The sequence below is a fragment of the Schistocerca nitens genome, chromosome 4 (assembly GCF_023898315.1).
Source record: "Schistocerca nitens isolate TAMUIC-IGC-003100 chromosome 4, iqSchNite1.1, whole genome shotgun sequence".
NCBI lineage: Eukaryota > Metazoa > Arthropoda > Insecta > Orthoptera > Acrididae > Schistocerca > Schistocerca nitens.
Genome location: NC_064617.1, coordinates 583317911 through 584471343, shown reverse-complemented (window position 1 = coordinate 584471343; position 1153433 = coordinate 583317911). Strand labels below are relative to the sequence as shown.

Sequence of the window (1153433 nt, the reverse complement as noted above, 5' to 3'; positions counted from 1 at the left end):
GAGCTCCTGAACCACAGCAGCTTCAAAGGTGTCTTCCTGACTTGGCGTCATTCGACTATTCAGCATCACAACCACAGCTGGGAGTCAAGCTGCAGGCAGGCTCCCCAAGGGTACTGCTTTTCACCTACACTTACAAGGTGGCAGCAAGTGAATCTAATCATAGGAATGTGGGTCTATCACTACCCTGTGACTCTGATATGATAATAGAAATGGAAACGCAAAATGTGGTGGTGCTAAAGCTGAGCAGTCATGGTCCAAGTGGGACGGTATTTGTGGTATGACAGAATATATGGAGACCATGATTGATGTTCACATCCTTCGCAAGAGGTGTCTCCAGTAGAAATGTATGGCGAGCAATGTCAGAACTAAATTCATAGGATACAAACATATATGTACAACATTCAGGCATTGCAGCAGGGAGATTATATCACTGGCAACATTTTTTAGGAGCGCCATACTATGAATCCGTTGCTTATTTCCCAAAAGCCACGTAAATATGGGCCAGGTGCAGAAATACATCCCTCCCTATATCCTGCCTTAACCGAAGTGTGTAAGTGTGGAACCTGTTGGGCCCATAGAGGATATGTTCACCAATGGTATTCCAATGTATGCACACGAGTTTATTGCGAATCAGTGCACTACAGGCTGAATTTAAGGCTTACAGAAGAAAACTTCTTACAAAATACCCTGCTACAGCATAATGATTTTAAATATATATATCTAAATAATTAAGAAAATTGTTGTTATTTCCCCCTCATGTCATATCTTATGAATTGCTAGTAGCAAGACATAAACTTATAATCTATTACACCACTTCCCTTAAACATATGCAATGTATAGTTCTAGGCTGCTACTATTGAGGTGCTCATATGAGCGCTGCCGGTACTCCTATTCGTCTTTGGTGGAGACTGCAATATGATGTACAGCACAACATGGAGGTGAATGGTACAGAGTACAATGAGCGTATTGTAAATACTATTTTGTTGCTGATATTTAGATGCACATATTAGAAATCATTACTGCTGTAAGATACATCAACAGCATGTTACAAAAGTAAAAAAAAAACAGGATATATTATGAATAACAAGGATAGAAGGCTCCCAGTGCTTTTGAGCAATATGTTTTCCGTTCTAGCTCAGTGTTTTGGTATTTTTTATAGCAAACAATGTTTCTGCCCTCTGATATACGCAAAGGATCTAATGGAGTCACTTTAGTAACTTGTTGGCATTGTGTTGGCATCACAGTGACATCGTGATGACGTTACACTCGCGTCAGAGGATGGTTTCCAGCGCCTTGCATGAAATATGTTTGTATTTAGTAATTATATACAGCCAGTCGCCCAACATGAGACCTGTAGGAGACTGGAGAATAGTTCAGTACACACAAAAGTATCGCTGAATCTAATTTTACAGCAAGTGTTCTTAACATACACCATGTTCGAACACAATGAAGTACCTTGAAGAAAGCTAATTGTAGTAATAATTTGTTTTGGAGAGCCGCTGCTAAACATTATGTTCTTTTATCTTGTGTGACGACAAAAAACTCACATTACACATCGAATGAAAGACTAGGCGGTAGACTAGATTGCATCATGATACTTTGTGTGGACAGTAAATTGCTCAGTAAGCATGCAAATCTATTTTAAAAACATTGCAAGTCCATTTAACAGTTTATACGCTGCATATATTGCCTTTCGTGCTTTAACATAGACGTTAAGCAGCACAGAATGAATCGGCTATCTAAAAAAGACTGTTACAGAGACGGATTTTGAAGCATCATCCATCTAAATGCGACTGCAGTGTGCTAAGCTGTGATCAAATGCATTGTCACAGACGTGAATTCCATGTCTAAGCCTCGGGTCTAATTTCGTCAGTATCAACATTCTGTCTTCCTTTCGAATAGCAATCCTTTGTCACTATGCGTTACATAAAAGCGGCAGGAGAAAGATATTTTGCGCCACAGTACCATCATTAATCCTCCTAGATTCTGTCCTTATTGTTATCACTAGCAAAGAAAACTGCTGGGAAGACAATGCTTCTGCCAGCCATGTTAACTGCAAATAACCATATGCTGGTGTACTGACCGAAAACTTTCGGAATCTAGGCCATTTACTGCATTAGCGGACAAAGCAGCAGAAGAAGCATTTTTTTCGCCACGATACTGTCAAGCAATGCTATTTCGCAGGTTTGAACGAAAAAAAGTATAAACGTTATCATCTACCTGTCTGTAGCTGTGGAGAGGTTTTAACAGAGCTCTTACGCAGGAAATGTTCTGCACGATGTGTTAAGCGAGGAAGCAGAGGAGTAGCTGTGCAGGGTACTGCATACCTTATTTTATCGATACGTTTCACAAAGGTAGAAAAAATGCGACTGCGCCATATTTTTGTAGTGCAAAAGCAGCTAACCTGCAAATGCATAATTTCAAGCACTTAAATCACACCACCACTGTTTTTCTTCAGTTGGCTTGCGGATATCCCATGCACTATTTATAGCTGTGCGCTCGCGTGTGGTTTAAAGAAGTTGACTTGGGCACTGCTCCTGTACGTGGAATCGCACAGCGCAAGCAGTTTATCGCGGCGAAGCAGCCGACACTTAAGTTATCTATCAGGGGTCACCCTAGGCAGACATCGGGTGCGCCGGCGAAAGCGATTTATCACCTTGAGGCAGCCGCGAATGGAGTTGACCACCGATGCTTGCATCGAACACACGTAGCATACACTTGTGCTCCGACCACTCGGAACAGAACGTGGAGAAGAGAGCTCATTTCCCGCTTGAGGTGTGTACAGAACACGTCAGCAGGCTCCCGAGAACCGCCACAGATTTCAGCGTCTAAAGTTATTTCCCCAGTCCCTCAAGAGCAGCATAGATTTAATATGTTATATACCTGTTTCTAGCCTGAAAGTGAGCAGGCGAGAGAAAATTTAATGTGAATACGTAAATACAAAGCTCTATTTCTAAAAATATATTTATTGATATTTCGGCTTACTCATACTTGTACATTTCTGAGGCACATATAACTGCTGTTCGTGCTGTCATCATACATTTGCTTGAGTCCTAGAGATCACATACCTCTGCACCCTTGAAGATATCATACAGCCACAATACTTTTTGAGGGCCTTTGACTTAAACTGTGCTTTCTTCATGGTCATAGTTTCGAAACATGCTACCATATTTGTATACGACGCTCTTGTCTTGTCTGACGATTTTCTGTAAAGACAGCGAGTAAGCCATGTAATTGTCCGACAGTTCTTAGCATACTGTACTGTACTAGATGGTTTTGGTGAGGCAACGACTTAGGAATATTTCATTAGTACCTTTCAACGCAGCGATATTTGCACTCTGAGACACCACTGTGAGATAATGATGCATGTGGTGGAATACCTTTACATTTCCGCCACACGTTATATGATTCCTATAAGAGGTGAGTAATTTACGATACTGTCGTGTGGCAGCAACATATATGCTGCAGTGCTTTTAGGGAAATTTTGCGATCATACATATTCAGTAAACATGTTTATAGTTTCTGTTTTAATAGCTTCATTTTACTTGGAGTAATCAGTAATCACAATTAACTCTAATTCCGTGAACTTCCTAGGACTGAGCATTTATCCAAATTCATCCCCCTCACAGTAAGAAGAACGAAATCTTGCATATATATTCTACAGTAGACCAACACTGTTATGCACCCGGAGAAGCTGTAAATTATCATATGAGAAACACTGTGATTTTCGATGAACTTTGGCATTGGTTGGTTTGCTGTTCCAAATCCTTTATCTGATTTCTCTTTCTATCTGTTTGCAGTGCTAGACAAATGATAGAGGCATTTCTAGTTGAAGAGATTTCTTTGTTGCTCTTGATTGTTTAGAAGCCTCCAGAAGAACTGGAACCACGGTCATACACCAATGGTCTAACAGACTGCTGCTGGCAGTGACATGGAGTGGTTACGTTCCAGTCCTGCACTAGCAAGGAATGTGTCTCTTGTTGTGTATACTTCAGCTGCTGCTAAGTGCCGTCACCATTATACACACGTCAAAAAGTTTTGCATCACCTTGGTTCTGAGAGTTCCGGAAACTGTACAGAAAATTGGAATAAAGATCAACATAAACATCATTTCCGCCCTTTTTATTGCTCATGAAGACCACTCACTGCATGCTATACCATCACACAGCGAGACATTCAGAGGTGGTGGTCCTGATTGCTGTACACACCGGTACCTCTGTTACCCAGTAGCACGTCGTTTAGCATTAATGCATGCCTTTATTCGTGGTGGCATACCATCCACAAGTTCATCAAGGCATTGTTGATCCAGATTGTCCCACTCCTCATCGGCGATTCTGCGTGGATCCCTCAGAGTGGTTGGTGGATCACGTCGTCCATAAACAGCCCTTTTCAATCTATCCCATGAATCTTCGATAGGGTTCATGCCTGGAGAACATCCTGGCCACTCTAGTTGAGTGTTGTCATCATCCTGGAGGAAATCATTCACAAGATGTGCACGATGGGGGCGCGAATTGTCGTCCGTTAAAACGAATACCTCGCCTCTACGCTGCCGACATGGTTGCACTATCGCTCGTAGGATGGCATTCACATATCGTACAGCCGTTACTGCGCGTTCCATGATCACCAGCGGCGTACGTCGGCCCCGCATAATGCCACCCCCAAACAGCAGGGAACCACCACCTTGCTGCACTCGCTGGACAGTGTGTCTATGGCGTTCAGCTTGACCGGGTTGCCTCCAAACACGTCTCTGACGATTGTCTGTTTGAAGGGGTATGCGACACTCATCGGTGAAAAGAACGTGATGCCATTCCTGAGCAGTCCATTCGGCATGTTGTTTTCCCATCTGTACTGCACTGCATGGTGTCATGGTAGCAAGGATGGACCTCGCCATGGACGTGGGGAGTAAAGTTGCGCATCATGCAGCCTATTGTGCCCAGTTTGAGTCGTAACACTACGTCCTACAGCTGCACGAAAAGTATTATTCAACATGGGGGCGTTGCTGCCACGGTTCCTCCGAGCCATAATCCGTAGGCAGCTGTCATCCACTGCAGTAGCAGCCCTTTGGCGGCCTGAGCGAGGCATGTCACCGACAGTTTCTGTCTCTCTCTATCTCCTCCATGTCCAAACAACATCGCTTGGGTTCACTCCGAGACGCCTGGACCTATCCCTTGGTGACAGCTCTTCCTGGCACAAATGAACAATACGGACACGATCGAACTGCGGTGTTGACTAGGCATGATTGAACTACAGACAATACGAGCCGTGTACCTCCTTCCTGGCGGAATGACTGGAACTGATCGGCTGTCAGAACCCTTCCGTCTAATAGTCGCCGCTAATGCATGGCTTTTTACGTTTTGGATGGGTTTAGTGACATATCTGAACAGTCAACCGGACTGTGTCTGTGGCCCAGTACCCATAGTCAACGTTTATCTTCAGGAACCTGGGCGATGCAAATTTTTTTGATGTGTCTATAATAGAAATAGCCACAAAAAATGGATACAAAGAGAAGTTAGTAACAAAGCTGAACAAGAAATTCAAGAAACGGGAAAGAACAAACACCCAACTATCAGCAACACAAAGAGAAAATCGCAAACATACAAATACACAAAATACAAGAATAGAAACAACACCAGTGTGAAAGAAACAGAAAATAATGGATGTTACACAATGATGTACAACCACAAATACACACAGAGAATATCCAATATGACACACCAAACCAACAATTAAATTCAGAAATACTTCCAAAAACAATAGGAGAAACTTAATCAGTATCAGAAATCAGGAATATACCAGCTGAAATGCAATACATGTGATGGAAGATACATAGGTCAAACTAGGAAGACATTTGACACCAGATACAAGGAACATGTAAGAGTATGGAAGTATAGGACAGACCATTAAACTTTTGCAGAACACTTACACCAACACCAACGCAAAATTACTACCACAGACACAGACATGGAAATCATAGGGATAAACAACAAAAGAAAACGCCTCCTGAACTTACAAGAGAAGTACCACATCAAAAAAAAAACCATAACAGAATAGAAACAACTAATAAATGATTAAATGAACTTGGCTATCCACACATTCTTTAAACTCATTGACCACTCTATATAACATTAAAAGTACATAACCACGGCTCCATTTACCTCTACCATTTCCTCCCAGATCCTATCCTATAAGCACTGTCCAGGCCATCCCTGTCTATCCTCCCTCACCTTCCGCCCCCCCCCACCCCCTTGCAAAATAACCACTCCTCTCACCTCTCTACCTTCATATACCAGGGCTATCCACAAAGTACATTACGTTTCGTTTGTGTCCATTAGGGGCGGGGCTAGCGCGGCCATCTTGGTGTCATGGCATTCCGCCGCTCAGTCGGCATCCTGCCGTGCTAGTGAGAGGTTCGTGCTGTACTCCGTTGAGTTACTGTGACAGTTTGAAATGTCAGCGTTAATTGAAAATGCCGCGACGTGTGAAGTGTGTGCTGTAATAAGGTTTCTGACTGCAAAAAACTGTATAGCGATAGAAATCTATCGGCAGCTTTGTGAAGTGTATGGGGACAACATAATCAATGAAGGTGGAGTGCGTCAGTGGGTCACAAAATTTAAAAATGGCGGAACTAACGTTCACGACGAAGACCCAGCATAGTGACTGCCGAACTTGTCGAAAAAGTCGATGCCGCGGTCCGTGAAAACCGTAATTTCACAATAACGGAACTCTCTATGAGGTTTCCACAAATTTCACGAAGTTTGTTGCACGAAATCATTACCGAAAAGCTTGGTTACCACAAGTATTGTGCAAGATGGATACCAAAAATCTTGACAGAGATTCACAAAAATCAGTGAATGGCTGCAGCGTTAACGTTTTTGGACACTTACGAGAAAGATGGCGACTCATTACTCGATCGCATCGTTACTGGTGACGAAACATGGGTTAAGCATGTGAACTGCGAGACAAAATTGCAGTCAATGCAGTGGGGGCACACAAATTCCCCCCAGAAACCCAAGAAATGCATGTAGACAATGTCGGCAGGGAAGGTGCTGGCGACTGTCATTTGGGACAGAAAAGGTGAGATTTTTGTGGATTTCCTGGAAAGAGGCACTACAATAAACTCTCAAAGGTATTGCCAAACTCTGCACAACCTCAGAAGAGCAATACAAAACAAGCGCAGGGGAAAGTTGGGCTCAAAGATCTTGCTGATTCACGACAACGCCCGGGCCCACACGGCAAATGCCACTCGTGAAGTTCTCGAATCTTTTAAGTGGGAGTTGTTTCCTCATCCGCCGTACAGTCCCGACCTGGCACCGAGCGACTTCCACTTATTCCCACCAATGAAGAAGTGGGTGGCTATGCAGCGTTTTGATGACGACGCACAGCTTCAAGAAGAGGTAACCACGTTGTTGAAGGCGCAGGCGGCCGAATTTTACGACGAAGGAATTTCCAAGTTCGTCCATCGCTACGATAAGTGCCTTAATTTAAATGGCAACCACGTAAAAAGTAGTATTGAAGTGTGGCTTTCATCTGTATATAATAAAAAAATTTCGAATACTTTATTTATTTTTAATTCCAAAACGTAACATACTTCGTGGATATCCTACGTAAGACAATTTCTACAGCTCTCTTTCTCTCTCTGCCTCCGTCTCTCTCTCCCTCTCTCTTGCTCTCTCTCGCTCTCTCTCTCTCTCTCTCTCTCTCTCTCACTCACTCACTATCTCTCTCATACATACACACATACACACACACACACACACACACTCACACACAAAATCGTTTCATAGGTTAGCAACACTCACAATATGAACGAAAACGAGGGAACAGGAATAAACAATGTGGCAGTGATGAATAAAAAACAGTTAAGAAAGTTAATTGTAAGTAGTGCAGCAGAGGGAATCACGCAGAATGCCAAAAACTGCCAAGTGCAGATGTGAAACGAAGCATGTCGACTCCCACCACTGCAAGCAAGAGGGAAAGACGCTGATTTCGTAAATGAACACCGTTAGTAGCTTGCAGACCAACTTCATAAAAAAATGCTGTTTTTAACCTAAAACAATTTGAAAATTGTGCGAATGTGTGTATCCAGTTTACAGAATGAGCACAGAAGATCCTTTGTAAATAAAAGCGAAATGGGTTTGGTGTAATTCTTTTTAATTAGATTGCAGTCTGCTCAAGACAGATAATCTATAATAACAAATGACAATTATTTGTAACAGTTTAGGAAGGGAACAGAATAACGATCTATTTTTAAAGTCAGTAAAATCTGAACTTAGTAACAAGGGTAACAATGAGATCAAAGCTGAGCCACGAGTGGTTCATAATCGTGTCATATACATTTAGCATCTTGTTTTTACCGTACGGCTGTCTCGTCATTTTAATTTCAATTAATGGTGTCACTGAATTGCTGTCTTGCCCACCTTTGAACGGCAGCAGCAGCGCGTTTCGATACGTGCACTGTCGTACTATCTCTGGGCGACCGATAGTATTTCCGGGTCGTTGTGTGTCTGGCAGTCAGCGAGAGAACGGACCTGGCAGTTGTTGAGTTGGACCTGGAGGTCTCCGGGGCGCAGCAGCAGTGCAGTCGCGGACGGAGCCCCAGTCAGGTCTGCACAGCCAGTGCCAGCGGGGACGAGCGTTGGTTGGTTGTTAGGGCGGCCGTCTCATCGACGACGTATAGTTGGGTCGGCTCCTTCCTGTGCAGAGATGTCGGTTTTGTTCCCTCTGTATGGTTGGGTCGGAGCCAGTGTCTCTGGGACGTCGTCCGTCCGAAGGAAGTGAGTTGGAGATCGGACCTGGAGTCATTGGGTTGGAACGTGGCAGAAGTGCAGTCGGGACGTACCAGCAGTCGGGGAGGGAGCGCTACAGAGGCGCGGACAGCCAGTATTCGCCGACCGCTACCGACACAGGATGAACTTGTAATGTCTCTTGCAGTGGTCTCTCCGCGATATTTTCAGAAATTTTATAAATTATATAACTCAGTACATATCTCGAAATATCTCTTCTTATCTTACCGATTATCAATGCAAAGTAGTTTCAAGCCCAATTATTCCTTGGAGCGTCCATTTACTCCATGGAATAGCTTCTCTGCTATCTATGTTTTCTCTTATGAAAAGAATGGGGTACTTCTTGCCGGTTAGTCGTGAAAGGAGGATGTATATGTATGTATTGTTGAGCTAGTCGCCATCTTGATGAGATTCTGTATGAGAAGGAATTTAATACATGAACTAAACTAAAGTAATTGTGTTCGCGTATTATTTAACTGTTATTGACAGTGTCTGCTTACTACGCTGTGTTGCACGGGATCAGTGGGGAACGTCTGACTTACACTGGACGAACCTGCCGTTTTGTATGCTCAAGATAACCAGTTACTTCAAATAAACAGGCTAACACGGTCTTACCAGCAGATCTCCGGTCTTCCCTATTGTGATCACCGAAAGTTAATAATTATTACAAATGTTTCCAGGAGATCGACTGACAATTTTCGTCGCACCAAGACTTCGAAATTGCTTCACTGCCTTATGGAATTTAAGTTAAGCTCAATTTAATCAGGATAGAACAATATTGAACTGTGTGAATGTGATAAGCCTGCTTTTCAATGAAAATTCCCTTAATATACGCATGTTTTTACTATCCTGATCAGTGAAGCTAAATCAGGCCGGTGTGAGAGAGGTTTTTTTAAACTTTTTAGAAATATTAAATTTGGCTTCACTGTGACAGGTGAAAGGTGGCTACACTGAGCCACAGCGCCAGAGATCGCGCTATAGAGTATTGTTCCGCCGCCTCCACTGGCAGTGATTATTGAGAACTCGTAGTGGGCAGTGCTTTGGGAGAACTCGTGGTAGTCAGTGCTGAGATGTCGTAGTGAGGAGTGTTTGTTGAGATGAGCTAGTAGGCAGTGCTTGCTGAGATGTGATACTGAAAAGTTCTTGTTGAGATGTGATAGTAGCGAGTCGGTGTGGAGAGATTGTAATGTCTAGAGTGCTTTTCATCAATATAAATTAAGGTAACAAACTACTTTTCTTTTCTTTCTCATTATTTCAATGTCCTGAATAATGCGTCATTACAGGTTCAGTCAACAAAGCATCTGGCTTGTGTTCTTGTATTAGAGTGTAATTCTGGTTTTCTTGAGTAATTATGGTATTTCTATTTTCTTTAATTAATTCAGTATAAATGACATTTAAAATTTCTTGTGTTGTTGAAGAAGAACCGTGCCAGATGCGTACGTTGAGTCATACTTCCACACACAGAACAGTTACACTTGTGCTTTGGTTTCGTAGGTTTTATAGTTGCTGGGGACTTAATTAATTAATTGTGTTAATGAAAATTTCCATTTTATTCTTTGTTATTGTTCTATGCAGTCAGATAGCGTAATAATACTAGTCAGGGCCAACCGTTACGAGACCTCGTAACCGAACAGACAGCTACTGAAGCAAAAAATTAAAATTATTTGCATTCTAATTTAATTAAGCCCCCATGCACAGGACACTTTTTGAGCATTACTTAAACATTGTGTGAATTTTATGTTGCATGTGCACGAGAGAAAAGAAGACGAGGCCTGTTCCAGAAGTCACAATTTCGCCACAACCTACGAGAACGTCGTTCAGGCCAGACAATATCCAATTAAATTTTTGTAGATAGAAATTTAGAATAACTATTTAAATGTCTATCGGATTGAATCAGATTCATTAAGTGAATGTTGAGTTGAACTTTAGACAGGAAGTGTTTATCATAAGTGAGTATTGTGCAAAATTTAGGTCAGTGACATTATTAACTCAGATGCGAGTGAATTTATATATTTGTTGTTCGGTGTATTAATGGTTCTTACTAGGGCGGCTTATAAAATTGCAATGCGACAGCAGAGCGAATCACAACAGCCCTCAGCTGTTTCTGAGGTTAGAGAAACATTAGACGCTAGCTTAACTGAAGTAGTGCCTAGCGGCAGCATTAGTCAGGCCCCACAACAAAGCTTAAGTGTTTCGATGTCATCTGAGCTGGACGAAATAAACCCATTGACTGTAATCATGCTGCAGTTAACACTGTTAGCCAAAAATGTAACAGACTTAACTAAAGCGCAAATAGAGACTAAGAGGGAAATAAATGAACAATTAGCAGCCAATCAAGTGAAAGTCCAGGAGCAATTAGAAGCTAATCAAGCGGAATTAAATAATAAATTAGTGGAGAGTTTTCAGAAACTTGATGATAAATTAAATAAAACTGCGGAAGAATTGAAAATTCAGAATGAAAAGACAGAATTAAAATTAGCTGCTCAAATTGAGCAAGTCACTCAGCAGTGTAATGAAAATGCGAAGAAGTTACGCCTAGAGCTAACTGAGTATGTTGCTACTAAGCTTGAGACTATTAAAGAGCAGGTCGAGTCAATCCCACAGATAGTTCAAGCACAAGAACAGAGGCAATGTTCTATGGCGGTAATTCCGGTATTAGTTGAAGTTCAAGATGAATTAAAGCAACAAGTAAATGAGATGTCAGCAGGTATGCATGATTTGAGACAATCACAAGACAAGATCCCGAAGGACATCCAAAATTTGGATAAATCCATAAATAACATAAAGGAGAGACAAGACGAGGTTGATCATAAGGTAAACATTCTCGCGGGAAAATTCTCGCAGTTTTATTTACTCGACCAAGTACAGACAGGGACATTAATGCACACGTTCGTTTTTGCAATCAACATCAATCACAACACTATGAGGGTAGTCATAATGACTGTAATTGTAAAAGCAATAATGAGGAGAAAATGTTGAAACAACGTCAATTCCAGATCTACAACCCAGACAAGAAAAATGTTCATCCCGTAGTGTTTATAAGAAGTTTTAGGGGAGTATTGCCAAAAAATTGGAGTGAGTGGCAAAAGGTTAGTTTCGTGACCGGTTATATTCAGGGGTCAGGAGCTATGTTGGCATCTGATATGATATCAACTTGGGACACATATGAAGATTTTGAACGAGCATTTTTATCCAAATACTGGTCTGAAGGAGTACAAGAACGTTTAAGGCAGGAGGTATTATACCCAGAACCTTTTTCCTTTTCACGTGGGTCTTTAAAGAAATACTTTGAGAAATATATAAACAACTCGCGGTATTGGGATAAGCCTATGCCTCTACAAGACGTGATTGGCATATTCAAATATCGACTTCCGGCCAGCATCAGAAATAGAATGCTGTATATTAATGAGCATGACCTTGGAATCTTTCATGACTACGCTTGACACTATAGATATGATCGAGGAAGATGAACATCGGCCAAGACAACAGGTTATGCACAGGAGAGCGCTTGAGGCGCCAAATGCAAACCGGAACGGAAACGGATTTAATAATTATTATACTAGGAATAGTCAGAGATTCAACGGAAACAATTTCAACGGAAATGGAAATTTCAATAACAGTGCTGCGAGGGGCAGATTCAGAGACAATCGAACGGGTCGCAGATACATCCCAATGTTTGGAAATGCAAGAGATTACCAGAACCAGCAGTCTTCAAATAATAATAATGCGTACAGAAATTCTGACCCTAGATTTGAAGCAAATAACACAACCAGTCATCAACAACAACCAGTCATAACAGAAGTATTAGATGATTCAAGAGGAAATAATAATCGACATTTAAACTGAAGAGGGCCGCTTTATGCTCCGTAAAGTCGGCCGGGGAATACAAAAGGGGCAAATCTGTTTTAAACGAAATTAATTCCGTGGCAATGTTGAGATATAATGAAGGCGAATTAATGACAGATGAATTGACGAGAGACTTAGAGGCCTGTGTAGTCGAAGATAAAAGGGTTCCTGTGTCTGAGATCATCACAGAAGTGGGAGGAATTTTAACCAATGTTGTATTGGACACAGATTCATCTACAGACGTAGTATCCGGAACTTTGTTTCGCAGAATTAGTAAAATTAAGAAAATCCCTGTCCTACCAGTACAAAATTGCCGAGTTATAGGTGCAATGGGAGCAAAATCCCGGAACGTCAAGATACAAACGCTTATAGAGATAAAATTGGGAAATGTAGCTAAACAATGCACATTCCTTGTAGTGGAAAAGTTGTTAGTAGATTGTATTCTTGGCATTGGAACTTTGCAAGCCTGCAATTGCAAGTTGGAGTTGGTAGAAGGAAAGGTGCAATTTAAAATCGAAGATCAATTTGTTACACTGATCTTACTGAGAAAGGAGGCAGTGTATGAGCGATATTTCCGTGGTGCTGCTGTGCAGTTGATTTGTGCTGAAAATAATAATATGTGCCGGATACCGATCAAGTCAATTCAAGAAGAGGATTTCAGACAAACAGTCGAAAAGAAGATTGCTGAGTCAGATTGCCTAACGGATAGTCAGAGGGAACAATTATTCAATATATTAACAGAATATGAGTCAGTTTTCGATGAAAAGCCCGGAATTATTAGAGGATATGTTTGTACATTACAGATTAAGCCCCATAAGACATTTTGCTCCACACACTATCCCATTCCCTGGCGATTAAAACAACCAGTTCAGGACGAGATACAAAAAATGTTAAACTGGAATCTTATTGAACCGTCGAACAGCCCATATTGTTCTCCGTTGCTTGTTGTACCAAAGCCAGGAGGAAAAGTTCGATTGGTATTAGATGCAAGGGAAATTAACAAAATTATAGTACCTGTGCGCACACATCCGGAGAACATCGATGAGTTAATACAGAAATTTCAAGATGTATCCTATTTAACAAGTATTGATTTGAGAAGTTCGTTCTGGCAAGTCCAGTTAGACAAGGACTCAAGAAAATATACTGCTTTTATATATGGAGGGAGAAGCTATCAGTTCAAGGTCGTTCCGTTTGGTCTCAATATCAGCTCTGGAGTTTTTATTTCTGCGTTGGACTATGCCCTAGGACCAGAACTACGTAGTCGAATAACAATTTTTGTGGGCGATCTATTAATTGCCTGTAAAACTTGGGAGGAACATGTACAACTTATTAGGAGGATTTTTGCTGTGTTCCAACAAACTGGTATAATGGCAAATCTAAAAAATCCCAATTTTCTCTACAGAGAATTAAATTCTTAGGACATATGATTAATGCAAAAGGCATTCTTTCAACAGAAGCGAAGATTAGTGCGATAAAAAATTTTCCAACTCCAAGAAACAGGAGACAACTGAAAGGCTTTATAGGCTTGGCTTCATTTTTTCGTCGATTTATTAAAACTCAAGCAATGAACTCTAAAGCACTAAACCGGCTCCTGAGGAAAGATGTACCATGGCATTGGTCTAATGATCGTGAAAAGGCTTTTTGTGAAATTAAGGATCAACTGATAAATGCTCCGTTATTATACCACCCTGATATGAATGTCGGATTCTGTTTAGCCACTGATTCATCAGATGTGGGATTAGGATGTTGTTTATTTCAAATTATATACATCGATGGTGTAAAAACCTTTCGTCCAATTGCATTTGCTAGCAGAGTTTTATCCACCTGTGAAAGAGCATATACCACTACGGAATTGGAAGCTTTAGCAGTTATTTGGTCATTGAAAAGGTTTAATTATTATGTATATGGCTCAAAGATAGCCGTTTATTGTGACCACCAATCATTAGCCTTTTTACAAACTTGTAAGTTCCTGCATCCTCGCTTGTCAAGGTGGACGCTGGCGCTGCAAGAATATCAGTTTCAAATTATTCATGTAGCCGGAAAAGAAAATATTATAGCTGACGCGTTGTCAAGATCTCCAGAAGGAATAACACCTGAACTGGATGTAAATAATAAGGCAGAATTTCCAGTGCTTCTTCTTTAAGAAAATAATTACAAGTTATATTATATTCATTTATGTAAGACAATGGCTCAGCTTCAGAAGAAGGATCGACGATGGAATGCTATAACACGACAATTCAATCAACAAAATCCTATGGTCAATTTGGAATACTACCGGCTTGTGAATAATATTTTATTTTTTAAATCTGGGAAGGCTGAGAATCCAAAGTGGTGTGTCTGCATACCAGAAGAATATGAAGAACGATTAATTTGGTTTACACATTTGACCTGGGGTCATGTTGGTGTTGTAAAGTGTGCTAATAAGATTAGATATTATTGTTACTTCCCAAATATAAGGCGAAAAGTGCACAAAGTCATACAGAAATGTATTCTCTGTCAAAAGGCAAAGCCGGACAACAAGGGAAATAAACTTGAGCTTCACTCAATAATACCTGAAGCACCAAGATCACTTATTTCATGTGATATTTGTGGACCACTTCCTAGAGCCAGAGGTGGTGTTAAGTACATTATTGGATTCTGTGATGTGTTTACAAAATATGTTAAACTATATCCTATAAAATCAGCAACTGCAAGAGCTGCCGCAGTAAAGTTTGTAAATGACTACATCCCTCATGCAGGGATTCCAAAATCTATAATCTCCGACAATGCGAAGATATTTACTGGATATTTATGGAGAAAATTAGTATCACAACTAGGAATAAAACAGATATTTACATCTTGCTATCATCCACAAGGGAATTTAATTGAACGGGTTTTTCGAGAACTAAACAGATTCATGATAACGTACTGTCATGATAAACAAACTACCTGGATAAACTATTTGACTGAGTTTGAGCAGATTTATAATAATTAACTCATAGTTCTACAAACTTTACCCCGAATGAACTGATGTTCAGAGATAAGGAAAGAAACTTTTGGGTAGATAACTTTCCTAAACTCGAGGACACCAAAATGTCATTGGAAGAAAAAATTCGCAATGCTCTCATTAATATTACGGAGAAAGCAAGACAGCGAAAGGAAATCCATGACAGAAACATCAAACGGATTCAGACTTTCAATATCGGACAAAAACATCAAGTCATCAAGGTTGAAGAAGACCATCAGAAAATGGAATCTAATTTATACAGGTCCATATGTAATAGTTGATATACCGAATCCTGGTGCGTATTTATTAGCATATCCGGATTCTGGAAGAATAAAAGGATTATTTCCCCATGTAGACCTAAAGAGGTACTTTTAAGGAAAGTGTTTCAAATTAAATGAAAAATCTGCATGAAGTATTTGGGTGTTAAAAATGAAGTGCGAAGGACAGTATGCCTCAGCTACTGTGATAGGTTAAATGACAGCATGCCAAGCACCTGTGATAGTTTAATGAACAGTAAGCGATTGCTTCTGTGATAGTATAGGAATATTTAGAAAAGTGGAACTGTAGCTATTGCTGCTGTGAAGACTTACGGATTATTTGTCTACACGATGATCACCAAAGAAGCTTGTGCGTGTGAAATAATATACATTCAGGGAGTGTTAATCTCCAGTGAGAATAAGTTTACTGAAACTATATGATGGAATACGGCGCTTGCGTGTGAAGTTAGTGTTTGTAAACTGACAGTTCACAGGAGAAAGACTCGCTGTTTTTTTTTTTTTTTTTTTTTTTTTTGGCGCGAGCTAAATTGTATTCAAGAGAATTTAACTAACGAGCTTAGTGTGTGTCTATAAAATTAGAGTTAATAAGAAAGTTCTTCATTGAATTTGTAATAATGTGTCATGTTCCAGTTGGATTTGTTTATTGTTATATTGCATTCATATACGTTCATGAGAAAATGCGGCGAGTATAAAAGAGAAAAATTTGATTGTCAATAAATACTTATTAAGATTAATTTCAGCTGGAGTGGTCATGCAGCAACACTTAATTAAACGTTCTCTTTCAGCAAAATTTCATTTTAATCATGTATGAATAAGATATATTTTTTTTTGGAAATTGTCTCAAATAATAAAGTTTTTAATATTCTGACATGCTATCCACATTCGTACTTGAAACCAAATTAGGAAAGATTCAGATCTACTTCCACCTGGAAAAGCCAACGAGAAATTAAATAAATAAAAAATAAATAAATAATTAAAACCAGGATTAGAACCTTTCGGCTTACTCAAGAAGATGGATGAAATTACCCATGTTTTCAAAATTGTTTTCCGATCTGGAGTTGTGATATTGTGCAACTACAGTATCGATTAAAACATCTAGATGTGGAAAGTATAAGACGAATGGATTTTCCCATTCCTCAGATGGAAGACTGGATGGATCAGGTCCATATTTGAGTTCAAAATTAATCTGGAGAAATTCGACTAACCCTTCTCTTCCAGGAATCTTTAATAGTTGACCATTCCTTAGACGAATTTCGATTGTTTCATGCCACAATCCTGAGTACCTGTTCCTGAGGTTCCTTCTGGTCTCTCAAATCCGTTACGTCTCCTGTCCGGTACGCCAATGCAACGCCTGTCCTCCGTGCCGTGTCCCATGTTCCTGTTCGATCAGTTTCACCGCAGTTCAGCAGGACATCGATGAGGAAAATTTTTCAGAAGATTGTAAAAAATTTGCATGTGTAATGATTTTTTTTTTGGCTATGAGGCAGATTTTATCTTTCCTATGAATTCTAGAATATCTCTCAAATTTCTAAATTATTCTGTCCTTCCTATCATCTGTGAGACCTAGTTGGGGTCTAAGCCTCCAGGTTTTCCGGAGTTTCCCTGTGAAGGCCAGTTCCTGAATAGGTAGACCTGATTAACAACTATAAAAGTCCATCTTCCCTGGTTGTGTACGTGGGATGCGGGTATGCCACAGTACACGTGAAAGCAACAACTAGGTATCTAGGTAACGATGATACCAAATCTCTTTCAATTATTGTAATCAAAAATTCTTACTAACTTCTTAAAATTTATAGGAACGTATGTTCCACAAATTCTAACGAGTTAGCTAAGCCAATAGTTAGCTCGCAAAGTGGATACATATCAACTTTGCTCGCTGCGAGGGGCGATGTAATGTCTCTTGCAGTGGTCTCTCCGCGATATTTTCAGAAATTTTATCAATTATATAACTCAATACATATCTCGAAATATCTCTTCTTATCTTACCGATTATCAATGCAAAGCAGTTTCAAGCCCAATTATTCCTTGGAGCGTCCATTTACTCCATGGAATAGCTTCTCTGCTATCTATGTTTTCTCTTATGAAAAGAATAGGGTACTTCTTGCCGATTAGTCGTGAAAGGAGGATGTATATGTATGTATTGTTGAGCTAGTCGCCATCTTGATGAGATTCTGTATGAGAAGGAATTTAATACATGAACTAAACTGAAGTAAGTGTGTTCGCGTATTATTTAACTGTTTATTATTGACAGTGTCTGCTTACTACGCTGTGTTGCACGGGGTCAGTGGGGAACGTCTGATTTACACTGGACGAACCCGCCGTTTTGTATGCTCAAGATATCCAGTTACTCCAAATAAATACGCTAACACTGTCTTACCAGCAGATCTCCGGTCTTCCCCATGTTGTTGTTGTTGTGGTCTTCAGTCCTGAGACTGGTTTGTAGCAGCTCTCCATGCTACTCTATCCTGTGCAAGGTTCTTCATCTCCCAGTACCTACTGCAACCTACATCCTTCTGAATCTGCTTAGTGTATTGATCTCTTGGTCTCCCTCTACGATTTTTACCCTCCACGCTGCCCTCCAATGCTAAATTTGTGATCCCTTGATGCCTCAAAACATGTCCTACCAACCGATACCTTCCTCTAGTCAAGTTGTGCCACAAACTTCTCTTCTCCCAAATCCTATTCAATACCTCCTCATTAGTTACGTGATCTACCCACCTTATCTTCAGCATTCTTCTGTAGCACCACATTTCGAAAGCTTCTATTCTCTTCTTGTCTAAACTGGTTATCGTCCATGTTTCACTTCCATACATGGCTACACTCCATACAAATACTTTCAGAAACGACTTCCTGACACTTAAATCTATACTCGATGTTAACAAATTTCTCTTCTTCAGAAACGATTTCCTTGCCATTGCCATTCTACATTTTATATCCTCTCTACTTCGACCATCATCAGTTATTTTACTCCCTAAATAGCCAAACTCCTTTACTACTTTAAGTGTCTCATTTCCTAATCTAATCCACTCAGCATCACCCGATTTAATTTGACTACATTCCATTGTCCTCGTTTTGCTTTTGTTGATGTTCATCTTATATCCTCCTTTCAAGACACTGTCCATTCCGTTCAACTGCTCATCCAAGTCCTTTGCTGTCTCTGACAGAATTACAATGTCATCGGCGAACCTCAAAGGTTTTACTTCTTCTCCATGAATTTTAATACCTACTCCGAATTTTTCTTTTGTTTCCTTTACTGCTTGCTCAATATACAGATTGAATAACATCAGGGGGAAAGTCTACAGCCCTGTCTCACTCCTTTCCCAACCACTGCTTCCCTTTCATGCCCCTCGACTCTTATAACTGCCATCTGGTTTCTGTACAAATTGTAAATAGCCTTTCGCTCCCTGTATTTTACCCCAGCCACCTTCAGAATTTGAAAGAGAGTATTTCAGTTAACGTTGTCAAAAGCTTTCTCTAAGTCTACAAATGCTAGAAACGTAGGTTTCTTCCCCATGTGATCACCGAAAGTTAATAATTATTACAAATGTTTTCAGGAGATCGACTGACAATTTTCGTCGCACCGAGACTTCGAAATTGCTTCACTGCCTTATGGAATTTAAGTTAAGCTCAATTTAATCAGGATAGAACAGTATTGGACTGTGTGAATGTGATAAGCCTGCTTTGTCAATGAAAATTCCCTTAATATACGCATGTTTTTACTATCCTGATCAGTGAAGCTAAATCAGCCGGTGTGAAAGAGGTTTTTTAAATTTTAAAAATATTAAAAACTGGCCGACGATGGAGATGGCAGTAGGATCGACCGTTGGTCGGTCGTTCAGTTGGTCACCGCTTTGGGCGAAGTGTGTTTGGTCATTTGACCGTTTCTGGGACTTGTCAGTGGGTCATCTTCCTGGACGTACCTAGGTTCCGTCTTGTGCAGAGACGTCGTGGCCAATGGGCAAGAGTTTCCTATGCACGATTTGGTCTGAGCTAGTGTGCTCAGATCGTCGTCTCTCCCAGTTCCGGGCGGACATTGGGTTGAGTCGCCTTGGAGCTGCAGTGAGCTCCGCATAGTCAAGTCCCGCCCGACCGTTGCTGACACACATGGTTTGAGTGGCAACGATCTCGGTTGGCTGTTGGTCGGTCGTCTGGTCAGACGACGTGTGTTTCGTCACCGACGATCTTTCGATTTTGTGTGTGTGTCCACCTGTCATTTGTTCTAGTTGTTCATGAGTGATTCGTTTTACGAGTGTTGAAGTTTCTTGTGGCAATGTTTCATGGAACACTGTGTACCCTGTGTCAGTTCGACTGAGCAATTCTTTAAATGCAGCAATAGCCAGTTGGTCGGCTGCGACAGAGCAGCAAGTGAGTGTTTTCTTACCATGTTGACGCCGTCCGCCACGGCATGTAGTTCCACAGCCGTTGTGATGTTCATGTTGTAAGGTGTCAGGCAAATCCAATACCTTCCACGAAAACCCTGACATGATAAGCAAATCCAGTAGTATGTCACATAGCTCCGAGTAAATCGTGACATTAAATTAACCAAAGTAATACGAGTAACGAGTGAGCAAATGGAATACCACAGACTAACACAAGAATGCGTAAATGCATGTCATACCTTCCCACCTTGAGACAGTCGCAGTTCCGAGGGGAGAAAAGAGAACAGAAGCCCAGAGCAGAACCGTGTTAAGTTAGAAGGCCCTACGATAAGGGACGGACACCCACATCTCCAGCTAACCGTTAGGACCACCCCCCAGCCCATGTTAAAAGCTAGAGCCCTCCAGAAGAACAGTATAGATCTTACGATAACACTAAAAGGACCACACCAGCTGCAAGTTTTAGCGTGAGACTTTTTCGCGTCTCTGTTACGTTCCAAACTTTAAAAACATTGCCCCACCACGAAAAGTGTAACGTTTCTCATTGGATAGACAGAATTTTTGTAGGTGGAGCTTACGGTTAACATTGAGACCCTGATTGGTCAGATGAAAAAACAGCCAGATAGTTTTTTTTAAACCAACTTCGGTAAATTGTAGTAAGGTGAAGTTAGGAGAGAGTTGCTTCCGAGACGGCGAGCAGGACGGATCTGCGCCGGCCGCCGGCCCCTGACGAACACCGACAAGGTAATGAACGCACATGATGCCGAATAACAGCGCATAAAGCTTCACTCGGAACTGCAGAAGTCTCATCTGTTACACCCCCGTTTTGTAATACTAGTGTCGATCGTCAATTAAATCTCATGGTGTTCACATTTGCCACTTGAAGTAAAAATCTGAAACGCGATGATTTTCCTGTTATATAGTTACTGAGAAGCCACATCAGCCACTGTAATTTACGACAAGTTAGATAAGTAATTAAAGATAATTGAGGGTCACTGTAGACCATTTTGATAGTTTTCTCTTTTGTGAAACTTAATTTAAACCTAGATTATAGATGTGATATGGCATAGGTCATCCTTCGATCCATTGTAGAACTTGGAAACCCATTCAGGGAATATTCGTTCACATTTTTGTTGAACGCAGTTGGTTTTTACCAACCCTTATTAAAACATTTCCTTTTATCAATAGTGCAATTTATAAACAATGTTTTGTGAGTAGAATAAAATCTCCAATGGTAAACTTAACTGCTTTTTCGACGTTATTTTACCAGCTAACTAAAAATAGGAAAGCCTTGAACCCCTTCCACTAAATTTAGTTACTATTAACATTCTTTTACAGGGAGTGCAGTGGAGCTGACGCTGAAATCATTAAGTATTTGGTTAAATCATCGCTAGTCTCACTGAACTTTTCTGAATTCTACATGTCATGTGTGGTCTGGTGTCTCCTTACCAGCAACAAGTCCCAGGTTCAAACTAGTCAATTCCCTAAAAAACACGCTCAGAGCGTCGTTGCGCGAAAGTGGTAGGGAGACACGATATAGAACAAACAAATACCACGCAGAATGTTAGAATGTATGTCAGTAGTTACTGAGCCTTGGCTTAGTAACAAACCAATATTTGAAGACGAGTGTCACTGGTCTTTTCGCCTAGCTGAAATTTTGGTTGTGGTATTTTTGGTATGGTGACTGAAATCAGGTAGTTGGTTGGTACGTCGGCTGTGTGTCATTTGAGTTGTCTTCCGATTTAGAGATTGTTGGTCAGGCTGCCTGTCCCGTCTATACGGGCGTTAGTGTTAAACTTCCAGGCTGACCCTTGGAAACGTCTGCGCGCCATTCCCCTGATTGAGTATTATTTATTTGGTTGATGTGTGGCCTTCAGCTGAGTTTTAATATCTTTTCAGTTACATTTCTTGGCTTGCCCTTAAGGCATACGATTGTGATCTTTTCGTATGGGGCCTTCAGCCGAATTTGTTTCAATTGTTTTAAGAAAAGGTCTTCTGCCGTTGGATTGAAACACTTCTTATTGCTCAATATGCCGCCGCCAGCCATGTTCCATTAAAATTAAAGTACTAAGGCCTTCAGCCTCTTTTAGATTGAAGATTTAGAAAACATTTTTGGATGACACTTCCAGAAGAACCTTCTATGTCAATTTCTTACTTAGGCCTTGCGTCTTGGATTTTGAGTGTGGCCTTCAGCCGATCTAAAATTAATCAAAGGAGATCAATTGCAACTTTGAATGTTTTGCATTGTTGTGTAATATTGTGTGTGGACAAATAAAGTTTGTTAGGTGCAACTGACAGCAATCTCATTTTGGCCCTTTTCCACAACCTAACCCACTTTGTCCTGCTAGCTCAGGCATTTCAAGAGTATTACTGTATTTTAAATGATATTTTTCCATAGGAAACAAGAAACAACTGATATATGGAGAGTTTGTTGGCCAGATGAACATGTAGTTATTTTAATTGATTGTATCCATTTAAGTTACAGTCGCTGTGGAAGTAAAAAGTGCAGAGATAAATTAATGCAATCAGTGTAATTTAATAGCATTTTAAAGAGCATACAAAAGCAAATAAATACCTGTGACTTGTTTCGAAGAGCAAAGGTATCTAATCAAAAGAATAGATGCCCCATGGAATCTATATCACCCAATGATATCTCAGAATTCGTAACTTTGGATTTCTTTGGCCTTTTACCAAAAACAACAGGAAGCTTATGTTACATTTTAGTACCAATGGATGTGTTTTTCAAATTTATTATATCTAGCTGTATCCCGTGAGAAAAGCCATTGGCAAAGTAATATGTGATAAAATTATAAGGGTTACTTCAAAAATACATGAAAACCTATGACCATTTCATCAGATAATGTTTCCCAGTTTATTTCCAAGAAATGGAAAAGTAATATACAGGAATAAGTCATAGTATTAAAATATGTAGCAGTATACCATGCAGCGAGTAATATCACAGAACAGTGCATGAGGGAGATTAGTAGACTTTGCATGACAAACATAGTGATTGGAAAAAGATATGTCAGATATTTGGAATATCTTAAAGTACTTAGGACACTAAATTACAGGATTCACACCTACTAAAATTGTGGAAGAAGGAAGACCCAAATATTATAGAAGAGAATGTTAAAGTTGGAGAGATGTTACATCGTTAGACAAAAGAAAATTAGTTAGGGTATGCATACAAAATTAGATGATAAATCGTGAGAAAGACATTATGAAAGATGAAAAGAAAGTAAAATTCAGACTAGAGACCATCTTTTACTCACATTATGTAATAATTCTAAAGAAATCACAGCTGGAATTTCTAAATGTTTCCCTGTGTATAAAGATCCCTTTGAGATGGCTATATACTCCTTTGCAATGCATATTACCTAATCTGTCCAAAATCCATAAAAAATATGTGGTACAAAATGTAGTTCATCTAAAGCTCTATAAGAACAGAATAGTTCTGTGACTGGATCAAGTGAATTTAAATTAGACAAATATAAAGTATTAAGTAAGTAATTAAATGCCGAGGACAGTCATGTGGGAAATGAAATGTTACAACTCAAGGGCTGAGTCATATTTGGTGATTAGTGAACTGAAATTTGATATTGCATTAACATTAGGAAGACATACAGACAGTCTGTGCTGTAATGCACAAAATTTAACTGTGTAAAGTTTGATTTAGTTTCATAAGCTGTTGTGGCATCACTGATAAAGACCAACAGCTGATTATTCGAGAAACAGAGATATGATCTATGGTAATTGGGAAGAGACTTTATTACAGTTGCTTAAAACATAATTAAAAAAGCAAACATAACAACTTTTGTTTACAGGTTCTTAAAAGAAGTTTAAATTATGATGAAATATTGTTGATAATGGAACCCATAATTTATTGAGGAAATGTTGATTGTACATAACGCATGTGGCATATATGTATATGGGTGGACGAAATCATTCGTAGAAAAAAATTAAAATTAGAGCCAATGAGAAAATCTTAATATTAATCAAAATCTTTTCTAATGTTTTGTGTAAAAGAAAATGATATTTTTGGCTTAACTAATATATGTACATTAATATTGAGTAACTTTATAGAAAAGAAACTTAAAAAAGTAATATGAAAAGTAAAATCCAATAATTCCTATATGATAATTTCTGTTGTATTAAAATATGTTGAAGATGTAAAATATGTGATGCTGTATGTAATTAATGTTCTGCGATTTATAATATGCAACATATGGACACAGCTCTATGGAATTTTATCTGGTGTTTGTGTTTGAAAATCCATGATGAGATGGAAGACCATGTGTAACAATATATGTATATAACACTAACCCAGCAGGATTGGTTGGAATATTTTTATTACCAGAGTTACTAAATTTCGATCAGGTAAAATTTTTCGTCCGTATACACCATAACTTTGAAAATTAATAACTGGCACCACTGAAACAGTGGCCTGCTGCCACTGAAAGAGGAACTGTGTACGTGCATGATATTCACATGTTGAAAATCGATCACTGGCAAAATTAGCGTCGAATACAAAAAGTGTAGCTAAACTGTGTGTTACGGATGAAGAGGCTTCCTCTGACTTGTTGTGGCGCAAAAACCCAGTTCTATTGTGAATCATGGGGCTCTGCAAGTTGCAAGAGGCATATTGCTGGCTGTATTTACAACTAAAGATACTGTAGCATTCAGAGTCGTAAATAGTGAGCTTCCATTTCAGATTTCGATAGCATTAGTTAAAGAGGCTTAGAAATAGCTGGTCATCATGTGAAATGCAACAGTTTTATTTAGTCTGTGCTGCAACATCTAACAGTCTTACTTTGTCTGTGCTACAACGTAAAGTGGATTGTATAAAAGTCGTGACATAAGTGGAAACGAAATTTGAGTAATAATATACTGGTTATTTATAAAGCAAATGTTTATCTCGTGTGTTTACTTATGTTAAAAATCAACATACTTATAGTGCCAATGTTTTAAACCGAAGATTTTGACAGTGATGAAAGGTGCTATTTATTGAAAAACAGAATAGTTCGCCGAATTACAATGAGCTTTGGTATGTAAATTATAGATCAGCCAAATTTTGTATGGGTGTTGTCTTTCAGTTACTGTCGAGAGTAAGACACCACAAGGAACAGTGAAAGTTCCACTTGTTTTATTAAGCAAACTGTGGTGGCTTGTGCACCTTGCAAATCGAAACCAGCGACATTTGACGAAATCTGAGCAGATGTTAGTTGCATTTAGGTACAGGTAGTAACTGAGACCCATTAAGGAATTTCTGATTACATGTTGGTAAGTGACCTAAACCTTCTGGTAATATATATGAAATATTTTTATAATATTAACGTTAAATATTTTGCCACTACAGGAGATGAGTCTCTTCAGTGCTTATCGGGTCACTCATTTAAAGTTTATTACCTTAATTTTGTTTTAAAGTTACATGCAATTTAAAGTAATTACATATATGTGAATATGGACGTACTAATATTTAGCACTCCTGTGAATTTAAGTACCCCATGCTGAACATCCTGTACGACTGTTACCTCAAAGGTGGTTATCATCATTAAAATTACAAGGTCTCTTCTAAGATTATTTGCTGTTAACATCTGTTTACTCACATTTAAAGTAATTCGTGTGGTAAACCGAAAATTCTCTCATACAAAAGAAGATGATCAGGATCTGCTGCATGCGACTGTCTCTCGAAATTTATGGTTAACAAAACAATCAATACACCATAAATAGGATTATATATGACGGTAGTATCTGTTCCCGAAAGAACAGTTACTGTGGATGACCATGCAGCTTTGCTAGAAATGAAATGATAATTAAATGGACACCCTATCTGCAAACAGGCGTTGATGTACTTCATTGGGGACATGTTGAAAATATGTGCCCCGACCGGAACTCGAACTCGGGATCTCCTGCTTACATGGCAGACGCTCTATCCATCTGAGCCACAGCAGGCACAGAGGATAGTGCGTCTGCAGGGACATATCCCTTGCACGCTCCCCGTGAGATCCACATTCCCAACATCTCCACACCACTACATTCGTAGTGCGCCTAATAGATGTTTGCCCATCATACTCATTACTAGGGGCAGATTAATCTACCAAGTCCCGTACGAGTTCGGGCATAGCGTGTGCATTCGCACAAGAAGGTCAATGGCCGGGAAGCCATATTTTAACTATATATGACGGTAGTATCTGTTCCCGAAAGAACACTTACCGTGGATGACCATGCAGCTTTGCTAGAAATGAAATGATAATTAAATGGACGCCCTAGCTGCAAACAGATTAATCTGCCCCGAGTAATGAGTATGATGGGCAAACATCTATTAGGCGCAGTACGAATGTAGTGGTGTGGAGATGTTGGGAATGTGGATCTCACGGGGAGCATGCAAGGGATAAGTCCCTGCAGACGCACTATCCTCTGTGCCCGCTGTGGCTCAGATGGATAGAGCGTCTGCCATGTAAGCAGGAGATCCCGAGTTCGAGTCCCGGTCGGGGTACACATTTTCAACATGTCCCCAATGAAGTACATCAACGCCTGTTTGCAGCTAGGGTGTCCATTTGATTATCATTTCACCATAAATAGAGCATAATAAATTGAATCGAATACAGACATTGTACGTTCTAAAGGTAAAGTGATGCAAGACGTTTGAAATTCTGTGAAAAGTAGGCTTAAGCTATAAGTAAAGAGCAGTAGTATATACACTGAAGCGCTAAAGAAAGTGGCATAGGCATGCGTATTCAAATACAGAGACATGTAAACAGTGAGAACATGGCGCTGCCATCGGCAATGCCTATATATGACAACAAATGTGTGGCTCAGTTGCTACATCTGTTACCACTGCTACAATGGTAGGTTATCAAGATTTAAGTGAGTCTGACCGTGGTGTTATACTCGGCACACGAGCCATGGGACACAGCATCTCCGAGGCAAGGTCCATAAAAAAAATAAGGTTGAGCAGTAAGCGTTCTGTCCTGCCATTGGCAGAGGCTGTGACGTCACGAAGGAACCGCCGCTGCCTCTGGAACAGCGCTACTAGATGCAGCGCGCGCATTTAAGCAATGTATTTGTGAAATGTTTCAGTTTCTACAGAAATAGTAAAAGTTAAATTGTTATTCTGCTATTTCTAGAAAGTTACTGCTATATTCTGTAACTTGTCCAGCTTTTAAACATACACTGCTGAGTGCTGACTTTAATAAAATAAAGCGTCTATAGATCAAACTATACAAAAATAAGTGCAAAGTACAGTCTGTTTTGCAGTTCTCTACGAAGTAAACATTCGAAATGAGCATTCAATTTTCTAACTATGGCTCTGGGAAAAAGTGTTAACTTGTAGACAAGCTCTATGTAACGCTCATTTATATTCTGTTTATATCATGTCTACAAAACACTGTCATTTTCACTCAAGAAATTATGCAATTGCCTTATTTGTAGGAAGCATTTGAAATACCTACCGGAACTGCCTCAAACACGCACGCACACACACACACACACACACACACACACACACACACACACACACACACACACACATTCTTAATTTTCTCACACCTCAAACCTTTGGCTTATATTTTTATCAAGGTGGATGTATAATGTTTGCCCTAGTTGTTAAATTTCACTTATATAAAAGGGCATTGAATCAAAAAAAGTGCTGCAAAATACGATTCACAGGAAATAGTGGTAAATTAACTTACCGAGTCCGCCGTTCAGCAAAGTTGGTTTGTAGTGTGGGAAACAATAAGCCAATCCTTGACACTGTCAGTGTAGAGTCTTGCTAGTTGTGAAACAAACACAGTCAGAGGACCTTCACTTCTATCACTAAGTTTATATATTATTTAACTTTCACAAATATTGTTTATTTACATTCTAAAGCGATGACAAATACCACTTCCTTGCTTTCCGTTGCTGAGCGGCAACTGCTTTCTTCGACTTGTCCTTTGCAGACAGCCAACGCAGTCGGATAAATGTTCTCGTCCTAGCGTAAATTTTAATGATTTCTTGGTGAATAGTGGGGAATCGCTCGGTAAGTATAGAGCACAGATACTTGATGACACCAGTTTCCTTGGACAAACTGTCGTATCCATGGAAATGGGCAAAAATTAATTCAAATCTGCTAATTGTTTCGAGCCACGTTTCTGGAGGCACAAGCAAACCCCCACGAGAAACCATGCCCAGCCATCCTCTCGATGTCTCCTCAGGCTGTGTCAGTAACTCTCCAGTGGGTGTGGCCAGTGATCTGTCATACTGTCTGCATCGATAAGCTACATATGCAGCAAGATATTTAAATTCTTCAGTGCTACAATCAGAAGCCAGAGACATTGGAGGCACATCGGATTCTCCTACTCCTAAATCTTCTATCTCCTTCTCTCCTTCAACCATTGCCTACGCCTCAGACAGTTGCAGTCACGAATCTTCCTTCTCATCTGGCTCAACAGACGATGCATTTGAAAGTGGAATATCATGATCGTTTGCTCCCAACAACAACAGTCTTATCCGGCTCTTTACCTCGACTGGCGATGGACGATCATAAAAACGTCCAAGGCCTCTTATAAGAGAAAAAAAGTTCTCCAAGCAGTCTTGATTTAATCTTGCTGTAAGAATATATTCAATATTGTAAACAGCTAAGTCAGTGAACAGACCCAAAAGTGACAGAACAGTTTTCAAAAATCCTTTCTGGAAGGGTAGGAGATGCTTTGAATTGCCAACACGCATCTTCTCACAACACTTAGAAAATTTACGTAGGCACTGTTCTTGGGCTTGAAAATTGACACCAGATCCACAGGCTAGTGATTTATTACTTTCTTTTGTTCTTGAATTAAGTACATCGAAAGTCTCATCCACCATCTGTATGAAATCACTGGCGTGTCCTCCTTCAGGCATCAAATATCGAATCGCCTGTGCAGTTGTATTTGATAGCAGCTGAGCTGCTGAGCGTACTCGCTGTCGCTCTCTGCCCTTCACTGTAATGTGTTGCTGAGATAACTTAGGACATATTTTCATCTCGCCACTGTCCAAAACTAACAGTTTCTCGAACACAGTTTTTGTCACAGCCTTGTTTTCCAACATTATTCCTTGATCCAGCAAGTGATTCCTTAAGAGTTTGAGCTAATGGGGAACGTCAGCAAACACCCACACACGTCTCAGAGAATCACACGGGTGTGGAAAACAAGTGTTTTCATGAGTAACGCCAAGCTCCTTGCAGGCAGAACTATTCTGCACCCCTTTGTCTGCTACTGCTGCCACAACATTGTAGCAAATGCTGGCCAGGGAAACAATTACTTCGTTCAAGAGTGCTGCTGTCATCTGAACGTCAAAATTGAAATAGATAGGCTGCTTCCACGTTGCAAACAAGCCTCGGACCATGACAACAAGGACATTACTGTGACGTCCAAGAATCCTGTCATCTTGCTGATCGTAACAAATTCTACTGTCAATGTTCATTTCATCAAATGACAAAACACAAATACGTTCCCTGTCAGTCAGTGTTTCAGCCTGCATTTTCATCATCACTAAAACATCCTTCAAAATTCCTGGTTGGCAACTGAAACTGCGACTAATCCAAGAACGCAATGTTGACACTGCAGGTAGAGGATATCCGACTTTTTCTCTTAGGAGATTGTAACTCTTCTGCGAAAGAGCACGTAAAGTAATAGACTTACAAATGTCCTCTTTGCCCCATCGAACCCGTTTTGAACCATGCAACAAACTGCTAATTTGATTGGGTGAAAGTATTTTGCCCAGTATTCGATTAGTTTCACTAGACACAAGTTCCTTTTTATTAAATTCTTCTTCGTGCAGACGTCGTTTCATTGAGGACAGCTGACCTCTAAGATCTTTATTACATGCTCGCAATTTCATGCACATGTTCCTTAGATGAGCATTTCTCCTCTGTAGTGACGCTACAGAATTCTGTAAAGTGACTCTATGTGGATCACTACAAAGAACTTTGTGGTGTCACAGCCAGACACTACACGTGCTAGGTGGTAGCTTAAATCGGCCGCGGTCCTGTAGTACATGTCGGACCCGCGTGTCGCCACTGTGTGATCGCAAACCTAGCGCCACCACAAGGCAGGTCTCGAGAGACTGACTCGAACTCAGCCCAGTTGTACAGACGACAGAGCTAGCGACTAGACGTACGAAGCCTTTCTCTCTCATTAGCCGAGAGACAGAATAGCCTTCAGCTAAGTTAATGGCTACGAACTAGCAAGGCGCCATTAGCTTTACAGTGATTGTAATTAGAGTCTCACTTGTGTTCACCATAGAGATGTACAAGAAGACATTAAAGATAAGTATATGAGAAGCTCCGTTCTTTTCTTCATAGCATTAATTACGTATCCTGTTCCAGTACTTCACGCCCGTCTGCGTTAGTCTCGCGTGCCTTTAAGCCACCTCTATCTACAAGGTGTTGGCCCAGCTGCCGACACATCACATGGCGACGAGTCTACAAAGGATCTTGTGTTTTACTTTGCCCTAATTTCTTTGTGTCATGGCTTCGCCACAATCTCCAGATGTACTGTCCGAATTTTATCGCTTGCAGAATCAGCAGACGCAGGCGTTATTGGATGCTCTTGGACAGCTCGTCCAGGGTCAACGTGCGCTGCACACCGATGCGGCCGCCGCCGCTTCATCGCTACCGCCGCCACAACATGCTGTTGCACCTCAATTCAGACCCTTTGATGCAACCCAGGAGTCATGGCAGGAGTGGTCCCGTCAGTTCAGCTTTCACCTCGCCGCCTACAGAATTCAAGGTAATGAGCGGCAGCCGTTTTTGCTTTCTTGTGTCGGTGTGTCCACCTACCGAGTGATAGAGAAGTTGTTTCCCTGGCGCGACGTAGAAACTCTGTCCTACGAAGAAATTTTGTCTGCTTTAGATGCCTATTTCAAGGAAACAGTAAATGTCGTTGCAAAAAGGTATACGTTCTTTCGTACAAAACGTACGGCCGGTCAGACTAATTGGGAGTGGGTTGCGACATTGCAAGGACTTACTAGGGAGTGTGCGTTTGAATGCGAATGTGGACTTCCTTATTCAGATACTATGGTGCGTGATGCAATAGCACAGAACGTTTCTGATGTTCGCATACGGGAACAGATTTTGAAACTAGTTAATCCCTCCCTTCAACAAGTGATAGACATATTGGACAGGCAAGACACACTTGACTTTGCTCAGGACTCGTTTGAAACTTCGCCGGCAGTGTGTCACATTAACCGGCCCGCCGGGCCCGCTGCACGGGACGCTCAGCGGCCCTCGCGCCCGTCAGCGCAGCGGCAGCCTAGCTCGCAAACACTTGTGCCGCGTAAGCAAGCTAATGCAGTGAAATCATGCCCGCGGTGTGCAACTAGACATTCGCGTGAAAATTGCCCGTCACGCCAAGCTATTTGCTTTTACTGTCATAAGAAAGGACATGTCCAAAGTGTTTGCCAGAAAAAGATCAGATCAGACACTCACACCAATGCCAGGCCCTTTGCTTCGCGCCGGAATCGAACCAAGGAAACTCAGGCTCGTGAACATTCGCCCATGGATATTCATGTAGTTCATTCCACCCCGTCCGGTTACAGAGTTCATTCCACAAACAGTGTGCGTCGACGTCGACGGAAGTCCCGTCACGTCGCACATGATTCTGTCCCAGTGTCTGTTCCAGTTGCACAACACAGTCGCTTTTGTCTTCAGCAGGACAATAAACTTTTTGTAGACTTAGACTTTGCAGGCAAAGTGATACCATTCCAGCTCGATACCGGAGCTGCAGTTTCATTGCTCAATCACGACACGTACAACCAACTGGGCAAACCTCCGTTGCGTGCCGCAAATGTTCAGCTCAATAGTTACTCAGGCCAGAAAATACCAGTGTTAGGACAGTGCAGCCTTCTTGCAACATACAAGGGACAAACAAAACTTGTGTCATTTTACGTTCTTCGTTCTTCTACTGCAGTGAACTTGTTTGGTTTCGATTTATTTCAGTCGTTTAATTTGTCTATAGTAAATCAGGTCCTCTCAGTGATTCAGACTGTGCCTTCCGCCAGTGTTTCTAGTCTATGTGAAGACTGTGCAGACATTTTTGCACCGGGCCTTGGTTGCGCTAAGAACTATGCAGCACATTTGGAACTGAAAGAGAACGCGCAACCGAAATTTTTCAGAGCGCGCAATGTTCCCCACGCATTGCGTGATGAGGTCGCAAGAACATTAAACGATTTAGAATCTCAAGGTGTAATTGAACGTGTGCAGGCTTCTCTCTGGGCCTCACCCTTAGTAATTTTGCCAAAACCTTCCGGAAAATTGAGAATTTGTGTGGACTTCAAGGCAACTGTGAATCCACAACTTGTGACTGCAACTTTTCCTTTGCCCCGCCCGGAAGATCTTTTTGACAAACTGTGCCCGGGAACATATTTTTCGAAATTGGACCTAGCAGGTGCGTACTTGCAACTACCTGTGGACGAAGAATCCCAGCGCGTCTTGGTGGTAAACACGTTCTTGGCTTGTATCGCTTCAAAAGACTGCCATTCGGGTGTGCATCCACACCTGCATTGTTTCAGCAATATTTACAAACTGTTTGTGCGTCGGTCCCTACTGCTGCGAACTATCTGGACGATATTGTGATCTCCGGAAAGACAGAAGCCGAACATTTGCAAAATCTCCGAACATTATTTCAGGTCTTGCGACAAAATGGTCTTCGCTTGAGGAAGGACAAATGTGTGTTTTTTGCTCGGGATTTACCCTACCTGTGCCATGTCATAAATGCCCAGGGCATACATCCGAGCCCAGAGCACCTCCATGCCATACAGGATTTGCCGTCACCGCAGGACTTGAAACAGCTGCAAAGTGTGTTGGGTAAAATAAATTATTATCATAAATTTCTGCGCAATGCTTCTTCCATTTCAGCTCCGTTTCATCGCTTACGCCGTAAAGGTGTTCCGTTCGTCTGGACGACGGAATGCGAACGCGCCTTTCGCCAGTTGAAATCGGCGTTACTTTCAAATACTTGCCTTACGCCGTTCGATCCCCAGAAACCCCTTTTGTTGATGATAGATGCATCGGATTTCGGGATCGGTGCTGTGCTTGCGCACAAAGATGGATCGCATGATCGCCCTATTGCCTTTGCGTCAAAATTGCTCTCATCTGCGCAAAGAAATTATTCCCAGATAGAGAAAGAGGCTTTAGCTCTCGTGTTTGGTGTTACTAAGTTTCACGATTTCTTGTATGGTCGTCACTTTACCATCATCACGGACCACAAACCTTTGACATCGCTTTTTCATCCGAACAAGCCGGTACCTCCGTGTATGGCGCAGAAATTCATTCGCTGGTCTCTTTTCCTCTCGCAGTACTGCTACGATATCTTGTATCGGTCCACTGTTAAGCACGGAAACGCTGAGGCGTTGTCCCGTTTGCCTGTTGCTGAGGATAAAGCATTCGATTCTTCCGAACTTGCTTGCATGTTCATTGATGCGGAAACCGATGACGTGGTCGAATCGTTTCCGATTGATTTTCGTCGTGTAGCTACAGCCACAGCTGCTGACCCTGTCCTTGCTACTGTTTTGCGTTTTGTTGCTACGCAATGGCCCTTGTCCAAGTCACGGATCGAGGATCTGCTGGTTCGCCGATTTTTTGCTCACAAGGAGAGACTTTTTGTACGACGTGGTGTTTTGTTGTTGCGTTCTGATAATGATCAGTCCCGAGTCGTGGTCCCACGTTCGTTACAGTCCTCTGTCTTACGGCTTCTTCACCATGGACATTGGGGTATAGTGCGTACGAAACAACTTGCTCGTCAGCACTGTACTTGGTTCGGAATCGATGCTGCGATTACGAATATGTGCTCCTCTTGCGTGGCGTGTGCCGAACAACAATCCGCACCGCCGCGGAAATTCTTTGCATGGCCGAAAGCCGCTTCCCCTTGGCAACGCTTGCACATCGATTTTGCTGGTCCATTCTGGAATGCTCGTTGGTTGGTTGTGGTCGATGCTTTCAGTAATTTTCCTTTTGTTGTCCGGATGTCTTCCACGACGTCTTCTGCCACAATCCAAGCCTTGTCTGCTATCTTTTGCATTGAAGGTCTTCCGCAGACTATTGTTTCCGACAATGGCCCACAATTCATGTCTGCAGAATTTCAGTCCTTCTGCAAGGCCAATGGTATTCAACATCTGCCGTCCGCGCCGTTTTCGCCTGAGTCAAACGGTGCCGCAGAACGATTGGTCCGGACTTTCAAGTCACAGATGTTGAAATTGAAAGAGTCGCATTCTTGGGAGGACGCATTGTTGCTCTTTTTGTCCTCGTATCGCTCTCAGCCCCGCGATGGTCGCTCGCCGGCTGAGTTGCTCCATGGTCGTTCTCATCGAACCTTGATGTCTTTGCTGCATCCGCCGCATCAGGTTCCTGTGCAGCGGCAGACTCCTGCTTTTGCTCCTGGCGACGTTGTCTTCTATCGCACCTATCGCGGTTCACGGCGTTGGCTCGCAGGGCGCATTCTTCGCTGCCTCGGCCGCGCGATGTATTTGGTTTTGGGGGCATCTGATGAGGTGCGTCGGCATCTCAATCAGCTGCGCCTCTGTCGTCGCCCGGGTTCTGCCGCTCCCCGTCTGCTTTCAGCGACGGAGCCGTCAGGTCAGCACCCTGGGGACCCATCTACTGGCCCGCCTCATCCCCAGGTGTTACCGACGCTGCCTTCCAATTTGCCTCATGGCGTCGCGCCGCCGCCGCAGCCGCAGCAGCCGCCGCAGCCGCCGCAGCCGCCTCCGGCGCCGCCCGCAGTGGACCCTTCGCTGCAGCCGCCACGCGCCTCCCTGGGTCACGCGCCGCCGATCGCTTCCCGTGACCAGCTGTCCTCCGCCATGGAACTCTTGCCCGCTCCGGTCCAGATGTCGTCATCGCGCGTCGGGTTCTCCGACCACATGGAGGTCGACCCTTCGGCCCCTCCTGTCTCTGTACGGGCGCATACACCGCATGTTGACGTGCACCCTGGACTAGGTTTTCAGGCGTTTCCTAGCTCCCCTCGGACCGAATGGCCGGGTGCGGGTGGCACAGCCTCGCTGTTGTTAGGCTCCCCACCTCATCGCATACGTCAACATGGGGTCCTCCCCACGGCGGGCGGAAGCCTTATCTCACGACCGTTCGCCGATTTGCGGGGGAGGAATGTGGTGTCACAGCCAGACACCACACGTGCTAGGTGGTAGCTTAAATCGGCCGCGGTCCTGTAGTACATGTCGGACCCGCGTGTCACCACTGTGTGATCGCAAACCTAGCGCCACCACAAGGCAGGTCTCGAGAGACTGACTCGAACTCAGCCCAGTTGTACGGACGACAGAGCTAGCGACTAGACGTACGAAGCCTTTCTCTCTCATTAGCCGAGAGACAGAATAACCTTCAGCTAAGTTAATGGCTACGAACTAGCAAGGCGCCATTAGCCTTACAGTGATTGTAATTAGAGTCTCACTTGTGTTCACCATAGAGATGTACAAGAAGACATTAAAGATAAGTATATGAGAAGCTCCGTTCTTTTCTTCATAGCATTAATTACGTATCCTGTTCCAGTACTTCACGCCAGTCTGCGTTAGTCTCGCGTGCCTTTAAGCCACCTCTATCTACAAGGTGTTGGCCCAGCTGCCGACACATCAAACTTCATCTGTAAATGTATACTTGTCAACATTCCTCTTCAATGGTGAGAGCTTCTTTAAAGTCTCTAGGCTTCTTCTACGAATTTCACGTTTGTTAAAACGTTCTTTCCTTTCTTCTATTGCAATCGGTGTGTTATCACTGGCGCTACTATCACAAGGCAAATTGCAAGACGGATACGCATCACTCTTAAGGATTAGTTTCCGCGGTAAATTTAACAGTTCTGAAAGTAAGTCCCGGATATAATCCGTTTCCTTGAAATGACGAGAGCATATTCTAGCGTTCCCTACGTTCACAGGATCTTTCCTAACGCATTTTGAAAGCCAAACCTTTTGCAGACTTTCATCACGTGGGAAACAATGTAACATTATTTCAGTCCCTTTTGTATTGCAATTGTGAGAGTTACAGTCAACAACATCACAACCTGGCATTGCTTCCACACACTCAAATACTTCGGACAAACACTCACTGCACAAAGATAACCAAACGGAAACGACAACACGCACGAAACACAACACGGACGAACCACGACAACACAAAGCTCGTAAGTACACTTCGCGCGCGCCAAGAGCTGTTCCTCAGTGACGTCATGCGCAGAACGCCAGAAATGGGTTTGCTTCTGCGCAGCCGTTACTGCTCCCTCGTGCTCCGAGGTAATGATGAAGTGGGGATTTTTCCGAACAACCATTTCACGAGCGTACCGTGAATATCAGGAATCCGGCAAAACATCAAATTTCCGACTTCGCTGCGGCCGGATGAAGATCCTGCAAGAACTGGACTAACGACCACCGAAGAGAATCGTTAAACGTGACAGAAACCTTCTACAAATTGCTCCAGATATCAATGCTGGACCATGAACAAGTGTAGCGTGGGAACCATTCAACAAAACATCATTTATACGGGCATTCATAGCCAAAGACCCACTCGCGTACCCTTGATGACTGCACGACACAAACCTTTACGCATCACCTCGGCCCGTCAACACTGATATTGGACTGTTGATGGCTGGAAACATGTCGTCTGTCGTACGAGTCTCGTTTCAGATTGTATCGAGCGGATGGACGTGTACGGGTATGGAGACAATATCATGATTCCATGAGCCCTACATGTCAGCAGGGGACTGTTCAAGCAGGTGAAGGCTCTGCAATGGTGTGGGGTGTGTTCAGTTGGAGTGACATGGGAACCCTGTTACGTCTAGATACAGCTCTGACGGGTGACACGTTACAACATCCTGATCATCTGCATCCATCCATGTCCACTGTGCATATCAACGGGCTTGGGCAATTCCAGCAGGACAGTGTGACACCCCACACATCGAGAATTGCTACTGTGTGGCTCCAGGAACACTCTTCTGAATTTAAACACTTCCATTCGCCACAAAAATCCCCAGACACGAACATTATTGAGTATATCTGGGATGCTGTTCAGAAGAGACTTCCACCCCGTCATATTATTACGGATTTATCGGCAGCCCTGCAGGATTCATTGTGTCAGATCCCTCCAGCACTACTTCAGACCTTAGTGGAGTTCATACCACGTCGTGTTGCGGCACTTCCGCGTCCTCACGCGGGGCCCTACACGAAATTAGGCATGTTTACCAATTTCTTTGGCTCTTCAGTTTTGTAAGAGGGCAAAATATGGGTGATAGACCATGATCTAAGCGTTTGGATTGAAAAGGTTCTAAGACAGGGATATATACAGTCCTGGAAATTGAAATAAGAACACCGTGAATTCATTGTCCCAGGAAGGGGAAACTTTATTGACACATTCCTGGGGTCAGATACATCACATGATCACGCTGACAGAACCACAGGCACATAGACACAGGCAACAGAGCATGCACAATGTCGGCACTAGTACAGTGTATATCCACCTTTCGCAGCAATGCAGGCTGCTATTCTCCCATGGAGACGATCGTAGAGATGCTGGATGTAGTCCTGTGGAACGGCTTGCCATGCCATTTCCACCTGGCGCCTCAGTTGGACCAGCGTTCGTGCTGGACGTGCAGACCGCGTGAGACGACGCTTCATCCAGTCCCAAACATGCTCAATGGGGGACAGATCCGGAGATCTTGCTGGCCAGGGTAGTTGACTTACACCTTCTAGAGCACGTTGGGTGGCACGGGATACATGCGGACGTGCACTGTCCTGTTGGAACAGCAAGTTCCCTTGCCGGTCTAGGAATGGTAGAACGATGGGTTCGATGACGGTTTGGATGTACCGTGCACTATTCAGTGTCCCCTCGACGATCACCAGTGGTGTACGGCCAGTGTAGGAGATCGCTCCCCACACCATGATGCCGGGTGTTGGCCCTGTGTGCCTCGGTCGTATGCAGTCCTGATTGTGGCGCTCACCTGCACGGCGCCAAACACGCATACGACCATCATTGGCACCAAGGCAGAAGCGACTCTCATCGCTGAAGACGACACGTCTCCATTCGTCCCTCCATTCACGCCTGTCGCGACACCACTGGAGGCGAGCTGCACGATGTTGGGGCGTGAGCGGAAGATGGCCTAACGGTGTGCGGGACCGTAGCCCAGCTTCATGGAGACGGTTGCGAATGGTCCTCGCCGATACCCCAGGAGAAACAGTGTCCCTAATTTGCTGGGAAGTGGCGGTGCGGTCCCGTACGGCACTGCGTAGGATCCTACGGTCTTGGCGTGCATCCGTGCGTCGCTGCGGTCCGGTCCCAGGTCGACGGGCACGTGCACCTTCCGCCGACCACTGGCGACAACATCGATGTACTGTGGAGACCTCACGCCCCACGTGTTGAGCAATTCGGCGGTACGTCCACCCGGCCTTCCGCATGCCCACTATACGCCCTCGCTCAAAGTCCGTCAACTGCACATACGGTTCACGTCCACGCTGTCGCGGCATGCTACCAGTGTTAAAGTCTGCGATGGAGCTCCGTATGCCACGGCAAACTGGCTGACACTGACGGCGGCGGTGCACAAATGCTGCGTAGCTAGCGCCATTCGACGGCCAACACCGCGGTTCCTGGTGTGTCCGCTGTGCCGTGCGTGTGATCATTGCTTGTACAGCCCTCTCGCAGTGTCCGGAGCAAGTATGGTGGGTCTGACACACCGGTGTCAATGTGTTCTTTTTTCCATTTCCAGGAGTGTATTTACGCCCCTTGTGTTCAGTCTCTACGGCGAAGAACTAATGACGGAAATACAAGAAAGATTCAGGTGCGGGGTTAAAATTCGGGGTGAAATATATCAATGATAAGATTCGCTGATATTGCTATCGTCAGTAGATGTGAAGAATAATATCAGGATCTGTCGAATGGAATGAGCATTGTAACGGCTTCGGAGTACGTTTTGAGAGTAAATCGAAGAAAGACGAAGGTAGAAATCAGAACAGTGATAAACTTAATACCAAAACGGGATCATGGAGTGGACAAAGTCAAGTAATTCAAGGAATTCTGCTACCTAAGAAACAAAATAACCCATGACAGATGCAGCAAGGAGGATATAAATAGCAGACTAGCGCTGACAGAGTCATTTAGTATCAAACATAGGTCTTAATCGTGGGAAGAAATTTCTGAGAATGTACGTTTTCAGCATTATATCCTTGGTAGTGAAACATGGACTCTGGGAAAATTAGAACAAAAGAGAATTGAAGCATGTGAGATGTGGTGCTACAGAAGATCTTTGAAAATTAGGTAATCTGATAAGGTGAGTAATGAGGAGGAGGAGGAAGGAATATATCGAAAACATGGATATAAAGAAGGGGCAGGATGGCATGATAACTTTTAAGATATCAGGGAATAACTTCCATCGTACCCGAAGAAGCTGTAGATTGTTAAAGCTGTAGGGGAAGGAAGAGATTGGATTACATCTATCAAATAGTTGAGGCGATAGGTTGCAAGTTGCAAGTGTTTCTCTGAGATGAAAAGGCTGTCACAGGACAGAAATTAATGTTGGGCCTTGGGCCGCGTCAAACCAGTCAGAAGACTGAGGCTGATGACTCAAAAAAGAAAAAAAACTTTTGGGCTCATTTATCATAGTTAGCTTTAAATTCTGGATGTAGAATGGCCATATGGAAGAAAAGTGGTATTTAACCTATTGGTCGAGAATGCCTAAAGTGAATATGATGTAAGCTAGCTGTACTGATATGATATGTGTGCTGCCTTGCCCCAGCCAACGTACGATGGTCACAGGCTCTCCACCTGAGTTCGGTGGAGAGCCTGTGACCATCGTACGTTGGCTGGGGCGAGGCAGCACACACAGGGTTGAGATAAGTAATATTATTGACTTGGTACTAATGTACCGTGTACTAGTAAAAATTTTATGGGGCCTTGCCGCTCTAGGTGTTGATTTTAGCCTTTGACTGTGCCTATTTAGGCAAGCTGTTTTATATTTGCTTTGAAGGAGTGGTTACCACGCTGAAACCTAGGTAAACACCAGGTAGTTTGTGCAATCGAGGCGGATTTTTTAAAAATTATTTCAATACTTACGATTGCTGACGCGCTGCAATGCTGAAAGTTCCTAGATGGGCCCTGGGCACTCCTTCCCCTTGCAAGCACAAGAAGAGCGAGGGCCACCTCAGGTTGTCGAAGGTGCCACTGGTATCTACCATGATGCCCACCACATACATGTGCAGCGCTCAGCTGCAGACCTCGGCCGCCAGACGCTGATCGCCCCGGCAGAAAGCCAAACTTCCTGTCGCTCATCCCGCGCAGTATCCTGTGTGCCGTCAGTTTGTCAGCCAATAGCCTTTTCAGTATTTTCCTCAAGATATACAGGAGACATATTGGCCTCTAGGACTTGGCTTCCGTAGGGTCCTTGTCTTTCACATTCTTTACAATCACGATATTTGCCCTTTTCCAAATTTTTGGAAATTGACACTCGTTGAAGAAGCCTGTGAGAGGTGCAATTAGCTCAGGGGCGAGGAATTGCAGAACCTCGCTACTATGCCATATGGCCCTGGAGCCTTCCCCCTTGATATGTGCCGCCACTTCTTCCTCCAAGAAGGGTTACATCACGGTGTTGTTGGTGTACTCTTCAAGATATTCCCTTTGGATCTGACGTTGGATTTCGATGTCCTAATTTTCCTCATCATCTGGAAGCAGCCTCCGAAGGAGAACCTCGGAGTCTCCTGCCAGGACTCAGTCATTCGGCCGCCATCCCTGATGGCCGAAAGAACCGTAGAAGATCTTATTTTTTCCCTGACCAGCTTATATGGGTCTCTCCATGGGTTAGTGGCTAGTTGGTGCAGCACATATCTTTCCCAAATATTTACCCTAACCACCTTTAGTTCTTTCTGGAAGACGTCTTTGGCTTCTGGGCATCACTGTAGCCATAACTGTTTTTCCTGCCAGACGACACTGCGCTGGTAGTACCTCCTCGCCCGCATTACAGACTGACGCATACGGTCAAGGTCGGCAGTCCATGGAGATGGGGAGGCCGCAATGGCTCTCCTCATGGCTGGTACAGCAGCTTTCACCGCTCTAACTATTGATCCCACCAGTTCTTCAGCATACCTATCCATGTCTACGTCACATTCAGGCAATGGAAGAACATCACACTCCCGAGCTACGCATTCCCAATCTGTCTAATTGAAGCTATATGGAATCTCCCACCCCATGTTCCAGCGGCAGTCCTCGTCACTTGGGGTGGAAACAATCAGATTGTGGTCATTTGTTGTGACCTGACCTAAGGCTCTCCCGTTCTTAATGTTGCTGATGGCACTGGTGTTGATATGGTGACATCTATGTTCGTTCCAAAGCCGCCTCCACCTCTATAGGTAGGGGGATTCCCTGGTCTATTTGCCACACCTAGTTGGGAGGCTATGATTACCTCTTCAGCCCTCTCCCCATTTGCATCTCTAGTGCCGCTGTATCGTAGGGGGGATTTGGCATTTATATCGGAGGTTATGATAATCTTTTGCCCTCGCAACGCCGTGGTGACTCGAGTGAAATGGTCCGAAAAATCTTCGAAATTACCTCCGTATTGGAATTACATGTTGACTATGTATACGAGCCCCGCAGGTGACTGTAGTTCCATGACGTTGCAATGGCTATTTAATAGTTGTGTTAGCTACAATTAGAGCTGCTTTTGGCTCTTCTCCAGTGTAAATTACCTGCCAAGTGGCAGCCATAAAGGAAATTTGGCCAGCTTGGGAGTATGGCTCCTGCTAGCAGATTACATCCAGTGTCCACTCCTCCAGTACCTTTGACAGTTCCTGTATGACCAAATGACTATTATGTGTGTTTATCTCCAATGTTTATTTCACGTGTCATTATGGGAAGTAATTTTGTACATTACAATCAGGCCAGGCCTTTTTCCAATCCTGCGCAATGCGCCCATTTGCTAAGACAGACTGTGAGCTGGTGCGCTGCTGGCGCGTCTCCATCGATTGTCATCCTGATCGTTGTGAGTCGATTTTAGATGCCTGCTTGTCTTCTTCGCATCTTTGGCGGATGGTTATTTAACTGCGGCGCGCGCGCACTGTTGGGGCTTGAGTTCGGAGATCAGCTATCTGAGCAACAGTGACGTGTGGCGCTGTGGATCTATGCAGCATGGCGAGTGGCCTAGTCGGTACGACGAAGGAGCGTGGGCAGCTGCTGCTGCGTGTTTAGCCGTTGGAATTCATATCTGCTGCCGACGGTGATTGGGATTTCCTTGAGATCAGAAGAACTGTTACATGTTACTCAAAGTGAATGAACTGGCGACGTCGAATTGTTCTTTGGTGGGTTCTGTTCATGTTAATTGAAGACCCGAGTGCGGTGAAAACTATCTTGATTGTTTCAGTTACTTATTGTATTTGGTCTGGCCGCCTGACAAGTTGGCGGCATTTAAGGGAGGGCCAGCTACGCATAACAAACAGACATGAAGCCGTGCTTAATGTGTAGTTGGAGGTCATACCAAGTAGTGCGTAAGTCTGTGCTTGGCGTTCGAGAGCGGGCCGAAATAATTTTCCCTATTTCCTTTTTATTTGTAAGTATTTTATTTGTTTGTTCTAGAGAACTCGCTAATCAAATTTCAAGAGCCGTTACTGGGCAAGTGGTCACGTGAGTTAGTTCTGTTTGGGTTCATTTTCTGCCGTGTATAATTAAAGGTTTATTTATAACCTGTTGGGTAGATATGTTTTGTGTATCTTATGCGCCAGAATGTTGTCGGCCACTGATGTGTTTATGTTTCAGATGAATGGCAGTGGTCGACGTGAGCAAACTCCGATCGGGGTATCACGGAGGAAGAGGGAAATTTAAGTACCTGGATCGGTGTCTGTGGTTACGTTGCTAGTTTCCTGCAATTCCATATATCCGGTGGAGAATTGTGGTTTTCCCGAAGCTTAATTGAAGCTCAAAGTTGAGTATAGTAATACTTCACCTTCTGGTCCGTGAATCTCCTGCATCCTTAGAAACTTTCAGTCTGCTCGCGTCCATCACTAATTTTCAACGCAAAACTGGAACGTCCCCATTTTAAGACTATTCATTATGCTATTATTATATTCTGGGGATGAAATGTATCTGTAATATCAAAGAGAAACCTAGTTGAGTGTATTAATCTCATAATACTTTCAATTTGTTAGAACTGCTTAAGATCACTTCATGGAAGTTGCCTTAGTTGTTGGAAATAGTTTCAGAATTTGATATGAGTTGTGTGAAAGCCAGTTTCTATGTAAGTCATGAAGTTTGTTTAAAAGGTTTGTGTGATTCAGTTATGTCAGTTAAATTGGATGAATGGTGGTTTTATGAACATAGTTTTGATTAGTGAAAATTGGTTGAGTAAATTTTGAAATGCCTGTGTCTATCGGAGTGAAATACATTAATGCTTTAATCTGAGTCCTGCTGGTGGTTCTGTAGGGCAGGTGCCTTTTATTATAATCGTTGTTACTGTTAATTTCATTAAGGACATGTGTTTGTAATAAAGAAGTGTATGGCAACTACAAACTGGTTACGTGTTTAATTTCGATGTCTCGAAATCAATAACACATCAGACTGTGTGTATATTTCCTCCAGGTCAAATTTTCCATCTCTTCTTTCAAAAACTTTTTTGATGGGGTTACGCAGGGCTCCGAAGTCAGTGGGAAGATTCATCGACTTCAGCTGTATCCTGTCCACAACCTCCATTGTCGACAAGGTGGCCTTGCTGCCATATTTATGTCCTACGTGAATGACGTATCTGAGTGTAGTTGTCAATAAAGCCAGCTGCTCAAAGCGCTACAACTGCATAGCATGTTCTAAGCTAGGGTACACCGTTCTTGGGTGTGCACCCGTAGCTCTTTGCGCTGCCTGTAGGTGCACCGTGCTGGTAACTGTACTGACCTGTATTATTGTGACTGTCATTCTTGCACGGGTATAGTGCTATTAATCATACAGGCACGCGAGTGGTTATCTGATACTTCGCCGCCTTGTATTATAACTGGCTGGCCCACTGTCACTGGTCGCCCTACATGTTTTTCCGCTTGCTCTGTTTGACTGTGCCCCCGATGAGGAGACACCGAGTGGAGCCTCAGCCACTGGCTCAGTCTGAATGCGTACATGAACAATCGTTGTTCTTCGTTCTCTCATCTCTGATAAAGACTTTAGAAAGTCCTTGAATTTGTATGCCCTCTCCGCATCCCTCCTCCTCTTACTCGGAGACTTCCTTCTCTTGACTATCCCGGTCTCAATGACAGCTTGAGCCGTAGTCTGTTCGGGATAACAGAAGTTGTTCAAACATTTTATATGTTGGGCAATCTCTACGAGTGACACCGCAGGTCTTTTGCCACTACGCATGCATGGAATACAGACGCTTCGGTTTCTACGATCTTTCCTTGTGTGGTCCTCAGCTCCGCACTTGGAGAATGCCGGTCTATTGCTGCAGTATTTGTATCATGATCTATGTCCCAGCAGGTGTGGCAACGAGCTACCACGAGGTAATCTTTAACATTTATTTCATGGAAATCTCTGTAAACCTTGCCATAGTTGTCAAATTGTTCCACAGGTCCCCGAGACCACCGCGACGTGATGGACTACATCTGAGTCCCTATGTCCTATCCTGAACCTTAACTTGAAGTCTTTCGTAAAGATGTTAATGTCCATGTCGTGTAAATTCTGATGATGACAGTTTTCATATAAGTCCTCTTCCTTTAAGGACGTGCAGACATCATACAGGATAACCAATGGGTTACGTTTCTCGGGAGGTTCGCATTTCACGGACTTGCACAATTTTTGACTGTCTAATAATTTGTACTTATCTTCCTCTGTGGCAACACCAACTATAACGCCGTTTTTGGTTGCTTTAACTCTATTTATTTTAATTTTTTCTCTAGCTGGCTTTACTGTTGCGTCGAAAATCTCCTGTACTTTCTTTACGTCTGGCCTGGGCATGGGTCTTAGAAAGACCGCAGTGTCCGGCCGTTTTGAGAGCTTGGCTACTGTGTCCCTTGTTGACTGGGCCTTTGGTGCTGCTTGTGCAACCACGACAGCCCATGTTTTGACAGGTTGCTTTCTTAACCTATCATTTTCCTTCTCCAATTCCTCAATGCGACATTCTAGCTTGGTGTTGGCAATTGCCCATGCCGCCTGGTCATTTGTGATGTCCTGGACTGCGGCCTGTCTAATTTTCCCATTTGTGATGCTTTGATCAAGGATCTGAGTGATTCTTGTATGCCTGTTCATAATGTTATCCTCCATGGCCTGACCCAGGCCATCTTGTGGCGAGGGATCGGCCAGCATCGAAGCTGTTATGGGCGCACCGGAACGGAGTGTCTCTTCTGTAGCCATCATGTATTTGACAAGCGAAAAAAGATTGAGAGTCACGTTTCTTACCCGAACCAGCTCCTCTGGCATGGGCGGGGGAGGGGGGGAATAACTGCAGCTCGCCCACCGGTTTCGTCCCTAGGCCAAGGGCCCCTCAGAGCTGCCGGATTCAACACGCCGTTTCCAGCGCACTGGTCCCCTTCAGTACCTGGTCACAGCCGATTTCACTCGTCCCGCTTCGGCAAGTGCACCCCTCACTCCGGAGAAGCAGATGCACCTCTCGCCCTTCGCCCCCTACTAGTCCGAGCTTCCACCTTATGGCCAAGGATCTACTCCCATTCAGATGGTGGGCCGTTCACCCAGTCTTTCAGGCATCTGGACCCATCTAACCTAACCCGGGCTGTGTTACCACCTCCCGGGCCTTGCGGAACACGCCTCAGAAGACCAGATGCGCGGCGAGGCACACTTGCAGACTTGGGACAAGATCCCACGACGGAAAACCAGGCCACTGGCAGCAGATACACAGATTGAGGCGTGTCCCTGCATTCTGGTGAGCAGCGGTGGTAGGCAGGCGTAGCACGTCGCAGGCGTGTCCAGGAACACGCCACACCTTCCCTACAGCCGCCGTTAGACCCACTGACCCAGGAGGGACAAATGTTGTGGCCCCTTTTGCGCAGCTCCCCCTGCGCCACCCATCCTTTGCTTTCGCTTTGGATTGAGAGACTTTTAACATCGTCCGGGACGAGAGGAACTGCAGCAGCCTGGCCGCAGGAGTCCGGGATCGTCGTTAGACTTACCCTCATCCCCTCGCCCGACCGCCGCGCTCAAATCAAGAGAGACGCATGGTGTGTCTCTCGTAACGCAGCTCCCCCGGCGCCACGCACCCTTTGCTTTCGCCTAGGGTTGGGGGAGTTTAACGTCCTACCATGAACGGAGATTTACGTCCTTCCTTGACACAATGACAACCCTCACCGTTCAACGCAGCCCGGAGATGTTATGGATGTTGGCCATTGTCTTGTGGAGTTTGAAATCAACGAGACGGTGTGACACTTTAACCCGAGTTACGTTCCCCGGTGGGTCTCCACACGTACTGAGGGATCATAATCGACCATGTCTCATCCACCGCTTTTCATAATCCACTGTGGGCCAGTGCGGACCAGTGGGGATTGCACCCAGTTAGGGGCTAGTCTTTTAACGTCATGCGTGGACGGCCCTTCCCGTGTCAACTTCACCGCATCCAAGGGGGCTACTGAGCGCCAGGGCCACGTCAAGGCCTCAGGATAGGACAATGGGGTCCCCGCCCCACTCAGGTTGAAAATCTTTCAACTGGACTAAATCTTGTCAAAATTGTCTCTACTCCACTATGTCCTTCATGCGATGGTGCGTGAAATTCACGCTTTTCCGAGTGAAGCGTACTGTATCTCATTTTCTAGCACAAACTGGATGAAATAAGAAATCGTCAGCGACTAACTAAAATCTTCGAATAGGTGATATGTAGTGTATGATGTTGCGTTTCTTTTCAAGGAATGACTTTAAGGTCACGAGAACTGTCATGATACTTGTAAATATTAATTGATTATCACTTGGGTGGAAATTTGTGGAACAGTTTTTGAGAGATATATTTTTTCCTTTATGGGTGTGATTTTAGATTGATACTTTTTTATTCTTATGTAATTTGTGAAATATGTGAACAGATCTTAACTTTGTAGTGTGTCTTATGTAATTTTGGTCTCCTTATGAAGAGGATGTCCATTTTTCATGAGTGTAGGCTGTTTTAATTTATTACTCCGTCATCAGTGTTTACCATTCTGACTTACTTACATCAATGTACAGGTATTTTTCTGTGTACGCTTCAAATACATTGTTAAGTACTTTGAACTGACCCTTCCGTACGTTATTTGATTACCTTATGTTTATAGATTTCTGTTTCCATTTGACGGTATTTTATCATATTTTTATAGATCTTCTTCATATCCATCTTTCTTGTATGTTATCTGTTCCTGTAGAGCAATTGAGGCTCAATAATACTTACTCACTTTCACAAAAATTATACATATTATTTATTATTTACTGTTAATCGAAACTTTTAGAGTTAAGTGTTTCAATAGTTGTCGGTTTGACTTATATTGTCTTGTACAGCAGTGATGTGTGAGTGTTCGTAAGAATGGTAAATTGTTCAATTAACGAGGGAACGTAAACTGCTATGAATTGTGCAGGTAAAGAGTGAATGTTGTTAGATTATTAAGCCATCATAAGAATGAAAGTGATAAAGGGCGAGAGTAGGCCTGGAAAGCAAATATTGTAAAACTCTGAGTATAAATGAGAAATGTATTCAAAGAGTAGTTATTGTATCATAAACACATGGTTTTTCTCTTATTATATTTTGTGCCCGGAAATTAAGCTTTCGACATATATGTCAGAACTCGAAATGAATTGAGCTGATGGATTTATGAATGAGAGAGCAGTGTTTTAATTAAAATGAAAATGTTTCATACTGTACTTTCTGTAGTTTATCAGGTCCATAATAAGCCAGAGAATAAAGTGAGCTGCAGTGTAGTGATTCACAGTCCAGTTAAGCCCACCTAGGAGTTTAAGCTTTCCTTTCAGAGGTGGGGGCAAGGATATGGGGAGAAGAGCCCAACCAGGAAAGAACCAGTGCTATAAGTCAAGCACTGTTTCGTTCAGTTGTCTTGGGGTTCACGTTCCACTAAGTTTTGTCACAACACACTCTGCACGATATGGGATCCGGCCTCTACCCGAAAAGGGCAAATAACGTCCCCTGGCGATCAACTGTGCTTATGCAGGAGCTGTTCCATCAGGTCGAAATACAATTCCAAAGAACTGTTTTTCGTCGATGATTCGCCTTCCTATAACGCAGTGGAGAGGGAAGTGAGCTGCAGAGGAAGTGATCTGCAGATACAGATCTCTGTATCCCGTAAAACTGATACAGCTGCACTTTGTTGCGTAATTCTTTTCGGTTTTCGTAAAAACGATGGACAAACGTTCTGGAACCGCTCCATTTCGGGTGAACATCCTGTTGTTCAGAACGTCGGAAGAGAGCACCTCATTGGTTAATCTTTAAAGAAAACGCAGAGTAAAGGTAGCCGGGACACCATTTTTTGGGAATTCGGAGTAGCTTGTGAGCTTATTGGCTGAAGTGAAAAACTTAGCTGAAGAGTGGGAATATAAGACACAATGTTTCAAGAACTGGATACATGGGAGTTGAAAGTTGTAAAATTTATGGCACACGGAGACTTAGTTAATTCGTTAACACAAATATCACTGGTCTCCAACCTGCAGAGCCCGATGCAAAGGAACTGCACGAGATTTGTAGAGAGGAGGGACATGATCGTTTGAGTGTGAAACAATACATATAGGGATTCTGAGTCGAAGACTTCGTCTGGAGATCTTGAGAACCACTTGGTCCTCTGAGCATGAGAAGAACGCTTCACCTGCAGATGTGGTGTTGAGACAAGCAGATCGCAACACCCACAGCTTCCTACTCTGCAGTATGCAGAGCATGGCAAGAAATCATTGCTTAGCCGAGTGGGGTACGAGACTGTCTGTAGGAGCGTTGATAGAGTCAAATGGGTTTCGCAAAGTGACTGAAGGCTCATTAGTCACTTGTTCAGTGATGTTTGCATGTTGCACTTATCCGTACTCCTGGCGCTAACAGGTAACCACCGAGCGTCCACCACGAATCTATCTTTCTGTAACTGATTGGTAAGGCGCTGGTCTTTCCAATTTACCTAACCTCACAGACTTTTGCCACTTCATCTATGTGTTAATAATGGTCAGTTTTCGTGTTCCTTGTGTTTTTCAATCTCAATCAGACCTTGCGATCAATTCTTGTTCATATTGGGGTTAGCAGAGAACTTTATAATAAACTGAGGTTAACTGGGACAATTATTACATTACGTAACCTGACGATCCCATTACCAGCATATAATGTTTGAACAGCGAATTGCCTGAATCACAATAGAAGCATTGCACGTAAATTGATGATATATATATACCATTTTACTTATCTCTCAGAGAAAGTCAGTCAACGTATGTCAAAACTAAAGGAAATGAAAACATGTGGCTCCAGAGGCCTTTTCAAATCTCAAACATTTATGAGGTATACATGTAGACTAAAACGAAGAATGAAAATTTGAACTAAGGTCTGAATTGTAACCCAATTCCTGTGCTCACTAGGCAGAAATGCTAACCTCTATGCCACCCTGGCACAGTGGCTTTCCACAACTTCACGGACTCCCCCATGGCACACATCCCTCCTCAATCGAAATCCCCATTCACATCTGACCCCATTTTTGTATTCTGCTAATCTTGAACAGCAATGGAGAAGCACTCCCAACGGTATTGGAATAGCTTCTCGTCATCGAACGAAACAGGGAATCCTATCTGAAACCCAGGCGTGGTTTCTTTAATTAAATGATACTGTATGATTGCAGAGACCTTTCCAAGTCTCAAATATCAACAATGTTTGGTCACTTCACGTGCAGAACTTGGCATCAGCAAAACACCTTCCCTGGAAGCGAAAACTAAATATACTTAGAATTACTTTACTGCAAAAAAATTTTATTGTTTCTTTCGTGCTGTGTCCTAATTCTGCTTCAGACATGTTGACCTTGAAGAGTTTGTAGTTAGTCTGCAAGCAAGCCACTCCTATTTTTAGCTACGAATATCTGCCTCAAGAGATTCGCTTCCTACTACCTTTATTTTGGGACCATACTTTTGTTGGGCGTTACATGATTTCCGAAAGTATTAACTGCTATGTATGGACACTGTCGTGTAGCAACGCTACACAGTAGCTACGCGATCAGATCTTTTTCAGTGAAGGAAACTAGTGTCTAAACAAGTGTTATATGCCGTCGTCGGAAATCGTGTTGGGAAATCTGGGGTATTTCAGGAGGGGCAGGTCGTCGTTAATTGGAAGAAGCGACTTTTATGTCAGCGATACGCTTGACAGGAGAACTTACTGAAACTCCTCCAGTCGCTCACAACACATTGATATGGTTGCGGTGTCCAGATCCGTCAGCGTGGGACCTGAACATCCCACCCTCTACTTGCTGTCGCACATATCCTTGACATTAGAATACTGAGAAGTTCGTCATCAAAGAAACATCGAGCAGCTTGTCTGAAGAGTATGTGGGGAGACTGAATGCCACAAGAGTGTGTCGTAAAACACTGATTCATAAAGAAAATTAAAAGTTCTTTTATAAATAGGTAAAGGAGACCTAAAAAATAAAAAAAATCGTTAGCTGTTTACTAAATACGTTATGTACCTCAGAATCAATGGTAGATGAACAGACAAATTACTAATTCTCTAATGAAAGCTATAAAAATTGATTAAGTTGCAGGAAATGTATGACCTTGTTTTCCATCAAAACGAATAGCAATTTCCAGTAGTACTGGAAAAGTTTAAGAAGGAAGGAAGGCCTTCCAGAATATAAAATCCCTTGCAAGATTGCAACTGAAAATTAGTTCCAACGATTGTCGAACCTGACGAACCTCATCTTTTTAAACAGAAAGTATGTAATTCAGTCATCTTCTTTTACATAAAGTAGACAGTTGCCAGATGTTCATTCCTCGGATATGGAAGATTACTCTTAAGTGTCTTCTCTGAAGATACTTATGTGCGTCATGATCCACTAGGAAATTATTATAAAATTTGGTTTTCATACCGGCGCTATCATAAAAATCTGAAAGTTTCAAAATGAAATACAGTAGTGGACGTGCGTTACTTTAAACAAAGAAACTGCTTCTTATAACTGAACAATCTACCTGTGTTTGTTGGCTGTGAAGGACATACCTTAGACATATACTGAACTCAAAATATCCGGTAATGGGTGTGATGCTGACATACAACACAAATAATATTACTTATCATTGTCAATTATGCAAAAATAATGAATTTCAAAATGTGATGGCTGTAGTAAGATAACCACATTTTACTATACACTAGTAGATGGGAAATGTATGTTCTACCCCAATTACCAAAATCAGCTATTTAAACCCTATTTTATGCTATTTTTAGACCATTTTACATCGAAATCAGCTATTGTTCATATTTTTACAATGATACAACCACAAAATTAGGGAAATGCATAAAGTGTCTCTTTTAGATAATACTATATAAATTATAGATGGTGTTGAATAATAAAAATATATACAATTATAGATGGTGTTGGTTATTCTAAATATATACATATATACAATTACAAATAAATATGTTTACATAATATATACATAATATATACAATATTTACAATAAACTATAATGTCCAAGTGGTAATGTATTTATTCCATCATTCAGAATGTGTCTTTTATCATCATTTGCACTTAGTGCTATTTTATTTAATTTTACTGTATATATTTCATGTTTATAGCTTCTAATTAAATTCATTGATCTATATAATTCACTATTATTGAATAAGCAGTCTTTATAGTCATCCATTGATATCTTATTCATTACTACTGATTTCTTAACACCTTTAGATTTTTTATTTTCTTTTTCACCAACACAATATGCATACATTTTAGCTCTCAAACCAACAAATTCAGTCATTATTTTACCATTACATTCATCTTTCATTTTACCTAATACCTTTTTGTTCATTTGTGGTATATTGTACACATTATTTGTTGCATAATCACTTGTATCAAAATGTTCAATCATATTTTTCATATCTTTATAAAAGTCATCTGTTTTTATATTGTATATATAACTATCGGTATCTTGATAACATAACTCAATATTTGTACCATATTTAGGTTTCATTACATCATAATGAAAACTATACATTAATTCTTTTGATAAATCTAATATACTCATTCCAACATAAATTGGTTTATTAAATTTAATTTCAGTTTTATTCATATGAATAGCTACCAGATTTTCATTAAATATTGTTCTATGTTTGAAATTTGGTTTAGCTATTAATTTATCACATTTTTTACCATCTGATACTAATTTTATATTAACTCTGTTTCTTATATTTTCCATTGTTTTTCCAAACACACTATTATTCATCAGTTTAAAAAAATCTTTTTCAAAATCATTTTTAGCTTTTGTTCTCATTTCTGTATTTAAGTCAATGTACTTTTTCAACCAATCACTTTGTCTGAATTTTAGTGCACGATGTAATTTTGTTAATTTCAATCCTAATTTTATACATTGTTTTAGGTTTCTATAATGTACAACATATTTATATTTATCGTTTAATGTTGTTAATAATTTATGTCCATTTTCTGGTGCTAATGGTAAATCTTTATGTTTGTCATGTAATTCAATTGGATATTGTAAACCAACTTCTAATATATATCCATATTCAGATTTATCTGGAATGTTCATTACATCAATATTTAAATTATTTTCCCATTCAAATCCACCATATGGTAAATATTGTGACATTGCATATCCATATAAATTATTAGCATCTAAATACATTAAATAATTTGATTCTTTATTTTTATTGTAATCTTTCATGTATTTATTATTTGCTTTAACATATCTTTTACAACATTGTGCTATACCACCTCTAATGCCTTTTTCAACCATTAATATCATATCATAATCATGTAATAATTCAAGTGGTTGTTTAGTCATTTTTAACATTGCATCCCAAGATAAACCAGGTGCTGTATAATACCATGCTGGATCTAAATCATATCATTTCATACATGTGTCTCTAAAGTTCTCAAATACATCAGCTAACAATAACACATCTGTTTTCAAATATAAATCATGGTATTCACCCATATTTTTTATATTAAATTTATTCCATACTAATTGAGCATGCTCATAATCATCATCACTTATATTACATTCATTGATCTTACTATAGAATTCATTTTTAGGTGGTAATTGTGTTTCATTAAATCTATTCCAATTATCCATATAATCATATGGGTACACACCTTTTCTAATAACTAGATCTACTTTATCTTTTTGAAAGAATAATTCAATATTTTTCATTTTATCTTTTGATAAATTAGATGATAGTTTATCTAATGATGATGCCATGAATCTAAATGTATCAATAAATCTCATTTTTAAGTTATTTGTTTGCTTACCAAAACTTATATATTTTTCTTCATTATTTGGAATCAATTCTATTTCCTTATCATCATAACCAAGTTCTTTAATAAACAAATGTGAATCATAACCAGTTAGATTGTGTAAGAATATAGGCACAAATGTTGGTTGTTGAAGTTTAAGATTACATTCATTACATAATGGTGCTATATAATTACCAGTTAAATGATCATGATGATGTACTTTTTTATTATTTGGTGTATATGGTGATTCACATAATGTACATCTTTTAGATTGGTTATGTATTTTTATTTGTTCATGTGTTAACTGTTTCATTGGTTCTATTTGTGAATATATGTGTCCTATTTCTTCAACTTCATTTTTAATCATCTCAATAAATTTAGTTTTAGCATTTGGTCCTCTATAAACAACAGGATCTTTATAATGATTATGAATGTATTTCACATAGTAACAAAATCCAGATGGTTCATGTTTTTGATATTTCATTGTGTACGATTCATTTGGATTTGGTTCACATGTGTCCATTTTCAATAATAAGCTTTCAAAATCAGCATATATGACAAATGGAACAGGCATTGTATGTTTATAATTCTTAAATGTTATGTATTCACCTTCATTTGGTACTCTAATTTTAACTGATTCATTTTTAGAACAATCTTCTTTATGTACATTTAGTTTACTTTCTGAATTAAAGTGTTGTAGACACATTTTACATAGATGAATATTTTCAGTATGTTTTGTACACTGAGATCTAATTAATCGAGATAGATTTTTAATCCAACAATAATGTGAATTATTATTATTTTTCATGTATAATAAATCAATATGTGTTGATTTTTCATCTTTAGTTATCTTTAATGGATATATTTCATATTTTTCATCATATGCATACACATTAATCGATATATTAAGTTTACATTCATATTTAGGTATATTATCAATTTTAACTGGATATTCTATTTGACCAATTTTAGTTTCTAATTGTTTGACACATTCTATATAGTTACTAGTTCTGTCTGGGTTTTTACATTTTGTAGGGTCAACTGGATTTAATGCTGATGCTATAGACCACAAGAAACATTTTTCATCATTATTCTTAACATTTATACATGCTTTTTTATCTTTTATTGTTTTTGGTAGTTCAATATATGATGAACCATTAAGTGGTGTATATTTGTTAATTCCTAATTGTAAACCAATTACACTATTTAACATCCAGCCTGATCCTCTATCTTGAAAATTTTGCATGTATGTTAATATTTGTTGTTTACCTTTTGTATAAAATTTATTTAGAACTTTTTCATTTGTAATTGTATAGTTGTATGTTGAGAATCTAAATTCTTTTATTTCATTAGTAGTATTCAATTTGAATTCACAGTACAATATTAGATTAACTTTTAATCCATTGTATATTTTAAGATTATCTTTTATTAACTGACATACAATAGGTTTTGCTGATGTCATAATGAGTTGTGGATCTTTAATTTTTAAGTTGTTTTCAATATTGTATGTTTGTAATCTATTTTGGAATGCTTTTTCAATTGAATGATAAATATGAATTTTTCGTTCATTAGGATGTTCAAATATATCTGTAGCAAATGGAAATAGTGTTTGAGTATTTTGAATCAACTGTAACAAATCACTTTTACATAATTTAGAATATCCACTAAGATTTAAATGTTTAGCTAATGTTTTAAGTTCATTAACATTCATTTTTGATGGATCTTTATCTTCTATATTAGCAATAGATTCATTTTTAGGTGTTCTTTTTCTTTTATTAGATTCCTTAGCAATATCAATTGTATGTGGAAATAATAAATCCATTAATTCACTTTTACACATTTTAGAGTAACCTTTAATCTTTATGCTTTTAGCTATTGCTCTAAGTTCATTCATCTTCATCGATTGTAACTCCATTTATTAGGATTAAAAACTATTATTATCGTTGTCTGTATTTGTTGTCTATGTATAGACAACTAGACACAGTTAGATGTATCTAATTATTATTCACAGATAGATACAGATATATCTATTTATTAGGATTAAAAACTATTATTTTTGTTGTCTGTATTTGTTGTCTATTGATGTATATATTTATTATTAAGAATATTTGGTAACTGTATTTTTTACAAATAGATACAGATATATCTATTTATTAGGGATAAAAAGTAAACTAATTGTTGTCTGTATGTGTTGTCTCTTTTGTGTTTTTTTATATTACATAACTGATATTTATTAGCCTTATTTTGATAACTAGCTATATCTATTTACTTATATAATTATTATTCAGAATATTATACTCTATACAACATATGGTTATATAATTTTAATAAAGAATTAGTAGATATTTATAGATTTTTTTCTTTTATAAGATCATTATGAATTTGTGATTTTTCATGCCGTTTAAGGTTATGTTTAACTAAACTTCTACCACATTCACATGTTATATTTTCAAATAACTTATTTTTGTTTGCTTCATAATATCTATTAGTATAATAACATGCACACTGATTACATACATTACGATGACCATCTTTTCTAAATTTATCAATATGAAATTCATTAATATTTTTTTCATTTTGACATCGACTACACTTTTTGATAGTATCCATTTATTACACACAAAAACTAAAATTTATTGTTGTCTAAATTCTAATACATGCACTTTTTTATCTGATCTGTCAATCATTCCTTTATATACAATATTACAACCAATTATAGCTGTACAATCATCCCAACCAATCATTTTTGCATATCTATCTGGTAGTATTATATTAAATTCATTATTAAGTTCAATAAATGTTTTAAAACCTAATTTAGTATTTTTGATTTCTACATTTGTAATATGATACACTTTATCCACTTCAATGTCACATAATTTCACCAATGGTGTATTTTTATTAACACTATTAAGTCTAGTTAATAGTTCCATTTATATAGAAGAAAAATGTTTTAATTGTTGGATTGTATTGTTTAGTACAATTATTAGTTCTGATATTAACGAAGATGATTTAATACAATCTATACCAAATAGTGATAAATCAAATATACCATACTTTACTACTTTTTTGGTGAATTCATTATATTCATAAAAGGCATCATCCCTAAAAAAGTACAACATACCATTAATGTACCTAAATACTGAATTTATACCAGTTGGTAATCCAGAATATTCTCTACTTATAATACCACGTACTTTATATTTAAAATTACATTCATCTATTTCAGCATAGAAAAAGTCATTAAAGAGAATAAATGTTCTACCAGAATAAGTGTTCACTATGCCATTTAATTTGAAATTATTGCGTAAACCTGTACTAGATAGTGGTTTTGGATATCCTGATATCAATTGTAATGTATGTAAATGTATCATATATACCATATTATTGGAAAATATAACAAGTTCACCACTAGGTCTCTGATATATACCATCTATACGGTTTACATCATTTGGTAAAAATGTTAACCAATCAGTTATTAATTGTGATTGTGGTATTCTATTTTGAATTATCCACACCCATTTCTGATAAAAAACATATAAAATCCCATTCATAAATAATATGTGATCAATATGTTTAGTTTGACATAATGATATAGGTTCTGATTGTATAGGTGGTGAAATTGGTTTAATTGGTACTTGTGTTGGTTGTGTTGATTGTTTACCATATAAACTTTGAATAGCATCAATATCATCTGGAGATAATTCTAAATGAGATCCATTATAGTATGCATACATTATTGAACCATAATCATCTGAATGTCGTAGACCTAATGAATGACCAATCTCATGTATTAATACTTCAAATAGATTTGTTTGTCCTTTTGGTGTATTAGTATTCATCTCTAAATACCATATTTCATCATCATCCATATGTATTTCTACAGGATTATTATTCATATCTGGAAAAAATGCATGACCTAAAACATTACCTTTACCATCTAAATCCTTTGAACAATGTATACTTTTATCAATTTCAAAATTATGTTTACGTCTTTTATTTGTAATTAAGATATCAGGATTATTGCTATCATGTTTAAACTGAATATCTATTTTATCTTGCCATATTTTAAATGCTGCATCAGTTAATTGTAATACTTTTTTAGTAGCACCTTTATAATGCCATTTGATATGTTGCTTATTCCATTTATACAAACTAGTTCTATAGCTACCAAATTCATCTTTTACACCACATCTAGGCATGTTCATAAAATTTAAAGTATCATCACTTAATTCACCACTTATTTCAAGATTATATGTTAACTGAAATAACATTAATGCTTCTCTAAATGTATCATCACTAACATGAGTATTATCATTAACATTTGTAATATCTAAATATCCATAATCACTTAAATACTTAATTGCTTTACTCTTATCATTGGCATATGTAATTTTAAACAACAATAAGAATATTATTGTTTTCATTTATATAGACTTAAAAAATTCAATCTTAATATTCTCATTCTTATCACTAAAATATAAATCAATAATATGGTTATCTATAGTTGAAGAAAATTCCCAATCAGATGATGTAATTGATTCTTTAAAATTTAGAAATACCTTTTCATCATAATTATAAATAATAATTCTATAAGTCGTATACAACATTTTTTCATATTTAATATAACCAATTCTAAGATTATTATGTAAATAAAAATTTATGTTGAATTCTTCAAGCTTAGATATGACTTCTATCAGTCTCATTTATTATATAAAAAATTATTTTAGTTATTTAAGTCAAATATTAAATTGTAAAAAATGGACAACAATCCATAATAAATTTTTTATATATAAATGGAGTCAATTGTAGATATCATAAACAACAAACTATCTTATAATAATAAACAAGTGTGTGTTTTTGTTGACAAAGAAAGTAATCCATGGTTTAAAGGTAAAGATGTGACTGAAATATTAGAATATAAGAAGTCTGATAAAGCATTCAAACATATTGATGATGATGATAAAACTATATTAGAAAATTTAGGACCCTCCAATTTGGAGGGCCTTACATACAATGAAAAACAAACCATATTTATCAATGAATCAGGATTATATTCACTTATTTTATCATCTAAGAAGGATGAAGCTAAAAAGTTTAAAAAATGGGTAACTAGTGATGTGTTACCATCAATTAGAAGACATGGTGAATATAAATTGCAGAAACAAAATGAACAATTACAACAACAACTTAAACAAAAAGATGAAGAATGTTTACAACTAAGAAATATAATATCTGATGTAGTAGAAATGAAAAAAGATCAAATCATATATATTGCTACATCTAAAATATATGCTAGAAAAAATTACTTCAAAGTAGGAGGTGTAATAACTAAATTGCATCTACAAGGTAGATTTTCTACATATAATAGTGGTAGGCCAGATGATGATAAATTATTTTATATTTTTATTCACGAATGTTACGATTACAAACTAATTGAATGTATAGTTGAGAAATATTTAGGTGTACATCGAATTGATAAAAATAAAGAAATGTATCAAATACATTTTAATGATTTATCTCAGTATATTAAACTATTTTGTCAGGATACAGATAAATATGTTGATATGATAAATTCATATAGAAGTACTATATACAGCAATATTTTAACTAAACCACCAATCTATTTTGATCCAATTGCTATTGAACAAGAAATTATACTACAGTTACAGATTGGAAATAAAATGCATCAAATAAAACCTATAGTGTTAGATGACTTAAATCGAGATCAACTAGTTCTGATAATTTCTGAATTGTATGAAGAATATCCTAACAAAGCAAATGTAATAAGGAAATCATTTCAAAAATTAATTGAATCAAAAGGATATAAAATTAAATCAAAGAAGAAGATATGGAATGCATCAATTGATATTCTAAAAGGAATAAATTCGGATATAGTTTTCAAGTATTAGTAAAACAAATATCAACTAAATAAAAATGTATGTTAGATATATCAATCAGCCTCATTTACTAAATTCAAAAATAAACAGTTTGTTTCTTAAAATATTCATAAACAACACATATTTCCTCACCATTCAGATCATATACATAATTCAAAGATTCGTCATTTAACTGATTAATGAATATAGATACATCATCATCAGGATAACAGACAGATAGAAAAAACAGAAGTTTGCACTTCTACATTTATATATATAAAAATTATTCACGTAATTACGTTGTCCTTACTAACCCAACTATTATGTGAATTATCAAATCCTAACCATTTAACATATACTTTATCACCTTTTGTTCTTAACACCTTTTCAATAAGATATACATCTGGATATTTTGTTTTCTGTATCTCATGTTCATAGAAATTACCTTTAATATCTTTTAATTTATATGTAATTGGATCTGAATAAATAACATCTTCAATTTCAAATAATTCTGTTGACCAATTAGCTGTATATCCTTTTTCAAATATTCCTTTTAATTTACTTATTCTAACTTGATCACCAATAGAATATTTAGCTTTATATGGTTATATTACAGTAGCATTTGGTTTATAATTTTTATCATTAACATCTATTGGTTTCATATTTATTGTACTATGTTTAGTATTATTATAGTCATTTACTAGTTTTTGTAATAAATCAACCCATTTATAGTTACCTTGAATATCAAATTGTTTCCACATTTTCTCTTTTAGTGTTCTATTAAATCGTTCTACAACTGATGCTTTAATTTCAGTAAATGTAGAATAGTGATTAACATTATATATTTTCATTAGTTTATTAAAATATTTATTATAAAATTCTTTTCCATTATCTGTTTGTAAATGTTTTGGTGATCTAATTTTAAATATATTATCAAATGCATTTGCTACATTTTCACCTGATTTATCCTTAATTGGAATAGCCCATGCATATTTAGAATATACATCAATAATAGTTAACATATATTTATATCCTTTATTAATTTTTGATATACCTTTTAAATTACCTGAATCCATTTCAACTAAATCAGCCTGCCATAAATCATCTATTCAAAATGATTCTACTTTTCTTCTATTATAATTTTTTCTCATTGGTTTATGTAGTTCATTTATTATATTTTCTCTACTTACAATTAAATTTTTTTTAAAAACTTACTCTTTTTTGTTTTACATACTGAACATATGCCTTCAATTCTATTACGTCCATTTTTAGTTATTGATCTATGTAGATCATGTGTATCTGTAAATGTTTTACACTTCAAACAATATATGTGATCATTCATTTATATAGCTTAAAATTGTTATTAATCATCAGGGAATGTAAATAAATCACCAAATACATAAACCTTTGCTCTATATGGCTTAAATTGAATTGGTCCATCATAATGTATACATAAACTTTCATTACTTTTTATCAACTGTGGGAAATCAGTGAAAGGTGTAGTTGATTTAGGAAATATTAACATTTTAAAGTTTTTAGGATTAACCATTACATCTTCAACAGTATATGCATTTATTATAACTTTCTTGACCATAAGCCAATATGGAATTACACATTTCTGACATTCATTAGAATCGTTAAAAGTAATGTCAAAAACCAATTTATCATGTATCTTATTTTCAAGATTATTTATTTTATTTATGTATGGCGATAAATCTGACTTTGAGAAATAATCTGAAAAAGCCTTTTCAATCTCCTTTTTTGTGAAGAAATTCTTAAAAGTGTTGTAGTTATCTTGATGAATCTGATTAATTTTTTCATTAAATTTTGTATTGGTAACATAGTTATTAAATTGTGTTAAAATAGACATGTATTCAGGTTTGGTAACATATTCTTTTTCTAAGTATCCTTTTGTAACAGCATCATAGTCATTAACTGGGTCATTTATATTTACTAACCGTTTACCTTTAAAACTAATATATTTTTTGGTAACCTCAAAAATCTCAATCAGTTCTTTTTCAAATACATTAATTACATTTTGAATTTTTGAATCCAATATTGAGTTTAGTTTATTAATTTGTTTGTTTTTTATATTTTCTGATTTTATTTTATTTCCAAAAATGTCCATTTATTAGATTCAAAATATCACTGAATTTATAACCATCTGATAATAGCTTTAACACAAATATACATAAATGCCCACATATTACTTCATCATAATTTTGTATTCTCATTGCATTATAGTATAATTCATTTTCACCTAAATATTTAACTAGTTGATATGGTATATTGCCACCAAATGAATCAAACACAAATTTACCATCATTATTCTTATAATAACATATCCAATGTGTACCAACATGATCAGATGTGTCTAAATTTACTATTCCACATTCATTATTTTTAGGTTTATTAGATAACTCATCTATCATAAAAACACCACTAAAATGTTTAATTTTTAATTTTTTAGCTATATTTTCTAAATCAAAATTACTTAATGCTTTTGGATACATTTTCATTATTTTTTGCATCGTTTTTTTAACCCTGTACCTTTTTTCTCCATTTCCATATTATGCCTCTTTATTCAACTAATTCAGCATCATTTTTCTTTTTATTCATAACTGAACTAGCAACAGCTGCAGCACCACCGGCTATTGTACCAATTGATGCTAAATATGGTAATGCAGCTAATAATAATGGTAAAAATCCACCTTCATTTTGTGTTAATCCACTACCTTCTTTCTTTTTTGTTAGATATTCAATAATCTTTTTCACAACTGGAATACCTAGTGTAATAAGTAAATTACCACCAATTTTTTTATCTCTTTTTCTTTTTTGAGCATTAGTTAAAAACTGATCAATACTATTTAGTTGACCATTATTAGCTTTAATTTTAAGTGATTTTGGTTTAATTTTTCCACTAGGTAGTAAAGTATAGTCAATACTAAATGTATTCATTTATATAGACTAAAAATCCCATCAATCTCATCAAGATAAAGTCCCATTCCTAATTTCCGTTTTCCATACATTATTCCTCTAACAGCAGTAGAAGCTAATTTTTCAGCTAATGATGCATCTGAACTATACATTCTCTCTTTTGCTACATTTTGTAATATTTTATCAGCTATATGTCTTTTTTCTATATCTTTATTATCCCTATATGCAATATCATGTTGTTTACATGCTTCATCTAATGGATTTATACCTTTATCACCTCTAAATAACCTTTCATCTAATTTTGTACCTGGTCCACAATAATTATAACCAGGTAGATGCATTTCAAATGGTAATTTATTAATTAATGTATTTATCAAGCCTTTACCATATTTTTCATTCTTCCAAAATGTATGTGGTATATTATTCAAGAACCTAATTAAATATGGAATACCTTTTGGATCATTAATTATAAAGTCATTAAATTTATTTGTTAACATTTTAGTTATTCCTACCTTTTCATTGTAATAATTATTATTACCAGCCATTTCCTCACCATGAATTACCATTAATCTATCAATTAGTTGTCTAACATCATTCATCCATATATATTCAACTGGTTTTTCACTATATTTTTTAACAAATCCTGTACCTGATTTGGTTGGGGACACATCTGAATAATCTGATGAATCTATAGTTTGTTTTCTTTTTTGGGGGAAATAAATATCAACAATTTCTTTTATCAAATTATTGTATTTAACACCTTTACTTGATTTTATTTTATTTGGATTTTTATCAGAATATAATGCATCTGAATTGTATAATATATCTGCATAATTTGATAAATCAACAGGATAAAATTCATCATTCAAATCATCCATAGAAATAGGTTTTTTAGTTAAAAGGTTCATTAATCCATCTGTACCATCATATTCATGTCCACCAATGATTAGTTTATCCCCTTTGAATTCTACAGGTAATTTACCGATGTACTTAAACATTCCAACAGGTCTTAATCCAAAAACTGGATCCTCACTGTTATTGATATATTTTAACATTCTTTCACTTATATTTATAATTTTACTTTTGCTATCATCATTTTTATTAAGCATTTTTTTATTTTTTATTTCTTCATCATATTGAGTTAAAGTATCTCGTATTTCAGATTCACTTAATGTAAAATCATTTATTGGTGCTATGTCATGATGGTGATGATATGGAATTATTTGTTTTTCTACCTCTCTATTTTCTTCAATAGCTTTCAGAACATTATCACCTATTCCTTCAAGCCCTTGTTTTACTTGTTCTATAGCATCAATAACAGGTTGATCCTCTTTTTTATATTTTTCATATTCTGTTCTTGGTTGTTTTTTCCATGTTTTAAATTGTTCTTTTAATTTTTCTACTTTTTTCTATTACGTTTAGCTTGTTTAACTATAGCTGGATCATATTTTGTAAACATTTATTTAGAATGAAAATGTGTTTATGTTGATGTTTGTGTTGACGTTTAACGTTAACGTTAACGTTTATGTTTAACGTTTATGTTAACGTTTATGTTGACATTTAACGTTTATGTTTATGTTAACATTTATGTTTATGTTTATGTTTACGTTTATGTTCTTATGAAATGTTGTATTTTATTTCTATATTTTCCATCATTACATTTTCTTGTAATATCTATTGTTATAAAACCAAATTCATCATTCCAACATTTACTACATATTTCTTTAAATTCGTTAAATTTTAAATCACCACCAACAAATTCATTATAAACATGATGTAGATTTGTATCATCCTGTCTAAATATATTTAAGAAATTCAGATTATCTCTGACTAACTGTTTAGGTATTTTTGAATATGTTTGAGCTAAATAAAAACAATCAATTCCTTTATGTCTACCTCTAGTAAAATATTCTCTTACTATATCTTGATTTTCTAGTATAAAATCATCAAATATTACAATTGAATTATCATCACAATCATCTAATGGTACAATGTCATCATTGCTACTAATAAATGATGCTAATGAATCACCTGTTATATCTTCAATTTTATTACATTTTTTAATTAGTTATTGATATTTTGATTGATCTAAGCTTTTAGAATAAATATATACATGGTTTATTTTATCCCAATTTAACCAGCCTGGTGCTAATAAATAGTTATCAATCATTAATGTTGTTTTACCACATCCACTTGGTCCTATAATTGCACATCTAATTGAATTAGGTAACAGTTTACCATGCTTATTTTTTACCTTTTTCTCTGGTATTCTAATTTTTGGTTCCCAATCAATTTTGTTCATTTAATTAATAATAAATGAGTAGATTACTTCAATTGAGTGGTAATTCATCAGTACTTAAAAAAAGATTAAATGTACCTATTAGAGATAACTTTAATAGTGTAGCATTAGTTGGATTTTATACAACATTTTTAACACCTAATATAACATCTAAAAATAGTAAATTATATTGTGATGGTGAAACAATTATATTTCCTATTGGTCAATATAATTTAAAAAATATAGAAAAATTTATTCATACAAAAAACCCTAATATAAATATTAAAGCAGATGAAATTTTAAATAGAGTTGTTATTGAGAGTGATAAAAAAATATATATGGATATACAAAAAGATGATAATATAGCACCTCTGTTAGGTTTTACTAATCAAACAATTAATCCAAAACAAAGAACTGTTGCTAATGATGTACCTAAAATTATACCATTTGAATTAATTAATATTAATTTTAATTTAGCTGATGGTATGTATATAAAGCATAATGATCATTTTCATAGAGAAACTAATATTATTGCTTCTTTTAAACCAAATGTTGAATTTGGTGCACCAATAATATATGAACCATCTCATCCATTATTTGTTCCTATTCATGATAAAATATATGATTTAGAAGTAACTATAACTGATGACAATGATAATTTAATTGATTTCAATGGGGCACAAATAACAGTTATATTGGAGATTAAATGATACATTTTTCTTCTTAATAAATGAAGAAGATTGAAAGCTATCAATTTCAATCATTTCCAGTGAATGAAAAAACAAAAAATAATCTAAATATTCCCAATAAGGATACAGAAATTAATATACATGTTGGTGATGGATGGTTGCATCCTAATATGGCTCAATTGTACATGAATTTTAGTATTATTAAAACTGATGGAACTAATTATCCAACATATGATGGAAAATCCAATAAGAAGCTAATTGATAACTATGTAGCAAAACTATTTGACTTTATAACCATAAGAAAGGGTAATCATGTTTTATCTAGAATTGAACATCCATTTATTTCATCATCAGTTTTGTTACATTTAACATCATGTGTTACTGATAAAATAAGTATGGAAGGACATATAGTTAACAATGGAAAATTAAGAAAGAAGAAAAATGAAGTATTATATCCATTGGAAATGTTAGGTGGATTTTTTAATGATTACCAAGAAATGATGTTTGAAGGTGATCTTACTGTATGTTTCACATGGTCATCAAGTGCAAATGATTGTATTTTGAGATGGGCTGATTATAATAATGCTGGAGTTGAAATTAAAGATACACTTCCAAGTGAAGGTAAAATCATAGTTGAGAATATGGAAATTCGTGTACCCGTTGTTAAATTTGAACCTAATTATGAACTTGAACTACGAGAAAATATACTGAAAAATCCAAAAATACCAATATCATTTTATGAATTACAAACTGTAGAAGTAGCTGGATTAAATGGTAAGGAAAAATTCGAATTAGACATCACAAATTATTATAACTCAATGGAATTTGATATGCCTTACTTTATATTTGTTGTATTTCAAACTAATCGTAAAAATAATCAATTGCTTGATTCATCATTATATGATCATGTTATGTTACAAAACCTATATCTGAAAAATGGGAGAAATGAATTATTTCCTCAAGAAATGTGGAATTTAGATCCACCATACGATTATTTGAAAGCTTATGATTCATTTCGTGATTTTAAAAGGTTAAAACAAAATGGAGATGGAAATGTTGATGTTAATCCATATAATTATATAACAAATTATCCTATTTATGTAATTAATATGGCACATAGAAAAAATACAGTTGTTACACAAAAAACAACTATGAAGTTATGTGCTACTTTTAAGGATAAAATACCTGATAATACACTAGCCTACATAGTCATGTATGGAAAGAAAAATCTCACTTATGATGCACAACACAGAATACTGACAGAGAACTTTTAATCCCATATATCAATATCTTCATCTTCATCTTCTTGTTTCTTATACTCATTTTCTTCATGTTTCTTTTTCTCATTTAAAAATTGTTCCCATATACTAATATTACGTTTTGTGTTTTGTATTTTTATTTGATGTTCAATATTTAATAGTTCAGCTATTTTTGCAATTATATATTTGTATGGTACTGCCTTACCTTTGTAAAAGTGATTAAACATCTCAAATAATTCTATAATACGATCCTTTTCATTACCAGTAAACATGTCCACTATTGCACCATTTTCTATAGTTACACGTAAGTTCATTAAATGTTTATTAAAATATTTAAATCTATATTTTTTATTATTATGAACACTTACTTTATCAGGATTACAGATATAACATCTTGTACCAACAATATTCCATTGTGAACAATTTTGACAATATTCAGGTGCATAATATTCAGATGGATAATGTATATCATCAGGTATATCAATTTGAACTGCTTTTTCGAATTGTTGAACTAGTCTACTATCATCATTTTGTATTTCATTTTGAATGTTACTAGTGTTCTTTGAATAATATCTATTTTTTCTATCTTGATTTATACATTTCTTACATATAGATCTTGGTTTACCTAATTTCATTCCATATTCTGATATATCTTTTATCATCTCACATTTAGTACATTTTTGTACTGTTTCATTTTGAATGTTACTGGTTTTCTTTGGCTGATATCTGTTTTTTCTATCTTGATTTATACATTTCTTACATATTGACCTTGGTTTACCTAATTTAAGTCCATATGCAGATATATCTTTTACCATATCACATTTGGTACACTTCTTTGATATGTTGTCCATTTATTATATAAAAAAATGTAAGTATTTGTTGTCCACTATTTGTTGTCTATGTTTTATATATGAAAATATATTGTATATTATTGTTTCATCATCATTCATTGTATATATTATGTAAACATAATTATTTGTAATTATATATATGTATATATTTACATTATTCAACACCATCTATAATTTATATAGTATTATCTAAAAGAGACACTTTATGCATTTCCCTAATTTTGTGGTTGTATCATTGTAAAAATATGAACAATAGCTGATTTCGATGTAAAATGGTCTAAAAATAGCATAAAATAGGGTTTAAATAGCTGATTTTGGTAATTGGGGTAGAACATACATTTCCCATCTACTTACACTTTTTGGTGAAAATATAACAGGAAATGAATCGCTAATAAAAATTAACATTGTACCGTTTGAGTAGCTGTTAGTTTATAAAAGCTACTTTTAGAATTAACGAAAATGTTGTACCGTCTTTTTGGTGACATTGAAGCTACAGCCGAACAAATAATCATATAAAGAATTACTTCGGAGTTAGAAGATAACTTTACATTGATAACTAATACTGTACATCCACTGTTTGCCCAAGAAAATGCATGTAGAAGACAGTTTTTCAAACTCACCTGTTTTATCGTCTGTAGATACTTAATAGTCTTTAACCGTAATGACGTTTTTAATTTTTTTCCGGAATGAATTTTCACTTTTCAGAGGGGTTTGAGCTGATTTTTAACGCCCTGACAGATTAAGTAGTCCGGTACAAAGTTTTAATACGCCAGGAGCATTCTTGTTCATAACTATTTGCGTTCTTTGCTCACGTTTTTTCGCTAGTTTCTTAAATGCTCTTTCAACAATGTTCGTTGATAGAAAACTTCTAAGTAATTCATCGGAATCTTCTTAAGAGAATTAAAGAAAAGAGTTTCCGAAACTGAATTACTTAATCTTTTTGCCTCCGTCATAATATAGATTTATTTGTATTTGCCGAAGTTTTCGATACCTTAAGACTGTTTAGGATGGCATCTCGGTTTCCTCAACTTTTTCTTTCAATCACTCCACGTTTCACTTCCATACAACGCTTTCTTCAGATGTATAAGTAGGTACAAGGTCTTGTTCCTCTCTCCCACATCAACAGCTACTATGAGAAGTTTAGTCTTCCGAAGAACTGTTTTTCCTCTCTTAAATTATGACGTCGTTCGCATATTTAAATGCAAGCTACACGGTAATCCCTCTAGCGCTATTCATCACATTCATTTTTGCTTCGTTTGCCCTGAAACCATATTCCATGGTATGTGTTTTGTCCTTTCCTTTCAACTAGTCCTCGTAGGTTTAGTCAGACGAGGATCTCTTCTTTATCGATATTGGACATATCGTGATATTACAGTTAAAAAACCAAAACGTAAGTCATATATACTAAGGTCTTGTTTGATAAGGATGGTACACATAGTAGGCCCTGACTCTATAATAGCAATCATTTCGTCATTTGCGCGAAGAAACTGAGGGAAACCAGAAACAAAAACATTCATCTGATTGGTAGGATAAAGGTTAGTATCTCCTCTCTGCCGAATATGTCGCAAGTCAGCTTAAAACAGCGAAACCTCATTCGGTTTATCCCTACTGTGTTGTAATGTTTTATATATACGAGCGTGTTGTTACAAAGAAATTATTTCATAATTCAAAAATGTAATGCTACTCTCTCCATTCGCCTCTCACCATAATTCGCTGTGCCCATTATTTCATAATGTAAAAAGCTGGTGCTACACTGTTCATCTGTTTCTCAGTATCAGTTACTGCACCCACTAGACAATATTTACACACCACACGCCGACATTAGAACAATGAAGAATGTGTTTGGTTTTCATTTTGTGTACCTCTAATTTCCTCTTGCTTGCCTCAAAAACTGAGTTAATATCTCTGTATATTAAGTGTAACGTTGAGCTTAAAAAGTGTTTGAAATGATAGAATTATTCATTGCTGGATTATGGTATTAAGTTTCCTAAAAGAGAAATATAACGCATTATAATGCGAAATGGTGTTGTGAAATGACAGAGATATTTTATTATTCTAAACGAGGGTTACATTTTTTAACACTCCCAAGGTTGTGTTATTTTTGCTTAACACTTTCTTTAATTAACTAATTTATCTTTCAACTGAGTTTGTTTTGTAGACAAAGTTGTTAAGAATTTTATTTCCATTTTTTCCTGGTAAATGAAAGTTCGCTCAGTGGTCGTGGACAGAGCTGTCTGTACAGTAATTGTCAAGTTTGGTTTTGATGTACATAACTGACAGTTAATTTTTCATATAGTAGGTCTATACTGGAAATCCACAATGTTTTGAAAAGTTGTTTACAAGGAGACCGATTACTAAATTTGGTTGTAATTTTTATGACACGTTTCAGTTGTTTTACTACTGTGCCCACATTTCCTAACTTTTTTCCGCAGAAAATAATTCCGTGTGTATGAACTGGGTGAACATAACAATAGTACTGGGTTGTTGCAATTAAACTTTGCCTGTTTAACACGTTGTAACAGCAAAACTAATTACCGTGCGAGAGTCAAACTTGGTAGCATCAATGTCCAAAGTATAGGATGCATGATTTCCATGCGACACAGTGCTACCGTCCAGTTCCAACTATGGTCACCAGGTGCTGTGATCAGGCATTGTGATTCGTAGTCTCATCCACCTGACTAGTCGCCGTGCACTTGTTGACGTATCAACATGAACTTGGATAAAAGGAGCAGGGTACTTTTGGTGAAGCTCTCTTATCAAAACAATAATAATGCTGCAGCTGCACATCCAGAATATCACCTGCTGAAAGGGTGACGGAAGGGTACTCTTTGTCCACCTGTTGTGCAGAACATGATGAAGACGTTCTAATCAACTGGAGAACGGGGCGTCGCTCTGGGAAGAGGGCGACGAACCGGTTGCACCACCGATGGTTGATGAAATCGCTGTTGCTATGGCAGACAACACTGAGAGCAGTTCCCGTTCGTCAGGCAGTGCGCGTGCTAGGTCACTACAGTTGAACATCCCGTGGTCCACTGTACATAAGGTGCTTCGAACCATGTATGGTATCCGTACAAGATTCATATCGTACAGCAGCTTGTATGACATGGACGCACAACGACGTGTTGACTTTGCTCTCCACTTTCTCACAAGGACTGAAGTTGACGAGGGCCAGCCCTGGACAATTCTATGGACAACCGAGCCTCATTTCTCTCTGACGGGTGACGTGTACACACGGAATTTCCAAGTGTGTGGATCTTCAGTTCCAGTCACTGTGGATAAAAATGGTTCAAATGGCTCTGAGCACTATGGGACTTAACATCTATGGTCATCAGTCCCCTAGAACTTAGAACTACTTAAACCTAACTAACCTAAGGACATCACACAACACCCAGTCATCACGAGGCAGAGAAAATCCCTGCCCCGCCGGGAATCGAACCCGGGAACCCGGACGCGGGACGCGAGAACGCTACCGCACGACCACGAGCTGCGGACGCTGTGCATAAAGTTCCTCTTTATGGTGAACGTGACACCGACACGCTTGAGCTCGCTGGCTTTGTCCCTGTAAATCGCACCATGGGCAGTTTCAGTAATCACTCTATATCAGTCGTTGGTGTTTTTTCTACACAAATTTCTTACAACGGTCATTCCATCACCGCTCAGTTTTTGGTGGTCCGATCTTCCGGCGCTGCTAACCCCCTGGTTGTGGACATCTTTGGTCTGGGTTTAGCAGTGCATTACGCGGCATAGGCAGTGTCAATTCCCTCATCGGATACCCTCCTCGCCCCGTTGCTCAGCAAATACGAAACGTTGTTCTCTTCCTTCCACCTGGGGTGAAGGGTTTCGTCGCGAATGTTCAGCTTCTTCCCATTGCTGCTCCCCGTTTTTTTTTTTTTTTTTTTTAAAGGCCCCCCCCCCAGTCCACTTTACTCTCCGAGACAGGCTCGAGGTGGAACTTCACCGCTTACAAGACGAAGGCATCCATTCTGCCGACGCACACTGTCGCTGGATGACGCCTATCGTGATAGTCGATAAGCTGAACGGTACTTTACACATTTGTGACGGTTTTAATGTCATGGTCAATTTTCTCTCCGTGTTATCAATACCCCTGCATGGCCTTTTAAAGTACAACCACCTCCTGTTTGGCTTTTCCACCTCCCCCGCCATTTTCCAGTGTTATTTGGGACGCCTCACAAGCCAGGAGCCCAGTGGGGCCAATTATTGGATGACATCGTCGGTGGCTCGTCCACAGTGTACCTCTCGCACAAGCTGGATTGGCTGTTGCAGGTTTATTCCGAGGCTAACCTGCGTTGCTGGAAGGTAAAGTATGACTTTTTGCGCGAGAGGTCCGGCATCTAGGGTTCACGATTGATGCCCGCAGCCTCCACGTCTCAAATTAGCCCTTTCCCGTCCTCCTTGTCTGGCCGTTAACAATCTTTCCCAGCCCCTCATCATCGCTGCCGATGACTCGGGCGGTCTTCTCGCAAGTGGTCGACGGCGTTGTGGAGGCCGGTGGCCTTTGCATCCAAAAAATTGACCGACATTGAAACCAAATATGGTCAAATTGAAAAGAAAGCTTTTGAGCTGGTTTTGTTACTGACGAAAACCTACAATTTGGTGTATGGTCGTCATTTCACTCTGCTGAATGACCACAAACCTTTGCTTTCTTTGTTTCATCAGGGAGCTGCAGTTCCCACCCAGACAGCACGTCACCTCCAGCATTGGGCGCTCTTCCTGGTGACGTTCGACTCTGATATTGTGTATTGCACCTCTGAACGGCACGCAAACACCGATTTTCTGTCCAGGCTGCCTGCCGGGGCGGACCGTGAGTTTGACGCCACCCCCTTGGTTTCTTTCATGTGGAACCGGACGTGGACGCAGATCTGGACCCGCTTCCATTGGCTGCCCATGTCGCCCAGCGGGCCACCACTCAGGACCAGACGCTTCAAGCTCTCCGCAGCCAAATCGCTGGGAGTTGACCGACCAACCGTCGTATCGTCCATGATGGAGAGATCCAACACTTCTGGGATAATCGGCACAGTCTCCTTTTTCACAGTGGCGTCATCCTTTTGCATAATGATTACGACATTCCCTAGGCGGTCATACCGCATACGTTAGGCCACCGTATCCTCGATTTCTTCCACGCTGGCCATTGGGCATCGTCCTCACCACACATCTGGCCTGCCAACAACTTTATTGATGCGGTTTGGGTAAAGACATTCCCTCCCTCGTGTCAGCCTGCACCATGTGCTAAACACGTCAGGCAGCACTGCTGAAAATGTATTTTTCGTGGCCGGATGCAGCTGCTCCATGTGAATGTCTCCATTTGGAATTTGTACAGCCATTTCATTTTCCCAGTGGCTGATACTGATCGACTCCATGTCGGAATACCCTTATGTCTCCCTCATGATGAACACCACTTTTGCATCCAAAAATCTATCAAAATTCTCCAGTGCATTTTTGCTGTCGAGGGACATGGTTATGGATAACGGTCTACATTATAGCTTGACCGAATTTAAGCAGTTCTGTACTGCCAATGGAATTTCCCTCGTCCAGATCCCCCCCTTTTCACCCTGCGTCAAACGGCCAGGCAGAACGTTTGATGCTGACGTGCAAGAACCAGCTCGATGAGCTGCTGAGCCATCACCTGCTGGAAGAGGCCATAATTCTTTTCCTGCCTACGTACCGCGCCGCCCACGATAGAGGTAAATGTCCAGTGGAGATCCTTCACGGTCGACCATTCGGCTCTCTCTTATTTGCCATGGTTGCCGCCCATACGGTAGCTCACTCCTTTCGCATTGGGCAGGAGGTCTGGGCCCGGATCTTCTCTCATCCATGGGCGCCCTGGGTGACCGAGCGATGGCGTCTCTCCGGTGGGCCGACAGTACGGCACTAGCTGGCACTTCAACCAGCTCTAACCCCCGTATGGTTGACCACGACGCCCCAGGAGAGTTGTCAGTACCTATCAAGAACCGCCCTGAGGCGGAAGCTCCTCTTCCACCTCCGCATCAGCCGCTGTTCCGCCGCGAGCTGCCCACGTCCGTCGCCCCCTCCCGCCCCTACTGGCCACGAACCCATGGACATCGACCAGGACGCCCTTACTCCTATTGACGTTTGTGGTGCTGTGCATTTTTTCCCCAGGGGTTGCCGACCTCATTGCAGGAGTGCGGGGAAAAACATGGCCAGCGGATATAAACAATAACAGTCTGTCCATATAAACACTGAACTACGTCGCCAGGCAACATGTAACAGTGTTCCAACAATCGGAATTCATATGACTCATGTAGCACTCCGCCGACCTGGCTTTCAAAGTACGTCCGGACAGTCAGAACGGCAGTGTTTACTTACCACTAGGAACAGCTCCGGCTAGTACTTACGCCGGCCCTTGTATTGCATACACTCGCCGTAGTATTGTAGTAGCACGTTGTATTTTGTAAAGGCTAGAATAGATTTTGGTAAATATTTTCTTCCAGTGTTATTTTCTCCGTATCTGGTTTCCCATCAAAAGAGTTGTTGGGTTTTCTTGTTCTTCTTGCGTTTTAAACTTAGTGTATGCCAAGAAGGCGTTTTCCTTCAATTATAATAAAGTGTGTTCAAGTTGACTATTAATTCTTTCCTGCTTACCGCAGGACAGTACACCCATGCACCAGGCAGTATAGTGATAGACTCTGGCACAAAGCGTAACTGAAACAACATGGACTGATGTACCCGAATCTGTCATGTAAGCTGGGTCCGAGCCATTGTTTTTGCCATCGGTGGGGTGCATGCGTTGAAAGTTCAGATCTCCTGTAAGTTTAATCATGTTTTCTCCCTACTTTACGTCGTACGCACAATAAGTCAGATTCGGTTTTTAAACATACATGGCTAATATGAAGTAGAGAAGAATGGAAAATAAAATTCAGGAATTGTTAGCTGACGATCACATTGGCTTTAGGAAAGGTAAAGACCCGGAAGAAGCATCTGTGACACTACTATTTTTAATGGAAGAAAGAATGTCGAAAACTCAATACAGTTTCACCGGACTTCTCCACCTGCAGCCTTTGTCCGTGTAAGGAAGTAGTAAAGTTTAAAAATCTCAGAAAATATTATTTTATGTTGTAAAATTAAGATAGGACAATAAGAATTGGCGAGAACGAGAGATGTTTCTAGTTAAAAATTAGATAAAACCAGGGATGCAGTCATAGAGAAATGGCTATGAGGCGGGTCGCAATTCATGGTGCAAGTACGAGGGTAGGAACTTAAATAGTGGCAACAATTTATTCACAACCGATACAAAAGTGTTACATGTTTTCACCTGTTGCTGTCCTTCAAAGTAGTCCCCAGTGTTGTGTAGAAGCCGTTGCCAGAGACGTGGAAGGCGTAATATACCGTTAGCAAAGCCTGTTCTGTTGATGGTGCGAATGGGGTGCACTGCTGCCTGTCGAATCTCTGGAACAGTTCTGAAACGAATGTCACGAAGTGGTTCCTTGACCTTCGGAACTTTACTGGAGAACATATATTTTTCCTGATAATGTGCGCATCGCGTATAAACCAACGGATACTAATAATGGGAAGAAATTCGTTTAAGTCGATCTCTTGATAAAAATAATTCGGTGCTTACATGAGTCTTTTTTTATCTTTCCAGATCTACACGACCCCCAAAATCCTCCAAGGATTCAATAAATGCGCACCATCTGATGACAAATCGCTAGGCGATTGAAAATCGGTCATGGTAAATAAAAATTGAAGAATCAAAAAAGGCAATTGGTGGCAGTAATTTGCCGGCCGGAGTGGCCGTGCGGTTCTACGCGCTACAGTCTGGAACCGAGCACCCGCTACGGTCGCAGGTTCGAATCCTGCCTCGGGCATGGATGTGTGTGATGTCTTTAGGTTAGTTAGGTTTAATTAGTTCTAAGTTCTAGGCGACTGATGACCTCAGAAGTTAAGTCGCATAGTGCTCAGAGCCATTTGAACCGTTTTTTGGCAGTAATTTCAGGAAACCTGTATTTCCAACCGCTTGTGCATACTTCACTTTTTTTTGTTCCAAATAGACATACAAAGTTTCTTTTATAATGTTTGAAAGTGAAATTTGTTTGAGGATAAAAACATTTTACGGTTACTTCTGTTAATTTATGAAACGCTCTTGCTTATGTAAGAGAACAGAAGTATTTAGCTGAGTTGAGGAGACGTAATCGCATTAGAACAGGAGCCCAAATTTGTTTTATTCTATTTTCTCATTTCTACTATGCCATAGATTAGTATTTACGTATTAGTATGTACACTAAGTCAGGAATAGGTAAGTGCAAATACTGTTTCATTGATGAGCCGAATATTTTGTGACTCTTGGGCACAAACATACAGCACAATCAAAACGCTTTACGTCGGTAAAACCTACGTGGACGAAAGTTTCACTGTGAAACTGAAAGCCTTCCAGCTAGTGTCTGATTACGTTTTTTTCGGTTGTTCTTGTCAAAAGGCATCTACAGAGACAGATGAATGAGTCTGAACAGTGTGAGACTTTTGAAGCGGATGTGATTTTTAAACATATAACTTTAAATATTGAGAAACGTAAAGTGATTTCTTATAACCTATCGCTTCTAACCGTGTCATGCGGTACCAGCGTGTATTCAGCATATTTTCATCTTTAACTGTGGAATGGTATCCGTTCGTATCCCTCCCGAGGAGGTCTAACGGTATATGGACATCATACTGGCGTTCTACGATCTCAACGTGGGCTCTTGCTGTACAGCAATAGCACTACTAACTTAGAAGGAGATTTTGTTTATCATTAGTTAAACTTGCAATAGATTTTCTTAGACATTTCCGGATAAGTTAAATTTCATTATAATAATAAACTAGAATTTAATATTATAAAAGCATTCAATCATTATTCTCTAAATGCTGTTTGAGAACAGTAAAGATTACACGACAAGGAGCCCCTGTGAGGCCGAATACTCGATCTGTCGGTAAGTACTGTGTCGTCAGGGCTTTGAAATGTTTTGACAGAGAAGTGATTTCAGGTGCGTTACCTCTGCTGCTAGGAGACATGTTGGAATAACTGATAGTTCTAGCCTGCTTGAAGATACAGACTAATTGTACTATGATTAGAATTCAAACTGATCAATATCAACTCACTTATTTAGTTCTCCTCAGATGATACGTTGGATTTGAAGGTATGATTTTTAGTAAAATTTAAACCCATAATTTTCTCAGTAAATATTTAGGTTTAGTTTGCCAGTTATTTGATATTTTCTGGCCACGCCGAAGGATAAAATGAACACGTTACTCCAGGTAACAATGAAACAAAGGAGTATTCGATCCAGTGAACGTCAGAAAGTGTAAGGAACAACGCAGAAACCAATCTAGTTATTTCAATTTGTTAGCAATTCTGCTACCAAAAATCGAATCACGGATGAAGTGTGATTCATTTTATCAACAAAAGTGATTGTTTCAGGTCATAACGAACACTGCGACGTGTACAGTCAGATGTTTTCGCAGTCGGCTCCTCCCCTAAAATACTACTCACCTCCCTACTCTACCCTCACTCGTGAACTGCATATCTACGAGATTAACGCGAGACTCCTGTTAGAATATTTCTCAATATTTATTCGCATTGTGGAGTAATGGACAGATGGCGGAGGAGATGAAATGAAAATGTAATTTCATCTGAGTTAAAGCGGAACTGAGACACTGAACTGTCCAGTGATTAAATTTACACAGCATTCTTTATTACGGCCTACGGTGAGTAAATTAAAATGTGCCCTGTAGTTTTACGATGTTATTCGAACAAAAACGTCTCGAATACGTTTTCTAACATCAAAGTTTTTGAACTGAAAGCAGTACTAGTGGGATACAAAGGTGCACCAGAAATCTGTTAAACGATAATGGTAGTCAGTAGAAAAGCAAACCAGTCAATATATTTGGTGTTTTCTGAAGTGAAAGTAATGTGAACGAGTATTTTGAGACTATACAAATTGGTTCAATTTAATAAAAAGTCTAGCGCCATGACCTCCTCGGCGAAAATCACAAAGAAAGTACGAACATTTTCGTTGAAGTATTGGTTAGCTATCATGAATGTCAAGTGCGAAGTCTTTTTCGGGCAACAGTTGAAGTGGAAACAGTCACGGCTTAGTGCAGAACTGGATTTTTCTTTTTTAAGTACCCTCATTGTTGGAAAGTGGTATTACATGGGGTAGGAAAGAAACACTTAGAGAAATTAAGCACCAAATGAAACTCACGGAAGAGTAGGAGAGAGAGCTAGGCGAGGCGTATGCTAAGCCTTGGAGTAATATTTAATCTAACTGAGGTTACGATAATGGCAGATGTTTTTTAAGCAAATAATTGAAAAGTAATCCACATATGGAGCATAATATGAGCTGAAAGTGATCTAGGAATATTTACAAATTTATTATAAACGGTTATTGGTAACGAGCTTTTCATGGAACAAGGTACCCAAGTGAACTGAAACTGAATAAGTTTGGCATTAAAAAGTGTTGCTTGCAACAAATTATCTGCTTTTTTGATCTATGATGATAATTCACTTGCTTTGTCACATGGCGATACAATACCAGCTTACACATAATTCGTAACAATGGCTTCATCGACAGTAAACCCTCAAATTTTTAGTCTCTGTGGGAACGCTTTTGGCATTTACTTTCTCGGTAAGCATGAGACTGTAACGGAGATGGTCATTAATATCCCATGGCAGACACTACAAGAGAGGCGTTGTGTTTCACGGGGAGGGTTACCATTCACATTTAAAGGGCGCATCGTGATATATTACCTCCTGCTACGGTAGTCTCGTGAAGTGACTACGACGGGCAAATTAAAGATACTAAGCCTCCTAGGAAACCTTGCCGAAAATCATTAATCCCACGCACTATTCGATAATGGGCAAGAGAGGGGACAACTGGTAGAGATACCAAAATCACCGTCCGCCACGAGATGCGCTCTATCTTGTGGAGCGTACGGATAGACATCCAGTGATGTGGGGAAGTCTGAACCATATTCGCGCTGATCGCTGATGATACTACTGTGTGATGAACAAAGGAGAAGAGAGAATGTATCAGTTCAATAAAACGAATCGTGTTCTGGAAATGAACTAGTTGAAAGTTCCGATAGGATAGGTAATGTAAGAGAACTCCGCGAGTCAAGTTCGGGAACTAACGAAAGCCTCCATTAAATTTCGGGTGCGCAACCGCAGAAATAATATTTCTTTTGTGATCTCTGAGGTTATCTCTGCGCGATTGACTAATAATATGCTCTGGAGTGTTCTGCAGAGTTTCCATTTTCTGCACAATTCTTCAGGTGCTGCGAGTACATACAGGGTGTCTGATAAACAGGTTCCAGTATTTACAGAGAATTTAGTACGCATCAAGGGAGGAAAAAATGTTCCTATAAATTGGCAATAAACATAATATTTTTTGAGTTATGGCTTGCGTTCTTACGAGGAGCCTATCATGTACAACGATCTTTGTGCCACGAGACAAATGAGGAAACAGCAAACGTACTAGATGTTTACGCATCACAATGTGTTAACGGTGGTATCAAGCACAAAGCCAACACGAGTACAAGCAGAATTTCAAGAGCACTACAGTACGTAGTGTATCCGTCAGGTACATTATTTGCGTCTGGTGTACCGGTAGTGTTCATATGGTACATCGTTTGTTATGAATAGCGGTATATTATTGTAATTTGTTTCCGTATCCATTACAGGACGTGCAGCTATCAATGGAGGCCTAGTATTCAACACAGGAGATGATCTTCCGCTATGACAGACAGAAGTAACCTACGGGCAAGCAGTATGTGTGTTGTCAAACTTCCACGATGCTGTATACCATCTGATCTGTAAAGCTGTTTAGTACCCTGTTACCTCAACTTTCAGAAACAAAACACCGGATTGCGGCTAACCTCAAACATCTCGCCCACCTGATGTGGAGCAACGGGTATTGGAACATGTGGAGGAATGCCCTGGAACGAATGGGCAAAGAATAGCTGTAGCGGCAAGTTTTTTCTGGTCGAAGCTCTGCTGCCACAAGATCGGCCCGCCAGATTGCAGTTCTGCCAGTGATTCCTCCAAACGTGTATTCATGATCTGCAGATCGCGGCGAACCTGCTGTTTACCAATGAGACAGGCTGCACGAGATACGGTATTGTAAATACCATAATATGCACGCACGGACAAATTTCGCGTCGCATACACTTGAAGAGGGACGTCACCAGCATACATTTAGTATGATAACTTGGGCAGGGGTCCACGGGGACAGACTGCAAGGTGCCTCTGTTGCTCACATCATACTGAATGATGTTAGGTTTCGTCATTTCCTTCGGCACCAATTGCCTGTGTTGCTGTAGAATGTGCCATTACATAAACGACTGAAAATGTGGTGTATGCGAAATGGGGAATCACCTCACCTGCAACGTCGGGTGCGGCGACAACTATTGCGAATCTTTCAGGAGCAATGTATTGGTCGGGAGGGCTAGTATCCTGATCTACCCGTTCTCCTGACCTTAACTCTGTTGAATTCTGGCTTTAGGGATATGTAAAGACCTTAGTGTATTTTGTCCCCATAAATGATGTGGATACACTACGAGAACGTTTGTTCAGTCCCTGAGGCGCAATCCGGCAACAACCAGTGGCGATTCAATGAATGCCTGGTTCCGTGAGACGTAGGATGGAAGGCTGCATTGCAAATAACGGTGGTCGCATCGAGCTCATGTTGTCAAGGTATTGCGGAAACATTGTGATCATTCACAGTAATGGTAATAGACCATAACTCAGAAGACATGAGGTTTACGACGGTTGTTTGTATAAACTTCTTTTCTCCACTTGTTACATACTGCATCTTCTGTACAATAACACTGGAAATTTTCTTTTGTTATTATAACGTTCCCAATATCACCCATGAGAAATATTTAAGCATCATACACGAAATTACAAAGACATATAAATAAAAAATCGTGTGTAACTATTAAAATGAATGTATGATTATTGAAATGATAGGTGAATTTGTTGTTTGATTTATAAGTGAAATGCTCCGTGTTATTAAGTTAAAGTAAAGTTTCATGCCCAAAGACCAAAGACTCTTGCTCTCCTGCTTCCAGGCCAAGCGTCTAGAAGGAAAGAGGACTCCGAGTAGCTTATTTTTTTTTTTTTTTGTTTACTTCTCGACCCGCTCTTGTACCGTAAGCAGTTTTTTGATACAGGGCTTCAATAAAAGATATTGTAATATCTAAGTCTATTGTATTTATTTCGTAATATTTGATATGTCTGAGTCCCATTTTGATAAAGATATTTTTTATGTAATTTTGCAATTTTTAGAGGCCTTAAAGAAAAGATTCATGTTGAAGTGTTCGGTGGTATAACGGTCGGACACATTACGAGTTCTTTCGTTCTTTATTTCATCATCGCTAAGCAGAAGCATCTTTCAGTTTTTACGTATATACACACATCAAAAAAAGTGTTGCATCATCCAGGTTCTCAGAACTCCTGAAGATAGACGTTGACTGTGGATAATGTTCCACAGACACAGTCCCTTTGACCGTTCAGAGATGTCACTAAACCCGCCCAAAAATGTAAACAACCATGCATGAGCAGCGTCTATTAGACGGAGTGGGTATGACAGGCTATCAAAAAAAAAGTTCAAATGTGTGTGAAATCTTGTGGGACTTAACTGCTAAGGTCATCAGTCCCTAAGGTTACACACTACTTAACCTAAACCATCCTTAGGACAAAAACGCACACACCCATGCCCGAGGGAGGACTCGAACCTCCGCCGGGACGAGCAGCACAGTCCATGACTGCAGCGACAGGCTATCAGTTCCAGTCATTCCACCAGGAAGCAGGCACACGTCTCGTGTTGTCTATAGTTCAACCGCGCCTAGGCGGTCACTATCGCGTTTCTGTCGCGTCCGCTTGTTACTTTGTGTCGGGAAGGGCTCTCAACAAAGAAAGTGTCCAGGCGTCTTGGAGTGAACCAAAGCAATGTTGTTCTGACATGGAGGAGATACAGAGAGACAGGAACTGTCGGTGACATGCCTCGCTCAGGCAGCTTACTGGTTACTACTGCAGTGGATGACCGCTACCTACGGGTTACGGCTCGGAGGAACCCTGACAGGTACGCCACCGTGTTGAATAATGCTTTTCGAGCAGCCACAGACTGTCCCGTGTGGCGGCCTCTTGCTACCACTACGTCGTCGGGCGTTGATTTTAAACTGGCGGTTGGCGGTCAAATCTTCTTATCTACTTGTTGAGATTTTGATGTGAGTTCAGTAATAAGGCCCTACTGTTTTTCTCCTATTACCACTATTGGTGTATGGATGTATAATTACGCTCTTAGCCGTATTGTGTTCAGTTTCATGACTGAGAGGTTAAAGGTCATTTACGATTTAATTATTTTTTGAACATAAAGGTCCTTTTTCTTGCCAGGTAATACTATCAGTTATTAGTGCCACGCACAGAATTGTTTCAGTTATCCGTGAGGTGTCTGTATCTGATTTTCGCTGAGCAATTACCTGGGTGCAGTCGGTAGGATTCTGAGGTCGTGGATTGCCTCTTAATCAACAGTACTCGCGCGGGCGCGGAAAAAAATTACTTGTCTTGGTTTTTTTTAGTTGCGTATTTTTTTGAAATGTGTGTATGTGTCATTTTCGGAACTGAATGTAAATTTCAAAGTCATTGGTTGAGTAAGTTGTCGTTTCTTTGGTGAGTTGTGGTGTGGAACACTCTGTGGTACCAAGGAAATTGTAAATCAGTAAACTATCTGTCAGAAAATATGATAAGGGAATTGTTAAATTGTTTGTCACACAAATTCTTCTTGTTGTAACTATCATGTTGAAGCATAGATACTGTGTTAAATTTTTGCATTGTTCTTGTGCCACGTAAGTTTGTACTAATAATTTTATTGTGTTCTAATAATTACATAGTATCTCATTATAGCAACTGAAACTTAGTGTGCAGAAATTAATTCTCTAGGAAGTACAACAAATTTACTTTCCTCTTTGATGTACATTGTTAAAAGTATTGGCTTCCATAACTGTGACAGTTAAGTGCAAAGCTTATCTGTCTTCTTTGAATATAGATATTTTCATAACCATATTCAATATATTGTGTTTCCCATGATTTAACAGTGTAATGTGTGTCAGTGTGACAGTGTATTAAATTCTCACGAGAAAGCAAAGCAAATAACGCAGCACATGTTGCGGAAGTACATACTTATGAAATTCTCTTGAGACCCTTTGTTTTTGTACTTAACGTCTTTTTTTAAATTAATTGTTAAAGCTTACAAGTAAATTTCTCTTCATTGGTTTCACTGATGCTTTAAGCACAAAATGTTAAATAAATACTTTGGTCAGGTACGATGTTCAACCTTTACTTGGGCCTGGTTCTCCCCCTACTAGACAACCTCACGCAGTAGCTGTCTACCACACTTCAAGTTCTCCAATAGCGTTGCATGCCATTCGAGTACTGCTTTGTTATCATCTACCACTTCCCTCATCGACCCAATGATTCCACTGAGCAACCAGATATTGTTGTTATTAACTATCTGGAATACTGTTTTAATATTTTTCCACCACCGTTCAACGATTGTTGTGCCTTTGCAAAGTTGGTCGTACTATCTCCACTGCTTGCTGCAACTGTCACTGTAATCGCTCGTAGGACAAGTGCAATTCTTGACATGTTCCCATTCCTTAGGACATCACTTTGCTTTCTGCATCCGGACGCAGTTTATAAAGTATCCTCTGCAACGTCCGCACCACGTCCATATTACCTGCGCCCTGACGGCTAGAGTCGATTCTTTGGCTCGTTTACTTGTGTGGCTTACTGGCATCTCGATAGGTGCTGTGATTTTGTTACAGTGTCTCAGGACTGATCGTTGCAGTGGCAACGTGAAAAAACAATCACTGCGCATCCACCTTGTGCCGAGTCCTGGAGTAAGGCGCTGCCTCGCGGCGAACAGCTTTTTGGAAAGCAAGTCCTGTGCACCGAGAGAGTCGGTGTATGACTTGGAGGAATCGTTGCAGTTATTGGTGCTGGTAGTCGTCTCAGATTGTACTGGACTGCCGTGACTGCGGATCTGGCCGTCAGTTCGTTGACTGAAATTTTAAGTGTTTGGGCTGGACAGAACTTCTTGTGCAACAGTCGGTATAATTTACCTGTCTCCTCACTCGGTTCCTGTCTTGCGTGGCTCTCTGAGATTTGCTGCAGTTTAATTTGACGGAACAGTTACCATACGGTTTATTCAAAGTGCATTTGTGTATATTTAGTGTACCTTGTGTGATTTTGGGAGTTATGAGGTTTAATGGGCCAAGTTTGGCGTCAAATTCGAAAATTCATTAGTACTTAGGATAGTTCTAAATTTTGTTGCATCTTATTTATTATTTTATAGATATATGTGTTATTTTTTATGTGTGAGTTTAGAGGCTATTGTTAATATGAGTTTGACTTGTTTTAGATCCTATTTTGTAAGCTTAAGACTTTGATGTATTTCTTGGTGTATAAAAGCTTACGCTAAATACCATCGGTTCCAGAGGTAAGGCTTACGCATTCTTTAAGACACTGAATGCATTACCGGCGCTTTGCTGGATGGTTATTGGTAAGCCTTACATTTAAATTATGGTTATTGGACTTTAATTCTTTCACTTCGTTTTGTCTGGTTACATTTAGCTTCGGTCTCTCAGACACACTGGCGAGTGGTGTACTAAATTTTTCTTGTTTTCAACTCCTTGTTATGTATGCATTTCTAGATGCATAGCTGAGTGAATAATTTTCTGGCTTCTTAGCATTATCTTCTTAAGGCACCAAATGAGCTAGTTATCTTGGCTAAATTTATTTGTTCTTAGGCTATATTATTGTAGTCGACAGTTTTGCTAATTGTGTTCCTGAAGTTGAGGCCGTTGTGTGACTGGGACGTGCTTGCCGCGAGTGATAATCCTGTTCCCCAGTGTGACACCGCGCTGTTTGCGGTATCTGCTGGTGACTGAGGCGGCGTCGCACCGTGGCGCATAACTTTGTTTATGTCAGCTGTCTACAGATATTAAGTTGAATTTTATCAGCCTTTCTCTTTCCCACCAAAAGGTTAGTGTTTTACTGCATGCTTGTGTATGTAGACGTATGTATTTTTAGGCTTCTGTGAACCTCTAATTGAGTAAGTCATACTTGTTTCACTCTGATTGCTAGTGATCCTCATTGTATAAATTTATATGGCAGCGCTTTGCATACAAAATTTTCCCTTAATCTGATGGTTACTATTAGAATGTTGATGTTTAGTAATTAATGTTTTAACATAATGTCACCTTGTGTCATGTAAATATTGTTTCACTTTTTAAGAAAATTTGTCTACTATTCCACTTATCCAGATTTAAATCGTTTGTTAAGGCTAGATTGTGTATTGATGGCTTGGGGAAGATATTTTACACAAACCCTTTATTTAACTGTCATTAAATGTTGACAGTAAAGTTACGTCCTTCGTCTCAGAAATGTGTTGCCAATGATCAAGAGTTGCCTCCGGTGGGGGAAGCGCGTGGGAGTCTGTCTATTTGCAGTCTTTCATGGCCTGTTAAAGTGATTCTTGTCAAGAACTTGTCGGTTACAGTCTTGCTTGGATACGATTTTATTCAACGGACAGGCTTAGTTCTTGATTTTGCTAGTAACACGTTTCCTTTTAGAGTTAATTCATATGAAAAAACAGCCATCTGTTCGTATCGTGTTATTAATAACGTCAACTAATACAAAGTTGGGCAATCTGAATGTGAGCTTTGTGAACTTAGCTCATAACGAGGCTAGCCTGCCAGTGGCTGGTTTGGAACATTTTCCTCAAGCTGCCGCGAACCGGTTGTGAGCGAGTGATCGGATTCACTATCAGATACGTTTCTTCATGATATCCCAGTAGGTCGTGGGCCTTTTCGTCTCTTCCCTCCCAAGATGAGCATTTTAAAACAAAAAATCAATGATGTGCTCCGAGATAGGGTTGTCCGACCCTGCACTTCACCTTATACATCACCGATATTTCTACTCCCTAAAGGTTAAAATAAGGATTATAGAGCAGTTATTTATTACAGAGAGCTCATAAGAAGGTTATCTTGTAATCCCGATCTAGATAACTTTTTTACGTGGTTTGCTGGTGTCTGATATCTCAAAGTGCTTGACCTTAATCAGGCTCCCTATCAGCCGAGGAGTCCAAGCACGTCAAGGATTTCTGCACAGACTGGAATTTATGTAAATTTAACTGAGTGCCGTTTGGTTTGGCCACTGGCGCTAATGTGTTCTCACATCCTAGGGACCATGTTTCGGGGGATCTCAAGATTGGTTGCCTCTATAATTATCATGACGATGTGGTCGTATATAGTTGATCCTTTGAGGAACATGTATGTCAGCTTGAACAATATTAAGGCTTTGTTCTGCTGAATTAACTGTGAAACCATCCAAGGTATCTCTTGCTAGGCAGCCGATTTCCTTTTTGGAGCACCTGGTTTCCAGTGACGGCATTAGAACTGATCAAGAACACACTTCTGATCTCAGAATATTTCTTCCCCCTAACGATAAAAGCGAGTGGCCAGGTTCATTGGCATGACTTATTTTAGGAAATTTGTTCATAATCTCGCTGAACTTGGGGCTACCATAAATAATCTTCGAAAAACGAGACAGAAATTTATTTGGGGTAAGGCAGCAATCTGCATTTGAAGCCATTAAAACCACCGTCATTAACGGTCCGGTATTAGGTATTTCCGATTTTGAAGAAAATATTCATCGTCCGAACGGACTCCTCCAATGCTGGCATTGCCACTGTCCTTTTGCACGAGGATTCGGGGTAAAGGCGTGCTGTAGCGTATGCCTCCAAAAGATTAATGGGTCACGAGCCGAGATACTCGGTTATAAATGTGAAGCGTTGACGGTCCTATTTTCGGTAGAAAAATTTAAATTTTATCGTGAGCGTGGATAATTTGACCTGAAGAGCGACAACCAGCGGATGAGTTTCCGGCGCCGCCACGGAAAACTGGCGTATTGGCCGGTTGGGCTGTTCACATATCCGCCTTTCGTTTCTGGGTATGAAATATTAAAGGCTCTGTCAACCAGATGGACCATACACTGGGTCCAGTGTTTGATAAGGGAACTCGTGATGGTGAAAGCTGATCATTTATTACCTACACTCTAGTGTTCTCACCGAGATACCTCAGCTCTTTGGCAACCGAAAGGTCAATCAGATCAAGACTCTGATTTGGGCCTTATTAGGAAACGGCTTTTCATCGGGGAAGAGGTTCCTGGTTATTTCTTGACGTAAGGAATCCTTTGTCATGAGGTTGGTAAATCAGGTCAACTAGGAATTTGATGGCCTAGGGAGACTGTCCCCTCAGTGTCCCAGTATTTCCACGATATTTCGTTGGTAGGTAATAAGGGCCTGTGTAACACCTTGGGTAAGGTGTGCGTCACCTCACGTGGCTCACGCTGTATAAAGATGTCCTCCACCTACTCATGGACTTTGAATTATGTAAAGTCGCTAAACTTAGTAATAATTCATGTATGGGTATTCTGCATTCCGAGCGTGTGGAATATACAATGAATAATTCATTTATTGATTATGTGGGTTCCCTTTCCTGTAATCGTTGTTTACTGGCTGTTGTGTATGCCTTCTTCAGGTTTCTTTGATTGATTCCTAGTAGGAGGGTTACACCCTCTCTCACCAATCATCCCATAACTAACATGTTTTCTCTCTTTGGGCCCCATGAGACTCTGGGTAGTGACTACACCCTCGTCTTAACTCCAGAGAATTTAAACGTTTTTGATTTAGCCAGGCTATTAAGGGGAGCAGGATATCAAACGGGCCGACTTGGAGCAGAGAGGCACCACAGGACGTTTTAATTTCCACTGTGTATAATTTTACAAATAAATTCACAAACCTTTGTCAGCAAGACCCGAAAGGATTCAGGATTCACACTCATAGCAGTGGAAGTTCAAAAACATAACAAAATAATTTTTTCTTACATCTGAAATTTCATCATTTTTTCACTTACTATTGGCTGCATTTGTTGCTATAGGTACACCTTTCTTCATAAGTAAGAGAGATTCTTCAATGTATTTAGCGCAGCATGCAAACCGTACTTAGGGTGTATGAAACTGTAGAATTTATTTAATTTATGAAAAAAATGAATGAGCAGTCACATTTTGAACTTAATGTTAAGAAAAAACTAAAATTTTCTAATTAATTATCTAAATTTTTACGACAGTTTTTAATAGATTTTAATAGATTTGGAAAATTCTACAGTTTCATACACCTGTAAGTATTGTTTGTATACTGTGCGAAATTCATCGAAAAATCTCTCGTCCCTATAGCAAGAAATGCAGCAATAGTACGTGAAAAAATGATGAAATTTTACATGTAAAAATTATTTTGTTATGTTATGTTATGTTTGTTATGTTTTGTTATTCCTGGCCATGCTGACAAAGTTTTATCAATTTATTTGTAAAAGTATGCACAGTGGTAATTAAAATGTCCTTTGGCACCTCTGTTGCTCCAAGTCAGCCCGTTTGTTGTCCTACCCCCCCCCCCCCCCCCCCCTTAAGCACATTACTACGACCCCATGCAACTCCAAGTCTCCCTTTGCTGAAAGAGTGAATTGGAATGAGAAAGACTGCTCTGAGTATCTATCATGTTAAAGCTCAGACTAAGTGTGATTAAACTAGCGCATGTATTAAACTATCATTTAATTCTGCTTATTATGAGGTCTCCAAAGAGGTTCCAGGCGTTCTCATGCTTACTTTTCCACTTAATTCTCTTCTTTCAAACTTATGCTATATGAAAGATCTATTGCCTGAGCCTATTACTCCAGAAGTCAGTAAGCAAAATTGGAGTAGAGCTAGGAGGAACATCCAGTTAGCACAACGTCGTCAACAGAAGCGATATAACCAAAGAGGGCAACCCTTTCGGGCGAGCGTAGGGGATAAAGTGTTTTTACGCAAATTTAGTGTTGGTGGGGAGCAATCTAGGGTAATGAATAAAAAATTTGCACCTCGATTTATAGGGCCTTGTTTCAAATGGCTCTTAGCACTATGCGACTTAACTTCTGAGGTCATCAGTCGCCTAGAACTTAGAACTAATTAAACCTAACTAACATAAGGAAATCACACACATCCATGCCCGAGGCAGGATTCGAACCTGCGACCGTAGCGGTCGCTTGGTTCCAGACTGTAGCGCCTAGAACCGCACGACCACTCCGGCCGGTTATAGGGCCGTGTTCCATCGTCAGGATGTTGGGGCAGGTCAACGTATTGGTCTGTGATATGGTTACAAGCCAAACATTTAATTTTCATCTTTGTCAGGTGAAATAAGCTAGTTACCTTCTTTCTTTCTCTGTTACAGCAGGAAGATGGGGCTTGTTTTCCGCTTGAGTGGGGGAGATTGAGCCATGATGGCTCGAATCGAATCTTTTGCTCGTTTCTGGCGCTACAGTCTGGAACCGCGCGACCACTACGGTCGCAGGTTAGAATCCTGCCTCGGGCATGGATGTGTGTGTTGTCCTTAGGTTAGTTAGATTTAAGTAGTTCTGAGTTCTAGGGGACTTATGACCTCAGCAGTTGAGTCCCATAGTGCTCAGGGCCATTTGAACCATTTTTTTTTTTGCTCGTTTATTTGTCTGATTTACTGGCATCTCATTAGGTTGTATGATTGTAGTGTAGTGTTTCTGGACTTATCGTTGCGTACGGAAACGTGAAGGAAAAGTCCTGCACGCCAGCCAGGAGTTAGTTAGAGCCGAGTCCTGGAGTACGATGCAACTTGGCAGCGCCCATCTCTTTGGAAAACAGACTCTGAGCGCCGAGAGAACCAGTGTGTGACTTGGAGGAATCGCCGCCGTTGTCGGTATTGGTAGTCGTCTTAGATTCTATTCGGTTACTGTAAGTGCGGATTTGGCTGTCCGTTTGTTGAGTGAAATATTAAGTGTTCGGACTTCTTGTGCATCGGTGAGTATTATTTACCTATCCGCTCACTCGGTTCCTGCTTTGCCTGGGTCTCTGAGATATGTTGCACTTTAATTTTACGGAGCAGTTACCACACAGTTTGTTCGGAGTGCACTGGTGAATACTTAGTTTACTTGATGTGATTTTTGGGAATTATGAGGCGTAAAACTAGAAGATTTATTAGTACTTAGGGACAGTTTATAATTTTAAGCACTGGCAGAGAACAAGTTACTCTCTCACCTATTTTCCGCATATTTAAAATTGTTAAACATTTTATTAAAACCTGACGCAACTTGAGCGAGGCTCTAGAAAGTTAACGGCCTGAGCAGACATTGATGCAGCCAAGTAAGGTGTTAAAAAGATGAGGTGTTATTATGGTTCTTAGCTAGAAGAAACGGTATGTTGGGAGTTCAAATGGCTCTGAACACCATGGGAGTTAGCATCTGAGGTCATCAGTCCCCTAGAACAGAACTACTTAAACCTAACTAACCTAAGAACATGACACACAGCCGGCCTGTGTGGCCGTGCAGTTCTAGGCGCTTCAGTCTGGAACCGCGTGACCGCTACGGTCGCAGGTTCGAATCCTGCCTCGGGCATGGATGTGTGTGATATCCTTAGGTTGGTTAGGTTTAAGTAGTTCTAAGTCTAGGGGACTAATGACCTCAGATATTAAGTCCCATAGTGATTAGAGCCATTTGAAACAACATCACACACATCTATGCCCAAGGCAGGATTGGAGCCTGCGACCATAGCAGTAGCACGGATCCGGACTGAAGCGCCTAGAACCGCTCGGCCACAGCAGCCGACTGTTTGGATTTTAAAGCAATTGGCGGCGAGCCTATCCCTCGTCAACCGAAGCCTGGGCTTGGGGCGACAGTCTGCAGGAACGTGTCTACTCAGTGGAGTCGTAAACTGAGCATTGTGTGCAGAGCCACACGTAATAAATCTATACTGCAAATAGACCTATGAACCACTTCCATTGGCTGCCTTGATTGTATAAGAAACCTTGGTGTCTGAGAAATGTTTAGAGGTAGAATCTTTATTATACATCAAAGCTAGGACTAACAAGCTCCTAGTCACAGGCGATTTAGATAAAGATCTTTAAGGTTGTATCTATATGCTTGTTGCAATGGGAGGTGACATTACTTCGGAGAAAATCATCTTCCCTTCCATGAAAACTTAAGAAAACCAGTAATTTGCGGTTTCCTTTTTTTTCCAGAGACGTGGAATCGTAACTCTTGCCCTGGTTCGACATGAATTTGTGCTGTTGTATGGGAAGGGGAGATTTACCGCCTCTAGAGCCCTGTGATTGGCTCAAGATGGCGTGAAGGCGGTGTTGTTCGTGCACTTTGCGTGAAAGCGGATTTTGTTTTCGGAAGAGGTGCGAAGCACTCAGGTGCTGGACTTTGGTTAGGTCAGAGCAGTTCTGGTCGAAGCTCTGGCATGTGTGGTTGGTGCTTCGGATCTGTCCTGAGACTAACTTCACTTGTGAAGAGTTTGAACTGGCGAGCCTGTGGTGAAGGTCTTACTGCACTGACAGTGTGACTTTAAATGTCTCAGAGTGCTCATTTGCCTAGGGCACACTTATTCGTTTTTGGTTTAGGAGTTTTGAAGTTTGGTATCCTTGTGCGCTCTGTCGTATAAATGAGCCAAATTGGTCCTTAGTACGACCAGAAAATGGGTGTGTCACACACTGAAATCTACGATGATTTCACGTCTCTTATAGAGAGTAAATTGCTATCCATCTGCCTGATCGCTAGACCGTGAGATATTTGCATTTCTTTTGTGGCCGCGATCGATTCACAGGTGCTGCTTCGTGTCTCACCTCCACCGCTCACATCTCGCAAGTTGCCAGTTAGAGCGCCTCATGAAGCAAACAGAGTAACGTACTGTCACTCTGGCATTTTCAGGGAATACAGATCTCAATCGCTACTTGTTCTCAGCTGCACTTGTGTAGTGAAACTACAGTAGATTTGATCTACCAAAGTCTGCTCAGCGTCAGCGTCAGATCAATTCAGATTGCGTTATCCACATTTTTAGGGCCAGAGTACTTAACACACTTCTGCCATCAAGGATCTTTCTCAATTGTAGTCTTAAACCACCTTAGTTGTTATCGGTACTAAATCAATAATTTGTTTAGCATAATTATGTCTGGTTTGATAAAATAAATGTTGTTATAATATGTTACTTTATTCTCAATCATTTATATATTCCCCACAGGGTTATCTTTCAGTGTGGGGACCTTGCCAGAATTTCGCATTGATAGCACCTTCTGTGACCGTCAGATCTCATTGACTAGCATAGTCTTTCAATCTGACGTCTCTTGAGCAGAATTTTGAATTGATGGCACCTTCCGTGACCCCAAGATCGTAGATGCTGTTGCATAATTAAGTTTCTGTTCCCCGAGTTTAATATGGTGCACTTGGTAGGACAGATTCGCGATCCTGGCACCTAGACATAGTACTAATATATAAGTACAGTATGTGGTATTTTCATGTTTTGGTTGTTGCTTCTGTGTCACTTGATTGTTTGTTTCTGACAGCGATCGGCGTTGTTCTGATTTGTTAGGATAGACTGAGATTTTCGTTTGTGAGCGTAGATAAGCGTGCTGTTATTTGAATTCGTTGTCACGAACTAGGAATCAGTAGCTCACGGGGGCGTTATTTAGAGTAGAATCTGTGTGGCACCGGAATGTGTAGTTTTTAAATTCGTTTGGGCCAAAATTAGAGTCATGCTTACAAGAAGCAAGGCATGTGTGCTATAGAGTAGCGAAAGTAATGGTGTTTTGTTAACCATGTGTCCTCGTCAGATTATTAGCGGTGACCAGGCAAGTATTACACAGGATTCTCAAGTAAAGCAGTTGCAGACAGGCAGAAATTTCGATCGTAGAACCTGAAGAGTATGACGACATGTCTCAGTCAGGTGACGAAAGTGAACGGGAGACCACAGCAGAAAGATATTAGGCGCTGCTGGTACGAGAAGCACCATCAGTGAGACTGGCAGACCAGAATCGCGAACAGTCGCAGAATGATAGAATCTCGTTCATCAAGTCCTGGAGGTGTTAGCGGTGGATCTCAGTTTGAGGCTGAAGCAATTCATGCAAGAGACAGAAAGGAAGAGACAAGAGGCAGAGGAAAATAGAGAGGAGGAAGAGGAGGAAAGACACAAATTTGTCATAAGAACGGTCACAGGCGGTTTAGGCAGAATAAAGAAAGAGATTATCAGAAATCCAGGAAGAGCTAGAAAGCATCAAATAAACGACAGCAGATACGCTTGAGGTCGCGGACCAGGCGAAGCGCGATGACAAAACAGCTCGATTGGTAGCGTAGGTAGCACGAAAGGACGCATCAGTGGCCCAAGAACAAGTTAAAGTGGAAAAAATGAGTGAGGCGGCGAAGCGATTCCAACAAATAGAAATAAAACTGACAGGAATCTCTTAAGTTAAAGGTCTGCAGATCCGAGTCCTCGAGCAGAAAAACGAGTTGGCAAAGAACGATCGGCAGGCATATGAGCGCGTCGCACAATTGCAAACTCAATCTCGTCCGGTACAGGGGCATCTAGAGCATCACAGTAGTGAAGTAAATGTTTTGCGCGTCTCTGAACCGCTATATGAGGACACTCCGCCTGCACGTAGGCGAATGCAGCTGGAATATGCTTCTGCCGCGGCGGATCGTGTAATAGAAAATGCTCCGTCGAGCCCGAAAACAGTTGTACACGTCTACGGACGTAAGAAACGTTATTACATAATGTGATAACACGAGGGGATATCATAACAGTGCACGAGGATCGTTGGGACACGGACACATGGACTCATGCGCTGCAGACGAGAAGGAAAATTGGTACGGCGGGTACGTCGAACCTTTCGACCAAAAACTTTTCTTGGAGATCCATAATTTCCAAGTCTACAAGGAGGCAAACAACCCATTATATCCAGAGACTTGGATGACACAGTACAATCAGGGCTATCAGAATCTTGGCCACTGAAGTACAAGCTCCGGTTTATCTGTGGTTCCTTAGAATTGTCAATTGCAGAACATATGCGTGGAGTTGCGGAGTGTTGTCGCTGCTACCAAGAATTTAAGGACGCATCCATTAACACATATTGGTCGCAAGACAAACAGGAGAGGAAAAAAACAGGAGATCATGTTAGAAAAGGACTTAAAAGCGTCAGGATTTCGCAGACCTGAAAATTCTGCGAATCTCTGGGCAAGAAGAACCGATTCTTGGATCAACGTACAGTCCCAAGGAAATTATAAGGCACCGCTACATTAAGTTACCTTTACGTTACCAGCAACTGCTCATCGGTAGATGCAGCGATTCAATCGAAACTTTCAACGGGGCGCTGTGCGAACTCGAGTACGTGAATAAAATTCACAACTCGTGTATAAGAAGTAGAAATAATGACCGTAACTGGCCAGATTTGCCAGAGAGAAATGACGATGGACGAAATGGGAGAAAACATCGATCGAATCGAAACCAAAATTCAAACTTCAATGTGAATAACTAACCATCATGGGAAAATAGAAGAACACGAGGAAATTATAATCATAACAACAACTACTACTACCGACGAAACGGAAACTGGAGAGAGCAACGGAACTCGAACCAGGACCAACATGATTCTAGGGGCCAACATCAAAGCAATAGCAGGACAGACAACAGTCAAGGTCAATGGAAAGACCAAGATAGCGAATATGTGGAATTGAGGCCAACTAACCCATCGCAGGGATCACGCAGAGAAAATACGAACAGGAATTGATACACAGCCGCTGAGGTCGCAGCTCAAAACAATGTCGAGGAAACTGTCGGAACGAGCGATATTAACATGTTGGAGCACTAATATACAAGAGAACTGCAACGGATGGAGGAGGTGCAGTATGTAAATAGTCTCCACGGATGAACTGTTTAACATAATATAATACTGATATTGTGTTGCTTAGCAAAATTTTCCATTTGTTCAATTTCGGTGTTATTTTGATTTTTTGTCATTTCCGTTAGTTTTCAGCTTAAGTCCTTGTTGAACGTCTTCAAATGAATTACGTATTTGTGACATCTTCACCCAAATATTCACTGGCTGGTGGAAGACTGAATTAAAATTCCGTTGCCAGTTATATGTCATCACCAATTCTCACTTTTTGTGGTACACCTAACCAGGCACGTTGCAATACTGAGTACACAGAACAACTGAGTACAGCTATTATTTCTTTGGACCCAATTATTGTTGTCCGATTTCCGCAATTAAGCATTGTGTTCTGTCATAGCATTCTCGTAGAAGAGCTTTCACAATCATCAGCATGGTCCATGAAATTGTTCTGTTTACTTTCAGTGTTTTCTTATACACTGCCCAAGGGACGGATGTACAACACTTTAGGTTTTTCGTGGTGTCAAGACCGTAAATCGTGCCGTAGAGCATGTGCGTCTCGCCTTTCGGATGTGTTTTGTATGGTGTTAGCGGTCCACGCTTGGGGCGCGAGTCGACGCTAGGACTCAGTGTGTTATGAGTGCGTGAGTCTCGATTTTTGGATGTGTTTCGTGTGGCGTTTGCGGTCCACGCTTTGGCTGGGTGTCGATATTAAGAGTGTGCTATGAGCACGTAAGTCACGATCTTCAGATGTGTTTCGTATGGAGTTAGCAGTCCACGCTTTGGGCACGTGTCGACGCTAAGACTCTGGGTGTTAGGAGCCATCGCCTGTCACACGATGTAGCCTGTCTTGTCGTGGAATTTTGCCAGCGCCATGTGAGCTCCGTCGGCGAAATATTATCCTTAGGGTAGTAGCATGGACAAGTGCAATTCACGTTAGATTGGCTAACCACAAACCCGGAAATAAAAAGTAGAAAAGAAGTGATGAACCATGGATGAGACTTATATGAAGAGAAAATATATGCATATATGTAATGCTGATGCTTTTGTTTCATTTCAGCAGCAGCTATCCTGACAGAGGAGACTGGAGGCATCGTTGTGCCATGAAAAATTATGTGTACAAAATAATAAAATGCCACTTCAAATATTTTTAGGCAAATCACCAACACCTGAGTGAGTACACACACTTGCTGACCACTTCAGCGTCAGCAGACAACACCGCCAGACATCGAAAAATAAAAGATGAGTATACAAGGTGTAAAATGCACGAAATTTCGCTTCGGTAGTATTAGCAGAGGCGTAGGGTAGTGCAATAAGTTAGTATTTAGTATTGGGAGAAGTGTGCACGTTTAGTGGAGCCATAGACGTATCGCCAGGGTAAAATGAGGGTGCATGACAAGAGTGGAACTAACCACAAACTAACAAAGACACGTGCAAAATGGCTCTGAGCACTATGGGACTTAACATCTGTGGTCATCAGTCCCCTAGAACTTAGAACTACTTAAACCTAACTAACCTAAGAACATAACACACATCCATGCCCGAGGCAGGATTCGAACCTGCGACCGTAGCGGTCGTGCGGCTCCGGACTGAGCGCCTAGAACCGCTAGACCACCGCGGCTGGCTAAGACACGTGCACACACAAACAAAGACACCTCACCCACCATAATATACCTCCATACAGAGTTAACAGGGCCCTGCAGCCATTAAGTTTATTTTTGGGTTTGCGTCCTTAGTAATAACTAAATAAATAAATATATTAAGTAAAACAAAAAATATATTCAGTATTATTTAGTTTTTCTCTAAATTTATTATATAGATGTAATGACATTTGTGAGACAATATGGCACCTGATCACACTTGAGGATCGTGAAGAGTCCGGAACCAACATGACAGACTGGACGTCATGGTCCACACAAGCCAGCGAGGTGTGAAGGAAGTGGGCAGCGGGGGACCGGACCGCCCACTGCGACCCGCCACTGCCAGCTGACAGTCCTGCGTCACGCAGTGCAGTTGTCTACCAGTACAGGCTATATGTCTCAAGCCAGCATAGACACGAGGACACCACCACGTGCCGACATCAACCCCCTAGCGGCCAACATCTCGCCAGGCTGCTAATCGAGGGACAAGCGAGTCACGAGGCATCACAGCCCATGTGCGCACTGAGCCTAACCGACTCAGTGGGGAGCTGAGTGTGATGTGTCCCATCGACAAGAGGCGAACTAATCCAATGTCCTACGCTGACAGGCGTGCAATCCAATGTAGAGGTGAACAGGAAGAGCAGGTCTGCTTTACATCCGACTAAAGCTGAATGGATTTTTATGCCTGGGGGTGAGCTACACGTCAAATGCAGCGCTGTCATCCCAGTCGCTGAAGGCTAACTGGTGCCTGCACTAGGATGACGCCAAGGGTCGAGATGCAGGCCAGAAGCTGTCAAAGATGCTGGTTGCTGTCCAGTCGCCAGATGCTGCCTTGAGACGAGAGGGAACGTCAGAGATACCTCCCGCCACTTCTGCCACATCATGCACTGAGTGAGAGGCTATTCCACTCTGACGCAAATTGCTGTTGTTGATTCCAACCAGTCACAGTTTGTGGCTGACTGCCATTTCCTCAATTCATGTTGGCTGTTGAGAGTTGAAAGCAATTTGCGGCCAGCCCATCCCTCAGGAAATCTTGCCAATCATGCCTACAGCCATACAGGATGGACAGGGCTGCCGTCATCGAGACAGGATTTCAGCAGAACAATGCCGAGCTGTGTTCTGTGGCGCCAGCCGAAGCCTGCGCTGGGGGAGACCGTCTGAAGGAACGTGTCTACACAGTGGAGTCATAAACTGGGCACCGCGTGGAGAGTCATGCGTAGTTAAAATTCACAAGTTTTCATGTTTGGCAACATTGCAAATAGACCTGTGAACCACTTCCATTGGCTGCCTTGATTTAATACGAAACTCAGGCATCTGAAAACATTTAGAGATAGAATCTTTATTACACCTCATAGCGGGGACGAACAAGCTCCAAAACACAGGTGATTCAGATAAAGATCTTTAAGATTGTATCTGTTTGCTTGTTGCCGTGGGAAACGACACGACTTCGGAGAAAATCATCTTCCCACTCCGCGAGAATTTAAGAAAACCAGTAATTGGCGCTTTCCTTTTCTTCCATAGGCGCAGGTTTCGTAACTCTTGCCCTGGTTCGACATGAGTTTGTGCTGTTGTATGGGAAGGGAAGATTTAGCGCATCTAGAGCCCTGTGATTGGCTCAAGATGGCGTGAAGGCGATGTCGTTCCCTCACTTTATGGGAAAAGGGAGTTTTTTTGGAAGAGATGCGAAGCACTCAGGTTCTGGACTTTGGTTTGGTAAGAGCACTTCTGGTCGAAGCTCTGGCATGTGTCTTTGGTGCTTCGGACCTGTCCTGAGACTGACTTCACTTGTGAGTAGTTTGGACTGGGGAGCCTGTGGTGAAGTTCTTACTGTATCGACAGTGTGACTTCAAACTTCTCGGAGTACTCATTTGCCGAGTTCACACTTATTCGTTTTGGCTTTACCAGTCTTGAAGTTTGGTGTCCTTGTGCGCTCTGTCTTATAAGTGAGCCAAATTGGTCCTTGGTACGACCAACGAACGTGTGTATCACATACTGAAAACTACCGTGATTTCAGGGCTCTGGTAGAGAATAAATTTCGGTCCATCTGCCTGATCGCTAGACCGCGAGATTTCTGCATTTATTTCGATGCCGCGATCGATTCAAAGGTGCCGCTTCACGTTTCACCTCCACCGCTCACATCTCGCAGGCTGGCAGTTACAGCGCCTCATGAAGTAAACAGGGTATTGTACTGGCTCTTAACACTATGGGACTTAACGTCTGAGGTCATCAGTCCCCTAGAACTTAGAACTACTCAAACCTAACTAACCTAAGGACATCACACACATCCATGCCCGAGGCAGGATTCGAACCTGCGACCGTAGCGGTCGCGCGGTTCCAGACTATAGCGCCTAGAACCGCTCGTCCACCCCGACCGGCTCAGCTTGTTGTGAGCTTAAAATTGAGTCAGCTATACCCATATATAATACGCTATCATCAGAGTTCAGCAGTAAGCAGAACATCCTTTTGCCTGGAGACCATTCCTCCACTTGCCAAATGCTGGTCCTACTCTTCTCTTTCCCCATCCTCTGATGTGCAGCAACATAGGAACAGGAATCATTAATTGCTCTGTCTCCTCATTTCGAAAGAGCCGAAGCCCCCTCATGTGAACATACAATAAAAGAAACTGTGACGCAAAACAACAATAATTGATGTAACAAGGGTACTCCGCCCTTAGTTTCTACGCAATAACATATACTGCACAGCAAATGAATCCTTCAAATCCTACCTCTAACATAACTATACCTTAATTAAAGTTGCAATGTCCCAGAACAATTCCACTCACTACTTATGCAAAACAAAATTTTCTGATGCACTACACCCTACCTTCCCTTAATCCGTATGGTATTTTTCAAATAGATGGCGCAACATCCTTTTTGCCCTCGTTATTCCTATTTTTCTTTGCTGTTTTCGTAACAATCGCTGCTGATACTTTAATCAATGAATCTGAAGCCCCTTGAAACGCTCACAGTCATGTGAAATGTGCTGTAGTTGTTCGTGTTTGCAGTAGTACCTAATCCTTAGTTTCCGAACTAGTAACACTTGATACAATGGTTTCACGAAGTACCAGAATATGTTAACACTTACATGGACAGCAAACTTCAACACCGCTTGTTCACCATAGTCTGTGCCACTGTAGTTGCTTGTTGGTTCAGATTTGCGATCATTGCATTATATCACGAGAAATGACCAATAATATTAGAACGTAATGGTTTCTCGCTGGTGTCTGGATAAAACATCCTAAAATATCCATTCCTATCGTTTCAGAAATTTGGTTTATTGTAACTACAGTCTTCGATCAAAATGTTTATTTGTAATCAGGTTATTTATTTTGGTTGCTTGTGACCATCCTGAAACCTGAGTAAAACCGTGTTACATTACTTGTAATGGTGCAGTTAAAATTATTAGCCATTTAGGCTTCGTCAAACAATATAAGGGCCAGCCACAGTGCTTACAGAGAGTGTGGGTAGAAAGAACCCCAAACAGTCTGGTTGGGTGCCCCAAAGATGTAATCAGTTTGTTTTAAGTGTTGTCCAGTCACTTCGGCGAAGTAAATGAGGAAGTACGTAAGATAGAACACACAATATCTCAGTAAGACATCTGCCGTATTGGGTCTCCCTACCTCGCATAAAGCAGCTGAAAATCGCAATAGACGAAATGCTGAGGCAGGGAGTCATTTGGCCATTTAGGTCAAAATATTCTTTTCTCTTTTTTGTTGTTCCCAAGATCCAAGGTAACATATGTCCTCTGGTGGGCTACCAAATATTAAGTAAAAAGATAATTCCTCAGTCGATATCGGTACCCAGTTCGCACACCTGTTTCGGATGGTTTCAAAAGAAATGACGTTTACTAATCTCGACGTGAATCAGGCTTATTAACATTTTCCTCTACCTGAAGAACCGAAACCTCTAACGGCTTTTACCACCAACTGGAAACCCATGAACACAACAGGATTCCATTAAGGTTGTCGACAAGGGCTGTGGTGAAGTCCAATATTTTAAAGAAGGTTTTTTTCTGATCTTAAGTTCCATTGTGTTTATTACTACGTGGACAACCTGGTAATCTTCTGCTGAAGTTCCAGTGAACATGTGAAACTTGTTCGAGAAATACTAGAGCGTCTTCACAAGGCTGGGATCACTGTCAAACCATCAAAGGTGAAGTTTGTGCAATCCGAAATATCAGTTTTGGGGCACTTCGTTTCAGCTAATGGTGTCAGGCTCGATCAGAGTTACACAAAAGCTGTTCGATCAGTCCCACCTGAAAAGAATATGATAACAGTAGCATAGTTTGTAGGCATGGTCAATTTTTTCGAAAAATTTATTTGTAATTTTTCCCAGCTCGTGATACTTCGCAAGAAGCAACATTCCAAAGTTTGAAAACTGCTTTGGGCCGGGCGCCAGTGCTGGCAGTGCCTGACTTCAATAAGGAGTTCATAATTAAAACAGATGTATCAGTGTCACGGCATGCGAGGATGCTTTTGAGGAGGATAATGGTGTAAGACGTCCTATTGTTTTCATATCATGAACCACCTCGCCCTTCGTAGTGAACCACCTCGCCCCTGTATATGAAGTAGAGACCCTGGCTGTTTTATATGCCACTGAAAAATTCTAAATCTATTTGTAACATTGTGCTCTTGTGTTCGACAACCAAGCCCTTACTTGCGTTTTGGCTGGATCAAGGCATACTATACATTGGAAGTGTGTAGGTGTGAAGTTAGTCTCTCTGCCTTTCAGTTAAGGTTTTATAGTATTTATTGTATTCTATTGTATGTGAACCGAAGGCCTAGAATCGGTGGAAAGGCTCCGTCCCCACCACAGCCGCAGTGGTCCAAAACTCCTCGATGACTACCGCAGTGCACTTCACCCCTCCGCCGCCCCATACCGAACCACTCTTTCAGGGTTATTGTGCGGTTCGACCCCCGGTGCCCCCCCCCCCCCCCCAGGGAACGTCTCACACCAAACGAGTGCAACCCCTTAACCCCTATGTTTGTGTGGTAGAGTAATGGTGGTGTACGCGTACGTGGAGAACTTGTTTGCGCAGCAATCGCCGACGTAGTGTAGCTGAGGCAGAATAAGGGGAACCAGCATGCATTCGCCGAGGCAGAAGGAAAACCGCCTAAAAACCATCCACAGACTGGCCGGCTCACTGGACCTCGACATAAGTCTGCCGGAAGAATTCGTGCCGGGGGCCGGAGGCCAGGTGCTCCTTCCAACTCCGGAAAGCCGTGCGTTTGACTGCACGCCTAACCGCAGTTTAATGTTAAGCAAATTTCGGGACAGTGACAGCCTTGTGATTTATCGATTAAGTGAATTGGTGTATGAAGCTAAGGAGCTGTAAGTACAGGATCATATGGCTTGTCCTATTCTGAGTTGTTGTACGCTTCTGGGTGAAGCAGGATGCTGATCTGGAGTTAGGTCACCTGAAGGAGTGAATCAAGAGGGGAATTCGTTAAACCATATTTTCTAAAAGGTTACATCCTGTGTTGTACCACACAATGTAGCTGCAGGGATGAAATAGTTTTACCGAAAGGAACACGATATATAGAAGGGAATGGACAAGGAAACTAAGAGATTAGTTCTCAGCTGTAAGATGTATGCCGTAAGCAAACCAGTGATTAAAATTTGGCGTAAATTTTAGTCATCAGAGGTAGTAAATCTGCCAACGGAGGGAACTATGTCGGTTACCACATTTATGAGAGTAGAACCGGCACACACTTGTGGGCTTGGATGTATTTACATGTTTTTGTTGGTTAACTGCAAGGCGAGGTACTACCTCAGGTATTACCATCAGAACTGTACAATAAAAATTTGGCATGTTTTGTCCCTGTAGGGTGCTGGTTACGAATAATGGAACAAACTTCCCTTCAACAATCTTCTCTATCTTCTCTTTCAATGGAGGTATTAGCCATAGCATGACTATGGCATATTATCTTAATCAGTCTTTCGACGAGTATATCAACCGTAACCTGCCTGTCGCGCTCACTGTCTTCCATAGTGTGAACCAGAACTGTTGTGATACCTCCCTGCCCCTCTCGGGATCTGCATGTAGTACTGCCATGCACGGGGCCATAGAGAGACATCAGCAGCTTCGTTGTTTGCCTTTAGAACAAAATTCTCCATTCTGCAATGTACGAACACTGAATGAGTTGCTTCCCAAGAAAGTTGACGCTGTGAAAATTCGGGATAACTGGAAGCACGTTCAGAGCAATTACGAACTCGCTCATGAGAAATCAGAACGCCGCTACCTTGCTGGGAAGAAGCCGACCTCCTTGAAGCCAGGTGACAGTGTTTGGGTTCAAAATTATACAGCAGTAAAGCAGAAGCAGGATAAGATAATAGGGAGACTCTGACCTATATTTGTGGGCCTGGTTCAGATCCTGCATTTTCTGACACTGGTCACATTGCTCGTCAGGAATCCACATTTGAGAAACTAAGCCTTTCAGGTGTGGAGTACACACCAGTGACCATAGATTGCCCAAATCTGTTGAGTGAGTGCTTATTTATGAAGTATTTCGTGTAAAGATTAGCGTGCTACTGTGCTAAGTGCTTTGTATCTTGACACTATCCATGTAATCAGCACGCGAGTGAGTAAGGAAGATTGCATCTAGAGGCAGTTTGTGATAGTGTTAATAGGATGATTCTGTGCTGTAACCCAAAGACTGATATATTTCGTGCACGTTTCAGCGTTCATTCCCTTTATCAAGGGGCTTTTTTTCTCTAAGGGGAGCAACATTGTGACGGTTCATTTCCGTCACCAGTACTCGCGGATTTATATTCCCGCCCAACGAGTGCAGCGCCGCACAAGTGCTGGGAGGACGCTTCCCGGACTGGATGACCACCGCTGCACCCCCAGCGGCAGAAGAATATTTCTGGTAGGTGGATCAACCTGGCAGTATCATTCAGACGAGGACACACTTGACTATCTTTCGGGTTCCGATGGCGAGTAGGCAGGTGTATTCTGTGAACAGGGCAGTACTTATTGAGAAGCTACTATATTGTGCATCAGAATAAAGTTGAAGTTGGTTTTGAATGGTCTGGATGAAGTTTCAATGTAACATACTGACTTACAGGTATTGTGTTGAATCAGAATATGAATGTATTACTCTCCACGTTTTGCGGTGTATGAGTAAGTTGAGTTAGAACATTTTATAATCCAGCTAGTGAAGCTGGTGTCAGTATCTGATACTTAGTATTTAGTTTCGAATATCATCGCTTGTTATGGCACATTGGTTCCTGATTTCATTTCTTGTTCGGCTGTTTTCAACTAATATTCTCCAGGTTGAGTTCTACTTAGAGGTTAAATATTTTTAGTAAGTTTGATGGGGGTAATAATGTTTTACTATTTTTAGAAAGTTCTTTAAATGGGTATTGCGTGGTTGGTGAACTTTTAAAATAATTCTTTGATGCAGTTGTAATGTCTGTTTGGGTGCTTTCTTAGTTATTAATAAACTATAAGATTAATCTGGTAGTCACTTCTCCTGGTAGGGAACTTGCATTTAAGACTGTTTTAAGGAAAAAGTAAATGTTAAATTATGATCGAACTGCTACGCTCATCTCTGAATCAGGTACCCCCATTCCTATGATCGTTACACATTTAGTTGGCTGCCACTGGCGTACCACCGCCCCACAAAAGCAGTGTGTAGGTACTTGCATTAAATTCAAATGTTTTCCACGTACTGAGGATGGTATGCTGAATTGTCCTTTTCCAACAAAGTAGAGAGAGAGCCTCCTCTTTGGGTGGTGTCGCTACGCATTCTTTCCTTTGAGTTCTGCAATGTGAGCTCCACAACAGCACCGCAATCACGTTTACATATTTTTGTTGCGTTATCGGAGGGAGCTGCAGAAACACATTTCGTCAGGCGTATCGGCCGGTGTGGGCGCCGCCCTGGCGGGGAGAGATAACATTAGCCGCCGCCGCAACCAGCGCCCCCCTAGTCCCCACACAAAGGGCACGCCGAGCTGCGCGCCCACGCGCGGCACGCTGCCCTGTCTCAGCCACTCCTTACATCTGTGTGTACATGAAAGACTTTGAGGGTCAGTTGCACGAGCTAGTAGTGAGCTAAAATTTATGAATGAAAGATGTTTAAGATTTAAGACCAAGAGTTACGATGTAAGGAAGAACAAAAGTGGTTGAAATGCAGTTGGACGATTGCTGTTTCCTCCACATGTAAACTTTCTGACGAACAGGATGAGTAGCAATATGCGGTTGTTTGCTGATGGTAATAAGTGTAACGGAAGATGGGCGCCGTTGAGGACTTTTGGAGGATGCGAGATAATTTAAGCATAGTTTCTAATTGGTGTGATGAATAGGAGCTACCTGTAAATGTGTGAAAATGTAAGTTAAAGCAGATGGTCTGGAATGTTTGAATACAGAATTGGTAGTGTGGCGCGGGCCGCAGTGGTCTCGCGGTTCTAGGCGCGCAGTCCGGAACCGTGCGACTGCTACGGTCGCAGGTTCGAATCCTGCCTCGGGCATGGATGTGTGTGATGTCCTTAGGTTAGTTAGGTTTAAGTAGATCTAAGTTCTAGGAGACTGATAACCACAGCAGTTGAGTCCCATAGTGCTCAGATCTATTTGAACCATTTGGTAGTGTGGCACTTGACACAGTCACGACAGTTAAATATACAACCGTCACTTTGCAAAGATATACTAAATGTAACGAGCATGCAAGGATTGGAGTGGGGGTGGTGAATGGTAGACTTTGGTTTATTGAGAGAATTCTACGAAAGTGTCGGTCATCTGTAAAGGATACCACCACTAGGACACTAACACGACCAATATCTCAGTACTGTCTGATTTTTTTGCGGAAAGACATCGAAGCAATTCGGAGGCGGACTGTTGCATTTGTTACCGGCAGTTTGGAAGAGCGCTCAGATATTACGGACATGCTTCAGGAAGTCAAATGGTGATCATCGGAGGGAAGGCGACATTGTTTTAGAGGAACGCCATTGAGATAATTTAAGGGACAGACATTTGAAGCTGACTGCAGAACGTTTCTACTGTCGCCATCATAGAGACCACGAAAATAAGGGAAATTACGGCTCGTACACGGGCTATTTGCTAGTGGAAGATGAAAGCAAATGATCTGTAGTGGCACAGGGTAGCTTTCGCCACGCATCATACGGCGCATTTGAAGTATGTATGTAGATAGAGATGTTAAGAAGAGGAAGAAAGTATGAAACCTTACAATAAATTTCGACACAGCCACATTTTGTGACACTAAGTGAGATACTGTTAATTAACCTATTAAAGCAACGAAATCATTCTGCAGACCCAACTTTAGGTGACTATTAGGACAGTAATTCGTCTGTTCATCTGTAAAGCACTGAAGGAGCTCAAGTAATTAGATCTGTACCTGAGTAACATAGCAATTCTTTGAAGTTTCACCAGATAAATGTTTCCTCCGTTAATAATAGCACTTTGTTTGTTCTGATTTGTGTGTGAGCTTCGAATCCCGACATCATACTCACTCAACTAACACTCTGCTGTGGCAGAGGAGTTAAAATGATTTCACGCTATATTTATATACTAAGCCATAAAGCTGGACAATAACCTTAAACGAGAACTGAACTTACATTAAAAATTACACAATAATGCACGAAATTTGTAGTAACTAACATAATGTATGACACTGCAAATCGACATGTTCGTCAGTACTCCACAAGCCAGCGTTCGGTGTGTATGGCGGATGGTAAAAAGGCAGGTTAGGACCTAACATCCCGCCTACGAAGAGGTCATTACAGCCAGAGCAGAGGCAGGCTTAGAGATGGATAGGTAGGGAATCAACCGTGACCTACACAGAGGGAGCAACACTGGATTTACCTCAAGCGATTTAGAGAAAGGACGGAAAAGCTCAGTCTGGCTGCCTGGACGGAGACTGAAGGCGTTGTCCTCCCGAATGTGAGTTCTGAGTCTTACCTCTGAGCCACTTGGGGCACATTTTTCATTGTATCAGTTTCTTACTCTTCCTATTTCATTTGCAAATGGTAAACGTCAAGAAAGATTGTCATTATCCCTACTCATACCCGAAACGTATCTAATATTAGCTCCAGGTTATTACGTGAAATATATTAGGGAGCGAGCTGTATATTCCTTGATTAAATCTGCGCAGTGGGCTCCTCGTGATGCAGCCAGTAGCGTCTACAAGTGATGGTCGTTCAGCACCTCTGTGATGCTCTCTCGCTTCATATGCTTGCCAAATACAGCATCCAAAGACCAGCACACCAAGTCTTCTGGTATTTTCTCCCTTGTTCACTTGACGATATTTCTCAATTCCATGTTGAAAGATTTTTCCATGCCGGTTTCATCTCTGTACGAACGTTACATTGAGAAACCGCTTTGCGATTTGTTTCCTTGAAGCGATTTCAAGAGACAGAAGTTAGTAAACGACTTTTCTTCAGTAACTGATCTGATATTAAAATATTTTTGGGTCTTTTAGCTATCCACGAAGTAAGAATTTGCTTTCTGGTTTCTTTGCTCGCTGCTCCCACTATTATTACAGTTGTTTCGATTACGTTAGTAATTTATTTTCAGTGCCACTATCGGGGGAAGAAGTATCGTTCTACTCATTTGATAAAGGTATATAATAATTTATAGCTCACTGGCCAAAGCAGTGATTTCAAAATTAACTTGAAACGGAAATATATATATATATATATATATATATATATATATATATATATATATATATATATATATATATATATATATATATATATATAGAATCGACTTACAAGTTTGTGCTGAATAAATTCAATTGTCATGTTTACAGCTTCTAAAATGAATGAACATATTCACTACATAGAAAATATATATGATGCCACGTTATCTTTTCCGTAATACCATTTTTAAAATAGTTTGAGTAAGTAACTACAATAACTCCAATTAGAGTCACCCACGACGTTCACATTAAATTAATTGAAGTGGGTTGTAGTTAGTTCGTCAAACTATTTTAAAAAATGGTGTCACAGAACAGATAACGTGGCATCACTAGTTCGTTCTCCTTTTAGCTGTATCAGTTTTCATATAATCAAGCTTTGTACCTGGATAGTGTTATCTCAGTGTTTTCGTAAAGTCGCAATTTCCCACTGATAATGTTACTTATTTTGAGCATTCTCTTAAACGAAACATATTAACGAATGGAATGTATATGTCTTAGAAAAATATCACTATCTTATTTAGTGTAATTTTCAGCAGAAGGCTGACGTTTACTATCATCCATTTCTCATCACTGATTTGTTTACATGCTGCATTTTCGAAAAGGTTAAAGGAGAGCATTTACCAGTCTTAAGGTCGTAGCTGTACCACTGACAGATAATAAAAGGGATTGATTATATATTTACAGAATCGAGGTAACACGACCATGTCGAAATTTCTTGAAATAAAAATAACATTGGGAAGAGAGCTCATTCTTACGTAAGCTGAATGTAAGCCGATAGCCAAACCAAGACTTTAGGCTGCTATCGGTGTTTCAGGTCGAAAAGTATTGTAAAAATAGCGTCGTGGGTGACTCTGATTGGAGTTAGTTGTAGTTAGTACGTAACATTTTCATCATGATGCAGCACACCATCCTCTCCAGACTGAAATACTAGCAATTGGTATTTAACCGATGAAACTACTTCCAAATATGACTCACACGGCTGATTCGACTAAAACAACACAGTATAACACAGTTTCACAACTGCATATTTGTTACAGTGTGATCGACAATATACCAATTAAGTCTGTTATCTTACAAAAATGTCTTAGGATTCATTTCCCGTTCAGTGTTTTGCCTCAGATCGTACAGTTTAGTCACTTGGCATATTCATCAAGCATAATAAACGCCCTGTAGCATCTATAGCTCAAGTACGAAATCACTATGAATAAGCATACCATGACCAATGGACCGATCACACTGTCTGCATTCCTTGTTCTCAAAAGTTGCAGGCTCTTAATGTGCAAGATTTTGGTTTTTAAGGACGAAGGATAAAAGTAATACAAATAAATATCACCATGAAGAAAGGTAGCATCGTAAATGAGCACCAAATTATCTCTAGAGGACCAAGGTACGCTGAGAAAGATTCTGTCGTTGATGATTTTGGGAGAAAAGATAACAGATTTCTCGGTTCCATTTACGCCTTAAAGAAGTCATTACACGCGCTAATTGTAATGCGTGGTAACTTACATAGGAACTACTGAGAACGTGCTTTCGGAGCACAACATTATGTGGTAGTGAACCATGGACAGTGGGAAAGTCAGACCAAAAGCGAATCGAAACGTTTGAGATGTGGTGCTACAGAAGAACGTTAAAAATCAGGTTGACTGATAACATAGGGAATGAGGAGATTCCCTCTACAAGAAGAAGGGACACGATAATACGTGGACGCAGGAGTAGAATTCGTAGCAGACCTCATTAAGCCAGTGAGAAGAGTCATAATTAAAAAAAAGCACTAAATCAGTTATTTACCATTCAGAACACAGACTCAGTTATTTCATTGTTGGACATTCATGGTCAAATGCTAATTAACTATTGCTTTGCTTGGAGATATAATTCAGCAGTCATAAATGGTTTTTCACAATGAAATTTCATGAATCCGAGATTAACTGACGAGCGACAGATATGTTTAAGATACGTTGTAAAACAGTTAGCAGCATTGGAAGTAAGGGTCGAAACCCACATACATTTAGCGGCACAGCTTGAGACTGGGATGCTTTCTGCCCTTTTCATAAATTTCTTCATGTTGATACGTTAATTTTATAAATTAACTACTCTGCTTATGATATTAATCTGATTCGCAGGAATCGAGAGTTGTTATATGATTCATTCGGCGTTTCCCTCTCTTCCTTCTAATTTCTATTAGATTCAAGTGCGTTGACTGCATATTTTTTTAGCACCACCGACTGCAGCCTAGGTTTGTTATTCTGCGTGAAACATAGGAAAAAGTGGAAGGAGAAAGTTGGTCGCAGTTTACTTGGAGTATGTGCTGAAGAAAAGATTCCTAGTCCAGAATGGGTTTGCCGGCCTAGAATCAACACTGTGGCCGAGCGCTGCCTTAGCAGGTGTCAAGATGACAGTATCAGGAGGATGTCCCAGTTGCAGTGCTTGTGGATGTAGGGGTCCCTCAAGAAACGTAGGGACGGAAATTGCTTGCGCTTTGGCCACACCATCCAATGTTTTCAGAGGACTCCCCCCCACCCCCCGCCGCAGAAAACACAAATGCAGTAATTAGCTAAAAGGGTGCCTTCCTGAAGCGATGGCAGAAAATATTTTTACCCATATAGTATCTTTCTATACTGCATGAGGGTCTGTCGCCATTTTGGGCTTTGCTTTGTTTTCTGTTTTGTGGGGCAGATCGCCGTCTGGCACCGACCCTGAGAATAACGTTTGTTTCGCTGTATGTGGGAACTCAGCGCACTGGTTCATTTAGAAAATATCCGTGGCCGGGGATGTAACTTGTTATTTAACTAGCCAGTGCGCAGAAGCTTTGAAGCTCGCCCTCCAATTGGCGGAGGAGTGAGCACGGAAAAACAAGAAGGGACTCTGGAACTGAGAAGCGAATGAGTCTCAGGGGATTACGAGGTAGTCTCTCTTGGAGTGAAGTTGTTTCGGGTCTTGGCTTTCATTAAGCACTTTTGGCGCTCGCCCCAGTCTTAGAAAGTTTCGTGCTGATGAGTTGCGGAAGCAGAAGTGCATCAGAACTGGGAGACATCTTGCCGCCTCACAACTGATGTTTGGGGCTCATCCACGGCGGCTACGTTCGTCTTGCACCTGCAGTATCAGATTTGTGTAACCACTCATGCAACTAGCTGCGAATGATAAATTACGTGGTTGTCTTTTCAATGTCTTTTACATGTCATTACCCATTTGCTCACTCATTACCAATAGGGTTTTCTCACCTTTGTATTCCACTATTTAACTGTATCAACGTTTATATGTGGTATGATTTCATTTTCCATTCAGACTTTGTGACATCAAGTTACTGTATCTTGCCGATCTGAGTTCGGACAGAAAAAGTAAATCTAATTTCACTGAACCCTGAATTTAGATATTATCAGTTCTATCCCATTCCATGTTTGAAATTTCAAATGTAAGGCCCATTCTAACATAATTTAAGTAATTATTTTCATTAAAGTGAGTGGGGTTTTCATCTCATAGTAAAGGGTTTTTCAGAAAAAGAAAAGTTTACAGACTGACTTAGCACATTGGACGTAGACCAAGGATCAGTAACGGGGCTGAAAACGCCAAGAGAGGACGCTACGGTCATGAGATCGAAACTTCACGTTGAGTGTCCTCTTAACCGATGAAGCTGCGTTCTCACTCGACGGTTTGATGAATGTTCACAACCTTTCATACGTGGGCGAATGTCAGCCCACGTGCTACACGTACGCACGCCTAACAGCGCGAATTTACCCTTAACCTGTGAGCTGACATCGTCTGAGACTGTTTTATTGGGCTGTACATTCTCCCGAACCGACTTGATAGTCGCTCTTATTTCGTAGTAATGCGAGTGGTTCTGTTAGACATGCTGAATTATGTTCCCATGCCTGTTCGTCGCTGCATTCGATTTCAGCACGACGAGGCCCTAGACATTTCCCCAGATAGGTGATGGCACATATGCAGGCAACCTTCCCCAGCCGCTGCATTGCTTGCGATGGGCCTGTACCATGGCCACCAAGATCACGTGATCTGTTCCCAATCTAATTTTTCCTGTTGGGTAAGTGAAGGGCCATGCGTAGAAATTCATGTTACATTGCGGAAGACCTACCGGGCCGGATTGTGGATGCAGCAGGATGTCAGGCTAGTCTTAGTGCATCTGGAAAAATCTTTTAGCGTCTTCAATAGTGGGAGTCCATTTGCAGTAAGAGACTAAATAACTCCAACACCGTTTAGTAGCGGCGAATGGCCTTTGCGACCCCCGGTTCTTATGTGGTCACTGATCCTTGTTGTATGCCAGTTGTGCCACGTCAGTTTGTAACAGTTTCTTTTTAATCATTCTGTATATTTAATAAGGAACTGTGGCTATGGAAGCTAAGTGTCTCATGTAGGCACAGGTAGAGCGTACATTTTTTATCGAGCTATGGTTCGGAGGTAGGTTCCTATCTTGCAGCACTAGCTGATGAAAAGCATCCGGATACCTATAAGCGGACATTAGTGTGAGATGTGTTGGTATTTTGGCACACATTCAATGAAGTGTGCTAATGTCTAAGAAGGAACGGTAACCAGATTTTTCACGAGAGCTGAAACAAAACGAGGCAGTAATGATTGACGCTGGGATGTGGAGCAAAGCTGGCGTTCTGACTCATCACAGTGGTGTTGCATTGGATTCAGGTCGGGACTCTGTGCATGTCAGTCCATTTCAGAAATGTTATGTAGGCAGTACACAACGCTGCAAAATACTTTTATATCCTTCCACGTTTACCGTTTTCTTAAGCACAACAAGGAAACCACAACATAACCATGACCCCCTTCCCAACCAGCCAACACCGCCCCATAGCGTAGCAGCACCACCACCGTACCTCGTTAGTAGCACTACGTGTGATTGATGGCAGTTAACGTTCTCCAGGTATTCGCTAAACCCCAACCCTTCAGTCTCATTGCCACTGGGTATTGCATGAGTCATCACTCCAAAAAATTATTTTCCAGTCATCCTCTCTCCAGTGGAATCGCTCTTTACATCACGTCAATCATTACATAGCGTTGACTCCAGAAATCTGTGGCCTTTTGAGGAACAGCACTCAGTACGTAGAGTCATTGTGCTAGCTGGACAGCTGGTAGCACTATAGACCTTACGAGTGATTCTTTCCACTGATTTCATGCTATTGTTACAACGATCCGTCGACTGCAAAACAAACCCTGTCAGGCAGTACATGTTGCCTGCCTATTCTTGATTTATTCGTGGTTTGTTCTCCGAGTTTCCTATTACTCTACAGCAGACTAGAGTAGCTTTAAAGGGGTTATAATGATCCTGATGTATTTGCTACTCAAGTAATATGCAGTGGTTAGTCCACGTTCGAAGTCACTCAGCTCGTCTGACCGTCCCATTCTGGTGTCACCTTGTTTCTATGGACAGCCTGTCGCTAAATCTAGTGGTCAATTTCGTAATACATAAGGCTACCCCGATACATTCGACTAAACAGTGTAAACGTACATGTTACCCGTTTATATTGAAGTCATTTGCATACGTGATTCAGCCATAGCAGAGCTAATGATATTGCATGAACACGTACATTATGGTTAAAAGTAGTGAATGCTGCAAAACATTTCTCAGCAAACACAGAATCGGACAGAGAAAAGAGTCTTTGGAGGCTTCCTTGTAACTTCATTAGAGACAGGGGCGATAATTCCGTTAAAGTAAACGATGGAACGCTCAAGTTGTGTAATAAGAGCAGAGCACATTACAGATGAAATGAGAAATCCCCAGCGTATTGATTCGAGTATGTAGTGACCTCACAATACGTATTCTATTACGGTATTTAGCAATTTGGAATTATCCAGCTATACTTGCCAACGATGTAGAGCATAAAAATGTAACAAAACGGGAACCTCTAAAATACCTAAACACAGAACTAGTCCGAAAAAGCAAGCCAGTTTTCAGCAGTCTTTTCATTTTTAGAAAAAGTTTTTTCATTTGATACATAATAACAATATGCGCATACGTTTAAGATATTAAAAACACTGGACCTGCTGACATACGCTACGAAATGAATTGTTTACTCTTTCATACGTTATCTGTGAAGGAAAGATATAGAAATATGCAACAAATTGTGGAGCATTCAATTAAATTGAAATTTCCCTGAATGAAAAGTGATCTCTTGTAACAGTACATCTGAGGAACTTGTCTACGTGCAGTAGAAAAGACGTCAATTCCAGAAGAAGCGAACACAGCAGTAAGCAATCACTCCGATTTGAATGTTACCAAGATTAAACTCTCGTCTGAGGTAGTATCAAAAGAAAAAATGACGTTGGTGGCAACGATGAAATCCCCCACCCCACGAAAATGTAATATCTTTGAAAGGCTTAACCGTCGTGCTCGTATTTTCCCGGTTACCCGTAGGTCTAACAGATTCATCCCATCCCAACGCTGGCCGGCTTTTTGTAATACAAAAGATAATATGCATCAGACTTCTGACGAAAGCATCTCAAATTATTTGTTTAATCTTGCTGTATTCATGAAAGACAAAATGCCACATCAAATCAATAGCTCGCTGACAGAGTTAGTTTTAAAAGTGTGCAACAATAATCAGACTTTTTTGTTTCTATATCGCATGTAATAACTATCACTGGTTCTTTGTTGAGTCAATATCAAGACTGTACATTCATATAAGTTATTTTCCATAAGATACCCATCTGCCTTAATAATCGTCAATGTCTTTATGTCTTGTTTTGTATATCAGTCAGAATGGAGCTACGTGCATCATAAGAAGCACACACTGGCATGTCAGTTAAATAATTTACGATGAAGATATGAAGCACGACAGTTTTCGTTGATCTCGTTTCGCTGTCATACTAGGTTAGTACCTTCATAATGTAGCGTTTCTTAGGAACGGCGTTGCTATTTTTTAGGAACGGTTTTACTACATCGGTAGCTTCTTGTGGGCACTCAGCGATTGCAGTTTTTAAATAATCAGTTTGTGACAAACCAAAACAAATTTTCCATTATCATAAGTATGGCTTCTATGCTGTGGCGTTCTTCCCCACGCAAGAAATATGCTCTACTAACCTACTTATCCGGTGGACCGTATTTCTGTTACAGCTAAATCCAAAGTATTCAATAATAACGATCTAGACATCTAAAAATAATTTGAAAATCTCTTCTACTGTATTTTCGGTTTTTTTGCCGTAAAAGCAAAGGGGATACTTTGGCGTGTAATCACAGGGAAGTAAGTAATAATGTTCAGAAGCTCGTGTGCTACAGCTTTTGTGATGATACTAGTCATCAGTCTTCTCAGTGGTTTGATGGGTCCCATCTCAGAGTAGTAAGTGCAATCTTCGTCCACAATTATTTGGTGGGTGTACTTCAATCTCTTTCTCTGCACATTTTATCCTCTACAGCTCCCTCTAATACCATGGAAGTTATTCCCTGATGTTTTCACAGATGTCCCTTCATCCTGACTCTTCTTGTTGTCAGTGTTTACCATACACAATACTTCTGCGCTCGCTCATTCTGCGAAGAGCTCTTCACCCTTACCTCATCAGTCCATCTAATTTTCAACATAGGTCTGTAGCAACACATTTCAAGTGCTTTGAATCTCTTCTGTTCCGGTTTTTCGACATGACCATGTTTCACTACCATAAGTTGATTTCCTTGACAATCTCAGATATGGCTTCTTCAAATTGAGCTCTATGTTTGATACTAGTAGATTTCTCTTTCCCGGGGACAAATCCTAAGATCGCGTCTTTATTTTGTGAAGTCCTGTTTCCATTATCAACGGCACCGTCAGAACTGCCTCTCTGGTGTTTTTACCTTCCCTTAAGTCAAACTGATGGTTATCTAACAGATCTTCAGTTTTCTTTTCCATTCTTCCGTATATTACTCTTGTCAGACGATGGATGCATGAGATGTTAAGATTATTTCGCGATAATTCACGCTCGTGTCGGTTCTTGTTATCTTCAGAGTTGCGTGGATGATGTTTCTCACAAAGTTTTGTAATGTCTCTTAACACCCAATCTGAACAGTCGTTGCCACTTACCCCAATGATTTTAGACATTTCGGTGGGATATTATCTGTCCCTTCTGTCTTATTTGATTTTAAATCGCACAAAGCACTTTTAAATTCTGATTGTAATACTGTATCACATATCCCTTCCCTGTCATCTCCTGTTTCTTTTTCTATCACGTCACCAAACAAGTCCTTCCCCTTTCAGAGGCTTTCGGTGTAATCTTTCCACCCATCCGCTCTCTTGTCTGCATTTAACTGTTGAGATTACTTTGACCTCTCTGTATGCTGAGTGATTCGTTCCGATAATCACTTCTTTTTCGATTTCTTCGCATGTTTCACGCAGCCATGTCACCTTACCTCCCCTCGCTTCTTATTTGTTTTATTCGTAAATGTGTATTTCCGGATTCGTGTATTTCCCTGAACATTTTTGAATCCTTCTTTCATCAAACAATAGAAGTATTCCTTTTGTTGCTCAAGATTTATTCATATCTACGTTCTGGTACCTATGTTTTTTTTCCAGTATCTGTGATTGCCATTTTTAGAGATGTCCATTCCCCTTCAATTGAACTACCCACTGAGGTGTTCCTTATCGCAGTATCTATTGCCTCAGAGAACTACAAGTGTATGTTTTCATTCTTGGCACTTGCGTATCCCACTTATTTGTGCACTGAGTTTTCCTGGTTATTCTCTTAAACTAGAACCTACTCTTCGTTGTCACTAAATTGTATTCCGAATCTATATCTGCTCCTGGTACGTCTTACAATCCAGAGTCTGATTTTGGAATCTTTGACTTTTCCAAGTACACCTCCTACTATTTTATTCTTGAACGGAGTATTCGCTATTACTATCTGAAATTAATTGCAGAACTCAATTACTCATTCTTGTCTCTTATTCCTTCTACCAAGCGCGCATTTCCCAGTAAGCTTTCCTTCTACTCCTTCCTCTACAACCGCATTCCAATCCCCTAAGACTACTAGATTTTCATCTCCATTTAACGTACTGAATACCCCATTGAGTACCCTCATATACTTTTGCTACCTCTTTATCTTACGCTTGTGAGGTCGGCGTGTATACCTGAACTATTGTTGTCAGTGCTCGTTTTCTGTCAATTCTGATGAGAACAACCTTTTCGCCGAACTGTTCACAGTAACTCACTCCCTGCCCTACTTCCCTATTCATAAAGACTCTTGTGCCATTTACACTGTTTTCTGTGATACTTCCCTATACTTCTCTGACTAGAAATCCTTGTCTTCCTTCCATTTCACTTCACTGAACCCCCACCTTAATTTTGAGTGCGTCTTAGCAGTTCCCCTTTCAGATTTTCTACCTTCCCTAATACGTTCAAATTTCAGAAATTACTCGCACCGGTTCGTAGAACGTTATCCCTTCGCTGGTTATTCAGTCTTTTCTTCGTGTTCGTCTCCTACTTGGCAGACTCCTCCTTGGCAAACCCCTCCCATCGATTCGAATGGGGGACTTGTCCAGAATCTTTTGCCAATGGAGAGATCGTCATGGCACTTTTTCATTTGTAAACCGGAATGGGAAACATAAAATTGTTACCACCATTCGTATAACGTTTGAAATTATTGCAGCAAAGCGATATCAGCCACTGAATGATCATATTCAGTGCTAGAAAGGTATAAGACATAAAGTCAGACATGAAGACCGTGTTATAAGACACGGGCGCAAGTCACATTGAGTAGATTACAAATATGGTGTATAGTACATACGAAATATTAAACTTTTGAATACACACGTAAGAAAATATTACAAATTCAATACCGCAAAGAAGCACGGTACATGACGTGGGCGTCACAGTGCGCTCTTTATTCAAAGAACATATTACATGGGATATATTTTTATTAAAAAACTTGAACGAAGATTTTATACAAAGAACAGTAGAAACCAATTTAAAATTTTAACATAGTCTTTGTAACACGAGAAATCAGAAATGTAGATAATATATAAACACAGCCATAAGAAAAATAGCAGCCTCTAACGTATAATTCACAAAACCATCAACAGCCACTAACAAAGATCAAAAGACTGTAGTTCAATTAATAACTGAAGAAATCCAACAATTAATAACTTTACACCACCATTTAAATTAATATTTATATTTGCTTCACCTATAAATGAAGAAATCTAGACCATCGAGTGCAGTGAGTGACTTCAGTACTCTTTATAGAATGAACGTCATTTATGTCCATAATTCTACATAGTAAAACCTTCAGGGGGACGAATAATCACCTAGTTTGATGCTGTGAAACATGTAGAACAACAGGCAGAGAAAATTAGAGGAGAAGCTTAATACATCGATTGTAACATGTATACTCATGTGGTGGGTAATAGTGTGGCATCATATACGAGATCACTTAAAGATATTAATCCTCCTATAAATGGAAGTATTTTTTCTTTTTTGTCAGTGGAGTCAGACAGCTTTCGAAATATTCCCAAAAAATTGGTGTTCCTTAAAGCTATGTGCCTATCAAGCAAGGTATCTAATTGGACTTATCAGCAGTATATCTTCTATCTAATACCATATGCTCATGAAATCTCATTTTTATCGTCCTCCGTCTGTTCCACATAAACAGTATTCCTCTCAGAACATTGTAACCTATATACACCAAATTTGTTAAGAAAAATAAAGTTAAGTATCTTATTGGCTAGTAAATGGCCTGGTCTATTTTCAGTGGAAAATGAGACACCAAATTTTTTCTAGAAATCGAAACTATCATGGCATAGTATGACAGTGTAAGAGATTTGTACACTACCCTTCACTATCCCTAGATTCACTCTTCCCTGTTTACAAGTCTTAGCTACTTTATTGTAAATATTCATTTCGTAACCATTAGAATAATTATTAGATTTAGATATAAACTGTACGGTTTGAATCTAAATTTTGTGGTCAGATTGTGATGGTGGAAGTTTAAATATTCTTTTAATGATAAAACTGAAAAAGACTTTCTTATATTTATTAGAATGGTTGGAGCTATATTCCAAAATAAAACTTGTGCAAGTATTAAAAATTCCAAAAGCGTGTTTACCATTTTAATTTTTTATGACTACAGCAAAGAAGTTAGTGGGTGTCATGTACCCACTTCAACTGCAAAAACGATTTTTTGATGCAGCCCATTAAATTTGAGTACTATTTTATCGGCGTCGGTTCTACCTCGTTTAATTAGCAAGAATGTGTCATTTACGCATCTGTAGTAACAAATAATCATACTATCTAAATCAGGAGTTTCATGTACAAAACTCTCTTAAAGGTAATTAGTAAAAATCTCTGCCAAAAACCAGATATGACACTGTCCATACTTGGTCTATCGTTTTGAATATATATTTTATCATTAAAAAAGGTTAACTGTGTTTTAATAAGAGAAATCACAAATCTCTGAGTTCAGTCATTTCAGTTTCAGACACCGTGAAGAAACCAAATATACTAATTATGTGGTTTCAGTTTTAGACAAGGTGCACAGTCTTCTTAGATACTTGGTAACAACATCTGAAGTTTGATATACAGCTACATTAGAATGTAAGTTCGTAATGTCAAGTGAAACGAAAGTCATATCACGAGTTACAGGGACATCTTTAATTAAAATTGTTGACTCGACACTGTTATCTATTGAAAATCGCTGATTCAATTTGTAATATTTATTGATAAACCGCAGGTACTTTTTATCTACTTCACGCAATGTGCCTTCCCTACCATCAACAGTTGGCCTCCCAAGTTTGAATTCCTTATGGACCTTAACGTGCGCCCTCAATTTAGTGGAGCGAAGATTCGTTATTTTGAGACATCACACGTCATTGGAGAGACAATTTCATTATATGGCTTAAACTTATCACATCAGTATTAGGGTCTCATTAGTTACGTGGATACACATTATGTGTCTTTAGTGCAGTGGTTTCCACTGCCTTCTCCACCCTCATGCCGTGATTGTTGTTGATTCTTCCGCCTTTTAGGGGCAGTTTCCCACCTCAAGGGCAACAGAGTGCTGTGAACCGCATTATACTCCTCCACCCTGTTTGATAATGCCGTTGGCAGAACGAGGGTGATTTCTTAAGCCAGGAGTCTTCGGCGACCATTGCTCTTCTACATTTAAAAATTGTCGTAATACTACCTTGAACTGATGGTAAAACTCTTTATTTACAAAACAGGTTTCAGTCACCTGTCAGTCATCAGGTTCGTAAAGCATTTCACATTAGAATAAGTATAAAATCATTATTGTGAGGTGATAAAACAGTGTATTATGCACTTTCATCACGTCACAATACAAATATCATCATCAAATTATCAAAACTGTTCTAGGCGAATGATGTGAACAAATTCATACATAGAGCCGCTCTATGTGGTAGGAATCTTTTCAAAGGGTTCACGCTTATTTTGAGATTTGACATGAGTGAATACGTTCAATAGCACAATTCTTTTATAGACTGATGATGTAACTATACCAGTTAATAGTTCACAGTTTTATCACCTGCCGATAATGATTTTATATTCTTCGTAACATGAGGTGGAGATCTCTTGTTTGATACTGATGATGGGCAGTCAGCAGAAATTGGCTGTAGAAATAGAGAATTTTTTACAGCAGCTCAACGCGGGAGTATGACATATTTCAGAGAAATAAGTAATCTTTTTTGAGGTATCGTAGCGTAAGTAATTTTGTATGCTTTCCAATTTTTTAATACTTTTTTTAGGTCTAGAGAAGTGTTACAGTCAATAGTTGCAAAATGAATAATGTTTGAAAGTACTTACTTCAGATGTACTAGCTTCAGAAATTTATTTCTAGCGTTTCGTTACATTCAAATTTTTTTGCATACCAGTCGACCGACACTTACTTCAAAATGAATATATGAGTCCCAATACCAAAGACAAATGTGAATATTACATAACCATCGATACGGTTATTATTGTTTCCACATTGCTAACACAAGCTATTTACAGATGCGTGGAACAAATGATAGATGCCAACCTGCAGGAATATCAACATTTACTCTGTGTATCATTAGTTAGTCTACGCAGTTAATTTTGGATTTAATTTTTAACACTTTTCTGTAACACCACATTTCAAAAGCTTCTGTTGTCGACTTGTTTGCAATTTTCGCCTACATTTCCCTTTCTTATAGAGCTACACTCCAGGTAAATACCTTGAGAAAAGAACTATAATTCTAGCAGCTGATAAGAAATTTCTTTATTTCGGAAGCACTATTCCTGCCATTGTCATACAGCACCCAGTAGCTCTCAGAGACTTAGCATTCGTTTTATGGCTACACGCTTGGTGACCTCAGGGTTTCCTGAGCTGTGTACTGGTAAACCGGTAGAGTACTACACCTGCCTGAGAAGCGTTCTTCTGTATCTGTCACCATGCATCAGCACTTGGAAGCACGCGACTGGCAGTCGATTCACCCAGTATCATGCAACACTCACTCACTGAATGATGGGCAGCAGCTGTGTACCCTTGCCACATAGTTAAGAAAACATAGACTCCACCTGTACAGCTTCTACACAACATAGCTGCACTACTGGGCCCTACAAGAGTTCAAATGAATTTAGAGTTCGAATTCGCTTTTAGCCATCGATTTCATATGTTTCCTGTGGAGAAGTTGTGTACTGTCTACCTGAAATACACCAAGTGTCACCACAGTATAACGAAAACTAAAGCGGTATCCGAATATTAAATGTTATTAAAAGTCATTATTTCGGTTGTGGAACTGCATATTTCCATGAAATAATAGCAGGTGAATCAATGCTCGCTTTCAGTCTGCTGCTAAAATCGCTCTGACATTCAGACATATTTTGAACAGAAGAAGTTAAAGAGTTTACCGCTGAGATGTGTGACAATAGACTGTAATTCTCAACTTTGCATATTATTAGCAAAAAAGCAACCATCCAGTTACACCAAAGGTTTTCATGAAAAAATTGAGGAAACGAACTTGTAGGACTGGTTAACATTTGATAATATGAACAGAAAGAGAAACGAAACATAAAGTGTAATGGTGAAAATACATGGGTATTATTGAAATAGATGTCTGCCAGAGTAATTATTCGAGTAAGCAGATCATTCAAACAAATTTATTCGCCAATAACTTATCTTTAAATTAAATAACGAATAATATATGATGCCCTTTTACTTTCTTTGTTTACTAATTGTAAAGAACTAATAATTGTTCCCTCGCCTCAGTGCAGTTTCTATTTGATAAATAACTTTTTAATGGTTTACTCTGAAATGTGCTTTTGTGGCTCACTGGCATAAGTTCCAGACTAGAAAACTAAGGGCTTAAGGTTCGATGATCCATTGGTCCTACGATTTTCTCTTTTCTTATCGCTTCTTTCACCTGCACAATGAAAATAAGGCCAAATTAAGCTGCAACGTATTTCTGAGTACATGTTCAAATGTAAATTCCCCTCTAATTGGCTGTGTAAGTCTGTTAAGAGGTGGGAGGAAGTCAAGCAGACATCACCAAGCCTAGTGAAGCACTGCAGTGCTGCAACCATTCTTCAAGTTAGGCATAGCTTTACTTGGGTTTAGCACAACAAATGAAATATAAAAATGCTTATAGATTCGTGGCTTCAGCAGTTTGGGCTAAACACAGTAGTCAGTCACAATGTTAAGCAGCGAATTTAGTCAATCATATGATAGTCAACTGTTTCTGCACTTGCCAATACGTCTCCCTCTCCCAGTCGAAACATGGCACAAGAACTCTCCGTAAGTAGCCAATGATGAGAATGCAGCCAACATAACCTCTCAGTCCTCAGCACCATTCTTAAATTGCTAACACTATCGGATATACATATCTGGTAGATGTAATTACGTAATTCGTGATTGTAGCGCTACAAAATAAGTAAATAAAGCAACATCTCAGTGGTTCCTAACACTTACCATTACCAGACGTTTGATCTGAGATATCGAAAAAACGTTCATGAAATGTCGCTGGACATCCAAATTCATACAAAGTGTTTTATCATAAACTCTAACCACATTTTGCCATTGGAATATGGAATAGTTTTTCAATCCAACATCCATCTATTCATTTGCATAGAGTTTTAAGATTCAAAAATTTTGAACGAGAGACTAGGTTCTAGTATATAAAAGGAGTTCATAATATTGCAGCAAACTTACAACTTGTGTATCATGGGAATGTCAAGATACGATTGGAAGACGTTTTCTGGCTTTCTATATCAACAGTAACTGCTGCAGCAAAGTCTTACTCAAGATTTAAAAAGAAGTAGTTCATCTCTGTTACTGTCTGTTACCAAACGAGGATTACAACAAATTCAGACACATAATAGCAAATGAAATGTCAAACAAATTACGACATGAATGTTGAATCATATTATGGAGTAACAAGACGATTTTAAATGAAATATGACTTGATAAGTGAAGTGGAATCACAACGAATTATTCGCCAAAAACTGCAGCAGAATTGATGATTTCTCAATTTTTTTAAAGAAGCGTGTAAGCTGAAGGTCATATCAAAGCTGTGATTAAAGAGGAAGTCAGGAGGGCTTTGCATATGTATGATGTATTTTCTTTAGTGTCACAATATTACATCACCGTAAATCATCTAAAGTTTCTGACGAGACGATTAAAAAAAAAAGGAAAATAAAAGAAAAGAAAAAAAGAGCAGTTCTGAAAAACTATCCTTTTTTTTTAAGGTGAGTTCCTATGGGACCAAACTGCTGAGGTTATCGGTCCCTAGACTTACACACTAGTTAATCTAACTTAAACTAACTTAACGCTAAGGACAACACACACACCCATGCCCGAGGGAGGACTGAAATCTCCGACGGGGAGAGCCGCGTGTACCAGGGCAAGGCGCCTTAGTCCACGCGGTTACCCTTTGCGGTCGAAAACTAATGTAAAAGAAATGAAAAGTACATTCCTTTAATAAACGACGAAGAATTGGATCTGTAAGAGCAGTTACATTCCAGATTTATCTATTATTCTTAACACTTTTTATTCACAGATAACGAATGAGTGTTTTGTTCGTGTAAATGAATAATGATTTGAATAATTTTTGCTAGTCACAAATAATGAATAGTAATTCATATCCGTATTCGTTATTCGCTATTCGTATAAATATAGCCGAAGTCTGGTGCTAAGCAAAGCGTATTGCACATGTGCATACTGCAAATTCGTAACTTACGTGCAAGTGAGTGCAGCGCGTGAAATACACGTGACTGTGGACAAGCCCTCACGCGACTGTGTCAGTCGCGTGGGCGTTGTACATGGGCTCAAGTGGCTGTCATCAACATCGGTAATCTTCGGCAACTTCAGCCAATGTTCTTGAAGCCTACTCTCACTCTCACTCGCTTTCTATAGGCGTATGCGGGCCACGCCGATAGGCCACGCGGGTGCAGGCTCTAGTAAGCGCCGCCAGTCCTCTATCACCGTAAGTTCTGCAGACACTTCAGCGATCACACTAAGGCGCTGCTACGTAATGTTGTAAGCCATAGTGACTGGAGAACTTGACTTGACCGCCAAGAATGCAAAGTTTAAATAAAGATCTCCTCGGTCTGAAGGCGTGTTGCACACAGATGAGATGCATGGCTGTTGAGGCGTAACAGTTGTTAGCGGGCAACCTTTGGGGAAACTGCCACACCTCAGTTACATGAGATATCCCTAGTAACGTGACGCTCCTTCTGAATGGACCGTTATTTCCCTAGATACTAGTCGGACAAAGATGCCACCGCTCAAATTTTCTTCTCCTCCTCCCAGCGGAATTTGTGGGTCGCTGGTAGGTACCAACACCTATTCGATCAAGATGGTTGGTGTGACGAGGTCTCCAGGTTCTGGATTTGTTCAGCGCAGTTCAGTCTTTACTAACAGAACGTATTGTGCACAGCGCAATGTGTTTTTTAATGTTAAACGAAACAAGGGGAAATTTGAGAAAGTTTTTCTTCTTTGCGTTCACAGGGTTTAGAGGACGTATCAGACACATTAATATCTTTGAAGCGGTTGGGCAGTTGGACAGTGTTGGTCGAAACCTCTAGTATCCAACAAGCAATAAACCTGCAGAAAGCGAAAAGATTCGTCACGTTGATCTACAACAAAGGTGTTGTGACTTGCAGGGATCTGGTGAACATTCCCAAAGAGGAACTGAAGATGAGTGGTGTTAAGAAGTTATCGTCGACGTGCAAAATACCATGAAAAGGATGGATCGTGATGTGCTGAAATTTGACTCTTTCATCCTTACTTTCAATAGCACTAAACTCCTACTGCACTTACTTTCAATAGCACTAAACTCCTACTGCACGTAAACGCGGGCATTCTTTATTTAAACATGCGGTCGTATGTCCCCAAACTAGTGCAGTACTTCAAATGCAGGAGATTTTGGCACGCCACCTGATAACGTAAGGGAGAAGCTACCTGTTGAAATGTGGTAAGGAGTCGTTTGTTCATTTCCTATAAATTATGTGAATTGCTTTGAATATTAGCCTGTTTGGAATAGGGGCTGCAGCTACTCTGAAGAACCAAAGGTAGAAGACGGTTGTGGTAGGGAGTATGTAGGGAATGGTAAGGTGCTTCGCAGGAAATTATATGGTAAGGTTTACAAAGATTTTATCAGCCTAGGTTTCAAAATTAGTTATGAAAACTAATAAGAAGATAGCTTTTAATATTTGCATAGAATGATGAAAGGCTCTATTCAAAACCACAAATCTGAACATTCAAGTTTTCCTCTTTACAAAACAAAACATCGACCCCTACTCTTAGGTTTTAAGAATGTAAGTTAAAAAAAGAAAACAGTTTTGTATGGCCACCTACAAAGTGGGACTTACAACCGCAGCATGGAAAACTAATGAACTATCAATGCAGCGTGGAATTCTCTTAAAAATTAAATATGTTTCTATAATGCCAATATTAATTAACTGTAATTGCAGATACATAAAATTTCTAGATTTCACAGCTTTTGATAAATGTCTGAACTGGTAATAATACAAGAATGTGCTGTTCAACACGTACCAAATTTAAATTTCCACATCTGGCGTAAAACTCAATAACATATTCCGAGAGTGCAGGTGGTTTCCTTTTATTGAGAATGTGGAACTGAATGAAACTGGAGATATTAATCATTTGTTTTATATATCATCTCGACAATTCACAGTTAAGATAAAAATGCATAACTGTCAATAAAATTTTGTAAAGGCATGCTATGGCCATTATCTTGATAAACAGTTACTTAAGGTAACCTTTGCGAACGCAAACCTATTAATTTGACGTAGAGGCGGTGGGGAAAAATGAAATTAAATCGCATACGTAAAGCGTGATCGTCATGAAATGAGTAAAGGAAAGAACTGGTGAATGTAACATGTACGGTAAAGGAAGATAGCATCTCGCACAGGTTGTGGAATTTGGAAGCAAACATGTCATGAATTGCAAGATAAATAGTTACAGTCAGGATCTAACATGTAACAATAGTAAACTTTTGTAAACCCTCGCCGCCAGTTTTGTAAAGGCCTCATCGCTACTTCCGTGGAGGCTGAGTTGCCACTGTTGTTACGGTAGGTCGAGTTTCTGAGTTCGTGAAACGGCTTCTGGTACAGTACGCTGCAAGACAGTTTGCCCCTGCCACCATTAAACAGCTATGCCCAAGGCTCAGTTAACATGATAGGAGAACGAAAGTTCTACAAATATCCAACAAATTAGTAACAAAGATACACAAATGAGTTGAAAGTTTTACTTATCTTTGTGACTAGCTGAACAATGAAGTCCGCAACACTGCTTGCAAAACAACACAAAAAGACCCTCAGTATCTAAGTGCAAATAATCATAGGTAAACATCTCAGTACATAGTATTTACAACAACTATCTGTTCTCTTCTGAGAGTTCACTGAACGATGTTCCCTGTCTAAGTCAGCCCTGGACGATGATCTATAACCAAATGGGTGATACCTACTCTTCTATCTTCCGAGTAGGCTTCTGTCCGTTGTCGTCGGGTCATTGGCGGATTGTACTCGGCCGGCGAAGTCGATATCTTCATTCTCAGCGCCGCCCGTGGCGCTAGTGGAACTCGCGAATGTGGAGAGTAGCTATGGCACTGGCACCAGCTCGCATCTTTGCACCTGTGGTGCTTTTGCCCTGACTGTGTCTTATTCGGACGGAAAAGCATAAACTAATATGACTCTCTGTATATCTCATGAAGAAATGGCCGGGTCTCACCCTATTTTAGCTGCTGAGGCAGAGATATTGCGACCTCACTCTGAGGTAACGCTGACGTCCTTTCTTCTAAGTTAGCATCATGAGCTGAATGTCTGTGATAAAGATTTAAGTAGGTTTGTGGAGAACCTCTAGGAGACGATCAATACGTGGGAAGAGTATGATGAACTTTTTTACTGTGTGACGGCATCCATCAATGAAGCTGCGCCTTAGCGCGTTTCTCGTTACGTCTTAGACCTGACTGGCTGAACTCTATTTCTTGAGATCCTTAACCGCTAGAAATGCGTCCCTGAGAGTGCTGGTCCCCTTCCCTGGATCGTGTTTGATTTGGTTAACCAATGAATTTATTCCCAACAGTTTCTTCGGAAAAAAGTCGTTCCTCGCTGTTTCTGTCTCTTTTCCCAGCAAGTGAAGGAACTTCGTTTCGGCATTGCTATGCTCTCAGTCACTCTGGGAAAAGTTCCAGAACGACCAACGTCTGTCTTTCTTATGTTTTTACACAAAATTTTATGTACTAGTCCAGCACGGTCCCTAAAGACTTGGAGCTTTCTTTTCAACTTCCCAATAGCGACCTCCGGTGTCTGTCCCAAAACTCGTGTCTCCATTTGGCAAACAACAGCACCTCCTGCTAAAGTTCCTTCTCACTCAATCTCATGAAACGTTCTCGTAACTGGTCGCTACTGGAAGTTCTCCCTGTAGCAGAACTCCGACGGCAGTGTCCTTGGTCACTGTGTGACCGCGTCCGCTCGTGGTACGTTCTCAGAAGTAAGATGGTGTTGTGGCTGGCCGTCCCAGTGGTCAGTTCATTGGCCGTGTCGTTCATTTCGTTTCCTAAATATATTCTTAGTTTCCAATAGCATACAAGTCCGGTTTTACAGTACTGTAAGATATGATCACTTGTACATTTAAGATAAAATTAACTGCGGAAGTCGAAGGTCGATCTCTAATTCGAATCTCGGGGATTTCAATGTTGCGGGTCCGTTCCACAAAAGTGTCCCGTAACAGCATTACTTCCTTCAACTTAAATTTTTTGCCGAGGCAGTTGAGCTCAAAGCACAAGTGTGTGGAAAAAGTTTGAATGCTATGTGGCATTAGGTTTGTGTGTTTATGAAAGACACAGTTTGACATACGGAAGTTGCCAAGGGGGGTGAATATTAAGTCTTTATTCTTTCCTAGCAAACTAACAACAACTCATTCATTAGTGTTGCTGGTGCATTACACCTTTGCAATTCTTAATTTCATCAGCTCACAGTCATCCACACTCATTTAAATATCAATTATCATTTGTTCAGTTATTTCCTTTCGTACCAAAATATTTATAGGTAGCACTATCACTTTATTTTATTCTTTCACACCAAAGGTTAGCATCATACACTCACTCATTCAATTCCCGGAATAATACAATACTTCTCTACAGTAATTCCCAAATAATTTGTGAATTACCTTGCTCATTCACTCACAACGTGTGATCTTTTTAACTGTGAAACAGTAGTACAACTTAAAATTAGTAATCTTAAGATATGACTTTACCAAACGTACGCAAAACAATGTCATATCTTAAGTCATAATCATAGAACACATAAAAATGCTATCATTCAGATCATCATTAGAAAATACAAACAAAATCTAACTTTTATACAAGAAATAGATTACAGTACTTTAACATAGGCCACAGAAACACATATATTCCAAGACAGGATAATTGATACTAAAATATAATTATAAAATACTTATCAATGCAGCTAATCGTCAAACTCATTAATTTTTCATAGTAAGGTATTCCTACCATTCCATGAAGTCCACAGACTTAACTACTCTCACAGTTCGTTCAATGTCCAGTGGCGTTCAATCAGAAATAACGTCTTTTCTTATAAGCATAACACATTTAAAACATTATTATTAAGAATTTTCCACGAAATTACATCGAGTAAAGCATAAACAAAATGTTACGTTGTTTCGAGGCACACTGATTCATCACACTATTCCATTACTAGAGGCTTGCGCTAGATAGCTGATCATTGTTCATTCACAGTCTGACCATCGTAACATTGCGGATGGGATTTTTTTTTGTTTGTACAACGTAGCATACTATCGACGTGGTATCGTTCCTAGTGCATCAGTCTTAAAGTATATCTTGGACACACTCACTATTCATAGTTCATATTCTCAGATACACAAGTGACCTTAACTGTTCTACAAGTCCATGTACCGATTCATGTCATGACTCCGTGTATAATATTTGCATTGGCAAGTGGTCGGCACGTCTTTTAACTGATGAATGTTTAGTTTCCTTAGATGTTCGATGATGGTGAAGAATGAATGATCAGTGTTGAAATGACACGTGATTGATATGCAGAACACGCAGCTATAAGTTAAGTCCCGTAGTTCATGGCAGTGAATCCAGTGTAAAACAATCTCCCAACAAGATATTTGGTCCCATGTGGCAAGTAGTCCTTGGAACGTAATCAGCAGGCTAGGCTGTTAAAGCGAATACTAAGTCAGCGAATGACTTGGCCAGCGCGCAACGCACGCTCGTCTCAGCTGCTCTCTCTGACATTCTGTGGCTTTGACGGCCTTTTGGGCGGCCCTTGATGTAATGGTGGCCTGATTTGGCCCAGGCCAAGCTGGCGAATTTCCGTGTTGTTTCCTTGGGCTGCACTCTACAACAATGGCCCAGCACGGCGGACATGTGCCAACTGATCCTATCTAACCCACTTTCGGGTGGTGCAACGTCTACTTCCATGTCCTTAAAAACTCATGCAATGAACTGAATCATCTCTAATCTGCGATTTCTCTCGTTCCTTTATTTCTGGCTCTGATGTGGTTGGTGAGATCTCGAATAGTTACAGCATTAATTAGTTACATGGCTTACGTAGGACAGTACAAATTGTTACTCTCATTCAACAGCATACCACTCGCATATTAATTCCACTTTTTCAAATTCATTACAGGACTTAATATTATCTCATTGAATTTTTTTCTTATAAATTACTGTTTGACAAAAATTGAAACTAAACATATTAATAAAATGTATTCAAATAAAACATGATTCTGGCTTTTAAATTACTCGGTAACAAAATAAATGTATTACATTTATGTTTGTCGTTTCAAAATTATCCTCTGAATAAACAAAAGTGCCTCTGTATCATCAATTCAAAATTATTGTCGGTAATCTTGCTAAATCACTTTAAGTTCGTACTTAAAGGTCTCACGTTCATTTCTCTGTTTTACATTCCTAAATTTACTTTCAGTTGACGTCATGTTTCATCAGTTTGTTTGTAGTAGCTTTCACAACGTTGTAACTGATAAATCCACCAATACTGGGTAGTCCTCTTACTCTGTTACTTACGCCAGTTGCAATTACTCGTATAATATTTGTAGTCTACTGTTGCCATTGCCACCTATAAAACCTATCCTTATCCCTCCTACTCATTTTTATTTGCTCTTTTCCATTTATTTACATAGGAAAGTCAAAGTCCTCCTTAATCTTAGTTCATTGCGAATGCATCAACAGTGGAAACTTAGTTCTATAACAAGAAGTAAACAAATAATTTCTTCAGAACATACACAAAAGTAATCCTGTATCATTACCTTATTACCCGTAAACCTCCTTTCATTTTACCTTTTCTGCTTAAGTTACCTCCCTATTATTCCTCTTTTCCTCTCAGTGTGTTCCATCGTTTCTTTCGTCTGTCTATAAATGTAGCCATCCAAGGTTTCGCCTTTTGTTAGTCTTTCTGGTGCCCGCCGTATCACATGGGAAATTATTTATAAAGCGCACATCATCTTAATAGTGTCTGGAGATAAGTAAAATCGTCACGTTTTCTTTTCAGTTGCACATAAATAACTAAATAAAAACAAGGTATTGCTCTAAACCGAGTCGTCATTTGCGCTCGTTAATCCTCATAAACGTAATTTCTAACTTCCCATAATTCAGCAGCGTCCCTTGCGTCCTCAAAATCTCATTAATATTTTCTTTTAAAACTATTAATCCTCAATACGCATTTCTCTGCTTGCACACTTATTGCCAACAATCGTGTAAGTTTCCTACTCTGTGTGTCGCCATTCCCATCTCCTTGAATTCTTGTTTTAGGCTCCATTCATCCGATGCAATTTCTCTTGGAGCGGCTTCAGTTGCAAATTATCTTTCGTTGTCGACTGAACACAAACTCGATGTTACATTTCCTCAATCCTGAATTTTTACGTTGGTAAGTGATGATTCTCTACTGATTTCTTGGTTTTAATGGTTTCTAATTCTATAACATTGTCGTGTACAATTCTTCTCACTCGGTATGGCTCGGAATATATATAGAAAAAATTCTTATTGAATTACCAATTATTGCTCCCCAGTTCATTTCTACATTTCCTCTTACCTGAGTTATGTGATCACACTCTTGATTTCGCACCTCTGTCGTTCCCAACTCATATCCCAAACTTATTTCTTGCTCCTTTATCCAGACATGGCTCCCCAAGTGTCTCTGCATGATTAGTCATTGAACTCTGCCGCGCTTATCCATTTTCCTCGCCTAGTGACGTGCCCTCAACTGCACCAGGCGACATTTAGTCTCGCCGTGGGTAGTGACCACAATATGATGACTTATTGGAGTATAAAAACACACAACTCCCATCTCTCATTGAACCAATATTCGGATTATGACAAAACAATAACTAAAACACCTGTTTCATAGCAGGATAGTTTCAGGTTTCAATGACTGAAACCCATCTTTCCATCTCAGAATCATCTCTAAATTGCTTATGGTAGGAGAGTATTACATACTGTTCGACTGTCCATTATACACATTACAGAATATCAGTGTGTACGTCAGGTTTAATTCTTTCATGAAAATGACTAAGTGTGCAGACCTAATAAACAACGTTATCTCTTCCTTGAGACACTCCGTTTCCTATTGTAGAGTAAGGCACTTGCGCAGAAAACATGTAGGAAAAATTTGACAGAAAAAGACTGCAACCTCTCCAAAAAGAACAGATATTTTAGGAGACACACCTGATACAAAAGGGATCAATTAATGCTCTGTAAAGTGCTCAGTACGTAGATTTTATTTCCTGGTGGAAAGCGCAGAGCTACGCAGTGGTGCTGCTGCTACGAGAAGCAGTACGCTTCCTCGCGTCTACATACAGAGACTCCTTGAGGAATAAAATTCACCCGAGATAGTACTTCAACGATAATTCGTATTTAATCATCTCCTTCTACATCAGCAGTCCCTCTCGTCATTTCCCTAAGCGTATAACACAGACACATTCTCACTGACACATAACTTTACTGTTTCAAGTACGCCGCCACATTCCAGCTAAGATTACATCTGCAGTTAGAGGATCCCCTTCAGTATTCCCAACATACCGCTGTTCACGTAATGTATCTCAACAAGAAGGGTAAACTTAGATGTGGTGTTTACTCCGTTAGTTTGAAACTACTTCATGCCATTTTGTTTGCAGCTCTAAACTGAGTACTCAGTGCCTGTGGAGCCACTGGATTGTTCTTCACATTAATTGGAATGCATTTTCTGAACTGCTTCGTAAACACATATTTGTGACTCTCAGTAAGACAAGCACGAGGAATAACCCGTCTGATTCCTGACGGCTAAATAATCGAAGCCTTCAAGTTTTAAGTAAACCTCATGTTTCCTATTCGGACTCAATATTTTTCCACATTTTAATGAGGTATACGCACGTACGCTGTATTAGATCCTTTCGTAATCAATAACGGCTAGTTAAATAACGGCCACAACCATCCATACACAAAGTCTGCAGCTACAAAAATGATTTGACATCGAGCGCCGGGGTCGTTAAGGAAGTCAGTCCCAGATTATGTTACTCCAGTTTACCCGACCGGCACTGCCCAGTGGTTGAACACTGAACTTTCAATCAGCCTGCACATTCCTCACAAGACGTCCAGATTTAGGTGTTCTGTTGGTTTGTAGATCATCAGTTATGAAGATAGGTTTCTGTAAGAACTCATAATTTCTTCTTTTTTCCACCAAGATTGTCGGAGGATTGAACCAATATCGTGAGTCGACTTGTCTGGATGAGTAAGACATTTGAGAATTTTACTTACGCCTTGTGGGTAATCTGCGGCACTGTCTGGTATCAAAAGACAAAGACTGAACTTTATTTTAGTATAATCATTAATTTTATGGGGTGGTTTTTGATTGAATGTTTGTCATTTGATACCAAACGATGGTACATACAACCCAAAAAGTGAACATGCAAAACGTACATGCGTTATTAATTGATATAAACCTACCTGACGATGGATATTCAACGCTTGGTAATGCAAAGTGGAAGTAATTAAAAAATTATTTATGATTGGTTACAGTAAATTGTAGTGTTAGTTGATTGAAATGTTTCTTTTCAGTTTCCTCTAAATTATTCAATTTGAGTGCTCGATCGACTCCATTGAAACGGCGTAACGGATTCCTTTCACCGTCTTTGTGCTGTCCTAGCTTATTGTCTACCCGTAATTATGTCTTTGGCGACAATTTAAACCCTCACTTCCTTCTTCAAATGAATTTCGCTTTGACAAATATAGACTCATAGTTGAAAACCTACTGAGAAGATTAACCATTGTGCTTCGTTTAAATCAACGTTAATATTTATTTTAGCTCACAGTCTACTCTAAAGTGCAAGTAAATACCTTTCAATGGCAGAAAACATTGGGCGTGGTTAAATATATCCTTATTTACAGACTTACCATTCCTAATACAACCATGTATACTGAAAACTACAATCATGTAAAACCCAACTCGCGCTTTTCTCGCGTTAGGCCACTCACCGAATACGAAAATAAGATCGTATAGGGAATTCGGGTAGTCGCATGGTAGGATAAAACAGCACGAACAACATACTTAAAATCCACACCGGTCCAGGGTGGGGTGAGGGGGTGGGGGTGAGAAGGGCCTTTGAAGGTCACAGTTTTCTCTTATTCTTCAATAAATCAAAAACTGTTGCTTCTAGCGAAAATATTTCGCCGTAGATGATTAAACAATGTCAAATTTCCTACAGAAAAAGTCCTACTCATTTTTTCTCTGGGATTAACAGTTATCGTCTTCCAGGGTGCATATACCACAGACTCTAAAAATAGAGTGTTTTAATGATAAAAATTAATAGTTACTGTTAAATGAAGTGAGTTAAGAACCAATACTAAATGTATGTTCCACGCATCAGTGCAGTAGAACCGTATTAAGGGGTAAATTGTGTTCTGGGGGTGTAAAAGATTGGAGGGTAGAAGTGCGAGGGAAGGTCGGTCGCCGGATTACGGACATGCACTTCCTACTTTCATAGGTCCGCAAAATGAAGAGCAAGGAGCTCTTTTGCCACTCTAACTACTTCACTATGTCACAGGAAGTAGCTACAGCGATTTCCCAACGTTACATCAAACCTCAACAGCACGCCTAGAAAAAATTCCGTGACGTGGGGTGTCAATGGAAAGTGACGACAGATTTAGTGATTGCATGGTAGGGTGGACGCATTATATTATCTTCCATGGAGAACGACCAACAGACGTGGAAGTAAGTTTTTTCTGAGTTTCTTTTTTCAATTTATTGGCATATGGGACCAGTCAGTACAGTTATCTCAATATTGGAATGTAAATTGTGATGACACGAACGCCCCCAAGCCGAGAAAAACTGCGACCTGGCCAGACATCGAACCCGGGCACCTTTGGGTCCGTTTCATTGACAGTGCAGCTACCGAGGCGGTCGAAATAACTTCTGATGTGCCCTGTGGAGGCTATTTCGTGAGCGTTGTTGTCTATATCTTGTGAATGTCCAGGCAGACAACATTAATAGTTGTCATAGTACTTCAATAAGGCATACCTAATTTTCAGCAAGAAGTCTTTGCAGTAGAAACAACACACATATCCTGGCAAAGATTGATGCGACTTCAAAGTGGTATAGAAAGTAGTAACCTACCTTAAATATTCTAAAAAGTAAAATTTGGCACTTCATAAAACCATGAAATGTAGTACACGCTTGATACATGTCAATAGGCATCAGTCACTTACGTGAATGTGTGTAACAATCTGTGGGAATATGAAGCGGATGGATCACATGAGCTTGAGAGTAGGTTATGCAGATCGTAGACTTTGGCGCATTGGTAGGATACTGGGATAATACATTTAGTCTGCAAAGGGATCAGATCACAAAATATTTATCGCACTTCACAATACCGTTTACCAAGTGGGACTGACCCAAGGATTTAAACGTATACAAAGAAAGGCAACACAATGAACGAGGTTTGCTTGACTCATTGATGTCGACATGTTACTACAGCTAATCCGAATCCGCAAAAGCTTGAAGGTAGATATCAACTATTTCGTGAAAGATTACATATAGGCCTAAAGTTTCAACATTGTTGGGCTCAGGATCTAGGGATACGCCACAGGCCCGTACATAATGACCTAGAAGGGACCGCGAGGACGAGACTAAAGTAATTATAGAGGAAAGAAGGGCAGTCGAAGTTTCTTCCCATGCTTCATACTAGTGTGGAACATGTCGTACAATGGAAAGTACTTTCTCTCACTCGTCTAACAGTAATAGTCAGACTATGTTTTGTGAACATAAGTGTTGATGTAAGTAAGAGAACCACTGCTGATACATTGTAGTGTCCCCACTATATTTGTATCCGTCTAAAATGTAGCTCAACATTACCTCCCACTCTATAAAAGTCTATGTATTACTAAAACTAGGTATTACCTAAACTAAAAACTAGTATCCTACTTAAACTCGTATGCTAACATTTGACTAGACAGAACCTAATTTGAACTGAACTGTAATTTATCTGAATACAACTTGTCTAATTATTAAATGTGTAACTGAAGTTAAACAATTATCTAGCCCTAATCAAAATCTCCTCTTACCTCTCGTCCTGCCAACGTTGTTGCAGATTTCTTGAAAGCATAACAGCAAACAGCAAGCAGGCAATGGCTAAGCTAAATTTGTGTTTCTAAACACATATTCAAACTGCTGCATGTGGTAAAGCGTAATGATAAACAGTGGGGCGGGAGGGGGGGACTAAAAATTCGTATGAAATGATATTCCACGACGATGGCTTTCGAATGAAGGATAACGTTAACAGAGAATTTCTAAAAAAATCGAACAGCTTCATCAGTTAGTATGTTAATGTATAACTCAGTGAAGTGGGGTAGTCTTTCCCTCTGCTCTGAGCAAGTTATACCTGCCAATGATCGTTCCTACTTGTGCAGTGCTGCCGTATTGCCTGATACTCTTTTTTCTTCAAAACACAACATTATTAAAAATTTCCATTATCTTCACTTTCTAGTACACCCGTCTTATTCGTACTTGCTGTCCTCTACAGTATTCTTCATCTAACACATACAATCAAAAGTCAACTCAGCACTACTGAATACTTCCACCATCTACCACGCTTCAACTAAGAATGTATTGGACTGCACAGAAGCCAAGACTGTGCCACGACAAGATCAAAGACTGTTTAACACTAACGTCACTTGCTCTCTCTATCAAACGCACACATCGATGACATACAAAAACCAAATGATATGGCCACCTTACATTTCCTCCACCTTCCCCAATATAAATTTGTACGAGGGTCATATCAAATAGGAAAGGAATGAGGACAAAATTCAAATAATTATGGATAAGGAACATACAAAACATGTTACAAATACGAAGACAAAAATAGTCTTAGAAGAATATGAGTTAAGGAACTGCAAGTAAAAGGTTTATACAAAATTAAAGAGTATGTGGGCGATTAATCAACAGAATTCACCTGTAGTAGGTTATTAAGTTTTTGTGATGTATATGAGAACGTTCTGCACGGGAGTATTTTGGAGGTTTGTGTCTTATATTTTGTATTGATTTGGTATTGGTGATCTACACTGTTTCTGTATCCCACAGGAAATGGGTTAAAGTGTCTATATTACACTTGCGCAATATCTCTGAAGCACAGTCACATATGGCAGTAGTTATTTGGGTAGGTAGAAGCGTGTCTTTGTCACAAATGACGAAACTTTCCTTAACTCGTTGCAATACTGTCACTGTTGTTGGAAGTTATGTGGAAGTAGATTCAGTGAGACTAAGCAGAGTTCTCAACTCACAACTCCACATAAGCGCAAACAGTAAAATGTCGTAGTATCTGCTTGGAGGAGACGTGGAAAGATTCACTGACTTCTCCAGAGCCATCTTGTAGTATCCTAGGACCTCTTATGAAAGTCATTTGTAGCTTGTATAGTTGTATTTAGCAGAGACTGTTTCTGTGTTTAATCAGCAGTCATATTTTTTCTGCCCTTGCAAGTCTCAATCATTTGTGGTGAATGATCAATCAGTTACAATTTTTACATTCACAATATAAAATTACATATTATATTAAAACAAGAGTAATGGGATTTTAGATAGTTGTTATATGTGATGCACATGTAGTGTGTAGTGGTAACAACAGATTTCTATGTCTATAAAAAACGAAGATAACAATAGCATCATTGTTATACAATGATGAGTACAGAAACATCAGGTAAGTAAATCATACGAAATTGTGTATGGTAATAGGTATGATAATAAACAACCAAATATCTGTACAGAATGACCCTACAGAAGATTCTAAATCTATTCAAACGAATATGTTTGTGTGGAAACCTCAGTGAAATAAACAAAAGTATAAAGAGTAAGATAGAAATAGGTACATAATGTTGGTGATCACATAAAGGAAATAAATACATAAGAATGGTGGTCTCTCTCTCCCCCTGTCTCTCATGCACACACAGATTAGGAGAACACAGATATATAATGAGGAAAACATGGATTAGGTAGTAACGAAGGTTCACATCAAGGAATTCTTTATGGAGTTAGTCAAACGTCAGTCTATAATTATGCATAATATGGTGAGTAATCAGCATGCTATCTAGTTATATTTCATCTTTTAGTTCGTGCACTTTTTAATTATTTTGCCTATAATTTAATCACACTTTCAACAAGTACCACTGTTTATCGTACTTTTTGCATCTTTCTGTCACATTTTCATATATTCTCATAACTTCATATTATTTTGCTCTATTGCCCTACCTAAGCTTCTCTCATCTTTGCCCTATTTATCTTTCACATATTTGCCCTACCTAACCATTTCTCATATTGTCCCTTCTTAATCATTAATAATATTCATTCTTGTAACTATTTGTTTCCTCTTTTGTTTCCTTTTTCTCTTTGTCCCACCCTTACACATCTGTCATGATTTTTTACACATCTTAAGTTATGTATGAGAACTCCATACAGTGCTGTACTGAACACAACTACTATAACTAATGGCGCCACATACTGTAGTAACTATTTATACTGACAACATGCATTATGAGGAATCTCAATAAATGACATCAGAGTGAAAGGCAAATACAACCTGAAAATCCGTTATGTTAAGGCAATGCATGTTATTATATTATATGATATCTAAATACAAGACAGTCTGTAATTACACATGTTGGTAGCAAAGTATGTATATAAAAGAATCTTATTTGATTCCATGGGAACAGGAGTAACGCTGAAATGTAAAAACAATAAAATTATAATACTAACACTTCTTGCACATTGCCTGCCCTCCAGGGGGATGAATTTCATCTTCACTTACCAAAAATTTAAAATGTCCCAAACCCATAAACTGTTATCACATTGTTTCATATGTATGTAATGTTTATCTGTTACACAAAGAAAAGGTAGATTAGTTCTACAGAAGTCAGTAGAAATTAAATTTTCGTGTGGATGCAGCTATATACAAATCATAAAAAATAACATCATTCATGAAGATATACAAGAAAATAGACACTATAAAAAATAAGTGTGACACAAAGTTCAATGAGTTACCATATGCGAAAAGAGTTTGTCACAGTATGGAGTAGCAGTCATTGCTGAGCCACATTTTCGCAAAACAATTTTCGTTCAGAAATGGGGACAAAAATAAACACTTCTCTAATTATTATAAGGTCTAGATGTTACATGTTGTGTTTCTCTGATGAAAAAAATTATACTGTATGTTTCGGAAAAGGCTGAATAATTTACATCAGATAATTTTAAACTCCACATCAAAAAAATAACTGTTGTCTCAAGTAACATTACCTTCATTCACTATTGTCATCCAGTCACATATTTTCAAATACTTACCTTTCAAAATTACAAACACGAAATGCATCCACATGGCAAAAGAACTGACTATAACAAGAAACTGGGTCCCTATGCCCTGACCATTACTCACTCTTTCTCTTCATTAATCACTATAATCATTATCTCATTTGAATACAGTATGCATTACAAGTCTCCTAAATGTCATCTCAAGTACCACAACAACATAAATCTGCGCTGTCTTCATCTCAATATACACTTCAAATAACAATTTCTTGCTCCGTTTTCGTCCACTTCTTTCCATGTGAACAAATTTCATAGCTATAATTGTAAATATTACTGTTCAGTAAACACAGCATCATTGCCTCAAAAAAGATGCTGAAAAAGTCTTACATCAAAACAGCTACCACTGTTCTTTCCAGACAACATAAGTACCATCCTGACAGTCTATATAACTCAGCAAAAGTGGTAGAAAGTGTATTATCATCACTGTGAAGAGCCAAAAATATTTCTCAAGTGAACAACACATTGCTGATAATCTGTGTAACCTCTCAGAACTGGTTTAAGAAATACTGTCAATGTTCATGTCATTAAAATTATTTATTCTTATTAGGTTTCTAGATGAGATTTCGAAGTTCATAGAAGTTTCTTTAGCGTACGCGTTCTAGCAGAAAATCGCTCGAGTTGTTGCACAATAAATGAAGTTTATTGTTTGGCGATATTCGCCCGATTCTTATCAAACGTTACCTGCTGTGCGACGGGAGTCGCTCTGGTATGCAGTGCAATAGGATTGTCTATCACTAACTGTTGCTGTGCTCTCTAACCAAGCAATATTTTAGAAACAGGTGACAAGTAGTTTTATCACCTGGGTATCACTTTAGTAGATAGAATTATTCTATATATAGTTTGATAAGCGAAATATGATGATGTCCTATGCTCTTCTGTGTCAAATCGCTTTAATTTCCACAATATTTTTGCGTGGAATACTACGAATCCTAAAAGGTCCATTATATCCAAGAAAGAATTTGTGACTAAGATGCTTACTATTACCAGATAAAGGTTGAGATTTAACCTGAATTTTCTGTCCAGCCCACAGCGTTTTGTTGTTTACTTGTCCTTGCTCAGATTTCTTTCTTCTCTCTGCAGCCTTTTTGTTGGTTGTTGTTGATTATGAGTACAACTAACAGGGAGAACAATGTAGAATCGTGCGGTAAGTCATTGAGAATCTCTTGGAATGTGTTAATGTGTTTGTCCAAAGTTTGGTGATGTCGATGACAATATATTCTGTGGAGCCTGTTAATTTCTCACATAATGCGTTCTTAAGGACTCCACTGAGGCCAAGGGAGTGAAATGAAAACAGTTCTAATTTTGAGACTTCGTAAACTACGTAGCCAAATATTCGAGTGAAATTGTGGGTTGTTGTCTGAAATTACTTGACGAATGTGACCAACTTCTCGTAGAAGGCTTTGGATACTGTTTTGACAGTAGCTTTTCGCAGAGGAGTGAAGGAATGGAATTTTAAAGTAAATTCATTAGCAGCAAAAGGTATGAGAATCAATTGAGTGGTCTAACAAAATTTCCTAACAGGTCTACTGCAGTCACGTTTGTGCTCTATCTGTTTCTGTTGAAATAACAGTGTTAATCTGTTCATAATCTAAAATGGGTCTAATCGAGCAATCTTTGTTGTTCAGAATATGTAATGGGCTGTTGTATAAACTGACTGTTCCTACAGGGACTTAATTTCTGTCTTCACTTTTTTCTGTGTATCAAGCTGGAATGATGTATGGTTTAACGCAAAAGTATTGTGCCCTTTGACCTGGAATTTATACTGATAACCCTGCACGATGTGTAAAAGTAACGGAATGTGTGCCTAGAATGCCAAGAAGATCCTTACTGTTAGGTTCTGTACATTGGTCTTTTCTGTCCACCTCTCCCTGAATGAGACTGTGTATATCAATTTTCTGGTCCATTTCATCGTAGAAGGGGTAAGCACAAGTTGTGTCATTACGAAAGTTCTCGGACGGAGTTTGCGATACATTATCTATCTAAAAACATAAACAATTTATATCTTCTTCTTGTTTCGAGATCCAGTCTTGAAATGTTAATGAAATTGACTTACCTTCCACTTTCATTCCTACTTCGGCGTCACTGAAGTACAAAATAGCTTTATAATTGCTTAGAAAACCTGCTCCTAACATATTTCAGTGGACAAGAGTGGAACAATTAAGAAAATCACCGAAAATTTCTAGCATTTACACATTTGATGCTTCACGTCAACACTTTTTCAGAAATCGCTCTTTGTATTTTAATCTTATGTGTAGGTAAAGAGGGACAATCTGTTGTTGTCATACGTTTGTGGTGTGAATTGCCACTCAGAACAGAAATAATACCAGAGTCAAGGACAGTGGAAAGATTTGTGTTGCCTACTGAAATGTTTGTTGTTGAACGTACTACAGAGTTTTCTTTGTCGTCAGTCTCTTCCGGTAAAATATCCCTAATGTCTTCAAAAAAGGACAAACTTTGAAATTTCGGCAGTGGTGTGTTTTGAGTGATCCACAAAATTGGTTGCTGCCGGCGTCGCGAGTCATTGTCTTGCATTTCTTCCTCATCGTGTATTTAGTGATCTAACTTCTATCTGTCACGCTGGGCTCCCCTTTCCAGAATTTTGCCACTGTGACCTACGATACAGTTTACTGTGACTGTCTTGGATTTGACTGTGTGAGCTGCTATTTGCATAACTGTTGTACCATGTATTTTTCGGTTTCGATCTACCTGAAGATATCCATGAGAATTTGTATGATTACCTTTTGAGTTTGCGTATTGCCTTTGATTATATTGATCATTACGGTAATTCTGATTACGCCTATTTCTATTACAGAAATTTCTGAGACGTCTGTTATTGTATTCTTAGTCAGAGCTCCTGACATTACTTCTATCAAACTAATCATTATTCTACTTCGAGAAATTTATGTCATATGGAAGATGTCGGTTATCCCGCCTGTAACTGTTTCTGATGCTGTGTTTGTTATGGGAGTTTCAATTGTTTTTTGTTTCACGAGGTACAAAAGCGTCATGCGCGTCATGCTTCCTGTTGTGATTGTTACTGTGTCATTTTGTTAAACCCTTGTAACTGTCCAATCCCAACTCCTGGAGTAATGTTTGAAACGCTTCTAAGTCATCTTTACATCAGCCTGCCACCATTATGTGTCTAAAACGAGTAGATAATTTTGTTAAACGAATGCGTATTAGCTCTGACTGACTGTATGGGTTTCATAAGTACTGAATTCTGCGTACTATGTCTTCAAAGTATTCTGCTGGGCTCGAGAAGTCAGACTGTTCAAAGATTCTCGTAATATTATAATGCTATGTTTTACTCGATGTTGGTGGTCTGTGACCAATTAGCGGACAGAAATACTCTGCAGAAATCATTTACAATTTGGCAGTCTTTCACTATTGAGCGGCCTCTTGTCGAAAATTCATTTTCCAAATAATCACAGAGAAATACTAATTTGTGTTCAAAGGACCAATTTGGAGGCAAAGAATATAGCAACTGATAAATTCAAGGTTGGGGGTGAATTTCACTGCTGCATTTCCTGAAAACTTTGAATTTACATACTGTCGAAAAGTGTTTGTAATCGTAACGAAATTGCTCTCTGTTGCCCCACATAGACCATTCATCGCCTTATCTGGATGTATACTACTGTTCTCACGTCAAATCATCTAAACGCCATAAATTTTTATAATTACCAAAGTTTTCTGAATAGGAATATTCACTGTCAAATTCGTCCTTTTCGTCGTCGCGGTTAAGCATTCTTTCAATATGCTCGACCTATCCTTTCATAGTGTTCGTGTAACGGTTATTTTCCCGATTTATTTGGTCTTGGTTGTCTTTAAAATTTATTAATGGCTATTGTCTGCTGTATCTGAAAATTGTACTGGCATTGAAATATTTGAATCTTTATCTGCACTCGTTGACAAGTTTGCCATTTTCGTTGTGGGTCATATACTGTTTCTTTAATTGTTCTTTTTGTCCTTCAGAATTTAATGTCAAAGTTTCTACCTGTCCGCTAATTTACGTTACCGTTGTGTTAAGATGTTTCTTCTGTTCTTCCATCTCTGTAACTATCGCACTCAGAACAACAGTGTTGATTTTAGGTAACAATTCGTCCTTGTCATTACGTTGACTTGTTTTCAAGTTTTCGTATTCTGTTTCAAGATCACGTAATGTAGTTGCAAAACTGCTGACTACTGGTTGCAGGTAGTTTATAATTTCTACCCTAATATCAACTGACAAATTTAGTATTTTCAGTATCATTTCTTCCTGTGATTTTCTGCTCTCTTCCTGTGATTTCCTATTCTCATCTTGTGGTTATCTGTTGTCTTCCTGTCTTTCGTCGGTTTTCTTGCTCATTTCATCTTGTGTTTGGTCGATTTTCTTACTCATTTCATCTTGTGTTTCTTTAAGCATCTGGTAAATTCATTCTAGGAAATTTGTCGGATTCGCGCGGTGTTTTTCTGAAGTTGATGTGTCTTGTGTTTTTTCAAAAGACACTGACCAAAACCTAATTATGATGTGTCAGTTACCATTTGTAAAGTTTCGCACGACTGTGGCGATTTTAGTACACATTATCTAGACTGTGGCGACTTGTCGCCTATCGACTCAACTTCTGAATTCACGTGTTCCCTACCCATCGTTTGTTCTATTTCTGTTTCAGATTAGTAACTATGGGTCCGCGAATTTGCTGCAGTCTCATGGAAACTATTGGTATTTGCTATTCGGTCAAGGTGGTTTACCTCACCCAGTACCAATTCGTTATTTTGCAACAACGTACCTTGTCTTGTGCTATCCAACTTTCATACCGTTTTCTATTGTGCCAGATAGGGAGAAACACTATCTCTTGAAGAAAAAAATTGCTACAATGACCAAACAAACAAAACTGTACCATAGTGAATGCAAATACTCAGCAATGAAATAAACCCACAGAGAAGCAACAAAGTAATCGACAATTGCCACGCGTCACAAAATTTCACAAACTAAACACAGAATTTTAAATTAATTGCCTGAAAGGGAAGTACAACATCAATAAAATTAGCACAGCTATAGGTTTGCTTTCGAGGAATCCAACACTATCTGACTACGTAATGCCAAAAGAACCGACAGCGAAGCTGGCAGAAAGGTCAACATATGCAATCTCCCCACTATATTAATACCTGTCTGAAATTTAGCCGAACTTAATGTCCCACTCCAGATAAGTCTACGTAATATGAAAACTATGTCTGCACAAACTGTTGTCCAATTTAAACTCGTATGCTAATCTTTGACTAAACAGAGCCTAATTAGAACTGAACAGTAACTGATCTGAATGCAACTTTTCTTATATGAAGTGCGTAACTGAAATGAGAGAATTATCTGGCCCTTGTCAATCTTTCTACTTACCTCGCTTCTTCAAAACATTGTTCTAGATTTCTCAAAATTACAACAAACAGCAAGCAGGCAGCCGCTAAGCTAAATTTCTCTTTCTAAACACATATTCAAGCTGTTGAAGTGGTAATGCGTAATGATAAACAGTGGAGTGGGAAGAGTAACAATTCCTACGAAATGGTGTTCCAATACAACGATTTTAGAAAGAGGTATGTATTTAGAAAGTCAGAGTAGTACTTTGTGTGATCTTCCCACATAACATAGGTCTGAACAATACTATGTATAACACAATGAACAATGATTTAAAGAGGTTACAATGTTAACAGAGAATTTGTATAAAAATCAAGCAGCTTAAGCGATTAGAAGTTAATGCATGACTCAGGGAAGTGGGGTGGTCTTTCTCTCTTGTCTGAGCAAGTTAACTAGCTAACAATAATCATTCCTAGCTGTGAAATGCTGGAGTCATACCTCAAACACTTTCCTCTTCAAAACATAACATTGTGCAGAATTTATATTCTCTTCACTTTCTAATATTATTCATCCTTCCTGTCCTTTATAATAATCTGCATCTAACAGGTATAATCACGAGTCAGCACAGCGCTACTGAATAAGTCCATCAACTACCACACCTCAACTAAGAATGAGTCAGATTACGCAGAGGTAAAGACTGTGCGAGGACAAGACTAAAGATCGTTTAACAGTAACGTAACTGGCTCTCTCTCTGATGTGCATATCGATGACATACAAAAACCAAATGACACGTACACCCTACAACATGGAAAAAGTGGAAGAGTACTACTGTTATAATGTGGATTTGAGTTGCATTGTGTGCGGTTTTCGGATCGCTTTTGTGGTAGAAAGTTTCATTTTGACAGCAGAGATTCACGTTCTGGTCCTGGTCTGGTATTCATTGCTTCGCAATGGATCCATTGGGCCCTTGATCTGGTGTAAGTGATCCTTAAATTCTGTGTCTAAAACTACACTCGCTATCAAAACATGTGGAAGAGGAAATGACATAAGTACGGGATCATAGCGATGTCATACTGATATCAAATGAACATCTAAATTTTTTGTTCTCATAAATGTTATTTAATGCAACATTATCCTCAAGGTCTCCAAGAAAGGCATGTTTCTGCATTACTGTCCTGGTTTGGCACAAAAATTTTCATCGTGTCACTTCAAGTTGTAGAGCGTGTACGCAGAACTCTTGCTGGAAACTAAAAAGGACTTTTGACGTTTCTTCGTGCCTTATCAACAATAACGATTGGTGCCGGTTTCGAAATTAGTCAGATATAGATTTTTTCAGCATATCATTCAATGTTGAAAGATGCCATCTCTAGTTACTGGTGAAAAAAGTATGATAGTAAACATCAGTTTCTTTGGAAGTTTGTGATAAGGTCTTATGGGACCAAACTGCTAAGGTTTCGGTCCCTAAGCTTACGCACTACTTAATCTAACTTAAACTGACTTACGCTAAGGACAACACACACACACACACACACACACACACACACACACACACATGCCCCAAAGGAGAACTCGAACCTCAGGCGGGGACAGCGGTGCGGACCGTACAAGGTGCCATGGACCGTACGGCTACCTCGCACGGCTATCCCGCACGGCTAAACATCTGTTCGTGTGTAGTCAACAGCGATGATATGTGCAGGATTCGACTCCCAGTCAGCAAATAACTTTTCGTCACGTTATTTCCAATTCAGACCTGAACAAATGCCTCTACTGGTGAAATGAACTCATATGATACGTCTGTTCATGGCTAGAAAATAAAAGACGATTTGTTCTGGTTTCGAATTCTGGGAATGCATAATATTTTCTTCTCGTCATTTCAGTTTCAAGCGTCTTACTGCTAGTGAAACATCTCGACATCTAATATTTGAACGTGCATAGTTAACAATCCGATTAGGTGCTGGTCTCGAATAGCTGCCCAACATAAAACTTTACGCCATGTCACTTCAAATTTAACGTGTGCACGCTTTGTCACTTGTGATTAAAATTTTATTTAAGATCTCTCGTGATTGGGTTTCCAGATCGCAGTACAGTCAAAATATTTTCACCATTTATTTTGAAGCTGACTCTTGCTTCTTTAAATGCCGTTTATTGTAATAAATTTGAGTTTGAAAGCATTAAAGACTGAGTCGTCTCTAATAACGTATTTTCTGATATTTTTATCATCATAGTATTAATTAGCATTTGGATTGGTAGCCATACAGAGCAGTTTTCTCAAGTTGTCTCTTGTAGTCACCCTTTTGTGTAGTCGAACGATTATACCGAAAAGAGACACAGAACTTGAAAAATAGTTACGTTATGTGGGTTGCGTACAAATCCGACCCAACGCAATTCAGGTTGTTCGGACATTTTCGTGCATTGTAGGACGAACGTTGTGCTCCGCAACCCTGTACCACGAAATAGCAACTCTTGCTGGTCACAGACAGATATTGCACGCACTGAACGAACTGCAGATAGTGCTAGATATGTTCGTGGAAAAAAGGAGCGTCAAGTGCATTGTTCTTCTCCTGCCCTCGTTTGAAGGAAAGCGCATAATTTGAAACGCAAAACATCTAATAACTCGCAAAAACCAAATTCGAAAAAAGTAATGAGTTGGAGTCTTCCACCTTACAAGACAATTTTTTTAAAAAAATTGTGGTACTCTGCCGAATACGCAATAACGTCATTACATAATAGTAACGAAGCCGTGCCACAGACAAGCACTGCATTGTCAATGTGCCTTACAAAAGAATTTCTGTTGATACAGGGTGTAGCGGGTGTAAGTGCAGATATTTTTATTGGTGACTGATGGTAGTGTACTGAACAACATTACATCAGTATTTACTTCATTTGCAGCACAAAAAACAGTAGCTATTAGAATTTTCAAGTTTTTAGGTTCAACACGCATGTGGCAAGAACAAGCTATTAAAGATCGTTTTTTCCTGGGCAGCAGGTCAAGTGGATATAGGTGGACTCGTGGACGAAAAACAGTCGATCTATACTGACAGGCACACTCCATTTCGCGGCCCAGGTACAGCCATGCAAAAAACATCAGGTCGTATAGTTTGTGACACGTTTGTGGGAAGTCTCTTCGATGCAGGGAAAGAACAGCCAACACAGAGATGTGTGTACATACTAAAGTACCACATAAAAATATCTGTACTTATTGCTCTTACACCCAATATTTACGGGGATTGAACAGCATACGCTGTGGCGTAATTGAAGTAGAGTACTCGTGTCAATGGGACAACAAGCTTGCTCTAACACGCACAAAATGACGTCACACACATTCTAGTAATGTCGGGTTGAAGTAGATTTGGTAAAATTATAGTGCCTGCAACAACACACCGCATTGTCAAGTATTTTACGTCATTAGTTATGTTAAAGTGAAGAATCATTGTGCAGAATACACATGGCGTCATTAATTTATACACGCACTATCATATCAAAATAACTAAAGTCATAAATTATGGTAATATTTAACGCCATTTTTTTAAGTAGCATAGTTCTGGTGCTTCCGCCCCCCCCCCCCTGTAACATACAAATTTCGAATGATGAAAGTCACGTAACTGGATTAACAATCAATTTAATTTGTCATTATTCTATTAATCATATGGCAATTACACATCACTTCAGAAATACAAATACAGTATAATAAACTATGTATGTAACTTGCAAATTTACAGACATATTATGTGTATAATATATCAAATGTGCTATAGTATTTAAGTATTTTCAACATTTCGCGGCCCTGTCAGCAACTGTACAAATATTAATTTTAATTTTAAAAACCAACAGCCTCAGTTGTAAAGTTTACCTAGATTTACCTAGGTTTCAGTCGGGATAAACCAACCTTGTTCAGAATAAAACTAACTATCGTTTGTCCATAGTGTACATCGTCAAGCTAAAACTACAATTCCATAAATTATCGTCAGACTGGAAAAACTTATCTGAAGCTGCCTCGGCCCCACTTCGCGACCGCGATGCGGCAGCCACGATTTCTGTACTGGAACTCTTCAGTGCAATAGTGTCCAAAAAGTCAGAGGACTTCCAGGCTACGAATTTTGAGAGCATTACTAGACGTGATAAGATAAAGAAATAGACAGGGGAACATATTGGGATGAATACTTAACTACGACAGTAAAAAAAATTAAATTGACTTCAGATTTGTTCGGAAAGTCGTAATATGTCGAGGATGTCGTGAGTCGTCACTCAATAAGATAATGAGCTTGTATAACTACGAGTGTTGCTCATCAAGTAATGCACCGCATTTTTTTCTTCAAGAATTCTTTGTTGAATATAATGAGAATTACACACTCGAAAGAATGGTATTTTATCTACACACCCTATTTTTACGTAATCTCCATCCCGTTCTATGGCCTTATCACAGCGCGAGAGAAAAGGCATGTATGCCCTGTCGGTACCAATCCTTGTCCTGGGGACGGAGCCAGTGCTTCACTTTGTCAGTCACCCCCTCATAGTCCTCAAAATGTCTTCCAACAATGGCATCCCTTAATGGCCCAAACAGATGGAAGTCGGAGGGGCTAGGTCAGCTGTGGATGGTCTCCCGACCGCTGCAAATCGTCGAGCTCCGTCGAATCGCCTTCTGATGACCACCCTCCTTGCCCAGTAACTAACTGTACTTCTGCCGACAGCAGATGTTTCACAGACTTTGCACAAGCGTTTATGATTATTCCCCACAGTTTCTTTCTCCGCGATGAGAAATTCAATGACGGCACGTTGTTTGTAACGTACATCACCTACAGACTTTCCTGCAACTACGCTGTCTGTCGGAAGTGACGGAAACTTAGCGCACTCACTCAGGAGGCTTCAAATAACACACACGTAACGTTTCTCATTCGTAGCATTGTTTTCTGCTCAGAAAGAAAAGTGCGGTGCATTAATTTCTGGGCTACCCTCGTATCTTATCTTATGGTCACTGATAAGACAAATGGGGTAATTCCAGGAATTGGTAAGACATCTGTGATATCTGGTTACAGCTCAAGCAAAAGGCGAAGTTAATGGAAGGTAACCTTCCAACACCCTCCCAATGGGGACGCTCCCTGATCAGTCCACATCTCCTATGGACCAACAAGATGTAAGTTCCCCCACCCCCTACTCATAGAATTATAACTAGAAAGACGTGTAGTCGTAGAAGGCATAGAGGTAAGGAGGTAAATACTGCGTAATTACTCCGTCAGGACAGGGTGAAGTGGCACATTTGTTAGAACACTGAACTCGCATTCAGAAGGACGACGGTTCAGCCATCCCCATTTAGATTTCAAGTGATATCCTAAGTCGCTTCAGGCAAATACCAGGATGGTAACTTTTAAAGGGCACGGTAGATTTCCTTCCCCAGCCTTCCACAATTGGAGCTTGTGCTTCGTCTCTAATGACCTAGTTGTCAACGGGACGTTAAACATTAATATCTCCCTCCTCCTCTCTCTGAAGACGCCCTTTGGGATGCTGTACACCACCCAAAGTCTCGAAATAATGCAGTTTCTCCTACTTATGGTGTGATCGCAAATCTTTTATACAATGTTGAATTTAAAAAATACATAAGAGGACAGAAAGTACACGATACAAACAGCGACAGACAGAGAGACCGAATCCAAGGATGGAGAGACGAGTCACACTCATGAACTGTCAACTGTCTGCAATAATTACGACAAGGACGTGAATTTCTGAAAACTTTTGACTCAATCGGAAAACGTCAGTGAGGTTACCGAGCGCGAGCTATGAATGGGAAAAGGAATATGAAAAAAATTACATGTTTTAATACAATACCGCCACTTTCGCATCGTCGATGTGTTAACGTGCTTTGTTCGATATTTTCATAAGATACTTATATTGAGCCTGTCACTCTTTACAATGACGGCCAGTAAATGGCTGCCAAGAATTCTATTCTATTATCCTCTGTGTGCATGTACTTCGGAATAATAGAGCATATTCGAACTCAGAACGATTCTAAAGGTTCAACAGGAAAAGAATTTTCTCTAAACAAATCAGCAGTATTCATGAAATATAAATTCACATGGAACCAAATTCGATTCGTTTCTCACGTGATACCATACTAATATTGGCTGCAGATAGTGGCGATACTGGTACCAAACGCTACTGGCAGTGGATGATTAGGAAAAAGAACAGACACACAACCAATACTCCAACGATTTTTTATAATTTTAAAAATTTCTTGTCTTGGTGTATAACAACACTTAGGAAAATTACTATTTTTCGTTTACCATGATACATTAACAGTACCTTTTAATGTTGTCAGTTAATTAAAAGTAAAGATTTAAAAGAACAAGAAACCCAGATAAACTCTGATGTAATCCGTTAAGCAAGAACACCATTATAAAGAGTATCACGATTTCCTTTTTGACAAAAAAGGCGTCAGTCATATGCAATTTATAATCAAGATGTATATGCTGAAATGTCGTCCATTAAAGTGAATATCTTAATTCAAAGCAACACTCCACAGAGAATTTAAAAAATTATAATATCTGAAACACAATACATATATAGCAATTAACCCCACCTGCACCCAATCGGTGCGGATGTCGACATACATTTAGTGCCAAGTATCGCTTCTATATAAGAAAACGCGTGAAACATGTCAGATTGATATGTGAAAGAAGTGAAAAACTGAATATTCCTGGCATCGCCACAGCCACCCTCCAGTCTTATGCCACTAACGCACCGAAGCCACTGAAACGTTCAAGGGTTCATTCTTCGTAAAGAGCTTCGCACTGTACGCATAACAGATTAGCACAGACGGACGCCAACGTTGGAAAAAGTGTCCTATGTTATGTCGCATTCGTTAAATGATTTAATATGACAGGCAACACATTCATTAACCGGTGGCTACAAATCAGCCAGCGAAAAACAGGGCTTTGCAGTGTTACATACAACGATATCAGTGAACGCATTATAGATATCAATTAGAAGTACAGCCGTTTAAATACAATTTCGTTTCATTAGTGACATGGTCTCGGCAGAACAAAGATTACACAATTCCTAACAGTACTACATAGAGGAATACGAATCCATGGGAAATTAATAAGCTTTTATTGACCCGATGATTGTTATCGCATAATAAAATGGACAATAATGGACAACGAAAAAAATTTTTGTGACATAATTTTGTGAGAATATCTCCTGTGATCTTTGTATCCACTTCTTGCCTAATGCTTGCACATGTAGTATTAGTTTGTTCATCAGCTCAGAAACAGTTCTTTAGGTGTGGTGTGTTTCCAGTGGTTGGTATTAGGGTAACCCCTCCATTAATAAAGCAGAAATAAAATGGAATAATAATGAAGTTAATCTCCGTACGGATGTATGTGAAAAACAATTTAGAGAAGTAATAGTATTGTACTGTGTTGTATTGTTTGTGGTTTGGAGTAGTAAGACGATACCACACAGTAACTTAACATCTATATCAACATTTCGCAAGCCACCTTACGCTGTATTGCAGTCTCGGACGGTTAACGGGAAGAACGATTGTTATTAATCCTCCGTCTTCATTCCAATCTTTCCAGTTTTATGCCCATGGCGTTTTACCGCTATATATTAGAAGGAAGCAATATTTTGGTACTCATCTAGGAATGTACGTTGTCTGAATTTTTAACAGTAAACCACGCTGTGATTCAGAAGCCCTCACTTGCAGCTTATAGAGCGGAGTTACGCAGAGGTTAGCACAATGTACTGGCAAATTTTAGCCGATACTGGAGGGGTTGTCTTGCCTCAGAATTTAGAAAGTCCTCTGTCTGCGACTGACATACAGTAGCATGAAGTTCTCCATATGGAATACAGAGTGTGCAACGGCACTGGATTTTATTGTGTGTTAACTGATGTCCGCAAGATAGACGTTATAGTCAGTCTCTCGCTTCAGGATAAAGATTGAGCTGTGTGGCGCAGTCGATACCTCGAGCCCGATAAGTTGTGCACTGTCTTTTCTCATGAGAGGATCACTGTCTGGCGAACTCTTGGACAGGAGCGCAGGTTCCCGTGGGTGACGGAAGTCGAGGCTGAGTGGTCGACGTAAGCAGACGTGCAACGGTCAATGTACTTATTTCCTCGGCAGGCGTGGCCAGTATTTCCTGCGCAGGCGTTTTTCCAATGGTGCGCTTAGAGCCAGCCTAGCGGGACATATTGGTGAGTCTGTTGCCGCGGCGTGTTTGGTGGAACTAGTGTTGTTCCGGACTGCATCATACCCACATCTTCAATGAGGTCCCTGCCGCCATTACACCCACCACCTTACCCCCAAGGTGAGTCACATTTGTGAGAATTAAAAAAAAAAAAAAAAAAAGTCGCTGTCGGGGCAGCTTGTTGTGTCGGAGTAGCTTGGTGCCTGCTTCCCCTTCTTGTTTGAAGTTAGTATTCATACGGCCGTACGGTAATCGATTGGCTTTTTGCTAAACGAACAGCCGGCCGGTGTCGCCGAGCGGTTCTAGGCACTTAAGGTCTAGAACCGCGCGACCGCTACGGTCGCGGGTTCGAATCTGCTTCGGGCATGGATGTGTGTGATGTCCTTAGGTTAGTTATGTTTGTAGGTCTGAGTTCTAGGTGACTGATGACCTCAGATGTTAACTCCCATAGCGCTCAGAGCCATTTTGCTAAGCGAACATCCAACACATGCTTCGCTAGGTCCCATACAGCAATTGATTTGCCTATTAGAGTTTCTTATCCTTAACAAAACTGTGGGCTCCCTGTTTTAAGTTAACATCTAACAGCAGTGACTTGCGTTTTGATTTGGAGTCCTAGCGGACTAGGCTCTGTTGTAACTGGGATCTTATTGTTGGATGTAAGGTCCGCCAGTTATGCAAAACACCGTTTTCCTCAGTACCCAAACATGTTTCGGCACCCCTGTGCCATTAATAGTGGGTTTTCATTTCTATTTATTATTAAATGATTGTAAAAATATGTGCATTTTTGTTCAAACAACAGATCGTTTCTTTTTGTAAATACCTTTACATTTGATGTACATGAATTTTCTGGATCACTTGTGTGTTGATTACTACAGGTAGCTTGTCATCTGCAACCAAACGATGTTGATGAGAAAAATTTTTTGCTGGGAGTTAACCTATCTCCTAGCATGTAATTCAGTTTTTCACGATGTTTTCGTGCCTATATTCGTTTTTACTTCCGTTTTCGTATGGCAAGTACTTCCATTCTCCGCATAATGCTGAGGTGTTGTGATGTACACGTAACTATAACAGGTATTTTTCCCAAACACTTTTCACTTCACCAGAACACAGTGTGATTGTTTTTTGTTATGTGCCCTAGCCCAGTCAGTGTTCATTTGTTCACCAGACAGTTCGGCGCCAAATTTGAATTTTGTTGGCATTTTATCTTTGTGTGTGTGTGTGTGTGTGTAGACTTTGTACGTTTGTGCTGTTTCTATTTGTAAAGTTCCTTTAATGTGTTAAATAGTGTGCCCTTTCAGAGTGTAGTGTATTCGTTTAAAACCTGTTTTCCTTCTGCTATTGCCTACTGCATATGGACGTTTTCCTCAGTGGTCAGTTTGCTGTATAGGCTAAGGCTGGAGTTTAGTATTCACACTTGCCAGTCAGTTTACATAGGAAAGACATGCTGAAACTTCAAAACAAGATATTCAGAACATCTCAGAACTTTAAAAGGCAACAGCTCCCATAGCACATTTGCTGACCACCTTGTAGCCAACAATCACCACCCAACCACAATAGAAACAGACCTAAGAATACTAAAACCCAGCCACAGCCTATACAGCAAACTGACCATTGAGGAAAGCGTCCATATACAGAAGGAAATCGCAGAAGGAAAACAGGTCTTAAACGAATACACTACACTCTGCAAGGGCTCACTATTTATCACATTAAAGAAACTTTAAAAATAGAAACAGCACAAACGGATAAAGTCTACACACACACACACACACACTCACTCACGCACGCACGCACACACACACACACACACACACACACACACACACACGAGAAATAGATAAACTAAAAACTGGAAATACGCACCATTTACACACAAAAGGAAAACCATATAAAAGTCAGCGCACACAGCTAAGAAGCGCACAGAAAACACACGTGCACACACACACACACACACACACACACACACACACACACACAAAGATAAAATGCAAACAAAATTCAAATTTGGCGCCGAACTCTCTGGTGAACAAATGAACACTGACTGGGCTGGGACACACAAAAAACTGTGTTCTGGTGAAGTGAAAATTGTTTTACTACGCTTTTTGTGAAAAATACTTATTATAGTTACGTGTGCATCACAACAACTGAGTATTATGCGGAAGATGGAAGTACTTCCCACACGAAAACGTAAGTAAGAACGAGTATAGGCACGAAAACATCGTGAAAAACTGAATTACATTCTAGAAGATAGGTTACCTCCCAGCAAAAAAAAAAAAAAAAAAAAAAAAAAAAAAAAAAAAAAAAAAAAAAAAAAAAGAGAAAAAAAATCTCATCAACATCGTTTGGTGACAGATGAGAATCTACCTGTAGTAATTAACACTCAAGTGATCCAGAAAATTCATGCTCACCAAATGTAAAGGTGAAACTTCCTGGCAGATTAAAATTGTGTGCCGGTCCGTGACTCGAACTCGGGACCTTTGCCTTTCGCGGGCAAGTGCTCTACTAACTGAGGTACCCAAGCACGACTCACGCCCCTTCCTCACAGCTTCACTTCTGCTAGTATCTCGTCTCCTACCTTCCAAACTTTACAGAAGCTCTCCTGCGAACCTTGCAGAGCTTCAGGAGTGCTAGTTCTGCAAGGTTCGCAGGAGATCTTCTGTAAAGTTTGGAAGGTAGGAAACGAGATACTGGCAGAATTGAAGCTGTGAGGACGGGGCGTGAGTCGTGCTTGGGTAGCTCAGTTGGTAGAGCACTTGCCCGCGAAAGCCAAAGGTCCTGAGTTCGGCACACAGTTTTAATCTGCCAGGAAGTTTCATATCAGCGCACACTCCGCTGCAGAGTGAAAATCTCATTCTGCAAATGTAAAGGTATTTACAAAAAGAAACGATCTGTTGTTTGAACTGAAAATGTAGATAATTTTATAATCATTTAACAAAAATGTTCACATTGCATAATAAATAGAAACGAAAACCCAATGATGATGGCACAGTGGTGCCGAAACATGTTTGTGTACTGAGAAAATCGGTGATTTGCGTAACTGACGGACCCCACATCCAACAATTTTGACTGCAAACACGGCCAATACAAGGAGCTGCAAATCTAAACATGGCCTCTTATCTTACGACTGTGTTGGATTAAGAAGAAAGATTCACTGTAACTTGTGGCAACGCCCCTATTTGTACTTAGTAACATAACCTGTGTTTTTAAGGAGTCACAGTCATCTTGCAGAACCGCCAGTAGTAGATTATGTTTAACGCCCGGAACGTTTTAACGTCAGCAATGTTTCTAGTTGAACTGTTTCAAAAGCTGTTTTCTAAAGATTATTGAAGTGCCTAAAATTTTCCTAAGCTATATGGTTATTACAAAGCCGTTCATGTCGACGCTTAAGTAGCTTTGTTTCTTCTGGAGGCTATTTTATGAAGGCTAATTTTACACTGGTTAATGTGGTTTTAATACTTTCTACGTTTATTTCAATAATTTTGGCTTTTTGCTGTGCCTTAGAAGCCTTAGGTGTGGTATCATTGGCGTGGGCCAAAGGTTTATCCTTGTGTTCTTGAAGTTTGTGGGGATTATTGTGGCCTACTTTTACGTTTCTAAATGTAGTTTTAATGCTTTCTGTGTCTAATTCCTTAATAGTTTTTTAATTTCGCCACGCCCACATTTGTATTTGCGTGGCGACATTTTTAGCTATACATTACACCTTAAATATTACTATAGCGTTTAGAAGTGTGCTTCATATTTGTCGAGATGTAAATAATGGTTGAATTATTCGAACACTAATACTATTCTGAGGCGATCCATAGGTTTATTGTTTTGTTCTTGAATAGTCACAAAGAGCTTCGCTCTGCGTGTTGTAATTACATTGCTACTTTGCTTGTCTAGTTGGGGATGGGGTCTGATACTCGGGGTCTACATCTGGGATATTGTGCCGTTTGCAGGCTTTCTCCTCGAGCCAATGTCACCCGACTAATTGTAGTTTTTTTGTGTTTGATGTATATAAATAACCAAAGAAACATGTTAAAGAAAGGCATACCTCCTTTTATAGCAGAGATCGGTTGATACTTGTCATTCTGTTAAGAATATGTTTTTATTTCAAAACATATGCATCACATGAATGTGTGGCTACCGTGAACAACTGCTACTGGAGACAAACGTGTGGGAAAAAACAGGAAAAAAAAGCTTTCGAGACTCCAAGAGGACCAGTGCGCTATGACGTTGCGCCAACGGAGCCGGTTGGGCCCCAGACGCACTTTACTTTCCAGAAGTTAATTAAAGACGTCCGCGTGCTCCTTTCATCTTTAACGCCTCTGCATCACCCACAGGACTCAGGAGAGCGAAAACGAAAGGCGAAAAAAACTTAACGATAATTCTGAGCGGCGCAGCAGCACGCCATGCGACCGCACGCTGGCACTATACCCCCCGCCCCCCCCCCCCCCCCCCCCCCCGCCCTTCCCAACCCTCACTCACCCCACACCACCCCAAACGCTGGGCTGAAGGCTGGCTTGCAGCAACATGGAGAGCGTGGATGGGACGTGGGAACGATCTCTTGCCTTTGGCGGGAATGCTGCATAAATTTTGTACGAGTGTGGAACTCACTTAGACTGCACACCAAAGTCGTTTTCAAAACCAGTACATGTTTGCACGGAAATTCTCTTAAAATTAGTTCTCGAGGCCTCTAAAAGCCTTGCGGTATGCAAAGGGTATACCCGATCCGGAATTATACGGTAATCTGCAGCTAATGAAGGTTCTTGTAATTTCATATAAATTTAACGAGATACGTTTTCGAAGAATATGTACCAATTTCTTTAGTTGAAGACTCATCCATAGCCTATGGAAAGGTTACGGATATGATTCTGATCCGCTCAGGAATCTCTTCCATAAAACACAGAATCTTTCAATAAGTCTAAGGGATGCTATAACGTAATAACCTGTGTTCATAAGAACTACGTAACAGTGTTTTGTAGGCGACCAATGTCCTAGTGTTACAGCGGTTTTTAACAGCGTAAATTTCCTTATTTTTAAGATGCTGCAAATTGTGACGCCAATCACTTTTTTTTCTAATGGGAAAAACATAGAACTTTCTTGTTGAGAAGCAGTCCGTAATGGTCCTCCTGCATTGTTACACCTTTTGGTGACACTGACATGCTCATCAAAGGTTGTCAATGTACCTCACTTCTGACGGATTACCAACATAAAGCAGGTTACAGTGTTTACTTATGATTACAAGTCTTTGATATGGTTAAGAAAGACGTATACTGGGGTAAATGACACCGTCAAAGCGTAGAGGAAGGGCCGGGAAATTTATTGAACATCGCTTGTTACTTAAGAATCATAACAAATTTATTGAAAATCGAAAGAAAAATTTGATGAAGGAATAAAGGTCAGGGAGGAGAAATAAAAGCTCTGTGGCTTCTCGATGACGTAATTCTGTCAGAAGAAGCAAAGGACATCGTAAAGCAGTTTAAGGGAATGAACAGTCTAGAAAGGACATAACATGAACGTGTACAAAAAACAAAACAAGGGTATTGCAGTTAAATCAGGTGATGATGAGGGAATTAGGCAGGGAAATGAGAATTCAAAAGCAGTGTAAGAGTTTTGCCATTTGGACAGCAAAAAATCTGGCGATGGAGAATACAGTTGAGAAGTTACAGAAGGCAGAGTGGCAATAGCAAGGAAAGCTTTTATGAAAATGTGGCATCTGTTAACATCTATTATAAATTGAAGTGTTACGGTAGGAAATTATTCCTGAAGTCAATTATCTGAGGCATAGCTAGTACTGAAGTCATAGATGAACGGAAAGAAGAGAATAGGTGGTTTTGAACGGTGCAGTTACAGAAGAATGCTAGATATCTGGTGGATAGGTGGCGTAACTAATAGGGATGTACTGAGCAGAGTTCATGAGAAAAAACATGCGATTTAACGTGAAGAAATAAATCGGTTTAATTGACACATCAAGGAACCACTAACTTAGTAATGGAGGGAAATGTGGCAGGAAAAAATGGTAGAATGAGACAAAGGATCCACTCGACGTGAGCTGCTGTAGTTACTCGGAGTTGAAAATATCTAAAAATGGTTCAAATGGCTCTGAGCACTATGGGACTCAACTGCTGAGGTCATTAGTCCCCTAGAACTTAGAACTAGTTAAACCTAACTAACCTAAGGACATCACAAACATCCATGCCCGAGGCAGGATTCGAACCTGCGACCGTAGCGGTCTTGCGGTTCCAGACTGCAGCGCCTTTAACCGCACGGCCACTTCGGCCGGCTTGAAAATATCTGCACTGGGTAAAGGATCATGGTTAACTGCATAACAGCAGCCTGTTGCAGACATATGAAATGAAAAATTTAAACCTAAACCGTAGAATTACACTTCTTAACAGTAGCTGTAGCCTCTTCGAAATATACTACAAGTGATGTTGCTTACCAGGTTTACATTTATTAACTACTAGCTGAGACTGCCGATTTAGCACAAGAGTTTATTTGTTCTAAGCTTCTATTAGTCCACCTCTTCCTCTGTCCTCTCTTCGGCCATCACCTCTTTCACCCATTCTCTGTGAAACTCCTCGTGAACCCTCTCCCTGACCTTGTTCTACTTCTCCCGATCTCGATCGAATTCCTCATTCTGATCTTTTCATTTATTCCATCTCTTTTCGTCCTACTCTTCTTCCCCCTCTCTCTATCTATCCCCTCTAACCCTGTCAATCACCACCATACCTGCTTGCATCTGCCCACCTCCATAAGCCCTCTCATTGTCCACCTCTTCCACCACCACTCTCTGTCCATCTCCTGGTGCCCCTCTTTTTATTTCTGCTGATCTTTGTCCATCCCCTCCTTCACCTCTCTCTGTCCATCCCCTTCTGCACCCCTGTGTCAGTCCATCCCTCCTACCTCTTTGCCTGTCAACCCCGCCCTGCCCCTCATATACCCACTCCCTCCTGGCTCTCTGTGTGTCCACCCTCTCCAAATCCTCTGTCCATCCACCGCTCTGTCCCCTGCCTGTCCACCCGCCAGCCCCTCTCTATCTCTGCCCCCATGTGTCTGTGTCTGTCTGTGGGCCGGCCGGTGTGCCGAGCGGTTCTAGGCGCTTCAGTCTGGAACCGCGCAACCGCTACGGTCGCAGGTTCGAATCCTGCCTCGGGCATGGATATGTGTGATGTCCTTAGGTTAGTTAGGTTTAAGTAGCTGTAAGTTCTAGGGGACTGATGACCTCCGATGTTGAGTCCCATAGTGCTCAGAGCCATTTGAACCATTTGATTTCCAGTGGTCACGCTAAAGGGAGAGACGTTGTAACGCAGCAGAGTATGACTGCGCACGGAACTCCTTTGGTTCCTTGATAATTCTTAGTTTTTGTATTTGACTACTTCGTGTTGTTTTCTCGAATTATTTTGTGAGTTTTTGTGTGATTGCTAATTTGTGTTTTGTGGATGCGGCCAAACAATAAAAGCCAAGTAACATTCTCAAGAAGTTATGCATTATTTCAGCAATATATATTAGTAACTTCAGTGGTGACTCCGATATTACGAACAGGAAAATTAGCTCACAAGAAAAAGTGACCACAAGAATGGAAGGGACTCGATCACGTACAGAAATTGCGCGGTAGGAAAATGAAAGCAACGGAATTCAAGCAACTTCAAATGAAAAGTCATCCGTGCAGTTTCGTAACAGCGGCGAATGAGAAACAGGTTTAATCTCGCGGGTGGCTCTACGTTTACCGACGTTTTGACCACAGAAGCCGAAAATTTGGTTTTCACGGGCAGAAGCAAATTCCCTGTATATTGGAGTAACAAACATGAAAACAAAATTCGCCTACGTGGTAAGCCAGTTGGACCAAAACTACAAATTTATGGCCACCATCTGAAAAGTGTTACCAACACCTGAAGTCAGCGTTAATACAACGGGTTCCAAGTTGATTGAGGAACAAATTCTATATGTATTGCATCATGAAGAGATACGGGAGAAGACGCCTTCGCAATATCTCCGACGGCTGAGAAGTGGACACGGGAATACCAGACTCAATGCTGCGAGTGCTGTGGGAAAGTCGCCTACCGGTATCAGTGAAAACCATAGTACATTTACGCATGGAATCGAATTTAGATAAGCTGGCAGAGATGGCTGACCGTGTACAGGAAACAATTTCGCTTCCACTTCCTCCAATCACAGAGTTTCCACGACATTATACAATAGCGTCAACAGAGGTGGACACAGGAACACAACGGAAGCACCATACAGATGTACAGGACAAGTTGCAACAGTTTTAAAACGCAGTACAGCAGCTGTCATGCCAAGTAGAGACGTTAACAGTGCAGCATGAGCAAACAGAAGTTGACCATAAGGAGAAAAAAATTCAGAGACGACGGAAAACGTTTTCTCAGTCACAAGCTAGGAGCAACAGCCCGAGCCCACATCGTCGTCAATTTTGTTGTTATCACGAGCGTTTTGGTGAACGTGCAACACGACGCTCACCACCGTGCAATTACCTAAACTTCTCGAGCGGCCGGCAATAAGCGCGACCGGCTCCGGGATCTATTTACAGCGCCAACAAAGCAATTCATTCTCGCACAGACTCTTTGTGGCAGACAAACTTTCGCGGTGCAAATTCCTGATGCTTCCTTATACCCGCACAAGATGTTACGTGTTCGTGTGGAGCCCATGCCCTTACAGTTTTCTGCAGCAAACAATTCGGTGATTAAGACATATGGTGAAATAGCTCTGCCGTTAGATTTCTGACTGGGGAAGAGATATCAGTGGCAGTTTATTATAGCTGATGTAGCAGAACCAATAATAGGAGCAGACTTCCTCGCGAATTTCAGCTTGCTGCCTGGTGTCAGGAATGGCTATCTAATCGACAATGCTTCCGGTTGCTGTACAAGAGGAATCCAGGCACCTTATCCCATGAAACAGGTGCGAGAAGCATTCGTCACAAATGAGCAACTGTTTCAATACTTTTCCGAGACTGTTACACCACAGTACGAGAAGAAAGACGTGAAACATAATAGGCATTATTTCGTCAAAACCACACCAGGTCCTCCAGTGTCTGCACGGCCACGGAAATTACCAGCTGACCGCCTAGTAATAGCAAAACAAGAATTTGAGAAATTGTTGAAGGAAAACATATTCCATCCGTCTAACAGCCCTCGGGCTTCGCCGTTGCATTAGTGTCCAAGAAAAAACACGGGGACCTTGTGGCGATTTCCGGGCACTAAACGCAAGGACAATGAGAGATAAGTACCCGGTTCCGGATTTACAGGAGTTTAACAATTTGCTAGCGGGATCACTTGTGTTCAGTGTAGTGAATTGTGCGAGAGCTTATATGCAAATTATAGTGGCGGCAGAAGACGTCCCAAAGACAGCTATAACTACCCGGTTTGGCCTTTCCGAACACATGTATATGCCTTTAGGACTTAAAAAGGCAGCCCAGACGTGGCAAAGGTTTATCGACGAGGTTTTGCGTGGCCTGCATTTTTGTTTCGCTTATATTGATGACATTCTAGTATTTTCTAAAACTACAGCCGAGCATAAGGATCATGTGACACACGTTTTTAAACGTCTCAGTGATTATGGTGTGAGCATTAATTGCGAGAAGTTTGTCCTAGGACAACACCAAGTGACTTTTTTAGGGTATTTAGTTTCCGCAGCAGGAATTACTACAACGCCGGGGAAGGTGCAAGCGTTACAGCAAGTATCACCCCCCGGCCACATACCAAGAATTACGAAGATTTCTAGGAATGGTAAATTTCAATAGGCTGCACTTACCAGGGACGGCGGAGAAACAGGAGCCGTTGACAGCAGCACTCGCAGGTACCAACGCTCAAGGTAAGCGCAGAATTCAGTAGTCTATGGAAATGCAACTCTCGTTCGAGACAGTGAAACAAAGTGTAGTAGACGAAACGCTTCTAGCACACCCTGGTTCGACCGCACCTTTGGCAGTTGTTGTCGATGCAAGTCAGTCACCATAGGCGCAGTCCTGCAACAATATGTTACTTTTGTGTGGCAGCCTTTGGCATTTTTTTCCAAAAAATTAAATATGCAGAAAAGAAACTGGAGTGCATATTGTCGTGAGTGGCTAGCGATTTGTGAGGGAATCACATATTTCAGAACATCAGTAGAGGCCAAAGACTTCATCGTTTTCACGGACTATCAACCATTAACGTTGGTTTTCAAACAGCTAGGCAAACACAGTTCTCCAAGACAACACAGGCAGGTTGAATTTACACATACGACATATGGTATATAGCAGGGGCAGACAATTTTGCTGCAGATTATTTTTCCCGAATAAATGGCATATCCCAAACCATTGATTTTCACGAGTTGACAGAGGCATATGAGGATGCAGAGTAGCAACAACATCTCCTCTCGAACGAGAACACGTGTCTCCATCTAGTCCAAATCAGATTATCGAACTTGAGTCTCAAAGTTTGGTACGACGTCTCTAGAGGTAGAAAGCGCCCATTTGTGCCAACAGACTACCGCAGATGAGTATTTCATAGTGTTCTCAATCTGGCCCACTATGGCATCAGGTGACAGAACGTTTCGTATGGCCCGAGGTAAGCAAAAAATGCAGGAGATGGGCGTAGGAATGTCTGGCCTGCCAAAGAAGCAAAGTAGGTCGTCACACCCATCCTCCGTTAGGGATTTTTCCTGATAGTTGCGAAAGATTCGCTCATGTACATATTGACTTGGTGGGATCAGATGGTTTCCGCTGCCTTTTTAAGGCAACTGATCGATATACCCGTTGGGCATAAGCCGTTCCGATAGCGGACATTTCAGCAGAAACGACAGCAAACACCTTCATTGGCGTGTGGATAGCGCGTTTTGGATGTCCCGTACATGTAACCACGGATAGAGGGAGACAGTTTGAGTAAACTTTATTTCAACAGTTAGCCAAGTTGTGAGGAATTAACCACCACAAAACTACCACTTATCATCCCAGGAGTAACGGTATGGTTGAAAGATGGCATCGGCCTTTAAAAACTACTCGTATGTGTCATGAGGATAAATGGACACAGGCTCTGCCTTGGTATTACTTGGTTTGCGCACTGCTTACAAGCCTGACTTTGGCACGTCTACCGCAGAAATGGTGTATGGCCAGAATATCCACGTCCCAGCGGACTTCATTGAAGACAGGAGTCCTACAACAGGAGAATTTGATACACCACCTACGTTCATAGAGCAGTTACAACAAGTGTCGCGTCTGGGCACAATTCTAGGCACAAGGCATGTACATCAACCAACTTTCATGCACAAAGACTTGAGCAGTTGTACGCACATTATGTTGAGATCAGACATCGTCAAACCACCATTGCAACAACGGTATTCGGGGCCTTACGAAGTTTTGCGCCGAAACACGCATACGATGGAAATCTCCTACAATGGGAAGCCAACAGTGGTGTCAATGGAAAGAGCCAAGCCAGCTTACATGCCCGCTGACTGTAACGAAGAACCTCACCCAGCAAACGAGCCAGCACCGAGGATATCGGAGGAAACAGTTTATCTTGTGCCTCCACCGTCCAGTCAGCAGACATAGCCCGAGCAAGCACCGCATAGACACACGAGCAAGTCGACTGGTACGCTTCAAGTAGCCATACGTCCCGGGTGCTCCGCACTTTCAGCAGGGACGCTGTGTGGCGAACGACAGCGATTTCGAGTGGTCGCGCTAAAAGCCGAGACGTTCGAACACAGCGGAGTATGACTGCTTACGGATATCTTTTGGTTCCTTGATTATTCTTAGTTTTTGTATTTGACCACTTAGTGTTGTTTTCTGGAATTATTTTGTGTTTTTTTGTGTGATTGCTCATTTGATTGTGGTTTGTGGATGCAGTCAAACAATAAAAGCCAAGTAACACTCTCAAGAAGTTCTGCATTACTTCAGCAATATATGTTAATAACTTCATGTGTGCCGTCTCCTGCCCCTCTGTCTACCCACCCCCTGCTTCCCCTCTTTCTGTCTGTGTCCCCTTTCCCCTTTTATTGGCCATCTTCCTCTCTTTCCTTTCCTGTCCATTACCTCCTCCCCATTCTGTCTGCCATCTCTTTCCTCCCGCATTTCACATAGACGAGGGTCATTCAGTAATTAAAGAGACAAATTGGGCTGGAAAAGAAAGCGTTTATTTTTACAATATAATAATTTTTCTACTGAACATTTATGCACTTGTTCCCACTGGCTACAAGCTTATTTTATTCTGCCTGCAAAGAACTCTTTATCCTGATGTTTAAACCAATTTCCCACAATTTCACGTCCTCGTTGTTATGGAACCTCTTTCTACGCAATGCACCAAACAAATGGAAATCGCTCGGTTTTAAATCAGGACTGTAAGAGGAATGAGGCACTACTTCCCAGCCTATTTTGTCGATGGTTTCACGGGTTAGTTGAGCAATATGAGGACCTGTGTTGTCGTTACACTTCTCCTCTCAGCTCCACGACGTCTCTCTCTCACGGCTGGCTTCGCCTTGTTTAAAAGTAAATCCGAATACTATTGGCTGTTCATTGTACGCTGCTCTTCGAGATAATCACAAAAAACATCGTCAACATGACTTTCCCTGCTGATGCTTGGGTTTTGAATTTTTCTTGACAGGTGAGTTTGTGTGCTTCCAATCTACGCTTTTTCTTTTTGATTCTGGTTCATACTAAAATCAAGTTTCACGAAAAGTTAAAATTTTGTTGAGGAAGTGCTCACCTTCTCTTTCATAACGTTCCTTTAGCTCTCTGCACATTCTCAACCTTGTATCCTTGTGTAGCCGTGTCAACTCCTTTGGGACTCACCTTGCACATGTTTTTAGGTACTTCAGCTTGTTACAGACAATGTTATGAACTGTACCAGTACTAACTTGAAACTTATCAACTATCATTTCCACAGTCACACGGCTGTCGGTACGAATAACGTCATCAATTCGACTTTCAAGTGAGGGAGTTGAAAATACAAATGCTCGGCCAGAATGGTATTCGTCAGTCGCTGAGTCGCGACCATTTTTGTACTGCTCTACCCACTTGTAAAAATTTCACGATTCATACAATCTTCACCATAACCTTTAAACATTATACAGTTAATATTCACTCGTTTCTCACCTTCAGCAAGTGAAAAACGAATAACGGAACATTGTTCAACTAATGTGGACGTTTCAAGTGGACCTGGCATCTTGAAATGTATTTGTGAGGTTATAAACAAAACAATGTTGATACATCAGCTGATCAGGGCTCCTCCCAATGATGCCAACTTAAAGCCACAAAAATACCAAACTGGCCTACTACCAGTTTTTCCCCGGACCAATATGTCTAATTATTGAATGACCCTCGTATTTAACGTGTTTTGCTCGTTTATCTGCATGTTTCACCTGCATTTCTAGCAGATTTCGCGCTGCAGTGTGATTTTCACGCAGTTTAATGTTGTGCCGTTCTGTACAATGATATAATTTTACGTGTGCGTACAGTAGTGGTACATGCACCTTTTCTCTGCGAAACATGTTCTGAGTACAGTTGGTAGTAGTAAGGTTGTAATGAAAACAAACGTCACGCCTGATGCGACAGTATCTAAAGCATGTCAGTGTTTGGTAGGTCATATCTTCTTAACTGTGTGCTGAAAAATTATGTATTTCTAAGTACAGTCAGCGGCATGTGTGGATACCGCCTGATAAATGTTTTGCGAATAGGATTCGAAGCAAAGTAGTGATAAAACAGAATGTTTTGCATGATGTGGCAGCTTATCAGGAATATCAGAATTTGTCTTCATGTCTCCATGAAGTTTACATCGTACAACGATAAATATTTTTGTAGGTACACTCAGCGGCAAATATGGAAACTGTGTGTGAAAAGTGTTGCAGTTATAATTAATAGCAATGAAGAGACAGCTTTAACATCTTGCATTATGCGATAGTACTTCATGTATTCAGTGTTTACGACGTCGTTCCTCCAGACCTAAGTGTCATACAACTTTTTTGGAACATTCAGTGGTATATGAGAAAATTCCCTGAAAAGTCCACGAATACTGCTGGTAGTACAGACATAATAAATTAAAGCGTCATGCTTCATGTGGCAGTTTCACTACATCAATTGTGAAAACGAAGTAAGCGACAAACGTTCATCAACTTGTCTCTGTCGTCAGCGAGTAAAAGTTTTGGAGAGAACTGAAATTTTATGTAAAGTTTGTTGCGACTCTAAGTGCTCACGTTCTCAAATAATGGCTAACTAAAATATGGATAATCTTGCGTCGTATGCTGTACTGCTATTTCACTCCAAACCCCTCCATTTTCATAGGTGGGTGGTACTTCCCCCCCCCCCCCTCCCCCCCCCCCCCCCCTGGTTCCTTCGGTAGTTAGTTTTAGACAGTAAATGGCAAGCGAACAACGTTTCGTTGAAATAAATCACACCAGTGGTTTAGGAGACATAAATACACACATACATACAGACATATGTACGTTAATACATACATACTATCGTATCCAAAAAGTGTCCGACCGACCTGGGTCGCGTTACGCCTAACTTGCATGTAGCCCACTTAAAGTAATTGCCTTGCTGCCTTGACGATCCTCTCTTTGCGGTACAGTCGTTCGACTATAAAAAACATATACCACAAGAGACTGCTTGAGAATATGTATTTTTTCGGGTAATCAGTCCAAATGTATGTCAGCATCACAATGTTTCAAATACCGTACTAGGAAACGCACCGTTGGAAATGAAACAGAGCTTAACGCTTGATAACTCAGTATTATTACAGTAATTTACATTTCTAAATCTCCACCATACTCATTAGAATCTGAGTTAACTCCGTGGCATAAGTCGTTCAAGTAGTCATTAGGCAAAATCAAATATTTTTATGTACTAAAATCGATCAAATGACTCTGAGCACTATGGGACTTAACATCTGAAGTCATCAGTCCCCTAGAACACACAACTACTTAAACCTAACTAACCTAAGGACATCACACACATCCGTGCCCGAGGTAGGATTCGAACCTGCGACCGTACCGGTCGCGCGGTGAAAGACTGAAGCGCCTACAACCGCTCGGCCACACCGGCCGGCTTCTATGAGCAAGACATTTAGAGACTATCTAGAGTGGTAAAGCTCTCTGATACTATTAAGTATTTAGCCTCTTTGATAGGTTTTCCCATACCTGTAAACCGTCGTTTCTGATAGAAGTGGTTTGTCGTACACTGGATATTAAACTAACTAATTAAAAGCAAGGCTATTAACAGTGGCAAGCCCTTTACGGGAACGTCAAAATTAACATCGCACCACCACTAATTTCTCTGTGCTCATGACTGAGCAGTTATTTGTCTACAAGTGTGAATTTTAAAACAGGACGAACCTCTTCTTTTTGGATCTCGACTGAAACGAAGCACTTACAGCCACTGTAACGGTGCAAAGCTTTCGTGTCCGACCCAGACTGGATCACAGCAGTGTTCGTCACTGGTGACGATGTATAAAGAGTTGTGAAACATCGAAGTCTTCATCAGTATCAGTTTAAAACCTCAACTTGAAAATTTTTGTACTTTGCCTGGAGCCCTGTCTAGAACCACATCTCCGTGTTAATGAATCACAAAAAACATTTAATATGATTCCGTAACGAAGTATGAACGAGTTTAAAACGAGGTGACAGGATGTAAATTTTTGTCATGGGGCCTCAAACCCAGCACATAACCAGACTGTTAACTAAGTAAAATCAGACGTTGGATACTGATTTATTTTATTTTATTTTATTTTATTTTATTTTATTTTTTTTGCTAGTTGCTAAATCTCCTGCGACCTAAAGGGAACAATGGTTCATTAAATAAAATTTTCTAGTGTAACGAAGCTCACTGGCGACACAGTTTCTGTTTGCCGCGACATCCGCCTCTGCTTTGGAGCAAATTAAGCCGGCCCTGACCCAGTTTATAACGAAGGGGTATGATGTTTATAAAGCGGATTTTTTTATTACGGTACAACCTGACGGCATTCACTTGTCATTACTAGACGAGAATGAGATCTCTTCGCTGTTTGTTTTAAATATATGACAGAAATATGAATCAAACTCACACCTGCCAACTAATAAAGTAGTGTCACTGAAACCCTCATATGCAATTTTCGTGATGGTGCTCTAACGTATGGTGCTTGCGAATTACGCGGTGAAAAAGCTCAGTTCTCTGTTAACTGTTTCAGTATCAGCAATCATCAAATAATTATCATTGTCTCATTTCAGCGGAATAGGAAATAGCTTTACGCCATCATAGCATCGATTCTAATCCATTTAGAAACTTCCATTATCTCAAAAAAGTTTCTTAAATCGAAAAATACTATTCCAAAATACGAAACTTCGGACTGGTTTGACGCGGCCAGTCACGAATTCCTCTCCTGTGCCAACCTCTTCATCCCAGAGTAGCACTTGAACCCTACGTTCACAATTATTTGCAGGATGTATTCCAACGTCTGTCTTCCTCTACAGTTTTTTCCCTCTAAGGCTCCCGCTAGTATGGTTCAAATGGCTCTGAGCATTATGGGACTTAACATCTGAGGGCATCATTCCCCCAGAACTTAGAACTACTTAACCCTAACTAACCTAAGGACATCACACACATCCATGCCGGAGGTAGGATTAAAACCTGCGACCGTAGCGGTCGCGCGATTCCAGACTGAAGCGCCTAGAACCGCTCTGCCACACCGGCCGGCACTCCAGCTAGTACCGTGGAATTCATTCCCCGATGTCTTAACAGGTGTCCTATCATCCCATCCCTTCTGCTTGCCAGTGTTTTCCACATATTCCTTTCCTCTCCAATTCAACGCAGAACCTCCTCATTCATTCCCTTACCAGACCACCTAATTTTCAAAACTCGTAGTAACACATCTCAATTGTTTCGATCTCTCCTGTTCAATTTTTCCCACACTCCATGTTTCACTACCATACAATGCTGTGCTCCAAACGTAGTTCTCAGAAATTTCTTCCTAAAATTAAGGCCTACTGGTGGACTTCTCTTGGACAGGAATCCCCTTTTTGAGAGTGCTCGTCTGCTTTTGATGTCCTCCTTGCTCTGTGCGTCGTTAGTTATTTGGCTGCCTAGGTAGCAGAATTCCTTAACCTCGTCTACTAAGTGACCATTAATCCTGATGTTTTCTCGCTGTTCTCGTTTCTGCTAGTTCTCATTACTTTCCTTCGGTTTACTCTCAGTCCTTAATCTGTACTAATTGGATTGTTCATTCCATTTAGCAGGTGAGGTAATTCTTCTTCATTTTCACTGAGGATAGCAACGTCATTAGCGAATTTTATTATTGATATCCTTTCACCTTGATTTTTAATTCCACTCTTGAACCTTTCTTTTATTCCCATCATTGCTCCTTCTATGTACACATTGACTAGTAAGGGCGAAGGAGTACATCCCTGTTTTATACCCCTTTTTATCGGAGTACTTAGTTCTTGGTCGTCCATTCTTATTATTCCCTCGAGGGTCTTGTACGTATTGTATGTTACCCGTCTCCCCGTATAGCTTACCCCTATTTTCTCAGAATTTCGAACGTCTTGCGCAAGTTGTCGATCACTTTTTCCAAGTTGACAAATCCCATTGACGGGTCTTTATTTTTCATTACTCTTGCTTCCATTATCAACCACAACGTCGGAAATACATCTCTGGTGCCTTTTACCTTTCCTAAAGCCAAACTGATCGACATCTAACACATCCCCGATTTGCTTTTCTGTTCTTCTGTATATTATTCTTGTCAGAAACCTGGATGCATTGGCTGTTAAGCTGATTGTGCCGTAATTATCCCACTTGTTAGCTCTTGCTCTCTTCGGAATTGTGCGGATGATATTTTTTCCGAAAGTCAGATGGTAACTGAGGAGATTCATACACTCTACACATCAACGTCAATAATCGTTTTGTTTCCACTTCCACCAATGATTTCTGCTGGAATATTGTCTATTCTTTCGGCCTTATTTGATATTAAGCCCTGCAAAACTCTCTTAAATTCTGATTCTAATACTGGAACCCCGTATGTCTTCTAAATCGACTCCGTGGGTTTCTTCTATCAATTCAGAAAGACCTTCCCTATGATAGAGGCCTTTAATGTACTCTTTCCACCTATTCGCTCTCTCCAGTGCATTTAACAGTTTAATTCCTGTTGCGCTCTTAATGTTACCACCCTTGCTTTTAATTTCACCAAAGGTTTTTTTTTGACCTTCCTATATGCTGAGTCAGTCTTCCTGACAATCATTTCTTCTGCGGCCATTTCGTCTTTGCTTCCCTGCAATTCCTGTTTGTTTCATTCCTAAGCGACTTATATTTCTGTGTTTATGAATTTCCCTGAAAATTTTTGTACTTTCTTCTTTCATTGATCAGCTGAGGTATTTCTTCTGTTACCCATGGTTTCTTCACAGTTACTCCCTTTGTACCTATTTTTATATTTACATCTTCTGTCATTACCCTTTTTAGAGATGTTCATTCCGCTTCAACTGTACTGTCTACTGAGCTATTCCTGATTGCTCTATCTATAGCCTTAAAGAACTTCGTGAACTTCAGGCGTACCTCGTCATTCCGTATTACTTCTGTATCCCACTTCTTTGCGTATTGATTCTTCCTGGCTAGTCTCGCTTCGTCACTACTAAACTGTGATCTGAGTTTATATCTGATCATGAGTACACTGTACAATCCAGTATTTGATTTCCGATTCTCTGCCTGTCCGTGACCTAATTTAACTGAAATCTTTCTGTATCACGCGGCCTTTTCCAAGTATACATCCTCTTCTTATGATTCGTGAACAGAGTATTCGCTACTGTCATCTGAAATTTATCACAGAACTCAATTATTATTTCACCTCTATCATTCCTCGTCCCAAGCTCATATTCACCTGTAACCTTTCCTTCTACTCCTTCCCCTACAACTACATTCCAGTCCCTATGAATATTAGATTTTCATCTGCTTGCATTATTCTTTCAGTATCCTCATATACTTTCTATCTCTTCATTGTCAACTTGTTACATCGGCATGTATAATTGAACTGTTGTTGTCCGTGTTGTAGTGCTGTCGATTCTGACAAGAGCCGACAGCACTCTCTCTCCTACCTTCCTATTCATAATTAATCCTGAACAGAAATTCTTGTCTTCTATCCATTTCACTTGACTGACACCTACTATATCCAGTTTGGGCATTAGCATTTCGCTTTCCCGATTTTTAGTTTCCTTAGCAGGTTCAAGCTTCTGACATTCCACGCCCCGGCTTGTAGGACATTATCCTTTTGTTGGTTATTCAGTCTTTTTCTCATGGTCACTTCCCCCTTGGCACTCCACACCTAGAGATCCAAATGGGGGACTATTCCAGAAACTTTTGCCAATGGAGAGATCATCATGACACTTTTCCAGTTGCAGGCAACATGTCCTATGGATGCTCGTTATGTGTCTTTAATGTTCGTTTCGATATCCTTCCGCATCCTCATGCTGCTGACTGTTGCTGGTTCTTCCGCTTTCAGGCGCAGTTTCCCTCCCCAGGGACAAGATAGTGTCCTGAATCTCAATTCGCTCCTCCTGCCTCTTTCACAATACCGTTGGCAGAATGAGGGTGACTTCTTATGCCAGAAGTCTTCGGCCACCAATGCTTATTATAATCAAAATCCAAGCGTTGGCGGGTTTCGAACCAGGGGCGTAGAATGTTTTGCTGACAAGGCAAATACACGATCCCTGGACCACTGGTGCACACGCTTAAGAAGGTCAGTATTTGTGTGCATCCATCAGAATTCTAAGTCAGGCCACATGCACGATCTGGCAATACCGTAGGATGTGGAAGTGTAAGAAAGTCTCTCAGTCTTCCTGAGCTGTTACGAAAATGACTCTCTGGTGGTTGAGTGGTAAGCTTTGTACTCGTGAACACGTAGTTGCATGTTAGAGTCTTATTCCATTCCCTAGTTTCTTAAATTGCATTTCATTTATCTACTAATATTGTAAGCATGACAGAACGTCAAACATAAGTCGATTCATTTTCTACTGCACTTATAATAGTAGAAGGTTCCAAAAATATTTCTGCTTAACAGCTTGAGGCTGTGTCAAGGGTCAGGACCGTCCATGTTCGAGGGTTTCCGCGACCCACAGTAGCTACAGGCCTCCAGACACATGTCCCCCAATGTCACACGACTCTCACCAGATGAACGTGTATTTATCAGCGGTCATTTTCTTATTTAAAGTTCTCGTATTTATCTCCCAGTTACGATTTCGATTTTGCATACCTGTAACTTACTAAAGTTGCTAACGTGTCACACAAGATAGTTGGAAGTGAAGAAAGTTGTAACATTTGCGGTATATTGTTCGCTTTGACTTCATTAAAGGCGTGAAGACAGCAGAGGCAGATCTTATCCTTTGTGCTATGTGTGGTGTGAGCGATTTTGGGCAAAACACGCCAGAAAAAGGTTTTTGGCTTCAAGAAGGAACGTTGTGGCATGAATGGTGCACATTCAAGGAGCCTCTGTGACAGACCCATGTGATGAAGTGCGACTATTTAAACGTTGTGAGATATTTTCATTTTGTATACAAGATTCAGAAGTAAGGAACAGTAGTACTGCATGCTCCAATTTAAAACAACGATAATCAAAGGGGTGACTACTAATGCCTGTTTGATTGATCGTCTTCAATTGGCTCACTGAGAAATTCAAATTAGTATTCCTACTGGTGACTAGTTATGATGACTTTAATTTAACTTCTTAAGAATAATGAAGGGCTGAGCCGTAACAAAAGACATATACTCGAGAAAAGGGTAGTGTGAACAGATTTTGCCTCTCGTGGCTCAAAAAGGGTGTTGTGCTTTACGAAAACCTCTGCACTACATCACGTGTTGATAATACGCAATAACGCTCTCCGCCTATTTCACGAACAAAGCTGTCCAGGAGTTTGAAAAGTCGTCCTTCCGATACTTTTTCTTCTGATCATATACCCAAAAACATTTACCTCTCACGGTCGTTATCGTAAATCAGTAAAGAATATTCCTCTCTGGACGAAAATTCACGTGAAACCTGGTTTGACGATATCTTTAACTGGGATCCAGTAGGTTTCTACAGTTGTGGAATCGGTACACTACCTGAGCGTTATCAGACCATTTTTGATAATGAGAGAGAATATACTGTTCATGATTATTTTTCTCTATGTTTACTGTTATCTTCAAGCAAAGCCGGCCGATGTGGCCGTGCGGTTCTAGGCGCTTCAGTCTGGAACCGCGTGACCGCTACGGTCGCAAGTTCGAATCCTGCCTCGGGCATGGATGTGAGTGATGTCGTTAGGTTAGTTAGGTTTAAGTAGTTCTAAATTCTAGGGGACTGATGACCACAGATGTTAAGTCCCATAGTGCTCAGAGCCATTTTGAACCATTTCAAGCAAAGAATGGGCAACGCTATGAAAATGTGCACTGTCCTAATTCAAATGGAATGAAAATTATCGTGATATCCTTATGATGAAAGTCGGATTTAATAAAACATAACGTGTCTGTAACAAGACGGTAGCTATATCAGCACGAATTAGTAAGATATTATCCATTCTAGACTTACGAACGGTCTCTATTTAAAAATCTTAAACATGGCTGTATCGATCTGAAGAGGTTGAAACAATCAGCCAGGTCCCGAGTTCGAGTCTCGGTCGGGCACACAGTTTTAATCTGCCAGGAAGTTTCATATCAGCGCACACTCCGCTGCAGAGTGAAAATCTCATTCTGGAATCAGCCAACCAGTTGCAAACCAAAGATTTATTTAGCCCTTAACCTAGCTTTCGATATTTCTATAAATATATTCTTCAGAAGGAATGGCTTTGTTACGTGACATGGTGGTGAATTACATTAGCTGAAGCTGAGCGACTCTTTTTATATATAAAACTGAAATAAAAACCGGAAACATCACAAGCCATGGCTTAAAACAGCAGCCAGATTACATTCAGCGTACGTCAGAATACATGCACATATGGATACGACCACTGGTAAAGGCTCTTGTCGACGTGGAATTGTAACAGGTGTCAAAGGATAAAATATTTGCGTAACCTAAGTATACACCATGCCAATGACAAAAGCCTTTACATGATAATATCTGACTTTATTTTTCTCCCTCTATTTCTACGTCCTACCTCCCCCCCCCCCCCTGCCCCACTGTTTTTCCACTCAAATCGTTATATTTAGTACTTTTTACATTACTACTGGCAATTACTTTACCGTTAAACGAGATTCATTGGCTTCTGTACTTTATTTCGTCTCTTCCTTACAGACTTCGGTTGTTTCATGCTGCATAAAGTATCTTCACTTCAGGTTATTAACGATCTGGTGTATACATAAAAGCAATAATTATGATTGAAAATGCTGCCTCCAAAGGGAATCACATGCGGGGGCGCATGATACCTAACACTTGTAAGCGCATATCTGTAATACTTCCAAATTTACCAATGATTCTAGAGACTATATTCTTAGACAATTACCTCTTAAAACACCTTAGTGACAGCCTTGTTTACCTGCTTTGGACTACTTTAACAGATATGACTTAATAATGGTCCATCAAGTAAATGGATATCACGTAATTCTGTGTCTCCGTGAATCTAATATTTTGTAAAAACTTTCAACTTCTTTATAATGTGTCTTATAATTTGCATGTTTCAGCTTTTACCATTGTATTTGCTGATGGAATAAAAGCTGAAATCTGGATAGCACAGAAGAAAAATAAGTTAACAAAAATAAATACTTTCTCTTCGATGCTTCCATTAGCATTGTCATGCGCCATGTGACAAAAAAATTAGTTCATTTCTTGTTCCATGGTATGTAGGATGGTGGTCATGGTGTTTTATACGTTCTGCATTTTGGAATCGTTTCTTTCGTACTTCCAGCACCTGATACATTCTTTGTACCGTGTTTTAAAATTCCTGCATGTCATGCCTATGTATACTGCACAACTTTCACATTAAAATTTATATATTCCTGATCCCCAGAATTTATCCCTATTGGTTTTTGGTTTGCTTAGGTGTCACTGATTGGGGGGGGGGGGGGGTTGCTCAGTCTTATATGCTATGTGGAAGCCCTGTCTCTGTAGTATGTTGACAACTCTGTGTGTTAATTTATGTGTGTGAGTCATAGTGTATCATCTGGTTCCTTACTGTGTGATGTTGTCATTGTGTCTGTTCGTTGAATGAGTTCGTGAGTTTGAAGCTTGTAAGTCGTGTTGTATTCTGGAATTGTTGTGTTTATTTTGTATTTGCGTTTTTGATCATTTGCTTGAGCCTGTGTACTACACGTGTGTCGCACCCATTGTTCCTAGCTATTTGTATGATTGTGCTCATTTTTTTTTCATAGTTTCTCTTGTTGAGCGGGATCCTGTATAATCTATGTAACATATGTCTTAGTGCTGCATGCTTCACACACACACACACACACACACACACACACACACACATACACAACCGCGCGGTCTAAGGCGTCTTCTCACGGTCCGCATGGTTCCCCCCGTCGGAGGATCGAGTCCTCCCTCGGGCATGGGTGTGTGTGTTGTCCTTAGCATTAGTTAGTTTAAGTTAGATAAAGTAGTGTGTAAGCTTAGGGACCGATAATCTCAGCAACTTGGTCCCATAGAACCTTACGACAAATTTCCAATGCACACACAAATAGGTCACAGATACTTCAAAAATTACTTTCCAAATTTGACAGTAACATTCGATCTTTGGCAATAAGATCCGACAGTCGGCAACACGAACCAAAATACTGCATCAAAGCAAAGTGTTTAGTTCCCAGTGCTGTGGAATGTAATTATGAGAAGAGAGACGGCACTAAAAATGGAACAGAAACAGAAAATGCAGAAAATCGATCATACAACCTGTAAGTAGAATTTAAAATATTACTACATCTTAGCAAAAACCAGCCTCCAGAACTGTTTATAACCTGTAGGTATATTGCCCCGAAACGTAAACTAAATATTAGAAATATGTACATATTCCAGGCCACTGAAGATGCCTTGCAGAGAAAAAGGCGAAATGCGTATGGCACGAAAATTGTGTTTCATTCAGTTGTAGTCAGACGGGCCAATAATGAAACATTATGAATATACCGTAATACTACACGCTGCTGAGGAAGTTAGGACAACAAAAGTTGAAGGTGTTAATTTTCTCCTTTTCTGCCCAAACTTGGGGCTGCTGTCAACACCTTTGGGAGGGCAGCATTGCAGATCGATATCTCTATTCATGTGAAACCAGTGTGTTAGACAGTTCGATTTGTGGACAGGAGAACAGTCATGTTGGTAGATTATTCCACTTCTCGAAACTCTCTGACTAACAGAAGGAAGCATTACGTTCTCCAGTTTTTCGCAGTAGTAATGACTACCTAACGGACAGTGCAGACCACAGAACGCCGCTACCGTTAACTGACTTTTCTCCATAAACTGTGACAGTAGTTCGGCCATACCTTTGCCTCTGACGGACGTATTTGCTGTCGAATACATGAACTGAAGTATTTGGTGCAGTATAATACACCTTCTCGACTTTAAACAAATTTGTTCCCAATGTCGTGTCCTGAGAGGGAGTAAGTCCGACACTCGCTGCGCGAGACAGAGGAACTTACCTCAGTCCACACCAGCACCAAACGGTTTCCTTCAATTCACCATTGCTAAGTTTCATCATCCAGCCTTATATTGCTACTTCAACATTTCCTTAACCGCTGATTTTCGCCTGTACGCTCCTTTCTCGTTGAGACGACGATGACAACGACGACGAATGGTGGACCTGCTCACATTTATCTGGAGTATGTTCCTGATTTCTGTGTACCCCTGAAGGGTCTTCATTACTGCAGTGGCTTATACTATTGTATTGAACCTCCGCGGTTGTCCGTGAACTTCCAGGTCCATGACGACGGTTGACGTGGCTTTCGTCCGCCATCCTCTTCGCCTAGTGATGTATCGTAGATTTTCTGTATGCTAGGATACGCTGATACATTTTCCATCTTCAGTAAGTGCGACATTGCGACTTTCATAGAATTACTTCAGCTGTGACATTTCTCAGGTAAGGGGCTACTGACAAGGCAGGAGCAAACGAAATGAGATCCAAGGTGTAGAGCACTTCCTTCGTCTCAGTAGTCAAATTCATTCCCGGTTGCAGGATTTGAAAAAGATTTTATAAAGTAGTTATTTTCGAATATTGTTTAAAGTATAGAATAAATATATTCGCTCTCTCCAAACGTCACACGTAGTAGTACCCATGACATCGTTTTCAGAGATTAAATGTAAAATTTACACTTACATTGTGATGCTTGATATGCTGTTCCGGCTATCGTATATTAGTAAACTGTGTTACCTGACATCATATTACACCACAGAAGGCTGTAACAGCGCTTCATACATGTGCGAGAAGAGCGCAGTAAGGAAAAACGGTGAGGTTTTAATCTCTTTTTATCAGGTTCGAATTCTGCCTCTTCTAAGAGTTTGAATTCGTTGTAAAGAAAGAATATTGTTAGTTTAGGAGGATACGTCAGTTATAACGTTCGAGTTACTCGTAATATTTTGAACATATGTGCACATGCCTTGGAGGTCTCACTCTAAGAATTTGAGGAGAAATCGTCTCCCCAGGTTTCCCTATTATAAACACATCTCAGTTTTAGAATGAACTGAGCTTTTGGTTGTTAATCGGTTTGTATTTTCAGTAGTACCATATAATTATATGTTAAACTCGTTTTCATCTAATGATTTCCACAACTACAAGACCACAACGTGTAATAACTCTTAGGCAAACAATAATAAATTCGACATGGTACCACGGAACTATAGATTTTAATTTTAATGTTGACTGTGCCTTACTCTGGCATGTTATAGTACTTTTATGCTTCTGAAGAAGGCTAGATTAATGTAGCCGAAACCTGGTAAAGACCAGAAAATTTGCGCAGTTGAGGTTGATTCTTCAAAATATCAACAATTAAGTGATTTCTGACAAGAACGACATGGCTCAAGCAGTGCATACTGTTTTTAAAACTGTTCCCTACTAGGATGACAACCTTTTCATCGCCGGTAAATCTGTGAACGTTGCTGCTAAAACGTACCCTAGACGTTAATCTCCGTTTCAACAAATGATTTCCACAGCTACAGAAACACAACGTGTGGTACCTCTTCGACAAACTATAATATAGTAATATTAGACTGTAAGATCGTCCTAGCCTGTACTGTGCAGATTGTTTTTAAACCTCCTCGTGCCTGGGTAAGAAGATTTTCTTATTCAGTAAATTTGTGAACGTTGCTGGTGAAGATGTTTTAAGCTTGAACTAAATTTCTTCACCCACGATTACCTTAAAAGAAATATTAACAGCACTAAATAGCAGTTTATGAAGAGATTTCTGGTTAGAAGGGAGAAAGATACTTGAATAGAAAACTAATCTCCCCGAAGGAAAGGGTAAAAGAAATGATACCTCTCTTGTTCCGACGTCATGGACCTTGTATTTCAAATGACATAGAGCCAGTTTAGGTCAGGACCATTCAGAACTGGAAGTCTCGGAGCTATCAAAATCTGGAGTTGATTTGTATTGTTTGCACACGAAATTACTCTTGCAGTATAGTTACAGAGCACAATAAGTCAGCTGCGTATTTCTCGCTGAGGAAGAGCAGTGGTGAACAGTATTAGCTACATTTGTTTACTGAAACTGGTATTAGAGTTTCTGGTTGATGACTAGGCGTAAGGCCTATGCGTCGGATGCGGCATTTGAAACGTTGATATATTTCTCTACGTTATGGAATAGGATACTACAATTAGAGTAATTTCACGAAAATGTGAAGTTGGACTACGCAGATTGAGTTTATTGCAACGGAAAACAGTTGATCTACGGTAATATTTTCTTCCTTGCACTATTTGAAATGGGCATGTTGGCGGTGTCATTTGGAGAGAATGATCATGACATTTAACAGAAGAAAATAACATCCTCTGGCTTTGAAAGTGTTTACCGCCTGTTTTAGCATTTAAAAGCGTCATTGATAGGAGCAAGTAAATTAAGTAACGCAACGCAATTTCTGTTATAAAGTAACGTCTTCATCAGTTAATTTTGTTTTAATGTAATCTACGAAGAGTTGGAGACGTCCGATATTAATTTGGAAAGTATTCTCTAGACATGGGAGTAAATAACTACTTGCTACGGTCCCCTTGCCACAGAACGCCACAACCATTTGCTGCTAACCGAAGATTGACCTGTTTTTGGGATCTGCTTTTAGAAATATCCAAAAGCATTAAATGCTTCCATCAAGCGAGTGTGCGCCAGCTGCGGAACGTGACAGTTAATATCTGTAATGGCAGTGTTAAGCGAAGTACCTTGGAAAATTTATCCTCTGAGACGGTATTTCCCGATCTAAAAAATTTCTTGAATTAACGAAAATTTCAGAGAGACTTCGAATCGACGTTATGATAGCTAAAGGCGTCTTTATATCCCACTGACATTAAACAAAAGTAATTTCCGTTTGCGAAGGCTGCTGATAATTAAACAGTTAATCGAGAACTGAACTTTTTCACCGTGTCTATTTCTAAGCTAAGCGCATCGTACTATACAACAATGGATGTAGCCAATGTGGACTTTAATGGTCCGTTTCACTGATCGTAGTTTCTTTGTTGCTAAGTGTGGTTTCGAGTCCCACTTCCGTCATGTATTTTATATAAACACTATCTTCTTCTCCTCTAATAATGCCAAGTGAAGAATATCAGGTTGCCTCGTAGTTCAGAATCCGCATTATAAACATCATATCATTTCGTTACCAATTGAGGAAAAGCCGGATTTGGTTCGATCATAGCAGGGGAGGAAGTCTCGACAAACAGAAACGGTGTCGCCAGTAAGAGTCCTTGTACCAGAAACATCATTTTATTTAATGTACCAATGGTCACTTCAAGTCATAGGGCTCGTAGTTTATTGGAATTTGAGACGTTGAAAAATTTGGTGCTGAACCTCGATTCGAATTCGGATCTCGTCTTTCGTAGTTCGATCATATCGTAGTTTACCCCAAGATTGCAAACTCCTTTAGGTCTCTCCGAAAGACAAATATGTGGGTTCAAATCTGGCACAGCACAAAAGTTTTCATGGTCTCATTTCAAGCCCTAGCATGCGCATACCGAATTACTAGTGATAAATAATTTTCATTTTAATGCCTCTTCATGTGCTGTCAACAGTAACTATGGCTGCCGTTATTTCTATTCAAACCCGGTCACATCTCAATGCTGGTGAGCAAACAATTCGTGGATAGAAAATAGCGGTGTAGGAGCCGGCTGTGATTATCAATCAGGGAAGAAAACATGTAGCCTCATTTCAGATTGGAATATCTCGCTGCTGATGAAAAAAGTTCAATATCTAACGTCTGATTGTACTTAGATAAAAATGTGACTATGTGCTGAGTTTGAGTATCCGTCACACAATTTTCCGTCCTGATACTTCGTTTTAAATACGTGCAAACTTTATTACTTGAAATTATATTAAAAGTTATCCATGGTTCTAACAGCGAGATAAAGGTCTCGACAGTGCACAAAAATTTTCAGGTTCATATTTGCTAACTGATACTGGTGAAAACTTCGATATTTCATGACTCTTTACGCCTAGTCACCAATAACGAACGTTGCTGTGATCGAGTCTCGGTCAGGTAAGAAAGGTTTGCTTAGATACAACAGCTGTAGGTGCTTGATTTCAATCAATATGTAGAACAAGAAAGTTCGCGGCATCGTTTACAGTTCAGGAATATGCACAAACAAGTGTACTCATGACTAAGCATGGAAATTACTGGTGACACAATATTAATTTTGAGGTTTCCACTGCCACTGTTAATCAAGTTGCTTTTAACTAGTAGGTTCAACATCAAGTTTATGAAAATCACTCGTATGAGGTGTTGGGAAAACTCTTAAAGAGCAAAAATAATTCAATTTAGTATGGAACTGCATTAGGCCCGATATTGTCTCAAAATCTCTTGTTCATAAAAGTAATTAATTTTACGGAAAGATTGCCGGAATGACTTACGTGACGGAGTTAACTCAAATTCTTAGGTGTGTCGTAGGGATTTTGAAATGTCATTTCACGTAATAAAATTGAGTCTACAAGCGTTAAGGATTGTCTCATATCTAATAACGTGTTTCCTATTCAAAGCATCGTGGAGTTTACTTACATCTGGACCAACAGTGTACTGTAGTGATCTCTTGCGGTATCGATTCTGTTCAGTCAAAGAGATCAGAGGACCTGCCAGAGAGATGCGTTAAATGAGCTGCATAGAAATCAGCCGAAACGCAATTCAGATCGTTCGGATTCTTTTGGATGTGACAGTACATTGACTTTTATAAATTTTATCGATACGTAGTGATCCAGCAGGATGTAAAGATAATACTTCATAGCACAGAGCGAATCCTAATACTTGTAATGATACGCTATGAAGTCAGATTCTTTTATAAGAGGCGATCAAACGGAGAACGTTGCTGATGCATATATTCAACACAGCGCGACAGTACGGACATGTAGTCAAGGCATTAGTGTTGCTTACGTGCCTTCCAATCTGTGTGTGTTGAATGTGCAAACGGGAATTATGGCGACGTTATTACCAAAAGAGTCCAAACAGGACGGACATGCTGTTATTCTTTTCTTGGCTGTTGGAGGACGAACACTGGTAGACATCCACTGGAAAATGATGAATGTGTGTGGGGCAGCATGTCTGTCAAAAATCGCTGTTATGGAATGGTGTGTAAAGTAATGTGCCGGTTCAGGTTCGGCACAAGACGCCAGTGGATCTGGTAGCCATTAGTTTTGATCTCCCCCAAGCAATTGTCATGCCTTCAATCCCGTGAAAAGGCAGTGAAGAGTTGACGATTTCTTTCGGTCGGGGGTGGGGGGTGGTGTGGTGGGGGTTGGGGGGGGGGGTGCAGCAGGAACTTACTGACTTCTTCACGCGGCAGGGCACGGTGTCTTACCAAATAGGTATCTCGAACATGGTGCATCGGTTGGATGGTTGCCTCGATACTAACGGCGATTTGCGTGTTTGGTATATCGATTCTCGACTGTTCGGCCTTTGAACAGAAACTTTTGATCTTCCCACACATTTCTACAGTACTTGGCAGGAAGCGTATGTAACCTCAAACTAAACAAGAGCTGCTTTGTGTAGAAACTGGCTGTCCGGCCAGGCTGGGCATGTCGACACAGTCGGGGTTCAAATCGGTATCCGCAGTGTTGTATTTCCACTCTGAGGCCACCAGAGTCTATTTGCCACCTCGTCAGCAGCTTCTGGTGGCGTCCGGCCACTGCCTGGATGGGCTGGTTTCAAGTTAACATCCTCTTGGCTCTGAGCCATCGAGGTGTGTTAGTTCTGCAGTTGTTACCAAGTCATCCCTCCCGGACCTGACCCTATGGCATCGCTGCCCGTCGCTGGAGTTGCACACCGGGCCGTACCGGCCGCAGGTGCGAGAGCAAATGCGTGCCTTCTGACTTGCACGGGACCCACCGATACACAGCTAGTATGGTAGCTGCCTTACTGCATTATCGAAGGTGGTGACATCGGCGCCACCTCATCCACCATCGAGGTCTGAGTCGCTGACCTCTTATACTGCCCGCCTTCTACAGATACTCTGTCTTACGCCTGTCCAACCTAGAAGTCAATAAACTCCTCGTCACCTCTGGCACTTCTCTACCAACACTACGCATCCACTGAAGAGCTATTCGCCTATACGTTTACAGTTGTGTAATAAGTTATATTGGGAGGTTAGAATAATGAGGATGGCAGTAGTAATAGAGCAGTGGCATTGTAAGTAAATGTGCAAGTAACTTTTTTTTTCCCGGATGGATCTGTATGATAATTACCTATCTACTCTTGTTTTTCTTTTTTGGGGTACATATCATGCTTCTGGTAGTAAAAGATAAGCAAAATGTCGATAAGTGACCAGATGTCAACTAAGCAAACAAATCACCACTTTTATTCTCAGTGAGCTAAGATGCAGACTGATTGTAGGGATTTAAGTAGGAATGTACACAAACTAACGGAGGAAGGAAGGGGACAGTCGATTCCTAACATATCCGCAACTGGGCTGGATGCAAGCACCGCCTCAAAAAAAAAAAAAAGAAATGGCTCTGAGCACTATGAGACTTAACTTCTAAGTTCATCAGTCCCCTAGAACTTACAACTAGTTAAACCTAACTAACCTAAGGACAACACACACATCCATGCCCGAGGCAGGATTCGAACCTGCGACCGTAGCGGTCGCGCGGTTCCAGACAGTAGCGCCTTTAACCGCTTGGCCACCCCGGCCGGCAGCACCGCCTCATTATTGGCTCTATATTCAGAAAAGTCTGGCTTTATACGGCTGCAATATTATGGGGTTCGAATGACGAGGAGTAGTTAAGTATGGCTCGACTGAAACTGGCCCGTATTGATAGATGATACGTGATGTGTCACGAAAAGTTGCTAAATAGTCAACCATCCCAGGGTTTACAGTAAGGACTAATGGAACATTAAAGAGGAAAGAAGGCATCTAGATGCCATCGAGAACGACTTAATGGGTAACTCAGAGACACTGACACTTCGTGGAGAGTTTCGTGGACTACATAAGGAAGATAAAAAAAAGGTTGAAATGTGTATGAAATCTTATGGGAATTAACTGCTGTCATCAGTCCCTAAGCTTACACACTACTTAACCTAAATTATCCTAAGGACAAACACACACACCCATGCCCGAGGGAGGACTCGAACCTCCGCCCGGACCAGCCGCACAGTCCATAACTGCAGCGCCTTAGACCGCCCGGCTAATCCCGCGCTGCTAAGGAAGATAAACATTAAAACATAAAGACTGATAGATAACAAGAACATAACTCAGTCTATTCAGGAGGAGACAGCGCCGAGAACATTAGATGCGATCTGCGAGATTAGCCTACTGAGATGTCGCGTCAAGTTCATACGGAAACTCTTCAAAAGTAAATGAGTTTGTTACAGCCAAAGCCACATTTGCAAGATAATTCGGGAAACAAGGCCTAGGAAGAGTAAACTGGATTTAAATACTGAGACCGTGTGTTGCAGATGTTGCCAAATGGGCCATATTCAACTTTCCAAAGCTGTTTCACAGAGGAAGACCGCACTGCAGTTCCTTCTCTAAATCCTCGCACAAAAGAAAAAATGGCTGACATCGAAATATGTGTCCAACGAATAGAAAAGCAACTGGAACCACTCAACAGAGGAAAGTCCACTGGACCTGACGGGATACCAATTCGATTCTACACAGAATACGCGAAAGAACTTGCCCCCTTTCTAACAGCAGTGTACCGCAAGTCTCTAGAGGAACGGAGGGTTCCAAATGATTGAAAAAGAGCACAGGTAGTCCCAGTCTTCAAGAAGGGTCGTCGAGCAGATGCGCAAAACTATAGACCTATATCTCTGACGTCGATCTGTTGTAGAATTTTAGAACATGTTTTTTGATCGAGTATCATGTCGTTTTTGGAAACCCAGAATCTACTATGTAGGAATCAACATGGATTCCGGAAAAGCGATCGTGTGAGACCCAACTCGCTTTATTTGTTCATGAGACCCAGAAAATATTAGATACAGGCTCCCAGGTAGATGCTATTTTTCTTGACTTCCGGAAGGCGTTCGATACAGTTCCGCAATGTCGCCTGATAAACAAAGCAAGAGCCTACGGAATATCAGACCAGCTGTGTGGCTGGATTGAAGAGTTTTTAGCAAACAGAACACAGCATGTTGTTATCAATGAGAAACGTCTACAGACGTTAGAGTAACCTCTGGCGTGCCACAGAGGAGTGTTATGGGACCATTGCTTTTCACAATATATATAAATGACCTAGTAGATAGTGTCGGAACTTCCATGTGGCTTTTCGAGGATGATGCTGTAGTATACAGAGAAGTTGCAGCATTAGAAAATTGTAGCGAAATCCAGGAAGATCTGCAGCGGATAGGCACTTGGTGCAGGGAGTGGCAACTGTCCCTTAACATAGACAAATGTAATGTATTGCGAATACATAGAAAGAAGGATCCTTTATTATATGATTATATAATAGCGGAACAAACACTGGTAGCAGTTACTTCTGTAAAATATCTGGGAGTATGCGTGGGGAACGATTTGAAGTGGAATGATCATATAAAATTAATTGTTGGTAAGGCGGGTAGTAAGGCGGGTACCAGGTTGAGATTCATTGGGAGAGTGCTTAGAAAATGTAGTCCATCAACAAAGGAGGTGGCTTACAAAACACTCGTTCGACCTATACTTGAGTATTGCTCATCAGTGTGGGATCCGTACCATATCGGGTTGACGGAGGAGATAGAGAAGATCCAAAGAAGAGCGGCGCGTTTCGTCACAGGGTTATTTGGTAACCGTGTTAGCGTTACGGAGATGTTTAATAAACTCAAGTGGCAGACTCTGCAAGAGAGGCGCTCTGCATCGCGGTGTAGCTTGCTCGCCAGGTTTCGAGAGGGTGCGTTTCTGGATGAGGTATCGAATATATTGCTTCCCCCTACTTATACCTCCAGAGAAGATCACGAATGTAAAATTAGAGAGATTAGAGCGCGCACGGAGGCTTTCAGACAGTCGTTCTTCCCGCGAACCATACGCGACTGGAACAGGAAAGGGAGGTAATGACAGTGGCACGTAAAGTGCCGTCCGCCACACAACGTTGGGTGGCTTGCGGAGTATAAATGTAGATGTAGATGTAGCATTGCAATAAGTCGCAATATAAGAGGTGCAAACAGAATGGACACTCCGAAATGCTAGCCCTTGGATGCTCGAACAAGTGGGTGAGTTTCGCAGGCTTGATCTCATACCCAAACGACAGAGGGGATGTTGAAGCCACTACGCAGTATTGTCAGTGCATATTATCGCGAGACTTCTCTATGTGGAAGCAGTGGCAGACTAATGTTTAACAATCTTTCTAGGAGAAAGAATGAGCAAATTTTTGCTGGCTAAGGGATCGACGGTATCCGTATATAATCAGGATGTACTTAATGTAAGAATCAGATACCGCCTCAGAGGAGGTTGAGTGATGTGGACTGGGGTATTATTCACTTTTTCGCCACAGTGTTTGGAATCTGAGTGGGGTTGAAGGCTTGCACACTTTCATAGCATTCCTCCCAAGCGTAGGCTTAAGTTAGGATGCCACACTTGGACTACATTTTCTGACTGAACATCACGCAAAGCATAATGGAGCTGGATTGTGAGATATTCCATCTCGGTCCTAATGCTGAAAGAACTGAATGAATGCCAGGCACACGCCAGGCCACCTAGACTGCGTAAAGGAACCTTAGACTCCACTTGTGGGTTGTGATACCAAGAGATGCAAGAAAGATCATGGACATGGGATCAGACACTCCAGTTAATACTTTGTATACTTGAATGCCCTGATGGAAACTGAAGAACTGAATGAGGCACAGTGTTTCATTCGCCCTAGTTTGTTGTTTGTACAGCCGTTGATGGAAGCCGGGCAGTGTTTAATAGCTTGGGAACTTTCTGTTCACTAGAGTACCAAGTTTGGGTGAGTAACATTGAGATAGGGCATTCAGGAAAGAATACTGGGAGCCGGGGGGTCTGTCGACTTTGTCACATTGCGGAAAATGGACGTGATAGGGAGAAGAGGGAGAGATCATTAGATGAATATGCAGATTTGTTTATCACTACCGGACCATTGCCGGGTATCCAACGAGTGGGGCGTAGGATTCCAGTTGGGAGTGAATTGCTACTATATAGGAAACCATATCGGGTTCTTCATCGTCTACATTCGGTGATGGAGGAAGTTAATGGCTCAGCTCCAGGACAGAACCATAGAAGAGAATTCCAGTCCTTCAGCAGCACCGATAGCAGCTGTAAGGAAAATAAATCGAGTAGTTAATTATCTTACAAGAGCCCAATATGAATTATTTAATGGCTAAATGACTGTTTGGGGAATACAGCGAATCAGCTGTAATAGGCCAATATTTATTCTGTCTGGTGGCAACGGAATTATTTTGAAACTGAATCGGCTAATAAGTAACTAATATAGGGATAGGTTATAATTACAACGTCATTCGTCACTAAACTAAATGATGATTTTCAAAAAAAGTAATACGTCGGTTGGATCTTAAATAGTGGCTACTATTTATTTACAACCGATACCAAAGGTTACTTGTATGCACATGTTACTATCCCGCGCATTGTTGTGCAAAATGATGGGTGGGTTGCACAGTAAGTGTCACCGCTTCTTTCGCAAAGCTGGTCGTTTTTGGAGCATCACCTGCGACACTTTCTGCGCAACCCACCCATCATTTTGCATGACAATGCGCGGGCGCATACAGCGCAAGCTGTGGCTGCTCTCTTCGGTCTATGGGACTCGACAGTACTGTACCATCCATCATACTTCGCGAACTTAAGACCTTGTGACTTTGATTTGATCCAAAGATAAAGGAACCACTTCGTGGTATTCGTTTCAACTCTGTTCCAGAGACTCGACAGGCAGTAGATCGCTCCATTCGCACTTTCAACAGAACAGGCTCTGCTAACGGTATACTACGCAATCCACATCGCTGGCAACGGGTTCTACACAACGCTGGTGACTACTTTGAAGGACAGTAACAGGTAGAAACATGTAACTCTTTTGTATCGGTTGTGAATAAATAGTTGCCATTATTTAACTTCCAGCCCTCGTATATAAGTACCATAGAAAAGGGCGCTGCGATATTCAAATACGTGTACCAAATGGATAAAAAGCAACTACAAAGATCGCACGCATACTTGTTGTATATAGAACATGGCGGGAATGGGCCGACTCATCGATATTTAGTATTCAGTACGTTCTGTACTGCCGCATGCTTCAGAAAAATTGTGATATCAGTACATGTGGCGCGTATACTATCCATCTTTCATTGAGCTGCTGAAGTCAACCACGTTAAAATTTCTGCGTGCGTCTAACGGCGTAGCGTGTCTCGGTTCTCAACACAGATAATTTCCAGAGCGTCAGAGGGGATCTGACGTGACGAGAAGAGGTAGCAGCATCAATCTACCTAAAAGTCTCAATGCATTTAACGCTTCAACTTCCCGGTCGATTTATTGGGACAAAGAATGGCAACGGATCTCCCGTAGGAACGGGAGAGATTGCAAGGCTTAACTCTTCCAGTTAGACGACTAATTGACGTGTCACATCTGCCTCCGAGCACCTGCTGTGTACATTAGCTAATGTGCATTGGCTCAACTCACTCTTCCCCATTCCATAGAGAAAACTTGTGTGCCGCTGGGAGGAATACATTTCCGAATCTTTAATTAGATGTTAAATGTTTCAACCACTTCATTTTCCTCAATTCATGTACGTCATCCTTTCGAATTTTTACAATTATTTTTCAGGGACCTATACGTAAGTCTCAGAAACAGAGTAATACTTGATCTAGAAGTATACATCCCGCAGTGTAGCTTGCAACAGATACAATCAAACCGTGTGAATACATGGCGAATACTGGTGTATGGGTGAATGTATGAGTGCTTTCGCACGGGCACTTAAACTGCCACAGACAGCAAAAAATTTGATTTATTTGGTAGTTTGAATGGTTAATCGCGGGAATCCTCAGATATTCATGGTGCTGGTATTAACTGGTTAGAGACTTAAGGCAACGCTTGGCACCACCGGAAACACAAGGTGTACAAATAAGAACTTCATTTAACAGTAGCACTTGCAACGCAGGTTCTAAATATTTGTTGGGTGTATTCCGACCTGTCCCGTCTCATCCTAACGCCCCCCCCCCCCCTCACTCTCCTAGCTTTAACCCTTTATAGCTCCCTCCAGAATCATAGAAGCTATTTCCCGATCTATTATACCATGTGTCCTATGATCCGGTCCCATCTTTGTGTCAGTGTTTTCCGCGTGTTCCTTTCTTCTCCTATTCTGCAAAGAGCTTCCTCGTATCTTATCTTCTCATTCCACAAAATTTTTAACGTCCTTCTGTAGCACCAAATCTAAAACGCTTCGATTCTCCCCTTTTCCTGTTTTCTCAAGGCCCATGATTCGCTGCCATACAACGGTGTGCCGCAAACGTACATTTATAGACATTTCTTCATCAAATTAGGGTCAATGTTTGTTAGTAGTAGACTTCTTTTGCCCAAGAAAGTCTTCTTTACCTGTGCTACTCCACTTTTTATTTTCTCCTTGCTTCGGCCATTATGGGTTCTTTGACTCTGAAGGCAGAAGAATTCTTTGACATTGTCTACTTTGTGATCACCAATTTTGATGCTAAGTATCTCGCCATTCTCTTTTCTGCCATTTATAATTACTTTCGTATTTCTCCGGTTACCTCTCAATCCATATTCTGTACTCACGATACCATTCCTTCTTCAATTTCTCTGAAAATAGCAACATCACCAGCGAATCGTCGAAATCCTTTCACCCTGAATTTTAATACCAGCCTTGAACCTTTCTTTTATGTACGTTATTACTCCTTCGATGCATATATTGAACCGTCGGGGCGAAAGACTACGTCCTCGTCTTGAACCATTTTTAATTCAAGCAATTTGCCTTTGATCTTCCATTCGTCTTGTTCCCTCTTGGCTCTTGTACATGTTGCGTAGTACCTATCTTTCCCTACGGCTTATTCATAGTTTTGTCATTGTTTCGAATATGTTGGACCATTTTACACTGCCGAATTATATTTCTTGGTCGAGATACCCTAAGAATGAATCTTTGTTTCTCTTAAGTCGTTCTTCTGTTATCAATCGCAGCGTCAGAAGAACCTCTGGGGTTCTTTACCATCCTGAACGCTAAATTGATCGTCATCTAATAGCTCCTCAACTTTCTTTTCAGGTCTCACGTATATCACTCGTGTCAGCAAATCGGATGCATGTGTGTTAAGCTGTCTGACATTCTTCGCCTTTATCTGTCTTCATGATCTTCAGAATTGTGTGGACGATATATTTCCGAAAGTTTCGCTGGATGTGAATTGTCTACCAGTCTCCTACTTCCTCCCATGATTTTAGAAACCCCGAAAGAATGTTATCAATGCTTCGCTGCTTATTAGTTCACAGGCCTTCCAAAGCACTGTTAAACTCTGAATCTAATACTGAATACCAAAAGTATTTCCTTTTGTATCATGTCATCACACAACTCACGTTCGTAGACGCCTTCAATGTACTCTTTCCACCAATCTGTTCCCACTTCTGCGTTTCACACTGGAATTACCGTTGTACTCATAATGTTAAAGCTCTTGCATTTAATTAAACCGGATGTTTTTACTTCTACATGCCGACTTAATGCTTCAGAAGATTGTTTTACCGATTTCTTCACATTTTTTCCTGTAGTTATTTCACCTTGGTTTCCTTGCAGTTCCTAAGTAGGGACCTCATTAATCAATTTCCACATCTCATCTCACGCTAAGATCATTGCTCAACAGCAGTGGCGCATTGTCAGAAGAGATTACATGTTCCAGCTCTGCTGTGGATACAGCTCTGTTGATAACTGATGCATCTCAGTCGGCGAGTGAAATGGCGCGACAACTGGAAACGATCTCCAATGTTGACAGCACGATTCTAGTGGACCAAATGTCTCAACTCAACACAGATTCACTGTATAGTTTTGAAAGTGTATGGACCAGAGGCAGTGTCGCGTCCAGCTGCAGTGAAACGATGTCAGGAATTTAAGACCACTAGAGGTGGGTGACGCTGAAAGATCTTGCGCCAAGCGATTTCCATCTTTCGGCGAGCTGAATGACTTCCAACGATGAATACGTTCACGGAGTGGTTCTCGATTGGCTCCGTGACCTAGAAGCGGATTTGTGTCACCGAGGAACTGAACGACTACTGCAACGTCCCGACCATTGTTTACAGATGGTGTGTTGAAAAACATTGACACTCAGCTGTGTTACTTCGCAGTGCAATCCAGCATTCAATAACACTTACTTGTCCTGCAATAATAATAAATAACTGATCTTAGGAAGTCCTCTTTTACTTATTTCGTTTATAAGTGACATAAACTGTTGTATTCTTCACTTTCCTTGAATATATTTGGACTCCTTACGTTTATCAACTGAAGTAATTCCTCTGTTACCCAAGGTTTCTTTGCCGATACAATACTTGTAGCAATGTTTGTCTGTCCAACGTTCGTGAAAGTCGTTTTTAAAGGTGCCCATTCCTCTTGTACTAAAATGCTTACTATGGTGTTCTTTGTCTCGGTAGCAACAAGCTTAGAGTACATTTATCTTTACTTCAGTATCATACTTTTTTCGCACTGATACTTCCGATCCATTCTCCGTCTACTCTTTATCACTACTCAATCATGATCCGAGTCTATATCTGCTTTCGGAATATTCGTCTGACCATGAAGTATTTCAGGAGGTACCTCACCCAGCATCTAGGACTTTCCCTAGTATACTTTCTCCAGTTGTGACTTTTTAGCAATGTGTTCGCTGTAACCAAGTGAAATTTTTGTGGAACAGTGTTAGTGTTTCTAGCACTTCTAGTAGTAAGCGCATATCCTCCCGTAACTCTGCCTTTTATTCCTTCCCTTAATACCACGTTCGAAACACAATGATTGTCAGCTTATAATCTTATCATTCATATTGAATTAGCCGTTCAGTATCCTCCATCCACTTCTTCTATCTCATCATCTTGTGCCTACGACGTCGGCATGTACGAATGAACTATTGTTACTGGCATGTGTTTTCTGTAGAGTCTGATTAGAATGATGCTCCATGGAAGTGTTTATAGCAACTCACTCTCTGGCTTCCTTTCTTACATTCATAGTGAATATTGTACTATCGGGAAATATGGACGTGAGTGACACGGGTATGATAGGTGAATTCCGGTGACAATCATTAAAAGAAAGACGTTTTTCATTGCGGCAGGACCTTTTCATAAAATTTCAGTCAACGCCATCCTCACAGTGTGAAAATATTTTTGTGAAGCCCACGTACATAATGAGAAATGATATTCATAATAAAATAAGAGAAACCAGAACCCGCATGGGAAGGTTTAATTTGGAGAGCGAAATATTAGATAAATAGCTTGAAGGTTGTTCGACGAACCCTTTGCCCGGCACGTAATTGTGAACTGCTGAGTAATCATATAGGTGTAAATGCAGATGAACATTATTGCCGTCATACCATTTCACCGACATCAGTTTGACCATAAACCGTACCTTTTTTTCCATTTCACTTCACTGACTTCTAATTCATCTGGACTGTGCTCTTTCATTTCTCGTTTTAGACTTTATAGCCTCCCTACAGCGTTCAAACTTTCGACAGTCGAAGTTGTGTCTAAAAGAATTTTACTGATTCGTTGGATATTTAATCTTTTTCTCATAATTACCACCTCATGGCAGCCACTTCCCAGAGAGGTAAATGCACATTAATCGAGGAATCTGTTGTAAAAGGAGAGATTACCATGATTTTCTATAGTTACACCCTAAGCAACATATGGAGTCTCAATGTGCGTCTTTCATGCCGTGGTTTTCATTGCATTATCATTGCATTATGCATCCTCATACCTTTGATCATTCCTGAATCTTCCGCTCTTACGGATAGTTTCAGATTTCAAGGGGAAGAAATTGTCTTGAAACTCCGTTTGCTCCTCCAAACTCTTTGACAACACCGTTAACATAACGAGGGCGGCTACTTACACCGGTAATCTTCAGCCTGCTGCCTATGTAGACTAAATTTAGTGTAGCTTATACCTCCGAAATGTACACCAGTATAGAAAATGCGGTAATTTTTCGCGTTTAACTCCAGTTCTAGCAGGTTTTTCGTTGTTGTGCTTGTAAACGTGTACGGAAAGTATCGGTACAGTTCCAAGCATATCAGATGTTTAACCTGTTGTCTGCTGTAAAAGGTTACATGCGTTTTTTGTAGTGTCAGTGACCATTTATATTTTGTATAAAAATGAATGACAACTTTTTCCTTACTGTTTGCTATAAACTTTGAATCACACTCACAGCCGGCCGGAGTGGCCGTGCGGTTCTGGGCCCTACAGTCTGGAGCCGAGCGACCGCTACGGTCGCTGGTTCGAATCCTGCCTCGGGCATGGATGTGCGTGATGTCCTTAGGTTAGTTAGGTTTAATTAGTTCTAAGTTCTAGGCGACTGATGACCTCAGAATTTACGTCGCATAGTGCTCAGAGCCATTTGACCCATTTTTTGAATCACACTCACATGCAGCGGACTCGCTCGTGAGTTTCTGGATGAAGGCAAAAATGATGTAGAAGTCCAGAACCGTGTCATAACAGACGACGACACATTGGTTGACGTACGTAATATCGAAACTAAGGCTTAATCGTCCCAGTGTAGACAGTCTGTAACACCACAGCAAGTAAAGCTAGGCAAGTGTAGTAATATGAATGTTATACTCAATGTGTTCTGCAGTTTTAACAGTATAGTGCACCATGAGTGGCTGCCACGACGTCGATAGATAATTGGGAACATTACTTACAGGTTCAACGCCATTTTCGTGAAACAATCCGAAAAAATACTCAGTTTCGAAGCGAAACAACTAATGGCTTTTGCACACACCTCGTTGTCTCTTTGTGCATATGTAGCCAAAAATGGTACTGTAATGATGCCTGTCGGTAAACAAGCATAGATGAAATTTAAATGCTGAGATAGCAGGAAACTATCTAAAACATAGAGCTCCGAAAATGTTGCAGAGATTACAAGAAAACACTTGCAATGTGTCCGATATTAAGTGGGTGCTACACTGACGGCATAGCAATGATGTAGTTCAATAAACAACATTCTTTTCAAAAATATACAAAAGCTTCCGTTATGTTTCCAGCATGTACCAAACACAAAAATACATGACCCGCAAATTCTGAGGTTGTGAGAGAGACGTCTGTCTGAAAGGAATTTTTGCAGCATATAAGATACATTACGATACCGCAATGATTTGGGCTACAGAACTGTACGTGGTCAGCTTACCTTTAAAAGTTTTAACTTGGAGTCTGACTTGCATATCGTACTGTGATATTTTTTTTAAGTCTGTTAGAAACTTTGGTGAATGAGCTACCATGAAAACATGTTCTTTGCAATTTTTAGGAGCAACATGTCATTCGACCGTTCTGGTTAGGGACGCGGCAGTATCCGTCCCACATTGCATCTATTGTATATTTTACGCCTTATTTAGTTTTCTATTTGCTATCTGAAATACAGAACGTAGAAGAACCCAAGAAAATATCAAACCTTTCTCTCTAAAATCGTACTGTAGCAGTTGTTTATATTGTTGTCAGGCTGCAAGTCAAGATCAGTTGTAGTGTCCAATGGAGGGTTCCTAACTTAACATTTGCAATGCCGCAGACCCCCCTCCCCAATCCCCACCCCTACCCTCCCCCACCCATTCACCCACCAGCGCAACGGACTTCATGGGTCCCATGTTAGTTTCTGACATTACCATTGTTGTTGGAAAGCTAAAGCGGGAATAGTCGAAAAACGCTGCATTTAGTAAATCTGCACGGCTTCAGTGATCTTTAAATGTTCATTGTAGTCTGAGACGTTTCTAGCTTTTAGTAGACGGAAACATAAGCGGTGACATCTGTCCATTTCCTAGCAGATGAGCCCCAACTGCCGACACCATGAGGTTCATATATTTAGGAGTGTTCTGGCGAAGAATCAACGCAATGTTCAAATTTGGACGTGACGCCTTATATCCGATGTTGTTTTCTAATTATGTTTCCCGATACCCACTCGTAAATGCTTGTATCAGTTTTCCATCGTCTCATTTCCCACTTGTAACTGTAGCGTGATATCCTGTAAGAAGCGATATGTAACAATGAACAACCATTGGCCACTGTACCACGTGCTGAAAATGCGCTCTTTTATAAAACAGGACTTGCTTTGACTTTTCGCTATTTCATGTCGCTTGATTGACTAAATTTTCTTTTAGAATTTTTTGCTGCACGTACAAAAATCTCGATAGTTAAATCCATGACCCTGCAACGAGACTCAGAGTGAAATCACATTTATCACGGAAGAATAAATGAAAAAGATGAAACAGCATTTCCACCAGGAGTTTAAATTGCGCTATAAACTGTTTAGGAAAGTGAAAGAAATCAGTAAAACGAATCTACTTAAAAGTACCTGTAAAATGTACCTTTTTACCAACACGTTCTAGAATGAACTATCATTTACAATGTACTCGATCAGTAAAAAAAGTTACGTGTGAAAGAGTTTAGAATTTTCTTCGCATTTTAAAACTAACGACAATGCTTTTCTTTACATAATAACAGCTAAATCTCTATATGACATTATGCTGTAACTTCTCCGTAGAAGTGTTTAAACAAGCCAGCAGTGTACAAAAGGGACATATGAATGCATAGGGGAGGCCAGAGGGGGCACTTTTTCCCGCCCCTTTGCCCTGAAAACCGTATTACAGAATTTTTCATAATATATTGAGTAGATAACCATCAGTTCTCTGGCATAGTATAAGTTTTGTAAGCCACCTATGAAGTATAATTCTTATGTTATGATACTACATCTCTAAACCTCTAAACTGACCAACTCATTGACGTCAAAAATGGACGTCTTAGAGGCTTGCCCCCCCCCCCCCCCACACCCGCTCCACCACTGGAAACGTTTCCGCTTATGCCCGTGATGAGGAATAAACCGAACGAGGCTACGCTGTTGTTAACAGAATCGTCTCGTATTTGGAACGGTGAATAGTCACACCCCATCAGCATATCCTGATTTTAGGTATCCATGTTCGAAAGAGACCCTTGAATGTCTATGTGCCTGCACGCTAATGGTCCTAACAACGTTTAGTGCAGCTGTCTGTAGACGTTACCACTTTTTATACCACGTTCTTCAAATCTGAATCAGTCCATTACTTCTGGGTCTCACTTTCTTTTAAAACTGTAGACTGGGCTCAGACTATATTGCTAGCTTGGCGCCAAATGTAACGCACTCTTGCAAGCTAGCGTTACCCTCTGAGATGAAGTTTGGTATTTTGACCGTGTGTTTTCCTTATGAATAGAGGGTGTCTGTCAGTAATTCCGTATAACTGGAAGTACTAGAAAACTTAACAGGCTCTAATTTGTAGGTAATGAAAGTAGAAAAGAAAATAACAAACGGTCGCCAGCCTAATTAGGCATAACTTGGAACATTATGTTCAAGAAAATTTAACATGAGTAGTAGCTAAAGTAACTTTCGTTAACACTCCCTTTGAATAGCGCATTCGATAGACACGAATACAGGACGATCTAAGTTGTATGTAGCGATAGTTACTATTAATACACCGGGTAGTAATCACAGAAAGCAAGATTTGCCTCAGTGCTCATAGTAATAGTTGTAATCACAATAATTACGTAACACAGTATTAAGATGAAACTGCATTGGGCACTGAACTAAATTTGGGCATGGAAAGAGTTCTGACTTAACTGGCCTATAAATATTACAAATAAAGTTAAATAGTACCAATTATACACTTTTTATATTCTCATTAATATGCAAATATCTGATTTCTTTAGTAAAGATAATATTCCAAATATCTTTTTGGAATGAGAAGAATATGATGGGGGACCCATAAACTGATGCTGTCTCTAGGCAAACTCTACGATAATTTTAGCAGATTCTACCATAATTAATTATTAGTCCTAATTGGAATAGTTTAAATTTCCATCTTTTAAAGCAAATTACTCAACACTGCACTCGAATAATTTCAACAAAATCATTCATGATAACAATCAAGGCTAAACTACTTTTCAAATAAGTTTAATTTTGTGTGCCATTTCGTCACATGTGAAGCAGGTATCTTAGACCGTAACTTTTATACACTTTTGCACTGAATTATTGCACGTCCAACACACAGAAACAAATCACCGTTTTGTTAGACACAGGGTACTCTGTTTTCTGCACACTTAGGAATGGATCCTGCATCGGTTCATGATCTGGATAATGTTCGTGTTCAAAACACGAGTTTATAGCACTTCATTTATTATTGCAAACACTCACACAAGTATACTGGTCCGTGCTGGTTCCTGAAGTTTGCAGAGCAGTGGTGCAATAGTGGTGCCAAGCAATGTGGTCCCACGCTCTTGAAGTTGAATGCTCTTTGCAAATTCTTCTAGACGACGTATTTTTCTCGTTTTAGAGCCATTCCATAATACCAAGAGCACCATCCGACAGCCGAATCCACATCCGAGGCTAGTTTTCATTATATATTAGCTTCCAAATGCCTCACTTGGCACTCTCGATGTTAACTGTATAATGGCTAGCCACTGACTGCGTATCGTACTCATCCTGTAGCCGCCCAGATCGACCGCCAAAACCACCTTTTACCGTACGCCAAGCCATTTCCGTAGCGAAGGGGGTTCCCTACATCTTTTATACTACACAATACAAATTCCCTAAGCATGAACCAGCATTCAAAGTACAATTTCTCTTTTATGAGCAGACATATATTATAAAATTCCATTATTATTCAATTTCCTTTAGTTTTTTTTTTACAATACTTATATTTAAAACTCCAACTTTCCCTCTGACAATTCAATAACCTTCGATAGTAAAGAACAACCACTTCATAGTTACATACGCATAGTTGCATGGCATAACATACTTACCATCGATATTGGTCTTACAGGCGGACCTAGAACTAAAAGTTTATCGTTTCATAGACACATCGGATATTAGGCGTCGTAATGCTAAATGAAACCTACGGCCATTCGCATTGAAGCAAACATTTCACTCGAATATTTGTAAGCAGTGAAGTAAAGGTAGATAGAAACGGTCAACATACATAAGAACTTTTTCGATTACCTAATGGTTTGCGAATTTTGTGACAGGTTTCATCACGTGGCATCAGTCAAAGACGAGAGATGTTACCATTCCGAATAGGAGCAAAAGTGGCATTATCATATTAATTAATACTTAAGTAGTGGTAAATGACAAATATTTCTAGTTTGTAAGAAATATCCTTATTTACACAATCTTGACGTTAATGTTGTTTTATCAATTATTGAGTTCTGTTTAGACTGCATGATAAAGCATTTTTCTGCAAAGATGATATCTTCTTTGCCACCTTTTGTTCGGTGTCGTATTAACTTCCATCCAACCCTTTTGTATCCACGAAATCACTGCGCCAAACGCCCTTTATATCAGTTTCCCATGTTCTAAATCTGGACTGCCGTAATGTTTTCCCCGTGTACTGATTCTTCCAGTGCCAGATCAGCTACTCCTGGATGCCATGGCAAAAATCCTGCTAGTTTGAACATTTTTTAGGCACGTGTTCTAGTGAACTCCCTTCCGCTATGTTCTGCTGCTTCTTAACTGAAACAGTTCTCTTTGTGGCGATCAGACTTGGGCTAAGGATTGTTAATTCAGAGAACACGCTTCGGATGAAAATCTACCATGTTACCCAAAACGAAAAGACTTCTCTCTTCTTCACAGACATTAAATTTCATCAGTTTTATATTTGAAAGTCTGGTTCAAAAGGGTAACAGTACATATAATATACTTCGTTTATTGACTATCTAAGTAACTCATTTCCTGATAATAGCTAGATCTAACCATGCTCATATTAGGAATTAGTTTTAGTTGCACTATCATCTTGAAGACTGGCATTGTTGAATCTTTTTTCCAGATTAATCTATCACGATATAACAGTTCATGGCAGCATTAATAGCTTTTCAAATAAAAATATAGTTCATCAACGTACGCCACTACGAATGACGTTACTGATTCGCCCACTGGTTTCGTGTGTAATTATCCATACCGTCCACTAATGAAGTAACTAATTACAAATTATTGCTCTAAAATTCGACCGAAAACTTCCACACCCATCTTTTATCATCTCCAAATTCTTCATATATTATTCTTGTGATCGATTGTAAACGGCGCGAAACCTGAACACTGTCTGCCCTAAGCCTCGCATGAAAGCACGTCAACGGTAGTGCTTGCAAGTAGCTGAACGGAAGATAATGCTAGCTGCCGAGAAAACCGTGCTCATTTGCAACTTCAAGAATTCTGCGGTTGTGCGTAAGTAGTACGACTGACTACGTCATAGTGCTGTCGACGGTAGTGTCCCTTAGATCTTATGCAGATTACCGTCCAGAAATATTCATTTTAGTACTACCTCATTTTATTATACATTTTTAGCTTTCTCTGACAGCCCAAATAAAATTCTTCAATTTTTTTCCTGTAGGTTTCCGAAGGAAAACCGTTCGATTGCTGCAGCTGCACATTTCCAAAAGCATCTTCCGTAGTTTCCTGTCGACATGTCATACCAGTAGAGGTCTTTCACTGAAGAAAGTTTTCTTCCCCTGTACAAATCTGTTTCTGACATCTTTCTGGTTTTTGTCTTCTGTCTACGTGTGTAATTTCGCTTCAAGAGAGAACTCTCATTTCTTCCACTGTTGTGTCCACATCTACTTCTACATCAATGTATATATGCCGCAAGCCATCATGCGGTACATGGCCTTCCTCTTATACTCGAAAATGACGTTGTGTGTTCTTCTGCACGAGTTCTGATATCTTGTCATCATGGGCCTTACGAGTGATATAAGTTGTGGCAGCCTTTCGTAAAAGACGTTTCTCTGATATTTCTCGGCAGCGTTTCGCGACAAAAACGCTTTCTTTGTATTCCCATGCATTTATAAAACAAGCACGTCTTTATCGAACCTACCAGTAACGAATTTAGCAGCACAGTTCTGAATTACTTCGATGTATTCCTCTACTCCGACCTGGTGGGGATCTCAAACTCTAGAGCATTACTCTACAATGGATCGCCCAAGTGTTCTGTACTCTGGCTCCTTTGTAGATGAGCTACAAATTTCTAGAATTCTCTCAGTAAACCTAAGTCCACTATTTTGCTCCCCTGAAATCAACCTTACGAGCTCGTTCCATTTCATGTCGCTTAGTGACACTACGCATAGATGTTAAATTGGGGTGACATTGTTAAGAAGCACACCCCTAATGCTGAATTTGTATTCTAATACGACTGTTTCTCCTACTCATCTCCATTAGCTTACTTTTCTCTATACTTAGAATAAGTTGCCATTGAGCACAACAAGCAACAGTTCTAAGTTATCTTATACTCCTACAGTCATTCAACGAAGACACTTTTGCGTACCCTACAGTGTCATCACCAAATACTCTCAGAATGCTGCTGACACTATACATCCTTTCGTTTATATACATAGAGAGCAAGAACAGTCACCGGCCGCTGTGGCCGAGCAGTTATAGGCGCTTCAGTCCGGAACCTCGCTGCTGCTACGGTCGCAGGTTCGAAGCCTGCCTCAGGCATGGATGTGTGTAGTGTCCTTAGGTTAGTTAGGTGTAAGTAGTTCTAAGTCTTGGGGACTGATGATCTCAGATGTTAAATCCCATAGTGCTTAGAGTCATTTCAACCATTTGGGCAAGAATAGTCTTGTCACATTTTGCAGGGGACCGCTGATGATATCTTTGTCTCGGATGAACAATTACCGTCGATAATACTGTACTGGGTTGTATTATTTAAAAAGTCCTCAAGCCGCTCATCTATTTGGGATCCTGTTCCTTACTTCAGACTTTCGTCAACAGCCTGCAGACATCTAAGTTTATGAATACTCCATTTGCCTGTTATTCTTTTTCCATGGTTCCAAAATATCATGCGAGGAAAGGGAAGATGAGTTGCGCAGGAGCAAAGACTTCTAACTCTGTGTTAGTTTGTGGGTAGAAATATTTCTCTCTCGAGGAAATTCTGCAGCAAATCAACGATGAGTACATTAGTCTATAAATATGAGTGCCCATTTTTCTTTTACAGAAGAGTCATTTACACTTTCCTCATTTTGCCTGTGAATTTCTGTTGGTCTGGGATTCAGGATAAATGCAAGAGAAGTGTGGAGCCAATGTCGCGGAGCAGTCTCTGTAAAACCGATTTGGGATTCCATATGATGAACGACGTATTTATTTGTAACCCTTTCACTTTCTTCTCAATGCCAGGAATGCCTATTTCTGCGTCGTCTGTATGCAAGTTCCTTTGTCAGTCGCAAAGTCGTATGGCTCTACGATCCTCCAGCGTCAATGATTTACTCATCGCGAAATTTAATACCTCACCTCCACTGTGCAAACTGCTACTATTACACCAAACAACACGATCGGTGCATGTGCTATATCACGACGATAGAGCCTACCTCCACTCCAAGTAGTTAACGGTATAGTTATTTGATGTTTTAGTTTTTTGAGGGAGCGGATAATGAGTGGTTAGACTAAGAGCAGTGGCTGTCCAAGGATCGCAAACTATACGTTTTATTAGCGAACTCATTACTCATTCCAAACACCTTTAAGTACACTCAGTTTTAGCAATATTCCGCTTGCCACTATGTGAAATTATTATTTCCACATTGATACCTTAAAAGCAATGTGAACTCGGCGTGAATAATTATACCGACAGCAAATTCGCGAGTACGTCCAACCATCGTCGGCATACACAACGTCAAAACTCCACTGCCTGTCGAGCACTCATCGACCGCCACACAACGTCACCAGTACTGAACACATTGTCAGCGGGCAGCGGTTATTCAGGAATACTGGTCTCGACTAAACCTGTGCTACTTGCATTAGCGTAATATGCTATCTGCAATGAATCAGCTAGATACGTTAATCATCAAACGTCGCAAGGAAATTCAAGAACAGTGGTGTGTGAGGATATAGGATTCTCACAACTAGAGTAATCTACGAACGACTATATAGAAGCCTCCGATTCGCTTAGTGGTTTTCTTGGCACCAGAATTTTCTAGTTCTCTGAGTACGATATTTCGCTAACGTACTATGGTGCAAGTTTTTGTAGGCATCGTACAGCAGTATATTATATGTAGACACACAAATTTCTACGTAATATTCCCTGTCAACATATCAGTGTTCTCAATAATTTTATCTTGGAACTCTCCCATTTGGTCCGTTTTTCCATAGAAAAACAACAATATCAGAAATTCAGTGCCCTCTGATGCAAAATGTCTTGATGTTAGTTTATTCCTTTATTTTCCAAAACTAGTTTCGGCGACAAATATCACCATCATTAATGGTTTTTTTTAATCTAAACCATATAGAAAATAGCATGGTTATACAGAGTGGCGCAATACTACATATTATACTATTCGTTTTTTAAAATATAGTTTTCTATAGATACTTTCATGCTACCTTATTTGTTGTATGTTACAGCATGTTTTTGAGAGTTATTGTCGCTGTTTGCGACATATTTTCTGTGAGATTTTTATTTTGTTGCCGTTTTTACTCAGCGAACATCATGTCACCTGCAACTGTGTGAGCGGATGTTAGTAAACAAAATACTAAAAGGTGAACATCCTATGTCAGCAATATACACTTGGGGTTGCGGTAGTGTTGTGGAATCCAGTTATTTGGTGTGTACCGAACTGTTACTTAGCTATTAGTGTACTCACGTTCGTTGGACGGTATGTAGCTGATTCTATACACATAAAAGCAAAACTTCTGCACTTTGTTTATGATCACGAATATTACGCCATCTCGCCGTTCGCGTGTGTCGCGAGAGGTGTATCGCATGTGGCGAAAAAAAGGCTATGATAACGGTAGCGCGAATTAAGACGACTTCTGTTCCTTATTTATGTCTCTGTGTGTGATGGGGAAGTGGTTCTTTAGCGTGTGTGTTCTTCTGTTCTGTGTTCTTGGTCAGTTCTCTCAGAGCGGTAGAGAGTGGGTTGTTGCAAAGTCTTATGTTTTTGTTTATTACATTTTTCCCTTCGACTATAACCTTTTATATGTAGTAATTTTCTTCTATTGATAGTTTTCGGTATAGACTGTTGCTGTTTCTCAGAATGTGTAGATCGTTTTTGATATTAGTAGGGCTATGGTTTTTGTTCCTTAGATGTTCTGCAAAAGTTGAATGAGTGCTGTCACTCTTTAGTGCCCTCATGTGCTCTGTGTACCTCGTTCGGAAGTTTCTGCTTGTTTGTCCAATGTATTGGGCCTGACAAGAGTTCCAAGTGAGTTGATATATTCCAGCGTTGCTGAATTTGTCTGAGAATATTTTGACTGGTCTTAGTCTTTTCTGAACTGTATTGTTTGTTCTGAATGTTATTGGGATCCCTTGCTTTTTCAAGATGTTTCCTATTCTACGTGATTTTTTGTTGTTGTATATTAGTGTGTACCATCTCTCTCTTTACCCTGAAGTGGTGTGGCCTGCTGTGTTGTCTGTGTGTGCTCCATGTTTCAGTTTTATCTTGTTGTTCACTTCTGGCTACGCCAAGTGAAGAAGGTGTAATGGCACTGTGGTCTGAAAGTCACGTTAAACATGATATTCCTTCTCTACCAAGTAGACGTTAGGTTGACCCACAATTAAGTGAGGAGTGGTGACATGTAGAATCTCTATCTCCAGTAACCTTTCTTATACTAGTTACTTGTTTCTAGTGACGAAACAAACTCTATGTATGGTCACAGGACACCTATTCCAACTTTTATTTGAGGTTCCGAACGCCGATAAAATTGGTTCTGACCTGGAAATGCAACTCTGTCCGCCCTTAACGCGGAATTTGATCCCTTCCTAACAATACAGCTCGACTACAATACAGCTCGACTACAATATTTGAATCTATTATCATTGCAACAGACCACCAAATTCTCTTCTCTGTGACTCATTTTTCTATCACAACACCGATGCGGCACACTCGATGAGAATTCTTACATACAGGCTCCCTGTAGTGGTTTGTAGCATGTTCAGTACATTCATTCACTTGGTTGACCGAATCGCCATGAACTAGCTGCCTCGGGTATCCAGTGCATATATTCGACTCTGCATTGTAATCACTGAAATAAAATCACGTAACTGCCACCTACACAAAACTGCCAACAGTGTAGAATGCAGAAATTTTAAATAGGAAGTGTTCCTTTCTGAACTACTTAGCTGCGCTATCCGTTTGTTGAAACCGTCGTGCAGTGCAAAAGAAAAGCTGTAACTGTCTGTCTCTCAGTAGTCTAGATCCAGCCATATGCATTATCTCACAGCACAGTGGAATGCAGAAGTTCTGGAGGAACTGTTGTCGACTTCTGCAGCAGCTCTACCTTCGTGACAGCTAGTAGCGTAACGGTAAGCATTGCGCACTGTAGTTTAGATGTCACGACTTCTACTACATTTGCTGCTACATTTTTTAAAACACAATTCCGCTGTCTGCTGAAGTTATCAATTTAATCGAACTTTGAACATAATTCCCTTCACTTCTCAACTTAAAATAGTCCATTTGGAAAAGGGGCTAACTTCTGCGACATTTAGTTCTTTTCTGGTTTAATAGATGGCTGGGCAGCAGATGCATCTCGAAGCTTTTGTATTATGATGGGGAGAGCGCATCGTGCCAAAATAGAAAAGTATTTTCTACATTAGCGTGGTTGTGGCATTTTATTCTTATTCAAACCTTGTTTGACAGCTTTAACTTAGAACAAGTTGTCTAAATGCATGTAATCAATAAACTGCATGTGCATTGTCAGACTGTTTTAGATAATATCAGAGAATTCGCATATATCGTTGATTATTAATTTCTCTTTCATGTTTAGTATTGTTTTAACAACACTAATAGAAACCTTACGAATATTGTGCACTGTATTGTAAGAAATGAAATAAAACTACACAGATAACCTTACGAAGAAAGTCTGTTTTAACAAAACTGAGTATCTGTACACAGGCGTGCCTCTATCGGCACGAATTTGTAAAACACTGCTCACTTGGATTTCGATTGGGTCTGTGTTTAATTGGTATGCTGTGTCATACTCAAGAGGTATGAAAATGTGGCATTTCATAAATAAAGTTGTGTATTCCTAGAAACCTAAAATTTGCTTGTCAGCAGCGGAAAGAGGCGTTACCTGTTGTGCAGCATTGTAAGTTTTCCACCATTGCACTATGAGCTGAAAGTATTTTCCTGCGATTTGCTTATCAGTTCATTTCGTTCATACTTATCACCCTGGCATGTGAGTCTTAAGTGAAGAACAATATTGAATTTCGTATCGTTGACGGTCAGTTCGAATTTCGTCAGAGACGCTGGTATTCTGAAGCAGCTTGGCAGTCAGAAAGCCGAGATCTATGACCATTAACACAACTTACTCAGTCGAGCTGCCAAGAGAATTTGATTTGTGAAAGTTTTCTTCTGATTTCGTTACAGAATATTTTCTGGAAATTCTCAGCTGCATAAAATAAAACAAAAAAAAAAAAAAATTCACACGCGCTAGCCCCTACCACGGTTAAAACTGACGACTCCTTGAACCGTTGCAGAACGAGACATAGGCGGTACCAAGGGGCTACGTAGACACTGCTGCTAGCATGCCACTCTCATCCTGTTATTGGGCGCTCAGCTTCATGACGCATCGTGAAAGATATTAAAATTGTCTCTTATGTGAACAACAGCGTTTCTTTAGCCAAAAAACTGAATTTTATGTCTCAATGTCTTAGTTTACATGAGGATTATATAGTACGAATCATTCAAATGGAAAGGGAATATCAAGTGAATTTAGCGAGTTAATTCAGTACCATACGCAGAAGCGATTGCACTGTCACGGTGTTGCCAAATCTTTGTGACGATGCTGCCAATTCTCAGCTGTACTAGTAACAGCTCTGTAGCGTTATAGGAGGAGAATCCCGTGCTCTTGTCACAGGAGGATACGGAGAGGAGGCGCGGGGTTTGGTTAATATCCAGCGTTTTCGCCTACCAGTTGTGTCAAACATTCAGCCGTATAATCTTCCATCACAATTACAGCTTCCCACAAAATATATAAGAATAAAACACTTACCTTGTTCCTTTGTGACAAAAGATTATTTCAGTTCAACAAAAAGTCTTTGGCAATCAACTTTGCCCACCTGCCACGAAAAGTAAGAGAACAAACAGTTTGCACCTCGAAATCGATTGCATCAATGTGCAGTCTTCTGATCATACACGTAGAATTTCATGAATTGCACGAGAATGTAGAAAAATGTTGGTGCGAATGGAAGATGTAAGAAACACAGTTAACTAATTATTCTGTACCACACAATAATCAATTCATTTGAAAATTCGGAAGAGAAGAAACTAAAAATTATGCCCATTAAGGCAGAAACTAAAGTGCAGATGCGGGTACTGTGCAGATCTGCGCTTTTTCATCTTCAGATCTATACGAATAATGTATACTAACCAGCGTATTCATTGCTTTCGTAATGTTTCCCTCTTGTTTAGTCTTCTAGTGATGAACTGCATCCACACCCATGAGTCTGGTTGTTTCTTTGTATCCTTCCATCCACTATCTTTGTGTGTTATTATTCGGTGTTCAAAAAGCAAAATACCATGCGTGCTCCCACGAGGTGTTAAAACGAGGTCGCCAGAAGGCTAACGAATTATAATGAAAATACAGTGAGACGCCAATTTGTCTGTCGTCATGGTGTTAAGTCGACAGAAAGAGTTGGGTTTTATTGCCTGCATCACCGGCATCCCGTTGTCGTCTTCTCTTACTGAGATTTTCATATTACTCTGAACACAAGACGCCGAGATAAATGGATATATTCTCCGTGACAAAACATCCCACATTCCATTCATCCTGATCCATTTGTTACGTGCATCGTCGGCAATGAGTGATATGAAAGCGGTTGTGAGGTGACGAATAACAATAACTATGGCAGTAATAACAAATCAATACTGCATTACAGACGTTTAACAAGATAACCAAGGAAGGCTGAGTGTTTATTTGGTGCACTGAGTAGGTGTTCTTACCACATTGTTACTGAATTCTGTTCTGGTTGTTTGCAGAGAGAAAAGAAAGAACCTGTAGACATACATATCGCTAGTAGAACGAGATATTACCTATCAACTATACTTGCTTTACATCACGAGACGAACATGGCGTCACTGAGTTGATATTTGAAATAAATTTCTGTTTTCTCTCTCTGTCTCTCACTCTTTTTATTTTTTGAGGAAAGCATCGAGAGTTGCAAATAATAAGCAAGTAGGCATATAACCTGCTTACAGTTATTTTCGTCGGGATACATAATGCAAAAATACAACTTTTAAGTTTATTATTGCGCAATTTCAGTTACTGACAGTCTATGCGTGAGCTTTCTCGCATCCAATGGTGTGAAACCTATCATAGAAGCAAGCAAAACACACATATTTCATGCAACATGCGCAACACAAACGAAATCTCGTTGCACTGACGTGTTGTCCGATATATTGCACGGAAAACGTATCTGATTCATATTGCTAAATACAGCTCTATCAGATATCAATTTGGATACGTACCAAGTTTATAAAAGTATATCTTCAAATGCGCGGAAAGGCACATAGAGGTTCAAAAATGGCTCTGAACGCTATGGGACTTAACAGCTGAGGTCATCAGTCCCCTAGAACTTAGAACTACTTAAACGTAACTAACCTAAGAACATCACACACATCCATGCCCGAGGCAGGATTCGAACCTGCGACCGTAGCGGTCTCGCGGTTCCAGACTGACGCGCCTAGAACCGCACGGCCACACCGGCCGGCCGCACATAGAGGTATTCGACTGAAACATAGCCCTGACCAAGATTGTAACTGGGGTCGACAGCATCGTCGTCTACCACCTTGACAACTCGAACAGTGACAGTGCTCGGCGGGTTACTTACGTTTACTGGTATCAAAGCTACAGCATGAAAACACAAAAATCTTAATAACTCGAATCATTAATTTTGGAACCCATAGGAAGTGAAGCAGTCATCAGTCGGAAGAGTGGTTTGAACACCACAGTGCTTTGATAGGGGTCTTGTTGGGGGTGGTATGCCGTTGCTTTCCTCCGACCTTTGAGTTGAATTACTTAGCCAGTTAATAGGGGAACCTACAGTTTAACGTCGGTTTCGGACCACAGTGCAACTCGGCATTTTTCACATCAACAAACACTGCCCGAGGGGAAATAAGTATAAAACGGCAAATAAAAGTAGCGGGACTGATGAGCGATGGAACCTGAGACTTTTTTTTTATTTACTGTGTTTAATATATTCATAATTTGGTTTTACTTTATACCACAACAAAAATAAATCTATCTAGCACCGCATCGTGCTCTGAGTAAAGAAAACAATATCTCGGCACGTTCCTACACCGAGGTAATGTATATGGGAAAAACGAAAAAAAGTGCTGCGTACATGATGCAGAAGAGTGTGTCGCTACTCTCCGTACGCTTCATCATCCAGGTACGTCTTCACGTATGGCGTATGTTATTCCACCGAGAATCGAACTTAGTCTTGCCAGCCCGCTCAATGGGTGTCTTCTCCTACCTGTTGATGATCCAGTTGCGTGGAGGGTCGCGTAGGGGACTCCCTAAGTAATTAGAAAAATACTGTCTGCATTTTGGGTTCCGTACGATTTTGCAATGACGTTCTTTTAGGTAGTTCCAAAAGTCGAATACATCATTAGGTCCATAGTGAAATAAGTAGTGTACCGCATGCGCACGGATCCACGTGACAGCGGTGGTCTTGGTGCGCGGGAAATACTGCTGATCCGGAAATAGTAGAAAACGAGGTGTAATGTGTTCCGGAGTCACTCGTAGAAAATACGACAAAATCTGTCGCACCAAGCGCCATACGTCTCCTCCCGCGCCACATGTGAGACGGTGTTCGTCCGTGTCTGGCATCCCGCAGTCTACACATAGAGGCGATTCCGCTATGTTTGTCTTGTGGAGGCGTGATAGGGTGATCTGTTTACCATTGACTGTGATGTACCATGTGGATCGGACGTCTGTGTCCAGTGTAACCGAGTGAATCGTCTTCCACACCACCTTCCAATTAACCTGAGGGCTTTTGGTCTCCACGATGTTTGGTGGGCGCCTCTGCTGTAGGACATGATATATATCCCGCGCCGACGCCTGTTTCGTCGGTGGTACTGCGATACGAACATAGCTGTGTTCAATGTAGAAGTTCCCAAAGTAGTAGAAGGGTGGGGGTATGTCTTGCGTCGTCAGCGGGGGCATAAGGGAGGGCGTAGCTAAGGACTACAACAGCAAACCTGTCAAACTTTCCGGGTGGTGGCGCCACAGCTTGATGTGTGAGCTGACATACAGGGCCACAGCTCTGTCGCGGACATGGACTAGACCAAGACCTCCCCTTCCTGGGGGAAGGGTTAGCGACTCATAACTGACTTTGAAGAGCATGCCTGTACTGACGTAGGCTCCGAATGCCGCTAATAGACGTCGAGCCATCAGCAACGGTATTGGAAGAACACGCGCTATGTGTGGAAGGCGCGATGCGAGGTAAACATCGACAAAGTGTGTCCTTTGGAGAATGTCGAGGGTCCGCAGACGAAGGTTACGGATCTGGAACGAATTTGTTGTAATAAGCGGCGGTAATTAAGAGCCGCAGTGCACCGTATGTCGTCGTGAAACTCTATTACGAGACATTTGATAGTGCCACGAAGCTGTAGGGGTTCGACACACGCTGGGGTCAACCGGTCTCCTATGGCCATGGCGACCGATTGGGTGACGTTGAGACAGCTGCCGAAAGCCACACCGTACGAGGTAATCCATTCTAGTGCTCTGATGACATCGTCGCGATTGCGGAACACAAGAACCAGGTCGTCTGCATATGCCGTATAGCGAAATGTGACGTCACGTAAGGTAAGACCGGTGAGGCGTTGACGGAGGCCACAGAGGAGCGGTTCTAGTGCCAGAGCATATAGTAACGTCAACAAGGAGCAGTCTTGACGCACGGTGCGGAAAATCGGGAGGGACTGCGAGAGACGCCCGTTAACGAGCACTTTTGAAGTCGCCCCTCGGAGGAGGCGCATCACGTCGTTTGTGAATTGCTGTGGGTACTGCATGTGCTGGAGAACGGACGTTAGGTACACGTGATCCACTCGATCAAATGCTTGGCTAAAATCTAGTGATGCCAGCGCTCCCGGGATACGGCGTGCCCTGGCTTGGGCTATTAAGTCGCGGTATCGACACAGTGCTGTGTGGATGTTGTTGATACCCCCTAGGGAAGTCTGATCTGGTGAGATAACGTAAGGTAGGGTCGGTCGTAGACGGTGTGCTAATAGTCTGGTGAATATCTTCATGTCGCAGTTGACGAGTGTTAGCGGGATGTAATCTTGTATTCGAGTCCCACCTTTAGGTTTGTGAACCGGTATAATTATTCCTTCTACGAAGGACGCAGGGAGCGGCACCGCGGGGGACATAAGCTCCCGACAGATTTCTGTCAACTTGGGAGCCAGTAAACACTGGAAAGTTCTATAAAACTCCACAGGGAGCCCGTCGGGGCTAGGAGACTTATTCGCCGCTCCTTTACCTATCGGGTCGATAACTTCGTCTTCCTTAATGTCGTTCAATAATTCATTTTGTAAATCCTGTGGGACAATGCCGTAGCAGACTAAAGTCGTGCGTAATGGTCGAAGAAGGCTGCAGCAATATCGCGTTGTGTGGTGTGATGACGGCTGTTCTCAGTGGTTATGGCACGTATCAGCGCCCGCCTTCGCAGTGTACGTTCTCGGATGACGTGGTGCATGGTGGGTCGTCCCGTTGCGAGTCTGTGTTCGCGCTCGGACGATCGTCGGCGCATATCGGCTACGATCTCTGCCCTCGCACGCTGAACTGTCAACTGTCGTTTGGGTTTGGGTGGCAAGGAGTTGCATTCGCGAAGGACGGTGAAACAAAAATCGAGGGTCTGCCGCCTCCAAGCAGCAGTCTCACGACCTTACGTAATAAAGGTTCTCCGTAGGGCCGGCTTGTCGCAGTTTAGCCACCAACTAGTCGACGTAGGATACGTCGGGAGTCGGCGGACGCACAAACTCCACGTGTCTTCGATGGCGCGTCGACAATCCGGAGAAGCGAGATGAGGAAGGTTTAATTTCCAGGGATCACGGCTGCGCCACACCCGTTGGCGACGAAGGATGACGGCACATATATAGGCCTCGTGATCAGAACAGGCTATGGCCACACCTCCACGTCACTCACCGTTGCCGCGAGAGAACGGGAGACGTAAATCCTATCGATGCGACTAGACGAGAGACTCGTGAAATGGGTGTATCCCCGTCTATTTCCTCGGACATGTTCCCATGTAACTATCAGCTGGAGATCGCCGATGAGTGTCCCAAGTTCGGGGCACGATGAATGGCATGGCAGCTGATCGTTAGGTGCTTGGGTGCAATTGAAGTCGCCCCCTAATATCAAGTCATCGTGCCTGCCCTGAAAAAGCGGTGCTATTCCTTCTGCGAAGAAGAACGATCGGTCACGACGGCGATTCGTTCCGGAAGGGGCGCACACGTTGATAAACCGGACGCCTTGCACCGTTACGGCCATTCCTCTAGCGTCGGAGAGATATCGGACGTCGTCCGCCTCGAGGCCCTCTCTGAGGAGAACTGCGACTCCACTGTTAGTTGGCGTGGCGTGGGACACATGAGTCGTATAACCATACATACCCGGGAAATCGGCGACGAAGACTTCTTGGAGGAAGACAGTGTCAGCGTCCGCTGCATTGACCATGTCTTGGAGCAGCGACAACTTCGTACGTATCCGAATGGTATTAATGTTGATGGTCGTTAAGCGATAGGACTGTAGATCGTCTCCTGCGGTGGGGGCCGCCGTCAGTATCGCCGTAAAAGGTGGGGCCTGTGATCTGCTGGCCGCGTCCGCGCCGTCATCTGTTGCTACTCGGGAGGGGCCGAGGTGTGGGAGGATAGACCCCTCTCCTCATCCACCACAGCGGGCGTAGAATCGTCTTCAATGTCATCTGCCCAAGGTCCGTAAGTTGACGGTGGCTGCGCTAGAACACGTGTGGGCTGAGGGACTAAGGGTGAATTCGCAGTTGTTTCTGGTTGTGTACCAACGGCGGGCACTGTGCTGGCCATCTGTTTGCCCGAGAGAGCGGAATCGGGTTTGTCAAAATCAAACAAAGTGACAGGTGAGGGCAATCCTGTGTCATCCATTTTCCTCGTCGTTTCGTCGGCCGTCCGGTCGTCAACTGGAGAAGACGTGCGCTGGAGGCAATCGTCTGAGGGTGTGCGACGTCGCTTTCTATGTTTTCTCTGTGAACTTTGTTTGCGGACGTGGGTTTCTGTGTCCGAAAGCGTGTGTAGTTCCCGTATCGCATCCCCCTTAGGTAGAAAGGCAGGGGTCGGTACAATCCTAGCGTCGAGTTCCATTCTCTCGTCCGAATTTTCATGTGGAGTCGATGGGCGGCGTTCTTCAATCTCTGCAGACACCGTAATGTTGTTGGTCAATCCAGGACTGGCGACAGGTGCGCATTCTAACGCTTCCTGTCTTCCAAGGGGTTTGTGGTCTGTCATGACGGTCTATCGTGTGACCTCAGCGTAATTGAGGGGGAGGGCCGTGAGCGTAGGAGGTGGTGTCGTGTCATGTAATGGAATTTGTGTAATCCGACGTTGAATACACGCCGAGTGCAGATGACCCTCCTGGCCGCCACCAGAACAAGTAAGAGGTTGTCCGTCGTACATTAGTATTGCTCGACAGCCACCTATGACTAAGTAGGATGGCACATGTTCCTTTAATTCAATTTTCACCTGTCGGACGCCGTTGACGACCTGGTACGTCTCGAAGGTGTTCCATATTTCGGCCACGTGCCTAATTACCGTCCCAAAAGGTGGAAAACTGAGGTAACGACGTCCGGTGGCACTTCGAAAGGGAGTTCGAAGCCTCTTAGTGTGCGTAACCTAGTCCAGCATGGTCAACAGTAACCTCTCCGATGTGACCACCGGAGTGTTTGAACTTGAGAGTGTTCGCGCATCTGTTCACAACTGCGCGACACAACTCGTCATCGACCATCTTGACGTAAACGACGCTACTTGTGATGGGTAGGTGGATACCGATGATGTGCTGTGTCGGTATTTGAACTTCGTCACGGATGAATCGTTCTACTTCAAAGGCTCGTGGTCAGGCGTAGTCGGGCTGGAAGGTGATCTTGATGGTAGCTTTTCTGTACGAATGGGCCATGGCGACTCATGTTAACGGACGGGAGTATTAGCTGCGGCGAGGAAGTAAACAAACTACGCGCGCTCGCGACTCTGCGGACGCGACGTAAACAAGACGTCCTCGCCGCTCACTGGCCGAAAGCAGATTGACGACCTTCGTGTCCGTATTCTTGCTCTTTATCACCTTGCTACCACGCACACAACACTGGGGTTGCTGCTTGGCATTGAAATTGGGATCTCTCGTTTGTGCCTGCAGTGGCACTTGCATGTCCCTTAGGACACCTTACCTTTGGGATTATCCTCGTATACGTGTGTGTAAACGTCTTCCAATGATCACTCAAGGAAGACCAGAATACACAGCCTAGCTTCAATATTATAAATACGCCTCAATTTGTTGATGAACGCAACCTTAGGTGGATATTAATTTTGAATATTTATCAGTACTGTACCCATTGGTTCAAAAAATGGTTTAAATGGCTCTGAGCACTATGGGACTTAACATCTATGGTCATCAGTCCCCTAGAACTTAGAACTACTTAAACCTAACTAACCTAAGAACATCACACACATCCATGCCCGAGGCAGCATTCGAACCTGCGACCGTAGCAGTCGTGCGGTTCCGGAGTGAGCGCCTAGAACCGCATGACCACCACCGCCGGCACCCATTGGCGTTAAACTCGTTTTCAACCAATGTTTCCCACAGCTACAGGAACACTACTTGTGATACCTCTTGGACAAAATACTTACACAGTGCTATCAGACGGAAAGATCAACTTGACACAAACTGGGGGCAGTTTGTTTTACAACCTTCGTACCTGGATAAAGAGCTTTTCCTATTTGAGATATCTGTGAACGTTGTTGCATAAGATGAATTAAGAAGAAACTAAATTCCTTCAGCTACGTCAATGTTTAAAGAAATCGTCTTAATGGCACTAAATCGTAATTTGTGAATCGTTTACCGGCCGTACTCTGCCGCATTTCGCTGGTTGGAAGGCAAAAAGCTTGCTGTCAAATTTCACAGAATCAAAAGGGGGACGAAATGTCTCCCACTGGAGGGTCATGTTGTTTAATTTAAATGATTACAAAATCAGGTAAAACGACCAGTGAGGTTGTCAGTATAAGCACATTACTGTTGTCAATATGATGTTGCACCGCACAGGGCCTGTAATGATAAAGGGCCCGTTTAGGTCTGGCATATTGTATACAGAACTGGAAGAGAGAGCACCACCAAATTCTACAATCCGTATGCATTGCATACACACAGAAATTACTGTTACAGTGTACGTATGGAGCTCAGTGAGTGAATTGCATATTCTCCGGTGGGAAAGAGCACTGACAAATAGTGTTCGCTACATTAGGTTACTTAAACTGGTGTCACTCTGAGCTAGAATTTATGCTCAGCGACTAAGGGTAAGGACAATGAGTCGGATTCCGGATTGGCAACTGTGAAATACTTTCCTACATTATAGAAGCGAATATTAAATTTGAACTAATATTGCGAAAATTTTGGACTCAGCATACAGTAAAGTCAAAACAACCTTTGGTGACATTAAAAGCAACAGTGGCAACATTAAGAGTGTAACGGGAATTCCACTGAGGAGAGAGCAGATGGGTGGAAAGAATACATTGAAAGCCTCTATGAGGGTGAAGATTTGTCTGATGTGATAGAAGAAGAAACAGGAGTCCATTTAGAAGAGATAGGGGATCCAGTATTAGAATCGGAATTTAAAAGAACTTTGGAGGACTTACGGTCAAATAAGGCAGAAGGGATGGATAACATTCCATCAGAATTTCTAAAATCATTAGGGGAAGTGGCAACAAAACGACTATTCACGTTGGTGTGTAGAATATATGAGTCTGGCGACATACCATCTGACTTTCGGAAAAGCATCATCCACACAATTCCGAAGACGGCAAGAGCTGACAAGTGCGAGAATTATCGCACAATCAGCTTAACAGCTCATGCATCGAAGCTGCTTACAAGAATAATATACAGAAGAATGGAAAAGAAAAATTGAGAATGCGCTAGGTGACGATCAGTTTGGCTTTAGGAAAAGTAAAGGGACGAGAGAGGCAATTCTGACGTTACGGCTAATAATGGAAGCAAGGCTAAAGAAAAATCAAGACACCATCATAGGATTTGTCGACCTGGAAAAAGCGTTCGACAATATAAATTGGTGCAAGCTGTTCGAGATCCTGAAAAATGTTGGGGTAAGCTATAGGGAGAGACGGGTCATATACAATATGTACAACAACCAAGAGGGAATAATAAGAGTGGACGATCAAGAACGAAGTGCTCGTATTAAGAAGGGTGTAAGACAAGGCTGTAGCCTTTCGCCCCTACTCTTCAATCTGTACATCGAGGAAGCAATGATGGAAATAAAAGAAAGGTTCAGGAGTGGAATTAAAATACAAGGTGAAAGGATATCAATGATACGATTCGCTGATGACATTGCTATCCTGAGTGAAAGTGAAGAAGAATTAAATGATCTGCTGAACGGAATGAACAGTCTAATGAGTACACAGTATGGTTTGAGAGTAAATCAGAGAAAGACGAAGGTAATGAGAAGTAGTAGAAATGAGAACAGCGAGAAACATAACATCTGGATTGATGGTCACGAAGTCAATGAAATTAAGGAATTCTGCTACCTAGGCAGTAAAATAACCAATGACGGACGGAGCAAGGAGGACATCAAAAACAGACTCGCTATGGCAAAAAAGGCATTTCTGGCCAAGAGAAGTCCACTAATATCAAATACCGGCCTTCATTTGAGGAAAAAATTTCTGAGGATGTACGTCAGGAGTACAGCATTGTATGGTAGTGAAACATGGACTGTGGGAAAACCGGAACAGAAGAGAATCGAAGCATTTGAGATGTGGTGCTATAGACGAATGTTGATAATTAGGTGGACTAATAAGGTAAGGAATGAGGAGGTTCTACGCAGAATCGGAGAGGAAAGGAAAATGTGGAAAACACTGACAAGAAGAAGGGACAGGATGCTAGGACATCTGCTAAGACATGAGGGAATGACTTCCATGGTACTAGAGGGAGCTGTAGAGGGCAAAAACTGTAGAGGAAGACAGAGATTGGAATACGTCAAGCAAATACTTGAGGACGTAGGTTGCAAGTGCTACTCTGAGATGAAGAGGTTAGCACAGCACAGGAAAGGAATTCGTGGCGGGCCGCATCAAACCAGTCAGTAGACTGATGACAAAAAAAAAAAAAAAAAAAAAAAAAAAATGCTTAGAATGAAAATCTTTCTGTTTATTGCAAAGGAAAACAATTGATTTTCTAAAACATTCTCTGTCGTACGCAACTTGAAACGGGTCACGTGGACCAAATCATATGGAAGAACTGACAGTGACGTATATGGGAAGGCAGTACGATCCCTTGGCTTTTGGTTTGGCAATATTCGACAGCATTTCTAGGCGCAAGTAAATGAAGAAAGGCAGCGCGTTTTTGTTATCAAGTAACGTCTTCATCAATTACTTTAGTTTTAATGTGATCTACGAGTAATTGCTGATGTTTGATATTAATAAGAAAAGGATTCCGTAGACAGGGAAAGAACCTGTTCTTGGGAAACTACTTCTGTAATGACCAAAAGGCCTTAAATGATCTTCAAGCACATGGGTTAAAGCAGCGGTTTGAAGAAAATGATAGTAATAATGATGGTAATAGTCGAATTATCCGGTAACTTCACACTTCACAGTGGACTTTATCGAACTAAGAAATTTGCGGAATTAGTGAAAATTTCCAAATGGCTTCACATCGAGGCTGTGATGCCTAGAAGAGTCTTTACATCCTGCTGACATGAGAAAAGCTGAATCTCCACGTCAGAATCTTGCTTCTACTTAACCATTTAATAGACTCGCATGTTTTCCACCGTGACTAATTTTGTAAGCTAAGCACATGATCCGTTACAGCACACTCCTGTTGCTGGGAAATGTCGCCACAGTGGTCTGGTGGAACGAACTATCACAAGTGCAATGCCTGGGTTCAGGCATTTACTTTTAAGAGGCACAAACAGATTTACTTTACCTCTGGTAACCTCAAGAGAAAGAATCTGCATAAACATCACGGCATTAAACGGACCGGCACACAGTTTCAATTTGCCAGGAAGTTTCATATCAGCACGCACTCCGCTGTAGAGTGAAAATGTCATTCTATCACGTTCCTTTTTTCCCAACTGGGCAGAGCCGATTTACGTTGGGAAATGACATAGGTCGAGGTCACGGTAAACAGAAATACTGTCGCCAGTAAATTTACTTACACTAGAAAATTTTGTTTTATTTGATGAACCAATAGCTATTTAAAGGATCAGGGCTCTTATTTTGCTTGTACTTGATTGAACTACAGACGCTGAAAAATTTGGTGCTGGACTGTGATTCGAATTCGTATTTCCTCTTTCTAGGATCTGAATCTCTCGGAACGGTATAGTTCAATCATTTCGTTCCTTTTCCCAAGACTGCAGTCTTCTCTAGGTCTCCTCCAAAGGTAAGTATGTGTATCCGAATCCTGATCGGATACAAAAATATTCATAATTTCATTTCATGCCCTATCACGTACACACCGGCCTGCTAGTGAAAATTAACGTGCATTTTTAATGTCTGTTCATGTGTTGCGAACAATTTCTGGTCAAACACAAACACATCTACCTGTTGGTGAGTAAGCAATTGATACTTAAGCTATATTCGTGGACGATAAAGAAGAACGATGGGAGTGCGGTTCGATTGTCTCTCAGACACAAAAATTTGTATCCTTATTTTAGATTCAAACACCTAGCAGCCGGTAAGAAAAACCGATACGTAACATTTGATTTTACTTATTTAACAATCCTATTACATGTTGGGTTCGTATGTCCATCACAGAACTTCACATCATCCGCTTCATCTTTAAATTGATACACAATTTGTAACTTCTGAATTGAGGTATATCAGACATCTTTCGTGGTTAGTTAACAGGGATGAAAGAGTCTTGATGGGAGACATGGTTTGTTACAAAAAGTGTCGTCTTTTGTTTTCAAGTTTAGATTTGGGTACTGATATTGGCGAAAATTTCGGTAATTCATGACTTTTCATGGCTAGTCAATAATACGATATGATTAGATTAGATTAGATTAATACTTGTTCCACAGATCATGAATACGACATTTCGTAATGATGTGGAACGTGTCATTTTAATGAAAGATTTCTTTACATAGCAGTATTAAATTTCTTTACAACAATTTTGTACCCTCTCTCTCATTCTTTATTATTTCTCTCTCTCTCTCTCGCTATCTTCTCTCTCTCTCTCTCTCTCTCTCTCTCTCTCTCTCTCTCTCTCTCTCTCACACACACACACACACACACACACACACATACTCTCTTTTTATTTTTGTTTGTTTGTTGTACTCGGCTATCGGAGAGGCACGAAAACGTCCGTGAATGAGTTTCTTAGTTTTGAGTACAGTTACGAAAGAAGTATAAAAACAGCTATGAGAGTTACTGATTTATGATGTTTAGTTAGCAGTCAGTTCTGAGTATTATTAGTAACTACGCTCCAGTTCCTAAACCTAGTTACAGAAATGTGAATCAGACGCATTACGTATTCCAGGCTGTAGCAGCCGCGTCTCTGGAACGCCAGCTATGGTCACTTCCCAGCCCACTGTAGGATCACATCGGTTCGTCTTCTTCCTGCTCGTACTGTAATTGAGATTTGGCAACAAGGCAAGGTATGTTTCGCAACGAGTTACTTCCTGGTGTGCACGGCATTTAGCCTCAAAGTTCACTCGACTTTTCCTGTCATTTCCATTGAATAATCTGAGTTACTATCGCTTGAGGTGTAACAGAAGATTTTAAATTTACGGTTTTCAGGCCAGGAAAGCCGTTGCACGTGAAAATGGCATCTAATCTCGTCCTTTAAATAGCGGTTTACGAGTTCTAGCCACAATTGGTCCCGTAAAAGGAAATATAGACGCATTCTTCTTCCCTAGCTCTGTGGAAACGTGCTAACCTTTGAGAAATCGTTTGTTAAGGTTTGCGGTTATAGTATTGCTGACTGCAACGTTTTTATGCCTTCTGTGAAAGAGATGCAAGCAGTCAGATCAAACATCGATGAGCAAATCGCAAGAAAATACTTTCAGCTCCTAGTGCAGTGGTGGAAAACTTACAATGCTGCAGAACAGGTAACGCCTCTTTCCGCTGCTGACAAGAAAATTTTGGGTTTCTAGGAACACATAATTTTATTTATGAAATGCTTCATTTGTATACCCGTTGAATATGACACAACATACCAATTAAACATAGACCCAATCGAAATTTAAGGGAGTGGTATTTTACTAATTCGTACCGATAGAGGCACGCCTGTGTACAGATACTCAGTTTTGTTAAAACAGACTTTCTTCGTAAGGTTATCTGGGTAGTTTTATTTCATTTTTTATAATACAGTGCATAATGTTCGTAAGGTTCCTTTTAGTGTTGTTAAAACAATACTAAACATGAAAGAGAAATTAATAATCAACGATATATGCGAATTCTCTGATGTTATCTATAACAGTTTGACAATGCACATGCAGTTTATTGATTACATATATGCAGAAAACCTGTTCTGAGGTAAAGCCGTCAAACAAGATTTGAAGAAGAATAAAATGCCTCTACCAGACGACAGCTAAGGTAGAAAATACTTTTCAATTTTGGCACGATGCGCTCTTCCCATCATAATACAAAAGCTTCGAGATACATCTGCTGCCTGGACGTCTATTAACCTGAAAAGAACAAAATGCCGTAGAAGTTAGCCCCTTTTCATAATGGACTATTTTGAGTTGAGAAGTGAAGGGAATTATGTTCAAAGTTCGATTAAATTGATAACTTCAGCAGATGGAAAAATTGCGTTATAAAAAAGGAAGCAGCAAATGTAGTAGAACACGCGACGTTTGAACTACAGTGCGCAATGCTTACCATTATGCTACTAGGTGTCACGTAAGTACAGCTGCTGCAGAAGTCTACAACACTTCCTCCAAACTTCCGCATTCTACAGTGCTGTGAGATAATGCATATGGCTGGATCTAGACTTCTGAGACACAGACAGTTACAGCTGTTCTTTTGCACTGCACGACGGTTTCAACAAGCTGATAGCGCAATAGACTAGCTTAAATAGCAAGGGACACTTGCTATTTAAATTTCTGTATCCTACACTGTTGACAGTTCTGTGTAGGTGGCAGTTACGTGATTTTATTTCGGCGATTACAAAATAGTGTCGAATGTATGCACTGGGTAGCCGAGGCAGTTAGTTCATGGCGATTCGGTCAATCAAGTGAATGAATGTACTGAACATGCTACAAACCACTACAGGGAGCCTGTATGTAAGAATTCTCATCGAGTGTGCTGCATCGGTGTTATGATAGAAAAATGAGTCACAGAGAAGAGAATTTGGTGGCCTGTTGGACTGATAATAGGTTCAAATATTGTCCGTCTAGGTTCGATTCGAAACTTCTGCCGATGTTTTTGATAGGGAGAGACGGATTCTACTCCCTTCTGGCTATGCAAAGTTAAGAGGATATAATGGCTTTGTGGTCTGAAATTCACATTAAACATGTTATTCCTTCTCTACCAAGTAGACGTTAGGTTGAACCACAATTAAGTTACGAGTGGCGACATGTAGAAACTCTGTCACCAGTATCCAGTATACTAGTTATTTATTTCCAGTGACGAAACAAACGCTATGTATGGTCACAGGACACTTATTCCATCTTTTATTCGAGCTTTTGAATGCCGATAAAATTGGTTCTGACCTGGGAAGGCAACTCAGTCCGCCCTTAATGCGGAATTTGATGCCTTCGTGGCAATACAGCTCGACTACAATTTGTTGTTTGCTCAAAGCTGCAGATTCCTCAACATCTCCACATATTGGGCGTGAATGGGTTCGAATCCTGGCCAGGAACTAAGGTTTTCATTATGAAGTATGAAGCTCTAGCATGAGAACACCTATCTGCTAGTGGATAATAATTTTGATTTTTAACGCATTTTCATTCGTGGTCAACACTAACGATATCTGACGTTTTTGATTCCCAGTGAGACATATAACTATTGCAAGATCACTGTAAGTTCAAGGATGTACTCTGAGCTGCTGGTGGAGAAAAATTCGGTAGCTGACGTCTGTTTGTGTGTAGTCAACAACGATATGTGTGGGGTTCGATTCCCAGTCAGCACTGAAATCTTCGTCATATTATTCATAGTTCAAACATGCTCACATGTCACTGCTGGTGTAACCAACCCACATTTGACGTTCGTTTTCTCTAGAATATAACAGCGATAGGTTTCGTGTTGGAGTCTTTTGAAGGAAAAAATTAATGTTTCGTCTCGTCATATAAGTTAAAACATCTAGCTACTGCCGAGTAAATCCAATATATCACAGTTGATTGTGCTTCGATAAGAATCCGATTAGGTTCTGGGTTCGAATCCCTGTCCAACACAAAGCTTTACCTCACGGAATTTCAAGTAAGTTACTTGCGAAGAAACAATATTTAATATCTCTCGTAGTACGTTAACAGGGACAATACATGCTGTGTAGGTATCCGAGCCCGTTAAAAATGTTTACGTTATGTAATTTAAAGTTGATATTTGCTAACTGACACTATCTAAAATCGAGCTATATCACTCTCTGTATGTCTAGTCAGGAATGACTTAGTTTCCGTCAGTCACAAAATCTTAGTCTGCACGACCTGGGTTTGAATCCATATGCAGAACGAGACGGTTCATAGTGTCATTTGAAATTCATACATATTCTCAACTAGCTGTCGTGAATAAAGTTTTAAATGTCATTATGTGTTAAATAACTAGTACGGTATATTACATTGAAGAGGAAATCATGAATACGACGAACTTACTACGTGCATTACCTATCTGACGTAATAATGAGAGTGGTAACATTCCAGGTATGTCATTTATTGCAACAAATGTGAGCATACAAGCCTTAAGGACAGTCTTATCTGTGATAATGTGTTCCCTGATATTTCTAGTATCGTGGTATTACTTTACATCTTGAGTTATTGCGATACAAGGCAGTGTTTTCTAGTGGTGACTTGTTGAAACCATTTTCAATAGTCAAACGATTGTACCAACGAGCGATTAGAGGTCCTGCTAGACAGCTGTTTTATGTGGGTTGCATGCGAATCAGGCGAAATGCAATTCATGTCGTTCTGATACTTTTGAGCATGACTGTACATCATCGTCCCCTGTTGAATTGTTTGAGACCAGATTATTCACACTGCTGTTAATTTATCATCGTGTTACTGGGCCATCAATCTTACCATCTGCATCCTCTTCTATTAAATTCTGGAAGAGTTTCATTCACAAAATAATTCCACTGAACTCACGCGATTTCTCCTAATTACCAGGTCATTACAAAAGGTAGCACATGGTTATGAATAACGTATGCGACCACCGCAGATGGCAATGCACGGTCTGCAAATTGCTCCCATGCTGCTAACAATGTTGAGAAGGAGTTAATGTGTCAGGGCCTTCCATCCCTCCACCAGTGTGGCTGTCAGCTGCTGGATGGTCGTTTGTGTATATGTACGTGCTGCAGTAGCTCTTCCGAACGCATCCCACAAGTGCGCGATGAGATGGAGTCTGAAGAAGTGCAGGACAGTCCATTTACCGAATATCATTCTCGTTCCAAGAGCTCCTCTTCATGCGCTATTAGATGCTGTCGTGCATTGTCATCCATAGAAATGAAGTCCATGCCGTTTGTACACAAGAAAGGACGGACATGTGGCAGTAGTAAAGTGTCACAATAACGTTGAGGATGAGTGTACTGTCATCAAAATCTGGAAGTCAGTATGCCCATACAGCATTATTTCTCCCCACAATATAACACCCAGACCATCAAAACAATGATTTTCAACAATATCCCAGGATGCATTACGTATCCCCACCTCTAGTCATATGAGGGTACGTAATGTACTCGGCTCTGACGTAATTTTTGTGGATGAGTGTCAGTTAGACCGTCAGCGAGAGCGCATCGCTAGCTCCTGCTGCTACTAAGGCGAGTACACCGTTTGCTTCTTACATATTTTACAAACAGCAGCGACTTATTTTCAGTTATCTGTGTAATTACTAGTTTATTTTTGTAATTTCTTGCGTGTTCGAGTGCTTACTAGGTAGAACCTTTTATTTCAATAACAGTGTTTTTGTACTTATTTGCTGCGCTTAGCTTTTAAATAGTTTTTCTGGGAAAACCTAGCGTAGTTTTCGCGTCTCGTATTTCAGTGAGTGTTTCTTGATTATCAGAGTAGCTCATCAGAAGATTATCTTGGGAATTTGTCACCGTATAGAGTAGGGTAAACATAGTCATGTGTAGGGACTGTGGTTGTTGTGAGCGGACGCAAGGAGAATTGGCCACTCTTCGGGGGCAGGTGGAGGCTTTGTCTGTTAGGCTCATCGAGCTCGAGGCGCAGGCGTCGGCTCGTAGTGGCGTTGGGGCAACTGTGGTGAGACCTATGCCTACTTCGGTGGCCTTGGAATCACATGGAACCCCTGATGTCGCTGCGTCTTCCGGCAGTGAGCATCTTACCGGTCAGCCATCACTTCAGGGTGAATGGCGGACAGTGGTGGGCTCGCGCGTGCCTGGCCGAAAGGCGAAGGTGGGATCTGGCCGCGTGGCGGCTGCCTTACCCCTTTCCAACAGGTACGGGGTGCTTCCTAGTGGTGATGACATCGTTTCCGAGCCACCACAGGATGCCTCGCCTGTTGGGCCAGTGGCCGATTCTCCGGCAAGGTCCCGACAGTCACAGAGGGCGGGCCTATTAGTTATAGGGAGCTCCAACGTTAGGCGGGTTATGGAGCCCCTCAGGAAAATAGCGGGTAGGTCGGGGAAGAATGCCAGTGTGCACTCGGTGTGCTTGCCGGGGGGTCTCGTCCGTAATGTGGAGGAGGCCCTTCCGGCAGCTATTGAACGCACTGGGTGTGACCGGCTGCAGATAGTAGCACATGTCGGAACGAATGACGCCTGCCGCTTGGGTTCTGAGGCCATCCTTGGTTCCTTCCGGCGGCTGGCTGATTTGGTGAAGACAACCAGCATCGCACGCGGAGTGCAAGCTGAGCTTAATATCTGCAGCATAGTGCCCAGAGTCGATCGCGGTCCTCTGGTTTGGAGCCGTGTGGAGGGTCTAAACCAGAGGCTCAGACGACTCTGCGACTATAGTGGTTGCAAATTCATCGACCTCCGTTATTGGGTGGAGAACTGTAGGGCCCCCCTAGACAGGTCAGGCGTGCACTACACACCGGAAGCAGCTACTAGGGTAGCAGAGTACGTGTGGCGTGCACACGGGGGTTTTTTAGGTTAGAGGGACCCCCCCCTTGGGCGAAACGATAAAATACCTGACGGCTTACCAGAGAGAACATTATCATCGTTGATAAAGAACGTCCGTCCTCAGAGACCAAAAACAGGAAAAGTTAACGTAATATTGGTAAACTGCAGGAGTATCCAGGGCAAGGTTCCTGAATTAGTATCTCTTATTGAAGGAAATAGTGCGCATATAGTATTAGGAACGGAAAGTTGGTTAAAACCGGAAGTGAACAGTAACGAAATCCTAGACACAGAATGGAATATATACCGCAAGGATAGGATAAACGCCAATGGTGGAGGAGTATTTATAGCAGTAAAGAATTCAATAATATCCAGTGAAGTTATTAGCGAATGCGAATGTGAAATAATCTGGGTTAAGTTAAGTATCAAAGGTGGGTCAGATATGATAGTCGGATGCTTCTATAGGCCACCTGCATCAGCAACCGTAGTAGTTGAGCGCCTCAGAGAGAACCTGCAGAACGTCGTGAAGAAGTTTCGTGATCATACTATTGTAATAGGGGGAGACTTCAATCTACCAGGTATAGAATGGGATAGTCACACAATCAGAACTGGAGCCAGGGACAGAGACTCTTGTGACATTATCCTGACTGCCTTGTCCGAGAATTACTTCGAGCAGATAGTTAGAGAACCAACTCGTGAAGCTAACGTTTTAGACCTCATAGCAACAAATAGACCGGAACTTTTCGACTCCGTGAATGTAGAAGAGGGTATCAGTGATCATAAGTCAGTGGTTGCATCAATGACTACAAGTGTAATAAGAAATGCCAAGAAAGGAAGGAAAATCTATTTGCTTAACAAGAGTGATAGGGCACAAATCGCAGAATATCTGAGTGACCACCATCAAACGTTCATTTCTGAGGAAGAGGATGTGGAACAAAAATGGAAAAAATTCAGAAACATCGTCCAGTACGCCTTAGATAAGTTCGTACCGACTAAGGTCCAAAGCGAGGGGAAAGATCCACCGTGGTATAACAATCATGTACGAAAGGTACTACGGAAACAAAGAAAGCTTCACCATAGGTTTAAGAGTAGTCGAATCATAGCTGATAAGGAAAAGCTGAACGAAGCGAAAAAGAGCGTAAAGAGAGCAATGAGAGAAGCATTCAACGAATTCGAACATAAAACATTGGCAAACAATCTAAACAAGAACCCTAAAAAGTTTTGGTCATATGTAAAATCGGTAAGCGGATCTAAATCCCCTATTCAGTCACTCGTTGACCACGATGGCACCGAAACAGAGGACGACCGAAGAAAGGCAGAAATACTGAATTCAGTGTTCCGAAACTGTTTCACTGCGGAAAATCGTAACACGGTCCCTGACTTCAGCCGTCGCACGGACGCCAAAATGGAAAATATTGAAATAAACGATATCGGAATTGAAAAACAACTGCTATCACTTAGTAGCGGAAAAGCATCCGGACCAGACGAGATACCCTTAAGATTCTACAGTGATTATGCTAAAGAACTTGCCCCCTTTCTATCAGCAATTTATCGTAGATCTCTGGAAGAACGTAAAGTACCTAGCGACTGGAAGAAAGCACAGGTCGTTCCCATTTTCAAGAAGGGTCATAAATCAGATGCGAATAATTATAGGCCTATTTCAATTACGTCAATCTGTTGTAGAATAATGGAACATGTTTTGTGTTCTCGTATTATGACGTTCTTAGATAATACAAATCTCCTTCATCATAACCAACATGGATTCCGCAAACAGAGATCATGTGAAACCCAGCTCGCCCTATTTGCCCAAGAAATTCACAGTGCCGTAGACACTGGCGAGCAGATTGATGCCGTATTCCTGGACTTCAGGAAGGCATTTGATACGGTTCCGCACTTACGTTTAGTGAAAAAAATACGTGCTTACGGAATATCGGACCAGGTTTGTGATTGGATTCAGGATTTCCTAGAAGAAAGAACACAACATGTCATTCTTAACGGTTCAAAATCTGCAGATGTAGAGGTAATTTCGGGAGTACCGCAAGGAAGCGTGATAGGACCTTTATTGTTTACAATATACATAAATGACTTAGTTGACAACATCGGTAGCTCCGTGAGGCTATTTGCAGATGACACGGTTGTCTACAAGAAAGTAGCAACATCAGAAGACTCGTACGTACTCCAGGAAGACCTGCAGAGGATTAATGAATGGTGCGACAGCTGGCAGCTTTCCCTAAATGTAGATAAATGTAATATAATGCGCATACATAGGGGCAGAAATCCATTCCAGTACGATTATGCCATAGGTGGTAAATCATTGGAAGCGGTAACGACCGTAAAATACTTAGGAGTTACTATCCGGAGCGATCTGAAGTGGAATGATCACATAAAACAAATAGTGGGAAAAGCAGGCGCCAGGTTGAGATTCATAGGAAGAATTCTAAGAAAATGTGACTCATCGACGAAAGAAGTAGCTTACAAAACGCTTGTTCGTCCGATTCTTGAGTATTGCTCATCAGTATGGGACCCTTACCAGGTTGGATTAATAGAAGAGATAGACATGATCCAGCGAAAAGCAGCGCGATTCGTCATGGGGACATTTAGTCAGCGCGAGAGCGTTACGGAGATGCTGAACAAGCTCCAGTGGCAGACACTTCAAGAAAGGCGTTACGCAATACGGAGAGGTTTATTATCGAAATTACGAGAGAGCACATTCCGGGAAGAGATGGGCAACATATTACTACCGCCCACATATATCTCGCGTAATGATCACAACGAAAAGATCCGAGAAATTAGAGCAAATACGGAGACTTACAAGCAGTCGTTCTTCCCACGCACAATTCGTGAATGGAACAGGGAAGGGGGATCAGATAGTGGTACAATAAGTACCCTCCGCCACACACCGTAAGGTGGCTCGCGGAGTATAGATGTAGATGTAGATGTAGATGAGAATGCGCGACCACTTCGAAATTCGCAATTGGAGGAGCTCATAAAAAGAGTGAATCTTCAGCGGATGGACTCACCTGCCCGTTCTCCCGACTTAACGTCACACTGACCATGTGTGCGATGGGTTGGGGAGAAGTGATGCAGCAGACTCATACGCACAAGCAACCATCTAGCTGTTGTGAGCAGCAATGTTGGAGGAATTGAACCCACTACCACAAGAACTGCTTACCAACCTTGTGGCCAGAGTGGGAGCACGTTGGGAACATAAAGTGCCGTCCGTGGTGATCCCACACCCTTTAAGAACTATGCAAACAATATTTTATATAATTTCGAGTGTAATTATTGTCTTTGAATAAAAGTGTCGTTTCTGTTTGTCTACTGTGTATTTCTTTGAGCTACTTTCTGCACTACACTTTAGCAGTTCCTTTTATGGGTGCTCCAAGTTTAATTGACACTTGGCAATGTATTATGAGCATCTTTGTGTAGAGATATGCAGTAGAACTACCATACAGAATCGATCACAGGAGGCTCAAATTCGTTGTTACGATGCTGCGAAACGGCAGTTTCGATACGAAAGAGGCTTCACAAAATTATCGTTTTTGACCCCTTCTTGAAAACTTAATCCCAGCTCAACAACCACGTTCTTTTCCCTTCTGTCAAATTTCTGACTTGCATAATGCAGCCAACCACAAATTCCTCTCCTGTGACAACTTCATCTTAGAGTAGCGCTACCACTCTATACCCTCAATTATTTGTTGCATGTATCCCAGTCTCTATCTTCCTGTGCAATTTTCAGCCTCTACAACTTCCTCTAGTATTATGGAAGCTACTCCCTGATGTCATAAAATATGTCCTCGCATCCCGTGTCCTTTTCTTGTCAGTGTTTCCCATACGTTGCTGTCTCGGCCGATTCTCTGTGTCTGGGATCCACGATCACTATCCCGTGCAAAGACCGCTCCTTTATGCCTCAGTTTTTCCAGTTTTTAGATTTGGCCTTCCCGTTTATGCCTTCTACTGTGTGTATTTTTAACTTCCTTCCTTTATAGTTTGTCCTCTCTGACTGGATCCGTCCATTTTTAGCGGACGCCTCTATCTTAAGCACGTAACTTTTGAATCGCGTGAATCATACCTCACCATTTCGTCCCATAACCCCTCTCAAGCAATCAATCAATCAATCGCCGACCATTCTGCGAAGAAAAATCACATTCCTTACGTTATCAGACCACATAATCTCGACATTCTTCTATAGCAAGAAACCTCAAACGCTTCGATTTTCTTCTGTTTCGCCTTTCACGCTGCCCATTATTAACTGATACAGTGCTGTGTTTCAAACGTATACATTCTCAGAAATGTCTTCCTCAAAATAGGGCCTATGTTTGATATTAGTAAACTCTTTTTCGCTAGGAATGCTCTCCGTGTCTCTAATCACTAGTTTTGACGTTAAGTTCCTTGCTATTCCGGTTTCTACTACTTTTGATTCGTTTCGTATTTCTTCAGTTTAATGTCAGTCCGTATTCTGTATTCGTTAGACAATTCATTCCTTTCAACAGAGCCTTTAATTGTTCATTTAGGCAGACGATGGCAACATTATCAGCTAATATTATGACTGGTATCCTTTTACCCAGATATTTAAATCAATTGTTGCAGCTTATTTTTATTCTCAACAATGCTTTTCCACTTACAGATCAAAAAGTCAAACATTGGGGCCGGAAGGTTGCGTACCAGTTTCTCACACTATTTAAGCCGAGCACTTCGATGTTCGTCTTTTGATCTTGTTTTCCCTCTTGGGTCTTGTGGTTATAACAAATTACCCGTCTTCCCCTCTAGCTTATCCCATTTTGCTCAGAATTTCTAACTGGTTGATGACTTTTACATTGTCGAACGCTTTTTGCAGGTCGAGAAACCCTATGAAGGTACTTTGAAATTTCTTCAATCTTGCTTCCATTATCCAAGGCAACATCAGGAATGTCTGTCTGTTATCCTTACCTTACCTAAAGCCAAATCTAAAAGATTCATAATTTTTCCATTCTTCGGTACATTATTCTTCTCAGCAATAAGGATGCATGAGCCGTTAAGATGATTGTGCGATAGTGGTCGCCCTCCTGTTAGCTTCGAAATTGTGTGAATGAAAATTTCCCGGAAGTCTGATGGTATGTCGCCAGTCCCATGTATCTCACAGACAAACCTGAATAGTAATTTGGTTGTTACTTCCCCTAGTGATTTTAAAAATTTCAATAGAATGTTATCCGTCCCTCTTGCCTTATATGATCTCAAAACTAAGAAAGTTCTTTCAAATTATGACTCTCATTCTCCTCCATATCGACTCCAATTAGTTTTTCTATTACGTCATCAGATGACTTGCCGTCATAGAGGCCTTCACAGTACATTTATTTCCACCTATCCACTATCATTTTTGCATTCAAGAATCAAATTCTCATTGCACTCACAATGTTGCCAGCTTTACTTTCAATTGCACCAAAATTTGTTTTGACGTTTCCATATGTTGAGCCAGTTCTTCCGACGATCTTTTCTGTTTCGATTTCTTCACGTTTTTCCTGCAGAAATTCATCTTGGCTTTCCTGCACTTCATATTAATTTATTTCCTAATTGTTTTTCTTTATTCCTGTTCTTTCCGTTAACTTTTTGTGCGTCCTCCTTTTGTCAACCAGTTGATGGGTTTCATTTGTTAGCCATGTTTTTTCGTAGGTAAATTTTTGTGTTATATTGCCTGTCCATCATATTTGATTGCTTCTTTTATAGTTGTCCACTGCTCTTCGCCTGATCTACCTACAGTGGTAGCCCTTATCGCAATATCCTTCATGTAGAAAACTTGAAAGTCGTCTCGTCATTCTTCAGTACTTCAGTACCTCACATATCCTTCTGGACCACTCTCTTTCGCTTCAGTCTGCTCTCCATCATTACTAAAGTGTTATATGAGTCTATTTCTGCTTTTGCGTAGACCTATGCCTTACAAATCATATCTGATTTCGAAATCTCTGTCTGATCAAGATATGACCCACCTGGAATGTTATCATTTATCTAGATGTTTCCGAAATATATTTTCTCCTCTTGTGATTCGTGAACATAATACTCGCTATTACTAGCTGTCGTATACTGCAGAACCCAATTAGTTTTTCTTCTCTCCCATTTTTAATACGAAGCCTATCTTCTGTATAACTCTCTTCCGCTGCTTCCCTACAAGCACATCCCAACTCTCTATGGTATACCTGTACTACTGTTGTTGGCGTCTGTTTGGTATCAGTTCAGATGAGAAACATCCTATTACTGAACTCACTCTCTGACGTATGTGCCTACTAACGATGCACCGTTCTCTACTGCTGCAGCAGCTGCTGCTGATATGACGCTATGTTCATCTGACCCATAACCCTTCCCTTCTGTCCATTTCACTTCACTGACCCCTGCTATATCTGGACTGAGTGTCGGCATTTCCCTTTTCAGATTTCCTACCATGTTCCTGCTTCTGGTATACCACGGTTCAAGTCCTACAATGTTTCGCTTTCGCCGGTAATTCACAATGTTTTTTTACATTATGGATTCCTACTTGGCATTCCCTCCCCAGAGTTCTGACTGGGTGACTAATTCAGAGTCCTTTGCCGATGGAAATATCATCATGACACTTCTTCAGTTACTGGCAACATATCGTGTTCATACATCTTACGTCACTTAAATGAAATGGTTTCCATTGCCTGCTGCATCATGATGCTGATTCTTGAGAGTTTTAAGGACACGTTCCCGTCCCAGGGGCCAGAGTATGTCATAAATCTTTGTCCACTCCACCACCCTCATTGACAATGCCATTGGCAGAACGAGGGGGCCTTCTGGCAGAACGAGGTTGGATTCTTATGTTGGAAGTTTCTGCTGCCGTTGCTGACAACTTTTTTTTTCAAATTTAAGCACTGGCTACTTTGAAACTCGAACACAGAACGTTTTAATTAATAGTTAAAGACGCTACCACCAGACCATGGGTTCGTGATAACGTGCCATTTGTTTAACTTCCTGTACGTATAAAGAAACTGATAATTGTGCTCACCTCATATGCGTTACATGAATTAGAAGTATTTGCTTTAATAATTTTTGGAATGTGTGCCTTAAGAACAGCGTGGTCAACCCTACAGTTAACTCTGTTCATATAAGATCGAGTCCTATTAAAATACAGATACTTCGATTCACCCATCAGAACGAACGCTGTGTATTCTTGTAAATGGGTTCGTAGGCTCGTGACATTAGGATTTTATTTAGCCATTACTTGGATGTTACAGGTTTAATTCAGACAAACGTAATCACTGAGGAGTATTAGTATTTTGTTGAGAAACTTAATCTTCGGCTAAACAGCCCAGTTCAGCTGAAGACGTTATAGGTAAAGATGTACATATGCAGCGGCTTTTCTGATAAAAACTGTTAGCCACGGCGCTGACAGTTAAGTGTTAAAGTACTTTTATGGACCAAAACATCGAAATCACATGCATAATAGGATGCTGGTCTACCATTATAAAGCAAATAGGCAGTGATTCGGCGTGGCATTGCTTCACAGGTCCTAGGTACGTTTCGTGAGGTATGTGGCACGAGGTATAGTGATGCAGCTTCTGTAAACTATGGGCCGGAAGTTTGTGACCGCAGAGCTGGCCATCGTAAGTATCTCAGATGTATTCCATCAGATTAAGATAAGGCGAATTTTCTGGCCAAGACTTCAGACTGAGTTCACTGCCGTACCCTTCAAAGCACTATAGCACGATGATTTTAGCTAAGTGACATGGACAGTAGTACAAATGGAAGATATTATCTGCGTTGGAGAAGGAGTCAAGATTGAAGGGCTGCAGGTGGTCTGCAATAATGTAGACACAGTGGACACCTGTTGGGTCTTCGATTACTCCCACAGGTCCCGTGGCTGCGCAGAAGAGTGTCACTTGCAGCATAATACTGCTCCTGTCGGCCACCGTCATCGGCATGTTGCATGTTTCATCAGCATTTTGCTTGGATAATGGCGTCTCTGGACACGAACACCGACCTGACGTAACGAGGAACGTGATTCACCCGACCATACGACTAGTTTCCATTAATCCACTGTCCAAGTTCAATGATTACATGTCCAGTAACATCGTATAGTTGTAGTCGTGTCAACCTATGAACAGTTAGGGTTTCGCGGTGCTGTGGAACTACGTATTATAATATCTTCGAGTGACTTCCTTTCAGCTTCATATATTCACTATCTATGAAAGACATTTTGAATATTTTTTGACAAACCAATTGAACTGATAGTCCCTTCTTATTCGAGCCTTGCTGCTAAACGATTGTGTCATTTCAGTAACTTGTACTTTATGTTACATAATAACAAAATTCAAATGATTTCCTATTTATTTTGGTAGCACAGTACGAAACTCTGCGTTACTGTGCTAATGACGTTAAATCCTGTACAATATATCAGAAAATAAACTCTTACAACACGTATTGTCACACAGAAAAGCACTCTAAACTATGAACTCCACCTCTACAACGAGATGTGGGGTCATGTTTCTTCTAGCAGTCTGACATTTTTTTCCCTAATATTTCAGATTATATGCCTCAAAATTTACCATCCCAACTACGGTTATCACGAGAATTCTGAATGATTGCTGCCTTACTTTCTGTCAGTACATCAAATTTCGCTAGACGGGAATGGAGAACATCAAATTAAGCGAATTTTAATATCCAAATCTCATCCAAAAAGAAACTAGATGGGCTGAATTTTTGTTGAGTTTAAGAGATTCATTTCCCTTATTCAACAAACACGTCGGTAGAATATCATGGAATATTCGAGTAAATAGTAGATAGTGTGCCACTCTATTCACACAACATACACCAGCTGAGCTTAAAAGGAGTAAAGAAAAGAAATGAATGGATACTTCCTCTTCAATCGCTTCCAATCGAGAAATGCTATTTGGAATATAAAACAGGGTCAGCTTTAGTCACTATTACAGAACATGCACGCTTGAGAAAGGTTTGCTATGGTAAGAAGTTAGGCTACATGCAAAAGTAACAGGTAGGAAAGTGTACTTTTGAGAACTTACGCAAAATATTCGCTTCTTGAATATAAGATTCGTAAATCTCTAATTGCGTTATACTGATCCTTACAAAATAATCATAATTCATCATCAAGTAGGCTACTTGTTAGCCTACGCTAGAACAAACAAAATAAAGAAGCTATAATCATATTGTGATCTTAATAAATATTTACGCAAATGATTATTTTTATTTACACTTCACTACTGTTTGTAAATTAATGACAGTTAAATGTACAGGGAGATTATAATTAAAGTTAAACCGTCAAATCGCTGTAGAAATAACACCACTGGTCAGAATGACGTCAAATTGCAACGGAATGTTATCGGAGAAGAAGTTGAAATGGAGAAACAGCATGTTCCACAACTGATCGAAGTGTGAATGTGTTCAGAATGTGTTGGGACATGCGTACCTTCAATGCTGCTCAGTTTGCAGTCGGAACGCTGAACACAACGTCTTTCAGATAGCCCCACAGCGAGAAGGCACACGGATTAAGGTCAGGTGATCGGAACGGCCAGGCTGTAGGGAAATGGCGGCTGATAATTTTAGCTTCAGCAGCTTCTTAACTGGATTTGCAATGCGCGGAGGTGCGCCATCTTGCATAAAAATGTTCCCATCCACACATCCACGCTGTTGGAGTGCTGGAATCACGTGGTTGCGCAAAAGACACTCATAGCGTTTACCAGTGACAGTACAGGTAACAGGACCGGAAGCACTTGTCTCTTCGAAAAAGTATGGTCCTATGACCAATGGTGCCATAAACCCGCATCACAAAATGACTTTTTCGGAATGAAGGGGTGCTGGTTGATTTGCGTGTCTATTTTCAGTTGCCCATGAACCATGGACCTTGCCGTTGGTGGGGAGGCTTGCGTGCCTCAGCGATACAGATGGCCGTACCGTAGGTGCAACCACAACGGAGGGGTATCTGTTGAGAGGCCAGACAAACATGTGGTTCCTGAAGAGGGGAAGCAGCTTTTTCAGTAGTTGCAGGGGCAACAGTCTGGATGATTGACTGATCTGGCCTTGTAACATTAACCAAAACGGCCTTGCTGTGCTGGTACTGCGAACGGCTGAAAGCAAGGGGAAAAACTACAGCCGTAATTTTTCCCAAGGACATGCAGCTTTACTGTATGATTAAATGATGATGGCGTCCTCTTGGGTAAAATATTCCGGAGGTAAAATAGTCCCCCATTCGGATCTCCGGGCGGGGACTACTCAAGTGGACGTCGTTATCAGGAGAAAGAAAACTGGCATTCTACGGATCTGAGTGTGGAATGTCAGATCCCTTAATCGGGCAGGTAGGTTAGAAAATTTAAAAAGGGAAATGGATAGGTTAAAGTTAGATATAGTGGGAATTAGTGAAGTTCGGTGGCAGGAGGAACAAGACTTTTGGTCAGGTGATTACAGGGTTATAAATACAAAATCAAATAGGGGTAATGCAGGAGTAGGTTTAATAGTGAATAAAAAAATAGGAATGCGGGTTAGCTACTACAAACAGCATAGTGAACGCTTTATTGTGGCCAAGATAGACACAAAGCCCATGCCTACTACAGTAGTACAAGTTTATATGCCAACTACCTCTGCAGATGATGAAGAAATTGATGAAAAGTATGACGAGATAAAGGAAATTATTCAGGTAGTGAAGGGAGACGAAAATTTAATAGTCATGGGTGACTGGAATTCGTCAGTAGGAAAAGGGAGAGAAGGAAACATTGTAGGTGAAATGGACTGGGGGGAAGAAATGAAAGAGGAAGCCGCCTTGTAGAATTTTGCACAGAGCATAACTTAATCATAGCTAACACTTGCTTCAAGAATCATAAAAGAAGGTTGTATAAATGGAAGAATCCGGGAGATACCAAAAGGTATCAGATAGATTATATAATGGTAAGACAGAGATTTAGGAACCAAGTTTTAAATTGTAAGACATTTCCAGGGGCAGATGTGGATTCTGACCACAATCTATTGGTCATGAACTGCAGATTGAAACTGAAGAAACTGCAAAAAGGTGGGAATTTAAGGAGATGGTACCTGGATAAACTGAAAGAACCAGAGGTTGTAGAGAGTTTCAGGGAGAGCATAAGGGAACAATTGACAGGAATGGGGGAAAGAAATACAGTAGAAGAAGAATGGGTAGCTCTGAGGGAAGAAGTAGTGAAGGCAGCAGAGGATCAAGTAGGTAAAAAGACGAGGGCTAATAGAAAACCTTGGGTAACAGAAGAAATATTGAATTTAATTGATGATAGGAGAAAATATAAAAATGCAGTAAATGAAGCAGGCAAAAAGGAATACAAGCGGCTCAAAAATGAGATCGACAGGAAGTGCAAAATGGCTAAGCAGGGATGGCTAGAGGACAAATGTAAGGATGTAGAGGCTTGTCTCACTAGGGGTAAGATAGATACTGCCTACAGGAAACTTAAAGAGACCTTTGGAGAGAAGAGAACCACTTGTATGAATATCAAGAGCTCAGATGGCAACCCAGTTCTAAGCAAAGAAGGGAAGGCAGAAAGGTGGAAGGAGTATATAGAGGGTTTATACAAGGGCGATGTACTTGAGGACAATATTATGGAAATGTAAGAGGATGTAGATGAAGATGAAATGGGAGATAAGATACTGCGTGAAGAGTTTGACAGAGCACTGAAAGACCTGAGTCGAACAAGGCCCCAGGAGTAGACAACATTCCATTAGAACTACTGATGGCCTTGGGAGAGCCAGTCATGACAAAACTCTACCATCTGGTGAGCAAGATGTATGAGACAGGCGAAATACCCACAGACTTCAAGAAGAATATAATAATTCCAATCCCAAAGAAAGCAGGTGTTGACAGATGTGAAAATTCCCGAACTATCAGTTTAATAAGCCACAGCTGCAAAATACTAACACGAATTCTTTACAGACGAATGGAAAAACTAGTAGAAGACGATCTCGGGGAAGATCAGTTTGCATTCCGTAGAAATACTGTAACACGTGAGGCAATACCGACCTTAAGACTTATCTTAGAAGTAAGATTAAGGAAAGGCAAACCTACGTTTCTAGCATTTGTGGATTTAGAGAAAGCTTTTGACAATGTTAACTGTAATACTCTCTTTCAAATTCTAAAGGTGGCAGGGGTAAAATACAGGGAGCGAAAGGCTATTTACAATTTGTACAGAAACCAGATGGCTGTTATAAGAGTCGAGGGGCATGGAAGCAGTGGTTGGGAAAGGAGTGAGATAGGGTTGTAGCCTCTCCTCGATGTTATTCAATCTGTATATTGAGCAAGCAGTAAAGGAAACAAAAGAAAAATTCGGAGTAGGTATTAAAATTCATGGAGAAGAAGTAAAAACTTTGAAGTTCGCCGATGACATTGTAATTCTGTCAGAGAAAGCAAAGGACTTGGAAGAGCAGTTGAACGGAATGGACAGTGTCTTGAAAGGAGGATATAAGATGAACATCAACAAAAGCAAAACGAGGATAATGGAATGTAGTCTAATTAAATCGGGTGATGCGGAGGGAGTTAGATTAGGAAATGAGACACTTAAAGTAGTAAAGGAGTTTTGCTATTTAGGGAGTAAAATAACTGATGATGGTCGAAGTAGAGAGGGTATAAAATGTAGACTGGCAATGGCAAGGAAATCGTTTCTGAAGAAGAGAAATTTGTTAACATCGAGTATAGATTTAAGTGCCAGGAAGTCGTTTCTGAAAGTACTTGTATGGAGTGTAGCCATGTATGGAAGTGAAACATGGACGATAACCAGTTTGGACAAGAAGAGAATAGAAGCTTTCGAAATGTGGTGCTACAGAAGAATGCTGAAGATAAGGTGGGTAGATCACGTAACTAATGAGGAGGTATTGAATAGGATTGGGGAGAAGAGAAGTTTGTGGCACAACTTGACTAGAAGAAGGGATCGGTTGGTAGGACATGTTTTGAGGCATCAAGGGATCACAAATTTAGCATTGTAGGGCAGCGTGGAGGGTAAAAATCGTAGAGGGAGACCAAGAGATGAATACACTAAGCAGATTCAGAAGGATGTAGGTTGCAGTAGGTACTGGGAGATGAAGAAGCTTGCACAGAATAGAGTAGCATGGAGAGCTGCATCAAACCAGTCTCGGGTCTGAAGACCACAACAACAACAACATATTCGACAATTCTGTGTATTGACATATCGTGTCAGATGGAAGTGGGCTTTGTCTGTCCACAAAATCTTCCACGGCCAATCATTGTCCACTTTCATGCGAGCAAGATATTCTGAAGCAAAGGTCTCTCTTGCTGGCAGGTTAACAGGAAGCAACTGTTGCATATGGGTAATTTTGAATGGATAGCAAAGAAGAATGTTTCGTAGGATTTTACGCACCGTGTTCACGGGTAAGTCCAATGTTCGGGCAATGCTCCGTTCACTACATGTTTGCACACCATCACTCGTCTCCTCCTGCACTGCTGTGGCCACTGCACCCACTGAGGTCGAATAAATTCGTTTCCTCCCTCTACCAGGTTGCACACCAAAAGAACCCGTCTTTTCGAATTTCCGAATCATTTTTTCCAGACCCACGGCAGTCATCGTACCAACGCATTTTTTTCAAACCCTTCAGTGTCCGGAGCTTGTGCAGAGCGACGTGTGCACAGTCATTATTCTTGTAATACAGCTTTACAAGCAGAGTGTGATCCTGCATTGAGACAGTCATGGCCAACGGCTCAGACGCGAATGGAGAAAAAGCCGTGTACCCGGCGTGTATATACCAACTTCAATGGGTAGTGTTTCCATTTACGTATTCTGACGCATACAGTCCTATCTCTTAATCAATTTTCACACAACTTTTTTTCTTCTGCCATACGTTTTCCTTCTTCTCCGATAATATTCCGTTACAATTTGACATCATTTTGATCAGTGGTGTTATTCCTACAGTGTTTTGAAAGTTTATCTTTAATTATAATTGGCCTGTATAAGAGTAGTTGTGAAACTGGGAGAAAACCTTGGAACCATATTTGAACACAGGATCCACATGGAATGGGAGAAGTTTCTATCAGTAGTACTATTTGTACTTTAACGTTTGTTGCATATGAGTAACTTAGAACTCTACTGCACTAATTAAGCAGCCTTTGCCACAATATTTCCACACATCTGATGAAACGAGTAATGAGCATTACCATTGCTGTGTCTCACAGTAACTGACTGGAATTTATATATGTAAATAGTAGCTAGAAGAGACACAAGGCAAGAAGACATTCTTACTGTCAGTGTGTATGTTGTATGCACTGTAAGCTAAGGCATGAATACTGTGTTGTGTGGTATTCCACATGGTGAATATACTGAGTCATGCCTTGAACAAGGAATTTCCAATTTTCCACTGCCTTTGGTGGTTTGGTAGAATTACTTTGGTGTTATCTGACTTGAAATTACTATACTTGGATCCATACAAACCTAAATCCTTCGCTGCGTAGATAATTTTAATCGGACTATTACACCAACAAAAGCTTTGTAAAGTATTTTCCACTTACCTGAATCGAATTCGTAAAACTGTTTTCTCGTTTGTCGTGCTGAGTGGAGCATTAGATTCTTCTCTGAATGTGGAGAGAATATTTTATATGCAATAGCGCTCACTAAATATCTGTAGTGGACTTGTAACGGCGACTGTGTTTCGGTGTGGAGTAACCAATAATCCCGTCTGCTTCTAGCAAAACTTGATTGTTGATGTGAAGTACTGCGTGCGCTCTATTATGAACTTAAACTGTATAGTAAATATAGAGGAAAATTTGACCAATATAGAGATTTTATGGGTGCATGTTGTCGTCACTAACTTCACAAGATTGCTGTTGACCTCATCTGCTGTGTGAAAGCGATAAATGATAATTTACGTTGTAGTGCAATGGACGCTAAACTATGCTCTAAAGAAGCAATCTAAACGCGAATCTATTTGATGTATTTAAGTTATTCCCTGTCATTCTTACTTATGTATAAGGTTACTTGTCTTTTGATGAAATTTTTCCTTTCAGTGGAACTTATGAACTCGTGTATTTTGTGTTTCTGATTACACATATGTTACATAAACCCGATTACGATGGACTACTTGCTTGCACCTTTGAGATATAACCAAACTACACTGTGGCATCTTACCTGCTGTTCTGGTCATTAAACTCTCTGTGTGGAACCTGTCTATCACGACGGGTCCTTGTGCAGACGACAAACGTCGCCTACATCCTATCCTCGGATCCATATTATCTTCGTCAGCTGAATCATCTGACAACCGCTACAATCGGAATAAGTTTATTTTACAATTATTCTCACTGCTGTAGAACGATGAGAGATTACCAGGCCAATCGAACTGGTTATAGCGTTGGCAGTTGTCCAGGATGGGGAAGATGTTGCGGCGCCGGAGATTTATGTATTACAATATCGTTGTATGACTATTTTCTCTTAGATATAAACAAATGTTCTTGTTGTTGTGAAAGTGAGCAGGGACTCTTACTTGTTTAATTTGGATCTTCACCGAATGCATGTGTCGTCTGCTGCAATGCCGCATGTGCAACACTGTGCTATCAAATGATGTGCTTCGAAGATTTTGTGCCTAAACCGGGATTGCATTCTGTCGCTATACCTGCCACCTATAGCTGCCTGCCTGCTTTAAAAAGCGGGCAAGCCTCAGACCTCTATATTCTGCGATGAGTTATGGACTATCAACACCTTGCCACCTAAACGTGGTTTCACCATCTTCCAACTACTTTAGACAAATATTTGCTACAGGGGACATCCGAGAAGCATCGCCGCTTCAGAGATGCTCGTTCCCAGATGTCTTTGGATAACAGTCTGCCGTTTGTCAGATACGCTTTCGACCGTTGACTTCCGTGTATGAGGAGTGTATCTTCGCTAGAATGATGCTTCATTCATCTCTGCTTCGCTTATATAACCTACACATTCCTTATCCGCTAAGGTGCCCACAAATCCACAGTTCTACCACTCGGCATTCAGCAGTCATAATCATCTGGCTCGTGAGTGTATTTGTGGGTACTGGTTTACCAGGATGACCCTTTAATTGGAAAGCAATAAACTAAAACTTGTTTAGTGGAAAGCATGTGTGACAAAACCTCTCCCTAATAACGTGAAAGCCACTACTTTAAAATTACATTTAGTGTCTGAGCTATAAACACTTTTGCTACCCTATTTTTAAACACGAAAATAACTGTGCAAAATTCTTTCAGTGTGCATATGAATCTAAACTGCATGTTACTATCTATAAATGAGACTGATTTTTTTCATAAAACAGTCACACAGAATGGCCAACTGTTAAATAACAAAAATATTCGTCAGAGGAACGCATTTACTGAATTAAAATTGAGATTTGCTAATGAATACTGTTCCTAATTTTCTCTCGAAAAGCTCGTTTGAGCTCTGCAATTGTTTTTTATCTTGGCAAAGGATAAGTCGGCTCTACTTCACGCAGCGGAATCTGAACTAGTAAACTCCGTGTATCTAGAAAAACTCACAGCGCGGCAAACTGCTTCATTTTATTTATCAGGCTGTATCAGCAAATTAAACTTCTGTCCACTTTCCAAAAATGTGATTCACCGTCCACGCATTTCTGTAAGGCGTAACAATGCAGTTCTTGCCAAATCTGTCAAATGATAGTAGGAAGAAGCACATCAAGTACTTAAAAATGAATAATACGGTATTACACAATTATACTGAATACCTTTAATAGAATAGAAATATTCCGTACTATCATGAACAATAACCTTTTCTCACTTTTATACAGAGAACATAACTTACGTAATCTCACGGTTTGCTCTTTTAAATGAAATACATTTAACTAATGGTGGTAAGAAGAAACGAGTTAGAATATTGAACACATGACTGACAATTCAACTTGGATACCAACACAAAGATATTATTATTAAACGCAATGACATATTTATAGTAAAACAACTACTCGGCTAGCGCTTGCAGAAAAATAAACTTAATGCAGATTATCTGTTTTTCCATATTAGTCATCCATCTACAAAATAATCTCACATCGTCCTCCATCCATAGTCACATAACAGGAAACTTCTAAATTCTCTGTATGGCACGTCCACCACTTAAGCTCGTCACCTTACCATGACACAACACTCTCTTTCCCTCTCTGGCCGATAACTGCTTCAGACTCGTTGGCTCGCCTGAGCTCTACTCAATACTACTACAATGTCTGGTAACCAAAGAATACGTGTCACTCACGTATCTTGACATGTGGGGATGGTCATCGTGGTAAAAGCTTCAAACACACTGTCAGATATACCGAATAAACTGTCATTTTTCATGATATGTACACCTTCAATTACAATTTTTCCTGATATGTACAGCTCTAAAATTTGTTTATACAGACTTTTATAGATGTTATCTGGCCTTAATTGCTCAGTTTCCTCTTACTATTTGTGATATTTGTAAAAAATTGTGTTGGATGTGTGTTAGGTGGATGTTTTTATTTCCTTCGCCATTATTTATGTTAAGTAGAGCGCAAACATACAAAATATGAGAAAAAGTGCTACGAAATTAATAGTGTACGTTGGTCCTGGTTGCTCGACATAAACTCTACTAGCAGATTCACTGGTTAACCGTGTAGACACCTACTGCTTATAATAACGAACTGAGGAGTTACGTCGTCTGGGGCTCCAGTAAATAGAGTATCTTGTATTGTCGGCTAAATAATCCACACTTCATATGTCCATGTAAGCTGTCAGGATGCCTACTCCCCTAATTCTTTTTTGAGATGTATTATTGAACCTACCTATATGTTGGCAAAATTTGAATGAAACGCATCCACGCTATGTTCCACACACGGTTACGTTTCATTGTTTTGAAAATAGTATGACACTGCCCTCAGTTCACAGATGCGTTATTAAAGATGCAGTTCTAAGAAATCTGAACCTAGTACACAAAAACGCAACATCTATTCATAGAAATATCATAGATTAGAGGTAGTGTATACGTTGGAGAGCCCTTCTGTAACTTTGATCGACGAATTATTGCGGCGTATCATATGACTGGTGTATGTCCAGTCTTCCTGCTGTCTACCTCCGTAGCAGCGGTGCGCGAGATGGGATACACGTGTGATGAGTACATTTCCTCGTTTGATAATCCATACGCTATCTCGTCGCTGAATTGGAAGACACACTGGACTTCTCAAGTCATATAGGACACCAGAAGCACTTACCCTTAGCAACAGTGTCTTTATGAGAGATACTGGTGTAGACTGTCACAATAAATTACAGGTGATACACATTTCGCAACATACTAACTTCTCTACTGCTTGTTCCTTCGGTAGGATGAAATTCGCGTGCAAGGACAGATGACTAGAACGGTGGTTCAGCCACAGCACCTGCAGCGTCCTCAGCTAAATATTGTGCAACGCAATAGCTCCCTTATTCTCTCTTAATGGTTTGCTGAATACTCATCCTGGTTCTTGTACCTTCCCCATTCTCTTCCGTCACAGGGCACCTGACGTTAACCTTGACCCAGCACCAACTATTGTCCATGCCATTGGCAGGGTGGGCAGTTTTTGAGGTCGGGGATTAGGCTGACCTCCCCAACGTTTCTTGTGTTTTGTGAAATTTGTGCCAAGTTGCGTTTGCGCCGTTTTCGGGCGATAAGGTGTGCTGTGCGCTGCTGTCCATTTGTCCCCAATATAGATGTACTTGAGTGTGGTTTACTGAGTAAGTATCAAGTAAATGAGAGAGCTGGTATTTATCAACAAGCATTTCACATTTTTTAATCGGTAATAAATATTGTTGTGATGAGACTGTATTTTGTCTTGATGGGTGGAAAATAATTTTGAAGTAAGAGGACAGCTCATACTAGACTTCAAAACGTCACCACTTGTTGTTTACTCCGTGTGTCTTCTAACAGCTACAGGTGCCCTCATTTCGGTAATTCCCCTGAAGTCATCCCGTTTACTAGAGTATAGACAAAAAACGTACTAGGGACTTTCGTGCAAAGGCAGTCAAGCAAATACTGTCTCCTATACCGACCCGTGGCGATCTCTACGTGGCTCATGCGTAGCCTTTCACGTCGCCCGAGTACTCGATCAAAGTGTTGCGGAGCGTACCTAGGGAATATCCAGTTAGTATGCGAGTGCAGATGCAATGCGCTCCACCATCAAAGGACAGGCCAAGCGGTCCGATATTCTAATCTGCTTGCTAGGGACCTCGGCAATCTCAGAGCCGTTCTACACCTCTGCCAGTAAACGTTGTCACCTGACTTGAAAGCGGTACTCCAATTTCACATCGCCCTATACTCGAAGTGAATGACCCACTAGTAGTAAGAATGTGGGTTGCGTAATAAACCATTAATTAGCAGCATAATATTGAACTTAAATACCTACTGATGTTTATTTCATGACGATGGCTAGTTTTCTTATAATCGGTCAAGCTGGAAGAAAAACTATTGACTACCGAAACTTTCTAGTAATGCTATCACACGATACTTCACATCTTCATACGGCTCTCATCTAACGACTTACCCAGTACGTACACATTTAGCTGTAACCCATCTGCTATACACCGGTAAACTTTAAGAGGGAACAAATGAAGTCATAGACGTATTTTAACAATTATATTTTGTCATGAGTTGTCAAGTAATAATTGTGTGTCATGTGAGCGATTTATGTGTTAGCTGCAATGAATTTGTTTGAGTTCATCAATTTTCTTTCATAAAGAAGAAAGTACCTAATGGCACACCACACAAATGTGTAAAGGCTTTAATTATAAATCTCTTTCCTTATATGTAACAATTGCCTGATTACTTTTCTAAGAAATGTAACATCTTATATTGATTGTGTGAAGTCAGAGGAGTAAATTTATAAACAAAGTATGGGTTTTAATTTTTCTTGGCAAATACAAAACGGTAGATTTAAGGCTGTCGATAACGAAACTATTTGCATTTTTTCAAGGTAACTTATTCTTTTTTATATCTAAATGATACAGTACTCATTAACCACGTAATATGAGAAAGTGAGCTATATAGACTTTGATCATTTCTTGTCTCCGTAAAAAGCAATTGTTCAGAAACTTCATATAATTAAAAGTGTGGTACGCGTCTTACAGCACAACCTATAAAATGGAATTCACGTGCACTATAGTTTATCTGAGTCATGAAGCCCTACTCTGTGTGACAAAAGCAGCTAAAGTGCACCGCGGTGCCGGACGCTGTGGACGAGTGGTTCTAGGCGTTGCAGTCCGGCACCTCGCTGCTGATACGGCCGCAGGTTCGAATCCTGCCTCGGGCATGGATCTGTGTGATGTCCTTACGTTATTTAGGTTTAAGTAGTTCTAAGCCTAGGGGACTGATGACCTCAGATGTTAAGTCCCAGTGTACTCACAACGGAACCTCCACATCGCAACCCCCTCGGATTTAGCTATAAGTTGGCACAGTGAACTGGCCTTGAACAACTGAACACAGATCAGTCGAGAAAACTGGAAGAAGTTGTGTGGAATTATGAAAAAAATAAGCACAATATACCAACTCAGTAGTCCATGCGCAAGATAGACAACATCAAGGACAGTGTGAGCTCAGGAGCGCTGCGGTCCCTTGGTTAGCGTGAGTAGCTACGGAACGAGAGGTACTTGGTTGACGTTTCCCTCCAGTGAAAAGTTTACTTCCTTTATTTTCGCAAAGTTTACTGGATTCATATTGCCCACGGAAAACATCTCACGTATTTAATGCACTCTCGTCCAAAGTAGCGAACAGTCTACTGCCAGCCAGGGAGCCTCGTTAGCAGCAATACTCTCTCTTCCGTGCGCTGTAGTCGACTGACGTCGTGTGTTTGGATGTTTGTTTAGGTGTAGCGTCCTCATACTATGGCGGAGTTGTTTAGGTGTAGCGTCCGCATACTATGGCGCAGTTACCTCGCATCGGACTGACGGACGGACAGATAATAATTGTCTGAAAACAAAAAGTTAAACTTTTCACTCGAGGGAAGACTTGAATCAAGGACCTATCGTTCCGCAGCTGCTCACGCTAACCACGTGACCACGGCACTCCTGAGCTCACATTATCCTTGATGTTGCCTATCTTACGCATGGACTACTCAGTTTGTATATTTTTCTTATTTTTTTCATAGTTCCAAACAACTTCTTCCTATTTTCTCGATTGATCTGTGTTCAGTTTTTCAAGGCCTATCCACTGTGCCGACTTATAACTAAATCTGAGTGGGGTGCGATGGGGAGGTTCCCTTGTCAGAGCCATTTGCACCGAGGTGCAGCTCATGGGAATGTTCGTCATAATGTATTTGCAGATAGTTACGAGAACCCTAAATAATCTTTCATTTTTCGCTCTGGAGTAGATTTTCGAATTCCTAGCATCATTCTGCATTGTCCTGCTATCACACTTAGCAAACTGTTATCTCATAATTATATGTGACAACAGATTGGAAACACGTCTGGTCATCTACTGTATTTTCACTTATTTCTTTTTTGTCAGTTACTACGCATTCCCAGGAAGACATTTTTAGGTGAGAGAACTCTATTGTAGAAAAGATAAATCAGGAATGGGACTAATTTGCTTTTCAGTACAGTTCTATCCGCCGTACTGTCTGGCTCATGTTGAAGCAGTCGACATCACGACTGTCTTCACGGGCTGGCACAAATCATTTATATTTATTTATTTGTGTAACATGATCATGCTTTAGATGGGTGAATGCTACTCTACTTACGATGATTGTGTACTTTTCTTTCGGTTGGTAGGGTGAGTGGATTTCTTTCTCTGTATGTTAACGAAACACGACTATGTGCATTAATACAACTTTTGCTGGTTAGAAAGTAATTGCACACGTAAAGTGGCTTTACTCCGAAAAACGTAGGTTACATTGGTGATTAAACCCTAAACGCCTTGCAAAAGTATTTAGAAAAGCCTTGAAATCCTCAGAAAACTTAGTTTGATGTCATGTTTTCCTCTACTGCACATGAGATATCCTCTGTTAATATTTGCAGGAGCTACAAGATCAATTATGTTAAACTAGCTATTCTTCCTCAAGCGTATAAAACGAGTTACTCACTAAGAAAGGGAAACGAAGCGTCTCAGCCTCTTCCGTTTTTACTAGACATAATATCTTTTACTAGCTTCCGTTTGTTTGAATCAGGTTTATTCAGCTTCATCATAGTTATGGTGCCAAAATTTCTGGGAGGGAGTGATTTAGGTGTGTGGAAGAAGTGTAGAGGAAAGGGAGTGGATACGAAAGTATGTAAAAGTGTTACTCGCCTATAATTAATAGGAGCCTCCATGAAATATGGATCTTGCAGTTGGTGGGGCGGCTTGCGTGCCTCAGCTATACTGGTAACAGTACTGTAGGTGCAACCACAACGGAGGGGTCTCTTTTGAGAGGTCAGACAAAAATACACTCTTGGAAATGGAAAAAAGAACACATTGACACCGGTGTGTCAGACCCACCATACTTGCTCCGGACACTGCGAGAGGGCTGTACAAGCAATGATCACACGCACGGCACAGCGGACACACCAGGAACCGCGGTGTTGGCCGTCGAATGGTGCTAGCTGCGCAGCATTTGTGCACCGCCGCCGTCAGTGTCAGCCAGTTTGCCGTGGCATACGGAGCTCCATCGCAGTCTTTAACACTGGTAGCATGCCGCGACAGCGTGGACGTGAACCGTATGTGCAGTTGACGGACTTTGAGCGAGGGCGTATAGTGGGCATGCGGGAGGCCGGGTGGACGTACCGCCGAATTGCTCAACACGTGGGGCGTGAGGTCTCCACAGTACATCGATGTTGTCGCCAGTGGTCGGCGGAAGGTGCACGTGCCCGTCGACCTGGGACCGGACCGCAACGACGCACGGACGCACGCCAAGACCGTAGGATCCTACGCAGTGCCGTAGGGGACCGCACCGCCACTTCCCAGCAAGTTAGGGACACTGTTGCTCCTGGGGTATCGGCGAGGACCATTCGCAACCCTCTCCATGAAGCTGGGCTACGGTCCCGCACACCGTTAGGCCGTCTTCCGCTCACGCCCCAACATCGTGCAGCCCGCCTCCAGTGGTGTCGCGACAGGCGTGAATGGAGGGACGAATGGAGACGTGTCGTCTTCAGCGATGAGAGTCGCTTCTGCCTTGGTGCCAATGATGGTCGTATGCGTGTTTGGCGCCGTGCAGGTGAGCGCCACAATCAGGACTGCATACGACCGAGGCACACAGGGCCAACACCCGGCATCATGGTGTGGGGAGCGATCTCCTACACTCGCCGTACACCACTGGTGATCGTCGAGGGGACACTGAATAGTGCACGGTACATCCAAACCGTCATCGAACCCATCGTTCTACCATTCCTAGACCGGCAAGGGAACTTGCTGTTCCAACAGGACAATGCACGTCCGCATGTATCCCGTGCCACCCAACGTGCTCTAGAAGGTGTAAGTCAACTACCCTGGCCAGCAAGATCTCCGGATCTGTCCCCCATTGAGCATGTTTGGGACTGGATGAAGCGTCGTCTCACGCGGTCTGCACGTCCAGCACGAACGCTGGTCCAACTGAGGCGCCAGGTGGAAATGGCATGGCAAGCCGTTCCACAGGACTACATCCAGCATCTCTACGATCGTCTCCATGGGAGAATAGCAGCCTGCATTGCTGCGAAAGGTGGATATACACTGTACTAGTGCCGACATTGTGCATGCTCTGTTGCCTGTGTCTATGTGCCTGTGGTTCTGTCAGTGTGATCATGTGATGTATCTGACCCCAGGAATGTGTCAATAAAGTTTCCCCTTCCTGGGACAATGAATTCACGGTGTTCTTATTTCAATTTCCAGGAGTGTTGGTTCCTGAAGAGGGGCAGCAGCCTTTCCAGCAGTTGCAGGGGCCACAGTCTCGATGATTCATTGAACTGGCATTGTAATATAAACCAAAATGACCTTGCTGTGGTTGTACTGATAATGACTGAAACCTAGCGCAAACTACACCCGTAATTTTTCCCGAGTGAGTACAGCTCAGTTGTGTTGTTAAATGATGGTGACTTCCTCTTGGGTAAGATATTCAGGAGGTAAAATAATCCCCCATTCGGATCTCTGGGCGTGGACCACTCAGGAGGTCGTCTTTATCAGGAGAAACAGAACTGGCGTTCTACAGATCGGAGTGCGGAATGTGAGATACATTAATCGGGCTGGAAGATTAGAAATCTTAAAACGGGAAATGTATAGCTTAAAGTTAGATATAGTGAGAATTAATGAACTTCGATAGCAAAAGGAGCAGGGCTTCTGGTAAGGTAAATAAAGGGTTATAAATACAAAATCAAGTCGGGGTAATGCAGTTGTAGATTTAATAATGAATAAAAAATATGAACACATATAAGCTGATACAAACAGTTTAGTGAACGCATTATTGTAGCCAAGCTAGAGACGAAGCCCACTTCCACCACAGTAGCACAAGTTTATAAGCAAACTAGCTCCACAGATGAGGAAGAGATTGAAAAAATGTACGGTGAGATAATAGAAATTATTCGGTTAGTTAAGGGAGATGAAAATGGAATTCAGTAGTAAGAAAAGGAGGAGAAGGAAATGCCGTAGGTGAATATAACTGGGGGTAAGGAATGAAAGAGGAAGCTGCCTGGTAGAATGTTTCACACAGCATAAATTTATCAAAGCTAATACTTAGTTTAAGAATCATGAAAGAATTTTGTACACCTGGAAGAGACCTGGAGCCCGAGGAAGATTTCAGGTTGATTATAAAATGGTAAGATGGAGATTTAGAAAACAGGTTTTAAATTGTAAGACATTTACAATGGCAAATGTGGACTCTGGACACATCTTGTTGGTTGTGAACTGTTGATTAAAACTGAAGAAATTGCAAAAACTTTGAAATATGGAGATGGGACCTGGATAATCTGAAAGACCCAGGGGTTGTAGAGAGTTTTAGGCGGAGAATTACAGAACAACTGACAGGAACAGGGGAAAGGAATAATGGAGAAAAATAATGGGTAGCTCTGAGAGATGAAATAGTGAAGGCAGCAGAGGACCAAGTAGGTAAAAATATCAGGGCTAGTAGAAAACCTTGGGTAATACAAGAGATATTGAATTTAATTGATGAAAGGAAAAAAATATAAAACTGCAGCTAACGAAGCAGGCGAAAAGCAGAAAACGGGATCGACAGGAGGTGCAAAAAGGTGAGCAGGAATGGCTAGAGGACAAGTGCAGTGCTGTAGAAACGTATATCACTAGGGGTAAGACAGATAACGCCTACAGGAAAATGAAGGAGACTTTTGGAGAAACGAGGATCCCCTGTACGAATATCAAGTGCTCAGATGGAAAACAAGTCCTAAGAAAAGGTGGGATATCAGAAAGGTGGAAGGAGTATACAGAGGGACTATGCTGGGGAGACGTACTTGCGGGAAATATTATGGAAATGAAAGAGGACGTAGAGGAAGATGATAAGGGAGATATGACACTGCGTAAAGAGTTTAATAACGCACTGAAAGACTTAAGTTGAAACAAGGCCCTGGGTGTAGACACAATTCCGTTAGAGCTACTGATAGCCTTTGGAGAGCCAGCCATGACAAAACTCTTCCATCCAGTGTGGGAGATGTATGAGATGGGCGAAATACCTTCAGACTTCAAGAAGAATATGATAATCCCAATTCCAAAGAAAGCAGGAGCTGACAGGTGTGAAAATCACGGAACTATCAGTTCAATAAGTAATGGCTGCAAAATACTCACAGGAATCCTCTACGGAAGAATGGGAAAACTGGTAGAAACCGGTCTTGGGAAAGATCAGTTTCAATTTCGGAGAGATGTAGGAACACACGAGGCAATATTGAATGTAAAACTTCTCATATAAGTTAAGGAAAGGCAAACCTATATTACTCCCATTTTTGGACTTACAGAAAGCTTTTGACAATGTTGACTGAATTACTCTCTTTCAATTCTGAAGGTGGCAGGGGTGAAGTGTAGCCAACCAAAAGCTATTTACAATTTGTACAGAAACCAGATGGCAGTTATAGTACTCGAGGACATGAAAGGGAAGCAGTGGTTGAGAAGGGAGTGAGACAGTGTTGTAGCCCTTCCCTGACGTTATTCAATCTATATATAGAGGAAGCAGTAGAGGAAACAAAAGAAAAATTTACAGCAGGAATTAAAGTCTAGGGGGAAGAAATAAAAACCTTGAGGTTAGCCGGTGACATTCTAATTCTGTCAGAGACATCAAAGGATAAACGAGGATAATGGAATGTAGTCGAAATAAATGTGATGCTGAGGGGATTAGATTAGGAAATGAGAGACTTAAAGTAGTAAATGAGTTCTACTATTTGGGAAGCAAAATAACTGATGATGGTCGAAGTAGGGAGGATATTAAATGTAGAATGGCAAAAGCAAGAAAAGTGTTACTGAAGAAGAGATACTTGCTAGTATCGACGATAGATTTAAGGGTCAGGAAGTCCTTTGTGAAAGTGTTTGTATGAAGTTTTGCCATTTATGGTAGTGAAACACGGACGATAAACGGTTTAGACAAGAAGAGAATAGAAGCTTTCGAAATGTGGTGATGCAGAAGAATGTTTAGGAATAGGTGGGTAGATCACGTAACTAATGAGGAGGTACTGAATAGATTTGGGGAGTAGAGGAATTGTGGTACAACTTGACTAGAATAAGGGATCGTTTGTAGTACACGTTCTGAGGCATCAAGAATTACCAATTGATATTGGAGGGAAGCTTGGAGGGTAAAAATTATGGAATAGGAGAAATCTTCTTCTTGAAAGGACTACTGTTCTAACCTACAAATTGGTTCAAACACGCGATGTGATATCTACGGCTGATAATCACCTCTGTTCGTGTAACAAGCGAGCGTGTTCGGAACAGACGGAATGTGGATATGTGTACAATTCTCTCGCAACGTTAATCGCTGTCAGAAAGATACATGTTAGTTCTAAGATATTCAATGTTTTCAATGGCTATCGAGATGGTGCAGCTAATCTCCGAAACGAATTATGCATATGTGACTATGGCTGTTTGCAGTTCATTACTAGCGTTAACGGTTCAGCAAACTGTTTACTATCAGTCAACATACCTCAGGTTATGGCAATTTCTTAACTTTACCAGGTAATGTAATTTGAATTATGCATATGTGACTGTGGATGTTTGCAGTTCATAACTAGTGTTAACGGTTCAGCAAACTGTTTACTATCAGTCAACACACCTCAGGTTATGGCAATTTCTTAACTTTATCAGGTAATGTAAGTTGAAATTCAAGATAACAACATAAACTGTCCCATAGAAGATATCGAAGTTATCGTGTGAAGGTAGGTGGCAAGCTCGGTAACGCACCTGGTTTCATCACCTAGAGTTCACATTACCTTTATACTTGACAGTGGCGACCGGTGGCTCCACCGACATATCGTTTGTCGCGAGAAGACCTTCCCATCATCCTCGCTCGCTCTACTGGAACTTGGCTTCTCCCTACTGGACTAGACTTTGGACTGCAGTATGAAGAGCTAATTGCTGAGCTTATAAAGACTTCGCCAATATTTATGGACTGTCTGATAGTATTAGTCAACAACTTTTTGTAATCATTAATTTTCCTTGTTTTTGTTGTATTCTAATTTAATAAGATATTGACTATGGACTTAAACAGCAACTGCAATGTGATGATTTTAGAAAGGATGACAAATTGCCCAACCAGTTGCGTAACATAGGTTTATGAAAACCCTTTACCTGGGTTTCTGGTTAGAAAATTATTTTCAAAGGAGTTTGTGACGCTTGTTACATTTTGTGTGGAAAACTAATGTTATAATGGAGCAATTTGGCTCTTGACAAGTAAAGTAATAACAGGTCATGGTCATGATATAAGTGAGTGTAAACTTCACGAGTAAAATCCGTCATTTATTTGGGGTGAATTATGGCTTTATTCTAGCGTACCATTCCAACACAATATGCGTCCAATTCCTCTCCTGAAGAAGTTAATTTTATTATTGTGGAATAAGCCTTATCCAATAAATCTGTGTTACACAAGTGGTTCACTGATTTTTCATACTTTGCAAAATAAAATTTTTTAAAGCTGGTACAAAGGAAAATAAAATATTTTTGACAGGTGCTGATAATTCATTATTGGTTCGAGTAAGCTTTGAGCTTGTCCTGTGATTAAAAGCACCAACAAGGCTTTCGTTTCTCTTGCAACAATCTGCTCATGCTTATGTTGACCACAACATACGTTTGAATGGATGTGTAACTATATTATTCTCTCTTTTACTGCGTCTACTTTACGTATTGTGGATGTGACATTCCAGTAGTATCTAAATATTTCCATTGTCTGCAAATATCTAACTTACAAATGCTTCGAAGTTGTGGAACGTTATTAAAGAGTTAAGAAAGAAAGTTAAACTACTGTTGTGCAATTTTGCGATAGAGACTGTTGGTTGCCAAAGGTGTACCACTTTTGATATGGCGCAGAAGCGTTTGTCTATTGCAACACTGCCACAAATTGAACATGATAGATCTCTGAGGTACAGGAATCAAAACAACATAGGATTACTAATCAAAATTTAAAAATTGATTCTAAAACGCTGGTAATTTCCTATGTAATTTCACTTCCATTGATTAGAATTTGCTAATATAATTTAATTTGTGCTGAATTGAGACCTATCTGGGGGCTGCCTGTTCAGCACAGACTTAAAAATCATAACAAGGCATCAGTGCTAGCTATTCTTTTGTTTCAGTCGCAGTATATAGGAATGTCACTTGTATGTTATAAAAAATCACCTAAACACATTATCCTCTCAAATTCGTCTGTTATTAATATTCTTTTTGGAAAAATCTAACTTCAAAAATCACATACATTTGCATTAAAAATTTATTTAAGAAAATGGGTGTCATAAATACAGAGCAGCTGGGGTAGAACAGATATTCAAGTAATGTATCGTGTTACAATTGCCTGTCGCCACCTGTCCACTGGGGTGGGCCTCATCGAATTTTGAGCTTTTATATCAGGTTTATAACTAGGTAGCAGTGCACAGTAACTATATGCAGTGTGTATGAAGCTATTTCTTGAAGAACTCATTATTTACAGTATGTAAAGATTAAAAATGAATTTAAGGTAAGGAAATTTAATAAAGCATGCGTCAAACACCCACAATTTGTAGATGAATCGCTATCACAGCTGCAGTTATAAACATAATTTTTTTTATGTTACAGTTACTGATATTTTAATTCTCACTACTGCTAACGTGATCTATCAACACAGTGAAATCTTTTGAGTTTGACCTGGGTTCAGAGTCTCATGTGGTGTCTGTGTTGTGGAATTATTCAAGCAGATTCTTACTTGGCCTGAGAAGGCTGATTGGTCGCTTTCCACTTTCTACTGCAGTAAAATGTGTGCTAAATAACATAAAATCTCCAAGTCAGCCATACTTGCTGCTTACACTGTAGGAGCCGTCTTACATTCAATAGGTGTAACTGGACAGTGACTTCTGAAAGCTGTTGAAAAGTGATGTGTGAAATTCTTAAGCTACGCAAATAAAACATATGACTTTCATCAGATGTTTATTGTGTATGTCATTTTATGTTTCACATGTGTTATGAGCTAATGATAGTGTTAAATTAATAATATCTCTAAAATCTGCAGGTCAGTGATTTTTAGGAAAATTTAACTTCACGAAGGCAGGAATTATTATCTTTTAAACTGACGCTGTTAGCTTTGTTGTCTGCCCTGAGCGCATGGGCAGCATAAAATCCTATATTTGTGCATATGAGCCTAAACAATCAATCCACATCAAAAGCTACAGTGTGAGTGCAGTGACACAATGGAATACGTGATAAAGGAAGTTTATTTATGTCTAAACAAATAATCTGTACCTAACATGATAGTTTAATTTATTATTCATTTTACACTGGTACAGATATTGCATCAAAAATTGAAGTTATATTAGTAATAGAATTCATAGACAAAGAGATCTTAGTGAAATATGTTTAGAATTTACATGTTATCGAAATGAGTAGAAAAGAAGAACATTATTTTGATAGAGATGACATCAAGAATATCTGCGCATTTTTAATAAAACATAGTGATATCTCCCAAAATACAAATGGTAAACGCTACATCTGTAGAAAAGGTTTGTAGACAATGGATGAGGACAATATACACATATGTTGATAGGACTGTGTTGAAAGGAAAAACAAATATTTTGCCTCTATTACAAAAGTCATATTTACTATTTCTTATGAAGGGTTGCTATATAAATTCAGAACAGTCAGCAGTTTTTTCTCTCTGACTTATTAAAGGGCTGTACTTGGAACCCAGATGATACAATGCAGATAGATGTATTATGTTTACTTGGCTATTATTTCTGTCATTTAATGAGTGGCAAAAATTGTGTTAACACTGCTACTGTAAGATCCACTTTCGACCCCCTTAAAAACATATTGGATAGGGTCATAAAAATTTTGCCAACCATGTAAAATTCAAATCGTGACCGGTTCGGTGCTCAAACGTAGCACACTATCTTACTGATGTTTGTGTCAGTAAGGGAAAACGCAGGTGGGTACATTCCTATGGAAAAGGGGGACGATTTCATCAGAAAATATACAGTCTGTTAAGTAAAGTAGTCTGTGTTTAGAAACCACAGTCAATCATTTACGTTAAACATAAAATAAATTCTTTAAATATGGTAATAGTTACATTATTTGACAAAGGAGAAGTCTCGTAGTGATTTCACTGTAATTTGTGCTCTAAATATTTACGAAATGAAAATATATTCGTTCCTTATGTCTGTAAAAAATAGTTATCTTTTCGGGACTTAAAAGTGTACACACAAAAATAGAATCGATGGTAAGACAGATGACAGATACTCAGCCAGAAGTGAAAGCAGAGACTATTCTCTTTACGTCAGCGAAATGTATGTTAGCGGAGAAATATGAACAGAATAAAAATATTGATTTCTGTTTTGGTGAAGCATTTGCTAACTACAAGTTATAGTCTATGAAATATTAATGTATGTCAGACGATAACTAATTAAGTGTCGGCGCTGGCAACTGAAATAGTAAACATTCGTTTTCTGAATGGGAAGAGTAGAAAATTAGGATATCATGACAGTTACTGAGATAAACTTTACATTTATTTAAGTGTCTTGAATGTGTTAACACACACTCGTTCAGTTTTTTATTGCATGAAATTAAAATAAAATCTTCGCAATGTCCAAACATTTGCACTGAACACTGCGGTAACGTTGATGTGGAAGAAACGAACTGACTGATAATGACCTACATTAGGTATTCTATTAAATTTCTTAGTTAAATATTTACTTTATACAGGTACAGTTATTCGAAAGTTGGTCAAGTTTCGTCGCACAGATTCATTGGTACAGTGTTTCGACGTATGGTATTTCTCTTTTGATGTGACAGGCAGTAGGCACCTCAGAGACATGTGACCTCTGAAGCATACCATGCCGAACTAGGAAAGTGGTCGTTAGCTTTGAATACCGGTCTGAAAAACTGAGCTGTCAAGGCATAATTCATGACAGAACGGAAACATCCCATACGACAGTATGGTTCTCGTACATTTCAATCTCAACAAATGTTTCCCGGGAAAAATATGGGCTATTGCTCGACTTCCGATTTATCGTATTGTTTGGGTCTCAGTAAGTTTCATGACCACTTACGCTCTGCTGAGGAATGAAAAATTTACTCTGAAATGACTGCATCTAAGCCAAGCTCCTACTTGTTCCTATAGGAAGAGTAGTGATTTCTTATCATTTATCGGAGTTACATGGAGCAACAACATTTCAAGTTTCTCTTTGTCACATTCTTAAAAGTCATGGAGATGTCACTATTTTATCAACTCTATGGACGCTACACAAGGGGTATATCAAGTTCCACATTGCAAAACAAAATTCTGCGGCTGTTATTGAGATTTATAGTTCATTCTCATGAATGAGATTCAACTCAAACAAAGTTCTTGTGTAACACAGTAATAACTGTAAAACGATCCATGTTCTCGTTCTTTTCACACGATGAAAGAGTAAGATCTTGGTGTCCCTCTGGACTGCCTCACGGTAATCTCTCGTGGTTGTCGGAGGCCTGCAGCCGTCACACTTACCAGGTCAAGTAATTCAGTAGGGCAGGCTGCTCACCCGACCACGTAATCGGCCCAGTAGAGCACGTTGCTCACCAGACTAGGTAATAGGCCAGTGCAGCAGGCGGCTCACCGGATGAGATGGTAAGCCCAGTAGAGCAGGATGCTCACCACACTAGGTAGTAGGCCCAGTACAGCAGGTTGAAGCAGGCGAAGGCCAGTGGGAAGCAGAGACGCGACATTTCGTCGATGCGACGGGCCCGCAGCTTGTGTCGCGGGAAGGCGGCGATCGCCGGCGGGCAGCCACCCTTCTGCGGACACAGCAGGTTTCTCTTAGTTTACATGTTGGGATGTCGGCCGCAACAGAGTGACCACTGCACGAAAACCACCTTGGAAACCTCCAGAAACATCCATGTGGCCATAAGAGAACACTTCTTCGCCAAATACATACACTATATGATCAAAAGTATTACTAGACAGTAATATCTACTGATGGCTTGAATACTGCTGGCGAGATAACCATTAAAAATTTCTTACTGGCTAATGGCACATTCGTGGTGTACTCGAAAGGTAGTATCCACATCCACTAAGTTTCCAGTTTTCAAAAGTATCAACTTCCTACACTTTCACAACGTTCGCAACTTGCAGTGACACCATGTGGAGATAGTTTAAAAGTGAAGAGAGATTATTTTTCTCATAACGTTACCCGGCTGGAGCCCGGATAATGTTTAATGCAATTGATCAATGCTAGTGTACTCTGTTGCCAGTAGAGACGCAGTGACAGGAAAATGTGTCGGTCAGGAGATGTCACTGATTTCTAAACGTGGATGTCACTTGAATGTTTAATCCGCCAGGGACATTTCTGCCCTTCTAAAGCTGCCCAAATTAGTACAGCCGAGCATTGTGGACGGTGATTATGAAATATCGTATGGAATCAGGGGAATGAGCTTTTCGATCATTGTACCTCATTCTTTTTCATTCTGTACGGAAATCATGGTGCTGGTTGGGCTTTTGTAAAACTCACTAGTATTTCCTTCCGCTGATTTCATAGGATTTTTCATAATCACCGTCCACAACGCTCGGCTATCCTAATTTGGGCAGATTTAGAAGGGTAGAAATGTCCCTGGTGGATTAAACACTCAAGTGACATCCACGTCTAGAAATCATTGACATCTCCTGACCGACACATTTGCTGTCACTGCGTCCCTACTGGCAACAGAGTACTTCTCGCCTCCTTTTATGCTTGTGAGCTCTCCTCTCTTGCTTTATAGCGGCCAATTCATATCATATATTTTAAGGAAACACTAGCATTGATCAAATGGTTCAAATGGCTCTGAGCACTATGGGACTTAACATCTACGGTTATCAGTCCCCTAGAACTTAGAACTACCTAAACCTAACTAACCTAAGGACATCACACAACACCCAGTCATCACGAGGCAGAGAAAATCCCTGACCCCGCCGGGAATCGAACCCGGGAACCCGGGCGCGGGAAGCGAGAACGCTACCGCACGACCACGAGCTGCGGACAGCTTTGGTCAATTGCATTAAACATTATCCGGGCTCCAGCCGGGTAACGTTATGAGAGAAATAATCTCTCTTCACTTTTAAACTACCTCCACTGACATGGTGTCACTACAAGATCCGGACGTTGTGAAAGTGTAGGAAGTTGATACTTTTGAAAACTATGGAAACTTAGTGGATGTGGATACTACCTTTAGAGTACACGACGTATATTTCATTAGCCAGTAAGAAATGTTTAATGGTTATCTACTGGGATGTACGCAGCAGTTGATAGCAATCTCTCAAAGCACGTAAATGAGGGAAACCTATTTCTGACCGACCTAGATATTTAAAGATGTTTCTACAGAGTTACATTCTCTGATTTAGACTGAAATCGAATATACATTTGTGGACTGTTATTAATAAATCAGCGAGCCTGTATACGAAAGATTTATCAGAAATACTTGTACTTGTAGTCTTTCGGTTCTAGCGCTGTCATATCCCACAGAACCAGTCTCCAACTTCCACCAACTTCCAACGAGTATAAATTTGGTTTATTATTTTCCGTGACTCTCTAGTGTCCTATTCACACCAGCCCCTGCTGTGGGAAATGGTGTCTTACCCGGAGAGTACATCAACTGATAAAACATGTGTGTTCAAATTTCGGTTGAATCTGCTACTTGTATATTAGATATACTGGAACACCTACACCCACACACAAACAACTGCCCTCGTCAGGCGATGCACATAGATGCACAGAGAGACACAAGCAATGTGTATTTTAGCAGTTTTCTATTACAACTGTTTGAATTAAAAGAAGTAACAGAATAAAAATAAACAAACTGAAAGATATAGAAGTTGTGATAGAATGATTTCTCGTTGGCAATGGCTCATTTACATTTCTGATAAAATATAAAAATATCCTCCGAATCACTGTCGGAAGCAGATCATCTAACGTTTCTTGGTTGCACAGGCAAACAGCTCTTTGTGTCTATCACTTCCGATGCTTATAATTTTTCATAGCCTTGAGGGTGTGGTGCTAACGGCCTCGTTGCAATGCTAACACATGTTCCCGTCAGATCGCCGAATTTAAGTGCTATCGGGCTAGGCTAGCACTTGGTTGGGTGGCCATCCGGCTGCTGAGAAAGGAAATTTCATATCAACGATGCTTAACATGCATTACGTAGTCGTAATTTGATGAAAGTACATAACATGTTCAAAATGACACAAATTACGCGTCGGTTTGTAACAGTTAAGGTTCATCCACTCCAAACGTGAATCTTGTGCAGGAATATATGTGGACATTTTCCATTCCAGAAAAGTTTTTGAACCTTCATTTCTGTTCTTGGGCAGATTTTGTATTCTTTATGAAATAAACCTCACCTGCATAACTAGCTATTTGTTACAATACTGTCAACAGCATATAAGATAGATGTATGTTTTATGTACATGTGACACACAGCTGCATGAACGATAGTGAAAGCATTATGATGTTACCCACTGCTCTCCTTTACGTATATACAAATTATCGGTAAAACTATGATAAATTATGTGTAAATTAATCACCGTAATAGCGTTAACTGCTTTAAATTTAACTACAAATTATTCGGAGGTCAGGTAGACATTAGTATTTCGTAACTTTTGAGCATTGGTAGTGTTAATGAATAGCAACGTATTTTCTCATAAGTGTGTAAGATCTTAACAGACTTGATTACAATATTTATATCACTTCAAAATATTCCTCTGAGCAACGGAAATTTTCACAAAAATAAAAACTTCTGTTCGCAACGGTAGCATAAATCTTATATTCAGTGGCAATAATGCTGACCATTTGGTAGTATAGTTTTAAAGCCTATCCGACGTTGAAGTGTCATTTAATCGGCGTTTAAAATGATGCTTAAGACGAGGCAGATGGAAGCTATATGAAGTGACGAGTAAAATTAGTGACGTTACCATAAATATCAGTTTCTTAGTGAAAAAAGAAAAACTAACTGCAATGAAGCAAGCATAGGTAAGGCTGGTATCATCAATTGGTATGAAAATAGCTACTAATTTTCTCTCAAAAGAGAGCCCTATACTGTTAAGTGGCAGTAGACGACAAGAAGGGACTCACTCGCACACACGTGAATCAGTTGTGCAACCGTGTCGGAAAGGGAGGAGAAACAGAAATCAGGTTCCAGCAGAACACAGACCTATATTACAGGACCGGGTAAAGACGTTTAAAATTGAGTTTCTCATCAATGAGCTCTTACAGATGGAGAATATGCTGAGATGGGATATGGATGGGAAAAGAATTCGGCTTTGCCCTTTACAAACAACTCGCTTGGGCAATCTAAATTTGGACGACGTGACGCAGATGTGAAACTTGCAGTCTCCGGAAAAGAGCTCAATGTGATCATTACTGTGCCACCTGCCTCCGTGTAGAGACATAAGTTAAAAAGGCTACGTTTGATAGCTTTAAAACTTCGACTTGTAGTTTACGTGTAGAATATATGTCACTGCTCCCAAATGCATTGCGGATGACATACAAGAAGCCTGGAAGTCAGGGCAGGAACGTCTGAAAATTTCGAAGTTTACAGAAACAGATGTGCCCGTTACTGTGAACATCCCTATATGACAGACTACTTAATAACGCTCTGATAACATTAGGATTCATGGCTTCTTTATCCTAGTTGGTGTGGCCGTACAGTGTGTTGGAGTCGTCTATACAAGGCGATGACTCTGGTCTGTTGCACAAAATGGACCTCTTATAGTCGGTGTATACAGGGTGTTAAGAGGTATCAGTGCAGATATTGTGATCATTGGTACCTTAATATGTATTCGCTTCAGGGTGTTAGCTGTTTTTTTCTCTCAGTTTCATAATCTTCCCGCTAAAACCTGATGTCTTCTACGCGGCCCTAACGACACTACTAAGTAGCGTACGCCTGTCAATAAAGACCCCCCGTCATGCATCCATGAATCCTAGTTCCAACACCGGATCTGCTGCGCAATTGAAAATACGCTTTAATGGCTTGCTCTTGCGTCATGTACTTAGCGGCACTAACTATCTTAAAATGTATTATCCTAATGGCCATAATTATTAGTCTCCAAGTGAAGTAAATACTAATGTAGTATTCAGAATGAGATTTTCACTCTGCAGCGGAGTATGCGCTGATATGAAAATTCCTGGCACATTAAAACTGTTTGCCCGACCGAGACTCGAACTCGGGACCTTTGCCTTTCGCGGGCAAGTGCTCTACCAACTGAGCTACCGAAGCACGACTCACGCCCGGTCTCACAGCTTTACTTCTGCCAGTATCTCGTCTCCTACCTTCCAGACTTTACAGAAGCTCTCCTGCGAACCTTGCAGAACTAGCACTCCTGAAAGAAAGGATATTGCGGAGACATGGCTTAGCCACAGCCTGGGGGATGTTTCCAGAATGAGATTTTCACTCTGCAGCGGAGTAAGCGCTGATATGAAACTTCCTGGCAGATTAAAACTGTGTGCCCGACCGAGACTCGAACTCGGGACCTTTGCCTTTCGCGGGCAAGTGCTCTACCAACTGAGCTACCGAAGCACAACTCACGCCGGGTCTCACAGCTTTACTTCTGCCAGTATCTCGTCTCCTACCTTCCAAACTTTACAGTAGTATTGTTATGTACACTCTCCTCCGACACCAATAAAAATATCTACATTTACGCGCTTAACACCCTGTATACAGTGATGAACCGCTGTTTAACTCTTGGATATCTGCAGCGCTTCGTAAAATACGGGTTCCAAATGTCAAATTCCCACCCAGAATGTTTTAATTCCTTGGGTTTGTGGAAATACAATGTTCCCAAATATCAGGATCTCTCTCCAACACCCACTTCCTGTGCAGAAAGTATTTTCTTTGTTCTGTAGTCGTAACCAATTTCATGATTTGTAGAAATTCCACATTGTGGGTGATATCAACATCCACATGTACTCTGTCGAATGTTGGATTGTTCGCTTAACTCAGTGCTAATAAATTGTACGAATATATTGCTTAGTAGGCAACGTTACAGTGATATGTTCCGGTAACAACGTAGGAAATAGCTTTAGGCACCTCAAAGGATTACAGAGAAGAAAAAGAGTCCAATGCATACCTTCACAATACAACCATCTTTTAAGGCTCTGCTGCTGAGAAAGTCTTCACTAAGGTAAGCTGTCACTTACGAGCTGCAAACAGTGCTGAAGGTGTAATGGGAAACTTATCCGTATCTGCAGTAGCACTATGTTTTCATGACTTTTTTCCCTCAGTGTATATTTCCACGGTATTGGACATTAAAACTGTTGTTATCGGTACTGAATACTAAAACATGATTGGAAAATGTACAAAAATAATTGAATTAAGTGGCCTAAATGTACACATACTTTAGATATTTCCAATGGAACACAAATGTTTCAGTATATCTTAACAATTCAGAAACTAACAGTACCTAGGGATGTATAAGTTCTCGAAGGTTTACAATCAACCAGGTGTAAAAGTAGATTCGATAATTGTAACTGGAGTGCTGCAGTATTACTGAGCCACTGCTGATGTCTTGGTCATATGTGTTACGCAAAATAACTTGCTCCCTTCTTGTAGTAGTTCATCGTAGGCCGATGGAGAAACGAAGATTTACAAACGCCTGGAAACACACGTAGATTATCCCTGTTTTCAAGAAAGTTACTCTCACAGATGCACATGATTATAGTCTTACTGTAGAATTATGGAAGAAGTTTCATGCTCGTTCGATATTACGTACAAATTACCATAGTTTGCGCTATCGGCAATGTTGTGAAACTCAATTTTAAGTCAGAGGTTTGCGGTTGCTTGCTTCCAAAAATGGAAAGGTCGTTTAGGGAAGGCAAATGTCATGCCGAGATTAATTGGGAGAACCGTAATGAAATGGAATTTATGGTCAAATGAAGTACGTTCCAAACCTTTGTTCGATAGACCGCTCCTCCTCAGCCTGAGATCCTTACCAGGTACAGTTCATAAAAGAAAAAGAAAAATTCCGCATAGTTTAAACTCGCGCTTACCATCTCAACTTCTGTAGTTTCGACGGTTTCCCTCGTAATTCACACTCTATCACAGAAGTTATTCCTTTTGTTAAGATACCTTTTTACAGATAGTTTGAAGACAGCTAACAGTCTGTGTGTTTGTATCGTCCATGCTTATTTTAGTTGCTCCCAGTATGATAAAGAGGCTGCACATACATTCCACTTCATTACAATTTGAGGATAGTGACATGTTACCGGTATTCGTGGCTGTTACGAAATTCAGTTAAGTTTTTGTGAATGGTGACTAATAAACATACAGTTTCATCTGACATACTTGTGGTAAGTCCCAGATAACAACAGACTGCATTCCAATAATAGCCAATAAAGCTGTTGTTCGGGATATAGATTAATGTAAAGTGCAATAATGCAGTAACGGTTTTGTCCGCTTTCCACTAACTGTAACTATTACACAAGTTTCCTGGTTGAATTAATTCCGCCTGTACATTTCTACATAAATTTTCAGGGATATGGACAGAACTTGAATACAAACCAGTGATAAATTAATAAAAAACTAGATGTGCAGCCTTAAATGTTTCCAGATCTGTGCAAATTAATATGTGGGGTACAGAACGCACAACAGAGATTGTTCCCTATTTAATACTCGCACTTAGAATGGGATTATTATACCATCTGTTTTACTTGTAATGGCAAACGATAAAATGATCTTAATCATGAGAGGCTTTTGAGTTAGTACCTGATTATTCCAGATACAGCTATGGGTTTCTTTTTTTATTATCTCTGATGAAGAAAGAAACACAAACATATTTGGCCTAGTCCACATCGTGTTTGACACAGACGGAGCACAAGCTTCATCAGAAAAAAAATATTGAGAAGGAAAGAAAATATTCTCATAATTTTCCGGGAACTAAATATTAATCACTGAATAGGCCTTAGAATCCCACTCATCCCCAGTACTACTTAATTGCCTTAATGAGTATTTTACGCCGTGCTCGAAAAGAAGTAACTTTTAGTTTAGTTGGAAAAGATAGGAGAAATGACTTCTCATTACTGTTAGTTATCTTAGTGTTTACGACTATGTTCACATTGCAGATGCAAGCACAAGTGTGCATTGCAGGTACATGGGACACTTGATGCAGCAGCTACCGTGCTCCAGCAGCTATCAGAGTATCTGCTGTAAGATTAGGCACTCACGATGCAATTAAGAACGGTCACCAGCAGCACTTGATCGTACATTTTTTCTCATAACTTGGTATGATGCACGAATTCACGTGTCATTTTCGCTCAAAAATTGGATAATGGGAAGAGAGGTATTCTTGGTTATCGGAAAAAGTGATAAATAAATGGGGCTGCTGTGTGAGACATTAAACATCATAACTTCAGGTATTTAGATAATACCTATTTGGCTATTAAAATCATGTACGAATGCAATCATCAGCAATCTCATAGAAACGTGTTCACTCTGTGTGCAAAAGCAATTCACAAATGTCAAAGAATCTTGCAGGTAAGATTTTTTCTCATGCATTTGAAAGGCGTGTCACAACTGTGCTGTATCTTTAAAGAGAAAAACGTTTCTTCAGCATCTGACAGTGGAAACAAAGCAGTCTTTTTTATTTACTCGTTACCTACATAGTCCAATAAATTCAAAAAACTCATTCGAGGAACAAGCTAATCACGGGAGTATTTCTAGATCACAGACTCTCTTACTCCTATTGTTCCTGCATGTTAAAGCTACGTGGTACTCAGCAACTCGAGAATGATTTTTGTGGCGTTTTATGTTACAAGTATTGAAGTCAATGAAGTATTTATTTTCTCCCCTCGACCAAAGCACTTAGATGGTGGGAAATTCGTGACTGATAGGAATTTTAGCTTTCTCTTTTGTCACATCTACTTTTATTTTATGTAGAGTTCAAATATGGGCAACGGTATTGCCTTTTAGTAACTGATAAAACAATTGCATGTACTGTACACCAGAGTTAATAGTACCAGTTCCTAATTACACTGTTTAACGATAGCTGTACCAAATGTAATCCATGAGAACTCTACGTAATGTTTGCTTCAGTAGTCACATGTTGTGGGGAAACAAAATTTCCAGACACTTGAAAACAACTCTGTAACATAACGTTTGTGTTAGACACTGTCACAGAAAATTTATTGTGCCCTAACGAAAATTTTAAACTAATTTGTTCAGTAGCGTGAATTTATCGTGACAAATAAATTCTGAAACGGTGCATACAATAAATTGTACATACTGTGGTAGCTGTTGGTTAGGAGTGCTAATGTTGTTTAATGGCTGTGCTCGTGTACCGTGCAAGAACATGCTGATGGCTGTGTTTCAAGTGAAGAGTGATATCAGCTTTAAACCTCACGCAGTACACTCGCGCTCGGCCGGCAGTGTCGTCGCTGAAGACGTAGGAGACCTCATCGCGGTCGTCCCCAGCTCGCAGCGGCGACGCCTCGTGGAAATGTCCCAGTCTGCCGCCGACCGTTGCCAGCTCCAAGTAATCGTCTTCCTGTATTAGAATTGGTCGCTTGATGAAAACTCGGACGTGGAGGGAAATGTATGCAGCCTTCTAGATTGTCTCCAGACTCAAAAAACTTTGTGCAGTTTAGAAGAAACTTACAGAGAAGGCCGACAACATGGGGTTGCCAGGTCGTAGAGGAAGGGAGCAGTTTGTCATGTAAATAATGAGCTATTTCATCTTACAAATTCTATCTTGGACAAATGTTAGAGGTTTCAAACGAACTTGCTCATGTTCAGATGATTCGACGAGCGTGAAGAGACTTCTTGACAGCGAAATGTGGATTGTCGGTGCTCCGAAAACGTCAATTTTACTTACTGATGACCCCATCCAAACGATAGAGGCCGACAAAACTAGGCGCGTGCTCATGCTCATACTAATTCCACCAGGCTCCGTGGTCAACATTGCAGTTTGAACGTCCTAACACAGAAGTTATGACGATTTTATTTTATGTAGTTCAATAACTGCCAGCCAGTATAATTGTCATAGTTCTGTAATCCCTTAGAGGATACAAATCTATTGACTGCAAACATTCTTAAGCTCATCCATTTTTTTATTACATCGATCACGTCGTCTCTCTTCCAGTGTCCTATTCGTATCGTCAGTACATGTCTACTACACTTAGCACCATCGACTAAATAATATTTTTTGTATCATGATCAAACCTTGGCGATTTTGAGTATCTTCCAATAGAAACCCTTTAGCCAATGCTGTTTTTAACACAGGGTACAGCTCCGTAGGAGCACCTTTTTAGTATGTGTGGAAGTAATTTCGATACCATCTAGTTCAATCGACTATATCTAAGCTCGGATCGTCATGTGTAAACTACAGTTCCTCAACACCACTCAGTTTTGTCAGTAAGCCTCAATGTGTCATTTGAAATTTGGAAAATGTGCACTTTACCTCTATAGGGGTAAGAAGAGTTCTCAGAAATTCAAGTTTCCCGTCGCGTTGCTATACACCAGAGCCATTTCATCCGAACATTTACCCGCTGTGTGCGACAAAAAATATTGAAAATGTGACTTGTAGTGGCCAGCCGCACTCAGAAACACTATCTGACAGTTGGAGTCCAGAAATTGTGACCCGCACGTCTTGCGAGAAAAATACAACCAATCTGCACGCTACCTCATGGGGACACTTGTAAAATATGTGTCAACATCCACAGTACGAAATTACGCCTGTACAAACGATGTGACAGGAGTAGTCCAATATGTACAGTACAGTGGGCGGGACGAGGAGGCGGGCAAGGGAACTCTCGAATGGAATTTTAAGGATCTATTCATCGACGAATTCAACATTAGTTTCACGCCTGATAACTTGGTAAAAGGGATAAGATGCAGCCATATAGCAATGCATTGCTCAAACATGGACGCACATTGGTTCAGAAAGCAGATAGGTTACTTACGTTGTGGGCCAGTATAATGTGGGAATTTCAGATGTCTCCCATCACTGACCAGGACAGCCTGAGAGCCAAGCAGCGGTATCAAGGCACACATTATTCCACGTATCAATCCAATCGAAACCACAACGATATTTGTCGTCAAGTACCCGGGTGAGCAGGATGGAGGCCAGTCGACTCTTTCAGAGTGACGTCGCAGAAATGCTCCACGCACACGAAATTAGCTCAGATCTGTCGTCGAAGAGTTGCAAAGGCTTCAACAATAGCATTCCCACGACGCTGCGGGCAGCACGCCAAAGAAGAGTCAGTTTACAATGCCTGGAGTGTGTCAGTGCAGGCAACTAATCAACTCCACCCAACAACAGGCTTGGAAAGCAAAGGCTAGCTGCTCTTGTCGGTGGAGAGCACGACAGGGATGATGGCTGGGGTTGAGCAAATCGCCATTGAGTATTACCTAATGTTAGATTTTGATTTCGCAGTAGTTTGTTGGTTTAATTTAACAATACAGTTATTTTGTTACTTTCATTAGGCATATTATTTCATTATGTACTCCCTTTGGAACTATGCATTAGACGCCTGCAGATACGCTGGTGGTGCAAAAATGAATTAGGCCTACTGTCCATCAACAAATTCGTTCTTATAATGTAAGTTGTACGACACAACCACATGAACATCCTACAATGTCGTAACCAGATTATTTGTAGAGGCCCATCTTGATCACATAATGTGTACAATTCACAATTAACGGTCTCTGAAATTTGTTATCTTCACATCTGTTACAAATAGAAAAACAGTGGTATAACCAACTAAGTTCAGTTATCTGAAGCGAAATCTACAACGTGCCTAGTCATACATAAGAAAAATATATATTATTAACATGATTAACGACCCTGCGTAGCTGCCATACTCACCATAAGAGTATTCTGATGAAGTTATCGACATCAAAATCTATACACGGTGTTCCATTTATCGTGACCGGGCCAAATATCTCATGAAATAAGCATCAAACGAAAAAACTACAAAGGACGAAACATTTCTAGCTTCAAGGGGGAAACCAGAAGGCGCTATGGTTGGCCCGCTAGATGGCGCTGCCATCGGTCAAACGGATATCAACTGCGTTTTTTTTTTTTAAATAGGCATCCCCATTTTATTACATATTCGTGTAGTACGTAAAGAAATACGAATGTTTTAGTTGGACCACTTTTTTCACTTTGTGACAGACGGTGCTGTAATAGTCACAAACATATGGCTCACAATTTTAGACAAACAGTTGGTAACAGGTAGGTTTTTAAAATTAAAATACAGAACGTAGGTAAGTTTGAATATTTTATTTCGGTTGTTCCAATGTGATACATGTACCTTTGTGAACTTATCATTTCTGAGAACTCATGATGTTACAGCGTGATTACCTGTAAATACCGCATCAATACAATAAATGCTCAAAATGATGTCCGTCCACCTCAATGCATATGGCAATACGTGTAACGACATTCCTCTCAACAGCGAGTAGTTCGCCTTGCGTAGTGTTCGCACATGCATTGACAATGCGATTACGCATGTTGTCAGGCGTTCTTGGTGGATCACGATAGCAAATGTCCTTCAACTTTCCCCACAGAAAGGATTCCGGGGACGTCAGATCCGGTGAACGTGCGGGCCATGGTATGGTGCTTCGACGACCAATCCACCTGTCATGAAATATCCTTTTCTATAGCGCTTCAACCGCACGGGAGCTATGTGCCGTACATCCATCATATCGGAAGTACATCGCCATTCTGTCACGCAGTAAAACATATGTAGTAACATCGGTAGAACATTGCGTAGGAAATCAGCATACATTGCACCATTTGGATTGCCATCGATAAATGGAGGCCAATTATCCTTCCTCCCATAACGACATTAACCCGCCTAGGTCGCTGATGTTCCACTTGTCGCAGACATCGTGGATTTTCCTTTTCCTAATAGTGCATGATATGCCGGTTTACGTTACCGCTGTTGGTGAATGACGCTTCGTCGCTAAATAGAACGCGTGCAAAAAATCTTTCATCGTTCCGTAATTTCTCTTGCGCCCAGAACTGTACACGACGTTCAGTGTCGCCGCCATGCAATTCCTGGTGCATAGAAATATGGTACGGGTGCAATCGATGTTGATGTAGCATTCTCAACACCGACGTTTTTGAGATTCCCGATTCTCGCGCAATTTGTCTGCTACTGATATGTGGATTAGCCGCGACAGCAGCTAAAACACCTACTTGGGCATCATCATTTGTTGGAGGTCGTGGTCGACGTTTCACGTGGGGCTGAACACTTCCTGTTTCCTTAAATAACGTAACTATCCGGCGAACGGTCCGGACACTTGGATGATGTCGGCCAGGATACAGAGCATCAAACATAGCCATACAGCAACACGATATCGACCTTTTCCGCAATTGGTAAACGGTCCATTTTAACACGGGTAATGTATCACGAAGCAAATACCGTCCGCACTGGCGGAATGTTACGTGATACCACGTACTTATCCGTTTGTGACTATTACAGCGTCATCTATCACAAAGCGAAAAAAGTGGTCCAACTAAAACATTCATATTTCTTTACGTACTACACTAATATGTAATAAAAATGTGGGTTCGTACTTTTAAAAAAACGCAGTTGATATCCTGTTTGACCTATGGCAGCGCCATCTAACGGGCCAACCATAGCCCCATCTGGTTTCCCCCTTCAAGCTAGACGAGTTTCGTTCTTTGTAGGTTTTCCGTTTGATGCTTATTTCGTGTGATATTTGGCCCGCTCACTATCAATGGACCACCCTGTATATCTAGGTACACAGTAAATGTTACTGGTGTCTTGATTATGTGCAGTATTAAAAATAACTGAGACCAATAGAGGATATCGATGCTAAGCCACATGTGTAATCAGTGCCGTAAATTCGGTAGTAAAAACAAACTATGCGTTGTCGATTAAAATTACTTCTGTTGGCAAAATAAGTATCTGACAAGAAAGCATCAACTCTCATAAAATTTGTGGAAATAAAGTCCGTACTTAAAATCCACATGAAAGGTGTAAAAAGTAATAAAAGAACGCTTCTATACTGGCAAAGTAGATAGGACACTGTTCCGTAAAACTCAGAGGAAAAAGTTTAAAGAAACAAAACATCCCTAAATCGAAAACTTTCAGCACGACACAACTATTAAGCATAACCGTAAATGTAAGATAATTACCAAACCAGTGAAAATCGATTCAAATATCGATAGTCAATTACACATTCGTAGTGGAATCTCGGTGGCGCCGCCTCGTGGCTTCTGTTTTTGTGTCCCTGCAGCGGCGCTTTCGGATTAAGGTCCAGTCTCGTCGCCGCAGGTGGCCGGCGCACACGACGGCTGAGTTACTGAGGCGCTCTAGGTTGATCAAACTAGACTGTGAATACTCGTACATAATTCAAGTTAAACTTATTCTGTCCATTCAGCAGTAATCCCGTTGGCCATTTTCTTTGTTCGTGAATTTAAATTTATTTCAGTAGGTCTTTATTTCCAAGCTTTTTATGACAGTTGATGTTTTATTGTCAAATGCTTATTTAGCCACATGAATTAATTTCAATTAATGACTATGCATCCTGCATTTTAATTACTGAATTTATGATACTGGTTACCTGTGTACTCTTTCATCAGTGTCCTCTGCTGGCCTCATTTATTTGTATAAATATTGGATGTATTCAGGCTATCAACACCACATACTATGTACCTATTTACACAGATTTTGATGTTCATACCTACTTTAGAATATCTTTATGGTATGCGTGGCAGGTATCGATGGCTCTTAATCATGTAAATAATTTTTATTTTTCTTACCTAACACTTGGCTTGCTGTAGATTTCGCTTCGGTTAATTGAACTTACTTGGTTACACCACTGTTTCTCTATTTGTAACAGATCTGAAGATGGCAGTGCCCGGAACCTTTAATTTTGAATTGAATAACTTATGTGATCAAAAAGGACCTGCACGAATAAAGTGCAGTAACATGATCGCTGACTCATCTACAGGCTTTATGCCTTCAATTTTTAATCGGGTTGAATCGCTGGATATAAACAGAAGCTGCTCGAAGGCAGTTACGAAATTATGAAATGCTCTTATGACTGTGCCGTACAAAAAATAATAATAAAACAGCAGTTATCTTGCAGACTCTAATATCCGTCAATGTGCAGACTTGTCATCTATTGCTGCTTTTGATACCAGGTTAACTATTTCCGGATGATTTACAGTACACCGACAGCCTCCATCTTTTATTATTCAATACTTTCTAGAGACTTCGTTTCAAGCTCATTTCTTCTAGAACCTCACTACTGCGTACTTCGTCTGTCCACACAAATTTTGACATCCATCATCTTATAAATGCTTCCAGATCCTTGCTTTTCGAGTTTCCTACTGTTCATGTTTATCTTTAGTGGAACTGTGGTGTTGGAATTAGCCATTATGATTTTGTTACTAAATATCAAGTGTTTTCTAGTTCAGTGATGAACCACGGATCTGGGCGTCAGTAGGTTGGCTTGCGTGCCTCAGCGATACAGATAGCCGTACCATAGATGCAACCACAGCTGAGGGGTATATTTTAAGACGACAGAGGAACTTGCTGTTCCTGAAGAGGGTAGGCGCTTTTTCAGAATTTGCAGGGGCAACAGACTGTGTGATTGACTGATCTAGCCCTGCAACATCAACCAAAACGGCCTTGCTGTACTGGTACTGCGAAAGACTGAAAGCAAAGGGAAACCACAGACATAATTTTTTCCGAGGGCGTACAGCTCTGCTGTTTATCTAAATGATGATGTCTTCCCCTTGGGTTAAATATTCCGGAGTTGAAATAGTTCCCCATTCGGATCTCCTCTCGGGGACTAATCAGGCGGATATCATCATCAGGACGAAAGACTGAAAGCAAAGGGAAACTACAGCCATAATTTTTTCCGAGGGCGTACAGCTCAGCTGTTTATCTAAATGACGATGTCTTCCGCTCGGGGACTAATCAGGCGGATATCGTCATCAGGAAAACCAAAAATTGCATCCTTCGGATCGTAGAGTGGAATGATATGTCACTTAATCGGGCAAGTAGGCTAGAAAATATGAAAAGGAAAATGGATACTTTGAAGTTAGATACAATGGGAATTAGTGAGGTTCTGTAGCAGGAGGAACAGCACTTCTGCTCAGGTGAATACAGAGATTTAACATAGGGGTAATGCAGGAGTGGGTTTAATAATGAAAATGAAAATAGGAATGCGGGTAAGCTACTATGAACAGCTTAGTGAACTCATTATCGTAGCCAAGGCAGACACGACGCCCACACCTACCACAGTACTGAAACTTTGTATGAAAAGTAGCTCCGCCGGTGATGAAGAGACTGAAGAAATGTAAGATGAGATAAAAGAGATTATTCAGATAATTAAAGGAGACGAAAATTTAATTGTGGTGTGGGAATGTAATTCGATAGTTGGAAAAGGAAGAGAAGTAAAAGAAGTAGCTGAATATTCACTCAGTGAAAGAAATGAAAGAGGAAGCTTCCTTTTAGAATTTTGCACAGACTATAATAAAATAATCGCTGGCACTCGGTTTAAGAATCATGAATGTAGGTTGTATGTGCGGAAGGGACCTGCAGACACCACAGAGTTTCAAGTTGGCAAGGCACAGGTTTAGGGACCAGATTTTAAATTGCAAGACATTTTCAGGGGCAAGCGGTGGATTCTGACCAAATTTTATTGATTATTAAAAGCAGATTAAAAATTAAGAATTGGGAAAAATGTAGGAGGTTAAGGAGATGGGGCCGGAATAAGTTGAAAGAACGAGAGGTTGCTGAGAGTTTCAGAGAGAACATAAGGCTACGGTTGACTAGAACAGTGGAAAGGAACACAGCAGAAGACGAATGGATAGCTTTGGGAGATGAATTATTTAAGGCAGCAGAGGATAAAATAGGTGAAAAAAATAAAGGATTAGTAGAAAACTTTAGATAACATAGCCCACATTGGATTTAACTGACTAAAAGAGAGTATATAAAAAATGGTGTAAAAGAAGCAGGCGAAAGAGTATACAAACATTTAAAATCTCATATTGACAGGAAGTGTAAAATGGCTAATGTCCGAACTACTGATAACCTTGGGAGAGCCAGCATTGAAAAAAACTCTTCCATCTGCCGTGCTTGAAGTACGAAACAAGCGAAATATCCTCACACTACAAGAATAACTTAATAATTACAATTCCAAAGAAAGCAGTTGCTGACAGGTGTGAAAACTACCGAACCCTCAGTTTGATAAGTCATGGTTGCAAATTACGAATAGGAATTCTTTACAGAGTAATGAAAAAAAAAAAAAACTGGTAGAATCTGACGTCAGGGAACATCAGTTTGGATTACGGAGAAATATGGGAACAAGCGAGGCAATACTCACCCTAAGACTTATCGTGGATGATAGGTTACGGAACGGAAAACCTCCGTTTATAATATTTGTAGACTTAGAGAAAGCGTTTGGCAGTAGTGAGTGGAATACACTCTTTGGAATTCTAAAGGCAGTAGAGGTAGAATACAGGGAGCGAAGGGCTGTTTACCATTTGTACAGGAAACAGACACTAGTTACAAGAGTCAAGGGTATGAAAAGGAAGCAGTGGTTGAGAAAGGAGTGAGACAAAGTTGTAGCCCACCGGCAATGTTCCGCCGTTGTGGTACGACCTAGCCCAAACTAATTGCTAAATCTGCCATAGGTCAAGAAAGACAAATACATGACCGTCATACACTGAAGTGACAAAAGTGATGGAATAGCAATATGCACATGTACAGATGGCGGTAGTATCGTCTACACAATGTATAAAATAGCTGTGCGTTGACGTAATATCATTTGTACACTGGTCATTCATATGAAAAAATTTCCGACTTGAGTATGGCCGCATGACGGAAAACAACAGACTTTAGATGCGAAATGGTAGTTGGAGCTAGACATATGGAACATTCCAGCTCGGAAATCATTTGGGAATTTAATATTCTGAGACTCATATTGTCAGAAGTGTGCCGAGAATACGAAACTTTAGACAGTGACGGAGAAGAGTTGCGTTTGTGTGGAGCTATCAGTGCTAAAAGATAAGTAACACTACCTGAAATAAACTCAGAAATCGATGTGGAACGTATGACGGACGTATCCTTCCGGACAGTGTGGCGATATCTGGCATTAATGGGCTGTGGCAGCAGACGACGGATGTGAGTGCTTTTGCTTACAGAACCACGTCGTCTGCTGCTCCTGTTCAAAAATTTGTGTGAAATCTTATGGGACTTAACTGCTAAGGTTATCAGTCCCTAAGCTTACACACTACTTAACCTAAATTATCCTAAGGACAAACACACACACCCATGCCCGAGGGAGGACTCGAACCTCCGCCGGGACCAGCCGCACAGTTCATAACTGCAGCGCCATAGACCGCTCGGCTATTACCGCGAGACTGCAGGTCCTGTCCTGGGCTCGTAACCACGTCAGTTGGACCCTAGACAACTGGAAAACCATGGTTTGGTCAGATGAGTCCCTATTTCAGTTGTAAAGGGCTGATGATAGCGTACGTAGACGCAGACCCCACGAAGCCACGAGTGCAGTGTACGTATGGCGCTGACCCCAGGAAGCCACGGCCCAAACTGTCAACAGGACACTGTACAACCTGATGGTGGCTCCACCTACATCTACATGGATACTCTGCAAGTCATATTTAAGTGGCTGGCAGAAGGTTCACCTACGCCGGCCGGGGTGGCCAAGCGGTTCTAGGCACTAGAGTCAGGTTCGAATCCTGCCTCGGGCTTGGATGTGTGTGAGGTCCTTAGGTTAATTAGGTTTATGTAGTTCTAAGTTCTAGGGGACTGATGACCTTAGAAGTTAAATCCCATAGTGGTTCAAAAATGGTTCAAATGGCTCTGAGCACTATGGGACTTAACTTCAAAGGTCATCAGTCCCCTAGAACTACTTAAACCTAACCAACCTAAGTACATCACACACAACCATTCCCGAGACAGGATTCGAACCTGCGACCGTAGCGGTCGCGCGGCTCCAGACTGAAACGCCTAGAACCGCTCGGCCACTCCGGCCGGCTAAATCCATAGTGCTCAGAGCAATTTGAACCATTTTTGAACCACCTTCACAATTCTCTATTATTCCAATCTCGAACAGAGTGCAGAAACAAGGAACACCTATGTCTTTCCGTACGAGCTCTGATTTCCCTTATTTTATCGTGGTGATCATTTCTCCCTATGTACGTGGGTGTCAATAAAATATTTTCGCATCCGGAGGAGAAAGTTGGTGATTGCAATTTCGTGAGAAGATTCCGTCTCAACGAAAAACGCATTTCTTTTAATGACGACCAGCCCAAATCCTCTATCATTTCATTGATACTCTCTCCCATATTTGGCGATAATACAATACGTGCTGCCCTTCTATGAACTATTTGAATGTACTTCGTCAGTTCTATCTCGTAAGGATCCCACACCGCGCAGCAGTATTCTAAAACAGGACGGAAAAGCGTATTGTAGGCAGTCACCTTAGTAGATCTGTTACATTTTCTAAGTGTCCTGCCAATAAAACGTAGTCTTTGCTTAACTTTCCCCAAACATTTTCTATGTGTACCCGCCAATTTGTCTGCTGTGTTTACATGGAATGGATTGGGCCCACTGGTCTAACTGACTCGATCACTGACTGGATGTGAGTGATTATGTTCGGCCATTGGCAGTGAAACAAGGATGGAACTTTTATGGCTGACAATGCGTGATGTCACCGTGCCACAACTGTTCGAGGCTTGTTTGGAGAACGTCATAGACAATTCGATAGACTAATTTCGCCGTGCACATCTCCCAACATGAAATCCACCGAACATTCATGAGATTTAATCGAGTGGTCAATTTGTGCACAAACACCTGCATTGGCAACATTTTTGCTATTATGTACGGTTACAGGGGCAGCACGCCTCAATATTTGTGTGGGGAGCTTTTAAAAACCTGCAGACTGCATGACACGTCGAACTACTGGACTACGCCGAGTATAAGGATGTCCGACACGATATTAAGCCGTATCCCACGACTTCTATCAACTCACTATTTATTTGTGGCGGTAATCTGCCACGCGCCTTGATCTATTGAGGAGAATATTTGTTCTCTTCATTGCTCTCCGGTTTCAAAATGCATATAAGTATCTGTAGGACACCGTTGAAAACAATTTGCAATTTTTATATTCTATGATATGCATTCTTTAATACTGAAATTCTGGTGTCAATAAGGTTATCGATATCTGCTAAGAATATACTCACTTGCAACCCAGCTACTTGTTCACTATAAAATTGATTATTCGTGGCGTAGTGTTAACTGAAAAGTGTTACTCATCATCATCATCATCAAAAGAGAACAAGGCGGCAGGAGAGAGGGGCCACTGACCGCGGCCTGCGTGGGCGTCCTCACGACAGCGGCGTCGGTGCCAGCGCCGGCGGCTGCCTCGGGGGGCGGGGCAGCCGTCGTCGCAGCCCCAGCGGCGGCCGCCTTGCCATTGGTCGTCACGGCGTCCGCAGACATCCCGACGGCCGCCAGCAGCGGGTCTGACGACTTGCGCCACATGTAGTTCACGATCGTGAACTCCAGCAGCGCGCAGAACACGAACGCTGAAAACATTCACAGGCACCCTGTAGCGTGTTTGCCATTATGACTTCTAGCTGCGGATTTATGTTTTATTCTCGAGATTTGTATCAGAGAGATCGTATTACATTCATTAAGGCGTGATTTTGTTGGATATGTAACAAAACGAAACACCTGAAGTTCGTAGACGCGATCCCATCAGTGGCCGTCATCTATCAACTGGCTTTCGTATAATACTGTAAAAGCGATGTTGTGTGTGCAAACATAGCTACCAGTTGAATGAAGAAACGTCCATTATTCTGGTCCCAGCCAACATAAACATTGCAGTACTTATACTGTGTTTGCTTACGAGAGATGTGTTGCTCAGGATGGTTCGGACAAGAAGATGGCTCTAAGCACTCTGGGACTTAACATATGAGGTAATCAGTCCCCTAGACTTACAGCTGCTTAAACCTGACTAACCTAAGGACTGCACACACATCCATGCCCGAGGCAGGATTCGAACCGGCGACCGTAACAGCAGCGCGGTTCCTGACTGAAGCGCTCAGACAAGAAGAACTTATAGTAGACGCTCCGTATAGACGATCTAATGGAGCAGTGCATCAAACTGGTGGACGTCGCAGCGAATATTGCTAAGAGCCAAACTGATGTCTCTAAATCGGGAACAAGTTTATAGCGGAAGGAACAGTCAAGAATCATCAAAGAAGTGACCGCGGAAGAAAAGCAACTTTAGTGCAAGGCCGATATCTGCCTAAAACTTCAAGCAGAGATACTCAGCATACTGCCAAACGTTTACGGTAGCATTTCTAAACAGCTGCAGGAATGCAGGTGTCATCACATGAGCAAGGGTTAGTGTCAGGAGACCTCTCAAGGCTCCTGCTCCAAATCGGATTCAGAGAGGGATTCGAGTCGCAGGCGCTCGAAATCACTTTTTGTGGAATAGATCAATCTTTTCTGCTGACGCCCGTATCAGACTTCACCCTGCCAATAGTAATATTCGCACGAGAAGGCAACAAAGACAACGTTTACGCCCTACTCTGCATCGCTGACTGCCTCCCTTATCTAGACGGTTCATTCATGTTTTGGGGTGGAATCATGAACGAACGCAGGACCCCCACTGTGCTCCCACGTGGGAGGACGACTGGTGTGCACTATAGGGACAACATCCTTTCTCCAGATGGTGAACGTGTGTATCCGCATTCACGCTGCCGGGCGACAACCCACGCTTACACCATCATAGTATTGTTCAAAATGGTTCAAATGGCTCTGAGCACTATGGGACTTAACATCTTAGGTCATCAGTCCCCTTGAACTTGGAACTACTTAAACCTAACTAACCTAAGGACATCACACACATCCATGCCCGAGGCAGGATTCGAACCTGCGACCGTAGCAGTCCCGCAGTTCCGGACTGCAGCGCCTAGAACCGCACGGCCACCACGGGCGGCCATAGTCTTGTGAACGCCTTCATAGTCGTACATAGAATCATTGAGATTTAATGCATTCATTATTCTCTAAATTTCATCTGCACTGAGGACGCATGGGCATTGTTAATACGAACGGTTTGCAGTTGTCCCGTCCCACCAGTGACCCCACAGGGAGCCATAGAGACAGCTGTGACGAAATGGGAGCATATCCCACATTCTCATCTGATCAGTTTGCTAGGGAGTATGCCTAATCGCATCCCAAAATCTTTCCAGTTCCGAGAAGGGACAGTTGGTTTATAAACAATGTATTTTTTCAAGATGACAGTGAAAAGAAAATGCTGTGTCTCCAGTGGATTCTTTCGCAAGGGTTTCTTTCCTGTCTGTGTTTATCAAGTGACAATATGTTTATCTTCTTAGTTCTGTTTCAAATGGTTCAAACGGCTCTGAGCACTATGGGACTTATCATCTATGGTCATCAGTCCCCTAGAACTTAGAACTACTTAAACCTAACTAACCTAAGGACATCACACAACACCCAGCCATCACGAGGCAGAGAAAATCCCTGACCCCGCCGGGAATCGAACCCGGGAACCCGGGCGTGGGAAGCGAGAACGCTACCGCACGACCACGAGATGCGGGCTAGTTCTGTTTCATTGAGACTGTACCTGACATAAGAAAAATGTTTTTTCCTGTTATGTTCCGTATTGACAATAAAACAACAGGCAATTTTCACTTTCCCTACGATAGATCCCACTTCTGGAAAATTTATACTTGACCTTTATACTTAACAGAATTTCTCTTTCCTCTTACGAATACTAGACCAGTACTGTACGTTGGATAATATTTGAGTAGCTTCGAATTTAGGCTATGGCTTCAGGCGTGCCTAGATATGACATTCACGTATGGTAATACGTACAATAACATTTTCAGGTAATTTTCCCATTTTGTATGATGACCACTATTTATGATTATAAATAATGTATATTTCGCGAAATACGCAAAAAATTACAGCTAATGTTAGTCAGTGTTTAGGATACGGACACTACCTCCACATCGCTGCTCCACTATTTCCGAAATTGGTGTCCGTAACCTGCGGCTAAGAGACAAGAAGGCTGTCGCCTTATTCCTCTACCAGAGGCTGTAAAGGAGCTGACCTGACGTGGTGAAAGTTTCACTCTGGCACTGAAATGAGCTACGCTGCCGCGTGACAGATGTTCCGGGACTGTAACATCGTCGACAGAACATAGCACTGGAGGCAGACCGTCACAGTGGTGACCAGGATTACGCTGTTTCGGGGCCTGGTGCCGCAATGTTTCTGTTGTTTAAGTGGTCAAAACTGATGTCCTCTCATCAAAGAGCCAGGTCGAGCGGCCACAAATACCGCTATGCAGTATCTGTCATAGCCCGCAGCCAGCAGTGAGAAGTACTCCCCGTCAGTCATCGACCTGTTCTGGGTCATGCAGCCTAAACTACTACTTAAAGTAGCGACCGCGACGCAACAGCCCAGAAATGGCGTACGCATCTGGGATGCTGACTTCAGAGAGACAACTTCGGCAGTCTGTGTACGATTTCTGATACATAAACATGATCCTATTCCCTACCTCCTCCTGACTGCACAAAGACCGACCATCCGGTTTTGCATACTTGACGGCATGTTAATGATCCTGCAACGTCATCGTGATCTGCTACAAGGTCAATAAATGCTTGTACGAACCTTGTCCGGTGAACATATATAAAAAATATACTAAGCTGCTTGCGTAGAATAAGATCATAAAGTTTTTGAGTGTACCATATTTGAAATGCAACAACAAAAAATTTTGTGTGCTAGCGGATGAGATTTTATAGCAAGAAATTTATTTAAATTTGTGTGTAATTCTCTATTTTTTCTCCATATCTGAAGTTTGACACAGAAAAGTGTGCAAGAATGTTGCTCTTCAATTGACCGAAAATGTGATGGCTACGAATTTCTTCACACTTCCATTACAATTTGTAGTGAATATGGCTTGTGCTCTATCGATTCGTAGATAAGATACTTTTGTGGGCAAGTACATTGAATGGATACATATTGTTTTCTTTCTTTAGTAATTCAGACTTAATAAATCGATTTTCTCCTAGTCTACTCGATTACCGTCGCACTAGTTTTTGATAATCATTCTTTTCGTAAGGTTGACACTAAGAAAAATTTACTTTTCTTCAAAATGCACTCTGGCCGTATAAATTACGAGAAACGAAACCAGTTTCGGTTTGCTTGGTGCAAAGCTACCGAATTTCAGCCGCTGCCAAGATACCTATTTGCTCCCGGTTTCTGGTTGGTGGTCACATGACCCTTTCTCAGGAAAAAATCGAAGTACTACATCAGTCGTAGTCTTAACTGTTCACAAACAGCGAATGACCACATTTTTGTGACGTTTTGCACAGTGTTCAACAATTTCCTCATCCCTGTGCCACAATTCTTTTATAGCAATGCTTTTCGTCAATTTTATCGCCGTCTTTCTTCTGATGTGACTATTGCTTCAGCTATTTCCTGTCCTTTAGATTATGATTGTCCAGGGGCATATTACAACACCGTTTGCGTCTCTGGTTCAATATTGACACGGTATTGAAATTTGTCTATTTCTCATATTGGTATATGTGAGTGTCCATAGCATACGCACCATGAAGTTTTTGGACAAAGGGAAACACTTGGTCACCGAAAACGTTACAATAAACATTCTCGTTCGCGTTCATGGTAACTTAGTAAGTGACATCAAGTTATGGTCTCCAAAAAAGTCACAAAATAACACAGAGGCACCTAAGGCCCTCAGCAAACTGCAGGTTGGAATATTGACTTTAAAATGTGTCAATCACTTTGCTCAAATACCTTGACAGACATTCTTAATAAGATAAAACGGTAATTACAGTAATATCGAAAAGATCTTGAACACTAGAGACGTATAGTGAGGCGTACAAGTGCACTAACAGTTATCTTCACAAATTTAGTTTTAAATTAATTACTCAGATTAGAACATTAATACTTTCAAACGAAAGAAGTCATAATGAAATATCAGTAGTTGAAACAATGCTGAAATACTGCTCGCCAAGCAAATAACACACAATGAAAAATAAATAAGACAATTTCTTTGAGTATTCAAGTAATATAAAATAATGACTTTGAAATAGAATACTATGCTGATGACCTTTTATATAGGAAGTTGGTTGTTATTAAATTTAGATCTGTTTATGATTTTTTCGACGAAAGAAAATTTCATGTCACTAAATTCTGCTGCATGTTTATGATACTGGATCACGCCAATTGTAAACTATGAATATGGAACCTTCCCCAGAAATAATAACATAAGTCACTAATGCAGTCTACCACACTACACCTACGCTGAAACAAAACACTACATTCTGGAAAAACCAGTGTGTTCCAAAGAGCCGCTCATATTTATGATTTAAATTAGTGACAACTATAAGCATCCTCTTATAGTTTTATGGCGCTGGCGTCGTCGGACATCGTAATCTTGTGAAGAGTTTGGATGGCGTTGGAAATGGCGCGGGATTGCTCCACCTCCGAAGTTCTGAGAAAACTCATTGATATAGTGCAATGGGATAAACTGGTGTTACAGTTTTCTTCTCTGCCCTCTGAAACTCACGAGTGTCACGATTGCGAGAAGTCGCACGCTGTTAGGACAGCTCACTCACGTGACCTTCTCTTACGAGTCTTCCTTGCTGCCCAAACCCGCTGTTAAGGACAATTTCAGTGGCTGAACTCCTCCCATCGTCTAGAGCGCTCACCCACACGTGTTCGGTTTTCAGAGTTAAAAGTAACTGTTCGGAAGACGTACCAGTCCTAATCTTTAAAACTCTCTTTGCCTTATATATCTCAATGATTACAACAATTACATATTAACATTATAAACATGGAAATTTTGATTTAAGAGCACTTCATAAAAACTGCACAAGGAGTGATAACTCTCATCAAGTGATTTTATATTTGAGAAACAGAAAAATATAATCTTGCCTCACACTGTGGTGGTGTATATCTCTCTCTCTGGGTCGTAGGACAAAATTACGAATCGTCGGACCGCTCAAAACACATAGATTCTCTATTGTTAGGCCCAATGTCAGCTGGATAGTTGTGATAAACTCCTAGGGGACCAAACTGCGGAGGTCATCGGTCCCTAGGTTTACACACTGCTAACTGAAACTAATTTACGCTAAGGACAAAACACACATCCACGCCAGAAGGAGGACTCGAACCTCCGACGGGGTGAGCCGCACGAACCGTGGCAAGGCGCTCTTGGCCGCCCAGCTATCCCGCGCGGCAGGTCCAATGTAGACGTACAGTTTATTTGGCGATGTGATGAATAACTTTCGCGAGGTATTAAATATGTATTTCACAGAGTCCCCATTGCATTGTTAGCTGATAAATTTATTGGGATAGGTCGGTATTCGTTGACAGTGGCAACTCTTTTCGGGTTGAAATCGAATTTTAATGGCAAGGCATGATGCCTTCCTCTGATCCCTGTCAGTTAGGACAGTCTTACTACTACTGTTTCTAAGCCATGTGAGCACGCTGCGAGTGGTACATCATTCCTCCACAGTAGACAGCCCGCATTCATACACTAACAATTCTGGCAACTTTATTGAAAATATGATCACGAATACGTCCGGATACAAGAACTGCTTTCTGCTATTCTGTCTCCTCGTTGAAACAACTCATCCTGTCACTGTGATACACTAAAACAGCTGTCACAAACTTACAAACTCGCTGCCGTGACATATGTCAGCTTTAAAGTCTTAAGTCTTGGTACCAATTGTACACCGTTTACAGCTCTCTGAAGCGACCGGTATATATTTCTAAGAGGTTACCTAAAGTTGTGAACTTAAGTATTGCCAAGAAAATAGTACAAAGTATAATTCAACGAAAAAGCTGTCCGCCTCCGGTAGTTGAGTGGTCAGTGCGACAGAATGTCAATCCTAATTGCCCGAGTTCAATTCCCGGCTGGGCCGGAGATTTTCTCCGCCAAGGGACTGGGTGTTGTCCTAATCATCATCATTTCATCCCCATCGACGCGCAAGCCGACAAAGTGGCGTCAAGTCGAAAGACTTGCACCCGGTGAACGGTCTACCCGTCGGGAGGCCCTAGTCACTTCTCGAGTTCTTGTTAATGGAAGAATGACAGCACCCATGCCGATCTGCCGATCAGTACGACAGGGATGTCCATTATCTACATTGTTATTTGCACTGCCCTTAGCGCCTTTGCTGTGTGGTCTCTGAGACAGGCTTACTGGAGAGATGGACTCGGTTTGGCACATAGTGTGACAGATGCTGGCTTATCTCTCGCGAGTTACGCCGGAGCATCTATCTGCATGCACGTTATTGTTTCAGGATGAGACATTTTACCCCAAAAGTCGAACCAACTTCGTCACCTGGGCACGTGGACATGCGGTCCATTACCTCTATCGTGACGGGCAGAAGAATTTACTTGACTTCTGGCTCTATTTGCAGGAAAGACATTATGCTATTGCCGGGCATACCAAATATCGACGATGCTTCGCCTTTCACAGCCCACAGTGTAGTTGGAATGTTCCAGGCAGTGGTAGATGAGGTGAGAACGAAGTGCATACGATCATACATTGAACTGTTTTTACCATTCGGCACAGCCGCTGGGAAGCCTAACTACGAAGTGGTAGTTTAATTTTCATGTTATTTATGTTTACTGTCTGCAATGATGTTTTCATTCTGTTTTAGTTTTCCAGTCTTGACTATCTATGACTGTTCGCACATTGATATCAATATTAACAAAAAATAAAAAATAAATAAATAAAAAAATAAATAACATCTTCCGCACCCTGCTAGAAATACCCTTGCCACCCTTAATTTCATTGTGTTTTTGTGGATTGGCGCACACACGTTAGTCCCATGTAGCATAGTTTCTTCACATTTTAGATGGGGTGTGGTTACGTATAGTTAGGAAGGCAACGTCTGAAAGCCGGCCGGAGTGGCCGAGCGGTTCTAGGTCCTACAGTCTGGAAACGCGCGACCGCTACGGTGGCAGATTCGAATCCTGCCTCGAGCATGGATGTGTGTGATGTCCTTAGGTTAGTTAGGTTTAAGTAGTTCTAAGTTCTAGGGGACTGATGACATCAGATTTTAAGTCCCATAGTACTCAGAGCCATTTGAACCATTTTGAACCAACGTCTGAAGAGGTAAGAGTTCATTTTTGTTTGGCAGGGACACAAATGATGGTGCCCCGTAGGGATGGCTATGATTTTGTTTTATTTGTTTTTTTAGCTACCCTCCTGCTTCGGTTTCAGAAATTTAAGAAAAAGTGGTTAAAAATAAAAAACAAATATTAAAAAATAAAGAAAAAAGACGGATAAGAAAACAGAAAAACAAAAAAAGTTACACGACATTTATTTTTAACGAAAAAGCTACCAAAACTAAACATTAGCATCAAAAAATTACCGCAGGCTGAGCAAATACTCACATCTTAAATAACACGCTTTATCTTGGAATGTTTGATGATTGTTTTTGTTTTGCTTTTAAACGTATGATAACTTTAACAACTCCGTTGAAATTTATTAACCATTATCGTACGTTAGCTAATCAATAGGGCAACCCGAAAGTATTTCAAGGCAGTCTTCTTCGATGATCTTTTATCTCCACAGACACTGATTTGCCAGAACATTTTGAGCACCCACCTAATGCGGCTATGTCCATTTTTGGCACGGATAACAGCGATCGCGCATCGTGACATGGAAGCACTGAGGCTTTGGTAGGTTGCTAAAGGGAAGACATCACATGTACACACACAAGTTACCTAGTTCCGTTAATTCCAGGGACCGAGGCTATGGGTTCTAACGACACTTTCAATAGCATTCCGATCGCGTTCGAACGGATTCAGAGTTGTCGAGTAGTAGGTGGGGGAGGGGGGCGGGGGCGCACCACATCATTTGCAACCCGCCACTGTGTTCCTAGAACCACTCCATCACACTATTGGCTGCGTGACATGGTGCTTTCTTCTTCTTTTTGCGTCATCAGTCTTATCACTGGTTTGATGCGGCCTACCACTAATTCCTCTTCTGCTCCAGACTCTTCAACTCATAGTAGCTCTTACAAATTACGTCCTCAATTATTTGCTGAAATTATTACAATCTCTGACATACTCTACTGTTTTTGCCTCTACAGCTCCCTCTTGTCCAATGAATATCATTCCCTGATGTCTTGACAGGTGTCCTATCATTCTGTCCCTTCCTTGTCATATTCCATTCCTCTCCGATCCTACGCAGGACATCCTCTTTCCTGAGTCAATAAAATTCTTCTGGGATTGAGGCCGCATTGACATATGTAAAATTCCGACGTTTCGGCGACAGTTGCAAGGCGCCTTCCTCAGGGTGTATTGCAAACTCCTGAAGAGCACTAGTTTGGATGCTTATATACTATGGAGGAGTAGTGTCATTGGATGTGAGGGTGAGGAGGAAGGGTATTAGGAGTTCATTTTATTGGTCTGAAGCTCTTCTTCTCCGTGTGGCCAGATAACAAAGGTGTCATCTACATATCGTAGATGCCAGATGCGTAGATGCGTAGATTCTGAGCGCAACTGTCCGGACTGGACTGCTCTTTCTTCAAACGCTTGCATAAGAAGATCTGCTGCGGGCGACAAAAGAGGGAAACCCGTACCTACACCATCAGTCTGCTCATAAAAATCCCCTTTCCATCTGAAATAGGTGGTCGCCAAACAGTGGCGCACTAGTTCGCAGATATCAGGTGCCATGCGCTCCTCTAAGATGTTCATGGAGTCCGTCACGGGCACATTCGCGAACAAAGACTTCACGTCAAAACTGACAATCAGAACCGAATCCGATACACGATTTTCTTTCAGAAGTGCTATAAAATGGGTGGAGTCCTTGATGTATGAATCTGTATGGCTCACTAAACATTCAATCTTCGGAGCGAATTCCCTTTATGAGCAGACGGATGGTGTAGCTATGGGTGAAACCCTTTCGCCGGCCGCAGCAGACATTTTTATGCAAGAGTTTGAAGAAACAGCTCTCAAGTTCGCACCGTTACGCCCAGAATGCTGGCTACGATACGTTGATGACACCTTTGTTATCTGGCCACACGGAGAAGAAGAGCTTCAGAGCTTTCACGAACATCTCAACGAGCAGCACAGCAAAATTCACTTCACCATGGAGATAAAAAAGAACGGGGTATTGTATTTCCTCGACTTGGAAGTTTACCGTAAGCCAGAGGGGAAGCTTGTACACAGAGTTTATAGAAAGCCCACCAACACGGAGAGGTATCTGCATGCGTCCTCCCACCACCATCCCACGCAAAATAATTCGGCCGTGCAAACTTTAACTAAGAGAGCCTACAGGATCAGTGATGAACACAATCTGCAAGCTGAGCTACAGAACCTCAGGTCCATTTTTGGAGCTAATGGCTACGACATGAGGTTGATACATCACTAAACCATAGCGTCGAAAGAGGAGGGCCACAGGGAAATGCAGAACGAAGTTCAGAACACCGTCGTGCTACCATATGTACAAGGGGTTACTGAAGGTCTGGGGAAAATTATCCGTCGGGCAGGCATTAAGCCGATTTTTCGTAGCAACAACAAAATAAAAGACATTCTGGGCTCGACGAAAGATGCAATTGACCAGGTTCATGCCACCGTAGTTTATGAAATCGGGTGCGAATGTGTACAGGTGTATGTAGGTGAGACTGGGCGTCCAATAATCACAAGGTTAACTGAACACGAGAGGTATATCCGCCTCAAACAATACAACAAACAGCGGTGGCAGAACACCAGAAACAGTGCAGGATGAAGATCAATTCCGAGAGGCCCGCGTACTGGCGAAACAGCCGTTTAGTTTGAGGAGGAAGATTAGAGAGGCTATAGAAATACTCAAGCGACCCGCCAATATGAATAGAGAAGACGGGTACCGACTTCCAGCATATGGCTGCCAGCTGTGACAGCTTTCCGGAAGGACAGCTCTCGCAGAGCAACAGGCTCGCTGTAGGTCACAGCGGTGACGCGGCCAGCATCTACATCTACATTTATACTCCGCAAGCCACACAACGGTGCGTGGCGGAGGGCACTTTACGTGCCACTGTCGTTACCTCCCTTTTCTGTTCCAGTCGCGTATGGTTCGCGGAAAGAACGACTGTCTAAAAGCCTCCGTGCGCGCTCCAATCTCTCTAATTTTACATTCGTGACCTCCTCGGGAGGTATAAGTAGGGGGAAGCAATATATTCGATACCTCATCCAGAAACGCACCCTCTCGAAACCTGGCGAGCAAGCTACACCGCGATGTAGAGCGCCTCTCTTGCAGAGTCTGCCACTTGAGTTTGCTAAACATCTCCGTAACGCTATCACGGTTACCAAATAACACTGTGACGAAACGCGCCGCTCTTCATTGGATCTTCTCTATCTCCTCCGTCAACCCGATCTGGTACGGACCCCACACTGATGAGCAATACTCAAGTATAGGTCGAACGAGTGTTTTGTAAGCAACCTCCTTTGTTGATGGACTACAATTTCTAAGGACTCTCCCAATGAATCACGCATACTCCCAGATATTTTACAGAAAAAGTGCCACCAGTGTTTGTTCCGCTATCATATAATCATACAATAAAGGATCCTTCTTTCTATGTATTCGCAATACATTACATTTCTCTATGTTAAGGGTCAGTTGCCACTCCCTGCACCAAGTGCCTATCCGCTGCAGATCTTCCTGCATTTCGCTACAATTTTCTAATTCTGCAACTTCTCTGTATACTACAGCATCATCCGCGAAAAGTCACATGGAACTTCCGACACTTTCTAGTAGGTCATTTATATATATTGTGAAAAGCAATGGTCCCATAACACTCCCCTGTGGCACGCCAGAGGTTTCTTTAACGTCTGTAGACGTCTATCCATTGAGAACAACATGCTTTGTTCTGTTTGCTAAAAACTCTTCAATCCAGCCTCACAGCTGGTCTGATATTCCGTAGGCTCTTACTTTGTTTATCAGGCGACAGTGCGGAACTGTATCGAACGCCTTCTGGAAGTCAAGGAAAATAGCATCTACCTGGGAGCCTGTATCTAATATTTTCTGGGTCTCATGAACCAATAAAACGAGTTGGGTCTCACATGATCGCTGTTTCCGGAATCCATGTTGATTCCTACAGAGCAGATTCTGGGTTTCCAAGAACGACATGATACTTGACCAAAAACATGTTCTAAAATTCTACAACAGATCGACGTCAGAGATATAGGTCTATAGTTTTGCGCATCTGCTGGACGACCCTTCTTGGAGACTGGGACTACCTGTGCTCTTTTCCAATCATTTGGAAACTTCCGTTCCTCTAGAGACTTGCGATACACGGCTGTTAGAAGGGGGGCAAGTTCTTTCGCGTACTCTGTGTAGAATCGAATTGGTATCCAGTCAGGTCCAGTGGACATTCCTCTGTTGAGTGATTCCAGTTGCTTTTCTATTCCTTGGACACTTATTTCGATGTCAGCCATATTTTCGTTTGTGCGAGGATTTAGAGAAGGAACTGCAGTGCGGTCTCCCTCTGTGAAACAGCTTAGGAAAAAGGTGTTTAGTATTTCAGCTTTACGCGTGTCATCCTCTGTTTTAATGCTATCATCATCCCGGAGTGTCTGTATATGCTGTTTCGAGCCACTTACTGATTTAACGTAAGATCAGAACTTCCTAGGATTTTCTGTCAAGTCGGTACATAGAATTTTACTTTCGAATTCACTGAACGCTTCACGCATAGCCCTCCTTACGCTAACTTTGACATCGTTTAGCTTCTGTTTGTCTGAGAGGTTTTGGCTGCGTTTAAACTTGGAGTGAAGCTCTCTTTGCTCTCGCAGTAGTTTCCTAACTTTGTTGTTGAACCACGGTGGGTTTTTCCCGTCCCTCACAGTTTTACTCGGCTCGTACCTGTGTAAAACGCATTTTACGATTGCCTTGAACTTTTTCCATAAACACTCAACATTGCCAGTGTCGGAACCGTCGATACTAGGCATTTAGTAAACAACGCTACGCTGTAGTCGCCGCTCCGTTTCCTGTTCGCCGATTTTCCACCAATGGCAAGCAGTAAAGGAAACTCCAATGGATAACGCCCATTTCTGCCAATGACAATACGCAATGCAAGGACCAATAAAATGAACGCCTAATACCCTTCCTCCTCTAGAGTATATAAGTATCCAAACTAGTGCTCATTCAGAAGTTAGCAATACACCCTGAGGAAGGCGCCTTCCTACAGTCGCCAAAAGGTCGGAATTTTACAGATGAAACTGCGGCCTCAAACCCAGAAGAATTTTATTGACTGTGACAACGGCCGCGGAAGCCTACGTTTACATTCTCTTTCCTTACCTTATCAGTCCACCTCATTTTCAACATTTGTCTGTAGCACCACATATCAGACCCTTCGATTCCTTTCTGTTGCGGTTTTCCCCGCAGTTCTTGTTTCACTAACACACAATGCTGTGATCCAAACATAGGTTCTCAGAAATTTCTTCCTCATATTCAGTCCTTAGTTTGATATTAGGAGATTTCTCTTGGCAGGAATGCCCTTTTTCCCAGTCCTAGTCTGCTTTTGAAATCTGCCTTGCTCAGTCTGTCATTGGTTATTTTGCTGCTTAGGTAGCAGAACTCCTTAACTTCATCTACTTTGTGACCATGAATTCTGAGTTTCTCACTGTTCTCATTTCTGCTACTTCTCATTACTTTCGTCTTTCTTCGATTTACTTTCAACCGATATTCTTCATTCATTAGACTTTTCATTCCATTCAGTAGTTATTCAGTAGTTATTCTTCCACTCAGTATAGCAATGTCATCAGCGAATCGTATCGCCAATATCCTCTCACCTTGAATTTTAATTCCACTCCTGAACCTTCCTTTTATTTCCATTATTATTTGTTCGATGTACAGATTGAGCAGTATGGGCGAAAGACCACATCCCAGTCTTACATTCTTTTTTATCCGAACACTTTTTTCTTGGTCGTCCACACTTATTTCTGTACCTTGGCTCTTGTCCATGTCACATATTATCAGTCTCTGCCTATAGCTTACCCCTATTTTTCTCAGAATTTAGAATATCTTCAACCATTTTACATAGTCAGTCGCCTTCATCCAGGTCGACAGATTCAATGAACGTGTCTTGACTTTCCTTCAGTCTTGCTTCCATTACTAATCACTACGTCAAAATTTACTGTTTGGTGCCTTTACCTTCCCTAAAGCCAAACTGATTAACATCTAACATATCCTCATTTTTCTTCCATTCCTTTGATTATTCTTGTAAGAAATTTTGATGTAGGCGCTGTTTAGCTGATTGTGTGATAACTCTCACATTTTCAGCTTTTGTAGTCTTCGGAATTTCGTCTATCATATTCATCCGAAAGTCAGACGGTATGTCGCCAAACTCATACATTTTACACACCAACACGAATAGTCGTTATGTTGCAACTTCCCCCAACGATTTTAGAAATTCTGTTGGAATGTTATCCATCCCTTCCGCCTTATTTGATCTTAAGGCCTCCAAAGTTCTCTTAGATTCTGATTCGAATACTACAGCCTTATCTCTTCTAAATCGACTCTTGTTTCTTCTTTTGTCACATCAGCACAAGTGTTCCCTCTCATAGAGGCTTTCACCTGTTTGATCTCTCCTCTGCATTCAACAGTGGTATTCCCGTTCCTCTCTTTAATGTTATCCCCCTTGCTTTTAATTATCCGAAGATTGTATAGAATATCCTATATTCTGAGTCAGTCCTTACGACAATAATTTCTTTTTAATTTTTTTCACATCTTTCATGTAGCCATTTCACCTTAGCTTCCCTACACTTCTTGTTCATTTTATTCCTAAGTGACATGTTTTCTGTATTCCTGAGTTTCCCTGATCATTTTTGGACTTCCTTTTTTCATCGATCAGCCGAAGTATTTCTTCTGATACCCATGATATCTTCGTAACTGCTTTCTTTGTAGCTACGTTTTCCTTTCCAAATGTGATTACCCTCTTTAGAGATGTCCATTCCTCTTAAATTGATCTGCCTACTGAGTTTAATGCCATATATGTAGCCTTAGAGAACTTCAAATGTATCTCATCAACCCTTAGAACTTTTGTGTCTCAGTTATTTTCATATCGATTCTTCCTGACTAATCTCTTAAACTTCAGCCTACTCCTCATCACCACTGCATCGTGATCTGAGGCTGCATCTGCTCTTGGGTACGCCTTACAATCCAGTATCTAATTTCTGAACCTCTGCCTGACTATGATGTAATCTACTGAAATCTTCATGTATCACCCGGCCTTTTCCAAATACATCTCCTCCTCCTGTTCTTGAACAGAGCTTTTGCTATTACTAGCTGAAGTTTATTGCGGAATTCAAGTAGTCATTCTCCTCTCTCATTCCTTGTCCGAAGTTCATATTCCCCTGTAAACTTTTTCCTACGCCTTTCCATACCACTGCATTCCAGTTCCAATGACTAATAGTTTTTCATCTCTCTTTATCTACTGTATTACCCTTTCAATATCTTCATGTACGTTCTCTATTTCTTCATCTTCAGCTTGCCTTCTCGACATTTATTTTTCAACTGTCGTAGTCGATGTCCGTTTGCTGTCGATTCTGATAAGAACAACCCTTTCACAGAACTGTTCACAGTAACATACTATCTGTCCTATCTTCCTATTTATAACGAATCCTTCTCCCGTTATACTGTTTTCTATTGATGTTGGTATTACCCTTGTGGTGTGCGTACTGTAAGACCTTCGGTACACACACCATCAGATTATTTGACTTGTCGCCCTAACGAAGTAGGCGAGTGTCAGCAATATGTCTTGTGGTCTTCTCGTGGCGTGTTTATCTTCTGCCGTTAGGTCAGACAACAGAAATGCCACTTGCACGCTTAGAGTAGCAGATTGACAGTGACCAACTTTAAGCAGAACTTGTTTAATTTTGACACAAATTTATTAAAATAATAACAAGCATAAAAATTACTTAACTTGGTTCTGGATGATATTTACAATTGACAATCTGAAGTTCCTTTGGTATTGGTACGTTAATCTTATTCTCACATATATCTCTGATACTTGACAAAAGTATCTATACATTAATCTTCATGGCTATGTACAGGAATATGGTAATCTTATTAGGCGCAGACTGAAACTTGACTATATACTGGTACAGACAAATGTAGAACTCGTACAGAGTGGTACAGACTAATGCAGACTGACTAATCGGAGGTCTGTACATTCGTTATAATACCTCGCGCGTTCATGTATCACTGCGCGAGTGTGATCCGCGAGGAGAAAAGGTTCTACGAAGCAGCAATCTCATTGGCTGCGTTACATATTAATACGCGGATCGGCGGAAGCAGAATTAGGTCCATCTCTATGGCAGCGCCATCTCGTATTGCGGAGACGGACGAGCGCTGCGCCTGCGCTGTTGTGCTTAGAGGGGCGCGCTCTAGTGGGTAAGTTGTGTACCCGCTGACTACGCGGAACGATGTACACAACAACCCTATACTCATTTGACCAGAAACCATTCTCTTTTTTTCCATTTCGCTTCACTGATCCCTACTATGCCTAGACTGGCGGCTTTCGAACCCGAGACCGAAGACGTTTTTTATTACTAATCAATGACACTATCCCTCTAGACCACGAATGCGAGTCTTTTTTAAAATTGCTTTGCCGCCGGAAATATGATCGTTATGAAGAGGTGAAGATAGTGTACAACTCCTTGGCCTTCACGGTGCCTTACATAAACTCCACTAGAGCATTATTGAGCCTCCGCCAGCTTGTCTCCGTCCTGTAGTACGGGACTCAAGGAGCTGTTCCCGTAGATGACGACGGATTCACGCCCTCTCATCGGCATAATGAAAAAGGTATAGGGCTTGATCAGACCATGAAACGGTCTACGACTGCGCCAACGTCCAGTGCCCATGGTCATGTGCCCATCCCACTCGTATTGGTGCTGACATTGGCGAATGATGGGTCGTCGGCTGCGGAGGGCCATCGTGAGGAGTGTTCGGTGCAGTATGTGTTCAGACACACTTGTAATCTACTCAGAATTTAAGTCTGATGTTAGTTCTGCCATAGTTCGCTGCCTGTTCTATTGTACCAGTCGGCCCAGCTTACGATGTCCGACATCTGTAATGTGGGGTAGCCCCCAAACCCTCGAAGTCTGTACCCGGGTCCATCTTGGATTCGCAACGTGTTGGAGACACTCACCACACCACTCCTCGGACACTCGACAAGTAGAGCAGTTTCCGAAATGCTCTTGCCGAGCCTCCGATACGTCACAGTCTGCTCTCGGTCAATGTCAAATCCAGCGTCTTCCACATTTTACGCACGGACAGCACGCTCACTGATACTGCATACAACGTGCATATATCTGACTAACAGCATTTACGACGAATGGAGAAAGCCAGACTACCAAAATTGATACTGGAGTGGGAACCGGAGGGGAGAAGAAGAAGAGGACGACATATTACCACCTGGCTCCAAAATGTACAGCACACAATGAGGAGAATGGGCGTAGAGGAAGAGGACACACAAGATCGAAACACCTGGATGAATATTTTGAAAATATAGTTTAAGAACGTTTATTCTTTCTATTTTACTTTCCAAGTAAATTATTATGTTGGAGATATGCCTCTGTAATGAGGAAAAGCTCGAAATTAAAATAAAAGCCTGACTAACAGTCATTCCTTGCCAGGAGTCGCAGCTCTCGTCGGGACATGTATACCTCGATAGTAGGTCAGTGGTATTAATGTTCTGACTGATCAGTGTACGCTGAAAGGAAATAAATCGCAAAAACAAAAAATAATTAATGTATAGAAACGAAATGTTGGTAATACATTTGTCTAGTTCACATATTTAAGTGATTAATATTGCAAGACCAGAGGTTAATCTATGCGCGAGATAAGCCATCGCAGATATGAAATGCTGGTACTTTAATAACTGGTGTAACCGCAGAATGTTGATTGCAAGCATGCAAACTGTTATGCATTGTATTGTACAGGGGCCAGATGTCAGTTTGTGGGATGGAGTTCGGTGCCTGTTGCATTTGGTCGGTCATTACGGGGACGATTAATGCTTTTTGTGGATGACTTTGGAGTTGTCCCACATGCGATCGACTGGAGAGAGTTCTGTTGATCGATAGGCCAAGGCAACATGACAACATTCTGTAAAGTATGTTGGGTTACAACATCTGTATGTGGGTTATCGATATCCCGTTGGAAAACACCCCCTGGAATAGTGTTAGTCAATGGCAGCACGACAGCATACTAACGTACAGATATGCAGTCAGGGTGCTTGGGATAAACACGAGAATACTCCTGCTGCTATACGAAATCGCCCCCGAGACAATAACTCTAGGTGTAGGTCCATTGTGTCTACGAAGTAGACAGTGTGGTTGTACAGGTGCTGGCTTCCTTCAAACCAACACGTTGCCATCAATGGCAGCGAGGCATAACCAACTGTCATCAGTAAACACAACGGACCTCCAACCTACACTCCAATGAGATCTCGCTTGCCAACACCACAGACGGAAATGGCGATGGTGAGAGATCAGTGGAATGTACGTTACAGGGCGACGGGCTCTGAGCTCTTTTTCAAGTAACCGATTTGTAACAGGTCGTTGTGTCACTGCTGCTCAAACTGCTGCTGCAGATACAGTACGCGACAGGGCCATACGCCAATTAAGATGGTTTTCTCTCTCGGGAGTGCCACGTGGCCTTCTGAAGCCCGGTCATTATGCGACCGTACATTCTCTTGAGCACCGCTGCCAGCAGTCACTTACAGCGGCTACACTCTTGCGAAGTTCTTCTGCAGCATCGCAGGAGGATTTTCCGGATTCTCGTAGCCCTGTCTCGTTCAAACCCAAGTATTACCAAGAGGTTTCGTGAAAGCAAGTAGGAGTCAGTGATAGCGTCTTTGTCGACTTAGAACCATTCTTGACTAAGATAAATTCACATAGTAGAATCTCAAAGGTAAATTCCCCCACAACCGCAATCGAATCCTGATGACGAATTACCTCATCATAATCCATATATGCTTTCTCTGCCTCTTCATCTCTGAGCACTATGGGACTCAACTGCTGTGGTCATCAGTCCCCTAGAACTTAGAACTACATAAACCTAACTAACCTAAGGACATCACACACACCCATGCCCGAGGCAGGATTCGAACCTGCGTCCGTAGCAGCAGCGCGGCACCGGACTGGAGCGCCTAGAACCTCACGGCCACCGCGGTCGGCACCACTTACCAACAGACCGCCAGTGTGTCTAAACGTGTAAATGTTGGCATACCACTAGCCAGTGACTGCATAATAGTAATACAAAATCGAGAATGTTCCACGTAGTACTGAAGTGCTGTTTACTGAGATGAAGTGGAACCACCTAAATAAATGATGAAATACATAGAGTGACAGATGACAGAGACCAGCTTCGTCCTCTGCCAGACATGTACACCCTTTCTTCTAGTACTAAATTGTTGATCCCTTTATGTCTCACAATGTATCCAACCAACCGGTCCCTTTCCTTTAGTCAGGTTCTACCACAAACTTCTCTTCATTAATTATGTAATCTACTCATCTAATGTTAAGCATTCTTCTGTAGCACCACATCTCAAAAGCTTCTATTCTCTTCTTGTCTAAACCATTTATCGGCCATGATTCACTTCCGTAAATGGCTACACTTCATACAAATAATTTCAGAAAGGACTTCTGACACTTGAATTTACTCGATGTTAACAAATTTCTTTTCTACAGGAATGCTTTCTTGACACTGCCAGTCTGCATTTTATATACTCCCTACTTCTACCAACATCAATTATTTTCCATCCCAAATAGCAGAACTCATTTACTACTTTAAGTATCTCATTTCCTAATCTAATTTCCTCAGCATCACCTGATTTAATTCGACCATATACCATTATCCTCGTTTTTCTTTTGTTCATGTTCATCTTATATCCTCCTCCCAGACACTGTCCATTCAGTTGAACTGCTCTTCCAAATCCTTTGATGTCTCTGATACAATTACAATGTCATCAACAAACCTCAAAGATTTTATTTATTCTCCATGGATTTCACTTATTACTCCAAATCTATCTTTTGTTTCCTTTTCTGTTTGCTCAGTATACAGATTGGATAATGCCAGAGATAGGCTACAACCCTGTCTCACTCCCTTCTCAATCATTGCTTACATTTCGTGCCGCTCGACTACTATAGATACCATCTCGTTTCTGTACAAATTGTAAATAGCCTTTCGCTCCCTAAATTTTGGCACGTATTTTATTTTATTTGCATTAGAATTTTAAAGAGAGCAGTTGAGTCAACATTGTCAAAAAGTTTCTCTACGTCAGCAAATGCTGTAAACATAGTTTTGCCTTTCCGTAAAGTGTCAACTACGACAAACGTATGACCAGTGTTGCCTCACGTGTTCCTGCGTTTCTCAATAATCCAGACTGATCTTCCCAAAGGTCGGTTTGTACCAGTTTTTCCATTCTTCTGTAAATGATTCGTGTTAGTATTCTCTAGCCGTGACTGATTAAACCGATAATTAGGTCATTTTCACATCTGTCAGCACCTGCTTTCTTTGGAATTCGCATTATTATATTCTTCTTGAAGTATGAGAGTATTTCGCCTATATCATACATCTCGCTCATCAGATGGAAGAATTTTGTCATGGCTGTCTGTCGCAAGGTTATCTGTAGCTCTAACGGAATGTCGTCTACTCCGGGGCCTTGTTTCGACCTAAGTCTTCAGTGTTTTGTCAGATTCTTCACACAGTGTCATATCTCTGTTATCATCTTTCACTACGTCCTCACCCTTGTATAGCCTCTCTGTATACTGTTTCCGCCTTTTTACTTTTCATTCTTGGCTTAGGACTGGTTTTCCATCTGCCTTTTTGCAGTTTCGACAGTTCATACACAATAAATTGTGTAAGAGTCCACATATGCACCTGAAAATGTCTTTCCATTTAACATCTGGTTCCAAAAGCGCTGTTTAACTATTATGTAATCATTCTGAAACCTTCTGGTCTCTTCCAGGTATACAACCTTCTTTTACGGTTCTTAAACACTGTGTGCCAAATTCTACCAGATTGTGTCCTCCACCATTCCTGAGACCTAGTACCAAGGAGGAAAGGGGGGGGGGGGCAGACGTTGGTACAAGAATCGACCTGGGAAAGTCCCTCAAAACTTCGCAAGCGATGAGAGATTGAGCCAAGAGTTGTATTCACTTCACGACATGATAACTCAGACTAGTGGCAGTCTAACGAATGGCTAATGATAATCTTGGCGAGGCTACCTCTTGTCCAATAAAGCAAACGCAAAGATGTAAAAATACGCCGGCCGTGGTGGCCGAGCGGTTCTAGGCGCTACAGTCTGGAACCGCGTGACCGCTACGGCCGCAGGTTCGATTCCTGCCTCGGGCATGGATGTGTGTGATGTCACGTCTCCACCCTCAGAGTGCTATGCTTACAGCGCCCGGAACAAGAAAGGAATCAGTACCACCAAGGTAGAAGAATCGTCAACCAGCCTACAATCAAGAAAGCTGTCAAACTTAACACGGCTTACCAGACAGCAGTGGTGTGAGGACGTACACTGCCGTTACATACACTAACCCCCAGGACAGGTAACTGGGGTGTTAGCGGCCACAAGGTAGGAAAATACCGCTGATTGAACTTCACAACTGTAACAAGCTGAAGGTGGTAAATAGTAATTAGAAGCCCAGGACCGGTAATCGTATCCGCCTTCCCAGAGCACCCCACTCGCTGTTCTTCGCCTCGACGACACTTCGAGCAGTAACACGGTCCCAAGTCACTGGAGAATCGCGAGATTTCACAATGGTGGAGGTTTTTCTACTCTAACTGAAATGTACTCAACTTAAAACTTGCAGGATCCGGTTTCGACGAGGTCGTGCACTCTCATGACCTCAGCCATTCGATTCGGCAGTCCATGCGCGCCACCAGTGCTCCCGGCGTGTTTACGCTCTGCGCGGACCTGGCTCCTTCGGAATCCCCAACCGAACTACTCACTCACACGTCACGGAAGAACAACGACGTCACTGCAAAGATAGGGCCACAGTTACTACATATCGATGACGCCGCTGCTGCCACTAGCGGACAGGCAACGCTTGCGGAACCAAGTGGCGCCAGTCAACACAAGAAGACAGCAACTGCAACCATGTCAACTAAACGATACGGCCTGGGCTCCAACAGAGGACGCAAACCTACAACAGCACCAACGTTAGCTGCAGTACGGCTCAGTTCCTTTCCCCCAATCCGTATTCTTTCGAGTACTTTTCCTTCTCTTCCTTTTGCTGCTATCGAATTCCAGTCCCACAGGACTATTAAATTTTCGACTCTCTTAACCATCTCAATAATTTCTTTTATCGCATCATGCATTTTTTCAGTCTCCTCCTCATCTGCAGGGAGAGTTGGCACATAAACTTCAACTACTGTGGTGGGTGGTACCTTCGTGTCTATGTTGGTTGCACTAATTCATTCACTATGCAGTTCATAACAGCTCATCCGCGTTCGTATTTTCTTCCAATTATTATTAAAGCTACACCTGCATTACCCGTGTTGGATTATGTATTTATAACCCTGTATTCACCTGACCAGAAGTCGTGTAACTGCGACCAAACTTTACTAATTCCCACGGAATCTATCTTTAATCTATCCAATTACATTTTTAGAATTTATAACCTACCTGCCCGATTGAGGATCTGACATGCCGCACTCTGATCTGTAAAACCCCATTTTTTTTACCGCTGATAACGACGTCCTTCTGAGTAGTCCCCACCCACGTATCTGAATGGGGGACTATTTTACCTTCGGAATATTTTACCGAAGAAGACGCCATGACCATTTAAACATGCATTAGAGCTGCATGCCCTCAGGAACAATCACGGCAGTAGTTTCTCATTGCTTTCAGCCGTTTCCAGTACCAGCACAGCAAGGCGGTTTAGCTTGATGTTACAAGGCCAGATCAGCCTATCATCCAGACTTTTACCCCTACAACTACTGAAAAGGCTGATACTCCTCTTCAGGTTTAACGTGTTTGTCTGGACTCTCAACAGATATCCCTCCATTTGGGTTGCCCGTACGGTACAGGCATCTGTATCGCTAATGCAAGCAAGCCTTCCCACCAAAACCACGTTGCATGATTCAAGGGGAGTTAGGGGTTGTTAACTTTAAAGACTTATTTTTCACAGTTAATTAAGTCAAAAGTATGCATTAAAACTGTATAAAAATTGAAACTTCTCGGCAGATTAAAACTGTGTGCCGGGCCGAGACACGAACTAGGGAACTTCACCTTTCTCGTTTAAGCACTCTGTCATCAGCGCTACACAATCGAAACTTACGACCCGTCCTCACAGCTTTAATTCCAGTAGTACCCCGTCTCCTACCTTCAAAACTTCACATAAGCTCTCCTGCAGAACTTGCAGAACTGCAGACTTGCTGGAGAGCTTATATAATGTTTGGAAGGTAGGAGACGGGGTACTACTGGAATTAAAGCTGTGAGGACGGGTCGTGAGTCGAGCTTGGGTAGCTCAGATCTTTGAGCGTTTGGCCACAAAAGGTAAAGGTCCCGAGTTCGAGATTTAATGTGCCAGGAAACTTCATATCAGCACACACTCCACTACAGAGTGATTGTTTCGTCCTGTAGATACACTGTATGAAAAAATATGTGAGTATCAAGCTTTTCTCACTCACAATCAGTTTATGTAAAGCAACAAATTGCTGTATTATAAGCAGTAAACTCCAAAATTTATTTATCTACCGAAGTATTGCTCGCTACAAATGACAATAATGCAACTAAACGTTTTGGATCTCACAAATACTAGCTAATATTGAGTTTATTTCACCAAAAATGCCTTTGTCCTGGCTGAAAATTTTTTCTAACAAACAGCACACGTGAGAAGGGAGGTGAACATTTATCGCAAGAAGCGAAGTGTTTTCGTGTAAGGACTATTACTGTTATCTCTTCCTGAAGGAAAATTTTACCCAGACAGTCATTGTTCAGAATCTTTACAGGCACATGCTGTTCTGCTGTTTTAGGGACAAATAATGTGCCAGGTTTTTGAATATTTGATGGCGGTTTGATGTTAGTTATATCTTTAGCATAAATATTGTGTCTTTGTTCTGACGTATATTACCTACAAAATATTTACCCTTCACAAGAATCAATGCAAATACGTGGAAAACCAAAGCGCATTGTCAACCCATGGATCATGGATTTCTCCCCAAACTTTCACGTTTCCACTGCAGTCGACACCAGTATAAAGGCATCCAGCATCACTGTGTTTGTCATGGCGCTGCTTAATATCTAACGAGCAGCCTTCAAAGGATTCTAGCTCCGCATTTTTTGTGTCCTATTTAGGCTGAACAAGCACAAAGTAGGTGAAAACGTCTTTCACATAATGCGTTAGACTCAGCAAGACTGTTGGTTCTAAGGTGACGGCAGATGTATTTGCATTCTCTATAGACTAAATGTCCACCTTCTGGAAGCGTGGACCTTGCGGTAGGTGTGGTGGGTTGAGTGTCTGATCGATACGGATAGGCGTACAGGTTCTATGACAGAGAGAGTGAGAGAGAGAGAGGGGGGGGGGGGGGGAGTGATATGAGAGGCCAGGAAAACGTGTGTTTCCTGAAGAGGGACAGCAGCCTTTTCAGTAGCTGCAGGGGCTGTTGACTGACTGGAGGCCTACTAACATCAACCAAAATTTAGAACATTTCAAAAGTGAATCGATAGGTTGAAGTTAGATGTAATGGGAATTAGTGAGGTTTCGTAGCAGGAGGAACAGCACTTCTGGGTCAGGTGAATACAGAGATATAAATACGAGGTCACATAGGGGTAATGCAGGAGAGAGTTTAATAAAGAATAAGAAAACAGGATTGCGGGTAAATTACTATGAAAAGCTTAGCGTAGAGAAGATAGAAATGAAGCCAATACCTGCCTCAATATTAAAAGTTTATAGGCCAACTCGCTCCGCAGATGATGAAGAGTCTGAAGAAATGTTTGATAACACAAAAGAAATTTTTCAGCTAGGTAAAGAAAACGAAAGTTCAATTTTGAGGGGGGATTGGAATTTCACAGTAGGAAAAGGAAGAGGAGAAAATAAATGAAAGAGGTACCAGACTGGAAGAACTATGCACAGAGGATAATTTAATCACAGCTAATACTTGGTTTACGAATACGTGGAAGATACCATAAGGTTTCAGATTGAGTGTATCATAATAAGACAGAGCTCACAGAATTAGATTTTAAATTCTAAGACAGTTCCAGGGACAGATGTGGACTCTGCCTTCACATTATTCCTTACGAAATGTAGATTAAAAATAAAGAAATTTTAAAAAGGTAGGGACTTAATGAAACGGGACCTAGGTGGAATGAAACAACCACAGGTTGTTGAGAATTTCAGGGGAGCCTTGGGAAACAATTGACTAGAACAGGGTTTAAAATACAGTAGAGGACGAATGGGTAGCGTTGAGAGATGAAATAGTGAAGGAAGCAGAGGATCAAATGGGTAAGAAGTCAATGCCTAATAGAAATCCTTGGCTAACGAGGAGATATTAAATGTAATTGATGAAAGGAGAAAATATAAAAACGCAGCAAATGAAGCAGACGAAAGGATAACAAACATCTAAAAACTGAGATTGGCAGTAAGTGCGAAATGGTTAAGTAAGAAGGGCTGGAGGACAAACGTAAAGATGTAGAAGCATATTTCACTACGGGAAAGATAGATACCATCTACAGGAAAACTGCAGAGGCGTTTGGAGAAACGGGTGGCAGATGTATGAATATCAAGAGCCCAGAAGATGGAAAACAAGTCTTAAGCAAAGGAGGGAAATCTGAAATATGGACTGAGTATCTAAAGGATCTATAGAAGGAAAATGAAATTAAAGGCAGTATTTTAGAAATATAAGAAGACGGAAAGGAAGATGAGACGGGAGATATGATACTGCGGGAAGAATTTGACAGAGCACTGAAAGACTTAAGCCGAAACAAGGCACCAGGAGTAGGCGACTTTTCGCCAGTTCTATCGACAACCTTGGCTGAGCCAGCAATCTGATGTACAAGATGTATGAGACAATCGGAAAACCCTGAGAGAGCAAGAAGAATGTCGTAATTCTATTAACAAGAAAATCAAGTGACTACAGGTGTGAATGTTACCGAACTATCAGTTTAATGAGTCATGGCTGCAAAATATTGCCCGAATTGTTTATAGGAAAATGGGAGAAATGATAGAAGCCAATCTCGAGGAAAGTCTTTTGGGTTTCCAGAGAAATGTAGGAACACCCGAGGCAATACTGACCCAGTGACCTACCTCAGAAGATAGGTTAACAAAAGGCAAAACTACCTTTATTACATTTGCGGACTTAGAAATAGCTTATTACTATGTTGAATGGAAGGCTTTCTTTGGAATTCTGAAGGTAGCAGTGGTAAAGTCCACGTAGCGAAAGGCAATTTATAACTTTTAATGTAACCAGATGACAGTTGTAAGGTTCAAAGTGTCTGAACGGGAAGCAATAGGGAATGAGGGAATGTTGTAGCCTATCGCCAAATTTAATCAGTCTTGTAGGTTGAGCAAGTAGTAAATGAAGTAAAAGGGAAATTGGAACTATTAATTAAAGTCTAGAGAGAAAAAAATAAGAGCTTCGATGTTTGTTGATGACATTATTATTCTGTCACGTTCCAACAATGGACTTGGAAGAGCATTTGAATGGAATGGACAGTGTCTCGAAAGGAGAATTTAAGATGAACACCAAGAAAGGGAAAACAAAGATAACGTAATGTAGTCGACTTAAATCAGGTGATGCTGAGGTAATTCGATTATGAAATGAGACATAGTAGTAGACGAGTTCTGTTGCTTGGGCAGCAGAATAACTGATGACGGCCGAAGTAAAGAGGGTAATAAATCTAAACTGACAATGGTAAAAAAAGTGTTTCTGAGGAAAAGTGATTTCTTCACATAGAATATTGGTTTAAGTGTTAGGTAGTCTTTCCAGAAAGTTTTTGTGAGGATTGTAACCATTTATAAAGTGAAACATGGATGATAAACAGTTTGGACAAGAAGAAGCTTTTGTAATGTGGTGGTACAGAAGAATGCTGAATATTAGGTTGGTAGATCACGTAAATGAAGAGAAAGGTAACACCTGATAGGAAGAAGGGATCGATCTGGTAGGACACTGAATGCATCAAGGGATCACCAATTTCGTATCGGAGGGAAGTGTGGGGGATGAAAATCGCACAGGGAGTCTAAGAAGTAAAGGCAGTATGCAGTTTCAGAAGGGCTGCAGTCCTGGAGATTATAGGCTTGCACAGGACATACTAACAGGGAGGGCTGTATCAAACCAGTCTTCAGACAGAAGACCGCAACAACAACAAAATACGCTACCGCTATTGTACTGAAGACACACATTCTGCCTCTCATTCTAAGAAGTGGATGTTATGGTGCTGCATACCCTCTCTAATAGACATGATGATTTCATTATGATGTTACAAACTTTCGGGAATTATGGAGGGGGGAATATGTATCTTTCGAGGTAAGCAACTCTGGTCCGGAAACAACCAAGTCCAAATTCATAAGGGAAAGCCGTTCTGATAGGCCTTAGCCAGACAGTGGAATTCATGTACTAGTACTATTTTTGTTAATATTTTAGGGTAGGTAACTCCCAGAGGCTGTATTATAGACCAAAACAAGGAAATAAATCTGATAAAGAAGGACCCTTAAATGCATACCTTAAGAGATATGAACCTATGTTCATCCACAATACTGTTGAAACATACACCTGAAGTGCCAAAGGAACTGGTATTGGCATGCGTATTCAAATACAAATAAATAGGCTGAATTTGGCAGAGCTGTCTGCAGCGCCTATATAAGACAACAAGTGTCTGGCGCAGTTGTTAGATCGGTTACGGCTGCTACAACAATGACAGGTTATCAAGATTTAAGTGAGTCTGAATGTGGTGCTATACTCGGCGCATGACTGATGGGACACTGCATCTACGAGTTAGTCATGAAGTTGTGATTTTCCCGTAAGACCATTTCGCGAGTGTAATCTGAATATCAGGAATCGGGTGAAACATCCTATCTCCAACATCGCTGCGGCCGGAAAAAGATCTTGCTACAACTGGTCCAACGACGGCTGAAGAGAATCTTTCAAAATGACAGAAGTGCAGCCATTCAGAAAACTGCAGATTTCAATGTTTGGCCATCAACAAGTGTCGGCGTGCGAACCATTCAACGAAACATCGTCGATATGGGCTTTGGAGCCGAAGGCCCACTCGTGTATCCTTGATGACTGCACGACACAAACCTTTACGCCTCGCCTAGGCTCGTCAATATCGACATGCACTATTGATGACTGAAAACATGTTGCCTGGTGGGACGAGTCTCGTTTCAAATGGTATCGAGCAGATGGACGTGTACGGGTTGGGAGACAACCCCATGAGTCCATGGACTCTCCATGTCAAGGGACTGTTAAAGCTGGTGGGGGTTATGTAATGGTGTGAGAAGTGTGCAGTTGGAGTCATATGGGACCCCTGATCCGTCCAGGTGACATATATGTAATCATCCTGTGATTACCTGCATCCATTCATATCCGTTGTGCATTCCGACGGACGTGGGAAATTCCAGCAGGACAATACGACACCCCACTCGTCCAGAATTGCCACAGAGTGGCTCCAGGAACACTCTTCTGAGTTAAAACTGTTCCGCTGGCCACCAAACTCCCAAGACATGAACATTATTGAGCATGTCTTGGATTCCTTGCAACGTACCATTCAGAATAGATCTCCTCTTCCTCGTAGTCTTACGGGTTTATGGACAGCCCTACAGTGTCAGTTCCCTCCAGCACTACTTCAAACGTTATTCGAGTCAATGCCACGTCATGTTGAGGCACTTCTGCGTGCTTGTGGGTGCCTACACCTTATTAGGCAGGTGTACCAGTTTCTTTAGCTCATCAGTGTATCTCTTCTACTATAACCTCTTTGGTTCGCATAATTTTGGTCGAAGTAGTGTGGACCAAGTTGAGGAAAAAAGTCCAGAAAATTTGGGCTCTAAAATGCATACATATTGAGCAGAAGGGATGTGTTTCACAACAGTAAAGACGATTAATTGCTCTTAGCTATTAGCGTATGCGTTTTGGTGCCCATATTTACTGGAGACTTTTTCTTTGGTTCATGCGACCTTCTCTAAAAATAGGCAAACCAAACAGCTTACATCGGAAGTGACGTGTTTGACAGAACCGAAAATTAACAAATAGTATTAGCTCTTGCGGTATGCGTGTCCAATGGCTCCAATGGCTCTGAGCACTATGGGACTCAACTTCTGAGGTCATTAGTCCCCTAGAACTTAGAACTACTCAAACCTAACTAACCTAAGGACATCACACACATCCATGCCCGAGGCAGGATTCGAACCTGCGACCGTAGCAGTCACGCGGTTCCGGACTGAGCGCCTAGAACCGCTAGACCACCGCGGCCGGCTATGCGTGTCAGAGTCCTTGTTTATTACATATTTTATCCTTGCACTAGTCCATACTCGCAGCTCTGAAATTTTTCTACACTATAACCTTAACAATACAGGTACATGTAGTCCACTGTCGTAGGTAGCAGAAAAATTGTCGCTTATAATTTTTGACTTGGTCGTTCCTGCACCAGTATTACTTATTTCAAAATGATACATTTACCCTTTCCTATCCTCTCTTCAAGTTTCTTACATAATCACGCAATTACCCTGTATAGAGTACGGTAAATGTTGAATGCTTCTCTATGTCTTTCAATAGTATCATTCGCACATACATCTGAAAGCTGTGATACATACTTTCTAGTACACATAAGCTGCATGCATTCTAATATGTATTTCAATATTGTGTGATCTGAGGTTTCCCCGGCGTATGGAAATCTTGAAAAGTTCTCGGGTATTCCACCGCGTGGGGTCGCCCAACAGGCGCCATATTTCGGCAACCCGACCTCTTGCCGTATTCGGGCATTCCTGGAGTCTGATTGATCTCTGATATATGCGGACTTTATATAATCCTTACCCCCTCCCGTAGCCTCTATCTTGGCGCTTCCTTGCGGTCCGCGGCCGGTGGTGTGGAAAGCGCGGTGCTGGGTGGAGGGGGAAGCACGACGTCCCGCGATAGATCATGGACCGCAGTTCTACCGCGGCCACAGCCTCCTGTGGAATTCTGCCGTCATGGTGACAAGGCGCCTTCTGCTTCAGCTGCCCTTGCTGAACTGGATGACAGGCCTTGTTTAACTGGAAACCGCTGCCTTTATGTTTTAGCTCGTCATGCAGCCGGATCTCCACTGCCTCTTCGAGGATACAGGTGCTCGATTGCTGCAACACCTTTGTCATGTCCATGTGAGATTCAGTGCTCCGCCACGGCGGACTAGGTAGGCTGTGCGTTGTCTGTATGGCATTTATGTTCAATGCATCTATCCTGTACCGTCCGGATGGTCTGGTGTACATACATTTTCCAGCATTGGCAAGGGATTCGGTAAACTCCCGATTTGCGTTGACCTAAGTCGTCCTTAACTGCTCCTGATAACGTCTTTGTTTTTGATTGAGGGCGAAAGACGCATTTGACATTGTATTTTCGGAGTATTCTGCCGACCTCTACCGATGTGTTCCCGACATATTGTATAATTGCCTTCGCAACCGGTTGTCTTCGAAGCAATATTAATTTAATCCTTGAACACCTCTCCTGTCTTTTGGAAAAGTTGAGTGTACATCACTCAAGTGTTTTCGTAAGTTCTTAAGACGTCCTTGAATGTTCTGAAGCCAATGCACACTTAAAAACTCTTCACTGCATACCGAAATATTACAGCTGTTAACCTTAACTTGTTACAAAAAATTAACCATTCGCTGCGATACTGCGCTTTTCCCTTTCTTTGGTTACCTAAAAAAGTAAAATATATTAATTAAAACTATAACATTTTGTTTATAATAAGTACATGATATAAAATTAATTTCAGAGTTTGATTAATTATAGTGATCTCCTTTGTACATGTTTCATCTTAATTTTGCTCAGAAGGTAATTATTTTGGCAACTGAAATCACCCTTATCCCAAAAATAATGGAACATCTGCTCTACACATTCATGAATTTTGCTCGAACACTTGTTCTTTGATTTACGTCCTGTCCGCAGCTCGTGGTCGTGCGGTAGCGTTCTCGCTTCCCACGCCCGGGTTCCCGGGTTCGATTCCCGGCGGGGTCAGGGATTTTCCCTGCCTCGTGATGACTGGGTGTAGTGTGCTGTCCTTAGGTTAGTTAGGTTTAAGTAGTTCTAAGTTCTAGGGGACTGATGACCATAGATGTTAAGTCCCATACTGCTCAGAACCATTTGAACCATTTTTGATTTACGTCCAGGACGACGAATTTTAGCATCAACAAGTTGATCTGTTTTATCAGATATGTACTCTCTCCCAGTTTTATACGATGTTTACATTTTTCCTTTTCCAATTGCACATATTTCTTGTATTTCTTATGCCATGCCCTTATCAAGCAGGCGATACTCCGAGAGACCTTTTACATTCGTCAGCATCCTAAGCCAAACAAAGTATTCAGAATGAGAAAGACGAAAGCCACTTTAACACATATAACATACATTAATATATTATCCAAATAGCCTTATAATATTAAAATTGTTACCAATAATGCAGTAATGAATAGGAGAAGTGCAATTTGTTCATGATTTGCACTTACGTATTTTAATTAGTATTCGTATAATAGTAATAATTACGCAATAATATTTGACTCTGATACAGTCCTAATCCTCAATGTTTTAAATTCTTAAAAAAAGGAAGTATTTTCTACTTACCATGTCATTTTTCAGATGAATATTCATCAGAGGGACAATAACTGCTTCCACTGGACGAACTAGCCATTTCTGTCTCGGAATGTTCTTTATCGGTTATGCATGGAAATAACCTCTTCTTTGCAAGTTCCATTTTACTGTGGCTTTGGATTGTGTCACAACCGAAAAAGACTACTTCCTCATTGTATGAGAACAAAAAGTGTGAAGTGTTCTATCAACTAGTGAGTGAAAGTTGAAATATCTTCGCAGTAGCTTCCTCTATTGAATAGAAGTTGAACTTATACAAGAAACACACACACACACACACACAAACACACACACACACACAGACACACACATGGATATATGGCAGGGGCTCACGAAAGTAAATACTACGGGACTTTTTAAACCGTTTGTAAATATTGGTTTCAATAGAAATTAATGTTCTTTCTTTTTTAATGGATACTCCATATTATTCCATAAGCAATCAATAACATTAGAAATTACAACAATGAAGGCATTGATTGCATCGCAATACGTCACTTACATCTCTAAGTAGGATGCTAAGTTGACGCAAGAAATGAACGAAACGCGCCGGTATTGCACTTCCCGTGTCGCAGTCATTAAAGATGTTCAGTGACATGTCCAGTAGGTGGCATGGACAATTGTGTAACTGATGTACAAATTCTTACAAATAGCATGTATCCCTCTGTCTGACCCTCTGACAGCCATTAATTTCGTTCACTCTGGCCATTTTAGTACTGTCGAAATGTTCAATAAAGCACGTACGATTACACCGTTCCTTCCTTCTGTTGTGGGTGAATTAACATCCGTATGTTTCCCAGACCACGTACTAACAGTGTACGTAACAATATGTAAGTACAGCGTTTGTCACATCGCAGTACGCCAATCACATCGCGGTTGCGAGCAACTTGCGGATCACGCTAGCGTCGAGGGAAGTGCAATAGCTGCACGTTTCGCTTATTTCATCCATCAACTTCGCGTTCTGGTATCTCGGGATGTAATTGACCTATTTCTATGTAACCAAAGCTATTATTATTGTAATTTCTCATGTTATTGACTGAGTATGGAGTTATATCGGGCGTCAATTGAAACCAAATTTTGCACACGGTTTAGTATGGCTCATAGCATTAACTTTCGAGAACCTCTGTCGCACATTCATAGCCGTGAAAGGCGCTTGTCAATATCTATTGTGGTTCCAGAGATATTGGCAGTGAAAAGATTAGATGGGACACCATGTACATTCTTCACTTGCTATTGTCAGTAAAAATATAATTTTTTTTTGTATGCGACTCCCTATCATCAATGCACAATTTAAAAAAAAATGTTTTTATTTGCTTCATTCAACATCCGGATATTTGGTACAAAGGACGTCAGTATAGAGAGAGACAGTCATTTATTATTGAATGTGTTAATTTATCTATAAGAGGTGTCATCTTGCATTTATATTGTAACTTGGTGTGCAGTGTATGCATTAAGGCATGTATAAACTGGTAATTCCCCATCTCCAATAAATGTACTATTAAGTCTCACGGGAAAAAATTAGTTGGGTCTAAAACGTTTGCAATCTGTAAAAGGATTATTTATTATTGTATATTTCTTGATACAATTTTCATACATTATTATTATACAGTCCTGTAAATTTTAAATATTGGAGAGTAAATTCACGTAGCCGGCCGGAGTGGCCGAGCGGTTCTAGCCGCTCCAGTTTGGAACCGAGCGACCGCTACGGTCTTAGGTTCGAATCCTGCCTCTGGCATGGATGTGTGTAATGTCCTTAGGTTAGTTAGGTTTAAGTATGTCTAAGTTCTAGGGGACTGAAGACCTCAGAAGTTATGTCACATACTGCCCAGAGCCATTTGAACCATTTTTTTGCTCCTTTTATGCCTGAAACTTACCACGCAATGAATTCAAAGCAATAGGACGAACATTCCAACTATAAATTTAGGTCATTGGAATATCTATATAAATACTAGTAGCAGACGTCAGTACTGAAGAAACACATGCACTTATACACTGATGTAACTCCCCATGTACGCTATGTTTACTTAAGTGGCTCACATCATCAAATAGCGCCTAGATATACAGTTTTCACCACTCATATTTCCTATTTCAGGCCATAATGCAATGTATAGACAACGGAACATCACAACACTTGAATTATGTGAATAAATGCACTGCATTGAATCTTTGGATATTACCTTTTGTATTGGAGCTCTATACTTGTCGATGACGGAAACATTGTTGCCACAAATGTAGAAGTCTGGATAAAAATGAGATGGGTCAAACTCTGTTATCAGACTCTCAGTGTATATATCTTCATGCAATATACACGGTCCCACTTCATCTCAAAAAACTACACTTTAGCGCCATGTGGAACATTTTAGATTTCTATTGTTACTTAGCAGTCGCTATCTGGTGCTCTGCCTGTATTTATACATTCTGATGACTTGTGGTGAGTTGATAAATAGTGGTGATCATTACCTCTCTGAAACCACTTAGCTGTGGCTCGATGTGTGGTGCAGACTAGAGACAGGCAAACTCCTTCATCTTTGGGAATTAGTTCACCACTGGTCGTTCCTTTTTAGGAGCAATCCATTTGTTTTTGTTAGCCTTCCTTTTTTGTATATTTGGATTTGCTTCATGGATTGTAGATACATTTACAGAAGGTATCAAATGCACATGATTATTACATGTACATGGTAAATTTACTGATTGCATCCATAACTGAATGCGATCTTAGTGTGTTATCACATTAGTCAGATGACGTGAAGAGCCAGTGAACGCAAGACACGTAGACAGGAGCCAGAACAGGTTGAACGAAAGTACGGATTACGGAGCTTGTTCATAACATAGAGTGGACCACCATTGCCGTCATTCACTTACAAGTCAAGCTCATAATCATAGCAAGTACGATGTCTTAGTTTTCCATTCATTTACAGAAAATAATATACACTTGTGTCTGCTTTACCAGCTAAAATGAATAAAAGTAAACTTTCATATGTTAAGTCAACATTAGTAGCTATCTTTGACAATATGCGGATGTGTGAATTAACTACAGGTAAAATTGCCATACTATCTATGTGGAAAGTTAAACATTTCATATATTGTGGCTACAGTTGTTTACATTAAATTTTACTTTTTCTTAGCTGCAACACAAGTATTTTTTCTCAATGGAAACGTGAGGTACACATTTTTGAATTTTCTATATTTCCATCATACTCAAATTCTGCCAGCTATTGGGTATCACTATTGAAACATCAGCAAGTCAGTGTAGCAGCGTGCAGCAGCTCGTGACCACCAGAATACGTGAATGTAGTGGGCTCGTTATATTCCACTGTATAGCTGAATATTATTATTGATATATTGCATAGTAATTATTGAATGATGATTTTGATATCTATTACCATAGAGAATATTTCTTAATTACTTATTTCAGTCCATAAAATGAAGCCAAGTGTAGAAAGTATGTTTTGACAACAGACAGATATTTTTGTATAAATTCTGTATCGAAAATCTATAAAAAATTACGTAAGAGCATTATCACATGAAGAAACGTTTTTTTTTTTCTTCCAGAAAAAACTCAGGTCTCAAGAGCGAAGATTTATATGGAAAAATCACGAACTCCGACAGGGGAGCCGAGAAATTATGTACCAAAATTAGAAGCTTATTACTAGCAATGGGGGAAACTACATAAATGTGTTCGGTGATTGTCGAAACCTTCCAAATGAAGAAGAATATTTTTTTTCAAAAAAACTTTTCGACATAATACACATCACTGTTTTGAGGATCTTTACTGTCGAAAAGATAATCAGTTTTTCACCAGTCATCAGTTCAAATGGTTGTCAAGGGTTGTTCACACATCGGATCAACCATCAATTATTGGAGTATAGGGCGTATAGTGATCCTGCGGGAGGACGGGTGGACGTACCGCAGAATTTCGCACCATATGGGGTGTAAGGTCTCCACAGTGCAGCGATGTTGTCGCCAGTGGTCGGCAGAAGGTGCACATGGTCGTTGACCTGGGTCTGGACAGCACAGATGCACACCAAAACCGTCGCATCCTACTAAGTGCCGTACCGAACCGCAGCGTCAGTTCACAAGAACTTAGAGAGACCGTTGCTCCTGGGGTTCAGCGAGAACCACTCGCAAACGTCTCCATGAAGCAGGGCTACGGTCCCGCGTGCCGTTACGGCGTCTTCCGCTCAAGCGCCAACATCGTTGAGCACACCTCCAGTCGTATCGCAGTAGACGTTTATGGAAGGACGAATGGAGAAGTGTCGCTTCTGTCTTGGTGCCAATGATGGTCGTACGCATGTGCGGCGTCTTGCAGGTGAGCGCTAAATTTGGAAATTTGTGGAAAGTTCTAATGGGACCAAACTGCTGAGGTCATCGGTCTCTAGGCTTACACACTGCTTAATGTAACTTAAAGTAACTTACGCTAAGGACAATACACATCCATGCCCGAGGGAGGACTCGAACTTCGAACGGGGGGAACCACGCGAACTGTGGCAAGGCACCTCAGACCGCACGGCTACCCTGCGCGGCTGAGCGCCAAAATTAGGAGTGAATGCGACAGAGGCGCAAAGGGCCAACAGTCGGCGTCATGGTGTGGGGAGCAATATCTTACGCCAGCAGTACTCCTCTGGTGATCGTCGAGGGAACATTGAACAGTGAACGGTACATTTAAACCATCATCCAACCCATCATTCTACTGTTCATAGACCGGCAATGTGATGTGGTTTTCCAACAGAACAGTGTTCGTCCACATGTCTCCTGTGCCACCCAACGGGCTCTTGAAGGTGTACGTCAACTACCATGGACAGCACGATATCTGGATCTGTCCCCAATTGAGCATATTTGTGACCGAATGAAACGTCATCTCGCGCTGTTTGCACGTCGGGCACGAACTCTGTCACAGCTGAGGCACCAGGTGGAATTTGCATGGCAGGCAATTCTACAAGACTACATCCTCCAAGGGAGATATGCAGCCTACATTGCTGCAAACGGAGGGTATACACGGTACTGGCGCTGACATTGTGCACGCTCTGTTGTCGTACTCACGTGGGCAACACTCGATCTGTGTGATCGTGCGTTGTATACATCCTCAAGAAAGTGCCAATAAAATTTCCCCCATGCTGTGGCGACAAATTCATGGTGTTCGTTTTCCATTTTCCATTAGTCCGATGAATCTGAAAGTAACAAATTATTTCGTTAAGCTCCTACTTGCGAATAATATTTTTTTATATAATACGTAAATACGATTTAATGCCATCATACTATTTTGTATGGAAGAAACAGCTTCTCCATCTTTTCACTGAGCAGATATCATGATGCGCAACTCACTTTTCTTTGTGCGAAGCAATCAAAGTGGTGGTCACCACAAGGAGAAAGACAGAAAAATACTGAAAAATACTAGACTTCACATCAGGTTGTACTTTTGGAATAAAATGCTATAATCGCAACTTTCATATAAACTGTCTTACACTTTAATTTTTAAAAAGTAATAAATAACCTTAAAAACTAGTAAAATGAAGCTGATAAAACTTCATCTATCAATAAAAAAGGAATGAGTGCCCATTTGCTGGGGCAATGAAAAAGACATCTTGGCTAGTGATAAATACGTATTATATAATTGGTCAAAACAATGAACTTACAAGCAGGCTTTCCCCTTTGCTGTCTAAAAAATATGTATATATTACATACTTATGCATAAGTCGTCTAACCATAAAAAAAGTTGAACTGGAACGAATGACTACAGAAAAAAGATCGAAACCGGCCGAGTGAGACCGAAGCAGGAATGAGGAAAGGAGGATCTAGTTTGACGAACTTGACCGAGGTGGGAATGAGCGCAGCCGAAGTGAACTCTCCATGACCATTCCCGGGAACGAGTGCGACCGCGACCATAGCGAAATGTGAACGACCATTCCCAGGAATAACACGAGTCACAATCGAAGTGACGGTGTACTACCGTTCCGTAGAAGTCGCTCCCCAGTCATTTCGTTGACTTTACTGAACGGTTCCTTAGAGCCCATTCGTTTGCGAACGACCCATCTCTGGTGCAGACGTTGGTGAGAGTGGAAATTCAGCCTGGAAAAAATTTTGCGTGCTGACTTGATATCTGGCAAAATCTATTAGGAGCAAAATGGTGTATGATCTTTTCTACTGGCTTGTAAGTTGGGTCACAATCTTCTACCAGTAGTCAACCCATCGTATCTGCACCGTCACGTTGCCTTCGTTAGCTGGTAGGACGACTGTATCTTCGCCTACGTGGAGGTCGTGTATCGCCCTGCGTTCTGCCATGGAGATGTATGTTTTCAGCATTTTTGGATTGTCAAGAACCCCGCAGGTCTCCCTATTCGCCTCTTCGTCGGTCTCGGAGGGAAGCCACTGAATGACACGCTCGACGCTGCTGGTGATCACCCGTTTAGGTGAAAAAATTAATCCTTTTCACAGCACGGACTTTGTCGTCTCGTCCAGCTCTTTTCCAGTCGAAATGATAATGGTCCTCGAATCCTTGGTGTCGATACTTTGCATGCTTGTCGTCAGAAGTCGGTGAAACCTAATGCGTTGTTTCAAGGTAGCTTTGAACTTGCAGATTTAATTGGAAGCGGAGTGTTACCACATACCCCACGTGCAGGGCAAGAGGCTGACTGGCGGTCGCAGATGGCAGGCGAGGAGAGTTCTTCCGATTTTATCTAGTTAAAACCTTGTGATGCTTATGTGCTCCAGCACCAGTGTCGAAACAGCACGCTGTAAAATACGTGTTGTGTGAGAAAACAGAGGCATCACGTCTTCGTTCCGAGAACTCTGTCAGAAAACTAGTCGCCTACGCAAACTGACCTTCTTCAATCGAAGTTCCTGTAGCATTCCATATAGGTAACCTATGTGGGAATGCAGGCTTTCTCGGCATATTTCAGTGACGAAGTCTTTTTGGGTTGTCAGCCGAGTCAAGGCGTCGTTAAGCAGAATTTCTAAGAGTTTCCTAATTGTCATCTTCAGGCGAAGTGCCAGTTTCATATCCGGTTCGTGTCTTTATAGACGTTGGTCTGTAGGATCCTCTGCCTACTCTGCAACGGTTAGGCCAATCACGTGCGTCCGCATGGGGTGTCGTGAATGGTGCTAGAGCGAATCGCGCACGGTGCTATGTCGTTGCTCTGGAAGGGGGGTCGGGAGGGGGGGGGGGGCAGTTCCGGCGGTTTGGAGGGTCCTGGCTCTTCAGGGTCCTGGCGTCGCGCTGGTGGCAGAGGTAGCGTGTAGAATAGACAGAGGGTAGAGTAGACGGACAGCACCAGGACGTGACCCCAGGACCCTCCAGCACGCCCCCACCCACACGACCGGCCGCGACTGCCCGTCCAACCTCCGCGACTCCCCTTCCAGAACTGTGCGATTGGTCCAGCAGCTGCATACGAGACAGAGAAGCTTACAGTCCAGAGACTGGACACTCCTGCCACTCCTGAAGATGGCGAGTGGGAAACATGTCGAAACGTTGGCGGAGAATGTCGCCTTGACTCAGCTGATAACCCGGGAAGACTTCACCATGGAAAATTTACCGAGAAAGCCTGCATTCCTAGGTATTATGACAATCGTGGTAATAACAATTTGATGGCGAATTTCCCATGCATTAGTTATCAAAGGTAGTGCAACAGAACAATGGTAGGCAGTCATTTACTTTAGAGCACGTCAATACCAAATGGCGATCTGTGTGTCTTGTGTGTCTTGTGTGTCTTGGGCATCGACAACTCGCACTTCATATGGAAGTTGATCGGCATCATGTCAATGTGGCATTGTGCAGATTTGTTACATAATAGACTTTTTGCAATTTTAGTAGATGAGCCTCTGTTTTTAAAGCCATAGCATCCAATCTACTATCTGTTCCTCTCCCCCTGGATTGTCTTCTTTGCACATTTGCAACCCCCCTCGCCACGTTTAATAATTTTACTATTCCATGTCGTTTGGATTTTATGTTTTTAACTCCAACATCACTGAAAGATCTGAGTCGAAAAAAGTCCCCGGAGTAGACAACATTCCATTAGAACTACTGATGGCCTTGGGAGAGCCAGTCCTGACAAAACTCTACCATCTGGTGTGCAAGATGTATGAGACTTCAAGAAGAATATAATAATTCCAATACCAAAGAAAGCAGGTGTTGACAGATGTGAAAATTACCGAACTATCAGTTTAATAAGTCATTGCTGCAAAATACTAACGCGAATTCTTTACAGACGAATGGAAAAACTGGTAGAAGCGGACCTCGGGGAAGATCAGTTTGGATTCCGTAGAAATGTTGGAACACGTGAGGCAATACTACCCTTACGACTTATCTTAGAAGAAAGATTAAGAAAAGGCAAACCTACGTTTCTAGCATTTGTAGACTTAGAGAAAGCTTTTGACAATGTTAACTGGAATACTCTCTTTCAAATTCTGAAGGTGGCAGGGGTAAAATAAAGGGAGCGAAAGGCTATTTACAATTTGTACAGAAACCAGATGGCAGTTATAAGAGTCGAGGGGCATGAAAGGGAAGCAGTGGTTGGGAAAGGAGTGAGACAGGGTTGTAGCCTGTCCCCGATGTTATTCAATCTGTATATTGAGCAAGCAGTAAAGGAAACAAAAGAAAAACTTGGAGTAGGGATTCTGACCACAATCTATTGGTTATGAACTGCAGATTTAAACTGAAGAAACTCCAAAAAGGTGGGAATTTAAGGAGATGGGACCTGGATAAACTGAAAGAACCAGAGGTTGTAGAGAGTTTCAGGGGGAGCATAAGGGAACAATTGACAGGAATGGGGGAAAGAAATACAGTAGAAGAAGAATGGGTAGCTCTGAGGGATGCAGTAGTGAAGGCAGCAGAGGATCAAGTAGGTAAGAAGACGAGGGCTAATAGAAATCCTTGGGTAACAGAAGAAATATTGAATTTAATTGATGAAAGGAGAAAATATAAAAATGCAGTAAATGAAGCAGGCAAAAGGGAATACAAACGTCTCAAAAATGAGATCGACAGAAAGTGCAAAATGGCTAAGCAGGGATGGCTAGAGGACAAATGTAAGGATGTAGAGGCTTGTCTCACTAGGGGTAAGATAGATACTGCCTACAGGAAAATTAAAGAGACCTTTGGAGAGAAGAAAACCACTTGTATGAATATCAAGAGCTCAGATGGCAACCCAGTTCTAAGCAAAGAAGGGAAAGCAGAAAGGTGGAAGGAGTATATAGAGGGTTTATACAAGGGCGATGTACTTGAGGACAATATTATGGAAATGGAAGAGGATGTAGATGAAGATGAAATGGGAGATAAGATACTGCGTGGATCAGGAGAAAGAAAACTGGCATTCTACGGATCGGAGCGTGGAATGTCAGATCCCTTAATCGGGCAGGTAGGTTAGAAAATTTAAAAAGGGAAATGGATAGGTTAAAGTTAGATATAGTGGGAATTAGTGAAGTTCGGTGGCAGGAGGAACAAGACTTTTGGTCAGGTGATTACAGGGTTATAAATACAAAATCAAATATGGGTAATGCAGGAGTAGGTTTAATAATGAATAAAAAAATAGGAGTGCGGGTTAGCTACTACAAACAGCATAGTGAACGTATTATTGTGGCAAAGATAGACACGAAGCCCATGCCTACTACAGTAGTACAAGTTTATATGCCAACTAGCTTTGCAGATGATGAAGAAATTGATGAAATGTATGACGAGATAAAAGAAATTATTCAGGTAGTGAAGGGAGACGAAAATTTAATAGTCATGGGTGACTGGAATTCGTCAGTAGGAAAAGGGAGAGAAGGAAACATAGTAGGTGAATATGGATTGGGGGGAAGAAATGGGAGAGGAGGCCGCCTTGTAGAATTTTGCGCAGAGCATAACTTAATCATAGGTAACACTTGGTTCAAGAAGCATAAAAGAAGGTTGTATACCTGGAAGAATCCTGGAGATACTAATAGGTATCAGATAGATTATATAATGGTAAGACAGAGATTTAGGAACCAGGTTTTAAATTGTAAGACATTCCAGGGGCAGATGTGGATTCTGACCACAATCTATTGGTTATGAACTGCAGATTTAAACTGAAGAAACTCCAAAAAGGTGGGAATTTAAGGAGATGGGACCTGGATAAACTGAAAGAACCAGAGGTTGTAGAGAGTTTCAGGGAGAGCATAAGGGAACAATTGACAGGAATGGGGGAAAGAAATACAGTAGAAGAAGAATGGGTAGCTCTGAGGGATGCAGTAGTGAAGGCAGCAGAGGATCAAGTAGGTAAGAAGACGAGGGCTAATAGAAATCCTTGGGTAACAGAAGAAATATTGTATTTAATTGATGAAAGGAGAAAATATAAAAATGCAGTAAATGAAGCAGGCAAAAGGGAATACAAACGTCTCAAAAATGAGATCGACAGAAAGTGCAAAATGGCTAAGCAGGGATGGCTAGAGGACAAATGTAAGGATGTAGAGGCTTGTCTCACTAGGGGTAAGATAGATACTGCCTACAGGAAAATTAAAGAGACCTTTGGAGAGAAGAAAACCACTTGTATGAATATCGGGAGCTCAGATGGCAACCCAGTTCTAAGCAAAGAAGGGAAGGCAGGAAGGTGGAAGGAGTATATAGAGGGTTTATACAAGGGCGATGTACTTGAGGACAATATTATGGAAATGGAAGAGGATGTAGATGAAGATGAAATGGGAGATAAGATACTGCGTGAAGAGTTTGACAGAGCACTGAGAGACCTGAGTCGAAACAAGGCCCCGGGAGTAGACAACATTCCATTAGAACTACTGATGGCCTTGGAAGAGCCAGTCATGACAAAACTCTACCATCTGGTGAGCAAGATGTATGAGACAGGCGAAATACCCACAGACTTCAAGAAGAATATAATAATTCCAATACCAAAGAAAGCAGGTGTTGACAGATGTGAAAATTACCGAACTATCAGTTTAATAAGTCACAGCTGCAAAATACTAACGCGAATTCTTTACAGACGAATGGAAAAACTGGTAGAAGCGGACCTCGGGGAAGATCAGTTTGGATTCCGTAGAAATGTTGGAACACGTGAGGCAATACTACCCTTACGACTTATCTTAGAAGAAAGATTAAGAAAAGGCAAACCTACGTTTCTAGCATTTGTAGACTTAGAGAAAGCTTTTGACAACGTTAACTGGAATACTCTCTTTCAAATTCTGAAGGTGGCAGGGGTAAAATACAGGGAGCGAAAGGCTATTTACAATTTGTACAGAAACCAGATGGCAGTTATAAGAGTCGAGGGGCATGAAAGGGAAGCAGTGGTTGGGAAAGGAGTGAGACAGGGTTGTAGCCTCTCCCCGATGTTATTCAATCTGTATATTGAGCAAGCAGTAAAGGAAACAAAAGAAAAATTCGGAGTAGGTATTAAAATTCATGGAGAAGAAGTAAAAACTTTGAGGTTCGCCGATGACATTGTAATTCTGTCAGAGACAGCAAAGGACTTGGAAGAGCAGTTGAACGGAATGGACAGTGTCTTGAAAGGAGGATATAAGACGAACATCAACATAAGCAAAACGAGGATAATGGAATGTAGTCTAATTAAATCGGGTGATGCTGAGGGGATTAAATTAGGAAATGAGACACTTAAAGTAGTAAAGGAGTTTTGCTGTTTAGGGAGTAAAATAACTGATGATAGTCGAAGTAGAGAGGATATAAAATGTAGGCTGGCAATGGCAAGGAAATCGTTTCTGAAGAAGAGAAATTTGTTAACAAGTGTCAGGAAGTCGTTTCTGAAAGTATTTGTATGGAGTGTAATGTATGGAAGTGAAACATGGACGATAACCAGTTTGGACAAGAAGAGAATAGAAGCATTCGAAATGTGGTGCTACAGAAGAATGCTGAAGATAAGGTGGGTAGATCACGTAACTAATGAGGAGGTATTGAGTAGGACTGGGGAGAAGTTTGTGGCACAACTTGACTAGAAGAAGGGATCGGTTGGTAGGACATGTTTTGAGGCATCAAGGGATCACAAATTTAGCATTGGAGGGCAGCGTGGAGGGTAAAAATCGTAGAGGGAGACCAAGAGATCAATACACTAAGCAGATTCAGAAGGATGTAGGTTGCAGTAGGTACTGGGAGATGAAGAAGCTTGCACAGGATAGAGTAGCATGGAGAGCTGCATCAAACCAGTCTCAGGACTGAAGACCACAACAACAACAACAGGTATTAAAATTCATGGAGAAGAAGTAAAAACATTGAGGTTCGCCGATGACATTGTAATTCTGTCAGAGACAGCAAAGGACTTGGAAGAGCAGTTGAACGGAATGGACAGTGTCTTGAAAGGAGGATATAAGATGAACATCAACAAAAGCAAAACGAGGATAATGGAATGTAGTCAAATTAAATCCGGTGATGCGGAGGGAATTAGATTAGGAAATGAGACACTTAAAGCAGTAAAGGAGTTTTGCTATTTAGGGAGTAAAATAACTGATGATGGCCGAAGTAGAGAGGATATAAAATGTAGACTAGCAATGGCAAGGAAATCGTTTCTGAAGAAGAGAAATTTGTTAACGTCGAGTATAGATTTAAGTGTCAGGAAGTCGTTTCTGAAAGTATTTGTATGGAGTGTAGCCATGTATGGAAGTGAAACATGGACGATAACTAGTTTGGACAAGAAGAGAATAGAAGCTTTCGAAATGTGGTGCTACAGAAGAATGCAGAAGATAAGGTGGGTAGATCACGTAACTAATGAGGAGGTATTGAATAGGACTGGGGAGAAGTTTGTGGCACAACTTGACTAGAAGAAGGGATCGGTTGGTAGGACATGTTTTGAGGCATCAAGGGATCACAAATTTAGCATTGGAGGGCAGCGTGGAGGGTAAAAGTCGTAGAGGGACACCAAGAGATGAATACACTAAGCAGATTCAGAAGGATGTAGGTTGCAGTAGGTACTGATAGATGAAGAAGCTTGCACAGGATAGAGTAGCATGGAGAGCTGCATCAAACCAGTCTCAGGACTGAAGACCACAACAACAACAACTCCAACATATACCAATTTAAAATATTGGCTGCAACTGTGAAAGCCGGCTGCTGTGGACGAGCGGTTGTAGGCGCTTCAGTCTGGAACCACGCTGCTGCTACGGTCGCCGGTTTGAATCCTGCCTCGGGAAGTGATGTGCGTGATGTCCTTAGGTTATTTAGGTTTAAGTAGTTCTAAACCTAGGGGACTGCTGACCTCAGATGTTAAGTCCCATAGAGCTTAGAGCCATTTGGCAACTGTGAAACACAGTTTCTGATATGTGGTACTGAGTAAATAATACGGGTTGCGGGTGCAACTTCTTAGGTAAATTCTACATGTATTTACAATTCTTTTCTTTGCTACTTATTCTAAGCAATATTAGACTGTAAATATTCACATTTACTTTGTTTTAGATCTCAAGATGATCCTGAGTGATCGAAATATGTAATCTAGTTACAAATGTGCAACTGAGATGGAACAATAAATGAGAATTATTTTAAAGTGAGTTACATTGGTTAGGAATATTAACACTGCTCTTTTTGATTGCAGGTACAGCCCATAATCACACCATCATGCTAATTATAACTGCTATAGCACAGTAGTGCCACTAGTGTGGCAAGGGGGGAACGGGTGCTGAATGTGCTGACACAGCGCTTTCTTATCTGTGACGTCATATTACAGCTGAGACAATTGCACACGTTGCATTTCACCTTCCATTTCAGATCATCCCCCGAGTGCGTAAGATATTTCCCAATAGGATATGTGTGAAATGTGTTGAAATGTGTTGAAAATCTGTGGAAACTTTGTTTTAATAAGTGTTACAAATACCACAAGGTTTTTTCAGATGCACGTTTCCTTTAAGGAATTGTTTTTACTTCTCAGAAAAGAAAGAAGTGAGTATTCAAAGTATTCTGAATATTATCGTTCGTCGAAAACTTAAAAGTTATACAAAGTAACGTACAAGTTACCCAAGGCAGCCAATACCTTTAGCCTCTACACAGTAACGTAACTGACCAGAATATAGGAGAAATACCGCTATATCTCATCAGCCTGCCCGGCGCGAGGCTGAGCTGTGCAGTGCATGGCATGTGCAACTACGACCTTGACTCTGGCGTTCCGCAGTGGTACTGGTGTTGGCTGGTGCAAGCATGAGGAGGCGTGCAGAAGAGCGCCACGGGGGCGCGGCAGCGCTGCCTCGGCCACTCACCGGTGCAGGTGCCCATCCAGACGTCGATGGCCTTCACGTAGCTGACCTGCGGCAGCCCGCTCTGGATGCCTACAACATGCCGAGAGCACTGCTCTAGCGGAGCTGGACCACACACCCGACCGCCGGCTGCAAAACATCAGTGTACCCCAGCACTACTCAACAGGAGAGTGAACCACACTCAAAGCCCCTCAACAAATATGCAGAGGGTCAAATTTCTGTAATCACAGGATCGAATAGAAAGAATGGTGCATTCTCCGTCACAATGGATCATATCAGCAAACAGCAGGAGTGTCCCCCTCAAAAAATGTAAACTTTACCGACTTGTGTACGAATACATGGTATCCTGGCGATATAAATCACTAACATTTTCTCGAACTTCCAGCTGCGTCACATTCTGAAGGGTTCTCCTGTGACATTGGTAAGAGATGACTGCCTTACGCTTGCAGATTGTTCTCTTATAATGCAGTGCTACTGTCACATGTGATCGCAGAGCAGTGATGTCGCAGGTGCCTTGTCCATTGCCAAATATTGTAATATTTTCAATGCGTCTACATGGTAACACCGCTTTATAAAGACAGAAGCAGCAAGCAAATGGAAGTCATCATTTGATAAAGACTAAGGAGCACTCATCTGAAAACTGGTAAATATTTAAAATCTTGTCTGGGCTGGAAGATCGGGAAAATTTATTTCCCGTGTGGTAGCATTCATTTTTAAATAACTAACAACCTGAGGAGCACGATATCAGTATTTAATCAGAATCATGTCATCATTTACTACTGAAGATATACGGATAGCCAAAGAAACTGAAACACCTGCCTAATATCGTATAGGGCCCCAGTGAGCACGCGGAAGTGCCGAAACACTACGTAGCATGGACTCGACTGAAGTCTGAATTGTTGCTGGAGGGAACCGACACCATGAATCTAGCAGGGCTGTCCATTTATCCGTAAGAGTTTGAGGTGGGGGGAGTGGATATCTCTTCTGAACAGCACGCTGCAAGGTACCCCAGATATGCTCAATAATGTCTGGGAAGTCTCGTGGCCAGCAGAAGCGTTTAACTCAGAAGAGTGATCCTGGAGTCACTCTGTAGCAATTCTGGATGTATGGGGTGTCGCATTGTCCTGCTGGAATTGCCCAACTTCGTCGGAATGCACAATGGACATGAATGGATGTAGGTGATCAGACAGGATGCATGCGGACGTGTCAGCTGTCAGAGGCGTTTCTATAGATATCACGGGTCCCATATCACTCTAGCTGCACATGCCCCACACCATTACAGAGCCTCCTCCAGCTTTATCCGTCCAATATTGACAAGCAGGGTCCATGGGTTGATGAGGTTGTCTCCATGCCCGTACACGTACATCCGCTAAATACAATTTGAAACGACACTCGTCCGATCAGGCAATATGTTACCAGTCATCAACAGTCCAATGTCGGTGTTGACGAGCCGAGGCGAGGCGTAAAGCTCTGTGTCGCGCAGTCACCACGGGTGCACGAGTGCGCCTTCGGCTCCGAAATTCCATATCGATGATGGTTCGTTGAATGGTTCGCACGCTGACACTTGTTGATGGCCAAGCACTGAAATCTGCAGTAATTGGCGAGAAGGGTTGCACTTCCGTCGCTTTGGACGATCCCTTCAGTCGTCGTTGGTCCCGTTCTTGCAGGATCATTTTCCGGCCACAGCGATGTCGGAGATTTGATGTTTTACGGGATTCAAGATATTCACCGTACAGTCGTGAAATGGTCGTATGGGAAATTCCCCACTATATCACTACCTCGGAGATGCTGTGTTCCGGCCATCATGCTCCGACTATAACACCACGTTCAAACATACTTAAATCTTGATAACCTGCCAGTGTAACAGCAGTACCCGATCTAACAACTGCGCCAGACACTTGCTGTGTTATATAGGCGTTGCCGACCGCAGCGTAGTATTCTGCCTGTTTCCATATTTCTGTATTTGAGTACACATGCCTATAGCAGTTTCTTTGGGCCCTCAGGGTAAATAGGTAGAAACGTACTCCACTCTCAGTGTTGTAGGTTTCAATAAACCTTCAGGGCTGTGACGTAATCCAACACTGAGCAAGCAGTGATAAAATTGCACGAAGAGAGTTACCTATTAATTCTCTATAATACACATACTCCTGACCGGTGTATTTTCTCATGCGTCCACATATGGTGCTAGCAGCCAGACAAGGTCATCATAATCCATTATGCCGGCCTCTGTGGCCGAGAGGTTCTAGGCGCTTCAGTCCGGAGCCGCGCTGCTGCTGCGGTCGCAGGTTCGAATCCTTCCTCGGGCTTGGATGTGTGTGATGTCCTTAGCTTAGTTAGGTTTAAGTAGTTCTAAGTCTAGGGGCCTCATGACCTCAGGTGTTAAGTCCCATAGTGCTCAGAGCCATTTCAACCATAATCTATCATCAATAAACATTACTATCATAATCATCGTCATCGTTTCAGCGATTCCTTCTCAATCCCTACATTGTCCATTGTTTCTAAGTACTCTTCCCATTTCCTGCTATAAACGTCTACCTTTCCCCGTATTGAAAATATTTGTAACCGATTTTATATTATGGTGTCTCAATTTATCTAGGCGTGTGTGCTTCAATTGTGTTCTAAGGCATTTCATTTTTGTGGCTTGTTTATGGCTACCGTCTTTCTGCTTTAATATCCACGTTTCACTGCCATATAAAATAGCTGGCACTGCTATCATCTTCCACAGCTTCTGCTGTGTTTCCATCGGTGATGTTTTCAGTGTTGTTCTAATAGTTCCGCACATTGTTGGCATCTTCCACATTCTTTATATCTCTATCGCAAGCGTACGAGGTATTAGAGACTAAATAACTAAAACGTTCAGCCTCTTTTAAGATTCTGTCATCCAAGCCATTGGTTGTTTGCTCTGGGATGAAATGGTTACTGATTTTGAGGCAGATACTTTGAAGGTAAATCCTTCACTAACCTTAGGTATTAAATAAATAGCTCTTTGATAATTACGTTCTGTGTTTCGCATAACGGCTACGTCTTCAGCGTGTGCTAGCATATTTAGAGTGGTCCTTTGTAACATAATACCAGGTGGTAATTACTCTTTCCATCTTGTAAGACATTGTCCAAAAAATGTTAAAAAGCTTGCGTAATTATCCACACCCTTGTCTTACTTTCTCATTAATATCTATATATGTGCCACTGTAATCAGATAAATTGAGACTAAGTAGGTGTCCTTATATAAGCTTTTAGTACACGCTATTATGTGTTGAGGGAAGCACCGCTTAGCCACCGTATTCCTAAGTTCATGCCTGTCTACCTCATAGGACGCCTTCTCTACGTCTACATTTTGATTTGTTTTCTGTATTAACTGTTTGATGGTAAAAACATTGTCAATGGAAACTCTCCCGTTTCGAAAATCATTCTCTTCTTCCTGCAAGAGTGGCTCTGCTGTTGACTTTAACCGGGTGTTTAATACACCGGGGTGCAGTTTGTACGTTGAATGCTAACAGCTCTGTGATATATAGTTTTACTTCTTTCGTCTTTCTTTAGTATAGAAGAAACAGCTGCCGTTAATCATGTAGTCGGTACCCTAATTGTAAGCCAGCAGGTGTTTGATACGTGAAGGAAGCGTAGTTTGTGTGAACGTCCCCTATTTGTCAAGAGTTCTCTGTTTATGAACTCTGACCTTGCTGATTTCGTATTCTTCTGTTTTGTTACTATAGCCCCCAACTCTTAAAATATAGGTAACTGAATATTTTTGTAATTCTGCGATTCCATCTTCAGTATTGGTAGAAATGTCAGCCTCAGGGTGTTTGCTGGCATTTTATCACGATGTAATTTAATATGGTCATCGATCCATCTCATCTCCTACGTTTTCTTAAGAAACGAAATAATTCTAAACTTATCGTTGATGTTTGTAACTGCGATAACTGTGATATTCACAGTACTGCAGTCCGACACAAAAATTTATAACTTGTGTTTGTACATGTGCCGTAATTCATTTCTATGGAAAAATTCACTGTTTACCGAAGAAGGGAATGGATTGTAATACATGTAATACATGGAAGTAAAGTTGAGGAGAATTTTGGGGGTGGAAAAATGTTAGAATATTTACGTCGAAGAACGTATCATGCAGTGTGCGGATAGAAAAGCCTGCTGACAGGGGCTACTGACAGCCATAACCAAACGGAAATTATGTTTGTTATTACTTCAGATTAGAGTTTACAATAGGACCCTTGCAGATGGATGTACTTATACCACATGATAGGTGACAACAGGGTGAGTGGCAAATATTAAAAGATTTTGGAAAGGAACAACAATATTTCAGGATGAACGAACAAGAATAGAGAGAAGCAGAGGTAAGACGCTAGTTACAAGACAGCCTGCGGCAGACAGCGAAAGAATATCTGCTTAGGAGCATGAACTAACGAACTAGAGAGACAGGCCTAGACGACGACGTCTACCTGGAGAAGATCTTAAGTACCAGAGAGCGTAATTCAGAACAGTTTCTCTGCAGGCAGACACGGAAGGTGGTACTGAGCGAGGTGGCGCAGTGGTTAGCACACTGGACTCGCATTCGGAAGGACGACGGTTCAATCCCGTCTCCGGCCATCCTGATTTAGGTTTTCCGTGATTCCCCTAAATCGCTACAGGCAAATGCCGGGATGGTTCCTTTGAAAGGGCACGGCCGATTTCCTTCCCCATCCTTCCCTCACCCGAGCTTGTGCTCCGTCTCTAATGACCTCGTTGTCGACGGGACGTTAAACACTAATGTCCTCCTCCTCCTCCTCCTCCTCCTCCACGGAAGGCAGTAGCGTGCTTTCACTCTGAAGACTTCTCAATCGTTGTTAAAAGAGTGTTTTGCTACGGGTTTACGTGCAAGTTCCGTACTCCCCTAGGACATTGGTACATGAGTTCTGAATTCATATAATATCACATGTATCTGGGTATAACAGCTTGATATAGAATGCATAATCATATAAAGATACAAAGAGAGTAAAATTATTAACTTAAAAGATTCCGCGTTGCGACTGAAAACGCTTAGCGATCGGTAAAAAATGCTTAAGGAGTCGAAACATAATTAAATTAGTGAGGTGCAAGATACTGCAAGCGCTCTATTAAAATGCACAGTAGAGTTAGCACCATGTGAGGAGAAAGTGAGCCTCTTGTAGTTACCCGAGGACTGCGAGGAGACAGCGAGCAGCGTCGTGACGCCAAGCGTGGTGCGGCCCGGAACGGAGTCGACGTCCATCCAGAAGGAGACCCACGAGATGACGACGATGAGCATGGTGGGCAGGTAGCTCTGCACCAGGTGGTAGCCCACCGACCGCGACAGGTGGAACTCCGCCACCAGGCAGCTGTAGTTGCCTGCGCAGGGCGGACACCCAACTCGCGACATAACAACATTACCGCCACAAGTGTTTCTGTGTTTCGCCAGTCTACAGGTATTATAGCAAATAATAAAGTCACTACCGAATCCACGGGTTCCCAAATAAAATACTCTCCCTCTCCGTCTCTCTCTCTGTCTCTCTGTCTCTCTCTCTCTCTCTCATCACACACACACACACACACACACACACACACACACACACACACTACCACACACTAAATATCGGTATGAGAACAACAATACTCAGAAGCTTTACACGTAGGAAGCTACCCCAAAAAGCTTACTGCAGTCCACTTGCTAATCATTCCAGAAATAGTTACACCATTTTCCTCAGATGGGTCGGATTTGAACCAGTGAGATAACAATTATTGTTTTATATCTTTCAACATTTTTCTTCAGTCTACGAGTAGTTCCTTTCCTTATAAGCATCATTACGTTATTCGTTTACAGCAGGTGCTATGCATGCGAAAATGTAGAAGAAGAAGTTCATAAAACAGCAACAGGTCTTTTTGCCAATCACAGTACTGCTCCAATGGAACAGTTCGAAAAGAGTGAAGCGTTTCAGTATTTTTCAATACGATGAGTGATGATGCGCATCACTAAACTTGAAGTATAGCACAATGATTAGTTGTGACTTGTTGATAAAACAAACTAGTAATTCCAGTTTGGATATTAAAATGGGTTTCTTTATCCTTCATAGGATGATGAGTCATACTAATTTTTTAAACACCAATGTTACTTATAAATAAGTTCTTCTTTTCAGGATATTTTTGGTAACGTATGTATTTTCAAAATCTCCACATTTATTTTAATACTCTTCCTCATAACAGAGGCTCGGAACCTGTTACTGGGATTAGGTGGGATACAATTCAAATTTTACTACATTCTGCTCCACCGAAGTAAAACCATAGAATTAGTAATTGCAGCTATTACAGAAGAGGAAACGAATTATGATAATGTAAAAAGACAAAATTAATCTACATCCATCCCGCTCATCCTGCAACAACATCACAAAATGAAAAACATTAACTGAACTCAACTACGAAGGCCTAAGGACAAACGCAAAGCCGAGATATTTTCAAAAACGCAGGTACACTGCCATGTGACTCATGCGCAGAACGCCAGTTTCACGCAGAATTTGTGGACTACCGAAAATATATAACCAAAATCAACTTTTAAGGCAAATAACAAATGGGATTAACTTAAATCCAGGCAAGTTGAAGCCTTGTTTTTGAGGCACCAGTCGACAGCGTGACGGCCGTGCTGCCGGTTCAGATAGTGGATGACACGTGGATTACAAGCCCCATAAAGTGCCACAGCTAGACATGTTTATCTAAAGCTTGAAAACTCTGCGCAAGAGGATTCACTTCAGGCTCAAAGTACAGAAGAATTCTACTCATAGACGCAGAATCATGTGGGACATAGAATGACGCACTAGAACACAAAGTGTTCCGAAGGCGAACGCACAAAGGCAGGTATTGGTGAAGCGGATTTCAGTATCATCCCGTGCCGAAGAACTCAGTTATGTACTGGCTGACTCCTTGTACGCTGTATATAAGCGACGCTCACAGTATAAAACACAGGCTAAAAGGCTAAAGACAGCTTTCTTAGCCGTTGACTATAGCGTCTAATTGGTACAATCGAAATTCATTCACCAAAGAGTGTGCAGTAAATAGTTCAGAATTTTAGTCAAGAACGTTTACTATCCAATGAATCCACAGCGTGGAAGATATCTCTTAGAAACATTAGGTAATAAAACACAAATTGCTGCTATAGTAGTTTAGAGTTTTTTGTGAACGATCCATTTCGGCTAGATTGCCATCTTCACACATGTTCATGTACGATTCTCGTAACTTTCATAACTCGACGTTTTATCGTCAGATCTGACAGCATCTTTGCCCAACTGTCACAACTGTAATGGAACCATGATTACATGGGGTGAGGATCACCTCAGATGGTCAAGTGATTTTACTTTTTACACCAAGTGATGAAGCTTTAAAGTCTTCCGAAACCGGTGGTGAACAATAAAGGACTTTAGGTTAAACAACTGTTTGTGGTTTCTTCATTTTACAAATTGGACGTATACACTTGCGACTGTCCCATAATCAGAACTCTTGGTGTATCAGGCGTGGTGAGCTCTTGTGTTTTGGTGTTTTTATATATTCGTCCACCCGCTGTAGATTCGTTAAATCATCACATGGATGTAACGTATCAGTCAGAGTAACGCGTGTGAAGTTAAAGATCACATCAAAGCTAAGTAAAATATCAGAGACATTCGAACGAAATGTTGCTGTTATCATATGGTTATTAAAGATGTAGTTGAGATAGAATTAGAAATTGACCTTATCAATAAAGATGGAGGTTTTTGCCCAAATTCTGTTTGGAAGCCTGCCTTCTCCCTGTTGAAACAACAGAAGGACAGAGTTCACCCTGCTTGCTCACCCACTGGTAATTAATGTTCACTGTAAATAACTTCTGATGCTGGTCATCTTTAATTGTGTCGTGGCGCTAGCAGTTTCGGCTTGTATGTTCTCTCTCTGCATACGCCCTGCGTCCTGATGTTTTAAATAGCTTTGCTCGGCGCTCTCTATTAGCATTCCTGCCTTGAAAATGACGGAGTGCGCTCCTGTAGTAATATCGCCGTTGTCGAGGACGTCATCCGGCTGCATTCCCGTAATTTATTTGACCATTTTACACGTCGGGAGAAAATGAAGTTTCATGTGGTTCAGTCGTATCTGTTGTAATACTATTGCCGTCTACGGGATAATGGTAACAAATAGACAGATGGGTTGAGAATGGGCTTCGTTTCTATTCCATCCGTCTCCTCGACTCTCTCTCACTTGCAGACACATCCTCCCTCTACCTTCCTCTCTCTCACTCTCTCTCTATTTTTTCTCCATATCTCTCTCTGTTAGTCGGGCTGAAGCTGTCAGCTGCTGATATCTTCCAGTAACTATTCGAACAACATGTTACTTAAATGACACTCCTTTTTTAATTTGGCTTTCTCATTACGCATTTGCGCAAAAGATCAGGAGCAGCTGTGTTGCTTTAATCATTATCTCAACAATGGTTCCTGACCGTGGGAAAATTCATGGTTCCATATATTTATCTCCTGAAAAATCTCTAAGATGAATACAAATGGCAACCTACTACTTGCTTAGCTATGTCCTGAAAGTTGAGCTTCTTAGATATGCACATGATGAAAAATTTTGGGTTTATAGTGTTCTTTCTCTAGCTATTGCTAACCTCAAAGATTATTGCACATAAAACTGCAGCGCTGAATTTGTTCTACTCAGGGCCCTGTGTGATTAGGAGATATTGCTTCCACACTAACCGCAATTCTTTCTGTCAACTTTCAATAAGAACTTTACAAAGAGTGCTTGAGGGATCGCGCAGTCATGAGGCTGTAGGGAACTGTCCACTACAGACGATGATGCTCAGCACCCCCGACACCCACCAAGGTGAACAGATTAGCGAAATTAACAATTTTTAATATCAACTGCACTATCGTCAGGCAGCCTGTTGTACAAAGAGGTGTAGCGAAATGAAAGTGAAACAATATCTATAAAATTTACTTAAAAGCGCCTCATTGTTAGGTGCCAGGAATCGTGTCGGTAAAGTATATCACCCTAAATCCCTACAGCCAATATTTTGCAGTGTCTGCTAGACTCACGACCTGGTTGAGATCCCTAATAATGCTATCGCTCCTTACCAAATTACAGATATTACGGATGTCAGAGCGGGTTAGTGAACGTAGGTAAAATGACGAATATTATAAGCCCATGTATATCGGAGAACGGATAGGACATCACAAAGTATTAGTAGAAGTCGAACGTTTCAAGAGCAGTGGACAGCTAAAAACAGTTTAGAAGTCCCGCAGCTCAATCGGTCCACTTGATGCAGCAACATAGAATAAGAGAAATCGTATAGAAAGGATACTAAGGGCACAACAGAAATGATGAGTCCCGTTACAATTTCCATCGATCAAAATATAAAACACTATATCTGTTTGAAAGGAGGTAACTACTAAAAATCCTGGTTAAAATATACAAGTATACTGCCATTCTGCATCGACGGCTGTCTGCAGGAAAAAATTGCCAAAAGCAAGTTTCGATTTGAACTCATTTCTTGTCACCGGCTTGTCTGTTAACAATAATAATAATAACAATAAAGAAGAAGAAAAATAATTTCTTACAAAACTTCTTTGATGTTTTATATTTATTCACTTAATTGTCATGCCCAGACCCCACTTCTAATCTGGCCTATTGTGGCTACTTTAGATTAATTTATCATTAAGTTCTCATGTGATGCACCATTTATCCAAATATGTAAAGGTAGTAGTACCCTTGGCTTGTACACTTCAGCACCACAACACACTCTTGTTGTACCTTGTTTCATTACATTTGTACATTTTATTAATTTTATTGTGTAGTTCCGTCATGTACATCCTTTACATGTTTTTTGTAGATAGGTGAACTAGATTTTTACATTTAATTTAATGTACGTGTTGTTTATTTATACTTCCCAGGATTTTATAACCTCCATTTACGTGGAAAATTTTAGGCTTATTTTCAGTCTATCATCCATCAGGTATAACAGTTTTAATTTGTGACCCGAAATTCTCTGTTCTTTGTGCACTCATATTTAGGGTTTTATACATGCCAAGATATTTTATTGTCTGTAAGTTTTCTTTTCACCTCATTGTCTTCCTTCTTTATTTTACCGCCCCTCCCTCAAGCCCCTCCTTTAGTCTCATAGTTATTAGTCAATATATGTTGGTACTTGAATCACCTTTCATGAATTTAGTATTATTTATTGTCCATTGTATAAATTTTGTCACACACAGTGCTAGAATGTAGGCACAATAACACATGATTGTAGAATCGATCAAAATTGTCAAGTATCTGTCTTAATATATCCTTTTCTCTAAATAGATTCATGTTATATAAATACCAGAATATTCCTGTAATCTTCTGAAAAGTTTTAAAATTACCTACTTAATAGTTAGGTCTACTAAGTACTTTTGACAGAGATTTAGTATACTACATAGCCGTATATATTTATGCGCTTACGGATTTTATGATACTGTATATTCTTTTTGCCTCTTCTGTGTGATACTTCCGTTCACGGTAGCTCCTACACAGTATATGATGAAATGTTATTATGTTTTCTGTTCACAGTCACTTTGTTAGCTTATCATATTGACAGCATATAGCATGTGACCTACGTTACTTTTATGTACTGCTTTTCTAGATGTATTTATCATGTTTTGGTTTTGAAATTCTTAAAAAGGCCCCTTGTCATGAAATACACGCTACATACTAACCTTACACCTGCTCATGTAAGAAATTTTTAATGAGTTCTAACTTTTAATTTGTCTGTTCGTACCTTTAACTAGTTCTTTCTACGTAGATGACAATATCCTCCTGTGACGGTAGTAGCAAATTGTTCAGGTTTGTATTCTTTTCATTGATGGATTATTTTACATTTAACTGTTATTCACTGGTTTCTAAAGTTATGATCTGTTTCCTGAGATCAACAATTGCTATTACAAATCACAACCCTATTATTTCGTTACATGTATGAATTTCTGTTACGATTCATTAGGGGAGATTAATGGGGTTACAGGGCTATCATGCGACAACACGCTACCATAAATTAACATGCTGAGCCGACCCTTTGAAGGTACGGACTAAAGGTCAAGAAAAAAGAAGTATGAAAGGAAGCAGTCATCAAATGAGCTGACTGCAAACCACTGCATTTCAGTACAAACTTTATACATAGCAGTATGACGCTTTATAACAATGAAATGATTATATTTCCTGAGTGCACTGGGATGATACGGAGGAATGGAAAGACTAGTGGAAGATCGGAGGAGATCAGTTTGTGTTCTGGAGAAATCGAACACAAAGGAAGGAATAGTTACACAACCACTTTGAATAAACTCTGAAGAAAGCCAAACCTAAATTAAAAGAAACTGTATACTTAGAGTTCGACTGAGGTAAATTTTTTATAAAATTCAGTGATAGGAGGCATGAAATAAATCGAAGGAAAGGTTCTCTATAACTGATACGGGAAACAGAATGCAGTTATGAGAGTAAAAAGACGTGAAAAGATGGAAGACTTTTCAATTTGTAAATCGAGCAAGCAGTAAAATAAAGCAAAGATGTATTTGGAAAAGGTATTATACTTCAGTGAAATAAATGAAAGTTTTCTGATGACAGTAATTCTGCAAGAGAGGGCGTAGGACTCAAAGATCAATAGAAATAGGTAGGTTCAGGGAAGGATGGTATAAGATGAACATCAGCAAAAGTAAAAGAAGGGCAATGGACCGAACTACAATTACATCAGACGATGCCGAGTGAATAAGATTAGAAAACGAGGGACTAAAAGTAGTAAATGAGCTTTCTCTTCTTGCAGAAAAATAATGGACAACAGTCGAGATAGAAAAGATACTGAAAGCAGACTTTTCTGAAGAAGTAAATATTTCAACATCTAATATAAAAGTGTAGGCGTGTTTTCTGTAAGTATTTCTCTAGAGGGTAGCCATGTACCAAGTGATACTACAGCTATACCCAACATAGACGGAAAGATAACGTAAGTTTTTCAAAGATGATTGTGCACTTGAGTGCTGACCATTAGTTGGGTAGATTTTATAAATAATGAAGATGTACTGAGTCAAACTGAGGAGAACGGAAATTTATGGAACCACCTAAGAAAAAGAAAGAATCGGCTAACTGAACATACATCTGAGGCAACAAGGGGAAGTCAATTTAATTATGGAGAACAGTGTGAAAGTTAGTAGTTGTAGAATGAAAGCAACACATGTCTACAGCAACAAAGAGGAAGTGGATGTTTGATGCAAGAGTTGTACAGAGGTGAAGAGGCTTGCACAGGATATACTAGAGGCGAGAGCTGCATCAGTCTTCGGACCAAACCAACAATACCAGTCAATAAAGAGAAATTATAGGTAAACATTTCTTTTACAGAGTCTAACACCGTTGTGCATTGCGATGAAATTTATGGACATGTAGTCTGCCTGTATGGTTTGATTCGTGAGGCAAAGTCTATCTTTTCCTGTTCTGTGAAATGAATTTTATCCACAGTGAATGCTGTTGAATTCCGTGACTGTTCTTTTATATGTTGTAGAAAACTTTCCGCTACCAGTCACAATAAAAGGTTATTTATTTTTCACACGACTGGTTTCGGGCTTGCGCCCATCCTCAGGTGTTTATAGATTCATGTACATGTTTATATTGCTGAAGATCACTGTATATAAAAAAATTTGCTGGTGATTAAACAGATATGAGTGGGAGAACTGTAAGGGTCAAGGCATCATTTGTCGAAAATATATCTTTGCTGTTCTGTTATCAATTCACTGCATATTTATCTCGGTGAACGTGCAATTACCCGCAGAGGTTTCTTTTATAATGCGAGCTGGTTATGGTGAAGTTTCTACAGTCAATGCTAATTCATTATTTCTAGGTATGTTATATGAGTACCTCATCAAAGACTGAAAGAAAATTTGAGATAACTTAATGAACAGAATGTGTCAACATGAATGATTGCTGAAAGAGTAAATCAGTTCATAAATGAAAAGTGCGAAAGGGGGTTGTCTTTTTTATTTTCCAAACGTTGTAAAAGTTTCAGCGACATCTTAATGTCGGTTATGGAATATAAGTAACATTCTAAGGTATATTAGAGTACAAACTAACTTTTTTTTCATTCCCCGACTCACCTATTTGAAAGGATTCCTGACAATCAGACGCTGCAATCTTGACAATCTCGAACTGTGGCATACGTAATCCTTTCCCCATGATTACTGGATTTAAGGTCTTCCATTCAAGGCTCAGCTCCTCTATGGTTTTGGAAACTATAAAGTGAAAATTTTTTTGTAGCGCCGGTAACAGTGGCAGATGATTTGTTTTTATATATATTAAACTTAACAAAACGATCATGGAGTGAACAAATGTAAGTAACTGAGTGCATCTCATATAAATACGATCCCAGAGTTGTTAAAAGTAACTGAATAAACTCAAACTATGTGTTTGTTAATGGAACGATCCAGGAGCGTACTGCTGGTTCATAGCGTTTGGCAATAAGACTAGGTGAGAGATAGGTGCGCTGACACACTGACGTCCTGAGGACATACGGCCGACTTACAACGCCTGCGCCTGTTGGCCGCTCCGTACGTGGTCCGCACGCGGGGGTACCTGTTAGCAGCGAAAGCACTGACCGTGTCAGAGATTGTGGCCGGCGACACTCGGCATAGTAACCTGGCTGCGACTGCGTGGAAGCAGGCCCTACGTCCTACCTCGCCATCAGCGCTGAGTGTCTTTCTGATAAGTACACCTAGTGCTTATTCTCAAGACATGCCGAGAATATAGCCGCAGTCCCACTCAACCCTTTCGTAGTTGATTGGATACGTACGTCCACCAAATAACGCGCACTTTTGAGCATTGAGACAACTATATCTCATCTGTCTAGTGACAGCGTCTAGCGAGATCCTTTCGGAACTTCGAGAAAAATAGTACGTTCCACTGGCTGAATATATAGTAGACTGTTATGAACTTGAGTGGTTTGTGTTTATAGGATGCATAGTGTGTCGGTTTCACGAGTAACATATGAAATTACTATCTTCCGCATTCCAACAATATCTGAAGTAACTGTTTTTCTTAAACATATCTGACATTCTTTTGAAACATCCCTACACACCTAAGTGATTATGGTGCTTTGTACATAATTTGTTTGTAATGGTATTTATATACCCCATAAAACTTAGCAGAATGTTAAAAACATTGGTATGTTATGTGTGAAAGTCATATTAAAATACTACATTGTAAACTTGTATGCGATATTTCAGTTTTTCATGCCAGGAGAATAAATCAATTTTGGTACTGATTTCTTACACTTTTCTCCATAATATCCGTTGTAATGAACTCATCCTAAAAAAATTATCTCTGACAATCCTAGGCGCACATACATGGATGTAGTTAGGTTCCTGGGACATGTGTCCCATTTTGCCAAATCTATCAGCTTACAATTTTTTTGGTAGTGAAAGTTTAATATCTATCACGAAGGAAGGCAGTTTTTACCATTTTATTTTTGAAATGCATGCAAATAAATTTAACCATGAAAAGGTTTATAAGACTGTGGAAGGTGCTTCTTTCGATGGACTCACTAACGACACTTTTCCAGTATTTCTACATTTGTGCTTGAATTAGACTCCGATAATTATTGTGCCTGCATGATACTATGAACCGGCAGTATACCCATCGAGTGACCGGTCAATGATTATGCCGGGAGAAACTGAAGGATCGTATGTTTTAGTTAGGTGCTGTACGTTGATAACAACATATGCTTACAATTAGATTATATTCATGTCGAATAATGATAAGTTTTTGTTTAATTTTTAGCAGTGTTGCTTGTAACAACCAGAGTCTCTTGTACGTCCATACTACTAAGAATATTTTTAAAATTATGGAAGAACCTTAATGCCCTTACATCAATATTTCCTCTCATGAATAGTACTTACAGCTAGCAACCTCCATCGTGCACACTTGGCTGTCTAGTGGAAACTTTGAGAGATCCATCATACAGGAAAACGTTAACTTCAGTCTGAAACAATATGATAAGCTAATACTAACTGTTCAATGAAGTCATACATTTAAATTATGAAATGTAACATTTAATTGCATACAGTTATTCCTGTTGAAAGAATTTAGTCATAAAAATGCTATTAAATAAGAGAGTAAAATTTCTTTTCTGCAAAAGTACACTCAATAAAATAAAAATATGGGGGTTGTATGCACACATGCGAGAATATTTTACTTTATATTTCGTGTACATCACGAGGAAAGGTACACTATTTACAATGATGTATGCAAAAGGAACCAGAGATACAGGCAGAAAATCATACAATCCCAAAACACTATGAGTATCCACTAATCCCTCAATACAAATATGTTAAAGCATATCAAGGAGTCACAGATGTGAAACACCATTTTGACTGATGTCGAATGAAAAAAGTTACGAGCCCTCGAATTAGTACGAACTGCACTGTTTACAGAGGGTCAAGAGTCTTGGGGGACCCTTGAGCGACAATAGGTGCGGTACTTCGAAAGCGTATTGAACCGTTTTTGTGTGGACTGCGATCGACAGGTAAACAATGGCAGATGAATGCTCATATACCTTTAGTTTGGTTGGCATTAATTTTCTGCCGGTGTAATAGTCCAGCAAGCGACCAATACTGCAGCATAATTCAGTAAAGCATGTTCCTTGTTTTATACGAACAGTAAAGAGAGTTCATGAAATTATAATTGAGACATTTGACTTAATCAATGCTTCTGCCAGATATTACAAATGTAATGATTCAGTTCTCATGGCCTTAATGTGACAGTTCTTGGCTGCAATCCATATTAAGTGCATATAGTTCCTGATGGGACTCCGTTAACTTGAAAGTAAGCTAGTTTTCAAATACTCTGTGTTTCATAGAATGATGAAAATTATATTTCAGTGTGTATCTACACCTACACCTGCAAACCAAGTGCATGGCAGAGGGGGCGTCCAATTTCACCGGTTATTAGGGCTTTCTCCCGTTTCCTTCACGTGTGGATGGTGGGAAGACTGATTGCTTAAATGCCTCTGTGCAGACTCCAGACTTCGAGACCCCTATGGGAACGATAGGTAGAGAGCTGTAATATGTTTCTAGAGTCATCATTAAAACTGAATCGGTAACGCCGGAAATGCATATCCTCCTATTTCCATCTATTGTACTATAAATTTGTTTTCCTTAATTTTGTTACCTCAGGATATAACATTTCTGTGTCTTTGTATATTGTAATTGTTTTACTATTTGTATATATATATATGCATTTATGTCGATGTATAATTGGTTTGTTTTGTGAATATTATTTGTATTTTTACGCTGGGTCTTGCCTAGGGAAAACTGCTATCGAACGATTACATCGATAGGTCGTGTGAAGAATCAAAGTGTGTAGGATCTTTGGTAGTGTTAACTCTGTCGCGTGGAGCGCGGGCTGAGCAGAGAGAGAGAGTCTGGCTGGAGTAGCGAGTGGAGCAGGTGTGTTGTGTGAAGCTCCCGTGAGTTGCCGCGCTTTCGGGGTTTGGCAGCATGTAATTGCGCTCGACTTGCGATGATAGTTTCTGACATGGTGTCGCGGACGGGAAGCATTAGCTGGCGCACATCAAGAGCCCGTTTCGTCTGGTGACCGTGTCGAGAAGAAGGCGCGCCAACATCCAGCTTCTGCAACAGCGACGGCCGACAATGAGTGACTGTCGCCACCTCCTCGATCGACGGCTTCAAACCGTCAATCAACCAACAAGGAAGACTGGAAGCACGTAAAGTTTTAGAACTGTATGGGAGACCTCAGCTTTTCAAACTGTTCACATCACAAAATTACAGCAACTTAGTATGAACCTTTTTTGCTCATTGTTCCAATTGCATTACCAAGCAGGGTCCCTTCCTTTTCCGAAATGAACCCGAGTGTCGTTGAAATTCAGACGCCAGCATTAAAGTACAATCATTCCATTTCACTGCTTTAATTTCAAAGTTCACTTTAAGTATTCATAGCTGGCTACAATATTTAGATTACACGAGCACAAATTAAGAGTGCTAGTTTTGTTACCATATTTTAGCTTAGCTGTGACTGCAGCTCAGCTTGGTACGTACTAAATTTTACTATTGTTAATTGTTCAGAATCATTTAATTCAAGTTCAAAGTTAAATCTCTTATTTCTAAATAGCATAGATTCAAGTAGCTTTTGAAATGATTGTTGAGGTAGTCCAAGACTAACCGTATTTCACTGAAATTCGATGTGCTTCAGAAAGAAAGCTCACTATTAACTTCAGTCACTAAATTAACTTTCGATTTTCCGGTTTTATTAATTCTTTTGCTAAATTAAGTGTAGCGAAATTTATTACTTCTGACAAACTTTCAGTTTTCACACTACACGTGTCAACCTTCAGTTGCCACGCTTCTAGTGCTGATTATATGTGTAATAACCTTTCTTTTTCAGTTATTATAGTAATTGTCCATAGGACTGGCGACCGTAATTTTCCCCAAATCTCAAATATCTAATTACCGCTAGTTAATTGTTCACGTAACGGCCGCACATTTACTTTCTTTATTAACTTTACCCCTTTTCAAAATTAATTTCCACCAGTTTCATTTGCATTTTTCCTTTCATGTAGATGTAACCCTTTCCTCCCTCTTTACCGACAGATTATCTTCGGTGACGATTGCTTTTCCCAAATTTCCATTAGGTACACGCGGTTTAATTTTTCACTGTCATTAAGGTCGATAAGTGAGGGGGAGGTTACACGTGGCGACCTGGTGACAGGACAATCTTCAGATTTGAGGTTGTTCTGGACACGAATTTTGCGTTGTGCAAATCTCGTAACAAAGTACTGGTTACGTACAGGCTGTTACGTCAGCGAGAATAAGTAGTGGGAGTAATCCTAATTATATTTGACATTTGGCATTTACATTGAAAATTATTAAAATGAGTGAAGGCAACAATTGCCAAAATTTGGTAGACTTGGATACGGTTTAATCGGTCGAACAGTGGGAAACGCGCACCGCGGTACCCACTGTTCAGGGGCAGGTGGCTAGCTTGAAAGACGCGACCGCCGAAACGCAACAAAGAGCAGAAATGGAATTCCAAACTTTAGAAAATGTTTCGGAATCGGAAGTGAAAACCAAATCTGAATCCCTTGATGACGAATACGGGGGGACAATTAAAGAGGAAGCCGCTACGGAAGTAAAACCGGTAGTTTCCGGGAATTTAACTGATTTATTGAATGTTTTGATTAACGAAATCAAGAGTCAATCGGCCAAGCAAGAAGCTCAGGCTGCCAAGCAAGAAGCTCAGGCTGCCAAGCAAGAAGCTCAGGCTGCCAAGCAAGAAGCTCAGTCTGAAAAAATTGAACGGATGCTAGACAAACAGAACAAAGCTATTAACGTTGTTAACAACAATGTTGGAGTTGTTGACACAAAAGTTGATAAAATCAAAGAAGATATTGTTGTAATTAATACCGAAATCGGTAATCTTAAACAGGAAATGATAGGCGTTCAGGCGGAAATTGCGAGCATAAATACTCGTTTTTATTCCGAAATTAGCAGAATCGAGAAAAGTGTAGGAGAATCAGTTGCTCCGATCATCGAGAATAAGGTGACGGAACAAATTCAATTAGTGAAAAAAGAGGATCAAAAGAAGGTGGAAACTTTAAAGGCTTTAGTATCCGAAGTAGATACAAAAGTGACGAAGCAGGCTAATACCTGCGAAGAGAAAAAAAGGGAAGTAGAAACGCTTGCGACAACCACTTGTCAAGTAATTACGAAAGTGTCGGAATTAGAAAAGAAACTTGACGAAAAACAGAGCTATGTGCCAATCTATGCACATAGTTCGGAATTGTTGACGAAAGAGGAGCGGTTCGACCCCTTGAAAAAAGGCGGTATACACGCGACGGATTTCATTAAGAATTGTGAAAGAGTTTTACCCAGATCATGGACTAATTAGAGAAAAATTAATGCGATTATTGATGTGTTGGCTGGTGATGCCAAGCGTTGGGGCTTAAACCTCAACATTACGAACCTGACTTTTGACGAATTTAAAAATTTGTTTCTGGCTGAATACTGGTCAGAGCAAAAACAGCAAAGTGTCTGGCGCGAACTTGTCGTATCGAGGCCTTTCGATGCGAATTCGCGCGGTTCGATGAAGGAGTTTTGTGAGGGCTTGATCCGCAAGTTGGAATATTTGCGTGATCGCCGCACGGAATCCGAAATAGTCTGGGAACTCTACAAAAAGCTTCCACATGATACAAAACGCTACATAGGAAGCAATTACAGGACAATAAATGATTTCCTGGAAAGAGTGGAGGACGAGGACAATTGGCGCAATAATCGCGACAGTGATAGAGGCCGTGGTAACAACAACGGGTACCACAGCAACCATAACAACGATAACCATGGGAATAATGCATACCGCAACCATGGCAGCAATAACAATAATGGTTCGGACCGTAATAACAATCGGTACAATGCAAATAATAACAGGAATGACGGAAACCAGTATCATACTAACGTGATACGGGCTTCACAGAATAGTAATAACGCCAGAGGGTGTGATCAGCCGCCTCAGCAGCATCCGGGGAGCGTATCTGCTGGGACGAGGCAGGGAAACCATTAGCCGCGCCGGTGAGGGGCCGACCGGGCGTGGAGAAATTTTGGCGGCCCAATAACAGGAGAAAACCCAGGTGACGTCGTTATGAAAATTCCGTGTGGAATAATCAACGGCGGGAGAGTGTGCCAGTGTTAGGAGAAAGGAGTGCGCCCACAAGTAGTAGATCAGCTGTATACACGGCAGTAGGAAGTACATTCACTGTCAGTGAGAACAATTTAAGTAGTGTTCCGGAAATCGATTATAAAGTGGCAGCTGTAATACCCACAGCGGAACTGGGGATTGAGTTTAAGAACGATTCGCAATTGTTGAGAGAAGATCAGATGTCGGATAAAACGTCCGTCATTGAGCGAGGGGATGCAGAGAGGGATGAGGTCTGGTTAAGGCAGTTCGGTCGCTTATACGACGAACTAAGAGATTATAGGGGCCTGTACGGGAGAAGTGTTTATGGGGAGCGCGGGCAGGATTTGCCGCGTCTCGTCCCACAGGAAGATAGTAGTTGAGAAGTGATAGAAAGTTCTGGCCCTAACCGGCAGACTTTACTAGAAATAGTTGATGTTAATGGGGAGCACGAGCGAGATTCGTCGTGTTTCGTCCCGCAGGAGTTGGATGTTGAAGTAGTAACGGAAAGTTCTGGCCCTAACCGGCAGACTTTACCGAAAGTTGTAGTGGCAGAAGTAGCCGACCCATCCGACGCAAACCCCCAGTTTAAACATTGCGAGAGTATTAAGGAGAAAGATTATGAGAATTTTAGTGATAGCCGGACACGATTGGTAGGAAAGCACATAGATTACAGCGTGTATGAGGTTCGAGCTGACATTATACGGTCAAACGATAACAGTGTGGGTTGCGCAGATCTAGAGGAAGTAATTGCAGATACTACTGGGCACATTTCTCCAGGTAGATTGGCAGATGAGATCAATCTGACTAAAGAGGAATCAACGAAGGTGACAATTAGTGAATTGATAGCAAAGCAACACTCACTAGTTGACGAGTTACAGGAAAAGGTTTCGGTATTGGAGGCGAAGCTACAGACTAAGCCTCAGGACAGACGTGTTGAAATTAAAACTGTATGTGAACAGAGGCTGAAAAAGCCGCCAGATAAACCGTATTTAGAATCAAAGCCGGATGGTTTTTTTCTGGAATGACCTGGATATAGACGAGGATTTACTGAGGGAAAATAAAGAAACAGTCGAGGACAAGTGTAGACAGATAGTAGTGTCTGTTAATATGCACGACCTACAACTAAACGTGTTGATTGACATCGGTGCAGAATTGAGTGCTGTATCTGGGAAAATATTTGAGTTACTGACAGACAGACCTGGCATCGTAGTTATGCCAGTAACAGGAGTGAAAATTATCGGTGCTACTGGGAAGGCCAGTAAACCGGTCACAAAACAGATTTTTGTCCACTTCGAGATATGTGGGGCACGATTTGAACAAGAGTTTGTCGTCGTGCCAGACTTAACTACGGAAGTAATTATCGGGTTAGATTGGCTATTAAAGTACCGTGCAGTGATTAACTGCGAAAGCAATACTTTGATATGTATGTCACTAGATAAAGCAATAGTAGTTAGTTTTGACGAGGCAGGAGACGGTGTGCATAGGCAATAACAGCCTATACACATTGTTAAGTGGCCGCATGACATTGACGTAGGTATGAGTTTGAACTGCCGTAACGTGAGGAATTTCAGCATTGACAAAAGTGTAGAAAGTGAATTGGAAGAAATAATCAAATTCCCTCCACGGATTGACATTAGTATTGGTGTGAAAAAAGATCGTTTGCGAGAAGTAATGAAGCTAAAAGTCGATGCTGGCATACGTCGTCATGACGCTAAAGCGCGTTTTGCTAAGTTTGCAATCGGAGACTTAGTACTTGTAAAAGCTCATGAGAAATCGAGCGAGATAGACCATGAAATCTCTAAATTTAAGTTTGTTTATAATGGACCATATAAAGTCATTGGTATACCTCACACAAATGTTTATTGCTTAGAGTATCCAAGCTCTGGAAAACTATTAGGTATACGGAACATTGTAGACTTGAAATTGTACGGACCTAGGATCGATTAATACCACACAATGGGTAATTTGTACAGTATGTAAAATAGAGTGTAAGATTTAACGATTTGCTAGATTGCCATGCCTTTGACTGACCAAGGTCATTAAAGAAGTTGTAATTAATAAGTAATTAATTTTGATTAATCAATTTAATTTTAATCAATTTAATCATGATCTAATCAACTGAAAAATCCAAACTGCTAGTTTAAGTTTTCAGCTGAGTCACAGTAGATTAAGGAATATAAATATGATTTTGTAAATAGCTGTAAGATTTCATAAATATGTGAGATACTAGTCATTGCCGATGTACTTAGACGCTGTTTTAAGTTTCAGGCTAGTACATGCGTGTGATGATGGACAGTGTTGAGTTATCCACTGTGATAGTGTTTATGGACTCCTTGAGATTACTCGGGAGTGAGTTTTTCCGAGAGAATTCAGTGAAACGGACGTTCTGGAAACGCCGTTACAAGGGCGAGTGAGATCAAGCGTGCCGCACAGGCGGGCGCAACAATAATGGCAAGGCGGAGCCGCTGTCGGCTCTTGTGTCGCTGTCGGCTCTTGTGCCGCTGTCGGCGTTCTTTGTACTTGCGGGTACGAAAGGCGGAGTTGTTTTTCTTCCCAGACAGCTGATGTGTACGAATTCGGCTGTCAATATTTATGTTTTTGTCGATCTGCTGTGTATTATTTTCTGGTTTAGCGTTAAGTGGACACTCATGGAGAGAGTTTTAATTATGAAAAGGTTATATAAAATGTGTATTCTATGTAATTAATTATTAATTTGCGTATTTTGATATACCTGTTTTCTATGAACATGTAATCTGATTAAATTTGTAAATAGTACTCCATTTCTTGATACTGCTAGGAATTTTGATTTTTAGAATAGCTAAACCATTTTCTATGTTTTCTATGAATTTTAATATGTTGTCAACCTGTTTTATTTTGTGCAAGATGACAGAGTGGAATAAGACTAGGAGTGTCTCCACTCAATTATTATCGTCTAAAAATTGGTTTACGGTTAAATAGACGAATCCTAAATTTTGTTGATGTTTCTTTTTTGGGATATTTTCTGAGTCTGTTTAGGTTACACGAACATCCTCAGACAATGTGGGGCGCGTGTAACGCCGGAAATACATATCCTCCTATTTCCATCTATTGTACTATAAATTTGTTTTCCTTAATTTTGTTACCTCAAGATATAACATTTCTCTGTCTTTGTATATTGTAATTGTTTTACTATTTGTGTATATATATATATATATATATATATATATATATATATATGTCGATGTATAATTGGTTTGTTTTGTGAATATTATTTGCATTTTTACGCTGGGTCTTGCCTGGGGAAAACTGCTATCGAACGATTACATCGATAGGTCGTGTGAAGAATCAAAGTGTGTAGGATCTTTGGTAGTGTTAACTCTGTCGCGTGGAGCGCGGGCTGAGCAGAGGGAGAGTGTCTGGCTGGAGTAGCGAGTGGAGCAGGTGTGTTGTGTGAAGCTCCCGTGAGTTGCCGCGCTTTCGGGGTTTGGCAGCATGTAATTGCGCTCGACTTGCGATGATAGTTTCTGACATGGTGTCGCGGACGGGAAGCATTAGCTGGCGCACATCAAGAGCCCGTTTCGTCTGGTGACCGTGTCGAGAAGAAGGCGCGCCAACATCCAGCTTCTGCAACTGCGACGGCCGACAATGAGTGACTGTCGCCCCCTCTTCGATCGACGGCTTCAAACCGTCAATCAACCAACAAGGAAGACTGGAAGCACGTAAAGTTTTAGAACTGTATGGCAGACCTCAGCTTTTCAAACTGTTCACATCACAAAATTACAGCAACTTAGTATGAACCTTTTTTTCTCATTGTCCCAATTGCATTACCAAGCAGGATCCCTTCCTTTTCCGAAATGAACCCGAGTGTCGTTGAAATTCAGACGCCAGCATTAAAGTACAATCATTCCATTTCACTGCTTTAATTTCAAAGTTCACTTTAAGTATTCATAGCTGGCTACAATATTTAGATTACACAAGCACAAATTAAGAGTGCTAGTTTTGTTACCATATTTTAGCTTAGCTGTGACTGCAGCTCAGCTTGGTACGTACTAAATTTTACTATTGTTAATTGTTCAGAATCATTTAATTCAAGTTCAAAGTTAAATCTCTTATTTCTAAATTGCGTAGATTCAAGTAGCTTTTGAAATGATTGTTGAGGTAGTCCAAGACTAACCGTATTTTACTGAATTTCGATGTGCTTCAGAAAGAAAGCTCACTATTAACTTCAGTCACTAAATTAACTTTCGATTTTCCGGTTTTATTAATTCTTTTGCTAAATTAAGTGTAGTGAAATTTATTACTTCTGACAAACTTTCAGTTTTCACACTACACGTGTCAACCTTCAGTTGCCACGCTTCTAGTGCTGATTATATGTGTAATAACCTTTCTTTTTCAGTTATTATAGTAATTGTCCATAGGACTGGCGACCGTAATTTTCCCCAAATCTCAAATATCTAATTACCGCTAGCTAATTGTTAACGTAACGGCCGCACATTTACTTTCTTTATTAACTTTACCCCTTTTCAAAATTAATTTCCACCAGTTTCATTTGCATTTTTCCTTTCATGTAGATGTAATCCTTTCCTCCCTCTTTACCGACAGATTAACTTCGGTGACGATTGCTTTTCCCAAATTTCCATTAGGTACACGCGGTTTAATTTTTCACTGCCATTAAGGTCGATAATTGAGGGGGAGGTTACAAATCTAGGAACTTCCTAAGTAGGTTTTGAGTGGATAGTTCGCCTCTGTCTTTAACAAAATGCCAGCCCTGTCTTTTTAGCATTTTCGGGACACCTTCTCGCGGTTCGAATAAGACCGCCCTAGCCTTCTCTTCATATTTCATTGTCCCCTGTTAGTGCAATTTGATATGCATCCCACACTTGGGAAACTTTCTAGGAAGGATCGTGCGAGTAGTTTGTAAACGGACTGCATTTCCCTAGTAATCTAAGAATGAATCGCAAAATGCCACCTGCTTGACCTACTACTGAGACTGTATAAACATTCCATTTCATAACACACACAGGCCGATGTGGCCAAGCGCCTTTAGGCGCTTCATTCCTGAACCGTGCTGCTGCTAAGGTCACAGGTTCAAATCCCCCCTCGGGCCATGGATATGTGTGATGTCCTTAGGTTAGTTAGGTTTAGGTAGTTCTAAGTCTAGGGGACTGATGACCAAGATGTTAAGTCCCATAGTGGTTAGAGCCGTTTGAAACATTTTTAAACTATTTCTTAACACAACAGCCAGGTGTACGCATCAGTTAACCAATTCCAAATGGGACTCAGTTACATGGGTACTACCGCTAGGATACTACTTCTTTTTCTCATTTCGAGAAGTGCACTACTTTTCATTTCTGAACATTTGAAGCAAGTTGCCAATCTTTTTACAACCTTGAGACCTTATCAAAATCTGACTGAATATTTACACAGTTTTTTTCAGAAATAACTTCATTATCAACAACTGCATCGACTACAAGAAGTCGGAGGTTATTGTTAACATTGTGCACAAGGTTAATAGTATAAAGCACCAGCACCAAAGGATATAACACTTCCCGGGGACACACTCAACTTTACTTCTGCATCTATCAACGAGTCTCCATCCAACATAACTTGCTACGTCCTCCCTAACAAAAAATTCGGCGATCAAATCAAAAATTACGCTTGATAGCCTGTAAGATGGCAGTTTACAAATTAAGCGTAGACATGGTGCTGAGTAAAATACTTTTGAAAACTCGTGTAATAATGCAGTCACATATCTATCCTGGTCCATGACTTTCAGGCTGTAATGTGTGAAAAGTGAGAATTGTGTTTCACGTAGTACATGTATTCGGAAACCAAATTAGTACTCATGGACGAGGTCATTCTGTTCGAGATAATTTCATTTGAGCTCACAGTGAGTTCTAAGATTCTACAACAAATGAATGTCAAGGATGCTGGAAGGCAGTTTTGTCGATGACTTCTGTAACCTTTCTTGTAGACGAGTGGGACCTGTGCTTTCTTTCAAATACTAGGAGTGGTTATTTTTTTGAGAGATCTATGGTAGATTATACTTAAAAGAGGGTCTAACTCATCCGCATATTCATTGTGCCATTTGACAGAGCCGGAGCTTTGTTTAATTTTGACGATATCAGCTGTTTCTCGACGTCACTGCACTGACGCTGAAATCTATTTCGCTCATCTTTTGAGTGGTACGAGAATTAATGGGGGCAATACTTCTGGATTATCTTATCAAAGGCACATTTCAAATTGAAATCAAGCATTTGTGATTTTTCTTTGCTATCTTCAATTTCAGTTCCTGCCCCTTCTGTGAGTGACTGGACGCCAATTCTGTGGCCACTAACAGTCTTTACATGTAGGCAGAATTTCTTTGGGTCTTCACTTAAAGCGTCACGATCTGCTCTCTTGACAGCCAAACGCATTACATTCATCATATCTCTACTTGCAGCCCTCTAATTTATACTACACAAATCACGCAGTTGTGTCTGTTTCTTTATGAGTTTCTTCAATTGGTTTATTTCAGCACAAAAATGTGTAGCCATTTCATTTACATGTATGTTTTGCTCCAAACAGTGCTTAGCGTTCCCTGTATAGCATACTGTGTTATATTAAAATTAGAAAGGTAAAAATTGTCATTCCATTTTAAATGCCTGTTTTTCAATGTAACAGAAAGATAAAAGCAACAAATGTAAAATTTAAATAACCAGAAAATAGTGCAGGAGGTACCTGGTTAATTAATCTGTGTTATATAGTGAGTAAGCACAAGGCGTGTGAAATTCCAGAACATTTTCATTCATTGAAATGTATGACAATGTATTTATCCGTTAAAGAAACAATAAAATTGAAAATCTGGCACCAATTACAGCCAGATATGTAGATATAGTTGGGAACTGATTAAGATTTCTTAGCCTTTTTTATTTTTAAATTTCAATCCCGCACATTTTGTTTATCTGAATCTGTAATAATGACTGGTTACAGACAGTTGTCAAACACTACGGTGATTGTAAGTCCGTAATTAACAAAGCTATTCCCTCTGTCAGTAAAAACATGTTACATCGAGAGACGTTATAGCTACAAAACATGTTAAGTGCTACTATATACCATCGTCTGTGCTCATTTTAAGGAGAAATGGACAGGAAAACCTTATAATACTTAGCGCAATAGAGGAATCATGGCCAATTATTTCGTATTTATGTAAAGCTGTAACTCTGATTTTTCTAGTTACTTTCGAAAGTGTCTTACACCTTTCAAAAAAAATATTCTAATGTTAATATCGATTAAGCAGTACCTTTACTAACAGCTGAGTGACTCTTTGCGAACATTTCATACAGTTACGGGGCTGATATATTTTTTCAGGCTAAATATCTAATTCTTTAATTTATATTTGACGTTAGATTTAGTAACAGCATTGCAATTAGAGGACTTATAGTTTGCATATTGTCAGCGCAATCATGTAAGAACATGACTGCAATACATGACACTATCTTTTGTGCAGAAAATTAATTTTGCTAGCCATAGGCTGTGTGATAAGCTGACTGCCTACATGGCTCATTTGTGGAGCGGGCCTGGGTTTCATAGAGAGTCGGAAGCGGATTATTCGAAATCAGCTTCCGGACCAGAGACCCACATACTGACGTCAGCGAAACGTGTAAGATAGGATTTGCATTGAGACCCTGACATTCCTGCCTGAGCGGCCGATATCTTGGGTAGAGCACGAACTGCTGTGGACGAGTCTATCATATGATGAACATTATTAGGTGACCATAGCTATTCTGTCCGAGACACGTCACGCGTATCAAAAGCGTACTGTTCGTTGTTGTATTCTATGTTGCTGATCTGGAATTTGAATTTCTAAAAGGCCCCTAACAAAGCTTTTCAAACTGTATTTTGCCATTGGTTTCTAGCCATTATAGGTTATTGTAGCACCCAAAACAAGTTAATTGTTCCATTGGTGTAACCAGTCACATTTGAATTACATTTCAGTACTCATGCAGAGCATCGGAGAGTATTTATTCCATCTGAACGTCTTGTATTCCATATTTACTGAATATCTTTTTATTCATTAAGATTGTATTTTTGCTTCTGTTTTTGCTTTAACAATGTCTCGTTTGACCATCACAAATCGAAAATTTTATTACACCTTTACTGTAGAAGTATTGAGCGCTATTTCACACACCAAAATTCATTCAAATATCATACGGTTTCATTGTATAATCATTATCGGTATGGTTACATAATCAAATTTTTGATGACATCGCAATTAGTTTTGATGTGTATGTTTACTATTTTCGAATTACATTCAAGTGCCTGATTGATCTCTCTGCTCTCTGTACCATTTGCAGTGACATCACGTAGCAGTTATCTGGAAATTACCATAATGTAATATGAGTGCAGTTACTGACATTACCAACATTATTTTAACTGACGATGTTTAACAAATTCATAGTTAGTTACAGTAGCAAGGAAAACATGAGTATGAAGTTTAGTTTCGCAAGGAGGTGCAGCTTTCATGATACAATGTGTTTTCTTGGCTCAGAAAGTCAGCTGGAAATGAGACACCTCTGTCAGTCATGAGCCTTCACAGCAAGGAGTATCTTGTGGAAAACAGTAGTCTTCTTGAGGTGTGTGCCTTGTGCGTTGCTGTCATTTTCAGGAGGGGTTTCGATAGAACACCAATAGCTGATTAGTGGTTTCTTTTATGTGAAGCTGGTGGATGCTTGTCATTGTACTAACACATTGGCTTTCACGACATCGTTGCTAAGGATCTCTCTTTAGTTTATGCCAAAGAAATTAAATGACTTATGCCACTGTCACCCACTTATTATACGTCAGGTCAGTTACGATCACTTACATCCCATTTTGTCAGCATACTGTCATCCCACCATTCAAAATATTTGAGTATTTAAGTAGTGCATTGGCACTTATAATAGGATTTGAGGCATTTCACAGGTGCCGGTCGTTTTCGCCATAATAGACACAAGACAGTCGCCATAATCAGACGAATATGTGCTAACAAACGAAAACTATTGTTACTCGGAACTTTTATCTACATGGAAACATGAATTACTATGAAGATATTTGTAACTGCGTCACTCAGGACCTCTAGTGACATTCATCCTTCACTCTCCATCTACGATTACACTTTTGTGAGTGTGTGTGTGTGTGGGGGGGGGGGGGGGGGGCGACTGATTGTTCTCCACAAAAAGTTCGAATTGTTGGTCAAGGGGATCCAAACTGCTGTACTTATTATTGATAATTTCTTTGAGTAGCCAGAAGTATTCTCCCAGGTTGCATTCCACTCTTTCCTCTACTTTCACTGCGCAGCACAACGATACTTATCGTTGCTGAAACGAGACAAATGCCGAGTAGCTTACTTTTCTCCATATGCATTCGTATAGTCAGGTCCGTAAAAAGAACTGATGTCTCCCACATGGTGTTAGCGTTTTACTGTTTCGTGTAAATATTTTCTAGGCGGCCTGTGTTTGGGCTTTTCCGGGCAGTGATACGGAATGTATTATCGTATTTAGAATGGAATTTCTTGATCTGTCCTCTTTCCCTGATGACAGTGTATGCGTTGTGATCAATATAAACTTACCGGTATTGTAATTATGTCATAGCTCTTGTGACTCTGTAAAGCATTTGCTTCTAATGTTACTTGGCCTTCTGTATTTTGATGCCACAATTCATTTCCTGTCGAGGAATGTGTTTAATGATTCCTCGTATATGTCTGCTAGACTTTTGGTCGTAAATTATTTCACTTGGCATGAGTCCTGGTGCTGCACTAGGTAGCTTATTTACAACAGTGAAGAAGTCATTGCAAAGTCTCTCCACTTTTTTGTTGGTTTTATCAGTAGGCACGATTCATCTGATTGATCTCCTTTATTATCTTTTAAGCTGGATTAGATTTACCTCTGTACTCGGGTATCATAACTTCTTTTACACTGGAGTTGCAAAGAAACTGGTATAGGCATGCGTACTCAAATACAGAGATATGTAAGCTGGCAGAATACGGCGCTGCAGTTGGCAACGCCCACGTAAGACGACTGTCTGGTACAGTCGCTACACCGTTTGCTGCTGCTACAAAGACAGGTTTTCAAGATTTAAGTGAGTCTGAACGTGGTGTTACAGTCGGCACACGAGCGATGGGACACAGCATCTCCGAGAGAGCGATGAAGTGGGGATTTTCCCGTACTACCATTTGACGAGTGTCCCGTGAATATCAGGAATCCGGTAAAACATCAGATCTCTTACATCGCTACGGCCGGAAAAAGATCCTGCAAGAACGGGACCAACGACGGCTGAAGAGAATCGTTCAAAATGACAGAAGTGAGACCCTTCAGAAAACTGCTGCAGATTTCAATGCTTGACCATCAACAAGTGTCAGCGTGCGAACTATTCAACGAAACATCGTCGATATGGTCTTTTGGAGCCGAAGGCCCACTCGTGTACACTAGATGACCGCACGCCACAAAGTTGTACGCCTCGCTTGGGTCCGTCAACACCGACATTCGGCTGTTGATGGCTGGAAACATGTTGCCTAGTCGGACGAGTCTCGTTTCAAATTGTATCGAGCTGATGGACGCGTACGGGTATGGAGACAACCTCATGAATCCATGGACCCTGCATATCAGCCGTGGACTTTTCAAGCTGGAGGAAGCTTTGTAATGGATTGGGGTGTGTGCAGTTGGAGTGATATGGAACCCCCTATACGTATACAAACGACTGTGACAGTTGACACGTACGTAGGCATCCTGTCTGATAACTTCCATCCATTCACGTCCATTGTGCACTCCGACGGACTTGGACAATTACAGCAGGACAACGCGACACCCCACACGTCCAGAATTGCTACAGAGTGACTCTAGGAACTATCTTACGAGTTCCACTAGCCACCAGACTCCCCAGATATGAATATTATTGTGCATATCAAGGATGCCTTGCAACGTGTTTTTCAGAAGTTGTATCTACCCCCTCCTACTCTTACGGATGTATGGACAGCCCTGCAGAATTCATGGTGTCATTCGCTCCAGCAGTACTTCAGAAATTAGTCAAGTCCATGTCATGTAGTGTTGCGGCACTTGTGTGTGCTGGTGGGGCCCCTGCACGATATTAGGCAGGTGATTCAGATTCTTTGGCTCTTCAGTGTATACGATGGCGTCATAACATGTCGTTCGATGTTCTGTATACGATTTGCGGCTCACTGTCGCTTAAGATATGTTTGGGATGGCAGATTGCACTTTGATAATCAATTTTCAATGCAGCTGCTTTGCTGTTGTTCCTCCTAAGTCGACAGAATGTACTGTATATAGACATAATTTGTTATTAGTTTTCCCTGTATTTCGATGGCTACAATATCCTTTGCATTTTCTACATGATCGGATACACTGGAACGTACCTATTTACTGTTGAAGATTTGAATTGTTTGCATATTTCGCAGTAACATAACAGTTTGCACGTTTACTTTGTATTAAAAGATAAACAGAAAAGGAACTACACATATGCCGGCTCTGAAGTGTTCGTTGTTCTGTTGTGTTGCCTGAATAGGTCTCTATCTTTATGTTGTGTGATATGAATGTTGCAATACTGGGTCATTAGAAGCAAATGCTATCTATGCTACGATATATCATTGTGGAGCAATTAATGCTTCGGCTGCTTTCCGTCAGTTGTACATCCAAAACATATTTTCATACTTTTTAATTCCTGACCTTCATTCTCATCACGTCTAAAGTTCTTATTAGGTGTTAAACGTCGCCTTCGTACTGTGCAGGTCTTCTTGTTGCTATAAAAATGTCTTTCTCTTGAGGGTTCACTGCTGTAATATCGTGAAATTCTGTAGATAAGAGAGACAACGCATGTGAAAGAGCATTTCGCTATTTTTTCTCCATGGATTTTAATTACTACTCCGAATTTTTCCTTTGTTTCCTTTACTGCTTGCTCATTATACAGATTGAATAACATTGGGGATAGGCTACAACCCTGTCTCACTCCCTTCCCAACCACTGGTTCCCTTTCATGCCCCTCGACTCTTATAACTGCCATCTGGCTTCAGTACAAACTGTAAATTTTACCCTTGACACCTTCAGAATATGTAAGAGAGTATTCCACACAACATTGTCAAAAGCTATCTCTAAGTCTACAAATGCTAGAAACGAAGTTTTTCCTTTCCTTAATCTTCCTTCTAAGATACGTCGTAGGGTCAGTATTGCCTCAAGTTTTCCAACATTTCTACGGAATCCAAACTGATATTCCCCGACGTCGGCTTCTACCAGTTTTTCCTTTCGTCTGTAAAGAATTTGTGTTAGTATTCTTGAAGTCTGAGGGTATTTTGCCTGTCTCATACATCTTGCTCACCAGATGGTAGAGTTTTATCAGGGCTGGCTCTCCCAAGGCTATCAGTAGTTCTAATGGAATATTATCTACTCCCGGGGCCTTGTTTCGACTTAGGTCTTTCAGTGCTCTGTCAAACTCTTCACGCAGTACCATATCTCCCATATCATCTTCATCTACATCCTCTTCCATTTCCATAATATTGTCCTCCTTCCACCTTTCTGCTTCCCTTCTTTGCTTAGAACTGTGTTTCCATCTGAGCACTTGATATTTATGCAAGTGGTTACCTTTTCTGCAAATGTCTCTTTAACTTTCCTGTAGGCAGTATCTATCTTACCCCTAGTCATATAAGCTTCTACATCCTTACATTTGTTCTCTAGCCAACCCTGCTTAGCCGTTTTGCACTTCCCGCCGATCTCATTTTTGAGACGTTAGAATTCCTTTTTGCCTGCTTTATTTATTGCATTTTTGTATTTTCCCCTTTCATCAATTAAATTCAATATCTCTTCTGTTACCCAAAGATTTCTACCAGCCCTCGTCTTTTTACCGGCTTCATCCTCCGCTGCATTCATTATTTCATCTCTCAAAGCTACCCATTCTTCTTCTACTGTATTTCTTTCCCCCATTCGTGTCAATCGTTCCCTAATGCTCTTCCTAAAACTCTCTACAACCTCTGGTTCGGTTAATTTATCCAGGTCCCATCTCCTTAAATTCCCAACTTTTTTCAGTTCCTTCAGTTTTAATCTACAATGCATAACCAATAGATTGTGGTTAGAGTCAACATCTGCCCCTCGAGAAGTCTTACAATTTTAAACCTGGTTCCAAAATCTCTGTTTTACCATTATATAATCTATCTGATACCTTTCAGTATCTCCAGGCTTCTTCCATGTATACAACCTTGTTTCGTGATTCTTGAACCTATTGTTAGCTATGATTAAATTATGCTCTGTGCAAATATCTACCAGGCGGCTGCCCCTTTCATTCCTTACACCCATTCCATATTCACCTGCTAAGTTTCCTTCTCTTCCTTTCCATACTATCGAATTCCAGTCACCCATGACTATTAAATTTTCGTCTCCCTTCACTATCTGAATAATTTCTTTTATCTCATCATACATTTCATTAATCTCTTCGTCATTTGCGGAGCTAGTTGGCAAATATACTAGTACTACTGTTGTAGGTGTGGACTTCGTATCTATCTTGGCCACAATAATGCATTCACTATGCTATTCCTATCTTTTTATTCATTATTAAACCTACTCCTGCATTACCCCTATTTGATTTTGTATTTATAACCCTGTACTCACCTGACCAGAAATTTAGTTCCTCCTGCCAACGAACTTCACTAATTCCCACTTTATCTAACTTCAACCTATCCATTTCCCTTTTAAATTTTTTAACTTACCTGCCCGATTAAGGGATCTGACATTCCACGCTCCGACCCGTAGAATGACAGTTTTCTTTCTCCTGATAACGACATTCTCTTGAGTAGTCCCCGCCCGGAGAACCGAATGGGGGACCATTTTACCACGGTAATATTTTACCCATGAGGGCGCCATCATCATTTAACCATACTGTAAAGCTTCATGTCCTCGGGAAAAATGACGGATGTAGTTTCCCTTTGTTTTCAACCGTTTGCAGTACCAGCACAGCAAGGCCGTTTCGGTTAGTGTTACAAGGCCAGATCAGTCAATCCTCCAGACTGTTGCCCCTGCAACTACTGAAAAGGCTGCTGCCCCTCTTCAGGAACCACACGTTTGTCTAGTCTCTCAACAGATACCCCTGCATTGTGGTTGCACCTATGGTACGGCTATCTGTATCGCTGAGGCACGCAAGCCTCCCCACCAACGGCAATATCCATGGTTCATAGGGCAGGGATAAATAATTATGAGGACTAAATGTTGTTGTTGACCATGAATCCAAGGGCGGATGCACTGATTATAATGGATAGATGCAGCAACGCCTTTTGTCGAAGAGCAGATAATGTATTTTGTCAAACATGGAGGTACCCTTTTGTGTATGCACTCGAAGGCAAAAAAAAAAAAAAAAAAAAAAAAAAAAAAAAAAAAAAAAAAAAAAAAACCTATCCGAAAGTGACGCACATTGGTAGAACCATGTATATGTACAGACAAGCTGATGGTTAGGATTTCAGAATAATTGGATGCTTAGTTCAAGAAAAAGAGGTTCCAGTCGGGCAAGTTGTGAGTTAACGAAAATTTTGCTCTCATTTAAGTATTTGGCTGAAAGAGAAAGTCTTCCAGGAATTGTGAAACGAATCCTGTCGTCCATTACCGTGTGCCACAAAGAGCGCACATTCCCCACGAGATGGGGAGATTCACAGGCGTCTATTGCGCTGAATGAGGCCAGGCTGATGAGGCCTAAGCGTTATCTTTGCATGCGAGCTCTGATTTCCTTTATTTTATTGCCATGACTGTTTTTCCCTATGTAACTCAGCGTCAACAAAATATTTTCCCATTCAGAGGACAAAGTTGTTGATTGAAAATTCATTAGGAGACCCAGTTTAACGATAAAAGGCTTTGTTTTAATGATTTCCACTCCAAATCCTGTATTGTGTCCGTGACACTTTTCTCCTCTTTCTCGATAATAGACAACGTGCTGCTCTTTTTTGCAGTTTATCAGAGTACTCCGTTATGCCTACCTAGTAACGATACCACACCGCTCAGCTGTACTGCAAAAGAGGAGAAACAGGTTTAGTGCAGGCATTCTCTTTAGTAAATCTGTTCCATACTCTAAGTGTTCTGCCAATAAACGCAGTCTTTGGTTCACCTGCCCCACAACATTTCCTATGTGCTCTTTCCAATTTATGTTGTCCGTCATTGAAATTCCTAGGTATTTACTTGAATTTACGGCCTTAAGATTTGATTGACTTATGACGTGACCTAAGCTTAACGGATTCCTTTTAGCACTCACGGAGATGACATAACACTTTTCATTTTTAAGGTCATTTGTTAATTTTCGCACCATGCAGATGTGTCATCGTAATCGTTTACTTGTTGGTTTTGATCTTCTGTCTACTTTACTAGACGATAAACGACAGAATCATCTGCAAGCAACCTAAGACACCAGCTGAGTTTGTCTCCGAAATCATTTATATAGATAATAAATAGAAGAGAGCGTATAACACTGCATTGGGGAAAGCCAGAAATCACTTCTGCTTTATTCGATGACTACACTTCAAACTTCATGTGTGTAAAGTGCTAGATGTTTCCTAAATCCGTACTGACTATACATCAGTAGACAGTTTACCTCGAGGTAATTCATAATGTTCGAACACAATAAATGTCCCAGAATCCTGATGCATATCGACGTTAATGATAGGGACCTGTAATTTAGTCAAATACCCCTATTGCTCTTCTTGAATATTGTGTGATCTGAGCAACTTTCCAGTCTTGGGTACGGGTCTATTGTCGAGCGAGCGGTTGATCCACCTCAGGCTCTTATTCAATTAATTTTTCGGCAAGTCATTGATTGACAATGTCGTTATTTGTCTTCTTGAGAAGTAGCGTTTCACATTCTGATCAGTTGGCGAGTTAGATAGTCCAAATATCGATTTGCCTTAAGGTCCCTGCCCTTAATGCCCCAAGCGTTCTCAACTGGGGAGAGATCCGCCGGTCCAACTGCCTAAGGTAGGATTAGGCAAAAAACGAAGCCAAGCAGTATGAACTCTCACCGTATGGAGACGGGCGTTAGGTCACTGAACTGTAGCGCAAGGTGGTTTGCTATGAAGGGCTACAAATCGGGCCGTAGAATCTATCAGCTTACCGCGGTGCTGTAAGGGTGTTTCGGATGACAACCAAAGGGTTCCTGCTAAGAAAAGAAATGTCACGCAGACCATCACAAGTGGTTGTCGGACAGTACGGTGGGCAACACTTAGGTTGGTGTACCACCGCTGTCGGTGCGTCTCGAGACATGTCTTCATTCGCCACCGGTGCTCAGTTCGAAGTTCGACTCATTACTGAAGACAATTTCATTCCAGTGAATGAGATTACAGGCCGAAGACGTGTTTGGAGATGCTCTGGACAAGATAGATATACCCTGACTGTCGCCAACCGTCCAGCAGTGATCGTCTGGGGTACCACTGGTTTTCATGACAGGAAACCTTTAATTTGGTTGTCATTTGCGGCACCCTTACAGCAAAGCGGTACGTCGACGATGTTCTCCGCTTCTTTTTGTTTCCCTTCATAGCAGTCGATTCTGGGCTTACATTTCAGGAAGATAATGCCCGCCCACACATGGAGAGTTTCTACTGCTTGTCTTCGTGTGTCTCAAATCCTGTCCTGGCCAACCGAGAACGTTTGGAGCATAATGGGCAGGACCCTCCAACCCCCTCGGGAATTCGGCGATCTAACTTTCGAATTGGAGCGAATTTGGCACGATACCCCTGTGGAAGGCATCAAACAACGCTATCAATCAGTGCTAAGCTAAATAATTGCTTAAATAACGGCCAGAGGCGGCCAACGACTTCTAGACTTGCTCATTTTCTGAATCTCTTTCTCTCCAATAAATCATCCCATTTTTCAGTAATTGCAATGAGTTTTTGTCTGTACATGTACATCGCGCCTACAGAATTCCATCCCATTCGCATAATACGTTCGTCGTACATCGTTTTTTCTACAACGTTTATTTGTCTGATCTGGTCGAAGAATTTAACAAAAAAGAGCTTATCAACTAATGATATTAATTTGAAAGCAGTTGTATAAAAATATCCTGTATTTTACGGTTTATATCTTTGACAAACGAAAGATTGTCGGCGTAGAAATTAGTGTTTCGCATCTGAATCAGGATCAACGGCTAGTATTATATTCTTTCCCTTGTCAACCAGTTTTCCAGCTGGTATGGAAAGAAACATTACTTATTTGATAATCCCAAGCAACCAGTAGTTTCACATGGGGCTGGTGCCTATCTTTGTAGTGAAATGAAAAAAAATCTGTTGTGAAGCTTAAAGTTCATACCCGACCGACCGATCGCTATCAAAAGAGCAATGGTGCTAATAACGTTGACTGTAAGCATCACTAGTTGTAACCATCGGTAATGTCATATGAATCCAGTGATTATTAGAATGCTATACTATAACACAGTCCGATGCCAAAAGCTGGACAGTACGAATTCTCTTCCTCTAACCTTCTATGTATAACAACGAAAAATAGATGTACCCTGGGTTCTGTACAAATTACCTTTCAGGTAGAACTGCACCACCCAAGAGATCGATAACGCCGTAAGTACGAGACCATATCTGTAAACCTTGAGATTTTCTATGTGACCTTAATGTGCCGTAACAACGCTCTATTTTTCCACGTCGATACATTTAATACGAAGATATAAAGGTATAATCTCCCCTAACGATCAGTGGTCACTTCCTAAGTCACCCATGCAAGCCTCAGGAGCGGTAAGAGGAAGCTCTACCTGAGAAAACGCATCCTTAACGGCAAAGAGATAGGATGACGGAAAAGAAGGCCGTAATGCTTCCTAGGTAATGGCTCCAGCTCCGATCCCTGGCGTCCTGACACAAAGCCGCAGCGTCGTAAAATGCGGACGTGCTTCTCCTGTGGTGTGAAGTTAGATCGTTACATTTTCTGTCTGTTGTGTCGCAACCAGGTACAAGTTTGCCACTTAAAATCGCAGTACCCTTTGCACATAAACTTACAGTCAGATTGCTGTTTCAGGTTGGTTGTCTGAGATGTTCTGATATATCACTAGTTACTCTCATAATCTATATGGCACGCTTCAGATTGAAGTTTTCTCTAGACACATTCACAAGATTTACCTGCTCTATCGACATCAATGACCATTATCATCAACATTCGATGTCCAACGCAGCATAATGGCTTCCTCCGAATTTTTTTTATGAAATCAGGCCCTCTTGCTTATTCTCTAATATCGAGCACCCATATTTAAGACGCGTACTCCAGTCTGTCGTTTCACTCGCTTTCCACCTTCTCTATCTTTCCTAATAAGTCTCAGTGCATATCTCTGCAATGATCGCTAGAAAATCGTTAGTTTTATAATTATTTCAACATTAAACGTTCACGGAAAATTTGAATTAAGTATAAATTAGTATCATACACTGATTTTAAAACCTTTGTTTACGAACACATCGAAAGCGCTGTCTGTGAAAAGAAACGCTCCGAGCCGTTTTCACTCAACTGGCTATTTCTTTTCCTTTACGTTTGGTCATTACCTTCATTTGACCTAAATATGAAGACCTACCAGCTGGTTCTATAACACCACTATCATTTTTTAATGATAAATTCATTCTATTTTCAAATCTACTTCAAACTTGCCTGGTGTTCATTCTTATCTGCTCTAGAGGCATGTAGTATGAGGCGAAACAATCGTATCATTGTAAGAGGTACAGAAGCGAGCGAGTGTGCCGGGGCTTACCACAGTTCACTACTGCGAGCATCACGTCATGATAACGCTCTTGTGCTTAACATAAACTGCAATTTAAGAGTGAAATTAAAAGCTAAAATAACTTTTCTAAACTTCGTCAGTGTTTGCTTAAGTATATTAAAGATGACATTGTAAGATCTCAGGACGATCAAATGAATATTTTAGGCAAAACACGCGATCTTAAAAAATAGGTGGTACTGAATAATAAAAGTAGAAAGCTAAACGTTGGTGAGAATATCGAAATGCATGTCACAATTAAAAGTTACAAGCCTCAGCTGCCTTAGATTTTGGTTACAATCGGCGTTTTCATGAAATATTGAAACGGCTAAACATTAGACTCATAACGCTGAAAATTCGTATGTAGCCTCAGTATCGTGCAAAAACGTCAAATATGTGACACCAATTAGCTACCTCTACCAGTTTTCCAGTTGTTTACTAAAAACCACATCTGGAATGAAAGTGACCTTACTCATGGTAGATTAAGTATCATCTGCATTGGTAATAGAAGGTACTAATTACAACACTCAGTGACGTTCAAGACATAATGCAGCTGTCCCAGATTTGGAAGACTGTATCGTAAATAACAATGGTTACAAGAAACCATATAGATGTAGTTCAGAGGTCATGTCCTCCTTTCGGTTACATTCATAAAATAGAAAAGGGCAAAGCTTAAATGCAGTCAAGCTAAAACTTTTTCAGTAAGTAAAGCAAACGTAACTCTATTTATAGAAAAATTAAGAAAAATGCAAATTGTTAACCGACAGAGTTATTAGTCAATTCATGTCCCACAAAGGAGTCATTTGGATACTGCTATATATGTCTGCAATTGATACTGAATGTTCCGTTCGATGGTCTGCAGCGCCCATATTTAAAAATAGCCAGGGAGGCAGTTGTATGACACACTTTGCACCGAGATTTCAAACTGGCCGCGTCAGTCAAACACCGACTTTGCTTTGTACCTCGGATGATGCCTGAGCTGAATGTGTTTACGGTAAAAGTAGGAATAAATCCGTGAGGACTGTACACCTTCATGGATAACTTATTTCACGGATGCAACTGTTTGTTTGTAGCTCGTAATGCTGACAAAACGGCGTGGCAAATAGCGACATTATTTTCCGTTTTGAAGGTGAGCTGTTAACTTTTGGTGATTAAAAGTCAGTACAATCGACTATTATACTTGCTACTTCTTATATATGTGTCCTCTGAACTGTTAATAGTGCTGTTTCTGCTAGGGATTTTACTTACAATTTATGAGACATATTTTGTGCATGTGAACTTTTACAGAATGTCAGTCAATCAGTTAAAACTGAAAACTTTTATTTATAGTTATATTTCCTGATCAGTGACCATAAAGAGTAACGTGAACTAGCAGACCGCAATTTATGGTCAGTATGTTCTCCCCCACTTTGAGCCTGAATGCATAAATAGTTTTCAGGCTCTTGTAAATGGAAAAAGTAGGTGGAAAACATGAACAGAGAATGGAAGATTCTTTCCACGGTGGCTTAACGAAGTAATAACCATACGATTGTTACTTGCCGGCCCACATATTTAGTGTCAACAGTTAACGTATTTCTAAGGCCAAGTCAAGTGCTTAGCAAGGCTATGAGTACTGAAAAGCTACACTTTGAAATGCAGTGGACTGAAAACTTTTGTTCTTTGCATTTAGGGCTCACACAATCACCAGAGTGCACACACAGAGCGTAGGTAAAACAGAAACATTATTTCCCATCAATATTAATTACGGTGCCATGTTCCTCCTTTACTGGTGAAATGTGGGCTTCTTTAAAGTTACCTTGTTTTCATTTCCTTCTCTTACCAAATATCTCACTTTTTATCAATGAAATTTAAGAACATCTTTGTTTCATTCCGTATATTGTAGCATTTCTTTTGTTGTTGGGTTCGAACTCTCACCATATATTTCGTAATAATTTCCCTGAACTGTTATCCTCAACTTGTATACAGGTATTAATTGAAGTAAATTTTCTTTAATATTTGCTAGACAAAAACCTTTAAATGTCTGCAAGTGATCAATACGTGCAAATAAGCGAAATTTTTGTGAGTTTATCTGTTGATAATGGCCACAGATGCAAAAACGGGTGATGGCGTTAAGCCTACAGATCTCTGCCAAATATAACTGAAATAAAGAAAACATCATAGTCGGGCAAAGATCATGAAATCAGATACTGGGTTGTAAGGCTATCCAGGAGCAAATATAGACTCAGCTAACAATTCAGTGGTGATGAAGAGTACCCTAAAGTTTAAGAGACTAGCCAGGTAGAATAAATGCTCAAAGAAGTGAGATACGGAAGTACTAAGGAATGATGAGAGATACTTGAAGTTCTCTGAAAAAAAAGAAATGGTTCAAATGGCTCTGAGCACTATGGGACTTAACTGCTGTGGTCATCAGTCCCCCAGAACTTAGAACTACTTAAACCTAACTAATCTAAGGACATCACACACATCCATGCCCGAGGCAGGATTGGAACCTGCGATCGTAGCGGTCGCGCGGTTCCAGACTGTAGCGCCTAGAACCACTCGGCCACTCTGGCCTGCCAAGTTCTCTGAAGCTATAGATACTGCGATAAGGAATGGATCAGAAGGCAGTTCTGTTGATGAGGTATGGACCTCCTTAGGAAGGGCCTTCACAGAAGTTGGGAAGAGAACCATTGGTACAAATAAGGCAACTGCGAAGAAACCATGGGTAAAAGAAGAAATAATTCAGTTGATCGACGAAAGAAAGAAAAAGGAATGGAATGAATAGAAAGTGCAGGGACGCTAAGGCGAAATGGCTGCAAGAAAAGTGTGAAGAAATCGAAAAAGAAATTATAGTCGGAAGGACTGACGTAGCATACAGAAAAGTAAAAACAATTTTCGGTGAAATAGTAAACAACGGTGGTACCATCAAGAGTGCCATGGGAATTCCACTGATAAATGCAGAGGAGAGAGCAGATAGGTGGAATGAGCGCATTGATAGCCTCTGTGAGGGGGAAGAAGAAACAGGAATCGATACAGAAGAGATAGGGGATCCAGCATTGGAATTGGAATTTGAAAGACATTTGAAAGAATTACGATCGAATAAGTCGGAAGGGATAGACAATAAGCAATTGGATTTTAGAAAATCGTTGGGGGGATTGAATATCAGAGATTCTGAAAAATATCATTCACACAATTTCGCAGGTTGCAAGAGCCGACCAGTGTGAGTATTATCACACGATCGGCTTATCAGCCTATGCGTCCAAGTTCCCGACAGGAATAATACATAGAAGAATGGAAAAGAAAACCAAGGTTGATAATGGATGCAAGTCTTAAGGAAAATCAAGAAACCTTCATAGGATTTGTGAACCTGAAATAAGCGTTCAACAATGTCAAATTGTAATATGTTCTGAATTCTGTGCAAAATAGGGGTAGGTTGTAGAGAGAGAAAAGTACACTCCTGGAAATGGAAAAAAGAACACATTGACACCGGTGTGTCAGACCCACCATACTTGCTCCGGACACTGCGAGAGGGCTGTACAAGCAATGATCACACGCACGGCACAGCGGACACACCAGGAACCGCGGTGTTGGCCGTCGAATGGCGCTAGCTGCGCAGCATTTGTGCACCGCCGCCGTCAGTGTCAGCCAGTTTGCCGTGGCATACGGAGCTCCATCGCAGTCTTTAACACTGGTAGCATGCCGCGACAGCGTGGACGTGAACCGTATGTGCAGTTGACGGACTTTGAGCGAGGGCGTATAGTGGGCATGCGGGAGGCCGGGTGGACGTACCGCCGAATTGCTCAACACGTGGGGCGTGAGGTCTCCACAGTACATCGATGTTGTCGCCAGTGGTCGGCGGAAGGTGCACGTGCCCGTCGACCTGGGACCGGACCGCAGCGACGCACGGATGCACGCCAAGACCGTAGGATCCTACGCAGTGCCGTAGGGGACCGCACCGCCACTTCCCAGCAAATTGTGGACACTGTTGCTCCTGGGGTATCGGCGAGGACCATTCGCAACCGTCTCCATGAAGCTGGGCTACGGTCCCGCACACCGTTAGGCCGTCTTCCGCTCACGCCCCAACATCGTGCAGCCCGCCTCCAGTGGTGTCGCGACAGGCGTGAATGGAGGGACGAATGGAGACGTGTCGTCTTCAGCGATGAGAGTCGCTTCTGCCTTGGTGCCAATGATGGTCGTATGCGTGTTTGGCGCCGTGCAGGTGAGCGCCACAATCAGGACTGCATACGACCGAGGCACACAGGGCCAACTCCCGGCATCATGGTGTGGGGAGCGATCTCCTACACTGGCCGTACACCACTGGTGATCGTCGAGGGGACACTGAATAGTGCACGGTACATCCAAACCGTCATCGAACCCATCGTTCTACCATTCCTAGACCGGCAAGGGAACTTGCTGTTCCAACAGGACAATGCACGTCCGCATGTATCCTGTGCCACCCAACGTGCTCCAGAAGGTGTAAGTCAACTACCCTGGCCAGCAAGATCTCCGGATCTGTCCCCCATTGAGCATGTTTGGGACTGGATGAAGCGTCGTCTCACGCAGTCTGCACGTCCAGCACGAACGCTGGTCCAACTGAGGCGCCAGGTGGAAATGGCATGGCAAGCCGTTCCACAGGACTACATCCAGCATCTCTACGATCGTCTCCATGGGAGAATAGCAGCCGGCATTGCTGCAAAAGGTGGATATACACTGTACTAGTGCCGACATTGTGCATGCTCTGTTGCCTGTGTCTATGTGCCTGTGGTTCTGTCAGTGTGATCATGTGATGTATCTGACCCCAGGAATGTGTCAATAAAGTTTCCCCTTCCTGGGACAATGAATTCACGGTGTTCTTATTTCAATTTCCAGGAGTGTAATATACAATACGTACAAGAGGCGAGTTAGTTGAAACAATTAAGAATGGAAGACCATGATGGAAGTGCTTGGGTTACATCTATACATCGAAGAAGCAATGACGGAAATAAAAGAAAGGTTCAAGAGTGGAATTAAAAAATCTGGATCAACGGATATAAATGATAAAATTCGCTGATGACAGTGGTATCCTCAGAAAAAGCGATGGAGAATTACAGCATTTGCTGAATGCAATGAACAGTCTAGTGAATACAGAGTATGCACTGATAGTATATCGCAGAAAGACGAAATTAATGAGAAGTAGGAGAAATGAGAACAGTGATAAACTTAACATCAGGGTTAGTGATTACGAAGTAGATTAAGTTAAGAAAGTATGATACCTATGCAGCGTAATAACCAATGACGGATAGAGAAAAGAGGACACAAAAAGCAGACTAGCACTGGGAAATAAGACATTCCTTGTCAAGAGAAGTCTACTCGTATGAAACATAACCCTTCATTTGAGAATGAAAGTTCTGAGAATGTGCATTTAGCACACAGAATGTTATGGTAGCGAAACATGAAATGTGGGACAACCGGATAAAGGAGAATCGAGTCTTTTGCGATGTGCTGCAACAGAAGAACGTTGAAAATTAGGTAGAGTGGTAAGGAAAGGAGTGAGGAGGTACTCTGCGGAATTGGCGAGGAAAGGGATAGAAGGAGACTGGTGTTTAACTTTCCGTCGACAACAAGGTCATTATAGACGGAGAATGAGCTCGAGTAAGGAAGGATTTGCTTTAAGGAATTTGGGGAAAGTTCATCAGAATGGCCGGACGCCGGTTTGAGACGCCGTCCTCCCGAAAGCGAATCCAGCGTCCTAGCCACTGCGCTACCCCGGTCGGTAGGAAGGTAATATACTGGCAAGAGGAAGGGACAGGATAGTAAGACATCTGCTAAGACCTCACAGAATAACTACGTGGTACTAAAGTGAGCTATAGAGGGCAAAATATGTAGAGGAAAACAGAGATTGGAATACATGCAGCAAATAATTGTGGATGTTGGTTGCAAGTGCTACTCTGAGATGAAAGATGAAGAGATTGGCACAGGAATATGTTTCAGGCCGTATCAAACCAGTCAGATGACTGATGACTCAAAAAAGGAAAAACTGAATGCATTAATTTGAAGAGCTCGTCCTTCAGCAAGACAGTGCAGAATCACAATCGAACGCTGGTGCGACATGTGCAGCAATCCATTGTCTCGGGTTCACTGTCATAGATCCTCCTACAAACCAACGTTACTTGGCCCCATACTATTTTCATTTGCTCAAAACCTGAAAGATCTTCTCGAATGACTGTCGAAGAACCTCAGTGTTATCTCTGATTTTTCTGATTTTCTTGTCCCTATGGTTTTGCAGGATTTGTGTGAGAGGAGTAAATATTTTGTCCAACTCTTCGTGGAACGCACTGTCTCGGAACATCAACAAAAATCTCTTTGTCATGCACAACGTCTCTCTAGTTCACTGGCCACTGGAGATTGTTGTTCATTTCTGCATCACTCACGCACGGATGTGACGACCTCGTGGAGAGTGCCGCTCATTGCAGGATCGTCTCTGTTTCTTCTACTAACACAAAATGCAAGAATAGGCCTAACAAGTGTTTTATAAGGCACTTTCTTCGGCGGTGAATTACATCTGCTTGACATTCATCTAGTTAATCTCAATCTGTACTCTGCTTCGTCTGCGTGTTCTTTTATGTTGTCATATCATGTTACAAACCTTGGAATGATAGTCCTAGGTCTCTTACTGTAGTTACTGTTTCCAGGGATACTTCACCATTACCGTAGTCGAGCGGAGGTGGATGTCTTCGTCTGTTTATGCGTAATAAGTGAAATTTATGTATGTTCAAAGTCAAAATGGCACTTGAGATACAAACATCAATGCTATATCATGTTTGGACGTGGATTTTGCTTACCACATCACTGTGTAAGCCAGCAGTATCACATGACAGTACATTGAAGGTATCTCCCGTGTGTAATGTTAACTGAAATCCTGGTTTTTTAATCCGATTTCAGGTCTTACAATGAAAGGACTGATAAAGATATATGTCGTATGTTTTGCAACGTTTTGACAGCAACATATTATTCAGGCGTGCCTGATATTGGCTAACTCTTTTTCACCTTGCAATTCGAAACGTCTGTAAAGCCTAAACCGCGAAAAGCATCAGTCGTTAATTACTCAGTCTCCATGCCTTCTTCTGGTGCCCACGGTTAGCTGAACCGTGCACATCAGAAGAGCTCGAAGAAGACAGTGGACAAATCGTCGACCTTGTAGAAGAAACGGAAGTAGAACATGACGCCGTCTAACAGCCTACAAGATTTTACTTTCAATAAAGGAAAGCTGTTCAGTGTAATAACAATACAAACGTCGCCTAGTACACAATTGCTTGTAGCAACTTTATATTACAATTTAGAGAAAACCTGATTGATGTAAAATGTCTTTAAATGTCTACAGTATTAATGAGTACAAGTTACATGCGATAACAGTTTTAAAATCATAGTCTTGAAATTATTTGTTTCCAACAATACACTGCGTTAAACATAAACCATTGTATTTGAGTCCCTATATTCAACAAAACATTATCTTTTAAAGGGAAACAGTCAGAAAACTTTTATGTTCTGAAATTAGCGCCACGCTGAGGTTTTCTACGTCGTTTGAAGCGCAGGATACTCTTGGAAAGCTACAGTACATCTTAAAAATCGTATAACAAAATTATGTGCAAAATCAATTTGTTAATACGACAGTCCTCTTGGGATTGTTAGCCAGTGAGAGTAATTCTCAAGTTGTTCTAGCACATTCATATAAAAAGGTTTTGTAGCTCTGTGTAGTATCTCCATGCGTTCTCCTCTTTCACGGAATGCATGTTTACTGCTTTTTATGTGCACATCAAACGCCGTCCTACTATTGTGCCCACGTTTCTTTACACTAGCTATTTTAGTTTCAGCCAGTTTGGCATATGTAATATTTATTACTCTCTACACATTTGCTTTTATACACCCTAGAATTAGTATCAGACTCCTTTTTTGCTATGTCAGGTTTGTGCCTAAAGCTGCCTACATTTTGATCGTTATTCTGACATGTTACGTGTTCATTATCTAGAAAAAAATTAACGGTTCTTTCACCTTCCTTTGTATCTGAAAGTGACATGCTTATTCTTAAATTTTACCTTCTCAAGTTCATCGTTTGCTTCAGTAATTTTGTTATAGTATCCGCGTGACGTTTCTGTGTCCTACATAGATTCACTGAAACTGCTTGTTTTCCAGCTATATATACGAAGATGGTATCTGTTCTTTCCGACGTCTCCGAAAGAACAGATGCCATCTTCATATACATAGTTAAGACCCACAGGCCATTTGACCATCTTCTGTGGGTATGCACACACATTGCCCGAACTCTTACGGGGATCGGTAAAGCCGGGGCACTGGGCAGGGGCACTACGAATATAGTGCGGGACAATAAGTTCGGAATGTGGGTCTCACGGGAGGCGTGCCAGAGATAAGTCCCAGCAGTCGCACTATCCTCTGTGTCCCCGGTGACTCAGATGTCCGCCCCCAGTAGCTGAGTGGTCAGCGCGACAGAATGTCAATCCTAAGGGCCAGGGATCGATTCCCGACTGGGTCGAAGATTTTCTCCGCTGAGGGACTGGGTGTTGTGTCAGCCGCCGCGGTAGCTCAGCATGTTTGATCAGAGGGGTAGCTGCCCTCTGTAATAAAAAAAAAAGAACTGAGTTAATGGATCAACGACGAACTGAAACGGGTGTCTTGCGATATCCGGCCCGAGCACATGCAACGAACGGAACCGAAAAATATGAGATTATTTTAAAAAAATGGATAGAGCGTCGGCCATGTAAGCAGGAGATCCCGGATTCTAGTCCCAGTCGGGGCACACATTTTCAACTGTCCCCGTTGACGTATATCAACGTCTGTATGCAGCAAAGGGTATTCATTTCATTCTATTGATTTAAAACCAGGATTGTTTTCTAGCCCCTAATACACGATAAAATTTGTCTCCCTTTGGCTCTTTTGTACATTGCATAAAAATATGCTCTCTTATATTCGATTTTGTGGCGCCATCTCTCACCTATAACACTGTCTAAGCAACAGTGTGCCTTTGGCACGGCAACAGAGCTGACGCGCCCGTGTTTACAGCGTGCAGAGCGCGAGCTCACCTTGTTTACATTCTAAGCTTAAGGTGCCGGCTTACCGTATACGAGCCATGGCGAACCGTTACCGTAAATCTGCACTCCAATTTACTTTCTGCAACGCTTAAACGCTTATGCCCGACCCAAAGCACTCGAGTTGGGGCGTTTTCTGCGAGAGGAGGTGAAGATACCGGCGACCGATATTATCGGCATACATCTGCTCGATAGCGAGCAGCACGGTCTATGTTAAAATCATTAACGACGCGGCGTGCGAACGCATCCTACGTGAGACCAAACAGGGACTCCACTTCTGTCATGCTGATGGCATTGTGGGGGCGGTAGCCGTCGACCACGCCGGCTTAGGTATGAGCACGGTACGCATTTTCGAATTGCCATTCGAACTTTCTGCTGAGGAAGTCGTCGTCGCACTCTGACCATACAGCACAGTCCATGGCCACACTGCGGAGAAGTGGAGACAGTTTCGGACGTATCCTGTCCTAAAGGGGGTCCGACAGGTCCCCATTGATCTCCGAAGCCACGTCCCGTCCTACTTACAGATCGGCGGATGCCGTGCAGTAATTATATACGACGGCCAGCTTCGGACCTGTTTCGGGTGTGGCAAAGAAGGCCACCTAAGATCCGAATGCCTACAACGGCATATTACTAAACTTCCAACTGTCGAAGGACCACCCACGTCGCAACCTACGGTGCTAGCGGTGACCTTCGCCACTACTGTAGCTTCTCCTAAACCCGTCGGCACACGGACCGTGGTGTCGAACGTTAACGTTGAGCGTGCCAAGTTCAACGTGCTGCTGAACGCTCAGGAACGATGCGACTTGTGCATACGGTGCGTGGGTCCCAACGTGGTACACGCGATCGCAGCGCACTCCAGCGGCAGTTGAGGGATGTTTCTAGTTCGTAAATCACACTGTTTACTCAACGGGCGCGCGTGAAAGTCCCACGTTAGCTGTATTAAAACGCACATTTCCTCCATCACCCACGAAAAGGAAAGTACCATGTCCAATCAATAAGGACACAGGCTTGAAAAAGTTCCGTTACAAGCAGTTCGGTACAAATTTGGAATACTTCTCCGCATAAGATAAACATTATTCCATCATTCCCACATTTTAGTAAAACCCCATGGTCAGTCTTACCTGATCATTGTTACTACCCAGTAGCAGAATCTTAGCAACATGTGAATTACGAAGCGTAAAAAAAAATGGCTCTGAGCACTATGGGACTCAACTGCTGTGGTCATAAGTCCCCTAGAACTTAGAACTACTTAAACCTAACTAACCTAAGGACAGCACACAACACCCAGCCATCACGAGGCAGAGAAAATCCCTGACCCCGCCGGGAATCGAACCCGGGAACCCGGGCGTGGGAAGCGAGAACGCTACCGCACGACCACGAGATGCGGGCGAAGCGTAAAAGAAAAAGGAGCAAAATATCTTTATACAAGTAGTTGTCCAATCGAACAGTCACCTCTCATAAAAAGGGTGAACTTATATTTACATAACTTGAAATATTATAGTATACACTTATATTAAACTAATAATAAAGTACTAGAACCTAATAAAAAAGCTAATGTTACGAAAAAAATTACAAGCGGCAAGCCGCGTACCAGCGCCCGAATAAACAACTCAACAGTGAGCTGTGACACTAGTCATTACGCTACACCAACAACGTACGCCTTTCGTCTAATCAAAGTATGTTACCCGTTGCTGAAAACCTTCAAAAAATGGTTCAAATGGCTCTGAGCACTATGGGACTTAACATCTATGGTCATCAGTCCCCTAGAACTTAGAACTACTTAAACCTAACTAACCTAAGAACAGCACACAACACCCAGCCATCACGAGGCAGTGAAAATCCCTGACCCCGCCGGGAATCGAACCCGGGAACCCGGGCGTGGGAAGCGAGAACGCTACCGCACGACCACGAGATGCGGGCGCTGAAAACCTTAATCGTAGATAAGCTACTAATTGAAATTTAACTATAACAGATTGTACCAAGAACATTGCGTTTTGGGTGGATCTTCAGTGTGTCGCTGCCTTCAAATAGCCTACTCTCATAATACGCAAGTTACAATAATTCTTTTGCCACGAATATGATGTTTCTCATTATTCTATTGGAACGGATCACACAGTTACTACGGCTTTTCCAGTGATTCTCAATTCGCTGGTGCTCAGAAACGGCATATATACATATAGGCTTGAAATGAATGCCAATATGGCGCCACACAACTCTGTACTGAAGGGAGACGGCGTGCGTGTGACGTAGGTGGCGTTGTGCCATCGCTCAGACTATATGACATGCCAGATATTGCTCTGCACGTTCGGAAATACTCCCGAACGTGCTATTCCACGCTATGACGTCAGAAAGTCGCCAAGCTCAACTCTCAACGTTCGGATGCACGGTCCGTGTGCCGACGGTTTAACGCTTCGCAACGCCGCCCGGGCGCCACAAATGACGCCACCAACGAACCTGTCGAGACACCGACGAAGAGCGCCTCAGACGGCCCTCCACCTCGGTCGGCCATTGACGCCGCTCCGACGATGCCGACGCAATCGGACGCTGACCCTACCCTCGGCAACACGATGGAAATCGACTCGCTCATCGTCCCTACGGCGGCCTTCCTGCCAGAGCGACGCAACTCCCCTTCGTTGTCCGACACGTAGAGTCGCACAAGGAAACAACGTTCCCCTAAGCGTCGCAAGAGAAGACGCCGCATCGTTTCCGGCTAGGAGGAAACGTTGAAAGTCGACGATGACGCAACCGTCGACCAGCACGACGCCCCAGAACCCGCTACTACTGACGAAGACATGAGCGCGGAGGCATCCACAGGTGTGCCTGTGCCCGTCTCCCCGACGCCCCATGCGGACGTTGAACTAAATCATTGACGTATCACAGGCGACACTACACCACGCACTATTACATCATCTTCTGCATACAAAATGGGCGATACACCGGTGCCTGCTTCCACGGCGTGGCACGAGGAGGAGGTCGAAGAGCAGGACCCGTTACGGGACCTTGCTCCGCCGGGGCCGAACCACTAATCATTCTGTCGCCAGCATCCCCTGCGCGCGAGCGGGATAACGTTCCACTGCGACGCCCACGCCCTAGCGCTGATGGCAGAGTGGACCAGCCTCCAGCAGTCCGCCACCAGGACTACCGGATAACAATAATCAGCACCAACAAAATCCGTTCCAGAGTGAAAATCCGCCTTATGCAGGAGATGTTCTGGGCTTCTGATATTGATTTCGCCCTTCTGTAGGAAGTTCAGTTACCTAGTCTCCCGGATATCAATGGCTAGCGCGAGTGATCCTATTGGCCGCGGAGTGGCCATCTACGTCCGCCACGGGATTTCTGTGACCGACGTCGCCATCCTTCCATCAACTCGGGGAATAGTAGTCACTGCCATGGGGACACGCATCATTAATGTCTATGCTCCCTCAGCCACAGACCGACGACATGAAAGGGCCCAGTTTTATTCCGAGGACATTGCCCCCTGTTTTTAGGGAGATATGACCACTGTCTACTAGAAGGTGATATTAACTGCGTTCTGCACCCCAAAGATCAGATTCTACGCTATACTACATGCCAGGAACTACGTATAGTGGTACGGGACCTCCTGATTCACGATACCTGGGAATTTCAACACGGCGGCCGTTCTGGCCATACCTTTCTTATCAGTTATTCCGCAAGCCGACTAGACAAGATATATGCCTCACAAACTCTTAGATATTCGATACGGGGCGAGGAACGCTGGCCACTGGCCTTTTCCGACCATCGCGCGTACATCTCTAGGTCCTCCTACCGCCGCAATCTGTATGGCGCAGCCGTGCGCCGTAGAAACAAAATATTTCTGATCTGCATGACCTGGCACGTCGCCAACAAGTCACTGAGAAGTGGACAGCCTGCGAACCACGCCTTCACCGCTACCGCTCGAGACTGACACGGTGGATGGACTACGCCAAACCAGCGATCCGCAGTACACTGATGAGATACGGGAAGGACATGGCCGACTGGCATCACAACACTTTTGACTTCTATTATGCGATTCTCTGAGTTCTGGTCACTCAGCCGCCAACCCCAGACAACCAGTTGGAACGGCAAAGAACGAAGGCGAGGATAATTGCGCTGGCACGCCGGAAATTGCAAGGGGTGGTGATACGGGCGCGGCGCCACGATCATGCGGGTTTATAAATTCCATCTATGCATCATATAGTGTCCGACGAACGACGGCGTCGTCGGCAGATCATCAACACTCTGACTACGTCTCATGGCACGCAGGTGACCAATCAGAATGACATCGTCCACGAATTCATCGAACACTACCGTCGTACTTATAGTGAAGAAGATGCTCATACTGAAGAAGACGAATCCATTTTGCATTACGTCACGTGCACCCTCCCCCACACGGAGGCGGATGCTTTGACAATGGCGGTCACGTGAGACGAAGTCGACAATGCAGTCCACAAGGGTACAGTCAACAGATCCCCCGGCATTGACGGCTTACCGATTGAGTTTTACCGTACCTTCCGGGACCTCATGGCACCGCAGTGGACGGCTATGTATCAAGAACTGATGACACTTGACCAAGCAATACCACACGCCTTTGCTGAGGGCATCATCATCCCGGTCCACAAACCAGCCCGTGGTTCGATGGTCACGAGTTACAGACCACTCACCCTAGTCAATGCCGATTACAAGATTTTCGCTCGCTTACTGGCAATGGGGCTCCGAACAATACTCCCTCATATCCTCTCCCCAGAGCAAATGACACATGGGGGACAGGTTAACACACAGACTGGTACAGGGGAATGCCGCGACTTAATTGCTATGGCGGCGGGCTGCAGACTCCGTGCAGCGGTCGTCGCTATAGACCTCGACAACGACTTCGATAAAGTGCTCCATCAGTTCCTGTTTCGGTGGCGGCCCGAATAGGCATGCCTCCTCCATTCCTCGACGTCCTCCGGCGTCTTTACAACAGTGTCAGTTCACGTGTCCAAGTCAATGGATGTTTAGCAGGGCCGGTGCCCATCTGCCGTTCCATACGGCAATGGTGCCCCCTATCTACCCTCCTGTATGCCATTGCCCTTGAGGCCCTCATAGGGGGCTTGACAACTAAGCTCTCTGGCCTCATCCCACGTCAACACACTTTTCGCTGTCGGGCATATGCTGATGACCTCCTCCTCCTCATTCGCTCTGGCTCTGAGAATCGAGCAGTCCTCGAATTGAATACCCGTTATGGGGCTGACGCTGGCATGGCACGTGAATGTCGCCAAATCTTCCGCAATGCACATTTCACGAGGCCTCCAGGAGGGTGAAGTGACACCCCTGCCGTTTGTGTGGACTTTCCAGTACCTGGGCATTCCTTTTACCCCCACGGTCTCACGCACAGCAGCAACAAATTTCCTTCGCCTGTTACACGTTATCCGCAACGACGCCCGCTAGAACCTCTGGCGCCACCAGGACACACTTCAATGCGTTGAGTTAGTTATTCTTAATGTGGCATCAAAATTGCTTCACATCGGGCAAGTTCTCCCTCTGCCGACTGCAATTGGGCGTAACCTTCAGGCAGCTTTTGGCTATTATCTCACTGCTGGTTCATTATTAAAGTCCGTTATGAGACACTTACCCTGTCCCCACGGTATGGTGGCCTCGGACTCGTCAATGTCCGTATGCGAGCTGCAGTCTTGTATATGAGTACCATGAGAAGACAGTGCACTGGGCGGGGCACATCTCTAACACGCAGCTTGCTTGATGTCCTTCTGCCTGCTTCCACCTCACCTCCGGTGTCTGTCGGCCATATCATGCCTCATTTGTCTCTTATTTCCACCTTTTTCGTCTACTGCAGTTACATACATACCAGTCTCCGAGACACGCGCCCACCCAGGACTAAGGATTTTTACAGCCTGCTACTGCGCCGTGTTCCCCGGAATGTGATGGAGACCAAACATCCCTCCAACCAGTGGCCCATAGTGTAGACTACCGTCCACCAGCCCTTCCTCCCTACGAACGTCCGGGTACTGTGATATCACATAGTCAACAGGAAATTTGCTACGACACAGCGACTGCACAACATTGGATGGTCAGATTCCTCTCTTTGTCTCCTTTGCCAGCAACTGGACACTGATGACCACCGTCTCACATGCGCCTCTTCGCAAGATGTCTGGCGCTTCCTGCAGCAAATCATTGCCTGCTATCTCTGAGTGCCACAAAACACAATCGAAACTCGAATGTTTCTGTACCCGGAGGACAAACATTTTCCCGCCGCCAAATATCATGCTATTACGTGGGTCAAAGGCTGGGCGGTCGCTTATCTCTTTCATGAGGATCCCGCCTCGACTTCTGGACCTATTTACGAACAGCCCATGCTACTCTCGAAAACACGCCACGTTACCGAACATTATTTGCTAACTAACTTCGAGGTGTCTTTGATTCCTGTGTCCCCCACTTCCCTGCTTCCCTGTGCCCCACACGCTCGGTGGTGGTGAGTGGGGACACTGTGGTCAGGCATCGGGTTTAGACCCATGCCCACTTTGGCCCCCGAGCCTCCACCGGTCCCCTGTCCCCCGCCCCCCCCCCCAAAAAAGAAATTAAAAAGGCGTGGTCAGCGCGACAGAATGTCAAGCCTAAGGGCCCGGGTTCAATTCCTGGCTGGGAATTCTATTTAAAAAATGGATAGAGCGTTTGCCATGTAAGCAGGAGACCCCGGGATCGAGTCCTAGTCGGGGCACACATTTTTAAATCTCCCCGTTGACGTGTATCAACGCCTGTATGCAGCTAAGGGTATTCATTTCATTGTATTGATTTAATTGTAATTTCATTGTTTTCTAGCCCCAAATTCGCAATAAAATGTGTCTCCCTTGAGGGCTCGTTTGTAAATATCATAAAAATTTGCTCTCTTATATTCGATTGTGTGGCGCCATCTCTCACCTATAGTATTGTCTAAGCAAGTGCTTTATTCTGAAGGCGCTGAAGATGTGCCTTCTTTCCTTCCTTTTGACGGCGAAAGTTAGAATGTTTATTGGCCAATTCTTTTCGTATACTAACCTTATCGTATTTGCGACTGCTGTCTGTCTCAAATTTCCGTTGGTTCTGCGATTACAATTTTCGGTCCTCTAAACGACAAAACGGAGTCTTCGACGTAAAACTTTTAATAAATCATCTACTCTTTAATATCTGGTAAACAGCTAAAAAAGTTTTTCCGTAGATTAAATGATAAGTATGTTCCATTTTCAACGAATTTCTTCACTTAGGATGTTTTGCTGACTTAATTTCGAGGAATAGTTCTAAAAAAGTACAAACTATGAGTCAAATGAAAACAAATACGCAGTACCAAGCACTTACGAAGAGCCCATTAGTTTTGTTAAACATTTGAAATGTGTCTTCGAGTGTCAAGAAACAAATGCTTTAGTATGTCTGGCTGCTGAGCCATCCTTGCACCTCTGAAATTCTCAAATGAAGGTGATTAATTTGGCAGAATCGGTTGGCCTATCCTATGCATTTACGGCAGCGATAAAGTTAATTACGTTGATAAAGAACTGTTGAATCCTTACGTAAGGTAGTTGTAATATGTTGTCAAAGAATTGAATTCCTTGCGTAATTACAGCATGACTAAAAGACTGTTTAGATATGTGCTGTAGTAACGTCTAATGGACGCATTTTAAGTACCTGTGTGTAGAAAACACTCAAACCTTATGTCTGAATCTCATCAGCTAGTCATATTCGTGTAATGAAATGTAGGACATTTGCTCTTGAATAAGTTAAATTTCATTGGAGAGAGGTATACTTCCCAAACTTCCAGAACCCCATTTTGACATTTTCAACTATTTTTCGTGTGCCACGTTGTCTGTAAATTGCAGTATGCCTATTCTAAGCACAAACACTATGATAATTATGTAAGTGAGATAATATGAATCTCAAAGAAATCAAAAAGGGAGGAAACCATGAAATTACAATATTACATCTGGTCCATATTAAATGAGAAAAACTCATGCTGTTGGATAAGCTTCGAATAACAGATGTATAAAACAATATTCCTGTTTTCTTAACTGTAAAATCGAGAACTTCGTTCATAATCAGCGGTTTGACAGAATATAGGATTCACATTTAAGTAGAGACTCTGCCTATGCTTGTTCACAAACTAAGAATCTGATTGAAAATTTCCTTTTTCCCAAGGTAATCTTGTATTGCTCAGCATGAGTTAAGATTTTCCTGCACTATGAATGGTAATCTTGTATTGCACAGCATGCGTTATGATTCGGTCAAATCACTGATGATGAGAGCTTGTGTATGCTCTCCTTCTTGAATTTCACGTATTTTATTTTTTATTTACGTGTTCAGTGACCGAACTTTTGTAGGAGAGGACTTACAACCGATTATGTCCGACACAAAACTACAACGCCTGCTTATGGTTCGTAACGTATCTGCAGTCAATGATTACTAAATTACACAGATTAGGATCTGTTAAAAATGACAACACGATGTATATAGATTTAGTTTATTTGTTGTAAACAACGAGTGCTATTATTTGGGTTTGCAACGACTACATTTCTGTAATCCGGACCGATAATTTTGTATTCGGGAGGAGTCATCGTCTAATTGATCGTGATTGTTTCACCGGAAAAATTTTCAAATTTTAGTATTCTCCTATAGATACATAATTCATATAAATTCTAATCACTTAATTCACTTCTGCTCAAAATAGAAAGAACACGGTAGCATTGCCTCCTCTTACTTTTTTTGCAACGTTCATTAATTAATTACCGCCTGACCTTTTCATGTAATCTACATCATAACAACGTTTGAGGTTTTTATGCAACCGATACCGATCTTTACGATCCGACCAACCCTTATAGTCCCAGAGATCCATATACTCGGATGCCTACTCCTTCACGTTCGGAGATAATGTCTGTGCGACTCTACAATATCTCTGCCGCCGAACAAAAGCTCATAACGTATTTTATTTTTTATTTACTTGTTCAGTGACCGGATATTTGTCCCCTTTTTATCCTAAGATAGCTGGCTTTGAATGACTGTAGAAGGATACGTGATGATTTACGAAAATTCCTAGTTGATTTGATGAATGTCAGTTTTCTCTGAATGTAGAAAAATGTAAGTTGTGCAGATTAATAGGAAAAACAATTCCGTAATGTTTGATTACAGCGTTAGCTATGTCCTGCTTGATACAGTCACGTCGATTAAATATCTAAGCGTAACGTTGTAGAAGCCATATGAAATGGTATGACCATGGAAAGATCGTAGTAGGGACAGCGAATGATCGATTTCGGTTTGTTGTTGTTGTTGTGGTCTTCAGTCCAGAGACTGCTTTGATGCAGCTCCCCATGCTACTCTATCCTGTGCAAGCTTCTTTATCTTCCAGTACCTACTGCAACCTACATCCTTCTGAATCTGTTTAGTGGATTCATTTCTTGGTCTCCCTCTATGATTTTTACCCTCCACGCTGACCTCCAATACTAAATTGATGCCTCAGAATATGCCCTACCAACCGATCTCTTCTTCTAGTCAAGTTGTGCCACAAGTTTCTCTTCTCTCCAATTCTATTCAATACCTCCTCATTAGTTATGTGATCTACCCATCTAATCTTCAGCATTCTTCTGTAGCACCACATTTCGAAAGCTTCTATTCTCATCTTTTCTAAACTATTTATCGTCGACGTTTCACTTCCATACATGACTACACTCCACACAAATACTTTCTGAAACGACATCTTGACACTTACATCTATACTCGATGTTAACAACTTTCTCTTCTTCAGAAGCGCTTTCCATGCCATTGGCAGTCTACATTTTATATCTTCTCTACTTCGATTTATTAGGGGGGAATTTTGGGAGGGTGCGGTTGATCTGTAGGGAGACTGCATATGGCCCACTAGTGTGATCCATTCTTCGGTGCTGCTCGTTAGTTAGGGACTCGCAACATCCGTCCCAAACCAAATAAATGTAAGACGTCAAAGCAATTCACAGGTGTACTGCTAGTTTTCTTACCGGTAAATTGGATCAGCACGCGAGTATTGCCCTGGTTAGAAGACAACTTCCTTTTCACGAAAAGAGAAAAAATTAGAGGACTGGCATTTGAAGTAGACTGCAGAAGGTTCTACTGTCGCCAACGTCCATTTCGCGTAAGTATGATGAAGATAACAGAGAGATAACTCTTTGTGAGTGGGACAGGAACGGAAATGACTACTAGTGCTAGAAGATACCCTCTGCCAAACACCGCACGGTTGTTTGCAGAGTACGTATCGAGATGCAGATAGTTCCAAAATAATTTCACCGGCGATTTCGCTCTGACCAAAGAGTACTTGTCTAGGCTATTAAGTATTATTACAAGTATTAGTTAATGCACTGATTAACCGATGCTTTATCGTCACTGTAAACTTCAATGAAGTCGCCGAAGCTACTGAAAAACAGTGTCCTATAATTTCTGGACTGGATATATTATGAATACTCTCTGTTTTGCCTACCTTATTTAACACATACTTTCCAAATATAAGCTGAACCGGCTTTCATCAACATCCACATCCCCCACACCGTCGGTCACTCTTCATCCACTTCCGAATCATGTTGCCTCGTTATGTGAGTGTATTATGCGAATTTTAATTATTGGCTGAGAATTTAATATTTCTACCACGTCTTCAGCTTTGAGACCCAGGGACGGGTGCTTTGATCGTACAGTTTATGAAACTTTATGAAACGTTTCAGCTAATCACAGGAAGTAATACTCTGTGGTTGTTTTCACGTAATGAGTACGCTTTAATAATTATTGTGGATCACGCAGAGATATTATGACTAAGGAGAAGGTCAGAGTGCGGACCGTAGCGCACTTTTCTGGCGGGGCACGTGTTTTTACGGTGACGTCAGAGAAGCCATAATCCGCGCTGTGTTACCCCGTGTCGCGGCCTGCGCTGCGGATCAGATACGGCGCTGGGCGCTCTTATCGTACGCCGGCTACCACGGAGCGCTATTCACAGCCGAAAATAAACCGGGATCGTGAGCGACTTGTTGGATCTCTTGCAGCGTTTCCTACGGTATTGCATTTTCAGAATCACAGGAGGCAGTAGTTCAACCGTGATACGTGCGACCGCGAAGAAGAGAATACTATAACCGAAACGTTTGTGCTGTACTCTTGTTAGAATGGGCGATGGATTTCTTGTATCCACAGGAACATATTTCTTCAGGAAGGGAAGGTTTTGGTTAGAGGACACTATCTGCAAGAGATAACAGCTCTCGAATACAGCCACAATCACAAGAACTACAACTAAAAGTATGATACGTCAAATATCACTCTTGGCCTTCCGTAGGCGCTTATGCTGTAGGTTATAATGGACCCAAGACTAGTTTCCCAGTGCCGGCAGGAAGAAGGTGTTCTTCAGCATGTAGACGAGGGTATCTAGTGGTCGTGACCGACTCTATTGTCTTTAGTACAGGCCGCTTTCACGCGACGGCTAGTGGTTTCTAGAATCTCGAAAATAAACGTGTAGCGCTAATTTCAACATCGTTCACTCTTTCGGTATTTTAAACTGTTTTCTTTAAAGTTACGTATGTTAAGAAAAGTTGTAAAGTGTTTAAAGTATTGGTAAAGTGCCGAAGATAACATTGTAATTTATTGAACAATAACAATAAGCCTAAGACACTATTACGTTATGTTAATATTCGTGCCTATATTGTTTGTAATATAATGTATATTAGACAACGATTAATTATTCGATATCCCATTCTATATCCTATCTCTGCCTGGTTTCCCATCTTAATGTCTGAGCTGTTTATCTTAATAATACCAGGATAAAATAAGTCCTGACTTTCATTCAAGCATGCAGAGTCACATGAGTTGTTCATTTTTAAACTGAAGATGTTTTTGTAAATAGTGTTGGCCTCAGTAATTGTAACAGCTGACGCTTGAGTGCAAGTGTGGACGAATGGTCTGCTTTCTCGACCGATCGCAGTTTCAGTAGCTGAAAAAAAGGACCTGCTCAATTCATCAGCAATATACGAAGTCAGTCGTTTTATAAGGGCGACACAGTACAAGTTGAATACAATTCAAAGGAATAGCAGAGACCGATTCACATAAAACTCTTATAATCCTAATTTACTAATGACAAAGAGTTGTTTTCACTTCCATTATTCAGGAAGGCAAAGATCATTTTTGAATAACAATATCAGTATTTTCCAAGTTAGGGACTATAGCTTTTTCTCTCGTCGTATTGCCAAAGGAATTTCCAAATATTTTTGCATTTCATTTAGATAGGCTACGTGGGGTAAGCTACATATACTCTCCAGGAGGATTGAGGCTGGTGGGGCAAATATCATTAACACATCAGATTAGTCAGAGATTAACGAGCCATTAAGGCTATCACTGAAATCCCTATACGGAGTAATAGCTTTTGACCATAATTTGATTATTGGTTTTTATGTGTGTTGTGAGGGCACACAAGAGTGAGACCACATAGACAGTAATGATGCCTCAGTATCGAGGTTTGTGCATAATTCTTGATAGCTGTAATTGCAATTAATTTCAAGTCATTGGGATGTCGCTTTCCGTCGAAAGGGAGCCAGACCTTTATGGTATTAAAACAATCCTTTGCACATGAATACATCAGATAGGTGTTACAGAAGCGATTCTGGCAGCTAGAAGAGGCCTGCGCGTGAAAACTAACACGTCTGAGCAGAATGCCTAAAACTCTGCAGATGAGAACAGTTAAATTGGCTATTAAAAGTCATCAGCGCTGTCAGCTGTTTTCTTCGATATCCAATGATTTAAATAGCCACAGCAACAAGAGTTCTGTCTCCCTGTCCTTAAGACGTGTTTCCGATGGCAAAGTCACTTACCAGACGATGTGACTTTACCTATCAGGTACCATATGGACAGTTTGAGCACTGTAGGCACCGAGAAGTCGACATTCGATAGCCGGCTAGTCTTAGACATAGCGAATGATCTAGTTATTCGCTAGTAGTAGCAGTCAGATCATTCATTATCTGGACGGAAACTTTTCATTAGCCTTACATACAAAACATCGAGGATTTCCTTCCGCCGTTTAGGTAATCTGTCACGTTCTACTGCCACAAAGTAACTCTCTAGGTCGTCCTCAGTTATGTTATTTCTCCCATTTGCTTGCGTCCTCTAATTAGCAAGGCCCCGTTTTTAATGACAAGTCAATTTTTTTCCTGAGCTTTAGTGTGAATTTTACAACAATTTAATGTCTCTTTATTGTGCATATAAAGTAATATTTGTACCCTATTTTAGTAATGGGTCATATATCGGTCACCTTTGCCATAACAGGTCATATTTTAACCAATGTTTTTCAAAAATTAATACGTTTGCCGTATCTGTAAGGAGGTAAGAATGAAAAGCTGAAAATTTTGTTTACATGACAATTTTTCATGTGGTAGTGTCACAAATTAAGACAAAATTAACTACGCAGTTTTATTTATGAGGACTGCAGCCGACAATCAGCGTTAACACACTACGCCGACGTAAGCGTTCTCGCGGGGGTCCACCAAAAGTTTCTCGAAGCCAACGAAGGCGGTTTCTGATATAATAATCATCGCACGCGTGATCACACTAGGATTGCGAGATGTCTCAGTTTTCCTGGACAATCCCGGTTTCAAATTAACCATAGTACCACGAAGCATGGGAAAAAATTGCCTGTAGATTTTTCTTTTATTAAATAATCGTAACAAGCATCCTTCTATAGGCATTTTCCTATCTGTCTGTCACCTTACAAAGTCCTGTACTGTAAATTTATATGGGCTACATTTCAGAAATTGCAAATAAATGTTACAAGTTCCACGCTTAAGGGCGTATTTTGCTCTGTGATCATAAATCAAGTTGTGTCTAAATTCAAGTTTCAGTAACTGATTAGGATAACTGTTGTTTCTTCAAATAAATTTATAGCAGTTTCCTTACTAATTCTTTGTACTATCTTCAGTTGTTTACTCAAATTCACAGACTCCTCGGGGTGCGCAGTCCCATTTGTGTAAGAGTCATTCAGAATCAACCATTTTGTGTGAGGGGGTAAATGTCGTCCGTAAGTAACAATATGCTCTCCAACTGAAGAGTGCATCTTGGAAGTTATCAGTATTATACTATGGCCAACACTTACGCAACTGTTTTTTTTTCTGTGCGATTGCAGGCTTTCTCGGCGAATTTCAGCTATGAAATTTTGACGGGTTATCCTGAAGATGATGGATACGCAATACATTGAAACGTTGCGACTAGAAGACGACGCCACTCGGCTGACAACCCGTGAAGATTTCATAGTCTTCTATCTGTTTTTGAAATTTTTCGTCAATGACAAAAATACATTATTAAGTTATTAGAGCAGAGAGTGAATAATAATTTTGGACAGCCTGTACATTCGAGATCAGACTTCATGTTTAATTGTACAAGTTTTGATAACTGTTGCTTCTTGCACGTTTTCCCAGAGAAAAAAATAGTAGATTACTTCATACATGTTTCATACTTTGCGTTTTCTTAGTTATAACGTCATTAAGCAGTTTTAAACTCACCATACATTGATAACACAATCACTCGAAATAAACACATATGACTAGACTTATGGTCTATTGTAACAAGAGCAAATTTTACCGTTGGTTGGTGCTCCATGTAACCTAAAATAAGTTGCTGCTCTCCTACTACAGAAAATATGCTTTCGGGACGGCGCGTTGTCCAGGATTTTTGATTTCAGATCAATAGTCTCATAGTATCTATTTTTGTCCAAATTCATGGGTGGATCTATATTTAAAAGTCAACTGATAAGCTAAATAATGAAAGTTACATCATCACATCTGACTTAGTCGCTTAAGGAGTATTATTGCGCAGTAACGCTTTGTGGTTTCCATTATTTTCCGTTATCTCAGCCCACTTCAAGCTATGCAGCAACCTGATACTCCCTTTCTGTGTTTGAGTCGCATCGCGGTTAATTTGTTACTACAGTTTTTGGTTGTTTCAAGTGAACTTAAAATACCAATGAAGAAGGGTTTGTTCTAAGAAAAATATTCAGAACAATTATTCTTCATAAAGCCAGTCAGAAGTGACAATGGAGTTGACTCTGTAACTTGCGTTAATTTTTCGTTACACTTAGTGGAAAAGCAGATATTAAGGATCATTTAGCTAACGAAAAGCATAACTAAAAGTGTACTCTGCATACACTTATAAAATGGTCAGTTATTTTATTTATAATTCATTTGAACATTGAAATTACTAACAACAGAGTAATTAGCAATGTGCTACCATACTGCTGAACATCATACGTCTTTGAAACCGGTGGACTGTACTAGTAGGCTAAGCTCCAGACTTCTTGCGATTCCGAAGTAGCAAAAAATGTGACATCGGACACAACAAAATTAATAGCAATTGAAAAAATCTTTCAGCACATGACGCTGTCAAGAAAATATGCTATGATCTTTAAAAGGTCAATAGTCTTTGTATAACCATAAACAAACTGCCTATTGGTTCCTCTCTCGGGTTCTTCGGCCGACGGTCATCTAAAGATTTTACTGACGTTTCGCCAGCACGAGTGGCTGGCATTGTCAAAGCTTCACCCCCCATTGCCGGTGGTGAACTAGAGCCGAGCTCGTGGCCGCACACTATAGGTACCTGAAGCGTCAACGTCCGAGGGCTTCTCCGCGGTCATTTCCGGTGCGGTTCTCCTCTTGCTACTTGCGACGGTCGTTCGCTGCAGTACGGGAAGCCAGGATCCGTTTACCTTAAGGCTTTCCTCTTTCTTGTTGAAACTGTTAGCGTGTTTTTGTACTTCTACATCTTCTCTGAACAAGCGCGTGTGATAGTGCTTCTCTACAGCTAGAGCTTCCGTGTCGGCGAATTTTATTCCGTGGTCGGTCTCACTCAGTGCGTGCTCTGCCACGGCCGATTTCTCCACCTGCCCCAACCTGCAATGTCGCTTACGCTCCGCATGTACATGGTATACGGTATATCCCTGACATTGCAAGTGGGTCCCTTTTCTCCTTCGCCGATCTAAGACACTCTTTGATCTTCTTTGTCGGTTTGAAAATGCACAAGCGGAAACGTTTATGTCGGAATGACTGGACGATCAATTAACACCAGGATCAAAGAGCGTAAGCGACATTGCAGGTTGGGGCAGGTGGAGAAACCAGCCGTTGCAGAGCACGCATTCAGTGAGACCGACCACGTAATAAAATTCGCCGGAAATGGAAGTTCTGTCTGTAGAGAAGCACTATCACACGCGCTTGTCAGAGAGGCTGTAGAAATACAAAAACAAGCGAACAGTTTCAACAAGAAAGAGAAAAGCCTTAAGGGAAACGGATCCTGGCTTCTCGTACTGCAGCGAACGACCGTCACTGGTAGAAAGAGGAGAACCGCATCGGAAATGACCGCTGAGAAGCCCTCGGACGTTGGCGCTTCAGGTACCTATAGTTTGCGGCCACGAGCTCGGCTCCAGTTCACCACCGGCAATGGAGCGTGAAGCTCTTACAATGCCAGCCACTCGTGCTGGCGAAACGTCAGTAAAATCATTAGATGAACGTCGGCCAAAGAACCCGAGACAGGTGCCGATAGGCAGTTTGTCAACTAGTTTCCACGAAAGCCTTAATAATTTTGTATAACCATAGAAGCTAGTAATCACAAAGCCGAGAAAACATTTCCATTAATTGGTCTGCATTGTAAACTGCAAATGACGTTTGAGTTAAATTACTTATACTAAATTCTCTTACAAATGAAACTTTCGGTGCAATAAATATGTTTTGCGTGACTGCCTTAGACGAAAAAAATGCTGATGAAATTTAGTGCCTAACATTTTGTGTTGACAGAGCTAACACTATTTTGGAGGAGTATGACGAGCTGGTACAACTAGTGTGTTCGCGAAGTTGAAAAGTGGAGAAAAAGAAAATGTTGTAGAACTTGGATGCCGCGCACACATATTACACAACGTTGCAAAGGCAGCCACTGACGTGATGGATGCTGATATGTCAGCATTTGTAATTAAACTTTTCAATTACTTCTTCAAATACAGGCTATGATCGGAGCATCTAAAAGTTTTCTGAGTTTCTTGAAATCGAGTATCACGCACTTTTATCAGACACATAAACAGGACCGGCCGCTGTGACCCAGCGGTTCTAGGCGCTTCAGTCCGGTACCGCTGCTACGGTCGCAGGTTCGAATCTTGCCTCGGGCATGGATGTGTGTGATGTCCTTAGGTTGGTTAGGTTTAAGTAGTTCTAAAACTAGGGGACAAATTAAACCTTGATCTACCCACTCCTGATGTCAGCCTTTTCAAAGATTTCCGGGTTATCCATTCCTCGTCATGTCCTGGAGGCAGAGTTTCAGAAACTGTATTCCAATCAGAGGGAAGGGAAGTCTTATCCCTCCAAAGTAGCACCCTGGGATTTTCAGCCTTGGTAGTAAGTAACTTTCATGTTCTAAGGAAACTCTTCCTTGACTTTAATAGCTGTGAATGCGGTTTATTCTCATACAGGAGATTCTTTCGTTCCTTATTCGCCGCAATTTCTCTACGTATTTGAGGTGGTGATGTTCATGCAAGGTGGTAAATCTATTCGACAGGACAAGCTGCTATAGTTCTGCAGGTGTCGTAGAGAGCTACATCTACCTGTTTGTCATGTGATGAATTATATCAAGCAGGACAAGTGTACTCTGCTTCAGAATAGGTTGATGCAAGAGTGGAGGTTCTGATTATTTCAGGTTGATAGCTACCCTGTGATCCGGAAAATGTCTTAACAGATTGTTCCTTGCGGAAACATTCAACTTACAAATCACGCTGTGCCTCTTGAAAGTAAGAAATCAGCGTCACTTCTAAGTATTCTGGAGTGTAGCAGTATTATAACTTAACTCCATGCTATCATCGACTTACGAGAAGCTCCCCTGTTTCTCAAATGAAAAGCGAAGACTTGAGTCTTGGGGGGTTTGGGTTAAGCTGATTTGTGCTATAGTATCTTGAGAGATCTTCAAGTGCATTGGTAAAGGTATTCAGTACTGAATCAAAATCTGAGCTGTGAGTGGCAGGAGCAAGGTCATTAGCATACAAAGAACTCGTGGTATGGGGGGCTACAAGTTTGTATTCATGTCGAATATAATTGTAGCCACCATGCTTCCTTGAGCAAGATCGTTTTTCTGTAATCCCCATCGACTACGCTGCCCTTGAAAGCCAACGAAGAGCCTGCAGTTTTGCAGAATTGATGTGATGAACCTAATTAGGCTAAAATCCTGGGTCATATTGTATGTCTTGAATAGCAGTAGCTAGTAGTTGACAGTGCCATAGGCTGCTGATAAGTCGACAAATACAACCCCTTGACCTTACAAGCTTGAAACCCATCTTCTATGAACTGCGTAAGATTCTGCAGTTGTCAGTTGCAGCTTTTACTAGGTCGAAATCCAGCTTGTTGAGGTATTAACAGTGCGTCAACTACATGTAGGAGGCGGTTTAAGATAATTCTTTCCAGCAGTTGGTACAGATGATAGAGTAATGAAACTGGCCTAAAACTTTTTGGATTGTTTATCAGGTTTCGGCAAAGCAATCACTCGGTTCTTCCGCAATATCTTAGATGTTTGACATCTGCTCACACAATTATTAAAGAGTTAAAGAATTTATATCTTTGTTGTTATGTCGAAGCGCTTAATTTTTTCTGTCCATATATCGTCTAGGTCAGCTGATTTTGCAACCTTACTTTGATTAATAGCCTTATTTAATTCTTTCATTTTGAATGATGTTGAAATTTTTCCTTTTTGGATTTGTTCCTTGCCTTTCTGTTCAGCAGTAACTGATGTGCTATGTGATTGGCTGTAATTTCATCATATACAGAGGTCGTAGAGGGATCATTACTTAGATGTTTCAGAAGTCTCCAAGCTTTATGACTGAATCCTTTTAGATCCAAGTATTCTATTATGTTAATCTATTGATTACTTTTTACTTTTCTGACAGAAGTAATGAGCTTGCTCCTTGCTTATAAGTCATTCTTCCTCTCACAAGAAATATGTACCTACATTTATGACAACTCTGTTCCAGAATGTGCTCACTGGCCCATATTTTTGCACCATCAGGAGAATAGAGACAAAAACTTAAACTCTAAAAGGCAGACAGCATTATTACAGAAGTAGCTGCGATTTTGGACAATGTTGTCAGAGCGGTCGGATGGCGTAAACAGAAGCAATTTTTACCACTAAAGTGGGATGTACCTTGCAGGAAATAGAGGTGGCATCAGATAGGCATTTTCAGAAATCTCATTCTGTTATTAAACAGTTTTACGAAACATGTCCAGATTATTATAAAAATATGATCAACGAACCTGAAGGAACTTTTCATTTTGAAATAGATGTTTGCAAGGAAGTGACAAGGACAGTAACTTCTGCAGGATAAAGGGTTATCAGTAGACTAGAGTACACTGTTTGACCAGTTTTACTTCCTCAAGAAGTTCACTGTATCAGAAGTCAGCAAGAATAGAGGTAACTGGTCTAGTAATCATGTCAGGAGAAATGGATAAATATGTTCGAACAGTGTGGATGCTTAAAGTATCATGCAGAATTACTTTGTGCGAATTCATCTTTAGTGTTCCAGGGCACAATGCTAACGTGAAAAGAGTATTCTCTCTTATGAATGTCCAGTGGACTGAGGAACGAAAAAAATTAAAAGTACCAACATTTGAGACAATACTAACACCGCTTTTTAATTATGAATTGAGCTTATCTGACTTTTATTTTTACGTCATTGACCGGCAGAATCTTTTCTCTAAAGCTCAGAAATTCGATAAATACAATGTGTAGAAAAAGGCACAAAATTTGAAGCGTAATTTTCTTAGTTACATATAACGAATCTCTGCATTTAATCATACTTAACTATTTATCCCTCATAATACAAAGATGTTAAAGTAGCTGGGTAATTTCTTATGTTGTCAGTAGTATTGCTATTATAATATTCTTCCTGTGGTTTTGTTATTGAATTATACGTAATATTAAGTGTGATTTATCTATTTTAAAATATCAGTTGAAAGTAGCTTTGGGTCCTTGTCGCGGAAAAAATTTGGGCTGAATGCAGTTAGCCTATACGATTTTGAATACACTGAGTCAAATAAGAACGTTCAGACGATCTCGCGTCGGGCAGTTCATCGGCTCTGCAGCTGCGTTACCAGCTGTAAAGCGAATCCCCTGCTGCTAACATTACACACAACGAACTTATATGTAATCGACTGATCGCAAGCTGCAACGCTGACCATCTGCAGTGCGCGGGCCCAGTGACATTAACGAGCCAGAATGGAAGCGCAAAAAATCTGACAATAAAGGAATAGTGCCAGTTTTAAATTCCGTTCTACTGCAATAACAGGAAACTGTCTGCACCGTTCTTAGACAGCCACAGTAGAATTTGTACGGTTTTGTCCGTCTGATTAGTTAGGTGTCTATTGGTTGTTGGAAAAGGACTGGAAAAGTACACTTTGGCCGACCAGTTCACAAAATAAATTTAAAGTATGTGCATCGTGAATTTGAGTACTTCCGATTGGAATTGGTCGGCAAAACAAAGAATGTGCAGATGTACCTTAGCACTGAATCTTTTAAACAGAAACATCCTGTATAGTTTTATGGCAGTAATGAAGTGACCCCGCAACTTTCTTTCCCTCCTCTGTCATTTTTTTTTAATATGGCCACAGACGCAACTGCGGCTACTTCTTCCCTTTCGAACATAATGTGATTCAGTGAATGTAGGACGGCTGTTGCTCGGGATGCCTTTTCCGAGGACCTGCTCGTGAGAGCCACTTCTCCCCAAGCGTGAGTAGATCGCTGCAGCGGTTCGCAGTCTCCCGACTGAAAGGGAAATTTGCTCGCGTCTTTCACTTTCTTGTAGCTTAAGATAAATTTCCCGCTTTCTACTTCCGATATTACGTCAATTTTTAGTCAGTTTAACGTAAATGTCCCAGTTTTTCAGACAGAAATTACGGCAACCATAGGGAACAATATTAAGTTTGAAGACAAACTCAGTGTGGTTCAACTTGCCAAAAGTAAAGTGCTCCAACAGCATGAAGTTGTGAGGCTTTGTTAGTGATTTTCCGCACTAACGGGGAAATATTATTTTCTAAATTACTTGACGTTAGTGCAGAAAAGCTCTTTAGTGTGAAACAACACCGTGATACCACCATGCAAAGCTGCTGTGTGAAGAGAACTGCTGAAAATGACAGCAGACAAACGCGGTTATTTACGCAGCAGGTCAATGTTCAGTTGTGAAATCATTCTTCAAGGGTTCGTGTGACATGATGGTGTCTCGCAACATCCTATTGGAGAAGCTGAAGAATCCACGCTTGAGACAGTTCTTGGAGAGGTAAACAACACATCCACTTCCAACTGAATCTACATTGAAAAAGAACTATTCAACCGTGTGCTACGAGGAGGTGATCGACCAAACATGAATTAGAGTTTCTAACGGAGAGGTCTGGAGATGAAACCACCGTCATTGCGAATTTTGTTGGTGTTCTAAATGTTGACGGGACTTGCAAAACTTTCCTCCTAATGTATGAACCTCTTCAGAACGTGAACAACTTGACAACTGCTATTTTGTTTGACAAGTCTATGAAGTCATTGTGGCTGACTGGTGTGAGCAGAGAAAACGTTTTGCTGCTTTTGGTCCTTCATACAACGCTAGAGCAACCAAGGGGCTTCAGATTCCCTACCTCAGTATGGCATACATGACTTGCATTGCACATGCGTTACACAGAAATCCAGATTATGTGCGATGAAATTACCATGATGCGGACAAATTAGTTTCCTGTGTCAAGAAGATCTATGTCAAAGTTCGGCTACGGGTGCTCAAATTCCAGGAACAAGCACCTTCACCATCCCTCCCCTCTCAGCCTGTTGTTACACCACGAGGTTTTTGGTTTAATGCTACTGACTTTTACTTCACAGTCTGCACCAAACTAAACACAACTTTTTGAGAGTTTCAAAGTGATGAATTAAGTGCTATCAAACATGTGAAATAGATCTTTACAGATACCTTGCCAGGGCACATGGCATGCATCAACGCCAACTTTTCAGCGCCATCAAAAGCCATCACATGACTAAAAGCGTCTTGTACTCAAAAGGATATTGTGCAACATGTGTGGAGTAGGTAGGATCGACTTTGTGGTCAGGTGTCTGCCAAAGTAAAAAACAAAGAGCCAAGTGTTCTCCAGCGGAATCTTGGATATTCTACAATGAGTTAAATTACTGATTGTCTTTCTGGGAATGCCATAAAAATGAAGACAAGTAACCACAACTTGCTTGCATTAACCTCGCCGCCTTCAAATAAACTCCTGTGGCGTATTCTAATTCAGACAGAAGCTTTTGAAGTTACAAACTATTCTCAGCGACAACCGTGGCTCTTTGGAAGTGGAAAACAAGAAAGCGTATTGATCCAGTGCAGTTCTGTATAAATTGAAGGTTAACAGAACATGTTGACTAATTTGGATCACTTTAAAGAAGTGGTGAGCAGTAGCAAAAACATGATTCTCTTGTGTGGAAAGGTATTATTGTTTTCACTGTACTTGGTGTTTTTTTTCCGACACATGCAAAACAAGTTCTAGTTAGTGTCAAACATGGCAGAAAGTGTATAGGCTACTATATTTACAATTGATTCAGAGATAATTTTTGTATTACATGTAGAAGAATGTAAATGTAGAAGAATGTTTTACAGAAACTTTTATAAATTTACATTTTATTTCCTAAGTTTTGGATCATTAATGCTTGCATAGATCGCTGTTTTAGGTCATTAAAATCCAGGCCCTACTGATTACATATGCATGTGACTATTCTTTATTGACGGTGTCTTTTCTCTCGTGCTAGCTACTCTTTCGAACTACTTCAGTGCCTTTTCAACTTCTTCAGTCGTGTGACTTTCATTATTAAGATATTTGTTGTTTTTTATCAAAATTTGATTTAGGGTGTAGTCGATTCTTATTGAAGTATTGTTGTAATAACCCTTTCATTCCTTAACCCATTATCACACCGGATCTACTCTTATGAGATTGTGGAGAACGTTCAAAATAGTATTGTAAACACAGATTTCAGATTCTCGTCCGTTTCAAATGTCCACCAAAACTGGCATGTGATGGGTGACTTGTTGGGAATGTATTGTTTCCATTGTTGCCGCTAATAATAAAAAACAATAACTGAATCGGTCATATTAGAAACAGTGTAACTCCATAAAGCAATTTTTTTCGGGAAACAAAAAATGAACTATTTTTAAAGGAAGTTGAACAAATATCAAATGTCGGCTCGTTCTTTTTAAAAAGTACAGTTAGGTGAGTTATTTAACGTACAATATAATCTCCAGTTCCAAGTAGGCCCAGGCAAAAGAGATCAAAGAGATTGGAGTTACGTTATTTCTTAAAATTAACTTATATTATTGTGAAAATTTGTCACCGAAACTTGCTACTGTAATCGGCTAATAATAATTTTACTTTCAGAAGCTATGAAACATATCAAAACTGATTTATACAGCGAACTTACACAAATGTATGGCATTAGAAATGTATTTATTTTAACATTAACATTAATTTGAGCCATGTTATATTTTTTTTAAAATTATGAAACAAATATGTAAAATGTAAATGTCGTGTGAATAGGGCCTCCCGTCGGGTAGACCGTTCGCCGGGTGCAAGTCTTCCGATTTTACGCCATTTCGGAGACTTGCGCGTCAATGGGGATGAAATGATGATGATTAGGGCAACACAACACCCAGTCCCTGAGCGGAGAAAATCTCCGACCCAGCCGGTAATCGAACCCGGGCCCTTAGGATTGACATTCTTTCGCGCTGACCACTCAGCTTACCAGGGTCGGACGCGAAACAAAAATAACTTTATAATGTTATGGCTTGGCAATGTAAATGCAAAACAGTTACTTCAGATTGTTCATGATTGTCCAGAATTTCAAGATAAAATTGCTGATATTTTTCAGGAATACACTGCAAGATCTTCTTCAGGTCAGCATACTTAGCTTCAGTGATTGACAGCTATCTCTTGTATGCCCTACTCTGCGGTAAATAGACATTTCGCTTCCCAGTAATCCTAAGGATGAATGTATGTCCCCTGCTGTGTTGATGGACGGTGGTGCAACTACTGCCGCTGGATGACGAGACTTTAAATGCCTCAGTGCTGACATCTGGAATGCAGTACGCTTGTCTCTTAAATGATATTCGCGTTCCAGTGAATTTACTATTTTCTTATGTAGAGGAGGTCACCAATCCTTGAAGTAAGTTACAACTTCCACACCTACCATAGTAACCACAAATTTCCCAGTATGTCTATTATCTCACATACTTCTTTTCGCAAAAGCCTCTTAACAACACCAAAATGGGATCATTGGGGAGAAACGAATGTTCTCCCAGGTGAACGAAATGTTGTATTTTAATAAAACATCTGTTTCTACAAGAGCCACTGGAAACCTTACTAAAATGTGATTTCTGTTATGACAAGCACAGTTTTCACTAAAGAGGAGCAGTTCCTTCACATGCTTTGGAATGGAATTATCTATGTAATGCAGATGACAGGAAGTTACTACATTTGGTCCTTTGTTACTCTGGGTTTTATCATTGTGGTGAAAATGGCCTTTTCCTGATTTTACATTGCGAATTTCAAACACGTTTGGGATCAACAGTCGAAGACCAAACAATTCCTACACCTGAATATTACGCAGTGAAATATTCTGCATGTAGTCAAACGTTATAACAGCTGGATCATCCCTTTCCTTGCACAGATTTGTTGAAGCTTGAACTGTGTTGTAAAACTTTTCAGCCCTTCTTTTGTGGATCATTAATTTTGCTTCATCACCTTCTTTGCCTCTCGTTAAGGAATGGAGGCTTCAGTTTCTATTCCAGAACTTCGTATTTACAGCAGATATCAACCTGAGGTCTCCTACAGCTGAGGTGAAAATTGTCTTTGATGTAATTAGCATAGTACTGATATGTAATGTCTACGTCAGGATGTTTCCCTTTAAACATGTAAAACATGATTTTCATATTTAACTTTGCATTAAGGTAATTTTTTACCTTGGAGGAATAGTTAGGCCGTTTTCTTGCAAAAGACTCAATACATTGATGAATGAGAATCTCAATTTCGGAAGGCTTTGGATTTCGTGTGGTTTTTTTATTTCCTCTTACGTCAGCTGGAGACTTACCGGCTATCAACGTTTCTCTTAGACGACGAAGCCTACTGTCACCCTTAAGACCATGGAAAGCTATAAAAGCACTCTGGCAGACCTCTTTCGTTTCATCATTGAGTATGATGAATTACTTAAGATTGTGACTACGCTTAATGGACGACACATTTTCAGACTGAAAAGGTTTTTGTACTTTGCTACAGGTGATGAGACCTTGCAAGCATATATATTTCTTTGCTCTTGAAATTATTACATTCATCTAACAAAGATGTCTGATGAAGTATGGCAACATTAGCAAAACATGTTTCCTTACAATTGCATTTCTCACCTATTTTTCTTTCAGGAATTGTTTTTCCTGCATAGTCTATATATTCGTTTCCTTGAACACATTGTCTTTTAATAACCTCACTCTTGTATTCAGCTTCATTCTTCAAACTCCTCTTTCGTTTCACGGAGTTTTCCACTGTCACAGATCTTTAAAATAAACCTGCTATCAGCCGTCACCTTGGAGTCGCGTAAGATAACCAAGACCAAGAATTTTCAGTTATGTCTAAAAGACAATCACCTCTTCAGCAACGACAAACCCCAGATCCCACAGCACTGCCAACAGAATCAACAATGCTCCCGCATTAAGATTAGTAGCACCAGAACTCCAGCAGCTACGTTGGGTCTATAACTAACACAAACACAGGTAGACGGAAAGTACGTCGTTTCTGTACAGAACGCTACGGCTATCCTTAAAGAAGGACTGGACATAAATATCTCATTTTGCATGAAATGTAGAGGTACATTGTTTCTAAAATGGCTGATTCACTTAGATATTAATGTTGAACTGTGGCGCAGGTTGTTAGGCCAGAATAGATACAACAAATGAGGTGGTTAACCTTGGCTGCATCTGTGGCGTTGAGTAATCACCACTTGCCACTTGTTTGGTTCACATGTAATCACTGAGGTGAGGGCTGGTGAGCGCCGACAGTTCCATGTAACTGTAAACACGGTACACACTTCATTGGAGATATTATGGCGGCGAGGTGGAACGTTGTACGTCACAATGTGGCTACCTCAAGGTGCCCCACATGACGCAGTCGTTAGCAATAACGTCTGAGGCATTAGCTGCGAGTCTATTGTACAAGACTTTGGTGACTACGGGAAGCTCCCTATAGCTCGACCTGTATATGTATCTATCTGCTTGGGAGATAACTCTTGTTGCCATCACAAATTAACTACACCTGAAACGAAATGTGTGTACCACCAGACAGCTGATAATATTCAGTTTGGAAAATAGTCTTCCAAGATCGACAGTGTGGAATAAATTATCGAACTGTTACAGAAGATATATTGTCTCACATCATGTTTTCATTCTACTGAAACTTGTTGACGGATCATTTAAAGAACTCAAATTATAGCTGTGAAAAGAGCTTCCCGATACATCGCAGGATCTCTTTCACCGTGAAAGCTGTTTAGAAACCGAACGATTCTTGTAGAAACGTCTACATCTGTGCAAGCAACCCATTGCCAAAAGGAGAAAATATTTTTCGAATAATACTTACAAAGCGTCACAACGGCCCAACATCAGAAAGACGTTGCCTGTTGCCGGCCGCGGTGGTCTAGCGGTTCTAGGCGCTCAGTCCGGAACCGCGCGACCGCCACGGTCGCAGGTTCGAATCCTGCGTCGGGCATGGATGTGTGTGATGTCCTTAGGTTAGTTAGGTTTAAGTGGTTCTAAGTTCTAGGGGACTGATGACCACAGATGTTAAGTCCCATAGTGCTCACAGCCATTTGAACCATTTTGAACGTTGCCTGTTGCAGAGATTTAGTAAGGTTGTATACAGAAAAGATAAGAGTTGAAAGGGAAGAAGAAGGTGTTATAAACATTAGAGGCACACTGCAGTCATTACATGTGGACCAGCAGAAAACAGCCGCATATATAGTCACCTTCAGCATTTCCTGTTCACAAAACACGTACGTTAACGGTGATGTCTTCCTCGTGATGTGACCCTGTGGGTCGAATACGGTAAAGTGTTTTAAATGTCAAAATTATGGCATAAAATGCAAGGGACAGAGAACTTGTAATAAAGATAGGAGAATGGCACATCGGACTGGAACACCTCATTTGTTAACACCATTTAATTCAACTCCGTCTACCAGGTCTTAAGCAAACACACATGAATAAGCTATATAGTGCCACGTCTTCCGCATAGGCGAAAAATAGAAATAAGCCTACGTATCCGGAACAAGTTATCAGTTTAATATAGCAAACTCGCAGGCCCAGAAATGCTAGACTGAAACAATAGGACCTAACATGAGTCTGACACTTCAGAGGATCCTTTGTTAGGAGATACTATGGAGTTCAGAGTAAATAACACAAGAAGATCCTCATACAAACTGCCTAACGTTGGTGGCAGAAAGCAAAAGACAGAGGGAAGTCTCACCTCTAAAGTGCCTCACTTAATGTAGTGTAACGTTCATGGATGTAATCTTCGTGCGGAGGAATAATAACACATGCTGCAAGAGAGAGAGATGCACGCTAATTCCACGAAGGCCGTTCTGACTGGACTGGCAAGCCTACTCAAAGAGATTTTAGCGTCTACAGAAAGGATCACCTTATTGATGTCAGAGGCAAATTCACCACAGTCACAGAGGAAAGAACAACCTCCAGCAGTAGCTACATGTTACGTATACGATTAGTATAATCGTTTTCTTATGTGACTATCAAGTCGTGTTTATCATATATTTTCTGATCTTTTCCCGGTTTGGTTAGGTAGCTGCCTGGTAATTAAATGTTGTTTTAAGCAACAGACAACGGTGAAGGAAGGGGGACCGTGGCTGTGGCCTGTGGCCTGTGTTGACACAGGAGAAATGGCGAGTTAATCAATGTTCGGAATCAGTTAACGATGCATTAATTTCCAGTGACAAGCTTCATACTGTAGCCGTAAGCCGCATTGGCTTTTGGGCACCAGCAGCGAAATCTGTGACAAATATCGTGCTGCTGAAATCTCTGGTAACTTATATCTCATTGTATGTTTCAATGGAAAACATCTCCCTGGTTTTTCCCCACACGGGAGGGAGTTCACATATCGCTGGGCAAGACGTAGATGTGGAAACTGTCAGCCTAGCTGTTCCCTTACGCTTCAGCGACAGGCACGAATTTGTCCACAATGCTGATAGTACATCTTTGTCACCACGGGATGCCTCGTTTGTAGAGGTATTTTCGGATTTCCCTGCGGGAAAAAGCACAAGGTGAAGAATAACTGGGAGCTCCAATATTAGGCGGTTAATGGAGACTCGTATATGGCCAGCGTGCACTCAGTACGTTAGGTGCCATGTCTCCACCGAGATGTGGATGCAGCTCTGCCAGAGTGTTTCGAAATAACTGAGTGCAGTAGCCTGCAAACTGTAGTGAACGTCTGTGCAAATAGCCTGACTTCTGTAGCCTCGAGATCTAGTGCCCATCCGCCTGGCCCTTCCCCCATAGGCATCTGGGCACTTACAGGTACAGGAGGAACTGGTCGGAAAACAACAGAAGCGAGACAGCAGGCCTGAGCCTGGCCCTTCCCCCATAGGCATCTGGGCACTTACAGGTACAGGAGGAACTGGTCGGAAAACAACAGAAGCGAGACAGCAGGCCTGAGCGTACTCGAGCGTACTGACAGGCCGAGTGCACGCGGGTAGGGGTTATCAATAACCCACACATGTGCAAAAGAGTGCAGTAGGATGGCCTGGTAGGCACCACGTACTAGCTGCCACGGCCTGTGAGGTACCAGTGTGATGCCATGGGAAGACGTAGTCCTGTAGGGTAGCGTTGGAACAGTCCGATTCAGATGTTTAGTTGAAACAGAGAAGACAGGTTGTCTCACACGGATAGTGTGAACATGGCTAACTATTATCAACATCGCACCGAGAGTCGATCGTAGATCTCTGGTTTAGAGCTGAGTGTAATGTCTAAACTACGTACATAAACTGTTCTGTGTTGACCTCGGGTGACGATTTTTCAAGCCCTGATAATGAAGTTCATAAATTTGTATGTCAGGAGTGCTCTACACGTAGGAATCTGGAATTTTTCATCATACGCAAACTCTTCTTCATTTTTTTTCTGAGGAAAAATGGCTAATAGTAAGTTATCGGCTTTAAACAGAGAATGATCTGCAACGCCATTCTCGGAAAAGAACTTTAGTGAGTTTCTGTAAAGAGAATTAGAAAGAAACCTTCTTTTTTGTAGCTCAACGTTGATAGCAATCGACCGCAAGAAAAGGTTATTCGAGTTTTCAGAAAGGGTATTAGGACTGTCGCTCAGGATGTTTATAATCAAAATTCCAGTTCCGAAACGCTGTAGAAAGAGAACCACTGTTCATATTGACATCAAACGTGAACAGCATATTATTCACTTACGTTTTGTGCCAGCCTCACGACAGTTAGAAACCGTTGTCATTTCGGTTTTCCTGCTGTGTATGCCTCATGACAATTAAAAACCCATCTCAGTTACCTTTTTATGCTGTTTTTCGCCTAGAAACCGATTTTTCCCATCCGATGTGGCACTACCTTACCGTGGTGAAGGGGTTTACGTAACTAACAGTGAAACAACTGTTGGCTGCCCAACTTGTGCTGTCATCCACATTGTACAATATATGTGGAGTAATGTGTTATTCAAACCAAAGCCGTCGTATTGCTTTTCATGTGTCATTTGCACCCGACCTTACTTACGTTAAGATGCTCACTATTGGCGATTTTTTCTTTTTTTTCTTGGTTTTATGACGTTTGCCCCTGGGGTTAATAATATGAGGCTCAAATTTGATATTCTGAGCAGTGGTTCCCTTTCTAAAGCGTTTTCCTTTTTGAAACTGAAACTTTAATTATAGACACCCTGTACGTAATTATAGGCCTTTATCCTTGATGTCAGACAGCTGCAGACTTATGGAATATATTTTATTGTCAAGTATTATGACTTATTTGTAGACAGAAATCTTCTTCTATAAAAATCAATACAGATTCCAGAATTACCTTGCGAAATTCGGCTTGTTCTTCCATGAGATAAAGATGGTCTCAAACCAAGTTAATATCTTGTTCCTCTTTTTCGGGAGGCATTCGATGCATTCCGCACTGCCGTTTAATGAACAAACTAATAGATTGCAAGTTATCGTACTAGATATCGTACTGGATTTAATACTTTCTTACATAATACAAAACCTTGTTTCTAGATGGGACAAAGCTAACTTACGTAAATTGTACTTTCGGGAGTACCGGAAAGTATTATTGTAGAACCGTCATTGTTTTGCAACGCCTATTAATGATAAAGTGAATAACATCCAAAGCTACGTGAGGCTATTCATGGGCGGTGGTGCTATATACATGGAGGTTTCTATGCAAGAAGACTGTAGTGAAATGCAGGAAAACCTAAAGAGGTTTGACACTTGACGCAGGAATTGGCAGTGGGATATTAGGGTGTCTAAATATAACCACTTGCTTCTAAATAGTCGAAATCTTCCATTTCTGTTCGATTTTGCTATTGTTAATAATCAACGGCAGCAGCAACAACCGTGAGTAACCGTCTGCAACGACCGAAAGTGAAACCATCACAAAGCTAATTTTAGGGAAAGTGGGTTTCAGGCTGAGATTTGTTGGCTGAATCTAAAAGAAATTTACTTCATACATACAAGACGTGCTTTACTAAACAATAATCTGTCAGTATTAGAAATCAAGTAGGATTAATAGAAGAGAGAGGTAGAGAAAGTGCAACGAGAAGTGGAACAGCGATGCTGGAAATGACAGTAACACTCTCAACTACGCACCGTAACATAGATGTAGACGCAAAAGTGGCATCGTCTTCTTCATAAACGAAATACACCACAACTCATCTTTCTCCTTCAACAACTTACGAGTTGTAGGTACTATGGTGCACCTCGCGAAGAAAGTGGTGCAGCGGGCAGTGGTTAATGATCGTCAACCCAGTCATACATTTCAAACATGGATACGACTACCAGAAAGACCTCCATTCATAGGGAGAAAGTTCAGATACGCAATCAGAAAGGGAAACTGGACATCGTACACCACCTGGTTGTGGCTGAATGTGGGAATACCTTTCAGGATGACTTTCTTAGCGCATTCGCCATCGCTGCCAGTATATCCACTCCACGGTCTCCAGGAAAGCTAAGGAGACAAATTGTGTCTTGTTTGAAGAATAAGCGCCGTTCTGCAGTTAGTAATGAGCATACGCCTTTGTGTAGGCTGAGGTATAGATCGCCTGGTTATAACTTTCAACCGAACGTAAGACACTGGACACGCATATAGTCGAATGGCGGGGTGGAAATTGGAAATTTGTGTTAAGTTCCTAAGCTCACATACTACTTAATCTAACTTAAACTAACTTACGCTAAGAATAACACACGCACCAATGTCTGAGGGAGGACTCGAACGTCCGACGGGTGCAGCCGTGCGAACCGTGGCAAGACGACACTGGACAACGCCACAACCCCTCACGGCAACGTCGGGATGACTCCTTTCCTATGCCTCCAATGTGGAAGCCTGTGTTTCGATTTTAACAGCCTCTTCGTAGCTCGGACGTTAACATCTGATTTTCTTTCCTTTCCTACGAACCTCGCAACATCTCCGTCGGTGAGTGTAAAGTGCCGTTGTGCATGGAAAGACAGTAAAAAAAAAAAAAAAATTGTGGTATCAGTCTCTGAATTCCACCTACCTTTCCACAAAACAATCCATGTAATTTAAAATAAACTACTGACCATTAAAATTGCCACACCAAGAAGAAATGCAGATGATAAACGGGTATCCATTGGACAAATATATTATACTAGAACTGACGTGTGTTTACATTTTCACGCATTTTGGGTGCATAGATCCTGTGAAATAAGTACCCACAACAACCACCTCTGGCCGTAATAACGGACTTGATACGCCTGGGGATTGAGTCAAACAGAGCTTGGATGGCGTTTACAGGTACAGCTGCCCATGCAGCTTCAACACGATACCACAGTTCATCAAGAGTAGTGACTGATGTATTGGGACAAGCCAGTTGCTCGGCCACCATTGATCAGACGTTTGGTGAGAGATCTGGAGAATGTGCTGGCCAGGGCAGCAGTCGAACATTTTCTGTAGCCAGAAAGGATCCTACAGGACCTGCAACATGCGGTCGTTCATTATTCTGCTGAAATATAGGGTTTCGCAGGGGCCGAATGAAGGGTAGAGCCACGGGTCGTAACACATCTGAAATCCAACGTCCACTGTTCAAAGTGCCGTCAATGCGAACAAGAGATGACCGAGACATGTAACCAATGGCACCCCATACCATCACGCCGGGTGATACGCCAGTATGGCGATGACGAATACACTCTTCCAATGTGCGTCCTCCGCGATGTCGCCAAACACGGATGCGACCATCATGATGCTGTAAACAAAACCTGGGTTCAACCGAAAAAATGACGTTTTGCTATTCGTGCACCCGGGTTCGTCGTTGAGTACACCACCACAGGCGCTCCTGTCTGTGATGCAGCGCCAAGGGTAACCGCAGCCATGGTCTCCGAGCTGAGAGTCCATGCTGCTGCAAACGTCGTCGAACTGTTCGTGCAGATGGTTGTTGTCTTGCAAACGTCCCCATCTGTTGACTCAGGGATCGAGACGTGGGAGCACGATCCGTTACAGCCATGCGGATAAGATGCCTGTCATCTCGACTGCTAGTGATACGAGGTCGTTGGGATCCAACACGGCGTTCCGTATTACCATCCTGAACCCACCAATTTCATATTCTGCTAACAGTCATTGGATTTCGACCAACGCGAGCAGCAATGTCACGATACGATAAACCGCAATCCGAATGGGCTACAATCCGACCTTTAACAAAGTCGGAAACGTGATGGTACGCATTTTTCCTCCTTACACAACAACGTTTCACCAGGCAACGCCGGTCAACTGCTGTTTGTGTATGAGAAATCGGTTGGAAACTTTCCTCATGTCAGAATGTTGTAGAAGTCGCCACCGGCGCCAACCTTGTGTGATTGCTCTGGAAAGGTAAACATTTGCATATCACAGCATCTTCTTCCTGACGGTAAATTTCGCGTCCGTAGCACATCTTTGTGGTGTAGCAATTTTAATGACCAGTAGTGTAATTGGAGAATTTGAGCGTGAGCTGGAACCTGGCGTACGAACGCTGCGATGAAGAATGGAAGTCTTCTCATTAGTACGACAGAAACTGCACATATCACGGTGGAGGACATCGATGTAAAACCAGTACCGCAGTACGAAGGACGGCTTCGCAGACTGGCAAGTGATTAAAGAGGAGGCTGTTTGCGATTTGATTTCCATTTGTCACGAATAATAAATAGTCCCTCTACTACGTGGGGACTGAGATGGGCATGTTCTGCAACACCTAACAAGGCAATTAGTGAAGACGAATCCAGTTACATCATACTGCGTCATCTCCTCAGAAATGTTAAGGAAACCTTCCTCGTATTAATATAACGTAGCAAAGAGAATGATTTTGCTAATCGCGGAAGGATGTTATCTTCTTTTTTAATGCCTCGGAAAGACTACGAACACGCAACCAGAAGTTTTATTGTTGTTCTCACTGGCCTCATCACAAAGATCTTGCGGTGGGTGGTCAAATGTCATCGATCGCGATATTAGTATCATAGATTATCGCTAGACGCTTTTAGAAGCAGCTATACAGGATGCAGTCCTGTACCAGCAACACTTTACAAAGGCCGAAGAAACAACAATAATAAACAACATGACTACGCAGGAGGTGATGGAAACCACAGCATTAAATACACAAAGTTTATCTACAGCACTGCCGGTCATCCAAAATTAATTTCTGAACTGGTATAAGTAACAGTACATGGAAATTTCACAATGCTGCAAACATTTCATCGTATGTGTCACTTTCATTTTTTTCAGTCACATCTCATTCGCACTTATACGCAGGGTAGAGTTTATTCAACAGCTTTTTCAATCTGATTACATTTTCGTGTTTAACATGTTATCTGTGCCCTGCATCATGTTCATTATATATGCAACGCAGTTGCATAGGAATGGGTGCAGAATGGAATGAGGATATTTGAAACACGAACTATTGATCTGTGTGTTTGTGTGTGTGTGTGTGTGTTTATGGAGAGAGAGAGAGGGTGGCGGAATATGAGAACTGCGGCAAGTGTAAATGATTGGAAAAACTATGCAGTGATACTATCTCAAAATTGAACGAACTGATGGTAAACTGAAACACGTTCAAGCTCGAGACAAGACATCTTTTCAAGTCCTTGTTTGCTGTCTGTAACGCCACTTCATGTTAGTTTTACGAGAGTACATTTCCGGATTTACGTGAACTTATATAAAATTAGGCAACACACAGTAAGTGAGTTGTATGTTTATTTCTCTTCAGCAGCAGATACAGGACGATTCAGGATATATGTCACATAATTTGTGAAAAGATTGCATATGTGAAAATAAATCGTACAAGTCCTTTGAACATATGTCCTATTTTCGATTGTTATATACCTAGAGCAAGTTGACGATTACACACATCCATGGATGAATGTGAAGACTAGGCTGAATATTACATATCAAAATGCCGTATGTGCTCTGTGGTGGAGGGAATACTGGTGGGACAGGACAGATGGCTGATTCATCCTGCAAGAGGTATCGGGGCTCTCCAACAAATGTCAGCACTGTGACAGCGCACCGAGGCAACAGCTGCATGCATACCCAGTGTGCAATCGTGGTTTGGATCAGTGAGCACTCGTGAGTCCGTGCGCAGATCGTGCTTCAGTGTTATTTAATGGAGCAAGTCCATTATATACATGAAGAACAATATGCCACATACGTTCATCCGTGCAGAATACGCAAACTTGTGGTTTGGGTATGGGCACTGTAATGGCGTGCCTGTGTGGCTGTGACAGAATATCAGAGATGTTTCCCTGATCGACGAACCCCGTGTGACAGGGAGTTTCGCAGGGTTTCCAAACATTATGTGAATCTAGAGCACTACCCAGTGTACACGTAACATCAGAACGTGAAGCCGTCCAGTGAGCTAAAGAAAGGGGAGACATTATTGCAATGGTACAACGGAGTCGCACCACCAGTACACGGACAGTAGCCGTCAGCTCAATATTCCACAAAAGCGAGTGTGTTGTACGTTACATTGTGAGGGCTTGTACCCATGGCTCTGAGCACTATGGGACTTAACGTCTGAGGTCATCAGTCCCCTAGAACTTAGAGCTACATAAACCTAACTAACCTAAGGACATCACACACATCCACGCCCGAGGCAGGATTCGAACCTGCGACCGTAGCGGTCGCGCGGTTCCAGACTGTAGCGCCTAGAACCGCTCGGCCACCCCGGCCGCATGTACCCATTCCATATACTCGTAGAGCCCCTACAACATCTACAGCCAGACCACTCAGTAAGGAGACAATTTTGGGAATCGTTGGCTGTACACAGAGACGTTGTGCAATACACTTTATAAACAGATGACGCTATAAGTACACGCAATGGTATCGTGGGCACCAGCAACTCTTATAATTGGGCGATGGAGGACCCATATGCGACTAGGTAACAAGGTTGTATGTTAGGTTCCCAGAGAACGTCTGGCGTGGTATGACTGATGATACGGTGACAGAGGCTGTGTTCCTGTCAAATAGCATGACAGCAGTGGCATATGCACATTTCAGGATAGAAGTCTTGCATGCACTTTTGGAAGACGTGACAATAGAGCAACGATGACAAATGTGCCTGCAACATGGTGGATCACTGATTCACCGTACCAAGCAAGTTTCCCGGTATCTGAATAATACATTTCTTCATCGGTGGATTGGCTGTGACGGAATCATTAAATGGCCCTTCACATCAACCTTCTGACCACATTATACTATTATTTATGGGGCTGGTTGAAGGAGAATGTGTGCACTACGAATGTGGATACACGTGAAGAACTTGTCGTTAGCATCACCAACGCTGTTGCCCACTTTACAGCCCGCCGAGATGATGTTCAGTGAGCACGCCTTACAACGCGTTGACAAGTGCATTGAGATGGATCAGTCATTTGTCCCACCATTATTCTGTCCACCGCAGCACCTACACAGCATTTTGGTAAGTAACATTCATGCCTGGTTTCATAAACATGACTGGAAGTGTGTAGTCTTCAATCTGCTCAAGTTCCGTAACGATCGAAAATCGGACCCATGTGTGCAGGACGTTTTGAATTTACTTTCACACGTAGAATCACATCTCAAATTATCTGACGTTCCCCAGAATCTCCCTCTATATGACAATTTTCTGCTGGTCTATAAGTGGTCATAGCAAGGTTTAATTACTTTTGCTGATGAAATATCTACTACATGAGCGTACTGTGTTCATAATATCAGCCATCGGATAATTTTGCGACTTTGCAGCTAAAAACATTTAAGTTCGATGGCTGTTTCTCGTATTTTCTGTAAAAAATAAAAAGTGACTTAAGTCTTCTTCGTTTGTATCCAGACCGCCATTCTGCAAGGTCCTGTACATTTTACTGTCGGTAATTTAATTTTAATAATAAGCATAAATGAATATATCCATGTCCTAATTCACTGAAAAAGTTGTCAGGTCCTTTTCCTATTATTATCTTAAGTTTGTCTTCATATGTTCCAGCTAATTAAGTCCTTAGAAAAAGATAGTTTGGTAACGTGTAATCGTGCGGTATCAGCGCGCTATCGAATGTACAGTTGCGTCTTTGGTAAGTCGAACCTGCAGACTAATTATCGTTTTACGAATGTATTTGTAATGCAAATCATATAATACATTGTGTTGTTCTGGTCTTCAGCCTGAAGACTGGTTTGATGCAGCTCTCCAGGCTACTCTGTCCTGTGCAAGCTTCTTTATCTCCAACTGCAAACTACATCCTTCTCAATATGATCACTGTATTCATCTGTTAGTCTTCCCCTACGATTGTTATCCCGCACACTTCCCTTCAGTACTAAACTGGTGATCCATTAGCGTCTAAAAATGTGTCTTACCAACAAATCCCTCCTTATGGTCAAGTTGTGACAGAAATTTCTTGTCTCCCCAATTCTACTCAGTACCTCCTCATTAGTTACGTGATCGACCCATGTAATCTTCAACGTTCTTCTGTAGCACCATGGTTGAAAGCTTCTATTTTCATTTCGTCTAAACTGTTTATCGTCCAAGTTTCCCTTCCACATGTGGCTACACTCCAGACAAATACTTTCAGAAACGACTTCTTAACGCTTAAATCTATATTCGATGTTAATAAAAGTCTCTTCTTCAGAAATAATTTTCTTGCCATTGCTAGTCTACATTTTATATCCTCTCTAATTAGGTCATGATCAATTATTTTGCTGCCCAAATACCAAAACTCATCTACTACTTTAAACGTATCGTTTCATAATGTAATTCCCTCAGCATCAACTGGTTTAATCGATCTACATTCCGTTATCCTTGTTTTGCTTTTGTAGATGTTCATCTTACATCCTCTTTTCAAGACATTGTTCATTACGTTCAACCGCTCTTCCAAGTCCTTTGATGTCTCTGATTGAATTAAAAGATCATCGGCAAACCTTAAACTTTGTATTTCTTCTCCCTGAACTTCATACCAGGCTCCTAATTTTTCTTTGGTTTCCCTTACTGCTTGTTCAGTGTACAGATTGAATAACATTGGGTACAGGCTACAACCCTGTCTCACTTCTTTCTCAACCACTGATTCCCTTTCATGCCCCTCAACTTTTGTAACTGCCGTCTGATTTCTGTACAAGATGTAAATAGCCCTCCGATCCCTGTATTTTACCCCTGCTACTTTCACAGTTTCAGAGTATTCCAGAAAGCGCTGTCAAGAGCTTTCTATAAGTCTACAAATTCTAATATAAGTCGTAGATTTAGTATTGTCGCACATGTTTCTACATTTCTCCGGAATCAAAACTGATGTTTTCCGAGGTCGGATTCTACCAGTTTTTTCATTGTTACATAAAGATTTCGTATTAGTATTTTGGAGCAATGACTTATTTAACTGATAGTTCCGTCATTTTCACACCTGCCACCAACTGCTTTCTTTGAAATTGGAATTACTGCATTACAAGGTATTTCACCTACCTCATACATCTTGCATACCAGAGCTCTGTCAAAATCTTTTCGCAGTATCATATCTCCCATCTCATCTTCATCTACGTCCACTTCCCTTTCTGTATCACTACCTTCAAGTTCATTTCCCTTGCACAGACACTTTATACAGTCCTTCCACGTTTCACCTTTCCCCTTTTACTTAAGATCGGTTTTCCATCTGAGGTCTCGATATTCATACTGCTGCTTCTCATTACCCCCAAAACCCCTGTAATTTTCCTATCGGTGGTATCTATCTTACTCCTAGTAAAATATGCTTCTATATCTTTGGATTTTTCCTCTTGTCGTTCCTGCTTAGCCATTTTGCACTCTCTTTGAATACGATTTTTTAAACGTTTGTGTGCCCTTCTTTTGCTGTAGTTTATATACTCCCTTTTCATCAATTAAATTCAATATGTCTTGTTCTTTTTTTTTTACATATTTGTTCCTCTTGTTCCTTTACTATTTAATCTCTTAACGCTACCCATTCGTCTCCTACAGTTTCCCTATCGCCTATTCCAGTCAACCGTTGCCTAATGCTCTCTCTGAAACTTTCAGCAACATCTGGTTCTTTCAACTTATTCAGGTCCCATCTGCTCATTTCCTACTCTTCTCCAGTTTCTTCAGTTTAAATATACAGTTCATTACCAGTAAATTGTGGTCAGAGTCAACATCTGCCTATAGAAATGACTTAAAATTCAAAATCTCGTTCCTAAATCTCTGTCTTACTATGATATAATCATTCTAAAACATTCCGGTGTCTCCAGGTCTCTTCCAAAAATGCAGCCTTCTTTTATGTGTTAGCGATGAATAAATTACGCTCTGTGCAAAATTCTGCCTGATGGTTTCTTCTGAAGTTCCTTTACCCCAGTCCATAGTCACCTACTGTTCTTCCTTCTCTTCGTTTTCCTGCTATTGAATTCCAGTCCTACATCAGAATTAAATTTTCCTCTCAACTATCTAAATAATTTCTTTTATCTCATCATACATTTCTTCAATCTTTTCATCATCTGCGGAGCTACTTGGAACGTATACTTCGACTGTTGTGATAAATGTGGGCTTCGTGCTTATCTTGGCTACGATAATGCGTTCACTATACTGTTCGTAGTAGCTTACCCACATTCCTATTTTCTTATTCATTATTAAACCTAGTCCTCTATTACCGACACTTGACTTTGTATTTATAAACCTGTATTCACCTGGCCAGAAGTCCTGCCCCCCCCCCCCCCCCCCCCTGCCACCGAAGTTCACTAATTCCCACTATGTGTAACTTCACTCTATCCATCTCCCTTTTTAAATTTTCTAACCTATCTGTCCGATCAAGTGATCTAACATTACACGCTCCGATCTCTGAAAAACCAGTTTTGTTTCTCCTGATGCCGACATGGTGCTAAGTAGTCCCTTACCTGAGTTCCGAATAGGGGACTATTTTAGCTACGGAATGTATTAATCAAGAAGATGACATCATCATTTAACCGTAAAGTAGAATTGCATGCCCTCGGGAGGATTTATGGCTGTAGTTCCCCTTGCTTTCAGCCGTTTGCAGTACTACCACAGCAAGGCCATTTTGGTTAATGTTACAAGGGCATATCAGTCAGTCATCCACGCTGTTGTCCCTGAAACTACTGGCAAGGCTGTGGCCCCTTTTCAGGAACCAGGCTTTTGTCTGGCTTCTCAACAGATACACCTCCGTTGTGGTTGCACCTACGGTACGGCTATCCGTATCGCTGAGGCACGCAAGCCACCCTACTGACGGTAATGTCCATGGTTCGTGGGAGGTTCAATAGATCATGATTTAATAAAATGTCGGTCCTTTCCGCTCTCTAACGACGACTTATGCGCCTTACTTTCATCAGAATATCAAATTTCCGGTGAAAGTTTTTATACGTCGCAGAAGGTTTTCAGCTTTAACATTAAGACAATAAATCTTTTATTCCAAGATATTATTACACTCCTTCCGTCATCAGTGTGATGTGTTCCACCTGTATAACAATTAATACTCAAAAAATTCACTTTATTGTGTTTACTTTGTTTGGGGGATACATTACAATAAGTACTTGACAGATCTCATAAGTATACATTTTATTTAGCACACACCTGTTTAACCACTTTTCAGAGAACATAGGTCGCGAAAGGAGGACTACAATAAGGACTGAGATCGCTACTTAAGTGGTAATTGTGTCACAAAAAGTCTGAATGCTGTATGTCCGTCACTGCAGTACTTTGACAGTTCGAAAATTCAGGCACTGGACATTAGCGTTGTATGACTTCCAAAATTCAGTCACATCTTTAAGGACTGTCGTTCTATTTTGAGAGATGTCTGATTTACATGTCCTGAATCCAAACCTTTCTTGCCTCTATTAAGTTTGATATCATGCAATCAGTAGATTTTTCCTACTACACCGAGTAGCGAATAACGTCCAGTCTATTGGTTAACTGGTCAAAATAAGCCATTTCGTAACAGCTGTTGCTGCACCTACATTCATGAAAGAACAGCAAATTACGTCACTGAGGCCCTGACAAAGGAAGTGTTCCGCTCCGTAGCTCCAGTCGAGTAGCGCCAGAAGCAATTTGGTGGTGGGAAAGCAGTTTTCGTGACGGCTGATGGCGTCCACATAATGCCGAAAGAGAGTCGTACAAGAACAGAGGAAATATCGACGCCCTCGAGAATGCTCTTGTCAGCGAAACCGAGACGAAAGGAAATGAATGAAGCGGTCGCCCTGGAGCGCCGCCTGAGAACAATGGGCGCCAGAAATACTCGCAGCGCCGTGCAATAAGCACACGCCGGGCTGCGGCGTGCCGGGCCGAGCCCGGCCGAGGCACGGCACGCGTGCAGAGCGGCCTGCGGCGTGGCGCCCACTGGGACCGCGGTGGGGCGGAGTGGAGTAGCTGCGGGCTCTACCAGTATCAAGTGACCGGCGAGCGGGAACCGCCACAAAGGCTGCAGGAGCATCCGGCGACGTGGCTGCAGGCAAAATAACCTTTGACTTCACGAGTGGTGCACCCTACTCAATACGAAACCTCTGACCCTTCTGAGTGCGTGCTATTAGTGCAGCTCTATTTCCTTATTTTTAATATATCGGTAGGCAGCAAATGTGAGCTACTTGTGCTAGGCGCATGGCAATATGGTCTGATATGAAAGAAACATTCAAAAACAATAATGCAGTACAAAGTTAAGTAACTGGAGGTTATCTAATAAGCGACGCACGTTTACGAAACAGCTTCAGATCGCTAACATGGAATGAAAACATCTTGACCTGTTGTAACGCTGATTACGCTGCTGGTTATATCGACTGATTTTTTTTTCTAACATCAGTCTGCTGCCTGGCTCGATGCAGCCCACTAGGAATTCCTCTCCTTCGTTAATCTTTCCATCTCAGAGTAGTACTAGCACCCTACTTCGTCAATTACTGATTGCGGTATTCAAATCTCAGTCTCCCTTAACATTTTATGTTCTCCACAGTTCATTCTAGCACCATGGATGCCGGCCGGTGTGGCCGAGCGGTTCTACGCGCTTCAGTCTGGAACCGCGAGACCGCTACGGTCGCAGGTTCGAATCCTGCCTCGGGCATGGATGTGAGTGATGTACTTAGGTTCGTTAAGTACTTCTAAGTTCTAGGGGACTGATGACCTCAGATGTTAAGTCCCACAGTGCTCAGAGCCATTTGAACCATTTCGAACCACCATGGAGGATATTCACTGATGCCTTGGCACATGCTCTGTCATCCCATCCCTTCTTCGTGTCGGTCTTCTACATATCTACCTTTTTACGATGGTTCTATGGAAACTCTCCGCATTCCTTATCTTCTACAGTAAGCAACGGATCGGTGAATTGCGATAAATGTGGCCAGTCTGCGCATAAAGATGTAAACACATGTGCAGCTCTTGTGTCTTCCGTGAACTGCAAAGGCAACTACGCTGTTTGGAGCCGTAATTTTCAACTATTTCTGGATGAATGAAGATTATGACAATCAAAGACAGGAGGAGAGTACCATGTTTGAAATTAAAACTTCACTGAAGAGCTAAAAATTATGACACATACATAGTAGCATGTTTGTCCGTCTTTGGAACGAAGTATATCACTGATTCGGCGTATCAGGGATCCGACAGGTTATGGTAGGTTTGTGGAGGCATGTGGCTCTAGATGTCTACGCACAGATCATGTAATTTGCGTAAATAACGGGCCGCTGATATGCTTACCCAATGAAGGCGCCCAATAGTGACCCTGATATGTTCCATAGGATTTACGTCGGGCGACTTTGGTCCCGAGATATCGACATGAGTTCACTATTATGCTCCTCAAACCGCTGTAGCACGGTTCTGAGTCGAAGACACGGAGGATTATACTGCTGAAAGATAATATCGCCGTTAGGGATGACCATGAAAGCGCAGGAGACTGTCTCCCATAGCATAATACTACACCACCAGCCTGCGTCCGTTGCGCGCTGCTCGTTTTGAGCTGCCGTTCACCTCGATAACGGCGTTTGTGGAGACAACCACCTACCTGGTGTAGCAAAACTGTGATTCTCCAGAAGTGCAAACACGTTCCCATTGATCGTCAGTCGATTCCGATGGTTAGTTATCCACAGCAATCGTAATTGACGATGTCGATGGGTCAACATGTGGACACGTAGAGGCATTCTGCTGCAGAGCTCCATGTTCAACAACGCACGGTGAACGGTGCGTTCCGAAACACTTGTGCGTGCACCAGCATTGTGCTCTTTCGGCGGTGGCCGTGCGGTTCTAGGCGCGGCAGTCCGGAACCGTGGGACTGCTACGGTCGCAGGTTCGAATCCTGCTTCGGGCATGGATGTGTGTGATGTCCTTAGGTTAGTTAGGTATAAGTAGTTCTAAGTTCTAGGGGACTGATGATCTAAGATGTTAAGTCCCATAGTACTCAGAGCCATTTTTTTGCTCTTTCGGCAGAGATGCTACACACCACCATGTATCCCACTTTACAGAGGAGACAAGCCTCCGAGCTCCACGTTCCGGGAACAGTCGTGTACTTCCAACCATTTAGCGCCTAGTGGTAGTTTCACTGCCTTCTGCCTCATTCTGTAGATGCTCACGACAGAAGGACATGAACATTCAACAAACTTCGCCGTTTTCGAGCCACTCATTTAAGGCTCTGTGTAATAATAATTTGCCCTTTGCCAAAGTCGCTTATCTCAATGGATTTGTCCATCTGCAGCCAATTTCTTCTCTAGGACGATTCCCGTCCGTGTCTGCTGCGCGTACATACTTTTGCTACCGCGTCACGTCCCCTCAACGCCAACAGACGGCATCCACCATCTTGGTAGTCGTAATATTTTGACTGATCAGTGTATGTAGATTAGCGCAGGAAACTCTTGCTTATGAAGATTCATTGGTTGCAGTGGATATGTCTGAAATAGTATTCCTTAATGTGGTTTCTGCCTACTGAAGCTCTCACAAATTCTTGAACATACATATACCCTTGCAATAGTCGGGTTGCCGTAATGCCATATAGTTCCCAAAGAAGCCAGAAAACGCTGCTGACAAAAGATTTCCAGAAGGTCCTAATCCGTCCAAAAAGGCAGGATACCAGAATTTGAGCAATTTATCAACAAAGCTCAAATCTTGACTCTGCTCATTTAAAAAGAATTGCCTTGTGAAGAGTTTCAGACTGAAGTACCCAAAAGCCATCAGGTCATGCTACAGTCATCTTTTCAGGCGAATTTGATGCACAGCAAACTGCAGGCGCTACGACATCGAAATTTACTGAGAGAATCAATGGGTCTCTCAACTAAGTCCTCTTCTCTCGCAGCATTCCCATCTCGACAGGGGAAAAGAGCAAACAAACTAATAACCTTAAACATTTACATCGTTCCAACTTTCCAGTGGAATGTAAATGGGTTCAAAACACATGTGAAGCAACTCAGATTCCTAGGTTTGGGAAGACATTTGTGGCTGTTTTTGCATGAAATACGTTTTCGTCGGCAGCTCGTGGTCGTGCGGCAGCGTTCTCGCTTCCCGCGCCCGGGTTCCCGGGTTCGATTCCCGGCGGGGTCGGGGATTTTCTCTGCCTCGTGATGACTGGGTGTTGTGTGATGTCCTTAGGTTAGTTAGGTTTAAGTAGTTCTAAGTTCTAGGGGACTGATGACCATAGATGTTAAGTCCCATTGTGCTCAGAGCCATTTGAACCATTTGAATACATTTTCAGCTCTCTGACACCTCTCTGCTAAGAGAGCTAATTTGAACAGAAAAAGCAAAGTGGGTAGAGAGCTATAGGTGGATTAGCTATGTAGATGACGCATCACACTTTTCGCCCCGAGACGGTTGACTAGGAGACTGTCACCATGCGTCCCACACAACAGCCTCGGTCTTTTCTTTATTGTGGAAGTTTTAACGTGCACCACGTCCTATGAGGCTCTTCTAACGCCAAACGCAGTGGCAGAGTTGTAGAGTACCTTCTTAGCAACAGAAATTTATTTATGAATATGCATTGTGACAGCGTCGTTCTGTGTCAGCAATCATTCACTCAACTACTCTCGCACGCACTACTCTGTGGGAAGCAGCCAATGAGCTACAAACCATGGTGCCCAATTACTATTGTAAGAAAGGGAGGTAGTATCCAGAAGAAAGAAGGAAACGTTGCTCAGACTATGATGGATATTTTTGCTCTTTTTAGGGGTCTGGGTTGAGACCCTTGCTGCTCTCGGTAGTGCACTGGATCAGGCCGATCAGCGTCCTGGGCGCTGATGATACATCATTAGCGGAACTAGATTTTATTCCATTCAAGTTTACGGGCACATGTTCTTGTATTTGTCAGCACCCAACGCTGGAACGTTCTGACGCTGTCTCAGTGAACTGTGTATGATGTTGCCCTACAGCGTCTGGCTCATGTAATCACACCGTCGCATGGGCGGCATTCTTCATTGGCTGCCGCCAGAGCCCGCACAACAACCGTCGCTGACTAGGACGGAGACTGCGTATTATCAGAGCACTCTTGTAGACATGGAAGAGGCGTGCTCAGGTAATATTCGAGCAGTTCTGCGTGCTATGGATATGAACAACAGCATAACCCCATCCACCAAGGAAGGCCCAGGATGTCGATGACTGCTTACGGGTACGAGTCAGAAACAACAGAGGTTACTACGACAGATGAAAAGTGTGTTATACACCATCATTACAGCTCAGAACGTCGGGGACAGAAGTCTCCAAGTCTTCTTATCGGTAGTTGTGAGGTTGGCAGCACACAGTGACTGACTACAACAGACCAAACAGGTAGCGGTCTTACAGGCAGAACTCATCTTGGCGAATGGTATGATCACATAACAGAATGGGTCTCACAGCTAGTGCACTGCAACGTAGAGGATTCGAGGTTATTACTGTTTATCTGATGCAATGACGCTGTCATGCCAGTGATGGCTAAAGGTGGCCCACATTGCCAGGCTCTTCAGCGGTCTTCACCTGCACTCTGTTTCGCAAGAAGGGTTTTCAGGGCTTTAGTTTGTTGCTTTTCCGCCATATCTGTAGACTTAAAGGCGTTCATGTGAAGCTTTTACTGTCTCAAGCGAAATTAAGTTCTGCTGTTGGAATGACGTAATATCTTCGTGCCACAGAGCTCACTCACGTGAGGTGAGACAACATCTTCCTGGTGTCTTTGGATTTATGCTTGTTTCTAATGGTTTCAACGTTCGATACCACACTTGTTAGGGGTTGAAGATATCGATCGCGGTCGGTAATAGATACCGCTGTGCCCGCGAGTCGCGACTGGCGCCGCTAGCGCCCCTCCGCGGCTTGTGACAAGTATCTGGCGAGCTCTAGTCCACTCTTGCTCGGAACGTCAACTACGAATGTAGCATAGCCTTCAGCTGATAGGAAGCAACCTCTAACAAGGCGCTTAGTCAAGTAGGGCATAAGTAATGCCTCTCTAGATATCTGTTTGTAATTATATGTATGCAGCATATGAAGAAGCCTGTAACACAAGTTAAGTACAATATATATTTTTTTTTACCAACGACTACTAATTATTTCAGTCGTTGTAGATACAGACTATGCAGCCAGCTCCTTACTGATTTCACTGCCAGACCAGCAATGAATGTTTCTATTTAGCATTGGCCACCTGTCATCATGACAACTGACGACGAGAATTATAACAAATGGCGACGAGGGTGGGATCCAGTTTATTTTTTAGAAAAGTTGAGCAGAGACGGCAGAGCTGATTCATCGATGCATCGGAGAAGACGTTTATTTCATTTGTGTTTGCAGTATTTCTAGACTATTTACCCGGCTGCGCCACCCGTCCTCTCTGATTTGTATGAATGACGTGTGCATGAAAATTTTTCCTACTCCCGATTGTGATTGTTTGATTTATTTGTGATGGGAAATCCGGAGGACCACAATGTACTGGCAGAACTGTTACGACTGCAGAATCAGCAGTCCACCGCACTACTGCACGCCTTGGGACAGCTTGGCCAGGGACAACAACAAGCTGTGCGACACGTACCGGCTGCACAGGAGCCGACCGTACAGCGGGCCACAGCACCGCCGTTTCGCGCCTTCGACGCCAGCGTAGAGAGCTGGCAGGAGTGGCAGGCGCAGTTTACACACCATCTGGCTGCATACAACGTTCAAGGTAACACGAGCCTGCATGCGCTTTTATCTTGTGTTGGCGTGGCCTCGTACCGCATTCTACTCAAACGCTTCCTGACAAGTTCGCCAGAAGAGCACACTTACGAAGAACTTGTTAAAGCATTGAGCGATTATTGCAAGGAGAATATAATCATTGTGGCAAAAGGTTCCGAATTTTTCCGCACAAAACGTGCAGAATTCCGTGAGTGGGTAGAAATTTTGCAAGGCCTCACTCGTGACTGTGAATTTTCATGGTCTTGTGGAATATCACATCATGGTACGGGACGCTATTGCGCAAAACGTGTCAGACACACGCATTAGATAGCAAATTCTTAAATTATCCAATCCCACCTTAAAACTAGTGTTGGACATTTTGGACAGACAGGACACTCTGGACTTTGCTGCAAATTCTTTCGAATCGCCTCCCGCTGTCTGTCAGGTTAGCAAGCCAACTGTCTGCTCATCATATATACATGCCGCTGTGCAGGCTCTGCGCCAGACGGTCCAATTCACTTCCAGGAAACGGACACCTGTTAAGCGCCAGCCGCAGCCGCCTGCGTTGCGATCATGTCCACAGTGTAATTCGAAGCACTAGCGCCAGAATTGCCTATCGCGCAAGGCCGTGTGTCATTTTTGCAATAAAGCGGGACATATCCAGGCAGTGTGCTTAAAAAGACAGACCTCTGAAAACAGTAACACGTTTCCGGACAAAGCAGCTTCCGCCAGAACGGTTCCCGCAATAAGACATTCTATCACAACGAGCCACATGCAGTGCAAATAAAAGTTGTAAATTCGCCTCCAGTACATGTGATTTTCCCCGATTGTGACAATTTTGCTTGTGATGCCAGTGCACGTCGACGAAAGAAGTCCCACCACGCCCGATCTGCCCGTCAACATTTGTCAGTGTACATTACTTCTCAGAATGACATTTTTCGCCGACGGCCGAACAAACGTTTTGTCTACTTGCACATTCAGAATCATACGATTCCTTTTCAGTTGGACACTGGAGCGTCTGTTTCACTAATGAATCGTAAAACTTAAGAATTGCTGGGTTCACCTCGATTGCGTAACGCAAATGTTAGATTAGCTACCTACAGTGGTCAAAGTATCCCGGTATAAGGAATTTGTAGTTTGCCAGCGACATACCGCGGACAAACTCAGGTGGTTTCTTTTCATGTACTGTCTTGATTTATTTGACGTATTCTCCTTAATGGTTCAAATGGCTCTGAGCACTATGGGACTCAACTGCTGAGGATATTAGTCCCCTAGAACTTAGAACTAGTTAAACCTAACTAACCTAAGGACATCACAAACATCCATGCCCGAGGCAGGATTCGAACCTGCGACCGTACCGGTCTTGCGGTTCCGGACTGCAGCGCCTTTAACCGCACGGCCACCTCGGCCGGCGTATTCTCCTTAACTGTGCGCGATGACGTACTAGCTGTCACTAAAACTGTTCCCACAAACAGTGTTTCTGAACTATGTCAAGAGTTTGCTGACAGTTTTTCGCCATGTTTAGGTTGCGCGAACAATTTTCAGGCGCATATTGAATTGAAGGAAAATGCACAGCTTAAATCTTTCCGCGCCCGCACAGTGCCTCACGCGCTTCGAGACGAAGTTGCTAAAACATTGCATGAACTTGAGGATCAAGGAGTGATTGAACCGGTGACAGCATCACTATGGGCATCACCGCTGGTTATCTTAACTAAATCATCAGGCAAATTGCGACTGTACGTGGATTTTAAAGCCACTGTCTATCCTCAACTTGTTGCTACAACATTTCCTTTGCCACATCCAGAAGACCTGTTTGACAAATTGTGTCCAGGCAAATATTTTTCTGGGTTAGATTTGCAAGATGCCTATCTTCAGATTCCTGTGGATGAAGAACCCCAGAAGATTCTCGTCGTGAATATAGATTTAGGTTTCTACAAATTTAAAAGGCTTCCATTCGGATGTGCCTCTGCACCGGCACTATTTCATCAGTACTTACAGATTATTTGTGCGTGTAATTACCTAGATGACATCGTATTTCTGGTTCTACGTAGCCGGAACATTTGCAAAATTTGAGACAGTTGTTTGAAGTGCTTCGCGAAAATTGACTTAGACTCAATAAGGACAAGTGTACCTTTTTCAGAACAGTTATCCTACTTGGGACATGTAATAAACTCTCAAGGCATCCATCCAAATCCGGATCATTTAAGAGCAATATCAGAGCTACCAGCACCCAAGACGGTTAAAGAATTGCAATCAGTTCTAGGCAAGCTCAGTTATTATCACAAGTTTTTGCCTAACGCATCATCTCTTGTAGAACCATTACATCGACTCTGTCGAAAGAACGTTCCGTTCATTTCATCGCCTGAATGCGAACGTCACTTTCAGCATGTTAAATCTTAATTGTTATCTAGCACATGTTTGTTTTACGCCCTTAGATCCTGCAGAACCTCTAGTCGTCATGGTTGACGCTTCTGATTTCGGTATCGGAGCTGTTCTTGCTCACAATTGTTGTTGGCGCGATCACCCGATCGCTTCTGCATCGATCCTAATCGCCTCTGAGCAGCGTAACTACTCGCAGATCGAGGAGGAAGCTCTCGCTTTGATTATTGGAGTTACAAAATTCCATGACTTCTTATGTGGTCGCAAGTTTACAGTTATCACCGACCATAAGCCTTTGACGTCTTTGTTTCACCCGTCAAAGCCCGTGCCTCCGTGTACGTCTCAAAAATTTATTCGTTGGTCACTATTTTTGTCGTAGTAACGACATCTTGTATCGGCCTGCTGCCCAGCACGGTAACGCCGACGCCTTATCCCGATTGCCAATAGATAAAGAGACGCTGTTCGACTCTTCCGAACAGGCTTTTATGTTCATAGATGTACAAAATGATGATGTTGTAGAAAGTTTTCCTGTTGACTTTCGTTGTACAGCCACAGCAACAGTTAACGACCCAGTATCAAGTGTAGTTTTGCGTTATGTCACTACGAAATGGCTTTTGTCTAGAAATCGGATAGAAGATCCTTTGGTTCGTCGTTTTCTTGTGCACCGACAACGACTTTTGTACAGCGTGGTGTCCTCTTGCTACGCACGGAGAACGATAAACCTCGTGTTATTGTTCCACGTTCGTTTGCAGTCAGTTGTGCTTCGACTTTTTCACCAAGGTCACTGGGGTATAGTACGGATAAAACAGTTAGCTCGCCGTCACTGTACCTGGTTTGGAATTGATGGCCGGCCGCGGTGGTCTAGCGGTTCTAGTCGCGCAGTCCGGAACCGCGCGACTGCTACGGTCGCAGGTTCGAATGCTGCCTCGGGCATGGATGTGTGTGATGTACTTAGGTTAGGTTTAAGTAGTTCTACGTTCTAGGGGACTGATGACCACAGATGTTAAGTCCCGTAGTGCTCAGAACCATTTGAAACATTTTTTGGAATTGATGCTGACATAACCAAGATTTGTTCTTTTTGCTCTGTGTTTGCCGAAAACCAATCCGCACCACCGCAGAAATTTTCCTCTTGGCCTAAGACAACATTCCCATGGAATCGCTTGCATTTAGATTTCGCTGGTCCTTTTTGGGACGCACAATGGTTAATTCTACTTGATTCTTTTAGCGGTTTTCCATTTGCTGTTCGAATGTCATCAACGACATCGTCCGCTACCATGAAAGCCTTGGCTTCTAGCTTTTGGATAGAAGGATTGCCACAAGTCATTGTCACTGACACTGAACCTCAATTTGTGTCTCCAAAGTTCGAAACCTTTTGTGAATATAATGGTATTCAGCATTTAACTTCAGCACCGTTCGCTACTCAATCGAAAGGAGCAGCTGAGAGATTCGTTCGGACTTTTAAGTCGCAAATGTCTAAATTGCGCGACTCTCATTCTCGCGAGGACGCTCTTTCGTTGTTTTTATCTTCGTACCTACCTCAGCTCCGCGACGGTGTTTGGCCGGCTCAATTGTTGCATGGTCGTCCTCAGAGAACTCTGATGAATTTGTTGCACCCTCCGCACCGCGTTTCCTTGCCACGGCAGACTCACAAATTCTTGCCAGATGATAGTTCAGCGGCAATCGCCGGTAGTTGAAAGGGCACATTCTTCACCACCTTGGGCGCGCTATGTTTATCATATCAGGTCCATCTGGTGAGATGCGCACGCATCAGAGTCAGATGCGCCTCTTTAGTCGTGGGGTTTCTTCCGCTTGCCCTATGTTTCCAGTGTCGGCGCCAACGGAGCTGTCCCCGCGGGGACCTCTTCCTTGCTCTCCTCGCCCCTGGGTGCCAGCGCCCGTAGATTCGCCTTTGCCACACGACGACGCGCCAGCGCGGACGCCATTCTCGCGCCGGAGTTGCTTGCAGTACCAGCATCGCTGCGGCGGTTGGATGCCCATATGGACCAGGTGCCTCCAACTGTGATAGCGCACAGTGACGTTCCGGTTACAACGCCGTCCACCGCCGTAGAACAGTAAGCATTTACTGGTTTCCAGTCATTGTTGCCGGTCGGGTGCCCCGACCCGATGGAGGTCGACCCTTGGGCTCCTCCCATTGTGGTTAAAGCACAGACACCTCGTGTTGAAGTGCACCCTGTTGCCGGTTTTCAGGCGTTTCCTGTCTCCCCTCGGTCCGAATGGCAGGCTGCTGGTGGGCATGCCTCGCCTGAAGTCAGGCTTCCCACCTTCTCAACTGCGTCAACATGGGGTCCTCCACCAGGCGGTCGTAAGTCATATTCAACAGCCGTTCGAAGATTTGTGTTCGATACCATACTTGTTAGGGGTGGCAGATATCGACCGCGGTCCGTAATAGATATCGCTGGACCCGCGAGTCGCAACTAGCGCCGCTAGCGCCCCTCCGCGGCTTGTGACAGGTATCTAGCGAGCTCTGGTCCACTCTTGCTCGGGACGTCAACTAGGATTGTTCAAAAATGGTTCAAATGGCTCTGAGCACTATGGGACTTAACATCTATGGTCATCAGTCCCCTAGAACTTAGAACTACTTAAACCTAACTAACCTAAGGACAGCACACAACACCCAGCCATCACGAGGCAGAGAAAATCCCTGACCCCGCCGGGAATCGAACCCGGGAACCCGGGCGTGGGAAGCGAGAACTCTACCGCACGACCACGAGATGCGGGCACTAGGATTGTAGCACAGCCTTCAGCTGATACGAAGCAACCCCTAACAAGGCGCTTAGTCAAGTATGGCATAAGTAATGCCTCTCTAGGTACCTGTTTGTAATTATATGTATGCAGCATATGAAGAAGCCTGTAACACAAGTTAAGTACAAGATATATTATTTTTTACCAACGACAACTAATTATTTCAGTCGTTGCAGATACAGACTATTCAGCCATCTCCTTACCGACTTCACTGCCAAACCTGCAATGAATGTTTCTAATTAGCATTGGCCATTTGTCATCATAACAACTGAGGACGAGAATCATAACATTAGTCGTCTTCATTGCGACTCGGTGCATAGGCAAGGCTATCCATGACTTGGTGCAGACTGGAAAGAACTTTGGCAAAATTTTACAGTTGCCCACAAGATAGCTCTGCTTTGTAGCAAATCAGAAAACCCTACTTTCTTTCAATGTCGAGAGACCATTAAGCAGCTGTTGGTGACCTCCGTGCTACCACACATCGTTTAAAAGTGCCGTTTCTAATTATGGGAGTTTGCTTCTGCTCTCTCTCTGTGGGACGTGATACGAAACGAAGTCGCGACAGCATTAGCTACAACTTGTTGTGACGTATCAGTGAAAATTTACATCAATCCTCCTCGGTCTTTTTAATTTCATTTTGGAAACTAAACACCGATTTGCAGAAAGAAGTTTTGTAATCTCTTTCCACAAACCTGGGAACGATCGTAACGGTAGTATTACCCTCACGAGCTTCGTGGGGCGGATTATCGCCCACTGTCTTGTGGATCTCACGAAACCGGCAGCCCTCAACTGCCTTCAGCGATAACCTGTCTCAGCTGGAGGAAGTTATGCAACAGGCATTCCTTCGCATACGCCACTCAATTGTTATCTTTTACGACCGTCAGAAGGCGTACGATACTACTTGGAGAAGAAATAGTCCCGAACAAATCCAGGTTTTCGGTTTTCGAGTAGTCTTCCATTTTTGGTATTTTGAATACAGAGTCGGTAACGACTTATCATTTCATCTAAGAAAAGGTATCCGTCATGATGGCGTTATCAGAGCAACATCTTTTAGATAGCTAATAATGGTACATCACATTTTACAAAACGTATTTTATATCCAAACGAGAGAGCAGCAATAAATTTCAGTGGGGACATGTTCTCTACTTTACCCGCAGACGAACCAAGTGTGTTACACATTGTGAAGTTGTGTGAATTGTCCAGTCTTAAACCGAAACTATTAGGTTGGACATTCTGTGCGGTTCAGAGTAGGAGGCGTATCCTTCTTCTACAATATAGGTAGAGGCGGACTCCTGCAGCGGAGTGCCAGGGCGGAAGTGACCATGGGAAAAGCATAAATAACCAATGACAGAATAACATTCTACGAGTCGGGGCGAGGAATGCCAGAAAATTGAGCTTGGTGGGGAAACAAAAAATCTCATAAATGGAAATGCAAAGGATCCAGCTACATATACTAGGACTCGGTGAAGCGAAATGGAAATAGAAAAAAAGATTTTTGGTCAGAGTAGTATCAACAGCAGCAGAAAATGGTACAACGGGTTAGGAATCATTGTGAACTGGAAGGCAGGGCAGCGAGTGCGTTACTGTGACCAGTCCAGTCCAGATTCGACAGCAAACCAACATCGGCAACGATAGTTCAGGTATAAATGCCGAAATCGCAAGCTGGAGATGAAGAGACAGAGAAAGTATATGAAGATACTGAAAGGGTAATAGGGAGATAAAAATATAATTGTCATGGGGACTGGAATGAAGTTGTAGGGGAAGGAGCAGAAGGAAAAGTTACAGGACAAGGCATGAGAGAAGAGAAAAACTAATTGAGTTCTGTAATAAATGTCAGCTAGTAATAGCGAATACTCTGTTATACTTGGAAAAGGCAGGGTGATACAGAAAGATTTCAGTTCGATTACGTCATGGTCAGACAGAGATTCCAAAATCTGATACTGGACTCTAAGGCATACCCAGGAGCAGATACAGACTCAGATCCCAATATAGTAGTGATGAAGAGTACGCTGAATTTCAAGAGATTAGTCAGGAAGCACATATATGCAAAGAAGTTGGATGCGGAAGTACTAAGGAATGATGAGTTACGCTTGAAGCTCTCTAAAACTATGGTCACAGCAAGGAGGAGTAGCACAGTAGGTAGTACAGTGGAAGAGGAATGGACATCTGTAAAAAGGGCAATCACAGTATTCCAAAGAAGGTAGCTGGAGATAAACCATGGGCAACAGAAGAAATACCTCGGTTAATCGATGAAAGATGGAAGTAAAAATGTTTAGAAGGAAATTCATGAATACAGAAATACAAGTCGCTCAGCAATGAAATAGATAGGATGTGCAGTGGATCTAAGACGAAATGGCTGCATGAAAAATGTAAAGAAACAGAAAAAGCAACGATTGTCGGAAGGACAGACGCAGCACTCAGGGAATTCAAAACAGCCTTCGCTGATATAAAAATCAAGGGTGGTAATGTTAAGAATTCAACGGGAATTCCACTGCTCAATGCAGAGGAGAGAGCGGACAGGTGGAGAAAGTACATTGAAGGCCCCTACGATATAGGAACATTTTTCCGGTGTGGTAGAAAAAGAAACAGGATTCGATTTAAAAGGGCTAGTGGATCCAGTAATAGAATCAGAATTTAAAAGAACTTTTGAGACCTTGAGATCAAATACGGCTGGAGAGGCAGATAACATTCCATCAGAACTTCTAAAATCACTGGGGGAAGTGGTACCAAAAAGACTATTCACGTTGGTGTGCAGAATGTATGAATCCGGTGGCGTACCATCTGACTTTCGGAAAAATATCATCCACATATTTGCGAAGACTGCTAGAGTTGACAAGTGCGAGAATTGTCGCATATTCAGCTTAACAGCACATACATGCAATTTGCTTACAAGAATAGTATAGGGAAGAATGGAAAAGAAAACTGAGAATGTGTTAGATGACGATCGGTATGGCTTAAGGAAACGTATAAGTACCAGAGAGGCAGTTCTGACTAAGCGATTGATAATCGAAGCAAGACTAAAGAAAATATTTGTCGACCTGGAAAAAGCGTTCGACAATATAAAATGGCGCAAGATGTTCGAAATTCTCAGAAACATAGCGGTAAGCTGTAGGGAGAGACGTGTAATATACAACTTGTACAAGAGCCAGGAGGGATAATAAGAGCGGTCGACCAAGAAAAAAGTGTTCGGATTAAAAGATGTGTAATACAGGGTTTTAGGCTTTCCCCTTACTGTTCAGTCTGTTCATCGAAGAAGCAATGATGGATAAAAAAGAAGGATTGAAGAGTGGAATTAAAATCCAAGGTGAAAGGTATCAATGATACGATTCTCTGATGACATTGCCATCCTGAGTGAAAGTCAAGAAGAATTATATAATATACTGAATGGAGTGAACTGTCTAACGAGTACAGAATTGGGACTGAGAGTAAATCCAAGAAAGACGAGGAGTAGCAGAAATGAGAGCAGCGAGTAACTTATCATCAGTATTGATTGTCACGAAGTTGGTGAAGTTACGGAATTCCGCTACCTGAGCAGCAAAATAACGAATAGCGGACGGACCAAGGAGGACATCAAAAGCAGAATAGCACTTACAAAAAGGGCATTCCTGGCAAAGTATTAAACATAGCCTTGAATTTGGAGTAGAAATTTCTGAAGATGAACGTTTGGAGCCCAGCATTGTAAGGTAGTGAAACATGGACTGTGGGGAAACCGGTACAGAAGAGGAGCGAAGCATTTGAGACGTGGTGCTACAGACGAATATTGAAACTTAGGTGGACTGATAAGGTAAGGAATGAGAAGGTTCTACGCAGAATCGGAGAGGGAAGGAATATATGGAAAACACTCACAAGGAGAAGGGAGAGGATGCTAGTGCGTCTGTTAAGACATGAGCGCATGACTTCCATCCTACTAAAGGGAGCTGCAAAGGAAGACAGTGATTGCAATATATAATACATGCCACAAATAGCTGAGGACGTAGGCTGCAAGCGCTACTCTGAGATGACGAGTTTGGCACAAGAGACGGATTCATGGCGGGCCGCATGATACCAGTCAGAAGACTGACGACTCTAGAAAACAAAACAAAAAAATTACATGATAGATGTTTGAGACTTGAAAATGTTTCTGGAACCATATACGAGGGCTAGTCGGAAAGTAAGGAACGATAGGTTGCGAAATGGAAACTACAGTGAAAATGAAAACTGTTTTATTTGCAACAATTAGCTACAACTTCCAGCTACTTATCTCCATAGTCACTTATCCGACTTAGACGTTTGTCGTAGTGTTGTACCAACTTTCCAATACCCTCGTTATAGAAGGCAGCCGGCTGTGCTTTCCACCAATTCTCTACACTGGCCTACAGCTCGCTGTCTGTGCCAAAATGTTGTCTTCATAGGAAACAGTTCATGTGAGCAGAGATGAAACTCAGAGGGAGACAATTACTGGCTCTATTGTGGTTAGTCAAACATTTCCAATTGAAAACGATGCAGGAGCATCTTCATTGCCCCTGCATTATGCGGCTCAGAGTTGTCTTGAAGAAAACGCACGACAGTTATGTAAAGTTGGCTGCATAGCTTCAGGCGAGATTTTTCATCAGGCCTTCGTACTTGGCGGGAGACACTACTGTTCTAGGAATCTTTATGTGCTCCGTGTGTGATCAGAACTAAAGAGGACTACTAATGCAATCGACGGGCATCTAGAGGCACTGCCCAACACACTTTTGCAAAACTCAATCGGATTTTCACTGTGGTTTCCATTTCGTGACCGATCGTTCCTTACTTTCCAAATAACCCTCGTAGTGTCATTTGCTGAGGACGTAGGTTTTTAAGCTAACGTTCAGCTAGCCACATGTAACAGTCGCGTTCTTGTAAAATCTTTTTATGAAGCTGTGTCTTCTCCTTTTTCCATCTTTCCAGGACAACACAGAGCGAGGTGGCGCAGCAGATAGACACTAGAGTCGCATAAGGGAGAACGGCGGCGCAAATCCGTGTCCGGTCATCCACATTTAGCTTTCCCGTGATCTCTGCAAATCGTTAAAGCCAAGTGCTCATATGGTTCTCTTGAAAGGGCAAGGGGCATTTCCTTCCCCATCCTTCTTCGTCTGTGATGACCTCATGACACATAACCATCTCTTATAGCACGTTCGTTTACGTGTTTATGTGTGTTTAATAACGGAAGTTTTATGAAACACTTTAACCTTTTAATCTACAATTTGTAACAATTGCACTCATTTTAAACACATTAGTGATCTCAGATCCGAAGTCGTGTCTCCAAAAAACTTTGTTGTCAGAATCCTCAAAATTTCATTCAAAACTGAAATACGTAACTCACTGATCGTCAAATTACAATCTACATTTTGGACCTCTAACGTTTCGGAGAGAGATTAAGAACACCTAACATAAAAATGATAAACAAAACAGCCGAATAGGTAAAACATAATTCATTAGCTGTGAAATTGCCGAACTAGGTCATTAATTTCACATTATTTTGAAGAAATCTTCACAACACAATCGTGATGCGCTTCGGCCGTTTTTCTCAATTACTCATGAATAAAATGGGGAGAAATTTGAAAAGATTCATAAAAATGAGATTGTTTAATAAATGAAGTCGTGGTATAGTACAATGAAAACAAAGAGGAAAGAAAGAAATCAGTTTTAATCAGTTAATGAGTCAGCAAACAGATTATTCTGTTTCTCCATAAACTTTTTAGGGCATTTGATGGTTGTTATCGTCATGCGATGTTAATATGCTAGAAAGTTTAAAAACTGTCATAGAGCACACACGGTACCAATGATTTTAGACTGAATTATTTTGGTTTTTTGTACGTTAATATTCAGAGCTGATTAGCAAAGTGGCAGCGTGGTTACCCTTATTATTTAAGCTATTGATTACCAGTCATTGGATGAGGAATGACATTCTCAAACCACAATAGAAGTATATCATTTCTTTTCTCTTACTTTTGAACAGATTCAGTCAATTCACATGCTAATAATGTAACAAGCTGGGTAAGTGAGGATTCTGAAAAACGAACAGCTACGTTTCCTTCTAAGGAACGTACTAAAACGAGATACTGTTCCTAGGCTGAAAATCAGTAGCAGGCATGGAGATAAGGCTCCGAATCCTGCACCATATTCCACCAAAGCGGAGGGTAATATCAGAATTACTTTATTAAATATTTTGAACGTAACACACAACATTCTTAATTACTTATCGGGTGGTTCGTAGTGTTCAAGAGTTCAAGCCATTTAAATGAGAAGAGTTGGTGTCAATTATCACTGATAGTCCATAATGGCATGCTGACGAAGCTTTATATTTGCCTGTCGATCGTCTTGGAACTGAAAGTGGTTTTGATAAGAGTTCTGTGAAAAAGAGTTCCCCAGCGACATTACATTCGTTGCACTCAAACGGGATAAAAGTTGAGCAGACAACCGTGCTGAACCTAATCGAGATCTACCCATATGAATCACCGAAAAAGAAACAAGAAAAAGAAACATACACTGACAATGAAGGAAAAAGAAACCTTTCCTGTGGAAAGTAATGGTGGATTAGTCGAGCTGTTTCACAACAGCATTTCACACAGGACAAATTAAATGAAACATTACTCACAATAAAAGATTTGCTGCCATTAGAAACATACGTAGAACTTTTTGGTGTAATAAATATGACGTTTAAGCGTATTACTACGTTTCCGTTGTATGCTGCATACAAATGTAGGCCTATTCCCATATTTTTTACCGTGCTGAATGGTACTACGGAACGTTCAACATTCAGATACAGCGCCCAGTCTGAGTATGGTTTTATATTTTTCCGACACTCGTTTCGGCAAATGCTGGTCTGTTTCCCAATCTCTATTTCATAAAGTATGATACGCAGACCGTTAAAACTCGATAACGCACAGCCAAATTTAATATAAACTAATATCATGAAATTATGAAATCAGTGGACCCAGGACAGACTCTACGAAATAGAGAGGTTCCATTGAGAATATTTGTGTTTTCATTGCTGTTGACTTTTGGTCACAGTTACCGATCAGTTCGAAGTATTTCACGTGCGTCATTACCATTATGGATGAGAATAATTCTGGGATATTATCCTGAATACCCCAGGAGTTATATGCTCGTGGTATTAATTAAAATTTTTCTGTTTCTAACTTGCAGTGTTGTTTATTCTGCTCCATAAAATCTCCAGGTGACTTTCTGGAGTACTCCACCTCACTAATGTAGACAGGATCTCTCTCCTTTTTTTTTTTTTAAAAAAAAGAGTAAGAAACGCTCTCTTCTGCACGCCATACGTACTCCGCTATCTGAGAGGCTGCTTCTGGAATGTAGTACATTTGAGATATAACAAGGAGGCTCTAAAGTTTCAAATCAAAATCTATATTCAAAAAATCATCCGCGATCATCACCGAATGGACGAAAGTTCTGTTTTATGCTTGTACGGCAGTTTCTAACTAAAGCGTCTCACTTGACGCTTCGATGCCGGTGGCTATGCTACAAATCGTGAACTGTGCTTTCAGACCTCGAACGACGTTAACGGTCTTTATAAATTCAGCCAGTAGCCGAAAGCAGCCAAGGTTGCCCTCCGAACTCAGGCGAAACGCTTCGGTGGTGGGATATGATGTATGACTTGAAACTTGCAGCCCCTCTTATAACTCATGCTCGCCCCCAAAGCAACATTTGTTCTGAGATCTTGTGCTTGCCATTCTGAGAACATCCAAAAGTTTACAGCCAAGATCACATCTGACTCAGTAATTGCGAACCTGCATTTTACATCGATCTGCCCTGTGATTTATTACATAGGGTGTTCTTATCAAATGACCTCCAGCAAATTCCTCGACAGGTTTCAAAAGTTTTGACTGTGGTGTAAGTGTATCACCTGCGTTTTCTGTAACATATTTACAATGAATTTCCGTGATCCATCTTTCAGCTACATGTCGTGTGAGCTCAAATGTCTACAGAGAAAACAGTCAGTGATTCCTGCTGCGACTGAATGGGAGGTATCCATCTGAAATATCGGGAAAATGATCTGTATAGAATTTACTTACCATTACCGGTATTCCGCAAAGTGCTATGAAAATGTGTATATGCAACTGTTAACACGAAACAATGTTGTTGTGATTATGGAATGAATGAGTTTTCTTATACGTTTGCTTATTTACAAATTTAATCATGTGCAAACAGCCTAGTGTATAGCTCTGTCGGAACGTCTTCGTGCAACATGACTGTTGAATAACTGGCACAGTTTACGAGAAGATGAGGATGAAGTCAGTATGTGAATAAGGGGCGATATGGTAGAGCTCTACAATTAACCAAGATGCAATGAGAATCAAAATAATGTATATATATATATATATATATATATATATATGTGTTAGTACCAGCTGAATCAAATAAACAGATGCCGAAAGGCGCTAGGATACGGAACTGGCCCTTGGGATTCAGACACAGTACTGAAGTAAGAGAAACCAGTCGCAGTACAGTTATGACCATTCTAGTGGCTGACCACTTGCGAGGAGTGTGATGTGAAAACAACGCCTCCGTGCCAGGTTGAAGATGGTTACGCTGGCTGTGGTATAATTTTTGTATTTGGAAAATACAAGGAAAATTATTAAAATTGTTTCTTAAATGGGAGTAGAAGTAATCCAAGACCGTGGAAACAACAGCTCAATTACAAAACCTATCATTCTAGCTATTTGTTTTGTTATCGGTCCTTCGTGATGTTTTATTGACTGAAATAAGGATAAATGGTAGTTTTAACTGGTGAGGGCCAAAATACTTACAATCCATTCGAAAATTGAGCTATAAACGTGGGTGATATACCTCTAGGTTGCATCTACATAAGATAAAAAAGGTTGTCCCTATCTTCGAAAAATACTAAAGTTTGAATTGGGACCTCCAGGTAGCATCTACATAAGATAAAAAAGGTTGTTCCTATCTTCTAAAAATACGAACGTTTGAATTTGGTTGTATGATGAAACTAAACCGGAAAGCATTCCTTCCACTGCGAAAACTGTTCTTATTTTTCGTACTGTTCTGTTTAGTTTCAGTAGGCTATCCTTTCTCAAGTCCACTGGAAAACGGTAAACTGTAGTATGCTTCTTACCTATGCACCAGCATTAATTAGGACCTAGCACCGCTTACTTTCTGTGTTACCAAGCAGATAATACTGATTCAAATTTATGGTGAACACCATTAGAATTAAAGAAATTGGACACGTTTGATCAAACTTATAGACTGACTGAAGCACGTGATTTTCAGGAAGACCATTTATGTTGTCATCTTTTGAGTTCCATTCCAACTGAGGAGCGCTAAAATCCTCTGACGAAGATCATTGTAACGGGAGATAATGGTATCAACGTAATGTATACCCATATTGCTGCTGCGAAACATCGACTACAGTAACGCTGGATACCGTCAGAATTCACTATCGAACAGTCCCACAACAGCAACAATATTGCACACCACGTTGCGTTTCACAGACAATATTGATCTGTTCCTATCCATAGAATACTAGCGAAGCGCTGTAAATCGCTGAAAAACGGATGTAGTAGACACTGATACTTTAAAAACTAATAAATTATTTAGAGACATTCCATCGATGGTTTCTCCTACTTACCTTAGCATGTAAAGGATTTCGCCGTCTGGATGAATGCGTACCAGTACGTTGGGTACCGTCACGAACTGGAATTCTGCATGTTTGGCATTTGGGAAGTACACCTCTGGCTTCCAGATCGCCTTCACCAGGTTGGGGTCATTAAGATCGAGGGGCTCCGTGATGTTGGAGTGCCGCAGTCGCGAGTCTTGCCACTTCTGCCGCAGGTACAGGTCTACCTCGTAGTCCTACGGGAATACCACAAAAGAAAATTAGAACAAAGGCAGCAGACAGCGACCACTAATTTGGAAATGATAACAACATATGAACTAATGGACATTCATACTAAGGTACAATTTATGGTAGTCAACAAATACGGTTGATGATTATTATCTGTGAAACAAATGAATTACTATGGTTCAAATGGCTCTGAGCACTATGGGACTCAACTGCTGAGGTCATTAGTCCCCTAGAACTTAGAACTAGTTAAACCTAACTAACCTAAGGACATCACAAACATCCATGCCCGAGGCAGGATTCGAACCTGCGACCGTAGCGGTCTTGCGGTTCCAGACTGCAGCGCCTTTAACCGCACGGCCACTTCGGCCGGCTGAATTACTATGATACAGTGATTTGGTGGCTGGTTATCAGATTGATTTCACTCGAAATGTTGGTCCTCTTAAAGAGATAAGCATTTTACTGTTCGTAATGTATGTTAATGAAGAACTCATGCCCCTAATCCAAAATGCCTTATCTATATGAAAAAAATGAAGTACTCAACAGACATGGTCGGATGTCAATGTAAATTCTTACACGCACACACAGTAACTGGCTGTATGTAAATGATTAAACTATCAGACCTTTGTAATAGAATCAATGGTGACCAGAGTGCATTAGCGTTGTTCGTTCTTAGCACTGTTACAGACCAGGCTGGATATAAACTATGTGATCAAAAGTATCCGGACACCTGGCTGGAAACGTCTTAAAAGTTTGTGGCGCCCTCCATCGGTAATACTGGAATTCAGTAGGGTTTTGGTTCACCCTTAGCCTTGATGACAACTTCCACTCTCGCAGGCAAACGTTCAATCAGGTGCTGGAAGGTTTCTTGGGGAATGGCAGCCCATCCTTCACGGAATACTGCACTGAAGAGAGGTATCGATGTAGGTCGGTGAGGCCTGGCACGAAGTCGGCGTTACGAAACATCCCAAAGGTGATCTATAGCATTCAGGTCATGACTCTGCAGCTCAGTCCATTACAGGGATGTTATTATCGTGTAACCACTCCGCCACAGACCGTGCATTATGAACAGGTGCTCGATCGTGTTGAGAGATGGAATTGTCATTCCGGATTTGCTCTTCAACAGTGGGAAGCAAGAAGGTGCTTAAAACATCATTGTATGCCTTTGCTGTGATAGTTGATGCAAAACAACAAGGGGTGCAAGACCCCTCCATGAAAAACACTACCACACCATAACACCTCCGCCTCCGAATTTTACTGTTGGCACTACACACGCTGGCAGATGACGTTCACTGGACATTCGCCATACCCACACCCAGCCAGCGGATCGCCACACTGTGTACCGTGATTCATCACTCCACATGTTTTCCCACTGTGCAGTCGACCACTGTTTACGCTCCTTACACCAAGCGAGGCGTCGTTCTTCATTTACCGCCGTAATGTGTGGCTTATGAGCAGCCGCTGGACCATGAAATCCAAGTTTTCTCACCTCTCATCTAACTGTCATAGTACTTGCAGTGGATCCTGATGCAGTTTGGAATTCCTGTGTAATGGTCTGGATAGATGTCTGCCTATTACACATTACGAAATTCTTCAACGGTCGGCGGTCTCTGTCAGTCAACAGACGAGCTCGACCTGTACGCTTTTGTGCTGCATGTGTCCCTTCACGTTTTCACTTCACTATCACATCGGAAACAGTGGACCTAGGGATGTTTAGGAACGTGGAAATCTCGCGTACAGACGTATGACACAACTGATACCCAGTCACCCTACCACGTTGTAAGTCAGTTCTGCCGAGGGCACCATTCAGCTCTCTCAGGGCGTCTAATGACTACTGAGGTAGCTGATATGGAGTACGTGGCAGTAGGTGGAAACACAATGCACCTAATATGAAAAACGTATGTTTTTCTGGGTGTCCGGATACTTTTAAACACATAGTGTATAACGGTTCGGACAACGTCGGATGCTGGGTGATCACTTTGAGGGTCATGAAGATGCTGTGTAGTTTTGTGCGACAGGGTTATCATCACTTGACTGAGATTCGAAAGGACCTCATTGTGGCTCTCCATTTTGTCGACTGCCGGAATCGTACACTATCCAGACTTGTGGCGCTTTCGGATGTGATGGTGGCCCGATGGAGGACTGCATTGGAATCTGGGAGTAGCAGTACTCATCGTCAAGGTTCCTGTCGACCAAGTGTGACCATCACAAGAGAGGAATGCTGTATTTCATACAGCACATCTTAATCCCTTCACAAAAGCGTCCTTCATCCGAAAACAAGTAATGGACTCTCTCTACCATTCTGTCAAACTCACTTTATTGGTCGTAGATATAGACGACGTGAAGCACCAGTTCGAACAGTTGTGAGTGAACTTGCCTCAGGAGAGGATAATATGGCTTTATTACTCCCTTCAGTGCATGCATTCTGAGCAGAGGGGATGCAACGTCTGATAAGTAGTCTCATACTGCCAAGTTCTTTGTATATTTGAATCGATTTTGTAATCAATGAAATAGCACTACATACTCTCTAAAGGCGTGCAGTTTGCTTCCTCCCCCTCCTCTCCCACCTTCCACTCCCGTGTACTACACTTCTTTTGTCAGTCAGCGTATATTCAGCTGCATTCAGTAACAGGTGTTACGCTATATGTATGGGCACTGTGCGTGTGTATTAGTAAGACAGTACAGATCCTTCTAAATTTTTAGTTTTTGTGAGTTTCTGTTGAACCACCAAAAGTAGCGCTACAAGTGAACGCTGCAGATTTTGATGCACAGTTTTGTTTCTATTTGTCCTTATACATGCAGCTATCTTGGTATATTCGTTGAAAAGCCAGTCGCCTAATTAAATAAACCGATCTGTTTCATTAAAAAACAGTAGTGGTCGAATAAAGAATAGAACCGATGCATATTTAATGCTCACCTCTAAAATTGTTTTGTTTTTATTATTTGGTGTACCACTGCTCCTTCTGTTTCAAGTAAAAAATGTAAGATGTCCTTCTAATAAAGTTTCTACTTATATGTAAAGATGATTCTTAGAATAACGCTTTTACTGATGTACAATGTTAGATGATTTTCATATGGCTGCGATGTATACACTTAATTTTTCGTATACAAAAGTGATATGTAAACAAGTTCTCTGAAATGAAACATGACATCTGATATTGTTCTTTTCTTCACAATACTCTTCTTCGCAATGCAAGATATCAAGAAGACGGAATTGTATATTTCTCTTCTACTCGTGATGGATAATGTTTAGCCAATAAACTTGTACGTGTTGCATATTGTTGCTGTGACTTTATATATTGGGCATGCACTGACCATAGGTGAAATTAGGTGTTACACTTCAATGATTTTACAGGTATGCAAGGAACAAAAATTGGTTCAAATGGCTCTGAGCACTATGGGACTTAACATCTGAGGTCATCAGTCCCCTAGAACTCAGAACTACTTAAACCTAACTCACATAAGCACATCACACACATCCATGCCCGAGGCAAGATTCGAACCTGCAACCGTAGCAGTCGCGTGGTTCCGGACTGAATCACCTAGAACCGCTCGGCTACCGCGGCCGGCTGCAAGGAACAGTGTGTGTGTGTGTGTGTGTGTGTGTGTGTGTGTGTGTGTGTGTGTGTGTGTATGACAGAGAGAGAGAGAGAAAGTAACGTAGTTGTAGTGACATCAATGAATGATTTGATTTGTCGGTTCAAAGAATTTATTGTCAGTGGGCATCTCAAGTAAGAACACAAAAGCGTTGACGTTTTGTTGAACGTGAAGGTAGAATGAAAGATTCGTTTCACTATAGCTACTGTTGTAGAATACTTTGCATCTATGGCTATATGTGACAGTTGTACTTCTGCCGTGGGATCCTAAGGTTCAGTGCTTATTGTTGCTTCCTCTGCCGACGTGCAGTACGAAGGTTACAGGTTGGTGCCATACACTTATCGTCACCAGATTAAAAAACTTGTTAAAGTATTAAATTAAACGTGCACCAATCAACGTTTAGCTTGTCTCATTGTCATAAACTGACTGTCATGAAAGTGGCCTAAATTTGTTATTAACAGCATGAGCATACACTGTCCAGTCACATTAATGTGACCACCTATCAAAAGTCTGAATAACCTCGTTTTGGAGGGCAGACTGCTGCGAGACGTGCATTATGCCTTCCAGAATAACGGAATCACCCAGCAAATGCCGCGAATGTCAGGAGCAGGTACTGTTCTCAGCTGCATTACTACAATTAGTTTGCTTAACTTTAACATCCCTCTCTAAAGTACGTTAGTTCTAACGTAGTAATATACCAAGTAATATGCCAACATCTTACATAAATCACCTATTGAAAGGGCACTACGAAGTCCGCGGAGAGCACAGTATGAGAAGAATAAAACGGGGGGGGGGGGGGGGGGCAGAAAGTCCTACATATTATGATTACTTAACTTGCCAAATAACCTATATAACTACTAGTATCCTCTGTATCTGATATACAAAGAAGTCCTCTCTAAAAACTGATATGGATACCTAAGATTTTTCGTACCTTTCATTTTAAAACTACGTAGTCCTCATAATTTCACACCAATACATCTGCCATGTTGGTAAGACGGTAAAATAATGTATGTCGTTTACCCTTGGTAACGGTGCTACACGGGTTATTTGGTCTCCCATTCATAGTTGGATGTCACGAAGAGTGCTGTCGGTAGGGCGTTATTAAGCTTTTACCTGCACAGTTTTAATTGGTAATCAATAAAACACCATATATAAAATGTTACGCTCGTATCATCTACCCTCGTAGAAATAAGGTGGTTCCAAGGATTTTTTTTTTCATTCTGCATCAGCTACGTCTGATGAATTGTATCGAGGAATATGTCGTATATTATCATGGGTGCTCTTGTTTTCTTCGTAACCAGTAATCAACGATAGTCGCAGCACATGAATAACGACGTTTACCAACTCTGATACCACGTAAATATTTCTCTTAAACTTTTAATCAACAACATAAAGATGTGTCGACGCGTATCTGTGATATTTTGAGTTTATAAAGCTTCTATCAATCGCTCATATCCCTTCCAATTACAAGTAAAGGTCACGTCATGTACTACCAGACCACGAAATGTATCAGCATACACTTTAGCAGAAAGTTCTGCCTACATCGCCAGCAGCTCGGAGGATGCTTGTTATGCACACGTTTGTCTTTATTGTGAGTTCCTAGCTATAAGCGGATTCCAACGGTTTAGCTTTTCTCGTAATGGCTCTTCGGTACTTTGCCAAATATTCAGTTGGGGCTTCATGTGAATCATGCCGCCTATGCAAAGAAGCGCAGCTCAAAACTTTGGTACATGTCAGACCACAATTTAAAAAAATCTTTCCATGTGTGTTTTCTGTCAACATGATATGTATTACAGTGACCTTAAGAGGACCTCCAGGTATTATTACAACGTTCGTGATATTTCCTGTCACGGTTTCTGATCAGGTACGGCGGTCCGGCCCCGGTAGCTGAGTGGTCAGCGTGACGGAACGTCAATCCTAAGGTCCCGGGTTCGATTCCCGGCTGGGTCGGAGATTTTCTCCGCTAAGGGACTGGGTGTTGTGTTGTCCTAATCATCATCATTTCATCCCCATCGACGCGCAGGTCGCCGAAGTGGCGTCAAATCGAAAGACCTGCACCAGGCGAACGGTCTACCCGACGGGAGGCCCTAGCCACACGACATTTCATTTCATCAGGTACGGCTTCTAGTTGTGCAGCCAATGTTGACCGATCATATACTAATCATACCATGGTTACTTAAATCATTGTTGTACCGCCAAGACAGCAGTCTGACACATAAATTATTAGACACACAATGGAACTGTAACATGTATGTGTCATCAGCTTCAATCATTCACAATCCGGCCATTATTTAGCTACAGAATGATGTTCCGATCGTCGGGATTGTTAGGTGGGCGGTGCAAACGTGAACTGTTTAGTAGTAGGTTCTCGATATAAGAATTCTATCACAATGAAGTGTAGCATATTTACTAATCGATTATTTGTTTGGACCTATTTCTAACAAACTGTCTACTCTTTGGGCATGTCCTAACGGATTACATTTGTGCTGATCCTTGTTTCTCCTACTTCATCCGAATAAACTCATTTTAGTTGGGCATTTACAACAAGCACAGGTATGTCCTCATCGAAGATTATTGCTGGATTACCTATACTACTATAGAACATCCATACGGATACGAGCCCTAGGGATTCTACAGACTTGTCTCTGATTCGTGGTACGTGATGCATATTAAAGAAATGATATATATAGGGAGGAAACATGTATCCGTGATTCTGCAAAAAGCTCATAAGAAAATATAAAAGGTAGCGATAAGTCTGAGACACAGAATGCCTGGTGAAAATGTAGATTCAAATGACAGAACCTATCCCATCTTTATCAAAGGATGTGCAGTACTGATTGATAAGACTTGATAATCTCATTTGCCGTTCACTATATGGCTAATCCGTAAAGTAGGAGAGAATATTTTTATAATAGCGTTTTGTATTCTGTAGAGATCTTGTCGTAACGAAAGGTCAATATCAGAAGAACGAAGTCAGAAGACACATAATGCCGATTTTCGTGGTATTGATGGCTCACGAAATATGTCTCTCACGTAAAGGCGTCGAAGAAAACTCCCGGACGTTGGAAATGCCCCCGCAACCCATCATTGTACTGATTTTTATTGCCAGTTTGAGAGGTACTATTCATATTTTGTTTTCCAGGGCATGAAGAAAAATGTATGATCAATAAGCATAACCATTTTTCCACACCTAGAAATGCCTAGTTGATTTTTCATGAACATTATATGGATTCCTACAGAGTCATTGACTATTTAATGAATTGATTAACTGTCTTTCCAAAAACAGGAACAGGCACAGTTGGGCTGTAGTTTGTATCGTTTCACAAAGTCTAGGGACCTATGTTCACCATACCGCCATACCGCATGTGTCAGCATCGGAATACTATGACGACGGCATGCGCAGCACACTGACATTAGTCCTAAGTTGACCTCTTTCACTGTGGGAGAAGTATAACTGATTGTTACGATAACTCATATACTTACAGGTAATTAACTACTTCTGCTGCCGGAAGATACGTCATCTTAAGCCCGAGCTGAAAAGCAAAGAAGTGACATTGTTTGTCAACAATTTCCCATTATACCAGCTGCTCTTCTGTCTGAGTTTCACATATGCAAACTCTCACTATAAGTGATAAAGTTTGGACAGCTCAACATCATGCTCAGTATGGCATGACTGCACGAGACGGACGGCGACCGGTATTGTACTCTACATGCAGTCTTAAGGGTAAATCGTCACCGAGTGGATAGCATCTTCGCCTTCAAATAAAACGTTGTTAGTGGCAGAAGCTCTGACGGACCGGATTAACTACTAGTGGAAAACATTGACATCGAGTGATCACATTCCTCAGCACATGTATCTGACGTGTTAATCATCCAAAATGGTTGCAACTCTAAAACATTATCACATTGTCCTATGCTACTTGTGTATACGCAGCGCTCCTGCCTCATATGACTAAAAACTCGAAATATTGACTGTAATAGAAAAGAGAAAATCTTGATAGCTAACTAAAGAAAAGGTCCGACCATTATCGGTGATGAGAAAGTACTTTCGTATCAAGAATATTTTACGATGTTTTGTGCTAATTTGATATCTCTTACCTTGTCATCGAAAGCTCGTTGGGCGATCGATACCACTTCATAGGACTGGCCGGTATTGATCTCATGTAATCTCGAATATTAAGTACATAATGCCCTTGCATGCATTTTAGTCACACAACACACACTTCGTACACTGAAAATTTGACTGACAATTGAAACCTTGCAAGTTACTACTATAACTGATTCAGCTTCGTACTACATATCCATCATCTAGTATCCCAATGCAGACGTCACAACGTCACTGTGACCCAGGTCGATCACGGCTTCCACAGGTAAATGCCACACTGGTTGCATAAGGTTCAAAAGATATTGCACACATTGAACATATTTCTGGTGACAACCTTAGACGTAAGTCAGACCAATTTAAGAGGACTCTGCGTTACGGTTTCTCACTTAAGATGGTGGTGGACATCCATGAATACAGAAACCCAACATTATGTAACTATTACTTGTTACATACTGGAGTGAAAGTAAGTACTTTTCTGAAATTTTCCATTTGCTTCATCAGTTATTCTGAAAGTCGCACTTCTATAATTGGTAGTGAGTTCTCGATACTGTCATAAGGCAAATTGTTTCGTTAGCGTAAAGAAATTTCCAAACATTCGATAATAATCTTCAAAAGGATCCTTTAAATGATTGAATACTCTTGAAGGCCACCTTAGCTGTCTACAGGTTCCTGTGTTGACTCATAAGGGAAACTGTGCGGCTAACGAGGCCTTAAAGAATTTTCACTCATTTTCAAAAAAGAAGAATCAAGTCTTTTTAAGATTATTTTGGAGAATTTTTGGCATTTCTTTGCAGTAACAATGTATAATCTAAACTGTGATTGCCCTAACTGTAAAATAGTTGGAAATATTTGGGTCTGATCAACAAGGTCCCCTAGTCAAGCGGCCAGAAAACCGCGTTTTAGGAAAGGCCCATGTCTGAATCCTTTTAGGTGCAGGTGAATATCAACTTCACAGGACCACTGTCGTTATTACGAAGAGAAAATCTCACTTGTTTAATAGATTATGACCAGATGTCAACGACTATTGCACGAGTGGTGGATTTGTCTCCGGTGTCTTCGTTTACTGTTGAGCAGCTCTACACATGAAACTTCTAGATGACCAAGATCTTTCCTGTGGAGTTTTACGATACATGTAAATGGTGTGATGTCGAGCACCTCACAACTTTCTAGTTCTATTCTGTATCTAATGCGGAAGCAGAGCTGTTGACTGGTAGAATTAATGCGAAAATGCGGATGATAATGACGACGATGGCCTCGAGTAACATGCCGAGATGCGGTTGCAGATGGGGCTGTACGATGATATGGCAAGTACTGGTTCCAGGGCCTTGAGTAGATTGCAAAATGCTGCAACCAATCTAAGGAACCAGAGACATAATAGTATTGATATAGCAGAAACGTAGAGCCTCTGGGGCCAGGATGACCTAGTTTCCTCACGGCCGAGTCATGGTTTGTTGTGGCTTATATGACAAGATCTGATGACACAAAAGAAGGATGGACCAAGTCCATATAAATAATTGTCCCCTTTTTTTAAAGGTATCGCAGTGTGCCAGCCACCAGTTCTGAGGAGGGAGCTACATGGATGCGATCTACGACAGTAAGATTTTCCTTACTGTGTTTGACGAGTCATCTCTAGGTAACTGTTACAAGAACCACGAGTGGAAGTCACCACCTCCGGACTCAGCTGGCTGCTACCTGCTGCTTGCGCCAAGTCCGATGCCGTGGACTTTGCCCCTTCCAAAACTCTTTAGATGACGTGTAACTCAGTGTATGGATACCAACGTTCCAGCCCGGGGCCTAACAGCCACTCAACCTCTCAGCCACCATCGATTGCATGAGCAAATGTCTTGCCGCGTGCCTCTCCTCGTGTGAGCAGACACTGATTCTACTGTACGGGACACGGCGTGATACGGAGCACCTCATTCGCTGCAACCAAGCAACTTTTAGATCATGCGAACTGCTTGTCGTCGGCTGCTGCGGTCAGCACCCTTGCGTGGTCGTTGTCATCACCACTCTATCAGCCGTGCGTCTCTGTTGACGCTTGCACTTCTATCAGGGCCGCCTACGTCTTATGTCCTCGGTACATTCGCTTCTCCGAGAATAATCCAGAGCTGCAGTAGTTTATTGAGTAATAAATGAATGTACTCAAAATTTTTCATATTGACACGTCGGACGACTATCAGGCTTTCGCGCATTGCACCAGTGCTGCCCCAACCAGGATGGTGAAATAATGGCTTTCTGACGCTAGCATCTTAGTTACACCACTCGCTGTAGCGGCTATACACCCCCGACCACTACACCAGTAGTTGAGCCCCTTTGTAGTCAACAACAAAGTCTTTTAACATATCTTACGCTGTCGATCCACAAAACCATGAAATCTTATCCAAAACTATCGCTTTCTTTACATGACGTGTTACTCACTGTATGGATATCAACGTCAGGATGAAATGCTACATGACGCAATGTCACCTGGCCAAAGTGACACCATATCCACACGGCTCCACTTCGCAGTTATTCTTCTGCCACAAGTCTGAAATCAGTAGAGAATACTCTTCCAATCTGAGGTTTAGTTCTTAAATAAGGTTTAGTAATTCCTAACTTTTCTGTTTCTGGCGGTGCGTCTATGAGTACATAAAGCCTCGATCAACTCTAGAAGCATTTTATGAAACTATTTCATAAAATTACTGAATTTTTCAACTCCATGGGGCTTCCCAATAGACGCGACAGCCTTGTGATACCGGGTGTGCAGATCAAATACAGCATGAGCTCACTTGTCTGCTAGGGGTATCAACTATTGCCATACTTTTGCAATGCCCACCCATGTGAATGCGGATCTTTAAAAGTGCTACTTTCTTTTTACATGAAAAAAAACCTACGTCAATATCGGCCTCTACCAGGGCAGAAAATATGCTGCTAACATGGCTCTTCATTTGAAGGGCTTACTGACTGGGATGTTAAAGACTAGCATTATCTTTCAGTTTACGAAATATTCGGCAGGAGTTTAAATTAGTCACTACAAGTATTACTAGTACCTCACTAACTGGCGCGGATTTAGTTTCCCTTCTCAATGGGTTCACAGTCATCATGAACAAAAATAGGTCTAGAATACTCTGCTCCAATAAAGGTGTATGTATATATCACTTAATTCAAAACATCAATGTGTGAAGTATGTTTACATGTTATTCGGTGGCTTATATTTTAAAACTGTACAGTGATAATACTGAATAGCTTACAATCTGTGATTCTTCTCTCCCTGAGTATACGTTATCTTTGGTTTGTGGTACGACGGGCCCCTAATAAAAACACACTTCTATTTAATCGTCGTATGACGCTTCTCGTAGCGAGAGGATGCTCTCATACATGCGTTTAATGGTTAAGGCTTTACCAAATTCAGAGCTTTTTATTTCTGAAATACTTACTGTGTGAAAATCTATGCCAGACCATTCTCACAACTTGTTTTATATTTAGAATCCTTTTTTACTAGAGGAGATGCAAATTAATTTTGCGTACATTTGGTAAACTTAAGACACAATGCCTTGAGGAAATTAGGGAAGTTACTAGAGATAACACAATTACAAATCAACAAATAGTCCTACTTCTCGGTGGACTCACCTAAGTTCAAATTAATCAAGGCACTAAAATATTCGTGTAGCATCTGTGTCTATGACACAAAACGTACGAACAATATGAGCCTCCAAAATCAGGTGCAACAACGACCACAATAAACATCGCAAAGGGATAAAATCGTAACAGTTTCGGTGTGGTGAGCTGGCCTCTTTTGTAATAAAATATTTTGAACGGTCTGGGTGTAGAAAATAAAAAAAAATATTCTGTATATTCTTGTAAATTTCCTTGGTAATTCGCACTGGTTCTAATATGAAATGTTTGTGGTTCTGAGCACTACGGAACTTAACATCTGTGGTCATCAGTCCCCTAGAACTTAGAACTACTTAAACCTAACTAAACTAAGGACTTCACACACATCCATGCCCGAGGCAGGATTCGAACCTGCGACCGTAGCAGTCGCGCAGTTCCGGACTGAGCGCCTAGAACCGCGAGACCACCGCGGCCGGCTATGAAATGTTTGCCTGGGCGTTGCGTAAGCAGAGTAAACACACACATACCTCCATCGTTAATCCCCAGTCCTCTTCACTTGCTCTTTATCTCAGTGGTACAGTTAGGGTAGGGCGTCCAATTCATCTGCTGATCTACTGCGCGTACTTTAAAGGTTCATCAGATACCATTGCCATGGATTTCCCAAACGTGAGAATTCCAGATATCAATTGTTTGTTCCAAATTCGCAAATATATTTACTTAATCAGCTACGAAAGCGTTTGTTTCATGAAACTTCTTTCACAAAGATTTAGGGACGCTAAGATAGGCAAATACTGCTGCGTGATCACCAGCTGTTAGCTCTTTCATCCAATATTCTTGCACAGAATCGACGCTAGCAAACAGAACGCCTGGCCACATTGTGCAAATAATGGATGAAATAATAGTCTTCGAGGAGAGAAATACGCGAGTGACATATTCATTTTCACGATAGTGGCATCTTACAAGAATTTGTTATAGAACTTAAACTTTAAATGATTAGTGTAAAACTCTAGTATCCCGAACACGAAATGTTTAGGCTTTCTTTACTTTAAATATAGGGACTGTACATGAATGTTGTGTACAAGGAATAAAGGCATCAGTGTACTAGTGAGTGCTCAAACAGTACGAAGTACAGTAATAACATTGCAATGTCTCGACTGTGACTGAAATGCCTTATCACTAACCAAACTAACGGCGGGCATGCAAATATAACTTGGGACATAAAGACAACACAAACGGATCAGTACCTGACCGCAACTGTCCAGCTTTCGGTATAATCCCATCTAAATTACTTTCCGTTAAAACCAGTAATAAGTACGTATTTGTACACGTACAGACCTTCAGTCTGCAGTAAATTTAAAGAGGACGAAGGAGCATTCAGGAACCCGAGATACCTACAGGGCAAAGTAGTTAATAGATTAAAATTTCTAAGGCATGTACTTTCTTTAGAAAACACGTTTTCAACAACCAAAAAACCCTCCGGTAATATAAATTTACAGACACGCTGGCATTGTCATAGAAAGTAAATTTTTAATAATTAATCCTATCAACTTCTCTTTCGAGAAGACATGGAAGAAGTATGCGACGCACTCTAATGCACCGAAAATTTTGTTTTCAAACCCCGTTTCGTATCTGTCCTGCCACTTCTACAACATTTGAGAAGTGTCAGTTTCTTAAGCTGCGCTCTTTCCCATGTAAATAAGTGTGGGTGTTTCATAATTCCTGTTGGAACTTACTAAAAACCGTGTTCTCAAATGTACCATCTGTATGTAAAACAAAGTTGAGTATTATGTTGTAACCTAACAGCAGTAGTTACCACATGAACACTATAAAATCATTAAGTTTTTGGATAAGAATTTATGTAATGAAGTCTCAAAATTAACGTACTGGCATTGTTGTGAACCTCTGGAACCACCTAACTGAATTAATACGTATTAAGTAGTTTTTGGAACAGGATAACAAAGAATAGTGGTACTATTCAAAATGACTGTAAGAAATATTACTAGGGGATGTACTTTTTGAAACTCAATTTTCGAATATCTATTCACGCACGGCGGGGATACACAATGTGTTTTCCTTTCCAGCTTGTTTCAGTGACACTGCATCGTCGCCGACACAGTAGGACTGAATTCCGCATAGGACCTTGTGTCCGTCTCTGAAGATGTGAATCAGGAGAGATGCCGAAAAGTGGGTCGAATCAGTATATAAGGGCGTGACGCCATTGAGCACATTTATGCATAAGTCGACTCTAAAAATTATGTTTGGCTGAATGAATTTTCCGATCATAATAACAAAGAGGCAACAATAAGACTGGAAGACGAAGAACGAATTGCTCGGATTACACAGCACATAATATAGAGATGTATTCTTTTGCCCCTACACTTGAGTCCATACATCGAAGAAGCAATGACGGAAATAAAGTAAATATCCTTGTTTAGGATTAAAATTCAGGCTCAAAGGAAATCAATGATAAGTTTCGCTAATGACATTGCTATCCTCAGGGAAAGTCACGAAGAACTATATAACAATTATTGACAGGACTGAACAATCTAATGAATACAGAATATGCGCTGACAGTAAAACGAAGAAAGGGGAAAGCAGAGATAAGATCATAAATGAGAATAGCCAGCAAATTAACATCAGAATAGGGGATCACCAAACAGACTAAGTTACGCAATTCTCTTACGTAGGCAGCAAAATAACCCACCATCAACGGTGCTACGACAGCATAAAAAGGAGACTACCACAGGCAAAAACTGTATTCCTGGACGAGAGAAATCTACTGGTATGAAACATAGGTCTTAATTTGAGGAATGAATTTTTGAAAATGTAAATTTCTAGCACAGCATTGTATGCCAATAAAACATGCACCATGCGAAAACTTCGTGACCATTAGTCCTTATGTTAAGTATCTCGCTGTTCTCACTTCTGCTACTTCTCTTTATTTTCATCTTTCTTCGATTTACTCTCAATCCATATTCTGTACTCAATAGATTCCATTTAGCAGATCATATATTTTCTTCTTCACTTTCACTCAGGATAGCAATGTCATCAGCAAATCATGTCACTGATGGCTTTCACCTAACACTTTAAGTCCACTCCTGATACTGTCTTTTATTTATATCATTGCTTTTTCGACGTACAGCTTGAACAATAGACGCGAAAGACTACATACCCGTCTTTCCCCTTTTTAAACCGAACACTTCGTTACTGGTCGTCCACTCTTCTCATGCCCCCTTGGCTCTTGTTTTTACCCGTCTATCCCTATAGTTCTGCCCCTTTTTTCTCAAAATTTCCAAAATTCTGCATCATTTCACATTGACGATCGCTTATTCCAGGTCGACAAATACTACGAACATGTGTTTATTTTCTTTAGCCTTGCTTCCATTATCAATCGCAACGTCAGAATTGCCTATCTGGTACTTTTACGTTTTCTTAAGCCACATCGATCGTCATCTAACACATGCTCAGTTTACTTTTCCATTTTTCTGTATATTATTCTTATAAGCAACTTGGATGTAGGTGCTGTTAAGCTTATTGTGCGATAATTCTCGCACTTGACAGCGCTAACAGTCTTCGCAATTACGTGGATCATATTTTTTCGAAAGTCAGATGGTATGTCACCGGATTCATACATTCTGCACACCAACGTTAATAGTCATTTTGGTGCGAATTCATCCACTGATTTTAGAAATTCTGATGGAATGTGTCCTGCCTTACTTGATCTTAAGTCCTACAAAGCTATCTTCAATTCTGATTCTGATACAGGATCCCCTATCTCTTCTGAATCTATTCCTTTTCTTCTTCTATCTCATCAGACAAATCTTCTTCCTCATAGAGGCTTTCAATGTATTGTTTCCACCCGTCCGCTGTCTCCTCTGCATTTAGCATTGGAAATCCCATTGCACTCTTAATGTTACCATCCTTGCTTTTTATGTCACAGAAGGTTTTTTACTTTCCTATAAACAAGTTATCTGAAAGAATAACTAAAGTTGGCAGAGAACTGAAATATTCGTGTGTCTTGTAGATTATGACCGAACGCCATATTAAGCATACCCTTTGGAATGTTAGTCGATCGTCTCAAAAGAAATAAATTTTAGTTTGTGTTTTTTACAGTCAATGTTATTCACAACTGTGATTATTAATGTGCTTGTACAGTGTAAGGTAAGTGCCTCCATTCGGCTGGTTGAAACGGGGCTGCACAGTTTTGTAAATGTCTTGTGAAGTGGCTACAATTTTACTTCACGCTGCGCCAAGTCGGCCGATCGTCAGAACAAGAGGCAGTTTTTGAGTGTAATGAATAGCGAGCAGGAACTTTTAGCATTGTGTAAGATCAAAGTTTGGTTGGAAGTGGAAGTTAAGCATGTTGTTAAAAGCAAACGAAGGGAATTTCACTAGGTCACACAAGTCATTATGTCGTAGTAAAGGAAACACTGTTATAGAAATGTTGGGTTCGATCACCTGCGGTTTGTTGCACCAAGAAGTGGCAAATTGAAGACAACCGACATCATAGTATTTCGTTATGAGATCATTTTCAAATCTACCTCTTCGTGGTGCACACACAAACAGAGTAGGAGACACTGTCGTCAATCACTGCTGCAATTATGACATCACATATTACTTTGATTCAGCCACAACGTTTGCATGAAACTGGGATATTCGCAACTAGGAGCGTTGAGTGTGGTATTCCACGGACGCATCGGACTCTCGACATGAAGTGAAGGTCGTTCATCAAGCAGAAGAGATCCCAACGACTAGAACTCGATACGTTGACCGAGCCATGGTTCCCTGTAGAGTCCATTGTCTCGCTGTGTGTGTGTATCTTGACATGGAAGATTTGAAAGAAATGCACCTTTCAGACTTTGTTCATGTCTAAACGGCAGTTTTCCTGACATGGGTTCATAACAAAATTTCATCTATGAATTGTGAAACATCCTGTACATTCATAGCTACCAATAGTGCCCCACTATTCCTTTGGATCAGCTGTCAATGGCAAGTCGTGCCATGGACTCCACGATTCACAGGAACTGTCGGAGAAAAATCGTTATACGTAAAGTACAAATCAGTCTTAACCAATACAAATAAAATAGCTGCGTCACATTTCACGCTATTTCGTCTCGCACTTGCTACAACTGAAATGAGATCTGCAGATCACATTCTCTATGATCCTCAAATGCGGGAAGTCGTTCTGAAATCATTGTTATAATGATCATGATCATTATAGTGGTTCATAATCTTTCTGAGAATTCAAGTCTCTTGTCATAGTGCTGTAGCCAACAAACGGTTACACAGTCCTGCAATGGAGAGTGGACTGATCAGAAACATCCTGGCACATTAAAACCGTTTACCGGACTGGGACTCGAACCTGGGACTATTGCGGTTCGCAGACTAGTACTCACCGGCTGAGCTATCAAAGCACGGCTCACTATCGGCCCTCACAACTTTTGCTTCCGCCAGTACTTGCCCGCAAAAGGCTAAAGAACTAGTTTTGGGTCGCGCTCCAGCGATCAATTTTAATATGCCGGTGACTTTCAAATCAACGCAAAGCGAAAATTCGTTGTGTAAACAGTCCTTGAAGACGTGGCTGTGCCACATCTCCTTAATACTCCACGATACCCTTTTTCCTAGGAGCAGTTCTGTAAAGTTTGGAAAGTAAGATATGAGGTGCTGGTGAATGTAAGGTTGTAAGGGCGCCTCCTGAATCTTGCTTGTATTCCTCAGTCGGTGAGTCGCCGTTAGGCAAACAGTTTTATTCTGCCAGGAAGTTGCAAACGGATACATATTGTCGGTCACTAAATTGATGAGGTTTTTGACAGTGACAAACGGAGGCTGTCCTATCAGGTTTCGCTTATTACCAAGTGTAAACGTTTCCCGCGTGATAATCCGTCCACCACCTCTTTGAATGGTGTCCTGGTTCGGCAAACTGAGTTCAACACCTCATGTGTTTTCCCGAATCTGCTTTAACGGAAGTTATTCTGGTCTTCATTTCTTCTGTGGCACGAGGTAAAGGGGACACAAACATTCTTTCCTTCACATATCACGGCAAGAGAAAATCGAGTGCAGTCATGTCTAGCGACCTTGGTGGCCATGAGTGCAGGACAGTGTCTCGGGGTCCCATGCGTCCTATTCAAAGTTGAGGCGGAGTGACATTTAAGAAACTGACGAGCGTTGTGTACCAGTGTGGTTGAGCCCCGTCGTGTTGGAAAATTAAGTCATCGGACTCTTCCAGAAATTGTGGAAAAAGCCAGTTCTGCAGCATCTGAAGATAGTTCAGCGCTGGGTAGGGAACACGAGACTCCGAGGCACTGCCCTGCATCGTTGGCCTCCAAGATCTCCAGACATCTGCAATCGACTTGTGGAAATGCGTGGAGCAACTCATCAGTCCGAACGACCGTTTCTAATGCTTCCACCGACCGATTGCTGCGGTCCAGTGCTGATGCTAAATCAGTACCTTCTGCTGAGCGCAAGGCACACGCCACGAGACACACACAACTGTTTTATTTCTCTTGGCAGTAATAACCCTCCCTACCCGACCCTCAATATCTCTCCGAGACAATAGCCATCGCTAACTCCATTTTTTGCTCTTGTAACGTATTATTTAAGAAATTCTTAAATTACGCAATGAATAATCCACTTAAATATTTTCCAGAAAACATCGAGAGGTGTTGGCCAGTCCCAAGCATATCCGCTGCGTATTCTCAACAGTGCTAATGTTAGGTGGTGAGTCGTACCGAATACACCCCGCCACCCCCCCACCCCACCCCAACACCACCCACCACAAACACACAAACACACGCACCGAGAGAGAAAGAGAAATAGGTAGCACAGAGTTTATTAGAGGACCCAGAATGAGCAGTGAGTTCCTAATTTCCAATCTGGTTTCCTTGCTTTAGCTGAACCTCACAATACGAATACTTTGTCATTTACTTCATAAACTGATAAACGGCATTGGTTTCCACTTGAGTTAATACTTATTATTAATCACTTGGTTACCTGTACCACAGCATTTTATAATATCTATCACGTCATCTGTGGCGCCCTGCAGCAGGCATGATAGTCTTCAGATGTTCGAAGGAGTAATTTGCACAGAATACAGGGTGTTTCGAGGCTGTTATTCTGTTCTTCACTTCTTCTAAGTCATTTGGTAAAGGGGAGTAGAATACACTTTCCTTCACATACCCCACAAGAAGAAATCACAGAGATTCATGTCTGGCCATCTTGAGGCCAACGACGCAGGACAGTGCCACGGAGTCGCGTGCTCCCTACCCAGCGCTGAACTATCTTCAGATGCTGCCGAATTGGCTTTTTTCACAATTTCAGGTGGACTCATGTGAATTAATTTTCCAACAGGACGGGGCACAACCACATTGGAAGAACAAAGCTCGTCAGTTTGGCTGGGTTCAAATGGCTCTCAGCACAATGGGACTTAACATCTGAGGTCGTCAGTCCCCTAGAACTTAAAACTACTTAAACCAAACTAACCTAAGGATATCACTCACATCCATGCCCGAGGCAGGAATCGAACCTGCGACCGTAGCAGTGACACGGTTCCGGACTGAAGCGGCTAGAACCGCTCAGCCACTTAGGCCGGCTGGTCGTCAGTTTCTTATGTGACACTCCGCCTCAACTTCGGATAGACCCCGAGACACTGTCCTGCACTCATGGCCAACAAGGTCGCTAGACGTGACTGCACTCGATTTTTTCTTGTCTGGATATGTGAAGGAAAGTATGTTCGTGTCCCCTTTACCTTCTGACACAGAAGAAATGAAGACCATAATAACGGCCTCCACAACTTCTATAAAAGCAGATAGGTTGTGTAAAGTTTATGACGAATTTGGCTATAATTTAGATGTTGTTCGTATTGGTGCTGGTTGACACACAGGGCATTTGTATCACCACAGCTAAAATATTAAGATTTTATCAGTGTTTCGCAACTAATCATATTTTTGTAGTATATTTCTTTATCAATATATATGGTGTTTTGAAATCAGGTCCTTTTCTAAACACCCTGTACATTACGCAAGGAAGCATCACTTCTTCGAAGCCCCCTAACTGTCTCCCAATGGGACGGATAAGTTTAAAATTTGGCTCGCAGGTGCTTACAACCTTCCTCAGTTATAGTGCTAGAATGTGGCGCATTGCAACGTCATCCTCGGGCTTAACGAAACTTGAGACATCAAGGTGTCGACACAAGCGACAAAAACATCACAGCGTAATGTCACATGGGTACCAAAATCTACCACAAATCTGCCTAGCGCCGTGTAGAAGTTATAACCTCCCAACAGATAAATTCTTTCCGTAACTTAGGAATAAAATGTGAGTAACTTTCCAATGAAAATGTGACTCGTATCTAACCTTTCAATAACTAACTGACTGTGAATCTTAATTGGTAAATCTGGACGTCAGCAGTGCTGCGTCATGGCCCTGAAAGATATTTCTGAATAAATTGAAAGTTCTTACCTCAATTATGTCGCCGGATAACGCGTATATATCTGCTCATATAAGAAATTTTTCCGGTACAGCCCAGTGCAATGCTGGCCGCTCGATTTGTCATGTATAAAAAGAAACAACTGATTTTCCTTTACGATAATCGGGATGACCAGGGATAGGAGAAAGTAGTTAAATCTCTAAATTCAGACGACTGATTGTCGAAAGTTAATTTTATAAGAAAGATTATTACTAAAAGATTTTTAAAATCATTTACATGGGACTTGATGTAAATAGTACAATATCATTTGTTACAAACTACACAGGCTTGCAGCTATAAATAGTAATTTTTGGTTTTACCCTATACTACATCGCTCAGGAACCGCCATCGCTCTCCACGACCGGCCCCAACCACCTGACCGTGAGCTACTACTACTACTACTGCTGCCGGCACTGCTCTCTGGTCTGCAAGTCTACTGTAGCATACGTATCGCAGGCAGCGCGTGAGCAGTCCATCGAAATTACATCTGCTCGAGTGCGCTAGCAATAAATTCCTTAGTTATGGACCTCTTACAACCTGTCGCTGGATGAAAAGGTCGTCACAACCTTCCTTACCCACATTTCATCCCTTTTCTTGATGTGTCAGCAGTGGTGGTCAGAACTGAGATACCCAGCTTTTAATAACGAGGTTTTCTTGTGGAAGGCCGAGAAAAGCATTACAGACACACGCCGCTCAGAATCGACACGAAAGCCCTCAGGAAATGTCATAAAGAATGAGAATGAAACCATCGCATCACTTGGGAAATTAATTTCCCAACATTTCATGGTCAAAAACGACATTTCGCATTGCGATTAACAACAGGTCGTCGTTCTTGACAATTTTGGATACTACTGACACCCTTCGGATGGTCACACTATCTAAGAACTGTCTAAGCGTTGCTTGCACTCAGGTTATAGGGCAATCGCGATGTACCACTTGGCTAAATAGGGTGTCTAGGGAACTGCTTGCCCTCGGGAGCTAGAGTAGTCGCGAGTTAACACTCAGTAAATTAGTGATGTGTTCTCTGACTGGTACATTTGTGAAGAGCTCATCGAGGCTTGTGGGGGTATCCATGGTGTTGCTGGACTGGAAGGTCATTGAGGAACCCTTTGCCCTTTTATTCAAGTGCATGTTATTGTCGCACCCCCACGTGAAGGCGCGGAAAAGCGTTAACACCCTTTGCTGCTTCACATTACGTTCAAATTTCGTCGAACGGTTTTGAAATGTCCCTTGTGGCTCTCCCCTGTACACCAGAGCAAAAATTGCTGTCACAATACACTCCACAGGGGTCAGATCACGTTCAGTGTGGTTGTTCATTGTAGTGTGAAATGTCGTTTCAGTCCGCCAAAGGTGCGTGAATCAACGCCACAAGGGAGGGTATAGTTTCATTGTCGCCCTTTTTGCTACCTCCTGAGGGTTCTTGGTGTCGATTATGAAAGATGGTGTACCTCAAATGTTTTACTCGGTGACGCATAAGAAAACCGCGTAATTTCAACACCGGGTATCGCTGTGCTGATCTTCATTGAAAGGCCTGAAAAGAAACGTTGAAATTTTTGGCATTGGGTAGAATTGTGGTGAAATTTGGAGCCATTGTGACATTATTAACCCATACTACACCTCACATGAACTTCTGAGCTTCCACATGTGTTGACACCTTGCTGTTTCAAACGTCGCTGAAGCCGAGTGCTACGTCGGAGGGCGCCACGCATTGGCATCATTACAGAGTAAGGTTGTTGAAACGTTTGAGCGGAATTTGAAACTTATCCGTTTCAATGGGAAACAATTACAGAGCTTCAAAGAAGTGAAACACAGCATGGAAGAAGAACAGCTGTAGTCTTATTGTGAAGAATACAGTTTAAAACAATGCTACAAGTATCGATGAAATTACAGTCATAATGAATAGTTTTAAAAATGAACAAGAGAAATTCCATGGAACTCTTTTAGGTCTATGGAAAAACGTGCTCACATTTAGATGGCAGGTAGAAAGATTTCCACAAAGAATTTCAGAATCTAATAAATGACATCTAATTTCAATCTTTCACCACCATATGAATAGTGAACCCGAACTTCACCAACAAAATGACATAGGGTTTTTAGTTTAGCATAACAAACAATTGTTCGGCGATGGCTCTTTAGAAATCAATTGCATTTAGTTTCGGTATTTACTCACACTTCAATTTGTATTGCAGAACAAAGTGAATGTCGACACCTTGCGCTTTGCGTCTTGTTTGGAAACAAACTCGTTCGAATCACTCGCGGTATTTGTTGTTGACAACAGTAATGTCCACAGTACTCTTCTCTTTCCGCGTTCATTCAACACTGCTCCATTCTCTCTCATATCCTTTCAACAACTTTAATTCTAGTGTAACAGTGATACACAGCATGATTGATACGTTTCCTGCTGAAGAGTTGTCCGATATGTACCTCGTTTATGGGTTCATTGAATGTAATGGAAGGGTGGCACAGCAGCGTTATGGTGAGCAATTCTCGCAGCGGCTGCAACATACCAGTCTGCACGCTTCGTCTCAGTGCTGTTGGATTATTTCGTGTGTCGTATTATACATATTGTTATTGCACATTGGTGCCATTTGTGTTGTTGAGAAAATATTTTTTCAGATACAGAGATAATTGGAGAAGAAACCAAACAATACACAATTACATTATTCGTCTGCAATGATCCACAAGAAACCGTAGTTCTCATATATAAAAATATGGAGAGAATCAACTTCCAAAACGTTGACGGAGAAGTTCGGTTTAACACTGCATTGAAGTTCATACGCCATAGCGGTCACGTATAGTGGCACCCAATACCTATATGTCAGGTTCACAGTATGTCTCTGGTACTTGGGAATTGCTCGTAGCCATGCCCTTCGTTGCTAAATAACCCGCAGTTGACGCAGCAGAGTTTTCTGTCTCCTTGAGAAACTCTGTGATGTGACTCGCTTACGAGCCTCACTCATTCAGATTAAAGCTGCATCAACTGACTTATAAAGCCCCAACAAAACAGTTAACAACAATAAAAAGCCGTCTCATTGCATCATATGCAAGGCATCTCGCGTTAAGACTATAGCACAAAATCATTTCCAACCCGATGGCTGGCTGGTATTGAAGCTGATACGATTTTTTTTTAAATTGAAAAAGAGTCTTGATTGCTCAATTATGATTATTTAACAAAGCGTTTCACCGGCTTGAGGTGCCATCAGATTATTTAGTATTCTACAAATAAGCATTTGTTAAAACATGCGAGATGGAGCGTGGGTCTTAAATACATCAGCGTGGTCCTCTTTCTGAGATTCTAAGTTTGCTGGTGTTGGTGTGTTTAAAGTACACGCTCTCTCACACGTTTCGACTATTTGCAAAATACAACATAATCTGATGATGCCCCAAAAAGGTGAAACGCGCTATTAAATAATCATTATTTTGATACGAAGACAGTTTTCTTTTTGAAACATATTAGCTATTACATTAACGAACAATCGCGGTCACTTTAGTGTTGCATCTTTCCAATTTAAACTCACTTTTCATCGTGTAACGTCTCCTGGCAAAACACATATTATACACTCCTGGAAATTGAAATAAGAGCACCGTGAATTCATTGTCCCAGGAAGGGGAAACTTTATTGACACATTCCTGGGGTCAGATACATCACATGATCACACTGACAGAACCACAGGCACATAGACACAGGCAACAGAGCATGCACAATGTCGGCACTAGTACAGTGTATATCCACCTTTCGCACCAATGCAGGCTGCTATTCTCCCATGGAGACGATCGTAGAGATGCTGGATGTAGTCCTGTGGAACGGCTTGCCATGCCATTTCCACCTGGCGCCTCAGTTGGACCAGCGTTCGTGCTGGACGTGCAGACCGCGTGAGACGACGCTTCATCCAGTCCCAAACATGCTCAATGGGGGACAGATCCGGAGATCTTGCTGGCCAGGGTAGTTGACTTACACCTTCTAGAGCACGTTGGGTGGCACGGGATACATGCGGACGTGCATTGTCCTGTTGGAACAGCAAGTTCCCTTGCCGGTCTAGGAAAGGTAGAACGATGGGTTTGATGACGGTTTGGATGTACCGCGCACTATTCAGTGTCCCCTCGACGATCACCAGTGGTGTACGGCCAGTGTAGGAGATCGCTCCCCACACCATGATGCCGGGTGTTGGCCCTGTGTGCCTCGGTCGTATGCAGTCCTGATTGTGGCGCTCACCTGCACGGCGCCAAACACGCATACGACCATCATTGGCACCAAGGCAGAAGCGACTCTCATCGCTGAAGACGACACGTCTCCATTCGTCCCTCCATTCACGCCTGTCGCGACAACACTGGAGGCGGGCTGCACGATGTTGGGGCGTGAGCGGAAGACGGCCTAACGGTGTGCGGGACCGTAGCCCAGCTTCATGGAGACGGTTGCGAATGGTCCTCGCCGATACCCCAGGAGCAACAGTGTCCCTAATTTGCTGGGAAGTGGCGGTGCGGTCCCCTACGGCACTGCGTAGGATCCTACGGTCTTGGCGTGCATCCGTGCGTCGCTGCGGTCCGGTCCCAAGTCGACGGGAACGTGCACCTTCCGCCGACCACTGGCGACAACATCGATGTACTGTGGAGACCTCACGCCCCACGTGTTGAGCAATTCGGCGGTACGTCCACCCGGCCTCCCGCATGCCCACTATACGCCCTCGCTCAAAGTCCGTCAACTGCACATACGGTTCACGTCCACGCTGTCGCGGCATGCTACCAGTGTTAAAGACTGCGATGGAGCTCCGTATGCCACGGCAAACTGGCTGACACTGACGGCGGCGGTGCACAAATGCTGCGCAGCTAGCGCCATTCGACGGCCAACACCGCGGTTCCTGGTGTGCCCGCTGTGCCGTGCGTGTGATCATTGCTTGTACAGCCCTCTCGCAGTGTCCGGAGCAAGTATGGTGGGTCTGACACACCGGTGTCAATGTGTTCTTTTTTCCATTTCCAGGAGTGTATGTGGTAGAAAAGGAGAAAAGAATTATTGAACTGGATGATTGTAATTGCGTGGTCAATGGTTGTATGAACTTCATGTAATAAAGAGAAACCATTATGTGTCATGTTTTATACTTCTATAGAATCATGTAGCGATTTTTTTAAAGATAATATCTGTGTCGGCGAGTACTGAAACCGTCACAGACGATACTTATCAAATATCAAACAAAGATGAGAATATGTCACAACGAGTATAAATAGTAGTGACCGAGCATTAATTTCTCTGTCGTCTTCTTGGAGTTACGTGAGTAGGAAGAGCCTGTGACGCTATATTCTATACTTGTGTAGCATTCTTTTGTCAAGATTGAGAGAAGGACGCCATTAGGTACTGATTTGTAAAGGTGTGTAATAATTTAATCTGTCTGAATGTTTTGAATAGAGTTACTTAATGAAACTTGTATTATGATTTGTCATAAGCTTGCCTAGTATTTTATCCCATCATTTTAAGACATTTTCAGCTATTTAAATATTATTCGTGGTGCAGGGCGGCGCTACGAACGAATGAGCCGCTGCCGCGGCGCATTCAAACTGCATTAAATGAAACCAATCATACCGCAAAGAAGCGGACATGTAACAGTGAACTAAAATTATTTCTTTCAGCTTTCGGAACTGCAGGGCAGAGCAGCAGATTTTATGATGTGTTTTACAGGTGGACGCGGGCTGCGGATGATATATTATTAACAGTGCAAATAGTTAGTTTACCTTCATATCATAAAAGAAATCTTGCTGTGCGTAGTTCTGATATGGCAAACATTATAGTAAAAACATCTTTTTCTCTGATAATAGTCTCATGTTCTCGTGTTAGTCGTGGTACTTACTGGTGTTTTACTGTTAACAAAAATCCACTGCAAAATTTAGATGCTGAACAAACATAGCGTACTGTAACCTCAGTATTGATAACGAAATAATTTTCAGTAACCTTTTCAATAACTATGAAGTAAGGAAGATATGATGAACTTTATAGCGAGTTACGGTAACGAAACAATGTTCTTTTTTATAGAAAGCCAGATCCAGAATAATAAGAACATAATATATTTTGTTTTGTTGAAAATTAATGATCAAAGAAAGTCACAGCACAGCATCCTTAAAAAGTGTTTCGGGGTTGTTTTCGTAGCAACGTATTTTATCTCATATATTAGTTGTTACGCGAGCAATAACATAGTAGAAAGGATGCGAAAATCGCCACTGCTAAAGTGCAAGAATCCTCAGAAGAGTGACCAGGAAAGAGTGAGGAAGGTTTCTTCTCACGACGGCCGCATACGGCTTCCTGCCGTTGGTGAACTGGGGCGATGCGGCGTTCGTCTCTTTCCGCGTCGCTAGGCGGAGGGCCGACAAAGAAAGGCACCCCAACAAAGACGCTTGGCTGAGAACCTCTTAGCTCGATAGGGTCGCCCGGAATGGGCCGCCACCTCATGTTGCGGAGCAAGTGTGGGACCACTGGGCTGACGTCTCGCCGAAATGATGAGTGCGCCACGGCCTTGACGTCCTTATTCCCTTTGCCAGAAGGTCACATGCCGTCGGATGTTTACAAATACACACGAAAGAAAATAAGGCTTTCATTGTGCTCAGATGTGACCGAGGAAAGTAAAATTTTATTATTTCTGCAGCTGATGTATGATTCAGTGTTTAATTTACTTCCTTCAGCGAACTCGGGTACAACTGTGTAATATACAGACACTGGTACAAGGAAATAAATGTACTCTGTTTTATGAATTCTTCCAGTTACTTGTTGGCTTGAACACCATTTCGTTAATTTTTATTAGCGTCCGAATCTGCTGCTAGACTTTTTCTGGCACACATTTACTCCAAGTTCTACGTTACGTTTTCCCTTTAAAATGTTTTTCTGCAGTTGTACTGTTTTCCAAGTGCTCCAAAAGACTGGCGTACAATACTTCTGCTTCAGAATTGACTTCTACATCTTTAAAAGTAACACAAATGCTTCTTCCATCCAGAAAACTCTGGACATAACCGTTTGTCAGGATTAACTACACATATATCTCTGTTTCAGGTGCAGCGCCGCCACATGCCGCTTACTTCTTCGATTTTCGTTTTACCCCTGGCGTGATGTGTAAGTCCCATATTCTTGCCACTGCTGCAGTAGGTCGCACTATACGAATTACGGTTATGAGAATGGTCTAAACTTAACTGACAACTTCATTTTAGAATACGTTCCTTATTATTATTTCTTATTCAATATATATCGCAGGTCATCGACTCATATGGGTATACGTCCTGAAGTTCTCACATTATTTACATCTTTTGACGCCCTTGAACCGATTCAGGAGAAACATTGGCACGATTGAGCTTAACTGCTCAGTTCTTAACAGGTGCAGATGAAACAGCAGATTGCTTATAAAACCACATTAACTTTGTAGTGACTTCATCTGTAATGAATCGCCGACACGAAGAATTACATGACATCACGGAATTTTATATGGTCCTGTTCAGACTTAATGAAACTACTACTTATTATGTTATTATCGTAAGTGAAATAAGATGATGAAACAAAAATGTATTGATGTCAACAATGTTTCCAGCAAACCGAAGATGCAGTTTCCTTGACCCAGCATTTTCTGAAATTACGTGTCAGCAGTTTGGAAATAATGGAACTGAGTATTTGGGGTTTCAAGTTTCTTATGCCATTATGTTCGTCCTGTTCTGTTTATTTATTAACTGATATGTTTTCTGAAATTTTTATTTCACAAGGTGACCAACTGATACCGTGTGCTAATTGTATTTATCTATTCAATTTCTCTTGTGTCAAGCTCTTTGTTTTTCTTATATCTTCAATCCTTTCACAGTTTTTCTTGTCAACGAAGGAAGATAATTTCATATAGGAGTAGATGAATCACTACATTTTATAATAATCACCGATTTAGACAGGAAATATTAATAATTGCCAGTTTTATCGTGATAATTTTACCGTTTTGCACCATCCAATACAACTTATGGTTTTCGCTGGGTATTACACTGATAAAGTAGGCGATGTCAATGTGCAACCTTAAACATGGAATGGAGTGTAGCCACGCGACTTTATTTAAGACCGTCGCGGCCAGCAACCGACACTGCGTTATCGTGGGCGATAAGAGAACATTTACCCACAGGTTGCTACCCTCTGGTCCACTCTAACGTGTCCGCCTTGAAGGTCATAGGCTACGTCGTGGGTAACCTGATATCTGAATTTGGTCTGCGAGAAACCGTATAAACACATCAAAATGACTTACGGAAAAGCGCTGCAATATTAATGGACTCATCCGAAATTTTCCACCAGGACGATACAAAATAAGATAACTACAAAAATAAATAAATAAATAAAAACCAGAACGGTGAGTACAAACTGAAGATTTGTTCGCCTTCGATTTATTTTAGAATATATGTAAAGTAAAACAAGAAACCTGTATTGGGATATTAGTATTGGAAAAATAATTTCATAATTCGTTTGAACTGCTGTGTGAAGCAGAAGCTGATATTTTAATCGAATATTACAGCAATTTTCTGGGCCACCTGAAACTGTCGCTTCTGCAGAACGTACTCTTGGTAGTAATATATCAGCGGACACTGCGTGCGCCTTATCCTCAGACAAATTGCACGAAACATTTCATTAGTTTTCAGAAACTATCGCATTAAATACTTATGAGGGAAATTAAAGAAAATTTACTAACGATGTCACTGTTGAATAATGACCAGACGAATGTCACTGGAATGTATCTAAGAATATATATCCACAATAATAATCTGTCCTAAACAGGAAGTCTCATCCGTATTGGCTGCAATGCCCAAATCCCAAGTAATACACGCGATATAAAATATATGGTCTTCATGCCTAGAGGCAATCTATGCAGTCTGCTTGCAAGAGCTTCAAAGTGTTTCCAACAAAGTGTGTTTAGCATATATATCCCATTTTAGGAACGTTAATGATAAAGTGCGGTGATTGGCTGTGATTAAGTAATTATTGTTTCTGGAAACAGATCGTCATTTATTTTCTTTTAAGCTTTCTCTAACCTGGTGCCTAACGTGTATGATCTTCCTTGGTAATGAGCGGTGTATACTGTATAATTCAGGACGTATACAGAGCTACACTGATCAGCCAGAACATTATATATATATATATATATATATATATATAGTGCACTGAAGATTCAACAAGTTATCTTGTTAAATTAGATTGAGTTTTACGTAAATTGTTTCTCTGGCTTGTTCAATCACGCAGTCTACCCGTTTAAGAGGCATTGCATAATAAAGTCACAAATACTTCGATTTCGGATAATCGAGGGTAAAATATTTATCTGGGTCCAGTGATATGTAAACACAACATATCACACATTATCCAAAAAGTGGCGATTTATGGTTGCGAAATAAGGTAAGGGCAGTTGAGAGGAACTTCAAAGTCGCTGAAACGTAAACGTCATCTCCTTAAAAAGCAAAACAGGTAAAGGAAGAGGTTGAGCGAGAAAGAGCAATAAAGGAGAGATAAAGAGAAAATCAGAGAGTGGCCGTTCTTGAAAAATTCTCACACAAATGGCTCTCTGATGGTGTAAAGATTGAGAAAATGAGTGTAGTGAGCTCGAAAATTATACCTTTGCATAATAGGGGCATGAAATGCACTCCTTTTTCTGGGACTGCTTTAATAACATAACTTTCAGCTTCTTACCGCATTTCACTGTAAGTGCTTTGCTCTACCCTAGAGACTAACTCACGCTGCATGGAGGAACTGTACTATGCTTTTAGCTCTAATGACTCTTTAGAGGTGACTCTTCAGGGACTTGAAGCAGAAAGCCCCGAAAGTCCAAGAAATGTAAAACTTTTATTTGTTGTTCTTAATTTACCTTCACTAGTTCTATTTTTCTGACTTGCTCTTCTACAGCTAACTGAGCATCACTTAGAGTATGACTGTAAGAACAATAAATGGTTAACGACTAAGACTCCTATAGAGGTACAATACATCCCAGAATAAAAAACTTTCCTGTTAAAAAAAAAAAACTTTTAAAGTATGTCACTACCTGGGGAAAATTGTAATGTTACTGCAAAGAGAGTATGTGTTATTAACTATTCTGAAAGTAAACAAGCAGATTTTACAGACAGTCAGTTCGTTATCTCACTTTCTGCATCAGAGCAGAAAGAATTTAGTAACGTGCTTTGGATAAGATTTACAAAGCTTATAATCATGACAATCATTTTCTTGCTTGGGTCGTGAAAAACTAGGCTATCTTTCGCTCATTTAATCACCTACTTAATACATAAAATTATTAAAAAATACATAACTACGTATGCTTCTACAGCCGGTGTCAAACTGACTAAAATTCTTCTGGATGATGTAATGCACCACTATATAAAATATAAAGCAGTTTAAAGTACAGAACTACATTTATAGTTTACATATTTAAAGTATATCTCTAAGTATCTTAAATTATTTAAAGCATTTTGAAGTACTGTATAAAACACGAAATATTTCAAAACATAAAAGCAATGAATATAAAAACATTTTATATTTTAAATAATTACGCGTTAGAGCACCTAGAATCCATGCCCCTAAGGAAGGCCGCTGTAAACGGCCGTAACGCCTGTTTTATAGTTTGTGTATAATAAAGTACGATATTTTATATTTTATACAATCAAGCAGTACATCCACAAGAAAATTTTTTATCATTTTTAAAAGTTATTTTTTTCTGATTTTTCCGTTACCGTTGGTTAATTCCCCGATGGAATCTTAATTAATTGGATAAAAATTTCTAAATTTTCTGATTGAGATGACTATATTTGGCCTCCATAAAAAGTCTGCCACAATACTGGGATAAGTATGAGGTGAAATTAATAAATATCAACAAGAAGGTAAACGATACAGTTATCAGAATTCAGAAAACCTAGTTTCTGGAAAACTGTTGAACTATTCAGAAAAATTTTCTTACACAAATCCTGATTTATCTCATTCTGTCAAAAAATGTTTCGTTTGCATGAGTAACCTTCTGGCATATGAGCTGCACATTTAACTGCAATGGCAAAAATGGAACTGAAGAGGAGTATTTAAATGAAAGTAGCACGGGTACTTGTGTAGGTGTTACCCTATGAAGCTCTTTTTTCTTAATTTTACTTCGTGCTGGTTGTTGGCCTAACTGTATTGACCTGATGATTATGTAGCCGCCATAGACGATTTATAGCTCTAGAATCCACTCTGGAATAATTGGATAAATCTGTCCAGCGACATATAAAAGTGTGAGATCAGCGACACATCCAAGGCTACAAACTACAACATTCATTTATTATTGTATCTGTATATGCCTATTTCTGTTACGATCTGAAACACCTTCCACAAGACAATGTGAAATCAAATAAATCGTCAAAAGTTGCATTCTGATACATGCATCATTAAAAAATTTCACAAAAATCTTAGGAATCGGAAGGTACACAGGTTGTTCCAAAAATATAGGGCTGCATTTCAGGGTACGTTTTTCACGGTAAGTTTCAGTACAAGTAAGAGATAAGAAAAGCCGTATGAACAAGGGTCCGGAAGCGGACATTTATTAAGATGTCGGACATGGACGTCGGTTACCACGTACGTTACTAACTCTACTTATCAACTTGCTCTGCCGGTCCTGCAGTACTGTGTGACTACACTGTGGTGTGACAGTGGTCGCTATGCTCTGTGGCCGGACTGGAATTGCTGTACTTCATGGCGGGACCTGCAGTTTGCTCTGACGGAGAACACGGTGTAATCCTGTTAGCATGTAGACCGCTGCTGCCGTATGGTGTACGTTTCTCGAGGTACAAGTTATGTCCTCCTGTAATGTTCTAAGTTACTGTGAACTCTGATTGTTTCATCCAAGGGTGAATTAAAATTCTGAGTACGCATCCTTGCATTTCATGTGTGGGTTGGTGAAGGGCACGGCTGTACCGTGAACGATAACCAGACCACCGGTGAGCTGACAGAAAAACATTCCAAAGGTCCACCGCCGCTTATGTGAGCATGGTAGTTTCAACCTTCACCTTTTACAAGTGGGCAGCCACGACGTATCGCACCTGTATCTGAGGACGCTATTGCTGGAGCTGTAGAACAAAATCCTCACGGCAGCACTCGGCTTTGGTCGTCAGCAGGATGTTTGTGAACACCGTTTTCCGACGCCTCCGTGAATAACAGCTGCAATCTATACCGTCTACAGTGGATTCGCGCACTGGCCCCTGGGGATTTTCCTGCAAGACTGACGTTCCGTCGGTGTTTTATTCAACAATTTGGTATCAGGCTTGCTCTTCCAGCAATAGCGTTATGGACGGACGAGATATAATCCACGCGTGTCGACATCCAAAATTTCCATAATCAGCATAAGTGGGCGTACGTCAATCCCCATCCAACTGTTTTGCCCATCAAAATGTTTCTCCGTTAACGTCTGTTCCGGGATTATAGAGGATCTCTTGACAGGTCTCCATGTACTTACCTACTGCCTGAATGGTCTGAGGAACAGACAGTTCTTTCGCGTATGTTTGTCTTCTATGTTGGGAGATTTTTAACTATAACTCCTGCAACAGATGTGTTTCATGCACGGTTGTGCACTTGCCCATTTCAGTGTTCGCGTCCGCCAGCACCTGACTCGCCATTATACTAATCGCAGTGTAGGTAAAGGTGGACCAATTGCTTAGTTCCCACGCTCACTGACATAAGCTCGTTGGACCTCTGGGGCTACTTGAAGGCTTTGGTGTTTGCCACACCAGTGCAGGATGAGGCATCATTTCTTGCAAGAATTCAAGCCGGTAGTCAAATAATACGTACAACCCTGGGAATTTTTGAACGTGTTCGCACCTCACTGCGACGACAAGCAGACGATGCCCATTTCGAACACATCTTACGAGGCAGTGAACCGAGTGCATCATTGTGAAAATAAACAGAAGTTTCTCAGGTGCTACGTAACAGACTTCCGTGTCTCATTTCTCAATGAATATCCATTCCTGGAACAATCTTAATATGACCTTTTCTTATCTCCTAGATGTATTGAATCTAATCCTGTAATACTGCCGTGTTTCATCATTTCATATGCAAATATGTCTATGTAGGAACAAAGGAAATTCATCAATAGATTTCATGAAAGCGTGGGTTCTGTAATGTGTAAAACATGATTACAGTCTGCACTGCCGAGAGCTGATAGAAAACATTGTCATAACCCGTTTGAAATATGATGTAATTTTCCTCAAATTATAGTTATTTGCTGAAATTATACAGTAGAGCCATTTAGCCTTTCTCAGACAACTTTTCTCTCTGTCCTTTCCGTTCCAGTTAGAATATGTATCGCCGTTAACCACAGCGTTGCCATTGGTATATTAGCTTTGAAGAAGGGTCATTGCATGTCCGCATTCAAATTAGACTGTTTCTTTAGAAGTTAAAAGAGAAAGCAGAGAAATGTGAAAGAGAAGTACCGTTAACATCCTCGTAAACTACTCATTTTCTGGTAGGAATAATCCTCGATGTCTCCATCAAACTCTCAACGTACAAAACGTGTAACCAGTCTCACATTATGTCTAGCCTTGCTAAGAAAGACAGAACGCTCCGTGGGAACCCACTGTTCTATTGCTGGATATTAATGTTTACTATACATAATGGGCATCCTTTCGTAAGCAGGTAAGTTTAAGAGAATGCTAAAATATTATTACAACCAAGTAGGCAATACTGAAATTTATTGCCCATATTATTACGTTCTAAGCATCCCGCTAACGCAACGTACTCACATTCACTTTTTCCCATGCCATAAGTTACCCCAATAAAATTCAATAATTGAAGCGTTAATAGAGGATGAGCGGAAGAACGTTAGAGTGTTCATTAGTGTTTCAAACGAGACAGTGGGTGACCATTAGGCATCCGTGTTGTGGGCATTATCAACCCCTCTGATATTCTGTTGTCGCTTCGTTACTGTAAGTTAAATTGGGTGATTTAAAAAAAAATATGAGAAATATTCCTATAATTATACAAGGTGTACATAAAGTCCGGGAACACTTTAAATTATTTATTGCACATATATTGTATTGTACAGATATAGATATATCATTTTAAATGAAAACCCTGAAAGTTTTTTTTTTTTCATGTATACCGCCACAACGTAGTTTGGTAATTTGCCGATAGTCTTCGCTACTCCCAAATATGTCGAGTTCAGGTGCGGAGCGAGCTTTCTGCGTGTTGGAGTTCGACAAAAACAAATGTGCTGCAGCCTTTCAACGGATGTTTAGAACCAAGTACGGTATGAAGCCACCAATAAGGAAGGCCGATTACCACTGGCACAACAAATTCCGAGAGAGAATACGGGAAGCGACTGCCGCAGTCAACGATGACATGCAGGGACGGGTATGGAAAGAATTCGATTACCGCATTGACGCCTGCTGGGTCAATCATGGTTCGCATGTCAAATGTTTGTAAAAAAAAAAAAAATTCTGGCTCTCTCTTGAAAATGAAATATATATGACGTCTGCACAATGTTTAGTTCTTATGCAATAAATAATTGAAACTGTTCCCGAACTTTATGTACACCCTTTATTTTAAATTTTACTTTGTAGAAGACGCTCTTTAGGAATAGTCTTTCATTGACTGTTTTGTCAGGATTTCATGTAGTGACGCCAGGTTTCATAAACTATTTCGTCAGGTGTATTTTAAACTTCGAGGTGTCAGTAATCCCATATAACATTAATATTTGGTTTCCAAACTCCGAACTGTGTTGTTGTTGTGGTCTTCAGTCCTGAGACTGGTTTGATGCAGATCTCCATGCTACTCTATCCAGTGCAAGCTTCTTCATCTCCCAGTACCTACTGCAACCTACATCCTTCTGAATCTGCTTAGCGTATTCATCTCTTGGTCTCCCTCTACGATTTTTACCCTCCACGATGCCCTCCAGTACCAAATTGGTGATCCCTTGATGTCTCAGAACATGTTCTACCAACCGATCCCTTCTTCTAGTCAAGTTGTGCCACAAACTCCTCTTCTCCCCAATTCTATTCACTACCTCCTTATTAGTTATGTGATCTACCCATCTAATCTTCAGCATTCTTCTGTAGCACCACATTTCGAAAGCTTCTATTCTCTTCTTGTCTAAACTATTTATCGTCCATGTTTCACTTCCATACATGGCTACACTCCATACATATACTTTCAGAAACGACTTCCTGACACTTAAATCAATACTCGATGTTAACAAATTTCTCTTCTTAAGAAACGCTTTCCTTGCCATTGCCAGTCTACATTTTATATCCTCTCTACTTGGACCATCATCAGTTATTTTGCTCCCCTAATAGTAAAACTCATTTCCTAATATAATTCCCTCAGCATCACCCGATTTAATTCGACTACATTCCATTATCCTCGTTTTGCTATTGTTGATTTTCATCTTATACCTTCCTTTCAAGACACTGTCCATTCCGTTCAACTGCTCTTCCAAGTCCTTTGCTGTCTCTGACAGAATTACAATGTCATCGGCCAACCTCTAAGTTTTTATTTGTTCTCCATAGATTTTAATACCTACTCCGAACTTTTCTTTTGTTTCCTTTACTGCTTGCTCAATATACAGATTGAATAACATCGGGGAGAGGCCTCCGAACTATGGAGGATCATTTCCGTAAGGTATAATGTGTTAAAATGGTGGAATTGTTCTCGGGCGAGATGTCGGAAGTCGTGAGATTCCCATAAAATTTAATCGCCACAAATTCCCGACGTCTTCTGGTGCAATGAACTCACTGCTGAGCTGAAGTCTCATTTATGTCACCCTAAGTAGAAATCGCGTAGGTGTGTAGGCGCGACGTTCGGTGGTCAACAGCAAAGATTTCCTGATCAGGAGCTGCAAGGACACCTACGACAAGTATCCGACGATTAAACAAGAACTTGGTCGCACGCGCAAAGTCTGTCGTACGCAGTGCTCTCTGCCATTCTGCCCCCGCAACGCGCTCCGTCGGAAACCGCACGCCGACACATGCGTCCGCTTTGGCGTGTGACCAACTTCGCTGTCGTCATCCGAATGTCTGTGTCACCGCCTCAGCGTCGTCCCTACTACGAGTATGGCCAGTACTTATAAGTAGTGGCCGCAGTGATTTTCGCATGGCTGACCCTGTAACGCTTTCTGTTCTAAGTTGGTAACTTGTGTCCCTATTCAGCAGATTTGCCGAGGAGCACATTTCCATTGCTTAATTAATAATGTTGTCCGACTACAAAGACCTCGACGAGGGAATTTTAGTATTCTTGTAGTCTATATTGTGCCACATACTGAGACAATTCTTGACCATCACAGGGCTCTCTAGAAGGTACACAAGTGAGTATCGTCGAGTTTCGTTGCATCTGTTTGTCCTACATATAACGTTCCATAGCTACATGGAATCGCTTCAGGTCTTCTCAAACCAAGATTGTCTGTCACTGAGCCTACAACAGTTGAGAGTTTCGTTGTCCGACAGAAGATGCATATGGCTTCACGTTTTCTCAGTAATCTCACTACATTCGATATTACATTTCCGACGTATGTCAAGATGACCATTTCTTCAAATTCTACTGCCTTCCTACTCCTCACTTTTCTTAAAGTGAGCCGGGTGTAAGGCAAGGCGAATCTCCCTTTCGGAGTATTCATTCTGCAAGAATACGAAACGGATTCTGCGTAGCTCACTGGTTGCGTTATCTGAATCCGATATGCCTCGTGCTCTGCGGATCAGCTGGCGGCCAGTAAGTATAAGTCCATATAGGCAGGTTTATGGTAGCCAGTGTAAACCAGATGCTATCTTGTTTTCACCGCACAACGCGTCCAGGATCGGACGACACTTCTATCGTAAATTTATGTTCGAATGAAGTTAATTTCTGTGTTGTAGAAATTCATCCATCGACGCAGTGACGTGGGACCAGATTACGAAGGAATGATAATTAAATCAAGACCATAAGCTGTCGAAAGGCGTTGTACACATCAACGGATACAGTTGAAATTCTGTGCCCCGACTGGGACTCGAACCCGGGATCTCCTGCATACATGGCAGACGCTCTATCCATCTGAGCCACCGAGGGCACAGAGGATATTGAGATTGCAGGGATTTATCCCTTGCATGCTACCCGTAAGACCCACATTCCCACCTTAATGTCCACACACTACATTCGTAATGCCCCTGCCAATTACACACATTACTCGCGGCAGACAATCTTACCTAGTCCCGTAGGAGTTCAGCCAAAGCGTGACCATCCAGCAGAGAAGAAGGTCAATGGCCGATTAGACTTAACTATATGCAGATGGTACATGTATGAAAGAACAGATACCATCTTCATATATTCATATAGATTACGAAGGAGTCATTTTACATATCGACAAAAGCGAGTAGGTTTTAATTCCTCCGCCTAGGGTGCTATCTCTTCGACATCTTCCATAAATACATTAGGCAGAATGGGTGACAATTACCCATTTCCACAACGCCAGCCTGTTCAAAGTGTTGATCACTGAATAACGACAAGAAGTTTCCCTTGCAGCTTCTCAGCTATGAACAACTGTGATTCCGGCAATGGGACACAAGTGAAAAGTTACACCAAGTAAAAATCGCGTGGTGCAAGTCGCAAGTTACTGTAGAGGTGCGGATGTGATGCTCACTCTTTCCCACCAGAGAAGCTCAACCGGGCTGCATAAGCCGCTTTACCTTTGCCGCTTTCAACAGAATTAATACCCGACGTGGCCGAGTATTGGTAACAGAGAGGATTCAGTACACTCAGCAGGAAATGGACTTCGTTTCCAGAAATCTATAGGTTCTTCATGTGAAAGTTTCGTCTCGACTATCAGTAGTTTGAAAAATATCGTGCTACCACCTTCTGCTGGTGGAAAATTACTTTATTTATGCCACGAGTTTTAGTCACCTGACCATCATCGGCTAATAAAAGCATTCACAGCAATATTTTTAGGTAGAATATAATAAATTATATTAATCCATTTAATTTATGAACCCAATGATGGCCAGATCAATGAAACTGTTTGTTTATGCAGCAGTAAAGTATTTTACCAACAGCTCAAGGCAGTAGTATGACATTTTTCAAATCTATAAGCTCTGGGACACAACCTACTGAAATTATGAGGAGTTGCTTGGACGTGGACTAATAGCGTTACTTGGGCGTTCTCGGAGTGGAAGCGACCACACTACATAGTAGGCAAAATTGCAAAATTTCATCATTTCAGAGACCTTATACATCAAAACGTAAAGTTTAGGAGCAAACTTCGCAGATGGACCGTGTACAACCTAACTGACAGACCTCTGCCTGGTGCTACGGCTTCAGTCATGTAGATAGGGCTGAACTCATATGCATACCTGAGAACACCGCCAGTTCTATACATGGAAAGATTTGTTGAACAGGGAATCCTAAAACTGTCGAGGTACGCTACCAAGAAAATCAGGTGGGACACTTACTGTTCCCTGACACGGATGCGAACGCCAAGGAACTATCAGTTGCAGAGAGGTCAGCGCTTCGATATCCACGGGGTATCCTAATACTGTGATTTCACCAGCGAATAAAGACAACGCTACTGTCATCCTCAGACAGATGTGCTTAAGCAAGGCAGACCAGCTATCGGGCAACTCTACACGTCACTTTCTAAATAAGGGTCCTACTACAAAATGTAGCCAAGAACTTCAGAGCTGCTCAAGAACAGCGTGATGTCCGATGTTGCGGCCAAGGGACTCCGTCAGACACCCTTTCTTCCCGGGTTATACAAACTACGTGCAATTCATACGGATAGCGTGCCACTTGAATCAGTTGTTAGTAACGTCGGGACTCCGACATGCAGCTTGGCAAAATATCTGCCCGCCTTTGGCAGGAAAATGTAAGCACCACATCTTCAACTGAGAAGATTTCGTTCATTAGCTCACGCACGAACTTACTGGATGCGTGGTAAGTGACGAACTGGGACTGCAAACTGCCAAGAAGTATCGACGACCTCAAAGAAACCTAAATTATTTTATTAGTCACGATGAATGTTTCACTCTTCACAAAAACAATAACCTTACTCTAGATTACTGACGTCAGTCTTAAAACAAGTGTATAAGAACTAAAATCACATGTTCTACAGGAAGTGAAAAAATGTATAAAACATTCTTTAAGCCATGAACCATATTTCTAATAAGCAGCTATCGTGTGGGATACCACCATTTGTGGACGTTTAACTGTCCGCACATGGCAACTAGAAACATTGGAAAACTCTAATGAAACATGAAAATAGATAAAGCAGAATATTTGACCTTAAATACAAGAAAACAGTTATGAACAAAATAGTTGATATCATATAAAAAGGAATTACTAATGTTGCAGACACCCAATTTTTAAAAACTAACAGTAATCAGGAAAAGTACCAACACAGTAACACAGTACAGGCACTTAGAGTAATTCATACCGACACAATCAGAATAGAGCATTACCTGTTGTACATGTGTACGATACATATACATACCTATACGTACATAAAATTCGAATCGTCAAAATTAATTTGAATATTTTTAGCTTCTTGGTTCCAATTATGATTCTAACATTCTGCGAGGTGTCTGTTTGTGCTATATCATGTCTCCCTACCACTTTCGCGCAACGACGCTCTGAGCGTGTTTTTTAGGGAATTGACTAGTTAGAACCTGGGACCTGTTGCTGGTAAGGAGACGCCAGACCACACATGGCATATAGAATTCAGAAGAGTTCAGTGAGACTAGCGATGATATAACCAAATACTTAATGATTTCAGCGTCAGCTCCACTGCACTCCCTATAAAAGAATCTTAATACTAACTAAATTTAGTAGAAGGGATTCAAGGCTTTACTATTTTTAGTTAGCTGGTAAAATAACGTCGAAAAAGCAGTTAAGTTTACCATTTGAAATTTTATACTACTCACAAAACATCGTTTATAAATTGCACTATTGATAAAAGGAAATGTTTTAATACAGGATGGTAAAAACCAACTGCGTTCAACAAAAATGTGAACGAATATTCCCTGAATGGGTTTCCAAGTTCTACAATGGATCGAAGGATGACCTATTCCATATCACATCTATAAACTAGGTTTAAATTAAGTTTCACAAAAGAGAAAACTATCAAAATGGTCTACAGTGACCCTCAATTATCTTTAATTACTTATCTAATTTGTCGTAAATTACAGTGGCTGATGTAGCTTCTCAATAACTATATAACAGAACAATCATTGCCTTTCAGATTTTCACTTCAAGTGGCAAATGTGAACACCATGAGCTTTATTTGAAGACGGATACTAGTATTACGCAGAAAGGGGGTGTAACAGATGAGACTTCTGCAGTTCTGAGTGAAGCTTTATGCGCTGTTATGCGGCATCGCGTGCGTTCATTACCTTGTCGGTGTTCGTCAGGGGGCTGCAGGCAGAACAGCTCCGCTCACCTCGCCGTCTCGGAAGCAACTCTGTCCTAACTTCTCCTTACTACAATTTACCGAAGTTGGTTTAAAAAAAAACTATCTGGCTGTGTTTTCATCTGACCAATCAGGGTCTCAATGTTAACCTTAAGCTCCACCTACAAAAATTCTGTCTATCCAATGAGAAAAGTTATACATTTCGTGGTGGGGCAATGTTTTCAAAGTTTGCAACGTAACAGAGACGCGAAAAAGTCTCACGCAAAAACTTGCAGCTGGGGTGGTCCTAGCGGTTAGCTGGCGACGTGGGTGTCCGTCCCTTATCGTAGGGCCTTCCAGCTTAACACGGTTCTGCTCTCGGCTTCTGTTCTCGTTTCTCCTCTCGGAACTGCGTCTGTCTCACGGTGGGAAGGTATTACATGCATTTAGGCATTCTTGTGTTAGTCTGTGGTATTCCATTTGCTCACTCGTTACTCATATTACTTTGGTTAGTTTAATGTCACGATTTATTCGGAGCTATGTGACATACTACTGGATTTGCTTATCATGTCAGGGTTTTCATGGAAGGTGTTGGATTTGCCTGACATCTTACATGATTACATAACCTATAAATCTTGACAGGCTAAAAATTATAAAAACTCACCTTGCCAGAATAATCAAGAATCGAGATACGATATAAATCTTGAAAAAAGTGGCAGCAAACATTGTGAGACCCGCAAATTATAATAAGTTGTGTACCTAATTCTAGCAAAGCCTGCCTTAATTTAACGCATAATATTTATGGTGCTATAACCATTATAACGGAAAACACAACCAGAGCCAGACAGCACCATAATGACACCGCAACAGGAAATGTTAGCTAATGCCAGTCTTACATTGACCAGAAAAAATACACACAGTGGTCACACTGTGTGGTAGGCAAGAAAGCTGTAAGCGTTTTGTTTTACAATAGTTCTGAGCAGACTAAATTTTCCTTATTGCTCCACTTGCGTTGCAGTAACTGAAGTACAAACTAGCTCGACCCTTCAAGCTGTAGCACGTTGAGGTTGAGATCCCCTCAGAAGCATTATTCCAAGCGTACCTCCTCCAAACGCTGGAAGGTGGAAACACTGAGCCGTGTGCCTCAAGCTGATAGAAGGCAGAAAAGAAATCTGGCTTAACATACAACACAAAGAAATACATGTCCATGTCTTCATCGAAGCACTTCAGTCACAGCTGCTAACAGTTGCGGGGTCGGTTAGACTAGCGAGAAATAAACCCTGAGCCGGGACTGACGTAACCGAGACGTGAAAAAGTCTCACTCTAAAACTTGCAGCTGGGGTGGTCCTAGCGGTTAGCTGGCGACGTGGGTGTCCGTCCCTTATCGTAGATCCTTCCAACTTAACTGGATTTGCTTATCATGTCAGGGTTTTCATGGCAGGTGTTGGATTTGCCTGACACCTTACGTATCACCACCCTTCGAACTTAATTTTTGTACTTTAAGTTAGGCAATGATTGAATCATTCTCTAAGCCCGTCAAAAATTATTCCGTTATCTAAATTTTGTTGCCTACTTTTCAGCCACGTTATTCTGTTCTATGCTGATTTGTATTACTAATTTATATTTTTATATTCTTCCATATTATTATCAAAAATATGTTTATATTGACAAGGGAAGAATATTTTTATTCTATTATAATTATTATTTTTTAATTATTTTCTTTCTTTATTTAATTGTGAATTTTTTAAAGAAGTTTGTTATCGAAAGTGAGGAGTCTTTCACATCGATTTTCTTAGAAATATTGTTTTTATAAATGTGGTAATTAAGTAAAATCTATTCCTAACACATTTTCTAAATATCATGTACAAGAAAAATTATTTGTTTCTAGACACTCATTTCAACATTGTTACACTAACAAATAAGAAATATTTCCAAGAATTGCTTTGACAAAGAAATATACATACACAAGTATTGAGATATTATCCTAACAAATGGTACAAATGTAAAAAAAAGGAAAACATCCAACAAGATAATTTTTTTTATTCTTTGTTTTTATAAGGAGAAAATAAGTAAAATATAGTTATTCTTTTATTTTTATGAGGAGAAAATCAGTGGCATATCGTTTTAGTGTTTATTATGCATTACTTTTGTTCTTTATATACTGTCCATTTCAGAGCTAATGACTTATTTTTATCGATAGTCTATTTTTTACCTAAGTCCATAGTCAATGACTGTTATTTTGTAGTTTATTAGCTGTCTGGTGTGCTTAACTTATTTAGTTTTTCTCACATTTCTTTTGCACAATTCCTACATCACATAATTTATTTCACACATTCACACAATCCTATGAATGTTTAAGCATGAGGTTGGCAAATGTTTTTAGCACAAAGGTGATGGACTTGAGCGAGATGGATGTCGGCAAGTATTTGATGTAGAGCTTCATTCGTCGTTCCTTGATGGCTTTGGAAGTGTGTGTTGCTGTTGTGGAGGTCCCATGATGGAATGAAGCTGTGAGTGCAGAATCTCGTGGATTACTGGCTTTGTATGCATGAAAGTCATCGTTATGTGTCGCTGAAAGCAGTCGTTTTTCGTTGTAATACTTCGCAGATGACTAGTTTACAATAGGATAGTGATTTGGGAAGATATGTCGTTTATTCTTCACCTATCTTCTTTCTTGGTCTCAATCTTGCGAATTTTCAACTTTTGTTCTTCCTGCTTTTTCTCTGCTTCTTACTTGCTTCTTGGTTCTTCTCTGGGCAGGATATGGAAATATTTATTGATAACTAGTAGCTTTGAAGTTCTCCTCTTAGTAACAGTTTGATAAATTGTTTGGGCATGTCATTTTTACTTTGTGGAAGTTTTCTTCAGTTTCGTGCATCAGGGTGCTGTTTTATAGCAGTAGTGTGACTTTTACACATATTTTTTGCCAGTGGTGGCTTGCCCAAGCCGTCTTCTCATCAGGCCATTTTTTTGCTCGCTCCGCTGAGTTGGGGCGTTCCGGGGTTTATGAGCGGTGAAAGTCCAGTGTTTGCTTGTCAGTCCCTGCACCGGTCCCTTCTGGCGTTCAGTGTCCTGTCGTGTCTTTGCAGGGTTCCGCCACTGTGTGGTTCTGTGTCCTATCCCAGCAGGGTTCCACTTGGCGGGCAGATTTACAGCCCACTTCCGATACAAGGGCCTTCTGTTGGTCTCGCTGTCCTTTCCTTTCTCTCAACACTTCTGCCTGTAGGAATCGTGTCTTGCTAATTACGTCCTTTTCTTTCTTGATACTTCTATTGTTGCAACTAGTGGATCGTTGCATCTTGTCCTTGCTGGAGTTTTTACAATGGTTCTTACAAAACGTTTTAATCATCTAACATATGTCTAGTACCTACATTGTTTTACGCCTTCTTAAAAGCTTTACAAATTTCGGGGCCCTTTCCATGTTACAATTCTAAGATATTTTGAGTTGTATCGTCTACAATAATCCTCAAATTCGTTTTTTATTTTTGTGTAGTGTGGTGGTGTATATCATTGTAGTATTTCATGCTGTTAGACTATCTACGCTTTATCCCTTCACCTTAATCTATGGTACTATTGGTGTTATTTTTGTTTTTGTTTTTATTGAAACTACTTTCTTTTTCCCACCTTCCTCTCTCTTCATTCTTCTTTCTCCTGACGATCTTATCTGCAACATAATCTTGAAATATTGTGTTGATTATTTACCAGTAATAAAATTAATCTTCAAACTTTTTGATATGGCTCACATGGTGAAGTCCTAAGGTTTTGCCTGTTTTTGGGTTCATTAGTTCCCCAACATTATCATGAGCAATTCGGCTAATTATGACAGGTCCTTTGTATCCAGCGTAAAAGTTATGTATTTTATGTTTCTGTTTGCTGGAGAGATGGTGTGTTTTTACAAATACTTTCTGGCCTACTGAGAATGTTGTTTTAATTGCTGTTCTAACTCCTCTTTCTTTTCTTTTAATGGTTGCCTTTCTGATGTTGGAGAGTGCTGTTGCTCTGACTTGTTTGTTCTGTCTACGTGGTACAATAGGAAATCTAACATTTTCTCTGGTTATGTTTGGGGGTTCAATGTTTTTAAGTACAGTAACTGGAGGTAGTAGTGTAGTGCTATGTGGCATTTCATTTATTACTTCTTGAAAACCTTTAAGGTATATATCCCAAGTGTTGTGTCTTTTACCTGCATATGATCAGCATAAAGTGCCTATGTCCTTCATAGATCGTTCTGCTGGATTTACGCTAGGTTTGTACTCAGATATGTAGATGGGTTTTATTTTGTGTTGTTTTAAGGTGTTCTGTCATTGCACTGATTTGTATTGTGGGCCATTATCCGAAATTATTCGTTCCACTCGACCTACTTGTCTGAGAAAATCTTGTCTAAATGCTTTACTTATAGTAAGACCTGTTGCCCATTTTAATGGTGACAAGGTAACATATTTAGAAGTAAGTTCCAAAACGACACTTATGAAAATGTATCCATTTTTTGTGTGTGGGAGGGGCCCCATCAAACCTGTTGCAGCTATTTGTTTTAATCTTTTAGGGATTATTGGAAACATAGGTGGTTTGGTTTGGAAAGTGACGTGTTTAGCCCTCATACATTTTTGCATGTGACTAATACTGTTCTAATTCGTCTTTCCATATTAGGAAAATGGCTTGATTGTTTTATTTTTAAAAAGCATTTCTTTGGTCCAAAGTGGCCATTACTTAAATGTGTATACCATACATACTTATTAATTAGTTCATCTGGGATATAAATTAACCATTCATTCGTTGCAACAATTCGTCTAAAAAATAAAACATTGTTTTTTACGAGGTACTGCTGTCGAATGTCTGGAAAATCCTTACTTCTCCACATGTGTTTGATTCCTAGTATTTCGGGATCCTTGTCTTGTTCTTTGCCTATGTTTTTCAATGCTGTCGTTATGTAGTTTTCGAAAGGTACTTGTTTCATATAGTACATTGCAAACTGGTCTTCTCCTGCTTCCAAACCCATGTTATAGGATGCACCCTGTGGACATCGTGATAAAGCATCTGCTAATACATTCGCTGGTCCTGGTATGTGTGTAATAGTGAAGTCAAATTCTTGTAGTATTAACATCCATCTGGCTAACCTCCCATGAGTTAGTTTGGCGGATAACAGAAATTCTAATGCTTTGTGGTCAGTGTAAGCTTTTGCTTTTCATCCGAATAGGAACGATCGTGAACGTTGGAAGCCCCATATGGCCAGTGCTTCCAGCTCCGTGACTGAATAGTTTTTGTCGCTTCTTGTGAGTACCCGACCAGCAAATGCAACTGTTCTATATGATCTCAGCCCTGCCTGTTCGTATTCTTGGAATAAAACCACTCCTAAACCTGTTTTCGCGCTATCAGTGGCCATACAAAAATTTTGTGTTCGATCAGGATGTGCTAAAATCGGTGCTGTTGTTAGTGCGTTCTTCACTTTTAAAAATTCTTCAATGGCTTGTTGATCCCATACCCATGGCGTGTTTTTTCCAGTCAATGCACATAGGCGTGGTGTTGCGAGAGAGTCAATCGAAATAAATTTTTTATGGAATCCGGTGAGACCTATAAATCCTCTGAGAGCTTTCTTATTATATGGAGTACAGAATTCTTTGATTGCCGTTAGTGTTTCTGGGTCGGGCATTACCCCTTTCTCGGAAATTATGTGTCCTAGAAATTTGACCTTTCGCCTTCCAAATACGGATTTTGTTATATTTACTGTGACCCCATGTTCTTTCATGATCTGTAAAAACTGATTTAATGTGTCGTTGTGATGTTCCCAAGAGGGTTCTGCTATAATCACATCATCAACATAACAAGTAATTTTTTTTGTAAAATTTCGGGACTGATTATAGTATTAAATCGCCTAATAAACGCTGCTGATGATATGTTTAAACCAAATGGAAATCGTTTAAACTGGTAACATCTACCGAATACGATAAATGCTGTAAATTTTCTACATTCTAAGGCCAATTATATTTGCCAGAAACTACTCCGTAAATCAATTGATGAAAATATCTTAGCACCGTGGAAGTTTTGTATCAATTCCTCAAGTTTTTCTGGGCGATCTGTCTCAGTGATTATGATTGTGTTGATCTGTCTGGAATCAAGCACTAACCCGATGCTCCCATCTCGTTTTTGTACAACATGGAGCGGGCTGTTATATGTGGAGGTAGCTGGTTCAATAATATCGTCATCTAACATTTTAGATATCTCCTGGAATACTTTATTCCTGTGGCTTAATGTGATCGTATAGGGTGGCACTCTAAATGGTTTGTGTTGTTTTACTTCAAACTTGTACTGAAAGTGTTTAATACTGACAGTCTTAGGTAAAAATACCTCTACTTTATTTCGTAAAATACCCCCTCTAATTCTCTTTTACTGTGTTTCGAAATACCTTGAACTTCTTGCAATTTTTCGTCGATTTCTTTATTGACTTCTAACATGAGTTGAGGCGATTCCCCCTTTTGTGCATACCATTCTAATTCTTCATCCTCTTTCTCTCGCGTCATTCTTAATTGTTTGTTTATAACTGGCATTTCTTCTAATTTTAGCTTTTACGGTTAGTTTAGGTATAATCACGAAGTTGGCTTCGATCTTTTGACCTTCACACGAAAGAGTTAACCTTGTTTGTCTCGTAACTTCCGCAGCATTGTTTCTAATAGGACCTCTTACTTTAATCTTACGTGTTTCCAGAACTGGCAATTCCTCATTGGCATTACACTGCATGAATAAATTTTCTGAGATCGCAGTCAGTTCACTTCCGCTATCAATTACAATAATGACTGAGCTATGCTTTACCATGGCCTTCACAATTGGTTGAATTTGAAAGGGTTGGTTCTGTTCTTCTTCTTCTTGCATCAACGAATCCTCCACTGAATCATACATGAGGCTTTTTAGGAATTTCCCTTGTGAATTCAAACTTTCTGTAGGATAAGCTTCGACTGCTACTTCTCTCTCTTTTATTTCCTCCTCTCTATTTCTTCCTTCATTTACGCTTTCTTGAACATCCTCTACTTTTTCCTCATCCTCGTCTATCTTCTCCTTCTTCGTCGCTGCTTCTACATAATCGCATCTAAATGCTCTAATTATCGCTTCATAACTTCCTTGATCCTATACGTTGGGTTGTGTGCCCACTCGTAACTTATTTTCAACTTCTGTCGACTGCGCATTATCGTCATTGAATTCGCTTTCCCTGGTTTCCATCTCAAATAGCTCTGCAACACTCATTACTTCGTCCTTTCCTCCTACATTCGTTGTGCATGCCTCTGGTAATTCATCTTCCTCGTCAGTATTCTCCCAATTAATTTCGTCCCAACACGATATTGTTATTTTCTTGTCTTCGTTTTCATCTGGTCCCTGCGGATTTGTTTCTTCCTTCATCTCTTCTCGAGATAAGATTTTTACTTCTCTGTTCAAGGTGCTGCAATTGTCCTGGGTCGGTGCGTCATTCTCTTTGGCAAGGGTGCTTAGCTGTCAATTCGAACGTTTATCGGGGTTCTGTGGTCTTACCTCCACCTCTTCTATATGTATTCTCTTTACTTGTTCAGCTTGTTGATAGTGGTTTCTTTGTTGATAATTTGTCGGTCTATTGGTTCTCCAGTACCCGTTCCGGTTGTCGTTATTCCCTCTGTAATAGTTGTTGCCGTTCCTGGGTGAATTACAGTTATTGCCATATTCTCTTCTAAATCCATAACCGGTTCTTTGTTGAAATCTATTGTCGTTTCTTGGTGCGAAGTTATCACATGGTTCGTAATTATTGTTTCTTCGTGCTGTGTCTTGTGGATTCCACTGCTTTTTGCTTTCGTTTTCACGTGCGCTTCGTCTTTTTCTTGCGTCATCTTCCGAAAATATGAACTCTAGTTCCCTTAGAATACCTTTAAATGCCTCGACGTCATTGCCTCCGCGACCTACTAATGATTGCTGGTATTTCAATGGTAGCTTCATCGCGCATAATTTAATCAACTCTCCGTCACTGTATGGTACATCTAAGCATTGATTTTTCTTTGCCATTAATTCGAAGAATTTCACGGGACTCTTCTCTCCTTAATTTTCAAAATATGGGTTCTGTAATAATTCGTACTTCACTCTGTTCTGTGCTTCGCTGGACCAATATCCTGAGAGAAACTTCTCTCTGAAATCTTCGTACGATCGGCATGTCGCTGCAACATTCTGCATAGTTTCTGCGACTGTTACTGACATGTGTGCACATATAAACTCTAATTTGTGTGCTAGCGTCCAGTGTTCTGGTAATCCTACACGGAATTGATCAATAAAAGTTCGTGGATGTAATGAGTTTCCTTCGCGAAAGTGTTGAAGTTTTCTGACTGTGAGGAAATGATCGTTGTCGTACTTCGTCATAGTTCCATATGAAATTCGCGTTTCTTCGCCACTTTTGTTTCTGATCATTTCTCCCGTCGTTCTTTCCGGTTGTGGTAGATCCATTGGATATTGTCCACTGTAACTTTCGCCTACCCTTGCGTAGTATCGTTGGAGTGGTACGCAATAATTTTCTTCCATCAGTTGTGAACGTGTAGCTGAATGCATTGCACTGTACTCTTCGCAACCTGACTTTCCATTGTCAGGTATTGGTTCGGTATCTTGTCTGGATAACCTTGCTGCTTCATTGCACGATTCAAACTGTCTTGAATCATACATTTGTGGTTCCGCATGTGTTTGTGATGACGTTTGTTCATCAAGAATTTCGAAACGTGTTTGTTGCTGTGCAGGCTGTCTGATTTCACGTATGTTACTTTCCGCCTGTGATTGGAATCGCAAATGCGTAGTATCTTCGTTAATTGCTTGTTTTTCCGGTGCTGTTACAGATACGGATATGGTTGTAGACTCTGTGCTTGTTCGATCCTGTTCACTACGCTCTTCAATGGTTTGCAACAACTCTGTTCGCAATTTCTGAAATTGTCGCTTCGTTTGCGCTTCTATTTTGACTATGCGGTTATCATATCTTTTCAGCACTGCTTTGGTGATACGTTTGTGTAACACACTGTTTTCAACAATTTCATGCGCTGTACATGCTGCTTGTCTAGTAATTTCGTTTATCTGTTTCTCTAGTTTCTTGACTACTCCCTGGGTGTTGTTACGTAATGTTTTGATCTCGTCCTGAATGTCATTACGCAATGTTTGTACGTCCGCTTGTACCTTGTCAATGTCTGTTCTCAATTGATTATGACCTGTTATTAAGTTTCCTATCACTTCTCGAGATTCTTTTGCCTCGTCTTCAATATGATTTAGGTGTAACTTAATTTTTTTTGTTTTGTTTTGTTCTTTAACCTCACGCATTTGTCTCGTGATTTCTGCAATTTTGATCGTCGTTTCTGGATTCTGAATTTTAATTTGGTTCGCAGTTTCCTTATTTTGTCTTGTCATGGTTTCCGTCATTAATTGTAATAATTCTGCCAGATTGGTGGGTCCTATTGCGTTTTCTTCCGACGTCACACGCTCTGTGTTTTCGCCCAATTGTTGGTTTGCAACCGATTGCATTGAACTGTGCGGTGACACATTTCTGCTCGAATTCCTTGTACTCTGTGGTGAGGGAGCTCTGATTACTTGTACTATGGGTTCTACGTATTCAAGACGCAAGTTAGAATCCTCATCGACTGTCTCTCTACTTTCCTGCTCCTCTGTCGTGTACTGACTTACGTTTTGTATGCCTTGACGTACATTATCCTCGTTATGGTGCGTTATATGTCCTATTTCTCGCGATACTGCATAGTCTGTTGTACTGTCCTCTATTCTCTGTCCATTTTCATGCTGGGTCTCTACCTCAATTCGGTCAAGGTCTCGACTTGCCATTGCTAATCTTTCCGAATCCGTTATTTTCTGTTTTAAAAGCAATTCACGAGCCCTACTTCGAGTCAACATGCGCTCATACGATCTCACGCGTTTCATAAACTTTTTGCACACACGACTTCACAATCAATTCACTTACTTGTTGGGTCAGAACCAACTATTCAACGATGTATCCGCCACCTGTGCGCTTGCATTGGAGACAAAACTTAATTCTAACAATATTAAAATTCATAACTTAATTATGCTATTGTCTCTGCCAGAATGTCTCACTTATATTGAATACTTTCTTACTATCAATCGCTGCAGCTACTGATTTCGGCTATTTATAAAGTTAAATTTTTTTTTTATTACGAAAATTTTTCAACATTTTTTTTCTGACCTAGTTAGGCATGTGGTCGACCTTCAATCATGGTATTTTACCATCCTCGCAGGGTCGCCATTCTCTAACATTCTGCGTGGTGTCTGTTTGTTCTATATCGTGTCTCCCTACCACTTTCGCGCAACGATGCTCTGAGCGTGTTTTTTAGGGCATTTACAAGTTTGAACCTGGGACCTGTTGCTGGTAAGGAGACGCCAGACCACACATGACATGTAGAATTCAGAAGAGTTCAGTGAGACTAGCGATGATATAACCAAATACTTAATGATTTCAGCGTCAGCTCCACTGCACTCCCTATAAAAGAATCTTAATACTAACTAAATTTAGTGGAAGGGGTTCAAGGCTTTCCTATTTTTAGTTAGCTGGTAAAATAACGTCGAAAAAGCAGTTAAGTTTACCATTTGAAATTTTATTCTACTCACAAAACATCGTTTATAAATTGCACTATTGATAAAAGGAAATGTTTTAATACAGGATGGTAAGAACCAACTGCGTTCAACAAAAATGTGAACGAATATTCCCTGAATGGGTTTCCAAGTTCTACAATGGATCGAAGGATGACGTATGCCATATCACATCTATAATGTAGGTTTAAATTAAGTTTCACAAAAGAGAAAACTATCAAAAGGGTCTACAGTGACCCTCAATTATCTTTAATTACTTATCTAACTTGTCGTAAATTACAATGGCTGATGTGGCTTCTCAATAACTATATAACAGAAAAATCATTGCCTTTCAGATTTTCACTTCAAGTGGCAAATGTGAACACCATGAGCTTTAATTGACGATCGGCACTAGTATTACGCAGAAAGGGGGTGTAACAGATGAGACTTCTGCAGTTCTGAGTGAAGCTTTATGAGCTGTTATGCGCAACGCGTGCGTTCATTACCTTGTCGGTGTTCGTCACGGGGCGGCAGGCAGAACAGCTCCGCTCACCTCGCCGTCTCGGAAGCAACTCTGTCCTAACTGCTCCTTACTACAATTTACCGAAGTTGGTTTAAAAAAAAAAACTATCTGGCTGTGTTTTCATCTGACCAATCAGGGTCTCAATGTTAACCTTAAGCTCCGCCTACAAAAATTCTGTCTATCCAATGAGAAACGTTATACATTTCGTGGTGGGGCAATGTTTTCAAAGTTTGCAACGTAACAGAGACGCGAAAAAGTCTCATGCTAAAACTTGCAGCTGGGGTGGTCCTAGCGGTTAGCTGGCGACATGGGTGTCCGTCCCTTATCGTAGGGCCTTCCAGCTTAACACGGTTCTGCTCTCGGCTTCTGTTCCCGTTTCTCCCCTCAGAACTGCGTCTGTCTCACGGTGGGAAGGTATTACATGCATTTAGGCATTCTTGTGTTAGTCTGTGGTATTCCATTTGCTCACTCGTTACTCATATTACTTTGGTTAGTTTAATGTCACGATTTATTCGGAGCTATGTGACATACTACTGGATTTGCTTATCATGTCAGGGTTTTCATGGAAAGTGTTGGATTTGCCTGACATCTTACATGATTACATAACCTATAAATCTTGACAGGCTAAAAATTATAAAAGCTCTCCTTGCCAGAATAATCAAGAATCGAGATACGGTATAAATCTTGAAAAAAGTGGCAGCAAACATTGTGAGACCCGCAAATTATAATAAGTTGTGTACCTAATTCTAGCAAAGCCTGCCTTAATTTAACGCATAATATTTATGGTGCTATAACCATTATAACGGAAAACACAACCAGAGCCAGACAGCACCGTAACGACACCGCAACAGGAAATGTTACCTAATGCCAGTCTTACATTGACCAGACAAAATACACACAGAGGTCACACTGTGTGGTAGGCAAGAAAGCTGTAAGCGTTTTGTTTTACAACAGTTCTGAGCAGACTAAATTTTCCTTATTGCTCCACTTGCGTTGCAGTAACTGAAGTACAAACTAGTTCGACCCTTCAAGCTGTAGCACGTTGAGGCTGAGATCCCCTCAGAAGCAGTATTCCAAGTGTACTTCCACCAAACGCTGGAAGGTGGATACACTGAGCCGTGTGCCTCAAGCTGATAGAAGGCAGAAAAAAAATCTGGCTTAACATAGAACACAAAGAAATACATGTCCATGTCTTCATCGAAGCACTTCAGTCACAGCTGCTAACAGTTGCGTGGCCAGTTTGACTAGTGAGAAATAAACCCTGAGCCGGGACTACGCACGCAACACTCCTAAATTGAGCGGCCGTTACACGCTGCGCGATATGAAAGCGTGACGCGATAGCCCTCGTAGCTCTGGTTCCTAGGTTATAATGTGCAAAGAATAGAAAGGACTATTATAGACAGTAGCTTCACGTGCCGAGAAATCGCTCAGTACTACTCGCCCCCCCCCCCCCCCCCCCAAATTACACTAACATCGGATGGGGCGAACTTCATAGTGATGTCCCGCTGCCTTACGAGTACAATGTATTTTTCCAATGGTTTTATTGACGGATACATATCTAACCAAGAGTCTAAGTTGGGTGAAAATTTTAACAATGCTGCAGGGTCCAACAAAATTTTTCTATAGTTTACCACAGTTTATCTTATCCCGCTAGTGTGGGGTCCTAAAATTGTTAATATTGATGACGTCTGCAAAGTGCAACACGGCAGTACGCCTTCCACAACTATACCTTCCAGCCTCCATCCAGTGTGCGCGGTCATTCTTGTTATTTGCTCACCTACAGTTTTTCTCGATGATCTGGGTATCGATCTGTTCTAGAAGGAGATCATTTATAGACCATAAGTTAGACACAAGTGAATTAGGAGGTAAGCAAATATAAGTGTAGCTGAAGTCTCATAAACAGCAGAATGAAATGCGAAATTCATCCAATCTATGGACTGAACCCACTCAGCTTGAGACTGAGCATGGAAAATAATCAGTGCGGATATAAGACTGCTGTTCATCAGTTCGGAGACGGAAGATTGCATATAACAGGGAATGGTGGTACTTAGAGATAGTGCATTCCCAAAGCAGAAATTTCTAAACTTTCTAGACAGAACAGCGGATGGTTATTTACTGAGACCCTAGCAGCCAATAAACAGAAAGAAAAACGTTTGCCAGATGTTGAATGGTTACTCCTGTTGTCATCCCATTACTGGGTATAAACCACGCAACAAGGGAGAATCCATACTGATATGAAATATATGTTACAGTTTTTTTATGAGAGGATGGGCACCTTAATAATTCACAAAAAACTTCTTCATGCGGTTCTCTTCATGTGTGACTGGGGTAGCTCACAACTCATATTAGAATTAGGCTTGTTGACCGTACAAGTCTCGAAAATATTGACCAACGTTGATGCAACTGTATTTAACGTAGGCCAACTGAATTGGTTATAAATTGTCATGACAGTATTATAGATCCCCAAATGTCCTCCAAGCAACGATTCATGGAAATGCTGGAAACTGCGGGGAAAAGTACCTTGGGAAGACAAATTTTCAATTATCCATCATCATGGATGTGATAACAAAAGATCTTTCATTAAACCTGATTTTCTTCATCTGTGTGTTACCTCTATTTAATACCATGCATTTATAGATCCTGATCCTCATTCCCTTTAAATTAGCGAGTAGCTAAGTAATTTCGGCTAATATGGCCGAGAAAAGCGCCACATCTGGTATCCTGAAATGTCCATGGATCAGTGTGATCGACCTCACGTATATGGCCCAAAACATCCACAGTACGATAATCTGATCCCATTATGTGCTTCACTGAAAAACGAAAGGAGGAAATGCACACAGCCTAATTCCCAATCCTACCAGTTTCACGCGGTCTCGCAAGCACCCCGCTTCAGGCGTGGTTGTCGGTTAGCGAATATCATTCCTTATTTTCAAGATCAAACTTAAATTTCTCCTAGGCGAAGAGGACCACTAACGCTGCTAATTCTTAGACGGAATATTTTTTTCAGTTGCAGACAAAGCTCTAGAAGCAAACGCGAGTGGATATTTTGACGCTGACTTGTTTCTAGGGGAGTACATCTGCAGCTCCAGAATTGGAAGCATTGGCTAGCACTAGAAATAGAGAATCCGTATGTCTAATAGCCAAACCTGGAGCCCTAATTAGTACGTATCTACGTGCATCAAAGGCAGCCTGCTGACTATCGGCTAACTGAGAAATGTCCTCTTCACGGCACAGCTGATGCACTGACGTGATTATCCGGGAAATAATTAAGAAAGAGTTTTCTAAGATATTATTGTCACGGTAGCTTTCAATCCGAAGACTCATTCGATGCATATCTCAAAGCAACTCTATTCTGTGCGCTCCCAACCCCCCCCCCCCAACCCCCCGCCACTCCACCATACTAAATTGACGATTTCGTGACGTCCCAGGATATGTGCTACCAAATCGATCCCTTCTTTTAGTCTATTAATCCCACAACTTTCCTTTTTCCCCATTTTTATTCAGTACTTCCTCATTAGCTACGCGACCTCCCATCCAATCTCCATCATTTGCTTTAGCACCACGTTTCAAAAGCTTCTATTCTGTCCTTGTCTAAACTGTTTATGGCCCAAATTTCACTTCCATACAAGATTACACTCCAGACAAACGTGTTTAGTAAATGCTTCCGAACACCAAAAATTTTATTCGATGTTAACAAATCTCTCTTCCTTTCATACGTTTTTCTTGTCAACGCCGACGTATATTTTATATTATCTGTGTTTCAGCCATCACTAGTTGTTTTACTGCCTAAACAGCCAAAGTCATCTCCTGCCTTTAGTGTTTCATTTCCTTACCTATTTCCCTCAGCATCTCCTCACTGAAGTCGACTACATTCCATTACCTTTACTTTGGTTTTGTTAGTCTTATATCCTTCATTCAAGGTACTGTGCATTCTGTTCCGCCGCACTGCCAAGTCCTTTGTTGCCTCTAATAGATTTAAATGTTGTAGGCACACCTCAAAGTTTTCTTTTTTATCCTTGAAGTTAAATTTATTCTCCAAATTTTTCTTTGACTTTCTGTATTGCTTGCTCAAGGTACAGATTGAATTGCACTAGGCATTGCTTCCATTACCCTCTTAGTGTTTCATTTCCTAATCTAATTCCCTCAAGATCTCCTCACTGAATTCGACTACATTCCATTACCCTTACATTGCTTTCGTTAATCTTATATCCTTCATTCAAGGTACTGTGCATTCTGTTCAGCTGCACTTCCAAGCCCTTTATTGCCTCTCATAGATTTAAATGTTGTAGGCACACCTCAAAGTTGTCTTTTTTATCTTTGAAATTAAATTTCTTCTCCAAATATAAATAATCTATGTATCTTGTCAGGCTGAAATTTAAAATAGAGCTCCTTGCCAGAATAATCAAGACTCAAGGTAAGCTACACATTAAAGGCACAAACTAGCAAAACACTAGTGGACAAATCTCTTGCTAGACAAAAATAGGTGAGTATGGCAAACCTTGGATGCTTACACTACCGATTGCTTGGCCGACGAAGAGCAATAGATTTCCCATCAAGTCCCGACACTGATGACTAACCAGTTTCAGTACAGAGAATTTACACATATTTCGGTGCTTACGGCACCACACAAAACACAATATGAAAACACTGGTCCTCTAGTCCAATAAGGTAAAGGTGTGTTCCTGGTTAACGTCCTTCCACATGGAAGAGGCTGCTTACAAACAGCTCTTAGCTCTTAGTTTATTCCGTCCTTTCAGTGGCAACCCTCCTCCATCATTCCACTCCCAAGCCAGTGATCTTGTAGCTTTGGTTCCTTTGACATCTCTCACGTCGAATGGGGCAATCACGAAAAGAATGTGTTGGTTTTTGCAGCAAAATAAATTTCTATTCTGTCGAATTGTACATCCCTCTTCTTCATGCACAAAATCAGTTTCAGAAGTAGAGTCTTGAACTTGATCACTATGACTGTTTGTCATTAGATGTGTGAAGTGCCCACGTCAGTTGCGAAGATATCTACGGAAACCAGTTTGATATAGTGGTTCCTTTAGTAAGCGCAAGCGACTGAATGGCTTATCTCGTTCCGAGTAGGGGCCAGAAGGTGGTGCCAATGAGGCAACGAAACTGGTTGTACAATAATGTTATTCCATGCATTTACAGCTGTTGGATATCTGTTTTCTGCAGTTCGTCGACCATCTGCAGTACCATAACATGGAATTACAAATATTGGACAAGTGTCTTACTCTGAGGCTATACCCAGAAAAAATGCTGATTCGTAAAGGTATTGCTTCCAACCGTGTTGAACAAATTCTCCTGAACAAACCTTTCATGTAGATCTTGTAATGTTCCACTATTATGCAAAATGTTTGCAACAGCTCTACTAACAAAACCTTGATTTAATAGGTACCTTACTTGAAGAATTACTGAATGAGATATTTGGAGCTGACAGGCATGATGTTCTAACCGAATAGAGAATTTCTTGGTCCATTTCAATAGATAAACTACGACGATTGGTAAAATGGGGTTATGTAATTTGTTAAATTATTTAGGTACCTCTATACCACTACTACTCAACAACCTTTCAGCCAACCCTTGATTTATGACTACACCTCGGTAAGGTTTACAGTCCCCAAAAAATGATACGCCGAGCCATTTCAAAACATCAAGTCTGACCACATGCTGCATTAACTTATTCTGTAGTTCGTCAATTACTCGAATATATATCAGCACTGTATTGACATAAATTAGCTACTGAGCTCGATCACACAAATGCTTAATCTGAAATTGCTGCTGGTAAATTTGAGCATTTGACTGGTAAGTGTGCTCTAAGAATTCGGCGAATAAGACAGGACAGAAAACACACGGTGGTACCTACTACACTCACAATGGCTTTGGTGAAGGGTAGTGGTCAGCCCAGTGTGCCACAGAGTTGCACAAAGAACTTGGCGACACTACCTTCTGCCACTTGACTACAAAACTTCAGCTCATACTGAATTTCTTCTTTTTTATCACATGGGATCCCCGCTACCCGTCTCTGCTTCACAGCTTGTGACAACGTGACCTGCCACATAAACTCAGAACTAAATCCTCGCTTTAGACAAACAAACTATTTGTTTTGGAAAAACACTTAAAAATCATGATTTTTGAAAGACTTACGTTTTTCAGCACCCATGCAACCAGACTTTGCTACAAGTGGAAATGTAGTGAACAAAGAGTTGGGTGTGAAAACTAGCAGTAAAATCTCCTAGTTTAACCCATAACACTTTTTAACATTATAATTTAAAACACCACTACAGCCAAAAAGCACTGCTGCAACACTGGAAAAGGACATGTTAGGTCAGGTCAAGTTTCACTATTACCTTCCACGAAACACATAAATGGCTCAACTGGTTGCACCATCAGATATTCTTGCGAGATATAAGTGACATTACAGGAACAATGGGAAGCTGAAAGAGTAACTTGTTCATCTGTGTGCCCACCTCGACATCGTTTTTATTGAATGGCCAACGTTTCAAATAGTTTGGTGGTGTCACAGTTGATAGTCCTTTGTCACCAACTGTGACTAATATTTTTTTTTAAGATTTAAGGGAAAAAGTTCACCAGTCGATGGTGTTAAAGCCTATTCGCTTTTCGTGACACAATGCACTCTCGATTAACCGTAATATTTGATGTAAGTCATTCGGAAAATCGAAAATCCGGATACTAAAAGTATGAAGAAATGCGATTATTTTATTATTAAATCTAGAGAGATAATCTCTGTCATGCAAGTATACTTAGCTTTCAGGTACATAGTCACATGCGTATTTTTCTAGGGTTAATATGCAGGGTGATTCAAAAAGAATACCACAACTTTAGGAATTTAAAACTCTACAACGACAAAAGGCAGAGCTAAGCACTATCTGTCGGCGAATTAAGGGAGCTATAAAGTTTCATTTAGTTGTACATTTGTTTGCTTGAGGCGCTGTTGACTAGGCGTCAGCGTCAGTTGATGCTAAGATGGCGACCGCTCAACAGAAAGCTTTTTGTGTTATTGAGTACGGCAGAAGTTAATCGACGACAGTTGTTCAGCGTGCATTTCGAACGAAGTATGGTGTTAAACCACCTGGTAGGTGGTGTATTAAACGTTGGTATAAACAGTTTACAGAGAATGGGTGTTTGTGCAAAGGGAAAAGTTCTGGACGGCCGAGAACGAGTGATGAAAATGTAGCACGCATCCAGCAAGCATTTGTTCGCAGCCCAGGAAAATCGACTCGCAGAGCTAGCAGAGAGCTGCAAATTCCACAATCAACTGTATGGAGAGTCCTACGAAACAGGTTAGTTATGAAACCTTATCGTCTGAAATTGGTTCAAGCACTGTCTGCAGCTGATATGATTAAAAGAATCGATTTCTGTGATTTTATCCTTGCTCAAATGGAAACAGATGAATCTTTCGTTTCAAAGATTGTGTTTAGTGATGAAGCAACTTTCCACACTAACGGGAAAGTCAACCGTCACAATGTCTGTATATGGGGCACTGAGAATCCGCGGGAAACAACTCAGTATGAACGTGACTCGCCTAAGGTGAACGTTTTCTGTGCCATTTCAGCCAATAAAGTTTTTGGTCCCTTTTTCTTCGAAGGTGCTACTGTAACTGGACTACAATATCTGGAGATGTTAGAGAATTGGCTGTTCCTTCAGCTCGAACAAGAAGCACAACAATTCATATTTCAGCAGGATGGAGCGCCACCACATTGGCACTTATCTGTCCGTAACTACCTGAACGTCAACTACCCGAGGCGATGGATCGGCCGCCAGGCAGCCCGTGACAGAGCACTTCATCACTGGCCTCCAAGAAGCCCTGATCTTACCCCCTGCGATTTTTTCTTATGGGGGTATGTTAAGGATATGGTGTTTCGGCCACCTCTCCCAGCCACCATTGATGATTTGAAACGAGAAATAACAGCAGCTATCCAAACTGTTACTCCTGATATGCTACAGAGAGTGTGGAACGAGTTGGAGTATCGGGTTGATATTGCTCGAGTGTCTGGAGAGGCCATATTGAACATCTCTGAATTTGTTTTTGAGTAAAAAAAAACCTTTTTAAATACTCTTTGTAATTATGTATAACAGAAGGTTATATTATGTTTCTTTCATTAAATACACATTTTTAAAGTTGTGGTATTCTTTTTGAATCACCCTGAATTATGTTAGTTGCTTATTCCAAACAACGAACACAAATTGTGGCAATTAAAATCAACCAAAGTCATTGTTTATTAAGGGATTAGTGACACAGTATCGTGGGTATGTAATTTTATTTCAAATTACTAAAATAGTGCACCCTTAATTATGAAAACCTAAAAAAGGCACATTGGACAGTTATTGTAGTTTAATTTTGTTTTAAATTGTTGCTAATTTTCATTTGATGTTAACAATTTTTTTCTCTTCGTTGCTGCTACATAACGAATTTGGTTCAAGTTGTAGTAAACGTTTGGCATGATACTCGGTTTTTCGAAAAATTTGAGACCTGTTTCCAGAGTTTGAGATGCTTCCGCATTAGACGGTTTTGCATCATTTTCTGCACCTAAGTTTCCTTCTGCTTCATACTGTTACATTTCCTGGTGTTCGTTTAACTGCAATATGTTCTCAACAATTTCGCCATTCGACATGATCTGAAAACATTGATCACTAAAGTCGCAAGTGAGCCACTCTTTCATATACCAGCGTCATATTCCTGACATATTTCTGTGTTGTCACTAGCTCATTTACATCTTCCAAAAGAGAATGATTTGTATCGGTTATTGAATTTTCGTGCTCCCTTTTAATATTCTGTTATAAGCTTTGTTGAAAGCCTTTCTTTTAATGAAAGCTCACGCATATCCTACCATGTAATAAACACTCTTTTAAATTTAATTTCATTAAAATTACAAAACTACTTCTTTGTTACTTTCATCAACACACAACAATCAACGTAAAATTTATCTGGTATAAAGTCATTTTAATGTAAAAAATTAAGTTTTTGATCTTCTTGTTGTGGTAAGTATGTCACAATAGGAGGCAACAATTGTAATGTAAACATTGGCCCGTCCGGTTAGCCTTTCGGTCTAACGCACAGCTTTCCGGATTTTGGAGGAGCACCTGGTACGCGGCACGAATCCACCCTGCGGACTTGTGTCGAGGTCCGATGAGCCGGCCTGTCTGTGGATGGTTTTTAGGCCGTTTTCCATCTGCCTCCGCGAATGCAAGCTGATTCCCCTTATTCCGCCTCAGCTACACTATGTCGGCGATTGCTGCCCGCCGTTTCTAGGACCCCGGTTAACATACAATACAATACAATACAATGGAAACATTCCACTTTCTCTCTCTAATAGCTCCACCGAAGAATGAGTTGCCGCATAATCCAGTAAAAGTATGGCGTTACCAATTTCGTTTTGTATTTTTTTTATTTTACTTCGGCGATAGAAGTGCTGTCATGCCAGTCAATGAATATTTCACCGTTCATCCATGTGTTTTTTGATTTTTATAAGTTAAGGGGGGCCTGGTATTTTTGAAGCATGCCGGCCGCGGTGGTCTAGCGGTTCTGGCGCTGCAGTCCGGAACCGCGGGACTGCTACGGTCGCAGGTTCGAATCCTGCCTCGGGCATGGGTGTGTGTGATGTCCTTAGGTTAGTTAGGTTTAAGTAGTTCTAAGTTCTAGGGGACTTATGGCCTAAGATGTTGAGTCCCATAGTGCTCAGAGCCATTTGAACCATTTTTTTTTTTTGAAGCATCTGAAGTTTTAGGATTTTCGGAGGAGAAGCAAAGGCATCTCATGAGCCACGGTAGGATTTCCGCAAACCAATATTGCTACTCGCTCTCTGCTACATTTATATCCTGGAGGTGAAATCCTCTCACCAAGAACCTAAAGATTTTGACGGTAGTGATTTCCAGTTTAATGTGGTTTCATCAGCGTTGTAAATGAACTCATACCCATTTTGGTCCGATTCTTTCTTAAAACCAGCTTTCAATTTGCTGCATTTACATCACATGATATTTTTTAACCTTTCATCACTAGTTCGCCAAGCCCATAACGAGATTTAATCTGAACAGCTACCCGTTACTTGTCACAAAGGAATTATCGTCATCTAGAATCTTTAATATTTAACTTAACGCCTATTCACAGAGTAAAGGGCAAGATATTGGTTGCGAAGTTGGTGGTATTTGTAAAATACCAGCAACTCAGAGTTTCTTCCAGAAGTTCATTTTTCGGTTTCTACATCACTTTTCGATGTTAACTTCCGTCTTTGCGATCAAGTTTACAGGCGTACTTCCTAATTGTATTTCCATTCTTATTAATATCGCTTATCGCTGAAGTACCTACACCATACTGATCGGCTGTCTTGGAACCAGTTTCTGCTTTTCTTTAATGAACCAGTAACGTTTATTTCATGTTTAAGCCGTAGCACAGCTCTCTTTCGCTTTGGCATTTTGAAGCACAGACGCGACACGGCGTAGCGATTGGCTGCACAGTCCGATAGTGCCAGCGTGACATGTCTGTGCACGCACAGACTATACTACAAAGATATTTGCTCACAGTTAACAATACAGGAAATCACAAATCCGTATAAATGAGAATCTGAAAATCGAGACTCCATTTATTATGGTTCACATCATTGTAATTTGGCCCCACTGCATTCGATTGCTGGATGTATATCTGCAACATCTAAATTATCTCCATTCGAACATCAAGTTTACGGTAGAGACGAAGACAATCAGTGAACTGTTCCTGGCCGTGTTGGTGTAGGGTACCTTGTGTCATACTGTTTACCATAGTCTACAAATACGGACGGATATTAACTGGCAACCCACCGTCTCCATTCATCACAACGAAGTGTCGTGCTTAGGACTTTGCTACACAGAACACAAACAATATTGGACTGATACAACTTATCCGATGAGCTACTCCAGATCTGTACCATATTCTAGCACACTGGATATTCCGAACGGAAGATTCGCCGTGCCTTACACTGTAACGTTTCGTGCACTTAGGCTAGCTAATTGACCGCACAGTGTTGTCACGAGGCTAGATGAATTTCCTGTACGGCTGGACGCTAGCAGTATCAGGTCTCTGGGCGTGCCATAGAGGTTCCGACTTCCGGCTAGATGACCGACATGCGTTCTCGCTTCCCACGCCCGGGTTCCCGGGTTTGATTCCCGGCAGGGTCAGGGATTTTCTCTGCCTCGTGATGACTGGGTGTTGTGTGATGTCCTTACGTTAGTTAGGTTTAAGTAGTTCTAAGTTCTAGGGGACTGATGACCATAGATGTTTAGTCCCATAGTGCTCAGAGCCATTTTGACCGACACGAACGAGTCCAGGTACAAAGACTAGCGGCGAAGCCGGAAATTGGGAAAATCTCGAAACTGGACAGCTATTACTCGCATGGCCCTTGTGTAGGACATGCTCCAAGAAATGATTGAATGTCAGTAAATCTTCAAGACGGCTATATTAAAGCAACGATAACTCACAGCAAAGTATCAATGCAAAACTGAATACATGGGCAGTCTTAGATAAATGAGGTGCATACAAAGACACAACAATATTCGAATATTTTTAAAACTACAGAAGTTAATATTTCACAATGAATAAAAAATTGCACAGTGAACCTCTGAATTAACAACTTTCCATCAACGCACACTATTTTGACGAACGTTATCTCCAATGATGGAATTGCACGATAGCTATCATCACTCAAAGATACGTATTTGTATCTATTTATTTCTTGGTTTATTACGTTTTTACATTTTTTTATTACGGAAATGTTGGTCGCAACACCGAATGCATCACATTTACACAGCAAAAGAGCACAGAATTAGCTCATATTTTGTCATACTTGTGGTTTTATTTAATAATAGTTTATTATTTTTCAAATAACTTTATTCAAATGTTGAGTCCAAGTGCTATCAGAAAACTGTAATAATGTTAAAGTGGTCAATTGTACGTGTTAGTGGACACAGCAGTTCAAAAGAGAACCAAAAGAAGATCCGGTCAATGGGGCATTAATAATTTTTCTAATAATATTTAACAGCAATTTGTGGTCATTTGAAATGAGCCCACTTGCGAAAGAATACTGACATATTTATAACGTGCAAACATTTATTTGTAATTATTTAAAATTATATTTATTGTGGATGTTCTGAGTGTGAGTTAATAAGCCGGCCGCTGTGGTCTAGCAGTTCTAGGCGATTCAGTCCGAAACCACGCGGCTGCTACGGTAGTAGGTTTGAACCGTGCCTCGAGCATGGATGTGTGTAATGTCCTTAGGTTATTTAGGTTCAAGCAGTTCTAAGTCCAGGGGACTGATGATCTCAGACTTTAAGTCCCATAGTGCTTAGAGCCATTTGAACCATTTTTTGTTACTGAATATTTATAATACCTTTTTATTTAAATATTGTTGTGATGTGTTAGTTTAGTATGCAAAAGTGGTTATGATGAGTCAATCATGTCTTTAGACCTTCAGAACAATGAATTTTAGGTGGGGACGGCCTTCACCCAATGGAGAAGCAGACAGTTGCGCAATACTATGTGAGTCAAGTGGAGATTTACTTTTGCGAGTGACGTGATGAGGGGAGCTATTCGTACAGTTTTACACGATTTATGGAAGAAGGTAGCACCCTACCTCTGGCTGTAGTTGTGGTGTTTGGTCCAGTGACTGATTTGATACAGCTCACTATGCTACTCTACCCTGTGTAAGTTTCTTCATCTCCAAGAACATACTGCAACCTACGTCCTTCTGAATTTGCTTAGTGTATTTATCTCTTGGTCTCCGTCTACTACTTTTACCCTCCACGCTACCCTCCAATACCAAATTGGTGATCCCTTGATGCCTCAGAACAGGTCCTATAAGCCGACTTCTTCTTCTAGTCAAGTTCTGACACAAATTTCTCTTCTCTCCAACTCTATTTAGTACCTCCTCATTAGTTACGTGATCTACCCATCTAATCTTCAGCAATCTTCTGTAGCACCACATTTCGAAAGCTTCTATTTTCTTCTTGTCTAAACTCTCTATCGTCTATATTCCACTTCCATACAGGGCTACACTCCTCACAAATACTTTCAGAAAAGGCTTCCTGACCCTTATATCTACACTCTATGTTATCAAATTTCTCTTCTTCAGAAACGCTTTCCTTGCCATTGACAGTCTACATTTTATATCGTCTCTGCTCTGAAAATCATCAGTTATTTTGCTCCACAAATAGCAAAACTCACCTACTACTCTCAGTGTCTCATTTCCTAATCTAATTCCCACAGCATCACCTGATTTTACTACATTCCATTATCCTCGTTCTGCTTTTGTTGAATTTCATCTTATATCCTCCCTTCAAGACACTGTCCATTACGTTCAACTGCTCTTCTAGATTCTTTGCTGTCTCTGACAAAATTACAATGTCATCCGCAAACCTCAAAGTTTTTATTTGTTCTCCATGAATATTAATTCCTACTCCAAAATTTCTTTTGCTTCCTTTACTGCTAGCTCAATAAACAAATTGAATAACATCGGGGATAGGCTACAACCCTCTCTCACTCCATTCCCAACCACTACTTCTCTTTCATGCCCCTCGACTCGTATAGCTGGTTACTGTACAATTTGTAAATATCCTTTCGCTCCATGTATTTCATCCCTGCCACCTTCAGAATTTAAAAGAGAGTATTGTACTCAACCTTGTCAATAGCTTTCTCTAAGTCTCCAAATGCTGCAAAGGTAGGTTTGCCTTTCCTTATTCTAAGATAAGTCGTAGTCAGTATTGACAAAGGTGTTCCAAGATTTTTATTTAATCCAAACTGATCTTCCTCGAGGTCTGCTCCTACCATTTTTTTCAACGTCTGTAAAGAATTCGTGTTAGTATTTTACAGCAGTGACTCATTAAACTTTTAGTTCGGTATTTTCACACCTGCGAATACCTGCTTTCCTTGGGGATTGGAATTATTATTTTCTTCTGGAAGTCCGAAGGTATTTCGCCTGTCTCCAACATTTTTCTTACCAGATGGAAGAGTTTTGTCATGGTTTGCTCTTCCAATGCTATCAGTAGCTCTACCGGAATGCTTTCTACTCCCAGGGCCTTGTGACGACATCGGTCTTTCAATGCTCTGCCAAACCCTTCATGCAGTATCACACCTCAATTTCATCTTCATCTACGTCCTCTTCCATTTCCATAATATTGCATTCAAGTACATCACCCATCTATTAACACTCTATATTCTCATTGCACCTTTCTCCTTTCCCTTCTTTCCATAGAACTGGTTTTATATGTGAGCTCTTGATATTCATACAGGAAATTCTCTTTTCTCCAAATATCTCTTTAATTTTCCTGTAGGCAGTATCTATCTTACACCTAGTGATATATGCCTCTACATACTTACATTTGTCCTCTAGCCATCCTTGCTTGTCGATATTCTTATCGATCTCATTTTGGAGGCGCACATACTCTTTTCTGCCTGTTTCATTTTCAGCATTTTTATGTTTTCTCCTTTCTTCAATTACATTAAGTATCTCTTGTGTTAGCCACGAATTTTTATGAGCCCTCATCTTTTTACCCACTTGATCCTCTGCTGCTTTCACTATTTCATCTCTCAAAGGTACCCATTCTTCTTCTATTGTATTCCTTTCCCCTGTATTTGTTAATTGTTCCCTAATGTCCTATCTGAAACTCTCTACAACCTTTTGTTCTTTCAGTTTATCCAGCTCCCATCTCCTTAAATTTCCACCTTTTTGCAGTTTCTTCAGTTTTAATCTACAGCTCATAACCAACAGATTAGGGTCAGCTTAACATTATGTAATATATCTGAAACCTTACAGTATCTCCAGGCCTCTTCTTTCATGATTCTTAAGCCAAATTTTAGCTACGATTAAGTTATGCTCTGTGCAAAATTTTACCAGGCGGCTTTCTCTTTCATTCCTTACCCCCATTTCATATTCACGAACTACTTTTCCTTCTCTTCCTTTTTCCAACATTTCTTCAGTCAGTTCGTCATCTGCGGAGCTAGTTAAAATATAATTTGTACTGCTGTGTTAGGCGTAGGCTTTCTGCTACATTTTTAAATATTTCAAGTGAAGATTTACTTTTGCGAGTGACGTGAATTTATTACACCTATTATTTTGGAACATATTGATAATTCTTCAGGTGCAAAATTTTATGGAGAGTAAACTGCTATGTCCTTTTTGATTTATTTCTAAATCATATCGACATTCAAGGGAAACGTGGTCGTTCGTGCAGCACCTTCTACACTACTTCTAAGCAATTACTACTTCTAAGTAAAATACTTCTAAGTAAACATTTTGCCTGCCGTTTTATGGTCTGGAGAACAAAGTTGACGCTGCCCTTACTGCTAATGAGTGATTCATCTTTCACTTAAGTCATTTTATTTATTTGCTTTTTATTTATAGTTTCAATCGTATTCTTCATTTAGTTTTGTAAATACAGGACAGAATATTAATAAATCAACTCTGCTAAATCCCTCTTTCTACAATTTCTTAATTCACTGAAGTACCTTGAGACGATCTGTCTACAAACCAAATAACTGAATCCCTTTGCTATTCCGATTTAAGAGAAAGCCATGTTCCTTAAATCACATCTACAGACTCGGACTTTCTGTTCTATTTTTAGTTTCACTAATAAAAGATACAGTTTTTGTCATCGTCGCTTGATTCGGTAATTAGTTCTATAATTCCCTTCATTAAATATGGTAGAATTTCGTCCTATATTCTTCCAAAACATAGAAACTTTACCACAGATGACACAGGAAGAAGGGGAGAAAGGAAGAAATTATCTTGTTACGTCATAAATCTCAAAATAAATTAACTGATGACATCTCGATATATTATCTCCAGAATACTTAATATTCTGTCATTCCTTCTGGAGTTCGCAAGATGAAATATAATTTCTGGAACTTATGAATAAATGACGATGGGCTGCCTACTGTGGAAATGATGATGATGATGATGATGATATTTGGTTTGTGGGACTCTCAACTGCACGGTCACCATCGCCCGAACTAAGTCCCAATCTTTACACAGTCCAATCTAGCCACTTTCACGAATGATGATGAAATGATGAGGACAACACAAACAACCAGTTCCCGGGTAGCGAAAATCACCATCCAGACCGGGAAACCAACCCGGGACCCGGAACTACTGTATAAATAACTTATTTCACACGGGCAGTATTCATTAAATAGATCAAATTGCATAATGCAGAAAAATGTTGACCTGGAAGAAGCATTCCCAAGTAGACGAATTGCCCCCAATCTATAGTTACACGCGTCCGATTCCGTAGCTATCCAAGAGCTACCGGCACTTTGACCCGCACACGTCAGTAGTTCCCCTTTTGCTGGCTCTCAAGTCATGACGCTTTTGCCACAGACTCTACCTCGGCGTGCCGGTGGGCGGATCAAAAGGCCATTCTGTTTGACTGAGTGGCATAGCCGGCAGGTTCGCGAAACCACACGCCCTTAGGGCTCAGCCGGGATGCGGCCAGTGAGCAGTATCCGTCGTCCAATCCACAGACACCTGGTCTCCCAACAAGGAGTGACCGATAGCTGTGTGTTGAGGCTCTTTAAAAAAATATAATGGCAATATAATAATGTAACTACAGAACGAGCAGTGGATATCCCCTCTCTATAAAATGAATCATTTGTGATAGTATCGACAGGGCGGCAGAAAGTAAGCGTCTACACCAATTACGGAAAGTAATGCATTAATGTTGAATTATTTGTCTGAAGATTTAAAGCTCTTCAAGAAAGGCAGTTAATCTGCCGCTATTTGCAGTTAGCCAAGCTATGATTTCTTGTTCTTGTAAAAGACAACGGATTTCCGTTATTCGAGAACAAAACGTACATCATTTTGTGTTATTTATCCCTCTGATCTTGCGATTTATTTCGGGTAATTGAGAAAAAATTGTGTCTAATTGCTAAAATAGCGAGCGGGGCGTATGTCACCTTGTCTTTTGGCAGTAAGACACTTAAATAAATATAGCATGCTGTATCAGTTCCACCGACCCTAGAACTAGAATTTAGATCATTGTGGAATAAATTGAACATTGTCATGTTTTGGACGTTGTTAATGTCATAGGCGTCGCTTTTGATATGGCATATCCGTTTAAAATCCCTCATTATTATTATTAATATTATTATTATTATAATTATTAGATAATGAATTCCTTTTAGCAATAATATGAAGTACTAGTATGTATATACATAAAAGATCCATAATAGAGTCCTCGTCCTACAAGTAAGTAAATAGGATGTACAGAACACTTCATCCAGTTACTTCACTGCATTGTGGAATCGTACACTCCTTTATTGGTAGTAAATCTGTTGTCTCCATAACTGTTTGCTTGCTGAAATATTTAGACACCTACGGAACAGACAGTGACATTTCTGTTTCTTTAATGATTCTAACATTTTTATTTTATTTATTATTAATGAAAGTAAGCGTTATCTACCTGCTGTACAACGTAAACTTACAGAATCGGATTTATGTTTAGAAGAATCGCCAACGTTCTGACGCTAAACATGTTATTTCTTCTACTGGGGACAAAGCCAGAAGGGTAACAGTGTTTTACGAGTATTTTGTGTATCATCAAGGTTCTTGGATTATACTGTACACTAACTGTTACCTTTTCAGAAAGAATGTACATATATTTACTGGCGGAAATGGCAACTGTTACGCAATGAACACCTCGACAGAACAGTAGCAAACCAGTACGCCACTATCTGCGTCACTGTGGGATATGTACAATACATTTCAACCTTATGAGAGTTTGTAATACGTATTAGAAGAACATAATCAGAAAATGAATAATGGTCTGAGAACGTGATACCTACTGAAATTTTTCAAGTATAGATTCTAACACAGCGTGCTGCGAGGAAATGCACATGAAGCTAATCGTCTGCTTTCGAACTTGGAGAAGGGTGGAATCATTGGTATCCGGGACAAGTTAGCGCAGTGCACACGCCGGCCGCGGTGGTCTAGCGGTTCTGGCGCTGCAGTCCGGAACCGCGGGACTGCTGCGGTCGCAGGTTCGAATCCTGCCTCGGGCATGGGTGTGTGTGATGTCCTTAGGTTAGTTAGGTTTAAGTAGTTCTAAGTTCTAAGGGACTTATGACCTAAGACGTTGAGTCCCATAGTACTCAGAGCCATTTGAGCAGTGCACACATACCGTACAGACAGCTACCTGCAGTACAATGTATGTAGAACGAGTGGTGATGAAGTCACTGTGCGGCAGAACGAACAGGCACGAGTACTTCCAGGAGGATTCCATGACGAATGGTTGTTCGACAGGCTCTGACTGTAACTCGGGCAGACCTTAGAGGCAGAGAGTCACCGCGAACCGTAAGAAAAGGATTACTGGAAACTGAGTCCCCTAGTTTCCACACTTTGTTCAACCCTGATAACATAGCACAAACAGCAGACATATGTATTTTCCTGAGCCAAAGATTCATAAGAGTGCTGGGTGGTATACTGCGGTGATCAGCGATGAGTGACTCTTCTGTAGGCGGCGGTTAGATCAGCCTCGTCGTATCCTTAGACGACTTGGTTGGAAATCACAGGAAGCAATGACTCACGGGACCCGTATTTCTCCAGAAAACCTGATGTGACTGTTGAGTGGGGGCTGGAGTCTAGCCGTTGTGTGGGGAAAATTGCGAACCCAGTTGCCACGACCAGAGGGATAATGCAGCAACCTACGCTGCAGTACACACCACAAAAGTCTTGACAAGCGTGTGGATCCATGGCTGTCCTCTACGTACCCTCTGATTTGCGACGGTCAGATGTTTATGTATGCGTATGGACGGGGAGAATCCGCAGCTAAAAACCGTTGAAATTCATGTTGAAAACGTACAGCTGTCTTTTATTTAGCATCGTGCTGCTAGTTTCGGTCACTGACCATTTTCAAGCTGAGCCTAAACGAGGAAATATAAGGCATTAGAGATTGTACAATTTGACTAATTAGTGTAGATTTATGAACCTGTTACCTACAGGCGTAAATATCAGGAATGTTGCACACTGACATAACCGATTACATGCTGCTGTTGCAGCCTAACTATAATCGATATACTTGTCATCAGTACAATAATTGTACAATGCAATTTTCACCAGAAGTCTTATTCACATCGTCAGTCATTAAAAACTAGCAGACGAAAATTGGTCAAGCAGTATAAGGAAAACAGGCAAACATAAGGCCTTATTAAAGACTGAAAACAACTGAAGCTGCAACCGAAGAGGAACAATGTATTCTTTGATTGAAAGTAAATAACTTACGTCTGTGAATCAGATCGTAGTATTAAGTGTACAACATAAACAGAAACAAGGAAAGTCAAAATAGCCTAAAGGTTTAGTAACAAGTCTATAATAACTGTGAAGTGTATTTAACTGAAATGAGTCTTTAGAAAAATATCAAATTTAAACAAGTTTAACCAAAGAAGCAAAGCCGGTGGAGGTGGCGGGGGGGGGGGGGGGGGGTATGGAGGATGGAACCATTTCTCTAAAGTGAAACTTTAAAGATTCAGTATAGGCATAAGAGAACGTAAAGAAAAAGAAAAGGTAACAGGGAAAGAGGATAGAAGAACTGGGGGATGGTAAGGGGAACGCGGAGGACGGAGGGGAGAGAAAACCAAAAGCAACTAGGGAGAGGAGCGAAACTAACAGTCAAATATTAGCCTATGTATTAATATAGTAGACAAATAACTTATATCACCTGCAGAATCACTGGGAGATGGGGAGGGTGGGGGGGGGGGAGTGTGGGAGGCGGTGACAAAACCTAAAAAAAGTTTTGACTGAGGGGCTATATCTACACTACTGGCCATTAAAATTGCTACACCACGAAGATGACGTGCTACAGACGCGAAATTTAGCCGACAGGAAGAAGTTGCTGTGATATGCAAATGATTAGCTTTTAAGAGTATTCACACAAGGTTGGCGACGGTGGCGACACCTACAAAGTGCTGACATGAGGAAAGTTTCCAACAAATCTCTCATACACAAACAGCAGTTGACCGGCGTTGCCTGGTTAATCGTTGTTTTGATGCCTCGTGTAAGGAAGAGATATGCGTACCATCACGTTTCCGACTTTGATAAAGGTCGGATTGTAGCCTAACGCGATTGCGGTTTATCGTATCGCGACATTTCTGCTCGCGTTGGTCGAGATCCAATGACTGTTGGCAGAATATGGAATCGGTGGATTCTGGAGGGTAATATGGAACGCCGTGCTGGATCGCAACTGCCTCGTATCACTAGCAGCCGAGATGACAGGCATCTTATCCCCATTGCTGTAACGGATCGTGCAGCCACGTTTCTATCCCTGAGTCAACAGATGGGGACGTTTGCAAGACAATAACCATCTACTCGAACAGTTCGACGACGTTTGGAGCAGCATGGACTATCATCTCGGAGACCATGGCTGCGGTTACCCCTGACGCTGCATCACAGACAGGAGCGCCTGCGATGGTATACTCAACGACGAACCTGGGTGCACAATGGCAAAACGTCATTTTTTCGGATGAATCCAGGTTCAGTCTACTGTATCATGATGGTCGGATCCGTGTCTGGCGACATCGCGGTGAATGCACATTGGAAGCGTGTATTCGTCATAGCCATACTAGCGTATCGTCCTGCGGGATGGTATTGAGTGCCATTGGTTACACGTTTCGGTCACCTCTTGTTCGTATTGATAGCACTTTGAACAGTGGACGTTGTATTTCAGATGTGTTACGACTCGTGGCTCTACCCTTCATTCGATCCCTGCGAAACCCTACATTTCAGCAGGATATTGCACGACTGCATGTTGCAGGTCCTGTACGGGAATTTCTGGATACAGAAAATGTTCGACTGCTGCCCTGGCCAGCACATTCTCCAGATCTCTTACCAACTGAAAAAGTCTGGTCAATGGTGGGCGAGCAACTGGCTCCAGTCACTACTCTTGATGAACTGTGGTATCGTGTTGAAGCTGCATTTGCAGCTGTACCTGTACACGCCATCCAAGCTCTGTTTTACTGAATGCCCAGGCGTATGAAGGCCGTTATTACGGCCAGATGTGGTTGTTCTGGGTACTGATTTCTAAGGATCTATGCACCCAAACTGAGTGAGAATGTTATCACATGTCATATCTAGTATAATATATTTGTCCAATGAATACCCGTTTATCATCTGCATTTCTTCTTGGTGTAGCAGTTGTAATGGCCAGTAGTGTATAGAAAAATGCAAAAAACAAACTGAAATAAAAAAATTTGAAGACTGCAGGATCTAGCAAGTGTAAAAATTATCTCACAATCAGTTTAACAGCTCATGCGTCCAAGTTGCCGACATGAATAATATACGAAGTAATGGAAAAGAAAATTAAGACTGTGTTAGATAACGATCAGTTTATCGTTCGGAAAGGTAAAGAAACGAGAGAGGCAGTTCTGACTCTCCGGTTGATAATGTAAACAAGACTAAAGAAAAATCAGGACACTTTCATAGGATTTGTCGACCCGGAAGAAGCGTTCAACAATATCAAATGGTGCAAAATGTTCGAAATTCTGAGGAGAATGGGGGTAAGCTATAGGAAAAGACCTGTAGTATTAACTGTCAGAAAGTGTACAATAAGAATGGAAGACAAAAAGGAACTGCTAGGATTAAAAAGGGTGTTAGACTAATGTGTAGTGTTTTGCCTATACTGCTAAGTCTACGTATAAATCGAAGAAGCAGTGACGGAATTGAAAGAAATGCTCTAGATTGGAATTAAAATTCAAGGTGAAAGGATATCAATGATAAGATTCACTGATGACATTGCTATTCTCAGCGTAATTGAAGAAGAGCGCTCAATGGAATGAGCAATCTAATGAGTACAGAACATAGATTGACCAGAAATGGAAGAAAGACGAAAGTAATAAGGAGTGTCAGAAATGACAACAGCGGGAAATTTAACATCTGGGCTGGGGATCATGAAGTAAACGAAGTTAAGGAATCCTGCAACCTTGGCAGCAAAATAATCCAGGACGGACGGTGCAAGGAGGATATCAAAAGCAGACTAGCACTAAAAAAAAAGGCATTCCTGTACAAGAGATGTCTGCTAGTATTAAATATAGGCCTTAATTTCGGGAAGAAATTTCTGGGAATGTACGTTTGGAGCAAGTTTTGTATGGTAGTGAAACATGGACTGTGGGAAAACCGGAACAGAAGAGAATTGATGCAGTTGACGAATGGTGTCACAGACGTATCATGAAAATTAGGTGGACTGACAAGGTAACGAAGGAGGAGGTACTGCGCAGAATTTGAGAGAAAAAGAATATATGGAGAACACTGACGAGAAGAAGGGACAGGGTGATAGGACATCTGTTTAGACACTCATGCCTATTCGAATGAACAAACTAAAAGTAGGGCAAGATCCACTGTCAGGATTGTAGTGCGAGTAGTGTAGACGATATACACGACTGGCCATTAAAATTGCTACACCAAGAAGAAATGCAGATGGTAAACGGGTATTCATTGGACAAATATATTATACTGTAACTGACATCTGATTACATTTTGACGCAATTTCGGTGCATAGATGCTGATAAATCAGTATCCAGAACAACCACCTCTGGCCGTAATAACGGCCTTCATACGCCTGGGCATTCAGTCAAACAGAGCTTGGATGGCTTGTACAGGTACAGCTGCAAATGCAGCTTCAACACCGTACGACAGTTCATCAAGAGTAGTGACGTGTGTATTGTGACGAGCCAGTTGCTCGGCCACTATTGACCAGACGTTTCCAGTTGGCGAGAGATCTGGAGAATGTGCTGGCCAGGGCAGCAGTCGAACATTTTCTGTATTCAGAAAGGTCCGTATAGGACCTGCAACATGCGGTCGTGCATTATCCTGCTGAAATGTAAGGTACCTCAGGGATCGAATGAAGGGTAGAGCCACGAGTCGTAACACATCTGAAATGTAACGTCCACTGTTCAAACTGCCGCCAATGTAAACAAGAAGTGACCGAGATATGTAACCAATGGCACCCCATACCATCACGTCGGGTGATACGCCAGTATGGTGATGACGAATACACGCTTCCAGTTTGCGTTCACTGCGATGTCGCCAAACACGGATGCGACCATCACAATGCTGTAAACAAAACCGGGAGTCATCCGAAAAAATGTTTTGCCATTCGTGCATCCAGGTTTGTCGTTGAGTACACCATCGCAGGCGCTCCTGTCTGTGATGCAGCTTCAAGGGTAACCGCCGCCCTGGTATCCGAGATGATAGTCCATGCTGCTCCAAACGTCGTCGAACTGTTCGAGTAGATGGTTATTGTCTTGCAAACGTCCCCATCTGTTGACTCAGGGATAGAGACGTGGCTGCACGATCCGTTACAGCCATGTGGATAAGATGCCTGTCATCTCGACTGCTGGCAATACGATGCCGTTGGGATCCAGTACGGCGTTCCGTATTACTCTCCCGAACCCACCGATTCCATATTCTGCCAACAGTTATTGGATATCGACCAACGCGAGCAGAAATGTCGCGATACGATAAACCGCAATCGCGCTAGGCTACAATCCCACCTTTATCAGTCGGAAACGTGATGGTACGCATATCTCCTCCTTACACGAGGCATTACAACAACGTTTCACCAGGCAACGCCGGTCTACTGCTGTTTGTGTATGATAAATCGGTTAGAAACTTCCCTCATGTCAGTACGTTGTAGGTGTCGCCACCGGCGCCAAGCTTGTGTGAGTGCTCTGAAAAGCTAATCATTTGCATATTACAGCATCTTCTCCCTGTCTGTTAAATTTCGCGTCTGCTGCGCGTCTTCTTCGTGGTGTAGCAATTTTAATGGTCAGTAGTGTACTATTCTGAAAAGTTCCCACACCGACGCTTGCACAACACTTCTGGTAGCACACACTAAAGACGAACACAAGTACATATACTACTTACGTCGATTCTGATCAGTAACGAGACAACTTATCATCACAGGTTGGGCTCAAGATGACCACCGGCAGTGGAAATACACAAATATAGCGGGGTATGGAACTGCTGCTCCATAAGTCCTATAGTTTCAGCGGAGATGTCCGAACAGGCTGCGGTAACATGTCCTTGCGTATCATCCGGTGTAATTGGTACGCTCTTATAGGCAGAGTCTTTCAGCTTTCTTTAAAGAAAAAAGGAGCTCAGACTTCAACGCCGGGGGACGGTGCAGGTCCTCTGCACGCAAACCAATGACTTGAAAAGTATTCGTGAAGACATGTTGTAGAACTTCTTACACTATGGAGTGGACTACCATCCTGTTGGTACCGCCAATTTCTTCTAGTCTGCAGAGGAACGTCTTCTTGCATCCTTGTAAGATAATATGTTTGGAGGTTGCCATACTTGTGCGCGTTTAGTGTTCCGCCTACGAAAACAGACGTATGGGCTGATGGTTCACTATCTCACTCCACACGCTTACACTCCTTCGACGCTGACGCTGACATTCCATTAACGAAGCCAACGGGGACTGTTAATAGGACAGTAATGCATGTGTCGGCGGTTTACCTAGACATGACTGGCAAATGTGCCTTTATCACTGAACAAGACACATGATACATCAGAAGTATTCTTCCTTAATGCTCATGTGCAGAAATTAACACGATTCTCGTGTTCGTTTCATTGCAGCTCTTGCTGGAGACTGATGTACTAGGAATGGAACCTATGTCGATGGAGATTGAGTAGGACACTTGCCTGAGTCTTACAATTTCTTCGTGTGATCGCGCGGGAACTAACGTGGGCATCAACTGCAACACCAACTACAACATTAATTTCCCCTCTCTGCTGTCGTTACTTGTTTCCTTCTGTCGACGTGCTGCACTACCACTACCACATTCAGTTAAGTGGGTGGAGAGGTTGACAAACAAATACCGATACGGATGACATCTATTGGGATATCTTGCCACACACACCGCACAAGAACGAACTGCATTCTTCATACACTCTCCTTACACCAAGAGCATGTCGGCTCTTTCAGCATAGGTAAATCCCATAGTTCAAATGGTTCAGATGGCTCTGAGCACTATGGGACTCAACATCTTAGGTCATAAGTCCCCTAGAACTTAGAACTACTTAAACCTAACTAACCTAAGGACATCACACACACTCATGCCCGAGGCAGGATTCGAACCTGCGACCGTAGCAGTCCCGCGGTTCCGGACTGCAGCGCCAGAACCGCTAGACCACCGCGGCCGGCTAAATCCCATAGTCCATTCAGTGCCTACTGCTTGGACTGTCACACTCTAATTGACTAGAAAGTCGAAATACACTCAAGGAAGAGACATGCACACAGTAAGAAAATTTAACACCATCGTACCTAGCAACTATGCAGGCTGAATGACACGAACAAGTGTCGGTGAGGAAACTTTTGAAAATATGGTACCTCGTAAGCGACTCGCAATAGAATCGTGCAATAAACACCACTGATATAATAATTTACACTACTTTTAGTTTGTTAATGTTATTAGGCCTTCTTCCAATGAATAAAAATGTATGTTTGCACAAAAATCTCGCTTTATAAGTACTAATACGATCTGTTTATTGCGTAACAGTCGTGGCCCCGGCTACCAATCCATGCTGTGAAAACCTCACATCAATAGCACTTTCCTTTTCTGAAATATTTACGACGCAAGTTTTATGTGAGTCACGCTGTATATGACACAGGGCGAAATATCATTAGTAATCAAGAAAAATGAATTAATTCCAATAAAAAAGAGGATAAATGTTGGCAATAGTGAGTATTAATGAATTTTCTATTGAATAAGCCATAGCTGAATATGTGCACACGAACTATCTAAGCCGGCCGGTGTGGCCGTGCGGTTAAAGGCGCTTCAGTCTTGAACCGCGTGACCGCTACGGTCGCACGTTCGAATCCTGCTTCGGGCATGGATGTGTGTGATGTCCTTAGGTTAGTTAGGTTTAATTAGTTCTAAGTTCTAGGCGACTGATGACCTCAGAAGTTAAGTCGCATAGTGCTCAGAGCCGTTTGAGCCATTTTGAACTATCTAAAGAAATTTGGAAGGACTGTTAGAAACAGATCCAAGGAAATATCAGTTTGTATTCCGCGGAAGTTCTGTGTCCAAAACTATCCGGACTCCTGTTAGCAGACATCAGTTTGGTGTGTGCACATTTTGAGGTAACAGTGAGATGCGGCTAAACGCTGGAGCTTTAAAGATGGTTGCGGCTGGGCGCGCATCTTGTATTGACAGTGCCGGAGGTGCGCCCGCTCTGGATTGGACTATGGGTACTGTGGCAGCTGAGAGGGAGAGGCCCGATCTGGGCCGGCCAGACGCAGGTGCGCATCCGCACTAGGCGGTGCCGAGACGCCGCTCTGCCTTGGACTGCGTAGCTAGGTTCAAGGGACCAGCAAACGACAGTTTAAGAGTCGGTAATTGGTAGGCACCAGAGCATGTAACAGTGCAAGCTATCAGGGGGCTATCAGGCAGCGACAAAGCGGAACTACCAGGTTTACTGACTCCGCGAATGTCCCGCGCCAGCGACAGTTAAGTGTGTATGCTGGGTTGATGGAACGAGAGACAATATTATTCACGAAACACGCCAAGAATCAATGAATATAGACTACAGCAGCTACGAAATAGGCACGTCGGCAGTAAACGAGACATGTACGTTCCTCAACGCAGCGCGTAAAAACGTCCGGGCTTCATACCTTGGTTTCTCTTGGTGATAGAGCGTAGGGCAAAGTATTTTCAGTACCTCTTAGGCTACGAACCATTGGTATTCCATACAGAAAGATCGCTTTATTGTAATTGTCCTTCAATACAGGTTAATTTTTAAAAATGACGTTCTTCCTCCATCTTAGGCCAATAGATCAGTTCCGTTGGTTCTTTTTTGTATTAAGTGTGGTCTACGGTGCGTCTTAAGAGGCTTATGTAGTTTACTGGTGTTTCATGAGAAAATCCGAATAAAACACTTCTTACCATTTCGGGGCTATCAGCAGCGGATATCTAAATAAAGAATCGCCCAAATTGCTAAAAATTTAACGGTATATTTTTTAGGAATTTATATAGAAATGCCTTCTTCCCGTTTCAAAAATTAATTTTTCGTTATCAAGAAATACCCCAAAAACCAAGCCCCAGATTGCAAGACGGCTATGCACAGCAAAAGGCTGTAATTTTTTCGATATACAGTTAAGATCCCGACAACGAACAGCCTGAAAATATGTCATATCTTTACTCGTTCCTTAGATACAAATATCCAAAGATACCTCGCGTGTACACGTAAACTACGTACAAAATACCCGGTGTGAGGCGAAAACGTGGTTTATGAAGTGACGTAGCACGAAGAAATAGGCTCTAAAGTAACCGTTATCATCAGAAGGGTTCTGGATACCACATGTTGTAGTACTGAGACACATGTAAAATTTCTGTCTACGAAAAATACACTCTGAGGTCTGAAATCAGATTTGCCTTATTTCAGTTTCACATAAGTAAACTATCAAACTTTTACTCATCCATAATGTTCTTTTCATACGAGCGACATGCGCTACTGTAAGACGGAAAAGAAGTGAATCAGGGGAAAAATACTCCTATCCGAATACAAAAAAGGCTAATGTTCTCTTGTTCATTAAAATCTGTGTACCAAAAGAGGGGTTGCAGGTGCTCCGTTCTACCTTCCTCAGCGCCTTTAAATATTTTTCAGACAATTTGGCATGTGAAAATATTCATGTCTTTCTATGCTGACAAAGAGGGAGACAGTTGCAGTGGGAAAGACACAGAAAAGTATAAATATCACGGGATAGTACACAGCCGTTATGGTATAGAAAGAGCGAAAGAGACAGAGTGAGAGAAAGAGGACATGGCGGCAGTGGAAACATAGTTGACAATCTTCACTTAAAACTTCCGCGCTGATAGGCCGCGGTCAAAGTATAAAACTCTCTCCTGACGTTTCGTCTCCGACTGCGGGAGACATCCTCGGTGGTAAAGCGGCGAACTGTTCGCCGCTTTACCTCCGAGGATGTCTCCCGCATTCGGAGACGAAACGTCAGGACAGAGTTTTATACTTCGACCATGGTCTATCAGCCCGGACGTTTTAAGTGAAGACAGTACCGGCCGTGAAAGCTTACACTGTGTGACAGTTGACAATGACAGAACAGTGCAAGGAACAGTGAAGGAGACGGCGCCAATAGGAGAGGAATAAAGATAAGGAGGAAGTGGAAGTGTGTTGGAGCCAGTGATAATGAGATACAAAGTCTATGATGACAATGAAAAGGAGAAAGAGAGGTACTGACAGTGAGAAGAGACAGGAGCATTGGAAAGGAATGAATGAAACAGTAGAAGTAAGAGAGAGGAAGAAGGAGACAGTGATAGTGAGAGGAGTCAATAGTAGGACATAAAAGAAGACTGTAGCTGTGAGACAAAAGAAGGTGACAGAGAGACACAAAGAACTAATGACAACATCTTTGGCGGTATGAGTGTGTGAGAATGGGCAAGTTGTAGTGAATAGATACGAGCAAACTTACTGCGATGTTAGCGAGTGAGTTACAGTTGGAGGAGCTTGTGAGAGTGATAGGTGAGTAGCTAGCTAAAAAGAGTGTGAATATGTTCTCATACAAAAATGTTTGGGAAAATGTTGAAAGATGATCGGGAAGGTAGAATGAGGTAGCTGGTACTCCACCCTTTTCTGTCGGAGTCCTTTAAACAGGAGCATGAGTAGGCGCTCCGTTACGAACATTTTTTCGCTGGTACACTAATCAAAAGAGAAAGTTCAAACGAGTATGTGCCACTCTACTCTTCATAGATTGGACTAAAAAGTTAACATCTCTTTAACGCCACGGATGATTTTTACATACTTTGCCTCAACGGATAGTACTTGAGGAACTGTATAAAAGAAATCTATCATAACTTTTATAAATTTAATACAACTATGGTAATGAGCTGGAGTGTTGATTTCGTGCTAGAAAATCCTGAATTTTACATGAAATAATCTGAAAATAAGTAGCGGCAGTACGCTTAACTGTGCTAAGGAGTGTTCCAATACAAGTGTTACTCCATTATGTTTTTCATTATTTGGTGATATATTTGGTTTTTTAGGTACCACAAAGATAAAACTGTTAATAACTTTTTAACTAGTTCAGCCAACGTAGTTTTGAGGAGGGCACGGCAATCATAAGTGCGTTAGATTAATGAATGTAATATGAGAAATGAGTTTTTGAAGATCTGTCAGGGCTCAAAACGTTACTACGGTGGCGAACATCTTGGATTATTGTTAATTCTCATCAAATTTCAGTGGTTGTAGGTTATATGCTGTGTGGGCGACTATTAAGACGCTTCGTGTAGAACTTTTCCAGAGTCCAGTTTTCTGTCTAGAATAATTCCGCACGAGGGTGATCTGAACCTAAAAGAATATTCGTGATACTGCTCTATGAACCTAAAACGTTTCTGTGTACAGTAAGGACATTGAAAACATCGTGCTATAGTTATGTGAGCGTATAATATTCTTGAAGTTTTCATATGATAGTCAATACCTCTCACTAAACACAGACAGACTCGCACTATTTTTAAGCTTATTAACTTTCATGAGTAACACTGAAAGGCACTTCAAAATTCGGTAGCACCACTGACTTTGCAATATACCTTCAGTTAACCACAACTGGATTTTTAATTTTCCTCGATTCTGATTTAATATATTTGGATATAGTTTGGTTGAAACACAAACTTTTAGCACAATTTGAGGAACTACATTTAATTTGCAATTACAAGGCTTAGCATCAAAAGTTAATTTGGTAATGTCTTTTGCTACTCTTTGTGCAAAGATTTTTCCTGCAATTTATTGAATTGAGGAAGTTTAAAACTACGTTAAAATATATTTATTTCACGATCAAAACCGTGTGAGTTGTGCACGTTACTTAAATAATCACAAGCCTGTGTAATCAGTACGATGATAATTTGGTGATGCGACAGTTCTGAGGTTGACCTTTCAGACATCAGAAAGTAGCCAAATAACTAGAAAAACTCACCACGTAACTTGTATCTCTTCGATTTGTCTTCACCAGCAGCAAAAAAATAATTATTGTAACATTGCGAATCCAAGGAAGTACGAGAAACGTCTTTCAAGGTAGGTCTCGTCCGAGATTGAAAATTTTCTAACAACCGCGGTAGATATTTACATCGTAACTCTTCACCTTTATAACGGTTAACATTACATTGGGAGCACTTTCAATCAGTTGTATGAACAACTATGGAGGAATAGTAACCCATTGTTTCTCAAGACCGGAAACCAGAGAATTTAGCGATGGGGGATGCTGAGTTCTGAAGCTAAGTTAAGGTACTACCGAAGTTTTTCCATTAGGTTCGGCCCACAAAACATTGTCTCAGAAATGTTGATTTCTAAAAGAGTGCGTTCCCAAGCGGATGCAAAACAGGCATCGTCTTCGAACAGACCCTCTAACGTACGCAGTACAGAATTCTATTTCGTTAAGGGCAATAACAGGACCACACCCTAACCGCAGAAAGCACCCTCCTACGGAAACACACCGCTCCCTACATCATTGTTGGCACAGCACATGACGGCAGGTAACGGTTTCAAGACATTCGTCAAGCTCAAACCTTCCATCTGATTTTCACAGGTTACAACTTGATTCGGTACTAAGATCACTCGTTTCCTGTCATCCACTATTCAAAGGGCGTCGCTGCTTACACCACGTAAAGGGTTGCTTAACCACACTACGGAAGTGTGTGGCTCAAGTAGAGCTGTATGACTGCCCCAATCTTTTTTGTTTTCCACGTACTATCATTGTGCTAACTGGACTCCTAGGTACACCTCGGAAATCATGGGTGATTCTTTCTGATGATGTAATGCGATGTTTACAACCATCCTGCACAATGCTCCACGTTTCTTCCGTCAGTCATTCTGCCTGGTCTTGGTTTAGCGGTAGTAGTTCCTTCACTTTTATAATTCACGATAATATCAACAAGAGTCGACTTGGAGTGGTTTAGAAAAGGTGAATGGCCTCTGATGGATTTGTTACTCACGTTACGTCCAATGACTAGTTCACGCTTGAAATCTCTGATTTTTCCTGACCACCTCATTCTGCTGTTGCTCTTTATGTACTGACAACACAATACGAGCCACCTCCATATATATTAGTGAGCCCGACTGTCGTGACATGTAGTTATGGGCTCCAAACTACATTGGAGTTCCCGAATTGTTTTGATCACATAGTGACCAACTCATTAACCATAGCTGATGGTACGATTTATCTCAGAAGAAAGAGTATAGGTCTTGAAAGCGCTTTTAAAAATGTTAAGTGGTATAATTCTTGGAAGATGTATCAGAGATAAACGTAAAGGGAACGCGATATCATGTACAGCTAGTACAGAAACCAGATTGTAGTTTAAGAGCTCATCAACATCAAAACATAGGAAGTAATAACTGATATGTCGCTGGCATGAAAACCAAACCTTTCACCCATAATACTGGATTTTTACTTTGGTAATCGTCGGATGTCGGCGGAGGGAGAGGGGAGACGGAAACGGGTTTAGAAATGTGGAAAAGATATAGATGAAGTCCAAATCTTGAATGGCAGTAGTTATGCAAATATAGGCTAAGGCAGACTAGCATTGAGAAAGTCTTAAAAATAGCTTTGAATCTAGACTGCTTGCTGTCAGTGCTAAATATAAAATATTTGGTAAGAAGTGAATGGTGCTTTAGTTTTCTGAATTAGATACGAAAACATAACATATACATGTGAAGCATCAAGAGATATACTCTATTATCCACAGATGGGATTGGAAGCCTGCGTAAAGGGATTAACTGTGTACTTCTAAAATTCTAACAGTATTTTGTCAGCAGTTATGCACAATTTCTTTGACTCATCAGTATTCTGAATGGTTTGGTTCGGCCTCCCATGAATTCCTCTCCTGTACCAACCTCTTCATCTCAGAATAGTATTTGCAACCTTCATTCTCCGTTATTTACTAGCTGTACTGCCAGCCGCGGTGGCCGAGCGGTTCTAGGCACTTCAGTCCGGAACCGCGCTGCTGCTACGTCACAGGTTCGAATCCTGCCTGGGGCGTGGATGTGTGTGATGTCCTTAGATTAGTTATGTTTAAGTAGTCTAGGGGACTGATGACCTCAAATGTTAAGTCCCATAGTGCTTAGAGTCATTTGAACCATTAACTGTATTCCAATCTCTGTTTACCTCTACAGTTTTTACTTTCTACAGCTCCCTCTATTAACATGGAAGTTGTTGCGTGACGTATTAACATACATCCTACCATCCTGCCCCTTCTTCTTGTCAGTATGTGCCATATATTCCTTTCCTCGCCGACTGTCCGGAGAATTTCCTCATTCTTTATCTTTTCAGCCCACCTAATTTCGAACTTTTTTCTCTAGCACCAAATCTCAAATAATCCGATTCTCTTCTTTTCCGGTTTTACAACAGTTCATGTCTCACTGCCATATAATTCTGTACTTTAAATGTAGATTCTCAGAAATTCTTTTCTTCAAAACAAGGCCCACGTTTGATACTGGTAGACTTCTCTTGAGCAAGAATACTCTTTCCACCAGAGCTAGTCTGCGTTTGATATCCTCCTTGCTCTGTCCATTATGTGTTATCTTCCTGCCAAGGTAGCAGAATTCCTTAACATCTACATCTGCATAGATACTCTGCAGATCAGATTAAGTGCCTGGCAGAGGGTTCATCGAACCACCTTCACAATTCTCTATTATTCCAATCTTTACAGCGCGCGGAAAGAACGAACACTTATATCTTTCCGTACGAGCTCTGATTTCCCTTATTTTGTCGTGGTAATGGTTTCCCCCTATTTAGGTGGGTGCCAACAAAATATTTTCTTATTAGAAGGAGAAAGTTGGTGATTGGAATTTCGTGAGAAGTTTCCGTCGCAACGAGAAACGCCTTTCTTTTAATGATGTCCAGCCCAAATACTGTATCATTTCAGTGACACTCTCTCCCATATCTCTCGATAATACAAAGCGTGCCGCCTTTCTTTGAACTTTTTCGATGTCAGTACTATCTGGTAAGGATCCCACACCGCGCAGCAGTATTCTAAAAGAGGACGCACAAGTGTAGTGTAGGCAGTATCCTTAGTAGATCTGTTACATTTTCTGAGTGTCCTGCCAATAAAACGCAATCTTATTTAGCCTTCCACCACATTTTCTGTGTGTCCCTTCTCATTTAAGATGTTCGTAATTGTAATTCCTTAGTATTTAGCGGAATTTACAGCCATTAGATTTGACTGATTTATCGTGTAACCAAAGTTTAACGAAATCCTTTTAGCACTCATGTGGATGACCTCACACGTTTCGTTATTTAGGGTCAACTGCCAACTTTCGCAACATTCAGGTATGTTTTCTAAATCTATTTGCAATTTGTTTTGATCTTCTGATGACTTTATTAGTCAATAAACGATAGCATCATCTGCAAACAACCTACGACGGCTGCTCAAATTGTTTCCTAAATCGTTTATACAGATAAGGAAAGCAAAGGGCCCATAACGCCAGAAATCACTTCGGCTTTACTCTATCACTTTCCGTCAGTTACTACGAACTGTGACCTCTCTGACAGGAAATCACAAATCCAGTCACATAACTGAGACGATATTCCATAAGCACAAGTTTTCACTGCAAGCCGCTTTTGTGGTACAGTGTCAAAAGTCTTCCAGAAATCCAGAAATACGGAATCGATCTGAAATCCCTTGTGAATACCACTCAACACTTCATTCGAGTAAAGAGATAGTTGTGTTTCTTCAGAGCGATGTTTCCTAAACCCATGTTGACTGTGTGTCAATAGACCGTTTTCTTCGAGGTAATTAATAATATTCGAACACAAACGTGTTCCAAAATCCTGCTGGATATCGACGTTCATAATATGGGCCTGTAAGTAAGCGTACTACTCCTATTACCTTTCTTGCATATTGGTGTGACCTGTCCAGCTTTCCAGTCTTTAGGTACGGATCTTTCGTCGAGAGAACGGTTGTATATGACTGTTAAGTATGGAGCTAGTGCATCAGCATACTCTGAAAGGAACCTAACTGATATACCGTCCGGACCGGAAGACTTACTTTTATTAAGTGACTTAAGTTGCTTCACTACTCCGAGGATATTTTCTTCTACGTTACTCATGTTGGCAGCTGTTCTTGAATTGAATTCTGGAACATTTACTTCGTCTTCTTTTGTGAAGGCATTTCGGAAAGCTGTGTTTAGTAACTTTGCTTTGGCAGCATTGTCTTCGGTAGCATCTACATTGTTATCGCGCAAAGAATGCATTGATTGTTTCTTGTTGCTAACATACTTCACATACGACCAGAATATCTTTGGATTTTCTGCCAGATTTCGAGACAATGTTTCGTTGTGGAAACTGTTATAAGCATCTCGCATTGAAGTCTGCGGTAATTTCGAGCTTCTGTAAAAGATAGCCACTCTTGCGGATTTTGTGTCTGTTTAAATTTGGCATTTATGTTTCGTTGTTTTTGAAACAGTGTTCTGAGGCGTTTTGTGTACCACGGAGGATCACCTCCGTCGTTTGTTAATTCATTTGCTACAAATCTCTCAATTTCTGCAGATACTATTTCCTTGAATTCAAGCCTCATTGGTCTGCACGTGAATTATTAACTTGGAAGGAGTGGAGATTGTCTCTCAGGAAGGCGTCACATGAATTTTTATCTGTTTTTTGAATAGGTATATTTTTCACTTATTTTTGGAGGATTTAGTGGTTACAATATTCAGTCTCGCTATGACAACCCTGTGTTGAGTAATCCCGGTGTCGGTTTTCATGCTCGTTATTAACTCAGGATTACTTGTTGCTAAGAGGTCAAGTGTATTTTCACAACCGATTACTATTCGCGTGGGCTCATGAACTAGCTGCTCAAAATAATTTTCAGAGAATGCGTTTACCACAATTTCGGATGATGTTTTATGCGTACCTCCGGAATCAAACATTTATTTTCGCCAACATATCGAGGGTAAATTAAAGTCACCACCAACTATAGTCGAGAGTCGGGTACATGATCACCAATCCGGACCGAGCGAGGTGGAGCAGTGGTTAGCACACTGGACTCGCATTCAGGAAGACGATGGTAGAAATCCGCGTCCGGTCATCCTGATTTGGGTTTTCCATGATTGCCCTAAATCGCTGCAGGCAAATTCTGGAAAGGGCTCCTCTAACTTCCTTTCCCATCCCTCCATAATCCGATTGGACTGATTTCCTCACTTTTTGTTTCCTTCCCCCACATCAGCCAAACAACTAAACCTAATGTCATGTTTCTTGCTGTTCTCATTTCTGCTAATCCTCATTACGTTCGTCTTTCTTCGTTTTAATGTCGATCCATCTTCTGTACTCACTAGACTGTTCATTACATTCAACAGATCATGTAATTCTTCCTCACTTTCACTGAGGGTAGCAATGTCATCAGCGAATCTGGTCATTGGTATCCTTTCAGCATGAATTTTAATCCCGCTCTTGAAATTCTTTGATTCTTAGATGTATGGATTGAACTGTAAGGGTGAAAGACTACATAACAGTCTTACACACATTTTAATCCGATAGTCCGTTCTTGGTCTGCCATTCTTATTGTTCCCTCTCGGCTGTTGTATATCTTTTCTATTGAAACATTCTGGCAGATTAAAACTGTGTGCCGGACTGAGACTCGAACTCGTGGCCTTTGCCTTTCGCGGGCAAGTGCTGTACCAGCTGAGCTACCTTAGCACGACTCACGCTCGTTCCTCACAGCTCACAGGAAGTTTGGAAAGTAGGAGACGAGGTACTGGCGAAAGTAAACCTGTGAGGACGGGCCGTGAGTCGTGCTGGGGCAGCTCAGTTGGTAGAGCACTTGCCCGCGAAAGGCAAAGGTCCCGAGTTCGTGTCTCGGTCCGGTAGACAGTTTTAATCTGCCAGGAAGTTTCATATCAGCGCACACTCCGCTGCAGAGTGAAAATGTAATTATGGTTTTATTACCCCCTCTCTCCCCAGCTGACCCCTATTTTCCTCGTAATTTCGAAAATTTTGCATCATTTGATATTGTTGGACACTTTGTCCAGGGCAATAAATCCTATGAACGTGAGCTGGTTTGTCTTTAGTCTTGCTTCCATTGTCAACCGCACCTTCACAATTGTCTATCTAGTGCTTTTATCTTTTCTAAGTCGAAACTGATCGTCATCTAGCACATCCTCAACTTTCTTTTATGTTCTTCTGTATATTATTCTTGTCTGCAACTTAAATGCATGAGCTGTTAAGCTGATTGAGGGATAAGTCTCGGACTTGTCGGCTCTTGCAGTCTTAGGAATTGTTTGGAAGATGATTTTAGCTGGCCGGTGTGGCCGTACAGTTCTAGGCGCTTCAGTCTGGAACCGCGTGACCGCTACGGTAGCAGGTTCGAAACCTGTCTCGGGCATGGATGTGTATGATGTCCTTAGGTTAGTTAGGTTTAAGTAGTTCTAAGTTCTAGGGGACTGATGACCACAGATGTTAAGTCCCATAGTACTCAGAGCCATTTGAACCATTTTGAAGATGTTTTTTGGAAAGCCGGATGATATTACGCCAGACTCATACACTGTACACACCACCGTGAAATATCGTTTTGTTGCTAATTCTCCCAACGATTTTATAAATTCTCAAGGGATGTTGCCTAACCCTTCCACCTTATTGGAACGGAAGGTCTTCCAAAGTTGTTTTAAATTCTGATTCTATTACATGATCGCCATCTCCTCTATATTGACTCCTATTTCTTCTTCTATCAAGTTATCAGACGAGTCTTTCCCTTTACAAATGTCTAGTGTTTACTGAAATAGGTAGAGACCCGTGTCAGATAGGAATGGAGCGAACTGGTTGTATTCTGAAATCGAAATGAAACTACCGCTTCCCTGACACTGAATATTCCAGCACACAAGGTCAACATCAGCTGAACAGTCACACCTTGCTGTACCAGAGTAACTGACAATCATAAAAAATGGTTCAAATGACTCTGAGCTCTATGGGACTTAACATCTTAGGTCATCAGTCCCCTAGAAATTAGAACTTCTTAAACCTAACTAACCTAAGGGCATCACACAGATCCATGCCCGAGGCAGGATTCGAACCTGCGACCGTAGTAGTCCCTCGGTTCCGGACTGCAGCGCATAGAACCGCACGGCCACCGCGGCCGGCTCTGACAATCATACTTCAGAATAATATTTCAGAAACACACTTAAAAAAATCTCTAATAGTCAATACTGAAGATCAAGGCCCTTTGACAATTTTTAAGAGATGCAGATGTGAATCCTTCAACTATAAGCGAAATGATATTAATCTTTATTCATATTGTTGTTGTTGTGGTCCTTAACCCTGAGACTGGTTTGATGCAGCTCTCCATGCTACTCTATCCTGTGCAAGCTTCTTCATCTCCCAGTACCTACTGCAACCTACATCCTTCTGATTCTGTTTAGTATATTCATCTCTTGGTCTCCCTCTACGATTTTTACCCCCGACGCTGCCCTCCAATACTAAATTGGTGATACCTCGATGTCTCAGAAAATGTGCTACCAACCGGTCCCTTGTTCTTGTCAAGTTGTGCCACAAACTCCTCTTCTCCCCAATTCTATTCAATACCTCCTCATTAGTTATGTGATCTACCCATCTAATCTTCAGCATTCTTCTGTAGCACCACATTTCGGAAGCTTCTATTCTCTTCTTGTCCAAACTATTTATCGTCCATGTTTCACTTCCATACATGGCTACACTCCATACAAATACATTCAGAAACGACTTCCTGACACTTAAATCTATACCCGATGTTAACAAATTTCTCTTCTTCAGAAACGCTTTCCTTGCCATTGCCAGTCTACATTTTATGTCCTCTCTACTTCGACCAACATCAGTTATTTTGCTCCCCAAATAGCAAAACTCCTTTAGTACTTTAAGTGTCTCATTCCCTAATCTAATTCCCTGAGCATCACCCGACTTAATTCGACTACATTCCGTTATCCTCGTTTTCTTTTGTTGATGTTCATCTTATATCCTCCTTTCAAGACACTTTCCATTCCGTTCAATTGCTCTTCCAAGTCCTTTGCTGTATCTGACAGAATTACAATGTCATCGTCCAACCTCAAAGTTTTTATTTCTTCTCCATGGATTTTAATACCTACTCCGAATTTTTCTTTTGTTTCCTTCACTGCTTGCTCAATATATAGATGGCATAACATCGGGGAGAGGCTACAACCCTGTCTCACTCTCTTCCCAACCACTGCTTCCCTTTCGTGTCCCTCGACTCTTATAACTGCCATCTTGTTTCTGTACAAATTGTAAATAGCCTTTCGCTCCCTGTATTTTACCCCTGCCACCTATAGAATTTGAAAGAGAGTATTCCAGTCAACATTGTCAGAAGCTTTCTCCAAGTCTACAAATGCTAGAAACGTAGGTTTGCCTTTCCTTAGTCAAGCTTCTAAGATAAGTCGTAGGGTCAGTATTGGCTCATTTGTTGCAATTTTTCTACGGAATCCAAGCTGATCTTCTCCGAGGTCGGCTTCTACTAGTTTTTCCATTCGTCTGTAAAGAATTCGCGTTTGTATTTTGCAGCCGTGACTTGTAAAACTGATAGTTCGGTGATTTTCACATCTGTCAACACCTGCTTTCTTTGGGATTGGAATTATTATATTCTTCTTGAAGTCTGAGGGTATTTCGCCTGTCTCATATATCTTGCTCACCAGATGGTAGAGTTTTGTCAGGACTGGCTCTCCCAAGGCTGTCAGTAGTTCTAATGGAGTGTTGTCTACTCTGTCAAACTCTTCACGCAGTATCATATCATCCATTTCATCTTCATCCACATCCTCTTCCATTTCCACAATATTGTCCTCAAGTACATCGCCCTTGTATAGACCCTCTATATACTCTTTCCACCTTTCTGCTTTCCCTTCTTTGCTTATAACTGGGTTTCCATCTGAGCTCTTGATATTCATACAAGTGGTTCTATTTTTTCCAAAGGTCTCTTTAATTTTCCTGTAGGTAGTATCTATCTTACCCCTGGTGAGACAAGCCTCTACATCCTTACATTTGTCCTCTAGCCATCCCTGCTTAGCCATTTTGCACTTCCTGTCGGTCTCGTTATTGAGAAGTTTGTATTCCTTTTTGCCTGCTTGTTTTACTGCATTTTTATAGTTTATCCTTTCATTAATTAAGTTCAATATTTCTTCTGTTACCCAAGAATTTCTAACAGCCCTCGTCTTTTTACCTACTTCATCCTCTGCTGCCTTCACTACTTCATCCCTCAAAGCTACCCATTCTTCTTCTACGTACTATACTTCTTTCCCCCATTCCTGTCAATTGTTCCCATATGCTCTCCTTGAAACTCTGTACAACCTCTGGTTCTTTCAGTTTATCCAGGTCCCATCTCCTTAAATTCCCACCTTTTTGCAGTTTCTTCAGTTTTAATCTAAAGTTCATCACCAATAGATTGTGGTCAGAGTCCACATCTGCCCCTGGAAATGACTTACAATTTAAAAGCTGGTTCCTAAATCTCTGTCTTACCATTATATAATCTATCTGATACCTTTTAGTATCTCCAGGGTTCTTCCATGTATACAACCTTCTTTTATGATTCTTGAACCAAGTGTTAGCTATGATTAAGTTGTGCTCTGTGCAAAATTCTACCAGGCTACTTCCTCTTTCATTTCTTCCCCCCATTACATATTCACCTACTACGTATCCTTCTCTCCCTTTTCCTACTACCCCCCCATGAACCACGGACCTTGCCGTTGATGGGGACGCTTGCATGCCTCCGCGATACAGATAGCTGTACCGTAGGAGCAACCACAACGGAGGGGTATCTGTTGAGAGGCCAGACATACGTGTGGTTCCTGAAGAGGGGCAGCAGCCTTTTCAGTAGTTGCAGGGGCAACAGTCTGGATGATTGATCTGGCCTTGTAACACTAAGCAAAACGGGCTTGCTGTGCTGGTACTGCGAACGGCTGAAAGCAAGGGGAAACTACGGCCGTAATTTTTCCCGAGGGCATGCAGCTTTACTGTATGGTTAAATGATGATGGCGTCCTCTTGGGTAAAATATTCCGGAGGTAAAATAGTCCCCCATTCGGATATCCCGGCGGGGACTACTCAGGAGGACGTCGTTATCAGGAGAAAGAAAACTGGCGTTCTACGGATCGGAGCGTGGAATGTCAGATCCCTTAATAGGGCAGGTAGGTTAGAAAATATAAAATGGGAAAAGGATAGGTTAAAGTTACATATAGTGGGTATTAGTGAAGTTCGGTTGCAGGAGGAACAAGACTTATGGTCAGGCCAATACAGGGTTATAAATACAAAATCAAACAGGGGAAATGCAGGAGTAGGTTTAATAATGAATAAAAAAATAGGAGTGCGGGTAAGCTACTGCAAACAGCATTGTGAACGCATTATTGCGGCCGAGATAGACACGAAGCCCACGCCTACCACAGTAGTACAAGTTTATATATCCACTAAAACTTCGTGTACTCAAATTTTCCAAAAGTACAAAAATCTTTTGCCTTTTAAATTACAAAAAATTTTCAGTTCGCAGATCGTTACTGAGGAAGACTACACAAATAAAGTAGCTTTCATTAAAAACACTATTAATGCTAGAAAACTGTCCCACAGTGAAGCTTACTACAAATACTTATGAACAAATAATTATTACAATTACCGTTTGATCGGTCACCTATAAAAATTATTCATGTCACCTCTATTTGGCTTCAACATCAGCAAGGTACATTTAACAATACACCGCAAGATGCAAATTAGCTGGTGGTACTGAAAAACGACATTGGACTGAAGGCTGTGAAAATGAAAAAAACCTTTCTCAGCCATCCCTAGGAAAACAGCTTTCTCAGTATTCCGTCACACTTGTAGCAGAATCACTTTCGCAACACAGTTCTACCGCTCTTTTCAATATAACCACTTCCTCTAGGGAAACTTAAACCCTGAACCCCATGCTCTGATGATCACAATCATCAATATCGTATATCTCTCCAGTGTAGTCAACAACCACTTCTTGCCTTATTCATCCACAATGGCGACACTCTATCAGTGTCTTTAACACAGTGTGGACTCACTGTTGACACCGGTACAGTCCAGACACTGTCTCGTCGCGACCACGGCACCCGCTGACTCACGCTACACTCCTCTCTCATTGCACGCGCAGTGGGACTCACCTACGCTGGCCAGAAGCCACTCTCTAACCAGTGCTGATTGACTTCTCTCCCCATTGTGGCCTTTATACAGCGATTATATCCCGCGCTCCACAGTGAATATCTTTGCGTTGGATATGTCTCGTATATAATGTAGAGACAACTTCAGCCACCGAATGTATCAGCATGACCAAATGTAATTGGAGGCAGTAGAAGGCACCGTATTAAGACTCGCCCGAGCTTCCCAATTGATTATTGATTCCAACTACAGTGCCCCCATTCCTCTCGATCTGTGTCACAGGGTCCCAGAAAGTTGAGGATACCACTTCGCTGTCTGTGAAATGGCTTGGAGTTGGAAGAGCTGGAATGGCTACCTCAGCGATCCGTGCACGCACTGCTGTTTTTCAGCCTTGTACGGTAGCGGAGTTGGGGCATCATCAGGATGCCAGCAGTTGACTCAGTGGTCTGCGTCCTTGCCGACACAGCACCGCTCGGTGCGAGTCACTGACATCCAGCTGCGTGCTTCTCGCCAGCGTGGCTGAGATCATGGTGACAGCAAGCACCTGCGGTCTGGAGTCCGTATCTACGGCCCTCGCCTCGGTATTCCTCTGCGTGTGTTGGAAGCCAGGACGACTGCCCACGGAAGCGAGCTGTGGAGTGGCCCGCCGCTGGCTGGCTACAGACCCCGAGTAGGCCTCAGAGGGTCGAACCAGCGACCTGCCGTGGACTGAACACGGGCACCCCATTTGCTGCTGTGTGTAGCTAGTGGTGTGAAACGCCCCACTGTCCAGGAGAGCTGCCACACTTGAATCAATCTCGTTAGAAACGCGCGCCTATTTATATGTGGCTGTGCGCCTCTGTTTTGCTATACATGCCGTTTTGCATCATATAATCATAACACGCTAGGTTGGCCAAATGGGCCCCTTCTGCCTGTGATTTACGACATGTAAAACCGCTATGTATACTCTTTCAGCAATTTGAAAGCTCTGTGGCCTCTATTCTACTTCGCAATTATTGGTGTGCGTAACTCACTGCAATCTGGCCCGCACCTGGCTGTAACTTATGCTCCGAATATTGCACAAAACTAAATTTTCCTATCCTAAACGGTGGTGCCGCTACATTATTCCCCTCTTCGGAAAAACCCAGTCCTTAGGACGACCCGTAACTAGCTCTTAACTTGTATGGGTCGGCACCTATAGCATATTTGCTTACTATTAGAAAACGTAAATGTGGTATAGTGCCCCTTAAAACCATGACATGGAACAAAACGTAAAAAATCTCTTACTGGACAACCACTGCTCGAGCAACCCCTTACATACTCGTCTCACGCCCTCGGTATCCAACCCATTGGGATTTGGACTACCCTTTGTTAACTCTTGGAATTAGCTCTCCGCCTGATCAGAAAGAAAACAACACATAACAAAGTCCAGGCTGCGATGACACTTGGCACAGAGGTGCTCAAAATGATCGTTATTTGCCATTGCCTTCACCTATACTGAGCGACATGTTGCACAAGCTGTTCGCCTCATATGCGCCCCTCTTGCTCTAAGACGAACTGGTTTACAAATCTCAACAGACCTGGCTCCATAGTTTTATTTAACAAGGTCAGATTCTACCTTGACAAAATCTCTGAAGTGGCTTCTGGCCAGTACAGTTGTGGCTGCGTAACATTCAATTCTGTGACTCCTGAAATTGACACTGGCATGTCATAGGTTGGTCTTATTATATGACACTTAGTCCCGTTGATTAAAATTCTGCTGCCTTCGAGCTCTATACGTTTCGCTTCTGCTAATACTCCCCGCTCAAAACAACTTGCTACTAATATTAATTTTTCGTAGCTGGAGGAGGTCCAATGCATCCCGACCAATTGCATGCTCAGTTTTGGCTCCACGATGTCCCTTAGACAGTCTATTCCTTTCCCCCTGGCTAAAAGCAACTGCACCATGCACGTGTCTTGACTGGTGCTTACCATCCTGGCTGGACACCGTTATCTTCCCTCTATTGCAGCCTCGTAATTCCTCCCTTGTCATTTCGGCATACTGGCTGTTAACTGCTGAGATCAGCAATACCTCCTCCGTTTTTACTTTTACAAACTTGCTCAATGCTCACCATTTTAGTGACCTGAGGGCAGGAGTCACCATCACCCTTCCTCCTTCTCCAAAAGGACTATCTGCACCAGGCTATATTCGAAAATACATACAACATATGAAAACACAATGCCTAGTTAATCTACACCAACCCAATGATACATGGAACGATAGCAAAAAAAATCTACAAATACTCTACTACTTTCGGGATCGCAAAGCATACGGTACTTCATTCTGTACTCTATCTTCCTGGTTTTCTTTGTACGTAGCACCTCTCTTCACTCTCTCTTTCCTCTTTCCTTACTGGGACACGCCTGGAATCACATTCAGGCAACCCTTAAATGGCCAAAACCGCCCAATGTGTACTATCGTTGTTATAGTTGCCACCTGAAGCTTAACATTAACAGGGGATATAGTTTCAACACCTTGGTATGGCTCTTGATACCTCGTGAGGAACTTCTTCCGCTTCCATTTTTGCGTAAAGGGGCTGGACAGCATTACCCATTGCCCCACTCTACACTGCGGTAAACTTCCTTTCCGCTTTACTGCGTCTTTCTGCCTTTCCAATGCATTTCTACTCGGCTTATGTAACCGTTTCCAAACATCACAAACTGTCCTAGCGAATTGGTGTACAGATTCACCGGTCCTTCCTTTCTGTAGCCTCACCAAATCAATCGGTGACATCATTTCTCGCCCGTACAGTGCCCCATATAGAGACAAACCGGTATCAGTATGGACTTTTGCACTGTATGCGCATAAAATATGCTTCAAATACTCATCCCACTGATAGTCATGAGAATCCACATAAAATTCAGCATTTTCCCGATTGTTATGTGCACCCATTCTGTCCTTCCATGGGCCTCTGGACGCAACGAGCTCGTCCTCAACTTCTTCACATTCAACAATTTACACATTTCCTTCTTTAAATACGACATGAAGTTGGTCCCTTGGTCAGTAATTATTGTCTCCGTTACACCAAACTTTAAAATCAAGTTGTTTACTAACGCTTGCGCAACCATTGCTGCCTGTTGATTTGGCATAGCCACCATCTCCACATACCTCGAAAAATGGTCTATTGTTGTCAAAACGAATCTGTTCCCCAATGGTGTTCGCCTGAAAGGTCCTAAGACATCGATCCCCAGCACAGAGAATGGACATGTCACTGTCGGCAATCGTTATAGCTGTATACGTTTCCGGCCCGAATCTGCTCTCTGCGCGCATGGTATACCATTCTTGACATACTGATCCACATCTACTTCCCTACTTCTCCGCCAATACCTCTCCGACATTCGTCGCTCTACACCCTCCATGACCAGATAACACGTGCTCATATACGCTTTCTTTAAGACCTCATCCCTCAACTTCGCTGGCACTACTACCCTTGGCGCTGTTCGTTCCCCTGCGCAGAAGACCGTCGTACATAACAATTTACAATCGTTGTCCGAATACTGTAATTCTTGCCATACTGCTAGGTCATAACCTATGACGTCAACTTTTGCCACCATCCTACTTAGTGCATCGGCATTACCGCGCTTCTTTCCAGGCTTGTGCACCACCTCGTAGTCGAATTGACTAAGCCACACAGCCCATCTAGCGAGTCTAGTGGACGGATCATTCAACCCCAACAACCACTTCAATGCAGCATGATCTGTCACTACCCAAAATCTTCTCCCGTATAAATAACATTTAAAATACGTGATTCCATAGATTACGCTAAGCATTTCCCTCGCTATTGTTGAATGATTCCTCTCTGCAGCACTCAACTGCCTAGACGCATGGGCTACAGGATGTTCTTTCCCATCAATTTCCTGACTAAGAACACACCCTAATGCTTGATTCGATGCATCGCATGCTAGTATAAACTCCTTTTCAAAATTGGAAACACAAGAACCGGAATTGATGTTAACACTTCTTCCAGTTTGTCAAACGCTTTCTGACGCACATTTGTCCACTCAAATTTCACCCCCTTCTGTAACAATCATGTCAACGGCTGTGCAAAATCTGCAAAACCCTTCACGAACTTTCGATAGAAATTGCAAATTCCGATGAATGACTGCCCTTCCTTAACTGTTTTCGGTTCCATAAAATCGTTTACAGCTTGTACCAACCTCAGATCTGTTCGCACTCCGTCCTTACTGATAGTAAGACCCAAATATTTTACTTCTTCTAATGCAAAATGACACTTCTCCAGGCTCAACGTCAAACGAGCTACTCCTAACCTCATAAATACTTACCTTAACCGCTATCTATGTTGCTCCATACTAATTGAAAACACTATAATGTCATCCAAATAGACAAGATACTGCCGTGGTTCCAGACCCCTCAAGACACTGTCTAGCAACTTCTGAAATTTTGACGGAGCGTGTTTCAAAGCGAATGGCATTATGATGTACTGGTAATGGCCTCCAGAAGTAGAGGAAGCGGTTCTAGGCGCTTCAGTCTGGAACTGCGCGACCGCTACGGTCGCAGGTTCGAATCCTGCCTCGGGAATGGTTGTGTGTGATGTCCTTAGGTTAGTTACTTTTAAGTGGTTCTAAGTTCTAGGGGACTGATGACCTCAGATGTTAAGTCCCATAGTGCTCATAGCCATTTTTCTTTTTATTTTTTATTTTTTTGGACGATCCCCTGGAGCCACCTCTAATTGATGATAACCACTTGTCATATCCATCGTAGAAAAGTACTGGCACTGTCCTAAGTGATCCATAGTCTCCGATATGTTTGGAATGGGGTATGCGTCCATTACTGTCTTATTATTGAGATTTTGGTAGTCACAACAGCACATGTATTTTTTAGTTCCATCCATAGATTTTTTAGGCACAACGACGATTCCCACGCCGCAGCAACAATTACTATGCTCTATAATACCGTCCGCAAGCTGCTCATCAATGAAATTCTACACAATCGGCTGCAAATACCTCGGTATTCTGTATGGTTTACGGTAAACAGGTGCTTCATTCCCTGTTGGTATCCTATGTTGAACTAATGGAGTCGCTAGTAAGACTTGTGGAAAAAACAAATCCTTAAATTCCCACAATAATTCTTCCATATGCTCTTTTTCTCCTCCTTTCAAATGCAGTTATATCGGCAGATAGAGTTTGATCGCTCGCCTACTTCTCGCACATCAGTCTTGCACATCGAAATTTGCTACAAACTCCTTTCCAATGGAATCAAAACTTCATTATCCTCCAATGGTTCAATAACACATACTGTACCCACAGGTAGATTCGACTCCATACTTACCCAAAGCGACTTCCCGGTGCCACTAGACACACACTCACGCGAATGAAGCCTTAATGCTAATGTACGCGATTCAGTTGGTTTGATAATTGCGATGAACGCCCTTCGCGACAGCTCTGCATTGACAACAGTTTCCCCTACCTGAAATAACATGCCACCAAGTTTCACAGTTCGTAGTCCAAGGTCAATTTTGGCATGATGCTGATGGAAGAAACCTACTCCTAGGATCATGTCGTAGCCCTCGCATTTACTAGCCTGCGATGCATCGAATCAAGCATTAGGGTGTGTTCTTAGTCAGGAAAGTGATGGGAAAGTACATCCTGTAGCCCATGCGTCTAGGCAGTAGAATGCAGCAGAGAGGAATTGCTTAACAACAGAGAGGGAGATGCTTAACGTGATCTATGAAATCACATATTTTAAATGTACTACCTCCATGCATGCATTAAATCGGACTTTCACTATTCGAAAGTCAACCGTCAGCGACCCCAAGGCATGGCCTCCTTATCCCCCACTCCACGCAACCTATAATGTGGTGGGTCTACCTTCCTTCGTCCAATTATATTCCTAGTAGCCACTGACACTTGCTCCCTTGTATCGAACAAAATCTTAAATTTTTTTAGCACCTGTGGATCTACAACTGAAAATTCCACCTCTGCATACGTATTCGTAGCATTGAAATTAAACCTGAGCTCCCTTAGGCCGGTGTGGGCCCCCTCTGCCGTTTAACGCTTGTCCACCTCTCCTATCTGCACTTCACCATCCTCCCCGCTGCCGATTTCCACCCCTTCCTTTATTCCTTGGTGACTGGGTACATTGCCTCCGCACATATCTCGTATGACCACACTTAAAACATTTCACACGCGCTGTAAACACTGTTTACCTCTCGCGTACCCCTGTTGCCACATCTATTTCCTCACATTGAATTGCTAGCTGAATAGTCGAACACAAATCTTTCGGAGTCCCTTCACTCACTTTCCGTGACATATGCGCCGGTAACCCTCTCAAAAACACATCAAGTGCCCTTTGCTCGGCCTCCTGCAAAAGAACACTATTCGCTTCATCCCTCTGATCCAACTCGTAAGTATACTCTTTAATTTCCCTTATCCTGTCCGCAAATCTCTCCACCGTCTCCTCCTGTCTCTTTGTCATTGTATTTAACCCCTCCCTAAAATAACGAGGACTTTTCTGTTTTCTTGTACCTTCGTCAAAGTCCTTGCTTTAACTGCTTAGCCACGTGGGATTAGCCGCGCAGTCTAAGGCGCTGCAGTCATAGACTGTGCGACTGGTCCCGGCGGAGGTTCGAGTCCTCCCTTGGGCATGGGTGTCTGTTTCTCCTTAGGATAATTTAGGTTAAGTAGTGTGTAAGCTTAGGGACTGATGACCTAAGCCTTTAAGTCCCATAAGATTTCACACACATTTGAACATTTTTTTAACTGCTTAAACTGTCCTAGCTTCCTTAAGGCCCCAGGACACCTTACATATGTTTTTGCTTCACCAGTTAATGTAATATTTACTATGTGTAGCACCTCCTCACCATACCAACCATTCATCAGCGCTGAAGTCTCCAAGTCCTCCGAAAACGAACGCACATCATCAGATGCCTTGCCAAAAAACGCAATAATCAAACTCGCTGCAGCTCGATGAATCTCCTGCACCCTAGGCAATAACGACTGAACAGATGCGGCTTCCCGATCGCTTCTACATGTTAATTCATTTATCAACTGCGTATTGACTGTTGTGAATTGTGCTACTTTTACCATAAAAATCCATACCGCTTCTGGTTCTGACACACCTCGCATTCCTGACTCTGCCATTGTGTTGCTTTCATTCCCAGTTAGCCCCAAAGCAAAACATTTAAGTACACCTCAGTATCATCGTACTCGGTAACATCATACACAAACGAATACAAAAGTAATTAAATGCCACGAAAATAGATCTTACTGCCCCAAATACACTAAGACTTATTCTGAGAAACAAATAATATGCCTACGCAAAACATCTAAAAGGGACTGCCATGGGCTATACTCAAACACAAAGAGGCAAGAAAACTTCCCATAGTCAAAATGAAACTGTTCAAAACTCACCACATATTATGAATGTAATGCAGGAAGTGGGCTCGAACGTCGTACTGGACTATTCTGACACCCAATGTAGTGGCACCTTCAGCCACCGAATGTATCAGGATGACCAAATGTAGCGGGAAGAGGTAGAAAGCACCGTATTAAGACTCGGTGAACTTTCCAAGTGATTTATTGTTCCAACCACAGTGCCCCCATTCGTCTCTATCTGCATCACTAGGTCCTGCAATGCTGAGGACACCACTTCGCTGTGAAACCGCTTGGCCCGGAATGGCTGCCTCAGAGACCCGTGTGTGCACTGCTGTGTGTTGGCCTTGTACGGCAGCAAAGATGCAGCTTCATCAGGATGCCAGCAGTTGTCTCAACCATCTGCGTCCCTGCTAACTCAGCGCCATTCGGTGTGTGCCACAGGCGGCCAGCTGCAATGCTTCTCGCCAACGTGGCTAAGGTTGCGGCGACAACATGCGTCTGTGATCCGGAGTCAGAATCTGCGGCCCTCGCCTCGGGACTCCTCCAGCGTGTGTTGGAAGCCAGGACGACTGTCCATGGTAGCAAGCCATGGAGTGGCCCGCCGCTGGCTGGTTGCGGACGCCACATCGGCTACAAAAGGTTGAACAAGTGACCCGCCATGGACTGGAACGCTGGCGCCCCATCTGCTGCCGTGTGTAGCTGGTGGTATGACACATGACGCCGTCCAGAAGAGCTGCCACACTTCAGTCAATCTCGTTAGAGACCCTCGCTTATTTATACGCGGCTGTGCACCTCGATTTTGCCACACGCGCTGCTCTGCATCACGTAATCATAACACGCTAGGTTGGCCAATGGGCCCCCTTATGCCTGTGATTTGCGACATGCAAAACCGCTATGTATACTCTTTCAGCAATTTGACAGCCCTGTGGCCTCTATTCTACTTCGCAACTATTGGTGTGCGTAACTCACTGCAGTCTGGCCCACAACTGGCTGTAACTTGTGCTCAGAATATTGCAAAAAACTAACTTTCCCTATCCTAAACGGTGATGCCACTACAATAATAAAAAAAAATCAACCATATAAAATGCTTCATTTAAAGATTACCACGAAATTATTTTTGGATTATGGCCACATCTGAAATCTCTATCCCAACATATTAATGAATATGCCGAAACTGCTAATATAAATGTTAATATTTAGTGGCGAACTTTACATAATAAACTGATAGTGACTGGGCCAAATATCTCACAAAATAAGCATCAAACGAAAAAACTACAAAGAACGAAACTTGTCTAGCTTGAAGGTGGAAGCCATTGGCGCTATGGTTGGCCCGCTAGATGGCGCTGCCATCTGCGTTTTTTTTAAATAGGAACCCCCATTTTTTGTTACATATTGGTGTAGTACGTAAAGAAATGTGAATGTTTTAGTTGGACACTTTTTTCGCTATCTGATTGATGGCGCTGTAATAGTCACAAACGTACAAGTACGTGGTATCACATAACATTCCGCCAGTGCGGATGGTATTTGCTTCGAGATACATTACCCGTGTTAAAATGGACCGTTTACCAATTGCAGGAAAGGTCGATATCGTGTTGCTGTATGGCTATTGTGGTCAAAATACCCAACTGGCGTGTGCTATGTATGCTGCTCGGTATCCTGGACGACATCATCCAAGTGTCCGGACCGTTCGCCGGATAGTTACGTTAGTTAAGGAAACAGGAAGTGTTCAGCCACATGTGAAACGTCAACCACGACCTGCAACAAATGACGATGCCCAAGTAAGTGTTTTAGATGCTGTCGCTACTAATCCGCACATCAGGAGCAGACAAATTGCGCGAGAATCGGGAATGTCAAAAACGTCGGTGTTGAGAATGCTACATCAACATCGATTGCACCCTTACCATATTTCTATGCACCAGGAATTGCATGGCGACGACTTTGAACGTCGTGTACAGTTCTGCCACTGGGCACAAGAGAAATTACGGGACGATGGCAGACTTTTTGCACGCGTACTATTTAGCGACGAAGCGTCATTCACCAACAGCGGTAACGTAAACCGGCATAATATGCATTATTGCGCAACGGAAAATCTACCACGGCTGCGACAAGTGGAACATCAGCCACCTTGGTGAGTTAATGTATGGTGCGGCATTATGGGAGGAAGGATAATTGGCCCCATTTTATCGATGGCAATCTAAATGGTAAAATGTATGCTGATTTCCTACGTAATGTTCTACCGTTGTTACTTCAAGATGTTTCACAGCATGACAGAATGTCAATGTACTTCCGACCTGATGAATGTCCGTCACATAGCTCGCGTGCGGTTGAAGCGGTATTGAATAGCATATTTCATGACAGGTGGATTGGTCGTCGAAGCACCATACCATGGCCCGCACGTTCACCGGATCTGACGTCCCCGGATTTCTTTCTGTGGGGAAAGTTGAAGGATATTTGCTATCGTGATCAACCGACAATGCCTGACAACAAGCGTAAGCGCATTGTCAATGCATGTGCGAACATTACGGAAGGCGAACTACTCGCCGTTGAGAGGGATGTCGTTACACGTATTGCCAAATGCATTGAGGTTGACGGACATCATTTTGAGCATTTATAGCGTTAATGTGGTATTTACAGGCAATTACGCTGAAACAGCAAGCGTTCTCAGAAATGAAAGTTCACAACGGTACATGTATCACATTGGAACAATCGAAATAAAATGTTCAGACATACCTGCATTCTGCATTTTAATTTTAAAAACGTGCCTGTTTCCAACTGTTCGTCTAAAATTATGAGCCATATGTTTGTGACTATTACAGCGCCATCTATCACAAAGCGAAAAAAGTGGTCCAACTAAAACATTCGTATTTCTTTACGTACTACACGAATATGTAATAAAAAAAGGGTGTTCCTATTTTAAGAAACGCAGTTGATATCCGTTTGACCTTTGGCAGCGCCATCTAGCGGGCTAACCATACAGCCATCTGGTTTCCCCCTTCAGGCTAGACAAGTTTCGTTCTTTATAGTTTTTTCGTTTGCCGCTTATTTCGTGAGATATTTGACCTGGTCACGATCAATGGACCACCCTGTATATATATCAACTGCGTATTGACTGATGTCAGTTGTGCTACATTTACCAACAAAATCCATACCGCTCCTGGTTCTGACACACCTTGCATTCCTGACTCTGCCATTGTGTTGCTTTCGTTCCCAGTTATTCCCGAAACATAACACTTAATTAAAATAATAACCCGACTACGTACACCTGCAACAGAACACTATTCGCTTCATCGCTCTGACCCAACTGGTAAGCATATATATCAAAACGTTCACAGGAGGACTACGAATTGTAAAACAAAAATATTAGTGATATAATATCTGTAAGGCAACCCAGTACGACGTAATACACTTCACCATCGTTATTTAATTACTAGAAAATCCCATGGATCAGTATTGTATTGTATACGAGAAACATTTAGATATAAGTGTTATTTACTGTCACATCATCATTGTACACTCCAAAAACAGTTAAGAAACTGATCATCAATTCGTAAATTACGAAAATATCACAAAGAACATCAGATCAGGAATAAAAGTAGAAAAGTAGGTAAGGATCAATGTTACCACAGTCATACTGCACAAGTTACTCAGAAGAGCTGAAACGCGGGCTGACTATCAAACAAGTACACACTTCTTCGAAAAAGGACGTGATATACATACATTTGAGCTTAATATCACTAACCATTCCTGAGAAAATTGTGTCTTAATTGACGGGCAGACATATGCTCGAGAAGTGATTCTACGATGTTTCCATAATTACCGACTGAGGTTCAGAACCCAATAAATAATTTATGTCTCAATCTAATTCGTGCTTACGTTGTAAAAACTCATTGCAAGCAGTGTAAAATCGAACGTAAGAGATTCGTCATTATGATCAACTTATGCACGGTTGTCTCCTCAAATTGTTTGCAGCAATTGACAGTCTACATTGTCCAGGGTGTTGAACGTGAAGCTTTTGCTGTGGTTCCGCGACTTGGGATATATTATTCGATAGATCAGTTGAAGGTCGAACAACAGTGCAGACCGCCGTCCTTTAACCCATGACGAAGTTCACAAAAACCAGAAAGTCAGTCTGCAGCTCCTTAGCAGTAGCAATATCCGGAGAAATGGCGAACCGTGCGGACACAGGGGTAGGTCTGTTTGCAGACTTCCAGCAGTGCGAACGCTGTGAAGTAGAGTCAGTGGAGTATAAATTGAACTATGAACGAATAGATGATTGGGCTCTTCACAAATGACCTCTTGTTCAGTTTACAGAACGCTTTCGCGGAATGTAGCAACCGGTACGGGAACATCATGTAGGGATACCAGTATAACGGTAACTCTTCTGGGGCAGTGTCAGATCTGACGGGAGCACTAAGGTGGACGTTGTCGTTTTTAGTCAGAATAACATCGAGGGGGATGAGGGATATTTCAACTGGCCCCCACTACCACGAAATATATAATAGCGCCATTCGAATCAAGTACTTTTGGTGGGTTACTTTCTCGCAGAGTATGTACTGTTTATTTGGTTACTGCAGAAACATTCCGATACTATGAAAAACTGTGTATCCCATTAGTGACACAGTTAGCTTCCACAGCGTAACAAAATCATATAAATTTACGGAAAACCAACCTAATACTATCGAACGTAAAAGATATAAACTACGCGGAAACTTGAGAAAATTAAATTAAAAGTCAATAAGACAAAAGAGAGATTTGAAACCTTGAAGAGCTATGGATGAAGCTCCCTTCATAGCTGTCTTGGGCTGATGCCTTGTAACATACGACTACGTTGAGTCCAGAATCTCTGGGTGGTCGCTTACATTCTTTTCCGATTCGTTGTGACTTGTTACAAAAGTGTGGCTCAAGATCTGACGAGGTATAGCCGATTATGTTAAATCATAAAGTTATTATTGTATATTGCATTGATGATGCCATACAGCTAATCCATTTTTAATAATTACGTTGTCCAAAGTGTTTGACATGAAGCTGATGTGGAAATAGAACGTCTTTTTTTCTGTCGTTTAGGTAGGTCGTAAGTATGAGTGCCCACGAGAATACGACGATGTGTCTAATCTCGTTTGTGAACACTTCATTTTCTTTACCTGACGATCGCACTTGACTTGCTTTCACTGTATAATCCTAGTCCCTGTTCTGCACATGTGGCCCTCTGGGAACTCAGACACATCCCCTTATATTCTATCAGTTTCTGATAATTTATTCGCTAAATTGCTAAGTATACAGCAATTTTCGGAGATTCGTTAAGCTTTGTAAACTTCGGGTTCATACGGAATGTCTTATCTAGAGGTGTTACATAAAGCACAGCTGAGTACAATATGGTACTGAGTACCTGTGTGTCTGATTTCGTAGACGACCCCGCCTGGGCACGAATCGTTCACGATGAATGAGATGAAGACCGCGTTCTTGATTGGAAGCCCTCACAAACACACAGTATCATTTAGTGCAGAAAACATATAACACCGTGATGTCGGAATGAGAATGGCAGTTTCGGGTACCGGAAACAAGTGAAGCGAGGTTAATATTACTATAAAGGCATTAAGAAATAACATCTTGGGTGAATTCTAAATTGTGTGAGCAGCATGCCGTTACCTTGCACTGCTTTCGAGTAGCGATGACTTTCAATAAACAAATGGCCGGAGTTAAGTAAAGTTATACGATGGTATGCTTAAAACCAGTGCCTCCGAATTTATTATGTAAAAAATCTTAAGGCACTTTAAATAAAACGATAGTTATTAATATTCTACATCTTCATTCTTCATAAATACGTACTTATTTCTCGAAATAGTCACCCTGGCGTCGAACACATTTCTCGCAAAGCGAGCTCAGTTTGTCGATACCATCACTGCAAAATGTTTGGCTTGGTGACGGAGCCACAACCGCACCTCTGCTTGTACCGCTTCATCATTATCAAAGAAAAGACTAGGAAGTAGTTCTCTAAATTTAGGAAACAGATTAAAATGGTATGGAGCCAAGTCGGAACTGAATGGAGGATGATCGATGACAGTAAAATCAATTGTGATGGTGAAGGTGGGGGTGCTCCACCTACGGAAGCAATTTTCCAATTCGAAAAACGATTACTGCACGCTGTTTCTCACGCACCGAATCAACTACGTTACATAAAATGGTTCAAATGGTTCTGAGCACTATGGGACTTAACATCTGTGGTCATCAGTCCCCTAGAACTACTTAAACCTAACTAACCTAAGGACATCACACACATCCATGCCCGAGGCAGGATTCGCACCTGCGACCGTAGCAGTCGCGCGGTTCCGGACTGCGCGCCTAGAGCAGCTAGACCACCGCGGCCGGCCTACGTTACATACCTCCATGATTTGGAGCTCTCTAACAACATATATCTGAATATATGTTGCCGTGAATAATACGGATGAATGGTAACAATGTTTGTTTTTAGAGTTTTCACTTACAAAATCGGAGGCATTACCTTTAGCGCGCCCTAGTATATGATTCATAATACTAAACAAACCCGAATAGATCTTACCATGAAGTATTAAAACGCATGAACAATGACAGGGAGATTATGTGCAATATTGCATAAATAACGGCGTTTTGCTTTCTAATATGTCCTACTGTCTACGTCGTCGGGCCAATTGAGCCCGAAAGATAATGAATACTCCCGCTTCCTGCTTTAAACTTGCGCCGTCGTTCTACCAGGCTCTGAATGGAGCAATATTCGGCAAGAAAGCTGCTTAAGCCTATTAGTCCGCTCCGTGGGACAGAAACGTCCGCCAAATGGGACCATCAGTTGTTTCATTTCGTCTCCCGGAGCTGCCGCGCTACCCCGCTCACGCGAAGCGGCGCTTCATTTGCCGACGTTGCCTCCTTTGTTCCCTCTTAATGGCACGGTCGAGGCACTTGTTACTGGACGCCACAGCACTATGTATCTAGCACCACTGTACAATATCCATCTGTCCTGGGCATTTTGAAAATTAAAAGAATACTATAAAGTCTGTAACTGTGCTATTCTACAGAAGTCCTTCTTCATTGGATCTAGCTATATCAATATCTGAGTTGATTTTTTCTCAATTCCGTATTCGTAATCGCTAACAGAAGAAACAATAATAGTCCCTAGGTGGTGTCTTTTAGGAATGCTCAAGGAAAACTCATAGAAAAAGAATTTCGTTTGTCGAAGGGATAAACCTGCAGTTATATCGTAAGGTATACCGTGTGAACAGACAACAAATAATATAAAAGGTACAGTAAATTGTCTGTTAAGTACATTTTAGTAAAATTATAACGAGGAGTTTCGGAAGAATATGATGTAAAATAATCTAATGCCTTATTGGGAAAGTAATCATAGAAAACCAGTAACATGGCTTTTTGGCATTTCAGGGTTTGCTACTTCGTAAAAAGTTACCGAACTGCTAAGTGTATAGATATTGTGAATAAGAAGATGAATCCCTTTAAAGTTATTACTGTTTCTTACTTTATTCAAAGACAATATCCCACTAACTCAAAACCTAAAAGCATTTAAATCATTAATATTAAACGAATAATAACTTAGGTGAGATAAGTCAGAATTTCAAGACTTAGGTCCTCAAATGAAGATCTGGACACCAGTTTTAATTTGTAGTAGTGAGACGGACTACTAATGTGAGACATGTTCTTCATCGATGAATTTGGAGGTGGATGTAGAGAACTGTTAGCGTGGAAGGGACAGTAAACTAATGGATAAGCGAAATGACTAGAGTCAAACAAGTAACTGTGACAAATGTACAGGGAATTCAGTTGGGATAAACATGTATTCACTAGAATGTTCGATAGGTAGGCCATGGAAGTTATGCTCCGAATTACAAGTGTTATGTAAGACTGAGACGACGGAGTAATGGAAGAAGGGTCAATGTTGTTATAAAACAAGGACGAAGTTCACAGATATGTACAGCTATCTGAACTGTAACATGTGGGAAACACCAGAGAGTGGAACGAAAAGAAAATCTTTGTATACTTGTAAATGTCGAATGTCTAACGATAATGAAATATTTTCATCATCTTCATAAGCCTTTCCAGTAACAGGCCTAATTGTACGTTAAAATCTGTAACTGTTGTATGGGTAGTCCTATGAACTCCTTTTCCCGGCTAAGTAGTGGACAACACTTTGTAGTTGTCAGAACGTTACGCTCTAAATTTCGGGAGATAGCTTCATGTGTATAACAGTTATTAATGTAAGTTGTCCTTTGATGCATTGTTTTATGGTTTATAAGAATATATACAGATGTTCTCCTTAAATATTTCCTTTCAATGCATGTTCAGTACCTCTTACTTTAAATTTAGATGATCCATGCATGTCTTCCGTAAAATGGAATTTGTCGTTAAAATTGTCTTTTTCTGCCTATGGTATTTTGAACACATTATTAATAATTTTGGGTACTCAGTGGATGTTGTCGTGGTCTTCCTTCCGAGTCGTGGTTCTGTTAAGCTCTTTAAACCACTTTTTTCTCGATTTTTGGTATATTCATATCATTATATTGATATACAGTTTGTCCCGTCCTTTATACTCTCGTAAAAAACGATGATGATGTTTGGTTTGTGGGGCGATCAACTGCGCGGTCATCAGCGCCGGTACACATTCCCACTCTGTACACAGTCCAACCTAGCTAATTTCATGAATGATGATGGAATGATGAGGACAACACAAACACTCAGTCCCCGGGAAGAGAAAGCCCCCCAACCCTGCCGGGAATCGAACTCGGGACCCCGTGATCCAGAGGTAGCTACGCTAGCCATTAGAACACGAGTTGCTTGCTTTCGTAAGAAAGCACTGATGTTTCAACACCGCATACTTTTCTGACTACCGAACTCTATAATTGAAATAATTTATTAATTTTTGCATCACCTTTTTTAGGCTTACGTATCATTTACTCGTACACTAACAACCCTTTGGACATGGTTACATCAGTTCGATAGACAAGAGCAAAATCTCATTTCATTTATACTCTGTGTAACTAAGATCGAGTTTTCTTTAAACAAGCATTCTCGAATTTATTTACCACAGAACACAGATGCTGTACTTCAGTCCATTTCTAGCTTATGCCTCATGAGATAATCAGGAGAGCACAAAAGTGTGTTACTCCCATAACTTGACACATCCCTTTCTTATCAAAATAACTTGGAAGAAAATAAATTTTTAGCGTATTTTATGATTTGTGAGCCTAATTTATGAATTTTATTTATGGCAAATCCGATGTTCATTTTGCGTCCCACTCATCTCAGCACGAACATACATCTTTCGCCGCCATAATACTAAGGCCTTCAGTCTTTCGAGATGTCATCCTGTGGTCTCTTAGCACATAAAGTTACATTCGCTTGTGGTAGCTATGGTACGGCTCTCAGAGAATCTTACACATTGGCTGTTATCTCAGAACTACACAATGCGTGATAAACGAACAATTACCCACTAAATTGAATATAAATTCTAATCGTTTATTGATGTGCGATGTAATGTTTGGCCGCTTTCACTAGATGGTGTAGTGACGCTTTTTTAGTATTATGTATAGAAGAATACACATTATTTCAAAAACTGAATCTCGTTATGGATATGAATATTAGTCAAAGGGTGCCGATGTTGCAGTAACGTCGTACATGGTATTAGGTAAACTAATGTGTACTGTTATCATATAGGACTACAGGCTGCTATGTGGAGATTGACACTTTTGCTTCAAGTATAATGAAACTACTGACAAAGAATGTGCAAAACGTGAGAGCCACCACAACACCAGGTAATAGTGGGCAACAGTACACAAATTATCTAGTGCAGACGCGTGCCTGCGTGTTGGTTTGCGCGTTCGAGCTTGTGTGTTTGTGTGTGTGTGTGACAGAGAGAGAGAGAGAGAGAGAGAGAGAGAGAGAGAGAGAGAGAGAGACAGAGAGAGACATGAAGAGAGTATTCAATGTGTACTTGGGAAAGAGGTAAGGACTAGTCACATATACTACTCACTTTATATTTAGCGCCTCAACAGCAGATACGACTAGGTCACTTAACACCTTTGTAGGGTTTTGGGATTTAGAGGAAATGTGTGGTCGTTAATAAAGTGATCCCTGTGAATCGTAATGGTGAAACAATTAATATCAAAGTCGTTCTTTGCTACTCTAGTAAATAGAACGAATGTGGTTGTCGATAATAGGCAATCTCCCCAATGATAAGGAGAAGGTTGACTACAGTTTTCGACCCAATGTTTAACATGTTACCAGACATTTATCTAAATGATGAAGCATAGGTGCATCTATTTTTATACTCGCCAGTTTTAAAAAGGTGAATGAAAGTATGGTGGCTGTACAAGCTGGAAGTGCAGCGTCTGTTACGGACTAATACCGACTATCTTTTAATCTATGACGTTGTGGCACTATGGCTGCTAAAAAGAATGGAAGGATCCAAGTAAATTATGCTATCACAATGAATGTTCCTGGAGCGTACTGACGCGTTAGGTATAAAATGGCAGCCGCAGGCTTGAGCAGCTGTTCTTAAATCTGTCCATAACGAATCATATTTCACTAGTTTCCCTAAAGTAGTAGAGATGAACACCTCCTCAATACAAACTGACCACAACAGCCATAATGAGGATGGGGTATTTATCATTCATTCTGGAACATTACGTTATAGGGCATCCTACTTTCACTTACTGGACTCTCTTTACGAACATTGTCACTGGACCGCAATAAAATGATTGGTTATTTAGATAAAGAGAAGTTTTCTGAATAATAAATTATTTCAAAGATACGTTTTCTTTTTCAGCCCTTTTCAAATTTAGTCTTCTTCTGTCTACTAAAACTTTAATCTAATGTAATTTGGGCCTTAGCTCTATATATGCAACAATTTGTATATTTCCTTGTTACTACACGTTTTCATGGCTTGAACCGATCAACTCTTCAATATTTCTTGTTTGCTTCATTATTACTTTAATTAGTAAATGTTACGGAATTAAATACTCCATTTAATAGTTACTTGTTTCACGGTCATAAGCTCAGCGGTTTTTCAACGTTCCCACCAGATGTACCACATAACCCTACAGAGCGTATATGTAATCTTTGAATGTTTGTAACAATGACTGTTAGCAACGCAAGGGGGTGATAATTTCTGTCAAAGAAAGTTTCATTTCTGACTTGGTTACTTAATTAATTTGGGGACATTTTCTGTCAAGAACATTTTAACATAATTTCATCTCCCTGTTATCGATCCAGCTATATTATTGTATATTTTCATCACAAACTATTTCCCATAGTCTCTTGAACCTGCACTGATACGTGGTACAGAAGCTGTCAGCATCACTTAATCTCAGCCAGATGTTGGTACAAAATTCGGAGAGGTAAAGAGGAAAGTGGAGAGCTCGAATTATGAATTAATTCCTTTTGCGAGAATATGCTGTGTCATGACGAGGTACGAGTAGAAGATTTTCCTACAGAAATGTTCATGGATAGGTGCACAAATAGTTTTCATGTGGGTTAACAATGTTTCCAAATTTTCGTGAAGAGAGCTATATCACCAGTTTGTGTTCTTTGACTACAGTTTCACTTTAGGCGTTAAAATGTTTCGATACACAAGATAAAATCAGCTACATTTACATGTTTAGGTTTTCATAAGTTGTTAACCAGCATAACGACGTATCACACAATAAATGACAAAGAAAACAAAACACACAATAGAAAAATTCTGACTTTAAGGTCTTTATATCGATAGAGAATGTGCAGACGTTACCTGTAAATAGCTGCGATTTCTGAATTTTCTTATTGAGTTAATTCAAGTAACAACAATGTGAAGTCAAAACATCAACCAATTGAACGGCTTTGTTCTGGGTACACAATTTTCGTACACATTCTCCATTTGGTCTGCTGCATAGTAGTTTAATTAAGAAAGGAAAAAGATGAGTACCACCCATTTCTTATAATGCAGCACTAACATATCTGCCATGGTTCATCATTTCAGCAACATAATCTGCATTTGGTTAATCTGATACTATAAACTATTCCTCTGTATTAATACTTCACAATAGACATTTGTAGGACCCTCAAACATTATCAACACTTGAGTCAAAATTGTTCAAAATAGCTCTGAGTACTACGCGACTTAACTTCTGATGTCATCAGTCCCCTAGAACTTAGAACTACTTAAACCTAACTAACCTAAGGACATCACACACACCCATGCACGAGGCAGGATTCGAACTTGCGGTCGCACGGTTCCAGACTGTAGCGCCTAGAACCGCTCGGCCACTCCGGCCAGCTTGTAGTAACAACACACATTTTAACAACACACATTTTAACACCCTCTTAGTAATATCGAGGGACTCACAATGACGTGTATTACAAACTGTATATCGCTTGCCTCAAAAACATCTTAAGTGTTGAGTTTGACTCACTTCTTAAATAAATATTGGTGTGTAAGTAAGGTACTAAAAATGTGATATTCATAGGGAAAATGACATCTACTGCTCTTAGTTTTTTGGGCTAAGTTCAACTTAAAATTTTTAACATTTATGGGAGCTCATAGAAGAATTCATTAAAAACGGTTAATATTTTTTATAAATTTCAAAATATGAAGAATCGCGCAGATTACTATATTTTCGGAAGTTAGGCATGAAGTACCCTCCCACCTCCTTCGTATTTTGAGGGATGTGCCAGGACTGAAATCACTAGAATAAGTAATGCATTTGTCCATTAATATTGGTATGTATGATTAGATTTGCTCATTGAACATGAAATTAATGTACAGCCTACAGCAAATTCGAATCAGTTGTTAAACATGTGACACAATATTAGGAAATTTTTAGAGATTAGGTCCTTTTTAACAAGTAATATTTCCTTTAACGATATGTACCAGCTGATCCAATGAAATACAATAATCCCACAGGACTTTCAGTTCTATACAATGTTCAGCTCATTTGATAGTCAATTGCTAAGAAGTGTAAAACACTTGTTGCGTTAACTGAAGCTGACACAGATATAAAAATGGTTACTGGTAGGTCACTGTGTTGCGCAAATGAGTATGCCTACTACATCAAAATTGTTGTAAATTGTGATTTTGTAAACATATACTAGTTCCTAAAGACCTATAAATTGATCTATTCATATCTTCACTGTTTTGTAATGCAGTACAGGTATTCCTAAGAAATGAAGCCTCAGAATTAGAACACCTCACTAAACATTTACCTGAGTTATACCAACATCATGCATATGATGAAATGTACGAGTATGCTACTACACAGGTAACTAGAGGCTCCATGTGGCATTAATAAATGCATAAGGGACGAAGGCCAGCAAAATGAGAGTCGGCAAACAAACACACAGCAAACACGAGTGGTGTAGAATTCATGCATCTGCTGCGCAGGTTGCCTGCCTCGCCTCTCGCATACTAATGTATCGACACGTAGCGCGGGACTCCCGTGCAGCCCCTACCCATCCGCCGCCACCTGCCGGCGCCATCTGGTTGTGAAATCGCGGACGGCCGCTGACGCCACCGCAGCCCCTCATTATGGGACGGCCGGCCCTCCAGACAGTGTTACGCAAGTCTTGCCGGCCACTAATTAGCTCACAGTCCACACAAACAGCAACGACCCGTGAGCTGAGCAGCTAAGCGCCAGGGAGCAGCACGCTACAGTAGAGGTTGCGCTGGCTTGGATTAGGGTTGATTCCATGGTGTATTGCTTCCGGTAGTTAGCTGTATCTAAGTTCCACTCCGTTAGATTCGTCATTCACTAACTATACCTCTCTAGCGTCTAATATGTTGACTAGGAGACAATGAAAGGATCACTGGAGAGAGATGGCTAAAACCGCTTTAATGAGATTCTTATTATTATGTTTTGACTACATGAAGTATGATTCTAGTCACGGGCCTATTTAGATGAATAAAATAAAAGTTGGTGGAGAGAACTGAAAATTAGTTCAGTGTAAGGTTTCCCTGCTTCTACAGAAAAATAATTCCGAGCAGCCGACCAACCAACCAACCAGACCTGGGTAATAGTTTTATTCTTAATGACTTATAATGCTTATCTATTCTGGTAGTCCTTATTTCTTATTTCAGATCCGTCATATGTGTTCAGGATCATTTAGCGCAATGGATTTCTAACTTTGGTACTTCTGTTTAAGATGAACGTCAAACAGAATGTCATAAAATAACAGTGACAGGTATAAGGAATTTAAAAGGTGTTCAAAATTCCATTGGGGGATTGGCAACTGAAGGTGTAAGAAATAAGAGGCCTTGTACACTAATTGGAAGAACGAATAAATGGTATTGTAAGTGAATAAACTCAGTCCGAACAAGTCTCGGAAGACACAATAGCACTGACCGACCGCCACGTCATCTTCAGCCTACAGGAGTCACTGGATGCAGATATGGAGGGAATTAGATCAGCACACCACACTCCCGGCCGTTGTCAGTTTTCGTGGCTTGAGCCGCTACTTCTCAGTCAAGTAGCTCCTCAATTTGTCACACATGGGCTAAGCGCAACCCACCTGCCAACAGCGCTCGGCAAACCGGACATTCACACATCGAACTGTAGCCTTGCCCGATTGTGCTTCATTTTGGTGATCTGACGGGAACCAATGTTATCACTGCGACAAGGCTGTTGGAAATGTAAGTGATTTATCAAGTACAGCATGGATGGAACTAGGTTCCTACACATCACTTTTCAGAGCAAATGACATGTAAATGCATACTGTACTCTTCTTGCTCAAAAGGTACATTTCAATAAATTGACAGCTTCTAATGTACCAAGGTACGAATTTTGCTGTTTCATAAGAGCAGTGCATCCATAGAACCTTATATGATTTTGAGCCACATTAACAATAACAATAATAATAAAAAAACCAAAAGCAACTAGTTCCTTCAGTCAATGTCGTCAATGCTGCCATCGAAACTATGAAAATACCAATAAACGAAGAGATCAACCATCTTTCCTACACTACAACAGTAAAAGTAACAGAATAAATGGGATTGCTGCCAGAAATTTGGCTTAAAAAATGATGTTAGACGGGAAATGATCCTCAGAACATTCAGATCTTATCCAACCAAGCGTACAACAAAATCTTTGGGTGGATAAAATTAATTGAGATGGAATTTTCTATGAACGGAATGAAAGTGGAAGAAAATTGATTCCAGCAGAACAATAAAGGTAACAAGTTAAGGAAAATGGGCCCACAAGTCTTTCTTTTCACGAATAAATGACCCAAGGAACCTACAAAACCATGAAGCCTAATTTACACATCACCTGTATTGTTTACAAAAATGCCATTGACTCACTGCCACTCAGCTTAATGTAACTGCCTGGGAATCATCGAGAAACATCGGTGTAGCACTCTATGACAGATTTGTTGTCGTGATGTTTAGTCCAGAGATGGTTTCATGAAGCACTCCATGCTGTTCTATACTACACAATCTTCTTCGTCACTGTGTAACTATTTTACATTATATGCATTTATACCTTTATACTGTATTCGTGCCTTGACCTCCACCAACTATTCTTAATCCCACACTTCTCCCCATTAGCAAATTTACTATACCTCAATGCCTCAGGTTGTATCCCATCAAATGAACCATTTTTTTACTCCTGTTTTGCTATAAACTTTATTTTATACAGTCAGATCTTAATAATTAGCTGCTGGAAATATGTGTCGGAACTTAACTTATCTGTGGTATTCTTTAACGCCACATTTGAAAACCTATTTATTCCTTCTTTGTCTGAAGTGTTTATTGTTTATGTGTCAATTTCGTATAAGGCTACACTCAGAGAAAACCTTCAGAAAGATCTCCCAATGTTTCAGTTTTTGTTAGATGTTAACACACGTAACTTTTCAGTATTACTTTTCTTATTATAGTCAGTGTACATTTTATAGCCTTTCTACTTCGGCCATCATCTGCCTAAATGGAAAAAACTAATCTACTACTTTCAGTGTCTCGTTTGCTAATCTACGAGGGGCTTACAAAAAGTAATTCAACACTCATTTTCCTGGGCCGATTTCGGTTGAAATAAGGCGTAATATGTCGTGGGGCCATCGTGGAATATTCTCTCGTTAGCCCCTATAGTTTCTTGAAGTTCCGACGAGTGCTGGTGCTATATGTAGTGTTCAAAATAGCGTCTGAACGAAGGTGATTTGCAAGCAGATGGGTGTCATTGAGTTTCTGTTGGTGAAATGAAATGAAATGTCGTGTGGCTAGCGCCTCCCGGCGGGTAGACCGTTCGCCTGGTGCAGGTCTTTCGAGTTGACGCCACTTCGGTGACCTGCGCGTCGACGGGGATGAAATGATGATGATTAGGGCAACACAACACCCAGTCCCTGAGCAGAGAAAATCTCCGACCCAGCTGGGAATCGAACCTGGGACCTTAGGATTGACATTCCGTCACGCTCACCACTCAGCTACCGTGGCCGGACTCTGTTGGTGTAAAATCAGAGCATCGTAGGTAATCAAAGGCTCTTGAACGATGTCTACCCCAGATCTAGCAGTGAATAGAAGCACGCTGAGCGATGTGTCATTCATTATCGCAGCAAGGTCGTGCCATTCTGGCAGATGTCCCGTGTGATAGACGGCCACACACAGCTGTGACTCCTCCAGTGTTGGAACGTGTGCTCACTCTCATTCTAGGTAGTTGACGGATCACATTGGAACACCTCGCTGTGCGACTGGACTCACACAAGTCTTTGCACCCGAGAGGAACACACGAAACTTCATTGGACGGTTCTTCGTCATCCACCCTGCAGCTGGCCTATCGCAGCTTCTAACTTCCATCTGTTGGACCCAATAAAGGATGCTCTCCACAGAATGCAGTGCGTGAATGATGGGGACGTCATTCAGCAACAAGACGTATGCCCCGACGTCAACCAGTAGTGTGGTACCATATGGGCCTACAGGGTTCCCAATAAAGTGGCTTAATCGCGTTGCGTTGAACGGAGATAATGTTGAAAAATAAGGTTTCTTAGCGAGTGAGTGGGGGAACAGTGTAGAAAATTGGAATCCTGAATAAAACCAACTTGCCTCCAGAAAATATTCTGTTGCATTGTTTATGGAAAGTCCGCCGTAATTACCTCAGAATAGCCCTATATACTGTAATTCGACGAATTTAAATTTACTTGATTTTACTTTTGCTCATGTTCATGTTACGAGTTCTTTTCAAGGAACTATAAATTCTGTTAAATTGCGCTTCCATCGCACTTCCCGTTTCTGCGAGAAACACAACGTCATTGGCAAACCTCTAATTTATCATTGAGAGGCTGAGTTACTTCTCTCTCTTGAGTAACAATGAACAGTAGCTGTTGAAGTGCAGCATAGCTATAGCGCCACAACAAATATTCAACAGTAGAAACATTAGGCTTCAGGTGAGTGTGAAGCTTTCTAGTTGAATGAACGAAACATACGTATTTAGAAGCTTGAATATGTCGGGTTTTGTACTTACAGAACAAAATTTGCGAGAACTTTTACTCTTATGCTTTCATCCCCAGATATATGCTGACGAAGGTCATCGTTCGATCGTTATGGATGATGCATATGGAGAACCAGCTCTCTCGGAAACAACGTGCAGAGATTGGTTTCGACAACTCTAAGATAATGATTTTGAGGTGAGTGAAAAAATAGGTCCTCGTCGATGTGGTAGACCATGAGCTGCTGCAACAGTGTCAGTCAATGAACGCTACGATGCACAGTCACTGAATCTGAATAGAGCTCTGAAAAGGGAATGCCCGCAATGTGCTCAGAGACATGACAGTCATTCTGCTTCATGTCAGTGCCAAACAACTTGTCACAGATCGATTCAGGGGACCTTAAAGGATTTCGAATGGGGTGTCTTAAGTCACTCCTCACGTTCACCAGACGTCAAGTTTCCGTTTCGACATATTCAGTACGGCCTTTGTTAAAAAGCATATCTTTCAAAGATATACAAGAGGTTTCAACACATTGCCTGAAGCAAATCCTCTCCCAAAATCTCATTTTTCTTCTAAAATTTTAGTTCGAAAACTTGTGCAAGGAAAGAAACACATTCTACTACCCGCGACTGGCTACATGCTATACGTCTCAGTGTACCCAAACAGCGTATGGTGAACATTACATGAGGAAACCTTGTACGCATTGCACTTACAGAGTGTTCACAATATTTACACTTGCGCCAATGCTACAACACTTGAATTTGGAAATCATCATTTGTTTCCATTAACACTATTCACCATCTAAGCCATGTTTAAACGAAATGGAATCAAATACACGTGGTATAATCGTCGATAGTCCGAGGAAAATCGATTCGCTGCAATGGATACTTATTTCCAAGTTCGTTTTTCGATCATTTTTTGGTGCGACATGATCGGTGACATGTTGATAGGTACATTCATTTTAGAAGAGTGAATGACGGGACAGAATTACTTGAATTTTTTTTGGCAAAGTCGTTTGTTAAACACCTAGAGAACGTTCCTTTGGCCACCCCGACTTCAGTGTACTTCCAGCGTGACGAAGACCATGCACATTTTACTGGACGTATGAGGGAAAATCTCAACCACGCTTACCCTAATAACTGAATTTGTAGAGGTAGTACTATTAACTAGCCACCAAAATGCCAGACTTAACGACAATAGATTTTCATTATTTATTCATTTAATTTTTTTTTAGTTAGTTGGATGTAGTATGAAGTATACAAACGAATGGTAAATACGCGAGGCGACAGGCGTGATGGCTTCATGGCTACTGCTGTCATCATTAGGAGGAGACTCAGAGCACTATGGGACTGAACATCTATGGTCATCAGTCCCCTAGAACTTAGAACTACTTAAACCTAACTAACCTAAGGACAGCACACAACACCCAGCCATCACGAGGCAGAGAAAATCCCTGACCCCGCCGGGAATCGAACCCGGGAACCCGGGCGTGGGAAGCGAGAACGCTACCGCACGACCACGAGATGCGGGCATCATTAGGAGGAGAGATGAGGCATTCTGACGGGCAACACAACATATTCACGCAAGAAAGCACGAATGCATTTAAGTTGACTGTAAAGTGACGTGAATGTTAATAATTAAAGAAATGTTTCGGAGAAGCAGATGAACTTCACGAGCGATGTGCGGCAGCGCTCCATCTTGCATGGAAACTGTTGAGTTCAATGCGTCTCTCTCTTGTAGGGCGGGTATGATATTCTAGGGAAGCTTGTCCCAGTAATGCTGGCCACTCACACGGCACATCTTTGGTCCGTGACAGGCAGCCTATTCAAAAAAGAATGGGCCAATGATGACCAAAGCTGTGAAGCCACACCATACGGTAACACGTTCACCATACAGAAGAACTTCATGTCCAGTGACTGGAGGTGAAGGTCCCCACTCTCGTCAATTCTGTGCACTCACCTCATCCATCAGAAAAAAATGAACTTCGTCTATCCATAGGATGGTCCAGGGCCAGTCCTCGTCAACTTCAATCCTTACGAGAAAATGGAGAGCAAAGTCAACATGTCTTTCTGCGTCCTGTACTGCAAGCTGTTGTACGATATGGATCTGATACGGATACTATTTGAGTAGGGTTCGGAGCACGTTCTGTACAGCGGACCACAGAATGTTCAACTGTTGTGACACAGCACGCAAATTGCCTGACGATCGGGAATTGCACGCAGAATTGTCTGCATAGTAACAGCGATTTCATCAACCACCTGTGGTGCAATTGGTGTCGGCCTCATCCCGGAGTGACGCCCAGTTCTCCAGTTGATTCGAACTTCTTCAGCATACTCCGCACAGCAGGTGGAGAAAGAGGACCATTCCTTTCAGCCGGCGATATTCTCGAAGTGCGGCTGCTGCATTACGCTGTTTTGATAATACAGCTTCACCAATAATGTCCTGCTCCTTGTGTCCTGGCTCACGTTGAAACGTCAAATGCACTGTGACTAGTCAGGTATGTGAGATTATGAATCGCGATGACAGATCACGGCACCTGGTGGCCATAATTGGAACTGGACGGTGGCACTGTGACCCATGGAAATCATGCATCCCATACTCTGGACATTATTGCTACCAAGGTTGGTACTCGTATGGTATTTACTTATAATGTAATGGAAACAAAAGAAAAATCTGGCATGAGAATTGAAGTCTAGGGAGAAGAAAAATGTCTTAGGTATGCTGATGACATTGTAATTCTGCCACATACAGCAAAGGACTTGGAAGAGCAGCTGAACGGAATAGACAGGTTCTTGAAAGGAGGATAAAAGATAACGTCAACAGAAGAAAAACGAGGACAATGGAATGCAGTCGAATTAAACCAGGTGATGCTTAGGAAATTAGATTAGAAAATGAGACACTGAGAGTAGTAGATGAGTTTTGCTATTTGGGCAGAAAAGTAGTTGATAATGGGCGAAGTAGAGAGGGAATATGTAGACTGGCAATGGGAGATAAACGTTCCTGAATAATAGAAATTTGTAGACGTCTCGTATAGATTTAACTGTCAAGATGTGTTTTACGAAAGTAGTTGTATGGAGTGTACCCATGTATGGCAGAGAAACATAGACGATAAATCTTTACGGCAAAAGCAGAATAGAAGCTTACGTAATGTGGTGCTACTGAAGATTAGTGTGGCCGATCACGTAACTAATGAGGAGCTACTGAATAGAATTTGGGAGCAAAGAAATCTGTGGCACAATGACACAACCTGACTCGAACAAGTGATAGTTTGGTAGGACTGAGGCGTCAAGCGACCAACATTTTAGTACTGACGGGAAGCCTGGGGAGTGCGGGATGCGAAGAATAGCACAGGGAGACCCAGAAATGAATACAGTAAGCAGATTCAGAAGGATGTATGTTGTAGTAGTTACTCGGAGATGAAGAGGCTTTCATGGGGTAGATGTAGCACGGAGAGCTTCATCAGACCACTCTTTGGACTGAATACAACAACAGAATGTAAAAAAAAAAAAAAAAAAAAAAAAAAAAAAAGAACGTCATTATTGATTTACTCAAAGATGAAAAGCAAATATATTTATGATTTTGGAAAAATACCTGTGTATCCAGTGATCTGATACCCTAAGGGGATCGGGCACTCCGAGTATTAGTCAATCACAATAGTATTGCAGCTGGGAGTGAGAACGCTTCGATCACCTTATCGTGATTCACCACATAATCGATGTCGATAGCATAGGCACAACTAATGTGAAAGCATTACAGTGCGATGCGTACTCCTTAGTCACCACTATACTTATTTATTGTAGCGTCACCGCGTGTTCCCGACAACAGCCAAGGGCAATAATATAGTGGTTGAGTAGTAAAAGATTGTATCGAGTTCAACGATTATTAATGTTTATGGTCGAGTACAAAACGCTACAGAAATGGACCACTGATCAGTTCCTTCCAATACCTAGACTTCAGAGCCGAGACGGAGATGTGAGTTATTTGGTGTGTTGGATGCTATGCTGCGGAGGAAGAAAACGTGTAGTAATGGTCTTCGATGTTCAGTACATGCTACTAAATAGGTTTGATACCGTTTCTGTTTCTTAAATATTATCCATTTTCGAACTATTAGATGCTCATAAGAGTCGTAAGTGAGATCCTTGCACTATGACACCCTTTGTTAGGGCTATAGAGTCCATGGCGACATTCTGCACACTGACGGCTTGTAGAAAATTTGGTTGGGTGTCTATCGCTGTGAACGACACAGATTTTAAAGAAATTTCCTCTAAGGCAAAATGTGATACCAGAGATTTCTGAACGTGTGCAACAATGTGATTTCCTTTTTGAATTTCAGTAACACTTACACCATGTAAAGATCTATACATTTGGGTGAATTATCTGGTAGCCAAGCAGCATAGTTCGTTCAGCATCCAGGTGATCACCTCATTCGAAAGAACACTGACAAACACTACATCACTTCTTAATAGGCACGGTACGGTATCCTTACCATCACAGACAGCGAAAAAGCTTCAAGAAGGCAGCTGCTTTCACGACATAGAGTCACGAATATTACAGGAGCTTTGGGTGGGAATCCTGAAAGCAATGGTGTTTTGCATGTTTCGGTGCGACGAAACTGCTATCTACTCCGAAAGCCAAGACATTTTGTTCACTCCTCGACTCCCACCTAACCAGGTAGGAGCGTCAATCGTGCCTAAATAAGATCGCACTGCAAAATGAAGACCTGTATTTTACCCAAGTACGATTCGAGAGTGGAATGGTCGAGAAGAAGTCAAGAAAGTTGCTCTATGACACTCCACCAAACACTAAGTTGAATTTCAAAGTAACCATGTAAATTTTGATGTAGATTCTGAAATTTTTTCCGAGATCCACAACAGTTCTTTCCTGAATCCATTCACCAGCATGTCTATCGTGAACGGAATATCATCAAGTTGATGCTGCAACTGAGGAGAAATACGTTGCGTAACTATACGCTACGGATGTCGTGTTAAAAACTGAAAGCCCTGTATTCACAGTAATGTAAAAGAAGATGACAGTCCATGAATATTGACCTCAATCAGTTACTGAAATCTCCGTAGCTTCCAAGACATCCAATAGCCATATTATCTCAATGACAATTGCTGGCTGAATTTAGGCGTTTCAGTTCTTTTCAAGAGCGACAGTCGTCACATCGTAAATTAACAAACTCCACGCTCTCCCTAGCCTCTTCTTGGAATGAAACTATATAGTCTTCTACTATCTGAAAAAAGCATCGCCTCATATTCCTCCCCTTCAGTAGTTCAGTGCTCTGTTTGAATGATTACACACAAACTACTCAAAAATGGTTTTGCGCCACCATCATGACTGGCAAAGTATTCTTTTTTTCCTTTTTGTTTAGCGGAAAACGTTTTGTCAATGCTCTTCTGACCAGAGGAATTCGTTATGTATAGCGCCTGACTAATAAATGTAAGGACATAGATAGAGCGCCCTTGTCTGCACTTACGATCTTACCGCTGCGGCTAGTACAGACTATTCTATAAACACTTCAGGAATACCATTTCAAGCTAAGAGCGTGCCCGCATCGTCTCTTAACGCAAATAATGGCTGTCATTGTGGCATGGTTCCCGCCGAACTGGAAGAAAATGTAACAGAATTGTATCCTTCCTTTTTCGAAGTTATTGGGAGTTCCCAGATGGTAAACGGCTATCTCCACACGACGTTTTGCCCATACACGTCCATGACGAACAACAACAAAAATCTCGTCCCACAAAGGTGTGCAAAGAAGTTCGGTTCACCGGGAATGGAACCTACACCAATGGGATGACATCCGAAGAGTGAAGTATTTGCCAAGCTGCTGTTCTGATCGCACATTAGTGTGTAGGCGAAGAGGTTTCATTGCACATCTCATATATGCAGTCCCACTCATTCCGCATGGAAGTATGTGTCAGTCATATTTTTGAGCGATATGATGCACGGAAATTGGATGCTTTCACCGTTGTGAAGACTAATTTTGGAGCTGTCCAGTAACAGAATCGGTTCATTCAACAGAGAGGGAATCGGGGTATAATCGGCTATCGGGTTCAAACTGGGAAACTTCCTATTTCCCTTTGCAAGTTGGTAACATTGTTTCGTGGTTTCGTGGCTGTTAAACCTCGAAAGCAGCCGGTAGGTTTAGTACCGGCGTGAGGGTTCGCAGCGTCGAACGCATTGCTGTTGAGCAAAATATAGATTTTTGTGGTTTTATATCTGATTATGTAATTTCTTTGTTGAAGGAAGAACTTATCCGTCGTATTACAAGTAGACAGATGTAAGGACAATGCATAGCTATTTTAAAAGGCTTTATAAATGTATGTTCACCTTGTTTTTTTACGCGGAAGGAATTTGACTGAAACAGTTCATTTAGAGTAAATACGTGTAGAAGCAACGGCACAAAACCGGAACTCCCCTATTTACCTTACGTGTGACTTAATTTTATACTCTTTAACGGTATGCTAATTGCATGTACACTGTCTAACAAATATAATTTACAATTACATACAGAAAATACAATTATATTGCGCCAATTCGTAGACGATTTTTGTCATTAATAATTTCATCCCTAACTGCAGAGGTGTATTTTAATTTGACGTAGGATATATGAAGGATAAGCCTCAATTTCGTCTACATAATAATAATAATAATTATTATTATTACTATTAATATTATTATTAGTAGTATTAGCATCATCAATTCAGTATAAATAGTCTACTTTCAACACGCCGAAATCCTTCTATCGTAAAATCAATTAAGACACAAAGGAGTTACAGACACTGGTTGTGAGTGGCCATTGGTTGAATTAAATGAGGAAGTTAGAAAATTTCTGCCGAACCGGGATTCGAACCCAGGTGTCCTGTTTGTTAGGTACATGCTCTGACCACTAAGCCATCCGGACACTGGTCATCGCAACTGCAGATGTAGAGAAGAGAGAGATAAGTGTAGGGGCAATTGATGAAGGTTTTTTTTATTTCTTTAAACATAGGTTACAAAAAAAAGCACTCCGTCTTCAGGCCACAAGTGGCCCATCGGGACCATCCCACCGCCGTGTCATCCTCAATTGAGGATATGGATAAGAGGGGCATGTGGTCAGCACACCAGCACACCACTCTCCAGGTCTTGATGATGGTTTTCTTTGACCGGAGCCGCCAATATTTGGTCGAGTAGCTCCTCAATTGGCATCAAGAGGCTGAGCGCACTTTGAAAACTGGCAACAGCGCATGGCGGCCCAGATTGTCACCCTTCCAAGTTCCGGCCATGCCAGACAGCGCTTCACTTCCGTGATCTGACGGGAACCGGTGTACCCACTCTGGAAAGGCAGGGTACAAAAAGGTAGGTACTATTTTCGGTGTGCTGCAGTCGAAATCACGAGATAGATTTAAGGAATGGTGCATCCATAGAAGATATAGCAAGAAAGGTAGGCGTATCTTCTGAGTTGAAGTGCTATAATTTGTTCATGAAAAGAGTACAACCAATTTGGAGAAATAATTGTATTTTCTTCTTTTTCTAATATCTGAGTTATGTCATGACAGTGTTCATAGCGAATGAGGAAGCTGAATTTGTATTCAACATCATCATAATGGAAATTTGTGGTAAGTTTCTAAGGAACGTAGCAGCTGAGGTCATAGGTCCATAGGCTTACATACTACTTAATCTAACTTAAACTAATATACGCTAAGGACAACGCACACAGCCATGCCTGAGGGAGGACTCGAACCTTCGACGGGGGGAGCCGCGCGAACTGTGGCACGGCGCCCGAGACCGCGCGGCTACTCCGCGCGGCTCATGATAATGAAATACTATTTATTTGTACTATTAATTAAAGACCTCATACGTTTCAACTGGCGGAACTGAATTATGTATATCACAGTTTCAGCACGGAAGAGAAAATAGCTGGGATAAACTACCTAAATGACGTTTGTATGCAACACTCCCCCACATTTAGAAAACCAGAGCCAAATCCGGCTTCACTTGCTGTGGGTATGAATTAAACAGTCTTTGCAAACTTTTTTGACATCTTATCTAAATGTTTCGAGAATTAGAAATTATCATCGAACAAGATTTATAGCGTTGATGAAACGGGACTGACAACTCTACCAAAGTCGCATTTAAAGATCATAGCCCTAAAGCGATGGAGGCAGGTGAGTGACTTGAGATCGGCTTCAGCGAGGGCAGTCGCTAACAGCAGCAGTTAGTTCCTCTGCAACAGGCCATTACATTGTTCTACATTCTAGTATATCCTCCAGTTAGTATGCATGAGGAACTTCAGATGGCACATTGCGAAAAACAGTAGCAGCGTGTTATCGGTTGTTGATGTGTTCCTCCAGTTGTTACATTACTTCATTTCTCTCGGCAAACCATCCAAGAGTAAATCAGCTTTTCAGCTGCTGGACCGCCTTGCAACATAGGAGAAAAACTTGGAGGTCATCGAACTTGCTAGAAAACACGATGTCGTGATTGTTTGCTTGTACCACACTGCACCCTTAAGCTACAACCGCTCGAGATCAGTTTCATGGAACCATTTAGCGCTTTTTACGGTCTGAAAATTAAGACTTGAGTTATCAAACAGCTGGGCATGGCTGCTACTTTGTACCAAAATAGCCCATTTGTTTTGACTAGTTTATGCTAGAGAAACAACATTGAAAAGCGCCATATTTAGATGTTAAAAGACAGAGATTTTCCCTCATAATTCAAATACATTTGACGAAGACGAATTTGTGCCATTACATAAGACGCGAACAATATGAGGTTCCCAGAAGGCAACAAAGTCAGTTACTGCTTTTTATTCGCAATGTGGCGTCTACTGACATGCAGACACGGTCTTCTTTCACTGTATCACTTAAACAGTGTCAAGCCAATTCCTCATTGTGAGACTAAGCCATCAACCGGGCGAAGAGAAAAGAGTGCGATGACTGTGGAATCTCAATACAGAGATAAACTCAACGGAAAAAGGGTTTTCCTAGCAGGTTAAAAAAATTGTTGATAGGCGCCGAATCGAGACCAATAGAAAGGGAAATCGTGTGAAGCAAACAGCTCTTCTGAAGATAGGAATGAATCACATCTTCTTTGCAGAGAGACCTACTCGTCAACAAGAAAAGCAAATGGTCGAGCGATGGGTTTAAAGTGACCCATGAGGTTTGCACGTGGAAACATAAAATTGCCCGGAAGCGGCCCACAGAGAACCAGCTTTTACCCCAAGGTATGGGGTACAATTGTATACTGCACGGTGGTGCGTTATATTAAACATAATTTGAGCCAAAAGCTTGTTTTCCTGTGGTTTATACATGTTGTTCACGCCTTGTTTATCTTTCACTAAAATAAATTTGAAGTCCTTACAGTCAAAAGCATCATTGTTACCATGCTTTGTCCCTACTCGATTATATCCCATGAGGAACAACGACAAAGATTTCCTCCACAAAGATGGGCGAAGACGGTGGTCAAGGTGTCCCCTGGAGTGGAGCCTACACTAGCGGCCTCAGGCTCCCTTCAGCGACGAGTGAAGTATTCGCCAAAATCTTGATTATGATCATAGAATAGTCTGTAGGAGAAAAGGCACCATTGTACGTCTCAGGTTTGCCTGAATGCATTCAGCATAGAGGTGCTTCAGTCATTATTTTTTGCGATATGATGTACAGAAATGGATGTTTGTTTTCGTTGTGGAGGATAATTTGAGAGCTGTTCAGTATCGGGGCAGGATCACCCATCCTACCGTTCAACCTTGTTTAATTGTTTCGGCGATGGATTCATATTTCAGACTATAATTCGCGAACATGAAGCACCTATCTCATGAATACCTTCTTCGAGAAAATGGAAATCAATCGAAAATAATTACCTGCGTAATCTGTTGACCATAACGAGGCTGAGAAAGCTTGGTCCAGTTAAAAGTAGCAGCTTACCGTTCTCGGAGCCCTGCTCCCACACTCTGTTACCTCAATAGGGCCACCCTTTACCTCAATAGGGCCACCCTCGAAGTGTGGAACAGGACTGAGCAACAGTGCCTCGATCAGTATGTGGACAGAACGATCGCAGTACGTTAGATTGCTGTAGGCGGAGAAACACGGTGGAGAAGGGAGCAGCACAATGCACCACAAAGGTAAATGACTTGTACAGAAAGCAGTTGCTAAAACTGCGACAAAATAAAGGTAAATAGTGCCTCTAATTTCCTATAGATTATTAAAGCTTGGCCGAGAATTTAGTGTCATTTCTGTGACTCCCGATCTAAATCTAAAAGAAAGGGGAAAAAGCAACAGTAAAAGTCGTGTCACAGAGTTAGGCTGGAACGAAGCTTTGTTTAAAAGATAGCATTAACTTTTTATGTACTGCAGTCCTATTATGAAACTACAAAAATTACTCCAGCAAGTCGCGGTTTTTCCAAACATGGAAATATATTCCAAGGTAAAATGTGATCACGTCCCTAAGAACAAATATTTTATTGAAATTTAGAAGCGTTGACCTAGAGAAAATATTATCAGTACAGTGTTAAATCGTCGATCTGTTACATTGTTACTGTCCTCCTCACCAAAAATCTGCGAGTGAAAATACATTAAGCGAAAACTTCAAATGTTCAAATGTGAGTGAAATCTTATGGTAGTTAACTGCTAAGGTCATTAGTCCGTAAGCTTACACACTACTTAACCTAAATTATCCTAAGGACAAACACACACATCCATGCCAGAGGGAGGACTCGAACCTCCGCCGGGATCTGTCGCACAGTCCATGACTGCAACGCCTTAGACCAATCAGCTTACATTAAGCGAAAATACTATCAACAAACAGTAATAAGCTAAGTAGATTTTGAAAGTTAAGCTATTCGAAATCAACACAAATTTACATTCTGAAAACAGATAAAACTATTAAAACAGAAAAAGACTGTGGTCATTTGCAAGTATCAAACGTACCATAATAAAAGACCTGTTTCATGATAGAAGTTGGTGCACGATCGACGAAGAATGGCTTAACAGCCCATAGCGTACATAAATATTTCGGAAAATATACAGTATTTCACTCAAATGGTTCAAATGGTTCTGAGTACTATGGGACTTAACTTCTAAGGTCATCAGTCCCCTAGAACTTAGAACTACTTAAACGTAACTAACCGAAGGACATCACACACATCCATGCCCGAGGCAGGATTCGAACCTGCGACCGTAGCGGTCGCGCGGTTCCAGACTGTAGCGCCTAGAACCGCTCGGCCACCACGGCCGGCAGCATTTCAGTCAATAAAAACTCACTAACTGAAGAATTAAATATATTTTCCTAATTTCTTTGGTGTATAACATAGCACTCAAACGCAGAATGCGAAATACATACAGATATTGCATAAAATCTAATCTCATGTCATACAACGTCGAAACCGGAAGAAAATGAAGGAAATTGCTTACGATAGTCTCTACAGGGCACTTCCTCACGTTATTCTAAAATTAGTCACTACAGTAATATACTGACCAGAAAACGTCGTCCGTAAATTCTACCTTATGGTATGATATTTGCTTTATTTGAGAGAAAGAGAGAGAGAGAGAGAGAGAGAGAGAGAGAGAAGATTGTAAAAGCGGTGCCGTCACACTACCTGCTTGTCACGACTAGCTCTGTGTCTAACATCCCTGTTCGACTAAAGGATGAAAATCAAGAGTGACAAGCTGTCACATTGTGAGACACAGCTAACAGTTTTCCATTTTAATCCAGAACAAAGTCAGATGTTCAGGAACGGTACGTCTCCACATCTCTTCCTCTTGCTAGCGTAATACTGATGATGAAGGTTTCTCAATCACTGGGACTCAAACCGGCCATGTCAGAGTCGAACGCCACCAAACAGGCGTCCATTAACGACTGTGCTTTGGAAGAAGAACATTGAACTAATGTGAATAAATACGAAAAACTGAAACTATAAGTTTCAAATTCATTCATCGGTTTTTTAATAGGCCTTCTATAGATCGATAAAGTTAGTCTAGTGGAATTACGAAGCTATCTTTCCATCAATGGAGACATTTACCGTTTGGTAAATATGCTACATCGTCTCATTTTCTGCTTTCGCACTGTAGGACGTCTGTGGGTTAAAGCATTATTAATTTACGTTTAAAGTTTACTGAATTATTAGACTTCCTGAAATTGGTTATAAGGGACACAATATTTCGAGCATTTCGTCGGCTTCACAAACATAAGCTATATTTCGAATGATTTAACTAATTATTGAAATAGGAAAGGTACAGAACAGAAAGAAGAGGACTGGAAACGAGAAGGTTTTGGATGATACAAAGGTTGAACTGAGGAGGCTAGAGGTGAGAGGCGATATGTGTGTGTGTGTGTGTGTGTGTGTGTGTGTGTGTGTGTGTGTGTGCTCGTGTGTCAGACAGCGAGAAAGGGGAGGGCGAGAGAACAACTTCGGCTCCGAAATTGGCGGAGTTATTCGGCAGAGGGGATGCCGGCTAGGCCAGGGCAGTACAACTTTAAGCTTTCCCTGCGGTGAGCCGGCATGCCTCGCGACTGCTGCACGTTTCACCTACCGCGGTTCACAGAGAACTGCCGTATACAATATATGGTCCAACTGAGCATTGGCCTTTCACTACGTTGCGTTTCAGGAAGTTATTACGTACGTCTGCCGATAATGAAACGACTAACACGTTACATTTATACTGTTTGAGGGAATAGAGTAAAATGTAACGTCATTTACAATGTATTAAAGTGTAACATAAATTCATGTGAGATGTATATTTCTGAGGTGTTGTGGCAGGATTCATAAGAGTGAAACTTGAATCGAATTACACTGCCATAGGGTCTAAAATACCTATACATCCACTTTACCACTTGGTCGTTGTATGTTGTTCATGGAATGAAACGGTAAACAAGATGATAAAGGATTCCCCACACAATAAGGAGAATTATTAAATAAATGGGTATAATTTTTTAAAAAAGTAACAGCAGCTGCAGTGCAAAAGAGAGAGAGAAAAACCGTTGCCAACCCCATGTTTGGAATGGCAATGTGTTGAGCTTTTGGTGTCCTCATATCTTTGTCCTCTCCCTATACGTCAGATGGTTTTTTCCTGTATCTTACGTGATGCGTGTGGATAAACCTGTGCAAAATACACTGCAGAAGTTTCAGACTGATACTCATGAAACTGGTGGCAGTCTCACACTGCTTAAACTGCATGCTGATAAAAAGACCCAAGGAAGCATCTGTCAACAGATGTCAACAGTAGCATAGAATAACTCTTGTCTCATTTGCATCAAAAAACCTGAATAGAAATTTTTTGGGCAAGGTTGAACATGACACTGAGGCGCATGTCAGGAAAGATCTATTTTTATTTGTAAAGGCACGGGGACCAGGAAAGAAATACCTGCGTGCAGAAGAGTATTGGAGAGAATGATTGGGTGATAATCACACTTGCAAAGGGTTTCTTGATCTTCATAACGCTATTGATAGCATCTGAGGGAAACCCAAATTTCGGAAAATGAAAATTGTGAATATAAATCATAAAATAAGAGAATTTATGTGGCGCCTTTATGAAGTTGAAATGGCCGTAACGAGATTTCTGCTACACGAATCATCGACTAAAATGAGAAGAGTATTCGTGGATGGGTGCTCATTGTCTTTTAGTTACGTAAGACATACGTAAAATGATCATTATATGAAGGAGGACAAAGCTTAACGCAATAACAAATTTCGAGAGATAGTCAGAGACTAGGCATGCTACTTTTCACAGAAGATATCGGTTTCTGTGGAGAGCTCAGAAATCACATGAGAAACATATAGCTAAATATTAATCACATTAAAACTAGGTCCTCTGTTGCAAGAGAAACAATCTTGACGTACATAGTCATCTTGTTTAATTTATCCGCTTGAAAAGTAAGGTAACAGTGGCCTGCAAGAGCAAAAGAAAGATTAATGATGGAACACAACAAACAAAAGCAAAGGAACTGTTCTTGCTATCGACCGCTTCAGTGTACGTTAATGATAACCACAAAGCAGTTGTTACTTTTTCTTCTGGGGAACAGAATGGGGACCCAGGCATCTGTAATTATCAGTGACCATTCAAGTTTTCATACAGCGTCCCATGAGTGTGGTCACCTGGAAAGCAGGTTCGACGCGCTCTGACTTCACATCAAGTGCTTAATTTTCCACCACACAGAGGTATGGAGGACCGGGAACGTAGTGCATTATACTAACTGTAAACTTCATGACTATCTTTGTAAGTGACAAAGACTCCTTCTTATAATGACAAAAGCGTTACTGCCGCCTCTGAGTCAAAACTCATTTTCGACACTTCTCAGATAAATATAAGAATCATTTAAGTAGCGAATCGTACACCAATGATTTAGAGCAAGGCGTTAATTTTGACATAGTACCTTTTATTGTTTAGAAGACCCGTGAATGGCTCGTATGTCGCTTGAAGCCTTAGATATATGCCACGTTTACGAAGTCCTCTGCCCATAGAACTCTTTGCTGTCACGCTTACTGGTATAGGAAGGACACGCTGTAAGAGATAGGGTTTATATCTTATTCCATCGAGTTCATAACTGCCATATTACTTATAAGATAGAGTTAAATGTTCTTGGATGATCTTGTTACAATTAATGAAGAAATTAAGGACCATTTGTGACCATTGCAGGCATCTGAAAGATGATGCCTATTCATACTTCATGCCAGTCCCATAAGAGTGGTGTTAGTAGCGCCACTATGAGGATCGAAATGAGGTTTGCCTTAATTACACCCTGTACCGGTTGTGTGCCATAGCTAACTACGAGTTTTGACGTGGTCAATTGATGTTAGGCAAGAATGGCCTTACGGCATCAAAGAAACCACTATCAACACAACCTTGAGTTTGAACGAGGTCGTGCAACAGGGCAACGAGAAACTGGACGTTGCTTCTGCGGTATTGCAGAAAGAATTGGCACGAATGTGCTCTACATGATTGCTGGCAGCAGTTGTAACGAGCATGTAAAGAAATAAGACGATTAGATGGGTTTGGAATGTGAAGTGATACGGGAATGTTCAAAATAGCATGGGTTGATGGATTTGGGACTGAAAACGTCTGCTTCGGAAGGTCACGTTCCACTATGGAGGAGGAAGACAACCATTTTAGGCGTATGGCTCTCGCGCATCGTACTTCATGTGCAGCAGCCATGTGAGCAGCAGTCGGCACCCCAGTGACACAGCGAACTGTTGAAAATCGGTTACTTCAAGGACAGCTCTGAGACAGAAGCTCTGTAGCTTGCGTTCCAGTCATCCAAAACCACCTATATTTGCGATTTCAGTGGTGTCAAGAAAGAGCTCATTGGAAGCCACGGTGGAGGTCTGTTGTATTTTTAGATGAAAGTTGTTTCTGCCTTGGTGCAAGTGGTGGTCGTATTTTGGTTAGACGTAGGCCAGTTGAGGACGTCCCAGACAAGCAGTCTGCGTGCTAGACGCACTGGATCTACACCTGGAGTTGCAATATGGAATGCGATTTCGAATGACAGCAGGGCACTCTCGTGGCTATCCCAAGCACATGGACTCAGAATTGTACTTTGATCTGCTGATTTGACCTGTCGTGCTGCCATTCATAAACTAGAATGGGGTGTTTTCCAATAGGATAACGCTCGCCCACATACTACTTTTGTAGCTAAACGCGCTGTACAGAGTATGAGTATGTTGGTTTGGCTTGCTTCATCACCAAATCTGTCCCTAATGAAGCACATATGGGACCCCATCGCACGACAACTACAACGTCATCCACAAACAGCGTTAACCGTCCATGCTTTGACTGACCAAGTGCAACAGGCATGGAACTCTGTACCACAAAATGACATCCGGCAGTTGTAAAACACAATGCATGCACGTTTGCATGTAACGATTCAACATTGTGGTGATTACGGCTGTTATTAATGTACCACCATTTCACATTTCCAATGGCTAATTTCGTGCTTACATTAACCTGTGATCTTGCAGTGTTACCGAGACGAATGTTTTCCCTATATTTCATTACTCTACATTAATTGTTTTTTGGTGCTGCGACTTTTTTCCGTCAGTGTATAATGTCGTTACGCGAACTATTTATAAGGACTCAGTATGATGCTATCATCTACATGATGCATCAGAATATTAAATTAGGTCAGTTAAACATGGAGTACACATATTGTAAATAAAACATAAAAATTTCATTATGATATGCTTAAGGTTCTTCTGAAGTTATGCTGTTATCTGTTTTCTTAGCCTATTATGTGTGTAGATATTATCCTTCTTTCGATTTACGACTCGTTTTATGGGGTTGCGACTCCATTAGAAGTTCGTAGCGGAGAATCCCAGTGGTATTCCAATCGGGTGAGATACCAACAGGCATGCTCTGGCCGTAGCGGCAGCTCAGGGAACCGACCTGATGGATTATCGTCCTAAATATGTACGGTATATAGGACTGTAACTTCTGAAATTTTACTGGCGTATTTCTTCATCGAATAATTTTCGGGTGTGCAGCCGGATCCCGTCGACATTATGCCACGATTTATCGGGCTAAAGACATAGGCCATCCTCGATGACTAGACATCTGCTGAAGATCGCAGGTGCAGTCACGGTATTTATGCTGAATCTTGCGCATGCGAAATGTGCTGACATCTTTCGGTACATGTGTCAGGTACAGCTGAAATGTTTGATCTGCCCTGGATGGAAGAAGTGGGAGACAATCTAATCATTGAGTATCGAATGACCCCGTCGATTCCACGCAGACTGGATAATTTTAAATATTAGATTCCAATTTTTATCCAGTAGAAAGACATTGTCACGATTTATAAGATTCTTTGATTATGGAACCCCAAAGTCTCTAAAACTGCAACAAAAATTTTTGTTATTTTGTATCCATTTTAGTGTCCCATGGAAATACTGTGTACTGCTACTGCTGATTTTAACGGTTGCCGAAGACTGGTGTATCTTCCGTGTTCTGTAGAACGCTGCTCCACAGTTCATGACGTCTCGCCTATATATGCCGCACTACATACACCGGGAATTTTATTTTGTAAACGCCCGCATTATTCAGTTGTAAGTCGTCTTTAACGGATCCAACCGGGGCCCAGCTGTTCGCCGGTGGATGAAACATAACCTTGATTTTATTTTTTCTAAGCTGTCTACCTGTTTTAGAATACACATTCCCGGAAAATGGAAGGAACAGAGTTGATATATAGCCGTCCTCAGCGTTCTCAGCGCGTTGCTTGTTTTTAATATAGCTGTGCACGGCCTTCCTTATTTGGCGTGGAGGGTTGTAATCCTGAGTGGAGATTTTCATCATCCAGTATTATGTGCATACAATGTATTAACACCGACGGTTTGTGCGGGATGATGAGAGCTAGACTCAAGGAGTTGTAGATACCTGTGCGTGGGATTTCTGTACACAGAATTCCCTAATGACCCATCATTCTTACAGCGTTTTAACTCGTTTAGAAAGGGAAAAGTCCCATCTTATTCAATCTCCATCGTAAACTTGTTGCTCTCTTGTAATGAGTTTAAGTGACAAAGGAATTTCCTCAGTTCTTGTTGAAACGTCCCCTTAGAAAAATTGTACATGACTGTGCTTAATGCTGCAGTGCAGCTAGAAACTAGATATTAAACAAAATAGGCAAAGCAAGGCGTGAAACGTCATTCACTAGCCATATGGCATTTCATAATGCAGTAAACAATCTTTCAACTAGCAAGGCAATAGATGTGAAATGTTTCTCATAATTTCATTAGGCATTTTAGTAGACATCATAAATTACGAGCTCCACAGTGTAATCATATGTTTTCAAGTTTGAGCATGTCGTATTTGCGATGCTTTCTACAAAGAAATGTCAATAGCGAGGATAATGGCCTCCTTTTTTCTCCACCTGTGCCTCTGAAAGGCACACACTAATGGCTTTTTTTGCAGAGCGACTGTCGCGCAGCTGCCCACGACGCATTATGTGAAGGTCACTTAACTTTCTTACCGAAATATTTACGACACCAGTTTGCACAACAGTGACAGTCCCACACAAAAAATTTCACAGGTGAAGAATGTGCGTTACAAATCTGTATAAAAAAATCCTATTGATATAACAGTGTCCAAAAAATTTTCGTCGGCATTGTTATACATTCATGCATTTACATACATTTCATAACTCTTAAAGTACGATTCTTGGTTTCCAACAAGCTTTTTCACAAATCAGAGTCCCTAACCACTACTCATTATTCCTTACCTTGTTAAACATATCAATATTCGTCTACACTTCTTCAATATTTCATCATAACAGATATGTAGCATAATCAAATAACTCATATAGCATCAGCTTATTGATCATAAACATATCGCAACAGAATAATACACATAGTCATCGTAATAATAACATCATAACACCTCAATCAACTCTCAAAATCGTCGTAGCTTCCTCCAATAATTTCAAAACCTAAAAAAAATTCTCTGCTCATGTCAAAACTGTCATCTGCCTCAAACGTACTTTAAAAATCGTGATCCCATACCAAATACATCATTCAAAGCTCTTATAATATCACAATGGGTCCAAAAAAATATGAACAGTTCACAAAGTACAGACAAAATACAATTTCGTAAGTGTGAAGTTATCCAACGGTGTAATTGCATAAACATGTGTCACTGATGTAGTAAAAAAAATGTTTATCTCTCAGTTAAATGATCAGATAGCTGTGTAATTTGTGTGTTAGACAAATATGGTACCGATGTGTAAAGTTGTATAAGCAAATACCATATTAGCTAGGGCTCCTTGTGCTTGCTAAACACATGGTACACAAAGTAAGCGTGTACCCCCCTGAGGATTAATGTAATTATACCCTCAGGTGTTACAGATTACAGCGATGGAATGAAATGTATCATGGAAAACCTTTGTATCATTATATTTCAAATATTTTTAAAAATAAATGATTTAAGTACAAAATTAATCACTCAAATACGTGTCCTGTAGCGCTAAATGTGCGTCTTGCTGTAAGATAATCTCTGTGGAAGTGTCGTAGTTATTGTCCTCCGAAAGCTATGTTCGCAGAAGCCAATGTACTTACCTCATGATAAACAAAAGTGAAATGCTTTGCGTATAGATATCTTAGTTATTACGCTTATTGCCGTGATGAAGAAAGTACTGTGCTGTAACGTATTGTTGTGCTATGGAAAAGGCAGTCTCATTGTAGCTATACCACAAAAGTTACTACTAAAACATGTTTTACTTTCCAGAAGAATTCAGAAAAACTGTGCAGATATAAAACAGATACACCGCAAAAGCAACATTGTAAATTGTCACTCATTAGTAGCGTCGTGATAAAATCGTGTAGCTGTCACATAAGCTAACCACTGTGTCATCTGGTATCTCACAGAAAGTACTTTAAATCCAGAATGTATTTTCAAGTAAACCAAAATGTTGCATTAAAATCTCATTAGCAGTATATGTTCTAAGTATTTAAGCCTTATAGTCGTTATGTAATCGTGCAACTAACAAGCAAGAATGTACACATACAATAAGACTGTGTCGGCTGTTCACAATAACAATGCATTCGTAATTTCTGTTTAAATAAGTTCCCTTGGTTACTGACTGGATATTTAACTTCAAACATTGTTGCATGTTAACAGATTCTAAGTCTGACAAAGCATACAATAATGTAAAGTGAAAAATTTTACAGCAAAGACTAAGGTAAAAAGCAGGTTATCTCTCAATAAATGGTTTACACGTGAAATTTGTTGTAAACCTCTACTCTTCCTAGTATGCAGAGTTTCAATTTCAACGCAATTATCATGTGGTATACGTTGGTAAGAAATACTGGAATTTTTCTCAAGGTTAGCGTCTATGTTATTTTTCTCGGAGCCAGCTGGCGCACGCGGCTGCCTGCGGTGCCAGTCATTGTCTGTCTCTTTGTTGGCGCGCGTTGTAATTAGGATTAGGAGACCTAACTTCTACGAATTCACCTTGCCTAGAGTGCCCTGCTCTGTTTGAATCCCGCCAATTCTGATGGAATTCAGGTCTGTCGTCTTGTCGGTAGTTTACATAGTTTCTTGTTTGTCGGTCATGTGGTGGAGAATTTCTCCCGGAATCGTTACTGCGCGCTGAACTGTTGCGTCTGAAGTTATTCTGTCTCCTTTCATAATAACAGTTTTTGTTCCCATATTGTCTGTTTCTATGGTAATCTCTGTCATATTCATTACTACGGAAATGCGATCTTTCTCTGTAACTATTATTACTCTGCCAGTGGTTGTCATATGGGTGGTGTCTGTGTTGGTCACGATTTGCGTGACGGATGTGACCCATAGTGACTGTTTTCCTGTTTTCGCATCCCACGACTGTCTGTGTCAATTTCTAATTCTTGTAAGAGTCCATGAAAATCTTCAATGTCGTCTTTGCAACGTCCTGCCAAAATAATATTTCTTAAATGTTCAGGCAATTTCATTAAGCAAATGCGGATGAGTTCTGAAGGGCTGTATGGGTTTGAAAGATATTGATTCTTATGCAACATGTCTTCAAAATATTTGACAAGACTGGAAAATTCTGATTGTTCAAAGTGTTTCATCATCATGATGCTATGTTTTACTCGGTCTTGTGTAGCTTGAGACCAATATGCTGAGAGGAAGGCATGATAAAATTTTCCTTCACTGTGACAATCGTGAATGACCGATCGCATTCTTACAGCTGGTTCATTTTCTAAGTAGCCACACATAAATTCTAATCTGTGTTCTAACGACCAGTTGGGAGGAAAACAATGAGAGAATTGATGGAGCAATGCTTGTGGATGTGTGTCGTTGGCAGAATTCTTAAATGTTTTGAATTTACGTGTAGTAATGAACAGCTTATAGTCAAAATCATCGTGTCGGTCATTGTTACGTCGTGTCGGCGGTTCCATCTCAAAATTCGGTGCACCATGCCAATTTCTTGCATAATTTCCGAAGTACCCCGTGTTATTATTTTGTGGCTGTTCCGTATTTTTATGTCCCTCTTCCCGTGTTGGAGCGCGGATGTCCTCTGAAATACGTAATTCTTGTATTACCTGTGTCAGCTGATCTTGTACTTCCCGGATTTCTCTTTGGTGTTGCGTATTAATTTGATTCTGATTTTGTTTGAATTTCCTAATTTGTTCGCACTCTTCTGTGTCATTAAAGACTGTCGGTTTTGTGTCATTCAGATTATCATCTACCTTCGCAGATAAGTTAGTGAACTGATCTGAAAGTTCGGCTACTTTATCCGATAGTGAAATTATTTCCTCTGTGTGTTTTTCTGAACCAAGATTCTGAGTGTCCATTTGTGTTGAAATTGTATCTACTGTGTCCTTTAAGTTTCCCTGAGTTTTTGCAAGTTGCGTAACCGTATCGGTAGATGCAACTGAGTCAATTTTAGCTTGCAAGGTCTCATGATTTTCATGAACAATAATTTGCAGTTCTTTTATGGCTGCTTCGTGATTCTGTAATGCATTTTCATGCCGCGAAAAAATAGGTTGAAAATGCTCACAAATTTGTGTTTTTACGTCATTACAGGCTATTTGACATTTCGATTCAACGTTATGTAACTCAGCAGTTAAATCTTCACGTGTTTGTTCAAGAGTTTGTTCCAATGAGTCTAACTTTTGATGCTGTTGCTGTGTTTGTCTGTGATTTTGTTCCATCGTGTCTAACTGTTGCTGTGTTTCTCTCTGGTGTTGTTCCATTGTGCCTAACTTTTGAAGATTTTGTTGCATTGTGTCTAACTTTTGAAGATTTTGTTCCATTGTGTCTAACTGTTGCTGTGTTTGTCTCTGATTTTGTTTCATTTGCTGCATTAATTGCAATAATAATGTACACTCCTGGAAATGGAAAAAAGAACACATTGACACCGGTGTGTCAGACCCACCATACTTGCTCCGAACACTGCGAGAAGGCTGTACAAGCAATGATCACACGCACGGCACAGCGGACACACCAGGAACCGCGGTGTTGGCCGTCGAATGGCGCTAGCTGCGCAGCATTTGTGCACCGCCGCCGTCAGTGTCAGCCAGTTTGCCGTGGCATACGGAGCTCCATCGCAGTCTTTAACACTGGTAGCATGCCGCGACAGCGTGGACGTGAACCGTATGTGCAGTTGACGGACTTTGAGCGAGGGCGTATAGTGGGCATGCGGGAGGCCGGGTGGACGTACCGCCGAATTGGTCAACACGTGGGGCGTGAGGTCTCCACAGTACATCGATGTTGTCGCCAGTGGTCGGCGGAAGGTGCACGTGCCCGTCGACCTGGGACCGGACCGCAGCGACGCACGGATGCACGCCAAGACCGTAGGATCCTACGCAGTGCCGTAGGGGACCGCACCGCCACTTCCCAGCAAATTGTGGACACTGTTGCTCCTGGGGTATCGGCGAGGACCATTCGCAACCGTCTCCATGAAGCTGGGCTACGGTCCCGCACACCGTTAGGCCGTCTTCCGCTCACGCCCTAACATCGTGCAGCCCGCCTCCAGTGGTGTCGCGACAGGCGTGAATGGAGGGACGAATGGAGACGTGTCGTCTTCAGCGATGAGAGTCGCTTCTGCCTTGGTGCCAATGATGGTCGTATGCGTGTTTGGCGCCGTGCAGGTGAGCGCCACAATCAGGACTGCATACGACCGAGGCACACAGGGCCAACACCCGGCATCATGGTGTGGGGAGCGATCTCCTACACTGGCCGTACACCACTGGTGATCGTCGAGGGGACACTGAATAGTGCACGGTACATCCAAACCGTCATCGAACCCATCGTTCTACCATTCCTAGACCGGCAAGGGAACTTGCTGTTCCAACAGGACAATGCACGTCCGCATGTATCCCGTGCCACCCAACGTGCTCTAGAAGGTGTAAGTCAACTACCCTGGCCAGCAAGATCTCCGGATCTGTCCCCCATTGAGCATGTTTGGGACTGGATGAAGCGTCGTCTCACGCGGTCTGCACGTCCAGCACGAACGCTGGTCCAACTGAGGCGCCAGGTGGAAATAGCATGGCAAGCCGTTCCACAGGACTACATCCAGCATCTCTACGATCGTCTCCATGGGAGAATAGCAGCCTGCATTGCTGCGAAAGGTGGATATACACTGTACTAGTGCCGACATTGTGCATGCTCTGTTGCCTGTGTCTCTGTGCCTGTGGTTCTGTCAGTGTGATCATGTGATGTATCTGACCCCAGGAATGTGTCAATAAAGTTTCCCCTTCCTGGGACAATGAATTCACGGTGTTCTTATTTCAATTTCCTGGAGTGTATTAGTGTCTGGAATCTGTTCCTCTATGCTTTTCGGCAGTGCATTTGCACCGGGAACATTTACATTTTGACGAGCAGAGAATGTGTCTTGACTTATTTGAGGAAACGGTGAGGACCCAAAACCTGAGTCTACAGTATTTGCAATATTGTGTTCTGTCATTTCGGATTCCTGAGGCGAGCTGTTGCCGACCGATCGATCGATAATGCTTCCCTGTTCACCACTTGTTTCACTGTCTACACAATTATTTGCCGCCCGCTCCATTTCCCTATGCACTATTACCAAATTACTACTTTGAATGTCTGTTACTTCATTACGCAGTGGTGCTGATAAGCTACGCTCGTCGTCACTATTATTTCTCAGTTTACTTTGGAGCCTAGTGTTACGTTTTTCACACGCCATTATTGTCACAATATTTCACACGATAATACAGAAAAGCACAATTTGAAGAGCAAAAATAAGAGAACACATTAACATAGCACTGAAAATAATATCTAGTTAATTGCAGCTGCGAAATACTTGGTGCAAATCTACATGCATGCCACAACTGTTTTACTGTACAACAATGAAAGACTGCAACTACAAAGGAGATTTTCTCTACAATTACGCGCTAGCAATAAACAAAAGCTACACTAATTACACAAACTACAAGAAAAAATCAGAAGATTTCAGTGAGCTATCCTAGGTTAAGGGTCGACATATGAAACGTCCCCATAGAAAAATTGTACATGACTGTGCTTAAACTGAAACACAATATTTTTTAGCGCAACACAATCTGACTTTCAATAATCCCTACGAAAGAATGGCCCTGACTAACATTAACCTATACCTTTCACAAATCACTTACCTCACAAAAATCTTCGTTACTCGAACTACTGCACTACAGCGAGCGCCACTGCTGCCAGCTAAATAAAAGATTCAAACTACGGAAGGCACTAACTACTGATTGGCATAGTTAGCAAATGAAAGATTTTAATAGAGAACAAACAATTTATTTACTTTAATAGTGTTGAAAAATCATAATATACATAGCAGTTCATGACATCCAGTCTTACAAATTTCCAAACTCCGCCATTTCGCTCCCCACATCCACCACTGCTGGCGGCTCACCTCCAACTGCGCAACGCTACGCGCTGTTCACATCCAGCTGCCGCTGCCCAACACTACAATGGCAGACAGCAATGCAAACTAGCCACAGACTGCACACAGCACAGCCAGTGATTTTCATACAGAGCGCTACGTAACGTTGCCAATACGAAAACATAAACAGCCTACTTACATTGTCTGTCAAGAGGCCGTACAAGAAAAGTACCATCTTCATAAGGCCAGACAACCTTAGGCTTTGAAACAACAGACGTAGGTGCTTTCTCCTCAAGGCCCTCCATAGTAAGATTACCCACCACAGGGGACAAAGGGCTACCCATTGTGACGTCGTCTGTTTGTTCAAACAGTTCTTTATTAAATAATAAGTAGGTTGAGGAGAAAGTATATTTAGATGTAACGAGTCCATTCAAGGCACTTTGATAAAAAGTGAGACCACATCAAACGTAACCAGTAAATCCGAGCTGGTAAGTTAAACTGTCTTCAAGCGATTGACAAATTCCACAGAATTACGTATACGGTGACAACACTTACCCACATACGGTTTGAGTAGAGAAGCCAGATGTTTTGCAGTAGAATAGGTCGAGGCGCCAATATTGTTCTATTTTAATGGTAGTGGAACACCATCCTTGTGAATCTAGGGGAGACCACATAGTCTTGGTGGCCCTACATTGTGTGGTCTCAGACCCTTTTAACTTGTTTAGGTAGAGGACTATCTTTCAGGAGAGTAGCAGTTTTTCTTGATATTCTGCGCTTCTTTTTCGATTTTGCTGCATGTAGAATCACCCCGCACAAACGGACAGTGTTTTTGATACCATAATACAACGGCCGCACGTAATATCGGACGATGAAAACCTCCACGCAGAATTGGAAAAGATTTTTAAAGAGAATAGCTACACTTCACGCCAAATACGGAAGGCCATGCACAGCTATATTAACAAGAAGCAACGTATAGGGGGCACTGATGACGACGAGAAATCAACCGCGTTCTTTTCTCATGCCGGGAATGTGTCTTCTAAAATAGGCAGATTGCTTAGGAAAAATAGAATCAAGGGTATCTTTCGTCCACAGGGTAGAGCTTTCCCCGGCTAGATTCATCAGACACGACTTACAAATAAAGAAAAAGGTACACACACGACTTCGGCAACCGTTAAAATCAGCAGTATATTTCTATGGGCACTCAATGGAATATAACAGAGCAAAAATTTTATCTCCTGTTTGGAGTGTTTGGAATTTAACCAGTAATCAATGAAACGGTGGAAATACGTCTTAACAATAATCTTACAAATCGTGACAAAGCCTTTCAACTGGATAAAAATTAGAATCTTATAATTAAAACCATCTAGTTTCAGTGGAATAGAAGGATGATTCGGTACTCAATGATTAAATCCCGTCTCCACCTAGGAGAGCACACACAACTCGATTGTCCCGCACATGTCATCTACTGATATATGCGCCAACACATTTCGCATGCATGAGATTCGACATAAATTTTGTGAATATATCTGGGGCCTTCAGTAATTTCCTACTCATCTGAAGATAGCCGGATGTCTCTCGGCCGAAATATCGTGGCAGAATGTCGACGGGGTCCTGCGGCACACCCGAAATTATTTAGAAGAATACAGGACTGCTCTGCCGACTGCATCCGTACATAGCCGGCCGCTGGTGGCCGAGCGGTTCTGGCGCTACAGCCTGGAACCGCGCGACCGCTACGGTCGCAGGTTCGAATCCTGCCTCGGGCATGGATGTGTGTGTTGTCCTTAGGTTAGTTAGGTTTAAGTAGTTCTAAGTTCTAGGGGACTTATGACCTCAGCAGTTGAGTCCCATAGTGCTCAGAGCCATCCGTACATAGGAATCGTGTGTTGCTACAGGAATTATTAGAAAGGAAGAAATCTACATCGTGCACGAGATTTTGAGAATCATACGTTAGCTGTAATATGTGTGACGGAAATGTACCCATGGCTACTGGGTGGGGGCTGAGGAGACGATTTCGTGGTATATGAATAAACATTATTGAGTTTTCACGACAAATGTCTCAAGGTACGCTTATTATTACATTTTGTTCGGATAACTGATGTGCCGTTACAAAATATTTTGGAAATGACGTCCACGGGCAGCGCCACAAATATTAACCCAGTTAATTTTATTGGAAAATACTTTCTGCAGATCTGATTGTGATACACTTCTCATGCTGGCAATTATTCTACTTTTTAAATCACAAAGCGTGCGTGGGTGATTACATTGCACCATAGATTTTGCTGCCCCTCGAAGATAAAAATAAAATGTGGTGGAGTAAGGCCCGGAGAACAAGGGGGCCACAGATTTGCTTAATATGACGCATTATACAAAAAGCTCTTCAAGAAGACAGTTTCTTAGCTGTGCGCGCATTAGCGCCATCTTATTGAAAGTATTGGTAGCTGAATTCGTCTGCCTTTAGCTGCACAATGAAACCGTGGAGCATTAAACAATATCATTTACCACTTCGAAAAACTAAGTTTCAGTAATGAGCCGTCTGATTTTTCCTGCCCACACTCTAACGGTCTGATCATTCAGCAGCGTTTCAAGAACACCACGAGGACTGATAATTTTTATTTTGCCTGGAGCCACAATCAGTTACATTTTTTGAGTGCCGCCATTTCACTGTAATACTTTCGAGTAAAAATACTTATTTATATGTCAAAGTATATCAGACTGGTGAAATACAATCCCTTGTCGGAAAGATAATCTAGTCGTTAGTAAAAGTAAGAACATCTCTAAAAGGACTAAATATATTGCAGACTTTGATTTCTGGACGCTACAGCACAGCTGTTACATGAAACTGCCATCTAATAAAAAGTTATGCGTGTACCTGGATAGTAAAATGGCTGCAGCATCGCAAAAAATTATACGAGGATTCTCCTTTGCCTATAGTCGTGTGTTTTATATGTTAAGATGACCAGAGAGGCGAAATCAGGCCTCATCTATACAGAAGGTGACATAAAGATTTTCTCTCAATAAAAGATGTAAACGACTTGCAGCAAAAGATTCGCGTTTCTTCATCCGCATCTTTCAGTTCTTGCACTGCTGTCATTTTATAAGGGGAAAATATCAACGGTTGCTTAAAACGTTTATGCCCGGTTGCAGACACAATAACTTGTGCCAAATTGGGCAATGATGTAATTGGTCTCTGGTGCATAGAGTCAGCAATATCCTACGAGTTCTGGTCGTTTCTGGTTCAAATGGCTCTAGGCACTATGGGACTTAACATCTGAGGTCATCACTCCCCTAGACTTAGAACTACTTCAACCTAACTAACTTAAGGACAACACCCACATCCATGCCCGAGGCAGGATTCGAACCTGCGACTGTAGCAGCAGCGCGGTTCCGGAATGAAGCGCTTAGAACCACTCGACCACAGCGGCCGGCTCTGGTCGTTTAGTTTAAGTAGTCTTCCATTTCATTCGGCAAGCCTGCCTTTCGAAATTTCTTAAAAAGTCGACGAACAGGATTCTCGTGATTTACAGCTGTTTCTTGTAAGTTTTTAGCAAATGAGTGTTATGCTGAATCTGTGTATTTATCACCTTGTCGGAACACATGTTCAAGAATAAAAGTTCGTTCCTTGGTTGAAAGTGCTATTATTTAAAAACAAATGGAGCATCTAATATTGCTCATCGATCAATGGTTTTCATCAAGTGAAGCGAACTGTTATATCTTAAGCAACAGTAAACTAACTGAAAAACAAACGTGCATTTATGAAGTAACTGTTCTCACAAAGTTGTTTCGAACTTCCAAGATAATCTACAAGGTGGTTACAATAAAATTTTCGCTTATACTGCTACTTTTATGGTATCCGCCTCTCTGAGGACGTGAGAACGCCTGCTTCACCCTTCCCTCAGGGAGTAGTTACTTCTGAATCTCCCTTTGGATTCACACAGGTCCCAGGATCGTCGAAATTATAAAGACGATGTGTAAATATTTTGTACCTGTCAATAATCCTTACCCAAAGCTCAAAAACTTGGAGATGTCTGTACGATAGAAGTATTGAAGTCCATAGCTAGAGCACCAGACGTAGGCTCCTGCTTTCTGCCACTAAAGTCCGGAAACTGAGTGATCCAGTTTTCACCCGTCATTTTCAGTCCTTTATTGTTATTCAGTCCTTTATTATTATACTCTCTTTCACATTCTAAAGGTGGCTGGGTTAAAATACACGGAGCGAAAGGCTATTTACAATTTGTACAGATACCAGATGGCAGTTATAAGAGTCAAGGGGCATGAAAGGGAAGCAGCGGTTGGGAAGGGAGTGAGACAGGGTTGTAGCCTCTCCCCGATGTTATTCATTCTGTATATTGAGCAAGCAGTAAAGGAAACAAAAGAAAAATTCGGAGTAGGTATTAAAATCCGTGGAGAAGAAATAAAAACTTTGAGGTTCGCCGATGACATTGTAATTCTGCCAGATACAGCAAAGGACTTGGAAGAGCAGTAGAACGGAATGGACAGTGTCTTGAAAGGAGGATATAAGATGAACATCAACAAAAGCAAAACGAGGATCATGGAATGTAGTCGAATTAAGTCGGGTAATGCTGAGGGAATTAGATTAGGAAATGAGACACTTAAAGTAGTAAAGGAGTTTTGCTATTTGGGGAGCAAAATAACTGATGATGGTCGATGTAGAGAGGATATAAAATGTAGACTGGCAATGGCAAGGAAAGCGTTTCTGAAGAAGAAAAATTTGTTAACATCGAGTATAGTTTTAAGTGTCAGGAAGTCGTTTCTGAATGTATTTGTATGGAGTGTAGCCATGTATGGAGGTGAAACATGGACGATAAATAGTTTGGACAAGAAGAGAATAGAAGCTTTAGAAATGTGGTGCTACAGAAGAATGCTGAAGATTAGATGGGTAGATCACATAACTAATGAGGAGGTATTGAATAGAATTGGGGAGAAAAGGAGTTTGTGGCACAACTTGACAAGAACAAGGGGCCGGTTGGTAGGACATGTTCTGAGGCATGAAGGGATCACAAATTTAGCATTGGAGGGCAGCGTTGAGGGTAAAAATCGTAGAGGGGGACCAAGAGATGAATGCACTAAGCAGATTCAGAATGATGTTAGTTGCAGTAAGTACTGGGAGATGAAGAAGCTTGCACAGGATAGAGTAGCATGGAGAGCTGCATCAAACCAGTCTCAGGACTGAAGACAACAACAACAACAACATTATGCCGGGTTGTCAGTTTGAATTTCTCTATGAAATGAAAAGCTAAAGTTCTGAACTCCTTTATTGTCAATCCAAACAATCTGGCTGTTACGTGTTTTAAATAACCGGTAAGTTCTAACTTTTGTTCATTCCGGAAAATACGAAAAATGGCAATTTGAGTTGTCGATTTCAGAACTCTCATTTTGAAGTCCACTCTAAATTGCCCTATGAAGAGTTGTTTTAGAAACGTTGAACTGAGTACTGTCTCTCCTATGTCCCATTTCCTTGTTCAAAACAGTTACTGCTGCCTCATCCGTGTTGTCTCTAGACCAACGTCTCTACTCACACCTGTGACAATAGATAGAGCTCAAAACTCAGAAAGCGCTTTGGAAAGCAAACGCCTTCAGATCGCACTACATTATAAAGGTTAGTACGTGTTTTGGGATTTTTATTATAGAGACAACTAGTAAATAAAGCGCTTTCGCTTGCCTTGCAGATAAAACTTTACTAACATCGCAATATGAACGCAAAAAACAAGAGAAACCACGTTACTGGTAGAACAATCAAAGACAAACTCTGCTACAACGGCTTGTTACCATGCTGGTCGATTGGATACTAGTTCCTCAAAGTTATTCTGAAGCGCATCACTTTGCAGCCAAAAGGAATCTATAGTACGGTTTTGCCCCGTGGTTCCGTTCTGTCACGGCTTCTCATGTCAATAGACAGCGAATCACTAAATGTCACTTTATTGTGTCATATTTTAAGGTTTCGTGCAGTGAGACAGGGGATACTGCTTACATGCATATGTACTACTCTTACGTTTCTAATTTTATACGTGTGACCTGGAAAAGGTAGATGCATAATAACATGAGTAATACGTATGTTCGTCCGCGTTGTGAAAGACGATCTTTAAAGTTTTCTAAACAGTTTCTCGTATGAAAGCAGCTTCTGTCTACCAGTGTCACTTACAGAACATCTCTGTTACATTCTAGCAAATGAAACATGCCTCCGACTAACCGTATCGCCCATCATGTGTACGCTCGACGTCAACTTTTAGGCTATGTCTTTTGGTCCCGTAATCAATAATCGAGGTTGAATATTACAAATATGTACTATGTGGTGTCATTTGGAGACAAATAGAGTACCAGTTTCACAGTATCCCACCTATAACTTGCTGTTTGCTTTACCTTTATCTCAGTTTACGCGGCCATTGAACTTCATACCTCTATAAACTGTTATCCACAGTTACCTCTATTGTTCAGTGACTACTGCTGTAGCACCGTAATCTCGTAGTCCAATGATACCCGCATTATACTCTTAGTTTTCGTGACGTGCAGAATTGAAAGTTCTTTACATAAACAGTTAGTCACCAGTCCGCATTGTTGGCTGATATTTTGTCGAGATCTAGCTGGATGATACTGAAATTTAAAGAGATATAATTTCCTGATAAGTAATTGCATCATCTGCTAGAAGTCGAGGAATAATGTTGCACATAAACAGTAAAGGTCAATCTAGGTTCCTTGAGCACACCAGATATTATATCCGCGTCTATAGATGACTCCTCATTCCCGGCAATGTGTCGATTTAGTACTGGATCTTGCGCTTTTTGAATGTCAAGCAATACTGTATCAACCTAGTAACCTCTACACACCTCCCTGAGAACATCGTAAGTAAAGAATACGAGTTCAGTTCCTCACGATAGATGTTGTTGGGTCTCATGTCGGATAAATCGATTTGTTCGAGGTCGGTCAGGAAATTACTTCCAACTTAGGACACTAGAGGCTGGGGCACATACTTTTATAAGAAACTATTGTCCAACGCTACTCTCCTTCTTCCTTTCGGAGAGAAGTCTGTCCGCTAGAACACACGTCAAAGTTTTCTTTTTCGCATTCGTAATCACATGGAAAATATTCATAAATGACGGTTTATGCCTTTTTAGAGAGACCAACATTACCTAGGTCTACCGTCTTTCCGGAAGACTCGTCCTGTCCAAGAAGTGAGCGAGTGATCGAGATGTGTGGAGTAGTAATAACATTGCTACTTCACAAGAATTGTTGGGAAGGCAGATATACGCAATATCTACGAACACTTCATGATTGTGATGTAAAAAATTCTTGTTGAGTTAGCTAATTGTCTAACCGAATGTGCAGGAATGCTAGTGGTGTTCTACCATGACATTATTCCATCATTATGTAATTCTTATTAGAAGGCAAGCGAACCCCGTGTAACCATTGAGAGACAATTCTCACAAGAGGTTGCCGCATTTGAAGGTATCAGTACTGCACTGATTGATACCACCATATGTTGCGAGCCACTCATGCATGAAATTTTTCCGTACTCTATGTTTTAGTAGGATACATGTAAACTATACGGTTGCGCATATGTCGCAGTCCATTCAAAATGTAGGTAATGAAAGACCTGTTAACCTCTTCTTCTGGAATATTCAAAACGACCAAAATAGTTACTACAGAGTTGACGAATGACATACTAATTCTTTTGTTATCCACGTACACAATTTATTAATATCTGTTTGTCTACATTTTCCTTTTTTTCTTTACCTTTATAGATTTGACATATTAGCCATAGTCATTTGCCCACTGGACTGCCGTTTCTGTACTACAACAACCAGTGATGGTCACTGAAAATCGATACAGAAGCAAAAACAAAAAGGTCGTTGCATAAACACATGACTTACCAACAACAAATAAGTTAGTCCAAAGCTAATTATATCTTCTGTACAAACACCTTGGATTCTGTTTAAAGAAGGAGCAGACATGTTTGCAAGGACCTGTGACTTTAAACATTCAGTTACTCATGTTGTTACATAGTGCTTGAGTTTGAATTATGAGTCACTCTACACCGCATTGGGTCGGATGCAAGTTACAGTGCCGCTCATAGCTTTTTTTGAATGTGAGCAGTTTGTCGATTGCCAAAACGAGCATGCGATGGGGATGAATGTGGACTTAAGGAAAAGAGGCCCTGCCGTGTCTTCTGGAAAGTGCGTAAGAGGCTTTCAAGGGAAAACTTGCTGGCTCCGCGGACACTAAGAGGCTCTAGGGAATGCAACGTCAATAGGGCGACGTTCCTTTGGAGGGATTCAGCTAATGGACGTCTGTCTTCTGAGAGATTTCTATCTTATGCAGTCGGGTATTACACCAAGCGCTCTCCTTGACAAAAGATTTAGAAGTTGACAACAACTGTGTCAGTCTCTACAAGTTTTCTGGGCAATTAGCAAACTCGTAATTTCAAGAATAAAATCATAAATACCTCACATTCCTTATTAAATATACATTAACCAGATCATAGGCATGCCAAAGCTTCTAGTATTCAGCAATGCGCTTCCGCTCAATTTTCTGTTCATAAAGCACAAAACCTATTAGATTTAAAAGTTGCCTACACACTTGCTACTCACGTTGTGACAGCCATGGAAAAAATACTTTAAAAACATTATAACAGGAGCAAACTTCTTCTTAAGTATCTCTCATTTGCAGGGTTACCTTTTCTACTGTAGTTCCGTGGCATATTGATGTAAACTATAGACATTAAATTAAAATTGAGTAAAGTAGCAGCACATAATTAACATTAAGGCTACAAGTAACTGTGGAAATTCAATGGGCTACAATTTGCGGCTGAACATGCAAATGGTGTTCTAATGTGGTATATTTATACCGAATTGATACGCGAAGGAAATATTCTGAACAGAACATACGGTGATTCAAAGTATACACGTTCTAGCTATTAGCCCAAGAAACAGATTGTCTAGGCTGCTGCAACTGTTGACAGTAAAATTCGTTGCCACGAAATGTGGTTGGAACGTAATGGCACGTGATTAAACAATGCAAAAGACTAGCTGTGACTATGTTACTTGTGGGAAGATCACGACAATCGCAGAGTCTAATGGAGGCTGTTAATGAGTGTTGCTTGGACGTAACCGATGTCATCAATGACACCATATTATGGAGGTTTGATTGATATGTGTCATAGGCAAGTACCGGCGAAATCAATACGCAGAAGTAGCGTTTCTTCTTTAACTGACTTGTAACAGTCGACTGGAATATGTCATTCAGTTTATGACAGAAGAGCCGCTTTAAAAGAAACACAAAATCGGATATATTTATGATACAAACAGACAAATTATGAAACGAGATTCACATCGTAATCCCCAAACATGTCAGTTATTAAATGTTCCATCTTGAACGCATAATTTTGTCTTTCTTCTTAAAGTAAATCCATATAAGGCACCACTGGGAAACTCCACCTTTATTATACCACAGTGATACAACAGAAACAAAGGTAAATAAGTGTCAAATATTTTCGGCATGAAGTAGCTATTGTTACTCCTGACCTAATGAGAATTAAAGCCATCGACAAACATAAAAATATATCATAAAAGATTCCAGCTACAAAGCCCTATACACCCAATATATATATATATATATATATATATATATATATATATATATATATATATATATATATGTGTGTGTGTGTGTGTGTGTGTGTGTGTGTGTGTGTGTGTGTGTGTGTGCGCGCGCGCGCGCGAGAAGAAAGTATTCTATTGTCGTGTGAATAGGTCCGTTCGTCGGGTGCAAGCTTTCGATTTGACGCCACTGCGGTAACTTGCGCGTCAATGAGGATGAGATGATGATGATTAGAACAACACAACACTCAGTCCCTGAGCGGAGAAAATCCCCGACTCAGCCAGGGATCGAACCCGGGCCCTTAAGATTGACATTCTGTCGCGTTGACCACTGAGCTACCGGGGGCGGACTGCGAAGAAAGTGCCTAATATAGCGCTTTTTTCGCACAAAAACGAAGGGCGCTCAGTAAGTAATGCAACACATTATTTTCTCAAAGCAAATTGGTTTTATTGAGGGTTCCAAAACACAATTTTATTCTTCACCGTTTTGGCTACATAATCCTATTTTTCAACGTAACCTTTTAATGTGATGGCCTTACCCTACCTTAATGAGTAGTACTACATGGCCAAATGGTATCACTCAACTGATTGACATCGGAGTCATTGGCTTAGTGCATCAGTTACCTCTCCGTCATCCACGTGCTGCTTCGCGCAGAGTGTATCCTTCATTGTGCAGAACACATGAACGTCAGAAGGTGCGAGATCTGGGCTGTAGTGTTGATGGGGTAGAACAGTCCAGTGAAGTTTTGTGAGCTCCTCTAGAGTGCGGGACCTTCTCATGGAGAAGGAAAAGTTCATTTGGATTTTTGTGGCGACGAACACGCTATAGTTGTGTCTTCGATTTCCTGAAGGTAGCGCAGTAAACTCTCGAGTTTATCACTGCACTATGAGGGAGGAGATCAAACAGAATAACCCCATCATTGTCTCGGAAGAGCGTTGCCATGACTTTCCCGACTGAGGGTGCGGCTTTCAAGTTTTTCTTCGGAGCAGAAGTGGTGCGGCGCCACTCCATGGACTGCGTGAACTTTTTGCGATGGTGCCAGACGCCTCGCGAAACGACTCAAAGTGATTTTGTTCACTGTCAGACCACCGTAGACAATCTACAAGCCGCTATGAATATCAGTGATGCTCTGGCTTTCCTACAAAAGAAATTCACTGAGAGCTCTCTTCTTGGAAAGTGCCTCCGTTACAGACGTCGTTTTGAAGGCTACGTGTAGCGCCGCCAGCAATCGGAACTTCTTGAAATATAGCGACTGAAGCGGGGATATTCCATGATGTTGCACATCGAAGTTCCACGTGTTTTCAACCGAAATTGGCAGAGAAAGAGATCATGTTGCAGTAACTATTTAACGCAGCTGACACTGAGTGGTCTAGTAAGTTTGGCCATCACTTTTATGGAAGAAAGTACAAATCTGATGAGATATTATGCCTTCATTTCGAGTTAATGTTTAGTTAACATTTTTCACAGTGATTTTGTAACTCTTCCTGATCGTACTGATGTCAGGCGTGCAGCCGCGTGCAGCAGTTCAGGAAACACAATATTTCGACGGCGCATCTAGCCTCCATCTTTATGTGATACCCCCAGAATGAAGTTCCGCGCTATATACCGCCTTCTTTATATTATTATCGCGTCCTGTCCTTTCCTCAATACTAGGCCACTTGCTGTATTGGGCGGAGTGGTTGGAGGTGGGATTCGTGGGGGAGTGGCTGGGGGGGGGGGGGGAGAGCGACGTTACCCAATTGCTGGGCGCCACTAGTGTTTCTTCTGCCGTCCATGTCGGGCACTGAAGACGCTCTCGGCCGTGAGAGATGAATAGGGACCTAAAATTTCATCAAAGTGAAACACTTGTTGGTGCAGATAAATCAACTAAGGAATTGAAACTTCCTGGCAGATTAAAACTGTGTGCCCGACCGAGACTCGAACTCGGGACCTTTGCCATTCGCGGGCAAGTGGTAGAGCACTTGCCCGCGAAAGGCAAAGGTCCCGAGTTCGAGTCTCGGTCGGACACACAGTTTTAATCTGCCAGGAAGTTTCATATCAGCGCACACTCCGCTGCAGAGTGAAAATCTCATTCTGGAAACTAAGGAATTGTTAATAATTTAAATTAATGAGTGAGGTCTTTTCTTACGAGTTCCGTCTGTTCATACCTCACTGAGTCTCGTATGGATATGCAGTGTTCTGCAAACGCAGATTATGTTGGTTGCCCTAGTCCGGTGTGTCTCCTATTCTTCTGGGACCTTTGTTAGACTGTCAGCGCAGTCTCCTCTACGGCATATAAGTGGTATACTGTAGACATCTGGTTTACGGAGTCCCAAATCATCTTCCACCATACCTAATACCGCACCCGTTTTCGGAGGTGAACGAAAAACGCATTTCATGTTACGTCGAGCAAAAATATCGCCGATTTTGTTCGATACTTTGCCGGCATCTTCCACTTCCATCTCCACTGGACTGGAGGAAGCTACAATGCTGAAAACGCTACTCAAACCTTTCCTTCTCGTGTGGCCATACCACGAATGTGTCATCAACATGTTTGGAAAAGTATGTACCACTTATTTCAGTGCTTTCTCTGGAAATCTTCCACGAACAAATTCGCCACTACCGATGGCAGAGGGCACCCTACGGCAACGCTATCCGTTGATCTGACATCGGAGTGTCGCTTTCTGATTCCCTCGGACTGATCAGGGACCAATTCAGCTTCAGACTGACTAAATTCTTTGAATTTGTCCTCACATGCACATTCTTTGTCTTCAAACGGATGGCGTCTCATAATATTGTTGTAAAGGCATAATATTTAACGATTCCAAAAACAACGTAGCCATAACCTTCTACGTGGGTTTTTAGCCGATATTACGAAGATTCATAAAATTTTAACTCAATCAGTTACTAAGATAGGTTAGTTTGGTAGTAGCGGGATCCTATCTCTCTCTCTCTCTCTCTTTCTCTCTCTCTCTCTCTCTCTCTCTCTATCTGTGTGTGTGTGTGTGTGTGTGTGTGTAATGCGTATCCCGTGTACTTCAGGGCCCGCTTTCTGGGGATTTGCAAAATGTTATTCATAAATAAACCTGATAGCAGGATGCTCTACCTGACGTCTAAATCGTCGGGTAACCCAAGGAAGTTAAGTAGCGTGTGCCATCTGTCTGCCTGTGTATCTCGTAAACTTTGGTTGGCAACTGATGATTGAAGGGATCGGTACGTAAAGTAGAAATCTAAGGATACCAGTCACTGAATGCTGGCCCCTATTTTGACTGGACCAGAGATACAATTCTTCCTACGGGTCGGTCAGTGGACCTGAAGAAAGCCTAATGTAGAGCTGAAACTGGTTGCTCAAATGATATAACAATTGGAAATCTAGAATGCTGATATTGTTTTGATTCGACAATTTTTTTATCTTGCGAACTTTGATCCATGCGTTAACGTATTTTGACCTTGTGTGTATTCCCAGAGGGGACCACCACAGCATTTGCCTAAACGAGCGTGAGAAACCGCTTGAAGCCAGCGCTCAGGCTGGCCAGTACACCTACCCACGGCGGTTAATCCGCAGCGTGCATTCGATTCGCATCTGGTTCACCTCCTTTTCTCGCAGATTAACGCCATACACATTACGCTACACTATGAGATTGTAACTGATTTGACTTTTATTCCCATAATATATTTTTTTACTAGTTTCTTCCTTTCATTCTTTGGTTTAACTATTTCTCTGAAATATTGTTACACATGTACAATATGAGACGCTGCTTTCACGAATAAAAACTATTGTGTTCTATCCCATTCTTTCGCACAGTAATTACCTGGTTTGTACAACAATATGACAAATGAATTGCTTAGTTGCCGGAAGTGGATAACTTCCAGTTACCTTTCACGATATCCAGTTACAGATAGAAATACGATTATATTTTGCAACGAATAATATATAGTAAATTTCTTATAATGAGGAATATACTATTGTTGATAACTATAAAATGTAGCTATGACCGTAAATCAGTCGTTTAACGAGACTCATTTTTAACTACGTAGAATGACCTTTGCGGGACAAAATAACAAATACAAAGGGCAGGTCGGTAGATCACTTCTTGAGGCATCGGTTAACCGTTAGATTGATAATGGTGAGAAGAACATTGAGGAGGGGGAGGGGTTGACAAAGATCTGAATACAGTATTCGAATTGAAGTACAGGCTGGCTGCAATAGTCAAGCAGAAAAAGAAAAACTTTCAGAAGATAGATTAGAACTGCATCACACGACTGGTTGGTTTCTAATGTTCTGCTTTTCATTTCAGTACCGTGACTTACAAAGGTAGATGAATGTATATCCTCGCTCCGGAAAAAGAAATAATGTACTACTCACGAAGTACGAACCTCTTCAAAATTACTGATGTCCGAACAACGCTAATCGTCTGCTTTTTCTTTAAAATGAAATAAAAAGTTGCGGTTGTCTTAGATACACTGAAAAAGCCTTTACATCTGACAAGCTCAGTAAGGATGCTGGTTTCCCACAGTCGAACTGAATTTCAGACCAGTTGGTTTGGTGAAGGACGTTTCATTCTTGCTAAAAGTGTTAGTTTCTGAAGAACCTTACGTAAACAGATATCCGTATATGGATACAAATTTGGACAAATGTAGGTAACAAGCGAGTTTCAAACTATGAACAAAAGGAAGTACGGCTTCAGAGGTACATCATGTTAGATCTTCATCATTTGTTCTACAGCTACTTACAATTTCTCTCACCTTTACCCTCAACATTAGATGACAGTAGAAGCACAGGAAAGACATCGTAATATAATAAGCAGTGGTATTTAGTTACAAACAAATGGAAGGCTTATGACCAGGCATAACTTACGTTGGAATAAAAGTATTCCAAATTCTTTCCTAAACCATGTTATCGTTCTTGAACAGGATGTAGTTTTAAAGGTCATAATACAATCAGCGGTTGGTCTTTGCAGGCTAGTTGTTCAGTTTGTGGTGGTATAGTATTGCCTGGTGTCAATTTAATCGTTAGGCAGTAGAAAGGTAATAAAGGTACATGAATGCTCATTGCCAGACTGGAAGCCTATTCCCCAGCTCTGCATCTTCCAACTGTTTTTTTTTTTTTTTTTCACAATGGATAACGATGAGAGACGAACAGAGATACCGTTCTTGCTAATCCGTCATCTAGAAGGGAATATTACTACACGATAGCCTGTCATCTCACATTGTTTCCGTCCCTCTTGTTCCCATCGCTTATCACAGCAATACCAAAAGTAGATAGCATAGCAACAGGACATCTGCACTAATAATTGCTAGGTAATGTGCAGATGTCCTACATCCACCGTCACCTAAATCCACAGAAAGAACGATAGACGCGATCTTTGATGTCGCTGGCTTCATTCAGGATATTTTGCGTTATTGTTGCTTTCGTGAGCAGAAAACTACTTAACACAACATCTAATAACAGAGGTAATCCAGGGGCGTTAACAAGATCTTTGGTTGGCGCTCACAGGATAGCGCTCCTATCAAGTGGTGGGTTAACGCTGCTGGGAAAATCAACGTCTGACTAAGCTGACGAAGGCGACTTCAGAAGAATAGGCACTTCAAGTATTGTAAATTATGGATAGTGACAATGTCAGTCGAGTTAGTATGTTCCTTGTTAATTGTTGCTGGATGATGTTCCAGACACCAGTGGTCTTTCAAATGCTACATGGGGTTTTCACGTCGTCGTCGGCACGGGAGGTATCAATCGCCTGCATTACTTTCTCGCTCTTGATGTCACCGTCAGAAATATCGAGGATTCTAGTTGTCGGTAACTTGCTCTTGATGCTCTTTTAACCATAAAAGCTAAAATGTGGGGTCGGATAGAATACATTTGGGATAAGATTCCTTATAAACACATAAAAGTCTTCTTAGCCGAATTCGGGGTTGTATAACCGTTCAAAAAATGCCCATAAAATGCCATTCACCTAACTGAAGTCCATAAAGTAGCTTTCCTTTGTGTTTCTGAATGATGAATTGTCTGATCTGTCGTGTACTGGCTTAAACAAGTTTGTTGCTGTTGCAGTGTAGTTCAGGTGATGCATGATACCACAGTCCATATATAATATAAATTAAGTAGCAACACTGATGAAGATTAAATGAACCCTACATTTATAACCAATTTATGGTGCAAATGTAGTATCGAAAAATATACTGGTAGTAGTTTAGAGTAGGCTAGAATTCAAAATGTGTCCTAGGCCGTTCAATATTCAACGCGAGTTACCATTAAGGCTAATATCTTAGGAGGAGAACCGTTTACACTAAAGAATGAAACAGTCGATGTATTTTGGTAATATTGTAATTTAGCTCATGAGTTAGCTATGATAATTTAAGAAAATATGTTTAAGTAGTCCTTACTCCTCTTTTGTTTACTGTAAAGCATAGCCAAATAACTTATTAGGATTTACGACGAGAATACTTGAGATTTATAATTGATATGCTAAATAATTTTTAATGCGAAGAAATTTACACCTCCTATTTCCTCGTGTAATTCAACTTACACACCAATGCGGCACAAAGCCTCACGACGGTGTGTGGCGGAGGGTACTTCCGGTAGCATTAACTGATCCTCCTTAGCCTGTTATACTCGCGAACGGTGCATGCGATGCACGATTGTCGGCTTCCTCTATATTAGTAGTTGCTAATTATTCAAAATTTTTCTCAACATCATGAGTTGGTGAGATGTATGTGGGAGGAAGTATTATGTTGTCAGACTCTTCCCGAAAAGTACTCACTCTCTAAACATCAATAGCAAACCTGTCCGTGTTGTATAACGCCTCTCTTGTAACGTCTGCAACTGGAGTTTGTTGAGCATCCTTGTAACGCTCTCGGGCCGGATAAACGATCCCGATAACGAAGCACACTGCTCTTCTTTCGATCTTCCCTCTCTGTTCTATCTGTCCTACCTGGTAATAGTCCCAAATGGATGAAGAGTATTCAAGAATCGATCGAAGAAGCGCCTTATAATCTCAGTCTGGAACCCGCTTTCCTACAGTTGTTTCATGTGGTCACCGCACTTCAGTTGGCTATGGATAGTTACTCCCATATATTTTACTATAGATATTATTTCCAGAAATTTGTCATCAATAGTGTAGTTGTACGGTAGTGGTTTCTTTTCCTGTGTACGCACAATATGTTGCATTTACTTACGTTCAGGGTTAACTGGCGAGGCCTGCACCATTCATCAATCCTCTATAAGTCATTGAGCAACTCGGTACTGTCTACGAGCGTTGCTGCTTCCTTACAGACAACCGCATCGTATTTGGACAGTCTTCAAGAGCTTCTGACACCTTGTACTGGATTATTTATATACATTTTTAACAGTAATGATCCTATCATACTTCCTTGGGGTGCTTCGGATATCATCTCTACATCTGTCGCATCTGTTCCGTTGACAGTGGCGTGTTGCCGTCTATCTACAAGGAGGTCTTGAATATAGACGCAAATCCGATCCGGTGCTTGATAATCTCTTTATTTTCACTCAAGGGGAGTGCCGGACGGTGTCAAATGTCTTCCTGAAATCAAGGAACATGACACCAACCTGAGCGCCGTTGTTACAACTCGTGGAAAAACAGAGCGAGCTGAGTTTCGCTAGATCTCCGTTTGCGGAATTCATGTTGGTTTTTATAGAGAAGATTTTCGTTGTCCAAGAACGTCATAATTCTTGAATATGAAACACGTACCATAATTCGACAACTGACTGACGTCAACTGGTGACGATAAGTTGACGATTGCGAAAATCGGTATTACTTGAAAGATATTTATTTGTCTCCGAGCACTGCCAACGTTAAGCTGCTCGTAGACGCGAAGTGGTACTGTACACAGTGCTACGGGTAATGGTGCTGGCACCGTTGCAAGCAGCAGACGCTGCCTTCCCCTTACCATTGCTCTCCAACCAGCAGCTTTAATGTGAGGGCAACGGTGTTGTCAGCAGCTATCGCTCGAATCGTCCGGTTATCGTGGCCAGATAGTTCATATTCGGTAGCGAACGACATAGCAATATCCCTCCATATCCCTAAGTATTCCTCAAATGCTCGTACTGAACTTCTGCTGTGCAGCAGGTCTCAGTTCGGTTTTACTTTCTGCGATATGTGGAGCCGGTGGCTTGGAAGTTTTCAACTTTCTTTCATTACACGATACCGAGCGAGGTGGCGCAGTGGTTAGCACAGTGGATTCGCATTCAGAAGGACGAAGGTTCAGCCCCGCGTCCGGCATTCCTGATTTAGGTTGTTCGTGATTTCTCTAAACCGGCAAATGGCGGGATTGTTCCTTTGAAAGGACACAGCCGACTTCCTTCCCCATCCTTGCCTAAGCCGACGGGACCGATGACCTCACGGTCTGGTCCCCTCCCCCTAATCAACGAACCAATCAACCATTATGCGCCTTCGTGTGCTAATGTGCGTGATTGCACATGTAGACGACGACGTGCCGATTATGTGCGGATGATAAGATCCGGAATGGAAGAATGGCCAAGAGTATCAGCCACGATCTTCTCAGACAAATCGTAAGAAGTATCGGCTTGAGCGGTTATGGATACGACGTAAAACATAAATTAATTTACGTTAACAGATGATTGAAGCCGCATCTCCCAAATGCCAGTCTAGTGTTCCAACCACTGAGTTATTTCGATTGGTTGTCATGACTGTAAATGACACAGGTCCTGAAAGAAGAACTCTTATTTTGTGATAAGGACTACATACGGCAGCACGGTTACTTGGGTGTTTAAACTCACAACGGGCCAGCTGGATTTAGGTGTTCATTGATTTCCCAAACTGATGGAGGTGATATCTGGGAAGGTTACTTATTAAGGGACAATGCCAATTCGCTTCCACATTAGTGGGCAGTTTTAATCTTTATTCTGTTTTAATGATGTTGACTTCAACAGAGCTTCAAACAATAGCCTTCCCTCAATTTCTTTTCTTGCAATATGCAGCGGTAAAACTTAAGAGTTTATTTATAATGTAAGTCATGGAGTCCGTTGAGTTCTACTTATGTAGCTTTAACTATTCATATTTGATCTAAGGAATGTAATTTACAAAATCTGCTTGAACAACCGTGGTTGCTGCTGCTGACAGTGTGTTTAAGAAGACGAAACATCTAAGGTCGTAAGTGTCCTTTTCACTTCTCAAGGTGGAATAAGAGCACTTCACCTCTCTGTGCCTAATTCTATGTGTAAGTTCGGGAGAATTTTCTAAATGTTTTTGGAGGTGTATCTGAGACGGTACGTGAGGACGTGCCCGGTATTCACCCATTATTTTGGCCTGCACACCGATCTTCATCATTAATCCTCCGGGAGGACCCGAAGAACGGCCGGCGGAGCGGATATTATAAGCCAAGTTGTTTTTCACAGCACTGCTGATTGTTCGCCACTCAGCCAAATGCTATTTTGTCGACGTTTTTCCGCGCAGGTGGCAATAGCGGGACTGCGTTTTACATGGGTCTGCACGCAACTGACGGTGACTGACGGGCGGGCTATCGTGTCACACGCGAGGTGCGACGGATATCGTTCCCGGTCGATGGCAACGAGCAAATACTGGAAGCGGTGCCACACAGTGCCGGCACTACAATCAACCGGCGACCTGGTGCCGCACCGACCTTAATACCATCTGATGTGGATTATTACAAGCGCCCAGCTAAAGCGTGCTACCAGAGAAAATACTGGCGTACATAGGTCATCGGTGTGCGCAATCTACGAACGGTAAACTTTCCCTGGAGACTCCTCTATGTAGGAGAACAATGGCTGTTAAATAATTTTCAGTATTCTGTTAATAAGGAATTATACGTTCCATTCAGATCCTATTCAAAGAGGTGTTCATTATTTGTGAAACTTGCACACATACCGGTGATGAACAGTCGAAAACATTTGATAGCTTTGTAGACACAGGGATAATAGCCCATGTTTACTAAAATTCATAACGTCTGTTTTTCCAGCTCCTCTCTACGACTGGGTGAAAGAGTCAGTGGAACCTATTTTAATCTGGAGGTACTAGAGAAACTTGTCCTTGCAACCATGGATAACAGATTTTGAAGAAGCACATTTTTCCATCAGGCTGTGTTTAAAATATTTTATTTCTACTATTGGCTTCGGATGCTGCCCATTCTGAAGGTCATCTATAGTAACAGTTGTCGATACATAATTGTCGTTTGGCTAAAAAATCATGTGTCACTATTCCACCAGGCTGTGTTTAAAATATTTTATTTCCACTACTGGTTTTGGGTGCTGCCCATTATGAAGGTCGTCTGTGGTAACAGGTGTCGATATACCTTTGTCGTTTTGAAAAAAAAAAAAAATCATGTGTCATGCAAAGGAAATGGAAAAAACGTTATATCCACATGCACTTGAGGATGGGCAGTGCCCAAAACTAGTAGCGCAAATAAAAGGTCTTAAGCACACCTTGGTAGAATAACGTCCGACTACAGATTTACTGATGCTGTGGGGCCCACACAGAAGAATGGTCTATAAAACAATTCATTATCACCCTACCGGTTTTGAACGCCTAAATCGCCGGTTTTCTTGGACCTTTATTTCCTAGACTCAACGTCAGATCTGTTTATTGTACATGACAGATGTTCACCTCCGAACGACTATCAGGTGCTAATGAGGCCTCTTTCTAAGATTTCTCTAGGTTGCGTTTTGTGTGCATGAAAATATCTTCAAACCACCTATATATACAGGTATTTAAAATCCTGTGATACTGCAGCAAAGGAAATAATATCCTTGGTAGTGGGACAGAGGTAACATTTGCTAAGGTCAGCTATGGTTCCAGGCAGTGAATAAACGACGAGCGGTCGAATATTAACAGTTGCGTGCCTCACCGGACAGTTATCGAAATATATATCCAAAGAAATAACACCCATTTCGCTACACCAAATGATTAATGATAGTGAGGTAGGACCTCAACGTGAATTCAAAATATTTGTTACCTAAGAGCCACAAAACTCATTTGATTGGCCTACATTCACCTCAACGTAAATTCCAAATATTTGTTACATAAGAGCCACAAAACTCATTTGATGAAACAACAGATCTTCAGGATTGGCCTACATTCACTAGTACAGTTCGTTACTGGGACATATTTTTGAAATCGAAATAAGCTACTGTTTCTTCACGTTTTTTCACAATCACAAATTCAGGAGGAAGTAGTTTTATTTTAATCAACAGTTCCAAGCAAAGTAAGGTTCTTCTTCAAGAGATCCTTAGAAAAGATGCAACTAGAAAACCAGTTATTTGCTGTTATATTATGACCAGTCCACTGAACGGTGTTGCTTAAACGAATCACCACATCTTACGGCCCATCTAGCTGTTTCACAGCGCATACCTCCACAGCAAGGGCGTACTATGTCTTGGCATTACAGTAGCATAGAATCCCGAGACCATTCTTCGATCGCTTCCTCAATATATACTGGTGAAAAGTAACCTCCATCTGCGAGCAACTAACTTTTATCCACTGTGTGGTCGTTTCTGATCACCTGGAACAGTTCAAATAAATCCCTAGTCCGTGCAGTTTTATCTAATTGCTTTCTCTTTTGCCCACTTTGAATGTCATCAAACCGTGTGCATCTGAACAGAAACCGACACAAACTCATAGTAATGTGAAGTATCCCAATTTCAAAATCCTTTATTTTCGACAGTCCTTGAGGTTCATATATTCAGAGCCGTAAAACTTGTCCGAAATAAGTGGCCCCACAAAAGCCTTAATTTCAGCCACATATGCCTCTTTGTTTTTTCATTCCCGGCAAAAAGTTCCCGGAATCTTCTTGTGTTCACATATTTCACTGACCATGCGAGAACGCGCTGTTAAGTAATACGTACAAATTTTTTAAATTCTGTTCTCAATATCAGTTGAAATATTACATGTCATGCATATTACTCGGTCAACATTCTCGCATCGATGTCACCTGTTGCAACATTTTACCGCTAGAGGGCTCCGAATTGTAGAGTGTAACATGGCATTTTGTATAACGGAACTCTGTCGGCGCTAGAGAAGAATTGTGCTGTAGTCGAGTTTCTAACCGCAGAAAACTGAGATCACGGATCTGAAGACTTCGTCCAAGCATTGAGCACACGATCCTTCAGCGTTACAATGTTAACCACACACGAGCGCTGCAGCATTTGCAACAATCCAACGCCTTGGGTTCAGTGTTATCGAGCATCCTCGATCCAGTCCCGGTTGGGTTCTATCCGATTTTCACCTGTTTCCAAAAGTTATAGGACACCACCGAGGATTTCACTTTGACAGTGATGAAGTGGTGCAAACAGAGGTGAGATCGTGGCTCCATAATCAAAGTCAAACATTCTACAGCGAAGGCATCAACGACTGGTCTCTCGTTGAGAGAACTGTATTTGTCGCCAGAATAACTATGTCGAGAAATAAATTTGCGGGCATGGAAAATAAAAGTGTCGAGTGTTTATAAAGTTCGTTTTATTTAATAAAAAATTCTTAGGCATTACTTTTCGGTACGCCTTCGTATCTTCATCCATAAATAATATGAAACGCTCTAAAATCGATTTCGCAATTCTTGCGGCACCTCTTACACCTAGCACGACATAATAGTACACTCCTGGAAATGGAAAAAAGAACACATTGACACCGGTGTGTCAGACCCACCATACTTGCTCCGGACACTGCGAGAGGGCTGTACAAGCAATGATCACACGCACGGCACAGCGGACACACCAGGAACCGCGGTGTTGGCCGTCGAATGGTGCTAGCTGCGCAGCATTTGTGCACCGCCGCCGTCAGTGTCAGCCAGTTTGCCGTGGCATACGGAGCTCCATCGCAGTCTTTAACACTGGTAGCATGCCGCGACAGCGTGGACGTGAACCGTATGTGCAGTTGACGGACTTTGAGCGAGGGCGTATAGTGGGCATGCGGGAGGCCGGGTGGACGTACTGCCGAATTGCTCAACACGTGGGGCGTGAGGTCTCCACAGTACATCGATGTTGTCGCCAGTGGTCGGCGGAAGGTGCACGTGCCCGTCGACCTGGGACCGGACCGCAGCGACGCACGGATGCACGCCAAGACCGTAGGATCCTACGCAGTGCCGTAGGGGACCGCACCGCCACTTCCCAGCAAATTAGGGACACTGTTGCTCCTGGGGTATCGGCGAGGACCATTCGCAACCGTCTCCATGAAGCTGGGCTAGGGTCCCGCACACCGTTAGGCCGTCTTCCGCTCACGCCCCAACATCGTGCAGCCCGCCTCCAGTGGTGTCGCGACAGGCGTGAATGGAGGGACGAATGGAGACGTGTCGTCTTCAGCGATGAGAGTCGCTTCTGCCTTGGTGCCAATGATGGTCGTATGCGTGTTTGGCGCCGTGCAGGTGAGCGCCACAATCAGGACTGCATACGACCGAGGCACACAGGGCCAACACCCGGCATCATGGTGTGGGGAGCGATCTCCTACACTGGCCGTACACCACTGGTGATCGTCGAGGGGACACTGAATAGTGCGCGGTACATCCAAACCGTCATCGAACCCATCGTTCTACCATTCCTAGACCGGCAAGGGAACTTGCTGTTCCAACAGGACAATGCACGTCCGCATGTATCCCGTGCCACCCAACGTGCTCTAGAAGGTGTAAGTCAACTACCCTGGCCAGCAAGATCTCCGGATCTGTCCCCCATTGAGTATGTTTGGGACTGGATGAAGCGTCGTCTCACGCGGTCTGCACGTCCAGCACGAACGCTGGTCCAACTGAGGCGCCAGGTGGAAATGGCATGGCAAGCCGTTCCACAGGACTACATCCAGCATCTCTACGATCGTCTCCATGGAAGAATAGCAGCCTGCATTGTTGCGAAAGGTGGATATACACTGTACTAGTGCCGATATTGTGCATGATCTGTTGCCTGTGTCTATGTGCCTGTGGTTCTGTCAGTGTGATCATGTGATGTATCTGACCCCAGGAATGTGTCAATGTGTGTCCCTTCCTGGGACAATGAATTCACGGTGTTCTTATTTCAATTTCCAGGAGTGTATTTTTAAGTCATTTCACATAATTTTCTATGTGATCGCAGCCGGATGATGTTGACTTGTTGCCACAATATTTCAGCTGTCAACCGCCCCGTCATTATCGATAAGTATCTGCCACTGAGTGACGGACACTCATCTGAAGATGGCTGGATGGTTGCCAACCGGAATACTGTGGCTAGAAGTCAACCTCATAAAATATACAGTACGCCGAGAAAACCCCAAGAATTACATTTGATTACATTTCGTGGAGGAGGGTTCTTCATTTATTTCGCTGGTTTGTCTTTTCCGAAGCAGAAATTATTTTCACAGCTTATCTCATGACCATCACCATCAGTCTCTGTATCATTATCGTGCTCCTTTTCTTCTCGCTCATCACATGATTCTGAATCTGGTTTAGCATACGTTTCTCTTGCTTCAACATCTTCGCGTCATCTGTACATCTTCGTTCTTCGTCTTATTCATGCGAACACAAAGTGCAGACTGAGCTGTTGTCATTCAGCAACAGAAATCAAACTGGCTCCATGAGCTTTATTTCATTTGGAAAGCTGTTAGAATATCGGTAGCAAACGACAATGTGTTCCATAATTGGAACTGATATTATTGGACCAAACTGCTGAGGTCATCAGTCCCTAAGCTTACGCACTCCTTAATCTAACTAACCTTACGCTAAGGACAACGCACACACCCTCGCCCGAGGGAGGACTCGAACTTCCGTCAGGGGAAGCCGCGCGGGCCGTGGCCAGGCTCCTCGACTGCGCGGCTACCCCTCGCGGCTGTAATTTAATGACTTGCATAACAGTTAGATAGAAAGCTAACGGAGTATTAGAAAATTCTGTAAATCTAAACTAATAATCCGAGCAGTTTCTAATAACTGCGGTGTCCACATAACCCAGAGCCAGAACTAAACGGTTACGCAGAATTTGTGAACATCAGGTCTTGAAGACAGGTCACTAAGAACAGGCAAACAATATAGGTACATTGATGGTTCATACCACTGACATAACAATCAAAAATATCACAGCTGCAAGCGCAAGTCTTTGGAGACATCTGACTAACGGAATAATTCAAAATAACAAAAAATAGTAATGAAATCCTATGAAATCTGAAAAATATAGTAAAGGGAAAGACTTCAAATCCACACAGTTAAATTTAACAGTTAAACATAGACGTACATACAAGCCCTACAGTTCTTGACCCAATCACACCTGCCCAACAGGTAATGCGTAACACGGTTAGTACAGGCTTCAAGTTGTGGACTGTCCGTGACTGAAGACGAAATATTAATAATTATTATACCCCTAAAGCTGAGTACCGCATTAGGGATCTATGTGAGGAACTCTATACGAACAGTGTTTCTAACTTATTTGCTGCGTTGTTTCTAAGTGAAATACACACATCAAAAACAGTTTTGCTTCTCCCCGGTTCTCAGAACTCCTGAAGATAGACGTTGACTGTCGATGTTGTATCAAAGACACAGTTCCTTTGACCAACCATGCATGAGGAGCGCCTATTAGACGGAAGATGTTCGACAGCTGATCAGTTCCACTCATTCTACCAGGAAGGAGGTACACGGTTCGTGATGTCTGTAGTTCAACCACACCTAGACGGTCAATATCGTGATTCGATAGCGTCCACATTGGTACTTTGTGCCAGGAAGGGCTCACAACAAGGGAAGTGTCCAGGCGACTCGGAGTGAACCAAAGTGATTTGGTTCGGACATGGAGGAGATAAAGACAGTAACTGTGAATGACATGCTTCGCTCAGGCCGCCCAAGGGCTACTACTGCAACGGATGACCGCTACCTACGGATTATGGCTGGGAGGAACGCTGACAGCAAAGCAACCATGTTGAATAATGCTTTTCGTGCAGCCACAGAACGTCGTGTTACTACTCAAACTGTGTGCAATAGGCTGCATGTTACGCAACTTCACTCCCGACGTCAATGGCGAGGTCCATCTTTGCCACCACGACACAATGCAGCGCGGTACAAAAGACCCCAGCAAGATGCCGAATGGTCCGCTCAGGTCTGGCGTCACATGTCGACCACCACCTCTGAAAGTCTCGCTGTATGGCTGTGCAACATCCAATGCGAGGTTTTCATGAGCTCTAAAAGGGTGGAAATGATGTTTATGTTGATCCGTATTCCAATTTTTCGTCCAGATTCCGAAACTCTTAGAACCGAGGTGATGTAAAACATTTTTGATGGGTGTAAACGTATTAGTTCGAATGGATCTAAGCACTATGGAACTTAACATCTGAGGTCATCAGTCCCCTAGACTTATAACTACTTAAACCTAACTAACCTAAGGCCATCACACACATCCATGCCCAAGGCAGGATTCGATCCGGCGACCGTAGTAGCAGCGCGGTTCCGGACTGAAACGTCTAGAACCGCTCGGCCACAGCGGCCGTCAAATGTATTAGATTGATGTAAAAGTTCGTAGCGTTTTTCCACAAGTTTAAAAAATGCAGGAGATAGATATAACAGAGGTTTTTTCATGAGTAATATACAGGTATCCTCCTTCACTGTTTACAACAGTCTACCAATGCTGGGAAATCTTTTGGATTCCGCGACTGTAGAAATCAAGTAGTTTTGTGTTGAAGAATTTGTGGAACCTTGTTCGGAGCGCATTTTTATCCAGAAAGGAATTTCCATTAAGGATGTTTACAGAAAGCGGAAAAGGGGAAAATTCGAGAGTGCAAGATCAGGTGTAAGGTAGAGGCAGTATGACTGCCCAACACAACTCCTGCATGGTGTTTTTGTCAGCCTAGCAGAATTCCGGCGGGCGTTATCGTGGAGCAGCATCACTTCACGCAATCTTTCTAGTTGTGGTCCTTAGACTGCGTCTGCAAGACGTCTCAGTTATTGACAATAAATTTCAGTAGGGATGGTTACACCTCGCGAAAGCAATTCGTAGTACTACACACCGTCGCTGTTCCACCAGGTGTTCGCAGGTCGTTATATGTGGAGCTGCTGCTTTGATTGGGTTTAACCAATCTTTCATTTTCCTTATGTTAGCATTAATTCCGTTTCTCCTCACCAGTGACGATACAGGATAGGAATGGTCGATGCTGTTCGCGAGCCAATTGATGACGAGCAACCAGAGACTCATACTTGGCTACCCGCTGATTTTTGGGATTTTGGCTTAGAGAATGCGGTAACCATACACCCGGTTTTGAACCTTCCTTATTGCATGCAAATGTCGCACGACGGTGAAATGATCTTAGTTCATCACATTTGCCAGTTCTCTAGTACAAAGACGTCGATCATTACATATTAATGCGTTTAAACGATCCTCATGAAACCCCGAAGGTCCTCTTGGACGTGGAGAGTCACTACTGTCAAAACGACGCTCCTTGAAATCAGAAAACCATTTTCTTATAGCGCTCTGTCCACTGGCGTAATCGGCATACACAATGCAAATGTTTCAGGCTGTGTCCTCTGCTGTCACCGACCTACTGAAGTCCAACAAGAGGCCATGTCGCTATTTCTTCACTTGGAACTCCACTGTTCAGCGTTCGCAGCTTCACTCACTATCTCCAAATGACAATATGTAAGCTAAATAGGAACAGTGAACTACAGATGAATAATGACAGTCGATAAATAAACCTATAGCCAACGGAATACCAACATGCAAAACAAAGACGCTGCGAACTTATGCACCAAGTTAATACGAACGTTAAAATGATAGTCGCTTCCGTGAAGGGAAAGTATCTCTTGACTCTTGACGCGTCTAGCATTTACAAAATTACCTTCACCCAATGTAATAAATTTTATATCGGCCAAACAGGCAGAAATTTCAGAACTCGATTCAAAGAACATTTAGACTGCTACAAACTTGATAAATGTAACAAATCAGCAGTAGCAACTCACATTAAATGCACAGGTCACCCTTTGAAAATCGAAGACAACCTCGAAATTTTACACAAAATACGAACAAACCAAAGAATGGATATCATGGAAGAAATGGAAATTTTCATACATAATACAAAACATGGAGATAACATTCTTAATGAGATAAACGCAAACAAACACTCAAAACTCATCAACAGTCTTAAGCCAGTTCTTACTCAATAGATTCAAGATGTATCAGTGTAAATAAACGCCTACAAATCTGCCAATACCAATAATATCGATTGTAAACCTAGATAGCCGCGCGGGGTAGCCGATTGGTCTTAGGCGTCTTGTCACGATCCGAGCGGCTTCCCCCGTCGGAGGTTCGAATCCTCCCTCTGGCATGAGTCTGTGTTTCGTCCTTAGTGTAAGTTAGTTTAAGTTAGATTAAGTAGTGTGTAAGCTTAGGGACCGATGACCTCAGCAGTTTGGCCCCTTAAGACCTTACCACAAATTACCAAAATTTTCCACAACCTCGATAATCGATACTTAGTGACATGCTACATGTTCTAAATCTTGTGTTAAGTACATAACGTTTACATGGATGTCGAAACAATATGTGCAGTGAATTACGTCGGAAAACAGTGAGAGAATACAAAGTGCAATCGTGTAATGTTACTCAACAGCCCCGCCATTACACCAGTGACGCAAGTGAAGCTGCAAGGCGATGAAATCGTAGGTGATGAACTGTCATATAAAAGCCTTTCACGCTAATTTCACAGCACACAACAGATGCAGAACTATCTGCATCCTATGCAAGCTGTGATATCATATATAATCAACCACAAGAAAAAACCAGCAGAAGACATAACAGTCAACGATTTCTGGCCATCGACTACCCCCTCCCCTTCAAACGCAACATCAGCCACAACAGTAACAAACAATGGACAAGAAGGTCTAGGTTAATCTTGTTCAAGACAGTCCATTTTTAAGTAATATTTCTCTGTATGTATGTTTGTATGTATAAAAGCCTGAAGATGAACAGAACATGTCCGAAACGCGTTGTAATATGTTAGATTAAACATAAAACAAAACATGAAAAGGCGACTGGAAACAGAAATCACAAATAAATAAATAACCCACACAGTCGCGGTTTACAATCGTAGCTATTATGGTCGAAAATAGTTACGAATGTAAGTTGCTTAACATTCGTTTCTTTACATATTTGTAAAGACGCTGGTAACCTCGGGGTTGAGTAATCCTAAACTCTAAATACACAATATACACACATGCACACGTGTACACACCCAAGCGCACGCACACACACACACACACACACACACACACACACACACACACACACACACATTAATTTACGGTTGTGAAAAAAAATGTTACACATAAAATATCACCTTAAGGAACACTACACTCCCGCTCAAAGCTCTCAGATAAACCTTCACAAAATACAAACATCAAAAAAAGTTTTGCATTACTCCGGTTCCCAGAACTCCTGAAGACAGATGTTGACTGCGCATTTTGTATCACAAATGAAATCCCTTTCATTGTTTATAGATATCAGTACAGCCTCCCAAAGATGGAAACAACCATGCATGAGCAGCGCCTATTAGACGGAGAGGGTCTGACAGCCGATCAGTTCCAGTCATTCCACCAGGAAGGAGGTACATGGCTCGTGTTCGCTGTAGTTCATCCATGCCTAGACAGTCAATACCGCGGTTGATCGCGTCTTCATTGTTACTTTTAGCCAGGAAGGGCTCTCAACAAGAAAAGTGTAGAGGCTCCCTCTTTTTTTAGGGTGGCATCATGTAGGGCCCACATACGCCGCAGGTGGTCATGGAAGGCGCTGTAACGGCTGTACGATACATGAATGCCATTCTCTGACCGATAGTGCAACCATATAGGCAGCATATTGGCGAGGCATTCGCCTTCATTGACGACAGCTCGCGCACCCGTCGTGCACATCTTGTGAATGACTTCTTTCAGTATGACGACTAGAGTGGCCAGCATGTTCTCTAGATTGTCGAACATGACTGCGATGGATTGAAAAGGGCTGTTTATGGACGATGTGACCCACCAGCCACTTCGTGGGATCCAAGCCGAATCTCCGTTGAGGAGTGGGACAATTCGGGAAACAGTGCTCTGATGACATTGTGGATAGTATGCCACGATGAATACAGGAATGCATCAATAGAATAGAACGTGCTGCTGGATATTAGAGGTACCTGCGTGTACAACAATCCGGACCACCACCTCTGAAGGTCTCGCTGTATGGTGGTACAACACGCAATGTGTGGTCATTATGAGTAACGAAGTCGAAACTGATGTTTATGTTGATCCCTATTCCAATTTTCTGTATAGGTACCGGAACTCTCATAACCGAGGTGATGCTAAACTTCTTTTGATATGTGTATGTACCACTAATATACTATTACGGAAAGGACAATGTTAGTACAGGTTGTCAACAACAGAAACCTCTTACATGAAATATTCAGAGAATAATGTGCCTCTAAGTAGTATCGTACTACTATGTCTATAATTATGATTGCTAGAGCAAGCAGTAACGGAAACAAAAGAAAATTTTGGAGTAGGTATTAAGATCCAAGGAGAATAAAAAACTTTGAGGTTGGACGATGACATTGTACGAGTAATTCTGTCAGAGACAGCAAGAGACTTGGAAGAGCCGTTGAACGGAATGGACAGTGTCTTGAAAGGAGGATATAAGATGAACATCAACAAAAGCAAAACGAGGATAATGGAATGCAGTCGAATTAAGTCGGGTGATGCTGGGGGAATTAGATTAGGAAAGGAGACATTTAAAGTAGTAAAGGAGATTAGCTATTTGGGGAGCAAAATAACTGATGATGGTCGAAGTAGAGAGGATATAAAATGTAGACGGGCAATGGCAAGGAAAGCGTTTCTGAAGAAGAGAGATTTGTTAACATCGAGTATAGATTTAAGAGTCAGGAAGTCGTTTCTGAAAGAATTTGTATGGAGTGTAGCCATGTATGGAAGAGAAACACGGAAGAAAAATAGTTTGAACAAGGAGGCAATGGAATCTTTCGAATGTGGTGCTACAGAAGAATGCTGAAGGTTATATGGGTAGATCACATAACTAATGAGGAGGTATTGAATAGAATTGGAGAGAAGAGGAGTTTGTGGCACAACTTGACTAGAAGAAGGGATAGGCTGGTAGGATATGTTCTGAGGCATCAAGGGGTCACCAATGTAGTGTTGGAGGACAACGTTGAGGGTAAAAATCGTAGAGGGAGACCAAGAGATGAATACACTAAGCAGATTCAGAAGGATGTAGGTTGCAGTAGGTACTGGAAGATGAAGAAGCTTGCACAGGATAGAGTAGCATGGAGAGCTGCATCAAACCAGTCTCAGGGCTGAAGAGCACAACAACAGTAGATGCTGTCACCATAGAAGCCCATCTTGTACAGCTGACATAAACAGGGTGAGAAAGTCAATGGTTGATTGATACCATTTGAGCACACAACGTGAACAGCTTTTGCTTACACTGTCCGGGTTGGCGTTTCACGGAACGTACCAAATTTGGCGACAAGTGTCTTCAATCCTGATGGGAAAGATATCATTTGGGTAGCTGCATTTATTTGCATAACTTCTAGCTGAGACTATGACATTAGCTTTGTAGTTTGTCAATTGTGCAGCTTTTATTCCTCGCTGTTAGATCAACATCTAAATTGATGCAGAATTGTTGTAGTGAGTGTATGACTTTATTGGGTGTCGTGCCAAAACTACCCTACACATTAAAGCGTTGTTAGCTCATGTTACTGAGACTTAGAACACTTCGTGCTGTCTAGTACCCATGGTCACACATCTAAACGGCGCAAAAGGGTAGTTAGAGGCAGTTACAAGGCAGGAGGATTTTCATGACAGATACCGATCCAAATCTTAATATTCCTAATGCATGTTACGTCTTCATCAGACGAATACTTCCGCTATTTCATTACATCAGTGCTAATAATTCTTGAGCATGACAGTACCTTTCGTTGAGTTAAGATAATTACGTAATTACACAATAAAGAAGTGCCATAAATATTTGTATTCAGCTACTCACTCAGCGTCTTTACCTGTTGTCATTAAATATCTTGTGATGCATTTCTAAGTACCTTCACCTTTAGCTAGGGATTAATATATCTGTCCGCCTCCGTAGCTAAGTAGTCAGCGTATATGGCTGCAATGCGGAAGACTTAGGTTCGATTCCCGGTACTGCCAAGTTTTTTTCCTTGGTGGGAGGTCTAGTATGCTGTGCAATCAACCTCGTGATACAAATTGCAATTGAGCAGCTCCTTTTGCAAAACGGCCAGGAATGGACTCAGCTTACCACATGCCTCTCCATAACCTCAACCACATCATTCCACAACACTGAGGACGTCACGGCGGTCGGTAGACATTTATTGGACTTTCACAGCCCAGGCGAGGAACTCGTTAGTGATATATTCTGGTTCTTTCTAAATACAGAAAAGTTACATGATTCCTTACTCTCTATACTCTGTTAGTAATTGCTCCTTTAATGACAAATGATTTTGATCGGTAGGGTTTGCATAGGCAACAGTCCACTTTGTGTCGCCAAACGTGTCAGCTAGTGGTCCACTCAGTCCGGTAATGGTTATCACGTCTGAATAATTATTGGCATCTGTTCTATCGGCATTGGCAGAACAAAGATTATGATCCCTCACACTGGCCGGGACACAAATACCCGTGGAATGTAACAGTTTGTTCCTGTGTTCGATGATGGTGGAGATCACAAAGTGAAAGGCTACACAAAAGCAAAGTCCAGAGTTCTGTTAAATTCATCGCAAGCACGTGCAAACAGTCCAGGGAGCGATCCTAATCGATAAACGTAAGCAAAACCAAGGTCACTCATCATCCTATCAACGGCGCGTATCCATGGCATCAGAGTATTCTGCCAGACAATTGCGTGGCTTAGGTACTATCACACACTGTCGCATGGGTGAGCGGGAGCAACCAGCGGCCGTGCTAGAATGCCAAAATATCTCTGACCTTCCCTGTTTATAGATACTTGTGCTGGGTGGGGAATCCGAATAAATACTGAATACTACAGCTTTGGTCGACGAAATATAATCGACGATTGGCATGCAGCATGCTTGGGTATGCTTTATATATCTCGAGTGTAGCGGCTACCCTTCAGGTTTGACGCTATCGACTGTGCCGCCTCAATAAACATTCACCCCAACAGCGTGTAGCACATCTTGCAATTGTGAATTTATTTTTTTTTTTTTTATGTGTCGAATCCTGGTCGGGACAGAAATGTAACAGTTTGTTTTTGATCTAGCTTTCATCTTTCAGTGCGGTGAAAATTCGCCAAGAACCACACATGGCTCGGATTCCATGTCACACTGTAGATGCACATACTCCAGTACGGTTATTGGGGTAGGTTATCGACATCCAAGTCTCCGAATTATTGTCCAATTGAAAGACTTGCACAAGTCACTGAACTATAGGGAATTATTATTATTACTTATGCTGAGATCCCCGCCTCCTGTGATACACAATATTCCACCGCAGCACCAAATGTTGGTCGCTAAACCTAGCCTAGGCCTTATGGTTACAGAGCACAGGTGGTGTTCACTAGTTCAATGCCTACGAACCTGTGCTCCTCATCAGTGAAGAAAGATGTTTTGCTTAGTCATGAATCAGGGAGCATGTATGACTTCCGGAAAGCCACAGACGAGGTGGGCGTCAGCCAGTTTGAAAACGTGAAGTGACCTGTAATGTTCGCCTAACCACAAGAGTTTTCATTACCTAAAGACTTTCCCCACTGAAAACTAGAATTCTCCGAAACTTTTATGACATTATACATTTTTAAACAGTTAAGTACAAGGTATTGTTGGAAGATTATAAATTTATACTTAAAGTGAGCTTCGACAGTAATTATCAATTTTCCTGGTGCTAGTGCCAAGCTGTACTTACCATAGTAACGGGACTGATGGATCCAAAGCTGCGAATATATAGCTCACAGTGCACCGTTGTCGCGTTGTCTGCAACACATGTAAGAAATATATGAGTCACTATCAGAGCGACACATTCTATCATCAAGTTGTAACAGGTGTAAATGCAGATATTTTTATTGTTGACTGAGGACAGTGTACTGAGCAACATTACATCAATATTTAGGTCACTTGCTGACTAATAATTATAGCTCTCAGGAGTAGTATGTTTTGAGGTTAGTTAGTACCTCCAAGTACATGTGGTAAGAGCAATCCATTAATGCTTAGCCGGCCGGGGTGGTCTAGCGGTTCTATGCGCTACAGCCTGGAACCGCGCGCCCTCTACGGTCGCAGGTTCGAATCCTGCCTCGGGAATGGATGTGTGTGATGTCCTTAGGTTAGTTAGGTTTAAGTAGCTCTAAGTTATAGGTGACTGATGACCACAGCAGTTAAGTCCCACAGTGCTCAGAGCCATTTGAACCATTAATGCTTATTTTCCCCTGGGAAGCATTTCCGGTGTGGAACTGTTGACATACGGAAGCAAAACGGTTAGTCTACTCTGTAGGCATAGTCCACCTAATGGTGCAGTTATGACTGTGAACAAAACATCAGGTAGTAAATGATGTGATGTGTTTGTGGGAAGATTGTTTGACATAGAGAAAAAAACAACCAGCACACTGATGTGTGTACATATTGAGGTATCACATGTCAATATATCTGCACTTGTACTCATCACACTCTGTATCTTCATTCTCTGTGTACAGGGTGTAACTAAATTCCGTTCACTGATTTTGAGGGTTTGTAGTGGAGATCAACATGACTTAGTATAGTATAGGTAGTCTTATTGGGAAACATACAGTTTTCCCACTACACACAAAACACCATTGCAGACGTTTCTCTCACTCCTGCTCCCTGCCATCTGTGTCAACTTGCATGTAGGACCAGATGTGACGGCAAAAGAGATACGGTAAATGCATATCATGATCTCCAATCCCTGGTCATATAGCACCTGCCGCAGAAACAACCAAGCCAATAGGCTTTCTTCTGATGCTATAGCGGTCTCGTAAATCAAGGATTTGGTATGACCGCAATGGTGGTAGAGCAGCGGTTTCAAGTAGGAAGAACGAGAGGCCATGCAGTCGGGCCACCACGATCCACTGTTGACCGAATCAGTGGACCAAATGACCTCAGATCGCACTAGAAATCTGAGGTGTTGCGCCATCGTGTTCTAACCACATGTTTTGTCTCACATACAATGGTACACCTTCCTGCAGCCCACTACACAACAGTACTTCGTAAAGGAATGGCAAGTACGTGGCACCTGTGAAATGTGGTGGAAGAAGCACACGTCATCCACGAACCAGCCCAAATGTTCAGACTGTATTTTTCGTGAAAACCATGGGAGCGTGCAACATGCAGATTACCACCATCCCACACATGACTTTTATGGGATTTGAGAACACCTTCACTGCTAAACTTGGGTTCATCCGCAGAAAGGATCTGCTGGAAAGTCGGGGAGGGGGGTGGGGCCTCTTCCACACCACGACTCAGAAGTGGGCTCGTGACGCAAAACCCTTGGCTGCACTGCCAGTGTTCTGGAAATGGTACAGGTGTAGCTGCTGCTATGCAGAACATGCCAGACAGTTTGCCGCTTCACATTCAGTCTGCCTGCTATGTTTCTGGTACCCGTCGTCGCTTCCTCTTCAGCAGCATTCAGAGCAGCTCGTTTGTGCGCCGCCGTCGTGGAGCAACCCAGTCGACCCTGCTTTTGGCGAATTTACTTGTCTCCAAGGCCCGCAGGTACACAGCACCAAATAGGGAGTTTGAGGGTGTCTGGAGGTGCGGAAAACGCTCCGCATACAACTACCGAGCAGCCCTCCCGTGGCACCGAGATTAGCCGTACAGTAACATCACGTCGGTGTATTCCGTAAACGTGTAATTCACCATGGTCAACCGCTACATACTAATAACGATATGTACGTACAGCTTGCATTCTTTACTAAAGTGAACGATTGATATTTTATATTAGGATAGTATGAATAGAGACCTCAAGCACAACAGTAGGTACAAGCCTTTCTGGGCAGCCCACAAACTGACCTGTGTTGCATGCCCACAAACTGACATGTGTTGCCTGCAAACAAACCAGCAGTGCTTATGGGACATCAGGTGATCGGTGAATTATCTTCATAACACATTAGCCAGTGGCGCTGAAAATGTTCGAGATCTGAACTTGTGTTGTGGTATTTTGCGTGTGGCGGAAAACTTTACGTTTCCGGACATGAGTTTCAATGATAAACTTAACCGTTTTGTTTCCCAACATCTGTAAAGGAGAGTTATTTACAACTTGCAAGTAAGTAAAAGGTACATTCAAGTCGGTCTCAGGTAGTTCTAATAACAGTTACATTTCAGTAAAATATAGGCTGTCACTAAATAGTCTTATCTATTATTAGTGCTATTATATCAGTCGATTTCACGCTAAACTTTTATGTAACTTCCTTCTCATTGTTTTCTGAAGATAAAACGCTTAGGTATAAAAATAACTAACCTATTCTATCAGAAGATTACCAGCCCCTTTCTGTCAAAGTCCGCAGGTCGAGGTATCGCGGTAGCATTCTCGCTTCTCGAGCACAGGGTCCTGGGTTCGATTCCCGGGGATCAGGGATTTTCACCTGCTGCGAGATGACTGTTGTTGTGTCGTCTTCACTGCCTAGTACGGCAGTGCGGGTCTCCCGCATCGTTCCCCTACGCTCTGTCAAGAAGCAAGCGATTTTATTTCCTTTCCTGTCAAAAATCCTAAGATTTTACTTCCATGAGCTCCGGAGACTGACTGATCCACGGTTCCTCGGTAACGGAATGAGCGATTTTATGTCCTCCATTGGGCTAAAAATGATTAATCAAACTAGGTGCGAGAAATAGGACATTTTGAACGGTTTATATCGCAAAGGAGTTCTGTCTACTGAAGGAAACGTGATAGAGCATAAAGGATGTGCCTTAAAGGATACTCTCACCTACGATTAAAATACTGTGATTTATTACTGACTTTTTTTCTTCATTGGATAGGTAGAACCACACTGAAAGCAACCACGGCTGGTAGAGTGTCTGTTGAGGTCAACGAAAACTGGGAAGTAGTCATCATACGGGATTAACGGTTCCTACATGGATTTAAATATTAGAATGTTCGGTACTCTTATGGCTTCGACTAAGGCTATTGACTATAATTCTGTCGACAGATTAAAAAATAAACAGTGCTTTGCAGTCAGTGTGGACCAGTGGGGTTGGCCGCAACTGGAATACGCCTTACATAACAGTGAGAACGTCTCCAGCGTGGAATGAGTGCATATGTAATTACTGATTATTTTGCTGGTCGAATAATTTTCACTAGAGTGCAAGTTAAATTTCTTTATAAGTTATTCCCTCGGGGTGAAAGAGTTGTCCGACATATCGCTCAACACAAACTCAGGCAACTGAAAATGGTGCGGCCAGAGGGAAGGAAGGTACAACTGCGAAACTTTGCAGGTAATTACAGTGAGATCCGATATGCAAATAATCCAAGTACAGTGACAACTGGCAGTGGTGCTCCACTAGGGCAGGGAGCCCAATTTAAACAACGCGTAGTAGTCGAGTAACACAGGTTGCTAGCACATTACGGCTCGAGAAGGACGTTGGTAGGAGCAGAATGTCAGTTAGACGTCTTTGACGATATTTCTCACAGTTAAGTCATTTTGAGAGAACTCTCAAAATATAGTTCCTTCTCTAGATTGTCGCACAGATGACAAAATGGTAGTTATCGAAATAGACGACAGAGGGATAGAGAAACAATTTAGATCGCTCAAAAGAGAAAAGGCCGCTGGACCTGATGCGATACCAGTTCGATTTTACACAGAGTACGCGAAGGACCTTGCTCCCCCCCCCCCCCCCCCGCCCTTTCTTGCAGCGGTGTACCGTAGGTCTCTAGAAGAGCGTAGCGTTTCAAAGTATTGGAAAAGGGCACAGGTCATCCCCGATTTCAAGAAGGGACGTCAAACAGATGTGCAGAACTATAGAGCTATATCTCTAACGTCGATCAGTTGTACAATTTCGGAACACGTATTATGTTCAAGTATAATGAATTTTCTGGAAACTAGAAATCTACTCTCTAGGAATCAGCATGGATTTCGATAAAGACGATCGTGTGAAACCCAGCTCGCACTATTCGTCCACGAGAGGGCCATAGACACGGGTTCTCAGGTAGATGCCGTGTTTCTTGACTTCCACTAGGGGTTCGATACAGTTCCCCACAGTCGTTTAATGAACAAAGTAAGAGCATATGGACTATCAGACCAATTGTGTGATTGGATTGAAGAGTTCCTAGATAACAGAACGCAGCGTGCCATTCTCAATGAAGAGAAGTCTTCCGAAGTAAGAGTGATTTCAGGTTTGCCGCAGGGGAGTGTCGTAGGACCGTTGCTGTTCACAATATACAGAAATGACCTTGTGGATGACATCGGAAGTTCACTGAGGCTTTTTGCGGATGATGCTGTGGTATATGGAGAGGTTGTAACAATAGAAAATTGTACTGAAATGCAGGAGGCTCTGCAGCGAAATGACGCATGGTGCAGGGAATTGCAATTGAATCTCAATGTACACAAGTGTAATGTGCTGCGAATACATAGAAAGAAAGATCCCATATCATTTAGCTACAATATAGCAGGTCAGCAACTGGAAGCAGTTAATTCCATAAATTATCTGAGAGTACGCATTAGGATTTAAAATGGAATGACCATATAAAAATGATCGTCGGTAAAGCAGATGCCAGACTGAGATTCATTGGAAGAATCCTAAGGAAATGCAATCCGAAAACAAAGAAAGTAGGTTACAGCACGTTTGTTCGCCCACTGCTTGAGTACTGCTCAGCAGTGTGGGATCCGTACCAGATGGGGTTGATAGAGGAGATAGAGAAGATCCAACGTCCGCAGCTCGTGGTCGTGCGGTAGCGTTCTCGCTTCCCACGCCCGGGTTCCCGGGTTCGATTCCCAGCGGGGTCAGGGATTTTCTCTGCTTCGTGATGACTGGATGTTGTGTGCTGTCCTTAGGTTAGTTAGGTTTAAGTAGTTCTAAGTTCTAGGGGACTGATGACCATAGATGTTATGTCCCATAGTGCTCAGAGCCATTTGAAGATCCAACGGAGAGCAGCGCGCTTCGTTACAGGATCATTTAGTAATCGCGAAAGATGATAGATAAACTCCAGTGGAAGACTCTGCAGGAGAGACGCTCAGTAGCTCGGTACGGGCTTTAGTTGAAGTTTCGAGACTATACCTTTACCGAGGAGTCAAGTAGTATATTGCTCCCTCCTACGTATATCTCGCGAAGGGACCATGAGGATAATATCAGAGAGATTAGAGCCCACACAGAGGCATACCGACAATCCTTCTTTCCACGAACAATACGAGACTGGAATAGAAGGGAGAACCGATAGAGGTACTGAAGGTACCCTCCGCCACACACCGTGAAGTGGCTCGCGGAGCATGGATGTAGATGTAAATGTAGATGTAATCATACAGAAGATCGAAGGGTTGCGCGAGAAACTATCAGACATTATACATTGTGTACATTTCCCAGTTGTTCCAAAAACCATTTACAGTCACCTTGCGGATGCTATTCTGCAATCCAGGCGACCCTGTCGTGTACTGCAGTTAACACCAAGAACATCGGCGATTTCGTCTAGAGTGGTGCCTGGTCATATTGATGTGAACTGTCACAGACTGGCAAAACATGGTGTTTAGATCCGGTCTGGGGACGGATAATAAACACGTACGAGTGTGGAGGCAGCCTGTTGAACGGTACAGTTCGTCACACGCCCTCGTGCGCCACACCGCCCGCACAGCCGGCGTAATGTTCTACTGTGCCATAGCCTATGATAACCGGTTCCCTCTAACTGTTGTACATGGAACCTTAACGAGCCAGCGTTATATTGATGACATTCTTCATCCTCATGTGGGACATTTCCTCTCGTCTGCATACCGCTCTAGTTGCTCAAGATTTTCTTCGTCGTGGTCCAACACTCACTTCGAGCGGCCTGTTTGCCGCACTTAGTCACCTACAGAACACTTTTGGGGCCAACTAAAAAGCCAGATGCTACCGTGTTACTCTGATCTGGAGCTGGCTGTTCAGGACAGTATGCCTCAGGACAACATCAGACGTCTAACAAACTCAATGGCGGCACGTATTGCAGCAAAAGTTGGTCCGACACGTTATTGGTTTTGCATTGTATTTCTTTACTTGTGCTCACTGAATTTGTTTACATGTCTGTGTGTTCGGATAAAGTGAATCTTTCATCTGCATCAACGTGTTTAATAAATTTTATTTCGATACGATTCTCCACCTTACTGCGCTATTTTCAAGGTTCTTGAGTGTACGACCTCAACATTTTAGTAGGTTATCTGCGCAGAAGTAACTATGATTTTTATTGTCCTTCCCATTTCATATGGAAGAACACAATCAGCTTAAACTAATGATTACGGAGCACGCACCTGATCCTAAATAAACCCATCTTCCGTGGAGATTCAGCTTTCCTGAGTAGCTCCACATTTGAAAGAGTGCTATGAAAAAAAAAAAAAGGCCACTAACACAAGTCTTGACAGATAACACTGCAAACCACCGTTGAGGTGGCGGACCTGCAACTTTTCTAGACCTTGCTAATATCTATCGTGCTACTCGCATTCAGCTAAATTTGGCTAAAAGCTTCAGTATGCTAGTTCCTTTCTCAACCCGTCCGACGCTCTTGCACACGTTCTTGTCCCATCGCTATTGGGTCTCTGGAAAGAAGGATATTATGAATCATGTACTTTAGATGTTTATGACTTTCGTGATAGAACAACATTCTCTGTTTAGTTAGGAAGCAGAACTCTACGTTTATCATCCAAGCAGACCATCAGCAAGTGACAACATAATACAGAAACTCAATCTGCCAGCTGCTCATCACTACCATCCAAACTCCACTAATTTATGTGTAACCTTTGGTTGTACGAAGACCTTAACGTTGTATCCTTTCCCTTACCACTGCTAACCCGGCGAGGTGTGTAGGATTGATTGAATTGGCTTTGGAGAGTAGGAAAGTGCTACTGGCTGCCTGAAATCTTCGGACGGAAGGGCCGTACGTGGACATCACAACTGAAAACAGTAACACCACAAAAGGGTAGAGTCCACATGAGTCTCGATAATATATGGCTATGTAAACTCTGTATCCGTAGCTAAGTATGCCAACGCATTCGTAGGAGATTTAACTATGTAGGTTGCGAGAAGGTAGAAGTTAAAAAAGAAATTTGCGACAATATCTGGCCGGCAACAGTCGTGGATCTTTTAACGGCCTTCTTTATTAATGTGTCAATTTAAACGATGTGTTTTAGTGGTTTAGGAGACCCAACAATGTTAACAGCAGTCAGTGCATCGGTTAGTGGAATAAACTTGGTATAGTTTTTGCGTTTACTTAACATGAGTAACCACGTAATAGTAGTGGATTAATGTGCCTGACTTTTAACTTACCGTAACCAATACCATAAAAGCTATTCTAAACTGTACACATATTAATCACAGTGCCATAGGAAGCACCTGATATACTACTTGGAAAAATGGCTTCAACTAGGATGATCAGAATTCCGGTCACATGAAGATAACACAGTACTTACACAGAAGGGACTGACCGTTGACCCTGGACGATTTTGATTTGAAAAAGTAGAAGAAATCCGCTCCCGAGTATCCAAATCAGTCTAAAGTACAATAGCCAAATAAAACAAATAGTAAGAGAAGGAAACACGTGGCTGAGATTCATAGGAATAAACTTAGGAAATGTATTCGTATTAAGAAAGAAACACTTGTTCGCCCGATTCTTGAGTACTGCTCATCAATCTGGGACTCTTATCGGATTGGCTTAATAAAAAACATCTACGAAAATCCAACAAAGAGTTGAACGTTTCGTTTCGAGATCGTTTAGTCAGGTAGGCAGGACGAGGTATTCTACAGACCCCAGTAGCAGACGCTACAAGAGAGGCTTTGTGCATCATAAGACAGGTTTACTACTAAAATTTCGAGAGAGTTGTTACCGGGTAACAAACACTTCTCTCACATGCGTCTCGCCAACTGACAACAGCGAGCAAATTCGAGATATTGGAACTAACATGGTTGTTTACTGAAATTCACTCTTCTGAAGCGTCTTTCACGAATAGACCAGGGGAGGAAGGACAGATAGTGGTTTGAGAAGCACTCCGCCACAGGACGGAATATGGCTTGTGGATATGCAGATAAAGATGTTTATTCCATTACCGAAAAGTAATAGTATTAAGCAGCCACTGGAAAAAGTGGGACTACTCATTTGGAATTCTCTAGGAATTTCTTTTTAGATTATGAGAAACAGCGTTCTGATATTAATCAATCTACCCTTACCCTTTGTTAGGCCACTTATGAACGCCCTCTTCGATTTTACCATGGCTCTGCGGACATTATTAAATTAGCAATCGTAGCTGGGTGGCTCGCAAAATCGTGAACTTGAATGTGAACCATGACTTTTATTTTAACGCTCTCGATGACAAAATTGGAAAAACATGGCTATAGCGATCATACATAATAACTTATTTCGATTTATTACTTTGTTTTATTCAATATGTTTATCAGTACGTGTCAAGACATTCAGTTATTACAATAACATATATGTAGAAATATTAATGGTCAAATCACATCAATGTGACCTCCGCTTATGTTCGATGTCAACTTGCAATAGCGACTCAGAGACGGAAAATTGCAGCACTAGCAGTGGATAATACACACTACTGGACATCAAAATTGCTACACCACGAAGATGACGCGCTACAGACGCGAAATTTAACCGACAGGAATAAGATGCTCTGATATGCAAATGATTAACTTTTCACAGCATTTACACAAGGTTGGCGCCAGTGGCGACACCTACAACGTGCTGACATGAGGAAAGTTTCCAACCGATTTTTCATACACAAACAGCAGTTGACCGGCGTTACCTGGTGAAACGTTGTTCTGATGCTTCGTGTAAGGAGGAGAAATGCATTCCATCACGTTTCCCACTTTGATAAAGGTCGGATTGTAGCCTATCACGATATTGCTGCTCGCGTTGGTCGACATCCAATGACTGTTAGCAGAATATGGAATCGGTGGGTTCATGAGGGTAATACGGAACGTCGTGCTGGTTCCCAACGGCCTCGTATCACTAGCAGTCTAGATGAGAGGCATCTTATCCGCATGGCTGTAACAGATCGTGCAGCTACGTCTCGATCCCTGAGTCAACAGATGGGGACGTTTGCAAGACAACAACCATCTGCACGAACAGTTCGACGACGTTTTCAGCAGCATGGACTTTCAGCTCGGAGACCATGGCTGCGGTTACCCCTGACGCTGCATCACAGATAGGATTGCCGGCGATGGTGTACTCAACGACGAACCTGGGTGCACGAATGGCAAAACGTCAATATTTTTCGGATGAATCCAGGTTCTGATACAGCATCATGATGGTCGCATCCGCGTTTGGTGACATCGCGGTGCACGCACATTGGAAGCATGTATTCGTCATCGCCACACTGGCGTATCACCCGGCGTGATGGTATGGGGTGCCATTGGTTACACGTCTCGTTCACCTCTTGTTTGCACTGACGGCACTTTGAACAGTGGACGTTACATTTCAGATGTGTTACGACCAGTGCCTCTACCCTTCGTTCGATCTCTGCGAAACCCTACATTTCAGCAGGATAATGCACGACCATAAGTTGCCGGTCCTGTACAGGCTTTTCTGGATACAAAAAATGTTCGACTGCTGCCCCGGCCAGCACATTCTCCAGAGCTCTCACCAACTGAAAACGTCTGGTCAATGGTGGGCGAGCAACTGGCTCGTCATAATACGCCAGTCACTGTTCTTGATGAACTGTGGTATCGTGGTGAAGCTGCATGGGCAGCTGTACCTGTACACCCCAACCAAGCTCTGTTTGACTCAATGCCCAGGCGTATCAAGGCCGTTATTACGGCCAGAGGTGGTCGTTCTGGGTACTGATTTCTCAGGATCTATGCACCCAAATTGCGTGAAAATGTAATTACATGTCAGTTCTAGTATAATATATTTGTCCAATGAATACCCGTTTATCATCTGCATTTCTTCTTGGTACAGCAATTTTAATGGCCAGTAGTGTATACAGCATGTCGGGTGGACGGGAAACGCAGTGCAGTCATTGTCCTACTGCCCGCATCTCGTGGTCGTGCGGTAGCGTTCTCGCTTCCCGCGCCCGGGTTTCCGGGTTCGATTCCCAGCGGGGTCAGGGATTTTCTCTGCCTCGTGATGGCTGGGTGTTGTGTGCTGTCCTTAGGTTAGTTAGGTTTAAGTAGTTCTAAGTTCTAGGGGACTGATGACCATAGATGTTAAGTCCCATAGCGCTCAGAGCCATTTGAACCAATCATTGTCCTACTAAGGAAATGGAGCGATTTACCTGACGTCCAAAAGGACATGATCATCGGCTTTTTGGCAAAGGGTAGAAATATTTCCGAAACGGCTACGTTTGCAAACTGTTCAGGTGCAGCTGTAGTTAAATATGCTGTGCATGGAGATGTGGCGCTATCAAAAACCGCCGCCGAGGCAGCTGTGGTGCACCATGGGCCATAGATGACAGGGTGAACGAAGGCTGCGGAGATTTGTATAAACGAGTAAACGTGCTACTGTTAATCAACTAACCGGCCAGATGAACCAAGGTGCTACTAATAGTGTCTCCTCAATGACCATTCAGTGAACGGTGCAGCAATTGGAGCGATTGTCAGGTTCATGCACCCATGCTGACTGCTGTTCATGGCCGACCAAACGTGGAGTTGGAATGCCAGTGCCGCAAATGGACATCCATTTAGTGGCGACATGTTGCCTTTTAAGATGACAGATGGCCGTTGGCGTGTACAGTGTGAAACGTCTGAAAGGAAATGCGCTACAAAGATCGTCGAAACCATGCAGTCCAGAGATGGCAGTGGCATGGTCTGGGAAATGTTTCCTTGGCATTCCCTGTGGTATCTCGTCATACTGGAAGGCACAATGGATCAAGACAAATATGCATCTATCCTTGGGAACCTTATCCACCCATACATGCAGTTTACTGTTCCTCGACACAGGAGGCAATGAATGTTCTTGCTGCTGTTGCAGCTAATCCGGCTGTTAGGTTCCATGCAATCGTACCAGGAGGTGGCATGAATCAGGCAGCTGTCTTATGCGTCCTCCATCAACATAGGTTCCATTCCTATTACATATCCTTCATCAAGAGAAGCATAGAAACAATTGTAACAATCGTGTCAACATCTGTACATCGGCATTCACAGAGGATGCTTCACATACTGCATGTATATCGTAAAGTGATGAAGGCACATTTACCAATGATGGCCAGGTAAACCGCCGAAACATTCACCATAGGTACGATGGCTTCGGTAAGTGGAACGTCAGCGTCCATGCAGTGTAAACATCTGACGTGTGATAGTGAACCATCAGATCATAGCCCTGTTTTTCACAGATGGACACTGAGTGTGCACATGTATTGCAGTCTCCTAACAGATCATCTTCCACAGATGCTAAAGATGTTCCTCTATAGACTAAAAGGAGCCTGTGGTACCAACTTGATGACTGTCCAGCCCGCAGTGCACAAAGTGCTACAGCATGTCATCACAAATTATTTAAAAATCGGTGGTTTGGACACCGAGGACTAGTACCTTGGCCAGTCTGTTGCTCAGATTCTCCGCCTGTGACATTTTTTCTATGGGAGAAGCTGAAAGACGTTGATTACAAGAACATACCAATATCACGAGATGGTATGCCATAACGTATTACTGCAGGATGCTCGGACGTCTACGCTGAGATGCTAGGACTTGTGCAGCAGTCGTTACATACTAGACAGGAAACGTGCATTGCCGCTGCCTATGGTCATTTGAACATAAACTGTAGTGGCCAGTTGATTCGTTACTGCCCAGACTCCAAATAACTGGTCTGAGCACATGTGTTCTTCTTTAGATGTGGGAACTTGTCAAAATACGGTATCTCGTAAACGACTCCCATTAGTATTTTGCAACAAACACCACCGACAATCACATTTGTTAATGTCAGTGTACATTACTTCATTTAAAAAGCGTATTTTTGGACAAAAATTTGCTTTGAAAATATTATTACAATCTGTTGACTGGCTAACAATACGAGCTCCAGACCACCAATCCATTCTGTTAAATCCGCACATCAGTAGCACTGTCCATTTCCGCAATATTTGAAGTGCGAGTTTTAGGTCATTCACCGTGTATATGTGTTTATCAATGACATGTGGTTAAATATATAGACTATGAACTAAATTTGCATGGTATAGTGTACAATCTAATTTAACTGTACGCAAGGTCACTAAGATTGAGTTAACACCATGAAGTAGAACAGCTGATAGATAACTATGCATTATGATGTTTTATACATAGAATAACAAGGTACAGAGGTCAATAATTGATAAATAAAATAAAATTCTTGCTAGACAAAAGAACTGACCAGTGTTAGGATGATTGTTCTGATGGAATATTGTAACAGTTACGGGTAGATGATATTATATTCATTGTCCTTAAACATCAAATTATTAATGAAAAGCAGACCACAATAAACTGACACTGATAGACCTGTAATTTGCTGTCTAGAAAATTTATGTTGCAGTCACATCAAATCCCACTGCTCTGCTGGATTACAGCTATTCAATGTACACGAATTACATTTCAGAAAGATTATTGTTGTACAAAAAACTGTAGTTAAAATAGAACATTTTGTGAAATTATATACTGTGGATAATTTGGGTGCTTATGAAGAAGGGATCTGTTAGTTGTTAATGTGGCTGTGCTAGGTAGCCCAAGTGTGGATTGCAGAAAGAAGCAAATCCTATGTATACAATTCGCAACTGGAAAATGCTGGAAATTATATGTAATATGTAGGCTTATCGACAGTCACTCTTTAGTTCTTTTCAGCCCACAGATAATTACCTCTAAGGTGCAACAGTCTTCGTAGAATGATAAGGGATGTGGAAATCAATTCGTCAAGAGGCTTACTGGGGTCGTGCTATGTTGCTAACAGAGCAAAACCCGGATAAGATGATGATACCGGGAAATACGTTTATTGCAGTTAGCCATTCGGAACTGTGGCAGGCAACAACTCCAATCTTCCAGAGGTTTTGGCTTACTAGTATGGACAATGATCATCAATGTAAAAGAACCATTTGCTGGTAGTGGGCTAGTGATCATATTGCTATGCTACAGTCATTCCATGCATGGAGTGATGAATGGATAATAGTGGAGGGAAGACAATACTAAGCTCGTTTTATAACTACGATATACATTGTTTAACCCTACATAGACACAGACACACCGACACACGTATCTGAGGAGTCGTTATATACTTAAAAAGCGATCACACAGTAAGGAATTGGTAGTTGTCAGATGGCTGCTTTCAACCTTTGTGAAAGTTGGATCTTCTGTATATGAAACTTAAGGAAAACCTTATAGAAAGGATAAGCAGCTTTATGGATATCGAGTGCTCATACTGCAAGCTACTACTAATCAAAGAGGGGTAGGCTACAATGAGGACTACTTAGAAGAGCTATGTAATGAAAAGAAACTTGAAATCAATGTCATAGAAACGGAAGAGGAAATGGATGAAGAAGTAGTACAGTAAGGAGATTTTGGCAGAGCACTGAAAATCTAAAGCACCCGGAGTGAACGATATTCTCTCAGAATTACTGAGGTATTTGGGAGAGCATAACCATGAGCGAGCTATTTAATGTACTTGAAACGATGTACACAATGGTCGAAATACTCTCAGACTTGTAGGGGAAAATATTAGTCGCAGTTCCAAGGAAGACAAGTGCTGAAAAGTGTGTATATTGTCGAACCATGAGGTTAATAAGCCATGATATAAAATATGAAAACGAATTAGGAATATTTACAGATGACTGAAATGGCTGGTTGATGGATTATGTGTAACGGACATGCCTGAAACTCCACCTGGATTGTAATAAGATAATTGTGTATGTGATGCCATGGCTAATAAAGAGATATAGCTTTTTTGTTCCTTTCTTTACTACCTCGTACTCCATAGATATAATTTTGATGATATAGAATATTTCTCATTTGGTGTATAGTGTATAACATGAAGTATGTATGACTATGTTTACTGTGCAATTTTCTATACGAGTTCCTTATGTAAAGATTTCGATTTTTTTGTGATCTTTCAAACAGTTTTGTTATATGTATTGTGTGAAACGGAATGCAGTAGGCAGAAGTTTTGAAAGGACTGTGGAGTGAGAGAGGTATCGATAGTTATGGAGTCGAACGGTGTGTGGCAGACAGTAGCGAATGGTGCATGAGTGTGACGGTACGGAAGCAAGTACTGTGTGTAGTAATTGTGTGCGTTTAAGGCGATATTAATAGCGAACTTTCCTGTGTTACACCGGTTTCAAATTTGACTTTGTAATGGATATTCTACAGGGACGTTGTATTACACAAACGCTGTTGGTTTTTATAGAATAATGGTTGTGGCAGTGACAATGCACTCGTGAACGGACAGTATTGTGGTCGGTTTAGAATTGAGCTGCGTTACATAAACTGTAAATTTGATACTGCTCATTTTCTTGACTTGAGAGTCGATAGACTTTACACTAATGATGCAAAGAATGAGATTTGTACAATATGTAGTGTATAAGAGTGTCTGCAGAAGACAATATTCTTTGACTATGTGAAGTTCAATGTTTATATGCAATTAACAAATGTTTATAATATTATTTAAGTAACAATATACATTTTTTCTTGAACTATGTATAATTGTTTGTAAAGTGAAGTCAACACCAGCTCAGGACTAAAGTTAAATATAGGTGAACACCACACGTTCTGGTACGCCGGGAGAGTTGGATATTTTTTGCTGCAAACGGAAGCAGGTAGGAGAGGGGAGAGTTGGAAGGAGGACAGACAGGCTCAAGACACTGTTGAGGCAGGTGACGAAAGCTGATGCACGCTGTAACCCGCAGTATTGTTTAAACAAAGGGAAAAGTGTAACTGCTTAATAGACGTGAGTGAAGGGGAAGTGCTAAAGTACAAGTTTGCAACGCTTTAGAGGAGATATAAAATTACGTCTGCAACGAGTGTTGGTTCCTGGATGGGAAAGGTCTAAGGCATCCATTCCTTAGACCGACGCAGATCCCCAGGAAAGCGAAACTCATAATTGCGCTGGTATAAGTCGCATAATTCGATGCCACGAAGACAAGTAATAATCTCCGTCGCTGCATAACGGTATGTGCCTTCAAAGAACCTAAATCTCCAGCAACTGTACTCACGACGACAATACTGAAATTTAGCGTCCATATTCCTGTATACGAGCTGTGTTGACAAGTTTTTGTGTGTTGTATTCAATAATCATTTAATGGTTTTTAAACGCAAAACGACTCATTTAACCTAAAGTGTTCCAAGTAGGGATCCTTTCCTATACTCAAGAGAAAGAAACCGAGAATCAATTGGTGTGAAACGTTATTGCGCAACTGAGTGTTTTCTTTCAAAGTAAATTTAAATTATCACTTAAGTGCAGCAATGAAAGTAAATGTGGAGAATTGTAGATTGCACTGAAAGTACGAAAAGTAAATACCAATTTTACATAGTGTGTGAACTTGGTTATTGGGACCTTCTGTCTAAGAAATTACATAAAGTAACCATTTCAATAAATCGTGGAAAACCAAGTACATCATTTCGATGCTACAAGGATATCGTGAAATATTTCTTGTATATAATTCATGTTTTCATAGGCAGTGTTGCTGTTCTTACCTTCAGAAACGTAAGTAGGCATTATTGTCGTTCCGGCGTTGTTTTCATGGTCCAAAACTTTCTAAGTGTGTGCGTGTGACCTATTCTGAAAGCAGTAATTATTCAGCTATCTACGTGCATTAGCCTGTTCCTTCAGTGATAGAAATTATTAAAAGAGAAAAAGTTTTAATAAGAACCAAAATATAGTAAAAACCAGATTTGGTGAATTTGTAGAATAACGTCAATCGATTCGTTCTTTTGGCTGGCGACCGTGTTTTTCAGTATTATTATCACTCGCAGGAAGTAGTTTGACGGAATGGAAAAGCTGCAACCAAGACTATGCGATAACTTCACATTTGACAGAGCTTTATCCATTACAAGGCATCTGAGGTCACTAGCGGTTGTTAAGGTGGTAGTTGTGTTTAAGTGCCTCAATTAACATCTGAGGTACTAAATGTAATTACAAGAGTAGAAAACGTGGGTGTTGTAAGCACTTACATAGCCATACTACCGTTAGAACGCATGCTGTAACACTGACAGCCGATGTGGAAACTGTGAACTGTGATGCTACGTAAGTGACTTTTTTCGCGGGAACAGTGTTATCGTGAACCATGAATGTTAACTGTAGATGGACTGTCTAACATCGCTATAGGCAAATTACAGCAAATAGAATCTTAATATAAACACGTCATGTGGACTGTGCCAAACCGTCGTGTGTGAAAGTTGCAGTTGAACTAATACGACCTTCAGGTGCTGCTTGAATATTCACTTTGTTCCAGCCTACGACAAATGGATGCTACGCAAGTTACTACCACTGCCAACCGAAACAGAATGTAAGGAAAAGAGGATATATTAAAGCCAGGGCACGACTGGATGAACTTGCAGGATTCAAATCAGCAACTTCAAACTGATTCTACCGCCGTCGCCACATCACGCCGACCCAGAACAGGTAAGTCTCAAAACCATTCCTCTCTCCGAGAAACACAATTTCAACCACTTTAATTTCTTTATGTTTAGTAATAGGCTATCTCTTAAAGTTTCTCTCTGCAAATAAAAGTAGTGTATTGCAAATGCTGTTCACCTTCAGTGGTTGTTCACCCCACCCCTAACAGTAGTTATTGCCATCATTTATTTGTTTTTGCTTTTCAGTGCATTTGTACTAGTCGTTGCATGCGTTGTATGTGTCTTTTGGAAGGGTGTGCTTTGATGTGTATGTACAGTAGCTTAGACAGGAGAATTTATGTGTTGTACTGTGAAACTGGCCAGACATGTAAGTTGAGGTATCCGCCACTGTAGTTATTTACACCGAACAATTACAAAGAACTGTCTTATGCGCCATTGGTTCAAGTTAGCGTATTGGAGGGAACTTTGAATCTCACAGCAGTCAAAGTAGGCCACTTAACGTCACATATCCAGTCATTCATGTTTATATACAAATTTATCTGGGTATAACTGTTTCTGGTAAGCAAAATTACAGTATACTGTGTCTGTATTTATCAAATTAGCCTCAGAGTGTTTTACTATTTTTCACTATCAAAGTATTTTATTATCAGAATTTTAATAGGATCGGGAAATATTTCATATAGGGGTTTGCTTTTGAAGCTTCCGCAAGTAAAACGGTTTCTTAGGGTTTATACAATATTAATTTACGTCATGCACTTTTTCTTTAAATGTTTTCTGATTACTAATCCACGGTCATAGTAAATCTCCAGGAACCGTTTTCTTCACATGTTCCACAGATGATTTCATAGTGAGTGCATATTGCTTCTGTCTACTCATGCTGTGCTTTCTCCCGGAAATCCTGGGAAAGAAAGAGAGAAAAGAACCTTGTTGCAAGTAAAATAGGACATATGCTACTGGTGGTACACACGGTGTTCTGAAACAAGTGTAGCCATGTAAACAAGGGGTAGTAGGAAGAAATGGATCATAACGATGATAGAAAGTTGTTTTACTATTAGTTTCTGTTGGCTGCAGTATGCATCATCATTCTTTAAAAAGCCACCGAGTGAGTTGGCACAGTGGTTAGCACACTGGAATCGCATGCGGGAGGACGACGGTTCGAAACCACGTCCGGCCATCATGATTTACGTTTTCTATGATTTCCCTGAATCGCTTCAGACAAATGCCGGGATGGTTCCTCTGAAAGGGCGCAGCTGACATTCTTCAACTTCTCTCCCTTATCCGATGGGAACGAAGGCCTCGCTTTCGGTCGCCTCTCTAAAATCAGCTAACCAGCCAACCGACCAACCAAACAGCAAGCACCTTTTGCATACATTAAGTAGAGACAATTTCCCTAAAATGTTTCACCTTTAACAAACTAACACATTCATGAAAGTAAGATATTTAGACTATCAAGCTTTATAAACCTGTATTACTTCATAATTGAGCAGCATCATTGCAAGGCTGACAATCGGATAGCAACTTTAAGTACATTAATCCATAAAAGCACTTTACTGCACTTATTTAATTTATATGTAGTATAATGTTCCATTTTGGTAATTGAGGCGTTTTGTGACGTTAAAAGCTCTGACGATAATTAAATTTTTAATGAGCATATTCGTCTTTGTGGATAATTTCCCTTGCCTTAATGTAATTAAGTATACACTCGACCTCTGTCTTCCTCATTTACTTTTTTTGTCCATTATCGATGTGACAACCTAAGAAATATTTTATTTTTAAACAATGAGGATTCGTTTTATTGTTCACATGGGTTTGTTCTTCAGGTGTCCATTGTCGGAATAAGACTGCAGTTAAATTACATAGCTGCAGGTTATTATGATAATTAATATTCGACCGCCCAGTGAAGGTGCCCTGCAGCTATTTGGACTTTAATCTGAAATGGAAGCGAAGATACAGCATCTGCGTGATGGAACGGTATGTACAAGGACATACTTTGTGAATCATCCGCAAATAGCAGCCACAGATACTCCTCACAAAGCAGTAATAGTATGGTAACTATTATAACACGTGTAAACATGATTTTGAATTGAAATTTTGCTACATATTTCATTCGCTTTATTTTCATGAGGGTCAGTATAATTGTGGGAGCTATTAGCGTATTACTATCGTTAAGTACTGGATCCTTTAAAAGGAAATATGTGGCGAGCATACTATGAGTTTCAAATGTCAGATAGCATTGATGCATGAAACGAACGGAAGAATTTGAAAAATTTTGAAGAAATCCATTCATGGCGTGAGAATTCAAAAATTTGTCACAGATGCAAATACCATTATGCACGAGAACAGCGAGGTACTAAGGTGGGACACCAGACTTTTGTAATATTCCTCATTGTCTTATAATTTCTTTTGGTGGTATCTCATATATACACTAAAAAAATTTGGAACGACCAACTATTATCTCATATTCAGCTAACACAGGAAAATATAAGACCAAAGATAAAATCATGCTTGAACACATGAACAGCGTAGTCCAAGGTTATAATAAGAGCCTCAGATAGAAGGCATGTATTAGAAATCAAGCAATGAAATCGGCTCACAGGTCGAAAGCAGACATGAATTAAATAAATCTGCAACAAAAACACATTAAAATTAGTATTTCGTCTACAATGTCGTCTGAAGAACCAATCGGATCACTTAGGACAACTAATGTCAAATAGTTATTTCAAGTAATTGATATTTTAGATTAAGAGAAGGCTAATTAAGTGTGAGTGAATAAACAATTTTATGTAGATGTGACAAGACGCTTAGGCCTCTAAGCTATGTAAACAGTGAACGTTTCTTTATGAATGCTTAGTGAATTTATGAAACAGAGGTAGAGAAGACGAGTGATTGTAAGGTCCTACGAACTGACGCAAAGAATAAACTTATTTACAAAATACGATCCAAAGAGCAATGAAAAATGTATTAATGCAGAATTTATGTTAAAACTAAACTTTCAAAATGATTCTTGGATTTTGATAGTAAAGCGATAATCAGAAAATAGTGTTCCCGACTGTTCTGAGTAGATGATGTGGAGAGTTGAAAAAAGGGTGTATCCACTGGTACCTTGTAAATAACTTTCTCTTCTAGAATAAACTTGTGTCACACAGTCTACTTCGACAGGTAATTTAGTTTTGTTCTGTATGCAATCAATCAACTGATTTGGTGCGACTCGCTACGAATTCCACTCCTGCGCAAACCTCTTCATCTCAGAGTAGCACTTGCAATCTACGTTCTCAGTCAGGTTTTAGGTGTATTAAAATCTACACTCCTGGAAATGGAAAAAAGAACACATTGACACCGTGTGTCAGACCCACCATACTTGCTCCGGACACTGCGAGAGGGCTGTACAAGCAATGATCACACGCACGGCACAGCGGACACACCAGGAACCGCGGTGTTGGCCGTCGAATGGTGCTAGCTGCGCAGCATTTGTGCACCGCCGCCGTCAGTGTCAGCCAGTTTGCCGTGGCATACGGAGCTCCATCGCAGTCTTTAACACTGGTAGCATGCCGCGACAGCGTGGACGTGAACCGTATGTGCAGTTGACGGACTTTGAGCGAGGGCGTATAGTGGGCATGCGGGAGGCCGGGTGGACGTACCGCCGAATTGCTCAACACGTGGGGCGTGAGGTCTCCACAGTACATCGATGTTGTCGCCAGTGGTCGGCGGAAGGTGCACGTGCCCGTCGACCTGGGACCGGACCGCAGCGACGCACGGATGCACGCCAAGACCGTAGGATCCTACGCAGTGCCGTAGGGGACCGCACCGCCACTTCCCAGCAAATTAGGGACACTGTTGCTCCTGGGGTATCGGCGAGGACCATTCGCAACCGTCTCCATGAAGCTGGGCTACGGTCCCGCACACCGTTAGGCCGTCTTCCGCTCACGCCCCAACATTGTGCAGCCCGCCTCCAGTGGTGTCGCGACAGGCGTGAATGGAGGGACGAATGGAGACGTGTCGTCTTCAGCGATGAGAGTCGCTCCTGCCTTGGTGCCAATGATGGTCGTATGCGTGTTTGGCGCCGTGCAGGTGAGCGCCACAATCAGGACTGCATACGACCGAGGCACACAGGGCCAACACCCGGCATCATGGTGTGGGGAGCGATCTCCTACACTCGCCGTACACCACTGGTGATCGTCGAGGGGACACTGAATAGTGCACGGTACATCCAAACCGTCATCGAACCCATCGTTCTACCATTCCTAGACCGGCAAGGGAACTTGCTGTTCCAACAGGACAATGCACGTCCGCATGTATCCCGTGCCACCCAACGTGCTCTAGAAGGTGTAAGTCAACTACACTGGCCAGCAAGATCTCCGGATCTGTCCCCCATTGAGCATGTTTGGGACTGGATGAAGCGTCGTCTCACGCGGTCTGCACGTCCAGCACGAACGCTGGTCCAACTGAGGCGCCAGGTGGAAATGGCATGGCAAGCCGTTCCACAGGACTACATCCAGCATCTCTACGATCGTCTCCATGGGAGAATAGCAGCCTGCATTGCTGCGAAAGGTGGATATACACTGTACTAGTGCCGACATTGTGCATGCTCTGTTGCCTGTGTCTATGTGCCTGTGGTTCTGTCAGTGTGATCATGTGATGTATCTGACCCCAGGAATGTGTCAATAAAGTTTCCCCTTCCTGGGACAATGAATTCACGGTGTTCTTATTTCAATTTCCAGGAGTGTATGTGTTACCCAACAGTTTTTATCCTCTTCAGTTCTTTTTAGTAACACGGAGGTTATTTCCTGATGTCTTAACACATGTCCTATCATTATGTTTCTTCATCTTCTCAGTGTTTCCCTCAAGTTCGTATCTTGTCCGATCCTTCGGTTATCCTCCTCATTTCTTATCATACTAGTCCACCCAGTTTTCAACATGCTTCTGTAGTACCAGACCTGAAATGCTTCGATACTCTACTATTCTGGTTTTTCAACCGTTCTTCATTAAGGACCACAAAATGTAGTACTCCAAACGCATATTCTCAGAAATTTCCTTCTCAGATGAAGATCTATGTTTGCTAGCAGTAGACTTCTCTTGTCCAGGAGCGCCTCTTTGTCAGAGCTAGTCTGCTTCGTAAATCCTCCGATCTTTGCCCGTCATGGCTAACCTTGCTTCCAAGGTAGCAGAGTTCTTTAATTCGTCAACTTCGTGATCACCAGTATTGTTATTAAGTTTCTTCGTGTTCTCATTTCTGCTGCATCTCATTAAATTTATTTTCTCCGGTTTACTCTTATTCCATATTCTATACTCATTAGACCGTTCTTTCCATTCGGAAGAACTGTAATTCTTCTTCGCATACAACGGGGACAGCAACGTCATGAGTGAATCTTATCATTAATATCCTATTATCCTGAATTTTAATTCCTTGGTAATATTCACTATTCGAAACAGTGTATATTAGAGGAACTTTTATTCTAAATACATAAACAATGGAATAAAGATATGAAACATAACATCTATCGCAAACTTGTCAGACACTTAATGAAGACTGTTACATGAACTAGTGTTACATAATAGTTTTATATGTCAGTTTGGGATGAGAGTTTAATGTCGAGATTTATTGCCGAGTCATAGAGGTAGTGCATGCATGTGTGTGTGTGTGCGTGTGTGTGTGTGTGTGTGTGTGTGAGAGAGAGAGAGAGAGAGAGAGAGAGCACGTCGCTAATAAATAATTGTGACCGAAGTGCATAATTTTGCGGGCTACAGCAACCTTAACTGATGTATCTCCCACGGGAATTATCACCCAATCGATAAATCGAAATTTCTTAGGCGACACTAGTACTGCTGATATAGAACAGCACAGTAGCTGCTTATAATATTTACAAACGTGTCTCATATTGTGAAGAACGAGTGACATTTATTGATCAGAAATGAAATGCCTGCTTTGATTCTCCGGTAACATATTGGTGCTCCTTCCGGAGATGGTTATTTTTCCTATCAATATGATGCATTCTACTTCAATTAATCTACAGCATTAACAAAAGTTACACTCTTTCGTATGATCAGTTTTATTTTGGGGTAGAGCTATGCTGTCTACTAGACAGTAGGAGTTATTGTAGATCATTGCGTGTAGCCTATAGGTTTAAGTAGGAGATAATCTTAACTTGTTCAAATAACTTCTGGGAATGCAGTCGAGTATTTTTGTCGACAAGCGCCATTATTTCCACAGGGGTACACCCTGCCATTTTTAAGGTATAACTGTAGCAAGTAAACACTGTACAAGGGAATTTAAGACATCGGTTTTCGGAGAAACTCCGGGATGATAACACTAACAAACGCTGTAAACACTACCGCCATCACAAACCGAAGATGAGCGACGTCAGAAGTTATCAGTAGTGAAATTAATAATCATCGGATGAGGTAGCAAGAATTTTAACAGAATCCACCATATCTATTTATAAGGTTACTTACTAATTTAATTTCAACAACTTCCTTAGTAACACTATCTCCATAGCTGGAAGTACATGCTAGATTCTCCGTGTTGTTGTATTTTATAGGATGGTCGGTGCTAAGATAATGTTCTACAGTGGCTGATATACTCGCCTGTTTGATGTTTTTGCTTAGCACACTGGTCCTTCACAGTGCTGATAGCCAGACCAGTATAGGACATGCCACAACTGCCTCGAATATGGAAGACGTCCTGTTTACGCACACCAAGATCATCCTTTACGGAATTTAAAAGGATCCTGATCTTCACATCACATCTTATGCTGACTCAGCATATTGCAGAGTCGATGCTGATCACACAAAAAGTGTTGAGAGAAAAACTAACAGCCTCCTGAAGAAACAACGTTCCTTGCCTCAGTAGACTATTAAAAGTCTTAATTCTTTCTGCGTTGTTTCTCTGGTTTGTGTGGCATCCATAAGGTCTATAAAGAAGGGGCCGCTCTTCGTTCGATTGTAATATAGGTGTTCCGACATATCGCGTAGCAAAACACCTTGCTACTCTGTTGAGTCGTATGGTAGGTCGGTGTGACCACCACATTAAGAATTCGGCTGATTACTCACAGCGATTAGTGGGATCATGTTTGAATTACTCTAATATTCATGTAAGTTTTGACGTAGTCTCTCTGTTCACTCGTGCTCCTCTGTCTGATTCGTTACAGTTCATTGAGATCAGGTTTGGTGCTGAATTAACGGACAAATTTCGACATGTTTTGATTCTACTTACTTATAATTCAATAACCAGTACTTGGCTCTGAGCGCTATGGGACTTAACAGCTGAGGTCATCAGTCCCCCAGAACTGAGAACTACTTAAACCTAACCAAGCTAAGGACATCACACACATCCTTGCCCGAAGCAGGATTCGAACCTGCGACCGTAACAGTCGCGCGGTTCCGAACCGAAGCGCTTAGAACCGCTCGGCCACCGCGGCCGTCCAACAACCAGTACTACGAGCAGACAAATGGAAATGGGATTTGAAGTCCGTTTGACACCTGTTATCACCAACTCTGAGGGACTGCCTTGGATTCGGCGGCTTCGAATCATGGGTGTTATTTATTTCCTTTTTTTCAGATATGTAGACGATACTTTTCTTGTTTGGCCTCATGGCAGTGAGAATTTGAACGACATTTTAGAACACCTGAATTCAACCCACCCGAATGTTTGTTCGACGGTTGTGGCGCAATAGGATGACTGTTATGCCTTCCTTGAAGTGTTACGTGTTGGTAAGGAGAAAGGTTGATCGTCCGTTGGGACATGCCTCTTATAGCAAGCCACTCACAGAGACTTGTAACAGCAGACTGATAGTTACCATCATTCGGCTCAACGCGTTTCGTACTTAGGTTGACAGGGCTCATGTCATCTCGGACGCTGAGAGTTTGTCAGCTGAGTTAGCCCATCTCGGAGTCATCTTTCAACACAATGGGTACAGCGCAAGACTGATCAGACGTAGCTTGCGCTATCGACCACTTTGCACCATGTGAATGGTGACAGTACCAAAGTAACACCGAAGTCTACAGCCGTTTTTCCGTTAGGAGGAAGCTTTCCGAACAGGATTGGTCGTATTTTGCAAAATTATGATGTGAAATGTGCTTTTCGACCACCATCTAAGATCAAGTTCAGTAAAGGATCAGGTTCCATAAACGACTATCTTCGTTTGCGTAAGGGTGGTTTCTACAGTATTCGTTGCAGTTCTGACGTGTCATATATCAGGGCTGTGGAGGACCGGTATACTGAGCATAAGCGTCATATACTCTTACAACAGCTGAGCAAATCCGCCACTGCAGAACATTTTCTTGGTACCGTTCGTCCTATGGAAAAAAATGAACACGGATATTCTGACATGCTCTTCTTGTTATTGGGGTAGTGTTATTAAGGAAATTGTTGAAATTAAATACGCAAGTAACTAATAAACAGAGACGGTGGTTTTTGTTGGAATTCTACATGGAAACCTGCTCTCTCCCTCGTCAGGAAACAGGGGAGAGAGTTAATGTTACCTCATCCATTGATTATTAATTTCACCATCGATAACTTCTGATATCGGTCATCTTTGGTTTACAATGGCGCGAGAGTTTACAGTGCATGAAGTTTCTCAGAAAACCGAGGAGTTAAATTCCCCTGCACAGCCCTTACATGCTGCGGTTATGCTTTAAAATTGTGTGGTGTGCATTTGCCGAAATAACGACGATAGTCGACGAAGCTACGCGGTGGCATTCCCGTTAGTTAGTTAAATGTAGCATACGCCGGGAGAAACTCGGGTATCACAAATTCCAACTTGTCTCGACGTTACGTACTAGCACCTGCTACCTTAACAATACAGAAAACAATAGCCTGGTAAAGCCGGAACTTATTTCAAGTCTCCTTTAATAACACCAGGAAGGCTACTCTATTTAACTTTCCTATAATGTAAATATATTACCACTACCAACATTCTCACATTACCCCAATGAATACTCCGGGACAGAGAGGCATGACATATAAATCATTATATGGTGCGTAACCTAACAATCATGAACTCCTTGACAGCACCTCCTCCCTCAGATAACGATAATAAAACTGTCGTCCAACCTGAACGTCTGAGACTGCTTCATCCAAGTCATTAGAAAATTCTCTGTCGTCAGAAACTACAGCTAAAGAGACCGTTTGATTTTCAGATAACTTCTAGATGACGCACAAACATTAATTAAGATAAATATTTCAGCTTTGTAACTGAAACTTTATGCAAAACTTAACAAAACTGATCATCTGTAGCCTAAGAACAAAATTCAAAATTATAAAAGAATTATGTGAATATATTTTGCTACAATACAAAGAAATGTTTGTTAATACACCGAAAAACTTCAATAATCTTCCAATATTGAGGAATTTTGGCACTCTATTGAAAGGAAAAATGCAAAAACTGAAGATTTTTCTAAGTGACTGAGAAAGGTATTGTAGCGGTTACTGACTAACACATGTTACGTTAACTAAAGCAGATAATGGTATCAGAGGACAATAGTTTGTATGGCTCCACATCATCAACGATTCACTTCAAAAGAAACAGACTTACATGAATGAACTTTATATTGCTCATTACACGTGAAAATTTAATGGATGAATGATTACTACTAGATGAATAACGTCATATGTTGGTTCCATTATAGTGACATAATTTATCTTGATATATAAGATGAACAAGGCTTCTAGAACTTTCAAACTACTCACTTAGGTGGTTGGTGGGCGTGGCGCGACGGTCATAGGCACTCGTAAGAAGTCCATCCAGGATCTGAAGTTGGTCCATTTTTGCGCACAATCTAACAACAAAATGAGTGGGGCACTAAATATTATGGCTGCAAAGTTGTGACTAACAAATGATAAACAAATTTACATCATGAACACACTTTTGATAAACACTTATTTTCGAGTGCATGACTATGGAAGAGCACGAAAAAGGCTTATTTCATTTGTGTTTTTCATTGGAAGCAAAATTTTGTACATTTTTCATTGACGGTTTATTAAGACATTGTACTTCGAAGTTTGTAAATTAAAAGGATATCATGTGCATAAAACGCAGTCTCCATACCTATATGCCGATTAATTTCAATAATCATTTATCGTACCTCGTTTAAGTACATTTATTAGTTCCCAAAATGGTCTTGGATGCACCATTAAATACCAATAAATTCCATATGTATTGATTTGGCGAGCGACAACGTTGTACATGCATTCCCATTAGTTAATTATCGAAGCTGCTTGAAATGACAATGTATCATATACAGTTTGGATTCTCGTACAACTGTACATTATTACCATCAATAAACTTGGCTAAATGAGTTTTATATGTCTAATTTTAGCAGCACTCTTCTCTATGTAGAAAAGGCATGTTCTGACTGACAGACTGACCTGACTAACTCACTCATCTTCGTCCACCCGAAACATCTAAGAACGGAAACTTGAAATTTGGTACAGGTGAGGATCTTGCACATTGGACGTCTTTTAAGAAGGGATTTTTCGAAATCCCAACCGTAAGGGGGTGAAAAATGGATGAAGGGATTTCTTGAAAAATGTCACTTTTTAGGCAATTTTCAAGTTACACCCACAAAAATTAATATTTGGTTTCTCGGTCTCAAATAAAGAAATAAGTGTTCATCATTTTTAGAAATTTAACCCCATGGGGATGAAATAAAAGGTGAGGGTAGTGTAGAGTGCGAAAGCTTTTTTTGAATAGAAATCACTATTAGAAAACAACAGAAGTATTTTTAAGGCTACGTCTATGAACATTGGTATCTGAGTTCTCAGTAGCAAATAAAAACAAACGTGTCCCAGTGTTTCTGGAAACTGAACCCCTAAGCGGGTGAAATTGCTGATGATTTTCTTTAAGAAAATATTTTAATATGAAAGCTTTTTTAAAGCTTAATCTATGAACATCTATATTTAGTTTCCCAGTTAGAAATAATTAAACAGGTGTTTCACTGTTTTCGGAAATTCGACCCGAAAGAGGGTAGAATAATGGTGGAACATTTTCTGAAAATTTTCCATTGCGAAAGTATTTTTAAAGCTATATCATTGAAAATTCGTGTTTGCCGTCTTGGTTAGAGATAAAAAATACATGTTTCACTGTTTTAGGAAATGCAGCCTCTAATGTGGTGAAATAGGGGCAGACTCATACATTGACTCATCATCGGTCAGATAAAACCACAAAGGATAGAATCTTGAAGTTGGGAGAGGATATGGCTCTTATGCTTTAGGCATCGCTTAATTTGTCCGAAAGAGGGAATGAAAGCCTTTTTGAAAGTATGTCGCTATCAAGGGAATGTTGAAGCTAAAACTATGAAAACTGGTATTCTGTTTCTCAGTCCGCAATAAAGAAATACGTGTTTTATGATTTTAGGGAATTGGACCACTAAGGAGGTAAAACAGTGGGTGAAAGTTTTCTTGAAAATAAATAATTACTAATGAACTACTAAAGGATTTTTAAGGCTACAACTGTGGCAACTGGTAATTGACTTCCCGGTTAGAAATAAAAAAACAAAAAAATTTTCAGTTGTGTGTTAACGAGCATTTCACTCTCATTGAAGTATATGGCCGAAAGAGTCAGCCTTCAGGAATTGTGAAACGAACCCTGTCGTCCAGGATCGCGTACCACAAAGGGCGCTGACGCACCACATGATGGGGAAACTCACAGGAGTCCATTGTCTATTGAGGCCTAAGTGCTATAGTGTGCGGGTGAGACAAACGAGAACTTACGTCATGGGGAAACCTAGTAGAAGCCGTTTCTAACCCAGGAGACGTAGCAGTGATATATGGCGGACCTAAGATAGGCCCTAAAGGGAAACATTTATGAAAACATTTTAATTCTGTTGTAGTGCAAGGAAAGAAGCCTCAGTAATTTTAATCTGCCATCCTCCATAAAATTTCATGGTGATTCCAATAAAAGTCGAAAACTGATCATATCCATAATAGTTTAAGATTTACTGTTAAAGTGAAATTAACAAGTTTTGTAACAAAGTCCTAAATTCTAAAATCTGAACGCTTTCGTCGATTTTAAAGACTGACATTTCATGTAGAAGCGTATTATTGAAATGACAGATTTTGTAAATATCAGCTCTGTAACTTTATTTTGTTTAAAAGATATAGTAAATTTAAGTTATGAGTATTTTCAGTTAAGCATCAGTTTCTCTATTTCCTCTACACGAAACACATTGAACTGTAACAGCGTGACACCTTAGTGAATCATTAGATAATATAATATTTGTTGGAAAGTTTAGTGCATAGTAGTTACTTTTGCTCTTTATTTACTTATCAGAAAGCACATTGGTCCAAGGCTACTGGCCGTGACATTCAAAGTTAAGAAGGAAACTGTATTGGCTTATGACTACGAAGTCATTCGCGACGGAGTCCTTGCATAAAAAGTTCTCGGTTTACTTGCCGCGTCAAATTTGGATAAAATCCCAAGCTTTCGATGACTACCTCCGCCATCTTCGTCAGGGGTAAAACTGACTGTCGTGGACCGGTGAGGCTTCCGCTTTTATAAGCAGTGGACGGCTTCTCATTGGCTGGATGACGTCACGGTGAAACCGATGCGTACTGATGTGGCGGCCTCTATATCCATAGATTTTGTTTGCGCGCTTTATCCAGCGTTGCTTGCAGCGCCATCCATCGCAACAGGCGGAGAACTGCGAGGAATGTAAGAAGTCTCCCTCTGCGCTCTTTCTATATCAATTGCGCGCTTCCATGCATTGCTGAGTGCATAACCGGAATCTCTGTTGAAATTATTTTCACAGAGTCTAATTGCAACTGCTTCCCTGATGACAGAGTCCCAATAGTTTGAAGCGTGAGCAAGTAGTCTTGTTTCATCGAATAAAATCTTATGTTTATTTAACAAACTGTGCTCAGCCACAGCTGATTTTTCTAGATACCTGTATTTCAGGTGACGCTGATGTTCCACACTGAGATCGGCGACAGTTCTTATAGACTGGCCCACATAACTTTTGCCACACTCGCAAGGAATGTTGTAAATTCCCGGTACTCTCAGGCCAAGATTATCTTTCACGGGTCGCAGCATTTCCTTAATCTTCCTGGGTGGCCGGAAGACTGGTCTGATTCCTTGCCGGTTCAGGACTCTGCCGATCTTGCTGGTCGTTGCACCGCAGAATGGTAGCCGCGCGATGTGTTGGTCCTCTTGATCTGTTCGAACAGCGTCCTTTCTTGGTTTCTTCGACAGAGTAGATCTGATATCACGATCAGAATAACCATTTTTTATAAATACCGTCGTCAGATGGTTAATCTCGGAGCCGAGATGATCCTTGTCCGAAATAGTCCTTGCTCTGTGTACCAAGGTGTTCAACATAGCTCTCTTCTGAGCTGGGTGGTGAAAACTACGCGCGTTTAGATATAAATCTGTATGCGTCGGTTTTCTGTGCACAGAATGTCCGAGACGTCCATCTGATTTTCGCTCCACCAGTACATCTAAGAAGGGTAACTTTCCATCCTTCTCCACCTCCACTGTAAATCTTATGTTCTGATGTATACCATTCAAATGTTCAACAAACTGCTGCAGTGCCTCGTTGCCATGTGGCCAGATTAAAAATGTATCGTTAACATACCTGAATAAGCAGGATGGACGTAAGGGAGCACTGTTCAACGCTCGTTCTTCGAAATCCTCCATGAAGAAGTTAGCTATGGCTGGTGACAGTGGCGAACCCATGGCTGTTCCGTCAATCATTTCATAATATTTTCCACCATACAAAAAATAGGTGGTCGTCAAAGTGTGTCGAAATAACTTCAGTATTTCAGGAGAGAAATGAGCAGCCAACATTTTTAACGTATCTTCCACTGGAACCTTTGTAAACAAAGAGACCACATCTAGGCTGATCATGATGTCATTCGGACCTATCCTCATCTGCTTTATAATGTCAACAAACATTTTTGAGTTAGTAATATGATGGCTACAGTGGCCGACTATAGGTGCTAATAATTTGGTTAAGTATTTTGCCAACCGATATGTAGGAGAGCCAATAGCACTAACAATAGGTCTCAACGGTACCCCATCCTTATGGACTTTGGGTAGACCATATAACCTGGGTGGCCTTGGTGCTCTTGGTCGTAGATTCTTAACTAGTTCTTCTGGGAGGCCAGAGTTCTTCAGTAGCTCCCCTGTCTTCCTACTAAGAGCTGCTGTAGGATCCCGTTTAAGAATACGGTACGTGGCATCTTCCAATAATGTGGCCACTTTCTTATGATAATCGGTAGCATTGAGGATAACTGTGGCATTCCCTTTGTCGGCTGATAGTACAACTAACTCTTCATCCTTCCCCAACGATTTCAATGCCAGTTTCTCCACTCTGCTCACATTGGGTTTAGGAGGCTTGGCTGTTGCTAAAATCCGACTAGTTGCAAGCCTTACCTCATCTGCTGCCTCTTCAGGAAGGTGCCGAACCGCTTGTTCTACTCCACTGATAATCTCGGCCACTGGTAGCTTTTGTGGAGCTGGAGAAAAGTTCAGTCCCTTACTGAGCACCGAGATGGTGGCGTCGTCAATTTCCTTGTCGGAGAAGTTGATAACAGTGCGATGTGCGTCGCTGGACCCAGAAGTTCCTTTTCCCCGGTTTAGGCGCACAAATTTATCAGCCTGTTTTGCTGTGGTCTTGCTTAAATTGGCTCGCTGATGTGCAGCCAAGGTCGTGTCTACCCATTCCTAGTCCCAAGGTGACAAAACTGTAGACAAAAACAGATGGCAACTATATAAAGAGCGATCGTTGGCATCCAGTTCATACCTCGTATGATGTATTCTCTCCCTGACGATCGCATAACTTGTCTTCCGCAAAATTCTATTCACTGCAGCAGTTCGGATGTGATGTTTGACAACTGCGAAATTTGGTACAACCTCCTTGTCACGACAACGTTGTAGAAAAGCCAGATTACTCAGCAGCTGTGACTGTTTCCTCTACGGGGAGGATGTAGCGCGCAGCGTTCGTCGGCTGGAGAAGCTGCGCTTGAAACAGTCACAGCTGCTGAGTAATCTGGCTTTTCTACAACGTTGTCGTGACAAGGAGGTTGTACCAAATTTCGCAGTTGTCAAACATCACATCCGAACTGCTGCAGTGAATAGAATTTTGCGGAAGACAAGTTATGCGATCGTCAGGGAGAGAATACATCATACGAGGTATGAACTGGATGCCAACGCTCGCTCTTTATATAGTTGCCATCTGTTTTTGTCTACAGTTTTGTCACCTTGGGACTGGGAATGGGTAGACACGACCTTGGCTGCACATCAGCGAGCCAATTTAAGCAAGACCACAGCAAAACAGGCTGATAAATTTGTGCGCCTAAACCGGGGAAAAGGAACTTCTGGGTCCAGCGACGCACATCGCACTGTTATCAACTTCTCCGACAAGGAAATTGACGACGCCACCATCTCGGTGCTCAGTAAGGGACTGAACTTTTCTCCAGCTCCACAAAAGCTACCAGTGGCAGAGATTATCAGTGGAGTAGAACAAGCGGTTCGGCACCTTCCTGAAGAGGCAGCAGATGAGGTAAGGCTTGCAACTAGTCGGATTTTAGCAACAGCCAAGCCTCCTAAACCCAATGTGAGCAGAGTGGAGAAACTGGCATTGAAATCGTTGGGGAAGGATGAAGAGTTAGTTGTACTATCAGCCGACAAAGGGAATGCCACAGTTATCCTCAATGCTACCGATTATCATAAGAAAGTGGCCACATTATTGGAAGATGCCACGTACCGTATTCTTAAACGGGATCCTACAGCAGCACTTACTAGGAAGACAGGGGAGCTACTGAAGAACTCTGGCCTCCTAGAAGAACTAGTTAAGAATCTACGACCAAGAGCACCAAGGCCACCCAGGTTATATGGTCTACCCAAAGTCCATAAGGATGGGGTTCCGTTGAGACCTATTGTTAGTGCTATTGGCTCTCCTACATGTCGGTTGGCAAAATACTTAACCAAATTATTAGCACCTATAGTCGGCCACTGTAGCCATCATATTACTAACTCAAAAATGTTTGTTGACATTATAAAGCAGATGAGGATAGGTCCGAATGACATCATGATCAGCCTAGATGTGGTCTCTTTGTTTACAAAGGTTCCAGTGGAAGATACGTTAAAAATGTTGGCTGCTCATTTCTCTCCTGAAATACTGAAGTTATTTCGACACACTTTGACGACCACCTATTTTTTGTATGGTGGAAAATATTATGAAATGATTGACGGAACAGCCATGGGTTCGCCACTGTCACCAGCCATAGCTAACTTCTTCATGGAGGATTTCGAAGAACGAGCGTTGAACAGTGCTCCCTTACGTCCATCCTGCTTATTCAGGTATGTTGACGATACATTTTTAATCTGGCCACATGGCAACGAGGCACTGCAGCAGTTTGTTGAACATTTGAATGGTATACATTAGAACATAAGATTTACAGTGGAGGTGGAGAAGGATGGAAAGTTACCCTTCTTAGATGTACTGGTGGAGCGAAAATCAGATGGACGTCTCGGACATTCTGTGCACAGAAAACCGACGCATACAGATTTATATCTAAACGCGCGTAGTTTTCACCACCCAGCTCAGAAGAGAGCTATGTTGAACACCTTGGTACACAGAGCAAGGACTATTTCGGACAAGGATCATCTCGGCTCCGAGATTAACCATCTGACGACGGTATTTATAAAAAATGGTTATTCTGATCGTGATATCAGATCTACTCTGTCGAAGAAACCAAGAAAGGACGCTGTTCGAACAGATCAAGAGGACCAACACATCGCGCGGCTACCATTCTGCGGTGCAACGACCAGCAAGATCGGCAGAGTCCTGAACCGGCAAGGAATCAGACCAGTCTTCCGGCCACCCAGGAAGATTAAGGAAATGCTGCGACCCGTGAAAGATAATCTTGGCCTGAGAGTACCGGGAATTTACAACATTCCTTGCGAGTGTGGCAAAAGTTATGTGGGCCAGTCTATAAGAACTGCCGCCGATCGCAGTGTGGAACATCAGCGTCACCTGAAATACAGGTATCTAGAAAAATCAGCGGTGGCTGAGCACAGTTTGTTAAATAAACATAAGATTTTATTCGATGAAACAAGACTACTTGCTCACGCTTCAAACTATTGGGACTCTGTCAGCAGGGAAGCAGTTGAAATTAGACTCTGTGAAAATAATTTCAACAGAGATTCCGGTTATGCACTCAGCAATGCATGGAAGCGCGCAATTGATATAGAAAGAGCGCAGAGGGAGACTTCTTACATTCCTCGCAGTTCTCCGCCTGTTGCGATGGATGGCGCTGTAAGCAACGCTGGATAAAGCGCGCAAACAAAATCTATGGATATAGAGGCCGCCACATCAGTACGCATCGGTTTCACCGTGACGTCATCCAGCCAATGAGAAGCCGTCCACTGCTTATAAAAGCGGAAGCCTCACCGGTCCACGACAGTCAGTTTTACCCCTGACGAAGATGGCGGAGGTAGTCATCGAAAGCTTGGGATTTTATCCAAATTTGACGCGACAAGTAAACCGAGAACTTTTTATGTATTGGCTTATGTAAAAGAATTTAACGTTTATTATGTAATGCATATTATTGTCACTTTATTTAGAACATGAAAGTGGCCAAGCTTTGATTATTTAAATATGTTAAAATTTAAAATAATGTAGAATAAGCTGTAGCCGATCAGATGGACGGCTTCAGAAAAGGGAACTGCCCTAGTCAGTTGAGCGAGGATATTCGGTGCGCGGGAAACCGGCCGGGGACGGGCAGAGGGAGTTCGGCTGTAGACACCGAACGGTACAGCTCGGATTGAGGCACGAAAGTGGACAGTCGTTCTGTAGTCACCTAGGAAGCGAAATGACTTAGAAAATTTCGCGTTGTGTGGTATCGCGGTATTTAGTCTCCGAGCTGTGAGCAGCCGCGCGCCTGGTCTGAACTCTCTTTGCTTAGGTAACTTGTACTTCGCGATGAGATTGTGAATGATCGAACTGTGTCAAATGGATATGCCCTCGAGTTTAACAGTAACTCTAAGTACGACTACTTTCGCAAACTTGCCATCAGCCAAACAATTTTACCAAAGGGTCAAAAGTGTCTAATTTAGAACGTGTAATGCGACACTTGCGGTTCAACCCCTAGACGAGTTTGAGCCAAGACGTTGCAACGAAGAGGAACCGCATGTGAGCCCGATCATCTTTGGGATTTAAACCCCCCACAGTGCTTCTGGAAATTCAACCCTTAAGTGAGTGCAACAGGGGATGGAAATTTGTAAGAAAATATTTCGTTACATTAAAAAATTTTAAAGCTAAATTTATACAAATTGGTAATTCACCTCTCAGTTAAGTACAAGAAAATATTTGTTACTGGATTAGAGTTGCTATGGACATATCTCGAATAGAACGCAAAAGACATTATTAACAAAAAATTTGGACTCCAGCTACCAGAATCGCTTTTTCTCAAAAGTACGTTCGGAAAAGATTGTACTTAAATGGCCATAATTAGATTGAAAAGATTAGAAGGTTTTGCAGTTCGTGAAAAACATAAAAATTGCATTAAATAAAATGAAAAAAAAATCTCTGCAACCCATACAGTCTATGCGAGCAAAGCAGCGGGGGCTAAGACAATTATAAAGGAAAGTGTGATTAATAAATCCACAACTGAAAAGTGTGCTATTCAGTTTGTAAGCCAGAGATGTTTCGAAATTTGTTTCGTCCCTTAACTTCACAGCTAAAGTCAGAATAAATTTGTAAAATTTTTACTTGAAGTTAAAGAGTCGATATAGACTAGCCGAATGTTCAGCTGCTTAATATTCTTTCTACCATTTAAACGAGGATGGAAAAATGAAGTAACTGTCACCAATATTATGGGTATTACATTGTATGTTTATTTTTTTAATTGACCGTAAATATCTCAGGGCTATTACACTATGAGAATAACATATTTGTATAAATGGAGATGGCACGGGGACCTACTATGGGCTTTAGCTCCACATTGTCGAAATGACATTTGAGCGTCGCGTCGCGAGGAAGGAAAGGGAAAGGGAAGAACACTAGTTGACCGCTTGTGATAGGTGCGCAAGTGCTATCTGATCATACGTTTACTCTGAGGTGTGTGTTAAAGTTGTGTCTACGATGCTAATATTTGGTGCAGCTATTTCATCTGGAAGGAAAAGTCATCTCTTAAAACTATGAGGCATGGGATGCAGTATTACCCTCCCTTTAAGTTGAATGATATGTTGGTCTGTGCAATTGCATACATAATAGCGGCGTTGGTTCATTCTAATCTTTTCCAACAGTACTGATACATGAAAAACCAACCAGCTGCAACATAATTACATCTACAGCAATACGACTTTTCAAGCACACAAGGCAAGAACATTTATGCAATTGTAGGTAAATTGGAATTGTGGAGATTTACAGTCGTTAATTTTTATTCAAATGGTGTGGTCGTTTTCCAGAATGGATGCGCTTTAGGTTTCACAATATTTTTCCAAGATTCATTTCGCATCCACTTTGTGGTCATAAAAATTTGAAAACGATTTGTAAGAGTTTACAGAGCGATATTTGTTGTCACGATGATTATCAGTCACAGCTTTAAATGCTTAATCATAAAGCATTTGTTTTAATAGCTGTCTTCATTTTAATGGCAAACAACAGCGGTGATATACTTTGTTGGTGGGTCTATGAGTGAGTTAATTTGCAAAGTAGAATCAGTAACCACTAAATAACGGAAAATTTTGCGACATAATTTATTGACTAGTATTGATTCATCGTGCCTGTAGTTGAAAGTCCTTCAGCCTTAACGGATATTACTCAAATCAAAATAAATTCAGCTTTCCTTCAGAAAATATCAACATCACTCGCACCCTCGTGGCTGAAGATCGAATCTTTGTAAGAATGTAATCCGATTTCAGAGGGACAATCATGACTTAAGGGGACCTGGATGTCATGGAATGTGCTTTTTTACTAGTACTCTCAAGTTCAGTGACTCAGAAATTTTAATAGATATTTGAAGGAATTATTAACCATATAATTCGTGTATTGTGCCCCATATGTGAAAGAAATTAAAAACATAGGAATACATAGTAGAGTGAATATTGATTTTTATCTTATGTTCTGAATTGGTTTAATTTTTACATTAGGAACACTGTGTTTCCACGGTATTTAAAATAAAAGTTAAAAATATAAAATTCTTTTAAATATTAACATTTTGAAACAATGAACAAATAATATATACCAGTTAGTTGTTCTGTGTATTTTTTAAAATAACTATTTTTTCTCCTATTTACTTAAGAATATATGATATGCGCCATCTTAAAATATTTGATACATAGTTGAATAATGTGGTTCATTATGTAGGCAAGAACTAGATTATTATCAAGAAAAAAATTTTATATATTTAATGTTAGATAAGTTAGTGACATTGAAGTGTGCATAAATGTTGTTTATGGGAAACAGACACTAATGATTTGAATGCCATTTTCTTCTCCATGATAAAATGTCAAAACATTCCTGCTCCATAATCTTATTCAGCCAGTGTTCTTTTCATCTTCTTCAGTATTCTTTACTTTCTTTGTTATTCTGGCCTCCTTTCTCGTGCTTTCAGCAGCTTTTTCAGCGCCAGCGGCACGTTGCATGTCCACTCGTAGCAGCCCACTTGTCATGTTGCCCGCAGTTTTATGCCTAGTCTGCTGATAGTTTTTCATCTGCTTGTTACCCCAACATTAAACCATATTTGGCGTCTATCACACCAATACGAAAAGCTGACATGCCAACATAAACAGTATTTGGCAAGCATTCCGAAATGCATCTATTGAAGATTTTTTTCGGTTTTTCTCTTTTGCCAAGTAAACATTTTTCAGGAGTTTAAAATCTGAAAATGTCTGCATTTTGGCTTCAGTTTCTTTTACCTTTTGGACACAGGACATGCTGTGGATGCTCATCAGTGGATTTTATGTGGAGCAGAGTTACCCAAATTATTCTCATCTCACTAACGTTGTTGATGTTTCTTCGAATGACTAGATCATAATAATCTATGAGTTGTACTACTCCTGATTTGGCGAGTTTGCTTTGTCCACCAACCGCTTTGCATCAGAGAGGTTTCTTCCTGTCATATCCTTGCAAAGTATCCTAGGTCTTGCCCCGTTCTCTTCTCCACACGTTCTATAAATTTCAATTTTTAATTTCACTTTCAGCATATGATGTAGTAGCCTCAACATTACTGAAGTTCTTAGTCATCATCACCAAGGTAGTGAGTGTATTGCACAACACATCCAGCAACTGACCAACTAACATCGGGACTGTTCCCGATTTCCATACCACCACTGAAACCTTCAAAATTTATACCACATTTGTGTCGATGTACCCCACTGACATAATCTTGGCAGTGTTTTGTCAGACACCCCTAGTCCATTACCTTGCCTATACATAGAGAAGTAACTGTGACAACTCCATTCGGACATGTATGGACTCTCTTCTGACAGAAATCGCCCAATCCAGCAAGAGTATCGGTAGATTCACAAACATTTACAGTTTCATTCTCTACCCTCTGCATAAATGGTTCACTGACTTCAGTTAGGGCATTATGGAAACGTTTATAACACCTTTACATTTCGAAAGGTGGCGGTGGAAGGTTTCTAATACACCTTATGGTATAAGAATGGCGTAATTTCACTTCATTCTATTTTTTGCATATTAGAGGAGATGTTATTGTACATTTCTTCATTTTATGCGCTTGCCATTCCACAACAATTTTGCTGTATATGTCTCTTCTCCTACTTATATCCTCTCTAAACTTAAGGTATTATTCTTTATTGCGATATTTACATTTAGCGAGAGATAAAAACAACTCTGAAAGCTTTCACTTATTAATTAATATATAACACTTATTTTCCCAATTTACAACATTAACATCTTGTTCATTTTCGATTAAAATGTTTCAGTTAGCGTTTGAAGCAATGCCTATAGAACTTTTTGGACTAACTTCATCTGGCTGCAGCGTAATATTTCCTTCATTTTTATCATTTCTAAAACATTTTTGTGTTGATTATCGTAAAATTTACGACTGCAATTAAGGTTCTTCCTTTTTGGCATTTTACGATGCAAAATTGTTGAAATACACAGACTTAACAACAATATGACGACAGGAACGCACTTGAAAAACACAAGTAAGCTCAAGGAATCTACTTGTAGCGGTAGAAATATCGATTGCAATAAATCCTTGCTCATATTAAAGTCGGTATGTTCTTCAAGAATATTACACAAACGAGTTTCTATGGAAATAGCGTGGCCGAATAAAATAACGAGTCACTGGCGGCAATGTTTTTTGTTCCACAGTAGTATGACAGCTAGGTGCATCTGCTTCAGTAAGGCATTTAAACAAGAAAATGATGAGGTACGATACATAAAGCATATATTTTTAGGATCGAGAAGACTCACAGATTTTTATTCAGTAAAGAATTCCAATCTTTTGGCCCTCATAAAGTGGAAGTCCCCTTAAAACCACTTACTTTCGAGTCTACAGTACAGCTGCTACACTGATTGAACCAGTCATGGAAATTACGATTGAGGTAGGCACTGATAAAACAGTGGTCTACTCTGATTATAAATGGGACTCTCCAATCATATTCGTGCTTTGTTTAGAATATCAAGTCTTTTTGGTTGCCTTAATTAAATTTAAAATCCTTTAGGACACACCAGTTAAAAGTTATTCGGAAATCTAATTGAAAATTGTTGAAAGTTAATTTCTTTAATTTAAAATGTTAAGTTTGTACAGTGGAGAATATTACACCAATACTCCTCAGAGCGAAATGAGAAGCCAAATCGAACAGAGATATTATGCGTGGCTAACGGCCGTTTTTTGTGGTGAGGCGATGAGTCGCCTGCCATTACTACCAGAAACGGAGGAGGTAGTTGCCGATTTTACCTGTATATTGCGCTCCTAACCTGTGATTTCGAGGCGCCACATTTCAATTCTGAACTGTGTACAAATAATAGTAATAAACGCAAAGACGTTTACTCTTAATACGTCGTGGATAAATTTAGATTCCGAAGTACAAAATAATTAGTGGTTTTTTTTATGTCAACAACTTCTAGAGATCCTTCAGATCGGATATATGGTCAAAAGGAACGATGGGTTCGGTTACAACCCCCTGTATCACAGACACATATCAATATAACTCTGTAAAACACAAAGAACTTTCTAAAACTAATTCATAATTTATTATTATTATTATTATTATTATTATTATTCCTAGTTGACTAGACGTTCTTGAAGATTATAACTGGTCTACAGGGTTAATCATACTACCGTCTAACAACTGGATGTGACTTGCACTACAGGAATTTTAACCCCCTGTATCACAGACACATATCAATATAACTCTGTAAAACACAAAGAACTTTCTAAAACTAATTCATAATTTATTATTATTATTATTATTATTCCTAGTTGACTAGACGTTCTTGAAGATTATAACTGGTCTACAGGGTTAATCATACTACCGTCTAACAACTGGATGTGACTTGCACTACAGGAATTTTAACCCCCTGTATCACAGACACATATCAACATAACTCTGTAAAACACAAAGAACTTTCTAAAACTAATTCATAATTTATTATTATTATTATTATTATTATTATTATTATTATTATTCCTAGTTGACTAGACGTTCTTGAAGATTATAATTGGTCTACAGGGTCAATCATACTACCGTCTAACAACTGGATGTGACTTGCACTACAGGAATTTTTTATTGAAGACTACTCATACGGAAACGCAGGAGAAAGCCAATAAACCAAAGGTACAATAATTCTATAACCATGAAAGTAATAGTTGATTACGCCATTGACGCAACAATGTTTTGTAGACATCTAGTTCGTCTGTGCTATATAATGTAAAGATCCGACTACGGATATGGTGACGGCGTATTAAATCTACCTTTGAAAATTCAGCGACAGAGAAATATGTCAAAACTGCTACCCGTGTCATAATTAAATTCAAGTTTTCTTATTAACCCGGTTTAACATCCGTAGTGGTGTGACAATGGAAGGAGAACGCCGAATATAAAATGTGACGTTGAACAGGTATACAACTTGTGGCAATGTTGCATCCCGCCACAGCTTGTTCCTTCCTTAACTATTCCACTCGAGAGTGACACAAATTAAAACTGCTTTAGTGCATGAATTTTACACCTGTCTATTACTCTGAGATGTTGTTTGCTGTATGAACATCGGTGATAACAGATCCGTATTACTACGCGTCATTAGAGAGTGTTATTGAAATTTTTCTAATTGTGTATGACAAAAAGCAATCTGCCTTTATTACAAAATTTCGATATATCTTCTAGTAGCATATTTATGACATTAAGTTTCTGACTGGATGGTCGGGCTGAACAGGAAGCAATACAGATCCTACTAATTTAGTCTTCTCCTTAAATTCATCGTGATGTCGATTCTAGACGCTGTAGCAGCGATAAAGGGTTTTTTGCTCAGTGGTATTCTGAGCATTCTCCCTTAGATATGCCGTATCTTTGATCATAATTCTCCCAAAAAACTAAATTTTGAGCTTCATTCTTCCACCATTTATTTAATTTGCTTTTCACTTTTCAAATTGTTTCATAATTTAACGTCTGATGTTTCTCTGTACGACTATTACACAACTGTTTTTAACTGTGACCTTAGAGACTAATTTTCGATACCTTGACAGTTATCAGTAAATTATTAATCTTTTTGTGTCATCAGTCACACTATATTCATTTCATTTCATTTAACATATTACGATGCATTTTGAGCATTATGTGCTCATCATCATACATTTTTTTACAATACATATGGGAGCAAAAGTTAGTAAAGCACCTGAAACTAACGATTCGATAATTTCAAACTATTTCGAAAGCTGATACAGAGGTTTCTTTTTACGAAAATGGTATGGAAGGGAAGTTTTCAGTGCAGAAATCGGGTTTTAGAAATTTTTATTTGGTACAAAAGCTTCAGATTAAGCAGTTCTTACACCACATACATGTTGCTAAAGATGTATTAGTTGTTTCTTACATTTCCCTGTCTTTCCCTCAACTATTACTGAACCGAAAATTCAGCAGTATTGGTTTACTCATTATTTTACACATGTGACCAAATAAGAACGAGTCGTTACCTTTCTTTGTCACTCCGCAAGAGAAATATACCAAGACCGTGTCGGGCACTCTATTCGAACTTAGAGCTAATTTCGAGAGAAATGTTAGTGTTTTGGATAGAAAGAAATTTGTTAGAGACTGTTTCTCTCCTCAAGGTAATCGTAAACTTTCTTCAGCTCCGTGACTAATTTTTGAAGACCTTAGGAAGCGTTGTGGGCATCGAGTTCCCGAATCATTGTGTTTATACCAACTACATCAGATCTGTTAATTGCCTGTTCCAAAATGTTTCTGTCATGTTTGGTTTCGCGAACAGCGACTGGTACTGAGCACATATATGCCAGTCGATACTCAAAACATAAAACACGAAAACAAAATTCTCGAGACAAAAAGATGCCAGTATTCCGCATTATAGTTTATTTTGTCATTGTGAAATATTCAGTGTGTGTTCATATTATACATATTTCCCGTGTGTGTAAACTTCTGTTGCGGTACATATAGCATTCGTTGAACAATCTGTGTATATGAAGCTCATTAAGCTTTCGGTATGGTAAAAATTGATTTGGGTCTTTACTTAATATCTTTCTGTAGACTGGAATTTAAAAATTCTCTTCTACTCCAGAGCGTACCCACGGTGGAGCAAGATGTGGCATTATCCTCACCCTCCACCCTAACTCGAAGCTGAAAAAAAATTTATTTAGCAAAATTCATAACAAGAATTATATGCTAACGTACAAAACTCAAAATTACCGCGCGAAGTAACGAATTGTGACCAAAGTATATCTAATAGTGTTAATACTATAAAGGCGGAATTTTACGTAGATGGCTGAGTGCTGTACGGATTCTGTTGATACTTTACAGTAATATATATTATATATCAGAATAACACAAATGGTGCTTTTTACTGCGAGAAAATATCTCGTTCCAAAGGGAAAATAGAATAACGCTGGAGAAGTTGCAGGGTGGAAACTACATGCTATCATGCTATCATGATAAAATGTTAGTTCCCGAACCCATTTTTACTTATACGATTATTTTCACAATTACTTGTTTTCGAAATGTTTGCTTCACTTTTAATAACATGTTTCCAACATAAACCTGCCTATTTTTGTTACCTACTAACTACAATATGTAAAAATTTCATGTAGTTACTTTTTAAAATTATTTTGGTATTATATCTGATGATTTCAACTCGAAAAGAAACGGCGAAAACATCATTTAGTCTGGCCGATATTTCCATTAATTATACCTACCTGATTTTTTTAGCGTAGCAGAGTAAGAAGAAGAAACAACAAGATACAAATTGTAGTGGCGAAAGGGATAACGAAGGAAAAGTGACGAAGCAGAAGTAGTAGCAGCTATTAGCGATGGGGCCAGTAATAGCACCATCGTACCGGTTCCTGTTTCCTCTGCGTCTGTGTCTCGTGAACTTATGCTGCCATCTCGATCTCAAACAAAGAATCAGATCAAATGTCACAATGACGTGGGTCAATGGCTAGGTCTTTCGTAAAATATGACATCACTTCCAAAACCTGAAATTTGAAAAAAATATTGGATTCCTCCTTCGAATTAATGACTTTCTTAAGGACGCTGTACAATCAAAAAGGAAATTTAAGTGCAGTTGGTTCGCAGAATATGTTCCTTGCTTGGCGTGTTCCCAGAAACTGAAGACTGCAATATGCATTCATTAAATGTAGTGTCCTCAAAAAAAAAAAAAAAAAAAAAAAAAAAAAAAAAATCAATGTTCTCTCACGGTGAGGCATTTCACTCGCGGTAAATATGTGTATGATTTGCAAAAATTCACGCGGTATCTTAAAAATCACAAATTATTAGCTATAGCTCAGAAATGTTTTGCTGAAAATATGCCAGTCGATGTACAGTTGATTTCTGCGGACCTATAGGAAATATAAATCAACAAGAAAATGGTGCGATCAATAATTTTGACTGTGGTATTCTGCAGTAAAAATGACTTATCCTTAACGTGCGAAAAGCAGCTTGGAGGTGTATTTGAAGACCTTTCCGATCTTAAAATGGGATCTAATGACCAGATTATTAAAGGACACACTGAAAGCTGTGAAAACCATGCCACATACACTTCACCAAAAGGTCAGAATGAAATAAATAACTCATATGTAAATATTATTAGAGACTATATCACTGCTAACGTAAAGAACGCACTTGCCTGTAGTATGTTGGTAGGCAAGAGCTGTAATAGATCAGGAGAAGAGAACTTCCCATTGTTGTTATGTTTTTTGATGAAGAAAAGATTGTGGTTCGTGAAGAATTTCTTGCCTTTGTCGAACTGACTACCACAGATGCGAAATCTATAGGCTCTGACATCGACGATTTCATAGTGAACACAGGTCTGGACCCCGAAGATTGAGCTGGATAAGAGTATGATAGACGCTCACCTATGTCAGGAAAGGATAGTGGTGTCCAGAAAATTAAACGAGACAAATATAACGAAGCGCTTTTTTTTCGCTTCGCTAACCTCAAACTGAACTTGTTTGTGGATGACTTATACCAAATACTGGTAATATGAAATGCCGTCACCACAATAAAAGAAATACTAAACTTCTTTCGGGAGTCGGCTCTATGTAGAAAACGCTTACCAAATATTTCATTGTTCTGTATAGGCCGATGGCCTCAGAAACACAGAAGTATCAGTAATTTTAAACAGAATTATGTCCAGGTGGTCATGACGCTTTTGACACTGTCAAAAGAAGGTAACAGTGCAACCAGAAAATCTGCTTGTTAGTTGCAGTGCGCCGATACAAATCCTGAATTTATTGTCAGTGTTTGCCTTATAGCAAAATACTCTCCACCGCTGCAACTAAAAGTAAATGCTCTTCAGTCCATTGGTATGGATATGCTTCAATGTGCAAACCATATCGGAAGTTAATAATTGGCAACCAATGCTGTATAATCGCAATAAAGTCATGGGATGTTTAACAGACTATTTTATTAGGACATGTTATGCGTTTCGGGATTACACCCATCTTCAGACATCACAAACTTCAACTCCTTCCTAACCAACCAGGCGTACAGCCTTGACAACTCAAAGAAAGTGTCGAATAACAAATGGCTGCGACACAAGCAGTCTTGAAGCAGAGCGTATACGCTCACCATGTTTGTTATTTGACACTTTCTCTGAGTTGAAAAGGCTGTACGCCTGGTTGGTTAGGAAGGAGTTGAAGTTTGTGATGTCTGAAGATGGGTGTAATCCCATGTTCTAATAAAAGAGTCAATTGAAGATCTCATGAATTTATTGCGATTATACAGCATTGGTTGCCAATTATTAACATAAAAATGATCGCAGGCCTCAGACGGGATTTTATGTCCTGTATATCATATCGGAAAGATAACTGATACTTTGAGGAAACATCGTGATAAAGCCTATGTTCAAAGCGAGAATTTGATAAACGAAGCAGAGACACTCGCCAACGATCTTGTGACTGATTTTAGAATGCCACAAATAACAAATCGCCACACATATCGCGCAATTCCTCCAGCATAGAGTGTCAGCGAGTCTTGGAAGAGATCTTTAATGATTCTCAATCCAGGTTCTTTGATGATGTCTCCAGTGCAAAGTTTTTTCGAGGATAATTTACATGGATATTTATTGATTACATTGCACCTACACGTAATGATTCAAATGTTCTACCAAGACTTTTTGAGAAAAATGGAACCTTCTTGTGGTTATTACAGTTCAAGTGGTTTCCTGGTGAGACTGAACGGTGGTACAATATGTGGGAACAAAAATATGTGTCACAGAGCGAAGTGAAGTAAAGGAGCTTGTTACGCTGGTTAAAGAAAAGCTACTGCTTTACCCAGCCATTAAACAAGCGCTTACTTTTCATTTGCGCAGTGACGCTTGACATGTACCCTCGAAAGATCGTTCAGGACGTTATGAAGAATGAAGATTTGGTTAGTTCTACAATCACGGGAAAATATCTTATCGGGCTCTGTATGTGGAGTGTACATAGAGAGAGGGTTCTGGAAGCACAAAATAAATTGAGAATGAAATCTTAACCAGATTTTGAAACAATCCTCGAAGGTTATTGTTGAATAAAATTAGTTAACAACTGAAATGAAGATATAGTTTTCTTACTTTTGCCCCTCCTCCCCTAAGCAAATGCTCGGCACACCCATTCTTCTACTAGTTTCTTCTTAATTCTGTTGACGATACTCCTGATTATTTTACAAAGTATGTGTTCAGTTACCGATTCTGCCTAAATTCTTCTCCCAACTAATAAACTCTCGAAAATATCACGGTGCTTACTTGCAGTGTGTTCGCTGTATGAAGAGCTCTCAGGAGTTACACATGTGCGTGTGTATATGTAATGTATTTTATGGGAAATAGTCTCATCAAACATATGTATATTTATATATGTTTTAGTATAATTTCACTCCAACTTTTGGCAAAGCTATACTCTATACTAAAGGTATGTAGTGTCAATAGTACTTTAACTTGTAACATATGTTTATTGTAATATATATTTATTACAAGCAGATGTATCATCAGCAATACTACATACGTACATTACAAAGTAGGGCTTTGGTGAAAGTAGGGGTGAGATTAGGCTTAAATATATTGAAATGTGCAAAAGTTTGATGAGACAATGTCCCATAAGACTTACTTTGTGCCGATGACGAAAGAACAGCACGAGACCGGGGTGCCAGAGTTCTTTCGAGTGCACATGAAGATGGCAGACGGACGTGTACTAATAACGTAGTCGCCAATGGAAGTGCGTGCTGTTGTACCGTATGACTGAGCGGGTGGGAATAGTTTGTCCGACATTCATTAACGCCTACATACCTTGTATGCTGAAGAGGGCATGCCTCGTCTAATGGTTGATCGCTGGTGTTGCATGTTCTGAGAAGGGAGACGGATTACGGAGGAAGATGATAGAAGTGGACGACCCTCCACATTCAGGAATGTAAACAACGTTTCTAGAGCACCGGACATGGTGTTAACGGACAGGCACACAACAGTGTCACACGTGGCTTCCACATTGTAATCCCCAAATCCTCCAAAAATAAATGAAAAATATACCTATTCAAAGAAGCAGATAAAAATTCACTTGACACTTTCCTGAGAGACAATCTCTACTCCTTCCCCATTAACAATGTAAGCGTAGACCAGATGTAGCTTGAATTCAAAGAAATAGTGTCGACAGCAACTGAGAGATTTATAGCAAATAAATTAACAAAACGTGTCAGAACACGAAAAAAACTTGCCAAATTGGAAACAATGCCAGATCTCCATGAAAGGCGATCTCTTACAGAAACTCGAAATTTAGCGCGGACCTCAATGCCAAATGAATATAATAGTTCCCACAACGAAACTTTGTCTCAAACATGGCACAAATTCGAAAGAGATTAAGGTCATATGTACAATATGCAAGCGACAAACCACAATCAATGCCTTCTCTGCTCAACAGCAATGGAAATACTTTCGACGACAGTGATGCTAAATCAGAGTTACTAATAACAGCCTTCCGGAATTACTTCACCAAAGAAGACGAAGTAAATTTTCCAGAATTCGAGTCAAGAACAGCTGGTGACATGAGTAACTTAGAAGTGGATATCCTCGGAGTTGTGAAAAAACATAAATCACGTAATAAAAGCAAGTCTTCCGGTCTAGACTGTATACCAATTACGTCCTTTTCAGAGTATGCTGATGCAATAACTCCTTACTTAACTCTCATATGTAACCTCTCGCTTGACGAAAGATGGGTACCCAAGGACTGGAAAGTTGCACAGGTCACACGAATACTCAACAAAGGTAGTAGGAGTAATCCAATAAATTTCAGGCCCATATCGATAACGGCGATATGCAACATGGTTTTGGACATATGAATTATCTCGAAGAGAACAGTCTATTGAAACACAGTCAACACTGATTTAGAAAAAATCGTTCTTGAGAAACGAGCTCTTTACACACACTAAGTGTAGAGTGCTGTTGACAAGAGATTTCAAATTGATTCTATATTTCTAGATTTTCAGAAGGCTTTTCTCACAACACCGCACAAGCAGCTTGTACTGAAATTGCATGTTTAAGGAATATCGTCTCAGTTATGTGACTGGGTTCGTGATTTCCTGTCAGAGAGGACGGAAAGTTATCGCGTAAAACAGAAGCCATTTGTTGCATTCCCAAAGGTAGTGTTATAGGCCTTCCGCTCTTCCTTATCTACATAAACCATTTAGCAGACAATCAGAGAAGCCGTCTCAGGTTGTTTGCAGATGATACTGTCGTTTACTGTCTAGTACAGTCATAAGAAGATGAAAACAAGTCGCAAAACGATTTAGAAACGATATCTGTATAGTACAAAAATTGGAAATTGACCCTAAATAACGAAACGTGTGAGGTTATCACATGAGTAATGAAAGGAAGCCGTTGAACTTCGATTACACAATAAATCAGTCGAAGCTAAAGGCCGTAAATTAAATTAAATATCTAGGAATTACAATTACGATAACTTAAATTGGAAAGAACACACAGAAACTGTCGTGAGGAGGGCTAACCAAAGACTTCGTTTTATTGGCAGGACACTTAGAATGTGTTACGTATCTCCTAAGGCGACTGCCCACACTTCACTTGTCCGCCCTCTATTAGAATACTGCTGTGTGATGTGGGATCATTACCAGATAGGTTTAACGGAGTACATCGAGAACATTCAAAGAAGGACAGCACGTTTCGGATTATCCCGAAATATGGGACAGAGTGCACTGACATGACATAGGATTTTGGGTGCACATCATTAAAACAAAGTTGTTTTTCGTTGCGGAGGGATCTTCTCACGAAATTCAATCATCAACTTTATCTTAGGAATGCGAAAATATCTTGTCGGCACCGACCTACATAGGGAGAAACGACCATCATTATAACATAAGGGAAATCAGAGCTCGCAGAGAAAGTTGTAGGTCTTGGTTTTTCCCGCTGGCTGTTAGAGATTGGAATAACAGAGGATTATTGTGAAGGTGGTGTGATGAAACCTCTGCCAGGCACTTAAGTGTGACTTGCAGAGTATCCATTCAGATGTGGATGTAGATACGCATTGACCGAGCTAAGGCCCATCACACCTTCGATGGTGTGTTAAGTTACCGAAAAGTATGTGTACCGACGTACCTAACCTCGTATCATAAGAGTGCAATCAGCCTCTGCCATTTGAAGCGGTATGGGGAAGAGGGTAATGAGATTCTGTTCAGAATCATCAAAGGCGAAGTGACATGGATGCAGCACTTACCCTAGCACCCAAGGTCGACTGAATGACGTGTAATGAATTAATTTGTTGTAATCAATTAATTTGAAGTACAAAGATGTTATCTCTTCTTTCGGACGTGGAATCAATTAATTTGAAATATGAAGAGTGTATCACGTCTTTCGGACATGTCCAAACAACAGATATCATTTGAGATCTTGCATCTCTCGAAAAATGAAATTACAGTGAAATGCAGACAGTTAGCTGTTTACAGCGTCGATAAATATCCCCGGGGACAGTTGAAACTGTGTGCCCTGACCGGGACTCGAACCACGTATTTCCTGCTTGCACGGCAGGCGCTCTATCATACTATTTTTTAAACATTTATGTAAGGAACAATATTACACATTCTAGATACATACTAAGTACATGTACTAACCATGCACAAATGTTATACATGAAATTATTTAAACAAAAACAGTTTGATCATTGCAATTATGCTGATGTTAAAGAAATATAACAGATGATTGTGTTACAGACTAAATGACCAGAAAGAATTAATTTGAACATCAAGAAAAGTTTTTTAAGGACAGTCAAACTTCTTCAAACATGAATAAATAAGAAACTGTACTTTGAATTACAAGTGCTCCAATCTTTACAGAAGAATAAATAGCATTTTATGAAGGATACCAGCAAGTTTTGGGGATAATTTGTAATATATTAGTGTACACAGGGAAACTGTTTCCGTGAGAGACAGGTCAAGGGAAGAAACTGATCTTCAACCTTCTCAGCTCAGTCAGTCTACCTACGAGCATTTCACACAATTGTATGGTCGTCACCACAAATTATACAGTGTATGTAAGATTTATGCCCATCGCATATAAAAACAATTTAATAATCATATTAGACACCCTATTAAATACTTAGAATGGCGGAAAAGAGATGTTATAAAGTTGACTACCCTTCCAACTACACTTTCTGGACATTCATGGAATGTTCATTACGTGCCGTGATCAGATCTATATTACCGATATTTCATTTGAAAACGGACTTACACATCACGAAGCAAAAACGAACAGGACAATTTGCCAGCCATTCAATATTACATTATATCAGATACAATTTTATAGTTTTAACCAATCGATAAAGTCATTTCCATAAAAACTGGCCATTTTCATATTTATAGTAATAATGCAGCTGTAATGTTTCTTGTTTTGACAGTATTAGACACAAATCTGACTGTCAAAAAATGGTTCAAATGGCTCTGAGCGCTATGGGATTCAACTGCAGTGGTCATCAGTCCCCTAGAACTTAGAACTACTTAAACCTAACTAACCTAAGGACATCACACACATCCATGCCCGAGGCAGGATTCGAACCTGCGACCGTAGTAGTCGCACGGTTCCGGACTGCGCGCCTAGAACCGCGAGACCACCGCGGCCGGCTCTGACTGTCACATAAGTTCTGTAAATTATAAAATTTCAAAAACTACAGTCTGAAGTAGAAAAAGCACACACCAAAGATGTACAGTAAAAATTTAAACAATATCCTTAATGTAAATACAATACACCACTGTCAACAAAGTCTTCTTTTTTATATTAACCAATGCCCATTCTTTCAAATATAATTTTTAATATGTTACTGAACTTTTTCTTCTGATTCGAATACCTTGTAATTTTGTAGTATTCACATAGCATGTCTACCCTGATCTGTATGGTCCTGTCGCATCCTAGTCTGTTAATGATGTAATTAATAAAATTTACCAGCAACTAGTACACACTGATATCTTTTGCCTCCTGGAAATAGCGTGCTTCAGGCCTCTGTATCAATGACAGCGATATACTCTCAGTGGATGTATTTGTAATCAGAGCTAATTGCTCTCAGATCCACTTCCAACTATTCATGTGACCGCTGCAAGTGTATCCATGAATTATTGTGTCAGTTAGATGGCACTGTTGTCATAAATTTGTTTCACAGAGTCCGATTGCGTACAGTCTTTCATTGGTGCTAACTATGTTGTTAACTGTCTTGTACCGTGACGTTTTTATATTGCCGTGAGCACCTTATAACTAATGTTTTTCCAAATCTCAGTCCAATCAATGTTTGCAAACTGTCGTTATATTTTGTTCCTTACATCGCTTTTCTCTTGTTCCCACATTATGGCTCTTGATGTTAAGTATCGTGACTGTCTGATTTCGGGACTTACATAACTGAACTCAGCAGAGAAAACCCTCACATGCTGTAAACGACTCTTGATATTCTGCACGCCAATCGGAGGAAGCATGCTTCGAGTTTTAATGACCTCGAAAAGTAGGCTGGTTATACTTTCTCGCGAGTCTCTTATTAAATTGACTTGCTTTTTGATAAAAAGTGCAGAGGCTTTGTCCATTGTCCACAATTTTTAGAATCTAATGTGGCTAGTTTAGCAGGTACTCTGAACACTTCACCTTTCCACAAAAAGTTTGTGATTTTGGACATTATTCTCCTCGCTTTCATTCTCATTATTGAAAACAGCTGGGCAGTACAATAAGCTTTAGCAAGGATGCATGAGTTGATATACTTCGTTCTTTGATCTTGGTTCATATATCGAGTTAAATTCTCTATAATGGCTCCTTGCACCTTATTTGTTGCAACTTTCCAATTTAAAACCGTCATTTTCACGGGACTTGCTGTCAGGGTGATCCCAACTGTTTTGTGTTTTCGGACTAATTTTGCCTACTCGACGTTCATATTATCAAAGCCTCTGACATTTAACATCTTACTTATTTCCGTTTCCATTCGCTCCAGATGCTCTACAGTACGTATCAGTCACTGTTGCCAGCGTGGTTACCTCTTCATTATTCCCTTTAATGACCCATATATCGTCAGCATAGGCTTTTATAATTGTTTTATTTCCTGATAATGTTAAGCCTTTTAATCTAGCATGGACATGTCGGAGGAAAGGTTCCAATGAAATGGCGAAGACCGACATGGATAGAGGACTTACTTCAGGAACACCTCGTTTCACTTGTATCGGCATGGATTGTTGGCAATTCACCGCTATTTTTGCATTTATTCCAGTTGGTATGTTCTTGATCAACTGTATGACCCTATCGTTAAAACCTATTTTCTTCAATGTCTGTAGCAAATAGTCATGATTTACTACATCGAAGGCTTTACAAAAATCTGAAAAAAGAATAAAGCATACTTTATGTTTGTTACAGAAGTCACTGCAATGATGTCCCTGAATTCTGGTAGATTTTGAAAAATGGTTCAGCCTTGCACTCAGTTCTTATGTTTAATAATAATTTTATGTGTTAGGCATGAAATTCTCTTGTTCACTATCCTAGCTATTAACTTATAATCAGAATTCAGTAGTGAAATTGGACGAAAATTATTTAGATCTTTGTTACTATTATTTTTTGGCACAAGAACAGTTTCACTCTCCTGAAACTCAGCCGGAATCATTTTACTCTGAGTAATCTCATTTACGATGTCCGTGACTTTCACACCGATTATTGGCCAGTAAGGGGGATTTTTTTGGTGGTGAGGCGCATAGAGTCTCATACACGTCCTCTTTACTGACTACCTCCAGAAAATTTTCGTTATCTTCTTCTGCCAGCTGTTGAGCTAGGATGACAAGGAATTCTTCCAAGGACGCATCATTACTTTGATTTACAGAATATAGTTCTCAATAATAGCCATAAATCTCGTCCATGATATCCTGCTGGGTTCTGAGAATTGTATCGTTTTTAGTTCGAATTTCATCAATAAAAGTCTTTCTTACGTTTTTCGTATACTTCACTAAATGATAGAGGAGAGTTGTTTCGTCTTCTGACACCGAATTTACCTTCGATTTTATTTTCAACCGTTCCATTTGATTTTTCTTGGTATTAAGTAACTTGGCTTTGACTTTTTTGATGTCTGCTATCCGAAGTGGGGAACCATCTGAGACCTGATTATATAGGTCTCTCAAAACGCATTCTATAGTGCATTTCATTTCTCTTGCGCTGTGGGGATTGTATTGAATAACAACCTTCCTCAACTTTCGCATCTCTATTTTAACAACCAGTCGATAGCAGTGGCATATCTAATACGAGCACGCAGGCATATTGCCCGTACTTCTTTAGTCAGGTTATGCAAGCTAACACACTTGAATTGTTTGAAAGTACGTAGGAATGGTTTCTACTTTTGTCACGGAAGTTTCAAGATTTCTAGAAATATAATCTATCAATCCTGCTACGAGATGTTGCCGTGACATAAGTGAACTCAAAAATGGAGCGGTTTTTGATTTCCCATATATCATTTAATTCTAAACCAGTAACTAGTTGTTTTAGTTCACTTGAAAAATTAAAATTAGATAACTGATATTTTCGGTTTAAAACACAATTAAAATCACCTCCAAGTAATAACTGTCTTGGATTTTTCCTTAACAAGTATATCAGCTCATCTTTGAAGAAACGTGCGCTGTCATCATAGATATGTAGTCCTACTCCGCTTCCGGATTCCAGTCGTTCACTTACTGGAATCCCTTCCCTCATAAAAACAGCTGTTCTATCACTTGTTTCGTGAGACACATTAACGTAACTGAAATAACCGGGAATTACTAAATCCGACGTTAGAACTTCTTGTCACAGGGCAATATCCTCGTACAAAACTTCCTTATGTGCCTTTAATTTCAAAACAGACGTAATATTATTTATGGGTATAGTGATGAAAGAATAAGACTGCGTCATTGCGCTGTCAGTATGTAGTTGTTTTGATGAACTAATTTAGTTTCCCGTGGTTCATGGTTCAGTTAAACTATTAACAGTTTTCTCGTAAGGCTGAACATAGAATAACACAGGGCCGGCCAGAAATTCTGCACGCGTGCGGTGCTCCTGCACGCATGCAACTTCCGGTTCGTAGTGTGCACGCCGCAGCCGTCAGCGTTCATGTAGTGCATGTTTCTACGCACAGATGTCGCTTTATCCACTTGCTGGGATACTCTGTACCGGCGCATTCTAGTGCTCTTTCCACAGCTTTCAAGCCAACCATGGGAAGGTATTTCGCGTATTAAAGATTTAAAATACCGTCACAGTCTACTCATTGAGACGTCTACTTTTATGGTAACAGTTTAACCCAGTAAGACAAGTAATACAGTTAACAACCGTGGGTTTTTATTAAGGCAGCTAGACAGACGGCACGTAAATACGCGTAATGTTTTTGATCTAGTATGTAAGAAAGAGAGCACTTAGCGACTTCCAACGAACCTTATTCATGATTTCAAATAACATTAAACTAATGCAAGGTTTCCTATAACTAATTCTCGGTGCCCTGAGTTACACCCACATAATTTCTGTCTCACTGACCTCTGAACAGAATCATAACCGCAGACCTCTCGATGATCACCTGTCATTTCAATACCATTATTACTATATCTTTCATCAGTTACGTCTGAAATCTGCATAATAAAAAAAAACCTAAATGTAAGTATACATTGGAACAATCGGTTTAATGACCAACTTTCCTGATAATAATGTAACATGGAGCAGAATGAGGCAGTAATGCACAGTTAGTAAACAATAATTTTTAATTATGAAAGGAATAAATCCAAACACGTTTATCACTCGTCATGAGAAATGATAATCGAGTTGATGTGTCTCATCCATTTTCTTAAGGACATTTAATTTTGCTTGCCGTTCTTCACTGTTGAGTACACTACACTCGTCTTTGTGATATGTATTGCAGTGTCTTTCAATTGAAAACTTACGCTGGCCGCCTATTATTCGGCAGCACAGCAAACACTATGAGTTTTCACCAACGGCTACAAAAATGAATTGCAGTTCCCAGTCATTCTTAAACGACTGACAACATAATCTCCCGTCCTTTGCTTTTTCACAGTACCTGCCATTTCTCAGTACTTCTCTGTTAAGGTTACGGTTAGTCGGCCGCGGTGGCCGTGCGGTTCTGGCGCTGTAGTCCGGAACCGCGGGACTGCTACGGTCGCAGGTTCGATTCCTGCCTCGGGTATGGGTGTGTGTGATGTCCTTAGGTTAGTTAGGTTTAAGTAGTTCTAAGTTCTAGGGGACTTATGACCTAAGATGTTGAGTCCCATAGTGCTCAGAGCCATTTTGAACCATTTTTGAAGGTTACGGTGACCAGGGGTAAACGAGACTGGGTATGTTACGCTCTTGCTTGTACCACATAAACCGGGAAGTGGAGACGCCGCCGTTCATTTAGGACGCATGTCTAATAACAGATGTCGCTGTCGCTCGCTGTCGCACACGTGCGCACATGTGCAGCACTTCCGCACGTCTTCACACTGTGCAGCGTTTGGCCGGCCCTGGAATAACACTTCAATAAGTTTATTAGTTACTCTCACGTTTTATTCTGCCGCTGGGGTTTTCTCCTGTACCGATATCAGACTGATTTCCTTCTAAACTTCCTGATTTTTCCTCCAGTGGTTCGTGTAGGACCGTTTCGTACCGAAAATTCTTTGGGCATGGGTCGCCTTTTCGGGATTTTCCCTTCCCTTGGTTACGAGCTACAGTCATATTTGTTAGCGTTTTTATTTGACTACGCGGTTCATCTGGAGCCTCAGCAGACGCTTTCGCAATTTCTGTTGCTGGCGCATGCCGTGCGGTGTTGACTGTGATTTCATGTTGGCCACCACTTCCTTGTTCTTTATTAATAAAACTTACTTTCTAATCGAGGGAAACAAATGGGGACGGCAGTTTCGCAACCTCCACCTGACTACAGATATTTGCTGATCTTTGCAGTCAGCCACTTCACATGTTGTTTCTTGCAAATTAATATACTGGCTACATAACCTTCATTTTCTGGTACCATATGTTTATTATCTCCCTGTTCATCAGTTTCCATTTGCATTCTGCCTTCCGGTTCCTCTGCCTCTTCATCTCACTTTTTTTGCTTGAACTGAGGGAGTTGTACAGGACAGCTCGTCCTCTGAACAAATATCAGTTGTCTCCAGAGGTGCTTTCGCGGTTGCATTTCAGTTTCACGAATAGTGGTAACAGGGTTCCATTTATTGTTAAAGGGGAAATTTACTGTTATCGTGAAGGGGGAAATCAACTTGGCCCGCTGCGTTAACACCCTAAACCAGTTGCTACGGATTATTCTTTGGTAACAGATCATTTAAGGTAAGTTTCTGACGCTGTATAAAATTGCTTTTAAGAACAACAGCTCGCCGCGGACATACCTGCCTGAAGTGGCCGGTTTCGTTATATATATGACATGTAGCTTCATGACCTGTGTAAACAATCTGCGCCTTATACCAACAAACAGTTGTGCGACACGGAAAATTTGTCTTAACGTCCATCTCTACACAGCGGACCCCGTTGAAACACTGCAGTTTAAGGCGAGGCGATCATCCTTCATTTGAAATTGGTTTAACGTCCCCGTAGTTTGAAGAGCTGCCTTAATCTTATCATTATCAATTTCAATGGGAAGATTCAAGACACGAACGGTTTTGTAATCAGTGTCAACTGTACAAATGGAAACTTTACTTTTATAACCATTTCTATGCACAAAATCTACTTCATAGCGCCACTTTCGCATCACTTTACCAACAGTCGCAGTACTGATCAACTTGACAAAAACACAGTATTTTGGCTGATCCAGTTGCCAGGTATTAACGGTTTCGGAATTGAGACAAGTTAGCTGGGTAATACAGTCATTTACTTCCAGGGATGTCCGCTGAACAGGACGGGATTCCTTGTCAAAAGCAAATACCAGAGTATTCTTCCTGATGATTGTAGCCATGGTTAAGTCAGCGACGGAATTTCGGTTAAACAACTCAAAATTCAAATTAGCAGCAGCACGACCAGAAGGAGCAATCTGATCACAAGGTATATGAACCAACACGGAGATTAACGGACGCACAGAACTCGGCGAAGCAGAAGTACGGCGATGGAAACACAGAAGTGCAGCGCAGCAGTAAACAACGTCCACTCGTTAGCGTGGCTGAAGCAGACTGTGAGCCATCGATGACACAGAGGATGTCCGAAAGAAAGGACCATCTTAATATAGATAAGGCCTCCTGGCCCACGATCTTCTTCAGAGCGTATCTGTTGACATTGCTCAAACTCTTATGGGAATCGGCAGATTGACTGCCGCGAGTAATGAGTGTAGTTGGCAGGAGCACAACAAATGTAGTGTGAGGACAGTTAGTTGGACATGTGGGTCTCACTGGGAGCATGGCAGAGGCCAGTCGCTGCAGTCGCAGTGTCCTCTGTGTTCTCGATGGCTCAGACAAAGAGAGCATCTGCCACGCGAGCAGGAGATCGCGGACACATATTTTCAACTGCCCCCGTTGATATTTATCAACGCCTGTAAGCAGCTAATGGTCTGGATTTCATTGCAATTTCAAACTTTGAAGTCACACACCGCAGGAAAATATATGAGCACTGTATTCTGGAGGCGAAAACTGGCGTTCTCCTTGATTTTCTCCAGCAAATGCCGCACACTACTGCGACACCTTCACCAAACACAGCTTCCTCATTCAATGCAAAAGACCAGATATCTTGAGTGGTGGTGTTGTGCTCTTGGCCGACAAAGCAAAACCAGACACAGCAAAGCTCAAACATTATCACATTTGTCTTTTCGGAATGGGAAAGATTGGATGACCTGTTCAACAGTCCAGATCGTGACCCATCGGAGTTTCACCTATTCCCGGCATTGAAAACCACACTCTCGGGAGGTCAGTTCCAGACCAATCCGGAGGCGGAGCAGGCTTTGTGACAATTCTATGTATCGCAGGGAAATGTGTTTTACCAGAGTGGTTTCTTTGAATTGATTGCACCCTACGAGAAATGTTTCAGTTTTGGTGGCAACAATGTCCTAAAATATGATGATATTCATTGCCCAAGGCCTCGCAGAGGCGAGACTGTTGCTACTTTGCGTGATCATACATTTCAGTATAATGTAAGAATAATGAGAGATAATGCAATGACAGAATTGACTCTTTGTCAAAAGGCTTTTATATCCCTGCAAGGAATGTCAAAGGAAGATTGGAAGATCTTAGGAATTTCTCAAAATTAAGGCATTTCCCCAGCTGACAAGCATTCAGTAGAAGCATCGGCACTCACATCATGTAATTCATTACAGCAAAATAAAACAAATTAACCTTATTTGCCGGAAGATCTATGTATCAAGAAGATGTTTCACATTTTTTTTTTTTTTTTTTCAAGAGATAAATACTACATGTGCTCTATCACACGAAATTTATTGAATCGGTATCTCTCGCACCGATACATACATTACTTGCAATAAGTTCTCTGTTTCTTTCAAAGTTCTGAAGGCATACCTCATACAGAAAACAGAAGGAAAAGAAAGACAAGTCGTTCCTTCATGATATTAAGAGGAAGAAATGAATGTCTACCACACCACCAAAAAACTGATAGTCTATCAACCTAAAGGACGACGACAAAAAATGTTTCAAATGGCTCTGAGCACTATGGGACTCAACTGCTGAGGTCATTAGTCCCCCAGAACTTAGACCTAGTTAAACCTAACATAAGGACATCGAACCTGCGACCGTAGCGGTCTCGCGGTTCCAGACTGCAGCGCCAGAACCGCGCGGCCACTTCGGCCGGCAAAGGACGACGACACTGAAGCGGGAAGTTTACAGTGAATCGATACTTACGGATTTCCAATGGAATCTTCCGTGTCCAAACATCAGTACTAATATTGTCTATTATAAGCGCCAGCTTTCTCTTTATCTATTAAACGCACGTCGCCCTCAGATAGCAACTCAGTATTTTATGTTTATCCTGAAACAATACTTCAAATGAAGTACATTCTTTCCTGCAATGTTATGTCACTATGATTCTGGATCCAGAGGTTAAAAATTTGGAACTCTTTCTGCATCATGCAGGGGTAGAAAAATTTCATTATTTTCATGTTCAGATGCTATCCTTTCTATCTTATAAAGCGTTTTGAATCAATTCGTGTGACATTCCTAGTTAGACGAAGTTTGTATCTGGTAACTAGCAAAAACAATGGTCTCATCAGACGTAGAAAAAGCTGTGCTTCCGAAGGACTGGATGGACATAAAGAAACCTACTATTTTAGCATTGTTCAAGTTGACAGCTCAATGATACGTAAGTGGATTTCTTCCTTGCAACGAAGATACCGAAAAAATACCCATTTCCATATCGACTTATAAAGGAGATGAAGATCGAATGGCATCATGTATGGCCTATCTCTCACCTTGACGTTTAAAATGCACTTCGGGTCACTTCAGTGATCACTGCTTCTCTTAGAGGAGAGGAGAGTTATCTTTTTTATAGCAATCCTTTTACTGAGGTAAGTTATTAAGAATTTACTCACTGTTAATTAAACTAGATCATATCGTTGTCTGTGTTTCAGACAGAGAGTTTGGTAATAATAAACCTGTTGAGATACCATGCGAATAGGACGTCACCTGTTCAATTATTCAAGACTGATACCCAGTGCCAAAGAAAAATGTAGTCATCTGCTGGAACTGAAGATGTTCTGTGTCGCCGTGGCCCTAGAGCACTCTACGAACATCTATTTTCTAAGGTGAAAACAAGCTTATTTTGTATTACGAGTTTTGTGTAAGTCAAGCGTAAAACATGAACACTGCGGTGTATAATAACCGAGATTTATGTTTATTTAGTGAACTTGTGTTCCACTAAATCAATTTTCATTATGCATGTTGTAACCATTGACTGAAAGATTATTGGAAGTCATATGCTAGGTTGTTTATGATACATAATTTGAAACACTAAAGTACCGTATTAACTTATAGATCATTGTTAGTTACTCTACTTCATTCAAAATAAAAACAGAAAGATGATTATTTATAAAACCCAATTACCCATGGATACCTTCTACGACAGATGGCTAGGCTCACACTTCAGTAGGATTTTATCGTTGGAGCTGCATGGAGGCTATGTAGTGAAATTTCGTCCCAAAATCACATTATATTCTGACAAGCACTGTCTGATTTGAGAGATACACTAAGAAACTGAAAAATAGACCTTCAGACAAATAGACACGTAGGTTCCAATTCTTAATAGTGTTAACGGTTACTACAGAATGGTGATTCGATGCACTGTATAAATTACGAAATTATATTTCAATAAACACTGAAACTGTAAGCTTTCAAACTTTAAAATTATCTCCTGAGAAATATATTCAACGGACTTGACCCTTCCTTCCTGCGTAGTCTTAAGTTATTATCAACGATAATTTTGCTATATTTTTCTCTTTCGTTAGTGTTTTGAGATTATCTCGTGAATATTCTGCATTGTTCATGAGAAGACTGCTCCTACAGGATGTTATTAATGCAGAAAAATCTCGTAATTAAAAGATCTTAAACGGTAGAACGATTTTTTTTCTGATGTTATTACTAAGGGAAGAATAACACGTCACCAGAAAAGATAAATTATGTGTTGACTTGTGCATGAATGAAATACCTTCTAGTATATCGGTCAAAGAAAGTCTGGAAAGTCATATACATCTTACAGTGTACCCCGAATTCTAAATTCTGAGACTAGATCCCACGTTGATCCTAGAATTTATTCCTTGACTTCTCTCCCCCTGTCAATATTTTGTTAAAATGAATATGAAGAGCTGTACAATAGTTCAAAATACCCAAGAAACTTTAGTTCCCGCTGTAAAAGGCGAGGTAAACGCAAGGACATACTACCTTAACGTCTAATAGTGGCTATTGAAATCATAATTTAAGTGTAATATTAACTGGTTAAGTAAATTTTCGGAAACTTTCTGTCATATAATTAAATGAAATGTTGTGTAAGGACGTACACTTCCCTGTAGGGTGCACCCATCCTCTTTGATTACGGAGTTAATCATCTCTGATACAAAATTCCCTTCTAATGAATTTGTTTCTCTTTCATCAAGGAGGTCTGTACATAGAAGCGAAAGAGGAAGGTGAGGGTTTAACGCACCGGCGGCTACGACTACATTAGAGATAGAGAACAAGATCAGACTGTGGACGGAAATCGATCGACGCCTTTTAGAGGAACCAACCCACCTTTGCCTCAAGAGAGTTACCTAAGTCCTAGAAAACCAAAATCAGGATCACTGGATGGAGATCTTACGTTGTACTCCAGGATACGGGTGCAGTGTTTTATCATCGGACGACCTCGCTCTGTAACTGCGCGGCAACGTTCAGAAACTTCAGCGAGACTCTGCAAGACATGTTATGGAATACACGGAAAGCGTCTTATCAAAATTCAGGACGACCCCGCTTCACAGATTGTTGCTGAAGCACATTACGTGCCTAAATTTCTTACCTCTCCAACCTTATAGGTGGCTTCCTAAGGACTACATTCAGTTTTTATACACTCCTGGAAATGGAAAAAAGAACACATTGACACCGGTGTGTCAGACCCACCATACTTGCTCCGGACACTGCGAGAGGGCTGTACAAGCAATGATCACACGCACGGCACAGCGGACACACCAGGAACCGCGGTGTTGGCCGTCGAATGGCGCTAGCTGCGCAGCATTTGTGCACCGCCGCCGTCAGTGTCAGCCAGTTTGCCGTGGCATACGGAGCTCCATCGCAGTCTTTAACACTGGTAGCATGCCGCGACAGCGTGGACGTGAACCGTATGTGTAGTTGACGGACTTTGAGCGAGGGCGTATAGTGGGCATGCGGGAGGCCGGGTGGACGTACCGCCGAATTGCTCAACACGTGGGGCGTGAGGTCTCCACAGTACATCGATGTTGTCGCCAGTGGTCGGCGGAAGGTGCACGTGCCCGTCGACCTGGGACCGGACCGCAGCGACGCACGGATGCACGCCAAGACCGTAGGATCCTACGCAGTGCCGTAGGGGACCGCACCGCCACTTCCCAGCAAATTAGGGACACTGTTGCTCCTGGGGTATCGGCGAGGACCATTCGCAACCGTCTCCATGAAGCTGGGCTACGGTCCCGCACACCGTTAGGCCGTCTTCCGCTCACGCCCCAACATCGTGCAGCCCGCCTCCAGTGGTGTCGCGACAGGCGTGAATGGAGGGACGAATGGAGACGTGTCGTCTTCAGCGATGAGAGTCGCTTCTGCCTTGGTGCCAATGATGGTCGTATGCGTGTTTGGCGCCGTGCAGGTGAGCGCCACAATCAGGACTGCATACGACCGAGGCACACAGGGCCAACACCCGGCATCATGGTGTGGGGAGCGATCTCCTACACTGGCCGTACACCACTGGTGATCGTCGAGGGGACACTGAATAGTGCACGGTACATCCAAACCGTCATCGAACCCATCGTTCTACCATTCCTAGACCGGCAAGGGAACTTGCTGTTCCAACAGGACAATGCACGTCTGCATGTATCCCGTGCCACCCAACGTGCTCTAGAAGGTGTAAGTCAACTACCCTGGCCAGCAAGATCTCCGGATCTGTACCCCATTGAGCATGTTTGGGACTGGATGAAGCGTCGTCTCACGCGGTCTGCACGTCCAGCACGAACGCTGGTCCAACTGAGGCGCCAGGTGGAAATGGCATGGCAAGCCGTTCCACAGGACTACATCCAGCATCTCTACGATCGTCTCCATGGGAGAATAGCAGCCTGCATTGCTGCGAAAGGTGGATATACACTGTACTAGTGCCGACATTGTGCATGCTCTGTTGCCTGTGTCTATGTGCCTGTGGTTCTGTCAGTGTGATCATGTGATGTATCTGACCCCAGGAATGTGTCAATAAAGTTTCCCCTTCCTGGGACAATGAATTCACGGTGTTCTTATTTCAATTTCCAGGAGTGTATATCTGCCGCGTGGTCTTGTACAACGCTTTACTGTCGGCATCTCGGTAGCTTTCGTGTCAGGTATCTTACGTGCAGGGTACGGAAAGAAGCTAGAGGCGAATGGAGATACTTGGTATTTTCCTCACAATTAGCAGTCTCACACAGAGTGTATCCGGGAAAAGTTGGTATTTAAGATAGTATTTCAAACACAGTCTAATACCAATAACTGTACTCCATCAACTCTTTTCTTCGTTGCCGGCTCATTGCGACAAGCTGTAGGTCTCCAAACACAAAGATCCGAATCGCATGTCTGAGAGTCTATCGCAATCCCGTGAGTGAGCATTCCAGTTTCTGCCTACGAATGTGAATAAGGACAAGGAAGCAACGAAAATATTAAAGAATAATGTTAATGTGTTTCTTCCAATTACGTGAAATGAATAGCAATAGTTTCAAAGAATTCAAAGAGTGCACATCGATTAAATCTACATTACTGTAAGAATTGTACAGGGTGGAGCAAATAAAAGTGGTCCGGAGAACTGGCCCAGGTGGAGTGTTCGTCCGCCTGATCGACGTGATACGCCAGTCTCGTGCGACAGGCGTCAGTTTGATTTGGTAGGACTCCGAAGCGTTTTCTGGTGAACTGCAGACACACGTTCGAGTGTGCAGTCACATTTCGGATTTTTTTTTTTTCACTTGTTCAAAACAGATCCTGTCGGATGCCATTTTCGGAGTAAGCGTTGCATGTCACTCTGTGCTAGTACTTTGACACTACCTGTCAGCAAACCACTGACCACACTGTTACCACGAGTTTGTTGTTACGTAACTTTCCACAACGAACATCCGTTGCTCCACTGTCAGTACCATAGTCCCCTCTGAACTCTCCCACTCATACTGATACAGCCCGCACTACACTCTGAAACGATGTGGATCACGTGGCGGCCGTACAAGTGGTATGCGTGTCACTGGGTGTTGTTATATCCACACATGTACGTACAATCGTATCCAGTGGTATGAGGAAATGGCATGATAATTCTACATAAATTCGTTTTATGGCTGCAGCTGATGGTCACAGAAGCCTGTCCTCTATGAGTATTAGTGGAGCGAAGTTTCAAAGAGAATTGCGCGTAAGTTATAAGATAATGTCTGGCATGAGACGGAGCTTTCAGTATGCCACCTATAGGTTGGATGACTGATGCGATTAAAACAGTCCTAGGGACAGGGATTCGTGAAAGTACCATCAGCAATTCCTTAAAGAACCGACTAGTAAAAGTAATTTATAGCTTCTTCTAGTACCGAACGGAATCGAATACGTCACTTTACCCAGGAGAGGGAAGGTTATCAAAAATATATAATGGAACTAATTAAAGTTCAAATGAGTCGTAGTGAGTATGAAAAAGTAATTTTTAAGACGAGTGAAAAATGCAACAGCTCGCTACTTATCGGAGTTGTCAACATCAAACAATAATCTTAGTAGCAGAAGTTGACAGCAGCATGGATAGGATAAACTTCATGAATGTTGTACAGCTTGTTTGACATGTACGTTACTAACAGAGGCGAGAGTCATGGATTCAACAACCGTGGCAGTAATTTGCTAGGAAGTCGAAGACAGTTTCATCAAGAAGGTAAAAGACAAAAGCCCTTTGAAAATAAAGCCTTCATGAAGCTGAATTTGTCATATGGTGAGAAAAGTGAGAAGCTTTCAGTGACTTCGAAATTAACATTGCACATAAAAATCTGACGAAAATCATGAGTAGTTTTGGCTCTACCTGAAGTCAGTAGATCTGGAAAATTATACTGTACAGTTGCAAAGCACCGATCGCGTTAGTAACGTAACGATAGATGCCTCAAACAAGATCGAAAGACTTAACTCGCTCTACCGGGATTGTGTCACTGACAAAGGTTGACCTACATCATTTCATCTTTACAGTGATCCCAGAGTAGTATTGGGAACAGAAATCAATTCATTAATAATGTAAAAGGCTACATGAGGAAGCTCAGTTGTACAAAGGAGATGCAGATATTCGATCACAAGAAATCAGTAACTGACTGCAGGAAGCTCAGTGCCCACAGCTGGTCCAGAGAGTGGAATTCTTTCTATCGTCAGCATGAAATAATTCATTGATAACGTGACCGGCAGACAGCCACCGGAAATATCAGTTCCGTTATGGCTCTAGTCGACTGATTCCGGAGTCGTTTAAAGTGGAACTAACGATTATTTTGTATTGTTCATCAGTCTAGAATTCTCTTTCTTTGAAGAGAAAAGCCATGTTACTTTCTCCCACATACATCTTGCGAAATGGCAATAATAGTAAAATCAGATAAATTTGAGATCGTTCTGTGGCTGATCTATCCAAATCATACCTCCCCTCCCCTCATCAAATTATTCAGTAACTGAAGTAGAAAAAGAGAAATGACAATGGTAACCTAAATATTTTCTAAAACAAGCCGTAAGGTTTTGTGCAGAGCTTAGTTATAGCTGTACATATAGATGAAGAATTAGAAGTTCGGCGGCGTGCATAGAACTAAGTTTTCAAATGTTTATGGAATTTCGTTCCAGCGCGTCTGACATTTTGAGCAGAAGTTACGCACGACGACCAATATAGTGTACGTCTCCATGAACGATTTCGATGACAATGGATTCCTTCCTTAGTCAACAGCATATGAAACACAAGGTTATTTGCCTGATGTAGTGCACTAGCGTATTTCCGACAAGCGTTCGTCGTCGGGATTGGCTGCATGTTTAGAAGGCTGCCTCATTCTCCATAAAATATCCGTAGCCATAAACACAGCTGTTGTGATACATAAACCAACCTCTGTTCTATGTGTGTTTGACTGTTGTCCCTGTTCAAATCCCTCTGCAGCGCCCAGTTTTCCACCTAAGCTCCATTCACTCCAGCTGAACAACGACCCGACACACGTTTCTGACAATAGCCCGTTGAACAAAAAGTAGGTAACATGCTGTCAACATATGACGGCAAAGGTGCTCGCAGTTTTATTTCTGCTGTGAAGACAATAGCAGAACATACTGAAAAACCGTAATGTTTACCCTAACCTCTTTAGAATTATGCCGTACTCTAATTGTACCTGAGACAATAAATACTTAATACTATAGAACAACATAATACTATTGCGTATAGGAAACGCTGATTGCGTATTATCGCAAATATTTGCAGCGAATGCTACAAATCAGGTGAAAAGACTCAATGATGTGATTCAGGGCTGAACTAACTACGTGATATTAGACAGATATTTTTACACTGTTCACTCTTACTTTAAGATCTGTTGTGGTCTTTAAGTCCCAAAACTCCGTAGCAACATAGTCATCATTCAGTCCTAATTGAGATGTCATTTGTGATTGTAACAATTTAGTCATCAAAGATATGTGAATTGTAGTGGAATCTCGCTGTTAGTTATCTAGGACACGAAAGGTACAGCAATTACGAAATTTATCAAACGTAGGGTTTAATTTTGGGAAACACGGATAGCAAACGAACAAATATGGAGATGAAAATGCAATGAATAAGTGGTGAAACAGGAACGAAATGCAATGCATAGCGTACTAATGTTGGTCAAGAAATTCTATCTACTTTAAAACGTCTTTGTTCATCACGGAAGTCTGTTTACGTTCAAAAGTCTTGATTTGGGCACGTGGAGCCTGTGGCTTCATTACTCCTGTTAAAATCATGGCGATCTGAATGCTTACTACAGTAATAGGCACAGTACCACACATAATTAACTTCGTAAGCGAGTAACTTTCACGCATCATTTCGTACAGTATGGCCAGAGTTACGATGAAATACGCTACAAAATAAAATTGATGTGCCTCAACACTTGTCTTTGAATCATTGAGAAAACAATGCCGTTAAGTTACGTACCGTTTCAAATCCAGAGCATGGTTTTTTAACTGGCGAAAACTTCATATTAAATAACATAGGATAAAACTTATGTAAGACTTCCAATAAAAATTAAAACAGCGTTGAGGAAAACTCGTTTTTTTGCGACGTTTATTTCCGTCCTCTGAAGAATTTCCACCAAGAGTCTCGTCACAATATTAAATATCATATTATTACTGTTGTCTTGTGAATCTGGCTCACGACTGAAATTCTAACCGACTCACTCAGCTGTTACTAACATAAATGTCACTGCTTCATTAAATGCGTGGCAATGTGTGATACACTGAAATATTTTACAATATTTATTTCCCTGCAGTTGCACAAATTAATCAAGATATAGGTTTTAAGAGTTAAAAATTATGCAGTTCAGTACAACGTTTTATAGCGCAATTTAAAACTTAATGATTAACATTTAGCACAAACTTCACTGAATATGTTTTTCAATGGTCAACACTTTTAGACATTGTAACAACATTTTTACCGTATTTTGTGCAGTATGAACATAATACGGAGATTTACTATTTGGTGTTATAAATCATACCAAAGAACATTACACATTCACAAGTACACAAAATACTTTCCAACGTCTAGTGGTTCCAGTTTTAACATAAGTATCCATATTATACCGAGGCTCTCTAGTCCTATATAGGGCCAAATTTTAAGAAGCAGATCAACTAATTACCTATTTGGCCCCACAGAAGCTATCAACATGTCACAAAAATTTGCTTTATAGCACGCAGTACAACGTTCGAATAAATTTATTTCTCACTTGTAAATATTTAATATGTCATTTCTATCTTCCTACATAACGTACTTTTCAATATAAACGGTAGAATATTGTAATATATGGGTTTGGAGCTATTTTTACAGAGAACACAGCTCTACATGCTGTATATACTAATACTGACTATTACCTGCCAGTTGCACAATTTTTTAATAAAACTCTTAGCTGCAAAGTAGATACGGTTCCGACAGTACTGCCATTTATTCATTGGTTTTCATCCGACAACGCGAAAGAAGGAATTAAAACTGGTAAAACGTACATAATTAACTTTCAGATAATGTTTACTACATCACAAATGATTATAAATCTACGTTACATAATGCTATATCATTCAGTATTACTTTATAGCAATTACCTCCTCCATATACAGGTTTATGAAGATATAAATTTAATAGTTAAATACATATTAGATCCATAGCTCTCCAGTTATAATAAAATACTCGTTCTTTTTTGCTTCCTGTGCCCTGTTATTTCAATATCAGTTGTACCATTTACTCACGACACAAAGTTGAATCACAAAGTAGTCAAGAACCTAGAAACATATGTTACAATTTCAGAACACGTGTAATCCATATGATGTTTTAGTTATATGGGTTATGTTATGGAAGTAAATAACTGTTCGTAGGAGAGTCATAACTATTTTGTGTTCCTATTACTATGACTTACCAATAACGTTGTAGGTGGTTATCATTAATATTGTCTTAATAACAGGTTTAAAATAAATAGCATCGTTTTCTTGGCTCTGTTGTCAAGTACGTCTGTTTATTTCCCCGTTTTAAATATAAATTACTGAACCAAAGCTGTTTGATTGTAGAAGATGTCAGTCTATCGAATATACAGCTCACAGAATTCTAATTTAAAGAAAACTATCCATTTTGTAACTTTCACTGTGATAAAATACAGCTTCATTTTGCTACACGAACTCCTGTATGGGATTAACGGGAGGAACATAAAACGAAATATAACCTCAATTAAAAGGGTACACGGACCTTTAGTTAGGTGAGTAAACATTTTTGTAACTTATGATTAATTTTCAATATTGGTTGAAATGTTTCAAATGGCTCTGAACACTATGTTGTACCGCGCTGCATGGTGTCGTCGTTGCAAAGGTGGACCTCGCCATGGACGTCGCGAGTGAAGTTGCGCATCATGCAGCCTGTTGCACAGTATGAGACGTAACACGATGTCCTGTGGCTGAACGAGAAGCATTATTCAACATGGTGGCGTTGCTGTCAGGGTTCCTCCGAGACATAATCCGTAGGTGGCGGTCATCCATTGCAATAGTAGTAGCCCTTGGGCGTCCTGAGCGAGGCATGTCATCGACGGTTCCTGTGTCTCTGTATCTCCTCCATGTCCGAATAACATCACTTTGGACTCCTGGACACTTTCCTTGTTGAGAGCCCTTCCTGGCATCAAGTAACAATGCGGACTCAACCGCGAAGAGGTTGTCTAGCCACGGTTGAACCACAGACAACACGAGACGTGTACCTCCTTCCTGGTGGAATGACTGCAGCATATCGGCTGTCGGACCCCCCCCCCCTGATGTCATCCGTCCCCTAGAACTTAGAACTACTTAAACCAAACTAATCTAAGGACAATCACACACATCCATGCCCGAGGCAGGATTTGAACCTGCGACAGTAGCGGTCGTGCGGTTCCAGACTGTAGCCCCTAGAACCGCTCGGCCACACCGGCCTGCTTTCAATATAGGTAGTAATTTTTGAAGGTAGTTTACGTTCGTGAATACATAACACATAGTTGTTTCTGAGTAGTATATTCAAATATTACCTGCAACTTCAGTCATATTCTTTCCGCATGGACCACGGACTTTGCCATTAGTGGGGTGGCTTTCGTGTCTCAGCGATACAGGTACAAGTACTGCAGGTGCAGCCACAACGGAGGGTTATCTGATAAGAGGCCAGACATACATGTGGTTTCTGAAGAGGGGCAACACCCTTTATTGTAGTGCAGGGACAACATCCAGGACTACTGACTTATCTGGCCTTGTAATATCAACCAAAATGGCCTTGCTGCGCTGATACTGCGAGTTGCTTGAAGCAAGGAGAAACTACAGGCCTAATTTTTGCCACACGGAGTGGCCGAGCGGTTCTAGGTGCTTCAATCTGGAACCGCGAGACCGCTACGGTCGCAGGTTCGAATCCTGCCTCGGGCATGGCTGTGTGTGATGTCCTTAGGTTAGTTAGGTTTAAGTAGTTGTAAGTACTAGGGGACTGGTGACCTTAGAAGTTAAGTCCCATAGTGCCCAGAGCCATTTGAACCATTTTGAACCTAATTTTTTCCCGAGGGCATGCAGCTCTACTGTTTGGTTAAATAATGATGAAATCCTCTTGGGTAAAATAATCTGGATGTAAAATAGTGCTTGATTCGGAGCTCCAGTCGGGGACTACTCAGGAGGATGTTGTCATCAGCAGAAAGGAAACTGGCGTTCTGCTGATCGGAGCTTGGAAAGCTACATACATTAATTGTGCAGGTACATTAGAAAATTTAAAAAGGGAAATGTATAGGCTGGAGTTAAATTAGTGAGAATTAGTGATGTTCGGTTGCTGGAGGAAGACGACTTTTCGTTAGGTGAATACTGGGTTATAAATACAAAATCAAACATGGGTAATTCCGGAGTGGTTGTGATAATGAATAAGAAAGTAGGAATGTGGTGAAGCTACTATGAACAGCGTAGAGAACTCATTTTCGTAGCCAAGACAGACACAAAGCCTACACCCATCAAAGTAGTACAAGTTTAGATGCCAACTTCTTCCGCAGATAATGAAGAGATTGAAGAAATGTTTGATGTGGCAAAGAAGAAAAGGGAGACGAAAGTTTAATTTTTATCGGACAATGGAATTCGATGGTTGTAAAAGGATGAGAACAAAAAGCTCCAGGTCAATATGAACTTGGGGAAAGTAATGAAAGAGGCAGCCGACTGCTAGAATTGTTTACAGAACACAATTTATTCATAATTAACACTTGGTTTAAGAATCGTGAAATAAGTCTGTATACATGGAGGAGACCTGCAGATACCTAAAGTTTCGGATTGGTTATATAATCGTAAGACAGAGATTTCGGAATGAGATTTTAAACTTTAGGACATTCCTAGGGGAAAAATGGTTCAAATGGTTCTCAGCACTATGCGACTTAACTTCTGACGTCTTCAGTCCCCTAGATATTAGAAATACTTAAACCTAAGAAAACCTAAGGACATCACACACAGCCATGCTCGAGGCAGGATTCGAACCTGCGACGTAGCGGTCGCGCGGTTCCAGACTGTAGCGCCTAGAATCGCTCGGCCATCCTGGCCGGCTCCTACAGGGAGATGTGGACTCTGACAAACAGTTTATTGGTTACCAACTGTGGATTAAAAGTAAGGAAATTACAAGAAGGTAGCACACTAAGGGGATGGGACCAGGACAACCTAAAAGAACCAGAGGTTGTTGATAGTTTCAGAGTACGCATTAGGCAACGATTGACTAGAATTGGTAGGAAGACAGCAGAAGACGAATGGATAGATTTGAGAGGTGAAATAGTGGGAACAGAATAGAATCAAATAAGTAAAAAACGATGCCTAGAAGAAATCATTCAATGACGTAGAAGATAATTAGTTTAACAGCTGAATGGATGAAGCAGATGAAACAGGCGAAGATACATGACTCTCCCTTACGATTGATAGAATTCGGATATGTACAGCGAACATGAAATCCATATAATATTAGTTACAAATGTTGTTTTAAAATTGGTTACTGCACTCGTTCAGTATGGAAACTAATGATTTTGTATGAACTAAAACACAAGACTTCCGTTGACACTCTTGATTCAGGCGTGATAGATCTTGAAATGACGGTCTAAATCAACAAAAAAAAATTATAAGCGTCCTTCATTATTCACATTAATATAACACCTCAGAAACAACTATGTACACTCCTGGAAATTGAAATAAGAACACCGTGAATTCATTGTCCCAGGAAGGGGAAACTTTATTGACACATTCCTGGGGTCAGATACATCACATGATCACACTGACAGAACCACAGGCACATAGACACAGGCAACAGAGCATGCACAATGTCGGCACTAGTACAGTGTATATCCACCTTTCACAGCAATGCAGGCTGCTATTCTCCCATGGAGACGATCGTAGAGATGCTGGATGTAGTCTTGTGGAACGGCTTGCCATGCCATTTCCACCTGGCGCCTCAGTTGGACCAGCGTTCGTGCTGGACGTGCAGACCGCGTGAGACGACGCTTCATCCAGTCCCAAACATGCTCAATGGGGGACAGATCTGGAGATCTGCGCTGGCCAGGGTAGTTGACTTACACCTTCTAGAGCACGTTGGGTGGCACGGGATACATGCGGACGTGCAATGTCCTGTTGGAACAGCAAGTTCCCTTGCCGGTCTAGGAATGGTAGAACGATGGGTTCGATGACGGTTTGGATGTACCGTGCACTATTCAGTGTCCCATCGACGATCACCAATGGTGTACGGCCACTGTAGGAGATCGCTCCCCACACCATGATGCCGGGTGTTGGCCCTGTGTACCTCGGTCGTATGCAGTCCTGATTGTGGCGCTCACCTGCACGGCGCCAAACACGCATACGATCATCATTGGCACCAAGGCAGAAGCGACTCTCATCGCTGAAGACGACACGTCTCCATTCGTCCCTGGAGGCGGGCTGCACGATGTTGGGGCGTGAGCGGAAGACGGCCTAACGGTGTGCGGGACCGTAGCCCAGCTTCATGGAGACGGTTGCGAATGGTCCTCGCCGATACCCCAGGAGCAACAGTGTCCCTAATTTGCTGGGAAGTGGCGGTGCGGTCCTCTACGGCACTGCGTAGGATCCTACGGTCTTGGCGTGCATCCGTGCGTCGCTGCGGTCCGGTCTCATGTCGACGGTCACGTGCACCTTCCGCCGACCACTGGCGACAACATCGATGTACTGTGGAGACCTCACGCCCCACGTGTTGAGCAATTCGGCGGTACGTCCACCCGGCCTCCCGCATGCCCACTATACGCCCTCGCTCAAAGTCCGTCAACTGCACATACGGTTCACGTCCACGCTGTCGCGGCATGCTACCAGTGTTAAAGACTGCGATGGAGCTCCGTATGCCACGGCAAACTGGCTGACACTGACGGCGGCGGTGCACAAATGCTGCGCAGCTAGCGCCATTCGACGGCCAACACCGCGGTTCCTGATGTGTCCGCTGTGCCGTGCGTGTGATCATTGCTTGTACAGCCCTCTCGCAGTGTCCGGAGCAAGTATGGTGGGTCTGACACACCGGTGTCAATGTGTTCTTTTTTCCATTTCCAGGAGTGTATTATGTATTCACGAACGTAAACTACGTTCAAAAATTGTTCTGTTCTCTGGATGAGGAAATTTAAGGCATGTGGATCTGCACACCGATCTGCTGACCATTGTCAGTTTTCGTGACCAGAACCGCTGCTTCTCGGTAACTTGGCTCCACAGTTGGCCTCACACGGGCTGAGTGCACTGGCTCACCAACAGTGTTCTGCACAACCGGTCTGTCACCCAGCCTAATCCTATCCACGGTCGATAGCACTTAGCTCTGGTGACATGACGCGAACCTGTGTTACCACTGCAGAAATGGCGTTGACAGTCTTTGGATACAAGGGTACTAAATTGAATACAGAAAAGTTGGTAACTCTGACAGCATTAATAGCTCTATCTTGCGTGAGCATCGAGTCAAATTGAGCTTATGTGACTGGTATGATACCTCATTCCATGTTTCTTCTCCTCTATGCCCAAATTCATCAATTGCAATGGCTGTCGATTACTAGGGTACCAGTCTCTCGGCAAGTAATGACGTCATGCTTTTTGTGGGTGAGAGACTTTTATAGTACACTCACAACAGTCAAACACTCTCTGTGTGAGGATTGTCTGGCAGCACAAGCAACATCCGATATACAACGCCCTGTTGAAAGATATATTCCTGAAAGAAGTGCTGTTCGAGTTACTGGCTATGCAAACTAAAGGTAATCATTTTTTGGACCCAACACATCTCAACAAATCCGTCCACGTGATCGACATGTACGACAATGATGAAAGCAATCTTGCAAAGATCGTTTTCCTTAAAGGCTCCACAAGCTGATCCGTTGTAACGTAAGCAGTTGAGATGTCACGTCGTCAAGCCACTATAGCGTCTTGTGATTTCATGCGCTTTGATATACTGCTTAATTTCTGTCAGCTCAGCATTCAATACAAGCATTGTGTTGATCTTGTTCTAGTATTACATAGTTGGATATTACACTGAATGTATTGTTTAGGTCGACAGCAACACTAGTAGAATCGACAAGTGAATTTAGTTGATATTTCGAAGTCTCTAGTAAATGAAGTTGAGTTCAGCAAGGCAAGGGTTGAATAAGGCTATAAGATGAAGGTTCAAGAAGAAAATACGATAAGGACTGAGGGAAAGCTTAGTGAAAGTAGACAAGTTTGGATACAAATAGGTGCGAATGTACGTCAGGTACAAAGCCAGACTTGGAGAATGTTAATAAGGCACTGAAGTGTCTCCTGGCCTAATCACTAACTAACGATATTTATTAATGATCAAATGGAAAACGGAATCGGATTTAGGTGGGGATAAGGATCGTTAGTATTCTATTTTTACAAACTGAAAGTATTGAGAAGAAATGCTATATAAATAGCACACAATTTGGAAATTGATATAGAAATTGTGATAAGAAGTAGAATTGGTGACATAATTTTAAATCGAGAATCTGTTTAAACAAAAAGTCGGTATACCTTTAGGAACAGATATTTTTTCAGACAGATCAGTGGCACATAAATGTGGGTTGAGCTCTATTTGTGGCAGTTATTTTTGAGTTTCATATTATCACTGACAGTTAAAATATTCTGAATAGTAAAGGCAGTTATATTACATGATAATACTTAAAGTTACTTTCGAAACATGATACATTTTGTAAAGGTCGTAGGGTAGCATTGGAATACATGCGATAAATTCAGGAATGAAACACGAGAATATAGTACGAGGTTTTCACAGTATCAACCCATTCCGATCACTGGATCGGCGACTGAATATAAGTTATTACTTTGTTAAAGTTTTTGAGGTGCTGAAATAACTGATTGAAGGGGAACATAGGTTTGGAAGAGAAGCACTGTCTTCAATATTGCATGTCATGCAGGTATGATACACTGAAGTGTGTGGTCGGATGGAGTAAAATGTCACTGAAAGGAAGTGATAGTTTGTTACTAAAAGGTATTAAGATAATGGCAGACCTTATTATTATGCAGCAGAAAATAAGGTGACTGGGAGAATACAATAGCGTAACTTAGCTCTTGAAGATACGTCAAGGAAAATTTTACAGTGGAGTCGCGTAAATGTGTGTGAATGATGAAAAAGGACAGTCCCTGCAAGAAAATGCAGTTACTGAAAAGAATATTTAATGTTAGGCAGATGGAGGTTTAGTGGTGTAAAAGAGAATAAGGAGAAGTTGCAAAGTGTGAATAGGGATATAACAATGCCAACCACAATTTATGGAAACCCCACGTAGTGAACTGCTCGTGAGCAGACTTTTGGAAATGATAATAAAGAGGAATGTAAAGATGGAGCCTGACGTGAGTGTTGAGAGAAAGAAATGATCATAAAACCACAAACCAGCCGATCTGCAGAGATTTTTGAAACTTATTTCATTTGTCAATAGTAGGAAATTTCGTTAAAAGTTTTGTATGTATGAATAGAGGAACGAGATAAGTTGAAATGTGCAGTACAAGACACAAGAGGGAATATGTCGTAAAATAAGGATTAATTGTTGGATGGGATATTAATCTCTAGAAGGAATGGGGTAGCATTGTAGTTCATGATAATTTGTTAGTTCATGGTATTACTGTTGTACGAAAGTGGTGGACTAAGTCGAAGATTGTAAAGTAGTAAGAGAGCAGAAGACTACCACAAATTGTGTAAAGGGCAAGTCCATGTAACAGACAATATAGACAAATAAATTGTTAAAGAAAAAATTAAAAAATTAATAACTAAAAGAAAAAGAACTTCAGAGGTCATTCTACGTAGAAGAGATATATCTGTACACTGTAAATAGCTAGATGGCAGTGACTTGCGCTGAGCAAAATAGTGTTCGTAATTATTACGTTTCGTCATTGAATTTCCATATATGACTTTATTTGTTATGTCTACGTACCTGTATTTTAAATAACACAAGAGACAAATACGCAATCTATAAGCGAATCCAATTTCGTAGTGAGCGGAATACGGGAAGAATGCCAATAACAACATCGAAAATGTCCAAGTCCATAGCACGGTCAGTATGTGTAAAGCAGCTACGCATGGAAAATATTTGCTCAAGTGTCGTGCTATACAAGAATGAGCCCAGATGAATTGCTTAGCCCAAGATTGTTAGTGGCTTATCCCATGTGACCCTCTATCCGCTTTGCAGGTGGCGCTTCTCTTCCACGAGCTGCAACTACTGCGGCCCCACAATCGATATCCTTTGTTTCCGGCGATATTAAATCGCCTTCCCCCCCCCCCCCCCCCCATCTGGAAATCTGCATGCATGGCCGAATATATCCTGACCGATACCATTGTCGGAGGTAGGGGGCTGGTTGTTTGGCAGAACTCTCCACCAGTGAATGCCTGGGGCCGAAACCCTCAGGCATCCCAGCACAGGGCAGCGGATGTGGTGGAGGTAGTGGCGCGTTCGCGGCACTGGACTGCTCTGGTAACAATGGAGTGAGAGGTACTTGTGACACCGTGAGTGGTTATGTCTCCATAGACTTCCAAACCATGGTCCCATTGCCCACATGCAGATGAGTGGAGGCGTGGAGGCAGAAGATGTTCTTTAGTGGAGGAGACATGGACAGAGTGCGAGAGACCTGGTATCCAGTCCACGGATCGGAGGTAAGGACAGCGGTGTCGATTGTTGTTGCGATCACGGAAAGAACTCGCTGCTCTGGCTGGACAAGTGGAGTGCTTGGGTATGATATCAGACTGAACGCTACTCCTATGCCTTATAATGACCCTATGTGTCAACCCTGGACGTCTACCAAACGTGCGTCCCGAGCGACATGTGTCCCAGACTTAGGTAGACCTCTACACAAAGTGGTCATGCCGTACAGAATACAAGGGGCCTAACAGGATGTGATGCCAGCGTCCATGCAGGATTTAGGCCAGATTGACCTCGTTGATCGGGGTGGACCTATTTCTTACAAAAAGTCGTGCAAAGTCTCTTCAGTTGATAAAGTCTGTAAGGCCTTCCACAACTAGGTCTTGAACGTGCGGACCATCCTTCAAGGTTCAATCCTGGGGGCTGGGTTGTCAGAATTTCGATGCCATTACAGCCAAGGTTTTCGAGTAAATTCGAGAACTGATAAATACCTATCGTTTATTACCTTTTGGGCATCCACTCTGTTCCAATATCAGGTCGTCTGGTGGTAATCGCTGAAAAGAACTGAGCCTTTGTAACGGTCCCGATCGAAAGCAGTCCATTCTACTCCTTGGAATGGGAATATAGCACTCCCTGACGCCGTTGGATAAGCAGCTGCAACAGCAAGTCGTATACTCCTAGCTCACTCATTTGTTACATAGTTTAATTCTTAATTTCTTTGCGTGTTTTTGGTACTTGCATTGTTTAATTCATAAATTTCGGGCGTATTATAGTATTTGAGAGTTGTAGCATCGCGTTTAAGTACCTGAATAGTGTAAATTCGCGTAATCGTTTGTCTTCTGTTTTTGTTTTGAACGGCCAGTGTCGGTTGGTCACAGTCAGTGTGCTCCCTGCCGCCGTTGGATAAGCAGCAGCCGCAGCAAGTCGTATACTCCTAGCTCACTCATTTGTTACATAGTTTAATTCTTAATTTCTTTGCGTGTTTTTGGTACTTGCATTGTTTAATTCATAAATTTCGGGCGTATTATAGTATTTGAGAGTTGTAGCATCGCGTTTTAGTACCTGAATAGTGTAAAATCGCGTATCTCCTTCCGCCGCCGAGCAGTGTGTCAGCAGTGCGCAAGTAGCAGCATTACTGCATTTACTAGGCAATCTTGCATTTTAATAACCGTTTAAATTTTGTCGATTTGTTTGCGCTCTCTGTAGATTAGTTCAGACGTTCTTTGCACATCAGTTTTTAGCATGGATTGGGACTGCAACTGCTGTGTTCGGATGCAGGCTGAGTTGGCATCCCTTCGCTCCCAGCTTCATGCAGTGTTGGCTTCGGTCACACAGCTTGAGGCTGTTGCCAGTGGGCATCACTGGGGGGGTCCGGATGGGGGTTTGTCGGGGACGGCCAGCTCGTCCCACGCATTCCCCGATCGGACTAAGACTGTGGTTGCCCGGGATATTGCCCGCATTGAAGCTGATCCCTCACCTGTGGTAGAGTGGGAGGTCGTCTCAAGGTGTGGCAGGGAGCGAAAGACATTCCGGAGGGCTGAACGGAAGGCCTCTCCAGTTTGTCTGACGAACCGGTTTCAGGCTCGTTCTCAGGCTGATACTGATCTTCGGCCTGACATGGCTGCTTGTCCTGTTCCAGAGGTTGCCCCTCAGTCTGCAAGATCCGGGCGGTCGCAGAGGGTGGGCTTGCTGGTAGTTGGGAGCTCCAACGTCAGGCGCGTAATGGGGCCCCTTAGGGAAATGGCAGCAAGAGAGGGGAATAAAACCAATGTGCACTCCGTGTGCATACCGGGGGGAGTCATTCCAGATGTGGAAAGGGTCCTTCCAGATGCCATGAAGGGTACAGGGTGCACCCATCTGTAGGTGGTCGCTCATGTCGGCACCAATGATGTGTGTTGCTATGGATGGGAGGAAATCCTCTCTGGCTTCCAGCGGCTATCTGATTTGGTGAAGACTGCCAGTCTCGCTAGCGGGATGAAAGCAGAGCCCACCATCTGCAGCATCGTCGACAGGACTGACTGCGGACCTTTGGTACAGAGCCGAGTGGAGGGTCTGAATCAGAGGCTGAGACGGTTCTGCGACCATGTGGGCTGCCGATTCCTCGACTTGCGCCATATTGTGATGGGGTTTCGGGTTCCGCTGGATAGGTCAGGAGTCCACTACATGCAACAAGCGACTGCACGGGTAGCAGGGGTTGTGTGGCGTGGGCTGGGCCGTTTTTTTGGTTAGATGGCCTTGGGCAAGTACAGAAAGGGCAACAGCCTCAACGGGTGCGGGGCAAAGTCAGGACATGCGGGGACCAAGCAGCAATCGGTATTGTTAATTGTCAACTGTCGAAGCTGCGTTGGTAAAGTACCGGAACTTCAAGCGCTGATAGAAAGCACCGAAGCTGAAATCGTTATAGGTACAGAAAGCTGGCTGAAGCCAGAGATAAATTCTGCCGAAATTTTTACAAAGGTACAGACGGTGTTTAGAAAGGATAGATTGCATGCAACCGGTGGTGGAGTGTTCGTCGCTGTTAGTAGTAGTTTATCCTGTAGTGAAGTAGAAGTGGATAGTTCCTGTGAATTATTATGGGTGGAGGTTACACTCAACAACCGAGCTAGGTTAATAATTAGCTCCTTTTACCGACCTCCCGACTCAGCAGCATTAGTGGCAGAACAACTGAGAGAAAATTTGGAATACATTTCACATAAATTTTCTCAGCATGTTATAGTCTTAGATGGAGATTTTAATTTGCCAGATATAGACTGGGACACTCAGACGTTTAGGACGGGTGGTAGGGACAGAGCATTGAGTGACATTATACTGAGTTCACTATCCGAAAATTACCTCGAGCAATTAAACAGAGAACCGACTCGTGGAGATAACATATTGGACCTACTGATAACAAACAGACCTGAACTTTTCGACTCTGTATGTGCAGAACAGGGAATCAGTGATCATAAGGCCGTTGCAGCATCCCTGAATCTGGAAGTTAATAGGAATATAAGAAAAGGGAGGAAGGTTTATCTTTTTAGCAAGAGTAATTGAAGGCAGATTTCAGACTACCTAACAGATCAAAACGAAAATTTATATTTCGACACTGACAATGTTAATTGTTTATGGAAAAAGTTCAAGGCAATCGTAAAATGCGTTTTAGACAGGTACGTGCCGAGTAAACCTCTGAGGGACGGGAAAAACCCACCTTGGTACAACAACAAAGTTAGGAAACTACTGCGAAAGCAAAGAGAGCTTCAAGGTTAAACGCAGCCAAAACCTCTCAGACAAAAAGAAGCCAGACGATGTCAAAGTTAGCGTAAGGAGGGCTATGCGTGAAGCGTTCAGTGAATTCGAAAGTAAAATTCTATGTACCGACTTGACAGAAAATCCTAGGAAGTTCTGGTCTTACGTTAAATCAGTAAGTGGCTCGAAACAGCATATCCAGACACTCCGGGATGATGATGGCATTGAAACAGAGAATGACACGCGTAAAGCAGAAATACTAAACACCGTTTTCCAAAACTGTTTCACAGAGGAAGACCGCACTGCAGTTCCTTCTCTAAATCCTCGCACAAACGAAAAAATGGCTGACATCGAAATAAGTGTCCAAGGAATAGAAAAGCAACTGGAATCACTCAACAGAAGAAAGTCCACTGGACCTGACGGGATACCAATTCGATTCTACACAGAGTACGCGAAAGACCTTGCCCCCCTTCTAACAGCCGTGTACCGCAAGTCTCTAGAGGAACGGAGGGTTCCAAATGATTGGAAAAGAGCACAGGTAGTCCCAGTCTTCAAGAAGGGTCGTCGAGCAAATGCGCAAAACTATAGACCTATATCTCTGACGTCGATCTGTTGTAGAATTTTAGAACATGTTTTTTGCTCGAGTATCATGTCGTTTTTGGAAACCCAGAATCTACTATGTAGGAATCAACATGGATTCCGGAAACAGCGATCGTGTGAGACCCAACTCGCTTTATTTGTTCATGAGACTCAGAAAATATTAGATACAGGCTCCCAGGTAGATGCTATTTTTCTTGACTTCCGGAAGGCGTTCGATACAGTTCCGCACTGTCGCCTGATAAACAAAGTAAGAGCCTAAGGAATATCAGACCAGCTGTGTGACTGGATTGAGTAGTTTTTAGCAAACAGAACACAACATGTTGTTATCAATGGAGAGACGTCTACAGACGTTAAAGTAACCTCTGGTGTGCCACAGGGGAGTGTTATGGGACCATTGCTTTTCACAATATATATATATAAATGACCTAGTAGATAGTGTCGGAAGTTCCATGCGGCTTTTCGCGGATGATGCTGTAGTATACAGAGAAGTTGCAGCATTAGAAAATTGTAGCGAAATGCAGGAAGATATGCAGCGGATAGGCACTGGGTGCAGGGAGTGGCAACTGTCCCTTAACATAGACAAATGTAATGCATTGCGAATACATAGAAAGAAGTATCCTTTATTGTATGATTATATGATAGCGGAACAAACACTGGTAGCAGTTACTTCTGTAAAATATCTGGGAGTATGCGTGCGGAACGGTTTGAAGTGGAATGATCATATAAAATTAATTGTTGGTAAGGCGGGTACCAGGTTGAGATTCATTGGGAGAGTGCTTAGAAAATGTAGTCCATCAACAAAGGAGGTGGCTTACAAAACACTCGTTCGACCTATACTTGAGTATTGCTCATCAGTGTGGGATCCGTACCAGATCGGGTTGACGGAGGAGATAGAGAAGATCCAAAGAAGAGCGGCGCGTTTCGTCACAGGGTTATTTGGTAACCGTGATAGCGTTACGGAGATGTTTAATAAACTTAAGTGGCAGACTCTGGAAGAGAGGCGCTCTGCATCGCGGTGTAGCTTGCTCGCCAGGTTTCGAGAGGGTGCGTTTCTGGATGAGGTATGGAATATATGGCTTCCCCCTACTTATACCTCCCGAGGAGATCACGAATGTAAAATTAGAGAGATTAGAGCGCGTACGGAGGCTTTCAGACAGTCGTTCTTCCCGCGAACCATACGCGACTGGAACAGGAAAGGAAGGTAATGACAGTGGCACGTAAAGTGCCCTCCGCCACACACCGTTGAGTGGCTTGCGGAGTATAAATGTAGATGTAGATGTAGACTTAATAGGTAACAATGCAAGGTCTAAGAAATTGCTTCTATCATTGTTGCTGGTGATGTTAATGATAAAATTTTTGTAGCCAGCAATAACTCATTCACGAACATGTTTCATATATATTGTACTGGTTAAAAATAGAAGAAATCATGAAAATCCTGTAAGTGTCGATTTTTTTTATCAGAATGTTTATTTCTGTGTTTTGTATTCAGTTTCACACTGAAGTAAAGATTAACAGTGGAAGGACAATGTAGTAGGGTGTAAGGAAGGAAGTTAGATATATTACCACAAACTGGCTGTTGAAGCCTGCCCTGAAGTTACTGGGGAATAACTTCATTTATGTATCCAGCTCGGTTAATGTGAAATCAGGTGCAGAAGATTAGGCTCCCTGAGATGACATCTATGGGGAAGGTGTAACTAAAGTTACGAACTTGATGACCACAACCCTTGCTTTAGAGGGAATAAAATCAACGTTTAAGGAAATGGCAAGCAATGTTAACTGCCATCTAAGTGTCGAAATTGAACTGTGTTTTCATTATCCGCCAAACTTAGGCCTAAGTGGAAAGCAAGTCTTTTCGTTGTGTGACTTTACATTGCCATCAAGAAATCCAAAAATAACCTTAGTTACAAATTTCAGTGACATTGGGTTCAACAAATCCTCCGAATAAATTTCTACAAAGTTTCATTCTTTCTTTTTTTAAAAAAAATTGACATCCACATTCCGTCCGAAGACTTCATTATGTTTTACACTTCTACTAAGTCAGCTCTAGAAAAGCAATGGAGAGGGATATGTAGTTCTTAGAGGACCATCCGATGCTATTACAAAGCTGTGGACTTTGAGGGAGAGTCTCACAGTTATTAGGGCTTCATAATGTCGATGTTGGACGTAACCTTGACGTATGAAATAGTGAGACAGTACAAGATTTAAGAAGCAAACAAGTTCAGTCCTGTAGAAATCCTAGGACAGCGCATGTGACACTGAATCGAAATGGCGAAAGGAGAACATATAAAAATGCACCAGCTGCAGCAGGCAAAAGCGAATACAAAAATAACATTGACAGGAAGAAAAAAACTGAAATACAGGAATGACTAGAAGAGAAATACAAGGATGAAGAAGCATGCAGAACTAGGCGAATAACGGTTGGCACCTAAAGGAAGATTAAAGTGAACTCCGGAGAAAAGAGAATCTTCTGTATGAATATCAAGACCTCAAATGACTAGCACAAGTAAGCGACAGGGAGAGCTGACAGATGGAAGCAAGACAGCGTGGGGCTCTAAAGATGAAATGAATATACGGGCAATAACATAGAATTGGAAGCGGACAACGATGAAGATGAGATAAAGCTATGTCACTGGGAGAAGAATATGACAGAGCAGTGAAAGGCAGCAAAACAAGGGCCCTGGAGTGGACGTCATTCCATCAAAGTTATTGAGAGCCTTGGAACAGCACCTGGTGTGCAAGATATATGAGACAAATGAAATACCCACAGAATTCAAGACAAATGTAATTCCAAAAAGAGTGGGTCCTGACATGTGTGAATACTTCCGAACCATCAGTTTAATTAATCACGACTGCAAAATATAGACACGAATTATTTGCAGAAGAATGCAATAACTGATATGAGAACCTCGAGGAAGATCGGTTTGGGATGCGGAGAAATATGGGAACAGGAAAGACGATAATCTCCATGCCACGTACCTTTGAAAACGTCTAGAAGAAAGACAAACCTGCGGTTATACAGTAGGCTTTCTACATTTACGTTCAATGAAGAAACTGTAATGGGAACAAAACAGAAAGTTGGGAAAGAAATTACAGTGGGGACAAGTAAAAACGTAGAACTTTGGTGATTACGTTGTAGTACTAACAGTCACGGCATAGGACTCGGGAGATGAGTTGAATAAAATGGTCAGTGTTTTCAAAAGCGGTTATAAGAGAACATCAACAAAGCGAATAAAAACAGAGTGTGTTGAAGAACTAGATTATGAAACGAAACCCTAAAAGTAGTAGATGTGTTTGACAGCAAAGTACGTGTTGATGGCCGATGTGTACTGAAGCGCCAAGCGTATTCATATACTGAGATACGTAAACGGGCAGAATACGTCATGCCGTCGGCATCGCCTATATAGGATAAAAGTGTATGGCACAGTTGTTAGATCGGTTACTGCTACTACAATGGCAGGTTATCAAGATTGAAGAGAATTTGATGTGTTGTTATAGTCGGCGCACGAGCGATGGAACATAGCATCTCGGAGGTAGCGATGGAGATTTTCCCGTACGATCTTTTCACGAGTGTACCGCGAATATCAGGAATACGGTAGAGCATCAAATTTACGACATCGCTGCTGCCGAATAAAGATCCTGTAAGAAAAGAACCAACGACGACTGAAGAGACTCGTTCTAGGTGACAGAAGTGCAACACTTCTGTAAATTGCTGCCGATTTTAATGCTGGGCCACCAACAAGTGTCAGCGAGCGAACCATTCAACGAAATATCATCGATATGGGCTTTCGGAGCCGAAGACCCACTCGTGTACCCTTGATGACTGCACGACACAAAGCTTTACGTGTGGCCTCCCGTCAACACTGACAGTGGATTGTTGATGACTGGAATAATGTTGAATGGTTGGACGAGTCTCGTTTCAAATTGTATCGAGGGGATAGACGTGTACGGGTATGGAGACAGATTCATGAATCCATGTAACTTGCATGTTAGCAGGGGACTGTTCAAGCTCGTGCAGGCTTCTGATGTGTGGGGCGTGTGCACCTGGAGTTATATGGGACCCCGGATACGTCTAGATACGATTCTGAAAGGTGACGCGTAAGTAAGCATCCTTTCGGATAACTTGCGTCCATTCATGTCCATTGTGCATTCCAAAGGAGTTGGGCAATTCCAGCAAGACAATGCGACACCCCACACGTCGAGAATAGCTACATTGTAACTGCAGGATCACTCCTCTGAGTTTAAACATTACCGCTGGCCACCATACTCCCCAGGCACGAAGAGTATGAAGCATATCTGGGATGCCGTGCAACGTGCTGTTCAGAAGAGATCCCAACCGCTTGTATTCTTACTGATTTATGGACAGCCCATGCAGGATTCATGGTGTTAATTCCATCCAGCACGTCGTGTCGTGGCACTTCTGCGTACTGGCGGGGACCCTACACGATATTAGGCAGTTGTACCAGTTTTTTGGCTCTTCAGTGTAGAGAGGATCTAAGACGCACACTGCAGAAATCAGATGAAGCTTTCCTGAAAGAGTGATGTTTATTAATACGTAACATAAATTTAACTTATCATATAATAAAAACAGTGTACACCGTATAAAATAATTTTATTTCAAGAACTGGTTTACGGTTTCGATCAATATATGATCATCGTAAGATCGTTACTCCTCGCTGTCAGCTTGAAATGTAATGGAGGACGAACTGATGAAAGACATCGTGATGAGCAACTGCGAACGCGGGCCTCTTTCATTGAAATAAAATAATTTTATGCGGCCTGCACCGTTTTTGTTACAATTTAGTAGTATTTCACGACAGATAGCATTCCTAATAACTATGTTCAAAAATTATGGATTAAAGTGTTAGGATGTTTTTTTCTAAAGTTAGTTACGCGGTGTAGTCTTGTACGGCAGGGAATCTTGGACGATAAGCAGTTCAGACAAAAAAAAATTAAAAGCTTTCGAAATGCCGTTCAGCAGAGGAGTGCTTCAGATTAGATGGGTGATGTAGTAACTTCTCTGAAGGTACTGAACCCAGTCGTGGGGAAAAAGAAGTTGGTCGCACAACTTGATTAATAGGACACATCACGGGGCGTAATATGGAGTACAAATTGCAGTGGGAGACCAAGAGAAGAATAGAGTATGCAGATTCAAATGAATGCAAGTAGGAGTAGTTGAGTTATTTGGTTGCGAACAGGCTTACACAGGATAAGGCATCATGAATAGCTGCTTCAAACCAATTTTTGAACTGAAATCACAACGACAGCAATGTCAATGGTAATTAGCTCATAATGTAACTGTGTTACGTTTATAGTCAAATTTCCTAAATTTTATGTTGTTTATCAATAGTATTATCAGAGTAACAGCACTTTTGTGTGTATTGAGACCTGCAAACGCGTAGGGTAGAGCATTCTCCTCTTAATCTATTGTTAATTTGTTTTTAGACATGGATACCTTATGAAATCGGTACTGCCTTAAATGTGAGGAGTTTTAGGAACATTATTATCCTAAACTGAAGGAGCTGCACCTTACTTCTACAGTGAACATTTTCGTACCACGATATATGATAATCACTGGGAGGGACTTGCATAAACCTGCAAATTTCTTCAGTAAATTGCTTGGTTGAGTATTTATAAAAAAATCTCATTGACAATTTTCCTTGTTACGTTGTAAGATTGAAGAAATGAATACTGCGTAAAATTTATCTGAGGTTGGCGCCACCATAGACTGGTAGTTATGAAAAGAGGAAGTTTCTGCGTGAACAGCAGCCGTCGAACGTGATGCAGGCATTAATATTTTTTGTGGAGCATCAAGCAATAATAAAGTCTCACCTCAGTAACCAAAGGGAAATTTCTTAGGGATATGTCTTGAGACTGAAGTACAAATGAAATTCACGTTATAATACGAAGCTATGAGAATAATGTCTTTGACAAATGAACTGAATATTTGAGGTTGACTGCATAACGATTCTGTGGCCGCCAAAGTACACTTTGTGTAAGGACCACGGAGATAAGAGAAATTAGGGCTCATATTTAAGCATATAGACAGTCTTTTCTCCCTTCCTCTATCTGCGAGTGGAACAGGAAAGGAAAAGACTAGCGGCGGTGCAAGATATGCACAGCCATGCGCGATAGCGCGCCTTCCAGATTTTGTGTGTAGATACGAGTGTGCCTCGATCTCAATATGTTGTTACAGGGAGTAATTTCCGGAGGAGCTTTGTTGTCCACGCACAACCATCCAGTCCACCAGTGTCAGCATTCAAAGCTTATAAGGATTCTACGAGTTAGTTCATTCTACGAAACTGAATATCATTCTCTGTCCTCTCATTACTAGAAGGTTTCTGATTCTACGTAGGATCTAATATGCGTCGTACGCGAGGCAGTTATATTGACCGCTCTAATGAGATCCAGTTCATGTATGAGGTTAAATAATAACAGTCCACTGACACGGAATGCTTGGTCACGTTTTGCGTGATACCAGACACTGGCATGTCATAAACGTAGCGTGCTGGCAATGAAGAGAACGACTGTCACGAAGTGTACTGATCAGACAAACAATACTTTGTGGCACGCAGAGGTCATTAATTGAACAGGAACCCAACGTAGTCATCGTTTATGCTTTGGATTTTATTCGTCTGGCCTTACATGTCGATATACACCTCGTCGTAAGTGATTACCTCCATCCTGCGAACAAATAAATATATTATTAATAAAATAATGATACATCAGTTGATCTCCCTCCATGAACCATGGACGTCGCCGTAGGCGAGGAGGCTTGCTTGCCTCAGCGATACAGATAGGCGCACCGTAGGTGCCACCACAACGGAGGGGTATCTTTTGAGAGGACAGACAAACGTGTGGTTCCTGAAGAGCGGCAGCAGCCTTTTCAATAGTTACAGGGGCAACAGTCTAGTTGATTGAATGAGGTGGCCTTGTAACATTAACCAAAACGGCCTTGCTGTGCTGGTACTACGAACGGCTGAAAGCAATAGGAAACTACAGCCGTAATATTTTCCGAGGGCTTGTAGCTTCACTGTGTGGTTAAATGATGATGGTGTCCTCTTGGGTAAAATATTCCGGAGGTAAAATAGTCCCCCATTCGGATCTCCGGGCGGGGACTACTCAGGAGGACGTCGCTATCAAGAGAAACAAAACAGGCGTTCTACGGATCGGAGCGTAGAATGTCAGATCCCTAAATCAGACAGGTAAGTTAGAAAATATAAGAAGGGAAATGAATAAGTTAAAGTTAGATACAGTGTAAATTAGTGAAGTTCGGTTGCAGGAGGAACAAGACTTTTGGTCAGGTGAATCCAGGGTTATTAATACAAAATTCGATAGGTATAATGTAGGAGTACGTTTAATAAGGAATAAAAAAATAGGAGCGCTGGTAAGTTACTACGAACAGCATAGTAAAATCATTATTGTAGCCAAAATGGACATGAAGCCCACGCCTACCACAGTTGTGCAAGTTTACATGCCAACTAGCTCCTCAGATGATGAAGAGATTGAAGAAATCTATGATCAGATAAAAGAAATCATTCAGATAGTGAGGGGTGCCGAAAATTTAATAGACAGGCGGGACTGCAATTCGAAAGTAGGAAAAGGAAGAGAAGAAAAAACAGTAGGTGAATAAGTAATGGGGTTAAAGAATGAAAGAGGAAACAAAATGGTAGAATTTTGCATAGACCATAACTTAATCATAGCTAACACTTAGTTTAGGAATAAAAAAGAGTGCTGTATACATGAAAGAGGCCTGGAGATACTGACAGGTGTCAGATAGTTTATATAATGGTAAAATAGAGATTTAGGAACGAGGTCTTAAACTGTAGAACATATCCAGGGGCAAATGTGAATTCTGAGCACAATTTATTGGTCGTGAACTGTAGACTAAAAGTGAAGAAACTGCAAAAAGGTAGGAATTTAAGGAGATGAGACCTGGATAAACTGAAAGATCTAAAGGTTGTAGAGAGTTTCAGAGAGAATATTACGGAACGATTGACAAGAACGGGGGAAAGAAATACAGTAGAAGACGAATCGGTAGCTTTGAGAGATGAAATAGTCAAGGCAGCAGAGGACCAAGCAGGCAAAAAGACGAGGGCTATTAGAAATCCTTGGGTAAAAGAAAAGATAATGAATTTAATTGAGGCAAGCAGAAAATATAAAAATTCACTCCATGAAGCAGGCAAAAAGGAATACAAAATTCTCAATAATGAAATCTACAGGAAGTGCAAAATTGCTAAGCAAGGATAGCTAGAGGATAAATGTAAGGCTGTAGAGGCATATATCACTATAGGTAAAGTAGATACTGATTACACGAAAATTAAAGGGACTTTTGGAGAAAAGAGGACCACTTGTATGGATATCAAGAGCTCCGATGGAAAACCAGTTCCAAGCAAGATGGGAAAGCAGGAAGGTGGAAGGAGTATATAAAGCGTCTATTCAAGGGCGATGCACATGAGGGCAGTATTATGGATACAGCAGAGGACGTATATTAAGATGAAATGGGAGATATGATACTGCGTGAAGAATTTGACAGCGCACTGGAAGACCTGAGTCGAAACAAGGCCCCGGGAGTAGACAACATTCCATTAGAATTACTGACAGCCTTGGGAGAGCCAGTCCTGACAAAACTCTACCATCTGGTGAGCAAGATGTATGAGACAGGCGAAATTCCCTCAGACTTCAAGAAGAATATAATAATACCAATCCCAAAGAAATCAGGTGTTGACAGATGTGAAAATTACCGAACTATCAGTTTAATAAGTCACAGCTGCAAAATACTAACGCGAATTCCTTACAGACGAATGGAAAAACTAGTAGAAGCCGAACCTGGGGAAGATCGGTTTGGTTTCAGTAGAAATATTGGAACACGTGAGGCAGTACTGACCCTACGACTTATTTTAGAAGCTAGATTAAGGAAAGGCAAACCTACATTTCTAGCATTTGTAGACTTACAGAAAGCTTTTGACAATGTTGACTGGAATACTCTCTTTCAAATTCTGAAGGTGGCAGGGGTAAAATACAGGGAGCGAAAGGCTATTTACAATTTGTACAGAAACCAGATGGCAGTTATAAGAGTAGAGGGACATGAAAGGGAAGCAGTGGTTGGGAAGGGAGTAAGACAGGTTTGTAGCCTCTCCCCGATGTTATTCAGTCTGTACATTGAGCAAACAGTAAAGGAAACAACAGAAAAATTTAGAGTAGGAATTAAAATCTTCCGTTCATTGCTCTTCCAGGTCCTTTGCTGCCTCTAACACAGTTACAATGTCACTTGAAAACTTCAAGACTTTTTTATTTTTCTCCATCGACCATACCACATGACTACAAATAAATAACTAATACGTAGCACACGTGTTACCATATTTATTTATAGAAGAGTCGGTCTTTCGCCTCGGCTGGAGATAAAGTGCTCCCAAATAGACATCGATAGCGTGCAGCCGTTTAACACCGCATAATTTACGCTGTATTAAAATTAGATGTTTCTATTTTCAGGCTCTTGCTTAGGGCAGAACAAAAGTAACACGAACTTCAACGTACGTTAAGCACTTCTATTGTTCTGTATGTATTACGTGGAGCATTTCGTCCTCGTACCGGGGTATACCTATTTACCTATTCTATATACGATAATATTAGTTTAGCAGCAGGATGGGTTCCCAGTCATACTGATTTACTGCGAAGTTTTGGGCAAAGTAAGGAAAGCTAAGGCATGTTATGAATTTGGGTGAGTGTGGTATTTTATGAGCTCCTACAGAAGACAAGTGTGACGAGGAAGTCTGAAGTGGAAAAGACTGGAAGTACAAGGTGAATATAATTAAAGTTAAACTTTCAAAGCGCTTTAGATATAACACCATTGGTCAGAATGACGTTAGATTGCAACGCAATTTTATCGGAGAAGGGAGAAAACGTATGGCAGAAGAAAAAAAATAGTGGGAAAATTGACGAATAGATGGCACTGTATGTGTTAGAACATGCAAATGAAATCACCTAGCACGCGCACGACCCATTTAAGTTGGTATGAACACGCCTGGTACCCGGCATTTCCTGCCGGCCGGAGTGGCCGTGCGGTTCTAGGCGCTACAGTCTGGAACCGGGCGACCGCTACGGTCGCAGGTTCGAATCCTGCCTCGGGCATGGATGTGTGTGATGTCCTTAGGGTAGTTAGGTTTAATTAGTTCTAAGTTCTAGGCGACTGATAACCTCAGAAGTTAAGTCGCATAGTGCTCAGAGCCATTTGAACCGGCATTTCCTCCTATCGCGTCAGCGACGTTCGCCACGCCTGTCTCAATGCTGGATCGCGCTCTGCTTGTAAAGCTGTATTACAAGAGTGATGACTGTGCACACTTTGCTCCGCAGACGTTCCGGACACTGAATGGTTTGAAAAAATGCGTTGGTCCGATGACTGCCGTGGGTTTGGAGAAAATGATTCGGAAACTAGAAAAGACGGTTTCTTTTGGCGTGCATCCTGGTTGAGGGATGAAACCAATTGATTCGGCAGCGCGGAGTGGCCGCGCGGTTTATGGCGTCACGAACTGCGCGGCCCCTCCCGCCGGAGGTTCGAGTCCTCCCTCAGGGATCGGTGTGTGTGTTGTTCTTAGCGTAAGTTAGTTTAAGTAGTGTGCAAGTCTAGGGACCGATGACCTAAGCCGTTTAATCCCTTAGGAATTCACACACATTTAAATTTGAATTGATTCGACGCCAGTGGAAGCAGTGGCCACAGCAGTGAAGTGGTGGTGTGCAAAAGTGTAGTGCATGGTGATTTGTCCGAACATTTGTCATGCCCGTGAGCACATTGCGTAAAATCAAACGAAACATCCTTCTTTGTATCCAATCAAAATTACCCATGTGCAGGAGTTGTTTCCTATTGACCTACCAGCAAGAGAGTGCTTTAGAATCTCTTGCGCAAATGGAAGTGGACCATGATTGGCCGTGGAAGATTTTGTGGACAGAGGAAGCCCACTTCCATCGGATAGGATATGTCGATACAAAGAAAAAAATCCACATGCAAATGACCAGTACCACGTCATCCAGAAAAGATCACTGTGTGGTACGAGTTTACGGCATCATTTATCATAGGGCCATATTTTTTCGAAGAGACAGGTGCTTCCGGTTCTGTTACTTGTACCTTCGCTGGTAAGCGCTATGAGTATCTTTTGGGCTACCACGTCATTCTAACTCTCCAACAGCGTGGATGTGTCGATGGGATCATTTTTATGCAAGCTGGCGCACCCCCGCATATTGCAAATCCCGTTAAGCAGCTGCTGAAGCACCATTTCGTAAATGCTAGAATTACTAGCCGCCATTTCCCTGCAGCCTGGCCGTCCGGATCATCTGATATTAATCCATGAGACTTCTGACTGTGGCACTATCTAAAAGATGTTGTGTTCATTGTTCCGATTGCAAACTTAGCTGCATTGAAGGCACGCAATGCGTGACACATTCTGAACATAACCCTGGAAACATTTTGATCAGTTGTGTTACATGCTGTATCTCGATTTCAACTTGTTGCAGAAAATGATGGACAGCATACTGAACATGTTTTGCGCCAGTCACACGGATATTAATTATCCGATTTCATTTTGATTGATGTTTGTTATGCTGTTTGTGGCCTCTGGACAACTACAAACTCATGTGAGTGATGCTTTTTTATGCGTTATTTGGTCTCAGGACAATTAATATCCGATTTTTCACATCCGATGTGATATGACCTTGCCGTGGTGGATGCGCATACGTAACTGACAGTATCACACCTGTACACCCTTGGACACTGAGTAGTATAGTTTGCTTAACGTCAAACGTGCACCTCAGGCATTGTTGTATGTTTCATTTGCCATTTGTAGTCGACCACCATTAAAATATGATTCTTACAGCGTCATCTATTGTTACGCTTTGTACTATTTATTTTTCTTCTGCCATACATTTACCGCTTCTCCGATAATATTCCGTTGCAATTTGACATCATTCTAACCAGTGGTGTAATTTCTAGAGCGATTTGAAAGGTTAACTTTAATTATAATCATCCTGTATGTACCAAACAAGCATGCGGGGAAAATCACGATGCCTGCAACGATTGATTGATTCAGATTGAGGCAAATTAGAAATATTTATACTATTTATCGATGACGGTCATGTTTGTTAGACCCTATTGTCACCAGTAAGTAATTTTCATCTATTGTGGAATTTCTTTTGAGAATTGGTTCCTGAGGAATTCAAGCTGCTTTTTAAAGGAATGTTCGTCAACGGTGTTTTAGTGAAATGTACAGACAAATAGTCTTGGGTACACGTAACGGAAACTGAATGTACGAATGGGTTTACCTATATTAAAAAGTGAGGCTGACAAAATTTCTCTTCTGTCGTAGCAGCACGTCCTAGACTTAGGTTGAAATAATTTATTCGTGACCATGGGAAGCGTGTTACGACCTAATGGAACAACTTTTATTTATACGTTGTATTCATATCCACTAACCTCAGCGTGGGGATTTCGCATAAATTGGTCTCTCGGCGGTGGCTCGGCTCTTCTGTGTATATACAGTGACACACTGTTCATACATATTTATGAAACGATTTACATCTCATCAAAGTGCCAGACATCTTCCTAATGCTAGGATTCACTGTTTATTGACCTTGCTTATGCTACGTTCTTAAGACTGGGCTGGTCTGAGGGGACGCTTGGAATTCAGATAGTAGTGCTCGTTGTGTTTTGTTTAGCACAGGCCTGTGACGTAGAGAGAGTGTAATCATTGGCGAAGCGTGTCAGATATGTCGGTATACGATGTCTTAAATTGTATGCAAGACAGTGTCATGTCCATCACTGATAAACAATTGCTGGCACGGATCTTCAGCAAACAATCTCACTACAGATTCATATATCTGAAGATAGCTTCTCTGATTTAAGCAAAAGCAGAACAAATTGATGTTTCGATGTATCTGCATTTAGTCACATCATCATCAAACACACCTACAAGCTGAAATTTACTTAAATTCCTCGTAGTTCCATCAAATAAAAGAACTTAGTTTCATTGATGTACAGTCTCAGTTGGTGCTGTACGATCATAAAAGAGGTAGTATCTAGGTCTTGCATCGCGCTGCTCAGTGACCGTCCCAGTTATTATTTGAGTAACGTTCCACTGATCTGAGCAGCTATGGGCGATCATAAGCACACATCGTTCTTTCTCATGTGACTCTACCGGCAATGACACAGTACTGTTTATCAGTCTGGGACCCTTACCATGTGGGACTGATAGATGAGATAGAGAATGTCCAACGAAGAGGGGCACTTTTCGTCACCGGGTGGAACAGACAGCAGCAGAGCATTACAGAGATGCTCAACAAACTCCACTGTCAGATGATACGAGAGAAGCGATATGCATAAGGGAGAAGTTTACATCTGAAATTTCAAACAGCACTTTCCGTGAAGAGTCACAGTACATATTACGTCCTTCGTCATAAATCTCACTGAATGACCACGACGAGAAAATTAGAGAGATTAGAGCTAATACAGAGGCTTACAGACAATAATTCTTCTCGTGCGCAATCCATGAGTGGAACAGGGTAGGTGAGATCAGGTACAGATACCAGAAGTATTCTCCGTCACACGCCGTTAGGTGTCCTGCGGAGTATGGTTCAGATGCACACTGAGGTGGCAAAATGTCATGGGACAGCGATGTACACATATACAGAAGGCTGAAGTATCGCGTACATAAGGTATAAAAGGGTACTGTAATTACGGAACTGCCATTTGTACTCGTGTGATTCATATGAATGTAGTGAGTGTAATGAATGCAATCTGCTGCGAATACATAGAAAGAAAGATCCTTTATCATTTGGATACAATATAGCAGGTCAGCAACTGGAAGCAGTTAATGCCGTGCATTATCTGGGAGTAGGCATTAGGAGTGATTTAAAATGGAATGATCATATAAAGTTGATCGCCGGGAAAGCGGATGCCAGACAGATTCACTGGAAGAATCCTAAGGAAATGCAATCCGAAAACAAAGGAAGTAGTGTAACACCATAGCTCTAATACTCTATTGATTTGTTTTGCTTTGGTTTAATAACATCGTTGAGCTTCTGTAAATGTGTGTGATTGAATAGATAACATAAAACTGTATGCTCCTTTCTTTGTTAAAACTGTGATGTCATGGTTTGGTTCTATGCAAAGTAGTGTATCTGTCATTTAAATTCTTTGTCCCATTTGGAGGGAACAAAACATACTATATATAATTGTAATTTCTGTGTGAATAATTTTTTGTAGAAATGTCAGTATGTGCAAATGTTCTGTTTTATTTAATGTATTTGGTTGCTGTTATGTAAACTGCTGATCCTCACTTAGGATTCTTAGTTATTCTGTATGTAAAAGTTGTTGTGGTTCCCCTCGGGAACGGAACTGTGTAGCGCGCGCAAATTGTGGCTGGCCTGTGTAGAAAAGGTGGAACTGATAGTCAGTCGGGAACGAGCTACGAGTCGGGGACGAGCTGCTAAACTGTGCAGTGTCATGTAAATGTTGCATATTGTGCTGGTTCCGAGAGAGGCTTTTCTGCTACTTTCCAATGCCTCGGATGGATGGATAAATAGCTGGAACGATTCTGGATTTGGTATTCATCATCGCCACCAAGAAGGCCAGAGTCCAGCAATTCTGTCTGCGAATCCACCTACCAACATGCAGTTGCCACCACGTTGCGCAATCACTGTAACGTAATACTATAATGATGTACAGTGTAGGATCAGCTTAATGGATGTGCTAATGTGCTCAAATATAAGGTAATTTATATCTGAATTTATGTACCTATCTTGATTTTTCTCCTCATCATAACACCTCTCAGGTTCCTCTCCGTTTGAACTAAAGTGATTACCGAGTGTCCCTACAGAAATAACAATAAATCCCAGTGTTTTGCTAATCGATGCCTCTTGAACATAGTAAAAAGAAAGTTAAAGTTAATGTAGGTTGCTGAAAATAATTTTCCTAGTAAAACTGCTTATTAATGTGCTGGTGCCTACTTCAAAATTAAAAGTTCTTAAGATTGAGGCTTATAAAGTTTTGCTTGGTGACTGATCACATTGCTGCCTGTTGTAAATCGCAGAAGGTGAGTCAGTATCTTACATATATGTTAATTCTGTGTCTCACTGTAGTAAAAGTGGAAAACTGCAGTTGTGAAACGTTATATACTCATGTTTACTAAGTGTTTGTCTCTCTTGTGTATTGTAAGTGCATATTAACAGTATAACAGGATCCACAGTTTGTCTAGTGTGTTAATGTTCGGTAACAAGTAATGGAAAGACCACTAATTATGAAAACCATAATTTCTTTATTCAAATGATAGTGAGAAGCAACCTGTTAGTGGATTCCAATTAAATTTCATTTTAATAGTAATGTATTTAACTGAAAGAGGCTTAACCTATATCCAATTAAGTACTCTGCATTCAGTTTGTATAAGCCCTGAAAGTAATAGTGTGTTTCGGTATCTGTTATAATTTTGCAAATAGTTTGTGCTGCTCCAGTTGTTAGCTTCAATCTTAACATAATCATATGTATGTGTCAGAGGTCATTGCACTCGCGTATGGCCAAGTATAGGTTGTGTTTATCCATTAAAGTTACTAATAACCGTTTTCTTGAACGAGAATGTCAATCATACTCTTGCCTAGTTAGGCTGGCGACCGTTTTCTTTATCAGTTAAACAGTGCACATAGGCAAAAATTTGTTTGTTACTGTTCAAATATTTACGTAATTCTGACTTTCATTTCCGATAAGCCACCTCCGTTAGGTACGACACGGTCAACATAACAAAATTCCTCTCAGAGGGTAACACTGCTCTGTTGCTATATACCATAATTGCTTCAACAAAATAGTTTTATTTCACAACCTGTTTCCAGTTTTAAGGTTATGGTATAGCAGTAGCAGACGGTAGTGTTATACGTGGCTTTTACGTGACAGGACTATTTGTTCTGTTGGGGCATACTACGTAATAAACCAAACTTGGTATTTCATAGTATAAGCTACGTAAATATACTGTTGTGGTGTTATACGTGGCGCCGCGTGACAGGACGTTGTTCAATTTGCACTTACAAGCAGGAAAAAATGATAAATAGTTAGCATTTTACAAACATACAGTGAACATAAAACGTCCAGCGGCACGAACCTGTACATTATTTGACAGAACGGATAGGGAAAGTTCAGATTAAATTGAAAATAAAAGGTATCAGTACATAACGGATGGCACCCCCTTGATTTTGTAAAGAACTGCGAAAGGAACTTTCCTGAATATTTATCTGACCAGGAAAAAATTAATGTTGTAATCAGTGCATTAACGGGAGAAGCAAAAAGGTGGGGGTTGTATCTGGGTACAAACCAGATGCCTTTTGAAAGCTTTAAACAAAAATTTATTGACGAGTACTGGTCAGAACAAAAATAAGACCAGTTGTGGCGTGAGTTTCTAATGGCCAGGTTGTATGATATCAGAGGTAGGCAAACCATGAAAGAATTTTGCGAATCATGGTACAGAAAGCTGATACATCTCAAGGCTAGGAGAACTGAAGCTGAGATCGTTTGGGTTCTTTGGCAGAAACTGCCTGAGGATTCTAAACGATATGTTGGGAGTACACACAGAAGTTTTTCTGCGTTTCTGGAAAGGGTAGAAGATGAAGATCACTGGCGAAGAAATCGCGAGTCCCGTCCCCATAATAACAGTTATTTGCGAGAAAGTAATGATCAAAACGAACGACCTGCAAACGATAGATTTCGTGTAAATACGATTCAAAGGGGTCGTGCGAGAGGTAGAGGAAACTATATAACGCGCGGCAGAGGATACATGGCGCGGAATTTCCAAACTAGAGACGAAATGGAAAACTGAAAACCGCGTGTGTTACGGGCCGGATTCACGCGGAAACTGGTTTTGGGCCCAAAGAAAAAATGTCAAATCATAAATTCGAGAAGGAAAGGTGTACAATACGAGGCAAGAAGGTTAAGGACGCGCCTATGGAAGACGGGCGCGGAGTGATACAGAGTGGTGTTCCCAGTGCGAAGTCACGTGACCGTTCGTGCTCGGGCCAGCGCTTGCTGGAACACCGTACATTGCACTTGCCAGCACACACAAATGGCAGACGTCAGAACAAGATGGCTGCCGTAGAGGGAAATAGAAGAGGCGGTTTCAGTTACAGACGAATGTAAAACTGAAAATAAAGTTAATATGTCATATGATAAAGATAACTCAATATCGGAATTGTGCGAAAATACATTATTAAAGAATGAAAGTGAGCCAGAACAGGAGAGTGAAAAGAGTAATATTTGTACTGTCAGTGATGTGTATGAGGTAAAAATCGTAGATGTGGGGGAAGTTATGATGAATAAAGAGGAGACGACGGTAGAATATGCCACGCAAAAGACGTGTGCACAATTAATAATAAGTGAAAGTGATGTAGAGACGGACGTTAGTAAACATTGCATTATAAACAGTGCAGACGAAATTGTTGTTGATGAGAAAGGTGTTTTGTGATTTTAATGCAGAAGCGCTTAGTAGGAATTTCGCACGATTACCTGAGAATGATAACAAAGGGGAAAATGAAATGAAGGTTATCAAAGTATATGACGATTATACTAAGTATGAAGTTACGGCTGAAATCGTTCAAAGTGATACAGCTGAAGTGCCAGAGTGTCCAAACGATATGCATTGTGTAGAAAATGAGTCGAAAAACGAAGTGGCTGAAACATCTTGTGGTAATCTGCCTCACTGTTTAAAAGTTGCTTTCCTGTTCGAATCTGATGACGAAAATGAAATCAGTGATAGTTCAGATGATGAAGGGTATATGAATACAGATCAGAATGAATATAATAACTTTCTCTATTGTTCAAAAGTCGAGTACTTAAGTGAATCTGATGGTGAGGAAGAGAGTAGTGATGACTCTAGTGAAGATGAATTTTCAGATGTAAACGAAAGTGAATATACTTTAACTGAACGAGGGTATGAGAAAAGCAGTGATATTTTTCCAAAGCAAGATACAGAAAGTGGAACTGGGCCAAAACCTAAGGAATTATTCAGTAATGTAACACAGGGGCATAATTTGCAAGAACCCCCAGATGATACTATACTGGGGCAAGCCTTAACAAATGTTTTAAATGAGTGTGAATTACAAGAACAAAAAGAACCTCCTGATAAAATAATAGCAGAACAGGAGATGTTGTGCCTTGCTAAAAATTTTGAATTTCCAAAACCTAAAAAGCCACCTGATGAAACAAAACGTTGGCAAGATCTGAATAGCGTAGTGAAAGATGTAGAAAACAGGAAACTTAAAAAGCCACCAGACTCAAGGGACTGTTTTATGAACCATAAAAGACTGCCTTGTTAATAAAGAGACTGGGGGCAGGATGTATGTACAGTAGAAAGACTGCCATACCATTAATGGGCAGAATGTGTAATATGGACTGCTAGTGCTGAGGCAAGCAGTGAAGTAAGTTAGGTTTATTGGTCAATGTGTTATGAACTGACTATTCCTTTTGAAGTCAGTGAAAAGTTATAAAATATATATGCATTCATATTCAAATGAGTGTAGATGTTTTGAGACTAGGTTTTCTGATGTAACTTGAAAATTGGATTGCCTTGCTTTAAAACACAGCATTGATGATTAAAGATAGGTTCTGAATGGATTAGTGTGTTTATGTGCAACAAATATTTTTGACTACTATTAATGAAGAGCAGTCTTAATGTTAATTATTTTGAAAAAACCTTGCTGAGTTACTTTGGTATTCAAGTATCAGTTGGGAAAGGTTCTCATAGCTGTTTGTGTAAATATTTGTGCATATGTGGATGCGAACTGAAATTTTCGATATTTCATTACCTGCTGAACCTTTTAAAATGTAATATGATCATCAGTATGCTGGGTGTCTGTGAATATTTACTTTCTTTGAAAATATTGAAAGACAAATTTCTGCTTTGTTAAGTTAAATTGTTCTGTGTTATTGTATGTGTGTTTATTTTTTTTATTTTATTTGAAGGCTATACCTATTCTACTAATATGCAGATTTATTTTGTGTATAGTTTGTCTACTATTTGAACTGTATGTGTATGAAATGAACATGCTTAAAGATATCTTGTGTAATGATGAAAATTAGTTTCCTTAAACCAGTGTGAAAATGAAAATTACTGTAAAAGTCTTATTTTGAAAATAATTTTGGGAGAAATGTGTGCAATTTCTTAGTGTATATACTGTATGTATGTAATATGTGTGTTTGTTTTGGACCCAACTTAAGTTGGATGGAATAATTTTTTTTTGCAAGCAACACCACTTTGGTGTTATGGATGTTTCCTTGAAGTGTCCCTTATTGGAAACTTCAAAGAAACATGGGGCATGTGTAACACCATAGCTCTAAAACTCTATTGATTTGTTTTGCTTTGTTTGCTTTGGTTTAATAACATCGTTGAGCTTCTGTAAATGTGTGTGATTGAATCGATAACATAAAACTGTATGCTCCTTTCTTTGTTAAAACTGTGATGTCATGGTTTGGTTCTATGCAAAGTAGTGTATCTGTCTTTTAAATTCTTTGTCCGTTTGGAGGGAACAAAACATACTATATATAATTGTAATTTCTGTGTGAATAATTTTTTGTAGAAATGTCAGTATGTGCAAATGTTCTGTTTTATTTAATGTATTTGGTTGCTGTTATGTAGACTGCTGATCCTCACTTAGGATTCTTAGTTATTCTGTATGTAAAAGTTGTTGTGGTTCCCCTCGGGAACGGAACTGTGTAGCGCGCGCAAATTGTGGCTGGCCTGTGTAGAAAAGGTGGAACTGATAGTCAGTCAGGGACGAGCTACGAGTCGGGAACGAGCTACGAGTCGGGAACGAGCTACCAAATTGTGCAGTGTCATGTAAATGTTGCATATTGTGCTGGTTCCGAGAGAGGCTTTTCTGCTACTTTCCAATGCCTCGGATGGATGGATAAATAGCTGGAACGATTCTGGATTTGGTATTCATCATCGCCACCAAGAAGGGCCAGAGTCCAGCAATTCTGTCTGCGAATCCACCTACCAACATGCAGTTGCCACCACGTTGCACAATCACTGTAACGTAATACTATAATGATGTACAGTGTAGGATCAGCTTAATGGATGTGCTAATGTGCTCAAATATAAGGTAATTTATATCTGAATTTATGTACCTACCTTGATTTTTCTCCTCATCATAACACCTCCCAGGTTCCTCTCCGTTTGAACTAAAGTGATTACCGAGTGTCCCTACAGAAATAACAATAAATCCCAGTGTTTTGCTAATCGATGCCTCTTGAACATAGTAAAAAGAAAGTTAAAGTTAATGTAGGTTGCTGAAAATAATTTTCCTAGTAAAACTGCTTATTAATGTGCTGATGCCTACTTCAAAATTAAAAGTTCTTAAGATTGAGGCTTATAAAGTTTTGCTTGGTGACTGATCACATTGCTGCCTGTTGTAAATCGCAGAAGGTGAGTCAGTATCTTACATATATGTTAATTCTGTGTCTCACTATAGTAAAAGGGTATTATAAGTGCATATTAACAGTATAACAGGATCCACAGTTTGTCTAGTGTGTTAATGTTCGGTAACAAGTAATGGAAAGACCACTAATTATGAAAACCATAATTTCTTTATTCAAATGATAGTGAGAAGCAACCTGTTAGTAGATTCCAATTAACTTTCATTTTAATAATAAAGTATTTAACTGAAAGAGGCTTAACCTATATCCAATTAAGTATTCAGCAATGAATAGTAATAATAACGTTATAAAGACCATTCAGTTTGTATAAGCCCTGAAAGTAATAGTGTTTTTCGGTATCTGTTATAATTTTGCAAATAGTTTGTGCTGCTCCAGTTGTTAGCTTCAATCTTAACGTAAACATACGTATGTGTCAGAGTTCATTGCACTCGCGTGTGGCCAAGTATAGGTTGTGTTTATCCATTACAGTTACTAATAACTATTTTCTTGAACAAGAATGTTAATCATTCTCTTGCCTAGTTAGGCTGGCGACCGTTTTATTTATCAGTTAAACAGTGCAGATAGGCAAAAATTTGATTGTTACTGTTCAAATATTTACGTAATTCTGACTTTCATTTCCGATAAGCCACCTCCGTTAGGTACGACACGGTCAACATAACAAAATTCCTCTCAGAGGGTAACACTGCTCTGTTGCTATATACCATAATTGCTTTAACAAAATAGTTTTATTTCACAACCGGTTTGCAGTTTTAAGGTTATGGTACAGAAGTAGCAGACGGTAGTGTGATACGTGGCATTTCCGTGACAGGTCTATTTGTTCTGTTGGGGCTTACTACGTAATAAACCGAACTTGGTATTTATAGTATAAGCTACGTAAATATGCTGTTGTAATGTTATAGTAGGTTGCAGTAGAATTGTTCGCCCACTGCTTGAATATTGCTCACCAGTGTGGGATCCATACCAAATAGGGTTGATAGAAGAGATAGAGAAGATCCAACGGAGAGCAACGCGCTTCGTTACAGGGACATTTAGTAATCGCGAAAGCGTTACGGAGATGATAGATAAACTCCAGTGGAAGACTCTCTAGGAGAGACGCTCAGTTGCTCGGTACGGGCTTTTGTTGAAGTTTCGAGGACATACGTTCACCGAGGAGTCAAGCAGTATATTGCTCCCTCCTACGTATATCTCGCGAATAGACCATGAGGATAAAATCAGAGACATTAGAGGCATACCGACAATTTTTCTTTCCACGAACAATACGAGACTGGAATAGAAGGGAGAACCGATATAGGTACTCAAATTACCCTCCGCCACACACCATAAGGTGGCTTGCGGAGTACGGATGTACATGTAGATATGAAAAGTTTCAGGCGTGAAAATGTCTGTACGAGGGGAAATAAAATACTTTGAAGGCAGAATGGTAATTGCACCTAGAACCACTGTACATTCCGTCCCGAAAATCTTACGGAATATAATATTCCGCTATCCACAGTGTGAAGAGTGTGCCGTTATTACCACGTTTCAGACATTCACTTTCACCACAGATAACGCAGGGGCCGATGACCTTTATTTAACGACGGAGACCGGTTACATTTGGGTAGACAGTCAGTGATAACAGGCAAGCAACACTGCGTAAAACAACGCTAGAAATCAATGTGGGAAATATGACGAATGTATCCGTTAGGAATGTACTGCGAAATCTAGTGTTAATGGGTTATGGGAAAAGACGATCAACTCGAGTGCCTTTGTTAACAGCATGACATCGCCTGCAGCGCCTCTCCAGGGCTCGTGCCCATATCATCTGAACACTAGAAGACTGGAAAATCGTCGCCTGGTCAAATGAGTCCCGATTCCAGTTGGTCGAGCTGATGACAGAGTTCGCGTGTGGAGCTGACCCCACGAAGCTGTGGACCCAAATTGTCATGAAGGCACCGTGCAAACTTGTGGTGGCTCCATAATGGTGTAGGCTTTGTTTACATGTACTGACCTGGGTTCTTGAAATATTCTGCTATTATTAGACCATTTTTAGCCATTCATGGACGTCATGTTCCTAAACAACAATGTAATTTTTCTGGACGACACTGTGCCATGTCACCGGGCTATAAGTGTTGGCGATTGTTTTGAAAAACTTTACGGAGACTTTGGGCGAGTAATCTGGCCACCCAGCTCTCCTGACATGAATCCCTCGAACATTTGTAGGACGTAATCGAGAGGTCAGTTAGCGCACAAAATCCGGCACCGGCAACACTTCCGCAATTTTGGATGGCCATAGAGGCAGCATGAATCTATATTTCTGCAGGCGATTTCGAAAGACCTGCTGAGTCTATGCCACGTCGAGTTGCTGGACTACGCTGGGCAGATGACGTCCGACACGACACTGGGAAGTATCCCATGAGTTTTATCACCGCAGTGTGATGGATGTAGAACTAATACACATTCTATCAATGTGTATACAATACTCGACCAATGTGGTTAACAATCCCTTGATTTAAGTCTAAACTGTTTCTGTATGATGAAAAAAAAAATTTAAATACATCCTAAACATAGGATGAACCTTAATTTCTAACAGGCAGCTGTGTATTATAATGTGGAAAACTCGACATTAATTTATTTCGTTTGCTACTGCGAAGATGGATGCACTCTAAGCAATGATTTACATATTCATATTCAAACACACATGCACTAATGTGCGTGAAGACTGATACAGTCAAATGAAATCCAATTCAGAAGTTACATGAGACAGTGATAAATAACTGAAACGGAAGAGTGAAAACGGAAATACATTCTTTTGCCACACCGCCTAGTGAGTGCAAACTGTTGCATTGGATGCAATTAATTATTTTTAAAAGTTGTTGATACTCAAGACGGACCCAGTTCGACGAACAGTAGCACACCTACTAGGGACGTCTGTGTTAACCCGAACTGGGAATATAAGAGTCATCAACAGAAATGACAATATCTAGCGATCTAGTAGAATCATTTGTGTGCGATCGAAATGGGCGAAGCAACTAGTTTATTCTAAATAGGTTTGCCAAGCGAAGATAGCATTCTACTGCGAAAATATAGCATGATTTCCTAAGCAAAATATTTGCTCAACGGCGTAAGTATCACATAGTTCTATGGGGCGTAAGGACCGCAGACCTTCAAACTCAGTATTAACTGGACATTGGGTTTTTTTTTAATCAGCGTGAACCTGTGACCTCCGATGTTTAGATGCAGGTTTCTCTAGGCAGAGACAGAGGCTTGCACACTATTACGTCACTTCAGACATCAATAAACTGACGTGAAATATTCATATGAATATCTGCGATTGAAAGGCAGTTATTCAACCTGTGTGCAATGATATTTGCAAATGTTTGCACCATACCCCCATGATATCAAATTGTTAGTTATTCTAGATTGGCATTACCAACCTATACCATTGCTGTGTATACCCGCATGTAAAATGGGCAATCTAAAAGGTAGCTAGATCTTCGGGAACGTCTTAGAGACCAAGTTATTGTTATTCATCCTACCAATTAATTATGTCCTGTTTCAGAAAAACTAGGAACACTTTCTCATCTGTGTACAAACCTCTTACAGTGGTTAGTACTGGTTCCAGGATACACACTTTGACGTGAACAGTCGCCTGTGAAACGAGACTGATATGTAACTGGTGGGAACATATTTACGACAATTCGGTGAAATAGGAAAAAAAATGCTGATGCGAGGTGCAATTTGACTCTGAAGGCAGTCCTTGACCTTAACACATCACAAAATCAGTGACTCTGAACTTGATCACTGACCTTGAATGAATGATATAATGACTGATTCTCAACCGCCTGTGACTGATCTTGAACGCATAACGTCATTATACCGCATCCCCCTCCTAAATCATGTCCCTTCCTCTTGTCCTCCCCCACTCTTCTCTCAACCAGCCACAAATATGATTTGCCAACCACTAAAGGAAAACAGCAAAAAACACTCTTAGGTCTAAATGGGGCTATGTTACTGGAGATACCAAAACGGAATTTCATTACCTCACTAAGCACCATTTCAAAGAAGAAGAGGACAGTGCATCATTTTCTCCACAAGAAACATGTAGGTGACATTGTTGACTATCAAATATCGGTTTCTCTCTTCATAACCTTAAGATATGTATCACTGTTCTACGAAAACTAACGTTAAAGGAAGGCTGCAACATTTATTTACCAATAGAAAGTGTGGTGTCAAATCTATCAAAAAGTTATGGATTGTAGTTCCTTCCTCTTTCTACAGTGAACTGCTACATAATAACATCATCTGTAGCATGTCTATCCGCCGACGTAACATATTTCCACTTTATCACAACTAAGTACACTAAAACTGGTGCCTTATTGGCGAAACCTACTGGAGCGTGACACTTAAACTGTATATTTTCATAATAAGCAATTTAAACATCGAAATGATCATAATACGATTTGTCAGATTCGCTAACATTTTACTCAGCAGAACGGCTGCTTTGTTTTCTTCTGTCGGTGATAATGATGCACAAGGTTTCAATCAATAAGCTTGTTTATAAACAATAAATAATATAGACTGCTCACGCCCCTCTCTCTGCCATGTTGGGGTTTGAAACCAATATCTAAGTCACATGATTTGGGACACGAACCCGAGTTTCCATCATTAAGAGCTATGTGAGGTTGAGTTCACAGTCATAGTTTTTCTCACTTAAAACTGAAATCAAACTTTGCTTTTAACAATAAATCAAAGTGCCTTATTGCCATTATACGTGGAGTAGTACAGCAAACCTAATTTCTCCAGAATTCCTAATATTAATGCGACAGTTGTCGTTTTTACATGTGGCCAGGTGAGACGTAGTGACAGTTCTGTTTACAAGCAACATAGTTACGGTTCTTAGGAGAATACCTGTTTTTGTTTTACTGTGAGGTTCTTAGTTCACCACTTCCACTGAAGGAAGAGAAAAAATTATGATTTCTCAACAATAAACATGAAATCTTTTGTTACGTTTCCACAAGAAATGAAATCCATTTATATCCATAGTTTCAGGTTCTTAAGCAAAGTGAGCATCTATATATTACGGCTCCTGTTGAAACCAGTATGGATACCGAAACATCATATAAAGTGGTAGAAAACGTTGGTTATAGGGAAAACGGCTGTAATTAGTTAGATATTAACATTCCGGCGTCTTAAAATCAGTAGTCTTTTATCGATTTTCAGTGCTAAAGTCCTACATATACCCTAAGTTTCAACTCATGGTAATAGCTCTGCAAGGATTGTGAAATAGAACACTCCTACAGCTGGAATTTTCGTAGATTTGTCTAATCTGAAGGCAGCCAAACATTGCTCCTCTGAGTATATATGCGGCTCATTACTTCTGTTTCTAGTACGAAGCACAAAATGTAAGCTGAGACAAAATTCTATGAAGAAGGACTGTATCCAGAATGTAAAATTAGTCAAGATGTACATTAGGCCTAACGAAAGACATGCACATCTTAGACATTCATCTGTACCGAAATTAACTCTAATCTACGTGTCTTTTATCGGTTAGTAGCATTCATGACTACACTAGCTAAGTATAAAGAAGAAATTTATAAAGTGAGTTTCTACTTTGCAAGAAGATGCCGCTCCACAGCTACACTGAACAGTTCTTGATTATCTCCTACTGGTAACTTGATATTTACTTAACTACCCCCATTTTTATTTAAGAAAATAGTTTCTTCCATCTGTAAATTACTATGTAACACACAGGTTTGCAAAGAACCTCTTATCTACCATGTAAGTGACAGGACTTTTTAATCCTCTTATCAAGATCCTCCATCCTGAACACAATGCAAAAGGCCAAAGCGTACTTGAAGATTACTTTGGATCTCTTGTCTTGTGACCGCGTACATCAAAGTTCACCTAATTTTTGCTGGCTGGGAGAAAAACCATGTAGGAGTACATGTATTGGCGAGTGTAAAGAGTTCCAAGGGTGTTAAAAATGATGCTGCACAGGTTATGGTTACCTGCTTTACACGATTATCTTGCTGTTGAATTATAGTGAGAAACACTTGATTCATTTAGAGTATCCCGCCTGAGAGAATAATTCATTATTAGGTAAACAGCCTCTGTTTAACAGGATCATTATCAGTTCAATAGAAATACATTAACTTCATTAGGTTCTGCAATAGGCTATATGGTATGACAGAAATGAAGATTCCTGCCTTTTCTGGTTAGTTGTCAGGGATGAATGGTTTCTGGTGACTTAAATTTCACTCCTCCTGGCCTGATACCAGTAAGTCCAACAGATTCTATGGACAGCGATGAGCACAAGAGAAAGACGAAAAAAAAGCTGTTGGTAAAAAAAGAAACACTTAATTTATGAATATTCGTGTCATAGAAAAACAGTGTATACGCAATACTTATATCCTTTGGCTGTGGAACTTTATTACTGTACCACATAACACAGATCTTTTAGAATCAACTTCATTTAATCCAACTTTTACTGCAGAGGAAACACTGTATGAGGGCAAGAAGAAAAAAATAGTTCAGTCGTCTTAAAAATTAAGAAGTTCAGACGTCTTTGATAACAGAGATGTAATGCATCGAAATTTGGAAACTGGTATTTTAAATTTCACGTGGAAACAAATATTACGCATTAACTTCTCCCTTGTCAGAAAAAGTGGTTAAGAAAACTAAACAAAAACAGATAACGTTTACAGAATGGCACACAAATTCATTAATGTATTTCACAGAATCAAACAAAAAAACTACAGCTCAGCTGAGGGGACATGATTTCTGCAGTTGTAGGTGCCTTCACATATATATGTAATTTTATTTTCAAAACAATCACAAAATCACTGGTTATTAAACAAAACTATTTTTGTGTGAAAACTTCAAATGGAACATGGTGTAGCTTCTCGCTGTGGAGTCTCACTTCACGATGTAGCCTTTGTTACAGTACTCGATGAGTACAGATTTTTCACAGTTGATGAATGTGACTATCAAGTGGAGGGCTGCTTGCGTCCATTTGGATAGATGAACTGTATCGTTGGATATAATAGTCAATCCACTTCTTTTTCTCTATTCAGGCTACCGGTACTAGAAACTTTTGAATGTAGTGAAATTTGCCAGAAGAGGCATTTCAGTTTTTTGTTGAGTTTCGTAGGCATATACGAAGTGTAAGCAACTGGACGAGGTATGTGATCATAGTCGTTGTTTATTACAACGATTGAGCGTTTAGCGCTAGTAGATGGACCAGTATGAGTGGATATCAAAAATATCTTGAGAGCAGCTTCAGACCGTTGGACTGATATTCAGCTACCCAACTACTTGGCACTAAAAAATTACTTGGAGCAGGTCTTCACTATGTTTATATGCTCGTACGAAAATCCTTCGTGGTGAAAATCTGCTACCGACAGCGCCGTAGACAACTAAAGATAAATATAATCTTTTAATTATACCTATAAAAACTATTCCTGTTGAATAAACACGTCAGGTACACTCAGACGATTCTTTTGATATAAACTGGCAATCTTTTGTTTGCTTTAAATACCGCTATCATTATAAGGGGCAAGGGCCATAAAATATAAACGCTTATGTCGCATAAAACCAAGAAATTATGGGTATAAATAATTTCATTTCTTATAAAAGCACAACAAACATTCCACGCGTGTTGTTGGTCCATCGTCAGAAACGTAATGCTGCCTGCTAAACTGATATTTTCTCTTCTACTCCTGTGGAAGTGGTGGACTAAAAGAAACAAGTATTCACTGCTGAACTGTAATTCTGTTGCTTGTAAACAGAACTGTAAGTGCGTCCCACCTAGCCACATGTAAAACAACAACCATCGCATTAAAATTATTGTTTTATTGTTAAAATCAATACTTCCTTTCAGATACAAAAGAGAAAGACTGTAACTGTCAACTCCACTCCCAACAGTGCTTAATAACAGGAACTGGGCTTAATGCCCCGAATCACGTGATGCAGATGTCGGTTTAAGTGTAAATACGACACGTGCAGTCTATGTTATCTACGATCTATGAGCCTGTAGGCTGCTTTGTTTGCTTCTGTCACAGATAATGATGCATAAAGTTCCACCAAGGAGGTAAAAAAGCACGGTAGTTGTCATTACGCCTCAAACCTGAAGCCGACGTCCGCCATTTTATGTAGCCCAAAAACATTACTTTCCCCTCATTTACACCTCCATGCTTCACCGCAGTATTCCTCTCTTTGACGCTTCCATGTCCGGTTTCGACCATTGGGAACAACTATAGACTTTTATAGTCGTATCCAAAATAACATCTTGTACTTTGATTACATGAAGATGTAATTGTTTCACAAAACGTTGACACTCCAATAATCGTTCACTTTGTTGACAATGCTCTCTTGCACGCCTTGCTTGTTTCCTCATTATGGATCAACAAAGAACTCGTAGCTACATTTGTTGCACATCATTAACATTAAAAATGTTGTGCAAACGAGCTGAAAGCTGAAAATATAACGAACATGAAGCAGTACCAGTAAGCAAACAAGCACTTGTTTCGGAGTTCCAGCTTCATTTCCTAGACATACACATACAGTAAAAGTGGAATTACATGAATTACGAAAGCAACCTTTCCACTTTGTCTTTCTGATTACTTGAAATAATTTAGAAAAAAAACATGTTACATGAACGAGGTCAAATATGCCCTATTACTATAGCAAATACGCAATGAAGAACTGAAAAACGTTGGAAATTGCCTTTCTGATACTGTATTATTCATGTAAGCACGGCAAGTTTTAGTATTTAAAACAACTGTTGCCTGCACAAGACAGAAATAGTGAACAAGAAGCAATTGTAAACAACAGTCTGCTAATGTTCTGGGCAGTTTAAGATAGCGGAAGACCTCTCACTCTTTGACTTCAAACACCGTACAGCGTAAGTCCATAGCACCATCTTCCTTCTTTTTTACCTCGACGGATTCCACACAAAGAAAAATTTGATCTCTGATTACTAATGAAAATTTGATCTTTGCTCTGTTATCAAGCAACATTTTAAATAAACCAAAATACATAAAAATTTCAACAACAACCGTTCACAACACACATGACACAACTGTTGTAATTTTCAGATTAATGTACAAATGGCGTCGACAACGTCCGTTCTACTTTTAAAAGTACGTTACTCACTTTTTAGCACTACTGATCTAATTTAAAAGTTAAGGCACACTTGCTGATAGCAATAGTTTGATCTTTGTGCCGATTTTCAAAGAAATCAAAAATTGTCTACATTGTTCATCAATACACAATAATATACGTTCTACAACAGTACTAATATCACTCGGTATTTTTCTGAGTCATCAGTCTTCTGACTGGTTTCATGTGTCGACCATGAATCGCTCCTTTGTCCTAAACTTCTCCTTCTCAGGGTAGCACATACAACCTACATCCTCCGTCTTCCTCAGCAGCTTTTATCCACAACACATCTCTCTAGCGTCATTGGAGCTAATCCCTGATGTCTCAACAGATGTTCTGTCATCCTGCCCCTCTTCTGGTCACTGTTTTCCACACATTCCTTTCCTTGCCGATTCTGCACAGAACCTTCTCATTTCTTGTCTTGTCAGTCCACCTGATTTTCTACATTCTTCTATAACATCACGCACAAAATGCTTTGATTCTCTTCTGATCCTGTTCTCCCACAGTCCAAGTGTCATTACCATACCATTTGCTCCAAAAGTAGATTCTCAGAAATTTCATCTTCAAATTAAGGCTTGTGTTTAATATTAGTGGACTTCCTTTGGCCAAGGATGCCCTCATTGCCAGTGCTATTCTGCTTTTTATCTCTTCCTTGCTCCGTCCATCATGAGTGATTGTGCTAGTTAGGTAGCAGAATTCCTAACTTCATGATTGGAATAGATTAGATTAGATTAGATTAGTACTTTTTCAATAGATCATGAATACGACACTTCGTAATGATGTGGAATGTGTCAGGTTTATAAAAGGTGTCTATACAAGATATTACATTACACAAAATATTATATGGCACTTTTGCGGGGGTAGGGAATATACCCACTTACTATATCCGAAAATTCTTTTAATTTCCGTTTAAATGCCATATGGATATCTGTAAGACTTTTGATGCTATTAGGTAAGTGACCAAAGAGTTTTGTGGCAGCATAATTTATCCCCTTCTGAGCCAAAGTTAGATTTAACCTTGAGTAGTGAAGATCATCCTTTCTCCCAGTGTTGTAGCCATGTACACTGCTATTACTTTTGAATTCGTTTGGATAGTTATTAACAAATTTCTTAAGTGAATATATATATATTGTGAGGCTACAGTGAAGTTCCCTAGATCTTTAAATAAGTGTCTGCAGGACGGTCTTGGATGAGCTCCAGCAATTACTCTGATTACACGCTTTTGTGCTATGAACACTCTTTTACTCAGTGATGAGTTACCCCAGAATATAATGCCATACGAAAGCAGAGAATTAAAATAGGCCTGGTAAGCTAATTTACTGAGATGCATATCGCCAAAATTTGCAATGACCCTAATAGCATAAGTAGCTGAACTCAAATGTTTCAGCAGATCTTCAGTGTGTTTTTTCCAATTCAACACCTCATCAATGCATACACCTAGAAATTTTGAATATTCTACCTTAGCCACCGATTTCTGATAGAAGTCTATATTTATTAATGGTGTCATTCCATTTACTGTGTGGAACTGTATATATTGTGCTTTGTCAAAGTTTAATGAGAGCCCATTTGCAGATAACCATTTAATTATTTTCTGAAAACCATCGTTTACAATTTCATCAGTTAATTCTTGTCTGTTGGGTGGGATAGCTATACTTGTATCAAGGGGCAAACGTACCAGCTTTGCATCTTCGTGAATATAGAATGGCAAGTCATTAATATACATTAAGAACAGCAGAGGACACAAGACCAAATCTTGTGGCAGACCTTTCTTGATTGTTCCGCAGTTTTAGAAATCACCTGTTTTTTGCATTTTGTGTGAACTGCTTATTTCAACTTTCTGCACTCTTCCAATTAGGTACGATTTAAACAATTTGAGCGCTGTCCCATTCATACCACAGTATTTGAGACTATCTAGAAGTATTCCATGATTTACACAGTCAAAAGCCTTTGGAGATCACAAAAAATCCCAACGGGTGACTTCCGGTTGCGCAGAGCATTTAATATTTCATTAGTGAAAGTATATATAGCATTTTCCGTTGAAAAACCTTTCTGGAAACCAAACTGACATTTTGTTAAAACTTTATTTTTACAAAGGTGTGAAGCTACTGTATAATACATTCATTTTCCAAGAAGTTTGGATAAGGCAGTCAGAAGAGAGATTGGGCGGATGTTGTTGACATCAGACGTATCCCCTTTTTATGCAGTGGTTTAACAATGGCATACTTCATACTATCTGGGAAAATGCCCTGCTTCAGAGAGCTATTACATATGTGGCTAAGAATCCCACTTATCTCTGGGGAACAAGCTTTTATTATCCTGCTGGAAATGGCATCACTTCCATGTGAGCTTTTATTCTTGAGAGAGTTTATTATCTACCTAATTTCAGAAGGAGAGGTAGGTGCAATTTCAATTGTATCAAATTGTGTGGATAAGGCCTTTTCCATTAACTGCCTTGCTTCTTCTAATGAACATTTAGATCCCATTTTCTCTACAAAATTTAAAAAAGGATTATTCAAAATATTTTCGACTTCCGGCTTGTTGCTTGTCAAGTTTCCATTCGCTTTGATGGTAATGCCGTCATCCTGTACTCTTGGTTGCCCTGTCTCCTTTGTAATAATATTGATCGCTTATTTCGATGTAAAATATCTCGCTGTTTTCATTTCTGATACTTATCATTACTTCTCTCTTTTCTCAGTTTACTCTCGATCCATATGCTATACTCTTTACACCGTTTGTTCCATTCAACAATCCCTGTAGTTATTCTTCATTTTCACCGAGGACAGCAATGTCTTCAACGGATCTTATCACTGATGATCACCTAGAGTTTTAATCCAATTCTTGAAACTTGCCTTTATTCCCATCATTGCTTCTTCCATACATGGATTGGACAGTAGGGGCAAAAGTTTAAATCCTTGTCTTACGTCCTTTTTAGTCACAGCAATTTGGCCTTAGTTATCCGGTTTTATAGCCCCTCCAGGATCTTGTATATATTGTGTATAATCCATCTTTGCCTGTATTTTATCCCCCTTTTTATCAGATTTTCGAATATGTGGCACCATTTTAAATTGTGGAACACTTTTTCAAGATCGACAAATCCTATGTATATGTCTCTATGTACCTTCAGTCCTGCCCCCATTATCAACCGCAACTTCAGAACTCCTTCAACTCCCTCTATGGTGCCTTTATCTTTACTAAAGTCAAGATAGTCATCATATACCAGTTCCTCAATTTTGTTTTCTATTCTTTTGTATATCACTCTTGCCAGCAGATTGAATGCGTGAACTGTTAAGCTGATTGTGCGATGATTCCTCAATGTCGACTCTTGAATTTTTCGGTATTGTGTGGATGATGCTCTTCCTCCAGTCTGATGGTTTACTGCCAGTTTAATTCATTCTGTGCTCTAAAACCTACCAATGGTTTTGAAATTAAGATGGAATGTTATCTACCCCCTCTCCATCACCTGATCTCAATTCCTCAAAAGTTCTTTAAAATTCTGATTCCTATATCATATTCCCTATCTCTTCCCAGTCGACTAATGTTTTTTCCTCCATCACATCATTAGACAGGTCCTGTCACTCATAGCGGCACTCGACTTACACTTTCCACACATCCTCTCTCTCCTCTGCATTGCTCTCTTAATGTTACCATCCTTTCTCCACCTATACGCTCTCTCCTTTGAATTTAACAGCGGATTTTCCACCGCACTCTTAAAGTTATCGCCCTTGCCCTTAATTTCACTCGAGGTTGTCTTCACTTTTGACATATGCTGTGTCGGTCTTTTCGACAATCATTTCTTTATCGAATTATTCACATTATTCATGTAGCAGTTTCCCTATAGGTTCCCCGTATTTCATATTTATTTCTCTCTTCAGTGACTTATATTTCTCTATTCTCGAATTTCCGTGAACATTTTTGTACGTCTTTCTTTTTTCGAACATCTGAAATATTTCTCCTGTTACCCATGGTTTCTTCGCAGTTACCTTCCTTATACCTGTGTTTTTCTCCAGCTTCTAGGTCGGGTCATTTTACACATGTCTATTCCTCTTCAACTTAGCTATTCATTATCGCAGTGTCTGTGGCCTCAGATGGCCGAAAGCCTATAGCACTTCTTTGTGCAATGATATTCCTTGACTAGTCTCTAAACCTTCAGCCTACTCTTAATAATTACTAAATCTTGATCTGAGTCTGTATCTGTTCCTGTGTACGCTTTACAGTTTAATGTATGATTTCTAAATCTCTGTCTGACCATGATGTAATCTAATTGAAATCTTCTCGTACCTGTCAAACTTTTCCAAAAATATCTCCGTGACCCGTTAACAGAGTATACGCAATTACTGGCTGAAAATTATGCAGAACTCAACTTGTCCTACTTCTCTCTCACTCTTACTGTGAAGAATATTCTCCCGTTACACTAAGTACTATTCCTACTCCTACAACCGTATGCCAGTCCCCCATGACTATTAGATTTCACATACGAGTTAGTCGTTCAGTATCCTCGTAAACTTTTGCTGCCTCTTCATATACTGATTAAGATGTTACCATGTATAACTAATTTACTGCTGTCGGTGTTGGTTTGCTGTATGTTCTGATGAGAACAACTCTATCACTGAACTGGTCACTGTAACTCAATCCCTGCCATATATTCCTATTCATAATGATACCTATTCCCGTTACAGAATATTCCACTGTTGTTCATATTACCTTTCATTCGTCTGATCAGAAATCCTTGTTGTTTTTCCATTTCACTTCACTGACCTCCACTATGTGTAGACTGAGCCTTAGCACTTTCCTTTTCAGATTTTATAGCTTCCATGCCACGTTCACACTTTTGCATTCCTTGACCTGACTCGTGGTCCGCCCCCGGTAGCTGAGTGGTCAGCGTGACAGACTGTCAATCCTAAGGGCCCGGGTTCGATTCCCGGCTGGGTCGGAGATTTTCTCCGCTCAGGGACTGGGGCTTGTGTTGTCCAAATCATCATCATTTCATCCTCATCGACGCGCAGGTCGCCGAAGTGGCGTCAACTCGAAAGACCTGCACCAGGCGAACGGTCTACCCGACGGGAGGCCCTAGCCACACGACACTTCATTTCATTTTACCTGACTCGTAGAAGGATATCCTTTCGTTGATTATTCAGTCTTTCTCCAACAGCCCCCTCCCCTCCACTTAGTCCTTTTCCGGAAAACCGAATATGTGGGACTATTCTGGAATCTTTTGCCAATTGGGGACACTTTTTAATTAAAGGCTATATGTCTTGTGGATATACATTACCTGTCTTTAACGCAGTGGTACCCATTGCTTTCTGCATCCTCAGACTGTTGATTATTGCTTACTCTTCCTCCTTTCAGGGGCAGTTTTCTAGCCCCTGTTGGCACTATTGTTTTAACTTACAGGTTAATGTATACTTGGTGACTACTGGCCGGCTTATTCTGTCATACCGTGGAAACGAAATGACACTTCGATGAAACACAAAAAGGTTTTCTATTTTAAAATCTGAATTTAGTGCAGGAAAGGAACGCGGAATTCTAGGCAGTGAACTACGCACTTCATGTACTTTACAAAAACGGCCAAACATTATAATCACCTCGTGGTAGTAAATTTACTTTATTTGCAGTACTAAACACTTGACATCATCTACGCCCACAAGTTTCAACTTGTTGAGTCATTGCTTACTAAACAAGGATGCATGCGATGAGGAGGGAGGGAGAGGCTGTGGAGAGAGGCCGCACGTAAATGATGTGAGGGGGTTGTTCTGAAATGTACACTTCATCTCAGTCAGCAAGCTCTTGGACGAGTCCCGACATGTAGTTCTTCATGCGTTCCCAGTGATCTGTGTATCTAATAATAATATCACCGGGTGTTGATGTCGGGTGTTACGTCAGTGTCGTTCACGCACAATATTTCAACGACGTGACTCGCTGCCTTCATCTGGTGTTATCTGAGACGGTTAGTCGTCGGGAGGTGGTGCAATAATTACGTGTCACTGGGTTCATCAGGTGTTATTTGAGATGGCTAGTCGATTGGAACAGGTCCAATACTTATATCCATGGTCTTCCCCCTCCATGGGCTGTTGTAGGCGTTCCACGTACGCCCCGTTACCACTAGTCATCCTCATGCGTTCTGTCTTAATTTCGGTGTGTCTGGCCGCGAGCTGTCATTCCGCGTTCGGATCGATGCGCCTCTCAACGATCTGGTGTTCTGCTCTCGCTATGGTGCTCCTGGTTTTCTTCCTGGGGCTCATTCTCCATATCGGCTTTCTCAAGTGTTTTGTAGAGTGATGCTGGTGCAACTTTGCGTTTTTAGCAACACCAATGATGGATCCCAGGCTTTACCGAGTTGGTACACAGTGTCACAATTCATGAATTTCTCCATCAAATTTATCTCTGTTGATTACCTTGCACTGTACTGAACGCAGACCATCTCAGAAATATTCTATTGAGAGTAGACGAGACTGAGCGCCTAGAACTCACCGTGGAGGGGAAAGGTATAAGTACTACTTCACTCGACCAGGAGTCACAAGTAGCACCTGATAAAGACAAGAATTTACGATTTTGAAATATTTTGCGCTGATGAACACCCAGAGGAACCCCATGCAACTCAAGACGAGTTCAGACTTCTCCTAAATTTGGTAGACGCAACTTGAAGACATCTTTACATTCACATTTTTTAAAAACTGACACCATCTCCAAGCATGACGTATTTCGCCCAGACGATACAAAAGCATGTGGGCTTTTCCAGAAAAATGGATAATTGCAGAAAATATAGGAGACATAAACAGAATTAACGCCATGACTATGTAAGGAGGACTGTGCTAAGATGTGAATGTTCACTTAGTCAGCAAGTGATCAGACAATTCGAGAGTTGTTAATTTAGAAGATGGCAAGCGTTTTGTACTGTAAGATAATGTTAATACCGTGAAAAGCCCACTCTCTGATGTTTCGCTGACTTCGAAAAGTAGGTGAAAGTGGGTAGCTGAAAGCATACCAACCCTCATTTCTTACCTACAAGAACGTTTATTTGAGGCATATATTAAAACTACTTTTCAGCGTGATATTTCATCAGTGTTATGTACATTCCACTGCATCTGCATAAGTCAGCATTGCCAGCTACAACGAAAATCATTTTGTACTGCAAGGTAAATTTATTTCCCTAATACGGGTCAGTATAATATTTGACTGACTTTGGATAGTAGTTTGAAGTGGATAGATGAAAGTACAACAACTACATATATGTACTAAATTCAGTTATTAAAACTGCTGCCCAGTATGGTATTTACTGAAGTGTCATGTAGTTTACATTGTGTGACAGAAAAAGCTAATCAGATATCACCAAGTGTATCTAAACTTGTAAATTAGAGCGGTAGTGCCAATAAGCAACCCGAGTGTTATTGGCACTGTTATACAAGAAATCTTAACTTATTTTGGTAACTAATAGAGACAAATTTTTAATTCGTTAATAAGTGGCACAAGTATCGGCAAGTGCATCTCAGCCTCTAATTTGGATCGATTGTGGCAATAAGTGAGCCATGTGTTTTTTTACTATTACAGAAAAATAATACAGACTATCTATTTTCTTCCAAGTGGATATCAAGATGTAATTGCCGTCGATGCCAACGGCAATTAACCTGATGGTTACATCTCCAGTACTATGTGTGCCTTGTTGTGTTGTAGAAGAATTCTTAACTTAGTTTGGTACAAATGTGCTATATTACTCCGATGCAAAGACGGCATTTTAGTTTGTGATCAGGGATCTACCTTTTCTCTCTGGAGAACCTTGTCTATCGCTGTCTTTGACAGAAGCAAACTAGGCAGCCACCGCGTTGGTTTAAATGTAATTGGCGCTTTTTTAAGTTTTACTTGCGTATTACGAAAACATGCAGTTTAAGTGACACACCTCACTATGTCTCGCCAAAATGAGGCAGTTTTATTATGCTTAGGTGTTCTAAAGTCGAAAAATGTAATGTTGGCGGCTAAACATGTGACCAATGTTGGTATTATTTAATATTTGATCATTGAAATGAAAAAGACGGACCGTCAATAAACTTTTGATGAGAGATTTTGCACTACAGTTGCCACTGGTAAGTGTTGTAGCCTTCCCCAATTTTATATTTTGGAGATCTATAGAAATACCCTAAAGGTATAAACAATTAGGAGCTGTATTAGATACCCAATTTTCATGTGTAGAGCGTTTACAGGTATGTACATGCAGAATTTAGGCCTAAAGAAACTGACAACTTTTTCTGATTTGTCTGATAAGCATGTTATCTGAGCCACATATGTAATACATTCTTACGGAGCAATAAAACAGAAAAATTTTCATACGGAAATAATAAATTTGTTCCATTGTTCCTAAAACCATGTTGTCTACAAAAATATTTGTCGACAGTTGCTATTTAACCGTTAAGAACGATTAGTGCTGCCAATAAGAGGCCCACATGTATTTTCATAAGCAATACAGACAATTTATGTGTGGAATTATTTAACTTGAGTCCGCCCCTGGTAGCTGAACGGTCACCGCGACGGACTGTCATACCTAACGGCCTTGGTTCGATTCCCGGAGAGGTCGGAGATTTTTCCGCTCAGGGACTGGGTGTTGTGTTGTCCTTACCATCATAATTTCATACCCATGGCCGGCCGGAGTGGCCGTGCGGTTCTAAGCGCTACAGTCTGGAACCGAGCGACCGCTACGGTCGCAGGTGCGAATCCTGCCTCGGCCATGGATGTGTGTGATGTTCTTAGGTTAGTTAGGTTTAATTATTTCTACGTTCTAGGCGACTGATGACCTCAGAAGTTAAGTCGCATAGTGTTCAGAGCCATTTGAACCATTTTTTTCATCCCCATCGACACTTAAGTCGCCGAAGTGGTGTCAACTCGAAAGACTTGCACCAGGTAAACGGTCTACCCGACGGGAGGCCCTAGCCACACGGTATTCCCATTGATTTAACATGAAATATTTAACTTGCCTTACATCAGTTGGGATACCAAGATCTAACTTTACTCATCACATGCTGACTGAGTTTTCATATTAATGGCCAGGAAAATGCTGGGATGTAACATGATTCTTCACTTAAAACTTCCGGGCTGATAGGCCGTGGTCGAACTATAAAACTCTCTCCTGACGTTTCGTCTCCAACTGCGGGAGACATCCTCGGAGGTAAAGCGGCGTTCTGCGAATAGAACTCGAGGAAGCGCTGATTATATAAGCAGTACAGAGGGCGCCACAGTCGATCACGTGGCGTCGGCTATGAGGTTGTCTCTGGTGATGCCAACATTCTCAATTGAAAGTAATCGATCGTTACGCTTGCAGTGCAACGCTGACATCCAAATTTTATCCAGTTAACACCTTCGTCTTTCCTGTTAAAATTATTACGATGTTCATCAATCTCGATAGCCTCTCCATACAAGCGTGCATAATAATGTGAGGTTTTTGATATGACGCTTGTCTCGCTGAATTTTATTTCATAATCACCTTCCTGGTAAACATGTTCCGCTACGGTCGATTTATCCGTGTGACCCAGGCGGCAATTCCTCTTATGTTCAACAAGACGGGTGTTCACACTTCTCTTTGTGGTACCGATGTAAACCTGTCCACAACTACAAAGAATTTTATATACCCACGGTGTAGCCAAAGGGTGTCGTGCATCTTTTGCCGCCCTTAAAAATCCTTTTATTTTCGTAGTGGGTCTGAAAGTAGTTTCCACTCCATACTTGCCTAAAACTTTCCCGATGCGATCTGTCACCTTACTAATGAACGGAAGAAAAACTTTGCCCTTGGGCGACTGTTGTTCGTCGTTGCTCCTGATTCTCTGCCTAGAGCGAAGTGCTCGATCTATATCCTTGCTCGAATAGCCATTCTTCACGAAAGTTGACCGTAGATGTTCAATCTCATCTTTTAAATAAACAGGTTCACAAAGTTTGTACGCCCTGTCTACCAAAGTTTTCAATACACCTCTTTTTTGTCTAGAGTGGTGGTTTGAATCTTTATGTAGATAACGATTAGTATGTGTGGGCTTTCTATACACCTTATGGCCCAACGTTCCGTCCCGTCGTTTAATCACAGACACATCCAGGAAATTTAATTGCCCATTCCTTTCCGTCTCCATAGTAGACGCTTTCACCAGTCGATTTGTCGTTCTTAAAATCTTCTTAGTCGGATCTTTCTGGAGTTTTTTGTAATTGGAGGGAACCAAAATATCATTGATTTTTCCATGATAGTCCTTACTGTTCAGTATGACGGTGGCATTACCCTTATCTGCATTAAGAACAATAATGTTCTTATCTGCATTTATAACCCTCAGCGCCCTCCTCTGAGCCTGCGACAAATTACTTTTAGGTGGCTTACATGTACGTAAAATCCTAGTCGTTTCCATCCTAATTACGTCAGCGGACTGCTGTGGAAGCTGACGGATACCGGCCTCAATATTTGCTACAATATCCTCTGTGGGTACGTTTTGGGGCGTCACAGCAAAATTGCCTCCTTTCGCTAGTACATAAATTTCAACTTTTGACAAATCTTTATCAGACAGGTTAATAACAGTTCGAGAATTGTCCTCAACTGAACCTTCCGAAATGTTGTTCTGTAAGTTATTGAACTTCTTCTTCTGGCTATTTGCTGATATTTCTGCACTAACTTCCATAGTTTTGAATGTTAGACTGTCAGTCTTATTCCAATCACCACACTGCATAGTACTACTAAGAACCAAGTGGAGATGAAAAAGCTTACTGCTGGTTACTGCCAGTGCTGGCCGCGTCTGATGAATCCTCTCACGTAGCATTGCAGACTCCATACGGTTGTAAATACGATGCGCCTGATCCGAGCGAAACATCCTCTTCATTTCATAAATTTCGGAACCGTCGATGTGTCCCTGCAGCGTAACAGGAAGGTGACGGTACACAGTTGTTGTGCTTTCTTCTTGCGCATTCCTTCAAATCGTCGAAACGATGCTGACATACCCTCCCAGTAAAGGCGTTTGGTCATACAATGTAAGCATTCACGGCCGGTATTGTCATCACTTAAATCTTCCGGGCTGATAGGCCGTGGTCGAAGTATAAGACTCTTTCCTGACGTTTCGTCTCCAACTGCGGGAGACATCCTCGGAGGTAAAGCGGCGAACTGCGAAGAGAACTCGAGGAAGCGCTGATTATATAAGCAGTGCAGAGGGCGCCACTGTCGATCACGTGGCGTCGGCATTGAGATTGTCTCTGGTGATGCCAAAATTCTCGATTGAAAGTAATCGATCGTCACGCTTGCGGTGCAACGCTGACATCCAAATTTTATCCAGTTTAACACCTTCGTCTTTCCTGTTAAAATTATTACGATGTTTATCAATCTCGATAAGCTCTCTATACCACGGCCTATCAGCACGGAAGTTTTAAGTGAAGACAATACCGGCCGTGAAAGCTTACATTGTATGAACGTAACTTATGATTGTTTCTTTTTTAATGGCTTGTAAAATGCTGAATGTGATAAGGAGTTCTAAATACGCATGTGTGTAAGTGGCCTATTTCCAAGAAAGAGTCGTGGCTTAAAAAGGAGTTAAAAGTGGTGCCAAGTGGCACGTATAGAAGACGATGACGACTCTGTGGTATGTGTGGTTTTATTGGCTGATAAAAATAATGGACTTTGACTGAACGAGAGAAGGGGAGATCATGAGAGGGGATGTGGAGGGGTATGGCTTAGGATAGAGGAGGGATGTGATGTCACCATCTGTTCCAAAACATGTTGATGGTGTAACTTGAATGTGTATGTAATGTGTTCAGGCTCAGTGACCAGGTTTAGAGCCACACATTATTTACTGTTTTCAAGGCCATTGACTCCATTCGAGGTGAGATTGTATCCTGAATCACAACTGCCCTCCCACTCAGCAATTATGTTTCGAAGTGTTCTCAACATTCAATAACAACGCATGATGGACTTTCTGTATGAATTTATTCAAGTCTTCTTAGGACTGTGATTCGTTTTCGTTGTGAGTTTACATCGCGCATACTTATCAACTAAAACCAAGTCCGTTTATGTTATCCCAGTCATTAGGATATCGCTATTTGTGTAATCTGTGGCAGGAGTAACGTTTCAGTCTCGTGAATCTGTTACAAAAATTGGTGTAGTTAAAATATTTAATGATTAGTGGGTAGTCTTTCTGACTAATAATGAGTAGAGATTTTAGAAACGTGGACATTTTATGTAGTGTAATGTACATCAACGGTTTTCTGTGTAGTTGATTTTTCGACGTAAACAACTTCGAAAATTGTTCTGTTAATCGAAAGAAAAAGAAAACATTAACAGAGCGCAAAGGTTGATTAAGCAATGCATGTGAACAATCAGCTACCGCAAGAAAGAAGTATTATCCATTAATATTACAGTTTTCATATTTACCAAAGTGTTACAGATTGATTGGTGTGGGCACTGTACTTCGATACTATGATTCACTTTTGATGGATGTATCTCTAGACTGACAATACATTTTGAACGACTGGTATCATCTCACTGACAGTGAAGTTTCCAATATGGAAATTAGAATGCTGTCGTCTTGTAAGTGATACCAATAAAATAAACTACTGTGTGCTGTTATGTTTCAATAAACCAGGAAGGAACCATCATTAGTTTTAGTTGCTGATTATGCATCACACGTGGAGATATTATTGTCTTCCTTTTCCAGACCAGGATAAATTACACACCAAAATACAGAGAAAATATCTGTTTTCGTATAGTGCAAGTAAATAAGGCGACTGGACCAAAACTTTGTCATTCCGAGGATGTATCACACAAGGTCCACCTTTAGCCTTCAAAACGGCATCACTTCAACGATAAAGAAGATCCACATCTTCCCTCAGGTATTTAATATCCAGCTACAGTCACTCACTGACAGTAACATCTCGGGCAGACAACATATTGTGAGGATGTATATGGACGCTCTGGTCCACATACACCCAGACGATGATCTGTGGGAATATGATGATACGGTTCGAAGTGCGATGAGCCTCCTGAGTGTTTCAAACCAGAAACATTCGTATACAGCCCTGTAAATATGGCTGTTGTCATCTTGGAAGACGGAAGAGACCACAACATAACCACCATAAAAATGGAGTAACACTTCTACGAAGAATAATGAGATAAGCTACCTGGTTAAAGCACACGATAGCCATAATGAGTCATAGTACTGGATACACCTCAAAAACTGAGAGAAGAACCTAGAGCACGAAGTATGCCCTGCCCCCTAAATTAGGCTGTCAAAGTGCTCGACGCCTTGCAACATTTGAAAAAAAGACAATAATAGCGAGTAATTGTCCCACACTACCCTCTTCCCATTTTTGCCCTGTGTCTGTTGTTTGGATCTTTGAATGTCCTTTTTAACGATGTCTGTTCTTATATCGTGCTACTAAGCAAACAGTGGAACGCCATTTCTTGCAGAGGAAATGGACCATCTGCGTTGATAATCAACAAATCAGGCATGGGTAATACCAAACAAATCGCTTGTTTCTGTAGTTCTATCATGGCTCTTCGTCGACCTGTTTTACTGCGCAACCGGCTGGCACAAATATACCACCGCCGTCCGCTGTGGCAGAGTGGTTCTACGCACTTCAGTCCGGAACCGCGATGCTGCTGCGGTCGTAGGTTCGAATCCTGCCTCGGGCATGGTTGTGACTAGAGGACTGATGACCTCCGATATGAAGTCCCATAGTGCTTAGAGCCATGTGAAACATACCACCTTACTGCCCTAAAGTACCTCAGCAGTGGAGCTCTATGTGACACCCAGGAACCAGTTTCATACCATCTAACCACTCCCAACACACCAGTGTGCTATTTCATGAGGTGACTAGTAATGTCTCTGATAAGCTTATTAATACAAGTTATTGCAGTGTAACATGTTAAGTAAATGTTTATTGTTGTTTAAGCAACTGACACGCAAAATCCTAACTGATATACAGAGGGTTGGTCTTTGAGATGCGATTCCTCAAACCGATTCAAGACAAAACTGTATCTACGTACAAAATTTTGGTCCCTCCAATAGATTTAATTTAAATGTGATTTTTGTTTTAAAAAAAGAGACTTTGGTAACACAGGAACTGGAACTGCGAGCAACGTCGCGAAGAACAGGTGACATGAAATCGGCACTGTGCTTATATGACCTCGGCACTGTGCTTCAGCTCAGTGTGATGAGGGAATACCTTAGGAAACGGATATGCAGACTCACCGATGTTCCGATGATGAAGCGAAACTTTTTTTTTTATAATTAAGGCATCAATCTTTATACAACTGACACCTCTACAACGCGGTATCTTGTGTACTTCTTTTTGTTTGTGTTACATTTATTTAAACATTGTGATTTAACTTGAACTTCTTATAGACATAAACGGGCAGTTTGTTTCGTCCATGATAGTAATAAAACCAACATACACATCGCCTGTATCCACTGAGTCACAAGAAACAGAATAGGTAGGCTACAGTAGATCGCACATTATGCTAAGCACAATGATTCCGTTCTATACATTTGATATCCTGGCTTATCTTCACACAGCCGGTACATACATGTACGTGCAACGTTCACTTTAGAGTAGAAGTTCAAGGTCACCATCTTAAATTTGCAAACATTTCAGCACTCGATGGGTCACACTTTACTCGACCCTACGCAGCACCTTTCAAATCAACATTGGCGAAGCGACACGCACGCGAGCTATTACGTCAAGTACATCCATAGATGGGGTACTACAAACCCATTACTTCAAGTGTTCCTACAAATAAAAATCTATTTTCCGAAGACAGTTGAGACCAGAATATTGGACCTTCACGACCAATCAATTTCCTTGGAAACGCTTCATTTTAATAGTTACGTACATTTATTACAAAGTGTGAAGGTGCGCCATCATTCTCGAACCACAGCTGTTTCCAAACACAAAGTGGGACGTTTCCTAATGTGTCATGCAAAACGTTGCAAAGAAACGTAATATACAGGGGCTCATTCAAATTGTACAGCAACAAGTGAGGTCCCACGAGCACTCCTCTCATGTTTCCTGCCCACAAGTTTATGTCAAAGCGTGCTTCAAAACCACAGTCACGGTGGACATGTGGGTTTTGTTCCGACCAATTATGGTAGTTATGGAGGTTGTAAATACCTTCGCTACTGAAGCTAGATTCGTCAGTCAATATCACGTTATTTAAGAATTTTCGTTACCTCCCACTTGGCGCAAAAGCCATTCACAAAACTGATCCCGCCCAGTGAGGTCTTCTGGCCGCTGGTGTTGCGTTAACGTACAATGATATGGATGCAGTTCTTTACCGTGCAACGCTTCAACGATTAGTCATTAGATATATGGAATTGCCTTTGCAATATCACTCGTACTTAACAGAGGCGATTACAAAACGGTTCAAGAAGCACGTCCTCTTTTTGTGGAGTACGTCTTGCACTTGACGACCTCTGTCCATTACTTGTGGACGAAGATGGCCAGTTTCCTGAAGGCGTTGCTCCAGGCGAAGAGAAACATCCGTATCGGGATGGCGCTTTTGAGGTTACCTTGCAGCATACGCACCAGCAGCAGCAGCAGCTTAGTTATCAGATGCACCCACCACCAAAGGCGTATTGAGTTATTCATCGTTCCTGTACTCCTTCGGGGAGACGCCATACACCCGTTGAGGTTAGTCGTTGATCCATTCGCTCCTTTTTTCCATAATGAGGGCAGATAACCCTCTGATCGAATACGCTGAGCTACCGTGCTCGCTGTCTACTCAATGAGCTACGACGGTTGGTAAGGTGGTTGATGTGGTGTACGTTCATCCGTACATCGCGATCTACTGCACGATATCAGAGTTGCCAGCTCCTAGTTTCCATGCATGTGTTTTCAAAACGCATCTGATCTGGTGATGCTAGATAAAGTTTTTGTCTTGAATCTGAATGAGGAATCGCATGCCGAACTCCAAGTGCGAGAATTTCTCTTCACACTGTATACTGATTACATTTATGTTTTCAGTAAGGTTAATTTTTGCCTGTATAGTAAATGTTAAAGCCACCAGCAGTACTGTTACTGTGACCGCTGCTTGAAACCGAGACCGGATGACAAGATGTGACTGGTGACTTTGGCATCTAAATTCGAAATCGGTTATGAGCGGATGTGTTTGCCGGCAAGATGTTAGTGTTCATTGAACTGATAGTATCACACGTACCCAGAAACATTATTCGTCATTATGTTAGGATCGGGAACGAAAAAACCTCCACACTGCTGTGCAGTGTGGGAGTTAACTTGCAGTAGCGAATGTTTCATGTGCGATGAGTGTATGCAAAAGCTATGGGCTCAAAATATTTGCGATGCGACTACGATCACACCTTCGCCGGCATCGACAACTCACCATTGTGATCTATATTTGAGCTGCAGAATGAACTGGCCAGTTATGTTTCCTCCAAAAAACGGTACTTCTACAGATGCCCACAGCACCGGTGAGAGGAGACAGAGGAAACCACTACGAAATTTTGTACTCCCACAATCTACGGCTGTAACTGAACTTTTCGAATAACTACCTCCCTCGTACAGTGCAGCAGGGATAACTAATGATACTTTCGTGAGTATCTGAGACGAAATGAACTACCATCTACAAATGTCATTCAGTAGTTTTTGACGGCAAGTATGTGAATCACATGATTAGACCAAGAAAACTATGGCGAAAATACACTACTGGCCATTTAAATTGCTGCTCCACGAAGATGACGCGCTACAGATGCGAAATTTAACCGACAGGAAGAAGAGGCTATGATATGCAAATGATTAGCTTTTCAGAACATTTACACAAGGTTGGCGCCGGTGCTGACATGAGGAAAGTTTCCAACCGATTTCTCATACACAAACAGCAGTTGACCGGCGTTGCCTGGTGAAACGTTGCCTCGTGTAAGGAGGAGAAAAGCGTACCGTCACGTTTCCGACTTTGATAAAGGTGGGATTATAGCCTATCGCGATTGCGGTTTATCGTATCGCGACATTGCTGCTCGCGTTGGTCGAGATCCAATGACTGTGAGCAGAATATGGAATCGGTGGTTTCAGGAGAGTAACACGGAACGCCGTGCTGGATCCTATAGGCATCATATCACTAGCAGTCGAGATGACAGGCATCTTATCCGCATGGCTGTAACGGATCGTGCAGTCACGTCCGGATCCCTGAGTCAAGAGATGGGGACGTTTGCAAGACAACAACCATCTGCACGAACAGTTCGACAAAGTTTTCAGCAGCATGGACTATCAGCTCGGAGGCCATAGCTGCGGTTACCCTTGACGCTGCATCACAGACAGGAGCGCCTGCGATGGCGTACTCAACGACGAACCTGGGTGCACGAATGGCAAACGTAGTTTTTTCGGATGAATCCAGGCTCTGTTTACAGTTTCATGATGGTCGCATCTGTGTTTGGCGACATCGCGGTGAACGCACAGTGGATGCGTGTATTCGACATTGCCATACTAGCGTATCACCCGGAGTGATGGTATGGGGTGTCACTGGTTACACGTCTCGGTCACCTCATGTTCGCATTGACGGCACTTTGAACAGTGGACGTTACGTTTCAGATGTGTTACGACCCGTGGCTCTACCCTTCATTCGATCTCTGTGAAACCCTACATTTCAGCAGGATAATGCACGACCGCATGTTGCAGGTCCTGTACGGGCCTTTCTGGATACAGAAAATGTTCGACTGCTGCCCTGGCCAGCACATTCTCCAGATCTCTCACCAATTGAAAAGTCTGGTCAATGGTGGCCGAGCAACTGGCTCGTCACAATACGCCAGTCACTTCTCTTGATGAACTGTGGTATCGTGGTGAAGCTGCATGGGCAGCTGTACCTGTACACCCCAACCAAGCTCTGTTTGACTCAATGCCCAGGCGGATCAAGGCCGTTATTACGGCCAGAGGTGGTTGTTCTGGGTACTGATTTCTCAGGATCTATGCACCCAAATGGCGTGAAAATGTAATTACATGTCAGTTCTAGTATAATATATTTGTCCAATGAATACCCGTTTATCATCTGCATTACTTCTTGGTATAGCAATTTTAATGGCCAGTAGTGTAGCTGTTTAGGTCTTTCAGCACTGTAAGCAGAGTCGATTGTGTGTTACGTTATTACATATATGTTTCTCAGGAGTCAATAGTCAAAATAAACCAAGCTACAACCGACGAACATAGTTATCTTCCTTCAACTCTCTCGCCACTACCTAAGTATTCAACCCGGTGATTCCGCAAGATCAGTACTGAGTGCGGTGGCGCACTGTTGTTCGCGAGGACGGTGCTGCTCTTCGTATTTGTTTCCACTGTTTGAAGAGCAGTCGCCAGTAACTATTCCTTTCGGATCAGAGAGAGTGGGGGTTGTAATCTTTCCTCATCCGGAATCAACCTCTATCTAGTTTCAGATCTATGAACAATCGGCCTCTACACACTAGTGTATTCAGACTTTTGCCTTGTAGGAAGTAGCCGGCCTGGATATTAACCATACTCAAAAATCGGTGATAAAAATGGATTGTATTCATTTTAAATGAGATATAACATCGGTGAGAAATTCGATATCTCCTTTTCTTTACTACCTGTTTCCTAAAGTCGGCATACTCTAGCAATGTTTTGCCACACTTCACAAAAAGAATGCGATATACTGTCCTAATATGCTTTCTGAGGTAGCTTTATAAGTGAGAACTCTTCCGCCCCAAAACTAAATGTGAAAAACTTTCAATGTTTTCCCTGACCGACGACACTGGGAGGGCTGAAGCCAAGGCAGGCTGGTACGCAATATCTAATTAGGAGTAGGAACAAGGAACAACGTTTAGCATGGGCACACAGCCGAGATAACTGCCACACGCCACCCGAGTGGAATGACCAAATTGTCGACCTAGCAGATTGACCTTATGGGGAGGGGAGCATGTTGTCAGTCAGTTGACCATCCCCAGTAAAGTAACAACTCGTAAGTCGTATGCAAGAGTGGCTTTACAGCTCACAGTCATCGCAGAACTAGACAAACTGAAAGCCTGAAGTGAAGAGTTGTCACACTGTGGGACAGTTTAGACTCTCGACCAGTCAAGAGAACAGAAGGCCACGTTCTATCACGTTTGCCACATGGGAAGATCATTGACATAGTCTGACTGGTACAAATACTCTGACTTGCAAAGCCCAGTTCTCAGTTGGCAGTTAATCAGTTCTGAGGTGGGACCAGTGACCACACCATCCACAGTCTGCAGAGACGAGTTTGATCTGTGACGGAATATCCAGCCCAGCATCTGCTCCAGTGGGCAGCCTCAGCCTCGTCTTCCCCTTCGCCGATAAAAGGACCTGGACGCCTCCTACCACCAGGCCCTTTTGTGGCCTAGATGATGGTACCTGATGAGCCGACACACTACCACCATTCCATGAGAGTGCAGTAGTCTACAACCACAACCACTATCTCGTCCTGAGAGACCGCGATGTAACTCATGACACCCATGACTACCTTGTGCAGAGCTGCTGGCTGCCCTTCCGTGGCACAATCTACGACGTCAATGAGAGCCCCCTGGTAGCCCGCTAGTCTTGCTGCTGGCTACCGGGTTACACAGGCAACATACACAATGCATCTTGCCAGCAGTCTTCAGTGACGTAGCTGTCTCTGCAGGCATCAGTGGATAATGGCTTTCTGAAAGCTTTATCTACTCTCCTCGCTACTGGCCACCTCAAAGAAGTCAACAGTGTACCCTTGAGCAATAAATGTGCATTCTGTTAACAACGACTAACTAGCGCCGTGAGGCGTCCGATAGATCATCGCCCTCTCAGTCCATATTATGCTATACTGACAACCACAGTGCCCATGGCTCTAGCCCAGTAGAAAATACTGAATTCAGCAGCCACCTCTTTAATGTTGAAAGTGAAGGAACAGAATCATTGTAATCTTTCATTAAATTATGATCTATTCTGTTCGCGATAAAATGTCGAAGCAATGAATATAAAAAAAAGCCCTGTATTTCTGTTTATACATTTGCAGTAACCAACAGAATGCTCTTAATTTCAAGGAAGTATGTTGGTGGGAGAGTAAGTGGCTGTAAACGCATGCAGTAACTTATGACTGGTGAAGCTAAATACTGGGTCACTGCGTACCTACTTCCAGGCATGAAGGCACGACGATGTCCTTGTAAACATCTTCAAATAAGGCACAATCCAAACGAACATGGTTTTCCATTCTGGCAGCATGAGTCTCATATAACTGGTGATTGAGGCATAAGGATTTCCAGCAAACGACATTTTAAATCATTATTTCTTATTTCGCCCGCTGATGTGCCCACTGTTCTATGAGACGTTGATGCGAGTGTGGTGAACATTTTACTATTACGTGAAGTTACTAATTTGCGTGATTATATATTTCTCGGTAGGTGGATTTGAGTGAAACTGGCGATAAGTAACTATGAATTAAAGTGAATTTGTTTCTATGTAGTTTTAGTATTACTGGTTTTAGTCACATTAGTGTCACTATGGCCCTAATAACACCGGCTGTTTGATGAACACACAGCCGCGCGCGATTAGCCGAGCGGTCTCAGGCGCTGCAGTCAGGGACTGTCCGGCTGGTCCCGGCGCAGGTTCGAGTCCTCCCTCGGGCATGGGTGTGTGTGTTTGTCCTTAGGATAATTTAGGTTAAGTGGTGTGTCAGCTTAGGGACTGATGACCTTAGCAGTTAAGTCCAATAAGATTTCACACACATTTGATGAACACACACAAACAAAATTATTCCACTCATTGTATGAAATAACTTTTACCCATAAACCGAATGCAAAATTTTGATGTTATTATTTGTTTGAAATTTTTGTTACTCTTACGAAGCAATTTATGTCAAACATTCAGGTTCATTTCCACTACATTTTGGTGTGAATGAAATGCGCTCCTCCATTATAGATGGCTTTACTACACATCTCTCTATACTTACAGTAATGATTTCACATGTGAAATCCAAGTCTATTTTTTTACCGTACGATGAACAGAAATGTAAACTGCAGATGTTGAGCCAATTACGTTTGCATCCATGTTCTCAGCTGCTGGTGCATTCGTCGAGAATTGCCGGGAGAGCGAAGCGGATTTGGGAGCGCCGATCTCTGTACTCTGGGGCACGCATCGGCCTGCCATATGGTGGGAGGGAGTCGTCTGGCCATAATCTCCGGGCCTCCCCTTACCCCAGGCCCTTCGCCCAACACCCACACCCCCTCGCGGCGCTGGCTGGGAAGCAGCTCAGACCGCCGTAGCCGCTAATCAGGGCTAGCCCTATGTTGGTGCCTGCTCACCAACCTACGCCCCCAACGTCGAGATTCCCGAAACTCCCTGGCTCCAATTTTCCAGTCAGCTAAGTGCCTCATTTGTGCTATGATGGATAGAATGTGGATGTTTGAAACAATTTCGACAGTGGTGAACAATAAAAGTCTAGATTTCGGCAAGTATTCTGCGAGACAGGTAACTGTAGGTCTCAGTTTTTTGAATTAAACAGTTATTAGATTTTCAGTGGGATAATATTCTAACAAATTGGAAAGTTAATTACTATTTTTCATAGCTATGACGTAAGTGTATGTCGAGTTCCATAGCTTTTCGGCTGTGATTTATATTTTGTATGTCATCTTTTGATTCAATCTGGAGTAATTGAAGGCTGTGATACCGTGAAGATTTAATGGGAGATCGCATTGTCACACAGGAAAGAGTAACGTGGAATTCTGACAGAAACAAGCAAGGAAGAGCATAAGACTAGGATTTCACTATCTTGAGCGTTGGTTGCACAAGCAGATCAGGTAAGTTTCAGGAAAGATATCGGCCATAGAATCTTTGATAAAGTTATGGGGTCAAATGTAATGAGATATCTCTAGTAGGACAATCTCGACGCCAGCCAGCATAGTTTCGGAAAATGGGTGATCACGTGAAATCCCACGAGCGCTTTTGCTTTATAACTTCCTGAAAGCCTTGGACACGGCAGTGCACGTTGATGCTGTATTTATAAATTTCCGAAAAGAATTTGACTCAGTGCCATCCCAAAGTTTGCTAAGGAAAGTATAATCATACGGGTTATCAAAGAGATATTGTGACTATATTCAGAATGTCGACAGATACAGAAATAATTTAAGGCGTCTCCGATGGGAGTGTGTGCACCCTTTCTGTCCATTTTTTGTATTAATGAGCTGGTAGGCAATGTTAACAGTTGTCTCTAAGTACGTGGGAGAAAGGGTGGGGGAGGTAGTGTTCAGTTAAGTTCAAAAAATGGTTCAAATGGTTCTGAGCACTATGGGAGGTCTGCTGAGGTTATCCGTCTCCTAGAACTTAGAACTATTTAAACCTAACTAACCTAAGGACATCACACACATCCATGCCCAAGGCAGGATTCGAACCTGCGACCGTAGCGGTCGCGCGGTTCCAGACTGTAGCGCCTAGAACCGCTCGGCCACTCCGGCCGGCCGTTCAGTAAGTAACACAACAATTTTTTTCGGAAAGCAAATAGGTTATGAACAGGAATCCAATACTCCATGTTATTCCCCACTCTTTTGAATATAGAACACTGTTTTTCAACATAATCTCCTTTCAGTGAGGGGGCCTTACGCCACCTTACTGGGAGAACCTTTACGGCAGCATTTTGTGTATTAATGAGCTGGCAGTCAATGTTAACAGTTCCCTAAAAGTACGCGGGGGGTGTGGGGGGGGGGGCGACATCAGAGCCGAAGTCTTGCTGCATCAATAACCTCCCCATCATCATCATCCACGTACTGATTCCCGCGGAATGCATCGTTCATTACGCCAAACACATGGAGGTCGGAAGATGCGAGATCCGGGCTGTAGGGTTGGATAAGAAAGAACATCCCAGTGAATTTTCTCATCTTCTTTCGGGTATCCAGATATGACCGTGGCCTTGCGTTGTCGTAGAGAAGAAGACGGAGAAGTTCGTTTGCACATTTGTCGCGACGAACACGCTGTAGTTGTTTGTTAAATTTCCAAAGGGTAGCACAACACACTTCAGAGAGGATTGTTGCACCATGAGCTTCGTCACCGTCGCCAAGTCTTTCTGCCTGAGGATGCGATTTTGTAATTTTTCCTTCGGAGGAGAGGCAGTGCGGCGCCATTTCATAGATTGACGTTTCTTTCCGGTTCGAAGTAATGAGCCGGTATTTAACTGCCTGTGACGATGTTCAACAAAAGTTTGTCACGGTAATCCTAGTAAAGCGCAAGAAATGACTCTTATATGGTCCTAAGTAGCTTTTTATGGTTTTCGGCTAGGGGATGACGAACCCAGTGGGCACACACCTTCCAAATGGTGGACGAGTGTGTGTGATCTTTACAAACAGAGACGTCCAGTTGTGCACTGAAGTGTTTGTGTTCCGCCGATCATCTCGAATTAGAGTGTTCACGTGTTCCAACATTGCAGGAATCGCAGCTGTGTGTGACCGTGCGGCACGTGGGGGATCGGACAAATTCGCGAATCACCAAACGATTTACCTCGCTTTTGTTCTCTGCCATGTCTCCAACGACACTTTGCAAGCGCCTACTTACATCTAGGATGCTCTAGTTTTCTAAGTGACAGCTCTCTACTCACAGACTCCGTTTTAAAGGATAGGTACAGCTATGCGTGCTATTAGAACTTTATGAATCTATAGGTTCTTAAAGGGAATATTCCACGGTGACCCACAACAAATTCTGCAATTTTCTCACCGAAATTGGCTTAGATAAAAATGTATGGCATTATTTATTGAACGCTCGTCGTATTTTATTCACTTGTCTATAATGAAGTACACTCAGAACGTTGCACAAATGTCAAGTCTTCGTAATACTTCCCAAAAGTACAAAGAAATCCGACATGCTTAAAATATTCGTTAACGTAATACCATACACTTCACGAGAAAGATACACACAGTAGTATCCTGTGACTACAATGCCAGACAGTCACGAATGGAATCCGTGATTTCACACAAATATCTAGGTGCAACATCTGGTAGAGATATAAAGTGGAATGGTGACATAGGTTCGCTAGTACGTAAAACGGATAGGAGACATTGGATAATTTCAAGACTATGGGGAAATGCATTCAAATAGAGAGTGCTTACAAAACATCCTTGTGACCCACCATATACTATTGGTCATGTATGTGGGAACCATAACAAGTATGACTTCAGTGGGATATTGACCGCGTGTAAAGAATATCGGTCACAGGTATACCACGAATTTGTAGAAAAACGTGTACTTTAACAGTCTTGACGACAGATGTTAATTGTAACCCGTAAACTTAATTACAATGTTTCAAGAACTAGCAGTATTTAGGATTAAACTAAAGATCCCTGAATTTATCTCCAACAGAAACCATGAATTTCATACCAATTACATCTTGCTCAGAGGCATTTATGTAAACGCTCATGCAGCGTGTGAGAAGAGGCACCAAGTCCTATAGTGGGAAGTACTCCTTGTCATGCATTTCACAATGGTTGGCAAGCTATTTTTTAAAATGGGGTTGGCATCCTGATAACATGCTTGATGATCAGGTAGCGGTTACCACTATTACCAATTTTGTAAATACAATGAGCTTTTCATATCTTGGCTTTCACTAACCTGTAGGTCACAATCGAATTCCAACCCAGATCATTTACCAACTCGAAGGCCATCTAGGAAAATAATATTTCGGATATACTGTGCTACCGAATGTTATCTATCACTCAAGTAGCTGGTATCTGTATAATGATACAATGTACAGCGCTCCTGAGTAAGATACATGCTTCTAATACTGTTTCCAGGTCATAGCGCACAACTGTTAAGACAGATGTAGCTATAAAAGTGCAGACTGTCTTAATGGAATGCAGTGTCACACGCACTATGATGGAGGAGCGAAAGTAGACATTTTACCTAGAAGGCGACCCCTGACTGTCCTGGGAATAATGTACCCTCTCTGATCAAAAGTGCCCGGACACCGTCAGGTAATGTGGAACACCTGGGTAACAAATCCATCACACCAATTTGAATCCTTCTTAGGATGCCTAAGTCGCTGCTTGGTAATCTGACTGTGACGTGAACTCTTGCAACAACAACTACAGCTGAACCAAGACCAGGCAGACTTCTTATACAGACGTGCAGGCACCACCGAGCAGTACGGTGGTTGTAAAACACCGCATGAAGGTAGAGGAAGGACTAGCCTGCAAGTTCCAAATTGACACTAGCAGTCCAGCTAACACAACGACTGTGCGTATAGAATTATGAGGAATGGAGTACAGTGGTCGAGCAGCCCCTCATAAGCCACACATTTCTGTACTCAGTGCTAAGCGATGCTAAGAGGTGGTGTAAAGAGTGACGCCACTGGTCAGTGGATGAGGAACCAGTGATTTTGAATCTTGCATCAGGCTGTATCTTGTGACATCCCAGTGGGGTGTTTGTGTCTGGCAAACGCGTAGAGAACACTACCTGTCTCGTCTTGTGTTGTGCCAGCGGAAATGTATGGACGCAGTGATCTTATGGTGCGAGTTTTTTTTTTTTCATTATGAGAGTTTGGTTCCCCTATTGAACCTAAGAAAACTTTAGATATAGAAAAATATGAACGTATTTTACAGCATTGCTTAGTAGATATAGTGGAGAGGTGGTTCGGATGCGATGATGGTTTCTATCAGCATAACAATGTACCTGGTTATGAATCCGCATCTGTGAGGTAATGGTTTACGGATGACAATGTTTCTGAAATGGACTGGCCTGACCAGAGTCCAGATATGAAATCAGTGGAAGAGCTTTTGGATGAACGTCGATTTCGCTGCGGAAGCCAATGTCCATCATCACTACTTTCTCTAGAATCGGCCTTTGGGGAAGAATTGGTTGCCATTCTCCCACAGCGATTCAGTCACATCACTGAAACTGCCCCAGCAAAGTTCAAGCCCTCATAAAGGCGATGGGTGGACACGTCCTTATGATATCCACTAGCAGGTGTTTCGATACATTTGATCAAATGCTAAATGATTCACAAACCTCGATTACTCAAGAGAATGAAGAGTGAGGAAGAGTGAGACACGGTTTTTCTTTTGTTTCTTGTTTGTAGATCCATTCTATTGTGACTAAGAAAATCTATCATCCAAACCCCATACTTAATATATATTTTGGAACTGATGTAATAATATCTGAAACCTCATATACATTTAAATAGCCCCCGTATTTCATTAACAAAAACACAGAAGGTTGTTTTAGATGTTACTCTCGCATACCGTATCTCCTTCCTTATTTCTTTTCAAATATTCTTTCAAAATTAATCTTAATGTACCACGTGCAATCTGCTCCAAATGTGTCTCTTTCTTTCACGGCACGTATATCTCAGATAGTTTTAAAGCTTGCTCCAAACGGCTTTAGGAAACTTCAATTGCAATGCTTTACTACATATACACAGTCATTGAAAGAAATATTATGTTTATAAACATAATTTAGGAGAGATTGTTCTGTATAGCCCCGAATAGGTACGTAAGATGAGCCGCTTGCTTTCACATCGAGAAGAACATTTATTTATGCCAAAGAGGAAAGGAACACACTTCGTCATAAAAAAAATGATACGTAATTGTATTGCACCGCGACGTCCTCCACACACTGGACAACCTCCAGCTGTGTAATCAGCTAAAGTGCTCTAGTAACCTCCGTCGTCCCGGAATAATGACGGCAACAGTAGGATAAATTTCGTCTCGGCCAATTTGTAAGTCATTTAGCATCTCATACCTTTGGGCAAAATGTCTTCTTGGAGAAGGACGTTGACGCTGCTGTTCTGGCTTCTGTTATCGTTCTGAACAGGATGAAAGCTCCTCAGTGTCACTAAAAAACCTTCACTCCACCGATTTCAGATGTTTTCTTTTAGGTTCAGCGCGAGTTTGTAATTTTTTACTACAACAGTTGGCTTTGAGTCCTCGATGGCACAAGGTAAAGTATTACGTCACTTGCCTGCCAGAAAACGTGATGGCCTGAGCACTTCGTCATCAGCTAGAAAGATAGGTCTTGAGGTATATGCTGCTTCTGTGCTTTCAAGAACTGTTAGGAATCTCTACTCGTCCCGAGAGCTTTGTCCAAGAACTTACGATTATTCCCCGACAGTTTTCCCCCAATCCGCACGTAGTTCAATCACATTGTAGCTATTGGGGTCTGCTCGTACCTATGTTAGTCTACGGAATGAAGGAATCAGTGGAAAGCTTTGCATTACCAGTCTCACAGATGGAAGCTTTAGAGAAATAATGCAACAGTCTCATTATCAATAATATAGCTAGCATTCGCCGGCACGGTAGCTCAGCGTGTTCGGTCAGAGAGCTGGTTGGCCTCTGTAATAAAAAAACTGAGTGGAAGGATCAACAAAACGAACTTGAGCGGATGTCATGTGACGTCCGCAACGACCAAACACATCGATCAACAACGAACAAAATGAAAAAAAAAAAAAGGGTAGCGTCTTTGATTCATAATCAAAACGTCTTCGGTCCCGGGTTCGATCCCCGCCACTGCCTAAATTTTGATAAATAACCAGCACTGGCGGCCGAAGACTTCCGGCATAAGAAGTCAGCCTCATTCTGCCAACGGCCTTGTCAAAGAGGGTGGAGGAGCGGATAGAGGTTCAGGGCACTCTCTTGTCCTAGGGGTGGGAAATTGCCCCTAAAGGCGGAAGAATCAGCAATGATCAACGACATGAGGATGCAGAAGCCAATGGAAACAACTGCATTAAAGACACGTAACGTGTATCCACAGGACATGTGGACTGTAATTGAAGAAGTGTCATGATGGTCTCTCCATTGGCAAAAGATTCCGGAATAGTCCCCGATTCGGATCTCTGGGAGGGGACTGCCAAGGGGGAGGTTACCATGAGAAAAAGATTGAATAATCAACGAAAGGTTAACGTTCTACGAGTCGGGGCGTGGAATGTCAGAAGCTTGAACGTGATAGGGAAACTAGAAAATCTGAAAAGGGAAATGCAAAGGCTCAATCTAGATATAGTAGGGGTCAGTGAAGTGAAGTGGAAGGAAGACAAGGATTTCTGGTCAGATGAGTATCGGGTAATATCAACAGCAGCAGAAAATAGTATAACAGGTGTAGGACTCGTTATGAATAGGAAGGTAGGGCAGAGGGTGTGTTACTGTGAACAGTTCAGTGACTGGGTTGTTCTAATCAGAATCGACAGCAGACCAACATCGACAACGATAGTTCAGGTATACATGCCGACGTCGCAAGCTGAAGATGAACAGATAGAGAAAGTGAATGAGGATATTGAAAGGGTAATGCAGTATGTAAAGGGGGACGAAAATCTAATAGTCATGGGCGACTGGAATGCAGTTGTAGTGGAAGGAGTACAAGAAAAGGTTACAGGAGAATATGGGGTTGGGACAAGGGATGACAGAGGAGAAAGACTAATTGAGTTCTGTAACAATTTTCAGCTAGTAATAGCGAATACCCTGTTCAAGAATCACAAGAGGAGGAGGTATACTTGGAAAAGGCCGGGAGATACGGGAAGATTTCAATTAGATTATATCATGGTCAGACAGAGATTCCGAAATCAGATACTGGATTGTAACGCGTTCCCAGGAGCAGATATAGACTCAGATCACAATATAGTAGTGATGAAGAGTAGGCTGAAGTTCAAGACATTAGTCAGGAAGAATCAATACGCAAAGAAGTGGGATACGGAAGTACTAAGGAATGACGAGATACGTTTGAAGTTCTCTAACGCTATAGATACAGCAATAAGGAATAGCGCAGTAGGCAGTATAGTTGAAGAGGAATGGACATCTCTAAAAAGGGCCATCACAGAAGTTGGGAAGGAAAACATAGGTACAAAGAAGGTAGCTGCGAAGAAACCATGGGTAACAGAAGAAATACTTCAGTTGATTGATTAAAGGAGGAAGTACAAACATGTTCCGGGAAAATCAGGAATACAGAAATACAAGTCGCTGAGAAATGAAATAAATAGGAAGTGCAGGGAAGCTAAGACAAAATGGCTGCAGGAAAAAAGTTAAGACATCGAAAAAGATATGATTGTCGGAAGGACAGACTCAGCATACAGGAAAGTCAAAACAACCTTTGGTGACATTAAAAGCAAAGGTGGTAACATTAAGAGTGCAACGGGAATTCCACAGTTAAATGCAGAGGAGAGAGCAGATAGGTGGAAAGAATACATTGAAAGCCTCTATGAGGGTGAAGATTTGTCTGATGTGATAGAAGAAGGAACAGGAGTCGATTTAGAAGAGATAGGGGATCCAGTATTAGAATCGGAATTTAAAAGAGCTTTGGAGGACTTACGGTGAAATAAGGCAGAAGGGATAGATAACATTCCATCAGAATTTCTAAAATCATTGGGGGAAGTGGCAACAAAACGACTATTCACGTTGGTTTGTAGAATATATGAGTCTGGCGACATACCATCTGACTTTCGGAAAAGCATCATCCACACAATTCCGAAGACGGCAAGAGCTGACAAGTGCGAGAATTATCGCACAAACAGCTTAACAGCTCATGCATCGAAGCTGCTTACAAGAATAATATACAGAAGAATGGAAAAGAAAATTGAGAATGCGCTAGGTGACGATCAGTTTGGCTTTAGGAAGAGTAAAGGGACGAGAGAGGCAATTCTGACGTTACGGCTAGTAATGGAAGCAAGGGTAAAGAAGAATCAAGACACTTTCATAGGATTTGTCGACCTGGAAAAAGCGCTCGATAATATAAAATGGTGCAAGCTGTTCGAGATTCTGAAAAAAGTAGGGGGCAGGTGGAGGCTTTGTCTGTTAGGCTCATCGAGCTCGAGGCGCAGGCGTCGGCTCGTAGTGGCGTTGGGGCAACTGTGGTGAGACCTATGCCTACTTCGGTGGCCTTGGAATCGCATGGAACCCCTGATGTCGCTGCGTCTTCCGGCAGTGAGCATCTTACCGGTCAGCCATCACTCCAGGGTGAATGGCGGACAGTGGTGGGCTCGCGCGTGCCTGGCCGAAAGGCGAAGGTGGGATCTGGCCGCGTGGCAGCTGCCTTACCCCTTTCCAACAGGTACGGGGTACTTCCTAGTGGTGATGACATCGTTTCCGAGCCACCACAGGATGCCTCGCCTGTTGGGCCAGTGGCCGATTCTCCGGCAAGGTCCCGACAGTCACAGAGGGCGGGCCTATTAGTTATAGGGAGCTCCAACGTTAGGCGGGTTATGGAGCCCCTTAGGAAAATAGCGGGTAGGTCGGGGAAGAATGCCAGTGTGCACTCGGTGTGCTTGCCGGGGGGTCTCGTCCGTAATGTGGAGGAGGCCCTTCCGGCAGCTATTGAACGCACTGGGTGTGACCGGCTGCAGATAGTAGCACATGTCGGAACGAATGACGCCTGCCGCTTGGGTTCTGAGGCCATCCTTGGTTCCTTCCGGCGACTGGCTGATTTGGTGAAGACAACCAGCATCGCACGCGGAGTGCAAGCTGAGCTTAATATCTGCAGCATAGTGCCCAGAGTCGATCGCGGTCCTCTGGTTTGGAGCCGTGTGGAGGGTCTAAACCAGAGGCTCAGACGACTCTGCGACTATAATGGTTGCAAATTCATCGACCTCCGTTATTGGGTGGAGAACTGTAGGGCCCCCCTAGACAGGTCAGGCGTGCACTACACACCGGAAGCAGCTACTAGGGTAGCAGAGTACGTGTGGCGTGCACACGGGGGTTTTTTAGGTTAGAGGGACCCCCCCTTGGGCGAAACGATAAAATACCTGACGGCTTACCAGAGAGGACATTATCATCGTTGATAAAGAACGTCCGTCCTCAGAGACCAAAAACAGGAAAAGTCAACGTAATATTGGTAAACTGCAGGAGTATCCAGGGCAAGGTTCCTGAATTAGTATCTCTTATTGAAGGAAATAGTGCGCATATAGTATTAGGAACGGAAAGTTGGTTAAAACCGGAAGTGAATAGTAACGAAATCCTAGACACAGAATGGAATATATACCGCAAGGATAGGATAAACGCCAATGGTGGAGGAGTATTTATAGCAGTAAAGAATTCAATAATATCCAGTGAAGTTATTAGCGAATGCGAATGTGAAATAATCTGGGTTAAGTTAAGTATCAAAGGTGGGTCAGATATGATAGTCGGATGCTTCTATAGACCACCTGCATCAGCAACCGTAGTAGTTGAGCGCCTCAGAGAGAACCTGCAGAACGTCGTGAAGAAGTTTCGTGATCATACTATTGTAATAGGGGGAGACTTCAATCTACCAGGTATAGAATGGTATAGTCACACAATCAGAACTGGAGCCAGGGACAGAGACTCTTGTGACATTATCCTGACTGCCTTGTCCGAGAATTACTTCGAGCAGATAGTTAGAGAACCAACTCGTGAAGCTAACGTTTTAGACCTCATAGCAACAAATAGACCGGAACTTTTCGACTCCGTGAATGTAGAAGAGGGTATCAGTGATCATAAGTCAGTGGTTGCATCAATGACTACAAGTGTAATAAGAAATGCCAGGAAAGGAAGGAAAATATATTTGCTTAACAAGAGTGATAGGGCACAAATCGCAGAATATCTGAGTGACCACCATCAAACGTTCATTTCTGAGGAAGAGGATGTGGAACAAAAATGGAAAAAATTCAGAAACATCGTCCAGTACGCCTTAGATAAGTTCGTACCGACTAAGGTCCAAAGCGAGGGGAAAGATCCACCGTGGTATAACAATCATGTACGAAAGGTACTACGGAAACAAAGAAAGCTTCATCATAGGTTTAAGAGTAGTCGAATCATAGCTGATAAGGAAAAGCTGAACGAAGCGAAAAAGAGCGTAAAGAGAGCAATGAGAGAAGCATTCAACGAATTCGAACATAAAACATTGGCAAACAATCTAAACAAGAACCCTAAAAAGTTTTGGTCATATGTAAAATCGGTAAGCGGATCTAAATCCCCTATTCAGTCACTCGTTGACCACGATGGCACCGAAACAGAGGACGACCGAAGAAAGGCAGAAATACTGAATTCAGTGTTCCGAAACTGTTTCACTGCGGAAAATCGTAACACGGTCCCTGATTTCAGCCGTCGCACGGACGCCAAAATGGAAAATATTGAAATAAACGATATCGGAATTGAAAAACAACTGCTATCACTTAGTAGCGGAAAAGCATCCGGACCAGACGAGATACCCTTAAGATTCTACAGTGATTATGCTAAAGAACTTGCCCCCTTTCTATCAGCAATTTATCGTAGATCGCTGGAAGAACGTAAAGTACCTAGCGACTGGAAGAAAGCGCAGGTCGTTCCCATTTTCAAGAGGGGTCATAAATCAGATGCGAATAATTATAGGCCTATTTCGCTTACGTCAATCTGTTGTAGAATAATGGAACATGTTTTGTGTTCTCGTATTATGACGTTCTTAGATAATACAAATCTCCTTCATCATAACCAACATGGATTCCGCAAACAGAGATCATGTGAAACTCAGCTCGCCCTATTTGCCCAAGAAATTCACAGTGCCGTAGACACTGGCGAGCAGATTGATGCCGTATTCCTGGACTTCAGGAAGGCATTTGATACGGTTCCGCACTTACGTTTAGTGAAAAAAATACGAGCTTACGGAATATCGGACCAGGTTTGTGATTGGATTCAGGATTTCCTAGAAGAAAGAACACAACATGTCATTCTTAACGGTTCAAAATCTGCAGATGTAGAGGTAATTTCGGGAGTACCGCAGGGAAGCGTGATAGGACCTTTATTGTTTACAATTTACATAAATGACTTAGTTGACAACATCGGTAGCTCCGTGAGGCTATTTGCAGATGACACGGTTGTCTACAAGAAAGTAGCAACATCAGAAGACTCGTACGTACTCCAGGAAGACCTGCAGAGGATTAATGAATGGTGCGACAGCTGGCAGCTTTCCCTAAACGTAGATAAATGTAATATAATGCGCATACATAGGGGCAGAAATCCATTCCAGTACGATTATGCCATAGGTGGTAAATCATTGGAAGCGGTAACGACCGTAAAATACTTAGGAGTTACTATCCGGAGCGATCTGAAGTGGAATGATCACATAAAACAAATAGTGGGAAAAGCAGGCGCCAGGTTGAGATTCATAGGAAGAATTCTAAGAAAATGTGACTCATCGACGAAAGAAGTAGCTTACAAAACGCTTGTTCGTCCGATTCTTGAGTATTGCTCATCAGTATGGGACCCTTACCAGGTTGGATTAATAGAAGAGATAGACATGATCCAGCGAAAAGCAGCGCGATTCGTCATGGGGACATTTAGTCAGCGCGAGAGCGTTACGGAGATGCTGAACAAGCTCCAGTGGCGGACACTTCAAGAAAGGCGTTACGCAATACGGAGAGGTTTATTATCGAAATTACGAGAGAGCACATTCCGGGAAGAGATGGGCAACATATTACTACCGCCCACATATATCTCGCGTAATGATCACAACGAAAAGATCCGAGAAATTAGAGCAAATACGGAGACTTACAAGCAGTCGTTCTTCCCACGCACAATTCGTGAATGGAACAGGGAAGGGGGATCAGATAGTGGTACAATAAGTACCCTCCGCCACACACCGTAAGGTGGCTCGCGGAGTATAGATGTAGATGTAGATGTATAGGGAGAGACGGGTCATATACAATATGTCCAACAACCAAGAGGGAATAATAAGAGTGGACGATCAAGAACGAAGTGCTCGTATTAAGAAGCGTGTAAGACACGGCTGTAGCCTTTCGCCCCTACTCTTCAATCTGTACATCGAGGAAGCAATGATGGAAATAAAAGAAAGGTTCAGGAGTGGAATTAAAATACAAGGTGAAAGGATATCAATGATACGATTCGCTGATGACATTGCTATCCTGAGTGAAAGTGAAGAGGAATTAAATGATGTGCTGAACGGAATGAACAGTCTAATGAGTACACAGTATGGTTTGAGAGTAAATCGGAGAAAGACGAAGGTAATGAGAAGTAGTAGAAATGAGAACAGCGAGAAACTTAACATCAGGATTGATGGTCACGAAGTCAATGAATTTAAAGAATTTTGCTACCTAGGCAGTAAAATAACCATTGACGGACGGAGCAAGGAGGATATCAAAAGCAGACTCGCTACGGCAAAAAAGGCATTTCTGGCCAAGATAAGTCTACTAATATCAAATACCGGCCTCAATTTGAAGAAGAAATTTCTGAGGATGTTCGACTGGAGTACAGCATTGTATGGTAGTGAAACATGGACTGTGAGAAAACCGGAACAGAAGAGAATCGAAGCATCTGAGATGTGGTGCTATAGACGAATGTTGAAAATTAGGTGGACTGATAAGGTAAGGAATGAGGAGGTTCTACGCAGAATCGGAGAGGAAAGGAATATGTGGAAAACACTGATAAGGAGAAGGGACAGGATGATAGGACATCTGCTAAGACATGAGGGAATGACTTCCATGGTACTAGAGGGAGCTGTAGAGGGCAAAAACTGTAGAGGAAGACAGAGATTGGAATACGTCAAGCAAATAATTGAGGACGTAGGTTGCATGTCTTACTCTGAGATGAAGAGGTTAGCACAGGAAAGGAATTCGTGGCGGGCCGCATCAAACCAGTCAGTAGACTGATGACAAAAAAAAATCTATTTGAGGTGAAACAGCATATTGCATGCTGTGTCCCATAATACACCCAGTACTGTAGCTTTCGTTTTTATGTCTTGTCCTTTGGACTTCCGTATTTGGTTAAGGTTGGTGAATTTGTTGCCCACTTCAACGATGGTAAAAATATATGTTGCATCAAAGAGTTCAGAAAATAATAGACACCAATCCGGCCTGTACTTCGGTTCCCATCGCAAAGTCATCCTTGTACATATTCTTGACATTAAGGCTGCTGTCTTGGGAAAGAGTGACTTTTATGTGGTTGCAACGTGCGTGTGAGGTAAAGGACAGAGCCTACATGGAAGACTGATAGGAAGCCGTTTAAAGCAATGTGTAGTTTTGTCTGAATTGATTCCAAAGTTTCATTTACGGGGAACTTACAACACAGGAACCTCGTGAGATCTTAGTTATTCGAGTAAGTAAAGATCAAGATGAAGGTGCGCTTGACCGATATCAGCTATAATGGCGAAAGGTCGTAGGCCGAATCGTTACTTCTGGTACAAGGTAAGGATCGTTTTCTCAAACGTGATTAAGCGATGGGGCGCCTTCTTCATGACCGAATACATCAAAAATAAGTCGCTATTTTGTAGCTGATTTTCAATTTTTTCTTGAGTATCCGATGTAGCAGATAAAAGGTTCCTGTATGTGCTTATTAAGCTAACTCAACATCTGAGTGTCGTAAGCTTGTCTTAGCTCGTCGTATTGTAATAACCAACTTTGAAGTGCAAAAAAAGGAATTGCAGTTTTTCAGCCGTTATTACGAAGAAAGAATGTTGAGTCCCGTACAAGACGAACTACCCATTTTCGGTGGTGGATAAGATACGCCAAACTCTTCCAAAATTGCGGAGTGTCTCGCACTCACTGAAGGCCTCTGTTCAGAGGTAATAGCTATCTATTCCAAATACCAGGATCTCCTGATATTGTCATACATTGGCTGTTGTGACGTAGGGTTAATAAGGTTAACTCTTCTTAGTATTGTTGAAACTCCTGGTCAACTTCCGCTACGTATCTAATCAAATTTCGAGGACATTACTGCTGGAGACTGAAGTATTCGTGTAGGCGGTGTGTCACGAACAAATTACCAGCATTGATCAGCTCCTGTAAGCAGATCAATGTGATCTTTCATATGTTTGTCAATATGACTGGGCAGCGATTGGGCACAGCAGTTCTGAATAACTGGTGAGTCTCGTGGTACAATCTGGGGGTCTGCTAAAGGGATGTGAACTCCCTAAAGGCGTTGATACTAACGTGCTCGATATTCCATTTACTTCCTAAAATGAGACTGATGAGTCTGCGTGATTTAGATTTGGCAGCCGGGGACTCAGATGCGTTGATTATAATGGCCGGAATGTCAGCCTGTTAACAAAGATCTTTTAACAAAAGTTAATTGGCTGCCAGCGTCCATAATGAAACAAATTAGTTTCTCCTCGTCTGTGAATCTCGCTACTTAAACACGTGCTCTTTGCAGGTGCGTGAAGTTTGGGCGTCCGGCGTTCACATTGTCCTCTGAACTTGAACTCTTTCGCGCTCTAGCAGATGTTGCAATCACAAATAGATTTGTGATGATTCCCTTTACAGAAGGGCAGAAACCCTTGACTTAAGCAGTTTTTGAAAGTATGGCCTTGCTTGAGGCTAAGGAAACAGTGGTCACACGACTCCGGTATCTTCCGACGCTTATGAGCCTCTAGTGCCGTTTGGCAGTCATCAACCAAATGAGCCAGTTGTCCGCAGAACACGCAGTACAGATCTGAGGTCCCCTTATTATTGCAGGTAGACAAATTTATTTAGATTGTGTATTACGAACCGAAGCAGAGGGTAGCGTGTTTGAATACAGCTGTACTTCTCCGTGGATCGCCTGAAAAATGAGAGTTCCGTCTGCTTCGTTAGAACCTCCATTAATTGTAAAACTTCCTCTTTGGAAAAGCCTGTCTTTTAAGCGGATTATCCAGTGACGACAGATTTCTTATGGTAAGGCGAGCAATTCATTGGAACCAAGACTCTTCCATAGACACGTCTTCCTCCAATGACTTTAATTGCTGTGTTCGTCGGTTACGTTCTAGGAATGTTAAATTGGGACTTTTCCGGAGATACGAATAGTCTCAATCCCTTCCTAACTATTTTGTTTCTTCTGAATGAGTTTGTTAGTATCGCCGTACCGTGCCATAGCATTTTCTTCGTATTCTCGTACGTAGACACAGTTATAGCGACACCATCGGCAAGTATCTTGGGTTCCTCCTTCGAAAATGAAAGACATACTCATTAAGAGTGGATAAAGAGAGGTTGCTATTCACTGAACTCTCAGATTGTTCCCAAGATCTAGGTAAACTCTTCATGTTTCCTGAAATGGCATCTACGTTAAGGGACGGTAATTCCGGTAATTCGACTGATGCAGTAAGTACGTTGGATGGAGCGACCACATCATTCGTTTTTAAACTTGACATCCATTCCCAGAGTATCCTTTGATACCGTCCGACGTGATGAGAAGGGCGCGCGACCCGCTTTATAAGTGTAATCCTCGCACACAATTTTATCAGAACTGTAATCATCCTTAGACAAAAATAAATGTATTTGCTCGTCCGTGAGCACATCGGTTGACAGCCTGGAAGTGTCTAAATTGGGAGATACGTGTCTCAGCTGATTATTCTCCGATCGCGGTGACGAATCGAGTAATCTCTGTTGACTACTCTTCATTTGCAGAATAGGTAGCTTTTCTGCTGACATGTGCAGAGTGCTTTCAGAACTTACTACTCTCGCAAGATTTTGAGTATGTGTCATACACAAAGAAAAATTATGCGGCAAGTAAACAAAGGGTGAGAGCTGTTGGTGACGTAATAGTTCGGAAACCTATCAGACATAATAACAAATGCGAGCTGTGCCGATCATCAGTACACAAGATCTGCAGTCAATGTCGCACAGCAGTACTAAAAGCAGTAACTGAAGGGTTTGTAATTTCACTCGAAAACAGCTCGAGGTAAATCATGCAATAGGCCTGAAACAGTCGCTTATCGCGGGCGTGATACCTGCAGACTAGTGCTGCTTATCAAATCTTCGAAACTCTAAGGGAAAAAACTACGCATCAGGAAGGAATTATCCGGATGGGAGAGAGATTGGTGTCCTGATGTACATATAAAGTTACATTTTAAGAAAAATTGAGTAATTCATTCAAGAGGATAAGATTCACAAACTAAGCGAATCAAAAACGCGTTGGTCGGCCTTTGGCTTTTATGTATGCTGTTATTCGGCTTGACACTGACTAATTTGTTGGAACTCCTTCTGAAGGCAATCGCGACAAATTCTGTCCAACAGCCGCTAGATCGTGACAATCCCGAGCTGGTTAGAGAGCTCCTGTCCATAATGCTGAAAATGACTTCCACTATGGGGAGAGATCCAGCGACCTTGGTGGCAAACGTAGAATTTGGCAAGCACAAACACAACCAGTAGAGACCCTCGCCGTGTGCGGGAAAGCATTATCTTGCTGAATTGTAAGCCCAGACTGCCTTCCCATGAAGGGCAACAAAACGGGACGCAGAATACCGTCGATGTACCGCTGTTCTGTAACGATTGCCCCACGATGGCAGCCAAAGAGTCCCGCTATGAACTGGAGAGGCACCCAAGACCACTCCTTGTTGTCCGGTCTTGTGGTGGGCGACTGCCAGGTTGGTATCCCATCACTTTCCAGGGCATCTCCAGATATATCATTGACCTGGAGTCTCATCGAATGGAGTTGAATAATTGTCTTTAGTGAAGAGTCCTGCTTCGAAATGAGCATCGATGACCAGCGAAGACGTCTGTTAGGACACTCCTGATAGCGGCAGAATATTGAGTGTACCTCCAGGTACTAAGACAGGACACTTACTTTTATATCAAGAAGAACTACTAGAACATGGTGGACTATGCTGATGACAAGAATGTTCCGGCACGTCGAAGTTCTGTGCTAGGAGATAGGATATCTACATGTAGGTGGTATAGAGATCCATGATTCTGCTGCACCGCGACAGCGATGTTTGAGATATAAGGAAAAAACCACTAGCGGCAGTCAACAAACGTAATGAAATTGTTCGAAATTGTTCAAATGGCTCTGAGCACTATGGGACTCAACTGCTGTGGTTATCAGTCCCCTAGAACTTAGAACTACTTAAACCTAACTAACCTAAGGACATCACACACATCCATGCCCGAGGCAGGATTCGAACCTGCGACCGTAGCAGTCGCACGGCTCCGGACTGCGCGCCTAGAACCGCGAGACCACCGCGGCCGGCAAGGAAATTGTTCATTCATCTGTCTATTTTCCTAAGAGGATCTCATTCGTAGACACAAGCTGTTTGCGGAAATATAATGAATACGGCACAAAAAACTACACGTGATTTTTTACTAATCTTATTCATTTTGGTTGAACAAAACCTCGAATCTTCCCATGAACAACGCCTAGGCAAAATTTCTGACGGATGTACTGTTTTCTTCACACAACTGAGCATTTGCATTTAAATATGCCGAACACTTCAGTAATAGGTATTCTCACACGGAGAATCTCAAAATGCTCATACATGCGATAAAAACACAGAAAAACATTACGTAATCTCAATTCCATTAGCTCTTCCACATTACATACACTGAGCCTCTACATTGACAATTATTTCTGCATTAGTGATGGCAACTGATTTAATATGTAAAAAATGGCGGTATAACTAAAAAAACATGAAGATATATGTAACTTCCGAGTTGTCAGCAATTTCTGAAGATATTATGTTTGCTCATATGCAAGTTACAAATTACTATGGAATACAATACAACAGATTCATGATCTGCAGATAGCGTCACGCTAATGAGGAACGCTGTTCTTCGTTACTTCCAGAGGATAAATTAAGAAAAGGAGAATGGGGGACATCACGCTGCTTTGAGCCGAAAGAAGAAACTTAAAGAGGATTCTTTCCTGGTGGTTGGTCATAAGTAGACGAAAATGTGTTTATTCCGTAATACCAAAAGGAGAAGTGCGCAGTTGCAAACAGATTTTCATTATCCGCAAGTAAACAAAACTGTAAATAGTCATTGCCGCTGTGGATTCATTTTTAGGGTTTCATGGTTCTAACGTAAGTGCTATGACAAATTATTCGTTTTCTTGTTCTAAAATGATGAAATGAATATTCCAGCGAATCTCATACAAATACGTGCTTTGGTACACAAAGCCTCTGGCCGCACACCACAGCTAATCGATTTGATGCAAGCGCCCTTCGTTTTCTCCACGCCTGAAAAACGGCTATGTATTTTATTTTCTGTGGCCAGTCATTGTGTCATGTACATTTCATTGCTTGTTACATTCAGACATGATACGCACAGAGGAATGACTCCTTCAGCTACCTCACGACATTTTATTGCTTATAACTAAGCATTTATAGTTACTAAATTCATCTTCTCGCCAAATGTGAAAACTGAAGTATCACAATTCTTAAGAATATTCAGATTGTTTCTCTTTCAAATGAACAACTTTTGTGTCAGTTTTGAAAATGGAGCCTCGAAACATAATCTTGTTAAGCTGTATCCTCTGTAACAGGACACTGAAAACTGAGTTACTTAACCACAATGCTAATACAGTTAGGTAGTATGTTGAAAATCTCCTGAAACGAGAGGCTAACTCAATAACTACGTAAGATTAGACTTTTATGATGAGTATTAGTATTCATACCCGTTTGAACATGACGTCGCATGGGCGAGTCGGGTGAGGTATTTGCGGTTCTCGTCAAGAGCTTTAATTTTGGTTAAATATGTGACGTTAACGGTGGGTTGGTAAGGCAAGTGACGGTGTAAGTGAGCAAGATCTGTGAGCGCAGAGAGGTGGTTTATCTTGGCCTGCTCAGGTGCAGGACTTCACGCATATGGCGAACACAGACACACCTCGCTGCTCACACTTTTATGTAGAAGAGAGGCCACTCCGTTGCGGCTCCGAAATACTTGGGTGATATTTGATATTCCATGCTAAGCTTGTTTAGGAGAAAGATAATTACTTTTGCTTTGCTTTCGTATGTACATATCTTCTCCAACATTATCTGATTTGTCATTTTTTTGTTTTGATTCATGGACTGTAATGTGGAATATTTTCTTGAGTGGCACTATCTTACTTATTCATCATGTAAGTGCTTTGCCTTGCATTGTTTAAGTACAGTTTAATTCCGTACCTGTACCTCTTTGTGACTCACGTACCCATAGGTTGTTTACAGTTACCTGCCATGTTGTGTTGTGTGAACTAATATGCCGTTACTGTGGCCGAATTCCGGCAACGTGTTACGTAAATAATTAGGAAATTTCTATGTTGAAATACGTTTTATGCTCATAAGATGTTTGAGAGCACTTTGTCTTTGCAAACATGAGATTTAGCGTATCACATGGTGTCTAGGGATGACGAAGTCCTTTGTCTTACCAACTGTAACGAATGAGATGGGATCTCATGCGGAGTTTACGACAGATGAATGTTCTGTCATATTTTGTATGATATTTTTATTTGACTGATTGATGTAAAGTGAAACTTGTGTGTCCCTCGTGTGGATAGAAAGCGAAGGAGCGTACAGCATCTCATTTTATAGAACTGTCTGTGCGTCACGTAGATTGCTCTGTTTTTCATTATATGTAATGTAAACCTCGAGAATTTTTTCAAGAACGACATTTCTCTTGTTCTCGAACGCTGTTGTCCTGGCGTGTACAGTATGTGAGGTATGAGGAACGTCTGACCGTTTAGTTAAACGTAATTTGAGTCCAGACATGTAGCTTGACATTAATGAATTCGTATTTTCCCTTTATTTGGTCTTGTTAATCTATGTCTACATTGTCCATCACATGCGATCTGTGTTCACATGTTTGTTCCCATTTGTTATCTCTTAAGTGCAAAACCATTTTAGCAAGACAATCACAATGAGGAACATAAGACTCAGAGATATTAAAGCTACTTCATTTGACAATGATTCTTTAGAAGACGTAACACTGCACCACTCTTATTTCGACGTTCTGCTGCAGAGCAAAGGAGACTACAAACAGAATTACAAATATTTGGAAAATCATCCTGTAATTTCTCAAGGCTGCCAGAATGTCTCAGAAGTGGATACGTATAGAACAGTAAAGCAGATGTAATAGATTAATCTTTGTGCAGGAGGAACCGTTATCCAGTATGTTCATTTGGTTAAATGATAGTAATGCAATTTAACCAAATGTACATACTGCAAGTCATGATAACGGTTCTTTCATGAAAATTTAGTCGGCTTACTGATTAATCTTTTAGTGGATAAAATTGTTTCCGGTTGAGCTTAAGCAGTCAGCCTTACTCAGATGCGATATTCAGTTTTATTCACAGTCAATAAAAATATCAGTGTATTCCATACCAGTCAAGCGTGGTTATATGTTATATACGAGTCACTGCAACTTTCAGTGCAAGTAGTACAAACTTTTGAACTTGTCACATGATTTTCTACCGCCCTTACTATTCTATACCATTGTATCTCTATAACGCAAAATTTTGTGCGTTTATTTTTAATAATACTTTTTGTAAAGTATACATTTATTATGGCGAATTTTGTGCAGCAACTAGGTAGTGTCGCAAATCTAGTATTAGGGTCTGCAAGTAAATGTTTTCATTACCATAGCCCATTCTTGTGTACTCTCTCTAATGTGTATTCATCCTGCGGGAGTAAAGCAATTTATTAATGAGAGACATGACAGGTAATGCCTGGGACAAACGTTTAGGTTAGGAATACAACAAACCATAAACCCCCCTCCCCTCCCCTCCCCCCCCGCCAATTCCACGTCTCCGCTTTTTTTCTCTCTCCCTCTCTCTCTCGGAGATTGTTTTGTATATACTTATCGTCTCATTTCGGCCCATGTGGTCCTACGATCTGACATATTCCTGCAATGGTCTGATGTTGTGTGATCAAGAGAAGAAATTAGTATGCGTTTTAGCGAAGAAAATGTTACAAATTGTTACTGTAGGCATTTATATGTATGAATTTTTAATTTTTTTTTTATTTTCGAAATATGATGCTGGTGGTAAAGAAATTGAAGGTAAAAGTAGTATGTGATTCTAAGTTATTTGAGTTGTGGAGTTTGAATTTTTATCACTAATTACAACTTTATCTTTGTCTTGCAATTTGTTGAGTGTGCTTTAGTGGGTGACTTCACATTCTTTTTACCGAATATTACTGTTTTGTCTCCGAATTATTTATTGTGAAAAAGGTCATGATTGTGCCACACAGACATCCTATTCTAATTATCATTAATTATTCATCAGTCAGTCTTGCAGTTTATGTCCCTTCTTTTCCTCGATTAACTGTAAATCGTATGTCAAAAAAAGTAGGAGAGGCAGTAAGCTACAACGAACAGCGTAGTAAACGCACCATTGTAGCCAAAATAAATCCCACGCCTGTCAAAGAAGTAAAAGTTGATGTGCCAACTAGCTCCACAGATGACGACAAGATTGAAGAAATGTATGCTGAGATAAAAGAAATTATTCACATAGTGAAGGGAGACGAAAATTCAATAGTCATTGGGTACTGGAATTTGATAGTAGGGAAAGGAAGAGAAGGAAAAGTAGTAGGTGAATATGGAATAGGGTTAGGCAATGAAAGAGGAAGTCGCCTGGTAGAATTTTGCAGAAGGAATAACTTAATCATTGCTAACACTAGGTTTAAGAACAATGAAAGAAGGCTGTATACATGGAAGAGGCCTGGAGATACTGGAATATTTCAGATGAATTATATAATGGTAAGACAGGGATTTAGGAACCATGTTTGAAATTGTAAGAAATTCCAGGGGCAGATGTGGACTCTGACCACAATTAGTTGGTTAAGAGCTGTAAATTAAAACTGAAGAAACTGCAATAACACAGGAATTTAAGGAGATGGGACCTGGATAAACTGAAAGAACCAGAGATTTTTTGAGAGTTTCAGAGAGAGCATTAGGGAACGATTGACAAGAACGGGGGAAAGAAATACAGTAGAAGATGAATGGGTAGCTCTCAGAAATGAAATAGTGAATGCAGCTTAGGATCAAGCAGGTAAAAAGACGAGAGTTGATAGAAATCCTTGGGTAACAGTGAGAGATATTGAATTTAAGTGACGAAAGTAGAAAATATAAAACAGCAAAAAGGAATACAGAAGAAACTTCCTTGCAAATTAAAACTGTGTGCCGGACTGGGACTCGAAATCGGGACCTTTGCCTTTCGCAGGCGAGTGCTCTACCATCTGAGCTACCCAAGCACGACTCACGCCCCGTCCTCAGAGCTTTACTTCTGCCAGTACCTCGTTTCCTACCTTCCAAACTTTACAGAAGCTCTCCTGCGAACCTTGCAAAACTAGCACTCCTGAAAGAAAGGATACTGCGGAGACATGGCTTAGTCACAGCCTAGGGGATGTTTCCAGAATGAGATTTTCACTCTGCAGCGGAGTGTGCGCTGATATTAAACTTCCTGGCAAATTAAAACTATGTGCCGGAACGAGACGAGTGGGTTATGAAAGAAGTGGTCCGAAGCGTAAACAAGTGGACAACAATAACCACTGAGTCCAAGTGTATATGCTATCTTGGTGAGTTTTCATAGCACACCTTCATAGTTTTGGAACAAGCCACTGACCAGAACTACACTGCTGGCCACCGTAAATGCAACACCAAGAAAGGCAAGAGGTAGCACAACAAAATTTATTTTGTAGACAACATGTTGACCAAGTATCAAATGATTACGTTTACAGACGTCTGTGACATGTGTTTCCTGCCAGAATCAGTAGCCAGAGTAGCCGCCATTGTCGGAGATCACCGCTGCCACACGTCTCGGCATTGAGTCAAAGAGACGTTGGATGCGTTCCTGGGGTACAGCAGCCCAAGCAGCTTCCACGCGTTGCCAAAGATCATCTGGTGTGGCAGCTGGGGATGTAATCTGGGTCACTCGTTGAGCAACCATGGACCACATGTTTTCTATCGGCGAAAGATCCGGAGAGCGAGCCAGCCATGGAAGCTATTCAATCTGGTTATTGACGAAGAACCTTTGGACAATGCGTGCCACGTGTGGTCGCGCATTATCCTGTTGAAATATGGCTGTGGCCGAGCCCTGAAGTTAAGGAAGGACAACTGGCTCCAGCACCTCGGATATGTAGCGCCGGCTATTTAAAATACCGGCAATGCGTACTAGAGGCGTGCGAGAGTAATATCCAATACCGCCCCATACCATAATACCCGGTGCAAGACCAGTGTGGCGGTGCATAATGCAGCTGTCCAGCATCCTCTCTCCACGGTGTCTCCACACTCGAATCCGACCATCGTGGTGCTGCAGACAGAAGCGTGCCTCGTCAGTAAAGACAACGTCATTCCATTCTGCCGTCCACATCCGTCTGTCATCACACTATTGGCGACGGAGACGTCTGTGGTTCTGCGTCAATGGTAGACGAAGCAATGGACGTCTTGCGGACAGATCACTCTGCTGTAAACGGCGTCGAATGGTACGCGCAGACACTGGATGATGCGTTACAGACGCAATGTGCTGTGCTATGGTTCGGGATGTCACTGAGCGATCCGTCACTGCCATGCGCACAATTTGCCTATCAGCACGTGCAGTGGTGCACCGAGGTGAATGCGATCGACCACGTCGGTCCGTCGTACCCTCCTGCATCCAACGGTCACATATCCGCATTACAGTTGTTTGGTTTCGTCCAACACGACTAGCGATTTCTCTGTATGATAATCCACAATCTCGGTAAACCACTATCCTTCCACTGTCGAACTCGGATACTTGATCAAACGATGTTCGCTGTTGTCTACGAGGCATAACTGATCGTCTTGTGAAACAACCACAAGGTAAACACACGTGCCGAAAGTACACTCGTCGAAATCGTCAAGCCTTAAATGGCGCTATGAGGTGGCGCCACAGGCGCGCGTGATGTGCGTCTGCGCTGAAATTCTAATCAGTTGCATATCTCATCGCTGCAAACCCATGGTGTAAATTTCACTTGATTCGGATGCTTCCTTCAGGGTGTTGCATTTACGGTGGCCAGCAGTGTATATACAGAGAGATTTGCCGGTCCTAAATGTGTCTCAGAATCTGTTATAGACAGCCTTCACTGTAGTAGGACCAGGCAAAGTTCTGGAACAAATTTCTCCAAAGGGGGAAGCCTTACCCAAAATCGCTTGCGGCTGCACGGAGGACAGTTGCTTTCGTCTGCACGGATGCTGCACCACATTCAGCTGTTGTACCTACCAACGTTGTGAGCGGAGCGGCCTTCCGAGATGCCTGACCCCACTGCACCGATACAAAGACGGAGTGGATCGTCTTCAGGCTGCTTCCACGAGGTGAGGGCACTTACCTATATCTGCTTTACCTTGATTATTAATAAGAAGTTTTCATGAATTTCATCCACCAAGCTGTGGCCATCCCCCCCCTCCGGAAGGTTACTGTAGTCCGGCCGGCCCATAGAATCCACAACGTTCTGATGATCCGACGCTTACCTTAACACCTCTCTACAGAATTGTATTTCTCACAGTCTGGATCTGCAGTTTCAAGTGGAAAGCGAACAATAAAGACAGAAAAGAAGAGAACAAGGGAATGGCTAGAGTGCTAACACGAAGTTTACCAAGGGCTGTAAACGAATTAAATAAAAAATTATAGGGGAAAATTAAAGAACTATTAATAGAAATGCTGTAGTTACAAGCAGTCTCTGTGTAAATTACTAAAATTTAGACACGAATTTGGGAGGAACTGATGTCTGTGTGTGAAGCAAAATTTGAAGAAATAGAAAGAGAAGAAAGAGAAGAAGAGATAGATGATACTATTGGAGATTAATAGGTCAAAAACTGAGAGGAGCCATGGGCATTAAAGAATAAGACTCCACAAGATTTTCGGGAGGCTAAAGGAGCAGCGGAAAAAGAGATATTAGATACTATAAGCAGTGTGGGTACAGTTGATGAGGATGCATATTAAGGAAAAGGCGATGGAAAATGGCATACCGATCCAGCGATTGGCGCACAGGCAGGAATCAATTAAGTTGAACAGAAGAAAATATATGCTGGAAAGTCGAGGTCAGAAAACAATCCGAATGTGTGGAAAGATTGTGGAATCTAGAGAACAAAACAGCCCATTCTGTGGTAGATACCTAAGAAGTAAGATTATTGCTGAAATTTAAACTGGGTCAATCAGAAATTAGCCGACGCCAGAAGGAAATGGTGCATTAAGTGCACAATCGTCTCTCATTTGTAATGCGGAAAATTGGTCGAGATGTCATGTGTAGATGATCCTTTTAAGAGCACAGACAGCCAGACGATGATCAGTACGATTCTTGTTGTGTAGGTGACACTGAGTATAATTTAGATCATTACTGCGCTGCAGGAGATCGTCAGTAAAACAGGAAAAAAATGGTTCAAATGGCTCTGAGCACTATGGGACTTAACTTCTGAGGTCATCAGTGCCCTAGAACTTAGAACTACTCAAACCTAACCTAAGGATATCACACACATCCATGCCCGAGGCAGGATTCGACGCTGCGACCGTAGCAGTCGCGCGGTTCCAGACTGTAGTGCCTCGAACCGTTCGGCCACTGCGGCCTGCAAAATAGGAAAATGTCGACTAATTTTGCTAATGTACTAAACACATTCACTGTTTCTCATACTAAAGCAAGTGATATGCTATCTTCCTGCGGATCATCAGTTCCTTTTCCGGGGTATATTTGTCGTTTCAGAAACAAAGAGTTTCTAACAGCCTATGCCAATCTCCAGCAGCGTCTTTACTCGTCGCTTGTCATAGTATCAAACAACACTATGTGACATTTCCCAGTTACATGTTTCTAACAATTGCAGATAAAATAACTGAGTTTTTTCGTGGAATCCCGCTGACAAATACTTAATGCGCTGTCAGCCTTGTAACAGCGTAATCACGAGGTAATGTTTGAAAAAGGTCACTCACTCACCCAAGTCAGGGGAAGGCAGTGTTGATCGACTGATAATGTGAGAACATGTAATTTGCTAATATTCCTGGTGGAATAATATGATTTATATTCAGAGTCACTGTTCTTTTGTCCAATTTTATATCACGGTGGCTTCAGTTGAGACTTGAAACTTTCGAAATAAAGAAGGGTTACACATAATGTCCATCTTTCTAGCCCGTATTCTGTGCGCAGCATTTTTATGAAGATGAGTGTGGCAAACATTTTCCATATAGTTTTGATTTTTGTTGTAGATTGAACAGAAGTTGAACCCGAAGAACCTAAATCAGACACCTCATACATTTTCTAAAAGAAATTGTCAGGAATGCACCTAAGTCACGCGCTCACAAATGAGCAGCAGTGCTTAATCCTTGAAGGTCAACGAACATCAATGTCAACAAAACGTTATTTTTTTAAGTGCCGCATGTGTATTTTTACTACAGAAATGAAAACTAGAGTTACAGTTATTGATGGTACACTTCGTGTCACTGTTCTGAACCACACACATTCTGAAATATTAGACTTTAATAGTGTCACCGTCTTTCCCGGCCGGCCGAAGTGGCCGTGCGGTTCTAGGCGCTGCAGTCTGGAACCGCGAGACCGCTACGGTCGCAGGTTCGAACCCTGCCTCGGGCATGGATGTGTGTGATGTCCTTACGTTAGTTCGGTTTAACTAGTTCTAAGTTCTAGGGGACTAATGACCTCAGAAGTTGAGTCCCATAGTGCTCAGAGCCATTTTTTCGTCTTTCCCGTAACGCGCAGACCAACTGCTGCTTCTGTTGTCGTGCAACCTGGAGTGAACAGACCACAGGACGTTCTACATGTACTGTTCAGTCTACTGGCGCACTCTGCTCTGGCCTGCTGTACTGCTGTACCTTCTGTGATGATGAAAACCTGTACATGATGTTAATCGACGGCTAATGTCACAGAAATGCAACCACTGCTATAACAGTATACACTGTACGCTATTCAGATCGACGGCGCTATTCACCTAGCGTCATTTCCAACATCTGCGCAACTCTCATGCAAACAGGCTACAGAGTACGCAGAAGCGTGAGCGCACAATACAGAATTTAACAATGATAGCGAAATCGCTGTTCTGGCTGCTGTAGTGCACAATCCTGAGGTAAGTGCATGCGATTGCATGCGATTCCGCAATAAGTCGTAGTACTGTGTGGAGAATTCTGCACAGGCATACGTTTCATCCAAATCTTATCTCACTCTACTATCAGCTGTGCGGGAATGACTTTGAATCCTGAATTGAACTCTGTCGTTTGCTTTTCAATAGTTACAAGGTTATGCTGACTTCCGAGGTAACACTTTGTTTCCGGATGATGCTTCGTTCACATATCACTGTCATGTGAATCTGCGCTACATATACTACAGGTCCGTGAAAAATCCCCAAAGGCTTCGTGTCGTTTCTCATCAACGACACTGGCGGTCAGTGTTGCGTGTGACATCATTGGTACCCATATTCTATGCCCAAATTTTTATCAGGGAACATAAACCGGACGGTGATAGGCGTCGTTTCTGCAAGCAAGGACTTTACCCTTTGCCATGGTGGACATGTGTTTACAAAAGCGTCTATCAGTATAGTTCCAGGATGATCGATGCCCCGTGCACTCCGCATGTATTTCCAGGGCAGTTGTGGACGCAGTGTCCCCAAATAGATTGATAGGGCGGGAAGGTCCTTTGAGTTTACCAGTCCAGCCCCTCGACTTGACACCGTTAGACGCCTTTCTCCGCGGGGGGTGGCAGTGAAAGAGTTATATACCACGGACCTCCAAAGGCACCAGAGGATCAGAGGATATGCAATAATAAATTACCGCTACCTGTGCATCAATACCTAAGGAAATGTGTGCAACGCTCACTTTTTCTTCGCCTCTGCGAGTATAATGTTGTAAAGGTGGGCCTTTCGAACATCTGTTGAGGCAATGCAGGTTCAGCGAACATGATGTTACCCATAATGTGTAAATGTGTATTCCGTGCAGCAAGTTATGCTCAAGTTTTAAGTTTCTGTGGGCTATGTTCCACTAATAATTGTGTACATAACAGCAGAACCACGCCGTATCACTAAATTGTACCTCTAGTTTTTGTTTCCGTAGAAAAATCATTCATTCCCATTTCAATAAACGTTACTTCGAGTTGAAAGTGCTGTTCGTCGGCCTTTATGGATTACGCATTCCTGCCCACTGTGTGAGCCCCTGTCATAGATGGAACCCTGGCCAAATGCCTTTTTTACATTTTCTTTCATTTCGGAAATATATGAGATGTTACAGTTAGGTAGGATTAGATTCCCTGTACTGCCAGGAATTTTTCCCTACTAGGAGGAATGGAACGATGTGCAGTGAACCTCTTGATCCCAACTGAAGAGATTCTTGAGTGAAAAGTAGCGGCTCCACTGACAATAATGCCGATAACAGCCGCGTGAGCGGTATGTTCAACATATGCACCCACTCTTCAGGCCAGATAACTGTCTTATATATTCTCTTGATTACATTTGCAATTCTCGTTATCGCACCATTTCCTATTGCCCTCGGGGCCTCGGATGGCGTCTGATCTCAGGCCATCGCCTTTTTTTCCTGGATCGATTACTCCAGCCCCCATTTTTCTATTATTAGTCCCTGGTGATTTTCCCCGCATTCTTTTTCATCCTCTAAGACTAATTCTTGATGATCAGCAGTAGAATCATAGATCTTCCATATATGCCATGCACGCACCTTTGTTTTCTTCAGTATTCATTGTTACCTTAGTCTATTTCTTTAGTACTTGCTAATATTTAGTGGTTTTTTTCATTATTATACACATTGCAGCTCTGAATATTTTATCTATTTTTCCTGGCCCTTCTAACTGTTCTATTTCTTTACATTGCTTTTTCATCCAATCTTCTCTGCTCCTCAGTCCGTTTTTCATTTCTCCCTATTGTCGTTTTCCTTCTTCTGAAGAGTAATTTGTCCATTTTCTCCGGCCAACCATTTTATATAATACATTATGTGTGATCGATTTCTTTTTATTCTTCCTTTATTCAACTCTTCCAACTTCTTTCTCTCAAGTTTCCAGTACTGCATGTTTCATAATAACTGATGCCTACGATAGATCCACTCACAGACTGTTGTTGTTGTTGTGGTCTTCAGTCCTGAGACTGGTTTGATGCAGCCCTCCATGCAAATCTATCCTGTGCAAGGTCCGTCATCTCCCAGAACCTACTGCAACCTACAACCTTCTGAATCTGCTTAGTGTATTCATCTCTTGGTCTCCCTCTACGATTTTTACCCTCCACGCTGCCCTCCAATGCTAAATTTGTGATCCCTTGATGCCTCAGGACATGTCCTACCAACCAATCCATTCTTACAGTCAAGTTGTGCCACAAACTTCTCTTCTCCGCAATCTTATTCAATACCTCCTCATTAGTAGCGTGATCTACCCACCTAATCTTCAACATTCTTCTGTAGAACCACATTTCGAAACCTTCTATTCTCTTCTTGTCCAAACTATCTATTGTCCATGTTTCACTTCCATACATGGCTACACTCCATACAAATACTTTCAGAAACGACTTCCTGACACTTAAATCTATACTCGATGTTAACAAATTTCTCTTCTTCAGAAACGCTTTTCCTTGCCATTGCCATTCCACATTTTAAATCCTCACTACTTCGACCATCATCAGTTATTTTGCTCCCCAAATAGCAAAACTCCTTTACTACTTTAAGTGTCTCATTTCCTAATCTAATTCCCTCAGCATCACCCGACTTAGTTCGACTACATTCCATTATCCTCGTTTTGCTTTTGTTGATGTTCATCTTATATCCTCCTTTCAAGACACTGTCCATTCCATTCAACTGCTCTTCCAAGTCCTTTGATGTCTCTGACAGAATTACAATGTCATCGGCGAACCTCAAAGTTTTTATTTCTTCTCCATGGATTTTAATACCTACTCCGAATTTTTCTTTTGTTTCCTTTACTGCTTGCTCAATATACAGATTGAATAACATCGGGGAGAGGCTACAAACCTGTCTTACTCCCTTCCCAACCACTGCTTCCCTTTCATGCCCCTCGACTCTTATAACTGCCATCTGGTTTCTGTACAAATTGTAAATAGCCTTTCGCTCCATGTATTTTACCCCTGCCACCTTTAGAATTTGAAAGAGAGTATTCCAGTCAACATTGTCTGAAGTTTTCTCTAAGTCTACAAATGCTAGAAACGTAGGTTTGCCTTTCCTTAATCTTTCTTCTAAGATAAGTCGTAAGGTCAGTATTGCCTCACGAGTTCCCACATTTCTACGCAATCCAAACTGATCTTCCCCGAGGTCGGCTTCTACCAGTTTTTCCATTTGGCTGTAAATAATTCGGTTAGTATTTTGCAGCTGTGACTTATTAAACTGATTGTTCGCTAATTTGCACATCTGTCAACACCTGCTTTCTTTGGGATTGGAATTATTATATTCTTCTTGAAATGTGAGGATATTCCGCCTGTCTCGTACATCTTGCTGACCAGATGGTAGAGTTTTGTCAGGACTGGCTCTCCCAAGGCCGTCAGTGGTTCTAATGGAATGTTGTCTACTCCCGGGGCCTTGTTTCGACTCAGGTCTTTCAGTGCTCTGTCAAACTCTTCACGCAGTATCATATCTCCCATTTCATCTTCATCTACATCCTCTTCCATTTCCATAAGATTGTCCTCAAGTACATGGCCCTTGTATAGACCCCCTATATACTGCTTCCCCTCTTTGCTTAGAACTGGGTTTCCATCTGAGCTCTTGATATTCATACAAGTGACTCTCTCTTCTCCAAAGGTCTCTTTAATTTTCCTGTAGGCTGTATCTATCTTACCCCTAGTGAGATAAGCCTCCACATCATTACATTTGTGGTCTAGCCATGCCTGCTTAGCCATTTTGCTCTTCCTGTCGATCTCATTTTTTAGACGTTTGTATTCCTTTTTGCCTGCTTCATTTACTGCATTTTTATATTTTCTCTTTTCATCTATTAAATTCAATATTTCTTCTGTTACCCAGGGGTTTCTACTAGCCCTCTTCTTTTTACCTATTTGATCCTCTGCTGCCTTCACTATTTCATCCCTCAAAGCTACCCATTCGTCTTCTACTGTTTTTCTTTCCTCCGTTCCTGTCACTTGTTCACTTATACTCTCCCTGAAACTCTCTACAACCTCTCGTTCTTTCAGTTTATCCAGGTCCCATCTCCTTGAATTCACACCTTTTTGCAGTTTCTTCAGTTTTAATCTACAGCTCATAACCAATAGATTGTGGTGAGAGTTTACATTTGCCCCTGGAAATGTCTTACAATCTAAAACCTGGTTCCTAAATCTCTGTCTTAGCATTATATAATCTATCTGATAACTTTTAGTATCTCCAGTGTTCTTCCATGTATGCAACCTTCTTTCATGATTCTTGAACGAAGAGTTAGCTATGATTAAGTTATGCTCTGCGCAAAATTCTACCAGGCGGCTTCCTCTTTCAGTTCTTAGCCCCAATCCATATTCACCTATGTTTCCTTCTCTCCCTGTGGTGTCACCGCCAGACACCACACTTGCTAGGTGGTAGCTTAAATCGGCCGCGGTCCATTAGTACATGTCGGACCCGCGTGTCGCCACTGTCAGGATCGCAGACCGAGCGCCACCAGAAGGCAGGTCTCGAGAGACGTACTAGCACTCGCCCCAGTTGTACGGACGACATTGCTAGCGACTACACGTACGAAGCCTTTCTCTCATTTGCCGAGAGACAGTTAGAATAGCCTTCAGCTAAGTTAATGGCTACGACCTAGCAAGGCGCCATTTGTACCATTGCATGTATCTGAAGATAGTCTCACTTGTCTCATCAAGATTGCTGTATACCAAAGGACGATATAAAAGTTAAGTGTTCTAGTAGCTACGTTCTTTTCTTTATCACATTCATTACGAATCCTGTTCCAGACTTCGCGCCAGTCGGCGTGTGTGTACGTGTGCCTTTCGGCTACCCGTCACTGTGGACTGGCTGCCTTGTCAGTCCACTACACTCCCTTTTCCTACTCTTGAGTTCCAGTCACCCATGACTATTAAATATTCGTCTCCCTTCACTACCTGAATAATTTCTTTTATCTCCTGACACATTTCATCAATTTCTTCGTCATCAACAGAGCTAGTTGGCATATGAACTTGTACTACTGTAGCAGACGTGGGCTTCGTGTCTATCTCGGCCACAATAATGCATTCACTATGCTGTTTGTCGTAGCTTACCCGTACTTGTATTTTTTTATTCAGTATTGAACGTACTCCTGTATTACCCCTATTTGATTTTGTATTTATAATGCTGTATTCACGAGATCAGAAGTCTTGCTCCTCCTGCCACCGAACTTTACTATTTCTCACTATATCTAACTTTAACCTATCCATTTCCCTTTTTAAATTCTGTAACTTACCTGCCCGATTAAGGGATCTGACATTCCACGCTCCGATCCGTAGAATGCCAGTTTTCTTTCTCCTGATAACGACGTCCTCTTGAGTAGTCCCCGCCCGGAGATCCGAATGGGGGACTATTTTACCTCCGGAATATTTTACCCAAGCGGACGCCATCATTTAACCGTAGAGTAAAGCTGCATGCCCTCGGGAAAAATTACGGCTGTAGTTTCCCCTTGCTTTCAGCCGTTCGCACTACCACAACAGCAAGGCCGTTTTGGTTAATGTTACAAGGCCAGATCAGTCAATCATCCAGACTGTTGCCCCTGCAACTACTGAAAAGGCTGCTGCCCCTCTTCAGTAACCACACGTTTGTCTGGCCTCTCAACAGATACCCCTCCGTTGTGGTTGCACCTACGGTACGGCTATCTGTATCATTGAGGCATGCAAGCCTCCCCACCAACGGCAAGGTCCATGGTTCATCGTCATTCCAAAGTCTTTCTCCATATATTCATTTTTCAGTTTCATCAGGTTCCATTAGTTTACGTGCTGTTTCCTCTTACTATCTTTCTGCTGAGCTCTTATGTCTGCTACAAGAAAGTTGAGATCTGCTTTGGGTTACCAGATCCACGAGAGATCATAATTTATAATACTCATAGGAAGTTCTTAAACATGTTTTACACAATGTGCTGCCTTGGAAGCCTGCTATATTTACATTTATTTTTTATCATACAGGGCTGTACTTCGCGCTTGTGATAAGTATGAATGGCATAGTTCCAATGTCAATGTCAATAATGCATCAATGAGCAAATTAAGAGTTGCTAATAATGTCTGGGAGTTGCTGTCGTATTTAGGGAAGATCAGTTACCGTACAGAATTCATTCTATGGGCTGCTCCACTTTGTCATCCGTTGCATTTGCTTAGTAAGAAAAAAAAAGCGAAGTTTGAGCAGTCAGTGGGCGTTCCAGAAATCCAGTCAACGCCTCCAATCCACTCCTGATGGTCTACACTCACCCCCAGTAAGGCTCCGACCCTGGCTACTGGTAGGTCCCAATACGGCATCAGTACAGTCCTCTCTCACAAGAGAGAGAGGCCAGGCAGAACGTTGTCCGATGGGGTCAGAGAAAGTGCTCTGGACATACTTTCAACCTCGCAGTAAGCCCCACGTTTTTACCGTTGCTCTACTGTTTGCTACGTAAGATTAGTATTGCTTTGTTGTTGTTTTTTTTTTACCATAGTTGTGACAGCGAACTTTTGCAGACGTTACATTCGGTGTCGTCATGAATGAAAGCGTTGGCCCGATGACTACTGACCAGCAAGTGATTCCTCCATCGAACATACGGTGCAGAACTGTTCAGCATGCACACACAATCAGGCATCCCCATCAAAATTATTTTCTCCGTGAGCAGTATTGGAGCACCCTCGGGATGGGGTGCACATGGGTTTTGCGGGTTCTTTCTTAGGGGCCATGTTGCTGTCAATGATAGACGCCCTGCCTGTCTTTCCATATGTTGCTAGGTTTTCTTCTTTGACATCATACGCTACAATTCACGCATTAGTTTTCATTTTCGAAATAGTGGTTGTGCTGCGACTTTTGCTTCTGACGATGGTCCCAGTTTGTTTCGGAGGAACTTCGAGCATTCCGCCAGTAAAATGGTATTCAGTAACAGACGGCTATGCCATTCCATCCGGCATGAATTGTAGGTGTTGAGTGGTTGGTCAGGATGTTCGAAGTGCAACCCAAGAAAACTGTCTCAGTAGCACCTATAGACGATGCCCTGTCCAGATTTTTGGGGTTTACCTAGAAAGCCCAGTCAACATGTGCAGACCAGCTAAGGTGCTGCATGACCAAGGTCTCGTTGACCTCTAGTACCCAGTATCGCACGCTTCTGGCCTGGTGGCCATGTCAGAGTACCAGCAAGGTTCCACCATCTGGGTACGGCACGTTTTGGGTGGACACTGCATGGACGCAAAGGATTGTGACGGGACATACGGAGCGACGGCTTAATATCTTTGCAGTGTGTCAACAACGCCTGACACGCTATACTAACCACTCCACCACCGACGAGTGCCACTACTACGACTAGGGAAGCAGAAGACGTTTGTTTGAAGCACCTAACTGTCCCTGCAGCCATTCCCGTTGCCTGTGCTCCTCTTACCGTATAATGAGCGTCCTCCCAGACATTTGTTTGGCAGGGACGGATATGATGAAGTAGAGTAGTCTCCATCATTATAGCAGCCGGCAAAGGTTTCCCCACGTTCCTCTTCGGTTGTCGGCTATGAGCCTCCAGTGGAGCATCGGCCTCTCACTGACTTCAGCGTCGCCAACGACTTCCTTACGGAAGCAGAAACCTTGATGGATTTCCCTACCGTCTCTTGGCTACCCCTCGCCGCCTCCTGCACAAACTGGAATAGTTTAACAGTTTAGACTCTGCATATCTCTTAATTCTTAATGTGGTGATGAGGTGACGGGGGGGGGGGGGGGGGGAATGTCTTATCCCTGCCAGACTCTGGCTTCGCGGTCGAGAAGTGAAGTGGTGCAACCTCGCCGAAACCGAGAAGTTTACTTAAGCTTGTTTACGTATTGTTCATCATGCTGTCTCTCCTACACCTCAGGATTTGTCCTAGAGTTTGCTTTCGTGCCCCTCTTCTCCGGTTAGGGTAATCCAGTATTTCAGTAATCAGTATAACTCCTGTCAACTGCTGGATCGCAATCCACTTCACACAGCCGTCCATGGATGTTCACCAGGCACTCTTTCTCGGCACACAATAATTCAATAACAGCACGCTGCTTGTAAGCAAAGTCGTATGTAGACACCATTTTGACGCTGTTTTATGGCTCTGCCACCTGCGAGAAAGGTTCGAAACTTCACCGGCGCCTAGAACAAACATCAAATGAACCACCAACAAGGAGGACGTTTGTCTGTGTATATTAATGACTTTTTCAAAAAAAATGTGGGGCATTACGTATTGAACGACCTTCGTACTTCTGTTTCTTTGTGTATATCTAGGTTACTGCAAAGCTTACATTATGCTGTTTATATAGCTTATCGACATTTTTGTTTTCATATTCATTATTAGATCTACTTCTGGATTATCTCGGTGTGATTTTGTACTCTCATGACCAGGTGTTATGTACTTTCTGCCACATCTTTTAACTCGTTCTCTCTATATCTTACTTCAACCTAACCACTTTCCTTTTTAATTCTCTAAGTTATCTACCGAACTGAGGAATCTAGCATTGCACTCTCCGCTCCATAGACTGGCAGTTTCGTTTTTCCTGATGGAGATATCCCTCTGAGTAGTCCTTCCCTGGAGATTCGAATGTGGAGCTATTTTATTTCCGGAATGTTTTGTCCAAAGGATGCCTTACAGTAGAGCTGCAAACACAGGGAAAAATAACAGGTCAAATTACTCTTTTTTTGCAGCCGTTGACCGTACCAACATAATAAGGTCACATTGGCTAACATTACATTGCCACATCAGTCATCAAGACTGATGCCTTGTGACTGCTGAAAAGGCTGTTATGGTTGAAGCACAGAGTATACAGAAAGGAAAGGACGGGGCGGCCCCTTTAATTTGTATGAAGTGAAAAGTTGTGCTCAGGCCATATTGAACCGAGTAAACGCGAAACGATTCGGCTCTAAATGGACATTGCTACATAACGAAGTAATATAACCAAATAAACGAAAACTTTTACGAAGGGATCGTTAATGATAGAAGTTGTGATAAACATTTAGCTAAAAACTTCTCACATAAGCTTTTAAACTCATTACGGTTCACTTGTGCAAATTGTGAACTACCAGCTTTTATCTTCAGATGACAATGAAGCTATTTAGTTTTGTAAATATCAGTTTTTTACTTGCATCATTTTCACTTTACTTCTTAATGCTTCTTTTTTGGAGCTCTGAATTAATAAATCTACTTCCTGCAGAAACAGCTATTGAGCGAAGCTCTGCAGGAATATATGTATTTGTGTCAGTGCTGGAAATTTTATCCAAGTTTTCAACCTGGTAGTGTCACATAGGTATTACTTTAAATTAATAGGTCGGTGGCTTTAAAATTTAATTGATACAAAAGTTTTGAATCAGGTCCAGACCTATAGGTTCAATTTCACACATTATGCAATATTAATCAAATTCGTTTCTTAAACAACGGGCTACAAATGTTGTAAAGAAACTTTCGTCAAGCTTTTTCCTAAATGTGAGATGCGTCTTTGCATTTCCATTAAGTAATGGTTGGTGTAGATTGTGTTTTTCTTCATCATTTTCTTCCAGCAGAAAGTTAAAAAATAAAACTCGACCACCAATTTGCGATACGTACTTTTACTTGCACACACTGCTCACAATTGAGCTGCGGGGTACAGTACTTGCACGGAGCGTGTTTAAGCGGTACGCTCGGCGCCTGTACGCTAAAATAAAATATTTGAACTCCTAATTTCTTGAAACTGTAGTGAAATGTGGCTTTCCACCCAATTTTAGGAACAGTTTCGGTGTGCCAGCCACATTTAGTGCATAGAAGTGTATCACGTACGTTGAGACAAATGTAAAGCAGCCAGCTTGAACATTTTCACAGAAAACCCCTTACATTTTATGCTGCAAAGCACCTGAAATATTAAGTGCCACAATAACTATGACCATTATCAGAGAAAGACACTTCATCACTGAGCTGTGCTATGAAACCATCAAATCCAAACAAATTAATTCTGTGTGTCATTCACATTCCTGAGAATCGATTGAGAGGTATGATATGCGGTAGTGAAGAAAACGCACAAATGCAGCACAACCCATTCTTAAATTTTCAAACTAAAAACTTACTTATAGTATTATTCACATTTTAATCAGATTTTGCTGTTTACGGTAAGAAAACTCGGAAAATTCAATTTTGTGGACTACTGCTATAAGCTGCTTCGTGGAAATGGAAATTACTCGTTGTTTCCCTATGTGCTGTTTACTTTTTATTATTATTTATTCCTCACTCATTATACATTCATAGCTTGGACATTACAACAAACAACTCTTTACTTCTAGGTAGCCAAGCATCGAAATATATATATATAGAGGGAGGCAGAGAGAGAGAGAGAGAGACAAAACTCATCTTTTCGCCTTTGTCTTCAAACACAACTGTTTACTCGGTCCACTTGTGGTAGATTTCGTGCACGTGCACACAAATTTGACGCCAGCATTGCAGCCGATTTTCCTATCTGCATACTCTCTATTTTCCAGCTGAGGCATGCAAAGCTGCCCCCTTCACCTTCCATAATCCCAGTCCATGCTCCAGGTAGTTCCATCCTGTTCACTCCCATCGTGGGTCGAGTATATTTAATGGTCTGTGAGCCATATTACAAGGTGAAAAGTCCAACAACATGTAGCTTATTAATGCTACAGTAGCCTGTCTGGGGAAAACATGGTTCGAAGGAACTGAAACAGAATAGAAACTAGAACAGAAGATATTGTAATCATGTAATGCAGCAGGATGAGTTTGGAACAAAACTGGATTGTGGAATTTGAGAATTTGAAGTTTTTCCAGCTAATCTGACAGGAAACTATAAAAATTCTCCAAAAATTACCAAAATTTTCAAATCACACAAAAATATTTATTTTTTGGTGAAAGAAGCTGGAAAGAGATAGTGTATGATACTAAATAAAGTTGACAACATGATAGAATATTCAAGGCATTGAACCTAAAGAGTATGCAGAGACGAAATTATTTGATGATAAATAAAAACGACGGCACTACCGAACGAGTAGTGTGACTGAACATGAAGTAGTGTCATTTGATATCGTTCTCTGACTATCCAATAGAAATTACAGGAGACTGAACGAGCATATAAGCTCTAAAAATTATTGTAAATCATTAAAATTAAATCTTCCGATTGGTAAACCTCGTTATGTGTTTTCCTTCAGTTTTGTTCCATCCAAAGGAAGGCATCCTTATTTCCCAAGGATTTTCAAAAGCTATTGATAGTATCACTGCCTATTTCCTTTTTGACCTGGATATACACACCAATGTTTTGGTTCAAATGGTTCAAATGGCTCTGAGCACTATGGGACTTAACATTTGTGGTCATCAGTCCCCTAGAACGTAGAACTACTTAAACCTAACTAACCTACGGACATCACACACATCCATGCCCGAGGCAGGATTCGAACCTGCAACTCATTGTTGGACTGCTGGCGGTTCCACCTCTCTTCAAGATGTGCCTCTGTTAGTCATCTGTTCTGCAGTTGGAGTTGTAGAAGTCACTGGCAATAATTTCAACGTATTTTTGTCCACGTTCTGTGTGGTCTAAGTATATTTTCTGGTATCAATTATTTACACCATAGTTTTTTTCTGGGGTATAATCTTTCTATATCAAATAAGTTTTATTATTAGTTGTACGTTTGGGGTTCGTTTCAAAAAAGGGTTAAAACAACTATTGAAGAACTTTGGAGTACTGGCAGCACCGGTGTGATGATTCTCAGACCTTGTAAGTCATACAGACAGTTCCTACGTCTCCCCAGAAGTGTGAGACTTGATGATCAAGTGACAAGAACACAAGGCATGAGAAAGATAAATTAGCAGCAATAATGCAATGTTTGGTCAAATTTGTTACAAATTGTAAAGAAATTTATAGTTTGGGAGATTTTGCAACCATAGATGAGATGCTGACACCTGTAAGTGAACATGTTCGTTTTTTCAACAAATAAACCAGCGAAGTATGGCTTGTAATTCTTTGTCATTTGCGAAGGCAAACTTTCTACACAGAGCCATTTGAGCTATATTGTGAAACACGACCAGATGGCCCTTACAAGGTGTCAAATAAACCGTACGATTGACTGGCAGAAGCTCTAAATGGGTCCAGTCGGAATATTGCATATGATTATTTGAAACACTAGTCATCCACTGGCGGTCTCACTTCTGCAGAAACACATCACTTCCATTGGAAGTCTGAAAAAGTAAACACTTTTTATTTCATTTCTTTTCCATTTAACCACTGTCAACACAGTTCGAAATTATAACGTGGCAAGTCACGCAGCGGCTAAGACGTTGGACGTCAAGGAGTGGAGTTGAAAATCCTGTCAGTCCATCTATCTGTGTATTCTCCATGGTTTCCCTACGTCACTTACGAAAATTTACGGCACGCTCTTTGACAAGAGGCAACGACGAGTTCCTTCCGAGTCCATGGTCTCTTGGTTGGCGAGACGTTTAACCTTATATATCTGCATAATACAAGCGTCCGTCAACGATGATTCATTCATGTAAATCACCATTTAAACAGTGGTCAGCTTTCAAAGGGCCAAATCGGCAGATGGACAAATTTTGGTACATTTTTTTTATTATAGGTTTGAAAATCAAACACAACCGAGTGAATGAACAAAAATATAACAGCTCACCAAATTAATCCATGGTCAACATTTGACTGGATAATACTATCACACTGAATGTCTTTATGTTGAATTTAGACGACTGGGGCTTCCTTAGCGTTTACCTAACTATTTACAGTTCTGATCACCTGTACCAAGTGAAACCTGATCTGGCGATATCTGACACCGTTCTTATGCTTGTAAGTTGTTACAGTTGAATAGTGCAACGCCATTTCATGTAATTTATGGTATACATAGCACTATCAACAACACTCCATCACATCTGATGGCAATGACCCAAATACAGTACCATTTTCCTACTTGATTCAGTGAATGGTTTTATCAAACGATGCCGGCCGCGGTGGCCGTGCGGTTCTGGCGCTGCAGTCCGGAACCGCGGGACTGCTACGGTCACAGGTTCGAATCCTGCCTCGGCCATGGGTGTGTGTGATGTCCTTAGGTTAGTTAGGTTTAAGTAGTTCTAAGTTCTAGGGGACTTATGACCTAAGATGTTGAGTCCCATAGTGCTCAGAGCCATTTGAACCATTTTTTATCAAACGATATATCTCTGTTCTCAGAGCCTTATAACAAATAAGAGAGATATGATAGGTTTGTTTATAAATAAATAAATCTTCTGCGACCAGTCACGATTTTTCTTTATTTTACTATTCGCACGACGCGTTTCGAGAAATAATTCCCATTTTCTAGTGCGTTTTTTTTTATGTGTGTTAAGCCATTTCTTTTGAAGTTGTTAGTGTGTGTGAGTCTGCTTCATTTTGTTGACTTTTACTGTAATACATAAGAAACGCGTATTACAGTAAAAGTAACAAAATGAAGCAGACTCACACATAAGAAATGGCTTAACACACGTCAAAAAAAAAAAAAAAAAAAAAAAAAAGCCGCACTTGAAAATGGAAATTATTTCTCGAAACGCGTCGTGCGAATAGTAAAATAAAGAAAAATCGTGACTGGTAGCAGATGATTTATTTATTTATAAACAAACCTATTGTATCTACAGTCGCAGGTTTTCAGAAACCATTTATAATGGATCAAATGAAAAAAGAGAGATATGGTTAACATAAATATAGAATACATTGGGTAAGTCGTGTAAAACATTAATGTTATATCACCACATGTGTGGTTTATCACAGCGATAAACGTAACAAATAGCAGCCATTTACGACATGAACCCAATAATTAACGGGACCACAAAATAACTATCAAACAGAGAGGAAATTTGTTGCGTAGCGCTTCCTTGTAATGTATACATGTGTGTGGTGTTTGATCCGAAGATAAACTAACGATCTGTAGACAGCACAACATATGGCGATTCGAAGAACTCTATTTTAATGTTAAACTGGAAAAGTGAAAACCAGCATCAGAACATTTTAAACCTTAGTGGTTGGAATACAATCTGTCAAGAACTGCGAGCTTTCATTCGTTACAAAATCGCTCGTGGAGGTAATCAGGAACTAAAACAATGGTCATTTTCATAAGTTCTTTAATGATCATTACTCTATAATGTGGCCAGTAAAAGACAGAGGCGTGTTTCTAGAAATTCGAGAAATAAGTAACCTGCTGTATTTGTTGAACTAGTGTGTACGATAAATGTTCACAGACGCGACTACACTTATTCGGCATTACCTAGCGTAAAAAAGACAATATGGAGGTACAGGATATAAAACTGATAATAGCTGTAAGACTATCGCTTTCTAGTAATTTACGTTTACCTACTAAATAAAACATTTGAGTGATTAGCTAGAGAGAAGTGAAAAGGTATATCTAATGTTACCAGTACATGTAGTTATACAAAGACGCTTATTAAATTCGGATAAATTTCTCTCTATTTTAAATTGAGTAAAGGATGGTGTGTGTCATAAATATGTGGAAACACCGAAATTATCAATATGATACTCTGGAACTATGTACTGCCTTAACTCTAACAGTGACTTCCAAACTGAGATGGAAATTTACGTACGAATATTGTAAATAAACTGGTTCTTTACTGTTTCTGAGAGTGTAGACACTTTTACGTGTAAGATGCGAGAAGAGGGAACTTTCGTGGACAAGGCGAAGCGAGACTCAATAACATGGCGTGGTGTCTCTCGCGATCGCGTCTTTTCTACTTCACTGAACGCTAAAATGCTTTCTCGATTCCTTGTGACCGTTATCGGAATTCCCTACAAAATATTTCAGCGTTGGAATCCAAGTTCAAGGCGGTGGATTCATTCTAGTGAGTATGTCAGCTGCATGACAGGATAATTGAAGTATTCATCAAAGAATCGTCACAGATCCCTGATTTCATGTCATCGGAATTTCGTTATGTTTTTTACTTGAAATATAAATATATTCTGATTTGATCCATTATAAATGGTTTTTTAAAGCCTGCGACTGTAGCATATCATAATCTGTGGAAGACCTATAATGTTACCTCTGTGAACTACCTGTAAGAAGATCTTTGTAACTGTTTTGTTTATATAAGATATTTTCGATGTGTAAAGTGTACACGTTGTGTGTGAGACTCTACACAAATGGACCATTAGAAAACAGTAACTACAAATTGTTCTCAAACTTTAGCCACTAACCTCACAGAAAGAATTGATACCCAACTAAAAATCGCGTTTCTTATGTATTACAGTAAAAGTCAACAAATTGGAGCAGACTCACACACACTGACAACATCAAAAGAAATGGCTTAACACACATCAAAAAAACGCACTTGAAAATGGGAATTATTTCTCGAAACGCGTCGTGCGAATAGTAAAATAAAGAAAAATTGTGACTGGTAGCAGAAGATTCATTTATTTATAAACAAACCTGTTGTATCTACAGTCGCAGGCTTTCAAAAATTATTTATAATGGATCAAATCAGATTATTAGTGCCAAGCCAGGCAATGAAAGCTATATATAAATACAAAAATCTCGAATGAAAGTACTAAAAACAGTTGCACACATAAGATTCAACAAGCACTGTCAACAACTAGGCATAATTACGAAATAAATAAAAGTGAATATATGTTCTAGCAGCAACATAGCAAAACTTATAAAACACAAAGCAGAAAATCTCTGGCTGAAAACCGAAATAAGGCATTTACGTAAGAAAAAGGACTTACTAAGCAGAAAGCTACTCAACATGCAGATAGAAGCAGCAAACAACATGGAACCTACGGCTTATGACAGTATTGACAGGCATATCCAGGACATAGTGGACAAGGAGTACTTGACCATTTGCAACACACATAACAAGAAACTACAGACCTTGACATCCAAACAAGACAAGACATCCAACCTTGAGATAACTAACAAAAGCAAACACACATTTTACAGTAGAGTGGTGAACAACACTGACATAGAGTACAACCAAAGAGAAAACGATCTACTCCAAAAAGGACTAAAATACAACGTAAAACCTAACCTCAACAACGATACACTGAAACAGGTTATAACTGCAACTAAAAGTGCAGCAGATGCTGCAAAATTAAATTCAAATACAATAGCAGCGATAGGTCACAAAGTAATAACAATTGTCATGTGCTGTTCCATGTTAAATGGTTCATATCCATAATACATTAGATATTCGGATTTTCATACTTCCAGCTTTTTACGTGTTCCTTATATGTATTTTTTAAACTTTTTCCAGAAACGTCCTTCCACATATTTCGAATCGCTAGCATGTTACCATGATGTTCCGAAACAAGTGATCGATTACTGGAGGTACCACAGTCTTTGAATATAGGAGAAGACGTGACTGACGATAGTTACGTTGGCTAGTAGAATTGGGACCTTTGATGTTCCTTTCCGATGATAATTCTCATACAATGAGTTGTAGAAATATGAGGAGAACGAGGCTCTCATCTTGCAGCTCGGTGTCATATTGTTTCCAGCATTTTCAGATCTCGAACGTACCTATACTTGTGTTCAAATTTAACTATCGTTTTACAATCAGGCCGTTAGCTTTCACTGCACAAGCTAGAGAATCGGGTTTCAATTAATCCACCCTAATGGCAGACTTGTTGAGTACTTCGCACTATCACTTATTTAAATGCAGCTACAGATTTTTGATATTAAGTTCTTGCTTCTGCGGTGGCCTGGTATGCCATATGTTTCACATGTGTATTGTTGTAATCCTTCTTGTATCAATGACTTTGGTCTGAGTAGAAATAATTACCAATTGATCCATAACTTCTAAGATTTATTCACATTTCCGTCTCACTGCTGAATCAGTGACTGAAGATCCAGATACTTATGTGGTATTGCGTGCCTTTTACAAATTGCAATTAACTTGGAAAGAGTAAACTCTGATACGTTCTCTGCCTTCAGCAAGAATACTAGTAGAAGCGAGGCACAATTTCAATCAGTATAAACTCTTTTCAGAACGGCAACCACGACTGCATACTTTACCCGTTAGTGGGCAACAGACGGCTTGAAGTTTCCGCGACTTCATGTTCTTTCTCTTGTGCCTTTGTCTCGCATCGGCGGGGGTTCGTCATCGTTATTAACGGATTTGGTATGGTCAGTCTAATGTGTGGCCGGATGGCCTTCCTGTCGGCACCCCGTAACTTCTCAGAACTGAATGTGTGATTACCAACAGACTGTGTATAGCGTAATTAGTGGGAAAGTGAGCGAAAGTTTTCTAAATATTTGTGAATTGCGTAACGAACTGTATACACATCTGAAAAAAAGTTTTGCATCACACCAGTTCCCAGAACTCCTGAACATAGCTGTTGACTGTAGATATTGTATCACAGACACAGTCCCTTTGACTGTTCAGAGATGACGCTAAACCCGCCAAAATCTGTAAAATAATCATGCATGAGCAGCGCCTATTAGACGGAAGGGATCCGACAGCCAATCAGTTCCAGTCATTCCACCAGGAAGGAGGTATACGGCTCGTGTTGTCTGTAGCCCAACCACGCCTAGACGATCAATACTGCGGTTCGATCGCATCCGCATTGTAACTTTGATCCAGTAGGGGCTCTCAACAAGGGAAGTGTCCGGCGTCTCAGAGTGAACCAAAGTGATGTTGTACGGACATGGAGGAGATACAGAGAGGCAGGAACTGTCGATGACATGCCCCGCTCAGGTCACCCAAGGGCTACTACTGCAGCAGATGACCACTACCTACGGAGTATCGCTCGGAGTAACCCTGACAGCAACGCCACCATCTTGAATAAAGCTTTCCGTGCAGCCACTGGACGTCATGTTAAGACTCAAACTGTGTGCAACAGGCTGAATGATGCGCAAATTCCCTCCCGATGACCATGGCAAGGTCCATCTTGCAACCACGACACCATGCAGCGCGGTACAGATTGCCCCAACAAAATTCCGAATGGACCGCTCAGGATTGGCATCACGTTCTCTTCACCGATGAGTGTCGCATATGCCTTCAACCAGACAATCATTGGAGACGTGTTTTCAAGCAACCCGGTCAGGCTAAACGCCTTAGACACACTGTCCAGCGACTGCAGCGTGGTGGAGGTTCATTGCTGTTTTGGAGTGGCATTATGTGGGGGCGACGTACGCCGCTGGTGTTCATGGAAGGCCTCGTAACGGGTGTACGATACGTGAATGCCATCCTCCTACTGATAGTGCCACCATATAGGCGGCATACTGGCGAGGCGTTCGACTTCATGGAAGACAATTTGCACCTCCATCGTGCTCATCTTGTGATTGACTTCCTTCAGGATAACGACATCGCTCGACTAGAGTGGCCCACTTGTTCTCCAGACATGAACCCCATCGAACATGCATTCGATAGATTGAAAAGAGCTGTTTATGGATGACTTAGCCACGAACCACTCTGTGGGATCTCTGCCGAATAGACGTGAGGAGTGGGACAATCTGGGCCATCAGTGCCTGGATGAACTTGTGGATAGTATGCCACGACAAATACAGGCATGCATCAATGCAAGAGGACGGGCTACTGGATTTAGGGGTAGCGGTGTGTGTAGCAATCTGGAACACCACATCTGAAAGTCTGTATATATGGTGGTAAAACCTGCAGTGTGTCGTTTTCATGATCAGGAAAAAGGGTGGAAATGATGTTCATGTAGATCTCTATTCCCATTTTCTGCACAAGTTGCGCAACTCTCGGAACCGAGATGATGCAAACCTTTTTTGGTATGTGCATATATTTTATTTATTCTTCAGCTCTTTACAGTTTTAAGAGGTGTTTCCATGCATCTCTGTCCGCTGCTGTCTTCTGCCACTTCAAGCCTGCAATTTTCCTGAGTTCCTTATCCCAGCGATCAGGAGGTCTCTCTTGTGGTCTTCGTTTTTCTATATGACTCCACTCTGATTTTGTCCATCTTCCATCCTTCGTTCCTGCAATATGTCCTGCCCACTGCCATTTTACAGTCTTCACCCGTTCTATAATCTCTTTTACTCCTGTCATTTCTCGTATGTCTTCACTTTTCTGTCGATCTTTCTTAGTGAGACCTAATATTCACCTTTCCATAGCTCTCTGAAGAATTCTAAGTTTCCTTTCGAAAAATTCATTTGAAGTCCAAGTTTCACACGCGTACGTTAAAACCGGTAGGACACACTGATGAAAACTGTCTTCGTTAAGTAGACTGGCATGTTAGATATGAAAACTGTAGCATTCCTTCCGTAAGCCCTCCAACCCAATTTAATTCGGCAAAAAATTTCAGATTTCAAATCCCCTTTTGTGGCAATTAATTGCCCCACATAAACGTATTCTGTAACGTTGCTTAGGATCTTGCCATTCAGTGTTACTTGCTTGCAGCTACCCACTTATTATGGATAACCTTAGTTTTAGAGTGATTTATTTTATGTCCAACTTCCACAACGATCGGTTAAGTGTTTTATAGAGTACTGCATTTCCATCTTACTGTTAGCTAGGACCACTATATCGTCAGCAAATCTCATAAGCTGTGTTCATGTGTGTATGTGTGTGTGTGTGTGTGTGTGTGTGTGTGTGTGTGTGTGTGTGTGTTAGGATTATAGGTTCAGATATGAATATTAGTACCTTAAGTTACATTTTCTCTTCGGTCTGTCTTCCCACAACGAAGTCACTTAATTTACTACCTCATATTTTCTGCGTGGTTGTAACTGCATCAATAAGTCAGTATAGATTAACAACTTTGCTTCCTTGCATCCAGACTTAAACACTAGAGCTGATCCCAGGGGAAAATAAACATTAATGTCTTGCTCCTACCCGACGTGTATGGAGGAACTAACCAACTTAAAACATGCTATCCCCTATAGGTTCAGTTTTTAGTCCGCAAATGAAGTAAATACTGATGTTTTGTTGTTCCGTACACTTTATTCAATCACAAATAAAGATATCTGCACCACGCTACATATACGTGTAGAAATTTTTGTAAGTGATACCTTCGTACATACACATCAGTATGCTGGCTGTTTTTTTCGCTGTGTTGAACAGTCTTCCTGCGAACACGTTACATGATATACAATCTAAAGCTCTTTGTAGCATCGTAACTGCACCATTAACTGAACTATCCTGTCAGTACAGACACGCCGTTTAGCGTCCACTCATTCACACTTAAACACCCGAGTTGTCCAGGCGAAATTAAGCATTAAATTGCTTGCTTTTGCGACACGTACTTACTTGTTAGAGGAACTGCCCAACCAAAAAACATACATCTTGAAACAACTACGACTGTTAGTTTGAAAATGTCGTAAATATTGATGTAATGTTGTTCAGTACACCGTACTCATGCACCAATAGAAACACCTGCGTTTACTCCCGTTACTTCTCGTATATATACACAGGGCGTTACAAAACGATACCGACAGACTTCGAGGAGCTGTAGATGGTGTCTTGAGGAACAGGTCGATAATAGGAACCCGTGTCTAGATACGCCATGTAACCACCTACGTCATCTAAACCGCTACCTGCTGCTTAGACAAGCCTTGCCTCCTATGAATGCGAAGCTGTGTAGCATCTGTTGATACCGGTTTCGGCAGCGAATCTCCATTCGAACATTTTTTTTCACCTGGAGCCCTTTAAAATCTCATTTTTCTTCGTATTACAGGAGAAGAATAAACTGTGATCCATCAAGGCCCCAGAGCATCGGCTCATAGAAGACAAGGATTGTCTACGCAGAAACTAATTCCATCTTTTCCACTGGCGATCGTGGCAATCAATTGGGCTCACTGAATAACAAACAACTTCCTATGGTCCATCAACGAAGAAAGTCACGTATGTTGCTGAAGGGATGGCCTAGTGACATGTGCGGACGTAGCGTCATTGGATGCCTTTTCCCGACAAGGTTTCAAATGGTTCAAATGGCTCTGAGCACTATGGGACTTAACATCTGAGGTCATCGGTCCCCTAGAACTAACCTAAAGACATCACAAACATCCATGCCCGAGGTAGGATTAGAACTTGCGACCGTAGTAGTCGCGCGGTTCCGGACTGAAGCGCCTAGAACCACTCGGCCACGACAAGGTTTCCTATCCTAAATTTGTTCCTCAAGACACCCTCTACAATCCCTCGAATTTCGTCAGTATCGTTTCGTAGCATCCTGTGTATACAGTGTGTAGCAAAAATGTACAGCAAAAACTGCAAGACACACACCTCTCACGTAGACAAATAAATTATGTTATATGAACATAGATCTGGAAATGCTTTGTTTCCATGTTACTACTCATTTTCTCGAACTCATGAATCATGGGAAACAACACGGACGGAACACCCCAGCATGCCACATGCAACTCCGTGGACTTTGATACATGCATCAAACCCGTCATTGTAGTGAATCCCTAATGCGCTAAGGTATCCCTGGAGTATTGTGTATGGTTTCGCAGCCTTCCATAATACGGGCACGGAGTCTCTGAACGTCTTGTACTGGGGTTACATACACAACAGTCTTCAAATGCCCCTACAAATAAAAAAATTGTGTGTTTGGGTCGGTAAAGCGTGGAGGTCTGGATATCAGTCCCTCTCTACCTATCCACCTGTCACCAAATCTGTTATTTAGAAGCCGACAGATATTTACACTCAAATGAGGAAGTGCTCCATCGTGCATCAAGTACATATTTTGTCCCAAAGCTAAAGGTGCATCGCCGGCCGGGGTGGCCGCGCGGTTCTAGGCGCTACAGTCTGGAACCGCGAGGCCACTACGGTCACAGGTTCGAATCCTGCCTCGGGCATGGTTGTGTGTGATGTCCTTAGGTTAGTTAGGTTTAAGTAGTTTTAAGTTCTAGGGGAATGATGACCTTAGAAGTTAAGTCCCATAGTGCTCAGAGCCATTTGAACCAAAGGTGCATCTTCTAGCAAATTAGAGGGAGCATTGTCTACGAAATTATAACTTTGTCCGTTGAGCCTGGGTGGAGGAAAGTGGGGCACTACCAAACAGTCACCAACAATGCCGCCCTAAATAACGACAGAAAATCTTTATTGATGACTTGCTTCAACGGCTGCGTGACGATTGACGTCTTTCCATACATACCGATTGTGAAAATTTAAAATATGGTCATGATGAAACGATGCCTTATCTGTGAACAGCGCCGTTGCATTATAATTAGAATTGAAACTTCGATGAACAAGCCATTCACAGAAGAGTACCCGTGCACGAAAATCAGCTGCTGATAGCGATTACACACGCTGTAAAAGCTAGGCTTACAGCTGCTCTTCGTGTAACAACCGCCACACAATCATGTAGTCAACATTCAGTGCTGAAGTTACATGTATTGTACTGACACTAGGGTCGTCATCAACTGCACGAGGAGTTGCTGTCTCCCGTTGCGGTGTCCTCGTCGTTCTAGGCCTCAGCCAGTCGCGGGTATAAGCCTTAAATGAACCATCTTCCATAACACGACGATCAGTGGCTATAGACGTTTTCCTGTCGGGGTGCATTCCTTCTGGAAATCTCTCCCGCTACAAGCGATGAGAACGAGCGCCATTGCCGTCAGCTAATCCATACATCAAACGGGTATTTGCAATGTCTTCATTTGTGTACAATGCTTTTGCACGAGTCAAGTCTGTGATTAAAGCTACGTAGTAACCTGGGTCGCTTGCAACAGTCGTTCTGTTCACTGGAACACTTGTTACCCGTAAACAAGCAATTGCATATGTCGCATGGCAACAGGGAAATACGAGTATAAAGCAATACAATGGCAGTGCTCAACGTAACGAGACGTTGCCAAGAGTGCATGTTCCCCATAATAATAAAGTTCTGTTCTTGTGTGTTTCCCATGTCAGGTAGTTTGACAAAATCAGTTGTAATATGGAAGCAAAGCATTTCTACACCGATGTTCATGTAACATAATTTCTTCATCTGCGTGCGAGGAATGTGTCCTGCAATTTATGCCACACACTTTTATTACACACTGAATATATTCAAATTTCATTATAAATCCATGCCTGTGTATATACTCTACACAGAGTTTATCTTATGTACACGTACTACATTGATTGTTACAGCCAGTAAAATAGGTAACAATTGTTACTTAAAAGCTTACTAGCTCAACTGAATAAATAATATTTTATACATGTTTGGTAAGATCTCTGTCAATGGACGGATAAGTATCGAGAAGTTAACAAACAACCATATAAAGAAAGACAGTTAGAGAGACCATACACAGATATTTTTAAAATTATGTAAATTACGGCCTGACATATACCGAATTAACTATATGGTTGTATATATAAGAGTTGAGGTAAGTTATACACGACATTCGGGCAGTAGCGTGTTCCAGATAAGTTTAGAAATACCCAGACGGCAACCAAAGCATGCGCTTCGACACACACGGCACGCTCGTAGCTTATGTTGTCAACTGCTATGTTGGTGGAAAATACAAATGAGTAGGTCAGCTTTTGTCACTACACAACATAGTACGTCCGTGAACAAGATCTATCAGGGGCATTTTGTTGCCTGACACAGGCCGAAAAGACCATATTTTAATCGGAATTTGTACAGTTCGCGAATTAGCAAAGACATTGCTGAAATATTTACCTAGCTACGACACTTGTTAGAATGAGGCATTCTGTAACGTATGACATAGCGTTTATGTTTGCCTGAGGAAGGCACACATACAGTTCGCGAATTAGCAAAGACATTGCTGAAATATTTACCTAGCTATGCCACTTGTTACAATGCGGCATTCTGTAACCTATGACATAGCATTTATGTTTGCCTGAGGAAGGCACACATACAGGTGTTATAAAGGATACAAAACCCAAGTACATATCGAAATAATTGACATGAAGAGCTTGCTGCAAAAATCTATATTTAAATCTTGAATCATATCTCATTATGCTTCAGTTAAAACAGTGTAACAGCTGGTTTATGACTACGCCAAGTTTGTCGCGTTATCGAATTGATATTGTAGCCTAGACAGTACCTGAGTATTGTGTATCTGTAGTTGTGTTAGTGTTGATTAGTAGTAATCTGTAGTATTTAACCAACTAAGAGAAGTACTACTGGTTGAGATGTATGGGGGTCTGAGGTACTGAGACTAGTTCTTCATGCCATGAGTTTGGAAAACTATTTATTGCAAGATACTGGTCGAAGTGTAAACAAAATAGGCTTAGAAACGAGATTTACAGTTCAGAATTTTACAATCTGGAAAACGGCACACTTCGATAGTACTTTGAAAGGTACAAACATAAAAGCAGCTTTTGGGACGAACCCATCAAACATAGGGAGGTTTTAAGAATTCTGAAAGGGAAGTTACCAATTCACACATACGATAGAAATTAATTAATATACCCGTTGATAAGTTAGATCAATTCGTGCCAGTAATAGACTCGCTAGATGTAAACCAAGAGGACGCTAGGCAGTTCGGAAATCAGATATACACTAAACCGCCAAAGAAACTTCTATAGGCATGCGTATTCAAATCTAGAGATATGTAAATAGGCAGAATACGGCGCTACGGCCGGCAACGCCTGTAGAAAACAATAAGGGCTGGCGCAGTTGTTAGATCGTCTACTGCTGCTACAATGGCAGGTTATCAAGACATATGTGAGTCTGAATATGCTGTTATAGTCGTTACACGAGCGCTGGGACACAGTACTTCCGGGGTAGCGATGAAATGGGGATTTTCCCATACGACAATTTCACGAGTGTTCTGTGAACATCAGGAATCCAGTAAAGCATCAAATTTCCAACATTTCTGCTGCCGAAAAAAGATCCTGCAAGTAAAGGACCAACGACGACTGAAGAGACTCGGTCTACGTGACAGAAGTGGAACCCTTCTTCACATTTCGGCAGATTTTCTTACTGGGCCATCAACAACTCTCTGCGTGCGAACCATTCAACGAAACATCATCGATATGGGCTTTCGGCGCCGAAGGACCACTTGTGCACGTTGGATGATTGCACGACACAGGGCTTTGCGCCTCGCTTGGGCTCGTCAACACTGACATTGGACTGTTGATCACTGCAAACATTTTGCCTGGTCGGACGAGTCTCACTTCAAATTGTATCGGGCGAATGGACGTGTACGAGTATGGAGACAACCTCATGAATCCATGGACCCTTCTTGTGAGGAGGTGACTGTTCAAGCTGGTGGTGACTTGAAAAGTGTGGGGCGTGTGCAGCTGGAATGATGTGGGACCCCTGATACGTCTAAATACTACTCTGACAGGTGGCACGTACGTAAGCATCCTGTCTGAACAACTGCATCCATTCATGTCCATTGAGCATTCCGGTGGACTTCGGCAAATCCAGAAGGACAATGCGACACCCCAAACGTCCTGATTTGCTACAGAATGGCTCCAGGAACACTCTTCTGATTTTAAGCACCTTCACTGGCCACCATACTCTCCAGACATGAACATTAATGAGCATATCTGGGATGCCTTGCATCGTGCTGTTCAGAAGAGATCTCCACCCCGTCGTACTCTTAATAACTTAAGGACAGCTCTGCAGGATTCACGGTATCAGTTGGCTCTAGCACTACTTCAGACGTAAGTCGAGTTCATAGCACATCGTGCTGCGGCATTTCTGCGTATTCACGGAGGCCCTACACGATATTAGGCAGGTGTACCAGTTTCTTTCCCTCTGCAGTGTATAGTGCATACAACGCGAATCCATACAATGTATACCACTGTAGTTGTTGCAATGAAAACCAACGCAACTAAAATTGCAGTATAGTAACGGTATCAGGATAATCGAAATTACCATAATAGTAATCAGTGTAATAGCGACCATTCTGGAAACAGAATGTCCAGTTCACATGATCATCATCCGGGTAACGGCAATAATTATAACGGTGCTATGCACAATAATAATAATAAGTATTAAGGACAGAGCGAACGACAGTAATAGCGGTTCATTCAGCTACACACTGAAGGGAAAATGTAACGATCATAATATGCCACCCGAGAATGATAACGTGAGAAACGTTCAATGGGGTAACCAATAGGCCGTTTGATGGACAACGTCTGCAAACGTAATAGAGACCTCAGGGCACTACAGGCTACCTCAGATGATAAATAAAAAAGAAAACAGGCCGTGTAATCAAGACCGTGAATGGGTGACTTAGAACCATGAAGTACGACTGGTAGTTGTAGAGTAAGTGAATAATGACAGGACAACTGAATAAACAAATCAGAGCCAGCCTCCTCACTGCTTCCGAAAGCATCTGATCGTAAAGAGGCAGGCGAAACATCATTATAAGGTAGATTGCTAAGACACAACGATACGATGGATATTCGAGAAGAATTACTAGAAAATCCGAGTGGCCGCAAATAAAATCTACTGAAGTAGTGCAGGAAATGGTCGAAGTTTAAATAAATAACGAACCTGTCAATATCCTGCTCGATACTGGAGCGACTTTTAGTGTGATGAGCGTATGTCTGCTTAAACTATTGAAGAGGAAACAAATATTTCCTGTGTTGCTAGTTCCTAACTGTACGCTGTCAGGTGCGTTAAGTGCTCATTCCGCTCCTGTTAAGTCTCAGGTGCAGTTAGAAGTGTTGCACATGGGTAAATACTATTAAGCACCATCGTATTAGCTTCTACTCTGTCTTATCCTTGTATCTAGGGTTGGAAATTTTCTGAGGGACAGAAATTCAGTAATTGACCTCTTAAAATGGATATTCATCCTAACCAATGATGGGCGAACTGTTATTTCGAACTTGGTGAGGAAGATGAAATTGCACGAGAGATTCGGCCAGAGAACAATGATTAATTATTTAGGTACTAATATATTGTGTGTATTGACGATTGTGGACTAAGTAGCTTACCAACAGACAACCCATCGGACGTTGAATACGTCATTCAGAATAAAGTAGTCGAATATGAAAACTTAAACGCAGTACATCAGAATGAATTGGCTAGCTTGTTAAAGGAATATTTGGAAGTGTTCGATCAGAGGCCTGGTGTGATCAAGGATACCTACCTACATTATACTTACTGTAAAGCCTCTTACTCCATTCCGCTGGCAAGCAAGGCTTGGAAGGAGCTTATGTCAAAATAAATCATGGGGGATATCTTGATGTCACAATATCATGGAGAAGCGTCGCCAGCTGAAAATATAATTAGAGACTTTAACAGATTTATTCGGTCTCACGTTGCAATGCAAGAATATACGTGGGTAGAGCACGTATCGATCTGTGAAGAGATTCACACTAACATGCTGCACTCATCCACCAGGCATACTCCAGCGGAGATAATACACAACACGCCCGAATCTAACAAGTGGATTAAACCTTTACCGATCTTGGCTGAGCCAAACAAAGATAGGAACTCGCTGTTGGACGACGTACGTGAACCACTGAAGCATGCTGCGCGACTGAAGAGGGACAAACTCGATCGTAAATTCTACATCTACATCCATACTCCGCAAGCCACCTGACGATGTGTGGCGGAGGGTACCTTGAGTACCTCTATCGGTTCTCCCTTCTATTCCAGTCTCCTATTGTTCGTGGAAAGAAGGATTGTCGGTATGCTTCTGTGTGGGCTCTAATCTCTCTGATTTTATCCTCATGGTCTCTTCGCGAGATATACGTAGGAGGGGGCAATATACCGCTTGACTGTTCCGTGAAGGTATTTTCTCGAAACTTTAACAAAAGCCCGTACCGAGCTACCGAGCGTCTCTCCTGCAGAGTCTTCCACTGGAGTTTATCTATCATCTCCGTAACTCTTTCGCGATTACTATATGATCCTGCTCTCCGTTGGATCTTCTCTATCTCTTCTATCAACCCTATCTGGTACGGATCCCACACTGCTGAGCAGTATTCAAGCGTACTGTAAACTACTTCCTTTGTTTTCGGATTGCATTTCCTTAGGATTCTTCCAGTGAATCTCAGTCTGGCATCTGCTTTACCGACGATCAACTTTATATGATCATTCCATTTTAAATCACTCCTAATGCGTACTCCTAGATAATTTATGGAATTAACTGCTTCCAGTTGCTGACCCGCTATTTTGTAGCTAAATGATAAGGGATCTATCTTTCTACGTATTCGCAGCACATTACACTTGTCTACATTGAGATTGAATAACCATTCCTTGCACCATGCGTCAATTCGCTGCAGATCCTCCTGCATTTCAGTACAATTTTCCATTGTTACAACCTCTCGATATACCACAGCATCATCCGCCAAAAGCCTCAGTGAACTTCCGATGTCATCCACAAGGTCATTTATGTATATTGTGAATAGCAACGGTGCTACGACACTCCCCTGCGGCACACCTGAAATCACTCTTATTTCGGAAGACTTCTCTCCATTGAGAATGATATGCTGCGTACTGTTATCTAGGAACTCTTCAATCCAATCACACAATTGGTCTGATAGTCCATATGCTCTTACTTTGTTAATTAAACGACTGTGGGGAACTGTATCGAACGCCTTGCGGAAGTAAAGAAGCACGGCATCTACCTTGGAACCCCTGTCTATGGCCCTCTGAGTCTCGTGGACGAATAGCACGAGGTGGGTTTCACACGTCCGTCTTTTTCGAAACCCATGCTGATTCCTACAGTGTAGATTTCTAGTCTCCAGAAAAGTTATTATACTCGAACATAATACGTGTTCCAAAATTCTACAACTGATAGACGTTAGAGATATAGGTCTATAGTTCTGCACATCTGTGACATATACCATAAGCGATAAGGTCTTACTAAGAAAACACCCGAAGTCATCTACACTCAAGAGATTACACAAGAATTGGCAACATGTTTACGCCCGACCTCACCGAATCATTCGCATTCCGAACGAGGAAGCTACTTGTTAGCTAATTAAGATAACTGGGGCAACAAAAGGTTTTATTTCCTCACAAAGAACGGAACAAGAATATTGATTGCTGCAGCCAAAATTTAATGAGCAATATTTATGGACGTTATTTTTATATGTCGTGTCGATATGTGTTCTGTATGTTCTATATTCGTCGTTCTGGGGAATGTGTGGAGACAAAATACTCATCGCTGAGGTGGCAGCCCAAACAACCTGAAGGACTGCAGCTGTTATCTGATGCAGCGAGTCATCATTTGGCAGCACGTTTCCAGAAAAGGTAACTAGGGGCTACGAGACGTCGCAAGACCTAGACGGTGGGCGTCTACAGTGGGAGTTCGCTCGCTTTGCAACCTATGGGCGGAGCGAGAACAATCAAACAAGAACCTTTCACTCGAATAATTTATACAAGAAGCGATTTGTTCGTTGATGTCAACCGGAAATTTGATTGTCAGTTCAGTGAAGAAAGACAAGGAGGTCTGCTGGCAGCATCGATATAGATCAGATGAAGACTTTGAAGGAAATGGAGACCCTACCGCAGAAGGTCGCCAGATGTAGGCAATCCAAAGAACGCATTAGGAAGCTTAACAGTAGAGACGAAGTATCAACGAATGGAAACCGAAGAGAACGAAAAATCTAAAATGACACGTTGTGTGGCACAATCATGCAAGAAGCTATGCTATGTGAGGGTAAGGTGATCCATTGTTACGATAGGCATGCTGCAAACTATAATAAGAAACAGTATGGGTCATAGCATGAAAACACTGTCCTGCATAACCGCTGAACAGACGGCACAACACATACAATCATGTTTCAAGCTATAAAGAAGAGACGACATGAGTCACAGAATGAAAAAGCCATGTTGCTTAGCCATTAAAGAGGCAGCACAACAAAACATGACGTAAATTACCCATTTTCCCTTTGTCCCACTCTGACAACCGCACGAATGACTTGCAGAACCCAAAATATCACACTTTGCAGCCGCATAGGGGCGGCGAGATGAATGCACATCGCAGACCTCACCAGGTAAAGCAACAGACAAGACTACAATCAAGTACCAAAAGCTTATTAATTAAATATTTAAGATAATAGATGAATTGGAAGGTGTAATTAGTATAAACTGACCTCTTCAGTAACCGATATAGAGTGAATTGTTGTGTCTAGTATCTAAAACGAAATTTGTAATTAACTTTAAACTGATTTACCCAGTATAGATATTAAATGAATGAAATATTTAATTGATGCTAGGAAAATGGAAATATGAAGCATTTGGATAATACTTCGAAATATTTAATTTACATTATAATAAAGATTCGACTGTAGAAGGAACCGAAAGAAAAAGAATTATATATACTTCCACTCGATGATAAAAAGGAAGGAAGAAAAGAAAAAAAATAAGGTCTCAAGCAAACATCCAAAACCCCCATCCATAAAAAAGTAACTAAAATCCTAAGTCAGTAAAACATAGATAACTCTATGAGAAAACTGAAACAGGCAATATAAAAGAGGGAAACTTGTTGGATGGGACCCACATTACGTAGGAATTTTTTACTACAGCGAATGTAGGAGAGAAAAGTGAAAGAAAAATGGGCGAGTGGAAGAGGAAGTTGTGAAAACAGAAATAAGTTACAAGAAAATGAAGGAGGACTCAGGAGAAAAAGACCTGGGGAATATCAGTTGATACCTGTCTTAGGCAGGTTCTCTGAAAGAAGGGGCTTTGAGACGAAATAGTGAAAGAAGCACAAATTCAAATAATAAAAATGGATTATCTCCCATATAGATCATTGGTTAGCACATTAGGTATTCAGTGTTACAAAACGGAAAAATAAGAACTATTAGCAACTGAAGGATAAGAGGTACACGAAGAGATTCACAACAAGTGAAAAATGAGAGGCTGGAAGGTGAAAAATGCATGAACCCCAAATAAATGTGTCGTTCTAAAATAGTACCTCGGCAAACACTAAGAATTCGTTGAGGTTTTTCACTGGCAATCACAGAAGCCGAATCGCCTGTCATCATAGCGGTTGGAAGATGCCCTCAAACTGCTGACTGGGTAGAGTTGCACAAGGAAGCCCAAATACAATGCGACAGTAAATACTCAGCATACGACGCAGTAGAAATGAGCGTCTGAAAAACGACGATACAAAACTCTGAAGCTTCCAGGAGAGGTGAGCAAACACGAAAACCAAAACCAGTACGCGTGATGTCAATACTACCTCCATCAAAGAAGAGTGCACGGGAAGTGCCATTGTAAATACTACGTCGTAATTTTCAATTATTTCAATTGCTGCTGTCATCTAGAAGGGACAGGTTATGTCAGTCGACTCTCATCACGCCTAATCGTCTACAATCATCTATGATGCCTTAAGTTTTACAGGAGAGACTCTGCCAAAGAACACCGCCACCGATAACTGGGTTATTACTGATAGGATGCAGAGACCGCCATTAATATGCTTCCCTATCGAACGTTTGGCAAGTGGTATGAAGAAGCTTTCGCCATCTGCCAACATGTGGAGTCACAGTTGCTGCTCCTCCTGTTCCTGCAGCCAGCACTGATGTTGTCAGCCTCTATCTCCTAACTGTTGGCTGCAGGTTGAACTCTACATGGAAATGACCATATCAGGCTGAACAGGAGGCCGAGTATCCAAGGCGCATATTTTCGACGTCAATGAGAGCACTTTGGAGTTCAGCACGTAGAGATTCTGTACATTACCGTACAACGACACTGAGACTGGCTGTGACGTAAAAGGTGCTACATGAGCCATCCTCTCTGCAGCCAGGTGGTCAGGTGTCTGATGGGGTCTGCACAACACCAACTTGACTGTGCTGCTAGCGTCCTGTGAAGACAATATCTGCTGTCAGTAAGTGCCCGTACCCAGTAGGGACGTCCACACCTGGTGCCACACCCACATGTCTACAGCAACACCGGACATCATCTCTTCACCCTGCTGTAAGGCCAGCAGCTACGGATTGCAGGTCGCTACAATGTGGTGCAGTGCGCCAGTGATATTTGTCAGTCTTTCCCTTGTGTCAACTGTAGGGACCTCCACAGCACGTTAACTCTTGTGTCCACACACACCAAACTGTACTCTGATCTATATCAAGGTAGCTGGGGTTGCCCAAAGAATTTATTGCCATACAGTCACAGTTGGCAAAAGTTAGCTTTGGTTGTACACCAAATCATTACAGCAAAACATTGTTGTTGGCTACTGTTGTACAATCTTATGAACTATTCATTATTGTTTAAGCTTTGCTACAATGGACCTCAACTCAGTATTTTCATGAGTGATATATGAGAACTCTCTAAATCAAAATACAGCAGGTTAAACTATGAAGAATATTTTTTGAAAGGTTACTATCTGCGGTTGTGTCAGAAGATGATGATGTTACACATCTGAATTAAGAAGATTATATAGACGAATCGATTCAGATTAAGCAATATTCTTCTGCTTCAGATATTCGATGTGCTGTTAATGCTTGTAGTGATATTAAAGTTGAAAGTGAAACGAGTGATAAAAGTAGTGATGAAAATGACAGAGTTAATGAAAACTATGAAGGGATTGTATTGTCTGCAGACATGCTACATGGTAACGATCGAACTGAATAACATGAGGAACCTTTTGGGACAAGAAAGTTGTTCAAATGTAATATTTTGTGGGGCTGGTCTGGTCCAACATATGCATAAAAAATTCTTTCTATACAAGAGACTTTCAAGACTATATTTACAGATGAAATGTGTGACATAATAATGTGTGAAATCAACAGGGAGACAAATCAGGTATTCAGAAATTATAATATCAACCGAGAAGGAGCCGCAAAGTGTGGAAGCGATTTACAAGTCACATATTTCATGCTTACCTCGTCATACTGATTACAACTGGCGTTAAGAGTCTCTAAGAGCGAACACACAGATGTAGAAAACAATCGCTTGTCCAAAGGGTTTTGGCAGATAAGCAGAGATATGAAATTTTACAAAGTGAACACTAGGTCTGAGCGTTTGAAATGTTTCAAAACGGTTGCAGTAACTGGCATACCTGCAACGCTAATCCCAAATCTTCGAACAAAACTATGTGCCTACAGATTGTGGCACTGTTGACGACCTGCGTTTCACTTTCAAAGAAGGGGCAAGATTTACGCAAAGCATGTCCCCACATTCAGGCTTGAATGTTTCGTGGACTTGTGATTCGCAAAATTCTTATAAAATACCTGGCCACATTTACACATGTAAATCTCGTTCTCTAAGAGAAACTAATTAAGGGGAGACGATAATAAAAGATTTATTTTACCATTCAAATAGTACGGGCAGAAATGAAGTCCAAATTAAATTGTTCAAATGGCTCTGAGCACTATGGGACTGAACTTCTGAGGTCATCAGTCCCCTAGAACTTAGAACTACTTACACCTAACTAACCTAAGGACATCACACACATCCATGCCCGAGACAGGATTCGAAACTGCGACTGTAGCGGTCGCGCGGCTTCAGACTGAAGCGGCTATAAACGTACGGCCACACCGGCCGGCAGAAATGAAGTCACCGACAAGTTTTTCACAACTCTGCCATCAGTAAGGCTGTTGATGACTTCAGATTTGTCCATAGTTGGTACCGTTCCTTTTTTCCTTGCTAATACTAGGGAGGTTTATCTGCTTCCAGTCAGATGTCCATATTGCAGTTGTGCAGTATTTCCAGAAATGACTTGCCATGTGTTCAGACGGTTGCCTACGTGTGGAATGTGTAGGAGATTAGGTGTTATGACACAAAGATTTAGTGCAGTTTTGTTCTCAATTGTGTACTGTTACGTTTTTTTTTTTTTGTTTCGTTCCTTTTTTTTTTAAATATAACGGCAGATGAATATTAGTCTAATGCCAGACACATGGGCAGCAACTCTGACTAATACGGTGGAAGCTCTGAAGGGGTATACAGCTACATAGTTGGTGATTTCAGCCCACCATATCAGTACAACGAGGCATTGCATACAGGGGTGGAGGAATAGGAAGCCGGTGGTGAGCACGTATCATTCAAGCGACACCAAAATGTTGAGTGTGCTGGACCCTTCCGTTGACTCCACAGTAGCTAAGATTGCAGAAACATTTTCAGCAAAGTCAGCCAATGACATATCTCGTAGAATAGGGATACCAAAACTGCCACTCATACTAAAATGAGGATCATTAATTAAGCAACCAGTTTCGACGCTTCATCTTCTGGCCATTAATTTCTTGTTGAGATGTCCATACCCTCGCTCCACCATTGAGTAAGATCTATTTGGTTTCTGAAAACTCATCCTACAGATGTGGATGTGGGACTGTGATCAGTAGCTCGTAGAAGAAGGATACCAACGACCGTAAATGTACCTAAAGCTTCTCATTCAGCAACTAGTTTGGACACTTCATAGCGTCGTCTTCAGGTCACTAATTTTCTTGTTAGGAAATTCATAGATTTGTATCTGCTTTTATCGGTGACGAGAAATCTGCCGCAGAGTTGGATGAAGAAGCCACTAACGCAGGTGGAAAGACGAGGCTGAAAGACGAAATTACGAAAGTTGAAAGCCAATAGGAGAGATGACTCAACGGGAAAGTCAGTGCACATGATCTCATTGCTAGCTCCACCACATCAGAGAGCCCAGAGAGGGCCAAAATTAAAACTACTCCTTACTTATCCAGTGATCACAGTTGCAGCTGTCCTGTGATAAGGAAGGCTACGTCAGTGACCTCTCAGCATGTCTAATCGTCTACAGTCATGTTTGGAACTGCAGGTCTTGCTGAAGAGATTCTCCCACTGCACACCAGGTCATTATTGATGATGTGGAGGGATCGGCATCAACCTGACGGCCCGCTGGAAGCTTGACCAGCAGAGCGATGGAACTATTCGCCATCCACCAACATGAAGTGAGCCAATGCTGCTGCTCGCCCTGTTACTGCAACCAACACTGATGCTGTAGGCTCTGTTTCCTAACTGGATACCACAGGTGGAACTCTGCATGGCAACGAGTACTTAAGACTGGGCTGGAGGGCGACTCTCAGAGGGGTAAGCCTTTGATGTCAAAGGGAGCTCTTAGGAGATCAGCGCGCAGAGTTGTTTCACATCGTCCTCCAGCAGTGGCCGCGCGCCTACGACACCCGGGGAGTTAGCGCCCGACCGTGATGTAACTGCTGTCACACGAGCCATCCATTACGCAGCAATACTGCCAGGCGACGTGTGCATGCTGCTGCTGATGGCACAACACTGGACGACTGAGATGCCAGTGTCCTGAGAAGAAAAATCTGTGTTTCCGAACAATAAGTACGTAAATATAGATATTATTTCTTGGCACTCCCGAGCATAAACAGATCCTAATGATCACACCCGGCTCAGCAAAATCCAGACGACAGTAGGCTCCTAGCGTAGGACCCTTATAAGGAAGTAAATAATCCTTAGGCTAACGAGAAGAAACTATATGAATATATGTATCCCAAGTTTCAAGCTAGTACTAAGAAAAGATCGTTAGACATAAAGGCAGAAGAAATATGTTCAAAAGTGTGTAAATTCCAAACTGACCAAATTGTTGAGGTCATCGGTCCCTAGACTTACACACACCTAAACTAACTTAAACTAACTTATGCTAAGAACAACACACACACACACCCATGCTCGAGGGAGGACTCTAACCTCCGGTGACAAGGGCCGCGCAATCCGTGATATGGCGCCTCAGACCGCGCGGCCGTTTCGCGCGGCAAGAAGTATCTATGAACAAGTAAGCCTACTGCAAGGTAAACTAATGGAAATGGAAGAGGATATAGATGAAGGTCAGGTGGGAGGCGTGATACTGAGAGACTAATTTCACAGCGAACTGAAGGCCTAAAGTGCAAGCAAAGAACTACAAGTAGACAACATTTCCTTAGAATTATGAAGATCTTGAGGAGAACCAACAATGACAAAACAATTTTATCCACTTTGCGAGGAATATGGGACACATGAAATGAATTCGCATTTGTGAAAATGAAAAACAATCGGCTCGAACCTAAATTTTCAGCTTTACGCGAGTGGTTGCTTTATCGGCTTTGGCTATTCGTGCATCACTCGCGGCGAAACCCATACTTCCATATGTCATTGACACAGCACCACAGCCTATATCTGTACACATTTTAAGTAGTTCCCCTAGGAACACTGCATCGTTAGTCTTAACAACAAAGGCTGTGCAGTATCGTAAATTACGTCAATGTCCCTCTCACATTACAAATTATGGAACAATTCCAATTCCAGAAACTTGCTTACTGACAGGTACAAATACTAATGAACCGTAAGGTTTTTTTAGCAAAATACTAACAAGGATTATTTGTGTATGAATAGGAAGCTTTGTAGAAGCAAACTTCGAAGACAACAATGCTGGATGCGCAGAAATTCATGAAAGCGCCACACAATACTGACCCTATCACTTGCATTGTGAGATTGATTGAAAGAAAGGCACTTCCACAATGACATCATCTGTTCATTTATAGAAATCTTTTCACAATGTCACCTCGAATATGAGTATTTAACGACGATTTAGCAACGATTTCGCCCAGTGCCGTCTGCTGTGACTAACGTCAATTGCTGTGCTCACGTGAGCTATCAAGACTTCACTCGCCACCCACCAAGGGCACTCGGTTTTTTGTGTTGTGTACAGTGATGGTACAGATTCCATAGAGACTTTTTCTAGAGATTATAGAAAGTATGTTTTTTCTTCAGGTTACTCTGTTGCTACGGTTTTAGCTTTGTTGTTCAAGTATCTGCTATCTCTCGTCGGCTTATAAAGTTACAGAGTTAAGTGTCATTTCTAATTGCGCACGATCTGACTGAAGTGGAACACGCATTTATATGTTGAAAGAGCTAACTAGAGGCTCCGACATTTGCGATCTGTGATTTAGCCTGCACTTCGACAAAGGAGTATTTCATTATATGTGTGCATCAAGGTTTGTGAGCTGTGACAATATTCTCAGACGCGACATTAAAGTCTATATCTGGACTTGCCGTACGTTTACCGCCCTTCTGGCCACATAACACGACACTGTTGTCTGTGCAAGTGGAAGCCAGTTTTTATTGTGACGGTACTACTACAGCTTCTACTGATTTTATAATAGTTGTGCGCTATTTACGCCATCAGTACACAGTCGAGACTGAATACTGAAGAACCGCACCATCTAACACGAACTCCTACAATAAGTTAAAATCAAAACTGATACGTAGAATCTCTACATGTCAAAAATAGCGGATCAGGTAAATTTCAACGGAAGAGAAAATCGGCCATCGGAAGTCATCTCTGGATCTCAGGAACTTTAGAAGTAAAGTTGACACTGGCACAGTACCTGACAACTTGCTACGTGCGTTATGGAGCAGTTGCCTGCCACCGCATGCGAAGACAATAGCAGCATCACAAACAGAGATGCACTTGGACGCAGTGGCCGACTTGGTTGACAAGATCATTGATGCAATGATGCTCGATCCAATAGTACAGTGACAGTGTCGTGGAGCAACATAACACTAACAATGGTAACACGCGCAGACTACTATAATCCTGTGGCTAAGGTTGATTTGCTCATCAGAGCAGCGAGTCGTTATCTCGGTGAGATCGAATTTGCAACGGGAGCCAATACCGAAAATGGTCAGGAAGCCGTTCTTCCGCAACCTCTACGACTTCTGTGACAGATAAACACTCCCTCTGTTGGCATCAATGCTGATTTTGAGATACGGCGAGCAAATGCACCACGGTTTGCCCCTTCCCAAGTGCCAGGAGAATTATTCGATTGCCGAGCACAGTTGCAGCGCTTGTTTATAAGCGACATAAAGTCATGCTGTAAGTATTTAGTAGACAGGGGATAAGATTTGTGAATATTTCCTGCTGCGCGGGATTAGCCGAGCGGTCTGGGGCGCTGCAGTCATGGACTGTGCGGCTGTTCTCGGCGGAGGTTCGAGTCGTCCCTCGGGCATGGGTGTGTCTGTTTGTCCTTAGGATAATTTAGGTTAAGTAGTGTGTAAGCTTAGGGCTAATGACCTTAGCAGTTAAGTCCCATAAGATTGAACACACATTTGAACTTTTTTTTTTTTTTTTTGTATATTTCCACTTTCATTGTTACACGGCAGTCGGCTAGCAACCTCGTTCTCTGTCTGCTGTGAACAATTACTCTCAGACAACGTAAGGCACACAGCATATGGAACAGGACCTTGGATGCGTGTTCGTGTTCGTATGGGACTTTAAAATTGCGGATACGAGAGAGAGCACCATTGGAGCTGATGTTTTGGAGATCTACCACCTGTTACCAAGCAGGGTGAAAGCGCTAAATGTCAACAGAATGACAGGCGTGACAGCTCTGGCTTTCTGACGTAGCACAGCTGTGCACAAGACCAAGATTGTGCTATCGGCTAGCGGTGACGGGAAGTATGCGGGCCTACGCAAAAGTTTCAAGCCTTGACGCGCGCGAATGGGGCGCCAAAGGAGGTACGTGTCTAAGAAGGGTGGTACATGGCGCCCATGTGAAGACTGTCGAGCACTTAATGCCCAAACAGTGCCAGATCGGTACCCAGTGCTTTGTAATGCAACTATAATCACTGTTTATCCAGAGCAAACTCGTTCATTGTGCATGACGGTGCAAAGACTTAAACACAAATTCCAGTGGTAGAGGATAATATTTCAAAGACAGCTATTATCACTCCAGTTGAATTCTTTGAGAACATGTTTATGACATTCAGCCTAAGGAATACTGCGCAGTCATTGCAAAGATTTGACTCTGTACTGCAAGATCTACCCTACTGCTTTGCCTATCTAGGCGATATTCTTGTTACTTCCTGGCAGATTAAAGCTGTGTGCCGGAACGAGGCTCGAACACGGAACCATTACCTTGCGTCGCCAAGTGCTGTAACAACTTTTTATTTTAAAAAGGTAAATACGTATACTTTTTCAAAATCAAGTTTTTTTTCCCAGATAGTGTATCATACCAAATACTTTCTTTGTTTATTGTTGTTTTTTTACTTGTTTAGATCACATAGGTCGCCCTCCAGGCGAAGAATAATGATGTGAAATTAGCATCAATAACCAACAAAACAAAAAGAAATTAAAGGACACGCCCTCCTAGCAGAACAAACAAAATGGCATCCGCGTTTCGCCAACTTGTGGGTGTATGCAGTCTGAATCCCAAGGGAGTCAGGCATGTTCCACGCACGTCTTCGCAAAGAACATGCCATTTTGCCGGTATTTTGGACCGAGTCCTAGTATTATACAACCATACTGAAATCACCTTCTCATACCTGGGACACAGCAGCTGCAGGAGGGATCGAAAAAGGCACTACCCAAAAAGTTGGCATAGTACTGACGGTATCACGGATGGCGCACGAGAAAAGTAAAGCGATCTTGCAGGAACGTCCAAAACTCGAGAACACTCTTATCGCCTTCATGTAACAAATAACAGATCGAGAGGCCTTTTATCCAGATCACAGATTTGGTCTTCGTACGTTGGAAATAAGTCTAATCTGGGAACATGAGTGATTTCGGTGTAATGGAATGGTGAGCCGTAAGTAGAGGAAAGGCAAGCATCTTCAGAATCAGCTGCCACACCTCTTTATCAGAACCACACATCAGTCGACGTTCGAGGACACAGCAGCGAATTTGTCATTTTTATGGCATTTTGACGAAGTTGTGTCACGTACTTTCCATTAACGACTAGGTATCAGGTCGCACGAGCACTCGAGTCAAATTGGACATGTTGTACAGAACGCGAAACCTAGGGCCACGCGATCGTAGGATATCGGCTTTCCACAACATTCCGAGTATGATTTCTCATCATTAGGTGGTAAACATCACGTGCCATAGGGTTCCTGGTACTAGGCTATTCGGCATGGACTTAACTGAATTCAATGAAAAAGGTCCTGATATGTGAGGGTGAGGGAGATGGTTCAAATGGCTCTGAGCAGTAAGGGACTTAACAGCTGTGGTCATCAGTCGCCTAGAACTTAGAACTACTTAAACCTACTAAACCTAAGGACATCACACACATCCATGCCAGAGGCAGGATTCGAACCTGTGACCGTAGCGGTCACGCGGTTCCAGACTGTAGCGCCTAGAACCGCACGGCCACTCCGGCCGAAAGAGTGAGGGAGAGATATGGGCTACTGTAACGGGTGCCACTCGAGAGGGAGGGGCCAGTTCGTCTATCAGGCTTCCCAATAATTCGGTTCGGCGGTGGGTCCACGATTTAACCATCATATTTACGTAAAGGGCAGTTGCTTTCGGTTGTACATTGACAAGGCCGAGGCCGCCATCTCGAGGAGGAAGTGTCAGCGTGTCGTATCGGACTTAGATGAGAAGACCCGCGCTTACAAAGAAGCCGAAGGCCTCCTGCAGTCTGTGTGCCATTGCCTTTGGCATCGATAAAATCTGTGCTAAATGGGGTATTCGCGAAATGAGATGAATGTTAACAAAATACACCTTTGTAACATGTCCAGTGCTCTCACGAGTTTGCCACGAACGTTGTTGCAGATAGCTTGAAGCAGGCGTTTATATTTAAAAGAGATCGTGCACTGTATATTACGCGTGAAGATAATCCCCAAACATTTGAGGCTGTCCACTAATTTCAATGAAGCCACACTCTCTGTTGGAAACCTCTACCGAAGAACATAGCACTAGATTTCGTCAGGTTCAGACGGTTCCCCGCAGCAGTCCCGTCCTGGCTGATCCATGCCAGTGCCTCTCGCACTTAATTCTCAGAAAGTACCAAGACACCACGGCAGATGAAAGCATGCCCCCTCACTGTTATCCCTGTCAACCGGCTCCTCAAACCGTGTAACAGTGGCTCAAGGGCGATGGCGAAAAGGAGCATCGACAGCGGACGTCCTTGACGGACCGACCGCATCATATTAATACGGCCTGCCACACGGCCATTGACCAGAACTTGCGACGTGGCACCTCGGAGAAGAAATCTGTGGGGGAAGGCCATCCGTCGAAGTACGTTCTCTAGAAAGTCATGACTCATCTATCAAAGGCGTGGTCGAAACCCACTGTCACTAAGGCACCGTCACTGCCGCAGGTCGTGGCCAGGGCTATGACGTCACGGTAATCGCCGAGTGCCATCTGAATGTTACCGTCACCAGCAAAGCAAGTTTGATCCAGAGAAATGACTTGAGGGATGACGCGCCGAAGGTAAACGGCTGGAATTCGGGTAAAAATCTTGAAGTCACAACTTAACATGGTCAACTTAACATGGCCAACTCACCGACCTCCCGATCGCTTGAGGAACGGTATAAGAAGCCTTCTACGAATTCGGGTGGGAGGGGAAGGATAGGATTCATCAGTTCTTCATACATCACAGTCCAGCGTGAGCCCATGATGTCATGCAATGTGTGGTAAAACTCCAGCGGAAACCCTTAGGGACCTGGGGTTTTGTTCGCCGCACCCTTATGAAGAGCATCAGCGACGTCGTCAGCCGTAATTGTCGCTGTGAGAATCTCCGCAACAGCCCTGTCAAGGGCACCTGTCAAGGAATACAGGACATCTACCATAACATCATGTTATGGTTGTCTGTCGCACAGAACTATTTGTAGTAATCCGCAAAGGCGTTTAGGATATCGTTCAGGGACGTCAATCGGCGAGCATCAGGCACGTAGAGGGCGCTGACCAGCTGTCTCCGACACCGCTGCCTCTCTCGTATTATATGATGCTTGAGCGGGGGTTCTCCTAGTACACAATCGTGACATCCTGCGCGTACGATTGCGCCTTCGTGGCTTCGACGCATAAGAGAAGTTATCTTCGCCTTAATCCGTTGAATTTCAACCTGTCGTTGAACAGAGGAGGCATGATTTGAGATTTCGCAGAGAATTGTGGAATAGTATTCCATGGTATGTCGTTGCTACAGCATTTAGTACCTACCGTAATTCACCTTCGAACGACGTTAGCCGGCTGCGGTGGTCTCGCGGTTCTAGGCGCGCAGTCCGGAACCGCGTGACTGCTACGGTCGCAGGTTCGAATCCTGCCTCGGCCATGGATGTGTGTGATGTCCTTAGGTTAGTTAGGTTTAAGTAGGTCTAAGTTCTAGGGGACTGATGACCACAGCTGTTAAGTCCCATAGTGCTCAGAGCCATTTGAACCATTTTTTTTGAACGACGTTAAGCGTGCTTGGTGCAGTCGAGTCACCACAGAAGTGTTGAAGGATACGCTGGAAGGCGTCTTACACAGCTGTTTCATGTTGCGACATGGCTCCAGTCCGGATCCTTGAGATGGGCGACATTCTGCCACTGGATCGAAATAGTGCAAATGTGGCCGATATGGTCGGAGAAGGCTGTAGGCCGTAACTCAGCGTCAAGTGTGGCAGTTACGATTCCTTGGGAAACGTAGACACTGTCAAGATGACTTGCTGAATGTCTGGTGACGTCCGTATAGCCAGGTAGATCACCATGCATGCGATCCCAGGTATCGGTGTGGTTCAGTTCATTCACGAGCAACTCGAGTTCCTGGCACGTGGTGAAATGGGAATGTTCGTTCTTCTGGGATAACACACAAATTAATTCGCTGCCAAGAATAATATGGTCGTGTCCACAAACAAATGAGCGACCTGTTCTGAACAGAATCGCGATCGTTCCCGTCGGCTGGCCGTGCCCGATGGAGCGTAAACATTGATGATTCAGACACCGTGGAAAGTCACAGCGAGACCCCTATCCGATGGTAGGTCCATCACGTCATCTACCTCAAAGCCTTCTTTTAAAAGAGTGACCGCCCCACTGACACCGTCAGCACTCGGTATGAGGTAATAAACATAGCCACAGATATTAGGAAACGTCGCTAGGCGAGCTTCCTGCAGAAGGGCAACATCGAGGTCCGTCGCCCTCAACATTTCACGGAGCAATTGTAGTTTGAAAGTGGTGCCAATGGTGTTGACATTGATAGAGCCAATCCTGTAAACTTGTTGCGCAATTGGGACTACTGCGACGCTCAGTGGGGCACGAAGAGCAGCAGCGAACAGGAACGTTGTCCCTGCAGGCTGCACATCCCCATCCAGTAGTCCTATCGATTAGCAGTCGTGGATTGGAGCAGCAGCATTCGCTGCTGTCACGACTGTGGGTGTTTCGTCGTCTACATCGTCAGATTACGCAAAGGTGTACGGATGGTGTGCGTCCAGTGGAGTACATGTGGAGTCCGAAGGCGTGGTCACGTCGGCGGTGGAAGAGTTCTGTTGGCTCAGCTTCTGTTCAACATCCATAGGTACAGCGCCTGGTGCTTGTGAAGGGGGGGGGGGCAGGTTTGGTGTTTCCACCACGGAATCGTCCTTCGGGGGAACATCTTGAGAGTTGTGCTCATCGTCTTGAGACTGTATTCTGCAGACAGACGGGTCGATGCGCCTTTTCCGACGTCTCTTCGTCTCTTCGTCAACCGTTGCTTGCGCACGTGATTTTCAATGTCGGAAGACACCTGGGGATCCGGATGGTCTAGCACAAAAGCATTGGTAGGCACAAACATGGAGTCAAGAGCCATCCCCTGCACTAGAGATTGCTCACCATTGCATATGGCGGGAGAGGAGGCAAGGGCGTCAGTCCTCCGCAACAGCGTAAGGCATTACCGGATACGACGGTGTGCCAATAGTAGGAGCCATTGGTGTTAGCGGTTGGGGGTCGTTATGGAGGACTGTAACAAACGTGAGCGGTGGCGTCGTCGGAGCGGTCATAGCGTGCAGGTCCCCAGGCGGTAGCTGTTTGATTGTGCGTTGCAGACATCTCGAACGGAGTTGTCCTTCTTTCCTACATCCCGAGCATATCTTCGGCTGGCCGCCATAAATTATAATTGCATGTCAGCCATCAATTTATAAATAGGACTGCATATGTTTGGTTGGCTCTATGCGGAACTGTTGTATACCATTGTGAGCCGGGATGTAGTGAACTGAACCCATTTTTCAGCTGTACGACTAATCAGCTTGCCATATGGGCGGAATTCAGATACGACTACCTCTGAAGGGACGTACAAAGGGAGTTCAAAAACGAGGATCATCCGCAGTCCAAGTCCCAACCGGCGTGTCCATCAGAGTACCGGAACATAAGACCACTTACAGTTGCACTTAGAATTTTGTCACATACGTCTTCGTTAACCAATTTCACGTGTACCACAGTGTTCACTGTAGACAGGCCGACGCCAACAAGATCGTTGCAACCCCTCTTGACTTCATCTCTGATAAAGTGTTCGATCTCAAGTGCATTTAGTCGGTTATATTCGGATGACAAGCTCACCTTCGGTGTCGATTTTCTGTGAGAATAAGCCATTCTCTTTAGACGGAAATGTAGCGAGCTACGGCGGCAAAGTCACGTAAACAACTCCGTGAGCGAGCTGCGCGGCGAGGACCGACAGGCGACTGCCAACTGAGCAACCGAAGCACGACTCACGACCCGTCCTCAGAGCTTCACTGCGGGCAGTATCTCGTTTCCTATCTTCCAAACTTCACAGATGCTCTTCTGTGTAACTTTCCGAACTATCACTCCTGGAAGGAAGGATATTACGGAGACATGGCTTTTCCACAGCGTGGGGGATGTTTTCAGAATGAAATTTTCAGTCTGCAGCGGAGTGTGTGCTGATTTGAAACTTCAAGGCAGATTCTAACTGTGTGCCGGACCGAGAGTACAATTCGAGACCTTTGCCTTTTGCACGCAAGTGCACTACCAACTGAGCCAGTTTTAATCTGCCAGGGAGTTTCACATCAGCGCACACTCCGCTGCAGACTGAAAATTTCATTCTGTGGAAAAGCCATGTCTCAGCAATATCCTTTCTTCTAGGAGTGCTATTCCGGAAAGTTTCACAGAAGAGCATCTGTGAAGCATGGAAGGTAGGAGGCGAGGTATTAGCGGAAGTAAAACTGTGAGGACGGGTCGTGAGTCGTGCTTGGGTGGCTCAGTTGGCTGCCGGCACGGTGGTTCAGCGTGTTCGGTGAGAGGGTTAGCTGCCCTCTGTAGTAAAATACTGAGTTTATGGATCAACGATGAACCTCAACAGCGTCAAGGGACGTACGCCCCGAACAAATATAACGTCTATTAACGAACAAAATGAGGAAAAAAGAAAAAAAAGAAAAGTTGGTAGAGCACTGGCCAGCGAAATGCAAAAGTACCGAGTTTGAGTCTCGGTCCGACATACACTTTTAATCTGCCAGGAAGTCTTAGATCAGCGCACACTCCGCTGCAGAATGAAAATTTAATACCGATATTCTGGTTTTTATTCCACCACTGAGCAACAGAAACTGCATTTAATTGAATAGTATAGTATGGTGCGGTTTTGAACACTGGTAAGCGCGTATTTGGTCAACCACATGTCAACTTTCCAGGACACTACATTTCGTCTGCTGGCTCGCTAACATTACCAGAAAAAGTCGAAGCCATCCTGCAGACGCGCGGCCCCCCCCGGCGGAGGTTCGAGTCCTCCCTCGGGCATTGGTGTGTGTGTTGTCCTAAGCGTAAGTTAGTTTGATATAGATTAAGTAGTGTGTAAGTTTAGGGACCGATGACCTCAGCAGTTTCGTCCCGTAAGGTCTCACCACAAATTTCCAAATTTTCCATCATACAGATTGCTCGGCCAAATGCTGTTAAGCAATTACACCACTTCCTAGTGATACTTAACTTACATCCTCGACATCTGACCGTTGACCGCAGCATTCACTGGTCCGAAAACCAAGAGCAGCTTAACTGATTCCGTTGACGGATATCATGAGTTACGTCTTCGAAGCGGCAAATAGAGCATGGTGAACGTAACATTCCTCATACATCTTGACTCGAATGCATCTCTCGAACTAGTTGCAGAAACGAGCCAGACAGCTATAGGTGCAGCGTTACAGCAGTTCCACGTTGGTGCATGGTAACCCCTGGTTTTTTTTCTCGCGTAAGCTGTCTCCATCGAGCAAAAGTGGGGTGTGTGTGACAGGCAACAACTCGTGATTTACGAGGCCATCGAGTCCTTTCACCCACAACTAGAAGCTAGAAACTTTGCTGTTTATATAGGCCGTAAGCCATTCTCTTATGCGTTCTTGCAAAACAACAACAATTGCTCGCCTCGCGAAGTAATAAACTGGTATTTATCGTTCAGTGTATCACGGACATCAGACACGTCTCTGGAACTGGCAATGTAGTAGCTGATTGTATTTCCCATGTCAGTATCATTTCAGATACTATGAATTGCACGCGATTCGCCAAATCATAGGAGACAGACCAGGGTCTCAAGAATCTCCTCAAGGATAAATAATCAGACTTAGATTTACAACTTGTTGATGTTGCTGCTGCAGATGTCAATTTATATTGTGACTTATCGACAGGAAAACCTCGACCATTTATGGCATCTACTTACTGCAGATGTGCCTTTGACAGCGTGCAAAACCTGCCTCATTCTGGGGTCATACTAACAATCTATCTAATTCCACAACGATAAGTTTGGCCGGAATTCGAAAAAAGTGTCGAGAGAGGACTCAATTGATAGCCAAGCAAAGTATCCCGCAATGCGGGCGCCTCTCTGAGGGACTTGTCAGACTCAGCTACATGATTTGCGCATGTACGGAGTGTCGTTGTAGGGACATTGCCTTCATCTAATGTCCAACTTTACATTCTCATCATGGTTGATCGATTTACTTGTTGTTGTTGTTGTTGTTGTGGTCTTCAGTCCTGAGACTGGTTTGATGCAGCTCTCCATGCTACTCTATCCTGTGCAAGCTTCTTCACCTCCCAGTACCTACTGCAACCTACATCCTTCTGAATCTGCTTAGTGTATTCATCTCTTGGTCTCCCTCTGTGATTTTTACCCTCCACACTGCCCTCCAATACTAAATTGGTGATCCCTTGATGCCTCAGAACATGTTCTACCAACCGATCTCTTCTTCTGGTCAAGTTGTGCCACAAACTTCTCTTCTCCCCAATCCTATTCAATACTTCCTCATTAGTTATGTGATCTACCCATCTAATCTTCAGCATTCTTCTGTAGCACCACATTTCGAAAGCTTCTATTCTCTTCTTGTCCAAAATATTTATCGTCCATGTTTCACTTCCATACATGGCTACACTCCATACAAATACTTTCCGAAATGACTTCCTGACACTTAAATCTATACTCGATATTAACAAATTTCTCTTCTTCAGAAACGCTTTCCTTGCCATTGCCAATCTACATTTTATATCCTCTCTACCTCGACCATCATCAGTTATTTTGCTCCCCAAATAGCAAAACTCCTTTACTACTTTAAGTGTCTCATTTCCTAATCTAATTCCCTGAGCATCACCCGACTTAGTTCGACTACATTCCATTACCCTCGTTTTGCTTTTGTTGATGTTCATCATATATCCTCCTTTCAAGACACTGTCCATTCCATTCAACTGCTCTTCCAAGTCCTTTGCTGTCTCTGACAGAATTACAATGTCATCGGCGAACCTCAAAGTTTTTATTTCTTCTCCATGGATTTTAATACCTACTACGAATTTTTCTTTTATTTCCTTTACTGCTTGCTCAATATACAGATTGAATAACATGGGGGATAGCCTACAACCCTGTCTCACTCCCTTCCCAACCACTGCTTCCCTTTCATACCCCTCGACTCTTACAAATGCAATCTGCTTTCTGTACAAATTGTAAATAGCCTTTCGCTCCCTGTATTTTACCCCTGCCACCTTCAGAATTTGTAAGAGAGTAATCCAATCAACATTGTCATAAGCTTTCTCTAAGTCTACAAGTGCTAGAAACGTAGGTTTGCCTTCCTTAATCTTTCTTCTAAGATAAGTCATAGGGTCAGTATTGACTCACGAGTTCCAACATTTCTACGGAATCCAAACTGATCCCCACCGAGGTCAGCTTCTGTCAGTTTTTCCATTCGTCTGTAAAGAATTCGTGTTAGAATTTTGCAGCTGTGACTTATAAAACTGATAGTTCGGTAATTTGCACATCTGTCAACACCTGCTTTCTTTGGGATTGGAATTATTATATTCTTCTTGGAGTCTGAGGGTATTTCGCCTGTCTCATACATCTTGCTCACCAAATGGTACAGTTTCGTCAGGACTGGCTCTCCTAAGGCTGTCAGCAGTTCTAATGGAATGTTGTCTACTCCCGGGGCCTTGTTTCTACTCAGGCCTTTCAGTGCTCTGTCAAACTCTTCACGCAGTATCATATCTCCCATTTCACATTCATCTACATCCTCTTCCATTTCCATAATATTGTCCTCAAGTACATCGCCCTTGTATAGATCCTCTATATACCTTTTCCACCTTTCTGCTTTCCCATCTTTGCTTAGAACTGGGTTTCCATCAAAGCTCTTGATATTCATGCAAGGGTTTCTCATTTCTCCAAAGGTCTCTTTAATTTTCCTGTAGGCAGTATCTATCTTACCCCTAGTGAGATAAGCCTCTACATCCTTACATTTGTCCTCTAGCCATCCCTGCTTAGCTATTTTGCACTTCCTGACGATCTCTTTTTGAGACGTTTGTATTCCTTTTTGCCTGCTTCATTTACTGCATTTTTATATTTTCTCCTTTCATCAATTAAATTCAATATTTCTTCTGTTTTCCTAGGGTTTCTACTAGCCCTAGTCTTTTTACCTATTTGATCCTCTTCTGCCTTCACTATCTCATCTTTCAAAGCTACCCATTCTTCTTCTACTGTATTTCTTTCCCCCATTCCTGTCAATTGTTCCCTTATGCTCTCCCTGAAACTCTCTACAACCTCTGGTTTAGTCAGTTTATCCAGGTCCCCTCTCCCTAAATTCCCCCCTTTTTGCAGTTTCTTCAGTTTTAATCTACATTTCATAACGAATAGATTGTGTTCAGAGTTCACATCTGCCCCTGGTAGTGTCATACAATTTAAAGCCTAGTTCCTAAATCTCTGTCTTACCATTATATAATCTATCTGATACATTTTAGTATCTCCATGGTTCTTCCATGTATACAACCTTCTTTCATGATTCTTGAACCAAGAGTTAGCTATGATTAAGTTATGCTCTGCGCAAAATTCTACCACGCTGCTTCCTCTTTCATTTCTTAGTCCCAATCCATATTCTCCTACTATGTTCCCTTCTCTCCCTTTTCCTACTCTCGAATTCCAGTGACCCATGACTATTAAATTTTCGTCTCCCTTCACTACGTGAAAAATTTCTTTTATCTCCTCATACATTTCATCAATATCTTCATCATCTGCAGAGCTAGTGGGCATATAAACTTGTACTACTGTAGTAGACGTGGGCTTCATGTCTATCTTGGCCATAATAATGCGTTCACTATGCTGTTTGTAGTAGCTTGCCCGTACTCCTATTTTTTATTCATTATTAAACCTGCTCCTGCATTGCCCCTATTTGAGTTTGTATTTATAACCCTGTATTCACCTGGCCAAAAGTCTTGTTTCTCCTGCACACCGAACTTCACTAATTCCCACTATACCTAACTTTAACCTATCCATTTCCCTTTTCTAATTTTCTAACCTACCTGCCCGATTAAGGGATCTGACATTCCACGCTCCGATCCGTAGAACGCAAGTTTTCTTTCTCCTGATAACGACGTCCTCTTGAGTAGTCCCTGCCCGGAGATCAGAATGGGAGACTATTTTACCTCCGGAATATTTTACCCAAGAGGACGCCATCATCATTTAATCATACAGTAAAGCTGCATGTCCTCGGGAAAAATTACGGCCGTAGTTTCCCCTTGCTTTCAGCCATTCGCAGTACCAGAACAGCAAAGCCATTTTGGTTAGTTTTACAAGGCCAGGTCAGTCAATCATCCAGACTGTTGCCCCTGCAACTACTGAAAAGGCTGCTGCCCCTCTTCAGGAACCACACGTTGTCTGGCCGCGCAACAGATTCCCCTACGTTGTGGTTTCACCTACGGTACGGCTATCTGTATCGTTGAGCACGCAAGCCTTCCTACCACTGTCGAGGTCCATGGTTCATGGGGGGGGGGGGGGGAGGGGTCATTCGTACATAGTGTGATTAAATGTGTTAATGTGCTTGATGAATCGCTAGTAAATAAAATAAATTCTTACGAATATTTTTTGAAAATAAATTCTGGTTCACACACGATCTGGCCAAAGTAGTACATGCAGTTGTATGTTCGGAGAGCGAACTACTGGAGATTCCGACTAGTGCTCTATAGGTACCATTGATAAAATACAGGAAGCCGAATATTACCTTCGGTTTGTACAGTAACGAGATTACAGTTTCGGAAGTAAACAGGCATGAAAGAAAAATCGTAATTCCCAACTGTTTACGACAATGTTGCAGCCGATCCCCTTGTTATTTACTCTATAAGTATATCAATAAATAAACTAAACCTACAAAACATTCTATTATTGAGTTAGTATTCAGGGAGAAGATATGGAACTTTCTGTTTGTCGATAGTATGCAGGGTGGTATTTTTCTTTGAGACGGCAAAAGAGTCGCAAAATCAGTTGAACCTGATTGAAATTATCTTTAAAATAGGTTAAACGATGAGCACAAACAAAAATTTGAGGAATGAAGATGAATAAATCCAGGTGATACTGCAAGAACTAGATTAGGAAATAAGACATTGAAAGTAGAAGGGAGTTTTTTTCCATCTGGTTGCGAATTAAGTGAAGACAGCACTCTTGTATTAGTAAGGACAGCTATTCTGAGAAAGAAAAACAGGTAAACCAAAGAAATGTGTAAGGAAAACTCTTTTGAAAATATTTATGTGTAGAGTATCCCGATAAGGAAGTGAAATATGGGCGACAAGTAGCAAGAGACAAGAATAGAATACATCCTCTTGAAATTTGGTCCTACAGGAGAATTTTGATGTTTGGATGTGTTGTTAGAATAACTAACGAAGAATATCTAAATCGCATCGTAGAGAAGAGAAATAGTCTGCTTGTATTTGACTGAAGGAAAGGATTACTTGAAAGCCACGTTCAAAGTCTTCATAGTATAGTAAATTTCGTAATATGTGTAAGAGAGAGAGAGAGAGAGAGAGAGAGAGAGAGAGAGAGACAGATTGTATATGTGCGTGTGTGTGTGTTGGGGTGGAGGGCGATACAAATTGTTGACGGAGACCAGGCTTGACTTCACTAAGCAGGTACTAATGAATGCAGATTTAGTATTTATGGAGACATGATATATTACCTAGATGCAATAGAGTCGAGAGCTGTATGAAATAGGCCTCTAGCAAGGGAACCGCACCAATAAGTCACCGCCGATTTTGTACAAATTTTGATATACGAAGTGTGGCTAGGAAATAACGGGACTACAATGGTAAAACATCATGTTTCAAAAACTTACATGTTTAGTTATTTTCAGCGTCAGTATATTTCCCTCCTCTAGTCCTACAACGCACCATGCAAATTATACTTCCTGGGAAACATTACTGTATGTCTTCCTCTGTGAGCACCTTGATGACGAGTGCCGCTTTTTCTTTCACTGCTTCAAAGGACTGAAACGTTGCTGCTTGTAATGCATGCATGTCCTTGGGGAATACATTATCCACATGGTTCTTGGTCAGGCGAATAAGGCGACTTGACTAACACTGAGATTGCCGTGTCATTTTCTTTATGCAGAACCCTTCACTTGTACTCGTACTTCCACAATTCGGATCGTTTTTTCTCTTATTTTCCCTTAAAGCTGAGGAAGGACCTCAAGGTAGTAAAGCTGATTAACAATTTAGCCTTCAGGAACCCAGTGAGGATACACAGCTCCATGAATATAAAAAAAACAGTCGTCATGTTTTAAAACTTGATTTTCTTCTCCGAGCCTTTTTCCGCTCGTGGTAGAGTTCGGACCATCCAGTGCATAGATTGGCACTTAGTTTCTGGATCATAATTGCAAAACCAAAATTCATCACACTTTATTACTCTTTCCAAGAAATTAGGGTCACTTTCACTGGTATTTGAAGTGTCAATACAAACATTTTTTCGAGCTGCTGTTTTTCGATAACTAGAATTTCCAGCACCAGTTCCACAGACACTTTTCCGAAATTAAATTGGTCATGTAAAATGCTTTATGCATTCTTAGCCAATTCTTTTACTTTCATCAATCAATCTAATACTGAACCTACTGTCAGCTCGTATTAGATTAACTGCTTTTTTGATATTTTCATGTGTTGAAGACAATCTGGAGCGTGTGTCACCTTCAAAATTTTTCGGCCTTCTTGCAACGCGTGAAGGTACACGTAAACAGTCTTCGCCATACACAACTTTCAGTAAAAGGTAGGATTTATTGGCAGTTTTTCGAACTATCATGTGGAATTTGAAGACAATTCGTTTCTCTATAATTACATTTATTTTTCTGACAAAATAAAGTAACAGCTCTTACACAAACTAACGCCACGGCCACACTGATTTGTCTACAGACACCAGACATTACGCATTCGGCTGAGAAGGCTTCACGTCTTTACAGCTAATGGTCATTCATCTTTGGATCATGCTTACTCACTTTAAGACAGCATCAAGTCCCGTTATTTTGTAGCTCCATCAAGTATGCAGGATTTTGTCAGAGATGAAAGTGACGGAAGCAGGAGTTGCACATGACCAAGCGTTTAGAAAAAGTAGCATTATTGGGGCGAATCGGGCGAGGTGAGAGTCCTTTAAGTCAGGTTCGTTACAACGTGCAATGGAAAGCGCGCAGAACGATAATTCGAGGTTCATGCGTTCCAGTCGCTGTGTACAAGCTTATTTTATTATTTGTTTAGAATTCCTACGTTACTTACATTGAAAATAAACTGTAATAATGCTTAGTATATTGTGTTTACTGATATTTTTATACGATGCTTGAAAAGAAAAGCCAAAGGAGTATATTGGATTGGAAATAAACTTCCAAGGTAACATTCCCTTAAATCCACTCCGCTAATGCAACGCTGCGAGGTCAGTTTTTATCGTCAGGTAAAGAAACAGCTAAAAACTGCTGTTATCTCATCTAGAGAGAGAAACAAATCACATTCTGAGAAGACTGCGTCGAAATTCATTGCTTCGAAACTGATTCGTAGACAGAGAATTAATTTCGAAGTATTTCGTACAACTGTGTCTCTTCAAGAGTGTCTGTTCCTTCAGACGTCCATATAAGTGAAATACATTATACTGTTCACCAGCAAATATCTCCGTAAATATTTAGCGAATGTGGTGCATGTGGTTATCCTCCAACAAACAACACCATTAGAGATAAACTTTTATGTAAGGAAACTATTTTGTTTTTCTATAGAAATTTTAAACATCCCTCTAACTTTAAAAAAAAATGCTTTTATAACGAGTGCAGCATGCCGATAAAATTACTTCGTCCCCTGATTTTACGATAAATATCACCCCAACACCAATAAAGCTACAACGCAAGTATCTAATTTTGTACACAAGGTTTGCGCGTACCCCTTAAAATCTCCGCCCCTCCTGAGATTGTATTTGTCAATCCAGAGTTTTCTCGTCCTTTTCTTTTCACAACTCTTATGAAAAATCTTGATAAATGCAATTACTGAGCATTGTTTAGGTTAATGTGCAATGTGAGTAACGGAAGAAACTTGAATTAGATGACGTTTCAGTATATTGAGTCGAACCGACTCCCCTTGGACTACCATTTCGTACGCTTTCCACGGTGCCAAAAGTTGCCTAGAAATGAAGATAACATAAATGGATGATAACTCAACTGACCCGCGCCATAACCGCTATTTTTTCCTAAGCGACCTGTCATCTGGATCTTAACTTATTCCTCTTTCGTTTCTGGATAAGTCTTCCATAAATTTGGACGAAATCGACGATGAACATCAGGCGCGGTCTCCTTGAAAGTGAAAATCGCAACAACAACGTTCACCTGTGCAGGGACAATTTGGCCTAGCACACTACGTCCTCTCCTTAAGTAAGATGGCGTGTTTCTCACACGGAAAAGCACAAATTATGTCAGAACACACAATAGCTATGGCGACGTCCTATTCAAGACGGTACCATCATCGCCCCGAATCTGTTAGCGTATAACACAGCACCAAAGCACTGCTTTGGCTAGTGATTAAAATTGTATACTGTCTTGCCAGTATTCAAACCAGAGGAAATTTTGTTATTTATCTTTAAAACAGGAAGATCTATGCTGGCCAGACAGAGCAGTTGCCTTACTAAATGCAGATTTTCTTCGCCGAAAACAAGCAATAGACCAAAAACTATATAAATTCGCTACCCATGTGCTCACACCTCTACTGTCTCCCGTCTTGCACCTGGTGGTGGATAACCAACTCCGTGCCTGAGGTCGCTGCTTCAGGAGGTCGGTTCGCTGTAGAGGCTGGTTCCGCACCTACGTATAGTACACAGATAATGAACTCTCACGCAAAGTTGGGAAGTTGGAACGAGCGCCTTTAATTAATAACCAAATGTCTTGTCACCTAATTAGGAACTTACATCAATGAGTTAACGGGAGCCCTACAGTCTCTATACAGTCGGCCAGGCCGGCCGCTGGTGGCCGAGCGGTTCTGGCGCTACAGTCTGGAACCGCGCGACTGCTACGGTCGCAGGTTCGAATCCTGCCTCGGGCATGGATGTTTGTGTTGTCGTTAGGTTTAAGTAGTTCTAAGTTCTAGGGGACTTATGACCTCAGCAGTTGCGTCCCATAGTGCTCAAAACCATTTGAACAGTCGGCCAGTGTTTCTGCTTGTTTTCGAGTTTGCCATCTCTTACTGTAGACTCTTGAAAGAATTTACTACCATAATATAGCCTACTTGCAGTTGTTTCAGCTGATAAACAATGAGTGATGTTTCCAAAACAAAGGTATTTCACAGACTCTGTCGTTTTTGATCATTACTGGAAGTTGTCGCGATCGTCTTCGAAACAGCTGTAACCAAGGGTAATTCTTTATCCCGCAAACGCAAAAGTTTACATGTCCGGCGATACAAACTTCTCTTAAATCTCATAAGAATTTCTTATTATTTTCATCGTTATGTAATATTTAGAAAACCATCGCGTATGTTGCCAAATCACGAAACTTCAGTGTCTGGCGAATACGCATTCAAAATTGTTAAAATTTAAAAACAAGAAGTGAGATTCTACGTGACTTTGTTTTTGGGAATGTTACATAACGGCTGCCTAAAGATAGTGAAAGCAATAAATCTATTATAATATTACCTAAGACACAGTGGAGAAATGCAGCAATAAAATTCAGAAATGTGATTCATTCTTAAAGAATTTATAAGGAAAGCTAGAGAGAGAAAATAAGATAGTGCATGTAAGTGGCGCCATTGTTATTGAAAGTAGAGACATACGACCAGACACATTAGAATGTAATGGATCATGTGACATTATAAGCTCACAATGGCCAATGGATTAGTAATCGCATTTTCTTTCTTTCCCAGAACTGTTGGCACTTATCTTTCGCGATATTCATATGTCGTGCCAGTTACACAACAGTGCAGAATAAGTTGCCTTTATACTATGTGCGTAATAAAGTGTACGATGTAGGGTGTGGTCTTGATTGCAGAGGTGTTAGAGGGATACACAACAAGTCGAAATTCATTGACCAGAACGGCGTGCTGCTCTCGAGAAACACCAAACATACCGCTGAGGCTAGCTGACAGCACTCCCTCAGGGGCCATTTCTTAATACACGTGCAACTGTGGGGGCGTAGTTCGTAATACTTTGCAGAGCTTACGAATAAGGAGCTGCAACAAGATTATACTCCTCCTAGAGTTCGCCACATCCTGAAAAGCGAAATTCGTTCTTGAATTACCATGAAAGTAGTTATTTGTGGGATCGCTTCCTCTAACTGCTCGCTAAGCTGTAATTAAATTTAATTCCGTGCAAGGCAGACATTTTGCTATGATAAAGCTCACCGAGCTCTTCGATACTTGTCAAAGGACTTACAAATTAGTTTATGCTCAGTAAAATTTATGTGATACTTTATTAATGGTTTCTAAATTATAGGAATAAAACGGTCAGTGAGAACTTTATGCAACGGATTAAGCCCATAATAATTAACAAATGATTGTATTACAGTACAGCAGATGATTTCTAAGATCCTTATTCCGGAACGTGTGCCGTAGAATCAAAAGTAACTATATAATTTACATATGCTTGGCCAAATTCACTTCATGTGTATACTTGCGAGTCTACAATCAGTAGCCATGCTTAATGGAGAACGTAACGGACTATATACTGATTAATCATAATCCGGATATGTAGAAAGGACAACATGTGATGTCGAAGGATGCAGTAGTACTAAGGGGATATAGACGACGTTTTATTGGCAGAATAAGACTTAAGTGTATTTTGAAACATCTGAGACTGTAAAGGGAAATTATTTTGAAAGATAAACTACACTCGCTGAACGGAGAGTTTTCTATTACTAATGTCTTTAAAATACACGCTCTCCAGTCACATTAATGTGAACAACTGTTAAAAGAATGAATAACTAAAGTGTATAACGCGGGCCGCTGCGAGACTCACAGGAAGAGATTCAATGATGTTAGGTCCCGACAGGGACGTACAGCCATGCCGGCTCCAGTGCAGTGGGCAAGCTGCGCTAGGTTTCTCGAATGAGGCTCAATGGCGTGACCAGCCCGATCGAGGTGGTCCCACAGAGTCTCGATTTGTTTTGAGTCTGGGGATTTGGTGGCCATGGGAGTACGGTAACATGTTTATTTATTTATTACATTGTAGCTTGTTACCGGTAATTTAAGTACTGGGTGTACTAATTCTTAAGAAATTATGGAATATACATTACCACTTAATTTTATCCTAAACAACTATTTCTACTACTACTACTACTACTACTACTAATAGTAATAATCAAAAAACTAATTCTACTATGAATAAAAGCACTACTTGTAGTACCATATCCAGGTCTACTACTGTTATGATAACTTCGGTTATTGTCTCTGACATTCCACAATGCATTTCATAGTTCCCGGGACCATAGGCATGTCCTGCCGGTTCGTTGTGTGCTAGGCGGGCATTGTGGTTGCCTCTTCCATTATTTGTTGGCTCCCTGGCTACAAGGAAGGATTCCCCACTTCCGATGGAGCATCGTTGATTCCGGTGCTGAGCGCAGCCACACGCGGGTCAACGTCGCCCACGTTTTGGTTCCTCAAGTGGCGAGCACGCAACATGTCTGAGTTTCTTTCTGCTGTTGTTATGATGGTTACGGATACGGCGTTGGCAGTTCTGCTGGAGCAGCTACAGACCTCAGCTGCCTTCTCTGCGTTGCTTCACGATCTTCTGTCGAGCCTCTCGTACTGCAGTAGCCGGGACTAGTTGATGAGATAACGCACTGCCCACGTCTATCTTGAGATAGCGTCAGCAGTTTTGTACAGTATCTGCCATTCTGTTTTGTAATGCAGTTTCTGCTTGACACTGAGCTTCCGTTCTATTTCAATCGCTGCCGATGGGTATCAGCAACGTCGTCAGACAGAGGACAAATGGTTCAAATGGCTCTGAGCACTATGGGACGCAACTGCTGTGGTCATTAGTCCCCTAGAACTTAGAACTACTTAAACCTAACTAACCTAAGAACATCACACACATCCATGCCCGAGGCAGGATTCGAACCTGCGACCGTAGCAGTCGCACGGTTCCGGACTGCGCGCCTAGAAGAGACAGAGGACATCCCCAGATACTATGTTGTGAGGTACCTTCTTCACCACAGCCAATACCCGTAGATCTGTCTTCTACCAATCCGATACCAGTAGACAGCGTAGGGTCCGTGGCTAACCAAGCACTATGTCAGGCCTCTTGCGGTAGTCAGATACTTCATTCTGTGTCTCTCTTATATTTAGCAAAAAACCATAGGTGGCCTCCCTGTAGCTTGTAGCTCGTGCTCCTATTAAATTCAGTACTTCATCTACATCTACATCACACTCCGCATGCCACCTAATGGTGTGTGGCGGAGGGAACCTTCGGTGCCACCATTTGATCCCTTCAACCCTGTTCCAGTCGCGAATAGTGCGTGGAAAGAATGATTCTCGGTAAGCCTCTGTATTGGCTCTTAATTTCTCGAATTTTCTCCTCGTGGTCAATACGTGAGATGTATGTGGGGGGAAGTAATATGTTGTCTGACTCCTCCTGGAAAGTGCTGCCCCGAAATTTCAATAGAAAATCTTTCCGTGATGCACAACACCTCTCTCGTAACGTCAGCCAGTGGAGTTTGTTTAGCACCTCCGTAACGCTCTCTACCCATCTAAACGACCCCGCGACGAAACGAGCCGCTCTTCGTTGGATCTTCTCTATCTAATCTATCAGTCCTACCTGATAGGGCTCCCAGATAGATGAACAGTATTCAAGCATCGGGCGAACAAGCACGTTATAAGCCACTTCCTTCGTGGATGTTACATTTCCTTAAGATTCTTCCGATGAATCTGAGTCTGGTGTCTGCTTTTCCCACTATCTGTTTTATATGGCCATTCCAATGGAGGTCACTCTGAATAGTTACGCCTAGATATTTCACGGCAGACGATGTCTCCAGCTGTTTGTCATCAATAGTGTAGCTGTACAGTAGTGGATTTCTTTTACTCTGCATGCGCAATATGTTAATTTTACTTACGTTCATGGTCAACTGCCACAATCTGCACTATTCATCAATTCTCTGCAGGTCGTTCTGTAAATTCTTACTATCTTCTGGCTTTGTTACTTCGGTATAGACAACTACATTATCTGCAAATAGCTTTGAAGAGCATCCGACGCTTTCTACTAGATCATTTATGTATATTGTAAACAGTAACGGTCCTATCACACTTCCCTGTGATACACCAGATATTACCTTTACATCTGTCGATTTAGTTCCGTTAAGAGCGACGTGTTGAGTTCTATCTGCAAGAACGTCTTCAATCCAGTCGCTGGTCTGCTCCGATACTCCGCAAGTTCGCATTTTTTTTTCTTTAGACGGCAGTCCGGGACGGTGTCAAATGCCTTAGTGAAATCAAGGAACACGGCATCAACCTGAGCGCCATTGTCCACTGCGCTGTGGATCTCATGGAGGAACAGAGCGTGTCGAGTTTCGCAGGATCCCAGTTGCGGAACCCATGTTGATTTTTATAGAGGAGATGTTCATTTTTCAATAACGTCATAATACTTGAGCTCAAAACATGTTCTATCATTATACAACACATAGACATCAACGATATAGGCGTACAATTCTGAGGATTTTTCTTACGGCCTTTCTTAGAAAAACGAATGACCTGCGCTTTTTTCCAGTCGTTAGGTACCTTTCGTTACTCAAGCAACCTACGATAAATTACTGCTAGAATGGGAGGAAGTTCTTTCGCATAATCTCTACAGAATCTTATACGTATCTCATCTGATCCTGAAGCCCTTCCAGTAATAAGCGATTGTAGCTGCTTTTCAATTCCGTGATCGATTATCTCAATACCTGCCATTTCGATGTTCGCACGACGATTGAAAGGAGGGACAGTGTTACGATCTTCCGCAGTGAAACAACTTCGGAAGATCAAATTAAGTATTTAATCCTTCTCTCCGTGATCTTCCGTTTCGGTGCCGGTTTGGTCGCTGAGAGAATGAATAGATGATTTTGACCCAATAACTGATTTTACATACGACTAAAATCTCTTAGGGTTGTTACTCAGGTCGGTTGACAACATCTTACTTTCAAAATCATTGAACGCTTCTCACACTGCTCGCGTTACGCTTGTAAGAGGTCCGAGCAGATGTAATTTCGATGTATTGCTCATGCGCTGCCTGCGATATGCAAGGTCTCTGACCAGAGAGCAGTGTTGACTGCAGTAGGAACTGTGTAGCGGTAGCAAGAAGTTGTTGCTAGTCTGCAGTCTGCTCTGGTCTGGTCTGGTGTATCGTGTTGGCTGGGCCGGTCGCGGTGCAGCGATGCCGGAGCCTGAGCATTACTGTATAAGGTAAAAAGCAACCTCGCGCATATGTAGTAATGTTATTTCAACTCCCATGTAAATGTTTTAAAAATCTCGTAATAATAATCTTTCTCATAAAAGGTAACTTTTAACAACCATTCATTTCAATTTAAAGAATTTACTAATTTCTCCAATCCATGATCATCCCGATTATTACAAAAGGCAAATCAGTTGTTTCCTTTCATAAAATGTCAAATCTATCGGCCAACATTGCACAGGGTTGTGCCAAAAAAAATTTATTGTAAGAGCAGATATATATGCGTTATCCGGCGACTTAATTGAGGTAAGAATTTTGCTTTTTTTTATTCAGAATGATCTTTCGGGGCCATGACGCAGCACTGCTGACGTCCAAAATTTACGAGGTTAAATTCACAGTCAATTATTGAAAAGTCATAAGTGAGCGACAATTTAATTGAGAGGTTGGTTACATTGTATTATTAGCAGGTTACTGAATTTATTTTTTGTTGGGACGTCACACTGAATGTGAACGACATAATTATAGTTTTCACTGTTGAGAGGTTTAGGAATTTTTCTGTTTTGAGGTTACAATTAATGTGAATGAATTTTGTGGGGAGGTTGAAATGAATACTTTGTAACTGGCCAATGAGTGTCAATAATTACTGCAATCAGATGAGTTATGAAAAGTATTTTGTAATATTCAATACTTGCTATATGTTTAGTAACTGGCCAGTGAATGCCACTGTTTCTTGTATTTTAAATTTGTCTTATGTCACTTACATGATATCATATATGAATACCAGTAGCTTGATGCTACACTCATTAGCTCCCGTTTTGAATGATGACATCTGAATAATGCATGAAAATGGTTTGTAACTGGCCAATGAATGCCAATGATTACTATAATTAGATGAATTATGTAAATGCTATGCCATTAATTAACTCTTGTTTTGAATGATGTCTTCTGAATAATGCATAAAAATGGTTTGCAACTGGCCAATGAGTGCCAATAATTACCACAATCAGATGAGTTATGAATAGTGTTTTGTAATATTCAATACTTGCTACATGTTTAGTAACTGACCAATGAATGCCAATGATTACTATAACTAGATGAATTATGTAAATGCTATGCCATTAATTAATTCTTGCTTTGAATGATCACTTCTGAATAATGCATAAAAATGGTTTGTAACTGGCCAACGAGTGCTAATATTTACTGTAATCAGATGACTTATGAATAATGTTCTGTAATACTCCATACATAGTATAGAAATGTTTAGTAACTAGGCAATGTGTGCCAACAAATACTCAAATCGGTTGAGAGACTAGTGTAATTCTCAATGATGACTAGGATAAGACTTAATGTCCTTCATCTTCTGACCTAATTACCAGAAATTACTGCAATATCCGTTTGTCCTGTCCATCCTCATGATCATGTAGCACTATATTTGGATTTTGCACTAATTCTACGTTGATGAAAGAGTATGGATTCTACAAGAATGTGGTGTTGACACATCATGCTGTCCACCACCTTGAACGATGGAGATGTTATTATGGTCCTACTGTTTGGTGTACCTAATGTACTAGCAAAATGATAACATTGAATATTAATACAACGTTTCAGTGTCTTGGGTACACTGATTAATACTTCAGGGAAGAGAAATTCAGATTGTCTCACTTGGTGTTGTGCTTCTGTAGAAAGATATTGACTTTCAGTGCAGCTACATGCAACCTACTGTGCTACAACCATGATGCAATCCTTCCCTTTCCTTTCCTAGTTCTTGTAAAATGGTAAAAATATATAAAGTGCGTGTGCACTTTATATCATTTGCTAATATGTTTTGTACTCATTGCGTATACATTTTCTCATTTCTTGATATGTTCTGTACTCAGTGCATGTGCACTTTATTTCATTTCATTTTCTGCACTTATATATATGTATATACTCTGTGACTGTAGACTTAGTTAATTAAGTATATTATAGAAAAATTTGTTGCTCATGGCAAGTCCAATTGACTCACAATTTCTGCCAAATTTTTGCTTTCTCAGTGGAGAGTTATGTAAGAGGTCCGAGCAGATGTCATTTCTATGTATTGCTTATGCGCTGCCTGCGATATGCAAGGTATAAGAGAATCTCTGACCAGAGAGCAGTTTTGACTGCAGTAGGAACTGTGTAGCTGTAGCAGTAAGTTGTTGTTAGTCTCCAGTCTGCTCTGGTCTGGTCTGGTGTATCGTGTTGGCTGGGTCGGTCGCGGTGCAGCGATGCCGGAGCCTGAGCATTACTGTATAAGGTAAAAAGCAACCTCGCGCATATGTAGTAATGTTATTTCAACTCCCATGTAAATGTTTTAAAAATCTCATAATAATAATCTTTCTCATAAAAGGTAACTTTTAACAACCATTCATTTCAATTTAAAGAATTTACTAATTTCTCCAATCCATGATCATCCCGATTATTACAAAAGACAAATCAGTTGTTTCCTTTCATAAAATGACAAATCTATCGGCCAGCATTGCACAGGGCTGTGCCAAAAAAAATTTATTGTAAGAGCAAATGTATATGCGTTATCCGGCGACTTAATTGAGGTAAGAATTTTGCTTTTTTTTATTCAGAATGATCTTTCGGGGCCATGACGCAGCACTGCTGACTTCCAAAATTTACGAGGTTAAATTCACATTCAATTATTGAAAAGTCATAAGTGAGCGACAATTTAATTGAGAGGTTGGCTACATTGTGTTATTAGCAGGTTACTGAATTTATTTTTTGTTGGGACGTTACACTGAATGTGAACGACATAATTATAGTTTTCACTGTTGAGAGGTTTAGGAATTTTTCTGTTTTGAGGTTACAATTAATGTGAATGAATTTTGTGGGGAGGTTGAAATGAATACTTTGTAACTGGCCAATGAGTGTACACAGTATATTTAGTAAACAAAATTCCGATATGACGGTGTTATTACAAATGCGAACAAGCCAGCTCAGTGGCAACGCCAGATGCTATTAACATAGCCGACAAGAGCCCGGTACGTGACGCCGACAAGCGCCAGGCCTCAGTGCGCACCATGTGACGCCATGTTATATTTCTGCTGGCGCAAATGAGGAAATATGGTGGAATGTTAATGTTACGTGTCCTTAGTCAGTTCATCTTTAATTGTGTCCCGAAATATTTCATCCTCTTTCCCACCATATTCCAGCAATTCATACTTGGTCCTCAACTTGTCCACAAACTAGTGACCTATAGTGTTTCATGTCTTCATTATGTTTACCGATCTCGTTTTTTAGACTTTTCTTGTTAAGAATACTACTTTCTGTATGTATGATAATGATGCTTTATTAGTCAATTTTTAAATAAAGAACTGTCTTCATCAAAATAAGTACTATAATTCTTATCAACTTGATTACCAACTTCTCCATTTGTGAAGCCAAAGATGATAAAAATTTGGCACACTCTTCGCCCCTGAACGTTACATATGCATGTAATACTGAACCAAAACGGAATGTGATTATGAATGTCACTGTAAAATGCAAATTAAACATTTGGTTTATGGAGACGACGTGCACAAAAGCAGCAGTGAAATGTAGTATCAGGCCGCTTTTTATTTGGAGCTACATTTTCTAATCTTCAAGTGGTAGACGCCTATAGACCTCTGGACAAGCAATGTGCCTCCTTCAGCCGCAACCACATTACTCTACAGCAATTGTTTTCGAACTTTTTGGGCCCCGACTCCCTTCATCTACATCTACCTGATTACTCTCTTATTCACAATAAAGTGCTTGGCAGAGGGTGACGTGTACATAAACAACTGTGGCTCCCATCACACATGACATCCGACTCGAAGCATCGGATAAACGAACTTAAGTTTCTAAAAAAGAAATACGAGTTGTTATTTTTTAGTAACTGTTGACGTAACACATTTTAATCAGATTTAATGTTAGTATCTCTTACGCTTGCAACGAAAGGAATGAGAAGGACGAGCTTGCATCTTCCTCATCAGTTCTTCAATTCTCGGCACTAGGATGGAAACTGCGAGTCGCATCTCTTCTTCCAGAATAATTCGCGACCTATACTTCGTTTTGATTACTGCCAGTGCTGAAAACCCTACATCAAGAAAGTACTATGAGGCGATACGTGTCATAACCCGGAGGATCTTCTTACCTACTTGTCAATACTCCTGCTTCAACAAGCTCTGAAACTGAAGCAGTGCTGAGGAGTCGTACATATATTTCAATGTGGAGTCTGAAGAAGTATAAATAAACTGCTCTTGTACTTCAGTGTGCTGATGGGAGTTCTGATATGTTGATTACCTTCTTCTAAAAAGTACTTCAGAAAGTAACTACTGAGTTCAGATAAATTATTCTCAAATACAGATTTCATTCCTTCATTCAATTGAAATTAATTGTCTTTAACGTCAGGTTAAGAGCAGGAAAAAACAAAAATCTATCTTCATCATCCATTTTTTCATTAATAACAGTAGATTTTTCTGGAGGCTGATAGTTTGTCCAACAGTTGAAGAATTACCTCGAAAGGATACCTTCAGTTAACAAAGTTTCAAGTAGACGTCAAAAAGGCACTCTAGCTTCCAAACAACGTCGGAATCTACAAACTTCTCAGAATTCAAATGTTTCTCTGGAACAAAGTAATAATAAAATTGTTTGCTGAGTTCATAAATAATTTTCACAACATTCCAAAGTGAAAACCAAACCCCATACCAACGCAAATTTGTTGAAAACATTTCGACTTAAAGGAGCGAATGAAGTTTACCATTCATATCACTCGCTGAGCAGCCTCTTGAAGGACGGGGCCCATGCGTTTTGATGCCAGTGCTTTTCGGTGAATAAAATAGTTTATACAAATAACAAGGGGAACTGTAGGGATCAGAGCTTATCTTCCATAAAAGAGCCTTGCATTTCAAAGAGGTCTTTTGCTGCTGCTCCAAGAGTTGTTTTTACTGTGTTGTGTAGAGACTACACGTAACAAATTAGATGCACGCATAGTGGTTATTTGTGCGCTCATCGAACTGAACGGTGAAATCAACATATATTTGAATTTTGAAATCACTTTTCGTTAATATCGAGTATTCGTCAAGTTATAGTGTTGCCTGAGAAAGGCACACATGCAGCTGCTTGGCAACTGACTCACCAGTCACAGTATACATCTTGTGAAGAGCAGGTGGTAAAATGATGTCTTGCGCTACAGTGTGAGGTTTCTTGGTCTTTGTTACACGGTAGACAACTTTGTAAGATAAAGAAGAGCCTTTGTAGGAATCTTAGCCTTAATAGTAAAATGTCTTTTTGTTCTGGTAATTTCGTTTCAGTTCGGGAAAATATTCTCATGATTTGACTCCAAATACCGTTTCATTTTATTGGGCGCAAGCTTTTAGTACGTAGAGCTTTGAAATAAATTGCACATTTTAATCGTTCTACATTTCTAATATAGAACCGAAATTCGAGTACCTGTCGTCGTATTTCCAGCGTATTTTTTCTATTTAAGTCTTTAGAGCTGCATGATACTTTTGAAATGTCACAATTAGTACTTAGTACTTATGTTTGAATATTACTCAATGCTAACACAGATATGAAAACAACCAAAGACAAGCAACAGTTAAAATCAGTCTCCAATAGATAAAAATAACCTTCAAACTAATCGCTACTGAATAAAGGAACATGTATTACGTAGTACGAACTGGCAGCCATAGCAACAAAACATGCATGTCGGCCCACTAGATATCATTACTTTACTCAGAAATCAAATAAACCAATTTTTATTTTATGAACCCACCGTGATGCCAGTACTATAAGTCTGCGACGTACATGGGAGGTGCGATGTGTAGGTTGAAAATTCCTGCTCTGTATCCTAACAACAGTTCACTTTTCGCAACTTCACTTTATGAATTTTTTTCACATTAGGAAGTACAATAACTAAATGCACAAGCAATATACGTCACACTTATGTATTATGTGAACGTTATGTTTACTGCTATATGTGGTCTCTCATACACGTGTGCCAACAGAGTATCAAGTAGCACACCTTTCTCACTATTCCGTGAAAGAAGACTACCTAGATTTTATTTTTACAATGTGTGTTTCGTAGACTAAGTTCAAATGGTTCAAATGGCTCTGAGCACTATGGGACTCAACTGCTGTGGTCATCAGTCCCCTAGAACTTAGAACTACTTAAACCTAACTAACCTAAGGACATTACACACGTCCATGCCCGAGGCAGGATTCGAAACTGCGACCGTAGCAGTCGCACGGTTCCGGACTGCGCGCCTAGAACCGCGAGACCACCGCGGCCGGCGTAGACTAAGTGTAATACTCCTTACACTGAAGTCACTTGTTGGCAATACTACTTCTAAAACAACGTATAAGATTTCAAAATCGTATGCGGTATGTACTGTTACTTTCACTGTAGAGTTTGTTCAGATCTCTAATTATACACCATGTTCAAGCATCGGACGCAACCTCACGTTGAAAATTCAAATTTCGCACTTCAGAAATTCGTTTCCAGTGGTGAAAGAACTAACGTAGTGCAAATCGTAAGATCGATCTACTACCGAGCTATAGAAGCAGGAGAGCTTGTAACCTCCCCCTCTCTTATCGACCTTAATGACAGTGAAAAATTAAACCTCGTGTACGTAATGGAAATTTGGGAAAAGCAATCGTCACCGAAGTTAATCTGTCGGTAAAGAGGGAGGAAAGGGTTACATCTAAATGAAAGGAAAAATGCAAATGAAACTGGTGGAAATTAATTTTGAAAAGGGGTAAAGTTAATAAAGAAAGTAAATGTGCGGCCGTTACGTTAACAATTAACTAGCGGTATTTAGATATTTGAGATTTGGGGGAAATTACGGCCGCCAGTCCTAAAGGACAATTACTATAGTAACTGAAAAAGAAAGGTAATTACACATATAATTAGCACTAGAAGCGTGGCAACTGAAGGTTGACACGTGTAGTGTGAAAACTGAAAGTTTGTCAGAAGTAATAAATTTCGCTGCACTCTGACTTAATTCAGCAAAAGAATTAATAAAACCGGAAAATTGAAAGTTAATTTAGTGACTGAAATTAATAAGAAGCTTTCTTTCTTAAGCACATCGAAATTCAGTAAAATACGGTTAGTCTTGGACTACCTCAACAATCATTTCAAAAGCTACTTGAATCTACGCAATTTAGAAATAAGAGATTTAGCTTTGAACTTGAATTAAATGATTCTGAACAATTAACAATAGTAAAATTTAGTACGTACCAAGCTGAGCTGCAGTCACAGGTAAGCTAAAATACGGTAACAAAACTCGCACTCTTCATTTGTGCTTGTGTAATCTAAATATTGTAGCCAGCTATGAATACTAAAACTGAAATTTGAAATTAAAGCAGTGAAATGGAATGATTCTACTTTAATGCTGGCGTCTGAATTTCAACGACACTCGGGTTCATTTCGGAAAAGGAAGGGACCCTGCTTGGTAATGCAATTGGGACAATGAGCAACAAACGTTCATGCTAAGTTGCTGTAATTTTGCGAGGCAAATGGAACAGTTTGAAAAGCTGAGGTCTGCCATACAGTTCTGAAACTTTACGTGCTTTTAGTCTTCCTTGTTGGTTGATTGAAGGTTTGAAGTCGTCGATCGAGGAGGTGGCGACAGTCACTCATTGTCGGCCGTCGCTGTTGCAGAAGCTGGATGCTAGCGCGCCTTCTTCTCGACACGGTCACCAGACGAAACGGGCTCTTGATGTGCGCCAGCTAATGCTTCCCGTCCGCGACACCATGTCAGAAACTATCATGGCAAGTCGAGCGCAATTACATGCTGCCAAAGCCCGAAAGCGCGGCAACTCGCGGGAGCGTTCACACAACACACCTGCTCCACTCGCTACTCCAGCCAGACTCTCTCTTCGCTGCCCGCGCTTCACGCGGCAGAGTTAACACTACCAAAGATCCTACACACTTTGATTCTTCACACGACCTATCGATGTAATCGTTCGATAGCAGTTTTCCCTAGGCAGACCCAGCGTAAAAATACAAATAATATTTACGAAACAAACCAATTATACATCGACATAAATGCATAAATATATATACAAATAGTAAAACAATTACAATATGTAAAGACACAGAAATGTCATATATTCAGGTAACAAAAATAGGAAAAAATTACAGTACAATAGATGGAAATAGGAGGATATGCATTTCCGGCGTTACACGTGCCCCACATTGTCTGAGGATGTTCGTGTAACGTAAACAGACTCAGAAAATGTCCCAAAAAGAAACAGCGGAAATGCACATGCTCAAAACATCAACAAAATTTAGCATTCGTCTAATTAAGCATAAATCAATTTTCAGACCATAATAATTAAGAGGAGACACTCCTAATCTTATTCCACTTTGTCATCTTGCAGAAAATAAAACAGGTTGACAACATATTAAAACTCATAAAAAACATAGAAAACATGGTTTAGCTATTCTAAAAATCAAAATTCCTAGCAGTATCAAGAAATGGAATACTATTTACAAAATTAATCATAGTACATGTTCATAAAAAACAGGTATATCAAAATACGCAAATTAATAATTAATTACATAGAATACAGATTTTATATAACCTTTTCATAATTAATACTCTCGCCATGAAAGTCCACTTAACGCTAAACAAAAAAATAATATACAGCAGATCGACAAAAACATAAATATTGACAGCAGAATTCTTTCACATTAGCTGTCCGGGAAGAAAAACAACTCCGCCTTCCGTACTCGCAAGTACAAAGAACGCCGACAGTGGCACAAGAGCCGACAGCGGCACCGCCTCGTCAGTATTGTTGCGCCCGCCCGTGCGGCACGCTTGATCTCACTCGCCCTTTTAACGGCATTTCCAGAACGTCCGTTTCACTGAATTCTTTAGGAAAAACTCACTCCCGAGTAATCTCAAGGAGTCCCTTAATACTATCACAGTGGATAACTCAACACCGTCCATCATCACACGCATGTACTAGCCTGAAACTTAAAACGGCGTCTAAGTACATCGGCAATGACTAGTAAAACACACATTCATGAAATCTGACAGCTAGTTACAAAAGCATATTTACATTCCTTAATCTATTGTGACTCAGCTGAAAACTCAAACTAGCAGCTTGGATTTTTGGATTGATAAATAATCACTCTCTGTTAAATCATTTAGTACAAGTTAATTACTTATTAATTACAACTTCTTTAATGTCCTCTTGGTCAGGCAAAATCATGACAATCTAGCAAATCGTTTAAATCTTACACTCTATTTTACATACTGTTCAAATTACCCATTGTGTGGTATTAATCGATCCTAGGTCGGTACAATTTCAAGTCTACAATGTTCCGTATACCTAATAGTTTTGCAGAGCTTGGATACTCTAAGCAATAAGCATATGTGTGAGGTATACCAATGACTTTATATGGTCCATTATAAACAAACTTAAATTTAGAGATTTCATTGTCTATCTCGCTCGATTTCTCATGAGCTTTTACAAGTACTAAGTCTCCGATTGCAAACCTAGCAAAACGCGCTTTAGCGTCTTGACGACGTATGCGAGCATCGGCTTTTAGCTTCATTACTTCTCGCAAACTATCCTTTTTTCACACCAATACTAATGTCAATCCGTGGAGGGAATTTGATTATCTCTTCCAATTCACTTTCTACACTTTTGTCAATGCCGAAATTCCTCACGTTACGGCAGTTCAAACTCATTCCTACGTCAATGTCATCCGGCCAGTTAACAATGTGTATAGGCTGGTATTGCCTATGCACACCGTCTACTGCCTCGTCAAAACTAACTACTATTGTTTTATCTTGTGACGTACATGTCAAAGTTTTGCTTTCGCAATTAATCACTGCACGGTACTTTAATAGCCAATCTAACCCGATAATTACTTTCGTAGTTAAGTCTGGCACGAAGACAAACTCTTGTTCAAATCGTGCCCCACATATCTCGAAGTTGACAAAAATCTGTTTTGTGACCGGTTTACTGGCCTTCCCAGTAGCACCGATAATTTTCACTCCTGTTACTGGCGTAACTACGATGCCAGATCTGTCTTTCAGTAACTCAAATATTTTCCCAGATACAGCACTCAATTCTGCACCGGTGTCGATCAACACGTTTATTTGTAGGTCGTGCATATTAACAGACACTACTATCTGTCTACACTTGTCCTCGACTGTTTCTTTATTTTCCCACAGTAAATCCTCGTCTGTATCCAGGTCATTCCAGAAAAAACCATCCGGCTTTGATCGTAAATCCGGCTTATCTGGCGGCTTTTTCAGCCTCTGTTCACATACAGTTTTAATTTCAACACGTTTGTTCTGAGGCTTAGTCTGTAGCTTCGCCTCCAATACCGAAACCTTTTCCTGTAACTCGTCAACTAGTGAGTGTTGCTTTGCTATCGATTCACCAATTGTCACCTTCGTTGATTCCTCTTTGGTCAGATTGATCTCATCTGCCAATCTACCTGGCGGAATGAGCCCAGTAGTATCTGAAATTACTTCCTCTGGATCTGTACAACCCACTCTGCTACCGTCTGACCGTATAACGTCAGCTCTAACCTCATACACGCTGTAATCTGCGTGCTTTTCTACCAATCGTGTCCGGCTATCACTAAAATTCTCGTACTCTTTCTCCTTAATACTTTCGCAATGTTTTAACTGGAGTTTTGCGTCGGATGGGTCGGCTACTTCTACCACTATAACTTTCGGTAAAGTCTGCCGGTCAGGGCCAGAACTTTCCGTTACTACTTCAACATCCAACTCTTGCGGGACGAAACACGACGAATCTTGCTCGTGCTCCCCATCAACATCAACTATTTCTAGTACAGTCTGCCGGTTAGGGTCAGAACTTTCTATCACTTCACAAATACTACCTTCCTGTGGGACGAGACGCGGCAAATCCTGCCCGCGCTCCCCATAAACACTTCTCCCGTACAGGCCACTATAATCTTTTAATTCGTCGTATAAAGGACCGAACTGCGTTAACCAGACCTCATCCCTCTCTGCATCCCTTCGTTCAATGACGGACGTGTTATCCGACATCTGATCTTTTCTCAACAATTGCGAATCATTCTTAAACTCAATCTCCAGTTCTGCTGTGGGTGTTACAGCTACCACTTTGTAATCGATTTCCGGAACACTACTTAAATTGTTCTCACTGACAGTGAATGTACCTTCTACTGCCGTGTATACAGCTGATCTACTACTTGTCGGCGCACTCCTTTCTCTTAACACTGGCACACTCTCCCGCCGTTGTTTATTCCATACGGAATTTTCATAACGACGACACCTGGGTTTTCTCTTGTTATTGGGCCTCCAAAATTTCTCCACGCTCGGTCGGCCCCTCACCGGCGCGGCTAATGGTTTCCCTGTCTCGTCCCAGCAGATACGCTCCCCGGATGCTGCAGAGGCGGCTGATCGCACCCTCTGGCGTTATTACTATTCTGCGAAGCCCGTATCACGCTAGTATGATACTGGTTTCCGTCATTCCTGTTATTATTTGCATTGTACCGATTGTCATTACGGCCCGAACCACTATTGTTATTGCTGCCAAGATTGCGGTATGCATTATTCAAATAGTTATCGTTGTTGTGGTTGCTGTGGTACCCGTTGTTGTTACCACGGGACTCCACCACTGTCGCGATTATTGCGCCAATAGTCCTCGTCCTCAACTCTTTCCAGGAAATCATTGATTGTCCTGTGGTTGCTTCCTACATAGCGTTTTGTATCATCTGGAAGCTTCTTGTAGAGTTCCCAGACTATTTCGGATTCCGTGCGGCGATCACGCAAATATTCCAACTTGCGGATCCAGCCCTCACAAAATTCCTTCATCGAGCCGCGCGAATTCGCATCGAAAGGCCTCGATACGACAAATTCGCGCCAGACACTTTGCTGTTTTTGCTCTGACCAGTATTCAGCCAGAAACAAATTTTTAAACTCGTAAAAAGTCAGGTTCGTAATGTTGAGGTTTAAGCCCCAACGCTTGGCATCACCAGCCAACACATCAATAACCGTATTAATTTTTCTCTCATTAGTCCATGATCTGGGTAAAACTCTTTCACAATTTTTAATGAAATCCGTCGCGTGTATACCGCCTTTTTTGAAGGGGTCGAACCGCTCCTCTTTCGTCAACAATTCCGAACTATGTGCACAGATTGGCACATAGCTCTGTTTTTCGCCAAGTTTCTTTTCTAATTCCGACACTCTCGTAATTACTTGGCAAGTGGTTGTCGCAAGCGTTTCTACTTCCTTTTTTTTCTCTTCGCAGGTATTAGCCTGATTCGTCACTTTGTTATCTACTTCGGATACTAAAGCCTTTAAAGTTTCCACCTTCTTTTGATCCTCTTTTTTCACTAATTGAATTTGTTCCGTCACCTTATTCTCGATGATCGGAGCAACTGCTTCTCCTACACTATTTTCGATTCTGCTAATTTCGGAATTAAAACGCGTATTTATGCTCGCAATTTCCGCCTGAACGCCCATCATTTCCTGTTTAAGATTACCGATTTCGGTATTAATCACAACAATATCTTCATTGATTTTATCAACTTTTGCGTTAACAACTCCAACATTGTTGTTAACAACATTAATAGCTTTGTTCTGATTGTCTAGCTTCCTGTCAATTTTTTCAGACTGAGCTTCTTGCTTGGCAGCCTGAGCTTTAATTTCTGCCGATTGAGTTTCTATCTTGCTAGACTGAGCCTTGATTTCGTTAATCAAAACATTCAATAAATCAGCTAAATTGCCGGAAACTACCGGTTTTACTTCCGTAGCGGCTTCCTCTTTAATTGTCCCCGCGTATTCGTCATCAAGGGGTTCAGATTTGATTTTCACTCCCGATTCCGAAACATTTTCTAAAGTTTGGAATTCCATTTCTGCTCTCTGTTGCGTTTCGGCGGTCGCGTCTTTCACGCTAGCCGCCTGCCCCTGAACTATGGGTACCGCGGTGCGCGTTTCCCACTGTTCGACCGACTGTTCCGTATCCAAGTCTACCAAATTTTGGTAATTGTTGCCTTCACTCATTTTAATAATTTTCAATATAAATAACAAATCTCAAATCTAATTAGGATTCCTCCCACTACTTAATCTCGCTGACGTAACTATCTGTTAGTAACCAATACTTTGTTACGACATTTGCACCAAGCAAAATTCGTGTCCAGAACAACCTCAAATCCGAAGAATGTCCTGTCACCAGGTCGCCACGTGTAACCTCCCCCTCACTTATCGACCTTAATGACAGTGAAAAATTAAACCGCGTGTACCTAATGGAAATTTGGGAAAAGCAATCGTCACCGAAGTTAATCTGTCGGTAAAGAGGGAGGAAAGGGTTACATCTAAATGAAAGGAAAAATGCAAATGAAACTGGTGGAAATTAATTTTGAAAAGGGTTAAAGTTAATAAAGAAAGTAAATGTGCGGCCGTTACGTTAACAATTAACTAGCGGTAATTAGATATTTGAGATTTGGGGGAAATTACAGTCGCCAGTCCTAAAGGACAATTACTATAGTAACTGAAAAAGAAAGGTAATTACACACATAATTAGCACTAGAAGCGTGGCAACTAAAGGTTGACACGTGTAGTGTGAAAACTGAAAGTTTGTCAGAAGTAATAAATTTCGCTGCACTCTGACTTAATTCAGCAAAAGAATTAATAAAACCGGAAAATTGAAAGTTAATTTAGTGACTGAAATTAATAAGAAGCTTTCTTTCTTAAGCACATCGAAATTCAGTAAAATACGGTTAGTCTTGGACTACCTCAACAATCATTTCAAAAGCTACTTGAATCTACGCAATTTAGAAATAAGAGATTTAGCTTTGAACTTGAATTAAATGATTCTGAACAATTAACAATAGTAAAATTTAGTACGTACCAAGCTGAGCTGCAGTCACAGGTAAGCTAAAATACGGTAACAAAACTCGCACTCTTAATTTGTGCTTGTGTAATCTAAATATTGTAGCCAGCTATGAATACTAAAACTGAAATTTGAAATTAAAGCAGTGAAATGGAATGATTCTACTTTAATGCTGGCGTCTGAATTTCAACGACACTCGGGTTCATTTCGGAAAAGGAAGGGACCCTGCTTGGTAATGCAATTGGGACAATGAGCAACAAAGGTTCATGCTAAGTTGCTGTAATTTTGCGAGGCAAATGGAACAGTTTGAAAAGCTGAGGTCTGCCATACAGTTCTGAAACTTTACGTGCTTTTAGTCTTCCTTGTTGGTTGATTGAAGGTTTGAAGTCGTCGATCGAGGAGGTGGCGACAGTCACTCATTGTCGGCCGTCGCTGTTGCAGAAGCTGGATGCTAGCGCGCCTTCTTCTCGACACGGTCACCAGACGAAACGGGCTCTTGATGTGCGCCAGCTAATGCTTCCCGTCCGCGACACCATGTCAGAAACTATCATGGCAAGTCGAGCGCAATTACATGCTGCCAAAGCCCGAAAGCGCGGCAACTCGCGGGAGCGTCACACAACACACCTGCTCCACTCGCTACTCCAGCCAGACTCTCTCTTCGCTGCCCGCGCTCCACGCGGCAGAGTTAACACTACCAAAGATCCTACACACTTTGATTCTTCACACGACCTATCGATGTAATCGTTCGATAGCAGTTTTCCCTAGGCAGACCCAGCGTAAAAATACAAATAATATTTACGAAACAAACCAATTATACATCGACATAAATGCATAAATATATATACAAATAGTAAAACAATTACAATATGTAAAGACACAGAAATGTCATATATTCAGGTAACAAAAATAGGAAAAAATTACAGTACAATAGATGGAAATAGGAGGATATGCATTTCCGGCGTTACAAGCTTCTGTAAAGTTTGGAAGGTAGGAGACGAGGTACTGGCAGAAGTGGAGCTGTGAGGTCGGGGCGTGAGTCGTGCTTCGGATGCTCAGTTGGCAGTCGCCTGTCGACACGCTACCGGCACTGACGTCTTGTTTACGTCCTCACCGCGCAGCTCGCTCGTGGAGTTGTTTACGTGACTTTGCCGCCGTAGCTCGCTACATTTCCTTGTAAAGAGAATGGTTTAATCCCACAGAAAATCGGCACTGAAGACGAGGTTCTCATCTGAACATAACCGACCAAATGCACTTGAAATCGAACACTTTATCAGAGATGAAGTCAAGATGGTTTGCAACGTTCTTGCAACGAGCTCAGTTGGTAGAGCACTTGCCCGCGAAATGCAAAGGTCCCGAGTTCGAGTCTCGGTCCAGCACACAGTTTTAATCTGCCAGGAAGTTTCATATCAGCGCACACTCCGCTGTAGAGTGAAAATTTCATTCTAGAAACATCCCCCAGGCTGTGGCTAAGCCATGGCTCCGCAATATCCTTTCTTTCAGGAGTGCTAGTTCTGCAAGATTCGCAGGAGAGCTTCTGTTAAGTTCGGAAGGTAGGAGACGAGGTACTGGCAGAAGTGGAGATGTGAGGACGGGGCGTGAGTCGTGCTTGGGTTGCTCAGCTGGTAGGGCACTAGCCCGCGATAGGCAGAGGTCCCGAGTTCGAGTCCCGGTCCAGCACACTCCGCTGTAGAGTGAAAATTTCATTCTAAAATTAAACAGTGATTATCGGTCTCTGAGCACTTCTGTGTATTGTTTCGTCAACCATCTCTGAAATATTGAGGAGATGCTACGGATATAAGGATGCCACAGTTACTTGTCTACTAAGTGAGAATCTGAATCAACAGTAGAAGCTCAACGGAATGGCTGATTAGAATTTTGGTATTAGTTCTGTTTGATAAAACGGGAACGGGGACTGCCAATTCCTCTCAGAGAAAGGAAAGAAATGAGTGCGCCTCGGTGACACACCTGCTCTTGTAGGAGTGAAAGGAAAGAGACAAGTCGCAAAGTTAAGACGGCCCGCTCAGTGGTAGTTAAACAGTACGTCGATGACAAACTAGGAGGAATAGAGCTTCTCAACCTTCAAACTGGTCTATTACACTCCTGGAAATGGAAAAAAGAACACATTGACACCGGTGTGTCAGACCCACCATACTTGCTCCGGACACTGCGAGAGGGCTGTACAAGCAATGATCACACGCACGGCACAGCGGACACACCAGGAACCGCGATGTTGGCCGTCGAATGGCGCTAGCTGCGCAGCATTTGTGCACCGCCGCCGTCAGTGTCAGCCAGTTTGCCGTGGCATACGGAGCTCCATCGCAGTCTTTAACACTGGTAGCATGCCGCGACAGCGTGCACGTGAACCGTATGTGCAGTTGACGGACTTTGAGCGAGGGCGTATAGTGGGCATGCGGGAGGCCGGGTGGACGTACCGCCGAATTGCTCAACACGTGGGGCGTGAGGTCTCCACAGTACATCGATGTTGTCGCCAGTGGTCGGCGGAAGGTGCACGTGCCCGTCGACCTGGGACCGGACCGCAGCGACGCACGGATGCACGCCAAGGCCGTAGGATCCTACGCAGTGCCGTAGGGGACCGCACCGCCACTTCCCAGTAAATTAGGGACACTGTTGCTCCTGGGGTATCCGCGAGGACCATTCGCAACCGTCTCCATGAAGCTGGGCTACGGTCCCGCACACCGTTAGGCCGTCTTCCGCCCACGCCGCAACATCGTGCAGCCCGCCTCCAGTGGTGTCGCGACAGGCGTGAATGGAGGGACGAATGGAGACGTGTCGTCTTCAGCGATGAGAGTCGCTTCTGCCTTGGTGCCAATGATGGTCGTATGCGTGTTTGGCGCCGTGCAGGTGAGCGCCACAATCAGGACTGCATACGACCGAGGCACACAGGGCCAACACCCGGCATCATGGTGTGGGGAGCGAGCTCCTACACTGGCCGTACACCACTGGTGATCGTCGAGGGGACACTGAATAGTGCACGGTACATCCAAACCTTCATCGAACCCATCGTTCTACCATTCCTAGACCGGCAAGGGAACTTACTGTTCCAACAGGACAATGCACGTCCGCATGTATCCCGTGCCACCCAACGAGCTCTAGAAGGTGTAAGTCAACTACCCTGGCCAGCAAGATCTCCGGATCTGTCCCCCATTGAGCATGTTTGGGACTGGATGAAGCGTCGTCTCACGCGGTCTGCACGTCCAGCACGAACGCTGGTCCAACTGAGGCGCCAGGTGGAAATGGCATGGCAAGCCGTTCCACAGGACTACATCCAGCATCTCTACGATCGTCTCCATGGGAGAATAGCAGCCTGCATTGCTGCGAAAGGTGGATATACACTGTACTAGTGCCGACATTGTGCATGCTCTGTTGCCTGTGTCTATGTGCCTGTGGTTCTGTCAGTGTGATCATGTGATGTATCTGACCCCAGGAATGTGTCAGTAAAGTTTCCCCTTCCTGGGACAATGAATTCACGGTGTTCTTATTTCAATTTCCAGGAGTGTATATGGAAGTGTGTTGAAGCGCTGGTAGCAACGGCTCATTGCCGTTCTGGCGGTATGTTCTTTTCTGCCCAACAAATCTTAGATAGAAAACAGTTTATGATCAGTCACTCAGGCGGCAACTGGCAGAACAAAGACGTAGTTCCTGTGGTCAATGACGGTGGAGCACTGCTACCCAGAAGCAATGTCCAAAGTGTAGCAATGGTTCTCGCAAGCGGTCCGAATCGAAAAACGTAAACAGGCTAGTTTAATCACCGTAATACCAATGACAAGCGTACAGCAGGCTTCACAGATTAGCAACAGATAACTGACAAGTGTTAAGCCGCGTCTTTACAGGCACTCACGCGTAGCGGGATACTCCATGTGACATATCTGTGGCTGCGGCTAGACCTTGGTATGAAGCAAAAGAATTTTAGACATTTCCTCCATATCACTACCCGGGATGGCCGGAAATCTGAATAACCGACGGAAAGTAGATGTTCAGTTTCTTAAGGGCCTAATTTCGGTAGTTCATTTATGTCGCTATCCCTAACCGATACTCTGTATCATGAGTAATAAACCTAAATATACAAAATTACAGTCGAACAGATTAATTAAAGTCATATATTTAGTCCAGAATTTGTGATATATAATAATGAAGGTTATTCGTGTACCAGCTGCCAAAAGTTTGATAACAACGAACGCCAGTGGTCCTTAGTTTCGAAATAATTATATACTTTTGGAAAAACATAATATAATGGTTATATTATTTATATATTACTTTGAATTCTGAAACCAATGAACTAACGTCTTCTGATTATAAATCTTGATTTTAAGGCAATCATGTGTCCATTATTTTCTTTCACTGAAAATTAGATATTTCTAACTATTAGGCAAATGGGGAACTGACATGTTTACTTTTCCTTGGAATTAAAACAGCAACTAAAAAAAACGCTATCAGTGGATTCACTACATGGAGTGATGCATTAGTTTGACATATTGTCTAGGCGACAGGATTTTTTTTTTGCGTGTAACTATTGCTGCCACAAAGAACTGAATCAGAAGTTGATCACCAGTGACAATCACAGTCAATGACAGTCACTACTTACTCTCATTGCCGAAGTCTTAAGCTGCCTCCAGCACAATAAAGTTTTAGTATCTCTAGTGTCTCCCTATGCACTCGGAAACAATTACAACGTTTTTTTCATAGGCAAACCCCTCTGTTCCTAATTATTGATTGTCCACTAGAAGAAAATGTTACCTCTATGGAAATTCTAGATTATGGCTTCATTTCTCTGACACTTCTTTCAAGAATCAATCACAATAGAAAATTTGTGTCACATGATGGTTGTAATGAATTATAACCTATGGAAGAACACACCATATGTTATACACACTCAATGACACGCTGTCGAATGACAAACATCCAGCCTCTCCTGCAGCGCACTTTCCTGTGCCTAAGGCGTCATTGTCATTGTCTGTATTTCTCATGTATGGAAACATCATAACGCTAATTTTGAAACACTGTACAACCATGTAGTAATTCTGACTAAACATTGTTATAGCTACTGATCATTCTACAGTTCAGCAGATTCTACGTTTTTTCCGTATTTGAGCTAGCTTCGCTAAGCCCCCCCCCAAAAAAAAAAAAAAAAAAAAAAAAAAATATATATATATATATATATATATATATATATATATATATATATATATATATAACTCTGAATCTTGACCGACATTTTACTGTACAAGTGATAAAACACTTTCGGTCGTTTCTTTTCCTTCCTTGAGTATTTTCAGACATTATAAGACTTATGTAGAACAATGAATACTACTGCTTTATTTCCTTTACATTTTCCGTCAGTTTTTCGTAGAACAGTATACTATGTGATTTAGACTATTGAAAAACTTCAACCATCTTACCTCAAATTTGATTATACTGATACCATATTGATCAAGTTCGGAAAATGTGTCATCAAATTAGTTACTCAGTACTTTCTTTAAGCTAACGGTCTCCTTGTCTGCATATGTTGTGGGGTATGTTGAAATTTTCATATCGACACTTTACTGGTTTTGCTTTCCCTGCGAGACTCCAGGTGTTTTGACGAAAACTACCATCATAACATCTGCACTGCATTCTGCCATCTCCTAGAAAGAGGATACTTGTGTTTTAGTTTACACTATAGCCAACCAAAAGAGATATTACGTTTGTAAGCAAGTTCTTCAAGACTCAAAAAAGTTTCAGTAAAAGAGTGTTGTCTCCTTGCTTTCAACGTGTCAACTCATTTCTTCAAATATCCTATATTTAAACCACTCGTCAGTCGAATTTTGATTAGGAGACCATACAAACAGCACGTGGTATCCTGATTACAGGGGACCCTAACAAAAGAGAAAGTTCATGGGAATGTCGGCAAAAATAAAAAATGAGTTTTAGACATTATAATTTGATAATATCAATATCAATGAAATAAAAGTTCTTGGTACGAATGAGGAACAATTTATGGAGGCAAAATTATAAAGCTCTAGCTCCCCAAACACGTTAAGGTACTATTACAGAATAAAAACAAAGATGAGTCCGTTAATGAATGAAGTGAATAAAAATATTACTCTTTGCCCTTCCTGTTCATTTAAGACCTAAACTGACATGTTTTCACTACAATTGCAGAAAAAATAAGTCAGTCCCAAGTAAATACCTCTGGTGACCGTTCGCCAACATTTTAGAAATTGTTACTTGCTAGACACACACTATACATCTTCTTATATCAAGAGTTGAGGAAAGAAGAAATTTGTGTCACAACTTGACCAACAGAAGGAAACGGTTGATAGGACACATTCTGAGACATCAAGGGATCACGAAGTTAGAACAGGAGAGAATTGGGGGGGGGGGGTAAAAATCGTAGTGGGAGATCAAAAGATGAATACTCTGAACAGATTCAGAGGCAAGTAGATTTCAGTAGTTATTCGGAGATGAAGAGCCTCGCTCAGGATAAAGTAGCATGGAGAGCTGCATCAAACCAGTCTTCGCACTGAAGACCACATCAACAACAGCTACTACAACAACACATTAAAAGGTGTACATACTTTGAAGATTATGGGGAAAGAGAGAAAATGTTGTGTCAGCATACAGAAGAATATGTTCTTCGTGTTCAAGAAGAGCGCAGCTGGAATATACACTGCTTCGTTGTCCGACACGACAAAATAATTCATAGAAATATTTATTACAGTTACTGAAAGATTGGGATGCTTTGAATGACTTGTTATACGATAATACGTTGAGAGGCACTGACATGCCTTGCTCATACTGCGGCATGAAGCAGTCAGGCCTGCAAGATGAGTGGTCTTCCAAGCGAGTGGATTCATTCTTATTTATCAAGCACCATGAGCTCTAGTTCTCACAATTAAGTTACAAATTATTCTCCTGTTTGAATATTACACAACGGATACGGATAACACACATCTGACTATTAGTAGTTTACACAAATCTGACGGTTGAATACCACATTTTCTTTCTAACCCAACGGCTTTGATCAACACGTGGCCATCTCACTGAATATGAATGGTGCACACATTATAAATTATGGATATCGTGACAACATACAATTCGAAGGAAAAGGCCACCAATCTTTTTCTTTTCACTATCTTTTTTATTCCGATAAATTCTATAACCTAAACACACCATTACATTTTCTACAACAGTTGCACATCAGAAACTCCGCCCAGAGGGCATGGCCTTACATTGGTGATTCTCTATCTTATGGTCTCGTAATTATCTAACACTACAATGCACTTTCTGGATAGGATGGTGGATCTTATGCTATATCTCAAACTTCGACTCTCACACATATCATCACAAAAATTTCCTCCAGACCGAGCGGTACAAAAGGAACATGCATAACCCACTACCTCTGAAACTATCTTGCTACTCTCCCATTCAAACCACACGTACTTAAATTACATGACATACACCACACTGGCAACGTGCAATACAGCATCAAGGATAGTCACAACGTTATAATCAAATCACTTTCAGCTTTCCCACTTCAATAAATGTGCATCCCAGTTTCACACGTCACTGCCCCAATTTGTAACTTTCCTTTCCTACTACGAAATCTGGATGATATAAACACGTCTTCCTGTGGAATGCAAGCCAAGTGGCGTTGCTGGATAGACGGCTGACTCACCTTGCTTCTCTCTCAGAGTATCGTAGTTTGAATCAAGCGTCACACGGAAACATAACACGCAAAGTAATATTAAGAACATATTCATCACACACGCGAGTCCTCAACTGATAGCATGGACGAGTACTTCTCTTTATCCTTTGTCTCATACACAGATTGAGACTCACACAGTACTCACCACGTGAAAGTACTCGTCTCTAATTTCAAGTCCTGCACAAGCCATTTCTTAAATATTTCCAACTTACAGTACACACGCTAGTAATTCAGCTTAACTTAAGCTCTCGGAAGTATTTCAACTTATTGCTACACGTGGTTTCATTGTGACCGTTGGTCACTTCCGAAGATTAATACGATCCCCTTAATATTACCTGCCTGACATTTAATTCTCCCCACAAAAGTTCTTGAAATAGAGAAATTATTATTCCAAACTACTCTTAAGTATTTCACATGCATACCATGTCTCCACCCTTTTGTCTTTACGGAGCACCCCTAAGACAGGTCTTACCTACACAAGATCCAGCGCCAGAATGCTGAAACATGGCCGTTCCTAAGGTCAGCTCGCACCTCCGTCGAGGTGGGGGCGCACCATGTTACCATATTGGTCAGCCACTGTTCAGGCGCTCAAAGCTCAGGTAAATTTCATCTCTTTGGTTTCACCAAATGTGAACAAAGGTGACGAAAGGACTGTCTCAAAGATGATCATATATTGAACATTCACTATCTGCGGTTAGCAGACGACCATACATTCATTCATTTCGCAGATCTCACCAAATTGGATATAGGGATTTATTTTGTGGGAGTGCACATGTGATCAATTAAATAAATAAATTGTCCTTCTTTCCTACACTGGTATCCGGCTTCAGTGTATTAAGTGAAATTGAGTTATTATCACAAAAAATATGTTGTTCTGACAAGAATAACGAAGAATGTTTTACCTATTTTCAATGTCGGGCGGTACTGTACCCTTTCACCACCGGCTACCCATGAAGAAAAAAATGGCACAGTACTATCCTTGCAATGCGAGGCTATTTCCGATTTTTTTTTAAGAAAACTGTATTCGAACACACGTAGCAAGTCATCATAATAACCAGGAGGAGACCTTAGCCCCTGGTGACCTCAAATAGACGACCAAATGCTGTTAGTCTACCATGTTATTGAGACAGTTGTTGCATTGTTGTACTCTCCACAATCCGGAGTAACATACACATACAACATCAACATTTATCCCTTTTCTATATACAGCCCACACTTGTGCTATTGATTGTACCTGTCGTCCCACATACAAAACATGAAAGTGTCCAAAAAAAGGAATAAGAAACAATCCATGCAGCTGATAATTACAATATCAAATAGTAAACCACTTTAATATCCTATCACAGTGAACATATTATAAACTGTTGATTCAGAAACTACAATATACAACGCACCTTTTTGCTTTTGACATAATGAAATTAATACCCCTTGAAAGTGTTCTAACAAAAAATAAGAAACAATCTATACAGCTCACGATTACCTACCACATAATGTTAAATATTAAACTACTTTAACATCCTAACACAATAAACATTTTAGAAACTGATGACTCTAAATCTAAAACATACAATGCACCTTTGTGCTTGTGGCAGACAGTAATTAGTATCTCTTTACATATTTTACATTTTATTACATATTACAACATTTTTAGGACATGTATGTACCATCCACATGACGTCATATCCTGACCTGCCATGGAGGTTCATCCAAATCAAACGATAAAGCACATAATGTTTTAGTTATGGATCGGTAGCATCCCCTTTACAGGAGTGTGCTCATTGATCACACTACTCTACGAATCTCACTCAACTGACACCACATTTTCCTTCTCATTCAATCCATTAATACACCAACAGAATAAGTCTAGAAGTCAGCTAACCTTAACACCACCACACTCACGACAGCATACCATACCTTCGCTCCCTTATACTCAACCACATAACACATGGAGTTGTTTCGGAGATAGCATTCCAGTCTCCGATTTCGTCCTTTCACTCCGGCACCTCTCTCCATCGGCTTACCTCGGCATTCACTTTACCGATTATTCATCCTGCTAAATATCAACTTAGAATTGCGACATTTCATCTAAGAACAAAAATACACAAATTATTCATCCAGCAAAATAACTGTACACATTCTTGGTACCGTTTTGATTAGTTATACTGGTACCAGGCTTCAACAACAACAACAACAAAAAATATTTTTGTCATATTGCAAATGTTATGGTAAGAATTAGATTTACACTTATATTACATCTTACGTCAGTACTGCACAACGTTCACCATCTGGATCTCATACTCCCTTTATGTCCCTTCACGTTGTGCAGTTGCCCTCATCTCTTCATTCGTATTTCGGCTCGCCGTTCGTCCATTACTTCATCATTTCCTGGTCTTCCTTCGCCATTCACATCAATCTCGATTGCAGCATACACAGGCCTCTCTGTAACATACATCTAAGACATCTCCACATTATTCAGTTCTACTCACCTTTATTTACCACTGTTTCATCACGTCGAATCTCTCTTTATTAATCACACTGCTTCACGTCGCTTCTCTCCTTAAATATCACCTTTATCCACTACTATTTATCACGTCGCTTCTCTCTCTATCTACCATCTTTATCCACTCATTAATCATCACGTCGTTTCTGCTTCACCCTTATTCATATGACAAAAAATACGTACATACACCACTCTGTCGACTCCTGTTCATGACTCATTTGACCAGTCTATTCCGTCATACTTCCTGACATCCCGCCTGAAAATTCTTATGTTCGATTTGACCCTGCACAACGTTACACACCACAAATAAATACACTGACTATCTACCATAACTTGCCTACTTTCGATCTATCCTTAACTTTTCCATAATTTGATGTTAGAAATGTGATGAAGCCCACGCAACTGTTTTCCGTTGATCGTCTCAATAAGTGCAGCATTTTCATGGACAATCCGTCTCACTCTGAATGGTCCACTATACACAGTAATGAATTTGCTAGTTAGGAATCTGTGCTTACATGAAAATTAAGTGTGTGCAGAGAATATACAAGTTGGGAGAAAGGTACAGCACAAGTGTTAGAAACTTTGGTGCTAGTGGCCTCTTTCCATAACACCAGATTCCGAACAACCATACGCAGCACTTCATTATAACTGTCACCACGACAATGACATACTATAGATCAGATGGCAGCTGATCTAAAAACTTCGATCACATTGCTGTTGTTACCTGTAAGAGCATTGGCATTATTACATAAAATTATTAGCAACTGGTTTTTTTTTTTGAGGAAACAGTCCTTTTACTTTTGTGTTCCAAATCAAATTTTGCAAATTTTTCTTAAGCCTTAATGTCTTTTTGCTCTGAGAGACCAGCCTAACAGATGCCATTTCTGGTGTTTCATTCTATGATCAGAAGTATGGCATTTGCATTCCTACAGATCAGTACAGTATGTCTGCTACATAGACAATTTTAAGTGCCAGCACCATGTGTTTCAAGGCAAGAACCTAGGGGCTGATATATTGGATTAGTTTCTCCTATCCATCAATCCATTATGACAAGAATGAAATGCCAGGATTCCATGCTCTCCTGTCATTCTGATACTTTCTGCCGTTCCTATCCTCAACTCTGTCTGACCTATGAGTCGTATCTCTGTTCACGGAGTTGCTCTCATTACCCAGTTCCTGTAACAAGTGCTGAAATGACGCGGAATTGTCTAAGCCTCTGCCTGCTATCACTATATCTCTGCGCAATTTCACTAGCAACTTCGTTATACAGATCCTAATGAGGTTCCCAGGTTCGTATGGCACATCCAAATACCTATTTTGACTCCGCATTTCCTGATAGCACGCCACTGGATCTCTTATACCACCTTCGTTACAATTTGGCATCATCAATATGCTTTGCTTAACCTGCTCCTGCTTACTTTTCGACCAGAATTCATTTAAAAACTTGTCACAAAATTTCTTGTAGCTACCACAGTCTTTAATAACTTCCTGCATTTTCGCTCTAGCCTCGTCCCTCAAATGGTTACACACAAACCTTCATTTTGAGGAGCGGTCCCCACGATGAAGGTAATGAATCTTGAAACTGAGACAGCCTTGGACTATACGCAGTTGGGTTTGCCACCTGTTTTATCCGACACAACCGTTCTTCTGACTCTCTGAATTCGTCTTCCTCTTTCTACCTATTTTCCTTTTTGGAATTTATCTCACTCTCCATCTGCAATCTACCTGTTGGTGTGTCACCTTCGCTACTGCACGCTAATTGCAACTGTGCTAGTTCTTCCCTATGTTTCCTATTTATTTCTAATTGTGCCTCTTTAAACTGTAATAGTGATTGTATCTCCGCCTGGTTGGCATAAACCTCTCGCTGCGTACTGTCAGAACCTGTATCGCCTCTTATACTGATCTTCTATACATCTGCACTATTCTTATTCATTCTGACCACTACCTCCGTAACATCATCGTTGTGTTCATTTAGCGCCACTTCCTGCCGCGTGACTTGAGCTTCCACGTTGTCTAATGCCCCTTATTTATCTGCAAGTAAGTCCGCCACTACCTCTTTCATTCGCTCATCCGGCAACACGTCCCTAGGTTCTGTAATATCACTCTCTATCGCAATTATTTGTACCTCCAAATTATTGGCTTTTTCTTTCACGGCGTCACCTACTTGCTTCAACACACCCAGATTGCTCTCCATCTCATCTAACCGATTATTAACTGCGGGCAGACGCTCATCGATACCTGAGTGTAGCTTCCTCATTGCCTCTTTACTTCCCTTATCCATTGCCTCCAATCTTTCCTTACTATCTTTATCCATCGTTTCCAATCTTTCCTTATTCGCTTCCAATCTTTCCTTATTATCTTTATCCATCGCTTCCAGTCTTTCTTTATTACCATTATCCATGGATTCCAATCTTTACTTATTCGCCCTATCACTCTCCTTATTATCTCTATTCATCGCTTCCAATATTTCCTTATTGTCTCTATCCATCCTCTGTAAAAACTGCAGTAGCACATTGTCATATGCTACATTCGGTGCGCTCACCTCGTTAGCCTCAGAAACCGTAGCTTACCTAGTCCCGGCTCGCCTGCGCCGTCGGGAAAAGCCCCCGATTGTGGACAAAGCCCGCCGCCTAACGGATCGCCTAGACGCGGTCGACTTGCCAATTCAGCACCTTCTGACGTCTCGCTCATTAACCCTAGGTCGACAATAACTTCCTGCTCCTCCATGGTGACTACAATTTTCGACTGCGACCTAGTTACTATGGACATTACACACAAAAAAAATTATACAACTATCTTCCAGCCTTGGACGACGTAGCAATGAATTACATAAAAAATTAAAGAACCTCACCAACCCAGAAAGAAATTGCAAACAAAAAATTTTACTTCTTAGCGCTATCACAATATAGGTAAAAATCTTAACAAATCCCATCAAAAGAAAAAAATCTTAACAGCAAACCATAACACACAATCCTGGCATGGTCGAAATTATGAGAGGCACCCACATGCCTAGAATATACTGCGGCATCAAGCAGTCAGGCCTGCAAGATGAGTGGTCTGCCAAGCGAGTGGGTTCATTCTTATTTATCAAGTAACATGAGCTCTAGTACCCACAATTAAGTTTCAAATTATTCTCCTGTTTGAATATTACACAACGGATACGGATAACGCACATCTGACTATTAGTAATTTACACAACTCTGACTGTTCACTACGCACTGGCAATACCACATTTTCTTTCTAACCCAACGGCTTTGATCAACACGTGGCCATCTCACTGAATATGAATGGCGCACACATTATAAATTCTGAATATCGTGACAACATACAATTCGAAGGAAAAGGCCACCAATCATTTTTCTTTTCACTATATTTTTTATTCCGATAAATTCTATACCCTAAACACACCATTACATTTTCTACAACAATTGCACATCAGAAACTCCGCCCAGTGGGCATGGCTTTACATTGGTGATTATCTTATGGTCTCGTACTTATCTAACACTACAGTGCACTTTCTGGATAGGATTGTGGATCTTTTGCTATATCTCAAACTTCGACTCTCACACACATCATCACGAAAATTTCCTCCAGACCGAGCGGTACAAAAGGAACATGCATTACACACTACCTCTGAAACTATTATGCTACTCTCCCATGCAAACCACACATACCTAAATTACATGACATACACCACACCGGCAACGTGCAATACAACACCGAGAATAGTCAGAACGTTATAATCACATCACTTTCAGCTTTCCCACTTCAATTAATTTGCATCCCAGTTTCACACGTCACTGCCCCAATTTGTAACTTTCCTTTCCTACTACGAAATCTGGATGATATAAACACGTCTTCCTGTGGAATGCAAGCCAAGTGGCGTTGCTGGATAGACGGCTGATTCACCTTGCTTCTCTCTCAGAGTATTATAGCTTGAATCAAGCGTCACACAGAAACATAACACGCAAAGTAATATTAAGATCATATTCATCACACACGCGAGTCCTCAACTGATAGCATGGACGAGTACTTCTCTTTATCCTTTGTCTCATACACAGATTGTGACTCACACAGTACTCACCACGTGGAAGTACTCGTCTCTAGCCGGCCGTGGTGGCCAAGCGGTTAAAGGCGCTACAGTCTGGAACCGCGTGGCCGCTACGGTCGCAGGTTCGAATCCTGCCTCGGGCATGGATGTGTGTGATGTCCTTAGGTGAGTTAGGTTTATGTAGTTCTAAGTTCTAGGGGACTGATGACCTTAGAAGTTAAGTCCCATAGTGCTCAGAGCCATTTGAACCATTTTGAACTCGTCTCTAATTTCAAGTCCTGCACAAGCCATTTCTTAAATATTTCCAACTTACAGTACACACGCTAGTAATTCAGCTTAAGCACTCGGAAGTATTTCAACTTATTGCTACACGTGGTTTCATTGTGACCGTTGGTCACTTCTGAAGATTAATACGATCCCCATAATATTACCTGCCTGACATTTAATTCTCCCCACAAAAGTTCTTGAAATAGAGAAATTATTATTCCAAACTACTCTTAAGTATTTCACACGCATACCATGTCTCCACTCTTTTGTCTTTACGGAGCACACCTAAGACAGGGCTTAACTACACAAGATCCAGCGCCAGAATGCTGAAACATGGCCGTTCCTAAGGTCAGCTCGCACCTCCGTCGAGGTGGGGGCGCACCATGTTACCGTATTGGTCAGCCACAGTTCAGGCGCTCAAAGCTCAGGTAAATATCATCTCTTTGGTTCCACCAAAGGTGAACAAAGGACCGTCTCAAAGATGATCATACATTGAACATTCACTATCTGCAGTTTACAGACGACCATACATTCATTCATTTCGCAGATCTCACCAAATTGGATATAGGTATTTATTTTGTGGGAGTGCACATGTGATCGATTAATTAAATAAATTGTGCTTGTTTCTTACACTGGTATCAGGCTTCGGTGTATTAAGTGAAATTGAGTTATTATTACAAAAAATATGTTGTTCTGACAAGAATAACGAAGAATGTTGTACCTATTTTCAATGTCGGGCGGTACTGTAACCTTTCAACGTAATGTAATAAGAAATGAGATATCGAGCCGAAATAGGTTAATTTGCTTATAACCACACAACATCTGCATCCATTACGAATAACATTTTCTATTTCGCATTAACAGTAGTGAAATATTTGTTAATGATCTCCCAGATTTTAGTGGACGTTTTGCTTCGTTTCATTTGTGGATAACAAAAATAAAACGCAAGGACACGACAGTCATTGAGAGGATATATGAGCCGGCCGGTGTGGCCGAGTGGTTTTAGGCGCTACACTCTGGAACCGCGCAACCGCTACGGCCACAAGTTCGAATCCTGCCTCGGGCATGACTGTGTGTGATGTCCTTAGGTTAGTTAGGTTTAAGTAGTTCTAAGTTCTAGGGGACTAATGACCTCAGAAGTTAAGTCGCATAGAACTCAGAGCCATTTGAATTATTTTTGAAGGAAATATAAAATTTGAGTGAACTATCGACTAATTATACTGGTAATATACTGTTACTGTAGTATTAATTTTTAATTTGTTTCTTGTATAAAGAATAACTCAGCGATGAATGTTTCATGTTTCATGTGATACATGGTCTAACTTTGTATCCTGTATTGTGTTCAAAAATGGCTCTAAGCACTATGGGTCTTAACATCTGAGGTCATCAGTCCCCTAGACTTAGACCTACTTATACCTAACTAACCTAAGGACATCACACACATCCATGCCCGAGGCAGGATTCGAACCTGCGACCGTAGCAGCAGTGCGGTTCCGGATCGAAGCGCCTAGAACCGCTCGGCCACCTCGGCTGGCCCTATACTGTGTAATTGGCGTCTGTCTGTCGGTAATGTCGTAAATCAATTTCTATCTAGATATAGAATTTGAATGTGTTTATGTATGAGTTGGTATTTTAAACCGTTATGATCAGCCGGCTCTTTGTATGTATATTAGATTATGTGTCAATATAAGCTATACGTTTAGTAATTGCACGTTTTGTTACATTCAGGAAATCGTTTTATCGTTATATTTGTCTCCAAAGAACATAATTTTAATAATGACTGGTAAATTGTTTGCTAAGTTCTAGAAAAGGCAAGCCGGCCTACTAAGTTTAGATAGAAATGTTTCCCATAATCTGTTTTTGGTGTGCTGTGGAATACTTAAGTCATCTATAAAAAAACTGAATTAATCCTAGATGCGTAATTTAATAAATGGATAAGGTTGTGTTATCCAGAATCAAGGAAACAAATGGATTTCAGTGACACGAAGGATGGATCTAAGTTATCGATGCATTACTAATTTAAAAACGTTAGCACAGATAAAGGGCATCCATGATAGACTCAAGGTTTTCAAAAACAATACAAAATTTATTTTTTGCATTTCTGCTAACAAGTAGGTCGTCACGAGGTTCGTAGACAGCATTGACTTGTTAGTAGGAACTGTAATGTTCGGCGTGATATGAACGCTGTGGAAGGGTGGTAGACGTTCTTCCGGCCGTCAGAATGGCGTAAATGTACAACCAGATGGGTGTAGTGGGTACGATGGGCTGGCGGGGACTAGAGAAGTACGTCAGAGGTGAAGGCGGTCTCCGCAAGATTGTCGACTACATAATTATTTACAAGATGTGAGAGTTACAGAAGCATTCCGTTGTCCTGGGGGAGCCTGAAATAAAGTGACAGTATCTCCATATCCATACATAGCTGCGAACGTCGCTGAATGTCACGCACGCTGCTGGTACGCAACGATTTGTAGGACCGTCGCTCAAGATAAGAGTAATTTACTGTCTGACGGGTGAGGCAAGCACAGCGGATTCTCGCAATGCGGTGCTACCAGGGTCTTTCTACACATTGACGTAATACCCCGAGGTCAATAAAGTCATGGGATAGCGAGAAGCACATAAACAGATGGTGGTAGTATCGCGTAAACAAAGTATAAAAGAGCAGTGCATTGGTAGATCCGTAATTTTGCTCAGGTGACTCGCGTGAAAAGTTACCGCCTTGATTACATACGCACGACGATATTTTGAACACGAAATATTATCTGGAGGGAGAGGTATGGGACATTCCATTTTGGAAATCGTTAGAAAATTCAACATTCCAAGATCCACACTGTAAGGAGTGTGCTGCGAATATCATATTTCAAGCATTGACTGCACCTAAGGAGAAAGCAATGGCTGATGATCTTTACTTCGCGAACTAGAGCATCTGCGTTTGCGCAACGTACGATATCTACAGAAATCAATGTGGGACGTACGACGAACGTATCCCTTAGTGCAATGCGGTGAAATGTGGCGTTAAGGGGCTATGGCAACAGACGACTGACGCGGGTGCCTCTGCTAACAGCACCACATCGCCTGCAGCGTCTCTCCTGGGCTCGTGAGTTCATCGGTTCGACGCTAGCCACCTCGAAAAGCGTGGTCTGGTGACATGAATCACGATATAAGTTACTAAGAGCTGATGGTAGGGTCGAATGTGGCGCAAACGCCACGAAACCATCAACTTCAGTTGTCCACAAGGTAATGTGCAAGCTGGTGGGGCTCCATAATGGTGTGGGGTTCGCTTACATGGAACTGACTTGGTCCTGGGGTCCTAAAGAACCGATCATTGACGGGAAATAGTTATGTTCAGCTACATTGAGAACATTTAGTGCCATTCTCGTACTTAATGTTCAGAAACAACAACGGAATATGTATGGGTGACAGTGCCCCATGTCACTGGACCACAACTGTTCGTGATTTGTTGGAAGAACATTCTGGACCGTCCGAGCGAGTGATTTGGCCACTCAAACCTCCGGACGCGAATCTCATCGAATACCTATGGGACATAATTGAGTGGACAGGTCGTGCTCAAAATCCTGCACCGGCAAAACTTTCGCAAATACGGACTACTATAGAGGCAGCATGGCTCAATAGTTCTTTCTGGGACATCCAAAGATGTCTTGTTGACATGCCACGTCGGGTTGCTGCAATACGCCGGGAAAAAAGACGTCGGACACGATATTAGGAGGAGTCCCATGACTTATGTCAGGTAATTCTATGTAGGACGGTTTGTAGGTAGACTGCGTCGTCAGCCCTGTGCCTTCGGGACAATAAATGGATCACTGTTTGCCGAGAAACCTTGGCGCTGCCGTTTTCATCCGCACCGCAAACAAAATAAATATTCTGTTTGCGATATTAGGGCTGGTCTTGAACTGGGAAAGTTTACTGAGACCTGTTACTTGTGGGTGCTACATTTCGGTGACAAAGTGATGGATCCAGAAGACAAATAGTTGCATCCATGTTGTAAAGGCATTTCGTTATCACCGCACTTCCTTAATGTAAACTTTTCTTCTTTTCGTGAGTATATTGCAAAAATACTAATTCTTTTGCTTCATTACTTATCTCTTCCAGGTGCCAAAAACCCCCTAAAAAGTATTTCCCCGGAAGTCCCGAGTGGTCAGGTATACTAACAATGGAATGATTACGAAATCCTAGTTCACTTTCTAGTAGGCTTCCGGTAAGACAGGTAGCTTAAGGGATGATGACGTAAACTTGCAGAACGTAACTTGGATATTAAACGGTAGTAGGCAATGCACATTCATCACAGTGACCTCCCAAGTATTGGAGACTGTTTGGTGAGAGATGTCATAGATGTGTAAACAGCAACGCGGTCGAGGATGCGTAGCGTTTGTGACCAGCTGCTGTTTCTAATTCTAGGGAAATCACAACACTTGACTAAAAGAGCCTCAACAGAAAGGACAAATATAAGATGACAACATTCTATGCTGCGATCTGCACCAGTAAGTTGGAAGGAGAGTGGGAAATAAAGCGGGTAGTTACTAGAGATACTTGATTTCAATATTAATACTTACACAGAAGGGCCGAAAACAGTCGTGGTTGCCACCAGCAATTGCAGTGGTAAGTACGGACGCTTCATAGTCGGTAAAGGGTCCCCGAGAAACCTGAAACACAACGTTAAGGCAGCTAGTTACACAACAATCTGTCTCACTACAGTGCAAGAGACTTTTATTTCCATTGCATCCTTCCTGGTATTTCCTTGGCTCTTATTCTGATTGTTTCCTCTGGATTCGAAATGCAGTTGACTTCAGTTACATACAATTCACAACAAGTGTTAATAATATTCTGAGGGTTTATATTTATATTAAAAATATTGTGCCACAGTTTGGCAAGACTAATGTTTCTTACAGTGTTGGTATGGGAAACGGATATTTGTACTGCAATACATTCCATAGAATGGGGAAAAGGAAACACTATACGTCTCGGCATTTCCGGTTGCGAATTCTTGGCTGCGTAGTGTAACCTAACTTCCTAACTACGTTATAGTGACTCAATTTGACTACTGATATGATTAACTATATTTGAAAGTGGCAGACAACATATTAGGATACGGTGACATCGTTGCTGTAGATGGAAGTATGTTCTATTCTTAATAACCTTCATTTGCTCTTGCATGTTACAGTAAGTATCGTAGTAGGCAGTAAAATATCCCCATAAATAGCTGCCAGATCTGTCAAAAGTGGCGCCCAAGGCCCGTAAGCCCCGTTGTGCGATGTGTACTTGGTGATGGAAAACGAAAGTGAAGAAAATGTGCCCCACGTGCCACTGACTGAACAAAGAGACTAAACGTCGCTATACTTCCAGCATTAGTTACAATTTTAACACTATCACTATTACTATTATTGTTATCGTTTTAGATATGTGGTCCACCTGTACAGGTAAATGAAAAGGCTGTTTCCTTCTGTGCATACACGATTCGCGTCCCTTTATTTACGGAGCGTTCTCAGTTGTCTGTAGAACAAGTTAGTTGTTTGTATAACGTGTGTCTGTTCTAAGAGTCGTCAGGTGAAGTGCCTCTCGTGTTTCGTCAGACATGCTTCATTTCATTTTTGCAGAGAGTACAGACCGTTCGAACCAAACAAATACTGCTCGTCACGCCTGCTCAGTGTTGACGGAAGGGGTCGGTTTGTTTCTTACAAACATAATGGCTTTTAAAGCGGAATATTACGTGACTATTCGATAACTGGTCCAAAATTAGTGTACTGTTACATTAGGTTCAGAGATGTCCGCCCTCGGTAGCTGAGTGGTCCGGGTTCGACTCCCGGCCGAGGCACATATTTTCAAAAATGGTTCAAATGGCTCTGAGCACTATGTGACTTAACTTCTGAGGTCATCAGTCGCCTAGAACTTAGAACTAATTAAACCTAACTAACCTAAAGACATCACACACATCCATGCCCGAGGCAGGATTCGAACCTGCGGCCGTAGCGGTCGCTCGGCTCCAGACTGTAGCGCCTAGAACCGCACGGCCACTCCGGCAGGCACAAATTTTCAAGCCGGCATGGTAGCTCAGCGTGCTCGGTCAGAGGGTTAGCTACCCTCTATAATAAGAAACTGAGTGAACAGATCAACAAAGAACCTCAACGGATGTTGAGATTTTTTACACTCAGGAGCTGGGTGTTGTGTTGTCATAATCATCATCATTTCATCCCCACCGATGCGCAAGTCGCCGAAGTGGCGTCAAATCGAAAAACTTGCACGCAGCGAACGGTATATCGGACGGGAGGCCCTAGAAACACAACAGTTTATTTATATTCAGAGATGTGCATTAACATGGACGGTAAAACATGTTAAAAGTCTCGATTGTCACCTCTTCCTTGATTGACTTAACGTTCTAGTCTGTCACCTTCAGCTCCACTCAGTCGCTGCTGGAGTACAGATTATCCTTCGTGTTGTGTGGTTCCTGCTAAAACATATCGGTAAACCGAATGTCGTGCGAGATTAATCCTCGCAGTAACAGAGTACTTTCAATAAAGCGTACTACCACGTGGGAGGTCCACGTCTCCGTTGTAGTCGAATCAGCTGACAGCACTGGAGCGATAATAATAGTTCCACTGTGTGCGTTGTCGTTACGCGCTACGTTTTATTATTAAATGTTTATCAATCACGCGCTGAGGGTAGGTCGGAATTATGCAATGTCTTTAGTATTTGCGATGTATAGCCGGTTAATGCCAACACTTCGCACAGTTCTTTCACCATGTTGCCACAGGAAAACAGTCACATATGTTTATCATTATAACAGTCCGTTAAACATCAGTTCACTTTACGTCGTCGTCTTTAAGACAGTTTGGATGATATAATAAATGTTTCTTGATCAAATCACAGCACTGTTCATTTACTTAACATTTTGGTTTGTTCCACTTTCACGCAATTCTAACAGTTAGTGTCTCCACAGGAAATGGTGTCTGGTCGCCGGCTATTTGTTACAAGTTCACACAGTATGTAAAATCGTTACCGCAAACCCTCGATGTACTTTTAAGGTTTTACTGTTCACTTAATAATGCACAATCTCCTATTAACACAGCGGACGCACTGTAATTAATTGTTCCTCCGTGTATCACCGTCTTTCACGCCGAGCTTTTTGCAACGTTTCTCCACCCGCGAACCGGCCACGATACCACAACAACTCGCACGCTCTCTATCGATAGTCGTTCGCCCCCTCTCTCTGACACAGTACTTCTCCTAGCCTAACCAAAGATTTACTAGGCATATAAAATCAGATCATTCATATTCGTACAATATAATATATAAAACAGTAGCAAAATGAATGAAGAAACAATGTGACGTTTAACAAATAAAGAATAGTCGAAATAAATGATACATACGTACTATGACAAGGTAATGCACAAAAGAAAAATTTTTTATCGACTTTCGGGGAAAATAATGTCCTTACAACTGCTTTAGGAATACCGAACTACTTTGCAAAAGTTTATCTACGAACCTATACAAACGAGTTGTTAGAAGAGATATTCTTCCTGATCATTTTAATATTCATAGACGAAAATTAATTCCTCTGAACAACGGAACGAGCTACGAGAGTTTCAGTAATTTGGACAAGCTAAAAGCAGAAGGTACGGTAGCTGAATTCATCCATTTACACACAGCTATTAATGATGAAAAGTTATTTTTGCCGCATGTCCTCTATTAGATGTGATGATTGCCCGAGACAACAGGTGAATCATTCTAACATTCACAAGAATGGAACCACGTAAAATTTCTAGACAAGTGCTTTTTGGTTTAAATGTCTATGGGTGAGACAAGATGCAAATAAAACTTTACCACAGACCTGAGTGGCGAAAATGCACAAATCGCAAAGAAATTCAAGGGACGTTTTCAACACGCAGAATTACGGAATTGGTTGTCATACCTCGTCGAGTGTAGAAGAAAGTCTCTAGGTCTCCTCCGTCCGGGGACTGGGTGTTTGTGTTGTCATAATTTCATCATCATTCATGGAAAGTGGCGATACTGGATTGAGTAATGAATGGAATTTGTACGGGCGCTGATAATCGCACAGTTGAGCGCCGCACAAACCAAACATCCCCATCATCATCATCACCATCTAGGTCCCAAAGGTGCGCAGGATATGGCAGTTGTGTTCGGTAGTACACCAGGTTCAGAAGACAGACGTTTGAGATCTATAGGGAACTGCCAAGCTAATTTCGAGTGCGGTAAGACCACAAAACTTTCAGTTGCGTTTCTGTGTGTGGGATCATAATTCATGAGAAATCCACTATGGAATTTAGTTGGCGATGTGGGGGGGGGGGGGGGGGCTGAGAAGTGGTGGTGCAAGAGCTGTGACAATCTGTTAGGCAGGTTTAGCGCCTCGTAAATGAGGGAGCTGTGACCTACGAAGAAAATAAATCGTGTTAAGAAAGGTGTAAGCTTAGGGCGTATTGCTGTCATTAGCTATAGGTGATGAGATTGTGTTGTGTGTGGGGTACAAAAAGGTTGATCCTGTTCACGCAGTGCTGACCATTCCTTTCAACGATAGACTTGATCATCCCCACACATTGCAGGTCTGTCTGCCCATGTATATCATCCTAATCGTATCCATAGACGTTGCATGGGTAGCTGTGGTAAACGTCACTCGAGGCTGCTTCTCCTATTTTCTTTTCGTTTAAGGACTAGGTGGATTTGAACTCAATATTAAAATGAGCATTAAGGTACTATGTTATTTATTTTCAAAGTGGCGGTGCATTCTAATACTTACTCCTGGATAATTGTTATGTAAATATTCTGTTAACGTATAAACTAAAACAAAAATAAAATAATGACAGCTATGAAGAGACGGGTCCTCCATGTAATTTATCCTTTTCTTAATTTGTGGTATTTCGGTTGTCATTTGCTTACACCTGTCATGTTTCAGGCACCGTTCTATTTGGTAGTCGTTTTCTACGTGTCTCTGAAACAAATGCTTTATTCCTGGATTTTTACCTGACTCAAGAAGCACGTCGGCGATGCAAAGGTATTCCTTCTTTCCGCGATTGGGACTTGACAACATTGTAGGATATGTCTTTCAACCATGTGACAGGCGAGTTACACCTACAGTAATACAGAAGTATCCTGCTAAATTATTACCCTGCTAGATTCTATTGATATTTTCACATTATTTCAGTTAAATACTCTGAATGAATTTAAGTTACGGTGTGACATCTAACTGTCATATGCATGTTTTTAGTCCCCGGGGGTTATTCAAGGCAGAAATTGCAACTACTTTCGTCTTTACATAGTGAATTACCTGTCTGGTAAAAATATAACAGAACTATCTAGTCCTAAAACTGTGTTCCAAAACTTTTACCTTTGTTACGCATCACTAAGAAAATGGGAATGGACTGAGTACCACAGTTGCTCGCTAGATCTGAGGAAACGTCATTGTATTGTTAATCCAAGACTGTGTTGTCTCTATGTTCCATTCTCGGAGAAGCCCAGCGCTTTATCCTTTATACGACAGCGCTACGGCCGTTGAGCTTCTTGAATGTGGCGAGTAATTCATGTCAAAATGATACTATATGAAGCGATATACCTATTTCCTGATGTAATTTCTTCGTTTGAACTTCTTACATACAGAGAACAAATTCCTCCACTTCCTTCACCAAAAATGGTTCAAATGGCTCTGAGGACTATGCGACTTAACATATGAGGTCATCAGTTCCCGTAGAACTTAGAACTACTTAAACCTAACTGACCTAAGGATGTCACACACATTCATGTCCGAGGCAGGATTCGAACCTGCGACCGTAGCAGTCGCGCGGTTCCAGAGTGAAGCGCCTAGAACCGCTCGGCTACAGCGGCCGGCCTTCCTTCACCCCTCTATTAAATCCAAAGTGAATTATATGTCACAAATATTAAATCTTTTCCCGTTTAAAGCTCCGTTTTCTAACCTATAAGCAATGCAACTCATAACCAAATTTGATTCCATAAGGAACTCTTGTGTTCAGTGACCGTTGATAAATTAAGGAAGAATACGAACGCTTGAATCAGCCGTAACACCATTGATTTTCTGTTATTCCTACACATCCAGATATCAGCTACAAATAGCTATCTTCAGTTCTGAAACGCAAGAAAATTACCGAATTAGAACTGATTTACTTAAAACAAAGTAAAACACCTCGTCAACATACTATTTGAGGGAGTTACCATACTACCAACTCGCAGGAGTACATGTCACCAAATGACTTCACTACTGTATAGACGGACGGAAACAGGTTGTCGTTTGCAACAAGTACAGCAGCCTCAGTTTGTGTCATGAAGTATAAGCACAAAATCAACTGACCCAGTTTGTTTCCAACATACAAAAAGTACTTTTTTGATAAATAAAATCAGGAGGTAAACCTGCATATCAGCTTCGAAATGCATCAAGAAATGCCAGTTTATAATGTGTTTGTTCTTATAATAGCGATGATGCGATCCACCAAATCTCACGCAAAAGATCAATAACAGGTTCCTATGACAGTCTTATATGAAGTTGCTGTATTATATCAAAAAATATTTAAAAAATTTGAAGATTGTCTTCAGAAAATATAACTCGACACCAATTTGAAAGTCGACAAAAGCTAAGCTCTAGAGTATTCGCTCGTATCACAATGATAAAGTGATCCACTAAGTACGTAATATAAGAAAAACATAAAGAGTTCATACAGATGGTTTTTATGATCTGTTAACATTATAGTAAAATACTGAAGACATATATGAGAAGCGTAATTTAACAAAGCTCATTTAGTGAAGTACAGAAACGTCCTCTACTGACGTAAATGACTTACGTAACGTATGGTGACGGTATCCGATAGACATTACGTCATGTAAGCGGCATCCAGTTCAGGCGGAACGCAATTCAGATCCCTCGGATACGTTTGATCACGATAATACGTTACTAACAAGTGCTTAAGCAAAGTCTATTATCAGAAGAAGATATACATTTAGTGGCGTTCTGACTGTTAAACTGAGACCTTTTGAGCTTATCACCAATCAGCGTATGAAGTAATCAGTTTTATGGGGTAAGCAAATTTACTATTTAACTTTAACTGCATGTTAACGAAATTGCTGTCTTCACTGGATACGTTGGACACAAAAGATAACATGCTTGACAGCAGCTGACGAAGGCAAGAAATAAATTACACAAGACGGCGCTTCGCAGAAAATTAAGTTGCGCCTCTCTTCAGTGTTTATTAAGGAATGTAATTTACAAATTCTTTTCATGAAAATTTTGAGTAAATTAACGCAGCTGTTAATTACGTCTCGAATACACGGGTCGAATTCTAATCACGCTTTTGTTTAATAATAATAAAGAAAAAAATTTGTAAGATGTATCATTCTACGTTATGAACAGTAATGACAGGGAAACAATATAACGTTTTCATGGCATTAGTAAATTAGTTAAGGAATAATGATCTAGAATGTTGCGGAGTTTCATTACTTAGGGGCTGCGAAAGTCATCGCTGAATTTTAAATGCTTAGTATTCTATATTCTTTATTCATACACTTTTTATTATTGATTTACATTTTCCAAATGCTACACATTTTTAACCATGTAAGGAATAAATTGCTGACAACAAGCCACATTCCTATCACACAGAAAATATGGGAATAGCTAGTATAAGCTGCTGTGAAGTGTATTTGGCAACCTATATGTTTCGTGAATAGTTTAGTGATTATATTCTCTTACTGAAGTCATCACAAAAATTAAATATGATTTCTCAACGTCACTTTCACAAGTGCATGGTGTATAAATAGTGTACTATGTTCTCCATGGTATCCTCCATCGGTGAAACGTATTTTCCACGTCGTTGCACAATGCATATAAAGCACAAGTTTTCAGCTGCAACTGTTATGAGTAATATTAAGAGGTATTTGTGTGTCACAGCCGATATTGTAGTCTGTTCATGGTGTTTACATCTGAATATTGCATCCTCACTAAAATTCAGTAGGTCAAAAGAGGGACAAAACATGTTCACTAGAACAAAAAACAGTTTCATGAGCAGACGCTATGTTAAGCTTACCTGTTACAGATATTTCAGAACCCATCACTGTTAACTGAATTTAAATACATAAAAATGCAACCAGCAACTTTTTTGAATAGTTATTAATTTTTCCATGAACCCGTTTTCTAACCTTTTCAGATTCATCTTCACGTGGTTTTATGGAAGTTACATCACTGTTTCCAGCATAATGCTGGGTGCTGGCTCTGTGACAAGAGTGTGTTCCATCTTATTGTCACAGAGCTCGCACTTAGCATTATGCTACAAACAGTGATGTAACTCCCAGAAAGTCACCTGAAGATCAATCTGAAAAGGTACGAAATCAGGTTTAGGGAATAATAAATAACTATTCAAAAAAGCGAATGGTTGCTATTTTAGGTCTTTACAGACGACATATTGCTGACGATGCTGATACAGTAATAAAATATTTGTGTAACCACCTGAGGCGAGATTTAGTGGACAGATGCTGCTTATGGTTACTAAAAATATATCTTATTGAAGTGTAAATGGTTTGTTAAGGGACATCTCAATAATCATTATTTTCATAGTCTTCACTAAGTTGAACATGATTTTGCAGGGATAAAAATAGAGAAACCACTACTATTTGCTCAAAGACCCCCACGACCGCCTTAGCTGCTGCATGAGAAACGGGGAGCCCATTGCAACGCCGTATGCCCTCCCCGAAAAGATGTCCCATACCTTGAGTCACAATATCGGATTTTCAACAGCAAGATACGTGTACACACCAACCCTTCAAATACATATGGACCATAGTGGACACTCAGCTTACGAGTATTGCAGCAGTTTCCATTGATGCGACAGCAGAGAGAGGTCCAAATGGCTCTGAGCACTATGCGACTTAACTTCTGATGTGATCAGTCGCCTAGAACTTAGAACTAATTAAACCTAACTAACCTAAAGGCATTACACACATCCATGCCCGAGGCAGGATTCGAACCTGAGACCGTAGTGGTCACGCGGTTCCAGACTGAAGCGCCTAGAACTGCACGGCCACAACGGCCGGCGCAGAGAGAGGAACTGGACACTGGTTCGCTAACCAACGGGACTGGACTCATTAGTGGCTGCATGTCGTCTCTTCAGGCGGCTCGCTGTATGATGGCACTCACTATGAAGGACGTATCCGTGTGTGGAGGCTCCTGGAGAGCGAACGTTGCCAGATTTCTTTCGTCATCATTGTTGCACAGTGACTACATTTTTGTTGCTACTATTAAAATAAAAGCTTAAGATGCTGCAACCAGCCTGTTGCCACACTGGGGGAGAGCCGGGTCGTGCCCAGCAATACTGACGATAGCAAATGGGCGTGACTGATGCAGCAACAGCTAGGCGGTTTCCACACCTTCAAAAGACGGACTCGTACCATACTTGGTCAGAAGTGGTACATCACACCATAAAGTAAGTATATAACAACTATACACCCACCATTTCTTCCCATAGGTATTCTAGTCTGGCAGCGCCAGCCACTAGAAGAGGGCGATACGTTTCTGCAAGCACCCACCACGAGTTTGAATCTTCAACGTATCCATTCCACCTAAGTCCACCTCCTTGTACTTGGCACCTTCCCACTGGCGAGCGCCTTTCAGTTCATAGCGGACTTCTGCCCTGGAGGGCAGCCATTCGAGTCCCTAGCAGTCCAGCCCGTACTCCCTATGCTTGTGCTGCCATCCTGTTGCCACGTGCCCTCGCTCACAGGGGCGAGTTCCACTTCTGAGGGTTGGCGTCCACTGCATGAATTAGGCAGGACTTCCGCGTCGCTGGAGCGCAATGACGAAAGCAGCTGCTTCGTGCACTGACAGTGCAGATGCCACCTCACGCATTCCGGGAACTGCATAGCCATTTGCGTCTCAGTTAGTCTCAGGCTGACTGCTAGCCTCAGTGGTCCACCACCTGCCATCCACAGAACGTGCCAGAGGGGGCGTTGTCGACACACACCATTAAGTACTAGGAGGGTAGCTTGAGTCTGAATAAAATCGCATGGCAATCGTAAACGGTTTTAATGGTTATATGAATGATATGAGTTAGTATGCTATGGTTATGAGTGTGTAAACTATTGTTTCGCTGCGCTGTCAATGTGTACGCTTTATTGCGTATTGTGGTAAATGGCATAGTCAGAGGCACAGACTGTTTCCAAATGGGAAACAGTTCAGTTGTTAATCAGATAGCGTAGTTGTCGGCAGATAAAGCGGAGACGAGTAGGCATTAGGGAGCTAAGAAGAAAGGGAGGTGGTTTTCACGCCTGCTAATCCTGTAATAGATTCAGCTAACCCTAATTGAATGACCTGCAAGCGGCAGCAAAGTTTGGGAGTTGGGTGGACCGTCAATTAATGCAAAGGGCAAATAAAAGATTCATATAGGAACTGCAAGATTTTATCAAATGTAGAGAAGGTTTAGAAACCGGGCAGAAGTTTTGAAGCAGGAGCTCTAGCATTGCTATTAATGTCGAACAGCACAACAATTTTCCTCGAGCAGTTAAGTGAACGAAGAAACCCAAGGAGACAGTAGAAAGTTTTGATGACAGAGGAGGAAAAGTTAATATGCAGACTTACGGGCTGGGAGGAGAGTAATAAGACAAATAGGATAGTACTCCAACATGGTGGACGTACGGCACTGCACATCGTTATGTCTAGGAGTGTTCAGAAGAAGTTGTACACGCCACCGTCAGATTGACTATGGGTTTAGAGGAAATTTATGTACATACAGGAGTGTGCGATGAGCGACGTGTATTTTTCGTTGACGTAAGGTATTACAGGTGTGGACGATTAGGGCACGTCCAGCAGCAGTGTCGTCAGCCTCAGTGTGAAAAGTGTGATGGCGTTGGACACAAGCGACATTACTGTAGAGGCGGAGAACAGCTTAGACAAATGGGCAAAAGGTGTGCGCAAAATGTGAATGGAAACCCCAAGTCCACTAAGCGGCGTTACCATTAAATTTTGATGCTACAGATAGGTATGCAGAGGCTGATAGTAGTGTAGTAGGAATTGTATGGGAGAAGACAGTTAAATATCTGCGGGAGACAGGGTCACACGTGTTAGCGGGATGTGTGAACTTCATAGAGAGGAAGCAATTAAGCTCACCTTCCTATAGTTTACGCGGCGTGTGTGACAGTGATGTAAATTCACTTGGTTCAGCAGTATTGGCTTTTCAGGTTGGGGCAGATAAATTTCAGTAACATGTAGAAGTAACGCCTCATGTGAAGTGAGATTAACGCACAGTCTGGGGCTGACTTTTTGTTCAAACATCACGCCATGACCTTCGCCGACAAACAGTGGAAACTAGAGGAAGACTTTTCCGGCTATGGGAATCTGTCACCAGTGGAGGGCTGCCACAAGATTCATCTATCTTAAGGGACAATAAAACTAAGGTTTATTCCCATTATATGATACCTGGAGGCACCAAGAAGTTGCTTTGGGTGATTTTGTTGCTGGAGATGCTTGTTGACATGTTGTGTGTAGTAGAGCCGCCAGAAAAAAATGATGTACTGACGTTTCATATTGTTTTGTTAGAAGAGGAACTGTATGTGTACAGGAGAGAGACTGTAGGAGAGTGATACATCTCTGTTTAGAATATGTTGATGCTGATTAGGTGAAGCTGACCGAAGAGTTGTTGGTAGCAAATTTATATATCATAGACAGAGGTGATTAAGACAAGTTACGTGTTTGGCATATTCATATGCAACTGATTTATGTCTGGAGGTAGAGCACATGAAAGGAGCGGAGAGTGTTGATATGAAATGGTTCTTGCTGGAATTAGAGGGTCAGTTTAATCTTCATGTCTAATTGCCAGCAACGTCCATGACGCAACATTGAATCCCAAAAGCGAACAAATTACCAAAGCACCAGGATATCGAAAAGCATACCATAAACCTCAGCATTTACAGCCAATTATAAATACCTTCGTTGACCATCAAGTAGCTGATGGAATATTAGAGGAGAATACTAGTCCACGGGGGGGGGGGGGGGGGGGTTGGGAGGGGGGTGTTAGCTGTCATGGTCACACCCAAAAAATCAGCCGATGATTGGAGAAAGTATTGGTTCTCTTGGAACTGTCATCTTCTAAATAGTAAAATGGTAACACATTCATACCCAACTCAAAGACACCATTGACAACTTTAGGTAGTTCCAGTAATTCTCTATGACTGTTAGATTTGTGGAGTGGATACTATGAGTTGGAGGTGGTTTCCGAAAACCGGTCAAAGATGATATTCTCAGTTGCTTGGGTCATTATCAGTACTGAAGGATGCCATTCGGATTAAAATATGCTCTAGTAACATTCAAAAAGTTGTTGGCCGGGGTTCTAAGGTGTCTGAAACCTCGTTGATATAAGTATGCTGATATGAAGGAGAATGTGCAATGGCTACAAAACGTTTTTGAAAGGTTAAATTCCACATGTCTGATTTAAGCACAGAGAAGTGTCATATTGCTGTGGTGGATGTTAGTTATTTAGGGCATAGAGGTCGTTGTGATGGGGTACAGACGGACGTGAGGATAGTACAAGCAGTACTAGAGTTTCTGACTCCTACAACAAGCAAGGACTGAAAGTCATTTTAGATGTTGGCCAATTATTATAGAGAATTCGTCAAGATGTTCACAGAAGCGACTCAGCCACTTATGCAGTTGCTAGAGAGGAATAAAATTGTGAAATTGGAGTGGGCAGAAAAGTGTCAAGCTGTGCTACAGGGGTAGAAAGAAGCTTTGATTCGAGTCTATGTTGATTTTGCTATACTACGGGAAAGAGTTTGTACTATCACGTAACACTCCCAGTCCCACGCTGGGGTGTGTTTTGAGTCCAGTCATAGACAGTGAAGAGCATTCTGTGGCTTACACTATTCAGTAGCTGAACAGCTAGGAAAGGAATTACTCCACATGGAGAAGGAGATGATAAGCTTAATGTACATGATCATATGATTTTGAGACTATTTGTAAAGGAAGAAGTTAAAGGTAGTAAATGGCCATACAGCAATGAAGAGATAGTTGGGGTTGAAGAAACCATGCAGCAGATTCACTAGATGGGCACTGAGAGTAAGTGACTTCGACAAAGAGGCTATTCGAAAGTCAGAGAAGAAGCATGTTAAGTGGTCTAGGCAGGAAACTTATGGTAGTAGAAGCACTGACCTTGTCGAGTAGCAGAGAGTGCAAGTTGCTGATGTTAAATACAAGCTGTATGCAACACAGCCACATTTATTGCATACTGCAGCTTGTTATGTAGGTGAACTAAGTTGATACAGTGCACTGTAGCACCTGGTAAGCTGAGAGAAGAGATGTTGAAGAAAGTACTGTATTGCGCAGTAAGGCGTTTGAAGGGTGACGAATTGAAGGACGGCAGAGTAATACTGATGTAAAACTAGGACAGAAGATGTAGACCAATATGTAAAAAACAGGAATGTGTAAGAATGTGTACTATGTCCAAAACAAGCAGGAATGAATCATCAGCAATTGCCATCACAAAAGCTACAACAAGCAGCTAAATATTTTGATTCATAATCAAAACGTCTTCGGTCCCGGGTTCGATCCCCGCCACTGCCTAAATTTTGATAAATAATCAGCATTGGCGGCCGAAGACTTCCGGCATAAAAGGTCAGCCTCATTCTGCCAACGGCCTTGTCAAAGAGGGTGGAGGAGCGGATAGAGGTTCAGGGCACTCTCTTGTCCTAGGGCTGGAAAATTGCCCATAAAGGCGGAAGAATCAGCAATGATCAAAGACATGAGGATGCAGAAAGCAATGGAAACCACTGCATTAAAGACACGTAACGTGTATCCACAGGACATGTGGCCTGTAATTGAAGAAGTGTCATGATGATCTCTCCATTGGCAAAAGATTCCGGAATAGTCCCCCATTCGGATCTCCGGGAGGGGACTGCCAAGGGGGAGGTTACCATTTCAGTGACCGGGTTGTTCTAATCAGAATCGACAGCAGATCAACGCCGACAACGTTAGTTCAGGTATACATGCCGACGTAGCAAGCTGAAGATGAACAGATAGAGAAAGTGTATGAGGATATTGAAAGGGTAATGCAGTATGTAAAGGGGGACGAAAATCTGATAGTCATGGGCGACTGGAATGCAGTTGTAGGGGAAGGAGTAGAAGAAAAGGTTACAGGAGAATATGGGCTTGGGACAAGGAATGAAAGAGGAGAGAGACTAATTGAGTTCTGTAACAAGTTTCAGCTAGTAATAGCAAATACCCTGTTCAAGAATCACAAGAGGAGTAGGTATACTTGGAAAAGGCCGGGAGATACGGGAAGATTTCAATTATATTACATCATGGTCAGACAGAGATTCCGAAATCAGATACTGGATTGTAAGGCGTACCCAGGAGCAGATATAGACCCAGATCACAATATAGTAGTGATTAAGAGTAGGCTGAAGTTCAAGACAGAAAATCAGGAATACAGAAATACAAGTCGCTGAGGAATGAAATAAATAGGAAGTGCAGGGAAGCTAAGACGAAATGGCTGCAGGAAAAATATGAAGAAATCGAAAAAGATATGACTGTCGGAAGGACAGACTCAGCATACAGGAAAGTCAAAACAACCTTTGGCGACATTAAAAGCAACGGTGGTAACATTAAGAGTGCAACGGGAATTCCACTGTTAAATGCAGAGGAGAGAGCAGATAGGTGGAAAGAATACATTGAAAGCCTCTATGAGGGTGAAGATTTGTCTGATGTGATAGAAGAAGAAACAGGAGTCGATTTAGAAGAGATAGGGGACCCAGTATTAGAATCGGAATTTAAAAGAGCTTTGAAGGACTTACGGTCAAATAAGACAGAAGGGATAGATAACATTCCATCAGAATTTCTAAAATCATTGGGGGAAGTGGCAACAAAACGACTATTCACTTTGGTGTGTAGAATATATGAGTCTGGCGACATACCATCTGACGTTCGGAAAAGCATCATCCACACAATTCCGAAGACGGCAAGAGCTGACAAGTGCGATAATTATCGCACAATCAGCTTAACAGCTCATGCATCGAAGCTGCTTACAAGAATAATATACAGATGAATGGAAAAGAAAATTGAGAATGCGCTAGGTGACGATCAGTTTGGCTTTAGGAAAAGTAAAGGGACGAGAGAGGCAATTCTGACGTTACGGCTAGTAATGGAAGCAAGGCTAAAGAAAAATCAAGACACTTTCATAGGATTTGTCGACCTGGAAAAAGCGTTCGACAATATAAAATGGTGCAAGCTGTTCGAGATTCTGAAAAAGTAGGGGTAAGCTATACGGAGAGACGGGTCATATACACTCCTGGAAATTGAAATAAGAACACCGTGAATTCATTGTCCAAGGAAGGGGAAACTTTATTGACACATACCTGGGGTCAAATACATCACATGATCACACTGACAGAACCACAGGCACATAGACACAGGCAACAGAGCATGCACAATGTCGGCACTAGTACAGTGTATATCCACCTTTCGCAGCAATGCAGGCTGCTATTCTCCCATGGAGACGATCGTAGAGATGCTGGATGTAGTCCTGTGGAACGGCTTGCCATGCCATTTCCACCTGGCGCCTCAGTTGGACCAGCGTTCGTGCTGGACGTGCAGACCGCGTGAGACGACGCTTCATCCAGTCCCAAACATGCTCAATGGGGGACAGATCCGGAGATCTTGCTGGCCAGGGTAGTTGACTTACACCTTCTAGAGCACGTTGGGTGGCACGGGATACATGCGGACGTGCATTGTCCTGTTGGAACAGCAAGTTCCCTTGCCGGTCTAGGAATGGTAGAACGATGGGTTCGATGACGGTTTGGATGTACCGTGCACTATTCAGTGTCCCCTCGATGATCACCAGTGGTGTACGGCCAGTGTAGAAGATCGCTCCCCACACCATGATGCCGGGTGTTGGCCCTGTGTGCCTCGGTCGTATGCAGTCCTGATTGTGGCGCTCACCTGCACGGCGCCAAACACGCATACGACCATCATTGGCACCAAGGCAGAAGCGACTCTCATCGCTGAAGACGACACGTCTCCATTCGTCCCTCCATTCACGCCTGTCGCGACACCACTGGAGGCGGGCTGCACGATGTTGGGGCGTGAGCGGAAGACGGCCTAACGGTGTGCGGGACCGTAGCCCAGCTTCATGGAGACGGTTGCGAATGGTCCTCGCCGATACCCCAGGAGCAACAGTGTCCCTAATTTGCTGGGAAGTGGCGGTGCGGTCCTCTACGGCACTGCGTAGGATCCTACGGTCTTGGCGTGCATCCGTGCGTCGCTGCGGTCCGGTCCCAGGTCGACGGGCACGTGCACCTTCCGCCGACCACTGGCGACAACATCGATGTACTGTGGAGACCTCACGCCCCACGTGTTGAGCAATTCGGCGGTACGTCCACCCGGCCTCCCGCATGCCCACTATACGCCCTCGCTCAAAGTCCGTCAACTGCACATACGGTTCACGTCCACGCTGTCGCGGCATGCTACCAGTGTTAAAGACTGCGATGGAGCTCCGTATGCCACGGCAAACTGGCTGACACTGACGGCGGCGGTGCACAAATGCTGCGCAGCTAGCGCCATTCGACGGCCAACACCGCGGGTCCTGGTGTGTCCGCTGTGCCGTGCGTGTGATCATTGCTTGTACAGCCCTCTCGCAGTGTCCGGAGCAAGTATGGTGGGTCTGACACACCGGTGTCAATGTGTTCTTTTTTCCATTTCCAGGAGTGTACAATATGTACAACAACCAAGAGGGAATAATAAGAGTGGACGATCAAGAATGAAGTGCTCGTATTAAGAAGGGTGTAAGACAAGGCGGTAGCCTTTCGCCCCTACTCTTTAATCTGTACATCGAGGAAGCAATGATGGAAATAAAAGAAAGGTTCAGGAGTGGAATTGAAATACAAGGTGGAAGGATATCAATGATACGATTCGCTGATGACGTTGCTATCCTGAGTGAAAGTGAAGAAGAATTGAATGATCTGCTGAACGGAATGAACAGTCTAATGATTACACAGTATGGTTTGAGAGTAAATCGGAGAAAGACGAAGGTAATGAGAAGTAGTAGAAATGAGAACAGCGAGAAACTTAACATCAGGATTGATGGTCACGAAGTCAATGAAGTTAAGGAATTCTGCTACCTAGGCAGTAAAATAACCAATGACGGACGGAGCAAGGAGGACATCAAAAGCAGACTCGTTATGGCAAAAAAGGCATTTCTGGCCTAGAGAAGCCTACTAATATCAAATACCGGCCTTAATTTGAGGAAGAAATTTCTGAGGATCTACGTCTTGAGTACAGCATTGTATGGTAGTGGAACATGGACTGTGGGAAAACCGGAACAGGCCGGCCGAAGTGGCCGTGCGGTTAAAGGCGCTGCAGTCTGGAACCGCAAGACCGCTACGGTCGCAGGTTCGAATCCTGCCTCGGGCATGGATATTTGTGATGTCCTTAGGTTAGTTAGGTTTAACTAGTTCTAAGTTCTAGGGGACTAATGACCTCAGCAGTTGAGTCCCATAGTGCTCAGAGCCATTTGAACCATTTGAAAACCGGAACAGAAGAGAATCGAAGCATTTGAGATGCGGTGCTATAGACGAATGTTGAAAATTAGGCGGACTGATAAGGTAAGGAATGAGGAGGTTCTACGCAGAATCGGAGAGGAAAGGAAAATGTGGAAAACACTGATAAGGAGAAGGGATAGGATGATAGGACATCTGCTAAGACATGAGGGAATGACTTCCATGGTACTAGAGGGAGCTGTAGAGGGCAAAAACTGTAGAGGAAGACAGAGATTGGAATACATCAAGCAAATAATTGAGGACGGAGGCTGCAAGTGCTTCTCTGAGATGAAGAGGTTAGCACAGGAAAGGAATTCGTGGCGGGCCGCATCAAACCAGTCAGTAGACTGATGACCAAAAAAAAAATGGATGGCTATTATAGGTCCTATTTAAATGCACCTGTCAGAAACTCTTACGTTTTGACGATTATGGACCGTTTCTCGAGGTACATGGAAATTATCACCACTCCTAATCAACAAGCAACTACAGAGGTACATGCCATGGTGAACAACTGGTTGCAGAAATTGGGTGTCCCTGAAAGAGTAGTAATTTCATGTAAGACTTGATGAAGCAGCTACACCGAGGTGATAGAAGTCATTGTAAATAAATATGCACATTTACAGGTGGTGGTAGAAGCACGTACACAAGGAATAAGAGGGCAGTGAATTGGAGGAGACGTTATTTATGCTCAGGTGACTCATGTAACCAGGCTTCCGACGTGATTATGGACATATGCTGGGAATTAACAGACTTTGAACATGGAATGGTAGATGACTCTAGAAGCATGGAAAAGCCTGTTTCCGAAATCGTTAGGAAAATCAATATTCTGAAGTCCACAGTGTGAAGTGCATGATGAGAAAACCAAATTTCTGGCATTACCACTCACCCCAGACATTGAAATGGCTGTGATTTTCATTTAACAAATGATGATGATGTTTGGTTTGTGGGGCGCTCAACTGCGCATTTATCAGCGCCCATACAAATCCCCAAACTCTGCTCAGTCCAAACTTGCCACATTCATGAGTGATGATGAAATGATGAGGACAACACAAACACCCAGTCATCTCGAGGCAGGTGAAAATCCCCAACCCGCCGGGAATGGAACCCGGGACTCCGTGCTCGGGAAGCGATAACGCGACCGCAAGACCACTAGCTGCGGACTTTAGCGAATGAGAGAAGTAGCATTTCCATAGATCTGTCACTGCTAATGAGAAGCAACGTTGTGTGAAATAACCACAGAAATCAATGTGGAACATATGACAAATGTAGCCGTCTGTGCCGTGCAGCGAAATTTGGCATTACTGAGCTATAGCAGTATGACATTACCTACAGCATTTCTCCTGGGCTCAAGACCACATCACTAGGAAACTAAACGACTGAAAAACCGTGGCATGGTCCAATGAGTCCGAATGAGTCCGAATTGGTGGAGCCGACTGTAGAGTTCGAGTGTGGCACAGACCCCATGAAGCTATGGATCCAAGTTGCGAACAAGGCACTGTGCAAGCTGATGGTGGCTCCATAATGGTGTGGTCTGTGTTTACATGAAATTAACATTGACTGGAAATTGTTAGTTTGGCTACTTGGAGATCATTTGCAGCCGTTAAGGGATTCCATTTTCCCAAACAGCCATGGAATTTGTTTGGATAACCATGTGCTGTGTCACCTGTTGCCAATTGTTTATCAATGGTTTCAGGTACATTTTCGACAGCTCGAGTCAATGATTTGTCCACCGTCTGAACATTTATGGAACATAATCAAAACGTCAGTTTGAACACTAAATCCTGTGCCTGCACTACGTTTGCAGCTATGGACGCCTTTGGAGGTAGCATGGCTCAGTCATCCTGCAATGAACTTCCAGCAAGTTGTTGAGTCCGTGCTGCATCGTGCTACGCCAGGAAAAAGGACATCCGACACGATATTAGGAGGTATCCCATGACTTCTGTCACCTCAGTGTATGTCAATTGCTATGGGTTTTGAAGCTAATCCAAGTTTCATAGAGTCATGTTCCTAGGCAGGAAGATATCATACGAAACTTGTTTCGTCGTTGAGTTTTGCACAAAAGGTTCAAACCATTTCCTACTCGAGCATACCTAAAATTTAGAATGAGAAATACGAATAAAGTTTACGTGGAACTGTAATTGGGTAGTAGATTAGTTAATGACGTTCTGAACGAAGAGAGAACATTTGCAAGTTATATCATCCGGTGAGCCGAAGCTACTGGGGAGAAGGCAATATTAGAAGCAGCTATCAACTGTGTGATGTAAATGTCAAGATAATGACGAATGGGTTTTTGGGACAAGAATCTGATCAGAAGAAGCTCGTGAAGGGCTGAAAAGTCCGTGCTAATACAGAGACACTGTGAGACACGAGAGAAAAAGATTGCACCATGCTATACATAATTAAAAAGAAAGAACATACGTCCTAGTGACAGTCGATATTTGTGACGTTGTCCCATCAGGGGGTAGTTAAGGCCGGTAACAGATTATTTTGTTTGGCCACCACGGCGTTGTAGGCTTTTCGATCGTGGGCTTTGCGAAGCGTGTCGTCAACTTGATGTTTCCGACCACAGCCGTGAGACTTCCGATCGATGGAAGAAGTCACAACAGTAGAGGTCCCTGCCGACCGTTTTGTGATAGAAACATCCCTCTTCAATACATACAGTCTTAGAACTATCTATGCACGAGGTACTTTTAATAATTTTTTGTTGTACATTTTTATCTTCCTTTCTTTCAGTTACATTACTGCAGCAAATGATTAAACTTCTTGTCATATTTTGTGAATTTTAATATCTCACTCAGTTTTAGTAGGAAATCCAGACATATCAAACATATTCTTAAAATCACCCTAGTACTTACGTATTCGTGTGATGTCTTTTAACATTTTGTCAAGATCTATGTATCACTATACCTGTTTTGTGAGAGACAGGCCAATGGAACATTTTTTTCCCCAGATATTGGATTCCTGATTGTTCCTTCAGCTTATTTATTAGGAAATACACATTCGGATGTGTTTCCTATGCGAACGGCATTTCCGCAGTTATAACACCCTTTTCCCATCAGATCACTGAAGTTAATTACTCTCGGAGTGGGCTAGAATTCGGATGCGTCACGGTCCATGTATGCCGAGTGTTGATGACAAGCGTGGGTCTCTGAGCCATTGTGGAGGCCAATAGAAGAGCTATTTTATTGAGACCGGGAGAGCGGTGTGCTGACCACATGCCTCTCCATATCCGCATCCAGTGACGCCTTTGGGCTGAGGATGACACCGTGGTCGTTCTGTACCGTTGGACCTAGCGATGCTTGTTCTGGAGGAAGGAGAGTTTAGTTTCCTATTTCGACGGCATTCGTGGTCCTTTGCCCATGCTTCAAAACGGCCCCCATTTCAATTGGTACACTTGTATTTTCCATCTGTATATTGACCGTATAGTTTATTACCATCAATGCCTCATCAACATCGTTTGGTGGAAGAAATACTACGGCAGCATAAATATGATAAGACAATCGGACTTCTCCTCAATCTCTGTATTCCTCCACTGGTCGCAGTTCTTTTATTTCTGTGCGTTAACAGTGGTTGAAGTGAAAATAGCAACAAGAAAGGACTATTTTGGGGACCACTGTTTTGCTAGCCTAAATTGTGGCCTTTTCAAAGTCTAGCACTGCAATTCTTCTTTTCACTTTCATCCGGAAGCAAAGTAAATAAAACGGGAAATAACAACATCAATTATTTTACGGTTCCGATGTCAACGTGTATGGTGTACAGTTGTTTGAGCTGTTTCGTACAACTGTCAGATGTCTCGTCCATAAGAAAAGTTTCATTTACACACAGGGTTTCCATCGTTCTTCAAAGCCGATCACCAGAATCCTTTTCTCAGGAACAGAACAATCATCAGTTTTCAAAAAACAATTGCCGTCAGCCAGTTTCAAAATATCTTCGCCCACCTGATTCACCACAGTAGTGCTAGCATTCTGGGTCGTGCCAGTAGTTTCCCTTCTTGCTCTACACAACGCAGTCTTGGAAGTCTCATTATTTGCCATATTTACGACGAAATCTGTAATTTTCTCACTCAAATCTCGAAATACCGCTTTAAAAAACTGGAAAACAGTTGCTGTCTTTTCTTCGTGTACTTTTTCATGCAATTACGCATTCGTTTCTTAACCCGCACATGTGCTTCGTCAGTTGGGAAGAATATTGCTCTTCAGCCATAATTTTACTTTTTAGCAATTTTTTTCGGTTCTGAAGTTCACTCCGTTTGAAATTCACGCAAAACCAATTCATATATTCATCATGGTTCTTGGACATCCATTAGCGATGTCCATATTTGAGAACACAGATTTCCTATTCGTTGCTGCATGTATTTCTCTTACTCAGGGCACAGAACTCAAGTAACTTAGGACTACGAAACTAAATGGAATCTAGATTGTCGGCGAGGTCATAATGTAACTGACAGTGAAAACACACCCGCTGCTAGTGAATGACTGGTGTGGATCAACTGCGAGGAGGGCCTGGTAGGAAAATCCAAGGTGCAGATCTGCTAGGTCGAAGGCCACACGGTACCTGCGGCACCTACAATCGTCGGCAACCTCACGCTCGGAAAGCCCACACAGCCACCGCCACCGAGACCGACGAAGCTAAATACTAAGTCGCTCTATTGATTAGTCCCTGATTTGCCGATACCGACCAGCAGGGATTTACATAGGTGGACGAAGTTCACGTGACGACAGATATTTGAGGTGAATTCAGTGTATGGATGACTTGTTAGCATTTAATACGAGATCGATTTCGGCTGTGGATATACAATAGTTGGTGACACTACCGAATACACAAATATCTCCACCAATGCACAGAACTTCACTCAGCTGAATATGAAGCTGTTCAAAAGCTTCCAGTGCTGAATATAAAATGCAACTAAAAGCTTTCTAATGACTCTTCAGTTTACATTGTAGTGAATTCCAGAAAATGTGTGACTTTGCAGGAAGAATCATGTGTTGCTTGGTACTGATACAACGTCAGCCAGTGATAAGATGTGACAACAAGTTTCAGCGCTGTGGAAGTGCTGTGGAGGGAAGACGTGGATCAGAAACCTGAGAGCCGAAGAGTAAAGAACTTTGCTTTTGGGTTATGAGATTCGGTAATCGCATTCGGTGAACTTCCTCAGTGGAGACAGTCAGTGATCAGTGAAACTTTGTTATCATTCTTCTGAGTTAGTTAACGTTGGGGATTCACCTTAACACTTGGAGGTGAGGGCATTGCCTGCAGTTGCCTTCAGTCCTAATCCGATTGCGGCATGACTTAAGTCCACCCCATGTTGTTCTGATTCCAGTTCTAGTCTGTGATGGAGTTCAGTCCAGTCCAGTGCTTATTCTCGCGAGCATTCGACTTCGTTAACTTCTATGAAGCAAGACTTATGTCCCTTATCTACTGTTGCTTTCGCTGTCAGCTTCCAATACTGATGCCAGTATTTATCCTGTTGTGAACGACGGACGATGCTGGCAACGAGTCATACTCACGACCACAGTCACTCGTTTGAAATCCGATACCTTTGGTGCGCCTTTGTAATTCGGCCGCAGCGAGATGACTAATCATACTGAACGGAGAAACATCTGGATATGCAGACTTCATCAGTGAACCATGGAATTAGTCCTCTCTGCTTGCACAGTGGGAACAGGAATTTCAATCACCGACAGCTCTCAGTCATGCGCCATGTACTGCCCACTCGCAAGCGGTGAAGGACAAGGCGGCAGCCCAAGAGATACACTACACGGTCGACAGCCAATTGAAGACTTTGGTGAGATCTAATAGGTAACCGAGGTCCTCATAAAATCGTTATAATGCCGTGTTTACCCAGTCCAAGAACCCTCAGTCGCTGTATTTAGTGATTTTTTCCATTTTTTATTGTAGATATAGTAAATTGTTTTGATATAGCTGTTTTCATCTCTCACTCACTCCGATGTTTCACGTACATCCAGTGGACAGATAATTTTTACTCTGATTAATGTTGATCTAACCTGGCGCACAGAAAACAAGAAATTCATTAATTTTTCCCTATATCTTCTCTAAAATTTCCGATTTATCGCATTTTAGCGTCTCATGTAGGATATGTCTTATAGTTAACTAAGTAAATAATTGGATTATAGTAGGACACGATGACTATTTTATGCTTGGCCTTAGGCAAACAGATGAAGTTCCCGTGTCTGTGTGAGACTGGAAGATTCATTTGTGTTGAATACGTTGCATGTGATAGGCAATAATGTAGTTACCGTGTATCTGCTTGCTTGACGTGTCTGGTCAGGCACAGTACGTATTTTGTCCCTCCTGTATATTCCTGTATTCTAAATTGCATGTGTTGCCATTTGTTGTCTTATTTTCTTATTTCTGCCTCTACATTACTGTGTTCCCCGGTTGCAACTCCGTTCCATGCAAACTAGTGTCGTGATGGGCATTTCATCATTGCTCTACCTGTGGCGTGTCTTCTACGAATCTATTGACATTTAGGAAAATTAGTCGATATGAAGTCGGACAACCAACTAGGGACCAGTGAAGGCGTTGGGGTGGCTCCACAGGGCGTCCTGTAGGAGAAATAAGTAACCAAGCGTGTTGGATCTGATACTCGCAGTGTTGACGATCACTGCGGAACAATTAGCAGAACTGATACAGAGCAGCGACAGGCAAACAAAGCAACTAGTGGAGATGAGGAAAGGAAACCAGGCAACTTGTTCGAAAGCAGTGCTGGGGCATCATTTTATGTGAGAACCTGATGAAATCCTGGCAGAAACAGTCTAACACAGTGTGATGTGCAAGGTGATTGTTTTTGTCTACCAATGGCGTGCAGATGGATCTCAGTTTTAAATGACGGAAATCTTCACCTCCACTGACACAGGAAAAAAAAGTCATCCACTCAGGCACAACAACAAGACAACATACAATCTGAATATCGACCCTCGAAAATCTTCAGTTTCCAGTCGGAGTGGAAAACAGCTGTGAGACACAGGTCTCGCCGACATGTTTACCTACAAAGTTAACATTACCAGAAGACGATATAGTACTGGACAGGTTCGGCGTTAATCGGCGTATTCATACTAAGGCGTGTCACAGGAATCTAGGTATACGTGCGAAAGCCGTGGTCTGAGGGCCTACTAGCGGCACATCAGATACTTAAGCAGGAGGAGTCTGCCGGCACAATCCTTCCATCAGTGAAAGTAGGTCAAATAAATAGTTTATGAATTTCATGACTGCTTAGTGGCCGCATAGACGACTGCAAGAATGAATGTTTGTTGCGTCAGAATGTTTCAGAACCATGACAGTCGATGGAAACAGACGAGGCGTTCTGGAGGGCTAGTGGGACGATAGTTAACGGATGGGGATTATCAAAGGTCTTTGCATTCACACATTCCCACACTTGTGCATTACAATCAAAAGACAATTTGTGGGAAATTTGAGGTGTCACGATGTAATAGAAAAGCAAGTCAGCCTGACTGCAACCCTCCAAATATTTTCGCAAGGGCAGAATACGGGAGACAGGAGAAATGACGTGCTTAGGCTAGGTTGGGATTCACCTTGGGACCAACGACCGTGAGATGAGAGCTGGAATGAAGCGCCAGATCAATGACGCCGCGTAATCAAGTCAGTGAGTCATGAAACCAGAGGCGAAGAAGGGATCAACCATTCCCATCGCTTCAGACCCTGCCTAAGGTGGAGCAACGACCGTTAAATGCAAATATAGGCGAAGTGGAATAATGCCTCCCAGGAGAAGGCTGATGCAGAGGGATAATCACATACTCGCTGTGTGGTACTGGTGATCACAAGCACATGATGATTTCGAGCAATATTTTGTTGACCACAGAACCTGTGTTACTCATCGAAATGTACATAGAAGAATTACATTCTCGTCTGAATTCTGCTTCGGAGGTAACGGGCGGGTCGATAGTGTTTTTCACGGCAATTGGTAGACAAAAAGAAGAAAGGTTAGGGTTCAACGTCCCGTCGACAACGAGGTCATTAGAGACAGTGCATAAGCTCGTATTATTTCAAGAATGCGGAATGAAATCAGCTGTGCCCTTTGAAAAGAACAGTTCCGTACTTTTCCTAGAGTAGTTTCGGAAAAATGGCAAATGTAAATGTTGATGGCTGGACGTAGATTTGAACCGCCGTCCTCCAAAACACGAGTGCAATGTTCTAACCTGTGTGCCACATCGTGTGGTTAAATTGGTAGAGAGGGCCAGGAAATTAGCGGAGATTCTCATTAAAGGGGTCCCGCTTATTCCCGCGTTCGAGGAAAGAAGGAAACACGTGGAGAAACAAGTCTTGTTGTAGTCAAGTGACGTGCGAAGCGAATTTTAAGTGAACTCCATTGTTAGTCATGACTTGCCGCTCAATGTTACATATCATCGGCAACGACGGGCTATCGGAAATAAACGTAGTCATTAAGTGGAGCACGATGACGGCGGATAATTGATTTAAGGATCTGATTTCATAGGATGTAAACAATACGAGATCTGCAGTTAGTATTGTCATGAGGGAAAATGGAACGAATGCTTCTACAGGCAGACCACGGGAGATAAATAAAACTTAGGAGAAAGAACAGGGGGTCCATACGACACCAGTATTCCGTTTGCATGGCGTGATGTTCGTACCACGCATGTGACAGCGGAAAGCCTCCTACAGTAGGATATCAAGGACCAAAGACAGTTAAAGTACACGCTTCAAAAATGTTTTACGTCACCCCGATTCCGAGAACTCCTGAAGATAGACGTTGACTGTTGATATTGTATAACAGACACAGTCCCTTTGGCTGTTCAGAGATGTCACAAAACCCGCTCAGAGATGTAAACAACCATGCATGAGCACCGCCTGTTAGACGGAGGGGTTCTGGCAGCCGATCAGTTCCTGTCATTCCACCAGGAAAGAGGTAAACGGGTCGTGTTGTCGGTAGTTCAACCGTGCCTAAACCATCAATACCGCGCTTCGTCGCGTCTACATTGTTCATTTGTGCCAGGAAGGGCCCCCAATAAGTGAAGAGTCCAGGCGACTTGGAGTGAACCAAAGCGATGTTGTTCGGACATGGAGGAGAAACAGAGAGACAGGAACTGTCGATGACATGCCTCGCTCATGCCGTCTAAGGGCTACTACTGCAGTGGATGATCGCTACCTACGGATTATGGTTCGGAGGACCTTGGAAGCAACGCCATCATGTTGAATAATGCTTTCCGTGCAGCCACAGCACGTGGTGCTACGACTCAAACTGTGCGCAACTTTACTCCAGACGTCCATGGCGTGGTCCATCTTTGCAAACACTACACCATGCAGAACGGTACAGATGGACCCAACAAAATGCCGAATGGACCGTTCACGATTGGTATCAAGTTCTCTACACCGATGAGTGTCGCTTACACCTTCAACCAGACAATCGTCGGAGACGTATTTGGAGGAAGCCTGGTCCGGCTGAACTCCTTAGACACACTGTCCAGTGAGTGGAGCAAGGTAGAGGTTCCCAGATTTTTTTTCCGTGGCATTATGTAGGGTGGAAGTACGCCGCTGGTGGTCATGGAAGGCGCCCTAAAGGCTGTACGATAAGTGAATGCCATTCTCCGAACAATAGTGCAACCATATCGGTAGAATAATGGCGAGGCATTCGTCTTCATTGACGACAGTTCGCGCCCCCATCGGGCATATCTTGTGAAAGGCTTCCTTCAGCATAACGACATCGCTCGACTATTCTGGCCAGCATGTTCTCCAGACATGAACCGTATCGAACATGCCTGAGATAGGTTTAAAAGCACTGTTTATGGACGATGTGACCCACCAACTACTCTGATTGATCTGCGCGGTATCGCCATCGATGAGTGGGACAATCCAGGCCAACAGTGCCTTGATGAACTTGTGGATAGTATGCCACGAGGAATACAGGCATGCATAAACGCAAGAGGACGTGTTTCTGGGTATTAGAGGTACTGGTGTGTACAGGAATGTGGACCACCACCTCTTAAGGTCTCACGGTATAGTGGTACAACAAGCAATGTGTGGTTTTCATGAGCAAAAAAAAATGGTGGAAATGATGTATATGTTGATCTCTATTCCAGTTTTCTGTACATGTTCAAAAATGTGTGTGATATCTTATGGGACTTAACTGCTAAGGTCATCAGTCCCTTAGCTTACACACTACTGAACCTAAATTATCCTAAGGACAAACACATACACCCATTCCCAAGGGAGGACTCGAACCTCCGCCGGGATGAGCCGCACAGTCCATGACTGCAGCGCCCTAGACCGCTCGGCTAATCCCACGCGGCTTTCTGTATAGGTTCCGGAACACTCGGAACTGAGGTGATGCAAAACTTTTTGATGTGTGTATATGATCCCGTGATATTAGGGGTCCCTAATATATTCAGAAATGGATAAATAGTTGACGCTTGTGCGGTGGGTGCTTCTGTGACCGAGGTAGTCAATTTGCTTGGTGTTTCAAGAGGCACGGTATCCAACACTTACACCGCATACAGGTATAGCGGAAAAACATCATCCGCTAAGTTACTGCGAGGACGGAAGTGTTTCTTGATTTATCGTGACAGACAGTCAGTGAACGGGATTGTGCCGAATAACGAATGGACGACAGCTGCAACGTTACCAGAACCAAAACGCCGTAAGAGAGTTGAATAATCAGAGAACTGCATGGCGAGCTCGAATTCCAGGAATCAGTCATCAGTAATACTAATGCCAGTAACAAGACAAGCAAAATGGTTCAAATGGCTCTGAGCACTATCGGACTTAACTGCAGTGGTCATCAGTCCCCTAGAACTTAGAGCTACTTAAACCTAACTAACCTATGGACATCACACACAACCATGCCCGAGGCAGGATTCGAGCCTGCGATCGTAGCGGTTGCGCGGTTCCAGACTGTAGCGCCTAGAACCACTCGGCCACTCCGGCCGGCGTGCCGAAGCCATAAGACCTGGAACATGGAGCAATGGAAGAAAGTCATTTGGTCGGGTGAGATTTGATTTACACTGTACCCAACTTATGGTTGCATTTCAGTCCCATGAATGAAACCCTGCTTATTTCGATGATGATTTAGCAGCCTTATCGTGTAATTCCATGGGCCTCATGTTATTAAAGTGATAATACTAAAGCGTCCAGGTTTAATGACCAGTATGATAACTAGAAAAACAGGTTGCAGCTGTGCCGTGACTTTGTGGCAGATCACACCTCTAAGGTTCTTCCCCACCCGGCACTTGGAGGTATGGCTGGAGATACGTTTCGACTAAGGCAGAAGGCGCCAACGCGAGGCGACGAGGGTCTGTAAGTGACTCTTGAAAGGGCCTGGTGTCGGATGATTAAGTGGCCACGATTTGGAGCTGATGTAGTGGTACAACACTTTAAGAGTGGCTTTGGTCCACGGAGGGGCTACCATCTGGTACGGTCTTCGTCTAGCAGGTTCTGTTTCTTCGAACTGGACGACAAGCAACAGCACTTCTTGGTGTCAAAGGATATGCCTGCGGACACGAGTGGTAATTAGCAAGCTGACAACATGATGGAGGTATCCTTGGCCAGCGAATGTTGCCTCACGGTTGGCAGATGACTGATCTTTAACGAAGCCACTGAGTCCAGTAGGTTGTACCTGAGAAGACAGGTGATGATTGGCTGCCGGCAAAGCGTGATAGTGGCCCTGCACGTATCGAGGGCGGGGGCAGGGATGGTTGTTTTAGGGACTGGGAGAAGCAGTCTTTGGAGAGCCAGTAGGGAGAAATCTACCAGTAAACAACAGAGACTACAATTTTTGCGGTGAATCTGTAGGTTCGCACGGCCAGCAGGTGGGCAGTTAGTCATGGCCTAGCGCTGAGTGGTTATTTGTTACCAACACGCAGGCGTCAGTTCCAGAACTGGAGTGGGCAGTAGTACCTGGCATCTTGGCTGCAGTGAAGACTTTGCTGGCTCAACACAAGTGACTTCTGCCTGTGGTACGTTCTCATTAACGGCTGTGCCAAAGAAGAATGTCTTATCTCGGAGCTTGATGGAACATTGATTGAGCAGTCAGTGGTCTGGCGGTGATACACGTTTGAGCTATGCTAGTAATTCTAAGGTTCAATGTCTTCCTGTTAACTAGGTTCTTAATCATGATGTCACTGCAAGGTCAGGTTGTGGTTGCTTGAAATACGTTTCAGTTGTTGTAGGTTGTATTTCAATTTGACCCCGGGTCTTACTGGTTAGTTGTTGTTAAGCTACGTTTCACTGGCTAAATTTTCTTATAATTACTCTTTTGGCGTAGTTTTTGCATTTTCTGAACGGGTCTATGTTTTCAGAGAGTCCTGCAATGTGTAGACCTTTCTTCTGTAGTGTATGAATTGATTATTCTAAGTACTTTTAGCTTTTATTTGGAAAGTTAGGAGCCGGCCGAAGTGGCCGTGCGGTTAAAGGCGCTGCAGTCTGGAACCGCAAGACCGCTACGGTCGCAGGTTCGAATCCTGCCTCGGGCATGGATGTGTGTGAAGTCCTTAGGTTCGTTAGGTTTAACTAGTTCTAAGTTCTAGGCGACTAATGACCTCAGCAGTTGAGTCCCATAGTGCTCAGAGCCATTTTTTTGGAAAGTTAGATTTAGCTTTTGGATGAATTAGGTGGTCTCTCATTTTATGTTTTATTTAGGAAACAGTCTCTTGAGCTGGTGCCAACAAAACTTGTTTTGCCATTCTTCTGGTCCTGTCTGTATATTGAATTAGTTGAAGGGTTCTTGTATTACTTTTTCTCTCCTTTTGTTGTTAAACCAACATCTGTTCACACTATCAAAATTACTTTGATTTGAGTGTCATGTTTACCGTTAAGGCTGTCAAGTTAAACTGTTCATATTTCATTTGCTGGAGATGAGCTTAATGACCATATTCTTTTCGTTATTTAAGCGGGTGTGCTATGATTATCAGAGTTGTTTTATAAATGAACAATACGGAAATTTCAAATATTTACTCCCGCAGAACCCCAGTAAATTACGACTCTCAACACTTCTCGCGCCACTCTAGTGACTTGTATCGTCCACTGCCCAGATCCAGATCGAGACTATACATTACTCAAGTCTGGAGACACATTCAGAGATCGTCCGCTTTCCTTTTTACTCTTCATACTGCTATCAAAAGTATTGAAATACAGCTCAGAGTGTGTGAAGCGAGACACCTGGCTACGGACATTAAAGGTAAGGGGCCGACGCAGGAATAATATGATAGCAATATTCTGATGTCGATTTGGAACTTACTTTAAACAAGCAGGATCATCCGCAAGGTACACGTTTTAACATTAATTCTAGACATCATACATAAATCTGTATTATGTGCTTGCTTTAGGGTACGCGTTCAACGCATGTTATAATTTCATTCTGCGTAATTTGTATTTGCTAGACATGTCAGTCGAGGTACCGCTTTACTTTTATTCCGAAATTAAATGGAATGGTGATCAAAATTCGTCAACTTGTATCTGTTAAGAAGATTCTTAGCAGCCGCATGAAAAACAAATTGTTTAAATCTACTTCCTAATTCTTACTAAGCCCAAAAGATTTCTGATATGCAGTCTACCTCAACTCAAATGAAATATTTATACACATATACTTACAAAAAGTATGAGATACACTGTCGTATGAAACTACACATTTTTCATCCAACTATACAATAGAGCTACGTTAGATGTTCGAGCCTGCCATATTAAACAGCAAAAATTATAGGCTGTAGAGTTGTTATTTGTAAGTGGCAATCAGCAATTGAAATCACAACAGCTTAAAACTTCAAAACGCATCGAGTAGGTGAAAGTTTTACGTTGCACAGAAATTACACAGAAGATTGAGCAAATACATTGAAAGATCATATTTTGAAAATAGCAGACAGAAGAAAAGTACACCACAATAAACTTGTAAAGCCTGTTACCTACTGGATGCACAACTGGATACTACCGTAACCGCATGTGGAACGTCAAATAAACACTGATATCCGTATGTGTCTTTAGCTCCTTCAAAAGTACTGAAATTTCTGTGGATTACACGTTCACATAGGGTGTTGTGTTGATATAAATGCCAACTGGGTAGTTTTATAGAATGTTGCATGTAAAGTGTGGTGTCACCGCCAGACACCACACTTGCTAGGTGGTAGCCTTTAAATCGGCCGCGGTCCGTTAGTATACGTCAGACCCGCGTGTCGCCACTGTCAGTGATTGCAGACCGAGCGCCGCCACACGGCAGGTCTAGAGAGATGTCCTTGCACTCGCCCCAGTTGTACAGCCGACTTTGCTAGGAAAGGTTCACTGACAAATACGCTCTCATTTGCCGAGACAATAGTTAGCATAGCCTTCAGCTACGTCATTTGCTACGACCTAGCAAGGCGCCATTACCAGTTTCTATTGAGATTGTTATTAACGAATCAACAAGAACGATGTACACCAATTATGGATTAAAGTTATGTATTCCAAGAACTACGTTCTTTTCTTATTAGACTCAACTCCTTTAATTGTTCCAGACCTCATGCCAGTCTGCGTGAGCTTTGAATGTGTGCATTTCGGCCTCCTCTAGCAACACGGTGTTGGCTCTTCTGCCAACACTACATTGGCGACGAGTCTCAAAAGAGTCTAAAAAGGGTCTTCTTCTTTATGTTTGCTTAAATTTCATTGTGTCATGGCTTCGCCACAATCTCCAGATGTACTGTCCGAATTTTATCGCTTGCAGAATCAGCAGACGCAGGCCTTATTTGATGCCCTTGGACAGCTCGTTCAGGGTCAACGTGTGAAGCAACATGATGCGGCAGCCGCCGCTTCACCGCTACCGCAGCCACACAACGCAGTTGCACCACCTTTTCGTCCTTTTGATGCGGCACTGGAAAGCTGGACGGAGTGGTCACGCCAATTTGGATTCCATCTCGCCGCCTACAGAATTCAAGGTAACGAGCGGCAGCCTTTCTTATTAGCATGCGTCGGCGTATCCATGTACCGAGTGATAGTGAAATTATTTCCCCGAAGCGACGTAGCAACTCTGTCCTACGAAGAAATTTTGTCGGCATTAGATGCATATTTCAGAGAATCTGTTCAAATGGCTCTGAGCACTATGGGACTCAACTGCTGTGGTCATAAGTCCCCTAGAACTTAGAACTACTTAAACCTAACTAACCTAAGGACAGCACACAACACCCAGCCATCACGAGGCAAGAGAATCTGTCAATGTAGTTGCAAAAAGGTATACTTTCTTTCGTACCAAACGTACGGCCGGTCAGACTAATCGGGAGTGGTTTGCAACTTTGCAAAGCCTTACTAGGGATTTTGCTTTTGAGTGTGAATGTGGACTCCCTTATTCAGATACTATGGTGCGTGATGCAATTGCACAGAACGTTTCTGATGTTCATATAAGGGAACAGATTTTGAAACTAGTCAGTCCCTCCCTTCAACAAGTGATGGACATATTGGATCGGCAAGACACACTTGACTTTGCTCAGGAATCATTTGAAACTTTGCCAGCTGTGTGTCACGTTAACCGGCCCGCCGGGCGAGCTGCAGGGAACAGTAAACAGCCCTCGCGCTCGTCCGCACAACTGCCGCCAAGCTCTCCGCTACGTTTGCCACGCAAGCAAGCAAATGCAGTGCTAAAATCATGCCCGCGGTGTGCTACTAGACATTCGCGTGAGAATAGCCCGTCACGCCAAGCTATTTGCTTTTTCTGTATTAAAAAAGGACATGTTCAAAGTGTTTGCCAGAAAATCTCAGATCGGACGCTAGCAACCATTCCAGGCCCTTTGCTTCGTGCCGGAATCGGAATTGAACCAAGAATACTCAGGCTCGTGAACCTTCGCCCATGGATATTCATGTAGTTAATTCCACTCCGCCCAGTGCCACTCTCTCTAACAGTGACTGTGTTCGGCCCGCAAAAAGTGTGCGTCGACGTCGCAGGAAATCCTGTCAAGTAGCAAGTGATTCTGTACCAGTGTCTGTTCACGTTGCACGAGACAGTCGCTCTTGTCGTCAGCAGGACAATAAACTTTTTGTATATTTGGACATTAATGGCAAGGTCATACCATTCCAGCTCGATAACGGAGCTGCAGTTTCACTAATCAATCACGACACATACCAACATCTGGGCAAACCTCTGTTGTGTGCTGCGAATGTTAAGTTAAATAGTTATTCAGGACAAGCAATCCCTGTGTTAGGACAGTGCAGCCCTCTTGCAACATACAAGGGACAAACAAAACTTGTGTCATTTTACGTTCTTCGTTTTCTTCTGCAGTGAACTTGTTTGGTTTAGATTTATTTCCGTTGTTTACCTTGTCTATAGTCAATCAGGTCCTATCAGTGAACCAGACTGTGCCTTCAGCCAGTGTTCCTCGTCTATGTGAAGAATTTGCAGACATTTTTGCACCGGGCCTAGGTTGCGCTAAGAACTATGAAGCGCATTTGGAACTGAAAGTAAACGCGGAACCGAAATTTTTCAGAGCGCGCAATGTTCCCCACGCATTGCGTGATGAGGTCGCAAGAACATTACGCGATTTGGAATCACAAGGTGTGATTGAGGCTTCTCTCTGGGCCTCACCCTTAGTAATTTTGCCAAAACCTCCCGGAAACTTAAGACTTTGTGTGGACTTCAAGGCTACAGTGAATCCACAACTAGTGATTGCTACTTTTCCTTCACCCCGCCCAGAAGATCTTGTTGACAAACTGTGCCCAGGTAAATATTTTTCGAAGTTGGACCTCGCAGATGTGAACTTGCAAATACCAGTGGACGCTGAATCCCAGCGCGTCTTGGTGGTTAACACGCATCTTGGTTTGTATCGATTCAAACGACTACCATTCGGGTGTGCATCCGCCCCTGCATTGTTTCAGCAATATCTGCAAACTGTTTGTGCGTCGGTCCCTACTGCAGCAAACTATCTGGACGATATTGTGATCTCCAGAAAGACGGAAGAACATTTAGCCAATCTCAGAACATTATTTCAGGTCTTGCGACAAAATGGTCTTCGCTTGTGGAAGGACAAATGTGTATTTTTTGCTCGTGACTTACCATATCTAGGACATGTAATCAATGCCCAAGGCATACATCCCAGTCCAGAACACCTCTGTGCCATACAAGACTTGCCTTCGCCGGAGAATTTGAAGCAGCTACAGTGTGTGCAGGGAAAAATAAATTATTATAACAGATATGTGCGCCATGTCTCTTCCGTATCAGCTCCGCTTCATCGCTTACGCCGTAAAGGTGCTACAGTGACCAACCAAGGAGCAAAAGTTAAAACAGTCCAGAAGGTAACGAATGATTGGTTTCTAAGTGAATGTATACTATTAATGCCTTTTTCCTGCATTCAGTTGGACGTACTCATAATAGTTTGGCTTTATTATAGACTTACTGATTACAGTACTGTCAGGGAGTTTTATATGTATTTTTCCGACAGCAGCGATGTCGGATATCTAATGTTTTACCGGACACCTGATGTTCACGGTACACTCGTGAAATAGTCGTACGGGAAAAATCCTCGCTTCATCGCTGCCTCGGAGATACTGTGTACCATCGCTCGTGCGTCGACTATAACACCACATTCAAAACTTACTGAAATCGTGATACCGTGCCACTGTAGCAGCAGTAACCGATCTAACAACTGCAGCAGACACTTGTTCCTTTATATAGACGTTGCCAACCACAGTTCAGTATTCTGCCTTTTTACATATCTCTGTATTTCAATAAGCATGCTTATACCAGTTTCAATGGTGCTTCTGTGCATAATTGTAAGAGAGAGACTTAGGAGCCAGGTTTTAAATTGTAATACATTTCCAGGGGCAGATGGGCACTGTGACCACAATGTATTGGTTATAAACTCTGTATTAAAACTGAACAAACTGCAAAGAAGTAGGAATTTAAGGAGCTGGGACCTGGATAAATTGAAAGAACCAGACGTTGTAGAGAGTTCCAGAGACAGCATTAGGGAACCTTTGACAAGTACAGGGGGAAGAAATACAGTAGAAGAACAATAGGTAACTTCAAGGGATGAAGTAGTCAAGGCAACAGAGGATCAAGTAGGTAAAAAGACAAGGGCTAGTAGAGTAGAATTCCTTGGGTAACCGAAGAGATACTGGAATTAATTGATGAAAGGAGAAAATATGAAAATGCTGTAAATGATGCAGGAGAAAAGGAATACCAGCGTCTCAAAAACGAGATCGATCGGAAGTGAAAATGGCTAAGCAGTGACAGCTAAAGGACAAATATAAGGATGTGAAAGTATATATCACTAGCGGTAAGAATCATACTCCCTACAGGAAAATTAAAGAGACCTTTGTAGAAAAGAGAACCCCCTTTATGAATATCAAGAGCTCAGATGGGAAATCAGTCCTAAGCAACGAAGGGAAAGCAGAGAGGTGGAAGGAGTATGTTGTGGGTCTATACAAGGGCATCATACTTGGGAGCAATATTATGGAAACTGAAGACGACGTAGATGGAGATGGAGAGAGAGATATGATACTCCGTGAATTATATGACAGAGCGCTGAAAGACGTAAGTAGAAACAAGGCCCTGGGAGTAGATAACATTACATTAGAACTACTGATAGCTTCGGGACGGCCTGCCATGACAAAACTCTTCCATCTGGTGAGCAAGATGTAAAAGCAGCTGTTGACTGGTGTGAAAATTACCGAAATATCGGTCTAATAAGTCACGGTTGCAAAATATTAACATGAATTCAGTATAGATGAATGGAAAGACTGGTAGAAGTCGGCCAGGAGGATGATCATTTTACTCTCCAGAGAAATGTAGAGATACGTGAGACAATACTGCCCCTACGACTTATCTTAGAAGACAGATTAAGAAAGGCAAACGCACGTTTCTAGCGTTTGTAGACTTAGAGAAAGCTTTTGACAATGTCGACTGAAATACTCTCTTTCAAATTCTGAAGTTGGCAGGTGTAAGTCACATGGATCGAAAGGCTGTTTACAAGTTGTGCAAAAACAACATGGCAGTTATAATAGTCGAGGTGCATCAAAGGGAAGCAGATGTTTAACAGGGAGTGACACAGGGTTGTAGTCTATCCCTGATATTATACAGTCCGTATATTTAGCAAGGAGTAATGAAAACAAAAGAAAAATTTGCAGTAGGAATTAAAATCCACGGAAATGAAATAAAAACTTTGAGGTATGCTGACGATATTGTAATTCTGTCAGAGACAGCAAAGGACCTGAAGCAGAGCTGAATAGAATGGACAGTTAAAGGAGGTTATAAGATGAACATCAACAAAAGCAAAACGAGGATAATAGAATGTAGTCGAATTAAATCAGGTGATTCTGAGAGAATCAGATTAAGAAATGAGGCATTTCAAGTAGTAAATGAGTTTTGCTGTTTGGGGAGCAAAGTAACTGATAATGGTCGAAGTAGAGAGGATATAAAATGCAGACTGACTACGGCGAGGAAAGTTTTTCTGAAGAAGAGAAATTTGTTAACATGGATTGTAGGTTTCAGTATTGGGAACTTTTTTCGTAAAGTATTTGTAACGAGTGTAGCGATGTACGAAAGTGAAACATACACGATAACAGGCTAGACAAGAAGAGAATAGAAGCTTTAAAATGTGGTGCTACAGAAGAATGCTGAAGATTAGATGGATAGATCATGTAACTTGTGAGGAGGTACTGAATAGAATTGGGGAGAAGAGGAAATTGTGGCACAACATGACTAGAAGAAGAGATCAGTTGGTAGGACACGTACTAAGGCATCAAGGGATCACCAATTTACTATAAGAGGGAAGCATGGAGAGTAAAAATCGTAGAGGGAAAGTAAGAGATGAAAACACAAAGCAGATTATGATGCATGTAGATTGTATTAGTTATTCGGAGCGGAAGAGGCTTGCACAGAGTAGAGTAGCATGGGGAGCTGCATCACACCTGCCTCTGGACTGAAGACCACAACAGTAACAACAACAACAAGAGCAGATGTCATTGTAGAATAACCACAGTATAAATAAAGTATGTATCTTCATAAACAGTAATTTTATTTTTATTTTTATGCAACTTCTATATGTATCATTCATAAATAATGTGACAAGGATATGGCTTTTTCCAAATATGAGTTACATAATAACATAATAATATTTTAAAATCACACTTTTCCACAAACAAGTTATTTTGATAGCAAATGTAAATAAATACAAATCTTGTGATACTGTGTTTTGAAATTGTTGATTTATTTTCGTAACTTCATACATAAAATAATTTACGATATTACTTCATATCTCAGATATTCATCAGCACAAAATAAAGTAATTTTATTCAAAACTTGCAGTAACAGAAAATTTGGGTGTCCTGATAATCTTCAATTTCTAGAACATTCTGGAAAAACATAGATTAATATGTAGAAAGGAATGCACACCAAACTAGTTTGTCTCATTTAGTTTCCATTTAGTCTGTCATCATGCTGCGTTCTATTGTCAGACTGTGTTCTGTAAGTCTTTGTTTTAAAACTGTATCTGTCAAATTGCTCCCTTGTGTGTAAAAACATATGTTAAATGATTTACTGGTGTGACTAGAGACGAAAGTCAAATAAAATGAGAGTACATAGCGTGAAAGAATTTTTCATTGAATATTCGCTACCTTGGATCCAAATCATGTTCTAGTAAAATGAAGAGTACTGCATTTTCACAACTAAATGATAATAACAAATAAAAAACAACATCTATCGAAGGTTAATATTGAATATGTTTAATTTATGTTTTGTCATTGTGTACTATATTAGCAATAAGAAGTGCTATAGAAGTACTTGATTTGTGTGAAAAACTCATTAAATCTTTAGTAATGAGGGAAACTCATATTTCATGAGGATCCTACAAGTTACGAAACTGCAGGGTGCATGTGTGTTCATTTCTTGGTGGTGTAGAAGTGTAAATCACTTGCCTGAGGCATTTTAGATCCAATGTATTAAAGTCACACAGAGAATGGAAGTAGGTGTTATATTTCCTAAAATAGTAAAACGAAAATTGGGTTTTCTTGAAAATCAGCCTTAAGCAGACACAATTAATTTTTTATTTTTATATTTACCCAGACATGTTTCAAAATCTATGTGTCGTCTTCCGTGTGTCAAATTTTTATTTTTGTAAAGTACAGTATCAAATTTATAAAATTACGTCTATTGTAGACCTAGGAAACACAATTTGTGCATTAGGCTTTGTTTTGTTTAGATGCTCACCTTAAAATTACACCGCTAAATGCACTACATTATTACACATCGCCTTTTGAGCCCTTTTGCGTTGTTTCCCTTTTTTTTTTTACAGCATGTCATCTGCAAACTAGACATGAAGAAAATTATTGTGTTAGTAAAGGACTGCTTCGTGGGTAGAGGTTATGTGCGTTTCTGTACTTACCTTTTTTCGTCTTGTTACCTGTCTCTGCTTGATGTCTCGATCAATTGCTATTCAGCGCACTGTTTCCACACAGTTTTCCCCCGAAAATTTTTGCTCACGAGCTCATCTCACACGTACTTTCCCAAAATAAGGCGAAGCGTGATCTGATCTTATGACATCAAACTCAGTGAGAGGTGTTACGTTGTTGTCGCAGCTCACTTGTTCATCGTTGGTCTTCTATTTGTTGTGACGCATATTTATAATGTTTCGTCATTGCTAATATTGTGTGGCTGCTGGGAGAGGGCAAAATGTATGGACTGTGTGTGTGTGTGTGTTGAATAAGAGAGAGAGGGAGAGAGAGAGATAGAAAGAGAGAGAGAGAGAATGAGGAAGAGAGAGCTGGAAAGATTGGTAGGGGGGGGGGGGCTAATGAGCAAAAAGAAAGAAACATAAAACAAAAAACTGAATCACGCCATGAGCTCTGCCTCAGCAATAGATAGAAAAGACAGGTTAGGGACCCAACACAAGTTCCATGACAGACTTGTCAATTTAATTGACAGAGACGTAACAAAACAAGAAAGATAATTACTCGTAAAGGGGCCAAAACACCACATAAACACAGACTTGCCACACTTATCGTAGAAAACCTGATCACAGAAATAGAATACATTAGAAAGCAAGAAGAAAAGTTGGACAACAAAGGTTTCAATCCAACTTCACAAGGGAGCTTGTAGCAGAAGAGATAAAACACATAATCAAGGAGAACAAGACCCACATTATTTCAAAAACAAAAACAACACAGCAAAATATATCCATAAAATTAAACAAAAAACTCCAAGATCACAATGCAGTGGTCATCAGAGCAGACAAAGGGAATGTACTTGAACTTATAAAAGAGGCAGAGTACAACAAGAAAACAGAAGAATTTATACAACACAACAACATCATCAAATTGATTAATGATCCTACCATTTGGTACCAAAGTAACATACAAATACTCTTAAAAACCCTCATAGTCACCATCACTGAGCCGCGCGGGATTAGCCGAGCGGTCTCAGGCGCTACAGTCATGGAATGTGCGGCTGGTCCCAGCGGAGGTTCGAGTCCTCCCTCGGGCATGGGTATGTGTGTTTTTCCTTAGGATAATTTAGGTTAAGTAGTGTGTAAGCTTAGGGACTGATGACCTTAGCAGTTAAGTCCCATAAGATTTCACACACATTTGAACATTTTTTGAACCATCACTGAAACTCGAACCAAATACATGACACAAAAGAATCTCAAAGCACCCAGCCTCAATAGTTTACCAAAGATATATAAAAATAACTGTCCAATCAGACTCGAAACCAGTTTGGAGAATGCACCATCCTACAACCTAGCCCGACATTTACAAACAATACTACAGAAATTCTACACTTTGAAAAACAACAGAAACCTGAAGAATACCAGTGAACAGATAGAAAAGATAAAAGATATAAACATAACATCAACAGAAACCCTGGCATCTTTTGACATCACATCCTCATACACAAATGTAGCAGTAGAAGAAACAATGAGCATTGCTAAAAAGTAGCTGCAGCATTGAGGTGAGATAACAATTGCATACTTAGATGAAACAGAAGTCACCCTAAAGATTTGAACTTAACAAAATGGTTCAAATAGCTCTGAACACTATGGGACTTAACATCTGAGGTCATCAGTCCCCTAGAACTTAGAACTACTTAAGCCTAAAAAACCTAAGAACATCACACACATCCATGCCCGAGGTAGGATACGAGCCTGCGACCGCAGCGGCCGTGCGGGTCCAGACTGAAGCGCCTACAACCGCTCGGCCACATCGGCCGGCTGTAACACAACAGTACTACATCTCTTTCAAGAAGGAGTTCTATCTATAAAAGGACTGCCTACCATCGGGCTCACCCATCAGCAGTCTACCTGCAAGCATATATTTAAACCACATTGTAAACAAAACATTTAGTGAAATCATACATCTAAAACAGTGGGAGATTATATACAGGTACTCATACATGGACGACATCATTTGCTTGATTGATGAAATAGACACCCAAATAAAACAATTACACAGGAACGTAAATACAGTACAGCCATGAATATAATTCACCATTGAGACAGAACAGGAAATGAAACTTTATTTGTAACACATCACTATACACAGAATCAACAACAAACATAATTTTGGGATTTTCAGGATACCTACAGCCACAAGTACAACCATGCACATGAAATCCAATCACCCCCAAGTACACAAACTATCAAGTTTGAGACACATGCTCAACAGTACTCCACTCGAAAAAGTCAAGTACACACAGGAACTATACTCATTACACCAGATAGCCAAAGACAATCGGTACAACACACAAATTATAAACAAACTGAACAACAAAAGTAAAAAACAAATAAAAAGAGAACAAACCATGAACAAATCACTAGCCACAATTGAGAACCAAGAACATAAACTCCAGTCAAACACAGGGAACCAGGAACACCCTACAAAGAGTACAGCATTGCACATACTAAAATACGGTAACAGAAACGTCCACTGTGTGGGAAACATACTGAAGAAACAAGGGCTACAAATGTGATTCCGCACAAATAACACAGTGTCGAAAAATCTAAGCACTAAGAATACCTCTGCAGACAAACTCTCCGAAGATTTAATGCATCAGTTAATCTGGAATTCATGCCAGTTGGTCTACATAGTCGAAATATGCTGAAATTTCAAATCGAAATACTCCGAACACCTCAGAGCCCTAATAATTGAGAGTACGTACTCCACGTTTCCCGATCATCCAATACAAGAAAACCACCATCATAAAAACATGGATAGAGATCTTAAGATCTTCAGAGAAAGCACCTGTTTCCATCAGAAACTCACAATAGAGCGGAACTAGAACATACAAAAAGCAGTAATACAAGGGAAGAGAGTCCTGAATGAAATCACAACACTGTACGACAAAATACAATCAGACATTCTCAAATATCGAACCTTCTGTTTTCTCGGATCCCTCCTTACCCCTCTTTCTCTCTCTTTCTCTTTCTCTCTCTCTCTCTCTCTCTCTCTCTCTCTCTCTCTCTCTGCCTCTTATTCCGCACACTCACATATACACTGTACATACATTCTGCCCTCTCCCAGCAGCCACACCACGCTAGTTCTGATGAAACATTCAAAATTAACTCCAGGTCAAACACAAGACCAGAGCATAATAACACACTGAGTATGGAGTCAGAATTGTCCGCTCAGATCACGTTTCGCCACATTTTGTGAAAGTACATGTAAGGCGAGCTAGTGAGCAAAAATGATGTGAAAAACTGAATGGAAACAATGAACTGAATAGCGGTTGATCGAGGCATCAACCAGAGGCAAGCAGCAGGACGAGAAATGTAAGTACATAAACGCATATAACCTCTACCCACGAATCAGTTATTCACAAATACACAATAATTTTCTTAATGGCTAGATTGCAGATGACATGCTGTCAAAGAAAACAACGGAAATGGGCGCGGAAACTAATGTATAGTAATGCAGTGCATTTAGCGATGTAATTTTAATGTGAACGTCTAAACAAAGCAAAGGCAAATGCACATATTGTAATTCTTAGGCCTACAGAAGATAAAATATTATAAATTTGATATTGTACTTTAGATAAATTAAAATTTGACTCACTGAAGATCACACATAGGTGTCGGAACAAGTCCGGGTAAATATAAAATAGAAAATAAATTAATTATTTTTGCATAAGGCTGAATGTCACAGCAATCCAACTTTTAAATGGCAAACACCAAAAATCACAAAATGACCTTCAAACTTTAATAAAATGGTAATACGACTCTGATATTTAGGAAACTTGTATGGCCGTTTACAACGTTTATTAATAGCAATTCCTTTCTCTTGATTTTTTTTAGTAATGCTGAACTTTATAAATACAGAAAATACAGTTTTCGTTACTGTCGCTAAATTCTTTAGTATTACTACATGTCAATAGTAGATAACTTCATATTATCGGTAAGTAAGACCTCACTTGTTACGTTTTACGTGATGAACTTCAACGGATGTATTATCTCTGATGAATACATGAAAACAGATACGTTTCCTTATGACCTTTCTTGGCGAATTAAATTCTATGTCATTAATCGGTGTCTGCACTACTTCAGTTACTAATTGAGACAAAAAAAAATGGTTCAAATGGCTCTGAGCCCTATGCGACTTAACTTCTGAGGTCATCAGTCGCCTAGAACTTAGAACTAATTAAACCTGACTAACCTATGGACTTCACACACATCCATGTCCGAGGCAGGATTCGAACCTGCGACCGTAGCGGTCACGCGGTTCCAGACTGAAGCGCCTTTAACCGCACGGCCACACCAGCCGGCACTAATTGAGACAACACAGGTTAGGGTGTTGAGCTACATGTACCTCAATAGGGTTTAGAATCGTGCTTAAGAGTCATTTTGTTACTAACAGTATTATGTTAAGCTCATGAGAAATTTAAAAATCGGGTAAGATAAGTAGCTTCATTGTCTAAATCTTAAGGGACGGCACAGACGTACCGAAATAGGATAGAGACATATGTGTGTTTCAGTATTATCGAGGGTTGTTCGAAATGTAAGGTGACTTTTCATATTGCGCAGGCAACGTACAGTCGACTATCGATCTTTCTTTTCGTTATGTTGATACACATGTCCCCAACACATGTTCACAGATTCAAGTGTACAACATACTTCGTTTGTTTTTGACAGATAGGTTACACGTGTTTTAATGAACTCGGCGTTTTTCGGTTATTATAAAAAATGGAGAAAAAAATTTGCATGAAATTTTTTGTGTGGAATGTGGAATCAAGTGCTCTAATACCCTTGAAATGTTGGTAGTGGCCTACGGTGAGTATATTCTAAATAAAAAAAAGTTTACTAGTGGTAGAAGCTCTTCCAAGATGGCCGAGAAGATGCCAATGACGAAACTCGCTCTGGACGCCCCAGAACAACAGCAGATGATAACGTCGAAGCTGTGAATAATATTGTCTTGGAAAACCACGGAATTACCATAAGAGTGGTTGGTGAGGATGTTGGCATATCGGTCGGTTCGTGTCATGCAATTTATTCGGATGTTTTGGGCATGAGACGTGTGTCAGCAAAGTTTGTTCCAAAACTTCACAATTCTGATCAGAAGAACCGTCACATGATCATCGCTCAGGAGTTCTTGAATAATTTCAATGATGATCTTGTTTTCCTGAAAATGGTTATAACTGGTGGCAAAACACGGGTTTGCTGTTATGTTGTCGAAACGAAAGCCCAATCGTCCCAATGGAAGCATCCCGGAGAGCCAAGACAGGAAAAAGCACGCCAAGTTTGATCAAATGACAAAGTCTTGCTGACTGTTTTTTCAATTACTGTGGCGTGGTGCATCATGAATTTTTACGTCAATGTCGTACGGTGAACAAGAAGTATTATCTTGACGTTATGTGCCGTTGCGAGAAGGAATATGCAAAAAACTTCAGGAATTGTTGGGAAACAGTTCATGGCTTTTGCATTACGACAGTGCACATGCTCATTCATCGTTGCTTGTGAGAGATTTTTGGACAAATACAGCAAGACAATCGTGCCTCAGCCATCATTTTCACCGTATTTGCCCCGTGCGACTTTTTCCTGTTCCCATAACTGAAGAAACCCATGAAAGGACGAAGATTTTCAACGACTGAGGAAGTAAAAGCTGCATCGCTGGAAGTACTCAAGGCTGTACCAGAAGGTGCTTATGAGAAGTGCTTAGAGAATTGGAAGAAGCATTGGCACAAGTTTATTGCATATGAGGGGGTTATTTTGAAGGGGACAACATGAATATTGATGAATAAATAAATATTTTCTCATAAAAGTATAAAGACACTTACTTCTTGAGCACACCTAGCATGTGCGTTCATGTGCCATTAGCAAACACATAATCCTTTCCACAGTTCCTGAATTTCATCTTTTACTTGAATGTTTAACGTAGTTGCTATTACTTATCTCTTTAAATGACGATGTACAATTTCAATTTCAACTTCAATTTAGCAACGAAGTGTTGAATGTTGAAATACCGTAACAGCTTACATTCCAAACACATCTGGTGGCTTTAACATATTAATTGCACAAACTGGACACATTATGATGCTAAACGTATGCTGGATAGGTATTGTCCTCATTTGTTACAGTATCCATCAAAATTTGACATTATACCAGTTTCCTTTATTACAAGCGTGCTACGCAGCTTAACCCAAGCAAGGTGTGTTCATCGTTACATTTAGCTAGTATTTTCCTCTTCCTTGAATATATTAGTACCTGGTCTAGCCGGCCGCTGGTGGCCGAGAGGTTCTGGCGCTACAGTCTGGAACCGCGAGACCGCTACGGTCGCAGGTTCGAATCCTGCCTTGGGCATGGATGTGTGTGATGTCCTTAGGTTAGTTAGGTTTAAGTAGTTCTAAGTTCTAGGGGACTTATGACCTCAGCAGTTGAGTCCCATAGCGCTCAGAGAGAGCCTGGTGTAGTTCGCTGCGTCTAACGCCAGAAAAAACGGGCTAATTATTTAAATAGATTCGTGTAAACCATTTGTGACAGCGTGTTATGCATAAATGAATATATATTCCACGAATAAAAGAAAATTTTACTGTGAGAGCCGAACACATCTCCTTTAAAAAGCAACGAGGATATACGACGGCGATGTCGCCGCTGGTGGACAGTAGACTTGACCTACATGCGGCAGGCAGATGCGAGCCGGCGGAGTGAGGCAATTCTGCTATAACCGCAGAAGCAGCGTGGCGCTGCGCGGGCCGAATAGTTGACGTGCCTGACTACCGTGCGAGCCAAAGCAAGACTTGGAGCGCAGCTCTCCGCACGGACCCGTGATTCGGCCGCTGGCACCTGCTCCTCCGAGAATGCCTTGTTCTGGGTCCCGTCCGCAGGGAGCGGGCGGTAGTCGGCGTGCACCTGCAGTAGGCACCTGTCATTCGATACCGACCGTATTACTAAACCTCTATTACAGTATTGGGGCAGGTAGCTGTTGGATACTTTCCGCATATATTATAAATATTTAATCAATTGTGAACCATAAACTAAGTGATATTTTGGTGCCACACTTAGCAACCGATGAAATTCCACGGATATTAAAGTCTTTCTTCGCCGCTCATTAGCTGTCTGCAAGAGCACAGTAGTTTGCATAATATATTGACGCTTTCAAGCAAATAACTTGTATCAGCATGCAATGTTATATAATTTCGGTGAGAGAGAAATATAATCGTTCATGTTATCTTATCAAGTTCCACGTTTATCCACTGATTTCTTAATTAGAGGTTAGTATGGCATACCAGAAGAATCCCTTCTTTGTCTTCACTACTTGTTCCAGCATATATTCACTCTCTAATTTTGAGCCGTAGATCGCGAATTTCTTTCATGTGAAACGTACCCGTACTTACACTGTAGGAAATGATTGGTAGTAGACCTTGCAACATTTTTACTCTTACAGTTTGTGACAGAGAATACAATAGCAATTTTAGTATGCAAAATGTCAGTTTTTTGTATTCAGCCTTTGTCATTTTCATAAGGACTGAATTATACAATATATATATATATTACCAGTTTCATTAATAGGCAGTGTCCTTGAAATAAATTCATGCTGTTGAAATAATGACACGGTCAGTCAGATATTAGTCGTAAATGTATTCAGAAGGAGCTCTATCACGCTTGAATGCATAATTAAATTCTCTGTAAAACGTGAGCGTTGTACGTACATGTACACAATGGGTGACAGTTGTCCTTGATATACGAATTTTTGTTACGCCTACATACAACGGAAACGTGTTCAGCTATATAGTATCATTTTGTCTACGTTTTCGTCATTCAGTCCGATGATACACGTAACGTAACGTATACGTGTCATATGAATGAAACTTAAATTTCACGACAGTGGCTGTGAAAAATCCACGTTCTTCCTTACTGAGCTCAGCCATGGACTCTTGCAAACCATGTTCTTTTTAAGTAATTTGGATCGTAGATATTTCTGACAGAAGATGTTAGCGAAGTGATAGAGCTCCTTCTGAATACATTTACGACTAATATCTGACTGACCGTGTCATTATTTCAACAGCATCAATTTATTTCAAGGACACTACCTATTAATGAAACTGGTAATACGTTTTGTCATAAAATGTTATACTCAGATAAAGCCCACTTCTTCCGCAAAACGTACATAAATAAATAAAACTATCATATTGGCACCAAAACCCTCGTATCAATCATGAGCTGTGTTCGCATAATCAGACATCTTATGTATGAAGCCGCATATTTCAACGAAAATGAGAATAGCGTTGCAGTAACAGTTACTAAAGACCAGTTTTTGCTATCTCAAATTGCAAACAGATGGTAAAAACAAAAGCAAACGTCGCACAAGCTCACTATGTGTTGAAAAATTACCTTATAAGTCTGAAAAGTGGACTGCTCGCCATAACTCATGTTATGCTAATTCAACCTGTCTCGAAAATGGTTCGCTATAATTCATGTTATGCTAATTAAACATGTATCATGTATTTTATATAGATCCCGTATTGCGCGACATCTCTGTTTCTGATCATTCACGTTAGGATTCGGAGGCGCAGTATGAGTGGGTCTTTTAAAACTCTCTGATGCTGGTCTACAATCTACTGAGGGAAATAATCAAATATAAAAAGAACTGTCAGCCAATATATTATCCCATTTTGTTCGATATTGTTGACGTGACTCATTAGGAAAGCATACATACTGCTGTTAGGATACTGTATGTTCAAGCAATAACAATAGTAAAATGAAATAATTTGACTTGACTATGCAATTTTAACCAATTACGGCTAAGAATTACGGCTAAGAGTCATTTTTTTCATTTTCAAACCGCAGAAGTCAATTCCATTATTTTACTCCGCGTATTATCAGACAGAATAGGCAATATATTATCGTACATTTTGCTTAACGATGAATGACATATTGCACCTGGCCATACCAGTCTAGTGATTTAACAACTTGTAACTTCTACCTTTGGTGAAATGTCTTATCTCGTACTTCGTCAATAACTCATCAAAATAATTAAGTCAGATATAAGATTAGACAACTTATATAAGAGACTAAACGAGATCTGTGCAACCAGCTGACGGGAATTTGCAGGAAAGGGATGACAACCTCCAGTATCTGTGACATCTTGGCAGACCGCACCTGACGCGCCCCTTACAGCTGCATTAAAGATAGAACTTTTAAACCTTGCACCTGCATGCTGTCTGACAAACTCACTCTTCAACTTTAGCTGTTCTCTGTTGGGTGGCACCTCACATACACAACGCTAAATTGACATGATCACAATGTCCATGACTCTGACTGGTGGGCACAACGTTTTAATCATCCTCTGTCAGAGCTTTGAGAGCAGATTAATTATATCTACAGACTTATATCCTATCTCCTTTAATTCGAAGGCTGCACTGAGGACAATGCTTTGGTATACAGTGGCACTATAAAGCAATACATAAGCAGTGGGACAAAGCCGCCACAAGTGCGTTTTGTTAGTGCTGGTTACATCAGGGGCACGTATGCACTCAGGGGTAAGCCTATTGTTCTCCTTTGACTGACAGGTCATTAACCTATTGTTCCCCTTTGATTGACAGGTCTTTAACCTGTTGTTCTGCTAAAAGGAAGGATCCTTCCTTTTGATTGACAGTTCCATAACCTATCGTTGCACTACATATTCGCACTCCCCACCCACCTCGGGAAACCACCAACCAACCCCCTCCCCTTCGCTACTACAGGTACACTTTCAGGTACGAGTTACTGGAATAGCCCCTCCCACTTTTATCAGTTTGACTGACTACTTAATTACATTGATCAGTTAATTAACCTCACCCACTCTGGTAAACATCCTCCCATCCCACGCTCAGTCCTGGAAATTGGTAGGGAAAAGACTCATTTGATCAGTCATGTGGAAGGAATTCGATTGCATTGTATGGAATATTGTTTAAAAATTTAGACCATGTATGGAATATCGTTTAGTAATTTATGGCAGTGTATGTAACATAGTTTTTCGTTTAGATAAAGAATTTGTCCAGATATCGATTTCTGTGTATGGAATATTGTTTAAACAATTGAGACAATGTTTGGAATATTGTTTATTTAAACAGTTTAGAGGATTTAAGGCAGTATACGGAAAATAGTTTCATTATTTAAAGAATTTTCAGGAAATCTATCACTGCCGCCACATCCCCACCTCCCTCGCCCGCCTCCCCGCCTCTCTCACTCTCCAGTCCTGTACCTGGAAACTGGCGGCGTGCAATGGAAAGGAAGATGTCACAAAGGGTAATTAAAGGGTACGTTGTTCTTTTTATAAAAAGATCAGTTTGCAGTGCTTGGATTTCTTTTGCTCATCATCCTCGGCTGTTTGGAAAGATGCAGGTCTTGCGAGAACTAATTACATCGATCCTTTTCCTTTTTTTATTAATGGCTGGTTCAAATGGCTCTGAGCACTATGGGACTTAACATCTATGGTCATCAGTCCCCTAGAACTTAGAACTACGCAAACCTAACTAACCTAAGGACATCACACAACACCCAGTTATCACGAGGCAGAGAAAATCCCTGACCCCGCCGGGAATCGAACCCGGGAACCCGGGCGTGGGAAGCGAGAACGCTCCCGCACGACCACGAGATGCGGACTTTTTTTTATTAAGGAATACCATCATGAAACACAAATCACACGTAACTACACAGTTAAAAAATCTTTCGATCAGGAAGCACGCACCGCCCTCTAACCCCTGTCCACTGGACCGCATAGGACGCCACTGCACACGTACCCAGGAGTCAAGATGCACCGGCAGACCCCACGAAGTGACGACACAACCTTCAGCTGCCTAACCACGTACAGGTGTCAGTTGAGGTACGCAAGGATAAGGCGGCAGCATCTCTTTCATACATGACACCTGAGAAATACCTGTCGAAATACTTGTTCGGCTGGGCACCGTTATTGGCGCCATGACATATAGCTGCGGTTCCAACACTGAGAGAGCTGTTTGCACAGCGGATCACCCTCAGCGAGATGTTTGAATAGCGGCTCACCCTGGCAGGTGCAACTAAAGGGTTGTCAGTGTAACACTGATGTCACATGTCTATGTAAATAAGAGCCAAGTCTTTCTCTCGCAAATCTTATAATGTCACAGAAATAGTTATCTGTCGGTTTTCAATTTCTTGTAGGAGCTTTCGTGATGTCTCAGCTTGTCTGCATGGAAATTCTTGTCATAATAGGACCTGTTTACCAAAACAGCCCAGAATAACACCAACTGTAATCTTCCTAACGAGACCTCACGTGTTCCCTTCCTGAAAATCGTGACATCCTGCTTTCAACATACATCTGAGAAATGGTAAGCGTTCTCACCGCCAAAAGCCTTCACCATGTCTGTGCTGACTCGCTAAAACACCAGTTATCATAAAAGCATTCTTGTTGTTAGGAAAAGGTGCGCTGTCTAAGCAAAGACAGGGGAAATCAGAACAATTATTGAAATAAAATTCGAAGCACTGTCCAACAGAACAGAAAAATAACTGAATTTATCGGTGTCCTTTAGCTACTGCTCTGGAGATGTCCTAATGTCACAGTGGCGGATGAATGAAAGCATCCCCACCAGAGATGGATGGTCTGCTTCAACTTGTCTTTGAACACTTGCTTTATCAGAACTTCATGTAGCTACCTTGCTTCCATCTTTTTCAACATGTTTGTAGAGGCTCCTATGTCCCAGCGTGAAGGACGTCTTGTGAATGGATGGAGCATTCCGATTTGCTCTACTGAATTTATCACCCAAATTACTGACGCTGCTGGTGTGGGAACACTATCCGCCAGTTTTTTTTCTGCAGACGAGACTTTCAGCGACAAAACTATTTTGTGCAGACCGCCATACTTCACTTATAGTTAAAAGATTGTCTGGTGTACAAGTCGTGAAATACGTCCCACCTACACACCGTGCCGCTGTGCAGCGCCGACTGAGGAAACTGCCGCCGTAAACGCGGCCCGTGACCACAGCTGCAAAAGAGCGTGTCAGCCTGAGAGAGGCCAGCTGGCTGAGGATGACCCCACATACGATGAGGAGCTGAGTGGTAGGAGTTCGAACGCTGTTAGTACTTCTAGCGGAAACACTCGTCATATTAAATCTTCTCAAACTTCGGCAGAGTATACACGTGACACACAATATCCAAATTTCGACTCTATGCAAAATGGTATTAGTTCACTATTCACCCGTCCAGGGGGAGCCGCGAGCCTATACATCATAAGACAGAAGCTTTCTCCGACTCTCTGAATCACTGTACAAAGGTTGGGCAAGCCCCAGCTCGGAACAAAGGCATCTGCTGAGGTGCTGTTTACGTCTATAACCTATTGCTTGCTGTTGTGCATTCAACGGCCATCTCCAGACTCACAAGGATATTGGGAACCAGGCATATATTTATCAGTGTAACTAAAATTAAAAATTAGGATTGCTGTCAGAGTCTGTTTTGCCGCTGCCTGCCAACCTTTCCTGTAAAGGTTTGGAAATGAAAATAAAGGGAAAAAAATGCCAAAGTCTGACACCGAGCAATGTACTGGAAATGTCTACTCCTGACGGCCATGGTTCTGGAACGAATCTCAATATCTGTAGCACACATAATTACATAGAAAAAATGTTTAATTCCCCTAACGGCTATCAATGTGCTGAACCTATACCTCCCTAATGACAGGACACACAGTAGCGACCACGAGACACTCGTACATATACCATGAAGACTGTTGTGCAAAGGCTGGCTCAGTTCCCCTCGGCACAAAGGTGTCACTGTTTCTGGGCCACACCTGCTTGCTTGCTATCTTGCTTGCTTGCTGGCTTTCTACACCCATCACCAGACTGTGGGATTACAAGAACACTTTTATTTTCACACGGTTTTCCAGAGTATTATAACATTTACACGATACTTCTCTGTATCAAGCACATAGTAACATCAGTTGCTTAGCAGTATCGCTTGCACCTTAAAATTCGAAAGATGTAGATTAGAAATTATTTCTCTAGAAAGCCGACACATGAGCAAGTTGCAGCATACTGTAAACCACTGAGTAACTAGAAACTTATCTGTGAAGATATTTCTGTGGAAGCTCGGAAAATAATAGAGGAAACTGATATTTATATTCACGAATACCGATGTCGGTGCTATAGCAGATTCCAAATTATCCATACAATTTACAAAATCAACTAAAGCGTTTTTGTCATATCTAGAGAACCTACTAGATGCACACACCACATTCAATGTTCTCTCAACCAAATAAAGGCGGGAAATGTGCAGGAGTCAGTCGTACAATGTATATGGGAAGGAATAATGTTCCAGTGCAAACGACCATCTATATTGTATTTTCTAAACTTTCACGAAAACTGTCAACACATTCTAAGTATTAATTCGCTATTCGGCAGTCTAGAGGACGACACTAATAAATCAGCTACATTCCTGCATCCCAACAGGCCTTTTCATTAGGACAACTACAGCCGTTATTGGGAATCGTGAATCATTCCCGCCACAGGACACCACCCTTAGACACAATCGTCCTAGGAAACAGGCCACATACATATTTGATCACTGTATTTACAAATAAATATTACGATCATGGTCTCAACTGGACGAATTCAACAATGATCCAAGATCGGAAAAAGCCCCTGCTGATGGCAGTGACTCTAGAAATGGAGATATCTGTACCATTCATATGACCTAACATACTTTTACCTTTGCTGTCACAGTATTCCACGTCAAATCGACACCTTCCTTATGACTGGACACCGTCATTTCCTTTTCACATGTCGAAAAACACACACACACACACACACACGCAACACACACACACACACACACACACACACACACACACACACACACACACACATACACACACACATTCTATATAAGCCTGATGCTTAAGGCGAACCTATCATACATACCCCACTACTAAGTATAATACTTCGCCAATAACTGATTGCTGGTGATACCAAGTAATACTAACCGAAAATCTGCGAGTGGTGGACATGTCTCATAAGTGTTTTCTACCAGTGGTACCATTGTGTCTTAGAAAGAGAGGCGTTATCGTCTTATAAACCAATAGATGTTTAAAAAACACTGACGCTATGATCATGTTACTATCACAATTGGACTTGGTTCAGCAGGTGCCCACTAGTATCCATATTAAAAGCTATACTAGCTTTATAATTCGAAGCATTGCATTACCTCCAAATGACATAGTTTTTCCAGACAAATACCGCGACGCTGTATATAGACAGTGATCGCCGGAGACCAACAGTGCAGTTACATGTCGCCGGAGGCGCTAACTCGTAATAAAATCACTGAATTTAGAGTGTGAATTGGCTAAAGAACGTGGAATGAAGCTCGTATTTGCTAAAAAAAAATGGTTCAAATGGCTCTGCGCACTATGGGACTTAACATGTATGGTCATCAGTCCCCTAGAACTTAGAACTACTTAAACCTAACTAACCTAAGGGCATCACACAACATCCAGCCATCACGAGGCAGAGAAAATCCCTGACCCCGCCGGGAATCGAACCCGGGAACCCTGGCGTGGGAAGCGAGAACGCTACCGCACGACCACGAGCTGCGGGCTCGTATTTGCTACTTTCTCATGATGGCGCTAGGTATTTTTCCATTATTTTTCATGCATTCTGCCTCGGTGCCACATCAGAGGATTGGTGATACGAGTATATCCACTGGGTTATAGGCAATGGAAGATTGAGAAGGATCACAAACAATAGATGGTGTGCTGATTGAGACCACAAGAAATGCACACTAGATTTTCAGATCTCTAGGTCTACGCTTTCCAGTAGTAATGATGTCTGTGGTTTGGAATCAAGTCTTTCCAGTCAAGCACATACCTGTTTTGTATCCGATGAAGAAGTATTTCAATGATTACAGCCACAAGTGAATCATATTTCGGGCACTCTCATATCTCAAAACAAGTCACCTTTTTCGAACCTACCTGCTACAGTACAATTTTAGATAGTTCCTAATACCTTTTACTAATGCTGCCAATTCTGCAGCTTTGTGCATGTGATCGTTTCAATTTAAGTCGGAACTGAGCAGAAGTTGGAGAGAGCTATATCTACCAACTTCAGCAACCTGTGTAGAAACAGACCTGAGTTAATGCAACAAGAGTGTGTTTTGACCGTTCAGTGGAAATGGGAACTTATTGTGAAAGCTCCACTAACAATGTACAATGTGTACGTTCAGCACCAAATGAAACCTGCTCCTGCAACTTTACAATGGACTGTGCACTGAACCAGTACCTGTGTATTTAATGGGATCATCACATGTGCTCAGACGGTATTTATTTCCAACGTATGGGAGGAGAGAGATAGGGTAAAAATCTTATCAAGTTCTCTATCAGATGAAGTTAGTGGATCTCTTATAGTTCATAATTTTTATGTGTTGGATGGTACAGAATAACTATGATAGCATGTTGGGGTGATAGATGTGAATGGGCTCTGAGGGACTCGGATCTGCTTCAGAGAGCAGTACCTGTGTGTAGTTTGGTGATGCACCACAATGCAGTTGCAAAATCCTCGTCCTTCTCCCAGTTCCCGTACTGTCTTTTATACTGCTTCATGTTACAGAAGAAGACTTCATTTTGCGCTGACCTTACACATCGTAATTGATTAGTGGTGCTATGACAATGTTCCCATTAAGGACTTTCTAAAATTGTACTGTAGCAAATAGGTTCAAAAAAGGTGACTCGTTTTCAGATATGAGAGTGCCAGAAATATGATTCACTAGAGGATGTAATCATTGAAATACTTGTCTATCGGATATAACACAGATATGTGCTTGACTGGAAAGACTTCATTACAAATCAAAGACATCATTTCTACCGGAAAGCATAGCACTAGGGTTCTGAAAATCTAGTTTACATTTCTTAAGGACTCAATCAGCACACCCTCTACTGTTTCTGATCCTTCTCAATCAATATATTGCCAGCTACATTCCTGCATCCCAATACACACACACATATATATATATATATATATATATATATATATATATATATATATATATATATATATATATATATAACCCAGCGGCGACGTGAGAGAGTTGCAAATCCCGGATTGCTACCACGTTCCTTAGCCGAATCGTTTTCTAGATCCGGTAATTTTATTACGAGTTAGCACCGTTGGCGACGTGTAACCGCACCGTTGGTGTGATAATATACACTCCGGCGATCACCATCTACATTAAGTGTTGTGGTATTTGTCTGGATAAACCACATAAATTGGAGGTAATGCCAGTATACATTTTAATATGGATATATGTGTGGACCTGTAGAACCAAGACCTATTCTGGCAGTAGTATGGTTGTTGTCATCGTGTTTTTCCAACATCTGGCTGTTTGTAAGACGATTATGCCTCTCTTTCTAAGATATAGTAGTACCACTCGTAGGAAAAACGTATGAGACATGTCCACACATCGCTGATTTTTGGTCAGTTTTATTTCGTATCGGCACCAATCAGATATTAGCGAAGTATTATACCTAGTAATAGGGGATGTGTGTTAGGTTCGCCTTATGCATCAGGCTTATGAACTATGTGTGTGTGTGTGTGTGTGTGTGTGTGTGTGTGTCTGTCTGTCTTTGTATGTGTGTGTGTGTGGGTGTATGGGTATTCCGATATGTGCAAAGGATATGACTATGTCCAGTCGTAAGGAAGGTGTGGATTTAACGTGGTATACTGTGTTTGCAAAGGGAAAAGTAAGTCAAGTCATAAGAATGGTACACATATCTCAATTTCCAGAGTCACTTAGATCAGCAGGAGCTTTTTCCAATACTTGGCTTATTGTTGAATGTCTTCCATATGAGATCGCGATTGTAATATTTATTTCTAAGTACAGTGATCAAAAATGTACGTCGCCAGGTTCCAAGGACGATTGCGTCTAGGGGTGCGCGGCATGCGGTGGGGGTGACCTCTGGCGGGAATGATTCATGAGTGCCGCTAACGGCAGGAGCCATTATAATTCAAAGGCCTGTTGGAATGCAGGAATGTAGCTGACTTAACCGTGTTGTCCTCCAGACGGAAAAGTAGCCAACCAATACTTAATATGCGTTGACAGCTGTTGTGATATTTGAGAAGATTCTATATGGATGGGTGTTTGCGCTGGATCATTATTCCTCCCCATGTGAATTATACAGTTTAACGCTTCTCCACATTTCCCGCCTTTATTTGGTTGAGAGAACATCGACTGTGGTGTGTGTATCTTGCAGGTCAAATACCGGTGGAAAAAATGTTTGCTGGTTGTCGAGTTATGTGAAACACTTTAGTTGACTATGTAAATTATAAGGATGATTTGGAATCTGCTAACTCACCGACATCAGTATTCGAGAGAGTAAATATCAGATTCCTCTATTGTTTTCCGAGTTTTCACAGAAAGTTCTTCACAGATACGATAGGTTTCTAGTTACTCAGTGGTTTACAGTATGCTGCAACTTGCTTAAGTTTCGGGTTTCTAGAGAAATAATTTCCAGTCTACATCTTTGGAATTGTACGGTCCAAGCGATACTGCCATGCAACTGATATTACTATGTGCTTGATATAGAGAAGTATCGTGTAAATGGTATAAAATTCTAGCAAACCGTGTAAAATACATGTGTCTTTGTAATCCCAGAGTCTGGGGATCGGTTTAGAAAGCAAGCAAGCGCTTAGGGTCCAGATACAGTGACGCCTTTTGTGCTGAGGGGAACCGAGCCAGCGTTTGCTCAACAGTTCATACACATGGCTCTCAGCACTATGGGACTTAACTTCTGAGGTCATCAGTCCCCTAGAACCTAGAACTACTTAAACCTAACCAACCTAAGGATATCACACACATCCATGCCCGCGGATGGATTCGAACCTGTGACCACAGCGATCACGCGGTTCCAGACTGTAGCGCCTAGAACCACTCAGCGACCCCGGCTGGCTGCTCAACTATCTTCACGGTATATGTACGAGTGTCTGGTGGTCGCTACTGTGTATCCTATCGTGAGAGAGGTATAGATGTAGCATATCGATAGCTCTAAGTGTAATGAAAGATTTTTCTTGTGTAATTATGTGCGCTATAGATACTGAGTTCCCATCCAGAACAATGGCCATCAGGAGACATTTCCAGTACTTTGCTCGGTGTCCGACTGTGGCAGCATTCCTAATATCTAATTGTAGTTACACTGATAAATATGTGCCTGGTTCTCAATATTCTTGTGAGTCTGGAGATGGCCATCGAAAGCACAGCAGCAAGCAAGCAGGTTGGGGACGGAAACAGCATCTCAGCAGATGCCTTTGTTCCAAGCTGGGACCTGCCCATACTATTCATACTGATTCAGAGAGTTCGACAAAGCTTCAGGCATATGACCCCCCTGGATGGGTGAATACTGAAATTATACCATGGTTGCGTTGAGTCACTATTGATACCGCGCGTATATCGTGTATACTTTTTGAAAATTTCAGGAGATTCAATATGATAAGTGTTTGCACAGGGAGTACTGATAACGTTCGAACCTCCACCACTCAGCTCCTCCTCGTGTGTTGGGTCGTCTGCGGCCAGTTGTCCTGTCTCTGGCTGACACGCTCTTCCACAGCTCCGGTTATGGGCTGCATTTACAGCGGCAGTTTCCTCCGCTGGCAATGCACAGAAGCGTTGTGAGTATGTGGGGTGTATTATACGATCTGTAGACACGTATGAGTGTTTTAACTGTCAGTGCAATATGGCGGTCTGTACAAAATAATTTTGTGGCTGAAAGTCTCGTCTGCAGAAAAAAGTGGCAGACAGTGCTCCCACACCAGCAGCATCAGTAATTTGGCGGGTAAATTCAGTAGAGCCAATCAAAATGCTCATTTCATTCACAAGATTTCCTTCATGCTGGGACATAGGAGTCTCTGCAAACTAGCTCGAAAAACATAAAGGCAAGGTATCCATGGAAAGTCCAGAGAAAGTAAGTGTTCAGAGACAAGTTGAAGCAGGCCATCTATCTCTGGTGGGGATGCTGTAACTTAACCGCCATTGTGGCATTAGGACATCTCCAGACCAGTAACTGTAGGACACCAAAAATTCCTGCTATTTTCTGTTTGACAGCGCATCGAATTCTGTTTCACAATTGTTCTGATTTCCCCATCTGTGCTTAGACAGTTCTCTCTTTCCAAACAACAAGAATGCTTTTATGATTAACGGTGTACTCACGAGTGTGCATCGACATGATGAAGACATTTAGCAGTGAGTACGTTTTCCGTTTCTAAGACGTATGTTGAAAGAATGACGTCACGATATCCAGGAAGGGAACACGTAATGTCTCGTTAGGGCCATTAGGAAGATTGCAATCTCTGTTATTCTGGGCTATTTTCGTAAACAGATCCTTTTATAACAAGAATTTCTATGTAGACTAGCTGAGACATTCGGAAAGTTCCTACACCAAATAGAAAAGCGACCATTAACTATTTTTGTGACACTATAAGAGTTCCGAGAGGAAGACTCGGCTCTTATTTATATACACATGCGACATCAGCGTAGCACTGACAACCCTTTAGTTACGCCTGCGAGGGTGTGTCACTATGCAAACATCTCACTGAGGGTGAGCCGCTATGCAAACAGCTCTCTCAGTGCTGGACCCGCAGCTATGCGTCATCGTGCCAGCAACGGTGCCTATGTGAACACATATTTCGACAGGTATTTCTCAGGTGTCATGTATGGAAGAGATCCCGTCTCCTCATCCTTGCAGAACCTGAACTGACACCTGCATATGGTTTGGCAGCTGACGGCCACGTCGTCACTTTGTGAGGGCTGCCAGTGCATCCTGACTCCAGGCATTCAGTGGCGTCCTGTGCAGTCCAGTGGACACGGGATGGGAGGCAGTGCGTGCTTCGCAATCGAAAGACTTTTATCTGCGTAGCTGCATGTGATGTGTGTTTCATGACAGTACTCCTTGCGCAATCGGCAAAAAAAACAGAAATGCGATGGATGTAATTACTTCTCACTAGACCTGCATCTTTCGAAACAGCGGAGAATGACGAGCAAGAGAAATTCAAGCGCTGCAAACTGATATCTTTTATGAAAAACAATATAACCTTGAATTTCCCTTCGTGACATCCTTCCTCTCCACCGCACAGCTGCCAATTTCGAGGTAGAGGAGTGGAGAGGGAGAGGAGAGGGGGCGAGGGAGGCAGGGATAGGGTGGTGGTGATAGATTTCCTGAAGAATTCTTTAAATAAATAAATAAACTATATTCCATACACTGCCTTGAATCCCGTAAATTGTCTAAATAAACAATATTCCAAGCATTGTTTAAATTGTTTAAAAAATATTCCATACACAGCAATAGATTTTTGAAGAAATTCTTTAAGTAAATAAAAAAACTATATTCCATACACTGCCATAAATAATTAAAATATATTCTACACATTGTCTAAATTTTTAAACAATATTCCATACACAGCAATCGAACTACCTCCCATTGACAGATCAACTGAGTCTTTTTTCCCAGCCGGCCTTGGTGGCTGTGCGGTTCTACGCGCTCCAGTCCGGAGCCGCGCTGCTGCTACGGTCGCAGGTTCGAATCCTGCCTCGGGCATGGGTGTGTGTGATGTCCTTAGATTAGTTAGGTTTAAGTAGTTCTAAGTTCTAGGGAACTAATGACCACAGCAGTTGAGTCCCATAGTGCTCAGAGCCATTTGAACAATTTTTTTTTCTTTTTCCCCACCAATTTCCAGGTGGGAGGGTTGGAAGAGGGGGGGTTGCCAGTGGGGGAGAGGTTAATTAATGGATCAATTGATTAAGTAGTCAATAAAATTGATGAGAGTGAGAGGGGCTACACATATAATCCTGACCTTAAAGTATACCTATAGCAGCGAGTGGGAGGGGGTCGGTTGAAGGTTCCCTGAGGGAGGACGGGGTGGTGGAACAATAGATTAACCAAATGTCAATCGAAAGGAAGGATCATTTTAGCAGAACATTAGGTTAATGACCTGGAAATCAAAGGAAAACAATAGTTTAATGACCTGTCTATCAAAGGAGAACAATAAGGTTACATGTAAGTGCATATCTAACCGTGAGGTGGGCCACCAGCACTAACAAAACGCGTTGGTGGCGGCTTTGTCCCACTATTTACATTTATTTAGAGGCTATTGCTGTGTACCAATATTCTAGACTATTTGCATCTATCAAGAACATAACTCTCAGTGCGTATAAGGCAACATTGCAGAACAACCAACTGCTTTGCAAATTTATGTATATCTCAGTTATTAAGTGAACATAGTGTTAACAAACTTATTACCATGTTATTGTTTTTTAGATATCTGACTGCCGTTATTAGCCACCCCCACTACCAACACATCACAGCCTACACAAAAAGCAATATAGAAGATATTCAGCCCCGTTGTGAATCGTGCGATTATTTCCACAATATTCTTCGGGACAACATTAGCCCATTTACATGTGTTAGAAACATTTTTTTATGCCATTAGGCCTTATCACAGCCTAAACATATTCCCTGAGTAAGAGTTCTATAGTATCCTCACATCATTTATCCTACATGCAAAGGTTACTGGGAGTGTATAAATATAGTGTTCTCAGAAACTGTCAGAAAACCTTGTACAGATGTTGCATTGTGCATTGTTCTGAGAAATAACTGTTAACAAAAAAATTCGGTGGTCATTCAGGTCATTGTGTGCGCAAATTCTAGAGGGCCACCAGATACAAATAGTATTGGTTGCTCTCATAGCGTAGATCATAGCGCACAACAATGATGATCCTCTGACTCGGTTTCGATCCATACTACAGTCGCATGTCCAGTATTTGTATCGATTTCTTGTCCTGTTTCGGAAAACAAACGAAGAATATTTATGGCGATACCGTCTATGGTGGGTCTTTCGAATTAGCACGTGCGAAGGCCTGACTGGCTATCTTCCGCGCTAATTAACTCCGAAACAGCGGAACGTATTTACGTATCATTAAATTTAGTTCTCAGCATCACCTAAAAGATTTCCAGACCGTTTTTGACCCATTATATGTATATAATTGAGAGCTGAATCAAACCAGTCTCAGGACTGAAGACCACAACAACAATGTATATAATTAGTATTAAAAGATGCGGGAACACTACCACTACTTTCTACCATTAGAAAACTACAGTCAAATCCCAGACCAGTAATGTAACTACTGTTAGTACTACATATATACTCCACCCGCAGTGTTCAAGGACAACAAAGACCTCATGAGGTCTTCGTTGTCCTTCCTGCACACTGCGGCTGGAGTATCATCCAAGAAGCGCTTGGTTGAGGAGATCCTCAGAGATGTTTTGGGATCCAACATTCCTAATGCCTGACGGCCATTACCCCCGCGTGTTTGTAAAACGTACAGTCCAACAATGTGTGTTTGAAGGGCCCATATTGCCACAGGGGCAACTGTTTTTCATCTGTTTTCTGCATTTGTTTAGATACGTAGAATACTGTCCATGACTGGTCCGGTAACGTATCAGTCCACTCGACGGATTAAGGAATATCATTTTTAGTCTCTTTCTAACGCTAGTAACCAATTGGTACGTTCATCTATCTGTACCAGAAATCTTCCGTTCCTTTTGTCTAAGTTATATAACATTTTGTGTTGGTCTCAGTTCCATGTATCCTTTGTACTTTCATTTGACAGCCTTTCTTCAACGAATAAAGGACTCTCCTTTTACTGATTTTCAAGTCTAATGGCCGTGTTGCTAGAAATACTAACAATGCATCCTTAGGGGCACTTCAGTAAGTGTCTGTTAATCTTAGTACCACACTTCGTTGAATTCTTCTGTTTAATGACTTCTGAAGCTGCTAAATAGGTGCCCAAACGCTCGCACCTTATCCTACTGCTGATGCTGATATTGATTAGTGGTACGCTCTGATCGTTCTCGAGAGAAGTCGAAACTGAATACCAGCGAAGGTTATAATTTTGTTAATCACATTTGTATATTTTTTTCCTACCTCCTCCATACGATGTGCAAATTTACCACGTTCGTCAAGGAGTACTAGATATCTCATATTTGCGCTTCTAATAATTCTTAGACCGTTTCATCCTACGTTTCATTTCAGCAGGAGTTTCGTAGATTTCTGAGGCGCTAATGACGATATGAATCTTCGACACTACACTTCAAATTCATGAAGCTCTGTTTACATTTCTCTTTAATCATTATTCTGGAATTAGCAATTATAATGAACATGTCATGTCCTAATGCTACAATTCCAGTTACGATTCATCCGTCAAAAAGTATCTTTAGTATAGGCACCAGTGCAACATCCCAAAATGGTAGTTTCTGAGGATAACCTTTATTTATTGTCTTTCTTAGTTCATTTTTTGGGCATATTGCAGACTGATGTCTACAGAGCAGTAGTCTCTAAGGTAGCTGAACAACACCTCTGATCACTCCAACCCCCGAAGGCGACCAAAGAAAGAAGGTCACTATAGGCTCTCGAAAGTGCCAACAATACATATCATCACTAGAGCGTACGTAGAAATGAATATCAAATGGTTCAAATGGCTCGGAGCACTATGGGACTTAACTTCTAAGGTCATCAGTCCCCTAGAACTTAGAACTGCTTAAACATAACTAACCTAAGGACTTCACACACATCCATGCCCGAGGCAGGATTCGAACCTGCGACCGTAGCGGTCACGAAGTTCCAGACTGTAGCGCCTAGAACCGTATGGCCACCCCGGCCGGCAATAAATATCAGTCGCTAGTTTCGTCTTCAGTTGACTTGTTTCTTGTTAGTTACTTTCATGTTCTTCGAATCATTTTGCTCTTTAAATCGTATTGATCACAAAGCTGAAGGTGTACTGGAGAGGGCTCATCCCATGCGTCACTCTTTAATCCTGTAATTTCTTCCGTAGTAGTTTGTCAAGTACAGTGAGATGACAAAAGACATGGGATACCTTTTAATATCGTGCCGTACCTCTTTTGCCCGGTGTAGTACAGCACCTCCACGTGGCATCGACTCAACAAGTCGTTGAAAGTCCCCTACACAATTACAGAGCCACGCTGTTTCTATAGCCGTCCATATTTATGAAACTGTTGCCGGTTCAGGACTTTATGTCCCATAAAATTTCATTGGGATTCATGTCAGATGATCTGGATGGCGAAATAATTTTATCGAATTGTCTGGAATGTACTTCACACAAATCGCCCACAGCTGTGGCCCAGTGAAATGGTGCATTGTTATCACTAAATATTACATGGTTGTTTGGGACATGAAGTCAATAATGGGCTGAAGATGGACCCCAAGAGGTTCAGATGAACCACAGAAACGAAGCGAGTCCATGGACACACAGCCCACACCACTTTGGAGCCACTACCAACTTGCACAGTCCTTTGTTGATAACGTGGGTACGTGGCTTCGTGAGGTCTGCGCCGTACTCCTACCCTACCACCAGCTCTTACCAACGGAAATCGGGGCTCATCTTACCAGGATACGATTTTCCAGTCGTCTATGGTCCAGTCCATATGGTCAGGACCCCGGGAGAGGCGCTGTAGGCGATATCCTTCGGTTAGCAAAGGGAATCGCGACGGTTGTCGCCTTCCACAGTCCATTAACGCTAAATTTCGACACACTGACCTAATGGATATATTCGTCGCATATGCGACATTGATTATTGCGGTTATTAGATACACTGGCAACTCTACTCGATGCCGCTGCTCTTGATCGTTAACTGAAGGCCACTGTCCACTGCACTTTCTGTGGTGAGAAGTACTGCCTGAAACCTCTCACTCTCGACACACTGTTGACACTGGGGTCTCAGAATATTGAATTCCCTAACGATTTCCGAAATAGTATATCCCAAGCATCTAGATTCAACTACTATTCCGCATTCAAAGTCTGTTAATTCCTATAGTACGACCACAATCACGTCAAAATCCTTTTCACGTGAAATTACAGCTCCGCCAATGGACTGACCTTTTGTACATTGTGTACCTGATACTAACGTCATCTGTGTATGGACGTATCGCTTTCCCATGATGTCAGTCGGTTACGCCAAAGTGTAGCAAAACTGTGGTATCACCGCACTGCGTGAATCTGCTTTGCATGCCACTACCGCCAGAGAGCGAAGTATCTCGGTGCGGCGGTCCTACAACCCCAGTGCATCTTTCAGAGGACATTCAGAACAGAAATTGGTCTGTATAATTTGTATGTATGGGATTCTTGTCTTGACGTCTGTTAATATTCACTACTTCAGCGCATTTATCCGTGGTGCAGGGAACCTTCCTTGCAAATGGTTCAAATGGCTCTGAGCACTATGGGACTTAACTTCTAAGGTCATTAGTCCCCTAGAACTTAGAACTACTTAAACCTAACTAACCTAAGGACATCACACACATCCATGCCCGAGGCAGGATTCGAACCTGCGACCGTAGCAGTCGTGCGGCTCCAGACTGTAGCGCCTTTAACCGCTTGGCCACTCCGGCCGGCTACCTTCCTTGCAAGGGACACTCGTTGTTGAGTTCACTCAAGGTTATATTTTATTGGTCACGTAAGGCTTGTATTGCATTTACAGGAATCCCATCTCGTGCTGCAGATCTTTTCTTTTCCAGTGTTAAAATTGTTGTCCTACTTTCTTATTAAGTGAAGGGATACAAAAGTTTGAAGAATGTCATATTATCGCCTGGAGCCGCTGATAAGTAACAGCTCAGGTCGGCAATATTACATATACATAGGAGCTGTGGGGCATCACCTCCTGAAAATCTATTGGATACACAAGTTTATTGTTTCTGCATACTTCCCGTAACATGTTTGGTAACGTACGGTTCTTCTTCGTTGTCGGGGAGCAGTTGACTGTTTCCATATTTCTGTTATCATCCCATCATTCCTTTTGACAATGGCTAACACTGTTAGTGATAGTATTTTCTAGGAGACTGTATTTTACAGTAATCGCCAAGGAACGTTTACTAAATTAGTATCCACGAATTTTTTTCAATCGTTCCCTTTTTTCCATAGTGCTTCCTTAAAACGCTGTTTAACATAATTGTATCTACGCTGCCTTCTAGATCTTCTGCTTGGGTCATGCTGCGCTAGTGTAGCTTCCTGTCTTGTTTCGCTTCTTCATTTCTGTAGTGCCTTGGTCCAGATGCAAGTTACTCCTCTAGAAGGACCTCTCTCAATAGGTCTCGTCGCCTCCAATGCCCAATGTACAGTTCCTTTCAGTTCTAGCGCTTAAACATCTTCATCATCCCGCAGCGTTGGACATCCCAGACACCAAAAAAACTTTTTCAGTTAATCCCACTTAGCATCTTTAATGATGTATTTGGGCTTTATGGGCACGTTTTCTGTGGTTTCTTGGCTTTCCCTTCCAGTGATGATATGGTGTGATCACACGATGCCTTTCACTCTCAAACTTCCAGCCTTTCACACAGCAAGCCACTGTCGTATTTGCTACAGTGACGTCCATATTTCTCGTTACTTTGACGCCACCTGCCTGGGACTGCGACGTGTATTCAATACCTCTACGTTGAGTTCCATAATGACTTCTTCTAGTTGCCTTCCAAGATTATCAATCAGGCGGCTATGCCACAATATTGATTTCACACAGCGTACACATGAGGCTTAGTTCGTCCTACGTAACTAATATACTTTAGCATTAGTACATACTCCTCGATCTGATCATTACATTTTAGATACATGGAAATCAGCTTCGAACTCTGTTTTCCAGTTAACGTTTCCACATAGATTATGAGTTTGGATATTAATATATAATTTTCTAGCTGTAATGGCGTTGTTAAAGTGCTATTATTGCTGCCACAAGAGGTTGCCCCTGGGTGGCTATCTGGGCAGTTACTGGCATTCTGATGTCTTCCCTCTAATAGTACATGGTTGTTGGGTACACAATACAGCGTGGTTGTAAGTAAACTTTCGATACTTGATGACCCAAATTAAAAACGAGTAATCGTAGGGCAATGAAACTTTCTGAAAACATTTGTAAGAATATGCGGAATAGAAATAACGAATAAACCATTGAATAAAACACGTTCCCGCGTGGTACGCTACGTTCCACGTTAGAAAAGGTTGCTCAGTGTGACTACCATTTGCACTCCTTACCGGATGTCTTAACGCTGTTGTAGACGGCATCGGCTCTTCTAGCCTAGACAGTAACGTCGTCATGTTGTCTGTGCTTTCAAAAAACAATTGCGGAACTATTCTGGTCTTTCTTCTATTGCATACTTCTCAGTAGTAGGTGTTTGTTGCCTGTACGAACTGGCCGTGAGTCCCGTGCTGTTTTTGTTGCAGATCATATGCTGCATTGTCAAATTTTCTTTTACTTCTGTAGACAGTGCATTATTTTCTTAGGTTGTCCGATGTCACAATCCAGATACAACTGCCCAGTTTCTGTCAGCTGTATAATATGTCACTTCTGCTTCCACCCGTGGTATTGCTTATCTGTCATACCGCATAGTTACGAATTTTCGCCGAAAATTTCTTTGCTGTTTTTTCGTAGATAAGTGAAACTCAACTTCGGTCTGCATAGCATGGTCTTTTCCATGGTTCTTACAGATCTTCTGTTCCGAAGGAGCCCTCGCTATTTCTGCATAACTTCTCCTCACTGAAGGCGATTTATGTTCAAATGGTTCAAATGGCTCTGAGCACTATGCGACTTAACTTCTGAGGTCATCAGTCGCCTAGAACTTAGAACTAATTAAACCTAACTAACCTAAGGACATCACACACATCCATGCCCGAGGCAGGATTCGAACCTGCGACTGTAGCGGTCGCTCGGCTCCAGACTGTAGCGCCTAGAACCGCACAGCCACTCCGGACGGCGGCGATTTATGTCTTTTACATAGATTACATAGATTAGAGTCCTCATTGTTTTCCTGTGTTACGAGATGCTTAACCGTAGTCAGTTATTAACATCTGCATTGTTAGGAGGGTTTGATACATTTTAATTTATACCTGGTCCCCGTGCACTTTATATTCCTACTTCTCACTGCACTCACAGATTTCCGCTTGTTTTGTTTTTGTTTTGTTTCATTGCAGTCTCTTCTTGTGTACCTTCTTCTCTAGACTGTCCACAATTTATTATACGTTTATGACAATGTTTCTCCTGATGTCAAGATCTTTCACTGAAACCGAACGAAATCCTAGATGTTCTTGTTGTCACATTAAATATACTACTGTATGAATATCGAAAGTTTTGCTTCACTTTATAAGTAATAATTATTAACCAATTACAAAAGTCTGCGTTTCCCCGGGGGCCAAAGCTATCTCTCAGAATATTTCCGTTCAAAGGTGGACTAAATCGCGCCACATATAAATGGCTCTAGCCCGGGGTTAGTTGATTCTTTTGCGGAATATACGACTCGCAAAACTGTCACAAAATGAATGACAGACAATATTTTTTATGAGCGTACCGTATACCCATCCGTTCAGAAAGTTTCGAAAATTATTTTATTCCTTGCGTATAAATGACGTCAACACTGTAACTATGGTGAAAGCTTGAAGACTGATGTGCATTCGACTTGTCAGTTGTGAGCAGCCCGTCTTAGGGAGTGGACGTCCAGTGGTGGTGCTAAGTTCCAATGGGACCAAACTGCTGAGGTGATCGGTCCCTAGGCCTAGACAATACTTAATCTAACTTACCCTAAGGACTACACACACAACCATGTCCCAAGGAGGACCCGAACCTCCGACGGTGGGAGCTGCACGAACCGTGGCAAAGCGCCCAAGACCACGCCGCTACCCAGCGCGGCTGGACATCCGGCCGTAGTGCGTCGACGTTCTAGCGTCAAAAATGACAGTGGATCAACGACATGAGCATTTATAAATGAAGGATTCAAGAAATTTTGGAGGATGGTCTAAATAAGATAAAGTGTGTACTAAGTTCGTCCCGCACACATTAAGTCCGGAAAAAAACATCGGCTCATCGACGACTGGTACGACTTGATTGAAATGAAAATGTGCCAAGAATTCTGTTTTCGACTAAAACGTAATATACTTGACGAGACTTGGTGTTACCAGTATGAACCTACCAAAAAACGACAGAGTGCTCATGGTTCGCCTTTGCAGAAGAATGTGAGAATGTCACGCGTGAGCTGAGCAACGCCTAAAAGAATGATTTTTCTCGCAGTTTCACTTGGTTCTATGAACATCCTGGCGTTGTACTCAGGTGAGACGGACTAAGCAGAAAACATGCACTATGAAATTCACCGTTTTTCTACATTTTATTAATCTAGCCCTGAAACTTACTGGACTGACCGGATAAATGATAGCTGCGTTAGAGCTGGAAAGAGATGTGCAACGTACAGTAGGCTGAAAGGGAACATGTAGTACTCTCCATAGCACTTCATATCATGTACGAGGCATGTCACGCCGAGCAATGAAGGGGAAACTTCATTATGTATTGAATACCAATACTTTAACTAAAGACTGACAACGGGAAACTGATTGTTCCCAGTTTTCGTTTCTCACAGGAAGCAACTTCCTGTATCGTATCCAACGAACTTGATCAATGAGTTTTTGGAGATACAAAAGATAAAGTAATCTTATGATTTATTAAGGCCTGAGACGTTCCAGATGTCACTCAACTGTGAAATGCGATATTATGTGTTATTGCTAAAATTGCTGATTCAAAAAACAGCAGTATGGCATATAGCACCATTTTAGGCACTCACAACGTCTTCTTACTTTTTTTCTCCAGTATCTTCACGGGTTCGGCATGTAGTGGTAGATGGCGGCAGGATATCTTTCCTTCCCCGCACCTCATCCCCCCCCCCCCCCCCCCCAACACACACTCAACTTGTAGCCTCCCACCAATTCTCCTCGGTAGAGAGATTGTGTTTCCAATCCGTGAGATCGTGTATCCAATCCGTTAGCACCTAGTGTTGTCCCAAGTGAAAGTGTGAGAGAGTTTTCGAATCCTGTAGCTGAGACGTTATGTGGGCAGCGGTACGATGTTCACCTAGTCGGATTTGGGAAACCTCCTCAAAACCCTATCGAAGCTGGGCGACACATCTGCCCTCGTCGTTACTTCATCAGACGGATCCGCTCCGAGGCCATCGCGTTTTTGGAATCGCGAAAGCTGCATGCTAACGTCTTGAGGCGAGTACACATAGTATTTTCACTAGCAGTTAACAACAATGTAAACTTCAATACTGAAGAATGTCTATTGAGAACTTTTCTATTCACCATTAGAATTCGAGATAATTAAGCATTATTTTGCGTAAAGTTGCGATATACTCTTCTTAATCGCAGTACTTACTAAACTGAGCCGGCCGCGGTGGTCTCGCGGTTCTAGGCGCGCAGTCCGGAACCGTGCGACTGCTACGGTCGCAGGTTCGAATCCTGCCTCGGGCATGGATGTGTGTGATGTCCTTAGGTTAGTTAGGTTTAAATAGTTCTAAGTTCTAGGGGACTTATGACCACAGCAGTTGAGTCCCATAGTGCTCAGAGCCATTTGAACCATTTTTTTTACTAAACTGAAATAGAGCGACTGCGATGAAATTTTAAATTAGGGTACGACATGGATTTGCTCCCTAGCTAGTTTCACACGAGCAGAAATCATTTGACGTGTTCTTCGATGATACTTCATTATCATCATAAAATGTATGCTTATAACATTACAATTACGCACACGCATTACAATTTCCTTTTCGCCAACGTGGCGTATATAATCCCATTCGTATCGAACTTCGACTTATTAAGGATGCAATGGACCGATAGGTGATAACATTTCAATACTCCTTAAGTCCGTCATTTGAGGTGGAGCTCAATATAGAATTCGATAGGGAAGTCTATGCACATCTACATAATACCGTATATGTTACCGGCCAAACCTGATTTTAGGATGAACTAGTTTCACCTAGGTCAAACTCGTTCATCCTGTTACCCATAGGATAAAACAGTTTAACATAGGTCGAATCGGTTTATCCTAGTTGGAATTTGTATGCCTTAGGATAAGCTGGAACGTCCTAATCTGAAATAATTTCACCTAGTGAGTGTCTTCTTAAAGCTTTTCAAAGTAAACTGAATAAAGTAATAGAAATAAAATTGCCAATATGATTCATTAAAGTTCTTTATTAACTAATCGGTAATTTAACATCTATCACTAGATCAACTTACATATATCCATACACAGAAATCGCCTTATGTGCAATTTGCTTATTTACATATTTTTCCATTGTTTACTTTGGTGGCACATAGAATTGCTGAGTACTTTGCTTTTCTTACAATTGCATTTGTTTGTTGTACAGTTTTTCATGCAACTGCATTTCACGAAGCCTTGTCCCAATCCAACACAATGTTTTGTGGCTGCAGTCCTTAGAAATAGTTCAATATCCAGGGAAATATCTCACACATCTAAAAACTTCTCAATGCAGACGTCGAAATCAGTTCTAAAAAAACAAAAAAGAAGTTGAAACAAACATTTTTAAATATTCTATAACAAAAAATTATGGAAAATTGTAATAAAATTATACCTGCAGTAATGTTTTTGAAGTACGCCATGTTTCGTGCCATTTTTATAGAGGCCCTCATCAGTCTTTTGAAGTATTACTCCAATTATGTTTCGAAGTTTACCTCTGCCTTTATCTACATCTGGAATAGGTATGGTTACGTAGTCTCCAATGTCAGCTGGTGGATGGCATGTTTCAGAGGAAGCTTTCATTCTTTAAGCTTATTTTTTGAAAATTATCTGTCGCGATTTTTTCTAGCACTTTGAATGTCGTTTGTGATAATTTTGACAATGTTATCCTCATCACTGTCTTCGAACTGTTAAGTATTGCTGTCATCTTCGATTGCCTTCTTTAGCTCATCTTCATCCTAAATTTCATATATGATTTCTTGAGGCAAGCAAGAACTTATCATATTGTCATTGTCTTGATTGGCACATAGAACACAACCCTGACTTCGGCTGTGTCTTGGTATTCCATTCACAGATTTCAGTTATGACCAAAGATTTGCGAGTTCACTTATTACATTATTGACAAATTCTCTGCCATTATCAGATTGAAGAACGCACGGGCCCCTACAGTTGTTGTTGTTGTTGTGGTCTTCAGTCCTGAGACTGGTTTGATGCAGCTCTCCATGCTACTCTATCCTGTGCAACCTTATTCATCTCCCAGTACTTACTGGAACCAACATCTACATCTACATTTATACTCCACAAGCCACTCAACGGTGTGTGGCGGAGGGCACTTTACGTGCCACTGTCATTACCTTCCTTTCCTGTTCCAGTCGCGTATGGTTCGCGGGAAGAACGACTGCCGGAAAGCCTCCGTGCGCGCGCTAATCTCTCTAATGTTACATTCGTTATCTCCTCGGGAGGTATAAGTAGGGGGAATCAATATATTCGATACCTCATCCAGAAACGCACCCTCTCGAAACCTGGCAAGCAAGCTACACCGCGTTGGAGAGCGCCTCTCTTGCAGAGTCTGCCACTTGAGTTTGCTAAACATCTCCGTATCGCTATCACGCTTACCAAATAACCGTGTGACGAAACGCGCCGCTCTTCTTTGGATCTTCTCTGTTTCCTTCATCAACCCATCCTGGTACGGATCCCACACTGATGAGCAATACTCAAGTATAGGTCGAACGAGTGTTTTGTAAGCCACCTCCTTTGTTGATGGACTACATTTTCTAAGGACTCTCCCAATGAATCTCAACCTGGTACCCGCCATACCAACAATTAATTTTATATGATCATTCCACTTCAAATCGTTCCGCACGCATACTCAAACATATTTTACAGAAGTAACTGCTGCCAGTGTTTGTTCCGCTATCATATAATCATACAATAAATGATCCATCTTTCTATGTATTCGCAATACATTACAATTGTCTATATTAAGGGACAGTTGCCACTCACTGCACCAAGTGCCTATCCGCTACAGATCTTCCTGCATTACGCTGCAATTTTCTAATGCTGCAACGTCTCTGGATACTACAGCATCATCCGCGAAAAGCCGCATGGAACTTCCGACACTATCTACTAGGTCATTTATATATATTGTGAAAAGCAATGGTCCCATAAACCTCCCCTGTGGCACGCCAGAGGTTACTTTAACGTCTGTAGACGTCTCTCCATTGAGAACTACAAGCTGTGTTCTGTGTGCTAAAAGCTCTTCAATCCAGCCACACTGCTGGTCTGATATTGCGTAGGCTCTTACTTTGTTTATCAGGCGACAGTGCGGAACTGTATCGAACGCCTTCCGGAAGTCAAGGAAAATGGCATCTACCTGGGAGCCTGTATCTAATATTTTCTGGGTCTCATGAACAGATAAGGCGAGTTGGGTCGCACACAATCGCTGTTTTCGGAATCCATGTTGATTCCTACAGAGCAGATTCTGGGTTTCCAGAAAAGACATGATATGCGAGCATAAAACATGTTCTAGAATTCTACAACAGATCGACGTCAGAGATATAGGTCTATAGTTTTCCGCATCTGCTCGACGACCCTTCTTGAAGACTGGGACTACCTGTGCTCTTTTCCAATCATTTGGAACCTTCCGTTCCTCTAGAGACTTGCGGTACACGGCTGTTAGAAGTGGGGCAAGTTCTTTCGCGTACTCAGTGTAGAGACGAACTGGCATCCCGTCAGGTCCAGTGGAATTTCCTCTATTGAGTGATTTCAGTTGCTTTTCTATTCCTTTGACACTTATTTCAATGTCAGCTAGTATTCGTTTGTGCGAGGATTTAAAGAAGTAACTGCAGTGCGGTCTTCCTCTGTGAAACAGCTTAGGAAAAAGGTCTTCAGTATTTCATCTTTACGCTTGTCATCCTCTGTTTCAATGCCATCATCATCTCGGAGTGTCTGGATATGCTGTTTCGAGCCACTTACTGATTTAACGTAAGACCAGAACTTCCTAGGATTTTCTGTCAAGTCGGTACATACAATTTTACTTTCGAATTCACTGAACGCTTCACGCATAGCCCTCCTTACGCTAACTTTGACATCGTTTAGCTTCTGTTTGTCTGAGAGGTTTTGGCTGCGTTTAAACTTGCAGTGAAGCTCTCTTTTCTTTCGCGGTAGTTTCTTAACTATGTTATTGAACCACGGTGGGTTTTTCCCGTCCCTCACAGTTTTACTCGGCGCGTACCTGTCTAAAACGCATTTTACGATAGCGTTGAACTTTTTCCGTAAACACTCAACATTGTCAGTGTTGGAAGTTAGATTTTCGTTTTGATCTGTTAGGATGTCTGAAATCTGCCTTCTATTACTCTAGCTAAACAGATAAACCTTCCACCTTTTTTTATACACATTCAGGGATGCTGCAATGGCCTTTTGATCACTGATTCCCTGTTCTGTGCTTACAGACTCGAAACGTTCGGGTCTGTTTTTTATCAGTAGGTCCAAGATGTTATCTCCACGAGTCGGTTCTCTGTTTAATTGCTTGAGGTAATTTTCGGATAGTGCACTCAGTATAATGTCACTCGATGCTCTGTCCCTACTACCCGTCCTTAGCATATTAGTGTCCCAGTCTATATCTGGTAAATTGAAATCTCCACCTAAGACTATAACATGCTGAGGAAATTTATGTAAAATGTATTCCAGATTTTCTCTCAGTTTTTCTGCCACTAATGCTGCTGAGTCGGGAGGTCGGTAAAAGACGCCAATTATTAACCTAGCTCGGTTGTTGGGTGTAACCTCCATCCATAGTAATCTGCTTAGTGTATTCATCTCTAGGTCTCCCTCTACGATTTTTACCCTCTACGCTGCCCTCCAATCCTAAATTTGGGACCACCTGATACCTCAGAACATGTGCTTCCAACCGGACCCTTGTTCTTGTCAAGTTGTGCCATAAACTCCTCTTCTCCTCAATTCTATTCAATACCTCCTCATTAATTATGTGATCCACCCGTCTAGTCTTCAGCATTCTTCTGTAGCACCACATTTCGAAAGCTTCTATTCTCTTCTTGTCCAAACTATCCATGGTCCACGTTTCACTTCCATACATGGCTACACTACATACCAATACTTTCAGAAACGGCTTACTGACACTTAAATTTATACTCGATGTTAACAAATTTCTCTTCTTCAGAAACGCTTTCTTTGCCATTGCCATTCTACATTTTATATCCTCTCTACTTCGAACATCATCAGTTATTTTGCTCCCCAAATAGCAAAACTCCTTTATTACTTTAAATGTCTCACTTACTAATCTAATTCCCTCAGCATCACCCGACTAAATTCGACTACATTCCATTATCCTCGTTTTGATTTTGTTGATGTTCATCTTATATCTTCCTTTCAAGACACTTTCCATTCCGTTCAACTGATCTTCCAAGTCCTCTGCTGTCTCTGACAGAATTACAATGTCATCGGCGAACCTCAAGGTTTTTATTTATTCTCCATGGATTTTAATACCTACTCTGAATTTTTCTTTTGTTTTGTTTACTGCTTGCTCAATATACAGGTTGAATAACATCGGGGAGAGGCAACAAACCTGTCTCACTTCCTTCCCAACCACTACTTCCTTTCGTGCCCCTCGACTCTTATAATTGCCATCTGGTTTCTGTACAAGTTCTAAATAGCCTTTCGCTCCCTGTATTTTACCCCTGCCACCTTTAGAAATTGAAATAAAGTATTCTAGTAAACATTGTCAAAAGCTTTCCCTAAGTCTACAAAAGCTAGAAACAAAGGTTTGCCTTTCCTTAACCTTTCTTCTAAATAAGTCGTAAGGTCAGTATTGCCTCACGTGTTCCAACATTTCCACGGAATCCAAACTGATCTTCCCCAAGGTCGGCTTCTGCCAATTTCTCCATTCGTCTGTAAAGAATTCGTGTTGGTATTTTGCAGCTGTGACTTATTAAACTGATAGTTCGGTAATTTTCACATCTGTCAACACCTGCTTTCCTTGGAATTGGAATTATTATATTCTTCTTCAAGTCTGAGGGTATTTCCATCTGAGCACTTGATATTCATACAAGTGGTTCTCTTTTCTCCAAACGTCTCTTTAATTTTCCTGTAGGTAGTATCTATCTTGCCCCTAGTGAGATAAGCCTATATATCCTTACATTTGTCCTCAAGCAATCCCTGCTTTACCATTTTGCACTTCCTTTCGATCTCGTTTTAGAGACGTTTGTATTCCTTTTTGCCTGCATCATCCGTCAGGAATATACATACACACACACACACACACACACACACACACACACACACACACACACACACACACATATATATATATATATATATATATATATATATATATATATATATATATATATATTCCGTTAGGAATGTGTTATTCAAATGATAAGCCAAATCTTCAGTTCTCATTGATGTTAACGCACGAAGGAGAACAAATTTTGTGAGATGGGCTTAGTAAACTACAATGAATTTTAAATTCCACTCTGGTTGTGTTTGGAATCAATCAATTCAACTTGGCATCTGCTATTCATTTCCGAATGGAGAAAAGGCTTTCAAACTAGCCCTCTTCTCTGTCTTGTCTTCTTTTGTTGACAAATATCACACATTGATAAATAGATGCATATCATTTCCTTTGTAATATTGGCATACTTTCTTGATGTCTCGGCTAATATCCTATAGCGACCACTATGACCCACAGCTGCATGTGTCCTAGAAGACCTTCGATGATCAGTAAAAAATTTCTATGGGAGAGCCTGGGACATTCTCATTACAGCCCAAATGTTTCTCCATGTACCTCACATATGTTAGGGACTTTAAAACAACCTCAGACATGTCAGACGTTAACCTGTGCCGAGGAACTGCAGGAAATCGTGGAAAATTGGATGCGTTAGGAACGCAGGAATTTCTACACTGAAGCCATCGGTGCTCTTCCTAGCCCTAGAATTGATGTATTAGTGTCAATGAGAGTTATGTATAGTCTTACTGTTCCACATAAACTGTAATTACAATATAGTTACTAAAATTTATTTACAAATAACCTTACGTTTACTTTAATTTATTTACTTCTTTCACGATCTGTGTTGAAATGAAACAAAATGGTCGCATCAGCTCAATCCTGTGTGATGGAGTCGAGGTAACTGATTGCTACGTAACCACCAAATGATAGCAGGATGGCTACTAGGCTGTCAGGACGTTGAATGGGTGAACCCAGGTAACTGATAATGCCTGCTTCATCGTGATAGTGAAGCCAGAGAATGCTTTTAGAAGATAAATAGCCTTTTGCTAGAGTGAGCTGAACGGTCCACGGGGCTAAGCCCAGTTTGACGCCTGAGGGCATTAGTCTAGAGGGTGCTAGCAGACTCGCGACAGTGCCTAGCACCAGGTGCGGCACATGCAGACCGGCGGCTGTAGTTGACTGGTGCTGAGGTTGGAGTCAGAACCAGGACAGAAGTTGATTCCCAGCGTGGAGGGAGCGATAGTCACAGCACAAACCCAGTCTGACGTCAAGACTGAAGTTGTGTAACGTCGGCTGGAAAGAGACAATGGCCCAGTGCAACCGAATTTCGGCAGGATGGGGGGGGGGGGGGGGGGGCCCAGATGAACCTCCAGGGCGGCGTGGGTCTGTGAAAAAGGACCATTTGCTCTCACATTTGCCTGAGAAGCACTGATGGGGGTTGGTCTGGAGCAACCCGGCCAGCCTTAAGGCAACCTGAGGAGTACAAGATGCTCACGTAACAGTATTACGGTGCCTACCACTGGAACAAGGAAAAGTGGGTCTGAGCACTATGGGACTTAACTTCTGAGGTCATAAGTCCCCTAGAACTTAGAACTACTTAAACCTAACTAACCTAAGAACATCACACACATCCATGCCCGAATCAGGATTCAAACCTACGACCGTAGCGGTCGCGCGGTTGCAGACTGTAGCGCATAGAACCACTGGCCACCTCGGCCGGCCCACTGGAACAGCTTCAGTGGCAGACCACCTGACCGGTTGCTACGGCCCGCTCCAGCCGATTAACTAACAATGGGTTGGATACCAGAAAACAGAAATTAGTCCACCAAGGAAGTGGTTTGTAAAACATGAATATGTTGGACGGTGACCGAAAATAGATAAATTACCTTTACTTCGCCTCTATTGTCACAAATGGTCTGACGATAAAAAATTTGTGAACATAGATGTAAAGTAAAGGAAATTTACATGAGTATATGGCTCACACATAGAATATTACTCAAGCACGTGAGATTCCTATCATATATGACTAACAAAGGATACTTTAAGAATTCAAGGAAAGGCTGATTGAGTGGTCAGAGATTTATTTGAACCACAGGAAAGTGTCATTGAGCAAGTGAGATACATGAACTGTCAGTCACCTACTACCCTGTCAAGGCCTACAGACATGTCCAAGAAGCAGTAATAAGTGAATAATATAGTAATATGCTATACACTCTAGGTGTTGCACCCACAGAGACCACGAAAACAGCGCCAGACTAATTACAGCTTCGACAGGGGCTTTAGAACAGTCATTATTCCAGCGCTCTTTCCGTGGATAGAAATGTGAGAAACGATAATACATGGTACAACGAGAAGCACTCTCTGCCACGCACTTCACAGTAATACATGGGAAGAATATGTACATTTACACTTCACATTACTATGACTGAATCATTATATGTGTTAAATTTTCCTGAACCTGCCTCGGAATGTAAAAGCAAAATTTTGCAAAATAATCTTATGCCTCAGACAGTTTCTTACTTAGTTTCACGTAGTTTTCCTTTGAAAATAGTAGCATATGTGAAAGAGGGAAGAGCGTCGAGAGAGTGGTCTGAGAGCCTATGCACAGAACTACGCGATATTACTGTTGGAATTTAGAAAGCCTTATAGTCATTAAAATACATGTACTGTGTCTTTCGTGGGTGAAACAAAGTGAGTGCATTGAGTAATGGATTGTGTGTTAAAGAGCTTATGCGACCGGGATATTACCCCAAGCTATAAATTGGTGCCACTCAAACGCCAGATACAGTATACTGAACAAGAAATAGAACGGAGTGCCCTTTACATTTTGTTAATTTTCTGATTTTATGGTTCCAATATACGGGCAATACACCGTGGTCATACCGCTCTTTGTGGGGTAGTCCAAAAGTTTAGCGTAATATATCCTTGTTCTCTAACCAAATCCCTTACAGTTGCGATTTACAGTTTCAGAGTTCCTGTTTACTACCTTAACGTTATAGTCCACGCACGGTGATAGATGGCACACTCCAAATATTATTTAATAGGGCTTCATGAAGCCAAACGGACGAGGAATTCCCCGAGCATCACTTCGCCGTACCTGCCTGCATAGAGATACGGAAAGCTTTCCATTGAACACCCATGTGCCTTGTTTGGAGCGAAGTATCTAATTTAGAGAAACAAAAACTTACGACAGCAGCAAAGGATTATCTCGAAAATAACAGTTACATGCCTTTCATCGGCAATTTTTAAAAAATGAGTTAGATCTAGAGTATTAAAGCACTAGAGGAGTAGGTAGATGTGAAGAGTTCAAACTCGCAGCCTGTTAGTGTGGTACATGCATAAGAATTTAGTATTTTTGTCTGACACGTCTTGTTACAAAATTAAAGTAGAAACAATCACTCGTCGGAAACCTAATATTTTCCTAGCTGGAAAAGGTGGCCAGCTCCGATACAATTCACATTCTCAACGATTTTCCCCCACGTCCTGTTTTCAGGGCATTGGTTAAAAGTAATCGAGTGCTATCTTGAGTCAGATGGCAGGTTGGATGACGGCAGTGGGGAGTCTATGGAATTTGTATGACGACTACTGCTTTAGTAATCATTACATTAATTCAGTTACTCTTCAGTAGGGTTTGGGAAAGCCATCTATTTCACATTTACCCTCTCCCAGGGACTATATACACAATTTTTTTACTGTGTCAGCTTAGTTTTAATCAAGTAAACTCAAAATACTTCCCATTCCTGGCTCCTGGTCATGGATTATGGCTGGTTCAAATGGCTCTGAGCACTATGGGACTCAACTGCTGAGGTCATTAGTCCCCTAGAACTTAGAACTAGTTAAACCTAACTAACCTAAGGACATCACAAACATCCATGCCCGAGGCAGGATTCGAACCTGCGACCGTAGCGGTCTTCCGGTTCCAGACTGCAGCGCCTTTAACCGCACGGCCACTTCGGCCGGCATGGATTATGGGAAGACTCCCTTTGCTGTAAGGCATGTGTGGGTACCGGTGATCCGCTGCTATACATTCAAGGACATCTGACCTCCAAATTCACTGCGATCTGGCTAAAAAGAAACATAGGTTTACGATGGGTTGACATCGTAGAGAGCACACTGGACCCTTAAGTGAAATGCATGAAAAACGTTAAGTAGTACAAATTCTCGAGCACACCTTAAACTTAAGTGAAATGCGTGAGAATCGTAAAATCATAAAAAATTTCAAGTACTGGTAAACAGATATACAGCCAGCAGATTTATTAAACTCAAGGAAAACTCATTCTATGTGCGATCATTCACTACCTTTACTTCACGCTGTTCACAAGTTATAATTTTCTATATGTAGCCTTTCTGCGCCTGCTTCTGACCAAATAAGAAGTGTGAAAAAATTTTTTTTGGTATCCTAGATCGGTCTGAGGTGATACACAATGTGAACACTTGCGGTGTGTAGGGAATACCACATTGTAACTGATATGAAGCAACGCTTGATGATGGTACTGAAATACCTCCATCCACGAAACTAAGGCTGCTTCCCAGTTCCAGCGGCTCGAGAGGAAGGGAATGTCAGTCATCATACAGTAACCACCAGCGATGTCGACATGGGGGCATTCTTCAGTCACGCCTGGGAGGCTTGCTTATGTCCACGGCTCGCTTGAGAATAAACACCTTAGGAAGGGCCACGTGGACAACGAAAAACATGAATTCCTCCACACACTGAGTGAGACTTTTACACAAAAACGCCAACATCAAAAACATCAAAAATGCACACGTGGAGCTGTGTGAAACTCCGGGTTTGCTGCAGCAATTTGGCCCCTGAAATGTGAGAAATTTGCCTTCAGTTAATGGACCGCCGCAGGCACTGAGGCGAAGCGTAAACGCAAAAGCGACAAGAACTCACTGAAACATGTGGGCGAACCTAAACAACTGAAACGAATAGTATGCCTCCTGAAAATGATGTTTGATGGACGGTAAGAACGTTGCTTATCACGAGCGCCGGTAGATTTTCGGACGAAGCACAAACATAAGAATGTCCATCTTTCACACAGAGAAACCAATTACAAAGAAGTGTTGTGGGGCCGCTTTCACAGTAACCAAGTGAGCCGTGGTAAAAATTGCTGTTTTCAAGAGCGCGCCGCAGCGCGTAGTGTGAAGCAGTCGCCCTCCCGTTTCTGGCGGTGGCGTCACTGTGGTAATGGCAGCTTTGGTGTCTCCCTCTGGTGGGAAAGGGGAAAGGTTGCCTGTTCACGTGCGTTTAAGTGGCGCTATGAGCTCGCCAGTCGGTTAGTCTTGGTCAGTCTCTAGACCCAGCTTGCTAGTCTGTCTGTCGTCCGCATTTCAAAAATGGCTCTGAGCACTATGGGACTCAACTGCTGAGGTCATTAGTCCCCTAGAACTTAGAACTAGTTAAACCTAACTAACCTAAGGACATCACAAACATCCATGCCCGAGGCAGGATTCGAACCTGCGACCGTAGCGGTCTTGCGTCCGCATTTGTTAGGCAGTTAGTGGCTGTCTGTCGTCAGGAGTGCTAGTATGTCTGTCGTTCGGATCAACCTTTAAAGCGGGAAAAAAGAGTCTTTCCACTCCGCCATTAAGAGAACTCAGCGAATGGTCGCCCGGTCGGGGCTTAGTTCCTGCATCTGAGTCTGCACGTTAGGCCGCCAGTCTGCTCGAGTTTGCTCAGGCAATGGTCATTGGTGGCTGGATCGATCGGTTGGTCGGTCGTGCACTGAGACACAAGATGACTTGTCCGTCTTGAGCGTCGGCACATGTGAGGTCGCCACGTGAGTCCAGTGGGCCGTGGCGTATAGCACGGGTAGTGACTTCGCGGTCGACACGAGAGCAACAGGAGTCTACCCACGACATCAATCTGGCAGGTGCGAGCTGCGACGCCGTGAGACGGGAGATCGGCTCGGCTTCCTGCGTCCGTTGAAGCGGCTGGTAGCGGACCGTTCGGGAGAGCGATTTGGGGGTGCTGCGCCAGGTCTTCTCGAGATATCGCAGTTTATTAGAAGTTAAGTGATTGGTGACATGTGGTTTGATATATTCTTGTTAAATTCTACTTGTTTTCTTGGTGAGGTCACCAGCCGTTTTGCTTTGGGGTCGCCCCACCATTCTTCTCCGTTTTCCCACCCGTGGGAAGGTGGTTGTTTATAAATTGGGTGGTCCGTTTTTTCCATGTGGAGTAGGGGCGGGTTGAAGCATCCTGCGGTTCGGGTTGTTCAGTAATCTCCCTATTAATCTACCGTACGCTAGTACTTGCCTGTGTCATGTTGGTCGGATCTGGTGTGTCAACGAATTTATTGCTTGGAGTGTAACGGCCTAATACCTGAAATATGTTTTCATCTTTGGAAACTTTGATATTATTGCCTATGATCTTGAGAGGCGGTATCTGTGTACTGTAGAATATCTTAACTATTGTTTGGCCAACCTTGTAGAATTTTATATAAGATTGCATTTGATGGGGTTTTATTTAAATGATCATTTTAGTATATAAAGTTGCCACCCTTTCACTGTAAGACTTTTCTTAGAAGTTAAAATCAAGTTGTACCTTTGGTGGCTAGGTTTAATATTTTAATTGTAAGTGTTTTGTACCATTTACATCCCTCCTGCGGGGAGTTGCATAGTTTGTGTGCTTGTGTAAATTGTTAAATCTCTTAGTTTAAAGTTATCTGGTGTGTTGCAGATTTGCACCAGTGTAGTGTTTCAGAGGCTGTTGCCAGCGGTCGTAACTACGACCGTGTCAAAAGGGAGCGGCAAGATTCTCTGTCCGAAAGCTCATACAGTCAAATCCTGTTTCTTTCTGCATCTGAATAAATTGTAACTTCGATATTTAGAGGGTGCTTTCTGATTATAATTTTAAACCTGTTTCATTTAAAAAATGCTTTTAGGCACTATTAAAGTGAATGAAATTCCCATTTGTTAAAAGTAATTTGGTTATGATTTCATCAGTTACTCCCTGGCAACTACTTCCATGCTTACATAGCGTGATTAAATGTGTTAATTTTCTTGATGAATCGCTAGTAAATAAAATAAATTCTTAACAATATTCTTTGGAAATAAATCACGGTTCGCCAAGGAATCGGAAAGACATCGGAACAATGTGTGGTCAGTGTTAGGAAGAGCCTAGAGAGTGAACACGTGATAAGAACACCAATTATCAAGTCACACACCAGCCGACGCAAGACTGAAAATCTCCACCTGGCACTGGAGGTGACGTCAAGAAATTTGCGATTAGTCATTGGTTGCCGTTGCCGATTTAGTCTACCAGTCATAACGCTTAGAGGAGGAAAAATCGAGGAGTCTGTGCGCTAAGGAGAGTGACAGGAAGTGAAATACAGATCGTGGAAAAGAATGTGAATAAGAGGACGTGGAGACTTACCTACCCATCGCTAAATTGGTCACTTTGATTCTCTTCCTTACTCCCATGCGTTCATTGTCACTTTTTTACTTATTCTCTTCCATTTCCGTGTTAAATGGACGAATGCTTTCGTTCCAGTGCTTGGAGTTGAAGCACTGAACTGAGCATTGCAATTTCCTTGATTAACATCTGTCACCTGACCCTGTGATAGCACTACTTCGCTCAGGCACGTCACAGCGAATAGTCAAGGCAATGACCGTTCCGCGGCTTTGTGTAAAGCCATGGGAAACCGAGGGACCTGCCAACTCGCACCGCATTACCAGAAAGAGGCGTGCCGTTCTACAAAGAAGGATGAGATGTATCATTCCCATTTCGTACCTTTTAATACCCAAGTTGTGTTTTCGGCCGGTCAAATCGGCGATTAGATTTGTAATTTGTGTAGAAGGTATTATAATCAAAGGAAATTTTTCATGTTTTAATCCACTAATTTATCTGTTCCACTCACATATCAATCACTTAATCTCATAATCTTTTCCCGTTTCGTTTCACTGTATGATCCCCGTTCTTACTCAATTACTGGTGCGCTAGATAGGGAAATGTCGTCAGTAATCTGCACATCATGTCATGCCAGAGATGAGAATTTTCAGTTCACTACATCATTAGTTAATCATATTAATATTTTATATTATCAAGTAATTACAGAGACAGTCGTGTCAAGCTACATGACAGAATTATTAGCTGTTTAGTCGGAAAAGGTATCAAGGATTGGGTTCAATGTCAATCCATAAGTTAGGTACCCTTTCACGGTATCATAAGAAGGATGGCAAAATATTTCTACACTCTCAGACGCTAATAGTAACATCGTTACAAGATAACTATTAATGTGTAACTTAGTTCCCGTTAACAGAATACGGAAATTCTAAAGCAACTCGACCTCTGCCACAGCCAGCATCATACTGTAATTCGCCACTGGACGACTTGACAGATTAATAATGTTAAAGTTGCCCTTCTCCTGAACTATACTACATACATGATACCTCCCAATTACTACTAACGTAATGGCGTTTTCAAGTGCTTCTACGGTCCAGGCGTTGAATGGTAGCCACTCATGAACAGGCTTAATGGCAACGATTATTGTGTTATAGACCAGTATGCACGAATCTGATATGCAGCAAACCAGCACTTTAATACAGAACAGTAAATAATTTTAAGATATTAATTATCATCTCAAAAGACGCTCCCAAATTTACCAGTGACTATATGGATTAAATATCTAGAGTAATACATATGTAAGTTACAATAGCTCTTCTATATTACATCTCTACCACTATATAATAAAGAATGTAAATCGTGGGTTTGGTAAAAACAGAACGGGTGAGAGTGCATTACGTAATTTATTATGAAACTGAAATGACTTCCTGAGATAGAACAGTTAAATACGTGTAGAACAAAAAACATTAGCTCTGAACATTAATGTAAATTCAAATACCTTGTCACGTAATCCGATTTCAATTACACCGTCTCGTTTCCCTTTTTATTTTGTGACTCAACAAAGGGGTACATAATTTTACTTCGATATTTTCGTAGGTTGCAAGTTTAAATAGAGTGACGTTCCAATGATCTACAAATTCATGACTTGTATTATATGATATCACATCTTTTTAAGGATGAGGTAAACAAGTGTTCCATTTGCAATACCACAGAATTATTTGACTTACTAGATGAAATATTGTAATTCTCGACCTTCTTTCTAATTGTTTGCTCTCTATTTTGACGTATTGCCTTAACGTACTGAGTGGCTTAAAACTATGTATTCAATGACGAAACTATGTAAATTACCCAATGTCATTTACATTTAATCTTTAATAGAACCGGATAGTAATTTTAATTAAGTATATTGACGATAAACATGGGTAATTGCGATCAGGTTGTGTAAGAGGAAGATATTAACAATACTTTGGTACAACATTCTAGTTTTAATGTCGAATTTGAATCCCTTGGTGGTTAAAATAAATACTAAAAGTGGTTCTCAATTCTGATAGATTTGCTTCCCTAACATTTTCGAATCACAACCCAGCAATGTGCGTCGATGTCATCTCTTAATAAATAAGAAATGAAATATAACTTCAGAAATTCAAGATAGTGGACCGTTGCTCATCACAATAGTGAATAAACTACTACATGTTATTGTTGTTGTCAGTACTGTAGTAACCTTTCGTTATTATTAAGTACTGCAGTCATTAAAGGAAAACGTATTATGTTGATGGACCTCGATTACTCAACGTATGAGCATGTAATACGGGAAAAAGCTAGCAGTATTGTGAAGGCTCTCTCGAAATATAAAGACACATCATATTTTAACCAGTAGTAAGAGGATGGCGTATCCGAAAACTCGCCGCGCTAAGCTGCATCTCGGAAATTTCGGATGACCTCCGAAGTGCAAGGAAAAAAGTCGCTGTCTTCTTTTGATGTCCTCGAATTAAAACATTCTTCCAGTTATCAGAAACCTCTTATAGTGTGTGTTGCCGTTATTCTAGAGAAAAAGTATAAGTGAGTGGTTTTAAACAAGCATGTAATATTATTCCATCTCTCCCTATCTCCCTCCGTAACTCGTAGTCGGCTTTGCGTTTTCACTATCAGTAAGGGATCTAATTCATAACTCAGAGCTTGCTAATGTTTCCGTGTGACGTTGCATTTTTATTGTGATAATTAGGAATGTAGTTAAAACACATCTGTCGTATTTAGTAGATGTTGAAGATCCTTTTTCCTCTTCTCGATCAGGATTTCTTCATTGTAAATTTAAGTTCAAAATGGTTCAAATGGCTCTGAGCACTATGTGACTTAACTTCTGAGGTCATCAGTCCCCTAGAACTTAGAACTACTTAAACCTAACTAACCGAAGGACATCACACACATCCATGCCCGAGGCAGGATTCGAACCTACGACCGTAGCGGTCGCGCGGTTCCAGACTGAAGCGCCTAGAACCGCTCGGCCACACCGGCCGGCTACATTTAAGTGATCCAGATTTTAGGCCAGTATCTAGATTTTGGCAACAGTCGATACTTCCCATTAGATGACCTAATAGCCAGTGTAGTGCCACTGATAACCCCGTCATCCAATTAAAAGTTTAATGACATTAACAAGGGGTCGCAAGTAGCTCACCAGCCATAAGATTTCAGATGTCAACTAACTTCCCCTGTAAAGCACGAGCATCTTAGATTGCGATCTTACACAAGAATATCTTGTAGTACTAAATCTACGACAAGTTCACGTATCTGTGACGATGGGTCAGTGTCAGCGAACGGACTCCTATAGAACTGTCGACGACATGATAGTGTTGGTTAATCGTAAATAAATTTTCAGAAATCATTTAACCTAAATTGTTGTGGTGCCCTTCAATTGATTTCAGAGGACTCATACACGAGGTGCTGATCCTTGGTAAATTATCCATGATGTGGTGTATCGTTGATAACATACACCTAAAATTTCCTAAAAGGCAAACCCAACCACCAATGAATGCAAACCCAACAGTGAAGAGTAAAGTTGCCGTTACTGCTCTTAAACGCAAGCACCGTGAGTGAATGGAGGCTTCCAGTGCATACCGTCGACGTTTGCACTGCCACAGAGATGTTTTCAGTGGGAAACTGATACAAAGATAAAATGATATACGAAATCAAAAGATATGCTGATACGAACAAGGATGAAAAGACAGTTTTCAGCTATACAAAACACTTTATTTGATTTATTTTACCCGTTTCAACAATTTAAACTCTCATCTTCAATAGTGAAATAGGCTCAAATCGTTTGTAAAACAACGTCAAAAATAAAACCCGTAACGTAGTGTCATTTGTTACAGAACTAATAAACAGAGACAATTCGGAAAAATATAAGTGATGTTCGCGATGAGCAGCAAAGAATCACTAGTCAAATCCTATTGTACCATGAACGATTGCGATTTGACAGTTTCTTATTTGCTACCCATCGGACATACCACGTATATTTTTCGATATGTCTCTGTTTGCTCATTCTATAACAAAGGAGATCGCAGCAGATCTCGTATGAGCCTGCACGTGCTCTTAAATCTTTTGCCAAGCTGCCGAGGCACCACCACTCGAGGCTGAAAGAAAACGTTAGTTCAGCAACTCTAGGCGATGAATTTCTGCAAGTACAGGACTCAATATAAGCCCATGCACGGCTCAGTAACTATATATGTTCACTTTTAAAAGGGAGTCACACGTGGTATCATGGCTTGTATCTGACAGCCCGTGTGGTATATGATTTTTGGGAACCTGTTAATCAGTATTACAGAAATTATTGTTAGAGGGAATAAATAGTTTCTTAAATTTTTCTGTTGTACATATTAGTGACATAACATTCCCCCTGCCTACTTCGTGTCTGTATATATAAATTTACTGATATTAAGTCTTTCACCTTCATGTTTTGGTATTTATTGACCCTACAGTATACTCTATCTGTCACAGACTTATACGGTATTTCCAGTGTCAGGTAAAAGCTGAAATGTATCACAGAAACTGTTGTTTGAGAACTGCAAATGCATTGGCCACGTTGTTGTTGTTGTGGTCTTCATTCCTGAGACTGGTTTGATGCAACTCTCCATGCTACTCTATCCTGTGCAACCTTCTTCATCTCCCAGTACTTACTGCAACCTACATCCTTCGGAATCTGCTTAGTGTATTAATCTCGTGGCCTCCCTCTACGATTTGTGCCCTCCAGGCTGCCCTCCAATGGTACATTTGTGGTCCCTTGATGCCTCAGAACATGTCCCACCAACCGGTACCTTCTTCTTGTCAAGTTGTGCCACAAACTCCTCTTCTCCCCAATTCTATTCAATACCTCCTCATTAGTTATGTGATCTACCCATCTAATCTTCAGCATTCTTCTGTAGCACCACATTTCGAAAGCTTCTATTCTCTTCCTGTCCAAACTATTTATCGTCCATGTTTCACTTCCATACATGGCTACACTCTATACAAATACCTTTAGAAACGACTTCCTGACACTTATATCAATACTCGATGTTAACAAATTTCTCTTCTTCAGAAACGCTTTCATTGCCATTGCTAGTCTATATTTCATATCCTCTGTACTTCGACCATCATCAGTTATTTTGCTCCCCAAATAGCAAAACACCTTTACTACTTTAAGTGTCTCATTTCCTAATCTAATTACCTCAGCATCACCCGACTTAATTCGACTACATTCCATTATCCTCGTTTTGCATTTGTTGATGTTCATCTTATATCCTCCTTTCAAGACACTGTCCATTCCGTTCAACTATTCTACCAAGTCCTTTGCTGTCTCTGACAGGATTACAATGTCATCGGCGAACCTCAAAGTTTTTATTTCTTCTCCATGGATTTTAATACCTGCTCCGAACTTTTCTTTTCTTTCCTTTACTGCTTGCTCAATATACAGATTGAATAGCATCAGGGAGAGACTACAACCCTGTCTCACTCCCTTCCCAACCACTGCTTCCCTTTCACGTCCCTCGACTCTTATAATTGCCATCTGGTTTTTGTACAAATTGTAAATAGCCCTTCGTTCCCTGTATTTTACCCCTGCCACCTTCAGAATTTGAAAGAGAGTATTCCAGTCAACATTGTCAAAAGCTTTCTCTAAATCTACAAATGCTAGAAATGTAGGATTGCCTTTCCTTAATCTAGCTTCTAAGATAAGTCGTAGGGTCAGAACTGCCTCACGTGTTCCAATATTTCTACTGAAACCCAACCATCGTCTGCAATGAATTCGAGTTAGTATTTTGCAGCTGTGGCTTATTAAACTGATTGTTCGGTAATTTTCACATGTCAACACCCGCTTTCTTTGGGATTGGAATTATTATATTCTTCTTGATGTCTGAGGTTATTTCGCCTGTCTTATACATCTTGCTCACCAGATTGTAGAGTTTTGTCAGGACTGGCTCTCCCAAGGCCGTCAGTAGTTCTAATGGAATATTGTCTACTCCCGGGGCCTTGTTTTGACTCAGGTCTTTCAGTGCTCTGTCAAACTCCTCAAGCAGTATTGTATCTCCCATTTGGTCTTCATCTACATTCTCTTCCATTTCCATAATATTGTCCTGAAGTACGTCGCCCTTTTATAGACCGTCTATGTACTCCTTCCACCTTTCTGCTTCCCCTTCTTTGCTTAGAACTGGGTTTCCATCTGAGCGCTTGATATTCATGCACGTGGTTCTCATTTCTCCAAAGGTCTCTTTAATTTTCTTGTAGGCAGTATCTACCTTACCCCTCTTAAGATAAGCCTCTACATCCTTACATTTGTCCTCCAGCCATCCCTGCTTTGCCATTTTGCACTTCCTGTCGATCTCATTTCTGAGACGTTTGTATTCCTTTTAGCCTGCTTCATTTACTGCCTTATTATATTGTCTGCTTTCATCAATTAAATTCAATATTTCTTCTGTTACCAAAGGATTTCTACTAGCCCTCGTCTTTTTACCTACTTGATCCTCTGCTGCCTTCACTACGTCATCCCTCAGACCTACCCATTCTTCTTCTACTGTATTTCTTTCCCCCGTTCCTGTCAATTGTTCCCTTATGCTCTCCCTGAAACTCTGTACAACCTCTGGTTTAATCAGGTTGTCCAGGTCTCATCTCCTTAAATTCCCACATCTGCCCCTGGAAATGTCTTACAATTTAAAACCTGGTTCCTAAATCTCTGTCATACCAGTATGTAATCTATCTGATACCTTCTAGTATCTCCTGGATTCATCCATGCATACAACCTTCCTTCATGATTCTTGAACCAAGTGTTAGCTATGATTAAGTTAAGCTCTGTGCAAAATTCTACCAGACGGCTTCCTCTTTCATTTCTTACCCCCAACCCATATTCACCAACTATGTTTCCTTCTCTCCCTTTCCCTACTCTCAAATTACAGTCACACATGACTATTAAATTTTCATCTCCCTTCACTACCTGAATAATTTCTGTTATCTCATCATACATTTCATCAATATCTTCATCATCTGCAGAGCTAGTTGGCATATAAACTTGTACTTACTGTAGTAGGCGTGGGCTTCGTGTCTATCTTGGCCCCAATAATGCGTTCACTATGCTGTTTGTAGTAGCTTACCCGCACTCCTATTTTTTTATTCATTATTAAACCTACTCCTGCATTACCCCTATTTGATTTTGTATTTACAACCAAAAGTCTTGTTCCTCCTGCCATCGAAATTCACTAATTCCCACCATATCTAACTTTAACCTATCCATTTCCCGTTTTAAGTTTTCTAACCTACCTGCCCAATTAAGGGATCTGACATTCCACCCTCCGATCCGCAGAACTCCAGTTTTCTTTCTCCTGATAACGACGTCCTCCTGAGTAGTCCCCGCCCGGAGATCCGAATGGGGGACTATTTTACCTCCGGAATATTTTACCTAAGAGGACGTTATCATCATTTAACCATACATTAAAGCTGCATGCCCTCGGGAAAAATTACGTCTGTAGTTTCCCCTTGCTTTCAGCCGTTCGCAGTACCAGCACAGCAATGCCGTTTTGATTAGTGTTACAAGGCCAGATCAGTCAATCATCCAGACTGTTGCCCCTGCAACTACTGAAAAGGCTGCTGCCCCTCTTCAGGAACCACACGTTTGTCTGGCCTCTCAACAGATACCCCTCCGTTGTGGTTGCACATACGGTACGGCCATCTTTATCGCTGAGGCACGCAAGCCTCCCCACCAATGGCAAGGTCCATGGTTCATCGGGGGAGGGCATTGGTCATACTCTATTTCATTTTCATTCAGCCCCATACTACTTGCAAAAGGTAGATCGCTATCAGTTCAATAGCAGCAAGGTCTGGTTGTGATTGAATGGCATGGTTGTGGCCCTTCGTATCGGTAGGTTACCTCTTGGCAAGGTTTACTGCTTAACTGGTTGACTTCAGGAGCCGGTCGTTGCGGCCGAGCGGTTCTAGGCGCTTCAGTCTGAAACCGCGCGACCGCTACGGTCGCTGGTACGAATCCTGCCTCGGGCATGGACGTGTGTGATGTCCTTAGTTAGATTTAGGTTCTAGGGTACTGATGACCTCAGATGTTAATCCCATAGTGCTCAGAGCCATTTGAATCATTTGACTGCAGGAACCTACAAATAGTTATAAATAGTGGGATCAGCCGTGGACTGGCGATCCCTGTTTGGGGTATCATACCTACCAAAAATTTATTACAGAATGACATGGACATGCAAGTTACCCATTCATGGAAATGCAATGGAGTTACCACTGGAATGCTCCATCAGCATCACTCCTCACGCCACAAGCGAGGTAGGTGGTGCTTACACCGTGTACAGTGGTTTGCTTTCTGACGAATACCGAATATTTCTAAAGTCATGTGCATTATCGAGGAGTCGTAATTTTAAAATCTGTAAAAACGATCGCAATGTAAGTATAGGTAACACAACCATAAAAGTAAGTTTTTACTGAATATTTCAATTTTTCTCTAGAACTGATGATTAACGTGCCTCAGTCTGAACGTGAAGACTATGGAACCTATAGTTTTAGGTTCCCCCCACGAACCATGGACCTTGCCGTTGGTGGGGAGGCTTGCGAGCCTCAACGATGCAGATAGCCGTACCATAGGTGCAACCACAACGGAGGGGTATCTGTTGAGAGACCACACAAACGTGTGGTTCCTGAAGAGGGGCAGCAGCCTTCTCAGTAGTTGCAGGGGCAACAGTCTAGATGATTGACTGATCTGGCCCTGTAACACTAACCAAAACGGCCTTGCTGTTTTGGTTCTGCGAACGGCTGAAAACAAGGGGAAACTACAGCCGTAATTTTTCCCGAGGGCATGCAGCTTTACTGTATGGTTAAATGAAGGTGGCGTCCTCTTGGGTAAAATATTCCGGAGGTAAAATAGTCCCCCATTCGGATCTCCGGGTAGGGACTACTCAAGAGGACGTCGTTATCAGGAGAAAGAAAACTGGCGTTCTACGGATCGGAGCGTGGAATGTCAGATCCCTTAATCAGGCAGGTAGGTTAGAAAATTTAAAAAGTGAAATAAATAAGCTGAAGTTAGATATAGTGGGAATTAGTGAAGTTCGGTGGCAGGAGGAACAAGACTTTTGGTCAGGCGAATACAGGATCATAAATACAAAATCAAATAGGGGTAATGCAGCAGTAGCTTTAATAATGAATAGGAAAATAGGAGTGCGGTAAATAATTTAATAGTCATGGGTGACTGGAATTCGATAGTAGGAAAAGGAAGAGAAGGAAACGTAGTAGGTGAATATGGATTGGGGCTAAGAAATGAAATTTTGCACAGAGCATAACTTAATCATATCTAACACTTGGTTCAAGAATCATGAGAGAAGGTTGTCTACATGGAAGAGCCCTAGAGATTCTAAAAGGTTTCAGATAGATTATATAATGGTAAGACAGAGATTTGGAACCAGATTTTAAATTGTAAGACATTTCCAGGGGCAGATGTGGACTCTGACCACAATCAATTGGTTATGAACTGTAGATTAAAACTGAAGAAACTGCTAAAAGGTGGGAATTTAAGGAGATGGGACCTGGATAAACTAAAAGAACCACAGGTTGTACAGAGTTTCAGGGACAGCATAAGGGAACAATTGACAGGAATGGGGGAAAGAAATACAGTAGAAGAAGATAGGGTAGCTTTGAGGAATGAAATAATGGAGGCAGCAGAGGATCAAGTAGATAAAAAGACGAGGGCTAGTAGAAATCCTTAGGTAACAGAAGAGATAGTGAATTTACTTGATGAAAGGAGAGAATACAAAAATGCAGTAAGTGAAGCAGGCAAAAAGGAATACAATCGTCTCAAAAATTAGATCGACAGGAAATGCAAAATGGCTAAGCTGGGATTGATAGAGGACAAATGTAAGGATGTAGACGCTTATCTTAAGAGGGTTAAGATAGATACTGCCTACAGGAAAATTAAAGAAACCTTTGGAGAAATGAGAACCACGTGCAGTAATATCAAGAGCTCAGATGGAAACCCAGTTCCAAAGCAATGAAGGGAAAGCAGAAAGGTGGAAGGAGTATCTGGAGGGTCTATACAGGGGCCATGTTCTTGAGGACAATATTATGGAAATGGAAAAGAATTTAGATGAAGATGAAAAGGGAGGTATGATCCTGCGTGAAGAGTTTGACAGAGCACTGAAAGACATAAGTCGAAACAAGGCCCTGGGAGTAAACAACATTCCATTAGAACTACTGACAGCCTTGGGAGAGCCAGGCCTAACAAATCTCTACCATCTGGTGAGTAAGATATATGAGACAGGCGAAATACCCTCAGACTTCAAGAAAAATATAATAATTCCAATCCCAAATAAAGCAGGTGTTGACAGATGTGAAAATTACCGAACAATCAGTATAATAAGTCACAGCTGCTAAATACTAACACGAATTCTTTACAGACGAATGGAGAAACTGGCAGAAGCTCCACCTTGGGAAAGATCAGTTTGGATTCCGTAGAATTGTTGGAACACGTGAGGCAGTTCTGACCCTACGACTTATCTTAGAAGCTAGATTAAGGAAAGGCAAACCTACATTTCTAGCATTTGTAGACTTAGAGAAAGCTTTTGACAATGTTGACTGGAATACTCTCTTTCAAATTCTGAAGGTGGCAGGGGTAAAATACAGGGAGCGAAGGGCTATTTACAATTTGTACAAAAACCAGATGGTAATTATAAGAGTCGAGGGACATGAAAGGGATGCCGTGGTTGGGAAGGGAGTGAGACAGGGTTGTAGCATCTCCCTGATGCTATTCAATCTGTGTATTGAGCAAGCAGTAAAGGAAAGAAAAGAAAAGTTCGGAGCAGGTATTAAAATCCATGGAGAAGAAATAAAAACTTTGAGGTTTGCCGATGACATTGTAATTCTGTCAGAGACAGCAAATGATTTGGAAGAGCAGTTGAACGGAATGGACAGTATCTTGAAAGGAGGGTACAGGATGAACATCAACAAAGGCAAAACGAGGATAATGGAATGTAGTCGAATTAAGTCGGGTGATACTGAGGTAATTAGATTAGGAAATGAGACACTTAAAGTAGTAAAGGAGTTTTGCTACTTGGGGAGCAAAATAACTGATGATGGTCGAAGCACAGAGGATATGAAATATAGACTAGCAATGGCAATGAAAGCGTTTCTGAAGAAGAGAAATTTGTTAACATCGAGTATTGATATAAGTGTGAGGAAGTCGTTTCTAAAGGTATTTGTATAGAGTGTAGCCATGTATGGAAGTGAAACATGGACGATAAATAGTTTGGACAGGAAGAGAATAGAAGCTTTCGAAATGTGGTGCTACAGAAGAATGCTGAAGATTAGATGTGTAGATCACATAACTAACGAGGAGGTACTGAATAGAATTGGGGAGAAGAGGAGTTTGTGGCACAACTTGACTAGAAGAATGGATCGGTTGGTGGGACATGTTCTGAGGCCTCAAGGGATCAGCGAGGGTAAAAATCGTAGAGGGAGACCAAGAAATGAATACACTAATCAGATTCAGAAGGATTTAGGCTGCAGTAGGTACTGGGAGATGAAGAAGCTTGCACGGGATAGAGTAGCATGGAGAGCTGCATCAAACCAGTCTCAGGACTGAAGACCACAACAACAACAGTGTTAGGTTGAAACCAGCTCTCTCTTATTAAATAGGCGCTGGTAATTCATTCACTTATAGGTTGATGCAAGTATGTTAAGTTAGTAAGAAACTTCTGGGTGGCATAAACAAGAGAGTTCTATTCCTGACTCAATCGTTCACTGTGAGGGCCTTGGAACCTGGTGTAGAAGTAGTATATGTAAATGGAAGCTATTTAATAAATTACCTAACCCACTTTTTCCAATTATAAAAAGCATGAGCAGGTTAGAAATAGGCAAAAGAGGTGATATTACAGGCATTTTATGGTTTATAGCTCGTTTGCTAATCCCAGTTGAAGTTCTGCGAATGGCCTATTCTGTTGTGTTTTAAATTGTTTACCTGTTTCACCAAGGTAGATTGAGCAAAAAAGTAGCTGTGGTCATTATTAAGTGCATGTTGTTGGCTGATTTTCTTAGAAACTTAATAGGGTACAATTTGTAGAGTAAAATAATAAATGATTTGGCCAGCCAACATTTCCACCCCATTCACAATGGCAGTGACCTACTCGCCCTCAATGTTGACACTATTAGGATACCATGTCGCCCCATCGTCCTAGGTTTACCGAGCATGAAGCTGTAAAGAAGATTTTAGAAGGTATACTTCTAGAAGACCGGTCGCTTATTCTCTTCACTAGTAAAACTTAAACCTTTGCTGAATTAAATTAATTAGCACATAGTATACAAAATGTTTGGTTTAGTGGTGAAAGCAGTTGATTCTCGGAATTGAGACCGGTTCGCTTTGCAGCAAAAAGCACACACACTCCAATAATAAGCCTAAACGAGTGACAGTCGATAAAACGCTTTTGCTATGCAATTAGTGAGGTCATTTAATGCGGCTCTCTCCAGCACTCCGTGAACAGGTGAAACCGAGTTGACGCCATCGGGCGACTGCTCATAGTAGGAAGTTCCGGGGACCACTTAAGGCCTAAGATAAGAAAGAGGCCGTATCTGGCGCAAGTTTGCTCTTTTCTTGTACCATTTAACTTATGAGCTAGTATGCCTTCAGTTTCACTCGGATAACATCATCTCTTTCCTAGATTATCAGTATTATACGAACCATTTCCAGTATTCTAGGCTACCTTCCTTACAACGCGTACCTAACCAATATCGTATGGTTTACGGTGAGTTTTTGCCGTTGTTGGATGAAATCCATGTTAGCCTGACGATTTACGGGATATCATAGCTGACAAATATGATTGTGGTCAAGGGTTGGTCGAGTGTCGTATTGGAATGTTGTCATTTTTTAAAGAAGACCGGATGTGTCCTATTTTATGCAAGTTGAGAGTTCCTTTACAGGTTTCAACCTTATGCATACTATTTACTTTATAACTATATTTGAGAGGAGGGTTGAGTAGAAGAGGAAGTTCCCCTTTTAATGTCAGTCATTTGAGTGAGATTGAGGTTCGTTAAGTTCCAGAAGCATTTGGAAGATTTTCCGACTGACAGATAATCTGGGAGTCGCCAGTAAGACTCAGCACAAAGGTCAGTTTACAGACGAAAAGCGTGTCCCCAAACCCGTTGTAGGTTTTCTCTTTCTAAAGTGAAGATGTTGCATTAAATCTTTTATCAATTGTTAGCGGCTGATGTGGTTAGGCCGACAGTGTTGCCATACGTCTCCCCGTTCTTCTGGTTAGAAGGCCTAATGATGAGATTTATTGCCCCATAGTTGATTATTGCTCCTTAATCAAAAATAATTATTAGAATCGGTGACATTGGCTACCTTCCATAACTTTTTTACCTAACTTTCGAGAGACGGATATTTCACCATACGTGATATTAATCATGCCTATCATCAGGTGCCGTTAGCTGACGGGTCAAAGATCCTCACTGTATTTTCTATGGACTGGAATTTACTTGAATGTAATCGTCTTTCTTTTGGGTTAGGTAATTGAGTAGCAGTATTGTCGGGTATGTTATACGGATCCAGTGTTGGGGTGGCAAAGAGCAGTGCAAAAATTTAAATGTGTATAAATAACTTGATAAAGTATGCCACGTATTGCGTCGTTTACGGAGAGCAGCAGGGATGACTGTCCAAACTCCCAAAGTAAGTGTAGCTCTCAGGGAGAGGGAGGTTTCCGTTATGGGACAAATAGTGTCGGTCAGTGAAATCAAGATCGAGAAAATGTAAAATTTCGGTGGAGTGGACTGACACTCATCGGTGTTCGACACACTGATTTATTGTTGGCTGCTCTGCCTTTCTCAGGTGTTCCTGATTTCGAACACGAATTTATCTTGTAAATCGATGCTTCCTGGTCACCTCTGTTTCGAGATCCCTGTCTCCCGACGAAGTCAAGAAGACGTACTCGGTGTATGGCATGGCGTAGTTGGCTGTCCGTTCGAACACGAGGAATTTAAATTCTATCTTAAACACAAATGATACCAGCTGGAAGTGGATAACAAGATACCGAGCTGGGTAATGGCTACAACAGCCTGCTGGATATTAGAATTTCCATTTTCTGTTTTCATGTAAAGCGTTTCCGATTTTCGGACCACCAAGTTGGTGGTACTTCAGCTACACTGAAGTAGTTGAAACGCTTTAAGTTTACCAGAAGCCTTTATATGTTGCTGCTCTGATGCGAGAGATTATCGCGCTGTTTGGCTACGCAGGAGAAAACAAGACAAGGATGTTAGATTGTAGATCATCAAACAACAGCTTAATATTGGTAAAAGGTGTCGCGTTATTCCATAAATGAAGGCGTCATAAGTTATGGTACCCACTACGACAGGAAGATTACGATTTCTCTCCAGAAGGAACTCATTTCAGCAGTTTTTAAATACCTACACCTGTCTGTAAGCAGGGAAAACTTCGGTGTTTACAAAACCATTACGCATATTAAAGAACATTTAAATTGGCCAACTTTGAATGGTGAAGTAAAGAAATTGGACTACAAATGCAAAGAATGTAAAATGGCTAGACCTACTTCTAGTACCCAGAGGGTAAAGCTAAATTCCAATCAGGTTTACTGTTTATTGTTTACTGCATATTTGGCGCTCCTACCCCACACTTAAAGTGGTAGGTGGTATATGCGGTTGATGGTCGTCGCATTTACTCGCTTTGCTTGGTTGATTCAGTGTAAATCCATGACAATCTGGGCTACCATTCAGCATGTGGCCAAAATCATTTTGGTGTTTCCGGCACCTAATGTGTTAGGAATGGTTCACGTGCTAGCAATTTGTTTCAGACTTTTGGGAGACTTTCTGTTAGTAGTGGTACTTCTCACATCACGGCCGCTTCCTATTACCCACAGTCATCTTTCACAAAACGAGTTAATCGTAACATGAGGTAAGCCGTGACTGTTTGCGCTCACAGCCTCTGGCCATGTGGGATCATCCCATCAGGGGGATTATTTTCGCATTCAACACCACTGTGCAGAAAACCCGTAAGACTATGCCAGCCAGAGCAGGCCGGTGTGGCCGAGCGGTTCTAGGCACTTCGGTCTGGAACCGCGCGACCGCCATTGCCGCAGGTTCGAATCCTGCCTCGGTCATGGATGTGTGTGATATTCTTAGGTAAGTTAGGTTTAAATAGTTCTAAGTCCTAGGGGACTGATGACCTCAGATGTTAAGTCCCATAGCGCTCAGAGCCAATTTAGGGAGGGAGTTGGGACATATTGAGGTGTGTGAGGGGGTATATCGATTGTGTTTGCATGCGTAAATTCATTGCATAGCGGTGCTTAGCTATTGCTTGCTTTGCATCCCGAGCGGTTGCGCCTTGGTGGTTCGAAAATTAAGCATGCGTGATTTGCTGGGGTTTCACTGATTTCATGGCGTCTCGCGTTGTATCGTAGCTTGCACCTGATATTGCAGCTTGTACCAGAGAGCTATGGTGTTCACTCATAGAAGCTGTATGTTGGGTGCTCACATTTTGGACTGAGCCTTCCCTTGTTAGAGAGTGCCAGCTCAGTCCTTCCTGTGTGGTGATAGGTCATATTCTGGAATTGTACTTCGGGGTGTTTTCCAGCTGCCTTGTTTGATGGATGTAATCTGATACTCCGTCCATGATTTGCTTTGATCTGTTACAGGAATAGCGGTGAGCACGATTGTATGCTGGCGTTATGATCTGTGAGGAAACATCACAATACCCTCCATTTCCCTTTTTGTGCTTCGACTTCTGAATGTCGTTTATTACCTGACGATTAATTGGTGAGGATCAATATTCTGGAGATAATAACCTGTCGAAATTAAATATTATTTATTTAATAGAAAGAGGGTATCAGTTTCAGAAGGCGTATGTGTTTGTAAATTAATTGTTCAGTTTCTGCCATTCCCTATTTTTAAGAGCATTTTGCTACACTTTGTTATTTTCGGTACTAGGAGGTCGAATGGACTCACCTGTATGCCAACATGTCTCTGTTGTGGTTAGGGGTGTGCCTATTGTGTGCTACTCCCTTGTGTAAATTTAATTTGAATCCTCTACGTATGTTTCGAAATTAGCCGAGCAACTGTCTGAGAAGTCGGCCTAAATTGAGCCGTTGCTGTAATAACCTTATTCACGTATTGTAGGCACTCCGGTTTCCCGGTATTCTATTATTCATACAAACGGCTGATAGTTCTCTCACTCTGCTTCACAAGCATGTATGTTATTTCATGTTTCGGGCATCTGTTAATGCATATTACAAATATTGCTGTTAAAAGGAATAAATAATTTCTTATTCTGCTGTACGTTTTAGTGGGATAACCTTCTCGTCCCCTGGATGATTCACTAACTTATATACCAAATTACAACTCTTAATTCTGTCACGTATGTATTTGATATTGCTTCAGTCGGTTCTGTCTGTCAAAGACGTGTGTGCTATTCCCAGTGTCAGCAACCAACTGATTTGTATTACAGAGACTGTTGTTTGAGAAAACTTTGCCAAAATTTGGGTTAGTTAAAATCCAGCTCTGTGGTAAATAAATAAGTTTTTTGAGCCACAACTTTACTATCGCTCAGCTTCTTAATAATCCCAGTTCCTAGAACCCTACCTGTTCAGTTACGTCAAAGATTCATCCATTTCAAGTATAATATTTGAAAATCAATATACATCGTCTAAAGCAATTCGTTTTCACTGAGAAATATTTAAGTTACTTGCACTAATAAAGACATTTTGAGACAACAGTCTCTTTTAACTAAAGAAATAAGTAATTGAAATATCCACCTCTATATTAGAAAATGAAGTTCGTTGAAGTTCTCTGTACCTTACTCTAATAATAAATAGGTTACGCTTCTTTGCTGTACTAATGTCGGAATAATTTAGAGCAATATTTTATACTTTGGTAAAAATCTTGCAGGTCTATTTTAGAGCTACAGTAATAATTATATCCAACAAATTTTTCTTCTTTTCAACTCAGCACTCCGTCTACTCTATAACTTGGTAAAAGAAGCCGACACAGAAACTTTTTCAGCAGTAATAAGATTACTATAATATACTGGGGAAAGGGATACAGTACATAAACCTCTTGGCTGAGCGTGTTTTGAAATGGGTCTTTCGTGTCAGTATGGCTCCCACTGATCTCATTAGATTGTATAATGTAAGGAAAATGTGTTCTGTGCAGTAAGAGTGGAATATAGTTGCATCTTAATGTATCCCACGTGTAGTAATCGTATGGCTGTAACACTATACATAGATTTTTAGTGCTCTATTGTTGTGACGTTAAACCCATAAATTTTCGTGCACATTCATTGTACAATATAAAGCTCCTTACCGTAGTCTTTCATAGCATATTTAGTAAACTTGAGAACGAATGGAAACAGGAAGCGTCTAGTGAAGGCAGTGTTCAATGTTATGCTTCCTTAATGAACTCTCAGTGTAATAACTACAGATATGCATGTTCCTCAGATATGTTCCACTTCTTCTTGAAACTATTTAACACCTAACTGAGACTACTGTCTCATAGTACATGTTCTCATGTCTGTCGTTAGTCATCTCTGTTACTTTTGTTTCGTCATTTTCCATATAGTATCTTAACGTACAACCAACATCACAATTTTTAAAATATCGGATACTTTACTGTCCTATAGAATAAAGAATATACCTAGTTACGAGGCACTATATTTACGCTGTTGTAGAGCATTATCTGGCTGAATGCTTGTTGTGCCACAGCGTTTTAATCCTATACCAACCCTCCCACATTAATAGTTAAAAATCTACAGTTTCAAGAGATGTATTGGTATATGTGTTATAGAGTCCGAACTTTTCTGTTAATTACTACTGTAGAGATTTCTAGAGAAATAAATACTTGTACCAAGTTTTTTGCAGGAACTGTTCGCAATTAGTTTTCATACAAATAGTTTCGTAACGTCGACGAATTAATAAGTTATATACTTTTTAAGGTACTTGTATGGCTGTGGTGACAAACGCTACCTGCTTGAAACAAAGTCCCCATCGAATATCAACGATAAATATCAGACCACATATTAACACATTAAGCAGCACCGTGCTCATCAGAGTTTTCCATTGTAAATTGTATCATTATCATTCGTCCTTTGATCACTGTTCTGAGAAACAGTGAAATAGTGTCTCACGTCCTATTCCGAAAGTAATTCCATCTGCTGAATTTAAATTTTCATTTTGTTGCCACCAATTACAATTGAAAATGTGTTATGTGAAACACACGACAAAAATTAAGTCGGTTACGTTATGTCGTAGAACATTATTCTAAACACATCCCTACAGACGGCCATCAAATTCAAATTTAGACGTCTCCTGTACTTTACATCGTTATATTGTTTTGTGTAACTTTTTGTAGAATTAGGCAATTGCATTGGTCAAGTGGAGCGACGGCGTTTAATTACTTTGCTCATTGTGCCATATTTTTTAATGTTTAACTGTTATAGCCATAAACCGACTTCCCACTGGTTGTCGTGGAAATGATACTTAATCCGTACTTGACACTGTCCTACGAGAGACGACTGCATTGCTCTACTTAAAGCTGCCTTAATTTGAGGGAATTTAAGAATAATGTGTATCAGCGAATAGCTGAAAGATTATTTATTCATCACGACAGAACTACAGAATCAGCGGAGACAGTCAGTAAGGTACAGTCAGTCGTTAAATAACTATATGTAGTGAAGCAGTATGATTACAAAATAACGAAATGTATCAGCACACTGAGTTCTGATACAGGGAACCATTTCAGTGACAAGAACAGATGAAAAAACGTTGAGTTAAATGATTCTGTACTTGAATTTCACTAAAGCACAAGGGGTGCAACTGTCTGATAAATGTGTATCACTTGGTCCAATCAGCTACTGTTACGTGAATCAAAGGAAATAAATAATTTGTTTTCTGTTTAACGAGATTTTTTTTCAGATTCGTCATCAGTCTTTTGAGTGGTGTGACGAGGCCTGCCAAGAATTTGTCTCCTGTACTAATATCCACTACCGTGGAAGATATTCTCTGATATGTTAACATATGACTTATTATCCTGTCGCTTCTTCTTGTCAGTGTTTTCCAAGTGTTCCATTCCTCTCTGATTCTGCAGAGAACCCACTTATTCTTTAACTCATTATTAATTTGGAGCAGACACGCCTCCAAAGCAAACAGTACCGAATTTTTCAGATGCTACACAAACACACTGACCAAGTAGTTAAATAGGTAAACATGGCTGTACTTCCATTATTCATTACGTCAGGACTTGCCTTCGCCTTCATATGACGTAAACTAACGAAACTGCCCTGCTTTTAAGACAACAGTTGAAGTCTATATCTACAGCCAAGAAACATTGTAATCTCCTTGCTGGAGTAGTTAGCAGCCGAATAAGACAATCCACGATGAAGTATACTAATACAGATTATAGTGATTGTCCAAATTACCTCTTTAGTATCGAAGAACGGAGCATATCACTGTCAAGTGAGAGCAAAGCTTCATGAATACACGCAACCCGCGTAACCACATGTTATTTAACGTTCCAGTTCTAGGATGTAATTCGTTAGGAATTACATCCTAGATCTGTTTGCAATAATATATGGAACACTCGAACTGATGTTACTGCATAAAAAAGGTAATCAGTCGATTCTGTGATGAATCTGCAAATTCTACAGTAGTGTTATCAATTATACGCCCACAACGCTACTACACTTTGTGATATGAATGCTGAAAATTTAAATGAAATGCAAATTTAGGTAGTGTCATAAACACTGTAATATGGTTCTCAGGGCCACGTTCGACCGACAGTTACGTACGAATAACAAAGAGAATAATTCAGTTGTGTCACCTACACAGTTAATGTAAACTTTAGCCGGCCGAGGTGGCCGAGCGGTTCTTGGCGCTACAGTTTGGAACCGCGTGACCACTACGGTCGCAGGTTCGAATCCTGCCTCGGGCATGGATGTGTGTGACGTACTGAGGTTAGTTAGGTTTAAGTAGTTCTAAGTTCTAGGGGACTGATGACCTCAGAAGTTAAGTCCCATAGTGCTCAGAGCAATTTTTTTGTAAACTTTAACACCTACTGACGTATCTTTGTGAAGGAACTGGGAATGCATAAAATTGCAGCAGACGTCGTAGGCATTAGAAAATCACTCAGGTTGACTAAAAGTGTAAAACAGTCTGTGAGATCCTGTGATAAATATCAGAGGATCTGCATTGGGTTGAATCCTTTTACCACTACGTAAACGTGAACACCGTCCACAGACCCTGGCCAGCCCATCGTACCGACCGACCGCCGTGTCTTCCTCGGCCAATGGCGTCATTGGATGCAGTATGGAGGGCCGTGGGTGCAGCGCACCGCTCTCTCAGCCGTTGACAGTTATTGTAACTTGGAGCTAGTACGTCTTATTCAAGTAGCCCTTTAATTGGGCTCATGAGACTGAGGCACCCCCTTTCAGTCTCCCCCTCCGAAGAAAAACTCTGTCAGTATCGGTCATAGCAATTTAAAACTATGCGTTTATTCGGGGCCTTCAACGTAAATACGAACAATCCTTGAAATATTGATGTTATGTTCACACACTGTGTGAAAAACTGTCGGAAAGCGTATAGAAAATGCACCTGTCGTTGGTGAAATGTACTCATAATTGAATGAGTCATATGGATTGTTCGTAACTGTAATGGTAATTCCTAGGCACCGGTAACGTAGCACTCTCACTTCCAAACTACTGCTGACACGCCATTATAATAGTAACCTACGGTGGACGATTCACGTGAAACACGTTAAAGAAGAAATCAAAACGCTGTAAATGTAGTAAAATCGTTAATGGCAATTGTAGGGAAGCATCAGAGTGAGTTAAATTTGTACCATCATTTAATATGCCTAGGTTTATATTATGCTTGGACACCCTTTTAGTAATATTAAAATAAAATAATATACATTCAAAGAATGTGTCAAAATAAAGCAAAAATAAGGTCACGTACCCCACAACGAACGCAGTACTGATGAGGATGGGTGAATTTCCGCCTTTTAGAGTACATCAATAGCTGACAGGGAACCTACTTTGTACCCATGATGAAGAGTAAGGCCCCAAACTTATATTCTCTAGCTTCACAGAATTGCGCAGTTCCTCAAACGTTCCATTTCTATATCTCTTTTAACTGAAGCGTCGCCTACTGCCATCAGTAACGTCGTTACTGTCCGAGAAGTATGCTGGCTACGACATGAGGTGGATATGTTTTAATTAGCTAAGAGACCAGTCATTAACATGGGGTTAAAGACGAAATGTATAGAAATAGGTATGTAGCTGGTAAGAAGTAATAATAGCTGTCTGGTTGATTACAGTGCAGATATCAATAAGTTAGCACTGGCAGTGGGAGGCGCTCTCAGGTACGATTGAAAAGTTTAAAGCTCTTTAGATATTTGAAATAATTCGTGTTGATTGGCTTGTTCGTCGTGTAGTGGAAAACGCATATTTGTTCGATCTGTAACCTTAAAGCAAACTGAACTGCTGAATGAGAATACAGCGCTGAATTAGGCGAACCGTTTTTTTTAAAAAAAGTTCATGTGTCTGAACGACTAACGGAGGCGTACAAGAATATCTGTTCACTCACTCTCTATGCAATCCCTTAAAACATTTGAATTCGGGGAAATAAGTAACCATTAATTGTTTCCACAATTCCCTGTAAATAGACAGCGAGTAAAATTCTCTAAAATCAGTGAAGTTACTTAGAGAGTTTATATGAGACAGGAGATAAAACAGTGTCTGACAAGAAAAAATCCCCAACTTGACGTCATATTTAAAGGAGGAAAAAGAACACTTGCAAGACGTCACCCTCAGCAACTGCCTCCACGCTAAAATCAGGATTATAATGTCATAGTACTCAGTTATGACCTATTGAAAGTACAACATTTAAAGTTTCGCCTGATCCGATTGTCAGTAGCCCTCCCTACTGCTACCGCCTAATGCCCGAGAGCGAAGTAGTGTACTGCGGAGTAACAACCAGAGCCGGCCGCGGTGGTCTCGCGGTTCTAGGCGCGCAGTCCGGAACCGTGCGACTGCTACGGTCGCAGGTTCGAATCCTGCCTCGGGCATGAATGTGTGTGATGTCCTTAGGTTAGTTAGGTTTAAGTAGTTCTAAGTTCTAGGGGACTAATGACCACAGCAGTTGAGTCCCATAGTGCTCAGAGCCAGTAACAACCAGAACTTCTTATTCTAGGGATGTAGAAGACGTGGAAAATGGGAACATCTGCCCAATGTGTATTGAAATTTTGCTCGAGGACATGTTACTCCAAACGCGTAATAAAGGAACCTCGCTCTCATAACGAGGAGCCGGCAAATGAAAACAAGACGGATGGAACAATGTATGTATATATTCATCCCACAGCGGGAAAAGAGGGTCAGTGCCTTCATGAAAATGTTTCCGGTTGCCTGCGGAAACACGGTCGCACACAGGCATGCACCTCTTCATCCGAAACAAATTGATGGCCACGAATATCGTTCTTCAACGTTCCAAAAATAAGGAAATTGAATGGAGAGAGATCTGGACTGTAAGGAGGATGTGTAAAGGCTTCCTAGCGAACTTCTGCAGCGTGCCCGATCCAGCATTGGTAACATGTGTGCCGCTTCCGTCCCTCTCCATGCGGAGGTTCAAGTCCTCCCTCGGGTATGGGTGCGTGTGTTTGTCCTTACGATAATTTAGGTTAAGTAGTGTGTAAGCTTAGGGACTGATGACCTTAGCAGTTAAGTCCCATAAGATTTCACACACATTTGAACATTTTTTTCTCTTCATGTGATTCAATAAATCGGTCGCTTTGAAGAGAGACGTAAGCGGCCTTTGATTTGCTTCGGATGCAAAGGTGCAAAAAAAAAAAAAAAAAAAAAAAAAAAAAAGGTTCAAATGGCTCTGAGCACAATGGGACTTAACATCTGTGGTCATCAGTCCCCTAGAACTTAGAACTACTTAAACCTAACTAACCTAAGGACATCGTACACATCCATGCCCGAGGCAGGATTCGAACCTGCGACCGTAGCAGTCGCGCGGTTCCGGACTGCGCGCCTAGAACCGCTAGACCACCGCGGCCGGCATGCAAAGGTGAACTCCCGGGCATAATCACTGTACAGTAGGAAACGGCAAACATTTCTCCATGAGGGCCTTGGCCGTCTTGTCTCACAGTGAGATAAAAGTATTAACAGGTACCATGATTACTTGTGAAACGATGAAAAGTTTACTTAATTTTTTTGATCTCTCCCGTTTTCATTTGACTACCCCGTATTCATTCGATATAGTTTTAACAGTATTGTCGTATTGATATTCGGCAGATATACAACGTAATTCAGCTCTCCCTACAGGTGGGTTTTATGCAAGCCAGGGCGCCTTCAAATAGAACAAGAAAGATTTTCCTTTTTTTCCGACTATGCGCAAACTTTGTTCCAAAGAAAAAAATAAAGAGTACTTTTTTGTAAGAAATTTTTTGCGGTTAATGTTTGTACTGAGATACGTCTTTGCCAGAGGCTGTAGTTTTCGAACTATTGAAGAAAACATGCAAAAGCGACATTCAAAACGCGTTTTCCTTGATTAAGTCGAAAACCACGGCCTCCAGCGAAAACACATCACAGTACAAATTCTACCCACATTAGATTTTCTAGAAAAGGACTCTGCTGTTTTTTCCGGTTAGCTCGTAGCGAGGGAGAGAATATAGAAATATCAAACGAGGTTTTTTCAGGGCATTTTGTGTTGCATAAATCCTACTGGTAGGGGCAGCTGAATCAAGATGTATTTCTGCAAAACTTCAAAATGAGAATATTGTTAAAACAATATCGACTGAATACGAGGTAGTCAAATGAAAACAAGACAGACTGGGTAAACATAAGCAACTGAAGAATTATAAATGACGCTAACGATTTTCGAATCACAATTTAAAGGTGCATATTATGTTGGAGAAAAAAAAAACACATTTGCAAATTGTACGTCTATTTGACAGTGGCACCTTCGAAATCCAAAGAAAAACACAGCAGCTACATTAATAATTAAATAGCGCAACGCTGCTTCTTTAATGACAAACAGATTCGTTTCATACATCTATACTGCATTTGTGTATCGCGTTATAAAAATATTCAAAGCATCTCTAGCAACAGCTACATGTTAAAAGCAGCGCGTTTTGACGAAATGAGCAAAGGATGTTAGCGTTGTGAAAACAGAAATTCACAAATGTCTTACCCACTCCTGTGTATAGTAGTCAGAGTTTTAGCTTTAGGTGGCTGCAGTGGTGCGGAGTGACCGGCAAACAACCGGTGCCCGCAAAAGTTCGAAAGGTCTACTTCTGTAAGTAATAACTGCGTAATGTCTGAATTATGGTAGAGTTGTCGCGCAGGGTCGATTACAATGGCTGATACATTGTAATTGTGCTGTTTTTCTCCTTAAAATATGATTTAACTATGGTTATGTATGATCGTGAGTAGTCTATGATGCGGAACAGTGACTTTTCAAGCCAAGCGAAACTCTAATAAAATCCCAAATTTTGGTACTTTTAACGCGTTAAGAATGAGATGCAGAAATAAATCTCTTAACTAAATACGCAATTTTTTCGTAGTGTGGGTCGCATAATTTACAGAGGGATTTTGAGATTGCTTCTGCCAGTTAACGCACAACTCCATCCATAATCCTTAAGGATGTGATTTATAGTTCACGATTTTTGCGTAACTGAATGGGAGACCATATTACTGAGTAACCAATGACAAAAAATATGGACGCAGCATCATAGTAATTTGCCATTATAACTAAGGTACATCTACATCGACAACTACATCTACATCTATACTCCGGAAGTCACCTGACGGTTTGTGGCGGAGGGTACCTTGAGTACCTCTATCGGTTCTCCCTTCTATTCCAGTCTCGTATTGTTCGTGGAAAGCAAGATTGTCGGTATGCTTCTGTGTGGGCGCTAATCTCTCTGATTATATCCTCATGGTCTCTTCGCGAAATATACATAGGAGGGACCAATATACTGCTTGATTCCTCGGTGAAGGTATGTTCTCGAAACTTCAACAAAAGACCGTACCGAGCTACTGAGCGTCTCTCCTGCAGAGTCTTCCACTGGAGTTTATCTATCATCTCCGTAACGCTTTCGTGATTACTAAATGATTCTGTAACGAAGCGCGCTGCTCTCCGTTGGATCTTCTCTATCTCTTCTCTCAACCCTATCTAGTACGGATCCCACGGTGGTGAGCAGTATTCAAGCAGTGGACGAACAAGTGAACTGTCACCTACTTCCTTTGTTTTCGGATTGCATTTCCTTAGGATTCTTCCAATGAATCTCAGTCTGGCATCTGCTTTACAGACGATCAACTTTATATGATCATTCAATTTCCAATCGTTCCTAATGCCTACTCCCATATAATATATGGAATTAACTGCTTCCAGTTGCTGACTTGCTATATTGTAGCTAAATGATAAGGGACCTTTCTTTCTATGTATTCGCAGCACATTACAGTAGTCTACATTGAGATTCAATTGCCATTCCCTGCACCATGCGTCAGTTGGTTGCAAAATGAAATGAAATGGCGTATGACGAGGGCCTCCCGTCGGATAGGCCGTTCGCCTGGTGCAAGTCTTTCGATTTGACGCCACTTCGGCGACTTGCGCGTCAATGGGGATAAAATGATGATGATTACAACACAACACCCAGTCCCTGAGCGGAAAAAATCTCTGACCCAGCTGGGAATCGAACCCGGGCCCTTAGGATTGACAGTCTGTCGCGCTGACCACTCTTTTTTTTGCATTTTTTTGCATTTTTGTTCATTGTTGATCGTTGTGTTTGTTCGTTGCGGACGTAGCATGACATCCGTTAAAGTTCGTTTGTTGATCTTTCGACTCAGTTTTTTTTATTACAGAGGCCAACCAGCTCCCCTGACCGAACACGCTGAGCTACCGTGCCGGCTGACCACTCAGCTACCGGGGGCGGACAATTGGTTGCAGAACCTCCTACATTTCAGTACAGTTTTCCATTGTTACAACCTCTCGATATACCACAGCATCATCCGAAAAAAAGCCACAGTGAACTTCCAATGTCATCCACAAGGTCATTTCTGTATATTGTGAATAGCAACGGGACTACGACACTTCCCTCCGGCACACCTGAAATCACTCTTACTTCGGAAGACTTCTCTCCATTGAGAATGACATGCTGCGTTCTGTTATCTAGGAACTCTTTAATCCAATCACACAATTGGTCTGATAGTTCATATGCTCTTACTTTGTTCATTAAACGACTGTGGGGAACTGCATCGAACGCCTTGCGGAAGTCAAGAAACACGGCATCTACCTGTGAACCCGTGTCTATGGCCCTCTGAGTCTCGTGGACAAATAGCGCGAGCTGGGTTTCACACGATCGTCTTTTCCGAAACCCATGCTGATTCCTACAGAGTAGATTTTTAGTCTCCAGAAAAGTCATTATATTCGAACATAATACGTGTTAAAAAATTCTACAACTGATAGACGTTAGAGATATAGGTCTATAGTTCTGCACTTCTGTTCGACGCCCCTTCTTGAGAACGGGGATGACCTGTGCGCTTTTCCAATCCTTTGGAACGCTACGCTCTTTTATAGACCTACGGTACACCGCTGCAAGAAGGGGGGCAAGTTCCTTCGCGTACTTTGTGCATAACAGAACTGGTACCCCATCAGGTCCAGTGGCCTTTCCTCTTTTGAGCGATTTTAATTGTTTCTCTATCCCTCTGTCGTCTATTTCGATATCTACCATTTTGTAATCCGTGCGACAATCTAGAGAAGGAACTACAGTGCAGTCTTCCTCTGTGAAACAGCTTTGGAAAAGCCATTTAGTATTTCGGCCTTTAGTCTGTGATCCTCTGCTTCAATGTCTGGACATTTTCTTTTGATCCACCTACCGCTTTGACATAAGACAAAAATTTCTTAGGATTTTTGCCAAGTCAGTACATAGAACTTTACTTTCGAGTTCATTGAACGCCTCTCGCATAGCCCTCCTCACACTACATTTCGTTTCGCGTAATTTTTGTTTGTCTGCAAGGCTTTGGCTATATTTATGTTTGCTGTGAAGTTCCCTTTGCTTCCGCAGCAGTTTTCTAACTCAGTTGTTGTACCACGGTGGCTCTTTTCCATCTCTTACGATCTTGCTTGGCACATACTCATCTAATGCATATTGTACGATGGTTTTGTACTTTGTCCACGGATCCTCAACACTATCTGTACTTGAGACAAAACTTTTGTGTTGAGCCGTCAAGTACTCTGAAAACTGCTTTTTGTCACTTTTGCTAAACAGAAAAATCTTCCTACCTTTTTTAATATTTCTATTTACGGCTGAAATCATCGATGCAGTAACCGCTTTATGATCGCTGATTCCCTGTTCTGCGTTAACTGTTTCAAATAGTTGGGGTCAAATTGTCACCAGAAGGTCTAATATGTTATGGCAACGAGTCAGTTCTTTTTTTAAATGCTCAAAGTATTTTTCAGATAAAAAAAAAAAGCTCCGTCTTTAGGCCACAAGTGGCCCTTCCGGGACCGTCCGGCCGCCGTGTCATCTTCCGAGGAAGATGCGGATAAGGAGGGGCGTGTGGTCAGCACACCGCACTCCCGACCGTTAGGACGGTATTCTTTGACCGAAGCCGCTACTAATCGGTCGAGTAGCTCCTCAACTGGCATCACGAGGCTGAGTGCACCCCGAAAAAATGGCAACAGCACATGGCGGCGGGATGGTGACCCATCCAAGCGCCGGCCACGCCCGACAGCGCTTAACTTCGGTGATCTCACGGGAACCGGTGTAGCCACTGCGGCAAGGCCGTTGCCATTTTTCAGATAAAGCACTTAAAAATATTTTACTGGATTCTTTGTCCCTGCCACCCGTTATAAACGTTTGAGTCTCCCAGTCTATATCCGGCAAATTAAAATCTCCACCCAGAATTATAACATGGTGGGTAAATCTACTCGAAATAAATGGTTGAAATGGCTCTGAGCACTATGGGACTCAACATCTGTGCTCATCAGTCCCCTATAACGTAGAACTACTTAAACCTAACTAACCTAAGGACATCACACACATCCATGCCCGAGGCAGGATTCGAACCAGCGACCGTAGGAGTCGCGCGGTTCCGGACTGAGCGCCTAGAAACGCGAGACCACCAAGGCCGGCCTACTCGAAATATTTTCCAAAATATCCTTCAGGTGCTCTTCCACAACAGATGCTGAGCCAGGGGACTATAGAGACATTCAATGTTTGAGCCTGCTTTAACTGTGACCTCCACCCAAAGTATTTCACATTTAGGATCTCTGTCAATTTCCTTCGATACTATTGCACATTTTATCGCTATAAACACGCCTCCTCCTTCACTATCCAGCCTGTCTCTCCGGTATACATTTCAATCTGAGTTTAGAATTTCATAACTGTTTACATCTGGTTTCAGCCAACTTTCTGTCCCTAGTAATATGTGGGCATTCTGACCGTTCATTAATGAGAGCAGTTCTGGGACCTTTCTATAGATACTCATGCAGTTTTCTATCACCACATTAATATTGTTACTCGCTGTTGCGTTTTGCCTACTACTAACTTGTCGCGTCTCAGGAGGCTTCTTGTCATGACAATCTGATGGATATCTTCACTTGGTGATGTTCCGAAGTGAAGATAAACTTTTAGTAATGGAATCAAATTTTCCTTTCCCTCCTTTACTGTGTTAAGGACAGTTTAAGTTGTAGCCAACGTGAAATGGGCTAACGATGGAAACTTTTTCTCACACAACATTTGCTGAGCAAAAGTACATATAGCCTCTTGGAAGACTGTATATTATTTTCCAGGAGAAAATTTCGGTACGTCTCAAACGTTCGGTGTATTAATGTTTAGTTTCCTCCACTGTGTTCGAAAGGAAATTCAACCAGTCTCTTAGTTTGCCTTTGCCAAAACTGTCATAATAGGGTATACAGTTCTTATCTGGAGTCGTCGACAGTCTTTCATTCTATGGGGGTAGGAACTCTTTAAAAACTCTGTATTTAATTATGAGTGCGAAGTGGCTGCGTGCGTAAAACTAACGAAGCAATTTAAAACGCTCTCCCTTTGTTGTGACGGTTGGATGCCCTCGGCCGCGCATCGTTGCCCGCTGTAACGCCCTTTTAATCCCAACGCTCATCTGGGTTTGGGACTCCCCGCTCTCGCGAGCGGCAGTGCCGATCAGTGCCCAATATCACTGAGGACGTAGTGACCTATGCTTGGCTAGAATAGTGGGTATACATATACTTTACTGAAGGTAATATCAATTTCTTAGAAGTAGATAATGAGCCACAATAACCAATAAAATATGTCATTCGCTTACAAGCAACTGTTATGATTTGACAGCAAACCGACTGAAGATGAAGAGCATACTCATCTAGTATCTAAAGATAAAATATCCACTCTGGGAATTTAGTTTCCAATTGCATTTTAACAATTATCCATGATATATGTGTCGGAAATTCATCAATCAGAACATGTGATTACCTATTTAATAGTTGGTATGTCCCCATTTGGCATGGATAACAGCAGCGACGCATCGTGGCATGAAAATCATGAGGCCTTGGTAGGTCGCTGGATGGAGTTGGCCCCACATCTGCCCGCACAAATCACCTAAGTCCTATAATTTCCGGGGAGGGAGACGATGAGCTCTGACACCAGGTTCAATCACATCCCACATATGTTCGACTGGGCTTGGATCTAGCGAGATCGGTGCCAGCACATCAATGGGAGCTCGCCACTATGTTACTCGAACCACTGTATCACACTCCTGGCTTTGTGACTTGGCGCATTATCTTGCTGAAAAGTGCCACTGGGCTCGGGAGACGATCGTCATGAAGTGGCATTCATGCTCCGCAACCAGGTTACGAAACTCCTTGACCGTCATGGATACCCACATGAATGTTCCTCAGAGCATAATGGAGACACCATCAGTTTGTCTCCGTCCCGCAGTAGAGGTGTCAAGGTGCTGTTCCCTTCGCAGCCGATTGATTCGCGTCCTCCCATCAGCATGATGAAGTAGGTATCGAGATTTATCAGACCATGCAACGCTGTGCCACTGTACCAACGTCCTGTACCGATGGTCACGTACCCATTTTATCCCTGTTTTGTTGATGACATTGATCATTTGGGCAGTAATATGGGCAGTAAAATGTTGTATTAATCAAGTAATGTAAATGAAATATGGACTCCTAAAGCTAGATCGTGAGAGTACAATTTGAGAAAACTTTATAAATCATTCCTTTGTCATAGCTCTGAGCACATTATGTGTGACGACTCAGTAACACGTAAGATATGGTGGAGATTTGAAAATATAAATAAATATATAGATATTGGTTCTGAAAGTTTGTCACAGTCTACATGTGCTCAGTTCCACTTCACCGACGACCAGCTTCTGCTGTAGCCTATATCAGATCTCTTAAAACTTGCAGTACACTACTGTTACACAAGTTCGTTGACACCTACATATCTAGAACATCGAATAAAATAACGTGCAATATGTTGTCGTTCATCACCTGATACATAGCGTCTCGTCACCGGATACGTAAATGAAAGGTGTAGGCTAGTGATAAACAGTTGCAAATTTTTGAAATGTTGTCATCAAATGGCGATTGTTAGAGGCGAGTATTGACCGAAACGTAGAAAGCATATTTTTTAATATGGCAAGAATTACTGCTCTAATATTGGTGCTCAATATACCACAGTGTGAATGCCTACCTATATCAATGATGCATGTTGCAGTAAGCTGTTAATTTCCCTCTTCAAACAACTGAGTCTAGCAGCAAAATACATTCATTTTATCTGATTGTGTATGACAACACTTGATATGTAGTTCATCCTCTCGTTCACTGTTCGGTTACTATATTGTTATTGATGTATTGTAAAATTTTAAATTTTTAGTACACCGGATTTTGGCTAAAATTTTACTGTGTAAAGTGTGTAATGAAACTGACCGATTAGCCAAAAGAAGTTGTATTACGAGATCAAGGATCATTTATAAACATCTTTACCATTGTGAGTCATTATTTCATGAAGTATTTGCTTTTGTAGTAATTGATGACGAAAACGAGGATACAAACTGTTAACCACAATTTCATTGTCACATTAATCGTTAACGACATTCCTGCGTTTCTAGTATCTACCGATATGTGTGAATCTTAATTTGAACACAACCATCCTGAAAGAATCTGTATCAAAACAGTTTGTATGTGTTATGAGGTTAGCTGAATCTTTCACTGCATTTTCAATAGTATTGTAGGCAGTTTAGTAAGATAATATTTACACTGACATTAGAATTCCAAATTGTATATCATCTGAAAGTAACATATGCGAGTATCCAAGCTAGGAATAGCTGTACAATCAATCAACAGCTTTCATATTAGTGTTGTATGAAAGATGTTGTACTTCTTACTTTCTCTCATTTACTTCAGTCATATGTAATATTGATCACACCACCTCTCAATAATATAACAGTGAGTAAAAATTTGTTTCAGCAGGAGTACTAATAAAAGTTCAGAACTCATGAATGAAAGTTATCTGCTCTATTCTTCACAGTGGATATTACCGAAAAATGACTCTGGAATGAGCTACTTAAAATAACAACTAAAGAATTGCTATGAACATTAACTGATTATGACGTCAACTGGTGAGAGTTTCAGTATATTTTCTGGGAACCATACGCAAATACAACAGTAAAATGAATTACAAGATATAAGTAAAGAAGTAACATTACAGTTCCCTGCATACAGCCAGTATAATTTAGTGATAAAGAAAGTAATTAGAGCAGTTTACATCTCCAGTTGTCATTTTCAGTGAGTTTTCTTTTTTCCATCATAATATAGATGGAGAAATATTGCAGTAATTGAGAACATTTTCTTTGTTTTTATTGTCTAGGAAAAGTCGTTTTGAAAGCCCAAATTTTAAAATATTCACTATGAACAGTAAAGCAGATGAGAACTGTCCTAAAAATAAGCCACTTCATACTTAAAGATAAAATTTCTTCATAGAACATGTTGCTATAAAAGCTGCTTGTAGGGCTTATGTTACATAGGGAATATTCAGATTAAATTTTCGTAAAGTAGGGGTTATGAAAAACGGCATCATTATCGAAACTTAACTACCGGATTTATATGCAATCCTTCAAATGCCGTCTTTAGTTCTGAACAGAGTGATTAAACAGAGGATAGTACAAGCGATCACATTGATGGGTCTTGGAGAGTTTTGGTTTAGGTCCATTACTCACAGAACCAGCGAATTGATATTGTATGTTAATAAAAGAAGTGCTACGATTATGGAACTGAGGTACACGTACCAGGTGAAAATCAGCGATAAAACATGAATGGAATGAAATTCTATGCCTATAGTAGGTGCAACGGAAGAGTGATCCACTAGTATGAAGTAATATGACATCCATTTCGTTGCAAGTACCGTGATTTAACCACTCCGCAAATATAACCACGCCTAACAACCTTTATCTTCATCATCAGCAGAACCTTGGCAGAACAACGTATCGTTAGACAAAGATATTTCTGTGGATTTTCAATGATTCATTTAATAAGCTTCCTAAACAATCTCAGATGAAACAAAGAACAAAGGGATTGTATTAGACGTACCAGATGCAAGAGAAATTTATTCATGTCGAAAATGGCACAAGATTAACTTTGGGATTATGTTAGAATCTTACTAAGTACGATCATCGGACATTTTAAGATCTTGCGTGATGGTGGAGATGAATCACATAACTCAGTTTGTGATTGGCTTTGTAAGTGGTTATTTTGTTCCAAAATTGGACATTAATTAAATATACATCATGAGTGGCAGATATAGTTAGTTAATTTCAGCATTATTTAATAGTAAGATCACGGTCAACAATCTGAACTGAGCATTTGTGTACAACAGGGTAACTGAATCTTTGAAATGCATCTCCATCGTTTCACTTTACTACATGATACGAAGAGATACCTACGTGAATCAGTGAATAAAATTTACGTAATGTTCATTCCCAATATAATTAATATACAGAAAGCTGTGTTTCTTTCGTTCTAATCCACATGGGGGATTTTTTTAACTGGGATACTTCAACCTTGTGTCGATATTTCGTTTGGTTTTTCGTTATATTATGTTACCTGCAACCATGCATCCAATTATTTTCTTCATATCCTCACATTTTATTTGCAATTGGAGATAAACAAATAATAAATAAAGTCGCGGATTTGTTTGCGTGACATAACGACTACCTCAACATGCAGAGAAACAGGCCTTGAACCTTTCAATACAGAAATATAGTAATAATTTCATTTTGCACAATTGATAACTACAGTCGAGACTAATCTCACAAAATAACTGCAGTGCAACACAGAGAGAAATGAATGATTAATTTACTTACATTATGATCTACTATGTAGCAGTCATAAACCGGTAATCCGAATTTACACATACAATTGATTGACGTTTAATGCCATGAGTGTACAAATTTCTGATGTTATTCATATTAAATATGATTTACAGTAAAAGTTCACAACAAATAATTTCAAATATGGTTAGTTTGGTTTACTGAATCACTGTATGATGAAAGCCTTTTATGTTTGTGTAGCACTGTACTGAATTCAAATTGTTTTTACAGTATCTAAGAGGCCCCTATAGAACGAACATATATTTCATTTAATGTTGGATGATATGGTCCATGTTGCAGCTATTGACATCAGGAATTGAAACCTGAGGATCATCAAATGTAAGAGAGGTTCTTGATATGATAAATATTTAACACTGTGTGTTTTACTAATGGCAGGATAGTTACACAGTTTCATAAAAGAATTCTCTCTATTGTCGTGCTTTTTAATACCTAGTGTCAGATATCTTTACTGTGATATTCATCTTTGAGCATTTTATGTATTAAATACGGAAGTGCCATCATGATGACAGCCTTTGTGTAAACCTGAACCAACAAACAGCTTCGTTGCGTTTGCTTTCACTGACACGTCTGTATATACTGCTAAACAAGCAACTCAGGTTATGAAAATGTACTTCATGAACAACTAAAACCTCAGGCCCAGTACCACCCACCCTCCCTTCCCCGTTAAATATCCACAAGAGAAACTACAAATTCACTCTCTTTGACTAATTTTCAGACTTTACTATTACTTTTGTATTTCTTCGATTTTGGTGTAACACATTCAGCGTGTCAGCATAAGTGGCAAATACCAATACAGCTTTCACAGAAATTAGAGACAGCGTTAATTTATAATGAAGCCAAAACTTTTGCATTGAGAATTACCACACGTAAAATTTTAAGAAAATTCGTCTCTTGTGTCCTAATAGCTCTTGTACATTATGTACATTTGTAATGTAAGCCTTTCAACAGTACAGCTAAGATAATTTTCTAATCATACCACATGGTGTATTTATATATAGCAGGCTGAAAGAAGCAACACATTGTGCTCTGACTCATATCCTGTATGCTTTGTATGTAAATATTACATAGACTCCAATGTACCACAAAACATAACGAAACAGACATAGAAACATAATGAACTTCAACTACTTGTCCTAGTGTTGTTGTCCTCGAGCACATACTTCTTACTCCCTTCATCTGGTCGTCATTAAGGTTCTTTAATTTAGAAAATGGAAGACAGTCTCTACGAAATGGAGAGCAATCTGCTTGCATGCAGTTGGCATCATTCCGTACAACCAGTCTTGTTTAAGGCACTGTGTACGAGAATTAGTGGTAGCAATGAGTAACAGCAACAGCTTTAAATGCAAGACGTTGTGCAGTGCAAGGAATTGGAAGAAAGTAACAATGTCAATTCCAGTATGGCCTAGCTAAATCAGATGGGTTCTAAACATGAACAATAAACTGATAAAAACTCTATGTCTATCATGTGCGATATTAGTAACAACATTAAAAATCCTATTTCATACAAAAGTGAGTCTGAACATGCTAATGTCACATGTAAACATGGCGTACTAGCTTCTTCAGCTTCTCTGATATTCGTCACCATCAGTATCATGCTTTCAAAGAATTTCTTGGTCGTCAATAGAATCTGAACGGACAAGAGATCAGTCGTTTCCAACCACGGTAAATGGAATTGTGATATACATAGTTTCTTAACTGTACTGCAGGTTACTGAGTTTTCTCTTGTTCACTTACAGTAAGAAATGAAATCACCGCGAGGCTGCAGCTGTGCAACAGCTTGCCTGTGATGAGGCCGGCGGCGTATGCCGGGTAGCGGCGATGTGGCGCCTGCCTGTGGCCTGGATGTAGGCAGCCCCGTGCTCCACCGGCGAGCGTCGGAGCGCGACTGGTGGCTCGCGTAGCGCCGCTGTCGTCCTCTGCCTGCTGTCCAGACGCAGCCGCGCAGGTGGCAGCTGGCGGCCGCGCGGCGCCTGCGCCCCCAACGCCCCACCGCGTCTGTGGCCCTCCGTCTCCTCTGCCGCCACCACGTGCACCGAGTTCGGCAACAATGAAATTACTAACCGCGACGGGGCAAGCGCTACCAGCAAGTACATCCTCCAAACCTTGTCCCCTGTATCAAACGTGTTATTCCTTCCAATTAGTACAATCTTTCTTATTTCTGAAAAGATTTGTTTCCTTCAGTTCCTTTCTTCTAAAGCACATAACTATCATAAATCTATCAGAATACTTAATTCAAGTCACACTATGCATTTCAGGAGATTGAAATGGCTGGAAACAATTACAGGGACTTCGAACCTATCTTCATCTAAATCTACATCTATTCTCCGCAAGCTGCTATGCGGTGTGTGTTCGAGGGTTTGTTGACGCCACTACTCATTCCCGATTTCCCTATTCCATTCCCAAAAGACGCATGGTCGGCAGAACTCCGAATTAGCTTCAAACCTTAAATTATTTCGTTTCCCCGACCTTTTCTTGGAAGGCACTCTGAAGGAAATTTAAAAGTAAGCCTTTCCATCATGCACAATGCCTCTTTTACTCCCTTTGTAACTGGAGTTCGTTGACCATTGCTCGTTGTGCATTAATGATGTGACGAATCACCCTACTATCTGTTAGATCTTTTCTATATCTTTGATTAATTCAACCTAGTAATAATAACAGACTGATAATACTCAAGATTTGGTCGAAAAAGTACATTTAAGTCATATCTTTCGTCTATGAATTACATTTTCTTATGGTTCTTTCTATGAATAGAATTGTGGCATCTGCTTTTCCTACAGGTAGCTAGGGATATTTACTCGTTGGTATTCTGCGGTAGTTACTGTCTCCTGTGATTTTTCACCAATAATGTAGTCGTCGGTGGTGAAATTCTTCACCTCTTTAGAAGCAATAAATACATTTATTTACGTACAGGATCGATTGTCAGCCCATGTATCAATCCAAGAAAGATTTTTCACCTGTCACAGTAGGAATACTTGTAATATTTTCCGGTATCTTTTAAACTCGAATCGCTTTTCTCTGGTGGGATTATGAAGTTACTACTTCTCTTATTAAATTGAGCTATATTAATTTTGAAGGCGTTTAAAAATTCTTGAGAAGATATTGGCTTTTATTATGAACTAAGAAGGTTACAGATAACCAGTGCTGACTTTGATGAATTTCAGAGCGATGTGCGATATCTCCAGAAATGTCCATTGGTATAGTTTGGCAAACGTACATTCATTGGGAGTTGTAGAAGTGACAATGGAAAGTGCACAGGATTTCACTGATGGCAATAATATTTTTAGTAGCAGATGTTTGCTAACATCTATTAACGTGATTAGAGGAAGAATAACAACTACCGAATCAGTGGAAAAATGGCCATTTAGGTGCTATTAATTAACTGGTGTTGTTGTTTAAAGTTTCTCAGGCGAGTAGGTAAACAAACGCAAGTAAATGAAAAGAAACAGTGACTGACATTAATGAAGTTTTAGAGTGGTTATAACTACACTGTGTGATCAAAAGTATCCGGACACGACCAGAAATATACGTTTTTCCTATTAGGTGCATTGTGCTGCCATATACTGCTAGGTACTCCATAACACCCACCTCAGGTACATTATGCTGCCATCTGCTGCCAGGTACTCCATAACAGCAACCTCAGTATTCATTAGACATCGTGACTGTATTTAGTGTTCGTATGTATACATTTCTAGTTTACGTTGTTGCGTTGCTTTGATCTGTGACTTGCTTGAGTACTGTCGTTGGCACTACCTATCGATTTCTGTGAAGTATTGAAGATTCAATTGGCTCTAAGCACTATGCGACTTAACATCTGAGGTCATCACTCCCCTAGACTTAGAAATACTTAAACCTAGCTAAACTACGGACATTACACGCATCCATGCCCGAGGCAGGATTCGAACCTACGACCGCAGCAGCGTGGTTCCGAACTGAAGCGCTTAGGACCGCTCCGCCACAGCGGCCGGCTATTAAAGATTGATTGTAAATAACCACATATGTTTATTATCGCATGTTATCTAGTTTGCTTCGTGGGTACTTTGAGCTGTTAAACGCAAAAGCCTGTAGCTAAAACGGTTCTGATTATACCAGCGGTGAATCAGCGTTGCTGTGCTGATTACTTGCAAGACTCCTGCCGTATGCTTCTATTCTATTGTCAGTATTGACTAGACTAAAGTCTGTGTGTTTACAAGGAAGTTTCCCCGCTGTATACCGAAAATGCTGATGAGCTATAGTTAGAGCCACCTAAGGGTAAGAGGGTTATTGCCCGATGGAGTAAGTGATTTGCAACGACAAGCGGCTGCTTTCGTAGTAGCAAGTGACTGTATCAACATTAGTATTAGTGAACATCAAATGAGCGATGTTGGTAACGTAGTTAGCGGCCTCTCGTTTGTTTAGTAATTCATAGCACCCGTTACTGCCAACTGAGTACCTTTCAATAGCTGGCCAGAGGGGACGAGCAGTTCTAGGCGCTACAGTCTGGAACCGCGCGACCGCTACGGTCGCAGGTTCGGATCCTGCCTCGGGCATGGATGTGTGTCATGTCCGTAGGTTAGTTAGGTTTAAGTAGTTCTAAGTTCTAGGGGACTGATGACCTCAGATGTTAAGTCTCATAGGGCTCAGAGCCATTTGAACCATTTTGAACCTTTCAATATCTCTATTACTTATTTACCAACTCTGCTACTGATGCTATTTGTTAACTTATCCTATGATTACCATTTCATCTGTGTGTTACTCAGTACCACTAAGGGGTTCTGTTTGCGCAAGTTGGCGTGGCCAAATCACCAACTGTATGATAACGTACTGAGTACCACTAGGTGGTTCTGTTTGCGCAAATTGGCGTACCCGAGTTACCAACTTATCAGCATTGACATGTAATAATCACTGAGAGCAGAATTTCATTTGCTTGCAGTATTCAGTTAACTGTGATCACCAAATGAATTTCTTATCAAACAGTTATATCGTGAGTCGATTGAATGTTTTGTTGGGAGTGTTTTAAATATGAATTTAGCCAGCCAGATGTGTTTTTAAGCTGAGTGAGAAGTAAATTAAAACGTTAACAGCTCATATTAGTTATTCAGATCTTTGTTTCACAACTAAATCGCTTGTGCATTTGTCTTCCACCCTCAGTAATACCATTCGCGCCGTCGCTGGTATCGACGCAACGTTGGTCAAGAAGGGTCAAATTCTAATGTCTGTTGTAGGATTCACTCTGACGACGTCGGGCGGTCGATTTTTTGTTGAGATTCCGAAGACCGAAAATTGCGTGCTGGTGAGATTTTAAACTGAAAGATTTAGGAAATATTTGTTTAGCAGAAGCGAGTCTCAGTCACACAGCCCACCACTTCACTCCCCAGTCATACTGTTCGGTTCACAAGCGGGAGTCGACCAGGGCTTCCTGGGTCAAAGCCAGGTATCAGAGCCACTGGGCCACTCAATCTACGACCACTAGTGGGCCACATAATATGATAAGGAAACGGTGCGTGACTAAATCACTGCTTGTCAAAATATGGATTTTTTAAACTCAGACATAGCCAGTGACGTTATTTTAGTTAAAATTGTGATGAACTTTTAAAACTTCATTGTTTCCTCAGATAAAAAGAAAAATGTTTCTCTTTGTTAATCATTTTTGATAAACAGTATTACGAACAACGTACAAAACATAAAATAAAATTAGCGTCAAACTACAATGTTTTCTTCTTTAGCTAAGAAAACGGCATACGAATAAAATCCACTGTAGGGTTAAGCTGTGAACCGTGAGTGCAAGATGTATAGAAGTATAAGAACCATAGGCTCGTCGGGTATGTTAGACTAAGTTATGGTAATCGGAACCTGATATAATCTGACGAAACTACTAGTGGAGGTCTTTCCACCAGGTGCCGTTAATTACCTTTATTTGACTAGTGCAGTTTGCAACTTCACTATTAGTAAATATATTAAATTAATTAGCCAAGATATTCAATGCTGTGTCGCCTTCGCCTATAAGATGTAGACCATTATTTGTTAAATAGTTCCCATGCACCAGCTGCCTCAACCAACAGGCTGCACGGTTGTACTGGTAAGAAGACAGATAAATATGTAAAGTTGTACGACTCAGCTCTACAACACAAGTGACAAACCATTGCTATTCAGTTGACGACGATATAGTCTAATCAATGGCTTTGCAGAATGTTTGGGATATTCTGAACTTGGTATCACTACAAGCACAAGTCTGTTCAGCGTGATATGTACATGTCGCAAACTACTGCAACAATCCAGTTTCATACTTTTTTAAATTCTTCCTAAACAGTTAGTTTAAAATATAAAAGAGATGATGATCGTCCTTAAACGTATACTGAGTGATTGGAGGGGAGTAACAAGTGGGAAAAGTTCCATCTACTAATAACATGGGCAGAATCTGTTGCGTTTACACAGCAAAGAACGTCTGTACCGCCACGCAGCAATGCTTTCTGGGCAGTGAAACATTCGAGAAGCTGACATGCACACGGTAGAGGCGCGGGAAAACGGCCATGGAACGAGAGGCGACACGTGTCGTATCAGCAGGTGGTTATTTTCCAGTAAGTAATTATTGGTTTATTTTACAAAATCAGCTGATGTGGAAGTGTTCCCTGTTAACTTACAATAATTTAGCTTCCTTTGCAGCTTTTTAGTGGTGGACTGACTTATATTTGTTTACTCCTTGACTGACATTATAGGATAAATTGTTTTGTTAGCGGAGCATGCAGCAGACAGCTGTAAAATTTTGGATTTTTATACTGGTAACTTAATTGTTGCAGGGGATTCTATTAAGGTTCAGTATAGTGGTTGTTTACTCGGGAAAATTAATAAAAACCAAACGTATGCTTACGTGGAGCAATATCACTTTGCATTAGAGGCTATCTTAAACAACATCGAAGTAAATTCAGTCATCACTCCTGTTGTGACTTGGCAAGACAGCCAAGTCACAATGAGAGGAAGCCGAAAGGCACGCGTTAAGCTCACGCAGATTGGCGTGAGGTCTGGAACAGTTAAAGGAATTAATAGTAGTAAATAAAGTACGTAGTTCATGTAATACTTAACTTAAATCCACAATCGTAAAACATCTCTCTTGACGGTACATTTTATAACCACAATATAAAATAATATCAAATGCTATGGCGCCTTGCTAGGTCGTAGCAAATGACGTAACTGAAAGCTATGCTAACTATCGTCTCGGCAAATGAGAGCGTAGTTGTCAGTGATCCATCTCTGGCTAAGTCGGCTGTACAACTGGGGCGAGTGCTAGTAAGTCTCTCTAGACCTGCCGTGTGGTGGCGCTCGGTCTGCTATCACTGACAGTGGCGACACGCGGGTCCGACGTATACTACCGGACCGCGGCCGATTTAAAAGCTACCACCTAGCAAGTGTGGTGTCTGGCGGTGACACCACATTCCTCCCCCGCAAATCGGCGAACGGTTGTGTTATAAGGCTTCCGCCCGCCGTGGGGAGGACCCCATGTTGACGTATGCGACGAGGTGGGGAGCCTAACAAAAGGCGAGGCTGTGCCACCCGCACCCTGCCATTGGGTCCGAGGGGAGCTAGGAAACGCCTGAAAACCTAGTCCAGGGTGCACGCCAACATGCGTTGTACGCGCCCGTAGAGAGACAGGAGGGGCCGAAGGGTCGACCTCCATCGCGTCAGGGTACACGACGGGCGAAGACGACATCTGGTCCGGAGCGGGCAAGAGTTCCATGTCGGAGGACAGCTGGTCACGGGAAGCGATCGGCGGCGCGTGACCCAGGGAGGCGCCCGGCGGTCGCAGCGACGCGTCCACTGCGGGCGTCGCTGGCGAGAGAACAGGCGGCGGTGGCGGCGGCGGCGCGTCGCCATGCGGCAAAATGGAAGGCAGCGTCGATAACACCTGGGGATGAGGCGAGCCAGTAGATGGGCGCTGACCGGACGGCACCGTCGCTGAAAGCAGACGGGGAGCGGCAGAGCCCGTGCGACGACAGAGGCGCAGCTGATTGAGATGCCGACGCACCTCACCAGAGGCCCCCAAAACCAGATACATAGCGCGGCCGAGGCAGCGAAGAATGCGCCCTGCGAGCCAACGCCGTGAACCTCGATAGTTGCGATAGTATACAACGTCGCCTGGGGCAAAAGCAGGTGACTGCCACTGCACAGGACCCTGATGCGGCGGATGTAGCAAAGACATCAAGGTTCGATGAGGACGACCGTGGAGCAACTCAGCCGGCGAGCGACCATCTCGACGCTGAGAGCGATACGAAGACAAAAAGAGCAACAACGCGTCCTCCAGAGAATGCGACTCTTTCAACTTCAACATCTGTAACTTGAAAGTCCGGACCAATCGTTCAGCGGCACCGTTTGACTGAGGCGAAAACGGCGCGGATGTCAGATGTTGAATACCGTTGGCCTTGCAGAATGACTGAAATACTGCGGACATGAATTGTGGGCCATTGTCGGAAACAATAGTCTGTGGAAGACCTTCAATGCAAAAGATAGCGGATATCGCTTGGATGGTGGCAGAAGACGTCGTAGAAGACATCCTGACAACAAAAGGAAAATTACTGAAGGAATCGACCAGAACCAACCATCGAGTATTCCAGAATGGACCAGCAAAATCGATGTGTAAGCGTTGCCAAGGGGAAGTGGCTTTCGGCCATACAAAGAATTTCCGCGGTGGTGCGGATTGTTGTTCGGCACACGCCATGCAAGAAGAGCACATTTTCGTAATCGCAGCATCGATTCCGAACCAAGTATAGTGCTGACGAGCAAGTCGTTTCGTGCGCACTATACCCCAATGTCCTTGGTGGAGAAGCCGTAAGACAGAGGACTGTAACGAACGTGGGACCACGACTCTGGACTGATCATTATCAGAACGCAACAACAAAACACCACGTAGAACAAAAAGTCTCTCCTTGTGAGCAAAAAATCGGCGAACCAACGGATCCTCTATCCGTGACTTTGACAAGGGCCACTGCGTAGCAAGAAAACGCAAAACGGTAGCAAGGACAGGGTCAGCAGCTGTGGCTGTAGCTACACGACGAAAATCAATCGGAAACGATTCGACCACGTCATCAGTTTCCGAATCAATGAACATGCAAGCAAGTTCAGAAGAATCGAACGCTCTATCCTCAGCAACAGGCAAACAGGACAACGCATCGGCGTTTCCGTGCTTAGCAGTGGACCGATACAAGATATCGTAGCGGTACTGCGAGAGGAAAATAGACCAGCGAATGAATTTCTGCGCTGTACGTGGAGGTACAGGCTTGTTCGGATGAAAAAGTGACGTCAAAGGTTTGTGGTCTGTGATGATTGTAAAGTGACGACCATACAAGAAATCATGAAACTTAGTAACACCAAATACGAGAGCCAAAGCTTCTTTATCAACCTGTGAATAATGTCGTTGCGCAGACGAAAGCAATTTGGACGCAAAGGCAATCGGGCGATCATGCGATCCATCTTTGTGCACAAGCACAGCACCAATCCCGAAATCCGATGCATATACCATCAACAGAAGGGGTTTCTGGGGATCGAATGGCGTAAGGCAAGTATTAGAAAGCAACGCCGATTTCAACTGGCGAAAGGCGCGTTCGCATTCCGTCGTCCAGACGAACGGAACACCTTTACGGCGTAAGCGATGAAGCGGAGCTGAAATGGAAGAGGCATGCGGGATATATCTATGGTAGTAATTAATTTTAGCCAGCACACTCTGTAGCTGCTTCAAATTCTGCGCCGAAGGCAAGTCCTATATGGCACGGAGGTGCTCTGGACGCGGATGTATGCCTTGGGCGTTGATTACATGTCCCAGATAGGGTAAGTCACGAGCAAAAAATACACATTTATCCTTCCGCAAGCGAAGACCATTTTGTCGCAAGACCTGAAATAGTGTTCTGAGATTCGCTAAATGTTCTTCTTCCGTCTTTCCGGAGATCACAATATCGTCCAGATAGTTTGCTGCAGGAGGGACCGACGCACAAACAGTTTGCAGATATTGCGGAAACAATGCAGGGGCGGATGCACACCCGAATGGCAGTCTTTTGAATCGGTACAAACCAAGATGCGTGTTAACCACCAAGACACGCTGGGATTCGTCGTCCACTAGTATTTGCAAGTACGCATCTGCTAGGTCCAACTTCGAAAAATATTTACCCGGGCACAGTCTGTCAAAAAGATCTTCCGGGCGGGGTAAAGGAAAAGTTGCAATCACTAGTTGTGGATTCACCGTTGCCTTGAAGTCCACACAAAGTCTCAATTTTCCGGAAGGTTTTGGCAAAATTACTAAAGGTGATGCCCAGACAGAAGCCTGCACACGTTCAAGCACACCTTGGGATTCCAAATCGTTTAACGTGCTTGCGACATCATCACGCAATGCGTGGGGAACATTGCGCGCTCTGAAAAATTTCGGTTGCGCGTTTACTTTCAGTTCCAAATGTGCTTCATAGTTCTTAGCGCAACCAAGGCACGGTGCAAAAATGTCTGCAAATTCTTCACATAGACGAGAAACACTGACTGAATGCACTGTCTGGTTCACTGATAGGACCTGATTGACTATAGACAAGTTAAACAATTGAAATAAATCTAAACCAAACAAGTTCACTGCAGAAGATGAACGAAGTACGTAAAATGACACAAGCTTTGTTTTTCCCTTGTATGTTGCAAGAAGGCTGCACTGTCCTAACACAGGGATATTCTGACCGGAATAACTATTCAACTTTACATTTGCGGAATGCAACGGAGATGTGCCCAGTTGTATGTACGTGTCTTTATTGATCAATGAAACTGCAGCTCTGGTATCGAGCTGGAATGGTATCACAGTTCCATGAATGTCCAAGACTACAAAAAGTTTATTGTCCTGCTGATGACAAGAGCGACTGTCTCGTGCAACGTGAACAGACACTGGTACAGAATCACTTGCTAATTGACGAGATTTCCGGCGACGTCGACGCACACTATTTGTGGCATGAACACAGTCACTGGTCACTGTTAGAGAGAGTGGCACTGGGTGGAGCGGAATTAACTACATAAATTTCCATGGGCGAAAGTTCACGAGCCCGAGTATTCTTGGTTCGATTCCGATTCCGGGGAGAAGCAAAGGGCCTGGAATGGTTGTGAGTGTCCAATCTGAGCTTTTTCTGTCAAACATTTTTAACATGTCCTTTTTTAGTACAGAAAAGCAAATAGCTTGGTGTGACGGGCAATTCTCACGCGAATGTCTAGTAGCACACCACGGGCATGACTTCACTTCATTTGCTTGCTTGCGCGGCAAACGTAGCGGAAGGCTTGGCTGCAGCTGTGCAGACGAGCGCGAGGGCTGTTTACTGTTCCGTGCAGCGCGCCCGGCGGGCCGGTTAACGTGACAGACGGCTGGCGAAGTTTCAAATGATTCCTGAGCAAGGTCAAGTGTGTCTTGCCTATCCAATGTATCTATCACTTGTTGAAGGGTGGGATTGACTAGTTTCAAAATCTGTTCTCTTATACGAACATCAGAAACGTTCTGTGCAATTGCATCTCGCACCATGGTATCTGAGTAAGGGAGTCCACATTCACACTCAAAAGCACAATCCCTAGTAAGGCCTTGCAAAGTGGCAACCCACTCCTGATTAGTTTGACCGGCCGTACGTTTTGTACGAAAGAACGTATACCTTTTTGCAACTACATTGACGGATTCCTTGAAATATGCATCTAATGCCGACAAAATTTCTTCGTAGGACAGAGTTGCTACATTGCATCGGGGAAACAATTTCACTATCACTCTGTACGTCTGGACGCAGACACACAATAATAAGTGAGGCTGCCACTCATTACCTTGAATGCTGTAGGCGGCGAGATGGAATACAAATTGGCGTGACCACTCCGTCCAGCTTTCCAGTGCCGCATCAAACTGACGAAAAGGTGGTGCAACTGCATGTTGTAGCTGCGGTAGCGGTGGAGCGGCGGCTGCCGCATCGTTTTGCATTGCACGTTGGCCCTGGACGAGCTGGCCAAGGGCATCCAATAACGCCTGCGTCTGCTGATTCTGCAAGCGATAAAATTCGGACAGTACATCTGGAGATTGTGGCGAAGCCATGACACAAGTAAATTAGAGCAATACGACCATCCCATCCTCGTCGCCAAAAATGTTGTGACTTGGCAAGACAGTCAGGTCACAATGAGAGGAAGCCGAAAGGCACGCGTTAAGCTCACGCAGATTGGCGTGAGGTCTGGAACAGTTAAAGGAATTACTAGTAGCAAATAAAGTACGTAGTTCATGTAATACTTAACTTTAATCCACAATCGTAGAACATCTCTCTTGACGGTACATGTTGTAACCACAATATAAAATAATATCAAAAGCTATGGCGCCTTGCTAGGTCATAGCAAATGACATAGCTGAAGGCTATGCTAACTATCGTCTCGGCAAATGAGAGCGTAGTTGTCAGTGATCCATTTCTGGCTAAGTCGGCTGTACAACTGGGGCGAGTGCTAGTAAGTCTCTCTAGACCTGCCGTGTGTTGGCGCTCGGTCTGCTATCACTGACAGTGGCGACACGCGGGTCCGACGTATACTACGGGACCGCGGCCGATTTAAAAGCTACCACATAGCAAGTGTGGTGTCTGGTGGTGACACCACAACTCCATCATTGGTAGTCGTGACACAACGAAGCAGCAAGTGTTTAGCTCCCCTGATTAAATTGTTGTGTGAACAGTACTTCATCACATTACTCCAAATACGCTACTGATTAAGGGGAAAAGGCCCCCCCCCCATGAACCATGGACCTTGCCGTTGGTGGGCTTGCTTGCCTCAACGATATAGATAGCCAATCTGTAGGTGCAACCACCAGGGAGGGGTATCTGTTGAGAGGCCACACAACGTGTGGTTCCTGAAGACGGTCAGCAGCCTATTCACAGTAGTTGCAGGGGCAACAGTCTGGATGATTGACTGATCTGGCCTTGTAAAACTAACCAAAATGGCCTTGCTGTTCTGGTACTGTTAACGGCTGAAAGCAAGGGGAAACTACAGTCGTAAATTTTCCAGAGGGCATGCAGCTTTACTGTATGATTAAATGATGATGGCGTCCTCTTGGGTAAAATATTCCGCAGGTAAAATAGTCCCTCATTCGGATCTCCGGGTGAGGACTACTCAAGAGGATGTTGTTATCAGGAGAAAGAAAACTGGCGTTCTACGGATCGGAGCGTGGAATGTCAGATCCCTTAATCGGGCAGGTAGGTTAGTAAAGTTTAAAAAGGGAAATGGATAAGTTAAAGTTGGATATAATGAGAATTAGTGAAGGTCGATGGCAGGATGAACAAGACTTTTGGTCAGGTGAATACAGGGTTATAAATACAAAATGAAATAGGGGTAAAGCAGGAGTACGTTTAAGAATGAATAAAAAACTAGGAGTACCGTAAGCTACTACATACAGCATAGTTATCGCATTATTGTGGCTAAGATAGACACGAAGCCCACGCCTACTACAGTAGTACAAGTTTATAAGCCAACTAGCTCTGCAGATGACGAAGAAATTGATGACATGTATGATGAGATAAGAGAAATTATTCAGGTAGTGAAGGGAGACGAAAATTTAATAGTCGTGGGTGACTGGAATTCAAGAGTAGGAAAAGGGAGAAAAGGAAACATAGTATGTGAATATGGATCGGGGCTACGAAATGAAAGAGGAAGCCGCCTGGTGGAATTTTGCGCAAAGCATAACTTAATCAGAGCTAACACTTATCTAATAGTTATGAACTGTATATTAAAAGTGAAGAAACTGCAAATACGTGGGAATTTAAGGAGATGGAACCTGGATAAACTGAAAGAACCAGAGGTTGTACAGAGTTTCAGGGAGAGCATAAGGGAAAAATTGACAGAAATGGGGGAAAGAAATACAGTAGAAGAAGAATGGGTAGCTTTGAGCGATGAAATAGTGAAGGCAGCATAAGATCAAATAGGTAAAAGGACGAGGGCTAGTAGAAACCCTTGGGTAACAGTAGAAATATTGTATTTAATTGATAAGAGGCGAAAATATAAAAATGCAGTAAATGAAGCTGGCCAAAATGAATACAAACGTCTCAAAAATGAGATCGACAGGAAGTGCAAAATGGCTAAGCAGGGATGGGTAGAGGACAAATGTAAGGATGTAGAGGCTTATCTCACTAGGGGTAAGATAGGTACTGCCTACAGGAAAATTAGAGAGACCTTTGGAGAAAGGAGAACCACTTGCATGAATATCAAGAGCTTTGATGGAAACCCAGTTCTAAGCAAAGAAGGGAAAGCAGAAAGGTGGAAGGAGTATGTGAAGGGTCTATACAAGGGCGATGTACTTGAGGACAATATTATCGAAATGCAAGAGGATGTAGATGAAGATGAAATGGGAGATATGATACTGCGTGAAGAATTTGATAGAACACTGAAAGACCTGAGTGGAAACAAGGCCCCCGGAATAGACAACATTCCATTAGATATACTAACAGCCTTGGGAGAGCCAGTATTGACAAAACTCTACCATCTGGTGAGCAAGATGTATGAGACAGGCGAAATAACCTCAGACTTCAAGAAGAATATAATAATTCCAATCCCAAAGAAAGCAGGTGTTGACAGAAAAGCGAACTATAAATCACACCTGGAAAATACTAACGCGAATTCCTTACAAACGAATGGAAAAACAGATCGAAGCCGAGATCGGGGAAGAGCAGTTTGGATTTCGTAGAAATATCGGAACAAGTGAGGCAATACTGACCCTACGTCTTACCTTAGAAGAAAGATTAAGGAAAGGCAAACCTACGTTTCTAGCATTTGTAGACTTAGAGAAAGCTTTTGACAATGTTGATTGGAATACTGTCTTTCAAATTCTGAAGGTGGCAGGGTTAAAATACAGGGAGCGAAAGGCTATTTACAATTTGTACAGAAACCAGATGGCAGATATAAGAGTCGAGGGGTATGAAAGGGAAGAAATGGTTGGGAACGGAGTAATACAGGGATGTAGCCTATCCCCGATGTTATTCAATCTGTATATTGAGCAAGCAGTAAATGAAACAAAAGAAAAGTTCGGAGTAGGTATTAAAATCCATGGAGAAGAAGTAAAAACTTTGAGGTTCGCCGACGACATTGTAATTCTGTCAGAGACAGCAAAGGACTTGGAAGAGCTGTTGAACGGAATGGGCAGTGTCTTGAAAGGAGGGTGTAAGATGAACATCAAAAAAAGCAAAACGAGGATAATGGAAAGTGGTCGAATTTAGTTGGGTGATGCTGAGGGAATTAGATTAGGAAATGAGACACTTAAAATAGTAAAGGAATTTTGCTATTAGGTGAGCAAAATAACTTATGATGGTCGAAGTAGAGAGGATATAAAATGTAGACTGGCAATGGCAAGGAATGCGCTTCTGAAGAAGAAAAATTTGTAAACATCGAGTATAGATTTAAATGTCAAGAAGTCGTTTCTGAAAGTAGTTGTATGGAGTGTAGCCATGTATGGAAGTGAAACATGGACGATAAATAGTTTGGACAAGAAGAGAATAGAAGCTTTCGAAATGTGGTGTTACAGAAGAATGCTGAAGATTAGATGGGTAGATCACATAACTAATGAGGAGGTATTGAATAGTACTGGGGAGAAGAGGAACTTGGGGCACAACTTGACTTGAATAAGGGGTAGGTTGGTGGGACATGTTCTGAGACATCGAGGGATGACCAATTTAGTATTGGAGGGCAGCGTGGAGGGTAAAAACCGTAGAGGGAGACCAAGAGATGAATACACTAACCAGATTCCGAAGGATGTAGGCTGCAGTAGGTACTGTGTTCAAATGGTTCAAATGGCTCTGAGCGCTATGGGACTTAACATCTGTGGTCATCAGTCCCCTAGAACTTAGAACTACTTAAACCTAACTAACCTAAGGACATCACACACATCCATGGCCGAGGCAGGATTCTAACCTGCGACCGCAGTGGTCACGCGGTTCCAGACAGAACCAAGGTACTGGGAGATGAAGAAGCTTGCACAGGATAGAGTAGCATGAAGAGCTGCATCAAACTAATCTCAGGACTGTAGACAAGAACCACAACAAGGACAACACTGATTGTTCGTTAAGACTGAGTGTTAAGCGGTATATAGACACTGTTTTAGAGATTTGTGATGGATTTGTCGGGATGTTAGACTCGTTGGTATATGTGGTACCACTGTCTCGGTCTGGAAGATTACATTGTTGGTCACAATACGAGATCTCGATTCTAGCACAAAGGGAAACATTATCCGTTACCTTGCTAGGGGGATCGAAGTTAGTATCTTTTCTCAAAAGTCAAAAGGGTGCTGACGAATATATCTATCTAATTACTATTGATTAAATCATTCTACGACGGTTTTCGCGGATTTTAACTATTTACGCTCATAGTTTTAACTATTTACGCCCGTATTTCGCTTGTTTTCAAGTTTCTTGTCATCATTTCGAGCCGTATGTGAATTTCGAGAACATACCAAGGCGTTATGGCACCAGAGATTTAATTAGGCACGTAAAGGGTAGAAATGTATGCACGTTACAGGAAAAAGTAAATGATTCGCATAGAAATGAATGAAATAATTCGTTCTTATCGTGATGTGTGTAGATCGACATGTCGTTACTCTAGTTTGGAGCCCTCATTCCTTAATTATCGATATTCCCCAGAGCAGTTCACTTTTTATGCTTCAGATTAGCACCCTTCTGCAAACTGAGGCCGTTTAACTGTTGCGAAATAGTAAAGAAAATTGGCAATCCTGTATTTGAGCCTATAGCGAGTTTACTGGGACCACGCATGCGAAAAATTGTTACTTGAAGGCGAGAAATGAAGAATGTCGCCTAGAGACCCTCTTAAGAGTCGCCCGTTGACGTAAGCAACGTGAAACGTAGGAACATAGTACATGCGGGTCGCCCGGAGCTGCTGCCGGAAGGAACACAATGTATCAGTGTTGCCAGCCACTGCACACCGCAGGAGGCACCGCAGCTGGGCGCTTCCACCGGGACAACCATGCTGGGAATTTCCGCACAATCGCACTGACAGTTCCATATTAAAGGGAAATGAATTGTTTCGATAATACACTGTATGGTGCAACATAGCAAACAATGAGAGCCAATAAACGTTAAACATATTATGATACACTTGAAAGCGTTAGTGATGTTGTAATGAAAAGTGTTCGTAAACTACATATACAAAACCAGTACCAAAGCAGTAAGTGTAAGTTTAAGAAATTGAATTCAAAAACTGTAAAATTAATTTTGAAGAGATACCAGAAAACATTGCACGAATTACCACAAGGTTAATGACAATATAAATGTGAAAATTTTGAGGATATAAGGAACAATAATAGTGCTGGAGGTGACACAAGAAATTATACTCCAATTGGATTAACTGCATTTTACTCGGATTGAGTTAAATCATACAATGTTAGCTGAAAACGTAGCTAATGAAAGTCAATGGAATGGTTTAAAAACTATGAAAAGAATTTAAAATTTTAATTCTATTATCCTGCCAGCATCCGGTAATTTTTCACTTCCATAATTCCGTGCTCATTTTATTGAAACAGTCTAACTTCTCTGAGATACTGCCGTGCTCCGTCGACCGACTAGTTTTTTTTTTTTTTTTTTTTTTTTTTTTTACATGTCTAAACCCGATAACCAACAACTACAGACGAAATTAAAGTAGCGAAATCGTAACCACGAAACACCTTCATAATACACTGATGGTAAAAGTTTCAACATGAAAATAATTAATGTCGGGTAATGGAATTTCGGGAATATATATGACTAGGCAACTTTTTAAGTGATTAACATTGTAAGATCACAGGTGAAAGTATGTACGAATTAGCCATTGCAAAATTTGGAATGCTGGTACTTTACAACCGGACGTACTCACCAGAATGTTGAATGCACGCATACAGACGTGCTTGCATTGTGCTGTGTTCCATGGCTGTTGCACTTGTTCGGTCAATACAGGGACGGTTAATGCTGTTTGTTGATGACACTGCAGTTGTCGTCCGATAATATCCCATATGTGCTCGATTGGACACAGATCTGCTTATCGAGCAGGCCAATGCATCATGTCGACACTCTGTAGAGCTTGTCGGTTTACAACAGCGGTTTGTGTGTGAATGTTATAGTGTTGGGAAACGCCCCCTGGAACTGTTCCTGAATGGGTGCACAGCAGGTCGAATCAACAGACCCATGTACAAATTTGTAGTCAGAGTGCATGGAACAACGACGAGATTACTCCTGCTGTCATACGAAATGTCATCCCAGACCATAGCTCTAGGAGTAGGTCCAGTGTGTGTAGGCCACTGACAGGTTTGGTGCAGTTCCTCAATTGACCTCCTTCTAACCAACACAGAGGCATCACTGGCGCCGAGGCAGAATCACCTTTCATGAGAAAACACAACAGATGTCCACCCTGCCCTCCGGTGACCCCTAACTTGACACCTCTGAAGTCGAAAATGATGGTGGTTTGGGTTCAGTGGAATGCACGCTGCAAGGCGTCTGCCTCGGAGCTCTTCTTGACATAACCTAGTTTAATGTGGTACCAATTGTTGTTCATATACCTGCTGCAGATTCAGTATGATGCACCAGAGCCATACGCCTAACACGATGGTCTTCCTTCTCGGTAGTGCCACATGGCCGTCTGGATCCCAGTCTTCTTGCCACCGCAGATTCTCGTGACCACCGCTCCCAGAGATCACGTATAGTCGCAGCATTCCTACCAAGTCTTTCTGCTGTATCGCAGAAGGAACATCCAGCTCCTCATTCAAACTCAGTAAGGTAACGACAATGGCGTTTTGTCGCCTTAAGGGCATTCTTTCCGAACTTCAACTCACCACGCCCAATCTCAAAGGTAACTAACGCTCACGACCGTTATAGCGTGTAGTTAAAACAAACTGATCGGCATCCTCACAGTTGCCCTGCTAGCGCAGCTGTTATGCAAGTGGTGCGATATTTCATATGAAATCATCTCTCAGATGTAGAAATCCGACTACCAACTTTCGTTTATGACACACAACTCCTTCTTCGTGTCGCGATATTTTACCGTCCGTCTATTTAAAAAAAATGCTACGAGAATCTAAGGAGATCCAAGATGTTAAAAGTTCTTGGGAAATTACGTATATTCCGTAGCAAAAAGAGGAATATACGACATGCACAAGAACCAAAAGAGAAAAATAAAAATGAAACAGCAAGAGAAACCTTCTCAAATCAGCTGGGATATAATTGATTTCCTTATAATTGATGTCCTCTACTGCTAAAACTGTACGCTGAAGAAGCAATGAAAGAAATAAATGGGAAGTCAAGAAACAATAAAATAATTGCGAGCGAGCAGATGTCATTGATGGCACTGTCCACTGTCATCATCTGCGAAATCGGGTAATAATTACATTTATCGTTCCAGGAAGTTGAAATTGGGGCATTAACAGTTGCTGTCTGCTGAATACTGATTGAGAGTAAACCGTACAAGGATAAAAATATTGAGGAGCAACAGAAATGAGATTAATGACAAAGCTTAACATCGAAACTGAAGACTGCATAGTAAACGAGGTGATACGGTCGAAGAAAGACAATGTCGGCTTGCGCTGCGATCACGAAGACAAGATACAAAATAGGCATACGGTTACAAACAGTCATAAATGACAGCAGACGTCCATTAATTGTTTTACAGTCACCGTAACACTGGTTAGACCCAAATCCGGCACCAGTTCAGAGTAATTTATATACCGTTCTACAGGATTTGGCCAAATAACGCTGTCGCCGGTGCTTCTGAAACACAAAAATGAAACACATTTGACGCACACAAACAATAACTAACAGACAAAAGCGTCTGATCCTTTCAAATTTTGTAAATTACACATTGCATTGCCTGCATGTAGAATTGTATTTCAAACAACATGTCCAGACACTAGTAATTAATTTAATCTCTACAGATAAGAAGCAAAACAAGTTAAAAGCGATAATGCCTTTATATGACGGCAATAGCTGTTGATTCTTGAATAGCTAACCAACAACTACCAATCTGATACAAGCCCAACGCAGCTAGGTCGAATGAGAATGAATTAAGCGACGTAAAGTGTCAACTAAGACGAATTACGATCAATCACATTATAGACTAGAAACCAGACGAACTAACTAAGCAAGATCAGACCCTAATCTCGGTAATTTCCAACAGTGATTGCGTATCGAACTCGGGGGTCTCTACCGATAATATACACAGAGCGTGCGACCCGATGTCGACGATACGTATTTGATGGCGCTGATTATGGTAAATGTTTAAAGCATTGCCAGGAGAACATAGCTTGTCGTTTTCGGTTGTGATTAGCAATATCGAGTGCCGATAGGCTCACAAAGCGAAATCTAATGCCTTGGTTATGGAGAGTGGAAAGTGGTTTGAAATTCTATTGGAACTACGGATTGCTTAAGAACAAAGATAGCGGGAAATTTGTTGAATGTCACGGACTCAGCGCCGTGATTCTTCGGAAAAAAGATGCCGTTTACTCTGCAATTGCACTGTGCTGTGTGTTGCAACAGAAAATCTATAAGAAAAAAAGCACATGGTTTGACAGTTCCAGGTTATCTATGGAGAAGAGAATCAGTTCAGTTTCTTGTTGTATAAGAGGCTATACTCCAAAACCGACAGCTTCTGAAACGCTGTTGTCCACGAAAAGCGTGTGCGACTACCACTGCTACTGCCGAGAAATCTGTTAAGTCATAGTCACGAAGACAGTGTTCCAATCGGTGTACAAAACAAGGTTTCCTAAATAGACAAATCAGTTATAGCCATTAGGAACCACCTGAGAGGACTGCCGTTGAAATTTGTGAATCACTGAAATAGAACGTCGAACGCTTGTGGAAGTCTGTTAGTCGTCGATAAAAACTGAGGCGTCCAAGAGATATGAACTCCACCTCTTCCAGAACCTATATTTACACAGCCTGATGCTGCGTGGAAAAATTAGCTCTACTGATACTCTCACAATATTTCTGACTTACACAGTAAGAGCGTACACTGGTTATGAGAAAAAAGGATTCCTGAAGGCGGCTTATCCAACACGAGGAACAGCGCATGAACAAGATGTGGCTGACGGGTAAAGTAAGTAAAGTTAACACTTTCGGTTGTAATTAATTATAACTTCGTAGAGGTCCGTCATTTGCCGTTGCTCTAGTAAACGCTGTAAGCAATGTCCGTAACTCGCGCCACCAGAGTCGTACTTTCGATATATATCGTTAGGGGTAGGCGCGTTCGATTTACACACCCAAATAAATGAATAATTTAAGCCTGCAGACCAAAACATTTAATTCCATCCTGTGTGCGGAAGGCAATTAACGGGCGGAAGCCATTGCGAGCTAACATCCCAAAGATTTTCGGCCTCAGATGCGGTCCCCTTCATCGAAATGTCTCGGCTCACACTCTTCTATGGGTTGAACCGCATGTGTTGCATTACACGCTCTAAATTAGACACTCGTGACCCTTTGGTTAAATTGTCTGGCTAATGACAATTTTGCGAAATACAAAGTTAATATTAAATATAATAACAGTAATAATAATATCGGGAACTAAAATAAGGTCCCATAGATGATGTAGGCAACACAGTTACGATTTGGGTAGAATAATGTTTATTCAGAAACCAAATTATTAGCGAAAGTGGTTGTATTGAGAGTTACTGTCACACTCGGGCGCATATTCAGCTGACACGGTTTGACCATTCACAATCTCATCGCGAAATACAAGTCTGATACTCCACCTCGTTAACTACGAGGCGAAACTTAATGTTGACACCAGGCGCGAAGCTGCTCACCGCTCAGAGACTAACTCTCGCGATAGCACTCAACGCGACACTTTCTAAGTTGTTTCACTTCCTAGCTGGCTAAAGACCGACGGTCCGCTTTCGTGCCTCAATCCGAACTGTACCCATCGGTGCCTCCAGCCGGACTGTACTCTTTGGTGTCTAGACCAGAACTATCCTCTGCCCGTCTCCGAGCGCTATTCACAAGCGCCGAATATCGCTCAATTGACTAGGGCAGTTCCTTTTCCTCAAGAGGTCCATCTGATGTTTTACAGCTTAATATACATTATTTTACATTTTAACCTTTTTCTAAATAATCAAATACTTACCACTTCCATGTTCTAAACAAAGTAACAATAATAAACATTACATAAAAAAGTTAAATTCTATTACATAAAACCAATATAATATCCTTCTCAACTTTGAACGTCAGGGCCAGTAGCCTTGCACCAATGTGCTTTCTGATAAATAAATACAGACCAAAAGTAACTATTATGCACTAAACTTTACAACAAATATCCTATTACATAAGGATTCAATAAGGTGCCATGCTGTCATCGTTCAATATGTTTTGTGTTGGAAACGATGATCTGATGCTTAACTGAAAATACCGATAATTTAAATTTACTATATCTTTTAAACAACTAGAGTTACAGAGTTGATATTTACAAAATTTGTCATTTCAATGGTGAGCTTCCAAATGAAATGTCGTTCGTTAAGATCGACCAAAGCGTTCAGATCTTAGCATTCAGGTCTTCGTTATAAAACTTGTTAATTTCACTGTAACAATAAATCCTAAACTATTATAGGTATTATCAATATTTAAGTTTCATTTGGATCATTTTGAAAATTTATGGATGATGGCAGATTAAAATTACTGTCGCTTGATTCCCTGCATTTCTACAGAATTAAATAATTTTCATTACTCTTTCCATTTATGGCCGATCTTAGGTCCGCCATATTTAACACTGCTACGTCTCCTCGCCCACAAAAGCCTTCTACTGGGTTTCCCTATGACGTAGGTTCTTGTCTGTCTCACTCGCAGACTACAGCGCTTAGGCCTCAATAGACAATAGACGCCTGTGAATTTCCACATCTAGTAGTGAATCTGCGCCCTATGTGGCACGCGATCATGGAGGACACGGTTCGTTTCACAATTCCTGTAGGTTGACTCTTTCGGTCATATATTTATATGAGAGCGCAATGCTCGTTAACTCACACCATTCAACATGAAACCATAAGAAATCCGCTCTATTCGCGTGTATCAGAAACTATAGGAAACACCAAGTACAAACCGGCTGCAACTCAACAGGGAACAAAGTCCGGAAAACATTACTGAACTGTTTGGAATATATGTTAAAGTAAGCTTCGTGGCACAAGTTCACGGTAGCAGACAATGTTCTGAAATGTGCTCACCAAGTTTAGTTCTTACAATTGAACAGGAGCTGTCGGAAGTGAGCACTTGCACCTCACTCCTCTGGCGCAACCCGCGACAAGACGACTCTTTCGCTTGATGTACAGCTGACCACTTAATCTTGTGTCAGCACGCACACGCAGGACGCAGACCTCGCACATCTTTTAAGACGCTCACTCAGCTTGCCTGATAGGTGTGGAGACGGCGCTGCAGCTGCCAGACCAAGAATCAATTTCGTGAGCTCCTTATGTACGTAAAATGCACGGAACTCGACATCACGAACTGTGACATCACGCGCATAGCCGTTGCTTAGTAACAAAGAGTCTGCCAGCTCGCGGTATCTATAGCAGCTGGCACGGCTAACGGACTATATTCTAGAACCTAGTAAATAATAGCAACAATTTAGAAATCCTTCTCCAAGAATGGCTAAGTGGTGTGTGGGTGTATATTGTGTTTACGTAATGTTGTTACCAAAGTTTGCGGACGGTGGAGGATCGTAAATATATCAATTTGAGTTATGAGCTTTTTCCCATCTTCTATACTGTGAATAACATCTCTTCTGCTGAACTTCTTCCCATTACCCTTAACACCCGCGTTTTAGAGCCCATTATCTCTAAGTATTTTTGTTTTGTTTTGGTTCATACTGTCACTTCTGAAAGTTGCTTTCCCTTCAGTTTTAGAAACATCAGTGCTGGTATATGTTTCCCAATGGCAAAGGTTCAGAAAGGTTTTTGCTTGTAACTTTCGATTCAGTCGTTCCCGGACGAGGTTCCCTGACCTGAAACTCATTCATTTGTCCTTCTCCATTCACCCTGAAAGTTCATAACAACATAACGGACTCATCCTGTATAAAGATACGTTCAAATACGATGACGCCGTCAGCTGTGCCTATGGAGATGTTCCATGTATAAACAATGGATTACTTCACTTACCGAGATTGGCATCAAATTACAAGAACGGTTTCCCAGTCAAGAAAAGATAATAACATGCAATATAACCATCACAGTTATCCACACGGTAAAAATAACTGACTCGCTCCGCGAGGTGCAAACACTGACATCGTATGATAATTGCTCAAGATTTTCCTATTAAACATACTAAACAACTCCAGCTGCATGAGACGTACAAAGACAAAACGGCAAGGTTTTGTCTTCTGTACAAACTAGGGGGCATCCTGGGATTCCGGGGAAAAAGAAAGATGACTGCCGCAACTAACAATTTTTGGGCCAGCATGTTTAACTTTACAGTTCATTAATGTACAGCTGACCACAGTTGTCCATGAATTACTTAACTGAGCAACCGGAAAATATTCCTGAACGCGTTACTCGCAGTCTGCAGTCCCCTTGTCCACATTTCAGTTTGCCGTGGCTGGAATGGAGGGAGTGAAGTAAGTAACGACATAAAATTAATAGTTCACTGTTTGGAATAACAATATATATATTTTTATACTGCTCTAAAATCAGTATATGGGACAGTTCACAATCTAAATCTCCTCAAAGCTTCATTATCTTTAAACCCCTTTTCGATGGTAAATTGTTCGAAAAATCTAAAGCAATCTTTAGCTCCCCTAAATTTGTTAAATTATAGTAATCCATTCGCTAGACGGATTTAGAATATGGGCGGCACATAAAAAAAGCTAGATTGAAACGAAGAGGAATTTAATTATGACAATGATCTTGAAGTTTTTAGCTGTCATTCAACAGATGCCCAAGTAACAACCATCCGAGGCTCGGGTTACCAATTTCCGCTAACAGCACCACCTACTCCATCGCAAAGTCGCGCGCTGACTTGCTGTCCGACGACGACACACTGTTGAAGAAAGACTTTGAACGAATGATCTCAAAGGTATTATACAGCCTCAGTGCGATCGGAAACGGACTGCAAAACAGACCTGTCGCCTCTAAAATGTCTGCGAAACTGTCTCAGTGCTATAAAAGCGCCCTATCGGCATATCAAATAACTAATAAGTTTCCCAAGTGTGATTGTATCGATCCTTCGATTTTTGCTATCGTACATTTACGTTTAAGGAACAAGTTACTTCAGTTTAAATTTTTTTATCTTATTGAACATAGTTGGTGATCCATGCTCAGTTTTCCTTTATAACCACTTCGTTTTATGCCACTTACTCGAGCATTTCCCTGTTTTCTTCGTACTCCACTTTCGTCACCTATCGAGTTAATGTGGAACTGCAGTGTCTACTAAACCTGATGAGGGTGATGGAAGACATTCACTGTCATCACACACCGTTTATTTTTAAATGTGTGGTTTATCATGTGAACATCATTTTAACTGTATTGAGTAAAGTGTTACTAACAAATGAGAACTAGTAGAATGGACAGCATGATATCTGTGCTCCGCGTAGAGTCGAGAGGGCGCTAAGGGGATACAATTTTGGTTACAAAGTAGGAGCACATCTCTGCAGTAGAGGAGGCTATAGATAAAGTTCTGCAATTAACAAACGTTGTTGCGGTGCAGGAAACAACACTCTGGGGGAGGGGGGGCATTGGTGAGATAAGGGGAGGTCTTGCAAATTCTAGAAACTTCGCCGGAGCAGTTGGCTGAATGAGACGCAAATAAAACTATGCATTCGTCGCGAAGAGAGAATACGGCAAAGCACACGACAAACAAAGTTCGTAATAAAAGGAAGATGATAACATGCAATCGACAAGACAGAGGAATTTCCATGAAATGAACAAATATATAGTACATTCAGAGTTATCGACATTGTAATTCTCTTGTGAAACGGGCTGTGAGTGCCTTGCCAAATGCATCGAACATTTCCGCAACGACGAATATATTAATTTGACTTTAAAATGCACGTCTGTTTCAAACTAGGAATTCTGCTTGCGCTTTTATTGTGTGCAAGCTTATTTTAAGCTGTGTTTCTGAAAACAGATTCTTAAGTTACTTCTGTCTCAGTTGACTGTACTGCTCTTCGATCTATCCACGGTTAAATCACGCTAGACTGAGTGTGCAATAAATACTGTAAGTTACAAGTCACATCACATCCTAGCCTATAAAAGGCACAACAGGTACTGGATCCCGTACCGTTAATTTTTATGCTCCAAATTCTGTTTGATGAAAAATGGCAACCGAAAGAGAAATACAGAGTTATCATTAGGATTCATCAGGTAGCAAATATTTTGCTCTGCAAGAGACAGTTTGTTAGTAAAACTATTATTTCACTTTGTAAGTTACGTGTTCCAGGTTACAGTTTTTATCCTCAGCGCCTGAGGACGAACGACGTATCTTCGTTTCCATGGGGTTCTGAGATATCTCTCTTAAATCATCGGACGTCATTTGCAATGACAGCTATAAATTAAGTGGCTTTCAATACTTTCTGTTAGAATATGCAACATATAAGAGTTAATCAATTAATAGTATTGGTCCCAGAAAAGTCAATCAATAACCAACCTTCATATTAGACGATTACAAGAGACCGGTATTCGCATTAAGCAAATATAAAAAATAATGTAGTTTGGCACAGCAATAGAACAGACAGTGGCTGCTATGTGATGAGCTTCCGTACGTTTCTGGAAAACTTAGAAATACACCGACGCGTCAGCGGCCGAGTAAATGCCTTACTTCCGCATGCTGTATACCGGGAAATGAAAACTGAGTGGCGGAATACACAGTTAAACAACTAGACAATTTCAGGACACCTCACCAATTTATTGTGTGTTACTGGAGGAAAAATATAAAATATTTTACCAGAACAGAAGCATTTGCTCTTGTTTGTAACTCCCCTCTGTTGTGCTATCCATGATGTTAACTACCGGCCGGTGTGGCCGAGCGGTTCTAGGCGCATCAGTCTGGAACCGCGCGACCGTTGCGGTAGCAGGTTTGAATCCTGCCTCGGGCAAGTATGTGTGTGATATCCTTAGGTTAGTTAGGTTTAAGTAGTTCTAAGTTCTAGGGGACTGATGACCTCAGATGTTGAGTCCGATAGTGCTCAGAGCCATTTCAGCCATTATGTTAACCAACCGTCAACTAAATCCGTGCAATATGAGCAACAGTTCGGTGCCAGCCACTGTCAGGGTAACTGCCTACAGGTAGGTGAATGACAAACATCACAGTTTTCAGTGAAACAGAAAAATCATCTGCTTGATAATTATTTGGCGACATCTCTTCAAATTAACATTCGTTATTATTCACGCCATTCTCTATAGAGGCCAAAACCAGTACACTCCGTCGCAGTAACAACTGCAGTCCAGTCGTCACATCACATTCAGACGCTTGCTGTCTATGAAATCGTGCTGTTGTGTGCCAAAGTACTGCGAATCTGCTGTGGGGGCGGACTGGATTTCCACATGTCTTGGAACAATACTACATTTGCGTTGTCACCTACGTAACCGGATGCAGGCTCCTGTCACAATGTATCTGGGCAGAGAAACTGTAAACAGTCACCACTCAGCCCTTAGCAGCACAAGTACTAGGACTGGTTCCCGGACTTCTGATTACAGCCGACGCCGTAACACTAAGGTAAAGTAACTTCGTATGGCCTGAATGGCTGGGAGACACCGAAGGGCAGGTTCAGCCGTATAATTGGAAAGGTTTTCCCTATCTTCGCACCCGTAGGCATGTTTCCTTCACGAAGTATGAGACTTGCGTATGTCCGTGTAACTATTAGGTGTAGCTGACTGTCATGCGTGCGTGCGCGCGCGCGCGCGCGTGTGTGTCTGTGTGTATGTGCGTGTGTGTAAGGTCATGTTCCTGTTGTAAATAATGACATAACGGAGAGGGCGGAACATGGTGCCAGCACATGGCCTATTGCTCTCTAACAGCACCAAGCGCCGGTCGGCCTTAACATCCCAATCCGACGGATAGATCACCAAAACAGTGCCCCTAACTTCATGAGATATAGCGAAGAGGTTTTGAATTGAATACGGTATATTAGGATCAAAGACTGGTGATATGGGACTCACGACACCACCCCTTCTGTCTTCTCTAGTCTGAGGGAAACGTGGAACATTTAAACAGCGCGCGCCGAACCTAGATGGTCATCCATCCGAGTACTGGCCAACCCCGAAGGGTGCTTAACTACGTTAATCTGAAGGAACCGTTGTATCCACCTCGGCACGGCAATTGGCGCCGTAACACTCAACACTACAGCCGACAGTCCAATGTAGGGCCAACCGAATTTAACTTTTCGTAGCTGTGTCTTCAGCTAGCTGCTGGTCTACCAGCCGCCGCTGTACCTAACGGTACCAGGTCTCGAGCCGGTGACACGATGGCAAGACCTCGTCTAGTGTGATCTCGACTGGCACAAGGCGACACGAGGGGTCCTGGGTCCGGTACAGGTCATCTGCGATGACGACTTGCTTCACTTGGCCGCTGTGGCGCACGATTACGGCTTGCCAGAGGTTCTTACCTTATATCATGACAGTCCTCGCTCCTGCCACGGCCTTTGGCTGCGGCAGCCCCTTTGCTTTGCCTAAACAGGTACTGCCAAGAGCCGACCACGGCACTGGGAGTCACACCGATGTAGCAGCCGCTACCTCGATGAACACAGCCAAGACGCTACGCTCAACCCCTATGTGCAAACCTTGCAGAATAATGAACCTTATTGCTAACTAAGCTTTCCCGATTCCGCGCTCACCTTAGTCCTTGTAGAATACTACTCACTTTTCATGCACGTGCCAATCTGAGTCAGAAGCGATCTTGCTGGCTGATAATGGTGATCTCATTGCCGATACCATTACACTTCAAAACGCTACTTGAGAGACAAATTTCACCGAGAAATTTCGCAAATACAACAAAGATTTCTATCTGGTTACAGCAAGATACGGAACCTGCAGCTGACAATTTAAAGCGAAATAGGCACGTTTAGATGGCACTGAAATCGACTTTGACCACCTGAATACATCGATCCGCCGTGGAATTACATTATTTAGCGCCACTGCTAGAAACCCAGCCAGCTATCAATAGGGTGCCACAGCCGATGCTAGAGATACAGTCTCAAAGCTCCGCTTAAGACACGTCCACGGAAGCCTATCCCGGCAAACCTAACGCAGCAGCCTTCGCAACTGCCGACGCAACAGCTCTTGCCACCATCAGCGACATCCTTCATCATCTCCACCAGCGTCATCATCATCATCAGTGCCAGTGCCACAGTCCACTGTTATTGTGGACCTTCGTCCTATTTCTATTTCTAATTATTGGGCACATGTTCTCGCAACTTCGGAAAACGAATAACAGGAAGTGGGATGCACAGCGTTATCTGCGATAGGAACCTGTTCACCTCCATCATTTCGACCACAGCACAGTGCAGGCCCCCACACGTCATCGCCCACACTCACACTACACGGAAATGTTACGTAAGGTTGGTGGGTGGGGGGCAGGGTGCAGGAATGCGGAATTGACAGAGATTATGCCGACCAGAAACGACGCTGAAATCACGCACCTCCAAAAGCAGGCAAGTGTAGTGGCTCAAGGCTGGCCACCAGCGAGTGCTTGGCTCACTTCGGAATCTCTGTCATTCTCCGCAAGATCAACAGGAAGCGCTACATATGAAAATGCTACATATGCTAAGCCATCAACGGAGAAAAACTTATTTTTTCGCGTTTCCTTGTAAGTCGGCGTACGAAGACACAACGAACCTGGGAAACAGCCATCGATGTCTCCTCCACAATTGACACCGTCAAAAGGTACAACAAGCGACTAGTAAGTTGACTAAGGTCAATGCTTAGAGGAATAATTCCGAATGGCATACGAGAAGAAAAAATAGTAAATAAAATCGACTTTTGCTCATGCAATTGTATGTCTTCGTATACGTAGTAAAAAGGTGTGCGTGGTGTTCACCACAAGATACCTCTGCTAATGCAGTCTGTTCATAATATTAAACGACAGAAGATGCGTTGCCTGTTGCTATTTATTTCGCTGTTGATGAGTTTCATTCACTATGTTCTTAACATTTTTAACAAAAAATGTTGCTAAACCATATAACGCTTATCAAACAATCCCCGAGTGTTCTAAAGAAAACGCCCTGCTCGTGATCAACAAAATTCTTTTCAACTAAAGAGTTTAACGTCAACAACAGATGGTAAATCGCCACTTATTGCTCTACTCAAGCCCTACCGATTCACAAGATACCTTAAGAACAGCCTTATCCAGTTTGACGTGCGGTCTAGGGCGTCTTGTCACGGTCCGCGCGGCTCCCCCCGTAGGAGGTTCGAATCCTCCCTCGGGCATGGGTGTGTGTGTCGTCCTTAGCATAAGTTAGTTTAAGTTCGATTAAGTAGCGTGTAAGCGTAGGGACCGATGACTTCAGCAATTTGGTTCCATAAGACCTTAACACAAATCTACAACATTTTTATCCAGTTTGAGAATTTTACAATTTATTGTATTCTGAAATATTAAACTTTAATAATAAACAAAACACCCTTAAAAAGAGTTGGTATAAATGAGGAAAATTACACATATGACAAAAAGTACTCTCCATTAACATAGCCTCACGTATTCCAGAAGTTTTCGGCTACTCTTCTTCAGATTGCTATTCAAAGCGTCCATAAAACATTGACCTGCATCCAAATTACTTCAAATGTAATAGACTGTCGAGTCCTTCATTCGATGGTGTTTGGAAGATTCGGAAAGCTACTCGTGTTCTAATAAATGTTACACCATTATCAGTAAGGTTTTTCTCACGCTCTTGAATGAAAGAGTAATAATTTTGGCTTTGGATTACATAAAACGAAGAATTATGTTAATTTCAACACGATTTATTTGAAAAGTAATTCATTCACGACAACTAGGAGGTATTTTGTTAATGACACTGTCTTATGGAGTCAGCGCCTTTGTGTGTAAAGAAACAGTCTGCTCCTTCTGTAACTATGACCAAAGAAAAGCATGGAAGATAACTAAATGGAAACGATCTGATCGGATGACAAAAATTTCTGAGTGCAAAATAAGACGACAGCAACGCATCTACGACAACGAACAGCAGAAGTGAATACTAATGCATAAGCATGATCTGGATGGTTGCTTTTTAAGGTGCTTTCACTGGCCTGAAATGTAATGGTCAAACATCTGGTCAATACTCTTACGGTTTAAACGTTAACGCAGTAATCGTTCACGTAATGTATGTTTCGAAATAGATAAACAACGTATCACTACCATCCTTTCCCATAATAGAGACATGTTTTATCTTTTGTCTCCACATTCATCTACTACAGTGGTGGGATTTCTAACGCAGCTCCGATTTCAGAGTGGTACTATTGTTTTTAAACTGTTGGTAACATATTCCATTACACACTAATACCTGTCGATTAATAGAACGGTAAATTAATATCGTCATATGGTACGATTATTTGGCTTCGCCCAACGTTAACTATTGGTGCCACGGTTACGGCACGTGTACAGGAAGTTAGTGAACCAGTTATTTTATTTACCGAAGTTATGATGAAGCATACATGAAAAAAGTACTGCAAATCTCTACTGCTGTGTTAGTGACCACAAAGCTTATGAGACGTTGCAACAGTTTTTCCGATTATAAATCGTTCATGACAGGGCATGTCCTGCAGATTTGACATAATACCGGCTAAATGATTTTCTTCCACAGGATGTAACACACGATAATCAAAATCTAAGAGTCAGAGTCGATATACTCCTACAGGAAACGGCGATAACGAAACAATAGTCAACAAGCAGGTAGGATTAGTTTGGTTGGGTTGGTTTTTTCAGGGAAGGAGACCAGACAGCGAGGTGATCGGCCTCATCGGATTAGGGAAGGACGGGGAAGGAAGTCGTCCGTGCCCTTTGAAAGAAACCATCCCGGCATTTACCTCGAGCGATTTAGGGAAATCACGGAAAACCTAAATCAGGATGGCCGGACGCGGGATTGAACCGTCGTCCTCCCGAATGCGAGTCCAGTGTCTAACCACTGCGCCACCTCGCTCGGTAGGTAGGATTAGCTTACAACTATATGAAGGAGGAAATTCCAGGTTTCGAACGTATAAATTATGGGTAAGACTGGTGCAAACACTTTCTAAACTTATTCTTCACAACGAAGTTGTCTCTAACGGAAACATCTGTGTAATATAAGCTTTAAAAGCCGAAAATAAATAACTGAATGTATAATTCCGGACAGACAGCAAGATAACATTTATGTATTCGCCGGAAACATAAGGAAGTGTGCAGTCTTATTGGTACACTACATAAGGACTAAGATTTTGTATGCTGTTAGACGCTGGAACCGAACCATAAACTTTAGAAGAGTACGTTATTGGTTTTCGCTCCCTGTCTTTAACACGACAATGGCAACTATACTGGATAACCTTACATAGAAATGAAACAAACTAACCGATTTTTCCTGCAATATTACAATATTCATATTGAATCCTTACACAAGGAATCACGCCTTCCCCCTAAATTTGACAGTTTTTTATTTTAAATTACTTATGATTGAGATCCAAGCAGGTTCTCTAGTGTTATCGTAAAAGAGTTTATTCACGTTTCATTCGTGCAATGAAACAAAGAGCGTTCAGCACCAAAGAAATTACGGTAAAATAGAAAAAACATAGAGATATTACTGGACACACCAACAAAATGAAAAATGATATAACGAACTTACGATATAATTTCTAATAAATTACGGGTTATGTATGGAATTTTTCAGTAGCTGTTTTCACAGTAGGTTACTATTACCTGTACAAAAATATATTTATGATATTTCAATTAATAGATAATAGGCTAAATATAGAGTTTCATGTTAAAGACTATTGTCAATGGGATATTATTTAACACAAATCTGAAAGACAATGCTCTTTTAGTCATCTTCTAAGTGTTTCAGTATGCTATTATGGGGTAAAACATGTAACAGAACAGCGTATTGAGGGTAGAGAATGGGTAGAGGCAAATGGGCTTTCCTGCAGCATCTACGAATGATAAGAAACCAAACTGGTTTCCAGCATATTTTATAAAAGTAGGGAGAGGGGGAAACGCACTGCTTGTCCATTTCCATTGTTATAAAATATCAGATGTACGCAACCCGCCACCGAAGGCGAGATCGATAACGCATTTCTGTGCGGTAACGAACGATTAGGAGGTAAGCCTATTCGAATTCTGTTGGCGAATAATATCCGTGTATTTCGACAGTAAGGCGAGGAGATGTGTTTGTGTGAGACGGCCAATCATCAGCCTCTACAAAATGTCCAGGATCAAACTCCAAATCTCTCGGCAGTGTCTCACGAAGGGAAGGCGTTGTGGGGCCTGACTATAAATTCCAGTTTGCAAGTCCACAGTATGCGTTGTGCTCACTGAAAGAAAATGTTCCTACTTGCTAATTTACTCAACACGATCAGGAATCTATCAATGTCATTGTTACTGATTGATATATTCGTTAAAATTTCACATTCAAAAAATTTAACATTATCTCTACTGATAATAATATATCCCTATCGGGAACAGGCTTATTAACAGTTCAGAGGCGACCTCTGCGGGAAGTTCCAAGTAAAATAGTCTATCACCCTGACTTGTAATGACAAAACGTTAATTGCTCGCTTTAAATGTGGAAAATCATTTCACCACTTGCCACACGGTTTTGTCATCATAACAGGCGGCCCACAAATAGCTACTTCCATCAAATTATGTTACCCAGAACGGTGTACAGTCCCGACGAGTTCACTTCCTACTTTTACCAAGAACACTTTTGTAGCAACTTGGCCGGCCGCGGTGGTCTCGCGGTTCTAGGCGCTCAGTCCGGAACCGCGCGACTGCTACGGTCGCAGGTTCGAATCCTGCCTCGGGCATGGATGTGTGTGATGTCCTTAGGTTAGTTAGGTTTAAGTAGTTCTAAGTTCTAGGGGACTCATGATCACAGATGTTAAGTCCCATAGTGCTCAGAGCCATTTGAACCATTTAGCAACTTGGCTCTGACGTCATCCGAGGCACAGCGTATGCTGGTATTAGTGCTCAGAGCCATTTGAACCATTTAGCAACTTGGCTCTGACGTCATCCGAGGCACAGCGTATGCTGGTATTTGATTGACGAGGACAGATTGATATATCGGTGTAAAGCGTCTCTCCCTACTGCCAACTCTGTATTTACATTCAGTGGCAGTAGACCACCGAACAGAAGATCTGCCACCAACCTCTCTAGGTACAGGTAGCAGCATATACATGCACTCTTTCTTGGACACGTAATAATTTAATCTCTGTCATTTAAAATCGTATTAAATTTTATATAAATGGAACAATGTTGGCTTTGGTTATAGTAAAAAGTTTAGCTCGACTGTATTTAAACTTTGCTGGCTTGATTTTTTTGAATAAGACCGACAGTAGAACATGACTTCTGAGCAGCTTCTGTTAAATTCCTTGTAATGATTGAAATTTACACTGAAGTCTTGAAATTTGGTATAGCTCTTTTATTTGATCAACGAAACAGCGTGCTGTAGTTAGAACTTTCTATAACACGTTCATATAATACTTAATTTATTGTAAATAGGGAGGTTTTTGGCCCAAATTTAGTTTTTCTAAGTAACTTGAAAACTAATGGAGGTAGCTTGATGGAGTCACATAGTAAATGTTTTTATATCAAACTGATGATGCATACCAATTTTTATCTTTCTAAATCTAATACTTAGCGCCTTCAAATTTACGTAAAAACTCCATTTTCACCAAAATATTGCTCCGATCCGGCTGCGACTTTTCACTTTTGAGTTTGACACATATCTGCACATTCTGAACAATTTTTAGCTTAGTAGCTTTATTATTTAGCGCCTCTTATATTTTTCGTAAAACAATATATTTACCTAAATATTTTCCTCAGATCATTCTGAGACTTAAAAAAATTTAACTTTAATATATTGAAGCATACATTGAAAAAGCTTGGGAAAGTTATTTCAATTCTTAATTTCGTTCTTAGATTGTGGCGCAATAACTTGTATGCTACACATGGGCATGTTATGGTGACGTGACATTAGTAGTAGTGAAATGGGGTAAGTCCGGGCACACTCACTAGCCTTTGTATCCCTCACAGTGACGCAGTGCTTGTTTCACGACAGTATGTGACACTGTTGATGGTGCTCCATCGGTCGGAAGATGACGTTAAGCCCGTGGTGCTACCCCAGATGCATAGGATATGCGCCGGCACAAGATTCTACTCTCTCCCTTCTCTCATAATGTTACTTCTCGTTATACAGTGCTAACATAGCACGGCACCATAAGTCATCCATTACACTCTACAAGTGTACATACGGCACAACTCTCATATTTCATATACGAAAGGATCCACTGTGCGAGGAGGAAGAATACCCTTTCCGAGAGGTGTCTGGACCCACTGCTTGGGAAATACAAACAACAATAACATACGATATTTACATTTTCAATAGCTGCAAATTTGAATCAGAAATCCTTACTGATAATGGACGATATTTTGTTGTTTGCAATACCGCGACTGTATATTTTAAGCAAAAATGGTCGGACTCTCGATTCCTTGAGATGAATGATTTATTATCCATTTAGATCTGAGTGTTCAAAGCAGTTGTCTTTAGTGAAAATCTTCTGGGTGAAGAAAAATGACCTATACATACAGTGAAGGAATTCTGCGTGATCAATGTCACGCATTTGATAACTATTTCCGTCGCCAGATACTGGTCCTCTTATCCAATAGGGTTTCGTTACAACAGTGTTGTCTTTCTTCCAGGGATTCTCACTTAACATTCTTGAACATGACTGTTACGCAGTCGTGTGCACTACACTATCCTTTAGATCGTAACAGGACGTACCTAAATCTCTTGAGTGTCTGATGTCATGCGAATTTTATAAACTCCCATAATGAACTTACAGAGCCGGTACCATCGTGTTGAATGCAGTTTTCTTTCCATATTGATTCCACCTTTCCATGATGCTACAGACATATTTAAAGCTCTGATCGTCTTCTATACTAATGATATTGTTTATATTCCAAGTCCCTCTTAGTATAAAGTATTACAGCGACGTGGGTGGACTCCCACTCTTCCTATTGGCTACGGACTTCCTGGCGCTTTTATTCACTTGTATTCATTACAGTCAGTCGAGATGCACTTTCTCTTCATCATTCGACGAAGGCGTTCCCCTGCTTAACGAGATTATGACCTAAAGAAGTGGTACTGCGTCTCACTCTATTTGATACATCATTCGTTGAGAATATCTGTGGTCCTGCGCTTCCGTTTGGATCGAACATTCGCCGGATAGTGCCTCTCATTGACCTGCACCACTTTAACACACTTGCTCTGAGTTACATGTAGGGTGATTTTTTCCACCGTGTACAAACTCTACGGATTGATCAATAAGTAGACACGGAACAAAAAAGGTCTGATGAACATATGTCCGCAAATGCATTTTATCCATGTTACAGATCATTTATTCAGTCATAGTTTTTTACAGAGACTGCGGTCTAACACTCACTGTACCATGCATCAACAGTTACAGTATGCATGGCTTCCTCCTGGAGGGTGGTACTGTTCCTGATACGTCATGCACTAGCGCCCTCTCCTGCCCTAGTAATTGGTAAAGTTTTGTACGATTCACTTTTCCCGCCTCACCTTGTAGTGTATTTGATACAGAGTTGTACACAACGGTTCGATATTCGCATCGAAAGCTTGCTGACATGGCGTTTCCTTACGGGAAGGCAAATGGAAATGGGCGGCGGGCAGCAAGGTGGTATCACGAGGTCTATCCCCGCTGACAACTACAGCATTCAGTTTTAGCAACAAGTATTCGCTGTTCGTCTGGGCAGCGTCGTTTAAGAAAGCAACAAATTATGAAGGACGTACCAGAAATGTTCGAACACCAGACTTGGAGGAAAATGTGATTAGCACTGTGGAAGGCGACCACCGTGTCAGTACCAGGCACTTGGTCCGCCGGTACAGATAAATCCAGACGAGCGCGTGTAACATTCTCCATGACAATTGCTACTGCCCTTGTCACTAGGAGCGTGTGCAGGGCTTCTTGACGACAGCAGATTTGTGTCCGGTTTCTTCAGCAGGCAACCACGACTCCAGGATTTCTGTCTTCCATCCTATACACAGGTAAGGCCACCTTTACGCAGAATAGTATCTTGAAGTTTCATAGCCGTCATCGGTGGGATAGTATGCAAAACCCCCATGGAGTGGTGACAGCGAATCATCAGCATTGGTTTAGCCGGAATGTGTGGGCCGGGGTAATTGGCAGCCGTATTTAGGGAGCATACTTCCTTCCACGTCACCTAACAGGTCAGAACTATCGGCGTTCCTTGCGGTTGACTTTGCCTCCCCTGCTGGAAGACGTGTGACTGATGTTTCGGAGGGTTATGGGGCTGCTACATGATAGCGCTAGAGTCCACTTCACCATTGAAGCCCGGACGCATCTCAATCGTGACTTCTTTGGTCGATGGATCGGACGAGGGGGCCCAGTTGCATGGCCTGTTCGTTCACCGGCTCTCAACTCGTGCAATTTCTGGTTATGGAGCCATCTCAAAAGAGTCGTGTATGCAGAGTCCATTCCAGATGTGGAGACAATGGAGCAGCGTGTTCATGCTGCACTAGACGCTGTTCGGATGCAACCTGGGCAATGTGAACGTGTGAAACAGAAAATGCTACGGCACATACACGCCTGCATGAGACACATGGAAATCATTTTCATCACATACTGTAATTGTGGCTGCATGGTACAGCGTGTGTTAGACAGCAGTCTTTGTAACAATGTATGACTAAATAAATGGACTCTAGCATGGAAACCATGTATTTCCGGACATAAGTTCATTCGAGCTTTTTTGTCCCGTATCCTCTCGTCGATCAGTCATAGAGTTCGTACACGGTTGTAAAAATCACCCTGAATTAGGTATGGTATTCCACACGTCATGGCTTTTATTTAGAGGGTTCGAGACTGTCTTTAGTCTTGTAAAAGGTTAATGCAGTGCGCCATGATTTCATCTCTAGTTCGAACCTCTTCATCTGAATCTAAATATTCATTTAATACAGTGAAAGTTGTTCAATGATGTATTAACATATGTCCTGCCATAAGGTCCCGTCTTCTTGTCAATGCTCTTCATAGGTTCCCTTCCTCACCGACTCTGTTTATATACTCTTCATTTCTAATCTTAACAGACTATGTATTTGGCACATTCTTCTATAGCATCGCATTTTAAATGCTTCCTGCCTTTTCGCACCCTGTTTCCCACTGTCTATGCCACATTTATATGTAACTCCGTGCTCCAGCATGCTGTTCATTCCTGTACCGGTTCTGTAGTTCCCCTTAAATTTCACTGAGGATAAAAATGTCACGTGCGGAACTTATCATCGATTTACTTTTGCTCTGAATATTAATTCCACTTCTCAACATGACTTTTATCTCCGTCATAACTTCTTCGATGTACTGGCAAAACACTGAAATCTTGTCTTACAAATTTATGTTTTACTCTCTGTTGTTGTACATATTGTGTACTACAATTCTTTCTCTAAAGCCTACCTCTTATTCTTTTGACGTTTTCAAATGTTTTGCATCACATTCCCATTGTCGACACCATTTTTAAGTCAATAAATTCTATGAAGGCCCTTTCATTTTTTTAGGTCTTGCTTCCATTATCAAGTACATTGTGAGAATTGATTCTGTAATGCCTTTACCCTTCCCGAACACAAAACAATGATCACCTAAGAGTCCTAAAACTTTCTTTTACCTTTTCCCCGTGTATAATTTTGTCACTTACTTTGATGCATGTGCCTTTAAGCCGATTATTCGGTAGTTTTCACACTTATCTGCTTTTGCTGTAGTGAATAATGTGGGTGACTCAACAAGTCTTCATTAAATAAAAGAGTTAATTTAAAAAAATGGTTCAAATGGCTCTGAGCACTATGGGACATAACATATCAGGTCATCAGTCCCCTGGAACTTAGAACTACTTAAACCTAACTAACCTAAGGACATCACACACATCCACGCCCGAGGCAGGATTCGAACCTGCGACCGTAGCGGCCGCACGTTTCCAGACTGAAGCGCCTAGAACCGCTCGGCATCACCGGCGGGCACAGTTAATTAAAATATAACATATTATCGTCTTTAGGCGTAATACATATGGGAGCGCGCCAGTCGGCCTGTGAGACCGTTAGCCAGTGAAGGTGGTCGGGGAAAGATGCCACTTTCTGTGTTGGAACCAAGTCCGAGAAATGAGGAGTGTGGCTGAGATTTGACGTAATTTCCATCTGAGAGCCAGTAGGTAAGAGATAGTGACTGGAGGTGACGCACTTCGACGAAAATCAACACGTGATTTTTCTCATACGCTACCTGTTGGCTACTGAGAACGGGTCAACACTCAGAATTTTGCTACCAGGTCACGTTCCGCAGGAGGAAACAGCCTTAGCTGAAGCGACGATCCTGTTCGCCACATAAGCAACAACAAATTGTTCTTACACATTACATGACAATGTTAAAGCGAAAACTTAGAAACAAAATTAAAATTTGAAATAGCAATTAAACCAGCTGGTGACATTTCGACGTTGATGAAATTTCTCAAAAATTCTTGTGGTATATCTCCTGACTCAGATTCTATAAACAAACTTTGGTAATCATTTGGAGGCTATTTCCTCCAGTGACTGTAGATATTCTGCCGTGTTTGTTCTTTGGTCTTTCTAAGCTCTTTGAAAACCTGACTGCTGCACTAGGTCCAACTATCTTCCACGTTAACTCCCATTTTTTCATCTATCATGCCATGAAACAGCTCCTCTCTCTCTGTTTCTTTCCTTCAGTTAACTCCATTATGTATGTGCCATTACCTCTGCATTTAACGTGAATTCGTATTGCACTATACCTATTGACGCCTTTAATTCAATCTTCCGACAATGTTATGGTGACTTTTCTCTAATTATAGCGAAGCGTTCATCCCGTCGACTGTATCATTTTCAGTTTTTTCTCAGATACGTTTCTTCGTCTTCTGTTTGTCTGTCCTACTTGAGCTATTGTCCTTTTCAGAGATAACTGGTAGGTACGAAAGCCGGCCATAGCGGCTGGTGGAGAAGAAACACTGAAAATACACGTTTCAATTTTTAATTAAAAAACAAGCTCCACTGCTGTCAGCATAAACGCTGACTACTATCCAACTTGATGAGCCTGAAACAGTTGTATCAGAATTAACTAAAGCGGCAAGGCAACAACCTTACAAGAGGATGCACTCTTTAATCCTTCCCCTCCTTTCTTTAAATGGGAAAAAAGCAACTTTAAAAGCTATTAAATAACAACATTATTGTTTCTTCTCTTCTTCGCTCCACTAACTGTTAGCTAGATGCAATTGTTGCTCAATTTTATAAAAATAGTTTCAGACAACTATTACCACCAAATTAACAGTCAACAGCTTCAAGTATTACTATTGGTAACTCATTTTATCGACCAATTTGTTCTGAAAGATGTATACATGACAAGTAATAATAAAGGAAAATCCTCACACAGACATTTCCTTGTTCAGATCTCCAACTCAATGAGCCCAAATTAAGAAGCAGGGAAACAATGATTTTACAACTAGGCACCACCTTACTTCTAAAAACCCTTCTGATACTATACATTAAAAAAATTTGCATAAAAGAAGTTACATCTGTCCTGACTCTCACCACTTGGTCAATTAAAAACAATAAACCCCTTTCGCCCACTAAAAATTTTCATATGATGGGCTAACTACTATTACTAATACTACTGGTAAGAGCAAAAACCTTTCCTTAGTGTAAAATCAGTCAAGATATCATAGGGTCATTGTGCATGGCCGGTTACGACAGCCCAAGCCTCTACCAAAGCTTGGTCACACAACCGCACACTGCGCCCTACGCCCTAAGCAGGACATTTAAACTGCGAACAGGTTAATCGTTCAATATCAATGCGAACAGTGCAGCAAGGCAGCAACTCCTCCTCTTTACCGCATTGGCTACCGCAGGCGCAGACAACCACGTCTGCTCCACGGGCCCATCCAAAAACCAGTTTCGCTGTCAGAGAGATGCTAGGCCACGCCACGCTGCCTCACAGAACATTGCTGCCAAACTAGCCGCCGTGCCACTCACAGCCCAGTGCTCGGTACCGACTGCCTCCCTCACGAGCCGCTGCGCTCTGTCTTTCAGCCGCCGCCGGTCAGCCTCTGCGGTGACAAGCAAACTCTTACACTCTTGCTGATAAACCGGCTCGAACCAAGAACATCGTCAGGAGCTACTGCTCATTAATATTAAAAAACAGTTCGTTTCCCTGCTAAAACGTTTCAGTTCCCCTTGATTATTACTTTTTCGTCTCCCTCTGCATATCGTATCACACGTTCAGAGGCCATATAGGCTGTCTCCAGCTCTTTGTCTTCCGGTTATGGCGTCGTATGTATGTCTACACTGTTGTTCCCTTTGCATGGTTTCTGATGAGAATAACTCACTAGCTGTTCCAACTTCCTAATCACGATGAAATCGTTACCGTATTTCCATGTTACTTCAGTAACACACTTTACATGTAAACTGAAGCTTTGCATTCTCCTTTTTCAGAGTCATCTAGTTTCCATACTTGATATAGGCTTTTGGCATTCGGCGTATCGAATCACAGAACGTTATTAAATCTTTTTGCCATGTTCACCGTCCTCTTGGTATTCCCCTCATTGAGATCCGATTGGGATACTAAACCGGAATCTTTGGCCAATGATTATATCGTAATGGTAGTTTTCTTTTTCAAAAACAGACTACATAACAAGTGAATACACATTGTGTGTCTTCAGTACAGTGGTTTACATTGCCTTGCACATTCATGCTGTTGGTCGTTGCTGATTCTTCCTTTCTTAGTGTCAGTTTCCCAACCTAAGTACAGGAGCGTATCCCGAAACCCAGTGTACTGCTCTACCCTCTTTGATAAGACCGCTGGCAATAGCCGGATGACCTCATCTAGCAGAAGTACTCGATAGGTATCGCAAATGATTTTTATTCAAACTTTAAACAGTGGCTGAATAAGCTCCTGGGACGTAGTCTGGTTTCATTTGTGGCCACAGATACTATCACAGACCAAAGTGTTGTTTATAAGTCGATGAAGTCGTTCATTGTTGAATGCCTTTCGAAAATCTATAAATACAGACTTTAGTGGCTGACAAGGTTTTATTGACTCCAGCATATCACGTGTGAACGAAGCTGGCTCTCATGTACATAAGGCTTCCCGTTATGAAGATGGTATGGCCTGAGGTCATTCCCATTCAAGAGATTCTCTAATTGCGCTGCGTAATAAATGTAGATACTAACACGAAATCTGTAAAAAACTGGTGCCTAACTCGCATTAAGCAGTCTCAATTGGTTCTGTGAATCGAAGTCTACTTCAGTAGAAAGAGATGTCGTCAATCGTGCACATGGACAAATACTGTGAGAGTGTGCGGCTGCAGAAATTGTCTGAATCTGTGCGGCGGTCAAAGAGTACCGTGGTATTAACAATATCGTCATGCGCGAACAGACTTTTAATTGAGGAATTTAGTGCTCCTTATTTCTCTTGATGGTATTTAACTTTAATATCATACAACTTCACGAGAGACTGGGTGGAAAGATAGCACCCTTTAACTGATTGCAATATGACAACAACGGCTTAGGCCACATACACTTAAAATACGTATAGTATATAGTGTATTCAGCACTTTTGAGATATTTTTATAGTTGCGTATATTCTACCTAGTACTAGAGAGATTACTGTCATCCGAATCTGTATTAACAATCTATGACAGTGCTTTCAACTTTGTAGTGAATTAATTTTCACAACAGGAAATCAGGTCGCACTCCAGCTATGAAAGAATATTTATTTAGTTCTTTGATAAACACTTACATACAGTGTTAGGAGTGTGGAGCAACCTTAGATTCGGATACGATTCAAACTCTCCAGCGGCAAAGTTTACTGCTCGAATCCAAGAACTGAAAGAGCCATGAAAACAGTCAGTACGACGCATTTTATGACATGTTTATGAAGACCAAATCTGGTTAAGCGTGTGAGTTGCTTTACCGTTGGTGCACTTGAACACTCTTGATTGTTTCTGTTACATGGCGGAGCCAATTTCACACGTAGAGTGCAATTTCTAGACCAGATCGATCCCCCGAGGAGTGAGGCAGCTGCTACAGATCTGGCACACGACTGACCTGCTGCCTCCCGTGTGGTGCACACATCACGGCGGTTCCTCATTAACGCCACACCTTCGCGGCGCCCGCTGCGTACGCTATCGATCACCCCCGCCATCTCTTTTTGTCTGGCTCGCGGCAACTGCTGGAACGTGCCTGGCGGCGGTGGCGCGGCGGCTGCTGGCTCGCTCTGCCGCGACGCGACTCACTCCCCGGCAGCTGTGCGAGTTCCTAACCCGCCTGAGCTTCGTCTCTTACTGCATACTACACGACGACAACGTGGAGGGCACTCGCCCTCTCACTGAAACACTGTTTATATCACTATACCTTTTGAAATATTTGTATATGAAGCTCAATAAAATAAACATGTAAACTTTGGTAAGTATATTTCTGATACGACATTCTACAATAGACATTAAAAGTGCGTACGTTGGAAATGAACACACTACGCTACTGTGCAGTCACAATTCATTTTATTCGACAGTTCATCACCACTTAAAATTCATCCAATTTTGGGAAATCATATAAGGATTCTGCTCTTTCACTTCCGTCATTTGTGAAATGGGTGGCTGAAATAACATCTGGATGACAAACCAAGTGAAGGACATTGTAGAACTATAACCGCTTGCCTAGTTACGCTTTTGACGATGCTTCAAGATGTATGAATGATCCTATGCAAAAGAGAGAGCGGGAGACGGTGTGCGTTACATTTTGAATGAAGAATGGCTCTTCGTGTTGCTTTGTGCGATCACAGTGCCACATATACTGAAAAGTGACCAAATGTAAATTAGGTTTATAAGCTCTTTCTTACGAGAGATTGTTGAAAAGTAATGCTTCCGAATTTTTATGTGAAAACTCGTATTCTAAATAAAACAGCGTTATTAATGCTCTATATCTTTTATTCTTCATGTCTACATATTTATTTCTGACCATAGTCACCCTGGCGACGAACACGTTTCTCCCACTGACAGACTAATTTGTTGATACCGTCACTATTGGAAGCCCCCCTGCGGGTTCGGGGGTAAGAATAGGCCCGCGGTATTCCTGCTTGTCGTAAGAGGCGACTAAAAGGAGTCTCAACTGTTTTGGCCTTTAATGTGATGGTCCCCTGATGGGTTTGGCCACTCTATTTCCAAATTTTTCCGTTAGTGCGTACCATTTGGGGAAGGACACATTACGTGGTGCATCTTAAATCCATCTTGCCCTAAGGTCTGGAACACCTGATATTTTCATGGAGTTGGACTTACATCGAGCTTCCGGCCACATCCGCTGCCGTGTGTTCCAGATAGCATCCCTTCCCTCCATTGTGCACTTCCGTCTTTGCCCTCGTGATGTACATGCATATTTCGACATCCGACATCCAGCACGGTAGCCAGTCCATTGTGGTGGTGTCGTCATGTACCCTCTTGGTGGTAGCCCCCTGACTACACAGGGATCGCATTGCTGATGCCTGAGCTGCCACCACCCCACGTATGTCGAGGAGTAGATGCCTATCCCTTTGGGGCATCGGGACTCCCGGCAAAGGCCATCCTGCCAGGTGGTCTTTGCTGCTGCTGGGTGGCGCCCGTGGGGAGAGCCCCTGGTCGGAGTAGGTGGCATCAGGGCGGATGACTCGCAATGAAGTGTGGTACATCATCTCTCGCTGGTGGGCCTCCACCAGCAGTCTCTAAGCGATCGAGGTCTAACCTCAATGGAAAGAAATTTGATCAGAGGTCATTCCCCTCCCTGGCCAGTCCATGGGAGGAACGTTTGTCCAAAGAAGGCAGTGGAGATTATTCACCCCGGTACCTCGTGTGTACGCGAGTAGATGGGGAATCATTTATGTTGACCAAGCCCCAGTTTTTTGTGGAGCATTTAGAGGACAAGTTCAGGGAGGTAGAGGGCTTGTCCAAAATGCGCTCTGGGTCAGTTCTCATCAAAACAGCATCCTCTGCCCAGTCACGGAGGTTGCTCACTTGCGACAGGTTTGGGGATGTTTCCGTCACCATCACTCCCCATAAGAGTTTAAACATGGTCCAGGGTATTATATTCCACAGAGATCTTCTTCTGCAGTCAGACGATGAACTACGCGTCAATCTAGAACGACGAGGTGTTCACTTCGTCCGGCGCGTCCATCGGAGTCCGAGGGATAATCAGGTAGCCACCGGTGCCTTCATCTTGGCCTTCGAAGGTGATGTTTTACCCGAAAAGGTCAAGGTGATGGTTTACCGCTGTGATGTGAAGCCATATATCACTCCTCCGATGCGGTGTTTTAAATGCTGGAAGTTCGGGCACATGTCATCTCGCTGTACTTCCGGCATCACATGTCGAGTTTGTGGACGTCTTTCGCATCGCAATACTCCATGTGCTCCGCCTCCCATCTGTGCTAACTGCGGAGAACACCATTCCCCCTGCTCGCCGGACCGTAGGATATTCCAGAAGGAACGAAAGATAATGGAATATAAGGCCCTGGACCGCCTGACCTACACCGAGGCTAAACGGAAGTATGAGCGGCTCCATCCTGTGGCAATGACGTCGACCTGCGCTGCTGCTGCAACAACGGTTCTCCCATCGTCACTTATCGTTGGCTCTAAGATCTGTCAGAATCCACCGGCTCCCTTGGTTGTGGAGGGCACTTCACTCCCTGTTGCTCCTGCTCCATCTTCTTATGGAGCAACACCCCCCCCCCCCCCCCGCCAACCATCGGGGACATCAGTTACCCCTTCCCAGCCGGAGAAGAGTAAGACTTCTTCGGCTGCGCTCGCCACGAAGGGGTCCCTTGTGGACCTACCTTCCCAAGTTCCGACCAGTGGAAAAGCGGACACCCGCAAGTGGCTGAAACAACCACCAGTCACTGGTCGTAGGGCCTCACGGTCGTCGTCCGCCCCTGAGACTGACCCAGTGAATCCCTCCAACCCTGAACCACCGAAGGCACAGCGAGAGAAACAGAAGAAGAAGAAAGTCCCCAAGGCTAATGACACTGCGGTGCCACCCATCCCACCGCTTCCTACAAGCACTGCGTCTGAGGCCGAGGTGGAGATTCTGGCGTCCGCTGGGGACCTCGATCTCGCCGCTCCCTCAGACGCCATGGAAACCACTAGCACAGGTGCTCATTCGGAGGCAGCAGGTGACCCAGCGGCGTAATCTGCCTTCCCAGTCCCGTCACGCCTTTCTCAGACATGGACAATACCATCCTCCAGTGAAACTGCAGCGGTTTCTTCCACCATATAGCTGAGCTCCGCCAACTTATCAGCCTTTACCCTTTCTTCTGCATTGCACTTCAGGAAACTTGATTTCCAGCAATGCGAACCCCCGTCCTCCGTGGCTATCGGGGTTATTATAAGAACCGGGCAGCTTATAAAAGGGCGTCTGGTGGCGTCTGCATATATGTCCTTAACTCTCTTCACAGCGAGTCTGTCCCTCTACATACAGCTTTAGAGGCTGTCGCTGTTCGGGTGTGGACGCCACAGGCTGTTACTGTCTGCAGTCTTTACCATCCACCGGATGTTGTCGTGCAGCATGTCCTGGCTGCACTGATAGCCCAATTGCCGCCACCTTTCTTGTTACTGGGCGACTTTAACGCCCATAACCCTCTGTGGGGTGGATCAGTGGCAACAGATCGAGGCGTCACTGTTGAGAATTTATTGGCGCAGCTCGATCTCTCGATTTTAAATAATGGTGCCTCCACAAACTTTAGTGTGGCGCATGGCACATACTCCGCCATTGACCTATCGATCTGTAGCCCTAGCCTCTTACCGTCTGTCCAATGGAGTGTGCATGACGACCTGTGTTGTAATGACCATTTTCCAATCTTTCTGTCACTGCCACGGCGTCACTCTTCTGGGCGCCCCAGCAGATGGGCTATGAATAAGACTGACTGGGACTTGTTCTCTTCCATTGCCGCTATTGAGCCTCTCTCTAGTGACGACATTGATGCGGTAGTTCACTCAGTCACCACCAGCATCGTTACTGCCGCAGAATCTGCCATTCTCAGTTCTTCTGGGTCCCCTCGGCGGCGGACTGTGCCTTGGTGGTCGCCTGAGATCGCTGAGGCGATTAAAGAGCGCCGGCGGGCGCTTCAGCGTCACAAACGACATCCCTGCATTGAACACCTCATCACCTTCAAACGGCTGCGTGCGCGGGCCCGCCGCCTTATCCGCCAAAGCAAACAGGAGTGCTGCGAGCGGTATGTGTCCACCATTGGCCTCCATGTCTCTCCATCGCAGGTCTGGGCCAAGATCGGACACCTCTATGGCTATCGGACCCCTGTCAGCTTCCCTGCGCTCTCACTGAATGGAGCAGTTTGTACAGACTCCGACGAAATTGGCAACAGCTTTGCAGAGCATTTTGCTCTTAGTTCCGCTTCTTCCAATTACCCACTGGCCTTCCGCTCCATTAAAGAGCGGATGGAACGTCGGAGCCTTTCTTTTCGCACCCACCATTCTGAATCCTACAATGCTCCATTCAGTGCATGGGAATTTCACAGCGCCCTTGCCGCTTGCCCTGATACCGCTCCTGGGCCAGATCGCATTCACTGTCAGATGCTGAAACACCTTTCAGTGGACTGCAAGCGACGCCTCCTCGACCTTTACAACCGTCTCTGGGTCGAGGGTGAGTTTCTGTCGCAATGGCGGGAAAGCATTGTCATCCCCGTTTTGAAACCGGGCAAGAGCCCTTTGGAGGTGGACAGCTACCGCCCCATTAGCCTCACCAACGTTCTTTGCAAGCTTCTCGAACGGATGGTGAGCCAGCGCTTGAATTGGGTACTGGAGTCTCGGGGCCTTCTGGCTCCGTCTCCGGGTGGATTCCGTAAAGGCCGCTCCGCCACCGACAATCTGGTGAGTCTGGAGTCGGCCATCCGTACTGCCTTTGCCCGCCGTCAGCACCTGGTCGTTGTCTTTTTCGACATGTGGAAGGCGTACGATACGACATGGCGTCATCACATACTTTCTACGCTTCATGGATGGGGTCTTCGGGGCCCTCTGCCGCTCTTTATCCGAAATTTTCTGTCGTATCGTACCTTCCGCGTGCAAGTCGCGGCCTCTCATAGTTCCTCCCGAGTCCAGGAGAACGGGGTACCACAGGGATCTGTCCTCAGTGTCTGCCTGTTTTTAATCGCAATAAACGGGCTCGCTGCAGCGGTGGGAAATTCTGTTTCCGCTTCCCTATATGCTGACGACTTCGGCCTTTACTACAGCTCTACTGGCATTGCAGCTGTTGAACGTCAGCTACAGGGTGCTATCCGCAAGGCACAGTCTTGGGCTGTAGCGCATGGTTTTCAGTTTTCGGCTGGCAAGACCCGCGTTATGCATTTCTGCCGGCGCCGAACGGTCGATCCTGAGCCACGGCTTTATCTTGCCGACGAACTCCTTGCTGTGGTGGAGACCCACAGGTTTTTGGGTGTAGTTTTTGATGCCCGGCTGACTTGGCTGCCTCATATTCGGCAGCTTAAACAGGCATGTTGGCGGCATCTAAATGCCCTGAGATGCTTGAGCCACACCCGCTGGGGCGCCGACTGATCTACCCTGTTACGGCTCTACCAGGCGTTAATCCAGTCCCGTCTGGATTATGGGAGCCTGGCTTATGGCTCAGCATCCCCATCTGCGTTGCAGGTGCTGGACCCAATCCTCCACAGCGGGATACGCCTTGCCACTGGTGCTTTCCGTACTAGCCCTGTGGACAGCATACTAGTGGAGGCAGGTGTCCCTCCACTGCAGTTACGGCGCCAACGTAGAATTTTAATAACGTATATTGTATTTATAAGGCTTCAAGGTCTTTCACTTCTAAACTTTGGAGGCATTACTTATCAGTACGGCCTTCAATATTTAAACAAATTATGTGATGTGTGGAAACGATTGGCTTCACACCATAATTTGAGGGACTGCAATAATGATAGTTCCTACCGAACCACAAGCAATGGGAATATGTGGATCTAATTATCGATAAACACAAGGAACCATCCGCTATTGGGGAAGGAGATGAAGAGTGTAGCTTTTTAGCATTACCATGGTGTGGTTATAATAAATTATGATCGTAACGGGCAAACAGACACAGCAAAACTCTATAGAAACCTCCTGAACGGGTTATGGGAGGTTATCAATATGAAGCGTCATAAGAAACTATCGAAGTAGTCGCTTTCACTCCACGATAACGCCACAGCATTTGCCACACTGCACACAGTCACATACGTACTCAGCTTCTGCTAGTTAGAAAACTTTACCCAACTCTCGCATTTTCATGACGTGACATCCAGTGGTTTCTTACTCTTTGCTGAGATGACGAAACTACTGCATGACAGGCATTTGCAGACTGATGACAAGGTGATTTTTCAGGTGCAACGTTTTCTGAACAGCCAAACTGCATACTCCTACAAACACATTCTTGTGTCGAAGTCATGTGTCGCACTGAAAGAGTCATGTGTCGTATTGAAAGTATAGAGAAGGACTAGCACCACATCAAACTGTATTTAAAGTGATAATTATTACTTTACGGCTACTCCTCATATAAAGTTTTCGATACATGTATTTATTAAACCATGAGACGAAATTACTTACCTACAACTTTATTAGAAAATCATAAAGTTATTAGCGATGGGTCGACTAGGTCTCCTTTATATGTTTCCCCCATCTTTAGGTAACCCAGATTGTTATGAGTTCCAAGCAGGCAAGCAGTACTCTCAGTTTGGCCGAATGATGATTAAGTAAGACATGCTTTACTTCTATGAAGTATACGTTTTCATCATCCCTGATGTAAGTTTCAGTCCGCCGTCATCCTTCGAGTTTGGTACATTAATCTGCTCGTACCATTTTAATTAGCTTCATACAGTAACTACTAGTTGCATGATATTGTTGTTAATTAGGGGAAGGGTGAAGAATTTAGACCATGCGCTTATCATTTGCTACTTTTGTAGCATTTCATAACACTTTTATATGTATTCGACTTTCATATACCCTACTGTATCTTCAGAAAATGGCCTTGAGAAGTATAAGAAGTCTCTTCCTTACCATAACTTAATGTTGATAATATGCCTTCCCTTTTCCTACGCTATGTGCATTTGTTATTGAATTACAGTCTCCTAATCTAGAGATGAATAATCTGTTTCACACATTTTATAGCCTGTTTCTTTCCATACAATTTCCAAGGGGTAGACCGCCCTTTACGTATTGAGAACCATATATCTTTGCCTCACACAGATCACAGTGGGTACTATCAATAGTCGAGGACCAAATGCCCCAGAGATTAGTAAGTGTTGAGACTTCGAGCAAGTAAGTTGTTGGTTGCTAAGCGAGCAGAGCGGGTTACGACAGGACGGCCGACTTTGTTTACAATTGTTTACATCTGTATGTGTCTTTCAAAGCAACTGCGTAAATGGCGTTAATTGAGTGATTTGTCTGATGTGTTTAAGTGTTCATTTGCGCACCTTGATTACGCGAAAACATCGCTGGACACCCACGACTTTGACTGAGTGAGGATTGTGTATTCCATGCCACATGAAGGATATTGGTGTGTGACGACATTAATAGGCGACCTGTGATGAGTAAAGCGTTATAAATGTCTCAGACAAAGGGAGTAACTACTTCATTTGTGCTGTCTAGACGAAAGATATAGAAAATAAACCACAAAGTATGCACTGATTATTGCTACCTGACATCCTAATTAGCTATGTTGGATCTGGTATGAAACAACTCCCATGCAAATATTAACTGATCAACCTTTATCAGTTGTGCATGGTCAAAGCATTTTAAACTGTGAGGCTATAATCAACTAGTCAATAACGGTAGGTTTAATAGGGAGTGTTTCATCGTGGTGACAATGAGAAGACATTGCGCAGTTTTCGGGCAGATGATAAGAGAGGAAGAATAACAAGAAATGGTTTAATCATGCTGATCATGAAGTAACATTGGCAATGGTAATACAATAATCAAAAGTTCAAATGGTAACGAAAACTTCACATTAGATTACGTATGACCGAACAATTGAAAAATTTCGTGAAAAACAAACTTTGGTAAATAGTACTTTATGATAGTTTTCATTGTGAAAATCTGTGTAAGACTGTGGACAGTGTATTACGATGTAATTGCAAACTTGTAGGATAATAGATCGTAATAACACCTCATCATTAAAAGTAATTGGCCGTACCAGACGACAGGGACAGTATTAATAAACCTGTGAAGTACAAACACGGAAGTTCGTTTGGAAAACAGTGCAAAGTGAATATTAACTACGGACACGGGTAGAGATTGTCACGACATAACCGATCACGTATTCATTACAAGCGTATCTGAGAAGTGTTGCACCGTAACTTTAAGCGTGAAACTGGTCTTAAACTGTTTTACAATCGTGTAAATTGATGTGGACTCATAAACTGTTATGTAGGCGATAATACGAGTGGCTATGTTATTATTGAGTGACGTCACGAAAACGAGCCCAGCTGCCGCTTCAAAGAACATAAGCCAGGAAGTAATTCGAAACAGCACTAGTTCCAGCCACGTGAGAGCTTCGACAGTATAGACAAGCTAAACTGAGTAGCGACTAACATGTTGTCGAGTCTGACATCTCGTGGCGAAGCTACGAAGTATCCTGTCCGCAGCCTCATTTCGCTCCTGATCAGTGAACTTTGACGACTACGTCTACAGGCACTGCAACGGGCAGCCAGCAACAGAGATGTGTCAGCCAACAGTCGCTGCATGGAACGAGCCAATTTCACCAACAGCAGCGGCGGCGACATGACTAGTAGCGGACCAGCTACCAGTAAACACGGTACGCACCGAACATCGAACTCCTTGGCTGGTATTAGCGTTGTGTGCTGTTGCAATAATAATTTATACTGCGCTATCTGCAGATCATTTAACGAACTTTAATCATATTTTGTAAAGCGACATGAGCTGTATAATATTTTTTCCGTACATTTGGGAATTTTCTGGCTCTAAAATAGTGTCCATGTATGCCTTTTTTATGTATGTTTTCCCATCAACGCAGTAGCGAATTGGTATTAAAACTAATGCTACAGCATTAACTGTTGATTACAAGTTTTGTAGTGTTAATTGTTTATGTTATTTGATTTTTCATGGTTTAGTGTCAGATGATGAACATTACCATTGATGTTTAGTTCAGAGAAGTCAGTGAGGGGTTTTTTTGTATCCGGTATGAGTAGGTATTGTTTCTGTTTTGAGCTAGATAAAGTGTTGCTGTCTTTATTTTGTTTAAATTGGCAGGTGGTCAAGAGTTTTTAGGTTGCCCAAGGTTTAATTTTTAGTATTGCTGGTTTACAATATACATAACCAAATATGTCTACTGAAACCAAGCAGGAGTTTCTGGAGGTAGAAACTGAGAGGAAGGAGATAGGACAGGAAGATAGGGGTGATTCAGGAATTAGTGACTGTGGACTGTTAATCGAAAGCCCATTAGCACATTACACCAATTACCGCGAGACACTATTTAAACCCAGGAGTAGTAAATCAAACATTGTAGATCCAGGACAGCAGTAGATGCTATTGGAGATATTAGAAAATATTGATGTAATGATTGAAGCCACCAATCAGAAAATGGGCGAAACCAGGCAGGAAATCAAGGAAGATAATAGAACATCCCAAGAAAAGATTTAATCCAAAATCGAAGCCATTAATAAGGAAATCAGAGCCACCAATCAGAAAATCGAGCAAACCACTAGAATAACCCAAGAAAATATTGATACTGTCAATGAGAAGATTCAGATGACATTATGAGAACAAGAAAATCTGAAGAGAGAATTACAGGATTATAAGGAAGAGGGGGGAAAGACTGTGAGGAGAGAGAAGGTAGATTCCAGCAGAGCAGTGAGAGACAGAAAGTGGCAGACAAAGAAATACTAAGACCCTACATCAGGAGGAAAGGAGTTCCGTATACTAAACCATGTACATGATGAAGTCCAGTTGGGAGTGAGACAAAGGAGGACCCATATAAATCTGATTAGGCATGATGATGGAGTTCTGAGAGAAGACCTCATGAGGGAAAAGGAACAGAGTTCCAAAGAACCGAGATTATCTGCAGTCAGGATAAAGTTGTATTGATTAAATGCTGATGCCCTCGTTGACACCGAGAGTGAAGCGTGTGCTATATCTCAAAAGCTATGTCAACAGATACTGAATACCAACGCCAGCTTACCTAGTTTTGGTTGAAATGGCACTGAGCACTATGGGACCTAACATCTATGGTCATCAGCCCCCTAGAACTTAGAACTACTTAAACCTAACCAACCTAAGGACATCACACAACACCCAGTCATCACGAGGCAGAGAAAATCCGTGACCCCGCCGGGAATCGAACCCGGGAACCCGGGTTACCTAGTTTTCCTGTAAATCGTGTCCGAGTTGTAAATGCTGTAGGTGCCAAAAGTAAGCCCATTACGAAATAAGCATTGATTGGTTTTGAAGTAGAGGGCAAAGAATATGAAGAGACATTTTTGGTGGTACCACGTTTTAACAAGGCAGTTATTTTGGGAATTGACTAGCTGAATGAAGTGGAATCTATCATGAATTTTGATGAAGGCACATTGAGTGTGAAAGGAAGTGAGGGAGAAGGGACAGAATTGATCTTGCTAGAATGTAAGAAGTCAGAAGAGGAAGAAGAGTTCTGATGGGTGAATTTACGTTGTGAGGAAAGGTCTACAGAAGAACAACGGTACGATGAGGAAGTATTGATATTCTGCAAGGGATTAGGACAAGGGAATGAACCTAGTGGAGACGCTATAGGCAAGAAGTTAAAAGGTATGACACATTTGGAGGAAGAGATTCGTAGGAGGTTAGTGGAGTTCATACATAAGCACAGGAACGACTTCTCTCAGCAGCCAGGAATCATAAAGGGGCAGAGTGTAAATTGAAAATTGATGAACACGGCTTATTGAGAGAACCAAGAACCAATATAATAGTACATTATTTGTGGTAGACAATAATGATGGGACAGTGATAGTAGTTTCCCAGCTGGTTTTGGGATTTTCTCCACTCAAGGACTGGGTGTTGTGTTGTCTTCATCATCATTTCATCCCAATCCAGCGTGCAGGTCGCCCAACCTGGCGTCGAATGTAATAAGACCTGCACCAAGGCGGCGAGACCTGTCCGGTAAGGGGCCTCCAGGCCAATGACACCAAACGCTCATTTCCATTTTTCAGGGGGCCAAGATATTTAGTGGCACTGACCTGACCTCCAGCTACTGCCAAATACCTCTGTCCACTGAGTCACATCAGTATACAGCCTTCACTTATGCTGGCAGAAGTTATATTTTTAGAGTATGGCCATTTGGGTTTAACGTGTTGGTCACTGAATTCATTAGAGCATTGGAAAAGATTTTTGCTGAACAATTACTTAAGAAGGTTTACTGTTCACATGGGTGATATATAATTACAAGTGAGACTTGGGAAGGATATTTAGAGAAACTCGAGGGAGTCTTGCTGACATTTGAGGTAGCTGGGGTGACAGCGATCTTGGATTAGTCAGAATTTGGTAAATCCCATATAAAATTATTTGCCTTCATAATTACCAAAGAGGATATAATTGCGTAGGCTTCCGTTGCCACAGTCAGTCGCCATAAAAGTTTTCTGGGTACGGTACCGCGCCATAATGTAAAATCTACTTCTGCGGGAGAGAAACCAACGTTTCGGCTACGGTTGCAGTGGCCTTCTTCTGGGTCGACTCAGAAGACGGCCGCTACAACCGTGTCCAAACGTTGTTTTCTCTCCGGCAGCAGTAGATTTTACATTATGGCGTGGTACCGTACCCAGAAAACTTCAACGTCAACCAAAGAGGATGTTTACCTTGACCCAAGGCAATATCCAGTTCCTCATTACAAAAGGCAACTGAGAGCATTCTTCAGCGTACGCACGTTCTGTCAAAAATTCCTCAAAGAACGTCTACTCGCTGCCCCTCCAAACTGAGAACACTTACTAAAGCCAAAATGAACTTGCACTGGAATGACGAATGTCAAGAATAATTAGGAAGGATTTAAGTAGCATTGTGTAATACAGATATATTATGCCATCCTGATTTCTCTGGAGTCCTTTATTTAGCAACGGATAACTCAGATTATAGACATACATTTATACTAGCTTGAGAAAGGAGGAGATACCGAAGTAATAAAGACCACAGCTTTTGGTAGAGAAGCTTTAATGAATGGGAAAGGATATATAGCGTTACTGAGAAAGAGGCACTGGCTATCGTTGTGGGTTTTAAGCAATTTCGTTATTATCTAGCAGGACGACATTTAAAGGTGGTCACGGACTACAAAGCCCTAAAATTCTCAACTACAAGTAAACTTAATAAGATGGGCATTGGCGTTGCAAGACTATGACTTCCAAGTGATATACAAGCCTGGTAAATCACATACCAGACCCAGTTTGTTATCAAGGCTGCCACTCGACTCTTGGGGAACAGCTGTGAGCGGACCAGGAGGAGGAGAAATTCGGATAAATTTAACGAAGGGAGTACAGCATGAAGATCATGTGAAGAGGTTCTTGAGGAACATACGTAGAGAGCAGAACCAGGATGAAAAACTAAAATTAATCAAGACTAAGTATGGATGTGGTGGTGAAGAAAAGATTAGGACATTATTTTATATCCATCATGGAATACTGTACAAGAGAAGAAAAGAGGATGAAGAGAGCTGGAGATTATGTATAACACAGCATATAATAGAGAAGTTAATCTGGTACACACATTATAGAAATGCCCATTATGGACCTAAGAAATGCCTGGAGAAACTGAAATTGGACTGTTTCTTCAACAACATGGGAAGGCATATACTCAAGCTGCAGAGCACTTATGATACCTGCGAGAAAACTAAAACTACCACTGTTCGACATAAGGTTTACCTGCGTTTGGTCATACCAGAATCAGTTAGTGACATCGTGGCAGTGGACGTGTTCCATCCCGTGCCTGTGGCAAAAGGAAATTACACCCAAATTCTAGTTGTCGAAGAATTAGTATCTAAATTTGTAAATTCTTATCCATTAAGGAAAGCGACCAGCAAGGACATCATTAATAAGTTTGAAAAAGACTACTTCAGCAATGTCTGTTAACCGAAACGGATCCTAAGTGACACTAGATCGCAATTCCAATGTTGAATAAGCGTCAAAAAGAATACATCATCATCTGTAGATTCAGATTGGCCTCGAACCCAGCTGAACGGATGACGAAGGAGTTAAATGCTATGTTTCGGACCTATTGTCACAAGAAACATGGTACTTGGAATGAATACCTAGAAGAATTCTAGCATATTCGGAATAACATACTGCATGGTCCAACAGGATTTGCACCATGCGAAATCTTACTTAAACATTAATCTGACCGTATTTCGCGTGAGATGGTGGAATATCCACAGGAAGGTAACCTAACTTGGAAGAGGAAACTTGGACTACTAGAATTGAACATGAGGGAGAAGGCGAAACGCACACAGGAAAGACATGATAAATCGGTGAAACCTATAATCTAAAGGGTAGGAGACCTAGTGTTAGTGAAAGTTCTTGCTAAGTCGAAGAAGAAAGATTCTGAAATACACAAATTTAACCATTTACAGAAGGGACCATATAGAATTATAAAGATCGAACACCCCAATACCGAGTAGCTGTAGTATCCTCAAATCAGATGAGTTCATGGTAAGGAACATGTTAAAAGTATAAAGCGATATTATCTGCGTGAAGATCGGAGGAACCCAGACGAGAGAAGTAATCAGGACGATGAAATAGGGCCTAGACAGACATAAACATAAATGTGTATGGATGTTTTTTCATTATTATGTGTATTTGGAGAAAAAAGGTCATGAGAACTGGTGCTCAAGTGTCAGTTGTTGTCTTTTAGTTACTATATTTGTATATATTCAGGATTACAGGTTTTCATGATGAGAACAGACACAACCATATTCATGGTATGAATTACATATAAGAACTGAGATCTAGTTATCCATTATAGTGTGAGAAGTATTAACATTGAGAATATTGTAGTGTGAATTAATATGACCTAGATATGGACCATTCTGAAAAATGTGTTAGCAATAGACGCTCAAAAGCAGGAAACACAATATGTAACAACTGAGAAAGACATTTCTTTTGAGATTGATCTTACAATGACCACAATGATGGTAGATTCATATGCGCAGTTTTGAGCAGTGAGTCATTTATTGTCATTTATCTGCAATTGTATTAAGTATTACTTGTTACACACTATGTTTTTGGCCACTGATATATTGGGTTAAGCAGGTATTGGTCTATTTAGAGATATATTTTTTTCCTGTGATGTGTGGTGCAAATATAGTACGAGTTTGGTTGTGATATAGACGACAGACCTCGCTGAGACAAACTGAAATGAAAATAGTTTTCTTATTATATGATTCAGTAGATTCCCATATTTGTGTAGTTGATCGATTGCAGTATAGAGGAGTTTTGTTACAATCTATGTGTGATAGTATTGTTTTAACAAATTACAATTTTTGAGTTGTGTCATTAGGATAGTTTGTAATTTAGATGTAATCTGCTTTGTAGAGTCAGTTTATGACCAGAGTCAGAGGTTTCACCACAAAATTTGTAAATTTTATTGTACATCAATTCATATGTTTATTTTCTATCACTGTGAACTCTGTCTATATTCTTTTCCCCATCCAGTTTCAAAGAAGTCTTTTTGGCGTGATGTAAGGGGTCAACTGCCTCTTACATACCAAGTACAATATATCTTTGCCTCACACAGGTCGCTATAGGTACTATCGATAGTCGGGCACCCAGTGCACTAGAGAGCAGTCAGTGTTGAGACTTCGAGCAAGTAAATTGCTGGCTGCCAAGCTTCCACTGTGGATTTCAGCAAGATGGCTGACTGAATTTACAGTTGCTTAACAGCTGTATGTCACCCAGCTAGTTTCGTTGGATTTGATAGGAAACATCTCTTTTGCAAAGCCTTTATCAGTTGCACACTCTCAAACTATTTTATACTGTTAGGCGATAATCAATTAGACAATAACGGTGGATTTAATAGGAAGTGTTTCAAACTCCACGCCATTCTCCAGTAGCATAAAGCCTATCACGTTCTGAACAGGACACTTTCCTTTCCCCCACCTTCTATTAATTCTTAATTTCCTACCACCTCTACACACATTACAATATTGCCTTTCTAAAACACTCCATTCAACGTGGTCCCATGATCCTGGTTCCTGTAAAGTGACCATATGGCTCTCACAACGAATCTCTCAAATTCATAATTATATTTGTGACCAGTATAGGCATTTTACTACTCCAGTCTCTCCATGTTCTAATTTACTGTCAGAATGTAGAGATAACGCATTATTGCAAGTGCATGGTTTCGCTCTTCTAAATGCTGTAAAATTTTCGTATGTGACGAAAATCGGTTACTCTTTGAAACATTCACAGTATGTGCTTCATTGTACTGTGACTTCAAATCATAGAGCCACACTCTGTATACACACATTTACGAAAAAGTCTATTGCGACAAGGATGGGACAGGTTGTGTTGAAAATGATTACATGGATTGATGTTTTAAGGTATGTGTCGGACCCAACGGTAGGGAGTGTTTGGTTTGATAGAAAGCAGCTGACACTATCTCAGCATAAACCAGAAGGGAGATGTAATCTCTTGCATGAGTTAATGATCACTTGAGGTGAAATGATGCCTTAGATATGTCTACCATTGCTCCTCACTGGGGAACTAATAGGAGGTTACCATAAGATAGCGTCCATTTCATCGCCTACAGAACACGCAGGAGACATGAACCTCAGTAACGCATCATGGCTCTCTAATTGAGTCTTAATAACTCTAGGATTCTTATAAATCCTACTACGTCACCTGACCTCAGTCCAATTGAACACATCTGGGATGCCAACCCAGAGGGGCTGTACTCATTTAACACCTAGCTTCACCCAATGGCCGACAGTAGTGACTGGTGCATTAACGCCTATCTAGCATGATAGGTTCTCGACTTTTCCACTGTAACATGGAGACCATACCACAACGCTTCACATTGTGCTACACTCTATCAGAATGTCTCTAATTGGTCGTGAGTGTAGGAACAACAAAGGGATCAATTAGACAAGTGGAAGAATTAAACAGTGACAACAATGCTCGGACAGTATCAACAATGAAAGAATTATCTACTGTAGTGTCATTAAGTTCTAGCTGCTGAAAAATAAAGGGACAAAGAGTGACTTCTGTAAGCCACTACAAACGAAAATTCTGTTGTCTGTTTATGTGACAGTTGCCTGCTCTCACGGAATGCGATTTCCTTAGTGAATTTATGAAAGACTCTGTATGTCTCTCACCCACGATCTGGCGTGGGTGTTCAATCCATGTGACAAAAACAGAGAATGCGAAAGAGGGTGGAATGAATTTTAAATACCTTGTTTTAGTGGTGGTGGATATATTACATAGAAAGTTCAGGGACAAGGTTTGTTGTTCTTGTGGTCTTCAGTCCTGCGACTGGTTTTATGCAGCTCTCCATGCTATTCTATCCTGCGCAAGCTTCTTCATCTCCCAGGTCCTACTGCAACCTACATCCTTATGAATCTCTTCAGTGTATTCATCTCTTGGTCTCCCTCTACGATTTTTACCCTCGACATAACCCTCCAAAACTAAATTGGTGATCCCTCAATGCCTAAGAACATGTCCTACCAACCGATTCCTTCTTCTACTCAAGTTGTGCCACAAACTTCTCTTCTCTCCAATCCTATTCAATACCTCCACATTAGTTATGTGATTAACCCATCTAATCTTCTGCATTCTTCTGTAGCACAACATTTCGAAAGCTTCTATTCTCTGATTGTCCAAACTAGTTGTCGTCCATGTTTCACTTCCATACATGGCTACAGTCCATACAAATACTTTCAGAAATTACTTCCTGACACTCAAATCTATGCTCGATGTTAACAAACTTCTCTTCTTCAGAAACGCTTTCCTTGTCATTCCCATTCTACATTATATATCCTCTCTACTTCTACCATCATCAGATATTTTGCTCCCCAAATAGCAAAACTCCTTTACTACTTTAAGTGTCTCATTTCCTAATCTAAGTCCCTCAGCATCACCCGACTTAATTCGACTACATTCAATTATCCTCATTTTGCTTCTGTTGGTGTTCATCTTATATCTTCCTTTCAAGACACTGTCCATTCCGTTGAACTGCTCTTCTGTCCTTTGCTGTCTCTGACAGGATTACAATGTCATCGGCGAACCTGTAAGTTTTTATTTCTTCTCCATGGATTTTAAAACCTACTCCGATTTTTCTCTTGTTTCCCTCACTTCTTGCTCAATATACAGATTGAATAACATCGGGAAGAGGTTACAACCCTGCCTCACTCCCTTCTCAACCACTGCTTCCCTTTCATGTTCCTCGACTCTTACAACTGCCTTCTGGTTTCTGTACAACTTGTAAATAACCTTTCGCTCCCTGTATTTTTCCCCTGCCACCTTCAGAATTTGAAAGAGAGTATTCCAGTCAACATTGTCAAAAGCTTTCTCTAAGTCAACAAATGCTAAAAACGTAGGTTTGGCTTTCCTTCATCTATGTTCTAAGATAAGTCATAGAGTCAGTATTGCCTTACTTGTTCCCAGATTTCTACAGAATCCAAAATGATCTTCCCCGAGGTCAGCTTGTACCAGTTTTTCCTTTCGTCTGTAAAGAATTCGCGTTAGTATTTTGCATCCCTGACTTATTAAACTGATTGTTCGGTAATTTTCACATCTGGCAGCACCTGCTTTCTTTGCGATTGGAATTATTATATTCTTCTTGAAATCTGAAGGTATTTCGCCTGTCTCATATTTCTTGCTTACCACATGGTAGAGTTTTGTCAGGACTGGCTCCCCCAAGGGCATCAGTAGTTGTAATGGAATGATGTCTACTCCCGGGGCCTTGTTTCGACTCAGGTCTTCCACCGCTCTCTCAGTCTCTTCACACAATATTGTATCTCCCATTTCATCTTCATCTACATCCTCTTCCGTTTCCATAATACTGTCCTCAAGTACATCGCCCTTGTATAGACCCTATATATGCTCCTTCCACCTTTCTGCTTTCCCTTCTTTGCTTAGAACTGGGTTTACATCTGAGCTCTTGATATTCATACAAGTGGTTCTCTTTTCTCCAAAGGTCTCTTTAATTTTCCTGTACGCAGTATCTATCTTACCCCTAGTGTGATAAGCCTCTGAATCCTTACATTTGTCGTCTAGCCATCCCTGCTTAGCCAGTTTGCACTTCCTGTCGATCTCATTTTTGAGACGTATGTATTCCTTTTTCCCTGCTAAAAGTGACCACTCTGAATGTAATATATATAGCAGTTTCCCTGTGGCTTTGGCCATGATTGAATTTGACACTTATATCGAACACCTTCCATCAGTATCTGTCCCCTCCTCCCCATTCTCTGATTCTCTTCTGTTCCTCCTCCCCCTCTGTTACTTTATAACCTCCATCCACTCTCTCTGAACATATCTCTTCCCACCCTCTCTCTGATCATATCTCTTTCTCCCCCTGCCTCCTTCCCTCTCCACCATCCACCTACACCTTCTATATACATCATGCATCTTCCTTTGTCCATTTCCTCCTGCCCTGGCTCTGTCCATCCCCTATACTATCCTTCACAACATATCTGAATCCATGACATTGGCCCATCTACCACCTGCTATATTGTTCAACAAACCAGGCAATTGCTACTCACACAATATTCCCAACATTTAGGGCTGGCTACAGATCAAGGGCTTAAAAGATAATTTATTTGCCCGAGTAAAGTAGGTCGATACTACTACTACACAACACACCTAACCTGCAGGGCAACCTACATGACGGGGGCCAAAAAACCGTTTATTGCCCCTGACATGTATGCTGCTCTGCAAAGCAGGTTGATTTGCCAGGTCAGTACTATTCTCACACAACACAAATACCATGCAGGGTATCCAATACGCTAGGGCCTGGAAAAACATGCTGTTGACCATGTCTATGACCCATTCAGAGCTATTAAGTCATAAATCCCAAAGAGCTCATACTCGTTTGGCCTGCTGTTCCTGTGTCACATTTGGTTAAAATCGATCAGGGGGTTTCGGAGGTGAAACTGAACTCACACATATTAATATGCGTGTCAGGGTGTAAGTGAAGATAATTTTATTTCTGACTGAAAACACTGTATTGAACAACACTATAGCAGTATTTACATATCTTCTGGTAAACCTTCCGGGATGTAAGGTCGTGGTCCATGAAACTCTTCAGCTCCTAACGTTTCGTCCAGAGCTGCGCCGGACATCTTCAGAGGGGTGCTTCTCCTCCGGTGAGTCTTGCCGACTCAAGACTCACCGGAGGAGAAACACCTCTCTGAAGATGTCCAGCGCAGCTCTGGACGAAACGTTAGGAGCTGAAGAGTTTCATGGACCACGACCTTACATCCCGGAAGGTTTACCAGAAGATATGTCATCCGGTCGTGAAAGCCTTCATACTAGTATTTACATAATTTGCAAACAAATAAATAAAAGCAGTTAGAAGGTTTGTGTTTTAGGTTCGTTGGTACCTCGAAGTATATGTGACCAGAGCAAGCCATTAATCTTTATTTTTCCCTTGTCAGCAGATTAACTGTTGAAGTGAAGACACATGGAAGCAAAATGTTCAGTCTGTACTGACAGGTGTGGTACACTTATTGGTGCCATTATGACTGTGCAGAAAACATCAGGTAGGGAATTATGTGACTTATGAGGGAACACCGTTAGATGCAGAAAAGAAACAAATAACAAACCCAAGTGGATGAGGGTATAATGATCACACAGATATATGTGCCCTTATACCCCTAACACAATGTATTTATACGCATCCAATGACAAAAGTCATACATGGATCATATATGGAATGGCATTTACTTGGCCAGATTCGTGACTGATAGACTCTATAAAAATTATATCTGTAGCCATGTCTCTAGTGTCACCACTCAAGATGAACACACATCGTGATTGAAATAGTCCAGAGATAGAGGCTAGCTAATGAATCAAAGAAACAGAAAGACAATTAGGAGCAACACTTAGCTCGAATGTTGGTTATTGAACACTCAGCAGGCATGTGAGAAATGGGAAGCTAACTCACAATTGGTCGAAGACAAGAGGAATGATAAATAACTTTTAGGAGTCATTCTTCCATATCATTAACGATTTACTATGAGTTTTATTCTGCAGGCCTTTAAAATAACGATATGGAACGGAGGAGAACACTGACAGAGCAGTTTAGGGTACATTAAAGAACCAATGGACTACGGAAATGACCTGTGGATTTATTACTCAAAAACCGTTGTACACTAGTATGCATTTCTCCATGAAGTGTTCGTAGGGTTCAGCAAACAAACTGAACTTATCATGAACAGCTCATGAACAGTCATATTACTATGGCAGGCTGCAACAAGGAAGAGTTACGAAAACACTCAAAATCCTTCATGCATCGTTTCATAAAGAAAAAACAAACTGAAACGAAAGTCATAAAATCATGTGCCCATAGGCCTTTCATATGTGTAGGTAATCACGTTCACAAAGAGTTCAAATGGCTCTGAGCACTATGGGACTCAACTGCTGAGGTCATTAGTCCCCTAGAACTTAGAACTAGTTAAACCTAACTAACCTAAGGACATCACACACATCCATGCCCGAGGCAGGATTCGAACCTGCGACCGTAGCGGTCTCGCGGTTCCAGACTGCAGCGCCAGAACCGCGCGGCCACTTCGGCCGGCTCACAAAGAGTATAGCACCGTCTCATCAAATCACAGACTTAGATCAGCTACTTTAGAGCTCAGAAAAGCAGGATGGTGATGGGGGAGGAGGGGGTGTATGGATGAGTGTGAACAAGACGCCCACTAACTCAAATCTGGAAAAATATGCATGACATGCTCTTGTCCATCAATGTAAGAGCAAAACCCCAATATGTCTCCAACATAAGAGCCGGCTGTTGTGGGCGAGCGGTTCTAGGCGCTTCAGTCCGGAACCACGCTGCTGCTACAGTCGCAGGTTCGAATCCTGGCTCGGGCATGGATGTGTGTGATGTCCTTTGCTTTAAGTAGTTCTAAGTCTAGGGGACTGATGACCTCAGATGTTATGTCTCATAGTGCTCAGAGCCATTCGAACCATTTGAACCCAACAGAAAATTCCCAACAAACTGAAGGCTGCACTCGTTTCGCATGGCTGATTCTTCAGTGTGTGCCACCTGCAACTTAACTAACACCAAAGGACATCAAAAAGTTTGTGGCAATGCAACCATTATATGACTGTGAATCAGAAAAAAATTAGAAAGCATCTGAAGGACATCGGCCAAAACGGTAACACCGACGATCCTTCAACATACACATGAAATATCTTACTATAAACTCAACAGAAACTACTATATTTTACATGTTCTCAAACGAGACAGGAGTGAAGAAGATTTCTGGTTCCACATGACTACGCAAATCGACAAACTACAATAAAAAATTGAACATTTTTATAAGAAATATGCCGTCTTCCTTAAGGTAAATGTAACGTGAATTCAACACAAATTTCACCTAATAATTTACCCAGTTGATGATACCTTACAGAACTCCACATTACAGACTTAAATGTGTGTTGTGGAGTATATAAGTATTTATAAAGTGATTTTGTTTTCTGATACCTTCTGGAATGTGATGTGAGTATCCGAATGTGTTAAACGGCAAATAAAGTTTCTGAAAAAAAATATATACAGATTATCAACAAAATTCCGCAATATCTAGTACATACGCAGATTGTCATACGAATCATTAGTTTACCATCTACATTTGCAAGAGATGGTATTTGGCTAGCCTCATGACGGAGAGCACATGAATCGAGCGAACACCACACTTGCTCTAAGTCGAACGAATTATTAAATAATGGAGATTATACACCATGCAAATATTCGTTGAATCTGCATCCCGTGACCAATCTTCAAATCGGCATAGATAACCTCCGTCTGTTCATCTGAGAGCAACTGGTTAGCTGAGGCAGAATTACGTAACTTCGAGAGGCATTAAATAGTGAGGAAATAATGGAAAAATTACACAGTGCCAGGTATTTTTCAAGCGGCAAGGTATGACAATCCCACGCTTCGAATGACCATACGGTGAAGACGACGAGACAAATCGAAAAGAGGTTAACATATAGACCAGTACCTGATAGTACCCAAAAATTCAGTTCAGTACTCACTGACATGTAGTTTAAGAAACAATAGGACCACGTAAGCTGCTGTAAAGAAAGGGACAAAGTGACTGTAAAACGAAAACATCCTTAGAGCCTACCACCAAAATAAAGGAAGCCATCTCACATGCATTTTACACAGGGAAGAAAGGAAGCATATGGTTAAAATTGCAGGTAAGAGAGCTTGCGGCTTAATTAACCTATCCTCATAGATGACAGAAAAGAATAATGACTAATTAGGATAGATTTAAATCAACTCCTTTATCCTCTTGACAACTGGAATTCAAGAGACAGCCACCATTACCTTCATTACTGAAAGAGTGTCCAATAGGATGTGGGCCCTGACCATCCACTGATGGCCTGGGTGAAAGTAACATTCATTTAGTACGTATAGGACTGTAACAAATTCACTGGAGATTGTTTTGTCCCTACTATTGCCCTGTTACAGTTCATCAAGTTATGTGGAATCTTCCGGGCCCTACGATGTAACACAACCCAGTTAGTTTGCGAACCCAGAGCCACTACCTTACACCCTCTGACATCTGGAGCCAAGTTCAAAGTACAGTCACTCACACTGATTGATCATGACCACATGCAGAGAAAATTGGGTACAGAAAGAGCTGTGAGCAAGTAAATAAACAACGATCGCTCTTCCCAAATTCAGGGGCTCTGTGTAATTTAACAGAAGGTGAAAATGACATAACACTAGATACTGCCAGTATTTTAAGACGATAAGGACTCGTCACACTCATTAAACAGTCACGTTTCAAATGCAGTAGCTCCATATGTTATCTATGAAGTATGAGACAAGCTGATCTAAAGTTTGAAGCATAGTCGTTGGTCCTGTGACGGACACATTTGTGACCCTAGAAGAAAGCTCTCTTCCTAAACTTAAATGTGAACTGTAGCCCGAGTTTGTACATAGAAGCATGTAAAGGACATATATTTGTAAAATAACCCTCATTCTGGAGAAAAAATAAATTCCCATCCGTAAGTTGGGAGTTAAAATGCACCCCACTCCATTTACAATTAAATGAAAGATACAGAGTCTTGTGGAATAGGATGACTCGTTCTGAAACAACTTCAGTGTATTCAGTTCTAGTACTTGTTCATATAGACTCATTTTCGATTGTGATTTAAGAATTAAAAACTAGGTTGTAAAGAAGACACATCAAATACAGAAATTTAAATTACATTTTATTAACAATTTGGATTGTTACAAGGCAAATGGTTTATTATTAACTTAGCATGCAGTCTTGTATAATATGGGACGCGAGAAATATATGAATTGGAGAGAAGTGTGTAAACAGATGGGAGTTTCCTAAATTTTAGGATACAGCGTGACATTTATTGAACTATATGAAATAAAATTAAACTGGTTACAAACTACAGCGAGCACACACTTTATCCAAGATGTAAACGTCACTACAGATATTCGGATTTAGGTAATGATATATTCCATATCCTGCCATCATTGGCGATGAAGAAATTCTAAAAGAAATGACTGTCGGAAGAACTTGCTCTTCATACAGGAAAGTCAAAAAAACTCCGTTCAGTGAAATTAAAAGCATTACCAGTGCAACTTGAATTCCACTATTAAATGCAGAGGACAGACTCGATAGGTCGCAAGAGTACACTGAAGGCCTCTATGAGGTGGAATATATGTCTGATGTGATAGAAGAAGAAACAGGAGTCGATTTAGAAGAGATAGGTTATTCAGTATTGGAATAAGAATTTAAAAGAGCTTTGGAGGACCTAAGTTCAAATAAGGCAGAAAGGATAGATAAAATTACATCAGAATTTCTACAATCATTGGGAAAAGTGGGCAACAAAACGATTATACACGTTGGTGTGTAGAACATATGAATCTGATGACATAGCATCTGGCTTTCGGAAAAATATCTTCTAGATATTTATGAAGACGGCAGGAGCTGGCAAGTGCGAGAATTATTGTGCACTCAGCTTAACAGCTCATGCATCCAAGTTGCTGAGAAAAATAATCCACAGAAGAATGGAAAACAAAATTGGGGATGTATTACATGTGGATCAGTTTAGAATTAGGAAAAGTGTAGGCACCAGAGAGGTATCTCTGACGATGCGGTTGGTAATGGAAACACGACTGAAGGGAAATCAAGACATTATCATAGGTTTTATGGAGCTGAAAAAAACGTTAGACAACATAAAATGGCACAAGATGCTCGAAATTCTGAGAAAATGGGGGTAATCTATAAAGAGAGACGGGTAATATACAATATGTACAGGAACCAAGAGGTATTAATAAGTTTGGACGACCAAGAAAGAAGTGCTCGGATTAAAAAGAGCGTAAGACAGGGAAGTGTTCGTTCGCCCCTACTGTTCAATCTGACACATCAAAGGAGCATCTGTACAACGGGGTTCTTCACGCTTGAACTGACAAGTGTGTGCTGAAGTGAAGGGCTCTCTGTATGATCTCAAATGAGCGATACAGCAGCTGTCTACATGGGCTGCAAAATGCATTGCAATTGATGATGGAATTTTTTAACACCCTACATGAGAAAATGCATGCAATTAAAATATTAGATCTTAATTTGTGATTTACTATCAACTTCATTTTCACGTGTTGCATAATGTTTTCATTAGTTTCCTCTAACGCTGTTAAGAGCAGGACGCATGTCCATACAGCGTTTTTTTTCCAGAATTACTAATACTATCAAGCGTCAAAGCATTTACCTTTCTTCGAGACTCACCGTGTGTGGGACAATGTCCTAAAATCTCTTCATGGTATGTTAAGACGTATCCCGTGATATTGATATTGAGCATTGTGAATAATATAATTTAGGTAGACGTAATCACAGAGTGCAGGCCCCATCCTAAAGTAGTGTATCGGGAAAAGCACGTTAGGACACAGGGAAACATAGAAAATACCACCTTATAAATGGTCACTATTTTAGTTGTTCCCTATATAGCAGCTTAGAAAATAAGTGAAAATTTTTTGAGTAATAGACCAAAGCCTCCATAAAAATAATTTTGGTCTCCCTTAATCCAGTTCACAGATTTGGCTAAAATATTAGAAATACTTCACTATCACTTCAGTTGCCGCTATGCCAGGCGAACGACAGCTGGTGACCTGCCGACGGCATCAGGCGACAGAAGCGTTAACTTATTTCGGTTGCAACTGCTTTTTAGGGGAGAAATATCCAACATAACGGCTGCTTCGTTTAAAGCAAGGCATCTCGTCTCCAGTTGGAGTGACCGTTAGAGTGACAGCCCTTGATGACTCAGAAAGCTTCTAATTCGATCCGCTATATTTCTTTCCTGGTTTTGAGCCCCTCGGTTGAATTCAGTGAGGCATAGGTGATTCAATAAAAGTTTTCCGAGTGTCTGAAAATTTATTTAAGCTGATTATTTACGTCAGTCACACATGCCATTTAGTATAGGTGCCTATATTAAATTCCAACTATGACTGAAATAAATAATTAGCTAAGAATCCCTAACAGTTTCTGAATGTCTCCACAGTCGTTATGTCTGCCATTATAGATTTTCTTTTGTACGGTCTGTTTTGAATTATGTGCCCCTTTCTTTAACGTTCATGCAATAACAACACTGTCACAGTGTACAACCAACAAGTATCGTCATCGTAGCAGTTGTAATGTACCCAAACATTCAGGTGGACGAATTGATACAAAAGTACCACAGTTCCCAAGAGGATCGACAATGGACTTTATAAAACATTAACAGTGCAGTGATTTCACTTACTCCGTTTTTCAGCAGTCTTATGGCCCGAAACATGTCGGGAAAGTAACCAAACTTTTAACAGCCAAAGCTTATTTTATGGAAAATGATAGCTTTACCTGCTATCACTTTATTACCTGCGCACAGTAGTACGAAATACGCAAAAGATTTTTCATTCTGTAAAAACTTGAGTTTCCAGTTTTATACAAGTCTGAAAAAACAAGGAAAGATAACATACATGGATACAAATACTTTTAAATAATTAATTGTGGCTCATTTTTAAACACTGAATTCACAACGCTCTGTGAATCTGCACGTTTCATTTTTCTGCTACGTCCCTTTCTCTGTGGTGATTTTACGGCACTCAGAAGTGTTACTTCCTTGCGAAATAGACTTGCGTACGATTTCTACTATATCAGCACGCACTTATACTTCCCGTGATAAAAAAAAATCGTAACGTGTTTTGGGGTTATGAGGATTCACTGAAAACTTTGTATGTAGTCAGAAATTTAACACTTTATGTACTAAATCTGGAATTTATGTGAAATGCGGAAAGGCATGAAAACTGTCTTCGATTTAGCGTTCAGTAACTTGTTAATATCACCAGCATGCTTACTACAATCTCCAAGTCATTTCCCGTCTGCAAAGAGCGTCTGTACATAGGCTAGAGGTTTCTACCTCAAAATTAGTCACATCACTGGGAAGACGATAGCTATTAGTAGGGTGGTAGATGACACATGTCATCCTGATTACTTAGTGCTGTAGTGAGAAGCTCCCTTCAACACGAGGCTCAGAGACGGCACTAGACAAGTTGTTAGCTACGATAGCGAAGCGAGGCCCTTGCAGCGGCTTGATTAGTGCACGCTGTTGTGGCTGGTGGTTTGCACTGCTTTCCCATGTTACAGATGCTGTGTCCCACCAGAGATCAGAGTTCTGCAGCAGAGCTTTAGCAGCCATCAATCTTGCACTTGTCGTTCACAATTAGATAGACCTGTTGCGAGTTACAAGGATCTAGAGGCGCATCTTAGAATGTGCCTCTACGAAGTAAACGATACGGTAAGGACCTAAATCTCCAGCTACTGTGCTCACAACGACACTACTGAAATCAACCGTCCATAGTTCTGTATACGAGCTGTGTTGACTAGTTTTTACGTGTTTTCTTCAATAATCATTTAAGGGTTTTTTACGCAAAACTACTCGTTTAACCTAAAGGGTACGGGGTAGGGATTATTTCCTATACTAAAGAGAATGAAACCGAGAACCCATTGGTGTGAAACATTATTGGGCAGCTGAGTGTTTTCTTGCAAAGCCAATTTAAATTATCACGCACGTGCAACAATTAAAGTATATGTGGAGGATTGCAGATTGCCTTGAAAGTGAGTAAAGTAAATAACAATTCTACGTAGTGTGTGAACTTGGTAACTGGGACCTTCTATCCAAGAAATTACTTAAAGTAAATATTTCAATAAAAGTGGGAAAATTCGAGTATAAAAAACCTTTTGCAATCATTTCGATACCAACAAATGTATCGTGAACTATTGCTTGTGTATAATACATGTTTTCAGAGGCACTGTTGCTGATATTACCTTCAGGTACGTAAGTAGGCATTATTGTCATTCCGGCGTTGTTTTCATGGACCAAAATTTTCTAAGTGTGTGACCAATTCCGACTGCAGTCATTGTTCAGCTATCTACGTGCATTAGCCTGTTCCTTGAATGATAGAAATTATTAAAAGAGAAAAAGTTTTAAAAAGAACCAAAATATAGCAAAGACCAGTTGTGGTGAATTTGTTGAATAACGTCAATCGATTCGTCATTTTGGCTGGCGGTCGTGTTTTTCAGTGTTATTATCACTCGCAAGAAGTAGTTTGACGAAAAAGGAAAACTGCAACCAAGACTATACGATAAATTCACATTTGACCGAGCTTTATCCATTACGCGGCATCTGAGGTCACTAGCGGTTGTTAAGGAGGTAGTTGTGTTTAAGTGCTTTAATTACCGAAGCTAGAATAACATCTGAAGTACTAAACGTAACAGCAAGAATAGAAACCGTGAGTGTTGTAAGCGGCCTTTAGACAGGATTAGAACATTTACTACGTCTACATACCGTCGTTATATATGTCTTAAGGTGACAGAACAGCACTTACATCGCAATGCTACCGTTACAACTGTTCCGAATAACGCAGCTCGGAAAGAGCACCTTCACACACACCAGGATTGTTTCGAACTCTTCGCAGCTGATGTGAGGTGGGTCGCTAATGTGTACTATAAAAGGAATATTGTGATTAATTATGAACTGACTCTGATTTTTAAATTTCACTGACGAGGGCTGTACATTATACGAAACTTGGCGACTTTTTCTGAAAACAGTTTGAATCAAATGTGCGATGCTCGCATTCTTAAATTTCCCTGACATTTTGTCATAAGTTACATTGAGCTGTGGTTGTAGTGACATCACAGACATTGTGCAAGAAAATGATGTAAGCATTCAAAAATTTATAAATGGTTTTTATCAGACGGAATTTGTGTTGTATTTAATATTTCATCCCTTAAATTTTTTAGCACTGTGCCAGAGAAACTTGGTAGGTGAATGTATGTAAGGTGCTGGAAATGGACCCCCTCCTACTAGAGAGAGACCAGCTTGTGGCGGACAACTCGGTCTGCATCAAAGAAAAGAGTGAGAAGTCAGTTTGCATTCCCCACTATATGATGTGGAGTCTGGTGTTCCGGACTGTTACTGGGGGAAGTAAAAGCGGCCGGATACACGCAAGACCATGCTGTCCGCTGGAACATCTGAAGCTCAGTTGCAAATACGAAACACGAAGACAACTGCCCGAGCTTCGCAACTGCGGATCCGTAGGTAGGTTGGGTTGTACTGCAGCAATGGCAACATGGTGGCCGCAACAGTGAGCCGAACCACGTAGGCTACTCCACCTATGGCATGTCAGAACCATTCCATCTCATTCCTCTGGCACTATAGACCACAGTCCTGTTCTAAAATTAGAGTATGAGTAAATGGAAAATCGTGTAGTCTTAGGAATACGTGAGGAAGCATGCTGATTGCGGTGTGGACGTAGTACCTTAGTTGACAAAACGTACATACTACATGTGAAAGCAGTCTCTATGTAGTGATGAATTCAGGGGATGTTTGACGTCATTGTGTGCGCTCCGAGCAATTCTGGTGCTGAGTTACACGCGGTCTATCAACCTGAGAGTATATCTCCGACGTGACAACCGACGTGGCCCAACACTGCCCGGCACTGCAAAGTGAGGTGCGCCACAGCGACTGACGGTGTGGGGGCAGCGGTGTTAAAATAAAGGTGAATGTGAGTACCTGTCCCATTCCTTTCCCCCAACTGCATACGACAGTGACGAGTGCCTGACCACCACACAAGCTGCATCCTTGGGATGTTCAGAAGTAAAGTTGGGATGAGTGCTTCATAGTTTGACAACCATCGAACGTACTGTCACTTTAAACTTAGAGTAAGTAGATATTTGATTCTCGCATTTTTCGTGCTTTATGTCATTTTAACTCCACTCATGCAGGACGTGGTATCAGAGCTGACGCAACAGAGTAGATAGTAGCACTGGGTATCTAAATTTCTAAATCCCATTCCACGCTAGGTTATAGAATCAACAGCAAGCGTATAGTGTATCTCTGAACAGAGCTGTCATCGGTGTGTGGGGCCGTAATTCCACGGCGACTTCATTCTTATCTGTGGTACCATCGGCTGTGTGATGACAACTTCTGGACCGGGCTTGTGATGGTTAATTTGGCGATCATGGAATAGGGAGCTCTCCCTACCAAGGTATTTGCTTAAATAAAAATGCAAGTGTTCCTAATATACAGTGCATAGTTTGGACTTCAACTTAAGGAATAAGTCAGGGCTACTGCTTGAATGTCTCGGACGGCAGGACAACGTGCAAGCTTGGGGGCTGTGGCATAGATCGATGGGGTGGGACGTAAGTTTGTGGGTGGAAAACCTTCCCTTTCCTCCACCAGCTTTTATTTCAGTAAAGACACAACTGAAGCGATCCAAACCTAAAGTTGGGATACGCAGTGACCACACACTTCCATGTGAATAGTAACTTATTGGTGACAAACATGTAATGTAGGGCAGCAAATTGTCTGGACCAGCACAAATATCACAGACCATAGGTGTCCTTAAGACCTTAGTGAATCGGGTGCACTATATATCCGATAAGACAATTTGGAAGAAGAGCTCACATACCTCAAGAGCATTTTAAAATCGAATGGATTTTCTCCGCAACAAATTCGTAGAGCATTCGATGCAAAACCTAAAATGCAAGTATGTTATGGGGAAAAGGCAGTAATTCCTTCAGATCCAGTGCGTTTTTGCCCTATGTGGGTGCTCTTTCCTCGAAAATAGGCCGTATTCTTGAGAAACACTATGTTAAGGTGATCTTCCGGTCCCCCACGAAGATTGCAGCTTTACTCGGCTCTGTGAAGGACAATTTACAGCTTCGTAAAGCTGGTGTGTATCAGACTCCTTGCGGAAATTGTGACAAGTGGTACACAAGTCAAACAACGCGCACCGTTCATGAGAGGTATGTGGAGCATCGAAGATACACATGCTTATTACAGTCAGACAAGTCAGCTTTGGCCGAACATTGTATTTATACAGGGCTTTCCATGAATTACAGTGATGTGAAGATTTTAACACCCAACTCTTCTTCTAGAGAATCTGTCTTCAAGGAAGCTATAGAGATTAGATTAGCTAATAATTTAATAAATAGAGATAATGGTTTTAATTAGGACAAAGCATGTAATCCGGCTCTTGGCGTAATTAAACTGCAGAGAAGTCGTCATGGTGTCATCGCCGCCGATCATACATCAATAAGTGAATCGAATGTCTGTACGCCTTCTCCACAGGCGGCGCATATGTAAACATATTTCTCTGCCGCCGAAAAGCATGTGTGACTCGCATGCGCAGTACCGCCACGGCGGAGCATATAAGGCCGCGCTTGGCATCTTGTCGCTGGGCTGGATACCACACGTCCTGGCGTGTGGCAGCTGGCCAGACACTTCACCAGGGAGAAACATTACATTCCCACATTACAAGGACCAGACGGCCCGGCATACTCCGCGACGGAAAAGGCAGAGCTTATGGCCACAACACTTGCAACGTCCTTAATGCCGAATCTGGTTCCTTCAGACCCAGCATTCACACTTGAAACGGACCAGGAGGTTACACGACTTGTAGCCCAGCCCTCGCGCAACGAAATAAGAAGTACTAGCACAAATGAAATCACATGGGCTATCAAGCACACCAACGCTAGAAAATCCCCTGGGCCTTATGGCATTCAAAACCGTGTCCTCCAGGAGTTCACGGATAAAGCCGTAGAATACCTCACACACTTAACGAATGCCATCCTGACACACCAACACTTCCCTGACTTTTGGAAGGCGGCCAAGGTCCTGATGTTCAGGAAGCCAGGGAAAGACCACTCCCTCCCACAAAATTACCGACCCATCAGTCTGCTGTGTTCGCTCAGCAAGATTGTTGAGAAGGTAATACTGAAACGTATCACTAGGCATTACATCGCCAACGACACCCTAAGACTGGAGCAATTCGGCTTTAGGAATCACCACTCGACAACACAACAACTCCTCCGCGTAGTCGAACATATAACACACGGCTACAAAATGAACAAAGCCACAGGGGCCGTGTTCCTAGACATCGAAAAGGCTTTCGATCGTCTCTGGCACAACGGACTCATACGCAAACTAAGCGAAGCTGGTTTCCCAGACGGACTCGTACGTCTCATACACTCATATCTCACGAACAGATGTTTCAACACTAACGTGCAGGATAAACAATCAACACAACACGGTATCCAAGTTGGAGTACCCCAAGGGAGCATCCTAGGGCCCATCTTGTTTAACCTGTACATTAATGACTTCCCAGCGACACAAAACACGACCTTAGCCGTCTACGCGGATGACACGGCCATCCTCGCGCGAGACTGGAAACCGTCGAACATCAATTCACGAATACAGACAGCACTCAGAACAGCTGAGCCTTAGTTGGAGAGATGGCGTATTAAAGTAAACGTCGACAAGTGCGAAGCAGTTCTGTTCACACGCAGACCGAAACTACTGCGCAAACACCAACACTGTAGACCAATAACACTATATACACGCCCAATACGTTTCCCAGAGAAAGTCAGATACCTTGGTGTTTGGCTGGACCGGAAACTTACATGGGGGGACCACATCGAATACGTTGCCAACCGAGCGCACGCGAGGCTCAAACAGCTCTACCCAATGCTCAACAGGGAAAACACACTGAATTGAAGGGTGTCGAGGTCCTTATACATGACACTGATTAGACCTCTGATGACGTACGCAGCTCCCGTCTGGGGATATGCAGCTCCCACACGACTGCGCCGCCTGCAGATCATACAGAACAAGGTGCTACGAATCATTAGCAATGCTCCACGCTACACACGCACCGTGGATCTTCACCATGAATACCGCCTTGATACCCTCAAGGAAGTATTCAAAAAACACGCCACACGACTATACAGGAACTCGAGACACTCGAACAATCCTTTCATCCTCACTCTGGGAAACTACGATCACAACCACAGGTGGAAACACAAGCGGCCAAAGACACTGCTAGCTAGGGCATAGCCACCTATGGTTAACTAACATACGCAAACAGCGACAAACGTCGGCAAGCCCCTGCATATCAGCAACATTGACTGGCAACTACCAGCTGCTATAAGTGCCGACCAACAGGCCACAGCAGGGACACCGACGAGCTCGCCCACAGACGCACAAACAATCTGCCAACATTCCCTCACACTGTGCCTCCGGTATATGACCTATCGGACACAAGATCGATAACAAACCTGTTGCAGGTTGCTGACGCTGAACGAGGACTATGTACCAGCACCCAGCGCCAGCGGCCGAGCAGCACAAACGCACAACGTCAAGGTATCGACATGCATGATACCCACTACTAACAAAGCCTATCCTTACACAACCTATCGCAGGCAGCAAGACAACCGCTACTGCTCTTGCCGCCCGACCTAACTTTCGCAGATGTTTTTTTTTCCCTTGGCCCTTGCCTTGGCACTTTTTTCCCTCTGCCTTTCAAACCGCTACCCTTCGTCAGATTTCGACCAATCTATCTCCAGATGAGCGCGTATTAATGGTTAATCCTAACCAGACGTACGCAAACATCGCAGTACCCACATCCTGCGACACCTCACTTTAGTGAATACTAACCCTTATGCAGAGATGGCAGTAGACCTTTTGTGTTGGCCATCATGCCGGTGTGGGCGTGGAGGGGCTCCACCTCTATAAAATAAATCTTGTCGTCAGTCTTGTGACTCACTCTGAGGATGGCCGAACGATACGCGGCCGAAATATCTGTAGAGGAAATTTTATTTGCGCGGCTGCTAGCCCAAAATTTAATGGACTAGCACAAATAATCTTTGTTTCTGGCGTCGTAGTGCCAATATTCCAGAACTTGGGCTCTGATGTCAAAAAACAGTCCCAGTATCTCCAGTCAGGGTCAGTAAATCGGGATTATACATTGTTGCAAATAACCCGACAGGTATGAGCTGGCTTGTAAAATCACAAATCCTATTCCAGTATGCCAAGTCTTCGACTCTGACGTCATAGAGCCTGACCCAGTATTATACGTTACCCAGCGTTTGGAAATTCCCACCAATTTACACTCAGGACATAAAACCTACTTCCATAGGAAACACGCTGGCGCAGTTAGGCTAGTTTTTGAGTTTCCCTTCAAAATTTTTAATTTAGCCCCAAAATTTGACTTTCTCGCCGTTTTATACAGAGGGCAGTTGGTAAGAGGGAAATGTGTTGGGCAGAGGCGAAACCCATGACTCATCCATGACGTCATTGATGTCATTATTGGTGATGATATCGGTGATATAACAGAAAGGCAGGTCACTTCCTTTGTCGTTCGAGAACCGTCCTTACATAACCAGTAATCGTGAAACTATGGGATGCACATCACATTTAACAGCTACTGTGATGGGAGTTAGTCTCTTGACTATGACGCGGCCAGAGCTGTATTGACCATACAAACGTCTAGTCAGACTGTCGTAATAAAACATTATCTTCCGTAACGACGCCTAGAGGCTGAGTGCAAATCCTTCATTCAGTCGGGTAATAGGGATACAGGACTGGAAGATCACTGTGGAGCAGTTGTTGCAGCACATGGAACTGTATCATGGTGTTGGACGTAAGGTAATTGTGAGCTTCTGTGTATAGTTTAAACGGCGAGCCGTGTGAAAACCTGAATCTGTGGTAATTCAAGTCCCTACAGCTGGTTGCCCCAAACGAGGGGTGTAAGATAGAAATATGAAGGTTCACAATAATATAATAATTATATTCCTGTTAAGAGAAGCCAATTCAGTATTAATTCTTTGTTCTGTAGATTAAGGGTAAAGGTAGTCACATTAGAGAACAGCGTCAGAGCAAGACGCGAGGGGTTGGGTTTTCTCCATGAGAGGGGGCAGTGTAGTGCCGCCACTCAGTCTTGGAGCAAAAGTAAGCAGTGAGAAAGCTGCTGAATAGTATTGCATTTGCGAGCAAAAGAAACCACTGAATAAGAAACGGGTCACAGTAACGGACACGCAGAGGAATGCATGGCAAGAATAGCGCACCACAGTAGTGACCTTCACCGCAAATTGGTAATTGAGTAGCAGGTGGGGGAGTGTCACAACTCTAAAGCAAGTTTTTGCTATCGGCGACGAGACCAGGTGCTGCGCTATAGTGAAACAAATGCACACCATAGGCGTACAAATATGTTCCGGCGTAACAACAAGCGCCGGCACGACGATGAAGAACGATGCAGCAGAGAGGGCTGTGAAACGACGTCAGCCAATAGCACGCTAATTAGGACGTCATCACGATAGGAGCGGTATCTACACGAAAAGAATAAATGCGACGCGCCGCCTAGCCCCGGCTAGACAGTAGGAAACGCACACTAGTAGACCCGGACTAGAAGAGAGCACTAGAAGAGCCAGAGCGGTATTAACGATAACAGTGACTTATGAACTCGTGTGACTACCTTACATGGAAATTGTATCTATCAAAGTGATGACTTGCATGCTTGCGACCCATCATGTAGAAACGATAGTTTTATCAATTCAGTAATAGTAATTAACTCCACTACTATGGAAAGGGACTGCGCTTGTTTTTTGAGGATGCGAGCCGAGTTGGTGTCACTTCGCTCTCAGCTACAGGCTGTGATGGCTTCGGTTACACTGCTTGAGGCTGCCGTGTGGATCCAACGCACGTCCAGCACCTCAGGGTCCTCCGATCGGTCCTCACCGGTGGCCAACCTAGTTACTGCTGCCACTAAGGCTGCCCCTTCACCTGTGGTCGAGTGGGAGGTCGCCCCGGGGCGAAGCAGGTGGCGAAAGACTTCCCAGGCGGCCACACGTAATGCCTCCCCGGTTTGTCTGATAAACAGGTTCCAGGTACTGCCTGTGGCTGACACTGACGCTGAGCCAGATGCTGTCACCTATTCTGTTTCAGAGGAAACCACTCAGCCTGAAAGACCCGGAAAATCGCAGAGGGTGGGATCATTGGTAGTTCGGAGCTCCAACGTTGGGCGCGTTATGGGGCCCCTTAGGGACTTGGCTGATAAGGAGGATAAGAAATCCAACGTGCACTCCATGTACATATCGGGTGGAGTCATTCCAGATGTGGAAAGGTTCCTCCAGGATGCCATGAAGAGCACAGGGTACAGCCAGCTGCAGGTGGTGGCTCACGTCGGTACCAATGATGTGTGTCACTTTGGATCTGAAGACATTCTCTCTGGTTTCGAGCGGCTAACAGAAGTGCTAATGTCTGCCAGTCTTGCTTGCAAGATGGAAACAGAGCTGACCATTTGCAGCATAGTCGACAGGACAGATTGCGGACCTCTGGTACACAGACGAGTGGAGGGTCAGAATCAGAGGCTCAGACGTTTCTGCAACCGTGTAGGCTGCAGATTCCTCGACTTGCGCCAAAGGGTGGTTTGGTTTCGGGTTCCGCTGAATAGGTCAGGTGTCAACTATACGCAGGAGGCGGCTACAAGGGTAGCAGGGGCTGTGTGGCGTGGACTGGGTAGTTTTTTAGGTTAGAGGGTCTCGGGAAAACACAAGAACGGCTTCAGTCATAAAGGGTGCAGGCTGAACACAGGATAAACGTAGACACAGGAACCATTGGTATAACAGTTGTAAAGTGTCGTAGCTGTGTTGGGAAAGTACCAGAGCTCCAAGCGCTAATAGAAAGCACTGATGCTCAAATCGTTATAGGCACTGAAAGTTGGCTAAAGCCGGATATAAGCTAGGCCGAAATTTTTGCGGAGACCCTAACGGTGTTCCGAAAGGATAGACTGAACTCGGTTGGCGGTGGCGTCTTTGTTGCTGTCAGAAGTAGCTTATCTCGTCGCGAAATTGAAGTAGATACTTCCTGTGAGTTAGTATGGGCAGAGGTCATTGTTGGCAACAGGAATAAAAAAATAAATGGATCCTTTTACCGATCCCCCAATTCAGATGATGCAGTTGCTGAAAGGTTCGAAGAAAACTTGAGTCTGATTTCAAACACGTACCCGGCTCATACGATAACAGTTGGTGGTGACTGTAATTTACCCTCGATATGTTGGCGAAAGTACATGTTTAATTCCGGAGGTACGCATAAAATATCATCCGAAATTGTGCTAAACGCATTCTCTGAAAATTATTTCCAGCAGTTAGTTCATCAGCCCACGCGAATAGTAAACGGTTGTGAAAACACACTTGACCTCTTAGCAACAAATAATCCTGAGTTAATAACGAGCATTAAAACCGATTCAAAGATTAGTGAACACAGGGTTGTCGTAGCGAGATTGAATACCGAAATCCCCAAATCCTCGAAAAATAAGCGAAAAATATACCTATTCAAAAAAGCAGATAAAATTTCACTTGACAACTTCCTGAGAGACAATCTTCACTAATTCCAAATTAATAATAAAAGTGTAGACCAGATGTGGCTTAAATTGAAAGAAATAGTATCGGCACAATTGAGAGATTTATACCAAATAAATTAAAAAACGACGGAGCTGATCCTCCTTGGTATACAAAACGGGTTAGAACACTGTTGCAGAAACAACGAAACAAACATGCCAAATTTTAACAGGCGCAAAATCCCCAAGATTTGTGATCTTTTACAGAAGATAGAAATTTAGCACGGACTTCAATGCGAGATGTCTATAACACTTTCCACAACGAAACTTTGTCTCGAAACCTGGCACTAATTCCAAAGAGATTCTGGTCGTATGTGAAGTACGTTAGCGGTAAGAAACAATCAATGCCTTCTCTGCACGATAGCAATGGTGATACCATCGAGGACAGTGTTGCCAAAGCAGAGTTACTAAACATACCCTTCCGAAATGCCTTCGCAAAAGATGACGAAGTATATATACCAGAATTCGAATATATAACAGCTGCCAACATGAGTGACGTAGAAGTAAGTATCCTCGGAGTAGTGAAGCCACTTAAATCACGTAATAAAAGCAAGTCTTCTGGTCCAGACTGTATACCAATTAGGTTCCTTTCGGAGTATGCTGATGCATCAGCTCCATACTTAACAATCATATATAACCGTTCGCTGACGAGAGGTCCGTGCCAAAAGACTGCAAAGTTGCACAGGTCACACAAATATTCAAGAAAGGTAGTACGAGTAATCCACTAAATTACAGGCCCATATCGTTAACGTCGGTATGCAGCGTGATTTTGCCGGCCGAAGTGGCCGTGCGGTTAAAGGCGCTGCAGTCTGGAACCGCAAGACCGCTACGGTCTCAGGTTCGAATCCTGCCTCGGGCATGGATGTTTGTGATGTCCTTAGGTTAGTTAGGTTTAACTAGTTCTAAGTTCTAGGGGACTAATGACCTCAGCAGTTGAGTCCCATAGTGCTCAGAGCCATTTGAACCATTTGAACCAGCGTGATTTTGGAACATATATTGTGTTCGAACATTATGAATTACCTCGAAGAAAACGGTCTATTGTTACACAGTCAACATGGGTTTTGAAAACATCGTTCCTGTGAAACACAACTATCTCTATTTTCACATGAAGTGTTGAGTGCTATTGTCAAGGGATTTCAGATCAATTCCGTATTTCTGGACTTCCGGAAGGCTTTTGATACTGTACCACACAAACGGCTTGTAGTGAAACTGCGTGCTTATGGAATATCGTCTCAGTTATGTGACTCGATTTATGATTTCCTGTCAGAGATGTCACAGATTGTATTAACTGACGAAAAGTCATCGAGTAAAACAGAAGTGATTTCTGGCGATCCCCAAGGTAGTGTTATAGGCCCTTTGCTGTTCCTTATCTATATAAACGATTTGGGAGACAATCTGAGCAGCCGTCTTTGGTTTTTTCCAGATGACGCTGTCGTTTATCGACACATAAAGTCATCAGAAGACCTAAACAAACTGAAAAACGATTTAGAAAAGATATCTGAAAGGTGCGAAAAGTGGCAGTTAACCCTAAATAACGAAAAGTGTGAGGTCATCCACATGAGTGCTAAAAGGAACTCGTTAAACTTCGGTTACATGATAAATCAGTCTAATCTAATAGCCGTAAATTCAACTAAATACCTAGGTATTACAATACCGAACAACTTAAATTGGAAGGAACACACAGAAAATGTTGTGGGAAAGGCTAACCAAACACTTCGTTTTATTGGCATGACACTTAGAAAATGTAACAGACCTACTAAGGAGACAGCCTACACTATGCTTGTCCGTCCTCTTTTGCAATACTGCTGCGCGGTGTGGGATCCTTACCAGATAGGGCTGACGGAGTACATCGGAAAAGTTCAAAGAGAGGCAGCACGTTTTGTATTATCGCGAAATGTGGGAGAGAGTGTCACAGAAATGATACAGGATTTGGGCTGGATATCATTAAAAGAAAGGCGTTTTTCGTTGCGAGGGAATCTTCTCACGAAATTCTCATCACCAACTTTCTCCTCCGAATGCTAAAATTTTGACGCTGTCTACATAGGGAGGAACGATCACCAATATAAAATAAGGGAAATCAGAGCTCATACGGAAAGATACAGGTGTTCATTCTTTCCGCGCGCTATCAGAGGTTGGAATAATGGATAATTGTGAAGATGGTTCGATTACCCTCTGCCAGGCACATAAATGTGATTGGCAAGTATCCATGTATATGTAGATTTAGATTCACTGTCGTAAGAAAGAAATTGATCATTCAGTAACTGCCAGGATAATAACATTATTCTAATTTACAGTGGAGTAAAACTAACCAACCACTTTCGTGTATTGTGGTGGCCACAAGCTGCTGCTTACTGCTATATCTCGTTTTTGATATTTTAATATTTACGCCCAACCGGTGGCAGCACTTGTGGATCGTGAAAGGACTGAACATTCAATAATTGTGAACATGTGGTTCCAATTGAGGAAAAATATTTCTATTGCAGGTACTACACGGCAAACATTAATGCATACAATTGTAGCCAGACGGTCTAAAAGGGTTTGTAACGATATTCGGAAACTGCTAAGGAAACCGAGCCTGTTGCATTCTTCGTTCAGAAGAGAACGTACAAATGACAACAAGCAAAGTTTAGTAGAGAGTCATGGGTCTGTGACAAGACTTACGCGCAAAGCATACAACTACTTCCACCGTCATACTTCAGCAAAATATCTGCCGGACAGCACGGGAAAATTCTAGTCATTTGTAAAATCGCTAAGTGGATCTAAGTCTGCCATCCGCTCCCTCGTTGGCCACTTTGGTGTGGCGCTTGGAGACAGAGAAACGAAAGCCGTTGTTTTAACTTTCACGTTCAAGAAATCGTCCACAGCAGAATCGTACAAACATACCGGTGTTTGACCATCGAACAAACTCCATTATGGACGACATAGTAATAATTATACCCGGAGTAGAGAAACAACTGAAGGAGTGGAAAACCAAGAAGTCGCCGTGACCGGATGGAATCTCAGTTCGGTTTTTCAAAGCGTACTCTACTGCTTTGGCCCTTTACCTAGTCTGTATTTATCGCCGATCCCTCACCCAGCAAAAAGTCCCAAGTGACTGGAAAGAGCGCATGTGACACTCGTGAATAAGGAGAGCCAAAGATCGGACCCGCAGAATTACAGAGTAATATCTCTTACTCTAGAATCCTTGAACTTATTTTCGGTTCCAATGTAACAAATTTTCTTGACACCGAGATCCTTATGTTGACGAATCGGCATGGATTAGAAAGCATCGCTCGTGCGAAACTTAGCTTGCCCTTTTCTCATGTAATGTACTGCTAACTGAGAAAGAGAAACAAGTGAGATTCCATATTTATAGATTTTCCGAAGTCGTTTGACACGTTGCCCCATTACCGGCTGTTAAAGAAGGTACGACCACATGGGACAGATTCACAGCTATGAGAGTGGCTCGAAGACTTTGTAACAGAACACAGTACGTGGTCCTCGACAGGGAGTGTTCATCAGAGACAAAGATATCGTCAGGAGTGACCAGGGAAAGACGATAAGACCGCTGTTACTTTCTGCAAACATAAATAATCTACTGTTGTTTACTGATGATGCTTTGATTTACGGAAAGATGGCGTCGTTTAGTTTCTGTTCAAGGATCCAAGATGTCTTAAACAAAATTTCTAGTTAGTGTGATGAAAGGCCGCTAGCTCTAAATCTAGAAAAATATAAGTTAATGAAGGTGTCTAGGAAAAACCAGCTCTTAATGTTCCGATACAGTATTACTAGGGTATTGATTGACACATCACGTCGTTTAAATATCTGGCGTAACGTTGCAAAGCGATATGAAATGGAAAGAGTGTGTGAGGATTGTAATAGGAAAAGTAAATGGTCGACTTCGATTTATTTATTGGGAGAGTTCTAGGAAAGTGTGCTTCATCTGTAAACGAGACCGCGTATAGGAAATTAGTGCGACCTATTCTTGAGTACCGCACGAGTGTAAGGGAAGACATCGAAGCAATTCAGAGACGGGTTGTTAGATTTGTTACCGGTAGGTTTGAATAAAAAGCTAATGTCACGGAAATACTTTGGGATCTGAAATGGGTGTTCTAATTTGAGAGCGACATTCTTTTCGAGAAAAACTTCTGAGAAAAATTAGAGAACGGCGGTTTGAAGCTGACAGCAGACCAGGTCTGTTGATTCCAACATACATTGCACGTAAGGAGTACGGATATAAGATACGAAATTAGGGCTCGTATGGGGCCATATAGAGTCATTTTCCCTTATTGTATTTGATAGTGGAACAAGAAAGGAGGTGAGTAATAGCGGTACGGGATACCATCCGCCACGCGCCGTGAAGTAGATTGTGGAGTATTGATGTAGATGAATAGTAGATGTAGATCTGATTTTATTTATATACTGATGAAGTCATGGGATGGTTCGTGAGCTGGTGGACACAGGACACACTGTTGACATTTAGGAACGAATTATTCTAACTCCAATACATGAAATATAGAGGAAAACATGCCTTTCTCTTTTGTCCTTGGTCCCTGGCTGGCGTTCACTTACGGGCAGTGGTTTCCACCCTGGCTGCTGCTGATCTGTCACCCCAGAATGCTGACGGGAATCTTGTTGTGTACGACTTCGTACACAGTGGTACAGAGAGATGGGCTACAGAGGGGTGTTGCAACTGCAGTCGTAGGGTCGGCTTGGGTGGCCGAGCGGTTCTAGGCGCTATAGTCTGGAACCGCGCCACCGCTACGGTCGCAGGTTCGAATCCTACCTCGGGCATGGATGTGTGTGATGTCATTAGGTTAGTTAGGTTTAAGTAGTTCTACGTTCTAGGGGACTAATGACCTCAGCAGATAAGTCCCATAGTGCTCAGAGCCATTTGAACCATTTTTTGCAGTCGTAGGAAAGCCGGACAGATGTACAAATGATTAGTGAACAAGATAGAACAAAGAACCGAAGCCATACGTAACTTATATTTTCCAAGTGAACGAAGACTTATTACGAATGATGCAGCGAGAAATCGAGCCCAACTATCACAACAGCAACGACAATGGAGTCGGAGCAGTGAGCCGGTGGCATCTGTGTAGCTTCCCGTAGTTCAGTGCCTCCAAGAGCGAGTGGCAGTGAGCAGCAGCTGCTGCTCTTCCTGTACTGTGGCGGCAGAGGGCTCTACCAGTATGGAGCTACCTGAGATGTACCAGTCAGAGGTGCGCACATTTGGGTCCTTCAGATCCTGTGCGACATTTATCGGCGTCTAACAGAAACTTGCAGTTCCTGTACCAACCTAGCCGGCCGAAGTGGCCGTGCAGTTAAAGGCGCTGCAGTCTGGAACCGCAAGACCGCTACGGTCGCAGGTTCGAATCCTGCCTCGGGCATGGATGTTTGTGATATCCGTAGGTTAGTTAGGTTTAACTAGTTCTAAGTTCTAGGGGACTAATGACCTCAGAAGTTGAGTCCCATAGTGCTCAGAGCCATTTGAACCATTTTTTGTACCAACTTAACGATGCCAGTGGGGTGGTATCGATATGTGATACCACAACATCCATGGTAGGCTGGCAGCCTTTAGAGGTCACGGCTGTTGTGACTGCAGAGTGCAACTTTTCTTGGCATTTTGGATCCCTTGCTGCTGCTCATTTTGCTCACATACTGCGTCGGTACCTGAAGGCAGCTGTACCCACTGGCAGAAATCAGACTATGGTTGAGACTATGAAACCATATGCCACTAGAAACTCAACATCGGACACAGCAGGCACGGATGACAGGTCAGTGGGGCAATAGCACCAAGTCCTATGAACAAGTTAGTGTAAGTGGCAGGCACATCCTTTTCTAGAACCCATGGTGCTGCTGGCGGTGCCCAATCGTTTCGTTGTCCTGTGTATCTATGGCATCGTACTGATTCAGCTAGTTTACGGCAACACACACACTTATATTGTGGGAGCCAGCCCACTCGCGTCTCATAGGGTGCCCAGGAAGCTGTTTTCTCGGATAGCTAGACAACACACAAGCGAATAATATTAATGGAGTTCGTTACAGTTATTGAATTGACAAAACTTTCGTTTCTAGGTGATTCGCAAGCAATTGTGGCATGCAAATAATCAACGTCCTTTTGTAGATACAATTTCCATGCAAGGTAGTCACACAAGTTCATAAGTTACTGCTATCGTTAATATCACTCTGGCTCTCCTAGTGCACTCTTCTAGTCCGGGTCTACTAGTGGGCGTTTCCTACTGTCCAGCCGCGGCTAGGCGGCGCGTCGCTTTTATTCTTTTCGTATAGATGCCGCTCCTGTCGTGGTGACGTCCTAATTAGCGTGCTATTGGCTGACGTCGTCTCACAGCCCTCTCTGCAGCATCGTTCTTGATCATCGTGCCGGCGTTTGTTGTTACTCCGGAACATATTTGTACGCCTCTGGTGTGCATTTGTTTCACTATACCGCAGCACCTAGTCACGTCGCTCATAACAAAAGACTTGCCCTAGAGTTGTGACACTGCCCCACCTGCTACTCAATTGCCAATTTCCACTGACGTTCACTACTGTGGTGCGCTCTTCTTGCCATGCAATCATCTGCCTGTCTGTTACTGCGACACGTTTGTCATCACAGTTGTGTCTTCTGGTATTTGCCGGCAAATGCAAAACTATACAGCAGCTATCTCACTGCTTCCCATTACTTTTGCTCCGAGACTGAGTGGCGGCACTACACAGTCACTGCTCATGCTGGAGACCCCATCCCTCCCCGTCTTGCTCTAATCCTGTTCTCTAATGTGACTACCTTTACAGAACAGGGAGTTAATACTGAATTGGCTTATGTCAACAGTTATATCATTATTACATTAATCTGCACCTTCATATTTCTATCTTCCACCCCTGATTTGGGGCAACTAGTTGTAGGGAATTGAATTACCCCTGAATCAGGTTTTCACACGGCTCGCCGTTTAAAATATACACTGAAGCTCACAGTTACCATACGTCCAACATCCTGATACGGTTCCATATGCTGCAACAACTGCTCCACAGTGATATTCCAGTCCTGTGTTCCTATCACACAACTGAATCAAGGATTGACACTCAGCCTCTAGGTGTTGTAACGTTCCCTGGCAAACTCACACTATTTATAAACTAAAATTTATTTGTACCATATACGCCGCTAAAAAGCAATTTGTAAATACTGGAATTATTTAACAAAAAAATATCATTTAATTTTGTGTAAAGGACATTCGTTATTTTTGTAATATTTTCTGTAGTAATATTCTCTTTGTATTTAGGATGGTAATGTTTCTATATTCATAATATAACTGTGAAATGTGTCAATATCTGCGATAACAAAAATGTAAAATTCAGCCACAGACGAAAATAATGTTGTAGGATTACAAAGAAATGTTAATAGTCAGCAGTAGTATAAAAGCACCACGTACTGTGGATTCTTTGGTCATCTCCATGTAGAGCTGAAAGCGAGAGGAAGCTGTGACGAAGTATTTTATGAATGGGTAGACTTCTTTTGTTTGTATCGAGATTTAGCCGCCATTAGAGCAGAAATTACAAACTAATGTAAGTTGAATTATTGTTGTGGTATAAATACATCATAATTTATCAAAAGTGTGTATTATTAATGTAAATTAGCTTGCCCATGTCATCTATAATATTTCTTTAAAGAATTTTCAGCATTTTTAGCGGTGTTGCTGGGCTGTGCCGCGACCGAACGATTTGCAGCGGCGGCACATTTAAAAAAAAAATTGTTCCGCTAAGAAAAATTAACCAAACCCGTAAATCGGGAACAGATAAAAAAATTTGCAGTGAATTGAGAAAATGTTCTTCTTTTACAGCGATCCTGAGACTGACAGATTTGTGCATTCATAGGCGGATAGTTAATGTTGAAATTTAACAATTTTGGTTCTTTCAAATAACTTAAATGTATAATGAAGTGTGTTTTATCAGTGATAATTAAACGTCGGCTTGGCAATATTTAACCATTTTCTGCTAATAGAGACAGTCTTGTGTTCCATAGCTAACGCCGGGAAAGAATTCAGTAAATATTTAAAGAAAAAACCCACTGCATTTAGAAAATGTGTGCCAAGGCCGAATGATGTAAAGGATTTAATTCACAACTAAATATTCTTAATCAGTTAATATGAGTTCACGTAATTTTAAACGTACCCAATTCTTTTGAAAATGAAATTTTTATTACCACACGTAAATAAGTAAGAAGTTCTACAACAAAGTTCGTACGTACAGAAAGAAAGATAAAGAAAATTAACTTAAAAAACAAATTTAATTCTTTAATGAAATTTCATCATTTAAATTTTTTTGCAATTTCATTAAATTGGCGCCTAACGTGGGGCTCGATTATGCAGTGGCCACTAAATACCCATGAGATAACTAGGGAATTATTATAGTCGAACTTTGTTGGAGAACAACTAATAATTTTTTTCATGTATTGTATGTATTGTCTAACCAATATTGTGTGATAATACCTGTATATGATTTTTTGCATGAGAACACTATATACCCAGAGGCAAGCTGAAGAAGAGAGCTCATTATATCGAAAAATTAATTACCTACCACAATACCACGGGGCAGCTGCACCCAGGATAGATCACCAAAAGGTAAAGCTACAGTGTAGTTGTCCTGTGGGTAGTAAAGTAGCCTCAGTGCAGTGTTCTCGGATCATTAATGGTGTGCTTGTTGTTAGTGTTCTTGTTTTAAAAAATAACAGGACATTTGAGTAGTTAGTCACTGTAGTATATAATAAGTGTGTTTCAACAAATGACCATTTCTTGTGTGATTATGTCAGTGAAACCTGAGTGTTAGGATATTTAGTTCAGATCTTGTTTCTTTTGTTGACTATGGTTAGATTGCGTAGTCAGAAAGATATCAACATGGATAATGAACAACAGTTAGCAAGCAGTGATACCGAGTTAGAAAGTGGGACACAAAGTAATGTTAGTGACATAGTTCAGGAAGTACAATGTGAGAATCTGGGGGCAGAAGGGCAAGAAATGTTGCCACTGCCGGCCAGTGATTCAGTTGATAGTAGGAATACTGTACCACCCACAAGCACTAGACGGGGACCAGAGAGTGGTGAGGTGTCAGAAGTGCAATCATTAAAAGTTATGTTCGAGCGCATGCTCAATTTCCAAGCTGAATTTGCACGTATGCAAGCAGAACGCGATAGAGAACGTGATGCTAAAGAAGCAGAGCGTGATCGACGCCTGCATGAGAGAGACTTGCAGTTAATGCAATCTTTGGAAACTATACAAAGTGAGATTGTTAGTTTGAGACAAAACTATGAAACCATACCCAAAGCGGTGCAAGAACTGAGCGAAAGAGTAGACAATATCCAAGTGGCTAACGCCAATATCGTAGATGAAATCAGTGTACTAAAATAGATGAGAAAGTGCACGCCGCGATTGAAGCCGAAGACATGGGCTCCAATGCGGAAATGCAGGACCTAAAACAGGCGGTACACACTGACATTCCGCTGTGGCAGCGGAATGTCAACCGTCGTCTTGCTGAACTAGAAATCAGCTTACTGCACGGCGACGCACAGGCGTGTGTCACGCCAGCCAGGTCCAACAATGATAGGCATATAAATACAGTAGTGAAAAATAGCGACTGCGAGACAGAACAGGCAACCAATGTTAGCGAAATAAATAAATGTCACTCCAAAATAATGATTGAAGAAAGCCTGATTAGAAACCGACAGTTTCAAATCTTTACAACGGAGAAGAAATCTGTTCACCCTGTAGTGTTTATAAAGGGATTTAGAAACATTTTGCCTAGCGTTTGCAGTCATACACAGAAAATACAGTTCGTTTGTCTTACATACAAGGAGATGCTGCATTATGGGCAACCGAAGCAGCTGACAGTTGCGACACATATGAGCAATTTGAAAAGGCATTCTTGGCCAAATATTGGTCCACGATTAGGCAATTTGCGAAAATATTTTGAGAAGTACATTAATAAGACCCGTTACTGGGACAAGCAGATTTCATCCCTGGATTTGATCAGGCTTTTGAAATCACACTTGCCGATACACGTAAAGGAAAAACTTATACACGTACCGGAGAACGACATAGAACATTTCTTGTCTGTTCTGGACTCAATTGACCTGATTCAGGAGGATGTTAAGGCAGCCTCTGAACAGGCTAGAAGTAACGGAAACGGTTACAGAAATGGTCGAAATAACACGCCTCCACCAAATAATGGAAACGGCGGAGGTAACAATAGAAGACAAGATTATGTTCAAAACGGGAATAGAGGTAGGGACCGGAACGGCAATAGTCCGCCGGTGAATAATTACCGGAAAAGGAGATTCGATGACGGATATGAAACAGGCCCACCAAGCAATAGTAGATGGAAAAATGCCAGGGGGCCGTGGAACAGTAATACCTATAACGATGCAAACCGAACCTGGCCACAGAACCAGAGGCCCAGTCCGGACCTGCAAAACAGTGAAAGATATGACAATAACCGACCACCTCCACAAAATGCGCCAATTGCGCAACCGTGGCGGCCGACGCAACACAACTTACACATAGTGGAGGTCAGCGACACAGAGCAGCCACACCCATCCACCTGTAATAATTCAACAAACTAGATTCAGCCGAGATACGCTCTCCATCGTCGGCTGAGGTTTGGAGTGAGAGCAGCCCGACACAGTACAAAACATCGGGAATCTGTATCCTCAGGTATAATGACGGGGTACAGATGGGACATGAATTAATAACTGAACCATCCACGTGCATAAAGAAGCACAAAGACAAAGTACAAGCGATAATAGAGATCAAAATTAACAATATTGATGTGCAAGCAATCGTAGATACAGGTGCTACTGTCAGTGTCATGAGTATGGACTTATTCAGAGTACTGGGAAAAGAAAAGCGTATGCTGACTTTTCCCGTGAATAATTGCAAAGTCACTGGAGCCATCAGTGCACAGCGACAAATAATTAAACTCTAAGTGCGGGTAGAGATGTATATAGGGGAAGAAGCCATAGCGTGCTCATTCCTGGTAGTAAAGGGTTTAAAGGTAAACTGCCTATTGGCTTCTGTCTCGGGTTCTTCGGCCGACGTTCATCTAATGATTTTTCTGACGTTTCGCCAGCACGAGTGGCTGGCATTGTCAAAGCTTCACCCTCCATTGCCGGTGGTGAACTGGAGCCGAGCTCGCGGGCGCAGGCTATATGTACCTGGCGCGCCAACGTCCGAGGGCTTCTCCGCGGTCATTTCCGGTGCGGTTCTCCTCTTGCTACCTGCGACGGTCGTTCGCTGCAGTACGGGAAGCCAGGATCCGTTGACCTTAAGGCTTTCCTCTTTCTTGTTCAAACTGTTCGCGTGTTTTTGTATTTCTACAGCTTCTCTGAACAAGCGCGTGTGATAGTGCTTCTCTACAGCCAGAACTTCCGTGTCGGCGAATTTTATTACATGGTCGGTCTCATTCAGTGCGTGCTCTGCCACGGCCGATTTCTCGACCTGCCCCAACCTGCAATGTCGCTTATGCTCTTTGATCCTGGTGTTAATGGATTGTCCAGTCATTCCGACATAAACTTTTCCGCATGTGCATGGTATGCGGTATATTCCCGACATTGCAAGTGGGTCTCTTTTCTCCTTCGCCGATCTAAGACACTCTTTGATCTTCCTTGTCGGTTTGAAAATCGTCTTTACGCCATGTTTGCGCAATATACGGCCGATTCTGTCCGTCACTCTGGGAATGTATGGCAGAAAGGCCGTACCCGACAATTCTTTTTCCGGTTCCTTACTTCGCCGAGGTTTGGGCTCTGTTACACTTCTAATATAATTTGTGGAGTAACCATTGCTCCTCAGGACAGTTTCCAGGTGTTGCATTTCTCGTTTGAGGTGTTGTGGCTCACATATTCGTCCTGCTCTCGTTACGAGCGTACTAATCATGCCTCTTTTCTGGCTCGGGTGGTGGTTTGACAGTTTGTGCAGGTATCGGTCCGTGTGAGTCGGTTTTCGATACACGCTGTGTCCCAGATCTTCGCCGTCCCTTGTGACCAGAACATCTAGAAATGTCAGTTTCTTGTCCTTTTCTACTTCCATGGTAAATGTTATGTTGGCATGGAGGCTGTTCAAGTGTCTTAGGAAGTCACTGAGCTGTTCTTCACCATGGCTCCACACCACGAAAGTATCATCGACGTACCTGTACCACACCTTAGGTTTGCAAGTCGCCGAGTCCAGTGCCTGTGCTTCGAATTGTTCCATGAAGAAGTTGGCCACCACTGGACTGAGAGGACTACCCATGGCGACGCCTTCCAGCTGTTCGTAGAAATCGCCATTCCACGTGAAATAGCTCGTGGTGAGACATGCATGGAAGAGCTTTCTGATGTCTAGCGGAAAAATGGAACCGATGTGCTCCAGAGCGTCACTGAGTGGCACTTTCGTAAATAACGAAACAACATCAAAGCTGACCAGGATGTCGTTTGGTGCAAGTTTCAGTTTCTTCAGCTTCTCAATGAAATGTCCTGAGTCCTTAATGTATGTGTCGGTCTTCCCCACGTGTGGCTGGAGCAGAGAGGCCAAGTGTTTTGCCAGTTTATATGTCGGTGATCCAGGAGCGCTAACGATCGGTCTCAGTGGAACGTTGTTCTTATGGATCTTGGGTAATCCATACAGCCGAGGTGGTAGGGCTTCTGTGTTGCGCAGGTTTCTCTGTATGTCCGCCGGCAGAGAAGACGCCTTGATTAATCGATTCGTATTCCGTGTGATACGTTGCGTCGGATCTGCGCTTAGTTTTCGGTACGTCGTCGGATCTAATAGGTCTCGGATCTTTTGCTCATAATCTTCGGTCTTCATTACGACGGTCGCATTCCCCTTATCGGCAGGCAGTACCAATATACTCTTGTCGGCGTTGAGACCGACCATGTAATAAAATTCGCCGACACGGAAGTTCTGGCTGTAGAGAAGCACTATCACACGCGCTTGTTCAGAGAAGCTGTAGAAATACAAAAACACGCGAACAGTTTGAACAAGAAAGAGGAAAGCCTTAAGGTCAACGGATCCTGGCTTCCCGTACTGCAGCGAACGACCGTCGCAGGTAGCAAGAGGAGAACCGCACCGGAAATGACCGCGGAGAAGCCCTCGGACGTTGGCGCGCCAGGTACATATAGCCTGCGCCCGCGAGCTCGGCTCCAGTTCACCACCGGCAATGGAGGGTGAAGCTTTGACAATGCCAGCCACTCGTGCTGGCGAAACGTCAGAAAAATCATTAGATGAACGTCGGCCGAAGAACCCGAGACAGAAGCCAATAGGCAGTTTGTCAACAAGTGGCCACGAAAGCCTCAACAATTTTGGTTTAAAGGTAGCCTGCATTTTGGGGGTAGATTTTTTGAGAGAAAGGGACGCAGTAATCGACCTTTCTCGGGGAAAATTAAGTTTGATGAACGCGGGTAGGAGGATAGAATTGTCCATGCTCAGATCTGAAGAGGTACCTGTGCCTAATTGTAATGCTATTAACATAAAATGTAGGAATCAGAGGGTACTACATTTAGACAATCATTCTCTAGGACAAAATCTCTATTATCCAGACGTACAAAGTGATCAATTAAAAGCAAATGTGGACGCACTTGTGAACAAAGTATCACAGTCCGAAAATTTGAACTAAATGCAACAGCAGGATTTGGTACAGTTATTATCTAATTATGCAGATGTATTTTCAGAACGACCAGGAATTGTTAAGGGATATCAGAACAATATCGAGGTGATGCCTCACAAAACCTACTGTCGAGCCTCATACTCCATTCCTTAGTCCAAGAAGGAAATAGTAGCTATCTCTTAGCAGATCCCCACTCAGGGAGAGTACGGGGACTGTATCCGCATAAGGATGTGAAAATATTCCTACAGTAAATGACTAATAGCCCTATGTGGACAACATTCTTTTGAAAATGAATGAACATTAATGATGTGTGCTCTGTAGAGATAATGTACTAGTGTAGAGGTATTTAGTTATAAGAATAATATGATTGACTTTCTCATTTGTTTACGAATATTTGTGTTATGTCTTTTTTAATTAGTGTTAGCTAAAACATGCTCTAAATGTCTGCACAGATAACCTGATTAGTGCAATTATTTATAGTGTTAAATTGTGACAGAGATCAGTCAAGAGGAACATTTTAGTAGTGATTAGTTTGTGTACTGCATAATATTCTATATGTGTGTCAAACTTGAAATATTTCTTTGTACAATCTTTTCTATGATATGTATATGTGTATATATGTGTAGCTGTCAGATTGACAGATTCGAACCCACAATAATATCAATAATATGAGAGCCTGAGAACTTTATTATCAAACCAGTGTTATCAAAGAGAATAATGCACCCAGTAGTGACCCGAGGGCACCATGGGAGGCAAATTTATTGCAAATTTAAGTAACGCAAAGTTACGCACAAAGAAGCTTCAATTGAAGCATGTGCAGATCCAATCAGTAAAAGGGAGCTAGCCTGATACAGTCCAAGTCAATTTTAGCCTACAGACACTACACTGTAGTTACGTAGGACCTTGCAAGTAAAGTGTGACATAATTTCTAAGGAGTTATTGAACAATATGCCTGAATCCGGCTGGAATGCACAAATAAAATCTACTCGAACATAAATATAGATGATTTTTGGGCAAACTAATACGAAATTTTAATATTTGTTACCATGTACGCAAATATCACACACCTTGGTAAAGAGCGAACAAAGAAGTTACGAATGTGCTGTTAAAAAAATTGCACAACGGACATTGCAAATGAAAAAAACTTAAACAAAAGTGCAGTATTGTGTGGCAGAGACAGACAGTGACTGTTAAACCTGCAGCAATACGTCACGAAGTTGTGTTGAACAAGCAATAAGAAACTGTATCATCGCCGTGTGTGCAAGTGGACAAGGAACTAGCACGACACGAACAGTGAGCCGATAACGAACGGTGGACCAAGTTAGTGTCAACCTATAACTCTTTGTGTGTCAAGGGACGCTAGGAAAGCGCATTGACTACAGAGATACATTTTGTCCTAAGGTGAAAACTTGCGTGTGACTAATGACAAGTCATGACATGGTGAAAAAATATTGTGTGCCCATAAAACGTGTTACTGTGACAACGAAACATTGTGCAAACCAGACTAGTGAAGGCCTACTGAATAATAACTGCCAATAACTGTGTGCGTTTTTTCCCACAGCAGGAAAAATGCCCATAAGGATAGTACACTGTTTGTGAACTTGTTGCATGTTTGCTGGAGCACTGCAAGAAGATATCACACGGGCGAGCTGATATACAACGCGCATCCGGCTACTTCAGCCATTCAGCGGCCGCAGAAGCCCGTAGCAGACCAGACAGCCACACGCCTCTCCGCGCCGTAGCTGTCAACACCGGGGGCGGTGACCTACACGGAGCCGACGCGCCGCGCCGAGCGCCGCTCAACAATCACTCCGCACCGCTCACCAACTACAGCATTATTGACATATTCCAAAATATTTACACAAACTGCATAACATGTCAATGACTCCATTTTTGATAAACATTGAACATTTATTATGTTTACCCGTAAACTGATAAGAGAAATTGAGCACTAACAAGTGTAGGAGATGGATTTGTAACACGTAGGTAGTGGGAACATTATAAAAAGTGATGTTGTGCTAAGTGATTTCAAAAAACTAAGTGATATATCCTAGGACAAGTGACCTTGCGGTATATCGCAAAATTAATAATAACGAGTTGTTAATCACACACAAAAAACTTTCGTTGAACTGTATGTGACTGTGATATTATGTAACTGTTGATGACAAACTGCTAAATCAATTCAAAAGAATGACTGTTAAAGAGACAAGATTAATCATGAACCAACTGGGATGGCTGGGCTCCAGCACAGTTTTGCCCAGGTTTCCTGTCTGCCTTCGCCCAAATGGGGGAGCCATGAACATATATAACCCTGGGACTAATTAAAAGAGCCATTCCATAAAAAAATACAGAATTGTAAAGAACGTTACTGGCACCATTGTGTCAAAGTGTAGAAACTCTTTGCCAAATGCTGCCAGGGGGCAATGTAACGTTCCCTGGCAAACTCACACTATTTATAAACTAAAATTTATTTGTACCATATACGCCGCTAAAAAGCAATTTTTAAATACTGGAATTATTTAACAAAAAAATATCATTTAATTTTGTGTAAAGGACATTCGTTATTTTTGTAATATTTTCTGTAGTAATATTCTCTCTGTATTTAGGATGGTAATGTTTCTATATTCATAATATAATTGTGAAATGTGTCAATATCTGCGATAACAAAAATGTAAAATTCAGCCACAGACGAAAATAATGTTGTAGGATTACAAAGAAATGTTAATAGTCAGCAGTAGTATAAAAGCACCACGTACTGTGGATTCTTTGGTCATCTCCCTGTAGAGCTGAAAGCGAGAGGAAGCTGTGACGAAGTATTTTATGAATGGGTAGACTTCTTTTGTTTGTATCGAGATTTAGCCGCCATTAGAGCAGAAATTACAAACTAATGTAAGTTGAATTATTGTTGTGGTATAAATACATCATAATTTATCAAAAGTGTGTATTATTAATGTAAATTAGCTTGCCCATGTCATCTATAATATTTCTTTAAAGAATTTTCAGCATTTTTAGCGGTGTTGCTGGGCTGTGCCGCGACCGAACGATTTGCAGCGGCGGCACATTTAAAATAAATTGTTCCGCTAAGAAAAATTAACCAAACCCGTAAATCGGGAACAGATAAAAAAAATTTGCAGTGAATTGAGAAAATGTTCTTCTTTTACAGCGATCCTGAGACTGACGGATTTGTGCATTCATAGGCGGATAGTTAATGTTGAAATTTAACAATTTTGGTTCTTTCAAATAACTTAAATGTATAACGAAGTGTGTTTTATCAGTGATAATTAAACGTCGGCTTGGCAATATTTAACCATTTTCTGCTAATAGAGACAGTCTTGTGTTCCATAGCTAACGCCGGGAAAGAATTCAGTAAATATTTAAAGAAAAAACCCACTGCATTTAGAAAATGTGTGCCAAGGCCGAATGATGTAAAGGATTTAATTCACCACTAAATATTCTTAATCAGTTAATATGAGTTCACGTAATTTTAAATTTACATAATTCATTTGAAAATACATAATTTTTATTACCACACATTAATAAGACGTTCTACAACAAAGTTCGTACGTACGTACAGAAGGAAAGGAAGGCAAAATTAACTCAAAAGTAAATTTAAAAATTGCAACTGATTATTATTCTTTAATGAAATTTCATTATTTCATTAAAAGAAATTTCATTAAAATGTCTTTAAGGAACATAATGTGACGCAGGAAGCAAAAATATATCCTAACCTTATCATTCAACTTGGTGCTTAAACTGAAGAAAATTTTACCAAAAGAAGTGAATTTCGCGTTATACTGCTACAATTTGATCTGGACAATAAATAAATTTTATGAACCTAACAGGGTGTCAGTGATTTTTTTCGAATTATGTTCGTAACGCACTCTAAAATCGATCGTATAGCGGCATCAGTTACACAACTTGTCTTTACCGATGCGTATTTCCACGTAAACGTTGTAGGACGAGATAGGGCAGTATCAGAATTTAGCAGAAAATTTTGCGTTATTCAACTCCCAAGCGCTGAGTCTTACCGAAAGACAATATGTAAGAATCGTCCAAGGACATGGAAAATACACATCAACAACAGGAACACCATGTAGTGAGCGATTCACATCTCACGTAAAGACCTGGCTCAAGTATCGTTACTCATGGTATTGTACGTTTTACGCGAAGTATAACAATAGGAGACGATTCCACTGGATTGTGACGTCCGAATCGAAGGTGGCGATAAAAGAAGGCTCACCCGGACATTGGAATCGAAGACTTGGAACGCTGGGACGGGCTCCATTAAAAATATAGGATGGGGATCGAACATGGCGACAGGGGATATATAACGTCAGAATCCAATACTGGCACTGGCTCTGTTACATTACAATCCAGCTCAGACCAGTCCGTCTCCCCATAAAAGCTTAGAATTCCGACGTACTGGCCCCTTAGAGGTGTATGGTTACTGCATATTGCTTCTCCAGCTCCAGATTTGGATTTCTCCACTTTTTGTATCTTAAAGAAACGCCGGGAGAGAAAGGACCCTCTGCTCCATGCTGGCTCCCTTTTCCCATCCCTAGTTCACTTGCGCCATGCTCCAACAAGCCTCTCACCCCGTCTGACATTACAGTTTAACCAATTTACCCTTCCACACCAGCTAATGTAAGTTCAAATTGTGAGAAAATCCACTTACCCCAAGTTGAAAATGATGGCAGGACTGCTGGCTGTCAAAGTTTAGAGCTCTCGTCCTAACTATAAAACTGAATAACTCACTGTTGCAGTCTGTTTGGTTGTCAAACACTCGTCACTGTCGCATGTAGTTTTGAAAAGGGGCGGAACCTTGTTTTACTTTCCTGCCTTGATTCTTAATCACATGATTTTATAATATTCCTTGCTTCCTTATTCACTACCCTCTGTCCCTTCTTGCGATCTGAAAACGCAATTCCAGCGGCCAATGGCTCATCAGTTACTAAAGTATACATTTTTCTTGACAGAAGAAAAACAAAACAAAACTATACAGATATAAATAACAGAAAAGTATAACATACTATCGAAGAAAGCTGGAGCGGTTAAATGGCGAAAACCGAAACACTACCCAAAGGCAATAAAATTTAGTACACAGTAAGGTAAAATTTATCGTATGGCCAATACTCAAATGCGCCGTTCCGATGTGAGCATATGGCCGGGCTACTTTTCCGCTGCCCGCCTAAAATTTCCCATGGTGCTAGCGAGGCACGCGCGACGCGCGGCGCTAGAAACTGTCTCAACCACGACGCCGCGCGACCTGGCGCAGGCGCGTGTCACGTCCCAGTCGCGTCGCGTCGCAATTTGCGCGATCCCATTTGAACCTGTGATGTTACAAAAACGCGCGCTGCGCTGCGTCGCGCCACAAGCGCTATACGCGTCTCAATTTACGCCTAGCCTTAGGCTAGGCGCAAATTGAGAAGCGTATAGCACGTGTAACGTGACACAACACTACAGCGCGCCACGCACGTGCCGCACGGGTGGCGCGGGTGCAGCGCATATTGCGACGCGTACACCATACTTCGCACGCGCCGGCTGGCGACGCTCTGCGCTGCCTGATCCGAAGCGCGCGCAACCTCTTATCTTTCTCAAACGATTTTACAGAAACTATTCTCTGAAAATATATGATTTTTGCCTTACTTGTAGCGTTATATGTCAGCTTCGTGACGAAGTGCCCATCACCTCGCTAATGACCATTCTTATTGTGATGTACACATTTTAGTAAGACACTACGCAAAACTCAAAAAGTTTGCAACGAAAATTAGGGGTCGCTATGATTTAGTGTTTGGTGCGTGTTACACCATATGTTGTTGCGTATGAAATTCAGCTAACATGCTGAATTTTTGTTTAGACGTGGGAGGAGATCTCTATCTGCCTCCGATCTCGAGAAAATGGATCCCATGTGGCGCTCTCACTTCCGATCTCACGCCCCCGAGAATGAAATACTCGCAACATCTTTCATATCTCCTAAACCGCTCGAGACATCGAAACGAAAGTTTGGCGAATGATAGCACACAAGGAGGAGAGTGTTTTGCCAATTATTAAACACACGGGACTTTCTTATCTATGGCGATATATCACTACTTATACCTCCTTTTTTATTAATCTCACTCCAGTGACTGTAATTTTTTAAGAGTTATCGACAGCGAGCGAAACATGAGCTTCCTAGTATGAAAATAAACATGAAATTTCTTCTTTTATGTTACTGCAAACCGATACTACGAGGTTTTTCGTAAGCTATTGAGCTCTGTGATTGCCAATTACTTGTTTAATGAGGCCCTCCGTTTCGGAATTCTGTCTCAATAGCTGATGTGAGATGAGTTTGGCAAATTACATTGTGACAAAGGAAGTACAATTAAACCAGTCACCAAGAGAAATGTGGCCTTTACTCATAAATGGTGATGCTTCTTCGAATGAGAAGAGGTTAACAACTCACACAAAAACAGATTGGCAATTCTGTTGGAATTTTGGTGGAATCCCCGTAACCCATCGTATTTTTAACACTGAGCGACTGGAATGGAAACTTACCAAAGGATTTTATTCCTTCTCTTGATCTGAGCAGTATTAAAATAATGACGAGCGTTCCTTCAGGCGGAATGATAGGCACATGCCAGATACTGTTTACAAACCTAGGGCTTGCCAAACTGACAATGCGTGATCGCGAATAAAATAGTTGTTATTGAGAAAAATAAACAATTGATCTGTCGCACAACACAATGGTCAGTGTATTGTCAGCAGCGAAGGATAATGCGCGCGACAGGAATGCATAAGCTAGCCATGTGTGCCTTGTGATATGGAGTTCGAAAAACATTGTCATGAAAGTAGCTCTGACTTTGTCAGCAGCACATTTCAACAAATTAAATATATCTAATCATAACACTCTTTTGGGATATTCCTACTTTCGTAATAATACCGACCATTTTCTTCATTTGTGTAGCCTGTTGTTGTATAATTAGTTTATTAATGCTGATAATGTCCATGCAACAATTGAAATGCTTTTTCTCATCACGGCGAACCAATTAAAACATTGTTATTTGTGACTGCATTTCAACTGTTTCTAGCTTGCAGTGGAAATATGTTGTTCACATGCATGTAGTACAGTGTGTCGTATTACATTATTACATCTATATCAGAGTAATCACTGTGAAACTACTATACTTCAGATCTTGGACGCTTTTACCAGATGCACAAAGGGATCACACCTGTGGAGATTATCTCTTTCTAAATTTTTGTAACAGATCGTACAGATACGGTAGCTTACTAGGCAGCGAGAAGATAACCTTGCTTTACTTTTCTGCCTTGATTCTTAATCACATGATTTTATAATATTCCTTGCTTCCTTATTCACTACTCTCTGTCCCTTCTTGCGATCTGAAAATATCGCGGAGGCATATGGTGCAACTCCAGCGGCCAATGGCTCATCAGTTACTGAAGTACACATTTATCTTGACAGAAGAAAAACAAAACAAAATTATGCACATATAAATAACAGAAAAGTATAACGTGCTAACGAAGAAAGCTGGAGCGTTTAAATGGCGAAAAACGAAACACTACCCAAAGGCAATAAAATTCAGTACACAGTAAGGCAAAATTTATCGTATCGGCAATATTACCACTGCTCATATGCGCCGTTCCGATGTGAGCATATGGCCGGGCTACTTTTCCGCTCCCCGCCTCAGATTTCTCACGGTGCTAGCAAGGCAAGTGCGACGCGCGGCGCGAGAAACTGTGCCTCAACCACAACGCCGCGCTACCTGGCGCAGGCGCGTGTCGCGTCCCAGTCGCGTCGCGTCGCAATTTGCGCGGTCCCATTTGAACCTGTGATGTTACAAAAACAGGCGCTGCGCTGCGTCGCGCCACACGCGCTATACGCGTCTCAATTTGCGCCTAGCCTTAAGGGGCTCCGGAAAGGCTCAAAATCATGAAAAGTCCAATTTTTACTTTTTTGCGTTTTCTGAATCTGCAGACTATTACCTTTTAATAGATACATAATTTATTCAATTCCGAAGACTACAACTATTTTTAATTTTTTTTTGAAATGTGTTCTACATGGGCGTGACCCACTGTGGCGCTGTTAAACTGCTGTCAAATGGTGTTATTATTAACGTCCGTGTTCATCAGATACATTTTAGTGATGTGAGATAAAGTATGTGTTGTGGCTAACCTGTGATGGTTCAATATATATCGCTGGTGTGATTGTCGATTGTTTCATGTTTATTTACTCTGTCGTTATCTCGAAAATATTCGTAATTAATTCTGTTTCTTGAGTCTCTGTTTTGTTGAAGTATAATAATGAGTAAAAGTAAAGTTATTAGAAATCCTCTGAAGGCTTCTAAGAAAAGGAGAAGTGTTTGGGCTCTTTTTTTTCATACTTCTTCAACCGATGAAAATCCCCAACATAGCTTCTGCCCCAAAGAAGAAGACAGTTGGTGTAAATTTAACAAAGGATTGCTAACTGGTGAAGTGTAAACTCATAAGCATAGTCTGCCTCATGCAATAATGGAGGTGTTAAAACCTATTTTAAGAGACTTATCAGCACCTGAACTGTTGAATAAGCGTATTCACGGAAAAACTCAAAACCCCTATGAAAGTGTAAATAGTGTTATATGGTCGAGAATCCCCAAGACTGTATTTGTTGGAATAGAAACACTTCACTTTGGTGTGTATGATGCTGTTACGACTTTCAATGATGGCAACATTGTAAGGTGCAAGGTATTTAGAAATATGGGAATGAAGATAGGTTCTAACATGGTACGAGCGATGCTTGCTTTAGACAAGGAACGCCTTCGGGCTGCAGACAGTGCTGTAAAGAGTCTAGAAATACAAGTAAGAGTAAACAGGAGGAGGAACAAGAGGAAGCTGGAGGAGGAGTTTGCAGAGGATGAAGATAATCCATCCTATGGACCTGGAATGCACTAAAAAGTTAATCCAATCTTTGTCGCTCGATTCCCAAAACTTTTATTTTCTCATACTAATTACATGTTTTCTAAGGATCTTCCAAACGTATTTGTTTCAAACTTTCAGTAAATGTTACACAGTACCTTCTGCATAATTTAACACAGCCTTTTTTCCAAAAAAACTGTATATTTTTGAATATGTAAATAAAAAATTGCAAAAAAATGTTGTGAATTTTCATTACAATTGAAAAAAAATCATCTTTAATAACTGAACTACAATTTTGTAAAATCCCTGTGTTAAGTTTTAGCCCATATTCCAATAAATAATCAGTAAAAAGTTCAACTTCCTACCTCAAATACTTTGTGAGGAAAGATGTAATTTATAAGCGTTATTTTAACATTGCAAGTATAGGGCGTTCCGGAGCCCCTTAAGGTTCACAGATTCACCACACTTGGACGCTTAAAGTTACTTGACAAAGGACCATATTTTTTCTCCAATTGCTCCATATGCAAGTGGAATAGTAAAACACACCGACTAGCAATGATATTAGATATCATCCGCAATGTTTTGAATGCAGGCTTACTGCATATCAAGAATACATTAGAGCAAGGCAACATCAAGGTCTAACATCAAAGTCTTTAAAACAGCACACCAGAAACTTGACTTCACACCTCTCATTTCTGATTAACTGTAAGGGCGGTTGTACAGATAAAAGTGCTGTATTAGCTCCACAGGAGTCTGAAACTCTTCCCCAGTTTCTAGATGCCACTGTTAAATCCAAGCTGCTACATGCTGTAATTTGCGCTGCTTTTATAGAAACACTGAAGAAAACAATGCAGTAAAAGATTTTGGTAACTATCACATGTATCAACGGAAAGATACCAGAAAACACTAAATACAATTTGTTTTCGACGTTTTCTGTCAAAGGGAATGTTTCACATGAGCACACTGTTTTCTAATTTGGCTATCATAAAAGTTTTAATGAGGAAACAGGGTGTAACTTGTGCAGTATTTCCATACTGTGTGTATCATACGTTTAAGTATATTTTACTCAATTGGACATAATTATGCAAGTAATTTCGTTCTATAAAGTACCTGAATTGGATAATATAACCATCCCACGTAATGTTATGCTGTAAGTCACACCACTATCCTTCGGTGTTCCTATCAAAATGGGAGAAAATGTTGAAGCTGGTTGTTGAGGTTCACGCACATAAGATGTCATTCGGTGAAAAAGTGCGATTTACGGGTAACATAAACGAGCTGGTGTCCTGTGCGCTGTGTTCATCAAATCTCGGCGATGTAACGGGGAAAATAAGTCAAAAGACCTTAGCATCGTCAGTTTTGGAATGGTACTGGGTAGTTGGACTTCCTAGCATTTTCACAGAAGCTTCACTTCTGTACCTAATGCGTGCTCCTTATACGTTGATTCCTTCCTTCTCATGGCGTGGTACCATTTGTGCTACTACAAGACAGCATATAGATGGGAATACTCAGCATTTGTTTCCGCTGTAAACTTAGCAGCCCCAAACTCAACGTAATTACTTTCTTCTAAATAATGATACAATATTCTTTCTGTCACTTACAACATTCATTGTGTTTCTCCTACAACATTTCGACAGCCAGATCCCTTGCAGACTTGCATCTTCGGAGAAACCATAAATCACACCATCCATCACTTCTGTTTTACGAGTGGTGAGCGTTAAATCCAACAACAGTAATACCGGTATTGCTTCGACACCTTCCAAACAGACTTACTTGCTAATCACTAACTGAATGAACAGAATTAAGATACAGCATAACACACACGACATCAGCTTCCGACACACACGTGTGGGCGTCAAACAGTAATGTCATGCAGACAACAGCACGAACGCACAGTAGTCATTACGCCCCCTGTACGTGAAATTGTTGTAAAGCTTAAGTAGTCCCATATACAAATATTCTGGAGGGATTTCCTAGTACCAGAATTTGATTACAATCAAGGAAAGTCTCCTGTAAAACTCGATAAATACCAGAAACGGGAAATATATTTTTCCACATAAGAATTATAGATAAAATTACGAAGGAACATGTAAAATCACTGGGGAAGTTGGCAGCTAAACGACTGTTCATTTAGTGATTAGAGTCAATGACACTGGCGCTATACCATCGGTCTTACGGAAAAAACAGAATCCACACAATTCCGAAGGCAGCAAGAGCCGACGTATGCGAGTTTATCACACATAATACATCGAAGTTGACGATGAGAATGATATACGATGGAAGGGGAAAGAAAATTGATGAATATTTAGATTTCTATCGTTTTGTCTTTACGAATGGTAAAGCCACCAGAAGAAACTTCTGACGTTGCGGTTGATAATGGAAGCAAGCCTGAAAAACATCAACAAGTTCGTATGATTTGTCAACCTGAAGAAAGCGTTCGACAATGTAAGGTGGTGCAAGATGTTCTAAATTGTGAGGAACATAGGGGTAAGCTATAGCGAGAGACAGATAATACACGTTATATACAATTACCAAGAGGAAACAATAAGACTGGAAGACCAATAACGTAGTGTGTAACGCTGGGATGTAGTCTTTTGCCCACATTATTCAATCTGTAAATCGAAGAAGCATTAACGGAAGTAAAAGAATGGTTTGAGTGAGGGGGCCGGGCGGTATATTCAAGCCCAGTGGATATCAATGATACAATTCGATTATGACATTGTTGTCCTCCGTAAATGTGAAGAAAAATTGCAGGATCTGGCGAATGGAATGAGCCGTCTAATGAGTACAGAATGTGGACGGAAAGTACATCGAAGAAAGGCGAAGGTAATGTACTAGCAGAATTGAGAACAGAGAGTAATGTAACATCAGAATTTTGTATCACAGGCCTAAGTACGTGAAGTAAGGAATTCCGATACCTAGCCAGCAAAATAATTCATGGCGGACGGAGCAACGAGGACGTAAAAATCAGACTAAAACTACGGAAGAGGGCATTCCTGGCCAAGACAAGTATGCTAGTATTAAACATAGGCCTTTATGTGAGGAAGGAGTACCTGAGAATGTACGTTTATAGCACAGCATTGTGTGTTAGTGAAACAGTTAGTGTTGGGAAACCCAAACAGAAGGGAATTGAAGCATTTGAGACGTGGTGCTATAGTAGAATTCCTTACTAAGGAATGAAGAGGTTCTCCATAGAATCAGCTACGAAAGGAATATATGGAATTCACTGCGGAGAAGAAGGGACAAGATGGCACGACATCTTTTATCAGGGAATAACTTCCATGGTACCAGAGGAAGCTTTAGAGGGTAAAAACTGTAGAGGAAGACTGGAACACATCCAGCAAATCATTGAGAACGTAGGTTGCAATTGCTGATCTGACATGAAAAGTTTGGCACGGGTGAGGAATTAGTGGCACGCCGTAACCAACCAGTCGGAAAATTAATAACTAGAAAGAAAGTATTTGTAAGGTTAATGTATTGGCCCCAGTATTCCTTCGCAGATTAGTTTTCCTTATTCTATGTTTATATCAACAATTCAGAAATGACAATGGTGATAAAAATATCAAGTACCTTCTACAATGTTCTAAAATAGCTGTAGACTTAGATTTTAATTTGTCTAATATTTTATTGAGATGAAAATATAAATTACTTCCCAATTTGTTACCCAATTAATGGAGCTCTGCCAGCGGCTCTTAGTGTTGTGGTTAACCTTGATGACTCAATCACGGGATTCTGGGTTCGATTCCCGTCCGGTCTGGGGTTTCCTCCACAGGGTGGTAGGGCTATATGTTGCCCCATAGCCATTCATTATCAATGAAGTGAACCAGCCGACGTCGTATAAAGTAGAAAGACATGCAGCAGGCGGCTGCAAATCGTCATTGGTACCAACAGCAGGTAATGCCATAAGCCCATTTCATTTCGATGTAACGCTTACGGGTAAATGTGTATTTCTGCTGACACTAAACTGCATTTAGACAATAATTTAATCTTATCTTTCAAACAAACATTTCTGTACTGATTTTGAAGAAAATTTTGGGTATTCTCTGATACAGTTTTATCTATTCTTATGTGCCATATTCGATAGTAATAGTATAGTGATATGAAAATTTTCTTTTATTAAAACCTTTATGGAACTTGAAAAAGTTATACATCAAAATCACATTTGACAATACATGTCATCTGTCTGAATACATTCCACTCATATTTCGCATACATTCAAAATATTTTATACCAAATCTCAAATTTAATGTTCTGTCATATCAAATGTTAATGATGAACAGTATAAATACCCTACAAGACAGGTATCTATTTGAATATAAGGTATTCATGTATAAATAAATTTAGTTGAAGTTATTTCTACAGTTTCGTATCCATACTGGAAACCGAGTGTAGCGACATTGGTTTTCAGACAGCAGTTATTGATAGTAACCGTTTCCGGTGCCCCTGAGTACCAGCTCCACTATATTTTGATTTCGCTCGTGATTTCTGTTGCTATTCCGCTGTATTTCTGCCAGTAGAGACACATTTTTCATGCAAGTAAGGCCACTTCCGCATCCGGCGACCCGTAACAGGACGATGTAGAAACGGTCGATGCTACAAAAGCCGTTCCTTCTGCGAGGTTAAGCGTTACGCAACTCACTGCACCTACGAGACGTTTTACGACATACTGAAATTGTAGAATAGTTTATGTAGCAGCTAAATGTGGTGGTCTGCAACAGAGAAATTTTTATAGCAAATTTCTTACGACAAAAGAATCAATGCTCTCTAAGATTATTAATGAACGAGCAAGTTACGTAACTGTAATAGAGTAGTGATGAATCTTGCGTACAGTAATGCCACTATTACGGACAGCAGTATAATAATTGGGAATATTTATACATCTGTAGACACTTATTGATTGGCTTACGTCATAGTTTCATGATTCAGTATACAGAAGGATGATCTGGACGCTGACACTTCTTTTCAGGTACTTACATGTTATGGCTAGAGTATATTAGATATTGTTTTGATCTGTCTGGAAGGCACTGAAATATATTGTAAATGTAACACTTATGGATATGATACGTAATCCTGAAATCATCATATGATTTTGGCAAATCCTTGATGTCTCTCCCGGTGTTGCGCTATTAAGAATCGAAGTGAAAGTTCAAAGAACGCGAAAGGACTGAAACTGAGGGTAGGAAAACTCTGAATTCGATTTCCAAATGTCTCTTTAAAAATGAAACTTTGGAATACTTAATTTAATTTTTCAAGCCATTTCAAAAATGAATGATGTACGCATTAGCGCCTGTGGTCTTCAGAAACTGCTGAAATCGATAATATTGAGCAAAGCTCCAGTGTTCGCCGGAATCGCTGTCAAATTCCGTCACATGATATACTGAATTTGCCACTGAGTTAGCATCTCTTTTAACCAGAACCTACCGTACAGGTCACAGCAGTCTACAAGAAGAATAGTACAACAGATCCGCAAAACCACTCGCCGGTATGTTTAACGTCCATTGGTTGTAGAATCATATAACATATAAATATAATGAGGTACCTCGAGCAGAATGACGACTCCCACGCCACCCAGCATGGACTCCGAACACGCCTATCATATGAAACCCATTTCGTAATTTTCCCTCATGATAACCTGAAAACTAAGTATCAGTGCAGTCAGGTAAATGAAATATTTCTCTGTTACCACACCTGCACCTCTCCTCAAAAGTGCAGTTGTATGGGAATTCAAACGAAATTTGCCACTGGACTGAGTATTTCTTAATGGGGAGGACACAGCATGTTATCGAGGATGAAGTCATCGACAAATGCAGTAGCAATTTCGAGTGTGCTCCAGGGACGTGTGATGGGACTATTCCTGTTCATGTTATATGTTAATTATCTGAAGGCGATATTAATATTCACCTCACCATATTTTGCAGATTATACGGATACCTTTAAAGAAGTACTGTTAGAAAAACAGCTGTACCAATATTCAATCGAATGTTGATAAAATTTCAAAGTGGTACAGCGTTTGTGAGCTTGCTTTAAAAGTTCGGAAATAAACAATTACGCATTTTACAAACCTTACAAACTTAAAACGCGTAGTATCCTATGAGTATACCACCAGCGAGTCACAGTTGCTCAACTCATATAAATAACACAGTATAACACTTTGTAGGGGTATAAAATGGTATGATCACATAGTTTTAACAGTAGGAAAAGCGGATCACAGACTTCGAACTTTTGATAGAGTACTATGGAAACGCAATCATTCTACAAAGGAGACTGCGTAGAAAACACTTGTTAGGCTCATCCTAGAATATTGTATTGAAATCGTACCAAATAGGACTGATAGGGGAAATGTAACTTATATGTGGAATGGCAGCACGAGTGACCACAGGCTTATTTGACACGTAGGAGGATGTCCCAGGAATGCTAAAGAAATTTAACTGGCACACTCTTGAAGATAGACGCAAACTCTATACAGGAAGCTTGAAAGGCGGCTACACTGAGCCACAGCGCCAGAGATCGCGCTGGAGAGTATTGTTCGGCCGCCTCCACTGGCAGTAATTATTGAGATGTCGTAGTGGGCAGTGGTTGTTGAGAACTCGTAGTAGTCAGTGCTTGTTAAGAACTCGTAGCAGAGAGTGTTTGTTGAGATGTGCTAGTAGGGAGTGCTTGCTGAGATGTGATACTGAAAAGTTCTTGTTGAGATGTGGTAATAGCGAGTCGGTGTGGAGAGATTGTAATGTCTAGAGTGCTTTTCATCAAGATAAATTAAGGTAACAAACTACTTTTCTTTTCTTTCTCATTATTTCAATGTCCTGAATAATGCGTCATTACAGGTTCAGTCAACAAAGCATCTGGCTTGTGTTCTTGTATTAGAGTGTAATTCTGGTTTTCTTGAGTAATTATGGTATTTCTATTTTCTTTAATTAATTCAGTATAAATGATATTTAAAATTTCTTGTGTTGTTGAAGAAGAACCGTGCCAGATGCGTACGTTGAGTCATACTTCCACACACAGAACAGTTACACTTGAGTTTTGGTTTCGTAGGTTTTATAGTTGCTGGGGACTTAATTAATTAATTGTGTGAATGAAAATTTCCATTTCATTCTTTGTTGTTGTTCTATGCAGTCAGATTGCGTAATAATACTAGTCAGGGCCAACCGTTACGAGACTTCGTAACCGAACAGACAGCTACTAAAGCAAAAAATTAAAATTATTTGCATTCAAAGCCCCCATGCACGTTTTTTTTTTACCTTAATTTATCTTGATGAAAAGCACTCTAGACATTACAATCTCTCCACACCGACTCGCTATTACCACATCTCAACAAGAACTTTTCAGTATCACATCTCAGCAAGCACTCCCTACTAGCACATCTCAACAAACACTCTCTGCTACGAGTTCTTAACAAGCACTGACTACTACGAGTTCTCAACAACCACTGCCCACTACGACATCTCAATAATCACTGCCAGTGGAGGCGGCGGAACAATACTCTCCAGCGCGATCTCTGGCGCTGTGGCTCAGTGTAGCCACCTTTCAAGCTTACTTATCAAGTTTCGTGAAAGAGCTAAAATGATGCCTCTGGGAATATACTACAATCCGCTACGTATTGCTCGAGCAGGGAAAGCAAATACAAGATTAGATTAATTACAACGTGCACCGAGGCATTTAAACAGTCATTCTCGCCGCGCTTCATACGTGAATGAAACAGGAAGAAGACTTAGTAATACGATTAATGGTAAGTACACACTAGCATCTCCTTTACCGCCAGGTAGTTACGAAAGTATGGATATAGATGTAGATTTTGTTTATGTTTTTGATACTATACTCTTCTGACTGGTGTGATCCGGTCGGCCACGAATTCCTCTTCTGTGTCAACCTTTTGATCTCAGGGTAGAACTTACAACCTACGTCCTAAACCATATGCTGCGTGTATTCAAATCTCTGTCCTCCTCTACAGTTTTCACCCTCTACAGCTCCCTTTAGTACGAACGAAGTTATTCCCTGGTGTCTTAACAGGTGTCCTATCAGCTTTCTCCTTTCTTTTGTCAGTGTTTTCCATTAATCCGATTCTACGGATAACCTCCTCATTTCTTCCCATTTCATTCTATCTAATTTTCAACATTCGTACATAGCTCCGCGTCTCCAATGCGTCGATTTTATTCTGTTCCGGTTTTCCTACAGTCCATGTTTCACTGCCATACAACGCTGTGCTCCTAATCTACATTCCCAAAATATTATTCCTTAAGTCAATGCCTATGTTTGATGCTAGTAGACTTCTTTTGTCCAGAAATGCACTTTTCACAGTGTTAGTCTGCTTCTTATTTCCTCCTTGCTCGGTCCATCACGGTTTACGTTGCTGCTTAGGTACCAGAAATTCATAACTTTGTCTACATCGTGATCCCCAGTTCTGATATTAAGTTTGTCGTTATTCTCATTTCTCTTTCTTATCATTGCTTCTCTCTTTCTTCGATTTACTCTCAGTCCATATTCTGTACTCGTTAGACTGTTAATCTCGTTCAACAGATCTAGTAATCCTCCTTCATTTTCACTGCTCATTCATATCCTTTGAAAGTTAACTTTAATCACACACACACACACACACACTTTCATAAACATGCACTGAAGCGCCTCATGCAGAGGTATGTAAACAGGCAGAAAACGGCGCTGCGGTCAAAAACGCCTATGTAAGACAACAAGTGTCTGGTGCAGTTGTTAGATCGGTTACTTGCTGCTACAATAGCAAGTTATCAAGATTTAAGTGAGTTTGAATGTTGTGTTATAGTCGGAGAAAAGTGATAGGACAAAACATTTCCAAGGTACTGATGAAGCGGGAATTTTCCCGTGCGATCATTTCACGAGTGTACCGTTAACACAAGGTGTTTCAAAAATGACCGGTATATTTGAAACGGCAATAAAAACTAAACGAGCAGCGATAGAAATACACCGTTTGTTGCAATATGCTTGGGACAACAGTACATTTTCAGGCAGACAAACTTTCGAAATTACAGTAGTTACAATTTTCAACAACAGATGGCGCTGCGGTCTGGGAAACTCTATAGTACGATATTTTCCACATATCCACCATGCGTAGCAATAATATGGCGTAGTCTCTGAATGAAATTACCCGAAACCTTTGACAACGTGTCTGGCGGAATGGCTTCACATGCAGATGAGATGTACTGCTTCAGCTGTTCAAATGTTTCTGGATTTTGGCGGTACACCTGGTCTTTCAAGTGTCCCCACAGAAAGAAGTCACAGGGGTTCATGTCTGGCGAATAGGGAGGTCAATCCACGCCGCCTCCTGTATGTTTCGGATAGCCCAAAGCAATCACACGATCATCGAAATATTCATTCAGGAAATTAAAGACGTCGGCCGTGCGATGTGGCCGGGCACCATCTTGCATAAACCACGAGGTGTTCGCAGTGTCGTCTAAGGCAGTTTGTACCGCCACAAATTCACGAAGAATGTCCAGATAGCGTGATGCAGTAATCGTTTCGGATCTGAATAATGGGCCAATGATTCCTTTGGAAGAAATGGCGGCCCAGACCAGTACTTTTTGAGGATTCAGGGACGATGGGACTGCAACATGGGGCTTTTCGGTTCCCCATATGCGCCAGTTCTGTTTATTGACGAAGCCGTCCAGGTAAAAATAAGCTTCGTCAGTAAACCAAATGCTGCCCACATGCATATCGCCGTCATCAATCCCGTGCACTATATCGTTAGCGAATGTCTCTCGTGCAGCAATGGTAGCGGCGCTGAGGGGTTGCCGCGTTTGAATTTTGTATGGATAGAAGTGTAAACTCTGGCGCATGAGACGATACGTGGACGTTGGCGTCATTTGGACCGCAGCTGCAACACAGCGAACGGAAACCCGAGGCCGCTGTTGGATCACCTGCTGCACTAGCTGCGCGTTGCCCTCTGTGGTTGCTGTACGCGGTCGCCCTACCTTTCCAGCACGTTCATCCGTCACGTTCCCAGTCCGTTGAAATTTTTCAAACAGATCCTTTATTGTATCGCTTTTCGGTCCTTTGGTTACATTAAACCTCCGTTGAAAACTTCGTCTTGTTGCAACAACACTGTGTTCTAGGCGGTGGAATTCCAACACCAGAAAAATCCTCTGTTCTAAGGAATAAACCATGTTGTCTACAGCACACTTGCACGTTGTGAACAGCACACGCTTACAGCAGAAAGACGACGTACAGATTGGCGCACCCACAGACTGCGTTGTCTTCTATATCTTTCACATCACTTGCATCGCCATCTGTTGTTGAAAATTGTAACTACTGTAATTTCGAAAGTTTGTCTGCCTGAAAATGTACTGTTGTCCCAAGCATATTGCAACAAACGGTGTACTTCTATCGCTGCTCGTTTAGTTTTTGTTGCCGTTTCAAATATACCGGTAATTTTTGAAACACCCTGTACGATTGATCGCGAAATGAAAATCACTGTGAAAATCAGAAATGTTTCATTTATAACAGTTAGCTACACCTTTCAGCTACTACTCTACGTAGTCGCCGTCGACATTCGTCGTAGCGTTGTAGCAAGTTTCCAATACCCTCTTCATAGAAGGCAACCGCCAGTGCTTTCCGCCAATTCTCTACGCTGGCCTAAAGCTCGTTGTCTGTGCCAAAATGTTGTCTTCATAGCCAGCGGTTCGTTTGAGCAGAGATGAAACTCAGTGGAAGACAATTACGGGCTGTATTGTGGATAACCAAACATTTCCAATTGAATCGATGCAGGAACATCTTCATTGCCCCTGCAGAATGAGGCTGAGAATTGTCTTGAAGAAGAAATCGCACGACAGTTATGTAATGTTGGTTGCATAGCTTCAGGGGAAAATTCTCACCAGGCCCTCGTAATTGGCGGGAGATACTATTTTCTATAACATCTTCACGCGCTCACTGAGAGCTCAGGAATGAAAAGAGCGGCATAATTCTACCTAGAGTCATACTGGAGACACTGCCCAACACATCTTTGCAAAGCTTTATCGGATTTTCATAATCGTTTCCATTTCGCGACCGATCGTAACTTACTTTCTGGACAGCCCTCGTATCAGGAATCCGGTAAAACATCAAATCTCTGACAGTAGAAAGACCCTGCAAGAATGGGACCAACGACGACTGAGGAGAATCGTTCAGCGTGACAGAAGTGCAACACTTCCGCAAATTACTGCAGATTTCAATGCTGGGCCATCAACAAGTGTTAGCGTGCGAACCAGTCAACAGAACATCATTGATGGGGACTGTTCAAGCTTCTGGGGGCTGTGTCATGGTGTGGGGAATGTGCAGTTGAAGTGATGTAAGACACCTGTACGTCTACGTACGACTCTGACATGTGACATGTACATAAGCATTCTGTCTGATCAAATGCATCCATTCGTGTCTCTTGCGCATTCCAACTGACTTGGGCAATTTCAGCAGGACAATGCGACACCCCACAAGTTGTGAATTGCTACACAGTGGCTCCAGGAACAATTTTCTGAGTTTAAACACTTCCGCTTGCCACCAAACTCCCCAGAAATGAACATTATTGAGCATATCTGGGATGCCTCGCCACGTGCTATTCAGAAAAGATCTCAATCCCCACTACACTTACGGATTTATGGACAGTCCTGCAGGTTCATGTGTCAGTTTCCTCCAGCAGTACTTCAGACATTAATCGAGACCATGCCACGTCTTATTGCGGCGCTTATGCATGCTGGCGTGGCCCCTATGCGATGTTAGCATGTGTACCAGTTACTTTGGCTCTTCAGTGCGTATTTTGATGGATGTTTTCCAGCGTGTACAAACTCTAGGGATTGATTGATGAGAGGATACGGAACAAAAACAGGTGTCATGAACTTACTCCGTATATGCATGTTTTCCATGCTAGAGACCATTTATTCAGTTATACATTGTTACAGAGAGTGCGGTCTAATACGCGCTGTACCACGCAGCGACAATTGCAGTACGTGTCGAAAACTGTTTCCATGTGGCTCAACGTGGCATACGTGAAACCGCAGTAGCATGATCTGTCTCACAAGTTCACATAGGCCAGGATCCATCAGAAGAGTGTCAATGTCCGCATGAATACACTGCTCCAATGTCTCCACCTCTGGAATGAGCTCTGCACACACGATACTTTTGAGATGGCCCTAAAAACAGATACCGCACGAGTTGAGATCCGGTGAACGTGCAGGCCATGCAACTGGACCCTCCTCCTGCAATCCATCTATCGGGGAAGACACGACTGAGATGCGTCAGGCCGTTAATGGTGAAGTGGTTTGGGGCACCACAATGTAGCAGCCACATAACCCTTCGGATCATCAATGGCACTTCTTCTAGAAGGGGAGGCAAAGTCACCCGCAAGACACTCCGATAACTGCGGCCAGTTAGGCGACGTGGAAGGCAGACTAGTCCCAAAATATGGTCACCAATCATCACAGTCCACACATTCTCTCTGCAACGAAGTTGATGATTTTCACCATACCATGGCGTTTCTGCATACTATCCGAAAGATGATTGTTATGAACGTTGAAGATACCACTCCAGATAAAGGTGGTATCATCTGTGAATAGGGTAGATCACTGAAGAAACCGGTGACAAAACGGCTCCCTACGAGGAGAGTCTGTCGCTAGTAAGTCCTGCACACACTGTAAGTGATAACGGTAACAGTTGCCATGGAGAAGGTCCACAAGGTCGCCTGGCTTACCCTGTATTGGCGGATCAACTACCTGGCACTGACACGCGGTCGCCTGTCTCAGTGTTCATCTCACTTTCCTCCAAGTCCGATATCCGAACATGCACCTGCTTCATGATTTCCTTCTCCCTGAAACGACCCTGTCTCAGATATCCGGCGAAACACTGTTGCAAACATCTAATGCTGTGGTTGTCCTCGTAGCGGATGAGTCTCCCGTCTCGTTGCCATTCGCCTTTTCATAAGTGAACACAGTGTCGGCAAGCTCTCAATTCGAATATGGAACCATTGTGTACAACGCTGTATCACATTCACTCAAGTCTGCAAGCCAAGTGAACACGACGCAACGTTACCAATTACTATTGCAGGAGAGGGCGATAACGAATGAGATATGGAGAAAAATACCACCCTCTAGAAGGAAACCAGGCATTTGGTAACTGTGGTCGCATGATACAGCCCATATTATATATATATATATATATATATATATATATATCAGTTTCCTCCAGCAGTACTTCAGACATTAATCGAGACCATGCCACGTCTTATTGCGGCGCTTATGCATGCTGGCGTGGCCCCTATGCGATATTAGCAAGTGTACCAGTTACTTTGGCTCTTCAGTGCGTATTTTGATGGATGTTTTCCAGCGTGTACAAACTCTAGGGATTGATTGATGAGAGGATACGGAACAAAAACAGGTGTCATGAACTTACTCCGTATACGCATGTTTTCCATGCTAGAGACCATTTATTCAGTTATACATTGCTACAGAGAGTGCGGTCTAATACGCGCTGTACCACGCACCATATATATATATATATATATATATATATATATATATATATATATATATATATGGCATGGCAAGAATTCAGTGTACTCGTATTTGTGACGTCAAGGTAAAAGAGGCGTCGGGTTGAAGTTTTAAGACCTTTACTGGCAAAAGCTGTGGTGGCCAAAGTTGCGGAAGTTCCAGGCGGGACAACACTACGGGTTTTCCGCCTGTTACTGGGATATGAACGCGTTGCTTTTGGCAGTACAAATCCCTGTTTGACGGGTACTACATAGTGGGCAGCACCTGTGCACCGTTCTCCCAAAGGATTCATCCAAATGCCAAGTGAGCGGGTGCACCGTCGTGTCGCTACCATATTCGCCGTTGGACGTTGAGTGGAAGATGTTCCTGTGTGGCCGAGCGGTTCTAGGCGCTACAGTCTGGAATCGCGCGACCGCTACGATCGCAGGTTCGAATCCTGCCTCGGGCATGGATGTGTGTGATGTCCTTAGGTTAGTTAGGTTTAAATAGTTCTAAGTTCTAGGGGACTGATGACCTCAGAAGTTCAGTCCCATAGCGCTCAGAGCCATTTGAACCATTTGGAACATGTTCCATTAATTCTGGCAGAGTAATGTAGTAAAATATTTATCGTAAGCTAATGGCGTACATAAGAAAGCGGAACAGAAACTACATCATAGTACTTTTCTGTGACAGAGCCTATGTATCAGTAATCCATTACATGTTATTTCTTACTGGGTTATAGATATCCGGAACTTAAATTAAAAGCCACTCTTATGTACTATGTTATTCAGTCTGCAAAATTAATACATCCAAACATTCTTATATTGGTGATATTCTCGATGTCTTTCTATCTTGTGCTAATCTTTTCACATCTGCATACATGCTTAAGAACATCTATGACTTGTCTTTCTTTAATTACAGTTTTAGTTGTGCTTTTATTAATTTGTACCTTTACTATACTGATCAGCGACGCGATAACTACACTCCTGGAAATTGAAATAAGAACACCGTGAATTCATTGTCCCAGGAAGGGGAAACTTTATTGACTCATTCCTGGGGTCAGATACATCACATGATCACACTGACAGAACCACAGGCACATAGACACAGGCCACAGAGCATGCACAATGTCGGCACTAGTACAGTGTATATCCACCTTTCGCAGCAATGCAGGCTGCTATTCTCCCATGGAGACGATCGTAGAGATGCTGGATGTAGTCCTGTGGAATGGCTTGCCATGCCATTTCCACCTGGCGCCTCAGTTGGACCAGCGTTCGTGCTGGACGTGCAGACCGCGTGAGACGACGCTTCATCCAGTCCCAAACATGCTCAATGGGGGACAGATCCGGAGATCTTGCTGGCCAGGGTAGTTGACTTACACCTTCTAGAGCACGTTGGGTGGCACGGGATACATGCGGACGTGCATTGTCAACAGCAAGTTCCCTTGCCGGTCTAGGAATGGTAGAACGATGGGTTCGATGACGGTTTGGATGTACCGTGCACTATTCAGTGTCCCCTCGACGATCACCAGTGGTGTACGGCCAGTGTAGGAGATCGCTCCCCACACCATGATGCCGGGTGTTGGCCCTGTGTGCCTCGGTCGTATGCAGTCCTCTTTGTGGCGCTCACCTGCACGGCGCCAAACACGCATACGACCATCATTGGCACCAAGGCAGAAGCGACTCTCATCGCTGAAGACGACACGTCTCCATTCGTCCCTCCATTCACGCCTGTCGCGACACCACTGGAGGCGGGCTGCACGATGTTGGGGCGTGAGCGGAAGACGCCCTAACGGTGTGCGGGACCGTAGCCCAGCTTCATGGAGACGGTTGCGAATGGTCCTCGCCGATACCCCAGGAGCAACAGTGTCCCTAATTTGCTGGGAAGTGGCGGTGCGGTCCCCTACGGCACTGCGTAGGATCCTACGGTCTTGGCGTGCATCCGTGCGTCGCTGCGGTCCGGTCCCAGGTCGACGGGCACGTGCACCTTCCGCCGACCACTGGCGACAACATCGATGTACTGTGGAGACCTCACGCCCCACGTGTTGAGCAATTCGGCGGTACGTCCACCCGGCCTCCCACATGCCCACTATACGCCCTCGCTCAAAGTCCATCAACTGCACATACGGTTCACGTCCACGCTGTCGCGGCATGCTACCAGTGTTGAAGACTGCGATGGAGCTCCGTATGCCACGGCAAACTGGCTGACACTGACGGCGGCGGTGCACAAATACTGCGCAGCTAGCGCCATTCGACGGCCAACACCGCGGTTCCTGGTGTGTCCGCTGTGCCGTGCGTGTGATCATTGCTTGTACAGCCCTCTCGCAGTGTCCGGAGCAAGTATGGTGGGTCTGACACACCGGTGTCAATGTGTTCTTTTTTCCATTTCCAGGAGAGTAGTTCGGAGGACGTGACAGATCCATCTTTGTGCAGTACACTTCTTTCGTCGTCTACAGTTCTTCGTATCTTTTCTGCTGTAAAAATGTAATATTTAACGTTCTTCTACAGCACTGCATTAACTCATTTGTTGAAGAATGGCTCTTTTGACGCAATTAGCCTACCTACGGTTTATTCCTTGCGGCCTACCTTCACCAGGTATGAGAATGGTTTCTGGGCTTCTACTACTGATTCGTCCTCAAAGTTGATGGTAAACAAGATTCTATTCCTAATCAAACTACTGATTATCACATAGGCTTATATAATGCAAGCTGTCTGCTCTGTTATACAACATTTCTAAGGCTATATTACTTTCTGTAGTGTCGCCTGGAAACTTGCATTCGTACTTGTTCCAATTCTACTGGTATTTCTTCCCTCGCAATCATTTTTTTTTACTTCATTTTTACGACATTCAAGTTTAATATCATGAATCTATCTTTTATGAACTCCCAACTGATTTCATTTTCAAAGATTATTGTTTGCTTGTTTTCTTCAATCGTTTATCCAATCTCATATCAAGCTTTCGATGATGATGATGATGATGATGATGACGTTAGGTTTGTGGGGCTCTCAACTGCGCGATATCAGCGCCTGTACAAAGTCCCAATTTTTACACAATCGTATTGTTACGCAGTCCAATATAGCCACTCTCAAGAATGATGATGATAATGAAATGATGAGGGCAACACAAACACCCAATCCCTGGGCAGAGAAAATGCCCAACGGCTGGGTACTGTTCCTCATACAACCGTAGAGCTTCATGCGCATTACTGTCGGTTAGTCCATAAACTAAAACAATATGTCGTTGTTCTTCGAACGAATACTGTACCGCCATGCTTACTTACAACTAAACCGCAGGTGACATGTGTGTTCTCCGCATCGTAGCTTACGTGTGAATGACCCTGACGTAAGGTGGAGGCAAACAGCAAGACCTATTTGACACGTGCGCGTATGACGATGGGGCAGTGACCGGGTGACGGACGATTGTATGTGTGAACCGACAACAATAGCGCTGCCCGTCTACCGACAAACGGCAACAGGGAAATCCCACGGCTAATTGGAGCGTGTGGCGCCAGATTAACGCAGTTTAAAAATTGCGCATTGTCCATCTACACAAGTCTAGTAATTTTGGTTCCTCCTGGCATCAGCTATCCAGGGTTAAAATTTCGTGACACAGTTTGTCTCCACCCTGTATGAAGGTTTGTCAGGAATGGCATGACCATGTACAGAAGGTGCATTTCAGTTGTAAAGGTTTTATTTGTGACAAAACTTTGTGAGATGAGCTACATTGTAGCCACTAATATGGCAACACAGGATAGTGTTCTAACTCCCAATGAACACGACTTGTAACAAATATCTTTGAAGACTTGGAAATGACAGGATAGTCTGTCGAAAGAGGTTATCGAAAATAAGACATTTGTGTGATTACTGTTACCATCGAAATATTCATCTCATTTGTAGGCTCTTAGGACAAGCCAGAAAACGATCCATGATGAGGGCAAGAGAGTTGCAGATAGACAGATAATATCGAAGACCTGTACTGTGGTACTGAAATTTTAAGTTTAGATGAAAATATTGAAAATGGAGGACTAACTGACTAATTCTGTTCGTGAGTCCATTGGTAACAACTTGCAATGCCATTCAATTAGTTTACGCTAGTCTCACTTAACGTTAAAGGTAGACAAAAGTTTCCTTAATATAGAAAAACAACGTCTAAAGGTAAATGCAAAGAAAAACTGGGAATTTAAAAACAAGATAATGGGCAATGGGCGCTTCCAGGCGGAACGCGCCCCTCGTCAGGTGCCAATTTATGCAGTGAACGGCATTTGAAGCCCAATGCGACATACAAGGTGTTCGGAATATCCCGATACAAATTTCTAGAACTTGTAAAGAGGAGTGAGCAGATAATATTTTGAAACGCAACCCATGCCCGGAAACGTACAGTTTCCATGCTAAAACAATTTGATAATATATTTGAAACGTGACCACTTTTACAAGTAACTGACTAGGCGTCACGCAGTAGATCGCTTGTTTTACTGTTTCACTTGTTAATAGCCAAAGAAGATGGTCGTGCACTCATTAATGGGTTCTCTCGAACGTGAAGCAGTACGACCTCTTCCAATTCGGAAGTGCGGTGTCTTTATGGAGCACCAAAGTCGCTCCTGCTGAGATGAATGTACCCTTTCTCGAAGTGGTGGCGTAAATGCTGTGCCATGGAGTGGGACGTTGCAGAGAACATTCTTGATAAAGGCAACCAGAAGCTTTTCTATTACTGTGAGCTTCGCCATTCAGATGAATCAAGCCGATGTTTTCTGGAAACGTGTACTCACTAATTTTTCTTTAACACTCACAGACACGTGGTTGTTGATCGAGCTAGGTCGGAGACGTGGATGGACGTAAAATGGCATAAGCCGTTCCGACGAAACGACATTCCCCCTTCCCTACCATCACTACCATCTTACATTCGCATAGCGAACATGTTTTCAATCGGCTGTAGCACAGAAACGTTACGTTTCCGGACATGGGTTCCTTTCCTCTACTACTCCTAGAAGTTTGTAACGGAAATTTCCGAACACGCTGTATATAAAACTGCAATCAATTGCTGCATTTATACGTTAAATTAAAATGAAGCGCAACATCTTAAATTGCACTTAATTGTAGCATTAGTATATTCGGTAAATTTATTAGGAACGCCATCAGAAAAAATGTAGGTTGGAAACATTTATTTGTAGAAGCAAATAATGCCTTTCGACTACGGTTCTTCATATAAGTTTATAAACTATATTTTTTCGCAATAAAAGGAAATATTAGTTTGCCCATTATCGATCACACAAGCTCAGGGTCGTTACTAGGGTGGTTTAATTCGTGGCAGGCGTACTTAGATGAGGGCTGTAGTGCAATTGACCGGCCGGCCGCGGTGGCCGAGCGGTTCTAGGCACTTCAGTCAGGAACCGCGCGACTGCTGTCGCAGGTTCGAATCCTGCCTCGGGCATGGATGTGTGTCATGTCCTTCGGTTAGTTAAGTTTAACTCGTTCTAAGTTCTAGGGGAATGATGACCTCAGATGTTAAGTCCCATAGTGCTCAGAGCCATTTTTTGCAACTGACCATGCGGCCATCAGGCTGATATCGACACAGAGGAAAGTGTGTTGCGGTCGGTTAGTGGCGTCTGCTAGCAACGTGAAGGAAGCGGACGGGAGGGCTGTCGACGGCTGGTCTCTTCTCTTGTAGGGTGGTGGTGAGTGTCGGTGTGCACTTCGTGTCTTTGGTTGCTACCGGCGCTGAATGTCCGGGCGAGACGGCCACCCGAAAATAACGCTGATGGCGTCTCGATCACAAGTGTCCCTCCAACGTGACGTCTTTGCACCCTCCAGAACTTTGTTCATGGTTGTTGCCAAACATTCGATTGGCTGGCTCACAATCCTGTTCTAACCAATGTTATTGTTCACTAATACTGTTAAACACTTTCGTACCATCCACTATTTTAAAATTCTCACGGTTAGAAGGGAGGACCACATGGAGTACTCATTGCGGACAGCATTTCTTCACTGGGCAACCTCCACGTCACCAGTTAAGATTAGACATCCTGTGTCCAGTGCATTTCTCACCTCAAGGATAGGCTATCAATTTTGAATATAAAGTACTTAACTGGATATTAATGGCAACACGAAAGAAGCAAAAGTAAGGAGAATAGTAAGAAAGGAGTGTCCTATATGACCAAACTTATTTAATATGTTCGTCGAGGAGGCAATAACAACAATGAAAGAAATGACGGCAGGAATCAGATTATTGGTATTGAAATTCACAGCGTCAGATCTGTCGATGATGCTGCAATAGCGACAGACCCAGAGAAAGATCAAAATGAAATGCTTAAGATTTTAAATCAAGAGATAAGAACCTAAAAACTAAAAATAAATAACCATGTATGGTTATAGACGAGAGAGGAGGTAGAGGTAACAAAGACATAAAAACAGGCAGTAATCAGTTTTCACTGTCTCAGTAGCAACGTGGAGAAAACTATAGATGTCTCAAGGAAATCAAGAGAACGACAGCACTGCATTTTAAAATAAGAAGAAGCTTGTAAGGAACAAGCACGTCAGCTTTGACACCAATTAAAGATTTGTATAGACCACTCGGTGGAGGGCCCTGACGTGTGTATGAGGAACCTGGACGTTAACAAAACCGGAGAGTGCTCATTTCGAAGCTGCGGCAATTTTGTTCAGGGGGAGAATTAGAAGAACTAGCTCGACTGACAAAATTACGAATGATATGGCTTTCAAAGCAACTGGAGACAAGAAAGAACAATTATAAGCCATAGACCATTGGAAAGCAAAAGTCATTGCACACTTACCTGGACACGACATTTTTCTGTGAAACATTATCGCAGGGAAGATCATTGGGAACAAAACGACGCAGCGAGCGACAACATTGTATTAAAAAAAATCATGACGTGAGACAGGATGTCCTCAGTTCATGGAGACGAAGGAAGCTGATGAAGAGAGGATGCTGCTGCTGCACAGACAAACTTAGCGTGTTGAAAGTAGAGGAAAAAGATATCTAGCTGGCTCTGTCTTCTCATCTGTCGTTGCATGGTCTTCTTCAGTAAAAGTTCTTGCAGTCCGTTCTCATAAAGGTTCATACTGTTTCCTGTATTTAAAATCATCTACTTCTTTAATGATTTTCCCATATACTTTTCTTTCTCCGAAGGGCACATTGCTGTTATCTTGTTTCTTATTGATTTACATCGATCAAGGTTCTTTTCTGTTTTTTTTTTTTAGTCTGTTCCTTTTTCTCAGTGAGATGCTATATTTATGCAGTCATCCAATGCTTTTTAGGTTCTAACTTTCTTATTCCTAATGCGACTGTAGCTGCATTTGTTATTATCGACTTGGCAAGTTCCCAAAACCTTTCTTTTCTGTCTGATTCAATTGTTGCATGCCTGAATTACTGTACAAACTCTGCATCGTTTACTTTACATATTGTCCATTTCTTTCGTTATTTTATCTGATGTTTCTTAAATATGTTACTGTATTTTGCTGAAATATGTGTACGGTCATCATATAAATTTTCACCAGGATAACCGTGACTACGTATTACTTGATTCCTGTACCTCTACTTCACTCTTATACAGGAGTTGGTCAACAATATGGGAACACATTCGACAAATGCGTGCTTCACCGTAAATGCAGTTATAGCCAAGCCTGCCGGCTACACTCTTGTACCTCACTATGAACGGTGCCGTTCAACGCCTTCAGTATGTTGCAAGTGCCAGCCGTTGGCAGAACAGTATTCAGTGTAGTTGTGAGTGTATTATGTTGGAGTCCAGTTAATTCGAATGTGGGCAAATTGTTGGCCCTCATATGGTGGGTGCTTCCATAACCAAGATAGCGAAAGTGTTTGCTGTTTCTAGACGTACCATTACGAAGGCTTATAACACATGTGGGGGAAGCATAAAAACACGATCTGCTAACTCACAATATGAGGGAAGGCATGAGCAAACGCGGATAGAACATCATTCGTTAATGCACACAGTATATTAAGATTACAAAATTCCACGTAGCTCAACAAACTTAAAAGGATGGGCCCCAAGACCAATGGGTACAGTCACCAGTTTCTAAATTAAGTGTACTACAAGGCATTGATATGGATATGGTGAAACGTACCAAATATTCTTTACATCAATGAGCATCTGAGAGTAAAATTAAATGATCTTAAATTTTAGCAGTGTATGGAGTAATGTGCACAAACTCACAGTAACACCCAACTGAACTGTAAATGAGCACATTGAGTAACATTAAATCTATTTAATGATTTATTTAAGAAATGACGTTTACAACGATTGTAATAAGAAATGTGAAACTTTTACGTATACAACTGTAATAAGAAATGTGAAGTTTTTAGAAAACATGTAGTGCAACCTTTTGGTGCTTCAGTGGTTCACACCATGTGGTAGACCGCGTGACACTCAGCAGGAATGCTACCCAGTAGCCCTAATTAACTGGTTCTAAAACAAACACAATTAAATGAACATGCACCTTACAGCGTGGCAGCTAATAGCTGAATCTGACGCTGTGCGGATTAGATTTTAGGATTAACTGCTCCCCTTCTTTCAATAACATTCTGTTTTACTATATAATGAAGTACAAATAGAAAAATCTTAGCATCAGATGATATAACAGACTGCTACAACATGTTAACACAATTTTTCTTAATTTACAAGAAGTATAATTACTTTTTTGTTTTAAAATCAGCACTGCCGATCTTAAATAGACAGTTACATTAATACTAAGAGAGCCCGGGCTGCACCAGATCCATAAGGCTGGCTGTAATAACGCAGATGGAGCGTTAAAAGTCACATTAAGCTTTATGCTGTTCACAACGGCAAAATTTACTCAATATCAGTTATCATGCCTTTATCCGTTTGTCTCACCAAAGGACCAACGCGATAAAGAGCAAGCATGTTGTTAGAATGAAGTTTTGCCATGGGAGGCTGAACCTTGTCAAACAAATCAAATCATTTGCATAGCAAGTTGATAATTACGTGTGTCTCAGAGGTCCATTAGTTAACGAACATTACCCCAGTTAGTGCATCTCGCAAGACACTCTGCTGGTGTAACGTGTCGTAACTACAGTTACAGTAGAGCTGCTGCTCTGCTAAATGTAAGCAACGGCTACAAGCTTCTCACTGGGTATTAAAGGAGAGACTTAAGCATAAAGCCTGCGGTTCCGCGGCGGCACGTAGAGTAGAACTCGGGAACAGACGGCGGTTTGCAGCACCAGACCTTAGACCGCAGTGGAAAAGATCCCTCTTGCCGCGATACCCCAAACTATGGCGGAACGCGGCCCACACTCCTACTGTTGAAAACACAACCAACACCGAACCGTGAAATACTCCGCAGATCCCACGAGGCTTTTACCTAGACACCACCTGCCTCCTCGGCGGACAGTCTGAAGGAGAGATAGATAGAGAGAGAGAGAATGAGCGAGCGACATCTAAGGATGAGGCTCGTTGACGCCCTCTAGGCCACGAAAACTCGCGCTATAGGTCAAGACACGACACGGCTCAGTCATCATGACAGATGTTCAATGAAGGGGGTGTCACGAAAAATATGACGGCAGCAGCGAAAGTCACTGCGAAAGAGAATGTCGCAATGAAAGCAAGTCATTTGGCCGGATGAGTCTTGTTGTCTGGCAGACTTTACGTACTTAGTGTGCAACATGGTAGCTCAGATGGCAGAGCACTTGCCCGCGAAAGGGGAAGGTCCCGAGTTCGAGTCCCGGTCTGGCACACAGTTTTAATCTGCCAGGAAGTTTCATATCAGCGCACACTCCGCTACAGAGTGAAAATCTCACTCTGGAAACATCCCTCAGGCTGTGGCTAAGCCATGTCTCCGCAGTATCCTTGCTTTCAGGAGTGCTAGCTCTGCTAGGTTCGCAGGAGAGCTTCTGTAATGTTTGGAAGGTAGGAGACGAGATACTGGCAGAAGTAAAGCTGTGAGGACCGGGCGTGAGTCGTGCTTCGGTAGCTCTAGCACTTGCTCGCGAAAGGCAAAGGTCCCGAGTTCGAGTCCCGGTCGGTCACACAGTTTTAATCTGCCAGGAAGTTTCATATCAGCGCACACTCCGCTGCAGAGGGAAAATCTCATTCTGCAAACATGGTAAAGATTCGGTAATGATTTGGGAGCCATATCAACGTAAGTTATTTCATGGGTCGTATAGGTGCTCTGCAAAGTTGCATTACTACCAAGGATTATGTGACGATTTCGGCTTATTTGGTTCATGTCATGGCACAGTGTTTGTTCCACAACGGTTATGCTGTGTGCCAAGACGGTAGGGCCCCTTTAAACACAGCTCGCAACGTTCAGTACTGGTTTTGTGAACACGAGACTGAATTGTCGCTCCTGTCCTGGACACCACAGCCAGCAGATCTTAATAACACCGAGTCTTTCCACTATAATTCAGAGAAAAGGGTATTTGACTGATATCCATCTCCATCATTGTTAGCTGAAATTGCTACTCTTTTGCAATCTCAAGGTATGCCGTGAGACAACGACAGGAATGGCTACTGGGACAGAACAGACGTCAGAGGACAACCCCTGGCAACCTGCCGTACATCATGTTTGTAAAGCTTATCCAGGCAATCGGATCTCTGACGGGGTAGGCGTTTACTTCCCTAGCTGACGGTGGCCCTCCTATTAGCCTAATTCCCTTACATTTACTCCCAGTGGCTAGTTAGTCCGTTGGGCAGTATTAACATCCAAGCTCCTAAGAGACATCTAGAATGTAAGAAAATGCAGTGAGAATAACGGTCACATCCTTTCGTTAGCTTTTTTTTCTGTTGAATGTGCTGAAAGTTCAATGAAAAAGAGTTGCTCAAGACAGAATTGCAGGAAAACTGAAATCTAGCAAGACGCGACGCAATGAAACACTCCTTCACTCCTGATAGAGATACCGAAAGATACGCAAGTAAACAAGTTGCTAAGTGCCAGACGTTTTGGAGAATATCTTATCAACATCGAGCTGCTCGTTAGGTTGAACTGTTTTAAAGGCGTTGTAACGTTTTGGGACATTGTAGATATAAGAGCTGAATCTTCTTATTTAAGTGAGTGTGGCTGTTCTTAAATTTCTGAAGGACTGAGGCCCACAATATCCTACCGCAACGCACTTTGACTGCTCAAAAGAGATAACCTGATTTCAAATAATTAATTCAAAAGAATGACCCTGACTAAAAATAAATCGTAACAATAACCTATAGATTTCATTAATCACTTACCTCACAAAAATCTTCATTACGCGAACTACTGCAATACAGCGAGCGTGAGTACTGCCAGCTAAATAAAAGATTCTAACTACTAAAGCCACTAACTACTAATTTGCATGTGGTTAGCAAAGGAAAGATTTTGTTTCAAACTAAATAATGTATTTTTTTACCTTAATAATGTTACATCCAGTTCAGACACGAATATAAAACGTAATTGACATCTAGTACAAAAGTATTTAATCAAGAATAATATTCAATCTCCAAGTCGAACATGTACAGATCGTTAGCCTACGCTAACACTTCAGATCTCTGCCCTCCATCAATGCTAACTGCTCACGTCTAACATCCGTCACTGCAGGCTGTTCACCTCCAACTGCCCAACAGTACTTCCATCACTGCTGGCTACTAACTTCCAACTGCCCAACACTATTGGCGATTAACTTCCAACAACGAGTCCAGCCAGCCACAAATTCTCTTACAAAGAAAGCGCAGTCAGAGATCCAATGCAAAGCGCTACACAGCGCTGCCAACACAGAAGCAGCCCACTTACATAGCCCCCCCCTCCCACCCCCCCCCCCTGCTCTCCACAAAAAATTTCACTAATTATTTTGGGCAGTGGCCAGGATCAATTTGTTAAAAATTTTTATATTGACAATAGATCAAATGCACACAATTATTAATGCACTGTTGGTCAAAAGCAAATATTGTCCTCACAGTCCCCAAAAGACAGCCCTAACCATATATCAGAGTAGTAGTCTATGACAGTTTTATGTACGAAGTCTGAGCAGTAAAAAAAAAAAAATGCACAGGCAAGTAGTGGATCTCCATGCAGTCTTGAAGAAGTGTCTTTCTCCCAACGGAAACACAGTGCTGACTCTTGACATCAACACTAGTAATGGGCCACAACAGAGCAAACTCACAGAAGAGTCAGTCGAAGTCTTGAAGAATATCGGTAGAATTAGTAGGTCACCACAGAGCAGACCGACAGTATTTCTTGTAGAGATTATGGTAGTAGTGAGCCACCAAGGGTGCAGACCCACTGTAGTCCTTGTAGAGATGGCCAGCAGCCATCCATTGCGACTGTGCAGGTGCACAATCACAATTGAAAAGTCTTGTGGATAATAAAGCAAATCCATAAACCACCACATGTGCACTCACAAATTTTTTTGCCATGTCCTTAGAACCAGCAATACTTTTAACCAGTTCCTTGCTGAATTATCAACAAATGTTCAAACACTGACACAGTCATTTAGCCTCTGAGATTTTACACGTACAGTATGACCAACAGAAATGTGTGCAGTAAAATGAATCCTTGCTATTTACTTAATTTGAAGAACTGGTGTCTATACAATTTACAGTTTTACAACATAAGAATACAATTACAAAGGTACAGAAAACATCATTAAGGAACATGATAATACAGGTAACATTTATAGTAATACATGCTTTACAAAGAAATAGAAATAAGCATATACATGAGTATTCCATGAATTGTGACATAAGTAAATAAATGAAAATTTAGAATATTCATTGAAATATTAACTTGACACATGAGCATTAAAAGACAACAGAACATAATAAATAATATCTAAAAATCTTTCCAAAGTAAAGAATATATAATGTTTGAGGATAACAGTATTCCTCGTCATAGTAAATGCAGCTTAGCACTAGAAGAGAAAAATACAGATACACAAGGATACACATAACACATACTGGAATAACACAACAGGAAAGGACAGGGTTTGTTTTCAGTGTAACATTTGGTACTACGGTACTTGTCATACTTCATTTCCAATCAAAACTTCGTTTTCCCACAGATATTTTATTTTATTTCAACATTTGTTCTCACAAAGAAAAGTCCTATCTAAGCATGCTTTCTGTATTTACTTTCACATATATCTTACCTCATCATTTATTTTCCATTATCTTACCTCATCATTTATTTTCCATTATCTTACCTCATCATTTGTTTCCAAGGAAATCTTACCTAAATCTGTTGTCCCTAAGCCCTACTTATCAGTTCATTTCCTCTTTGAAAATGACTATTCCTCAATATAAAATACTCTTTTGGCCATTTTTTTTTCTTATAGCTTTTCGATACATCTTTTCACAGCGCATCACAATTCATTTTCTTATATAGCATACCCCCTCTTAAACTAACTTAAAACTACTGTGCTCAGATACATAAACTAGAGAACGAGAGAATGCAGCAGCACAAAACAATTAACACAAACAGAAATGGCAAAAAAAATTGCAAATTGGCAAAGCAAGCAGCAGTATATCTAAATTAGCAAAGCAAATGCCACATTACAACTAATATAAGGCAAAATGCAGCAAACAAGAAAAAAAATCAGTTGTAAAACTGGCTTACAAGAGTAGTACAAAGTTAAATTCAGTAGGACAATGCCTGGCAAATATCAGCAGCAAATGGAATAAGTTATACCTAAATATGACGAAGTACAAGCAAAAAAAAATTTTGCAGTAAAGACACCTATGCAGACAATGGAATGTTTATTTACATCTTACTGCCTATGTAACATCTTAACACTAAAGTGATGCACCACAACAATCTATTCTACCAAAAAAAATTACCAAGTCCTTGAAAAGGAAATTATGTTACAGATAACCACAATGGAATGTAATGTATCTCAGAAAATCTTCTCTGAATACAGAGATAGTAGTTCTAAAATATTTCTAAAAATAATCCAAGTACGAAAAATAATCACTCAAATGCGTGTCAAGTAGCGCTAAACTGTGCGTCTTGCTGTAAGATAATTTCTGTCATTGGCTAACGGTAAAAATGTGTCAAGTGTCGTAGTTATCGTAGTTCATAAGCAAAGTTCTACAGAAGTTAATGTACTTACCTTGTCATATACAAAAGTAAAAATGCTATGTGTATTGATGTCGTAGTTATTAGGTACATTACAGTGACCAAGAAAGTACTGTACAGTAACCTATTGTTGTGTTACGAAAAATACCTATCTCACCGTAGCTATGTCACAAGAACCATTACCAAAATATGTTTTACTTTTCAGAAGAACGCAGAAAACTGCGCAGACATGAAAGAAATGCAGCGCAAAAGTAATAATAAAAGCTGTGTCAGTCATTAGTAGCGTCGTCGTATAATCGTCTAGCTGTCAAACAAACCTTAAAAACTATACAGCGTTCAAGGGATGAAATATCGCATCAAAATACTGAATTTAAACGATTGTGGAATGAGTTAGCTAAAACGAGACAAGAAATCACAGAATGTCAGTGTAGAGGAAATTCTTTAGACGCTAATACTTTATTAGAAGATCAACAGTTAGGCAGTAGCATGAAACCTGTTCAAGCTTTTGCAACGTTTAAACCTGAAGCCGATTTACAAGAAACATACTTATTACGAGTTTTTTCGAGATCTTTATCTCAAAAGTGGGAAGATTATTGGAAAACACATTTTGAATTAAGTTGTCTAGTAGCTGCTGAGTGGGGGAATGCTCACTCGGAAGAATTTACTTCATGGAAACTTAGTCGTAAATCCTCTTCACAAACGGTACAAAAAAATTGCTTTAGAATTACTCGATCCAAAGCACTACAATAGTTCTTGGGGAAGTTTCAAAAAGTATGTTGAGTGGCATTTAATACGATTTAAGTATTTTGACAATACACTGGACGAAGTTCATGTATCAAAAATATTTGTCAGATGGCTACCCTATTATTTACGTAAAGAGATTTGTACAAGAAAAAGATATTGTAAATGAGTTGTTATCATTTGTGAACAATGGAAAGAATAGTCCAAATCTGGAAGATAACGGTCATGAAAAAAGTAAGTTTAACCTAAAGTATCAAAAGAAACGACAAGTAAATTATTCCCAAGTGACCCATTACCTGGGAGGGAAGCCGAAACAATAACGACGCGACTTAAGAAATTCGGAGCCACGGACAATTGATAACAATAATAATGACAAAGAAGAAGGAGATACGGTTGCACAACCTTTTACGTCATCTCAAACAATTTTAGATACGAAAAACGATCGACGTCCTTGTCGAAAAAGAGATTTAAACAACAGAATATCCGCCTGGAAACACATTCAAGCATTGGTTTTTTAATCTCAACAATTTGAATTAGGTAATTTTTTTATCTTTTAGCTTTAATGATTCTGTTGTGGGTGGGTATGTGTTCATTTATAGGGGAGGTGTAGGATTTGTAGACGTTAGAAGTCACACACACACACACACACACACACACACACACCAACTCCAACACACACATTCATGCAGACACACACACTTGCAAACAATGTACAATCAGAGACACGATCTCATGAAGATATGAGAAACATATTATGAACAAAAAAATTTTTTTTAGGAATTAGTCTTGTCACTTTTTCGAGGGGAGGAATAAAGGGGCCAGGTGTCAGAATACCCCAAGGTAAGAGTGACAGGCTAACATGTAGAAGGAAAAGGGTTTTGCTGGAGAGTTTTGATAGGAAGAACAGTCAGGCTGGACAACTACCATGAGAAAATCGGTGTTTGTAGGAGTATGGTGGGGGTTGTAGAGGTGTGGAAAAGAAAAACACAAGGGAGAAGTATTGGAGTACTCAAAGAATAGGAAATAAGAAATGCGGTGCACTTTATAGGCGTTTATGGGTATGTTGCCTCACAGAAGGGAACTTATACCAGTTCGAGTGCACCCAAGGAATAGAGGTCCACAACCACTGTATGAGAAGAGACGTACATCACGTTATCGAGGGTACAAAGTAACAAGAAACACTACTTGAGCCCGGGAGGGGCAATGTTGAGAAATGTTGACGAATATTATTATTAGAACAAGGGTACAGACCGTAGATGAGGGAGCACTTCCACCAGACTGATTAAACAAATTTATTAAAGTAATTCACACTTTTCTGAGGACATACGGTAATCTCAAACTGCTCGGTCGTTTAATCCTAGATTTCCCTTCTTCAAGAAAAAAAAGATATTTTCGTGAAAACGTATAATAGAACATGTGTCAATGGTAAAACCAAACACAAGGAAATACGGCACTGATCATCTTCAAGTAAAACGGAAACTCATAGCGGAGCTATCGCGTCTATTTATTTGAACTTGTATAATAATTAAAGTTGAGTATATGGTCAGGACATGTTTTCTTTTTGTGGAAGTATATGTAGCGATACATCGCATTCCTTGAATGAGAGGTATCACATCCTTAAATACATATTTTTGGACTGAGAGTTGTAGATAAGTGGTGAGCACACCACTGATGGGGGCTAACGATCCAGTGACTGTGCAGAAGAGAGTAGCACAGACAACCCCCACCTGTTGAGGTGAAGATACGTGTTCCACGGAGTGGGCATTGCACAAGAATGTGGTCCACAAAATCTAAGATCGTGAAATCTCCAAGATAATAGATGTATTGCAACTGTTAATTATAAAGTTGATTATCGGATCTGTAATGTACGCAGTATAGAGAGGTAGTATTCGAGTGATTAGCTATCCCCATTTAACTTGTATTGAGTTCTAAGTCTGAAGATAATATAAGAGGGTGAAATGAATCTCACTTCTTATTTATGTTGTGCAGCGAATGAGAACGTTGAGGTAATTTTAAGCATCTTTATCTGCAGTGTGTAAGAAGGTGACGTTTGAGCTAACCTGGGGGAAGAAGCCACAGGGATTCTGTATACAAACTAGCTGAACCCTGATTAATAATACTTAACGGCCACCGAATATTCAGTAATAAACATTCATTGTGTATAAAAGGAGTGTTTAGGTTTCAACTTATCTAAGTGTCTGGTGCATGAGGTGAAGCAAACCAACCTGGAATATGTCAATGGCATCCTCGTGTTATTGTTCGTTTATTAAATGGTGTACGCTTTCGTTCTTCCTGAAAGACTGATGCAAAGAGATCCTGACAGGAAATATTTGGGAAGTGAAACAGAGAGACTATTGATGAGATAAAAATACATTATAATTTAGGATGAAAGCTAAGTGTGAAGAAGCATGCTGTTTTTTAAATGTTTATTAAAATGTATGTTAAACAGCAGTTTAAGAACGATGTACATGTTACTCAGGAGACGCTATCATTACGAAAAAAATTACTAACATTCCTCTTGAAGCAAAATATCCATTTTGCAAGATCTAGGCTGTTGAGACCGTGTCTTTATTCACACTGTCGTCTTTTGCACAAACTATTATAGAATTATTAGCTCGAATGCTCGTTAGTAGCATCAGAAGAACCTGCAGGCAACATTTATTGAATTGCAAACTGCCGGAACATTCATCCAAACATCAATTTATCTAGTTTTGCTATTATTGCCCATATAATGTGTGGTGTCACCGCCAGACACCACACTTGCTAGGTGGTAGCCTTTAAATCGGCCGCGGTCCGCTAGTATACGTCGGACCCGCGTGTCGCCACTATCAGTGATTGCAGACTGAGCGCCGCCACACGGCAGGTCTAGAGAGACTTCCTAGCACTCGCCCCAGTTGTACAGCCGACTTTGCTAGCGATGGTTCACTGCCAAATTACGCTCTCATTTGCCGAGACAATAGTTAGCATAGCCATCAGCTACGTCATTTGCTACGACCTAGCAAGGCGCCATTATCATTTGCTACTTATCTTGTGATGCCTGTACCGTCAAGAGCGATGTTCACCAAGTATTCCAGAAGCTACGTACCTTTTTTGCTAGTCTCAAGACATTGTCCTGTTCCAGACCTCACGCCAGCCTGCGTGAACTTAACGCGTGCCTTTCGGCTACCGGTCATAATGGATTGGCTGTCTGGCCAGTCCACAACATAATGAATGACAATACAGTGGTAGATTTCAAAGCAAGGAAATTCGTAAGCTACAAATTTGAGCTGTGTATAGAGGGTTACCTCCTTGCAGATCTGTTCCTTCGATATTTCAAAAATTATTTTTTGTTGACATTGTAACGTTACGCAAATGAAGGTGAGCTAACAGGCAGCATACATTTGTTTCAAGATAAGGTGAACTTGTTTGCGAAGCTTTGCGGCTCGAGGTTGGAGATCACTCCTGCACACTGCTGTGGACGCTCGAGGCGATCCACGTGCGCTAGCAACGGACCGGATGTAGGGAAAATCCCAGTATGGGGAATTTAGACGGTGCATCCCTCGCTTAAGAAGGCCGACTATGCTGCCACCAAAGGAGTCTTTGAGGCTAACGGCTCCTTACAGCTCTCTGAGAGTCTATAATAATTTACAGTCAAATATTAATGCAGATAAGGATACAACAGTGATCCCAGAAAAATGAGGCACATTCAGAGATACCACGTTACTTTAAATATCTTTAAAACAACACACGTTAATAGACTACAGTGACGAACGATTCTCGCAATGAATCTCTGAATTAACAAGTTCAGACGCTTCATGTGATTTCGAAGTATTATATCTCGAAAATTAGCATTGCACTATAGCCGTCATTGCTGAAAGCTATGTATCTGTATCTGTTGTAGTTCATGATTTTTTACATATTTTATATCTTTTGTATAACCCAAATGTTTGTCAGAACATCGTATTCTCCACATTCACAGCATGACTACCTCACATACTGTCATTGCAATTTTCTTAAATATTTGTTTGCAACTGCTGCTAAAAACTTCACTAATTTAAAGTGTTCTGCTGGACACACAATTGAAAAGAGTACCGGAAGACGCCTCTGTCAATAAGGCATAAAATAATTACTTAAATCTATAATACTGGTTTGTTGTCATTAATCGTGAGCCCATTTGCACAAGAATACTGGCTTATTAGATTATAGACAAACCTTTATTTTTAAATACCGTAGATTATGGTAGTGTGACAGAACGTTTATACCATTTCTTTATTTAAATATAGGTGTAATATATTAGTTTAGTGTGGCAAAGTGGTCAACTTTGTCAAATCATATCTTAGAGCTTCTGAATTATGTATTCTTGGTTGGAATGGCCTTCAGCCAAAGGAAAAGCGGACAGTAGCAGAACACTATAGGTTTCAGGTGGAGACAGGTCCTCCAGAGAGAAGAGCGCAGGGGAATGATGTCGGCACTTTCACATTTGAGCTGGAAGAAGGCAGCTCCACCTGCTATAATGTGCATGATTTGGTCTTATGGGTGATGGATTCTGGGCGTGAACAGCCGCCAGCACACTTTAGCTTCTGAAGGGACCTTAAATTTCGAGAGATCTGAATGTCCTCTATAGTAGGACTCTGATATTTTACGATTGTGTTACAGATGTGAGGATGGACAGAGTAAGAGTTTCCAGAATGAGATTTTCACTCTGCAGCGGAGTGTGCGCTGATATGAAACTTCCTGGCAGATTAAAACTGTGTGCCCGCGAAAAGCAAAGGTCCCGAGTTCGAGTCTCGGTCGGGCACACAGTTTTAATCTGCCAGGAAGTTTCAGAGTAAGAGTTACTGTTGTTCGTGTCATGTGTGTCAGTTTGTGAATCATTATGTAGAACTCTGAACAGGTTGGAGGTGGTGAATATTTCGTGTGTTGTGATTGCGAAATGGAGTTAATTCCGAATATCTTTGATGACTATTTAGTCTGGGAAATTTTCTACCTTTTGCCTAACGCCCTCAATGTAACTTCACTGATTTCTATAATGGTATTTTCTTTACGTGTTTTAACTGAATATCATAGGACCACCTCCCGTTTATTTGAGGTAGCCTTTCTTGAATAAGAATTATTCTAAACAATTCTCAGTCTTCTACATAAATTAGGGACGTTAGAATATTATCCATGTTATTAAATTTTTGATTTAATACTTACTCTGTATATCTGTGTATTTCATTAAATCACAATTCTAGCGAATGAATAGAGCATTTGACTGCAGGATCACAGCTAGAGGTTATTGTTTGCAGCGAAGTAGCTCGAACTATTTCTTTAAATGAGCAGTGCATAGTCCAAGTCCCTAAAGTATTCATACATGTACGAAGGAATATTACATCATAGTTTGGAATAACACAGGCACTGCCGTGTCATATTTATCTGCCGTCATGGAGCAAGCCACTATCAAGTCAAATGTCTCTCCTGTATAGGATTACCCGTAATGGATGTCTAGTTGTAGACACGTGGTTGACGACATATGGAAGTTTGAGTCTGACCATGTGTCGTGCCTGGATACCCAAATGATACGGCAATCGCTCGCGATAAACGAGAAATCCGGTTTCCAGTCCGATCTGGCACAAATTTTCAATGTCGTCATTCCATTAAATAGCTGACGATAGTCTATTTTCGCAAGTACAAGTACATTTCATGTATTTGAGACGGATGTAGTCGCCGTAGTGCCTGTTCCTTCCGACATTTATGCATGTTTCCGGTCTCGAGTCCCGGTCTGTCACGAATTTTATTTGTCGTCATTCAATTATACAGCTCATGCTAGTCTATATTCGCAATTGCGAATACATTGCACGTACTCGGTGACGGCTGTAGTCGCCGCACTGCTTGTTCCTTTGGACATGCAAGCATGTCCGGAGGAACATTGCATTGTAATTCGGGATAACACAGGCACTGCAATATCGTATCGTATCCACAAGTAATTAAGGCATGCCTTGCTTACTTTACTCATTGCACACGTTTGTGGGTTAACAAGGAAACGAAAGAAAGGTTTATTCATAAGATTAACACTGAAATTTTGGCATTCGTTTCGAAAGTTGACGATGTAACGAGTGGGAATCAGTACCAGTAAAAAAACATTCCTTATTTTCAGAGTTCTAGCTTCATGAACTATCGATGCAAATACAGTAAAAGAGGATTTAAGTTGATTACGAAAGCGTGGTTTTCAAGTCACATACTATTCTCCTTAGTTATTCGAACTGTATAAACAAAGAGAAAATTACATTCAGTATGGTAAATGCGTTGTAGTACTGGATCAACTACGAATTTGAGACCAGAGAAACATTAGAAATACGTTCCTGTCATTATCTTATTAGCTTAAGCACTGTAATATTTACTATTTAAACAACAAAAATTACGAACTAAGGGCAGTCGTAAGAAATCTAGATGTAAACAATGATGTTTTAATAGTTTAGGGCGTCTAATATGGCTTCAAAACATCGCACAACGTATATTACTAGTCTCGGCTCCCGTTATTTTTAACTCCAAGATATTACGCACAGCTTGTGAGATTATCTGAGAATTTCAAGTAAAAAGATAAAATTATTTGTGGAAAGGACATTTATAGTAGTAAATAAGTATTATCGAAAGATATACCTCATAGGAAACTATTTTAAAAAGAAAAATAAATAAGTCATAATATAAAAGTAATATTCATGTTATACTGAAATAAAACAGATATAAAGTGTCAAATAAAAAATTGCATCCCTGTCATTGAAGTCCGTTAGTTCTCTGGTTTATAATTGTCACCATGTGCACAATTTTTGAGCAGCTAGTACTTCTTGCCTACTACTCATTACTTTTGTCTTTTTACGGTTTATTCAGAATCCGTGTTCTGTACATATTAGCCAGTTCATTCCATTCAACAGATCCTGTAACACTTGCTCGCTTTCACTGAGGGTAGCAATGCCATGCCCCAGTCCTGAACTATTCTTTTATTTGGGTAATTACTTCTTCGATGCATAGATTTAACAATAGGAATTAGAGAGTGCTTATCTGCCTTAATTCTTTAATCGTATATACGGTACACACATAAATTCAACGATTAAACATCAAAAATATATTGTCCATATTTCGAGAAGATCAGCAAAATGCCTGCATGAACTGTAGTTGTGTTTTGTGTTCGATAGCACCGGGGAGACTAAATCAGTACTTGGTATATCGATTTAGATACAACTCTTGCTACTTTCTCTGTGGTAAAAGAAAGGTCGCAGACCCATTGACTTTATTTTAAAATTGTGTTATTAGGTCTCAGTAATAAAGCAATTTTCAATAGCCCTGTTCCACTGGTTGACTTACCGCAGTTAAAACAGCCCTCGCAATAAGCTCACAGTCAAGACGCACTATCTCTCGAGTTACGAATGTGTTGCTTGCAATCAATATGCCGGTTCCCGTTGTTGTATGGTCTGGACATAACAGGCCTGATAAAGACACACTCTGGGAGGAGGAAAACAATTTTCGTTCATAAATACGACACTCAGGCAACTATAGCATGATTTATGGTTTCTGTGGTTTCGGGTTGGATGCAGCTATTCAGTATTAATACCAGTTATTCTTTTGGAAACAGAGACATATTTCAAGACACGTAATACTATCGGTAGCGGACGGTACACTTTCTGAGAAACGATGGGTTCATCACGATGACACTACATACATGTTGATTATTCAGTACGAATTTGTTTCCCATTTTTGTGTAATGAACAAATATTTGTGTCTGTTCACTTTAAATCGGACGCCTGTAATAAGTGTACAAATCGTTTGTCTTCTACGAACATATTATTTTAATCTGGGAAAAGATTGAGGGAGAGGATGACAACTCCAGTTGAAGGAAGTGGTTGTTCACTGAATACAGTTCGGTGCGTTTCTGGAATGCAAACAGGTTGCATCTTAATGGAAAGCAATGTGTTACACCTCTGAGTTTTAGTATGAGTGTATGCCTAAAAGCCAAAGGCTGTAAGGGCTTGGGCAGCGAGATAGGAAGACAAGAAAGGATTTTCGTAGAGGCGTGGGCCATCTCCACTTCCCAGTAGCGTAGTTACGAAAACCGAGTTATCCAGTTGTCCACTACCTGCTGCCCATTACTTCCTCCTACTGCCACTTCATATTCCAACTCTTCCTGTAACTGGCGCTGGGAAAATAAAGAACTTAAAATGAAGTTAAATATGAAGAGCCTCGGCACTGCACAGTGGCGGCCACAACGTGCCAGACTCGCCCGCGGGAAGCTTTTAGCGGACTTTCGGCAGGCGCTCGGCTCCTACGCAGCAGGTAGTTCCATTACTCCACTGCGCGTATACGCTACACTGAATCTGCATCAGAGAATAACATAAAATGCCTCACACATACGTTAAATGTTCAAATGTGGAATTATAGTTCAGGATGAAAGGAAATCTATCTTACGATTAGCTGATGATTTCCTACCTTCTGTGGCAGTGAAGAACACTAAGAGTGAATATGGAATGAAGACTTTATGGATACAGGGGAGGCCACAACGTACGGATCACGCATTTGCTTCAAACTTTGTACCCTCTCAGTAGTCTATTAGGGCAACATAATGTTCAAGTAGCAAGACGTACTGCTTATACAGTTTCGAGAAACCAGCAAGACAAACTTTACGTCGATGACGTGCAGGTGCGTTGCGACTTCGAGCACTGGAATGGTGGCCATGATATAGTTTGCGTTCCATATCTATAATTGGCGTACAGCAGGATCGAGTTCCGCTCATCTCCTTCACTTTTTAATTTATACTTTTTCTACACTAGCTATATTATTTCATATGCATTAATTTTGGAAGGTAGTATAAAGAATTGGTACGTCTATCTGTGAACTTTTATTCAATTTGCAATTTTATTTTGCAGCTTAATAATTCTTTTTATTATAAAAAATATAATGCGACATTCATCTCTATAGACAAGTTAGAAACTGTGTCAACTGTCTCCACGCTTACAGTGACAATGAACGAAAAATTGCCTTTAGAAAATATCCTACTAAAATTCATTCCATCGTACAACCACTGTTGTCAGTCCCGATATTTACGAAACTGCGTTACCCATTGTTTGCATCCAATTTGTCAGAAGAAAGAGAAATTTTTCACAACGTCCAGTAGCTTTGTTTCTCCCTTGAAACTTAAGATTCCTTGTGCATGCGGAAAAATGGCATTCAAACGATGTAATATATGCCGTTTCAATTTATGTGTTCTGTGTCTCTCTGAAAACTAGCATCCTGCAACTTGGCTTATTATAACTCATTGTATTATTGAATAACGATATTTATATCTTTACTTGTAGATGATTCACTTTGGCTTTCCAAGTCTGTCCTTCGTTCGTGAAACCTTTGCATCCAGAATCTCGGTACCTTACCCGATTGGAGGTATAAGGGATTTTGGAAATCACGGCAAGCATACATTTCCAGGAATACTTTACGCGTTTGCTCGTTTACATGTCCATAATTATAAGTTGAATATTTGTTGTCAGACAAGTTTATGGAATAACTTCTTCGGGTTTTAGCGTTAGAAACAGGCATGGAATTAATTCGTTTTGAATGAGAAATGCCATGAGAGAGTAGACAACTTTAGTTTGAATGAGACACATAATTTGCTTATACGAAGTTCAATTTTCTACGTGTTACTTTTCGTTTGATCACATGCATGTTTATGCATTTGCTGTAATAGCTTTCAGATAATTTAAGGTGGAATAAGCATTAATTTCCAGCACTTATTTGTACTAAGCCTCATTTTATGTAATATGTGGCGTATGTGAAAATTATATTTTTTGCAGAAGTTCGGTTGCTATAGATTAGATCAGATTCGATTTACTTTCATTCCAATTGATCCGTAGTGAGGAGGTCCTCCAGGATGTGGAACATGTCAGAAAAACAACAATACATGACAAATATTTACAACTAAAACAAATAAGCTAATGTACTATTCCACAGGTCCCAAGTGGAATGATCGTCATTTCTTAATGAACACTATATGAATGAGTTATTTTGCAAATACTAATGCACTGAATTTAAAATAAAAAAGTTTTTTATTTATTTATAAGGTAATAAACATGTAATACAACTACTATAATACTTATTTACAATGAACACATTACTGCACTAAAATGGTGCAGAAGTTACATTGTACTTACACACACACACACACACACACACACACATATTTACAATGAACACATTACTGCACTGAAATTGTGCAGAAGTTATATCCCTCCATGATTCGGCCTTCATCAAAATAATCTTGCAATCTGAATGGCCTGTATCTTATAAGAAGTTGTACTTCCTCACCTGTTCGATAAGTTTTTCTATTTGCATGATTTCGACTGAGTGTTCTGCACGCTCACCGATACGATAGATGTGCCTCCCGCCGCCGGTGGCTCAGCTCAGTTTAAGAACAAGACAACAAATGTGCCCTGCAGGCGCTCACAGCCGTCGACCGCGGCGGAGAACTGTATTTTGAGACAGACTGGCGCCCGCCGCGGCGGCTTACCGGTAGTCGTGGCGTCAAGCCCGCCCTTTGTGTGACTAACACGATGCAACAATACACATTTCAAGGACGAGGGCCGCCCACAGCGACTCATGCTCACATACCGTGCGGGCAGATCGCATTCTGTGTGGCCAAGCCCGTATGTGGTGGAACCGTCTCTGTGGACCGCATGGCTAACAAAAGGGTACTATTCTACTTTTCAATACTCAGAGATATTTAAATCGGTAAGATATTAATAAAGCAGTTTTTTTTTCCACGATCAACTAGCAAGGAAATATGTGAAGAACATCGGTAAAACTAAGGACCTCATGATAGTATGTGTGTTAGCAGATCAAGTTATTACTACCGTTAGCTGGAAGGAGCTGTAGAGCACAAATATTGGACAGGAAAAAGAGATTGCCATATAAATACCCAAAAAGTAAAGTTGTTTGGTGCATTATTCTGCGAAGAAGATAATGAATTAGGGGACAAAACAGATCAGTCAGAAAACACATAATTATATGAAGGGCCGACGGAAGGTAATTTTTATCCCTATTCTGCCAATGCTATTTTACCATTTGAATAGGTACACTTTTTAAAAGACCTGTAAGTGTTGAAACAATGAAATTTTTACTGCTTGTACGCCGGCCGGTGTGGCCGAGCTGTTCTAGGAGCTTCAGTCTGGAACCGCGCTACCGCTACGGTCGCAGGTTCGAATCATGCCTCGGGCATGGATGTGTGTGATGTCCTTAGGTTAGTTAGGTTTAAGTTGTTCTAAGTTCTAGGGGACTGATGACCTCAGATGTTAAGTCCCATAGTGCTCAGAGCCATTTGAACCAGTTTTACTGCATGTCTATGACATATATGCCTCAATTTACAAGTAAAATAAACATAATTCTTGTTATGGTTTTGAAGAAAAAAAATTTTATTCATTCACTAATAAAATTTAACTTTTTTGTCTGTCTGCAGTACCAATTGACCAAATATCGTGTTTCCAACCTCATTAATTTATCTAATGAGGTACCTGAAATTAAAAATATGTAATTTTGGGAAAAATTCATTTAAATTTTAATATTGCAATTCTAGTATAGTTATTGAAAAGAACTATTTACCACTAATATTTTCCTGCACCATACTGAGCATCATCTGAATCATACTGATCTTTTGTTCTCTTGGTACCTCTTGTGTTCTGTCTGGCTTCTTTTGTGCATTTTAAATTAGCAATATCTGCTTTGTGGATTCTCCCTTTAGCTATTTGCACCAAGGATTTTGCAGCATTTCCACTAGATTTTATGCCCAATAATTCCAAAATATCCAGTTTTGTAATTACACCATCATTGAAGCATAAAATAGCTGAACAAATACAGTTTTCGTTAATCGGTTCCAAATGACAGAATTCACATATTCATTTAAATTTTGGGTTTTCCCATGAAGACATTTCTTCAACAAGGTATCTTTACAAAGGTCTCTAAAAATGGGCTTAATTCCGTTCATTACTGATACAGGTAAAGAATTTTGTGGTCATATCTGGATCTTCTCCTGTACTTGCACCAAGTGTCAGGATCATTTGGGCAGCGACCGTGCTCTGGATTTTCATTTGTGGAAAGCGTATGGAAAAAGATAGCCCATTCAACTTTTTACAAGTTTTCTAAATTCCCTACATTTCTTCTTATGACCAAACCATAATAACTCTGTAATCTATCTATTTCTATATTTGTCAGGCGACCTTTAACACCTATCTCCCAACACTATTTTTTACTTTTCTTTCAATGATCTTCTCAACCAGGACCTCTTTCTGTTCTGGACAGGCCCAATGCACTCTAATTTAGAAGTTGTGACTGTAGGACCATAGGGTTGTTCTACTTATACCCGGTCATAAGCCTTGCTGTCAGCGTACACAAATTGCACAGAGCTTCAGGAAATCCATCTAATCTCAAAAAAAGTTTTCGTAATTATATAAAACAAAAACTGTTTCACACAGGAAAGACCAAGCATTTCAAATATGCTGAAATCTAAAAATCCATTTTTTCAAGCCCAGTTGCCTTCCGTCTCCCCTTAAAGTCATTTGTTAACAGTTATACATAAAACATTAGATGAAGAAATATTTTCTGTATGTCTTGAATTTGTGTTTGATAACGATCAAACTTGAGCAAAACACAATTTTCTGTTTACTTCTATTACCCGGACATGTTTTGCTTAAATATCTTCATCATCTAATTTCTTTCTATTAAACATCAGAAAACTGCTATTTGCTACTTGTACACACATACAAGGTGGTTATAATTAAACTTTCACTACTTAGGCCAGTGTATACGGAAGACTATTTATCGTGTGGTCGTCGAAATTTGTGGGAATGTTGTTCAGACTGTGAACTCCTGGATTTGCGTTGTTGATAGTATTAATGCCATTCCTTGCCGTTAGGCGCTGGTCCTGGTATGGCGACGTAGGAATGAAACACAAGCATCTGTGTGCATTACAGTTGCATACAGTCCACATTGTCTGGACCAGGTAAACAGGGGTTTACTCGTAAAACTGTGTTATCAAAACGACAGCAACAACGCTTCTCCTACTTGCAAGTATTCATACATTAAAGAAATACGGAGAGGTCCTCTTTCTACACTGGGGTTGAAGAACCTAATTCGGATGTTCGAATTAACACGTGATCCCAAAATTGTTCCTGGGAGAGGCCGATTACGCCACAAATTGTTGAAGATATTACTGTTGCCATGACTGAGAATGCTGAAAGTAATTTGCGAACTTCAAGCTCTGCACAAGCTTAGTCACAACAACTGAACATTCCATGGTCAACCCCTCGAAAAGTGCTGCGACTGCGACAGGCTTTCATTGATGCTGATGGTCGTTAGAATGAGCAACGTTTGTGACCTGGAAAGTGAATATGGTACGCAATCAATAAATGTTATCCCCTCAAGTGAAAATTAAAATATATATCTTTCAGTGTTTCATTTTATTTCTCTTCCACATATTCTCAAAAATAATTCCACAAACTTTCAATGTCCTCCGATCACTTCCTTTTGTTGAAGGCCATCTCAAATTGGGATAGTTTAATTATATCATACCTGTGAATTCGAATTTTTCGGACAGTATTTGCAAATTTCAGAAACAGACAAAGTTTTGTGTATGTATGTTATTATCATTTTCAATTATTTTCTGTTTTGCATTAAAGTTCATTTTCCTTCATAGTTTGCAGCCATATTGAACGTAATGTAGGAAAGTTACCTACCACAGAATTATACGACCGGGAATGTTGTGGTTATGGGTAACGTTAATTAATTCTATGTGGAGGATTGTGTATTTGTGTTTGTGCGTTTCTGCCCATGGATGCCATATATTTCACTAATTTTCTGTGCTTTCCTCATAATCTTCGCAGTGAAAAACTGCACGGTATAACTTTTACTGTTTCCGAGCCACGAAAAGAATGTAGCCGGTACCGAACCGTGAAATGTGATCTGTTTAAGTGCTACGAAAAGAAAGTAGTGGATGCTGAACTATGAAAAGTGTTCTGGGAGGAAATTTTCAAACTTTTTTGGTTGTATCTAACATTGTGTGTGGGAGCGAGGGGGGGGGACGGAAGGATGAGGGAGGGGGTGAAGGGGTGCTGGTTATCATTTATTTACCTTTTTAATTAATATTATTAAAACACATACACCCACACACACAAAAGAGGAAAATAAATGTAGTAAAATTTAAAATTACCATCCATAACTAATGAAACGGTTCAACTTGAAAGTTACCTGTTTAAATTTGTTTTAATTAAAGTGGATCAGTAGTGTTGATATTGTTTTTGATGTTAACCTGTCTATTAGATGCTAAGTGTCAGGCTTCCAGAATTGAATGGTTCTCATGCCGAAACTTAAAGCTGATTGCTTGCGTAACGCTGTTTGTGAGAAATTACAAATGCGAGAATGCTTACATAAATGTGACTGCGAGAATTTTAGGAAAATGATGTCCTGGCTGAACCTTTGTCTCATCAGAAGATCTGACCATTAACTGCGATGACAAACTGATTCCTTTGAAGCTAAAGTTGTTTCTTGTGAAATTTAACAAAAGAAAGAACCTTTATATACACACCTGAGTCGCACTGGATAAAGGCGAGCAAAAATCTACTCTCGCAGCTACAGCGAGTCTCAGTAACACAGCTGCATAATCTAACTGCTGAGATACGCAAAGGTGTTACGTGTTTTCTGAAATATTACTATCATTCTTGGTTCATACTTTTTAATAGTAGTTTGAAACAAATTGTAAAGTAATTGAACCTTGGGATATGGACGATGACTCTGTGTCTTGTGAACTCAATAGCAATCTGATGACATTTGAGTTCATAACATTTTATGAAACTTCAATAATAATTAAGTTTTCTGCTACATCAAGTAACTATATTCCAAGAATTACAGAAATTGAACATCACAAGTATAATCTTGCCTTCAACAAAATTCCAGGATATAATTCTTAAATCTATTTCTTACATAATGATAAATCATAACAAAACATGTAAAGAAAAATGGTTCCTGATCTGGATGTCTGACGAACCAGTGCAGCAATATAAAACCGCCGCAAATAAAACAAATTTAATTTTTGCATATAATCCATTGTCGACATAGAATATAATGTATCAGTGAAAAAGTCAATTCTTTTTCTCTCCACAAAATACCTTCCCTTACTCTATAACATAATTCCAAAAACTCGCCGCTGTTTGCTGCTTACTGCTACTAAACCAAAAGTCGATTTTGCACATCTAACTCCGAAGCACGACTGTCTCTCTCCTCTCGTTTCATCGTGATTAACAGACAAATCTAGCTGGCATCTTGGCAGAAAAAATGTTACCTCTAACTCATCTCGATGCAGCGCAGCTTCTCTGCCGAGGCTGCATGCGCAGGTCTAACCAATTCTCCTTACGAGCGCGATTTAAGACATAAAAAACAGAAACAATTACTAAGATAATTTATACACACGATTTTCACTATCTCTCAGCCTCTCCAGCAAGATTTTGCATGATGAGATTTACAATTAACAAAGATTGGACTGCTAAATTCGCTAAGGAAGTTAAAACAGAAATTGCAAATGTAAATAAAGAAATGATACCCTTAATAGCATAAAAACATAACGTGAGTCACAGTACTTAAGTATTTAAAACTGTTTTCAGTTGCCGTAAGCCGGTGCTCAAATAGTCCTCGACACACTGTTAAAAACTCTTTGTGCATAGGCGCACAAGATCATGACCGATCAATTTAAATCGTTATCCACAGGCGACCAACAGTCCCATAATCATCAGCGTGCTGAAAGCAGCATTAAGAAAACAAATGTGGTAACATCATTCATGGTAATTTGTTGATTGGTTTACTCTGTGCATAACATATAAATCCACTGTTAAGAAATTTACTGTGTCACAAAAATGAAGATAAAACTTCACTAAAATGTCACATTATTTTACACCATTGTAATGTTGCCATCATCGTGTGCGGCTGGTCCCGGCGGAGGTTCGAGTCCTCCCTCGGTTATGGGTGTGTGTATTTGTCCTTAGGATAATTTAGATTAAGTAGTATGTAAGCTTAGGGACTGATGACCTTAGCAGTTAAGTCCCATAAGAGTTCACACACATTTTTTGTTGTTGGCATCATTGAATTATATGTTTTCATTAAAATGCGTCGTTAGCTTGACTGTACCCTGTACACCACTAACGAAAACTCGTCGGATTGTGTCTTGAAGTAAACATGTTTCATCCGAGACTTAGTGCATAAGCACTGCATGACATGAAACATTGTTTTGATTTACTTGAGAAGAAGATAAGAGCAAACTCAGAGAATGAAGCATTGGTCCATAAATATTCCATTGACAACTCAGAGCCAATGCCTCTGACAAGAGGACTGTTAATTTCCATAGTAAGGCGGAAACGTAGCGTTAATTCACCTGATGTCTGTGAAAAAATTATGTAAATCCTACTGAAGTAACCCTACATACCGTTGTTGTAAAAAATTTCCTTTCGTTGAATGATTGTCTCACAGCGTGGAAGAGTATTGTTAAATGTTTCCAAGAATGTTTTCACTCAGCTACAATATAGTTGAAAAACATTGTCACAAATGAGTAAATACGCAAGTGAGAATAAAAATTGAAATGTGTATGCTTTACCATGTGGTCACATAAACAAATGTCCAAGATTCCAAAACAGAATGAGTTTGGTGATGGCATTCAACATCAGTCGAAAATATATAGCCGACGCTGACAAATTGCCATAAAACTTCCATAGTAACGCATAAAAGAAATTATTTGCGTCATCGTTAAACAGTATTGATGTTAACAAAACATGAGTAAAACATTTAAGCATAAAAGACAAGAATTGAAAATAAAATTCATAACATTATCGTACAAATATCTGCCAAAATACAATTACAAAAGTAAGACGTTATTTAAGGTTGTCTTACTTACAGTGTTCAGTTATCACAAAAATACAATTACAAAAGTAAGAGTTTATTGAAGGTTGTCTTACAGTTTTCAGTTAAATTTCTCCCTAGAGCATCTATCAGAATGAAAATGGACGAAGGAAGGGAATAAAGGTTTGTGCACAAGATAGTTGTGTTATGCCAAAAGACTTTAATTACATTAAATCGTCAGTCATCAGTCTATCACAAAACAAACGAAAGTGAAAATACAGTCGCAACAGCTGATTCTATGGATGTACTAACCAATCATTATCATCTAAAACAAATGCTTAGCAGAGCGCAAATGGTAGAAAGAAAAAGTGACACCAGAAAAAATGGCTTATGGCTATAACTAAATAAGTTGAAGAATAGTTGTGCTGAATGATTAGTAAACACATTTAAATCTGTTGGGCTGAGCTTGAAAATTTAAAAAATCCTTAAGCTGTTAAGCTAGAAAGTTATACTTATTAGGACAATCAAAACTAAGCAGTTGTCAAATAAAGCACATGAATAGACGTGTCATCTTTCGTAAATATCACTACCCACATAGAAAATGCTTACAGGCTGAAAAGTTCTGTGACAATGTATCAAATAAAGTAGCAAATTTCGCAACACACCTCGTCTCCATGCATGAGAAGTCTCCTACCCCAGACAAATATCATTGAGCCACAACATCTCAAGGTGTCCATTACAATCAAATCATCAAGTAATCCCTAAGACCTCGTTTCATATCTCCTGAAATTTTAAAAAGTATCTCCTCAAATACATAATTCATAATTCATCAACTGCTTCCTGTCAACCAGTAACGACCATACACTAATAACTACATCTGTCACATCCTGTATATTACTCAAAAGAAGATCTCGTGACATTGTACTCATAGTACTTACTCCATGTTATGATATTCAGTTGTCTATGCGGAAAATAAGAAAACTCGTCCAATTAGTTATAAAAGATGTTAAATCAAACCAAAAATTCTCTGCGTGTTTCACAACTGCGTCCTATACAGCAGTTACCAAAATCCGTCCAATTGTTACATATATCCGTGTGTCAGCTTGTAAGAAAAGGTCCATCACCTTACACAGTACACGATGTTACCAACCAATACTCATGGTTTTGTGCCATTACGCATTTGTATTTGACTAAAAGTTACAGCTTCATTCTTAGCAATATAGTTTTGCCAGACACTTTCTATGACACATACCGCTAGAAAGCTTCATTATCAGTGACAGTGTAGTTTATATCTCTAACAGCAAAGTACATTATATTGAAAAATACATAGAATGTCAGAGGAAACAAAATTACGATCTACGCTTACATAGGATGAAAATGCGTATGCCTTAACTTCTGCATATTTAGAATAATTCATTCGAGGAAGATAAAATCACATATACTACAATATGACTATACTAAGAAATGCGTAACAACTAGAAAAAAATAATGCCCAAAGAACTACTCTACAAAACGTTGTATGTTGGAAATGTGATGTGAACAACTCTGTTTCCTTTTGCGCAATGTTTCGACTTGAGTCGCATTTGGGTGCGCTATTTGGCGAATACGAAATGGTCCACTACGTAGTAAGAAGAATTTTGAAACATGTCCTTAGATTTGCATGATAATTGGCGAAAAAGAACTAACACCTTTTGACCCACTCTGATGTCCTCATTGTTGCATCTCCCCTTCTACAGCTGTTTTCTCTCCTTCACTGCCTTTTTTATGTTTTTCAGTCCCTTGATTATGTTTTAAACATTTCTCTGGTTTTGTCAGGCAGTCATTTATTTTTCAGTCACAAATTTGGAAAGAGTAAAGTTGAATCATTAGGTAAAGAATTTATAGTGTTGAGAATGATTTGAATATACCATTCTGTGTACTCGTAGTGGAGTAGACTGTGCATAATTTTGTTACTGTGTCAACGGCGATTTGGCGTATAACCCCCATACTGGTTGGTGGATCATGTCGTCCATAAACAGCTCTTGTCAATCTATCCCAGGCATGTTCGACAGGGTTCATGTGTGAACATGCTGGCCACTCTATTCGAGCGATGTCGTTATCATGAAGGAAGTCATTCACAAGATGTGCACGATGGGGGTGCGAATTGTCCTCCATGAAGACAAACGCCTTGCGAATACGCTGTCGATATGGTTGTACTATCGGTTGTGTCGTACAGCCGTTACGGCGCCTTCCATGACCACCAGCGGCGTACGTCGGCCCCACATAATGCCACCCCTAAACAAAATGGTTCAAATGCCTGCAAGCACTATGGAACTTAACTTCTGAGGTCACCAGTCCCCTAGAACTTAGAACTACTTAAACCTAACTAACCTAAGGACATCACACACATCCATACCCGAGACAGGATTCGTACCTGCCACCGTAGCGGTCACGCGGTTCCAGACTGTAGCGCCTAGAACCGCTCGACCACCCCTAAACAGCAGGGAACCTCCACCTTGCTCCAGTCGCTGGACAGTGTGACTAAGTCGTTCAGCCTGACCAGGTTGCCTCCAAACACGTCCCCAACGATTGTCTGGTTGAAGACAAATGCGACACTCATCGGTGAAGAGAACGGGATGCCAATCCTAAGCGGTCCATTCGGCACGTTGTTGGGCTCATCTGTACCGCACTGCATGGTGTCGTAGTTGAAAAGATGGACCTCGCCATGGACGCCAGGAGTGAAGTTGCGCATCATGCATCCTATTGCGCGCAGTTTGAGTCGTAACAAGACGTACTGTGGCTACACGAAAACCATTATTCAATATGGTGGAGATGCTGTCAGGTTTCCTCCGAGCCATAATCCAGAGGTACCGATCATCCACTGCAGTAGTAGCCCTTGGGCGGCATGAGCGAGGCATGTCATCGACAGTTCCTGTCTCTCTGTATCTCCTCCATGTCCTAACAACATCGCTTTGTTTCACTCTGAGACGCCTGGACACTTGCCTTGTTGAGAGCCCTTCCTGGTAGAAAGTAACAATGCGGACGCAATCGAACCGCGATATTGACCGTCTAGGCATAGTTGAACTATAGACGACACGACCCGTGTACCTCCTTACTGGTGGAATGACTGGAACTGATCTGCTGTGGGACCCCCTCCGTGTAACAGGCGCTGCTCATGCATGGTAGTTTACATGTTTGGGCGGGTGTAGTGACATCTCTGAACAGTCAAAGAGACTGCGTCTATGGCAAAATTTCCACAGTCAACGTCTATCTTCAGGAGTTCTGGGAACAAAGGTGTTGGAAAAATATTTTTATGTGTGTAGTTATACCTTTGTACGAAACTGTCTGCAGCATTCATATGTTACGTTGGAGGATTGTTCATGTCGTCTCTGGAACGACAAAGTGCTGGCTGTTGTGATAAAATATCGTATTTTGTTGCTGATCATACTGTGATGTTCTATTGCAACTGTTACGTCCCTGATATTGGTGTAGGTACTGTTGATTATTCCTGTACCTTCTGTCTCTGTTGTCACTGAATGATTTGAAATTTCCCCTATTTCTATTTTCATTGTAACTGCGGTTGTCCTGATATAAGTTTCTGATTTTTACATATAGTCGGATTCTTTAATCTCAAGTAATTGTAAAACGACACCGAATGCCCTGATGTTTTCTCTCTGACTTTCTGTCGGCAAAGAAACACTTAAAGGTCTTCGAAGTCAATAAATACAAAGCTGGATGAAAGCAAATTAGGCTGACCAATTCTGTCATGTATTGGTTTTGTGATACCAAGCGCTCGAAGAACTGCGTCAAGGTTGCAAATTGCGAATTTTACATGTTTGGCAAACTCATGAGTTTGTCCTTAATACTACATTGTGTTGCCTCTGACCAGTATGTAGCAAGAAACTCACTATGAAATATTTCTAAAGGAAAGCATTGTCTTACTATGGGAGTCATCCGCATAGGTTTCACCTTCTAAAAAACTGCAAATAAATCCTAACTTGCGTGTCAGTGACAAACCTGGTGGTAAAGAAAAGCTAAACTGTTGGAACCAATCTAAGGGATGTAAATAATTGAAACCATTGCGAATAACTTTAAACTTTCTAACCGACAAAAAATATTTCTAGTCAAATCCGTCTTGTCTTGTTAAATCATTACAGTCCTGTGTGAATTTTCGTGTTCATGCTGAAAGACCCTTTCGCGTTTAAGTCGGCCAAAACGTTTTTCTTGCACGAAATCTTCTCGTCCGTGGTATCTGTCACTACACTCATGTGTAAAATGCTTTTAAGTGTCAGCTAGATGAGTGCGTAACCTATTTATTTCATGTTTGTGGTGCTTGTTTATCGTCATCTGCCATTCCTTAAAACGTTGCAAGGACTGAAATCCTTCTCTTTATTTAAACTGTATTCGTTGTGTGTCTGCTGAGTGACCGTCTGTATTTACTTATATTTCCTCAACTTTGAAAGTTCATTAATCTATGCTTTCAGTGTTTCAAATTCTTCTCTGCACTGGTGTCAATTTTATTTCTTTCTGTTTCCAAATTCTGCATCTGTTCCAAATGCCTTTGTGATCTGCGTACTACTTTGTGACCGCTGCACCAGGAACTACTATGTTAATTTTTTCTACGAATGAAGCTTCCTCTTTTCGCTACGTATCTGTAATTTACTTAAATTTTGTATCAACCTCAGCCATCCTCTGCGAAAACCGACGCTCTAATTGTGTCTGTGTTATTGTAATTTATTTTGTTGTTATGGAGATTCTGCCTAATTTTCTTTTGATACCTGGCGCTACATTCTTTAGATTTAATTATTGCTTTCTTTTCGTTTTCTTTCAAGTAATTGTTTGTTTTCTTGTAATTTTGTTTTCAGGTTACTTGATAACTGAATTTCTAGTGTTTTGTTAATTTCTTGTAATAAGTGCTGAAGCATAAGAGCACGTTCGTTTTTCAGCAAAGAATTCGTGCTAACTGTTGTGTAATGAGGTGAGTGTTCGTCTGTGTTCTCACTCACTGTTGCGTTTCACGAAAAATTTTGCATCTTCTGCCTAATTATCCGTCTGACTGCGCGGAATCTCAGGCTTTAACCTTGAGTCTCGCTTCTCATCATCAAAACAAATATGCTCTGTTTAATGTCCATATTCCTCATAACCTTACTATCTGAGAGAGGACCATTTATGTCAACCATTGTTGTATCTGGACTAATCTCTATAGCATTAATAGATGACTGGTCAGAAGCTAAGTATTGTTGTCACACGAATTTTGCATATTGTCAGTCTAAGAATAATTACTATAGGACTTGCTATTCGCTGTATGGGCGGCAAGGTAATTATAACAGCACTGAAAAATATTGAAAAACAAGTAAATACCTAAAGGTATTTTAGGAAAATATCATAATAAGCTTTAAGAAAACATCAATCATTAGCAAAGCGCGCAACAGCAAAACGGAACTACAAGTAAAGAGGAGTCGGGAGCAGTGCAGTTTATCGGACAACCTTGAAAAAAATCACAGAAGCTTCCCCGATTCCCGAACGTAGAAGGAACGTCATTAAATGAAAGTTATCTCTTTCAATTTAGTTTGGTGACTGAAAGTGAACCTGAATGTTTAGGCAACTTAACGCTAACTGTTGGTGACAAGTCCAACTGAGAGAATACGTTAAAAAATCTAGCTGCGAGTATTCTAAGAAAATCACTCCATCACAGAATCGGACTGTAAACTTTGATAAAAAACCTGATTGCTTTGAAACTAACGTTGGTTTCTGTTAAATTTAATTAAAGGAAGAATCTATTCTCTATACTATATGACTTACCTGAAGCGCATTTGATAGCGCCATGCTACAGCCCGTTTCGAAACAAGGCCTACTGAGATACCTCTAAAAACATGCTATCACTTTTGGTTCATAATTTTTTACAGTGGTTTGAAATAAATTGAAAATTAATTCACTCTTGCGATATGGACAATGACGCTGGGTTATGTGAACTTAGTAACAATCTTATAATATTTGACTCAGTAACATTTAATGAAACGTCGGTAATAGTTAAACTTTCTCTAAAACCATGTAACTATATTCCAAGAATTACAGAAATTGAACTTCAAAATCTTTCCTTCAACAAAATTCTAGTATCTACTTCTGTTTCTCACACAGTGATAAATGATAACAAAAAGTGAGAAGAAAAAAGGTTCCTGAATTGGATGCTTGAAGAACCAAGAAAGCAAGAATGCAGCAGTATCAAACAGCTGCCGCAAATGAAACAATCTACATCATTACAAGTAATCCGTTTTTGACAAAGAGTTTAATCGTAGCCATGGAAAAATCAATTCTTTTCCTCTCTGCAATAAACATTCTAATAATCTATAACATAATTTCAGAAATTCATCCTCAGGGGACATCGCCTTAACGTGCGGGCAAGGAGTTTTGCGTGTTCAAGATCCGGAGGGCTATGATGCCGGTAGCGTAGCTACCAGAAGGCTCACCCAAGTCGGACAAGCCAAAGAAGTGGAGACAGTCAAAGTGTGTCCCACAATGACCAGTCGATATCGTGTATCCTATCCTAAGGCTACCCTTTTTTCATATCATTCTCAATCAAAATTGTAGCGTGAAAAGGGCAACGGCTTGAGGGGCGGAAGAAGTTGGCTACTCATTTCAAAAGAGGATTTGGGGAATCCCAACGGTCATTAAGGCCTTCTTACAACCGAGTGGCGTCTGTACTCCAGTGGAGCGGCCACATAAGTCGTCTGATCGCAGGAGGGCGGCCTGATTGCAGTCTCTGGGTCGAACCACCTTAGTTGTAACTACGCTACTGCCAATGCGGTAGCCAAAGTCGAAACTTCGGCTTGTGAGGCAGTCATGAACCATGTGATAATTACAAATATACCTCAGGGGGATTATCCTTCGCTGATCGAGGTCAACGTAAGCAGGCTATCGGATTCTGGGTAGCCTGCATCATGTGAGAAACAAAACTGCGAACCTACCAGTACCTCAAAATCCACTCTAAATCATGGACACAAAATCAGACCGAAACAGACTTTTAAAATTGGAACCATAAACATACAGACAATGGTGAATATGGGCAAGCTAAAGCAAGTTCTTGACGGTATGAGAGAACTTGGGATTGGCATACTGGCACTACAGGATACAGGATTCAGGGACGAAATCACGATGGAATCTGAGGGATATGTAATTCTGAAAAGGAAACCCGGTGTTGGGGGCCAAAGAAACCTTTTATCTTTGGCACAACCTTTGTAGCAGATAGTAGATACCTGGATAGTATCACTGCTTGAAAGGGCATAAACGAGAGACTATTATGTCTGACAATGAAAATATGAAACAAAGCCTTTACAACAATAAATGCACATCCACCAACAAATGATAAAAACAAAAAAGACGAAGCAGGAACTGAACATTTTTGGTCCACTTTGGATAAGGTAGTGACAGATGTAGACAAAAGAGTTCATTATTTTTCTAGGATATTTGTTAACACACAAATAGGCACGGAAAGGAAGTTTAGGGGTCCTATGCGAGATTGTTCAGCCAAGAAGAGAACAAACAACAATGGTGAGAGATTAGAGGACCTGTGTAGGAGAAACAATATGAGAATAATGAGCACTCATTACAAAGCTAAGGCAAGCAAGAAAACAACGTGTGCCAACCCTGGAAACGGGAATATGGAAAAACAGCTAGACCATACAGCAATCCGTGACAAGAATCACAGAGAGCTTATGAACACGAAACTCAGGAAAAATAACAGGATGGAATCAGATCACTATCTTGTCGAAATAAAATGCAGATGGATACCCAACAGAGCAAGGAAAAGTAGGACCATAAACACTCACACAACCGACCTAGATCTTCTGAAAAAACACAGGGCAGAGTATACAAATAGAATGATACTTCAGAGTGATTGGAAGAGAGTGTGAGATATGATGGAAGAAGAGGCAGTGCGACAGACTTCTAACAAAAAGAAAAGGAAACATCAGTGGTGAACGAATGATTGTGAGAATGCAGTCGAGACCAGGAGGAAAGCAGGGATGAAATGGCAATCCTGTAAAAAGCAAGAGGACTGGTTGAACTTCCAGAATGCGAGAAAAATTGCTAGCAAAAAGATCATAAATGCGAAGAGAAGTAGATGGAATGATAAACTCGAAGAAGCAAACACAGTTTTCAAGAAACATTTATCACCAATGTTTTTCAGAGAAATGAAGAGCAGAATTAAAGGTTTCGAAGCAAAAGAACTGTTCGTAATAGGAAAAAGTGGCTGAATAAAATTGTCGAGAAATAGTTGTGGGAGTAAATGACTACGTATTTTAGAAATTTGTTGAATGCAGAAGCACCGACTGTATAGTGAACACACTTACGCTCAAGGGACGAAAGTCAGGATTTTCTAGACAATGCACCCACCAGGGCAGAAGTAGCAGAGGCAACTAAAAACCTCAAAAACAACAAGACATCAGGCAATGACGGGATCTGTGCTGAAGAGATCAAGCGGGGTGGGTCTGAAATAGAAAGAAGTATGTACAAAATAATAATGGATATCTGGAGAAATAAGAAAATAACCCTAGACTGGAAAGAAGCCATTGTAATACCACTAAACAAGAACGGGGACAAGAAATCACTGGATAACTACAGGGGCATCCTTCTCTTAAACATAGGATACAAGGTTTTGTCGAGAATCTTGTTGAAGAGAGTTGAAGAACAACTGGGGCCGACAATAGGAGAGAGTACCAGTGTGGCTTTGAAAAAGGGAGGATCTGTACAGAACCGATATTTGGAATAAAAAGGGTAACAGAACACAGACACAGGGAAGGAAAAAAAGATAATAGTGACGCCTGTGGACTTCCAAAAGGCCTACGACTCAATTAACAGAAGTATTCTGCTTGATGTGTTAGAAGATAGGGGACTGGTGGCTACAACACAAGCTGTAATAAAGGAAACGTTAAGCGACACGACTGCCAGGATCAGGCATCGCAGTACGCTGTCAGACAGCTTCGAAATAAAAACAAAGTCCGGCAAGTGGATGGCCTGTTATCAATTTTATTTAACCTGGTTTTGGACGAATTAGTGAGACAGTGGAGACAGCTATATAGTATCATGAAGATCAAAGGTGTGCAAATATGGTACAGGGTCAAACATAATGTAACAGTGGACTGCCTGGCATTTGCAGATGACATGGCACTCTTAAATAGACAGAAGACCAGGCAAAGACAGCATTAAAAAGTTTTGCCGAAACATCAGAAAAGGTCGGACTGAAGACTGGATGTAAGAAGACCAAGACATTGAACATTGAGTCGAACTGGAAGATAGATGACCAAGTGGTTGAGATAGTCAACAGTTATCGTTATTTGGGGGGGAAGATAACTAGTGGCATACAGAGCAACAGTAGCGCAGTAGATAGGGAATAGCTTTTTCTGAAGCTTCGGTATGCGGTGAAAACAACATAAGGCAAGAAAAATCTGTCGCTGAATGCCAAATTGCGACATTACACAGCAACTGTAAGAAATGCTGCTCCGTATGCATCAGAAACGATCACACTTGGCAAGGGAGCTTGTATACAGTTGGTGAAGAAGGAGGGGAAAATTTTGAGAGACGTATGGGGCACCAAAACACATGCGGATATCTGGATACTCAGAATACGACAGGAACTGTTTGAAAATATTGAACCCATGTCGAACGAGATACGGAAGAGGACGTTACGATTTGTTGGGTACATCATGAGAATGGACGAGCAGAGGTTAACTAAGAAGATATGGAATGCGACATGTCATACGGAAAATAACTGTGTGAAGGAAGTCAGAGATGACTGGAAGGCTTTAGGAATAAAAGAAAGGAATCTGCAGGCAGTAGTACAGGTGAGGGAGAAGTATAAAGGGTTAGTAGATGGTCACAGGTGGCCGGACACCAAAATCAAAGTTGTCTTAACAGAAGAATAAAGAAACAGAAGAAGCGATTTAATGAAGAGTTATTGGCATGAAAGAGGACGTGTAAAACAAGCCCCACGCGATCCTGAAGGGTCCTAACGAGGTAGAAGCAGAAGAAGAACTTGCAAAATTATCCATGGTCTGCTTCTTGCTTCTACTACACCAAAACCAGATTGTTCACGTCTAACAACAAGGTTGAACCGCAGTCTGAAAATGGAGGTAACAAAAGATGATAGATGGCACTGAAGACTTACACTGTAGGTTGCTTTAAAGCCAGAGTAGGCGGGGCCTGCCGCCATTTTAAGGATCCGAAAATATTAACAGGCTGCATTTTACGATTGCATCTTGCTCATTATTTCTGTAGGGTGCCTGCAACAACTGTTTTATGTGCTAAGAATTGCACTGATGGCATGAATAAATATCTGAGGAAGGCAATTTCGAATTTTTTTCTGTTCTAGAACGCTTACTTGCTCTAGTAATACGACACCTTTGGCTCGTTATTGCGACTTGTTTTTGTTGTTGCATTACGAATAACTAAGAACAGAAGGATATGTTTTCAGAAGGATGCTTTCGTAATAGATTTTATTCCACTCCAACTATGAAACCAATCCTTATTTCCTTACTGGTGCTGCTTCTTGTTAGTCACATTTTCTGATTTGAGCTCGTATGCACAACATTTTCAATGTTTACGTTTCCAAAGAATTTACCTGTGCTTTCATTGTTAACCCATAAGGGTGTACAATGAGGAAAGAAGCAATGCATGCAGTCGTACCTTGTGCGTCCCAACAAACTGAACAAATAATGAAATGTCAAAAATACGGAATTGCATAGATTTACACACCCAGGCCGAATAGAGTTCTTGTTCAATTAGATTGTGAGTGCAATAGTTTCACTGTTGCTTACACAGATTCTCAGTTTGAAATCTTATCTATGTGTCATTCAGTGTGTGGCCAATAATAATGATTTACGGTGTAAAAAAAGATCTAATCTTTTAAACATCTTCCATCATTGTGGAATGGTGTAAATGTGATGAATAGAACGGCCCCAAACGCTTACGACCCCTTAAAAAGGATATTTTGCTTTGACATGTACGTAAGTAACCTTTTAGTAATGATAGCCTAACCTGTTTAAGCTATAGGCCTACCTTTACAACACTAGCCAGTTTACTTCTTTTTCCGGGTTATTTCTCGCCAGTAACTCTGCCAGTTTTGCAGGAGTAACCTAACATAGCACAACTGAAATGTACGCCCACTTCGATCATCTGCTTGATTTTTACTTTTGAATTTCATTTCGAGCTTTTCAAATAATATAAGCCTATATCATGCCTTGTGATATACCAATACTTAATTATTGAGTTTGTTAGTTTCATGTTCATGTATCATTTGCACGATAAATCATAATGATATGGAACGGTTCATTATGTATTAATATCAATGTCTTTTTGTAAATATGCCTCCATGCTGATTATTTATTAGTTTTTACATTTTTAATTAAAGACAGACATATACCAGTCAGTAACTCCTACCCATCACCATTTACACATTACATTAATAGATAATCTTCTGCATAATATGTCTTTGTGTCAGGCATGTTACATCGATGGATAAGTGTTGAAAATTTTAGGTTGCCGCATTGTGAGCCCCTTTTTGCGCTACAGACAACCTTAATATGGTGTAACGAATGTTAGTTTTTCTTCTGGTATTGTAATTATATGCATCATCGTTCCTGCTGAAGTGCAGTGCGTTATTTACAACAAACATCATGAAGGTACTGTCAAACAGATTGCTACTCACACACCAAGCACGCATGACGAAAAGAGCGTTCCCATTAAATTTCAGCCAAAGCCTTTTTCAGAAAGGAAGCAAAGCACACATACAAATTAAAACATCATGCACACAAAACTAAAACACACACACATACACATGACCGCTGTCTCCAGCTGTTCTAACCACTATCTATTCTAAAGGGGGAGGAAAGGTGAACAATGAATAATTATTAATTGCGAGAGGAATGGGTTGCTGCCCCAAGTCGAAGCTGGACACGGGCACGTCAGAGTGACTTCACGGGGAGGTATCACCGCAGTGAAATATGGGAGTATGAATGTAGTGATCCTAATGTATTGGACTAGTTAAGAGGGCGGACATCGGCTTCAAGTTTGTTACGTAATGCCACCTCTCTTATTTCTTTACCTCCGTACATAATACAGACCGCGCTTGTCCCTATCACTGTCCTATTTAGGCTTGAAACCAATATCTAAGTCACGTGACTTGGGGCAGAAACAGAGTTCCTGTCATTACGCACTCTGTGAAGTGGAGCTGAAAGTTAGAGTTTTTCTCATTTATAGCTGAAATCAAACATTGATTTTGAAAATTGAGTGAAATATAATACTAGTGTTACACCTGTAATAGTGTGGTAAACACAGTTTCTCCGAGATTCGTACTAGTAAAGCAACGGTTGTCGTCTTTACATGTGGTCAAGTTGAAACGCATTGATAGTTGTTCCTAAAAAGCGACCGAATCACTGTTCCATAGTGAATACCTTTTTTCTTCTTTTTTGCACTGTGAATTCTTGTAGTTCAGCGCTCCCACAGGAGTGGAAGACAAAATAACAATTTCTCGAGCAGCATTAGTTCTCTAACGACTCCACAAGAATATGCCTGTCTGAAATGTATACTTTTGTAAGACTCGAAATTCGTTTATATGCATAATGTCAGGTATTTACACAAAATAAGCATATACATTTTCTGAATTTTACTCAGTCAAGTACAGATAAGGCAACGATATCAAGATAGGTAGCGTAATATATTGATTATACTGGTGTAGCCGGCCGGGGTGACCGAACGGTTCTAGGCGCTACAGTCTAGAACCCCGCGACCACTACGGTCGCAGGTTCGAATCCTGCATCGGGCATGGATGTGTGTGATGTCCTTAGGTTAGTTAGGTTTAAGTAGTTCTAAGTTCTAGGGGACTGATGACCTCAGAAGTTAAGTCCCATAGTGCATATGAGCCATTTGAACCATTTTATACTGGTGTAGTGAGCTGGATATTAACAATAAGTCATCTCAAAATCTTAGACATTTTTCTAGTTTTTCATCCAAGGACCAATACCCATCCTAACTTTCAACTCATTGAAATATGTCTGCATGGATTTTGAACAGTTCCCTTTCACAACTGACAAGTGAATGGTCCAATAAGAGGCATCGAATTTTACTCTGAAATTTTTTTACACAGGAAGAAGGCAACGATAGAAACGCACTGCCAAAATTTTAGCTGCTAAGAGGCACTGCAAGTATTTTGTAAAAAAAAAATAATGAAGTTACACATTTTTGCCTCGTAAAAAAAAGCGTATAGCAGCGGTTTGTGCAGCCCTGCTCGCCTAGCGCGCGACTCGGCGAATCACCCACGCAGCACCGGGTAGTGGAATTATCCGGAGTTCACAGACAACAATTTTATGCACTTAAAACTTGGTTTACAAATGTAGCGAATGGAAGCAAACACGTGCGAATGAGCATTTGCATAAACTTCACTAACATTCGCTTGTATGCGTATAGAATCGTTTATATTAGAGGGAATGTAAGAGAAGACGAGGTATCGAACATTGTTTATGAACACTGTGTTACTAGCTTATAGTTTTGGAACTAATATTCGGCGTGCAGGCTTCAACTCTATCTTGTTATGGAAAAAATGCGATACTTCGCTGTTCAGTGAGGATTATCTTACATGGCGTGCGCACTGTTCTTGATGGAGTATAAAAAATGGCGCAGGGAAAGAAGAATTTTAGTGTCTCAATTTGTGTGGAAGCGTGACATGCGTGGAGATCGTGCGCTTTACACGAAGTAGCATCTCCGTCTCTCCTTAGCACTGGTCCAAAATTTTCCTTGTGTTTCGGGTGCCATATTTTACTGGCTTCTCATCGCCAATGAGGAGAAGTTTTTAAGCAGAACACTAATTACCGACGTCAAGCATCATCTCAAGAGGTGACACAGCTAGGATTTCTACCACGCATGTATGGTCTAATGGTCATATTCTTTTATTCTTCCTAAAAAAAATGGTCTACCGGCAAAGAGCGCGCTTCGTGGTTCAGAGACGGCCGGGTCAAATGCCGTTCAGACCACGGCTTTTTCTCTATGATTAATCAAGCATTCACTTCTCACACATATTGGAGTGCCCATGAAAGACCCGTAGTTCGGATTCAACGTTAAACTGAAGTTTTCAATTTTCCGATTATGTAAGTTGGGGAGGTTAGTGGCAGGTAATAGCTGCAGTGGCATCCAGTTGAAAGACCTGCAAGAGGCCTACCGGGTACACAAGAAAGAATTCTCTTTTGCTCGTGCTTGTTAGCTTGTTTGCTGTTGAAAACCTGGCTTAAACTACACAAACATTTTTTTGAATAATTTCTTATCGACAGTTCAATTCTTGCACATGTAATTCTGATAAAAGTGACTAGCAGACGACGTCCATCAATAAGGACTTGTAATTTGTTTTAATGAAATGTGTCTTGCAGTACTAAGTTTTATAATAATTTCTGTAGGCCATTCCTTAAAATAATGGTTGAATGTGTGCATTTGACTATCAGTGAAACATTTCTTTGTTTATTCCCTCTAGTCGTCAGAAAAACGCTAAGTGCCTATTGAATGACAAAACCAAACATGTTTCTTGCACTAGACACCCGGACAAAGGACAAATTGATGCAGTAAGGCACTTCGCCGTAACCACTAGTTTTAGTTAGACAGGAATGGGATGGATCAGAAATGGTCCCGGCCGTCGTTCTGCATATTGGGCTGCATACCAGGCATACTTAATGAAATTCGTAAAGCGTGGGGAAGGAAACTGGTAATGCGCAAATGACTGGAGCTTAAGAATGCTGTTCCGCTGTTAATCCTGAAATGAGAGACTGGTACGGGAAATTATGTTTCTGATAATTTCCTGAAAAGTGTTTTCCACTGTCGAAAAAATTCTTTATGGAGAGGATGAATCACTAGTAGTTCCAGGCTGAAGCCGCATTACATCTACAGATTTTTGTCGTCCTCCACAAAAACAGATGCGTCGCTATGTCCAGACCATAAATCCAAGAAAGGCAATGAACTAGTTTCTGCAGCTGGTAGGAATACGTTCCGAACGAAATGTTGAAAATTATTCTTTCCCATTTTTCCCAGATTTTGATACGACAGTTACGAGATTTTTGCAACTAAATAATCAAATTTTAATTTTGGCCCTAATTTGCCTTGTAGTTCTTGAATCCAGATATACAGCTGCGGAAACAGTAGACCACTCGTACTTATCATTGGCATTATCGTATATGAAGGTGTCATTGCATTCATTGATTTGGCAACCGAGTCCGTCGTTTTTTCAACCCGAAATGATAAAATGCGGTGTGCACCCAGTTCTTTCACGAAACCTGACTGACCAGCGCTATAAACAGCAGTTGCGGGGATAACAGCAAGTTTCGTCTTTACGTCAGCTATGATTTTCTCTATAGCATTGTCTATCACTGGCAGCAGCTCTACAAGTTTGCGTGACATAAACTTGATAATTTTTCGACTTCCTATTGTGTACGATTTCTTGAACCTGCGTAGCCAGGTCGACGAAGCCTGAAAATTAGCAATGTTCAAGTTAGATGCAATTCAGAGGGCCCAGTCTCGTAGATCTCCATCGATAACGGTGCATAGCCTTTCACGAACAGTTCTATATCTTTCGAACAGTTTTTCATTCTGATGATTTCGGGTTTCTGTTTGGCGCATATTCCTTACTTCATGTACGTAATTCATTCTTCCATTTGTACAGTTCACACTCCGATTTTACGAAACGAAAACGCCTTTGCACACTGTGTAACTTCAAGCGTCTTTTCCCACCTTCGTTTAACCAGTATTTCACTGCCTTTTCTTTGTCGCTGAAAGCTGTTGCAGTACGTATTTGTTTAAGGCTTGGAATCTATCTTTCTTCAGAACTGTTACTGGCAAAACTGACGTCGTCGCAGTTATTTCCTATTTCTTATTACGTATCCACAATTTCAAACAAAATCTCAATGTCATTCGAATGAATGTCAAGGAAATTAACTAGAAAACGACTCATATGCACGTCCTCAGGAGAAGTAGGTAATTTAGGCTGGAAACTACGTTCTTCATATTTCATCATTGCCAAATTGAGAACGTTAACTGGCTTCCTCATTACTGTGAAACCGATAGAAGAAAAGGTACTATTATCAGGGATGCCTTACGATAGCACAATAAATATTAATTCAACATTATCTGTATTGTCAATACTTACCAACGCTACAAGAAGGAACTAATAATTTGTAGTAGATGTTACTTGAGTGGCTAATTTGAGAGAGTAGTAACTGTGTACAGTAGTGTCAGAGAAACTGTCAACGAACGGTAACGTGAAACGTCCTTTAAAAATTACGGTCGCGTTGTGTCGTGTTTCCTGTTTACAAATGTACCGCCGGCCTCGGTTGTGAGTGTGTGTGTGTATGTCTGTGTGTGAGTGTGAGTGTGCGCGCGCGCGCCCTCCTAATTGCGCACGCACAGTTGCTACAGCGCCAGTAGGGGTGTACATTTCTACCGCCGCCTGCCGCGCTACGAATTTGGCAATTTTCAGCTATTTTTTTTTTAATACTAGCAGTGCCTCTTAGCAGCTGAATAATGGACAGTGTGTTTCTTTCGTTTTCTTCTGCCTGTATAAAAATTTCAGAACAGTTTCGACATGTCTTATTTCACCATTCTCTTGTTAGATTTTTATCCGTTTTTGAAGTGTGTAGGGTCAAAAGAAGACTTCTCTCGGCATATACACTGAAGAGATAAAAAAACTGGTACTCCGCTCTAATATCGTGCAGGGGTCCCACGAGCAGACAGAAGTGCCACAACACGATGTGGCATGGACTCGATCAATGTCTGACGTAGTACTGGACTGAACTGACACTATCAGTCTCACAGGGCTGTCCATAAATCCGTAAGAGTAAGAGGGGGTGGAGATCTCTTCTGAATACCACGTTGGAATGCATCTCAGATATGCTCCATAATGTTCATGTCTGGGAATTTAGGTGGCCGGGGAAAGTGTTTAAACTCAAAAGAGTGTTCCTGGAGTCATTCTGTAAGAATTCTGGACGTGTCGGGTGTCGCATTGTCCTGCTGGAATTGCCGAAGTCGGTCGGAATGCTAAATGGACATGAATGGGTGCCGCTGATCAGACAGGATGCTTACATATGTGTCACCTGTCAAAGTCGTATCTAGACTATCAGGGGTCCCATATCATTACAACTGCACACGCCCCACACCATTATAGAGCCTCAAACTATCTCGCTGCTGACATGCAGGGTCCTGTTTCGCTGTATGGTTCGCACGCTGACACTTGATGATGGAACAGCGTTGAAATATGCAGCAATCTGCGGAAGTGTTGCATTCTGTCACGTTGATTTTCTTCAGTCGTTGTTTGTCCCGTTCTTGCAGGATCTTTTTCCGGCCGCAGCGATGTTGGAGATTTCATGTTTTACCGGATTCCTGATATTCACCGTACGCTCTTAAAATGGTCGTACGGGAAAATCTCCACTTCATCGTTACCTCCGAGATGCTATGTCCCATCGCTCGTGCGCCGACTATAACACCACGTTCAAACACACTTAGAACTTGGTAACCTGCCATTGTAGCAGCAGTAACCGATCTAACAACTGTGCCAGACACTTTTTATCTTATGCAGACATTGCCGAGCGCAGCGCCGTATTCTGCCTCTTTACCTGCCTTTACATTTGAATAGGCATGCCGATACCAGTTTCTTTGGCGCTTCAGTGTATGAAAGTCATTAATTATGCTTCTAACACAAAGTACGAAATTTGATCTGTAACTAAATTTCTATGTAGGTGGAGCACCCTTAGTGATGTGGACTGAGCCAAGACCTACAGTGAGAAAAAGCACATTGTAGACCGTCTGTATCAACATTATTATCCCTATCTCTCTAATGCAAGCTTATGGTCGTATATACAGCAACTAATTAATTCAATTAAAAAGAAAGTTGCTGCTTTGTAAATATCTCCTGCATCCATAGTTACACTAAATACTTGCTGTTTGCTTCCAGCTGGGAGCTACATATTAACTCGATTACACTTGGATTTTTCTAACTAAATAGTTACTTATATCACCAGAAGCTGTGCAGTGCATTACTACACTCATGCTCATAAAATAAGGATAACTGCAGAAAGTGGTGCCACACAACGTGGCACTACAGAAAACTAGCGCTAGTAGCATAAGCACAGAAGGAAGACACACGACACAGATCGGTATGTCCACGGTATTCCTGATAAGTTGAGAAAACCGTCCCGAAACAGATGTACTACAAACCGCCACTATTTCCTGCCCATGTACCCCGACATCAGTATGGGATATGATCACCATGCACACATACACAGGCCGCACAATGGGTTGCCATACTCAGGATCAGGTAGTCGAGCAGCTGCTGGGGTATAGCCTCCTATTCTTGCACCAGTGCCTGTCGGAGCTCCTGAAGTGTCCTATGGGTTTGAAGACGTGCTACGATACGTCGACCGAGAGCATCCCAGACGTGCTCGATGGGGTTTAGGTCTGGAGAACAGGCAGGCCACTCCATTCGGCTGATAACTTCTGTTTCAAGGTACTCCTCAAGGATGGCTGCTTAGTGGGGCCGTGCGTTATCATCCATCAGGAGGAAGGTAGGAGCCACTGCAACCCTGAAAAGGCGGACGTACTGGTACAAAATGACGTCCCGATACGCCTGACCTGTTACAGTTCCTCTGTCAGACATGCTGGGGTGTACGTGCGCCAATCATAATCCCACCTTACACCATCAAACCACGACCTCCATACAGGCCCCTTTCAAAGACATTAAGGGATGGTATCTGGTTCCTGGTTCACACCAGTTGAAAACCTGGCGAGAATCACTGTTCAGACTATACCTGGACTCATCTGTGAACATAACTTGGGACCACAGTTCCAATGACCATGTACTGTGATCTTGACACAAGGCTTTACGGGCTCTCCAGTGGCTGCGGTAAGGTCCCGAGCAAGGCTATCTGCAGTACTCCGTGGCCATCTGCGGGCACTGATGGTGAGATATTGGTCTTCTTGTGGTGTTGTACTTGGTGGATGTCCCGTACTATAGCGCCTGGACACGTTTCCTGTTTGCTGGAATCGTTGCCATAATCTTGAGACCACACTTTATGGTACACGAACGGCCCGTGCTATGACCTGCTGTGTTTGACCAGCCCTAGTATTCTACCTCTCATTATGACATCAATATGTGTTCTTTGAGCCCTTTTCAACACACAGTCACCATTAGCACGTCTGAAAATGTCTGCATACTTACTCGCAGCACCGTACTCTGACATGCACCAACACACCTCTGCATATGTAGACTGCTGCCAGCGCAACCATACGACGACCGCAGGTCAAATGCACCGCATGGTCATACCCCGAGGTGATTTAAACCCTCAAACCGCCCACTACAGTGTTGTTTCACCTTGTATCAGCATTAGCTTTAATTTATGAGCATGAGTGTATTTGACATATTGCTTTAGAACATACATTCGTACCAACCAAATACACCATTCTTTTAATTATTCACTGTAGATCTTCAAGTAAGGAAATAGTGGCTAATTTAAGTATAGTTTTCTGTTTAACTAGCAGAAATTCCCAATTTCTTGCTTGATGTTAGGTGGAGGTTTGCTGAATACCATACCTTTGCTGCAGAACCATTACTCTACTGGCTACATTGGGCAAGAATGCAAAGTGCACATAAAAATGATTTCCATTGCCATGTTTTCTGTTAAGTAAATCACAGTTCAGCTAAAACGTCTTTTTATCAGTAAGAAAAATCATAATGAGTACAAATATTGGGGAGTAAAAATTGCAAGATCCATAAACAGCATTCTGCACGATGTGTGGTTACCTTCTTTACACAGTAATCTTGTTGCTCACTTCTTGTGAAGAGACAGTATTTACTACACATGCCAAAACACCATATTTGCTTAAAGTACCCTGCCCCAGAAGATTCATTTACACCTGAGTGAAAATATGCCAACACCAATGCCCAACACCCCCCCATCCTCCCCCCCCCCCCCCAAAAAAAGAGAAGAATCATCGTTTACGTAGACAGCAATGTATACACTAAACACTTTATACAGAGAATAATAAAGCTTGATACCACTGTGTATGTCTTCATATTATTGTATATTTCGTATAGATGAGCTGCTCTCTTGGAAGAACAAAGTAAACAGCCTTCTTTTATCAGGATCAATATCAAACTACTTTAGGTTCTACAATAGGCTATATAATGTGTGCTAAGGTTTCAGCTTTTTCTGGTAAAGTGTCAGGTGGGAGCACATTTCTGAAGAAAGCATTTTCACCTCCTGGTGCCATAAAGTTGAACAGAATCCTAAAATCAGCATTAACACAAACGAAAAACGAAAGTACTGATGGTAATAATACGAGCTCTTAAATTATTACAGAAAAACAGCACTATGGTTAGCTTTAATCCTTGTACTGTGGACATTTATTACTGTATCACTTAACATAGATCCGTTAGAATCAACTTTATTTAATTCGATGTTTACTGCAATAGCAACTCTGCATGAGGTGAAATAAGAAAAAAGTAGCACACTCATCTTAAAAATTAAGACAGTAACACAATTTTAAGGCACAGAAATTTTGAAACTGTTATTCCGAATTACACACTGAAACAAATATAAGGAATTAATCTCTCACTTGTCATCAACAGAGTTTAAGAAAAGAACAGTGAAGATTTACAGGATGGGACTCCGGGTCATTAATTTATTTCACTCAAAATCAAAACCTACAGTTCAGCTGCAGGTGACTTGACTTCTGCAGCTGTAGGTGCCACCCCATGTGTAAGTAATTCTATTTTTAAAACAATCACCAAATCACTGATTATTAAAAAAAACTTACTTTTGCTATCCTGAGTGAAAGCGAAGAAGAATTACATGATATAGTGAATGGAATGAACAATCTAATGAGTACAGAATTTGGATTCAGAGTGAATCGAAAAGAGACGAAAGTACTGAGAAGTACCAGAAACGGTGACAGCGCGAAACTTAACATCACGATGTAGATGAAGCTAAGGAATTCTGCTACGTAGGCAGTAAAATAACCAATAACGGACGAAGCAAGGAAGACATCAAAAGCAGACTAGCACTGGCAAAAACGGCTTTCCTCGCCAAGAGAAGTCTACTAATATCAAACACCGGCCTTAATTTGACGAAGAAATTTATGGGAATGCACGTCTGGAGTACAGCATTGTTTGGTAGTGAAACACTGACTTTTAGAAAACTGGAAAAGAAGAGAATCGAAGCGTTTGCGACTTGGTGCAACTGGCGAATATTGAAAATTACGTGGATTTATCAGGTAAGGAAGGAGGAGATCCTACGCAGAATCGGAGACTAAACGAATACAAAAACACTGTCAAGGAGAAGGGACAGGATAATACGTCTGTTAAGATATCACGGAATGACTTGCATGGTACTAGAGGAAGCTGTAGAGTGCAAAAACTGTAGAGGAAGACAGAGGCTGGAATACATCCAGCAAATAATTGAAGACGTAGGTTGGAAGTGCTACTCTGAGATGACGAGTTTAGCACAGGAGAGTAATTCGTGGTGAGCTGCGTCAAACCTGTCAGAAGATTAATGACCTAAAAAAAAAAAAATATGTAGACATACCCACTCGACTGCCTCTACCATTATTCCACATGGCTTCGTCGTTCACATTTAAACAGCTTTATCGCGACGGGGCAATAAATTGAACTTACCGTAAGGTCACTTAATTCCAACGATAATATACTGTAAGTAGGCTGTTTAGGTTTTTTTATTGGTAACGCCACCTCTGTATGAAAATCACTGGCTGTGCTGTGTGCAGTCTGTGGCTGCTTTGCATTGTCGTAATACTCGCCATTGTAGTGTTAGGCAGCTGGCTGTGAACAGCACGTAGCGTTGCGCAGTTGGAGGTGAGCCGCCAGCAGTGGTGGATGTGGGGAGAGAGATGGCGGAGTTTTGTAATTTGTCATGAACTGCTATATATATGATGATATCAAGGTAAATACATTGTTTGTTCTCTATTAATATCTTTCATTTGCTAACTATCCCTATCAGTAGTTAGTGCCTTCCATAGTTTGAATCTTTTAATTAGCTGGCAGTAGTGGCGCTCGCTGTATTGCAGTAGCTTGAGCAGCGAAGATTTTTGTGAGGTAAGTGATTTGTGAAAGGTATAGTTTAATGTTAGTCAGGGCCATTCTTTTGTAGGGAATTTAGAAAGTCAGATTGCGTTGCGCTAAAAATACTGTGTGTCAGTATAAGCTCAGTCCTGTAAAATTGTTCAAAAGGGGACGTCTCAATACTCGTAAAGACATACCTAAAATATATACAATCTTCTAGCCTTTTTGGCAGTGTCAGTGTGTAGTGTCAAGAGATGCCCCTTTTGTCCCAAGTGCCCTGGAAAATATTATGTCTTTCATCTCAGAAAATTTGTGCATTTCGTCACATTTAAAATATGGGTTTCTATGTACAGCGTCAAGAGGGCACCCGTTCGTGCTATTCAAGAAGAGTAGGCTTTGCTGTGGCTCTATATTCCAACCTCTCCCTCCTCTCATCATCATATACCACAGAGATTGTACCACGAAGGAAAACATACAGATAGTGATCTGACAATATGAAGGTCTGGCCTAACTTAAATTACAAAGGAGTATAATCGTTAATCAGGACTTCGCAATCATAAAACTCCCGCAAGCCATGTTTACAAGGAAAAAGAGGAAGAACAGAGACTAGCATAACGTCGATGAAGAGACGGGTTGAGACGAAGAACCAACCAGGGTTGGATAACGGCACTCAAGGAAATGTCCCCTCATGTGCTTAAAGTCACAAGGGTTTCACCAAGGGAAACCTGAAATAGCATTTACACACTATCTTGTGTTAGGGACAACCGCAGCAATTAGTAGTAGTCTTGAAAAGTGTCCACTAGGCTGCTATTGCTAACAGCTTATTTAGCAATCGGTTTCGTAGCCTAGAAGCCACATCAGCAGTTTGTATTTTTTAAATCATGACTTTAAACGTGCAACATGGATGGGGCCCAACATTCCTGGTCTATGAATAAAAGAAGCAGTTAGCGAATCTTCAGGTAACCAGAAATCATGGGTTCACGCTTCCTCAAATGTACCATGAATCCGGAACGGATAACCGTAGGCTGGACATAACTGATTAACTCTTAGAACCACGGATACAGTTCTTCCAGATTGCCATAAATACAGAAGACGGCAATGCATGGAGATACAGGCGGGGAAGTGCCCAGCTGTTGACACGATCCGGTCTTTAAATAAGTTATTTACAAAGTCAGACAATCGGACATTGTTCAAAATGAATCCGTTGTACCGGACAGGAATCTTATCCCGAATAACAGATCAGTTATCTAAGCACTCTGCCACCAACGTCGAAGTTCCACATTGTAAACATAATTATACACTTTACGATGCATATGATCCTATCCCTTGCCTCTCGTAGGTAATTGTAATGTGTCCTGACAGACAAACTTCATTCTTTCCCAGTGAAATGTCCATGCACGTTTATACCCCAGAGAAGTAACAAAAATAAAGGAGCCTGAAAAGTTTATCAGCAACGATTTGTTACAAATTACTTACGTGTGCTTGTATCCGCAGAGCCAAAGCCGGAAAACGCTATAGACTAGTTTACTGAGCACGACCTTCATTACAGAACAGGGCATCAGCTGTGCAAAACTTAATTTTCATTGTTACGTTGGATCATAACTAATACTAGCACTCTTCCGGCCGTACAGTGTATTTCCTCAATTCATAGTCACGCTAGCAAACACACCTCGTGTCCCATTCGAAACGCTGCACGATGTGTACGCAACGTGCTCGTTCATGTTTTTGCGGCAGATGTGTGCCGCCATTTCCTGCGTACGACTGGTGCTGTTGTGTTGTGACAACAGGAATATAGCGCCTTGCACTCCAAATCACTTAAAAGCAATGGAATTTTCGATTTATTCACAATCAGTGGAAACGAGATGTGTCCCATGTGGGTGAGAACAGTTGGTCGCTGGCGTTCGACAACGGAATTTATTACTGGAAGGCAGCGGTGACGATTGGGTAGAATTAATTATCGACTGGCGTCGGGCCAAATATTTAATAATGTCCCGTATGCAGGAAGTTGTTGCCTGCGTTTATTGATATGAAACTGGAACTGCCGAGAAGAAATGACAATTTCATTTGGTTTTTTAACTAAATTGTCTGTTTTCCATTTTGCAGTATTTAGCACTGGTATCACATTTGCTGTCTGTATAAGAGCTAAAAATCTGTAGTCGGCTCAGCAGAACTGGGAATGAAATATGTGTTAATCCAGTAGATATGTAAATATCAATAAGTCCCATTTCCGAAGAAAATACCATTTTACGGTTACTGTATCTGTACAAATATTCGATTTGATCCAATGAAGATTTATGTTTATTACATTATAACGGAGAGCTATGAAATACCACGTAGTACAAATTTAGCTCGAGACATCTTTATTGGCATTTGTAATACAATAACAGTATGGTTTCGTTTTATATGACTGATGTCCCAATTGTAGAAAACGTGGCAAAATGCATTCTTAGAACCTATACAGTGCCTCCTCAATGAATCATGTCACTAAGCGCTAATAATGGCATAAACCACGTAGGTTCTCTATGTCTCTTACAAGGAGATGAAAATTATCCATTGGTTAAGTTTGTTTGGAGCACAGTGAGTTCTAAGCTTGACATTGTTACGAGAATATATTTCACCTTATCGACACTTATTAAATCGACAAAATACATTTCACGGAAACCCTATTCAGAAGCATGTAGAGTTGTCAACCGTTGCTAAGAAGATTTCTTCCTTAGTAACTTCATTAAATGGGTAATGATCGTCAGTCCTACAGCTAATTAGTAATGGTGGCTTCCAAGTGGATGATTACATAAATATCTATATGTACAGAGAACACGAATAGATGCTAGATTATTTAGGATGCTGCATATTGATATTTGCATAAAGACCCGTGGTATAAGGACCTGTGACCACGGCTCCTTGTTACAGAGAAATAATTTACTTTTGATCACCTAGTTATGTTACCGCTGTCGATATTCTTCCAATACACTAAAATAGACTGTAAGACACAGTCACCAAAACTTACAGTACCAAAGACAACCTCCAGGCGTCGCACAACACCTTTTCACAGTACATTCAACCTAATCTGTGAGACTACAATAGTACGTGACAAATGCAGAAATGTTCTCTTATTCTTTTGTTCAAAATATCAGCTACGATGATTTCGAATTTATGTGCAGTGACGCGCCATATACAGTCTCAAACGATCAAGGACCTCAGGAGTTTGGCGGTGTACTTCCACGTCACCAGCATTCATAGGAATCAGGTGCATGTGTGAATCAGCCAGAGTCTCTTAAAGTAGGTTGTACCCATGTCCGCAGAAAATAATTCACTTTCCTGTGACGTCTTTTTACTGAGAAAGCCATGAAATAAGACGAACATGATCACTTCAGTGTTGTGAAAAGAAATGCTATTATTACGAAAGACCCTGGATACCTCATCCCAAACTTCTAAGAAAATGTCCACAAAAAACTCGAAAGAGTCATTTCGTCCTGTACATTCCGCAAGTGACTGCAGGAAATCGCCAGTAAACCACCGACAGTACTAGATACGATTACTGGTGATTTTATGTCCTACTCCATTCACTGATTAGTGAGGGATATTTAGTATGACAAATATATATTTTAATTTTTAAACCATAAGTAAACGAATGAGTACCCGTAGTACACATTCATGATCTAAAATGTTAGGTTATTTTTGGACATACACTAAACAGTTAAAGGCATAGCTACTAATCAAGAGTTGCAGACGTCACGAAAACTTATCTTTTGGGTCTGTGGCACTCTCGTACTACAGATTTACCTTGTTAAGGATTCAGAAGTGCACTTTTTCCATTAGTTGGTCTTGATGCTCCTGGGAGTTCTTCACTTATCAGTCAACTCATTTGCGTTCGTCACTCCTAGTTTCTGATTCTGGATAGGATTCAGTCACCATGAAGTATAAATCCTGAAAAATGCGTGGATCCAGTGGCAGGATTCCAGTTTTGGAGAACTCACTGTTAGCGTTTTCTACGGTCGCAGCTTTGCTAAGTGACATTCCCAACAGCTGAGCAGCAACTGTCTGACTAACATTGATGTCAGGGTTTGTGAGAAGCCATGGTGTCAGCAGGTTTGTTGTAATAAGGGGAAAGCGGCTTAAATAATACAAGGTCTAGTGGCTGTAGCCTGTGAACGGGTTGTGGAGGCAGGCAAAGTATGAGAGTTGTGTATGTGTTACAGTATATTTATGCCCTCACTAAACCTCCCTGCTGATTCTATGTTTGTCTACTGCCTTTGATGTCTTGGCCGTGGCTTTAAGAATCGGTACTGTCTTGGGTGATACTGATTTTGAGTGCGTCGATGAGACCGACGCATCTCACTCCTGAATAGCTGCGATCTCACTTCAGGAGTGTGATGATGAACGATGGCCGGTGGCCTATGTCTGATGAGCCTTATCCTCTCGGGAAATTCGATTCTGTATTTAGCATACAGGTTTGAATATTCGGCTGTCCTGTTCGGTCTTGACAAATTTAAATTTTATTTTGAGCATGATCAGTTTCAGCTAGAAACGAATAACCAGGAGCCATTGAGCTGGACACTGGCGAAGTCCTTTAAAGCTGGTAGGACTGCATACTGACCTGATCGGACTACTGCCTTTCGTTCGAGAGGTAGGCATGTTGGGGGTACTGATAGCCAAATCTCTAACGCCCTTAGCCGTATGTTTCAGGGTGAGCCAGAAATAACAGAACAATCATAAGTCATCCAGAAATCGGCATGTCCTTCTATAGTCCTGAGTGAAATACCGTTGTCAATCGGTGAATTGTGAGAAAGACAGGATCAAGATTCTCAGTTAAGCAACCTAAAACAGCAACTTTTTGACCGTCCGCAGCTTTCGGAGGAGTCTAATGATATAGGTCTGTTGTGTTACTGTGCCCACTGTGTCGGTAAATTAAGATTTCCGCCACAAAGGACTTTTTCCTGCTGTCTTTAGGTATTTTCACCAGTCTCTACCAGGCGGCCACTTGGGTACATACAAAACAGCCTTCAAAATCAAGGAGTATCTCACATGTGGAAGTCTGAATACGTAAATAAAGTAGTGAAAGTTGTGGTGTCACTGCCAGACACCACACTTGCTAGGTGGTAGCTTAAATCGGCCGCGGTCCATTAGTACATGTCGGACCCGCGTGTCGCCACTGTGTGATCGCAGACCGAGCGCCACCACACGGCAGGTCTCGAGAGACGTACGAGAACTCGCCCCAGTTGTACGACGACGTTGCTAGCGACTATACGGACGAAGCCATTTCTCTCATTTGCCGAGAGACAGTTAGAATAGCCTTCAGCTGAGTTAATGGCTACGACTTAGCAAGGCGCCATTAGCCTTAAATAGCTTGTATATAAAGAGTCACTTGTATCGCCACAATCTCCAGATGTCTCATCAAGAACGATGTATACAAGGATGTATTAAAAGTTAAGTATATTCCAAAGATACGTATTTTCTTTATCACATTCATTAAGTCTCCTGTTTCAGACCTGACTCCATCCTTCGTGAGTTAGCGCGTGCATCTTGGCCGCCTCTTTCAATTAGTGTGCGTAGTGTTGGCAAGTCTGCCGACACTACAAAAGTCAGGACAGTAGTATAGCCAAACCTTTTCCAAATATCAGTCGAGGCTTCTTGCATTCCAACCGGGAAGGGAAGCCTATCGATAAACATTTTGTCATTTATCTCGGGCGTCTATCCCGTACCAAAAACCAGTAATAGGATAATCTTCATTGTGGTTGACACATTTCATTGTTTTGTTTGGCTGGTTCGGAGTAAAGCAATGACAATTGACGTTTGAGTCCAGCATCTGGTGAAAATATTTTCTCTTTTTCTGTCTTCCAAAGTTCTGGTCAGCAGTAAAGTGCCGTATCTTTGTCACGGAATGTAAGAAATTTTATTTTAATAGCGCAGGTTCTCATATCACGACCACACCTTATTAAGTGCAGCCATCTTTGCAGTATGACCTAAACACCATCGGTAATCACCCCTATTATTTTTCGCTTTCAATGTCAGGTAAAGTGGGACCACCCTACCAGCTGGCTTAATTTTAATTTCAATCTGTCGTTCATGAAACTTAAAGAACAACATCCGTTGCGTTGATTCTTAATCTCCTATCAATTCATCTATATCCAATCCGTAGTAGGCAAATGATCTCCTTCCTAATGGTATTGACCCTCACATCATTAAACGAAAATGCAAGCTGCAAAGAACAGTATTCACTTGGAACTCTACAGACAAACTGCAAGGAATGGCAGGGCGAGGTGTCCCATCACGCCAAAAGTCAAAGACGTGGTGGCTTTAAAAACCTTCTGGGCCCATCTAAGAGATAGTAAGAAATTATCAGCCAAAAAGCTTCAAGGTTTTGTTGGTCCATAAGATACCGTAAAATTCTGTAAGCCAGCTTGTCTTCGATCGATCCACCAAGAAACACGTTAGGGCACATAAAAGCCAACTCAAGATTGGGCCTGACAACTAGAATGCTGATCTACGTACTATACAATTATCAATACTTTCCACCCTCCTGTGTTTCATTTTAAGAGGGGACGGGAGCCAATTGAGCCGTGCGTGCGGTGGAATCGATTACTGCCGAGCATTGAAACTCTCTGGCCATCGTTTCCTAGAGATGGCTGCGCCAACGTCTCGCGAGAGGGAGCGATGCCGCACGCTGAGTAGATTTAAGTGCGTGCATGCCTCCTGACCTCAGGGGTTGACTACTGATCTGCTCATCGAGGACTATGGTCCGGTTCGCCATTTTACGGATGGATGTGGAAAGTATGCCTACCATATCTGATTTGCTACTTCTCTCTGCATTTTGTATTTGTGAGTTTGTGGCTTCGGAATCGGCACCTTTCTTACTTCTACTGTCTTGGTTTGTGTATTCTTAGCTGCCAGTATTTACTATACACCAACGACTAGTATAGAGAAAAAGACTGATGAGCACCTTTCGTTACGCGTGACTTAAGTACTGATTATAATTCTTGTTCTTCGGGCAGGCTATTACTGTAGAGATTGAATTTGGGTTCTCACCTGCAAAGCTCTCTAGCTTTGAGTAACGACCGTTATTCTGGACTTACTCCTCCAGTGTGGAATAGCGTTCCAGGGTACCAGTTCAGACCCGAGGTGTTTTAATCCTACTCATAAATCCAAACAGAATTTACATTATACTGTATACTATTTCTTAAACATTTATTTCTGTATTTATCTTCAGACTGTGTATTTATTTTGAAGGCCTGAATGTTAACACTGGAGACAAGTTAACCTCTTGCAAAAATTCTTTCTTGTACAATCTCACATCTCAAATTTCTGTCGTTAAAATTGATTGTTCTAGCTGCGTGGCCACCCGGATCACCAGATTTAAACTCCAGTGATTTACAGCTTCGGGGTCATAAGAAGTACAGGGTTTGTCAACGGGACACTAACACACTTTGGAGGTTGAAGACGTACGTAACGTGGGAAATAGCCTACATTCCACATGAGATGTTTCGAGCAGTAGCTGAGCTATCTCTAATGCGGTTCCAGGCTGTCGTGGGTGTAGATGGTTGTCACACTGAGGAATGTTTGTAACCTGGAATGTAATCATGGTACGCAATAAACAAATTTTAACCCCTCATACGGAAATTAAAATGAGTTACTCTCAATGGTTTATCATTATTTCTCTTCCGCATGTCGTTAAAAATATTTCTATACTACACACGTCCTTACAGATTCTGATTGATGATACCATATCACTCTGAATTTTGATCCCACTTCCGAATCTTTGTAGCATAGTCTTCATTGCGTCTTCTATATGCTTGTCGAATACTGAAGGAGATAGACTTCATCGTATTCATTCGTATTGTTCCTTCTTGGTTTTTACACGTATTATATATCATCCGTCTTTCCCTATAGCCTTTCTGAAAATTGAAAATCTTCGAAAAGTCTCTCAAACTCTAACACTGGATACCCTATGACCTCCTTATTAACGCGATTTCTTTTTCTATTCCGTACGCAGGCTATTCCTCCAACAGATAGTAGATTTTCATCTGTCTTCACACTTTAATTTACGTTATTGTTGTATCTCGTCATCACCTACTTGTAACATCGGTCGGTAAAGGTTAAGTACAGGTGGTTTGATTTTGGTTATGACGAGACTAATACTATCGCTGAACTGTTTACTGTAACTTACTATAAGCCGTACTTGCCAACTCAAAACTACTTCTACTCCCGTTTTTCTATTTTCTGCTATTCTCAATGCTCGTCAGTAGTTGCCCGATTCACAAATCCCTATTACTGCTGTATTCGATTTCCGTTTCTGGGCTATGTAGCCTCATTATCACATTACAACTCTTCAAATTCCAATGCACGACTTGCATAATGTCACTAATAAGATCATAAATACTTCCCATGTAGCTGCCTGCCGATGGACCGTTCCCTCTCGCTGATCAGAATCGTATATTAATCCAGAATCTTTTGCCAACTGAGAGATCATCATAACATTTTTTCATATCTAGATCACATTTCCTGTATATACTCTGTTAACGCTTATAGTGTAGTTGTTTCCATATCGTTCTTCCCCCCGTGTCATTAATCAATGCTGATAATTTTCCCTTTTTAAATCCAATTTGCTATTAGAATGGAAGGACGGTGTTCTGGGCCTGCATCAGCTACACAGTCTTCTTTGAGAAGGCCTCTGGGAGATTAGGGAACTGAATTAACTTATTGCAAGTCTTTGGGAGCTTTATTGATCATTCTTACTAAAAAAGTTTAAGAATTGACTTGCGGAAAAATACAATGTGTCTTAGGTAATAGTAATTGACGATACCGTCAGATGACATTGTCTGTCGTTACTAACCTAAACAAATGTGTGAGTCTCAAGCTGGCATTGTACTCCTTGATACTGCTTTACGAAAGACAGTTGAAAAAGGAGTTCAGAAGTTTTTATTTTGCTTTGCTACTCTGAATTAAGCTTCGTTTGCCATCCATTACCGTTATTGGAGTCACTGGGAGCCTTACTGTTTGAACTTCTCTGATCTGTAAGATAGAATTTCAGAGAAGAATCGATATGTTCGTATCGATATCATGTAAAGTTGCGTTGGTACCTCGACCTGTGTTATTCGGGAGTGTTTCCATGGCGCATCACGAGAGATTATACGTACGTTCCTCACGCGCCGGTTTTAGTTGAATGTATAATCGCAGGAGAGAGGATGGTCTTTGTTAGGACACTGGCCATGGAATGTCTTGGCAGTGTCGAACGCGTGAAAATTGCCCCACCTTAGTAACAGTCGCCATCTTGGAAAGGCGACTAGTTTTTCAGTTTGGAACTGTCTATGTAATTGGTAGCCACATACAAAATGTTTAGTTAGTTCGTGGACTTCTATTTAAAGAGCATCTGGTCATGAAGGTAGTTCACCAAGGTGTACCTGCTGTGAGATCGTTGAAACAGTCATTACCAGAATCTGACGGAAGTTACACTGTAATGTTGCCTAGTTGTATCTAAGCAAGGAAAATGCTACGTGGGTAAAGTCTGGCAGTGCTCGTGCGTAATCCGCTGACCCTTCATTTACGTGTTGCCGAAGCTAAGTTCTGCGACAATGAATACCACACTAGGCAGTTCAATTGAATAGCAATACACAGCTCTAAGAAAACGAAAGGTAACTAGGAATTAAGCTTGATTATTGGAACAAATATTTCAGGTGATAGATAGACTTAAGTAAGAAGTACAAAAATATTTAGGTAAAGACAGAAATCAACTATGTACTGTAACTCCGCGTAGGAATGCAATAAATAAGAAGAATAATGAAGCGATGTAACTGCAGAAAAAATGCGAAGATATCGAAAAAGAGTAGGTTGTCGAATTACAGTAGAGTCAAAACAGCAGCCGATAACATTAAAAACAAGGGGACGACATGAAGAGTGAAATCGTGACTTCATTGTTAAACGCAGAGAAGAGAGAGGATTGGTGTTAAGGAGTACTCTGAAGATCTGATCGATAGTGCGGATGATGCTACAAAAAAAGAAATTGGTGTCGAACTGGAAGATATAGTGAGTACTGTAGCAGGCTTTAACAGAGCTTGGATAGACTTGTGTTGAAATCAAGTAGAAAGGGTACTTAACCTTCCTTCACAGTGACTATAATCATTGTACGTAGCTGCTATTTGGGTTATGTGTAGTATGTAGGAGATCGGAGATACACCACCGTACTATCGCACAACCACATTAACAGCTCATGCATTGAAATTGCTGATAAAAGTAATGTACAGGATACTGGCAATGAAATTTGATATCTGTTAGAAGACAACCAGTATGGCTACCGTAAATCCAAAGGCACTGAAGAACCGGTTCTGACGTAGCGCTTCATAATGGAAACAAGATTTCAGAAAAATCGAGACACGATCGTACGATAAGTATACCTAAAGAAATCGTTCGAAAAATGGTGCAATATGTTCGGTGTTCCGAGAACAATAGGAGTAAACAAGAGGCAGATGTATAACATCAACTATGTACAAAAACCAAGCGTGAACGACAGAAACTGAAAACGTAGAACGAAATACTGTGTGTACGACATGGATGCGTTATTCGACACAGGACATGTATTAAAACATCAAGGACCACTGTATACGCTACTTGAAAACAATACGGGAAGACCGAGATATGAATATATCCAACAAATAGCTGCAGGTGTTGGATAAAAGTGCTACTCTGACGCTAAGAGGTTGGAATAGGCGAGGAATAGGAAATAAATAGTGGCGGGCCGCATAAAAGCAGACATAAGACTCATAGTCATAAAATTTGTGACTTTCTCACCAACTACGTAGTTACCACGGTTCTTCCGGCTGTCGAAACGCCACATAAAGCTAAAGGAATGAGTGTGTAGTGATCTCTCACTGCTCAAAAGTGTTTTCAGTCAAGACCTTTTTCAGAGGTAATTTCAACTAGGGTTGCCCAGAAATAATCCACCACATTTTTTTCTCAGCCGACAACAATGCTACATATGTGAAACGTTACGTATGTATTATTGGAAGTCTCCTGAGTGAGCGCGACAACATTCCGTTTCTTCCGACAGATAGCGTAGCTGCAACACAGTTTCAAAATGGCTTCTGTAGGTGATGCACGTAACAAGCAACGTGCCGTCGTTGAATAGCTCACTATAGAGAAAGAAACTGTGGGGAATATTCACAAACGCTTCATCGGAAACTGGTTGGGCGGAGCTCCTTGATTTGCAGCGGTCGGGGAGACCATTCATGGCTGTCACACATGACACACCTGATCTAGCACCCTCGGTTCCACTTGTTTAGGCCATTAAAGGATGCCTTTCGTGGAAAACATTTTGAACAAGATGAGGAGGTGATTCACACAGCCAAGCACTGGCTCCGCCACCAAGACCAGAACTGGTACCGACAGGGCAGAAATGCACTCGTTTTGCGCTAGAGGAAGGCCATAGCACGGGATGGATATTACGTGGAAAAATAGGATGTGTAGATAAAACACCATTATTTCGTGTGTGTGTGTGTAATTCTCAATGTGCTCAATAAAGACTTGAGGGAAAAAAATGCAGTGCATTAGTTTCTGGGCAACCTTCGTATATGTCACCGACGAATATCGTGACTAGCGTTTCACTGTATATTGACAGATGTGCTTTGAATACATTTTCACGTCGAACAGACAGTCTTGCATTTGAAAATGTGTGTTGTGACATCCATACATCACACAGCAAAACAAGATATTAGAAGTATCCGAGGTAGTCGGGTGAAACAACAGTGCATACATTGTTACTGTTTCAACCTGATGTTGCTTAGTGTGATTACATCCAACTGCTGATGGCCAGATGTGAAGAGGCAGTAGAGATGTGTCACCTGCACCAGGTTCCTCTTTGTTGCCCACTACACTGATAATTAGTCCTCTCCTTGTTGATTATGGATTCCATTGCCATTAGTGTTATTTGATGATCAACTCGATGAATTTCACTACGCACAATAGTTTGAGATGAACTATTAGTTTATTATATCATTTGTAGAAATGTATTATGGAATTATAGTAGCAAACTCATTTCATAAGACCCGAATCAACCGTAAACTTTCGTTATTGCTTCACTCGTGGACGACGTTCCCTATTTGCTAGTCATTCTTCAGTATTCTTCTGACACGTTACTATAAAAGTCAATACACTTCCTGGCGTTCTTCCGAAAACTAACTCCTGCTGAGTGTTTGCGACAGACCACAGTAGAAGACTGCACACTAAGTCGCGTACCAAAAACAAAAAGACGTATAAGTCATTGTTGAGACCAGAGATGCTTAACTAGCATTTTTCACCTCAGAGAGGTTGTATGCATTCTTGCATCGGTCGAGGTAAAGCACGTTGCCCGACTCATAAATTTTTGTTGTAGGATTCCTTACGTAAATGAAAAATTCAAGGTAAAGGGGCTGGAGCAAAGCTACAACCAAAAACATCCAAATTTTCGAGGAAAGATCCAACATTACAATAAATTTAATTTAACATTACCATTGTGGCATGTTTATAACTGATATAGTGTGCAATTAACCTAAGTCTAACCAGTGTAGTTGTGCAACTGAGAAAGTGAGCTGTTTCATTTCTTTGCCCTTTTCCATTGTACTTTTGTCACGCACCTGCACTTTGTTTGGTATAGTTTTTAACGGATTTGGCATTGTTAGTTCAGGGCATGGCCGGATGACCCATCTGTTGACACGACGTTATCAAACCCCCCACCTCAAGTCCGAATATGTCTACCCACATTGACTGTGTGTAGTGTTATTCATGTGGAAGTGACCTAAGTTCTTGGAATGTTTGAGAAGCGTGTAACTGAGGTGGGAGTTGGATATCAGCGCGGTGCTCTGCTAGCTAGATGTGAGAAACATCTAAAACCAACATGCAGGTACAGGCACACCGACCCTTGTTGTTAAACAAGGTCGCATGCCTCACCGCCAGTCTAAATTCGCCTGGACGAGCGTTAATCCGCAACGGTAGTTCGATCGAGGACCAGCGAACCTCCCCAACAAGCAAGAGGTGCTTTAATATTCAC

At 41.5% G+C, this 1153433-nt stretch overlaps 2 protein-coding genes and 1 non-coding gene across 3 annotated transcripts; all 3 read right to left on the bottom strand.

Annotated features, from left to right (window-relative positions):
* Positions 1-56250: 56250 nt before the first annotated feature.
* Positions 56251-58041, bottom strand: LOC126252452 (collagenase 3-like). Its single transcript, XM_049953346.1, has 2 exons — positions 56739-58041; positions 56251-56375 (listed from the first exon to the last, which is right to left on the bottom strand). The coding sequence occupies exons 1-2, from the start codon at positions 58039-58041 to the stop codon at positions 56251-56253; spliced, it is 1428 nt and encodes a 475-aa protein (XP_049809303.1).
* Positions 58042-254372: 196331 nt separating this feature from the next.
* On the bottom strand, positions 254373-972584 carry LOC126251866 (glycine receptor subunit alpha-3-like). Its single transcript, XM_049952553.1, has 11 exons — positions 972451-972584; positions 855559-855648; positions 631225-631313; positions 604798-604865; positions 429856-430079; positions 335768-335850; positions 333971-334105; positions 326019-326210; positions 320859-320927; positions 275240-275460; positions 254373-255698 (listed from the first exon to the last, which is right to left on the bottom strand). The coding sequence occupies exons 2-11, from the start codon at positions 855621-855623 to the stop codon at positions 255555-255557; spliced, it is 1290 nt and encodes a 429-aa protein (XP_049808510.1). The 5' UTR covers positions 855624-855648; positions 972451-972584; the 3' UTR covers positions 254373-255554.
* Positions 260074-260148, bottom strand: Trnas-cga (transfer RNA serine (anticodon CGA)). Its single transcript has one exon. It is a non-coding gene; the product is annotated as a tRNA-Ser (tRNA).
* Positions 972585-1153433: the final 180849 nt, after the last annotated feature.

What these genes read in the sequence shown, in the direction of transcription:
- LOC126252452 (XM_049953346.1), bottom strand. Translation starts at nt 58,041, where the DNA reads ATGAAAACAATAATATTCTTATTGTTGTTTAAAATTACATATGCCAAT. An exon ending in AGTATTTAGGTACATTAATG is followed by an intron (nt 56,376 to 56,738) that starts GTATGTTGTACT and finishes TAATACTACCAG; the next exon opens with ATAGATATGCAAAAATGATT.
- LOC126251866 (XM_049952553.1), bottom strand. Translation starts at nt 855,623, where the DNA reads ATGAAGCGTCCGTACTTACCACTGCAATTGCTGGTGGCAACCACGACT. An exon ending in GAAATCCTTTACATGCTAAG is followed by an intron (nt 335,851 to 429,855) that starts GTAAGTAGGAGA and finishes ATATTGTTTCAG; the next exon opens with ACTGAAGTTAACGTTTTCCT. An exon ending in GGACGCCCACGCAGGCCGCG is followed by an intron (nt 255,699 to 275,239) that starts GTCAGTGGCCCC and finishes CTGTGTCCGCAG; the next exon opens with AAGGGTGGCTGCCCGCCGGC.